Below are 1,100,725 nucleotides of genomic sequence, written 5' to 3'. Positions count from 1 at the left end.
ATGCGTAATAACAAAATGTTACGTATACGCACCGGCACTCATATTTTCAGGTGGTGCGGATATACTTCCGTGTAATTGGTTGGTGTTTAATTAAACAACGTGCTTATCAATAAAAAATATTATAGCGAATGATATTAAGTATAGCACATCACCAGGCACGGCGAGAGAGAGGGGGGGAGGAAGGGGGATTACCCCCGGACCCTGAGTTTCTGAGGGGACTCGCGATTTAAAAGTACTAAGACATTTTTTTTTAATTCAGGGGAGTCTTTAGTTGTTCCATGTGCAATTTTTAAGCCGAATTTCAAAAGCAAGGAATATCTGCATTTCGTTTTAATATTATAGTGAAGTGTAAAAAATAAAAATCTATATATATAAAAGGAAAGCTAAAATGTGTGTTAGTTGGTCGCCGGTGTTTGAGAGATGCGTCGGTCGATTTTGTTCAAACGTGGAGCCGGGTACCCCTAAAATGTGTTTATATAATATGGATATCAAATGAAAGCTGTTGATGAGTGCTTTAGTACAGAGTAATATATTATATCGCTTGGTAACTAGGGTCTCAAGATATAGACCAAAACGCGGATACCCCTAGAATGTGTGGGTAATATGGATATGAAATGAAAGCTGTTGCTGAGAGCTTTAAAGTAGTTTTCATTGTGATATTCGATTTAGTCGCATCAACTTGTCAAAACTGATAAATATGCATGCGAAGACGAAATAGAGACATGAATTAATAATACCCACATACCTATTTACATACGTCCTATTCGATTTGCCTGAAATTTGGTATATAAATTTGCCTATATTAGTATTTACGATCCTTTTTTCCGGGAAGTAGACCAGAGACGGACTGGGACTGGGATTCGGACTAGGAGTGGGACTGAGACTCGGAGGGGGGCTGGGACTGGGGCTGGAACAAAATACATACCACCCTCTGGGACAGGCAATAAGGGATGAAGAAGAATGAGAAGAACGTGAGAGAAGGATACTGAGAAAGAAATAGAATGAGACGAATATGGAGATAGATGAAGCGAGAAAAACGGAGGGAGGAGTGAATAACAGGATCAGGAAAAAGTGAAGAGGGGTGGTGGTAGGCCAGAGTTAGACGGAAAAAGCTTATTAAAATATATGCAGATAGACCAAGTTAAGCTCAGAACAACGTCTGCCGGGTCTGTTAGTTTACATATATATAATAAAAATATATTACGAACACAATTTTTAATTATCAGTATAAATTATTAATTGTTTATTGTCTGCGAAAACGAGCATCCTATCCAGCTATTCATGAATTTAGTTTTTATAGTTTTAAATTATATCGTTGTTAAATTTTTAGTGGGCTTGTCTAAGCAATAAACGCATAAATCTTACACTCAAAGGGATGATTAATTGCCACACGTATTGCCATTTCTCCAATCATGCATATCAATTCATACATGAACTGTGTAAACTTAACATATTCATCAACGGAACGTTTTTTGTTGCTTTGAAGTTATTTTTATGTCAACCATTTGTTATCTACCCCTGAGTGCTTTCATCGTTGACTAATCGAATTTGGTTTTGTAAGATATTAGTACTTTTTCGGTTATATAATTTTCCCGTCTTACTTGCAGGCAATGAACAACACCAACCAAAAATATTTTAAAATTTTGTTTTTAAGTTAAAAAATAGTTGATTATAGAGTACCAGAATCATGTATTCACAAATTTCATATACTAAAGCATACACACATACCTAATCTGGGAGTTAAGGTCGTGGCAATTTAATGTAATAAATTTGTCGGTTTTTTTTGTTTTTTTATTTTTTCCGCATACTTAGTGAAAGTGTTGCATTTTATATGATTTTTCCTTATATTCGTCTTTTAGCTGTATAAATTAATCACGTTTTTTTTGGATATAGTTTTTTTTACCACAGGCTTTTGGATTATAACTTCGCTTAGTTAAACTTGTTTGAAATTTGATTAACATCATTTTTCACTGCGACACGTATCAGCTAACTAATATCTAACTGCACTAAGCGGTTGTAAGGCCCTGCAGATATTATTTACAAATTTGGTTGATTTAAAGCCATGTTTGATTTAGGCTATTCACATACCAATGTTGTAATATTACACAAAATTAATGTTTGCGCGTTCATAAATTTTCACTTTTGCAATGGAAAATTTAATTTGTTTTACATGCACACGGTGACTTGGTGTAAAAATTGTGTAATTTTGAAGTTATTAGATAATAAATTATAGGCTTTAGAAGTGCTTCTTTTGTAAATTACGTAGTTTTTTTTATTCCAGGGCTTTTTTCGATGAGCTACTAAAAGCGTTGCATATCCGACTTGTATGTCGATTGTTGAGCTGTAAATGTCAAATTAATCGATCAATCATAATTCTGTTGTTATATCAATAGTATGGTGGCAGTGTGGTAATTGTGGCAAGGTTCATTGAAGGCATAATTATGTTGTAGTAGCTTTGATTTATGATGTATTTCTAAAAGCCGCACTCTTACTTTTTATATACTTCTTCTAGACTCTTTCACCGCAAGCGTATTAACTCATTTAAAATGAAAGTGTCTCGCACTGTATATATATTTTTTTGCATTTTCCGAATGTGTCCAGTTTTACAAAAGTTTTTTGAAAAAAAAAAAGAAGAAAAACAATATTATTTTTGTGTCAAAAGTGACAAATAAAAGCCCTTAGCTTAAATTCTAATAACAACAACAATTACTAAATTATTTGTAGAAGTAAACTAAGTTCTCGTTTGCCCTCTCTCGGCAAAAGAAAACCATACTCTACAAGCCACTTAGCGTTCCCGTCCTCTGCTATATGGTGCAGAAGCATGGATCATGACAACATCACATGAAACGACTCTGGGAGTGTTCGAGATGAAAGTTCTTCGAAAGATTTATGGACCTCTACGCGTTGGCGATGGCGAGTACCGAAGAAGATTTAACGATGAGCTGTACGAGCTATACGCAGACATCAACATAGTCCAGCGAATTAAAACGCAGCGGCTGCGCTGGCTAGGCCATGTTATGCGAATGAAAGATGACACTCCGGCAAAGAAAGTGTTTCTATCGGAACCCGCCTATGGGAGCACAGATAGAGGGCGGGCGCACTCCGTTCGAAGGACCAGGTGAAAAACGATTTAAATGCCCTTGGTGTGACCAATTGGCGCCAGTTAGCAGAGAGAAGGAGTGACTGGCGCGCTTTGTTGGACGGCCATAGCCGTTTAAACAGTTAGCGCCAATTAAGTAAGTAAATTAAATTCTAAAAATTGAACATTATCATCCTATGCCACATCTTTTTTTGAAATTAGGATATTGTTGAACGCACTCATTTGGTGAATATATTTACGTCTTCCTACATATCCATTTACAAAGTCAATTGGAATGAAAACATGATTTTTTCCCTTTTTATGATGCAACACCTCCCACAAGCCATGGCTTCCATGACGTAGAACAAGTTTTTCGTGAAGCACTTCCTTGTCGTATAAAAATATTGTGAGACTTATGGCAAAGAAATAAAATACAAATTAGAAATGGCTCAGCAAAGTGATAAAGAAATATCGCAAGAAGCTAAAGAAATGAAAGCACTAATAATGATATAAGTATTAGGGTGGGCCAACAAAAGAAGAATTTTTATTTTTGGCATTTTGGTAAGGACAGCCAATAAGATGGCCTGTTCAAATTTCAGTTTTTTATTTTAATGTCTAGAGGTGGCTCAATGCAACCTTCTTTTTCCATTAAAACGGGATGGAGACTTTCCAAGTTTTTATAAAGAGTGTACGAGGGCTCAACCTCATGTACGCAAATCACTAGTCAGCATAGCAGACAGTCTCCCCAGACCTTTTTTCTAGACTTTTCAAGTTCCTGTAAGAATTTGTTTTGCTAGAAATTTTATTCGGCTAGAGCTTTGGTGGACTATTTAAATAAACTCAAATACGATTTGTACGGAAAAATTAGGTCGCTATGAAACACCTCTTTAAAATAAAAAGCTGAAACTTTTACAGGTTCGTTTTGAATACCATTATTAGAATATACCACTAAGCCATGAAGTGCATGAGCAAAGGCCTTTCCCATGCATCTGTTAAGCTGATACAAGTCAATCGACTTAGTATACTTAATTAAGTGACTGATGTTCTTTACCCGGCATACGACGGCGGTGTAGGTGAAAATTAGTTAAATTAAACTCAAGTGCAGGTTTTGTTGCTTTGTTTGAGGTAAGACTTAAGTGAGCATCTATGTGAGATTTCTGGTGTTTTGCTTTATTGACAAACTTATTTTAGTGACAGCTAGAGACGGTTCCTTATCCAGCTAAAAAGACAGTTTAATTAGGGTTGATAGCGGGTCCCTCGGTATAACACAAACTTTCTATGATGAATGCTGTCAGAAGTTGTTTTCCCATGCAACCTTATGCTGCAGATTACATATGCTGGTTTTCAAAACGGACGGCAAAGCGCATTTAACTTTGTATGATAAGCCCTTTTCATGATATAGCCAAGTCTGTAGTCAAATTCGGCAGAGTGAAAGCCAAACATTATTCATCTATATACCCTTTATAACATCTATGAGCTTACATCGATAAATAATTTGGCTTATATCTTTGATACGCACTATGGACAGATTCAGTCTCTATGAGGTCCTTACCAGTCAACATAAGCCTTCGTCAATAAAAGCGTATTTGACACAATTTTGCTTTGTTATATTCCAGGGCGCCTTAAACAGTGCAGGGAATTACATTATCTTCACATCATATCTCAAACAATTCTTTTCCTGTTTTTTATACTCAGTTGAGCAGAGCTCACAGAGTATATTAGCTTTGATTGGATAACGGTTGGTTGTACAGGTATAATGGAATCGATATAGATATAGACTTCCATATATCAAAATCATCAGTATCGAAAAAAAATTTGATTGAGCCATGTTCGTCCGTCCATTAACACGATAACTTGAGTAAATTTTGAGGCATCTTCATGAAATTTGGTACGTAGGTTCCTGGGCACTCATCTCAGATCGCTATTTAAAATGAACGATATCGGACTATAAACACGCCTACTTTTTCGATATCGAAAATTTCGAAAAATCGAAAAAGTGCGATAATTCATTACCAAACACTGATAAAGCGATGAAACTTGGTAGGTGAGTTGAACTTATGATGCAGAAAAGAAAATTAGTGAACTTTTGGACAATGGGCATGGCACCGACCACTTTTAAAAGAAGGTAATTTAGAAGTTTTGCAAGCTGTAATTTGGCAGTCGTTGAAGATATCATGATGAAATTTGGCAGGAACGTTACTCCTATTACTATATGCGTGCTTAATAAAAATTAGCGGTAATAGCGTAGTTTACGGTACCCACCGAAATTTGTGCCAAGATTTTCGAGTGAGGTATCAAAAGACGCGTATTCACGTCTAGATCAAGAATCCGAAAGCGGAAGTTAACTTTTTTTTACCCGTTCAAAAGATATTAACGAAAAACCGAAAAAAGACCCGCGGGTCCCTCAAAAACCGGGGGTGCGACCCATAGTATTTTTGTGCAGAACACCTTTCTGCGTTGGCGGCCTTCGGCCGCGCTTATAAAAAAGAACCCTGGGCTACGCTATGCCAAGTCCGGGTGTGTGGTATAGACTTGGCTACCGCTATGGTGATGGACAATTTTTTTTGTGGGTACAAATACAACTACAACCACATTAAAATCGCCAACTTCAACTGCAAATATCTCCGGATTATTGCTCTCGGGATTAATACGCGTCTTTTGATACCTCACTCGAAAATCTTGGCCCATCTTTAGGGTGGGTACCGTAAACTGCACTACTACCAAATTAGCAAAATCGGAGACCGACCCCGCCCACTTAAAAAAAATGTTTTTAAAGTTAAAAAATGTTAATATCTTTACAGTATATAAGTAAATTATGTCAACATTCAACTCCAGTAATGATATGATGCAACAAAATACTAAAATAAAAGAAAATTTCAAAAAGGGCGTGGCTCCGCCCATTTTCATTTAATTTGTCTAGGATACTTTTAATGCCATAAGTCGAATAAAAATTTACCAATCCTTGTGAAATTTGGTAGGGACTTAGACTCTAGGACGATAAGTGTTTCCTGTGAAAAAAGGCGAAATCGGTTGAAGGGACGCCCAGTTTTTATACACAGTCGACCGCCTGTCCTTCCGCTCGGCCGTTAACACGATAACTTGAGCAAAAATCGATAAATATCTTTATTAAACTCAGCTCATTAATTATCTGAACTCACTTTGTATTGGTATAAAAAATGGCCGAAATCCGACTATGACCACGCCCACTTTTTCGATATCAAAAATTACGAAAAATGAAAAAAAAAAAATGCCATAATTCTATACCAAATACGAAAAAAGGGATGAAACATGGTAATTGGATTGGTTTATTGACGAAAAATATAAGTTTAGAAAAAAAATTTGTAAAATGGGTGTGACACCTACCGTATTAAATGGAAGAAAATGAAAAAGTTCTGCAGGGCGAAATCAAAAGCCCTTGAATCTTGGCAGGAATACTGTTCGTGGTATTGCATATATAAGTAAATTAGCAGTACCCGACAGATGATTTTCTGGGTCACCCTGGTCCACATTTTGGTCGATATCTGGAAAACGCCTTCACATACACAACTACAACCACTCCCTTTAAAACCCTCATTAATACCTTTAACTTGATACCCATATCGTACAAACACATTCTAGAGTTACCCCTGGTCCACTTTAAAGCGATATCTGGAAATGGCATCCACGTATAGAACTAAGGCCCACTCCCTTTTAAAATATTCATTACCATCTTTCATTTGATACCCATATCGTACAAACGCATTCTAGAGTCACCCCTGGTCCACCTTTATGGCGATATCTGGAAAAGGCGTCCACATATAGAACTAAGGCCCACTCCCTTTTAAAATACTCAATACTCATTACCACCCTTTTCATTTCATACCCATATCGTACAAACACATTCCAGGGTTACCCTAGGTTCATTTTCCTACATGGTGATTTTCCCTTATTTTGTCTCCATAGCTCTGAACTGAGTATGTACTGTTCGGTTACACCCGAACTTAGCCTTCCTTGCTTGTTTTTCTCTATATTTATCTATCCCCATTCTACTCTTGCCTTCATTTCAAGCATTCAGCACTTCGCTGTTTCTTTACAAGTTCGGTGCTTGAATCTTTTGTAAAATATTCAGCAAAAGTACATACATTCACTTTTCTTCAAATCTTAATTTTTATACTCAGCTGAGCAGAGCTCACAGAGTATATTAACTTTGTTCGCATAACGGTAATCCGTAACGGCATAAACTAATCGAGATAGATATAGACTTCTATATATCAAAATGATCTGGGTGAAAAAAGAAATTCATTTGGCCATGTCCGTCCGTCCGACCGTCCGTCTGTCCGTCCGTCTGTAAACACGATAACTTGAGTACATTTTGAGGTATTTTGATGAAATTTGGTATGTAGTCTCAGATCGCTATTGAAAATGAACGAAATCGGACTACAACCACGCCCACTTTTTCGATATCGAAAATTTCGAAAAACCGAAAAAGTGCGATAATTCATTACCAAAGACGGATAAAGCGATGGAACTTGGTAGGTGCATTGACCTTATAACGCAAAATAGAAAATTAGAAAAATTTTGGACAATGGGCGTGGCACCGCCCACTTTTAAAAGAAGGTAATTTCAAAGCTTTGCAAGCTGTAATTTAGCCGTCGTTGAAGATATCATGATGAAATTTGGCAGGAACGGTACTCCTATTACTGTATGTGTGCTAAGGAAAAATGCGAAAACGGATGACAAAACGCCCACTTTAAAAAAAAAATGTTTTTTTCAAGTCAAATTTTAACAAAAAATTTAATATCTTTAAAGTATAAAAGTAAATTATGTCATAATTCCACTCCAGTAATGATATGTTGCATCAAAATACAATGATAAAAGAAAATTTTAAAATGGGCGTAGCTCCGCTCTTTTTCATTTAATTCGTCTAGAATACTTTTAGTGCCATAAGTCGAACAAAAATTTACCAATCATTGTGAAATTTGGTACGGACATAGATTCTATGACGATAACTTTTTCTGTTAAAATGGGCCAAATCGGTTGAAGCCACGTCCAGTTTTTATACACAGTTGACCGCCTAACCTTCCGCTCGGCCGATAAAACGATAACTTGCGCAAAAACGATATATCTTAACTAAACTTAGTTCACGTACTTATCTGAAGTCACTTTATCTTGGTATAAAATATGACTGAAATCCGACTATGACCACGCCCACTTTTCCAGTATCGAAAATTACGAAAAATGCAAAAAATGCCATAATTCTATATTAAATACGAAAAAAGGCATGAAACATGATATTTGGATTGGTTTATTGACGCAAAATATAACTTTAGAAAAAACTTTGTAAAATGGGTGTGACACCTACCATATTAAGTAGAGGAAAATGAAAAAGTTCTGCAGGGCGTAATCAAAATCCCTTGGAATCTTGGCAGGAATACTGTTCGTGGTATGACATATATAAATAAATTAGCGGTACCCTACAGAAGATGTTCTTGGTCACCCTGGTCCACATTTTGGTCGATATCTCGAAAACGCCTTCACATATACAACTAAGGGCTACTCCCTTTTAAAACCCTCATTAATACTTTTAATTTGATACCCATATCGTACAAACACATTTTGGAATCACCTCTGGTCCACCCTTACTGCGATATAGAACTAAGGCCCACTACGTTTTAAATAATCATTAACACCTTTCATTTGATACACATGCCATACAAACACATTCCAGGGTTACCCTAGGTTCATTTTGCTAAATGGTGATTTTCCCTTATTTTGTCTCCAAAGCTCTCAGCTGAGTATGTAATGTTCGGTTAAACCCGAACTTAGCCTTCCTTACTTGTTTTCTTTAGCATGGTGCAGCAAAATAAACAAAAAGAACTATTAAGCGAGTCGTAAATCTTACTGTTTTTTTTATTTGTAGCTATGTGTTTGTGCTCGTTTAGCAATTGGTCGCACGCTCCAACACAGCTACATACCTAGGTTAAATGACCTGCAGAGCTGTGCAATGAGTACTTAAGTGAGCTGAGAAAAATTCTGTAAATGCTTTATTACCATTAAAAAAACTTGAAAGCACAATCTGAACATCATTGAATATATAGAAGGACAAAAATAAGGGTGTTAAGCTGTTACAACTAAAACAATAATTTAAGCTACATACATACAGTGACATAGTAGGTTAAGTATTACCGTAACACAGCTTAACAAAATATACATACATACAAACATTAATGTCTCGTTTTTTGTTTTGTGTATTCAATTTACTTTGTGCTTAGCTTTATGTTCAATTATCTTAACTTCTGTTATCTTCAAGCTTATTTTTTTAAGCTAAAATCTCGCTGAGCACATTTCTCATCTTTATGCTGCTCGGCATAGCAATAGCAGTCAAGCGATGTCGCGCACTTAAAAGTTATTTTTTCCGTTTCGCTAACATCGAAAAGAAAGTGAAATTCTATTGCATTTTTAGGTGCACATTTGAGGAATAAAAAATTTAGTTTGCTTGTTTTATTTGCTTGCTGCTTTTTCCGTGGCGTGTTACGCTTGACTTGATGCCATGCTACGGCACCTTAGCTATGACTTTTGCCTATCATGTCCGTTAAAACGCATGCTAACATACATAGAAACAATCTCATAAATACCAAAGTGATCTTATTCATTTGCCTCAGAAAAATGTCAGTCAATGTGTCATAATGCCGCTGGTCTCGGCTGTAAGTCAGCCATTTACTGATCGGATGTCACATGTGACAAGCAAATAGTTTGAGTGACCTATGCCATTACTTGCCTGCCGGATAAGCAAATACTATTTCTCAAAACCAAATGGGCGATCAGACTGTTAAATAGATTGCGATGGCTGGCGACAGATGTGCGTGAGGATTTGTGTAATGCAAACGCATTTAGATTTCATATCATTGCACCGCTGCCAAGTGAAATTCGGTTCAAGTAATGGCCAACAATGAAATGCGTATTGAAAATGCTGAATACGCTTTAGACATATTTCTAACTTTTTATTTATTTTTGATATCAGAGAAACATCCCAACAACTTGCGACATCGATGCTTCAATTACACCAAATGTGCCAAACTACTTTCATTTAGGCATCTTGGCAAAATATCTCATGTACAAGCTGCAGAATCTAGTGTTGCTACTCAAAAGGGCTAATTATATCATACTTACCTGATCTAAAAGGCGGCTGCAAATTTTCAATGGCAATGTATCTCTAGTGGAAAGTCCAGTTCCAAAAAGTTGCCGATTTCAAAAAAGTAACCGGTTCCCAAAAATAAGCGCTTCCAAAAACATAACCAATTCCAACAAAAGTCACCCGTTATCAAAAGATAACCAGTTCGAAAAAAAAACCAGTTCTAAAAAATTATCGGGTCCCATAAGAGCAAACGCATTTCAAGAAAGTTACGATTACAAACAAGTATACAGTTCCAAAAAAAGTTACCGGCTCCAAAAAGAGTAACCGGTTCCGAAAAAGTAACCGATTCCAAAAAAAGTTCACCGGTGTCGAAAAGGTAGCCAGCCAAAAAGATACCTAATTCAGAAGTGACTAGTTAAAAAAAAAAAACACACACGCACACAAAACTGGGCTTCACCAAAAGTAACCGGTTACAAAAAAATAATGGGCTCCTCAAAGTAACCGGTTCCAAGAAACTAACTGGCTCCATATAATTAATCGGTTTTAAAACGTAATCTGTTCCAATAAAGTAACTGGTTCCAAATTAAGTAATCAGTTCCAAAAAGTAACTGGTTCTAATCAAGTGACCAGTTCCATAAACGTGTTCCAGAGAAGAAACGATCACAAAACAAACAAGTCCCGTTCCAAAAAAGTTAAAAATGATTCCAAAAACAGTAACAGGTTTCAAAGAACAGAAATCTGTTCCAAAAAAGTAACCGGTTGAAAAGAGTAACCGGTTGCAAAAAGGTTAGCGGGTTAAAAATAAGTATCCGCTTTCAAAAAAGTAACAAGTTAGTGACCAACGGTCCTATGACAGGTAAACTTTTTTCTGCCTTCCGCCTTCCATACGAAATTTATCCGTATGTTTTTTCCCACATTCTTCTTTTAAGAGCTATAAACTTTTGGGACTGTTCTCGTGATCACGAGTCTGACACGTCCTCATACGGTGCAATAAGCGGAAATTACTCTAAAAGAGATGATAGGAGTTTTGTATATGTTACCAGTTTTGAATTATTCAACGTCGCACTATGGCGCCCCTGCCCGAAAAGCCAGGCAAAAATCAAAAATTTCATGAAAACGTTCGATAAACCTAATACATGTATTTAATGCAGAATACAGAAAATGATATTTTAGGAGATGGAGCCGCTCAAAGTTGATTAATTTTTAACACTTAGAAAAATTTGTGGTTTTTGTTCTTTTTTGTTGTATTAAAAATTGTTTTGTCTCTAAATAAAACGGCCTGCTACCGCTTTCTTGTATTATAGCGAAAGTATATTTAATTCTAGGTTGAATAAAAACATAAAATTTGTTTTTTTTTTGATCAACGTTGTCAGATCTACCTGTTTTTCGAAAAGCCTATTTTTAGGACCTTTTTCAAACTTTGATGGAAAATAAAAAAAAGGACAAAAACAATCTCCGTGAAATTTACAGTAAGTATTTGCTAATATTCAGTTACCCGAATTCATAAGGTCTACCTGCGTCCAGCTGCGATTTCACTTTTTACATCAAATAAAGTGAAGAAACCTTGGGTATAAATACGCGCCTGAGCAGGTATAGGTAAGAAGGAGGCGAATTTAGTACGGTCACTTTTTTTGTTGGAATTTGTTAATAAAACAAAATTTTCGATTACAAGCTGCATAATATATCTGGAACTCATTTCCATAATTTGAGTATATAATGCAATGTTTAATACAACGCCCAAAATCTGTCATTTTTTGAAGTCTATAGAATAAAGTATTCTGTTTATTTAAATAAACATAAATATAGCTCACATATTTTTTAGTTAGATATACTCGATGGCAAATTTTAATATGTCTCTAGAAAACTCCAAACTATTTGAGGTGTTCAAAGCTTCAAAGATAAAAGCGGAGTTCGTTGAGGCTATTATGACAGAATTACCAAATGAAGCATGCAACAAAGAAGACGAAGACTTGAAAGAAAGATTTGGCTTCCTCTACATTCCAATACAAAGAAAATGGCAAGCAGTCGGTCGTTCTATTTCAAGGTTTATAAGTACGCATGAAAGCTGGCTAGCTGGTAAAAGTTTTTGGACGAAGAAGTGCCTAGCACATCAACCAATAGAACTAGAGGAATACCAACAAAACCCATAGAAGAATGTTTGACCTACACAAGGAAAAGCAAGCTGTCAGAACTATCGCCACGACTCATCTTCCAGAAGCATTGTCTATTAAATATAAAAAGGACGAGGAAAACACCAAGCCTCATATCATAGGAGCAGTTGCGTTAGCAAGTCCAGGGCTACTGAGAGGGATTAAAACCAGCATTCCCACACTCCCAAATGTGCTACCCAGGAGATACACTACTGAAGAGTCTTTGAGGCTGTTTATAGATCTCGGGTTATCGAGGGAAAAATATAATATATTGCGTGAGCCATTATTGCAACGTAATGCCGATCTTTTCCCTGAATACAAAAAAATCACTCAAGCCAAGAAAGAAAGAGTTCCTCCAAGAGGCAAAATAACCGAAGTATCAGCTGAAGTTGAGCTCCAAATCTTAATGGATCATACGTCTATGCGACTCTTGAAAAGTTTTTCTGAAGAAAAGTTGAAATCACTGCCAAAAAGGCTAACATTGATTAATAAATGGAGCTGTGATGGATCATCAGGACAAAGCGCGTATAAACAAAGAACAAATGTAGACGATGGAACAATTACAGATGGTAATATGTTTATGGCTTGTATTGTTCCCTCCGTTTAAAAGATGAAGCTTCAGAATATTGGAAAAATTCACGGCCGCTATCAGTTAAATTGTGCCGGCCGATATTATTTAAATAAATATAAATAAACTACAAAAGATATAGAAGTACTAACGCTTGCAAAATCTCACGAGTTAGATAAAACGAGGACCTTTTCAACATGTTGGCCATCTCTTCTGATCCAGTCGTATCATCCATGAGGCATGTAGGATAACAAAAAAAATCTTACAGACACCTGTAGCTCAGAAATGGTTTCCTTGTTAGATATATCTTCAAATGACGAAGACTACGTTAAGATTAAATAAATGATCCACCTTTTTCTATCACAGCAAAAAAATTATTTAGTAATAAGTTTTGTTATTTTATTGAAAAAAAGGAATCATTAAATACAAGTTTATTATTTATTATAAATAATACAGTTATTTCATTTAGTAATTATAACCATATAATTTTCGTTTTTACATCTTTTTAAAATTTATCAAATTTTAAGATGAGTTTTGAAGCACCCTTTATATATATTTATTTTAAAGCTTAGTCTTTGGCTATCAGAAGAGTAATACATTTTTACAGAAATCAATAAAATTTGTAAAGAGATTATTAAGATAAAACTGTTTATCATAAGTGGGCAGTGCTCAAAAATTTATTATTATTATTATTACTTTTAATAATTTTTCTTAGTTAAGTATTAATAAAATATTTGTTTTTTTAATTTTTCAAAAATATGTAAATAAATTTATACATTGAATTTCAAGCAATGTTTATATACTTATCCCCTAGCGTACACATTTCACTTTTATAAGAATATAACATCTTAAAAGAAGTAATGCGTCCATCAAGTTTGGTGGAGATTCATAACCTTGCTACTAAGAAAAAACTTTTAATCATAAGTGGGTAGAGCAACACTCCTTCATACAAATCATAAGTTTATCTGATTTCATGTTCAAGAACATCCTCATAAAAAAATTTCAAAGTTTGTCCTTTCAGTTTTTAACAAAAAAATTTTTTTTTTGTATTTTTCTAAAATTTCTCAAATTTGACGAATTATTGTGAAGCACCCTATTACTCTGGCACCCTCTACTTTAAATTGTCCAACGTCTAAATAATGAGCTTTCAGGTGCAGTATAAATCTTTAAAACATCTTCATTACTTCAAGAGTTATAATTTTTGCAAAGAAATAACTCAAAAGGCGCCATAGTGCGTCGTTAGTGGGCTACATGCAGAACTTTCTAGTTGTGGAAAAAATTTTAACTGACAATTTGATATTTTGGCGATTAAATTTATTACTATATTACTAAGCCCTACTTGTTATATATTTATCAATATATGAGCTCTTAAATAGCCATTACGTCTGAAAAAAGATACCCATTAAACTGGCAATACAAGTTGCAATTACAGTTAACAAGTATGCAGCAAAATATGCGCTTAGTAGCAGCAATAAATTGCCACAAATTGCCGTTTTATAGAGCCAAAACATGGAGAAAATGAAATTTCGTTGTGAAGGGCAAGTTTGCAAGTTGCTGACAGTAGCTTGAAAGAAAAAAAAAATTCTGCATGAGAAGTGAAAAAGCCAAGTTCATTGACAACAACGAAAATTTATTGCTCTTTCTCGACAAATTTTGGTAGGAATGGGCAGAAATGCAAGCACCGAAAACTTCCGCTACATTGGCTAAGAGGGAAGCTGTGCTCCGAAGTAATCACTTAAGCATCTATAATTTAAAGTGCTCTTCATTTTATTGTTTAACCATACTCTTTTATTACACACATATTAATTTCTTAGCAATTTTATTTAGTTTTTGCTAAAAATCAAAAGCAAAGAAAGTTAAGAAAGTGCTATCTCATTTTAGTTGCTTTTTTCTCCTTTCTTAAACAGATCTATTCAAAATACTAAAACTTTTTTTTTTTGCATTCAACTTTTGCATTTACGTCTATCGCGATGTTGTTTATCATATCATTTTTGTTTTTTTTGCAAATCGCTCAATTATGAGCATTTTCACGCTCGCGCAAGCAAATCATTTCCCTTTAGGTGCTTTGACCTTCGCCATGAAACATCTTGTCCGCTGCAAACTACGCATTTGTATGTTCAAATACCTGAAAATGTCTGTTTTACTGTTAAGTGTTTTCGCATGCAATTACTTCTGCGTCAACGTACTGGGTCAGTGTGAATTTTTGTACGCTTTGCTGGCTGCTTCTCTTCGTACAAAAAAAAAACAGATATGTATGTGTGGTACACCAAGAAACCTCTGCTTGCGTACGAAAGTTTCTGCATATTTTATCGTTTAATTTTTTGCTTTGTATAGAAAGTGAGTTTAACTTAAAGAAGTATACAACAAAACAGTTTCGTAATCGGTATGTAATTCTTAACAAAAGGTATGAGTTGGCATAAGGTTTGTGAAAATAATTGGCGTGATTGCATAAGTAACGATAAGTGGAAGATTTCTTTTTGTACTTTTTTATATCGCTCGAAATGATTTTATAACGCTGTAAGCCCAAAATTTTACTGATTTAGTCTGAGTGAGCAATGTTGAGCAGATGTACATATATTTCACAGATTTTTAGACATTTTTTCGCAATCTTTTTTTATTTTCTTTCATGAAGTTTTTATTATATTAATTTCATTTAACAATAGAATACTAAAAAACGTACCAAAAACCATTAAATAACAAGTAAGGAAGGCTAAGTTCGGCTGTAACCGAACATTACATGCTTAGCTGCCAAATTACAGCTTACAAAACTTTTAAATTACCTTCTTTTAAAAGTGGGCGCTGTCATGTCCACTGTCCAAAATTTTATTAATTTTCTATTCTGTGTCATAAGGTCAACCCACCTATGAAGTTTTATCGCTTTATCCGTCTTTGGTAATGAATTATCGCACTTTTTCGGTTTTTCGAAATTTTCGATATCGAAAAATTGGGCGTGGTTGTAGTCCGATTTCGTTCGTTTTAAATAGCGTTCTGAAATGAGCGCCCAGGAACCCACATACCAAATTTCATCAAGATACCTCAAATTTTACTCAAGTTATCGTGTTTACGGACGGACGGACATGGCTAAATTTATTTCTTTTTTCACCCAGAACATTTTGATATATGGAACTCTATATCTATCTCGATTAGTTTATGCCGTTACGGATTACCGTTATGCGAACAAAGTTAATATACCCTGTGAGCTCTGCTCAGCTGAGTATAAAAATTGGTCGTGGTCATAGTCGGATTTCGCATGTTTTTAATACAACGATAAAGTGAGTGCAATGTTCTGAACTAAGTTTAGTAAAGATATATCAATTTTTGCTCAAGTTATCCTGTTAACGGCCGAGCGGGAGGACAGACGGACGACTGTGTATAAAACTGGGCGTGGCTTCAACAGATTTCGCCCATTTTCACAGAAAACCGTTACCGTCATAGAGGCGAAACCCTTACTAAATTTCACAAGGATTGGTAAATTTTTGTTCGACTTATGGCACTAAAAGTATTCTAGACAAATTAAATGAAAACGGGCGGAGCCACGCCCATTTTGAAATTTTCTTTTATTTTTGTATTTTGTTGCACCATATCATTACTGGAGTTGAATGTTGACATAATTTACTTATATACCGTACAGATATTCAATTTTTTGTTTAAAATTTTACTTTAAAATTTTGTTTAAGTGGGTGTTCGTCATTCGATTTTGCTTATTTTTATTTAGCACACATATAGTAATAGGAGTAACGTTCCTGCCAAATTTCATCATGATATCTTCAACGACTGCAAAATTACAGCTTGAAAAACTTTTAAGTTACCTTCTTTTAAAAGTGGGCGGTGCCACGCCCATTAACGAAAATTTTACTAATTTTCTATTATGCGTCATAAGGTCAACCCACCTACCAAGTTTCATCGCTTTATCCATCTTTGGTAATGCATTATTTCACTTTTTCGGGTTTTCAAAATTTCCAATATAGAAAAGTGGGCGTAGTTATAGTCCGATTTCATTCATTTTAAATACCGATCTGAGATGAGTGCCCAGGAACTTGCATACGAAATTTCGTTAAGATACCTTAAAGTTTACTCAAGTTATTGTGTTTACGGACAGACGGACGAACGGACCGAAGGACATGGTTAAATTTATTTCTTTTTTCACCCAGATCATTTTGATATATAGAAGTCTATATCTATCTCGATTAGTTTATGCCGTTACGGGGTATCGTTATGCGAACAAAATTAATATATTCTGTGAGCTCTGTTCACCTGAGTACAAAAAGACGTATTTTGTATTTTGATAGATAAAAACGTGATCGCCTATTAAAGAATGATTCGGAAATGAAGGGTTGTGTATACTTTATGTTCTTCCCTCGGCTCTACACTCCTGCATTCAACGCTGAGCTCTTAGGGAACGAACAATTATACTGCAAATGGCGTAAAGCCGGAACCGGTTTTACTCCAAACCAAGTTCGAAAGGTATGATGAAAAATTGTTCCAATATAAATCTAAATACATACGTCATGCTCAAGGTCTTAGCAATAAATTTAATGCAGGAATCCAACCAGTTATGACTTTTGAAATGCTTGTCTAAAAAGGTGTACCAAGTATTGTTTGTTTAAATGTGCGAAACGGGAAATGAAATAGCACAGAGTTTCTGCATTATTTGTTGGTCTTTTTCGGGATTTGTATAGGACCTTTTCACAGCGTTGCCTGTAGCTTCATGGGATCAATTAGGAATCTTTTGTGAAGTGTTCTAAACCTATATTATTATTACTTTGACAAACCAATGAACCCTCGATAAAGTTATTATCGATAACAAACTGATAGCGCATGGATAAAAGTGGATAACAAATTGATAACACTCCGTTAATTCTTTATTAACAAATCGCTAATCTATATATATAAAAATCAATCACACTTCAATCATCACCAAATTTTGGCTAAAGGTTCCTTCGATCAAGACGAAGGTTTTTCATGTTTCAGCACTAAGAATTTTAAATAAATTTTTTTTTTCAATTTCGCGTGCGGCACTGGGTGGTGCGACAAATTTTGTATGTCAGCAAAAGTTACTCATACGCCATGTACGTACTTAAGTGCAGGTCTTTTGTTTGACCATAGCATTGAACCCACAAAAAGTTAAAGCGATTGCATTGAGTGATATAAAAGTTTTTATTAAATTTAAGAATTCATTGTAAAAATAGCTGTCTATATGAGATGATAGACACAAATTGTGCAGCTAAAATATTTTGATTAAGTTATGAGATTTCGCGTATGAATTGTGTGTGACAAAATAAAATTTGAAAAAAAAAGCAAAGAATGTTAAATTAGAGGAATGAGGGATCTAAGAAAAAATAAGGAGAGAGGTAGAGGGTGTAAGAAAAGAAGAGGGAACAAGTAAGGAAGGCTAAGTTCGGGTGTAACCGAACATTACATACTCAGTTGAGAGCTATGGAGACAAAATAAGGAAAATCACCAGGTAGGAAAATGAACCTAGGGTAACCCTGGAATGTGGTTGTATGACATGTGTATCAAATGGAAGGTATTAAAGAGTATTTTAAGAGAGAGTAGGCCATAGTTCTATGGATGGACGCCATTTAGGGATATCGCCATAAAGGTGGACCAGGGCTGACTCTAAAATGTGTTTGTACGATACGGGTATCAAATGAAGGGTGATAATGAGTATTTTAAAAGGGAATGGGCTTTAGTTCTATAGGTGAACGCCTTTTCGAGAAATCCCCATAAAGGTGGACCAGGGGTGACTCTAGAATATGTTTGTACGATATGGGTATCAAATGAAAGCTGTTAATGAGTATTTTGAAAAGGAGTGATCCTTAGTTCCCTAGGTAGACGCCGTTTCGAGATATCGCCATAAAGGTGGACCAGGGGTGTCTCTAGTTGTACGATATGGGAATCAAATGAAAGGTGTTACTGAGCATTTTAAGAGGGAGTGGGCATTTGGTCTATAGGTGGACGCCTTTTCGAGATATCGTCATTAGGGTGGGCCAGGGGTGACTCTAGAATGTGTTTGTACGATATGGGTATCAAACGAAAGGTGTTACTGAGCATTTTAAGAGGGAGTGGGCATTAGGTCTATAGGTGGACGCCTTTTCGAGATATCGACATTAGGGTGGGCCAGGGGTGACTCTAGAATGTTTGTACGATATGGGTATCAAACGAAAGGTGTTACTGAGCATTTTAAGAGGGAGTGGGCATTAGGTCTATAGGTGGACGCCTTTTCGAGATATCGCCATTAGGGTGGGCCAGGGTGCCTCTAGAATGTGTTTGTACGATATGGGTATCAAATGAAAGGTGGTAATGAGTATTTTAAAAGGGAGTAATCCTTAGTTCTATAGGTGGACGCCTTTTCGAGATATCGCCATAAAGGTGGACCAAGGGTGACTCTAGAATGTTTGTACGATATGGGTATCAAACGAAAGGTGTTACTGAGCATTTTAAGAGGGAGTGGGCATTAGGTCTATAGGTGGACGCCTTTTCGAGATATCGCCATTAGGGTGGGCCAGGGGTGACTCTAGAATATTTGTACGATATGGGTATCAAACGAAAGGTGTTACTGAGCATTTTATGAGGGAGTGGGCATTAGGTCTATAGGTGGACGCCTTTTCGAGATATCGCCATTAGGGTGGGCCAGGGTGACTCTAGAATGTGTTTGTACGATATGGGTATCAAATGAAAGGTGGTAATGAGTATTTTAAAAGGGAATAATCCTCAGTTCTATAGGTGGACGCCTTTTCGAGATATCGCCATAAAGGTGGACCAAGGGTGACTCTAGAATGTTTGTACGATATGGGTATCAAACGAAAGGTGTTACTGAGCATTTTAAGAGAGAGTGGGCATTAGGTCTATAGGTGGACGCCTTTTCGAGATATCGCCATTAGGGTGGGCCAGGGGTGACTCTAGAATGTTTGAACGATATGGGTATCAAACGAAAGGTGTTACTGAGCATTTTAAGAGGGAGTGGGCATTAGGTCTATATGTGGACGCCTTTTCGAGATATCGCCATTAGGGTGGGCCAGGGGTGACTCTAGAATGTTTGTACGATATGGGTATCAAACGAAAGGTGTTACTGAGCATTTTAAGAGGGAGTGGGCATTAGGTCTATAGGTGCACGCCTTTTCGAGATATTGCCATTAGGGTGGGCTAGGGGTGAATCTAGAATGTGTTTGTACGATATGGATATCAAATTAAAGGTATTAATGAGGGTTTTAAAAGCGAGTGGCCCTTAGATGTATATGTGAAGGCGTTCTCGCGATATCGACCAAATGTGGACCAGGTGATCCAGAAAATCATCTGTCGGGTACTGCTAATTTATTTATATATTCAATACCACTAACAGTATTCCTGCCAAGATTCTAAGGGCTGTTGATTTCGCCTTGTAGAACTTTTTCATTTTCTTCTACTTAATATGGTAGGTGTCACACCCATTTTACAAAGTTTTTTCCAAAGTTATATTTTGCGTCAATAAACCAATCCAGTTACCATGTTTCATCCCTTTTTTCGTATTTGGTATAGAATTATGGCATTTTTTTAATTTTTCGTAATTTTCGATATCGATAAAGTAGGCGTGGTTATGGTCGGATTTCGGCCATTTTTTATACCAAGATAAAGTGAGTTCAGGTAAGTACGTGGGCTAAGTTTAGTAAAGATATATCGGTTTTTGCTCAAGTTATTGTGTTAACGGCCGAGCGGAAGGACAGACGGTGGACTGTGTATAAAAACTGGGCGTGGCTTCCACCGATTTCGCCCATTTTCACAGAGAACAGTTACCGTCATAGAATCTATGCTCCTACCAAATTTCAAAAGGATTGGTAAATTTTTGTTCGACTTATGGCATTAAAAGTATTCTAGACAAACTAAATGAAAATGGGCGGAGCCACGCCCATTTTGAAATTTTCTTTTATTTTTGTATTTTGTTGCATCATATCATTACTGGAGTTGAATTTTGACTTAATTTACTTATATACAGTAAAGATATTAAATTTTTTGTCAAAATTTGAATTAAAAAAATTTTTTTTTTAAAAAGTGGGCGTGTTCTTCATCCAATTTTGCTAATTTTTATTTAGCACATATATAGTAATAGTAGTAACGTTCCTGCCAAATTTCATCATGATATCTTCAACGACTGCCAAATTACAGCTTGCAAAACTTTTAAATTACCTTCTTGTAAAAGTGGGCGGTGCCACGCCCATTGTCCAAAATCTTACTAATTTTTTATTTTGCGTCATAACGTCAACCCATCTACCAAGTTTCATCGTTTTAACCGCCTTTGGCAATGAATTATCGCATTTTTTCGGTTTTTCGAAATTTTCCATATCGAAAAAGTGGGCGTGGTTATAGTCCGATATCGTTCATTTTAAATAGCGATCTGAGATGAGTGCTCAGGAACCTACATACCAAATTTCATCAAGATACCTCAAAATTTACTCAAGTTCTCGTGTTAACGGACGGACGGACGGACGGACGGACGGACATGGCTCAATCAAATTTTTTTTGGATCCTGATTATTTTGATTTATGGAAGTCTATATCTATCTCGATTCCTTTATATATGTACAACCAACCGTTATCCAATCAAACTTAATATACTCTGTGAGCTCTGCTCAACTGAGTATAAAAATAAGAAAATTATAAAGGGTAAGAATGAGAAAAATGGGGAGATACATTCTGAAGAAGATCAATAAAATCTTATATACTGATTGCTTGACTTTGAGTAACAGCAAGGAATGCGTTAAAATACACCCTCTTATTTAGATTAGTATCTGCCTAACCCGAGCAACGCCGGTTATCCTGCTAGTACTCCTATAAAGCCGATAACTTTTATATAACGAGACGGAATATTTGCCCCAGCAACAAGTATAGAGGCGACTAAAATACCAAATTGATTCAAGTGGCTGTGTAGCGAAACCCTTTCAAAAGGTTGCCAGTGCAATTTATAGCTTCTCCAACCCGAATCCTGTTTTTTTAAAACCCGAGGCTCAGGCGAACCCAAGCTCGTCATGGATCTAGAGAGTGGGATAGCGGTATGGCCAGGAGGTTTCATGTGGTCCTACTAAATCGTTCCCGAGAAAGTAGGGCTAGTGCCTTAATGGTGCTTGTTACCGGAACGTACCGGGTTTGCATCCGGCAAAGGACCATCAACATCAATTGCTCTCCACAACGACAACAACAAGAACAACAACAATAGATGGAACACTTTAAGGAATCCATACTTTAGTAAAATTTATTATATGACTAATCTAAAACTTTCTGATAACATATCGAAATTTTTTAAATAATAATCCGACAACTAATCGGTAATCTGCCGATAAAAAGCCTGTAACGTTTATTATCGATAATAAATTTATAAGACTTCTTTAACAAAGCGATAACTCGTCTACATCGCATTGGCTACACGCCGATTACAGACTTATATCAAATAGATAACGAACTTAAAACTTCTCGAAGAGAAATGGATAGCATCCCCATAACCCCTCGATAACAATCAGATAACTTGTTGTTGTTGCTGTAGCAATGAAGACACTCCCCGCAGGTTTTGGGCAGTGTCATCGATGTTGATGGTCCTTTGCCGGATATATATCGAGTATGTTCCGGTAACAAGCCCCATTTACGTACTAGTCTGACCATCTCGAAAACGATTTATAATAACTACGTTAAATCTTCTAGGCAATACCATCGTAAAATAACAGTAAACCGTAGACTTACATTTTTCTATTTCATAACATCAGGCTGGGGTTTACCAATCAACTATATTTTCTGGAGCCGGTTTAAATTTTGAACGTTGTGCATTCTTTCTTGAAACCGGTATCTTTTCCAAAACCGGTTTTTTTTGGAACCGATGCCTTTTTTAAAAGTTTAGTTTTTTGAGCAAGTTACGGGTTGATTTTTTGCGTTAATTACCTTTTTATTTTGTTTCTGTATTTTAGGCCCGCTTGCCGAACGGCAATTGCTATTTAGCCCAGAGTTAATTAAAAAAGTTTGTCTGTGTATGAGTGTAACCCCTCATGTCAGATTAACTCTGTGTTAAAAAGTTAACTTGCCGTTCTGTGAGTGGGTCTTAGTATATATACAATTTTTAAAAACTCTTACTTTAAGAGACCCGGCTATCACATTGTAATCACCCTGTAGGAAAAATCTCTAGTATAAAACTGATGTGCTCCTAGTGCATTCGGAACAACTAATAGTACGCCGTCTATCTCTTGTACATGTTTTTAACTGGCGAATTTAACATTGCGATGCCCTATGCGATGGAAATTGTTCTCACTGCATTATCCAAAAATTTCAACTTTAGATCTAGTTGCTTTATTGGCATTTTGGATAGTTCCCAAACCGATGGGAAAGTGTGTGAAAAAAAGCATACTCATAGTGCAAGCTCCGTAAGCTGGTAGAAGTTTCTTTGTTGGATGCCTATTTCTAAAATATGTGTTAAATATGTGGGCCTTAGTTCAATGGCTGGACGCCTTTTCGAGATATCGCCATAATGGCGGACCAGTTGTGACTCTAGAATTTGTTTTTACGATATGGGTAACAAATGAAATGTGCTAATGAGTATTTTAAAAGGAAGTGGGCCTTACTTCTATGGGTGGACGCCTTTTCGAGATATCGCCATAAAGGTGGACCAGGGGTGACTCTAGAATTTGTTTGTACGATATGGGTATCAAATGAAAGGTGCTAATGAGTATTTTAAAAGAGAGTGGGCCTTAGTTCTTTAGGTGGACGCCTTTTCGAGATACCGCCATAAAGGTGGACCAGGGGTGACTGTATAATGCGTATGTACAATATGGGTATCAAACGAAAGGCGTTAATGAGTATTTTAAAAGGGAGTGGGCCTTAGTTTTATGGGTGGACGCCTTTTCGAGATATCGACCAAAATGCGGACCAGGGTGACCCAGAGCATAATCTGTCGGGTACCTCTAATTTATTTATATATGTAAAACCACGAACAGTATTCCTGCCAAGATCCCAAGGGCTTTTGATTTCGCCTTGCAGAACTTTTTCATTTTATTCTACTTAATATGGTAGATGTCACACCCATTTTACAAAGTTTTTTTCTAAAGTTATATTTTGCGTCAATAAACCAATCCAATTACCATGTTTCATCCTTTTTTCCGTATTTGGCATAGAATTATGACATGTTTTCATTTTTCGTAATTTACGATATCGAAAAAGTGGACGTGGTCATAGTCGGATTTCGGCCATTTTTTATACCAATACAAAGTGAGTTCAGATAATTACGTGAACTGAGTTTAGTAAAGATATATCGGCTCAAGTTATTGTGTTAACGGCCGAGCGGAAGGACAGACGGTCGACTGTGTATAAAAACTGGGCGTGGCTTCAACCGATTTCGCCCTTTTTCACAGAAAACAGTTATCGTCCTAGAATCTAGGCCCCTACCAAATTTCAAAAGGATTGCTAAATTTTTGTTCGACTTATGGCATTAAAAGTATCATAGACAAATTAAATGAAAAAGGGCGGAGCCGCGCCCATTTTGAAATTTTCTTTTATTTTTGTATTTTGTTGCACCATATCATTACTGGAGTTGAATGTGGACATAATTTACTTATATACTGTAAAGATATTAACTTTTTTTTAATTTGACTTTAAAAAAAATTTTTTTTAAAAGTGGGCGTGGTCGTTCTCCGATTTTGCTAATTTTTATTAAGCATACATACAGTAATAGGGCTAACGTTCCTGCCAAATTTCATCATGATATCTTCAACAACTGCCAAATTACAGCTAGCAAAACTTCTAAATTACCTTCTTTTAAAAGTGGGCGGTGCCACGCCCATTGTCCAACATTTTACTAATTTTCTATTCTACGTCATAAGTTCAACTCACCTACCAAGTTTCATCACTTTGTCCATCTTTGGTAATGAATTATCGCACTTTTTGGATTTTTCGAAATTTTCGATATCGAAAAAGTGGGCGTGGTTATTGTCCGATATCGTTCATTTTAATAAGCGGTCTGAGTTGAGTGCCCAGGAACCTACATACCAAATTTCATCAAGATACCTCAAAATTTACTCAAGTTATCGTGTTAATGGACAGACGGACGGACGGACGCACATGGCTCAATCAAATTTTCTTTCGATACTGATGATTTTGATATATGGAAGTCTATATCTATCTCGATTCCTTTATACCTGTATAACCAACCGTTATCCAATCAAAGTTAATATACTCTGTGAGCTCTGCTCAACTGAGTGTAAAAAGTATACAACAAAAAAGTTTCGTTATCGGTATGTAATTCTTAACAAAAGGTATGAGTTTGCATAAGGTTTGTGAAAAGAATTGGCGTGATTGCATTAGTAACGATAAGTGGATGATTTTATAACGCTTTAAGCCCAAAATTGTATTGGTTTGGTCTGAGTGAGCAATGTTGAGCAGATGTACATATATTTCACTGATTTTTAGATATTTTTTGGCAATCTTTTTTTATTTTCTTTCATTAAGTTTTTATTATTTTAATTTCATTTAACAATAAAATAATGAAAAACGTACCAAAAACCATTAAATAACAAGTAAGGAAGGCTAAGTTCGGATGTAACCGAACATTACATACTCAGCTGCCAAATTGCAGCTTGCAAAACTTTTAAATTACCTTCTTTTAAAGGTGGGCGGTGCCACGTCCACTGTCCAAAATTTTACTAATTTTATATTCTGTGTCATGAGGTCAACCCACCTATCAAGCTTTATCCGTCTTTGGTAATGAATCGCACTTTTTCGGTTTTTCGATATCGAAAAAGTGTGCGTCGTTATAGTCCGATTTCGTTCATTTTAAATAGCGAGATGAGCGCCCAGGAACCTACGTACCAAATTTCATCAAGATACCTCAAAATTTACACAAGTTATCGTGTTTACGGACAGACGAACGAACGGACGGACGGACATGGCTAAATTTATTTCTTTTTTCGCCCAGATCATTTTGATATATAGAAGTCCATATCTATCTCGATTAGTTTATGCCGTTACGGGGTACCGTTATGCGAACAAAATTAATATACTCTGTGAGCTCTGCTCAGCTGAGTACAAAAAGAAGTATTTTGTATTTTTATAAATAAAACGTGATCGCATATTAAAGAATGATTCGGAAATGAAAAGTTCTGTATATTTTATGTTTTTCCCTCGACTCTACACTCCTGCATTCAACGTTGAGCTCTTAGGGAACGAACAATTATACTGCAAATGGCGTAAAGCCGGAACCGGTTTTACTCCAAACCAAATTCGAAAGGTATGATGAAAAATTGTTCCAATATAAATCTAAATACATACATCATGATCAAGATCTTAGCAATAAATTTAATGCAGGAATCCAACCAATTATGACTTTTAAAATGCTTATCTAAAAAAGGTGTACCAAGTATTGTTTGTTTAAATGTGCGAAACGGCCAATGAAATAGCACAGAGTTTCTGCATTATTTGTTGGTCTTTTTCGCGATTTGTATAGGACCTTTCCACAGTGTTGCCTGTAGCTTCATGGGATCAGTTAGGAATCTTTTGTATTATTATTACTTTGACAAACCAATGAACCCTCGATAAAGTTATTATCGATAACAAACTGATAGCGCATGGATAAAAGTGGATAACAAATTGATAACCCTCCGTTAATTCTTTATTAACAAATCGCTAATCTATATATATAAAAATCAATCACACTTCAATCATCACCAAATTTTGGCTAAAGGCTTCTTCGATCAAGACGAAGGTTTTTCATGTTTCAGCACTAAGAATTTTAAATCAAATTTTTTTTTTTCAATTTCGCGTGCGGCACTGGGTGGTGCGACAAATTTTGTATGTCAGCAAAAGTTACTCATACGCCATGTACGTACTTAAGTGCAGGTCTTTTGTTTGACCATAGCATTGAACCCACAAAAAGTTAAAGCGATTGCATTGAGTGATTTAAAAGTTTTTATTAAATTTAAGAATTCATTGTAAAAATAGCTGTCTATATGAGATGATAGACAAAAATTGTGCAGCCAAAATATTCCGATTAAATTATGAGATTTCAAGTATGAATTGTATGTGACAAAATAAAATTTGAAAAAAAAAGCAAAGAATGATAAATTAGAGGAATGAGGGATCTAAGAAAAAATAAGAAGATAGGTAGAGGGTGTATGAAAAGAAGAGGGAGCGATAAGAAAATTATAAAGGATAAGAATGAGAAAAAATGGGAAATACATTTTGAAGAAGATCAATAAAATCGTATATACTGATTGCTTGACTTTGAGTAACAGCAAGGAATGCGGTAAAATACACCTTCTTATTTATATTAGTATCTGCCCAACCCGAGCAATGCCGGTTACCCTGCTAGTACTCCTATAAAGCCGATAACTTTGTATAACAAGACGGAATATTTGCCCCAGCAACAAGTATAGAGGCGACTAAAATACCAAATTGATTCAAGTGGCTGTGTAGCAAAACCCTTTCAAAAGGTTACCAGTGCAATATATAGCTTCTCCAACCCGAATCCTGTTTTTTTAAAACCCGAGGCTCAGACGAACCCAAGTTCGTCATGGATCTAGAGTGGGATAGCGGGATGGTTGGGAGGTTTCATGTGGTCCTACTAAATCGTTCCCGGGAAAGTAGGGCTAGTACCTTAATGGTGCTTGTTACCGGAACGTACCGGATCTGCATCCGGCAAAGGACCATCAACATCAATAGTTCTCCACAACGACAACAACAAGAACAACAACAATAGAGGAACACTTTAAGGAATCCATACTTTAGTAAAATTACGATTACTATAAGGAAACATTTTATTATATGACTAATCTAAAACTTTCTGATAACAAATCGAAATTTTTTAAATAATAATCCGACAACTAATCGGTAATCTGCCGATAAAAAGCATGTAACGCTTATTATCGATAATAAATTTATAAGACTTCTTTAACAAAGCGATAACTCGTCTACATCGCATTGGCAACACGCCGATTACAGGTTATATCAAATAGATAACGAACTGAAAACTTCTCGAAGAGAAATTGGTAGCATTCCCCTAACCCCACGGCAACAATCAGATAACTTGTTGTTGTTGTTGTTGCTGTAGCAATGAAGACACCCCCCAGGTTTTGGGCAGTGTCATCGATATTGATGGTCCTTTGCCGGATATATATCGAGTATGTTCCGGTAACAAGCCCCATTTACGTACTAGCCCAACCATCTCGAAAACGATTTATGATAACAACGTTAAATCTTCTAGGCAATACCATTGTAAAATAACAGTAAATCTTATACTTAAATTTTTTCTATTTCATAATATCAGGCTGGGGTTTACCAATCAACTATATTTTCTGGAGCCGGTTTCAATCTTGAACGTTGTACATTCTTTCTTGCAACAAGTCACATTTGCGAAATTTTTGGAGTTATTTATGTGCAAAAACGTATATTTGCATACTAACAATTACATGAAGTATGTGAGCGAAAGCGCAGTTCGATTTTCAATAGCAAATGTGATATTGTTGGTGTTAGATATATGTAAAACTTTTATTTGTTTAAAAAATAAATGTTTAACTTTATTGTATACGAGTATAGCTGCCAACACGAAAATAGGTGTGCAATTTTTTACTGCAAATTTTATAAATTATTTTCGTAAATTTCATAAAAATTTCAATGAATTGCGTAAATGAAATTATGCAAACCAATTTCAAAAGCGTTTTCCGAAAAAATCCAGAAGTGCATGAAAATTTTGAATTTATTACTTAGAATCTTAAATAAACAAACTGTAGGTCTCTCCAAATTCGCATTATTTTTTAAAATTTGTTTCCGAATTCCGAGTGTTATAAAAAACCTACTTTAATTTAGTTTGTAGAAAAAAAAAACAAGTAAGGGTGTCTAAGTTCGGTTGTAACCGAACATTATAGAGTCAGCGTGAGCTTTATTTGTACAATTCATTTCAGAACAATTACTTTTCTAGATAACAATTGAAGTGATACATTTTTAACCCCTGTTTGTTCATACCTTATGGTCAGGGTAACAACATACGCCAAGTGTGAATGAAAAGAGGTATTCTTAAATGCCCATAGTAGTAATTAAAAGTTGAAACGTGTTGAAAGTAACGGGCCACTATAAGTATGCTGAAAGATGGAAATAAATAGAAATAAAAGAATAAATTGGTTTTGATTCTTCTTGTTTTTTGTGGGTTTTCGCATGTTTTTAAAACTGATTATAATCGAGTACATATTTCCAAAATATTACGTTAAATTAGCCTATCCGTCTTCTCTATGCAATGCAAACAATTGTTTATTTACTTATTTGCACCAAGCATCCCACAGAATCAGTAACAGTTTCAGTAGCAGTAACAGTAGTAGTAAGAGCAACAGTAACAGTAACAGCAGCAGCAACAGCAACAGTAACAGTTTCAGTAGTAGTAACAGGAGTATTAACAGCAAAAGTAACAGTAACAGTAACAGCAATTTTGCAGGCTACGGTTCCTATGACCTGATCCGTCTGCGTTCAAGGCTACGATAAGGCTTAAAGGTTATGCTATGGCTATGTATCCTATTAAGTTATGTTGATGGTTATAGTCATGGCTAGGGTCAGATTTAGATTTATGACAACGACTTTGATGATTGTTGCGGTTACGTATGAATAAAATTTAAGCTAAAATTACGATAACAATTACGATGATGTCACGGTTACGGATATGTTCACGGTTAGAGTCACGGTTAGTCTCGCAGTTACGGCCTTTGTTAAATAAAATAACCCGATTAAACATCATAAGTTAACAAAAAATCAGCGGAAATCAGCAAATAGCTTTATTTTGTTATTGTTCAAGTAAAAGGTGTAGTGAAATTACCTAAATTTTTATTACCTCATTTTTTTATTATCACACGCAAAGCTATTATTTTTGACGTTCCAACCAACACGATCCAGCTTCGTACGAATGGCCATTAATCAAGCTTTAAGCTGGTAAGCCTTGCTTATGCGATTGAGCTCTTAGCTGTCGCTTATTAATTAAATTGTGAGATTTAGGAATTTAATTCAGAGTGTAATTACCATTTTGATAATGTCTGTCAATTTTTCCACGCACGTTAAATTTAGATTTTTATTGGAAATAAAATATTTCACACACATTCTTTTCACGTGCGCCTTTTAACGCTGCACTAAAAAATGCTGGTCTCTTATGAATAAACAATTCGTAATGAGAATGAAAGTGAAATTCACATATGCACCATTTTTTGATTAATTATGTAGTATAAAGGAAGAAAAGAGCTGCCTTTCTGATAGCAGTCATAAGTCGAAGTTGTGAAATCAAAAAAAATTTTTTTTTTGTTAACCGCTCTTCAACTGCCAAAAGCTAAAAAAATAGTTAAAATTTGTATCTGCTTTAAGTAATTTGCAAGAAGGAGTGTCGAAATTTTGTGATTATAACTTTTTGGCAATAATTAAGCAGAGTGCTGAAAATTGGAGGAGTAACTTAAGCTGAGGATTATAATGCTTTCATCGATTATAAGTTTTGTTCGATTGTTAAAAAAAAATTAATTTTGCATAACATTTTTTTTTTGTTCCATTTAACAAGGACCACTCGTTGAAATCTAGCGTTTTTAGTTCGAATGACTTTTGGTTGTATAAAAAGTAAACGGTTCCAACAATGTAACCGGTTTCAAGGGGTAACTGCTCCCAAACAAAAAATAGGATCCAAAGAAATAACTGGTTGCACAAAGTAGAAGTTTTTAAAAATGACTAACCGTTTTAGAAAATGATTTTTTGTAAATGGACTACATACATCTCGCCCAGAGATTGAAGTTAAACCATAAAAGAGGAAACTTCACCAGAAACAAATAATTTCCGGGTATTTGAGAAGAGTTTCATTGGTTTATTATATCGGTAATAACCGATATCGAAAAGTTAACCATCTTGTTATCAAAAGGGTCACTATCGTCGAGTTATGGGTTAGATATCGGCTTGTTTTCATCGATTTATCGGCTTCTTATTGGCTTGTTATCGACTGGTTACAGAGTGTCATCGGTTCTATATAGAAGTTTTATCGGTACCTGTTTCATAACAGACCGAGGAGTCGTCGATGAGTTATCGTTAACACGCTGATAACAATTTGATAACACAAATCGATTGTTTTCGAAGCAAATTGATATTTTTCGATAAAAAATTGGCAAAACTGAATGACTAATCGATAACCTTTAGGTAACCTACGAAAACTTTTTGGTAAATAATAATTAACCTTTCTATAACAGATCTACACTTTTTCGATATAAGACAGATGATAAATTGGTAATATTCCGACCAAAATCGACACATTTCCTATAGTGAACCGATACATTTCTATAACAAATTAATTGTTTTTTTGTTAACACGTCAAATACGAATTGATGACATTTCGATGACAAATCAACAACTTTTCCAAAACAAACCGATTTTCTTTTGATAACATATCGATAATTTTTCGATAAATTATCGAAATTTGTTCGATTCTGAATTGATAACTTTTCAATAACAAGCAGAGAGGTTGGACAGGTCGGTCAATAAAGACTTCACATAGACTGAATGCGTCCATAGTTAGTTTTAACAAACCGATAACTCAACGATAAAAAAACTGTGATGAGTTCCACACACTACATGCTTTATTTCCACATACATGTATGTATATGTAGCGAATCGCACTAGTTCGGAGCAAGCGCAGAACTATTACAATAAGAGCCGGTACTAATTCCAATTCAGTCCCCTCGCGGTGCTTTGAACGCGTTTTGAACTGGTTCAGTCGAAGATGATTCTGAATGATTATTTATATACTAAAAGCTCAGTGGTGCAAGAACTGTTTTGCAAGCGGTTGCCACTTCTGCTCTGCATCCGCCCGGCACCAGATCGGAGGTAGTCAGTAATCCTCCATTGTGAATTCTTCGTGGCTGGCTCCCATTTTCTTGGCAGAGTACCCTTTTGCTTACATCTTTGTTCTGTTTTCCCCTGTATATTGGACTATAATTTTGTACAAAAGGCAACTTTCAGAAAAATACTAGACTACTCTGTTGCAAAGCTGCTGTTATACAGTGCAATATGTACATATATACTAATTTTGTTGGTTGGTTTGAATGCAAAAGTTCATTAAAAACAGGAGCGAAATACGACAGGTATACAATCCCAAAAATATTTTTACATTTTCTACCACCAATAAATAATACTCTGGCTACATGGTTTATGTAAGTGCATCTATTTTTTATTGAGAAATTTGCTGTAATTGCCAAGGTCAAAAGTCATTTCGAAACCGTGCGCTCAAATCAGCGGCTGGGCTTAAAACCGCTACTTTGCTATCTTAAGTAGTCAAATTAAGGTGGGAGTCAAATAGCTATTTTTGCGGACATTGCCTGCATTCAATCAATATTTATGAGTATTGAATTTTCACTTTCACAAATATTCGGCTAAGGCAAGTAAAAAAAAATGCACACACCTAAACGTGCATTCAAAAAAGTCATAAAAGCGTTCTTACATATTGCAATTTCACAAACATAAACAATAATTTTGCCAGCAAATATGTTATGCAAAAAATCTTTACAATTGAGTTACACTTTAGTAGAGAAAAAACAAGAAACTGCCCAGCTTGCTGCAAACACTCATTAAGTAACAATCTAATGGAAGTTACCGCCCACGCATTGTGAGAGAAAACTTTTTTGGCCCCCATTTATGTATGGTTGCTTTTTTTTGAAATTAATTCAATGCTAATTGATGTATTAGTTTTTTGGCATTATTGCTGATCGTCAGTGTTGAAATGGCTATGTAAATCATTGCGAAAATTTCACTTTTACACTCTAACGACAATTTAATATTTTTGTTTCGTCTTGGTTACTAATTTAAATGATTGTTAGTTTTTTTAGTTGATGACTTCATCATTTTATTCACAATAAGTATTGACTTTCTGAGGCCCACTTGCAGAACAGCAAATAATTATATGACAAATTTTAAAATTAACTACAATCAAAAAAAAAAAAAAAAGACATTAAACTTGTAAAATTGTAGCTTCTGAAAAAAAAAAAACACTTAAATTTTTTGCCCCTCCCTCCTCTACATATTTGATCCCTGTCTCTTCGCCGTATTTTCTCCCTTTAACATTCTTGACATTTGTCTCTTCTCCTCTCATTTTCTTTCCTCTCTGGCCGTTTCCTGGTACGTTTTCCAGAATGAAAAGGTACCCCTGTAACGAACTAGAACCTAATCGCACCATAAACAAGATTTTTTGGAATAGGTCGGGCCCTGGTCCACATTCGGGCCCAATTTGTGAATCTTGGGAATCCTCAAACTCCCTTGAACACACACCTCAATTTTATCAAAATGGGTCTGGTCGTTTAGGAGGAGTTCAGTCACAAACACACGTACAGAAGAATTATGCATATACGTATGTTACGTTGAACGTTTCCTCAATTTAAAGTAAATTTTTTTAGGACATTTTTTTTTCTTATTTTAGGTGAATTTTTTTTCTGAGTATATGAGCCAAAAAAATAACTTGTCGCTCTATGAGTCGGTGCAAGCCTTTTTCTAGTAGGAAATGTTCTGAGGGAATAATCTGTTCAAGAGAATACCTCTTGAGATTAATACCGATCATTTTTTTATTTATTTTTTATTCAGCTCAAAAGATAAAGGAGAAATCAACGCAAGTTTAGAGGGAGTGTTTTTTAATTGGACACTCCACAGGGATGCTGGTATTCCTGCCGGTCATTAAAGTGGACCAAATATGGAAGGCCATGTATATAATAATAATGTATATGATCGTATAAAAACTCTTCACATCCTATAAAATTTTAGTCTCGTTAGACAGCTTCAACTTCACAGCACGTTTGACTTCATATTTCCTCCTCTTCAGGTATTGTTAGTGCAAGTGCCTTTGCGGGCTTGGTGCCATTTATGACATATTTTAAATGGGACACCAAATGGTTAATCCGCTAGCGCGTGAGCGTAAATATAAGTTATGTTATAAGACCTCACTTTGATGAGAATCGTTGCTCGTTCAAAGTCCTAAACGACAATTATTCGAAGGTGAAATTTCGAACTAGGGAAGGGTTCTATTGCCCTCCTCCTTCTGGAAGTGATATTTGCCTTTACCATCAACCAACCGGGCATGGATAAATTACTTGGAAAGGGTGCAATCGTCCACGGTACATACCTTCAAAATCAAATAAATAGCTGGTTAATGAACAAATCGCTCATCCTGAGCTAACCGTTTCAACAGTGAAGTCAACAGGAAAAACAATTTCATAATATGTAAACCAATTTCATTTTTGTCACCCAAAGTATACCAATGAAAAATTTTAAAATAAAATTTTCGTCAAAATAAGAATAATAGTGAAAGCTGTTCATATAACAAGATTTCTGTGTCACCATTGTCATAAGAACAAAGTAGTGAGCGCCGTGAGGTCAAGTTTATCTATAAAACTAGCTGATTTATGTGTTTGCATAATACTGACAGTCATTCGCTGTTAAAATTACCAATGCAATCAGTTCTATTAACTAAAAAATCAATTGAAATTTTTACAGTATATTCTTGACTTGATACCAACATTTGGCTATATGTCAGTTAATTCAAGAAAAGCAAACCCGCTTTGTTGATTTTCCTAATGTAATTTCTTTAAGTGTACCAATGCGCATGGTTATCCGGTTCAATGCACCATGCGCAGTTAGTTGTTTTTACCAATATGTAAGTAAAAAATAAAATTTAAGAAAAAACCAAAAATAATTACATACTCACAATTTTCAAGATAATTGCTGCGATATTTCAAATGACCACTTCAACAAAGAGTCAAATGAGTGTAATTTGTAAAAAAGAAAAAGCAATCAAAAACTGTAGTGTGGAAAATACCTTCGCTTTTGATGTCAATAACAATCGTAACCATCGCAGCCAAAACAATAAAAATTATGCCAATTTAAAACTAGATAGTCTTTTGACGAAATATGTCGATACTTGTCAATTTGCGATCGCCTAAATTATTTTATTGTTTTATTGTGCCGTTGTATACGCATGCGCAGAGGCGGTTTATTGATGTTGGTTAAGGGATTGGATCGAAGTTTGACTAAATCCTTTAAGTGGTTTTAAGTTTTAAATTTAACTTTTTTGGAAGTTGCTTTTTAGTCCACCGTATAAAAACTTTTCCGGATCCTGAAAGATGAAGTTTTAAAGAAAGTAATCGTTCCCAAAAAGTGGAAATGGTTTCAAAAATATAACACACCAGCCAAAAAAAAGGATTATCAAAAATATACCAGTACTGAAAACTCGCAGTTTTCAAAAAACCTACCAATGCTAAACAAGAAACTCGTCCCAAAAAAAGCGGGCGGTTCTAAAAAGTCAACCGCTTCTACCAGCTCTAAAAAATTAAGGGCTTCAAAAGGATCGACCAGATCGACCAGTTTTTAAAAATTAACGGGTTCCAAAAATTAGGCAAATATATTAGCCATTTCCTAAAAATCGTCCAGTTAAAAAAAACCGGTTCAAAAAAATTGGAAAAACCGGTTCTAAAATAGCGACCAGTTCTAAACAGTTAACCGGTTCAAAAACCAAATTTTCTAAACAAGTAACCGATTTCAAAAAATCGACCAGTTCTATAATCCTCTACTTCTAAAAAGTTTACCGGGACCAAAAAATCGACCAGCTTTAAAAAATAAGGGGTTCAAAAAGTTCGACCACTTTTGAAAAATTAACGAATTCCAAAAGATCCAGCAAATCTATTAGCCATTTCCAAAAAATCGACCAGTTACAAAAAAACCAGTCCAAAAGAATCGAAAAATCGACCAGCTCTAAAAAATAAGGGGTTCAAAAAGTTCGACCACTTTTGAAAAATTAACGAGTTCCAAAAAAATCCAGAAAATCTATTAGCCATTTCCAAAAAATCGGCCAGTTACAAAAAAAACAAAAAAAAAACAGTTCAAAAGAATCGAATAATCCTTACAAATTTATCGGCTACAAAATGGTGACCAGTTCTAAAAAGTTAACCGGTTCCAAAAACCCAAGTTTCTAAAAAGTATCTGGTTTCATAAATGTAGCCGGTTCCAAAAGATCGGCAAAGATTTCAAAATTAACCGATTCCGAAAAATCGACAAGTTCCAAAAATTAACCATCGAAAAAAATCGAAACAGCTGTCGCCTTGCCCGTCCTGATGCCACATTGTTTAAATTTTTCACAAATTATTAAATAAAATTATAAATTAAAAATTGCTTCAAATAAATGTTTTCATACACTTAAAGCAATAAGGCTAATCCCCGCTTAAAAACTCATAAAAATTCGATCAGTTCTAAAAAGCTCCTAAAACTCAACCAGTTCTAAAAAAATAGCGGATTCCGAAAAATCGACCAATCTCAAAAAATGTACCGGTTCAATCAATCAATTCGTAAAACATAACCGGATCTAAAAAATCCTAGTTTCGAAAGAAGTAACTAGTGCCATGAACGCAAAAATCGACCTGTTCTGAAAATTCAACTGATTCCAAAAATTAACCGGCTAAGAAAAAGTAATCAGTTTTAAAAAACCAGCTCCAAAAAATCGAAGTTTCTAAAGAAGTAACTGATTTCATAAACGCAACCGGTTTCTAAGCCGCTTCCAAAAATGGAACTGGTGCAAGGAGCAACCGGCGTAAAAAGGAAATCGGCTCCAAAAATAGAATTGAAATCAGAAATGAGTCCGACACTTAAAAAGTAGCCGGCCTCGAACTTGGAATCGGTTTAAACAAGTAACCGAATGAAAAGATTAACTTGACTTTGACAAACGAATTATTTAGCTTAGTTTAAATGGTATTATTTACCTGACTGAAAATATAAAAGCCAGCGGTCCATTCTAATATGAAGACAAATAGTCAAAAACTTGACAGTCGAAAAAAAGGCCTTTATAAGACTTATTTGAAGACTCGTAGTTCAAAGTATCTCATACTATATTCATGTTTTTTGGAGTCTCCAGCCCGATTTTAATAATCGTAAGTGCACTTAATATAGAAAATGGTACTTTTCACGTGACTCTTCCTGATGAGTATTTCATAACTCATTTTCTTGGACAGTTTTTAGTCTTATTTGAATCGTATTTTTTGATTTTTTCACATTTTTTTTTTTTTTTCATTTTATTTTCAATAAATCACTTTGCTCCTGTGGGTGCGTCATCGTTAAAAAGGGCCGAAAAATACTCAAAAAGGTGACTTTTATCAAAAATTAGTTTTCCAACTGCTATGTAATGTAATGTAAAAATGACTCAACCGCAAATACAACAACAACAACAACAACAACTTGTAAATAAAAGTTCACCATTAATAATAACAAAATCGATTACAGTCATAATATGGATATAATAAGTCTAAATGAACAACTCCACTTGAGCACGAACAAAAAGATTATGTCAACTTAGCCAACAATAACACGCAGCGTCATTGGTTTCAATTCCACTGCATCAGAAGATACAAATTGAAACGAAACAATAGCAAAATTCGAAATCTGTTTAGGCACTTGAGCCAGCACCACTTATTTAATATCAGCGTAAAACGTATACAATGCTTCATACTTACAAATATACATCTATACATATCTATACATACATATAGACCAATGTGTCAAATATTGTTTAGCTCGCCAACACTTTCTCATGATTATCAACAAATTGCCACATTAATGTGAGTGAGCCCGTGTGAAATTTTTCGTGCTTCGCTGATTAACGTGCCGCAGCTTTAAATTACGTGTTTACGTTTTGAAAAATTTTCGATTTTTGGCTTACTTTTGTTTACAGCTTTTGATCAGTTATACTGTCTGACAAACAAAAGGTGCTTATGTACCGTCCACGAGTTTCAATTTTAATGCTGCTGAGCTTTTTTGGTAACGATATTGCTGAAAGTTGGCGCAAGATTCGCGATAACGGAAAAATAAGTTTTATGGGATATACATTACTGTAAATTTGATGATTCCGCGAATCCGCTGCCAACAGGTTTTCGTCGGGCTCAGCAGAGCGCTGTGTATATGAGCGTTATCTAAATGCGAAAAGGAATAAATACTCGTAGAAAAAGGCGTAAAGTGCGATGAGTAAACTTATAGGCGAACGTTTTCAAAATGAATGTTCTTGAATTAAAAAGAGCTCACCCAGGAATTGAATTTAATACAGCGGAAACTTTACCAAAAAACAAACAACATCGGGCTTTTGAAGTAAAGCTTCGCCGGAAGCTCTAACACGCTGGTACCAAATTTGTAATACTACAATAGTAAATCTCTAGCTCTTCGATCAAAAATCGAAATTTTTTGACAGCATATCGATAGCTTATAAACAGATCATCGATTATTTTTTAATAACAAACCGATATCTTTTCGAAAACAAATCGATAAATTTTTGGTAACAAATCGATAACAAAACGACAACTTTTTGACGGGAAATCAAAAAATGATCGATAAAGTTGACAATTTTCCCAAAACGAATCGACAAATTTTCGATGAAAAATGGATTTTTTTTTACACACTTGCCGATAACTTTTCGATAAGTTATCCATCAAGGGTCTATACAAAATTGATACGCTTGGTTATCGGTAGCAAATTTCAGTTCCTTTACTTTCCTTCTTTTCCTTCAATTGAGATCACCAAAGTAGTTCCAGTCTTCTAATTTTTATAAGTCCTCTCCTCCGTTTACTGCGAGGGTGTCGTTAGAAATACCTGTTTTGTCGGGTTACAGTTAGCGGGAGAGGAAAAGTAAAAATGTTGGTTGGTGTAAAGTGCAAGCATTTTTTAAGTGAAAAGATATAGAAAGTCTCATAAGTCCCTCAATGTATTTCTGTTTTTTCTTTCATATACAGCAGCGAACATAAAAATAGCAGCGGCAATTTTGATAAAATTTTGTAATAAAAATTTTTTTTTCGACAAATACAAAAAAAATTGTCAATGAATGCTGTAACTGAAGCTGTGCAAACCAATCTCAGAAACATTTCGAAAAATTTTGAGATGTTGAAAACCTTTACCAAAATTTCGAATTTTTAATTAAAAGTTTTCTGAATTTTTTTGAAATATAAATAATTTTGTAGGCTGATCAATTTTAATGTCTAAGGAACGTTTTCACCATCTCCAGTTACCACCGGTTAATTTGATAATAGTGAATCTCCCCAGCGGGTTAGGGGGTTAGAATATACCCGCGGTAGGTATGCCTGTCGTAAGAGGCGACTAAAATACCAAATGGATTCAAGGGGTTGTGTAGCGCAACCCTCTCAAGAGGTTACCAGCGCAATATATAGCTTCCACAACCCAATTGTCAACCTCAGCTATCCGTGGCGAATCCTGTTTCATTAACAACCGAAGCTCTGGCGACCCCGAACTCCTCATGCATCTAGGAGTGGGCGGACGGTATGGCCTAGATGGTCGCATGTGGTCATAACAAATCGTTCCCGGGATGGTCGGGCTTGGCACCGGGAAGTACCGGATCTGCATCCAACGAAAGACCATCAATAAGGGTTAACACTTCCCAAAGCCTTCGGGGAGTGTCTTTATCGCTACAATAACAACAACAACAAAATAATTGTGAATAAAAAAAAAAAAAAATTAATTGTGAATATTTTATAGAAAAAAATCGCAAAAATCTATTGTGAATACTCGAAAACAAGCAAAACATCTGACTCTTGTTTACATTTTTTCCCTGAACTTAACTTAGACGCGAAGCTTCAGTTAGCATAGGGAAAACGAAAATTTCGAAAAATTTAGACTGTCTGAACTGGTGAAAATGGCTCCAAGAAAGACCAAGTTACATATATGTCTCTTAAAATTCACTCTAATTTTTTATCTTTTTCCCCAGGATGTTTCAGAGTTTCTTCCAAACGGAATGCTTTATATCATATGGAAGAAAATCTGAAACACCCTTTTGATTTCTTGTACTTTTATAGTCTAAATTTGACTGGGCCACAAAAGGCCACACTCAAAACAATTCAGAGTAGTCTGAATAAAAAGTTCGAAACTTCTGTTAAATTTTCTCGAATTTTTACAAAAAAATTTCTGAAATTGGTTCTGCATAGTTTCGGTTCCAAAATTCTTGAACCTTTTATCCCAAACTATCCAAAACAAGTAAGGAAGGTTAAGTTCGGGTGTAACCGAACATTACATACTCAGTTGAGAGCTATGGTGACAACATAAGGGAAAATAACCATGTAGGAAAATGAACCGAGGGAAACCCTGGAATGTGTTTGTATGACATGTGTATCAAATGAAAGGCATTAAAGAGTATTTTATGAGGGAGTGGGCCATAGTTCTATAGGTGGACGCCATTTAGGGATATAGCCATAAAGGTGGAACAGGGTTGACTCTAGAATGCGTTTGTACGATATGGGTATCAAATTTTATTTATTTATTTATTATTTAAAGTCGACGACAAACTATGGTCGACTGCATAATATAAAAGATATATAAATATACAACTCAAATGATAAAATTTAAGATATATCGAGCTTTCAACAATGTTATATTACAAACAAAGAAATATTAATGAACATTACTATTTAATTTCAGAATATAATTATAATAAGAAATATGAGCAGAAATAAGATCTTATGCCGAAATCTTATACTGGCGGAATGCATCAGATTCCGCTCAGCATGATTTCGGAATGCAGTGGATTCCAATATCCCTGTTGGAATGCAACAAGATTCCAATCAGCATGTCATGGGAATACGGCAGTGCTAAGGGTAGTGTAATGAGGATACGCCATCACAAGGCATAAAAAAGTAACATGACCTGTGTTGTTGGAATGCACCGGATTCCAATCAGCTCGATGCCTGACCCATAAGATTATACTGCCGGAATGCATACGATTCCGGTCAGTGACTCATGAAAAAGCATGTTTTTTACGTTGTTGGAACGCACCAGATTCCAATCAACACAGTACTGTCTTGTTCCTTCTTAATGATACATGTTGATAAATGTTCCTCCATCCTTAAGCGAGATAGTTCCTGTTTTTTATCGAAGGAATAAAAAGCCGGCAAATTAAATTAGCTTCTATCTCTTAAATTAGATAGGCAAGTATTGCATTACGTATAGTGGCAAAAGTACATTCAAGACTGATGCAGCTATACAAGTCATTGTAGTGCGCGCACCAGATAAGAAAAGGATTATTTTTAGCAAAGTTTCGTCGACAAAGGGGTAAATAGAAAGGAACGTAGTGTCTGGATACTCTAGGGGGAACCGCAAAAAACAAGCGGCTGAGGAGGTCCGCGGAATCAATTTCTCCAATAATGAGCTTATGGATGAACAATACCCCCAGTAATATTCTCCGATTTTCCAGAGTGGGTAAGTTAATAAGAAGAAGTCTACTTCTGTATGGAGGAAGGTGGAGACTTGAGTCCCAATTAAGGCCGCGCAATGCAAATATCAAAAATTGCTTTTGAACTGACTCAAGACGCTTTATATGATTTTGAGAAACAGGGGACCAAACGCATGAGCAATACTCGAGTATTGGACGAACCAGCGATGTGTAAAGAACCTTAGTGAGGTACGGATCATCGAACTCTTTAGCCCATCTTTTAACAAATCCAAGTAAACCCAACGCTTTGTTGGCTATAGATGAAATATGCATGTTAAAATTCAATTTCGGATCAAAAAGGACACCTAGATCATTTGCAATAGATATACGCTCCAAAGGCGTACCATCTATTACATAAGATTTCAATGCTGGCTTCACTCGGTGAAATGTCATATGCTTACATTTAGAGCAATTTAAAGCTAATAAATTTGTTGTGCACCAACATTGGAACGAGTCCAAGTCGGCCTGAAGAAGATCCAAGGAACTCACATCGGTAGGACAGTAAGTGTAGCAAAGTTTTACATCATCCGCATACATTATAGTATGGGAATATAATATTGTCTGTGGCAAGTCATTAATGAAAAGGGCAAAGAGCAAAGGGCCTAGATGACTTCCCTGGGGTACGCCGAAGGAAACTCCGAACGATTCCGACAGATTGCACTTGAACAGGACTTTTTGGGTCCGGTTAGAAAGATAGCTTTTCAGCCACATTAATAGGTGAAACGGAAAGCCCAGTAAATCAAGCTTATGAATAAGCAACTCGTGGTTGACGGTATCAAATGCTTTGCTGAAGTCCGTGTAGATGACATCCGTTTGCTTGTTCGCTAAAAATCCTTCCATAACTATAGAGGTGAATACAAGCAAATTTGTAGTGGTTGACCTTTGACGAATAAAACCGTGTTGGCATGGAGATAAAAGACTAGAACACTGATATTGGAGTTGACTAGTAACAATCTGTTCAAAGACTTTAGGAATGACTGAAAGTTTAACAATACCCCTGTAGTTTTCAACTTTTGACCTACTACCTTTTTTATGCAGGGGTATAATAAAAGACTGTTTCCAAAGTGCCGGGAATGACGCAGATCCCAGAGATAGCTCAAATAATTTTAAAATAGGCTCATACATGTTTTCGGCGCAGTACCTAAGCACGCAACTAGGAACACCGTCCGGTCCCGGAGAAAAGGTGGGCTTCAAAGATTGAAGACTCTGAAGAACAATATTACCATCAATAGCAGGATTCCTAATGTAATTCGAGCTATCTAAGCGATAGGGATATTGACCAGAATGAAAACCACTGGATGAATACGTGGACTTAAAGAACTCAGAAAATAGTTCAGCAACGTCGTCATCAGTGCAAGCTTTTTTACCTCCAAAGGTTAATGAGGAAGGATACCCAGAAGTTTTCCGCTTTGAATTTACGAAACTGTAAAACTTTTTTGGATTTCTAAAAAATTGGGCTTTACAACAACTCAAGTAATTTTTATAACAAAGCTGATTAAGACGATGAAATTTAGAACGAGCTATTAGATATTTAGAGAGGTCTGCAGATGCTCCAGATTTCTTGAACCTCTTATAAAGCCTAGATTTGATGTTATTAAGTCTGATAATTTGCCTTGAAAACCAAGGGGGCTTATTCGAACATAGGGTATAGCGAGTAGGAATGCAGGTATTAAAGAAGCTATCAAGCGTACTGTAAAATATAGAGATAGCCGAATCGACATCAGTGCAAGCATAGAGATCCGACCAATCATGGGAAGCCAACAGATCATTGAGCATAATGAAATTCGTTTTGTAGAAGCATCTAGATCGGGGACGAGACTGTACTTGAATCCTACGGGGTAGGCTGATATCAAGTGATATCTCTAGCGTAGGGTGAAGAGGGTCTTCTGGAAGGGATAAAGGTGGTATTTGCGTAAGGGCAGTACCCACCGAGCCATCCACAAATACCAAATCCAGCATTTTATTTCCACTATTATGGGTATCAAATGAAAGGTGTTAATGAGTATTTTAAAAGGGAGTAATCCTTAGTTCCACAGGTGGACGCCGTTTCGAGATATCGCCATAAAGGTGCGCCAGGGGTGACGCTAGAATTCGTTTGTGCAATATGGGTATCAAACGAAAGGAGTTAATGAGTATTTTAAGAGGGAGTGGGCCTTTCTGGACCAGGGGTGACTCTAGACTTTGTTTGTACGATATGGGTATCAAATGAAAGGTGTTAATGAGTATTTTTAAAAGGCAGTGGGCCTTCGTTCTATAGGTGTTCGCCTTTTCGAAATATCGCCATAAAGGTGCACCAGGGGTGACTCTAGAATGAGTTTGTACGATATGGGTATCAAATTAAAGGTATTAATGAGAGTTTTAAAAGGGAGTGGTGGTAGTTGTATATGTGAAGGCGTTTTCCAGATATCGACCAACATGTGGACCAGGGTGACCCAGAACATCATCTGTTGGATACCGCTAATTTATTTATATATGTAATACCTGCCAAGATTTTAAGGGTTTTTTATTTCGCCCTGCAGAACTTTTTCATTTTCTTCTACTTAATATGGTAGGTGTCACAACCATTTTATAAAGTTATATTTCGCGTCAATAAAACAATCCAATTACCTTAACATATTTCATCCCTTTTTTCGTATTTGGTATAGAATTATGGCATTTTTTTCATTTTTCGTAATTTTCGATATCGAAAAAGTGGGCGTGGTCATAGTCGGATTTCGTTCATTTTTCATACCAAAATAAAGTGAGTTCAGATAAGTACGTGAACTGAGTTTAGTAAAGATATATCGATTTTTGCTCAAGTTATCGTGTTAACGGCCATGCGGAAGGACAGACGGACGACTGTGTATAAAAACTGGGCGTGACATCAACCGATTTCGCCCATTTTCACAGAAAACAGTTAACGCCATAAAATCTATGTCCCTACCAAATTTCAAAAGGATTGGTTAATTTTTGTTCGTCTTATGGCGTTAAAAGTATCCTAGACAAATTAAATGAAAAAGGGCGGAGCCACGCCCATTTTTAAAGTTTCTTTTATTTTTGTATTTTGTTGCACCATATCATTACTGGAGTTGAATCTTGACATAATTTACTTATATACTGTAAAGATATTAAATTTTTTGTTAAAATTTTACTTTAAAAAAAATTTTTTTTTAAAAGTGGGCGTGTTCCTTCTCCGATTTTGCTAATTTTTATTAATCGTACATATAGTAATAAGAGTAACGTTCCTGCCAAATTTCATCATGATATCTTCAACGACTGCCAAATTACAGCTTGCAAAAGTTTTAAATTACCTTCTTATAAAAGTGGGCGGTGCCACGCCTATTGTCCAAAATTTTACTAATTTTCTATTTTGCGTCATAAGTTCAACTCATCTACCAAGTTTTGTCGCTTTATCGGTCTTTTGTAATGAATTATCGCACTTTTTCGGTTTTTCGAAATTTTCGATATCGAAAAAATGGGTGTGGTTCTAGTCCGATATCGTTCATTTTAAATAGCGATCTGAGATAAGTGCTCAGGAACCTACATACCAAATTTCATCAAGATACATCAAAATTTACTCAAGTTATCGTGTTAACGGACGGACGGACGGACATGGCTCAATCAAATTTTTTTTCGATCCTGATTATTTTGATATATGGAAGTCTATATCTATCTCGATTCCTTTATATATGTACAACCAACCGTTATCCAATCAAACTTAATATAATCTGTGAGCTCTGCTCAACTGAGTATAAAAATAGAGGATTTAGTCCACACAAGTTTTTAAAAATTGCCACTCCAATTTTTTTGGCCGCTGCTGTTTGTTTATATTTGTTTGATTTGTTTTAATTAAAAGTTTTATTTTGAAACTCATTGCCGCTACACATTTACATTCAAATATTTATGCAAATAGCAATGGTTTGACTTTTAATGCTGACTTTCAATTGGCCCAGCGCCATCGCCATCGCCAACGTTCGTGTCCATTGGTGCGAAGCGTGTAATGAATTTGTAAATCCACTAAGTTAGTCACTTTGGAGACAGTATCTAATTTATGTGTGGTTTTTCCTTGAAGCAACCTTTTCACTATTTCATTTTGTTCTTTTTTTTACGCACTATCGGTTTTTGTATTTTCTTACTTATCATACATACTTATTTTTACAAATTTTACTTTTGAACATACATAAGGCTCTTTCGACTTCGATTATTATGTTGGCTATTCATTTATTTCTTTTTCTAAGTCTTGTTTTCTTCGCTTTGCTGCGCATGTGTGCTGTTGCTTGTATAAGCGTTCAAAATCATAGCCTAATTTTTGGCGGAATTGTGAAAGAAAGTTAACAAAGGTGATTGCAGTTTGCTGAAATAAACCTTGTTTGTGAAATGAAAAGTTCTACAATACCATTTTAGGCGCTAATATCCATAACAGGGGGGAGGGGGGGGTAAAGATACTTGGCTTGGATATCATAAGTGGTTCCAGGCTCTGGATCAGGGACTGTTATCAGTCTTAGACCGGCCATAGTGACGAATGTCACGCGTGATTAGTTATCACGTCCTGCACGAGGTGCCCCTGCTTCTACTGATAATGGCGGCTCTAGAGAGGAAAACTCGATAAAACCCGCACCCCTGAGTCATTGTGCTCAGGGGAGGGAGGACCCTGTTAAGGGTCAAGATCGGTACACAACGGTGACGAACTGGATTGTTAGGGACTTTGGTTTTTACTATGTTTATGAATTGATGACTTTGGGCTGGTAGGTGCGGTATTCTGCCACCTTAGTAGGTCGAGGTGAAACCCTATCGAAACGGCTGGTAGGCTAATGCTGCACTTGCCCACGTCCCGTTAAAACCGTGGCGGGCCTCAAGGTACGTTCCGGCTCCGTCGCCGTTAAGCTGGTGGTGTAGGTGCGGTTGAAGATTTTCCCGCTTTGCGTCCGGTCTGGCTCTGAACGCATTACTCATAAGGTAATGCGTCAACCCTCGCTTGGCCTCCCTGCGTAGCAGAGATAACAACGAGACCGTTGAAGGGCGACTACACAATAGGCTCCGGATAGCGGCCTTGAGGGGGGACTTTCTAGAATGGACACGACTAACACGAATCCGCCAAGGATGGGGTGCGGAAGAAGAGCGGTTTCGATGGAAATCGGTCAAATCAATCTTCAGCACTCTAAGGCGGCTTTCGCAAATTTGGTGCTCTGCCTTGAAAAAGGCGGAGTGGATATAGTCCTTGTCCAGGAGCAGTGGCTGAGTAGTAACGGCAGTAAGATTTCTGGATTAAGGACTGGAAAATTCAACACCTTGGTGCATGGGGAGGCAAGTAGGCCTAGATCCTTTGTGCTTGTTAAAAAAGAGATTAAAACTTTTATTCTCTCTAATTTCAGCAATGTTGACGTAACCACGGTCTGCCTCGAGCGAGGAAGTAATGAAATGTGGGTGGTCTCAGCGTACATGCCCCACGGGGACGTAGCGGGACCGCCACCTGCGATACTGGGCGAAATCACCGCTGAAGCAAGGCGGAGAAATGTTGTCGTGATCATCGGTGCCGATGCTAATGCCCATCATAGCATCTGGGGAAGCTCGGATACCAACACTAGAGGTGAGTCTTTATTTACTTTTATTGTAGATGAGGGACTTTGTATATGTAATAGGGGGAATGACCCGACTTTTATTGCTGCGGTAAGGGAGGAGGTCCTGGACCTCACCCTGGTTAGTAGAGAACTGGAAGGTCGGATATCTGGCTGGATGGTTCTCAGCGAGCACTCCTTCTCTGATCATCGATATATTCAGTTCTCGGTAAAGGAAGAACGTCCCGGTAAATTATCTTTTAGGAACCCTAAAAGTACTAACTGGGACTTGTATTGTAGGAAGCTGGGAGAGCTATTGCCTGCGGCGCCTACCCTTAGTTCGGACCTGTCCGAATCTGAGATAGACGCTCTGGTGGAAAACTTCATCTCGGCAAGCAATAGCGTCTTTCAGCTGTCCTGCCCATTGAAAATTTACAGGGGGAAGGCAAGCCGCCCTGGTGGTCGGATTCTCTTGACGACCTAAGAGCGTCCAGTCTGCGGCTCTTCAACAGAGCCAGGAGGAGTAAATTATCTTCGGACTGGGAGCTCTAAAGGTGAATCTGGGAATTATAAATATGAAATAAGGATAGCCAAGCGAGAAGCATGGCGAAGCTTTTGCGAAAACGTAGAAGGCTGCAATGAATCTTCGAGGCTTAGAAAAATACTCTCTAGGAATCCCGCTCCTCTGGGGTATCTTCGAGATGATGGTGGGGACTGGTCGAGGAGTAGAGAGGAATCCCTAAAGCTTTTACAGGACAATAATTTTCCCGATGTCCCAGTTGCGCAGAGATCTTCGCCTGCATGGTCGACGGTCGTTGGCCATGCAGAAGTGCCTGCCATTCCAATACGGGAAAGTCAAGTAACCTGTAGGGTCGTTCAAGCCCTACAAGTCTCCGTGGCCGGATGGAATCATTCCTGCGTAACTTCAAAAGGTTTTGGGGATTTCCTGCCGCTAGTTGGCCATCATCTATACTAACTGCCTCAGGCTTAACTATATCCCGAAGTCTTGGCACACGGTTAGGGTTATTTTCATTCCGAACGCCGGCAGAAGCTCTCGTGTATCACCTAAGGATTTCAGGCCAGTCAGGCAATCATCGTTTCTTCTTAAGACATTTGAGCGGTTGATTGAACTGTGCCTACGGGAAAGGCTACCTCTGGGGTTACTGTCGGCTTCACAGCATGCGTACTGCAAGGGAAAATCGACGGAAACGGCTCTCCGTTCGATTGTAAAGCAAATAGAGGGGTCCCTAGAACACAAAGAGTATGCTCTGGGTGCCTTTCTAGGCATCGAGGGGGCTTTTAAAAATGTCTTACAGGGGGCAACCGAAAGAGCTCTGGTGGGTTTAGGAGTCGAGGCGGCTCTGGTTAAATTTATTAGCAAATTTCTATGCGGCAGAATTGTCGCAGCGAAGTGGGGAGGGCCATAATTAAGAGGCAGATGTGTGAGTCCTCTCCTCTGGGTTGTGGTAGTCAACGAGCTTCTTGTGGAGCTGGAAGCCAATGGTTGTCGGGTGGTTGCCTATGCAGATGACCTCGCTATCCTAGTCAGAGGCAAATTTCTGGGCACCGTGCGCGATGTTCTGCAGGGCTACCTGGATACTGTGGCTAGGTGGGCTGAATCATGTGGATTGACGGTCAACCCGGGAAAAAACGGAATTGGTTCTTTTCACAAAGAGATATAAGTTGCCCGATTTCAGAACTCCCTCTATTGGAGGGTTACCGTTGGTACTTTCTGATAGGGTTAAATATTTGAGGACTGTTTTGGACAAGAAACTGTCCTGGAGACCTAATGTGGAAGATCGGGCCAGGAAGGCCGCCACTGCCTTGTACTGCTGCAGAGGGGCTATCGGAAAGAGATGGGGACTCTCGCCAAGAGTAGTACACTGGCTTTATGAGATGGTGGTCAAACCGATTCTGCTATATGGGGTGCTGGTCTGGTGGAAAGCACTGGACACGGCGAGCACCTCCAAAATGTTAGTGTCAGTGCAACGGACGGCGCTTATCGGTATCAGTGGCGCTCTCAGAACAACACCTACCTTGGCACTGAACGTCATGCTGAACATATACCCAGTAGATATTGCGGGAAAGGCGGCCGCGGCAAGGTCGTTGGTCAGGCTTTGTGATATGGGATATGGACTTTCTGACCGCTGACACTCTAGCCTTCTTACCAGTTTCGACTTTATCTCGGACAGAACGGATTATTGTATGCCGATAACTGCCCCCTATACAATCTTCACCCCAGTCATTCCAGAGAGAGAGGAGTGGGGAAGAGGAATTATCTGGGGCATTGGACCGGTTAACTTGTTCACGGATGGGTCGAAGCTGGATGGAAAGGTTGGTGGGGGGGGGGGGGGGGTCTTTTGTCAAGAGCTAAATATAAGCCGCAAGTTTAAGTTGGCTGATCGCTGCAGTACATTCCAAGAGGAAGTTGCTGCGATTAAGGATGCGGCCTTCAGCTCAACTACAGTCCGATCGAGGGTGGTCTGGGAGTGCCTGACCTCACTTGGGAATGCATCGAATTATATTACAATTAAGATTATCTGGGTCCCGGGCCATAGTGAAGTTGGCTGTAGGGATTTCGGGATCCCGCTGGCCACCTGTGGATTGCTCCTCCATAGCTGGGCCTCGAATCAGCTCAGCAAACGTTGGGCGGACACCACGTCTTGCAGGGTAGCAAGATCTTTCTGGCCGAAAGTGGATGGCAGGAGGTATGCTGAAATAATGAAAAGAGTATATCTGGGAGACTCCTCTTTAATACCGTACACGTCCAGCGGCACTCCCCAAGAAGGTTTTTTATTCTCTCTGCTGTGCAACTTAACCGTGAACACCATATAAAATAAATAAATGTAAGGCGCGATAACCTCCGAAGAGATTTTAAGGCCGAGCTTCTCTTCCAATTTGCATCGTGCTCCTCTTGATTTTCCCTACACGGGACGGGACCTACATGTTTTATGCCGACTCCGAAAGGCTTCTGCAAGACAGATGAGTTTTCACTGAGAGCTTTTCATGGCATAAATACCCTCGGAGTGCTTGCCAAACACTGCCGAGGGCGACCCCGATTAGAAAAATTTTCTTGTAATTGAAAAACCTTATTTCTAAAATTTTGATGTTGCTTTGCCCGGGGTGCGAACCCAGGGCATACGGTGTGGCAGGCGGAGCACGCTACCATCACACCACGGTGGCCGGCAAATAATTGTTTAAAAAAACCGACTATGAAATTGTCGCCCACGGCGAAGTCATCGCTCTAACAGCAACGGGAAAACAAATTCAAATTCCAAGCAAGCTTTTGCAGACCAGATTAATCCTCGTAGAAGACTGGTCCCTTGCTAGCGGCCACGAATCCTGCGAAGATTGAAATGGTTCTATCCACCAGACGCAACAATGCTTAGATCAGGAGCACGATCCTTCTTACCCTCACACGTTCCATAGCTAGCCCTCCTCTCAATGAACCTGTATGGTAAGCGAGTTGCAGAGCGTGTGGACTGTATGTAGTACTGCCGTGGAGCCATACAACTACCCTGGGATCCATTCCGGATAATTATCGTCAACTGTATTACACTGCTTCGACCCGACAAATTCTTTATAAGATTCCCATAGCGCGAAAAATTGGATGCTATCTCCCCTGAATTCCCTGAATCTTCATGAATAGCTCTTAATTTAATAGAAAGTGGTATAAGCTTAAAAGATCTTTCGTTTTCCTTAGCCATTGCAGTGTCTTTCAGGCACAACTAAAAGATATAAATGGCGCTGCTCGATGATTACTTTCTAAGAATTTCACGTCTGTTACTGTTTACTCTGACAGTAGAGAGGTAGTAGCGATCAAAGCTCTTAAAGAAGCTCTAATAGAACTTACTCAAAGACTGCAATAGATTGCAAAAATTTCTAAATGAACAACCCTCTACTGGAAAAAGCCACTAGATATGTCGAAGTAATTCAGATTAAGTACATTTCTTCTCTTCTTGACGGGCCAATGCCCGATGGGTATTGGAATTTAATTAAATGAGAACCGAAATATTTTCCTTATCTTCTGCCGAAGATATAAGGATGAGGAAAAGTTAGAGAGTATTGAATATTTCTCTACAGATTTCCGGCTGTAGCATTTCATCGGCTTTTTAGTGGAGTGTGGCTCAGCTGAAATTGAAGGCATCCTGCGTTACTTTAAACGTACATATTGGTTCAACTTCTTACACGTATAAAGCAGGAATGACATTAGGTTATTAGTGGTATCACAAGGGGCCAGTTGACCTTAGCGTGCCCCCCGATTTTGCTGTGGGCAGCCACCATAGCTAAAATTTACCTATAGTCCCACTGGCTTTTTATACTCAGTTGAGCAGAGCTCACAGAGTATATTATGTTTGATTGGATAACGGTTGGTTGTACAGGTATAAAGGAATCGAGTTAGATATAGACTTCCATATATCAAAATCATCAGGATCGAAAAAAAATTTGATTGAGCCATGTCCGTCCGTCCGTTAACACGATAACTTGAGTAAATTTTGAGGTATATTGATGAAATTTGGTACGCAGGTTCCTGAGCACTCGTCTCAGATCGCTATTTAAAATGAACGATATCGGACTATAACCACACCCACTTTTTCGATATCGAAAATTTCGAAAAACCGAAAAAGTGTAATAATTCATTACCAAAGACAGATAAAGCGATGAAACTTGGTAGGTGAGTTGAACTTATGACGCAGAATAGAAAATTAGTAAAATTTTGGACAATGGGCGTGGCACCGCCCACTTTTAAAAGAAGGTAATTTAAAAATTTTGCAAGCTGTAATTTGGCAGTCGTTGAAGATATCATGATGAAATTTGGCAGGAACCTTACGCCTATTACTATATGTACGCCTAATAAAAATTAGCAAAATCGGAGAAGGACCACGCTCACTTTTAAAAAAATTTTTTTTTAAGTAAAATTTTAACAAGAAATTTAACAAGTAAGGAAGGCTAAGTTCGGGTGTAACCGAACATTACATACTCAGTTGAGAGCTGTGGAGACAAAGTAAGGGACATCACCATGTTGTAAAAGGAACATAGGGTAACCCTGGAATTTGTTTGTATGACATGTGTATCAAATGGAAGGTATTAAATAGTATTTTAAGAGGAAGTGGGCCATAGATCTATAGATGGACCCCATTTAGGGATATCGCCATAATGGTGGACCAGGCCTGACTCGAGAATTTGTTTATACGATATGGAAATCTAATGAAAGGTGTTAAAGAGTATTTTAAAAGGGAGTGGGCCTTAGTTCTATAGGTGGACGCCTTTTCGAGATATCGCCATAAAGGTGGGCCAGGGGTGACTCTAGAATTTTTTTGTACGATATGGGTATCAAATAAAAGGTGTTAATGAGTATTTTAAAAGGCCGCGGGCCTTAGTTCTATAGGTGGACGCCCTTTCGAGATATCGACATAAAGGTGGACCAGGGGTGACTCTAGAATTTGTTTATATGATATGGGTATCAAATGAAAGGTGTTAAAGAGTATTTTAAAAGGGAGTGGGCCTTAGTTCTATAGGTGGATGCCTTTTCGAGATATCGCCATAAAGGTGGGCCAGGGGTGACTCTAGAATTTTTTGTACGATATGGGTATCAAATGAAAGGTGTTAATGAGTATTTTAAAAAGGCGTGGGCGTTAGTTCTATAGGTGGACGCCTTTTCGAGATATCGACATAAAGGTGGACCAGGGGTAACTCTAGAATTTATTTGTACGATACGGGTATCAGTTGGCCCTTAGTTGTATATGTGAAGGCGTTTTCGAGATATCTACCAAAATGTGGACCAGGGTGATCCAGAACATCATCTGTCGGGTACCGCTAATTTATTTATATATGTAATACCACGTACAGTATTCCTTCCAAGATTCCAAGGGCTTTTGATTTCGCCCTGCAAAACTTTTTCATTTTCTTCTACTTATTATGGTAGGTGTAACACCCATTTTACCAAGTTTTTTTCTTAAGTTATATTTTGCGTCAATAGACCAATACAATTACCATGTTTCATCCCTTTTTTCGTATTTGGTATATAATTATGGCATTTTTTTCATTTTTCGTAATTTTCGATATCGAAAAAGTGGGCGTGGTCATAGTCGGATTTCGGCCATTTTTTACACCAATACAAAGTGAGTTCAGATAAGTACCTGAACTGAGTTTAGTAAAGATATATCGATTTTTGCTCAAGTTATCGTGTTAACGGCCGAGCGGAAGGACAGACGGTCGACTATGTATAAAAGCTGGGCGTGGCTTCAACCGATTTCGCCCTTTTTCAGAGAAAACAGTTATCGTCCTAGAGGCTAAGCCTCTACCAAATTTCACAAGGATTGGTTAATTTTTGTTCGACTTATGGCATTAAAAGCATCCTAGACACATTAAATGAAAAAGGGCGGAGCCACGCCCATTTTAAAATTTTCTTTTATTTTTGTATTTTGTTGCACCATATCATTACTGGAGTTGAATGTTGGCATAATTTACTTATATGCTGTAAAGATATTAACTTTTCTTTTAAAATTTGAATTAAAAAATTTTTTTTTTTAAAAAGTGGGCGTGGTCGTTTTCCGATTTTGCTAATTTTTATTAAGCAGACATAAAGTAATAAGAGTAACGTTCCTGCCAAATTTCATCATGATATCTTCAACGACTGCCAAATTACAGCTTGCAAAACTTCTAAATTACCTTCATTTAAAAGTGGGCGTTGCCAAGCCCATTGTCTAAAATTTAACTAGTTTTCTATTCTGCGTCATAAGCTCAACTCACCTACCAAGTTTCATCGCTTAATGCGTATTTGGTAATGAATTATCGCACTTTTTCGATTTCGAAATTTTCGATATCGAAAAAGTGGGCGTGGTTATTGTCCGATATCGTTCATTTTAAATAGCGATCTGAGATGAGTGCCCAGGAACCTACATACCAAATTTCATCAAGATACCTCAAAATTTACTCAAGTTATCGTGTTAACGGACAGACGGACGGACGGACGGACGGACGGACATAACTCAATCGAATTTTTTTTCGATACTGATGATTTTGATATATGGAAGTCTAAATCTATCTCGATTCCTTTATACCTGTACAACCAACCGTTATGCAATCAAAGTTAATATACTCTGTGAGCTCTGCTAAACTGAGTATAATATCTTTACAGTATACTAGCAGACCCGGCAGACGTTGTTCTGCCCTAAATTTGGTCTATCTGCATACATTTTAATAAGCTTTTTCCGTCTAACTCTGCCCTTGCCCCTCTACACTTTTTCCTATTCTTTGTATTCACTCCTAACTCCGTATTTTTCGCTTCATCTATCTCCATCTTCGTCTCATTCTATCTCTTTCTCAGTCTCCTTCTCCTTTTCTCTTCTCTCAGGTTTTTCTCGTTCTTCTTCATATCTTATTGCCAGTCCCAGAGGGTGGTATGTATTTTGTTCCAGTCCCATTCCGAGTCTCAGTCCCAGTCCCACTCCGAGTCTCAGTCTCAGTCCCAGTCCTAGTCCTAATCACAGTCCCAGTCCGCCTCTGGTCTACTTCCCGGAAAAAAGCATCGTAAGTACTAATATAGGCAAATTTATATACCAAATTTCAGGCAAATCGAATAGGACGTATGTAAATAGGTATGTGGGTATTATTAATTCATGTCATTATTTCGGCTTCGCATGCATATTTATCAGTTTTGCCAGGTTGATGCGACTAAATTGAATATCACAACGAAAATTACTTTAAAACTCTCAGCAACAGCTTTCATTTGATATCCATATTCTATAAACATATTCTAGGGGTACCCGGGACCACGTTTTGGCCTATATCTCGAGACCCTAGTCACCCTGTACTAAAGCACTCCCCAACAGCTTTCATTTGATATCCATATTCTATAACACATTCTAGGGGTGCCTGGGTCCACGTTTTTGGCTATATCTCGAGACCCTAGCCTCCCAGTTGTATGAAAATTGTCCTGTACTATAGCACTCATCAACAGTTTTCATTTGATATCAATATTGTATAAACACATTCTAGGTGTACCCGGGTTCACGTTTTTGGCTATATCTTGAGACCCTAGCCTCCCAGTTGTATGAAAATTATTCGGTACTATAGCACTAATCAACAGCTTTCATTTGATATCCATATTGTTTAAACACATTCTAGGAGTACCCGGGTCCACGTTTTGGGCTATATCTCGAGACCCTAGCCTCCCAGTTGTATGAAAATTATCCTGTACTATAGCACTCATCAACAGCTTTCATTTGATATCCATATTGTATAAACACATTCTAGAGGTACTTGGGTCCACGTTTTGGGTTATATCTCGGGACCCTAGCCTCCCAGTTGTATGAAAATTATCCTGTACTATATCACTAATCAACAGCTTTCATTTGATATCCATATTGTACAAACACATTCTAGGGGTACCGGGTCCACGTTTTGGCCTATATCTCGAGACCATAGCAACCGAGGGGTATGAAAATTATCCTGTACTATAGCACTCATCAACAGCTTTCATTTGATATCCATATTGTATAAACACATTCTAGGAGTACCCGTGTCCACGTTTTGGGCTATATATCGAGACCCTAGCCTCCCAGTTGTATGAAAATTATCCTGTACTATAGCACTCATCAACAGCTTTCATTTGATATCCATATTGTACAAACACATTCTAGGGGTACCCGGGTCCACGTTTTGGGCTATATCTCAAGACCCTAGCCTCCCAGTTGTATGAAAATTATTCTGTACTGTAGCACTCATCAACAGCTTTCATTTGATATCCATATTGTATAAACACATTCTAGGGGTACCCGGGTCCACGTTTTGGGCTATATCTCAAGACCCTAGCCTCCCAGTTGTATGAAAATTATTCTGTACTGTAGCACTCATCAACAGCTTTCATTTGATATCCATATTGTATAAACACATTCTAGGGGTACCCGGGTCCACGTTTTGGGCTATATCTCAAGACCCTAGCCTCCCAGTTGTATGAAAATTATCCTGTACTATAGCACTCATCAAAAGATTTCATTTGATATCCATATTGTATAAACACATTCTAGGGGTACCCGGGTCCACGTTTTGGGCTATATCTCAAGACCCTAGCCTCCCAGTTGTATGAAAATTATTCTGTACTGTAGCACTCATCAACAGCTTTCATTTGATATCCATATTGTATAAACACATTCTAGGGGTACCCGGGTCCACGTTTTGGGCTATATCTCAAGACCCTAGCCTTCCAGTTGTATGAAAATTATCCTGTACTATAGCACTCATCAACAGCTTTCATTTGATATCCATATTGTATAAATACATTCTAGAGGTACTCGGGTCCACGTTTTGGGCTATATCTCGGGTCTCTAGCCTCCCAGTTGTATGAAAATTATCCTGTACTATAGCACTAATCAACAGCTTTCATTTGATATCCATATTGTACAAACACATTCTAGGGGTACCCGGGTCCACGTTTTGGCCTATATCTCGAGACCCTAGCAACCGAGGGATATGAAAATTATCCTGTACTATAGCACTCATCAATAGCTTTCATTTGATATTCATATTGTATAAACACATTCTAGGGGTACCCGGGTCCACGTTTTTGGGGTTAATCTCGAGACCCTAGCCTCCCAGTTGTATGAAAATTATCTTGTATAATAGCACTCATCAACAGCTTTCATTTGATATCCATATTGCGTAAACACATTCTAGGGGTAGCCGGGTCCACGTTTTGGGCTGTATCTCGAGACCCTAGCCTCCCAGTTGTATGAAAATTACCCTGTACTATAGCACTCATCAACAGCTTTCATTTGATATCCATATTGTATAAACACATTCTAGAGGTACTCGGGTCCACGTTTTGGACTATATCTCGGGACCCTAGCATCCCAGTTTTATGAAAATTATCCTGTACTATAGCACTCATCAACAGCTTTCATTTGATATCCATATTGTATAAACACATTCTAGAGGTACTCGGGTCCACGTTTTGGGCTATATCTCAGGACCCTAGCCTCCCAGTTGTATGAAAATTATCCTGTACTATAGCACTAATCAACAGTTTTCATTTGATATCTATATTGTATAAACACATTCTAGGAGTACCCGGGTCCACCTTTTGGGCTATATCTCGAGACCCTAGCCTCCCAGTTGTATGAAATATATCCTGTACTATAGCAATCATCAACAGCTTTCATTTGATATCCATATTGTATAAACACATTCTAGAGGTACTCGGGTCCACGTTTTGGGCTATATCTCGGGACCCTAGCCTCCCAGTTGTATGAAAATTATCCTGTACTATAGCACTCATCAACAGCTTTCATTTGATATGCATATTGTATAAACACATTCTAGGGGTACCCGGGTCCACGTTTTAGGCTATATCTCAAGACCCTAGCCTCCCAGTTGTATGAAAATGATTCTGTACTATAGCACTCATCAACAGTTTTCATTTGATATACATATTGTATAAACACATTCTAGGGGTACCCGGGTCCACGTTTTGATCTGAAGACCCTAAACACGTAGCGAAAAAAAAGCTAGACGTTGGCCGATTCTCAGACCTACCCAATATGCTGACAAAATTTCATGAGAATCGGTTCAGGCGTTTCGGAGGAGTTCAGCCTCTAAAACCGTGACAGGGGAATTTTATATATTAGATAAGTAAATAATGTCAACATTCAACTCCAGTAATGATATGGTGCAACAAAATACAAAAATAAAAGAAAATTTCAAAATGGGCGTGGCTCCGCCCTTTTTCATTTAATTTGTCTAGGATACTTTTAATGCCATAATTCGAACAAACATCTACCAATCCTTTTGAAATTTGGTAGGTGCATAGATTTTATGACGTTAACTGTTTTCTGTGAAAATGGGCGAAATCGGTGGAAGCCACGCCCAGTTTTTATACACAGTCATCCGTCTGTCCTTCCGCATGGCCGTTAACACGATAACTTGAGCAAAAGTCGACATATCTTTACTGAACTTAGTTCACGTACTTATCTGAACTCATTTTTTCGATATCGAATATTACGAAAAATGAAAAAAATGCCATAGTTATATACCAAATACGAAAAAAGGGATGAAACATGGTAATTGAATTGGTCTATTGACGCAAAATATAACTTTAGAAAAAAAATTGGTAAATTGGGTGTGACACCTACCATATTAAGTAGAAGAAAATGAAAAAGTTTTGTTCGTGGTATTACATATACAAATAAATTAGCGGTACCCGACAGATGATGTTCTGAATCACCCTGGTCCACATTTTGGTCGATATCTCGAAAACGCCTTCATATATACAACTAAGGGCCACTCCCTTTTAAAACCCTCATTAACACCTTTAATTTGAATCACCCTGGTCCACATTTTGGTCGATATATCGAAAACGCCTTCATATATACAACTAAGGGCCACTCCCTTTTAAAACCCTCATTAACACCTTTAATTTGATACCCATATCGTACAAGCACATTCTGGAGTCACCCCTGGTCCACGTTTATGGCGATATCTCGAAAAGGCGTCCACATATAGAACTAAGGCCCACTCTTTTTAAAATACTCATTAACACCTTTCATTTGATACCCATATCGTACAAAAAAATTCTACAGTCTCCCCTGGTCCACCTTTATGGCGATATCTCGAAAAGGCATCCACCTATAGAACTAAGGCCCACCCCTTTTAAAATACTCATTAACACCTTTCGTTTGATACCCATATCGTACAAACAAATTCTAGAGTCACCCCTGGTCCACCTTTATGGCAATATCTCGAAAAGGCGTCCACCTATAGAACTAAGGCCCACTTCCTTTTAAAATACTCATTAACACCTTTCATTTGATACCCATATTGTACAAACGCATTCTAGAGTCACCCCTGGTCCACGTTTATGGCGATATCCCGAAAAGGTGTCCACCCATAGAACTAAGGCCCACTCTCTTTTAAAACACTTATTAACACCTTTCGTTTGATACCCATATTGTACAAACGCATTCTAGAGTCAACCCTGGTCCACCTTTATGGCGATATCTCGAAACGGCGTCCACCTATGGAACTAAGGATTACTCCCTTTTAAAATGCTCATTAACACCTTTCTTTTGATACCCATATCGTACAAACGCATTCTAGAGTCACCCCTGGTCCACATTTATGGCGATATCTCGAAAAGGCGACCACCTATACAACAACCACCACTCCCTTTTAAAACCCTCATTAATACCTTTAATTTGATACACATATCGTACAAACAAATTCCAGGGTCACCCCTGGTCCACCTTTATGGAGATATCTCGAAACGGCGTCCACCTATGGAACTAAGGATTACTCCCTTTTAAAATACTCATTAACACCTTTCATTTGATACCCATATCGTACAAACACATTCTAGAGTCAGCCCTGGTCCACCTTTATGGCGATATCCCTAAATGACGTCCACCTATAGAACTATGGCCCACTCCCTCATAAAATACTCTTTAATGCCTTTCATTTGATACACATGTCATACAAACACATTCCAGGGTTTCCCTCGGTTCATTTTCCTACATGGTAATTTTCCCTTATGTTGTCACCATAGCTCTCAACTGAGTATGTAATGCTCGGTTACACCCGAACTTAACCTTCCTTACTTGTTTACTCTAGTGATAGCTATTTGCCGACAGAAGATAATATTATTGATAATAATTTGGTGGAAAATGTATGAAAATTACAAAAGGTGAACACCGGCTTATAATAATTGAATTTCAATTATTATGTTTTCTAAGAGAAACTGAAAAGAAAGAAACATTTACTGGCATATTGCAAATCTACATGGCACACAAATCAATATAGAGACAAAATATCTCAATTGTGTTGTTAGTGTAGAAATGAGAAAAACTGAATTAAGCATGAAAACAAATTTTTTTAAATTTGAAGCTTTTCTTATTTATTGTTATAAATACACTTGGGAAATGAAATACCATTGATATAAAGCTATTTTTTGCAAAGATATAACTTACTTTATTCGTCCATGGCCCATTTAAAAATATTTTATATAAAACTGGGCATGGTCTGTAACCGATTTCGCTAATTTTTCTTCAAAGCATTCTTTATAGTAAAGGCAACATCTCTGCCGAATTTTGTTACGATAGGTTTAACGATTTTTGATTTATGATTAATAATATTAGTAAAATTGATTTTGAACAAGTGGGCGGTGCCACGCCCATTTAAACAAATTTTTTCAAATTTTTTCGTGAGTTTCTATATCAGTCCACATGTCAAATTTCAACATTCTAGGTGTATTATTTACTAAATTATCAAAATCGATGGACTAATACAAAAGTTATAAGCATTCAAGTAAATATATCCATTTAATACTTAAATACCCTACTGGGTACATATGTGTTAGTATTCGCTAACTAACTGATATACGAATACTAAAGATATGTGCCAGTAGGGTATTTAAATGTTAAATGGATATATTTACTTGAATGCTAATAACTTATGTATTAAGTCCATCGATTTTGTTGAATAAAACTTGTTTTGTTTGTAATAAAACAGAGCTTAGAGATAAAAAAAGGTCTGCAAAAAAAATAAAAAGTTTTCGAGATCCTTCCTCGCAAAGTACAAATTTTTTTATATTTTTACAAAAAAAAAAATTGAAAAAATCCTTAATGATTGTTCGTTATCTTTGGATCTGCAGGGTTTAGCAAAAAGTGTTGTATGCACAGCTTATAGCACTTTTTATTATCTTTTAAAAGCTTCAAACCGTTTTGGAATTTCTCAATTCGTTCTTGAGATATATATGATTAAGTGGACTCATTTTTTTTTTTTTGAAAAACGGTAATTCGTAAATATGTCAAAAACGTTACCATAAATAACCTTGATTTTCGGAATCAGGGGGTGATTTTACATACGAATTTCATAATGGCGTCTCTGATGCATTTTTGGCTGTAAAGCAGTGTTATCATCCGATTTCGCTCATTTTCAATACCAATCTATTCTGGGTCCAGATAAGCTCGTGTACCAAATTTGGTGAATATATCTCAATATTTACTCAAGTTATTGTGTTAACGGACGGAGGGACGGACGGACGGACGGATGGACATGGCTCAATCAAATTTTTGTTCGATACTGATGATTTTCATATATCTCGATTCCTTTATACCTGTACAACCAACCTTTATTCAATCAAAGTTAATAGTTAATATACTTTGTGTGCAAAGCACGCTGAGTATAAAAATTTCAAATTATATATTTTGTAATTTTTTATGTTTTTTATTAGTTAATAAATAACACAATTGTGAATTATGACTGAAATATGTTTTTAAAAAACATTTTCTAAAATATGCAAATCATTTAAAATACTTAATTACATGAGTAAGTACAAAGTACATTATTGCAATATAATTTTTAATTAATAACTAAATTACTAAAATTATAAAATAAACTAAATCGAATTTTAAATACAGCATTGGGTTGTTTTTTTAAGTTAAAAATTATTTATATAAATTATGTACAATTAATTATTCTAAACTAATATTTGTTTAATAATATGAACATTATGTACTTAAACAAAATTATTATTTTTTTTTGTTTAATTTATATAGTCAACAAAATGTGATGCGCTAAATAGAAAAATGCTGAAAGCTGCAAGCGATTCTGCGAATATTTATAAATATATGAATATTTTGCGTTAAAAATCACATTTTATGTTGATTTAATTATTCACTAAACTAACAGCTAAAATCAAATAAATTACATTAATAATCTTTATGTCTTGATGTAAGGTGAAAAGAAAACCGATAATGAAAATTGAAAAATGTCTTTACTTTGATAGTAAAAAAAAAAAAATTGCCTCGCGTAGGAAGATTCTACTGCCTTAAACAGAGGCATGGCCTCTTTACAGTTTCATTCTAAGTTATGCGAGAACTGAGCAATTTATTTATCCGCGCAGAGCAAACAATTTGAGAGAGGATAAGAGCAAACGTAAATATTATAGTGTTAGTCTAGAGATGCACCTTGAACACTCTGAGAGCTACGTGCAGTTCAAGCAAGCAGTAATCATCTTATGCTGCAGAATACGATTACAGTAAACTAAGAAGAACATTAATAGCTTTTACTGACAGATGTCGCAAGGCTGTGCATCACTGATTTAGTAATTTTAACTAACTATATTATCATAAAAATGCAGTTTTAAAGTCTATTTATCTATTCAACCTGTGTTTATGATTCAATTTCTTCTAAAACTGCAATATTTGATTTATCCAATCTCTGAATTCAGAGATGCGCGTATAAACGCCAGGTTGATTTGCCTCCGCACAGCCAATGCCCCATGAAATAACACCGCCCAACTGAAAACGTTTATCGTCTTCACGTTGCAGCACCATCGGACCACCAGAGTCACCTTTGCATAAAAATAAAAATAATTAAAAAAATAATTGAAATTCACTTAATAGTAATAATAGGATACATACCTTCACAGGAATCGTAGCCACCTTTCTTCCAGCCTGCACAAATAAATATGTGCGGTATGTGTTCAATGAAACCAGCTACGCGATACATGGTCTCACAAATGGTATTGTTGATGACTGGCACAGCAACCTCCTGCAACACGCTTGGCAGTGGCCCATTTTCATAGAGTCTTCCCCAACCAGTGACAAAGGCGGTCTGGCCAACGAAATCAATATCGCTGTTTGGCACACAAACGGGTATGATGTTCGGCTGGAACACCACAGGCTCATAGAATCTGAAAAAAAGAGGGACATTTATAGTTTTAAGGAAACGCAAATAGTGACGAGAGGCATTTACATTTTCTTTGAATTAAGACGAAAAAAAGTTCGTTCTTATCAAAAAAACAAATTCTGAACACGAAATGGTCCAAAAAGTAATCCCGAAATAGAACCAAAATTATGTCCGAAAATAATCCTAAAATTTTCCAGAGATAGTCCCCAAATGGAACAGTCGCAGTATTAAAACATCCCGTTGATCCCGTAACAATCCCAGAAACAATTTCAAATTGAGCCAGAACACACTCCAAAAATAGTACTCAAAGCACCGGTAAACCTCTCCTGAAATGATTTGGTTATAGTGCAGAAACTATTTCTAGTTGATCCGTAGTTAATCTTAAAATTTTTCGAAAGTTATCCCTATTAAGTATCAAAAATATGAAAGCCAGATTCGAAATGATACCAATTTGATCCGATAGCAAAATAGTCCCAAAAAGATCACAAAGTGTGCGGCAACAATTCCGAAATTATCCGAAAGCAGACGCAAATTGTTTCGAAAATTATCCCGAAAGTATCCGAAAATAGCCCGGAAAGAACACTGAAACTAGTCCTAAAGTCATGCGAAATTCGCTCCGATCTGGTCCTTAAAACAGTCTCCAAATGATAGTGTAGAAGCGATTCGCATGCTATCCTAGAATCATACCGAAATGTGTTTAAAAAAGTCGCGAAATTATCCTAAGTTTGCCCTGATATGGGCCTTAAAACTGGATATTGTTCCCGATAGTACTAAATGGTTACAAAAGCTAACAAAACACGATCCAATAATGTTCCAAAAATTATATATAAAAACCTGGAATAAATTTCCAAAACCATTCGGAAAAGTTGTTTACCAAATTATCCAAAACTATTCCGAAATTTTTCTGATGATCTGTGGATAGTCCCTAAAACGCCCAAATTATTCCCGAAATGATCTGGAAGGGACCGGCATATGATACCGATATGGTTCAGTTATCCTGAAGGGAATATTTTAAACTCATAAACAGTCCTAAAGTGATGCTAAAGTGGCAGAAGAAATAGTCCCTGTGTGGTTCCAAGGATACGATTTGAATCCGAAATAAAACCCGAATGTGTTCCAAAGAAGCCCGGTGGCACTGCCCACTTTTCCAAAATTGGTTAAAACTTGACCTACATGACCTAATAAAATATTACATTAACATTGCTCCAAATACGTCATTTTAGATGAAAACATCCCCATACAAATGCACTTTGGAAATGACTAATTTGGCTATATTTTCTTAACCTGCTAATGCAGTCCGATCCACACGCGCTTTTGAAATTATCACAACAACTCGGCCAGAGCACAACTAGTGTTATAAATACTAGTTTCCACTTGATTTTTGAAGCAAAACTGACAATTCTACTAGAAGCTGCTTTATAGTATTGATAGTTTCTTTTCGCATGATCTATGTTTCAAATCTCGTTCCAAGTCTCGTCAAACTCTGTTCAGCCTTATTGTTGTGATTGCTGCACACAAATAATTAAATCGTAATTATTCACCGGGACCATGGATCCTCCTTCACAACATATAGAATTGTGCTAAATTCCTCAATCAACTCACCTAAGCAGTGCCAAATCATATTCAAACGTTCTCGCATCGAATTGTGGATGTGATGCCACTATTTGTACACGTCGTTCCTGATAACCGTAAGGTTCTTCTTCTTCCGCCAAATCATATTCACCCATGCGTAGCAATAAATCAGAAGGTGGAACGCTGAAAACAAAAAAATCAATATGGGCTTGCTTAAAAGTTTCGAAAACATAAATGAATTAATATTAATTGACTTTACTTTTCCACACAATGCGCTGCTGTGATAGCCCAATTCTCATTTAGTAGCGCTGCTCCACACTTATGCAAATAAGTTGATGTGCGCCACTGTCGCAGTGAGATTTGCCAAGGCCAACGTCCAAAAGCGGCATTCGATCCTCCCACAATTCTTGGTTCGGGGAACATTCGACGACCACAGACTAGAAGATAGAGATATTTGTTTTAGAAAATTATTGGTTGAGTTAAGAATTGGTTGATTGCAGAATTCTTTCATTAATAATCCGATGTTATTTGATTGAGATCGAAGTTAAAAATTCGCAAAGTGCTTCATGACTTTCTAAGTATAAGCAAAAATATATTCCACCCAATGAAAAAACCTCTTCAATTACTTTAAATATAAGCAACACGAACTTCTACGCCTGTACCTGGTTATGTGGCAAAATATGGGAGCTATCTCCCGATACATTATCCTGCACATTAAATACAGTTGTGAGGTCACATATGCTTCCTACGCTTTCTTTGTTTGGTGACCGAAGATCACGCAAAGAACAGCAATAAAAAAACTAAGCAAGCGGCAATGACTAGTAAAGTATTCTTATAGGGAAAGAGGCAATACTTGCTTTGCTGAGGTAAAGATCGGAAACATAATATGCATATAAATGCAATAAGAAACTACTTAGAAAATCACATAATGGAACTACATGTTGCAATAGCCACTGCGTTCAAAATCTCACGTAACTTTTAGCTGTTCATTCAGAAAAAGGGGGAGATGGTATCTATGGGTCGGATTTCTGCCATACTATATTTCAGGCAGAAATCCATGCAATAAAAGTTTGTGGTAGAGAATGTCCACGGATGCATAGCGGACATAAAGGTAATGAACAGGCTGATAATCTAGCCAAGCAGGGTGCTCTAGCAGCATTCTACGGTTCACAGCCTTTCTCTGCCACTTTCTTCAGGATTAGCATTCTCTGCGAATGTGTCGCTCTTGCAAGGTAGAGATTCTCCCATATAGGTAGCGTAACTTCCCTCGTGATGTGGAGTACAAAGTCTGAAGAGGTACTTAGATATATTAAAAGCCCCCACATACAGTAATATACTGAAAGGTCAAGCACAATAGATAATAATAAAGGTTGGAATGCATGGAGGCCTAATATTTAATAACAAATGTGGAAAAAAAATTAGTTTCTTCAACAAAAAAATTTTAAACACTTACAATTTGACCTGCATCCACAAAGCTTAAGCCTATTCTGAATGCTTCCACCCAGCTCGCACACTTCTTATCGTGACTAAGTCAATGCGTTTGCTGAATGTGGACTGAAAGTTATGTGCAACATGTGGCATTACCATTTGCATGGTACACGCATGCATACATATATATATTTGTGCTTAGCAAAGTTGACAAACAGCTTCACAAATATACGTCGGACCGTTGTGATTCTCATAATCAATTAACCTTATCTGCGGTATTAACAAATCCAAGCGCACACACCATAGCCTGGTTTACAGTTAGTAAAAAGGAGTGTTGCACAACGAATTTTGCAGCAAAGGCAAGAAGAAAATTAAAAAATTTGCAGAAGGCACAAAAAATAAATTTAAATTCTCTCGTAAATAAGATGGCAGACTTCTTGAGCAACGCGCTTGGATTTCTGTAATTTTTTTATAAAATATTTTTGTATTCTTCTTTGCATTGAATATTTGCTATCGATGTGCGTGACACAAATGGCCAGACTTGCGGGTCAAATGTGCGAGCATTATATGTTTTTTTGTTTTGGTTCAAGCATTTACTGTTAATGTAACCATATTTGTACGCTATGAATGCATTAGTATATAAATTAAGCCAGCTGCATTCAGATTTGATTGTTGCGCTTCTTTTGGTATTTTTACGCCATGTAACTGCGTCATGCGCATGCGCCAACGTCTTGCAAAAACATTCAAGCATGCGTCTGGCTGACCGATTTGTGTTTTAAAGCAATTATCGTGATGCATGTCGACCGCCAGCTGTGAATGCTGAATAATGATCGCGAATCCAATTTATTTGTAAACAAAGCGTACGCTGATATGTTGGGACACTTGAGCCATTAAAGTGCTGCGGTGGTTCGTAAAGAGCTCCGGACAAATTCGTCTGTATTTTAAAAGCATGGATTCTTGATTTAATGGATGTGCAGAAGACATTATCGAAGCTACGAGTGTTCATGCATAGTTTGGAAAATAGGTAAAGGGATATATTGCAGAATTGGTATGAAGCAGATCAATTTGGTATTTCACATAAAACAACTGTTGATGTTAAGTTCCTCAAGTAATAAATTTGTAGTCTCAAAACAACCAAAGTATTATTGGTCAAAGTCAAGGTTTACAGCGGCCATTAAAAACGTTGGTGATGATCGAGGGTTTGTTTGTATTGAATACGAATGCTAGCTAATATCAATACGTTGAACCCACAGAAATTCGATTGCTAGTACCAGAAGGAAATATATAAGAGTGCAAATAAGAATGCGAATTTGCACCAAAATAGCTAAAACAATATCAATGAGGTAAGGAATGTTAATATCACAGTTAAGCAAAGGCGGAAGTAGCCTTAATAAATATCTTTCATATATGAACTTGCTTGGGTGGTAAACTTCAAAAATCTTGCGGCCTTGCGCCCAGTTAGGAGTCAAGCTTAACTGAACTTCTACTTAGATTTTCTTCCTTTTATTTTTTGCTCATGTGGGGTTTCGAAAAGAGCTAACTTCCAAGAGCTGCAATAAATGGCTCCTAAAGTAGTCTTCTCCCCTCCATATGATTAGGTGGGGTGGAGTAAATTAAAACATCATTACCAAAAAAAAAAAAAAAAAAAAATACAGAAACATATTCGAATATGATGGTGGATGGTGCCAAATTTGTCGATAGAATCAGTAAATGATGGATATTTGGAAGGTGGCTGATGCCAAAGAGTACTGGTGAAATGGGCTTACAGTTAATCGATTAATATACACCTAAAATGACCATTGCAGTCTGTGAATCTACAGAAATAGTTAATAAGGTAGTTGGCTGCTGCGCAAAAGACCAATAGGGTTAGGTGGCTGGTGGAACATAGAGTGGTTGAGGAGTACTTGAGTTAAAGGTAGATATAGAAGGGCGGGTCAGGTGAACTATGAACTTGCAATTAGTAAGTGGTTGATGATTTAGTTTGGATGGTTGACCGGTGGATGTTGAAACGCCGATGGCAAAAAAGTCGGTCCACTCGAATTTGTTTTACATAGGCCGACTTTTTCCACAGACCGATTTTTTTGTCAGCGGCGTTACGCTTACTTGGTTAGTAGGAACACTACAACGGAAGAGGTGGAAAAATGAGAAACGAACAAAAAGGAAAGTAAGAGTTGAGGCCCTAACCGCAAAAGAACAGCAGAAGAAACAGTGGAAAAGAAAAATGGGCTGAATTGCAATACTAGAGAACGAAGAAGAAGGAAGCACAAAAATACAGATATGGAGGAAAAAGGTGACAAAAGTTAAAAGAATGAAACACTTAATGAAAAATTAGCAAAAAGTCCGAAACTGATAGGATAGACGGATAGTAAACAAAAGGGAAAATATAAATAGAGAGAAAAGGATAACAAGAAGATGAAGAAATAGAGTAAATAATAAAAAAGTGAAAAAAGAAGAAGTTGAAAGTAATAATAAGAGCAAGCAAGCAGAAGACAAGAAAGTGAGAAAAAAAAGAAAACATGGGAAGAAAAACAAAGAAGAAAAATAAGAGGAGAAAGGAAAGGGAAGCCAAGAAAAAAGAATCGTAAGCATTGTTAACAATATTGCCGTGCTCTTTTTATCAGCGAGCTTTTTTTTGGTAAAGTGTCATTTGCGTTAAGTGGGTTAAGTGATTCACGATTTCTTCTGATCATTCACTCGCCCAGTGTACTTAAAATAAATGCCATTTTAACAATTAACTGCCAACTAAAATTAAGTCAACTTTGGCACGAAAACCAGCCTATCTTTATAGTTCACCATAGTCTGTGCTGCTTTCCACTAAAGGAATCAAACAAAACTTGTTCCACTAGCTATATTACATGCTGCAGAGCTGAATGTGAATGCTATTTTGAAATAAAACAAGAATCGATAGCAAAAAAATTTATAAATGAATAAAGGAAGAAGACCTACAATTTGCTTGCAGCGAAGTCAATATCAATATAAAAACAAGTAAGGAAGGCTAAGTTCGGGTGCAACCGAACATTACATACTCAGTTGAGAGCTATGGAGACAAAATAAGGGAAATCACCATGTAGGAAAATGGACCTAGGGTAACCCTGGAATGTGGTTGTATGACATGTGTATCAAATGGAAGGTATTAAAGAGTATTTTAAGAGAGAGTAGGCCATAGTTCTATTGATGGACGCCATTTAGGGATATCGCCATAAAGGTGGACCAGGGCTGACTCTAGAATTTGTTTGTACGATATGGGTATCAAATGAAAGGTGTTACTGAGCATTTTAAGAGGGAGTGGGCCTTAGGTCTATCGGTGGACGCCTTTTCGAGATATCGCCATTAAGGTGGACTAGGGGTGACTCTAGAATGTGTTTGTACGATATGGGTATCAAATGAAAGGTGGTAATGAGTATTTTAAAAGGGAATGGGCTTTAGTTCTATAGGTGAACGCCTTTTCGAGAAATCGCCATAAAGGTGGACCAGGGGTGACTCTAGAATATGTTTGTACGATATGGTTATCGAATGAAAGCTGTTAATGAGTATTTTGAAAAGGAGTGATCCTTAGTTCCATAGGTCGACGCCGTTTCGAGATATCGCCATATCAAACGAAAGGTGTTACTGAGCATTTTAAGAGGGAGTGGGCATGAGGTCTATAGGTGGACGCCTTTTCGAGATATCGTCATTAGGGTGGGCAGGGGTGACTCTAGAATGTGTTTGTACGATATGGGTATCAAACGAAAGGTGTTACTGAGCATTTTAAGAGGGAGTGGGCATTAGGTCTATAGGTGGACGCTTTTTCGAGAAATCGCCATTAGGGTGGGCCAGGGGTGACTCTAGAATGTTTGTACGATATGGGTATCAAACGAAAGGTGTTACTGAGCATTTTAAGAGGGAGTGGGCATTAGGTCTATAGGTGGACGCCTTTTCGAGATATCGCCATTAGGGTGGGCCAGAGGTGACTCTAGAATGTGTTTGTACGATATGGGTATCAAACGAAAGGTGGTAATGAGTATTTTAAAAGGGGGTAATCCTTAGTTCAATAGGTGGTCGCCTTTTCGAGATATCGCCGTAAAGGTGGACCAAGGGTGACTCTAGAATGTTTGTACGATATGAGTATCAAACGAAAGGTGTTACTGAGCATTTCAAGAGAGAGTGGGCATTAGGTCTATAGGTGGACGCCTTTTCGAGATATCGCCATTAAGGTGGGTCAGGGGTGACTCTAGAATGTTTGTACGATATGGGTATGAAACGAAAGGTGTTACTGAGCATTTTAAGAGGGAGTGGACATTAGGTCTATAGGTGGACGCCTTTTCGAGATATCGCCATTAGGGTGGGCCAGGGGTGACTCTAGAATGTTTGTACGATATGGGTATCAAACGAAAGGTGTTACTGAGCATTTTAAGAGGGAGTGGACATTAGGTCTATAGGTGGACGGCTTTTCGAGATACCGCCATTAGGGTGGGCCAGGGGTGACTCTAGAATGTTTGTACGATATGGGTATCAAACGAAAGGTGTTACTGAGCATTTTAATAGGGAGTGGGCATTAGGTCTATAGGTGGACGCCTTTTCGAGATATCGCTATTAGGGTGGGCCAGGGGTGACTCTAGAATGTTTGTACGATATGGGTATCAAACGAAAGGTGTTACTGAGCATTTTAATAGGGAGTGGGCATTAGGTCTATAGGTGGACACCTTTTCGAGATATCGCCATTAGGGTGGGCCAGGGGTGACTCTAGAATGTGTTTGTACGATATGGATATCAAATTAAAGGTATTAATGAGGGTTTTAAAAGCGAGTGGCCCTTAGATGTATATGTGAAGGCGTTCTCGGGATATCGACCAAAATGTGGACCAGGTGATCCAGAAAATCATCTGTCGGGTACTGCTAATTTATTTATATATGGAATACCACTAACAGTATTCCTGCCAAGATTCCAAGGGCTGTTGATTTCGCCTTGTAGAACTTTTTCATTTTCTTCTACTTAATATGGTAGGCGTCACACCCATATTACAAAGTTTTTTCCAAAGTTATATTTTGCGTCAATAAATCAGTCCAGTTACAATGTTTCATCCCTTTTTTCGTATTTGGTATAGAATTATGACATTTTTTTATTTTTCGTAATTTTCGATATCGATAAAGTGGGCGTGGTTATGGTCGGATTTCGGCCATTTTTTATATCGTGATAAAGTGAGTTCAGATAAGTACGTGTGCTAAGTTTAGTAAAGATATATCGATTTTTGCTCAAGTTATTGTGTTAACGGCCGAGCGGAAGGACAGACGGTGGACCGTGTATAAAAACTGGGCGTGGCTTCAACCGATTTCGCCCTTTTTCACAGAAAACAGTTAACGTCGTAAAATCTACTCCCCTACCAAATTTCAAAAGGATTGGTTAATTTTTGTTCGACTTATGGCGTTAAAAGTATCCTAGACAAATTAAATGAAAAAGGGCGGAGCCACGCCCATTTTGAAATTTTCTTTTATTTTTGTATTTTGTTGCACCATATCATTACTGGAGTTGAATGTTGACAGAATTTACTTATATACTGTAAAGATATTAAATTTTTTGTAAAAATTTTACTTAAAAAAAAAAATTTTTTTTAAAAGTGGGCGTGGTCCTTCCCCGAATTTGCTAATTTTTATTAAGCGTACATATAGTAATAGTAGTAACGTTCCTGACAAATTTCATCATGATATCTTCAACGACTGCCAAATTACACCTTGCAAAAGTTTTAAATTACCTTCTTTTACAAGTGGGCGGTGCCACGCCCATTGTCCAAAATTTTACCAGTTTTCTATTCTGCGTAATAAATTCAACTCATCTACCAAGTTTCGTCGCTTTATCTGTCTTTGGTAATGAATTATCGCACTTTTTCGGTTTTTCGAAATTTTCGATATCGAAAAAGTGGGCGTGGTTATAGTCCGATATCGTTCATTTTAAATAGCGATCTGAGATGAGTGCTCAGGAACCTACATACCAAATTTCATCAAGATACCTCAAAATTTACTCAAGTTATCGTGTTAACGGACGGACGGACGGACGGACGGACGGACGGACGGACGGACGGACATGGCTCAATCAAATTTTTTTTCGATCCTGATTATTTTGATATATGGAAGTCTATATCTATCTCGATTCCTTTATATATGTACAACCAACCGTTATCCAATCAAACTTAATATACTCTGTGAGCTCTGCTCAACTGAGTATAACAACAAAAAGACAGGAATAACAAAAATGCATGAGCTGCTTCTTGCGCACACAGCCATATTAATCGCTTTCTGCAGCAACTTCTTGCAACAGTACTACTCAAATACAAATTAACCAAAGTGAAGATAAGCTATTTGTGTTTTCATGCCACCAAAGGGCTCAAGTGGAAGCGGCAACAAAACATGATTTGCACGCAAAACAAAAACGTTGTTAATACGACATGCATTCGTCGTTCTTGTTGCATGTGCACATTTCTGTCTGTGTGTGTATGTTTGTTGCGCATGCGCAGTTGCAAGAATTGGTTTAAAATAGATTGAAGAGCTGCACGATTGGTTGGTTGTTGGCTCGACCTTGATTTAGACCTTCAAACCGTTGGTCTATGTTGAGTAGCAAATCAAGGCTGTAAAAGAAGTCAATGAACTTATGGTGACTTAAGGTCTCAAAAATGTATGTACAATTGTAACTATGTGCATATGTATGTATGTATATGTTATATATATATATGTGTGTATTGTGCAACTCTCGATAATGAGTTGTGGTAGCTCTCAGTGCGTTTTTTTTAAATACACTCTTCGCACGATTTTCATGATCTTTGGTTGGACTTACAGAAGTTGTCAAAAGGAATAATTTTACATGCATTTTCAAAGGCGAGTTCATTAATTTTAAAGACGTGAACATTATTTTAAACATCAATTGTTCATAACTGTTGTTTGAGTCATTTTGAGCCTGCGATCAATTAGGCGTATCTTTTCAATTAAAACGTGATGTTGAAAGTAAATCACGAAGTACCTCTTATTTTCATATAAAAGTCATACTAAAGATAACTTCGTCCCTGATTGGTCTTAAAATTTTCTTTCGCGGTCTTATATAAAGGTAGTGCAATTCTCAGTCCAAATTTATCTTTTAATTAGTACGTTTAACCTATTAAATATGAAGGACAACAAAAAAATACTTCAAATTTGCAAAAATGCTTCCTGTTTAAGTGATAAGGGAGAGAAGTAAGTTTTCATTTTCAGAGCTAACTCTGCGAGGTGGGAACTGACACAAAAGAAGAACGAGTCAAATCAGAGCAAGTCAATCATGAAATCCTTTATAGAGGGAAAGCGGAATTTAAGCCCAGGGACTAGCCTTTTAGCAAATTTAGCATCAACTAAGAAAAGAACTTATATGGCCTTTCAATGGGGCTCCCCTGTGCCATAATGGAGGCTCATTGCTATTTAGCAAGCTCAGAAATTTGATTAGAAAATAGAGAAAGAAGATAAATAACAGGAAAAAAGAATAAACCGAGAAATGAAAAAAAAGAAAGAATATAAAAGAAATGGAAAGGACAGACAAATGTGGGAAGGACTAAGGGAGGAAAAAGAAGGTAACAAAAGACGAAGAAAAAAGGAAGGGAGAAGAAGATAAAGAAACCAAGTGTAGAAAACAAATAAAACAAGGTAAATGAAGAAAAAGAGGAATAAAAAGTTGATAAAAAAATTTTAAGGACTACCTTTATATAAAGGGACCGAAAAATAGAAGGCAATTTTTCCTTTAATACAGACATAGTCATGTTGAATTTTGACTAAAAAACTTTAACAATAGCTCTTGTAAAAGAATTTTGGGACTTAAAACTATAAAGGTCTTTCAATTTAAGGCAATCCATGTACTTGGGATTAACTAATTGATTATTTAAAATTTAAGCACGCGCTCTACCTTTATAATTTTAAATCTCAAAATTCTTTTACAAGAGCTATTGTTAAAGTTTTTTAGTCAAAATTCAACAAGACTATGTCTATATTTAAGGAAAAATTGCCTTCTATTTTTTGGTCCATTTATATAAAGGTAGTCCTTAAATTTTTTTTATCATATTTTTATTTTCACTTTTTTAGTGGCGAAAACAACAGAATTCCACCTCTTATCATAACAAGAGAATTCCACCTCGTTTGTTAGCTACTTAATTTACACAGCTGAAAATCGTGGTGAAATTCACATACGCCTGAAAGCAAAGAGCGTAGATTAATAAGAGGGAGCATTGTAGAGTCGTTCATTTTCCACAAAGTGGAACGGCTACACCAGGAATACACCATACGTTTTGCCCCTGTTTCGTTTTCACCATCGTGATTAAAAAAGTCATGAGCCTGGGTATTCGCGCAATTTTATTGATGTAAATTGCATGGCGCCAGCGCCAATGCGGTGCCAGCTCAATGATAGCTCATTTACGCAATGACTCCAAGCTAATTTTTGACGCTACTTAGTAGTGAGTGCGTAGTACATTTCACTTGCGCTATTGAGTGAAACGATTTTTGTGTGTCAGGCACGATTTTGGTTTTATTGGCGCTATTGGTAATGATGACACTGAGCTGATGACGGTAGCGCTGGTAGTTCAGCTTTTGAATCAGAGAAAGAATTTATGACCCGTATAAATTATCATGGCTTTGGCTATTATGGGCTGTAACTTTGAGCTAAATAAATTCTGCGGACATAACAACCAGAGTCATTTTTGAGTTTTATATTTTAGATTTAATGCACAATTAATATGGGTGTGTTTGAGCAGCCAAATAATAACAGTAGTATTGCTGCTTAGTTGATGGAATGTCGCTAATTTCCTAGAGATGATCAATAGATTGTCAACATTTCGTTCGCGAAATTGCCACATCTGCTTAAATTTTCAAAGATTTTCCATTGTTGATCTAACTTAAGCTGTTATGCCAATATTTTTCATCCAGCTTATTTCAAATAGGTCATTTTTCCAAAAGCAAAATAAATTACAGCAAAGATTACAGAGTTAAACAGCCTTATAAAATCAGCTATGTTGAGGCGGACAGCATAGCAAAAAGTATGGTGAATTCCTGGTACAGCCGTCCCACAGTTTCCACAAAGCTTTAGTACTCTACAATGTCCCATCTTGTATTTATAGAGTCTTTGCTGAAAGTCTAAAAGAATCGTGGTGAAAGTTGCGTACGCCTAAAAGTATGCAAGGACGTGCATTGAGTTGGGCCTTCAACGAGGTGGAATTCTACAACGCCTGCAACACTCAGGAGGCTAGCCATGAAGGTATGGCCTAATCTACTAAATAGTTCGACTTGTGCATTACGTACCTCAAATTTTTTAATCAAACATTGCACTGTCATCAAATTTTAAACTATATTTCAGGTTTCAAGTCTCTAGATATCCAGGAAGTTAGTTAAAAATCGATTACAAGATTCCAAATTTAAAACTAGCACTATTTTTTGATAAAATATTGCATTGTTACCGGGTTCTGACTTACCGCCCAAGTTTCATGTCTCTAACTCATCGGGAACTTACTCGAAAATCGATCGCAAGATTCCCACCGTTTTTTAAAGGATTTGCAGTTATATTGACTAGCGCGCCACCTAGCGGAACTTTGTTTCTTATAAGATGTATTGTCACCAGGCCTCTAACTAAGCGCCAAATTTCAAGTCTCTAGGTAACCGGGAAGTTAGTTAAAAATGGATTGAAAAATTCCCAAATTAAAATTTGTTTTCTTACTATCTCGATCCGCGTGCCGTCTAGCGATTTTTTTTTGATCAAATGCTGCATTTTCACCGGGTTCTGACCCACGGCCCAAGTTTCAAATCTCTAGCTCACCGGCAAGTTAGTCAAAAATCGATCGCAAGATTCCCTTAGTTTTTCAGGGATTTGTAGTTATCTCAATTAGCACGCCACCTAGCGGAACTTTGTTTTGTACAAATTGTATTGTCACCGGGTCTCGAACCACTTCCTAATTTACAAGTCTCTAGGTAACCGGGAAGTTAGTTAAAAATGGATTGAAAGATTCCCAAATTAAAATTAATTTTCCTAATATATCGATCCATGCACCACCTGGCGGCATTTTGTTTTCTACGAATTGTAGCGCCATCGACTCGCACACTATGCGCTAAGTTTCAAGTCTCTGGATCACCGAGAATTTGCCAGTCAAACAAACCGCTGTATAGCTAAATGGTTAGCGCAGCATGCCTAAAGCGTACTGATGATGAAGGCTTAGCACCCTTCGAAATGGATTTATCTGCGCAGCTATGGCAGGTTGTCTGAAAAATTTTCTACTTACTATTCCAAAAACAAAATACAATTTTTCAAATTTAGAAAAATTTAAAAATAACAATAATAAAATAACAATGATACAAATATAATTACGTTGGCGGTTTTCGAAATGGGTCCATCGCAATATGCTAGTAAATGTTTCTTTCTTTTCAGTTTCTCTTAGAAAAACATAATAATTGAAATTCACTTATTATAATCCGGTGTTAAGCTCATGAATTCTTAAATAAAAGTATAAACTGAACACACCATTAAACAAACATACCATAATTATCATTAGAAAAAAATTATTGTTCTGGCCTTGAGCTCGAATCGAACCTTCAATCATTTATCAATAGGCCGATAAAAAACAAAGACAATTTCCATTTTAAAATAAATTTTCTGTATATCTCGATCCGTGCGCCACCTAGCAGATTTTTTTTCACTTGCATTGTAATGTCTCCCAGATCTGAACTATGCTCTAAGTATCAAGTGTCTAGCTCAACGGGAAGTTACCAGAAAAGACTTTTCCGTGGGTGAAAAATTCGTATGGAAATGAGGGGACAAACATGAAAGGGACTTAATATAAATGTAATAATAATAATAATAGAAAGGAAATATTGATTGAAGGAAGAAGTAAAATAAGAAATTGATGTAGAAGAGGAAAATGAAGAAAAATTGGAAAAATAGAAGAAAAATAAAAGAAAAAGAGAAACTGAAATTATAGAAGAAAATATATAACAAGAAGAAGAAATAGATCAAGAAAAAGAATGAGAAGAATAACAAGAAAGGAAGGTTAAGTTCGGGTGTAACCGAACATTACATACTCAGATGAGAGCTATGGTGACAACATAAGAGAAAATAACCATGTAGGAAAATGAACCGAGGAAAACCCTGGAATGTGTTTGTATGACATGTGTATCAAATGAAAGGCATTAAAGAGTATTTTATGAGGGAGTGCGCCATAGTTCTATAGGTGGACGCCATTTAGGGATATAGCCATAAAGGTGGATCAGGGTTGACTCTAGAATTTGTTTGTACAATATGGGCATCAAACGAATGGTGTTAATGAGTATTATAAAAGGGAGTGGTCCTTAGTTCTATAGGTGGATGCAGTTTCGAAATATCGCCATAGAGGTGGACCAGGGTTGACTCTAGAATGTGTTTGTACGATATGGGTATCAAATTAAAGGTATTAATGAGGGTTTTAAAAGGGAGTGGTGGTTGTTGTATAGGTGGTCGCCTTTTCGAGATATCGCCATAAAGGTGGACCAGGGGTGACTCTAGAATGCATTTGTACGATATGGGCATCAAATGAAAGGTGTTAATGAGTATTTTAAAAGGGAGTAATCCTTAGTTCCATAGGTGGACGCCGTTTCGAGATATCGCCATAAAGGTGAACCAGGGGTGACCCTAGAATTTGTTTGTACGATATGGGTATCAAATTAAAGCTGTTAATGAGTATTTTAAAAGGGAGTAATCCTTAGTTCCATAGGTGGACTCCGTTTCGAGATATCGCCACAAAGGTGGAACAGGGGTGACCCTAGAATTTGTTTGTACAATATGGGCATCAAACGAATGGTGTTAATGAGTATTTTAAAAGGGAGTGGTCCTTAGTTCTATAGGTGGATGCAGTTTCGAAATATCGCCATAGAGGTGAATCAGGGTTGACTCTAGAATGTGTTTGTACGATATGGGTATCAAATTAAAGGTATTAATGAGGGTTTTAAAAGGGAGTGGTGGTTGTTGTATAGGTGGTCGCCTTTTCGAGATATCGCCATAAAGGTGGACCAGGGGTGACTCTAAAATGCATTTGTACGATATGGGTATCAAATGAAAGGTGTTAATGAGTATTTTAAAAGGGAGTAATCCTTAGTTCCATAGGTGGACGCCGTTTCGAGATATCGCCATAAAGGTGAACCAGGGGTGATCCTAGAATTTGTTTGTACGATATGGGTATCAAATGAAAGGTGTTAATGAGTATTTTAAAAGGGAGTAATCCTTAGTTCCATAAGTGGACGCCGTTTCGAGATATCGCCACAAAGGTGGATCAGGGTTGACTCTAGAATTTGTTTGTACAATATGGGCATCAAACGAATGGTGTTAATGAGTATTTTAAAAGGGAGTGGTCCTTAGTTCTATAGGTGGATGCAGTTTCGAAATATCGCCATAGAGGTGGACCAGGGTTGACTCTAGAATGTGTTTGTACGATATGGGTATCAAATAAAAGGTATTAATGAGGGTTTTAAAAGGGAGTAATCCTTAGTTCCATAGGTGGACGCCGTTTCGAGACATCGCCATAAAGGTGAACCAGGGGTGACCCTAGAATTTGTTTGTACGATATGGGTATCAAATGAAAGGTGTTAATGAGTATTTTAAAAGGGAGTAATCCTTAGTTCCATAAGTGGACGCCGTTTCGAGATATCGCCATAAAGGTGAACCAGGGGTGACCCTAGAATTTGTTTGTACAATATGGGTATCAAACGAAAGGAGTTAAAGAGTATTTTAAAAGGGAGTGGGCCTTAGTTCTATAGGTGGACGCCTTTTCGAGGTATCGCAATAAAGGTGGACCAGGGGTGATTCTAGAATATGTTTGTACGATATGGGTATCAAATGAAAGGTTTTAGTGAGTATTTTAAAAGGGAGTGGGCCTTAGTTCTATAGGTGGACGCCGTTTCGAAATATCGCTATAAAGGTGGACCAGGGGTGACTCTAGAATGTGTTTGTACGATATGGGTATCAAATTAAAGGTATTAATGAGGGTTTTAAAAGGGAGTAATCCTTAGTTCCATAGGTGGACGCCGTTTCGAGATATCGCCATAAAGATGGGCCAGGGGTGACTCTAGAATTCGTTTGTGCAATATGGGTATCAAACGAAAGGAGTTAATGAGTATTTTAAAAGGGAGTGGGCCTTAGTTCTATAGGTGGACGCCTTTTCGAGGTGTCGCCATAAAGGTGGGCCAGGGGTGACTCTATAATTCGTTTGTGCAATATCGGTATCAAACGAAAGGAGTTAATGAGTATTTTAAAAGGGAGTAATCCTTAGTTCCATAAGTGGACGCCGTTTCGAGATATCGCCATAAAGGTGAACCAGGGGTGACTCTAGAATGTGTTTGTACGATATGGGTATCAAATTAAAGGTATTAATGAGGGTTTTAAAAGGGAGTAATCCTTAGTTCCATAGGTGGTCGCCTTTTCGAGATATCGCCATAAAGGTGGACCAGGGGTGACTCTAAAATGCATTTGTACGATATGGGTATCAAATGAAAGGTGTTAATGAGGGTTTTAAAAGGGAGTAATCCTTAGTTCCATAGGTGGTCGCCTTTTCGAGATATCGCCATAAAGATGGGCCAGGGGTGACTCTAGAATTCGTTTGTGCAATTTGGTATCAAACGAAAGGAGTTAATGAGTATTTTAAAAGGGAGTGGGCCTTAGTTCTATAGGTGGACGCCGTTTCGAAATATCGCTATAAAGGTGGACCAGGGGTGACTCTAGAATGTGTTTGTACGATATGGGTATCAAATTAAAGGTATTAATGAGGGTTTTAAAAGGGAGTAATCCTTAGTTCCATAGGTGGTCGCCTTTTCGAGATATCGCCATAAAGGTGGACCAGGGGTGACTCTAAAATGCATTTGTACGATATGGGTATCAAATGAAAGGTGTTAATGAGTATTTTAAAAGGGAGTAATCCTTAGTTCCATAGGTGGACGCCGTTTCGAGATATCGCCATAAAGGTGAACCAGGGGTGACCCTAGAATTTGTTTGTACGATATGGGTATCAAATGAAAGGTGTTAATGAGTATTTTAAAAGGGAGTAATCCTTAGTTCCATAGGTGGACGCCGTTTCGAGATATCGCCATAAAGGTGAACCAGGGGTGACCCTAGAATTTGTTTGTACGATATGGGTATCAAATGAAAGGTGTTAATGAGGGTTTTAAAAGGGAGTAATCCTTAGTTCCATAGGTGGTCGCCTTTTCGAGATATCGCTATAAAGATGGGCCAGGGGTGACTCTAGAATTCGTTTGTGCAATTTGGTATCAAACGAAAGGAGTTAATGAGTATTTTAAAAGGGAGTGGGCCTTAGTTCTATAGGTGGACGCCGTTTCGAAATATCGCTATAAAGGTGGACCAGGGGTGACTCTAGAATGTGTTTGTACGATATGGGTATCAAATTTAAGGTATTAATGAGGGTTTTAAAAGGGAGTAATCCTTAGTTCCATAGGTGGTCGCCTTTTCGAGATATCGCCATAAAGGTGGACCAGGGGTGACTCTAAAATGCATTTGTACGATATGGGTATCAAATGAAAGGTGTTAATGAGTATTTTAAAAGGGAGTAATCCTTAGTTCCATAGGTGGACGCCGTTTCGAGATATCGCCATAAAGGTGAACCAGGGGTGACCCTAGAATTTGTTTGTACGATATGGGTATCAAATGAAAGGTGTTAATGAGTATTTTAAAAGGGAGTAATCCTTAGTTCCATAAGTGGACGCCGTTTCGAGATATCGCCATAAAGGTGAACCAGGGGTGACCCTAGAATTTGTTTGTACAATATGGGTATCAAAAGAAAGGTGTTAATAAGTATTTTAAAAGGAGTAATCCTTAGTCCCATAGGTGGACGCCGCTTCGAAATATCGCCATAAAGGTGGACCAGGGGTGACTCTAGAATGCATTTGTACGATATGGGTATCAAATGAAAGGTGTTAATGAGTATTTTAAAAGGGAGTAATCCTTAGTTTCATAGGTGGACGCCGTTTAGAGATATCGCCATAAAGGTGGACCAGGGGTGACTCTAGAATTCGTTTGTACAATATGGGTATCAAACGAAAGGAGTTAAAGAGTATTTTAAAAGGGAGTGGGCCTTAGTTCTATAGGTGGACGCCTTTTCGAGGTATCGCAATAATGGTGGACCAGGGGTGATTCTAGAATATGTTTGTACGATATGGGTATCAAATGAAAGGTGTTAATGAGTATTTTAAAAGGGACTGGTCCAGGGGCGGATACAGGTCTCCAGATGAGGGGGGGGGGCGATCATGGCCGAAAGCTCAAAATCAATTTTTGCCATGGAAGTCAGTAATATAAATTAATGATTAACTTCAGAACACAATTTTGACATAATTACAAATAAACGTATCGAATTTATCTTTAAGCACTCAAATTAGCTCAACTAATTGAAAGAATTCGAACAAAAAACAATCAAGAAATGATTTTATACAGCTCAAAGGTAGAAGCTAGTTCTTTCTGATAAGAGAGTTTCACTTGTGGCTTTAACTAAGTGGAGTTATTTTGAATCTATATCTATTGCAGCAATCAAAAAAGGAAAAAAAAGAGATGAATAATTTGACTTCAGACCCCATTCTTGGAAACGAATGAACTTTTGTTTACAACGAATGAACTTTTGTTTACAATTGAATGAACAGACAGCTGATTTCGAGCCCCATTCCTGGAAACGAATTGAGAGAGAATAAAAGTTTCGTATCAGGTCATCAGTGGCTCTGATATTGCATAAATGAAACGACATATTAGGTGTGTTCCGGAACTTTTATAAAAAAAAAATGAAGTTGGTTGGTGATATGAAGAATTTTTTTATGTTTTGCAAGGTCACCATGTTTCAACTATTTTAATCACAAACCATGGCATATCTGCGGCAATAAGCGGAAAAAGCAAAACTCACTTATTTATTATTTACCTTTTTTCGCTAGACAAGCAGACAAAAGAAGATAAGATAATATTTCATTCAATCTCAATTTTACGGAAATCTAAAAAATGCATTTCAATTTCTGGCAAATTAAGCACGCCCAATATTTATTCAGGTAGGCGATGGGGCGATCGCCCCCCCCCTGTATGCGCCATTGGACTGGTGGTTGTTGTATAGGTGGTCGCATTTTCGAAAAATCGCTATAAAGGTGGACCAGGGGTGATTCTAGAATTTGTTTGTACAATATGGGTATCAAACGAAAGGAGTTAATGAGTATTTTAAAAGGGAGTGGGCCTTAGTTCTATAGGTGGACGCCTTTTCGAGATATCGCGATAAAGGTGGACCAGGGGTGACTCTAGAATGAGTTTGTACGATATGGGCATCAAATTAAAGGTATTAATGAGAGTTTTAAAAGGGAGTGGTGGTAGTTGTATATGTGAAGGCGTTTTCCAGATATCGACCAAAATGTGGGCCAGGGTGACCCAGAACACCATCTGTTGGATACCGCTAATTTATTTATATATGTAATACCTGCCAAGATTTTAAGGGTTTTTTATTTCGCCCTGCAGAACTTTTTCATTTTCTTCTACTTAATATGGTAGGTGTCACCACCATTTTATAAAGTTTTTTCCAAAATTATATTTCGCTTCAATAAAACAATCCAATTACCTTACCATGTTTCATCCCTTTTTTCGTATTTGGTATATAATTATGGCATTTTTTTCATTTATCGTAATTTTCGATATCGAAAAAGTGGGCGTGCTCATAGTCGGATTTCGTTCATTTTTCATACCAAGATAAAGTGAGTTCAAGTAAGCACGTGAACTAAGTTCATTAAAAATATGTAGATTTTTACTCAAGTTATCGTGTTAATGGCCATGCGGAAGGACAGACGGACGACTGTGTGTAAAAAATGGGCGTGGCATCAACCGTTTTCGCCCATTTTCACAGAAAAGAGTTAGCGTCATAAAATCTATGCCCCTACCAAATTTCAAAAGAATTGGTTAATTTTTGTTCGAATTATGGCATTAAAAGTATCCTAGACAAATTTAATGAAAAAGGGCGGAGCCACGCCCATTTTGAAATTTTCTTTTATTTTTGTATTTTGTTGCACTAAATCATTACTGGAGTTGAATGTTGACATAATTTACTTATATACTGTAAAGATATTAAATTTTTTGTTAAAATTTTACTTTAATAATTTTTTTTTTTAAAAGTGGGCGTGGTCCTTCTCCGATTTTGCTAATTTTTATTAAGCGTACATGAAGTAATGGAATTAATGTTTCTGCCAAATTTCATCATGATATCTTTAACAGCTTGCAAAAGTTTTAAATTACCTTCTTTTAAAAGTAGGCGGTGCCACGCCCATTGCCCATTGTCCAAAATTTTACTAATTTTCTATTCTGCGTCATAAGTTCAACTCATCTACCAAGTTTCGTCGCTTAATCTGTCTTTTGTAATGAATTATCGCAATTTTCCGGTTTTTCGAAATTTTCGATATCGAAAAAGTGGGCGTGGTTATAGTCCGATATCGTTCATTTTAAATAGCGATCTGAGATGAGTGCTCAGGAACCTACACACCAAATTTCATCAAGATACCTCAAAATTTACTCAAGTTATCGTGTTAACGGACGGACGGACGGACATGGCTCAATCGAATTTTTTTTCGATACTGATGATTTTGATATATGGAAGTCTATATCTATCTCGATTCCTTTATACCTGTACAACCAACCGTTATCCAATCAAACTTAATATACTCAACTGAGTATAAAAACAGCGAGAAAAGGAATGAAATGAGGATAAATAAGGACCAAAATTACCCGGGGTAGTAAGTAAGTAAGAAATAACTGGAGTAGTAAAAAGAAAAAGAAAGGCAGGAGAAGAAGGAGAAGGAAAAATGGAGAAAAAAGGGAAGGAGACGAATAAGGAAAAAAGGAAGACAGCAGAAAAAGAGGATGAAGAAGCAGATGAGGATAAAAAATGAGGCCAGGAATTAACAAGAGAAGAGAATAAATTAAACGAAGTTGATAAAGAAAAGAAGAAGAAAGAACAAATGAAAAAATATAAAGAGAAAAAGGAGATAAAAGTAATGTAAGAATTAACAGAAGAATACACATGTCTAGAAACAGCAAGAAAAATAAAGAAAAACAAGTAAGGAAGGTTAAGTTCGGGTGTAACCGAACATTACATACTCAGTTGAGAGCTATGGTGACAACATAAGGGAAAATAACCATGTAGGAAAATGAAGCGAGGGAAACCCTGGAATGTGTTTGTATGACATGTGTATCAAATGAAAGGCATTAAAGAGTATTGTATGAGGGAGTGGGCCATAGTTCTATAGGTGGACGTTATTTAGGGATATAGCCATAAAGGTGGATCAGGGTTGACTCTAGAATGCGTTTGTACGATATGGGTATCAAATTAAAGGTGTTAATGAGTATTTTAAAAGGGAGTAATCCTTAGTTCCATAGGTGGACGCCTTTTCGAGATATCGCCACAAATGTGGAACAGGGGTGACTCTAGAATTTGTTTGTACAATATGGGCATCAAACGAATGGTGTTAATGAGTATTTTAAAAGGGAGTGGGCCTTAGTTCTATAGGTGGATGTTGTTTCGAAATATCGCCATAAAGGTGGTCCAGGGTTGACTCTAGAATGTGTTTTTACGATATGGGTATCAAACGAAAGGTGTTAATGAGTATTTTAAAAGGGAGTGGGCCTTAGTTCTATAGGTGGACGCCGTTTCGAAATATCGCCATAAAGGTGGACCAGGGGTGACCCTAGAATTTGTTTGTTCAATATGGGTATCAAAAGAAAGGTGTTAATAACTATTTTAAAAGGGAGTAATCCTTAGTCCCATAGGTGGACGCCGTTTCGAGATATCGCCATAAAGGTGTACCAGGGGTGACCCTAGAATTTGTTTGTACAATATGGGCATCAAACGAAAGGTGTTAATGAGTATTTTAAAATGGAGTGGGCCTTAGTTCTATAGGTGGACGCCGTTTCGAAATATCGCCATAAAGGTGGACCAGGGGTGACTCTAGAATGTGTTTGTACGATATGGGTATCAAATTAAAGGTATTAATGAGGGTTTTAAAAGGGAGTGGTGGTTGAATGATGTATATTGGTGGTTGTTGTATACGTGGTCACCTTTTCGAGATATCGCCATAAAGGTGGACCAGAGGTGACTCTAGAATGCGTTTGTACGATATGGGTATCAAATGAAAGGTGTTAATGAGTATTTTAAAAGGGAGTAATCCTTAGTTCCATAGGTGGATGCCGTTTCGAGATATCGCCATAAAGGTGGACCAGGGGTGACTCTAGAATTTGTTTGTACAATATGGGTATCAAAAGAAAGGTGTTAATGAGTATTTTAAAAGGGAGTAATCCTTAGTTCCATAGGTGGACGCCGTTTCGAGATATCGCCATAAAGGTGGGCCAGGTGTGACTCTAGAATTCGTTTGTGCAATATGAGTATCAAACGAAAGTAGTTAATGAGTATTTTAAAAGGGAGTGGGCCGTAGTTCTATAGGTGGACGCCTTTTCGAGGTATCGCAATAAAGGTGGACCAGGGTGACTCTAGACTTTGTTAGTACGATATGGGTATCAAATGAAAGGTGTTAATGAGTATTTTTAAAAGGGAGTGGGCCTTCGTTCTATAGGTGTTCGCCTTTTCGAGATATCGCCATAAAGGTGGACCACGGGTGACTTTAGAATATGTTTGTACGATATGGGTATCAAATGAAAGGTGTTAATGAGTATTTTAAAAGGGAGTGGGCCTTAGTTCTATAGGTGGACGCCATTTCGAAATATCGCCATAAAGGTGGACCAGGGGTGACTCTAGAACGTGTTTGTACGATATGGGTATCAAAAAAAAGGTGTTAATGAGTATTTTAAAAGGGAGTAATCCTTAGTTCCATAGGTGGACGCCGTTTCGAGATATCGCCATAAAGGTGGGCCAGGGGTGACTCTAGAATTCGTTTGTGCAATATGGGTATCAAACGAAAGGAGTTAATGAGTATTTTAAAAGGGAGTGGGCCTTAGTTCTATAGGTGGACGCCTTTTCTAGATATGGCCATAAATGTGGAACAGGGATGACTCTAGAATGTGTTTGTACGATATGGGGATCAAATTTAAGGTATTAATGAGGGTTTTAAAAGGGAGTGGTGGTTGTTGTATAGGTGGTCGCATTTTCGAAATATCGCCATAAAGGTGGACCAGGGGTGACTCTAGAATTTGTTTGTACAATATGGGTATCAAAAGAAAGGTGTTAATGAGTATTTTATAATGGAGTAATCCTTAGTTCCATAGGTGGACGCCGTTTCGAGATATCGCCATAAAGGTGGGCCAGGGGTGACTCTAGAATTCGTTTGTGCAATATGGGTATCAAACTAAAGGAGCTAATGAGTATTTTAAAAGGGAGTGGGCCTTAGTTCTATAGGTGGACGCCTTTTCGAGATATCGCCATAAAGGTGGCCCAGGGGTGACTCTAGAATGTGTTTGTAAGATATGGGTATCAAATTAAAGGTATTAATGAGAGTTTTAAAAGGGAGTGGTGGTAGTTGTATATGTGAAGGCGTTTTCCAGATATCGACCAAAATGTGGACCAGGGTGACCCAGAACATCATCTGTTGGATACCGCTAATTTATTTATATATGTAATACCTGCCAAGATTTTAAGGGTTTTTTATTTCGCCCTGCAGAACTTTTTCAGTTTCTTCTACTTAATATGGTAGGTGTCACAACCATTTTATAAAGTTTTTTCTAAAGTTATATTCGCTTCAATAAAACAATCCAATTACCTTACCATGTTTCATCCCTTTTTTCGTATTTGGTATAGAATTATGGGATTTTTTTCATTTTTCGAAATTTTCGATATCGAAAAAGTGGGCGTGGTCCTAGTCGGATTTCGTTCATTTTTCATACCAAGATAAGGTCAGTTCAAGTAAGCACGTGAACTAAGTTCATTAAAGATATGTCGATTTTTGCTCAAGTTATCGTGTTAACGGCCATGCGGAAGGACAGACGGACGACTGTGTATAAAAACTGGGCGTGGCATCAACCGATTTCGCCCATTTTCACAGAAAAGAGTTATCGTCATAAAATCTGTGCCCCTGTCAAAGTTCAAAAGAATCGGTTAGTTTTTGTTCGACTTATGGCGTTAAAAGTATCCTAGACAACTTAAATGAAAAAGGGCGGAGCCACGCCCATTTTGAAATTTTCTTTTATTTTTGTATTTTCTTGCACTATATCATTACTGGAGTTGAATGTTGACATAATTTACTTATATACTGTAAAGATATTAAATTTTTTGTTAAAATTTTACTTAAAAATTTTTTTTTTTTAATGTGGGCGTGGTCCTTCTCCGATTTTGCTAATTTTTATTAAGCGTACATATAGTAATAGGAGTAACGTTCCTGCCAAATTTCATCATGATATCTTCAACGACTGCCAAATTACAGCTTGCAAAATTTTAAATTACCTTCTTTTAAAAGTGGGCGGTGCCACGCCCGTTGTCCAAAATTTTACTAATTTTCTATTTTGCGTCATAAGTTCAACTCATCTACCAAGTTTCGTCGCTTTATCTCTCTTTTGTAATGAATTATCGCAATGTTTCGGTTTTTCGAAATTTTCGATATCGAAAAATGGGCGTGGTTATAGTCCGATATCGTTCATTTTAAATAGCGATCTGAGATGAGTGCTCAGGAACCTACATACCAAATTTCATCAAGATACCTCAAAATTTACTCAAGTTATCGTGTTAACGGACGGACGGACGGACGGACATGGCTCAATCAAATTTTTTTTCGATCCTGATTATTTTGATATATGGAAGTCTATATCTATATCGATTCCTTTATATATGTACAACCAACCGTTATCCAATCAAACTTAATATACTCTGTGAGCTCTGCTCAACTGAGTATAAAAACAGCGAGAAAAGGAATGAAATGAGGATAAATAAGGACCAAAATTACCCGGGGTAGTAAGTAAGTAAGAAATAACTGGAGTAGTAAAAAGAAAAAGAAAGGCAGGAGAAGAAGGAGAAGGAAAAATGGAGAAAAAAGGGAAGGAGACGAATAAGAAAAAAAAGGAAGACAGCAGAAAAAGAGGATGAAGAAGCAGATGGGGATAAAAAATGAGGCCAGGAATTAACAAGAGAAGAGAATAAATTAAACGAAGTTGATAAAGAAAAGAAGAAGAAAGAACAAATGAAAAAGTATAAAGAGAAAAAGGAGATTAAATTAATGTAAGAATTAAAAGAAGAATACACATGTCTAGAAACAGCAAGAAAAATAAAGAAAAAAAATTTGGGAAACAGAAAAGAAAAGAAGAATCAAGAGCAAGAGTGGAAAAGCAAATACAATAGAGTGGGGAGCAAATGAAGTTCGAACAGCACAGTCCCTGGTAATGCTTCTTTCAATAGAGCGAAACTTTCAATGGTTGATTTTGTACTTATGCGTAACCCTCACGGGTCTCGCAACAGTTACTTTTTCAAAAAAAGTAAGCGGCTCAAATAAGGATTCGGATTAAAAGCACCTGGATAAAAAAGTGACGGTATTAAAAAATTAAGCCGTTTTATTTAAAAAATACTGGTTACATAAGCCAGTTTCGAAATGTAGCCGGTTTCATTAAGGTAACCAGTTTAAAAAAGGAGCCAGTTCAAAAAAAAAAAAAAGGCAATAGGTTCCAAATAAGTAACCGATATCAAAAAGATAACCGGTTGACAAAAACTCCACAATTTCGAAAAGTGTAGTCCCAAATAAGGACCGGTTGAAAAAAGTAATCTGTTCCAAAAAACCTACCCACTTAGAGAAAATTAACCGGTTCTGAAAAGGTACCGTTAATAATCGGTTGCTCCTAACCTTACTCTTTCAATAGCCAGTGTCCATAGCAAAAAAGCAATATTTCTTCCAAAAGTGCTTCAGTTATGACTACTTTGCTGCTAAATTCATGAAAATCGCCATTAATTGACTCCCTAAGTATAAATAGTTTATAAATCACTCACTTTGTCTATAATCCACGCCTTCCAACGCATTAACTGGCGCCGGTGCCGATGATCCAAATGTCCCATTATAATCCTCAGTACTATACTCGGTTGTGCCAAAAATACCTCCTGTCGTCGAAAAACCCTCGGTAGCAATTTCAGCGCTTGTCGAAGAAGACAATTCTCCCAATTCAATAGAGCTTTCAGTTTTTGGTGGCGCGCTAGTTGTTGTTGTTGTTGTAGAAGATGTGGATATTTTAGATGGAGCTGTTGCTTTTGGTGGAGGTTTTGGCGTAGTGGTAGTTGTAGTCGTAGTTGAAGGCGCTGCGGTTGTAGTACGTGTAGTTGTAGGGATGTTTACTGTAGTTATAGGTGCAGTTGTTGTGACAGGTACAGGGTTCTCTGTTGGTTTTGCTTGAGGTTTTGGTGGCTGTGTGACTACTGATGAAGGACGCTCTGGTTTCGGCATTATTAAGGATATGCTACCAATAATTTCACTTATGCTTGTTTCTACCGATATCATAGTGCTTGTGGTGGGAGGCGGTCTTGTGGAAGCTGTAAAAGTAGGATAATTCGATTATATCTGAGATATGTATTTAAAGAATTTAATTTTTAAGAACTACTTACCTGTCTCAGCATTTGGGCCTGCGGACTCCGTTATTCTATCTAAGTTGAAAATATTCGATTCTGAAACCCATTCCACGGTCGCATTCATAGTAGTCGGCTCATTCTCCTCATTGGTCCACGTTATCAAACCAGGTATTAATGTCGTTATTTCGAGACTTACTGGCGACTCTACTTTGGCTGTTTCTGTGGTGAGTGTTGCCGATTGTGGGGTTGTACTACTAATGGGCACTTTCGTGTTTGTTCCTACTGACGTTCCTTTTGGAGGGTTCTCGGCTTCTTTCTCTGTCGTTGTAGTTAGACTGGTTGCGGCTGAGCTTTCCGTTGTTGGTTTAGTTTTGATAGACATGCTAGGCTTCTGTGTCGTACTTCTTATGATGGTTGGCACAGAAGTTGTTGTTGTTGTTGTTGTTTTAGGCTCTGCTGAACTAGTTGTTGATGCTGCTACGTCTATGGTGGGTATTGGTACTTTCACAATCTCAGCGGTAGGCTTGGGTCGTGGTCTTGGTGCATGCGTCGTTTGAGCCAACGATTCGCTTGGTAAGGGCACTTTTGTTTCCACCATAGTGGTGAGTACTTCATCGTTATTCAAAATTACAACCGTTGTCGGCGTGGGTGTTGGACGACGGTATATTGTAGAACCCGTATTACTGTCTGTTGTTGTTAAATTTAGAAAAACGGGCTTAACTGACTCATTGACATTATTTTCCACTGGCGGCCGTCGCGTAGGCTTCACACTCACTGATGGGCGTGGCCGAGATTGCTGTGGTCTACTACTTGTAATGGGACGTCGCGTAATTATGGGCTTGGGACGTGTCGTTATTTTCACTGGCTCTGGTTGCTTTGGAGTAGTTGTAAATATCTTTGTAGGCACTTCAGTTGTTGCCGGACGCGGCCGATAGCGGTTCGTCGTAAGTAGTGGTCGCTGCGTGTTAGGAAGTTCATCCAATTTAATATTCGTACCCGTGGCCGTCGGTGTAGTGGTCTCGACTATTTGGAATGTAACAAATTTTGTTGGTTGCGTTGTCACCTCTATGAGCGTATCTAATTGTGGGCGTTCGGTGGTGGTGAGTACAGGTCGTGCCATTGTGGTTTTACGGCGTGGTGGCTTTATTGTTGTAGGTGCAACAGTCGGTTTGGGTGTGGTGCGTACTACAAACTGTGAGTTTTTGTGTGTTGTATGTGCTGGTGGTTGCCTTGGTGCATTTGTTGTTGTCAGTTTAATTGGCTTTGTGCTATTGCTCGTGCTTGTGGGTGTGGTATCCACCTTATTGTTGTAGCTACTGCTGCTGGGACTACTGCTGCTGCTGCTCATATTGTAAGTGCTTCCGTGTTGTTGTAGATAACTTTGTGTCACATTTCTCACTGTTTCGCTTATGCTGTTGCTGCTATTTTGTACTGTGTGATGAGGATCGAGCGTGGTGAGTTTGAACAACGTGCTGGTGGGCAGTGTAGTAGATTCATGTGGGAAATGTGAAATCGTATTTGCATCGATGCTATTATCACTGATTTCGGGTGCAAAGAGCGCAGCGTCGTCCTACGGAAAAGCAAATGTTGTAATTAAAAAGTGTGTGTATGTGTGAGTGGGTGTTTAGGCCCTTAATTTGGGTAGAGAGTAAGGAAGGGAAGTGGGATAGAGAGAGAGAGAGAGAGAGAGGGAGAGAGAGAGATTCAGGTAGAAAAGAGTTTGGTAAGAGGTCTTGAAAGAGGCAGACCGACGGGCGGAAACAGAGTGCGATGCGTCGATATAAGGAGATTGAAAAGGCGATTGAGAAAGAGTGGAGGAGTAAAGATAAATAGAATTGAAACCAGTGTTCTAATAGCACATTGTTGGCTACGCACTATAGAACGGAATATTACTTTCCCGATTTTCGAATTACTATTTAAATTAAAGCGCCCGCACTGTCGACAGCTTTTCATAAAATCTGAAGCCGCTTATTGGTCTTTGTTTTCGGAGTAGAATTGTTTTTCTTATATAAAAGGTGTCTAAGACTATAACTGACAACCGCTATGTCTAGCTTTTTTATCACTTAGTTAGGGTCTGGATTGTATCAAGCTTATATAGGTCCCAACAGTACTGGTACTCGAATAAACTGTGGAAAAATTTATTAGCATACTGGTGAAGGGCAGCACAGTGGATGTGACTCTGGGAGGAGCAACCCTGAAAAATGTCAGGAAAGGGCTACGCAAGCGTTATTTTTATACTGGTTTGGAATGTGCTTGGCGAAATCTAATTTAGCAATTAAAGGTGGAAAAATTTCTCAACACCTTGCGGATCCAGGTGATCTGAGTCATGTGGTCTACCGGTCAACACAAGTAAAATGTAGCGAGGAGCCACAATACCCCTTGATTGGAAAAGTGGCATTCGTATTATCTGATTAAATTAGGAATCTTTAGATTGTTCCTGACGGCAAGTAGTCATGAAAGCTTAGTGTGGCAGAGACATGACAAGGAGGGCTTCGGCTCCTTTTGCTGCTGCCGCAATGTGCAATTAGCAAATACTGGTGACTCCCAACGATGGTGCTATATCTGTAGAATCGTATGATGATCGAGCCGATTTTATTCTATGCAGTAATGGTGTGGTGGACAGCACTAGATATTTCCTTCACATTTGAAGCGATGTAACGACTACACGGACACTAATCTCGCAATGATTCTCTAAATAATTAGGAACCTGTATCGCGATAATATGGTATCATAATGCACCGTGAAATTTCCCAATTGAGCTTATATGAGCTGCGGCCACCCAACCTAACCTATCAGCTCAACATTCTGCACCACTGCATTTGATGGACGAGCAGAAAAAGTTTAAGCTTAAACTTATGGCTAGCTGCCCCAAATCCACAGCGGTAGCGGAAGAGTTTCATCTTCAATGCCGTGAATTCTTCAAAGTAGTTGTCATATAACTAAAAAAAAATGGAGCCCTTCTCAGCGTAAATAAGCCTCCCAATGCTATGGCTACTAGCTAAATTCACTTTATAATTTTTAAATTTACTTACCTTCAGTTGACAACACGAACCAAAGTAAAAACGGTCAATACATGTACCCAAGTGAGTGCCATTCTGTTTGATGCAATCAATGGCGAACATGCAAATACCGGAACGACCCGATTTTCTAACAATGCAGGGTAAATGTCTTATATTTCGGCCCGATTGAACTAAAAGAAGGAGAGAAAAGGGAGAGTTTAATATTGGTATTTTATTTAAAAATTTCTTAGTGTTTGTTCTTAAAAAAGATGCAAATATTTTGCATAATAACATTGGTCCTCGAGAAATTGGTGTGAACATATATTAATGCATTTTTCTTAGTACCTTAATTTCATTTCTTTTTGATCAGCCCTTACATGCGTTAAACAAATTCATTTGAATAAGTGCCAATTTTTCTACTTTAGATCATTTCGTCTAAAAAAAAAAAATCGCGATTTACCCCCGAAGAAATTTAGGCCGTGCTTTTCTTCCAATTTGCGTTGTGCTGCTTTTAAGTTTCTCAACGAATTGGAGAGACGGGGCCTACATATTTTATGCCGGCTCTGAAAGGCATCCGCAAGGCAGATGAATTTTCAGTGAAAAGCGTTTCATGGCAGAAAGAGTGTTCTGTGAGTTGAACTTAGGACAATCGGTGTGGTAGGTGGAGCACGCGACCACCACACCACGGCGGCCGCGTATAAGATAAATAAATATGTTTGCACGTGATTCTAAATACACGACGAAAGCTGTACATCATAAGAAAAATATACCCTTTCAAGCAAATAAGAAATAATTCGTCACAGACACGAAAAACATAAAATTAATTTTGACACAAAAAACGTGCACCGAGAAGTATGTGGGTGAAGAGAGCACGACAGTCAACGGCAGTGACTAACAATCTTTGTTCTTTGTAATTATCAGTAAATTGAGTTGTTTGGCTTTTTGTAGTCCTTTGCTTGGCTGTCATTGGAACAGTAAACAATTTGATTTATCTTCTTTGGGGATTGCAGTAAAAGCAACGGAAATGGAAGTTGCTTTTAATATAGATAAGTATGTCATTAGGAGAAATGTTGATAATAAATACGTGAATTTTATGTGCTTATGATGCAGCGCTTAACACTTATCAGCTGCAATAAACTAACGGAACAAAAGACTTAAGTAACAAACTTGATAAGGTTTATTAAAAGCAGGAAAAAAATTATTAAAAAACGGATTTTGTATGATAACTATATAGATTTTAAACTATATAATACAGTTTATCAGAGAAATCAAAGCAACCTTTTTGGTGTACGAATATTTGATTTAATGTTAAAGATAAATTTTGGTTAAAGTTCTTGGGTTTACAATTAGTGTAATTTCTGGCACTTAGCCACGAGAGAAGCCCAAATTTTTAAGCGAGAATGCATATCCGTTTGTCTTAGGTATCAAACTTAGAAGAACTTTATTCAGACTAACTTACAATCTGAAAAAAATTTCTATCTAAAAGCTGACAGCTGATGATTACTAAACTCAGCTCTCACACCTGACACATGTTGTTGTTGTTGTTGTATTAACAGTGCCTCGCCCCATTCAATGGACACTACCACTCACAAATTGTCATCAAAATCTTCTAACGGGAGTCGAAGAAACTGGCTGTTTGAACAGGGTCGGACCAGGGAGATGGGTGTTAAAGGCGTAGGTTCCACATTACAATAGAAAAGATGGTTATCGTCATGTGGGGACACATCACATGCAGCACATACATTACATATTTCGGGGCTGATTCTGGGCATGTACGACTTTAACCTGTTACAGTATCCAGAACTCACCTGACACCTAAAAACTATCTTCTAACTGGCGAAATAACTGAGCAATGGATGCACATTTCTCATCCACTATGGGTCGCTGCTGAACACACAATAGGTTTCCAGTAAAAAAAAAAAATAATTAAGGAAGGATAAGTTCAGGCGTAACCGAAGATTACATGTTCAGCTGCCAAATTACAGCTTGCAAAACTTTTAAATTACCTTCTTTTAAAAGTGGGCTGTGCCACGCCCATTTTCCAAAATTTTACGAATTTTCTATTCTGCGTCATAAGGTCAACCCACCTACAAAGTTTCATAGCTTTATCCGTCTTTGGTAATGAATTATCGCACTTTTTCGGTTTTTCAAAATTTTCTCCATCGAAAAAGTGGGCGCGGTTATAGTCCGATTTCGTTCATTTTAGATAGCGATCTGAGATGAGTGCCCAGAAATATACACACTAAATTTCATTAAGATACCTCAACATTTACTCAAGTTATCGTGTTTACGGACAGACGTACGGACGGACGGTGGGCGGATGGACGGACATGGCTTAATGATTTTTTTTCTCGCAGATCATTTTGATATATAGAAGTCTATATCTATCTATTAGTTTATGTCGTTACAGGGTACCGTTAGGCGAACAAAATTAATATACTCTGCGAGCTCTGCTCAGCTGAGTATAAAAAAAAACTGGTATTGGAATATGGAAGTACTATCGTGAAGCATAGAAGAATAAGAGGAGCCTACTTGGACGAAAGAAATGTGAGGACGAACTGTGTGAGTGCAGCGAGCTTGAGATGTCGGCTGATAGGCATTCTAGAACACTTTTTCGGCATCATGGCGAGAGTAGTTTGGGATAGTTTTGGTATAATTTCTGGAATGTTGGAACAGTTATCAAGAAACTATTGGTTTGTTATCGATTTGGTTTAAAGTGTTATCGATAATCGATAGCAATGATTTCATGGAATTTTCTAATAGTTATCGGCTTGTTATCCATAACAATTATATCGACGATTTATCGGTTTTTGACAAAAAATTACAACTTTGACAACGAGTTATCGGCTTTAATTATTTGTTTGCTGATTTTTTATCGTTAACAACGCTATCGCCGAGTTATGGGTTTGTTCTCCAAGTGTTATTGGCTCGACGAGTTACTCGGTTTTAAGGAAATATTATCGTTGTAGACAACAACAGATAACTCGTTGATAACAAATCCTATCTCAGCTGTTGTTATTGAATATTATTGATTTTTTATGGACGGTTTGCTATTGGCTATCGATCTTCGAGTCTTGTACGGTTTCCAACAACGTACTAAACAATAAACAAAACAAAAACAAGCTACTCCATTATTGTTTAGTATTTGGTTTTCGGTTGAGTACTATGGAATTCGCTAAGCCATAAAAGTGTATTGGGTTTTTTCAGCACGATGGGATAAACCTGAACACGAAACATACGCCGTCCGATTTTAACAATTGGAGAATGGGAATATCCCACCTAAGAAATAACAAGTCGCTGGGAAATCACTAACCTCCCGCGGATTTGCTCAAGCACGTAGGTGAAGATTTAGTAAAGACCCTTTGCTTTTTGTTATTTTTTTTTTATGAATATTGCCACAACGCACTCTTATTAAGTGATCCAAAGAAATAATGCTAATCCTGTTCATGTGTCCACTCTGCGTGGTACCGCAGCTATGCACTGTTTCAGTGTGCATCAATCGTTTCATAAATATTAAGGCCTTATTGCACTTAACAGCCCATCTATCTATGTGAGTACACATATGGGTACTAAAATCGCCGTACATGGTTCCTCCCTATAACTTCGTTTACCGGAGTTTTTCCAGAAAAATTGAGGCACTGAAACACTACTAGCTCTGCTTCTTTCAGTTCGACGGAAAGAAATGATTGTCCTCTATCCCACACATGGCTTCTGTGTTCTAGAAGCTAGAAAAAGATGACTACCTCCGCTGAATTAGAAGGGCAAAGTTGAGGATGACTATCCCTTTGGTGCTATAAATTGACGTCGGTAATCGCCCAACAGGGATAATTGGAGTGACTTGTTACGCAGCCGTAAAAATCGCCCAGATGGTTAAGCGAAAACTAATGATGAACGATGATGATAATTATCAGACTAACTGGGTCTGTTATTATATTTTAATTATTTTAGTAAAAGAACATAACAAAATGTGCTTCTGCCAGCCTTTTTTAGTTTCCTATTTCAATAGCATATGTACCGCAAATTGCTCATATCAATTGACCCAAAAGTAAGTAATTATCTTTACCCATATTGCATATGTACAATTTTTTTTTATTGCCTAGAATTCCCAACATGCTAAGATTTAATTTCCATTACTAATTTAATCGCCGACAAAGGAACTAAATTCTACATCTAGCACAAATTGAAATAACGCATTCTGCAAACAATTTTAAATCTTGTCTACTTATTCTACAGCAAATGTACTGCTATAACTGTTTTCCATATTAATGCAGATCTGCCTGATGTAGCTTAAGATATGCAATACAGCAGCCGAATACAGCTAAGGTGAGTGTAAGTATGCCCATTCTAATCAACAAATTGCGGTCAATGGAAATTAATTAGGTCAGATGAATTGCCAAGACTTAAATTGGAATTAAATACAAGAAACTTTAACAAATTTGAAACTCATGTATGCATAGATATGTTGGGAGAAAATTGGTGTAATTAACCTTGATACTGGTAATCAATTTATTTATCTATTGAAGTAGGACTTTAGATTTTATATAGTTAGTGCAAGCACTATTTGAGATTTAAAATAATTTATTAAGAACGTAGTATTACCGTTATAATTTGTGTTGCATCTAGGTCATTATTGATGGTTTTGCTAAATCGGTTACCTCCATCATAGCCTCTTGATCTTGAAATTGTTTGAGAAACCAATACTTTTCGTGGATCTCAACTTAAAGTTATTTAAAGTCTGCTTCTAGGTGGTAAGTTTCGTATGGTTTCAAATTAATCATAATGTTTGCCCTCTTTAAGTCAATAGCCTTAATTGTTATCTTTTATTAAAAAAAAAAAAATTATTGTAAGAAGCCTAAATGTGACATAATCGTTCCGCCACATACAACCTAAGTTCTTTTTAGTTGTATTACGTAATTGTGCTGATAAGAAGGCTGAATAATCCAACGACCACAGCCTCTTATAACATTCATTCAACAAACGCTGACCTATACAAATACGTAAGAAGGCAAAAGGTTTACATTAGAGGGTGCCAAAAAAAACTTTTTTTTGTTACTTTTTGTATAAGATCGCGGGTTCGAATCGAACTCAAGGTCTAAAAATAATTATTTTATTAATATTATTGGTATGGTATATTTTTTCTTGATTAAACATTTTTTTTAAATTAGAATAGAAGAAAGAAAAATTTAGACAACTGCCAAAGCTCGTTGTATAGATCCATTTTGGGAACTGCTAAATTCCTTCATCGACAACGTTTAGGTGCCGCTGCTATAAGCATTCACTTGTCACAGCGGATGTTAGTTTGTCTTCATTATTTCTATTTCTATCCTGTTTCTTGCCTAATGTAGCATTGTAAATGCCTGACATGAAAGAAGAAAAGAGAAAGACACTCGCTCTGTCTAAACGATGTAATTTTAGTCCGAAAATAATAACATGTATATTTGAGTGGTTTTTTAGTTGTTGTTTTAAAGTTTTTTGTTATACATTTTTGCTTGGAAAATTTAGTAAACATATAAGTAAATATATTTTTATTTCAAACTGACCTCAGTGATCTATTGATAAGCGTCGATCTTCACTTGGTCCAACATACAACTGAGAAATAAGTGCACAGTTACATACAACCCTAAGAGGAGTCTAATAAATTCCTAACAAGGACGCTTATGACTGGGTTTTTATAGCGATTGTAAGCCCTATCCTATACTATGGAGTTCTTGTTTGGTGGAAAGCCACACAAAAGACAACCTACCTCAAACAAGTAAGGAAGGCTAAGTTCGGGTGTAACCGAACATTACATACTCAGTTGAGAGCTATGGAGACAAAATAAGGAAAATCACCATGTAGGAAAATGAACCTAGGGTAACCCTGGAATGTGGTTGTATGACATGTGTATCAAATGGAAGGTATTAAAGAGTATTTTAAGAGAGAGTAGGCCATAGTTCTATGGATGGACGCCATTTAGGGATATCGCCATAAAGGTGGACCAGGGCTGACTCTAGAATATGTTTGTACGATATGGGTATCAAATGAGTATTTTGAAAAGGAGTGATCCTTAGTTCCATAGGTGGACGCAGTTTCGAGATATCGCCATAAAGGTGGACCAGGGGTGTCTCTAGAATGTGTTTGTACGATATGGGAATCAAATGAAAGGTGTCACTGAGCATTTGAAGAGGGAGTGGGCATTAGGTCTATAGGTGGACGCCTTTTCGAAATATCGCCATTAGGGTGGGCCATGGGTGACTCTAGAATGTTTGTACGATATGGGTATCAAACGAAAAGTGTTACTGAGCATTTTAAGAGGGAGTGGGCATTGGGTCTATAGGTGGACGCCTTTTCGAAATGTCGTCAATAGGGTGGGCCCAGGGTGACTCTAGAATGTGTTTGTATGACATGGGTATCAAATGAAAGATGGTAATGAGTATTTTAAAAGGGAAAAATCCTTAGTTCTATAGATGGACACCTTTTCGAGATATCGCCATAAAGGTGGACCAAGGGTGACTCTAGAATGTTTGTACGATATGGGTATCAAACGAAAGGTGTTACTGAGCATTTTAAGAGGGAGTGTGCATGAGGTCTATAGGTGGACGCCTTTTCGAGATATCGTCATTAGGGTGGGCCAGAAGTGACTCTAGAATGTGTTTGTGCGATATGGGTATCAAACGAAAGGTGTTACTGAGCATTTTAAGAGGGAGTGGGCATTAGGTCTATAGGTGGACGCCTTTTCGAGATATCGCCATTAGGGTGGGCCAGGGGTGACTCTAGAATGTTTGTACGATATGGGTATGAAACGAAAGGTGTTACTGAGCATTTTAAGAGGGAGTGGGCATTAGGTCTATAGGTGGACGCCTTTTCGAGATATCACCATTAGGGTGGGCCAGAGGTGACTCTAGAATGTTTGTACGATAACGGTATCAAACGAAAGGTGTTACTGAGCATTTTAAGAGGGAGTGGGCATTAGGTCTATAGGTGGACGCCTTTTCGAGATATCGCCATTAGGGTGGGCCAGGGGTGACTCTAGAATGTTTGTACGATAACGGTATCAAACGAAAGGTGTTACTGAGCATTTTAAGAGGGATTGGGCCTTAGGTCTATAGGTGGACGCCTATTCGAGATATCGCCAATAGGGTGGGCCAGGGGTGACTCTAAAATGTTTGTACGATAAGGGTATCAAACGAAAGGTGTTACTGAGCATTTTAAGAGGGAGTGGGCATTAGGCCTTTTCGAGATATCGCCATTAGAGTGGGCCAGGAGGTGACTCTAGAATGTGTTTGTACGATATGTGTATCAAATGAAAGGTGGTAATGAGTATTTTAAAAGGGAGTAATCCTTAGTTCTATAGGTGGAAGCCTTTTCGAGATATCGCCATAAAGGTGGACCAAGGGTGACTCTAGAATGTTTGTACGATATGGATATCAAACGAAAGGTGTTACTGAGCATTTTAAGAGGGAGTGGGCATTAGGTCTATAGGTGGACGCCTTTTCGAGGTATCGCCATTAGGGTGGACCAAGGGTGACTCTAGAATGTTTGTACGATATGGATATCAAACGAAAGGTGTTACTGAGCATTTTAAGAGGGAGTAGGCATTAGGTCTATAGGTGGACGCCTTTTCGAGATATCGCCATTATGGTGGGCCAGGGGTGACTCTAGAATGTTTGTACGATATGGGTATCAAACGAAAGGTGTTACTGAGCATTTTAAGAGGGAGTGGACATTAGGTCTATAGGTGGACGCCTTTTCGAGATATCGCCATTAGGGTGGGCCAGGGGTGACTCTAGAATGATACGATATGGATATCAAATTAAAGGTATTAATGAGGGTTTTAAAAGCGAGTGGCGCTTAGATGTATATGTGAAGGCGTTCTCGCGATATCGACCAAAATGTGGACCAGGTGATCCAGAAAATCATCTGCCGGGTACTGCTAATTTATTTATATATGCAATACCACTAACAGTATTCCTGCCAAGATTCCAAGGGCTGTTGATTTCGCCTTGTAGAACTTTTTCATTTTCTTCTACTTAATATGGTAGGTGTCACACCCATTTTACAAAGTTTTTTCCAAAGTTATATTTTGCGTCAATAAGCCAATCCAGTTACCATGTTTCATCCCTTTTTTCGTATTTGGTATAGAATTATGGCATTTTTTTCATTTTTCGTAATTTTCGATATCGATAAAGTGGGCGTGGTTATGGTCGGATTTCGGCGATTTTTCATGCCAAGATAAAGTGAGTTCAGATAAGTACGTGGGCTAAGTTTAGTAAAGATATATCGGTTTTTGCTCGAGTTATTGTGTTAAGGGCCGAGCGGAAGGACAGACGGTGGTATGTGTATAAAAACTGGGCGTGGCTTTCACCGATTTCGCCCATTTTCACAGGGAACAGTTACCGTAATAGAATCTATGCCCCTACCAAATTTGAGAAGGATTGGTAAATTTTTGTTCGACTTATGGCATTAAAAGTATTCTAGACAAACTAAATGAAAATGGATGGAGCCACGCCCATTTTAAAATTTTCTTTTATTTTTGTATTTTGTTGCATCATATCATTACTGGAGTTGAATTTTGACTTAATTTATTTATATACAGTAAAGATATTAAATTTTTTGTTAAAATTTGAATTAAAAAAAAATTTTTTTTAAAAAGTGGGCGTGATCTTCATCCAATTTTGCTAATTTTTATTTAGCACATATATAGTAAGAGTAGTAACGTTCCTGCCAAATTTCATCATGATATCTTCAACGACTGCCAAATTACAGCTTGCAAAACTTTTTAATTACATTCTTGTAAATGTGGGCGGTGCCACGCCCATTGTCCAAAATCTTACTAATTTTCTATTCGGCGTCATAACTTCAACCCATCTACCAAGTTTGATCGCTTTAACCGTCTTTGGAAATGAATTATCGCGTTTTTTAGGTTTTTCGAAATTTTCGATATCGAAAAAGTGGGCGTGGTTATAGTCCGATATCGTTCATTTTAAATAGCGATCTGAGATGAGTGCCCAGGAGTCTAGATACCAAATTTCATCAAGATACCTCAAAATTTACTCATGTTAACGTGTTAACGGACAGACGGACGGACATGGCTCAATCAAATTTTTTTTCGATACTGATGATTTTGATATATGGAAGTATATATCTATCTCGATTCCTTTATACCTGTATAACCAACCGTTATCCAATCAAAGTTAATATACTCTGTGAGCTCTGCTCAACTGAATATAAAAATTAGAGGAGGTATGCAGACTATCAATGCTTAGCATTACGGGAGCCCTGAAAACAACCCCGACGGCTGCATTGTATGCCATTCTGCACATTCCACCTGTAAACCTGGTAGCAAGGAATATAGCGTTAACAACTGCAACCAGGCTCGGTGCTCGAGGCAGCCTGAGCACCGACCATACGGCCGTAGTAGTATAGCGTCATCACAAGACGAACAGACTACCTGATTCCCTATCTGCGCTTCGAGGGCGATCTTAAGGCCAAAATACAGGTGGACGGTTGGGGCAAGGGTGCTCAAATGGCGGACGAGGCGATACATGTATCCACAGATGGTTCCAAAGTAGTGGAAGGAGTTGGGTCTGCAGTATACTGTGTCGATCCGGAAATAAACAGATCCTGCAGGCTGCTGGATTACTGTAGCGTTTTCCAAGCGGAAATAGTAGCCGTAACCAAAGCAGTAAAAACCCTGGAGAGAATAGCTTAAGTTGCAACCGAGTTAACTTTATATTGACAGTCAAGCAGCAATTAAGGCAATAATCACGTATAGCATACTCTATAAATGCGTGTTAGAGTGTAAGCAGTCCCTGAAGAAAATCAAGACAGGGAGGGGCATACATCTATATTGGGTCCCAATGCATATGGGAATAGATAGGAATGAAAAAGCGGATGAACTACCTAAAAAGGGCGCATTCATTGAGGTGCACATGATCGACCAAGTGGGAAAGGCATGGGTTCTAGCGCGGGGCTGTAAGGTCTTATAACCTTAGACTAACAAAGTTGCTTCTATCATTAAAAAGAGAGGACTGTAGACTCTTGACGGTTATTCTGACTGGACACTGCCTTCTAGCGTCACATGCCTCTAAATTAGGCTTGGTCAGTGATAGCAGATGTAGGAAGTGCGGGCTGGAGGAGGAAACGATCGAGCACATTCCGTGCTCGTGCTTTGCGCTTGCCAGGTTAAGACTCCAGCTATTAGGAGTGATACAGCTGTCAGATCTAGAAGCAGCAAGTGGCTTAAGTCCTTTTTAACAATGTCTTACCGGGGCAATCGAAAGAGCTCTGGTGGGTTTAGGAGTCGAGGCGGCTCTGGTTGAATTTATTAGCAAACTTCTATGCGGCAGAATGTTCGAAGGGGAGTGGGGAGGGGCCATAATTAAGAGGAAGGTGTGCAGGGGTACGCCACGGGGGTGTCCTATCTCCTCTCCTCTGGGTTGTGGTAGTCAACGCGCTTCTTGTGGAGCTGGAAGCCAATGGTTGTCGGGTGGTTGCCTATGCAGATGACCTCGCTATCCTAGTCAGAGGCAAATTTCTGGGCACCGTGCGCGATGTTCTGCAGGGCTACCTGGATACTGTGGCTAGGTGGGCTGAATCATGTGAATTGGAGGTCAACCCGGGAAAAACGGAATGGGTTCTTTTCACAAGGAGATATAAGTTGCCCGATTTCAGAACTCCCTCGATTGGAGGGGACCGTTGGTACTTTCTGATAGGGGTAAATATTTGGGGATTGTTTTGGACAAGAAACTGTCCTGGATACGCAATGTGGAAGATAGGGCCAGGAAGGCCACCATTGCCTTGTACTGCGGCAGAGGGGCTATCGGAAAGAGATGGGGACTCTCGCCAAAAGTAGTACACTGGCTTTATGAGATGGTGGTCAAACCGATTCTGCTATATGGAGTGCTGGTCTGGTGGAAAGCACTGGACATGGCGAGCATCTCCAAAATGTTAGTGTCAGTGCAACGGACGGCGCTGATCGGTATCTGTAGCGCTCTCAGAACAACACCAACCTTGGCAATGAACGTCATGCTGAACATATACCCAGTAGATATTGCGGGAAAGGCGGCCGCGGCAAGGTCGTTGGTCAGGCTTTGTGATATGGGATATGGACTTTCTGACCGCGGACACTCTAACCTTCTTACCAGTTTCGACTTTATCTCGGACAGAACGGACTATTTATGCCGATAACTGCCCCCTATACAACCTTCACCCCAGTCATTCCAGAGAGAGAGGAGTGGGGAAGAGGAATTATCTGGGGCATTGGACCGGTTAACTTGTTCACGGATGGGTCGAAACTGGATGGAAAGGTTGGTGGGGGGGGGGGGGGGGGTCTTTTGTCAAGAGCTAAATTTAAGCCGAAAGTTTAAGTTGGCTGAACACTGCAGTATATTCCAAGCGGAAGTTGCTGCGATTAAGGATGCGGTGGATGGAATGCTATCCAGTGATACTACGGTTAGGGAATTTAACATCTACTCTGATAGCCAAGCGGCTATCAAGGCCTTCAGCTCCACTACAGTGCGATCGAGGGTGGTCTGGGAGTGCTTGACCTCGCTTGCGATTGCATCGAATTATTTTACAATAAGATAATCTGGGTCCCGGGCCATAGTGATATCCCGGGTAACTGTCAAGCGGATCTCTTAGCCCGAATCGGTACAACTGAACCGGATGAAGATGGCTGTAGGGATTTCGGGATCCCGCTGGCCACCTGTGGATTGCTCCTCCATAGCTGAGCCTCGAATCAGCTCAGCAAACGTTGGGCGAACACCACGTCTTGCAGGGTAGCAAGATCTCTCTGGCCGAAAGTGGATGGCAGGAGGTCTGCTGAAATAATTGGGTTCACTAAGGCTCACCTATCAATGGTCATTGGGGTTTTGACAGGGCACTGTCCCATGGGTATCCATGCGGTACGTCTCAGTATACTGGAAACTCCATCCTGCTGCAGCTGTATGGAGGATGATGAGGTGGAATCACCAAATCACTTTATGCTTGATTGCCCAGCTTTTGTCAGAACTAGGCGAAAGTACTTCGGTCGCGACTCACTTGGATCTCCCGAGGATTTATCCAAAGTTGAGAGCGGTATCATTCGGAGCTTTATCGTAGCTGCCAACGATTCTCTAAGTAGCTAGATCTATGTCACCGTTATTTTTGGTGTGTGTGGTATCACAACGGACCTTCGTGTTGTCCAAGTGAGCTATCCTGATCAGGGCAGCTACCACCTAACCTATCCTATCCTATAGCATAGCACTTACAGACTAAGCTTACGCTTACGCTTATAGTTACACCTTACGCTTACATTCAGGATTCCCCCATACATTGGGCGTAGTTGTTTACTCATAAAAAAACAATTTTGTAGTTCTTTGATTCTTGATTCGTTTATAGTACTTAAGAATTAGACCAGCTACAACAGCAACAACAACAACCAGCTATCAACACCTTCGTAAATATCTAAATATTTTGTATATGATTGCACTTGTGAAAAATTGATGAAAACAGATATAAGTTCCATACTCTTTGACTAATTCTTTAAACGTGAACATTTTTTTCCAAACAAGTTTAACTATCCAACAGTGCTGCAATTAATGATTTATTTTCTCATTCAATTGTACGATGGCACACTGCACCATCTATGACCTTTTGTCTTCAATCGTTGTTGTTTATTCAATTCTTGTGCCCATAAAACAATAAAAATGCACTCAAAAGGAAAGCCGCCACAGTATTTATTTCCCTTTCACTTTGTATACGATTTAGGCGTAATTCTCATTCTTGGCATGATGTGGCATACCAACCATTCGCCACTTCAAATTGCTGTTGCTGTGATTAAATTTATGCGGCCAGTTTCTATAATAAATAAAAAAATCACTTGCAGCACTTGTAGCGTGTACTTATATGCAATTATTTAACCACTTTCCTGAAAGATACTTTTAATCAACTTGAATTTTCTTCCAATTTTCAATTTTCATTCATTTCTATCGCATTTGCGGCCAAGAAGTCGTGCCTCGTGCTAAGCTCGGGCATTGAGGTTGAGTGAAAATAGGCTACCATAAACAAAATCTATTAACGAAGTGTTTTTGCTATAGTTGCCCATTGCTATAGTATTGTTCCTCACATTTGTTGTTGATTTTGTTTTTTGTTGTTAACTTTTATATTGTTGCTATTGCTGACCTCAATTGCTTTTGATTGCTTCATAAGAAAGTATTTGATTTTTCTACTTAGCCCGCAGCTTCTTTTTTGTGTGGTTCCTCTGATTTTTAGTAGTCGCCAAGTTTTTTCTTTAGCTTTTCTTTCTGGTCTTGTATTTGTGTGGTTTTAAAATTTTGTTATACACACTTCTTGATTAGTGTTAAGCAGAGCTCATGAATAACTCTTAAACTATTTGAAAAATTGCATAGTCAAAAGTTATTGAAGGATAGTTTCATTTTTAACGAAATCGAATTATTTTATCAGAAACAGGATCTCATAACAGATCCACAAAATAAACCTTCTTTAAGTGAGAATCAATGAAATAAACCTGTTTCAAAGGAAATACAAAACCAACTTGTGATGCCAAGAATCTTACAGGAAACTTTCTTGTGTGAACTGCTCAGTCTTTATGTAAATCGCGCAATGTTCCGTCAACTCAACCGAAATAGGATTCTACGCTGGGCTGCGCACACGGCGTGCAAATACTAGCAACTGGTTTGCACTTCAACTTTATCAGTGGTTTCATAAAGGAGGCATTAAAGAAACTGAATGAATGAGCGAATACCGCAGGTCATTTGTAGAATCACAATCCCAATCTTTTGTACTTTTTTTCTTCCCCTTTTGATCTAAGTTGAACTTAAGGTTCAACATCGCAAAGTTAAATAACTGTACTTGGTTTGGTATAGGCGCGTACAAAGCAGGCGAAACTCTGGAAACCTCAGATCTTCACGGTAGAAATGGGTTGAATGGCCTAGAAGATCTTATGTAAACGTGATAACGAGCTGGCTTTTCGTTAGAAGAACAAAAGCATCGATCCTGGGCAACGTCATTTATTTCTATCGATGACATATTGTTGTTGTAGCGATTAAGACACTCCTCGCAGATTTTGGAGGAGTTTTATCCTTAATGATCCTTTGCCTGATATAGACCCTTTGCCGTCCCACCGCCATCCGCTACGTTCACGAGGAGCTTGGGGTCGGCTGGTAAAGGAACATGATTCGCAACGGGTAGTTGAGGTTGGCGATTGGGTTTGAAAAGGCTATAAATTGCGCTGGCTACCCCTTGAATCATTGGGTATTTTAGTCGCCTCTTACGGCAGGCATTCTTGCTGCGGGTATGCTCTAAGTCCCTCAACAACCGCTGGGATAAACAGACGTGGGTCAGCTCCAGCTTTCTCAGGACCGTAGGAGGCCATTTCATTCTTCTTCTCCTCAGTTCTGGCTCCGGCCGTAGGTCCAGGTAAAAATATAGGTAGCTAACGTCTTGCTAACAGGGTGTCAGTTCCCAAAGATCGTCTTTTTATTCAGGTACCTTTTATATAAAGTGCAAATATGAGACCAGTGGTGTCCAACGAATGAGCATGTACCTTCATCTTTCTAGGCTGATGGCTGATGCCATCAATGCTAAAATATTCTCCTATCTGAGTGCAATGGGTGCGACAAGAACCGCTGAACGAACAGCCACTTCTATAAGGTAAACAATAGCATAGATGACCTCTGGTAAACATCTTCATAACACATTCATTTTTGGAGCTGTATTCGCCGCGTGTAATTGAGGTTGATAATTAGGTTATGGGAGCTATAAATCTCGCTGGAATTTCCACTCTCTTCGTAAGAATAACTACTGGCATCCTATTAAGACTTTGTATGAGTTTGATGTTAACTGTTTGAGATCTACTCCAACCTCCGAAGAACCACCGCATAACCTAGGACCCATAGTAATATAAAATTTTTGGGAAAACCTTTTTCGAATCCATCCATAAGTATTATATCTCTTCTCAAATCTTTGAAGTTTATGGATGGTTATAAGTAAATGCGCGAGATTGCAACCAATGCTGTTGCACATTCGTCAATCTGCTCACAATATTTTCTATTGTGTGATTACAAAACGATGCATCGGCGCCAAACTGCGTCTGAGTGGACTCGCCAGAGCTACAAACTGAGCCCCGAATTGGTTTTCGGCTAACTCTTATTTTGGAGCTCAGCAAAGTCTGCTTCTTCAGAAAGATGTTGAGAATTGCAAAAATGCTACTGTCTGTATAATTTGTTTAATTACTAAGACTTCGTGTTGAATATAAATATTCCACGCTAATCAGTGTTTTTCAGATCTCCTTCCCATTCGCTATTTTTAGTTATCGAAAAGTTTACACCGAATTATGCATGTCAAAATAAATTTAATTTATGAGAATGAATGAATAAATACACAAGCCAAGAGGAAGTGTTAATTGCATGCAAATTAATTATTTTCACTGTAATCTTCTTGACCTATATACGTCAGAATAGTCCACGTACACACATACATATTTCAGTGTTGTTAATTTGCTATAGCACCAACTCCGTGTCTTCAGTCTTCTAGATCATAATAAGCTTATGTAGAATATTTGTTGAATCTACAGCTGTGCTAATACATTTTGCGCTCATTTAATCACTTTCATATGAAGTGTCCACCAAATCTATATATATAAAAATCAAATTCTGTGTGCGTGTATTACCTATGGAAACGTATTTCCCACACTTCAATCATCACCAAATTTTGGCTATAGGTTCCCTCGATCACCGACAAGGTTTTAGGTTAAAAATAATTTGGATATATGAAAGGGACGTGGCACCTCCCATACAAATGAAATCCTTGGTACTGCATAACTCTGAAGGTATAAATCCAAGAACATTGAAATTCAGTAAAGACTTATATGAGGTCAATGCCTAACACCACCAAGAAAATGTGGAATTGGGAAAAAGGGGGCGTGGCACCTCCCATACAAATCAATATATATAAAAGAAAGTCGTGTTAGTTACACTATGCATAACTCAAGAACGGATGATGCGATTTGGCTGAAAATTGGTGGAGAGGTAGGTTAGTACCAGAGAATGGACATAGGATACTTTTTATCCCATTATGGCTGGGGTCTTGAGATCAAAACGTGGACCTTGGTACTCCTGGGATGTGTTTGTACAATATGGGTACCAAATGGAAGCCGTTTATGAGTGCTTTAGTACAGGATAGTTTTCATACCTATTGGTGACTAGGGTCTCACGATACAGGCCAAAATGTGGACCCGGATACCCCCAGAAAGTGTGTGTAATATGGATAGCAAATGAAAGCTGTTGATGTGTGCTTTAATACAGAGTAATTTTTATATCGCTGGGTGACTAGGGTCTTGATATATAGGCCAAAAATTGGAACCGGATACCCCTACAATGTGTGTGTAACATGGATATCAAATGAAAGCTGTTGCTGAGAGCTTTAAAGTAATTTCCATTGTCATATTCGATTTAGCTGCATCAAACTGGAAAAACTGATAAATAAGCATGCGAAGCCGAAATAAAGACATGAATTAATAATACCCACATACCTATATACATATGTACTTCCTATTCGATTTGGCTGAAATTTGGTGTATTAATTTGCCTGTATTAGTATTTACGATCCTTTTTTCCGGGAAATAGACCAGAGACGGACTGGGACTGGGATTAGGACTAGAACTGGGGCTGAGACTCGGAGTGGGACTGAGACTCGGAATAGGAGTGAAACAAAACACATATCACCCTCTGGGACTGGCAATAAGGGATGAAGAAGAATGAGAAGAACTTGAGAGAAGGGAAAAGAGGAAAGGAGAAGGAGACTGAGAAAGAGGTAGAGTGAGACGAAATAGAGATAAATGAATCGAAAAAAAACGGAGGGAGGAGTGAATAAAAGGATTAAGTAAAAATATAAGAGGGGGAGGCAGAGTTAGACGGAAAACGCTTATTAAGATGTATGCATATAGGGCAGAACAACGTCTGCCAGGTCTGCTAGTGCTTAAATAAATTTAACACAATACGCGATTTTCTTTAACCAAGTTCGTTTCTTAAGTCATTTGTTGTTTGTTCATGGCCTGAAGAACGAGCAGAAAATTTTGCTAAACTGATTTAAAAAAATATTTCCTGAGTTGGGTTTGAACAAGAAAAAATTAAGATGTTATCATGAAAGCGGCTATCTTAAAAATTAATTGTACCCGTTAAAACAACGCCCACATAAAATATTATAACATGTCTTGTTTTGAGTTTTTTTCAGTCAGTTGAGAAATTGCGCTTTCGTTTTTTTAAACTTAAATGAAATTTGAAAACAGAATTTCCGGAAGTTTACAACTTTGGTATTATTTGTAAATGTGTATGCCACTGGCTGCTCTTCTATGTCATAGTCACTCAATTGACTCGAGATTTACGGCTGTAGCACTCTTTTCGACATGTTAAATAAATCACGAAAAATCTATTCGTCCAGGAAAGCAAAAAAAGTCAGCAGCGTACGTGAGTGAAAGTAAAACGAATTCTTAAACTTCAAAGCATGCAACTCTCTCTGCCACTTTTCAGTTCAACTTCTAGGAAATTTTCTTCGGTATCTAGTTCCTTACATATTTGAAAACAAATGCATGTCTATAGACATGTATCTCGATTTTTTTTATACGCCGCTCGTTCATTATCGTTTTACTTAACCAGCAGTTATGAAAAGTAAATGATTATGATAAGAGCAGTAAAAGTTTGACCCAAAGTGCCTTTGTCCTAACGTCGGCCTTGTAGCTCTATTCAAAATAAAAGAATACGTTTTGACGAATGAAAGTCCCATTGATTGTATCTTGATTCATCTTGCTTGTCTATTTGTTATAATATCGGTTTCGAGCTTTTTTATGGCGAAAAGGGAAAATAAGAGTTGAAGTAGCTTTTATTAACTACATTGAAAGTGTTTTAGACATGTTTTGCCGTTTGCTTACTCAATCAGATTCTGGGAAATGCGGGTGTATCCGCTTTGAAATATATATGCTGACACAAATTTATACATACTTGTACAGGAAATGTAATTTTCGCACGCTCTATAAATAAGACACAATGAATATTAAAAAAAAAGAATATATAAGGAAGTAATTTAAATTTGAAAAAATTAATTGTTTTGAGTGGTAAAGAAGCGAGTGAGTACCAAGTGTTCCGATGTGTTAACTGGAGCTTGGTCAAGGGTTCAATCACAACAAAGGTAATTTTACCTGAAACAAATAGTTTTGGTCTTCTAGCCAAGAGCTTCATCGGTTTCTTATCGGTAAGAAATGAAAAATTATTGTTTAACTACCCGCATATTACAACAGAGCATTATTCTCGTCGAGTCATAGGTTTGTTATATTCTTGCTATCAGCTGGTTAGAGATGATAACAAATTGATAACACTCAGAAAAAATATCGATAACTTTTCGAAAGCACATCGATAACTTTTCAAAAATAACCCCATAACAAATTGGTTAAAACAAAGCGATAATTTTCGAAATTAAATCGATAAAATTTAATGACATATCGATAACTTAAAAAAAAAATTAATAGCTTTTTTGTAAAAAATCGTATCCTTTTCGAAAACCTTGATAAATTTTTGAAAACATATCGATAATTTTTCGAAAAACAATTTATAAATTATAAAAAACCAATTAGTGCTTGATAAAAAACCAAAAACTTATTTTTAAAGATCGTTGATAACCTTTGGTGTCTTTAACATAGTAAGAACGATGCTCGTTTTTACCTTGTCGATAGCAAACCTATTTATGTACAACAAATCGATAACACGTCAATAATAAATGGATAACACCCTCATATATTTCTCACTTTTCTCTGTGGTCTAACTTGCGCTCTTATTCTCGTTGTTTCTTTTCCTCACATTCACCTTCTCCCCCTAATTCAAATTGTTCTCTTCAATTTCCGTTCCCATTTGTACTCCTTTTACTCATTACTTTTCCTTCGCCTTCTCTTTCATTCCGCTTACACTTTGTCTTCCTCTACCCTACATCCTTGTCTATTTTTTATTTCAACGCGCTACCTCTGCGCTAACACTCATCTCGTGCTTTCTCCTCGTATGGCCTCTGTTGCCATCTTTCTCTCCCACTTTACCTCTGCTCATTGGACATGACCTAGTTTCATAGGTGAGTGATTGTGGCAATACCGCCAAACTAGATTAGTCGTTTGCAGTCGTTTAATTGGAACGAAATAGGTGAGTCCTCAAAAATGGCATGCTCTTAGTGTGAATTCCAATGGAAAAAATTATGAACTGGTGAAAGCCACCTGTCGCAGGGAGGTGATGCACTAATGGTGTTATCAATCCCATAAATAACACAATCGCACAAGCGCTAAAAGGTAATATTTTAACAAAAATCACCCTAATGCGACTTTTCGACCCCTTTCCATAAGTAAAAACTGATTTATCATTTCAGCGATTTAAAGATGACTCGAAAATGACTGTCTTGTACGCATGGAAAGCGATTTATTTAAAATAAAAAACAAAATGTGCAGCGATATTAAATTTGTAATAAGGGGCTCTTTGTAGACTTGAAACTGATCGCAAAGCTCGTCAGGAAGAGTAGCGTTAACGCTACGATTTTCTTCCCACGAAATGATCTTTCATCATCGGAGAATAGTTAAGTACATTTCTGATACCTGGCTACACACTTGATCGTCAGTCGGCGGCCCACGACAGCCCAAAATATCCACTGTTTATGTAAGCAAAGTTTTATGCACGACAGAATATAATTCATGTTTGGCCTCTTAAAACTACAAGGAAATAAAGCATTGCCAATGCTAATGGAAATTTTACAGGTCTGTCTTAAGGAGAGGCCTTTTAAAATGCTTTGAGTTTGAAACTCATTCTATTTAATTTTTTTTTATTTGTGCGCTACTTATTTTGTTTTTAGCCATTAACATAAAACATTTAATTTTCGAAAGTAAGCCTTTAAAAAGCCATAATTTTTAGGATACAAAAGTGTTTGTTTGCCTTTACAGAGCTTTAAACAAAATTTTCTATAAAATATAACTTAATATAAATAACTAACAAAAACTGGTTGAAAGAATTTATGCACACACCCCGGAAACTTAAGGCAAGCAATAAACGTCGGATCATAGATTCTTTAAATTCTGTTGACTTTCAGTTGGCAACATATCTGAGAAATTTAAGTGGCGAGCGGTGAGTGCATGTGGCAGTAAATTGCATGCGCTTAAACAATGTGCATGTGTAAATAAATTTAACTAATCCTATTTGAAGTAGAGGAAGAGATTGGTCAAATAGCTTCCAGCTAGAAATAAATTATCAAGTTCTTAGTATTCTAGCTTCAAATCCAAAACTTGTTTTCTTTCTCTACGTTAACTAAGATTTGAGGAGCAAATGTGCATTGATAATTAAGACTTCCATACAAAAACATTAGAAGAAAATATATCACGTAAAATAAACCACAACAACAAAAATGCCATAAGTTTGTTCACCTAGTTTTAAAAGTGTTTTTTTTATATTTTCTTATGTTTGTTATCTTACTTATTTACATACGTATATACACTCATTCAACAGATTCATATAAAAGATAAGTAATTGAAATTCATACTCACACTGCGCTAAACTGGGATTGTCTACAAAAACGGGCGTCGCTTGCGTTGGTGTTGCTGTGCAGTTGAGTAGCAAGAGAAATGCCAGCAGTGGCAGCAAAGATGCAGCATCAGATTTTAGTGCTTGCCATAGCGACCTGTTGCTGTTGGTTAAATTGGTGGTGTTTGTGTGCAGGTGCTCTTTATAATTTTGCTCTGCCGCTTTTCTAAATGCATCTTCCTTACAAGTTTCTGTTGTTAATTTTGTTGTTGTTATATGTCTGTTTATTTTTGTTTGCTTGATTGCATTGTTTGTGTTGTAATTATTTAACGCATTTGATGTTGAATTTCTATTTGACGTTCTTGTTTGATTTGTTGCTGCTGCCGTGATTGCGTTTGTCATTGCAGTGTTGTATTTCGCTGTGTCGCAGGCAGGCGGTGGAAATGCGGATAGTCGCATTAGATGTTTTGTACCTATCTGAAAGAGAAAAAGAACGTTCAGTTGGAGAATGAGTTAGAACTTTTGTATTTTTGTAAATCGGCTGATAAGTGGAATATCGCCCTTTTTCGGGTTCTGTTTCGAAGCGCCATTTCTAAAAATTTGTTTGCGCAGTGCCCTGCCTCAGAATTTTTATGAATAACATTTTGACATGATATAAGGCATTTATGAAAGAAATTCTGAAATAGATTGTTTTCGATACTAGGTTAATTTATAAACTCACATATTAAGGCTTTTAACCTTGGTCATACCACTGGGTATCTTTTTACAAGGTTGCCATTTATCACCTTTTTTTTATTAATCAAGTTATGCTAATATGGGTATCATTCGAAAGGCGCTACATATGGCTGAGTGGTTACAGTCATCTGACTTTACACTAGTATGAATAAGTGGAAAGTTTAGCGTGAGTCCTGTCATTGTTGGCCTAACCTCACGGTGCATACATGCATGCATGTCCGGCCTAAGACTCGATAACTTGGCCTCAATTGATGTTGTGGGTGGACACACCATCACCTTGGTGGGGTTGGAGGCCTATCTAAAACCTCTTCCATTCTAAGGGTCATGGCACCCGGTTGCAATGCAACTCCACATTCGAGCTGACCAACTCTTACCGCATTCGGATATCAACCACAACCACCACGATGCTCCCCAAAAGGGCCAACCGCAAACGAGCAGAAACGGAGCAAGCTCCGCAGGCTATCTGCTCCCCGTGGTACCAGTTTAAAGTCTTGGTATGACTTTCGTAGCCGAAGCTACTACCGGTTAATTATCCACCTACTCCGGACGGCGCCAGGAAAAAATAAAAAGAAAAACGAGATGGGGTTGGAGCCCCACCTCATACACACATACACACATGCAAACATACTAACCACCATTAGACACCAATACGCAACGCCGTCGAAAAACTTCCACTGCATACTCATTCAATAAACTAACAGACCGACTAGTGGAGAGAGCCCCACTTACATCGAAACCATTATCACCAACTATAACACCAAAATCCTAATACGCCGGACATTCACACAAAGCCCCACACACACAACGCTCCGTTTCGCTCAGGCCTCTCTTATGCAAAAGCGCATTGAGGGAACCATGACCTGTTAGCAGAAAAGCCAGACTCAGACTAAATCTGAAATGTGGATTTTCTGCTACAAACGAAACGTCCCGGATGTACTCGAACGTTACCCTTCCATTAGAACTACAAGCCTGTATTTTAAAATTTATTTACCATATTTAATACCAGAATGAATGTTGGGCATTCGAATTCAATACTCAACTCCCGAGATGATAGCTGATGAAGAAGTGAAATTCAGAAACATGTCCTAGTAACCATCACCGTTTATAAACTTTGCAGTTTTTGTCTAATATCAATAACATGAAATTTGGGTTTTCGTAACTTTTAATATTATTAAATTGGGTATTAATACAAGGTCTTTCATGTCGTATTTGAATGTTTACATCTTTAGATAGAATTTTTTATGTAGGGCTGCCAACTAACATTTTTGTATATATTTCTTTATATATCGTCGGTACCATGAAAGACCAGCACGTTTCGTATTCCCATGGATGTTACATAGTCTATTATACACATTGTTTTGTATATCCCCTAGCATTTCGAAATTGAATAACTTAACATACTTTTTATCATTCCGCGAACAAAAAAACTGTAGAGATATGGCTGTTTCTGTACGTATTTCAAAATATAATTTCGAAAAAGAACTCTCCTTAACCGTCGATTTTCGCTTTAAAAATCATTAAAACAAAACTATTTCATACATTTCCCCAAAAAATCGAACGTTAAAGTAGTACAACAAAAACACTTAGAATAAATCAGCTAAACCATTTATTCAAAATCACTCGAGCCTTTGTTTCCTGCTGAAAAGCGAAAGTTTGCCTTTCATGCAAAAAATTTCTTTTAATCCAAATTAAAACAGCATGCAAATAAAATAACAACAAAAGCATGTTCCCAGTGCCGCTTTATTAACAATAACCATAAAATTCAAAAAGTTATGAAAACACAAAAGAGAATATTCAAAATTAACAGCAGCTCAGTCGAGAAATGCAAAAACTTTCATTTTTTGACCTAAAATTAACTTGAGAGTAAACACAAAATGAAGCAAAACGAAATCAAATATTTTGCACGCTTACCAACGCGAACTAGCAGGCTGACACTGATTGTCTTTAGTTGACTGTTTCTACGGATCGTGCTTGACGTGCAGTCGAAGTATCAGTTGGGAGGCGTTGATTTTATTGCTTCTGCTGCTGGCTGCGTTGACACTTACATAAAGTGAGAGAAGCAGCAAAAAAATAGAGAAACACGAGCAACGATGCCAACTGACAACAAGAAGTAGCACAATTTGTTTACTTCACAGAGATGATGACGAAGATAAAATCTTGTACGTGAACCCAATGAACCAAATGCCATGTGAAAGTGATATGAAATTAAAGTGAAATTTTTTACTTAAATTTAATTTTGTTTACATGATATTATTATAATATACCTGAAAAAAATCGTGCGATATATCCCTAAAGAGATCTTTTGTCCACATTGTGGCATAATTGATCCCCTATAGTTCCTTTTGGGAATATTTGGCATCAGTTAGTTTGAAATTTATGTAGCCAATTGACAAAAAATAAAATTAAAAAAAAACAGCAACCAAATGAATAAAATAAGAAGATTAAATGTGATTGAATAGCATTATTTAAGAAAAAATGCGGAGCTCTAAACCGAACCTAATATACTGGGACCATATATTCCATTATCTAATATTTGGTTTGTTCTTAATATTCTACAACACCAATACGAAACAAATCAAAAATATTGTATTAGAGTTTAAAACATTATAAAATCTGTAAGAAATTGCGTACGGGTAGAAAGAGGACTTGTCCGACATTATTCATAGGCGAATGAAAGAGACTTGTGTGACTCTGGCTGTAGAGGCACGAAGAGAATATGTCCGACACTACCCGTATGGATACAAAAAGGGCCTATCGGACACTTCCCATAGGGGTACAAAGAGGAAGTGTCGAGCATTACAGAAAATATTTGTCCGGCAGTACCCGTAGGGGTAAAAATAGAGCGTGTCGAACAGTACCCAAACGGGTACAAAGAGGAAGTGTCAAACATTGCAAAAGGGATTTGTCCGATAGTACGCGTAGGGGTATAAAGAGAACCAGTCGGACATTACCCTTTCAGGCATAAACAGGTACAATTGGTCTCTCGGTCTGGTAGGACATGCTCAAACAAAAGGGACCACTCCACCCCCATACAGAACTGGCTATAATAGTACACTCCTTTCCAACTCATTCCGGATTCATCCTAGACTAGTCGCATTTTTTGCAGGGATTGTATGTAGAAATATTTATACTCGTATTTTCGATGCGTAAAAAACTTGAAATTTCATAGAAGTAGAGCAAAGTATGAAATAAATTTAAACTTTGTTTAGTTAGCGGAAAATTACTCCCATTTCGTGTTCAGAATAGTCACGGTTATTCCCTTTCCTCTTCTGCTTGCTGTTGCTGCTGTAACCGCAAAAACTTTTGCCGAACATTCAGCTCTTTGGAATGTAGATGCTCCTTTCCACATGAATACGCACCGCAAAATTTTTCTAAGCCAGTTACCCGCTATGATTGATATGTTTCTATATGGACATAGAGTGCTTCAGCGAAACATCACGGTTGAAAAAAGTCCTAGCAAGGGGAAACATAGACCAGGGACTAATAAAGAAAGAGAACAGGGAATGGTCACGTAATAGTGAGGAATCCCTTGAGGTGCTTCTCAACACACATTTCCCATCGGGAGACGGTTTAGAAAAGCCAGCAGACATCACTCACACTTCGATCACGGAGCGGGTAGTGCCGGGCTTGGTGACCGATACCAAGATGGAATGGGCAGTGAAAACGTTTTCTAAGTTTAAATCGCCGGGCCTAGACGGTATATTCCCGGCCATGCTACAAGTTTCAAGTATGGTGGTCGTGGATTGGCTTAAAATAATATTCGATGGGTGTATAAGGTTGAATCATGTGCCGCACTCTTGGAGAACTGCTCGTGTAGCTTTCCTACCAAAGGCGGGGAAGATCGGTGACGTGTATCCCAAAGACTATAGACCCATTAGCTTAACTTCATTTCTGCTCAAAACCTTTGAGAGGCTGCTAGAAGTGTACATAAAATCCAACGTGGATGAAAAGCTGCTCTCCCCAACACAGCATGCGTACACCAAAGGCAAGTCGGTAGACACCGCATTGCATAGGGTGGTAATAAGCATAAAGAAATCCCTGGAATATAAGGAGTATGCTCTAGGAATCTTCTTGGACATTGTCGGGGCTTTCAATAATGTTTCTAAATGGGCGATTATGGATGGTCTTAATTACATTAAAGTACATCCCTCCTTAATCAGATGGATCGGCTGCATGTTAAATTGCAGGAAGATAACATCAGAATGGGGATTGTACGAGGCCACGAAATCAGTGGACAGAGGCACGCCGCAGAGAGGGGTGATATTACCTCTGCTGTGGACGCTGGTCATCAACCAACTGCTCAGGCGATTCGATGAGGGACCCGTAACACTTACGGCTTACGCAGATGACGTTGCAATTGTCATAAGTGGAAAGAGGTACAAGGTAACAAATTGGACCAGGCCTAAGTTAGGGGTGGTTGGTGACCTTACAGGAGAAATCTTGCACAAAATATCTAGGCATCATCCTAGACAGTAAGCTGTCATGGAAGCTCAACGTGGAGGAGAGGGTCAAAAAGGCCTCAACGGCACTCTATTAAAAAGAATGCTGGGGTGTACGTGGGGCTTATCGCCCTCTCTTTCTCATTGGGTTTTTACAGCGATTGTAAGCCCTATTCTATACTATGGAGTTCTTGATTGGTGGAAAGCCACACAAAAACAGCATACCTCAAAAAATTAGAGGGGGTATGCAGATTATCGATGCTTAGGAATACGGGAGTCCTGGAGACATCCCCTACGGCTGCACTGTATGCCATTCTGCACATTCCACCTGTAGACCTGGTAGCAAAGAACATAGCATTAACAACCGCAACCAGGCTCGGTGCCTCGGGACAGCTTGCGCGCCGACCATATGGCCATAGTAGTATAGTGTCATCAATCACAAGACGAACAGACTACCTGATTCCCTATCTGCGCTTCGAGGGAGATCTTAAGGCCACAATAGAGGTGGACGGTTGGCGCAAGGGTGCACAAATGGCGGACGAGGCGATACATGTGTACACAGATGGTTCCAAAGTAGTGGAAGGAGTAGGGTCTGCGGTATACTGTGCTGATCCGGAAATAAGCAGGTCCTACAGGCTGCCGGATTACTGTAGCGCTTTGCAAGTGGAAATATTAGCCGTAACCAAAGCAGTAGAAACCCTGGAAGAGAATAGCTTAAGTTGGAACCGTGTTAACTTTTATATTGACAGTCAAGATGCAATTAAGGCAATAATATCGCATAACACAGCATCTAAATGCGTGTTAGAGTGTAAGCAGTCTTTGGAGAGAATCGGTACAGGGAGAAGCATACATCTATATTGGGTCCCATGGTATATGGTCAGTGATAGAAGATGTAGGAAGTGCGGGTTGGAGGAGGAAACGATCGGGCACGTTCTGTGCTCGTGCCCGGCACTTACCAGGCCAAGACTCCAGCTATTATGAGTGATACAACTGTCAGATCTAGAAGCAGCAAGTGGCTTAAGTACTAAGAAGCTTTTAGTGTTTGCCAAGAGGACGGAGTTATTTTATAACATAGGTCCTGGTTTTTGATAGGGTTTTTCAGTTTGGTCGTTAAAACAAACTTCTGGTAACACTACGGACTCAATCAGTCTATGTGAGGTCCTCATTGACCGGCCAGTTCAGCCTAACCTCACCTACGCGCTATTACGAAGATTCTATAGTTCGCAAATAATCAAAGGGATGGGAATGAGACATAGAAGATATTGGAATAACAAATTTACCAAAAAAAAGGGGAAAGGAGAGGCCTGAGAAGCAGAAAAGAGGGTAACGAAGAAAGAAAAAGGAAGGAAAAACAGACGAGAGCGAAGAGCCCTAATGAAGGGGGGAATAATAGAAGAAAGAAAGAATCCGATATCTTATTTCTTATCGTCTGGGAGAGTTAAGTAACTATAGACTAGATGGGTATGACATATAGCTTGAGGAATGTTTATACACTATGAGTGCGTGCAAAATGCTTCGTTTATAGAAATTCATTCCAATAGAAGGGAAGAGCAAGAAAAGAGAGAGAACGCAAGATAGCATAGCAAATAGGAGAGACCTACCTTCAATATATGTATATGGAACGCTTCAAGCTCTCAAGGTTTATATAATTAAGGGACGATTGGATGTAGCATTACGTGTGTTCAATTTCTGTTTTGTGTTATCAGCCTTGGCGACGGAGATCAACAATATGCACGAATGGTCTCATCGTTCCACTTTTCTACATGGCGCAGACCAAAATATTACATGTAGTGAAAAACTTCGCGCATTGTGAGCTGTCTGCTGTCTACCTTCGAAGGAGGAAATTTGCCCACTCCGTTACCAAGGTCTTCAGCAATAGCTGTCCTTATTTTTTTCCACATTTTCTTTGCTCACGGTAAACTTTCTGGCGATTTTATGTTCATAGAGTGTCCGACTAAGATTTATATATCTAATCGTTTCCAATATTCAACTAGAACCAGGACCAGCAACATCGATTAACTCGCCAAAATGCTCGTATAGTATTTTATTGCTCATACAACAACTAAATTATGGTTGCGGTCAGGATTATAGCTAAGGTGAAGGTTCGTAGGCGGGTAAGCTGAACTTTTCCGTTGAAATTTCTTAAGATATTAAAGTCACGGTTGTGGTTATGGGTGCGGTTATATTCAATTATGGTCACAATTTCCGTTAGGGTTACAGTTACAGTAGGCGCTACATTTACGGTTACTGTCAAAGTTATATGTGGTGTGATAACGCTAACTAATATGACTGGTTTTCGGTTTCAGTTACGCTTTTGGTAAAGGTAAAAGTTTAAGTCAGTGCTATGGCTGTGGTTATGTTTATGGTTGTTTTTATATTTGGTTGCGGTCACAATCATCATTAGCATCACGGTCAGGAGTATGCCATTGTGACATTCAAACTTACAGTTACGGTCCGGTCAGAGTCATAGATATGGTGATGCTTACGCCAAATAATAAGGCGGCTGTTAGGGTTTCAATTGACATAATGGTAAAGATTATAGTTGCGAATGCGAGTTTGCCGCTGTGACATTTCGGTCAATGTCACGGCTATTTTAATAGCTACAGCTATCCAAATTAAGGTAATCTGTTTATTCATTCAGCTGAAAAAGGGTCGGCGCCTTTTTGTAGTATAGACAAATTTTAGAAAAGTAGAATCGAAACATTTTCGATTAAAAAAAAGTGTCGATATTTTATCCAAAAGTTATCAATTTACTATCGAAAATTATCTATAGTTATAAAAAAGTTATCGATATGTTCTCATAAAGTTTTCTAAAAGTTATCGATTTTTTTCGAAAAGTTTTCTAAAACATGTCCATAAGATATCGTTTTTTTATAAAAGAGTTACCGATTTAATACTCAAAAGTTATAAATTTGTTATCGAACTGCTACCAATTTGTTAATAGCATATCTTCCAATAAGAACCCAAATAGCTTGGTGATAACACGCCGAAAACTCAATAATAATAATTCGTTTTCAAAAATGAGCCGATTTAAAAAAAAAACTTGTCGTTATTAATATATAGATAATATTGCGTTTCCCATCCCGCTCAAAAATAAGCTTTGTTCTTTTCCACATATACTAAAATAATTTTTCGTTTACGGGGTTTTGTCGTAGGTTAAAAATCTCGAGAAAGAACTCATTACTTTCACTTGCTTTGCAGTGTAAAATTACACGCCTACAAAAGCCACTGTAAAAGTGCGCATCTGTGCCATTTTTATGAAATTTAAATTTATGCATTTTTAATGACTTTCCTTTAAACAAAATTCTTATACTCATAAGCCCAACAAAAACATACCTGCATATATGAATAAATACATTAGCATTTCAAAAATTAATTTGTGCTTGTGTGTTAGTATATTTGCATTACGAAAATGTGAAAGTTATTGGCGTTAAAGCGTAAAAGCTGCATATTTTATTGCAAAATTACGGAAGCATTGTTTTACACAAATGTGTAATGCCTTTACATTGTTTTGCTTTTTATATGAATTTTGTACAATTTGATTGCTAATAAAAATGGAATTTGCAAAATTTAAGGTAGAGTAAAAAGCGTTTTTTGTTGTTGCTTGACATAATGTGGGTGCGTGCGACTGGCAGACTAATAAGACTTAAGCGCATATAAAAGTAACATGACATTTTATTAACAAAAACATTTTTTTTGTGCAAATAATTTCACTCTTAATTGAAGAAAATAAAAAATACTGGGGGAAAAATGCAAGAAATCCCAAGCACCCTTTTTTGAAATTGACTGTCATATAATCCGGTATTTCGCACTTTAAAAATCAAAAGTTTTTTCTCATATTAGCCGTTTCTGAAAATAAACTTGAGTCATCCACTGCATAGTTTTACATACGTTTCTACACACATACACCCATACATATACGAAAGTACATCATCATTTATCTTCTTGGCTATTTGCCTACATAGAGCACCTTCCCGCATTTTTCAAATTGAGTGTCTCCTCTTTTTTGAGTTCACTGTGCTTCATTTGGTATACAATATTTGTTGCTGTTACTTTTTTTGTTTGAATTTCATATGCAAGTATGTCATGCAGGTATTTCTACATATTTGTTGTTTATTTATTTGGCAAATATGTGTCACCCTGCTTTGGTAGCATAAAAGAAAGTTTATGTGATATTTTTGTTATCTAGGATTTTTTTATTCATCAAATTAAAATTTATTTGTATATAGTTTAAATGGTAGTGCTTTTTGTTGAGTCAATACGAATTTTCTATTTGGTTGAATAGCTGTCGAAGACTTAATATTTGTGGTACATATGACTGCCAATTGGTTATGTAATTTGCTTTATTAGATAACTCTTTACTTAAATGACTGCTTTTACGTGCTTGAATAATTATTTTCACTGTGTGGCTTGATATTATGAAGTGATATTAAATGTAGGCTGGCCACAAATTTGAAAAATGTGAGACTTTAAGTTTTTCCAAATCATCAACATCGCCGTTAATTGCCGTTTAACCACTTGGGTAATTTTCTGACCAAGTTCAATTGGGAGCAGCCTATCAACTACCTGGAGATCTTCCCCTTTCTCTGCTTCCGCTTTTATCTTCTCCTAACACTATAATTCTAAGTCAGGTATAAGGCAAGTTATGATACTTATATCTTCTGCTGGAAATTTATTCTAAAGAATTAGCTTAAAGAAATTGCATGACACGGAGTCACATTTTTGGAAGCCATTTTTGCTTTCGAATTGCCCGAAGAAGCGCTTTTCACGAGTTACTGAAAAGGCTCATAAGTTTTCTAGGTAACTCAAATGCAGGCATATTAACGCACTAGCAACTGCGGGTCTTTTATTTTCCTCATTTAATAGCAATGAGGAGAATTGTTCTCTCCATAAGTCCAAAACTCATCACTGTAAATTGCCAAAGACCATCACCGACACTGAAGGCTGTTTTCTCTTTGTCTTCCTCCTTCACTTCCACTTGCAATTAGCCACTTTTCAAGTCCAGTATGGAAAACTTCGTACCAGATAGCGAGTCCAGAGTGTCGTCAATTCTTGGCAATGGGTAGCTATCCTTTTTAGTAACGTCATTCAACTTCCGGTAGTCCACGAAAAACCTCATTTTTCCATCCTTCTTCTTTACAAGTACTACCGGGAGCTCCATGGACTAACTGATGGTTCGATGACGCCGCTGTCGCTCATTTCTTGTATGATTTGACTCAAAACTTCCCGCTTCGCCAGTGGAACAATACGTGGAGCTGACGGATCGGCCTCGCATCTTCAGTGTCAATTTGATGTTTTACAACATTGGTGCGGCTTGGTCTGGAGCCATCTTGGTCAAATATGGTCGCGTACTTTAGAAGCAGTTGTTTTGCCTTACTCTGATAGTCTTCCTCTAGCCCCTTTGTCCATGCCCTGATGTCATTTGAAAGTATTACTAGTTGAAATGTGAAACTGATTTTGGTGGTATTTGCTTACTCTCTTCCACCAGCACTCGTTTACTGCTGTAGCCTCTCTCGTAGCCGAAATTAAGTGGCACATCCATGTTCTTATATCGCATCGTCTTTTTTTGCATATCGATCTTGATGCCTTGGTCGATTAAGAAGTCCACTCCTATTATGATTTCATCAACAATCTCTGCCGCTATAAAATTGTCTAGTACCCTGAGGTTCCCAACTGCTACTTCACATGCTACTTCTCCAATTACCTGAGTGTCCTCTCCAGTGGCTGTACGCAATCTTGCTTCATGCAATGTTCTTGTATTCCTGTTGACTAAATCCGATCGAATAATGGAATGAGATGCGCCCGTATCTACAGTCAGTAAACATTCCTTTCCATCCACATGTCCTCCGACAGTAAGATTGCTCGACCTTCTTCCAATTTGCGAGATAGAGGTTATAGGACATTCAATTGCGGGATCCAGCTTTCGCCCCTTGCGGCTGACTCTCTTTAGTTTAACGATTGAGTGGACTTGGAGATTTGTTCATCTCCTTCAGCACTGCGTTTACGACCACCAATATTGTTGGAACTATTGGGGTTGGTGTTACAATAACGCGCTATGTGCCCTGGGTTTCCACACTTAAAGCATTTGACTGCATCATTATTCTTCTGCTGCGTACCCTTCAATGCTTCCAAAATCGTGTCTTCCCACTCTCGTCTTTCTACTTCCACACGATGAGCCTTGTGTGCTGGTTTACTCAATAGGGAGGCAGTTTCCTGGGTCAGTGCATGTGATACTGTTTCTGCGAATGTGGGTTTTGGGTTTGCATATGTCGCTGGCTTTGTTTCAACATCTCGTATTCCATTGATAAAGCACTGAATTTTTACCCTTTCGGTGTATTCCACGGGTGCGTCCGCATTTGCCAAATAAGGCAAACTTTCAACATCCGAAGCAAACTTCTGAAAAGTCTCATTAGCTTCTTGGTAACGGTTTTGCAATTCTATTTGGTAGATCTGTTTCCTGTTTCGCTTCATAACTGCTACGTTCGTACTCTGGGATGGTCAGCAGCTGGTCCTTTTAAAGCCACGAACAATGCAGCAACTTTATCGTCAGCATTCCAGTTGTTCACTACTGACGTCTCCTCAAATTGAACCTTGAATACCTGGAATGTCATATATGTCTTCTGCTCTTCCAGTTGACATGACATTTGCGACGACATTTCTGAAATGCGTGACTCCCGTGCTTCCATCTTGTGTATGTTACTGTCGATGTTTGTGCAGATATTGCAGCCAAAATCGTGTTAAAGTATGTGCCCGTAACTGTCTGCGATGTTTCGTTTTTCTCTTCAATTTTTGTTGTTGTCTCGTCGCCATCAAGACAAAAGACGTATTGTTCAACATTAATTCCTTCCGACTCCATAGCCTCTCGTAGCCGTGCTTGAAGTTCGATCTTATTGCCGGTTGTATTCAATCCGCCGTTCTCCAACTCCTTTTTCAGTTGCTGGATCACTTCACTTTGCCATGTCCATGTTGTATTCGCAATCTTCGGAATTTATTCAACAATTCTTTTTCTGACACCAATTGTAACGAATATAGGGAAAACTCCGCTTATTTTACACCTTCTACTAACGTTTGTATGGCTAAATTGATGAATAAATATCTCCAATATTCAATAGTGCAAAATGGTCTTTATTAGACTACTTTGAAAATATTTCACAATAACACTTGTACTTCGCAACCAATATCGTGCTTAAATCAAACTGATTTCTGCTTACTCAGCTTTCGCTCCTTTTATACTCTCTGCTATCTCAATCGCATACTTCTAGGCGTTTCCTCTTCTAGAATTTACTACTTAGTTACCAGATACATATATGTATGTGAATTTGTAGTATATAATCTATCGCATAACAATATGCGTGTGTATATGTGAGTATTACCCTGCTGATGATTGCATACTTTTCTGATTATCTCAGATATATGCATGTATTTGTGCGTATCTTTCCGCTGCTTGTATGTACGTATGTGTAGACATAATGATTGATTTGTTTATGTACATACAGGTGACTGCTTAGTATCGGCTTAGAGATGATAGTATACCTTAGTGTTGCTAATATTCGTCGCAATATATATAACACCGATCTCTCTAATTTTTCAGACAAAAATATGTGCTATATACGTATGCATTTGCTGAAATTTGAAGCTTCTGGCTGTTAAAATGGGGCAAAAATTGCGAAAAGTTTCTTATCTGAACAATCGGTTGTATGAGATGTATACTATATATGTGGCGGCAACCACATATTACGAATTTACATAAATAGCTATAATAGTTTCTTAGTGTTCATTTTAGAATTAATACCTAATGGGTATAACTAAAGGTTAAGTTATCTTATATTTTACTTTACATTATTATTCCAACTACATTTTAATAAAGCATAATAATGCTATCTCTTTCACTCATATGAATTAAGCTATTATATTATTGTTCTCAATAATGTACAAGACATCACTTGATGTTCCTTATTTACTCCAACACGAATTTACAGCAATGTATAATTAGAATTTACTGCAATGTCAAAAACCAGTTGGATTTTGACTATTGGGTCATGCTGACGTGTTATGAATTATTAAATAAATACCAAGATCCTACATTGGTGACCCCAACGAAGACTACAACACCGAAGGTGAGCCCTACAAAAAGTACAGTGCAGTCATAACTGCTTAACTTTTGTATCACATTGGGCATACATCTTTCTACTTCGCCTTGTACTGCCATCTTGTACAAGAGCAGCCTGTGAGTATTTTAAACACTCATTGGCATTTATTGGTTTTAATTTGCAAACAATTTTTTTTTTGCGCAATACCAATTTACAAAAATGCCATCCGATGAGGAGACACCGCGCACATCAAAACCAGCATTGTTTTCCGGCAACAACGCAAACACCGCAACAATCCGTGTGCCCAGTTTTAATCAAGACAAACCGGCACTATGGTTTGCACAATTAGAATCGCAGTTCAGAAACCACAACGTGACAAGCGAGATCGACAAATTTCACCACACGATCCCACTTATAGATACGCGCATTGCTGCAGATGCTGAAGATATTGCATTGAAACCACCGGCAGACAAGCCTTATCAAAAATTGAAGACATCATTAATCGCTTGCTATTCGAAATTTAGAGAAGCAAAACTTCTTCAGCTTCTGGACGGGGAGCGTCTTGGCGATAGAACGCCCTCTCAACATCTTCGACATCTACGCGGATTGGTTCATGATATTAGCGAAGAGGTTTTAAAAACCAGGTGGCTCTCACACCTGCCCGATCAAATGCGCGCATGTTTGGTTGCACGACGCACAGCCGAACTTCAAGAGTTGGCCGAAGCAGCCGACCGTTTGCGTGATGTACTCAAACCAGCCCCTGGCACACATGTCGCCGCAACATCGTTTTCAAGCGCCCAAGGTGTTTTGCACTCAGACTTCGAGCAACAGTTAGCTCACATTACGAAATGTCTGCAGAAATTGTTGGATAACCAACAAACAACTGGACGTAAACGCTCACGCTCACAAAACACCATTAGAAGCAGGTCAGTTTCTCCCGCTAGTACAGCCGGGACCATGTGCTGGTACCACAAAAAATTTGGCAACCTAGCTCAAAAATGTACACCTGGTTGCAAAAACGTGGGAAACGAGTGAGAGAGACGCTAGCGGCGGAAAGCGCCTCTCTTCCACCATCATACCGCCTCTTCATCATCGACCGAGCCACCTGCACCCAATTTTTAGTGGACACTGGCTCCGAAGTTTCAGTATACCTATAAAGAGGTACTGCCACTGCGAAGATGGCGACTGGTTTCCAACTCATTGCAGCTAACGGAACGCCGATCAATACATTTGGCGTCATAGCTATCAGATCGGTCTTCGAAGACCATTAACATGGCGTTTTATATTGGCAGACGTATCACGTCCAATAATAGGCGCTGATTTGCTATCCTACTACGGCCTTCTCGTTGACCTCAGAAAGCAACGCCTTATCGACGGAACCACTTGGCTACTTACCAAAGGCACCACCAGGAGCGTAGATGTGCAGTCAATCAAACTGCAACAACCGCACCAATCATCTGCGTTTTGGAATCTACTCGCTGAATTTCCCATGGTTACACGCCCAGACGGTATTCCTGTGCAGGTTTCACACACAACGAAGCACCACATTAAAACAACACTCGGTGCTCCAGTAAGTAGTCGCGCTCGTCGATTGGCTCCTGACCGTCTAAAAATTGCGAAACATGAATTCGAGAAAATGACCAAGCTAGGAATTGCAAGGCCATCAGAGAGTCCATGGTCATCTCCACTTCACCTCGCACCCAAAAAGTCTAGCGAATGCCGCCCATGTGGCGACTATCGATGCCTTAATGAGCGAACTATACCAGACCGGTATCCAGTCCGATATCTCGAATATTTTACAGCCAATTTACATAGTACGTCATGCTACTCAACCATCGACTTAATTCGAGCTTTCAATCAAATTCCTGTAGCAGAGGAGGACGTACAGAAAACCGCCATAATCACACCGTTTGGGCTCTTTGAGTTCCCATTTATGACATTCGGTCTTCGAAACGCGGCCCAAACATTCCAGCGTTTCATAGACGAGGTTACTCGGGATTTGCCATTCGTTTTTGAATACATCGACGATTTATTAGAGGCATCTGCAAATGAAACCGAGCACCTAAAACACTTGCGTATTGTGTTTGAGCGTCTTCAACGGTATGGTCTGGTTATAAATGCAACAAAAACGCATTTGGGTTTAAACGAAGTCGAATTCCTCGGCCACACTATTTCTGCACACGGCACAAAACCACTTGCAGCTAGAGTGCAGGCAATAATCGACTACCCTCGACCGTCAACCATCACTAAGCTTCGTAACTTTATTGGAACAATCAATTTTTACCGCAAATTTATCAGACACGCATCAACGTTATCAGCACCACTAAATAAGCTACTTGAAGGTCCAAAAATTTCGGGAAAAACTCCCATAACTTGGACTTTATCACTGGAAAATACATTCGCAGAATGCAAAAAGGCCCTTGCAAATACAACACTATTGGCACATCCAAATCACAACTCGGAATGGGCAATATTTTCAGACGCATCTGAAAGTGGAATAGGTGCCGCCCTCCAGCAACGCAATGGCGATCACTGGCAACCGCTTGCTTTTTTCAGTCGCAAGCTTTCAGCTTCCGTGCAAAAGCGATCAACATACGATCACGAACTTAATGCGATTTACGAAGCAGTTCAATATTTTCGCCACATTTTCGAAGGGCGACACATTGTCATATACACGGACCACAAACAGTTGATGCATGCCTTCAAACAAAAACCTGAACGTGCGTCACCGTGGCAATTCCGAAGATTAGATTTCATAAGCCAATTCACGATTGAAATTAGACACATCTCTGGCTCAAACAACATAGTTGCCGATCCGCTCTCTCGAGTCGACGCAATCCATAAGGCAGTTACGTCTGAAGAGCTCGCACATGCTCAGGCCAATGATACAGAGCTTCAACAGCTAATCACCGACTCCAATACTTCATTAGAACTACGAAAAATAAGCAGAAATTTCACAGACGTTGCTCTCTACTGTGACATATCGACAGGCACCGCACGGCCTTTCGTTCCACAACCACTGAGGCGACAGATATTCGACACACTCCATTCAGTTTCACATCCAGGTCGTCGAGCATCCAGGCGCCTTATAACAAATAAGTTCGTTTGGCCATCGATTAACAAAGATTGCATTAGATGGGCAAAAGCGTGCATTACATGCCAGCGCAATAAAATGGCCCGCCATACAGTCTCACCCATCGCCACCTCTGAACCACCATCAAGTCGTTTTGAACACATCCCACTGTCAAAGGGACACACTAAGTGTCTTACGATAATTGATCGGTTTACTCGATATCCAGCCGCCGCACCACTCATAGATGGCACAGCGGATCGGGTTGCACATGCACTTATGTTAACGTGGATTTCATATTTTGGCGTCCCAATTCGCATAACTACCGACCTGGGAGGACAATTTGTGTCAGATCTTTTCAAAAAACTCTCTGACCTCTTCGGTTTCAAACATCAACGCACAAGCAGTTACCATCCTCAATCAAACGGACTTATCGAACGCTTTCACCGGCAATTTAAATCATCCCTTCTGTGTCATGGCGAATGTTGGTACGATGCACTTCCCGCAGTTCTCCTCGGGTTGCGTGCTGCTTTCAAAGAAGACATCAAAACTACACCAGCAGAAATCGTTTTCGGTGAACCGATTCGACTACCAGGTGAGTTTTTCGCACCATCACGTACAAGCATTGATGCACCCGAACTCGTCAAAACGCTCAGAAAAGCTTTCCAAAACCTAACACCTACGCCTGCATCTCGGCACAACAAAGAGAAAATATTTATTTCAAAGGAACTTGCTAACTCATTGCACGTATTCATCCGTAACGACAAAGTTAAGCAGTCATTTTCATCACCATACGATGGACCATTTCTCGTGGTAGAGCGATCTAACAAATTCTACAAAGTGATGCTTCATGGGAAACCTACCACAATATCCATCGATCGACTCAAACCAGCTTTCCTTTGTAATGATGGAAGCGAACATGTAAATAGCAGTCCATCAGGGGATAATTAACATCACAATAACAACACCGAGCAAAGAAGCCCAAAAAGAGTTCGTTTCCAAATTTCATCAAAATAATTATTTTTTCCTGTATGTAAAATCATTTTTTTTTCTGTGTGTACAATTTTTTTTTTCCCGCAGGGGAGATATGTGGCGGCAACCACATATTACGAATTTACATAAATAGCTATAATAGTTTCTTAGTGTTCATTTTAGAATTAATACCTAATGGGTATAACTAAAGGTTAAGTTATCTTACATTTTACTTTACATTATTATTCCAACTACATTTTAATATAGCATAATAATGCTATCTCTTTCACTCATATGAATTAAGCTATTATATTATTGTTCTCAATAATGTACAAGACATCACTTGATGTTCCTTATTTACTCCAACACGAATTTACAGCAATGTATAATTAGAATTTACTGCAATGTCAAAAACCAGTTGGATTTTGACTATTGGGTCGTGCTGAAGCGTTATGAATTATTAAATAAATACCAAGATCCTACATATATACCACCGATCTTTATGATTTTTTCACACAACAATATATGCTATATGCGCAAGCAATTGGTGAAATTTGAAGCTTCTAGCTGTTAAAATATGGCAGAAATTGCGCAAAGTTTCTTATCTGAACAATCGGTTGTATGGGATATATACTATATATACCACCGATCTCTATGATTTTTTCAGACAACAACATATGATATACACGTAAGCATTTGGTGAAATTTGAAGCTTATAACAATTGTTTTTGTTTTATCGGCCTATTGATAAATAATTCAAGGTTCGATTCGAGCTCAAGGCCAGAACAATAATATTTTCTAATGATAATTATTGTTATTTTTTAATTTATATAAATATAGTTGGTAAAAAGGAATAGAAGTAGCAAATTTGCGAGTCAAACAAACCACCGCTGTATTGCTAAATGGTTAGCGCAGCATGCCTAAAGCGTACTGATGATGAAGGCTTAGCACCCTTCGAAATGGATCTATCTGCGCAACTATTGCAGGTTGTCTGGAAAATTTTCTACTTACTATTCCAAAAACAAAATACAATTTTTCAAATTTAGAAAAATTAAAAAATAACAATAATTATCATTAGAAAAAATTATTGTTCTGGCCTTGAGCTCGATTCGAGCCTTGAATGATTTATCAATAGGCCGATAAAAACAAAAACAATTGTTAATATTAATTTGTTTAAACCAACTTAGCCGGTCCATTAAACTAACCAGCTGCGAAACCGATAAGAGGTTATTTGCCTAAACCGGCATCATTAGTTCCAAAATAGGCCCGAAGTAGTCCAGAAATGCCTTAGAATTGTTCCGAATAAAAATATTTCAGAAATAGCTCTAAAATTATGCCGAAATTGTCTGAAAAAGATCCCGAACTAGTTAAATAACGGTACCAAAGACGGCCCGAAAGTATTTGACCGAATGCGAGCTTTAAAGTTTATCCGCCCTATAAACACAAATTTTGTTCACAAAAAATATTTTTATCGAACCGATACACCTTAAAGTTTACTTGAGAAAAGGGCCCTAAAAGATCCAAAACTTTTTGGTTAAAAGTTTCTTTAATCATTTCTAGAAGATCTTGAATGGATTTCAGAGAACAAACAAAACTTTTCTTAATAAAGGGCCGAAGTGTTCGCAAACTTTTCCCAGAATAAGTTTTTAAATGAAGTCGAAAATTATACACTTCGAAAACAGATACAAAACCTAAATTTGTACGAATTCTCAATCAAAATAAGCGCATTTATTTCGGAAACAGAACGAAAAGAAATATTTTGTTTCGTTTCTTTTCGCACTCAGTGTAAGGATGGAAAATAACGGATCTTTTACAGAATATTTATTTATTCTTTCCTTGCCTATTTACTGTTTTTCAGAACAAAGCTTTACCCACTTCATTGATGTGATGAAGTTTGCAATACTCGTAATTCTCATTGTATTCGGCACTTTCTTTGCTTATATGATTTCATTGATGATTTGCTACCGCACAGGGAAAATGCTGCATGTCATTGCTACCCACAGTTTAGCATTGTCATATCCATGCAGCAGTGGCAATCGAAAACAACCTACATTACCAAACATCATTTTTGTTTCTTAAATATCATAAAATACATACACGGGAATATGAAATGTGGCGGCTTCGCCATTTATTTATAAATATGTATGAAGTAGTAATAATAATCGAAATATATAAGAACGAAAAAAATATTGCTCCGTAGAGAATTTTTCTTGCCACAAACGAGAATGTAAATACACATTCAAACTTATTAGGTACAGCAACAACAGCAACAACATGATGTACTATGCTGCACGTGTTTTCTTTCATGTTGTTGGTATATTTGTTTTTTTTTTTTGTTAAAATCACATGCGTAATACGGTCATTGACTTTGTGAAACGATGATCTTCGCACGAGTATTTCTTTTAAATGCTGAAGCAGTTGCTACCACAGTTGCCACTTCGGTCCATTTGGACCAAAAATGGGGCCTCCAACCCCATTTGCGCTGTAGGTCCCTTTTCTTCAATTTTGGTCCTTTTTCGTGACGATTTTGGTACTTTTATTTCTTTTTCACTGAAACAAGAATTCAAAATACTGCTCATAAAATTTGCCACAAATTTATTAACCCACATATAATTTTCAATTTACTTCAATGGAATTCTTACCACGAAAATTGCTCAGTCAATAAAATATAGCAGAACAATGATATTTCACCTGGGAGTAAATTATCTCGAGGCATTAAAAAGAGAAGTGTTAAATCTCAGGGCAAACGCTTTGTCATTAATTTTTGATGAAACAACCGACTTATCAGAAAAAATACTTGTTTAGTGGTTAGATATTTCGATCAAACACTTTTCGTGATATATTTTTGTGCCTAGTCCAGCAAAAAAGATTTTTCTCAAATACACGTGTGTCTCTAAGAAATATGACAATGAACTGAAAACTAAGTAAAAGAAAGAAACTAATTTGTTCCAAACAAACAGTAATACCTCTAAAATTTTTTACAAACAAATTCTATGCAAAAATTTCGCAAGCGTAACTCTTCGTTTGGAATGTCGATATTTAAGTTTTTCTCAACCTGCTCAAAGCAGCTCAATGAGTTCTAGGAATTCCAGGACTATTGCGGTGTAAAGTAACTCAAGATTTTTGAAAACTTAGTACTTGCGCCAAGAAATATTTTAAATGGAAGTGAAGCAGAAATATTTTTTGAAGGTGATAGCCTTAGAAATTTGGAACGAATTGCGATTAAAGAATTTATTTTTATATTCAGCTTTTGAAGCAAATGCAAAAGAGATTTGATTTCGGAAGAAAAAATTATTTCCGTTGGTGATTACAGAACCCCATAAGCTTCAGCCACCACATTGCTAACTAGTTTCTCGTACCTAATTACATGTAATTCGTTTCAGTTATTACACAGTTGAAACTTACTGTTAGGGAAAAAGTAAGTATCTATAAGAATATCATTAACACAATTGCTTAGCTTCATTTACGATTCATTGAGTTTGCCACAACGCAAATTTTTTAACCGTTCCTTACTAAAACCTAACTGCGCTATACATTTTATTTGATTGCAATCCAGCAAAACTTGGTTCACAAAGTTTGGTTGGTGAAACACATAGACTAATCCTAGCAATGTGAAAACGTAATACCTAAATGTACACTTTATTTTTGTTTGTGCAGTATGAATTAAAGTCATATATCTCCTGTTCGCTATGTTTATTATAATGTATTATAGGGAACCATGGAAACATCCTAAAATTTTTAAATTTTACAACGAATACGGCACTCTAGTAATTTGCCGATTTGTTTTCATACCAATAAACTAAAACTAAAATTTGGTCCTTTTTTTGAGATCTGGTCCTTTTTTTCGCTGAATTTTGGTCCCAAATGAGAACATGGTGTGGCAACCATGACTGCTACTATTTCATATGCTGTTTTCTTTCCTGTTTTGGCATTTCCTCTTATTTGGTACCTTAAATGTGCTTTTGTTTTTAATTCTCCAGCTTATGCCGTTGCTACTGCTGATCTGTGTGTTTGTGAGACTATTGGAGTGTGTTTGTGAGACTATTGGCGGTGCTGCGCTCCTTTGACTCGTGCCAGGTCAGTTGAGAGCACAAAAAAAACGAAATTTTAGGAAATGTGCCCAATATAATATAATTGATTCTAGTAGGACTTTGAACGTAGAATATTTATTTGATCCCCAAAATTTCTAGGCTTTAGTAAAATGAGGGTTTAGTGGTGACGAAAATCTGCTTTTCGGTCATTTTCGAAGCAATTGGGAATGAAAGAGGACTGTGTCACGGACGGTATGGTTTTCGTGCTACCAAACAAGATCCACTTGCTTCAGCCACTGTTCAAGCGACTTAACAGACATGGCTTCGAGCCGGATGACTGGCTCGTATGGAAGTTTCATTAGACGACTAATCCGTCTAAGGGGGGAGTATGTTTAAGCGACTTAAACTATGAACATTTTTCGTTCGTTTGTTTCAGTAGCCATTGAGTGTGCTTGTAATTCTCAACTGGTTAGTGAAATATTCTAAAGACATAGTTTGAGTTTTTTAATTAAAATGGAGGTTCTTCGGATGGTGAGCTAATACATCAGAGCCCAGTGCTCGCCTCCATATCACACTTTGAAGGGGTTCTTCAAATAGAAGATGAGGTGGCTCATTAGAGCGAAACCTCAGAGTGCCCAACGCTCGCCCCAAATTAAATAAATAGAGGTTTTTCTTGTAGAAAATGGGGTGCCAATACCTCAGAGCCGTCCCGTGCTCGCCTCCATATCACATTTTAAAGGGTTCTTCAAATAGAGGATGAGGTGGCTCAGTAGAGCGAAGCCTCAGAGCCCCCCAGTGCTCGCCCCCACATTAAATAAATAATAGGTGTACTGATGCTATGCATCCTCCCATGACTTAAACACACCAATAACACTAAAACCACCCAACTCAATAAATGGAATACATTAAATCAAAAACCCCATAAACTCAATACAGTCCATTAATAATAATAATTTATAAATTTAAAAAAAGGAATGCTTGGTGGGAGTTGAACCCGCAACCCCGGGCGTTTGGTCGGGTACGTCAGCCACTGTGCCACGACTCATACGCTTACAAGCACATAAAATTACTCATTTATAACTCTTATTAAACTGCTCGCCCTCAATTGCCCAAAGCTTAGATGTTACTCTTTCACGGTGATTTTATGTTCTCGCACGGTGCGTGGTAGTACGGAGAATATATATATATATATATATATGTGGATATGGAAAAAGAAATAAAAGGCAAATAGTTATATTAGTAATGATGACAATAATTAATTTTATTTTGTGTTAATTTGGTACAATATTTTACCTTTGGTATATGATGTGGCGTGACAGCAGCAGCGACTTTCTTCCTCCTTGGTTGAAATAGAACAGAACATGGAAAGTGATCTCCGTGTTGTCGAACCGGAGATCGTGCGAGGGTTTTCCAATGGATATTTGTTATCCGATGGAAAACTCAGTAACATACATGAATGTGTATGCATGTGGGTGTGCAGTACATGAAAGGATGTAAGAATGTATTTGCACTAAATAAGTTATGTATTAGGGTGGCCGTGTTTGCAGTATAAAGATATTTAGGTCCTGACCTAAACATGCCGGCCCCCTTGCGGTAAGCAACATCTTAAAATGAAGGAAAGTCATGCTGAAGCGGTCACGCGCACGTATTACTTAAAACTAGATACAATATGTTTGTATTATTGAATGAAAATTTGTTGGCTGATCACGTCCGGACTTGTTTGCATATAGTAGCCGCTGTAGGAAAAAGAAGCAACATATTAAAGCTGAAAAGAAGAATGGGTTATAATTCAACGCACGTTATACAGTATACATATTTGGACTGTATTTATTTGTATTTATCTCTTTTGTGTTCCGAGATTTTTCGTAGTCTGGACGTCTCCGTTCCAGATTTCGACGAATGTAAATTAATATTCAATCTGGACAAAGAGCCCAAGTCTCTCTTCCAGATTTTACTTTATGAGGTTAAATGTTATATCCAGACGAAGAGGACGCGTCTCCGTGCCAGATTGGATTTATTTTGTTAGATTATGTGACAATTAATTTTCCATCTGGACAAAGAGGCCAAGTCTTCTCTGTTCCAGATTTTAACTTTATGAGGTTAAATGTTATATCCAGACGAAAAGGACGTGTCTCCGTGCCAGATTCGATTTATTTTGTTATATTATATGTGAATTTTAATTTTTGGTTTGGTGGCGAACGCTGAATGGCATACATATTGAAATGAAACTCTTTATATTCGTATTGACCCTCTAACAGGCGCATATAGCAGATTGACCATGTGCATGGACCTGCTTATGGGTTGTCCAAAGTTCGGGCAGTGATGCAAGAATGACCGCGTTAGCGCACAACTGTTTATCAATGGGTTATTGATCACTTTCTAAATGCTCCCTGAGTACATCCTATCTCTTCCTTGTATTAAATTTCGTATTTCTGCATCGGATACATAGAAAATGAATAAATTACACTTGCGAGTGATTAATTCATAATTTCTACTGAGTACAATAAATAAAAATTTGTATATTCGAATCTGATCGAAAATTTATAATTTGGTTTTTATTTTTGTGATTTAATTTGTCACAAAGTTTCCTGCCACCCAAGAAAGTTTCGCCTTTTCCAGCTAAGTTTGTGGATTTCGGTAAAAATATTGTAGTTGAAAAAATTTTTGTTGCGAAAAAATTGAAGCCTTTCGAGTTTTGAACGATTTTCTTGCAATTTGTATTTATTTTGTAATACTGTTTTCACTAAAGTATTCATGAAATCAGTAGTTACAAACATTAAAAAAAATTTGGAACGGATCATGTTCCACTTAAACACCCATATTGGTGTAAAAAAAATGTTCGCTATGGCAATACCATACCGCGTAGATGAAAATGTCATGTAAATGACAAAAGCGAAATGTAAACATGCCGGTAAGTAAACATAGAGGAATTTTGTAATTTACATTAATTGTATGATTTCACTAACTTGTATTTACCTTTCTTTTCAGATTATGCCAATTAAATGATGTCCCTGTGTGTACATATGTATGCATATACACTATGCTGCAATTAACACCCAAGAAGGGATTTAAGTTGCAGTATTACCGGTCGCTGCACAGCCAACAACAACAAAGAGTATGCAAGAATAAACCTTAAGGACTAATTAATGGAGTTCGTCCATCAGGTTTGCATATTTTAATTGATTAGAAAATCCGGAAATAAATGCTTTGTGCACAATTGTGTTATTTTGAGTGGAAAATAAGCACGTTATTTGTATTGTTTTTGGTTCATTTGCTGTGTCTCCCAATACCCTACACAAAATGTTGTAAGTTATTATGAGCAATAAGAAACAGCAATTAAACTCTAAAAATATTATTTTCGGTTCCGGTTTAAAATAAAGATGTTTGAAATTTCAATGCTACGCATTATTAGTACTCTGAACGAGTGGTGGGTTTATACCCGATTGCATGTGAGGTTTATACCAACTTGCGAATTTGGTTTTTAATGAAAAATAATGGAATTGAATAAGAAGAAAAATGCTTATGTATGGTAGTTGTCCAATTACACCAACGTGACGTGAAATTTTGAAGTTGTTGTAGTTGTACCTTGTAATTGAAACATTAAACCCTTTTTTATTTAGGTACATTTTGAAGAAGAAAATAAAGATGGTCGATTTTTGAAATAAAAATGGCGAATTGAATTTATTTTCCTGTAGCTTATGGACGAAAACGTGGTAAACTGTTTGTAGATTGTTGTGTAGTTTGGCTTGTAGTTAGTTAATGTTTTTAATTATTATTTTTCATTCTGTGGCGGATAAGCTTGGCTATCTGCGAGGGTTTCGTTTCGATAAATTTTTATTTTATGCCGATAATTCGAAGTGGCATAACATATTTTAAAGAAGTGTAATGTCCTAATTTAAGGATCGGTTTGGTCATCGGTGGATACCTCTCCACTTGTTTCATTGGCTGGTGGAAGTAGAATCAGTTTGGTCAAGGGCCTTGTAATTTGACCTTTTTCAGTCGTGATGTCGACAACTCGTACAAGGTCATCTGCTCCCGGGTGGAGTTTGACCACTCTTCCAAGTCTCCATTCGTTTGGAGATACATTGTCGTCTTTCACGACGACGAAATCCCCTATTTTGATGTTTTCTTTCGGGTGTTTCCATTTAATCCGCTTTTGCATTTCTAAGAGATATTCTCTTTTCCATCTTTTGCAAAAGGTTTGATGCAAAGCTTTTAATTTATGCCACCTATTGACTATGGAGGCAGGATTCTCAGGGGTTAAGGGTTCTAAGTCGGTCGATTCGTTCGACGCTGGACTTAATGGTCGCGAGTTGAGGCAAGCCTCTATTCGACAAAGTAGGGTTGTGAATTCTTCAAAAGTATATTTTTCCCTACCTGCCACTTTTCGAAAGTGGCTTTTGAAACTTTTTACTCCTGCTTCCCACAGACCTCCCATATGAGGAGAGGCAGTAGGGATGAAATGCCATTGCAGAAGTTGATAAGCATATTTAGACAATGCGTTCTCACGCGAATCATCTTTAAATGCCTTAAACTCAGATCTAAGTGATCGTGAGGCTCCGACAAAGTTAGTCCCATTGTCGGAATATATATTTTTCGGACATCCTCGCCTGGCGATAAATCTGGAGAGTGCCGCGAGAAAGGATTGGGTGCTAAGGTCGGTCGTGGCTTCCAAATGTATGGCTTTCGTAGTAAAGCAGACAAACAGACAGACATAACCTTTCGAAATTCGACAACATCTACCTCTATAACTTTTTATGTCGAATGGTCCTGCAAAATCTACTCCTGAATTAGTAAGTGGTCGGGAAAATGTGGTACGTTCCTTGGGAAGGTTACCCATAAGTTGGGTTTGTACACGTTTTTTATAGATTGTGCAGACCTTACAATTGTGAATGATGGATTTTATCATATTTTTAACCCCTGGAATCCAGTATTGGGTCCTAATAAGCCTAAACATTAGCTGAGTTTCTCCATGTAAAGAGATTTCATGGATAAACTGAACTAAAAGGCGAGAAAATTTGCATATGTAAGGTAGGATTATTGTATGGCGTTCATTGTATGGTAGGTCTAGAGCCGCGCGGATGCGACCACCAGTCCTTATAATGCCATACTTGTCTAGGAAAGGGTCAAGAGGAAGCTCTTCGCTTTTACAATCTACTAGCTTGCCTGACTTCAGATTTTTGTATTCTGCATTTGTTGCGACATCTTAACTAAGCGTTGCGTAGCGATTTCGATTTCATCTGATGAAACCAGATATGACGTTTTATTAAAATAATATTTTGTCTTTGGATGAGTTCTTTCGAGAAATCTCAAGACATAAGATATCACCCTTAAGGCTCGGGGTAGGTTCGAAAATCTATCCAGAATATCAAAATCCGTTTTGGTAGTTACTGCATGTGCTTGCACTCGTTTCTCCTCGATGGTTGTGTTGTAAGATATATCTTGTGTAGGCCATTTTGAGATGTCTTCTTGTAACCAAGAAGGTCCCTGCCACCAAAAGGAATTGTTGACCAGTTCATGTGCTGGGAGTCCTCTGATAGCCATATCGGCTGGATTTGATCCCGAACCCACATGACGCCAATTATCCTTTCCTACTTTTCGACGATTTTCGTGATACGGTGTGCTACGAAAGTTGACCACGAACAAGGGGGTTTTCGTATCCATGCCAGTACAATCGTTGAATCGGTCCATAAGTAGGTTTTTGGATTCCCTAAGTTGAGATTTGTTAGAATTGTTTCCATCATTTCGGAGAGTAGTACGGCTCCGCATAATTCCAGTCGGGGAAGCGATATAGTTTTTACCGGAGCTACTTTTGTTTTTGCCAATAGCAAATTGGTCAGAACTTGGTCGTTGTTTTCCACTCGCAGGTATACCGCCGCGGCATACGCTTTCTCTGATGCGTCTCAAAAACCGTGAATTTCCACTTTGTTGTGCGGGGAAAAGTGAGTCCAGCGCGGTATCCCAATGTTATTAATTTCATGAAACTTTTCCATAAGGGTGTTCCAACGTTCCCTAGTAGTTGGTGATACATCTTCATCCCATTTTGTACTTTCAAGCCAAATGTTTTTCATGATTATTTTGGCTACAACTACTATTGGAGCAAGCCATCCTAATGGGTCGAACAATTTAGCGATTGCCGACAAGATCGCTCTTTTGGTTAAAGTGTTGCAATTTTCCATTGGTTTTGCGATGAAGTAAACCTCATCATTATGTGCATTCCACCTGATTCCTAGTGCCTTCACTGAACTTGCGTCTTCGAATTCCAGGAAATCTTTGTTAATGAGATGCTGTTTAGGGATATCCTTTAGTATTTGGTCGGAATTGGCTGTCCATTTTCTTAGTGGAAAGCCGGCTGATTACAATGCCTGAGATATTTGATCTCTGGCAGTAATTGTTGATTGGATGCAGTGTCCACCAGCAAGAATATCATCCACATACATGTATTCTCTTAGTATTGTGGATGCAATTGGAAAGGTGTCTTCGACGTCCTTTGCCAATTGTAAAAGTGTCCTTATTGCTAGATAAGGAGCACAGTTAACCCCGAATGTCACAGTCTTCAGTTCGTAAAGGCTGACAGGGCTTTCAGAGCTAGTACGGAATACTATGCGCTGGTATATGGTTTGGTTTGGTTGTACCATAATTTGTCGGTACATTTTCTCGATATCGCTGTTGAAGACATATTTGTAAAGTCTCCAACGAAGTATAAGAATAGTTTGGTCAGCTTGTAGCGTAGGACCTGTATACAAAACGTCGTTCAGACTTACTCCGTTTGCGGTCGGACTAGATGCATTAAAAACAACGCGAACTTTCGTGGAGGTACTTTCGTCCTTGATGACGGCGTGATGAGGTAGAAAATAATGGTCAGAGGAGTCTGGTGGCACATAGCTGTTGATCCTTGACATATGTCCCAATTCCTCGTATTCGGTCACAACTCGATTGTACTCCGTTTGTAAAGTAGGATTTTTCGCGAGGCGTGTCTCGTTCCGGAAGAACTGAGAGCATGCTCTTTTAAGAGAAGGCCCTAGGAATATATTGGAGGGGAATTCTCGTTTAAAAGGGAATGAGACTGTGTATTTCCCGGTATTATCCCTAGTGGTGGTACTTCTGTATAATTCCTCGCAGTATTATTCGTCCGCATTAAAGCGTTTGTTTTTAGGGATCTCTTCCAGTTCCCAAAAGGCGGATAATTGCTTATCCAATGATACGTCACTGTAATAGGAGACGATTTCTTTGGGTTGCTCTTGCACATCTGTACGGCCTGTAATTATCCAGCCGAAAACAGTTTCTTGTGCTAAAAGCGTACCAAGGACATTCTTCTGCAATCCGTTCAAGATGATTTGAGGGTAAATGTCCCCTCCAAGAACTAGATCCACTGGTTCGTTGACAAAGAATCTTTTATCTGTCAACTCGAGATCAGGGAATGATTGTCTGGTCATCGCACTAATCTGGCATGTTGGAAGATCCCCTGTAAGCTTTGGCAGGACAATAACTTTTGTGTTCAAAGAAAATAATGGGTCAATTAGTGACCGCAATTCTATTGAACAAGACTCTTTGACCTGTGCAGAGAATGAGTTAGTTATACCGGAAACTTGAGCGCGAATTTTCTTGGATGGCAGGTCAATTCGACGTTTGAGACGTTCGGTAATAAATGAACATTAAGAACCTGAATCAATTAGGGCTCTGGCTGAAAAATTGGTATTGTTATAATGTATGTTGACACGAGCGGTGCCTAACAGTACACCAGCGGTATTATGCGCATGGCAAAATTGCACATTGGAGGTTTGCTTGTCATTGGACTTTGAATTTTGCCTCTCTCGTGCTTGTCGCGATGTTGAAGGGGTATCATCTTCCTTACTTGTATGAACTGCTGCTTTTTGCTGAATTTTTTGTATATGTAGGAGCGTGTTGTGTCGAGAATGGCATGTACTACAGTTATAAGAACTAGTACATTTCGACACAGTATGTCCAGACGATAAACAATTCAGGCAGCTATTATTGCTCTTAATATAATCGACTCTACGAGCAGGTGAAAGTTTAAGGAATTTCGTGCAGTTGCGTAGTTTATGCTCATTTGTGTGACACATTCTACAATTAAATTTCTTGACGCTTGTTTGGAAGCTGCCAACCTTTTTTTGTTGGGGTTCAGGAGTTGGTTTTGTAATATGAGGCTTAAAACTTTTTGAAGTCTTATTGCCTCTATGGCCAGACACGTTTTCCAACGCAAGAAATCGGTCAGAAAGAAATTTGTTCATGTCCTCCCATTTAGCTATCTCTGTCTTGTTCCCCAAAGACTGTTCCCAAAGCGAGAGGCTGCTTTCGGGCAATTTTTCTGCGCAAAGGTACACAAAAAGTGCATCCCATAAATCTATCTTATGCCCTTTTAATGCATTCATGCAATTATTTAATTTTAATTGTAAATCTTTAATAGATTTACCGCAATCCGTTTCAATAGGTTTTATTCCGAAGACAGTGTCGAGCTGAGCCTTAACTAAACTACGCTTGTTCTCATACCTCTCAGTGAGGTTCTTCCACGCTATTTCAAACCCTTCATTTGTGACAGGTGCGTTGCTAACAATTTCGTTTCTGACTGAGGTAATATAGTTTCTCAATCGGGTAAATATCGTCGTTCGAAATGTAAATGGCCGTAAACATATCTCGGAATGTTGGCCAAGACAAATAGTCACCCTTGAAGACTTCGGTATCACATGGAGGGAGGCGAAGATGGTGTTTGCGATCAGTCTGTTTTTGGGCAGGCTGGTCAATTTCCTCTGTTTCTGCTTTATTAAGGGTCTCTGTCTGAGCCGACATAGCAGACATACATTTAAAATAACTAGCCATAGAAAGCTTATGCTTCTTTTTTATGGCTTTAATTTCGTCTTTGGACAAACCCGTGGAGATTAACGCGTCATAAGCATTTTTGGTTTTTACCCACATATTTTTTAACTCTTCTTGTTGAAAGGAAAGAGTGTGTTTATCGAGATCAGTCACGTTACCGATATCTGATTAGAATTCGACAATTGCCTCAGCAAAAAGTATGTATGCATCCATTTTTACTTATGATGTGTATACAGATAGAAATCCGGAAGATTTAATGTATACGTTAGAGGTAAAAACCTCTTGTTGCCCTCTCTGCTCAACTAGTGTTATGTAATTAAGTACCGTAAGTAAGGTAGAAACCCTCAGTTGCGTTTTGATCGGTGGTAGAAACCCACCGACTCGTATACCTAGCTAAGTGCTACCGCAAGGAAGGTAGAAACCCTCAGTTGCGTTTTGATCGGTGGTAGAAACCCACCGACTCGTGTACCTAGCTAAGTGCTATCGCAAGTAAGGTAGAAAGCCTCAGTTGCGTATTGATCGGTGGTAGAGACCCACCGACTCGTATACCTGGCAAAATGTTAACGCAATTAAGGTGAAAACCCTCAATTGCGTAATAATAGGTGTTAAAATTCCACCGACTCGTATAACTAGCTAAGCTACTGAAAAGAAAGCTAGAGAAAGGAGGGCAACAAAAGCAAACGCTAACTAAAATGCAATGCACTTTTTAAGTTTTCACTATCTATTTCTTTTAGTGTAATTTTGTATGCGCGGATGTATATAAAAAATGCCGATTCGCCACCCACACAGATGTAATGGCTATTTTTTACAACAAAAAACCTGGACTTCGTTGTGTTAATCCAGTAAATGTTAACCGCAAAAAATAAGGCAAAGTGTAAAAATAATAAGCAACAAATAAGCAGTTAAAATTATTGCAGAATTTTTTGTTGGGTATGTGAACTAAAGTGAAGTGCTGTTGTTGTTGTTGAAAATTAACAAACAACGAAACTAAAAAGAATGCATGGTTATGTGAAACCGAAAATAGTGCAGTTTAAGTTAAAATTAATATTGTTTCTACTAAAAATTCTGCACTATGTTACCTTAAGCTGTGTCAGCAAAACCTTACCGCGGGTGGGGGGATAATGCTGATTGACAAAAGGCCTTTTTAACACTTAATTCACTTAAAAAAAAAATGTTCACTTAAAAAAAATTGTGCGCTGTAAATTATAACCACGTACCTTGTTTGCTGTTGCAGCTATCTATACTTGGTAGATGGTTTGCAAAGATGATTTTGTTTTTATTCCAAATGCTGCTCTATCTCGAAGGTCTTGTTTGTTGTGCCAAAAGTTATAATAGATAATTTTGATTTGCCTTTTCTGTGATGTGGACTGTATATGTAAAGTTCTTGTCGCTTGTAAAAAAATCTCACGGTGAGAAAGGACCAAATGTATATTCTCGCACGGTGCGTGGTAGCACGGAGAATATATATATATATATATGTGGATATGGAAAAAGAAATAAACGGCAAATAGTTATATTAGTAATGATGACAATAATTAATTTTATTTTGTGTTAATTTGGTACAATATTTTACCTTTGGTATATGATGTGGCGTGACAGCAGCAGCGACTTTCTTCCTCCTTGGTTGAAATAGAACAGAACATGGAAAGTGATCTCCGTGTTGTCGAACCGGAGATCGTGCGAGGGTTTTCCAATGGATATTTGTTATCCGATGGAAAACTCAGTAACATACATGAATGTGTATGCATGTGGGTGTGCAGTACATGAAAGGATGTAAGAATGTATTTGCACTAAATAAGTTATGTATTAGGGTGGCCGTGTTTGCAGTATAAAGATATTTAGGTCCTGAGCTAAACAGTGATGCTATATCTGTTAAATGTCTTGAGGAACAACCTGAGGATATATCAATGGCAAAGCGACGCAGGTTAAAAGAAGTATGAATATAACAGATAAAATGAGCTTTGAGTTTGCCCGACCTCTTTCCCTTGGGAATGGCAGATAGAACTGTTTTTTTTTTTGCAGTCGCTTACTCTAAACTGCGAACTGGCTCAGCTTAAGTTAAAGAAGCTCGCTAGCAACGCGAATAAATAGATAACCGAAGAGCTGGTAATAGTTCGTCATCTTCAATAAATATAGGTCCCTACTATCATTAATATGACTGAGAAATACTAAGAAACATGCATTACAACGAAATACAAATGGACAAGGCGAATCTGAGTCATTTAATCGCAAACATGGCCGGCGCAGAAATTTGGATCCACGCAGCTAATTACCGGATATTCAAGCCTCTCGCATATTAGTCAAACACAGACAAAACTAAGAATTACTTCAGTTTAAACCACGGGTCCTTCAGAAGGTATCTACTGTATCATAGGAATCGTAAAGATATAACCTCACACTGAGTAGAGAAAAATAATATACGTCCTTGGTACAGAAGTAATAAGATAACTTGTCTACACATATAGGCAAAAGCTATCGATAGCAGTACTGCAGAAAATTGGACAGGGAACTAATGGGAGCCGGACTAAATATTAAAGCGAACTACCTATATATAGTGCACGCTCACCACATTCTCTTCGACTACCATCAATTACTTAAACAACGAAGGAGGGTAGACGAGAGGATTGCGGTCATATATAAACACCTTGCGAGCTTTAATACACAAGATAATGCTAAATGCGTACCAGATAAATCTTGCAGGCTGTGGGTGAGTTTTTAAAAGATATAATTTGCAATAAGTAGGGAATCCTAGACAAGGTAGCCTCTTTGCCATAGTAGCTTTTCGCTATCGCGGAACTTTGTTAAACAAATTTTCTTTTTTCCTTCAAACTAGGCAGCAAAGGAAAGATAGAGAGACTTACGGTAAAGGGGGTTAGAGGTCACACCAAGCAGAATAGCGGAAGGCAAGGGCGGAGCCGCTTTAATCCCTGGGTTTTTTATGCACGTTTGTTAGATTAATAATCAACAAATAGTTTACTCTTATTGATTGCTGCGACGCAACAGCCATCCTTGGTGAAGTTAGGAGCCTACCTATCCTTCAATGTGTCTGGCAGTTGATTGCAAGGCAACTTTATCTTGAGTTTCGAGAACTGTCTCCTGTGCTCTCACATCGATTTAAAGTAGCTTATATTTATTGCAGTTGACTTATGTGACAAAACTGTTGCAAAATTTCGCAATGGAAATTATTTCATCTTTTGAAATTCTGACTTATACGCGTTTGATCACAAATGCAACATTGTTGCTTGCCGACAGCTTCAACATTTCAAGATGAATCCTAGCTCATTCGTATAATTATTGTCTTGTTTCTGCTGTCTTCCAGCAGTCATTCATATTTGGATACAATTTCTCAACTTGTATCGCATACTAAATATGTATATGACCAATTTTTCCAAGTGTCCTTGTTAAAAAGTAATCAGTTTTCTTACTTATCTTTTTTTTTAATGATGTGTTCAATTTATACTTATTATTAAGAATTCATGAGCTTAATACCGGCTAATAATAATTGAATATTCAATTATTATGTTTTTCTAAGAGAAACAGAAAAGAAAGAAATAAACATTTACTGGCATATTGCAATGGAACCATTTCTACATAACAGGCAAACTAATAAAGTCACAATGTCTCAATTGTATTGTTAGTGCAGAAATGAGATAAACTAAATTAAGCAAGGAAACAAATACAAGCAGGATAGCCTAGTGGTTAAGGCAGCTGTAGTTTCTTCGTGTGATTCGCGGTTCGAGTCTCGGTGAAACCTTTGATAACATTACAAAATTGCTTGAAGATGTATTCGTGGCGGTTTTCGAAATGGGACCATCGCAATATGCGAGTAAATGTTTCTTTTTATACTCAGCATGCTTTGCGCAGGGAGTATATTAACTTTGATCGGATAACGGTATAAAGGAATCGAGATAGATATAGACTTCCATACATCAAAATTCTCAGTATCGAAAAAAACTTTGATTGAGCCATGTCCGTCCGCCCGTCCGTCTGTCCGTTAACACGATAACTTGAATAATTTTTGTGGTATCTTGATGAAGTTTGGTATGTAGGTTCCTGGGCGCTCATCTCAGATCGCTATTTAAAATTAACGATATCGGACTATAACCACGCCCACTTTTACGGCGATATATCGAACCGGCGTCCACCTATGGAACTAAGGATCACTCCCTTTTAAAATACTCATTAACACCTTTCATTTGATACACATCGTACAAACATATTCTAGAGTCACCCCTGGTCCACCTTTATGGCGATATCTCGAAAAGGCGTCCACCTATAGAACTATGGCCCACTCCCTTTTAAAATACTCTTTAATACCTTCCATTTGATACCCATGTCATACAAACACATTCGAGGGTTACCATAGGTTCGTTTTCCTACATGGTGATTTTCCCTTATTTTGTCTCCAAAGCTCTCAGCTGAGTACGTAATGTTCAGTTACACCCGAACTTAGCCTTCCTTACTTGTTTTCTATTCAGTTTCTCTTAGAAAAACATAATAATTGAATATTCAATTATTATAAGCTGGTGTTAAGCTCATGAATTCTTAATAATAAGTAATCAGTTTTCATTGCGAGTAAATAAGAAAAGCAATCTTAGCGGATAGTATGGGCCCTCTTTTATATCCAGCTGTACTTGTACATAGGGTATTATAACTTTGATTGGATAGCGGTTGGTTGTACAGGTATAAAGGAATCGAGATAGATATAGACTTCCATATATCAAAATCATCAGTATCGAAAAATAAGTAAAGGTTTCTAAGTTCGGGTGCAACCGAACATTATATACTCAGCTTGAGCTTCAATTGTACATTTCATTTCGGATAAATTACTTTTCTACATAACACTTGGCACCGTCTGTTTAAAAGAAAAATGTCTCCCCATTTCCTCTTACCGTAAAATTTGATAAGTGAAATAGCATTGATTGAAAACTATTTTTTGCTAAGTTATAGCTTATTATTCTATTCTACGACCTTTTAGGTTTGTTTTATATCTAAGTTGCCGTGGTCTTTAAGCGATCTTGTCCATTTTTTCTAGAAATATTTCCTGCTATAAGGAAAATATCTGCACCCAATTTTGTTACGATATGTAAAATTTTCTTCGAATTATGGCTCCCGAAACAGAAAATTGCTTAGTCATAAAAGGGGCGGTGCCACACACATTTTCAAAATTTTTAGTGTTTTCCAATTTAATGTTACAATTCAATTTAGAAAGTAAAATTCTATTGATACAAAGCTCTTTTTTGCAAAGATATAGCTTATTTTATTCGTCCATGACCTTTTTAAAAATCTTTTATATAAAAGTGGGCGTGGTCCTTAATCGATTTCGTAAATTTTTCTTCAAAACATTCCTTATAGTAAAGGCAACCTCTTTGCCGAATTTTGTTACGATAGGTTTGACGATTTTTGATTTTTGATTAATAATATTTGTAAAATTGATTTTATCACAAATGGGCGGTGACACACCCATTTAAAAAAATGTTTCTAATTTTCATCAAAAGTCTTAATATCAATCCCCAAATTTGAACATTCTAGGTGTATTTTTTTACTAAATAATCAGGTTTTTTTTTGTTTTCAAAAATGCTATATATATATAAATTGGGCATGGCTATCATCCGATTTCGCTCATTTTCAGTACCAATCTATTCTGTACAACCAACCGTTATCCAATCAAAGTTAATATACTCTGTGTGCAAAGCACTCTGAATATAAAAGTTTGATTGAGCCATGTCGGATGATAACCACGCCCACTTTTTATATATATAACATTTTGGAAAACACAAAAAACCTGATTATTTAGTAAATAATACACCTAGAATGTTGGGATTTGACGTGTGAGCTGATATTGAGACTTTTGATAAAAATTAAAAAAAAAAAGGTTAAAATGGGCGTGGCACCGACAACTTGTGATAAAATCAATTTTACAAATATTATTAATCATAAATCAAAAATCGGTAAACCTATCGTAACAAAATTCGGCAGAGAGGTTGCCTTTACTATAAGGAGTGCTTTGAAGAAAAATTAACGAAATCGGTTATGGCCCACTTTTATATAAAATATTTTTAAAAGGTTCGTGGAAGAAATAAAATAAGTTATATCTCAAAAAGAGCTTTATATCAAAGGTATTTCATTTCCCAAGTGGATTTATAACAATAAATAGGAAAAACTTCAAATTTAAAAAAATGGGCGTGGCACCGCCCCTTTTATGACTAAGCAATGTTTTATGTTTCGGGAGCCATAACTCGAAGAAAAATTATTTCAAAATAGAACCACATGTATATGTATTATTGCGCATCCTTGTAACACTATTAAGCACACAAAGCAAACAACAACAGCATTTCAAGTGTACAATTGGGTATGTAACGTTCGGTATCACCCGAGCTTAGACTTCCTTACTTGTTGCATATAAGCTAACCATAGCCACATTTGGCTGGAAATCATTTTCGAGGCTGCCTACTTAAGTTCAATTAAAATGTATTTCCCTTTATGAGTATTACATTGTATTAAAAACGTATTTATACTCAGTTGAGCAGAGCTCACAGAGTATATTAAGTTTGATTGGATAACGGTTGGTTGTACATATATAAAGGAATCGAGATAGATATAGACTTCCATATATCAAAATAATCAGGATAGAAAAAAAATTTGATTGAGCCATGTCCTTCCGTCCGTCCGTCCGTCCGTCCGTTAACACGATAACTTGAGTAAATTTTGCGGTATCTTGATGAAATTTGGTATGTAGGTTCCTGAGTACTCATCTCAGATCGCTATTTAAAATGAACGATATCGGACTATAACCACGCCCACTTTTTCGATATCGAAAATTTCGAAAAACCGGAAAATTGCGATAATTCATTACAAAAGACAGATAAAGCGACGAAACTTGGTATATGAGTTGAACTTATGATGCAGAATAGAAAATTAGTAAAATTTTGGACAATGGGAGTGGCACCGCCCACTTTTACAAGAAGGTAATTTAAAATTTTGCAAGCTGTAATTTGTCAGCCGTTGAAGATATCATGATGAAATTTGGCAGGAACGTTACTCCTATTACTATATGTACGCTTAATAAAAATTTGCAAAATCGGAGAAGGACCACGCCCACTTAAAAAAAAATTGTTTTTAAAGTAAAATTTTAACAAAAAATTTAATATCTTTACAGTATATAAGTAAATTATGTCATTATTCAACCCCAGCAATGATATAGTGCAACAAAATACAAAAATAAAAGAAAATTTCAAAATGGGCGTGGCTCCGCCCTTTTTCATTTAATTTGTCTAGGATACTTTTAACGCCATAAGTCGAACAAAAATTAACCAATCCTTTTGAAATTTGGTAGTGGCATAGATTTTATGACGCTAACTCTTTTCTGTGAAAATGGGCGAAAACGGTTGATGCCACGCCCAGTTTTTACACAAAGTCGTCCGTCTGTCCTTCCGCATGGCCATTAACACGATAACTTGAGCAAAAATCGACATATCTTTAATGAACTTAGTTCACATGCTTACTTGAACTGACTTTAGGTATGAAAAATGAACGCAATCCCACTAGGACCACGCCCACTTTTTCGATATCGAAAATTTCGAAAAATGAAAAAAATGCCATAATTCTATACCAAATACGAAAAAAGGGATGAAACATGGTAAGGTAATTGGATTGTTTTATTGAAGCGAAATATAACTTTAGAAAAAACTTTATAAAATGGTTGTGACACCTACCATATAAAGTAGAAGAAAATGAAAAAGTTCCGCCGGGCGAAATAAAAAACCCTTAAAATCTTGGCAGGTATTACATATATAAATAAATTAGCGGTATCCAACAGATGATGTTCTGGGTCACCCTGGTCCACATTTTGGTCGATATCTGGAAAACGCCTTCACATATACTACTACCACCACTCCCTTTTAAAACTGTCATTAATACCTTTAATTTGATACCCATATCGTACAAACTCATTCTAGGGTCACCCCTGGGCCACCTTTATCGCGATATCGCGAAAAGGCGTCCACCTATAGAACTAAGACCCACTCCCTTTTAAAATACTCAATAACTCCTTTCGATTGATACCCATATTGCACAAACGCATTCTAGAGTCACCCGTGGTCCACCTTTATGGCGATATCTCGAAACAGCGTCCACCTATGGAACTAAGGATTACTTCCTTTTAAAATACTCATTAACACCTTTCTTTTGATACCCATATTGTACAAACAAATTCTAGAGTTACCCCTGGTCCACCTTTATGGCGATATTTCGAAAATGCGTCCACCTATACAACAACCACCACTCCCTTTTAAAACCCTCATTAATACCTTTAATTTGAAACCCATATCGTACAAACACATTCTAGAGTCACCCCTGGTCCACCTTTATGGCGATATTTCGAAACGGCGTCCACCTATAAAACTAAGGCCCACTCCCTTTTAAAATACTCATTAACACCTTTCATTTGATACCCATATCGTACAAACATATTCTAAAGTCACCCCTGGTCCACCTTTATGGCGATATCTCGAAACGGCATCCACCTATGGAGCTAAGGATTACTTCCTTTTAAAACCCTCATTAATACCTTTAATTTGATACCTATATCGTACAAATACATTCTTGAGTCCCCCCTGGTCCGCCTTTATGGCGATATTTCGAAACGGCATCCACCTGTAGAACTAAGGCCCACTCCCTTATAAAATACTCATTAACTCCTTTCGTTTGATACCGATATTGCACAAACGAATTCTAGAGTCACCCCTGGCCCACCTTTATGGCGATATCTCGAAACGGCGTCCACCTATGGAGCTAAGGATTACTTCCTTTTAAAACCCTCATTAATACCTTTAATTTGATACCCATATCGTACAAACACATTCTAGAGTCCCCCCTGGTCCGCCTTTATGGCGATATTTCGAAACGGCGTCCACCTGTAGAACTAAGGCCCACTCCCTTTTAAAATACTCATTAAAACCTTTCGTTTGATACCCATATGGTACAAACATATTCTAGAGTCACCCCTGGTCCACCTTTATTGCGATACCTCGAAAAGGCGTCCACCTATAGAACTAAGGCCCACTCCCTTTTAAAATACTCATTAACTCCTTTCGTTTGATATCCATATTGTACAAATAAATTCTAGAGTCACCCCTGGTCAACCTTTATGGCGATATTTCGAAAATGTGACCACCTATACAACAACCACCACTCCCTTTTAAAACCCTCATTAATACCTTTAATTTGATACCCATATCGTACAAACGAATTCTAGAGTCACCCCTGGTCCACCTTTATGGCGATATCTCGAAACGGCGTCAACCTATGGAACTAAGGATTATTCCCTTTTAAAATACTCATTAACGCCTTTCTTTTGATACCCATATTGTACAAACAAATTCTACAGTCACCCCTGGTCCACCTTTATGGCGATATTTCGAAAATGCGACCACCTATACAACAACCACCACTCCCTTTTAAAACCCTCATTAATACCTTTAATTTGATACCCATATCGTACAAACGAATTCTAGAGTCACCCCTGGTCCACCTTTATGGCGATATCTCGAAACGGCGTCCACCTATGGAACTAAGAATTACTCCCTTTTAAAATACTCATTAACACCTTTCTTTTGATACCCATATTGTGCAAACAAATTCTACAGTCACCCCTGGTCCACCTTTATGGCGATATTTCGAAAATGCGACCACCTATACAACAACCACCACTCCCTTTTAAAACCCTCATTAATACCTTTAATTTGATACCCATATTGTACAAACGAATTCTATAGTCACCCCTGGTCCACCTTTATGGCGATATCTCGAAACGGCGTCCACCTATGGAACTAAGGATTATTCCCTTTTAAAATACTCATTAACACCTTTCTTTTGATACCCATATCGTACAAACGCATTCTAGAGTCACCCCTGGTCCACATTTATGGCGATATCTCGAAAAGGCGACCACCTATACAACAACCACCACTCCCTTTTAAAACCCTCATTAATACCTTTAATTTGATACCCATATCGTACAAACACATTCTATAGTCAACCCTGATCCACCTTTATGGCGATATTTCGAAACTGCATCCACCTATAGAACTAAGGCCCACTCCCTTTTAAAATACTCATTAACACCATTCGTTTGATGCCCATATTGTACAAACAAATTCTAGGGTCACCCCTGTTCCACCTTTGTGGCGATATCTCGAAACGGCGTCCACCTATGGAACTAAGGATTACTCCCTTTTAAAGAACTCATTAACACCTTTAATTTGACACCCATATCGTACCAACGCATTCTAGAGTCAACCCTGATCCACCTTTATGGCTATATCCCTAAATGGCTTCCACCTATAGAACTATGGCCCACTCCCTCATAAAATAATCTTTAATGCCTTTCATTTGATACACATGTCATACAAACACATTCCAGGGTTTCCCTCGGTTCATTTTCCTACATGGTTATTTTCCCTTATGTTGTCAAGCTCTCAACTGAGTATGTAATGTTCGGTTACACCCGAACTTAACCTTCCTTACTTGTTTCAGTATAATATTGCTTCTGCTTCTTGAACGAAAGTAAAACTGGTATCGAAAAAGTGTAAACATCAGCTAAACAACCATTTAATAAACAAGAATTAGCGGAGAAAGTAAGAGAAAAAGTTAATATGGGTTAAAATACTAAAAATCAATCGAGATATCTGCTGCTGCAAAAACAAAACAAAAACACACACATTCACACTCGTAACTAAGAATGTTGCGGCGTTAACAATGCTAAAATCCAATAGAGGTTTGTTGCTTAAGTCTTTTGATTAATAGTTTTATACTCTCGAGCAGAATTTGAGTTTGTAGGTTTTACGCTGATAAAGTACTTTACACGACTCGATGGAAGTGTTATATATACATATGTACATACATATTCACAATGTTTTTTACTTCAAAAATTTCATTTACATACATACGTATATTTTTACATACATACATGTGTAGATGTTTGCACATACATTTTGGCATTTAGGTCACGTTCGGGAACACGACATAGAAATGGAAAGAAATGTAGAAATCGATTACTACGTTGTAATTGTGTTGGCATGCGCAGTGAAAGACGTTTCTTTAGACCGAAATTAGTTCAAGCCCCAATCAATATTTGCAAATTAACACAAATTCAGTGACAGTCGGCGGGTGAGTTGGTTGAAAAAGGGGCACATTTCTCAAAGCAAAATGACTGATTACTTGATTACGGTGTGCGGTTTTTCTTAATAGCTTTCTTAGTTTGAATGGGTCGGATAGTTTTCAGTTCTTTGTGTGTTTCAATTTATATGAGATAGTTGCATGGCTTAGTATTTGATACGACAGCACTAGAAAAATGAATAGACAGCTAAGAGCATTTTTTTATTTGCTTTGCTAGGCTTTCTTTTATTTCCTCAATCAATTAGTTATTTGTGAAGAATTTATTAAAGGAAGCATTATTTAGGTCACCCACATACACATGCAAACTTGCATATCTCCGTACTTGAATAATTTCTTAGCTTCATTACTGTTTTAAAAGTGTTACACACATGCTGCCTTTATGAAGGCTGAGAAGCCAAGTGGAGGGTGGAGCCGTGTGTAGAAGTCCACGAAAGTGGGGAAAGCTTCTGACCGCCATTCACCTGGGAATGGCCAGAGCGATTATTTTTCCTACTGTTAAAGCAGCTCACTACTGCGGGTCGCTTGCGGCCAAGTATCCTCTGGGATGTTTAGCGGTGAGCTAATGTGAGAAGGCGACAACGTGGCTAGGCCACTCTGACATAATCGGTTTAAGGGCTAACCGGGAGATGTCATCGGCAGCGTCTGTACACCTCTAGGCGCGGCTGCAAGCGGGAGTCTGTCTTGGAGTAAGCGGCTCACTATATAAACGTGCAAGTAATATTTTAACCCCCGCTGACCGGGTTGTGCGCAGGGCTTGGGACCCGCCACATATAACCATATTCCAATGAAATATACCAACAAGCCTCTCTATTAACGACGATTATGGCAAACGTTTGAAGGACAATGAATTGAGGGCATGCACCTGGGACGTCCGCTCCCTGAATGGGATTGGTGCAGATGCCGGTCTGGTTGATGTCCTCGTCAAAGCAAAATCTGACATCACCGCCATCCAAGAAATACGTTGAACGAAGCAAGAAAGAAAGAAAATCAAAAACTGTGACATCTGTTTGAGTGGCCATACGAATAAGCGCAGTTTCGGAGTCGGATTCGTGGTGGGAGAGCGACTTTGTCGCCAAGTGCTGGCGTTCACGCCTGTGGACGAGCGTCTCGCCGCTATTTGAATAAAAGCAAAATTTTTTAATATATCATTCATCTGCGCTCATGCGCCGACAGAGGAGAAAGATGATGAGATGAAAGACACTTTTTATGAACAATTACAACGCACATACGAGCGCTGCACCCGTCATGATATAAAAGTCGTGCTTGGCGACTTTAACGCCAGGGTGGGAAAATAAGGTGTTTTTGGCCCTACAGTCCGCAATTTAGCCTACACAATGAAACTTCTCCTAACGGACTGAGGTTGGTTGACTTTGCCGGTGCTCGAAACATGGTCATATCCAGCACGAGGTTCATGCATAAAAAGATACATCAAGCTACATGGCTGTCACCTGATCGAAATACTCGCAATCAGATTTATCTCGTTGTGATAGACGGACGGCATGCCTCCAGTGTTTTAGATGTCCGCACGATCCGAGGACCTAACATCGGCTCGGACCATTATCTCGTTGCAGCCAAAATATGCACCCGCCTCAGCGCGGCTAAAACCAAGGAACAAAAAACACAAGGAAAGCTAGACGTCGAAAAGCTTCAATCACAACAGAATGTCAATGATTTCGCAACTCGATTCTCACACCTGCTCTCTGAGAGCACAACTCATCCTGAAGGAATACAGGAGCAGTGGGAGCATATTTTCAAAGCACCTCGTACTGCCGCCGAGGAAAAAATTGGTTACCGGCGGGCACGAAAAAACAACTGGTACGATGAAGAATGCCGCATTGCAACCGAAAGAAAAGACGCCGCCTACAGGGCTACGTTAAAAGCGAGCGCAACAAGGGGAGTGTGTGAACGCTATCGTGAGTTGAAAAGGGAAGCGAGATGCTTTTTCAGGAAGAAAAAAGCAGAAGCAGAAAGGCGTGTGTGCGGGGAGCTTGAGCTGCTAGCCACCAGGAATACCGCCCGAAAATTTTGACAAAAAATACGGCGACAGCCGAAAGTTTTAAGACCGGGGCAAACTCCTGTAGGAACGAAAATGGCGACCTTGTAACTGATGTCCAGAGAGTGCTTAGATTATGGAGGGAACACTTCTGTGCTCTCCAAAATGGAGGCAGCGATTCGCCGCGCATAGATGACGAACCCGATCCCACAGTCGATAATGATAGAATATATGTCCCCCGCCCGATTATGACGAAGTTAGAATAGAAATAACCAGATTGAAAAACAACAAGGCCGTGGGCGCTGATGGATTGCCTGCGGAGCTATTCAAGTACGGCGGCGAGGAGTTGGTAAGGCGCATGCAGCAGCTTCTTAGCAAAATATGGGCGGACGAGTGCATGCCCGACGATTGGAACCTAAGTGACCTTTGCCCATTCCACAAGAAGTGGGATACTGCAAAATGCACCAACTGTCGTGGAATCAGCCTTCTTAATATCGCATATAAGGTCCTTTCAAGTGTTTTGTGCGAAAGATTGAAGCCCACCGTGAACCGGCTGATTGGACCTTATCAGTGCGGCTTCAGAGCTGGTAAATCTACCATCGACCAGATTTTCACAATGCGCCAAATCTTGGAAAAAACCCGTGAAAAGAGAATCGACACACATCACCTCTTCGTCGACTTTGACTTCGACAGCGCGAAAAGGAGCTGACTATATACCGCTATGTCTGAATTTGGTTTCCCCGCAAACGGCTGTGCAAAATGACGTTGTGCAACACCATCAGCTCAGTCAGAATTGGGAAGGACCTCTTCGAGCCGTTCGAAACTAAACGAGGTTTCAGACAGGGTGACCCCCTATCGTGCGATTTCTTTAATTTGATGCTGTAGAAAATTATACTAGCTGCAGAACTTAACCGCACTGGGACAATATTCTATAAAAGCGTGCAATTACTGGCATATGCTGATCACATTGATATCATCGGCCTAAACACCCGTGCTGTTAGTCCTGCTTACTCCGAACTAGACAAGGAAGCGGTAAAAATGGGTTTGATGGTGAATGAGGACAAAACGAAGTACCTGCTGTCATCGAGCAAAGAGTCAGCGCATACGCGCCTTGGCAACCACGCTACTGTTGGCAGCCATAATTTTGAAATAGTAAAAGACTTCGTTTATTTGGGAACCAGCAACAACATCAGCACTGAAATCCAGCGAAGAGTCAATCTTGCCAATACATGCTACTTTGAACTAGGTAGGTAATTGAAAACTAAGTTCTCTCTTGGCGAACGAAAATCATACTCTACAAGTCGCTTATCGTACCCGTCCTGCTATATAGTGCAGAAGCATGGACCATGACAACAGCAGATGAGGTGGCTTTGGGAGTGTTAGAGAGAAAAGTTCTTCGAAAGATGTATGGACCCTTAGTGTTTCTATGGGAACCCGCCTATGGAAGCGGAGGTAGACGGCGGCCCCCACTCTGTTAGAAGGACCAGGTGGAAAACGATTTAAACTCCCTTGGTGTACCCAAATGGCGCCGGTTGGCGGAGCGAAGGAGAGACTGGCGCGCCTTGTTGGATGGCCATAACCGTTTAGACGGTTAAGCACCAATTAAGTAAGTAAGTAAGAGAAGCCAAGTATGAAAGCCTGACTTTGGCGTGTTTGTTAAATAAATTATTCGCATCGTTATAACTAAATTAAGTAAAGTGATTGGTTTTGAGAAAAGCAATTTTTCACATCGGCCTTACGACTCGTTTACTTTGTTGCACTAAAATACTCATGGGAAATTTCATATAAGTTATAAAGTCTTTAGAAATGTGAGCAAAGGGCCAATATCATTAAATCTAAATGAAAATGAGTTTTATGCGAAAAAGTGAAATGAGTTTTTAAAAATTTCATTTGGAAATGCTCATACAAATTAGGAAGTATGCGTGAATTACATTCACATTTATATTAAAAAAGAAAAAACAAAAAAAAAAAAAAAATGAAAGCAAGGAGAAAGAATAATTAGTCTAGAAGTACTTTTTGCTGAAACTTAACACATTAGAGTGCCTCGTATAAGTCGGGGTTTGTTTTGCGAACATATTTGCTCATGGTATGGGAGAATACAGAATGTAGGCGGAAGTGCAGTCAGTGTACTGTAGCATAATGTGAGAACAATTTTCGTCGACAATTGAGGTGGACGCCATTTAGGGATATTGCCATAAAGGTGGATCAGGGTTGATTCTAGAATTTGTTTGCAGGATATGGGTATCAAATGAAAGGTGTTAATGAGTATTTTAAAAAGGAGTAATCCTTAGTTACATAGGTGGACGCCGTTTCGAGATACCGCCATAAAGGTGGACCAGGGGTAACCCTAGAATTTGTTTGTACAATATGGGTATCAAAAGAAAGGTGTTAATGAGTATATTAAAGGGAGTGATCCTTAGTTCCATAGGTGGACGCCGTTTCGAGATATCGCCATAAAGGTGGACCAGGGGTGACCCTAGAATTTGTTTGTACGATATGGGTATCAAATTAAAGGTATTAATGAGGGTTTAAAAGGGAGTGGTGGTAGTTGTATAGGTGGTCGCCTTTTCAGAGATATCGCCATAAAGGTGGACCAGGGGTGACTCTAGAATGCGTTTGTACAATATGGGTATCAAATTAAAGGTATTAATGAGAGTTTTAAAAGGGAGTGCTGGTAGTGGTATATGTGAAGGCGTTTTCCAGATATCGACCAAAATGTGGACCAGGGTGATCCAGAACATCATCTGTTGGATACCGCTAATTTATTTTTATATGTAATACCTGCCAAGGTTTCAAGGGTTTTTTATTTCGAACTGCAGAACTTTTTCATTTTCTTCTACTTAATATGGTAGGTGTCACAACCATTTAACAAAGTTTTTTCTAAATTTATATTTCGCGTCAATAAACCAATCCAATTACCATATTTCATCCCTTTTTTCGTATTTGGTATAGAATTATGGCATTTTTTAATTTTTCGTAATTTTCGATATCGAAAAAGTGGGCGTGGTCATAGTCGGATTTCGTTGGTTTTTTATACCAAGATAAAGTGAGTTCAGATAAGTACGTGAACTAAGTTCAGTAAAGATATGTCGATTTTTGCTCAAGTTATCGTGTTAACGGCCATGCGGAAGGACAGACGGACGACTGTGTATAAAAACCGGGCGTGGCTTTAACCGATTTCGCCCATTTTCACAGAAAACAGTTATCGTCATAAAATCTATGCCCCTACCAAATTTCAAAAGGAGTGGTAAATTTTTGTTCGACTTATGGCATTAAAAGTATCCTAGACAAATTAAAAGAAAAAGGGCGGAGCCACGCCCATTTTGAAATTTTCTTTTATTTTTGTATTTTGGTGCACCATATCATTACTGGAGTTAAATGTTGACATAATTTGCTTATATACTGTAAAAATATTAAATTTTTTGTTAAAATTTTACTTTAAAAAAAATTTTTTTTTAAAGTGGGCGTGGTCCTTCTCCGATTTTGCTAATTTTTATTAAGTATATATATAGTGATAGGAGTACCGTTCCTGCCAAATTTCATCATGATATCTTCAACGACTGCCAAATTACAGTTTGCAAAAGTTTTAAATTACCTTCTTTTAAAACTGGGCGGTGCCACGCCCATTGTCCAAAATTTGACTAATTTTCTATTCTGCGTCATAAGTTCAATCCACCTACCAAGTTTCATCGCTTTATCTGTCTTTGGTAATGAATTATCGCACTTTTTGCGTTTTTCGAAATTTTCGATATCGAAAAAGTGGGCGTGGTTATAGTCCGATATCGTTCATTATAAATAGCGATATGAGATGAGTGCTCAGGAATCTACATACTAAATTTCATCAAGATACCTCAAAATTTACTCAAGTTATCGTGTTAACGGACGGACGGACGGACGGACGGACGAACGGACATGGCTCAATCAAATTTTTTTTCGATCCTGATGATTTTGATACATGGAAGTCTATATCTATCTCGATTCCTTTATACCTGTACAACCAACCGTTATCCAATCAAACTTATTATACTCTGTGAGCTCTGCTCAACTGAGTATAAAAATTGTGAAGAGTGAATGCGATTGCAATGAAAGAACTATAACTTTTACTTTGTTAGACTTAAATTGATTCGGCTACAGAAGTGCATGCCAAAAGAAAACAGGAGAACTCTAAATTGAAAGCTCAAACGTTAATAAAATTCTCCAAACATTTTCTAATTGTTTTGATAACGTCTTTAAGACTGGTCTGCGTGGTTCCAGTTACAAAGTTCATTGAAGTTTTTTTTAATTATCGAATATAACATCAATAAAAATATAATTGAGCAAATTTGATAAACATTGCCAGTGCTATTTTCGAGCTTGTAAGTGTAAAATATTCCAAAAGAGAAATACCACTCTGAGAAAAATTTATGCAGCAATGAGATGTGGCATTGGAATGGTCTGTTAAAGCGAAGCATCAACGCAGCAATCACTGCATTAGTGTAGCTTAGTACCCCAATTCCGTAATCATGAGATTTTCAAGGCCAAATTCAAACAGCTGTCACTTTGACTGTTCTGATTACAGCTCTAAAATTTCCCAAATTTTTTACTATATCTCTCTAAAATTTACTATCGGCTACAGAAAGGAAACAAATCTCGCTAATAAATTTATATTAAAAAAATTTCTCTTCTTTTGGCTGCTAAAGAAATTTCCATAAACCAGAACAAGGCAATAGTGCGAAAAGGGAAAGTTATAATTATTATAAATGAATGACCGATGCTGTTATACTTACATACCTTTAAGCTTATAATATTTATAAGTATATAAGTAATTATGTGCAAATAACCGAATAAAAATTAAGGTTCACATGTTGGTTTGGCAGTTAAGTTGTTTCGAGCCGCATTTCTTTTATAAATGTTTACATATTTGGTTGAATTCTACATACGAATATTTTTTACTTGTCTTTGATTTTTTGTAAATCGACAGTGTTTTTTTACATATGTATGTGTAGATTAATGTTAATACCTTCCTATTTAAGCGATGATGAAAGTAAATACAGTAACAAACTTTACCAACAACAAAATGATAACTGAGTTATGAAAAATCATAATTGGTTGAGTAACTTACCTGGGTTCACGCCCCGGGCAAAGCAATATCAAAATTCTAAAGTTTTTTAATTTAGAAGAAAATTTTTCTAAGCGGGTTCGCCCCTCGGCAGTGTTTGGCAAGCACTCCGAGCGTATTTCTGTCATGAAAAGCTCTCAGTGAAAACTCATTGCAGATGCCGTTCGGAGTCGGCTAAAACAAGTAGGTCCCGCTCCGTCAATTTGTAAGAAAAATTAGAAAGGGGCACGACGCAAATTGAAAGAGAGGCTCGGCCTTAAATCTCTTCGGAGGTTATCGCGCCTTACATTTATTTTATTTTTTTATGAGGCGAGAATACTCCCCATTAGGAAGAGAAATGAAATGCTGAACAAACAGTTTCTGTTGAATACCCGGAAACCTGGGCATCACAACAGACATCTCATTGATGAGGCTAAACCTCCCAGGGGCTTAAGGAATCATCTCCGTAAGCATTATGGGGAAATACGGCACCTGAGATTACTGCCGCATGAAGCAAAAAAAGACAAGCAGGTCCTCGGTGATATCCGCAAACAGGCGTCGGACCTCTATGTCGGGAATTGCCCGCTGAATCCAGTTCTTAAAGGAAAAATACTCAGAAATTGCAAAAGAGGAACGCATTCTCCTAATTTGTAGAAAAAAATTAAAAAGAGAGCACGACGCAAATTGGAAGAGAAGCTCGGTCTTAAATCACTTCGGAGGTTATCGCGCCTTTCATTTATTTATTTTTTTAAATTAATTAAATTATTTTATAAGCTCGAGGCCTTATAAAATAATTTAATAAATTTAAAGATTGAAGGCCAATAATAATTAAAAAAAAAATTTTTTTGTAATATAAAAGTGAATGGGACTGGTGAGAAAGGAAAAAGGAAAAAAGAGGAGCCGACCAAAATATTTCCTTTCCCTATTTCGAAGAGGCAAGATTTAATTCATAATTCTTTGTGCTAATAAATATCTTTGAGCTAATGGACATGCGCAGATTAAAATAAGTAGGAGCATGACTATCGTGAAGTGGTGTGCTCGTCTACGTCCTCAACGTCCAGGGTTCAAGTCCCGGGAAAAGCAACGTATTGGATGTACTAAAGAAAAAAGTTTTCCTGTTATGAATAATCTTTTTCATTTACATATGTATATGTCATATATTTTTTTTTAAATCGAATACAATTTTTGTCAAATTAAATCAAACTCATTTTTATTTCAATAATTTCGGGCTTTTTTAGAAGACGTTCGGCGGCTTCTTGTCGGTAGAAAGCAGAGCTGATAGAATCAAGTACGACTTAACATAACAAGTACTGAGTAACTGAAAGCACTTATACTACCAAGTATAAGTACACTTTATTCCGGAACCCGAACCCAGACCGAACGTTGCCACAGACTGATGATCAGACCAATGAGTATCGCGACATTCGCAATCAGCATCTCGTTAAAGGCCAAGAGGCCTTATGAAAAATTTGAAACTTTTTGTTTAATAGCTCTTTCTTTCATGTTAGATTGCATTTTTATTCTCAGCTGAGCAGAGCTCACAGAGTATATTAACTTTGTTCGCATAACGGTAATCGATAACGGCATAAACTAATCGAGATAGATATAGAGTCCTATATATCAAAATGATCTGGGCGAAAAAAAAATTCATTTAGCCATGTCCGTCCGTCCGTCCGTCCGTCCGTAAACACGATAATTTGAGTAAATTTTGAGGTATCTTGATGAAATTTGGTATTTAGGGGCCCGGGCGCTCGTCTCAGATCGTTATTTAAAATGAATGAAATCGGACTACAACCACGCTCATTTTTTCGATATCGAAAATTTCGAAAATCCGAAAAAGTGCGATAATTCATTACCAAAGACGGATAACGCGATGAAACTTGGTAGGTGCGTTAATCCTATGACGCAAAATAAAAAATTAGTAAAAAATGGGTGTGGCACCGGCCACTTTTAAAAGAAGGTAATTTAAAAGTTTTGCAAGCTGTAATTTGGCAGTCGTTGAAGATATCGTAATGAAATTTGGCAGAAATGTTACTCCTATCACTATATGTGTGCTAAGTAGAAAATAAGCAAAATGGGATGACGAACACGCCCACTTTAAAAAAAATTTTTTTTTAAGTAAAATTTTAACAAAAAATTTAATATCTTTACAGTATATAAGTAAATTATGTCAACATTCAACTCCAGTAATGATATGGTGCAACAAAATACAAAAATAAAAGAAAGAATGGGCGTGGCTCCGCCCTTTTTCATTTAATTTGACTAGAATACTTTTAATGCCATAAGTCGAACAAAAATTTACCAATCCTTGTGAAATCTGGTAGGGGCATTGATTCTATGACAACATCTGTTTTCTGAAAATGGGCGAAATCGGTTGAAGCAACGCACTGTTATTATATACAGTGGACCGTCTTTCTTTCAGCTCAGCCGTTAACACGATAACTTGAGCAAAAATCGATATATCTTTACTAAACTTAGTTCACGTACTTATCTGAATTCACCTTATCTTGGTATAAAAAATGGCCGAAATCCGACTAGTACCTTTAATTTGATACCTATATCGTACAAACACATTCTAGAGGCTCCCCTGGTCCACCTTTATGGCGATATCCCGAAATGGCGTCCACCTATAGAACCATGGCCCACTCCCTTTTAAAATACTCTTTAATACCTTCCATTTGAAACCCATATCATACAAACACATTCCAGGGTTACCCTAGGTTAATTTTGCTAAATGCTGATTTTCCCTTATTTTGTAATGTTCGGTTACACCCGAACTTAGCCTTCCTTACTTGTTGTAGTAGATAGAATGTTTAGTAGCTCTAGGTACCACGATAGTTTTCGTTGCGTTGATTGCGAGATTGCTAACTAAGCAGTTTTTTCATAAAGCGGAGAAAGGACACATACAAGACCGGTAACAAATTGGTAATATTTGGATAAAAATCGATAACTTTTTGAAAATATAATTATATCTTTTCTATAAAATATCTCAACTTTTCGATGGTTAGATTAGGTTGAAGTAGGCGGTCAATAAAGACCTTACCTAGACTGAATATGTCCACAGTGTTATTAGAATTTGATTGACGACCAAACGGATGAACCCCAATCAGGTGCCACAACATATTTTGTAGAATAACTCCGTCCTCTTGGCAAAGATTAGTAGTTTTCTAGGACCCAGCTTAATTACTGCCTTAATATATCTGGCAGCTCTGGCGCCCCTAATAGCTGGAGCCTTTACCTGGCGAGCGCAGGACATGAACACAGAACGTGCTGAACCGTTTTTCCTCCGGCTCATACTTTCTACACTTGCTGTTACTGACGAGGCCTAACTTATAAGCTTGTGACGCCAGAAGGCAGTGCCCAGTCAGTATGCCCATAGTGAGCCTTATGTCTCCTCTCTTCAGAGATATGAGCCACTTTGTGAGTCTAATATCATAGGCTCTGCACATGATCTTAGAAAATTTTCAGCCTCGCGCTTCTCTCTACGCCTTTTCTGTTTGATGGATCATATGCAACTCCTGTCTCCTTTTGATTTCTCCCAAACGGATTGGGACGTCTATCGTCAACTTAGCGAGTGTCGCACCCTCCTTCGCCAACTCAACGGCCTTTTCGTTACCTTCTATCCCTTTGTGACCGGGAACCTTGTAAAGATGTATGGTCCGGCCTGAGCGAAGTTTTTCCAATGCTTCTTTGCATTCCAGGACCCTTCTTGATGAAGTACTGTGTGAGATTTTTGCCGTAATCGCACCCTGTCTATCAATATATAAATTGACGTGACTGCAGCTTAAGCACGCTTCCCCCAGAATTTCTGCTGCTTTATTCACTGCTATAATTTTCGCTAGAAAAACGCTGCAGTAATCTGGCAGTCTGTAGGATCTTCTTATTTCTAGACCGAAACAGTAAAGAGCAGACCCAAGCCCTTCCATTAATTTGAAACCATCCGTATAAACGTGTATGGCATACTTTGTCATTTCTGCATCCCGGCACCAAGCCTCCGGCTCAATTGTGGCCCAATATCTCTTTCTAAGCTCAGGCACGGGACCATATATTCCGCTTGCCCGATATTATGTGGCCCTATACTGCTGTGCCCATAAGGCCTGCACTCAAGCTGCCCAAGGCCTTAAGCCTTTGTAGAATGACATCAAATGCTGCTGAGGGGTAGCCTTTAATTCTCCCGTTATGCTAATGATTTTGATATTCTGCATACCCTCTCAAGTTTTTTGGGATACATACTTTTTTTGTGGCTGTCCACCAAACAGGAACCCCATAGTAAAGAATGGGTTTGACTATGGCCTAAATACTCAATGAGAGAGTTTGGATGATAGGCCCCACGTGCATCCCAGCATTCTCCTACATGCATCGAGTGCAGGGAGGATTTCTTCGCTTTCTCTTCCACATAGATTTTTCAGGACAACTTACTATCTAGTATAACTCCAAGATACTTTGTGCTATATTCTTCTTGCAGGGTTACCCTCCAAGCTTAGGCTTAGTCCAATTTTCCACTTTTCGACGAAAAATCGTTAACTTTTGGTTAGCAAATCGGTAACTTTATAACTTTTTGATAACAAAACGATAACATGCCAATAAGAAATCTATTAAACTTCGATAAAAAGTCGATAACATTTCAATAAGAACCCAATCACTTTTGGATGATATCTCGATAATTTTTCGTCAAAATAACCTATACTTTTTCGAAGCTTGTCGATAACTTTTCGATAAAAACCCGAAAACTGGTCTATAAAGAACGATAGTCGAGCAATTAATGGTGTATCTTGCAATTTCCGCCCTATGGGAACTGTCCCTGCATGTCACTCACAGATAGTAACTTTTACATTTCACAATCGAGCTTCCTTAGCAACTTACGCCCTTTCTTAGTGAGTTCCATTTTAAAATTCGATGTACTCAAGGCTCGAGTGAAACTAGAAATTTCATGTTGTTTTACAAATTTTTCCTTTTCAAAATAGTTATATGTAGTGTTTGTATTGATTTATCAAATTAGGATATATGCATTATGATTAAATGAGCATAAAACAACGCCCCAATAACCTCGACACAGAAAAATCTAAGAAATTGCAAACATTTGCAATCAAGTTTTATTCTCTTCTTTTACAACCGAATAAATGCAGTTTAGCTAATTCGTATTTGGAATGCAGCAAAGCCCAATCGACCTACCGATAAAACTTGTTTTCCTGATGTGGCTGGCAAAAATGACACAAACGCACTCACCTACACGCAGCTATGGAGAATATAAAGGAAAACCGGCAGTAATAAATGCAGCTATGCAAATGCCACTTATAATGGTAATCTTTAGCAGTTTCCTGCGTTGAATTTCTTCAACATTTTTTTTATTTTCCATTACTTTTTATATTTTATCTCATAGCCTTTGTTTGCCCCGCATATGGATGCGTGTAGTTATATACTCATGTGCCTACATTTGACTATAGGCCAAAGTCAAGGCAAAAACAAGAACTCAAAGTAATATATTTGCACACATATAATGATGGAGATAGTTGTTGTTGTTTTTGGTTGTAAATGCCATGCAAAAAATATTACAATCTTTGAACACTTACCATGCAGGTCAAACAGAAGATAACGCAGCAATGTTGGTAGCAGTAAAAAGGCCAAAGATACGATCCAATGGAAATGACTATCTCTATCTACACTTGTGCCACGTTTGTTGAGTGCGGGTAACTGTGCTGTGATGCCACTTGTGGCGTGCAGCCGGCCAAGTTTTAAGTTTTCGTTGATGCTGTTGCTGACACCGTTGTAATTATTGTTGTTGCTGTTTTTGCACGCGCACTCTACTACTTTAATATGACTTTACATAAATTGCTTTGTCTTTGCAGGTATTTGTGTGTGTGTATTCATTTGTGCTAGCAATTTAAATATCTACACAATTTACAACGCATGCGCGCCAGTTTGCTTAACGTTTTTGCTGCTGACAACTATTTATTTGTTATTTTGTTCTTGTGTTTTTTGTTTTCTTTTCAAATTTTGCCGCTGGCTACCTCTGCTTCATAATGGAATGATGAAACGCGAAATACTGTTCTGACTTCAAATGCAGTTAGTTGGTCGTCGTTGTTATTTTACCACTTGCCATTGAGTGACTGAGTTGGTCTACCGCTTGAACTGCTTGTGGTTGATAGTGGTTTTTGAGTTGTTGTTAAAGCTTTTCTTTTTTCTCTGCTGCTGCTGGCCCTACTGTTTTATGCTGTTATTATGTAGCAAAACTTTTGTGTGCTGTGCTGTTGCACGTAAAGTTGCTCAAAGTCATTTTTTTTGATACTTAATTGCGTGCTGCTCTTCGCAAGAAGTTGACCGGTGTAATATTGAAGACGCAGCTCTTGTGTTATGGAGTTTAGAGAGTGTGCGATTGAAGAAGTGGAAGTTGAACGTTTGGATGCAGATGAGAAATCGCTTGAAATATGCGGATGCGTTGCTCAGCTGGTGTGGTTATTGTGGATGGATTATTTCTTCGGTGAAATACCTTTTTGCGTTCTTGCACTGGACTGTGGATTGATTTTATTTTAAGTTTAAATCGGAGTGTTGGTTAAGAGGTTCATTCTTTTAGCACTGCTGTTAAAATATTAATGATTTTTAAAAGCTGATTTTATTTCGTATTTAGTTTAAATGTAAAGTTTGTTTTCAGTTGGTAGTTAAAATCTAGGCTGAATCGAAATAAAACCAAACAACTGAAAGCATCTAAAAGGTAGAAGGTCTGTACTAAAACCATGCATGCGCACATACAGCTCGAAGATATTATAATGCCCTGTTCCAGGATCGATCCCAAGGCAGCTCCATGTCACTAGAGATCAACTTTTAGGACAAGCAATTTTTTATAAATCTTTGTGTAGATAAAAAGCTGCCACCCAACAGCTACCATTTCCGTTTTAAGTTTCAGTTAAGCCAAACTCACGTAAAAATATATTAAGTTAATCCTCGCAATGAAATACAAAATAAGTACATGGTATGACTTTCTACAAATTGCAGGGATTGCACCGGCATGATTTAAGCCGACTCCGAACGGTAGCTGCAAGGTAGATGTATTATCACCGAAAGAAACTTTTCTAGAAACCACAGCTTATGGGCGACCGCGCTTAGAAAATATTTTTTGTAATTAAACAACTTTTTTCAAAATGTATGACGTTGCTTTTCACAGATTGGAAACCAGAACATTCGGCGTGGTGGGCGAAGCACTATACCACCTTATTACAGCTTGCAATAGTACCATTTTATCTATCAAGCTGAACTATTCTGCGTTCCATTGAATTTTTGATGACCTCATGGTAAAAAATACATTTTTTTATCCATTGCAGAGACAAGAACACTACTGGAGCGATAATATCCAAATCGTTTTAAAGCGAGAGATAATCTTCCCAATTGAACGCTTATAGAACCAAACACAAAATCAACGTTCACAGACTTGAGATTTGATATAATAGCATCTGTTGCTTGATAGGCAGAATTGGTACCACATGCTTCTTAAAATGACATTTTTCGAGGAGAAAGAAACCGATTTTCGGCTCTCCTAGACTAAAATAGAGACCATATCTTCTCTGATAATATATTTTCTTTCAAATTTGTTAAGACGGGTTAGTACGGAGAGAATAAAGGAGGAGGAAAAGATAATGGTAGAGACCAAGTGATCGACTGGAATAGAAAGAGTGAGAGGAATAGCGGAGGGAGGTATAGAAGTAAAGGAAATGGAATGCACAGTGAGGGAAGGAAGAATAGAAATAGAAATAAAGAATAGAAATGAAGAAAAGGAAGAATTGAGATAGAAATAAAGATATAAACCGAGTCGGAGAAAGAGAAAAATGATGATATAGAAATAGAGTTAAAGATAAATATATATAATTATTTATATATATAATGGGACAAAGACAGAGATGCAGATAAAGATAAAGATATATATTGATAGCAATCGAAATAGAGATAGTGAAAGAGTTAAGTGCTTTCTGATGTTTTATTTTTAATTTGTAGATAAACGAAATGTCGGAGTTGGGCCGTCTTTCTTCTACTCTATAAATCAGAATTCTTGACTGCGTAACCCTGATGGGGTTGGATAAGAAGTGCTGAAGATATGAAGGCAAAAATGTCCTTAATATTTCGAGGCATTGTTTTAAGTAATTATTTGTAATTCTAACTCGACTAAAGAGCAGCAATTTTGTAAATAGAGCAACTTTGGTATTGTTAGGAAAAGTGGTATAATAAATATAATTCTTCCTGAGCAAAATTTTGCAGTAATTTTTATTGAATACGCATTTGAAAGTTGAGCCAATTATATTCTTCACACTGAAAATCTGTAGCTTTGTCGCATATATTACTGCTCAGTTTAACACCAGTTCTCCTTCCACTCCTTCTTCACGTATTTGTAGTTCCTTTGTTTTAATGTTGGTTATGATTTATTTAGGAACGTTTTCTTCTCGGGAAAAAATATGCCGAAAGCGCTCGTGATGAGTATGACTTGCTAAGCTTTTTACAAGAATCAGTACCTCCCTGGATGCCGACGTTGTAAGTCCCCAAGATTTTTTACAAGTTGACCCGAGGGCTAATAACACCACTTTTCAAAATAAGTTTTTCGAATTGCGCTTTCTGAAAAGTACCTTGCATAGGTTTTTGCAAGAAAACTTGCGATACATAATTTTGTCTATAATGCCTCCTAAAATCTATGTGAATAAAGAAGAAGTTGCCTCATTAAAACCATGAACGTGGTGCATACCCTTGCAACAGATATTTTAATAAGGAAAATGAAAAACAAAAACATGTTTTCTGCATGATTATATTGATTATGATAATTAAGGTTTATTTAAAACTTGCAGACCCGGCAGACATTGTTCTGCCCTAAATTTGGTTTATCTGCATACATTTTAATAAGCCTTTTCCGTCTAACTCTTCCCTCCCCCTCTAAACTTTTCCCTTATCATTGTATTCACTCCTCCCTCCATATTTTTCGCTTCATCTATCTCCATCTTCGTCTCCTCTTTCTCAGTCTCCTTCTCTCTTTTCTCTTCTCTGAAGTTTTTCTAATTCTTCTTTATCTCTTATTGCCAGTCCCAGATGGTGGTATGTATTTTGTTCCAGTCCCATTCCGAGTCGCAGTCTCAGTCCCAGTTCGTCTCTGGTCTACTTCCCGGAAAAAAGCATCGTAAATACTAATATAGGCAAATTTATATACCAAATTGCAGGCAAATCGAATAGGACGTATGTAAATAGGTATGTGGGTATTATTAATGCATGTCATTATTTCGGATTCGCATGCATATTTATCAGTTTTGCCAGGTTGATGCGACTAAATCGAATATCACAATGAAAATTACTTTAAAGCTCTCAGCAACAGCTTTCATTTGATATCCACAATACACACACATTCTAGGGGTATCCGGGTCCATGTTTTGGCCTATATCTCGAGTCCCTAGTCATACAACGGTGTAAAACTTGCTGTGTACTAAAACACATATCAACAGCTTCAATTTGATACCCATAATGTAAAACACATTCTAGGTGTATTCTGGTCCATGTTTCGGCCTAATCTCGAGACCCTAGTCACCAATAGGTATGAAAACTACCTTGTACTAAAGCACTCATCAACAGCTTCAATTTGATACCCACAATGTAATAACACTATCTAGGCGTTCACGGGCCCACTTTTTGGCCTATATATCGAGACCCTAGTAAAACAGGATATGGAAATTACCCTCTACTAAAGCACTCATCAACACCTTTCATGTGTTATCCATATTCTATAAACACATTCTAGGGGTACCCGAGTCCACGTTTTTGGATATATCTCGAGACCCTGTGCATCGATCGCAACCAAACCTATGTGCAAACCACCGCGTAAGGTATACGGAACATATGTGAAAGTTTTAACAAAATCGGCAGGATAGTTTTTGATTCTATATACAAAACCGGCATTCATTTTTATATATATAGATGTAAAAAAAAAAATAGGGAATTTTATTTGCGTTGCCACGCTTCCAATTTCCACATAAGTTTAAGAAAAAAACAAGAATATGCTTTAACCCCTTTGAATTTGATTTGAAAATTCATGCCATGAAATCTCAGTAAGTTTACACACTTACACTATTCTTAGGTGGTTTATATAACTATTATTTTTAAACAATTTATGCAGATATTATCTTGTTTTTCATTATTTCTTTAGACTCGTGATTGATGTTGATTTATTTATTCCTAATTCATTTACCGTTCACTCACTCCAATTTGAAATAATAATTTAAACTACTTCCGTTAGTTAATTTAGGTCATTGCTTTCACACTTATTCTTTTTATTCTTACGGCTTTTATGTCTATTTGTGTAATAATTTTATTTAATTAAGTTTTTATTCACAGTCATTCATTGCATAGCGGTCATACGACCTTTTTGTTCTTTATTCTTTTCTAATTTATGAGCACTTAAAGAACTTAACAAGCAAATATGCTATTATGAACAATTGAAGACTAGCATAGGTCTTAGTAGATATACATACACACATATATACATTCAGCTGATCTTGAAAGTGTACATTTGTAGATTTGCGTAATATAAAAAAAATAATAATACATTTTTTCATAGCATAAGTAATGAGTTTCTTAAACTTTTCTCTTCATTGCTGTTGCTTCCTCACTTTTCACTTATTTATTTGTTTTGATGTTTAGTTTTTTTCACAATTTTAGTCTTTGCAACTACAGTTATACAGTTTAATTTTTTTTTATCTATTGCTAAATAACTGTTACTTTACTTTGTATGGCTTTGCGTATGGTTATTATTTTTTATTATAATTATGTGTTTGTTGTTGTGAGTATTCTTTGCTTTGTTATGGCTTTTAATTTATATTGCCGTATTCACTCAAATAACCAGCAAGCCAATAGTCTAAGTCAACTTCTAGCAGACCTTCCTATTTGCTTCTTTGCTTACATATTTTGTTTTCATTTTTGTCCAGTAGCATTTTGCTGCAATGACAAAAATTTCCGCTCGTTCTTTTGCTATTTGTATTCCTTATTTTCTCAATTTCTTTGTTGAAAATGTAGATTTTAAAAGTTCACTGAATAGTTTTGTTATAACTTAAATGCTTATGTAAAAAAATGCTAATGTAAAAAAATTGTGAGGTGTTCACAAAAATTATATGGTTTCTTCTAGATAAATTATAATATTGTTCTACTTGAGCAGATTCGCTTGAAAATACTTATTTTTCCTGTTTGTTTTTCCTTTCACCCTATTATCTGTTAGCTATGTATAGAGAATTTAACCATATAAAACAAAGAAGGGGCAATTCACGAGAGTGTCCTATTCCTGCAGCATTTAAAGATTTGAGTTGTTTCAATGGTTTCACAATACAATTTGATTGAAGCATATAACGTGCGGCGAATAGGAAACTTTGTGAGTTGCCTTGATGTAAAATTTTAGCAAATAGCATTGATTTTCAGGATGGTATCTAGTACGTTTATCAAGATCTCACGCAAAGACAAAATGTTAAAGCGTGCTAGGTCAAACTCATTGCAGTATATAGGATAACTCGGTCCCAAAATGATTTTCTACACGACTCTGTTCACAAGGTAGGAGATAGGGCTTCAATAAGTTTTGCTGAAAGCAATAGAAAACTCTATTCAATATGTTGTAAATAAAGAAAATCATATTGTGTACTCAACAAAGTCAGCTCTGCTGTCTGAAATCATAAGCGCTACACTAAGAGTGTGTGATGTCATGGCACATTCGTGGAGAATGACTCGGAATGGCGGTGTCCAGTCACCATTACTCTGGCATTGCTTTCTAGACTACATACTCTGTAAACTTAAAGGAAAGTGATCCACGCGGACGACGTAGTATTACTGGTCTCAAGAGGATCTGAACATAGAACATTGAGTCATAGGGAAAGATAAATAAGATAGAGAGCTGATTAAAAAATTAGACGACACGAATTTCAAAGATTTTAAATTGGTTATAGAGAGAATTCTTCCTAAACTCCCGACTACGTCGAACTCAGCTAATGTTTTCATTCTTTGAATTTTGCTGTCTAGCACTCACAATTTAGTCATCTTCTTCAATACCTTGGTGGCACATGAGGCTTTGCGATCTGCTAAGAATATATGAAGAGTGGTTGGTTACTATAGGGAGGGGCTAGTTTACATAGCAGATTGGGATGCCCGAGTATCTTAGCATACAAGGAGCAAGATAACTGGTGACATAGCATGGAATGAAATAGCTCTTGATGTCGTAGGATCGAAGGAGTTCCTTGGCGCATTCCTAGAAAGTTTCTTATGCCAGTGCCTCTTATAAAACGAAAAACGAGCTTCAGCAGCTCTCAAGTTAAATACAAGATACGTATTCAAGTAAATTTCAATTGAACTTTATAACAATGAAAGTAAATAACAACAAAAAAAAAAGCTTTAATTAATGGGGTTGAGCAATAATCTGAACGAATTTCGAAAATTCGTGATAGTTACACAATCAGTTGCTTCAGACATATTTTGTATAGAGAACAATCTCAATTACATATAAGATTGATGAACGCCAACATATTTCACGGTTATAGCTATAGACATAAGAGATAAACGACGCTGATCCTCTTGTAATTTGCTGGTGATACATTACCGAATGTTCTTGACCATTTTTTCCGACCACTATGCAGTGAAAGTTTTAAGCATATACAGTTGGATACAAACTTCGACAACTAAGTTAATTTTTATCATTTCTAATAACTAAACATAAAAAACATCTTAATGATCTTGGTATCTGAAGTTATACAAAACATTCTCAAAAATGTTATCGAATATTCGAGAAAATTTTACAAATATTTCCAATTTTTATTTAGATTTTTTAGAATATTTTCGAGTATGCAGTTCTGTAGCCCCATCGATTTTTGTCTATAAAGCACAATATAGCATATCGAACTACAAAAAAAAAAAAAAAAAGATAATAATAATCAGCGCGATTTACATCCGAGCAGATTTAGGCCGAGGTTGTCTTTAAATTTTCATCCTGCTCATTTTTTAATTTTCCCTACAAATTTGTGGAGTGGGGCCTACATGTTTTATGCCGACTCCGAACGGCATTTGCAAGGCAGATTAATTTTCACTGAGATGCTTTTCATGGCAGAAATACTCTCGGAATATTTTCGAAATAACTTCCGAGGGCCGACCCTTTTTTTTTCTAATTGAAAGAATTTGTTTCTAAAATGTTGATGTCACTTTTCCCCGAAGTTCAATCCACGATCTTCGATGTGGTAGATGGAGCACGCTGCCCCCACACCACGGTAGTTGCCCCTCGAAATCTGCATTGATTTTTGATAATTTTTTATCGCAGGGTGTTCCAGATTTTTTTCCATATAAAATATAAAAATGGGTCCCTCTCGTATGGGAGAAAATCTAAAACTCTCTTCGGAAAAAAAAAAATGTCAAAAAGCAGTACGACTTTTGAAAGACTTAAAACTTCTTATTAAATCAATGGGGTGAAACTGACATTCTGCAAAACTATCTCAAATTTTTCCTGCCGATCATTTTTTTCTGGAGGGTAAGCCCAGTAGGTTTCAGCGAAACTGTCTATTGCCGGAAGTGAGCATGCAAAATTGGGTGTGCAGGAATTTTCTATAACATTCAATTAGTTGTTTGTTTTTTAAACTTTTTTTTTTAATTTTGAAATTTAAAATTAATAAGCAGAGCCGTTCGAAACTCGGTTTGCCATGGAATGCTCGTTGCAAGTTGTACAAAAGACTTAAGACACGAACTTGATTTCTGTATAAAAATTATGGATATGTGGTTAATGGTGTCTGGCTAAGGGGCTGACTAAACTTCCTTAACCCTAACGCCATAGTCGTAACCATACCCATATCCATAACCATATAGGGTGTTGATAAGTTTGAATGTGTAGAGAAACTTCTTCGCTGCTTTTTAAAAAAGTTAATTTTTTTACCAGCTAATACACCAAACTATATGTTACTCCTTGAATCAGGTTTATCGTCACTATTCAGTCACACCTTACGCATTTACATGCTTTATATTGCGCGCTGTTTAAGTTTGGCAGTAAATAAACTGCCTCGAGTTGTAGCAGAGGAGACAGTGATACAGGGGTCGTTCTGGGTCAAAAAGTGGAGAAACGTTCGGCATCGCTTAATATGAGCATACCAATTTTACTAGAGAAATTAATTCAAAAAGGGTTGCAGACTATGCCTATAGTTCTTTTCAGTTGTCACATGATCTTTACTCTGGCTTGCTCTCTATGTACTCTAACTATTTTAACGATAAGTATTCTGCGTACGCCATAAGTCTGATTTTGGGTTGCTAAATTTTAATGTTCAATGTTTTAAAAATGTTTTTTCCAACAACTGTTCTATGTGCAATTTATGTGTAGCTGAAGACACCTATCACTTCATTGGGATAAGTCCTATATAAAAATATATACGGTTTAATTGTTTTGGTGGGAAGGTTTTAGATCTGCAGAAGGTGGTAAATATCATTAAGGGGTATAACTATAATTCACTCTTGGTTTATATAAGAAATTGCCTTAAGTATAGAAAACTTATTCAACGAATTTTCCTAAATGAGTGGTTTAGTTATAAGTGATATTAAAACACACAACATTTATTGTTATTGTCTGGATTCTTTATTTATTTTTATATATTTTTAGTTTAAATTCATTTTGCTTTACTTTTGTAATTACTAGTTGAAAGCAAATAAATAAATCACTACTACTACTACCACCATATCCATATCCATCTCCAATGTGATCGATTAATGGTGCTTTAACCTAAAAATCTTGAAAATTTCATAATAATGAAGAAAACTCAAAAAATTAAAAACATATTCCACAAAAAATAAGTCTCTTAGTCATAACATATACAAAACAATGAATAAAATCTAAAAAAAGTTATTGAATTCACCAACTGAAATATTTTTAGGTTATGGATATGGCGAGAAACCTAAAACCAATTGGTTGGCTATGGTACGGTTATAGCGTTAGCGTTATGCTATGGCACCATTAATCGATTACATTGATTTCCATAAGGTGGGTTCGATCAGCTCTTTTATCTGGTTATGATAATATGCTTATACGCTACCAGTAATTGGCCCTTAAGTTAGAATTTTTCTTGTTCAAAACCAACTTTAACTATTCCAGTTACTGATGTAGCACAAATAAATTTCTAATATTCATGATGAGAATTTTTGTTTGGAAATATCTTTAAAAAAACTCAGTTAAAAAAAATTTGTTTAGTCAAATAGCTTTAATTTTAACACCGCACAGTGGCACCTCTGGCGTTAAAGCATGGCAAAAATCAAAAAAATCATGAAAGCGTTCGCTAGATCTAATACATGTTTCTCATAGAAAATTTTCCGGGGATTAAGAGTATATAACTGTTTTTTCACACAAAATTATAGTTTACCAGGTAGAGCCGCTCAAAGTCGACTAATTTTCAACATTGGGAAAATTTTGAAAATTTTCTTCTTTTTCGTTGTATTTAAAATGGTTTTGTGAATAAATAAGGCGGCCGGTTGTCGTTTTCTTATATAGCTATTAAAGATAATTTAATTTAGGATTGAAACAAACAAAAATTGTTTTTTTTTGGTAAAAGTTGGCGGATATACCTGTTTTTCGAAATGTCTATTTTTAGGCCCTTTTAAAAATTTTTATGGAAAACAAATGTTAAAATATGTGCTCCGTCAAATTAACAGTAGTTATTTGTGAAATATTCAGTTACCTAAATTCATAAAGTCTACCTGCGTCCAGCTGCAACTTCACTTTTTACATCAAATAAAGTTAAACAACCTTGGGCATAAATACGCGCCTGAGCAGGTATATATAATTCAGTACGGCCGTAAGGTCGTTTTTGTTATTGGAACTTGTTAACAACATACGTTTTTTTAGTTACGAATTGTATACCTGAAATTAATTTTAATAATTTGAGTAGGTATATAAAGCTATCCATCATACAATGCACATTATCATTCGTCTTTTGGAGAATAAAGAACTAAGTATTCTGTTTACTTAAATAAAGTGAATAGTATTTTTAAATATAGTTCACAGATACACTCGAAGCCAATTCTAATATGTATCTAGAAAACTCGAAACTATTTGCGGTGTTTAAATCTTCAAAGTCAAGACGGGACTTCGTTGATGCTATTATGAGAGAATTAGCAAGTGAAACAAGCACTAAAGAAAAGGAAGGCCTGGAAGAAAAAATTGGTTTACAATACATTATGATAGAAAGAAAATGGAATGACGTCTATCGTAACAATTCAAAATTTCTAAGTAAGCATGAAAAGTGGCTAGGTGACACATTTTTTGGACGTAGAAACGCCTAGCACGTTAACCAATCCAACTAGAGGGAGACCAACAAAACCCATAGGAGAGTGTTCTACCTACGCAAGGAAAAGGAAGCTGTTTGATACCACAAAAGCTATGGCCACGACTCATCTTCAGAAGCACTGGCTATCAAATATAAAAAAGACGAAGAAAACGTGAAGTCTCATATAACAGAAGCAGTTGCGGTAGCAAGTCCAGTGCGATTGATGAGGATCAAAAACAGAATTCCCATACCACCAAATGCGCTACCTAGGAAATACACTCCCGAAGAAGCTTTGGCGCTGTTTATAGATCTCGGTTTAACGAAGAAAAAATTTATTATACTGCAACTTAATGCCGATATTTTACCTGGATACAAAAAAATTACTCAAGCCAAGAAAGAAGCAGTTCCTCTAAGTCCCAAAATAACCGAAGTATCAGCTGAAATTGAGCTATAAAACCTAATGGATCATACGTCTACGCGACTCCTTCAAAGTTTTACTGAAGAAAAGTTGAAATCACTGCCAAAGGAGCTAGCATTGATAACTAAGTAGGGCTGTGATGGATCATCAGTTCAAAGCGTATATAAAAAAGGAAATTGAAGATGGGAATGTCATTACAATAATGCATGATTTTCTTCTAACAATGGTCGATGGAAAAGTTTTGAACTTAATAACAAATACGTCATCTACAATGAAATATCCAGTTTGTAAGAAGAGCCAAAAGGACTTTGAAAATCTTGATGATTCAATAACTGACGAACTAAATTATGAGTATGGGATATCTCCTTTGCATACTTGGATAAGATGTATGAAATGTGTTTTGAAGCTGGCTTATACACTACCACAACAAGGAGAAGTTTTCGACGACAACACAACATGTAAGGAGAAACAAAACAGGGAAAAAATAATTCAGGATGTATTTTATAAAGAGATTGGCCTTATAGTTGACTGTCCAAAGTATGGATACGGAAATACAAATGATGGTAACTCCTCAAGAAGATTTTTTGAAAACGATGAAGTGACTGCTCACATAATAGGAGTTGATAGAGATACTATGAAAAGATTGGGAGTAATTTTAAATATTTTAAACTGCCACGAACCAGTCAGTGGACCCAAATTTGGAGAATATGCATCTAAAACTACAGAGTTGCTGCATCAAAAGTGTCCTGAGAAGAAACTTACACCAACGGTACATAAAATTTTATCACATGGAAAAAATTTAATAGAGTACCAGTGCTAACAATTAGGAGAATTGTCTGAAGAAGCTCAAGAATCTAAGAACAAGGACTACAAGATGTATGACCACCTGCAAAGTATCAGGAGTTAGACAAAACGAAGACCTTTTCAACATGTTAGCTATTTCTTCTGATCCAGTCATATCATCTATGAGGTATGTAAGAACACAAAAAGATCTTACAGATGCGTATAGCTCAAAAATGGTTGCTTTGTTAGATATGTGTTCCAGTGACGATGACTATGTTAAGATAAAATAAGTTTCTCACTTCTTATCACAATAATGAAAAAGAGATTTACTAATCAGTTTTGTTACTTTATTGAAAAATAAGATATCTATGTACAAGTTAATTTTTTATTTCAAATAAAATAACTAATTAATTTAGTAATTTATAAATATATACTTTTCATTATTGCATTTCTCTAAAGTTTATCAAATTTATTTTAAAGCTTAGGCTTTTCGCCTTCAAACGAGTATTAAATTTTTATAGAAATTAATACGTCTATCGAGTTTGGTACAAATTGGTAAAGCGGTTCTAAGATTAAACTTTTTAGCATAAATGGACAGTCCCACTCCCCTTTTCCAAAATTCGTTGGCTGTTTAATTTTTAGCTCAAATAAAATTTCATTGAACGACTTTTTAGTTATTAATAAAATACTTATTGGGCTTGTAAATTAAAAAAAAAAACATGTAAAATTTGACGATGAATTTTGAAGCACCTTGTTATTGGGGCACCAAAAATGAACATATGAGTTTTATAAGAGTATTGTCATTTAAAAAAAGAATACTTCTATCGATTTTGGTAGTTATTGTTTACGCGACTACTTAGATGCAACTTTTTATCATAAGTGGGCAGTGCCACGCTATCTTATCAAAATCATTACTTTATCTTATTTAATGCTTCAATACGTCATTATGAGACAAATCTCATTTTATTTTTTTATTTTTTAATAAAAACATTATGTTTTTGCATTTTTCTAAACATTTTCGATTTTGACGAATTTTTTTGAAGCACCCTGTATCTGTGACATTCTGAGCTTTCACACAATAAAACCTCAAATAATTTGCTTTCGTTTGCATTTTAAATTTTTAAAATACCTTTATTGGTTCAAAGGTTATGATTTTTGCAAAGAAAAACTGAAAAGGCGCCACTGTGCGCCGTAACAATGTTCAAGAAAATAAACTTTCCTAACATAAGACTTAAGACACGAACTCGAATATCGATTGAGTTGTAAAGAATGCCTGAATGCAAAAACTAAATTCAATGTAAGATCGCGGGTTCGAATCGAGCTCAATGTGTGAAAACTGCGAAATGTTTAATTGGAAACATAATTTTGGTCAGTTTTAAAACAAAATGCTGAGCACACAACTCTAAAAAATATTGTAAGTAAAAACAAAGGAAATTCTTGATCACAAAAACTATGTGCTTTAACAACTCACTTTCAAAAAAGGGTCAACCAATGGCCAATCCAAAATTTCTTTTCATTATCCTTGAGTTAACTTTAATAAACCAAACACAATTGATGCAAACTTAGTCATCAAAAAATAGTTTCACTTCGATATAACAATATAGAGGCATCTTTTAATTTACATAGACAGTAAATGAATCACAAAGCACTTTCTAACCGCGCACAAAATACCAGCCAACAGTTCGGGTAAAAGTCGCACGAGCAACTGAATGAATAACTGAGTGTCCAACGGCGGTAAGCAACTTTCTTGTGCTCGCTGAGCCCAATTGCTAGTTAGTGATAATGGTAAAGTGACTCTGCAGCAGCAATGAAAGCAAAAGAACGACAACGAAAACCGAATGTTAAATAGCAACTGATATTTAAACGGCGAACAAGATATGCACAGCACTAAAAGCCAAAGACAAAGTCAAAGTCAATGGCCAAAAACCAGCTAACTACGAGTCAAAGAGCGCAAAGAAGTGCTGTGCTGCTTATGCGAAGGCAGCAAAACAACGATTGAATGCTTGCTGCTGTAAAAAGACCAAAGCTTACTAGTTTTTATAGCTAACGTTAACGGCAGCCGATTGCATGCCAATCTCGAGTGAGTGCGTTGACGCAGATGTTCGTAGTTAACGCTCAGCGCAGCAGTCAGCAAAGAACAGCAACAAGTTCTTTGATATGGACACGGCCATGGCCATGGCCAAAGAAACATATGTAAGTACAGCAGCATACATATGCGCAGACTTACAAACAAAAACTTAAAAAAAAAAATACATAAGAAGCATATGAGTAGTAAATATTGGAAAAATAGAAAAACGTAAGAAGAACCTGTCCATGGAGCTTACGCGTACGTACATGGACTCTACGGTTGAGCAAAAGAATATTGAGATAAAGCAGAAATAAAGTTGGAGAGAAAGTGTATACATAAATTGTTTGTTCGTGTTTGTGTGTGTATGTATGCGTGTATGTTTGAAGGTGGTAACAAAGCTGCGAAACATTGCTGCTACGTTGACGATGATGCGCATGCGTAAGCACTGCCATTGTATTTCAACTAAAGGCAAGGCTGAAAAAGTAGCGTATAACGGTGCCTTAACTTGAACAAAATCAACAACAACAAAAGCTATATATTTGAATGCAACTGTAAAAAGAGAATACAACAATGAAATCTCTTGTGTTAGAAGATATTTTTGTTAGCAGTTGTTGTGAAACACCTCAGCTCAGCTGATCATTAAGTAAATATGTATCTTTTTTGTGTTAGTTTGCCATTGAGTAAAGTTTAAAGTTGCTTCACTTATGTAGATATCTAAGTTAGGGTACGCAAGTGAAAAAATTAAAACCCATAATTATTGTGTAAAGGCAATATTTAGTTGTGCTTTCCCATTCATTTATTTGTTTCAATGTTTTCTTTACTTTGCAAAAAAATCGGTATGCAAGTATTGATTAACTTTTGTATACATGTTTATTAGAGTGTCCTCGATAAAATGATTTTCGGGACTCAAATGTTTTTTTAAGCAAAGTATTGGATAGGGTTAGTTTCTTATATTTATATTAATAATCAATTGATTACCAAAATTGTGAATCAAATGTATGTCGCTATGAACTAAATAAAGAAATAAATCAAAAATGTTTTGAGGTGGCGTACATCTGAATCGCAAAGCCTCTGCTGAAAATTTGTCTTGACAACGATTTATGAACACATATACCGAGAAAGTAACCAACCGTCATCTGGTAGTAAAAGTACTGGTTTACCATACTCTTGGTGTATGGAAACTCAATAGTAAAAAGCTGCCACCAAAATGTGCCTAATTTACTAGACCAAAGGCACTTATATACGATTTACTTGTTAACTCAGTTTAAGTGGACTAGCGTAAACGCTCCAATAGCGTTGTTCAGCTTTAATGCTTTAAAATCGCCACAAGATGACAATGAAATACCTTGCTGCTTAATCCGCTATAAAGGGACTAAAGCGCATATGTAAATTTTCCTTTAGACAAATTTCAACCAAACGTCGACTATTCTATTACATCAACTAGAACAGTATGTGCTCAAGATTTTGTTAAGTTAGCGTATGAGTGGCTCTGCTCTACCACCAATGCAGTCTAATATATATATGAAGCAATTTTATATAAAGGGCTATTCACCTAGCCGAAAGTTGCTTACTGATATTTTCTTTTAAAGCAGTTCAAACATTTTCCATCAAAAGGTCCTATAATGTCAAAATCGATAAGATCTCTTCTCACATTTCGAGAAAACATGTTTCGTGCCGTAGAGAAGCACTCTAGGGGAAGTCTTTTTTTTGCCGCTTGTTGGATATTTGAAACTATAAATTTTTTTTATGCGAATTATCTAAAAGTAGAATCCGTAGTTTAGTGTACATAGATGGGTAAATAGATTGATTGTTGGGGGCTATGCAATGCTACCTGCATATAGCTCTATAGTGCTGTCATTTTATTCACAACACCTCTTCCTCCTCCTTGCAGAAATCCAGAATGGTTCATGACTTCAGAGAGTGTATGTACTCAATTTCAAACTTTAGGAATTCAATGATCCTTAGTTTTCTTCTCGCTACGGCATCGCATATGAGAGGGGTGTGATCTACAGTCTACAGAACCGACAGAAGCTACTAGACCATATGCCTAGCTTGTACATATAGCTGTTAAGTCTTCAGCGAGCTGTTAGTATCCCTGTTAAAATTTTAAGGCTGCTTTCTGGGAGGCTAATCATGGATTTAAAACGCTTTGTGTTTTATCCTCCTATAAGTACTTAGTTACTGTTGTGGATCTAGTCTCAACTCAAGATATTGTGTTGAGCGTGGCCTGACTGTTTTCGCTGGGTATGCTGCAGCCTCGTTGCAAGTTGATCTATGCACACCGGCTTATGAAGATACCTTCGATTGGAAAATACATTTTGTTTCTGGGGTCGAGGATCCCCGTTTTGATGCCATTTTGTGTCTTGGAGCCTTCGGTGTATCAAATGAAAGTATAACCCTGGTGAAGCGGTTCTAGTCTCAAAGTGTTCCACAAACATTTCTTCGTTTTGTTAGAGTATATTCTTACCCCTTATTCACATATAAAACCTCTAAAAATTGATTCTATTTTTCATGAACACACATTAAGGTTCTACAACCGCAGGAAGAAACATGTACATTTTCTACCTTGTGATGAACCTTAATTTAATTAAGTTGTATTCACTAAGAGTATATTTTCCATTTGATTAAAATAAATAAATAAATTGAATATCGCATTTTACTAGTGATAAAATATCGGCCTTCAAACTTCTGTTAATATTGCCGATCTTGAGCACAGGTCAGCTATTAAGATCCTATTCAATCTATAATTTAAAAGGCATTTGTACGCACATCTTAAGGGGCACTCTAATATGCGTTTGTTTTTGTCTGCATGGTAACATCCCACCAAAAAATTTGAGCCTTACATAAGGCTTATTTCATATGTCTTATGCTAGCAGGCCGTACTTCTATAAGGAATATTATTTGTATAGCCTATTTCTTATAATACTCCTTTTATTTCTGTAGTTATGTGAACAAGCATAAGGTTTATCTGAAAGATAATATAATATAAAAGGCTTATAGGCCATATAAAATGAGGCTTACGTAGGAGTTGTTGTAAATCATTAGAAAGAATTCAACGATCTTATTATCGATTCATTGACCAAATAACATAATGCTTACATAAGGTCTTATTATAGATGTGCTTACTGTTATCTAAGAAAGAATCGGCGCATTCGCGCCTTGGCAGCCACGTTACTGTCGACGGATAAAAAATCGAGATTGTGAATGATTTCGCCTATTTGGGTAATGCTGGTTGCATTAACAACAAAAGCAATGTCAGCTAAGTAATCAAACGGAGAATTACTCTTGCCAACAAAGTGCTACTTTTGACTGAGCAGGAAATTGAAAAGTAAAGTCATCTCTCGACGAACAAAAATCACGCTCTACAAGTCGCTCATCACTCCTGGGCCCGTATTACGTGCTACGATCAGTGACTGAAACCCATTTTCACTCAACCGATAACTATGCAACTGCGAAACTATTTCTAAAAATTATAATAGGTTATGAATCTAACGAGTAATATTTGTCGATAGCTCACGTATACAATTAAACTGATCCACCCTTCAGAGCTATTGTGATTTAAACAATTAATTTCGATCACGCATCATGCCCCGATGTATGGCTCGGAATCATAGACGGTGTCGGGAGAAGATGAGATGGTTATTGGGGTGTTTGAGAGAAAAGTTCTCTGGAAGATTTATGGTTCTGTCCGTGATGCCGACGGCGAGTTTCTTGGGAGGTATAGTGATGACCTGCATGAGCTTTGCGCAGATATGTCTCTTATGTAGCGAATAAAAATCCAAAGGTTTTGCTGGATAGTTCATGTTATGCGAATTTATGAAGATGCTCTGGTCATGAAAGTATTTCAGTCGACACCGCAGCTTGAAAGCAGGGAAAGGAAGAGACCCTCACTGAGTTGGAAGTTGCAGGTGGAGGAAGAATTTACCTCTCTTGGTGCTCCCAATTAGGGTCAATGGGAAACAGGGATAGCTGGTGTGATTTGTAACAAAATTGGCAAACTCGCCTAATCGGTTAAGCGCCACTTAACGAGGATGAAGGCCCAAATATAGGACTCTACTTGCTGTGTTAGAACTGTTTTATATAGATTTATATTCAACTGAAAATCAGGCTACGATATGACGCACAATAAATTAAAAATATATGTAGTACGCGGTTTGTAAGTAACTAATAATGCCATATTATAACCTAACCATAAGTCTTTTTGCACATATAAAATCAGGCTTGCATAGGACTTTTAATAAGACACCATCTCATTACAAATTGCTTTATTCATCATTATCATCATCTATTTCAAAAGTTGGTAAGTAAAGATTGGTTATCTAGGATCAAAAATTCATTTTCATTTTATGCGTGCAAGTTACGGGAGAGGTAACAACAAAAAATCCTTTTCACAAGTTTTTCTAAACGGCCAGACAAAGACCTGTATATCATTATCTTCAAAGATTTATCGCCATATGTCAATTGTAGACCGCGTGAAACCCTTACCTCTCGCCAATGTGTTGGAAGATAAAGCAGTATACAATAAACTTGATATAAATAGAGCTGCCCAGAGAGCGAGAAATATAAGATTTACGTCTTAAAGAGTTTCTTATTTATTATAATCTATATCGGCTTTTAGCCTTATAAATAACGTTATCTGACAGATAAGCCTTATGCCAGAAGTACAGTACAGAAAAATAAGGAGTATTATAAAGAATACGCCATACAACTAATCTAATATATACAATTCTTCTGTCACGGTTTTAGAGGCTTAACTCCTCCGAAACGGCTGAACCGATTCTTATGAAATTTTGTGAGCATATTGGGTGGGTCTGAGAATCGGCCAACGTCTACCTTTTTTTTCGCTACGTTCCTAGGGTCTCGAGATCAAAACGGGGACCCGGGTACCCCTAGAATGTGTTTATACAATATGGACATCAAATAAAAGCTGTTGATGAGTGATATAGTACAGGATAATTTTCATACCCCTGGGTGACTAGGGTCTCGAGATATACGCCAAAACGTGGACCCGGGTACCCCTAGAATGTGTTTATACAATATGGATATCAAATGAAAGCTGTTGATGAGTGCTATAGTACAGGATAATTTTCATACAACTGGGAGGCTAGGGTCTCGAGATATAGCCCAAAACGTGGACTCGGGTACCCCTAGAATGTGTTTATACAATATGGATACCAAATGAAAGCTGGTGATGAGTGCTATATTACAGGATAATTTTCATACCCCTGGGTGACTAGGGTCTCGATATAAGTATAGGCAAAAACGTGGGCCCGGGTACCTGCCCCTAGAATGTGTTTATACAATATGGATAACTAGTGAAAGCTGTTGATGAGTGATTTAGTAGAGGATTATTTTCATACCCCTGGGTGACTAGGGTCTGGATATATAGGCCAAACCTGTGCCCGTGGACGCCTAGACAATGTTTTTACATTGTGGGTATCAAATTGAAGCTGTTGATGAGTGCTTTAGAACAGGGTAGTTTTCACACCTATTGGTGGCTAGAGTCTCAAGATATAGGCCAAAACTTGGATCAGGGTAATACTAGGATGTGTTTTTATATTATGGGTATCAAATTGAAGCTGTTGATATATGCTTTAGTACAGATTAAGTTTTAAACCGCTGGGTGACTACGGTCTGGAGATATAGGTCAAAACATGGACGCGGATACCCCTAGAATGTGTGTGTATTATGGATATCAAATGAAAGCTGTTGCTGAGAGCTCTAAAGTTCATTGTGATATTCGATTTAGTCGCATCAACCTGGCATAACTTATAAATATGCATTCGTATCCGAAATAAATACAAGAATTAATAATACCCACATACCTATTTACATATGTCCTATTCGATTTGCCTGAAATTTCGTATATAAATTTTCCTATATTAGTATTTACGATGCTTTTTTCCGGGAAGTATACCAGAGACTGACTTGCACTGGGATTAGGACTAGGACTTGGATTGAGACTGAGACTCGGAGTGGGACTGGGACTGAGACTCGGAATGGGACTTGAACAAAATACATACCACCATCTGGGTCTGGCAATAAGAGATGAAGAAGAATGAGAAAAAATAGAGAGAAGAGAAAAGGGAGAAGGAGACTGAGAAAGAGATATAGTGAGACGAAGATGGAGATAGATGAAGCGAAAAAGGAGGAGGGAGGAGTGAATAAAAGAATTAGGAAAAAGTGTAGAGGGTAGGGCAGAGTTAGACGGAAAAAGCTTATTAAAATGTATGCAGATAGACCAAATTTAGGGCAGAACAACGTCTGCCGGGTCTGCTAGTATTCCTTATATAATTAAAGCCTGATACCATACGCCTTTAGCCATACCATATAAGCCTTATATGTATAAGGCTCAAATTGTTTGCTGGGTATGCTTGCAAAAATTATTTATATGCATGAAAGTATGTATGTTCGTTTGTTGCTACTTTCGTAATTGGATATGCATATTTGTGTTGTTTTCTTCTCCACCTATTCGCAAAATAATTCTTTTCCTGTCAATTCTTGGCATGTTGCTCATTCTGATATTTTATTGTTTTTTTTCTTTTTATACCTTTCATATACATGAAATGGTATATTAACTTTGTTCCGATGTTTGTAACGTTGAGAAATACAGAAGATAGACTCACCATTAAGTATACCGGCGGCGAACTGAGTTGATATAGCCATGTCCGTCTGTCCATCCGTCCGTCTGTCTGTTTGAACGCAAACTAGTCCCTAGAATCTTGAGATATCTTAATGAAATTTGGCACAAGGATGTATTTTTTTATTATATTAGACATTTGTCCGATCCGGTAGGATCGGACCAGTATAACATATATCTCCCATACAACCGATCGTTCAGATAAGACGATTTTGGTCACTCCTGCCGCAATTTAGGAAGTATAAACGTGAAGGTCGGTGATATATATATATTCTAATATATCATAGACGATATCCTGAAAAATTCGCTTTGATCGGAGCTATATGTATATAGTTATATCCCATACAACCAATCGTTCAGATATACAGATTTTTGGCCATTTATCCCTTAATTTAGAAAGTATAGACGTGAAACTCGGTGATATATATTTTAATGTAAATAAAAAATAAAAATAAATGTAAGGCGCGATAACCTCCGAAGAGATCTAAGGCCGAGCTTCTCTTCCAATTTGCGTCGTGCTCCTCTTGATTTTTCCCTACAAATTGGCCGGACGGGACCTACATGTTTTATGCCGACTCCGAACGGCATCTGCAAGGCAGATGAGTTTTCACTGAGAGCTTTTCATGGCAGAAATACAATCGGAGCGCTTGCCAGACACTGCCGAGGGGCGACCCCGCTTAGAAAAATTTTCTTCTAATTGAAAAATCTTATTTCTAAAATTTTGATGTTGCTTTGCCCGGGAGTTGAACCCAGGGCATACGGTGTGATAGGCGGAGCACGCTACCATCACACCACGGTGGCCGCCAATGTATTGTTACGAATATTAGCAAAACTAAGGGGTGCTGCCATCTCTAAGCCGATGCTAAGCAGCGCCTTGCATGCACATCCAAAAATCAATCATTATGTATCTACATAAACGAATCAATCATAATGTCTACATATATGTAGGTTCACGCAGCTGAGAGTAACGCACAAGCACATGCAGATATCTTATCTGAAATGCTCCTAAATGTATGCAATTGTGATTGTGGAAGTGTCGCTCACACATACAAGCGCATGAGGTATGAGAGAAGCTATAAAAATTATACATCTGTAGTTGTCCCATTCAACCGATCGTTCAGATAAGGGGGTTTCTTGCCATTATTTATTTTATATTTATCTTAAAAATCGTTTAGGTATGTACATCTGTTCACTATATATTTCTTATCTTATACATCCGATTATTTGGAGATTACGAACGGGATAAGATTATTGTTCAGCCCCATTCATGATAGGTATGAAGTCTTCGGCACAGCCTAATACATTACCCTCCTTACTTGTTTTTCTTGTGTTTTTACAACAACTTATTACTGACTTGTTGTCCTCCTTATATATTTCCTTCATTGTAAAATTGATTTGTGTTCGCCGGCCCGCTGTTTTTTTTCTGCTTAATTTTTGATTGGCCCATTTTTATTTCCAGTGAATTTTCGTGAAGTTGATAAAGTTTATCGTCGTGCTAGTGCAAAAAGGGGTTGTACTCATACTGCCAATGTTATTGACATATTTATTCTGATGATTAATTAAGAGATTTGTAGCAATTTTTCAGCAAACCCAAAAGTGTGGCAAATTTGACGAGGGTCAGAGTGATCCAGAAGTCATTGGTAAGAGTGGTGTCATCGGTAGATAAAGCAGCGAATTCATTTGTTTTGCTTATTAGGAACTTATAAAAAACTTGTTCTTGAATATTATTTATATCTGCTGCCACCTCGGAGATGGCTCCACTTATTTGGGAAAACCTTTTGAATGTTCAACTCATTAAATGTTCGGAATAGAAGCCGTAAACAATCAGAAAGTAATTTCGAAATAGTCTCAAAAACAATATCGGGGGTTTATCGGTATTACTGTTGAGATAGTTTCGGGACTATTTAGGGATTACTTCAGAATTAACTTGAAACGTTTTTTGGTTTTTGTTTTTATCATTTTGTTTGAACTATTTTAGAGATTGGACTAATTCGGAGTTATTTACAAATCATTTTAACCATGACCATGGGACTATTTTCAGATTAGTTCTTGATTATTTTGGACTTGAAGGTCATTTTGGTTTAGTTTTGGAAATGTTTTAGGAATAATGTTGAGACATTTTAGGAATTACTTAAACGATTAGCTTTCGATTTAGTTTCGTAATAGTTATAGGAATTATTTTGGGACTATTTTCGAATTACTACGCGGTTCATGGCGGGACTTTTTCGGTATAAATTCAGTAGGAGTTTAAGGGAATTTTCATGACTGTTTCAAAAACAAGAAAATAAATACAAGGCACGATAGCCTCCGTAGCGATTTTAGGCCAAGCTTCTCTTCCAATTTGCGTCGTTCTCCTTTTAGTTTTTATTATAAATTGGCTGGGCGGGACCTACTTGCTTAGTGCCGACTCCGAACGGATGCGTTTTCACTGAGAAGCTTTTCATTGCAGAAATTCACGTGCTTGCCAAACACTGCCGATGAGCTACCCCGCATAGAAAAATTGTCTACTAATTGAAAAAATGTGTTTCTAAATTTTTGGTGTTGCTTTGCCCGGAGCGTGAACCCAGGATCTTCTGTGTGATAGGCGGAGCACGCAGCCATCACACCACGGCTGCCGCTGTTTCATAACTGGACTATTTTGGATAATTTGGATCTACTTGGGAATAGTCTCGGATTGGTTTTCTCTATAATACCGAGGTCGTTTTGAAAGTATTTAGGGATCCTTTCGTAACTATTTTGGAATAACTTAAATATGTGTTTCAAAATAACTCAAAAACTTCAGGGTTATTTCAAGGATCGTAACGGGGTTAACTTACCCTTTAATAACTTTCGGTATTATTTTCAAGTTTTTCTCAAATTTATTTCGACATCGTTTCCGGAAAATTGTTTTGCTTTTCCAGATTATTTCCATTTTCAAAATATTTCTCAATCTTTTTTTTTTTTTGGAAATGAAGGGAAGCCACTAAACCGTTTTTTTTTTATTTTTAAAATCCTTAATCTAATCGACCTAGGCTAAACATATTTGGCGAGTTTGTCAGATATATGGATCAAGGTCCAGGTAATTTTTGATTTTAGTCTACCAATTTTTTTTGGTCTATTTTATAGGTGCAGATTGTCGCGCCTGGTTAAGGCTGGTGCAATCTTCGTTAGTCGACCAAGGTTTTATCTTGATAATTTCTATGATTTCTAATAAAGAGTTGATAGCATTATTTCCCCTATATCTTAATCATCAGCTAGGTGTCTCTATATAACTAGAGCGAAACATTTGTTTTGCGATCGTGTTAAATGTGTAAAGATGTGTCCTTCTGTCGCACTTCTAGCTCCTTAAGTTTTTTTACTTTGCGTTTTATATTTACAAGTTTCACCACCTCACCTCATTAGTTTTATCTTCTTTGTAAAATTATTTTTTATCCATTTATTCCTCATACATTTTTCCAAACACACCAATCTTTCAATATAAAATCATTCCTTGTATTCTTCTTATTTATAAATTTTTTGTTTTTTTGTTTTTCAATTCGTTTCAGTCCACACCCGTCCACGTTGCGCTTTTCGGACTTCAGAGACCTTGACACTGAAGATGTTCCTCACCAACTGAATAGCAACACCAAATAACAAGTTGTAGTAGCAAGTTCTTTGTACAATTAACCACAAGAAACAGCAGCAACAACAACAAATACAAATGCTAGCAAACACGAAAACGCACTCCTAGTTTGTGAGGCGCTCTATGGGTGAGTAACAGCAACAAATTATTGAGTATGTAATAAATATATATGATTTTGTGCTTATCGAAGCAAGATAGAAAGATAAACCAAGAAAAGACAAAGAATTTTATAATGAAAAAAAAAAAAAAAACAACAACAAAATGTAAAGCGAAATGAATAATAACTAAAACAAAAATATTAATAATTATATAAGGAATTAGGACTAAATAAATATTCTTAAGAAGCAAAAACAGAAGCCAAACGATCGAATGATAACATAAAAGACAACAACACATATCAAACGACAAATAACAAAGTTGACGAATGTAATGAATGACAATGTAAGAAATGGTAGAAGAAGACAAGCCTTTGAGTGTTTAATGACTCCAGGTGTTTGGCATAATTACTTATAAGTGTGGAGTCGAGGCTTTAAAAATTATTGTTTGTACATTTAAGAGTATTGCAAAATCACATTACTACACACATATAAACATTCATATACTTAGGAAAGTTGTTGCAGAAAAATCATGTGAGTTGAGTATGGTTTGCTAAGAGTATTGGTTCTCTTAAACTTATCACTAGAAACGCATGTGTGCCTTAAATGAGCATATATATAGAGAATTTGCTGCTAACGAGCTGTGCAGGTATAATATACTATCCTGTCTGTGCTTCACTTCAATTCGAAGAAAGGTAATATCATTTTAAGATAGAGAAAGAAGTCCGCTGTTGCTGCGATCTACTTAGACGAGGTCTTTCATGGGTCTATACCCTTCGTTTTTTAAGGACGTTTCCTCGGAAATCCCAGCTTAAATATTGGGAATATTACGTTTCAGACCTACACTTTTTTCAAAGAAAAAAGAATTTTTTTACATCTAGGGGGCTACTTTATAACTCTACGTAGACATTTCTAGTCGCAGAATCTGTTTTATATTCTTGCTTGCTAAAAAGTTTTTTATTTAGTTTGATTAAAACAGCTATTTTGTTATGGAGCTTTCTTTCATTTTGTAAAACTGAAAGTTGATAGGTTAAGTAAAAGTTAGTACTTTATTTATTGGCTCTCCCTCTTTTTCTTCAAAAAATGTTCGAAATTTTGTTTCATTTTCCTCATTTCTTCTTTTTTCATTTTACTAAGAAAAGTGCTGTTCACTCAGTAGGGAGCGAACGTAAGGCCATAAAAAGGGAGCTATATGCCTACGAAGAGACAGCTGCGAAGTGGACATAAAATTAGAGTTGGCGCAAGATGTTAAGAAAAGGGCTAAATTTTTACTAAAATGTTGACCAAAAGGGCACAAAAGGAAAACAAATGCCTTGTAGAGTTTGTCGTATGGTAGGTGGTTGATGTAAGGTGATCAGAAAGCAACTTTTGTGTCTATAAAGGAGGTGTGGAGAAAGTGCTCTGAAAGGAGCTATATGTTTATTAGGGTTTCTCAGAAAGGAGTTGAACGCCTGTTACAAGAATCAGGTGCACGTGAAGTCCATAGTAACTGGCGCGTGGTCCGAAAGGATCTTATTCAATAAGATTTTCCAAGGAGCTGACACTGCTGTATTTTATTTTCATTACTGATTAAAATGGTTATCTTTTAAACATAATAGTAAAATAAAAGAAATTAAGAATTTCTTAATTGGATCTCGTGCTAAATGACTCAACGCAAAAAGTTGAAATTATTTTTATTACGAATTCGATTTTGTCACTTTAAACCACATAACGCAGATTCAAAATGCTTGATTCATATTCCAATATAGACATTCATTTAATGATCATACTTAAAAAACAAATATTTCTTTAATATTTCGAGTTTTCAATTTGAAATTAAGCTATTACCCCTTTCTGTGTATTTGCTGGGTAAGGAGTGTACTGATGTTTCGAAAATTTATACACAATCTTGTAGTACAAAAACCTGAATGATATTATCCAGAAACGATCAAATTAAGACTGTACGTGATCCTAACAAGACAAAATCCTTAAAGAAGACTCCGACCAAAATAAAAATAATACAAATATTACATCAACTCTCGATCTCCGGTATTGTTATTATAGAAAATTTATCTGTATTGCGTTGTCAGGATTTCTGAAATTTTTCGAAATACCAGGTGCGCCAAAGAATTTCTACCAAATATTTCTCGCATTGACAATTTGTTTAAGTATTAATTTTTTTAAGTATATCTTGTGGAAACTCAAGTGTTTCTCTGAATTATTTTAAATGTCTAGAAGTTTATAAAAATGTACTACACCCTTCATTTATTATTCGATTAGATTGTAGAATTCTGTACGTGACACAAATAAGTAATTTTTATGAAATCCTTCCTGCTGTAACGTCATTGTGTAAGTCAGCTACAACGTGCAACATTGGGCCTTATGCACACAGATGTATATGTTAGGGTGATCGACTCGCTTTCTCTAACCGTTTTTTGCAAACATTTTAGGTGATTTTAGCTATTTCGAACACCAAACAATACAGAAAAGATTTCTGTATATCCCTTTACAAATTTTTAAGCATTTTTTTCAGGCTCTATTAACATCTACCACATGTCGCATATAGCATAATTTTTTTGAAATTGTTATTTTAATTTTTCGAGAAACTTTAAATTTGGCTTGAATATAGATGTCGGCTTTCGAGAAACGCATTAGAACGAATATCGCGTTTGGTTTATAAAATTTTATAGACTAAGGGGCAAATTATGTATAACGCTGCGGGTGACTTTTTCTCGTGTGATCCACAATTTCTATCATATAAGAGCATTCACTAATTTCAGTGAGTGAGAGTAAACCTGAATGCATAGTGGGAACTATGAAGTTTTGCCATTCGTCATATGTATATCGTCGTTGCGCTCACAAAAACAGTTATGTGTTTTTCAGTAACTTTACAGGAGAGCAAAAAAACTAATTTCTGGTGTCCATTTTCAAAATTTTGCAAATGTATTTTTGAAATATTTTATGAAAAATATGTTATTGATGTGTGAAAGAAAAAATCATGTTTTTTAACCCATTAGGATGTGATAACTATTTGCGCCGTTTTATAGCACACAGCTGCTTTCAAACATGATTCAAATTTTATTGCCCGCTTGTGTTCGTCCACAAGCAATCTGATGCGTTGGTTTATATCCCTATTTGGGGGTCGTCGGGTTCGTGCTGTCTTATAAGGTCACGTTCTCTCGCTAGAGTTGCGGCCTCTGCCGGAAAATGTGGCCAGATTTCCGGAATTCTTCCGGCGGGAATAAAATGAGTAGAAGCGGATTCAATGACCTTGCGGAAAGCGCGCTCCCTTTGACGGGCATCAGTCGGGAGAGGGAGGGCAGAAAAGCGATTGTCAGTATAAGATTTGTAATCATCCCACTTTCCTTTCTAAAAATTGATGAAAGTGCGGTTTTCAGTGGTGATGAAGTCGACAGATCGCTCGAGCGAAAAGAGTATGAGTAGGTGGTCAGATGCCCAAGTTACCATCGGTTGCGAGTTGACGCAATTTACTACTCCTGCGCTCACGATGGATAGATCTGGCGCACTGTAACAACTTCCTACCATACGAGTGGTGGTGTCTCCGTCACCCCTGTTGTCCGCCTGTAGCTAGAATGCCATAGATCGCGGTGGGTATTTAAATCGCCTAAAATAATGCGATTATCGCCAGTGATTAGTGCGCTGATGTCAGGGCAGTATCCACTGAGGCAACAGGTGACAGGAGGGTTTTAGATGCAGATGATTTCTAAATTTACATCGCCTGACCGGACAGATATGTCTTGACGATCCAGGACACTGTCGCTGCGGCCGATGCTGGGATCAAATAGATTATATTACACTGAGTGGTGGGTGATAAACGCGAGACCGCATCCATTTCCGCTCTCGCGATCTTTTCTGTGGACGTTATACCCAGAGAAGGTCTGCAAAGCAGATCTTGCTGTATGTTTGGTCTCTTGGATCGCTGTAATGCGGATGTTATGCCGCTTCATAAAATCAACTTCCTCCGTGATCTTCCCAGTTAACCCATTACAGTTTAACTTCAGTATTCTGAAGTGCAATTGGGGAGATGTCGTCACTCGGGGGGTAAGTGACGGCTGCTGTTGAGGCCCTGCGATTGGACGTCCCTCGGTAAGCATTAGGGAACACGGTGTAGTTGGGTTTGCGGCTTGGCAGCATGGTGCCATGAAAACCGTCCAGGCGTTGCCGTCGCTGAGACCAGAACATCTAGGAAAGTGGCATCGTCCAAGAAAGGAGCTGCATTGGGCAGATGTCACAATCATATATATTCTATGCTGGCAAACTGTGCAAAATGCCATAGGGACTAAACGTCTGTTTCCCGGACCTACGCGAGTGCTAGTGCCGGAAAGAGGGGGAGAAGAAGACTGGGCGGGGTTGATGCTCGCCATTGCTACCCACTCTACTACGGAGATTGTAGGTATGATTAGAAGCGGCCGTATGAGCTGGTGGCGCCATGGGCGCGAGCCGCAGCGGGTACTTGTTTTGAATTGCTGAGCAGCGGGGCTGCTAGAAGGTAGTGGGGGCGCTAATGCGAACACTACGGAACGCCCTTGGGTGTAAACAGCAAGGAGCCACAAAAGATTTATAAAAGTTACGAGAACGTCGTGTTTTGAGGTCTAGCTCAGTACATCCTGTCCGATGCAACCATCCCTTGCACGTGACACACTGACAAGAGTGTGATCGTCCTAAAAAGATTATTTTCCGAAAACGAGACAAAATCATTTCTCTGGACGGGGGTCAGGTACAGGTCCCGGATGGGGTTCGATACCCCCCCGGAGCAGGAGAATATGGCGCAGTCCCGCTGCAAGGATCTGCTGGGAGGATGACAATTTGTGGGCGGGACGCAACAATTTAAATGGCGTTACACTGAAATCACAGCCCTTGGTCGGGAAAAATTCCGAGTCGCTCCGGTTTGTAGAACCAGCTGCCTTGGAAAGCGAGATGGTTTGTAATTATTGTTTACATTGAAATCAAAGCACTTTCGCCAGCGATTAAAAAAATTTAAAAGCAAGTAAGTACATAACTGTTTTTCAGAGTGCTTCTAGTACTGCGAGCACATTGCTGTTTTCGATCATTTCTAAACCAAAAGATGTATAAAAAACGGCATATGCATAAATGTGGGCTCTATATAGTGATAATAAAATATGCAATAAAAAAAACACATAACTGTTTTCGTTAGCGCAGCGACGATATGCTCTCTTTTAATCGTATTTTATATAGAAAACCATGGAAACAAACTTAAACTCAAGATTTTACAACGAAAACGGCACTCTTGTAAATTGCCTCAATATATTATTCTCTAAAATCAGTTATCAAAGAGAAAATAAAAACACTTTCGCTGTTTTTTCGGGATGTTGAAATTATTTAAACTTTTGCACTTTAGAAATTTCACAAGGTAGTTGGGAAAATATTTCAAATGTGTTTCCTTTCGTACGCTTTTATTTTCTATTTTTTTTTTATTTTTTTTATGTATACACTTTCATCGAATTTGCTTGAAATCGCTAAATCTTTACCGTTTGTTAGTGATTTACATAAATATGAAGAACCGATTTTGTAAATAATAATAATCATGCAATCGAACACCCTAATAATAAAGTGCAAAGTAAAAAACTAAACATGAGTAATCCATGGTGCAGCAATTAAGATGCAGATAGTACATAAAATTATGATTCGACAAAAGTTTTAATAATAACGTCAGATATCTGAATGGTATAAAAATTGTAAAAGCGACAAAAAAAGGCGTCAACAGAACGTGAATCATATCACTTATGCAATTGTATTCGTCCCATCAAAAGTCTTGGATATATTTAAATGCGCTTTAAAATATGTTAAAGAACCCTTCAGCAAACCTGACTGCGACGCTTTTGTCAAAGCCATTGCGCTTTTACGGAACCTGATTGCATTTTTGATTTCAATATTTCAATATAAATGATGCAATAAACATGCCAACTTTGGCTTAATTAATCGGCGCCAGAAAGTATGCAAGTAAATTATATAAAACCTACAACATAAAATACTGGGAAGTTTATAATAACCCACTAGGAAAATAAGCTGAATTGAACTCAAAAAACTAATGTGCGCTATTATCGGCTCATTTGTGTGGCAAAATCAGTAAAAGCTAAATCGTTATCAATATTTTTTTAAAGAGATCATTCTGGCACTTTAAATCATTATATTGTTTGAGATGAACTTAAAATTTTCACACCAGGAGTGGAATTCACTAACTTTTTTAACCACATTTGCCACCGCTTTATTTGCGAACCGATAACTATAACGCTTTCGTTATTCAGTTACTATTTTGAATCGATATTTGTTTATCGACGATCAGCTGTTTTGTTAAATAAACGGCAAGTAAATTGGCTGCATTAAAAATCACGAAATTAATATTTCTGGCAATTTTATTGATATCAGACAAAAATTTTAGTTTGAAAAGAAAATCGGAACTTTAATTGAATAATTTCACACATTCCACTTGAATGTAACGGAGTTTCGAAAGCTGTGCCGATATTATTTCTCAACGTGATGGTCAATTAAGGGGTACAAGACTAACTGCGATATCAACAGAGAAAAAAATAAATTAATACCGCATTTACTTACCTTTTATTATAATATGTAAAAACTTGCACAACAATAGCTTTTAAAAGCAGTTAGTATACGGAATTTATTTATTTTTGGCATTCCTTTAGTGCTTTGCACATTTGTTAGGTTTCGTTAAGCTGTGCTGCCACCTTTCTATTATTAAAACGAAATTTAAATGTCAAATATTTTGACTCGTTACAACTAAGTTAGTGAATAGTACAATCGATAAGGCAAGCGAAAAATCGCATCGTTATAAGTTAGTGAATTCCACTACAGATGTATGAATATAGGCTTTTGTTTAGCGTAATAATAATAATCTATTTCCCGGTGCGGTGCTTAAAAAAATTCCCTGAAAACCGAAAAGTCGCATAAAAACCAACCTCAAGACAGATAATTTAATAAAAATCTGCCCGTGCGCCAGCAGCGCACATTTTTTCTTATTTAGTTGTATTGTCACTTACATTATGTGTAAGATTTCAAGTTGAAAGCCAAACGAGATATTACCTTAAAATCGATCCCACGGTTCCATATATTCTAAATGGATTTTCTTTTTTCTCGAACCCGGTCCATCTAGAAAAAAATGTTTTCCCAAAAATATTAAAATTACCTAATTTCCTTAGCTACATATATTTGCGTTTTCTGGGTTTTGAGTTTCTAGATTACCGGAAAGCTTACTAAAACCTGAAAGCAAAATTTCCAATTCGGAAGAAAGCGAACGTCTTTCCCATAATACTGCACTGCCATCAATTTCTGAAGTACATATTTTCAAAGTTTAAAGTCTCTAGATCGCTCTACATTACACATAAAGCGATTGCAAGCTTCCATAATTTTGTATTAAAATTCGTGGAGAAACATGGAACTGGCTATGTATGTAATATAAAATAAGTAAAAATGTAGCGTTTTTTTCGAAGCTTTGCTCATGTTGTACACCATTGTTTTACACCAAACTAACTTTTCGTAGTAAATTATAAGTGATTTACTTTCTGGAACCCCATAAAATAATCAAATTTCAGTTAGTTTTTTTTCAGTAATTGAGGAGTTGCGTTGCAACGGTTTCATAGAAATAATATTCCCTAATTCATCTCAACAGCAAATATTGTGTTTATATTTGTAAACTGATATCTTGGCATCATAACAGTGATAAGTTAATCGCACTACCGCACGGTGAGCATTCCCCCCTATAAACTATGAAAAAAAAGATATGAAAACGTGCTTTTGTTTCAACGAATTTCAGGTCTTTTCATTTCTTCTTAGGCAATGATTTAAACATTTCTTGAATGCACAACAATGGCTTCTAAGCTATACGCAAAAAGGGCCAATCTATCTTCCATCTATTTAGGCAGCTTTGGCGGCCGCAGAAGGAGGGGTTGGCTCCTCACAGAAGGGGGTTGACTGACCTAGGAAGTTCAATGTGGTCTTATCAAAATATTCCCCGGATGGTTCCCTGTCCCATATAACTACATCCGTGAAGTTTGAACAAAAATTGAAGGTACATATAAGCTTTTTAAAGATAATAGTAAAAAAATATACAAAAACAACAAAAAAAAAATTTGACGAATTTTTAGGAAGTAATTGAAAATCGCCAAATTTTTTTAAGTTTTTTTAAGTTTAAAGTTTACAAAGTCTATACAGCCACGAAAAACAGAAATAGTTCACCACGTTTAAGTAGATTCCATAGTATAAGTTATATCAAAGGTTGCTCATATATGATACACGAGCGTATCGGACACGTTACAAAATTGCTAACATGAATCATATATGATACATGGGACAGGAAACCTAAATGATTGTCGTTGTTCGTAGAGGACGTGTTTTTTAATCGCGCCCTAATTATGTTTTAATAACTAATAATTTTGCAATGTTTTTATGCATGGTGCATAATAAGCTGTTTGAGATATTGACTCTTATAACGTGAATAGTTCGTTGTGATCGCAGTGTGTATAGAAAAAAAAAAAACAAACAATTTAGTAATTATATCATTCAGTTGTGCATGGATTTGGCTATTTATTTAATTAAATATGACTTGCCGTTGTGGGACGAAAGTGGAACGTGCTCAGGCCAAAGTGCAGTGCTCTAATTGTAATAAGCTTTTCCACCTACATTGTGTTGGTATGCAACAGTCTGACTTAGAGTACCTTTTGAGTTCAAATACCCCATTTCTGTGCGATGAGTGTAAAGCTGTGCGCCGTTGTTCTCTTCGGTCTCCGCTTAAAAATAATACAACAAGTAATGAGCGCCAATGGAAACAAAACATTGACAATCAATCTCTTGCGTTGTTGATCGATGAGCTCGCTGAAGTTAAAGCAAAGAGGATAAATATAATAAGAGCCGTCACTCGTTATTTTTTAGGCATTTACTCGATGTAAACTGTGAGGTAGTCGCTGCTTTTGTTTTATGAGGAACATTTTTGAATTGCCTTCCATTTATCCATGCGGTGTTGTCACTTTATGCAAACATGTTTTTTTGGAAAGAGAATTAAATAATTAATTAAATACAGTCGGAAAAATAAACACAAATACCCCATGAAAATGTTTAGAAGACATTTATAAACATCTCGCCCAAAAAGAAAGTAGCGACTACCTCAAAGTTTACATCGAGTAAATGCCTAAAAAATAACGAGTGCCGGCTCTTATTATATTTATCCTCTTTGGTTAAAGCTCTTAATTCTAATATTCTGTGTGTGGTTAATGCTGTGAGAGAAGATAATGAATGCCTTCGCAATAAAGTTGAGACTCTTCAAACTGAAATCATTGAATTGCGCTCTATATTTGCTGAAAATAAATCGATTGTGTCGCACTTGCTATCTGAATTCAGTGAAGTGCGTGGTATTGTTAGTGGCCCTTTGGCCAAAGAGAAGGATAGTGGAAAGGAAATAATTGTGTCTGATGGTAATGGTGTACTCAGTGCAGTCAATACTTCTTATTCTGCAGCTGAGACAGCTTCTGTTCCAACAACAAATATGCCATACGCCTTCGTTGCTGCTTTGTCAACTAGCGTATTTACTAATACTTCCTCTTCTTATACCTCTTCTTCTGCTTCTACTGGCCAAGAGACAACACTGCCGTCCCCTCATGTTGCTGCTCCCGCTACTGGTACTCCGACTGCGGCGCCAGTGTTTCCAACCCATATGAGTGCAACTAATTTAGATGAACCATCTGCAGGTGCTGATAACCAAAGTGATTGGAACACTGTGCGTAAAAAAAAGAGATCTAATAAAAGCAAAAATAAGTCCTCTGGTTCTAGTACAGCAAATTCTTCCCAAAGCGATTTAAATTCAAATCTGTTGCAAGATCCTGGTAACAATGCTGATTCCAGGGCAAATATCAACGCTAGCTCCCCCAAAAAATGCAAACGCTCGGGAATTAATTAAACCCTTAGTTATTGGGTCGAGCTCCAGTAATGAGTTACGAGCTGTTTTCAGAAGAAAATGGCTCCATATATCTCCCTTTTCTACTTCAGCAACAGCTCACCAGGTAAAAAAATATATTGCTAGACATACTGGTATGGAAGAAAACTCCATTATTTGCAGTAGTCTTAGCAAGAAAGGTGTGGACCCGAGCTCTTTGAGACACCTTAATTTCAAGTTAGGCGTTAATGCCAACTCATATGCGATGCTGTGGCGGCTTGAACTATGGCCTGCAAATATTGTTGAGCGCCCGTTTAAATTCAAGCCAAAAAACGACGAAAACCAATCGTTGTCCGACGGCAATCGGTTGGGTTAGATGGAGGAAATAATCACCTAAGATTATATATGCAGAATATGGCTGGTGTTAGAATAAAATCCCAGCTGGTGCGGCTATTTAGCTCCCATGAAGAATATAATGTTTTTGACTTCATTGAGACTTGGCTAAATGAAAACTTTTTCAGCGAGGAATATTTTGATCCTATGTTATACAATGTTTTTCGCAAAGATAGAAATTCAAACCTTACTGGTTGTGCACGAGGTGGTGGAGTTCTCATTGCGGTACATTCCAAACATCATGCTTCTGAAATCATACTGGAAAATAATAGTGCGCTACTTGACCAGCTATGTGTATGCATTCGAGGCTCATCAGACCCTGTTTTTATTTGTGCTTCATATATACCGCCCAATAGTAGCTACGACTTATACACTGGACATGTCGATAATATTACGTCACTGGCATTGAACAAAGTTGGTCATTGGCTTCAGTGAAATATATTTAATAGATAGTTTTTTAAGTATTGATATTAAACAAATTAATCCGTTTTCAAACAGACTAGGTCGTACTTTGGATTTGATATTTTTATCTAATAATCTAAATTTTTCACTTTTTGAATGTATTTCTCCTATTAAAAAATCCGATTTGCATCATGTTCCATTAGTTCTTGATCTTGAGTTTTATAAATTTGCCGAAGCGAGTACTATCAGCTCTAATTTTTCTTTTAATTTTAAGAGATGTGATTTTTCGAACTTGAACAATCTTTTGCTGGAAATAAATTGGGATAATTTGTTTTGCAGTCTTGATACCACTAAAAGGTTTGAGATATTTAAGTCTACTGTTCTGCAAATTTGTAGAAATGTCATTCCCTTGGCTTCAAAAAAGAAGTACAAGTTGCCCTGGCATAATAGAGCCTTGATGAAACTCCGGAATTTGAAAAATAAATTTTTCCGTAAATTTAAAAGAACTCAAAATCCAACGTCTTTCAACTTGTATAAAGAGTATGATAAGAAATTCGTGTGTCTGGATAAATTCTTATACAGAAATTATATTTTAAATTTTGAGGAAAATCTTAAATCTAACCCAAAATCATTTTGGAAATTTGTCAACTCGAAGAAATCAGTTTCGAATATTCCGTCCTCTCTTTTTCTTGCTGAAGAAGCTGTCGATACTCCGGAGGGCGCTGCAAATCTTTTTGCTGAATACTTTATGAACAATTTCACTTCTGACTCTGTCAATCATGATAATATTACTTTTAATATTCAGGCTTCTGTTGACTTCGGTAATGTAGTACTGTCTAAGGAAGATGTTCTTAATGGGCTTATTCGGCTTAAGACGTCGACGAGTAACGATTTCGATGGCTTCTCTGCAATTTTGTTTAAACAATGTGATTCCCTAATCTATCCACTGTTGTTAATTTTTAATAATTCGTTATCTACAGGCACTTTTATTGATGCGTGGAAAGTAGCGTTCATTACACCTATTTTCAAGAGCGGCAATAAAAATGATATTACTAATTATAGGCCTATTTCAAAACTTTCCATCATTGCAAAGCTCTTTGAATGTATCATCCAAGATAAATTACGTTTCTGTGTAAAGTATTTTGTGTGTCCAGAGCAGCATGGATTTTTTCCAGGACGTTCAACTGTGTCTAATCTGACTATTTTCTCGGATGACTGCCTCGCAGCTTTTCAGGCAGGATATCAGGTTGACGCTGTGTATACTGACTTTTCCAAGGCATTCGATCGGGTCTCCCATGTTATTTTGATAAAAAAGTTAGCCTGTTTGGGCTTTCACTCAGTATTTTTGAGTTGGATTGAATCCTACTTATTTAATCGTCGTTGCATGGTTGTAGTTGATGGTGTTAGGTCTCGTCCATTCGTTGCTTCCTCCGGTGTTCCACAAGGTAGTGTCCTGGGTCCACTGTTTTTTGTCATGTTTATTAATGATATTCGCTCTTTCGTAAGATTCTTGCTGTATGCAGATGACCTTAAGATATACTTGCCTATTCATAGCCTTCATGATGCGGTATTGTTGCAAGAAGCTAAACTTAGTAACTGGTGTAATAATAATCGGTTATCGCTTAACCTAAAACAGTGCTTTCAAATAACTTTTTCGAAGCGTGTCAACTTGATTGATACTGTGTATCAAATATCAAACTCGCCCCTGTTGCGGGTTAGTGAAATTAAGCACTTGGGAGTAATATTTGACTCGAAGTTTTCGTTTTCAAGTCATATTAATATGGGCATTGCTAAGTCGTATGCCATGCTAGCTTTTGTTAGGCGTCATAGCTTGGATTTCAGTGATCCGTATACGCTAAAGCTTTTATATTCTGCGTTTGTGCGATCCAAACTTGAGTACGCTTGTTTCATCTGGTCTACGTATTGCAAGAATTGAACGAATCCAAAAAGTATTAGTACGCTTTGCATTACGCAGTCTGCGCTTCTCGGATCCTATCCCGACTTATAAAGCTCGTTGCTTATTGATTAAATTAAAATCATTGCAGGACAGGAGGACAATTTTATCGCTGTCGTTCGTTTTCGATTTGTTACGTGGGGTTGTTGATTGCACTGTGCTCTTGGAGAGGATTTTAATTAATATACCGGCTAGAGCTCTTCGTGCTTCTGAGTTTTTTCATATTGGTGTTCTCAGGGCTCTTTATGCGCGGAATGCTCCAATTACTAGAGCCTTAATTGAGTTCAATAGAATATCTAAATTTTGTGAGATAGATTTTTCTTGGTCGAAAGATGGCTTTATGAATATTTTAAATACTTTTTATAAGTAAGGTAATTTATATTATTATACATTGTTAACTACTTTACACTTTTATAATTAGCCTATAAGATTCTTTTTTAATTGGCTTAAATAAATAAATAAATAATAGTGTTATTTTCCGAAAACTTTCGGAGTGTGTCCAAATCTCTAAAAAGGGCATCAACTTGCCGATAGGTAATCACCTAAAATTTACCAAAAACCACGGGATTTTAGTTATAACTTTTCAAATGTGTGAATTAAAAATTTGCTAAATTGTTATTATTATATCAAAATCAAAGTTATATTAAAGAATCCTTCCTAATAAATTTATGTTGTTTGGTAAAAGATCTGATTGCTGCCCCAATACTAGAATAAGCTATTGTGCTTTTGGTATAGCCAATGAAGACCTCTACTGTAAGTCTGCTACAAAGGCGGCCTAAAACTATGCAACGGTTTTGTAACTTATATCATCATGAACAAAGTACGAACATCCACTCACACCTGGGCAATATAGATAACAGCTAAAGAAAATTTTAGCATTTTAAGGAAGGGCGTTTTGAATTTTTTACCGAGCTCCAGAATCGAGATCTAACAAACGTCAAAACTAAAAATTAAAACAAGTAAGAAAGGCTAAGTTCGGATGTAACCGAACATTACATACTCAGCTGAGAGCTTAGCTGCGTTGGTTTCTTAGGGTTTCGTAGATGGTTTATAAGTGCTTTTTAATGCCATATCACATACGATTGGGAAATATCGACGATTTTCCTTCATCCTTTGTCGAATACGGGAGAATCATCATGTAGGAAAATGAGCCTAGGGTAACTCTGGAATATGTTTGTATGACATGGGTATCAAGTGAAAGGTATTAAAGAGTATTTTATAAGGGAGTGGGTCTTAGTTCTATAGGTGGACGCCTTTTCGAGATATCGCCATAAAGGTGGACCAGGGGTGACTCTACAATGTGTTTGTACGATATTGGTATCAAATGAAAGGTGCTAATGAGTATTTTAAAAGGGATTGGCCTTAGTTTTATACGTGGACGCCTTTTCGAGATATCTCTATAAAGGTGTGTTTGTACAATGTGGGTATCAAATTAAAGGTATTAAAGAGGGTTTTATAAGAGAGTGGCCCTTAGTTGTATATGTAAAGGCGCTTTCGAGATATCGATCAAAATGGACCAGGGTGACCCTGATTTATACCGCCGGGTACCGCTAATTTATGTATATATGTAATACCACGAACAGTATGCCTGCCATGATTCCAAGGGCTTTTGATTTCGCCCTGCAGAACTTTTTCATTTTATTCTACTTAATATGATAGGTGTCACACCCATTTTACAAAGTTTTTTCTAATATTATATTTTGCGTCAAAAAACCAACCCAATCACCATGTTTCATCCCTTTTTTCGTATTTGGTATAGAATTATTGCTATTTTTATTTAGGTTGACTTGACTGGCTGGACAGCACTTTTTTGTAATTGAAATTCATGTAACTCCCAGATAATCTACAAGCTTGAAACTTGGAATATAGTTCAGAACACGATGAGAATGCAATAATAAGAAAAAAATCGCCGTTAGGTGGCACAAGGATCGAGATATTCACAAAAATCGTATTTGTGGTCCGATTTGGCTCATATTTGGAACACATAATACATACAAGAATAGAAAGCGACCTATGAAAAAAATCGCCGATAGGTGGCGCAAGAATCGAGATATTCACAAAATCGGTTTTGTGGCCCGATTTGGCTCATATTTGGAACACGTAATACATACAAGAATAGAAAGCGACCTATGAAAAAAATCTTCGCTAGGTGGCACAAAGATCGAGATATTCAGAAAAATCGTATTTTTGGTCCGATTTGGCTCATATTTGGAACACATAATACATACCTTAATAGAAAGCGACCTATGAAAAAAAAAATAGCCGCTAGGTGGCGCAAGGATCGAGATATTCACAAAAATCGTATTTGTGGTCCGATTTGGTCCATAATACATACATACAGTCCGGTAGAAGTGACATCCAAATATTTTGGAGTTGGAGGAGGGACAAGCATAAGTGGCGCAGAGTCGAGTAAAGTCTTTGGAAGGATTATGTATTCTGGACTTAGATTGTAACAAATTGAGTCCTTGTAATAATGAGTCACTAAATAAACTAAATAGAATGAGAAATAATAGGCAATTAAATAAAGATTAAAAAATTGAAAATAAAATAATTAAAAAAAAAAAAAATTAAGTTAAACGGTTTTATTGAAAACAATACTTACATGAAGTAATAGTAATACTGAAGGTTAGAAAATAATTAGGTAGGTCTTAGGTACTAGTCATCAATCTAGAGCGTTGATCAAACAATTAAATATAGCGTTGGACGCGTCAAATTTCTATTGATGGTCATATATAAGACCAACTGAACCCTAATCAGGTTATGCTACGCCTCACATTTTTAGAAATTTCACGCGCCCAACACTTTCATTTAATTGTCTGATCAACGCCCTAGATTGACGAGGAGTGTGATGACTAGTACGTAGGACCTGCCTAATTATTTTCTAGCTTTTAGTATTATTATTACTTCATGTAAGTATTGTTTTCAATAAAACCGTTTAACTTAAAATTATTATTATTTTATTTTATTTGAACTAAGTTTATAATATATCGATTTTTGCTCAAGTTATCGTGTTAAAGGCCGAGCGGAAGGACAGACGGTCGAATGTGTATAAAAACTGGGCGTGGCTTCAACAGATTTCGCCCATTTTCACAGAAAACAGTTACCGTCATAGAATCTATTCCCCTACCAAATTTCATAAGGATTGGTAAATTTTTGTTCGACTTATGGTATTAAAAATATTCTAGATGAATTAAATAAAAAAGGGCGGAGCCACGCCCATTTGGAAATTTTCTTTTATTTTTGTATTTTGTTGCACCATATCATTACTGGAGTTGAATGTTGATATAATTTACTTATACACAGTAAAGATATTCAATTTTTTGTTAAAATTTGACTTAAGTTTTTTTTTTAAAGTGGGCGTGTTCGTCATCTGGTTTCGCTAACTTTTATTTAGCACACATATAGTAATAGGAGTAACGTTACTACCAAATTTTATCATGATATCTTCAACGACTGCCAAGTTACAGCTTGCAAAACTTTTAAATTACGTTCTTTTAAAAGTGGGCGGTTCCACGCCCATTGTCCAAAATTTTACTAGTTTTCTATACTGCGTCATACAGTCTATACTGCCACCTACCAAGCTTCATCACTTTAACCGTCTTTGCTAATGAATTATCGCACTTTCCCGGTTTTTCGAAATTTTCGATATCGAAAAAGTGGGCGTGGTTAAAGTCCGATTTTGTTCATTTTAAATAGCAATCTGAGGTATGTGCCCAGGAACTTACATACCGAATTTCATTAATATACCTAAAAATTTACAAGGTATCGTGCTTGCGGACGGACGGACGGACATGGCTAAATGAATTTCTTTTTTCGCCCAGATCATTTTATATATAGAAGTCTATATCTATCTCGATTAGTTTACGCCTTTACGGGGTACCGTTATGCGAACAAAATAAAATAATCTGTGAGCTCTGCTCAGCTGAGTATAAAAATATGTATGTATATTAGACTGGGTCGTTTTATTAACCGATATCGCACCATTGATTTTTCGATAGGTTTGGGCTCAGGAAAAAAAGTTCCACTACGCATACCCAAAAAAAAATAATTTTCGAGCCTGTAAAAAAAAATGACGAAAGGGTAAATTTTTCGACCAAAACACTCCCCAAAACCCAAAAAAATTTTTTTTTCCAAAAAAATGTTATCGCCAACGTTTTAACAACAGTTTTTTGAAGAAAAAAAATATTTTTGGGGTTTTGGGGAGTGTTTTGGTCGAAAAATTTACCCTTTCGTCATTGTTTTTTTGCAGGCTCGAAAATTATTTTTTTGGGTATGTGTAGTGGAACTTATTTTCCTGAGCCCAAATCCTATCGAAAAATCGATGGCGCGATATCGGTTAACATTCGTCCATAAAAATCTAACCAGGTTAATGTATATATTCAATGCACTAAGTTGTTTGAAATTTTGACTGAGAACTACATATATTAAATTTCAAGTTTCTCTAAAAATTAGGTATTCTGTATTTATAACTATCAAATACATAAAATTCTAAAAGATATGCATTTTTGTTATTGTTTACCTTAAAATTATTTTATTCGTACAAAAGTTGACTTATCCTAATATAAATAATTAGAATACTCAGTAAAATGTTTCATCATAAAAATTGTATCTTACAAAATATTAAAAAAAAGAAAACTGACATTTTAAACACAGATCCACTGAAAACCGTGACAACAACAACAGTAAATTTGTATCGATCCAAATGTTGAATAACAAGTTTGCTTAGGTAGCTAGTTGTGTTTAAATTAGAAACGCTACTGTTGAAAATTTTAAAATTTTCTATGCGCATAAGAAAATATTGAGTAACACATCAGGTGGCATTTCAGAGTGCACTGCAGTCTTTCAAGGGGGCGCAAGCCACTGAAGTACTACGCATTATCATTGGCCATCACTTTGCTAATCCACGGCACAAATTTTTGTATATTCGTATAAACACCGGGCAAATGCTCACGACCGCAACCAATACCCCACGAAACTAAACCGATTAGAGTCTTACGTCCTTCCAGAGATAGTGTGAGGGGTCCACCGGAATCACCTTGGCATGAATCGCGCCCACCTTCCTTGTAGCCTGCACAAAGAAATACATCGTGTATGGCCTCACGACGCCCCGCTGCACGGAACCAACGCTGACAGCGATCATTGGAAAGCACTTCCACCTCCACTTCCTGCAAAAGAGAGCGCAATTTAAAAATTAATTTATTTTTATTTCAAACTTTTTATCTGAGCTCGTTTTTTTTATTACCTGCAGCACTGAAGGTACCGCACTTTGGCCATGCCGCGTACGTCCCCAACCAGCTACTGTGGCCATTTTGCCCACCAATTTTGTGGCTGGTGGTGGTAAGCAAACTGGTATTATGTGCTGCTTGTAAACAACATTTCTATCGAGCCTAATTAGCGCTAAATCGTTTTTGAAATCTGCTGGATTGTAATGTGGATGCACTTCTTTGCGTGCGATGCCATATTCCTCGTGATTTAGTCGCTCTTCCTGACCGCGTACATCCCATTCGCCTAACCGAATTTTCATATTTGAGTTTGCTGTACTGAAAATTTAGATGGAATGGGAGATGATGTTACATAAATCAAGCTTATATATATATGTACATTAGACTGGTTCGAAACAAATTTTTTAAAGGCCGACCTACACATTTATGTTGAGATAATCTCGGGAAAATATTTTACATTTTTTGTGTCCTTGTAAAAATAGCAGAAACTCTTTTTTTTATTTTATTTGGTTTGGTTAGGTTAGGTTAAGTTGGGTGGTAGCTTCCCTGATAGGGGAAGCCCACTTGGACAACATGAAGGTCCGTTGTGATACCACATATAATAAACTAAAATAACGGTGACGTGTCGCTTCCCAAGGCAGTCGGTTCTATGTACCGGAGCGACTCGGGATTTTTCCAGACCAAGGACTGCCATTTCAGTGTAACCCCATTTAATTTGTTGCGTCCCTCCCACAAATTGTCATCCTCCCAGCAGCTCCTTGCAGCGGGACTGCTCCATATTCTCTTGCTCCGGGAAGGTATCGAATCCAATCCGGGTCCGTCTCCTGACCCCGGTCCTGAGAAATGGTTTTACTGCATCTGCCGGAAAAGAATATTTTTAGGACGGTCATACTCTGTTCAGTGTGTCTCGTGAAAGGGATGGTTGCATCGGACAGGTTCTTCTGGGCTTGATCCCAAAACCCGACGTCCACGTAACTTTTATAAATCTTTTGTGGCTCCTTGCTGTTCACGTCCAAGGGCGTCCCGTAGTCTACGCCTGAGCGCAGAACTCGTAAACTGCGTCAACTGGCAGCCGATGGTAACATTGGCCTCCGACCACCTGTCTATACTTATTTCGTTCGAGCGTACCGCAGACATCATCTTTACAGAAAAGCGCACTTTCATAAACTTTAAAAAAGGAAAGTGGGACGAATACAAATCTTTTACATACAACCATTTTGCTGCCCTCCCTATCCCGACTGATGCCCGTCAAGGGGAGCGCGCTTTCCGCAAGGTCATTGAATACGCCTCGGCACGTTTCATTCCCGCCGGGAGAATTCCCGAAATTCGGCCCACTTCCAGGCGGAGGCCGCAAATTTAGCGAGAGAACGTGACCTTATAAGACAGATCGACCCAGGCGACCCCCAAATAAGGGATATAATTATAAATGGCAAAGTTTGGATGTGAAGATGTTTGGATGTTTGGATGTTTGTCCAGACGTTTGTCTTTGTGACTCAATCACGCAAGAACGGCTGGACGGATTTGGATAAAATTTGGCACACATATAGCCAATAGTCCAGAAGGATCTACTAGCTATATATTTTTCAAAAGGGGGGAGGTCCCTGCCCCCCACGAACAGTTATAATTTAATTATTATAATTTTTAGTCTTTGCGACTGAATCACGTCAGAACGGCTACACGGATTTTGATGAAATTTGGGACACAGACAGTAGTCTACTAGCGAAATTTTTTTCGAACATGGAAAGAGGGGTGGGGGTCCCACGACCCTTCGAGAAATTATTTTTCATAATTTTTACACATTATAACTTTACGTATACTGTCCTTCACCAATATCACAGACTCAAGGGGTCAAATAAGTCGAGGGCTTACAAAGTAAGCAGTGACACCCTCCGGCCCCACCTTTATCTCCCGCTCTGGTGTAAAATCTATAAATTGTTATAATTCAGTATAAATTTTCTCCTAAATCAATAGTTTTTGGTATCTGGCACATACAGTTTATAATTAGCTTCACCTTATTTGTAATCCCGTAAGGGTCATATCGAGACCCTTCCGGGATCATTTCTGGATGGTTTTCGGGATCGGTTCGGGATCCCGCCGGGGTAATTTCGGGACTATTTCGGGTTCATTTTGGGACCCTTCCGGGATCATTTCTATATAGTTTTCGTGATCCGACGGAGATCCCGTCGGGGTTATTTTGGGACATTTTCGGGACTATTCCGGAATCATTTCGGGACTATTTCGCGATCATTTGGGCACCCTTCCGGCATCATTTCTGGATGATTTTCGGGATCCGTCCGGAATCCCGTCGGGGTACTTTCGAGATCATTTGCGTACCTTCGAGAGATAAATTCTTGATGATTTCCGGGATCATTACGGGACTTTTTCGGGGTTATTTTGGGACCCTTTAGGCATCATTTCTGGATGGTCTTCGGGATTTGTCCGGCATCCCGTCGGGGTCATTTCGGGACTTTTTCGCTACTAATACGGGATCATTTGGGGACCCTTTCGGCATAATTTCTGGATGGTTTTCGGGATCCGTCCGGGATCTCGTCGGGGTAATTTGGGGACTTTTTCGGGATCATTTGGGGGCTCTTCCGGCATCATATCTGGATGGTTTTCGGGATCCGTCCGGGATCTCGACGGGGTCATTTGGGGACTTTTTCGGGATCATTTGGGGGCTCTTCCGGCATCATTTCTGGATGGTGTTCGGGATCCGTCCGGGATCCCGTCAGGGTCATTTCGGGACTTTTTCGCGACTAATACGGGATCATTTGGGAACCCTTTCGGCATCATTTCTGGATGGTTTTCGGGATCCGTCCGGGATCTCGTCGGGGTCATTTGGGGACTTTTTCGGGATCATTTGGGGGCTCTTCCGGCATCATATCTGGATGGTTTTCGGGATCCATCCGGGATCTCGACGGGGTCATTTGGGGACTTTTGCGGGATCATTTGGGGGCTTTTCCGGCATCATTTCTCGATGGTTTTAGGGATCCGTCCGGGATCCCGTCGGGGTCATTTCGGGACTTTTTCGGGATCATTTGGGGTCCCTTCCGGCATCATTTCTGGATGGTTTTTGGGAATCGTCCGGCATCCCGTCGGGGTCATTTCGGGACTTTTTATCGACTAATACGGGATAATTTGCGGGCCCTTTCGGTACTATTTCTGGATAGTTTTCGGGATCCGTTCGGGATCCCGTCAGGGTCTTTTCGGAACCTTTCCGGCATCATTTCTGGATAGTTTTCGGGATCCTTTCGGGGTCCCATCAGGGTAATTTCGGGACTTTTTCGGCAACATTTAAGATCGGTTTTCAGGAATCGTCCGGGAACCCGTCAGGGTAATTTCTGGACTTTTCCGAGACTATTTCGGAATCGTTTTGGGACCTTCCCAAGATCATTTCTGGATGGACTTCGGGATCAGCCAGGGATGCCGTCAGGGTCATTTTGGGACTATTAGATGATCATTTGTGGACCTTTCCGGCATCACTTCTGAATGGTTTTCGGTATCCGTTCAGGATCCCGTCGGGACTTTTTCGGGATCATTTGGGGTCCCTTCCGGCATCATTTCTGGATGGTTTTTGGGATTCGTCCGGTATACCGTCGTGGTCATTTTGGGACTTTTTCTCGACTAATACGGGATCATTTGTGGGCCCTTTCGGCATCATTTCTAAATAGTTGTCGGGATCCGTTCGGTATCACATTAGGGTATTTTCGGAACTATTAGGAGATCATTTGTGGACCTTTCCGGCATCATTTCTGGATAATTTTCGGGATCCTTTCGGGGTCCCGTCAGGGTCATTTCGGGACATTTTCGGGATCGTTTAAGGATGGCTTTCAGGATTCGTCCGGGAACCCGTCAGGGTAATTTCTGGACTTTTCCGAGACTATTTCGGGATCATTTTGGGACCTTCCCACGAGCATTTCTGGATGGATTTCGGGATCAGTCAGGGATGCCGTCAGGGTAATTTTGGGATTATGAGGTGATCATTTGAGGACCTTTCCGGCATCACTTCTGGATGGTTTTCGGTATCCGTTCAGGATACCGTCGGAATCATTGCGGGACTTTTTCGGGATCAATTGGGGTCCCTCCCATGATCATTTCTGGATGGATTTCGGGAACTGTCCGGGATCCCGTCAGGGTCATTTTGGGATGCGTTCGAGATCCCGTCAGGGTCATTTCGGGACTTCTACGGGACCATATCGGGATCTTTTCTGGATGGTTTACGGGATCCGTCCAGGATCCCTTAAGGGTCATTTTGGGATTATTAGGTGATCATTTGAGGACCTTTCCGGCATCACTTCTGGATGATTTTCGGTATCCGTTCGGGATCCCGTCGAATCATTGCGGGACTTTTTCGGAATCATTTGGGATCCCTTCCGGCATCATTTCTGGATGGTTTTCGGTATCCGTCCGGGATCTCGTCGGGGTCATTTTGGGACTATTTCGGGATCATTTGGGGTACCTACCGGCATCATTTCTGGATGATTTTCGGTATCCGTTCGGGATCCCGTCGGAATCAATGCGGGACTTTTTCGGAATCATTTGGGATCCCTTCCGGCATCATTTCTGGATGGTTTTCGGGATTTGTCCGGGATCCCGTCGGGGTTATTTCGGGATCATTTGGTGATCCTCTAGGGGTCGTTTCGTGACTTTTTCTGTATTATTTTGGGATCATTTGGGGACCCTTCCGGCATAATTTCTTGATGGTTTGCCGGATCCATCAGGTTCATTTCGGGACCATTTTGGGATCATTTGGGGAACCTGTCGAGATCATTTCTGGATCCGTCCGGGATGCCGTAGGGGCCATTTCGGGATTTTTTGTTACTTTTCCGTGATAGTTTTTGGACCCTTCCGGGATCATTTCTGGATCTGTGCGGGATCCCATCTGGGTCATTTCCGGACTATTTCGGGATCATTTTGGGATCCTTCCGGAATCATTTCTGTATGGTGTTTGCGATGCGTCGTGGATCCCCTCGGAGCCATTTCGGAACTTCTTCTGGAGTATGTGGGGATAATTTAGGGACCCTTCCTGGATATTTTCTGGATGGTTTTTGAGATCCGCCCGGGAGCCCGTCAGGGCCATTTCGGAACCTTTTCGGGATAATTTTGGAACACCTTCAGGGATCATTTCTGTGTGGTTCTCTGGATACGTCTAGAATCGTGTCGTTGTCATTTCGGGTTTTTTTGGGACTATTCCGGGAACTTTTGGAGACCCTTTCGGGACATTTCTGGATGGTTTTCAGGATCCGTCCGCGATAGCGTTGGGGTCATTTCGTAACTTTTTCTGGATAATTTCGGGATCATTTGGGATCCTATCAGGTTATTAGCTCAGTTAGTTTTTTTTTTTTACTCAATTACAAAAATAAAATGCATTAGACAGAAAACAAAATTTTAAACAGATAACTTGATAAGCAGGCTAACGCGAATAACCCATATATTTTAATTTCTCCTTGCGGACGGGGCCGCGGTTAAAGGCTAGTAAGGGATATAAATCAACGCATCAGATTGCTTGTGGATGAACACAGGCGGGCGAAATGGGAGGAGCACCTAAGAGGTTGTAACCTCTCTGCCAGTTTGGGTAAACTTTGGTCAACCGTAAAGTCCCTATCGAATCCGCCTAAGCACAATGACAAAGTTTCCAACGCCTTCGGCGATAATTTGCTGTCGGGTTCGAAAAAATTCGCGAGCGCTTTCTGCCGTCAATATGTAATGCTTTCTACGGTCGACAAAGATAGACGGAGGGCCAACAGACACGCACATAAACATAAATTCAGCACGTCACCAATTACCATCACCGCGAGAGAGGTTGAAGATGCCATTGGTTACGCTAAACCATCCAAAGCAGTGGGCCCAGACGGCATAGCCATGCCGATACTTAAAAGCCTAGGGACAGAGGGTTTCAAATACTTAGCACATGTCTTCAACCTGTCTCTTTCCACCTTTGTCATACCCGAAAAAAGGAAAATGGCCAAGGTGGTCCCGCTACTAAAGCCTGGGAAACCAGCTAACATAGGAGATTCGTATCGTCCGATATCTCTCCTATCGCCAGTAGCAAAGACGCTTGAAGCCATTTTGCTCCCCTACTTCCAAGCAAATTAGCAGCTAGCCTGTCATCAGCATGGCTTCAGAAAACTCCATAGCACCAACACCGCGCTAAATACCATCAGCACCCAGATAAATTGCGGTTTAAATCAAAACCCCCACCATAGAACAGTACTCGTAGCGCTAGACTTATCAAAAGCTTTTGATACGGTCAACCATGGCACGTCACTGCAAGACCTGGAACGGTCTCCTTTCCCCATGTCTTAAAAGGTGGACCGCAAATTATCTGGGTGGTCGGCAGGCATCGGTGAAATTCAGAAACGAAACATCAAAACTAAGAAGAATTAAACAAGGGATGCCACAGGGTGGTGTCCTAACCCCACTTTTGTTTAATTTCTACATATCTAAGCTACCTTCACCACAAGAAGGAGTCACTATTATTTCATACGCCGATGACTGCACAATAATGGCCACAGGCCCAGGCCCAGAGATCGATGAGTTCTTCAACAGAATAAACGGCTACCTCTCTGATCTCTCCAGTTTTTTTGCCTCGCGAAACCTGGGAATATCACCGATTAAATCTTCCGCGACCTTATTTACAACATGGACGTCCCAAATGTTGACCATTTTGAACATCCACGTCGATGGCACTACGCTAGCGACTGTCCTACACCCCAAAATCTTGGGTGTGACGTTTGATCAGGATCTACATTTTGGTGAGCACGTAGCCGCAATTGTTCAGAAAATCCAGAGCCGTAATAAAATCCTAAAATCCCTTGCTGGCAGTACCTGGGGAAAAGATAAAGAAACGCTCATTACTAGATACAAAGCAATTGGCCAGCCGTTTACGTGCTACGTGTCCCCTATATGGTCGCCAAGCCTAAAAACTACCCACTGGAAGAAGCTACAGGCCTGCCAAAATACTGCTGTCAGAATCGCCACGGGCTGTCTTCTTATGTCCCCAGAACACCATCTACATAATGAGGCGAGAATACTCCCCATCATGGAGAGAAATGAGATGCTAACCAAACAGTTCCTGTTGTATACCCAGAAACCTGGGCATCCAAACAGACATCTGATTGATGAGCCAACACCGCCTAGGGGCTTATGGAGTCATCTCCGTAAACATTTTGAGGAAATACGGCACCTGAGATCCCACCGTATTTCCTCAAAATCGTATGAAGCAAAAAAACACAAGCAGGTCCTTGGTGAACTCCACAAACAGGCGTCGGACTTTACGCCGGGAATTGCCCGGTGAATCCAGTACTCAAAGAAAAGTACCCAAAACTTGTGGAAGAGGAACGCATACTCCCCAGAGAAACGCGTGTCACTCTTGCTCAACTTCGTTCTGGATACTGTAACAGGTTAAACTCTTACCTATCCAGAATCAACCACGACATACAAAATGTATGCCCCGCTTGCAATGTGTCCCCACATCTCTTTAATTGTAATGTGGAAGCAACGCGTCTAACACCCCTTTCATTATGGTCCACCCCTGTTGAAACAGCAAGTTTCCTTGGACTCCCGTTGGAGGATATTGATGACAATTTGTGATCGGTCGCGGCTGTTAGGTGGGGCGAAGCACTGCTACAACAACAACAACAAAAACAACAACAACAACGGTGACGTAGATATAACTACTTAGAGAATCGTTGGGTAGCAACGATAAAGTTTCGAATGATCCAGATCTCAACCTTGGATAGCTCCTCGGGAAATCCAAGTGAGTCGCGACCGAAATACTTTCGCCTAGTTCTGGCAAAAGCTGGGCAATCAAGCACAAACTGATGATTCCACCTCATTATCCTCCATACAGCTGCAGCAGGATGGAGTTTCCAATATATTGAGATGTATCGCATGGATACCCATGGGACAGTGCCCTGTCAAAACCCCAATTACCATTGATAGGTGAGCCTTAGTGAACCCAATTATATCAGCAGACCTCCTGCCATCCACTTTCGGCCAGAAAGATCTTGCTACCCTGCAAGACGTAGTGCCCGCCCAACGTTTGCTGAGCTGACTCGAGGCCCAGCTATGGAAGAGCAATCCACAAGTGGCTAGCGGAATCCCGAAATCCCTACAGCCATCTTCATCCGGTTCAGTTGTACCGATTCGGGCTAAGAGATCCGCTTGACAGTTACCCGGAATATCAAAATGGCCCGGGACCCAGATAATCTTAATTGTAAAATAATTCGATGCAATCGCAAGTGAGGTCAGGCACTCCCAGACCACCCTCGATCGCACTGAAGTTGAGCTCAAGGCCTTTATAGCCGCTTGGCTATCAGAGTAGATGTTAGTTTGACATTTGTTTTCCATTCTTAATGTTCTTTTGATCTCAGAATTTGGTTTCATTTAGTTTTGCCTGCTGAACCAGGTATAGCCCCTTAAAGTATGCTTCTGGGTTTGTCGAACCATGAAAACAACTATGCGAAAACAAATGAGTTTAAAAAGACAATGGAATGAAGTATAGAGCTTCTGAGGTCCAAATAGTGACGTTTATATTCAAAAAAACTGGAATGTATAACAAAGATAAAAGAATCCAACATTTTTCTGGAGAAGTGAAGATATGCACTTTTCTGAAGAATGAAGGGTATTTCGACAAGACAAGACCAGGGGGAGTAGGAGTCGCAGGCTGCAGTTGAGAACTACGACAGTATGCTGACAAGGAAGATTTATAGCACCACAAGTTAACAAGTGTTTGCTTAAACATAAACCCATACAATACTACCATCGTTCCCTTTATAAGCAAGAGGAACTTTGCAGATATTAGACCACTAGATCTGCATGCACAGTCACACTCCAACCAAAGTAAATTACTTTTTAGCCAAGAAAGTAATAACAGTAAGAGGTAGATTTGAGATCACAAGTGTTTGATTAAACATAAAACTATAGAAAACCACCATCATTCCTTTTATTAGCAGGAGAAATTTTGCAGGTATTAGACCACGATCCACGCACACATCCATACTAGAACTGAAGTAAAGAACCTTGGAATAGAAAAAGCTAGAATAGTATTCAGGTGTATCTCAACAAAGTTCTGGGTTTGCAGTCCCTGTGCGATGAAATGGATAGATACCATGATTGCAAGGCACCTGCTAGTGTACGGAATGGGGGACTCTTCCCCAAGAGCAGCTCTATCAGTAATGCCACCAAATGCGATATAGGTGTCGCTAGAACTAACAACCCCACACATAATAATACAGCAGACTTCTAAGAGTACCCTGCTAAATATAATAAATGAAGGCTTTTGAAGACGTAAAAGACAAGTCCGATATTTCGAGGAATTGAGAAAAAAGCTCACACTTTCCTAATTCCCTAGAGGTATCATTAACCAATTAGTAAAATTTGAAATAACTTTTCAGCGCCTCAAGAGCATACAGGTTGCACCAAAGGCATACCTGGTATGTTACTCCGATAAGTCCAAAATATTAAAAAGCATCTGATCGGATTTTTGAATACATTTGTTTCCTTAGAAAACTTTTCCCATGCATTTCAAGCAGTCCAGTCAAAGAATCGCAATACTAAGCGAAAGTCAATGACTTCACGATATATTAAATCTTCACTGTACCTAAAATGTATGAAAAGCTACTTGTCTGGGCTAGGGTAAGGCATATAGTCTAACTAGGTTCGGTTCCAGCTTAGGCTAGATATTTAACCAGCATCGGAGATAATAAACTGTATTTCATTGACTTCTTACCGCGGCAATATTATTATCAGAGGCAATATTATTATTGGTTCTTTGCTTGTAGAAGATCTGCCACACTAAAAACTTTCATAGTTTCTTGGCAGGATACAGCACAAATGTCGTCAAGGTTATTACTACGTTTATTGTTCTTTGGTCTCTTGATTTCAGCACAATACTTTCTTACTTAATTTGCATTTAACCGTTTAAACGGTTGTGGCCGTTCAACAAGGTCCACCAGTCGCTTCTTCTCTATGAAAACTGGCGCCAATTCGTAACATCAAGGAAATGTAAATCGCTTTACTGATAAGACTACTTTTTTAGAGGGAGCATTGCCTTTCGTTCGCATAACATGACAGGACCTAGCCATAAAGCTCGAATGTTCAGTGGTTACCCAGTGGATACTTGGCCGCAAGCAACCAGAAGTAGTGATCTGCTTGGACTGCATGCAAAAGATCTCCTTGGCCATTCCTTGTTGAATTGCGGTCTGAAGCTTTCCCCACTTACGTGGACTTCAACACACGCCCCACCTTCCAGGAAAAACGTGTTCAAAAAAGCTGCGCAAATGTAGACCCGAGTAGTCCCAAAATGTGTCCCTGTGTGAAGTTCTATAATGTTCTCCCTCATAATGTCAACCTAAAACAAAATATTAATATATCTCAATGGATTCGTAAATTGAAAGGAGGCCAGAGAAGATTATGGAAATAGTTCGAGAGATAGAGGTAGGAGCAGAAAAAATTGTGGGATGAGACGAAGAAGGCGAGCAAGAGAAAAAGTTTCATAGAAATAGAGACATACCAGTAAAGACTATAGACCCTTATAAGCACTAGAGTTACTAGAGATTTATCCAAAACCCTATGTTATCAATCACTTCTGATAAATGAACTTACAAAAATATGTGCCATTGATTTAAAGTTGAATTTACAGTAAAGTGGGCAACTAATAAATCCAAACTAACTTACGTTGCAACACAGTGCGCCGCTGTGACTACCCAGCGATTTGAAATAAGAGCGCCTCCACAGCTAAGCTTGCGAGAGAGAAATCCACTTTTAATTAGCGCCACCTGCCAGGGATGCGAACCAAAGCCGGTAGAATGACCGCCAACTATGCGATTGGAGCGAGCGTAAACTTCGCCACAGCCTAAAAGGAAAGAAATATTGCTTAAATATTAATGCATTTGCATGAATGTGAAAAAAATTAAATGATAAATAAAGCTGTGCTATGAAACCGTGAAATTTACAACTACAAAGAAAATATGAAATATAGTGACGTCTAAGTGCAAAAGCTGCGAAAAGCAATTTATAACTATAATCCAAAATAATTTATGAAATAAGAAATCTAAACTAAATAAATAAAGAACAAAACAAAAAAAAAAGAGTGAAAATTGTAGAATCAACAAAACAGCTTTGGTACCCGGCACTGGTCGATATGATATTTGATCTGCATAACTGCCACCATTTCCGACGCCGCCACTGTAATCGTCAACCGCTTCACCCGCATTCAAATCCAAAACGTTGCCAACCGCAAAGGGCTGTGGATGTGGCAGAAACTCATGTGGCCCATTTTCTGCTGAATGTATGGGTGGTCTGTCTACATCAAAGAAATTGTCTAAATGATTCGTTACACCATTTGGTGATGAACCCAAACCAAGATGATTGGATTCATGTTCCCAATTGTTGGATGCGGCAATTACACCATTGCCACTACCCGTTGATCCAGGTCGATAAATATTTTGTTTGTGCGGACGTTTTGTAGCATATAAAGATTGCGTAACTTGATATTGATGATTATTAATGACTGTTGGATAATGATGCAGTGGTGGGCGTGATGCTAAGTTTGCACTATGCTGCGAGCTGCCACTTTGTGTCGTTGCATGACTGTTTTGTAAATTCGGTGAATATGTAAGCGATGATGAGCTGCTACTGCTGCCGCTCAGCGGTGGATATCTTTTGTGTGCCATCAAATCCGGATAAATGTCATGCAAATGTATGATATCACCTAAATTGATCGAAGCAGCGTTTTTATATTACATTAAAGCGTTATCTTATTTATTAAAATTAATGTATATAGGTATGTGTTATGGCAAGCAATGAGGTATTAAAAATTAGCAAGCAAAAGCCAAATTTACAATTCTCGCGATGTGTAAATAAATAAGTGTTTTGAAAAAAAAAAAAAAATGTCTTTAATACCCCCAAGGCATAATACAGGGCTGAACTCATTCCATGCTGAGTTAAGGTTATTTTAAGAACTTGAGAAAAAACATTTTTTTCTTAAAAACACAAAACTTATAAATATAATGGAAGACGAGCGTTTGAAGATTTCGCCAGCTGATAAAGATCTGGTAAGCAAATGGTCACAAGTTCAGGATCACTCTTATAAGGGCCAAGAACTTAGTTTCAGTGTAGGGCTCTAGAATGCCCATGTAAGCTTTTCTCAGAACATAGTTTTTAAGAAACATTTTGTTTAAAATAAAATATTTCTCTAAACTTTTAATTTTATTTTAAATTTTAATATTAATTATTATTTTAAATTTAATTGTTATTTTAATTTAAATTTTAGTTTAAAACTTAATTTAAATTTAAATTTAAATTTAAATTTAAATGTTAATTTTAATTTTAATTTTATGGGAATGAAGGGCATCCTATGGGGGTTTATCTGGAATTGACCTGTCTAATTATCTTAATTTTTTCTTTCTTCTCACAATTAAAATATTTTTATTGTAAATACCAATTACACTGGTCGACGGCCAAAATTTACCAGAGACGCCTTTATGAAATTCGTATGTAAAACCACCCCCTGATTTCGAAAATCGAGTTCACTTTTGATTCTATGGTACCGTTTTTTAGATATTTTCAATTTACCGTTATTCGAAAAAACCAAAAAGATGGCTCCCTTTAACTTATATAGCTCACGAACGGGTCAAGAAATTGCAAAAAGAATCGGAAAGACGATAAAATTTGCAATAAATGCACCATACATTGTTTTTTGCTCAACCAGATAGTTTTCGAGATATTAGCTTATCATTTCAGATTTTTGTTTTTTTTTATGAAAAAATATGAAAAAAATTACTCTTTGCGTGGGCAGCATTCCAAAACCACAACTTTTTTTCCAGATATTTTTTCTTTACGTTAAGCTCTGTTTAATTAGAAAAAAGACAATCTATCATCGAAGAAAACCGATGCAAAACTATGTAAGTTATAAGCGATCAAATAAAAATACCCAGGTTGCGCTATTTCAACGTATACCTCAAAACGTATGTATGGTATAAAGAAGAGTGAAATATCTAGCTATGCTCTATTTATATTTAGTTAAAAGTTCAATTTATGAATGAAATTACCCATATTTTTAACTTTTTTTAAAATTTATTTATGTTTATACTATATTCTAACAATCTTTATCTTAATTTGATTTTACTACGTAGTCGAAATAATTATGTGTTCTACTTTGACGCTTATTCAGTTTAGGATCGGTTTCTCTTATGACAAACCAGCAGTAATCACCCATCATTGCGACGTCGCAGAATCCTTGATATCGATTCTCAATTAATTTCATTTGCTGATGAAACCTTTCGCCATGTTCGTCACTTTCGTCGCCTAGATTTGCCGGAAAAAAGCTCAAATGTGAGTGCAGACAATGAATTTTTAAAGACATATTTACGCCTGGAAGGAAAATATGAGTTAGGTAGACAAGTTATAGAATTTTGGGAAATTAATTTTAATAAGCCTTTAATATTTACCCATATTCGCATAATTATTGATTAAGTCGTTCACTATCTGCTCGTAGTTAGGGCTTTTGTGTCTACCGAGAAAAGAAGCAACGGACCTTTTCAAAGGATTCCCACGCTGCTGCCTCAACTGATGAGAGTAGTCCATTGAATTTATTACTGTTGATCAAATTTTTTATTTGTGGTCAAACAAAAATACCTTCCTTTATCTTGGCTTGAGAAATATCTGGAAAAATTGTTTTCAAATTGTCGAATGCTTCGCCTTCTTTGTTCAAAGACTTAACAAAGTTTTTAATGACACCGAGCTTGATGTGTAAGGGTGGAAGTATGATTTTCTCTTTCTTGACAAGAGGGGTGTATTTGATGTTATCCACACCAACGGTAAACTCGACTCTTTCCGGCCAATACTTTCTGACGTAGTGGTCCTTGCGAGCTCGGCTGTCCCACTTGCAGAGGAAGCAGCAGTGCTTGGTGTAGCCACTCTGTAGACCGCATAGCATTGCAACGACTTTGAGATCAGAAGATATTTTCCAATCATGCTCTTCATATTTGATAAATTTGAGTAGTTTTTGCATTTCCTCGTAGGTTTCCTTTATATTTACTGCATGTGCGATCGGGATAGAAGGCTTTTTGTTACCAAACTGCAATAATACAGCCTTCAAACTCAGTTTACTGCTGTCTATGAACAATCGCCACTCTTTTGAATCATATGTTTGACCAAACTCTTTGAATAAACCAGGAATGTCGTTGCAGTAGCACATACCTTCTTTCTTTGTATAGTGTTTGGAAAATGGTTCTTGACGAGTTCTACAATATCACCTTAATATCGTATGACACAAATTAAAATTGCTGCATACGAGAAGTGTGGATATCGGCCTTTTCCTTCGATAGTTCCAAATCTCTTATCCAAACATTAAGTTGTGGTTGTGACAGAACGTTTCTCTCATTTCCCATGCGAAATTCAGTACAACTTGATTCCCCGCACTCAGAATTTACTGTTGACAATGGAACTGGATCCGCAACTGCCGTTGAATGTAGTACTGGTAATGTCACTGCAGGTACGCTGGCATAGGTTACTCTTCTTGATCTTCCAACGCCAAGTACTTTTGTTTGACAAATATAACACTCTATTGAATGGCAAGAAGGTTCTCTCCATATCATTGGTGTATCAAATTTTATTTGTTGTCCTGATTCCGACTGAATCAATTCTAATCGACACGATGTATACAAAGTGTTCGGTGTCCATGGTTTTTCAGCATTTTTAGGCTCAATGCCAAACTACTTGGAGTATAAAGTTTTCATATGATCTGAGAACACTCGTCGTCGCCTTATGATATTATATTGGCCACACATGGAACAGAACATATCTGGATCGTTATTACACACAAATTCTCGCGCCATTTTACACATTTTATTTTTTTTAATAAACCACGGTTTTGAAATTTTAGTTATGAACTGAACTATCTCCAGCGCATTAACTCATATTTATACTCGGAATAAGAATAAAATTAAAAAAATCAAATCTTACCTAGACAAAAAGGTTCCTTTTTATACGAAGCCGGGAAAAGAAAATACTACCTGCTTTAGATGTAGGCTTTAAAAATTTTCTGTGTCTTATAATTTTGAAAATCTACCTACATACTTACCCATAAGTGACGGAAATTAATGTTTATAACTACATGCCTACAGCAGGTTTCGAACCCAACCACTCTTCTTTTCGATGCAACCACTCTTCCTACTATAAAACAATTCGAGTATTAAAAGTACTATTTGATTTACTTAAAGAAAAAGTATTATCATTGTTATGGTGTTATTCGTTTATCCGAATAATATCCCATTTGCACTTTATACCTTTAATATATGTATGTATACATACATTGAAGTTGTGCAACCTGAGTATTTTTATTTGATCGCTTATAACTTACTTAGTTTTCCATCGATTCTCTTCGATGATAGAATATCTTTTTTCTAATTAAACAGAGCTTTACGTAAAGAAAAAATATCTGGAAAAAAAGTTATGGTTTTGGAATGCTGCCCTCGCAAAGAGTAATTTTTTTCATATTTTTTCATAAAAAAAAAAAACAAAAATCTGAAATGATAAGCTAATATCTCGAAAACTATCTGGTTGAGCAAAAAACAATGTATGATGCATTTATAGCAAATTTTATCGTCTTTCCGATTCTTTTTGCAATTTCTTGACCCGTTCGTGAGCTATATAAGTTAAAGGGAGCCATCTTTTTGGTTTTTTCGAATAACGGTAAATTGCAAATATCTCAAAAACGGTACCATAGAATCAAAAACGAACTCAATTTTCGAAATCAGGGGGTGATTTTACATACGAATTTCATAACGCCGTTTCTGGTAAAGAGAAAAAGTTGAAATTCGTGGCCCAGTGTTATTAGTATATATTGCAATATTATTTAAGGCTATAATATCTCTTTTAATTTAAATTTAGGTTATTAAACCATATTTTATTAGAGAGCGAGCCGAAAGCCGTGGCAGCTAGTGCTCCTTTTTGTCTGTATATTAGTAATTTTGTTGATATTGTTCCTTTAATAATTAAATAAATAAAATTTAAATTTTAGTTTTAATTTGAATTTGTATCGGAATTTTAATTTTGATTCTAATTTGCGAAAAAGCAAGCCTCCTATCCCAAACCCAAATTTCTCACGATACCCATACCCAGTGCTTCTGCTTTAAAGGTACTGGCCTAGACAGGAAGACGCAACCAAAAAAGAAAATTTAAACTGCTTAGGGAAAATACCAACTCTCACGGCACAGACAGTTTCATTGAGCATAACCTCATCAAAAACTGAGAGAGGGCGTTCGCCAATCTTATAAGTGACCCTATTATAACGACATCCAATAGTCTGTCTCACGATCTCTGACTGACAAATAGGTTACAGTTTCACGTGTTTATATTGTGGGTTAAGCGAAATACGCAGGCTGAGCGAAATGAGTCCAAGCGGCACAGTGTCCCCAACCCGCTATGTTCATACAAACCGAGTTTTAGCCAGGGGTAGAGAAGGAGTTATAATGACCCCATTTCCTCCTCCGCTCAACCGAGTTACGGGGAATAAAATGCTTTCAAGTCGAGGGAATGTCGTTGTCGGCTGCTTGCAGAGTAGCATTTTCCTTGTGCCAGACGCTATGGTGAAGTCACTGTGGTAAATCACTAAAATATCAATGACATGATGCGCAGTAAACTAAAAGTGCGGCACGTCCAAGCCCAGCCGACGAAAGTCCGTTTTTGTCTTGTTTTTTTATACTCAGCTGAGCTGAACTCACAGAGTATATTAATTCTGTTCGCATAACGGTACCCTGTAAAGGCATAAACTGATCGAGATAGATATAGACTTATATTTAACAAAATGATCTGGGCGAAAAAAGAAATTAATTTAGCCATGTCCGTCTGTCCGTCCGTCTGTAAACACGATAACTTGAGTAAATTTTGAGGTATCTTGATGAAATTTGGTATGTAGGTTCCTGGGTGCTCATCTCAGATTGCTATTTAAAATGACGAACCACGAAATCGGACCACAACCACGTCCACTTTTTCGATATCGAAAATTTCGAAAAACCGAAAAAGTGCGATAATTCAGTACCAAAGACGGATAAAGCGATGAAACTTGGAAGGTGCGTTAACTTTATGACGCAGAATAGAAAACTAGTAAAATCTTGGATAATGGGCATGGCGCCGCCCACTTTTGAAAGTAGGTTACTTAAAAGTTTTGTAAGCTGTAGTTTGGCTAAAAAAAAATAGTTTTAAAAGTAAAATTTTAACGAAAAATGTAATATCTTTACAGTATATAAGTAAATTATGTCAAAATTCAACTCCAGTAATGATATGGTGCTACAAAATACAAAAATACAAAAAAAATTTCAAAAAGGGCGTGGCTCCGCCCTTTTTCATTTAATTTGTCTAGAATACTTTTAATGCCATAAGTCGAACAAAAATTTACCAATCTTTGTGAAATTTGGTAATGGCATAGCTTCTATGGCGAAAACTGTTTTCTGTGAAAATGGGCGTAATCGGTTGAAGCCACGCCCAGTTGTTATACACAGTCTGCCGTCTGTCCTTGCGCTCGGCCGTTAACACGATAACTTAACAAAAAATCGATATATCGTTACTAAACTTAGTTCACGTACTTATCGGAACTCACTTTATTTTCGTATTAAAAATGGGCGAAATCCGATTATGACCACGCCAACTTTTTCGATATCGAAAATTTCGAAAAATTAAAATAATGCCATAATTCCATACCAAATACGAAAAAAGGCATGAAACATGGTAATTGGATTGGATTATTGACGCAAAATATAACTTTAGAAAAAACTTTGTAGAATAGGTGTGACACCTACCATATTAAGTAGAAGAAAATGAAAAAGCTCTTCAGGGCGAAATCTAAAGCCCTTGGAATCTTGGCGGGAATACTGTTCGTGGTATTGCATATATAAATAAATTAGGGGTACCCGACAGATGATGTTCTGTGTCACCCTGGTCCATATTTTGGTCGATATCTAGAAAACGCCTTCACATATACAACTAAGGGCCACTCCCATTTAAAACCGTCATTTCATTTGATACCCATATATTTCAAACACATTCTAGAGTCACCCCTGTTCCACCTTTATGGCGAGATCTCGAAAAGGCGTCCACCTATAGAACTATGGCCCACTGCCTTCTAAAATAATATCTAATACCTTCCATTTGATACCCATGTCATATACACACATTCCAGGGTTACTCTAGGTTCATTTTCCTACGTGGTGATTTTCCTTTTTTGTCTCCAAAGCTCTCAGCTGAGTATGTTGTGAGGACCAAATATAACACCATTAATTTGGCACACGCAAAACGACACCACATCATACTCGATACAGCACTAACACAACAGCCAGTCACAAAAGGCTATAGCAACATACCAACCAACAAGTTAAATACAGCATACATCATATTCGATACAACACTAACACACCAGCCAGTCACAAAAGGCTATAGCAATAGACCAACCAACAAGTTCAATACAGCATTGACACAACAGCCAGTCACAAAAGGCTATAGCAGCAAACCAACCAACAAGTCTCAGCAACACAACGGGCAAGCACAACACTTTAATGCCAACAAAACAAACTAACAAATCTCAGCAACGCAACGAGCGTTCGCAACATCGAACAGCAACCATGGCAACGCAACTATTCGAGCCAACAATACCAAACAAAGCAATAAAAGGAGCAAAACAGCAGGACAGAAGTTAGTTAGCACGGAGCTGTGGCCGTGACCAGAGCTACTTGTGTAGCGTCCCTTGAAGTTGTCGGATCTACCATGCGGACAGGTCGTTTCACAGGAATAAGTCGTGGCCTCAAGTGGTCAATGTGTCGGTTATACCACCAAACACCGCTTGAGACTTCGCCAGCAACGGAACTACCACAGTAACGCGCACCCGCGAACAGGCAGCGTCCGCCCGCCTGACCCGACAGTAACAGCGCCACAAACAGCGCACCGTACCATTACGCCAATCTACTACGCTGGCCGCAACAGCACCATAGCTAATACACTACGTTGGCTTTAGTACTGCGCCGATCTACTACGCTGACCACGACAGCGCCCCGATAATATACTGCATTGACACAGCAAAGTTACGCAAACCTACTACGTTAACTGTACCAGAGTTACCCTCGTGCCGAAGAACGGAACTGTGGTCGTGACCAGAGCTACTTATGGAGCGTCCCTTGAAGTTTTCGGTTCTACCATGCGGGCAGGTCGCTTCACAGGAGTGAGTCGTGGCCTCAAGTGGTGAATGTGTTGGTTATACCACCAAACACCGCTTGAGACTTCGCCAGCAACGGCACTACCACAGTAACGCGCACCCGCGAGCAGGTGACATTCGCAAGCCAAACTACCACGCTGGTCACAATCGCAAACATACTACGTTGGCCATAGCATTACGCCAATCTACTACCCCGGCCACAATCGCACACACACTACGTCGGCCACAGCATTACGCCAGCCACTACGCTGACCGCGACCGCACCACGCTAACATATTACGTGGACCACATCACTACGCAAACATACGACGTTGGCAACAGCATTGCGCCAACCCACTACGCTGACCGCAGGCGCCAACATACGACGCGGGCCACAACAGCGCTACGCAAGCACATTACGTTGGTCACCGCACCACGCTAGCCACAACAGCACTACGCACACATACTACGGTGACCGCAGCAGAGTCACGCAAATACACGACGTCAACCACACTAGGGTTGCGTACATACACACCAACGCAAGGCGTCACCGAAACACGTTTTACACGCACTCAGGCAACGACCGTCCTAACGGGACGTTCCTAACGGGACACGCACGCGGGCGCAGGGCGTCACAAAACACATTTACACACACACAAGCAACGACCATCGAGGCGTCATAACGGGACACGAGTACCGTTGGCCCACCACGCAGTATAGAGCAAGCATACAGTGAAATGAAAACAACAAATATTTCTTCTTTTGATTACGTAAAATTTTTCATTTTAATTATAGTGTACATACATATATAGAATTAGAGAAATAAAGTGAATTTATATGAAAACGATTTGCACGGTGTCCCAAATTTACAAATATATTGTAAGCGAACCTTGGACACGGCGAGTATACCCCTAGCACTTATTGAAGAAGCGCCGGGACGGAAAAGCTTCGTTACAACAAAATGTTCGGTTACAACCGAACTTAGACTTTCTTACTTGCTTTTTGTTGAATCTCTACAAAAATGCTCATGTTCGTCTCTCCGATGTGCACATTGTATCTACTATTTAAACACTTAATCCCAAATTAACACTTGCCGCTCCCTGCTCACGCACATGCACACTTATTTCACAGATGAAAGCTTATGGTGATGTAACGACATAACCAGAAATACATCAAGTTTTCGTGTAGCTTTTGTGATAATTTTTGGTACAAAATCTTGGGTTTCCCATTTGCATTTTCTCATATCATAATAGTTGTTTTTGTGTTTTAATTTCTTTAATTATTTGTTTGTGCGCCTATTTCTATTGCATAATTTCACTTGTATGTAAAACAAATATGAGTAAAATATAAAGGTGCAATTAATTACCGGAAATACAATTTTCATTAACATTTGTCAGTTTAACCACAACGGACTTTGTGGCCGAGTTGAAATCTTTCGACACTTTAGTTAGCGGCACTAAAACTTTATTAATGTTGAAAGTGAAAGAGGTTAACATAAAATATATATGTATGTAAGTAAGCGAATGGTCATGTCAAAGAAGAAAGTTGAATTTTTTTAGTTTTAACTGCCACAGAAGTTCAAGAAACAAAAACTGAAAGTTGGAACATTTACTAAGGTGAAACTACATATATAACTAAATCACTAATTTGCTGCTTGGGAGTAAGATTTCTGAAACTTCAAACTGGCTAGTTGCCATTTTTGCAAAAACTCATTATCTGCCCTTTGTTTATTTTTAATTTATTTTTACTTTTACACTGAACGCCTCAGTTTTCAATTAGAATCATTGTGTTGCCCTTAAGAACTTCGCTATTCAGGCCGTTTTGTGAATAGCCTTAATTTTTCGGCCTCGCGTAATGATCTTGCAGTTAAAAACTAAAGTAGTCAGAAAACATTCTAGTTCATTGGCTAGAGTTTTGTCGGGCTATTCATATTAGTCAGTTTTTGCATAGTTCATTGACAAGAACATTGTCTTTCGGACTCGATGAAATGTGTAAACGCTTTCTGCCGGCAATTTGCAATGCATACTTCAGTTAGCAACGCAAGATGTTGTACAAATCAACGTGCACATAAAGACAAATGCGAGCACTTAACACCTGACCGTTACTTCTGCAGATTTAAGAAGTCATTGAAAAGGCCAAGCCTTCTAAATCGATGCTAAAATACCTTGGGCATGAAGACATCAAACCTAATGCATGTTTTTTACCTATCCTTTTATCCTTTGCAACGCCAGAATAATGATCGGGATGGCAAGGATAGAAAACTACCCGGTTCTGAAAAAGTACCTGGTTCATACCTCAAATCAAATAAATAAAAAAAAGTTTTTTATGGAAACGTTTTTATTCAAAACAATACTTACATTAAGTAATAACGAGCCGGACCCGTGCGCGTCTTGCGCAACAAATATAAAAGTCTCATATCAAATATTAACAGAAATCAGCTGTTCTATCAATCAAACATCTATAAATTTACATGCGATTGTGCTGCCGTCTGGCGAATGTTGGCAACTTCCGGTTATCAATCAAACATTTGTAAACTTACTTGCGCTTGCGCTGCCATCTTGCGAATATTAGCAACTGCCGGTAATGAAGTGTTAGTTCTAACCAAATATTCACAATAGGGCCATAGTACAAGTAGATTTCTTTGTGTGCTCACAATCGTTTATTTTTAATAAATTATTTCAATAAAATATAGCTAAACGAAAGCACCACGACTAATAATGCCCAAAGCTCGCTAATAGCACGAATCCCAAACTTTACAATCACAACTTTTTCATGTTCAAGTTTTTTATTTTTTATTTAATTGCCTATTATTTCTCATTCTATTTAGTTCATTTAATGCCTAATTATTACAGGGACTATTTCCTGAAAATTTGTTACAACCTAACTCCTCAATACATAATACTGCCAAAAACTCTTACGATGTTTGTGGATATATCGATCATTGCGCCACATAGCGGTGAATTTTTTTATAGGTTGCTTTTTATTTCTATATGTACTATGTGCTACAAATATGAGCCAAATCGGACCAAGAAAACGATTTTTTGAAATATATCGATCCACGCCCGATCTAAGGAGTTTTTTCTCTTTATTGCATTGCCGGACGTTACTTATTTTCAGTTACAAAATACGTAAACATCACTACACAGGCTGAAGATCAATAAGACTGTTTAAAACCAAGATTTTTGAGTCAGTAAAGAAATAAATATATATAGTTTAAAAAAAACTAAAAACCATGCTCAAGTTAATGTGCACCTTTAGCCATTAGGCTTTGGTAAAAAATAGAATTGTTACAAAATTTATGTAAAAGGCAGATTATCAACATTAGTAGTCGGGTGATTTCTGCCGTCATAAAAAATAGTAGAAATTCTATTCTTTTTTTTTTTTTGAAAGTTTCAATTAACATCGAACATCGCATCGTAAGATTATTGAAAAAAAGCTAAACTTGATTTAATCTTTTAAATTTAATTTGCTTTGTATAGCGGCAGTTTTCCGTAAATATTTTTGCTTTTGGAAATTGTGAAAGTTTTCTAAATATTTTCATACCTTTGGATAGCGTAAACTTTTCAGTAATTTATGCCTACGTGCCTGCAAGTTTTCGATAATATTCTAAGATTAGTTTTTTCAGATGTAAATTTACACGCCAGATAAATGACAAGATTTTAGCATTTAGTATACTTTTAAAACGAAGAAATTTCAAAATCCTTCGTTAATTTAGCAAAGTTTTAAGAAGAACTTCTAGGAATATTAGAAAATTGATCTATTCTAATTCTTGGCCAAAAGTCCACCATGAACAACAGACATTTGACGTACGATTTGGGAAAAATTTAAACAACGTGACATCAGGATGGACAAGGCGACAGCTCTTTCGATTATACCTTGTAAATCTCTTTTCTCTCGGTAGTGGGATTTGAGCTCGCACTCCTACGATGGTTGAAGTGTACAAACGTAGTCAGCCACGACATGCTTTAGTTGTTGTAAACCTTATCCCAATTGCCTTCCTTGCATACTCGTATTTTATTCTTTTTGCACAGTACACACTTTGTATGTAATCATGTGTAAAAGTTATGCTTTTTTGTTAGCGGTTTCAGTGAAACTCGTATTGTTTTTGCTTTTGTTCTATTTATAGAAATACAAAGAATTAACCGATGTCGTCTATTTTTATGAATTAAGCGGGGGTTGCCCTAATTGCTTTTAAATGTCTGAACACATATATTTGAAGCAATTTTTAATTTATAATTTATTTAACAATTTGGGAAAAATTTAAACAACGTGACTTTTGTCGTGTACCTTTTTTTCGTACATTTTAAGTTATCGAATTTTTTGTTTTTTATTAAAAAATTAAAAATAAATGTAAGGCGCGATAACCTCCGAAGAAATTTTAAGCCGAGCTTCTCTTCCAATTTGCGTTGCGCTCCTTGTAATTTTTCCTACAAATTGGCGGGGCGGGATCAACATGTTTTATGCCGACTCCGAAAAAATACACCCGGAGTGCAACTGCAAGTCAGATGAGTTTTCACTGAGAAGGTTTTCGTGGCAAAAATACACCCGGAGTAATTGCCAAATATCTGCAGAGGGGCGACCCCGTTTAGAAAAATTTTCTTCTAACTGAAAAAACTTGTTTCTAGAATTTTGATTTTGCTTTGCCCTGGTCGTGTCCTCTGGATCTTCGGTGTGGTAGGCAGAGCAAGCTACCACCACACCACGGCGGCCTGTTTTGTTCAAGGTTCTTACAAATAATATAGCAAAAAAACGGATTAAAGTCTCGAAAAGATTCATAGGAATTCTGAAAACAAGAGAGAAAAAAAATAAAAAGCACGCAGGTACGAGTTTCATGCTTCTGTTCTTATAAGTTTTCATTTCACTGCCGCTAACACCACAATTTATTAAGATCGCCGTGGTTACATTTGCTGCAGCGTGGTACTGTTACACTAAATTTTTCACCCTTCATTTCAAACAGAAAGTACCTTTAAAGCAGATACCCGCAGAAAACTAAAAAAGTTTTACCACATAACAACAACAACAGCACACGAACTTACTCTTGTTTTTTCTTAGCGGAAATGGTAAAGTCGTTGAGAAGGAAAGTGAAATTAAAAGATTAAATCACAAAATAAGTAGGGCAAAAAAAAAAAAAAAAAAAACTAAACAGAAACATTGCATGTAGCAATAAAGTATGCAAATGCCTGAGTGCAGTGGGGCCCAATGACGTGGACTTAAGACAAATGGCTTTGTATAGTTTTCTTGAAAAAAAAGAAATTGAGTTATGACTTTTTTAAAAATTTTGGTTTCTTGTAAAAATTTAAAAAACAAATGATTTCGATATACAATGAAATTCCTTATAACCGGACACTCACCGTCGCAGTGTTTTTGTCCGGCTATGGGATATGTCCGATTATAAGGGATGAAGTCACAAAATATACACCATACATATATATTGTATTGAGCATAGTTTATTCCAGAAATTTTTGGAAGTAAAGAATATTTGCATACTTTAATATTACATATAAATACATATACATATATCGATTAAATACATTGTACAAGTCTTTACATATCAATACTAGTTTGATTGAAAAAATTGGGTAATGCTTGATTGCTTAAACAGTGATTGTTTTAATTTAAAATGTTCATTTTCAAAGTCACTCGATATTTTAAATGTGCTGGAAAGCTACATAGTAATTTTTTGCAAATTGTTTCAAGCGCGAAACAAATTTTAAAGCCTCATCATTCATTTTTGAATCACTTATTTCCATGGTATCATAGTTTTGGTCAAATTGAATTTCATTATTGTTGTCCTCAGTGATTTTGATACATTTGGAGAAAACCTTCCAAATCATTTGGCAAATCTAGTCCTTCCTGAAGCCTGGCATATATTGCCAGTGGAATGTCATCTTCGGGATCAAAATATGGAAAATCCTCATAAGTTTGCAAAAATCCTGCTTTACGGAAGCAATTTCGGACGGCTGTGGCTTCCACTTTATCCCAAGGTGCTTTGATGAAATACACAGCTTCTAGTACATTAATCGATTTTGAGAGGTCTGAGGCTGAACTTGTATTGTCAATTTTAAATAGCAAGTGTTTTAAAACTAAGGTTCTATACAAAGTTTTAAAATTTTGGATTATAACCTGATCAAGGGGTTGGCTAACTGTTGTTGTATTTGGAGGCATGAAAATAATTTTTATGTTGTCTTTCCTTTGATAGGTTCCCGCCCACGCATTTTTCGGATTTAAGAGCGAGGGTTTTGTCAGGTAAGGCGCGAAAGAAAAGCCCAATTTCGTCTGCGTTGTAAATGTCTAGAGGCTTGCAACTGGTCAACAGAGATGGAAGTTTTGTCCTAAACTGTTGGACACCATCCTGGTTTACATCTGCAGCTTCCCCAGATACGCATTTGAAAGCAACATTATTCCTTATTCGCCATTTGTTTAACCATCCATCTGAAACATTGAATTTAGGTACAACCATTTTGCCTGCAATTTCCATTGCCCTTGCTTTCAAAATGGGACCAGAAATCGGAATGTTTTGACTTCTAGCCTTAGCGAACCAACTAAAAAACACCTTGTCTCTTTCAGAGCCGCCTTCTTTAAGAAAACTTCGCTTTTGATGAACATTAACTCCAGATTTCTATTTAGAAAGACTTTTTTCTTTATTTTTATCGACTTCAGTAGCTTGTGTTTTGCCAATATTGAACCTTTCAAAGCAAAATAAACCTGTACCTACTACCATTAAATTTTTGGGCTCACTATACTTTACGTTTTACAAGGTTGCTTGTGATATTTTTGAATTTTGTCCGTTTATGAGAAATTTTTTTATGAAAATGGTTTGAAATACTTTGTCCGCGTCCGGTTATTAGAGTGTCCGTTTATTAGGATGATATTTGTATGAAAAAAGGAATGAAAAACCTGTGTGTCACAAATTTGAGCGGTGATTGGAGCTTTCCGGTTATAAGGACTGTCCGTAATGTGGAATTTTACTGTAATTCCAAAAAGCTGTTTTAAACACGATAACACCGGCACGTGAACCCAAACATTTGAATTTTTGGGAAAAATAATGGAATCCACATAGCAGAGGTTTGCGAAAAAGTTTGTAGGCTTGTAATAAAAGTCATTGTAGCGCTGTAAACAATTTAAATAATATACAACAAAAGAAATAACAAAACATGAAGAAATTAATAAAAATGTACTAAAAAGAAAACAAGAAACCAAAAAAAAAAAAAAAAAACAACAAACTAGTAAGTGAATAAAAAACCAAAAATGAAAGAGGTATTTCTACGAGCGTGTTGAGGAGCCACATCTAAAAGTTATCAGAGCGAGACGCCAGCAGTATTTACAATGTGTTTGTTGTTATTGCCATTTGCTTTTGTTTATAACTGAAGCGCATTGGTTAATGGCATTTATTGATACTGTTACTATTTAGTTTTTATTTCCTTTTATTGTTGTTAGTTTGTGGCAGTGTGGTGTTGTGCGAGAATTTAATTTTATACGTTTATATTTATTTATGCCGGTATTCATGAAAAGTGCTTTATTTTTATGCAGTAAATATCGAGAATAAACGAAATAGCAATGTAAAACTTAAAGTTTGCGCTGTCGTACTATGAGTTTAAAATTGCAGTCAGCTGATGTCGTAAGTAGTTGTGGCAGAGATTCTCTAACATTTTGATGGTTTGTTAAAGCTTAAATGTTGGAACTTTGCTGCTGTCTACAGCAGAGTTTGCAAAAGAGTAAATCATCGAAATCGCACTATCTTAGGCAACGCGACATATTAGAAATTGTTCGAGGATCATCCTACCTAAAATCATTTTTTAAAAACCTCCTTGCTTCAAATAAAATTAAATAACGACGTATCTTATTGTATATTCAGTAGATTGTAGGAGAAATCTTTTTTTCGGCTGCTTTTTGATTTTAGGGCGTTGATCAGACAATTAAATAAAAGCGTTGGACGCGTCAAATTTCTATTGATAGTCACAAGTAAGACCAACTGAACCTTAATCAGGTTATGCTACGTCTCACATTTTTAGTAATTTCACGCTCCCAATGCTTTTATTTAAGTGTATGATCAATGCTCTAGATTGATGACTAGTACCTAGGACGTACCTAATTATTTTCTAGCTTTTAGTATTATTATTACTTAATGTAAATATTGTTTTCAATAAAACCATACAGCGGATTTTAACCATGCACAAATATTAGACATAGAAAAAAGAGAAAAAACACGAATAACTTTAGAGAGCTTAAGAATACAACAAAAAATATACCAGGTTATGAATTTCAAAGAGGACGCCAACAATATTAGCAACATTTATACCGCAATTGTACAAAGAGCGAAGAGACAATCACAAATCAGTGAGAGTTAGTAATATGTAAATATGTTTGTTTAAATTATACTGTGATATTATAATTAATTAAACAATCAATGTAAGTAATAATTGTAAAGCTTGAATTTTTGTGTTTATTGTTGGAAAAAGGGGTTAAATTTTTATATATTTCATATATTTTCAAATAAAACAGCTTTCTGAAGATGACGCAGTAAGCGTCCAAACACGTCAAAGTAACACAAAAACAACAAAGTATACTTTTTTAAAACGACCATAAAAGCTCTACCCAGCAAACCATATAGTTTCAAATCGTAAAACCATTTAACTTCAACATTTTTTTCTAATGATTTTAGTTTCATTTATCAATAGGCCGATAAAAACAAAAACAATTGATTTTATTTTTAATAAGCTAAAATTTTTGGACAGTGAAACAAAATGGTATCGACGCTCTAAAATGAAAAATCAGCCGACAAAAAGTTTTCTCCTACTATGTACTGAATCTACACCAAGATACGTCGTTATTTAATTTAAATTAATTAAATTTTTTTATTTTCAAGTTTTTAGTCTTTATTTAATTGCCTATTATTTCTCATTTTATTTAGTTCAGTCATTAACTCATTATTACAAGGACACTTTCCTGACAATTTGTTACAATCTAAGTCCTCAATACATAATCCTTCCAAAGACTTTACTCGACTCAGCGCCACGTATGCTTGTCCCTCCTCGAACTCCAAAGTATTTTGATGTCACTTCTACCGGACTGTATGTAATATTTGTTCCAAATATGAGCCAAATCGGACCACAAATATGATTTTTTTTAAATATTTCGATCCATGCGCCACCTATCGGAGTTTCTGAACTATATTCCAAGTTTTCGATGCTTGTAGCTTGTCGGGAAGTTGCTTAAATTTTAATTACAAAATTCATTCACAATGCTACACAGAGTCAAGGTAAATAAAATCGTTAAAAAAATAACGCAGTTTTAAAATTGTAACCGGTTACAAGGTTACAGCTTACAACTGTTTTTACAACTGTTAATTGTTCCAAAAAATATCTAGTCATCCCCTTGCTACGTCACGTAATAGCGTCGCGTGTCCATATTGGGTTGGATTCTCTAAGTCGTAGAGCCCCTTTTGCAGCCAATCCCTACACGAACACTTACAGAGCGCAGAAAGTAAAATTCGTTGCTCACTGCAACTGATATTCCAGCCATTAAAGCCTTTGCATCTTTCAAATCTTGTGTTGATTGTGTAGGGATTTACTACACGTTTTTACGAAATACTTGTTATTGTTAAAACTTAAATTTTTTTTTTTTTTTTGGTATCTATAATTGTTCAATAAATTTATTCGTTCAATATTCACGATACATTTTTAATTAAATATTCGTTTAATGATAAATTCAAAAGTAAAGTAATATGAAGGATGGTTCGTACATGCTGAGACGCAATTTGCTACAAAAGGTATAACTAGAGATTTGACTAAATACGAGTTTGTAATAACTGCTTTACCACAAGACATTATTGCAAATGTATTAGATGTTACTCAAAATCCACCTGAAAGTAGAAAATATGACAATTTAAAGAAAGCTCTTATTGATAGGCACTCCTTAAGCGAACAGAGAAGATTGGATAAAATTTTATCAGATACTGAGATAGGTGATCGGAAGCCTTCTGAATATTATAGGACCCTTGACCAACTAGCAGGTAATACTATCGATTCAAATTTCCTTAAAAATCTTTGGTTACGTAAACTTCCAAAAAATCTTTATGTTGCATTGACTAGTGCTAATTTAAATAATATTAATGATCTTTTGCAACTGGCAGATAAAATTTGGGAGATAACCAGTGGTAATGAAATTTGTGCAGTTAGAAATAGAGTTCTTACATCTTCTATTAATATTGATGAATTGGGAAAAATTGTAGAGAATTTAGCGAAGGCTACAACAAAAATATGTGAAAGTTTTAATCATTTACAATTAGATATTAACGAGATTAAAACACAAATTAATGACAGACAGTCACGTCCAAAAAGGCGGACTTTTAGTTTTCGCAGGAATTCTCAGTCGCGAGGTAGATCAAAGTCTCAAAACTGGTTATGTAAGTATCATTATCGTTTCGACAGTAAAGCTCGTAAATGTGAAGAACCGTGTGCTTTCCAGAAAAATGGTCCTAGTCAAACAAACTAGACAGCGCTGTTGTTGCAGCGACTAACAACGGCATTTTGAATTTTTCAACACGTCGCTTGTTTGTATTAGATAAAGACAGCAAGCTAAAATTCTTAATAGATAGTGGTGCTGAGATTTCAGTTCTTCCTTCATCTAAATTCAAAATTTACAAAAAATCTTCAGATATTATCTTAACGGCTGCTAATGACAGCATGATTTCGACTTATGGAAAAAAATTATTAAAACTTAATTTGGGACTCCGTCGAGAATTTCCGTTTGTATTTCTTATTGCAGATATTTCAAAACCGATCATAGGTGCAGATTTTTTAGAAAAATATGGACTTTTAATAGATATAAAGAATAAGAAATTAATAGATCCTCTAACTAGTTTATCTGTAGATGCTATATCCGGGTTTTGCAATATTTCATTGCCTAAATTATTTTCAGTTGAAAATCAATATACCAAACTTTTAAAAAATTTTCCTTCTTTAATTTCTGAGCCAGATTATAATAAAAAGGTTAATCATTCGACAGTTCATCATATTATAACGGATGGAATATTACCTTTTTGTAGGCCAAGACGTTTAGATCCTGTTAAATTTAAAATAGCAAAGACTGAATTCGATTTTTTATTAAAATCAGGAATGTGCCGTCCATCTAAATCACACGAAACATCGCCATTACATTTAGTACCTAAGAAAGACGCAAATGACTGGCGTCCTTGCGGAGATTATCGTAGGATTAATTTAATCACTGTACCTGATCGATACCCTTTGCCACACATACATGATTTACATATCGAATTCAAAAATAAAACAATATTTTCAAAGATAGATTTGGTTAGGGCTTACCATCAGATACCTGTTGCGGAAGAAGACATTCATAAGACTGCCATAACTACACCTTTTGGAATGTTCGAATTCGTCAGAATGCCTTTTGGATTACGAAATTCAGCTCAAACATTCCAAAGGTTTATAAATGAAGTGTTGCACGATTTAGATTTTATATTTGTTTATTTGGACGACATACTGATAGCTAGTAAAGATGAATCAGAACATTTACAACATCTTAATATACCATTTCAACGTTTAGATAAGTACGGATTGAACATCAAGCCATCTAAATGCGTTTTTGGAGTAGGTAAAATAAATTTCCTAGGTTACAACATATCGTCTGAAGGTATTCAACCATCAGCAGAGAAAATTCAATCAATTCTTGATTTTGGACGACCAATGTCAATCAAACAATTGCAAAATTTTGTGGGAATGGTTAATTTTTATCATAGGTATATACCAAAGCTTGCTGGAATGCTAGACCCAATATGCAGCATGATAACGGAAGCATCGAAGAGCAAAGATAAAGTACTTGATTGGTCTGATGAAACATTGCAGGCATTTGAGAAAGTAAAAGAGAGTTTTGCTAAGAAAACATTGTTAACACATTTCAACAGTGAAGCAATTTTTCTGTTGCTGTAGACGCATCAAATAGGGCTATTGGAGGAGTTCTTCAATAGGAAATCAACAATACTAAAGAACCGTTAGCTTTCTTCTCTAAGAAACTTAGTCCGTCTGAATGTAAATATAGTACTTTTGATAGAGAGTTACTCGCTATTTATTTAACTATTAAACACTTTAAACATTGGTTGGAAGGTAGATCTTTTACAGTTTATACGGATCACAAGCCACTTACATTTGCATTGAATTCAAAGGTAGATCGAAGTCCCAGACAGACAAGACATTTGGAGTTCATATCCCAATTTACTAGTGACATTAAATACATAAAAGGGGAATCAAACTGTGTTGCGGATGCGTTGTCAAGGATACCCGAGGTTTTAACGTTAGAAACCATTGATGTAAAATTAAAAGGGTTATTTATTGAACAAGGAAAAGATGATGAAATAAAATCATTAGTAGAAAATCTAAATTGTAGACATAAATTAGAACTAATATCAGTTCCATTTTTAAATATTCAAATTTGGTGTGAGACATCACTTAATTTAACAAGGCCATATATACCTCAAGTGTTAAGAAAATTAATGTTTAAGAAATTACATGGTATAGCCCACGTTGGTATTAAAGCAACACGCCGGTTAATCACTAATAGATATTTTTGGCCAGGAATGAATAAAGATGTAAACCAGTGGGCGAAAGAGTGCATTAATTGTCAAAAGAGTAAAATTTATAGACATACAAAATCGCAAGTTTCGAAAATACCAATTTCAAAAAGGCGGTTTGAACATGTATATTTAGATATCGTTGGACCTCTTCCTCCATCACATTATTTTAGATTTATATTAACTTTAATAGATAGGAATTCTCGTTGGCCAGAAGCATATCCTCTTCAAAATATTTCCGCGAAAAATGTGGCAGAAACTTTCTTTCGTGAGTATATATCACGATTTGGAGTTCCGTTGACAATTACAACTGATCAGGGAGCGCAATTTACATCGCAGGTTTTTACAGAGCTCTCAAAACTATTAGGAAGTCACAAAATCATAACCACTGCTTATCATCCACAGGCTAATGGAATAGTTGAACGCTTTCATAGGCAACTTAGAGCTTCAATTATGGCAAGTGGAAGTGCAGCTGAATGGTATGAGGAGTTACCTATAGTGTTGTTAGGTTTGCGATCATCCTATAAAGAAGACATTCAATCTAAGGCTGCAGAAATGGTATATGGGGAAAATCTAAGACTTCCTTCACAAATGGTAGTTCGATCTGAAAATAACTTTGACTCATCTGATGTTCTGTTAAAATTAAAACAAAATTTAAAGAATTGTGCATCAAACATATCTCATCATAAAAATTCACTAGTTTATGTTCCAAAAGATTTATATGATTGCAAGTTTGTATTAGTTAGAGTTGATAGAAAGAGAACTGGATTACAAGAGCCATATGAAGGACCATTTGAGGTAATAGAGAAAACACCAAAGTGGTTCAAAATTAATTATTATAATAAATTCATGAATATTTCTATAGACAGAATTAAACCTGCATATTTGGATGCGAGTAAATATAATTGTTTGAATAAAACAAAAAGAGTTACATTTAATTTGTTAAATATGGAACAATTTGGAAGAGGGGAGTAGTGTAGGGATTTACTACACGTTTTTATGAATTACTTGTTATTGTTAAAACTTTAATTTTTCTTTAAAAATCGAGTTTCAAATTTTTATATTTCATGTTATATTTGATGTGAAAATTTTCATATTAAATATAACATGAAATATAAAAATTTGAAACTCGATTTTTAAAGAAAAATTAAAGTTTTAACAATAACAAGTATTTCATAAAAACGTGTAGTAAATCCCTACAATTGCTCTTTTAACTAGCACCTGCCAGCAGACTTTTTCAGGAGTAGTATGCTGCCAGAGCTTTCTTGACCTCACCTCCACGTTCCTTTCCCAGCTTAATTTGAAGTCAAGTATCATGCCCGGGTACTTCGCTTTATAGGGAGATTTACCGTTTACCCTCGGTAAAGTGGAATGTTAGTTTTTTCTGTGAACAGCAAACGTTTTGTTTTCGCTGGAATAGCTGGGGGTGAAGCCTTGTTTGCGCTGCCCATTGCAAAATTTCGCGAAGGGCCGTTTCCATGAGCTCGCTTATCGTTAGCAGGATTTTACCTGTGATCAGAGTCAGCAAGTCGTAGGCGTACTTTCTTGAAGATTTCCAGAATAATATTAACTGTTCCATAAAATTAACCGTCTTTCAAAAATCAGTCACGACAACGGTATATCCATTCAAAGAATTGGGTCAAATAGAGCACAGGGTCGAAGCATTTAAAGCTCATAATACCAGTAAGAGAAAATCTAAGGCAGCCATAGTGGTGTACATAAGGTAGCGTGACATCCTAACTAACCAAATGTCCCCAACTTAACTTCTATTAAACGAGGACGTACCTCGGTAGTTGTGACATCCTAACAAACCAAATGTCCCCAACTTAACTCTATTAAACGAGGACGTACCTCGGTAGTTGTTCGACGAGCTCCAAGAGTATTTCTGCCATGAAAATCTTCCCAGCAAAACTAATCGGCATTAACATATACTGTTCCGAGGCGGCACAAACATGTACACTACAAATTTTTAAGAGAACCTTGGTTTTATCTTGTGCTTTTCTCGAACATTACATTCATCAAACAAATGCCGTTAGCTAAACCTATACACCTTGCCAATATGATCATTTTATTATATTTACAAACATCAAGCCACAAAACTTTCGAGAAAATTCTAGTAGGTCACTAGCTACGATCCATTCAGTCTCTATCAAATTCTATTGAGTTCCCTCCGAAATCTTAAGAAAAATTGTTTGTGAATATCTGCTTTTGACTCTAGCAAAGTTCAAGCACCCTTAGCTACCTTCAGACAAGTGTGTGTGCATGCGCAACAAATCAACTTCAAAAGTGCAACAAGTTGCATGCACGCTTGTGGGTAATGTGCTACACATGCATATATGTATATTTATTTACATAAAAACCTAAACATGCACTTATGTATGCAGACAATTGCTGCAACAATTGTCATTTTCGAAACAACGCTGCAAAATACTGAACTGAATTAAATTTATTGCGCAAAATTATTCAACAAAAAATTATTCAGCTAAATTACATAAGCGTAATTCTACAGATATTATATAGCATTTTACTTTACTTAAGCTCAATTATGTGCATTTGCAGACCACTTTAGAATGCTTGCTGGAGCATGAAGCAGATTTTTACTAAAAATGTTTTCGTATTATTTTTAGTTCTTCGGCTGGCAGTCTTCATTTTTTACTCCAATTAGCTGCTATTTCCTTCTTTAATATATTCATACCCTTCCCCTATCGCTTAATACTTACTTGTGTTATTTACTTGACCCGCATGCGTATCCTCTGCATCGAGATCTTTATCCACGCAACACGACCAAATCATGCCACCAGAGCAAAGGTCAAGCGGCTTTCCACCGCCCAGCACGCATGAAATGGACAGACCACATTCGAATTTATGTCCACGAAACCGACATGACTGTGGTATCACTGCAAAGGAAAAGCAAGAAAAACAGTGAGAGAGAAATTAAGTCAGCATAAAGAAGAAAGAAAATGTTGAAATAATAAAGAATGTTATGGCTTATTTATGTACAACAGCGAACATAAAACTGGAAGTGAAAAAAATTCGAAAACTCAAGACAATTTTACGATAGTTTTAAACTTTTTATTTGAAGTTCTCCGACTTTTTTCTGATTATGCAATTTCAATTTAAACCTAAAAAAGTACAAGTTTTTTTTTTCAAATTTCGTCAATTGGATGCTTCTGAATTTATTTTCGATATCTTATGAAACAATTTCTTTTGAGTTTTGTAACTAAAACTTGGCAAACCTATCTCGAAAATGTTTTCGAAAAAAATTCGCATTGATTTTCGAAATTTTTCTTCGCAACTGTGCTCCAGATTTTCTTCCATATAAAAAAAGTTTTAATTTTTAGTATGGAAGAAAATTTAAAACGGCCTTCGGAAAAAAGTTGTCGTAAGTCAATACAAGTTTTTTATTTGTACTTTTTTGGAAGAAAATTGATTTGACCACAAGCCTGTATATCCAAAAAACTCAGGGAACTCAAAATAAAATGGTCGAATTTTTCATAAAATTTTCACAGATTTTCAAAATTTTTCAAAAAAGTTTTTAGGGTTGTTTTGTATAGACTCAGTTACACAATTTATAGAATTTTTAAAGTATCGAAAGTAAAAAAACAAAAATAAAAAAATTTTACTGACTAAATTTGAAAAAAATTTACAAGTGCTTTTCTTCTGTTCGCTGCTGTGCGAATGTATGTGTGTGTGCATATGGGTGTATGTGTTAAGAGCTATTAAAAATTATATGTAGTTGATGTGCAAAAATTATGAAAAAAGGAAAAGCATAAAAAATTGCTCAAAAAAGAAAAGAGGTTTTCAGTTTCATTTTAGTTTGGTGCAAAAAGACGCATGAAATTTATATTTAATTGTATCGACCGTGCACTGTGGAGTTTTTTGAAGAATATAAAATTAAATTCGCAAGATACTGGTAAAAAGAAGGGTGATAAAGCTCAAATAATGTGGAGCATTAATATAATATTTTAAAAACAATTTATAAGCGGGATGTTCCGAATATATTGCAACTTAAGATAGGTCACTACCGAAAACTCAAATCCACATATTTTTTTGTTTAGTACTTTTTAATTTTGTTCTTATATGTTAACAGCAAACCGCCCTGCTTAATACGGAAGCCGAACATATTTAGAGTGGTAGTCAAATGTATAGCACACTTTTATTTTTAAACAGTATTTATAACTCCTTTTACCTTTATTGTTATTTGAAAATTTTAATTTTGTTGTTATAGCAATGAAAACACTCCCCTTAAGTTTTAAGGAGCGTTATCGATGTTCGTGGTCATATTCCGGGTATAGATCCGGTACGTTCCGGTCACCAGCACCACTAAGGTACTGCTCGACCATCTCGGGAACGACTTGGTATGACCTCATGAAACCTTTTAGACCATTCCGCTCTCCTTTCCCCTAGGTCTATGAAGAACTTGGTGTCGCCAGAGCCTTGACTGCTATAAAGAAACATGATTTGTCGCAGGTGAGGTCGACAATTGGGTTGAGGAAACTATACATTACGCTGGCAACCCCTTGAAATGGTTGCGCTACACAACGCCTTGAATCAATTTGGCATCTTAGTCGCCTCTTATGACAGGCATACCTCCCGCGGGGATATTCTAAGACCGATAAGTTTTAGAAAATCAGATTTTATCCATTCGTTGTATGAAGGAATGAGAAACACTATCGATATAAAAAAAATCCCAAAATTAAACTTTATCCGATAGCGCTAAAACTTACATACCATTAACATCAAAGCTGCCAAATCAAAAAATTTCTTAAGATTTAAAATAAATGGAATATTTGGATATGAAATATTTGAGATTGGTTAAATTTCGTTCTAATTGAAAAGAGAAATCATTGTTGAATTAAAAATTATAAAAAAAAACGGTTAATAATTTAAGCGTTTCTGAATACCGTCGAAAAACCAAGGTATACTATTTAGGTAACCACTACTATATTCACCATTTATTTTAATTTCAATAATTCGTTATTATAACGGCGCTCACTCCTCCTGCGTAAAGTGCTACATTTTGTTTTGCTAAGGCTACTAAAGTTCGAAAAGAAACAGAAACATTTTCGAATTATGAAAGTAATGATATTTCCTTAACACCTTCAGCAATAGAACTATCGCATAAAGAGAAGGTAATATTTCCAATTCTCTCTCCTTGCAGTGCTTCCAACAGACACTTTTCACATTGTGTTGTCCTACAAATTGACAATTGCCTCCATTTGTAGACCATTAGAACGCGTTCTTTACTGGTTCAGTTCAAGGCAGTTATGAGATAATCGCTGCCCTTGATTGATTAATTCAAAAAAATTTATCTCAGATCCAAGCGCTGTTGGTACAAATGTAGCTACCAACTGTCCTACCCTGTATTCGGTAAGCACCAATTCGCAGGTAGTCATTCAAACAATAGTGCGAAACTGTTGCTTTGCGTGAATGTGTTCCATTTTTTTTCTACAGGGAGGTGATAACATACCACCAATATCTCATTCATTTTTTCTCAGCTATATATTTTATGGTCATCGTGGTGTGGTGTAACCGAGCACCGCCAATAAACTGAAGGTCCTGGGTTAAAGTCTCGAACAAAGCAATATGAAAATTAAGAAAAACGTTTTGTTTCAGTTAGGCAGTGATTGCCGAGTGTATTTCTGCCATGAAAAGCTTCTCAGTGAAAATTCATCTGCCTTGCTGTTCGGAGTTGGCATAAAACATGTAGGTCTCGTCCCGCCAATTTGTAGGGAAAGTTAAAAGGACCATGACGCAAATTGGAAGAGAATCTCTGTCTAAATCTCCTCGGAAGCAAATCGCACGAAGTATTTATAAATTTTTGTTTCTTAATTATTTACCATTGAAACCCAATGCATTTGCTATATTTTCACATTGAATATATTAGCTGTGTCAACTGTGTATTTGGAACTGATGTCGGAACACTATGAAAAATAGTTGGTAGTTAAGCAGAATAGAAATAGATTACTGGCAGCCAGTAGAGACCTCACATAGATTGATTTTAATTTCTTCCAAGCATATTGAGATGTCTACCATCAATTCATCGAGCGCTGCGCCCTCCTATAAAAACTCATCGACTTTTTTGTTACCATCTATCCGTATATGACCGGAGACTCATTATAGATGCATGGCCCGGCCTAAGCAAAGTCTCTCCAATGCTTGTTTGTATTCCGGGACACTTTTTGATGAAGTAATATGTGAGATTATTGTCTCAATCGCCGCCCTACTATAAATATAGTTCTATGTTGATGGGACAGCAACTTAAGCACGCTTCCTCTAAAATTTCTGCTACTTTCTTCACGACACAATTTCCATCTGAAAGATACTTCAGCAATCTGGCAGCCTTTATGATGTACTTATTTTAGAATTGACACAGCAAACAGCACTTACAATTCCTTCCATTAATTTGGAAACAATGCAACATGCTGCTAAAGATTAACTCGGCATTTTCATTTCTGGGGTAAAAATCCATGGAATGACTACACGTGGAGAGTTGAAGTGTTAGTAAGAAATGCTAAGGTTTGTACATGGAACAATGCAGTTTAGGACATCAATGGCCAATTTTCACCATCTTATCTTGAAGGCAAAAAAAAAATTACTAAAACGTGCCGGTCTAAATACCATTGTTGCTTTGTTGCAAAAAAATATTTAAATTAATTTGGTTGGTATGTGCACTTTTAATTGTTTGTTATAAATAACCACACTGCCCAATAATTTCTCAAGTTTTCCTTAAATCACAAAAAAAATTTTGCGTCAATAAATAAAATATATTCGAACTCTTGGCACATAAAAGGCTGTTTTCACCTAAGCTTTAAGGTCTAAAATATATTTTGTGAATATAATTTGTGTTTATGGGGCAGATTAATTTTAAAATGCACATGAGCAAAGACCCTTAGGAAGGTTATTGCTCTTACTATAATGTTTAAAATTAACACTTTTTTTTTTTGAAAAGCTTGCCTTTTTGCGAGTTTTTGGCCGATATAATAAAGTGTCCTGGAACACCCAGACCACATGCAAAGCTTAAATAATCATTATTATTTTTTTTGATTTATTTTAATAGCAACCAATCTCAAAAATATAAAATATTTGAAATAAATTTCATTTGAAATCCTTTACCCAATAATTATACTTCCTTCAAGAAAAGAATTTAAGGAACTTTAGAGATTAAAAAAAATCAGCGATAACAAAATTCCCAGTAAATATTTAGAATTGGATTTATTATTTTCTCAAAGTGGGTTAAGAAATTTCCCAAATATCTCCAACATCTTGAGTTCCGGGTAGAAGACCAGCTTTTCAAACCTAGGCGAACTCAAAAGTATGTAGCCTATTTGGGTAAAGATTGATTAATGATTTCTTGTTAGTTTGTTAGGTAAGAAAATGATGTTCTTTGTCCTTGCATTAAAACCCTAAAGAGCACAGTTTTTAAAAATCAGTTCAAACCAACCTAAATTTTATTGATTACGTGAGGATTTTCTGACTTTTTGCAAAAAACCAATGCTATGAAAACTAAGATCGTATTTCAGTACTTAAGCTCAAATGCCTAATACTATAATTGAATGTAAACATCACTATGTATTTTGCTTCCAGGAATTTTGAATTTCAGAGTTCATGTCTTTTTTTGCTCTAAAATGAAAAAGTGCGGGAGCCCGTACCAGATACACAAAACACAAAACAAAAAAAAAAAAATATATATATATATATAATCGCATTTTAAATACTTCTTGCCAACATATCCATGACGGAGCCGTCGCTATAAAAACCGCCACCGCTGCTGCTGCTACGTCTTGACAATGTATCCAATATTAGCATATCATGTTCCTGGGAAGGACTGGGATACGCTGAAGCGCTTATGCTACAGATGTAGATTATAAATTGAAAAGCAACTTCAAGTATTCGCAACCACGTATCCTTTTTGGCAGTGCGTTTTCGCCGAGTAAATTTCGACATTGTAAATTCGAATAGATTCACTTTTTCTTGTAAAACACTGCACTTTCATGCATAAATAACTAGAAAACTGTAATTTGACTGATTTTGGAAAAACACTGAACTGTTGTTATGATAAGATTGTACTAGTTTTCCTGCGTGGCGAGGACTTTCACTTTCTAGCTAACGAATAACTTAACAAAACATAGCACGAACCATTTTATGTACAACGAAAGCAAAAGTGATGAAAACGGTTTGTGTGTGGTAGCAGTAACAATAACAACGCACAAAAAACTCTCTGTAATTACACTAACACTTTCTTTTCAGCTTTGTGCAAAATTGTTGCAAATTTTCATAGCATTTTTCATTTTAATATAAAAATATTTATTATTTGTTGGCAAGCACTGCAAAGCCTTATCCTTGATGCTGTAAATTTTCATCAATATATACATGTATATTGTATATCGTGATTTTCTTGTACAATTTTTCCCAAATATTCCTTTTCGAACTTTTATCTTATTTTCACACTTTTCCACTTATTCCTCATTTTGTAACAATAATTATTATTATTTTTTTTTTTGCTTCGTTTCATTTAATAAAACACTTCACTTGCCATCACCACATTGCTTCGTTTGCGCGCTCTAACCGTTTGCTGGAAAATTCAAATCAGAACTAAACCAAAACGACCATCTTCAACGTTCATGAAGCAGTTGCTTTGCCACAAGCTGATGTGACATTTACTACGTAGTAAAGTGAAGAAGTTACCAGCTAAACCATATTGCAGAAGACAGCGAAGCAAATATAAAATTGAAATTTGAATTTAACTCAAGTAAAAGGCGCTTAGCTTTTTCTATCGCTACTTGCTTTTCACTCATTTCGCTTATTCACTAAGTAGCTTAGATGTTATAATAAAGCCTCTGAAATTTTATGTAGGTAAAAAAAGCTTTTAACCACTCTTAAAGCTCTATATATTTACCAAAAGATCAACTGTTTCACATAGTTGGCTCTTCGGAGTCAATTTGTTACTGGCTTCAAACCATGCTTTTACTTCAGCATGATAAAGTTAGTGCCTTAAGTCTTTTGTAATTTTTACTCACACGGCCGCTGGGTATGTCTGGAATAAGTAGTTATATTTAAAAATTTTTTATTGGTTTAGCTTATTTTTATTTTTATACATTTCATGAAAATGAAATGGTATATTAATTTCGTCACGAAACCGAAAATTGTAAATCCTTAAAGGAAAATAGATAGACCCACCATTAAGTATACCGAAATAATCAGGTTGAAGAGCTGAGTTTATTTAGCCATGTCCGTCTGTCCGTCTGTCTGTTTGTATGCAAATTAGTCCCTCAATTTTTGAGATATCTTGATAAAATTTGGTGAGCGGGTGTACTTGGGTGTCCGATTAGACATTTGTAGGAACCGACCGGATCGGACCACTATAGCATATATCCTCCATACAACCGATTTTTCAGAAAAAGAGGATTTTTGTAATATCTTACCCAATTTAACAGATTGAAGCTTCAAACTTCACCATATACTTTCGTATGTTGCACATATTGTTGCCTCAAAAAATTGATGAGATCGGTCGTAAATATAGTATATATCCCCCACAACCGATTGTTCAGATAAGGAACTTTTCGTAATTACTGCCCTATTTTAAGAGCCAGAGGCTTCAACTTTCAACGAATGCTTACGTATATAGCATATATTGTTGTCTGAAAAAATCATAAAGATCGGTGGTATATATAGTATATATGGTGGTATATATAGTATATATATATAGTATATATACATATATTTTCGCAAATTTTAGCCCCATTTTAACAGCTAGAAGCTCCAAATTTCACCGAATACTTGCGTATATAGCATATATTGTTGTCTGAAAAAATCATAGAGATCGGTTGTATATATAGTATATATCTCATACAACCGATTGTTCAGATAAGAAACTTTTCGCAATTTCTACCCCATTTTAACAGCTATAAGCTTCAAATTTCACCGATTGCTTACGTGTATAGTACATATTGTTGTCTGAAAAAATCATTGAGATCGGTGGTATATATAGTATATATCTCATATAACCGATTGTTCAGATAAGAAACTTTGCGCAATTTCTGCCCCGTTTTAACAGCTAGAAGCTTCAAATTTCACCAAATGCTTACGTATATAGCATATATTGTTGTCTGAAAAAATCATAGAGATCGGTCGTACATATATTATATACCCCATATAAACGGTATTTTTTTGTCCCTTTTTTACGGCTAGAAGCTTCAAAATTCAAAACATTTCATCAAATAGTTACGTTTACGTCATATATTGTTGAAATACGTGATTCGTAGTCATAGTTTTTACACGCAGACCACAAAAAACCTGAAACTTTGCATCCTCACACAAAGTATCTACCTATTTTTATACCTTTCATGAAAATGAAATGGTATATTAATTTCGTCTCGAAACCGAAAATTGTAAGTCCTTAAAGGAAAATAGATAGACCCACCATTAAGTATACCGAAATAATCAGGTTGAAGAGCTGAGTTTATTTAGCCATGTCCGTCTGTCCGTCTGTACGTCTGTCCGTCTGTCTGTTTGTATGCGAACTAGTCCCTCACTTTTTGAGATATCTTGATAAAATTTGGTGAGCGGGTGTATTTGGGTGTCCGATTAGACATTTGTCGGAACCGACCGGATCGGACCACTATAGCATATATCCTCCATACAACCGATTTTTCAGAAAAAGAGGATTTTTGTATTATCTTACCCAATTTAAAAGATTGAAGCTTCAAACTTCACCATATACTTTCGTATATTGCACATATTGTTGCCTGAAAAAATTGATGAGATCGGCCGTATATATAGTATATATCCCCCACAACCGATGGTTCAGATAACGAACTTTTCGTAATTACTGCCCTTTTTTAAGAGCTAGAGACTACAAATTTCAACGAATGCTTACGTATATAGCATATATTGTTGTCTGAAAAAATCATAGAGATCAGTTGTATATATAGTATATATCTCATACAACCGATTGTTCACATAAGAAACTTTTCGCAATTTCTACCCCATTTTAACAGCTATAAGCTTCAAATTTCACCGACTGCTTTCGTATATAGCATATATTGTTGTCTGAAAAAATCATAGAGATCGGTGGTATATATAGTATATATCTCATACAACCGATTGTTCAGATAAGAAACTTTTCGCAATTTCTACCCCATTTTAACAGCTATAAGCTTCAAATTTCACCGATTGCTTACGCATGTAGCATATATTGTTGTCTGAAAAAATCATAGAGATCGGTTGTATATATAGCATATATCTCATACAACCGATTGTTAAGATAAGAAACTTTTCGCAATTTCTACCCCATTTTAACAGCTATAAGCTTAAAATTTCACCGATTGCTTACGTATGTAGCATACATTGTTGTCTGAAAAAATCATAGAGATCGGTTGTATATATTGCATATATCTCATACAACCGATTGTTAAGATAAGAAACTTTTCGCAATTTCTACCCCATTTTAACAGCTATAAGCTTCAAATTTCACCGATTGCTTACGTATGTAGCATATATTGTTGTCTGAAAAAATCATAGAGATCGGTTGTATATATAGCATATATCTCATACAACCGATTGTTAAGATAAGAAACTTTTCGCAATTTCTACCCCATTTTAACAGTTATAAGCTTCAAATTTCACCGATTGCTTACGTATATAGCATATATTGTTGTCTGAAAAAATCACTGAGATCGGTAGTATATATAGTATATATCTCATATAACCGATTGTTCAGATAAGAAACTTTGCGCAATTTTTGCCCCGTTTTAACAGCTAGAGCTTCAAATTTCACCAAATGCTTACGTATATAGCATATATTGTTGCCTGAAAAAATTGATGAGATCGTTCAGATAAGGAACTTTTCGTAATTTCTGCCCTATTTTAAGAGCTAGAGGCTTCAAATTTAACTAATGCTTACGTATATAGCATATATTGTTGTCTGAAAAAATCATAAAGATCGGTGGTATATATAGTATATATATATATATTCGCAAATTTTAGCCCCATTTTAACAGCTAGAAGCTTCAAATTTCACCGAATACTTACGTATATAACATATATTGTTGTCTGAAAAAATCATAGATATCGGTTGTATATATAGTATATATCTCATACAACCGATTGTTCAGATAAGAAACTTTGCGCAACTTCTACCCCGTTTTAACAGCTAGAAGCTTCAAATTTCACCAAATGCTTACGTATATAGCATATATTGTTGTCTGAAAAAATCATAGAGATCGGTGGTACATATATTATATACCCCATATAAACTGTATTTTTTTGCCCCTTATTTACGGCTAGAAGCTTCAAAATTCAAAACATTTCATCAAATAGTTACGTTTACGTCATATATTGTTGAAATACGTGATTCGTAGTCATAGTTTTTACACGCAGACCACAAAAAACCTGAAACTTTGCATCCTCACACAAAGTACCTACCTATTTTTTATTTTATATTTATCTTAAAAATCGTTTAGGTATGTAGATCTGTTCACTAGATATTTCTTATCTTATACATCCGATTATTCGGAGATTACGAACGGGATAAGTTTATTCTTCAGCCCCATTCATGAAAGGTATGAAGTTTTCGGCATAGCCGAAGACAGTCCCGTTCTTACTTGTTTATTGCTACGTTACTCCTTTAATCAAGTAAAATACACGCCAATCAAATTTGTAATACTCAATTACCGTAATGTGCTGCCAAAACTCGACCGTATCAAAGAAAGTAATTCGATGGGATCACCAAGATCTTCTTAATTTTAAAACTTGTCAAAATTGAATGTTTTTAACCCTTTATTTGAAGGTAGGGCTAAGGTCACAAGATAACATGCCGTTCCGCAATAGAGCCTAAATTTTTTCAAATCGAAACTAGCTTTTATATAGCTTGCCAGCAAAATTTTTAAATTATATAAACATAAAATAAAATCTGTTGTAACCTGTTTCTAAAAGTGTGAGCTGCAGTAAGAAACATCTAAACATGTTCTCTGTTTATGTCATGCGCTCGTGGAGCTCTAGCTACTAGGAACGGCTGTGCTGCTTGACTACCAATTATTATGGCTTCAGAAAGCTTCCGGTAGGTGCCAAAACGACGGAGTTTTTTTTGCGTAAGTTCTGGTTTCTGTTAGGGTTTTTCAGTATGGTCATTGAGCAAAATTTTGGTAAGATTATGGGATCATTCAATCTATTTGGGGTCCTCGTAGACCAGCCAGCTCAACATAATGCAACCGTGAACTTCTTTAGTATATGCGAGGTCTTCAGTGACCGGCCAGTTCAACCTAGCCTTACAAAATCGATAAGTAGGGGCACAATCCAAATCTCAACATTCGCAATTATGTCACCTCTTTATTACAAATAACTTACATTAGAGTGAACCTCAGACTTTGTCCTGCCCAATAATTGGTTTGACCGCAATTTAAGAGATGAGATTCTCTTCTCCTTTTCAATCTCTATCCCACTCTCTGCTACTTTATCTTCCATTTCTGCTTCGCATTCTTATCTATTCCGCATTCCTTTTATCTCCCTACCGTTTCGCTACCCATTCCCAATCCCACTCCCATTCCCACACTCACAACCACTTACAACTTAGTTGTATTTTATAAATAAATAAAATAAATTTTTCATTTCAAAGTTAAAGAAAAAATTCCAAATACCTTTCACGACTTTTCCAAAAATAACCTTTTAACCACTAAGACCCAAAGATATTAAACTTTTGCATCGTTTTGGCGCTGGTGTCACTTTTAAATAACTCACGTTGGAAGCAACAAAAAAAAACTAAAATTTTGATTTTATATCATGATTAAATATTTACAATACTAACTTTTCAAACAAGTATAAAATTATATATAACGGAGAAGAAAATAGCAAGATACGTATGTATTTTAAGAATTTCATAAACCTTCAGGAACTCATTGACATGACCAGCAAAACGTAAGTTTTTCAATTCCTTTTTCATAACTTTGGCTTTACCGTTGCCATGTCTTCGGATTGAGAACAAAGCAATGAATATTTAAAATATTTAAAGTCAGCTGTTGACGAAAAGTAAGCTTCAAAATGACGAAAAAGGTCAGTTAAAAAAATCGTCAAATAACTCCCAACAAAGAGGCTTAAAGAAGTCACAATCTGCTTTATTCAAAGCTTACCCATAGCTTTATTAGTTCAATAACCCCTTATTAAATCATTTTTTTACTTATTCTTATTATCATTTACTTTGAACAAGCACTTTAATCTTATAATTAATTTTGCTTCTAATATTCAAATTTGTCATCACATGGCCTTTACAGTTGTTAGTGTAGTTAGCAAAACTAAAGCGCGTTTTGTTGTTTTGTATCTCGATTCGCAAAAGTTTTGACACAAAATTTTAGAAATCACTCATTATAATTCGAAATAAAATCAGCTAATTTAAAAAAAGTTCAAAAGAAATTAATTTCTCCAATAACTCGAATAAGGTGCAGCTCGATTTCCTTAAATATAAATTGGTGAAGTAAATATGACATCTTCACGCTTTGATTAAAATGAAAATTTTTCTTTTGAACCGTTTTTGCTCACCCCTCAGTCAATTAATCATGCTGTAAAATATTTCTTGTTCTAAAAATTTAAACAAATATTTTCTCTTCGTGTTTAACATGCTAAAGAATATTTACCAACATAAAACTGAGCGAGCTTAGACTCAGCTGAATAAGAACTATCTCTAAATAAGCATATTGTTTTATTAAAAACCTACCCATTACAGGCAAACCTATCCATACCATATGAAAAGGCGGGTAATAGGGATCAGGTTTAAGTCTTAGATGGCTGTCGGAGACCATCCGGATTGCACAGTTTATGTTTTTTCTCTCTCTGTTTCAGAAGTTATACCAATGTCACTTCCTTACAAAAAGCTTTTGAACCAATTTAACAGTTTTGCACGTTATGTTTCATCGCGTTTCAAATTACGCTTTATATTATCAGCCTGTAAGAATCTGTTTAAAGAATAACTTACAAGCTATGAAATTAAGTGAAGAAAATGCTTTTGGAAAAGGTTCTTACGTTCGGTTGATGTACTTCCTTCCAACCGCTTTCAAATGCAGCACCCTCGACAATTCATGCCCGATTAGCTACAGGGTACGCTTGCTATACACACAAGCTAGCTTGTTGAGCTATATATGAAATGCATGACGGGCTTGGGAATCTCTTTTTCAAACTCTAATACGTTTTGAAGTTCTGCGGCATTTTAGCATACAAATTCTTAGGCAGATCTCTTCAAACGAACAGACATTGATGAAAGCACTCGTTCAATTGACCCTACTTTGAAGAAAAATAGGCATGATTGCAAATACTCGTGAAGGTCAATGTGGAAACATCTAGCAAACTAATATTTTCAATTTAGCTAAAGCTTGCTCAGTGGTTGCACCCGAAACTAATAATTTTGAGCCTTTTGAGAAAAGCTTTATCGGCTTCTTACGGGTATAACCGTAAAGATATTGTTTTATTTTCAGCTTGTTACCGATAGGAAGCAATTACCAGCGAGCTTGTTATCGGTTTGTTGCCGCTGAATCATAAGCTTCTATTGGTTATTTACAGGATTGTTATAAATGGGCTACGGACGTTTCATCTATTTCATATTGAAGATTTAGGGGTTATTGTTTCATAAAAAAACGATAAGATAATGGATTAATTTTAGATAAAAAATCGAGAAAAAATTAATAGCAATCACATCTATAACCTTTCGATAGTAAATCAACAAATTTTCAATAAAAAAATCGGATAAGAAATGAATAACTTTTCGCTATCAAATCGCCAATCTTTCTACAACGAATCGCTAATTTTTCGAAACCAAATCGAAAACCTTTTGATAGCAAATCGATAGCTTTTCGATTAAAAATCGTTAAATATTTGATAGCAAATCGACAGATTTTCGATACAAATCGTTGACTTTTTGATAGAAAATCGATAGCAAATCGATAAATTGTAGTTGCCTTGCTTGAATCTACTGTCCCATCACGATAAAATCACTGTAGTGAGTACACTTGCGCTACAATTCTATATTCCCCCATACCGCGAGAAAAGATGTTGACACGTCAAAAACCACTTTTGTGTGACTAACGAGTGTAACTAGTGCTGGGAGTTTCATCCACATTTTCCAACTATCCGGATAAACCGAATGTTCAAATATGCGGATTGTTGTGCAAAAAATCTGGCTAAATAAACGGAAAAACCGGAATTTCGTTTATCCGAGAATATCAATATCCGGATACACGTATATAAAGAAGCGTCTATAGAAAGTAGTAAGTTCGCGGTCATAAATATGTGTAATCCTAAATAATAATGACAGTGACACCAGGGAGGGCTGCGAATTTTACCTCTGCGCGTTCTAAGAACAAATAACCCACAATCTTAGTGCTAGAAACTGATGACAAGATCGCAAAATATTTCTCAATCCTTGGAAACTCACCAAAAGATATCTTGTCACTTCAAAAGCTTCTTGCAGTAAGTCACAAACGCAATTGTTTATAGGCGGAAAATGAGACCGGGGCTGGGTTTTTTATAAAATATTTTTCGCTACGAGCCTTTTTGTATTCACTGTTGATTGGAATAATAAATACTGCCAGTATCTAAGTAGTAATAAATAAACAAATATGGTACATCAGTTTGTCTTTTACTAAATATCCGAAAATACCGTTATTAACAGTATCTTCATAAATCCAGATGTCTGCCCCGAACTCAAACCTCCGCTAACGCTAAAACTCCGTGGCAAAAAATTCTATAATAGTGTCAATTGCGCAGAAAGGTATGTATTATTTAGAACCATATGGTCATAAGGAATAACCGCCTAAGTCCTATGTAAAACTATACAAGTTAGGCTGTTATTACATGACACCATATGTTATTACCATAACACATACTTTTCTGCATCCTCATACTATTTTAGACATTTTTGGCGATGAAATTTTGCGATAGAGAATGTTGGAATTCGGGTGCTGGATAGTTTCACAAACGAATAATAACCGGTTATCCATGCTTCACGGATTGATTTTACACGTGTCAACTCTGCTATGGAATCGTAAAATACGATCATGGATCGAAAACTATTTTTACTCAAGCGATAAAAATTAGGCTACCCAACAATTTAAAAAAAAAAAAACAATAATATATTATGGATCTACTGAGTACGCATTGTCCCTAGTTCAGGTATTTCATTAATCCGAGACACCATTTCGGAGCTATTGTGATTTTCAAAACTACATTAGATGACGGATCGTATGTTACGATTCAGCCCCTGGATGGATATTCGAATAAGCGGATATTCCCAGCCCTAAATGGAGCCAATCTACTTAGTTGTACATAATATTTGACAATCTGAAAATGTTACTTGTACTGTTGTCAGTGTTGTTGTTACATTCAACTTCAAGTAATCACAGCAGGAAAAATAATACAAATATATAAAAAAATGCATACATTAACAACTTTATTCCGTTAAATTAAAATAAACACAAAAATTAGAGGAGACCAAATTGAGTTGACAATTTCTGCGCCAACGGCAATTATTTGTTGCAATGAAAGCGACGCTGCTGCTGCTGCTCCTGCATGAATTTGCTACAATTTGCTGCAGCTACTTCCACATTTGCTTTATTTGGACAAAAACAACAACCGATTTATTGCTAGAAACGTATATATTGGTAGTACGCAACGACAGCAACAATCACTATTCATATGTGTGTGTAGTTGTCGCTGCACTGTCGCGGTATACCATATGATTATTTCAGATTAAATTTAATGGCTTTTATAACGCTGGTTTTCCTTGACAGACTCGTTTGTTTGGGCTGCATTTTACATTTGTTTAGCATTATTTCTCTCACAATTGTTGCATGGCATTGAACTTGCAACTGTTTTTGTTTACTTTGTTTGCTAATATTTTCAAATTTTTTATTTGTTTCATTTTCATCATCATTCATAAATCCCTGTTGATAGAGGTGTCATACATATTTAATACGTTTGGAAAAATGCCTTCGAAAATTGCTTCTGGCAAACAGTTAACCAGGATGCGAGACAACAAAAGTCTTTTTGTTTACTTTTCAAAATTGGATGCATTAGTGATTAATAATGCAGTAAAATATGCAAAAATTTTAATACGCGTGCATTAAATGAAATAATATTAAATACTTAACTAACAAGTAAGGAGGTCTATGTTCGGGTGAAAGCGAACATTACATACCCAGCTGTACACTTGAAATGCTGTTGTTGTTTGTTTTATGTGCGTAATAGTGTTACAAGTCTGCGCAATAATACATTAGTGTGACCGTTATTTTTTTTTTTCGTATTTTCACTTTGCAAACCCCTCAGATTTCTTCCAAATTAGAAAAAAAAATTATATATAAAAAATTTTAGATCGTTTGCTTAATTATTACGCGTGCCTTGAGCCCATAAAGTTTGTTAAAAATGTTATTTTTTCACTACGGCTCGCTTTAATTGTTCTTAACTTCAGTAATATTTATTTTATAGAAAAACTTTATTCACAAATATTTTAGGGACATACCTGATGAACAATGTTGCTCTGTATTAGTTTTCTTTAACATTAATATGTAATCCAGAAAAAGCCAAATTAAAAAATAACAGCGGAATTTTCACATATCTTCGCATTCTTTGCCTGATGGTTATTTATTTTATTAAATGGTGTAATTATAAAAATTTTTGTAATTAAATCTCCTTCGTGCTCAAAGAAGATTGTTTTTGATAGTTTTTGACGAGTTGCAATATATATTGTTTTTGCTCCTCGTCTTTCGTGAGCATTGAGTTGTAGTCTTGCATCAATTTCACCGCTCGTTCAGCTGTATCGTTTACTACGTGAAGCCATTAACAATTTCAAGAGCAGTTTTGAAATTACTCTCCGCAGGCCATAAACTTGGATAATTTTCCAAAACTGCTGCATTGATTTTGAAGCGAAGAAAAAAATTGTTTGTCTCAGAAGAAATGAACTGATCTATTCCGCCTTCAATAACACGCATAACATTTAAATTTTGAATTGAGGCGCATTTTACATCTTCATCTAAAGTCTCACGACTCAATGCATTCACCATCTCTTTTTTTGACTCAATAGAAATACTGTTATCAAAAAATGCTAAAGCCACACATTCAGGAATGAAGTACCATAAGTGGTTTTTAAATTTGTGTAATGCAACTTGAGATATATCAGCATCAATTTTTTTTAAAAGAATCCAGTTTTTTCAAATCTTTTTATGGTGCTTGTGCAGCAGAAGAGACAGAGAACCACACCTGAACATATATTGAAACAATAAAAGTACATATATTACGTAAAGCTTTCCTATCTTTAACTGCCAAATCAAATTCACGTCGAAATAAAAATAATTTTAAGCAGTATATAGCTTTTGCCATCCCTCTCGCGTGGTGGTCGGCCCCAGGGGCACGAAAAGCTGCATCGCGAATAGGTGAATTCTCGCCAAGAAATATTAGTGTTAGCTTAAGAAACTCTCTGTAATCATCTCTTGGCTATTTAGTTTTGATCGCATCGTTCTCAAATTCAATTCTTTTATCTTTTTCTACTGTTAAATATTTTTTGACATCATTATCTTCCAGACTGATAATTATTTTCGTTAATATTTCCCCATGTGTTTTTAAACTGCTCAAATATTTTTACATTTGGGCTTTCGGTTTTGCTCATCTTAACATCAAAGGCAATTTTTAATACGACTTCCAAAATGTGGTGACGGCAAGGTAGCCAAAGAAGCTGCTTTTGAAGACTGTGTACAATAGTCGTACAGGTTCCATTAAAACCGTACCGTATCTACGGCAGTTGTGTCGAATACCAAGGCTTTTATATGATCTAGAAGTGCCAAGTGCGTTCTTGTTGAAACGTGCTTTTAATTTTGGACTGTTCTGCTCGTATTTTTTCCCTTGCATTATGTATAGACGTTTTATTTATAATATAGTTTTGTACTTCAAGACCGACTGATTCTACCACAGATATAATTAAATGCACGGCGTTTGGATCACTGACCTTGCAAGCATCTAAAGCGGCTGCAAGTTTTGGAGTCATTATATTTTTAAATCCTCTCATTTTTTTGGCTGGCGTTGGCATTACAGCTTCTGCTCCGGAGACCTGTTAAAAAGGAAATAATTTGTCCTCTGGATTTTTAATAAGGTCAAGGCAGTTGCACTTGCTATATCAAATAAGTCATCTAACATCGACGTCCACGCGCCTTTACTTTCTCTTTGCGTTTCTGATTTAATTTTAGAATTTTTATTCACTTTCCTCCATGTATTATATAAATCTTCAAGTTTTGTTATGTAGTGTTGCTTGGTTCTAGTGGGGATTCAAGCTTTATCCCAAAAACTGTTCACTGCTTCCACCACTAATTCAGCACTCTCACGTAGATTTAATTTTACTGCTAGTAAATCTAAAAATAATACCTTCATAACTTCTTTGTTAGAAGGTAGTTTACACCAACTAAAGGAAGTAGAAAAATAGCCTAACAAATGAATTTTTTCACGCAAAATTCTTGATGACATGTTTAATTACTTTAAATGCACCGCAATAAATGAAATGTATTCGTCGTTAAGTAACAACAACAATAGTATTCTGCTCTGCTACTCAGTAAGAACTCACGGTAAACTGTTGCACTAATTATGTGTTGCAAATTGTAAGCAGAGATTTATTAATAGAAAAAGAATACTAAACACACAAACTCGGTTTCAATGCACGTATAATTTCGACTGTAAAAAATTATTACAATACATATTTTAATTCACTTACAGACATTCCAAAGCCAATACAACTAAGTTAAATATTCTATGTTGTTACCAAGTGATAAATAAGCAAAGTAGTTTTATAACACAAATAATTATATGAAAATATGTTCGTATGCAAAGAAAGCGAAGATATGTGAAAATTCCGCTGTTATTTTTTAATTTGGCCTTTTCTGGATTAAATATTAATGTTAAAGAAAACTAATACAGAGCAACATTGTTCATCAGATATGTCCCTAGAATATTTGTGAATAAAGTTTTTCTATAAAATAAATATTACTGAAGTTAAGAATAATTAAAGCGAGCCATAGTGAGAAAAATAGCACTTTTAGCAAACTTTGTGGGCTCAAGGCACGCCCGATATTCATGCAAACGATCTAAAAATTTGTATGTATAGTTTTTTTCTAATTTGGAATAAACCTAAGGGGTTTGCCAAGTGAAAATATGAAAAAAAATTGTCCATATAACCTGCGGTCACAATAATAATACATATACTTATGGTTCTATTCTGAACTAATTTTTCTTCGAGTTATGGCTCAAACATAGAAAATGTCTTAGTCATAAAAAGGGCGGTGCCACGCCCAGTTTTTTAAATTTGAAGTTTTTCCTATCTATTGTTATAAGTCCACTTGGGAAATGAAATACCATTGATATAAAGCTCTTATTTTATTCGTCCAAAACCCTTTTAAAAATCTTTTATATAAAAGTGGGCGTGGTCCTTAACCGATTTCGTTAATTTTTCTTTAGAGTATTCCTTATAGTAAAGGCAACCTCTCTGCCGAAATCTGTTACGATAGGTTTAACGATTTTTGATTTATGATTAACAACATTTGTAAAATTGATCTTATCACAAGTGGGCCCATTTTAAAATTTTTTTTCAAATTTTTATCAGGAGTCTCAATATCAAACCACACGTAAAATTTTAACACTATTGGTATATTATTTACTAAATTATCATGTTTTTTGTGTTTTCCAAAATGTTATAGATATAAAGAGTGGGCGTGGTTATCATCCGATTTCGCTCATTTTTAATACCAATCTTTCTGGGTCCAGATAAGCTCGTGTACCCAGTTTGATGAAAATATCTCAATATTTAATCAAGTTATCGTGTTAACGGACATAACTCAATCAAATTTTTTTCGATCCTGATGATTTTGATATATGGAAATCTATATCTATATCAATTCCTTTATACCTGTACAACCAACCGTTATCCAATCAAAGTTATAATACCCTGTGTACAAGTACAGCTGGGTATAAAAATATACTTAAAGTAATGTATCAGAAAAATATTTTTCAAATTTTCTTTTTTCGCGTTTAATTATGTTAGGTCACTTAGGCGACCTTGCCCCATCGTTGATCATAAATATGTCAAAATCAGTTTTAATTTGTGAATGAACGTTCGCAGCTAGCAATTGATATTGAGAGAGTTAAGAGTATTTGAAGTGGCACTCGCAAGTTTGGAAAAACATCTTCCCCATTCGATATTATAAAGGTAAGTAATTCTAATGGAGTTTTAGGTTCAATTTTTTTCTACCTTAATATTTTGCAGTCACATATTTCGATAAAAAGTTCTGTTCCATCAACATCTGTATTATAAAATTCACATAAGCTCTTACAATTTCTTTGTAAGTCGTTATTATCCTTGTTCAACAAATTTCCAACGTTTAAGAGAAATCCAAATTTAAAATTAAGGTCATTTAGTCGTGTAAATTTTGTACGTAGTTCTTGTTGGAGACGATCGAGAAAACTTGACATAAAGAGAGAAATTTCACATTCTGCTTAAAGACAAACATCTCTACCCGATTCTCCTAGCATTTTGCGGTACCTTCTTACAGTTTTTACTATATCAGTATACCATTTTTCACCAAGAGACTTCGCTTTATCTACTGCTTCTTCACAGAGAGTATCTCAAATTTCGGATAGTTCACTCGCTGATGATTTAAGGCCATGATACGTTTCTCTAAAATTCATCCCCGGATTTTGTAATCTGAGCTGCACATGATCAATCCTCCTTAAGATTTCATACCAGAAATGAACTAATGTTATGAAACTAAAATTTAGCATATTTTGCAAGAGAATTGTGGCTTTGCTTCCGGTGTTATTTGTGGTGTTATTTGTGGTGTAAGTGTCCTCTGCTAATTGTTCTAAGTGTTCTACTATATTCTTTAGCCCATCGACGGTAACTCTAACCGCTTGTTTTCTGGCGCTCCATCGTATTTTAGATTAACCTTTGACAGTTTTGTTGAAGCATTTTTTACTAACTCCCATAGTAACGTTGTACGTTAAAAAAAAATACATATGCTTTCAATTATTCCACAACCTGTCGCAAGTGTTCCGGATATATGCATGTATTTTGTAGTATAGACAATTTTTCCAGAAATCAGTTATAATAAAAATACAAATTATCCAGGAAGTTATGCTTTGCGGACGATTTGGAGCCCCCTGTGAGTAGCGCCCGGGGCAAGTTGCCCTCGCCCCTCAGCACGCCACTATTTTCGATCGCTATGTTAGCTTTCTTACAATTACGGGAGTCGTTGGTGCCATATGTCGTATCGCTATAGTCGTATCCCTAACATAATCAGCTGTTTATCGTTACGACGGTAAACCAAAAACCAATTGGTTGGCAATTATACGGTTACGACCTTAGCGGCACCAATAATCGATTTCATTGATTCCCATAGGGTTGGTCGAATCAGCTGTTATAAGGTTACCGATACGGTTACCGATAAAGCACCAATGTCGGCAGCTATAAACGGATTACGACATTTCTTGCTACCGTTGAGATAACTAAGAACATCTCTCATATTTATTGCAATTTTTGTGCCCGCTAAAATTCAAGATGATTATATTGCGAGTGGAGGGCACTACTAAAGGGAAACCTCAGAAGCACTATAACCCGATCAGACGTAATCTCTTCTGATCAAATGTTTGCATCTCAAAACAGCGTTTTATTTAGCCAAAATGTGAAATATATCATGGGTGACTGATTTTTCTCCAAAGATGGAAGTCGAGCAGAGTTGCTTGACTACTGAACCTGAAGAAACATTCCTAACCAATATTAGATATATTAACCAAAGTCTTACCTCTTGTCGTACTAAAGAACCACCAGCAGAGTTAACGCTTAGATAGTATGATTAAATATGGCCTTAAGCCAACAGCGACTTCACTAAAATATCGTTAATAGAGCTCGACCTGCCGAAAGCGTTAAAAAATACGTACGGGCTACGTTGCTCGAAGTTATTGGCTGGTAAATATAACATTCGGTCAAATTCGATCAAGTGATAGATTTATGAACTCAGCCCGCTACTTGAAAACCAGTTTTTATTCACAAATCAAATGTTTGGCGCAATCCTATCAAAAAACAAGAAAGAAGTCTAAGTTCGGGTGAAACCGAACATTACATACCCAGCTGTACACTTGAAATGCTGTTGTTGCTATGTGTGCTTAATAGTGTTACAAGGCTGCGCAATAATACATATATATATGGTTCTATTCTCAACTAATTTTTCTTCGAGTTATGGCTCCATTCGCGTTTTCAATTTCATCGTGTACGGTTCGCTGAAATTCCTTGCAGCTCAACCATATGAAAAATTGGACCTATAATATGCGGTTGAGTATAAATCCAGACCACAAGGAATTTCACAGCGTTACGTGCAAGTAAAACGTGTTCCGCGTTAAATTATCAAGAAAGTGAAGCATCTTCAAAAACTAAAAAATAAACCACTCACGAGTAGTGTTAGAATATATGTATAAAACCTTCGTTTTATACACAATTTCAGTGGCAAAAACATATAAGTGCTATCGGGCTAATAACTGAAATAATTAATCCAAACAACATCACTATAACGTTAGAAAATAAATTTATAAAATGTGTAAATTTAAACATACATAAAGCTATCGATTTATGTATATACATGCATACCGTTGTGGAAAATAGAATACATAATATTCCCGCGGACAAACGGAACATATAAAAATTAACCGAATACATAAATGTACAGTCATGTACATATAATCATATCGCACTTAAACTGGCTATAATATAAAACCAAATATGACGTACATCTGTACTGAAATAAAACAACACAAAAACTAAAGGTTTTGGAAAAAAGATTGGATTGTTTGCAAGGATATACATGTGCTTTAAAAAAAATTTAAATAATTATATACCAAATTTGACCAAAATTCTTGGATAATACAAATTACCGGATAATACATGACGCCACCGAACATAAACGGAATAATTAACGGGATAGTAATTGCCATTCTACATAAATGTACAGTCATGTACACACAATATTAACATATCAAATTGGACCAAAATACAAACTTAATTACAAACAAAAATTGAACATATTGTGATTTTAACACCAAATACGACAAAGTTTTCTTGAATCATACAACCAAAAATTTTAACATGCTGTGATTTTGAAGATTGGAGGGAAATATCAAACAAACCAAAATTGAACATATTGTGGTTTTGAAGATTAGATTGGAAAAAAATATCAACAAATTAAATTGGATAAAAAATACAAACTTAAATGGAAGATTAATAATTCAGCTTAAATCAATCTGGAAATAACCTGCCGTGGTGCCATTTAAAAACCTATTTTTAATTGAATTTTTAAGAAAATTAGAACAATGACAAAAATTAATACCAAATCGCAAGCTGCTACACATGGTTCTGGCCTTATGGTATTACCATTGTGTACTAGTGGAGCCAAAATTACATATATACTTTGGAAAGTTAATCCAGAAATTAATCATCTTATACATTTGACAATAACATGGAACTGAGACTTTCAACGATAAGAAGGCCTTCCTCCACGCAATCAACTCTCGAAAAAAAGAGTTACGGCTCCCGAAGTATAGAAAATTGCTTAGTCATAAAAGGGGCGGTGCCATGCCCATTTTTTAAATTTGAAGTTTTTCCTATTTATTGTTTTAAATCCACTTGGGAAATGAAATACAATTGATATAAAGCTCTTTTTGCAAATATATAGCTTATTTTATTCGTCCACGTCGCCTTTAAAAATCTTTTATATAAAAGTGGGCGTGGTCCCTAACCGATTTCGTAAATTTTTCTTCAAAGCATTCCTTATAGTAAAGGGAACCTCTCTGCCGAATTTCGTTACGATAGGTTTAACGATTTTTGATCTATGATTAATAATATTTGTAAAATTGATTTTATCACAAGTGGGCGGTGCCACGCCCATTTAAAATTTTTTTTTAATTTTTATCAGGAGTCTCAATATCGGTCCACACATCATATTTCAACATTGTAGATGTATTATTTACTAAATTATCAGGTTTTATGTGTTTTCCAAAATGTTATATATATAAAATGTTGGCGTGGTTATCATCCGATTTCGCTCATTTTCAATACCAATATATTCAGTCCAGATAAGCTCGTGTACCAAATTTGATGAAGATATCTCAATATTTAATCAAGTTATCGTGTTAATGGACAGACGGACGTACGGACGGACATGGCTCAATCAAATTTTATTTCGATACTGATGATTTTTATATATGGAAATCTATATCTATCTCGATTTCTTTATACCTGTACAGCCAACCGTTATCCAATCAAAGTTATAATACCCTGTGTACAAATACAGCTGGGTATAAAAAAAAGTGAGTTAATGTTCATAGGAACATCGATGACCATTCACGATTTCCTTAAAAAGTTCTGTAGCAGTCTATAAGGCTTTCATCTGACAAACTTCAAGTCTGCCTTCTGAGATGCCCCCGAAGTTCAGTACCAGGGCTTCGCGAAACATGTACCTCACTGGCACAAATCTCTGTATCGGCATGCGACAGGAAAAATAGTTACAAAATTGTCAAAAAAAATTTTTTTTTCAAATGAAAAACAATATTTTTCACTTCTTGATAGAGAGTAAGGACCCTAAAACTGTACTCATAAATATGAACAGAATTAACTAACGTCTTTTGAAAGTTTTTGCAATATAGATTTTTCTTTCTTTAACCATTTAAAATTAAAAAAATATAACAATTTTTGTTGTTATATCGGCCTACTGATTTTAAGATCGCGGGTTCGAATCGAGCTCAAGGCCTAACAATTAAGAAAAAATTTATCTCAACAATAATAATGATAAAAAATTATTGTTAGGCCTTGAGCTCGATTCGAACACGCGATCTTAAAATCAGTAGGCCGATATAACAACAAAAATTGTTAATACATCCCAGAGCACGGGGAAAAAAGTGTCAATAAAAAATATGACACTATGGCGGCATTGCCAACAAACAAGTCCAATTTTCACAGCCATTCTGCAACAGATGTCGCAGTGTTGTGAATATCAATTGGCACGAAACAGAATAGAAGTAGGATTAATGAAGACAAACAAAAAACCGCTGTGATGGCTGAATGGTTATAGCAGCGGCGCCTAAATGTTGCCGATGAAGGAATTTAGCAGTTCCCGAAATGGATCTATACAACGAGCTTTGGCAGTTGTCTAAAATTTGTTCTTTCTTCTATTCTAATTTAAAAAAATTTTTTCAATTAAGAAAAAATTTATCTCAACAATAATAATGATAAAAAATTATTGTTAGGCCTTGAGCTCGATTCGAACCCGCGATCTTAAAATCAGTAGGCCGATATAACAACAAAAATTGTTAATACATCCCAGAGCACGGGGAAAAAAGTGTCAATAAAAAATATGACACTATGGCGGCATTGCCAACAAACAAGTCCAATTTTCACAGCCATTCTGCAACAGATGTCGCAGTGTTGTGAATATCAATTGGCACGAAACAGAATAGAAGTAGGATTAATGAAGACAAACAAAAAACCGCTGTGATGGCTGAATGGTTATAGCAGCGGCGCCTAAACGTTGCCGATGAAGGAATTTAGCAGTTCCCGAAATGGATCTATACAACGAGCTTTGGCAGTTGTCTAAAATTTTTTCTTTCTTCTATTCTAATTTAAAAAAATTTTTTCAATTAAGAAAAAATTTATCTCAACAATAATAATGATAAAAAATTATTGTTAGGCCTTGAGCTCGATTCGAACCCGCGATCTTAAAATCAGTAGGCCGATATAACAACAAAAATTGTTAATACATCCCAGAGCACGGGGAAAAAAGTGTCAATAAAAAATATGACACTATGGCGGCATTGCCAACAAACAAGTCCAATTTTCACAGCCATTCTGCAACAGATGTCGCAGTGTTGTGAATATCAATTGGCACGAAACAGAATAGAAGTAGGATTAATGAAGACAAACAAAAAACCGCTGTGATGGCTGAATGGTTATAGCAGCGGCGCCTAAACGTTGCCGATGAAGGAATTTAGCAGTTCCCGAAATGGATCTATACAACGAGCTTTGGCAGTTGTCTAAAATTTTTTCTTTCTTCTATTCTAATTTAAAAAAATTTTTTCAATTAAGAAAAAATTTATCTCAACAATAATAATGATAAAAAATTATTGTTAGGCCTTGAGCTCGATTCGAACCCGCGATCTTAAAAAAATATATTGAAAAATTAACTGAGGTAAAAATACAAATATTCGTACATTTTCTATATTCCACTTTTTCTGAAATATTTTGATTTTGCTTTTCCCAAGATTTGAACCCATGATCTTCGTAGAAAAGTGCTCTGCATCCACACCATAGCAACCAAACTATTCCTATAAATAAAGCTGGGGCGGCCACCGTGGTGTGATGGTAGCGTGCTCCCCCTTCCACACCGTATGCCCTGGGTTCACACCCCGGGCAAAGCAACATCAAAATTTTAGAAATAAGGTTTTTCAAAAAGAAGACAATTTTTCTAAGCGGCGTCGGTACTCGGGAGTGTTTGGCAAGCGCTTCGGGTGTACTTCTGCCATGAAAAGCGCTCAGTGAAAACTTATCTGCCTTGCAGATGTCGTTCGGAGTCGGCATAAAACATATAGGTCCCGTCCGGCTAATTTGTAGGGAAATCAAGAGGAACACGACGCAAATTGGAAGGGAAGCTCGGCCTTAGATCTCTTCGGAGGTTATCGGACCTTACATTTTTTTTTTAAATATCTAAATGATCCAAGTTTTTTCTTTTCACTCAGAGATTTTTCTTTAATTCGTTTAGGCTCAATCTCCAAATCGTTTGGACCGGATCTCTGAATTTTAAGTCAATGGAAAAGAATAGATAATTGGTGGGTTTATATTCTTTTTATTTTTATCTTCTTAATTATACCGAAATGATTAGGATAAAGTTTTGAGTTGATTAAGCCAAGCTCATCTGTCTCTGTGAGTGCAAACTAGTCCCTAAGATTTTTGAGATATCTTCACGAAATTTGATAAGCTCGTATATTTGGGTGTCTTCAGCATTTGTCGGCCAAACCGCACCGCTGAAGCATATATCTCCCATGCAACCGAAATTTTTGATAAAACGGTTTTTGTAATTTTTGTCTCATTTTAACAGCTTAAAGCTTGGAATTTTACCATATGCCGGCAAATATAGCATGCTTTAAAAAAATCGTAAAAATCTGTCATATATATATATAGTATACCCATACAACTGATTGTTTAGAATTTATTACTTTTTAAAATTTCAGCCGATTATTGTTCAGCTCCTTATATGAAAGTTATTAATGCCGTTGTTTCTAGTTTTGGTTAAAATGTTTACCAATAATTGTTATTTCTGCGACCGCCGTGGTGTGGTGGTAGCGCGCGTAGGTTCCGTCCCGCCAGCTTTTAGGGAAAAATAAAAGGAGCGTGACGCAAATCGGAAGAGAAGCTCGGCCTAAATCTCCTCGGAGGTAAGTCGCGCCAAGTGTTAACTTATTTTTTCTACAATATAGGTTTTAACCAGGTCGCTGGAGTAGTGAAAATTCACTGACGATTTTTAAGTTCTAGGGATTTCAATGCAGGCTCATGTAAAAGGCACCGAGGGAAACTCGAAACGCCATTAGGCATCTTTTTTGGGGTCTAAGTTAGGTTGAACTGGCTCGTCCGTGAGAACCTCGCATAGGGTGAATGAGTTCATAGTGTTACCCTTTTGGGGTCTTACCGCCACTCTTCTCAAGATCGTGATATGATAGGTGTTTTCCGAGTTTAGATTCGTGTTCAGCTCAGTAAAGCAATCACTCTTATATAAGAAACATTGAAAATAATTCAATAAATTGGAGACCTCTCAAGTTACCTTCTTTTTTGGTTCAAGTTTTAAATTAAATTGAGCAAAAATTTATAATCCCAAAATTGTTTTGTTTTAAAACCAAAAGTTATAGAATTTAAAAATTTTACTTTGTAGGCACTTCTAGTGTTACGTTTTCAAAGCAAAGTCCAAAAGTTTAAAAATCTAAAAATAGAAACTATTCTTTTTCACAACATTTTTCTATATATGTTAGACGATCAAGTTCTGCCAAAAAAAATTTGGTTAAGTCATAAATGTAGTACAAAAAGTTTCATATTAAAGCTGAAACTTTTATCCGCATACCAAAAATAAAAAAAAGTTTAAATGCGCTTTTCGTGCCGTAGCGTCTTCTTCCATTGGCATAACATGACTTAGCCAGCGAAGCTTTTGGGTTTTTATTTGCTCCACTGTCGTCATATCTGCGTAAAGCTCATATAGCTCATCATCACACCTCTTTGAATACTCGCTGTCGGCAACACGGACAGGACAATAAATCTTCCAGAGAACTTTTCTATCGAACACTCGAAGAGCCATCTCAGCTTCTCTCGACTTCGAATATGATTCCGAGCCATACATCAGGACATGTATGATGAACAATTTGTAGAGCGGATTTCTGTTCGTTGAGACAAATTTACTTTTCAACCTACTCAGTCCAAAGTAGCACTTGTTGGCAAGAGTTATTCCCCGTTTTATTTCTAAGCTCACCTTGTTTTTTATGTTAATGCCGCTTCCCATTAGGCGGAATCCTTTAAAGTATGGCGTTTATATCCATCAACAGTGCGGTGGCTGGCAAGGCGCGAAGGCGCCGATTCTTTCTTGGATGACAGCAAGTACTTCGTGTTGTCTGCATTTACAGCAAGTACAACCTTCTTCCTTTTCTATCTTATCCAGAGAAAGAAGAACGGTTCTACTTCATATTACTTAAAACATGGTCAGTTAACTCTCGAACTTTCTTTCAGTTTTGTCCGTTTTGAGTTTTTTAACAAAAAAAGAAAAAACAAAAAAAAAAAACAAGTAAGGAAGCCTAAGTTCGGGTGTAACCGAACATTAAATACTCAGTTGAGAGCTGTGGAGACAAAGTAAGGGAAATCACCATGTTGTAAAAGGAACCTAGGGTAACCCTGGAATGTGTTTGTATGACATGTGTATCAAATGGAAGGTATTAAAGAGTATTTTAAGAGGAAGTGGGCCATAGATCTATAGATGGACGCCATTTAGGGATATCGCCATAAAGGTGGACCAGGCCTGACTCGAGAATTTGTTTGTACGATATGGGTATCAAATGAAATGTGTTAATGATAATTTTAAAAAAGAGTGGGCCTTTGTTCTATGGGTGGACGCCTTTCCGGGATATCGCCATAAACGTGGACCAGGGGTGACTCTAGAATGCGTTTGTACAATATGGGTATCAAATGAAAGGTGTTAATGAGTATTTTAAAAGGGAGTGGGCCTAAGTTCTATAGGTGGACGCATTTCGGAATATCGTTATAAAAGTGGACCTGGGTTGACTCTAGAATGCGTTTGTACAATATGGGCGTCAAACGAAAAGTGTAATAAGTGTTTTAAAAGGGAGTGGGCCTTTGTTCTATGGGTGGACGCCTTTCCGGGATATCGCCATAAACGTGGACCAGGGGTGACTCTAGAATGCGTTTGTACAATATGGGTATCAAATGAAAGGTGTTAATGAGTATTTTAAAAGGGCGTGGGCCTTAGTTCTATAGGTGGACGCCTTTTCAAGATATCGACATAAAGGTGAACCAGGGGTGACTCTAGAATTTGTTTATACGATATGGGTATCAAATGAAAGGTGTTAATGATTATTTTAAAAGGGAGTGGGCCTTAGTTCTATAGGTGGACGCCTTTTCGAGATATCGACATGAAGGTGGACCAGGGGTGACTCTAGAATTTGTTTGTGCGATATGGGTATCAAATGAAAGGTGTTAATGAGTATTTTAAAAGGACGTGGGCCTTAGTTTTAAAGGTGGACGCCTTTTCGAGATATCGACATAAAGGTGGACCAGGGGTGACTCTAGAATTTGTTTGTACGATATGGGTATCAAATGAAAGGTGTTAATGAGTATTTTAAAAGGGCGTGGGCCTTAGTTATATAGGTGCACGCCTTTTCGAGATATCGACATAAAGGTGGACCAGGGGTGATTCTAGAATTTGTTTGTACGATATGGGGATCAAATGAAAGGTGTTAATGAGTATTTTAAAAAGGCGTGGGCCTTAGTTCTATAGGTGGACGCCTTTTCGAGATATCGACATGAAGGTGGACCAGGGGTGACTCTAGAATTTGTTTGTACGATATGGGTATCAAATGAAAGGTGTTAATGAGTATTTTAAAAAGGCGTGGGCCTTAGTTCTATAGGTGGACGCCTTTTCGAGATATCGACATGAAGGTGGACCAGGGGTGACTCTAGAATTTGTTTGTGCGATATGGGTATCAAATGAAAGGTGTTAATGAGTATTTTAAAAGGACGTGGGCCTTAGTTTTAAAGGTGTACGCCTTTTCGAGATATCGACATAAAGGTGGACCAGGGGTGACTCTAGAATTTGTTTGTACGATATGGGTATCAAATGAAAGGTGTTAATGAGTATTTTAAAAAGGCGTGGGCCTTAGTTCTATAGGTGGACGCCTTTTCGAGATATCGACATGAAGGTGGACCAAGGGTGACTCTAGAATTTGTTTGTGCGGTATGGGTATCAAATGAAAGGTGTTAATGAGTATTTTAAAAGGACGTGGGCCTTAGTTTTAAAGGTGGACGCCTTTTCGAGATATCGGCATAAAGGTGGACCAGGGGTGACTCTAGAATTTGTTTGTACGATATGGGTATCAAATGAAAGGCGTTAATGAGTATTTTAAAAAGGCGTGGGCCTTAGTCCTATAGGTGGACGCCTTTTCGAGATATCGACATGAAGGTGGACCAGGGGTGACTCTAGAATTTGTTTATACGATATGGGTATCAAATGAAAGGTGTTAATGAGTATTTTAAAAGGGCGTGGGCCTTAGTTATATAGGTGCACGCCTTTTCTAGATATCGACATAAAGGTGGACCAGGGGTGACTCTAGAATTTGTTTGTACGATATGGGTATCAAATGAAAGGTGTTAATGAGTATTTTAAAAAGGCCTGGGCCTTAGTTCTATAGGTGGACGCCTTTTTGAGATATCGACATGAAGGTGGACCAGGGGTGACTCTAGAATTTGTTTGTGCGATATGGGTATCAAATGAAAGGTGTTAATGAGTATTTTAAAAGGACGTGGGCCTTAGTTTTAAAGGTGGACGCCTTTTCGAGATATCGACATAAAGGTGGACCAGGGGTGACTCTAGAATTTGTTTGTACGATATGGGTATCAAATAAAAGGTGTTAATGAGTATTTTAAAAGGGCGTGGGCCTTAGTTATATAGGTGCACGCCTTTTCGAGATATCGACATAAAGGTGGACCAGGGGTGATTCTAGAATTTGTTTGTACGATATGGGTATCAAATGAAAGGTGTTAATGAGTATTTTAAAAAGGCGTGGGCCTTAGTTCTATAGGTGGACGCCTTTTCGAGATATCGACATGAAGGTGGACCAGGGGTGACTCTAGAATTTGTTTGTACGATATGGGTATCAAATGAAAGGTGTTAATGAGTATTTTAAAAAGGCGTGGGCCTTAGTTCTATAGGTGGACGCCTTTTCGAGATATCGACATGAAGGTGGACCAGGGGTGACTCTAGAATTTGTTTGTGCGATATGGGTATCAAATGAAAGGTGTTAATGAGTATTTTAAAAGGACGTGGGCCTTAGTTTTAAAGGTGGACGCCTTTTCGAGATATAGACATAGAGGTGGACCAGGGGTGACTCTAGAATTTGTTTGTACGATAAGGGTATCAAATGAAAGGTGTTAATGAGTATTTTAAAAAGGCGTGGGCCTTAGTTCTATAGGTGGACGCCTTTTCGAGATATCGACATGAAGGTGGACCAGGGGTGACTCTAGAATTTGTTTGTGCGGTATGGGTATCAAATGAAAGGTGTTAATGAGTATTTTAAAAGGACGTGGGCCTTAGTTTTAAAGGTGGACGCCTTTTCGAGATATCGACATAAAGGTGGACCAGGGGTGACTCTAGAATTTGTTTGTACGATATGGGTATCAAATGAAAGGTGTTAATGAGTATTTTAAAAAGGCGTGGGCCTTAGTCCTATAGGTGGACGCCTTTTCGAGATATCGACATGAAGGTGGACCAGGGGTGACTCTAGAATTTGTTTATACGATATGGGTATCAAATGAAAGGTGTTAATGAGTATTTTAAAAGGGCGTGGGCCTTAGTTATATAGGTGCACGCCTTTTCGAGATATCGACATAAAGGTGGACCAGGGGTGACTCTAGAATTTGTTTGTACGATATGGGTATCAAATGAAAGGTATTAATGAGTATTTTAAAAAGGCCTGGGCCTTAGTTCTATAGGTGGACGCCTTTTCGAGATATCGACATGAAGGTGGACCAGGGGTGACTCTAGAATTTGTTTGTGCGATATGGGTATCAAATGAAAGGTGTTAATGAGTATTTTAAAAGGACGTGGGCCTTAGTTTTAAAGGTGGACGTCTTTTCGAGATATCGACATAAAGGTGGACCAGGGGTGACTCTAGAATTTGTTTGTGCGGTATGGGTATCAAATGAAAGGTGTTAATGAGTATTTTAAAAAGGCGTGGGCCTTAGTCCTATAGGTGGACGCCTTTTCGAGATATCGACATGAAGGTGGATCAAGGGTGACTCTAGAATTTGTTTGTGCGGTATGGGTATCAAATGAAAGGTGTTAATGAGTATTTTAAAAGGACGTGGGCCTTAGTTTTAAAGGTGGACGCCTTTTCGAGATATCGACATAAAGGTGGACCAGGGGTGACTCTAGAATTTGTTTGTACGATATGGGTATCAAATGAAAGGTGTTAATGAGTATTTTAAAAAGGCGTGGGCCTTAGTCCTATAGGTGGACGCCTTTTCGAGATATCGACATGAAGGTGGACCAGGGGTGACTCTAGAATTTGTTTATACGATATGGGTATCAAATGAAAGGTGTTAATGAGTATTTTAAAAGGGCGTGGGCCTTAGTTTTAAAGGTGGACGCCTTTTCGAGATATCGACATAAAGGTGGATCAAGGGTGACTCTAGAATTTGTTTGTGCGGTATGGGTATCAAATGAAAGGTGTTAATGAGTATTTTAAAAGGACGTGGGCCTTAGTTTTAAAGGTGGACGCCTTTTCGAGATATCGACATAAAGGTGGACCAGGGGTGACTCTAGAATTTGTTTGTACGATATGGGTATCAAATGAAAGGTGTTAATGAGTATTTTAAAAAGGCGTGGGCCTTAGTCCTATAGGTGGACGCCTTTTCGAGATATCGACATGAAGGTGGACCAGGGGTGACTCTAGAATTTGTTTATACGATATGGGTATCAAATGAAAGGTGTTAATGAGTATTTTAAAAGGGCGTGGGCCTTAGTTATATAGGTGCACGCCTTTTCGAGATATCGACATAAAGGTGGACCAGGGGTGACTCTAGAATTTGTTTGTACGATATGGGTATCAAATGAAAGGTATTAATGAGTATTTTAAAAAGGCCTGGGCCTTAGTTCTATAGGTGGACGCCTTTTCGAGATATCGACATGAAGGTGGACCAGGGGTGACTCTAGAATTTGTTTGTGCGATATGGGTATCAAATGAAAGGTGTTAATGAGTATTTTAAAAGGACGTGGGCCTTAGTTTTAAAGGTGGACGCCTTTTCGAGATATCGACATAAAGGTGGACCAGGGGTGACTCTAGAATTTGTTTGTACGATATGGGTATCAAATGAAAGGTGTTAATGAGTATTTTAAAAAGGCGTGGGCCTTAGTCCTATAGGTGGACGCCTTTTCGAGATATCGACATGAAGGTGGACCAGGGGTGACTCTAGAATTTGTTTGTGCGATATGGGTATCAAATGAAAGGTGTTAATGAGTATTTTAAAAAGGCGTGGGCTTTAGTCCTATAGGTGGACGCCTTTTCGAGATATCGACATAAAGGTGGACCAGGGGTGACTCTAAAATTTGTTTGTACGATATGGGTATCAAATGAAAGGTGTTAATGAGTATTTTAAAAAGGCGTGGGCCTTAGTTCTATAGGTGGACGCCTTTTCGAGATATCGACATGAAGGTGGACCAGGGGTGACTCTAGAATTTGTTTGTGCGATATGGGTATCAAATGAAAGGTGTTAATGAGTATTTTAAAAGGACTTGGGCCTTAGTTTTAAAGGTGGACGCCTTTTCGAGATATCGACATAAAGGTGGACCAGGGGTGACTCTAGAATTTGTTTCTACGATATGGGTATCAAATGAAAGGTGTTAATGAGTATTTTAAAAAGGCGTGGGCCTTAGTCCTATAGGTGGACGCCTTTTCGAGATATCGACATGAAGGTGGACCAGGGGTGACTCTAGAATTTGTTTATACGATATGGGTATCAAATGAAAGGTGTTAATGAGTATTTTAAAAGGACGTGGGCCTTAGTTTTAAAGGTGGACGCCTTTTCGAGATATCGACATAAAGGTGGACCAGGGGTGACTCTAGAATTTGTTTGTGCGATATGGGTATCAAATGAAAGGTGTTAATGAGTATTTTAAAAGGACGTGGGCCTTAGTTTTAAAGGTGGACGCCTTTTCGAGATATCGACATGAAGGTGGACCAGGGGTGACTCTAGAATTTGTTTGTACGATATGGGTATTAAATGAAAGGTGTTAATGAGTATTTTAAAAAGGCGTGGGCTTTAGTTCTATAGGTGGACGCCTTTTCGAGATATCGACATGAAGGTGGACCAGGGGTGACTCTAGAATTTGTTTATACGATATGGGTATCAAATGAAAGGTGTTAATGAGTATTTTAAAAGGGCGTGGGCCTTAGTTATATAGGTGCACGCCTTTTCGAGATATCGACATAAAGGTGGACCAGGGGTGATTCTAGAATTTGTTTGTACGATATGGGATCAAATGAAAGGGGTTAATGAGTATTTTAAAAAGGAGTGGGCCTTAGTTCTAAATGTGGACACCTTTCGAGATATCTCCATAAACGTGGACCAGGGGTGACTCTAGAATGTGTTTGTACGATATGGGTATCAAATTAAAGATATTAATGTGGGTTTTAAAAGGGAGTGGCCCTTAGTTGTATATGTGAAAGCGTTTTCGAGATATCTACCAAAATGTGGACCAGGGTGATCCAGAACACCATCTGTCGGGTACCGCTAATTTATTTATATATGTAATACCACGTACAGTATTCCTTCCAAGATTCCAAGGGCTTTTGATTTCGCCCTGCAAAACTTTTTCATTTTCTTCTACTTAATATAGTAGGTGTCACACCCATTTTACCAAGTTTTTTCTAAAGTTATATTTTGCGTCAATAGACCAATACAATTACCATGTTTCATTCCTTTTTTTGTATTTGGTATATAATTATGGCATTTTTTTCATTTTTCGTAATTTTCGATATCGAAAAAGTGGGCGTGGTCATAGTCGGATTTCGGCCGTTTTTTACACCAATGCAAAGTGAGTTCAGGTAAGTACGTGAACTGAGTTTAGTAAAGATATATCGATTTTTGCTCAAGTTATCGTGTTAACGGCCGAGCGGAACGACAGACGGTCAACTGTGTATAAAAACTGGGCGTGGCTTCAACCGATTTCGCCCTTTTTCACAGAAAACAGTTATCGTCCTAGGAGCTAAGCCACTACCAAATTTTACAAGGATTGGTTAATTTTTGTTCGACTTATGGCATTAAAAGCATCCTAGACAAATTAAATGAAAAAGGGCGGAGCCACGCCCATTTAGAAATTTTCTTTTATTTTTGTATTTTGTTGCACCATATCATTACTGGAGTTGAATGTTGGCATAATTTACTTATATGCTGTAAAGATATTAAATTTTCTTTTAAAATTTGAATTAAAAAAAAAAATTTTTAAAAGTGGGCGTGGTCGTACTCCGATTTTGCTAATTTTTATTTAGCAGATATATAGGAATAACATTAACGTTCCTGCCAAATTTCATTATGATATCTTCAACGACTGCCAAATTACAGCTTGCAAAACTTCTAAATTACCTTCATTTAATAGTGGGCAGTGCCACGCCCATTGTCCAAGATTTTACTAGTTTTCTATTCTGCGTCATAAGCTCAACTCACCTACCAAGTTTCATCGCTTAATGCGTATTTGGTAATGAATTATCGCACTTTTTCGATTTTTCGAAATTTTCGATATCGAAAAAATGGGCCTGGTTATTGTCCGATATCGTTCATTTTAAATAGCGATCTGAGATGAGTGCCCAGGAATCTACGTACCAAATTTCATCAAGATACCTCAAAATTTACTCAAGTTATCGTGGTAACGGGCAGACGGACGGACGGACGGACGGACATGGCTCAATCGAATTTTTTTTCGATACTGATGATTTTGATATATGGAAGTCTATATCTATCTCGATTCCTTTATACCTGTACAACCAACCGTTATGCAATCAAAGTTAATATACTCTGTGAGCTCTGCTCAACTGAGTATAAAAATCAATACTATTATAATTCGTATAACATTCAGAGATATTTACGTACACGCATTCATATGGAAATACCTCAAGTATAAATATGTAGCATAATAGCTTATATAATTGCTATCAAAATGTCAACAAATTTCGATTGAATGTCACGGTCAAATGAATCATAATCATTTTTGGTTTGGCCATCGTGTTGAAAAACTTTGACACATAATCTGTTTGCAACTATTGGTTTGAAATTGATTGTACATTTGTTGGAATTTTGTAGGTAACATGCTGAGTCACTGCAGATTTCTCTTTTCGTCTTTTAATAAAAAAATACGCATTGTTGCTGCAAATTGCCTTTTTATCAAAAAGTTTTATTAGTTTTTTGAACCATAGATTATCACAAGTATCACATGTGCTGTCTTGATGTCATTAACCAATGAACTATTTAAAGTGGAGGGAAATTGCTTTGGCTTTATTCGCCACTGACAGCCTCGCAACTATGCCCAAATTTTGTTTAGACTTCGAAATTTGCCTCAAAAAATAGAGTTCTTAATATTAATATTAAGGTGGTCTGCATTGAATTTTTCATTGCACCTGGATGTACTAGAGAATATTCAAAATATCATCAACGCCTCTATAAAAGAGCTTTTGAAATATTTGAAAATTTTACAGTTAATTCTCGTATATTCAGCTAAACAACAAAGAAAACAAAGAAAAAAACTATATCAGATTTAAACTGAACAAGTAAGGAAGGCTAAGCTCGGGTGTAACTGAACACTACATACTCAGCTGAGAGCTATGGAGACAAAATAAGGGAAAATCACCATGTAGGAAAATTAACCTAGGGTAACCCTGGAATGTATTTGTATGACATGTGTATAAAATGGAAGGTACTAAAGAGTATTTTAAGAGGGAGTGGGCCATAGTCCTATAGGTGGACGCCATTTAGGGATATCGCCATAAAGGTGGACCAGGGCTGACTCTAGAATTTGTTTGTAAGTTATGGATATCAAATTAAAGGTATTAATGAGGGTTTTAAAGGGAGTGTCCCTTAGTTGTATATGCGAAGGCGTTTTCGAGATATCGACCAAAATGTGGAGCAGTGTGATCCAGAACATCATCTGCCGGGTACCGATGATTTATTTGTATATGTAATACCACGAACAGTATTCCTGCCAAGATTCCAAGGGCTTTTGGTTTCGCCCAGCAGAACTTTTTCATTTTATTCTACTTAATATGGTAGGTGTCACACCCATTTTACAAAATTTTTTCCTAAAGGTATATTTTGCGTCAATAAACCAATCCAATGTTTCGTCTTTTTTCGTATTTGGTATAGAATTATGGCATTTTTCGTAATTTGCGATATCGAAAAAGTGGACGTGGTCATAGTCGGATTTCGACCATTTTGTATACCAATACAAAGTGAGTTCAGATAAGTATGTGAACTGAGTTTAGTAAAGATATATCGGTTTTTGCTCAAGTTATCGTGTTAACAGCCGAGCGGAAGGACAGACGGTCGACTGTGTACAAAAACTAGGCGTGGCTTCAACCGATTTCGCCCTTTTTCACAGAAAACAGTTATCGTCCTAGGATCTAAGCCCCTACCAAATTTCACAAGGATTGGTAAAGTTTTGTTCGACTTATGGCACTAAAAGTATCCTAGACAAATTAAATGAAAAAGGGCGGAGCCACGCCCATTTTGAAATTTTCTTTTATTTTTGTTGCACCATATCATTACTGGAAGTGAAAGTTGACATAATTTACTTATATACTGTAAAGATATTAAATTTTTGTTAAAATTTGACTTAAATATTTTTTTTTTAAAGTGGGCGTGGTCGCTCTCCGATTTTTCTAATTTTTTTAAGCATACATATAGTGACAGGAGTAAAGTTCCTGCCAAATTTCATCATGATATCTTCAACGACTGCCAAATTACAGCTTGCAAAACTTTTAAATTACCTTCCTTTAGAAGTTGGCGGGGCCCATTGTCCAAAATTTTACTAGTTTTCTATTCTACATCATAAGTTCAACTCACATACCAAGTTTCATTGCTTTATCCGTCTTTGGTAATGAATTATCGCACTTTTTCGGGTTTTCGAAATTTTCGATATCGAAAAAGCGGGCGTGATTATAGTCCGATATCGTTCATTTTAAATAGCGATCTGAGATGAGTGACCAGGAAGCTACGTACCAAATTTCATAAAGATATCTCAATATTTTCTCAAGTTATCATGTTAACGGGCAGACGGACGGACGGACGGACGGACGAATGTACATGGCTCAATCAAATTTTTCTGCGACACTGATGATTTTGATATATGGAAGTCTATATCTATCTCGGTTCCTTTATACCTGTACAACCAACCGTTATCCAATCAAAGTTAATATACTCTGTGCGCTCTGCTCAACTGGGTATAAAAATACTCTATCTCACACTTAGTTTAAAAGAAGATGCCCTCGTTATTATATCATAGCTGTTCTCAAGACATAAATATCGAAAAAAGGGTATTCGAAAAAAAGACGTTGGCGTGCCCATTTTTTTATTTTTTCAATTTTATTTATACTTTTTTTTTTATTTATACTGCAACCAGGATCGGTGCTTCGGGGCAGCTTCAGCGCCGACCATACGGCCATAGTAGTATTATTATTATTATTACAAGACAAACAGAATAATTGATTCCCAATCTGCGCTTCAAGGGAGATCTTAAGACCACAATAGAAGTGGACAGTTGGCGCAAGGGTGCCCGGAAATAAACAGATCCTACAGGCTGCCGGATTACTGTAGCGTTTTCCAAGCGAAATAATTAGCCCTAACCAATGTAGTTGAAACACTGGAAGAGAATACCTTAAACTGCAACAGTATGAACTTTTATATTGACAGCCAAGCAGCAATTAAGGCAATAATCTCGCATAGGACAGCATCTATATGCGTGTTAAAGTGTAAGCAGTCTCTGGAGAGAATCGGGACAGGGAGAAGCATACACCTATATTGGGTCCCAGGGCATATAGGAATAGATGGGAATGAAAAAGCAGATGAACTAGCTAAAAAGGGTGCATCTCTTGAAGCTTGCTCCGTAGACGTCCCAATTAGACTGGGCGAGATTAATCGAAGGCGAGAGGTGCACATGATCGACCAAACGGGAAAGGCTTTGCTTCAAGTGCGGGGCTATAAAGTGTAGAAGTTTATGTGTAGCTCTTACAGCCTTAGACTAACAAAGTTACTTCTATCATTAAAAAGAGAGGACTGTAGACTCATGACGTTCTGTGTTCCTGTCGTGCGCTTGCCAGGCTAAGACTCCAGCTATTAGGCGTGATACAGCTATCAGATCTAGAAGCAGCAAATGGCGTAAGTCCTAGGAAGCTACTAGTATTTGCCATGAGGACGGAGTTATTTTATAACACAGGTCCTGGTTTTTGATAGGGTTTTTCGGTTTGGTCGTCAAAACAAACTTCTCGTAACACTACGGACTTATTCAGCCTATGTGAGGTCCTCATGGACCGGCCAGTTCAACCTAACCTCACCTGATACATATTTTAAGTTATCCTATCAAAATTGTTCCTCTAAAAAAATAGAAATGGTCTCAAACAAACAAAATATCGTCACGTGTCGTAAGCTAGTCACTATAATTGATATGTAGTAGAAAGGACTCCGATCAACATATTTTAAGTTTTGAAGCTGGTGCCAGATATAAAAAAAGAAGAAACAAACAAACTGCTCCAAAGTCGTGGTGACAATCAAGACCCAATAAAGATAAAAAAAATGTTTACCAAACATCGGCGCTCATTCATATAATTGTTTTGCTATACAGTAAACACTAATTTTATTTAAATTATTATAAAGTTTTATAATGTAAACAATTGTGTCACTTACAATCCAATTCTTCGAAGAATTTACCCTCCTTTGGCAGCTCCTTTTCAATAGCATTCTTGAGCGCCGGTGTGACAACTTCATTATAAACACTATTATAATTTTTCTCCACACCAGAGGTAAAACCGAAATTGTGGAAGAGTAAAATAAACGTCAACGTTTTTAGGAAAAAATTGTCGATCATTTTAGTCGAAATGCTAACGCTGAATCCATGTGGCATTTTATGAATTGAGTAAGTAATTAACTAATATCACGTATTTTGTTTATAAGATTTAATGAACTCAAGTCAAATTTACCAAATAATTATACACTTCTTGGAAAATATTTTTAAAAGTTTTTCAGATTTTCAGTTTTCGGAGACTTGAGCGTGGATCTCAACTCATCCTTAGTTAAAAATAATTAATCACTTTTTTGGCTGAAGATTTTATATAATTTAATTTGCTTAGACATTTTTTTGCGTGTTTCTTTGCTATACCTTAATTTTTTTTCGCTTTAAAACTACTTTTTAACTGCACTGCTATTGCTTAATCTGGCTGCACCACTTGCATAAGTAATCAAATTTCATTCGAACTTAAACAGAAATAAGCGCACTATGTGAAGTTGTGAGATTTTTTTTTTTTTTTTTTGGTTTTTCGGTAGATGAGAAAACTACAGCAAATGAGTTAACTAAAACTTGCACATCTTTGTCGTTTGCACACACTTTTAAATTATGTTTTGTTATTCAACAAAACCTTTTTTTGTACTTTAATAACTAAATTTAGCTGACTCATTACGCTACCTTAAAATTGAACATAGTTTTATTGGTGGTAATTTTGGGTGACAAAAGAGTTTTTATTTATCTCATAAACTTTAGATCTTTCTAACGTAATATTTTTTACATCACTTTTTTACACTGCAAACTTTCCAGAAAATGTTTGCATCCACCTTCAAGCGAAAAACACCTTCCTAGGTGTATTTGTGAAGAAAAAAATCACTGCGCATGCGTTTGGCGTCGAGTTGTGACATTTAATTTTCGCATGCGTAAACGTTGTCGCGCGATTATTATTCCACCACGAGCCGCGCGCGTTAAAGTCAAAACAGTAAATAACAATGTCGTCGCGCAAAATTTCAAAATCAACAAGCCACATATTCATCAGTTAGGTCCCTCACAAACACAAACACAACAAGTAAGGATGGGACTGTCTTCGGCTGTACCGAAGACTTCATACCTTTCATGAATGGGGCTGAACAATAATCTTATCCCGTTCGTAATCTCCAAATAATCGGATGTATAAGATAAGAAATGTATAGCGAACAGATGTACATACCTTAACGATTTTTAAGATAAATATAAAATAAAAAATGGCAAAAACCCCCCTTATCTGAAAGATCGGTTGTATGGGATATATATTATATAGCTCCAATCTAAATGATTTTTACATGAAATCTTCTATGATATATTAGAATAAATTTCACCAAGTTTAATGTTTTTATATTACAAATTAAGGGAGAAATGGCCAAAAATCTGTCTATCTGAACGATAGGTTGTGTGGGATATAACTATATATAGCTTCGATCAAAGTGATTTTTTCACGATATCTTCTATGATATATCAAAATATATATCACCGAGTTTCACGTTTATACTTTCTAAATTGCGACAGGAATGACCAAAATCGTCTTATCTGAACGATCGGTTGTATGGGAGATATATGTTATAGTGGTCCGATCCTAACGGATCCGACAAATGTCCAATATAATACAAAAATACATCCTTGTGCCAAATTTCATTGAGCTATCTTCTATATTTCTCAACGTTACAAACATCGGACCAAAGTTAATATACCATTTCATGTTCATGAAAGGTGTAAAAAGGCAGCATGCGCTTGCGCAGAGTTTATTCAATGCTCAACTCAACCAGCGATCGATTGCGCTGTCAGAGAAAAGTAACACAAAGTCTACATATCAATAATAATAAATTTATTAAAGTGTTTAAACATTAAAATGAGAAAACTCAAAGGTAAACTATCTGAGCATCTCTTTAAGTAGCATATTAACTTATATATCATGTATGTAAACAATAACTCATATACGTATATATATCATAAGTTCATGTCAACTATACTCAAATTCACATACAGCAGCGAACACGAAATAGCGATCTAAATTTTTACCAAATTTTTTCAATTAAATTACTTTTGTGTTAAGCTTCGAATATTCGAAAAATATTCTACGAAAATTTGGAACTTGTAATTTAGAGTTTGCTGAATTTAACATTTTGTTGAAATAACTCTAATATGCGAAAATAATTTTACGATTATTTCGAAGTTTTCTTAAAGTTTACTGAGCTTTCTTGAGTATACAGCGTTGTAGCCAAATCAACTAAACTCTAAGAAAGTACAAGTTACAGGCATCTCAAAATTCGTATTTCCTTTCATTCAAAGAAAATCTGACACACTCTAGGAAAAAAAAAAAAAATGCCAAGACTTCTTTCGAATTTTGAGCGAATTTTCGCTTGCTTCGACAGACTAAAACTGGTTAGGCTACAAAACTGCACACTTCAAAAAGTTAAAAATTTTCCAAGTTTCGATTCGAACTCAAGGCCAGAACAATAATCTTTTTGTAATGATAATTATTGTTACTTTGTAATTTTTCTATAATTAAAAAATTGTATTTTGTTTTTGGAATAGTAAGTAGAAAATTTTTAGACAACCCGCCATAGCTGCGCAGATAGATCCATTTCGAAGAGTGCTAAGGCTGCTATGGCAGGTTGTCTCAAAAATTTTCTACCTACTATTCCAAAAACAAAATACAATTCTTTAATTATAGAAAAATTAAAAAATAACAATAATTATCATTACAAAAAAATTATTGTTCTGGCCTTGAGTTCGAATCGAACCTTGAATCATTTATCAATAGGCCGATAAAAACAAGAACAATGGTTAACAATTTTCGTTAGATTATTTTCGAATTTGTTCGAAAACATTTTCGATATCAATTCCGTGCTTTTGGATAGAAATCGATTACTTTTGGATACCAAATCGATAACTTTCGATAACAAATCGATAAAACATTAGTCACGTTTGGATAATTTTCGATAAATTGTAGATAATCTTTCGATGACAAATCGCTTACTTTTCGATAAAATATCGATACCTTTTCGATAAGACATCGACACATTTTCGATAACAAGTATATAATATTTGAAAGGATATCGATAAATTTTCGATATCAAATCGGTACATTTGAATGATTATTCTGCAAATAGTCAATAAGCTTTCGATAATAAATAGAAATTCCATAAAAAACTGATAGATCGCTAATAAGAATTGTAAGTTCATAAGTAAGCTTTGCTATCGATAGCAATACTTATATAACAATTCGTTAAAAAATCTATACACCTGGTCGATAACATACCTTTAATAAACCCTTCCATAAGAAATGGATAAAACGCCCACTTCTGGCTCGTAACTTCATTAGCCGATGGTAAGTTGCAGGCATGAAAACCGAAACGAATTTATATAAATGGATAAAAAATGCCAACTGAAAGTAGTTTTTATATGCAAATGGGTATAGATATACATATGTCATAACCACAATGCGGGATTTCTCACTCACGGTCGAATGCTTGCCTTGATGGCATTTCCACTGGAAGTGAGTAGTCAATCGTAAAAGTATGTATGTATGTATGCATGAAGTCATGTAATCACCAAATGAAAACGAAAGTGAAATATAAACTTTAGGCGATTGCGTTACCGTTGAATTTGTTATTGTTGTTATCTTATGAATGAAGGCTTGAAATGTGCGAGAGAGATTTTAAGCACGTAGACAGACGAAATCTCATACGCCTTTGTAATAAAATACTTAATTCGCTATAAATTCCACCTTGACCGACGAGAATACTTAACACTCGATAATCCCAAAAAATAAAAGGGAAAAAAGTTGAAAACTTCCTAAAAAATGCTTCGAAAATAAAAGCGAAACCGCTTATGCTTAAATATTTATATCTTTATTATTAAAAAATTAATTACACCGAACGCAATTTAGACTTCAAATAGCCCCTAAGCAATTCAAAACGTAGTGTGCGAACACCTTTGTCTACATGACGCATTCTTAGCTCACAAAAACTTACTTTCTTCCTTTTTTGATTCTTTGCGAGAATCGTTCTTAGTATTCGGCACTCTCTACTTACATTTTTATTTAAGTCAATGATAATCTTGAGAGATTTATTCTCTTACAAAAAATATATTTTTTCAAGTGTATGTGGCGTTCTGTGATCCTTCTTTTCTATAAATCTCTAAGGCAGTTCATGATGTTACTTTCGTTAAAATAATTTAGTAAACAAAGAAGCAATGGGGGCGCGAATTACGATTCAGTAAATGAGTAATGTTCCCTGCCGCCAATCGATACAGCATTTGGCAACAAGATTGAACATTCAAAATAGAAATCTTATAAAAATCCACTAATTCCTTCAAATATTTTATTATTTACAGTTATTTTGAGTCGTCTGTCAAGCCTTTAGTATATTGGTTTGCTGTCTCTCGGATATTTTGCTAACATCCAAGTGTGAGTTTTATATCTTTTGTGAACAAAGATACCACAAAAGTTTAACGGAAGTATAACTAATAAATCGGAAAAGAAATGCGAATGAGAAGCGAAATGCAATTGCGTATGTACAAAAACAGAGCCAAGTGATTGCACACCACAGAGAGGTCAAAATTATTCCCGCCACTACATCCATATAAGAGCTTCAATCTGAGTCAAATGGGCGAATTGACTTAATGATCTAGCTTAATTTTATTTTATGGTTTATTTTATCGGTTTAAAGCTTTGACCATTACTGGTAAAGACCATAATCATACGCAGCAATTTAAGATCAGCACAAAAACAAAAAACGTCTGCAGGATTGGTAAGTTTAGTTGAGAAAATTCTTCTTAATTCAAAGAAGAATAGGGAAAGGAACGCCGTACCCTTGAACTGAAAACAATTTCTCTTTTTATAAAAGTATAGCGAAAAAATAAGATGAAACCACAGTTGTTAACATATGGGAAACAAAACCACTGACCTTATGTCCACTTGAGATAAAAAGAGTTGCCTTTGTTACTGTTTCGGAAAAGCAAACAAGTCATAATGTCAATATCGTGAACATTGTAACCATTTGAAATATGACGTGTGGGTTATATTTACAAATTGGGATTTTAAGTGGTCATAAGGTCAATTGATGTTATAGCCGTTGACTTTATATCACCCCTCCAATGACCAAAAGGTTTAAAGACAGAGGCAAATTCCTATTGGAATGATGATGAGGCCCTGGAAAACCCCAAATCCTAGTTAAGTTATAAAGGGAGCACTACTAGTCGTTGCTATATAGCGAGGCAGATGAAAAATTCGGTATCCCAATCTTTAACTACAAAATACACATTCTAGAATGCAAGTATGACAGAATCACAATAGAAATGTTCTGAATTTAACATAGCCAGGGAGTGGCAAACCACGGACTACTCGCCGAGCTGTTCAAACACAAAGGCGTATTGGTGGAAAAGAGCATGCATGAACGATCATGCAGAAAACACTCGGGCGAGCGTATGCCCACACGGATATCTTTTTATGAAACCTGAGCATCATGTTCACCTCGAGAAGGTGGTTATCGAAATGTTGCACAAGCAGTTTTTGTTCAGTTCCCAGAAAACTGCGAATTCTAACAAACAGCTGTTTAATGCAGATCCGCCACCCAGGAACATAGTGGACATCTTTGTAAGCTCTACGAAAGGGTCCGGCAAAGAATAATACAGCCGCCTGAACTCAAATAAAGTAAACATGTCCTCAGCCTCATCCGCACACGGTCAGTAAAGTCCTTTGTCGAGATTCTCCCGGAGAACCGCGTTTTCAGAGCTCAATGTCCCAAACTCGCCTTAGAGGAAGGCTGATTAAGCACTTACTTATCGATATTCGCCTTCAAAGCTAGGTTTTTTCAAAACATTCCAATCATCTAAAATCTCCCATGTCTATAACTACTTTCGTTTTTTCTTTATACTTTTACTTTCTTTCCGTAAGGAAGTTAGGGTTACACCTGCTCATAAGTGTATGATGTATATTATAATTACCGCAAGCACCCAAGCGTATGTCCGTGTTTTTTTTATGTGTACTTTTATGTTTGTTTTGAAACGATTAATTATTGTTTTTTTTTTTATTATTTTGTTATGAGTAGTCATTTAATCACAATAAAACCTTATTTTCGCTGAGATAGACTTCACGATAAGCTAAAGACCTTTATGCTTCAACATATGTAGATACAAACTATTGTCGCATATTTATTGGCAAAAATAGGTTCTATAAAATGTTTCCGAAAAGTATTATCCCAACAAAAGGACGTCGATGTATTTTACTTTCTTGTAAGGCGACCAAATACTTAGTGCAAGCAAAGGGTGTATATTAATAAGAGGGAGCATTGTAGTATCGTTCGTGCGCCACAAAGTGGGAAGGCTGCGACAGGAATTCACCATACGTTTGCACCTGCTTCGTTTTCACCATCTGGATTGAAAAAGTCACAAGCCTGGGCATTCGCGCAATTTTAGTGATGTAAATTGCATGGCGCCAGCACCAATGCCGGTGCCAGCTCAATGGTAGCTCATTGACCCAATGACTCCAAGCGAATTTTTGACGCTGCTCAGTAGTGACTGCGTAGTACATTTTACTTGCGCTATTGAGTGAAATGATTTTTGTGGGTCAGGCACGAGTTTTGTGTAATTGGCGCTACTCGCAATGATGACACTGAGCTGATGATGTTAGCGCTGGTAGTTCAGCTTTTGAATCAGAGAAAGAATTGATGCCCCATGTAAATTTGTATGGCTTTGGCTATTATTGGTTGTGTAGTTGAACCAAATAATTGCCGCAGTCATAACAACCGGAGTCATTTTTAAACTCGTGAATGCGCAATCTGGGTAGGTGATTTGTGATATCGAGCAAATAAGAAACAAATAGACAAATTAGCTTTTTTTTACAAATTGTTTGGTTGAGATTTGCAATTGTTGATTTAACTTAAGCTGTTATGCCAATATTTTTCAGCCAGCTTATTTTCAAATAGGTAATTTTTCCAAAGGAAAAATAAATTACAGAGTTATACAGCCTTAAAAAATCAGCTATGTTGAGGCGGACAGCATAGCAAAAACGTATGGTAAATTCCTCATACAGCCGTCCTACAATTTCCACAAGATTTAAAACTCTACAATGCACCATCTTATATTTAAAGAGTCTTTGGTGCAAGTAATTTTCGAAAGACTTAGGCGACGAACTTGTTTTGAAAAATACCGCAAAGGCACTTAAATGTATTTCACAAACTAACCGCAAACAATTATTTCTTATAATCCATGCAGTTAAATTAGATAAAGAAATTATTATTCTGCAACTTAAGTTTAAATGAATTGCACTGTAAAAAAAACTTGTTAACCCAATTTTTCATGACATACATTTGGTAACATCCATGCAAATAAAGATAAACGCACAACTAATTCATTCATCCAATTAAACTTTTATGCTAAACGACATTGTTATATATATATTATGCGTATGTAGCACATATGCATTTAAGTATATACGTTAAAGTATATATTGGGTAGTAAATTTTTGGCATTTTGCCGTGAACTAAATTATGTTAACATGAAAGAGAGCAAAACTCCAGGTATAACAGAAAATGAAAAACAAAATTAAATAAAAGATGAGTAGGCATACGTTTTGCACGAGTACTTACTAAGAATAAGTAAGGAAATCTAAGTTTGGGTGTGCTCAATTATTGTATACCCAGCTGTGGGCTCTTACACATAGAACAGTGAACAGATAGTAAGCAGTGGCGCTTTTTATTAAACTTCGTTAGCTAAATTCCTTCTTTTCTATTTAAGATATTTAAAAAACACCTAGGATTTTTTTCCTGAATCTATGCAAACCAATCTCAAAAAAGCTTTTAAAAAAAATCGAAAATTCGAAAACATGTTACGAAAATGTAGCTATTTTTATTGGGAGTTTTCTGAGTTTTTTTTTTTTTTTTTTGATTTTGCAATTTTACAGCCCGATCAACTTAGTCTTAGAAGGGTTTGACCCAAAAAAAGTTATAGGTCTCTCAAAGTTTGCATTGGTTTTGAAAAAACTGATAAAGCTCTTACTAAATTTCCTCAAGATATTCAAAATTTTCGTATTATATAACCACCCGTCCGTTGCAAACTTTGAGAGAACTATACTTTTTTTGGCTCAAACCCTTCTAAGACTAAGTTGATCGGGCTGTAAAATTGCAAAATCCAATCCACAGTCATAGTACCTTTTGTACCAGAATACCCTTTGTATCAGAAATACTGGCTTAAACCCCGAACGAAAGCATGAACAAATGTTTTAAAATAACAATATAAATAACAAGCGCTGCATAATAAATAATGTTACGTAAAATAAAGAGTGCGAGTAAGTTAAGTTAAAGCAATTTTTTGAGCGCGCAAGTGCACGAGAAAATGCTCAATAACGCCGACACAAAATTAGTAACTCAATTTCATTTAACTTTGGTTAATGTAGCATTCTCTGTCGCTTGCTTCATTTTTGGACTTACTTCTGGGGCTTAAAAGACTTTAAGACGATTAAGTCGAAAAATATATAAACAAATTAGTAACAGTACTTGTGCTCACATTTTATATTTACTTGCAATAATCATATCAAGCAACAAAGTGTAGCCCACTAGTTCTTCGTTTATGCTAATCCAGTTCAAATGTACTGGTAATTGTGAACATTTCGCCATTTTATCAAATTTTCTGCCTTTTTGCCGTAATAATAATGAACTAAAATGCAAATTCGTGTGCTCTTAAGCCCAAACACCGCTATGACATAACATTTAAACAAATTATGGCAAACATAAATGTTGTACTTAGGCCCAGTTTTTCAGTACAAGCTCAACTCAGTTTGTCAGTTAAACTACGCTTAAACTTGTTCTGCAGTTTTTCACTCTACTTTAACTGAAGTTTAAGCTGAGCTTAAGCGGCCGATCTGGCAGGGTTAAACTCTAGTTAACCTATCGGTGATTTGATTTCGTTCGAAATGGTGTCGAATATACCCTACAAGCATTTGGGTTTGAGTACCATTAGAGCTCATGTTGATAACTAGCATACCTCTAAAGTGTCAAGAGTTGTTACGAAATAGTTGGTCAACTTAAAAATCATAGTCTACTCGGCAATTTTTTTATAGAGCGCTATTGCTTAAGTTGAAAACACGATAGTTTACCAACTTGTGGTTCTTTGACTGAACTCAAGTGTAAGATTCCAATACTACAGTATTTACACGAAATTAAAATAAAATATATATAATTTATTTTTGATAAATTACGCTTCATTACTGCTATCTATCAGGTGTTTATTTCTCACAATAAACAGCTGTGGGCTTTGGTGGTACCACCTTGCAGATTTTTTCCAACTTCACCTCAACTCGATATCCAATTTAGGATATCAACTGGAGAAACGCGTTGAATATTCATTTGAGAACTGTATGTTTCTCAAAATCTCTCAAGGTTCGGATAATAATTTGAAAATGCTAACGACATTGGAGATCAACTCGAGAACTATAAATTTTACAAAATATCTCAAAGGTGAATTGTGATTGGAGAATGAAGTTGGATATCAACTTGAGATTTATTTGGTTTATGAACAACTAGATAATGATGTTGGATATCACTTCCGGAACCAGATATATATTTCGCTAGAGAAATATCTCTTAAATGTTTGTTGGGTGAACAAAATCCAAGTGTTGCTGTATCTACAAATTATCTAGGTATTAAAAAAGCCAATCTTCCCGCACAAAAAAGCATCCCCAAGGGGGCCTTAAACTGTGACTGAAAAACTGCTCAGTAGTTTAACTGGAGTTTAAATTTGATTGGAGTTTAGGCAGCTTAGCTTAACCAACTACTGTAAAACTGGGCCTTAGCCTTTGAATAACATTAAAGTGCTAAGTAATAACATTGTTGAAATTTGTTTTTCTGCCTAACAATAATGCTTAAATTTCCCATCGTAACCAAAACTAGCGACAGCGCTTATTGCCGTTAGCCAATATTTACATTGTTAGCAAATAAATGCAACATTTAAAGCAACAAACGACCTTGAAATATTGAAAATTGTACGGCTTGTTGACACTTTAAGTTTTTTCGTAATATAATGGGTTAAAAGCTGTTTTGTGTATGATGATTAACGGTGTATTGTGTTTACCCAAGTGAGTGCATTGGATTTGTAACCCACTTTCAAGAGAAGAGTATGCAAAAAATCAACTTCCTATAAACAATATCTTATCAGTAGATAGGTATGTAGGTGAAATGGCTGTGACCCTGGTCCCCCAAGTATCTATTTAAAGCCATTTTGATCGCACGTAACTAGTCTAAAAACCTACGGAATGTTACCGTCAATGTATTACAACCAGCCACAGTTATGGATAAAATTAAGAATTTTCGAGATTGCCATCACAGATAACCCTCTGAGGTCTTCTAGAAACGGGGTTTCAAGGAACCTTAGCCGGGCTCTAGCTAGAGCCGGGCATATACACTTAAAGTGTTCTACTGTCTCCCTGGCATTTGGGCCTTTGCAGCTTCGGCAGTACTCGGTATACGGAATGCCCATCTTTTCCGCATGTGTACCTACAGCCCAATGTCCGGTGCAGACTGCTATCAGTTTGAGGTTGTTAGTTCTGGATTTGTTCAGAAGACTTCTCGTCCTCTTTCCATCATAGTTAGGCCAAATGTATTTTGATATCGCATAGGTGGTGATGTTATTCCAATTTGTTTGTGCTTTCTTCAAGTAGAAGCTTTGGGGATATTCTTATATATCTTATCAGTACAACCGAAACTTTTTTTGATAACACAGCTCCATATAGCACAAAATGTTTCTGAATTGGTTAAAAGCTCCATAAAACGTTCAGCCTTCACTAAAAAAAGTAACTTATTTGGTTATAAAAATCCATTTTCACCACAATTTGTTCAGCCTTTTTTTTTTGAGAAAATTGATAGGTAATTTTTATAAAGCATTCTCCATGAAAATGAATGCACTTTTCAACTCTATTTGCTTAAACCAATTTTCGAAGCAATTTTCCACTCCGATTAGGTCATCTTCAAAAAGTTATATTTTACACGGTTACATGTGTGGGAATAAAAACAATTATGCCGAAGTAGTACAGTTTGGTTGGTGATGCACGGAATTTAGTGTTTTCACCCGTTAAATATTCCGATGTTTGCCTGGGTGCGCGAGAGATGGCTTTCTTTTTATGAAGAATGATTTGTCCTCTGTTGTCGTTGTTGTAGCGACAAAGTCACTCTTCGCAGGATTTGGGGATTGCTATTGATACTGAGGGTGCTTTGGAGGACACAGAACCGGCACGTTCCGGTAAAAGGCAACACTAAGGCACCAGCTAGATCATCTCCGGAATGATTTGATGTTATGACCACATTGCACTTTCTCTTGCATATTTATGAATTTCTAAAGCAATCAAATGGTGTACTACTTAGATTGACTGCCCTGCTTTGCTGAAGCAAAATATAGATAGCAGAGGAAATTTTACTGAAAATTCCATTGATCATTTGCTTTGCAATGAAACATGCGTGAAAAGCGTCTGTTTGATTTAGCTTGTCTTATAAAGAGGATTTCACGGATTGAAAAAATTTATGTTGTTCACAAATCGACAGTTAGAAAACCCAGCAAATTTATGAGAATACCTAGCTTATTTACAAGGTGCTTTTTGTTCGAAGACATTTGCGAGTTTCAACGGGTTGCCTTATTGAGTAGATACGAAGTACAATTGAAGCAAATAGTTTCAAAATAATAAGAATACGTTATGTAACAAATTGTAATATGGTTTTTCTAAGGTTTTTAACAGCATCATTGGTACCTTTAAATGTGCCACCTAAAGAGATTTGCAATTCTTTGTGTAAACTAATCGAGTTCAGATAGAAACACTTTCTTGGCCGGAGCATCATCTTTCATTCGCATAACATGGCCTAGCCAACGCAAGCGCTGCGTTTTAATTCGCTGGACTATGTTGATGGCTGCGTAGAGCTCGTACAGCTCATCGATAAATCTTATTCGCTACTCGCCATCGCCAACGCGTAGAGGTCCATAAATTCTTTCGAAGAACTTGTGTAAACTAATAGCTCAATTAATTTTAAAGAGAAACTTATGCTCACGGCGCGTTGTTGTTATGACCACGGTGCGAAAGAGATCTCTGTCATATAAACAGATTTCATTGTTATTTCTTTGTTGACGGAAATCTGTTATTTCAACAGGTTTCTAGGTGTTCTTGAGGTGATAGTTATAACAGTTCACTTACCAGAGATATGGCCTTTTTTTGTTGATTTGACTGTTGAAACGGTCAAGTCACAATCAACAACTTGCGCGAAGTTGATTCCGCAACTATTTGTGATGGATAAAAATTGACAGAAATATCGGTTGAACAAACCCCAGTTTTTCTCAAATTTTTTTTTCCAGTTTATTAATATCCACTATCTTTTGAAGAGAACCATGGCTTGAGTTTTAATTACTTAAATATTTCGCCTTACTTTTTATAAAAATGTGTGTTTATATAAATATCATTAAAATATAAACTAAAGAAATACAATGAGTATTTGGGAATGTAAACTATCTTCTAACTAGATTGTAACTATATGTGTAGTAAATAATATAAATCAGTAAACTAAGCTAGATATTGACTAAATTTGTGATACAAAATTATGTATAAATATTGTTTGGGTTCGTATGAATAGTTAAAATCTTTATTTTATTCAAAAATTTACCTATATATGAGAAGTTTTATATGAGAAAGCAATAAGTGCTTAAAGATAATTTGATGTTCGACATAATCCTAATTTACCAAACCATGAATTATTTTGAAAGATGACGGAAATATTGGTCTAAGTATATTAAAGTGAGCAACTTAAACTTTTGATTTAGTCTTTTTTATCAATTGTCCAAGAACTGCAGAAATGTATTTACTAAGTGTTAATATTAAGCCCCCCTCACATGAGTACTTTAGAAAGAATATTGATGTCCTTAGTTGCATGCACTCAAGCGTGTCGCACAATCATTTCTTGTATCCAATTGGTAGTGGTTTGAATGTTGTGATAAATGCCCGGCTGATGATCAACGCCGCAACCAAAACCCGCGCTAGTAATGCCAACCAAAATGTAACGACCGCGCTCTTTAACAATCAATGGTCCACCGGAGTCGCCTACGAAATATGAGCAATGAAAAGAGTAATAAAAACAAGTAAGGAAGGCTAAGTTCGGGTGTAACCGAACATTACATACTCAGTTGAGAGTTATGGAGACAAAATAAGGGAAAATCACCATGTAGGAAAAAGAACCTAGGGTAACCCTGGATTGTGTTTGTATGACATGTGTATCAAATGGAAGATATTAAAGAGTATTTTAATAGGGAGTGGGCCATAGTTCTATAGGTGGACGCCATTTAGGGATATCGCCATAAAGGCGGACCAGGGCTGACTCTAGAATATGTTTGTACGATATGGGTATCATATGTATGGTGCTAATGAGTATTTTAAAAGGGTCTGGGCCTTAGTTCTATAGGTGGACGCCTTTTCGAGACATCGCCATAAAGGTGGACCAGGGGTGACTCTAGAATTTGTTTATACGATATGGGTATCAAACGAAAGGTGATAATGAGTATTTTAAAAGGGAGTGTGCCCTAGTTCTATAGGTGGAAGCCTTTTCGAGATATCGCCATAAAGGTGAACCAGGGGTGACTCTAGAATTTCTTTATACGATATGGGTATCAAATTAAAGGTATTAATGAGGGCTTTAAAAGGGAGTGGCCCTTAGTTGTATATGTGAAGGAGTTTTCGAGATATCGACCAAAATGTGGACCAGGATGACCCAGAACATCATCTGTCGCGTACCGCTAATTTATTTATATATGTATGCTTTTGATTTCGCCCTGCAGAACTTTTTCATTTTCTTATACTTGATATGGTAGGTGTCACACCCATTTTACAAAGTTTTATCTAAAGTTATATTTTGCGTCAATAAACCAATCCAATTAGTTTCAAGTGTATTGTGCGAAAGATTGAAGCCCACCGTGAGCCGGCTGATTGGACCTTATCAGTGCGGCTTCAGACCTGGTAAATCTACCATCGACCAGATTTTCACAATGCGCCAAATCTTGGAAAAAACCCGTGAAAAGAGAATAGACACACATCACCTCTTCGTCGACTTTAAAGCTGCCTTCGAAAGCACGAAAAGGAGCTGCCTATATGCCGCTATATCTGAATTTGGTTTCCCCGCAAAACTTATACGGCTGCGCAAAATGACGTTGAGTAACACCATCAGCTCAGTCAGAATTGGGAAGGACCTCTCCGAGCCGTTCGAAACTAAACGAGGTTTCAGACAGGGTGACCCCCTATCGTGCGATTTCTTTAATTTCATGCTGGAGAAAATTATACTAGCAGCAGAACTTAACCGCACTGGAACAATATACTATAAAAGCGTGCAATTGCTGGCATATGCTGATGACATTGATATCATCGGCCTAAACACCCGCGCTGTTAGTTCTGCTTACTCCAAACTGGAAAAAGAAGCGATAAAGATGGATTTGATGGTGAATGAGGACAAAACGAATTACCTGCTGTCATTGAGCAAAGAGTCAGCGCATACGCGCCTTGGAAACCACGCTACTGTTGGCAGCCATAATTTCGAAATAGTAAAAGACTTCGTTTATTTGGGAACCAGCATCAACACTAGCAACAACATCAGCACTGAAATCCAGCGAAGAATCAATCTTGCCAATAAATGCTACTTTGGACTAGGTAGGCAATTGAAAAGTAAAGTCCTCTCTCGGCGAACGAAACTCATACTCTACAAGTCACTTATCGTACCCGTCCTGCTATATGGGGCAGAAGCATGGACCATGACAACAGCAGATGAAGCGGCTTTGGGAGTGTTCGAGAGAAAAGTTCTTCGAAAGATTTATGGACCTCCTCGCGTTGGTGATGGCGAGTACCGAAGAAGATTTAATGATGAGCTGTACGGGCTATACGCAGACATCAACATAGTCCGGCCAAGAAAGTGTTGCTATCGGAACCCGCCTATGGAAGCAGAGGTAGAGGGCGGCCCACACTCCGTTGGAAGGACTAGGTGGAAAACGATTTAAACTCCCTTGGTGTGACCAATTGGCGCCGGTTGGCGGAGCGATAGAGCGACTGGCGCGCCTTGTTGGACGGCCATAACCGTTTAGACGGTTAAGCGCCAATTAAGTAAGTAAGTAAACCAATCCAATTACCATGTTTCATCCCTTTTTTCGTATTTGGTATAGATTTATGGCATTTTTTCATTTTTCGTAATTTTCGATATCGAAAAAGTGGGCGTGGTCATAGTCGGATTTCGGCCATTTTTTATACCAATGCAAAGTGAGTTCATGTAAATACGTGAACTGAGTTTAGTAAAGATATATCGATTTTTGCTCAAGTTAACGTGTTATCGGCCGATCGGAAGGGCAGACGATCGACTGTGTATAAAAACTGGGCGCAGCTTCAACTGATTTCGCCCGTTTTTACAGAAAACAGTTATCCTCCTAGAGTCTAAGCCCCCACCAAATTTCACAAGGATTGGTAAATTTTTGTTCGACTTATGGCATTAAAAGTATCATAGACAAATTAAATGAAAAAGGGCAAAGCCACACCCATTTTGAAATTTTCTTTTAATTTTGTATTTTGTTGCACCATATCATTACTGGAGTTGAATGTTGACATAATTTACTTATATACTGTAAAGATATTAACTTTTCTTTTAAAATTTGACTTTAACAAATTTTTTTTTAAAAGTGGGCGTGGTCGTTCTCTGATTTTGACAATTTTTATTAAGCATACATACAGTAATAGGAGTAACGTTCCTGCCAAATTTCATCATGATATCTTGAACGACTGCCAAATTACAGCTTGCAAAACTTCTAAATAACCTTCTTTTAAAAGTGGGCGGTTCCACACCCATTGTCAAAAATTTTACTAATTTTCTATTCTGCGTCATAAGTTCAACTCACCTACCAAGTTTCATCGCTTTATCCGTCTTTGGTAATGAATTATCGCACTTTTTCGATTTTTCGAAATTTTCGAAATTTTCGATGTCGAAAAAGTGGGCGTGGTTATAGTCCGATATCGTTCATTTTAAATAGCGATCTGAGATAAGTGCCCAGGAACCTACATACCAAATTTCATCAAGATACCTAAAAATTTACTCAAGTTTTCTTGTTAACGGACGGACGGACATGGCTCAATCAAATTTTTTTTTCAATGCTGATGATTTTGATATATGGAAGTCTATATCTATCTCAATTCCTTTATACCTGTACAACCAACCGTTATCCAATCAAAGTTAATATACTCTGTGAGCTCTCCTCAACTGAGTATAAAAACAGAGCACTAACAAGTGTTTGCTCAATTTGAACATCCTAAATGTAGGCAATGATAAACCATAAAACATAAATAGGAACAAATGTTAAGTTGAATTTCTCTGTTAAGTATAAGTAATTCAACAGAGTTATGTACACAGTGAATTGCAGTGAAGGGTAAGACTTCTAAATCAGACCTCTTAAATAATGATTACTATTGGTAATGATTACCAATTCTATTGATTATGTTCGTTAAAAGCCATTTAATGGTTATTTGCCATTATTTTGTATTTTTGATGATTACTTTGCAATTGATTAAAAAAATAATCAAAAAAATATATATGATTTTTTACGATTAAAAAAAAAAAAAACAAAAAATAATCAAAAGTAATCAAAAAAGGTTTATTTTAAATTTTTACAATACAAATCGTGTTTTATTTTTTTTAATATTAATCAATTAGTAATTGCTTTATGCGGAAAACAATTGAATTAATCACTGGCCATTAAATAGTCATCTAATTAATTGATAACTAATGCTGATTCAAATATAACAGGTTTGTTCTAATTACATATAACTCGGAAGACAATTTAAATGCGATTTTATCGTGTATAGCCGACTTTTGTATAAGAACAAGATAAACAATTCAATTATCTTACCCAAACATGCATCTTGATGTCCATCCGAATGCCCTGCACAAAACATTTCTCCATAGAGCTCCACATTTATGCGTTTGCTTTCATGCCAACGTACACAATCGAAAGAGGCTATGAGTAAATTTTAATTTAATACATTTGTTTAACTTAGATAATTTAAATTTTTTAAGCACTCACTTATAATAGGCACCGTAGCCACTTGCAGCATATTCGTGCCCGCATGACCCAGACTCGCCTCTGTTTTGCCCCAGCCGGCGATTAGACCTTTGCGCCCAATTAAAGTAATAGGAAATTGTGGCAAACAAATAGGCAGTATGTGTTCACTGAAATAAGAAATTTACGAATAGAAAAAATTGGTTTGAAAGTTTTACTGCAGTTGTTGATATAACAATGTTCAAGATCCTCTAATGGATGCCTAAAGAAGCTAGCTCTTTGAACAGGGTTGTATTACAAAAGGAATTGATGTCAGAGTTGTTAATTCCACATTTCATTTGAATAGAAGATTTATGCCATGTGCGGATATACAAATGTTTTGCGGAGCATTATCGTTGTTGATGATCCTTAGCCGGATATACATAGATCCGGTACGTTTCGGTGACATGCACCATTTTCCAACCTGACCATTTAGCGAACGATTTAACACTACCACTTTGAAGAAACTGTTCGCCACAGCAGCGCCCCTTACTGGTATCGGGAAAGCTTCATGCGCAACGCCAATAGGCACGGAAATATTTATATTAAACCCTGCATGAAAATGAATAGAACTGACAAGTTTTGAAAAATTCTTACGGAACTATCGACAGAAAATTTTAATGCCAAGGGTCTTGATGTGCATCAAAGCTGCCGGGGACTAAGTGACTTTCTCTCATGAGTGACGCACTGATATTGCGGCAGAATTCACTCGAAGTGCAAGGTCGACAACGTTTTAGGTTTATAGCCGACGAAAGTTCGGTGATCAGATATGACTTCTCATAAAATCCGTTGTCTCTATTGTCTTCCAGTTACACCGTGGCAATTCAATTGTAGAATTTTGAAGTAGGTCGGGGAGGAGGGTGGTGAGATTCTGGTGGTTAAAGATGAATAAGTGCACCGTGAAAGTACGTGCGTGTGTTGTCACAGCCCCGCTGCTGGTAAAAAATATCAATCAGGCGGTTTCTGTTGCTGATCAATGAATGTCTAGGAAAGTGGCTTACACAAAGGTATGAAGTACATTAGACTAATGTCGTAGTCGTATGTATTATGCGCTGGCGTACGATGCTGAGGACCAGGAGTTGCTGATATTGCCCCACAAGATTCCTAGCTCTGTTAAAAGAGAGAGGAGGTAGGGGAAAAGGCTGGAATTACGTAGCTGACGAAAACAGCCGTGAGAGCTGGAGGTGCTGTTAGGCGTGAGGAACTGTGGAATTTTGTTTTTCTTGTTGGACAGCACTGCTGTTAGTCGTTTATGCTTTGCCAATGTAGTCGTGACTTTTAACAGAAGTTGAAAGGAGCGCAGAATGTTCTTGGGAGTGAACAAGGTGCTAAAAACGTGGCTTTGGATTTTAGCGAAAATCAACCTATTCTGTGCAACCATCCTTTGTACGAGACACACTGAGAGGAGTGTGACCGTCGAAATATATGTTTTTTTTTTTTTTTGGCAAAAATTGCACTACCAGTATCTAGCCTCGGAGATGCCCCGAAGATGATAAATTTTAAGCGATACGTGACCAATCCAGTACCTCCCGCCTATAACTGCCGTGGGAGCGAATATTTCCTTTTTAGGGAATTTTGAGTATGATATCCTAATTACCCTACAGAAAAAATGGTAGACAGTTGAGAAAAGCTACAGTTAACTACCTGCGGCTTAATAATTAACTCTGAATTGGTGCTAATTAGATTCAGGGTAGAGAAATTGTCAGAGCACGCTTGCACCAACAACGCTTAAGTGTAAGCGATTGAATTTAAATTAACCAATCAAGGGGTACGACCATATCAGAATCACCTACGACTGAACCGGTCATAATGCGATCAGAAGTCTGCGTTGGGGGCTAATTGTCATTTCGTAGGATATCACAGATTTGAAAGTATCAGTTGTTTGCAATGCGAGATAACAGAAACATAACTAGAACCATTTTGTATGCAATAGTTCTGATTTAGTTCTTCACTTGCGCGACGCGTGGCATAATAAATACATTGTCATTAGTTTAGTAAATAGCATTTAGACCTTCTTACTTCGAAATTTAAGATATACATATCACCTCATTTAAAATATTTCTCACCTGAATCCTGTCGGTTTGGCCAACTTCAATAGCGCAACATCGAATCTATCCGGCTGTGACATGCGAAACTGAAAAAGTGGATGTACAATCTTTTGTATGACATAATGTTTCTCCACAGGCAACGGTTCGTGTATGTGTCCCAAATTTTGTGTATCTAATTCACCCAAATACACCGAAATATCCTGCAGGCGCGCCTGTTGTATACAATGAGCTGCTGTTGCTACCATATTATGTGATACCAATACACCACCACATTGAAACTCAGCAATGCGAATATGCGCTTGCCAAGGATATTCAGCGAAATTAGCTGATCTACCACCAATAATACGTTTTTGCAGTGTACGCTGTGCAATTCGTGATAAGCCGCATTCAGGCTGAAAGTAGAAAATTAGAAGATAAGCATTTACATTTTTTTGTTTTTGGAATTAATCTGCACTGCACTCTCTCTCACCAACCTTGTAGTGAATATCGTTATCATTGCGTCGTTTTAGCATTTTGCGTTTGGGTAGCGCCGCATTGCCACCACCAACACCACTTGACATCGACAGCCGCTTATACTCACTCAAAGCATTGCCAACTGAATTAAAACTTGGTGTCTGTTGATTTGCTTCGCTGCTATATGAGGGTCCTGTTATACTGGACATTGTATTGATGTCGATATTGTTGCTGTTAGTGCTGTCACCAATGCAGCATGAGAATAACCATTTATTCGCTCCACACCCTTTGGCATGACGTCCGCCTTGTAACCAACAGGAAAACGATAATTTGCATGGCCAAACATTATTTTGATGCACGCAGTCACTGGGTACTCCCAAGATGGTGTTCAAAATGCCTGAGAAAAGAAAAGTTTTTAATAGTGGTTAACCAGTATGGAGAAAGATGAACCAATGGTAAAAGTAGCGCGTTATTTACATGAAGCAAAATGTCTGCCATCTAACTGTAACTTCGATTTCTCTAGCTTAGCTTTAATATAATAACCGTCTTTCGAGAAATTGATATTGTTAGAGGGATCAAGAAATTTTAGTGATGAGCAGTATTTGCATCCAAAATATAGCTTCACTTTGAACGGTTTAATACAATCCATCGTACCAAACCGAAAACAAGTAACATTTCTCAGCTCTTTTTTGTTTTTCATCATTTATTACTTGGTACGAAAGCGTTCATTGCTTCATTAAATATGCGAAACAGAAAATTAAGTATACAACCGAACATTCCAGAATTACCGTCGTTGCCCAGGCAGTCGCAAAAAAAATTTTGTTTCTAATAATGTAATGTTTTCTCGCGTGAACCAAAATTCTTATCATATAAGAGCATTCATTCACTTCAGTCTGTGACAGTAAACTTGAATGCCTTTCTGTAGTTTTTGGTATTATTAGTTAGTGAGTGTGAGTGTTGATGATGTTGTTCCTATTTCAAGATTATTTTGAGTACCTGCAAGGTTTTCTTGGAAAAAAGACACTGGTAGCCCAGAAGGTACTATTATGGGAAGTTTCTTGTGGATGAAGATTTAATAGGTCGGCCCCCATTTCGCTGGAAAGACCAGATGAAACACGAACCCTTGGGGCTAGCAACTGACGCCAGTCAGCCCAACGAAAAAGCGATTGGCGCGATTTGTTGCTAAAACCGTTGAAGCGGTCATAAGCTAGTACTTTAGAATCATTACGTGACCAATTCAGGTTTTTTTGTGGATAATATCCGGGACCATCCTGGAAATATTTTTCTTGGAAACGAGCGCTCGCCAGGCTAAGACTCATGCTAAGAGTGATCTATAAGCAACAAATAACATAGGTCTCAGCAAGATTGTAGTATTTTCCCAGAGATAGGAGTTATTTTATTTTATTGGGTTTTTGGTGAAGGTTTTCCATTTGGACACTAAACAAATTTCAGGTAACATAATGGACCTCACGGACTGGCAAGCTCAACCCAACCCAACTTCGCTTATGTTTCGAAAGAACCCGAAAAGCTATCGACAAATAAATGTGTTTTTATCGACGTGTTTGTAATTAATAACAATGTTAAACAAGTAAGGAAGGCTAAGTTCGGGTGTAACCGAACATTACATACTCAGTTGAGAGCTATGGAGACAAAATAAGGAAAATCACCATGTAGGAAAATGAACCTAGGGTAACCCTGGAATGAGGTTGTATGACATATGTATCAAATGGAAGGTATTAAAGAGTATTTTAAGAGAGAGTAGGCCATAGTTCTATGGATGGACGCCATTTAGGGATATCGCCATAAAGGTGGACCAGGGGTGACTCTAGAATTTGTTTGTACGATATGGGTATCAAATGAAAGGTGTTACTGAGCATTTTAAGAGGGAGTGGGCCTTAGGTCTATCGGTGGACGCCTTCTCGAGATATCGCCATTGAGGTGGACCAGGGGTGACTCTAGAATGTGTTTGTACGATATGGGTATCAAATGAAAGGTGGTAATGAGTATTTTAAAAGGGAATGGGCTTTAGTTCTATAGGTGAACGCCTTTTCGAGAAATCGCCATAAAGGTGGACCAGGGGTGACTCTAGAATGTGTTTGTACGATACGGGAATCAAATAAAAGGTGTTACTGAGCATTTTAAGAGGGAGTGGGCATTAGGTCTATAGGTGGACGCCTTTTCGAAATGTCGCCATTAGGGTGGGCCAGGGGTGACTCTAGAATGTGTTTGTATGATATGGGTATCAAATGAAAGATGGTAATGAGTATTTTAAAAGGGAGTGGGCCTTAGTTCTATAGGTGGACGCCTTTTCGAGATATCGTCATAAAGGTGGACCAGGGGTGACGCTAGAATTTGTTTGTACGATATTGGTATCAAATTATGAAAGGTGTTAATGAGTATTTTAAAAGGGCATGGGCCTTAGTTCTATAGGTGGATGCCTTTTCGAGATATCGCCATAAAGGTGGACCAGGGGTGACTCTAGAATTTATTTGTACGATATGGGTATCAAATGAAAGGCGGTAATGAGTATTTTAAAAGGGAATGGGCATTAGGTCTATAGGTGGACGCCTTTTCGAAATGTCGCCATTAGGGTGGGCCAGGGGTGACTCTAGAATGTGTTTGTATGATATGGGTATCAAATGAAAGATGGTAATGAGTATTTTAAAAGGGAGTGGGCCTTAGTTCTATAGGTGGACGCCTTTTCGAGATATCGTCATAAAGGTGGACCAGGGGTGACTCTAGAATTTGTTTGTACGATATTGGTATCAAATTATGAAAGGTGTTAATGAGTATTTTAAAAGGGCATGGGCCTTAGTTCTATAGGTGGACGCCTTTTCGAGATATCGTCATAAAGGTGGACCAGGGTGACTCTAGAATTTGTTTGTACGATATTGGTATCAAATTATGAAAGGTGTTAATGAGTATTTTAAAAGGGCATGGGCCTTAGTTCTATAGGTGGATGCCTTTTCGAGATATCGCCATTAGAGTGGGCCAGGGGTGACTCTAGAATGTTTGTACGATATGGGTATCAAACGAAAGGTGTTACTGAGCATTTTAAGAGGGAGTGGACATTAGGTCTATAGGTGGACGCCTTTTCGAGATATCGCCATTAGGGTGGGCCAGGGGTGACTCTAGAATGTTTGTACGATATGGGTATCAAACGAAAGGTGTTACTGAGCATTTTAAGAGGGAGTGGGCAATAGGTCTATAGGTGGACGCCTTTTCGAGATATCGCCATTAGGGTGGGCCAGGGGTGACTCTAGAATGTTTGTACGATATGGGTATCAAACGAAAGGTGTTACTGAGCATTTTAAGAGGGAGTGGGCATTAGGTCTATAGGTGGACGCCTTTTCGAGATATCGCCATTAGGGTGGGCCAGGGGTGACTCTAGAATGTTTGTACGATATGGGTATCAAACGAAAGGTGTTACTGAGCATTTTAAGAGGGAGTGGACATTAGGTCTATAGCTGGACGCCTTTTCGAGATATCGCCATTAGAGTGGGCCAGGGGTGACTCTAGAATGTTTGTACGATATGGGTATCAAACGAAAGGTGTTACTGAGCATTTTAAGAGGGAGTGGGCATTAGGTCTATAGGTGGACGCCTTTTCGAGATATCGCCATTAGAGTGGGCCAGGGGTGACTCTAGAATGTTTGTACGATATGGGTATCAAACGAAAGGTGTTACTGAGCATTTTAAGAGGGAGTGGGCATTAGGTCTATAGGTGGACGCCTTTTCGAGATATCGCCATTAGGGTGGGCCAGGGGTGACTCTAGAATGTTTGTACGATATGGGTATCAAACGAAAGGTGTTACTGAGCATTTTAAGAGGGAGTGGGCATTAGGTCTATAGGTGGACGCCTTTTCGAGATATCGCCATTAGGGTGGGCCAGGGGTGACTCTAGAATGTTTGTACGATATGGGTATCAAACGAAAGGTGTTACTGAGCATTTTAAGAGGGAGTGGACATTAGGACTATAGGTGGACGCCTTTTCGAGATATCGCCATTAGGGTGGGCCAGGGGTGACTCTAGAATGTTTGTACGATATGGGTATCAAACGAAAGGTGTTACTGAGCATTTCAAGAGGGAGTGGGCATTACTGGGCATTGACTCTAGAATGTGTTTGTACGATATGGGTATCAAATGAAAGGTGGTAATGAGTATTTTAAAAGGGAGTAATCCTTAGTTCTATAGGTGGACGCCTTTTAGAGATATCGCCATAAAGTTGGACCAAGGGTGACTCTAGAATGTTTGTACGATATGGGTATCAAACGAAAGGTGTTACCGAGCATTTTAAGAAGGAGTGGGCATTAGGTCTATAGCTGGACGCCTTTTCGAGATATCGCCATTAGAGTGGGCCAGGGGTGACTCTAGAATGTTTGTACGATATGGGTATCAAACGAAAGGTGTTACTGAGCATTTTAAGAGGGAGTGGGCATTAGGTCTATAAGTGGACGCCTTTTCGAGATATCGCCATTGGGGTGGGCCAGGGGTGAGTCTAGAATGTGTTTGTACGATATGGATATCAAACGAAAGGTGTTACTGAGGGTCTTAAAAGCGAGTGGCCCTTAGATGTATATGTGAAGGCGTTCTCGCGATATCAACCAAAATGTGGACCAGGTGATCCAGAAAATCATCTGTCGGGTACTGCTAATTTATTTATATATGCAATACCACTAACAGTATTCCTGCCAAGATTCCAAGGGCTGTTGATTTCGCCTTGTAGAACTTTTTCATTTTCTTCTATGGTAGGTGTCACACCCATTTTACAAAGTTTTTTCCAAAGTTATTTTTTGTGTCAATAAACCAATCCAGTTACCATGTTTCATCCCTTTTTTCGTATTTGGTATAGAATTGTGGCATTTTTTCATTTTTCGTAATTTTCGATATCGATAAAGTGGGCGTGGTTATGGTCGGATTTCGGCCATTTTTTATACCAAGATAAAGTGAGTTCAGTTAAGTACGTGGGCTAAGTTTAGTAAAGATATGTTGGTTTTTGCTCAAGTTATTGTGTTAACGGCCGAGCGGAAGGACAGACGGTGAACTGTGTATAAAAATTGGGCGTGGCTTTCACCGATTTCGCCCATTTTCACAGAGAACAGTAACCGTCATAGAATCTATGCCCCTACCAAATTTGAGAAGGATTGGTAAATTTTTGTTCGACTTATGGCATTAAAAGTATTCTAGACAAACTAAATGAAAATGGGCGGAGCCACGCGCATTTTGAAATTTTCTTTTATTTTTGTATTTTGTTGCATCATATCATTACTGGAGTTGAATTTTGACCTAATTTACTTATATACAGTAAAGATATTAAATTTTTTGTTAAAATTTGAATTTAAAAAAATTTTTTTTAAAAAGTGGGCGTGTTCTTCATCCAATTTTGCTAATTTTTATTTAGCACATATATAGTAATAGTAGTAACGTTCCTGCCAAATTTCATCATGATATCTTTAACGACTGTCAAATTACAGCTTGTAAAACTTTTAAATTACCTTCTTGTAAAAGTGGGCGGTGCAACGCCCATTGTCCAAAACCTTACTAATTTTCTATTCTGCGTCATAACGCCAACCCATCTACCAAGTTTCATCGCTTTAACCGCCTTTGGCAATGAATTATCGCATTTTTTCGGTTTTTCGAAATATTCGATATCGAAAAAGTGGGCGTGGTTATAGTCCGATATCGTTCATTTTAAATAGCGATCTGAGATGAGTGCCCAGGAATCTAGACACCAAATGTCATCAAGATACCTCAAAATTTACTCAAGTTATCGTGTTAACGGACAGACGTACGGACGGACGGACGGACGGACATGGCTCAATCAAATTTTTTTTCGATACTGATGATTTTGATATATGGAAGTCTATATCTATCTCGATTCCTTTATACCTGTACAACCAACCGTTATCCAATCAAAGTTAATATACTCTGTGAGCTCTGCTCAACTGAGTATAAAAATATAATATAATTTTTTAATATGTTATTTTAAAACTGTTTCCGAAGTGCCATCGTTTTTTGATTGGCTTGTCATACGTTTGTTATCGATAGATCGGCGTATTATTGCTTTGTTATTTGTTTACTATCGATATAGTATTGATTTGTTATCAGTGTTATCGTTTGTTGGCTTCATTTTTCATACACGTGTTATTGGCTAGTTGTCGACGAGTTATCTGCTTGTGATTTGGGCATTACCGATGAAATATTTATTTGGTATCGACGAGTTATCGGTTTGTTATTGATAACATCCGTTAACCGAATCATCGTTTTGCCAACGACAAAGAACTTATAAAAACCGAACACGGCAAACTGATAACAGCCATCATCCCGTCGTATGATAAGGGGCCAGATAAACAATTTTGTATGTAAATACAACAACAACGATTTGAGCCATATTAATCCAGAGAGAAGTGTGGTTAAATTTGTGAGCCAGATAATTCGTTCAGTTATTGACTTTAGTTTGGTAAAACTGCCTTCAATTAAACCATCTTTTTCAAAAATATACATATGTCGCTGCTTGGCTATAGTCGTTTGTGTTAAATAAAACACAACAGCGACATCTGTCTATCACAAAACATGTGCGCAAAAATAGCCATCATCCGGTGGCAAAGAGCCTGAGCCAGATAAATAATTTTGTATGTAAATGCAACAACAACGATTTGGAGCCATATAATTTGTTAATTACTTGCCTTAGTTTGCCAACGCTGCCTTTAATAAACCTACTTTTTCAAAAATAGATGTCGCTGCTTAGCCTTTCGTGAGTTAAATGAAAAACAGCGGCGACATCTGCCTATCACATTTCACGGGTGCGAAAATATAACGACATCTGTTTCTCAAGTCTCTCAATGATCCAGAGCATTCCCGTGAGAATTGAGCCTGAGCCGGAGCTCTAACCTCTGCTTCTCAAGTCTTCCAATGATTCAGAGCTTTCTCGTGAGAATTGAGCATGATACGGAGCTAGAAACTTAATAACAATTCAACAAAAAACTGACAACAAACCAATAACACTTTGATAACATTTCGAGCACAAAACGACAACTGGTTATTGCTTGGCAACAAGAATGAACTTAAGAACAACTGATAACTCTTCGATAATAAACCCACAACACTTCGATAACAAAGCGATAACACGTCTGTACCAACAGATAATACGAAACAAAAAAAGCCGAGCGGGTTGTATAGTTTTTATTAAACTTTTATTATTGTTGAATGGAATACGAAATGAGAAACATATAAATTTAGAAGATTAGGAGATTGAATTCAATGTATGATTTAAGTTCAGGTAATGATCTACAGTCCAACATTTGGATTATTTCAGATCTACTTTATGCCCTTTGGTTTCTTATATATAAAGATCAGGTTAATATTTTTTTGGCATGGTGTTGCGTGTTCCGGCAGGAACGAGCTGATTCTGGAATTCGGCGTCACTTCGAAACCGTTGTTGAATCATTTCGGGATTGCTCTTTGAACAATGTCGGTATAACTTTAAGACTGTTACTGTTATTTAGGGAATCATTTTTGTATAACAGGATTGGTTTCGGGAACACTTCGGAACTGTTTCAATATGTTTTTGGATTGTTTTTAGACCATATCGATATTTTTTTGAAAATAATTTGTTGTTATATGTTCGAGTTCTTTCTCAGAAGTTTTCGGTCACTAGTGTGGCACCCATTCGTCTTGATTATATCCCATTAAACGAGTGACCAGAAAGGTAAATAACTTTCTAAATAGCACTTCTGAAGAAAACCATTTTTATTTTGTTAAATCTTTTTGAAAAAAGTTGAAACATGGTGACATTAGGACGAGCGAGACGACTGCTGTAAATCTCTTTGAGTATAGCCGAATTTGTTAGGTAATGTTTTATGTTAAACAATTGGAACTCCTGCCAAAAAGTTAAAATTAAATTTTTTATTTGTTCGTAACAATTTCTACAGCTTTGAAGCAAAGCCCAAAGAAAATCTTGAATTCTGAATTTTAACTTTGGACTTCCCTCTTCAACACACGATTTCTCAGTCGCTGTTGGCACTGGCCAAAAATAGCTAGTATCAAACTTCAAGAGATCTTTAAAGTTTTTAATTAAAAATCGTTATTGATATTAGAGAAAAATTGCAAACTTTACAAACGACGATGGTTACTAGGACATGTTTCTGAATTTCACTTCTTCATCTGCTAGCTTCTTGGGAGCTGAGTATTGAACTCGAATCTCTCAATATTCATACCAGTGCAAAGGCAGATGCCTTTAACCACTCAGCCAAATGAATGCCCCGCTGCTCGCTTTGCAATTGGTCTCTAAGAATGACCTTTTTGTTGCTATTCGTGATAAAATAATAAAAAAAATTTAGTAATTCATATTATTAACTCACTTACTCGCATCAACTAAATTGATTATTTCGAAAAGATTCCATGAAACGCCAACGATGTAAAGCCACCAAATATTCCATAGGTGCATGACGTGCCAACAATTGCGCTCTCATGTGTGCGTATTTCTAATATAAACGTTTGCATATGTGTGTGCTTTAAAAACGCAACAACAATATGTGTACATATACATACATATGTATGTACGTAATTAGTATGAAATTTTTGTCTTTGACATGTTCATGTAAATTGATGGCGCTAGATACAGGAATTACTAGAATAAGCTGAAAGAGAATAAAAAAAAAAACAAAAACTGTATTAGATTGTTGTAGCTGACAAAAGTTGAAAAACTTGATGATGAAGCAAATCGAGTGAAAGGAAAAGAACGGAGAAAGTATGTTGCTTAGAATTAGTAAGAGTCGAATAAAAGTTATGATGAGATAAAATCTGGCTATTTGTATGCATACGAATTTTTAGAGATACGAGCTAAGGTTACATATGATATTAACAAACGAGTGTAATTTTACAACAGTAAACATTTTATTAAATATAGAGATCACACAAACAAATATTAACATAAAAACAATAAAAGATTGTATACGTCACGCCGAAAGAGAACTGAACTCAGCCTCAGTGAGCTTGAACTCAACACATTTACAAACAACCAACCCTTTCTAGGACAGAGAATAGCAAAGGAAACACGGGATATACACACAGCAAAAATAGAATATCTGAAACAACAACATTTTCACTTTCTCGGTATAAATACAACAAATGATTGGTTCGTAAACAAAACGAGCATCAGTTTTCCACATGAAGTAAAGTGGTTGCTCTCCCTTGGGAGAAAATTCACTATACCCACAACAAACACAAGCTTTAGTCCTATACATATAATTGCTGAAATGGAACAAGTAATACAGACGTTAGAGGATGATAGGGAAAAAGAAATAGTGAGGAACCAACTAAGTCATCAAATACTGCAATTCAAAAGAAACATAAAAAACAACGCAGCTGAGAAATTCATCATCGAAATACACAACAAAACTAAAGCATTTCTAAAACCACACAAAAACGAAATAGTGATAACAAAAGCAGACAAAAGCAATAAGATGGTAGTGCTCTACAAAAAAGACTACGTCACTAAAATGAACGAGCTATTAGAGGACAGAAACACGTACAGAGTAACCAGAGCAGATCCAACACAAAACCTGGAAAAGAAAAATAATAACATTGTAAATGAGCTATTCAAAAACAAATACATTAGCGCAAGAGAAAAACAACAGCTATCGTGCTCGGCAGCCAACGCTCCGAGACTCTACGGATTACCGAAAATCCACAAGCCAAATTTCCCCCTGCGCCCTATTGCATCATCAGTGACAGTGCCGTGCTACCACTTATCTAAGTATGTAGGAAATACAATGAAAGCCATAATAAGCGAAAAGTATAACGTAGGAAATGCGTTTGATTTGGAAGAGAGACTAAAAGGCATACGGGTAAACGACGATGAAGTGTTGGTATCTTTCGACGTTGTCTCTCTGTTCACCAACATCCCAACGTACCTTGCTATTAATATTATAATGAAGAAATGGGACAAAATACAAAATGTAACAAATATCCCCAAAAAAAATTCCGCTACTTACTCAAGTTTTGTTTGCTGGACAATAACTACTTTATGTATAATAACAAGATATACATCCAAACGTTTGATATGCCCATGGGAAACCCCCTCTCCCCTACAATACCGGACATCATAATGGATGACCTTATTGAAAACTCTTTTAATACATTAAACCAGCAACATAATGTACAAATTAAATTTTTAGTCAAATATGTGGACAACATATTTGCGATCGTCCGATGAAATGATGTGCAAATAATCTTAGACACCCTCAACAGCTACCACAACAAACTACACCTGACGCTTGAAATAGAAAAAGACAACTGCATTCCCTTTCTGGATGTAAAAATACACAAAATAAACAATGCTTTAATTTTCGACTGGTACGCAAAACCCACTTCCTCTGGGCGTATGATTATCTTCTACTCCTCTCAAACCCCTTAACTATAAAATAAACACTGCTAAAAACTTCATAAGTAAAGTTTTGTCCCTAAGCCATGAGAAGTTCCATAACAGCAACATCCACAAAATAATACAAACACTTAAAAGCAACAACTACCCTGATAGCACAATATCAAGTTCATTACAACAACAAACTATGAAAATAAACCAAAACCAACATCAAACACAAACTGAAAACAAAACAAAGCAATATCACAGCGTAACATACATACCGAAATTCACCGAACACATTCGCAAATATATTTTAAAAAACAAAGAAAACATTGCTCTCGTATATAAATCGAACCACACTCTATCCAATATCTTCACACAAACAAAAAGCCCCATCGAACCCCTACAACAAAGCAACGTCATATACCAAATAACTTGCAAAGGAAAAGAGAACGAGGAATGTAATAAGCTATATATCGGCACGACCCGAAGGTCACTGAAAGTACGACTAGCAGAGCACCAAGCCGACATACAGAAAAACAAAAGCAACACCGCATTATCACAACACACAACAACCAGTGGACACACAGCTGATCTGACAAACACAAAAATATTGGACAAAAAAAAAACGAGGGAGAGCGAGATACACTTTGGAAAGCTTACGAATATTGCAACAAAGGGAAAACACAGTCAATAAAAAGGAAGACACAGCTGACATTGCCTCTGCGTACCTACTATGCCTATAAGCACTTTAGTATGACAATGACACCCAATGCGCGCGGTACTAATAATTAGTTAGTTTTTTTGTTAATAATATAAACAAATAATGTAAGTTTTAGTTTTTGTTTTTTGTCATATGTAACTCAATGTTTAATTGTTAAAATTTAAAATGTAATGCAATATATGTATAATGATTTTGTTGTTGAATATAGATCTCGCTCCTGAAGATGCTAGGGTGACAAGCGAAACGTCGAGCTGCGACAGTGAAGTAAAATTGTTTTATTTGCACTGAAAACCAAAATAGGTCATATAGCCTACTTAACTCCAATAAAAGTAAACATTTTATTTGGTTAAGAAATTTAAATTTTTTGAGAGTGCAGTTTAATTTAATCTACATATCTTGGAAATAATAGGTTTAATTTCAGAACAGTATTTTTATTTATATTTCAAAACCAAGTTTCTATTTTAGTTTGGACAAAAATCCCACAATATTTATTCGCCAAATACTCTATCTTATTAAGTTAAGGTTTGTTTTTAACTAAGAGCGAAAATTGTAAAAACGCGTACGTTTTGTTCTGTGCTTACCATGGAATGCTCCAATATACATTGCTGCAACAACTAAGAACCCCTCAAACCTTCTCGCTCGCGCTCAAAGTTTAAGAACACGATATAGGTCCGAATTATGTGAAAAATATGAGCCTCAGCAATATGATCATATTGTAAAAGTTTTTTGTTTCTCTGTTAGATTGAAAACTATGAGGAATATGCCAAGAGTGTTCAGTTGTTCAGCAAAAAAATAATAAAAAAAATGTTTTTAAGTCAAACGGTTTTATTGAAAACAGTACATACATGAACTAATAATTTTATTTTAAAGTTTTTAGTCTTTATTTAATTGCCTTTTATTTCTCATTCTGTTTAGATCATTTAGTGACTCATTGTTACAAGGACTCTTTCCTGATATTTTGTTACAATCTTAGTCCTCAATACATAATCCTTCCAAAGACTTTTCTCGACTCTGCGCCGCGTGTGCTTGTCCCTCCTCGAACTCCAAAAAATATTTTGTTGTCACTTCTACTGGACTGTGTGTAATATTTGTTACAAATATGAGCCAAATCGGACACCATGGGTTGCTTTCTATTCATGTATGTATGTATTATGTGTTCCAAATAGAGCTCACGATTTCTCGAACTTGTTCGAGAAGAGATTTCTCGCGAGTCTCGCCTTCTCGAGTCTCGCCTATCCGCAATTCGACATTCAATTTAATGGATTCATTGGCTGTTTTATATAGAGCTTACGATTTGTTCTGGAGCAAAAGCGAAAATTTCCACAAAACCACAACTAAAAAGCACCGAAACGTATAGAATACTGCCAATGCAGCGACTGCATTGAAAGTCGAGAAGCTCGCGAGTATTACGAGTACTTCAAGATTCGAGAATCTCGCGAGAAGCCGTGTTCTCGATGTCTCGTTAAAAAAAATAAAATATTGTGAATTAAATTATATGTATAATAAATATGTTTTGAGTTAAATATCATTGAAAAGCAATATAATCAAAAAAATCCACAAGTAAAAAAAACCAAGTGTATAAATACTGTCCATATAGCAATTCAGTTAATGTCGAGAAGCTCGCGAATTTACGAATACTTCGAGCACAAGAATCTCGCGAGAAGTCGACTTTAAGTCTGTCAAGTCAAGCTAAATAAAACTGTCTAAAAACGCAACTTAGGAACAAATATGCGTATCTTATTTTCAAACAATTTCCTTTCATATTCAATTTGAATAAAATTATAGCTTCTAATTTAGCGTAATGTTCCCGTTTTAAATTGGCCTGAACGCTTCTATCTCTTCATCTCCATAATGATCGGCTTCCGTAGTATGCCCTGGTTGGTCTGTCGCGCACATAAAGGACTCCGAAAAGCGTCATATAAGAAGCAAATTATGAGTCATATAGGACTCTTATTTATGCTCATATAATGTACGAAATTAAGCTCATATCGCTCGACCATCTCAAGAAGGGAAATTTACTCATTCCTGACTCATAAATGAGCTCATAATGAGCCTAAAGTATCCGAATTAGGAATCCTTGCTGACTCTTTTTTGACTACGAATATTTGCTGGGAATAAACAAAATATTTTTTTCATTTGCATATTCTTGTGTTAATGAAAGCAAGAAAAAATTTTATAGTAACTGAATCCTAGTATAAAATCTTTCATTCCTTAAGTTCGCATTATGCGTACAGTGGTAAAGTGTGTCAAACTTTAATGAAGTGTAGGGCCTTCCCAAAAGGTTTTATAATTTCTTTACTGATTGATCTTTAGCACTTATGTATATCTTCGAAGTACCTCACACCTCAATACAGTAAAAGAATAATTCAATATTTGGGGAATAAAAAAATTGTGATGGTTTTGGTTGTTTGATTGAGACATTCCAGCACTTGTGAGTTTTTTATAAAATACCCCACTGTGCAGTTTTCTTCATTTGTTTAAACAAAATGCTTCGCACTTTCACTCATTTCTTTTATGAAATGGGATAATATCTGAGAACACATGAATGGATGTATGTATGTATGACCGTATTTGAGAATGTTTATACATCTGTGTGTACTTATTATCAAGTTATATTTAAAGCAATTATTATTATTAGCCGTGTTTTTTAACACGCGTATATCCGTTTACGCTTAAACTTTATATTGACTGCTAAGAGACAAACTATAAATACACCTCTGAAATTGCTGCGCATAAATTTTGTCCTACTAAATTTCAATACGCATTATACTCAGATGTAACTGAAATATGTGTCTTTGTTTCACCCTGTACACTAATTCTATGTATTATATGTGTGTCCACAATTCATCGCAACTGATTCAGCTATATGTTATACCCTATGGCCATCAGAGCGTTGCGTCTCCGCTTTTCGGTACACCCTGTTGCTGTAGCTAGTTGTTTTACCACAGCCGCTAGATGGGTCTCCTAAGCATTATCTAAGCGAAGACAGGCGTTTTTTAACACGCGCAAACGAAACGTATACGCGCGTGTTAAAAAACACGGCTATTGTCATCATTGTTCAATAAATACAATACATTGGGAAAGCTCAGAGGTTTTCGCGTTTGGTAAGAAAATTCGTTAAGTGGGCAGAGATAAGCTACATATCGTCTTCCAATTTTATATTGTTCCTTCCCTCCTTTTATGTATTAACAGTTGTTGATTTACCGTGTTGTCAAAATATACCAGATATTGATGTTGTGTATTTGAAATGAGGTAACGTATGAGTAATCCAAAAGTATAAAGGCCTTAAGAATAATTTTATATTCCAGAGAGATACAGACTTCTAAGCAAATCTTAAATTTTCCGCAATGTTCAAAAGAAAGTTGTTCCTTTGCAACCGTCTATAAAAAGGTACCCCTTTCTACAAAAGTACCCAGTTTTTAAACAGTACCCGGCTCTTCAAAGAACCTGAAATAGTATCCGGCTTAAAAAATCACCTGGGTTTTAAAAAGTGAACGGTTCTGAAACATTACCCGGAAGTGAAAAAGTAACCTAATTCCTTAAAAGTATCCGTTCTTAAAAAGTTATCGTTTAATTAAAGTGCCCAGTCAGGTTTGTATTGGACAATCTGTAAATCAGTTACATGAATATGTAATCCCGAAACACCTAATAAAATTTTCCTGAGAGGAATAAATGCTGATCTAGTCTTGTAATATACCCTTATAAAACCTTCGACTTTAATTGGGAAACGTTCTAATTTGCGTCGTGTTCCTTTTATTTTTTATACAAACTGGCGGTATGGGACCTACATGTTCTTTGCCGACTCCGAACGACATTAGCAAGGCAGATGAGTATTAACTGAGAAATGTACCAAAGATCGCTGGTTCATATTGTGAGGCAAGAAGCAACAAAAATTAAATAGAGTACCTTGAGAGTATCAGAAAGCCTATAGATAAAAAAGTTTAGGTACATAGCTTATGAGCCTTTCTATCAAAGAATACAAAAATTACTCAACACCCTGTAAAACCAACGAATTTGGAACTCTTCTCTATGGTCTTTCTATTTTATTTTCGTTTTTCGGCTTAGCTTTGCGGTAGATAATAAAAAGGTATTAACTTTATTATTTAAAAAAATATACACGAATAATTTATTAATCCAATCTCATTTTTTGATTTCCTCCTAAAAATCACCTCGTGGACAGTGGTTCGCAAAAAATGGCATTAGCTTCTTTAGATAGGTCCGCTGTGATACCAATAAAAGCGTGGCAAACTCAACACTAGTCTTTGGCAATTAAGCATAAAAAATAAAGAAAAAAAAAACAAACAATTATTTATGGAACAGCTGCGCAAAAAGTCTAATGATATAAAATGGTTAGAGAAAACGATCCTAAAGCTCACTACTTGACTCACCCTTTTATGCATTTCATCGACTGCAACAATAAAACGTAAATTTGAAGCTTACGTTTATGACATGTGCTTACAAAGACTTCAAATACTGTTTGATTAACAAAATTATAAACTGTAAATTAAGTGAAAAAACTACCATCGAGCGCAATTATAAAAGGCTACTGAACACGCTGAGATAGTGTATTATTTCAGTATTGATTTCAGATATCCCTAACGAATATGGGGAACAAAATTTGTTTAATTTTCTTTGTAGTCCTCTTGGGCTTTGCTGCTTTGGCTACAGCTCTTCGCAGGGCTCAGGTAATTATTAATATTAACTAAATAAAATTTTTTTAAATGATATTTCTTTTGCACTGTAAGATGCTCAATGTGGCCCGAATTCACATTTTACTCAATGTGGAATTATGTGCAAGTACAGATGTAGCGATAACCCTTTATTGGGAAAGATTTGTACTGACAATTGCTTTATTGGTTGTGAATGCGATAGCGAATATGTCCTAAATTATGCTGAAGTATGTGTAAAGCGCAGTGATTGCTGAATAAGAATGGCAATGCTTATAAGTAAATGTTTAATCCAACAAATAATAAAACAATTACATTTTGACTTTCGAAGTAAAAAAATATCTAGATATTTAAGGCAGTTTTTAGCTCAAAAAGTGTTAGTGAGTGCTTTTATGCCTTTCTGCGTAATACGCACGACATATTTTCCCATAACCTTTCTTAACTTCCAGCGCGTATACATAAACTCCTATGGTATACAAAAAAATTCAAAAATCCTAAAAAATCTTAGGAATAAACATTTTAAGTTAACACCTGCAGCCCAAGGTCAGCCGCTAAACTAGCGCATAAGCAAAGTCAGCAGATTTGTCTCCTAGAGCTGGCGATCAAAATAAGAAATTCACTGGCGGCTAGCCAGCATTCGCTAATTACTGCGAATCTGCAATTCAACACCAACATGCAGCTGCATGGCGGTTCGTGTTCAGCAATCATAAAAACTTCCTCGAATCGTGGGAGTGAATTCATGCAGATATCGTATTTCGAACATCTGCAAATTCCACAACATCATCACAAGCCAGTCACAGCGCGGCGTACCTGGAACTCTTCCTAGCGGCGATACCAGCGGCGACTACGACAGTGGCGGCTGTAGGTTAGGATTAAAAATCGAGTAGTTTGTAAGTTAGTTAGTTTAGTTTTGAAACTCACCGAAAAAGCAAGTGATTTCGGTAATAAAAAATAAATCATGCACCGAGTTATTAATTGATATTTTATAATTGGCGCCCTAACGTGGGAAGTAGCTGTAATAAAATTGGGACATCAAGGAAGACACCAAGAAATTAAATTTTATTTCATAAATATGAATTTTAAGATGTAAGTAGAGTGAAAAAAATGTGTGAATAATGTTAAAATTAATATACGATAATTAAAAGAAAAAGAAAGGAAGAAAGGAAATTACAAATTGTGAATTTTGAGAAATGTTAAAAATATACGAAAATTAAAAGAATGGGAAGGAGAAAAAAGTAAAAGAAATTAAAAATTGTGAATTCTGAGTTAAATAATGTTAAAAATACACGATAACTAAAGAAAAAAGAAAAATACCAGAACGAATTGTGAGCTTTTTAATCCTTGCACGGGAGATTGCGAAATCGTATGAGAATATTGATGTTTTTGTTTTGTGTTTTTTTGTAGGCAAGTCATTTGCCAGGTTCATGAGTAATTGTGAATTAGCTGATTTGTTGGATAGGCTAAACAGGATAGTAGTCGATAAAAAAAGGCTCGGTGGTGTTTGTGATCAGGGAGCTTGGTATTCAGGTTTAAATATGCCTTTGGAGCCGACCAGTTGAAGGCACTAATAGACAGTGCCGTTTCCTCTGCACTCGCTGTACAGAGGGAAAACTTTGAAGAGCGGCTGACTACCATTAGTCAGCGCATAAAAAATAAAATATATGTAAGGCGCGATAACCTCCGAAGAGATCTAAGGCCGAGCTTCTCTTCCAATTTGCGTCGTGCTCCTCTTGCTTTTCCCTACAAATTGGCCGGACGGGACCTACATGGTTTATGCCGACCCCGAACGGCATCTGCAAGGCAGATGAATTTTCACTGAGAGCTTTTAATGGCAGAAATACACCCGGAGCGCTTGCCAAACACTGCCGAGGGGCGACCCCGCCTAGAAAAATTTTCTTCTAATTGAAAAACCTTATTTCTAAAATTTTGATGTTGCTTTGCCCGGGGTGTGAACCCAGGGCATACGGTGTGGCAGGCGGAGCACGCTACCATCACACCAACAAGACAATCATGACATACGACCAGACCATAGCTGCGTCCCTCAATGAAAAATATAGGATGGACGCCTTGCGCGTGTTCATTTCAGGTACTAAAAAACCTCTTTGCGATGTGCTGTTTTAGGCACGACCTAGTGACCTCCCATCTGCTTTAGCGTTGGCTCAGGAGGTGGAGTCAAATCACGAGCGATGCTTATTTGCGAGTACGTACGCTAGAAATTTGGAAGATAGAGCCCAAAGATTTGAAGGTAAGCAGCAGCATAGGGAAAAGATTACTGGTGGAGATTTATCCCTCAAAGAGCCCTTATTTTATTAGAAGTCAGGGAACCACTAATAAGCCTCCACAAAAAATGGAGCCAGTGCAGCCAATGGAAGTAGACTCTTCACTTCACTATAGGCAAAGCACGCAACATCAACCCAACAATAGTGTTCCGCCTCGGAATTGGGTGCCGCCTGGTGCAAATCAGAACCAATGATATGGTCAGGCTGTGAAAAGGCCGAATCATGGTTCTGCTGGATTTACAGGATCAAAACAACAAAGAATCAATCACTTATCCTCAGGTCAAGACAGCGAAGAATATCGGGAGGTGGCAAATTCGGAGGCTGCAGCAGTGGACGATGATTTGTCTGATTCAGATCAAATACATTTTTTGAGAGAAAGCTCCCTGCTACGTTTCATCGAGAGAACAATTGCAGGGAGAAGAATTAAACTACTAATAGATACAGGGGCACCAAAGAATTATATTAAGCCTCTAAAAGAGCTTAAGAATATAATACCGGTCGAAAATCGGTTTTTAGTAAAGTCAATACATGGCTTTAATGATGTTAGGGAAAAATGTATGGTTAATTTGTTTGGGACAAATAGTCCTTTTTTTTTTGCTCCCCATGCTTTCAACTTTCGACGGAATAGTTGGGCTTGATCTGCTTACGCAGACAAGTGCAACATTAGATTTTAAAAGCAAAATAATAAAAACCAGTTCTGGCTCCGAGGAACTTAAATTCATGAGGTGTGGTAACGTGAATTTCACACAAGTGGAAGACATAGAAGCGCCGCAGGTTGTGAAAAACAAATTTCAAAAAATGATAAAAAATTTGATGGGGGTATTCTCGGACCCAAACAACACCCTTACCCAACCCTTACAATACGAATATTGTTGCCACAATTCGCACCGAAATTGACGACCCGGTATATTACAAATTGTACCCATACCCTATGGGTGTCTCAGACTTCGTGAATGCGGAAATTCGTGACTTATTAAAAAATGGCATAATAAGGCCATCGCGATCACCATACAATAATCCAATCTGGGTTGTTGATAAAAAAGGAAAGGATGAGCAGGGTAACACCAAACAGCGTCTGGTTATAGATTTTAGGAAGCTAAACCAGAAAACCATCGACGACAAATATCTAATTCCTAATGTTATGGTCATATTGTCGATTCTGGGAAGGACCAAGTATTTCACAACGCTTGACCTTAAATCAGGCTTTCACCATATAGCACTTGCAGACCAAGATCGAGAGAAGACCGCGTTGTCGGTGGGTCATAGGAAACACGAGTTCTGTTGACTCCCTTTCGGATTGAAGAATGCACCCAGAATTTTTCAGAGGGCCATCGACGACGTGCTTCGAGAACAGATAGGGAAATGTTGTTATGTTTACGTCGATGACGTTATTATTTTTTTCGAAGACGAGGAGAAACACATTGAGCATATTGAGTGGGTTTTGAGAAGGCTGTACGAAGCTAATATGAGAGTATCCCGTGAAAAATCTCACTTCTTTACTTTTGGAGCACTTGTGCTTTGTGGTATCTAAGGACGGTATTAAGACCAGTCCTAGTAAGACCAAAGCAATTCGCAATTACGAACAGCCCTCAACTTTGTTCAATGTCAGGTCCTTCCTGGGGCTGGCAAGTTATTATAGATGTTTTACAAAGGATTTCGCGTCGATAGCAATGCCTTTGACGGATATCCTTGAAGGTGAAAACGGTAAAATTAAGTCTACACATTCTAAGAAAGTAAGGGTAAAACTGAATGAAGACCAGTTGCAAGCTTTTAGCAAATTAAAAGAGGTGTTGGCATCTGAGGACGTTATTCTACCCTATCCAGATTTTAAGAAGCCTTTCGATCTAACGACGGACGCTTCATCAATGGGTATAGGGGCCGGGTTGTCTCAGGGTGGAAAGCCGATAACTATGATTTCTAGAACCCTGAAGGATCGGGAACAGAATTTCGCAACTAACGAAAGAGAGTTGCTGGCAATTGTCTGGGCTCCCAAGAGCCTTAGAAATTACCTTTACGGTATTAGGAATCTGAATATTTATACAGATCACCAGCCACTCACGTTTGCGGTTTCAGACCGGAATCCAAACGCCAAGTTTAAACGTTGGAAGGCTTTTATTGATGAACACAATGCACAAATTTTTTACAAACCCGGTAAGGAAAATTATGTTGCTGACGCACTGTCACGACAGAATATCCATGTCCTAGAGGAGGAAGGGCAGTCCGATTTGGCCACCATTCATAGCGAAATGTCATTGTCGCATACATTCGAATCAACAGAGAAACCACTCAATTGTTTCAGAAACCAAATTGTTCTGGAGGAGGCAAATCTTGATTTGAGACGAAATTTCATACATTTAGGAAAAAAAAATTCGTCATGAAATTCAGTTCACTAACAGAAGAACACTTGTTGACGAGATTAAGGTGGTTATAAATCCAAACGTGGTGATTGCGATATATAGCGACCTGCCAACTTTGGAAAGCATTCAACACGAATTGGTTACATCTTTTCCATCAACGAAATTTTGGCATAGTAAACGCATGGTATCGGACATTGCCAACAAGGATGAACAAAGAGAGATAATTACGGCTGAACACAACCGTGCTCACAGAGCAGCTCAAGACAACGTGAAGCAGATCTTCTGTGAATACTACTTTCCAAAAACGACTCAGCTAGCAACCGAAATAGTTTCAAATTGTAAAACAAGCAAACGGGGCCAAATATGACAGACACCCCCGTAGGCAGGCACTAGGGGTAACCCCCACACCGTTGTATGCTGGAGAGATGCTACATATTGACATTTCTTCCACAGACAAAAAATACTTTCTCACTTGTCTGGATAGGTAGGTTGAACTGGCCGATCCATGAGGACCTCACATAGACTGATTGAGTCCGTAGTGTTACCAGAAGTTTGTTTTAACGACCAAACTGAAAAACCCTATCAAAAACCAGGAGCTATGTTATAAAATAACTCCGTCCTCTTGGCAAATACTAGAAGCTTCCTAGGACTTAAGCCACTTGCTGCTTCTAGATCTGACAGCTGTATCACTCCTAATATCTGGAGTCTTAGCCTGGCAAGTGCAGGGCACGAGCACAGAACGTGCTCGATCGTTTCCTCCTCCAACCCGCACTTCCTACACCTGCTATCACTGACCAAGCCTAATTTAAAGGCATGTGACGCCAGAAGGCAGTGTCCAGTCAGAATACCCGTCATGAGTCTACAGTCTTCTCTTTTTAATGATAAAAGCAACTGTGTTAGTCTAAGGTTGTAAGACCTACACATAATCTTCGACACTTTACAGCCCCGCGCTTGAACCCACGCCTTTTCTGCTTGGTCGATCATGTGCACCTCTCGCATTCGCTTAATATCGCCCAATCTAATTGGGACGTCTACGGAGCAAGCTTCAAGGGATGCGCCCTTTTTAGCTAATTCGTCCGCTTTTTCATTCCCATCTATTCCCATATGCCCTGGGACCCAATATAGATGTATGCTTCTCCCTGTCCCGATTCTCTCCAGAGACTGCTTACACTCTAACACGCATTTAGATGCTGTGCTATGCGAGATTATTGCCTTAATTGCTGCTTGACTGTCAATATAAAAGTTAACATGGTTGCAGCTTAAGCTATTCTCTTCCAGGATCTCTACTGCTTTGGTTACGGCTAACATTTCCGCTTGGAAAACGCTACAGTAATCCGGCAGCCTGTAGGATCTGCTTAATTCCGGATCAGCGCAGTATACCGCAGACCCTACTCCTTCCACTATTTTGGAACCATCGGTGTACACATGTATCGCCTCGTCCGCCATTTGCGCACCCTTGCGCCAACCGTCCACCTCCATTGTGGCCTTAAAATCTCCCTCAAAGTGCAGGTAGGGAATCATGTAGTCTGTTCGTCTTGTGACTGAGGACGCTATACTACTATGGCCATATGGTCGGCGCTCAAGCTGCCCCGAAGCATCGAGCCTGGTTGCGGTCGTTAACGCTTTGTTCTTTGCTACCAGGTCTACAGGTGGAATGTGCAGAATGGCATACAGTGCAGCCGTCGGGGTTGTTTTCAGGGCTCCCGTAATGCAAAGCATCGATAGTCTGCATACCCCCTCTAATTTTTTGAGGTATGTTGTTTTTTGTGTGGCTTTCCACCAAACAAGAACTCCATAGTATAGAATAGGGCTTACAATCGCTGTAAAAACCCAATGAGAAAGAGAGGGCGATAGGCCCCACGTACACCCCAGCATTCTTTTACATGCATAGAGTGCCGTTGAGGCCTTCTTGACCCTCTCCTCCAAGTTGAGCTTCCATGGCAGCTTACTGTCTAGGATGATTCCTAGATATTTTGTGCAAGGTTTCTCCTGTAAGGTCACCGCTCCTAACTTAGGCCTGGTCCAATTTGGGACCTTGTACCTCTTTGTAAACAAGACCATATCCGTCTTCTCCGCATTGACTTTCAGCCCGACATTAGATGCCCAGGTATGAATATCCCGAAGCGCCCGATCCATCAAAGAACTAATCGTTGGAAGGCATTTTCCACTTATGACAATTGCAACGTCATCTGCGTAAGCCGTAAGTTTTACGGGTCCCTCATCGAATTGCATGAGCAGTTGGTTGATGACCAGTGTCCACAGCAGAGGTGATAGCACCCCTCCCTGCGGCGTGCCCCTGTCCACTGATTTCGTGGCCTCGTACAATCCCCATTGTGATGTAATCTTTCTGCAATTTAACATGCAGCCGATCCATCTGATTAAGGCAGGATGTACTTTAATGTAATTAAGACCATCCATAATCGCCCATTTTGTCTGGATAAGTTTTCTAAATTTGCGGTGGTACAGCACGCACCATCCCGTACTATTGTAGATTTGAAAGGCCCAATTCCACAGCTAATGAATATATTTCCGGGTACGAGGACTGTCTACTGCGATAATGAAGCATCGCTAAATTCCGAAACGATAAAATATCTGTTAAAAAATCAGTTTGATGTCCATATTGTGAATGTGCCTCCGCTTCACAGTACCTCTAATGGTCAGGTTGAGCGTTTCCACGGTACACTTGCAGAGATTGCGAGATGCCTAAAATTGGAGAAAAAAATTGACGAAACAATTGAGCTTATATTGTTGGCTACGTTCGAATATAATCGAACTATTCATTCTGTCACCGGCAAAAAACCCATTGATGTGATTCACGCTACACCACAGGATATGCGAAATGAAATAATGGGTAGAATAGAGAAAGCCCAGCAAACACTGCTGGAGAGGAATAACCCTTCCAGACAAAATAGAGTATTCGACGTGGGGGAGCGTGTATTGGTGAAAACCGATAAAAAATTAGGGAATAAGTTGACACCCCTCTACATAGAGGAAAAGGTAGAATCGGACTTGGGGACCACAGTCTTAATTAAAGGGAGGGTGGTCCACAAGGACAACATAAAATAATTTTAAATTTTAATTTTAGGGTAACCAAGGTAGAATAATTTTCGTATTTTCTAGGATTCTTTCGGAGATACTTCTAATTGCGTCGACCACAGTAAAACTTACTGAATACTCGCACTCTAGTTACATACCTATTCAGGACGGGATTGTAACTGTTTGGCAGGAGGTTGACTTTCTTAAACACACAACAAATCTCAGGACTTATATGGAAATAACCGAAGAAACAAAGGAACTAACGAAGCATTTTCCTGCATCTCTCATCGAGCATATAAAAACACTTTTTGAAACATTAAGTACTCACCACAGGCAGGAACGAAGCATAAACATTTTAGGGACAGCTTTGAAACTTATAGCAGAAACACCAGATTTCGATGATTTTGAAAATTTAAAATTTCGACAACAAGAGCTAATTAATTCAGAAAATAGGCAAATAGAAATAAACCCAGAAGTACAAAAAAATAAAATAAACGAGCTAACAGATTCAGTGAACCTAATCACAAACAATGTTAAAGTTAAGAAGATTGACACTTATCATTTATACGAAACATTGCTCGCCAGCAATAGAGTTTTAATTTCCGAAATTGAAATCTTGATTTCAGCCATTGCCCTTGCAAGGATTGGCGTCATTAATCCCTCAGTATTAAATTTTGAAGATGGAAAAAAAATAATTAACATGTACTCTACCAATACAACAATAACAGATTTAATGGAGGTATCTAGTATTAGGGTCCTGTTAGACAATAATTTTTTATATTTTTTAATAAAGTATCCGAAACCTATATTAGTATGTAAGAGAGTCATCTCGTTTCCCGTTCAACACAACGAAACTGTCCTGCACTTTGGTAACGACAACAACGTCGCTGACTGTGACAATCAGATTTTGGCTATTGGCAATTGTATTACAGCACTCACATCCACATTTTGCAAAAAGTTACAAAATACAACATGCGCACAACAACTACACTCGGGAAGTGTGGCTCACTGCAGCACGCGCCCCAGGCATCTTGAGCCCGTTACATTTGTTGATGAGGGTATCGTAGTTATCAACGACAATACCGCTGTAATCAAGTCAAATGATGGTTCTGAGAAACCCGTTACTGGTACTTACCTTATAACTTTTGAGGACGAGGTTCAAATCAATGGATCTTGCTTTAAGAACAAAAATGGTATGTTGACGAAATTGCCAGGTTCTGCGACGACAACACTTGTCAATATTACCAACCATCAAGATATATTGAGCTTACCATACCTTAAAAGAATGAATCTACAGAACTTGGGGTTCATTGAAAGAATGGAGACGAGAACCGTAGTGTGGCCAATACTATCTGGCCTGGCTACTATCGCAATTCTGGTCTGTGGTTCTCCCTCCTCAAACTGCGGCAGAAGCAAAACAGGAAACGTCAAAAACACGTTATCCAGGCTGTCATTGAAAGCCTTAAAAAGTCCTTGGACGGCCTTCATTTAGAAGGGGAGGAGTTAACACCTGCAGCCTAAAGCCAGCCGCTAAACTAGCGCATAAGCAAAGTCAGCAAATTTGTCTCCTAGAGCTGGCGATCAAAATAAGAAATTCACTACCGGCTAGCCAGCATTCGCTAATTACTGCGAATTTGCAATTCAACACCAATATGCAGCTGCATGGCGGTTCGTATTAATGTTCAGCAATCATAACAACTTCCTCGAATCGTGGGAGTGAATTCATGCAGATATCATATTTCGAACATTTGCAAATTCCACAACATCATCACAAGCCAGTCACAGCGCGGCGTTCATGGAACTCTTCCCAGCGGCGACTGCGACGGTGGCGGCTGTAGGTTAGGATTAAAAATCGAGTAGTTTGTAAGTTTAGTTTAGTTTTGAAACTCACCGAAAAAGCAAATGCTGTCGGTAATAAAAAATAAATCATGCACCCGAGTTATTAATTGATATTTTATAATTTGTACGCTCCAAAAGGGGTTACTCAAATATTCCTATTTGTATGTCGTTTTTTGATAAAGCCTCGGATTGCTTATTGGATTCTATTAACCTTTTCGCTGATTACTTTCAAATTTTTTAACTGACAACAGCTTCTCGTGTAGCTATAATTACGCTGATGTTGCCCAAACGGTCGACTTTGAATCTTTGTTCGTTACTGAATTCGATGTAATTAAAGGCATCACCGCTCTACAATCTTCTTTAAAAAGTGACATTAATGGTCTGTCTTCATTTATTTTAAATAAATGCAGTTCGTACCTCTGTATTCCATTAAACTATATTTTCAATCTTTCCCTATCAAGTGTTGAGTTCATTGACAAATGGAAAATATCTTCGATTTCCCCAATATTAAGTCAGGCAATAAAATGATGTAACAGACTATAGACCCATTCCTACTGTCTACTTGCTTGAAACTCTTTGAGAAAGTCATTAAAGAAAAACTTGCCTTTGCAATAAAGGGCACCATTATTGTTGAGTACGAGCACGGTTTTCTCAGTGGGCCCTCCACTGTTACGAACCTTGCCTCATTCTACCAATTTTGCGTTAGTGCATTTAAGATTGGTAATCAAGTAGACGTTGTTTACACCGATTTCGCAAAGGCGTTTGGAACTGTTTCTCATAACATATTACCGAGTAAACTAGAATTGATGGGTTTCCATTCTAAATTTTTGTACTGGATTAGATCATATCTCTCCAAAAGAATATCTTTTGTTGAATTTGAGAATGTCAAGTTTTATTCCTTTGAAGCCACTTCTGGCGTTCCACAAGCAAGTATTCGTGGACCGATTCCCTTTCTTCTTTTCATTAATGATATAGGTGCCTGTTTCAGCAACTAACAGTATCTGCTTTACGCAGATGATTTGAAAGTTTTCAAAACCATTGCGAGCGTGTCAGACGTAATTCTTTTACAAAATGATCATTAAAAACAACCTATGACTGAATATAAAGAAGTGCTTCCATATGACACTTTCGAAAATCCTTTAGTCCACGTACACCCTTTTTGGTGATAGCATTTCTATGGTAAGCGAATTTGTTGATCTTGCTGTAATGTTCGATTCGGGCTTTACTTTTGCTAATCACATCAGCTAAACCCAAGGCCTATTCGAATCTGGCCTTCATAGGGCGCTATGGCAAAGATTTTACAGATCCATACACAAAAAAAAACATTATATAATTCACTGGTGTGTTAAAAACTGGAATATGCTTCTATTATTTGGAATTCAATTTATTCTGTTCATTCACTTAGACTGGAAAGAGTACAATAGAGATTCGTTCTATTTGCTCTTCAACCCCTTAATTTTTCTGATCATATACTTTCGTATAGTGCTCGTTGCGCCCTCATAGGCATGAAGTCACTTGTATCTAGACGGTCTAGCCAATCCTTCATGTTTATTTATGATTTAATTTGTGGTTTGATTGACTGCCCAGAATTTCTGGGGAAAATTACCTTCAATGTTCCGTGCAGAACGCTTCGTACGCAATATCCATTTCACGTGAAAGTAATCAGAGCTAACTATTTTAATTATGACCCTATTTCAAGGGCACTCGTAGAGTTTAACAATATTTTCTCTACTCTTGACCTAGACTTAGCACTCCAGAGATAATATTTTGGTACTAAAGTTGAATCATATCTTATCTTATAACTTTAAACGAGCAATTCTTGTTTGTTTGTATAGCCGAACGATCTCGGGAACGGCTCAACCGATTTAAATGAAATTTGTCACAGAGATAAGGTATCAGCTTCTAAGACTTTCTACCTAGGTGTTGCCACTCAGAATGTTTCACAAGGTTGCCACCTATTCGAAAAAAAAATTACATGATATGTGCCGATATGGGTATCAGACGAAAGGTATTTCACTCCGCATTACAATAGGGATATTTTTGAGCAGGGTTGCCATTTAGGGTTGCCACCTACTGGAAATAAAAAAAATTGCATGAGATATGCCGATATGGGTATCAAACGAAAGGTATTTCACCCCGCATTACAATAGGGTCATTTTTGAGTAGGGTTGCCATTTAGGGTTGCCACCTATTCGAAATTAAAAAAAAATTGCATGCGCTATGCCGATATGGGTATCAAACGAAAAGTATTTTACTCCGCATTACAATAGGGACATTTTTGAGTAGGGTTGCCATTTAGGGTTGCCACCTATTCGAAATAAAAAAAAATTTTATGAGATATGCCGATATGGGTAATAAACGAAAGGTATTTCACTCCGCATTACAATAGGGCATTTTTGAGTAGGGTTACTATTTAGGGTTTGGGTAGTTAGACGAAGTAGTACTCTACTTACTCATATTCTATTAAAGCTTTAAAGGAGAACATTAAAGTTAAAAATCTTCGTAAAAAATCGTACATATGATACGACTTAATTTTCTAAGTTTCATACACGCTAACAAAATTGATATGCAATATCAAGGCACCGTGGCAAATTCTAGAAAAATATATTTAAATGCATATTTTTGGCTAATATGGAATGAATATTGCAATTTCTCACAGATTACTATTAGAAAGATTTCTCACCGAAGCAAAAAGATATCTCACCAAGGTAATTTTCTACCGTTGAACACTGTTCAATTTGAAAACGACATCTAACCATTTAACTACTTACCAACAGATGGCGGTTAGGGAAGTTAGTTGACCGTTAATTAAACTAGCTGATAGTTGTCATAACTGATAGTTGTTATTCGTGAAATTTACAAGTTTTTGGAATGTAATAAAATTGTGAGACTTTCATATTGTATAACTAAAAAGTGTTTGAAATTAATAATTCGGCGCATGAATATACTCGACATAAATAACTTAGTTATCGATTTCACTAATTGTCAGTACAATCCCTTATACTATAGGCTGGAATTACCTATTTCAAATTTTTCATTCCAGTTCATTTTGCGGTTAGTGTTTGATATGTTTTTGAAATCTATTTTTAAGGAAATCAAATATTGGTAAGTAAAAACATATAACATATGTGCATATAAAAACAGTAGAGTTTGATTAATGATGACATGTAGAACAAAGTAAGTTATGCGGCATACTCGAAGATTGCCGAGCAATCTTATAGCATAATATTGGAATATATTTCTTTGTAAAAATTAATTTAGAATTGCTAGTCTGTAAGATTTATGTAATCATAGACTTAATAAAGTTAATTGAATTGAATTGAATTAAGAACGTTGTAATTTTTTTTGTTTCTTCCTTTATTTATAGGTTTTTTTAAGGAAAACAATTAGATTCAACTATATGTTTGCCTCATCTCTACAGCAACAGCATACCTTTGTTCAGATTGTAAAAATCTGCGTGTTGGTGTTAGGCGAATGGAATGGGATGAAATCATGCACCTTTTCAGTTTTTGTGTGTGTAAGAAAATATTGTCACAGTGTTGGTTGCATTTTGCATTTGCCATCTCCTTTTGACCATCTCTAATCCAGTGAAATGAAAAAAAAAAAAAAAAAAATCAGCTTTTGAGATGAGCCAACCATATATTTAGTCATGGTAAATTTGAAAAAAATAAATAAATAAAAAAAAAAAATAATAATAAATGTACATCTGTTGTCAAATTCATTCCGACTTTTTTTTTTTTTTTTGGTTTTTTATCGTTGTGGGTAGTTTATTTACATTGGAATAGTTTTTCGTCATTGTTTGTCGAATTTGATTTGATTTCAATATTTTAGAAAAGATCGAAGTAGTCACGGTGCTAATCGGCTGTAGAGATGGACACTTGTACCAACAACGCTTAAGTCTGAGCTGTATGAACGACTGAACCAAAAAGGTTACAATAATAAAAGTGTCAGTTAAAGGCACTGAGAGGGAACAGAATTAGAGCAAGTACCATAGCTTAATATAATAGCTCTGCACTAGTTCGGAACTAGTTCGATTTGCTGCAGGGACCTCGGTGAGTAGAGCAATCGCCCTGTAGGGAAGGCATTAGCTAGTGATACAAATTTATGGTTCTGAACTTGGGTCTACCACGTTATCCCCAAAATCAAAATCCCCAAAACAAAATCCCCAAACTCATAATCCCCAACACAAAATCCCCATTTTATGTGTGAAATAAATTCAAATTAGGTTTAAAATCGCCGCGACCAAAAAAGGCTAGTAATCCATACCAACTTTCTGCATAGGCGGCCTTGGGCCGCGCTTATAAAAAATAACCATGGGCTATGCCATGCCAAGTCCGGGTGTGTGGTATAACCGTGGCTACCGCCACGGTGATGTCCTTCTGCGTAGTACACGCTTCTGTTAGCTTGTTCAAATTAGAGCGACTAGCAGTCCTATATATGGATAAGTAAAAATATGTATTGCCAAAACGTGAATATATAGTTATACATACATAAATATGAATGAAAGAGGAAAGAGATATTGATATTTTTTACATGGTCATGATGTTTATCATAGCACTAGGATTTTGTGTTTGGGGATTTTGATTTTGGGGATTTTGAATTTGGGGATTATGTGTTTGGGTATTTTTTTTTTCTTTGGATATTTTGTGTTTGGGTATTTTTTTTGGGAATTTCGTGGCACTCCCTCAGAACTTGACCTAAAATACCAAATAAGCACTAGCTTGACAGTTTCTTGATTTTCTCTAGTTTACAAATTGGCAATGTAGGTTTTTGTATTTCATATTCAACATACATATTGTGACGAATATTACCATCACTAAGTGATACTACCATCACTAAGCCGATACTAAGCAGCCACTCGTATGTACGTAAACAAATCAATCATCATCTACACACATACGTACAAGGCAACGTAGAGATACTCATAAGACCATGTTATCATCAGCCGAAGTAGTACTCATATATACACACGCATATGACAATGCGACAGACTATAAACTACAAATATACATGCACATATATGGCTGCTAACCAAGCATGAAGTTCGCGTAGTTACTAGACCTTAGGAGAAATGGGTGAACGACGCAACAGATAGTGTTCGAGCGGGGACAAATGAAGCAATGAAGCCGGAATTCCTCGTGAATTCCGGAATCGGGGAATTTATGAGGAGCCGGTTCTTGAACTGGCGATAATGGAAAACTTACCAGCTGTACCTAGCTGTCCAACAAAAAGTAGACAAATTAAATATGCAAAGATGTAGGTTGTAAGTATATATATGGGGTATTCCATCCCATTTCGACCAATTTTGAACCTGACCCCTTTAGAATTAGCTGAACGTTTTTCTTCGTTTTCTAGCTTACGGAAGACGTTTTTCAGAAGTTTTCCAAATTTTTTCATCCAACTCAAAAAAAGTTATGAATTAAAAAGAAAACACCGTTTTTGTTTTCCAAATGCTATAACTTTTTCAAAAATTGACCGTTTGGGATCTTTTTTTTTAAAAAAATGTGTTTTTAAATGTAATTTTTGTAATTTTTCAGTTTTTCGAGATTTTTCGAATTTCGCCCTTTTTTTGTTTTTTATTTTCTCATAAAAAACCAATCAATTCTGCAATCATCCCCACTAATCCCGGAGTGTGCCGAGAATTTTTTTTTTTTTATTTAATTGAAAAAAAAACTTTAAAATTTTTTTTGTATTTTTTCCGAAAAGCACATTTAAAAACATATTAAAAAAAAATGATCCCAAACGGTAAATTATAGCATATTGAAAACAAAAACGGTTTTTTTTTTAAAATTCCTAACTTTTTTTGAGTTGGATGAAAAAATTTGAAAAACTTCTGAAAAACGTCTTTCGTAAGCTAGAAAAAGAAGAAAAACTTTCAGCCAATTCTTAAGGGGTCGGTTTCAAAATTGGTCGCTAGAAAAAGAAGAAAAACTTTCAGCCAATTCTAAAGGGGTCGGGTTCAAAATTGGTCGAAATGGATGGAATACCCCATATATATGTATATATATATATGATAGCCTGTCGCACAAGCCTTTATTAAATAAAATTAAAGAAAAAAAAACTTTTTTAAAAATAAGCTTTTATTATTTTGGTTAATAAAATTAACTAAAAAGTAAACAATAAATTGACTCTAAAGAAATATAACACTTTATAAGTTCATTGTAAGCTTAAACGATAATTAGGCTTTTTCGTCTGCGACAAAAAAATTCTATATTGTACATAATTATATATTTTTAACATTAAAACTTTACACCTAAATTATTAAATCTTACAGTTTATATCACAGTCCTAATTGTTCTAATAAAAAACGTGTTAAATTTTGATGGTATAATTAAGAACATTTAGGATCTCCTTTTCTTGCTATCGCAAAGTAACACGCTTTTATTAGAACAATTAGGACTGTGATAGAAACTGTAAGATTTAATAATTTAGGTGTAAAGTTTTAATGTTAAAAATATATAATTATGTACAATATAGAATTTTTTTGTCGCAGACGAAAAAGCCTAATTATCGTTTAAGCTTACAATGAACTTATAAAGTGTTATATTTCTTTAGAGTCAATTTATTGTTTACTTTTTAGTTAATTTTATTAACCAAAATAATAAAAGCTTATTTTTAAAAAAGTTTTTTTTTCTTTAATTTTATTTTTTACTTTTTAGTTCGTTTTATTAACAAGTAATAGAAGCTTGTTCTTATAAAAGCTTTAAATATAAGTATAGGGGGTGAAACAAAAACACATATATCGGTTACATCTGCGTATAATGCGTATTGGAATTTATTAGTACACATTTTATTCGCAGCAACTTCAGAGGTGTATTTAAAGTTTAAAGCATTGTAAATATAAGTATTGAAGTCATGAGCCTGGGCATTCGCGCAATTTTAGTGATGTAAATTGCATGGCGCCAGCGCCAATGCGGTGCCAGCTCAATGGTAGCTCATTGACGAAATTACTCCAAGCGAATTTTTGACGCTTCTTAGTAGTGAGTGCGTAGTACATTTTACTTGTGCTATTGAGTGAAACGACTTTTGTGTGTCAGGCACGAGTTTGGTGTTATTGGCGCTACTGGCAGTGATGACACTGAGCTGTTGACGGTAGCGCTGGTAGTTCAGATTTTGAATCAGAGAAAGAATTGATGACCCGTGTGAATTATTATGGCTTTGGCCGTGTAAATTATTATGGTGTATTTGTATATTTTAGATTTAATGCACAATTAATATTTGTGTGTTTGAGCGGCCAAATAATAACAGTAGTATTGCTAAAGTGCTGCTTAGTTGATGGAATGTCGCTAATTTCTTAGCGATGATCAGCAGATTGTCAATATTTCGCTCAACGGACGCGCGAAATTGCCACATCTGCTCAAATTTTCCAAAGATTTTCCATTCTTGATTTAACTTAAGCTGTTATGCCAATATTTTTCAGCCAGCTTTTTTCAAATAGGTAATTTTTCCAAAAGCAAAATAAATTACAGAAAAGATTACAGGGTTAAACAGCCTTAAAAATTCAGCTATGTTGGTTATATACAGAAATACAACAGAGGGTTGTGTCTCCGCTTTTCGCAAGCGATGAGATTCACCACGCGTGACACGTGATTCACCACGTCCAAATATCACAATCCACGGATAGGTACCGGCGTGTTTGTATGGGACTTAGGCTGTTATGCCAAAGTAAATACAAATCTTTACCGATAACTGTGTTATCGATTAATTTATCGAATTCTAAAAAGTAATATTGCATTGTCATCGGAGTTATACATGTGTGCAAAATTTCAGCTCAATCGGACACCGGGAAGTGTATCAAATTTAACTTGCAAGATTCCATTACAGACAACAAAAGTGAAAGTAAATAAAAGCTTATAAAATATAAAATGATGAAATAGAAGGTATGGCAAAGCACTCACCTGGTGGTCGCTGGTAAAAGAATAAGTAGAGTCTATAGCTTTTCGTCCCTTTTATTGGCCCTTTTATCGGCCCTTGGCTTGTAGCAAGTTTCCATCAGCGACGTCTCCAGGTGAGGTTTAGGGGTGATAATGTAGGCTTTAACAGATAGAATAAAAGCAGCGAAAGCTGAGTGATCAGTTTGATTTAAACACGCTATCAGTTGCGAAGTGAAGTATAAATCTGAAGTATAATTGTACTACTCCCAAAGTAATCTAATAAAGACCATTTTGCATTACTGAATATTGGAGTTATTTATTCGACAAGTTAGCGATTCGAACGTTTTCAGAAGGTGTAAAATAAGCGAAGTTTCACTATATTCGTTACAATTAGTGTCAGAAGAAGAATTGTTGAATAAATCCCATATTTGCAGAGTACAACAAGGACATGGCAAAGTGGAGTGAATTGAAGATCCAGCAACTGAAGAAGGAGTTGGATAGTCGTGGATTGAATACAACCGGCAATAAACTCGAACTTCAGGCACGACTACGAGAGGCAATGGAATCAGAAGGATTTAACGTGGAAGAGTATGTCTTTCATCTTGCTGGCGATGAGACAACAAAGTTGGAGGAGAAAAATGAAACACCGCAGACAGTTAAGAGCACATACTTGAACATGATATTGGCTGCAATATCTGCTCAAACATCGACAGTGGTATCCAAACTGGAATCCCACCAGGCATATATGGCATCCCAACTGAAATTACAGGACATATCATCCAAGATGGTAGCACAGGAGGCACGCGTGTTGTCGCAAATGTCATCTCAACTGGAAGAACAGAAGACATATATGGCATCTCAACTGGAAGCGCAAGAGGCACGTATATTTGAAATAACGGCACAAATTTCGGAACAGGTATCATCGCAGCTCTTTGCGAAACTGGAAGAGCAGGATGCACAATTTGTTCAACTCGAGGACAAAATTGATGCCAAGACAAAGGCGTTAAAAAGTCGCATGGGGCAGTTACAACTAAATCGCCCGGCTCTTCCAGCGAGCAATCCAAGGGTAAAAACTCTATCATTTGACGGTTCTGTTCCTTTCCATATCTTTAAGCTACAATTTGAGAAGACGTCAGCAGTGGACATCTGGAATGCGGATGATAAAGTTGCTGCACTGTGCGTGGCATTGAAAGGGCCTGCAGCGGAAATCTTACAGATTATTCCAGAGTACAAGCGGAACAGTTATGAAGCATTGATGACCGCTGTCGAGAGACGTTACGGAAGCGAGCAAAGGAAACAGATATACAAAATTGAGTTGCAAAACCGTTACAAAAAATTGAATGAGCCATTGCAGGAGTTTGCTTCGGATGTTGAAAAGTTAGTTCATTTGGCAAATGTGGACGCACCCGTGGAATACACTGAAATGGTAAAGATTCAGAGCTTTATAAATGGCATACGGGACGTTGAAGCAAAGCGAGCTACATACGCAAACCCCAAGCCCACATTTGCAGAAACGGTATCACATGCATTGACTCAGGAAACTGCCTCACTATTGAGTAAACCAGCATACAAACTCATCGTGTGGAAGTAGAAAGACCAGAGTGATTGGACGGAATTTTGGAAGCTTTAAAGACTCGTCGATCCTTGTGATGAACAGTGTAACCGCACAAACAATAAAACTTGTATGCACAAAATTAAAAAAAACATCAATTTCCAGACGGTTTTATCAACGTAGCCCTTTTGTTATTATTTTTAACATTATATGAGTTTCATTTCCATTTTTCCGTAAATGGTTGTTCGAATTTTCCTTGGTATGCACGAGGTATAGATTTTTAAGAATTACCATCAAAAAGATCTGCAATAGCCTTATGCGTTTACCGGCAACGAGGTCTAAGGCCTGTTGTTGTAACAGAAAGACCTTGAAGGAATTTGAAGGACATGAATCAGGAATCCTTTTATGTCAGCACCAATTGCTACTTTCTCCACTTCTGCACTAACTGCTAGTTTGCCCCCTCAAATTTTGGGTCAACGCTTTTTTCTGGTCTATTTTTCAAAAGATGTTTAGGGCTTGCATAAGATGAAGTAAAGTGAAGGGTGAGATTGGTGCGACGAAAGGTGCTATATTTAATACAAAGTCATCAAAGTTACTTACGGGATAGCTCCTAGCAACTTCTAGTACTAGCCCTACTGTTGCGTGAATTTTTCCAAGTCCTAGTGTTTTATACTCAGCTGAGCAGAGGTCATAGAGTATATTTAATTTAAATTAATAAACAAATCGAGATAGATATAGACTTCTACATATCAAAATGATCTGGGCGAAAAAATAAATTCATTTAGCCATGCCCGTCCCTCAGCTTGTCCCTAAACACGATAAGTTGAGTAAATTTTGAGGTATCTTAATGAAATGTGGTATGTACATTTCTGGGCACTCTTCTCAGATCGCTATTTAAAATGAACGTAATCGAACGATATTCACGCTCACTTCTTCGAAATCGAAAATTTCGAAAAACCGAAAAAGTGCGATAATTCATTACCAAAGACGGCAAAAGCGATGAAACTGGGTAGGTGGGTTGACCTTATGGCGCAGAAAATTAGTAACATTTTTGACAATGGTCGTGTGACCGTCCACTTTTAAAAGAAGGTAATTTACAAGTTTTGCAAGCTGTAATTTGCAGCTGAGTATGTAATGTTCGGTTACATCCGAACTTAGCCTTCCTTACTTGTTTTTGTAGCTTTTACTTTCTGCGAAACATCTGCCAAGCAAAAAAAAAATGCATAAAAGGTATTGGGACAAGGCCAGCAAATGGGCAAAAAAACTATTATTCTAATCTGACTACTACTTGACAGAAAAGATAAGTCAGCCACTATGTTGCACTACAGCGTGACTTATCGCTAAAATGTTGATAGCAAAAAGGTCACGCAATAAAAATGTGAATAATCTCTTTATAAAATATAAGCAAGAGATAGAGGGAATCTAAAAACTAATGAAAATCGTGTAAGAAGGTCTAAGTTCGGTCGAAGCCGAACATTATATACCCAGCTGTGTGCTCTTTCAGGGGGATTTAAACCAGCAATGCTGCCAACATTAAGGATTATTAAAGGTGCAATATAATAAATTAAACATTTGATAATACGGTTTTCCGTAAACGGCTATAAAATACTTATCGTAATAAAACTCTTCCTAGGTTTCGTTAGAATTTGTCGTTGTTTGTTCGACTCAATGCAGTGAGAAATTTGTGTGTAGATTGAGTAGAAAGGCTTGCGGATTGCATCTTTTCGAAGTTATAAGCATTAACACTAGAACTTGCGATTTTTTTTGAGCATAAGCGAGAACTTCAAGACTTGGGAAATCGGTTTTTACGGAAAATTTTGCGAAAATCATATACACTTTTTTATACTCAGCTGAGCAGAGCTTACAGAGACTATTAATTTTGTTCGCATAATGGTACCTCGTAACGGCATAAACTAATTGAGATAGATATATGCTTCTATATATCAAAATGATTTGGGCGAAAGAAAAAATTCATTTAGCCATGTCCGTCCGTCCGTCTGTCCGTAAACAGACAACTTGAGTAAATTTTGAGGTGTCTTAATGAAATTTGGTATGTATGTTACCGGGCACTCTTCTCAGATTTCTATTTAAAATGAACGAAATCGAACTATAACCATGCCCACATTTTCGATATCGAAAATTTCGAAAAACCAAGAATGTGCGATAATTCATTACCAAAGACGGATAAAGCGATGAACCTTGGTAGGTGGGTTGACTTTATGACGCAGAATAGAAAATTAGTAAAAGTTTGGACAATGGTCGTGGCACCGCCCACTTTAAAAAGAAGGTAATTTAAAAGTTTTGCAAGTTGTAATTTGGCAGCTGAGTATGTAATGTTCGGCTACACCCGAACGTAGCTTTCCGTACTTATTTTAAGTTGAAATTTGTTTAAAAACAAGTAAGGACGGAACTGTGCCGAAGACTTCATACCTTTCATGAATGGGGCTGACCAATAATGTTATCCCATTCGTAATATCCAAATAATCGGTAGTACACTCAGAAAAAAACGCCGTTCTAAGATCCAGCACCACCGAACTCAATTCAAGCTTTTCATGTTCTTACTTTTTTGTTCTTGAAAAACGAACGACCTGTTCTCAAAACAACAACCTCGTTATTGAACTGACCCCCATTTTCTTGAAAAGAGAACGGCTGGTCTTAAAATATGAACAAATGTTCTATTGGTGAGAAAAATGTTCTTAAATTAAGAATAATGTTCTTAAATTAAGTTCAGGAAAAAAGAAGCGGTATAATTCGTGTACTGCAATGTTAAATACAACACTTGGCACAAGCTATCAAGCAGTGGTAGTTGCTCAGCGGCTACAATGTTGCGGTTGCGATCGTGTGGCGCGATTTCGATCACCGTCAAACTCTGAAATTTTTTAAAACAATTTTTTTATAGTCTATTTTTTTAACTCTTTTTTTTTCGTTGAGTTCCATTCACATATGCACAGGTAATTCTCAATCTTTTTATGCAATGTTTTAAATATATATTCAGATTGCGTCATCAAATAAGAAGAATTGCTCAATAAGAGAAATATATGAAAAAATACATATTATGCGTTTTTTCTAATCTTTACAAATTTTAGTAATAATTTGTTTGTTATTAAAAAAAAAAAAAATGTAAAGCGCGATAACCTCCGGAGAGATCTAAGGCCGAGCTTCTCTTCCAATTTGTGTCGTGCTCCTCTTGATTTTCCCTACAAATTGGCCGGACGGGACCTACATGTTTTATGACGATTCCGAACGGCATCTGCAAGGCGGAGCTCGCTACCATCATACCACGGTGGTGTTAATAGTATTTTTTATTAATGAAGGTTGACGTTAGAAGGGCTGCGCATACAACAAAATATATCGAAAGTTGTAAATTATCGCGACTATGTAGATGGCATAAATTGCGCGTATGCAAGCGCCATCACATTATCATCATGTTTAGCTTTTTAGAGGGAATGATATCACAGTGATTTTATATTGTTTGGTTCTTCTGTACTTACGTACTGATATTATACTTAAATTTAATACAAAATTTGTGCATTAAGTAGCAAAAAGATGTAAGTCTAATATGTTCAAAACTGTTTGTATCGTTTTATGATTAAGTTAATTTTCAACAATTTATATGCTTTTCGTTTTTGTATAATAAATAGAAATCCCTGAGGAAGACGCAAAACAGCGTCGAAACGCGTAGGATTAAGAAGTATACATTTGTTTTATTTTAAAGGAAAGCCGGCCAGAAAGCTCCAAAAAGTAATATTATACAATTGTAAAACTTTGCCAATATATATTATGCCTAAAAAATTATTTATTCATAAAAAAAATAAATAAATGGTACCTTCCTACTCCGATCAATGATCAAGCACAAACCGTTCTTGACTTGATACCGAAAAAGTTTAGATCGACAACAAATCGTTCTCGAAGCGTAAGAATGAAAAATCTTAAATCAAGCCCAAGTAGTGTTTTAAATGAGCACAGAAGGTTCACACATCAATACCAAAGTGGTCATAAAATACGAACGGTGTGCTTGGAAAAACTCTTCTTAAAACATGCCCATCGGTCACGAGTTAAGAGAAAACGTTCTTAACAGACTTTTGTCAACGGATGTTCTTAATTTTGAACTTGTTTCGTTCGTTTTAGAACGATTTTTTCTCTGAGTGTATAAGATAAAAAATATATAGTGAACAGATATACATACCTAAGCGATTTGTATGATACGATTTGTGTGACGATGGAAAGTTTCACGTTTTTTGTGGACTGCATGTAAAAGCTATGACCACGAATCTCTTATTTCAACAATATATGACGCAAGCGTAAGTATTTGATGAAATTTGAAGCTTGTAGCCGTAAAAAAGGGGGAAAAAATGACAGTTTATATGGGGTATATAATATACATATATACCACAGATCTCTATGATTTTTCCAGACAACAATATATCGTTAGCTTAATGTGAAAATGTGCTAAGTCAATTTTTACGAATTTTTGCAGGAGACGAAAAAAATGAATAATTTTTGAAATAACTTTTTTTTTTCAAAACTGTTATTGAGGATACCTTAGTTGCAATACTTTTGAGTGTATCCAACCCAGCATCTATTTTATGACTTAGCACAATTACCGCACTCAAAACAAATTTTATCTCCTGACTTAGCACTTTTTACTCAATGTGTTTCCCCATCACTCCTCCCCTTTAATGATTGAAATATAACACTAAAACTATATAAAATACTATTTATTTGTCAAACTATTTCTAACGGTTCTGGTCTGGGTTCTTTTGCCGGACGGTGCGAAGACAATAATTTATTTTTAAATTCAAACAAATGCTGTGTTGTGTCTTATTCCATAAATACAACTGCCACATACTTTATCTACAAACTAAATGCTAAATCTCTTAATCGTTATCAAGAGAGTAAGAACTTTGGTATAATTTTTGACTCCAAACTCCCTTTTCTTGTCATATTGACTTTATTGTTTCAAAATTTTTTGCAATGATTGGGTTCAGTAGACGCAAGACCAGTGGCATTAAGGACCCTACATATGACGTTGAAGGCACTTTATATATCCTTGATCAGAAGTGGTCTTGAATATTGCTCAATAATATGGAATAATTTCTATGAATCTAACTCCTATAAAATTGAGAAAGTTCAAACAATTTTTACAAAAATTGCTTTACGTATCCTTCACTGGCCAGACGGCCACCCATCATATACCAGCAGGCACAAATTGATTGGTCTTCAGGCTTTACATGACAGAAGAACTTTTGTCTCACTCATTTTTGCCTATAATATAATACCAAAAGCCTTCGGGGAGTGTCTATATCTTTAATACAACAACAACGCCAAAGCTTGCACTTTTATACTGAATGAATTAAATAAATATATGAAATGCGCTCACAAAGAATAACTAGTAATTCAGATTTATATTATTGACAGGCTGACTTAACACACTTTTTTGAACCGCTGAAGACTTAACACATTTACACGTCATTGCTCACAGCACTTAAAAATGAAAATATTTTTTTTAATGTATATTTTAAGCTACGCAGATATATTGTGTTGGGTGCAAATAAAAACAAAGATTACACTACTCAACAAATTTTGATCAACTTTAGTCTCCAAGAATAAAATAGGCCTTTCCTAAAGTAAAATTTTCTCCTGATTCCGAATATGACTTCCATTTTCCTGTGGCAGATCTAGATATCGGCGAAAATATGATAATTCCCATTTTTGCAGAACACTACTTTTTATAGGTACGGAAAAAAATTTGTATTTTTCATTTTTTCGTTTTAAACTTTTGAATTATACATTACACTAATTCCCATAAAAATTTCTTGCCTTCACCTCTCTGAAGTATCTTCAGTAGTTTGGCCACTATGCCAAAAGACGTTCAAAAAATATTGAAAAAAAAAAAACGAAATTTTTTACAAAATTGCAGATTTAACCACTCTAAAATCGGAAAAATTCTATTGGGGAAATAAGTTAGCCCTCCTATGTTGTAGGTAATTTAATTACGAAAATTTTAAGCATCAAGTACAACACTCAGACGTGGCGTTGAGACATAGCCCCGTTAACTTGCAAGAGTCTATCCAACAATTTTTATAGAGACAATTTTTATTCAAACTACGTTTTTATTTTTTTATAACGTTTTATTATAGACATATGTTTGCACGTTAAACTGTATTTAATTGAGTAATATGAGTATAAATCAGCAATTCAGTAAAAAACAACAACCACAACAACATTAAATACATACATATATACATCTAAAAAAGGTCAAATTGAGCGATTTTACCGTAGTGGTCAATAGTGAGGGATGTGGGTACTTTTAACTACCCGTTTATAATTTTCTGGGTTTGTCTCCCGTATTATTGTCCAGCAATAATATCCCAAGCCACCGATTCTACTAATGATAAATGATTCGCAAAATCTTCGTCTTTCAGCCACTTTCTATTTTGCGGACCAACAAATATGCCTTCTTTTAATTTGGCTTGAGTTATTTTAGGGAAAAATTTCGTTAGGTACTGGAAGGATGGCGCGTCCTTATTTAAAGCCTTTACAACATTTTTCATTAATCCTTATTTGATGTGAAGTGCTGGGAAAATAACTCGTTCGGGATTTACTAAAGGCGGGTTTGCGATATTGAAGGCATCTGGTTCGTACTCAGCTCCAGTTTTCCTGAATATAATGGGTTTCTCTAGCACGGCTGTCCCAAAGACAGAGAAAACAGCAATATTTAGTGAAACCTCCTTGAAGTCCGAGAATTATAGCTACAACCTGGGATGTATTTCATATAATATTTATTTTAAATTGTACCATCGAAACTGCTTACCTTGAAGTCCGCACAAATTTTCCAATTAAATTGTTTATATTGAATGAGCTCAAGTAAATTGGATATGCTTAAATAAGTTTCTTTAGTATTCTCTGAATGTGCCAGTGGTATTGACGGTAACGAATTTCCGTTATGGAGTAATGCTGCTTTTAAACTATGCTTTGAACTGTCTATAAATAAGAGCCAATCATCCACTTTATTTTCTAATTTTAGTGCTTCAAATAAACCTTGAACATCATTTCAGTAGCAAACATTTTCACTTTTAGTAAAAAAAGAAGAGAAAGTCTTTTGTATATTTCGAAATTTGGAAGTACTTGTCGAAGGGCCCAGGCTGCCCCATTGCTGCAAACGAGATCCTAGGACTTCGCTTTCAAATTTCAATAATTTCAAATATCTGGCCAAGTCATTAAGTTCGGCTTGTGAGACTCGATGTGGGACCTCTCCTTCTTGTTCACTGTCTGAATTTTCTGCTTCGGAGTCACTTTTGCTCGAGGCTTCAAAACTTATAGGCTGCATAGGTATGGGTAAGGTATGGTCATGTAGTTTTGGTTTTTTAGCTGATGCCATATTTGGATAACTTATTAATTTCCTCCTTTTTCTTGTTTTACCTTGAAGTTCTATCACGCAAAAATAGCTCTGGTCGTGGTTAAAGGGTTCAGTCCACATCATTGGAACACCAAACTTCATGTTATGACCTTTACCCGATACCCATCTCATTAAAGTTAATCTACAGGAGGCGCAAATAAAATGAGGTGTCCAAGATTTATAGAGATTTTTTATACGGAAACCAAATTGATGAAAGTATGCGTCTTTGACAGAATTAGTAAGTTTCCGAGCTGAGTTTCCGAAAATATAATGTCCGCAAATAAAGCAAAAATCATCCGGATTATTTTAACATTTAAAATCTCTTTTGCAACAAGCCATTTCGTAAACATATCTACCGATATAATATGTATAAATTTGCACTACAATTTTCAAAACAAAATTAACAACAAACAGTAGTGACAGTTAAATACTTGATGTCTTTTTAAATCTATTTGGTAGAGTGACCAAATAAAATGTCTCGCCAATTTTATCAAAGTAACACTAAAATTTTAGAATAGAGGCTTGCAAGTTAACGGGACTATGTCTCAACGCCACGGCCGATTGTTGCACTGGTATGCTTAAAATTTTCGTAGTTAAATTACCTACAACATAGGAGGGCAAACTTTTTTCCCCAATAGATAATATGAAGTAGTGTTCTGCAAAAATGGGAATTTTCATATTTTCGCCGATATCTCGGAAACTAGATCTGCCACAGGAAAATGGAAGTCATATTCGGAATCAGGAGAAAATTTTACTTTAGGAAAGGCCTATTTTATTTTTGGAGATTTTTTTTTGTCGAGTAGTGTTATTCCACTTTCAGCTCGACGTTTGGCCAATTTTTCTTGGCATCGTCAGGAGCGTGACACTATATTTATTTAATAAAACAACAAAGAACACAATCAGGTACATATAGATTTAAAATGTTAAATAATGCAAATAAATATTCATTGTCAAGGAAAATTGGCGAAACGTCGAGCTGAAAGGTGGAATAATCTTTGTTTTTATTTGCACCCAACACAATAGATTTGCGCAGCTTAAAATATACATAAATATTATTCAAACAGATCGGAAGAATATTATATATAAAATATTTTTTTTTTTTTTGTGATCTATGTATTTTGAATTCAGTTTTAAAACTGCATTAAAATAAAATTTTTCAATAAAAGTGACTAAGCACATTTTCACATTAAGCTAACTATATGCTATATATTTAAGCATTTGCTGAAATATGAAGCTACTAGCTGTTCAAATTGCGTAGAAATTGCGGAAAGATTCTTATCTGAACAATAGGTTGTGGGGGACATCTCTATATATAAAAATCAAATTCTGTGTGTCTGTGTTTTATATGGAACGTATTTCCTACACTTCCATCATCACGAAATGTTGACTGTAGATTCCCTCGATCAAGACGAAGAAGGTTTTTCATATTTCAGAACTAAGAATTTTAAATTTAAATTATTTTTATTCAATTTCACGTGCGCCACTGGGTGGTGCGACAAATTTTGTATGTCAGCAAAAGTTACTCATACGTCATGTACGTACTAAAGTGCAGAACTTTTGTTTGGTCATAGTATTGAATTCACAAAAAGTAAAAGCGATCGGATTGAGTGATTTAACAGTTTTTATTAAATTTAAGCATTCCATTGTAAAACAAGTAAGGAAGTCTAAGTTCGGGTGAAACCGAACATTGGGTATGCAATGCTGTACACTTGAAATGCTGCTGTTGTTTGTTTTGTGTGCTTAATAGTGTTACAAGGCTGCGCAATAATACATATACACATGGTTCTATTCTGAACTAATTTTTCTTCGAGTTATGGCTCCCGAAACATAGAAAATTGCTCAGTCATAAAAGGGGCGGTGCCACGCCCATTTTTTTAATTTTAAGTTTTTCCTGTTTATTGTTATAAATCCACTTGGGAAATGAAATTCCATTGATATAAAGCTCTTTTTTGCAAAGATATAGCTTATTTTATTCGTCCACGACACTTTTAAAAATCTTTTATATAAAAATGACTACCCCCAGTCATTAACCGATTTCGTTAATTTTTCTTCAAAGCATGCCCTATAGTAAAGGAAACCTCTCTGCTAAATTTTGTTACGATAGGTTTCACGATTTTTGATTTATGATTAATAATATTTGTAAAATTGATTTTATCAGAGGTGCGCGGTGGCACGCCCATTTTAAAAAACTTTTTCAAATTTTTATCAAGAGTCTCAATATCAGTCCACACGTCAAATTTTAACATTCGGTGTATTATTTACTAAATAATCAGGTTTTTTGTGCTTTCCAAAATGTTATATATATAAAAGGTGGGCGTGGTTATTATCTGATTTCACTCATTTTCAATACCAATCTTCTGAGTCCACATAAGCTCATGCACCAAATTTGGTGAAGATATCTCAATATTTACTCAAGTTATTGTGTTAACAGACAGACGGACGGGATGACGGACATGACTCAATCAAATTTGTTTTCTATACTGATGATTTTGATATATGGGAGTCTCTATCTATCTAGATTCCTTTATACCTGTACAACCAACTGTCCAATCAAAGTTATAATACCCTGTGTACAAGTACAGCTGGGTATAAATAGCTGTCTATATGAGATGATAGACAAACATTGTGCGGCTAAAATATTTTGATCAAGTTATGAGATTTTGAGTATGAATTGTATGTGACAAAATAAAATTCGAAAAATAAAGCAAATAATGATAAACTGGAGGAATGAAGGATCTAAGAAAAAAGAAGGAGAGAGGTAGAGGGTATAAAAAAAGAAGAGGGAGAGATAAGAAAATTATAAAGGGTAAGAATCAGAAAAATTGGGAAACACATTTTGAAGAAGATCAATAAAATCTTATATACTGATTGCTTGACTTTGAGTATCGGGAAGGAATGCGTTAAAATGCACCTTATTTAGATTAGTATCTGCCCAATCAGAGCAAACCCGCGTACCCTGCTAGTATGCTATATATACGGCCGATCTCTTCCAATTTTTCAGACAACAATATCTGCTATATATGAAAGCATATGGTGAAATTTGAAGGTTCAAACTGTTAAAATGAGGCAGAAATTACGATAAGTTTCTTATCTGAACAATCGGTTGTATGAGATATATGCTATATATATTACCGATCTATAAAATTTTTCAGACAACTATTGGTCTATACTTAGGCATTAGGTGAAATTTTAAGCTTCTAGCTGTTGAAATGGGGCAACAATTACTAAAACCTTCTTATCCGAACAATCGGTTGTGGGGAATATATGCTATATTTACGACGAACTCATCCATTTTTCAGACAAAAATATGTGCAATATATGAAGCATATGGTGAAGCTGGGAGCTTCAATCTGATAAATTGAGGAAGATATGACAAAAATCATCTTTTCTAAAAATCGCTTGTATGGGGGATATATGCTATAATGGTCCGATCCGGCCGGTTCCAACAGATGTCTAATTGAACACCTAAATATACCCGCTCACCAAATTTAATCAAGATATCTCAAAAATTGAGGGACTAGTTTGCATACAAATAGACACACGGACATGGCTAAATCAACCTCTTCATCCTGATCATTGCGGTATATTTATTGGTGGGTCTGTCTATTTCTATCTATTTCCTTTAAGGGCTTACTATTTTGAGATTCGTGAAGAAGTTAAAAAACCACTTTATTTTCATGAAAGGTTGAAAAAAAGCGCGAGGAAAAAAGGAAAACTTCAACACCCTGCATCGTCGCAATTGCTTTCTTATTTCGGTTATTCCTTATGCACTTTTAATATACACATGAATGGATTTTGGATATATACAGCTTTTCAGGTTACTTGCCGTAAGAAGCCCATATTTAAGAGCCTCATTCTCTATTGCGAAACGAACGTTCGTTCGCAATACAGAATGAAGCCTTAAGTATATACATGTAACTGTGCACATAAAAAATGTATATAAATGTGATCAAATAACTATACATGTGGTTGGACATTGTCAGTTTTCGGTGCCATTTTTAGCAACCTATCAATGGTTGAGCAGTATGAGTGTAACTTATTTTCCAACATTTTACTAATATAAAATTATAATTATAAATAAATTCAATACATCACTTTATCAGTACTTTGTAATGAATAACAACGTTTTTTCCATATCCTATTTGCAATACCAATATATTCTGGCTAACATACCAAATTTCGTTCAAATTTCTCAAGTTTTGGTCAAGCTACCATGTTAAATGAGGGACGGGCTCACGAACAGATAGATGGACATAGCTAATCAAAAATTTTTGGCACTCATAATTTCAGTTCAAGATATTTTATATTTATCATGATTACTTTATACCGCAAGAACCCACCTACCTATACCTGATTTCATTTAAAATAATACAAGTTCATCCTGGTATAAAAATAAACTGTGCTTTGTAAATCCCTAGCAAAGGGGAATCCCTCTTTTTGTATTGATAGGTTTTGTTTGTCCTACCAATACTCGCAGTATGATGTGATAAATTTGTTTTGTTAAAATATTGTTTTTGTGGGAATTCTAAGTGAAACGTACTCAGTATAGAAATATGTTATTTCAATATACCCAGCAATGAAAAGCCAAACTTGTGAGCTAATAAAAATATATGGGTATGTGGGTTTATTCATTTTAGTTACTTTGTGATATTTATTTATGATAGTATCCGCTAAAATCTTGGAAACGGCTCAGTCGATTTGGATTAAATTTGATACATAAAGTGTCATATTCCACGACTTCCTGGGTTGTGGGTTCATTTGGAGAAGAAATACCTTGCTCTAAAAAGTTCGTCACACCTATGTATATATTATTAGCCCAGTTTTTTTACACGCGTATACGTTTACGCTTGCGCGTAAAAAAAAACGCCTATCCTCGCTTAGATAATGCTTAGGAGACCCATCTAGCGGCAGTGGTTAAACAACTAGCCTTAGCACAGGGTATACCGAAAAGCGGAGACACCACCCCCTGTTGTATGTCTGTGTATAACATATAGCTGAATCAGTTGCGATGCATTATGGACACGCACCATTTTAAGAGGTGATACATAGAATTGATGTAGAGGTGAAACATGGACACATATTTCAGTTACATCTGAGTATAATGCGTATTGAAATTTAGTAGTACTAATTTTATGCGCAGCAATTTCAGAGGTGTATTTAAAGTTTGATACATATAAAGTTTAAGCGTAAACGTCTATAGATTTAAAAAAAAAACACACAGCTATTTTTACTGTAAACAGGCGTTAATATGAACCGATTTTAGTGATTATTTGTTGAGTAGTTCTCACTGAAAAAGGGAAGTTGCGTACCAAATTTCATCACTATACATATCTTTAACTGGCTTCGAAATATCCTTACAAAAAGTTGACGCAAAGCTTTTTTAAACGGTTTAAGCAGTCTTAGTAGGCGTTGCCTCGACTATTATTAAACCTGGTGAATATTTTTTTATTATTTCCGGTTGAATATTTGTACGCATTTTCAATAAAAATCTTGCAATCGATTTTTAAGTAACTTCTCATTAAGCTATAAACGCGAAACTTCACACATAGGTTAAGACGCCGAGAAAATGCAAGAAAAGGGAGAAAAATCCGTTAAGTGGCGCGCGGATCGAAATAATTAGATGAGAACTTAAACCTGCTTTTAGGCAATTCTCGATAAGCTACAGGCTTGAAATTTCAAACTTAATTCAGAGGCCGATGACAGTATAAAACATGATATAAAAAGTTTCGATAGGGGGCGTACGAATTGGGATATTAAGAAAAATCGTACGGAACGGAGGGAATCTTGCGATCGATTTTCAAGAGACTTCCCATTGACCTACAATCTTGGAACTTCATCCACATACTCATTTGTAGTAATTCAAGCTTGGTATATATGAACAACTTTCAGATAACTTAAAAACTAATGTAGTTGGACGTATTTTTCTGATATGTACTATATTGTATACATTCTGAATTAATAACAGTAAGTTCACTTTGTAATAAATAAGGCACTCCACTTTTCTATTTTTATTTCTCATAAATATTTTTACAATTTCTATGTCAAAATTTTAAAATCAAAGTTCAGCAAGAATATGTCTTTATATAAGTATACATGTTTCGCTGATTTTGTCCATTTATATAAAGGAAGTGCTTAAAATGTTTTTGTTTTCTTTTTATTTTAAGTCATTTCTCACGAAATCGTTCTTCTAAAATTAGAGGTTTTTAGCTTTACAAGTTATGGAGATGGTGGGATGACATAAGGCCAACGGCCAAATGGTCAATTGACGTTATTACCGTTGACCTTATGTCACTTCTCATTTGAAGATATTAGGTTTTGTATATAAAGCGATCATAGTCTTTCACGGACTTTCCCATGTTTTCCGGTGAAGATCTTCGTTACAGAGAATAGGCGCCAAGCTTACTTACATATATATTCAAACATTTTCATAATTTCGCTACGGCAAGCCTATTAAAACCTCTTTTAATAAGTGGGCGTTTCCGCGCCCATTTTGAAGTGGTTTCTGCAGATCGATGCGGCACGACACAAATAAGCAATGTGCCAAATTTGATCTATTTGTTGTTTAAATATCGAAGAATTATAATTATAGCAAATATTTAATAGATAGATAATTGGACCTGGGTATATACCGGTTGCGCCACTTTTTACAGAAATTTTCACTCGTTGTTGTTGTTGTTTTTGTAGCGATAAGGACACTCCCCAAGGCATTGGGGAGTGTTATCGATGTCGATGGTCCCTTGCCGGATGTAAATCCTGTACGCTCCGGCAACAACACCACAAAGGCACTAGCCTGACCATATCGAGAACGATTTGGTATGACCACATGAAGATTCTGCGCCATTCCACCCTCCCATCCCCTACATCCATTAGGAGTTCGGGATCGCTAGAGCCTCGGCTGTTAATGAAACTGGATTCGTCACGGGTTGGTGAGGTTAAAAATTGATTTGGAGAAGCTATATATTGCGCTAGCAACGCCTTGAATGAATTTGGTATTTTAGTTGTCTCTTACGAAAGGCATATCTACCGCGGGTATATTCTAAGCCCCCTAACCGTCTGGGGTAATTGTCACTCATAGTCAAAAGAAGTAGTATGCGGAGTTGCGTTACGACATTTTATTTAAATTAAATAGTAGAGCATTGCAAAAATGCGATGGATGAACGGACGGTTGGTGAAAAATGCTTACTTCATATATGTTTTCTACTGAGTCTAGTTGACAAAAGCACCTAGGTACTCTATTACCCGGGTATAATGTAAACCTTGCAGTTTTATATTTCAGAATTTTTCAATGTCATTTTACCAAACGCAATTAGCATTAGCTTTTCTCCTCTTTTGATGATTTCTAAATATATTCACTTTAAAAAGAAGTTATAATACTTAAAGCTTTATGATTTTTTATAAGCAAAAGTCCCCTCAACAGAGCAAACTTAGCTTCAAACCTAATTCGCGATTTTATTATGTCAATATTTACACAACAATACTCACACACATGTGTTATTTATTTTAGAATCATCTGCCAGGTTACGCGCTCTGAGCAATTTCCCCATATAAAAGCGCCTAATAAAATTTTGTCATCAATAGTAATAGTTCGGTTGTCCAGTAAAGTTCAACGTTTTTTAATACGAATAAAATGAATAAGAAAATTTGTTTAGTTGTTCTGATCGTTGTGTGTTTGGGTGGTTTTATATCGGCTATGCCACAGGGGCAAGGTACATATACGGAAGAAAATTACTTTGTTGCTCTTTTTGTACTAATTACATAGTATTTTTTATTTTCTTCAATGTTTAAGACGCCGCATGCGGCCCAAATAAAGAATATGGTAATTGTGGTAGTGCCTGTCCACGTAAATGTAATACGGAGGCACCTAGATTCTGTACTCTACAATGTTTACAAGGATGCTTCTGCAAGCCCGGTTATGTATTGAATCAAGCTAATGATTGTGTAAGACCACAAGACTGTTAAGTGATAAGAAAATTAAGTTGTTAACAATGAGTTATTGATAATAAATGGACTATAAGAGAAAAAAAAATGTTTTGTTATAGTTTTAGAAGAAAAATTTGAAATTAGCCAAAATAGCTAAAGTTAGCACTTTTTTTAGTAAAGTACATACAATTAAAAATGGCTGCGTAATCATCAAAAACGCGTTATTTTTACATTTATCAAATAATTTACATATTGTTTATTGTTATACCTTTCATGAAAATTAAATGGTATATTAACTTCGTTACGAATCTCAAAATTGTAAGTCCTTAAATGAAAATGATAGACCCGCCATTAAGTATAACGAAATTATCAGGATGAAGAGCTGAGTTGATTTAGCCATGTCCGTCTATCCGTCTGTCTGTTTGTATGAAAACTAGTCCCTCAATTTTTGATATATCTTGATAAAATTTGGTGAGCGGGCATATTTAGGTGCCCGATTAGACATTTGTTGGAACCGGCCGGATCGCACCACTATAGCATATATCCCCCATACAACCGATTTTTCAGAAAAGAGGATTTTTTCATATCTTCCTCAATTTATCAGATTGAAGCTTCAAACTTCACCATATGCTTTCGAATATTGCACATATTGTTGTCTGAAAAAAAAGGATGAGATCAATCGTATATATGGTATATATCCCATACAACCGATTGTTCAGGTTAGAAACTTTTGGTAAGTTCTGTCCCATTTTCACAGCTTGAAGCTTCAAATTTCACCGAATGCTTACGTATAGAGCATTCATTATTGTCTGAATAAATTGTAAAGATCGGTGGTATATATACCCAATATATATTCTGTCAATTCTGCTCCCTTTTTTAAGGCTAGAAGATTCAAAGTTCGTCAAATTCTTACGATTGCATCATATATTGCATGCAGACCACAAAAAACATGAAACTTTCCATCCTCACACAAGGGATGAGGATATATGTATAGCTTAAAAATCACTTAGGTATATCTTAAAAATCACTTAAGTATCTACATCTGTTCACTATATATTTCTTATCGGAGACAGTGCCATCCTTACTTGTTTAAATTTGTTTTTGACACGAAAACTGCAAAATTTGCATTAATTCTCGAAGTTTTACTAACATTTTTTTCTTTGTGTAGCTACTTGATCATTTATCGGATTAAAATGAAATCAAACTAAAACGAGAAAGAAATAGTTGCAGGGCATATGAGAAGAATTAAGATGGTCAAAGATAGCAGCATTTATAGGCAGATTGATCAAATTATATGGCTAGCGCTTATAAACTTAGAGTGTAGTGCAGCTTAACGTCTGTACTCATTCCCCACAAAATACTTTGAAAAACTTCAGAAAGTATGCGCGATTCATTGAGCCCATTCGGATAGCCATAATTAAGGATTGAACAAAACAGGTTAAGATCTCAAAAGTCAAAAACTTTCCTCATTTTGAGATCAGGGCCCTAGAATATTTCTGCGGTAAATCATGCCTGCTGTAAGATGATACTAAAATCTGCAAAATCGAAGGTAAAAAAATCCATTCCACGCCAGCCAAGCGGCTAGCACATCTGCAACGCCCTCCAAACAAAGTTTTTTGTTATTTGATTTTAAGATTCAGTTCAAGTTAAAATTATCTTATAGGAAAGTTACTTAAAAACTCGAATTGTTTCCTTGCGCTTTCATCGGGCTCTGACCTGTGTTGCCATAAACGAGCTTTAATGAGCTCAGCTCTTGCTATCCAGATCACGTTGCCATGAAAAATATAGTGTCTGTCCAGCTGACTTGATGTCCATCTATTCAAGTGCAGACCGGTGGGGCCAGAAAAATTTCAAATTACCTACACACACGGTTAATGAGTACATTTTTAGGCTGTGATAGGAAATTATATGGATTTTATTATTCATAGAAGGCCACATGATATTTGTTATAAAAAAGTTCAGGGAAATCAAGAGCGAAATGAAGAGAGGAGAGACAGGTCCTTCATCTTTAAACCGAAAGCAAAACAAAAAACAAGTTCATTAACTATGCGTCACGAAATCAGGCCAAAAAAATCCTTTCTGACCCTATTACAAGAATACCAAGTGTGATACCGGAAATTATTTGCATAATGCACAAAAGAGCCTAACGGCAAAAAATTGTAGACTTGGAGGATAGATGATTTCAAAACACACTATTTAGCTTGCCCTTTACATGCATATAGCTAACAAGAATAAACAAAAATCAAAAACGTGAGTTTAATGCAGAATGCTAATAACAGGTGATTACATATTCTTATTGATTATCAATACCAAAGACGTCAGTGCCACTTAAAGCCACTTAGAGGTTAAGATCCTTCCAAATGTAGTTATAAAAAGCTGCTGCAATCGCTGGTGCATTGTAGATCGTAATACTACATGATTCCAGAATTCGAACATGGCGAGCAAAATTTGCTTAACTCTACTTGCAGTCATTCTAAGATTTGTCGTTTTGGCTACAGCTCACCCACAGCGCTCAGGTAATAAGTAGTACAGACAAGGAAAAATTTGTTTCTTATATTATTGTTTTTGCATTAAAGGTCCTGAATGGGGTCCAAATTCTCACTATACTCGATGCGGCGCTATGTGCCAAGCCCTTTGCAGGGATGATCCTCTAATATCAAAACTTTGTACTGGCCGATTGCTTTATTGGTTGTGAATGCGATGGTGGAGATTTGAAAAATGATGATGTTTTATGTGTTACGCGTAGTCAATGTAATGAAAGTCGTAGATTCCTATGACGAATCGTTTGATCTCACATATAATAAAACTTGTATGCATTCTAGTTTGAAATATATAAATTTCCATACATCCGACATAGAATTAAGTATGTTGCGGAGGACCAGTCAAACTTACGGCACATGTAGATGTCGTTTTAGCGGCAGATGCTTAACAACAATCAACACTCTGATGGATCAGGCACTTCCAGATGTACATCCCATTGCTTCACCACCGATCTAGTATTATTTACTAGGAAATGTAAGGTCCCTAATTGGACTAAGCCTAAGCTGGATGATGTAACCGTAGAAGAAAAATATAGCACAAACTATCTAGCAGCTATACTATACCCTTATTGGGTATTAAGGCGGTTGTCTAATCCATACTTTACTGTAAAGTCCTTGTTCGGTGGACAGTCACAAAAAAAGTACGTATACCAAAAAACTTGAGGGGTATGTACATTATCAACGACTGGCATAACGGGAGCCTCAAAAACTAACCCAACATTTCATGCCATTCTACACATCCCGCCTGCAGACCTAATGGCAAAAAATACCGCGTTAGCAACTGTAGTAAGGTTTAAGGCCTCGGGGCAGCTTGATTGCAGGCCATATGGCCATAGCAGTACGGTGACATCTAATATCTTCCGAAAGGGCCTGAGCTTCGAAAGAGATATTGGAGTGACAATTGAGCCGGAAGGTTGGTGCAAAGGTGCAGAAATGACAGAAGATATTATATATGTGTATGCCGATGGTTTTAAATTAATGGAAGTGGTCAGGTCTGCTCTTTACTGTGCCGATCCGAAAATAAGTAGATCCTGTAGGCAGATTACTGCAGCTTTTTGTGGCGAAAATTATTAAATCAGTGAAGAAAGCAGCAAACAACTCTGGAGGAAGCGTGCTTAAGCGGTAGTTGCGTCAATAAGTATATAGATAGTCCAGCGGCGATTAAGGCAATAACCTCACACAGTAATTCATCAAAAAGTGTTCTGGAATGCAAAGAAGCCAACTTTGCTCAGGCCGCACCATACATCTATACTAGGTTCCCGGTCTTAAAGAAATAGAAGGTAACGAAAAGACCGATGAGTTTGCAAATGAGGGTGCAGCACTCGCCCAATCGGTTTTGGAGGAATCAAAAGGAGATAAGCGGGAAAGGCGTGGACAGAAGTGCGGGCTCCAAAATGTCTAAGATGATGTACAAATCCTACGATGTAAGACTCACAAAGTGGCCCATGTCTCTGAAGAGAGTAGCACTAAAGCCCATGCTAGGCATACTTACTGACCACTGCCCTCTGGTGTCACATGTTTATAAGTTAGTCCTCGTCAGTAACAGCAGATGTAGGAAGTGTGAGCTGCTGCAAGAAACGGTTGAGCATGTTTTGTGTTCTGCGCTCGCCAGGTGAAGTCTACAGCTATTAGGGGCGACAGCGTTACCAAATCTAGAGGCAACAAATAATATATTTCCTAGAAAACTTCTAGTGATTGCCAAGAGGGTTAAGTTATTCTACAACACAAGCCCTGGCACCTGATCGCCAAACAAATTCTGGTAGCGCTATTTTTACCATAGTGTAGAAAATCCCATTATGGTTTCGGAAACTTATAGATTTGTTATCGGCGTGTTGTCAGTCTTGTTACAAAAATGTATCGATTTGTTAATTTAAGCTGGTTTCTTCTTTATTTATAGGAATAATTTTCTTAAAAATGTAGAAACTTTTCTAAAAAGGATTATATATTGTATATATTGTAGTGGATTTCTAGCTGTTCGTGGATTTCTAGGTTTGAGGTGTTCTTTGTTTAAGTGACTTTAACTATAAACATTTCTCTTTCGAATTGCCGAATTGCCCACCCCCAATCTATACATGAACGACGGGGCTTCGAAAGCGAAATGAGGAAGCTTTTCCCTCAGAGCCCGAGTGATCACCACCTAATAAATACATATAAAGGTGTAACAGGTGCATAACGACCTCTGTTTCTCTACAAGAATAAGCAAATAAAATAAACTTATAAAATAACATTCAGTCCACTAAAATAATATAATTATAAGAAAACTATTCGCCCTCCGAGTCACCAAAACTTGGATACTCGTATTTACTGAGCTAACTCGTTAATGTAAATCAGTGGTCGTCAGCTGATGAAAATTCTTACTCATTAATTTGAAATTTTCCACAATTTAGGTGTTCTTTCTGAGTGTAGAAAAGTCCAGCTACTGCGCACGTTTTGAAATTATTTACATGTTCGTACTTTGCTTTGATATTTAATTTAGTAGCTGCCTTGGCAATATTGTAGCACTCCGTTGTTTTTTACAAAGTTGATTTGAAGAAATTTATTTACATATTAAACTGTCAATGCTGCGACTAAACTGAATCTAGAAAAGAGTAGTCCTGGTTATCTTCAATTTACGCTTAAGTTATTGTGTTAACGGATGCATGGACTGGCAGAAAAATAATGCACAATCAAAATTTTTTGGTATTAATAGTTATAAAATATGGAATTCTATATCCAACAAGATTACTTTATACCACTACAACCAGCCGTTACTTAACTAACTTTATAAAAAAAAAACACACCTGGGTATAAAAAATGTGAAAAAGCAAGGCGTTTAATTTAAGTCATATGCATAAAAATTAGTAATTAAGTTTCGCAAACAATTATTATTTTAGATCGTTCGACCGTTCGTATGTGCTATTTATATGTGCAGCTTTTCAACTTTTAAAGTAAATATCGGAGGAAGTAAGTTTATACTAAGTAGCTTTTGCCGGCTTTTTCACGTACAGCTTCCAATGATAAAGTTCTAACATCCCATACCCCGCTTATATATATATAACTGAAAACTAAAAAGTCTTCTCCAAGCTCCAAGTATGCTTTGTAAATTCGTAGAAAAGGGGAAGGCTATTTTCATGTTGATTAATCTTATTTATATTACTAATACTAGCAAAATAATGTGCTAAATTTATTATACTCAGTTGAGCAGAGCTCACAGAGTATATTAAGTTTGATTGGATAACGGTTGGTAGTACAGGTATAAAGGAATCGAGATAGATATAGACTTCCATATATCAAAATCATCAGGATCGAAAAAAAATTAGATTGAGCCATGTCCGTCCGTCCGCCCGTTAACAGTTTAACTTGAGTAAATTTTGAGGTATCTTGACGAAATTTCGTGTGTAGATTCCTGAGGACACATTTCAGATCGCTATTTAAAATGAACGATATCGGACAATAACCACGCCCACTTTTTCGATATCGAAAATTTCGAAAAATCGAACAAGTGTAATAATTCATTACCAAAGACAGATAAAGCGATGAAACTTGGTAAGTGAGTTGAACTTATGACGCAGAATAGAAAATTGGTACAATTTTGGACAATGGGCGTGGCACCGCCCACTTTTAAAAGAAGGTAATTTAAAATTTTTGCAAACTGTAATTTGGCAGTCGTTGAAGACATCATGATGAAATTTGGCAGGAACGTTACTCCTATTACTATATGTACGCTAAATAAAAATTAGCAAAATCGGAGAAGGACCACGCCCACTTTTAAAAAAAAATTTTTTTAAGTAAAATTTTAACAAAAAATTTAATATCTTTACAGTATATAAGTAAATTATGTCAACATTCAACTCCAGTAATGATATGGTGCAACAAAATACAAAAATAAAAGGAAATTTCAAAATGGGCGTAGCTCCGCCCTTTTTCATTTAATTTGTCTAGGATACTTTTAATGCCATAAGTCGAACAAAAATTTACCAATCCTTTTGAAATTTGGCAGGGGCATAGATTTTATGACGCTAACTGTTTTCTGTGAAAATGGGTGAAATCGGTTGAAGCCACGCCCAGTTCTTATACACAGTCGTCCGTCTGTCCTTCCGAATGGCCGCTAACACGATAACTTGAGCAAAAATCGATATATATTTACTAAACTTAGTTCACGTACTTACCTGAACTCACTTTATCTTGGTATAAAAAATGAGCGAAATCCGACTATGACCACGCCCACTTTTTCGATATCGAAAATTACGAAAAATAAAAAAAATGCCATAATTCTATACCAAATACGAAAAAAAGGGATGAAACATGGTAAGGTAATTGGATTGTTTTATTGACGCGAAATATAACTTTGGAAAAAACTTTGTAAAATGGTTGTGACATCTACCATATTAAGTAGAAGAAAATGAAAAAGTTCTGCAGGGCGAAATAAAAAACCCTTAAAATCTTGGCAGGTATTACATATATAAATAAATTAGCGGTATCCAACAGATAATGTTCTGGGTCACCCTGGTCCACATTTTGGTAGATATCTGGAAAACGCCTTCACATATACAACTATCACCACTCCCTTTTAAAACTCTCATTAATACCTTAAATTTGATACCCATATCGTACAAACGTATTCTAGAGTCACCCCTGGTCCACCTTTATTGCGATACCTCGAAAAGGCTTCCACCTATAGAACTAAGGCCCACTCCCTTTTAAAATACTCACTAACACCTTTCATTTGATACCCATATCGTACAAACAAATTCTAGAGCCAAACCTGATCCACCTTTATGGCGATATCCTTAATGGCGTCCACCTATAGAACTATGGCCCACTCCCTCATAAAATATTCTTTAATGCTTTTCATTTGATACACATGTCATACAAACACATTCCAGGGTTACCCTCGGTTCATTTTCCTACACAGTTATTTTCCCTTATGTTGTCACCATAGCTCTCAACTGAGTATGTAATGTTCGGTTACACCCGAACTTAACCTTCCTTACTTGTTTTTTTTTAATATTTTTTTTTGCGGGCATTCTGTAGAAATGAAACGTACGTATTATTTGAATAAACCCAGCAGTGAAAACAAAGCTACATAGTCAGCTAACATTATAGTTCACTAATAAAAGTATGCGGGCTTATTCATTTTATTCAGAATGTGATATTTATATCTTAAAATATGCGCTCATATCTCGAAAACGGCTAAACCGATTCCCATGAAATTTGGTGGATGATACATATTATTCTAATATATTATATTATTCTAACACTTGCATCCTAGGTAATAGCACTGAGGTTGATTTTACAAGTTTGTCTGTCGCCCAATAAGTCTTTTTTAGATCCATTTCGGGATAACAGCGCGGCTATTTGGAAATTGTGCTTGCAGTCATTTCGACACCACTTCGGGACTATACCACGGTCCGTTTCGGGATAGTATTTGTGGTCATTTCGAGAGCATTAAGAACTGTTTAGAGCCAAAAACTACCTGCTTTTATAAAAGTTCCCGGTTTAGGATTCCAAAATTTACTCAGGCTGAGCAGGTACCCGATCCAGATTTGCAGAATCGAGCGAATATTTTTTACAAAATGTGCACCTCTCGCCTTCGCTTAATCTCGCCCAATCTAATTGGGACATCTACGGAGCAAGCTTCAAGGGATGCGCACTTTTTAGCTGGTTCGTCCGCTTTTTCATTCCCATCTATTCCCATATGCCCTGGGACCCAATATAGATGTACGCTTCTCCCTGTCGCGATTCTCTCCAGAGACTGCTTACATTCTAACATGCATTTAGATTCTGTGCTATGCGAGATTATTGCCTTAATTGCTGCTTGACTGTCAATATAAAAGTTAACACGGTTGCAGCTTAAGCTATTCTCTTCCAGGGTTTCTACTGCTTTGGTTACGGCTAATATTTCCGCTTGGAAAACGCTACAGTATTCCGGCAGCCTGTATGATCTGCTTATTTCCGGATCAGCGCAGTATACCGCAGACCCTACTCCTTCCACTACTTTGGAACCATCGGTATACACATGTATCGCCTCGTCCGCCATTTGCGCACCCTTGCGCCAACCGTCCACCTCTATTGTGGCCTTTAGATCTCCCTCGAAGCGCAGATAGGGAATCATGTAGTCTGTTCGTCTTGTGATTGATGACGCTATACTACTATGGCCATATGGTCGGCGCTCAAGCTGCCCCGAAGCACCGAGCCTGGTTGCGGTCGCTAACGCTTTGTTCTTTGCTACCAGGTCTACAGGTGAGATGTGAAAATGGCATATAGTGCAGCCGTCGGTTGTTTTGAGGGCTCCCGTATTGCTGAGCATCGATAGTCTGCATACCCCCTCTAATTTTTTGAGGTATGTTGTTTTTTGTGTGGCTTTCCACCAAACAAGAACTCCATAGTATAGAATAGGGCTTACAATCGCTGTAAAAACCCAATGAGAAAGAGAGGGCGATAGACCCCACATACACCCCATCATTCTTTTACATGCGTAGAGTGCCGTTGAGGCCTTCTTGACCCTCTCCTCCACTTTGAGCTTCCATGACAGATTACTGTCTAGGATGATTCCTAAATATTTTGTGCAAGGTTTCTCCTGTAAGGTCACCCCTCCTAACTTAGGCCTGGTCCAATTTGGGACCTTGTACCTATTTGTAAACAAGACCATATCCGTCTTCTCCGCATTGACTTTCAACCCGACATTAGATGCCCAGGTATGAATATCGCGAAGCGCCCGAACCATCAAAGAACTAATCGTTGGAAGGCACTTTCCACTTAAGACAATTGCAACGTCATCTGCGTAAGCCGTAAGTTTTACGGGTCCCTCATCGAATTGCCTGAGCAGTTGGTTGATGACCAGCGTCCACAGCAGAGGTGATAGCACCCCTCCCTGTGGCGTGCCCCTGTCCACTGATTTCGTGGCCTCGTACAATCCCCATTGTGATGTAATCTTTCTGCAATTTAACATGCAGCCGATCCATCTGATTAAGGCAGTATGTACTTTAATGTAATTAAGACCATCCATAATCGCCCATTTTGCAACATTATTGAAAGCCCCGGCAATGTCCAAGAAGACTCCTAGAGCATACTCCTTATATTCCAGGGATTTCTCTATGCTTATTACCACCCTATGCAATGCGTTGTCTACCGACTTGCCTTTGGTGTACGCATGCTGTGTTGTGGAGAGCAGCTTTTCATCCACGTTGGACTTTATGTACACATCTATCAGCCTCTCAAAGGTTTTGAGCAGAAATGATGTTAAGCTAATGGGTCTATAGTCTTTGGAATACATGTGACTGATCTTCCCCGCCTTTGGTAGAAAAGCTACAGGAGCAGTTCTCCAAGAGTGCGGTACATGATTTAGTCGTATGCACCCATCGAATATTATTTTAAGCCATTCCACGACCGCCCTACTTGAGACTTGTAGCATGGCCGGGAATATACCATCTGGACCCGGCGATTTAAACTTAGAAAATGTCTTCACTGCCCACTCGATCTTGGTATCGGCTGGCTCCTCTAAACCATCTCCCGATGGGAAATGTGTATCGAGAAGCACCTCAAGGGATTCCTCACTATTACGTGACCATTCCCCGTTCTCTTTCTTTATTAGTCCCTGGACTATGTTTCCCTTTGCTAGGACTTTTTTCAACCGTGCTGTTTCGCTGGAGCACTCTATGTCCATACAGAAACTTTTCCATGAGTTTCTCTTCGCCCTCGCTTGTAGATCCTCAGTAGATCCCTGTACTCGTCCCGACACGCTTCGCTTTCCGCGGTCTTTGCGAGCTTAAACATTTCTTTTACCTGTCTTCTTAGAAGACTCAGCTCATTGCTACACCATGGCGGCTTTGCTTTTCCTCTGAATCTTCTTACAAGGCAAGCTTTGTTATACGCAGTCATAAGCGTCCTTGTTAGGAATTCATTCGACTCCTCCAGATCCTCTACATTAGCAACCTCTTTGGGTTGTCCCATTTTTGTTTCTACATGTTTCTGGAATTTAGTCCAGTTCGTTGACCTAGGGTTTCTAAAGGTTCCTCCCTTCTCTACCCTTTTTAGGTGGATGTTGAAGCTGATATACGCATGGTCGGAGATGGATGGTCTATCAAGAACCATTCAATCATACCTTGATATATCACGCTCGGAGCTCAATGTAATATCCAGAACATTGCTGGCTGTTGGAACAATGTATGTAGGGAGATTTCCCCTGTAGGCTATCTACAAATTGGTTTGCAGGATGTAACAAAACAGAGATTCGCCTCTCTCGTTCGTATCTGCTCTTCCCCACGCATTGTGGTGCGCATTTGCATCTGCGCCTATGACCAACCGCCCTTTGCGCCCTTCCTCCTGTACTAGCCTTTTGCATTACATCGGTGGGGCCTCCGCAGCATGGGCCATGTAGCAGGATGCCAGGATAAATGCCTGCTCATTCTTTTGCTCAACGGCCACCGCTACGAGATCCTCAGTGGTGTAATTAGGCAGCATATATGAATGCAGCTGTTTCCTTACCATTACTACAGCTCGCACTGGTCCTTCCGTTTGCGCGTAGTAAACGCCAAACCCGCGCGCGCTAAGTCCAGGAACCTCTCCTCCCGATGAGAGCCACGGCTCCTGGATCAGCACCACGTCAAACGAACCCTCCTAAAGGGTTAGGAGGAGTTCGCTCGACGCCACTTTACTGTGTTGGAGGTTTATCTGTAGGACTCGCAGCACCATTGGGCTGTTTTTCCCCCTCCAGCACCTTCGTCTTGACGTCGTCGTCCTCCCCTTGCCCTTCTGGTTTAGAGTATTCGAGGCCCCCTTCAGCCTCTCGTGACTGTTGTGCAGGGTGTTCCTCTGCGCGAGTCACAGCTCCATTTAGCGGGTGGTCCTCTTCTAGCACGTTCGTGGTGACGTCGGGGACCTCCACCTGTCTTTTTTCCCTTAAGCTTTTGAGGTCCTTTTCGACTTCGCCCACCTCTAGCGTGTTAGGGTTTTTATCCTCGGGACTTCTTTTCCTGAGTCGCATGTAAATTTTGCCAGTGCCAAAGGACATTTTACCAAGCTGCGTGTACAAAATATCCTCCGCCTGCTTGTTTATTTGGAAGATGTAGAACTGGCCATCCTCGGTAGGCCGAGATACAGTAAGTACCTTCCAATCCTGTGTCGGTATGTTCGGATTCTGATTCTGCAGAAGTCGCAATGTATCCTCCGACTTCATCACGCATGGTATCCATACCTTAACTTTTGGTACCGTGGGGATTTGCGCTTTATCCTCCACCTCAAACCGCGCGTTCGTGGCTTGCCTTTGGAGGTTTGGAACCACTTCCTCCAGCCACTGCAAGCTCGCGATGTTGTCGCACGCTATCATCTTCACACCGTTATACCATCCCCCCGAATCAAAGGTTGGAAGGGGCTTACTTGGTTGTTCCCGTATCATCTTAAGCATGAAGCTAATAAGCTCCCTTTCCACAGATCTCCACCTTTCAGTAGTCATTTGTCCGAAAGGACTGCTACGATCAACCAGCGCCACAGTCAGTGACTGCTTTGCCACATCACTCATCTTCTCGGGAAAAGCAGGAGTCTTAGTGTTATCTCCCTTTGGCACCTCCGAGAAAGCCGGAGTCTTAGCGTGCACTCCCTTTAGCGCCTCCGAGAAAGCCGGAGTCTTAGCGTTATCTCCCTTTGGCTTATCTCCTACTTCCGTAGTCGGAACTTCCCTCTGACTCGCAGCTTTGGAGGTAGTTGCTACCTCGCTATTGGTGCCCATCTTTCTTACAGCTTTTGGGCCTACTTGTCTTGTCTATGCGACTGCCCTGCCTCGCGGCTCTAGGACTGGGTCCTTTCTGCCTCTTGAAAGCAGGCTTGTCCCTTCCGCCGAACGTTACCTCTTCATTCTGCCATTCGACGCTTCCTCCTCCTCGTACCGGTTGCAGAACCGAGGGTTTCACGCAGCAAACCTTTCGAACTGCCTTCGACCTACTTCTACAGCTTCATGGGTCCATTCCAAGCGCTCGATTTCCACTTCTGTTGGGTCGACCACTGCTCCCAAGCGTTGAACAATTCTTAGTGCTGCACGGTACTGCGAGAGAGCTCTTTTACTTCCTCTGCTCCGTACCCTTCTCCACTATTTTACTCCGTTTTCATTTGTGTGCTTCTCCAACACGGAGTTCATTGAATCAGCACTACTCTCGCTCCCCGAGTCCGACGCATCGCTTAATTCGTATTTGTCGTCCTTGGATGGTGACTCAGTCCTCCTCTTTACATCGTCCTTATTACAGTCAGTTAATGGGTCGTTCATCTTGGTCGTACGACCACCTGCCCGACAAGGCGGGCTCAGCGGTCCAGTATTATATACGGGGAAAGAACCGTCCGCCACAGCAGCGCCCCTTGCTGTGGTAAGGCCATTAATACTTCCCGAGGTGGCCCAGTATCGGGAAGGCTCCGTTCGAATACAGGCGGATTTATCCCCTGGCTGCAAATCGTCCAATTGGCACGGTCCGCATAATACCCTGGATTAGGGGGTTGGCAGTTCTTGGCAGTAACTGGGTAACTGTTTAAGAACCACCTACAACTTAACCGGTCACAAATGCGCTCAAAAGGTGTGCAAAGAGGACAACTGCCATTACGTAGGACATCAGGACATCATAACCGTGTCAGTTGAAAGTACTGCGGAAGTCAGAACTAGATCTAATACAGTCTCTAAATGTTACAGTTTTGCGCTAGCTCGGAACTAGCCCATACCTACATATTAATTTTCCATTAGCATTAATAATGAATAACTTTTTTACTTACTTACTTAATTGGCGCAATAACTTCTTTACCTTTTTGATTAATTGAAACAAAATCAAAAATATTTATAGTCATTGGCCATGTTTTAGATCAAAAAGAAATAAGTAATTAAATAATTAAAGAAATTATCACAACAAAAACACAACACTGCTTATTGAACTCAACTTGTTTGTAACTTTCCAAAATATGATGCTTCTTTGTTGAAGTTTAGTATATTAGACTAATTTGTATGTGATTTTTCTATTTATGCAAGACAAATGTTTAAATCTTAACTCCTCATAAGCAAATTTTGTAAATGACTAGTCTTCGAAAAAAAACATTGCAGATACCTACATTTTTTATTAGGACGACAGTATGGTTCTCGAGATATTGACCAAAAGTTATAACAATATAGTTTGTGCATAAATTTGCAAAAAAATATGTTCACGGCCCTGTAGTTATGGTTTTAAAATTTCCATATCAGCCCTTTCAGATTTTTGCCAAACTTTGTAAGTGGTTTTTGTAAGCTAAAAACTGCCTTTCGACTGGCCTAATTATTATTTATTATACAAATCCCAACGTCTTTTATTATTTTCTTCAATGTTTAAGGTCGTGCATGCGGTACAAACAAAGTACATCTTACTTGTGGTAGTGCGTGTCCACGGAAATGTAATGATAGAGTATTTAAGGCCAGCACACTGCAATGTGTTCAAGGATGCTTCTGTAAACGTGATTATATATTAAATAGTGCTGGTAATTGTGTAAGAAAACAAGTTGAAAAACAAGTAGTTAGCAATAAGTAACTGATAATAAAATGGTTTATAAGATAAATAATAAAAGTTGTCTATAATTTTGAAACGAGTTAAACACCGTGAAACCCTCTATACAACAATATTCCTGACTTCATCCCCCAGCGGGTTAGGGGCTTAGAATATACCGGCTATAGGTAAAGGTAAAATACCAAATTGATTCAAGGCGTTGTGTAGCGCAACCCTCTCAATTGGTCGCCAGCGCAATATATAGCTTTCCCAACCCAATTTTCAACTTCACCTACCCGTGGCGAATCCTGTTTCATTAACAGCCGAGGCTCTGCCGACCCCGAACTCTTGATGGATCTAGGGGGTGGGAAGGCAGTATGGCCTAGAAGGTTTCATGCGGTCATACCAAATCTTTCCCGAGATGGTCGGGCTAGTACCTTTATGGTGCTCGTTACCGGAACGTAACGGATCTGCGTCCGGCACCATCATCTTCGATAACACTCCCAAGGCCTTCGGCGAGTGTCCTTATCGCTACAACAACAACAACAACAACATTCTTCACTTCATAATAATAATAATTTAATAAAAATAAATTGGCGTAATATACCATAGTAGAGATTAAGGCCCAGCTTCTCTTCTGAATTGTGTCGTGCTACTTTTTAAATTTTTTGTAAAATTTTTAAGATCCCATGTTTTATGCTGATTCTTGGTGGCATCTGTAAGGGGATTGATTTTTGAGAAAAAGAGCGTGTAGTTTATTTTTAATAGTTGAAGTATGGTGAGAAAAGCCAAAATTTGTTTTGTTTAGATAAGTTTTTTTTTTAAGTGTTTTAGGTTTGAAATTTTTATCAATAGACGAAAAGTTCGCAAAAAATTGGCATTTAAGGTGATTTTGTTTGCTAGGTTGGAGCTATTTTGGTCGATATGTATAAAGAAAAAACAAAGAGTTTTTACTTTTCTCTTCTATGCATTTCGACGCATCCGCGTCATCATCAGGAAGTCTATTTTATTTTCAAACAAACAACATGTTTGTTTGATAACTATAGCCTCTACCGCTGGTTCCAAATGAATCGAAGGGTCTGCTGTTTACTATATCGATCCAAAAATATGTAGATTCTACATGCTACTAGATAACTACAGCGTATTTCAGGTGGAAATTATAGCCGTGAAGAAAGCAGCAGAAATTCTGGAGGAAGCGTGCTTAAGCTGCTGTCGCGTCAATATATATATTTATAATCAGCAATTAAGGCAATAATCTCAGACAGTACTTCATCAAGAAGTGTCTTGGAATGCAAAGAAGCGCTGGAAAAATTTCACTCAGGCCGGACCATGCATCTGTACCGGGTTCCTAGTCATAAAGGGATAGAAAGTAACGAAAAGGCCGATAAGTTTGCAAAGGAGGATGCAGAACAAACTGAATGGACGGTAAACATTCCAACCCGTTTGGAAGAAATCAAAAGGCGACAGGATTTGCCTATGATCCATCAAGGAGAAAAGGCGAAACTGATGCTTATGGTATGCAGTGCGGTACAATTGATAACCAAACTTTTACCCACAGCGCTTAGGTCTGAGCTAAGTATTTGTATTTAAATTATTTTATCAAAGGCTGCGCCTATTTCAAAACCACCTACGTGACTGATCCAGAGAAGAATGCGTTAAAAAGGTCTGCAAATGGGATTAGTTGCCATTTCATAACACATCATAATGTTAAAAGTGTTCCAATGCTATAGTCTTGCGTTAATTCGGAACTATTGCGATATGCTGAAGGTATACCTAAAACATTTTTACAAGTGTTACCACTAGGGTCGTATTTACATTATTGCCACCTACCTGAATTTTTAAATAACGAGAGAAAGGCTAATATGGATATCAAGCGAAGGGGATTTGCGTCGCATTACAAAAAAAACAATTTGCAACTTAATCTTTTTATATTTTTACAATGTTTCCATATGCTGTCATCTTAAAACCGAATGGGTCTGAGCTCCCTTATTAAAGTTTGACTTCTGCGTATGTTTTTGTAAGGCTAACAACTATTTTTGGTATTTTAATAAAAGTATTTTTAAGTTAGTAACTGTGGAATACCTTTTTCGAAGCGGCTTGGCCGAGTTAAATACAATTTACCTAACTGTAACATGCTACATTCATTTAATACATTTGTTAATAGGGGCATTTCTACTGAGAATGTTTTTAAGAGATTGTCATTTATATGAAATCAGAGAAAATCTTAAGTGAGATATGTCATGAAGGGTATTTCTATAGAAATATCGCTAAGAAGGACTTACGCTCAGAACTGGCACCCAAACTTATTTTATTTACATAATTTTAAGACTCTCGAGGTAAGGCAAGTCACTAGCTATACAGATCTAGGTAAAGACTAATTATATTTTAACATCCATATTAAATCCCTTGAGAATCCAGTGCTGAAGTGACTTTGACTTATGTTAAACAGTGGTATACAGAATTCATCAGCTCATATGTCAAATAAACACATTTTATATCATTGATGGGTCTATAGACGAATATGCTTCTGTAACATGGATCACTCGTTATCAAATTCATTGTGATATACGGCTCAGAATGTTTTCTTTTTTGCACTAAAATACTTGTCGTGAAATCCGTCAGCAATTTTTCTTACTACTTTACTACTGGAGCCAATTAGAACATGTTATGTACAGAGCCACAGGGTAGTGTATAATTTTGGGAAAAAATGTTGAATAATATGATAGAAAGGCCATTTCCGGCTTAGTTAAATTATATTTAATAACTCCATTAGATAACTTAGACATAGTCAACCACTTTTTATAGTCACACGCAGATCAATTTTTGAAATCCACGAACGTCCTCATCCACACCTCCGACTCAGTGCTAGAATTAAAAACATATCTGCTTAGTAACTCAAATACCTGAAATTAAATTGATACTAAAAGCAGCAATGTTCTGAAATACGTTATCAGTCAAATCTTTTCTAACAACTGAATACTTTACGCGGAAAGCAAAAGATCTTTCTTCCAGCAAAAGCTACAAAATAAAGAAGCCATGCTGAGTTAAATGCTGTCTTTGCTTTGGTTATACTTTCGTATTTAGTAATGGAAATTGTGATATTGCTGTTCTAGCTGATGCACAAGGAAAAGTGTGCCACAAACAAAATGGGACAATAATGAAAAGATATGCGTCCATATGAGGGTGGGCCAAAATAATATTTTTTTTTTCATTTTAGTATGAAGAAAATATGGTTAAGAACATTCAAAACTTGAATACAATTTACATGGAAAACCCAAACTAGCAATGAAGCACCTCTTTACATTAAAATAAAAAGCTGACATTATGAGAGGGTAATCTTTAATATCAGGCCCGACGAGAGCGGAGGGCTGAGGGGTCATTTACCCCGGGCCCGGTCTTTGGAGGGGCCCGGGAATCTCAAAATGCTATCCAAGATTTTTGCTTGCAGAAAATAAATGAAACACACCTTTATTCACCTTTCGTAGATACCAATAATTTTTAATTTCAACAAATTTTATAAACCTCTTTACGTGTCTGCACCCTGCATAAGGTGTTGATGGTTTTTGGCACCGGCTTTGTAGCATGAATTTGAATTCGTGTTCTGTTGCAGCACAAAAATTCGGTATGATGCAAGTTCTTAAACAGCGATTCGCCGAAAACAAACGAAGTTTGCGAAGCTAAAATTTTGCTTTGTTGCTTCGTAAAGTTGAACTCGATTGCTGTTGCACTTAGGAAGAGTGATGAGCTGATTTCGTTTTAGTATATTTCCCATGTTAAAGAGTGTACAAGTGCGGTTCGGCAAAGACAAGAGCGGAATAAAAAAGTTAATCAAAAGATATTTTAAATAAATTAAAGTACACAAGTGCCTTTTAAAAAATACAAAAGTGGAATTATAAAGTGGATACCCTCAAGTTTTAGTGTAAACAATTATATTGTGAAAAGATGTATGCAATTAAAAATTTCCATTTGGGAAAGCTCAAACAAAGTTTTATTTTTTCGTTCAGTTTCACTATAAAAATGAGATTCGAAGAGGAAAGAACGCGCAGAGCGCATAATATACCAAATTACTATCAAAAAATATTTGTATTTCAATTTAAAGAAATTTATTTCATACAATTAATGCAATATTTAAATAAAACTTTATAAGTAATAAAGTGTGCTTATTTTTTAATTAGTTTTCATACCTCTACTCACCTGTTTTTAAAGTGTAATATTTCTCGCAATCAATATAGTAATTTATTTTCTACAAATATATTAATACTTTATGAAGAATATGTACATATATTCCTATGTAAACATATTTATTCATATTTTGATCTGTATGAATGTGTAGATAAATTAAATTTCGTTATTATATCTGTGGCAATTTGAAAAAACAACCTAATTCGAGTTAGGATAATGGCGATACATAAACTTTTATCTGAAAAGCTAGCCACAATTCCCCATTGTAGCCTCCTATATTTTGTAGCAGCCATTTGGCGCTGGGGCTACGAGTAAGTAACACAGGGAGATCTGTAACGCATTTCTGTTATGAAGCCAGAATATCACTTTTATCCTAACTCGAATTAGGTTGTTTTTTCAAATTGCCACAGATATATTCATTGAATATAATATACATGTATGCATGTATACGCTTAAATATACATGTATATACAAATGCATATAAATATGTAAAATATGGTAGTTTTGATTTGAAGAATTTGTTCATTTTAGTATGGGGGCCCGTATTTTTTTCCCCCGGTCCCGGATTTTCTCTCGGCGGCCCTGCTTTATATGTCCTGAAACATATTTCCACAATATTAAAAGAACAAAATTTATTGGCCCACCCTAATGTATGCATGCGTACGCATGTATGTATACAAAAGATGTTCAAAGACAAAGAAATTATAAGTCAGAAACTGTTATTTGCCAAAATTTCAATAAAACATTTTTTTGAAATTTTTATTATTTTGTTTCGCTCGCATTATGGTTGGACAATAACACTTATTTTTTAGATTTCATATTTCACTCAGAAAATAACAGTAGTTCCTTGAGTTTTATTTCATTTGGAAAATTATTGTTATTTCTTGTTTTTTATTTCGCTTGAAAAATAATACATAGTTTACGATTTTTTTTGTTTTAACATTTTTATGACCTATTCAACAGATCCACGAAAACAAAAACTTCAGCCTAGAAATCCAGTGAAAAATCACTCTTGACAATGAATGCTACTTTGGAGTGAATAGGAAATTAAAAACTACAGTCGTCTCGAAAAAAAAAAAGAAAATCGTATTTTACAAATCGCGTCCTTTTATAGGAAGCAGAAACATGAACCCTGAAAACTTCATATGCGGCAGCTCGAGAAAAAAGTTTTATAGACCTCTACGCCTGGTGTGTACCGTAAATAAGATTTATTAATGAGTTGAACGAACGTTATTCAGGCATAAATATAGTCCAGCGAATAAATACACATTGGCTACGCTGGCTAGGCCATGTTATGCGAATAAAAGATGACGCTCTGACCAGGAAGCAAAGGAAGTTGCCCCCGAAGTTGCCCACCCCCCCCCCCCCCCCCCCCCCCCCCCCAAAACATGTAGATCCTAGTAGATCCTGTCCCGCCAATGTTTAGGAGCATGACACAAAATGTGAGAAAAGAATTAAATCGTGTCATTTCGACAAAATGTTAAGATGATGAAGCCTCAATTGAGAATAAGAACTTTAGCAGTTGTTTGCCTAAAGCTTTGGAGAAAGCGCTTAGCACATCATCATCTCCCAACTCAAATGAGCTTTCCCCGTTATTTTGTTCTAAATACGGGCACTGATATAAATACTTTATAGCTCAAAGCGTCGTCTCCCATTCGGAAGAAATGACCTCATACTTAGGTTTTTATTCGCTGGCCTAAGGTAATATCTGCATAAGCTCATACAGCTCATAACTGAAACTGCTACGATATCAGTCGTTGGCACCGCAGCCAGGAATGTAAATTTTCCAGCAAAGTTGTCTTTTGAATACTCCAAAGGCCACTCCATCTTCTCTGAGACCATCTATAATTTAAAGGTATGGACTTATCGAGCGCAGTTTTTTTTTCGTCTAGGAAGCATGCTAAGAACATATCAATATATTTTAAGCCATTTTAGTTAACATCTGTAACCTCATTCACAGATAGCATTTTTTGAATATTAACATCAAATTTTGTGATTATTCTTAATAGTAATATTGTTATAGCAAATTTCTTTCACTCCACAATTTCACGCTCTCAACGGTTAGTAAAATCAAACTTTCAGAAAAATCAAATACAAATTTTCTCAGCCAATTATTAAATTTCACTTTTATAATATCTAATAGCTTTATTTTGCATTGTAATTAAGCAAAATCTTACAACAAATATTTCATTTTATATCCGAAAGTTCTTTTTTCAATCACCTTCGAGTAGTTTCACCAGCAAAACACTTGTTTCTCTCAAGCGTTACTAATAACGCTCAAATTTTTAAAATTTAACAACTTGCCACAATTAAAAAGAATTTCTAAAGAACTTGTAAAAGACTACAGCGTAGAATTAATTGAACGAAAAAATTAGAAAATCAAACCAAACGCGTTGAGCAACAAATTCAAACTGATTTTGCTGCAAGTGGTAGCTGCTAACGATGCTGATGGAGCTTCTTTTGCTAGTTTGCTGGTTTCTGTTTACATATTTGTGTGTTGCTCCAACCAGTTGCTGAAGAAATGCCGAAGATAATAATAAAATAGTAAAGCAACAACAAAAACGGCTTTACTTATTGTGGGTGCCAGCATGATTGTGGCGACATGAGCTGATAATTTCCTTGTGATGCTTCTCCAACGCAAGTGGTTCTACGCCTGGCATGCCTTAGAAGCTAGCAAAGATGCCTTATTAACAAATGTTATACCACTATTTTCATAAAAACAAAACTTAATATGTGGGCACTAGGGCGGGTCGATTTAAAAATCGCTCATTGCTCTGTGAAAATCGTATTCTAGGGATGAAAATAAGAAACTTTGCCGAAGGAACCATACCTCTAAAACGAATTCTGATGTCCCCCCCCTTTGGGCCGAACTTTTGGGTAGGGGCAATTTCAATTCTACCTGCTGTGTCTTGTGGTGGCTTAAAAAAAACAACACAAGCAATTTTACGATCTGCAATTGTGTCACAGTGATACCTTGATCTAAAAAAAACAACACAAGCAATTTTACGATCTGCAAATGCATCACAGTGATGCCTTGGTTTTAAAAGAGGGTTGTAAAAACGCTAATTTCTAATAATTTTTTTTAATTTCTTTCCTATTACTAAGTTAAATTCATTTTTTCATTTACATATGTTCTGACTAAATAAATTTCTAAAGAGAAAAATAAACTCCAAAAAGAAAAAACATAGGCATTTCAAAGTGGGATTTTTCAAAATTTGCCCCTACGACCCAAAGGGGCGGGGGGGGGGGGGGGACATCAGAATTCGTTTTAGAGGTATGGTTCCTTCGGCAAAGTTTCTTATTTTGATCCCTAGAGTATGATTTTCACAGAGCAATGGGCGATTTTTTTGCCTCCCCACAAATCGACCCGGCCTAGTGGGCACATATGTTTGCTATTCTTCTTACTTACGTATATATGAATATTGCATTTTCGAAATGCACACAATTGGGATTATGAAATATCAAGATTTTGTTTGTGTTTCGCAATACACGCAATACATACAAACTCATACATAAACACAAACTAGCAGCAAAGGAATTGCAGATGCACTTTATCTTTAAGTTATGGGAACTTTTGAGTACACGATAAAAAATCTTGTTTATAACTTTAAACGACCAATTCTTGCAAATTTATATGTTTAACCGGCACTATCTCGTACAGCTTTAGATACCGATTTGAATGAAGTTTGGTACATACATCAGGGAACACGAGTGTAGCAGCGGCAAATTTTTTTTTTATCAAATTTCGTTAACTAAATGATTTTCTTATTACCGATTATCTTAAGAAAATACTTCTATAAATTTTGTAAGTGAAATTATGCCAAACAATTTACGCACATCTTCTCTTTTTATTTAAAGTTTTCTGAGTTTTTTTCAGTATGCAATTTTGCAGCCCAATCAATTTTACAAATTACGAACATCTACATTATTATTTTTTTCCGAAAGTCGTTTCATGTTTCCTTAAAAAAAATTGTCAAAAATTAATACGAATTTTGAGTGATCTCTAATATATTTGTGTGTAATTTGTAAAATTTATTGGGCTTCAAAACTGTATACTAAAAAAAAAGAATAAAAACAATTTTGGAGTTAAACGGTTTTATTGAAAACAATACTTAAAAAAAAAAAAATAAATGTAAGGCGCGATAACCTCCGAAGAGATCTAAGGCCGAGCTTCTCTTCCAATTTGCGTCGTGCTCCTCTTGATTTTTCCCTACATATTGGCCGGACGGGACCTACATGTTTTATGCCGACTCCGAACGGCATCTGCAAGGCAGATGAGTTTTCACTGAGAGCTTTTCATGGCAGAAATACAATCGGAGCGCTTGCCAGACACTGCCGAGGGGCGACCCCGCTTAGAAAAATTTTCTTCTAATTTAAAAATCTTATTTCTAAAATTTTGATGTAGCTTTGTCCGGGAGTTGAACCCAGGGCATACGGTGTGATAGGCGGAGCACGCTACCATCACACCACGGTGGCCGCCAAAGAAAACTATACTTACATTAAGTAATAATAATACTAAAATATAGAAAATAAGTAGGTAGGTCCTAGGTACTAGCCGCCACACTCCTCATCAATCTAGGGCGTTGATCAGACAAATAAATAAAGGCGTTGGACGTGTAAAATTTCTATTGGTAGTCATAAGTAAGACCAATTGAACCTCAATCAGGTTATGATACGCCTCAGATTTTTAGAAATTTCACGCGCCCAACGCTTTTATTTAATTGTCTGATCAACGCCCTAGATTGATGAGGAGTGTGATGACTAGTAACTATAACATATTTCACATATATCAATGAAAAACATTGTTTTTAATGAAATTTCGACCAAATGTTACCAACTTATCCTATTGTATATATTCTCTTTTTTTAATCCGCTTCCAACAGGGAAAGTATGTACTGATTTAATTTTTTTAAATTAAATAGAGATTTGCCACTTAAATGGCAACTGGAACCGCAACATTATCCGCATCCGTAAGGTCAACATATTCCTGATACTACCCGTAGTTACAACTATATTGGTAAGCGCACCGTAGTCATACCGTAATTTTTATAGTAATTTTTCACTTGATCCGAGTGCTTTAACTGTCATTTCAGTATCTTCTTCTCGATTCTGCTACGCCTGCACAATAGAAACGAATTAATTGCCTTTCTTTAATATATAAATAAAAGAATTGTTTAAACCAACGCAGACTGTTTTTATACTCAGTTGAGCAGAGCTCACAGAGCGGTTAAGCGATGAAACTTGTTAGATGGGTTGAAGTTATGACGCAGAATAGAAAATTAGTAAGATTTTGGAGAATGGGCGTGGCACCGCCCACTTTTACAAGAAGGTAATTTAAAAGTTTTGCAAGCTGTAATTTGGTAGTCGTTGAAGATATCATGATGAAATTTGGCAGGAACGTTACTACTATTACTATATATGTGTTAAATAAAAATTAGCAAAATTGGATGAAGAACACGCCCACTTTAAAAAAAAAATTTTTTTTAATTCAAATTTTAACAAAAAATGTAATATCTTTACTGTATATAAGTAAATTAAGTCAAAATTCAACTCCAGTAATGATATGATGCAACAAAATACAAAAATAAAATAAAATTTCAAAATGGGCGTGGCTCCGCCCATAACCACGCCCACTTTATCGATATCGAAAATTACGAAAAATGAAAAAAATGCCATAATTCTATACCAAATACGAAAAAAGGGATGAAACATGGTAACTGGATTGGTTTATTGACGCAAAATATAACTTTGGAAAAAACTTTGTAAAATGGGTGTGACACCTACCATATTAAGTAGAAGAAAATGAAAACGTTCTACAAGGCCAAATCAACAGCCCTTGGAATCTTGGCAGGAATACTGTTAGTGGTATTGCATATATAAATAAATTAGCAGTACCCGACAGATGATTTTCTGGATCACCTGGTCCACATTTTGGTCGATATCGCGAGAACGCTTTCACATATACATCTAAGGGCCACTCGCTTTTAAGACCCCCAGTAACACCTTTCGTTTAATATCCATATCGTACAAACACATTCTAGACTCACCCCTGGCCCACCCCAATGGCGATATCTCGAAAAGGCGTCCATTTATAGACCTAATGCCCACTCCCTCTTAAAATGCTCAGTAACTCCTCTCGTTTGATACCCATATCGTACAAACACATTCTAGAGTCACCCCAGGCCCACCCTAATGACAATATCTCGAAAAGGCGTCCACCTATAGAACTAATGCCCACTCCCTCTTAAAATGCTTAGTAACACCTTTCGTTTGATACCCATATCGTACAAACATTCTAGAGTCATCCCTGGCCCACCCTAATGGCGATATCTTGAAAAGGCGTCCACCTATAGACCTAATGCCCACTCCCTCTTAAAATGTTCAGTAACACCTTTCGTTTGATACCCATATCGCACAAACATTCTAGAGTCACCCTTGGTCCACCCTTATGGCGATATCTCGAAAAGGCGTCCACCTATAGACCTAATGCCCACTCCCTCTTAAAATGCTCAGTAACACCTTTCGTTTGATACCCATATCGTACAAATATTTTAGAGTCACCCTTGGTCCACCTTTATGGCGATATCTCGAAAAGGCGTCCACCTATAGAACTAAGGATTACTCCCATTTAAAATACTCATTACCACCTTTCATTTGATACCCATATCGTACAAACGCATTCTAGAGTCACCCCTGGCCCACCCTAATGACGATATCTCGAAAAGGCGTCCACCTATAGAGCTCATGCCCACTCCCTCTTAAAATGCTCAGTAACACCTTTCGTTTGATACCCATATCGTACAAACATTCTAGAGTCACCCTTGGTCCACCTTTATGGCGATATCTCGAAAAGGCATCCACGTATAGAACTAAGGATTACTCCCTTTTAAAATACTCATTACGACCTTTCATTTGATACCCATATCGTACAAATACATTCTAGAGTCACCCTGGCCCACCCTAATGGCGATATATCGAAAAGGCGTCCACCTATAGACCTAATGCCCACTCCCTCTTAAAATGCTCAGTAACACCTTTCGTTTGATACCCATATCGTACAAACATTCTAGAGTCACCCTTGGTCCACCTTTATGGCAATATCTCGAAAAGACATCCACCTATAGAACTAAGGATTACTCCCTTTTAAAATACTCATTACGACCTTTCATTTGATACCCATATCGTACAAACACATTCTAGAGTCACCCCTGGCCCACCCTAATGACGATATCTCGAAAAGGCGTCAACCTATAGAGCTCATGCCCACTCCCTCTTAAAATGCTCAGTAACAACTTTCGTTTGATACCCATATCGTACAAACATTCTAGAGTCACCCTTGGTCCACCTTTATGGCGATATCTCGAAAAGGCGTCCACCTATAGAACTAAGGATTACTCCCATTTAAAATACTCATTACCACCTTTCATTTGATACCCATATCGTACAAACGCATTTTAGAGTCACCCCTGGCCCACCCTAATGGCGATATCTCGAAAAGGCGTCCACCGATAGACCTAAGGCCCACTCCCTCTTAAAATGCTCAGTAACACCTCAGCCGCTTGTTTTTTGCGGTTCCCCCTAGAGTATCCAGACACTACGTTCCTTTCTATTTACCCCTTTGTCGACGAAACTTTGCTAAAAATAATCCTCTTCTTATCTGGTGCGCGCACTACAATGACTTGTATAGCTGCATCAGTCTTGAATGTACTTTTGCCACTATACGTAATGCAATACTTGCCTATCTAATTTAAGAGATACAAGCTAATTTAATTTGCCGGCATTTTATTACTTCGATAAAAAAACAGGAACTGTCTCGCTTAAGGATGGAGAAACATTTATCAACATGTATCATTAAGAAGGAACAAGACAGTACTGTGTTGATTGGAATCTGGTGCATTCCAACAACGTAAAAAACATGCTTTTTCATGAGTCACTGACCGGAATCATATGCATTCCGGCAGTATAATCTTATGGGTCAGGCATCGAGCTGATTGGAATCCGGTGCATTCCAACAACACAGGTCATGTTACTTTTTTATGCCTTGTGATGGCGTATCCTCATTACACTACTCTTAGCACTGCCGGATTCCCATGACATGCTGATTGGAATCTTGTGGCATTCCAACAGGGAGATTGGAATCCACTGCATTCCGAAATCATGCTGAGCGGAATCTGATGCATTCCGCCAGTATAAGATTTCGGCATAAGATCTTATTTCTGCTCATATTTCTTATTATTATTATATTCTGAAATCAAATAGTAATGTTCATTAATATTTCTTTGTTTGTAATTTAACACTGTTGAAAGCTCGATATATCTTAAATTTTATCTTTTGAGTTGTATATTTATATATCTTTTATATTATGCAGTCGACCATAGTTTGTCGTCGACTTTAAATAATAAATAAATAAATAAATAAATTTGATACCCATATCGTACAAACAAATTCTAGAGTCAGCCCTGGTCCACCTTTATGGCGATATCCCTAAATGGCGTCCATCCATAGAACAATGGCCTACTCTCTCTTAAAATACTCTTTAATACCTTCCATTTGATACACATGTCATACAACCACATTCCAGGGTTACCCTAGGTTAATTTTCCTACATGGTGATTTTCCTTATTTTGTCTCCATAGCTCTTAACTGAGTATGTAATATTCGGTTACACCCGAACTTAGCCTTCCTTACTTGTTACATTTAAATTCATATTCTTTTTCATTTGTCTAAGAGCATGATATCGAGGTTTATATGCAAGATTTTTTATGGCTTCAACGTGCCGCAACATAACTCAATTTTATCTTACATAAGTATATAAATACTTGCTGGCCAGCATATTAACACTTTCTCCTTGCTGAGGGTATTAAAATAATAAACGTAAAGCGCGATAACCTCCGAAGAGATCTAAGGCCGAGCTTCTCTTCCAACTTGCGTCGTGCTCCTCTTGATTTTCCCTACAAATTGGCCTCACGGGACCTACATGTTTTATGCTGACTCCGAATGGCATCTGCAAAGCAGATGAGTTTTCACTGAGAGCTTTTCATGGCAGAAATACACCCGGAGCGCTTGCCAAACACTGCCGAGAGGCGACCCCGCTTAGAAAAATTTACTTCTAAGTGAAAAACCTTATTTCTAAAATTTTGATGTTGCTTTGCCCGGGGTGTGATCCCAGGGCATACGGTGTGGTAGGCGGAGCACGCTACCACCACACCACGGTGGCCGCCAAGGCTCAAGGTATTACCATTCTTTTATTCAAATAATAATAATTTGTAGGGTTTGAATAACCATGGTACAATATTTTTACCATTTATCATGTTATAACAATTTTTTGGCATCTAGGAGGGTTGAGTAATAGAAGTTACAGTGTTATTGTTTTATTGTCGAAAGAAAACCGCTAAACTATTTAAGGCCTTAACTTTTTTAAATAAATTTCGCATCCTATTGTACCTAAACACTGATTTCGAAAAAAAAAAAAACAAAAAGTCGCGCGTCTTTGAGTGATTCTTAAAAATACATTATGCTTCACCTGGCACCTAATAAACTAAATAAATAACTCAAAATGGTGAGGGGCATAGCGTTAAAGAAAATGCCTGAATATTTTTGAATGTTTTTTACGAACTGTGCTAGAATTTACCGCAGCAGCTGATGACTCTGAAGACTCTTAAATAGAAGATAAGATAAAAGTAAAAATACGCCGGTCAAGGCTTTAATATCTAATAGCCACGCTGAGAGGGAGTTAACTCTCACAGGAGTCGCCATTGAACAAATTGTCTTGTATGAAAGGAAGGAAATGGGACTTAATATTAAATTAAGCGTTCCAATAAGGGCCGGTGCTTATGCCATCATGCTATAAAGAAGCTGAAAGGATGCATAAAAAGCTGTAGAAAATTCTGTTTTTTTTTTTCACAGATTCAACAGCAGCTTAACCCTCTCTGGAAAAAAACAAATATTTTAGATTGCTTGCAATACCATACAAGAGGTGGGAAATTTCCAATCGGGCGAATCAATTATATAATCCAATAGAGAACAATTTTTTCAACTATGCGAAATTATTCAAAAGTTGCCTCGGAATGTACCTAAATAATCCTGATTTGATTATAAAAGGATTCTAAAATAATTTCAAAATAGTCTCGAAATGATCCGAAAGTTGTCACAAAATTCTACCCAAAATAAAAACTAGTGATCCTGAAATTTACCAAATTCATTCCTAAAAATCTCAAAACAATACCGAAAGTAACCCGTATCCATCCAGAAATGATCCTGTAACTGTCCCGAAATGAGTTCGAAATAGCCTTAAAATCCCCAAAGTTGCACTTAAGTAATCCTGAAATTGTTTCAAATTGTACCACAGTCATCCTGAAGTGATCCTGTAATTGTCCTGAAACGAGTTTAAAATAGTCTTGGTATCATCCAGAAATTTTCTCGAACTAATCACCAACATAATCTTAAAGTTATCCTAAAATTGCTCCAAGAATATACTCGAAATTATTAAGGTAATAATACAGAAGTGGCCCTGAAAGTAATCCCAATATATTTACAGTGCAGTCCCGAAAGTCCAAAAGTGGTCCAAGAATATACAACGCAACTCAGTCCTCTTCAAAATTTGACCGAAGGCCGTTAATCCGTTACTCATGGACAAAGGTGACACTTAGCTCCAAATTAGTTTATATGCATGCGCGTCCTCTTCTACTGAATAACGCTATGTGTTCACCTTGAATTGAATAATCTGAAATGTATTTGACTCATAGAAAACAAGTAAGGAAGGTTAAGTTCGGGTGTAACCGAACATTACATACTAAGTTGAGAGCTATGGTGACAACATAAGGGAAAATAACCATGTAGGAAAATGAACCGAGGTAACCCTGAATTTTGTTGGTATGACATGTGTATCAAATGAAAGGTATTAAAGAGTACTAGTATCGCCTGTGGTCGAAATTCGACCAACTCTTATTTTTTTCAATTCAGTCTATGCATCCAGTGTTGGGGGTAGTGAAATAATATGTTAATAGTTAAGCAGTGAGCGGAAATATAGCAAACTGGTCTAACTTACTTAAATTTTTCATTAAGACATTGTAATTTTTATTGTATTTTCTTAAATTTTCTACAAAATTTTCAAATGTAATTATAACCTTTTGGTATGGAGCTCCTTATACAAAAATATAAAAAATATGTAAAATCAAAAGAAATTGACATAGAATTAAGGTGAAATTATTTGACATTAAATTGAAAAATAGGGTTTTCCACACCACCCGGGAGGTCCTCGTTGGGGCGCTACCGAAGTTAGTTTTGTGTTCTCGGTTCCCCAGTAGGCCTATATCTCCCATATACATATATCGCCCATTTACTTCACTAGTGTCATAATTCAAAAACACGAACTTTTAGTTAAAAACGAAGAAATGTGCTTAAGGAATTTAGCCTATTTCACGCCACCCGTTAGGTATGCAATTGGCGCTTTACCGAGTTTAATTTTGTATAAATATATATGTAGTATGTACATAAGTGTGACACAAAACGAAAATTTCGAATAGAATAGAGGCTACCTTCATAAAAAATAAAAATATAAAAAAATTATGTAATGAGAAAGAAGGCAGAGTTTACTAAAAAAATTAAAATGAAAGAAAAAAGAATAAAGTACTTAAGGTGCGAAAAAATTAAGTGATGAGAATAAACAGTTCCATATAAAACCGCAATAAGTGCACTTGGACCTTTTTCCGGGTTTTAATGTTATCATTGTGGAAATATGAAGATTCTAATATTCGGATATATAATGTTGGGATTCCCATTGAGATCTGTGTACGTAATTAATTTGTATTAAATTTGTAAACATTCATATTCATGAAATGGAGATGAATATATATGACCATATCTACCATAAAATATCGTTTGTGAACGATATAATACTAAGAAATAGCAAAGCAGAATAAATTAGAAAAAAAAGAAAAAGAAACAAAAACATTGAAATTATTCACGCAAACATATTTACTAAAATCAAATTGATTACATAATTTTAAGCGACATAAACAAAGTTAGCCTAATAATAAATATAGTGGGTAATATACTACCTATGCAATATTTCGACCTAAAATCGAAAGCTTTTTTGGGTCGTTTTTTTTCGTTTAATATACAACGTGAAATTTTCCGATTCAATCAAGTTGCATTTAAATAATAATAAACTAAGTTGAAATAAAAGATAATATAATAAAATAAAATAAGAAATATCAAAATAAATTAGCATAAAAGACAATATACAAATTTTAATGTAATATCTTTGTAGCAAATTTAATATACAACGTGATAAAAGATAATACAATAAAATAAAATAAGAAATATCAAAATAAATTAGCATAGAAGACAATATACAAATTTTAATGTAATATCTTTGTAGTAAATTTATTTATTTTTTGTTCACTATAAGACGTGCTATATCTAAAATGAGCATAAAATCTGGAAATGCAAAAAACATTTGGGTCAAATTTGCAATTATTTGTTATAAATAAATAAATTTAGTGAGTTTGAAGAAAAGTTGACTCATTATTTCTGATTTATTTTTCTTTAAAGCACCTAAAATGAAAAACAAAGAATCTGTTAAATAAAGACCTATGCTTTTACGTGTAAGTAAAATTTGTCCAAAAAAATAGGCCGGTTAAGTTATTACTTCTCTTTAAAGTTTTTTTGTGCGCTAACAATTATTTCAGAACAGTTTTTTAAAGATTTTGGTACAAACCAATATAGGTAATTGGAAACAATGGGAAACAATATTTTATTTCAACAGAAAATGAGCGAAGCAGTAGTTCTCTCACCGTTTGGCGTGTACAAATATATACATATGTAGAGATGAAACATTTGAGCAACGGAACAATTGAGAATTTGGAGCTTATACTCAGGGGGTTTGTGAACATAATGCGTCCTACAGATGGCAATTTCGATAGTTGCACAGATTTTCGAATTTACAAAAAAATTTTTCTATTAGTTATAAACAAATAGAGTAATATTTGTTAACAAAAATAGGCCTATGCACTGCGGCTGATCAATACGAATCGATTCATATAACTTTCATATGATTTTACGTATGCTAATTATGCGAAACAGCCTGTCAATTGATTGTATGGAAATTTTGTTAGCGTATTAATATATAGGTAGTGGGTAATATACTGCCTATGCAATATTTCGACCTAAAATCGAGAACTTTCTTGGGTCGTTTTTTTTCGTTTAATATACAAAGTGAAATTTTCCGATTCAATCAAGTTGCATTTAAATAATAATAAAGTAAGTTGAAATAAAAGGTAATATAATAAAATGTAATAAGAAATATCAAAATAAATTAGCATAAAAGACAATATACAAATTTTAATGTAATTCTTTGTAGCAAATTTAATATACAACGTGATAAAAGATAATACAATAAAATAAAATAAGAAATATCAAAATAAATTAGCATAAAAGACAATATACAAATTTTAATGTAATATCTTTGTAGCAAATTTATTTATTTTTTGTTCACTATAAGACGTGCTATATCTAAAATGAGCATAAAATCTGGAAATGCAAAAAAACATTTGGGTCAAATTTGCAATTAATTGTTATAAATAAATAAATATAGTGAGTTTGAAAAAAAGTTGACTCATTATTTCTGATTTATTTTTTTTTAAAGCACCTAAAATGAAAAACAAAGAATCTGTTAAATAAAGACCTATGCTTTTACGTGTAAGTAAAATTTGTCCAAAAAATAGGCCTGTTAAGTTACTACTTCTCTTTAAAGTTTTTTTGTGCGCTAACAATTATTTTAGAACAATTTTTTAAAGATTTTGGTAAAAACCAATATAGGTAATTGGAAACAATGGGAAACAATATTTTATTTCAACAGAAAATGAGCGAAGCAGTAGTTCTCTCACCGTTTGGCGTGTACAAATATATACATATGTAGAGATGAAACATTTGAGCAACGGAACAATTGAGAATTTGGAGCTTGTACTCTGGGGGGTTTGTGAACATAATGCGTCCTACAGATGGCAATTTCGATAGTTGCACAGATTTTCGAATTTACAAAAAACTTTTTCTATTAATTATAAACAAATAGAGTAATATTTGTTAACAAAAATAGGCCTATGCACTGCGGCTGATCAATACGAATCGATTCATATAACTTTCATATGATTTTACGTATGCTAAGTATGCGAAACAGCCTGTCAATTGATTTTATGGAAATTTGGTTAGCGTATTAATATATAGATAGTGGGTAATATACTGCCTATGCAATATTTCGACCTAAAATCGAAAACTTTCTTGGGTCGTTTTTTTTCGTTTAATATACAACGTGAAATTTTCCGATTCAATCAAGTTGCATTTAAATAATAATAAAGTAAGTTGAAATAAAAGATAATATAATAAAATAAAATAAGAAATATCAAAATAAATTAGCATAAAAGACAATATACAAATTTTAATGTAATATCTTTGTAGCAAATTTAATATACAACGTGATAAAAGATAATACAATAAAATAAAATAAGAAATATCAAAATAAATTAGCATAAAAGACAATATACAAATTTTAATGTAATATCTTTGTAGCAAATTTATTTATTTTTTGTTCACTATAAGACGTGCTATATCTAAAATGAGCATAAAATCTGGAAATGCAAAAAACATTTGGGTCAAATTTGCAATTAATTGTTATATATAAATAAATTTAGTGAGTTTGAAGAAAAGTTGACTCATTATTTCTGATTTATTTTTTTTAAAGCACCTAAAATGAAAAACAAAGAATCTGTTAAATAAAGACCTATGCTTTTACGTGTAAGTAAAATTTGTCCAAAAAAATAGGCCGGTTAAGTTATTACTTCTCTTTAAAGTTTTTTTGTGCGCTAACAATTATTTTAGAACAATTTTTTAAAGATTTTGGTACAAACCAATATAGGTAATTGGAAACAATGGGAAACAATATTTTATTTCAACAGAAAATGAGCGAAGCAGTAGTTCTCTCACCGTTTGGCGTGTACAAATATATACATATGTAGAGATGAAACATTTGAGCAACGGAACAATTGAGAATTTGGAGCTTATACTCAGGGGGGTTTGTGAACATAATGCGTCCTACAGATGGCAATTTCGATAGTTGCACAGATTTTCGAATTTACAAAAAAATTTTTCTATTAGTTATAAACAAATAGAGTAATATTTGTTAACAAAAATAGGCCTATACATTGCGGCTGATCAATACGAATCGATTCATATAACTTTCATATGATTTTACGTATGCTAAGTATGCGAAACAGCCTGTCAAATGATTGTATGGAAATTTTGTTAGCGTATTAATATATAGATAGTGGGTAATATACTGCCTATGCAATATTTCGACCTAAAATCGAAAACTTGTTTGGGTCGTTTTTTTTTCGTTTAATATACAACGTGAAATTTTCCGATTCAATCGAGTTGCATTTAAATAATAATAAACTAAGTTGAAATAAAAGATAATATAATAAAATAAAATAAGAAATATCAAAATAAATTAGCATAAAAGACAATATACAAATTTTAATGTAATACCTTTGTAGCAAATTTAATATACAACGTGATAAAAGATAATACAATAAAATAAAATAAGAAATATCAAAATAAATTAGCATAAAAGACAATATACAAATTTTAATGTAATATCTTTGTAGCAAGTTTATTTATTTTTTGTTCACTATAAGACGTGCTATATCTAAAATGAGCATAAAATCTGGAAATGCAAAAAACACTTGGGTCAAATTTGCAATTAATTGTTATAAATAAATAAATTTAGTGAGTTTGAAGAAAAGTTGACTCATTATTTCTGATTTATTTTTTTTTAAAGCACCTAAAATGAAAAACAAAGAATCTGTTAAATAAAGACCTATGCTTTTACGTGTAAGTAAATTTTGTCCAAAAAAATAGGCCGGTTAAGTTATTACTTCTCTTTAAAGTTTTTTTGTGCGCTAACAATTATTTTAGAAAAATTTTTTAAAGATTTTGGTACCAACCAATATAGGTAATTGGAAACAATGGGAAACAATATTTTATTTCAACAGAAAATGAGCGAAGCAGTAGTTCTCTCACCGTCTGGCGTGTACAAATATATACATATGTAGAGACGAAACATTTGAGCAACGGAACAATTGAGAATTTGGAGCTTGTACTTAGGGGGGTTTGTGAACATAATGCGTCCTACAGATGGCAATTTCGATAGTTGCACAGATTTTCGAATTTACAAAAAACTTTTTCTATTAATTATAAACAAATAGAGTATTATTTGTTAACAAAAATTGGCCTATGCACTGCGGCTGATCAATACGAATCGATTCATATAACTTTCATATGATTTTACGTATGCTAAGTATGCGAAACAGCCTGTCAATTGATTGTATGGACATTTTGTTAGCGTATTAATATATAGATTTTATGAGGGAGTGGGCCATAGTTCTATAGGTGGACGCCTTTTCGAGATATCGCCATAAAGGTGGATCAGGGTTGACTCTAGAATTTGTTTGTACGATTGGATATCAAATTTAAGGTGTTAATGAGTATTTTAAAAGGGAGTGATCCTTAGTTCCATAGGTGGACGCCGTTTCGAGATATCGCCGTAAAGGTGGACCAGGGGTGACCCTAGAATTTGTTTGTACGATATGGGTATCAAATGAAAGGGGTTAATGAGTATTTTAAAAGGGAGTGGGCCTTAGTTCTATAGGCGGACGCCTTCTCGAGATATCGCCATAAAGGTGGACCAGGGGTGACCCTAGAATTTGTTTGTACGATATGGGTATCAAACGAAAGGTGTTAATGAGTATTTTAAAAGGGCGTGGGGCATAGTTCTATAATTGGACGCCTTTTCGAGATATCGCCATAAAGGTGGACCAGGGGTGACTCTAGAATATGTTTTTACGATATGGGTATCAAACTAAAGGTATTAATGAGGGTTTTAAAAGGGAGTGGTGGTAGTTGTGTATGTGAAGGCGATTTCCAGATATCGACCAAAATGTGGACCAGGGTGATCCAGAACATCATCTGTTTGATACCGCTAATCTAATATATAAAATTCCCCTGTCACGGTTTTAGAGGCGGAACTCCTCCGAAACGCCTGAACCGATTCTCATGAAATTTTTTCAGCATATTGGGTAGGTCTGAGAATCGGCCAACGTCTACCTTTTTTTCGCTACGTGTCTAGGGTCTTCAGATCAAAACGTGGACCCGGGTACCCCTAGAATATGTTTATACAATATGGATATCAAATGAAAGCTGTTGATGAGTGCTATAGTACAGAATAATTTTCATATAACTGGGAGGATAGGGTCTTGAGATATAGCCCAAAACGTGGACCCGGGTACCCCTAGAATGTGTTTGTACAATATGGATATCAAATGAAAGCTGTTGATGAGTGCTATAGTACAGGATAATTTTCATACCCCTGGGTGATTAGGGTCTCGAGATATAGGCCAAAACGTGGTCCCGCGTACCCCTAGAATTTTTTTATACATTATGGATAACAAATGAAAGCTGTTGATGAGTGCTATAGTACAGGATAATTTTCATGCCCCTGGGTGACTAAGGTCTCAAGATATAGGCCAAAACGTGGTACCCGGGTACCCCTAGAATGTGTTTATACAATATGTATATCAAATGAAAACTGTTGATGAGTGCTATAGTACAGAATAATTTTCATACAACTGGGAGACTAGGGTCTTGAGATATAGCCCAAAACGTGGACCCGGGTACCCCTAGAACGTGTTTATACAATATGGATATCAAAAGAAAGCTGTTGATGAGTGCTATAGTACAGGGTAATTTTCATACAACTGGGACTTTAGGGTATCGAGATATAGCCGAAAACGTGGACCCGGGTACCCCTAGAATGTGTTTATACAATATGTATATCAAATGAAAGCTGTTGATGAGTGATTTAGTACAGCATAGTTATCATACCTATTAGTGACTAGGGTCTCAAGATATAGGCTATATCAACATTCAAATTGATATTTTAAAAAAATCTTTTATTTTCGGTTTTAAATATAAAAATTTATTTTTGTTCATTTTTGAGTTTAAATATTTTCAAACTAATTAGAATTTTCTTTTTTTGAAGTTATTCAAAAACTTTAAGTTAACACGAAAACTCAATTAAAATTATTTTAAAAATTAAAGTAAAGAGTACAAAGTAGTTAACACTATATTTACTCCCCCTCCAAGAAAATGTGAAAAAAACAAATTATTAATTAATATTAAATGTAACCTCTTTTTGTTTTTTGTTGTTTAATGTATTTGTATTTAAATTAGTGTTAATAAGTATGTTTGCTGGTTTAAGTAAATCAATTGAAATATTTTTAATAGTATTTTTGTATTGAATTGTAAATGTTTTATGTTTCTTAGAGATAACTATAAAAGGTCCTTCATAAGGTGATTCTAAATTAGATTTACGAAGAACTTTAACAAAAACATACTCACAATTTTCTAATTGTTTAGGAACGAAAAAATTTTCTTTGTTATGATGAAAAACTTTAGAACGAACAAGCGAAAAATAATCTCTTATTTTGTGAAGAGCGTCATTAGAAAAATCATGTTCTTTATTATTATTTGAAATAACTAATTCACCAGGTATTCTAAGTGTTGGGCCATAAACAAGTTCAGCAGATGAACATTTTAAATCTTCTCTAATAGAAGTTCGTAAATCAAGTAGAATGAATGGTAAAATGTCAGACCAATGAACCGAGTCTTTTGATGCTATAATTGCTGCTTTTAAAGTTCGATGAAATCTCTCTATCATGCCATTTGCTTGGGGATGGTAAGGAGATGTATGAATTTTATGAGAACCTAAAAGTTTAGTTAATTCCGTAAAAAATTTTGAAGTGAATTGTGAACCTTGATCTACTGTAATATTTAATGGTATACCAAATCGTGGTATATAATTTTGAATAAAAGTTTTTACTATAGTATTTGTTGAAATATCTTTAAGTGGATAAGCTTCAGGCCAACGTGAAAATCTGTCAATAATTGTTAAAATATAAGAATTTTCATTTGAAACTGGAAGAGGTCCAACAATATCCATAGGAATATGTTCAAAACGGCCTGATGGTATTTGAATTTTTTGGATAGGAGATTTAGTATGTCTTGAAATTTTGGATTTTTGACAATTGATGCAAGATGAAGTCCAATCGTTAATCTCTTTACGCATTTTAGGCCAATAATATTTATTTTGAATTAATTTTCTAGTTGTTCTTATACTTGGATGAGATAATGAGTGAATTTTGTCAAATATAATTCTTCTCATAGAATGTGGAACATAAGGTCGAAAAGGTTGTAGAGAAACATCACATCATGTATTTAAATTAATAACTGGAATATGAATTTCTTTTAAATTATTTTTAGAATTTTGATCAGAAATGGTTTTTTGTAAAAATGTATCAGTTTGTTGTTCTTTATATAAAGTTTCTAAATTTATATCTTGAGTTGAAATGGCATTTATTTATGGAATACGAGAAAGTGTGTCGGCAACTATGTTGTCTTTTCCACGTATATATTAAATATCATTTGTAAATTGAGCAATATATTCAAGATGACGTAGTTGACGAGGAGATCTATCTACTTTAGAATTTAGAACATGAATTAAAGGTTTATGATCAGTATAAATAGTAAAAGTTCTACCTTCAAGAAAATGTTTAAAATGTTTAATTGAATTATAAATAGCCAAAAGTTCACGATCAATGATGAATATTTAGTTTCTGTTGTAGTTAATTTTCTTGAAAAATAAGCTAAGGGTTCTAGTATATTATTGCTAGTTTGTTGAAGAACTGCTCCAATAGCAACATTTGATGCATCTACTGCTAATGATAAAGTACCATTTTTGTCGAAATGTGTAAGTAAAGTATTTTTAGCTAAAAGTTTTTTAACATTTTCGAAAGCTGTTGTGGTTTCATTTGTCCAATTTAATTGTTTGAGTTTGTTTTTAATCGCATGTGTTAACATTTCATGCAGAGGACTAAGTTCTGTTGCTAACATTTTAATATATCTGTGATAGTAATTTATCATACCTACAAATTTTTGTAATTTAATTATAGAAATTGGTTTTTCAAAATTTGTTATGATTTCAATTCTATCTAAAGATGGTTTAATACCTTCGCCTGAAATTTCGTAACTTAAAAAATTTAATTTATTTACACCGAGAGTACATTTTGAAAGTTTGATATTTAAATTATATTCTTCAAGTCTTTTGAAAACTGATTTTAAATGATTTATATGTTGATCTTCATTATCACTGGCAATAAGAATGTCATCAATGTATGTAAATACAAAATCGAAATCAGAAAATACTTCATTAATAAAGCGTTGGAAAGTTTGAGCACTGTTTCGTAAACCGAAAGGCATTCTTACGAATTCAAACATTCCAAAAGGGGTAGTTATTGCAGTTTTATGAATGTCTTCTTCTGCCATTGGAATTTGGTGGTAAGCACGCACAAGATCAATTTTGGAAAAATATTGTTTGTTTTTTAAATCAATTGTTAAATCGTGAATATGTGGTAAAGGATACCGATCTGGTGTAGTAATAAAATTAAGTCTTCGATAGTCTCCGCAAGGTCTCCAATCATTTGGTTCTTTTTTAGGAACGAGATGAAGTGGAGATGCAATAGGAGAATTTGAGGGTCTGCATATGCCCGTTTTAACTAAAAATTCAGATTCAGCTTTAGCAATTTTAAGTTAGATTGGATCAAGACATCTTGGTTTCGAAAATGGTAAAATACCTTTTGTTTCTATCCTGTGAACCGTATGGTGTTTAACTTTTTTAGTATAATCTGGTTCACAGGTAATAGATGGAAATTCATTAAGTAATTTTGAAAACTAATTTTCGACAATAGGAATTTTGAGTGAGAAAATATCAGAAAATCCAGAAGATCCAGCAACTTTAATTTTTGTAGTAGAATCCACTATTTCTTTATTTTTAATTTTGACAATAAATCCGCATTTTTCTAAAAAGTTTGCTCCTAAAATTGGTGTATCAATGTTCGCAATAATGAATGGAAATTCAAAATCTCTTCTTAAATCTAAATCAATTTTAAGTAGTTTTTTACCGAAAGTTTCAATTGAAGAACCGTTTGCTGCGGTCAAAGTAAGATCCGAATTTCTTTTATAAATTTTAAATTTAGAAAAAGGAATAACTGATACAACTGCGCCGGTATCGATAAGAAAATTAAGTTTATTAAATTTATCAAATATGAATAGGCGACTAGTAGGTTTAATAATAGTTCCATTATCCGTCACCATCATAATGGATCGTTTCAGTTTAAATTTTGTTCGGAATTTGAATTGGTTTTGATTAAAATTGCATGGGGGTATACATTTAAGAGCGTTATTCTTAAATTTTTTGTGATACCAACAAATATTTGTTTGTGAATTAAAATTACGATTGTTTGAAAAATTTCTGGATATTGAAAAATTTAGAGATTTAGATCTATTTCTATCTTTATATCTTGAACGGATTTGTAATTGATTAATATTATTAGAAATTTTATTTAAATTTTGATAAATAGCCGTAGTTAATTCAGTTAAATTTTTAACGCATTGTTCTAAAATATTATTATTTATACTTGAGACTACAGGAGATTTGGAAGAATGAGGTTTATTGATAAAATCAAAAAGTTTGTCAGCTAAAATAATAATTTCATCCCTGTTTTGATTATTATTGGAAGTCACATGAATTTGTATTTCTTGTAGTAATTTACGAATCCACAATTTAAAAAGTAATTCTTAGCTAACTATGGAGTCAGAACTTATAAGTGATTTCATAAATCTGAATAATTCAGATGGTGAACGATCACCAAGTTCAGTTTTTGAAAATAATTGTTCTAATCGTTTTTCTTCGCTAAGAGAAAATCTTTCACATAAATTTTTTTGATTGTATCATATTTATTGAAAAGAGGAGGAGGGTTAATAACGTCAAAAATTTTAGAAATAGTATCTCGTTGAAGGGTAACTAGAACATTTTGAAATTTTAAATTATCATCAGTATTATTAATTTCAAATTGTCCTTCAACAAGTAAAAACCAGGCATCGGGAGATTCTTGCCAAAATTGTGGTAATTTAATAGATTTAATAGAAGAAACATTTGTAAAGTTATTTTGCTTTGAAGTATCTTGTGTTATATTAGAGATGTTGTTTTCTGTTGTATTAATGTTAGAATTTTGAGTTGTATTGTGATTCATGATGTTATTTGTATCGTTGTTAATTTGATTTTCACAATTTGTAAAATTACGAGTTCGTATTGGTGAATGCAGAACCATATGAAAAAAAAAATTTAATTTAAAATTTGAAAATTAGGAAATATTTAAGAATTTTTTTGGAAAGGGAGTTAACAACTTAAATAAAATATTTATTTTTATATAAAAAAAAAGTAAATTTAAATAATTTATGTAAAATTGTTAAAATATAAAAATAATCTTAAAATAAGTTTGAAAATTTAAAGGCTTTAAAATTTTAATTTGAATTATAATTGAAAATTTTAAATTTAATATTAAAATAAAAATTATACTTACATAAAATTTAATTTAATAAAAAAAAAAAAAATATTAAAATTAATAAGTAGTTGATTGCAGCGAATCAATTGCGTTTTTTTGACGTGATGATAATTAAATACATCGTTGTTGTTGTCTATGCAATGACTTTGTTGTTTTGCAATGGCATTTATGATTTTGTTGCTCAATAAGTGAAATAGAATGTGAAAATTGATTTAAAAATACAGCAGTGAATGACGTAGATATCTATCTGGAGATGAGGAAATTATTTTGTTTGTGGATGACCTTTCAGTTTTGATTTTTAAATCTGCACTATGATTTTTGATTTCTGTTCAATTTTTTAAAAATTTCTTGTTTTTTTTTTTGTTGATTTTTATTTATCTTTGTATTGTTATCTCTTAAGATAAATTTTGTTTAAATGATAAATTTTTATTTTTTTATGTCGGAATTTGAGGTAAATTTAAGGAATAATTTTATTATAAATTATATTTCTTTGTTGGTGCAATTTCATTTTGTTATTGTCTATGTCACGTTGTAAAAAGTTTAAGTTTAGCACACGTTTTGATTAGTATATATATAATTGTTTGTCTGGTTACAAAACTTTTGTTATGAGCTTTCGTATCTATATATATATATATATATATATATATATAATTAAGCGCGAAAGTTCGGTTTAATTATTCATTTCGTTCATGTATTAAATGTTCTACTTCACAAACTACACTGGGTTGTCTTCATTTTTCTTTATATATTTTTAAATTCTGTTGAGCAATTCATGATCACTTGAACTAAATATGTCTTATAAAATTTAGGTTTGCATTTAATATTGACAAGGCGACTGTTGAAAATATATTGAAACTTCTTATTAGCTTCTTTTAGAAGCTACTTTCAGTTAGATGGGAAAAATTGGTTGCGCGGAAGAATTACACCACTTTTGTCAAAAAAGATAAAATATATTGTTCTTGAATTTTTGCGATTTAATTGGTTGGATTGAGGATCGCCAATATATCAACATTCAAGTTGATATTTTAAAAAAAATTTTTTATTTTCGGTTTTAAATATAAACATTTATTTTTGTTTATTTTTGAGTTTAAATATTTTCAAACTAATTAGAATTTTCTTTTTTTGAAGTTATTCAAAAATTTTAAGTTAACACGAAAACTCAATTAAAATTATTTTAAAAATTAAAGTAAAGAGTGCAAAGTAGTTAACACTATATAGGCCAAAACGTGGACCTGGGTACCCCTAGAATGTGTTTATATAATATGGATAACAAATGAAGGCTGTTGATGCGTGCTTTAGTAGAGGGTAATTTTTATACCCCTGGGTGACTAAGGTCTCGAGATATAGGCCTAAGCGTGGATCAGGGTAACACTAGGAAGTGTTTTTACATTACGGGTATCAAATTTAAGCCATGATGTGTGCTTTAGTAAAGAGTATTTTTGATGCCACTGGGTGATTGTGGTCTCGAGATATAGACCAAAACGTGGAGCCGGGTAACCCTTGGATGTGTTTGTAAAATATGGGCTCATGCCCAATGGACGCTGTTGATGTTAGCTTAAGAGCTGTTTTCTCATCTAGCCTTTAATTTTAGCGATCACTTTATCCTGCCTATAAGTGAATTTTCGTTTGCTCAAGTTCTTTTTATATTACCGGGCGGAAAAATTTACCGCAGATCATCTGCCCTTTAAAATTTATTCTTAGATTTAAACGTAAGTAAAAACAAATTAATAAGAAACAAGTGCCAGTGAGATTCGAACCGCCGCACTTTGCGTTTTTCATAGCAGCAACAAGTAGCGGCGACTTAACATTCAGTTTGAATTAAATATTATTTGAAATTTGTACGCGTTGTAATACGGAATAGTGAATCTTATATGTATTATCAATTTTTCTGTGAAAATGTAGTGTTAATTTTACTATTATCGTGAATTTATCCTAAGTTTGCAGTGCAATAATTCTTGATTAAAAAAAAAATTATATCAAAAAACAAATGTGTACATGTTTAATAAATATTAGTCTTTTATTATTGTGAAATGTAAGTCAAATCGTGAGCAATGAAAACAAACACAATGATTTATGTTTGTGTTTTATGTTTGTGTTTTATGTATAGTCAACAATGCCTGCAAGACGCATAGGGACCAATTTGAGTCGTCGAACAATTCGAAATAGAGGACAGGAAAATAGGAGAGCACAAAGATCAAGGGAAAAAGTCCAACGAAACAATGCAGATGCGCGTATAAACATGGCGCAGTTAGGTGCATCACAATCACAAGAGAGACGAGATGTACGAAACGAACAAAGACTATTAGAACGGACAGAAATGCGCAGATTCGTAGTCGACAGACGTAGAACAAATGACCAACAACGCCAACAAGTTCATCGAGCATTTACATATGATTCATTCCTGCGTCAGCATTCCAGTATGAGCCCGATATTGAATATTATGCTCATTCAAAAGTGGTAATTGGTGCTATGGACAAGGAATGTCCGCATTGTCATGCTCTGAAATTTAAAAATGAGCCACCTGGGATGTGTTACCACCTGAACCATTGAACGGTTTACTTATCGGGACGGATCCAGATTCTAACGTGTTCCTAAAGTCAATTCGAACATTCAATTCATGCTTTCAACTGACATCGTTCAGAGCAACAGAAATAGTTCGAAATTCTATTGCAAATGGTCAACAATACAATTCTACATTCAAAATCAGAGGCCAAGTTTATCATAAAATGGGTTCACTGCTGCCAATGCCAAACGAACCACATAAATTTTTACAAATCTACTTCATGGGCGGCGAGGATTCCGGAAGCGCACTTACCAATCGCGTGAATGCACGTTGTCATTATAATAACATTGATTCATTTTATGCCAGACGCATCGTCAGCGAGCTGGATGCTCTATTGAACGAGCACAACGAATTGTTGAAAATATTCAAATCACACATGCACAAATTACAAAGCGATAATCACGCTATCGTCATTAATCCTGATAAAACACCAGCTGGAGAGCATATTCGTAGATTCAATGCACCCGTTGTTGATGACGTTGCTGGAATCATGGTTGGCGATCGTACAGGTGCACGAGAAATTGTGATTCGTAGAAGAAATAATAATCTTCAGTTCATTGCTGATACACATCGTTCATATGACGCTCTCCAATATCCACTAATATTCTGGAAGGCTCAAGACGGATATTGCATAAACATAAAGCAAAGAGATCCCGTATCAGGTACTTCATTGATTATGAATTTGGTCATTAATAATTTAATAAAACAATTCAATTATTGAACGTAATTAATTTATATAAATATTTATGAATATATTATTACGCTGAAACAAACGTCAGCTTAAAGGATTATTATGCGTACCGGTTAATGATTAGACGTGGCCTGGACAACGTCATTCTACGATGTCGTGAGCTTTGTCAACAATTCATGGTCGACATGTATGCGAAGATTGAGGGCGAACGACTACGATACTTAGGATATAATCAGCTAAAGCTGCATGCGGAAGAGTACATTCATTTGCGAGACGCTATCCACTACAACACCGACGTCGCCGAAATTGGTAACCATGTCATTTTACCATCATCGTACGTAGGCAGTCCACGTCATATGCAAGAATATATACAGGATCCTCTGACATTCGTGCACGAATATGGACGACCATGTGTATTTATCACGTTCACATGTAATCCAAAATGGCCAGAGATTGCATCTTTGCTATTGCCTGGCCAAAATGCAATATATCGCCATGACATTACAGCACGTGTGTTCAGACAAAAGCTGAAGTCTTTAATAAGTTTCATTACTAAATTACATGTATTCGGTTCCACACGTTGCTGGCTGTATTCGGTTGAGTGGCAAAAGCGAGGATTACCTCATGCACATATTTTGGTTTGGTTAATCGACAAAATCCGTCGTGAAGAAATCGATAGTATCATTTCTGCGGAAATTCCAAATCCGTCCACTGACCAACTGCTGTTTGATATTGTTACAACAAACATGATCCATGGTCCATGTGGTACTCTTAATAGATCATCGCCTTGCATGGCAGATGGAAAATGTACTAAAAACTTCCCTAAAGTTTTACTAACGATACGGTCACAAATGTCGCCGGATACCCAATATATCGTCGGAGAAATCCCGATAATGGCGGACAATCATTTATTAAAAATATCAGCAACACAGACATTGATATTGACAATCGTTGGGTGGTGCCATATTCGCCTCTTCTGAGCAAGACATACAGTGCTCATATTAATGTTGAGTTCTGCAGTTCTGTGATGAGCATCAAATACATTTGCAAGTATGTCCATAAAGGCAGTGATATGGCTGTGTTTAGCGTGGAAAATACTAATGTGAATGCTCCTCCAGTGAATAAAAACTATGAAATAACGCTCTACCAAATTGGTCGGTACATCAGCTCCAATGAAACAGCTTGGCGTATATTTGGTTTTCCAATTCATGAACGGGATCCAGCAGTTGTTCAGTTAGCCGTCCATCTTGAAAACTGTCAGCGCGTATTTTTCACGAACGAGACAGCGATTGATCGTGCAATAAATCCACCTAAAACTACACTCACTGAATTTTTTGAATTGTGTAATCGTGAGGATGATTTTGGTGCCTTTACACGAACATTACTCTATTCACAAGTACCACGCTATTTCACATGGACTCAAACAAAAAAATGGATGACCCGCAAGCAAGGCTCACCAGTTGCTGCATGTCACAATTTATTTAAATCAAACGCCTTGGGGAGATTATTTACAGTCAATCCAAGACACACTGAGTGCTTTTATCTTCGACTGTTGTTGGTTAATGTTACTGGCCCATTATAATTTAAAGATATACGTAAAGTGAATGGGCAACACTATCCAACATATAAAGATGCATGCCTTGCACTCGGATTGCTCGAAGACGACAACCAGTGGGAATGTATGCTTGCTGAAGCTGCATTAAACTGTACAGCAATACAAATTCGTCTAGTATTCGCTATAGTGTTGACTCCATGTTTCCCAGCCCGAGTACATATATTTTGGCATAATCACAAAGATTCAATGACTGACGATATATTGCATCAACATCGTACACGGTGCCACGATCTAACCATAACATTCAGCGACGCAATGTACAATGAAGCATTAATTGCTATTGAGGATCTTTGCATTGTCATTGCCAACTTACCACTCAGTCATTTCGGTATGAATTCGCCAAATCGAACTGCATCTGATTTAATGAATACTGAAATGAATCGTGAACTGCAGTACAGCACTATAGAAATGGCAGCGATTGTTGCCCGCAATGTCCCACTAATGAATGAGGAACAAAGAACCATTTATGATCGCATTATGAAGAAAGTTTCAGCTGGACAAGGAGGGTTCTTCTTTTTGGATGCACCGGGTGGAACTCGCAAAACATTCCTTATTTCGCTAATTCTTGCTGAAATACGATCAAATAATGGCATCGCATTGGCCGTTGCATCATCGGGCATTGCAGCAACTTTATTGGATGGAGGCAGAACAGCTCATTCAGTATGTAAGCTGCCACTAAATATTCAGAATAACCCTGACGCAGTATGCAACATTAAGAAACAATCGTCCATGACCATCGTGCTGAAACAGTGTAAAATTATCATTTGGGATGAATGTACTATGGCACACAAACATTCGCTTGAGGCGTTGAACAAGACATTGAAACATATTAAAAACAACGACAAACTATTTGGCGCAACTCTGTTGGTCCTTTCAGGTGATTTCAGGCAAACACTTCCAGTCATTCCACTGATGAGATCAACGCTTTCTTAAAATCATCTCCATTGTGGCGTAATATTGAAAAAGTACATCTGAAAGTAAATATGCGCGTTCAAATGCTTCAAGATCCATCCGCTGAAACATTTTCAAAACAACTCTTAGATATCGGTGATGGAAAAGTTGCTATAGATGAAACTGGATACGTAAAATTACAGACCGATTTCTGTACAATCGTTGATTCGCAAGATACCCTCATTGAACATATATTTCCCGATGTACACACACAGTACATAAATTATGAGTGGCTTGCAGAAAGAGCAATTTTAGCGGCAAAAAATGTAGACGTTGACAATTTAAATCTGAAGATAAAAATGTTGTTGCCAGGGAACTTGGTATCATATAAATCTATTGATACAGCTTGTGACGACAGCGAAGCAGTAAATTTTCCAACAGAGTCTTTGAACTCACTGGATTTGCCAGGCATGCCACCGCATAATTTACAATTAAAGGTTGGACCTGCGATTATCTTGCTTCGTAATTTGAACCCGCCCCGGCTATGCACGGTACGCGATTAGTCATTCAATAATTAATGAAAAACGTGATCGAAGGCAGCATTTTAAATGGCAAGTTCCGAGGTGAAAATATATTAATAACACGGATTCCTATTATACCTACAGATGTGCCAATTAAATTCAATCGTATTCAGTTTCCAATTAGATTGGCATTTCCAATGACTATCAACAAATCCCAAGGTCAAACGATGTCTATTTGTGGCTTAGATTTGAGAACACCATGTTTTTCACACGGACAATTATACGTGGCATGTTCTCGAGTGGGTAAACCATCCAGTTTGTTTGTGTTGGCTAAAGATGGACTAACAAAAAATATTGTTCGCGCTATAGTATTAAGAGTTTGATATTGTTTGTTAGTTATACTGCCTTAATTGATTAATTAATGATATATCATTTAAAGGAATAAATTATTATAACTTAAAAATAATGTTGGACTTTTGTTATTTTTATATTCCGTCATCGTTCACAGCGCTCCATGCCTATTTCACGCATATACCACATACTTAAACACTTACAATAAGTGAGCTATTTTTGGTATCTATACAAAGAAATTACTCAAAAATTATTTATATGGCAAAAAAACATTTGCCGGGTCAGCTAGTTTATTTATATATGTAATACCACGAACAGTATTCCTTCCAAGATTTCAAGGGTTTTTTATTTCGTCCTGCAGAACTTTTTCATTTTCTTGTACTTAATATGGTAGGCGTCACACCCATTTTACAAAGTTTTTTTCTTAAGTTATATTTCGCGTCAATAAAACAATCCAATTACCTTACCATGTTTCATCCCTTTTTTCGTATTTGGTATAGAATTATGGCATTTTTTCATTTTTCGTAATTTTCGATATCGAAAAAGTGGGCGTGGTCATAGTCGGATTTCGACCATTTTTTATACCAATACAAAGTGAGTTCAGATAAGTACGTGAACTGAGTTAAGTAAAGATATATCGATTTTTGCTCAAGTTATCGTGTTAAAGGCCGAGCGGAAGGACAGACGGTCCACTGTGTATAAAAACTGGGCGTGGCTTCAACCGATTTCACCCTTTTTCGCAGAAAACAGTTATCGTCCTAGAATCTAAGCCCCTACCAAATTTCACAAGGATTGGTAAATTTTTGTTCGACTTATTGTATTAAAAGTATCCTAGACAAATTAAATGAAAAAGGGCGGAGCCACGCCCATCTTGAAATTTTCTTTTGTTTTTGTATTTTGATGCACCATATCATTTCTGTAGTTGAATTTTGACATAATTTACTTATATACTGTAAAGATATTAAATTTTTTGTTAAAATTTGACTTAAAAAAAATTGTTTTTTCAAAAGTGGGCGTGGTCGTTCCACGATTTTGCTAATTTTAATTAAGCATACATATAGTAGTAGGAGTAACGATCCTGCCAAATTTCATCATGATATCTTCAACGACTGCCAAATTACAGCTTGCAAAACTTTTAAATTATCTTCTTTTAAAAGTGGCCGGTACCACGCCCATTGTCCAAAATTTTACTAATTTTTTATTTTGCTTTAACGCACCTACCAAGTTTCATCGCGTTATCCGTCTTTGGTAATGAATTATCGCACTTTTTCGGTTTTTCGAAATTTTCGATATCGAAAAAGTGGGCGTGGTTATAGTCCGATATCGTTCATTTCAAATAGCGATCTGAGATGAGTGCTCAGGAACCTACATACCAAATTTCATCAAGATACCTCAAAATTTACTCAAGTTACCGTGTTAAAGGACGGACGGACATGGCTCAAACAAATTTTTTTTCGATCCTGATAATTTTGATATATGGAAGTCTATATCTATCTCGATTCCTTTATACCTGTACAACCAACCGTTATCCAATCAAAGTTAATATACTCTGTGAGCTCTGCTTCACTGAGTATAAAAAGAAACCGATTAGTCCCCAGTTTGTGCTATGCAAAGCAAAGCAAAATACAAAAATTTAGGATCACAATTTTTCAATTAGAAAAGCTTCTCAGTGAAAACTCATCTGTCTTGCAGATGCCGTTCGGAGTCGGCGTAAAACATGTAAGTCCCGTCCGGCCAGTTTGTAGTCAAAATTAAAAGGAGCACGACGCAAATTCGAAGAGGTCGGCATAAAACTTCTTTGGGGGTTATCGCGCCTTGCATTTATTTATTTAAGAAGGTTTATTCCGCGATAGTTTATTCAAATAGTACGAGTGGGAATGTGCATAAAAGTAAATTGAAGGCACCTAGTTATGATCGCAATAAAGTAAGCTCCAAAGCAGCGCCCAGCTTTATAGGACAGGTTTCTAATTGAAAATTATGTTATTTCGACTATCACAACGCAAATAGAATATCAATTTTTAGGAATTTGTGGCAGATTTGGGGAATTTGATTTGGGTTATGGGTAATATAGAGAATTTAAACCGGCAACGCTTACCACAGTGTACAAGATGTGAGTTAAATATGTGGCATACATTTAGGCACAATATTTCTCTTTATTATCTTTTTGAAAAAGAAACCGTTTCTTATAGAACTATTTTAATGGAATAAGTTCGCTCATTCCGATAATCGTGCTATAATCAGGACTTGCTTGCGAAAGTATGATAAAGGCATTGAAAACGACGAGGAGGAACCCGGTCAGCATTTTTTTAAAATTTTAATCTAAAAATATTCAATTATAATATTTCAGGTGATTAAACACGAGCAAGTTTAAAAATATTCTAGAATAGAAAAATTATGTATCGTGGGGAGAAAAATGTACCCTAAAAATTACTATTCTTCAGCAAAAAGTTATCTGCCTTATCAGATGCACATGGAGTCGGTCTAAAACGTGTAGGATGACTAACTAATGCGCCCATTAGCACACCACATTCTGGAAGAAAAGTTGACTCTATCTCCCCGGATATTTATCGCGAAAAAAATATTATTATTATTTTCGGTTTACCATACATATCTCATGCTCTTTTAATGACAGAAGGATTCAAGACCGGGGCAGATTCCTGTAGGAACGATAATACCGACCTGTTAAATGACGTACAGAGTGTGGAGGAAGACGAACCCGATACCCCGATCGCCGATGATGAAAAACACTCCCCGGCATCCAATATCACGGCTAACAAATCACAAGGTGCCAAGTAATGACGGCATACCCGCCGGGCTGTTCAAACATGGAGGCGAAGATAAAGGAGCAAAAAAAGAGGATCTTGCAGTAAACTTGGACTAGACGAAGTACTTCCTGTCATCGTGGCCTTTGTAGCTACGTCACTGTTGAGGGATATAAATTCGAGACTGTGAAGAATTTCGTTCCTTTGGGAAGCAGCATTAAAAGCAAAAACAATGTCGGCCTAGAAATCAAACGGAGAATAACTCTTGCCAAGAAGTGTTGCTTTAGGCAATTGAAAAGTAAAGTCCTCTCTCGGCGAAAAAAATTCTCGCTCTATAAGTCATTCACAATACCTGTCCTGATGTGTGGCTCGGAATCATGGAAGATGTCGAGAGAAGATGAAATGGCTCTTGGAGTATTAGAGAGAAAAGCTTTCCGGAAGGTTTATAGTTCTATTCGTAATGTCGACGGCAAGTGTCGAAGGAGGTATAATGATGAGTTATATGAGCTTTACGCAGATATGACGATAGTCTAGCGATTGAAAATCCAAAGGCTTCGCTAGCTAAGGGATGATATGGGGATGAAGGAATACGCTCCGGCAGCTTGTAAACAGAGGAAAGAGAAAACCTGCACTGAGTTGGGAGAGACAGTTGGAGGAAGATTTTACCTCGGTTGTTCCCCCAATTGGCGACTGTTATCGCAAAACAGGGTTAGCTGACCTCACTGACTCAACGTACTTCAAGAAGTGCTGTATGTTAAATTTTGGCAGGATTTACAGATCACACCCGAACACATTTTTTGCTTACATTTTACTTCTTCTTTTCTCATTCCGTACGAAAAAAGTACAACAACTGTAAGTAAAATGTGAACAAACATGTCTTAAGACATAAGAAATGAATTCGCGTCATTTCATCCAATCGTCACTTGCAAACTATCAGCTTTTCATACGTATACAATAAAAACTTCAACTAAAAGATATTGGGTAGTAATACTATTTAGTTTTCAACACGACCCAAATAAACCTTTGAGATAAAAAGATGTAGTAGGAAGTAAGAGCGGAGGAAAATACTCCGATTGGAATAAAGTCTGAACACTGCGTCAGTACTGAAACATGTTGTCAAAAACGTGACGTCACACCGAGAAAATTTATTTCATGGCTACCTATGATTTTTTGCTGTCTCATTTTTTAATGTGGGATCTGTTTATTGGTTCATGGTTTTGTAGCATGATTTATGACTGTGATTAGAATGAATTTTTCATGAAATTTTGGTGTATTTATACATTGATACATTTTGGGTACAACTTTTTGGTCATGGTATCAAAACATCCGGAAGCCGCGAGCTGCTTGAACTGCAAACTGCAGTAAGAACCTTTCGCAGCATAGGTCGTCCTCTGCACATAACTTTAAATCCAGCATCAGTTGTGATCATACAAATTGTAAATCATGATTTTGCTTGACGTCACTTCCAGAAGTCCAGTCATGTTGGACCATGTTTTTACCAGTTTTTAATAACAATTTAATTGTTTTTTGTGATCAAAACTGATGCGAGACGAGGTAAAAAATTTCATGCATGTCGGAGAAGTTAACTATTATCACTTACCTGCGGTGTGTTTTATGATTGAAAAAAAAACTTGTAAATAGGAAACTTAATATAATCATTTTATAAACTTTAAAATTTCTGTCGTTCTGACAACTTTAACAATTTTCTATAAGAAGTAATTTGCATAGCTTTCTATTTTTACACTATAGCAACGGTTCTCCCTTCCATTCTGACGTCAGCCTAAGCATGCGTTTCGACGATGGAAAACAATTTGTAACGAATTTAGTGAAACTCCGCTTATTTAACACCTTCTACAAACGTTCGAAACGCTGAATTGTCGAATAAATAACTCCGATATTCAGTAATGCAAAATGGTCTTTATAAGATTACTTTGGGAGCAGTAACTCACTTCGCAACTGACATCGTGTTTAAATCATACTGATTAGGCATACCTCAGCTTGTGCTGCTTTTATACTCTCGGTTTCCTTGTTCACCCATTTCTCCTAAGGTCTAGTAATTTCGTGAACTTCATCCTTTTTTACCAGCTATATACATGTATATTTGTAGTTTGTATCCATACATACACACGCGTATGTATGTGAGTACTACTTCGGCTGATGAAGACATGCGTTTGTGAGCACAGAAGCCTTTATGTATGTATGTACATGATGATTGATTTGTTTACGTATATACGAGTGGCTGCTTAGTATATTCTTAGTGCTGTTAGTATCGCTTAGTAATGACAATATTCGTCACAATACGTCAAACCGAAATATAACGCAGAACAAAAATAGGTCATCGAGTTTTTACGCAGTAAATTCGATTTGGGGTGCTCTCATACAAGGTGTATGTGGATGCAACATTTTTGACAGAAAACTGCTGCAGTGCGTTTTATTAGGTTCTTCTGTTAGTCCAGAAATGCTCAAAGGATTTCGAAAGCTGATTGAAAAACGACTAGAAGTTTTTTATAATCTAAAGTGAGCATATATGATTATTCTTTTTGTTCATTTTTATAAAAGCTGAAAACTAAATCGCCAAAGTTATTCAAAACAGATTTTTAAAAGTTATTAACCCTAGAAAGATAACGTTATTTTTTTCAGCAAACAAAATAACGTACGTCTGAGAGACGTGTTCAAGTTTAAGCGCCCTAAAGGTATGAAAAAACTTATTTTTTTTTTGTTTTTTTTTTATCATTTATTTGTTTTAAATGTTTTTTAAAGAAAAATATTGTTTTTTTAATATATCGTAACGAACTTACTGCAATTCCGTTTATTTCAAATCTTCTACTAAGGTTCGAATCACTATACTGTTGAATAAATAACACCACTATTCAGTAATGCAAAATGGTCTTTATTAAAGTACTTCATTATAAATAACACTACTATTGCTCGACAGATAGCGTGCTTAATCACTGATTTTCGCGCCTCTACTGTTGTCGCCTTTTACACTGGCTGGTTTCCTCGTTGCATACTTCTAGGCTTTTCCATTCCAGAACTTACTAGTGAGTTATCAGCTACAAAATCACCAGCCACAACTACGTTTATAGCTTCTCATATGCGCGTGAGTAATACTTGCACAAATTATTGTCCTCTCTTGTGAGCACCTCAGATAAGATATATGCATGTGTTTGTACGTTGCTTCTCCGCTGCGGGTACGTACATATGTGTAGATATAATGATTGAATTATTGATATGCATCAAGTCATTGTTTAGCATCGGCTTAGAGATGACAGTATCCCTTAGTGTTGCTAATATTCGTAACAATATTAAAAATTAAATTAATAAAATACATTTTTTGTACTTCAATTGAGTGAATTAACTGTTTTAAGCTATACTTAAAAAATATTAGCTAAAATTACCATTTTAGGCAAAAATTACATATAAAATTTCTAGTCACGTAAAAGATAACGATACGTCTCTTAGACGTATTTTTAAATAAAAAATCGTATATATTTCAGCAAACAAAAAAGTTACTACTGACAAACACCCCCCCTCCCTCCACCACCTAAAAAGCTGGTATTGGTAGCTGAGAAAACTGAGAATGAGAATGCTCTCTCTTTACGATTGTGGGAGACTGAGAGCAAAATTAAAACGACACACGTCTCACAGACGTACGCTATCTCACTAGGGTTGAAATGATTTAAAGTTTTTGCTCCAGAAAGTAAAATTATGTGAATATTTTTCGTGTTCAATTGTATGATAGCTCGAAATCATTGTGGAGTCACCAGGTAAAGTAAATAAATAAAGACAGGTGATGAACGCTATCTGAAATGGTATTGATGTATTTTCAACGGTCAAAAAAGGGTAAAATTTTTACCCACTTTGAAAAAATAGGAGTAGAACATTAACTTGCTATGAAAGTCATTACATAAACTTTTTTTTTCAGCATATCACTTAGCGCCAATGCAAAAGAGGATACGCATGACCAGTGAGAGCTTATATTAATTTTGCCATCGAATAAAAATAAAAAACTTAAACTGTGGTGGGTAATAAAATTCAATAACGCGTCTAAAGTAAACAGACCTCAACTTCAACTGCAGCCAAACCTTTCGTCGAAAAATCGGACACAAAAGGAGAAGTGTTATCCATTACTTGGTGGAGCAGTAGTAACTTAGCGGAGTTAAATGGGTTTCGGGTTTGATGAAAAGTTTTACAATCACATTTGAAAGTGGTGGTAATATTTTAAATGTGTTTCCATCCCTAAAAATCCATTGCTATTTCTATCTGCTCTGTAGATTTTTCGTTGAGAGTCGGAAGTAAAACATATGCCCTTTTAATATATCATACAAACTTGAGCAGAAGATCTCCCAAAAGATCTTGACAGTTGAATTAATGATGTATACTAACGTTATCAAAGATATTATTTACTAAAATTTCTCAAGGGATATACTAGCACCGCGGCAGTCGGCCTAGAACCAGAAGATGCTGGGTCTGAAGCGAGCCGAATTCATATATTCTGTATGTCTACTGTAACATTCCTCTTATCTTAGTGGCCTGATTTTTAGGGCAAAACAACAACAGTGAGTTATAATTTTTGCTACTATATTTAGAAATGGTATGGTATAATACGACAGTTTTAGCATTCGTGATGCAGGAATGATAAAAACATTTGTCGAAAGTCTTCAGTAGCGCTGCACAGGCGAAAATCGTTATTGGATACAATGGATTGAATACATGAACGTAAAACTTTACCACGGCCTTACTTATGGAAGCCAACACCAAAATACCTAAATGATGAATCTCTGTAATTAAATCCAGTAAAGGTCCATCGATATTAACCTACTGGTTTATGTGAAGGAAAGTCCTAAAACTACCATATATTACTCCTGAAAAAAGAAGAAAAAACAACGCTTTGCGGGGACAACATTGGTGAACAATTTTCAGATAGCCGAATGACAGAACAAAGAAGAATTTAGAGCGAGACAATTGACGCCTTTCTTCACTTGGTTATTCCACTATGACAAAAAAATATGGATAATATGATTAAAAAACAAGTAAGGAAGGCTAAGTTCGGGTGTAACCGAACATTACATACTCAGTTGAGAGCTATGGAGACAAAATAAGGGAAAATCACCATGTAGGAAAATGAACCTAGGGTAACCCTGGAAGGTATTTGTATGAAATGTGTATCAAATAGAAGGTATTAAAGAGTATTTTAAGAGGCAGTGGGCCATAGTTCTATAGGTGGAAGCCATTTAGGGATACCGCCATAAAGGTGGACCAGGGCTGACTCTAGAATTTGTTTGTACGATATGGGTATCAAATGAAAGGTGTTAATGAGTATTTTAAAAGGGAGTGGGCCTTAGTTCTATGGGTGGACGCCTTTTCCAGATATCGTCATAAACGTGGACCAGGATGACTTTAGAATGCGTTTGTACAATATGGGTATCAAACAAAAGGTGATAATGAGTATTTTAAAAGGGAGTGGGCCTTAGTTCTATAGGTGGACGCCTTTTCGAGATATCGCCATAAAGGTGGACCAGGGGTGACTCCAGAATTTGTTTGTGCGATATGGGTATCAAATGAAAGGTGTTAATGAGTATTTTAAAAGGGAGTGGGCCTTAGTTCTATAGGTGGACGCCTTTTCCAGATATCGTCATAAACGTGGACCAGGATGACTTTAGAATGCGTTCGTACAATATGGGTATCAAACGAAAGGTGTTAATGAGTATTTTAAAAGGGAGTGGGCCTTAGTTCTATGGGTGGACGCCTTTTCCAGATATCGTCATAAACGTGGACCAGGATGACTTTAGAATGCGTTTGTACAATATGGGTATCAAACAAAAGGTGATAATGAGTATTTTAAAAGGGAGTGGGCCTTAGTTCTATAGGTGGACGCCTTTTCGAGATATCGCCATAAAGGTGGACCAGGGGTGACTCCAGAATTTGTTTGTGCGATATGGGTATCAAACAAAAGGTGATAATGAGTATTTTAAAAGGGAGTGGGCCTTAGTTCTATAGGTGGACGCCTTTTCGAGATATCGCCATAAAGGTGGACCAGGGGTGACTCCACAATTTGTTTGTGCGATATGGGTATCAAATGAAAGGTGCTAATGAGCATTTTAAAAGGGAGTGGGCCTTAGTTCTATCGGTGGACGCCTTTTCGTGATATCGCCATAAAGGTGGACCAGGGGTGACTTGAGAATTTGTTTGTACGATATGGGTATCAAATGAAAGATGTTAATGAGTATTTTAAAAGGGAGTGGGCCTTAGTTCTATGGGTGGACGCCTTTTTGGGATATCGCCATAAAGGTTGACCAGGGGTGACTCCAGAATTTGTTTGTGCGATATGGGTATCAAATGAAAGGCGTTAATGAGCATTTTAAAAGGGAGTGGGCCTTAGTTCTATCGGTGGACGCCTTTTCGGGATATCGCCATAAAGCTGGACCAGGGGTGACTCTAGAATTTGTTTGTACGATATGGGTATCAAATGAAAGGTGTTATTGAGTATTTTAAAAGGGAGTCGGCCTTAGTTCTATAGGTGGACGCCTTTCCCAGATATCGTCATAAACGTGGACCAGGGGTGACTCTATAATGTGTTTGTATGATATGGGTATCAAATTAAAGTTATTAATGAGGATTTTATAAGGGAGTGGTGGTATTTGTATAGGTGAAGGCGTTTTCGAAATATCGACCAAAATGTGGACCGGGGTGACCCAGAACATCATCTGTCGGGTACCGCTAATTTATTTATATATATAATACCACGAACGGTATTCCTGCCAAGATTAAAAGCCCTTGATTTCGCCCTGCAGAACTTTTTCATTTACTTCTACTTAATATGGTAGGTGTCACATCCATTTTACAGAGTTTTTTTTCTAAAGTTATATTTTGCGTCAATAAACTAATCCTATTACCATGTTTCATCCTTTTTTTCGTATTTGGTATAGAATTATGGCATTTTTTTCATTTTTCGTAATTTTCGATATCGAAAAAGTGGGTGTGGTCATAGTTTGATTTCGGCCATTTTTTACACCAATATAAAGTGCGTTCAGATAAGTGCGTGAACTGAGTTTAGTAAAGATATATTGATTTTTGCTCAAGTTATCGTCTTAACGGCCGAGCGGAAGGACAGACGGTCGACTGTGTACAAAAACTGAGCGTGGCTTCAACCGATTTCGCGCTTTTTCACAGAAAACTGTCATCGTCCTAGAATGCAAGCCTCTACCAAATTTCACAAGGATTGGTAAATTTTTGTTCGACTTATGGCATTAAAAGTATCCTAGACAAATTAAATGAAAAAGGGATGAGCCACGTCCATTTTGAAATTTTCTTTTATTTTTGTATTTTGTTGCACCATATCATTACAGGAGTTAAATGTTTACATAATTTACTTATATACTGTCAAGATATTAACTTTTCTTTTCAAATTTGACTTTAGAATTTTTTTTTTAAAGTGGGCGTGGTCGTTCACCGATTTCGCTAATTTTTATTAGGCAGACATATATTAATAGGAGTAACGTTCCTGCCAAATTTCATTATGATATCTCCAACGACTGCCAAATTACAGATTACAAAACTTCTAAATTACCTTCTTTTAAAAGTGGACGGCGCCACGCCCATTGTTCAAAATTTTACAAATTTTCTATTCTGCGTCATAAGTTCAACTCGCCTACCAAGTTTCATCGCTTTATCCGTCTTTGGTAATGAATTATCGCACTTTTTCGATTTTTCGAAATTTTCGATATCAAAAAGTGGGCGTGGTTATTGTCCGATATCGTTCATTTTAAATAGCGATCTGAGATGAGTGCCCAGGAATCTACATATCAAATCTCATAAAGGTACATCAAAATTTACTCAAGTTATCGTGTTAACGGACGGACGGACGGACGGAAATGGCTCAATGAAATTTTTTTTCTGTGAGCTCTGCTCAACTGGGTATAAAAAAAGCTTTGTATTTTTAAAACTACAATGAAAACAAACATCAGAAAATTCACAATCACTCAAATGTAAATTTCCAAATTTATTAGTCTGGATTTTTTTTCTTACCCATCAAAATTAATTTGTAATTAGTTTAAATTGTACAAGGACAAAAACTTTATTTAAAAATCACTTGAGAAGTACGCTAAAATTTGCGCAATGAAGCCAAGTAGCAAGGATTGTGTAGCACAAGTTTGCACCAAAAATACAACTTCCATAGGCACCACAACAACCATTACTGCTGCCAATACCGCGAAGGAACCACTTGCACTGCAATATCAAAGCGATAAGAGATTAAATAATTTATGTGAAAATGTAGCAATTATTGGTTGGATGGGCATTACTGCATCGGCAACGTTGTTTTTGTGTTCAGGATTAACAATTCAATGGTGTAATGAGATTATACATCATTTTGCATATCTGCTACGTAAATCGATTGAAATAGAACGAACTAGGGTGATGTTGCGACGAGGTGAGCGCATATTAATACATACATCACTACTTAATCCAACTTAACTAAGTTAAATAGCAATTAAAAGTAATTCTTTACTTTAGCTCACAACAGCTCAAACTAGTCCAAATAACTAGATAGGCGTCAAACGACGCGTCTTGACATCAGTATTAATAATACGAAGGCGGAAAATAAAAATTTTAGCTTGTTCAAAAGATATTAACGAAATCTAAAAATGTCCCGGGCCCCTCCGAAACCGGGGTATTTTTGCGCAGAACACCTTTCTGTGTTGGTAGCCTTCGGCCCGCTTTTAAAAAATTACCCTGGCAGTTCCACCAATAGGGTGGGATCAAAATTGAATCCGTGCAAAATCCCTTTGCACACAAAAATGTTTCCTTTGTACAACAGCATTGCAACAATCACATGAAAATTGCAAATTTTAACTGCAAATATCTAGGGACAGAAATAAAATTTGCAATTTCCGCTTTCGGATTCGTGGTCCTGCGTCTTCTGACACCTCTAGATATTTTTTGACGAGTTTTAGAAGTTGTTGGCTAAAGTAAAGAATTACCCAATTAAATTTAAGATCCACACTCGAACCTGGCATATGGATTTATCATTAGCAGAATTGCTACAAAAGAGTCTTCAGATCTTCACTGATACTATCTAACAAAGGAATATGTACAAAATTATGCTGTAATTATTGCGTTCTATTTGTCTGACAGCCGTTCTTGCTTTTTCTTTGTTGACAGCCAAGTTATTCCGCAGGCTTTTTGGATGTCACCAATTTCTTCGTCTAAATCTTACACTTTTTTCGAATAACAATACTGTACTGTATATCTAGCCCTATAATTCAGTGCATCTTACAACAAATTATTTCTTTACACTCTTTAGCTGTGATGATAACTAGCACATGCACCTACTTTCTCTCAGCCGTTAATTTACTCATTAATATGATCCTGCTCCTTGGTGTTGTTAAGGTGAGCATCTTTGAAAAAAAAAAATAAAAATTTAGGCAATTCACAAGGTCTCCCATTCGCCGTATGTGATATTTTTTAATGTCTCAATCAAATTTTATATTAGAAACCATGGAAAGAAGTCAAATATTAAATGTTTACATTAATCCTCCTGTGAATTGCCTAATTGTGTTTCTACATGAATACACTTTTTATTTTCCCTATATAGCTCAAATATAAGCTGCTGCTGCCTTGGATACTATTTCATGGTTTCCTTTTTGGTTTTTTCATACACTTGGCGCTATATATGAGCATTACCAGTTTGCTGGTGGATTTTCGAATATTTGTCATATTATTTGCTTCATTCACCATGATTCTGAGTATAAAGTAGAGAATGAGTTCAGTCCAACAAGTCTAATTCATATATTTTCGATTTTCCAGTGATTTTTTATAAAATATCCTGTGAAGTATTTCAGCTGTACAAAAGTTTACGAAAAGGTAGCTCCGCAATGGAAGAACAGCGAGTTTTAAGCAATGAAGAAAGGGTTAATACTTACTTGATCTTACAGTCTGAAGTTTGAGGAGTAAAAAAAAAATATATATACATCATTTAACATTTCCAGCCTCTGTTATAAATTTGCGTACTATTAGATATATACTAAATTAAAACCAATGAAAGTTCTGTAATTCAAATATAGTCATATCGAAAATAAAATTTATGAACCAACAAATCAATTGATACGGAGAAACAGATTTGAAAATGGTATTTCAAATAAATGCGAAATTGATCGTTTGCGAGAATACGAATATTCGCAACATCATTAAAACATTCAAATGACGCACTAAACTGAATGTATTTACAGCATCAAATAAAAAAGAATAATTTTGCCATCACATCATATCACACCATAGTTTAGAGAAAATCATCGCATCATAACACAAAAGGAACATTTAATCTCGTTATAAAAAATTCGGGTGATGTATCGTCGTCTGTTCTTTAGCTTGTATTTATTGACATTCCATCTGGCCTTCATTGCCTGCTTGCATATCTATACGGTGCTTTCGTTATCTTATGCTTATGTTAGAATATTCATTTTAGTCATATAAGTTCTTCTGTATGAGGTTATGACATGACATGACATCTATTCTTTAAATATTTTTCAATCGCTTGAGTAGTCAACTAGATTGCTCAAATGCCTGTTTAAAATGGCTTGCCCTTCTTTTCTACTGCATCTCATCTAATCGTCTCACATCGAATCATATTATACCCATTTATGTACATACTTGCACTAAGCCACATTATAGCGAGTGTAGAGTGTAAAATCGCCCTTTATCAGCTATCAGTTCGAAAACGCCATTTCTTAAAATATTTTTGAAAAACGGCCTATCTTACGTCAAAATGTATTAAATTTATGCTCAAAAGGCCCCTTTTTGTAACAAATTCTGACTTGGGGCATTTCTTGAACAAATGACAAAATAAGAAGTTTCTTGAAAGTTTCATGAGATAGGGTGGCACCTAAAATAGAAAGATATTGCACTCATCGGTCTATATCCTATTGCATCAAGGTATCAAATCATCAAATACACTTCACATCCTAATATTTCACATCCAATTACATAAAATCGATTGGTATACCATACGTCATAATCCCACAGAATATCAAATACATTATACCCTACGGCATCAAGTCCCATCAAAGCCAACTGCTTCAAATCACTTCTTACTATATCACATCGAATAATATAAACACCATGTTCCAACGTGCCATATGACATAAAATCCCATCATACTTAATTACATCAAATCACTTCTTACTCTGTGAGGTGGGTTTTGTCGAAGGCTGAGATAAGCTCAGCCGCTCCATGGTCAGGCGAAGGTCCCACTAACCTTTACCAATTAAGTAAGTAGTTCTTGTTTTGTTCCGAAGACGTACACACACACGATGCGGCTTTTACATTTCGATGCCGGCAGCTTTTGATCACAGAGAGAGAGAGAGGGAGAGGGAGAGATAGAGATGGAGATGCCCCGGTTGATAGCGCAGGAGCGGCGGAAAGTTGACAGTACGGGTCACGGTTCTCAGGGAACGGTGGTGATAATCCTCAAGTATCTTACCCCAGAGAGAGATTACGGATTGGTTCAGGCGGGTTGCGGTGGTACTCCTATGGCTAACGATTGGTGGGCAGGAAGGGCGCAGTTTGACCTAGGTGAAGTATATCTATTATTAATACCCAACGCATAGATGTATGTGTATACATAGGTGCTGGGTACATTCAGTACTCCTCTCAGGGAGCCTCGGACAAGAGTCCTAGCTACCATGAGCGGTGTAGTGAAGTCCACCATTGCATTCGGCTCGGCACCCCAATCAGGAGGCGGGGGAGGGAGATGCTCCTCGGCCACCCTGAGTGAACTGTCCGCGCCTCATGCCATCCCCATTTGTTGCTGGGTAGACCCAGTACTCCTCTCAGAGAGCCTCGGACAAGAGTCCTAGCGACCATGAGTGGTGTAGTAAGGTCCACCGTTGCATATGGCTCGGCACTTCACCCAGGGAGCGGGGGAGCGAGATGATCCTCGGCAACCCTGGGTGAACTGTCCGCGGCAAATGCCATCCGTATTGATATGTATTCGGCCTGGCATATCCCTCAAGTGGAGCCCAGGACTGGTCCTGGACGCGCCTTGGAGGAACTACCCGTGCCCATCCGTCCTTCAAGGTAGAAGGGGAGCGTATCCCCTCCTACCCCGTGGGACGTTGTTCAAAGGTTGGTTTCCCATAGGTGGGGGGAGATCCATGAGCCCGATGGGTTCGCTGAGAGTTTTCCCCGTTCACCTTGGGACCCCTTTGATACCTACCATTGTAAGTTGGCCTCAGCCTTCCTTACCTAGGTGAAGTATGCAGTGAGTGATGGCGTTTGCCATTTCATACTTGGTAGCGAATAAAATGGTTAAGAATTCAGCTCATCAATAACTCCTCGTTATGATAGCGAATGGTTGTTCACTGTTGGTACTTGGCATACTATGTGCGGGTGGTTGTTCGCTGTGCAAGGCGATCATAGGGTATGTATATTTAATTGGCATATTATGTGCGGATGGTTGTTCGCTGTGCAAGGCGAACATAGAGTATGTATATATTTAGTGTTAGGGTATGTATATATTTAATGTTAGGGCTGTGAGTAGGTTATTGTGACGTAGCATTTTGCTACGTTACAACTCAATTACATTTTAGACCATATCATATCTGCTGCACCAAGTCACATTTCAACTTTTTACATGAAATCATATCATACTCTATTACATCAAATCATATCAATGTGAACTCAAAAAAAAAAAACACATCATACCCAATTACATAGAATCACATGTTACAATATTACATCAAATCACCCTATAGCCCATCATCCCACATGACATCAACTCCCCATGGCCTTACAACTTAAAAATATATTATTCATCATACCTTATAACATCAAATCATATCATATCCAATTCAACCAAATAAATTCATATATATCACTATTTACCCTAGTAAATCTAGTAGCATTCTGCCCGGTCATACCATAATACATCAAAATCATTTCATAGCCCATTCTACTAAGTCAATCTTATCAAATCACACAATACCGGAATTTATATCATTTCTGTGGAGATAACTTTAGAACCAACTATGTAAATGATGCCGCCGTTAATCGCGCTGTTCGTGAGTTTTACTCACTAAGTTGTGTAGTTGCTCTGGACTTCTCGCTTCCTAGAGCTAATTTTTTATTTTGCTTTATAAGTAGTTGGATTCCTACGTAAACATAAGTATATTGTACTTATTACTTATACCTTTCATGAACATGAAATGGTATATTAACTTTGGTCCGGTGTTTGTAACGTTGAGAAATATAGAAGATAGACTCACCATTAAGTATACCGAATTGATCCGGGCGACGAACTGAGTTGATATAGACATGTGGTCTGTCCGTGCGTCCGTCTTTCCGTCCGGCTGTCTGTTTGAACGCAAACTAGTCCATCAAATTTTGAGATATCTCAATGAAATTTGGCACAAGGATGTATTTTTTTATTATATTAGACATTTGTCGAATCCGGTAGGATCGGACCACTATAACATATATATCCCATATAACCGATCGTTCAGATAAGACGATTTTGGTAATCCCTGCCGCTGTTTAGAAAGTATAAACTTGAATCTTGGTGATATATATTCTAATATATCATAGAAGATATCCTGAAAAATACAACCGATCGTTCAGATAGAAAGGTTTTTGACCATTTCTCCCTTAGTTTCCAATATAAAAACGTGAAACTTGGTGATATATATTCTAATATATCATAGATTTCCTGTTAAAATCATTTCGATCGGAGCTATATATAATATATATCCCATACAACCGATCGTTCAGATAACGGGGTTTTTTGCCATTTTTTATTTTATATTTATCTTAAAAATCGTTTATGTATGTACATTTGTTCATTATATATATCTTATCTTATACATCCGATTATTTGGAGATTACGAATGGAATAAGATTATTGTTCAGCCCCATTCATGAAAGGTATTAAGTCTTCGGCACAGCCGAAAACAGTCCCGTCCTTACCTGTTTAAGTTAATTTTATTAATTAGTCTGTAGAGTATAATCCAAAGGTTTGAACAAATAAATAAAAAAATACGTGACATCATATCATATCAGAATCCATTACACTAAATGACTTCTATCGCACCCTACTCTACTTCACCAAATGATATCATACCAAAGTAGATAAAATCACAACATATGAACATAAAGCAAATCATAACCTGATAACAAAAAAAATATTCCCTTGCAAAGTACCCCACACAGCATTTAGATGATATATTTTTGAACTTTCCTTCATATCAATACAATTTGATTACTCCTTGGGAATAAATACTGAGTTTTCATACAGTTGAACAAAATAAATAATAAAATAAGATTACTTTTAATGATCAAAAACTGGAAATCATTTTTCGATCACTTTTTGAAATCATTTTCGAATAACTTTGATGAATAAATTTTAAGATTTTATAAAAATGAACATAGAGAATAATAAAACTTGTTTGCTTTTGGTGATCAATAACTGAGAACAAATTTTCAATCACAATTTGGAATCATTTTTGAATTTAAGTTCTTTACCTTCGGTGACAAAAATTTAAAATCATTTTTCAATCAACTTTCTTAATCTTTGCAGACTACCTTTCTTGAATAAATGATGAATTTTTTACTTGTTAAAACTATACTTCTCATTGAAAATCTGATTCTTCTTCATTTGCTCACAATTTTTTAATCATAAATTCCAAAAAAATTACAAATATACAAAACATATTCAAGACTAAAAATAATATAAATGCTGCTTCTAACCTAAGATGTCTTCTAGCATTTCTCTAGATGCGGCTTCCCAGAAAAGACATACTGGATGGAACAGATGTACGGAAGTTGTAAGCTGTTTGAACCGCTAGTAAGTTAAGCTTGATCGACACGCCTGGACCCGGCTTCAACATCCTCCATGAGCTATGATTGTCAAAAATATCAAGTTATATTTAAATAATGATATGAGACGTAGTAAAATCGTGATTTTCAAAGAACATCGTTACCATGATCTAAGATGATGATCATAGATGATGTTGGATGTTGTAGTCGTGTGTGTGTACAACGGTCAAATTAATTACTACCTGCGGTTCAAAAGCTTACTTCCGAGCTTCCGGATGCTTTCACCCCTGATGAAATATGATCTTTATATAGTATTTAGTTATGTATTAAATATAATGGAAAAATTAATCACAATCGTATTCACAAATGATTCCAAATCATCATTTAATATGATTGAAAAATGTTCTAAAATGTGATCAAAAAATGACTGTGAAAAGTAATCAAATGTTATTCCAAAAGAAGTAAAGTATAATCTTCCAGTAATATCAAGTATGATAAAAAGATGAATAAAAAATATTTAGAAATATGAATCATAAATGATTATTCAAGGATAACCACATTTAAGGCACACTTTTCTCCCGACGAAACATTGATTTTCGAATAAAAAATACTGTTAAATTTGAACGTTTTCAATCATCTGGGGGTATGATATTTGAATATTTTTTGGTAAAAATTTTCAAAAAATGCTGGCTGGGACTATACTATACATCCTTACGGCCTAGAAAGTTAAATCAAAAGTACATACCCTCCAGCTTAAAACTCAATTTTCTTGATAAATCACTTATTTAGTACTCGCACAAGTTTTTAAAATAATTTTAAATAAATAAAGTTTTATAATATTTTATTATTTTTAATAGTAAATTATATAAACTTTCATTACTAGCTAATATTTAAACTCACTATTTACAGCACTTTACCAGCCGAATACCTAAGGGAATATGGAGTTGTATACTCTATTATTTTATATACAAATTAAATAATAATAGTAGATAAAATAGATTTATTATTAACGACACAATAACAACAAATTCAATCTTTGTACATATCTAAAATAAAATATTACAGTTAGGCATATTACGATTAAACCTTAAATAAGTACACCTTTCTTCATATACCTAAGAGTTTAAATAATTTTAAATACATAAAGCACTAAAAAAAGTACATTACAAATAACCTTATTAACGCTTTAAGCGTAATTTGATTTTTTTTCTTAATACAAGCGCTTTGAAACTTTAAGGCAGAAGGCAGAATTTGGTTATATCGCACACCTAGACCAAAAAGGAACTAACTCAAAAATTTGAAAATTCGAAGTTATGAGTACTATCGGACTTGCCAATTCAATACGCACCGAACTGTAGACTCGATTTATTTCTACCTCCAATAAATAATGAGCGAGAAAAGACAACGTAAATGACAAAAATTACATTGTCACATATGGAAGAGCCGAAAGTTTTTCGCGTTTTCTAAACATTGCGAGTTTTTGAGTTGATCGCTATTTTGGATCTAGGTGTGCGATGTGTGTATTAATTATGCATTCATGAGAAAAGCTGCCATAAAATTTGCCAAAGTGAGTAAGCATAACTATTTATTATAAAAAATTTAATAGATATGAAAAGGCGATAATTTAAAAATAAATATTCTTAAAACCATAATAGTAAAATGAAAATTAAACTCGCGAAAGTTATGAAATAAAAATCAATGACAATTTAATAAGAAATCGTTTTAAATAGAATTTTGAGCATATCCAAAAGTAAACGAAGTTAAGTGCTACCGTCGTTACGATAGATTCGTTGTAAGACCAATAACGTAGGATATCCAATCGACCGTATAAGGTACGCGATGATAGATGCCTGGTTGACCGCGTGAGGCACACGAATAGCCAGCTGAAACTACGCCTATGTTGATAAAGTGACAGAGAAATGTTAAGACAGGAATCATATTTTATTAAGAACATTATTTTGAATTTTTACCTATTAAATACCAACGGCCACTTTTTTCATGCATAAGTGGACCCCCAGAGTCACCTTGACAAGAATCTTTGCCGCCGTTGCGATAACCCGCGCACATCATTTCTGGATAAATGACAACGTTTATGCCATTCTGACGATGCCAACGCTCGCATATGCTAAAATTAATAAGTTTTCAGAAAAAAAATGTAAGATACGAAAAATAACATTCTAGAGAAGCGATGGCTAAGACATCAATGTTCGGTTCTATCGCTTTCGCTGATTTGTTAACAGATTACTTAATTTGGAAAGCATTGTGAGTTCGCCACTGCTCTGGTAGAAATTTCATACTCAAGTTTTAATCAACTCACCGATTTTCAATAACTGGAACATCCACCGCTTGTAGTGTTTTTGGTCGCAGTCTTGAGCCGGGATTCAAAGCGCCCCAGCCGGCCGCCCATCCGAATTTTCCAAGAAAGTCCTCATTTTTCTCCGGCAAACATACGGGTGCTTAAAAGGAGAAAAATTTAAACTTTTAGTTAGTATATTTTTAGTCCTTAGTTACTTATTGAATAAAACCAATCTCAGTTAAATTTTTTTTAAATTGATATGAGACTTTCATTATATGATACAAGAATCCGTTTAACATAGTCTCCATTGCAACACTTTTTCGACCCAGTCCAGCAATGGATGCACATATCATCACCACAGACGAGTACTGTGTAACTCTACGATGCGGTGCTTTAATGCGCTGATAACTAAGTTCAAATAACCTCGGCGTAAAGTGACCCCGAAAACACTGATTGTTGTTAGAACCTTCATACCACTATTCGAGAGTTTCAGGTAGTATTACGTATATAAGCAGTCATTTTCGAATAATGATCCGGTACGCTCCTGTACTATCAACTTCTGAAACTTCGTTAACTACCTTATGATCGACTTGTTCCACCTCCCGAACCTTTGGATGTGTGGATTCCATGTATCTAAAACCAAATAGGCATCATCCGTAATACAGAACTTCTTTTAATCAATAATGTGTTGACTTATGCAGGAGCGAAAGATCAACCTTCCCTATCTCCGCCATACTGTCAAAAAATCGTGCGATCAGATATCCGAGTATTCTTGTCTGCAGTTCAATACATCGGAAAAGAAAGTGATGAAGATATTGCTCTTCCTCCTCATGCTGACAGTTTGTGCAGGCTGTACTTAGTACGTGCTGTCTTCAAAGCTTCAGTGCAATATCACAGTGACCTGTGATGACACCCATAAATACTCTGACCGCCAATTAAATTTTTATCAAAAGATAATCCGGTGGTGGTCGTATGAAGCAATCCGCTTTGTTTGTGTCCATTTCGCAACAGTGCAACAAATTGTTTTTATTCAATATTGCGGGGACCCAACAAGGGTAGATATTGTTGGATTCTAATGCATTTAGGGTAGCCTGGCTTTTCGCAAATATCGTAACATCAGTTGCGCAGACTGTACTGTTATGGAACAGTATAGCTGCTATTTAAAAAACCAGAACTTGGTAATACGTAAAACCCAGCCGCAGTTTTTTCCCCCTATCTTCCTATATTAGTGCATCCGTTGGCGGGTTATTTCCACATGTTGGACTATGCAGTATAGGTGCCCCTTTTGGGGTTTAGCCTCACAAGAGCACATGTGGTGGCACCAAGTGAAAGATGGTTATTGATCATATCTGGTGGTAATCCTCTATACCCTTCGAAGCCCTTTAAATGCTTCTTTGATATCTCCTTAACTTCCCTTTTCTGGTTTTGCATAAAACAGTTCCCGATGATGATGTCAGACTTTCTGGAGACTCAAGTCATGCAACATTCCATTCTAGGGCTAAAAATATGTGAAAAAGTTGGATGCAGAATGAGGGTGGGGGCTTGCGCTACACTTTTCGCTGAATTTATAATTCAATAAGGTTTCATTCAGGAAACATGTGAAATATTACTGGCTGAGGGAAAACCTTATTTGTCCCGCACACATTAGAAAATACTAATTTTTTGGTTTTTCAGTTAAAAAATTTAAAATAGTGTTAGGAGTCATATATGGCAAAAGTGCAAAGGTGCAGCAGATAGCGGCTATGCTTACTTGCGGTCCCTCCCGTCTATTTCCACCAAAGCTATTTCTTGTCCTTGCTGACCTTTGTCGGAAATATTCTGCCACCTGTAACGCGGCTAGGCTCAACTCAATCGAACCTTGGAAAGCCTGCAGGTTTGGGCGTGCCCAGAGCCTGAACGAGTCCCCGATATATTTCCCAAGATAGACCACACAATACCGTCCCCTTTGTGGGACAAAAAAATTTCCACAAAGAACCCAGGGAGGAGCGAGCGGGCGAATTGCATGGAACCGGGAAGCCAATAAATCTCCGTCTTCACGGACGGATCTTAACTGAACAACAGAGTTGGCAGTGGAAAATTATCAAGGAAGCTCAATATAAATAAGACCCTATGCTCACCAGACAACTGCAGTGTTTTTCAAGCTGAGTTTATAGCTATCTGCGAAGCTGCTCTCTATCTTATTAACCTGCCGGTGACTATCTCTGTTTCCATTTTGTCCGACAGCCAGGCTGAAATAAAATCCCTGCGATGTAATGGTACATCGTCAGTAGTGGGGTTAAAATGCAGGGAAGCTCTAAACAAGCCAGCTGATAAGTGCAACCTGTGCTGCTGATGAGCTAGCAAGGGAAGGCAGCAGCTTGCAAACAATCACTTCTGCTGGCTGGGTAAATCCTCCTCTGAATACTTACAGGCACCAGCTGCTATCTCAGTTCACGGAACAAGCTACTGCGAGATAGGACATGGAAAAATTATGTAGGGTGTCCAGGCGGATCTGGTCCAAGTTGTATGTCGCAGCAAGAGATAGAAAGCATTATCTATGCCATTGTACCGCGATGTCGAAGACCAGGTACCGATGTCTCCACAGACATTTCTTTGTGTGCATTGCGGAGCTAGAGTCCGCAAATATAAACGAAATTGTGTGCTACATTAGGCAAACGCACTGGTTAAGCTTCATGGGTGTATGAACCACGCTCTACAAAAGGGAAACAAAATCACCTTCGTTGTATCACAAAGGGTCACAATGGCCTACGAGAGGCGGCCACTTTAACCTATCCTTCCCTAACCTATGGGCGCGATATGAATGTAAAAAGGGCTGGTGAACTTTTTGGCTTCTATGGAGTCAAAATTTACTACTGTTGCCCATGGGTCAACAAAAACTTATCATACCAAAAAAATCAAAGATATAACATTCCTCTTTTAGGTCTAAATGCATCCTCTACGGGTTAATTAATTGACAATATTTCTACTAAAACTTCGTACTCACCTATGTGCGGCATAAAATGCACTGCTCGCTCCAACGTCAACACAGACACATCGAAACGATCTGCTTGTGGTGTAAATTTAAAATACGGATGCACATCGATACGTCGCACGCCAAACGTATAAGCTGGCAGAGGTTCCACAGCGGAGTTTATTACGTAATCACCCAAAGTGACATGAACCTGGCGGGGTGTAGCACGTGCCACGCAATGACCAGCAGTGACGACATGACGACGCGACACCAATGAACCACCACATCTGTGAAAAAAAAAAAACAACATACAGTTGATTAAAGTAAATAAATGCAGATGGCAAAGAAAATCTGTGTTAATGTAAAAAAAGTGTGAAGTGAGAGAGAGTAAGAAATGCATGTAAGCTAGCAGGAAGTGCATAAATTTTGTTTATACGCCAACGTTGACAGAGTTGTGATTATTAAAATAAATAAATAAACTTCAAGTTGTTTGACTTGCAAAATACTCGATTTGAGGTCACTGAATTTGTTGCGAGGATAAACAATTTAACATGGCTCGTATGTTAAGGCTCTAAAAACATGGGCACATATGGGCATTTAAATAAATACTCATGGTTTTCCCTGAATATACGTACATAAGACTGTGCCATTTTTTATGAAATGTGAAATTCAAACTTGGCCTCAATATTCGCCGAAGATAGTAGGAGTTGAACGCTTTCTCATTTACATCAGATGTTTTCCTATTTTCAACTGACTTTTCTCAATAACATGTCAATAACATGTAACGCTTTCGGATTTTTTATTTGACACTCTCTCAGAGACAATGCTTTATTCTTATACTGCAGTTCTGCCTTTTCATTTGCAATCCAGTTTTCTCATTTAAAATTTAATCTTCTTGTTCACAATTGCCTATTACAAATTACTGTTAACGCTTTCTCGCTTTCAATTGACTTTTATGAACTATTTTTATTTATAATTGACTACTCTCATTTAAAAATAACGCTTTCACCTTTTAGTTGGATGGTTTCTCATTTAAATTGAATATCCTCATATTGAAGTTTTGTGTTTTTACAATTGACTATCATTATTTCAAGTTTTTCAGTTACAATTGAATTTTCTCAACAAAGCTTATGTACAAGTGACTTTTTTGATTGAAAATAACGTTTTCTCGTTTGATGTCATGCTTCTCATTTACAACTGACTATTCTCATTTCCAAAAAATTTATAATATTCAAAACTACTTGCTCTATTATAAATTTCGCTTTCGCATTTTGAGTTGACACTTTCTTGGCTTCTTATATTGAAGCGACGATATATAATTTCACTTTTTTATTTCCATATGAGCATTCAGTTTTCATTGCTCTTATTTAGAATTGAATATTATTCTCAATTAAAAATAACTTTTGCACTCTTTCTAACACTTAATGATTTACAATCGCCCATTCACATTTACAATAGATTGTTCCAGTTTGCGAAAAGAACTTTCGCATTTTAGTTTTTCTCATTTACAATTAACCATTCTCGATTATTCTTATTTATAGTTGACTATACTTAGTTACAAATAACTTTTCTAATTAAATTTTCTAATTAACAATCATCTATGCTCATTTCCATATAACATTTCAACATTTGAATTTGATTGTTCTCATTTAAAATTGACTACTCTCATTTTAATAAAACGCTTTAGCATTTGCAATTGAAAATAATAGAGAAATATTTATCTCCTTAAATTTGCATAATCTAACATTTCATAGTTATGGATTTTAGCGCATTTTAAGCGAATTATGTTTCAAAGCTGCGATGCCAGCTCCCATAATCCAACATAATTGTATATTGTATGTACATTAGGATGGCCATTTAAAAAATCAAATATACATTTTTTTCATTTTGTTATATTCCTTCTCCGGTTATGATTATATATTAGAATGTTATTTCATGATCACTTGCCGAGTTTGGTTTGGAGAGAAACCAGCTTCGACGCTTTGCCATCTTTTGTGCAATTTTCCGTTCTACAAACGCCTTAACCGTCGTCCAAGCATGAACAAATTGTATATGTGATATGTTGTGGTTGTTGTTGTTGTAGCGATAAGGACACTCCCCGAAGACTTTGGGGATTATTATCGATGTTGAGGGTCCTTTTATGGATGCAGATACGGTACGTTACGGTAACAAGCACCTTTAAGGTACGAGGCCAACTATCTTGGAAAGGATTTGGTATGACCACATGTAACCTTTTTTACCATATCGCCCTCCCACCCCCTAGATCCATCAGAAGTTCGGGATCGCAAGAGCCTCGGCTGTTAATGAAACAGGATTCGCCACGGGTAGGTGAGGTTGACAATTGGATTGGTTAAGCTATATATTGCGCTGGCAGTCCCTTGCGCTGCACAACCCCTTGAATAAATTTGGTATTTTAGTCGTCTCTTACGACAGGCATACCTACCGCGGGTGTATTCTAAGCCCCCTAACCCGCTGGGTTATATGTGATATCTTCAAGGTGTTATAAAAAAAAATATATCATTTGATTTTTATAAAGGCCACTCTAATGTACATGTATGTAAGTATGTACAAAATATTGCAGGCATATTTTTAACACTCTCGTCTGGGATTAAACAATGTAGTACTTAAGTGTCAACAAAAACTTATTGCTCGTTATATAACTGACACCACATAATTTTTTTATATTGTGGCGGAAAAGACTTGAATCCGGATTTTGTGATTTTATGCAAAATAAAAATGCCAAAGCGTCTCGCACTTACCTCGAGGATCCAATACGTATGTAAGCCTGCCAAGGAAATGAACCGAATCCAGCATCATCACCACCGACTATGCGACGTTGAGCGGCCTGTTTGGCTAGTGAAATGCCGCAGCCTGTAAAATTTTTAAATATCATTATATTACTTTTATTTTTTGTTTATTTCATGCGGATATTAGATATTAATTAAGTTTTGATAAAATATATATGCAAGCAAATATTTGGTAGTGAAATGACTACATAAGCGCAAGTATGTATTTATATTTGTTTGCATGTGTATATGTGTAGGTAAGGTAAGTAATGCAAAACGATGAAGAAAATTTAAATATTAACTAACCACAGTTTGCAATTATAGAGAGAGTGTATTAAATCAGAGCAAGAGCGGTAATTAGTGTCGAACAAATAAATGAAAAATGAATAGTGTTGCTAGCGAAACTTTAAATATTTCTTAAGATGTTTTTTTTTTTTGTTCATTTTTCGTTACTTTTGTTGTTGTTTAATAGACTGCCACAAATTCGATTCCATTACATGCACGCCACTCACTACTGATCTTCCGCAACAAATTGGTAAACCGCAAATGAAGGTTGCAATAATACGAAAATTAAGCAATCAAATCAATTTGGTTGTAGTTTTAGGGATGTAGGGATTAGTAAAGGGCTTGCAGCAGTAACTATGTATGTAAAGTAATGTTTAACAAAAGTAATATTTGCAGCATTGGCTCGTGCTTTGATAAAAAAAAAACCTTCTGTTGGTATGTGTGACCACAAATGTTGCGTTGATTAATTTTTTTCTTATAACAGAAACTTTTGCAAATAAAGAACTCCATTTAGGTTTTTAGTAATGATTTAGTATTCTAAGTACAAATTACTTTTGAATTGGTGTTTAATAATATTATTAAAAATATACAAGCTTCTGAAGCCAATCCTTCAACAGCGTCAAAATAGAGAACGATAGCAGAGCTATGTACCTTAATAAATTTTGAACATTTGGTCGAACTTACTATCAAAAAGCGAGCAAAACTCACAGGAACATCTTATGAAACTGCCCAAAGATCGCTTTTGCGCTCTAAGGAAGGTGGCAAGTGGATGTTAAGCCAAGAAGTGACCGCCCAAAGAGATTAGCAAACGCTCATGTCAACGAGAGATGTTGCCAAAATAGCCAAAACCGCAGATGTCACACAAATCAGGCAGAGAAATGCTATTTAAATGTACAAAAAGAAAGTTCCAAAACAAAGTGAAAAACAGACTTCGAAAAGCATTTCCCTTGCACGTAAATTATATGCGACCAAATTGGTAAACAAAAATTTTTGTGTGATTATGGACGACGAAAAGTGTTTGAAAATGGACCTGAGCACATTGATATGTATCCAGTCCTACTGCTTTCAATCTGGAGAGGAAAATCCTGTTTCGAAAAAAAACATCCAAATAAAAAAAGTTTGGCGGAAAGATTTTGATTTCGCAAGCTATTTGTGAATGAGGGCATAAATCTAAGCCGTTATTTACCATCAACGCAGAAATTTACGTGAAAGAGTGTCTTTTGCCATTCATGCCCGGACTTGGCTCCAGCACATTACGCACGTGTTGAATCCACCCACATCTAGCATGATGAAAGCAGATCTTTTGGAAATAAAGAGACCAACAAAAACCGTTACGGAAGTACAAATGTTGTGGCGAACGGTAAGAAAATTAACTAATTATTATTATTATTATTAGGCCTGAAAGCACTGCGATCTTTGTGCGGATCTATTGTGTATGACCTTTCAACCTAATTTTGTATATGAAGGCTCTTGATGTATCTAAGTACCGCTTCAGGCTTTTTATTGCATATCACATACGGATTAAGAGGCTCACCACCTAGATGGGGGAGTTTCTGCCTTACCAGGCGACGCATTCGCAGAGAATTTGAACCGGCGTTTCATCCTCCAGCTTACAGAAACGACAAATTTGAGTATCGAATAGATTTAACTTGCTTAGGTTGATATCGTAGACCACAGTGTCCAGTAAACAGTGAGAGTTTTTAAGTTCTCCCTGTTTAGATTTTTGAGTTTGGCTGATACTTTCGTTGCCGGAAGTATAAACAGTTTGGCCTGTCTTTTCCCTGGGCAGTCAATTCAGTGACGTCTGAATCGTTATGTTTTTCCAGTTACTTGTGGTTTCCCTGATGTGTACTTTTGTGAGTTCACAAAAGGGCTCTGGACATAGAATGCCGCTATAGCACCTTACTTTGCTAGGTAATCTGCATTTTCATTACCTTCATGTCCTGATGTTTTAACTTGCAGAACTTTTTGTATCAGTCCTTATATTGCGCGAATTGGGTTTCAAATTTACGGGTTTATGGGTCACTGGCGTAGCTCGAAATTGAGCTGCCCTGTCTATTTATGTATATATATATTATATTACGGTGGCCCTTATACATCAACTGAATTATTTGGCAGAAACTGCCTTCAGCAAAACAGGATGTCGCCTGGGTTAGTTTCCGTTAACCAAATCTTGAAATGACATATGGGTACCACAAATTTAAAGAGGAGTATTTTTTAATAGCAATTTTAGTAAAACTATGTTTGATCAATTTGTTTTATTGTTCAACAGGTCCAAACATTATGTTGCCTGCTTGCCTTACAGCCATGTATGTTTGGAGAAATAGGCAAACGTCATAAAGCTCTCTACATTTCTCCTTTTGTATGCTCATATAGCATAGCAACAAATTTCACTGTTCACGCCTGTATAAAAATTGTCGCAACAAACTTGTTTTTTACCGATTGTGTTGCGAGGGAGCGAATTTAAGCCTTCTTGCTGAGATAGCTTCAGCGAACTATAATGTGTGTATGTTCAAAGGCAAATTCTCTGACAGCGAAGCGCATTCATGCTAAAGCAGCAAACATAAAAAAGGGATGTTTCCGATAAGCTACCCTTTTTATTTCCATTTGGGGGTTTGATATTTTCACAAATTTTTTAAGCTGGCGATATTGTGCTAGAAAATGTCGGCATCTCCCAGTACGTTGCACCACCCACATAAATATGAAATGGAAGCAAAAGCAGAGTAGAAGTAATAAAAGTCTTTAAGTATTCATTAAATTCTGAAATAAGCTTTTTCACGGCAGCACCGCATCATATAAATTTTGGTCCCGATAAGAGAAAGTTACGGCGTCTCCCACTACGATCCAGCTCCAGTTAAGAAGACTAATTTTTCTTTCCAATCGAAATTTCTAAAGCCATCATATGTTAATTTTGGTTACGGTTAAAAATAAATGTAATGCGTAATAACCTCCTGAGAGAATTAAGGCCGCGCTTCCTTTTCCATTTGCGACGTGCTTCTTTTATAATTTTTCCTACAAATTGGTGGGACGGGAGCTACTTGTTTTATGCCGACTCCGAACGGCAAAGCAGATGGGTTTTCGGTGAGAACTTTTCATGGCAGAAATACACTCGGAGTGCTTGCCAAACACAGCCGAGAGGGAACCCCGCTTAGAAACATTTTCTTCTAATTAAAAACCGTGTTCTAAAATTTTGATGTTGCTTTGCACGTGGCGGGTACGCAGGATCTTCGGTGTGCACTCTACCATCCTACCATGGCGGCTGTCACATTTAGGATGTGTTTTAATAGGACGGTCTGAATTTTGGCCCCTGAATTAGTAAGTAATATTATTGACCGTAAATTTACCGTTTGAAAGAAAAGGGCTGGAAAAAATTGTTCATTTGATTTTTTAAAGACCACCCTAATACACATATATGGTACGTATACACATCTTTTTTTTGTTATTTTAACTAGTAACTAGCAAGTAATTGAATTGTTCAAATGCCAGATGGTTTGTAGCTTTTGAAGGGGACTTTATTTGTTATGTTTTAGTAAACGGATTTCAAACAGTGTCTACCTTTAAGCGGTGGGTATATTAAACTGGGTCTCAGTAGTTAATAACGACAAGCTGATAAATCATTTTTAATTTCTTCTTTATTTAATTTACAAGGTTTATCTAACCAGGCTAACCAATTTGTTAAGTAATGATCTACTCGCTAGCTCGATATTACATGCAGGATGATGGCAGGTATATAATTTAGTATTTTTTCTTCAAAGGCTATGTGCTATTCTGTGATTATTTATAGTTTTGGGGAGAAAAACATGCTCATCCAAAAAAAAAAGTCGGCATATACCGCATAATCTGAAATTTTTATTTCGCTTTGATAGTAATCGACACGATGTTTTTAACTTGATTAGTCAATTTTTCGGCGGCTTAAGTAAAGTCGTTATTCAATTTTAATTTACATATACATATATTGCCTATAACGTAGCTTTTAATTACTTCATCAACGCATCAATAACAACATTTCCACCAACTTTCCTGAATATTCCAGACATAAAGTTTTTCAAGTGGGATCATGTATAATCACACATTTTTTAAATTGGCCTACAAAACGTACAAAATGTCTTTTTAATTGCTAATAAACAGTTCTTAGAGGATTTTAATCTTAGTAAGTTTGGTCGAAAATACTAGATAATGATATCTTAACACCTACAGCTGAATTTTTCGACGATTATCTTGGTTGAAAAAGTTGAAAAGTCAAAGAAATAAATACTTTAAATTATACATGGCAACAGGCGATAGGGCTTTTAAAGATCAGTATACTTTTCATATGACGCAGGTCAATGCTTTTGTACAATAAATATGTTTCTCGAGTTGAAATTTAATCATAAATCATTTTGGAACTTCGCTCGTTCAAAGAAGAGTTGTTCTAATATACCAACCTGTGTTACATTTATTGACATTTACTCTAACAGTTTGGTCGATTCGGAAAATCTTTTTGCTGACTTTTCTAAATCTATTTTTGTTGTTGAGACGGAAAACTTTGACTTTGAAAGGTAGTTAAAAACAATTTATCATTCGCTATCTAAAGGACCTTCGATCCATGACAGCTTGGTTTTATTGCAGGACTGACTGGCTGTTTTCTCTCAGTTTGTGTCTCTGCGTTTAAGGATGGTTGTCAAGTTGACACCATATATTCGGATTTTTCTAAAGCTTTTGACACAGTTTCGCACGAATTACTTCTGTGAATACTTAAAAACTTCGGCTTTCACTCATGCTTTATATCGTGGCTGAAGTCCTATTTGGAAAATAGAATCTCGTTTGATAAAATCGAGAAAACTAAGTCTTATGAATTCTCAGCAACCTCGGGTATACCACAAAGTAGCATCCTTGGTCCTATTTTGTTCTTTATGTTTATTAGTGATGTTGGCTCATGCATAAACAATTCGAATTATTTGCTTTATGCTGAAGACTTAAAACTCTCTCGGAGGATCTCATGTACTTCTTATACATTGCGTATTCAAAAAGATCTGTATGCTATTAATAACTGGGCCTTTCAAAATAATCTGCGACTCAATATTAATAAATGCCGTCACATAACATATACTAAGTCTACGAATGTGATTTCTTTCGTGTACTCGATTTCAAATGTAGCTCTTGCATCAATTTATTAGCTTCGCGATCTTGGCGTAATTTTTGATTCAACTTTTACTTTTGGTAATCATGTAAACTTTCTCATACTAAAGACTTATACCACCTTAGCTTTCTTGCGACGATATGCTAAGGATTTCAAGGACTCATTTACCAGGAAAATCCTATGCAATACCCTAGTGTGTTTAAAGATAGAGTATGCTTCAGTTATCTGGAATCTGATATACACTTCACACTCTTTAAGATTTGAAAGAATTCAGCGCAAATTCATACGATTTACTCTTCAACCTCTACACTTTGTTAATCCCCTGTCAACCTACAATGCTAGATGCATGCTTGTCAATGTATTGCCACTTGAAATTAGACGTTTTGTTCAAAACTTAATGTTTATTTTTTCCATCAACATATCCGGTTCCATTGACTGCTCAGAACTACTTGGGCAGTTGACTTTCAGTGTGCCTAACGGAGGTCTCCGGTTTCACAGTACATTCCGCGTTGAAGTGCTGTGTTCGAATTACTTCAATTTCGCACCTCTTCTAAGAGGTCTTGTGTAATCACCTATCCAGAAGCCTTGAACTGAATTTTGCCATGTCAATGGGTCTGTTTGAGACACGCATTGAGTCTTATTATTTATCTCAATAAATTTTTCTTTAAAATTGTTAAACTGGTACTTAGTTAACCTGTAATATAGTGAGTAAGGTTGTTACCATTTGACTTAATAAAAATATATGAAATACTAGGAGAGTACCCGGCGTTGGTCGGGCTGAGCAGAAACAAATCTAAATAAGAAGACGTATTTCAACGCATTCCTTCTCGTTACTCAAAGTCAAGCAATCAGTATATAAGATTTTATTGATCGTCTTCAAAATTTATCTCCCTATTTTTCTCATTCGTACCTTTTATAATTTCCTTATCTCTCCTTCTCCTTTTTTACACCCTCCATCACTCTCCTTGTTTTTCCTTAGGTCCCTCATTTCTCTAATTTATCATTCTTTGCTTTATTTTTCAAATTTTATTTTGTCACACACAATTCGTACTCAAAATCTCATAACTTAATCAAAATTTTTAGCTGCACAATTTTTGTCTATCATCTCATATAGACATATTTATAATGGAATGCTTAAATGTAATAAAAACTTTTCAACCACTCAATCCAATCGCTTTAACTTTTTGCGAGTTCAATGCTATGACCAAACAAAAGTTCTGCACTTAAGTACGTTCATGGCGTATGAGTAACTTTTGGTGACATACAAAATTTGTCGCACCACCCAGTGGCGCACGTGAAATTGAAAAAAAAAAAAAACATTTAAATTTAAAATTCTTAATTTATAAATATGAGAAACCTTCGTCTTGATCGAAGGAAATTATGATGATTGAAGTGTGGGAAATACGATTCCATAGGGGACACACACACACACGCATAATTTGATTTTGTATATATTATATAGATATAGATAAATTATAGCAAAGCAGAATTTATCGCCCTAGGACAAATCTCAAAACGCAAATTCAGCTTTTTTTCTTGTAAATTGCGTAATAGAACTAAATTTTTATTCCAAATCGCCATACTAAAAAAAAAAAATTTTTTAGCGCTAAACTTCCAAGATAACAAGCGGACAGTAAAAGACCCCCATTTTCGTAAACTTAACATTAACGCCAACGTCCCTTATATAGTAGGAAACGAAATCGGTCGTTATTTTTGTATTAACAAAAAATATATTCATATGTATAAAAGTAGTTGACGCTTTTTAGTAATGCGCCTAACAAAGTGCAAGTTCGACTAAATATTTATGTGTGTTTGTGTAACTACAGCCCTTTCCCAAACTAACTAATTCCCATCAACCATGGCATGCTGTTGTGCAATTAGAAAAGGAAATTGCCCTAAACAAAACAAATCATTACACAACTCACTGGCATCATTTTTAACGGGGCCATAATTTTTATGCGGAAGATCAGTCAAATCGATTGTGTTGCCCACATAGTCGGAAGTGCGTAAGTTTGCTGATTTTGCTGTACGATGACAGCAACCTCGTAAAAGACCATTGCATGTGCCCTGAAGAAGGCCACCGCTCATCCAACAAGCAAGAAAAAATTCACAAGTACCACCGCGATGTTGACACTCTAAATCGGATTTGATATCAACTGCGTGGAAGAATAAGTTCGGAAATTTATTATTTGTAATATTTTAGAAAGAAATGTGGAGAGAAAAAAGCTTTTCGCGAATTTGGCAAATTCATTAAACCGCAAAAACTACAAAGATTTAAGAAAATGTGAAATGTTCGTTTTGCTTTATAACATAAGCCACCCGATTCGCTATGTACACTTTTTGAAACTGCGTGTTATTTTTGAAAATAATGTTTTTTTATTAACGTTTGAATGAAATTTTATAGTTTAATTTTTAGAGTGCCTAAAAGCCACCAAAAGCACCAAGAGAGCTCATAAAAGAAGTGATGAGAAGATTTCATATGTGAGTTCTCCATGTATTGTTTTGATGATTGTAAAGCCAAAAAAATGTGTTTCCAAATTTATGTACAACTAATGACTAAATGCTATATGACCTTTCAAAATATTTGTCTATATGTGAACTTAATATTTGTGTATGCGAATCGATATTCTTACCTTTTTCCTTGAATGTACCCGATGAAGGCACACCGGTTAAGCTGCTCTCTGAAGTACCGTCTATATCTTGCAAACTAAAGTCATTTCGGACATCTTGTATCGCAGCCAAATCATTGAGACCGAAATTTTGATCTCTAGAATTTTTAAAAATTCAAGTGAAATATGAAATAGGTAGTAAAAACTTGTGCATAAACATGAATCCGATATATAGAACAATTTTTTGGTCCAAATACCGACAAATCTACGACAACATTCAAATCAATAACAGTTGATAGCTTCGGACCACTACGTATATCAAACTGATATAGATATATATTATGAATGCAGTGTGATTCAATTGAAAGTTAAGGCACCAAAATAAGAGCAAATGCCTTAGTTAAACAACTTATCCTCATGTACATCTTTATAAGAACAACAAAATCAGAGAGGGTAATATAAGTCGTAAACGACCTAATGAAAAATGTCTGCAGTCGAATTAGTAGATACGTGAACCATTCCCATCACACCATCCATTTCCCACACCATATCACTATCAGACAATAGAATCACGTGAAAGTAACCAAACTTAAAGAGTACTGATTTGAGCTTTTCGAAAATTATTAATAATGACTTCTATTTTACGCATATTCCAACTAGTTACTCCACATGCAGAAAATTTATACTCACCATTTGAGTTGGTTTTTGGAATATTATCAAATTTTCCCACCAGTTATACAATTAAAAGAAACCCAACAGCATTAAGCGAAAACGAGCCTAAAAAGCGAACAGAATGAAAAGTGGCACCGAAGATGGCACAACTCAAAAATCGACTCGTCTCCAAACCAAATTTGACCAGGGATGACTTGATAAAAATAACTTTTCAGGGAAGCAAAAAAGCCAAATGACACTGAAGATGGAACAACACCGAAACCAGGTTGTCCTCAAACCAAATTTGACAAGAGATGGCGGACAATCGTTCCAATGTACATCTATTATTCGCCCCGTAAGAAAATTAACAAAACAAAATGATTCAAAAAAAGAAAACTTTGTTATAGAATAATGGATAATTTTGTTTTTGTATTCAGCTTATCACAAACTATGAAACAATTATATTATACGAATTTATATTTGAGCAATGTAAGAGGACAATATTATTTGTGAAATATCTTCAAGAAGTCATTGCTTTAAGAATTTGGCGCTCAACACTTTTTTTCGTGGCTACCTTTCAAATATCCGCCACATCTAAGAATTAAAAAAAAAGAAAGTCATCTTCAAAAAAAAAAAAACCAAAAATTAGAGATTCCTATTTAAGCAATTAACGATTATTCTGGGATCAGTACATAATATGACTAGCAAGCTTCCCAAGGCAGTCGGTTCTATGTACCGGAGCGACTCGGAATTTTTCCCGACCAAGGACTGTCATTTCAGTGTGACCCCATTTAATTTGTTTCGTCCCTCCCACAAATTGTCATCCTCCCAGCATCTCCTTGCAGCAGGACTGCTACATATTCTCTTACTCCGGGAAGGTATCGAACCCAATCCGGGTCCGTCGTACTGAGAAATGGTTTTGCTGCATTTGCCAGAAAAGAATCTTTTTAGGACGGTCATACTCTGTTCAGTGTGTCTCGTGCAAGGGATGGTTGCATCGGACAGGTTGTTCTGGGCTTGATCCCAAAACCCGATGTCCACGTAACTTTTATAAATCTTTTGTGGCTCCTTGCTGCTCACGCCCAAGGGCGTCCCGTAGTATACGCCTAAGCGCCCCTCCACTACCTTCCAGCAGCCTCGCTGCTCAGCAAGCCACAACAAGTACCCGCTGCTGCTCGCGCCCCACGGCGCCAAAAACTCAAACAGCTGATACCACTCATTACTACTACCTTCGTAGTAGAGCTGGTAGCAATGCTGAGCATCAGCCCCTGCCCCCGTCTTCTTCTCCCCCCTTTTTTCCTGACAGCAATCGTGCAGGTCAGGGAAACAGACTCTTAGTCCCTACCTCCGTTTGCACCGTCTACCAGCACAGAATATATAGGTTTGCGACATCCGCTCAATGCAGCTCCTGCCTTGGGTGGAGCCACTTTCCTAGATGTTCTGGTCTCCGCGACGGCAACCCCTCGACGGGTTTCATCGCGCCATGTTGCCAGGTCGCAAACACAAATCATCCGGGTACCCCAATGCTTGCCCAAGGGCGCTCAGTCCCAAGGCCACAACAGCAATTGCGTCCTGGCCTTCCACAACCTAGGCATAGTCACCCGTCACTTACCCCTAGAGTGGCGCCGTCACCCCTCATGCACTTCAGAATTCTGCAGTTAAACTGTAATGGACTGACTGGGAAGATTACGGAGATAGTCGATTTCATGAAGCGGCACAACATCCGCATTGCTGCGATTCAAGAGACTAAACTCACAGCTAGATCTGCATTGCAGACCTGCTCTGGGTATAATGTCCACAGGAAGGACCGCGAGCGTGGAAATGGAGGCGGCCTCGCGTTTATTATACACCACTCTGTGCAATACCATATATTTGATCCTGGCATTGACCGCAGTGACAATGTCTTAGAACGTCAAGGCCTATCTGTCCGTTCAGGCGATGCAAATCTAGAAATCATCAACATCTACATCCCTCCTGTCACCTGTTGCCCCAGTGGATACCGCCCTAAAATCGAGGCCTTACTCACTGGCAACAATCGCATTATCTTAGGCGATTTCAATGCCCATCACGACCTATGGCATTCAAACTTTCGGGCGGACAGTAGGGGTGAGATGTTGGCGGATCAAATAGAAGAAACGAGGTTCTGCACAATAAACGGAGACGCCCCCACACGTATGGAAGGAAGCTGTCATAGCTCGCCAGATATCTCAATCGTGAGCGCACAACTCGTCAACTGCGTCAACTGGTAGCCGATGGTAACATTGGCATCCGACCACCTGCCCATACTTATTTCGTTCGAGGGTACCGCCGATTTCATCGTCACCGAAAAACGCACTTTCATAAACTTCAAGAAAGGAAAGTGGGAAGAATATAAATCTGCAACAGACAGCAGCTTTGCTGCCCTCCCTATCCCGACTGATGCCCGCCAAGGGGAGCGTGCCTTCCGTAAGGTCATTGAATCCGCCTCGGCATATTTCATTCCCGCCGGGAGAATTCCCGAAATCCGGCCCCACTTCCGGGCGGAGGCCGCGAGCTTAGCGAGTGAACGCGACTTTATAACACAGCTTGATCCAGGCGACCCCCAAATAAGGGATATAAACCAACGCATCAGATTGCTTGTGGACGAACACAAGCGGGCGAAATGGGAAGAGCACCTAAGATGTTGTAACCTTTCTACCGGTGTAGGTAAACTTTGGTCCACCGTAAAGTCCCTATCGAATCCGACTAAGCACAAAGACAAAGTTTCCATCGCCTTTGGCGATAAGGTGCTGTCGGATGCGGAAAATGCGCGAGCGCTTTCAGCCGACAATATATAATGCATCCTACGGTCGACAAAGATAGACGGAGAGCCAATAAACACGCACATAAACACAAATTCAGCGCGTCACCAATCACCATCAGCGCTAGAGAGGTTGAGGACGCCATTGGTCGCGCTAAACCATCCAAAGCAGTGGGCCCAGACGGCATAGACATGCCGATGCTTAAAAACCTAGGGAAAGAGGGTTTCAAATATTTAGCGCATGTCTTCAACCTGTCTCTCTCCACCTTTGCCATACCCGAGAAATGGAAAATGGCCAAGGTGGTCCCGCTACTAAAGCCTGGGAAACCAGCTAACGTAGGTAAGTCATATCGTCCGATATCTCTCCTATCGCCAGTGGAAAAGACGCTTGAAGCCATTTTGCTCCCTTATTTCCAAGCATATTTGCAGCTAGTCCCTCATCAGCATGGATTCAGAAAACTCTATAGCACTACCTCCGCGCTAAATGTCATTAGCACCCAGATAAATTGCGGTTTGAATCAAAACCCCCACCATAGAACAGTACTCGTGGCGCTAGACCTATCGAAAGCCTTTGATACGGTCAACCATGGCTCATTACTGCAAGACCTGGAAGGGTCTACCCTTCCCCCATGTCTTAAAAGGTGGACCCCAAATTATCTGGGTGGTCGGCAGGCATCGGTGCAATTCAGAAACAAAACATCAAAACCAAGGAGAATTAGACAAGGGGTGCCACAGGGTGGTGTCCTATCCCCACTCTTGTTTAATTTCTACATATCTAAGCTACCTTAACCACCGGAAGGAGTCACAATCGTTTCCTACGCCGATGACTGCACAATAATGGACACAGGCCCAGGCCCAGAGATCGATGAGATATGCAATAAAATAAACGGCTATCTCCCTGATCTCTCCAGTTTTTTCGCCTCGCGAAACCTGGCATTGTCACCGACTAAATCTTCCGCGACCTTATTTACAACATGGACGACCCAAATGTCGACCATATTGCACATCCACGTCGATGGCATTACGCTACCGACTGTCCTACACCCCAAAATCTTAGGTGTGACGTTTGATCAGGATTTACATTTTGGTGCGCACGCAACCGCAATTGTTCTGAGAATTCAGAGCCGTAATAAAATCCTCAAATCCCTTGCTGGCAGTACCTGGGGAAAAGATAAAGAAACGCTCATGACCACATACAAAGCAATTAGCCAGCCAATTACGTGCTACGCGTCACCCATATGGTCGCCAAGCCTAAAAACTACCCACTGAAAGAAACTACAGGCCTGCCAAAATACTGCTCTCAGAATCGCCATGGGCTGTCTTCTTATGTCCCCAGAACACCATCTGCATAATGAGGCGAGAATACTTCCCATCAGGCAGAGAAATGAGATGCTGACCAAACAGTTTCTGTTGAATACCCAGAAACCTGGGCATCCCAACAGACATCTGATTGACGAACCAGCACCGCCTAGGGGCCTAAGGAGTCATCTCCGTAAGCATTTTGAGGAAATACGGCACCTGAGAACCCAGCCGTATGAAGCGAAAAAAAAAAGCAGGTCCTTGGTGAACTCCATAGACAGGCGTCGGACCTTTATGTTGGGAATTGCCCGGTGAATCCAGTACTTGAGGAAAAATATCCAGAACTCGCGGAAGAGGAACGCATACTCCCCAGGGAAACGCGTGTCACTCTTGCTCAACTTCGTTCTGAATATTGTAACAGGTTAAACTCTTACCTATCCAGAATCAACCCCGACATACAAAATGTATGCCCCACTTGCAATGTGTCCCCACATGACACCAACCATCTCTTTAATTGTAATGTGGAACCAACGCCTCTAACACCCCTTTCCTTATGGTCCACCCCTGTTGAAACGGCAGTTTCCTTGAACTCCCGTTAGAGGATATTGATGACAATTTGTGATCGGCCGCGGCTATTAGGTGGGGCGAGCATTGCTACAACAACAACAACAACAACTAGCAAGCTCATACCGTTAAGAAGGGGCATGGTTTAAAACTACACCGAACCGTCCATTCGGTGGAAGACATGTGCTAGTTGAAGGTTTAAGGAGGTGCAGATAGAAAACTTTGCAAAAAGACGTGGGGAATAACATTTGGAAGGCCTGCACAAAGTATCCTCTTAGAATCTAAGACATAAGCCAGTAGTGCACTAAAGAGATATATGGAGTTTCGGAAATATTCGGTGTTCACCTACATGTCGTGGGAGCGCAGCGACGAAGACTCAGCAAAGCAAGCAACCAATTCGTTTCCGCTCGCACTTCAAGTAGTGATCACCGCATACGTTAATTCTTTGCTCAAATTTTCTCTTTGTACACACATAAAACTACAAAAAAAGTTATGTCTGTATTCCAAGCTCTGTCGGCGATGTGCGCTTCCATCAAAGCCTTCACAGCACTACACCTATTCCTTTGATTTGTGTACAGGGCGCTTAAGAACTCTTGAAATCCACAAAAGAGTGCTTCGAAATACTCAATTCGCTATAGAAGTGAAAACTTTATAACTTACCTGAATGCCACGCTATCGCTAAAGTACACACCATTCCCTGTACCACTCGATCCTGTCGTACCAATATTATCGTTCACTGGGAAAACAACACGCGGACTTCGCGATGATTTAAATGGAAATAATCGACTTTTTCTCGATCCTTGATATTCTACTGGACCATTCGGGCCAACAAATTCATTGAAAGCTTTCTGCGGTATATACGGACGTGGCGGACCAGTTCTAAATTCAGTGTCATCATAAAATAAGCCGCGCTGTGGACGTTGTGGTAAAGCTGTTATAGGACCATTCACATCACCAAACTTTGTAACCTCTTCACGATACAATTTCCCCGTAGCAATGGCAGAAATTAAAGAATGCGGCTTACTATTCGAAACCAAACCGGGAAACTCAAACGGATGTGACAGTGGTTTACCATCGGCGTTATCATAAATTAATTGTCTGGTATGACGTGTATCCTGATCGTATTGTGTAGATAAAATGTCCTCGCTATATGGCGTTTCATAGCCTGACGTCTCCATGAAGATAGGATTGTCTTCCCGATAAGCCTGCGGATAAAAAGGATTTGCTGGTTTTAAGCTATAGCTTGGGAATTTCAAACCGTTACGACGCGCGGCCGCATCATTGTCAAACTCATTTTTTTCCGTTGAACTAACCGAGCTACTACCTGGCGCCGGCGCGCTCACAACATCACTGCGATCTGTATGCGCATGTAGTGCTTCGTCGTGGAATTCTCGCGCCACTGCAGCCACAGCATCGGTCGGTGGACCCAAGTAGCCAAAATAGCTATTATTACGTTTTGGTAGTATAGATGCGCTAGCGCTGGTTGACTGTTGTAACGGTATGTAGACATAATTACGTTGACGTGAGTTACGTGTTGCATTTGCTATTACAGCGTCTGTGGTAGGGGCGTCAGTGGCGGCGTCACTTACATATGGTACAATCTGCTTTGGTATTGTAATTGGAACGGTACCACTAGCGGCGGTAGCAGCGTTGCTAGTACTACTTGTTATTTCCACTCCTGGCGCTGGTATAACTTCCACTGTGGTGACATCATCTGAGCGACGCTGCGCCATTGAATGTGACTGCTGATACGGGTACAGCTGTCGCTGATTTGATTGTATTTGCTGGGTGAGCGCACGCCCACTGCGATATGCGCCAAATGTTTGCACTACTCTGCCATCGGCTCGACGCCGCCAATTTGTGAAAGGAGCTTTATCAACTTTACTAAATGTTTCGAAGGGTGCATAAAGATTACGCGCTCTATGTTGACTGTTTGGAGTAGGCGTCGCAATGGCAGGTAAAGCGGCTGGCAGCCATGGTGTATGCGAAGATGTGTACGCTGTAGTTGAGCGCGTCTGTCGCGTCGCTGAATACGCGTGTGCTTCTGTTTCACCTTTTTGTTGGGCGGATAAAATATGTTCGGCATTGGAAGAGTTTGAAAGAGCAGGTGTGGGCTCAGTAGCTTGGCCGTGGAGTAATAAACTGGCAACAATTGTGGTAAGGAGATTCCATTTGGCGGCAGCTAACATTTTACATTGAGCACGGCACGTCTGGGGCGATACTGCGTTGAAAAAAGCTTATCAGGAGGGGCGCAGTTCTGTAAGTAGCTATGAGGTGCGCGCTGGATTGATATAGGTTGCTATGATTAGTTGCGTAGCTAATAGAAACTAATTATGGGTGGGTTAATTGATTTTTTTTTGTTTTCTCAATACTTTGGCGTACCGATAAACTGTGTTGTGTTAGCTACATCCGCACACGTAGTTGGCAAATTTAGTAAGTCCGCTACGGTTAATGTTGTATACAAATCGATTATGCTTCACTTTACGCTTCGCGCTGCTCCTGCTTTCAATGATGCATCAATAGCAATGCTGCGAATTCCTCACTGGTTGGATGTGTTTGAGCTGTGGAAGTTGGGAAAAGTGAGAGAGGTGCGCGCATCATATATTGAAGGTTGACAACCTCCAATTCGTTTCGGTAAAACCAAAGCGCAATTCCAGTTGAGACAAGTCACACTTTTTGTTGAAAAGTTGCACACACGTTTTGGTTCCTGCCACAACTTCCTGTTTGCTTGCCACTAAAAATATTGTTGTATGGCGTGGCGCTCTCTTGTGTAGCGTAATGCGGCCTGCTCTATTGCTATGCCTCACTAATTGAACGGAACTAGCTGTTTACGCCTACTCTTGAACTTGCAAACACCAAAATCGTGTTGCGTTTTGTGTGAATAAAAAACTATAAAAAACCAAAGAAGCAAACTGATAAGTAATCCAATTGATGTAGTGGCCAAGGTTGTTACGGCACGTGCTTTGTGTAGTGGTGGCGGTGTCGGTGACAGCACGGTCGTTGCACTTCACCATAGGCAATTGACGTTTTGTGCGCGGACGTTAGCTGCGTTTCAGTTATGTTTTTTTTTTATTTTAATAGAAATATTGTTGTTGGTCTCTTTCCTTGCTACCACTTACATACGTTCCATATCTGCGCACGCTTGAACTAATTCGCAACGGAATTGCAGCTAAATGGTTGTTGTTAAATATTGTGTACCTGTTGCGGATATCTCGTGTAGCTAGTTTTTTGTTGTTGCTGTACGTTGTTGCTTATTGCTGTTGCCACTAAATGCAGCAATTTAAGGAAAACGCGCAATAAGCGGTGTTGTATTTTTTTGTTGTATTTGTAATATTTTATGCTTATCGTGATAGTTTATTTGGAAATGTTTTTGTTGCTGAAATGCCGGTTGTTGGTCTTTGCTGCTGCTCAAGAGCGTTTTTCTTGTTTAATTGCAATTTTTTCACTAATCGCTCTGTTATTTTTTATTTGAGATTTTTTCTTTATTTCTACTCCTTAAATTTTTTGCTAGTACCTTTTGTAATTGGACTTGTGTGTGTGGGCGTCATATTGTTGTTGTTGCTATACGAAATTCATATTTATATCTCATGGGATTTCCCAAACTACTAACGGCTATAAAGATTTGTAGTTATTTACGGCAATCTGTTAACTCACATGCCACAAAAGGGGCACCCAACTTTGGCGTGTTTGGCCGCTTCTTCAAAAGCTTCAACAACAATGCGGCAGCGAGTTATATGGTGTTAGTGGCAAATGCGGCATGAGCAATGTCATTTTCTTTGTTGTTGTTATATATTACTGGTCAGCTAGCAACAAAGCATTTCCTTAATGTGCAACCTGTAATGAAAAATAATTTGAAATTGTAACTAAATTTTTTTATATATGGCGGTTGGTAACAATATTAATGTTGAGGATAAACTTAGCAGTGAGATTTTAGGGTTGGAAATTTCATCACTAATAAAGTAATAGGAACCAGTAATTGATTACATAGTTGCCGAAAACAGGCTAACCAACAGGCGGCCACCGTAGTGTGATGGTAGCGTGCTCCGCCTATCACACCGTATGCCTCGGGTTCAACTCCCGGGCAAAGCAACATCAAAATTTTAGAAATAAGGTTTTTCCATTAGAAGAAAATTTTTCTAAGCGGGGTCGCCCCTCGGCAGTGTTTGGCAAGCGCTCCGGGTGTATTTCTGCCATGAAAAGCTCTCAGTGAAAACACATCTGCCTTGCAGATGCCGTTCGGAGTCGGCATAAAACATCTAGGTCCCGTCCGGCCAATTTGTAGGGAAAATCAAGAGGAGCACGACGCAAATTGGAAGAGAAGCTCGGCCTTAGATCTCTTCGGAGGTTATCGCGCCTTACATTTTTTTTTTATACCATAGTTTAGTCGGACCATGAGAAGTTCACTACAGAGGTTATGTAAAGAAAGGCAAAGGCCTTGATTTTGCGTTGATTTTATTAAAAATATTTATTGTTATAAAGAAAAGAAGTTTATTGATTTTCTTTTTGACTCTGGTCCTTAATCGATTTCGTCCAATTTTTTATTACAGTTTTACGCGAGAGGTCAACGCTTCTTGTCGCAAAAAAGGGAAATGCCTAATCCATTTAGAATATTTTTGACGAGCCGGATCCGTGCGCATCTTGCGCAACAAATATAAAAGTCTCATATCAAATATCAACAGAATTCAGCTGTTCTTACATACACGCGCTTGCGCTACCATCTGGCGAGGTTTAGCAACTGCCGGTTATCAATCAAACATCAATAAACTTAAATGGACTTGCGCTGCCATCTGGCGCGTGTTAGCAACTGCCAGTTATCAATCAAACATCTATAAACGCGCTGCCATCTGGCAAATGTTAGCCACTGCCGGTAATGCAGTGTAAGTTCTAATCAAATATTCACAATTGTGCCATAGTACAAATAGATTTCTTTGTGTGCTCACGATCGTTAAATTTTAATTAAACTTTTAAATTATTTAATAAATCAATAATGCCTAAAGCTCGCTAAGAGGACGAATCCCCTTATTTGCAAACAAAACTTTATTTATAGATTTGGATTCCAAATAATAGAGGAAAAGGGACCTGTACATAAAAACAGCATTAGAAATAATATATCAGATATGGATCCAATTTATAGTTAGAATAATATTTGAATAGTAAAATGGCAGTGATATTAAGTTATTTCTTACAAAGACATTCTCAATGAAAACTGGAGGAAAACTCAAAGTTCTCAATTCAAGTTGGAAAAAAACCGGTGAAGATCAGGACGTTCAGTCTCGCATAAACAAAGCAAGAATGGCTTTGAGGCAACTGACAAACGTGTGGAGGTATGTCAAATATCTTTAAAACCGAAGCTACGACTGTTTAATTCGAATGTTGAATCAGTACTGTCTTATGCTTGCGAGACGTGGAAAAGCACAACTTTAATTCAGAAAATTTTTATTAATAAATGTCTGCGCCCAAACCTGAAAATTCTATGACCGGAAAGAATTTGAAATGACAACTTATGGTATAGAACAAATCAACCTAAGGCTGCTACAGAAATAACCAAGCGTAAATGGTCGTGGATTGGTCACACTCTCAGAAGACCTTTAAGTCGGTAGTTGAGGCCCTATGCTCCAATAGGATTTGAGGAAGATGATGATGATGATGATAAAACTGCTCAGAAAAAAAATCAATTCAACAATCTCTAATATTTTCATTTTCGATCCTTTAAGAAATATTTTATATAGATGTGGGCGTTGTCATGATCCGGCTGCTTCCGTTTTGACAATAAATATCCTCTTTGATTTATAACTCTTGGGCGTGGCTATAGTCCAATTTTCCTTATTTTCAAGAATGATGGAAGATGAACGCTAACGCAATACTTATGTGCATATCAAATTTCACTAAGATACTTTAAAATTTACTGAAGTTGTCGTGTCGACTTAATGAATTTTTTTTTTCACCCTGATTATTTTTATTTATTGAAGTTTATGTTTATCGCCAATATTTTATGCTGTTACAAATGTAGCGTTATGCGAACGAAACTATACATTAAATTGTAAACTTTGGTCATTTGAATATAAAAACGCTACGAAAATCAGTGACAGCCAGGTGAACTTTTCAATAAAGGAGGCGATAATTTGGTAAAAACATGTATCAACTCATATGAAGAAAATGGTCAGATTACCATGTGCTACTCAATCCATGCATCCACAAGATACTCCAATTACCAGTAACTAGAGAACTGAAATTCTTTCTGAGTTACTCTTAACCAAACAAGGCTTCATTCATGGCGACTTCCTATTAAGAAACCTTATGCTGGAGAAGTTAATTCTAGCGCAAGACCTTAAGCGCGATGATACATTCTATTGTGAGAACTTGCAATTGCTTGAAATCGGTTATGATATTGACATCATTGCAAATGAAACACTCTTGAGAACAAGTCTGCGTTGAACTGAGTTGTACTGAAAAATATTAATTGCCTCCAACTTTTTGGCGACAGGCTCTCTGTTGTTAGCAAATAATGTTCAATTCTGGCTTTATATTTGCAAATCAATTAGACTTTTATCACTAACTGTGAATAATAATATACAAAACTTTGAACAGCAAAAAAATGAAATAAAAGTCTTTGATTACACCCTGTTTGAAATTAATAACCACTTAAATACCATTTTAAATTAGACAAACTTTTCAGACTCTCATAGGCAGCTATGTATAAGTATTGAAAGTTGCACTAAATGTGTCAAAAAATTAAATAAAAATATTAAAAAACCATGGATGAATAACGAAATTTTATCTTTAATCAAAGAGAGAAATAAATTTTACAAACTGAAGAAGAAGTATCAGAATAACGTGTATTTCGGAACACAATTTAGAACTTAGAAAACTTTAACGAGCAATAAAATAAACATAACAAGAAAAGAGTTTTATTGAAGCCAGATAGAACAAAATATCGAATCTAGTGCTAAAACATGGAGAGTTCTTAATCAGATTATATATGGGCAAAAGAATGCATCGTCTCTGGAAATCTCTCAAATAGAATACAGTGATAAAGTTTTAACAAAACATTCTGAAATAACCGATATTTTTAATACATATTTTATAAACATTACAAACACTCCGGAAAACTTTGAGTACTCCCCAGAGCCCGAAGTTGATATACGTCATCCTTTTGATATGAGTCACAGCAATATCCAGGAAGTAAGCCGTGCAATTTGCAGCCTTAACCCAAGGTCGGCCCACGGGCTCGAAGGAATTTCAACAAAATTTTTACAGAAATATAAAGGCGTGTTATCTGGTCCCTTGTCAAATTTTATAAATCAGTGCTTCGAGAGCGGTCAGTATCCAGATGAATTAAAAATCGGGTGCGTAGTTCCCATTCACAAATCTGGAAGCAAGGAGGTTTGCTCAAACTACAGGCCAATAACAAAATTGAGTGCAATCGATAAGGTTTTCGAAAGCATTTTGCTAAACTGACTCAAACATTTTATTAAAATTAACAATATAATAAGCGGTAATCAGTTTGGATTTACCGAAAACTTGAGCACATTATCTGCCAGTATCAATTGAACAGAATTTTTATACGAAAACTTAGATAAGAAAAACAAGTAAGGACGAGACTGTCTTCGGCTGTGCCGGAGATTTCATACCTTTCATGAATGGGGCTGAACAATAATCTTATCCCGTTCGTAATCTCCAAATAATCGCATGTATAAGCTAAGAAATATATAGTGAACAGATGTACATACCTAAACGATTTTTAAGATAAATATAAAATAATAAATAGGTAGGTATGTACTTTGTGTGAGGATGCAAAGTTTTAGGTTTTTTGTGGTCTCCGTGTAAAAACTATGACTATGAATCACGTATTTCAACAATATATGGCGTAAACGTAACTATTTGATGAAATTTGATGAATTTTGAAGCTCCTAGCTGTTAAAATGGGGCCGAAATCGCAAAAAAAAATATATATTTACTATATATACATATATACTATATATACCATCATATATATATTATATATATCACCTAATTCTATGATTTTTTGACATAACAATATATACTATATACGTAAGCAATCGGTGAAATTTGAAGCTTATAGCTGTTAAAACGGAGCAGAAATTGCGCAAAGATTCTTATCTGAACAATCGGTTGTATGAGATATATACTATGTATACCACCGATCTCAATGATTTTTTCAGACATCAATATATGCCATACGCGTAAGCATTCAGTGAACGTTGAAGCTTCTAGCTGTTAAAATGGGGCTGAAATTGCGAAAAAATATATATATACTATATATACAACCATATATATACTATATATACCACCGATCTTTAGGATTTTTTCAGACAACAATATATGCTATATACGTAAGCATTCGTGGATATCTGAAGCCTCTAGCTCTTAAAATAGGGCAGTAATTACGAAAATTTTCTTATCTGAATAATCGGTTGTGGGGATATATACTATATATACGACCGATCTCATCAACTTTTTCAGGCAACAATATGTGCAATATACGGAAGTATATGGTGAAGTTTGAAGCTTCAATCTGTTAAATTTAGTAAGATATTGCAAAAATCCTCTTTTTCTGAAAAATCGGTTGTATGGAGGATATATGCTATAGTGGTGCGATCCGGCCGGTTCCAACAAATGTCTAATCGGACACCCAAATACACCCGCTCACCAAATTTTATCAAGATATCTCAAAAATTGAGGGACTAGTTTGCATACAAACAGACAGACGGACAGACAGACATGGGTACATCAACTCAATTCTTCATCCTGATTATTTCGGTATACTTAATGGTGGGTCTATCTATTTTCCTTTAAGGACTTACAATTTTGGATTTCGTGACGAAATTAATATACCATTTCATTTTCATGAAAGATATAAATATGCGGCAATGCTCTCTATAGATCTCAGCAGAGCTTTTGACTCTGTAAATATCTATATTATGATCCAAAAGCTTAAGGGGTTGGGAGTTAACGGCAGTGATATTAACCTCTTCGAAAGCTTTTTAACTAATAGAAAACAATTTATCCTAATCAAAAATACAAAAAGCTCAATTAAAAATGTTAAATATGGCGCTCCACAAGGATCGAAGTTAGCTGCCACATTATTTTTATTATATATAACCAACATATTTAAACTTGACTTGAATGGAATTCCGCATTTCTATGCCGATGACGGAACCTTTTTGTATGCTATTGATACTATCGATAACCTTTTGGCTAATATGCAAAGTGATCTTAAGTTAATTTCAGAATGGTTTCAGCGTAATTTATTAAAAATTAATCTATCTAAAACTAACTTTATAAAAATCAACAATTATAAAAATATACCTAGTTTTAATGATTTGAAGGGAATTTACCTGGAGGGCAGCTTTATTTCGAGAGTCGACCGCGGAATTTGGTTTGATGTCAATTTAAACTGGCGAGAACACATCAACAAATTGAAAATGAAATTTTGATATTTATAGAAATCGAAAACTTATTCCACAAAAACACATGTGGCTTCTGTATTAGTTATTTAAATCCAATTTGGAACAATTGTTCCGAACAGCTAACAAATGAAATACAAAGAATTCAAAATAAAATAATAAAACACATTTTAAATTTGCCGCTAAGGACAGCAAGTGAACTGATATACCAAGACAGGCTTTATGTACGGAAGAACTCCCTCCATCGTTCAAATTTTAATATTATTTTATAAAATTAAAAATAACTTAATAAAGCATAATTTAGACATTCCAGAAGAATCAACCCCAGAATATACACTTAGAGTTAGAATAAATATGAAACCACGTATCTTTCGAACGGAAAGATGTGCAAAATCACTAAGACATTATGGTGTTAAACTTATCAACAAACTTTCAGTTGAAGTTAAAAATTCAAGAAATGTGCAATGCTTTAAATTTGAGGTCAAACGGCTACTTCTTACAAATTTTGATTTTAATATCTAGATGTAAGTACGTTCTACACTATATATTTAATTGTACTCACATAATATCAAATTATTAAGCTAAATTTTAGTTTTAATTAAATATCAATTATTATTTCCTTACTGTTTTCTTTCATTGTAACCTCTCATAATAATTGATAACAAATAGAGTAAAATAGAAATAGCTATTTTCTCTCGCAAAAACTTCGCTTTTTTGAGAAATCTTGTAATAATTTTAACCTTTGTTGTCAATAAAGAAAAAAAAAATAAACAAGTAAGGAAGGTTAAGTTCGGGTGTAACCGAACATTACATACTCAGTTGAGAGCTATGGTGACAACATAAGGGAAAATAACCATGTAGGAAAATGAACCGAGGGAAACCCTGGAATGTGTTTGTATGACATGTGTATCAAATGAGAGGCATTAAAGAGTATTTTATGAGGGAGTGAGCCATAGTTCTATAGGTGGACGCCATTTAGGGATATAGCCATAAAGGTGGACCAGGGGTGACTCTAGACTTTGTTTGTACGATATGGGTATCAAATGAAAGGTGCTAATGAGTATTTTTAAAAGGGGGTGGCTCTTCGTTCTATAGGTGTTCGCCTTTTCGAGATATCGCCATAAAGGTGGACCTGGGGTGACTTTAGAATATGTTTGTACGATATGGGTATCAAATGAAAGGTGTTAATGAGTGTTTTAAAAGGGCGTGGGGCTTAGTTATATAGGTGGACACCGTTTCGAGATATCGCCATAAAGGTTGACCAGGGGTGACTCTAGAATGAGTTTGTACGATATGGGTATCAAATTAAAGGTATTAATGAGAGGTTTAAAAGGGAGTGGTGTCAAGGCGTTTTCCAGATATCGACCAAAATGTGGACCAGGGTGACCCAGAACATCATCTGTTGGACATAATTTACTTATATACTGTAAAGATATTAAATTTTTTGTTAAAATTTTACTTAAAAAAATTTTTTTTTTTTAAAGTGGGCGTGGTCTTTCTCCGATTTTGCTAATTTTTATTAAGCGTACATATAGTAATAGGAGTAACGTTCCTGCCAAATTTCATCATGATATCTTCAACGACTGCCAAATTACAGCTTGCAAAATGTTTAAATTACCTTCTTCTAAAAGTGGGCGGCGCCACGCCCATTGTCCAAAATTTTACTAATTTTCTATTCTGCGTCATAAACTCAACTCATCTGCCAAGTTTCGTCGCTTTAGCTGTCTTTTGTAATGAATTATCGCACTTTTTCGGTTTTTCGAAATTTTCGATATCGAAAAAGTGGGCGTGGTTATAGTCCGATATCGTTCATTTTAAATAGCGATCTGAGATGAGTGCTCAGGAACCTACATACCAAATTTCATCAATATACCTCAAAATTTACTCAAGTTATCGTGTTAACGGACGGACGGACATGGCTCAATCAAATTTTTTTTCGATCCTGATTATTTTGATATATGGAAGTCTATATCTATCTCGATTCCTTTATATATGTACAAGCAACCGTTATCCAATCAAACTTAATATACTCTGTGAGCTCTGCTCAACTGAGTATAAAAATTTCGGGTTTGTTTGACTGCCCCGGAATTTCTTGGGGGTATAAGTTTCAATGTGTTTTTGGGTTATGTTACTATTGAAGTCAAATAGCGATACAGCGATCACATTTTTTAAGAACCTGTTACTTTTTTAGAACCAGATACTTTTTCGGATTCGGGTACTTTTCAAAACCGGGTAGTTTACCGGGTCAAATTACTGTTTTAGAGCCGAGAAATTTTTCGTTTCCGGGTACTATTTGAACCGGGTACTTTTTTGAACCGCATACTTTTTCAGAGGTGGGTAATCTGACCAACGCAGTAGACTGTTGGAATAAAGCGTGGTAAAAAGGCTGAGGTCAGCCAATCTCTTCCATGGAAAAAAAATGTTCCCAAGCACATTAAAGTACAATTCAAAAATTACAGTAATTATGTTTGTACTGCGTTTATTTAAATTTTATTTTTTTTCAAAAATACTTACGTCTTAGAAATCCGGTAGTAATTTGCATTTCAGTGGAGCTTTTCAAAATCTGCCGAGGGGAAACTTGGTTTTATATATGATAATTTTAATGTATTGTCTTTATACAAACGAAGGAGCTTACAATTAAGCTTATAATTGAAACAAACTACAATCTGCCGTTTTTAAGGCCGAATTTTTTTTGAATCAATATTGTGGTTGCTTAAATACGTTTCCGCGAATAAGGTTGATGTTAATACCTTGTTTTGCTTAGACAATTTTTATGAAAAAATAGCTCACTTAGATTTTGTATCACAGCACAGCCACATTGGGCTACGAAATTGGAATTGGAACATATGGTATGAGAAAAGCAGTTTACCTACTATGGCACTGAGACTTTATTCATTCACAGCAAAAATAACAAAAGTCTATTTACCAACTATTAAAAAATTAGTGGAGTTGATTGCGACCGTCAAATTGATTGTTATTTCTGCATTACTTTACTTGTCTTCTTCTTATTTCTTGGCTTATAGACAATGCGGCACCCACTGCAACTGGCAAACTTGATCACTAGAAACATGATTGTCACTATTATGGTCATCGTTGTTGTGTGGCAGCTGCATGTAATTAGGTGCAATTATAAACGTTTATCTACCCAATAATAACAATTTCGAAAAAAAAAAATTAAAAAGTGTTGCTCTTACACGAAGAAAAAAAATTAAAAGTTTAATTCAAACGTACGAATTTGAACTTTCACATTAATATTTCGCAAATAACTGAAACTATATTTTCATTTTTAAACATTGTGTAGGGATGTTATATATAACACTGTACAACAGCAACTTAACAGCTGAATAACCGTGGCATTTTTTCTGAAAGGTGTCATCGCTCAGACTATGGTGTACTTTGAACTTTGCTGTCCCAGTTGTTTTAAAATCGAACAATTTTTTCTTCCTACGCTTTTTCACAGTTATAATAAGAGTTTCGGCTTTATGCAACAGTTGAACATATTCTGACATGTCAAACTATCTTACTAGATAATGGCGGGTTTGAAATTGTTTGACATATTTTAATAGAAAACTAAACATGGTTCATAAACCATAAACTAACTTGATTTTATTCACGTTACCTGAAATGAAGCTTGTCATATATGTAAGTGTATATTATTTTTTGAAGTCGTAAAGATCCCGAATTGACCACAAAGGAAGGGGCTTGGTCATATTAAACCTTTGATTGTCACCATGACAATAGGTACTATTTTCCGGAACATACCAGAACAATATCCGGCAAAGGGCCCTCCTCAACGATAAAACTCCCTTAAGAGTCTTTCTATCGCTATAAGAAGAAGAAGAAAATACAAGCTCACTATGTAACGAAAGGATTAGTTTATCTCTGCTATGTTTTACCTATTTTAAGCATATTTCTTTCAGCCTTGCTTGAAGTAGTACAATAATTTCACTTAGAACCATTTTGGCTTTATACCCCACTACTAACTTAACTTTTTTAGTTTATGTACTGCTTTAATTTTTGAAAAGTAAAGGATGGGAGACGAAATTGAAGACAAGAAACCAAAACCAAAATATATTTGTTATCGATAACAACCATTATCGACGGGTTATAAGTTTGTAATCAGCGTGGAAATGCTTGCTGTAAATAGATAGTAATCGGCGTATTGCGATGACATATAGATATGTTAGTAAACAAAAACCGATAACAGTTCATCTAGATGTTAATACATCTATAGCCTCTCGATAACAAGCCGATAAGAAATAAATTATAAACCGATAACTCGATGATAATGTCTCTACCGATAATACAACGTTAACAAACAGACAAAGCTCTTCTCAAAATCTCACGATATTATACCTATACCAAAATATCACAAACTATTTCCTTAAGTAGTACCCACATCATTGCGAAACGCCTAAGAGCTTGATACAGTCCCACAGTCATTCAAAAAAGAAAACGAATGAGTACGAAACTATTCCGCGCCCTCATTGCGCGAAGTTGGTGAATTGATTCAATTTTTTCTGTTAGGTAATTCGGTACAGACCCCGCAACGACCAGATGGCTTCTATGCCCCTAAATACTTGCCATTAATCGGCTCATTATGGTGTGCGCTATCTTCTCGCATGGCCTTGAAATTATTCTGAGACTGTTTGATTACCTAGCCTCACCTATATATAGTAGATCTGCGTGTTTCTACTTCTAGGTCCCCAAATATTATACTTATGATATAGTGATATGACATAGTGTGAGTCCGTCCCTTCTTCAATGTTATTATTATAGATGTTTTAATTAACCTTATAGCAAAAGATCTAATCCAAGTTGGCACAATCAGATATTGCTGACATAGGTTCTGCACTATGCAACCTGGATAAAATTAAATAATAGTAAAAGCATTGATTCAGGGCTGAGCTTTGATAATACGAAGTGCTGGCGTATATCACTCGTGACCAAATTGAATTCGAAGTTTTGAAAGTCTTCTTCTCTTTAGAATCTAGATTTAGCACCGAAGACAAAGTAAGCCTAGAAATCCCATAAAACTGAAAAGTAAAACGACTGTCTCGATGAACATCACAGCTGTCAACAAAAGTATATGTTGTTGTTGTTGTTGTATTAACGATAAAGACACTCCCCGAAGGCTTTGGGGAGTGTTATCGATGTTGATGGTCCTTTTCCGGATATAGATCCGGTACGTTCCGGTAACAAAGCACCATTAAGGTACTACCCCGACCATCTCGGGAACGATTTATATGATCACATTAAACCTTCAAGGTCATCCCTCCCTCCCCACCCCCTAGTTCCATGTGGAGCTTGGGGTCGCCAGAGCCTCATCTGTTAATGAAACAGGATTTGTCGCGGGTAGATGAGGTTGACAATTGGGCTGGAGAAGCCATATATTGCGCTGGCAACCCTTTCAGAGGGTTGCGCTACACAACCCCTTGGGTTTGTGGCACATTTGTGTGTGCCACAAAAGTACATCAAGTTATTAAGCGATTTTTTCGATACATCCATGTTATTCTAATACCTCTTAGGTATTTTTCAAAAGATGTATATAATATAGCTTTGCTTAATAGATGCCACATCAATGCATAGAAACTCGGTTAGTAAATATTTTTATATGAACCATCACAAAAATGCCGACAACAATTTTCATATATAACCATAAATAAGTATGAGGTCAATATGTGCACACTATAAGGTGCTTATAAGTGATGGTGCACGTTTTTCTTCTTTCTATATTTTTTTTTAACATTTTCTTCAACGCCGATAAATAATCAAAGTGGTATCATATCTTGCAAATGTCGAATGAAACTGCACATCAATATAGTCGACAAGTTCAAGCGGAAAATTGCAAGTTTTTTGCTTAAGTCTTTTGTTGAAGTAATCAGGAAAATCACTGAGCGTAAATAAATTTGTAAAGGTTTCTTCTTTTTCTGTGATTTTCTTACTAGCAAATGTGAGGTAACAAATTTTCTTCTGCTTTGCTTTTCCCCTCTGGATTTACTGTTAACCTGTTGAACCTCACACTCCCACAGCGGAAAACATTATTCATTTGTAATTTTGTTTAAATTTTTATGTAGGTATGAATGTACAAACAAAACTAGATTTAACTCGACTACATTTAGGCATCCACCTCCATGCCTCCTATTTAAACGTTTAATAAGCCTGCTTCCTTTTTTCGTGGTTTATATTTGTTTTGGTGAGCTTTTCATTCATTATACATTTTAGTTTTCTTTTCCATATCATTGTATTACCTCATTTTGAGTGTGCTGAACTTTAAAAATGAAAGTGAAAATACCAACAAAAACAAATAAACAAATATTCACAAATGTTTAACAAAGCAAAAACAATGAATGCTTTTGGCTTGTTGCGTATTGTCCACAGTTTTTTCACTATTTGATTTTTCTTGTTGTTGTATATTAGTTTATGTTTTTATATTAACTTTTCATGGTATCGCGCTCATGAAATTATTAGCGGATGTGTATAAAATGAAAAAGTTGAAGCATTTGTTTTTGTTTTTATCTAGAAAAATGTATCCACATCCACAATTTTCAAATTCGCGCTTTTTTAAAGAAGATGACTTGCATATATTTTATGTGCAAGCAGATGGTTTTTCATACCCATTTGGTTGTTTAGTCTTGCCTTCACTTCCTTATTTTGTAAAAGCGTAATATTTTCATTTATGCAACAAAATTATAAAATTTTACAGGTAAATTTTTTGATTGTTATGCGTTTTCAGATACGAAAGTTATGTTACCTTAAATAAATAATAAATAAATATATCTTCGAAAATAATTTAAGCCGAGCTTCTCTTCTAATTTGCGTCGTGCTCCTTAAAATTCTTCCTACAAATTGGCCGGACTACATGTTTTCACTGAGACGCTTTTATGTCAGAGAATTTCTCGGTGTGGTTGCCAAATCACTGCCGAGGGGAGAAACCTTTTAGAAAAACATCATTCTAATTGAAAAAACTTTTTTTTAATTTTTGGTGTTAGTTTGCCCGGGAGCTGAGCCTGATTCATTTATTTCATACTGAGTATGTGATAAATTTACGAAGATCGTTTACGATATGTTTTTCAAAATATAAATCACAATACACCAGTAATACGAAGGAGGTCCTGGACCTCACCCTGGTTAGAAGAGAACTGGAAGATCGGATATCTGGCTGGAGGGTTCTCAGCGAGCACTCCTTCTCTGATCACCGTTATATTCAGTTCTCGGCGAACGAAGAACGTCCCGGTAAAATATCTTTTAGGAAACCTAAAAGTACTAACTGGGACTTGTATTGTAGGAAGTTGGGAGAGCTATTGCCTGCGGCGCCTACCGTTAGTTCGGACTTGTCCGAATCTGAGATAGACGTTCTGGTGGAAACTTTCAACTCGGCAATCAATAGCGCCTTTCAACTGTCCTGTCCGTTGAAAACTTACAGGGGAAAGGCAAGCCACCCTGGTGGTCTGATTCTCTTGACGACCTAAGAGCGTCCAGTAGGTGGCTCTTCAACAGAGCCAGGAGCAGTAAATTACCCTCGGACTGGGAGCTCTATAAGGTGAGTCCGGGAATTTATAAATATGAAATAAGGATAGCCAAGCGAGATTCATGGCGAAGTTTCTGCGAAAACGTAGAAGGCTGCAATGAATCCGCGAGAATTTGTAAAATACTCTCTAATAATCCCGCCCCTCTAGGATATCTGAGAGATGATGGTGGGGACCGGTCGATGAGTAGCGATTAGTCCATAAAGCTTTTACTGGACAATCATTTTTCCGACGTCCCAGTTGCGCTGGGATCTTCGCTTGCATATCGGTCGGCGGTCGTTAGCCATGAAGAAATGCTTGCGATTCCACTACGGTAAAGTCAAATAACCTGAGATATAGGCTATTTCAAGCCCTATAAGTATCTGGGCATGGATGGAATCATTCCTGCTCAACTTCAAAAGTCTTTAGGGAGTTCCTGCCACTGGTTGCCCATCATATACAATAAGTGCCTCAGACTTAACTATATCCCGAAGTCTTGGCACACGGTTAGGGTCATCTTCATTCCGAAGGCCGGTAGATGCTTTCATGTATAACCCTGGATTTCAGGCCAATCAGTCTCTCGTCGTTTCTTCTTAAGACGTTTGAGCGGTTGATTGACCTGTACCTATGGGAAAGGATTCCTCGGGGGTTACTGTCGGCTTCACAGCATGCGTACTGCATCAACGAAAACTGCTCTCAATTCGATTGTGAAGCAAATAGAGGGGTCCCTAGAACACAAAGAGTTTGCTCTGGGTGCCTTTCTATAAATCGAGGGGGCTTTTAACAATGTCTTAACGGGGGGTAATCGAAAGAGCTCTGGTAGGTTTAGGAATTGAGGCGGCTCTTTTTGAATTTATTAGAAAACTTCTATGCTGCAGAATTGTCGCAGTGGAGTGGGAAGTGGCCATAATTGAGAGGAAGGTGTGCAGGGGGCGTCCTATCTCCTCTGCTCTGGGTTGCGGTAGTCAACGAGCTTCTCGTGGAGCTGGAAGCCAATGGTTGGTGGTTGCATATGACCTCGCTATAATAGTCAGAGGTAAATTTCTGGGCACCCTGCGCGATGTTCTGCAGGGCTACCTGGATACTGTGGCTGAATCATGTGGATTGGCGGTCAACCCGGGGAAAATGGAATTGGTTCTTTTTACAAGGAGATATAAGATGCCCCATTTCAGAACTCCCTCGATTAGAGGGGTACCGTTGGTACTTTCTGATAGGGTTAAATATTTGGGCATTGCTTTGGACAAGAAACTGTCCTGGAGACCCAATGTGGAAGAAGGAAGGACGCGGTTGTCTTGTACTGCTGCAGGGGGGCTGTCGGATAGAGATGGGGACTCTCGTCAGCAGTAGTAGACTTGCTTTATGAGATGGTGGTCAAACCGATTCTACTCTATGGGTTCTGGTCTGGTGGGAAGCACTGGACATGGCGACCACCTCCAAAATGTTAGTGTCAGTGCAACGGACGGCGCTGATCGGTATCAGTGGCGCCCTCAGAACAACACTTACTTTGCACTGAATGTCATGCTTAACATACATCCAGTAGATATTGCTGGAAAGGGAGCCGCAGCCCGGTCGTTGGTCAGGCTTCGTGATATGGGCAATGGGCTTTCTGACTTCGGACACTTTAGCCTTCTTACTATGTTCGACTTTTTCCCGAACAGGATGGACTATTGTATGCTGATAACTGCTCCCTATATAACCTTCACCCCAGTTATTCCCCAGAGAGAGGAATGGGGAAGAGGATTCATCTGGGGCAGAGGACCGGTTAACTTCTTCACGGAAGGGTCGAAGTTGGACGGAAAGCTTGGTGGGGGGGGGGGGGGGGGGGGTCATTTGTCAAGGGCTAAATATAAGCCGCAAGTTTAAGTCGGCTGATCACTGCAGTGTATTCCAAGCGGAAGTTGCTGCGATTAAGGAGGCGGTGAAAAAAATGCTATCCAATGTTGTTACAGTTAGGGAATTCAACATCTATTCTGATAGCCATGCGACTATCAAGGCCTTGAGTTCAACTACAGTGAGATCGAGGGTGGTCTGGGAGTGCCTGGCCTCACTTGCGATTACATTGAACTATTTTATAATTATATATATATATAATCTGGATCCCGGGCCATAGTGATATACCGGGTAACTGTCAAGCGGATATCTTAGCCCGCATCGGTACAACTGAACCGGATGAAGATGGCTCTAGGGATCTCGGAAAGTGAATGGCAGGACTTCTGCAGAAGTATTTGGGTCCACTAAGGCTCACCTTTCAATGGTCATTGGCGTTTTGACAGGGCACTGAACCATAGGTAACCACGTGGTACGTCTACAACATCCATCCCAGCGGTTCAGGGGGTTAGAATATACCCGCGGTAGGTATGCCTGTCGTAAGAGGCGACTAAAATACCGGATTGGCCTGAAGGTTTAATGTGGCCATATAAATCGTTCCCGAGATGGTCGGGCCAGCACCTTAACGATGCTGTGTTACCGGAGCGTACCGGATCTGTAAACGGCAAAGGACCATCACATCGATCACTCCCTAAACCTTCGGGGAGCAACCGTATCGCTACAACAACAACAACAACAACAACGTGGTACGTCTCAATATACTGGAAACTCCATCCTGCTGCAGCTGTATCGGTATCATTCGGAACTTTATCATTGCTACCCAACGATTCTCTAAGTAGCTATATCTACGTCACCGTTATTTTATTTTATTGTATGTGATATCACAACGGACCTTCATGTTGTCCAAGGGAGCTTCCCCTATCAGGGTAGCTATCACCAAACCTAACCTAACGTATCGATAACATTTATAATAATTAATCAATAGCATATCGGTAAAATTTCTATAACGAATCGATAATTTTTTTATAACATAACATATCGCTAAAAAATTTATAATTTTTCAGCTAATAAATCAATAACTTTTTGAGAGCATACCAATAGTTTTCCCATAGGAAATCGATAGATTTTCGATATCGAATCTATATTTTTTAGATATCAAACCGACAGCTTTTCTTTAAAAAGCTGATAACTTTTTGATAACATGATGTTTGGAAAACTTGTCGATCAATAATCTACGTTTTTATAATAATAAAGCATTTCTATAAAAAATTGATAATTATTTAATGGCAAAACTTTTCGATAAAAAACTGACACATTTTAAATTTAAAATCGATAAAACTCAAAAAACTCTTTGATAAGAAATCGATAAATTTTCTGAAGAAAGCGAAAACTCTTCAATGACCTGTCAAGAACAATAAAATAATAAAATGTAAATCTTAATATATAAAAAACACGTGCCACTATGTTTGAGGCCAATGGACTCCTAAACTACTGAACCAATTTTGAATTTGTTTTGCACCCCGTGTGCAGTTTGATCTAACTTGAAATATAGGATAGGTGACTGGGTGGCTAGGGTCTCGAGATATAGGACAAAAAGTGGAGCCGGGTACCCGTAAAATGTGTTTGTAGAATATGGATACCAAATGAAACCTGTTGTTGGGTGCTTTAGTACAGGGTAATTTTCATACCCCTGGGTGACTCGGGTATTGGGATATAGGCCAAAACGTGGACCTGGATACCCCTAGAATGTGTGTATAGAATATGGATATCAAATGAAAGCTGTTGGTGAGTGCTTTAGTAGAGGGTAATTTTCATACCCCTGGGTGACTATGGTCTCGGAATGAGTGCTTTAGTACAGAATAATACATTATCCAGAGACGGACTGGGACTGGGGGACTTGGACTGGGACTAAGACTCGGAGTGGGACTGGGACTGGGACTGGAATAAAATACATACCACCCTCTGGGGCAGGCAACAAGGGATGCAGAAGAATGGGAAGAAATTGAGGGAAGAGAAAAGAGAGAAGGAAAAGGAGATTGAGAAAGGTATAGAATGAGACGAAGATGGTGATAGATGAAGCGAAAAAGACGGAGGGAGAAGTGAATAAAAGGATTAGGAAAATGTGAAGAGGGGGAGGGCAGAGTCAGACGGAAAAATCTTATTAAAATGTATGCAGATAGGCCAAATTTAGGGCAGGGCAACGTCTGCCGGGTCTTCTAGTCTTATCTATATATTATTTCTAATTGCTGTTTTTATGTACATGTCCCTTTTTCGCTCTTATTTGGAATCCAAATCTATAAATAAAGTTTTGGTTGTAAAGACGAAGATTCGTGCTATTAGCAAGCTTTGGGAATTATTAGCCGTAGTGCTTTTGTTTAGCAATATTTTATTAAAATAATTTGTTAAAAATAAACGATTGTGAGGACACAATGTGAGATATGTTTGGTGAAGTGTGAATATTTGACTAGAACTAACTGCATTACCGGCAGTTGCTAACATTCGCCAGATGGCAGCACAAACGCATATAAGTCTATAAATGTTTGATTCATAGAACAGCTGATTTCTGTTGATATTTGATATGAGACTTTTATATTTGTTGCGCAAGATGCTCACGGGTCCGGCTCGTGTAAAATTAATGTAAAACCGAAAATAAGGCCAAATAAAAGTTGGAACTGGGTAGGATTGGAAACATGCCCTTTTCAACTTCCCAATATATGTTGGACTGTGCTTTTGATAATACATCGATAAATAATCGATAGCTTTTCGATAATAAACCGATAACTCATCATTGATAACACGCCGTCCGGCTTTAGTTCCGGATTTGGTTATAGTTTGGCTTTAACTTCTAACCTCCCCTCGCCTCTATCCACCTTTTCTTTTTTCCTTTCCTTTTCCTACGCTTAAATTATAGATTTCCCCTTGCCGGGAGCAAAGGTGTTTGAAGATTGAAGAAATATATATTTTGCGCATTTTTTGTTAAAACTTTAGCAAAAGTTTGTGAATATCCAATTCTTTCAAGTCAGCCGACAACACGAATTCCCAATTAGAAGATAGGCTACTTGAGTTACAGTTTAACACTTGTAACCCTAGAGACATTGCATTACAAAACATGACATCTTATTATCGTTCGTTGCCACCACAATGCTATCTATGATCTCTATTAATTCGATATTGGTTCTTTGATGGCTACACGAAACCTTTCATGGTGAATGCAAAGAAAACTTTTTTGTATTTGCATTCATTGCAAAGTTTTATCGTTCCATTGTTTTCGGTTGTAATTTATCTGCGTGAATAATGCGTCTAGCTAAAGAGCAGGGTTTCCCTGCCGTCATAGATCTATTTATACAAACGAACAAATAAAATGTATTATGCATAAACAAAGGGCAACAAACAAGCGCAAATATCTACATAAGCTCGTATATAAATAAATATACGACTTTTTTAAAAACACTACAATGACATTAAAACTTTTGTTAAAAAATGTCGCCGTGTCATCAGAGGCATGCGAGTCAAAAGTAAAATTTCAGCGTAACTCTGACGACACCATAACAAACGCGCTGACTGTTTGCTGGTGTGACTGATACGAGAGCATTTCGGCACAGCTGTTATGACGAAAAAGTTACATTGTTGTTTTTATCTCATACAATTGCTTGTTAGCTTTTACATAACAGCATTATATCAAATGTTGCGCTTAAATTTCAAAGACTTTAGTCCGCTGGCGCTAAACCTTTGTGAACGCAAACTGAAGTAAACGCAATCACTCAAACGCAACGCATGAATGTAATGGCTTTTTTATGAACACTTTTTCTTGCACTTTTGTGAATTTAAGTAATACAATAGGTAATTTTGTTCCAAAAAATGTAATGAAAATAAAAATTCGTAAAATGTTTTTTGTAATTTTACAAATGAAAGCGGGCGTAATACATAAGCAAATCAAATTTACAGCGTCAACAACAACAACATCAGCATCAAAAATGCATTGAAAATAATGAATATACAAAATTTATAAAATGAGAAAAACAATTAAATGTGAAATGTAAGTAAAAATCTTGCTTGAATACTTTCACTACAATAAAAGAAGAAAAATAAAAACGATAAAAGCAAAAGCACTTAAATGTTATAAAGAAAGGAAAATGAGTGTTAAGGGTCTCGTAATTTCTGAATTGAAATGCACACCCAATGCACGTAAATGTACAAAGCGGCTGCTAAGTCAAATGTCGGCTTACACCCACTCTCTTAGGGCAATTACCTGCTAACCTGAACACAATTGCACATGTAATATGTATGTATGTGTATATGTAGATGCACGTATATGTATTAACACCAACACATCGTCCAAAAATTTTGTGCAATATTTGCTTTCCTAATTAAAACAAACAAAAGTAAAGTCAAATCGCACCAGAAAGCGAAAGCAAAACTCTATAATACGAAAGACGCGGCATAACAAAAGACTGAAGTAACAAACTCGTTTCCGGCGTCCTTCGCTCAAGGCCGTACAATAGTTATGCACACACACACACACACACACACACGTGCATGCTTGCAGCTGCTGTGTACGTGTTTACTTTGGTGAGTGCATTTGATCGGCATCTGCAAAATTTCCAAGATCAGTGAAGGGGCCATGGCTGTGTAATGAAATTGTGAAACTTGTGAAATGTGAGATATGTTTGGTGAATTGGAATTCGTAGATATGTATGTACATTTTCGTTTCAACAAGAAAAAAATTTTTATGGCTTTAAATAAAAAGTTTTTTGTTTAATAATTTAAAAAATGTGACATCAGGACGGACAAGGCTACAGCTGTTTCGATTATACTTTGTAAATCTCTTCAAGGCCTTTTCTCCCGGGAGTGGGATTTGAACCCGCACTCCTACGATGGTTGAAGTGTTACAAACGCATTCAGCCACGTCATGTCTAAGTTGTTGTAAACCTAATCCCAATTGCCTTCTTTTGGATATTTTCTTTATGCACACTACATACTTCGTATAGCGTTGGTAAGGCGGTTTCAAAGAAACTGGTATTTTTTCATTTTGTTCTATTTGGCGGCCACCGTGCTGTGATGGTTGCGTGCTCCCCCTACCACACCGTATGCCCTGGGTTCACACCCGGGCAAAGCAACATCAACAATTTTAGAAATAAGATTTTCAATTAGAAGACAATTTTTCTAAGCGGGGTCGCCCCTTGGAAGTGTCTGGCAAGCGCTCCAAGTGTATTTCTGCCATGAAAAGCTCTCAGTGAAAACTCGTCTGCCTTGCTGATGCCGTTCGGAGTCGGCATAAAACATGTAGGTCCCGTCCGGCCAATTTGTAGGGCAAATCAAGAGGAGCACGGCGCAAATTGGAAGAGAAGCTCGGCCTTAGATCTTTTCGGAGGTTATCACGCCTTACATTTTTTTTATTCTATTTAAAGGACTACCATCATAGGAGTGCGGGTTCAAATCCCACTACCGAGAAAAGGCTTTGAAGAGATTTACAAGGTATAATCGAAACAGCTGCCTTGTCCCTCCGGATTTCACGTTGTTTAAATTTTTCCCAAATTATTAAATAAACTATAAATTAGAAATTGCTTCAAATAAATGTTTACATAAATTTAAAGCAATAAGGGCAATCCCCGCTTAACTCATACAAAAAGTTTTTTGATCGAATTATTGTGAACTTTCAAGATCTTTATTTTTCTGAACGAATTAAATATAAACAAACATTTTAGCAATTTCAGATCAAATGAAATTTATTTCCATTTAAAAAAATTTTTTAAATTTTTGTTCGAATTTCAGAAACAAATTTAATAAAAGTTGTTTCTTAAAATATAGAAAATGTAAGCTAGTTGAAGAAGTTTGATAATAATTGCTATTGTTATTATTATGTTTATTGCTGTAGGTTCAAAGAGTCTAAAAGGTTATCGGGCGGTTTTCAATTCAACAGGTATACCATCAATCCCCTTAGGAAAAGAACGCCTGGCAGCCCAGGCTATTATTTTCACCCCTCAAGTCCCGAATAAAACGGAGCCAGGTGTGAAAAGATACAAGGCTCTTGAATTTAGACCAACTTTAATGGTAGTACCATTCATGCTCTCTTACAAAGTAAATTAGAAGCTTAATATATAACATAGGGTTTGGACCGCTTATACTGTCTTTCTTTCTTTTATAGAAGGAAATTGCGAATGCTGACGGCTCTGTTGCTGATTTTGCATTAGCAGTAAATAAAAAAACACTTCCCGAAGATTTTTGCGAGTACTGTCGACGTTGATATAGTTTCTTGCCGGATATAGATTCGGTTTTTCCGGAAATGCATCTCCCACTCGGCTGCCAAATAAGATACTATTTACCACTTTAACTGCATGAGAATTTAATATTTACTCTAATCGCCAAGCGACTGACCAAGTACTAAGCTTCGCCATGCTGATTTGGAAAGTTGACAGTAATTGCCTCACTTTCGTGATTGTATAGAACTTCTTTGTGGTACAATAAATAAAGATTTAGATCGAAACCCTTATAGATGGGGTCAGATTTTTCCACTGGGATAGTTCGAAGAAACTTCTCGTATTTTCCAAGAGGATGCGGTTATTTTATAAAAAATATCCTGGTTTACATATTTTTTTACATACATTTTCTTTTCTGCTTTACAAATAAATAGTGAATTAATTTTAAATGCTCCTCCTCCATGTAGGGCCAACGCGTTTTATTTAATCTATTCATTTAAACATTTCTAAGGTGCCCGTATAAGCCTTACCACGTTCAATTATTATCGGACCCTTAGTAATTTTACATAAAATTTTTGGTCTTTCATTTACGAAGAAAAGGCTAAAACAACTGAATTTCCTTCATCCACACGTGATTTTCAACTATGCTAGATTTTGGTACACAAATATCATCAGAGATTCAAGTACATTTCAGCCAAGATAGTTTTTATGAAAAAATTCTGGGAAATTGCAAAGCTAATTCTCAGATTTTCGTATTTTCGAACTGGCAGCCGAAAAGGCAATATTCCACTGAATCGTCGATATTCGAGCAACTTTTTTTTACATCGCAATCTACATATGTATGTGCATACAATTTTTATTTCACGACTTAGTTAAGGTCCAATGTATGAAGAAGTCAAGAAAACTGCATTTCGAATAATGCAAATAAAAAAGATAGATTAAAATGAATAAAAGTTGACGATTTCACTATTCACATATTGGTCTTGCAACTTGACTACAAACTTCAGTGATTAACACTGATTGTTCCGCAATTTATTTTAGTTTCTTAATAAAACAGCAATAACAAAGAAACCGCGTGAAATGCGCAAATTGTATGTATGCAGTTTTAAAACAGCAACAAAAATTAGGTTTTATATAAATGTTGCAAGAAACCAAGTGATTTGATGCACAAAAATCAACCTTCAAGCACTGAGCGTCTGCTAGTGTACTAATACACATATAATTACTTTTGCATTCGAAACGGTATTGCAAATTAATACAAAAAAGTTAAGTAAATAACGGCACAAAATTTACGTAAAGCAAAATCGTTTGTACATTGAACTCAAGTGATTTTTGATCACAATTTCAAAAGCACGAAACAAATAAAAAACAAAATTTCTTAATCACGAAAACAGTAATTGGTGTCATGCCATTGGCATATTTATACGAATAAAGAAATACATATGGGTATGTGTGTGTGCAGATATGCTCTCTTATACGAATTAAAATGTAAATGCTAATGAGTAAAATAACAAAAATACGCCTGTGTGCATACAAAATTCCCACTAAATTATTTATATGTTTGTATTAACGTATTTATGTGTGGTCACTGCTGTCAAACCCTCTTTGAAGCAATAATTCGATGTTACGGCACTAACTAAGTATTGGATGAGGGAAGTGATATAAAACGTTTTTTTTTTTTTTTGACATATAACGGGTTTTTTCGAATATCACAGTCACAGTGTAACATTATAAAAAAATATTTCTCAACTAATTCAGATATCTCGGAAACCTATCAATAAACATAAAATGAAACATAACGTCAATGCGCTAGAAGTTGACAAATTTTCTCTCCCTTTTTTAGTCCACTGCAAAATTACATTCCATCTCAAGTTTTTTTTATACTCAGTTGAGCAGAGCTCACAGAGTATATTAAGTTTGATTGGATAACGGTTGGTTGTACATATATAAAGGAATCGAGATAGATATAGACTTCCATATATCAAAATAATCAGGATCGAAAAAAAATTTAATTGAGCCATGTCCGTCTGTCCGTCCGTCCGTCCGTCCGTTAACACGATAACTTGAGTAAATTTTGAGGCATCTTGATGAAATTTGGTATGTAGGTTCCTCAGCACTCATCTCAGATTGCTATTAAAAATGAACGATATCGGACTATAACCACGCCCACTTTTTCGATATCGAAAATTTCGAAAAACCGAAAAAGTGCGATAATTCATTACAAAAGACCGATAAAGCGACGAAACTTGGTATAGGAGTTGAACTTATGACGCAAAATAGAAAATTAGTAAAATTTTGGGCAATGGGCGTGGCACCGCCCACTTTTAAAAGAAGGTAATTTAAAAATTTTGCAAACTGTAATTTGGCAGTCGTTGAAGATATCATGATGAAATTTGACAGGAACGTTACTCCTATTACTATATGTACGCTTAATAAAAATTAGCAAAATCGGAGAAGGACCACGCCCACTTTAAAAAAAAAATTTTTATTTAAAGTAAAATTTTAACAAAAAATTTAATATCTTTACAGCATATAAGTAAATAATGTCAACATTCAACTCCAGTAATGATATGGTGCAATAAAATACAAAAATAAAAGAAAATTTCATCGTGGCTCCGCCCTATTTCATTTAATTTGTCCAGGATACTTTTAATGCCATAAATCGAACAAAAATTTACCAATCCTTTTGAAATTTGGTAGGGGCATAGATTTTATGACGCTAACTGTTTTCTGTGAAAATTGGTTGAAGCAACGCCCAGTTTTTATACACAGTCGTCCGTCTGTCCTTCCGCATGGCCGTTAACACGATAACTTGAGCAAAAATCGACATATCTTTAATGAACTTATTTCACGTGCTTACTTGAACTCACTTTATCTTGGTATGAAAAATGAACGAAATCCGACTATGACCACGCCCACTTTTTCGATATCGAAAATTACGAAAAATGAAAAAATGCCATAATTCTATACCAAATACGAAAAAAGGGATGAAACATGGTAATTGGATTGGTTAATTGACGCAAAATATAACTATAGAAAAAAACTTTGTAAAATGGGTGTGACACCTACCACATTAAATAGAAGAAAATTAAAAAGTTCTGCAGGGCGAAATCAAAAACCCTTAAAATCTTGGCAGGTATTAAATATATAAATAAATTAGCGGTATCCAACAGATGATGTTCTGAGTCACCCTGGTCCACATTTATGGCGATATCTCGAAAAGGCGAACACCTATAGAACGAAGGCCCACTCCCTTTTAAAAATACTCATTAACACCTTTCATTTGATACCCATATCGTACAAACAAAGTCTAGAGTCACCCCTGGTCCACCTTTATTGCGATACCTCGAAAAGGCGTCCACGTATAGAACTAAGGCCCACTCCCTTTTAAAATACTCATTAACACCTTTCTTTTGATACCCATATCGTACAAACATATTCTAGAGACACCCCTGGTCCAACTTTATGGCGATATTTTGAAACGGCGTTCACCTATAGAACTATGGCCCACTCCCTCATAAAATACTCTTTAATGCCTTTTATTTGATACACATTCCAGGGTTTCCCTCGGTTCATTTTCCTACATGGTTATTTTCCCTTATGTTGTCACCATAGCTCTCAACTGAGTATGTAATGTTCGGTTACACCCGAACTTAACCTTCCTTACTTGTTTTGTTCTAATCTGAATATTTCAGTCAATCTTTACGTTCATTTCTTGTGTAAAATTTAAATTGGTGTCTTCGTTTTTAAGCTACCCTTTGGACAAGGCATTATGAATTCATATTTAATTTTTTAATTTTTTTAAATTATTGATATTTATTTAAAATCAAAGCTATCTTTACAATTTGCATATATTTTTATAACTGTATACATATTTAGGCATGATACAAAAAAGAAGGTAGTTCCACTCAAATTTTTTGGACGTATTTGGGGATTTTTGAAGTTTCATAATGTTTGTTGCTTTGGCAGAAGCGTTGCCATACCGTTACTGTTTAAGGCGAAATTGTGGGTTTTCGGGATGGAAATTTCCTTTATGATGAAAACGAATGGTCATCTGTAAAACACAGTAAAACATGCAATTTTTTTGAAAAATATTGGATAATAACTCAAACATTGGTTAACGACTCATATTTTTATGGCAGCTTGACGCTTAGACAGAAAAAAATATACGAAAAATCCTGTTGTTCTAGCATGGCCCTATTATCATGCCCCTACAGTGATTATTTCTCAAGGCATGTTGAGAAAAAGTGTACCTCCAAAGTCTGCACATCTATGTCAATGCTAAAAGGGCACAGAATGTGTATAGGCGGGGCTGCCCCAAGGTAACCCATGGTTCGACGGGGCAAAAACACTCTCATAACTAGGGGCTAACCTGGAGAGCTACAGGGTAATGTTCTCCCTAAAAAATGGTTTAAAATTCCCTCCTAAAGCACAACGCTTGAATTATACAATAAATGCAAAAATAAACAAGTAAGAACGGGACTGTCTTCGGCTGTGCCTTTCATGAATGAGGCTGAACAATAATCTTATCCCGTTCGTAATCTCCGAATAAACGGATGTATAAGATAAGAAATATATAGTGAACAGATCTACATACCTAAAAATTTTTTTAGATAAATATAAAATAAACAAGTAAGGAAGGTTAAGTTCGGGTGTAACCGACATTACATACTCAGTTGGGAGCTATGGTGATAACACAAGGGAAAATAACCATGTAGGAAAATGAACCAAGGAAACCCTGGAATGTGTTTGTATGACATGTGTATCAAATGAAAGGCATTAAAGAGTATTTTATGAGGGAGTGGGCCATAGTTCTATAGTTGGACGCCATTTAGGGATATAGACATAAAGGTGGATCAGGTTGACTCTAGAATGCGTTTGTATGATATGGGTATCGAACGAATGGTGTTAATGAGTATTTTAAAAGGGAGTGGGCCTTAGTTCTATAGGTGGATGCCGTTTCGAAATATAGCCAAAAAGGTGGACCAGTGGTGACTCTAGAATGCGTTTGTACGATATGGGTATCAAATGAAAGGTGTTAATGAGTATTCTAAAAGGAAGTAATCCTTAGTTCCATAGGTGGACGCCGTTTCGAGATATCGCCATAAAGGTGGACCAGTGGTGACCCTAGAATTTGTTTGTACAATATGGGCATCGAACGAATTGTGTTAATGAGTATTTTAAAAGGGAGTGGGCCTTAGTTCTATAGGTGGATGCCGTTTCGAAATATCGCCATAAAGGTGGACCAGGGGTGACTCTAGAATGTTTTTGTACGATATGGGTATCAAATTAAAGGTATTAATGAGGGTTTTAAAAGGGAGTGGTGGTTGTTTTATAGGTGGTCGCCTTTTCGAGATATGGCCATAAAGGTGGGCCAGGGGTGACTCTAGAATGCGTTTGTACGATATGGGTATCAAATGAAAGGTGTTAATGAGTACTTTAAAAGGGCGTGGTCCTTAGTTCTATAGGTGGCCGCCTTTTCGAGATATCGCCATAAAGGTGGAGCAGGTGTGACTCTAGAATTTGTTTGTACGATATGGGTATCAAATGAAAGGTGTTAATGAGTATTTTAAAAGGGCGTGGTCCTTAGTTCTATAGGTGGACGCCTTTTCACGATATCGCCTTAAAGGTGGACCCGTGGTGAATCTAGAATTTGTTTGTACAATATGGGCATCGAACGAATTGTGTTAATGAGTATTTTAAAAGGGAGTGGGCCTTAGTTCTATAGGTGGATGCCGTTTCGAAATATTGCCATAAAGGTGGACCAGTGGTGACTCTAGAATGTGTTTGTACGATATGGGTATCAAATTAAAGGTATTAATGAGGGCTTTAAAAGGGAGTGTTGGTTGTTTTATAGGTGGTCGCCTTTTCGAGATATGGCCATAAAGGTGGGCCAGTTGTGACTCTAGAATGCGTTAGTACGATATGGGTATCAAATGAAAGGTGTTAATGAGTATTTTAAAAAGGAGTGGTGGTTGTTTTATAGGTGGACGTCGTTTCGAGATATCGCCACAAAGGTGGACCAGTGGTGACCCTAGAATTTGTTTGTACAATATGGGCATCGAACGAATGGTGTTAATGAGTATTTTAAAAGGGAGTGGGCCTTAGTTCTGTAGGTGGATGCCGTTTCGAAATATCGCCATAAAGGTGGACCAGTGGTGACTCTAGAACGTGATTGTACGATATGGGTATCAAATTAAAGGTATTAATGGGGGGTTTAAAAGGGAGTGGTGGTTGTTTTATAGGTGGTCGCCTTTTCGAGATATCGCCATAAAGGTGGGCCAGGGGTGACTCTAGAATGCGTTTGTACGATATGGGTATCAAAATAAAGGTGCTAATGAGTATTTTAAAAGGGAGTAATCCTTAGTTCCATAGGTGGACGCCGTTTCGAGATATCGCCATAAAGGTGGACCAGGGGTGACCCTAGAATTTGTTTGTACAATATGGGTATCAAAAGAAAGGTGTTAATGAGTATTTTAAAAGTGAGTAATCCTTAGTTCCATAGGTGGACGCCCTTTCGAGATATCGCCACAAAGGTGGACTAGTGGTGACCCTAGAATTTGTTTGTACGATATGGGTATCAAATGAAAGGTGTTAATGAGTACTTTAAAAAGGAGTGGTGGTTGTTTTATAGGTGGACGCCGTTTCGAGATATCGCCACAAAGGTGGACCAGTGGTGACCCTAGAATTTGTTTGTACAATATGGGCATCAAACGAAAGGTGTTAATGAGTATTTTAAAAGGGAGTGGGCCTTAGTTCTTTAGGTGGACGCCTTTTCGAGGTATCGCCATAAAGCTGGACCAGGGTGACCCTAGAATTTGTTTGTACAATATGGGTATCAAAAGAAAGGTGTTAATGAGTATTTTAAAAGGGAATAATCCCTAGTTCCATAGGTGGACGCCGTTTCGAGATATCGCCATAAAGGTGGGCCAGGGGTGACTCTAGAATTCGTTTGTGCAATATGGATATCAAACGAAAGGAGTTAATGACTATTTTAAAAGGGAGTGGGCCTTAGTTCTATAGGTGGACGCCTTTTCGAGGTATCGCAATAAAGGTGAACCAGGGGTGACTCTAGACTTTGTTTGTACGATATGGGTATCAAATGAAAGGTGCTAATGAGTATTTTTAAAAAGGAGTGGGCGTTCGTTCTATAGGTGTTCGCCTTTTCGAGATATCGCCATAAAGGTGGACCAGGGGTGACTTTAGAATATGTTTGTACGATATGGGTATCAAATGAAAGGTATTAATGAGTGTATTAAAAGGGCGTGGAGCTTAGTTCTGTAGGTGGACGCCTTTTCGTGATATCGCCATAAAGGTGGACCAGGGGTGACTCTAGAATGAGTTTGTACGATATGGGTATCAAATTAAAGGTATTAATGAGAGTTTCAAAAGGGTGTGGTGTGAAGGCGTTTTCCAGATATCGACCAAAATGTGGACCAGGGTGACCCAGAACATCATCTGTTGGATACTGCTAATTTATTTATATATGTAATACCTGCCAAGATTTTAAGGGTTTTTTATTTCGCCCTGCAGAACTTTTTCATTTTCTTCTACTTAATATGGTAGGTGTCACAACCATTTTATAAAGTTTTTTCTAAAGTTATATTTTGCGTCAATAAACCAATCCAATTACCATGTTTCATCCCTTTTTCGTATTTGGTATAAAATTATGGCATTTTTTTCATTTTTCGTAATTTTCGATATCGAAAAAGTGGGCGTGGTCATAGTCGGATTTCGTTAATTTTTCATACCAAGATAAAGTGAGTTCTAGTAAGCACGTGAACTAAGTTCATTAAAGATATGTCGATTTTTGCTCAAGTTATCGGGTTAACGGCCATGCGGAAGAACAGACGGACGACTGTGTATAAAAACTTTGCGTGGCATCAACCGATTTCGCCCATTTTCACAGAAAACAGTTAAAGTCATAAAATCTATTCCCCTACCAAATTTCAAAAGGATTGGTTAATTTTTGTTCAACTTATGGCGTTAAAAGTATCCTAGACAAATTAAATGAAAAAGGGCGGAGCCACGCCCATTTTGAAATTTTCTTTTATTTTTGTATTTTGTCGCACCATATCATTAGTGGAGTTGATCAACGACTGCCAAATTACAATTTGCAAAACTTTAAAGTACCTTCTTGTAAAAGTGGGCGGTTTCACGCCCATTGTCCAAAATCTTACCAATTTTCTATTTTGCGTCATAACATCAACCCATCTACCAAGTTTCATCACTTTATCCGCCTTTGGCAATGAATTATCGCATTTTTCGGTTTTCGAAATTTTCGGTATCGAAAAAGTGGGCGTGGTTATAGTCCGATATCGTTCATTTTAAATAGCGATCTGAGAAGAGTGCTCCGGAATCTACATACAAAATTTCATCAAGATACGTCAAAATTTACTCAAGTTATCGTGTTAACGGACGGACGGACGGACATGGCTCCATCAAATTTTTTTTCGATCCTGATGATTTTGATATATGGAAGTCTATATCTATCTCGATTCCTTTATACCTGTACAACCAACCGTTATCCAGTCAAACTTAATATACTCTGTGAGCTCTGCTCAACTGAGTATAAAAAGAGGTAGGTACTTTGTTGGAGGATGCAAAGCTTCACGTTTTTTGTGGTCTGCATGTAAAAACTATGACTACGAATCACGTATTTCAAAAATATATGACGTAAACGTACCTATTTGATGAAATTTGATGAATTTTGAAGCCTCTAGCCGAAAAAAGGGGCAAAAATGACAGTTTATATGGGGTATATAATATATATACCACCGATCTCTATGATTTTTTCAGACAACACAATAATACGTAAGCATTCGGTGAAATTTGAAGCTTCTAGCTGTTAAAATGGGGCTAAAATTGCGAAAAGTTTCTTATCTGAACAATCGGTTGTGGGGATATATACTATATATATGACCGATCTCATCAATTTTTTCAGGCAACAATATGTGCAATATACGAAAGTATATGGTGAAGTTTGAAGCTTCAATCTGTTAAATTGAGTAAGATATTGCAAAAATCCTCTTTTTCTGAAAAACCGGTTGTATGGAGGATATATGCTATAGTGGTCCGATCTGGCCGGTTCCGATAAATGTCTAATTGGACACCAAAATACACCCGCTCATCAAATTTTATCAAGATATCTCAAAAATTTAGAAACTAGTTTGCATACAAACAGACAGACGGACATGGCTAAATCAACTCAGCTCTTCAACCTGATTATTTCGGTATACTTAATGGTGGGTCCATCTATTTTACTTTAAGGACTTACAATTTTGGGTTTCGCGACGAAATTAATATGCCATTTCATTTTCATGAAAGGTATAAAAATACGGACCTGTAGCTAACTTATCAAGAAATTGCGGTGTCTGTTTATAAGGACCCCCTTTGAGCGACCAATTGAAAAACGTGTATGTTTTTTCAAAATGTTCTGGGCAAACGTACGGGCTATATTCCGTTGCTTTGCATACTTCGATCAATATTTCTTCCACCAAAACAATTTTCGGTAGCCCGAAAAGCTTATTAAAAACCTTATTTTCTATGCTGATATTTCGTATTAAAATATTTCCACGGCATGGGGCACATTGTTTTTCTTTTTAAACGGTTTTATTTAGCTTGAGTTGACAGGCAGGCTGCATGCACGGCCGTTCTGAACGAATTTTGTAATTGAATTTTAAGTAACTTACCGATAAGCTACAAGCTTGAAACTTGGAATATAGTTCAAACCCGATGACAATGCAATAATAAGAAAAAAATCGCCGCTAGTTGGCGCAAGGATCGAGATATTCGCAAAATTCGCATTTATGGTCCGATTTGGCTCATATCTGGAACACATAATACATGCAAAAATAAAAACCGACTTATGAAAAAAAATCGCCGCTAGGTGGCGCATGGATCGAGATACTCACAAAAATTGTATTTGTGGTCCGATTTGGCTCATGCTTGGAACACATAATACATACAAGAATAGAAAGCGACCTATCAAAAAAATCGCCGCTAGGTGGCGTAAGGATCGAGATATTCACAAAAATCGTATTTGTGGCCCGATTTGATTTCGTCTATATTTGGAACACATAATACATACATGAATAGGAAGCGACCTATGATGCCCGATTTGGGTCATATTTGGATTAAATATTGCATACAGTCCGGTAGAAGTGACATCAAAATATTTTGGAGTTGGAGGAGGGACAAGCATACATGGTGCAGAGTCGAGTAAAGTCTTTGGAAGGATTATGTATTTTGGACTTAGGTTGTAACAAAATTGTCAGGAAAGAGTCCTTGTAATAATGAGTCACTAAATGAACTAAATAGAATGAGAAAAAATAGGCAATTAAATAAAGACTAAAAACTTGAAAATAAAATAATTAAAAAAAAATTTTAATTTAAACGGTTTTATTGAAAACAATACTTACATGAAGTAATAATAATACGAAAAGCTAGAAAATAATTAGGTAGGTCCTAGGTACTAGTCATCACACCCCTTATCAATATAGGGCGTGGATCAAACAATTAAAGAAAAGCATTGGACGCGTCATATTTCTATTGATAGTCATAAGTAAAACCAACTGAACCTTAATCAGGTTATGCTACGCCACACATTTTTAGAAATTTCAAACGCCCAACGCTTTTGTTTAATTGTCTGATCCACTCCCTAGATTTATGAGGAGTGTGATGACTAGTACCTAGGACCTACCTAATTATTTTCTAGCTTTTCGTATTATTATTACTTCATGTAAGTATTGTTTTCTATAAAACCGTTTAACTAAAAAAAATTTTTTTAATTATTTTATTTATTTATAATAACGATGAAAGTAATTTAGTCGTATTCGTTAATATGAAATCCATCAAAATTAGAAAAATTCGTAACATTTTTCATTCTGGTAGCTTGTTTTTGGTGAAATTGTCATTGTCCCCGCAAAGGTCAAGTGGCTAACGTCACACTAAATGGAACTACCTCCATTTTTTGCATCATATATTTTATAAAGTATTTTATTTGCCCACTCTCCTCTTTTTATTATTTTATTATTAGAAAAGGTTTTTATTTTATAAAGTAGACAATGACCATTACATTACCACCCCTCCAAAAGAAGGAACACAAAAATCATGCTTTGAAGTTTACAGCTTTCTTCTTGTATTCTGAAAATATATAAGCTGGTTTTAGCCTATCAATTGATATATTTACATTGTTATCATTTTTCTTGACCAAAAATGTCTTCCGTAAGCGCTTAACACAGGAAAAAGACCTTCATGCGGAGGCTCCAGACTTTTCTTCGTTCTATCTGTACGAATAAAGGTGTGTGAGCACGACTTTAAATCAGTTGGAATATACGAAGTGATTGTAGGAGGTTTTATGATTTTATTTTATAAAGTAAGTAATGTCCGTTACATCATACAAGTGAAACATTTTTCTATTCCTCCACTGCCATAACTACCTGTCAAATAATTTTTGGCAGGGAGAACGGCTGTCGCGAATGACCAGAGAATGGAAGAAAGGTTTGTTTTTTGCTCGCGGTTAATAATTTAGAGTGCCTTGAATTGCCCATTCATGTTTCACACGAGCTTGTCCTTTATATGAGTTTACAAAAATTGAGACTACAAATTAATATTGATTTTTAAAATCTAGCTAATAAAGAAAATATGAGCATCCAGTTAAGCAAACATTTTGAAATATGTGAGTAGCACAATATAACAGTCGTCTACAAAAATATATGAAAAACACTATTGAGCAATTGTTTTAAGTAATCGAATAGCAACACACAGGTGAACCAGGCTGTTTACTATTGTGGACGTTTTTTTTTCCAAACATTCCGAACTTGTATGAATTCACAATGCTAGTTGTCTGCTCAGCATTTCATTTAACTTCAGAGTAGGGGTTATGACAAAATTTTCGCTGATTACAACAGGAACCAGACGACTTACCATTTCGTACAGTCAGTGTAGTACAAACGGCGACAGTATCTAGCTGTATCTTATTAATTAAGCAAAAGCTCTAAGCCGTGCACTAACTTTTCATGTCAGTTTTTTGTTTATTCAAGCACAGCTGGCATTATTCGAATATATTTTTATTTAGATTCGAGTGAAAATATATGTATCTTAAAAAAACAATTTAAAATAAATTATTCATGAATGAATTATTTCTGACAAAATTTTTGATAGATAATTCAATTTTTAATAATTTTTAGATTGAAAATTTTTTGCAAAAACTTAAGGTTTACGCATTTGAGTGGGAAACAAAGAAGTTATTTTGCATGCTTGCTAAAAGAAAACAAGAGTATCTTTTTGTATTTATTTATTATTCGAAAAACAAACAAAATAATTTATTCGGTAAACGTTATTTAGTTAAAATAATGATTATTACGAATCGCCTAGTTATTTCTATTCGATTAGTGACAGATTCGACTTTTCGAATAGTGTTTCTGTAAATTGTTTATACGTTTTGCGATTCCTAAAAACGTTGTAGTATTACTCTTTCATATTTTGCATTTTGCTTCTTTTGCATCCTCGGAACTATTAAAAAAATAAAAAATTAATTTGGTTAGTTTAGAAATAAGTTTTTACGACAAAAAATATAATTTGTTCTTTGAAATTTTATTTTTAAGAAAAAAAATATTTATGAAGCTTTCACTATTCGAATAAGGATAGTTAATCGAAGTCTAATACCAGCTTATCCTTGTCCAATCAATGCAAAAGTTGCTGCTTGACGATTATATTAGATTAATTAGACTACATATTCGATTAATAGGAAAATCGAGTGTTAACAAGAGCCCTACTATGAATGTATAGAGAAGATTTCGTTCTCCCAATTGAAAGCAGACATACAATGTGGAGCATGCAGTTTTCGACAGCGAGAAAATTTAAATGATTTGATGTGTCCTTGGAGTAAGAAGGAAAGGGACGGCGGGAAAAATAATACAAAGAATGCCAAACGGCTAAAGAAAGAGCAGAATATGAAGTAGGAAAAGCGGAAGTGGTATAAACATCAATAGGAGGAGAAAATGCGGCAGAGGAAAGAAACTAGGCAAAAGCAGAAAAAGTAGCTGTTTTTTTTTAAAAATGTCAGAAAGAAGAAAAGCGCTGGAAATTAAGGGTGTAGAGAAGAAAAGGCAAGGCAAAACACTCGAAGATGTAGAAAAGTAGCCATCGAGTGCGTTGATCATTATCTCCAATCAATTGTAAAATCGAGGATCGCTAAATCCTTGTAAATTCAACTTACTTTAGTTTAAAGCCTGAGAACTTAATACAGAATTTATAATAATAAAACCTAAAGTTTTGATTTTTAATTAAACACGTTAAATGGTTTATTCGTAAGTAGTACCCTGCCCATCGTCTCAGACAAGACGTAACTCGTGCTTGAGATATTAAAATACTCGAAAGTGGTACTCCATTCGTAAACTAGTTATAAAACAGGTATCAGAAATGCGAACTCAGTACATTCACCTTTTGTTGTTCAAACAAAATGGACAAAGTCAGGAAAAAAAAATTTGCTAAGTTTAGTTACATCGAGAGGATTTGGTATGATAAATCGTTCATTAGATCTTTTATTTAACGAATGGTGCTTCATCTCCCTTCTATTTTCCCAATTTAATTTTTTGATTGATGATCCAACGAGAGTTGTTTATTTCACTGCGGTGATATTTTCCAATGAATTTTTCAGCTTTGATTTGAGAAGCTAGGTATATAATTAGCCTTGTGGGTGGAACGTTGTCTCAAATAACTGGACGAGGTTTCAAACTAAAGAGCTCTAGCCTCTACGAAATTCTTAATTTAATCCCCAAGTGAATATGAACATCTTCTCTCTCACCTTAAATTTCTGTTCTGTTGTTGCTCAAATTGTTCCCAAGGCTGATTTTTCAAAATATTTATAATTTACTTTAAGCGCCAAAAAGCTAGCATTCAAGCGTATGTAGATGAAAGAAGCTTCTTAGATCTGTTGAGTATTTTCTTACAAAAAATTTTTCAGTCACATATACTCAATTTGTTTTACATCGACTGAATATTGTTATAACGGAAATCATATCAGAACCATGATTCAATTACTAGAGATTTGTTCTCCAATGGTGACAGAGCTAAGGAGAACGGGGAATAATTAAATATCCTTCAGCAAAATTGTAGTAGAAAAGTACCTTAGTAGTGATTAGTAGTATATTAGTAGTGATAATAAATTTGTGAATGCCAGCATGTTTTGGCGGAAATAATTCACTTTATAATTAATATTTCGTGAGTTGATAAAGATTTTTGTTGGTTTGGTCACTCTTTCACAATTTTTTTGAAGAATGCCGTACGTTAGAATTTTATTCAAAAATACACTATTTCAAAATTTGTTTCAAAGGCTCTTTACGTGAGCATAAGTTCAATGCATTTTGACATAAGAGGGAGTAAATGAAAATCATTCTGGGATAAGGCGTTCTTTAATCTAATTCAAATATAGGGCGTTTTTGTAATAAATCCTGAAATGGGAAATTTTTGTGACAGGCAGCCTTCATGGGGTGATACTCTACTCAGCAGCCGCAATGAACTGACAATAAAAAAATAAAAGAAAATGGCTTATTTTCTTAGAACTTTATATTTCGGCCTTGACTTTGACAGAAGAGTTAAGATTTTGTGAGGTCCTGCAATACAGGTAGTATACACCTTTTTATCCTGAAATTTCGGAATGTTTTTTTCCGTTTAGTATTCATGGAAGTGTTCTGGATAAACCGTTCAAAGATTAAATATACCCTTGCGAAATCTGTAAAATTAATTATGACTCGAAAATGGAAAAGATGTTAGGAAACTTACCCATGAGATAGATGCTGGCGCTCGAATGTTCGAAAAGAGAAGAATGAGTCAAGACCGCGAAAAAGTCCGCGGCACCTGCCGATAGCTAACTTTCGTCGAGTTTATCCTCTTCGAAGTTAGCGCTCGGCTGGTGTTAGCCGTCACCGGTATGAATAATAAAATAACTAATGCACGCGTTAGGGTAGTCCGAAATATTTGGGCTGGTGGCCTAAGCACCATTATTAACTAATGACATTTTTACGTGAATCGATTTACTAGTCGAGTTTTTGACGTTAAATGATGAATTTTGTATTAGTTTAGGTTTCGTGTGTTCACAGGTTTATGAAAGTGCACGATTCCTTGGTGTCTGTAACTTTCATAAAATTACCTATATTCAGCCACACTAATAGATCATGGCATAGTTAATAAATTCACCATAAAATTTAAAAAATTGTTCTAAGGAATTATGCAGTTCAGTACTAATCGAATATTTGTAAACTGATTGCTTCCTATTTCTGTTACTAATATTTTTCGAAAAATCGCGAAGAAACAACACAGTTTATGGATGCGAATTAATTTGGCAGCGAGAAAACCTCTTGTGATTGAATCATGTATCAGAACAGTTTTCATTCAAATTCTAAAATTTTCAAGCCACTCTGATTCATTCATTTATATATGAAACTAGCAGACCCGGCAGACGTTGTTCTGCCATAAATTTGGTCTATCTACAGACAATTTAATAAGCTTTTTCCGTCGAACTCTGCCCTCCCCCTTCTTCGATTTTTCCTAATCTTTGTATTCACTCCTCCCTCCGTATTTTTCGCTTCATCTATCTCAATTTTCGTCTCATTCTATGTCTTTCTCAGTCTCCTTCACTTTCTCTCTTTTCTCTTCACTCAAGTTTTTCTCATTCTTCTTCATCTCTTATTGCCAGTCCCAGAGGGTGGTATGTATTTTGCTCCAGTTCCATTCCGACTCTCAGTCCCAGTCCCTCTCCGAGTCTCAGTCCCAGTCCCAGTCCTAGCCTAATCCGAGTCCCAGTCCGTCTCTGGTCTACTTCCCTGAAAAAAGCATCGTAAATACTAACACAGGCAAATTTATATACCAAATTTCAGGCAAATCGAATAGGACGTATGTAAATAGGTATGTGGGTATCATTAATTCATGATTTTTTTTCGGCTTCGCATGCATATTTATCAGTTCTATCAGGTTGATGCTAGTCGCAATTGAATATCACAATGAAAATTACTTTAAAGCTCTCAGCAACAGCTTTCATTTGATATACATAATACACACATATTCTAGGGGTATCCGGGTCCATATTTTGGCCTATATCTCGAGACCTTAGTCACCCAGCGGTGTAAAATTTACTCTGTACTAAAGCATACATCAACAGTTTCAATTTGGTACACATAATGTAGAAACACATTCTGGGTGTATCCGGGTCCATGTTTTGGACCATATCTCGATACCCTAGTCACCCAGCGGTGTAAAGCTTACTCTGTACTAAAGCATACATCAACAGCTTCAATTTGATACCCATAGTGTAAAAACACATTCTAGGTGTATCCGGGTCCATGCTTTGGCCTCTAGTCACCCAGCGGTATAAAATTTACTCTGTACTAAAGCACATATCAGCAGCTTCAATTTGATACCCGTAATGTAAAAATACATCCTAGTTTTACCCTGATCCACGTTTTGGCCTATATCTCGAGACCCTAGTCACCAATAGGTATGAAAACTACCCTGTACTAAAGCACTCATCAACAGCTTCAATTTGATGCCCATAATGTAAAAACACTATCTAGGCGTTCACGGGCCCACGTTTTGGCCTATATCTCGAGACTCTAGTCACCCAGCGGTATGAAAACTAGACGCTGACCGATTCTCGCACCTACTCAATATGCTCAAATAATTTCCTGAGAATCGGTCAAGCCATTTCGGAGGAGTACGAAAGCGAACATTGTGACACGAGAATTTTATATATAAGAATATTCATTTGCCGTTTTGAATAGATTCATGCAGATGTCTGTTATGTACATATGTATGTCTTTTCTCTATATGTTACATATCTGTTACATATATATTTGTTCCGGACGACCATTAGTACTGGGAGGAATTAAAAAATCGGCAAAAATAAAAATGTTAACCAATCAGATAGTCACATGCATGTCAATTAAATAGTCAAAACATTTTCTCTGGAAAGTATAAAATATCAGAGAGAGTATCATCACTTTAGGCTTTTTCTTAACTGCACCTATCCGTGAAGAAAGATATCATAGAACACAAGTAGTGCTAATTGGAAGCCATTACTGACGGGCGTTTTAGAATTTTCTTCTTTTAATAAAAGCTTTACGATGCCCATTATTTTAAATGAAACTCAAAACCTGTCATGTAGCGCTAATTAAAAAGAAAAAGTATGTGGAAAAGAGCGAACTATTCTCTTCTAGTGTCATATAAAAAAAAGAAATATATACAAATAAAAACATTTATTTGTCTTATTTTAATAGCTCCTATACACTGTGCTCACAAAAATGAATTTACGATACACACATACACATACATGCATACATATTTCAAAGCAATGCGGTAGCAAAGTAACGTGTTGTGGTAATTGTTTAACTATATTTTTCTTATCGCCTTTCACACATTGCATGCAAATCACAAATCAAACATATTGCACACCAACAACGAAACGACTAATAATATTACAAACAATAAGTACTATGAACATTCATACACACACGAATTGATTATGCAAGTATATGTAAGTGTTTAATATGCAATCAAATTTGTTTATTTGTATTTGTTTGTATAGATGTTACGATGTGCTTTAACCTAATTTCAAATTGCTTTGCGGTGTCTTCCTTTTTGTTAGTGTTTACCTTCGTAAATTAGTATGCGTTTTAAATGTTTAGTGTGCACTCTGCAAGGCATTAGATAACGAAAATCGCGCAATAATGCCATATAAATGATTGTAATAATAATGAATGAAAAAATAAGTGTGAAGGTTTTACTGCAGAGCTTTTGTGTGAATATTCGAAGTTTTTGCAAAAGGTAGCAGAATTGATTGTGAAAAATCTAACAAAAGACTTAAGCGACGAACTTCTTTTATGAGGGTCTCGTTTTATTTCTTTATTATGAGAAAACGGTTGAAATGAAAAAAAAAAAATATTTGCGCAAATACTATGCTAGACACTCTTAATGGTTTGCGAGTTTTGAAGAAGTATTACGTCTGCGAGTAATTCTTGTTTTCTTTTGGTGAAATAAAGTCTTAACTAAGGTATTTATTGTTTGTTTTTATACTCAGTTGAGCAGAGCTCACAGAGTATATTAAGTTTGATTGGATAACGGTTGGTTGTACAGGTATAAAGGAATCGAGATAGATATTGACTTCCATATATCAAAATCATCAGGATCGAAAAAAAATTTGATTGAGCCATGTCCGTCCGTCCGTCCGTTAACACGATAACTTGAGTAAATTTTGACGTATCTTGATGAAATTTTGTATGTACGTTTCGAAGCACTCATCTCAGATCGCTATTTAAAATGAACGATATCGGACTATAACCACGCCCACTTTTTCGATATCGAAAATTTGGAAAAACCGAAAAAGTGCGATAATTCATTACCAAAGACAGCTAAAGCGATGAAACTTGGTAGGTGAGTTGAACTTATGGCGCAGAATATAAAATTAGTAAAAGTTTGGACAATGGGCGTGGCACCGCCCACTTTTAAAAGAAGGTAATTTAAAAATTTTGCAAACTGTAATTTGGCAGTCGTTGAAGATATCATGATGAAATTTGACAGGAACGTTACTCCTATTACTATATGTATGCTTAATAAAAATTAGCAAAATCGGAGAAGGACCACGCCCACTTTAAAAAAAAATTTTTATTTAAAGTAAAATTTTAACAAAAAATTTAATATCTTTACAGCATATAAGTAAATAATGTCAACATTCAACTCCAGTAATGATATGGTGCAATAAAATACAAAAATAAAAGAAAATTTCAGCGTGGCTCCGCCCTATTTCACTTAATTTGTCCAGGATACTTTTAATGCCATAAATCGAACAAAAATTTACCAATCCTTTTGAAATTTGGTAGGGGCATAGATTTTATGACGCTAACTGTTTTCTGTGAAAATTGGTTGAAGCAACGCCCAGTTTTTATACACAGTAGATCGTCTGCCTTTCCGCTCGGCCGTTAACACGATAACTTGAGCAAAAATCGACATTTCTTTACTGAACTTAGTTCACGTGCTTACTTGAACTCACTTTATCTTGGTATAAAAAATGTACGAAATCCGACTAGGACCACGCCCACTTTTTCGATATCGAAAATTACGAAAAATGAAAAAATGCCATAATTCTATACCAAATATGAAAAAAGGGATGAAACATGGTAATTGGATTAGTGCATTGGCGCAAAATATAACTTTAGAAAAAAACTTTGTAAAATGGGTGTGACACCTACCATATTAAGTAGCAGAAAATGAAAAAGTTCTGCAGGGCGAAATAAAAAACCATTGAACTCTTGGCAGGTATTACATATATAAATAAATTAGCGGTATCCAACAGATGATGTTCTGGGTTACCCTGCTCCACATTTTGGTCGATATCTGGAAAACGCCTTCACATACACGACTACCACCACTCCCTTTTAAAACTCTCATTAATATCTTTAATTTGATACCCATATTGTTCAAACAAATTCTAGGGTCACCCCTGGTCCACCTTTATGGCGATATCTCGAAACGGACGCCGTATGGAACTTAAGATTACTCCCTTTTAAAATACTCATTAACACCTTTCATTTGATACCCATATCGTGTAACAAATTCTAGAGTCAACCCTGATCCACCTTTATGGCGATATCCCTAAATGGCGTCCACCTATAGAACTATGGCCCACTCCCTCATAAAATACTCTTTAATGCCTTTCATTTGATACACATGTCATACAAACAAATTCCAGGGTTTCCCTCGGTTCATTTTCCTACATGGTTATTTTCCCTTATGTTGTCACCATAGCTCTCAACTGAGTATGTGATGTTCGGTTACACCCGAACTTAACCTTCCTTTCTTGTTTTTCATCATGAACTAGTGAAGGCACATGATAGGTGTACTAACAAGACACTGTCCTCTAGCGTCACATGCTTATGCACGTAGCAGAAGAAAACGGCTGAGCACGTTCTGTGTTGGTGTCCTGCGTTCGCGACGAGGTCAAAGGTTCAGCTAAAAGCTGCTGCAGAATTGCCAAATCACGAAACAGCAATCAATCAAGATTCCAGAAATATTCTAGTATTTTCCAAGAGGACGGTTTTATTTTTCAACATAAGCCCTGGTATCTAATTGCGGTTTTTCCTTTTGGCCGTCGAACAAATTCTGGTGATACATTCAGTGAATGAGCGGTCTTTATTGACCGGCCAGTTCAACCTTACCTCATCTTCCTCAAGAACTAAATAAATTATGTAATACTTGTTACAAAACTCTCAAGATTAAAAATTGTACAATAAATGAAAGTGCTGCATGATTTGACGGGCTCCAATACTTGGATGCATACTTTTGATTTCGTGTTTGGTCAAAGGCCTCCAAAATAGGTATGCGTTGAAATCTAGGGAATTAGGCCACTCCGACATAATCGGTTTAAGGGCTAGCCGGAGGAGATCTCATGGGCAGCGTCTGTACACCTATAGGTGCGGCTGTAAGCGGGCGTCCGTTTTGGAGCAAGCGCCTCGCTATATAAACGTGCAAGTAATATTTTCACCCCTCTGAGCGGGTTGTTTGCTGGGCTTGGGACCCGCCACGTAAGATCATACTCCAATGAAATATTAGAACAAGCCTCTGATAAATACACTCTCTATTGATGACAACCATGGCAAGCGTTTGAAGGACAATGAAGTGAGGGCATGCACCTCGAACGTCCGCTCTCTGAATGGAATTGATGCAGCTTCCCGGCTGGTTGATGTCCTCGCCAGAGCAAAATCTGACATCACCGCCATCCAAGAAATGCGTTGAACGAAGCAAGGAAGAAAGAAGATAAACAATTGTGACAACTATTGGAGTGGCCATACGAATAAGCGCAGTTTCGGCGTCGGATTCGTGGTGGGAGAGAGACTTTGTCGCAAAGTGCTGGCGTTCACGCCTGTGGGCGAGCGTCTCGCCGCTATCCGAATAAAAGCAAACTTTTTTAATATATCATTCATCTGCGCCCATGCGTCGACAGAGGAAAAAGACGATGAGGTGAAAGACACTTTTTACGAACAATTAGAACGCACATACGAGCGCTGCCCCCGCCATGATATAAAAGCCGTGCTTGGCGACTTTAACGCCAGGGTGGGCAAAGAAGGTGTTTTTGGCCCTAAAGTCGGAAAGTTGAGCCTACACAATGAAAATTCTCCTAACGGACTGAGGCTGATTGACTTTGTCGGTGCTCGAAACATGGTCATATCCAGCACGAAGTTCATGCATAAAAAGATACATCAACCTACATGGCTGTCTCCTGATCAAGAGACTCGCAATCAGATCGATCACGTTGTGATAGACGGACGGCATGCCTCCAGTGTTTTAGATGTGTGCACGATCCGAGGATCTAACATCGACTCGGGCCATTATCTCATTGCAGCCAATATACGCACCCGCCTCAACGCGGCTAAAACCAAGGAACAAAAAACACAAGGAAAGCTAGACGTCGGGAAACTTCAATCATAACAGACTGTCAATAATTTCGCAACTCGACTTTCACACCTGCCCTCTGAGAGCACAACTTATTCTGAAGGAATACAGGAGCAGTGGGAGCATATCATCAAAGCACTTTGTACTGCCGCCGAGGTAAAAATTGGTTACCGGTGGCCACGAAAAAACAACTGGTACGATGAAGAATGCTGCGTTGCAACCGAAAGAAAAGACGCTGCCTACAGGGCTACGTTAAAAGCGAGCTACAATAGGAGTGTGTGAACGTTATCGTGAGTTGAAAAGGGAAGCGAGACGCCTTTTCAGGAAGAAAAAAGTAAAAGCAGAAAGGCGTGAGTGCGAGGAGCTTGAGCTGCTAGCCACCAGGAATAACGCTCGAAAATTTTACCAAAAAATACGGCGACAGACAGAAAGTTTTAAGACCGGGGCCAACTCCTGTATGAACGAAAACGGCGACCTTGTAACTGATGTCCAGATAGTGCTTAGATTATGGAGGGAATACTTCTCTGCTCTCCTAAATGGAAGCAGCAGTTCACCGCGCAGAGATGAAGAACCCGATCCCGCAATCGATGATGATGGAATATATGTCTCCCCGCCCGATTATGACAAAGTTAGAATAGCAATAACCAGATTGAAAAACATCAAGGCCGTGGGCGCTGATGAATTGCCTGCAGAGATATTCATGTACGGCGGCTAGGAGTTGGTAAGGCGCATACAGCAACTTCTTAGCAAAATATGGGCGGACGAGTGCATGCCCGACGGTTGGAATCTAAGTGTTCTTTGTCCAGTCCACAAGAAGAGGGATACTGCAAAATGCACCAATTATCGTGGAATCAGCCTTCCTGATATCGCATATAAGGTCCTTGCAAGTGTATTGTGCGAAAGATTGAAGCCCATCGTGAACCGGCTGATTTGACCTTATCAGTGCTGCTTCAGACCTGGTAAATCTACCATCGACCAGATTTTCACAATACGCCAAATCTTGGAAAAAACCCGTGAAAAGAGAATCGACACACATCACCTCTTCGTCGAGTTTAAATCCCCCTTCGACAGCACGAAAAGGAGCTGCCTATATGCCGCTATGTCTAAATTTGGTTTCCCCGCAAAACTTATACGGCTGTGCAAAATGACCTCGAGCAACACCATCAGCTCAGTCAGAACTGGGAAGGACCTCCCCGAGCCATTCGAAACTAAACGAGGTTTCAGACAGGGTGACCCCCTATCGTGCGATTTCTTTAATTTGATGCTGGAGAAAATTATACTAGCTGCAGAACTTAACAGCACTGGAAAAATTTTCTATGAAAGCGTGCAATTACTGGCATATGCTGATGACATTGATATCATCCACCTAAACACCCGCGCTGTTAGTTCCGCTTATTCCAAACTGGAAAAAGAAGCGGTTAAGATGGGTTTCATGGTGAATGAGGACAAAACGAATTACCTGCTGTCATCGAGCACAGAGTCAGCGCATAAGCGCCTTGGCAACCACGCTACTGTTGGCAGCCATAATTTCGAAATAGTAAAAGACTTCGTTTATTTGGGAACCAGCAGCAACACTACCAACAACATCAGCACTGAAATCCAGCGAAGAATCAATCTTGCCAATAAATGCTACTTTGGACTAGGTAGGCAATTGAAAAGTAACGTCCTCTCTCGGCGAACGAAAATCATACTCTACAAGTTACTTATCCTACCCATCCTGCTATATGGGGCAGAAGCATGGACCATGACAACAGCAGATGAAGCGGCTTTGGGAGTGTTCGAGAGAAAAGTTCTTCGAAAAATTTATGGACGCGTTGGCGATGGCCAGTACCGAAGAAAATTTAATGATGAAGCGAATTAAAACGCAGCGGCTGCGCTGGCTAGGCCATGTTATGCGAATGAATGACGATGCTCCGGCCTAGAAAGTGTTTCTATCGGAACCCGCCTATGGAAGCAGAGGTAGAGGGCGGCCCCCACTCCGTTGGAAGACAAGGTAGAAAGCGATTCAAACTCCCTTGGTGTGACCAATTAGCGCCGGTTGGCGGAGCGAAGGAGCGACTGGCGCGCCTTGTTGGACGGCCATAACCGTTTAGACGGTTAAGCGCCAATTAAGTAAGTAAGTATGTAAGTATATTCACTTGATATTATAAAGTGGCTTTTCAGAAAATATTCCGAGATTTTAGGGGTTTATGCGAACCCTGGCTGCTCTCGTTCAAATGCGTCCTGTCTTCCGCACCTAAGCGCACTTTCGCCAACTTGCACTAACGATGGCGCACAGCAAACCAAAACAAGTACCCGCTGTGTCTAGCCACACCAATGATTCTAGTCACTGCCTGCGTATTCCCCTTAATTTTCTGCCACCAGCAAATGTTTAGGACTTGGCCACCAACTACTGCCCTCTTACTACGTGCACCATATGCAAATACAAAAGATAATAAAATACAGCGTATGACTTGGGAGATGTAAATTTCTTAGACGGGTTCGTTTGTGGCGTCGTAATACAATGCCACATACGCAACATCACCAGATTCACCCGCAGCAATTTTGGTACTCCCAGTCGCTAGGATGCGACAGCGCATGCTCAATAACACATGCTCGACCGCCAGTCCCCTCGTCTCGCGTCCTAGTTCAAAATTATACTAGTTAGCTAAAAAGATTTAGATAAGAAAAATCAGGTAGATAACTTTGTTTTAAGGTATAATATCAGCATTGCTGTACTACAAGAGTCGAAGCTAAAACTTAATCTGGTCTGCGCAACCTGCAACGTCCACAGAAAATATCCGAATTGGAGAAAAGGTAAATATATGCATAAATCTATTCGGTCATCTGCTGTCCCAGCGACTATCATCCTGGTGTAAGCTCCCTACTCAGGGCCTTGAATCGCACAATTATTTGCGATTTTAATTCACCTTATATCCCTGGCCTTGAAATTTACCAGCCGACAGCAGGGAGAGATGCTTATGCAACATATTAATGATATCACGGTGAATAATGACGCATCGTCAAGAGTCTTCGTGCTGATTCAAATTAATGTTTGCCAAGAGGAGTGTACATTATATACGGTTGTCGACTCAGGCTAGGCTTGCCGTGATGTGGTGGTAGTGTGCTCCGCCTACCACACAAAAATCGTGGGTTAAACTGCCGGTCAAAGCAACATTGAAAATTTAGATTTTTTTTTTTGCAATTAGGAAAAAGTTTTTCTAGGGGTTGTCCCTCGGTGGCGATTTGGCAAATACTGCGAGTGTATTTCTGCCATGAAAACCTTCTCAGTAAAAGTTCACCTGCATTGCAGAAGCCGTTCGGAGCCGGTGTAAAACATGGGAATACCGCCAATGTTTGGCAAAAATTAATAGGAGAACGACACATATTGGAATATCTTCCTAAATCTCAACCTAAAATTTTTCGGACGTTGATTATTCGCGCCTTAAATTGTTTCGTGCATTAACAAAACTAATTATAATTATATTCCTATCAGAAATCAATACACTCCAGTGTTCGCCTTTTTATTTAGAAAATTATTGAAATTAAAAATTGAAACCGTAATAGCTTAGGTCAAGCCATGCCAATTCGAAGTCGTCGCTGAGTTGATATTTCGGTGTATAATTACTTGCACACATAGTCAATAAAACCATTTTGTAATGCATATAATTTAAAATTATCACTCTAAGATTTTGTGGAGTCAATTCAAGCAAATGTGCACACATACGTAAGTATTCCTTAAAAGAGTCTCAAGTGATTGTTAGCTGAACATTTGTGAATCTTTTTATTAACGAATACTGAGCAATAGTTTTGTAATGAATACAATTTTCGTAATGCTTTCTGCAAAAAAATAAAGTTGGTATACATGGTATAATTCAGTACGTAAATATATGCTGTTGGTCCGCGACCAATAAAAGAGGCGTGCTAAAACTAAATGAAGCTTAAATCACTGAACCCCCTTTATTGTTTTAAAACCATATTCATGGTCAATGCCTTTCAAAGTACTATTACTAGTATCTTTTGAAATATGAGCAGTTTTCAAGCTAAATACATATACCGATATATGAACTTCAAATTGCTGAAGTGACCGTGATCTGCATTTATTCAGATTTTTTTGCGAAGGTAAATAAAGGTTTGAAATTCTTATAAGTAAATACCTATGAATTCCTTTTATTATTTTTTTGGCGGTCACTTTTAAAATAACCTATAAAGTGCTTTCTTTATATAATTTTTCTTTAGAGTGTGAGAATTTTACGTTAAATTAGCTCCTGACGAGACGTTTGCCCTTAAACGATGCAAATGTCGAATCTTATTCAATCTATAGGTGCATGTCGTCTGATATTCTGAGAGGGTTAAATGCATAATATAGGCTAAGTGGACCCTCCAGTTCGGCTTGTTGTTCTCACAAACAACTGTAGTCCCATTTCTGCGATTTTTCATCAACGACGCTCTTTATTATAATAAGGGAGAACCCGCTATTTCAAAATAGGCAGTTTTCGAAAAAAGCTCGAGATAAGAAATTCTCCAAAGAACGTTGAGCGTTTTAAGGTAGAGCATCAGAAAATAATTAGAAATAGAAACGTTTAGCGGCGACAACGCTTTTTGATTATTAGCTTGGGCATTGTATCTTTCAATTTGTGGTGAGATTCATAAATTTTTGTAGTCTGCAAAAAGAATTCCAAAAATGTGTTTCAAAAACACTTCCTGAAATATTTTAACGATGCCTGAAACAGTCCGGTCCTCATGCGATTAAAAAAAAAAAAACAATATTTCAGAGGGGTTTCAATAATCCTCCGTCAGTTTTAAGAACAACTTAGCTATTTGTTTGCTGTTTAATCTTATTAAGCTTTCTTTTGCATGAAATTTGGAGTCAAAATATAACTCAGAGTATCAATAACAGTTTTTTTTTTTTCAAATTTGGATTTTAAGGGACTTTTCTTCAGTTAAATTTATGGCTTATCTGCCCGATAAAAATATTTTTTCTGAACAATGTTCGTATAGAGATAATGTTAATGATATTGATAATGATAATGATAACGATAATGATAATGATAATGATAATGATAATGATAATGATAATGATAATGTTAATGGTAATGATAATGATAATGATAATGATAATGATAATGATAATGATAATGATAATGATAATGATAATGATAATGATAATGATAATGATAATGATAATGTTAATGATAATGATAATGATAATGATAATGATAATGATAGTGATAATGATAATGATAATGATAATGATATTGATAATGATAATGATAATGATAATGATAATGATAAGGATAATGATAATGATAATGATAATGATAATAGTAATAATAGTTATAATGACAATGGTTATGTTAGTATAACTTCTCAACAATACGGAGCAAGCATTGACTTCCAATTAATCAAAAAACAAAAAATATGCAAATAGTAATAAGGGTAATCATTTCGAGTAAAATCAGGCATGCACTAGACCAAGACCAACAAAAACATTAAGAGCAACAATCTACCATTACAGCAATAAGAATATGGACAATAATAACCTAGGCAATAAAAACAACAACAACAACAACTTCAACTAATAAAAATAAAATTTTACAGGAACAGGTTTTCAAAGTGCCGCCCCATGCTTAGAAGAGACAAATTTTCACCTTCGTTCGGCTAACTGGCGGCAATTGGTCACGAGAAGGGAATTCAAATCGTTTTCCATCTGTTTCTTCCAGCGGAGTGGGGGCCGCCCACTTCCTTTGCTTCCATAGGCGGGTTCCGACAATAATACTTTTTCGGCCGGAGCATCGTAATTCATACGTATAACATGACCTAGCCAACTTAACAACTGTGTTTTAACTCGAGTGACCATATCGGTGTTTGCATAAAGCTCGTACAGCTAGTCATTAAATCATATTCGGTACCCGCCGACGCGTTGAGGTACATAACTCTTTCGACGAACTGTTCCCCCAACACCCCCAGACATGTCTCATCTAATGCTGTGATGCTCCATGCTTCTATATCACATAGCAGGACGGATACGGTAAGGGACTTGTGGAGCGTGATCATCGTTTCCCGAGTAAGAAATTTATTTTTCAATTGCCTACTAAGGTCAAAGTAGCATTTGTTCGCAAGAGTGATTCTTCGCTGAATTAATAGACTGACGTTGTTGTTTGTGTTAATGCTGGTTCCCAAATAAAGAAAGTCCTTTACAATTTCGAAATTGTGGCTGCCTACAATGGCGTGGTTGCCAAGGCACAAATGCATTGAGGCTTTGGAGGACCTACCTCATTCCCCATCAAAGACATTTTTCGCTCCTTTATTCAGTTTGGAGTTAGCAGAAGTTTTGCTCCAGAGCAGTTAAGCTCTGCAGCTGAAACCCTGTTAAGTGCGTAAGAGAAGTCCTTCCCAGCTCCAACTGAGCTGATGATGGGACACAACGTCATTTTGCACAGCCGTGTAAGTTTTGTGAAGAAAACAAATTCACACAGCACCAAAAAGGTAGCTTCTTTTCTTACTGTCGAAGGCGGTTTAAAGCGAAGAAAATTTGGCGAATGGTAAAAATCTGGCCGATGGTAGATTTACAAGGTCTGAAGCCGCACTGAAATGGACAATCAGCCTATTCACGATGAGCTTCAAACTTTCGCACAATACCCCTTACGGGAAGTTGTATGCGATACTAATAAGGCTAATTCTGTGATAGTTGGCGCAGTTTGTAAGATCCGTCTTGTTGTGGACTGGGAAAATAACAATTAAATTCCAATCGCTGACCGCCCCTATTTTGCATATAAGTTTATTCATATGTCTTTCTAAATCCTTGCTGCCATATTTTAATATCTCCGCAGGGAATCCATCATAACGTGCGGCCTTGTTGTTTTTAACCTGATTATCGTTATTCTTACTTCGTCACAGTTAGGTTCAATATCTTCCCTGGGCGTTTTATCGTTTTCTCAATTAGAGACCACATATATCAACTTTGCTTCAGGAAATTTTAATGCAAGATCTTTATAAGTAATAAGAAAATACTTAGGGGTTCATATAAATAGTCGGAACCTTGAGGTTGTAGCGCTTGAAATGGATGCCAGCTTTGTCTGTGGCACATACATTTTAAGGCCTGAGTTTTATGGTGTTTTTTATTAATTTGAAAGAGGTTTTTAGTAATACTATCTTTTACGACACACGATCTTCCGAAGGTTTAGCAAAAACTTTTACGAACTTAACAAAACATTTTTTCTTTTCCATAGCTACACGTTAGTTCAAATATGATAGCTTTCGTCATAGGGTCATTAGTCCAAAATGATTAATGATCTTAAAAGCTGATATGTCATAAATCAATAACGTTTTAGAAAAATAATGAAAAAAGTTAAAAAGTAGTTGTATTGAACAGCAAGAGAGATTATCTAACTTATCTATGAGCAGATAAGTTTTTTATGATTTTCAGCATTGCATTCCATAAAAGCTCATAGCATTAAGGGACTAAAAACAACAAATGAAGCTAATTAGTGGTGATGAAAAGACGTACAAAAGCGCGCTGAAAATGCTTTAAAATAACAATAAACGAAAGGAACAGCAAAAAGATCATGGAGTGCAAATGAACAAATGATGTAAATTTGCGCATACCAAATGTGAAATAAAATAATAATTTAACTGTGTATATGTTTTATAAATCCAAACAAAAAGTGCAAACCAAATAATCCAACAAACGAATAAGACAAAAACAAATAAAACCCACGCCAACATTTTTGGCATTTTTATTTGATGCTTGCAGCTGAAAAATTGCATTGCATAATTTTTTCAAAGCCCTATTACATATTATTAAAACAAAAACCAGTATGATTAACAAAGAAGTGCCCAAACAAAAATTACGGGTTTTTGTAAAAAAAAAAAATAAAGTTATTTTAGCGCTTTTTTTTGTTTTTCGAAAAAGGGCCAATAAGTCAAGTGCAAGACACGGAAGCATAAATGGCACAACACAAACACAAAAAGTGATATAAACAGTAAACAAAAAAAAAAAAAAAAAAAAAAATATTATCATGATAATAGCTTGTTTTGCTGTTCAGCGCATTGGCCTAAAAACCAGATTCCAGACCAGCAATAAATTTTGTAAACAATATTTATTTTTCGTAAAACGCATTGATTGCAAAAGCCTAAAAGCAAAATAAATAAATTCACCCGATTGAATGGAAAACTTTTTCATTTTTGCAATCTGACACGCTCTGCACATCCGGGGCATCCTCATGACGCGTCGCTTTACGTCATTCCATTTAGTTGCGCCACTAATCGTATTTCACTATATTTATGTCACTCTTAAATATATGAAAGCATTTTTTTCATTTGCTTTTAGGTTGAAATGTATTCCTTTCTTAACAATGTTTTGGTAATACGCAAACACCCAGCATAAAATCAGAGTCACATATGAGTCAAAACAATATCCCTAAACAGAGCGTCCTATATATTCTTAACAGCTTTTTTCTATTCATCAATAAAATATATAGGCAAACGAGTGTACTTGAAACAGGAAACCCGGCATGGCCTTTTTTAAGGTAAGCGGAGAGAAAAACATGGCGCTGTATCGTGCTTCGCGAATCGAAACCCATTTTTACTTAAACGATAGATATTAAGCCGTCAACAATCCATTACGGATATTGTTGTTGTTGTTGTAGCAGTGCTTCGCCCCATCCAAAAGGTGCGACCGATCACAAATTGCCATCAATATCCTCTAACGGGAGTCCAAGGAACCTTGCTGGTTCAACAGGGTTGGACCATAATGAGAGGGGTATTAGAGGCGTTGGTTCCACAATACAGTTAAAGAGATGGTTGGTGTCATGTGGGGACATGTTAAAAGCAGGACATATATTCTGTATGTCGGGGTTGATTCTGCATAGGTAAGAGTTTAACCTGTTACAGTATCCAAATCGGAGTTGAGCTAGAGTGACTCGCATTTCCCTAAGGAGAGTGCGTTCCTCTTCTGCTAGTTTTGTGTGTTGTACTTTGAGTACACGATTCACCGGGCAATTCCTGGCATAGAGGTTCGACGCCTGTTTGTGGAGTTCACTGAGGGCCTGTTTGCGTTTTTCTATTTTCCTACGGCTGTGTTCTCAGGTGTCGTATTTCCTCATAAATCTTACGGAGATGACTCCTTATGCCCCTAGGCGGTGTTGGCTCATCAATCAGATGTCTGTTGGGATGCCCAGTTTTCTGGGTATTCAACAGGAACTGTTTGGTTAGCATCTCATTTCTCTCCCTGATGGGGGTATTATCGCCTCATTATGTAGATGGTATTCTGGGGACATAAGATGACAGCCCGTGGCGGTTATGAGAGCAGTATTTTGGCAGGCCTGCAGCTTCTTCCAGTGAGTAATTTTTAAGCTTGGCGAACATATAGGGGACGCGTCGCATGCAATCGGCTGGCCAATTGGTTTGTATGTGATAATAAGCGTTTCCTGTTCTTTTCCCCAAGTACTGCTAGCAAGGGATTTGAGGATTTTATTACGGCTCTGGATTTTCGGTACAATTGCGGCTGCATGCTCACCAAAATGTAGATCCTGATCAAACGTCACACCCAAGATTTTGGGATGTAGGACAATCGGTAGCGTAGTGCCATCGACGTGGATGTTCAAAATGGTCGACATTTGGGACGTCCATGGTGTAGATAAGGTCGCGGAGGATTTAGTCGGTGATAATGCCAGGTTTCGCGAGGCGAAAAAACTGGAGTTATCAGGGAGGTAGCCATTTATTCTGTTTCAAAACTCATCGATCTGTGGGCCTGGGCCTGTGGCCATTATTGTGCAGTCATCGGCGTAGGAAACTATAGTAACTCCTTCTGGCGGCTAAGGTAGCTTTGATATGTAGAAGTTAAACAAATGTGGGGATAGGACACCACCCAGCCATTATGGATATACTTAGTACCATAGAAAAATAAACGATACTTCTCTGACAAAATATTTGAACCTTAAATACAGCTTTTAAAAGATTCATTTAATTCGACAAAAGTTTAGTTTGATTTGAAGAAAATTTCATTTATTCTGAAAAAACTATACTGATTCTGGCAAAATTTTTAGTGAATTAATGTTTCAGTTCTTTTGAATTGTGACTCAAGTCTCTTGGAACCGTTTTTCAGTTCTTCTGGAAATATTAAGTTTTCTATTTGTTTGCAGTCATCGGCGTAGGATACAATGGTAACTCCTTCAGATGGCGAAGGGAGCTTCGATATAAAGAAATTAAACAAAAGAGGGGATAGGACATCAACTTGTGGCCCCCCTTGGTAATTGGTCTGGGTTTAGATGTTACGTTCCTGAATTATAGCGGTGCCTGCCGTACAGGCAGATAATTTGCAGTCCACCAAGGAAGAAATGTGGACTCTACCAAGTCTTGCTGTAACGCCCCATGATTTACTGTATCAAAAGCTTTTGAAAAGCCCAGCTCTACGAATATTATTTTGTTTTGGAGTTCTTGATTCAATCCGTAATTAGTCTGTGTGTTGATGGTATTTAGCGTGCGGTGGTGGTGCTATGTTATTTTCGAAAGCAATGCTGATGATTGGCAAATCGCAGTTTTGCGGTGAAATTGGGGAGCAGAATGACTTGGAGTGTCTTGACTATTGGCGATAGGAGAGTTATAGGACGACATTATTTTCCTTCGTAAGCTGGTTTACCAGGCTTTAGAAGCGGTACCACCCTCTCCGTTTTCCATTTTTCGGGGATTACGAAAGTGGACAAAGACCGGTTGAAAACATGCGCTAATTATTTAAGTCCTTCATTGCCAAGTTTGTTAAGCATCGGCATGGCAATACCGTCCGTGCTTACTGCTTTAGATCGTTTAGCAAATTTAGTGGCTTTCAGCTTCTGCGGCGGTAATGGTAATAGTAGACGCGATATATTTGTATTTATGTGGGTGTCCGGTGGTCTGCAGCTTGGATTTGGCGACCGTGGGATGCATCACATATTTGCGCGAATAAGTGTATTTCTCTGAAGTAATGAATTCGAATGATCCCGCAATTGAGAGGGGAAAGTATTGGTGGCCTGATGCAAATGTTACCATCGGCTGGCAGCTTACGCAGTTGACAAGTCTTGCGCTTACGATGGAGATGTCTGGCGTGCTATGGTAGCTTCCTAAAATACGTATGGGGGCGTCCCCGTTTATTGTGCAGAATGAGGTATCTTCTATTTGATTCGCCAATATCACACCTCTGCTCAGTGTTTATTAATCAGAATGCCACAGATCGTGGTGAGCATGAAACTCGTTTAGGATAATGCTATTTTCAGCAGTGGGTAGGGCGCTGATATCAGGGCAGTATCCACTGGGATAGCAGGTGACAGAACGGATATAGATGTTGATATATTCTAGATGTGCATCGCCTTACCGCACAGGTATGTTTTGACGTTCCAGGACACTGTCCCTGCGGTCGATGTTGGGACCAAATAGATTATATTGCACTAAGTTATGAGTGATAAATGCGAATCCGTCGCCATTTCCTATGGCACGATCTTTTCTATTGATGTTGCACCCAGAGCAGGTCTGCAGAGCAGATCTTGCCGAGAGCTTAGTACCTTGGGTCGCAGCAATGCGGATGTTGTGCCGCTTCATAAAATCGACAATCTCTCTGTAATATTCGCGATTAACCCAGTGCAGTTTAACTGCAGTATTCTGAAGTATTCTGAAGTGCAATGGGCACGACGTTTTCTCTCTGGTAAGAGATGGGTGAATGCACCTGCGTTCAGAAAGGCTATTGGAGTTCTGGGACTCAACGTTCCTGGGTAAGCATTGGTGTACCTAAAATATCACGAAGTATACTCAGATGATGCTTAAACTTCCCCAGTATTGTCCCGAAACAGTCTCGAAATGGTTCTGAAATTTTCCCGAAATGTTACCCAAAATAATCCCGAAGTGATCTTGTAATTGTTCCGAATCGAATGAGCCGGTAGGTCTGCTTCTTTTGGAAAAAAGGATAAGTCTATGCTTTATGTTTTGCTTTAAGTCACTCATAAAATAAATAAATAAATTCAAATATTCTGTACTGGAAAACAGTGCACAGGCTGAGAAGGATTTAAAGTCTGTTTCCCTCCCTTGCTTCTTCAACGGCTCGGTCGAGGCGATTCGGCACCCTACTCTTGACATACTTATACAACACAAATACCTTCTTATTAATAATAAATTAAGCAATCAATGAATAACACTTTTCTTGTAAAATTGCCTTCTTTTATTGTTCATAAATTCACGATGCCACATTTCTAATTATATTTATTCGTACTCATGTCACTGTATTGAGCAGAGAGCACTCCGAAAATCTTTGCTGGGTACATATGTCCGTATGTATACTAGTTACTTATGCATATGTTTTTCTTATGTCTTTGTCATCACTTTTGTTATTTTTCGCAATTATTTCATAAAAACTTCTTTATATCGGGATATATTTTTGGGTAATCGTGACCTCTTTCTTGCCTTTTATTTACGTTTTGACTTCTTGTTTGCGCTTTAAATATTGCATAAGGGGAGAAATTTTATTGAAGTTTGGCGTTCACCTTGGGACAAATTAATGGAGTTTATTTTTAACAGCTGTAAAGGTGGAAGGTAACAAAACTGGATTTTGTATAAGAATAACAAAATATTTGGTTGAGTTAATTTTACATGAATTCGTGTAAGGACTGCAAATAAACAAAAAGTAAGTAGTTAATATTATTGATTTTAATCATTAATTGCTTGCCCAGTTTTCAATTGTAAAAATCTTCGCGCACGGTTTAAGGGATTACGGAATGTAAGGGTAGGTGCAGTTTGTGGGATAGTGGTAGTAACACAAAGGCAAGAAAATAGAAAAATAGTCGAAAGAAAAGCAAAGATAAGAAAAGAACTCGAAATCGGATGGTTCGTTATCGATTTTTTATCGAATTTTAACAGTTTTTTTTTATCGAAAGCAACCACTATCAGCGAGTTATTGCAACCCCTAGCGGGTAAGGGAGTTTATATATAGCAGGTATGTCTATCGTAATAGGCGACTAAACACCCAAATTATTCAAGCGGTTGTCAGCGCAATTTATAGGTTATCCAACCCAATTGTCAACCTCACATCCCCATAGCGAATCCTCTTTATTTAGTATCCGAGGCTCTAGCGACCCCAAGATCCCCATGGAAGTAGGGGGAGTGGGCGGGATGTCCTAAAATTTTCAATATGGTCATATTATATCGTCCCCGAGATGGTCGTGCCTGTACGATAATGATGCTTGTTATCACAGTGTACCGGTTGTATATCCGGTTATAGGTTCCTTATCGAAATCTATCGATTTGTGGTCTGAACCTTAAAGATTTTCCATCGGCGAGTTATCAGATTTTGATCGATATGTTATTTATTTGTTATCGGTTTGTAATCAATGTGGTTTGTTATCGCACATTACAATACACAATCCAAACTCTGGACAGTCTCGTACAATGTACTAAAGAATGTCGGTTTTGTATTATGGAGTGTACTAAACTGAAGATGGTATTTATAGATGGGAGTCATACAAAATGATTCTCGGGGATTATAAGAAACTGCTAAGGTCGTCGAAGAGGACCTCTTGGCGGAAGGTTTGTAGCGAAATCGAGACGGTTTCTGAGGGATCTATTCTCAGAAAGGTGCTCTCTGGTGCTCCAAAAAGTGTCCCGGAATGCCTGCAAGGATCTGGTGGGACATGGACAGATTCGACGGAGAACACCCTTTGCCTGCTCCTGAGTATGCACTTTCCTGGCGCTAGTGATGAAGTAATGAACCGGAGGGAGTGTCATACTGGCGAACCGTATGAAGTGAATTTCATTATTATGGATAAAATTAAATGGGCTCTAATGTCGTTCAAGCCCTTCAAAGCACCACGGGCGGATGGGTTGGCCCCGGTACAACTCCAGCAAACCATCGAGCTGAGTTCTTTTTGGTTGTATAACATTTTCAAAAGAGTTTGTGCTCTTAACGATATTCCACAGGGTTGGAACGATTCAAGGGCCACCTTCATACCAAAAGGTGGAAGGACTTGTCACGTGACCCCTAAAGACTTCAGACCGATTTGTCTGACATCCTTCCAGCTGAAGACACTCGAGAAATTAATGGACTCTACACTAAAGGTACAAAGAAGGGCTCTAGCTTGCGTGGGTGGTGCACTGCGCACCACCCCTGCGGAGGCGCTGGGCACTCTTTTTAATATGATGCAAATAGATTTAGCGGCCAACCAATGTGTGACCTTTTATGCTCTGCGGCTGCGAGAGTTATCCGGCTGGAGAGACAATGTGGCCATGCAGCCATCTTTAAGAATCTGGATTCGCCTTCGTCAGACTATTGCACTCCGATTGTCTTTTTCGATATGAAGTACGAACTTGGTACCCCAGACAGGGATTATTGGTTGAGGGAGTCGCTGTTTACGGCTATAACCAAATTTGTATTTACTCTGACAGCCAGGCTGCACTAAAAGCGCTTGGATCAGTCTCATGTAAGTCCAGGACTGTAGAGAAGTGCCGCAAATCTCTCAACGAAATTACTGAGCAAACTTCCCTTAGTCTGGTATGGGTGCCTGGACTCTCGGATGTGCCGGGCAATGAGATGGCTGGCGAACTTGCAATAGGGGCTAAATCCGTTCCGCTTTCGTCGTCGATGGGAGTCATACAAAATGATTCTCGGGGATTATAAGAAACTGCTAAGGTCGTCGAAGAGGACCTCTTGGCGGAAGGTTTGTAGCGAAATCGAGACGGTTTCTGAGGGATCTATTCTCAGAAAGGTGCTCTCTGGTGCTCCAAAAAGTGTCTCGGGATGCCTGCAAGGATCTGGTGGGACATGGACAGATTCGACGGAGAGCACCCTTTGCCTGCTCCTGAGTATGTACTTTCCTGGCGCTAGTGATGAAGTAATGAACCGGAGGGAGTGTCATACTGGCGAACCGTATGAAGTGAATTTCATTATTATGGATAAAATTAAATGGGCTCTAATGTCGTTCAAGCCCTTCAAAGCACCACGGGCGGATGGGTTGGCCCCGGTACAACTCCAGCAAACCATCGAGCTGAGTTCTTTTTGGTTGTATAACATTTTCAAAAGAGTTTGTGCTCTTAACGATATTCCACAGGGTTGGAACGATTCAAGGGTCACCTTCATACCAAAAGGTGGAAGGACTTGTCACGTGACCCCTAAAGACTTCAGACCGATTTTTCTGACATCCTTCCAGCTGAAGACACTCGAGAGATTAATGGACTCTACACTAAAGGTACAAAGAAGGGCTCTAGCCTGCGTGGGTGGTGCACTGCGCACCACCCCTGCGGAGGCGCTGGGCACTCTTTTTAATATGATGCAAATAGATTTAGCGGCCAACCAATGTGTGACCTTTTATGCTCTGCGGCTGCGAGAGTTATCCGGCTGGAGAGACAATGTGGCCATGCAGCCATCTTTAAGAATCTGGATTCGCCTTCGTCAGACTATTGCACTCCGATTGTCTTTTTCGATATGAAGTACGAGCTTGGTATCCAAGACAGGGATTATTGGTTGAGGGAGCCGCTGTTTACGGCTATAACCAAATTTGTATTTACTCTGACAGCCAGGCTGCACTAAAAGCGCTTTGATCAGTCTCATGTAAGTCCAGGACTATAGAGAAGTGCCGCAAATCTCTCAACGAAATCACTGAGCAAACTTCCCTTAATCTGGTATGGGTGCCTGGACTCTCGGATGTGCCCGGCAATGAGATGGCTGGCGAACTTGCAATAGGGGCTAAATCCGTTCCGCTTTCGTCGTCTTGGAAGGGACTTAGCATGCCGCTCGCTACCTGTAAGCTCTCTTTGAAAGGGATTTTCCTTAGGGAAGCTGGTATGATATGGAGCAATCTTAAATACTGTTACCACACTAAGCTCGTGTGGCCTTAGTGGGACGCGAGACGAACAAGACGTCTCCTTCTTGGAAGGGGGACATATCTCTGGTGGTTGGACTTATAACCGGCCACATAGCAATCGGGAGGCATCCACAACACTCATCCCTATAATGATTACTGCAGGAGCTGCAAAGACGAAGAGGAGATAGAAACAGTCAAGCATTTTCTGTGCGATTGTCCGGCGCTTTGGCACAAGAGGAAGAAATCTCTGGGATCTCCTTTCTTTGACGATGTTTGTGATCTGGTTACCTTGGAACCTAAGAAATTCCTGACGTTTGCTAAATCGACCTGTTGGTTTGAGTAGAGGACAGATCCACGTGGTATCACAACGGGACCTTTATGGACCTAAATGCACTGGTGCTCGCACCGGTGGCCACTCTAACCTAACCTAACCTAACCATTTATAGATGGACAAGTACTGTATAATAATTATACTTAGTTTTACTACTTGACTATTAGTATGGCCTCAAAAGGAACATGATGTGCGCTGAACTTAACCGGCAGAACTTGTTCCTTCAAGATAGGCAGAGTAGGCGCCAACTTACAGTGCAATTTTTATAAATTTTGATACTGATAAAATAGAGCCATGTTTTATTAATTAAATTTCGATTTTTGCACTGGAATTGAGAAACTTAATCTTTACCGATGATTCCTGGCGTAGAAAAAACCAACGCCGTTTTAGTTCCGCTCTTTTCCGTTATTAATTCGTAGACTTTTGTGCACTATCAAAAGGGACTTTGTGAGTGAGTGTCAGAGTATCAAACAATAGCTATTCTTTTGCTTGGGCCCGCGTCGTGTTATACGATCACGTATCGAAAACCAATTTCACTCAATCGATAAATATGAATCTGTCGAGTTATAAGTAGAAATGATAACACATTATGAATATAGTAAGGACTGGTAGCCACTATTTCACGTACTACCTTAATCCCAATCACCATTTCAGTGGTATTGCGTTTTAACAAATTGCATACGGTTTGCTTCAGAAACTTAAAACTTCCTTCACAATGGTTGTTCTGGAACTAATTGGGTTGTTGTGAAACTAATTGACCACGCTTCATCGCAAACATGGTGACTAGTTACACTGAATTCTGCAGATTGCTCATCAATCCAGCTAAAACTGACTCAAGGTAAATCAAGATTAATTGGATACTAATATCGATTTAAGGAGCAACAATATTGAAGGAATTTTATATAGCGATAGATCTAAAAAGCGAATGTGCTATTTGCAATGTTGGTTTAGGTGATCCTTGGTTATTTGCCTGCATGTGCGCATAAGCTGCTCTTTGTAAAGTAGTCACCTCAGTGGGTTACGAGGGCGAAAATCATGCACCGGACGCTACTCAAATAAGGGGAGCCATATGCTTCGCGGAACAAAAAATTTCTAGAAAATTTGAGTTTTTTATTATATTTGATGTCTACAAAATATATTTCAAATATAATGACAGTGTAATTCATAAACCGTATTTACACCTTATCTGGGCATTCATGTCAAAATATATTGATTAGGCAATCAAAATCTGATAAGCCAACAGCAGTCTTAGGGATGTGAAGAAGATCAGTGAGCTAATAACCGATATGGCATAATCACACAATTAGGAGTTGCTCAAATGAAAGAGATCGGTTCAACCAGTACAAAGTAATCAAAACTTGCTTTAGTTGCATACTAATTTGCGACTCATTCTAACCTCATGCCGGATCCATCCAGAACTTTATTTTGAAAGGAGTTTGGACAATTTTCATTCATGTATATAAGACATATTTTTTGTGGTAGAAGTAAGGCGTATTTTGTGTTGATGCTTAAAATTTGGAGAGTAGTTTAACACCGTGCGGGGAAGCAACTTGAAATAAAAAGGTCTTGACGTACCGCACGAAGGGATCTATTTAACAATTTCTGCTTTTGAATTCTTTTTGTGAAAATGTTTTGAAATTTGATTCAATTTAACTAGAGGATTCCAAATTTATTAACGTCTTACGATTTTCTCCGGATTGCTGTTGTGGCCCTGGCACTGGACGTCCTTGGGTAAGCATTTGGATACCCGGTGGAGTTGGGTTTGTGGCCTGGCAGCATGGCGCGATGAAACCCTTCGCGGGTTGCTATCGCTGAGACCAGAACATCTCCGTCAAACGATGAAGCTGCATTGGCCAGATGTAGCAAAGATATATATTCTGTGCTGGCAAATGGTGGTAGGGACTAAGAGTCTCTTTTCCTGACCTACTCGAATTCTAGTGTCGGGCAGAGGGTGAGAAGAAAACGGGGCGGGCCTGATGCCCGGCATTGCTACCGACTCTACTACGGAGATTGTGGTTATGAGTAGAAGCGGGCGTGTGAGCTGATGGCTCCGTAGGGCCCGAGCAGCAGCTGGTGCTTGTTGTGGCTTGCTGAGCAGTAAAGCTGCTAGAAGGTAGAGGCGGCACTAAGGCGTGTACTACGGGACGCCCCTGGGCGTGAACAGCAAGGAGCCACAAAAGATTTATAAAAGATACGAGCTTTGGGGTCTAACCCAGAACATCCTGTCCGATGCAACCATCACTTGCACGTGACACACTGACAAGAGTGTTACCATCCTAAAAAGATTCTTTTCCGGCAAACGCAGCAAAACCATTTCTCTGGACCAGGGTCAAGTACAGGTCCCGGATTGGATTCAATACCCTCCCGGAGCAGGAGAATATGACGCACTCCCGCTGCAAGGGTCTGCTGGGAGGATAAAAATTTGTGGGAGGGACGCAACAAATTAAATGTGGTTACACTGAAACGACAGCCCTTGGTCGGGAAAAATCCCGAGTCGCTCCGGTTTTTAGAACCGGCTGCCTTGAGAAGCGAGATGGTTTGAAACTATTTTTATATTGATCTCAAAGCACTTTCGTTAGCGATTAAAAAAAAATTATAAGCAAATAAGTACATAACCGTTTTTCAGAGTACTTCTAGTACGGCAAGCACATAGCTGTTTTCGGTCATATCTAAAGAAAATGAGATATAAAAAACGGCATATGCAGAATGTGGGCTTTATATAGTGATAATAAAATATCCAATAAAAAAAAATTGAAAAAAACTCATAATTGTTGCAGCGACGATATGTAAAAAACTTATTGAAATAAAATGAATAAATCTAATCTAATCTATGGGGTGCTGGTCTGGTGGAAAGCACTGGACACGGCGAGCACCTCCAAAATGCTAGTGTCAGTGCAACGGACGGCGCTTATCGGTATCAGTGGCGCTATGAGAACAACACCTACCTTGGCACTGAATGTCATGCTGAATATACATCCAGTAGATATTGCGGGAAAGGCAGCCGCGACCCGGTCGTTGGTCAGGCTTCGTGATATGGGTTATATGCTTTCTGATTTCGGACACTATAGCCTTCTTACTAGTTTCGACTTTATCCCGGACAGGACGGACTATTGCATGCCGGTGGCCGCTCCCTATACAACCTTCACCCCAGTCATTCCCCCGAGGGAGGAGTGGAGAAGAGGAATTATCTGGGGCATGGGACCGGTTAACTTGTTCACGGATGGGTCGAAGTTGGACGGAAAGGTTGGCGGGGGGGTCTTTTGTCAAGAGCTAAATGTAAGCCGCAAGTTTAAGTTGGCTGATCACTGCAGTGTATTCCAAGCGGAAGTTGCTGCGATTAAGGATGCGGTGGATGAAATGCTATCCAGCGCTACTACGGTTAGGGAATTTAACATCTACTCTGATAGCCAAGCGGCTATAAAGGCCTTGAGCTCAACTACAGTGCGATCGAGGGTGGTATGGGAGTGCCTGACCACACTTGCGATTGCATCGAATTATTTTACAATTAAGATTATCTGGGTCCCGGGCCATAGTGATATTCCGGGTAACTGTCAAGCGGATCTCTTAGCCCGAATCGGTACAACTGAACCGGATGAAGATGGCTGTAGGGATTTCGGGATTCCGCTAGCCACCTGTGGATTGCTCTTCCATAGCTGGGCCTCGAGTCAGCTCAGCAAACGTTGGGCGGACACTACGTCTTGTAGGATATCAAGATCTTTCTGGCCGAAAGTGGATGGCAGGAGGTCTGCTGAAATAATTGGGTTCACTAAGGCTCACCTATCAATGGTCATTGGGGTTTTGACAGGGCACTGTCTCATGGGTATCCATGCGGTACGTCTCAATATATTGGAAACTCCATCCTGCTGCAGCTGTATGGAGGATGATGAGGTGGAATCACCAAATCACTTTATGCTTGACTGCCCAGCTTTTGCCAGAACTAGGCGAAAGTAATTCGGTCGTGACTCACTTGGATCACCCGAGGAGCTATCCAAGGTTGAGATCGGGATCATTCGGAACTTTATCGTTGCTACCCAATTATTCTCTAAGTAGTTATATCTACGTCACCGTTAGTTTAGTTTATTATATGTGGTATCACAACGGACCGTCATGTTGTCCAAGTGAGCTTCCTCTATCAGGGAAGCTACCACCCAACCTAACCTAACCTAATCTAATCTAAAAAAAAAAAACTTACTGTCTAGTGTAACTCCTAGATATTTTGTGCTATGTTTTTCTTGTACGGTTACACCTCAAAGCTTAAGCTTAGGCCTTATATTTCTTAGTAAGTGCACGGTCTCTGTTTATAGTTTTCCTATATGAAAATTAAAATGAAATATTCAAGAACAAATAAAATGCGAATTGCACTTCAATAAGAGCACAGACTTTCCAGCCAAACTTTTTTTTATTTGTTGTTAAAATTGATTTTTTCTTGTTTTACCTCTTGATGTGAATATAGAACGAGACAGTCACTCACCTATTTGAAAAGTCAGCATATAACAATTGCAGTAAAAGTATATGCAAATGTGCAGCTTAGTTTTCCAAACAATATCCGCAATTATAACTTAAATACTGTTGTAAATTTGCATAACGACTAAAATTATTTCTGCACCACTTTTCATACAACTTTCATCTATAAGCACAACTATTTGCAATTTTCCTAAACATTGACGGCAATGAAAGGAAATAAAAAAAATAAGAAACACAATAATTTATATTTGTATGTACTTTAGTATGTATGTATAGTACAATGATTATTCGGAACTGTAAGTACTTTTTTCACAATACAGTTTTAAATTTTTAACGCTATTTATATACAAATATAATTAAGGTATTTTAAACAATAAATAAAATTGCAATACTTGTAAAATGTTAAAACACTACGCTGCTCGCTTATAACCGTAGGTTGGGTTCATTTTTTTTTTTTTTTTGATTTGTGGACTTTTTGGTTTGGCAGCTTGGTCGTTTGGTTGGTTGGTCTACCTTTTGCTGATTTGAGCAGCTTAAAAAAAAGTCACACGCATACAAACGCAAACGAATTGAAATCAAATCAAATCACTTTCACTAAAAAACAACAAACACAATTTAACGACAACAACGTTGACAACAAAGCTGCGAAAAATAAAAAAAAATTAAGAATAATTAAATCTTTCTTTTTACATCGAATTTGAGAGGATTAAGGGTTACAATAATTATAACTGTAGCAGTTTTGTTTTATGTATTGTGGTAAGGTGTGGGCGTTGAAATTGCTAAAGTTTAATAAAAACCCAAATTATTATGAATTTAAATTCACAGTTAGGTGACACAAAAATTCAGTTAAAATCAAAGATCCGTTGAGTTCATACAAATCCTTCTTAATAAGCTAAAAGATTAATGCATTTTTTATATTTATTTTGTTTACTTAAACTATTTTGAAATCCTTCGTTTTATATTTGTTTGCATATCCTTTTTTCAGAAAATTCACAGAAAGCACTTTGCACATTTTTTTTTCTTTACATGAGCTTTATTCATTTTTTACCATTCATCCGAAAGAGATGCTTGCGCGCGCGTACTCCACGAATGTAAAAACGTTAATAAAATTGAATATTGCATGAGCTAACGGTAAAAAACCAAAATACAGAGGCGTTATGCCAAAAGTTATGCTAACGCCTACAGCAGCAAAAACTAAATCGACAGTAATGTTGCGCTCGCGAACCAACTGGTTTAAAAGATTGAGTGCGATCTACACCGCTTTAACTTTTTGTGATACCGTACACCACTGTTAAGTCAATCCAGCGACCTTCTCAACTCAAGATCTTAAAAAAGTCTAAACATGAATGTGGTCACAAGAGCCAACGCAAGCTCTGGAAGTTTATGTTAATGGCGCTCTCAGTGTGCGTTTTGTAGTTTTGCAGCAAAATTGTCGTTGCTCATTGTGAATCAAGTTTGTGCTTAAGTCTTTCGTTTTTGTTTTGATATGTTTCCTCTTGAAGCATATAAGCGGGAGACACTCAAATATGCAAGTTGTTGCTTAGCAGTAAAGCAGAAGAGTATGAAAATGAATAGTGTACAAAAAAAATGTAGTAAAGTGTCACAAAGCAAATGAATTAATGATTTATTGTTAACACCGCTTATCGTTTGATGTTGGAGAAGAGCAAATTACTACAATGAAATTTTTGACTTTTATCGTCTTGTGTCTTTTGTTTAAGCGTCTTTAGAGACAACAATTGAATAACTTAATTTTATTTGTTTAATGACTTTACAGTAACTAACACGTGTTTCAACAAACAAATTTTGCAATATTTTTTGTAAAAGCTTAACTCTTGTCATTCCAGCGTAGAGCGTAAAGTTTTGATATTTATCGCGTTCTATCTAGGCTTTTCTTTGAAATAAGATGTAAAATTTTGGTATTTAAAGAAGATACCCAATTTTTTTAAGACATACCGTATACCATATACTAAGGAAGAGGAAGTGAGATGTAGAGTGGGAATGGGGGTGAGCGTGGAAGTGTAAGTGAAAGTTCAAGTAGTAATGGGAGTGGGAGTGGAAGCTGGAGTGGCAGTTGGAGTCAGAGTGTGGGCGAAAGCTGTATTGGCGCATGTTGACAATATTGTTTCCAGTCTTCATTAATAGCGGGTGATGTTACCAGCCTGAATGAAATATATGTGATTGATAGCTTTTTAAGCACTATAGCCTTCTTACTAGTTTCGACTTTATCCCGGACAGGACGGACTATTGCATGCCGGTGGCCGCTCCCTATACAACCTTCACCCCAGTCATTCCCCCGAGGGAGGAGTGGAGAAGAGGAATTATCTGGGGCATGGGACCGGTTAACTTGTTCACGGATGGGTCGAAGTTGGACGGAAAGGTTGGCGGGGGGGTCTTTTGTCAAGAGCTAAATGTAAGCCGCAAGTTTAAGTTGGCTGATCACTGCAGTGTATTCCAAGCGGAAGTTGCTGCGATTAAGGATGCGGTGGATGAAATGCTATCCAGCGCTACTACGGTTAGGGAATTTAACATCTACTCTGATAGCCAAGCGGCTATAAAGGCCTTGAGCTCAACTACAGTGCGATCGAGGGTGGTATGGGAGTGCCTGACCACACTTGCGATTGCATCGAATTATTTTACAATTAAGATTATCTGGGTCCCGGGCCATAGTGATATTCCGGGTAACTGTCAAGCGGATCTCTTAGCCCGAATCGGTACAACTGAACCGGATGAAGATGGCTGTAGGGATTTCGGGATTCCGCTAGCCACCTGTGGATTGCTCTTCCATAGCTGGGCCTCGAGTCAGCTCAGCAAACGTTGGGCGGACACTACGTCTTGTAGGATATCAAGATCTTTCTGGCCGAAAGTGGATGGCAGGAGGTCTGCTGAAATAATTGGGTTCACTAAGGCTCACCTATCAATGGTCATTGGGGTTTTGACAGGGCACTGTCTCATGGGTATCCATGCGGTACGTCTCAATATATTGGAAACTCCATCCTGCTGCAGCTGTATGGAGGATGATGAGGTGGAATCACCAAATCACTTTATGCTTGACTGCCCAGCTTTTGCCAGAACTAGGCGAAAGTAATTCGGTCGTGACTCACTTGGATCACCCGAGGAGCTATCCAAGGTTGAGATCGGGATCATTCGGAACTTTATCGTTGCTACCCAATTATTCTCTAAGTAGTTATATCTACGTCACCGTTAGTTTAGTTTATTATATGTGGTATCACAACGGACCGTCATGTTGTCCAAGTGAGCTTCCTCTATCAGGGAAGCTACCACCCAACCTAACCTAACCTAATCTAATCTAAAAAAAAAAAACTTACTGTCTAGTGTAACTCCTAGATATTTTGTGCTATGTTTTTCTTGTACGGTTACACCTCAAAGCTTAAGCTTAGGCCTTATATTTCTTAGTAAGTGCACGGTCTCTGTTTATAGTTTTCCTATATGAAAATTAAAATGAAATATTCAAGAACAAATAAAATGCGAATTGCACTTCAATAAGAGCACAGACTTTCCAGCCAAACTTTTTTTTATTTGTTGTTAAAATTGATTTTTTCTTGTTTTACCTCTTGATGTGAATATAGAACGAGACAGTCACTCACCTATTTGAAAAGTCAGCATATAACAATTGCAGTAAAAGTATATGCAAATGTGCAGCTTAGTTTTCCAAACAATATCCGCAATTATAACTTAAATACTGTTGTAAATTTGCATAACGACTAAAATTATTTCTGCACCACTTTTCATACAACTTTCATCTATAAGCACAACTATTTGCAATTTTCCTAAACATTGACGGCAATGAAAGGAAATAAAAAAAATAAGAAACACAATAATTTATATTTGTATGTACTTTAGTATGTATGTATAGTACAATGATTATTCGGAACTGTAAGTACTTTTTTCACAATACAGTTTTAAATTTTTAACGCTATTTATATACAAATATAATTAAGGTATTTTAAACAATAAATAAAATTGCAATACTTGTAAAATGTTAAAACACTACGCTGCTCGCTTATAACCGTAGGTTGGGTTCATTTTTTTTTTTTTTTTGATTTGTGGACTTTTTGGTTTGGCAGCTTGGTCGTTTGGTTGGTTGGTCTACCTTTTGCTGATTTGAGCAGCTTAAAAAAAAGTCACACGCATACAAACGCAAACGAATTGAAATCAAATCAAATCACTTTCACTAAAAAACAACAAACACAATTTAACGACAACAACGTTGACAACAAAGCTGCGAAAAATAAAAAAAAATTAAGAATAATTAAATCTTTCTTTTTACATCGAATTTGAGAGGATTAAGGGTTACAATAATTATAACTGTAGCAGTTTTGTTTTATGTATTGTGGTAAGGTGTGGGCGTTGAAATTGCTAAAGTTTAATAAAAACCCAAATTATTATGAATTTAAATTCACAGTTAGGTGACACAAAAATTCAGTTAAAATCAAAGTTCCGTTGAGTTCATACAAATCCTTCTTAATAAGCTAAAAGATTAATGCAATTTTTATATTTATTTTGTTTACTTAAACTATTTTGAAATCCTTCGTTTTATATTTGTTTGCATATCCTTTTTTCAGAAAATTCACAGAAAGCACTTTGCACATTTTTTTTTCTTTACATGAGCTTTATTCATTTTTTACCATTCATCCGAAAGAGATGCTTGCGCGCGCGTACTCCACGAATGTAAAAACATTAATAAAATTGAATATTGCATGAGCTAACGGTAAAAAACCAAAATACAGAGGCGTTATGCCAAAAGTTATGCTAACGCCTACAGCAGCAAAAACTAAATCGACAGTAATGTTGCGCTCGCGAACCAACTGGTTTAAAAGATTGAGTGCGATCTACACCGCTTTAACTTTTTGTGATACCGTACACCACTGTTAAGTCAATCCAGCGACCTTCTCAACTCAAGATCTTAAAAAAGTCTAAACATGAATGTGGTCACAAGAGCCAACGCAAGCTCTGGAAGTTTATGTTAATGGCGCTCTCAGTGTGCGTTTTGTAGTTTTGCAGCAAAATTGTCGTTGCTCATTGTGAATCAAGTTTGTGCTTAAGTCTTTCGTTTTTGTTTTGATATGTTTCCTCTTGAAGCATATAAGCGGGAGACACTCAAATATGCAAGTTGTTGCTTAGCAGTAAAGCAGAAGAGTATGAAAATGAATAGTGTACAAAAAAAATGTAGTAAAGTGTCACAAAGCAAATGAATTAATGATTTATTGTTAACACCGCTTATCGTTTGATGTTGGAGAAGAGCAAATTACTACAATGAAATTTTTGACTTTTATCGTCTTGTGTCTTTTGTTTAAGCGTCTTTAGAGACAACAATTGAATAACTTAATTTTATTTGTTTAATGACTTTACAGTAACTAACACGTGTTTCAACAAACAAATTTTGCAATATTTTTTGTAAAAGCTTAACTCTTGTCATTCCAGCGTAGAGCGTAAAGTTTTGATATTTATCGCGTTCTATCTAGGCTTTTCTTTGAAATAAGATGTAAAATTTTGGTATTTAAAGAAGATACCCAATTTTTTTAAGACATACCGTATACCATATACTAAGGAAGAGGAAGTGAGATGTAGAGTGGGAATGGGGGTGAGCGTGGAAGTGTAAGTGAAAGTTCAAGTAGTAATGGGAGTGGGAGTGGAAGCTGGAGTGGCAGTTGGAGTCAGAGTGTGGGCGAAAGCTGTATTGGCGCATGTTGACAATATTGTTTCCAGTCTTCATTAATAGCGGGTGATGTTACCAGCCTGAATGAAATATATGTGATTGATAGCTTTTTAAGCATTGATTTAAGGCAAATTAATTGTTACCCAAATCTACTTGGTCGCACTTTAGATTTGGTATTTTTGAGTAATAATTTAAATTTCACATTGCTTAAATGCCACTCACCTATTACAAAGTCTGACATGCATCATGTACCGTTAGTCATAACTTTTGAATTTTATAGATTTGCCAAAGTCAGTAATAACAAATCAAATTTTTCTTTTAATTTTAAGCCATGCAACTTTTTTGACCTGAACAATCTATTTCTGGAAATTAATTGGGATAGCCTGTTTCACAACTTAGACACTTACAGTTCTTTCGTGATATTTAAAACTACTGTTGTGGACATCTGCAAATGGTTTATTCCTTTCGTTTCAAAAAAGAAGTATAAAGTTCCTTGACATAACGCAGCCTTGATGAAAATTCGAAATTTGAGGAATAAATTTTTTCCCAAATTCAAAAATAGTAAAAATATGTTGTTCTTGGCTAAGTATAAAGAGTTTGAAAGGAAGTTCACGTGCCTGGATAAATTTTTGCACAGAAATTACATTTTAAGTTTTGAAGAAAACTTAAAAACAAATCCAAAATCGAGACTTGCGAAGATAGCGACCCGAATCGTCGAAGAATACTCTTTAGGGAAATATCTCAAAGTTTAGCAGACGGCACATATTGTGAAAATAGAAAGTATAATAACAATTTATATGCAACTTATACCACGAAACCAATTCCTTCCCATGCAAGAGATATAACATTACACTACACACCGATATTGATAAATTAATCAATTTATTAAAGTCTGCTATATCAAAATTTTTAGTTTTAATGACTTTTAAAAGATTTTATCAAATAAAGTAGCAACAGTTCTCAGATACAAAAACTAAAAAAAGCCGAACACTTAAAATTTCGAAAACTAAATCTCCTGAAATTGGTTCAACCCATATTTGGATTCAGCGACTAATTGTTAACCCTTGTTTCAGGTTTTATTCAAAGACGCAAAAAAACTGTCTTGGAAGCATTTTCTTTACGGAAAGAATCAGTATTATATCTTTGAAAACCACCTGTCGCATCTCCGTTCTCTACCACCTTATCCTTTTTCTCCCTCTTACTCTTTCTTTAACTTTCCTTCATCCCAATGATTTTTTCTTCCCTTCACCTGTTTTGACTTCTATTCCTCTTCCTATTTCAAATTTGAGTTGTTTGGAGACCTTTCTTCTTTACTTTTTTTGTTTGGCTGGCTTGAGGTCCGATTTTTAAATTAATTCAATTTCGTTTCATATTCCTGTTTCTATGCATACTCCTATAACTTTTTCTTTTGACATAACTACTTTTTCTAGGTTCGAAACGAGCTCAAGGCTAGGACAATAATTTTTTGTAATTATTATTGTGTTTTAATTTTTCTATAATTGAAAATTTGTATTTTATTTTTGGAATAGTAAGTAGAAAAGTTTTCAGACAACCTGCCATAGCTGCGCAGATAGATCCATTTCGAAGGGTGCTAAGCCGCCAATGTGGAGATTGAAACCACGTTTTAATTTATAAAAACTCTAAACTATATTTTACAATATGCCTAAATGTATGCGTCTATTTTATTTGATAAAACATTTTAAAATTGCAAAGTTCAAAGTAACTAAAATACAAAGTTAAATTAAAATAATAAGAACCCTAAATTACTCCCCCGATGAAGGCTTAGCACCCTTCGAAATGGATCTATCTGCGCAGCTATGGCAGGTTGTCTGAAAAATTTTCTACTTACTATTCCAAAAATAAAATACAATTTTCCAATTATAGAAAAATTAAAAAAACAATAATCATTACAAAAAATTATTTTTCTGGCCTTGAGCTCGTTTCGAACCTTGAATCATTTATCAGTAGGCCGATAAAAACAAAAACAATTCATAACTACTTTTATTTGTATTCCATTTTATTTCTTATCCTGCTCCTAATGTTATTTAAATCCATATCAATATCTACTTCTATTACGAGTGCTGAGTGAAATGTAACCTTATCTCGGCTGCCGTTTCAAAAACGCCCTATTTCAGAATTTGTTTTATAAACGCCCTAGCTTATCACAATATGTATTGAATTTTAGCCAAGATAGGGCACTTTTCAACAAATTCTGGAAAAGGGCGTTATTCGAAAGTTTTCTCAGATAAATCGTTCTCGAAACGGCAGCAGGACTCGATTAGTATTTAAATTCCCGTTTTTGTTTTTATTCTTACTTCTTATTCACTAGCTTTTTATAATTTTTATTCTTTTATTTTCTGTTTCTATTCCTATCCTATTTCTTTCTAATTCTACTTCTTTTTATTTTCATACTCCTTTCAATACCTTCTCTTATTTTTATTCTCAGTTATTCCTGATTCTGTTCCAATTGCTTTCGTTTCTGATACATTCTCTTCTACCTCTTATATACATAGTTCCTCCGGCATACTCAATTAAAGTTGCTATGCCAGCTCTGGGTATTAGCTAAAATTATAATTCATGGACGCTTTCCCATAATGTTTTAATTTGACTCATATTAAGGTTGAATGAATGACTTATGCTCTAAATTAAATGCTGACTTACTGAGTATTTCTCGCTGGGCTAGTAAAAATGGTCTTTGCCTCAACACTAGTAAATCTTATGTTTTGCCAATCTCTAGAAAGAAGATCGAAATTGGTAACCTCCCAGCCATATATATCGATAATAATTTGATAAAAATAATTAAAAAAGTAAAAAATCTTGGGTTTGTGGTAAATTCTAGCCTTACATGCACAGATCATATTAATTTTATGGTAGGGAGTGTATACGGTACTGTACGCAATCTAAGGCAATCGTCAATGTTTACACCCGCCGTTTTACGTAAAAAACTGGCCATTCAGCTACTGTTGCCGATAATAACTTATTCAGAGTTAATATACAATAAACTAGACTCTTGTTCTGTCCATAAAATTGATATAGCCTTCAATCTTATAACACGCTATGTATACGGTCCAAGTAAGTTTGACCATGTTTCTGCTTGGAAGTCATTGCTTCTGAGCTGTGATATCCATAATTACTTGAAGCCTTGGAGTTTTATTTTCTTTTAAAACTAATTGCCACAAAAACACCATCCTACTTATACGAAAAACTTATGTTTCCTAGATCCAACCGTTTAAATATTCTAATTGTTCCAAATTTCAACTTTGTTCCATCAACTTGACTGTTTTTTGTTAACATCTTACGCACTCGAAACTCTATTCCGGCTGCTGTAAGAAACTGTATAAACGAAAGAAACTATAGACAAATTATTTATAATTTTTTTTTCATCATAATCGACCTGAATTGGCCACCTATTGTAATATTTTAGTATTGTAATATTGTAATATTTATATATCTTGTTCTTTATTTTAATCATGTTGTTTATTTATCTATATTTGCTGATATAATCATGTTATGTGCTTCTTCTTCTTTGAAGGCTGTTAATATTAATATTTATTTTCTATTGTTACTGTTTACTTAAATGTTTATACAAATTTTCGTGTAATAATGTTTTATACTATACAAGACCGGAAGATTGTCTTATTGTACTAATAATTCCCAAATAAATGAAATGAAATGAAAAATCAGTTTGCTATAAAAAAAAATAAAATTATAAATAATTTAAGTCATTTTTGATTCATAGCGTAACCTATACACTCGAATATGTTTTCCTGCTACTCTGGCTACAAAAACAATTTTTGAGAGGTTGCCAGGAAAGCATTTAACCTTTTCATCATTACTAGTTGGCGCATAGCCACCTCGGCGGTTTAGGTCGTTTTGTAAAAAGTCATTGTAGCTATTCTTATGGTGGCACTGTTTGGCTACATTCTCAGGTAGAAAATTGATCTCAGTGAGCAAGTGTGAGGATATGCAATCTATACACAATCTAAACTATCAGTATCACTCATAGACTCAAAACCCAAATGTAAAGAAATATTTTAAGAATTTGCTAAACATTTTTACCAATCGCTACTCTATTAATACATAATTTTGTTTTCGGAGTTTTGTTTTGTCTATATTTAGGACTGCCAATATTGTGTGTTATGAGGTGTACCTGGCATTTCAAATGTTTTTCCTGTTTAATATATCGTTATCACTTCCAGTAGCAAAAGTGGTGTCAAAAATGCTTAGTTTCCACTATGTCTTCAAAATTACAGAAAACGAAAGGTTGTGTATAAGCAATAAAAAATACACATAAATGAAGAATTATAAATTTAATAGCCTAAGCATTAACCAATTTTTATTTATTTAAAATTTATAATTTTTTTATATTGTTGTAAAGATGTGATGCCGCAAAGTCGCGCCAGTAACGTTGTAAGTTGCCCAGAGCTGCAGTCAGCAACAGCGCTGCTTCAGCTGCAACAAAAAAAAACTTTTAAAATTTGACCAAAATGCACAGACGACTACTTTGTGGCGGCGACAATATAATTTGTGGCGGATGCGTTGCACGGCAGTAATTAAGCCTGCATCCGATTTTATCTATGCATTGAGTTATTATAAGAAATTACCGAAAAACAAGATTAAATCAAAAAATCGACGATCAAAAAAATTTACAAAAAAAAAAAAAAAAAACAACGAATTAATGCTTCAGTAGTTTGCTTCTGTTTAGGGTAATTATGGGTTTTTTTCATATTGAAGTTTTTAATATTTTTATTCGTTATTTGCGTTTCCTCTAAGCACATCTGACAAGTGAGTCATTTGTCTATCTATATATTTTTATTTGTATGTGTGTATGTTAATTATGCGTTAATAACCAATACTTGCAAAGGTTGACAATACAAATGGTTTAATGTGTTATGAAATTTCAAATCATCCGCGTACGTTCGATGAACCACGGCCAGATGTCGCCAAGGTGATGACGCCCATGTCTGTTTGATATCAATTATTTGAGATATGTAGTTTTATAATAGGTTGATGGCTTGAACACATTACGAAATGCAATTATCGAAATGTGTTGTTTTATTGTTTATAATTGTTTTGTAAGCTATCTCGGATCTGAATGCAGTACGCTTTTTATAAGCGTTGCGTAACTACAAAAAACGCTTATTAACGCAACAATTAGAATATGTCGATGTTGTAAGCTATAGAATTGGAAATAATTGAATAGCAAACCTAGTAATTTTTTTGTAGAAAAGGAGGTTTCAAGGTACCGGATTCATTTAGTCGTAGTGTAATGGACATATGAGGGAGAAAAGCTCAAATTGGAAACCTTGTCATAGTTTTTTAACTAATCTGTTTGATCTGAATTCTATAGTAAATAAATGAAAACAATTTTTTCAGGCAGCCTGTAAGAAAACCAAAATCATTTTTTTCTTAAGAACTTAACTATTTGATCATTGATTCCCTTAACTGACATATTATTGTAAGTGTATTCACTAAAGCACAATTCGTTCGATGAATTCATTTACGTATCTTGCTTACGTTCAGCTTTTGTCAACGTTTTCCTAAAAACGGTACAAAAAAAAAATATAAGGCCATTTTCTCAACCAAACTTTGAGGTTATTTTTGTGAAAAAATTTTGTATTTAAAGGGCAGATATATTTTGAAGTTCACATGAGAAAACGTGCCCTAAAATAAAGTAAGCGCAGATTCAGATATCATTGTCCAATATTCAGCCTAAGAACTTCTGAAGACTGTGATATGTGCTATGGAGAAATTTTCCCGGCCGATAAGCGTTTTCGCTACAATATTAATGAGAGTCATTTGGCTGACATTTTTGCTCCAGGATTTCCCGATTTTCGCTCCATCGGGAGCATTTAAAAGAATGTTCTGGATTGTCCTCGTTTGCAATGCTGTACAAACAGTTCGGGTCATCAACCTTTTCTATTTTGCGTACGAATTTTTTTAAGTATGTTGTAGCTTAACTCGCTAAAACTTCTAGTGCCCTATGCCTGAAGATCTGCAATTACTGTCGCTATCCATCCATCTACCTTGGTATATTTTTCCCCAGGAACAATCCACAGCCATAACTTTCCTCCCTGCTTACCTAGGAAACAACGGCAAACTTGTTGTCCAAACGAGCTAAAATGTGCCATTGATCATTTCATCGTGTCTGACGTTCATTAGATAAGACCAAGAGTTTATTCGTGTGCAGCTTTGAATATCACTTTCATAGTCGGCGGGGCCATCGAAAGTGTTGTGTTTGAAGACACTGTCTCTGAGATAGCTTACGATAATGCGCTGTGGATAGCATGGAATTTGGCATCACTATTTTTAAGGCAACTAACATAAGTGGTACTCCATTTAAAAGATTTCAGATGTTTTCTGCATGCTCCTTCTTCCATGTTTCTGAGAACAATCTGTCTCTATGAAAATTTGGACGATTTCTTTCTTTTACCAAGGCTGCGTCGTGCACTGGACCTGATTTTGTTTTCTCCTGCAAGTTATATTTCTGATGTGGTCGAAGTTCTTCCAGCCTACCTAATTTAGCACTTTAGTGCCAAGTTTCCACAGATTTTTCTGTGACTCTACTAGGAAAGAGATTTATGTGGTAATCGCTGCCAGCAAAATCTTCAAGCACTTTCAAAAAATGATTGATGGGCCTTATCTCGCCGCCTTATTTCAGTACCTGTCTTCTCCCTTGCTAAGTCGTTAGCATACCCCACTCAATGTCTCTCCCCTGTCCCACGTATTATATACAATTGATGTTAGCAATTTTGTACCGTGTCATATACGCTCGTGTATCATATATGAGCAACCCTTAGATATACTTTATACTATGGAAATTACTTAAACATGGTGAGCGATTTCTGTTTTTCGTACGGGACGTGGCTGTATAGACTTTGTAAACTGTAAACTTAAAAAAAAACTTGAAAAAATACTTCTTAAAAATTGGTCAAATTTCTTTCATTGTTTTTACATATATTTTTTACTATTATCTTTAAAAAGCTTATAACTTGAAAATTTTATTCAACGTAATTACGAATCTTGAAAAAAATCGTTGAGCGTGGAGCACTTCGCGGATATTGTTATATGAGACAGGGAACCTGTTTAGTTAGATTCGTATTCGATAGTTACCGATTCGTCTATTTCTCGCTTCTCTTGAAACTAAAGCACTATAAAGCTGGGTGTCAGGCAGCAGCTGCTTAACTGTTATTACTCATTATTTATAATAACGTGGTTGATGTGTTTTTTTTTTTTTGTTTTTGTGTTTTTGGTTTTTCCCCAAATCAAGTTCAAAAGACTTAAGCCACGAAAGAAATCAAACATTGACTTGTTTACAAAATAAGGATGCTGTTATCGCTGGGAAAACTTACACATATACGAACATTTGCGCACCACCTTAAACACCCATTTTGCTTAAATTTTATATACAAAAAATATTTTCGAACCATTGCACTATATTCTTCAATTGACAAAATAAAACGTGGATATTGGAATCGGTGAACAGTTTTTGCGGAATCTCCCAACACAAATACAACATAATAAACTTAAGGTAGGTGGAAAAAGACATTAACCACTGTCATGGACAAAATTTATAACATTTAAAACAAACAAATTAAGACAAAGACTAAATGTGAGGTTGAATGCAAAACTACTTAGAAAAAGATCGAACAGTTTTCGTTCAATAAAAATATAACAACAAAAAACTAAAATAGCAAGTAATATTGTCTGAGTTGCGATCTTATGAAAGCTAATTCCAGCAATTCCAAGTCAAAAACAAAACCAGACAATAGCAACATTCATGACAACAGCAGCAGTCGTAGCAACGTATGAATCATCATACAAAATGACCACTAACAACAACAAAAAAATACCATTTCAGCACAAAATTTTTTTACTTGTTTAATACGAAAAACCTCAATTTTCTTTGCCATTGTCATTGTCGTTGCTATTGTGTTAGTCACTGTCACTACTGCCACTAAATGTTACTACGTCAACATCTGCTCTCAATTTAGCACAAACAGACAATAAAAACAACGTTTCAAAGCCCACGGATGAACAAATAAACTCTTTGTGGTAGTTAAGAAACAAAAACAAATTTTTTTTAAAAATAATGAACCGGCAGTGTTGGTCAGTCAACGTCGTACATAATTGCAACAAGCCAAAAAGTTAGCAATAACGAAAACTAAAACAGTACATCAAAAAAAAAAAAAAAAAAAAAAACAAAAAAACACTAAAAAAATTTTTATAAAATGAACACATATACCTACAATAACAAATTATGCACATATCATGCGGTTATGCGGACATTTATTTAACGAAAGTGAAAGGAGTCGCCGTACTTCTCTCATTTTACTAAACCAAAAACACACGAACATCAACAATACGAATACACTGGCAAAAATGAACAGATGTACAATTAATATATAAAGTATACCCTGTAGGAATTATTTGTGGATAGCACGAAACTTTTATTTTATAGTTGCTTGTTAACCCTTTCACAGTTCACTGCATCACAAAGGCTTGTTGCAGCAAAAAAGCTTTACCTAAGCGATGTTCCAAAGTGACGGCATGGACATTTCGACTTATTTCTCTAGTTGAGGAAGTTTCGCAATTTTTTTCATTTTAAAGCTTAAAGTTGTTTCCTACGAAGCTGCTGCAATATTAACCTTAGCTCCGCTAGTTATTGTAAGGTTTTACATTTTTTCAACTAAAATTAGACAAAGAGGCAAAAGAGTGGGTTTTGTAGTGAACAAGGATGAAACGAAGAATTTACTGTCAATCAAAAAAGAATCGCTGCATTTGTGCTTGGTAGCCACGTCACTGTTGATGTATATGAATTCGAGACTGAGGGATTTCGTCTATTTGGGAACTAGCATCAACAGCAAAAACAATTTTAGCTTAGAAATTAAACGAAGAATAACTCTTGCCAACAAGTACAACTTTGGATTTAGTAGGCAAATGAAAAGTAAAGTTCTCTCTCGACGAACAAAATCACGCTCTACATGTCGTTCATCATACTTGTCCTGATGTATGGCTTGGAATAATGGGCGGTGTTGAGAGAATATGAGACAGTTCTTGAGGTGTTCGAGAGAAAAACTTTCCGGACGATTTATGGTTCTATCCGTTTTGCCGAAGCTGAGTATCGACGGATATATGAAGATAGTGCAGCGAATACAGCCAAAGGATTCGCTGGCTAGGTAATGCTATGTGAATGGACGAAGATACGCCAGCCATGAAAATATTTCAGTCAAGTACGCGGTTTGGAAGCAGAATAATGACTTGACGTCCCTTGGTGATCCCAATTGGCTTCAGTTATCGCGAACCAAAGAAAGCTGGGCGTGCCTTGTTACGAAACGGCCAAAATCGCTTAGGCGATTAGGTGCCAACTAATAGTGATGATCACATTCATGGGGTTGATAAGCGCAATACAAAACTTTACAGCTTCCACAACCCAATTGTCAACCTCATCTAATCGAGGGAATCCGTTTCTAAGCACCCTAGTACCAAAACTGTTTGAGATTAAAACTGAATTGGCTACAAAGCTGCACATCTGGTTTCATGATTTAAAAGACCAAATGAAATTTTAATCTATATTAACTTTTTAAAAGCGTTCAGAACATAAGACACATACGATATTTAAGTGAGATAACTCCGATAATAATATTTAAATTAAATATAAATTATTTAAATAGTTAAATGGCTTAAGTAAGTCCACTTTCGATGGGGTACTCATTGATTTCTTTACCCATATAATTTATCTTTCCATTTCATTCAAGATTAGTTCCTACAGGTATACCGGGGTATTGCATGCTCCTATACGATTTTGTATTTGATTGTATGTAGTAGTAAAATTTTGTGCATTTTTATTTCCATATACACAGTTATGAGCATATTTGGTTGTTTTTGCATATTTCTGTATCGTGCATAACTTTGCCTTTGGACCACAATAAAGCTCATCAAAAACTAAGCACAGCAGCAAAATCTCAATCAGATGTAAAAAACTTTGGGTATGTTGTTGTTATTGTTGTCGTAGCGATAAGGACACCTGAAAGGGGTATTTTAGTCACCTCTTACCATAATAAATCTGATTCTAACAAAGTACAAGTAATAGGTATCCTAAACTTCACATTGAAATTGGAAATTTTTTCCGTGTTGTTGATGTTATAGATTTTCTTCCATATAAAAACTAAAGCAATGTGACCTTCGTATAGAACACCATTCGGAAAAAAATTGTGAAACATCAGCACGAATTTTGAGATATCTTTAACTTTGGTTTGTTAGATAAGAATCGAATGGGCTCCAACTGTATACTCAAAAATTCAAATAACTTGAAATAAAATTTAAAAATTTTCAAATTTTTTGGAAGCATTTTTTATTTGATAAGTTTAAATTCAGTGCTGCTCAAAATTTTTTATATGGAAGTGCAAATCACAATACATGTAAAAAATTGTATGTGCACTGAAGTTTTTTTGTATTTAAAAAAAAAAAAAATTTAAAAATATAAATTTTTTGAGGTCGTAACACGTAAATAGTTATATCATCAACATACAAGAGCCAATAAATTTAATTCTGAAAGTTGCGAAAAATTACATTGACCTATAGCTTCAGTTCTTGTAGGAACATAATTTATATACATATATCATCGGAGTTTGGTTTTCAATAATCATACTAAAAGTGAATGTGGAGATTGTCGCGAATGTGGCATTGGAAGTTGAGTTTGAAAACTTTCGAAATGCTTAATTAGAGGCCCGCGCTAGGTTTATTTTAAATTTGTGTTAAAATTTACATATATTAGCAACAAAGATTACTGAGGTGCTTAAGTTCCACCTAAATTTAATAAAATGTTTAAAATGTAAATGATAGGCATGGTTGCTTAACGGTTCTCCCAATTTTATTCAAAAGATGTCTCATAACCACGAAAAATAATATACCGAATTTAAATTCAAAATCACAGAAATTACTCCGTAAGAAGAATCTCTAGTTCAAAACTAGTGCACTTCTACTACATTCTGAGCCACTAATAGTTCGACATCTATGTATCTCTTTTGCATGCTTTTAACTGGCAAATGGAACATGGCGATGTCCTAGACGGTGGAAGTTTTCCGCTGCATTACGTTTTCACTAGTTCTTAGCTATATACAAATTTCCACTTTAGAATTAGTTCCTTTGTGGCACTTTTTGGATAGTAGCGAACTAGTGTAACATTTTACAGCTGATATCTAGTTCTTTCTTGGTAATATTTCGTTTGCGTCTAGTATGATATTATTGCCTTTTTCGATAGTTCCAGACTGGTGGAATAGTGTTGAAAAAAAGGCATACTCATATGTATTCTTAGCTTGTTAAAGCTGGTAACAGTTTTTTTGTTGGTGGGCTATTTTTAAATATATGTTAAATATGAAATATAAAAATCCAAACTGTCGATTTTATAACTGAAAATGTAGCTACTAACAAAATAGTACCTATTTGGCACTCTAGGTTTAATTCCGAACCAGAAATTTGTCAAATCGTAAGTGTAAATTTTTTGTATCATACACAAGTGCTTGAGATTCATACGGGAGTGCCTTTTCTCGGCACTTTCATAAAAAATTCGAGCATTTTCATATGATTCGAAATTATATGTGAGGGCATATGGGCGTGCTATGAAATTTTTTTTTTATATTATTATTAATTAGTGATGTAATTTACACCGATTTCAGTAAAGCTTTCGACAAAGTATCACACCCATTACTTATTCATAAGCTCGGTCAACTCGGTTTTCAACCCCGTCTTATATGTTGGATTTCTTCGTATTTTGGTTATCGTACGCAAAAATTAATCTTTAAAAATACACTTTTTGGGGTCATCAATGTTTCTTCTGGTGTTCCTCAGGGCAGCCATCTTGGTCCGATTCTGTTCTTGTTGTTCATAAACGATATATCTGGTACAATTAAATACTCAAAAATCTTGATGTACGCAGACGATGTAAAACTTTTCAAATCATGTGCCTCGGTTGAGGAACATTCCTTGCTTCAAATGGATTTGAATCACTTGGTTACCTGGTGCAATGTAAATTATATGCCGCTCAATCTCAAAAAATTTAAATTCATGTGTTTTTATCGGAGAGTTTCGCCACCAGCTTCATATACAATTAACAACTATAGTCTAGAAACTGTAAATAATTTTATTGACTTGGGAGTAATGATGGATTCCAAACTTAGTTTCAATCTTCATATTAATGCTACAGTGAATAAAGGCAAAGGTGTTTTTGCATTTGCTAAACCGTGGTCAAAAGAATTTAACGACCCTTACATAACTAAAGCACTTTTTACAACATTAGTTAGCCAATATTAGAATACGGCTCAATAATTTAGAATCCGCGTTATCAAGCCCATGCAGACAGTCTCGAATTAATACAAAAACAATTTTTACTATTTGCCTTAAGAAATTTTCAATGGGACTCTTTAACTAATTTCCACCTTATACTACTCGATTAAAGCTTATCAATCTTCCAACTCTTGCTAGTCGAAGGGAAATGCTTGGTGTAGTATTTATGACAAAACTTTTAAATGGATCAATTTCAAGCCCATTCCTTCCGAATGAAGTGAACTTTTGCGTTCCCTCTCGGACATCGAGACACTTCAAACCTTCTCTGCTGAAACAATGTAGAACGAATTTCGAACAAAATGAACCTTTTCGGCGTTTATGCCAAGATTATAACTCTAACTCAAACACATTTGATAGCTCGGACTCCCTTTTTTCTATAAAAAAGATTGTTCTCACCTCTCTTAATTAATGTGTAATACGTTTGCTTCTGTTCTCTTTAAGTATTATGCTTGGCTGATGAAATTTCTTCTGTAGCTGGGCAGTCTCAGATCGTGACGCTTGACAACCCGCTGCCCATCAAAGACTCGGCAAAATCAAAAAAAAAAAAAAAAACAAAAAAAAAAGTTATTATATATGCATATATATATATAAATCGATCACGTGAACGGGATTAGCCTGGTTTCATTGGCCACTTGAAGGCAGCGCGCTGCCACAACTTCCATTAAAAAAAAAAAAAAAAAAACAAAAGTGCTACAAGTGTATAGAGGTTGAGCAGCCCTGTTTGAATTGAAAACTGCATAGAAGTTTTACTTTTTAATTTAAAAAAAATAAGAAAGGGAAGAATTATATTGACGAAATACAGTTAAAGCTGCTGTTGCTATTTCCGTGTTGGCTGTTGTAAGTATGACAAAAACATTTTTCAGACTAAAGGAAGAATGTTAAAAAGAAACCATGTCTCAATCAGACTCAATTATGCTCTTGGTATGAAAATGTGAGAATTCTAAATAGCCAATAAAACAAAAACCAACATTTTGACGCAATGATAAGCACTGTTATTTTAAACTAAAGTTATTCTGAGTTAAATTTCCGGTGATACCCCTGAAAAAAATAAGAGAATGCATAACAAAGTCGATGATGATGATAATATATTTTCGTCAGTTTTTACCTAGTTACAAAGGGAATAATTAAATAATAATTATTATTAACCGGTGTTGTAGCTAATTACTTTTTAAAAATATATAAAAAAATTTACATTTTTGGCGAAAACTCCCTCAGAAATGTTACTAAATGAATGGTGGCAATTTATACAGAACTTTATTTTAAAGTATTCTGAGAACATTATTTAAAAAAACTTGGGATGTATATGCTTTTTATATAAAAGTATCGGGACTATTTTTGCGCACCTAAAAATTCCACACCATTAGGAATAAACACCTTATAGAATTTTATATACCTAAATGGTGAATAAAAGGAATAGAAACAAAGGCAATACTTAGAGACCAATTGCAAAGCGAATAGCGGGGCAATCATATGTCTGAGTGGTTAAGGCATTTGTCTCTACACTGGTATGAATGTTGGAGATTCGAATTCAATACTCAGTTCCCGAGAAGCTAGCTGATGAAGAATTGAAATTCAGAAACATGTCTTAGTAACCATCACCATTTGTAAACTTTGCAATTTGTCTCTAATATCAATAACAAAAGTTTTTAATTACAAATATTAAGGCAATAAACTATAGCCTGATTTAGGAATTTGTTAACATTTTTAACTGTCTTAAATTTGCGAAGAATTCCGCGAAAAATCACGTTTTCATCTATGTTTCTGATTGTTCTACATGTTATGAGAAAAATGATTCTATCGTGAAAATCCTACGTCAAATACAAGTTGGTAGACTAACAAAAACTATGGTTTAAAAAACATTGAAATCTGTCAGGTATTGTTAGAGTAGTACTACGAAACATTTTAAAAAACGTCGTTTCGAGAAAAACCGGTTCAAAATTTTCGAACACAACTCTAACCGCTTGAAAGCGCATGGCGATCATTTTGTCAATCAAATTGTTCTAAATTATCTAATATACTTCGTGTATTCTTAAAACTATAAGGTAGCATTTCGAGGAAAAAAAAACGATTTGCCTTAAAACACCTTATCCGCTAATAACCCACAGTGCTGCTAATGAGCGGTGGTATTGAAATAACAGTACCAAAAAAAAAATCATGATTAAAAATCATAAAAATAAACACGAAAATACAATTTCACTGATAATTTCCGCCACCAACACACAAATCGTTTAAATAACTTTATATTAGTTTGCAGATTTAAAAATACTATTTTTGGTTTTTGTTTTTTTACATATATGTATATTAGGGTGGTGCTTATAAGTATGCAACACTGTTTTTCTTTTTTTGGCAGAGTATCATTTCAATTCGTTCTATATCCTGTGAAACTATTTTAGTATCTTTCTCAATTGTTTTTGCAGAATACTTAGATATCGCTACCGAGGATTAAATTTTGTATGATGCATGGTCCTTTTAGGTTCTATTTTACCTTTTCTAGTAACTTTCGTTTTTGTTGTCCCAAAATAACTTATAAATCTTTAAGATTATAAGCAGACCTTTCGGAAACTTACATTAAAAATATATTTACTTTATTTTTCCTGTTTTATTTCTATATTATTACAATGTCTAAAAACCTTCCAAAAAAAAATTTACTCCAACAATGTTTTTGATTAATCAATGATTTCACGGGGTGGCCCGTTAACTTTTTTAAAGTCGAAAAATATGGAATACTCTGATGTTTATGAACCATTAAAAAGTTTCGCCAGCAAGTCTCCAAATAATGTAACAAAAAAGAAAATATTCACTCGCTAAAACATTTATTTGAAAAATTTAAAAATGGCACTAAAAACCAATCTTGACAAAAAATGAGGCAATTCATCAAGATTGAGAGCAAACAATTTCACTTTCGCTTTTAAGCCAGCCGCAGTTAATAAATGGTAGTTTGTAACAAATAAAAATGTGCAACAACAACTGACAAAGCAAAAAAATACAACAAAATGTTAAATGGAAAAAAATTTTTTAAAGTAAAAAATCTGAAGGAGTGCTCGTTTAAGTTACAAATATTTAAATATTTTAACGTGGAGTGAAAATGAAAACAATCAAAAATTAAATAAGTTGAAGTCGGTCAGACGTGCTACAAAGCAATAAACGAGATACGTGCAGGATATTGTATAAGCTTTGAGTATTGAACTGACTGCTTTCATCCCAAATGTTGTGCAACGATAAGCCCGAATGTGGCTGTGCGAAGTAAGAACTCATGCAGCTAAACGTTTGCTGTCCACAAATTTTTATAATTTTTTTTTTTTATATTTCGCTGTTTAATTTTTTTTTAACACACAACATTCTCCTCGTAAAAGACAATAATTTTCTTAATTTACTTAAGTGAAAGTGTTTTTCTATCAGGAAATGATTGTTTAATGAGTTTAATAGGCTTTTAAATAAAACCATATTTTTCGCAATATAATGTAATTCATTTCGTCCTTTTTGCAAGTATCTGTCACAATTATTATTATAAGTTTATATGTATGTAACACTCAATAACTTGTCCTATGGTTTTTAAAGTATTTTACGCTGCAGAAAGTTTATCATACAGACTATTTGCAGAAACTGGAGTAGAGTTTTTAACTAGAGTGTATGAATGAAACATATTTGAGTTTAGCCAAGAAAAATACTAGAACAACTTTTTTTCTAAATTGAAACAAAAGGAACGCCAACTTAAGGACGAACAGATTAATAACCGTCGCAGTTTTTATCAAATTTCGTCAAGTATGTTTTATGCTCATTACCAAGCACCGATAAAGCGATGAAACTTGGTAGGCGAGTTGATCTTATGACGCAGAATAGAAAATTCGTAAAATTTTGGATAGTGAGCGTGGCACTGCCCACTTTTAAAAGAAGGTAATTTGCAAGCTGTAATTTGACAGCTGCGTATGTAATGTTCGGTTACACCCGAACTTAGCCTTCCTTACTATTTTTTATTGATGTTTAGACATCTTTTCTCACGGTATAGGAGAATCCTGAATGTAAGCGTGGCCGTAAGCGTAACCATAGTGGGTAAGCATATTATGAGTGGTGTGCTATATTGGAGGTATATGCATGTTTGATGCGTATGTGTGGTATTGGTATATTGTATGAATTAATGGATAATTTAAGCATAAGTGTTGTCACAACACTGTATCGTAATGTGATAAAAAGGTACGAGGTAGAGTTCATATAAGCGACTTACATTTAAATTAAAGTCTCCGAGCATATACACAATTTGTATGCATGCAAGTGCATGAAGAGATGTAAACAATCTGCTATTTTGTTGGAAATAAAGAGCCCAGAGATATAATAGTCAGCAGCAAAATACAAAACAAGTTAACTTCAAAACATTGGTTATCTAGACGTTCGCCTGTATGTTTACACATCGAACATCACGAGAACTTGGTACTCACTCCTTAATTTTCTGTATTTTAAGAAAAAACTTTCATGAATTTTGTAACTGAAACTTTGCAAACCAATAATGAAAACATTTTGCAAAAAATTCTAAAAGAAAAGAAAATTTTACAGAAATTCCGAACTCTGAAACTCCTTTCTGAAAGACCTAAAATTCATACTTTAAACTTATTGGGCTAAAAGAGTCCATACTCAACTAAATTGAGACAACTCCAATAACTAGGTTTATTTTAAAACGTCTTTGAGATTAGTATAGCATTTGCAAAGTGCATAGAAGTTTTTTCTTCAAATAGAGAAAATGAGAAAAGGCTGAATTTAGTTGACGAAATTTGATAAAAATTTACACTACAAAATTTCTGTGCGGTGCTGTATAAAAGTTTTGCAACTATACGTCTGCAGTAATATTAATATTAATAAATGTGAAAATTTGGATGCTTGGATGTTTTCCTTTGTGACTCTTTGACGCCAAAACAGATAAACACATTTGACAGGCAAGTAGTCTGCGGGGATGTACTGTCTATGATTTTTTTAAATGTTAGCAGTGGCACCCTAGTAACCCCCTCTCCGCCGCAATTCCCTAGAAATATTAGTTTGTAGACTATGTCTATTTGTTTTAAGTCATTAATATTCGGTATATGGGTCATATAGATGAAGGTATGAGCAATTTTTGAAAATATAACAGAGCCATACGCATCCTACTTCGAGGTTGTTTCGGAAACTTTTCAAGATTATCTCGTGGCTACTACGGAATAATGATTGGATTATTTTAAGAATCATATCTGTAAAAATTTGCGAACCGTCCTCATATGATTTCGACACTGTTTCTATTTCTAAATAATTTTGGGACTTTTTACGAATTGTTCTCGAATTTATCTCGCGCCCATATCAGGACAATTTCTGGATCATTTGGAAAAAATTTTAGAATGGTTTCAGTTATACTTCGGCACTTATTATAACAGTTTCATATGATCACCGAATCATTTCGGTGCTATTTATGGATAACTACGGGAATATTTCGATGTAATTTCAGGACAATCTTTTCATTATCTCTGCATTACAATTGAGATTATTCGGGCTTTTTCGTGATTGTGTTGAGGAACTTTTTGCAACAATTTCAAAACAGTATTGGAATTAATTTATAAATGATATTGGGATAATTTTCAAATCAATTCCAGTACTGTTTTCGGTACGATATCAGAACTATCGGAGATTACTTTCGGAAGTAATTTAGTATAAACTCGGGAGTATCTATGCAACATTTCGTAAGTAACTGTTCCGTAGTCGCGATTTACCCCCACCAAAACCAGGCCTTAGATCCCTTCAGACTATACGCTATCCATGTGACAAATTTCGTTTGAATTTGTTTAACCGTTCTGTATTGGGTAACAAATGTAAACTTCTGGACATCAAAAATCACATATATTGATTGTAGTACATTTATAATATTCATTTATAATTCACATTCTCATCTTAGCATTTTTAGCAAACAGGGGGCTTTCGGAATGACTAATGATTTAGAAATTTTTGCGGGTTAATTAGGGACCATTTCGGGATTTTATCCGGTTTGTTTAGAGGCTTTTTCAGAATAGTTTCAAGATTATTTTGAGATCGTATCGGTTTAAACTTTGTATCTTATATCATTTTCCAGCATTGCTCTATTTAAAAGATATTTATCGCAGAGAAGTTTAAATCAAACTACTGCCTTGAATAGTCACACTTTTTTAAGATATTTAAAAGGGTTTGTCTGAAATCCGGCCGTATATTTCAAATTGACTCTCTGAAAAATCTACAGCAAAAACAACCCGATTTGATTTATTTTAAAATTTGTATTCAGGAGCCTCCTGTTTCTTGTTCTTGCCAACTTTAGTCCCAAATAACAACTTTTCGTATAGTTAACGCTTTTTGGAATAGCAAAGGCAGTTCGTTTTTATTTTGTGTTGTCGGCATCATTACTTTCACTCAAAACTAATATAATGAATATTCACAACTGTCTTGACCAAAGCGTTAACACAAAGTGCGGATATATTTATGAGTTTTTATAAATGTACATACATAAAAAATTACATTTATACTTCATATCTTTGTATGATTTTCAAAACACACTGCTGGCTACTGTTGTCGCAAGCGCAATGACTTTAACATCCAACTCATCGGTACCTAATAATTTAAAAATCATAAAATTAAAAAAAAAAAAAACATGCACGATAAAACGAATTGATATAATCTACTCAAAAACAGACGTATAAATGTTCCAAAGCCGACAACAACAAAAGCGCCTCTGGCTAAACACGGTAGCATTTTTTTATGACTGAACGTAAAGGAAACTATCAAAAATGACACAATCATCATCAGTTGGTAACTTGGACATAATGAAAGTGAGAAAAAATATACGCAGAATATTATTGACCACTATAACAGGCTTATTTCACATGCGTATTTAAAAAAAAAAAGTTACGTAAAAGAGCAAATCTTTTCTTTATGCGACTTATGACATATGCTTGAAGACTTGCTGTAAAATATTTTATTTTCTATAATTTCTAGCTTAAATAGCAAAACTTATTAAAAGTCTTACTTTAATTGTAGTAAAATATATTTCTATTACATAATTAGTAAACAAATTACATATATCATCACGATCATCTATTACAAGAAACTTCATTTCACCGGTAAAAAAAAGCCATAAAATATAGTGTGAATGTTTCAAGCCGAATTTTTTCTACACCCGAATCACCTCTTTTGCTCCCACTCAAATTTTATTTAGCTAACCGTTAGCGTTACATAGTGCTAACTAAAAATAATTAGCGAACCGCGTAACGCTTGACTTCCTACGCTGCTTCACATTCCATTTCTTCGTTACAAAAAACCGTCGCATGTAAGCGCGCATCATGGGCAAAAGAAAGAAAGAAGAAACCGAAGAAATACTATTACGTATACGCCAGCGTGAGTGACCGTTCGATGCCAATCATTTAGATACGTGTGCGCATTAAGGTGTAGCTTATTTTTTTAATATTTGCTCTTCATAGCAAGACCTTTTTAGAAAAGGACGTACAAATGTGCTTTGCGAAAAAATATCTTAAATCTCATAATCTGTAAAAAAATGGGCGAATTAAAAGTCAAATGAAATATTTTTTTTTTCAATCTCTTCTTACTGAGATAATTCAAGACGACCAAGAGTTCAAAGTTCGGACTACCCTTTGAAGACACAACTTATTCGTCCCTATTCGGACTAGAACTTGTAATCACCATTGTACCATGGTATAATCATTTGAAGGAAAGTAGCTGAGAAAAGTTCACTTGGTTTTTGAAAACCACCCTGTTAAAACATACGACCAGTACAAACGCTACTAAAAAAACAATGATGCTTTGGAACTCTCTCGAAAACTCGCCAGCCAATTAACGTGCAAATTCGACTGGTCATTCTTATGTAAAACTTCAGAACTCGTATTTCCCACTTTCATTTGCGCCAAAAATTTTCTTTAATTCGTATCCAAATGCATCTTAAAATTTGCTTGCCAATTCGCATTGGCGAATTCGAATAAGGTTACAAATTTACCCATAAAATTCTTCTTATAATTCGTTATCAAATTCAAACCTACGTATTAGTTTTCCTAAAATTCGGCTGCAAAAATTGCCCTCACTCTGTTATTTACCCAAAAATTTTCCTTAAATTTCGTATTCAAATTAGTTATACAATTTACCAGCAAACTTGTATGCGTTCAAAAGTTCGCACCGATTGCGAGTTCGAAATTCCCCAGCAAGAATCGCTAACGAATTTTTGTTTTCTACAGGATTTTATTTCGGCCAAATTCATTACCAACTGGCCCTTAAATTCGTATCCAATTGGGCCTTAAAATTTTTCAGCGAATTGACTTTTATATAAAAGTTTCTCCTGTTAGCGAATTTATAACTAAGCCACCAATTTTCATCAAGCTATAAATAAAGACGAAATTCGCTGGGTAGGGACGCACCAAATTAAATAGGTTTACACTGAAATGACAGTCCTTGGTCGGGAAAAATCCTGAGTCGTTCCGGTACATGGAACCGACTGCCTTCGGAAGCGTTGCCCAGAAACCTGGGCATCCCCGCAGACATCTGATTGATGAGCCAACACCGCCTAGGGGCTTAAGAAGTTATCTCCGTAAGCATTTTGAGGAAATACGGCACCTGAGAACTCAGACGTATGAAGCAAAAAAACACAAGCAGGTCCTTGGTGAACTCCACAAACAGGCGTCCGACCTTTATGCCAGGAATTGCCGGTGAATCCAGTACTCAAAAAACAGTACCCAAAACTTGCGGAAGAGGAACGCATACTCCCCAGGGAAACGCGAGTCAGTCTAGCTCAACTTCGTTCTGTATACTGTAACAGGTTAAACTCTTACCTATCCAGAGTCAACCTCGACATACAAAATATATGCCCCGCTTGCAATTTGTCCCCACATGACACCAACCATCTTTTTATACTCAGTTGAGCAGAGCTCACAGAGTATATTAAGTTTGATTGGATAACGGTTGGTTGTACATATATAAAGGAATCAAGATAGATATAGACTTCCATATATCAAAATAATCAGGATCGAAAAAAAATTTGATTGAGCCATGTCCGCCCGTCCGTCCGTCCGTCCGTCCGTTAACACGATAACTTGAGTAAATTTTGAGGTATCTTGATGAAATTTGGTATGTAGGTTTCTGAGCACTCATCTCAGATCGCTATTTAAAATGAACGATATCGGACTATAACCACGCCCACTTTTTCGATATCGAAAATTTCGAAAAACCGAAAAAGTGCGATAATTCATTACAAAAGACCGATAAAGCGACGAAACTTGGTAGATGAGTTGAACTTATGACGCAAAATAGAAAATTAGTAAAATTTTGGACAATGGGCGTGGCACCGCCCACTTTTAAAAGAAGGTAATTTAAAACTTTTGCAAGCTGTAATTTGGCAGTCATCTTCAACGACTGATGAAATTTGGCAGGAACGTTACTCTTATTACTATATGTACGCTGAATAAAAATTAGCAAAATCGGAGAAGGACCACGCCCACTTTTAAAAAAAAATTGTTTTTAAAGTAAAATTTTAACAAAAAATTTAATATCTTTACAGTATATAAGTAAATTATGTCAAGATTCAACTCCAGTAATGATATGGTGCAACAAAATACAAAAATAAAAGAAAATTTAAAAATGGGCGTGGCTCCGCCCTTTTTCATTTAATTTGTCTAGGATACTTTTAACGCCATAAGTCGAACGAAAATGAACCAATCCTCTTGAAATTTGGTAGGGGCATAGAATTTATGGCGTTAACTGTTTTCTGTGAAAATGGGTGAAATCGGTTGATGTCACGCCCAGTTTTTATACACAGTCGTCCGTCTGTCCTTCCGCATGGCCGTTAACACGATAACTTGAGCAAAAATCGATATATCTTTACTAAACTCAGTTCACGTACTTATCTGAACTCACTTTATCTTGGTATGAAAAATGAACGAAATCCGACTATGACCACGCCCACTTTTTCGAATATCGAAAATTACGAAAAATGAAAAAAATGCCATATTTCTATACCAAATACGAAAAAAGGGATGAAATATGGTAAGGTAATTGGATTGTTTTATTGACGCGAAATATAACTTTAGAAAAAGCTTTATAAAATGGTTGTGACACCTACCATATTATGTAGAAGAAAATGAAAAAGCTCTGCAGGGCGAAATAAAAAACCCTTAAAATCTTGGCAGGTATTACATATATAAATAACTTAGCGGTATCCAAACAGATGATGTTCTGGGTCACCCTGGTCCACATTTTGCTCGATATCTGGAAAACGCCTTCACATATACAACTACCACCACTCCCTTTTAAAACTCTCATTAATACCTTTAATTTGATACCCATATCGTACAAACTCATTCTAAAGTCACCCCTGGTCCACCTTTATGGCGATATTTCGAAAAGGCGAACACCTATAGAATGAAGGCCCACTCCCTTTTAAAAATAATCATTAACACCTTTCGTTTGATACCCATATCAAACAAACAAAGTCTAGAGTCACCCCTGGTCCAGAAAGGCCCACTCCGTCTTAAAATACTCATTAACTCCTTTCGTTTGATACCCGTATTGCACAAACGAATTCTAGAGTCACCCCGGGCCCACCCTTATGGCGATATCTCGAAACGGCGTCCACCTATGGAACTATGGATTACTCCCTTTTAAAATACTCATTAAAACCTTTCATTTGATACCCATATCGTACAAACGCATTCTAGAGTCACCCCTGGTCCATCTTTACGGCGACATCTCGAAAAGGCGTCCATCTATAGAACTTAGGTCCACGCCCTTTTAAAATACTCATTAATACCTTTCATTTGATACCCATATCGTACAAACGCATTCTAGAGTCAACCCTGATCCACCTTCAAGGTATATCCCTAAATGGCGTCCACCTATAGAACTATGGCCCACTCCCTCATAAAATACTTTTTAATGCCTTTCATTTGATACACATGTCATACAAATACATTCCAGGGTTTCCCTCGGTTCATTCTCCTACATGGTTATTTTCCCTTATGTTGTCACCATAGCTCTCAACTGAGTATGTAATGTTCGGTTACACCCGAACATAACCTTCCTTACTTGTTAATTTTAATGTGGAACCAACGCCTCTATCACCCCTTTCATTATGGTCCACCCCTGTTGAAACAGCAAGTTTCCTTGGACTCCGGTTAGAGGATATTAATGACAGTTTGTAATCGGTCGCAGCGGTTAGGTGGGACCAAGCACTGCTACAACAACAACAGCTACGAAATTCGCTAGCGAATACGAATGTGTTTGGCAATACGCCTTCAAAGTTTTCCCAGAAAGTCGCTAAAGCAATTTTCCAATTGATTCACCTTTTCTAGTTCACCCGTAAATAGATTCGTTCAAACTGGCTTATCATCATTATCATTGTCATAATCAAACATCATCAAAAATATATTGTCAAAGCTTTCGTTCTTTTGGCATAATCTCTTCTATATTCTTTAATTTTTTCGCCTCTTTTTTCTATGTTTGCTAGCTTTTTCTTCATCTCTCCTTTTTTTGTCGATTTGCTTTTCCCTAATATTATTACTCTTTCTGTGCTAATGATTTGGTTTATGCCAACCAACTGAACTTTATCTAGTCATATCAATGCAGTGATGTCTTCAAAATTGCAACCATTGATCTTTAGGGCCTTTGCGGAAGTTCTTCGTGGTAAATTTGTTTAAACTTTTACAGACCATATCTCTGTAATCAAACAAAATTTTTTTTCGGTTATTTTTAATCGTAACCTATAAAAGTATCACCATAATTTACAAACATACACAGATATACATCTGAGTGTTAACAGTTGTTTTTATTCACCGACTGCGAACAAGTCATTGGCGTAATTTCGATAAAATATTAAACCGCATGCTATAAAAAATCAAAAGAAAAATGTTTCATTATTATTTAATACTTGGCTAGCCACTATTGCAAATTGAAAAAAAAAAAAAAATGTCATCTACAACAACAAGATATCTCTAAATGTAACTATATAAATGATATATGTATCAATTTCTGTTGCTTTCTAGTCTTATTTGTGCAAGCCGTTTGACTTGGTAAGTACGAAATAAATTTTCAACCTGTTTACATTATTTACTTATTTTTCATTTGTGGCTTTAGTTGTCGCGTTTTGACATTGACAATGAGTTTGTTGGTAATTTCCCAAATATCTTGAATTCATTTGTAATAAACACGGAAGACTTAAGACGCGAACTTGAACATTATTTTTGCTGCGTCGTTTTATTTCGTCTATAAATAGAGTGCAAACAGAAAGTGCAGTTCGATATAATGCAATTTTCTCGTTTCACAAAAATATGGTGCTCTTATGAAGATATATCCAGTAATATGTAATATCAATAACATGGTATAATTAGTTTCAGCCAAATTGAAATCTTAAAGACAGCTGACCACAAATGTTTTTTAAGTTTTTTTTATACAGATGACATTATTAAATCTCCTTCGATAACTTCCGATGATTGACAACAACAAAAAACAACAGCCAAAGTTATTACTGAAAAGTATCACAATCTTTTCTAATTTTCTACGGATACATTTATTTAATTAATTTTTTTTGCTTTGACAAGTAAAAATCAAAATATTACTCGTTAGTTCAAACAAATTTCAAACTCTGTCATATTACCTATTCAACGGCTTTACCACAAGCATATTAGGTGTAGATATTTTTATGCGCATGAAGATTAATGTGCCGCAAGAAATACAGTCATGTCATGCGATGGCCGATCGAACAGTTTTCTGCTCCGCTTCAGTGTTGACTCCAAACTACCTTTTGAAAGCAAATAAGCTATGAAACTTGACCGGTAGCATTGTAAGTTTCCGAGAACTTTTTGAATGAAAGTCACTCATATGCTTACTTTGGCCAATAACTTCAAGTCAAAGAGCAAGCCGGTCCCGATGAGGACATGAATAGGGTATGTACCGCGAGTAGTTTCTGAAACCTAATTATTCAAAGACAATGAAAATATTCCATCAGATCATCACTGGTGCGGCGCTCTAATATAAATATTTTTGAGGTAACTTTCAAAAAATAATTTTATACCCAAACACACATTAAAAGAACCGCCACCAACAAAAAGTATAGCTTTAACACATACACATACATACAAAATATGTACTGTGCAAAAGAATAAAATATGCAAGGAAGGCAATTGGGATAAGTTTACAACAACTAAGGCATGACGTGGCTGAAGGCGTTTGTAAAACTGCAGCCATCGTATGAGTGCGGGTCCGAATCTCACTCCCGGCACAAAAAGCTATGAAGAGACTTACAAGTTATAATCGAAACAGATGTCGCCTTTTACATCCTAATGTCACGTTGTTTAAATTTTTCGCAAATTTTTAAATAAATAATAAACTAAAATTTGCTTCAAATGAATGTCTTCATATATTTAAAGGCAATGAGTGCAATCCCCGCTTAATTCATACAATTTAAAGAGCGTAGCTGCATGGAAAATTAAAAAAAAAAGAAAATTTTGGTATGTTATGTTTAAGGAGCAGCCTAACGCCTAGTAAACAACTGGATACCCTCTAAATAAAACTCGGGAAAACATGCAAGTATCCTTTCTATAAAGAAGCCATCACGTATCTTAATTCAAAAAAGATTTGATGCTTTAAATCTTAAATTTCGCAGTTTTACTGTGATAGTGTAGTAAAAACATTAAAAAGATCCGTTGATTACAAGACGCAATATTTCATGTCTCGATATTTTTTTCAACCAAAAGTCCTAAACCTAAGGACTAAAGTTTTATTGTTTTTGTTTGATTCTATTTGATTTTATATTATTTTTCTTTGTTTGATTCTATTCTATTTTATTTTATTTCATTTTATTGGGTTTTATTAATTTTTTTTAACTTATTTAATTTTGTTTTATTTAATTTAATTTTTTATTTCATTCTGTTTTATTTTACTTTATATTTTATTATTTTAATATCGCGAGTTAATATCGAGCTCAAGGCCTAACAATAATTATTTTATCATTATTATTGTTATAATATATTTTTTCTTAATTGAAAAAATTTTAAATTAGAATAGAAGAAAGAAAAAATGTTTAAGAAAAAATATATTATAACAATAATAATGATAAAATAATTATTGTTAGGCCTTGAGCTCGATATTAACTCGCGATATTACAAATTAGTAGGCCGATATAACAACAAAAATTGTTAATACATCCCAGAGCACGGGAAAAAAGTGTCAATAAAATATGACACTATGGCATCATCGCCATAAACAAAGTCCAATTTTCACAACTATTCTGTAACAGATGTCGCAGTGCTGTGAATATCAATTGGCAAGAACCAGAATTGAAGTAGGAATAATGAAGACAAACAAAAAACCGCTGTGATGGCTGAATGGTTATAGCAGCGGCGCCTAAACGTTGCCGATGAAGGAATTTAGCAGTTCCCGAAATGGATCTATACAACGAGCTTTGGCAGTTGTCTAAATTTTTTCTTTCTTCTATTCTAATTTAAAATTTTTTCAATTAAGAAAAAATATATTATAACAATAATAATGATAAAATAATTATTGTTAGGCCTTGAGCTCGATATTAACTCGCGATATTACAAATTAGTAGGCCGATATAACAACAAAAATTGTTAATACATCCCAGAGCACGGGAAAAAAGTGGCAATAAAATATGACACTATGGCATCATCGCCATAAACAAAGTCCAATTTTCACAACTATTCTGTAACAGATGTCGCAATGCTGTGAATATCAATTGGCAAGAACCAGAATTGAAGTAGGAATAATGAAGACAAACAAAAAACCGCTGTGATGGCTGAATGGTTATAGCAGCGGCGCCTAAACGTTGCCGATGAAGGAATTTAGCAGTTCCCGAAATGGATCTATACAACGAGCTTTGGCAGTTGTCTAAATTTTTTCTTTCTTCTATTCTAATTTAAAATTTTTTCAATTAAGAAAAAATATATTATAACAATAATAATGATAAAATAATTATTGTTAGGCCTTGAGCTCGATATTAACTCGCGATATTACAAATTAGTAGGCCGATATAACAACAAAAATTGTTTTATTATTTTATTTTATTTTATTTTATTTTATTTTAATTTTTATTTAAATTATTTTTAATTTAATTTTGTTTCATTTTATTTTATTTTGATTTATTTTGTTGTATTTTATTTCACTTTTTTTTTATTTTTTTTTTTTTCTATTTTACTTTATATAATTTTTGTTACATTTAACTATATTTAATTGTATTTTACTTTATTTCATTTTATTTTATTTTATTTTGATTTGCTTTATTAATTTTTTTTTATTATTTTTATTTTTTATTTGATTCTCTTTTATATTTGTTTGTTTTATTTTATTTTATTTCATTTTGATTTTTATTTTTTTTATTTCTATGTCATTTTTTATACTTATTTTGTTTTAATTTATTTTACTTAATTTTATTTATTTTTTTTTATTCAAGCCTATTTTGTTTTAATCTATTTCATTTTCTTTTTTTGTGTACTTTACTTTTATTTTTTAGTTCTAATTTATTTTTAATCTTATTTTATTATGTTTTGCTATATTTTTGTTTACTTCCATTTTATTTTATTAATATTATTTTATTTTGTTTTTTATTAAATTCATTTTATTCATTATTTAAAACAATTTCAAAATATTTATATATTTGTGTTTGTCAACATCGCTTCCAACAAAATTACACGATGCACACTTCAACGATGCCGGCACATTTGTAGTACTTTATGTGCTAAAACTAACTTAAATTTGTTGAACAATTACAATTACACACAATAAACAACTGCTATTGGATATTTACTAATGTTAATTGTCGCATAATGCGTGATATTTTTGTTCAGCGCATGCGTGCGCTTGTTACGCACTGTACACACATACAATTAGTGTTGACAATTGTAAACATCTTCATACACATACGCACATTAAGTTTACAGTTATTTGTCATTATGAGGCTATTAACCCAAAGTTGCGTCAACTAACTCAATTAGGTTTCTAGGTTGTTGTAAGTCATTACCTTCAAAAAGTCTTAACATATTAAATTTGGAATTTTTGTTTTGCGCGCCAATCGCATAAACGTTTTGACTTACCAACATTTTTGGAAGTGTTATTTGGGCTTTAACGACATTGAAAAAGTTACGAGTATTGGAAAATAAGTTGTGAAATATATTAATTTTTGTACGTGCATATTATTGAGTTTATGTAATTTGGGTAAAACATGAAGCACAAGGTCAAACGAATTGAAACTTGAATGTGCTAAATGTGGTACGAAGCTTTTAATTATTGAGTTATATGCAGAAATTTAAAATTTCAGTAATATTAGTATTTAGCTGCTGGAAGTGCATACTTAAAATCAGTAATATGTGGCCGACAATTATTTATATTTAATTGATACACTTTTGGTTCAACGGATAGCTCAAACTGCTCTTTAAGAATGAATTTTGACCTTCACTCATTTGAAGTGAAAATATATAAAGTAGAAAATTGCTTGATCGTCCTTATATACCATTTGCTTAACGGGTTTAGGTTTCTCTCTAACAATAAAAGTTAGATAGCGAAGGCGCAGAGGGTGAGGGAGTGAGAGAGAAATAGTCAAAGTGATATGGAGACTGAGGGAAAGTAGGAAAGGAAGATTTAGAAGAAGAGGAAAAAGAAAGATAGCAATGGGAAAATGGAGATTGAGGGAAAGAGGGAAAGGAAGATTTTGAAATAGGGGAAAATAAAAGAGAGCCATAGAAGAAATAACAGGAATGGCAATAGGAACATAAGTAGGAATAGTAAAAGCATTACGCATAGGAATAAGAATAGGATCGGGTAGAAGAAGGAATAGGAATAGGAACTGGAAAAGGAATAGGAATAGGCATTGCAATATGAATTTGAATAGGAACAAAAATAATAATAAGAATAGGAAAAGAATGGTAATGTAAAAAGAAGTTTAAATGGAAGTAAAAGCAGTAATAGAGAAAAATAAAATACGAACAGAAATTTAGCTGGAAAGAAGTATAGTAAAATCCATTGATAACCCCGACTCTGTTTGTATATGCGTTATGCCAGAAAACTCTGTCTAGAGCCTAGGTAGGATTTAGTATGGAAAAGGTGTGTTTGCCTCCTTATAGAAAATTTTGTCTAGGAGCCGCATAAAGACAAATCAACTTGTTTCAAGATTATTACTGGACTGAAAAATCTATCTACTTGCTAAAAGGCGCCCTTTTTTCTCATATAATAATGTAGACTAGTATCGCCTGTGGTCGAAATTCGACCAACTCTTATTTTTTTCAACTCAGTCTATGCATCCAGTGTTGGGGGTAGTGAAATAATGCGTTAATAGTTAAGCAGTGAGCGGAAATATAGCAAACTGATCTAACTTACTTAAATTTTTCATTAAGACATTGTAATTTTTATTGTATTTTCTTAAATTTTCTAAAAAATTTTCAAATGTAATTATAACCTTTTGGTATGGAGCTCCTTAAACAAAAATATAAAAAATATATAAAATCAAAAGAAATTGACATAGAATTAAGGTGAAATTACTTGACATTAAATTGAAAAATAGGTTTTTCCACACCACCCGGGAGGTCCCCGTTGGGGCGCTACCGAAGTTAGTTTTGTGTGCTCGGTTCCCCAGTAGGCCTATATCTCCCATATACATATATTTCCCATTTACTTCAATAGTGTCATAATTCAAAAACACGAACTTTTAGTTAAAAACGAAGAAATGTGCTTAAGGAATTTAGCCTATTTCACGCCACCCGTTAGGTATGAAATTGGCGCTTTACCGAGTTTAATTTTGTATAAATATATATGTAGTATGTACATAAGTGTGACACAAAACGAAAATTTCGAATAGAATAGAGGATACCTTCATAAAAAATAAAAATATAAAAAAATTATGTAATGAGAAAGAAGGCAGAGTTAACTAAAGAAATTTAAATGAAAGAAAACAAATAAAGTACTTAAAGTGCGAAAAAATTAAGTGATGTGAATAAACAGTTCCATATAAAAACGCAATAAGTGCACTTGGGCCTTTTTCCGGGTTTTAATGTTATCATTGTGGAAATATGAAGATTCTAATATTCGGATATTTAATGTTGGACTTCCCATTGAGATCTATGTACGTAATTAATTTGTATTAAATTTGTAAACATTCATATTCATGAAATGGAGGTGAATATATATGACCATATCTACCATAAAATATCGTCTGTGAACGATATAATACAAAGATATAGCAAAGCAGAATAAATTAGAAAAAAAAAAAAAAAATAAACAAAAACATTGAAATTATTCACGCAAACATATTTACTAAAATAAAATTGATTTCATAATTTTAAGCGACATAAACAAAGTAGGATTATGGGATCTAAGCATCCGATTAATGGGCATATAATCAAACAAAGTTAGCCTAATAATAAATACCAGTATCGCCTGTGGTCGAAATTCGACCAACGTGTATTTTTTTCAACTCATTCTATGCATCAAGTGTTGGAAATATAGCAAACTGGTCTAACTTACTTAACTTTTTCTTTAAAATTTTGAATTTGATCTAAGACCCTTTACTTGTTGATTGTATTTTCTTAAATTTTCTACAAACTTTTCACGTGTAATTATAACGTTTTGGTATGAAGCTCCTTAAACAAAAATATAAAAATTATGTAAAATCAAATGAAATTGACATAGAATTATGGTGAAATTACTTGAAATTGAATTTAAAAATAGAGTTTTCCACACCACCCGGAAGTTCCCCGTTGGAGCGCTACCGAAGTTAGGTTTGGGAGCTCGGTTCCTATATCGCCCATTTACTTCAATAGTGTCATAATTCAAAAAACACAAATTTTTAGTTAAAAACGAAGAAATTTGCTAAAGGAATGTAGCCTATTGCACGCCACCCGTTTAATTTTGTATAAATACATATATAATATTTAAGTGTGACACAAAACAAAAATTTCGAGTAGAATAGAGGATACCTTCATAAAAAATAAAATACAAATATAAAAAAATTATGTAATGAGAAAGAAAGCAGAGTTTACTAAAAAATGTTTAAATAAAGAAAAAAATAAATTATTTAAATTGCGAAAAAATTAAGTGAAGTGAACAAACAGTTCCATATAAAAACGCAATAAGTGCACTTAGACTTTTTCCGGGTTTGATGTGATCATTGTGGAAATGTGAAGATTCTAATGTTCGAATAAGGTTTAGGTCTTTGAAATTCGCATTAGAAAACTTAGATAATTGTTCCCAAAGATGGCGCGCTTGTGCACGAAAATGACTTAAGATATTTGTAAGAATTGTTCGAATTTACAAAAAATTTTTCTATTAATTATAAACAAATAGAGTAATATTTGTTAACAAAAATAGGCCTATGCATTGCGGCTGATCAATACGAATCGATTCATATAACTTTTATATGATTTTACGTGTGCTAAGTATGCGAAACAGCCTGTCAATTGATTGTATGGAAATTTTGTTAGCGTATTAATATATAGATAGTGGGTAATATATTGACTATGCACGCTATGATGCCGGTTGCCGTTTTGACCTAAAATCAAAGACGTTTTTGGGACGTTTTTTTGTTTCGTTTAATATACAACGTGAAATTTTCCGATTCAGTCAAGTTGCAGTTAAATAATAATAAACCAATTTGAAATAAGAGAATATATAATAAAATAAAATAAGAACTAAAATAAATTAGCATAAAAGGCAATATAAAAAATTTAATGTTGTATTTTTTAACTTTTTTTTTTCGTTCAGTATAAGACGTACTTTATCTAAAATGAGGATTAAATCTGCAAATGCAAAAATATTTTCGGGCAAATTTGCCATTAGTTGTTATAAATAAATTAGTTAGTTTCAACTAAAGTTAACTCATTATTTGTGATTTCTTGTTTTTTTGAAAACAACTAAAATAAAAAACAAAGAATCTGTTAAATAAAAACTTATGTATTTACGTTTAAGTGAAATTTTCCATAAAAAATGGGCCGGTCAAAAATTAATTATATTTAAGATTTTTTGGTACGCTACAAATTATTTTGGAACAATTTTTTAGGATTTTGGTAGAGACTATTATAGGTAAGCGGCAACAATGGGGAACCATATTTGTATGTAGGTGAAACATTTGTGCTTTTGAATTTAGCGAGTATACATAAAATTTTAAATTCACATTAGAAAACTTAGATAATGGTTCCCAAAGACGGCGTGCTTGTGCATAAAGGTTTAGGTCTTTGAAATTCGCATTAGAAAACTTAGATAATTGTTCCCAAAGATGGCGCGCTTGTGCACGAAAATGACTTACGATATTTGCATGAATTGTTCGAATTTACAAAAAACTTTTTCTATTAATTATAAACAAATAGAGTAATATTTGTTAACAAAAATAGGCCTATGCATTGCGGCTGATCAACATGAATCGGTTCATATAACTTTTATATGATTTTACGTATGCTAAGTATGCGACACAGCCTGCCAATTGATTGTATGGAAATTTTGTTAGCGTATTATTATATAGATAGTGGGTAATATACTGCCTATGCACGCTATGATGCCGGTTGCCGCTTTGACCTAGAATCAAACACGTTTTTGGAACGTTTTTTTGTTCCGTAATTAGCATAAAAGGCAATATAAAAAATTTAATGTTGTATTTTTTAACTTTTTTTTTTCGTTCAGTATAAGACGTACTTTATCTAAAATGAGGATTAAATCTGCAAATGCAAAAATATTTTCGGGCAAATTTGCCATTAGTTGTTATAAATAAATTAGTTAGTTTCAACTAAAGTTAACTCATTATTTGTGATTTCTTGTTTTTTTGAAAACAACTAAAATAAAAAACAAAGAATCTGTTAAATAAAAACTTATGTATTTACGTTTAAGTGAAATTTTCCATAAAAAATGGGCCGGTCAAAAATTAATTATATTTAAGATTTTTTGGTACGCTACAAATTATTTTGGAACAATTTTTTAGGATTTTGGTAGAGACTATTATAGGTAAGCGGCAACAATGGGGAACCATATTTGTATGTAGGTGAAACATTTGTGCTTTTGAATTTAGCGAGTATACATAAAATTTTAAATTCACATTAGAAAACTTAGATAATGGTTCCCAAAGACGGCGTGCTTGTGCATAAAGGTTTAGGTCTTTGAAATTCGCATTAGAACACTTAGATAATTGTTCCCAAAGATGGCGCGCTTGTGCACGAAAATGACTTACGATATTTGCATGAATTGTTCGAATTTACAAAAAACTTTTTCTATTAATTATAAACAAATAGAGTAATATTTGTTAACAAAAATAGGCCTATGCATTGCGGCTGATCAACATGAATCGGTTCATATAACTTTTATATGATTTTACGTATGCTAAGTATGCGACACAGCCTGCCAATTGATTGTATGGAAATTTTGTTAGCGTATTATTATATAGATAGTGGGTAATATACTGCCTATGCACGCTATGATGCCGGTTGCCGCTTTGACCTAGAATCAAACACGTTTTTGGAACGTTTTTTTGTTCCGTAATTAGCATAAAAGGCAATATAAAAAATGTAATGTTATATTTTTGTAACTTTTTTTTTGTTCAGTATACGACGTACTTTATCTAAAATAAGGATTAAATCTGCAAATGCAAAAACATTTTCGGGTAAATTTAATTGTTATAAATAAAGTGGTTAGTTTCAACAAAAGCTAACTTATTATTTGTGATTTCATATTTTTTTGAAAACAACTAAAATAAACAACAAAGAATCTGTTAAATAAAGACTTATGTATTTACGGTTAAAAGAAATGTGCCACAAAAAATGGGCCTTTCAAAAATTAATTCCATTCAAGATTTTTTGGTACGCTACAAATTATTTTGGAAAAATTTTTTAGGATTTTGCTAGAGACTATTATAGGTAAGCGACAACAATGGGGAACCATATTTGTATGTAGGTGAAACATTTGTGCTTTCGAATTTAGCGAGTATACATAAAATTTGAAATTTACATTAGAAAGCTTAGATAATTGTTCCCAAAGACGGCGCGCTTGTGCATAAAGGTTTAGGTCTTTGAAATTCGCATTAGAACACTTAGATAATTGTTCCCAAAGATGGCGCGCTTGTGCACGAAAATGACTTACGATATTTGCATGAATTGTTCGAATTTACAAAAAACTTTTTCTATTAATTATAAACAAATAGAGTAATATTTGTTAACAAAAATAGGCCTATGCATTGCGGCTGATCAACACGAATCGGTTCATATAACTTTTATATGATTTTACGTATGCTAAGTATGCGACACAGCCTGTCAATTGATTGTATGGAAATTTTGTTAGCGTATTAATATATAGATAGTGGATAATATACTGACTATGCACGCTATGATGCCGGTTGCCGTTTTCACCTAAAATCAAAGAAAGCGGATGAACTAGCTAAAAAGGGCACATCCCTTGAAGCTTGCTCCATAGACGTCCCAATTAGACTGGGCAAAATTAAGCGAAGGCGAGAGGTGCACATGATCGACCAAGCAGGAAAGGCGTGGTTCGAGCGCGGGGCTGTAAATTGTCGAAGATTATGTGCAGGTCTTACCACCTTAGGCTAACAAAGTTGCTTCTATCATTAAAAAGAGAGGACTGTAGACTCATGACGGGTATTCTAACTCGACACTGCCTTCTGCCATCACATGCCTTTAAATTAGGCTTGGTCAGTGATAGCAGATGTAGGAAGTGTGGGCTGGAGGAGGAAACGATAGAGCACGTTCTGTGCTCTTGCCCTGCGCTTGCCAGGCTAAGACTCCAGCTATTAGGATTTATACAGCTGTCAGATCTAGAAGCGGCAAGTGGCTTAAATCCTAGAAAGCTTCTAGTATTTGCCAAGAGGACGGAGTTATTTTATAACATAGGTCCTGGTTTTTGATAGGGTTTTTCAGTTTGGTCTTTAAAACAAACTTCTGGTAACACTACGGACTGATTCAGTCTATGTGAGGTCTTCATGGACCGGACAGTTCAACCTAACATAACCCCATGAACATAAATCTCTTTCAAATGTAAATAAAGCAACTTGTTTAGTGCACTGAGTGGCGGTGTATCTGTTTTTCCGTTGTATAGGCGTTGTTGTTGCATGCACATGGCGGCCAGGTCTAAGCAGTATAATCTGAGCAAAGGCTCGTTATTTTATTTTGTCACAACATGACTTCTAGAGTTAAAGACTTCAGTGGCAGAGTGAAAGGGTACAAATTATCGTAGGCTTAGCCCACTTTCCTGATCGGGGTCACGGCTTTACGGTTTTGAAGGGGCTCTTTATGAGAAAAATAGACCGATCAAAAACAAGCTGTCGCAGTCTGAGCTTGGTGTTTTCCTTTTCTTTTGTTTTATTTCTAATAATTTTACATATCGTAATCACCACAATATATTATATGGCTGACTTTCCGACTATAAGTATATAAAACAAATTTTGTCTTGAAAAAAAAAATGTATATACGCTTTTTAAACAAAAAATTTGAATTCAAGAAACTCATCACATTTTCTCCATTCAATTTGTATAGAAAATCAAATTTTGAATGTCTTAAGTTTGTAAAGACCAAAATAACTAGTTTATTAAATTTTTTGGTGATGTGAAGAATCAGCTTTTTAGGTACACATAAAATTGAATTGATAGCTCGAAAACGAGACACCCTTATGAATATCTTCGCTACACTAAAATACCTTAATGGAAAGCTGAGGAAATACATTTTTGCATCTCTATACTGTTAGTGTGAATTATGAAAGAAAAGTGTGACTTTCAAAACCAAACTCTTCAATAATCCTTCGTATATGGTTCTTAGAAATCCATTTTTTAAATACTAAAATGATTTTTCGGAGGCCTTATAAATTCAAAATATAATTTAAGGCAAAGCAAAGCACTGCAACTGAGGCCATTACATTTACGAACGCAATATATCGTTAATAAATTTAAATTCCTCCTGGAGTTGATGACTGCTATTTCTATATCGCCTTTCAACTACATCAATATATTTGTCGCAAAGAAATATGTTGCCAATTTCGAATGCGAAAAAAAAAATCCATATCAAATTAGCATTTGCTACTACAAAGCCATTGAACTACGTCACACGATTGATTGTGATTTATCATAAATTATAATGTTTATTGCAAATGCGCGCAAAATCGGTTTTCAGTGAAATTTTATTGGATAATTGTAATAATAATATTACAAAATAGAAAGCAAAAAAGTAAAATGATGCATGCAATTGATTTTTTAATGCAATTTTTATACTGAAATATTTAATGTTTTTCCAATTCATCTGCCTGCATATAATTTAGTGGGAAGAAAACAAAAATTGTAAAACTTCAAAATATTAAAGGCTAAGCATTATTTATTTGATTGCAAGTTTTATTTCATTTCTAAGCTTCTGGTTGCATTTATACAAAACAGATTAAACTTTCGATACATGTTTAAAAGCAATCCGTTATATATTTAAAGCTCTTACATAACAATGACCATTTCTGTCACCCAAAAACGCTGTCGAACATTACTAAGCTGTGCTAAAGTAATATTGCTGTTGTTTTAAGCACTACAAAACATCTCTCTTTAAGCTTTATGACTTTTTTTGAGTGACTTCTGCTTGATGCTGTTAAATCACGCAACGAAGAAGATTTAATGCCGGAACCGCATATAAATAATCCAGTCAGAGAAGATTTGCTGTACGGACACGTGTACGTTATTTATTGTGTGTTAAATTTTATTTGTTTCAGAAAGTAGAGAAGAGTTTTCAAAACTAAAATAATTAATGCCTGAATGCTTGCCTGGGTGTGGGAGTAGTGGTGGGAGTGGTTGTAGATGTGATAGGGGGTGTACAAGTGGGGAATGGAAGTGTGAGTGGAAGTTTGAGTGAAGAGAGAGAGAGAGATAGAGAGTGGAAGTGAGACTGGAAGTGGAGGTTGAAGTAGTACTGGGAGTGGAACTGGAAGTAGGAGGGAAAGTGGAAGTGGGAGGGGGATCGGGAGTGGGATTGAGATTTAGAGTGGGATGAAAGTATATGTGGGTGTAAGAGTATACGTGGGTGTAGAAGTCGAAGTGGGAGTGAAGGTGGAAGTGGTAGTAAGAGTGAAAGTGGAGTAGAAGTAAGTGTGGGAAGTGGCGTACTGTTATGTTTAAATACTTATTAAAGGCAAAGTTCCGGCAGAACACAGCCTGTCAGGCCTTTTCATAAATAATTGTTTTTTTTTTTTTTGGAATATATTAAGTAAGTTTGTATATTCCAAAAAAAAAAAGAAATTGAATTACTCACACTACTAGAGAAATTTTCGCTTAAAATCCAATTTCCCATTCGCGTTGGTCAGATTTAATTTTCGAATAAATAAAAAATAAATCAACATAAGATATACTTCTCAAAAGAAAGGGGCGCACAGTGTATTACTTTCATGTTCTAGAAAATATTTATTAAAAAAAGCATATCTTTGAATTTCAAAAATTCTTTTGAAATTCTATTTAGAAATACGTAATTAAGCGAAAAAATAAAAAACCAAGAAATTTGAACTAAGTTGAATCGACTAACGGAGCTTTATTTGGAAGCATATCAATTGAAATAAAAGATTTAACACAAATTTTTGCCATTGAATGTGAAAGTTTAAATTGCTGGCCTGCTGTGAGTTATACTTAAATTGCTAAAAGATAATATTTTGTCTATTTTTTGAGGTATGCTAATTTTAGCAAATATACATTTTTGGAATTTTAACTGAACAGGAATTAGTTTTTCATGTTATAGTGGGATAATGTTAAATTAAGTAAAATTTTTAAAATATTTTGAATTCATACGAGCAGCAATCTCGTTATCTGCTTTAATTTTTATCTTAACTTGTTTGCTACTATTCGTATAACTAAAATAGTACAACTTTATCTGCAGGAAAATCCAGGTTTTCATGTAATATTTTGTTTTCAGGAAATATGGCAATTTCAAAGGACTAACTTTTCGAGATTCGGTATAAGCAAAATAACGCAAAACAAAAAATTATAGCTCAAAGTTGACTCCAATAAAAAAGCCGTTTCAAAATTTGTGAGTGGAAAAGTTGCAGACATATTTTAAAGATGATGGGATGAACAGTAATATCTTTTTCGGGGGCTAGTCATCAGTCGAAAAGGAAAAAGTTATCACATTTGATAAGAAACCATTCAAAAAAAGAGTTGGCGTTTGCAACTGTTTCTAGCTTGAGGTTATCACCAAAAATGCAGAAGGAACTAAGATATAACATGTCCTTACTGGACCAACATCAGTGATAGTTAAATATACTCCAGAAGAGGCACTAGCTCTATACATAAATCAAAAGTTTACAGTTAAAACATATTTGGAAATACGATCTGGGCCAAATAAAGTTATGCTGACATTGTCCCAGCATATGAATAGATAAGAAAAGAAAAAATTGCATGTTATCCTCTAAAATAATCCATTCTTATAACCGATCTGTCAGCGGGAGTCCACCTGCAAGCGTTGGTGGACAAAACTCTTGAAGGAACGGGAAAAAAGATTGTTGAAGAGAGAAAAAAAGATTTAAAGAAGACATGGGGTTATTAGTAGATTATCCAGAACAAGGCTTTGGGACAACCAATGATGGCAACACAGCCAGACGTTTTTCTAATGACCTTCAAATGCTGCGGAAATAAAGGGTGTTGAAGAAAATCTAATTAAGCCATTTGCTGTCATACTTCAAACTATGTCATGTGGATTCGCCGTTGACCACAAAAATGTACCCATGGCATTAAATACCATCGGGCATTCAGAAAATTTTGATTCATGGGGCAGGCATTATTAATAAAGCATTACTTCCACCAGGAAAGCTCTTAGAGGAAGCACTGGATAATAGAAATAAAGATTTTAAGAACTACAGGCAAAACATCATAACAAAGATGACTCGTAAATATACAATGGAAGATTTATTCAATATTTTTTTTTTGTCATCGATCCCCTAATATACTCTATTTCAGAAAAGAACTCGAAGGAATTTAAGGCAAATTCGACAAAGAAGTACTTAAACTATTGTCAAGCCCAGAAGCAAATTTTGATCAAGGCTCCGACATCTCAGACCTAGATGAAGAGTTCGACACAAGTTTCAGCGATTAACATAATGTTATCGACTTAGGTTGTTTGATTTTGATTGCAATTATTTCAGTTTATTGCAATTACTTATTACTACATACAAAACTATACTTTTCTTCACGATAATATGTTTTCTCTAATGCATTTTTTTAACTTCGATATAACCTTTCTTAATTTAAATTTATTTAGCTCAATAAGAACTTAAAAAGTGGTGAAATAATAATAAATATTTAAAAATAATATATTTATTTTTATTTAAAAGCGTTAGTTGGTGAGTAAAGCTAGAAAAATTAATTATATCTTCCAATCGTGACTTTATATCAGCTAGGTTGATGATATATCACACTGTGGGGCGGTGCGCTTAAAGAAATGTGTTATATTAGAAAAATTTTGTTTCTAAATATTTGGTATTGCTTCTTCAGGGCTTTGATCTCGGATCTTTGATGTGGTATTGCCATATAAGCCTTGTAAGTTTATTTCTCTTATTATTCACCTTAAAATTTTACTGCGCACTCGTAATTGCTTTAAATATTTACCTCAGATTTGATAAGCCTAAATATTTACATTGTTGCCAAAATTTAATCTCGCATTTGGCTGAAAAGTCATATTTACATTAAAGTTTGTCTATGAGTTCCTATTCGCCTTAAATTGGTCTTGGCATTCCAATTTGCTCCAAATTCAGTTCTACTTGCATATAATTCGCCTTGACAACTTGCCTTCACAGTAGCAGAAGAATATGCGCTAAAGCCGCATATGCCATATCAATTTCAATAGCATTCTCCAAAAAAATCGACTTAAAATTCGGCAGCTCAATTACTTTTAATCTGCTGTATATTTTTCATTATTTCTAAGTTTCGCTTTCGAAATCGCTTCTTTATATTCACATTTTTCTTTCCACTTCACTTTCGATTACTTCTCTTTCTCTAGGTTATATTCCTTCGCACATCCCCCATTACATTCCTCTTTTTCAAAATTTCGTTCTTTGATTTGGTTTATGTTCACTCACTGGGGCTTTCAAATAAAATAAAATTACGCTCAAGAAATCTTTCAACACAAACATTCACATGTTTCATCAACTCGCCACAATCCTTATAAAATTCAAAAAGTAGTAAAAAATTATAAATATAAAAAAAGATAGAAAGTGAGAGTAGAGCATTCAATTTGCAATTTGTAACAATTTTACTATCTTAATTCTTTTGTGAGCAGATATTGATTAAAACGATTTTTTTCTACTAAATATTTTTATTTATTTCCGTTATGTTTGCTTTTTACTTTCCTTACTTTTTCAATCTCCTACATCGCTGCTGATGATGTCAGCAATAAAATTTCTCCACCTACAACAAAAGTGAATCTTAAGAAAGATAAATCCTAATAAAGCCTTAAGTAGAAACAAAGTAGTTTAAAAATAAATGTGAATAATTGATATTTTTTGATAGCCCTAAATTTGTATATAATTTTGTTATTTCCCTATAATTTCTTTGGTTATTTTAAGGCAAAAATGCATGAACTTGTTTTGGTGTGAATTTGCTACGGGCATTAAAAATTTATTGGTAAAATTTATAATAATAATAAAACTTTTAGAGCAAAACAGACAAATTGCTTATGCTTTGGCTATTTCTAAGCTAATAATTATTCAAGTTTTGCATGTGTGTGTGTATTTATGTAAGTCATATTAAGTAGGGCATTGGAAAGGTTAAAAATTATTGTTGATGGGTTTTTCGCTTTGATATTTACTTACCATGGGACTTAATTTTAATTTTCAAATTTATTTCAACTTAGAGTGATAAGCAAAATCACGCATTTGAGCTTAACTGAATTTAAATTGTTTGGTTCTTTTTTGATTTTCGTGTAAGGTGAGATATTTTTTAAGGTCAAAAATCTGTTTCAAACTGCCTTACGTTGAAATCTGTTAACTTTGTACCATACCAAGGCCTCCTCATCACTTATACAAAATTCACCACTTCAGATTTAACTACCATTAATTCGTTTCAACGTAAAAGCGTGTTGGATTAATAACGTATTATCCTAACAACATAATGTCTAATTCGCGTGAACGCGTGTTAGTGCTTATTGTAAAACACACTTACGTAAAAGTGCATCGGCGTAAAAGCGTATATAATTATTAGGTTGCGTTTCATTGGAACACGAGATTAGCGTAAAGTGAAGAAGCGTAGTAGCGGGACAGTGTGTAAGTATTTTATCCTAAAATACTTTTGGCGTACAAGAATATTACCGTACAAGCATATTGTTGTTCAAAGGTTATCGTTATGGAATTAGTAGTATTATTGAGAGTTTATAAAAATGCAGGGCCGCAATAATTTCAAAAATTTGTTGAGCTGTCGTATTTTGCTACAACATTTAAGGTGAAATATCATTAGTTTTCATGTTTTCAAATCGAGTTCGAAAAAATTTATTTTAAAGTGGGCGTATTCGTCTCCCGATTTTGTTAGTTTCACAGAGTGTATATACAATTGCAAAGACAATCTTTACGTCAAATTTAAATATTGTAATGAATTTAGGGAAATCCTGGTTATTATGCACCTTCTGCTAACGTTCGAATCGATAAATGTCGAATAAATAACTCCAATATTCAGTATTGCAAACTAGTCTTTATTTATATTACTTTGGGAGTACTTCACAATTATACCTCACTTCACAACTAATACCGTGTTTAAATCAAACTGATTACTAATTCCTCAGCTTTTGCTGCTTTTATACTCTCGATTTTCTCATTCACCCATTTCTACTAAGGTCTAGTCATTTCTCACGCTTTGTTACCAGCTATATACATGTATATTTATAGTTTATGCTTTTCTACTAGCCATATGTGTGTGTATGTGTGAGTATCAACTTCTACCCTTAGTTGATGGATATATATGTGTATGTTAGATATTCTTTGTTGCCTTCTATGTAAATTTGGCGGCTTGTTTTTAGCGTTGTGATTATTTACTAACAGCATAGTGACGCTAATATTTGCCATAATATGATATCTTCAATTTCGTTTGATTTACAGTTTGGAAAACTTCTAATACTTCTTCTTATAAAAATGCGGAGTCACACCCATTTTCTAACATTTTACCAAATTTATATTTTTCGTCCCAAGTTGAGGCCACACAGCAAACTTCATCACTCTTTTTTTGGCAATGAATTACGGATTTCTTTCCACTTTTCGAAATTCTCGATATCGAAAAAATGGGCGTGATTATTTTTCGATTTCAGTAATTTTAATAGCAATCTATTCAAAGTCCGGATAAGTCAGCGTACAGAACTTCGTAAAAGGTTATTAATATTTGCTCAAGTTTTTGAGCTATCGTTATGCCATTGCGTTCAACCGTTATCCAAATAAATTTGTAATACCCTTTTTTACAAGTAAACGCTGGGTTTAAAAAATTTAAATGGCAATAATGAGATGGTACAACCAAAGGGAATTATAAAAAGGTTTAGTCAGAAAGCAAATACTAAAGCACATAATAACTTAAACTGTTAAATTTAAGTTTTAACATAAAATATATTAATTAAAATAAAAATGTTACAATTTTCGTGATGAACAGTGAAGCAAACCAAACCAAATGCAGTTTATTTTTTTTTAGTTTTATTTTAGAATAGCTCGTGGTGAATATCGTTTGCTTCTAACGTAAATTTAAAAAACTAGCTGAAGAAAAATCAACTTCATTGATTAGTCTTCGCTTGTTTTCACGATTTGATTTCATTGTAAAGCCATGATTTCAAAGCAGCTTAGATCTGAGTACCAGCGGATTGGTATGTCGTAAACTAACATACTTTACTATTCAAAGGCTTAATGTAACACCATTAGCTTCATGCCACAAATTTTTTAACATATTTACACATACAATAATATAAATCTTAGGTGGTATATGGATGAGCTTAACACAACATCACAATCTGAAGAGATTGTATATTAAGCTGGGTCGAAAACAAAAATAACAAAAGACGGTCCCTTTATTTGAAGATAATTTTAAGAATGACTTCTAAAACTTTGTTTAAATTTATATTTAGTCCTTCAAATACAGGCTATATACAAACGTAAATATATAAAATATGCAGTGAAGAAGAGTAGTACAATAACAAAAATCACACCTTGTACAAATTGAGGTAAAGACAGAATGTCTGAAATTGTGCAAGAGTATGAAAATGGGAAGAAACTGAAATTAGAAAAAAAAGTAATCAAAACGCAATAGCACATTGGTTATGCGATTGTGATTACAGCAGGTTTGACCGTGGTTCGATCCTCGGTGAAATAAAAAAACATTACGAAATTGCCTGACGGTGATGACGTGGCGGTTTTCGAAAAGGTACCATCGCAATATGCCAGTAAAGGTTTCCTCTTTTTCAGTTTTCTCCAATAAACAAAAATCATAATTGGATAACAAGTGGGTAACAATTATTATTTGCCGGTGTTAAGTTCATTAATGCTTAAAAATATAGGCTATGTTGTTGGTTTATTGCAAGTTAGTTATTTGAAAAGAAATTTTTATATGTCATTATTTTGATCGTCATAAGCTTTACATATCCTTCAAATATCTTTTTGAGCACTAAAGACGTTTACGCATAGGTTTTTCTTTTCTTTCACTGAAAAATGGGGTAGGTTAACTTGACTGGCTGGCCTATAAAGATCTTACATAGACTGAATGTATCCATAATTTTACCAGAATTTGTTTGACAACCAAACTAAGAGCCCCAATCAGGTGCCAGAACTTATGTTATTAAGTAACGGCGGCAGAGATTTTAGAAGGAATTATAGATCTGCCCTGGCATATTAATTCTAATAATCAGATTTTTGATACCTTACTTACTTACTTAATTGGCTTTTAACCGTTTAAACGGTTATGCCCGTCCAACAAGGCGCGCCAGTCGCTCCTTCTCTCTGCCAACCGGCGCCAATTGGTCACACCATGGGATTTTAAATCGTTTTCCCCCTGGCCCTTCCAGGGGAGTTGGGGCCGCCTCATCTGATATCATGGTCCATGTTTCTGCACGATATAGCAGCCTCGGGCTTTTTCCAAGATTTGGCGCATTTTGAAAATCTGGTCGGTTGTATATTTACCAGGTCTGAAGCCGCACTCATAAGGTACAATCAGCAGATTGACGGTGTGCTTCAATCTTTCGCATAATACACTTGAAAGACTTAAGATGCGATATTAAGAAGAATGATTCCGCGATAGTTGGTGCAGTTTGTAGTATCCCCTTTCTTGTGGACTGAGCAAAGAACACTTAGATTCCAATCGTCGGGCATGCACTCGTCCATTCATATTTTGCGAAGAAGCTGATGCATACGCCTTACCAACTCCTCGCCCCCGTATTTCAATAGCTCCGCAGGCAATCCATCAGCGTCCTCGGCCTTGTTGTTTTTCAATCTGGTTATTGCTATTTTGACTTCGTCATAATCGGGTGGGGGATGTTTATTCGATCATCATCGATTGCGGAATCGGGTTCGTCATCCCTGTGCGGTAAATCGCTGTATCCATTTAGGGGAGCAGAGAAGTGTTCCCTCCATAATCTAAGTACTCTCTGAACATCAGTTACAAAGTCGCCGTTTTCTTTCTGACAGGAGTTTGCCCCGGCCTTAAAACCTTCCGTCTGTCGCCGAATTTTTTTTGGAAGAATTTTAGACCTTGTGGCTAGCAGGTCAAGCTCTACCATAAGCTTAGAATTTAGGAACGGTAATTTGCCACGTCTTTAATTCATATGGCTACCACCCCAGTCTAGTACAAGTTGACATGCTTACTAAAGAAGTTTCATAGTTTAAAATACTTTTTTTCTTTTTTTTTTTTTTTTTTCAGCATCGACTTAAACGCACTTAAGCGTGGCACATGCAAATAAATCCATAGTAAATATTTTACTCTTACTTTACCAGCAGCTACTAATTATTACCTCACATCGGAAGTAACAGCATACTCATGAGTTCATGTTTAAATGTTTATTTGTGTGTGAGGGTTTTCAAAAAATTTCAAAAATTAAGTTATGCTAAATATGTAATTTCTTTTTAGCTCTTTTAGCGTTGTGTTTAGCGTTGTTAGCTATTTTCAAGAGTTATTAAGGGGGGCGTAAACACCAACAAGAAAATGCCCTAAAGAAAGTTATTTTTCTGTTTCAATTTATTAAAAACGAACAATATACATTTCGTAACAAGAGATTAATAATGAGTTTGAAATTTTTTACATGATTATTTATATTTTTTTTTTTAAATACATATGATGAAGCTATTTATCTTTTTCTGCTTAATTTTTTAATTAAATATAACAAGTCAATCCCAGCCTCAATATTCGACTCAATTAGTGTTTCCGCTTCCTTTGCTATTTGCCGCAGCTTATCAAGTTGAATATTTATTAGCCCAATATAACATTATTTATTCGCATAACGTTGGGGCCTTACCTCACCCATCTAATCAGTAAGGCTTTTTTCATACATTATCGTGGCAATCAGCACTCTTGACCACAAATATAAAGTTACCAAAATAATATTAGCTACCAGAGTTTTCTTATTCCCCGATTTTGGAGGAACAATGTGATATATGACAGTAATATCTCAGTCGCAGGAAGTTTTATACCTAACTTTGACTGATTGTAGAGATAATAACATCTAAATCGTAGTTGGCCAACACGCTTACAAAAAATTGTGATCACAGTCTTAATCACAGCGCTGGCTCGGTAGCACAATTATCTACGACAATGAATCCATGCAACAATCGTTCGCCTCACAACTACTAGATTTCGCAGTAAGCTGTGAGTAATTTCATAGGTTTTTTGGTTAATATTATCGCAGTGAAATTATACCAGTATGTGACGAATTGGCGCCGGTTGGCAGAGATAAGAAGTGACTGGCCCGCCTTGTTGGACGGTCATAACCGTTTAAACGGTTACTTACTTACTTACTTAATTGGCGCTTAACCATCTAAACGGTTATGGCCGTCCAACAAGGCGCGCCAGTCGCTCCTTCGCTCCGCCAGCCGGCGCCAATTGGTCACACCAAGGGGGTTTAAATCGTTTTCCACCTGGTTCTTCCAACCGAGTGGGGTCCGCGCTCTACCTCTGCTTCCATAGGCGGGTTCCGATAGAAACACTTTCTTGACCAGAGCGTCATCTTTCATTCGCATAACATGGCCTAGCCAGCGCAGCCGCTGCATTTTAATTCGCTGGACTCTGCGTAGAGCTCGTACAGCTCATCATTAAATCTTCTTCGGTACTCGCCATCGCCAACTTCTTCTTTCGAAGAACTTTTCTCTCGAGCACTCCCAAAGCCGCTTCATCTGCTGTTGTCATGGTCCATGCTTCTGCCCCATATAGCAGGACGGGTACGATAAGTGACTTGTAGAGTATGATTTTCGTTCGCCGAGAGAGGACTTTACTTTTCAATTGCCTACCTAGTCCAAAGTAGCATTTATTGGCAAGATTGATTCTTCGCTGGATTTCAGTGCTGATTTTGTTGCTAGTGTTGATGCTGGTTCCCAAATAAACGAAGTCTTTTACTATTTCGAAATTATGGCTGCCAACAGTAGCGTGGTTGCCAAGGCGCATATGCGCTGACTCTTTGCTCGATGACAGCAGGTACTTCATTTTGTCCTCATTCACCATCAAACCCATCTTTACCGCTTCTTTTTCCAGCTTGGAGTAAGCAGAACTAACATTGATATCAATGTCATCAGCATATGCCAGAAATTGCACGCTTTTATAGTATATTGTTCCCATGCGGTTAAGTTCTGCAGCTAGTATAATTTTCTCCAGCATCAAATTAAAGAAATCGCACGATAGGGGGTCCCCCTGTCTGAAACCTCGTTTAGTTTCGAACGCCTCGGAGAGGTCCTTCCCAATTCTGACTGAGCTGATGGTGTTGCTCAACGTCATTTTGCACAGCCGTATAAGTTTTGCGGGGAAACCAAATTCAGACATAGCGGCATATAGGCAGCTCCTTTTCGTGCTGTCGAAGGCGGCTTTAAAGTCGACGAAGAGGTGATGTGTGTCGATTCTCTTTTCACGGGTTTTTTCCAAGATTTGGCGCATTGTGAAAATCTGGTCGATGGTAGATTTACCAGGTCTGAAGCCGCATTGATAAGGTCCAATCAGCCGGTTCACGGTGGGCTTCAATCTTTCGCACAAGACACTTGAAAGGACCTTATATGCGATATTAAGAAGGCTGATTCCACGATAGTTGGTGCATTTTGCAGTATCCCCCTTCTTGTAGACTGGGCAAAGAACACTTAGATTCCAACCGTCGGGCATGCTTTCGTCCGCCCATATTTTGCTAAGAAGCTGCTGCATGCGCCTTACCAACTCCTCGCCACCGAACTTGAATAGCTCCGCAGGCAATCCATCAGCGCCCACGGCCTTGTTGTTTTTCAATCTGGTTATTGCTATTCTAACTTCGTCATAATCGGGTAAGAAATTATGCCAGTGATGAGAGCTGTGACTGCCATTATCTGTAATAGTGATTGCGAACGAGACTCGGAAGTGATCGCAGTCATTTTTTGTCGACATTTCTTTGATGTTGTTACTGTGATTTTTTAATAAGTTCCTGTATGTAATATGGCTGCTTGCGCTGCTGCGTTAAAGTTTGGCAACAGAGAGCTGCTCACGGAACAGCTGCTAATCTCTTCTCTCAAATCTGATGTCTGTACTCTGAGTGAAGAATTCGACGATACGTTCCCACGCCTAGAAAACTAAGCCATATCAGAAAAACAACTTAAACGATGGGTACTGCAGTGCCGTCCCAGAAAGAAGCCACATTGCGGACGCCGTTTTCCGAGTAAACGAGCGTTTTTATGACAAATAGGCGACAATGAGCCAAAAATCTCTGGTGATGGAGTAAAAATAGAAGCATCCCAGCTAGAAAGGTAAGGACGACCCGCTGTGTTGTTTGGACAAGGGAAAATTAGTTTTTATGAAGGTGGAATTGGCTATTAATTTAAAACCGGTTACTTATTTCAAGCATGTTATTTGATCATTTTGTACCGGCTATATATTTTGGAGCCAATGACTTATTCAAAATCACAATAAGCTAAAGATACTCATAAAATGGTGACAAAACACCTCCGACAATGCGAAAAAGTTCCAAACGCAACTGCCGAAATAATTTGAAAAACGAAAAGGCATGATTTTATTAAGAGCTATCTGTAGAGTTTTTTAATAACTACGGAAGGAACCTGAGAAGTTCTGAATGAAGCCCTGGCAGCAATGCCAAAACTATCTTGAAAGTAGCCTCGAAGCGCTCACAAACTCACGCAGGTGAAAGTTTGATCAAGCATTCAGATATTTAGCAAATGTTGCAACACCGCCATAATTTGGCTAAAAAAAACCATTTGTTTAATTTCACTTACCCTTTTTTGGTGCAGTTAACTTGTCAACGGTAACGGACATTGTTGTTTCTAAGCCATATACGCAACTTGCAATAAATAGCAAAACAATACTTTTCAAAAGTCAGTTCCTTTCATAGTTTGGGCGATTTGCATAGCAAGTTGGTTCAGCGTTAACGCAAGATCAACCCAAGCAGCCTTAGCCAGCAGGGTCACTTGGCGACTATGTGGTCACCTGTTTATGTAACTCAGCAAAAGAGCACAATCAATTTTATTTTTGTATGCAAATTTATAGCAAAATTTTAGTTTATTTTGTGCCACTCAATTTATCAATATTTAACGAGTTTTTACAGCCTTTTATCATTTTATAAATATCATTTAAAGTTTAAATCAGTTACTGCAAAACTAATTGTCGATTTATTGCCGGTGGAAATTGGTGACAAGTGTTTTAAGAAGCAAGTTTTATAATGTTGTGAAGATAATTTCTTTTTCCTCAAAGTTGTCATCATTTACTTTACATTTGCGAAAGTGTCACTTTCATCAAATCACATTGCCATTTGGTCTTAAAAAAAATTAAGAGCAGTAAATAATATTTTAGTGGATATCTTAAATACTTTTGTGAAACACCAAGAAAGACCAAATATACAGCAGCGAACAAAAAAATAGCAGTTGAACCAATTTCATTTTTTTTTTTTTTGTTTAACTTGTCAGTTAAATTTTATTGACATATTAAGAGAAAATTTCTGTGAATTTTGTAACTGAAATTATGCAAACCTATCTTTAAAACATGTTCGAGAAAATTTAACGAAAATTTCAAACTTTTTATTTGGAGCTCTCTTTTGACAATTTTTTTCCCAAGGGTGTTTCAGATTTCTTTTCCATATAATAACAAAAAATATTCACATTTTATATGGAGAAAAATTTAAAACCTCTTTAGAAAAAAATTGTCCAAAATCAATGCGTTTTTTTCATAGACCTTTAACTTATATTTATTAGACTAAGGCTCAGTTTGTCTAGTGACACGAATTTTTAAAACCAACAATTCGGTCGCGCTTAATCTGAGATGGGCAGCAAATTTTGATGTTATGGAACAAATTGGCAAGGTAAATCTATAGCCAACTTTGACTGGAGTTTAAACGCGCACTGAAAAACCGGGCATAATTTATTGGGTTACAAAAATGCATACTGCGAAAATATTCGTTAACCTTTCTAGAAATTTAGAATTTTTTCCAAAACGTTTTTTATACTGTTTGCGTAGCTGCTTTTGCAAAATTCATGGAAGTTTTTCTTAAAATATCAAAAATAGAATAGGTTTTCACAGCTCTGGAGTGATTGGTACTTAATTAAAGCCTGAAGAGCTTTTCTCTTAACTTCCTTCAATGTTCGCCGTTAACATAGGGTAAGGACGCACTCTCTTAAGAAAAATTTGGCTCTTGAAATCTATAAGAAATGTCACACCTTCTTTTGAAATCTTTCATGATAACACGCATGGTGGAATAACCAGGTGAAGTAAGCCGTCAATTGTCTCACTCTAAATTCTTCTTTGTTCTGTCATTCGGCTATCTGAAAATTTTTCACCAATGTTGTCCCCAAAAAAGTGTTGTTTTTTGCATTTTTCAGGAGTAAAATATGATAGCTTTAGTACTTTTTTTCACACAAGCACGTAGGTGAATATCGATGGACCTTTACTGGATATAAATACAGAGGTTAATTATTTGGGTATCTTTGGTGCTGGCTTCCACATTTAAGGCCGTGCTAACTATTACGTTCATATATGTATGTTTAATTTGTTCCAAAAAATTGAAACAGTTCTTTGAAAAACAAAGAATTTGTATTGACGTCATATCAAACTAAGGATTTTCGCCAGTGCAGCGCTACTGAACACTTTCGAGGTACGTTTTTGTCATTCACATAACAAGAACACAAAAACTGTCGTATTAGACCTTATTTATGTAAAAATTTCGCTAAAATAATGGAATTTTAAATATAGTTACAAAAAATTGTAACTCACTGTTGTTTGTTTTGTCCGGTTTTTCGATGAAAGTTTCAACTGCAGTTGAGGTTGAGGTCAGTTTACTTTAGACGCATTCATTGAATTTTACTGTTCGTCACAATTTAAGTTTTGTTTATTTTTATTCGATGTCAAAAGTAATGTATACTCCCACTGGTCCTCTGTATCAGTTCTGCATTGGTGTTAGCTGGCACTGATATGCTGCAAAAACACAGTTTCTGTAATGGCTTTCGTAGCAAGTTATTTATTTTTCTACTCTTATTTCTTCAAAGCGGGTAAAAATTTTACCCTTTTCTGACCGTTGAAAATAGATCATTACCATTTCAGATAGCGCACATCTTCTGTCTTTTTTATTTACTTCACCTGGTGATTCCACTATGGATAACACATATATGTATATAAGTACAGGTATTATCAGAGCATCGTCGTTTTTTTGTACGATATATAGACCCAAAGGCTTAGTTTTAAATGCAATAACATAATGGCAGATAGTTCTGCATTATTTTTGGCTCCAGTGGGCAGATTCTGATTTTGTGTCCGACACAGCCATATTTATAATTTATCATGACTTAGATTAATCGGCCCCATTTCCGGTTTTTGATTTCGTTTGCAGTATCAGTTCACGATTCGGCTCCTATTTTGGGTTTGCCTCTCGGTTTTGCTCTGGTTTTACTTTACACTTCCAACTTTAGTATGGATTTCGGTCCTGTTTCGGTTCTGATTCTGATTCCGGATTTGTTTTAGAATATTTTTCTGACTGTGGTTGCGGTGTCGGTTTCAGCTTCGGCACTGAAATCTGATTTCATTTCGTACTCAGTTTCAAGATTTTTTCAAATTTTAGCTCAAGTTTCAATTTGGTTTTTACTCCGGTCTTAGTTTCGGTTTCGACTCGATTTCTGCTCTTTTTCTGGATTCGTTCGCGATTGTGGTTGCGGTTTCGGTTTCAGCTTCGGCTCTGAAATCTAACTTCATTTCGTACTCAGTTTCAGGATTTTTTTCTAATTTAATTCTAGTTTCAACTTGATTTTAGCTCCGGCCTTAGTTTCGGTTTCGACTCGATTTCGGTTCCTTTTCTAGATTCGGTCTCGATTGTGGTTGCGGTTTGGGCTTCAGCTCCAGCCCTCAAATTTGACTTCATTTCGAACTCAATTCAGGTCATGACATCAGTTTTGACTCTGGATTCAACTCAGCTTCCGATTGGGGTTCTAACTTCGGCCCGATTTTGGCTCCAGTTTTTGTTCCAGTTTCAGTGTTACTTCGTATGTACAAAAAGTTTGCTGGCTTTCGATACCCAACACCAAGTTGTCAGTGAGTCACATATCTGCTCATATAGTCAAAATCCGAGACAGAAATGGATATATAAAGAAATGTATGTAATAAGGCTTCGTGGAAAACCTGGGTGGTAACCCTACTTAAAAATACTTCTATTGCAATGCAAAGAGAAATAGCTTTCGGCTAGTATGGTATAATTATTTAACATCGTAAAACCATCCTCAGCAGCAACATGTACAGTGTACTTTTCCAAGCTTTTAAAATTAAGTGTACACAATTTCAGGAAGATTGGTTCAGTAGTTTAAGCGCGATGCTCTTGCAAACATACTCACTCACAGACTGTCGCATTTATATTATAAAGTAAGAAGCTAAGATATAACATCGAAACTTTTGTAAACATATTTTAGTTCATGTTCACATCAGGGTTAAAATTAATTATTATTAGCTTATTTTAAATAAATTTATGTCCATTTCACAAAATGACTTTCGATTTTATAGCATACCGAATATTTGTGTTAACTTATTTTAATCTCCGGTATTTTTGTTGCATATCCGCATATGACCCACAAAGTTCGTTTCTTGAGTCTTTAGTAATTACGTGGGTGGCTAACATTCAAGCTTATCAAAATCAATCAGTGCAGAGTTTTTTGCAATCTAAGTTATTTTATGTGTAAGAAACAAATAATCAACTTAAACAAGTTGTCAATGCAGCGAGCTGCACTACTTGTCAATATGACACATAACACTTGAATCAAAGAAATGCTAGATAAGGTGGTAAGTCACTATGCAGTTTTTATTTTGATTCAGTTTTTCAAGCCAGTTAAGCTTATGTATTTGAAAAAGCAACAAAAACTAGATATGCATTCCCTTTTTAAAATCAAAAAAGTTACTTATGTAGTTTTGTCTTGCTTTGCTTGTTTTTTTTAACTTAAATGTCTCAATACTCATTTTGGCAAGTTTACAAATGAATACACTGATACATATACATGTAAATAGGTGTGTGTTAAATCATGTAATATATTAAATGTAGGCATTATTTGTTTTATATGCACAATCCTACTTTTATATTTTTATTTCTTCTTACAAAAACATTTTACACCGAGCTAAATTAACACCTCAATAGCACTTCAGCGATTACTTAAGTCCCTTCCACAATTGTCAATAATGGCTTTGAGGTAGAAATTGTAAATATAAGGAAATAATGCATGAAGGAAACATACACCAGCGAACAGAAAAGTGGCAGGGGCAAGCTTTTTTTTATCAAATAACGTCAGTTTTATTTAGAAATAAGTTTTTTCCATTCCAAGATTCAATCACTAGAGGTTTGTTCTCCAATGATAACAAAGCTTTGATACTCCCAAATTTAAAAATCCGGACGGGTTGCTTTTATGAAATAAGGAAAATGGGGAATAATTTAATCTCCTTCAGCGAAAATGGTAGTAGAATAATACCTTCAAGAGTATGTTAGTAGTGATAATAAATTTACAAATGCCAACATGTTTTTGTGGAAATAATTCATTTTCTACTAAATATTTCGTGAACTGATAAAGAGTCATGCTGGTTTGGTCATTGTTTCAGAATTTGTTTAAAGAATGCCGTACGCTAGAATTTTATTCAAAAATGCATTATCCCAAAATTTGTTTCAAAAACTCTATATATGAGCATAAGTTCAATGCATTTTGAAATAAGAGGGAGTTAATGAAAAGCATTCTGAGATAAGCCTTTCTTTAGCCTAATTCTGATATAGGGCATTTTTGTGACAAATGCTGAAATGGGGAATTTTTGAAAAATATTTTGAGATAGGACGATTTCAAACTGGCAGCCGACATGGGGTGATACTCTACTCGGCAGCCGCAATGAACTGAAAAAAAAATTTAAGAAAACGGCTGATTGTCTTAGAACTTTATATTTCGGCCTTGACTTTGACAGAAGAGTTAAACTTTTGTGCGCTCCTGCTACACAGGGAGTATTCACCTTTTTATTCTGAAATTTCGGAAACCTCTTTTCTGTTAAGTATTCATGGAAGTGTTTCGGATGAACCGTCGAGTTTTTGACGTTGAACGATGAATTTTAAATTGGCTTCGGTTTCGTATTTTTATAGGTTTACGAGAGTGCATGATTCCTTGGTGTCCGTACTATGTTCAGCCACACTAATAGATGACCATTTCATAGTTTAAAAAAAAAATAAAAAATAAATGTAAGGCGCGATAACCTCCGAAGAGATCTAAGGCCGAGCTTCTCTTCCAATTTGCGTCGTGCTCCTCTTGATTTTCCCTACAAATTGGCCGGACGGGACCTACATGCTTTATGCCGACTCCGAACGGCATCTGCAAGGCAGATGAGTTTTCACTGAGAGCTTTTCATGGCAAAAATACACCCGGAGCGCTTGCCAAACACTGCCGAGGGGCGACCCCGCTTAGAAAAATTGTCTTCTAATTGAAAAACCTTATTTCTAAAATTTTGATATTGCTTTTGCCCGGGAGTTGAACCCAGGGCATACGGTGTGATAGGCGGAGCACGCTACCATCACACCACGGTCACCATAAAATTTAAAAAAATGTTCGCAGGAATTATTTTGCAAGCACTGCGAGTATATTTTTGCATTGAAAAGATTTTCAGCGAAAACTCATCTGATTTGCAAAAACCATTCAGAGTCAACGTAAAACATGTAGGTTCCGTCTCGCCAATTTGTAGGAAAAAATAAGAGCAGTACGACGCAGTTTATAAGATATGGGTATCAAATGAAAGGTGTTAATTAGTATTTTAAAAAGGAGTGATCCTTAGTTCCATAGGTGGACGCCGTTTCGAGATATCGCCATAAGGGTGGACCAGGCGTGACCCTAGAATGTGTTTGTACAATATGGGTATCAAACGAAAGGTGTTAATGAGTATTTTAAAAGGGCGCGGGGCTTAGTTCTATAGGTGGACGCCTTTTCGAGATATCGCCATCAAGGTGGACAAGGGGTGACTCTAGAATGTGTTTGTACAATATGGGTATTAAATTAAAGTTATTAATGAGGGTTTTAAAAGGGAGTGGTGGTAGTCGTATATGTGAAGGCGTTTTCCAGATATCGACCAAAATGTGGACCAGGGTGACCCAGAACATCATCTGTTGGATTCCGCTAATTAATTTATATATGTAATACCTCCCAAGATTTTAAGGGTTTTTTATTTCGCCCTGCAGAACTTTTTCATTTTCTTCTACTTAATATGGTAGGTGTCACACCCATTTTACAAAGTTTTTTTCTAAAGTTATATTTTGCGTCAATAAACCAATCCAATTACCATGTTTCATCCCTTTTCTCGTATTTGGTATAGAATTATGGCATTTTTTTAATTTTTCGTAATTTTCGATATCGAAAAAGTGGGCGTGGTCATATTCGGATTTTGACCGTTTTTTATACCAGTACAAAGTGAGTTCAGATAGGTACGTGAACTGGGTTTAGTAAAGATATATCGATTTTTGCTCAAGTTATCATGTTAACGGCCGAGCGGAAGGACAGACGGTCGACTGTGTATAAAAGCAGAGCGTGGCTTCAGCCGATTTCGCCCTTTTTCACAGAAATAAGTTATCGTCCTAGAATCTAAGCCCCTACCAAATTTCACAAGGATTGGTAAATTTTTGTTCCACTTATGGCATTAAAATTATCCTAGAAAAATTAAATGAAAAAGGGCGGAGCCACGCCCATTTTGAAATTTTGTTGCACCATATCATTACTGGAGTTTAATATTGACATAATTTACTTATATACTGTAAATATTTTAAATTTTTTGTTAAAATTTGGCTTTATAAACAAATTTTTTTAAAAGTGGGCGTGGTCGTTCTCTGATTTTGCTAGTTTTTGTTAAGCATACATACAGTAATAGGAGTAACGTTCCTGCCAAATTACATCATGATATCTTCAACGACTGCCAAATTACAGCTTGCAGAAATTTTAAATTACCTTCTTTTAAAAGTGGGCGGTGCCACGCCCGTTGTCCAAAATTTTACTTATTTTCTATTCTGCGTCATAAGTTCAACTCACCTACCAAGTTTCATCGCTTTATCCGTCTTTGGTAATGAATTATCGCACTTTTTCGGTTTTCCGAAATTTTCGATATCGAAAAAGTGGGCGTGTTTATAGTCCGATATCGCTCATTTTAAATAGCAATCTGAGATGAGTGCCTAGAAACCTACGTTACAAATTTCATCAAGATACCTCAAAATTTACTCAAGTTATCGTGTTAACGGACGGACGGACGTACATGGCTCAATCAAATTTTTTTTCGATCCTGATGATTTTGATATATGGAAGTCTATATCTATCTCGATACCTTTATACCTGTACAACCAACCGTTATCCAATCAAAGTTAATATACTCTGTGAGCTCTGCTCAACTGGTATAAAAAAGCGTTTTTGATGGCGATATTCCACTCAGCAGTTGATATTTGATTTTGGTTTTTTCCCTGTCAACACAATGAATTGCACAAGGTTTCCTTTAATAAAATATTTCGTTTATTTTCAGGGAGTAACTAAAGGCTATGAGAATACCTGACCTTTCGAGTTGAAATGTGAAATAATACTACAAAACAAAATTGCCTTCATCAACCATCAATAAATTCCTGTCATGCCAAAATTTTGTTTTAAATTTAATCAAAGTAATACTGCCTTGCACAAAATATAGGACAATTCAGTTTGTATGCCCATTTATAGTCCAATATTATTTCTCCAATTTTCAATATTTAATTTGCATGTACAATTGCATGTTATTTCACATTGTACCAATGAGCAGATGCCAAAATAAAATCAATATTAAACAAAAAAGCAAATAAGGATAGAAGAAGAAACCCGAATAGTACATGATATACAACAACAATGTTGTGCAACAAATTTTTGATTGCTGCCAATTTAACATCGCTTGGACGGACAACAAAGTGTCACAATTTGGACCGCGACGTGCTTGGCATTTCTTTATTAATTTCTTTTTTGCTGCATTTATTCAGTAATTTTATTACATTTTTTGTTTGTTTTGCATATTTACATAAATTACATTTTTATTATTTTTACCACATTTTAGTCTTTTGTATTTGCATAATTAAGTGATTGATGTTTGGTATCTTTAATGGATGCTGATAGCTCGTCACCATCATTAAGTACAAAGTATTTTGGCTACATCAGATTGGCGCCAACGATAAAATTTTGCTATTATTGTTATACAATTTTACAGTGTTGTTGTTTCGTTAAATCCATTAAAATAAAGTTACATTAATCAAAAGCCGGAAAAGAATGCACAAGCGCTACAAAAAACAATTAAGGACGGGACTGTCTTCGGCTGTGCCGAAGGCTTCATACCTTTCATGAATGGGTCTGAACAATAATCGTATCCCCTTCGTAATCTCCGAATAATCGGATGCATAAGATAAGAAATATATTTGATGAAATTTTATGAATTTTGAAGCTTCTAGCCGTAAAAAAGGGGCAAAAAAATTCAGTTTATATGGGGTATATAATATATGTACCACCGATCTCTATGATTTTTTCAGACAACAATATATGCTATACACGTAAACATTTGGAGAAATTTGAACATATCTAAACGATTTCTAAGATAAATATAAAATAAAAAATAGGTAGGTACTTTGTGCGAGGATGCAAAGCTTCAAGTTTTTTGTGGTCTGAATGTAAAAACTATGACTACGAATCACGTATTTCAAAAATATATGACGTAAACGTAACTATTTGATGAAATTTGATGAATTTTGAAGCTTCTAGCCGTAAAAAAGGGGCAAAAATGACAGTTTATATGAAGTATATAATATATATACCACCGATCTCTATGATTTTTTTAGACAAAAATATATGCTATATACGTAAGCATTTGGTGAAATTTGAAGCTTCCAGCTGTTAAACTGGGACAGAAATTGCACAAAGTTTCTTATCTGAACAATCGGTTGTATGAGATATATACTATATATACCACCGATCTCAATGATTTTTTCAGACAAGAATATATGCTTACACGTAAGCATTTGGTGAAATTTGAAGCTTCTAGCTGTTAAAATGGGGAAGAAATTGTGCAAAGTTTCTTATCTGTACAATCGGTTGTATGAGATATATACTATGTATACCACCATTCTCAATGATTTTTTCAGACATCAATATATGCTATACACGTAAGCATTTGGTGAAATTTGAAGCTTCTAGCTGTTAAAATGGGGAAGAAATTGTGCAAAGTTTCTTATCTGTACAATCGGTTGTATGAGATATATACTATGTATACCACCATTCTCAATGATTTTTTCAGACATCAATATATGCTATACACGTAAGCATTTGGTGAAATTTGAAGCTTCTAGCTGTTAAACTGGGACAGAAATTGCACAAAGTTTATTATCTGAACAATCGGTTGTATGAGATATATACTATATATACCACCGATCTCAATGATTTTTTCAGACAAGAATATATGCTATACACGTAAGCATTTGGTGAAATTTGAAGCTTCTAGCTGTTAAAATGGGGAAGAAATTGTGCAAAGTTTCTTATCTGTACAATCGGTTGTATGAGATATATACTATGTATACCACCATTATCAATGATTTTTTCAGACATCAATATATGCTATACACGTAAGCTTTCTGTGAAATTTGAAGCTTCTAGCTGTTAAAATGGGGCCAAAATCGCAAAAAAAAAATATATATATACTATATATATATACTATATATACCATCATATATATACTATATATACCACCGATCTCAATGGTTTTTTCAGACAAATATATATGGTATACACGTAAGCATTTGGTTAAATTTGAAGCTTCTAGCTGTTAAAATGGGGAAGAAATTGTGCAAAGTTTCTTATCTGTACAATCGGTTGTATGAGATATATACTATGTATACCACCATTCTCAATGATTTTTTCAGACATCAATATATGCTATACACGTAAGCATTTGGTGAAATTTGAAGCTTCTAGCTGTTAAAATGGGGAAGAAATTGTGCAAAGTTTCTTATCTGTACAATCGGTTGTATGAGATATATACTATGTATACCACCATTCTCAATGATTTTTTCAGACATCAATATATGCTATACACGTAAGCATTTGGTGAAATTTGAAGCTTCTAGCTGTTAAAATGGGGAAGAAATTGTGCAAAGTTTCTTATCTGTACAATCGGTTGTATGAGATATATACTATGTATACCACCATTCTCAATGATTTTTTCAGACATCAATATATGCTATACACGTAAGCTTTCGGTGAAATTTGAAGCTTCTAGCTGTTAAAATGGGGCCAAAATCGCAAAAAAAAAATATATATATACTATATATATATACTATATATACCATCATATATATACTATATATACCACCGATCTCAATGGTTTTTTCAGACAAATATATATGGTATACACGTAAGCATTTGGTGAAATTTGAAGCTTCTAGCTGTTAAAATGGGGAAGAAATTGTGCAAAGTTTCTTATCTGTACAATCGGTTGTATGAGATATATACTATGTATACCACCATTCTCAATGATTTTTTCAGACATCAATATATGCTATACACGTAAGCATTTGGTGAAATTTGAAGCTTCTAGCTGTTAAAATGGGGAAGAAATTGTGCAAAGTTTCTTATCTGTACAATCGGTTGTATGAGATATATACTATGTATACCACCATTCTCAATGATTTTTTCAGACATCAATATATGCTATACACGTAAGCTTTCGGTGAAATTTGAAGCTTCTAGCTGTTAAAATGGGGCCAAAATCGCAAAAAAAAAATATATATATACTATATATATATACTATATATACCATCATATATATACTATATATACCACCGATCTCAATGGCTTTTTCAGACAAATATATATGGTATACACGTAAGCATTTGGTGAAATTTGAAGCTTCTAGCTGTTAAAATGGGGAAGAAATTGTGCAAAGTTTCTTATCTGTACAATCGGTTGTATGAGATATATACTATGTATACCACCATTCTCAATGATTTTTTCAGACATCAATATATGCTATACACGAAGGCATTCGGTGAAATTTGAAGCTTCTAGCTGTTAAAATGGGGCCAAAATCGCAAAAAAAAAATATATATATACTATATATATATACTATATATACCATCATATATATACTATATATACCACCGATCTCAATGGTTTTTTCAGACAACAATATATGCTATACACGTAAGCATTTGGTGAAATTTGAAGCTTCTAGCTGTTAAAATGGGGAAGAAATTGTGCAAAGTTTCTTATCTGTACAATCGGTTGTATGAGATATATACTATGTATACCACCATTCTCAATGATTTTTTCAGACATCAATATATGCTATACACGTAAGCATTCGGTGAAATTTGAAGCTTCTAGCTGTTAAAATGGGGCCAAAATCGCAAAAAAAAAATATATATATACTATATATATATACTATATATACCATCATATATATACTATATATACCACCGATCTCAATGGTTTTTTTAGACAACAATATATGCTATACACGTAAGCATTTGGTGAAATTTGAAGCTTCTAGCTGTTAAAATGGGGAAGAAATTGTGCAAAGTTTCTTATCTGTACAATCGGTTGTATGAGATATATACTATGTATACCACCATTCTCAATGATTTTTTCAGACATCAATATATGCTATACACGTAAGCATTCGGTGAAATTTGAAGCTTCTAGCTGTTAAAATGGGGCCAAAATCGCAAAAAAAAATATATATATACTATATATATATACTATATATACCATCATATATATACTATATATACCACCGATCTCAATGGTTTTTTCAGACAACAATATATGCTATACACGTAAGCATTTGGTGAAATTTGAAGCTTCTAGCTGTTAAAATGGGGAAGAAATTGTGCAAAGTTTCTTATCTGTACAATCGGTTGTATGAGATATATACTATGTATACCACCATTCTCAATGATTTTTTCAGACATCAATATATGCCAAAATCGCAAAAAAAAAATATATATATACTATATATATATACTATATATACCATCATATATATACTATATATACCACCGATCTCAATGGTTTTTTCAGACAACAATATATGCTATACACGTAAGCATTTGGTGAAATTTGAAGCTTCTAGCTGTTAAAATGGGGAAGAAATTGTGCAAAGTTTCTTATCTGTACAATCGGTTGTATGAGATATATACTATGTATACCACCATTCTCAATGATTTTTTCAGACATCAATATATGCTATACACGTAAGCATTCGGTGAAATTTGAAGCTTCTAGCTGTTAAAATGGGGCCAAAATCGCAAAAAAATATATATATATACTATATATATATACTATATATACCATCATATATATACTATATATACCACCGATCTCAATGGTTTTTTCAGACAACAATATATGCTATACACGTAAGCATTTGATGAAATTTGAAGCTTCTAGCTGTTAAAATGGGGAAGAAATTGTGCAAAGTTTCTTATCTGTACAATCGGTTGTATGAGATATATACTATGTATACCACCATTCTCAATGATTTTTTCAGACATCAATATATGCTATACACGTAAGCATTTGGTGAAATTTGAAGCTTCTAGCTGTTAAAATGGGGAAGAAATTGTGCAAAGTTTCTTATCTGTACAATCGGTTGTATGAGATATATACTATGTATACCACCATTCTCAATGATTTTTTCAGACATCAATATATGCTATACACGTAAGCATTCGGTGAAATTTGAAGCTTCTAGCTGTTAAAATGGGGCCAAAATCGCAAAAAAAAAATATATATATACTATATATATATACTATATATACCATCATATATATACTATATATACCACCGATCTCAATGGTTTTTTCAGACAACAATATATGCTATACACGTAAGCATTTGATGAAATTTGAAGCTTCTAGCTGTTAAAATGGGGAAGAAATTGTGCAAAGTTTCTTATCTGTACAATCGGTTGTATGAGATATATACTATGTATACCACCATTCTCAATGATTTTTTCAGACATCAATATATGCTATACACGTAAGCATTTGGTGAAATTTGAAGCTTCTAGCTGTTAAAATGGGGAAGAAATTGTGCAAAGTTTCTTATCTGTACAATCGGTTGTATGAGATATATACTATGTATACCACCATTCTCAATGATTTTTTCAGACATCAATATATGCTATACACGTAAGCATTCGGTGAAATTTGAAGCTTCTAGCTGTTAAAATGGGGCCAAAATCGCAAAAAAAAAATATATATATACTATATATACCATCATATATATACTATATATACCACCGATCTCAATGGTTTTTTCAGACAACAATATATGCTATACACGTAAGCATTTGATGAAATTTGAAGCTTCTAGCTATTAAAATGGGGAAGAAATTGTGCAAAGTTTCTTATCTGTACAATCGGTTGTATGAGATATATACTATGTATACCACCATTCTCAATGATTTTTTCAGACATCAATATATGCTATACACGTAAGCATTTGGTGAAATTTGAAGCTTCTAGCTTTTAAAATGGGGAAGAAATTGTGCAAAGTTTCTTATCTGTACAATCGGTTGTATGAGATATATACTATGTATACCACCATTCTCAATGATTTTTTCAGACATCAATATATGCTATACACGTAAGCATTCGGTGAAATTTGAAGCTTCTAGCTGTTAAAATGGGGCCAAAATCGCAAAAAAAAAATATATATATACTATATATATATACTATATATACCATCATATATATACTATATATACCACCGATCTCAATGGTTTTTTCAGACAACAATATATGCTATACACGTAAGCATTTGATGAAATTTGAAGCTTCTAGCTGTTAAAATGGGGAAGATATTGTGCAAAGTTTCTTATCTGTACAATCGGTTGTATGAGATATATACTATGTATACCACCATTCTCAATGATTTTTTCAGACATCAATATATGCTATACACGTAAGCATTCGGTGAAATTTGAAGCTTCTAGCTGTTAAAATGGGGCCAAAATCGCAAAAAAAAATATATATATACTATATATACCATCATATATATACTATATATACCACCGATCTCAATGGTTTTTTCAGACAACAATATATGCTATACACGTAAGCATTTGATGAAATTTGAAGCTTCTAGCTGTTAAAATGGGGAAGAAATTGTGCAAAGTTTCTTATCTGTACAATCGGTTGTATGAGATATATACTATGTATACCACCATTCTCAATGATTTTTTCAGACATCAATATATGCTATACACGTAAGCATTCGGTGAAATTTGAAGCTTCTAGCTGTTAAAATGGGGCCAAAATCGCAAAAAAAAAATATATATATACTATATATACCATCATATATATACTATATATACCACCGATCTCAATGGTTTTTTCAGACAACAATATATGCTATACACGTAAGCATTTGATGAAATTTGAAGCTTCTAGCTGTTAAAATGGGGAAGAAATTGTGCAAAGTTTCTTATCTGTACAATCGGTTGTATGAGATATATACTATGTATACCACCATTCTCAATGATTTTTTCAGACATCAATATATGCTATACACGTAAGCATTCGGTGAAATTTGAAGCTTCTAGCTGTTAAAATGGGGCCAAAATCGCAAAAAAAAAATATATATATACTATATATATATACTATATATACCATCATATATATACTATATATACCACCGATCTCAATGGTTTTTTCAGACAACAATATATGCTATACACGTAAGCATTTGATGAAATTTGAAGCTTCTAGCTGTTAAAATGGGGATGAAATTGTGCAAAGTTTCTTATCTGTACAATCGGTTGTATGAGATATATACTATGTATACCACCATTCTCAATGATTTTTTCAGACATCAATATATGCTATACACGTAAGAATTCGGTGAAATTTGAAGCTTCTAGCTGTTAAAATGGGGCCAAAATCGCAAAAAAAAAATATATATATACTATATATACCATCATATATATACTATATATACCACCGATCTCAATGGTTTTTTCAGACAACAATATATGCTATACACGTAAGCATTTGATGAAATTTGAAGCTTCTAGCTGTTAAAATGGGGAAGAAATTGTGCAAAGTTTCTTATCTGTACAATCGGTTGTATGAGATATATACTATGTATACCACCATTCTCAATGATTTTTTCAGACATCAATATATGCTATACACGTAAGCATTCGGTGAAATTTGAAGCTTCTAGCTGTTAAAATGGGGCCAAAATCGCAAAAAAAAAATATATATATACTATATATACCATCATATATATACTATATATACCACCGATCTCAATGGTTTTTTCAGACAACAATATATGCTATACACGTAAGCATTTGATGAAATTTGAAGCTTCTAGCTGTTAAAATGGGGAAGAAATTGTGCAAAGTTTCTTATCTGTACAATCGGTTGTATGAGATATATACTATGTATACCACCATTCTCAATGATTTTTTCAGACATCAATATATGCTATACACGTAAGCATTCGGTGAAATTTGAAGCTTCTAGCTGTTAAAATGGGGCCAAAATCGCAAAAAAAAATATATATATACTATATATACCATCATATATATACTATATATACCACCGATCTCAATGGTTTTTTCAGACAACAATATATGCTATACACGTAAGCATTTGATGAAATTTGAAGCTTCTAGCTGTTAAAATGGGGAAGAAATTGTGCAAAGTTTCTTATCTGTACAATCGGTTGTATGAGATATATACTATATATACCACCATTCTCAATGATTTTTTCAGACATCAATATATGCTATACACGTAAGCATTCGGTGAAATTTGAAGCTTCTAGCTGTTAAAATGGGGCCAAAATCGCAAAAAAAAAATATATATATACTATATATATATACTATATATACCATCATATATATACTATATATACCACCGATCTCAATGGTTTTTTCAGACAACAATATATGCTATACACGTAAGCATTTGATGAAATTTGAAGCTTCTAGCTGTTAAAATGGGGAAGAAATTGTGCAAAGTTTCTTATCTGTACAATCGGTTGTATGAGATATATACTATGTATACCACCATTCTCAATGATTTTTTCAGACATCAATATATGCTATACACGTAAGCATTTGGTGAAATTTGAAGCTTCTAGCTGTTAAAATGGGGAAGAAATTGTGCAAAGTTTCTTATCTGTACAATCGGTTGTATGAGATATATACTATGTATACCACCATTCTCAATGATTTTTTCAGACATCAATATATGCTATACACGTAAGCATTCGGTGAAATTTGAAGCTTCTAGCTGTTAAAATGGGGCCAAAATCGCAAAAAAAAAATATATATATACTATATATACCATCATATATATACTATATATACCACCGATCTCAATGGTTTTTTCAGACAACAATATATGCTATACACGTAAGCATTTGATGAAATTTGAAGCTTCTAGCTGTTAAAATGGGGAAGAAATTGTGCAAAGTTTCTTATCTGTACAATCGGTTGTATGAGATATATACTATGTATACCACCATTCTCAATGATTTTTTCAGACATCAATATATGCTATACACGTAAGCATTTGGTGAAATTTGAAGCTTCTAGCTGTTAAAATGGGGAAGAAATTGGGCAAAGTTTCTTATCTGTACAATCGGTTGTATGAGATATATACTATGTATACCACCATTCTCAATGATTTTTTCAGACATCAATATATGCTATAAGCGGCCACCGTGGTGTGATGGTAGCGTGCTCCGCCTATCACACCGTATGCCCTGGGTTCAACTCCCGGGCAAAGCAACATCAAAATTTTAGAAATAAGATTTTTCAATTAGAAGAAAATTTTTCTAAGCGGGGTCGCCCCTCGGCAGTGTCTGGCAAGCGCTCCGATTGTATTTCTGCCATGAAAAGCTCTCAGTGAAAACTCATCTGCCTTGCAGATGCCGTTCGGAGTCGGCATAAAACATGTAGGTCCCGTCCGGCCAATTTGTAGGGAAAAATCAAGAGGAGCACGACGCAAATTGGAAGAGAAGCTCGGCCTTAGATCTCTTCGGAGGTTATCGCGCCTTACATTTATTTATTTTTTAATATATGCTATACACGTAAGCATTCGGTGAAATTTGAAGCTTATAGCTGTTAAAATGGAGTAGAAATTGCGAAAAGTTTCTTATCTGAACAATCGGTTGTATGAGATATATACTATATATACAACCGATCTCTATGATTTTTTCAGCCAACAATATATGCCATATGCGTAAGCATTCGGTGAAATTTGAAGCTTCTAGCTGTTAAAATGGGGCTAAAATTGCGAATGTATATATATATACTATATATATATACTATATATACCACCGATCTGTATGATTTTTTCAGACAACAATATAGGCTATATACGTAAGCATTCGTTGAAATTTGAAGCCTCTAGCTCTTATAATAGGGCAGTAGTTACGAAAAGTTTCTTATCTGAACAATTGGTTGTGGGGGATATATACTATATATACGACCAATCTCATCAATTTTTTCAGGCAACAATATGTGCAATATACCAAATTATATGGTGAAGTTTGAAGCTTCAATCTGTTAAATTGAGTAAGATATTACAAAAATCCTCTTTTTCTAAAAAACGGTTGTATGGAGGATATATGCTATAGTGGTCCGATCCGGCCGGTTCCGACAAATATCTAATCGGACACCCAAATACATCCGCTCACCAAATTTTATCAAGATATCTCAAAAATTGAGGGACTAGTTTGCATACAAACAGACAGACGGACAGACGGACATGGCTAAATCAACTATCTATCTATTTTCCTTTAAGGACTTACAATTTTCGGTTTCGTGACGAAATTAATATACCATTTCATTTTCATGATAGGTATAAAAAGAGTTTAAGATTAAGTGAAATTTATTGAGTTTTGCTTATATTGGGGATATGGGTTGAGGTAAAAATTATAAGTTGAAATTCCATATCTAATTGATAAATGACAATAACGGGTTATGGGCCAAGCCCTTTGCTTAGGTTAGTTTAAGAAGGTGTGTATGTGAGTTGATCACACCACGTTTTCCTCATTTTGAGCTGTGTGTTTGCTGGGTAGGAGTGGACATACGTTCAACCAAATATTTTCTACTTAGTCTTCAATAAACTTTTTACTACCATCATCATTCCTTGCACCCGCCACACTGTCAGAAAATCGTATGCTCATAATTCTGAGTGGTCTTGTTTGCAGCCCTAAGTGACTGCAAGGAAAGTGATAAATCGGATCAGCTTCCGCTGAGGGAGCTTTGTGTATACGTCATCGTAAAACATCGGTTCATCAGCATGGTGAACTGTGGTGACGCCCGTAAGGACTTCCAATGTTGATTATTTTCGTTTGACGAAACAGCATGCTAGCTTCTTTTCCAAACATGGCCGTAAAGACCTTCGTATTTATTCTAGTTGATCTACACTAAGTTTGATGCCCTAATAGTGTATTCATGATTTTATTCACGTGTCAGTCCGGTGGTGGTCGCATGGGCATGTCCGCCTTGTTTAATATTAACCAACATTTACTAACCATTTAATAATTTGGGAACAATTTATACAACGTGATATCAGGACGGCCCAGGTGACAGCTGTTTCGATTATACATTGTAAATCTTTTCAAAGCCTTTTCTCCCTGGGGTGGGATTTGAACCCGCACTCCTAGGATGGTTGAAGTGTTACAAACGCATTCAGCCATGTCATGTTATTTGTTTATTCTTTATACAGTACATACTTCGCATATTATCAAGTGTTAAAGATATGCTTTTTGCTGTTGGCAGGTTTCAAAGGATCTGGTATTTTTTGCTTTTTTGGTCTATTTATATAACTACAAATAATTAACCAATGTTGTCTATTTGTATGAATTAAGCGGGTATTGCCCTAATTGCTTTTAAATGTATGTTTAAAATGTACATTTATTTGAAGCAATTTTAAATTTACTGTTAATAATAATTTGGGAAAAATTTAAACAACGTGATATCATCATCATCTCGTCAGCAAATATATACCCATCAATATTTCTGCGCCCAGGGTGAAGCAAAGGATGATATTGAGAAGCCCTATGGACGACATTGAGGCTCAAGACATTTGTACATCTGATTTTATAAAGTGAGATGGTAATGTTTGTCTATCCAAAAAACCGTTACACTGAAAACCACCGCCATAGTCAGGAAGTCAGTGATACAGATTGGCCACAGGATATTCTGGTACAGCCTAGCCTAGTTCCCTCTCCCATTTAAGAACCGTCAACATAGACTACAAAGTCCCTTTTTTTTTGCGGGGAGGCTGAAAAATGCCTAATGCACCATAATTGCTGCCGTCGCAGCAACCGTGTGTCCGTAGACTAAATCACAGCCCCGTTCTGGAACCGTCGCCCACCCCGGTACCACTTTCGAATTACTTCAGGGTGGCGTTCCATATTTCTCATTTTTTAAGAACCTACTGTTGTCCCTGCGTCCAGGTTCCCGCTATTTGCTCTAAGTGTCCATTTAATCGCCACTGCTTCGCATGCGTATTTCTCTGCGCTCCCTCTCAGCATCCATCAGGCGTGTCATTACTATAAATGCCATTTTGCTCACTGCAGTCCTGCACTCTTTCCTGTTGCACATATGTGATACTAAATTTCTCGTGGTAGGTTCCTCCCCAAAGACTCCATGCAAGGTGAGTCTTTCTTCGTGGAAACGGGGGCAGTGGAACATGACGTGTTCTGCGTTTTCTAACTCCGTGGTACACATTGGGCAAAGAGGATCTTCCTCTATCCTACGCTTCCGTAAATACTCTTTGAAACCAACATGTTCACTCATTATCTGCGTGAGATGGTAGTTCAGTTCGCCGTGCTTCTGCTCATTCCATTGAGCTACGTTCCAAACTAGTGTGAAAGTCCAACGCCCTTTACTCGAGGCCTCCCACCGTTATTCACCGTTATTGCCACTTAGCTATTGTTGTGTCCTTGCTCTTTTCTTGTCTTCTTCAGATGGTCGCTTGATATTAGTGTTATACAGATCGGCCATTTCGCTTGCCAGCAAGTCCACTGGGATTTTCCGGGTTAGAACCATGATCGCGTCGTCGGACACAATCCGATAAGCACTTGCTATTCTTAAAGAAGCAAGTCGGTACGCTACTAATATATATTTTTGATGGTGCTACGTATAGTATTATTTAGCTGGTTACTATGGGCAAAGCTGACGTGTAGCTTCGCTCGGACCACCGATGTTAAGCATTATTCGCATAAGTGATCCATTAACTTTGGTAATTTTCTCCCCCACCGCTCTCAAGTGCTCTTTGAAAGTTAACTTAGAATCAGGGTGCACTCCTAAGTATTTTAAGGAATCCTTTGAGGTGATTTGATGATCCCAGACAGTTCAGACTAACTCATCGCCGACCATTTGGAGCTTACTAATACCACTTCCGTCTCTTGGCTAGCCAACTCCAGTGCCGTATTGGTCAGCCATACCTTTATTCTTGCTACGGCGTCATTACATAATGCTTGCTTTCTTGGCCACTAATACCACTGCATCATCAGCATATCCCACAATTTGCGTGTTTTCTGGTAGATCAATCTTTAGCACCCCGTCATACATTACATTCAAAAGCATTGGACCGAGAACAGATCCCTGTGGGACGCCTCCTGTAATTTTGTACTCTTTAGCTCCTTGATCCGTGTCAAAAAGAAGTACTCTGTCTTTAAGATAGCTACCTATAATTCCGCGTAAGTAAGCCGGAGTGCCGAAGCTTTGCAGCGCTGCCATTATCTGCATCCAGTTCGCAGTGTTAAAAGCATTCTTGATATCCAACATAATCAGTGCACAGAGCTTCCTTTTATTTTGGCCTCCAGAGATAGCTTCTCTAGCTATATTGACGACTGTTTGTATTGCATCTACGGTGGATCTTGATTTGCGAAATCCATATTGACTATTCGATAAGCCACCTGGCCTTTCTAGAGTCAGCTGTAGGCGCTAACTAATTATACGCTCGAAAATCTTCCCTAGGGAATCCAGCATAAAAAGTGGCCTATATGAGGACGGTTGGTCCACCTGTTTACCACGTTTCAGTAGTAGGACAAGTCTTTGTCGTTTCCACGGGCGAGGGAACACGCCTTCTTGCATACAGGCATTAAAAAAATCAGTAAATAATGTAGCCCTAGTTGTGATCGCGGCATTAAGGGCAATGTTTGGTACTTCGTCGGGTCCTGGGGATTTGTTATCAGCAACTCTCGCGTCCAGCACCTCTTGCTCTGTAATTTGCGGAATTTCCGTACTTTCTAGATCCTCGCTTGGATAAGTCCAGCGATCTTGCGCCGGCAAATGTTTCAACAATAATATTCAATAATATTCTTTCTCTTTTTTATGGCATTTTTAAGTGCCTTTCTTTGTGCGACATAGGTGCTGTGTAACTCCGCATATCGTGGTGATGAACGTGCCGTCTGCGCTATTCTTCGTGCTTTGTGACATTTTCTACGCTCTTCCGAAATTTCGTCATTCCACCAATATACTGGGCATGGCGGCATCACATGCCATACATAGCAACTTAGTTATTTGAACCGACTGGTCTTCCGCATGCGATTCTCGTACTATGGCGTCCTTCCAGATAATGTCAAATATTTGTGGGTCGAAAAGGTGCTGTTTCCATTTCCTACTTTGTCGATGTCTTGCTGCTACCGTTCGCGGAGTTTCGAGCAGCTCTACGCTAATAGCTTTATGGTCGCTGTGTGTGTAGACGTTGCTTATGGACCATTTTGCTCGTCTTGCTATTTCGCTGCTAGCGAGGGTGAGATCTATAATGGATCGTCTGGTACCTGTATCGAAGGTATATATCCCTGGTTCATTTAGGAGTTCCAGCCTCAAAGAAGTAAGGCTTTCGAGAAGAACTTTCCCTGTTTCGTTGGTACGTCTACTTCACCACACAGAGAACCATGCATTAAAGTCTCCACACACTAAAAGCGGGTGTTTACCTCGAGCTTCAATGGTGATCCCGTATATGATGTCTTCGAACTCGGCGATGGTCATGCTCGGAGGGGCATAGCAACTGAAGACGTATATACCGTTGATTTTTGCCCACGTGAATCCTGCTGCGTCATATATTCCTGTGTGAGAAATTTCCCTGGTGCCCAAGTTGAGGCTTTCCCTGCTGAATCTGAGTGCCAACCCTGCTCCTGACGATTTTTGTAATGTCCATACCACTGTCGAACTGACACTATTCTTCTTCAAATGCTCTCAGTCTTAGAGCCCTTTTTCGGCCAAACCCTACACTAATATATGTGGAATTCATCCTAGCCCATTTAACCCCGCTAATTGTAAAATGATGCAAAAGTGTCGTTTGCATAAGTTCACTAATCGTTGGAAGGTGTTTACATGTGATAAGTGTCACTAGGTCATTATTTTGTGCGACTACCCCCGTTGCTTTTTCCGCGAGATTTTCCAGACCTTTGTTAACTACATAGGAGTGGCATACCGAGTTCGTGCCTAAAGTTGCTTTAACGATCCACACCCAGGACTAGAATCAGATCTTGCAACTATAAAGCTTTAAGTTCCATGTCGTAAAGTGCCTTACAGATGATTTCCGTTTTAAGCTTATTGGAAGTGCCCTCTTTCAATGTCGAGCAAGCCTTACGAGGTAGACTGCTTGCAGTTATGTGTTATCTCGAAGACACTATTCACCTCGCTAAGTGCATTTTCAACTGATTTTTCTTTCTTTCATACGTGTTTAGCTACAACTATGCGAGTTTTCAAGATGAAGGAAAAGATATTTATTGACATTAAATTGTTAGCTTTCGAGTGGGTTGGTTTGTCTGTCTTAGAAAAGCAGAACATATATGCATCTTAAAAAGATGCTAAGCATATGAGATTCGGTCTCGGCGATTTTTAAGACTTGAGAGATTTGATAGCTCATTCAGGAAAATGGGGTCTCCATCAAGACTACGAGAAATCCCTGGCCTGGGAAGGTTTAGAGATCCTTTACACTCTAATTCAAATCTAGATGTAGTACTATGCAAGAGGAATGCCGCTTTGATGTCAATACAAATTTTACCCTACACGCATTGCCCAGTACTGCTTTACTCCCCGCTACCACTCCCGCCTGAAACAGCTTAGTCGGGTAGAATTTAGGAGCTGGATATTAAGGACTACCACGGTTAAACTGGCACAACTCCAGAACAAGCGGCTGTACTGTCTGAGCATGGATCTCATTATAATTTTTGCATATTACGTACCTTCATAGCAGTCGTTGCAATCTTATTATGCTCTTTAAGATGGAGTCAGAGAGAGTAATCTTCGACCTAACGATTCAATAAAGCTCCTGAACATATTTCTCACTCACTTTGTACCACGTTTGAGGACGATATAGATTTCCAGGTTCGATTGGCGGACCTTATCATGCGGCAAGATTTTCACAACACGCGGAACTCTAAAGAAGGCGCCTGAGATTCTCTCAACCCGTACAGCGCCCAAATTGTAGTACATATCGAAGAAATGGCATTTTAGAACAATTCCACTATTCTCATTTTATTAAAATTTCTTTGTTTTTATTAAAATTTCAAAATCGCATAAATTATTAAACGCAGGAAAACATCGCAGAAATCCCTCCCGTACGTTTTTTTTACTACTACGGAGTTGCCATTTTGCACATTTCGGTAGTGAATTTACACTACTGTGTTAGGCGCACAGCATGCGACAGAGCACGTCAACGGAAATGGTGCAAATGTTTTTATTAATTCGCCGAACCACCCTGGGTTTTAGTTGCACTGGCAAAACACATGAACGATGTTTGAAAGCCAGTGAATGTGTAAGTCAATTTCCGGGCGCTAGCGCTGTAGCACAACAATGCCATCAAAACTGAGAAACAGTGGTGCAATCTTATTATGCTCCTTAAGATGGGGTAGGAGAGAGTAATCTTCTACCTAACGATTCAACGAAGTTGCTGAACATATTTCTCACTCACTTTGTACCGCGTTTGAGGACAATATAGATTTCCAGGTTCGATTGGCGGACCTTATCATGCGGCAAGATTTTCACAACACGCGGTACTCTAAAGAAGGCGCCTGAGATTCTCTCAACCCGTACAGCGCCCAAATTGTAGTACATATCGAAGAAATGGCATTTTAGAACAATTCCACTATTCTCATTTTATTAAAATTTCTTTGTTTTTATTAAAATTTCAAAATCGCATAACTTATTAAAGGCAGGCAAACATCGCAGAAATCCCTCCCGTACGTTTTTTTTACTACTACGGAGTTGCAATTTTGCACATTTCGGTAGTGAATTTACACAATTGTGTTGGGCGCACAGAATGCGACAGAGCACGTCAACGGAAATGGTGCAAATGTTTAATTAACTCGCCGAACCACCCTGGGTTTTAGTTGCACTGGCAAAACACATTAACGATGTTTGAAAGCCAGTGAATGTGTAAGTCAATTTCCGGGCGCTAGCGCTGTAGCAGTACAGTACCATCAAAACTGAGAAACACTGGTGCCCTAAATAAGCAAATATTTTTCATCTGCAAATAATACATAATATTCACCTCTTTAAATAGCATGATATTTGCATCATTCCAAATAAAACACACAATTTAACAATTCGCTAATAAGTTTATAAATATTTAATTTGACAATATTAATCGACTTACAAAATTTTCTTAAAAACCTAAAAGATTTTTAGTGTCATTTTTTAAATGTTTTTTGTGGTTTTTTTGTGTTATATGATAGATATGCAAATGTAAATGCTGTGAATGTGGGCGTGAAATGCGTTTGGAATTAAAAGTAGCAAAGTTTAAAAAAATATGTTGCAAGCAAATCAAATTTAAAAAATAAGTTGATTGTTAAAAGTTTTATGAGGCATTCTACGTCAAATGGACTTATGTATGACTGCAAGCGATCCTTTCGCCAAGTTAAAAAATGTTGCAAAGTAACTTTTTTTTATTTGGCAAACATTGTAACCAATTTTCCATTTACTTGGTTTTTTTAGTTTTTTTTTTTTTTTTTTTGGTAATTTCGTATTAAGGAGGTTAATGAGGAGTCTGGATTCAGTAAATGTACAAATAAGATGAAAGAAGTAAGTGTAAATTTCAAAGGCCACACTTACTGAATCCTACTTCCGAGAAATAGCAAAGATTTCAAAAAAAATTCAAAACCTTTAAATTGCAAAAAAAAGATAATTGTTTTTTTGTCATCATTCGAAAATGAAAACTTCTTAGAGTGAACCTTTTTGAATTTTGAACAGTTTTTCGCACTTTTTATAGTTAATCAAACTTACATACCAAAAATTAGGTATTTCCTTCAAGGAGGAACTTATTTTGTACGAATTTGAAAAAATTTAAGTTTTAAATATACATATTTATTTAAAAACATATAAATAGCAAAAAAATTTACTATTTTTATAAAATACTTCTAATCAATCTGAACTGAACGAGAATTTTTCACCTAGCCGAGTTTTTCTTTTGCTATATCCCAAAAAATAATTATCTTCGTCGTGCTCCTTTTTAATTTTTCCTGCAAATTGGCGTGACAGGACTTTCATGTTTTATGCCGACTCCCAGAGAGCCGTCTGCAAGGCAGATGAATTTTCACTGAGTAGCTTTTTATGGCAGAAATGCTCCTGAAGTGTTTGCTAATATCATTGTGTGTTGCAAAATGCTTCTAACTCGGATGTCGTTGATTTTTCACGGCGAGTCGTGGGTCGTGTGCGCTAGCTTTCGTATACGGCACAATTACTATCGACTTACTTTTACTATATTACTATCGGCTACTCATAATTGAAAATGTAATAAAGATATCGAAATCCGACTACTAAATCGTTAAAAAAAATATAGTTAGGGGTTTTTTTTCGCAGAGTGTCATATACATAAAAATTCCTTTATAGTTTGGAAGAATAACATTCTAAGATTTCTAATATTCAATATTTAAAAAATATCATTGAAAAAAACTACTTACATAACTATTTAGAGCTTCAGAAGACTTATTTGATTTCTTCCCTATCTCAATTACTGTCTTAATGGCTAACTTGGATTTTGTAATGGTTATTATATTTGCATTTCTTTGTGCGACATAGGTGCTGTGTAACTCCGCATATCGTGGTGATGAACGTGCCCTCCGCGCTATTCTTCGTGCTTTGTGACATTTTCTACGCTCTTCCGAAATTTCGTCATTCCACCAATATACTGGGCATGGCGGCATCACATGCCATACATAGCAACTTAGTTATTTGAACCGACTGGTCTTCCGCATGCGATTCTCGTACTATGGCGTCCTTCCAGATAATGTCAAATATTTGTGGGTCGAAAAGGTGCTGTTTCCATTTCCTACTTTGTCGATGTCTTGCTGCTACCGTTCGCGGAGTTTCGAGCAGCCCTACGCTAATAGCTTTATGGTCGCTGTGTGTGTAGACGTTGCTTATGGACCATTTTGCTCGTCTTGCTATTTCGCTGCTAGCGAGGGTGAGATCTATAATGGATCGTCTGGTACTTGTATCGAAGGTATATATCCCTGGTTCATTTAGGAGTTCCAGCCTCAAAGAAGTAAGGCTTTCGAGAAGAACTTTCCCTGTTTCGTTGGTTTGTCTACTTCACCACACAGAGAACCATGCATTAAAGTCTCCACACACTAAAAGCGGGTGTTTACCTCGTGCTTCAATGATGATCCCGTATATGATGTCTTCGAACTCGGCGATGGTCATGCTCGGAGGGGCATAGCAACTGAAGACGTATATACCGTTGATTTTTGCCCACGTGAATCCTGCTGCGTCATATATTCCTGTGTGAGAAATTTCGCTGGTGCCCAAATTGAGGCTTTCCCTGCTGAATCTGAGTGCCAGCCCTGCTCCTGACGATTTTTGTAATGTCCATACCACTGTCGAACTGACACTATTCTTCTTCAAATGCACTAATATATGTGGAATTCATCCTAGCCCATTTAACCCCGCCAATTGTAAAATGATGCAAAAGTGTCGTTTGCATAAGTTCACTAATCGTTGGAAGGTGTTTACATGTGATAAGTGTCACTAGGTCATTATTTTGTGCGACTACCCCCGTTGCTTTTTCTGCGAGATTTTCCAGACCTTTGTTAACTACATAGGAGTGGCATTCCGAGTTCGTGCCTAAAGTTGCTTTAACGATCCACACCCAGGACTAGAATCAGATCTTGCAACTATAAAGCTTTAGGTCCCATGTCGTAAAGTGCCTTACAGATGATTTCCGTTTTAAGCTTATTGGAAGTGCCCTCTTTCAATGTCGAGCAAGCCTTACGAGGTAGACTGCTTGCAGTTATGAGTTATCTCGAAGACACTAATCACCTCGCTAAGTGCATTTTCAACTGATTTTTCTTTCTTTCATACGTGTTTAGCTACAACTATGCGAGTTTTCAAGATGAAGGAAAAGATATTTATTGACATTAAATTGTTAGCTTTCGAGTGGGTTGGTTTGTCTGACTTAGAAAAGCAGAACATATATGCATCTTGAAAAGATGCTAAGCATATGAGATTCGGTCTCGGCGATTTTTAAGACTTGAGAGATTTGATAGCTCATTCAGGAAAGTGGGGTCTCCATCAAGACTACCAGAAATCCCTGGCCTGGGAAGGTTTAGAGATCCTTTACACTCTAATTCAAATCTAGATGTAGTACTATGCAAGAGGAATGCCGCTTTGATGTCAATACAAATTTTACCCCACACGCATTGCCCAGTACTGCTTTACTCCCCGCTACCACTCCCGCCTGAAACAGCTTAGTCGGGTAAAATTTAGGAGCTGGATATTAAGGACTACCACCGTTAAACTGGCACAACTCCAGAATAAACGGCTGTACTGTCTGAGCATGGATCTCATTATAATTTTTGCATATTACGTACCTTCATAGCAGTCGTTGCAATCTTATTATGCTCTTTAAGATGCAGTCAGAGAGAGTAATCTTCGACCTAACGATTCAACAAAGCTCCTGAACATATTTCTCACTCACTTTGTACCACGTTTGAGGACGATATATATTTCCAGTTTCGATTGGCGGACCTTATCATGCGGCAAGATTTTCACAACACGCGGAACTCTAAAGAAGGCGCCTGAGATTCTCTCAACCCGTACAGCGCCCAAATTGTAGTACATATCGAAGAAATGGCATTTTAGAACAATTCCACTATTCTCATTTTATTAAAATTTCTTTGTTTTTACTAAATTTCAAAATCGCATAAATTATTAAAGGCAGGCAAACATCGCAGAAATCCCTCCCGTACGTTTTTTTTACTACGACGGAGTTGCAATTTTGCACATTTCGGTAGTGAATTTACACTACTGTGTTAGGCGCACAGCATGCGACGGAGCACGTCAACGGAAATGGTGCAAATGTTTTTATTAACTCGCCGAACCACCCTGGGTTTTAGTTGCACTGGCAAAACACATGAACGATGTTTGAAAGCCAGTGAATGTGTAAAGCGATTTCCGGGCGCTAGCGCTGTAGCACATCAGTGCCATCAAAACTGAGAAACAGTGGTGCAATCTTATTATGCTCTTTAAGATGGGGTAGGAGAGAGTAATCTTCTACCTAACGATTCAACGAAGTTGCTGAACATATTTCTCACTCACTTTGTACCGCGTTTGAGGACAATATAGATTTCCAGGTTTGATTGGCGGACCTTATCATGCGGCAAGATTTTCACAACACGTGTATCTCTAAAGAAGACGCCTGAGATTCTCTGAACCCGTACATCGCCCAAATTGTACTGCATATCGAAGAAATGGCATTTTAGAACAATTCCACTATTCTCATTTTATTAAAATTTCTTCGTTTTTATTAAAATTTCAAAATCGCATAACTTATTAAAGGCAGGCAAACATCGCAGAAATCCCTCCCGTACGTTTTTTTTACTACTACGGTGTTGTAATTTTGCAAATTTCGGTAGTGAATTTACACAATTGTGTTAGGCGCACAGAATGCGACAGAGCACGTCAACGGAAATGGTGCAAATGTTTTTATTAACTCGCCGAACCACCCTGGGTTTTAGTTGCACTGGTAAAACACATTAACGATGTTTGAAAGCCAATGAATGTGTAAGTCAATTTCCGGGCGCTAGCGCTGTAGCACAACAGTATCATCAAAACTGAGAAACACTGGTGCCCTAAATAAGCAAATATTTTTCATCTGCAAATAATACATAATACTCACCTCTTTAAATAGCATGATATTTGCATCATTCCAAATAAAACACACAATTTAACAATTCGCTAATAAGTTTATAAATATTTTAGTTTGACAATATTAATCGACTTACAAAATTTTCTTAAAAACCTAAAAGATTTTTAGTGTAATTTTTTAAATGTTTTTTGTGGTTTTTTGTGTTATATGATAGATATGCAAATGTAAATGCTGTGAATGTGGGCGTGAAATGCGTTTGGAATTAAAAGTAGCAAAGTTTAAAAAAATATGTTGCAAGCAAATCAAATTTAAAAAATAAGTTGATTGTTAAAAGTTTTATGAGGCATTCTACGTCAAATGGACTTATGTATGACTGCAAGCGATCCTTTCGCCAAGTTGAAAAGTGTTGCAAAGTAACTTTTTTTTATTTGGCAAATATTGTAACCAATTTTCCATTTACTTGGTTTTTTTAGTTTTTTTTTTTTTGGTAATTTCGTATTAAGGAGGTTAATGAGGAGTCTGGATTCAGTAAATGTACAAATAAGATGAAAGAAGTAAGTGTAAATTTCAAAGGCCACACTTACTGAATCTTACTTCCGAGAAATAGCAAAGATTTCAAAAAAAATTCAAAACCTTTAATTTGCAAAAAAAAGATAATTGTTTTTTTGTCATCATTCGAAAATGAAAACTTCTTAGAGTGAACCTTTTTGAATTTTGAACAGTTTTTCGCACTTTTTATAGTTAATCAAACTTACATACCAAAAATTAGGTATTTCCTTCAAGGAGGAACTTATTTTGTACGAATTTGAAAAAATTTAATATTTAAATATACATATTTATTTAAAAACATATAAATAGCAAAGAAATTTACTATTTTTATAAAATACTTCTAATCAATCTGAACTGAACGAGAATTTTTCACCTAGCCGAGTTTTTCTTTTGCTATATCCCAAAATATAATTATCTTCGTCGTGCTCCTTTTTAATTTTTCCTGCAAATTGGCGTGACAGGACCTTCATGTTTTATGCCGACTCCCAGAGAGCCGTCTGCAAGGCAGATGAATTTTCACTGAGTAGCTTTTTATGGCAGAAATGCTCCTGAAGTGTTTGCTAATATCATTGTGTGTTGCAAAATGCTTCTAACTCGGATGTAGTTGATTTTTCACGACGAGTCGTGGGTCGTGTGCGCTAGCTTTCGTATACGGCACAATTACTATCGACTTACTTTTACTATATTACTATCGGCTGCTCATAATTGAAAGTGTAATAAAGATATCGAAATCCAACTACTAAATCGTTAAAAAAAATATAGTTAGGGGTTTTTTTCGCGGAGTGTCACATACATAAAAATTCCTTTATAGTTTGGAAGAATAACATTCTGAGTTTTCTAATATTCAATATTCTGAGATTTCTAATATTCAATATTTAAAAAATATCATTGAAAAAAACTAGTTACATAACTATTTAGAGCTTCAGAAGACTTATTTGATTTCTTCCCTATCTCAATTACTGTCTTAATGGCTAACTTGGATTTTGTAATGGTTATTATATTTGCATTTCTTTGTGCGACATAGGTGCTGTGTAACTCCGCATATCGTGGTGATGAACGTGCCCTCTGCGCTATTCTTCGTGCTTTGTGACATTTTCTACGCTCTTCCGAAATTTCGTCATTCCACCAATATACTGGGCATGGCGGCATCACATGCCATACATAGCAACTTAGTTATTTGAACCAACTGATCTTCCGCATGCGATTCTCGTACTATGGCGTCCTTCCAGATAATGTCAAATATTTGTGGGTCGAAAAGGTGCTGTTTCCATTTCCTACTTTGTCGATGTCTTGCTGCTACCGTTCGCGGAGTTTCGAGCAGCTCTACGCTAATAGCTTTATGGTCGCTGTGTGTGTAGACGTTGCTTATGGACCATTTTGCTCGTCTTGCTATTTCGCTGCTAGCGAGGGTGAGATCTATAATGGATCGTCTGGTACCTGTATCGAAGGTATATATCCCTGGTTCATTTAGGAGTTCCAGCCTCAAAGAAGTAAGGCTTTCGAGAAGAACTTTCCCTGTTTCGTTGGTACGTCTACTTCCCCACACAGAGAACCATGCATTAAAGTCTCCACACACTAAAAGCGGGTGTTTACCTCGAGCTTCAATGGTGATCCCGTATATGATGTCTTCGAACTCGGCGATGGTCATGCTCGGAGGGGCATAGCAACTGAAGACGTATATACCGTTGATTTTTGCCCACGTGAATCCTGCTGCGTCATATATTCCTGTGTGAGAAATTTCCCTGGTGCCCAAGTTGAGGCTTTCCCTGCTGAATCTGAGTGCCAACCCTGCTCCTGACGATTTTTGTAATGTCCATACCACTGTCGAACTGACACTATTCTTCTTCAAATGCTCTCAGTCTTAGAGCCCTTTTTCGGCCAAACCCTACACTAATATATGTGGAATTCATCCTAGCCCATTTAACCCCGCTAATTGTAAAATGATGCAAAAGTGTCGTTTGCATAAGTTCACTAATCGTTGGAAGGTGTTTACATGTGATAAGTGTCACTAGGTCATTATTTTGTGCGACTACCCCCGTTGCTTTTTCCGCGAGATTTTCCAGACCTTTGTTAACTACATAGGAGTGGCATACCGAGTTCGTGCCTAAAGTTGCTTTAACGATCCACACCCAGGACTAGAATCAGATCTTGCAACTATAAAGCTTTAAGTTCCATGTCGTAAAGTGCCTTACAGATGATTTCCGTTTTAAGCTTATTGGAAGTGCCCTCTTTCAATGTCGAGCAAGCCTTACGAGGTAGACTGCTTGCAGTTATGTGTTATCTCGAAGACACTATTCACCTCGCTAAGTGCATTTTCAACTGATTTTTCTTTCTTTCATACGTGTTTAGCTACAACTATGCGAGTTTTCAAGATGAAGGAAAAGATATTTATTGACATTAAATTGTTTGCTTTCGAGTGGGTTGGTTTGTCTGTCTTAGAAAAGCAGAACATATATGCATCTTAAAAAGATGCTAAGCATATGAGATTCGGTCTCGGCGATTTTTAAGACTTGAGAGATTTGATAGCTCATTCAGGAAAATGGGGTCTCCATCAAGACTACGAGAAATCCCTGGCCTGGGAAGGTTTAGAGATCCTTTACACTCTAATTCAAATCTAGATGTAGTACTATGCAAGAGGAATGCCGCTTTGATGTCAATACAAATTTTACCCTACACGCATTGCCCAGTACTGCTTTACTCCCCGCTACCACTCCCGCCTGAAACAGCTTAGTCGGGTAGAATTTAGGAGCTGGATATTAAGGACTACCACGGTTAAACTGGCACAACTCCAGAACAAACGGCTGTACTGTCTGAGCATGGATCTCATTATAATTTTTGCATATTACGTACCTTCATAGCAGTCGTTGCAATCTTATTATGCTCTTTAAGATGGAGTCAGAGAGAGTAATCTTCGACCTAACGATTCAATAAAGCTCCTGAACATATTTCTCACTCACTTTGTACCACGTTTGAGGACGATATAGATTTCCAGGTTCGATTGGCGGACCTTATCATGCGGCAAGATTTTCACAACACGCGGAACTCTAAAGAAGGCGCCTGAGATTCTCTCAACCCGTACAGCGCCCAAATTGTAGTACATATCGAAGAAATGGCATTTTAGAACAATTCCACTATTCTCATTTTATTAAAATTTCTTTGTTTTTATTAAAATTTCAAAATCGCATAAATTATTAAACGCAGGAAAACATCGCAGAAATCCCTCCCGTACGTTTTTTTTACTACTACGGAGTTGCCATTTTGCACATTTCGGTAGTGAATTTACACTACTGTGTTAGGCGCACAGCATGCGACAGAGCACGTCAACGGAAATGGTGCAAATGTTTTTATTAATTCGCCGAACCACCCTGGGTTTTAGTTGCACTGGCAAAACACATGAACGATGTTTGAAAGCCAGTGAATGTGTAAGTCAATTTCCGGGCGCTAGCGCTGTAGCACAACAATGCCATCAAAACTGAGAAACAGTGGTGCAATCTTATTTTGCTCCTTAAGATGGGGTAGGAGAGAGTAATCTTCTACCTAACGATTCAACGAAGTTGCTGAACATATTTCTCACTCACTTTGTACCGCGTTTGAGGACAATATAGATTTCCAGGTTCGATTGGCGGACCTTATCATGCGGCAAGATTTTCACAACACGCGGTACTCTAAAGAAGGCGCCTGAGATTCTCTCAACCCGTACAGCGCCCAAATTGTAGTACATATCGAAGAAATGGCATTTTAGAACAATTCCACTATTCTCATTTTATTAAAATTTCTTTGTTTTTATTAAAATTTCAAAATCGCATAACTTATTAAAGGCAGGCAAACATCGCAGAAATCCCTCCCGTACGTTTTTTTTACTACTACGGAGTTGCAATTTTGCACATTTCGGTAGTGAATTTACACAATTGTGTTGGGCGCACAGAATGCGACAGAGCACGTCAACGGAAATGGTGCAAATGTTTAATTAACTCGCCGAACCACCCTGGGTTTTAGTTGCACTGGCAAAACACATTAACGATGTTTGAAAGCCAGTGAATGTGTAAGTCAATTTCCGGGCGCTAGCGCTGTAGCAGTACAGTACCATCAAAACTGAGAAACACTGGTGCCCTAAATAAGCAAATATTTTTCATCTGCAAATAATACATAATATTCACCTCTTTAAATAGCATGATATTTGCATCATTCCAAATAAAACACACAATTTAACAATTCGCTAATAAGTTTATAAATATTTGATTTGACAATATTAATCGACTTACAAAATTTTCTTAAAAACCTAAAAGATTTTTAGTGTCATTTTTTAAATGTTTTTTGTGGTTTTTTGTGTTATATGATAGATATGCAAATGTAAATGCTGTGAATGTGGGCGTGAAATGCGTTTGGAATTAAAAGTAGCAAAGTTTAAAAAAATATGTTGCAAGCAAATCAAATTTAAAAAATAAGTTGATTGTTAAAAGTTTTATGAGGCATTCTACGTCAAATGGACTTATGTATGACTGCAAGCGATCCTTTCGCCAAGTTGAAAAGTGTTGCAAAGTAACTTTTTTTTATTTGGCAAATATTGTAACCAATTTTCCATTTACTTGGTTTTTTTAGTTTTTTTTTTTTTGGTAATTTCGTATTAAGGAGGTTAATGAGGAGTCTGGATTCAGTAAATGTACAAATAAGATGAAAGAAGTAAGTGTAAATTTCAAAGGCCACACTTACTGAATCTTACTTCCGAGAAATAGCAAAGATTTCAAAAAAAATTCAAAACCTTTAATTTGCAAAAAAAAGATAATTGTTTTTTTGTCATCATTCGAAAATGAAAACTTCTTAGAGTGAACCTTTTTGAATTTTGAACAGTTTTTCGCACTTTTTATAGTTAATCAAACTTACATACCAAAAATTAGGTATTTCCTTCAAGGAGGAACTTATTTTGTACGAATTTGAAAAAATTTAATATTTAAATATACATATTTATTTAAAAACATATAAATAGCAAAGAAATTTACTATTTTTATAAAATACTTCTAATCAATCTGAACTGAACGAGAATTTTTCACCTAGCCGAGTTTTTCTTTTGCTATATCCCAAAATATAATTATCTTCGTCGTGCTCCTTTTTAATTTTTCCTGCAAATTGGCGTGACAGGACCTTCATGTTTTATGCCGACTCCCAGAGAGCCGTCTGCAAGGCAGATGAATTTTCACTGAGTAGCTTTTTATGGCAGAAATGCTCCTGAAGTGTTTGCTAATATCATTGTGTGTTGCAAAATGCTTCTAACTCGGATGTAGTTGATTTTTCACGACGAGTCGTGGGTCGTGTGCGCTAGCTTTCGTATACGGCACAATTACTATCGACTTACTTTTACTATATTACTATCGGCTGCTCATAATTGAAAGTGTAATAAAGATATCGAAATCCAACTACTAAATCGTTAAAAAAAATATAGTTAGGGGTTTTTTTCGCGGAGTGTCACATACATAAAAATTCCTTTATAGTTTGGAAGAATAACATTCTGAGTTTTCTAATATTCAATATTCTGAGATTTCTAATATTCAATATTTAAAAAATATCATTGAAAAAAACTAGTTACATAACTATTTAGAGCTTCAGAAGACTTATTTGATTTCTTCCCTATCTCAATTACTGTCTTAATGGCTAACTTGGATTTTGTAATGGTTATTATATTTGCATTTCTTTGTGCGACATAGGTGCTGTGTAACTCCGCATATCGTGGTGATGAACGTGCCCTCTGCGCTCTTCTTCGTGCTTTGTGACATTTTCTACGCTCTTCCGAAATTTCGTCATTCCACCAATATACTGGGCATGGCGGCATCACATGCCATACATAGCAACTTAGTTATTTGAACCGACTGGTCTTCCGCATGCGATTCTCGTACTATGGCGTCCTTCCAGATAATGTCAAATATTTGTGGGTCGAAAAGGTGCTGTTTCCATTTCCTACTTTGTCGATGTCTTGCTGCTACCGTTCGAGGAGTTTCGAGCAGCTCTACGCTAATAGCTTTATGGTCGCTGTGTGTGTAGACGTTGCTTATGGACCATTTTTCTCGTCTTGCTATTTCGCTGCTAGCGAGGGTGAGATCTATAATGGATCGTCTGGTACCTGTATCGAAGGTATATATCCCTGGTTCATTTAGGAGTTCCAGCCTCAAAGAAGTAAGGCTTTCGAGAAGAACTCTCCCTCTTTCGTTGGTTCGTCTACTTCCCAACACAGATGACCATGCATTAAAGCCTCCACACACTAAAAGCGGGTGTTTACCTCGTGCTTCAATGGTGATCCTGTATATCATGTCTTCGAACTCGGCGATGGTAATGCTCGGAGGGGCATAGCAACTGAAGACGTATTTACCGTTGATTTTTGCCCACGTGAATCCTGCTGCGTCATATATTCCTGTGTGAGAAATTTCCCTGGTGCCCAAATTGAGGCTTTCCCTGCTGAATCTGAGTGCCAACCCTGCTCCTGACGATTTTTGTAATGTCCATACCACTGTCGAACTGACACTATTCTTCTTCAAATGCTCTCAGTCTTAGAGCCCTTTTTCGGCCAAACCCTACACTAATATATGTGGAATTCATCCTAGCCCATTTAACCCCGCTAATTGTAAAATGATGCTAAAGCGTCGTTTGCATAAGTTCACTAATCGTTGGAAGGTGTTTACATGTGATAAGTGTCACTAGGTCATTATTTTGTGCGACTACCCCCGTTGCTTTTTCTGCGAGATTTTCCAGACCTTTGTTAACTACATAGCAGTGGCATACCGAGTTCGTGCCTAAAGTTGCTTTAACGATCCACACCCAGGAGTAGAATCAGATCTTGCAACTATAAAGCTTTAGGTCCCATGTCGTAAAGTGCCTTACAGATGATTTCCGTTTTAAGCTTATTGGAAGTGCCCTCTTTCAATGTCGAGCAAGCCTTACGAGGTAGACTGCTTGCAGTTATGAGTTATCTCGAAGACACTAATCACCTCGCTAAGTGCATTTTCAACTGATTTTTCTTTCTTTCATACGTGTTTAGCTACAACTATGCGAGTTTTCAAGATGAAGGAAAAGATATTTATTGACATTAAATTGTTAGCTGTCGAGTGGGTTGGTTTGTCTGACTTAGAAAAGCAGAACATATATGCATCTTGAAAAGATGCTAAGCATATGAGATTCGGTCTCGGCGATTTTTAAGACTTGAGAGATTTGATAGCTCATTCAGGAAAGTGGGGTCTCCATCAAGACTACGAGAAATCACTGGCCTGGGAAGGTTTAGAGATCCTTTACACTCTAATTCACTTCTAGATGTAGTACTATGCAAGAGGAATGCCGCTTTGATGTCAATACAAATTTTACCCCACACGCATTGCCCAGTACTGCTTTAGTCCCCGCTACCACTCCCGCCTGAAACAGCTTAGTCGGGTAGAATTTAGGAGCTGCATATTAAGGACTACCACCGTTAAACTGGCACAACTCCAGAATAAACGGCTGTACTGTCTGAGCATGGATCTCATTATAATTTTTGCATATTACGTACCCTCATAGCAGTCGTTGCAATCTTATTATGCTCTTTAGGATGGGGTCAGAGAGAGTAATCTTCGACCTAACGATTCAACAAAGCTCCTGAACATATTTCTCACTAACTTTGTACCACGTTTGAGGACGATATAGATTTCCAGGTTCGATTGGCGGACCTTATCATGCGGCAAGATTTTCACAACACGCGGAACTCTAAAGAAGGCGCCTGAGATTCTCTCAACCCGTACAGCGCCCAAATTGTAGTACATATCGAAGAAATGACATTTTAGAACAATTCCACTATTCTCATTTTATTAAAATTTCTTCGTTTTTATTAAAATTTCAAAATCGCATAACTTATTAAAGGCAGGCAAACATCGCAGAAATCCCTCCCGTACGTTTTTTTTACTACTACGGTGTTGTAATTTTGCACATTTCGGTAGTGAATTTACACAATTGTGTTAGGCGCACAGAATGTGACAGAGCACGTCAACGGAAATGGTGCAAATGTTTTTATTAACTCGCCGAACCACCCTGGGTTTTAGTTGCACTGGCAAAACACATTAACGATGTTTGAAAGCCAGTGAATGTGTAAGTCAATTTCCGGGCGCTAGCGCTGTAGCAGTACAGTGCCATCAAAACTGAGAAACACTGGTGCCCTAAATAAGCAAATATTTTTTATTTGTAAATAATACATAATACTCACCTCTTTAAATAGCATGATACTTGCATCATTCCAAATAAAACACACAATTTAACAATTCGCTAATAAGTTTATAAATATTTTAGTTTGACAATATTAATCGACTTACAAAATTTTCTTAAAAACCTAAAAGATTTTTAGTGTCATTTTTTAAATGTTTTTTGTGGTTTTTGCAAATGTAAATGCTGTGAATGTGGGCGTGAAATGCGTTTGGAATTAAAAGTAGCAAAGTTTAAAAAAATATGTTGCAAGCAAATCAAATTTAAAAAATAAGTTGATTGTTAAAAGTTTTATGAGGCATTCTACGTCAAATGGACTTATGTATGACTGCAAGCGATCCTTTCGCCAAGTTAAAAAGTGGTGCAAAGTAACTTTTTTTTATTTGGCAAACATTGTAACCAATTTTCCATTTACTTGGTTTTTTTATTTTTTTTTTTTTTGGTAATTTCGTATTAAGGAGGTTAATGAGGAGTATGGATTCAGTAAATGTACAAATAAGATGAAAGAAGTAAGTGTAAATTTCAAAGGCCACACTTACTGAATCTTACTTCCGAGAAATAGCAAAGATTTCAAAAAAAATTCAAAACCTTTAAATTGCAAAAAAAAAGCTAATTGTTTTTTTGTCATCATTCGAAAATGAAAACTTCTTAGAGTGAACCTTTTTGAATTTTGAACAGTTTTTCGCACTTTTTATAGTTAATCAAACTTACGTACCAAAAATTAGGTATTTCCATCAAGGAGGAACTTATTTTGTACGAATTTGAAAAAATTTAAGTTTTAAATATACATATTTATTTAAAAACATATAAATAGCAAAAAAATTTACTATTTTTATAAAATACTTCTAATCAATCTGAACTGAACGAGAATTTTTCACCTAGCCGAGTTTTTCTTTTGCTATATCCCAAAAAATAATTATCTTCGTCGTGCTCCTTTTTAATTTTTCCTGCAAATTGGCTTGACAGGACCTTCATGTTTTATGCCGACTCCCAGAGAGCCGTCTGCAAGGCAGATGAATTTTCACTGAGTAGCTTTTCATGGCAGAAATGCTCCTGAAGTGTTTGCTAATATCATTGTGTGTTGCAAAATGCTTCTAACTCGGATGTCGTTGATTTTTCACGACGAGTCGTGGGTCGTGTGCGCTAGCTTTCGTATACGGCACAATTACTATCGACTTACTTTTACTATATTACTATCGGCTACTCATAATTGAAAATGTAATAAAGATATCGAAATCCGACTACCAAATCGTTAAAAAAAATCTAGTTAGGGGTTTTTTTCGCGGAGTGTCACATACATAAAAATTCCTTTATAGTTTGGAAGAATAACATTCTGAGTTTTCTAATATTCAATATTCTGAGATTTCTAATATTCAATATTTAAAAAATATCATTGAAAAAAACTAGTTACATAACAATTTAGAGCTTCAGAAGACTTATTTAATTTCTTCCCTATCGCAATTACTGTCTTAATGGCTAACTTGGATTTTGTAATGGTTATTATATTTGCATTTCTTTGATATACTCGAGATAACTTGCAGATACCAAGACATAGTGCTTTAAGATGCTCAAATTTCTGGCCTACTCGGGACAATTTCCACACTATGAAAAGTCATGTGACTATAAACTGAGAACGGAGAATACTAGTATTAGCGGAATTTTGTTCTTACTCGACTTAGGTTGTTATTACAGCAGACTTTAATGTTAAATGTAGTCTATTCAGTTTGACATAAAATTATCTCAATATGATATACTTATACTTTTTTCAGGCTCAAAATCAAAAAAAAAAAATTCTTGCTTGATTAATTAGAATAGCTTTGCAGGGAAAATTTTTACTAAAATATAAATTTAAAATGTTCGGGTTTTGAGGTTTCGACACAATTTTTCGAAATCGATTTGAAAAGCTGTTCTAATTTTCTAAATCTTTAAAAAAATTTCGATTTTACTTCAAAAAGTCTTGAAAAATTAGTTAAATATAATAGACAACTTTTAAATACGGTCGTTAGAACATTAAAAACCAATTTGTGCATTGTAAATAAAAATCGCTTTGAAAATTTTCGTGAAAACCGAATCATTAAGTGTGAATTTTGATGAAGTAAATTTTTCTCTCAGACAAATTGTTCGAAGAAAAAGTGTACTCAGTTACTGAATCTACCCACCCCCGAGATCCTACTTGTATAACTCCATTCGAAGGGAAATGCGATTCGAAAACTGTCGATCGATTCACATAACGAGGCCCATGGCCTGATAAATATTTTTTCAAAGCGATGCTAAGAAAAGGTAAATAATAAAAATGTAAGAAAAATAAAAATAAAACTAAATTAACAGCTATACAAAATATACAAATTCGAGCGAGTGTGAATGCCAAAAATGATGATACAAAATATTTTATAGATTATTGTATGCTTAAGCGATTTAAGTAAACAATAAAAATATACTAAATCTAAGTATATTGGCGTTAAACAATTAACAATATTTTTTTTTTTTTGTATAATTAATAATAATTGTATAATTTTTTAAGTTAATATATTTTCAAACTACAATTTTAAAATTATTCTTATTTTTTAATTGCGTTAGAAGTTATACTAAAACCATTTTCAAAAGTTTTCAAGTTCAAATCGACGAATTGGATTTACAATAATTTGTTGATGGCATGTGATGCATATATCTACGCAGAATTACTTGTTAAAATTATCGATTTGCTGTAAAACCCAGCTGCGTGATGCAGCGGCGCTCATATGTGGTGGACAGATGACAGAGCTGGGTTGTTGCTTAGCTTCCAAACTTTTTGGTATTTCCGCAGCACCACCTACTGGCGATTGCGTTTGCGCTTCCTTGCGTGGTGATGTTTTTTTAATATTAATGCGCGGTATGCCGGTCGGTTTCGGTGGCACCACAGGATTCACGCGATTCTGTGCTGGCGGTGGTGGTGGTGGTGGACTATGAGGACGCTTCACGCCATCACTTTGCTCACTATCGGTGCGCTTGTCATTATCATCACTATAAATAGCCGAATCACGAAAATCATTCTCAAGACATGCTTCTACATTGTCCTCATAAACAAAGTCACTTTTGCGCGCATCACTGTTCGTTGCTGCGCTAGTGGCACGCTTCGAATCCCACATGCTATCATTTGATGATGTCAACGAAAATACTGAGTCGCGCTGCAGCGATGCATCGGATGACGCGCAAATCATAATTGTGAAGAGTGTACGTGGATCCGCATAGTCGACATGTGCCATACGCTCACCAACCGCTTCACTACCTTGGCGATGTAAAATGCTTTGACGACACATTTCTGTAACATCGGAAACGCGCCGATCAGGTGGTTTGTTTGAGCGTCCAAAACTGTGAGCTATATTATCAATAGATTTGCGTGCACGTGGCAGCAAAGAATTATGTGAGGACGATATATGTTCATGTGTGCATTTGTTGCTCATACCAGCAGAGAGGTGTGCAGCGCTACTATGCGCGCCTGTGCTAAATAAGCGCTTCATTAGATTCTTTGGTATGGGACGCGCATAAATAGGATCTGTGTTATTATTGCAAGCACTTGTGCTATTAGAAGAGATCATTGTTATGTTGCTAGTCAATGTGGCGCATTCCAAATTGATAACTGTACTTTGACTGTCGCGCTTTAGTGTGCATGTTGAGGAGGATGTAGAAGAACTATTACCGTCGCGTTGATCCTGTGCGTTGTCCACTGCGACGAGTCGCAATTGTGCTTCGCACGCGCTAACGCGTTCTGATACAACTTCGCCTCCCACTTCTTGCAGCGCACCATCCGCTGTATATACTAAGGTTACATAATCGGATTCTGGACGCGATGCTGGAGTTGATTTCTTTTCACGAGCTTTGCAATACGGCGCCGACTGTGAGCGCCCCAGTATTGGCGAAAATTTATAAGGAACATGTACATTACGTAAAAGTGACTCGTAAATGTGATCATCACATTCTTCATTTGAGCGTGTTTCTGCCGCATCTTTGCCGTTAGCGTGCTCACTCTCAGATTCTAGTGGTGGTGGAGAGCGCGATGGCGGGCGTGGCGGTATCTCATTGATCAACAAGTAGTCCGGCGATTCAGGACTACCAGCCGAGCTACCACTGCCACTAACGCTGCCTTGTTCTGACGCGCGCCTGCGCTGCTGTTTCTTTTTCGCCATGCGCTCAAATTCTTTGTTCTGTTTTAATAAGTCCAATATAATCTCTGCATCTTTTTTCTTTAGTGTTGTGAGTAATTCTTCACACTGCTTCTCCAATTGCATTTGTATACTATCAAGATTTTGTGTTACTGTTTGCACATCCTTTTGTTCGCTCACGTCGTTTTCCTGCGCCTCCTCCGCCAAATTTTCTGTTGATTCGGTAATTTTTAGTTCCATTTTGGGCGCGTCGTCAAACTCACTCAAATCCATATAGAATTTGCATGTTTCCTTTGGCGGCTTGCCTGTGCGTTGCTTCTTTAGAGTTGCAATGCGTTTAGGTATAGTTTTATGATTGTATTGTTTTATCTCAATCGATTTGCTGGATTTTGACTTACGCGCATCTAAATTGGTAATACTGCCGTTTAGCGACTCACTTTCTTCATCCACGTCTTCACATTGGAAGCTAATACGTGGTACTGATTTGCTGCGCTCCTTCAAAGCCTTCAAGCCGAAGAGTGGTGACTTTGGTGGCGCGCATGCTGTGCGGCGTATTATACAAAGACTTGTGTCCTCTTTTGCTGCTGGAGCATTATTATTCAGCTTCGCATCTTGAACGCTGTTATTCTCAGCTCCCTCAGACTTTACAGTACTCACTGCGCTATTTATCTCATCTGATTTACCTTTATTTTTAATAGCGGCCGCTAATTTGTGTAGCGCTGGCAGCATATTATCATCAATGCTGTTGGCTCGCGTTAACGACTTACTCGCTTTTGTTTGGGATACCTCATTCGAAGTATTTGTTGTTGACGACTCTCGCGTTGGGTGTTCAGCAATTTCATTGAAACTATCAAAAGATGTAGAATTCGAAACAGTCTTTCGTTTGAATTTTGATCGATTGCGTATTTCACTGCGCCGATACTGATTGCGTCGTTCCAAGTAGACTGGAGTTGTTGAAGTTGAGTGTAAACTCCATTTCCAGGCGCTTTTATCCGGTGTTCGATCTATAAGCATAAAAGTACATAACTATTAAAACGCATAAAATTTTTTTTTTTAAATATGAAATGCAATATAAATGCAAAGATATAAAACATCATTCAAATCTTGAACACTGAGCAAAGCACAAACTTTTTGGTGCCAATTTTGTTCTCTGGTGCAAATACATTCGAATGCAGTGTACTCCATATCACATCGCTAATGAAAAGCATGAGCCAATAGAATAGTGCATATAGCATGTTTTAACTTTTACTTTGACCATTATTTCAGTTTTTATATAATGAACCGGAGCTGGCCGATAATTGTAAGTCAAACATTTTTTTTCTTCCTCCTACGCGTTTCGATGCTGCCGTATCTTCTTCGGGGTATCTATTTTTAATATAAAAACTGAAAATTTTGATATTGTTGTAAACTAGTTACCTTTTTTTAAATAAAAACGAGACTCTATGAAGAAGATTTGAAGAATTTTGCCTTGTTATTACCGGCGGTAAGGCTCCAACTCAATATAAACTGCATGAAGTGGTTTCGTAGAGTTTTTTGCGTGTTTCAAAAGCTGTTTGGAATGTTGACTACAGCGGGCAAAAGAGGTGAAATTCTAAAACGCTTAGTACGCCCTAGACTGCTATTATGAAGTTCTGACGCTGAATTCCGCGGTAAATTCCATCAAACACTCTGCAATTTAATGGGGACTAAATTACAAGAAATATGCAATTTTTAAACCAAAGTACAAAATCGAATAACACACCAAATTGGGTAAACGTACCTCGACATTAGTGAAAAGATCAAGTACTATGGAGTCAATCTAGATTAAGGCCTATTCTGTATTGACAGACTAACAGAACCAGTGAAGAAAGAAGCAATTTTCCTTTAAGAGAGCAAAAGGTGTTAGAGTATTTCTCCAAAAAGGAGTAAACTGGATCTCCTCATTCATAGTATGAAGAGCCATTCCACTCAGATGGGGAGGACGAACGTCTGCATAAGGGATGCTTTTAGCTCTACTCTGACGAAAACACTTCACGATATAGCCTAACTGATTGTTAAGTGTTGAGCAACACCCTACTCCAGAAACCATTCACATGGTACTCGATGTCGTTGAACTTGACGTAAAGGTGAGAGAGGTTATTCCTGCATTGGGCATAATATTAGAGATATCTTTTTGATTATTAAACTTTTAAAACATGGAGACAGCTAAAATTGGAGACGTTTAAAATAAATAATTCAGCGGTACTAAGTCATGTGACAAATTTCTTAATTGGCTAGCCCAGCTCTGCAGCATCAGCCTTATATGGACAAAGAACAAAGAAATATTGGCCATATTAGTTGGCAACTTGAAGAATGGCCGCTTACTTTTATACAAAAAATTAGTCCACTAATATAGCAAGCGGGCACTAACAAAACAAACATGGAAAATTAGCGATGTTCACGTCTTTGTATATGTGACTTATCCAGGCTCAATTTCCTTTATTATATTAAATAACGTCTCTCCATACTTTTGACCTTATATAAATCGGGGATGTTGTCTGTTTTCCAGCCCCCTCGCATTCAAGAAGCCTTATAAATGACCGAATGTAGATAGGTATAGTTCTAGGATGATATCAACCAGCGCTGTCCATCTTGGACATCTTTTTCTTCTTGTAGCGATAAAGACCCTTCCCGTATAGTACAGTCCCTTGTAGTGGCACCAAAATTTTGATAATTCACGAAAATTTCAAAGCGTTCTACCTGACTAGCATTCCATAGAGCTGAATCAGCTTGACTTATATTTAATAAAGCCATTGCATAACTCTTGGCGAACATCTCCAGCTTTTACCGATTCTACTTATGCACCCAATTTCAAGAAAACAGCATCATGTGTAAGGTTTTTCGGATAGGTTGTTCTCTAGTATTCTTCCTATCAGAAGGAATCCTGAAAATAACTTAGGACCTACATAGGTACCAAATTTGAAGCAAATCGCACCATAAGTAGGATTTTTTACATTCGACGTTTCTTGATCCGATTCCCGTTAAGAAAAGTATACCAAATATCCACCTAAGTAGGAATTCCTAATCTAGTGGCATCAAAAATAAAATTTTTTCAAATAGTCTAGTGGGCTGAAAAAAATAATTATCCTAAGTGCGAATTCAGCTTAATGATGCAAAACAACTCACTTACAGTGAATCGAAACTCTGTTTGTATTGCCACATACCAGTGATGCACAAAGCCAGCAGAGCTTCGATTATCACCACAACATCTTTCACATGGAGTTTACGAGTGAGATGTTTATTGCTTGAGCATTATGGATAAGACAAGTGTGTTATCTTCAGCATGCACGTCAAAATAAAAAATAGAACCGAAAGTTGATTTTTAAAATTACTATTGTGGTCTCATCCTGTATATCTTTTTATCACCCGCTGGAGACAGTTGATCGTATGCGTCGCCACATTAAACATCCTGCCCAAACGCTAAAAAATAGCTATCTTGAACATCCTGTGAGGCAGTTGACGGATAAGATATTACACTTATATTGTACACAATGGTTTGAAGTACAAGCGAAAACTGCTTTACTGCATGTACTGCCAAAACTCAGACGCTTCGCATTCGTGACATTAAATTTCCGACACTCCAAGAGGATATCTCTGCCACCCACCACCACCATACAAATATAAAATGTATTTTATTGATGCTATCTAACAGGACCATTAATGTACTGATAATCTGGAAATCGGTACATTTTTGTTCTATGTTGATAGCTGAGCATAAAAAAAGAGAAAGTAAGAGAGCAATATGCCAATATGAAAGCCAAACGTTTTTTGCCCTAACCAAAATTAGCATGCGCTACGACAACGAAAACCACCCCAGCGGGTTTGGGGGATTAGAATATACCCGCGACAGGTATGCCTGTCGTAAGAGGCGACTAAAATACCAAATTTATGCAAGAGGTTGTGTAGCGCAACCCTTTCAAGGGGCTGCCAGCGCAATATATAGCTTCTCCAACCAAATTGTCAGCCTCACCTACCCGTGACGAATCATGTTTCTTATAACACCCGAGGCTCTGGCGACCCAAGTTCCGCATGAATATAGGGGTTGGGAGGGCGGGATGGCCTAGAAGGTTTCATGCGGTCATATCAAATCTTCCCCGAAATGGTGCTTGTTACAGGATTGGTTTGCATTATAAACTATGGACGTAAAGGGTCCATGAGTATTTTCTTTTCCAAGGGGTTGATAAGCGCAATACAAAGCTTATGCAACCTAATTGTCAACCTCACCTACGCGAGGGGAATCCTGTTACAAATATGAATGTCTCATACATATATTTAGCAGGCAAGACTCTGAGTTCCTCATGGAACTGGGGGGTGGGGGACGGTATGGCCGAGAAGGTTTAATATGGTCATCTTAATCGTTATCGAAATGGTCGAGCCAGTACCTTAATGGTGCTTTGTTACCGGAACGTACCGGATCTATATCCGGGAAAAGACATCATTGATAACACTCCCTAAAACTTTCGGGGAGTGTCTTTACAGTTAATACAACAACAACAGCGTTTTTATTCTCAGCTGAGCAGAGCTCACAGAGTATATTAATTTTGCTCGCATAACGGTACCCCGTAACGGCATAAACTAATCCAGATAGATAATGACTTCTATATATCAAAATGATCTGGACGAAAAAAGAAATTCATTTAGCCATATCCGCCCGTCCGTCCGTCTGGCCGTAAACACGATAACTTGAGTAAGTTTTGAGATATCTTAATGAAATTTGGTATGCAAGTTCCAGGGCACTCATCTCAGATCGCTATTTCAAATTAACGAAATCGGGCTATAACCACGCCCACTTTTTCGATATCGAAAATTTCGAAAATTACCAAAGACGGATAAAGCGATGAAACTTGGTAGGTGGGTTGACCTAATGACACAGAATAGAAAATTAGTAAAATTTTGGACAATGGGCGTGGCACCGCCCACTTTTAAAAGAAGGTAATTTAAAAGTTTGGCAAGCTGTAATTTGGCAGCTGAGTGTGTAATGCTCGGTTACACCCGAACTTAGCCTTCCTCACTTTTTTTAACACGCTTATATTAGCTTCACTTGTATGTTTGTAACTCTCTAGGCTAGGCGCGCAAAGAGACCCATCTAGCGGAAATTATTCAAGTCTCGCGGCAGTGGTTAAATAACTCGCTACAAATCGAGTTGTGCTTAATAGCAGAGACATGGCGGGTTGTTTAGTTTTTTTAAACTATATTTATGGTATTAGTCGCAAATGTATATACATGTAAAACAAACACGGCTAATATGTGTTAAGTGAGCGCGAATAACGATTTCACTAGCTGACGACCTGCGTGTCATTTTAGGACTTAAAAAAACCCGTTCAGTAGAAAACTGTTTCCTCAAGCAATTACATAGACTTTTAATTTTATATATATGTATGGAAAAGAAATATGAGCCATAAATTGCATGCAAAAACTTCCTCAGCTCATCTCAGGAAGCCTGACATCTAATATCTTTAAACTAAATTAATCTATAAATATGTTATTAAGCTTTCAAATGATTGTTTAAGATTTCATTGGAACATGACTGTTAGTATGTATGTAGTTAGGTGCTTCGATAATGTTAAAACATTTCTATTTTTAATGAGATGTGTAGTTATGAAGCGTTCAGGCAAGCAACAGTAACAGGAACAACACCAATAACAATAAACTAATTTTCTACGCTTGTACTTACTACTTGGCTGTGATGCCCAAGGATTGTTGGTTAAATATATTTATGCGCGTGTTTCGTATAGAACTAATGCAGTTTTAGTTACAATTTTAAGGTTTTTTGGTTTTGCTTTAACTTCTAGGTGTTAGTTTGGGGCGTTGTAACCAATTGATTACGTGTTAACTTTGCTTAGTCTTTAACCATGTTTTTCTAAAGGTAATTTGTACAAAAATTTAAAATAAACGCAAGAATTGACCCAGACCAAGCACAAGCCTTTTTCTTAATTTAGTTTAGCAGCAGTCAATTGGTTGTTTGTAGTCTTTAGGGTTTCTAATGTTTAAACATTTTTTATGATAATTGAGTTTAATTTGTGCATTTGTTGTTTTATTATGTAATTTTGTTTCTTATTAGAAGCGTAACGCCTAATATGCCAGCCCTTATGCAACTGGAAAAGTAAGGAGAAGCGAAAAAAATATATATTTTTTTGGGGTAATAACGTAAAAATGGTTAAATAGTAGTAAAAATGTAATAGTTAATACTACTAAACTATTGTTAATTAGCTCGTATTATTTTTTTTAAATAAAGTGCAAAGATGGTAAGTTATACGATAAAATAATGGAGGGATGCAGCATGATGATGGCGAAGCAAATGTTTTAACGGATACACGATAGGATGTACGATTTCTAGTGTTGGGCTTAAAATGCGTTAATATTGCAATAACAAATCACACTTGTTTAATTTGACAGTATAAACACTCCAAGCGTTTTTATACTCAGTTGAGCAGAGCTCACAGAGTATATTAAGTTTGATTGGATAACGGTTGGTTGTACATATATAAAGGAATCGAGATAGATAAAGACTTCCATATATCAAAATAATCGGGATCGAAAAAAAATTTGATTGAGCCATGTCCGTCCGTCCGTCCGTCCGTTAACACGATAACTTGAGTAAATTTTGAGGTATCTTGATGAAATTTGGTATGCAGGTTCCTGAGTACACATCTCAGATCGCTATTTAAAATGAACGATATCGGACTATAACCACGCCCACTTTTTCGATATCGAAAATTTCGAAAAACCGAAAAAGTGCGATAATTCATTACAAAAGACAGCTAAAACGACGAAACTTGGTAGATGAGTTGAACTTATGACGCAGAATAGAAAATTAGTAAAATTTTGGACAATGGGCGTGGCACCGCCCACTTTTAAAAGAAGGTAATTTAAAAGTTTTGCAAGCTGTAATTTGGCAGTCGTTGAAGATATCTTGATGAAATTTGGCAGGAACGTTACTTCTATTACTATATGTACGCCTAATAAAAATTAGCAAAATCGGAGAAGGACCACGCCCACTTTTAAAAAAAAATTTTTTTAAAGTAAAATTTTAACAAAAAATTTAATATCTTTACAGTATATAAGTAAATTATGTCAACATTCAACTCTAGTAATGATATGGTGCAACAAAATACAAAAATAAAAGAAAATTTCAAAATGGGCGTGGCTCCGCCCTTTTTCATTTAATTTGTCTAGGATACTTTTAACGCCATGAGTCGAACAAAAATTAACCAATCCTTTTGAAATTTGGTAGGGGCATAGATTTTATGACATTAACTGTTTTCTGTGAAAATGGGCGAAATCGGTTGATGCCACGCCCAGTTTTTATACACAGGCGTCCGTCTGTCCTTCCGCATGGCCCTTAACACGATAACTTGGGCAAAAATCGACATATCTTTAATGAACTTAGTTCACGTGCTTACTTGAACTCACTTTATCTTGGTATGAAAAATGAACGAAATCCGACTATGACCACGCCCACTTTTTCGATATCGAAAATTACGAAAAATGAAAAAATCCCATAATTCTATACCAAATACGAAAAAAAGCATGAAACATGGTAAGGTAATTGGATTGTTTTATTGACGCGAAATATAACTTTAGAAAAAACTTTATAAAATGGTTGTGACACCTACCATATTAAGTAGAAGAAAATGAAAAAGTTCTACAGGGCGAAATAAAAAACCCTTAAAATCTTGGCAGGTATTACATATATAAATAAATTAGCTGTATCCAACAGATGATGTTCTGGGTCACCCTGGTCCACATTTTGGTCTATATCTGGAAAACGCCTTCACACCACTCCCTTTTAAAACTCTCATTAATACCTTTAATTTGATACCCATATCGTACACACTCATTCTAGAGTCACCCCTGGTCCACCTTTATGGCGATATCTCGAAAAGGCGTCCACCTATAGAACTAAGCCCCACGCCCTTTTAAAATACTTATTAACACCTTTCATTTGATACCCATATCGTAAAAACATATTCTAAGGTCACCCCTGGTCCACCTTTATGGCGATATCTCGAAAAGGCGAACACCTATAGAACAAAGGCCCACTCCCTTTTAAAATACTCATTAACACCTTTCTTTTGATACCCATATTGTAAAAACAAATTCTAGTGTCACCCCTGCTCCACCTTTATGGCTTTATCTCGCAACGGCGTCCACATATGGAACTAAGGATTACTCCCTTTTAAAATACTCATTAACACCTTTCTTTTGATACCCATATTGTACAAACAAATTCTAGGGTTACCACTGGTCCACCTTTATGGCGATATATCGAAACCGCGTCCACCTATGGAACTAAGGATTACTCCCTTTTAAAATACTCATTAGCACCTTTCATTTGATACCCATATCGTGCAAACGCGTTCTATAGTCACCCCTGGTCCACCTTTATGGCGATATCTCGAAAAGGCGACCACCTATACAACAACCACCACTCCCTTTTAAAACCCTTATTAATACCTTTAATTTGATACCCATATCGTACAAACATATTCTAGAGTCACCCCTGGTCCACCTTTAGGGCGATATTTCGAAACGGCGTCCACCTATAGAACTAAGGCCCACTCCCTTTTAAAATACTCATTAACGCCTTTCGTTTGATGCCCATATTGTACAAACAAATTCTAGGGTCACCCCTGGTCACCTTATGGCGATATCTCGAAACGGCGTGCACCTATGGAACTAAGGATTACTCCCTTTTAAAATGCTCATTAACACCTTTTTTTTTATACCCATATTGTACAAACAAATTCTAGGGTCACCCCTGGTCCACCTTTGTGGCGATATCTCGAAATGGCGTCCACCTATGGAACTAAGGATTACTCCCTTTTAAAATACTCATTAACACCTTTCATTTGAAACCCATATCGTACAAACGCATTCTAGAGTCAACCCTGATCCACCTTTATGGCTATATCCCTAAATGGCATCCACCTATAGAACTATGGCCCACTCCCTCATAAAATACTCTTTAACGCCTTTCATTTGATACACAGTCCAGGGTTTCCCTCGGTTCATTTTCCTACATGGTTATTTTCCCTTATGTTGTCACCATAGCTCTCAACTGAGTATGTAATGTTCAGTTACACCCGAACTTAACCTTCCTTACTTGTTTTCAATGTTATGCATGTCATAAATGTGAAAATTTGGATGTCTAGATGTATTTGTGACTCAATCACATCAAAACGTCAAAACTGATAGCCAAAAACTGGAAGCATCTAGTTTTTTTTTTTTTTTGGAAAAACAGTTACAGGGAACAGTTACTTTTGAATATTTTTTTAAACACTTTGTGACTCAATCACTCCAAAACGGCTGAACGTATTTGGAGATCGACTATAGTGTGGAAGGAACTACCATTATTATTAAAAAAAAAAATTAACAGGTGGGTTCTCACACTTCTTGGAAACAGTATTTTTTTATAATGGTTTTTAGTTGTTACAACTTTAAGTATATAAAGGTCAAGCACATGTCGGAAAACTAACAAGCGACATGCTCTCATATCCGAAGAATTGCTTCGGGTTTTTTTGGACTATCGCCGGTTCATTCCGATATTGTTTTCGGAGAGTGCGGCCATCGGATAATTTGGGTCCAACCTTAAAAAAATCAATTTTGGTAAAGAACGTATTTTTCAAATAAATTACATACACTGTGCGAGACAATCTGCGTAACATACACTGAAAGAAATGGTGCTAGTAAAATCAAAAAATCGGTTCTGTTGTTCTTGACTTAACGGAGATTCGGTGAAATTGATCGAATTATGGTTAATTCGACCGAGTTCTCTGTCAAGCGAACAAATTAGTTTAGTCATTTCAACAGAAGAGAAATTGTTACTCTTAAGTTAACAAAATTTTGTAAAATTGACAGATTCCTAATCAATCTAACTGGTTTTTCTGTTAACACAACTGATCTTACAGGTCATTTCAACGGCGATCAACTGTCAATACAAACAATAAAAAACTAGGTTTTCAGTTATCAATACAAAACGAAAAAACCCTTTTTTGAATTTACCGTGCAAAAAATTGTGAGATACCGAGACACCTATTTATCGGGTACAATTTTGCAACTTCTCCTCCAAGCGAAATGCAAAATGGCGCCCTCTTGTTGCACAAGTTTTGCTTGAACGAACAGGATTTTTCCAAAGTCAGTAACATTTTGTTCAAGTTTTTATGAATTTTCACTCACGCGAACGAATCTAATAAGATAATAAAAAAAACATCCTTTTTTAATGTTGATGTTTCCGACAAAATAAAAGTTTGAGTTGTTTCACTCCGAGTGTATTTCTGCCATGAAATGCTCTCAGTGAAAACTCATATGCCTTGCAGATGCCGTTCGGAGTCGGCATAAAACAAGTAGGTCGCGTCCCACAAAATTTGCACGAAAAATTAAAAAGGAGCACGACGCAAATTCGAAGAGAAGTTCGGCCTTAAAATCTCTTTGGAGGTTATCGCGCCTTACATTTATTTATTTATATGGCAACATAGGTGCTTTCATACAAAGCTGTCGCAATAACTTTTTGGTTCATTTGACTACTAGAACGGTCAACTACGAATCAACGATTTGTGCGCAGTTGATTCAACATCTTGTTGCGATGGATAAATATTGACAGAAATTTCGGTTTGGTTTTACCAGTCTTTTTCTTCAGTGTATCAAGCCTTCCTTTGGATTATTTAGGGCCGTATCCTTTCAAGACAATTTCGAAATATTATCTGCACTATTTTTTACTTTTTTTTATTGGTATTTTCGGTTCATTTTTGGATTCTTCTCGGATATCTATATCTGCTGCTGAGAATATGGCCCTGGAAATATTCTCTTATCTCAGTTGCCATTTACAATGCTCCGCAAATTTCAAAAACCCACTTTCATTGCATTTTTTTCAAAGTCCTCTATCTGGGCACAAATTTAATATATGTGACCTGGTCTATGAAAAGGTGGCTTATGACTCAAAAAAAAGTTTCCACTTGTTTTCTGGTTTCGATAGTTTTTGAGACGCTCTTTCACGTGGTGAAAACTAGAAAGTCCTAACTTGCTTAGAAGTGTACTAAAAATGTAGAGAAAGAAGAGCAAACATGAAAGACGATGAAGCCTTTGGTTCTTTCGATGCCACTTTGATGGCTGGTGAAGCATCCTCAGATTTTTTTGATTTTTTTTCTATGGCAATGGAGCATGGGCATGACTGTTCATAATGCAAAAGAAAAACTACTAAGAAACTGAAGAAATTGTTTATCTTTAACAGCTGTTTCTCGCAATTTCTTTTTTGAGTCATAAGTCACCTTTTCATAGACCGGGTCACATATGTTGATAGTGTGGTTAGGAAAAAGTTCAGAAATACGGAGTTTTTCAAAACTTATCTGAAATAGGCCATTTTCGACACGACAACCGAGATAGCGTGAAATTCCACTAAGCGGGCGATATGTTTCAGAAATGCAGACACACAAGAAAGGAAATCAAATCTTAACAATAAGTTAAACTATAAAATAAATATGCTATCAGAATGTAGTTAAGGGCCTCTATTTGGAAGTACAGTGAAACCTCCCTTGGGCGGGCATCGTAAGTCGTGTGCGCTCAAGGGAGTATGTAGCTATTTTAAATTTTTAAAATTTTTTAACAGGTTTAGACTCCGAGCCTTTATTTTAAGACAAATTTGTGCAGGGAAATCATAAGAAAGGAGGTGAAAGCACAGGAAGGACAAAAACCGAATACAGAGGAGAAAACAATAAAGAATCTACGGCATAAACTAAGGAAAAACAATATTGTCACAACGAAAGCGGACAAAGGAAACACCACTGTGCTAATCGAAAAAGAGCAATATATATCCAAAACCGAGGATCTCATAGAGGAAATGAAATGTCGTAGAATGAGAGAGGATCCCACAGATGAATACCAAAAACAAATCAAAGTTGCTATAAAAAATGCAACAAATATAGTAGATTCTAACATGGCACATAGATTGGTCCAAATGAACCCTTCGGCTCCTCCACTGCTTGCGCTACCAAAAATCCACAAGCCGGACACGCCAATGAGGCCCATCATTAATTTTAAATCGGCACCATGTTACAAACTGTCCAAATATTTAAAAACGATATTGATAGACACTCTGGAGCTAAGGAACGAATATGCAATAGCTAACACAACAGAACTAATAGAGAGACTCGAGACCGTAGAGCTAACAAGAAACAGCAAATTGGTATCTTTTGACATAAAAGATCTATACCCATCTATACCACTATCGGAGACTTTGGACATAGTTAGCTCAACAATAGTTCATAACACAAAAAACAAAGTGAAAAGTATGCAAATCACAAATACGCTAAGAACCACTTTACGTCAAAACTATTTTAAATTCAACAATAAAATATATAGACAAACAAACGGTCTTGGAATGGGAAGCCCCACATCGGCAATTCTTATGGAAGTATTCATGCAAAATCTGGAAGAAAAGTACATACAGGAGCTGAAGTCCAAATTAGGCGTGTCATTTTATGCTAGATACGTGGATAACATAATATGCGTTTTAACTACTAATAACGAAGAGCTCGTACTGGAGTACCTCAACAAACAGCACGGCAATATAAAATTTACAATGGAAACCGAAAAAGATGGAGGAATCAACTATCTAGACCTCACGATAAATATTGATAAAGAAGCCAAAAGATTTAACTATAACATATATAGAAAGTCAACGGCCACAGACACAATAATACACAATACCTCAAATCACCCTCAACATCATAAAAATGCAGCATTAAGGCACTTGGTACATAGACTTGAAAGAACACCTCTTACACAAGAGGCACAAAGAGAGAACTTGAGGTCATATATAATATCGCTGCAAACAACGGATATAAAAAAGCACTAGTAGATAAGCTCAGAAGGACAAATGGAGAACCAAAAAGAAATAATGAAAAAGAAAATAATAGCTGGACGACTATGACATATAATGGAAAAGCAACATATAAATTGGCAAATTTCTTTAAAAAATACAACATTAACACAGCATTCAAAACATCGAACAATCTAGGGCGAAAACTAAGAACTAACACTAACTCAGAGGATCCGTTTAGCAGCCACGGCGTATACAAGCTTACCTGCGGATGCCAGCATAGTTACATAGGACAAACAGGACGGCAAATAAGAACGAGGTTCAGAGAACATATTAGAGATTACAACAAAAAAATACGGAATCCAAACATTATACCCGAGTCTAACTTCGCGAATCACATGGTCGAGAATGAATGTTCCCCAGCAAACATCAATAAAACAGTTAGGGTTCTTCACATACAAGAAAAGGGCCGACGTCTAAATGTACTCGAAAACATGGAAATCTACAAACAGAAAACATTCGACGGTAGAATAATAAACGAACAGATAAACACCATTTCTGACACAATATTCGAGCCTTTAAAACTTGTTTACAGGAAACAACTTAAACACACAGGTACAACAGACAAACGCACAACAACAAATAAACACAAAACAATTAACACACCAAAACAAAAAACCGACAAAGAAGGTCAAACGACTAAAATCACAGATTTCTACCTACCCCAGTCAGCCACACAAATCGATTAGTAAACCACCCTCGGTTCTGAACGAACACACAGCACATACACATAACTAAATATACACAAGCATCAATTTGACAATACCTGCTCATATACCTACGAACTATAAATACAGGACAAATGACAACAACAGATCAGAACGAAAATCGACACTGATGATGGCACAACGCCGAAACCGGTTTGTCTCAAAACCAAATTTGACAAGGGATGACGGAAAATCGTTCCAATATACATCACAAATTTTTATAGTACTCTGATAGACTTCAGAAACGAACTTATGCAAATAAAGTAGATGCGGATAAACTGCTAATACAAATTAAATAAAATAGTAAATGTAAGGCGCGATAACCTCTGAAGATATTTTAGGTCGAGCTTCTCTTCCATTTTGCGTCATGCTCCTTTGTGATTTTTCCTACAAATTTGCCGGACGGGACCTACTTGGTTTATGCCGACTTCGAACGGCATCTGCGGGACAGATAAGTTTTCACTGAGAGCTTTTCATGGCAGAAATATACTAGGAGTGCTTGGCAAACACTGCCGAGAGGCGACCCCGCTTAAAAAATTGTTCTCTTAATTGAAAAAATTTGTTTCTAAGATTTTGATATTGCTTTGCCTGGGGCGTGAACCCAGGATCGTTTTTGTGGGAGGCGGAGCACGCTACCATCACACCACGGCGGCCGCACAACAAATTATTCTACACATAATAAGTTCAAACTTTAAAGAAATTTTCATTTAATTCGTAATTTTAAACATTGTATTCAACTTATCTAAACACTGACTTTATTCAAGGAACAACAAAAAGAGTCATAAATTCGGTATAACAAAGCATCAGAAAAAGGGCTTAACTCTACACGATCATCGTAAAAAACTTATAAATCATTTATGTTGCATGACGAAATGTACCAATTATGTGTAAATTCCGCGACAAATTTAAACTTTTGTATGCATTTGCTAAAAAAACAAAAACTGGTAAAAAAAAACAGCAACAAACTCGGTGAAATAATTGCATGGCTTAAATAAATTACTTTCCCATCACCTACAACTCTTCTCGTTTTCTGCAAATATCTGTCAACTCGATGTAGTTTGTAGATGGTTTTTGGATATAGAAGCACCACTATGACGCCACGACCAGTTACAATGAAAAGGAAAACTTTCAATTTAAAAATTGATAAAAAGGAAAATAGTTATTCCTAGGAAAAGTTAAACTTGTACTAGCGAGACTGTCATTGAAAATAAAAAATAAAATGGGCGCGAAGCAACTCGAATTCCGTAAATGCTTATGAGAGTACTACATAAAAGTGAATATGCAGGTAAGAATATACAAATGTAGTATTTCATGTGTGAGAAAACTAAAATTAAAAAACAAAAGAAAAAGTATGTTAACTAAACATGACAAAGTACCAACTGCTGTTGTCAACAAAAAAACAAGAAAAATATTAGGTAGTTTGGCTGTTATGCCACATATGGTTGGTATGTGGCACTGCCGCCCAACTATTATAAAAAGCATTGTTGTTGTTTGTATGTGTTTTACGTACCTTCCTCATCGCCCAACTTGTAGACTAACTCTTTGGCGCGATTTGGAATATTGTCGAATTTCTCCAGTATGACTCCTTTAATGTGTTGCGCCCAAAGACGTTTCTGGTCACGATTTTTGGCTGTCAATTTGATTTGATTACGCGGTTCATGGTAGGGTATTACATAAAAGCTTGTAGGTTCACCAGGTAAATGTTCACTTAGCATTAGATTATTTTGCTACGATGGCGAAATAAAAGACAGGCAAAAACAAAAATGGTAAATACTAAGTAAATATACAGAGTTTTAGAAGCACAATAACAAATTGTCAAATGAAACTGAAATTGAAATTAAATGTAACAATGTGACTTGTATGTTTGTATTTTATTTCAGATCTTATGTGTTTCTTGCCACTTACATGTATGTAACTCTTGAATTGTAAACGTGTGTCCTCTTTAGGTTTAGTAATAATCAGCATCGTATCGAATAGAAAGACCATGCGTGGTTTGTTGTGCTCCATTAGGAGACCCTCTTGACGAAGCTCGCCCAAAACTGTGAGTTCTAGAAAAAAATTAGTAGATATAAATGCATAACTACAATGACGTAACAAAAATTATATATATATAAATATAAGTACATATAAAAGAAGTTAAGTTTATTGATGATCCAAATGTATGAAGCCCTCTAGAAACAGTTACTTTTTAATTACATTGGAGTCAATCACGCCAGAACGGCTGGATAAAATTTGGAACGGATAGCAGGCTAGAAAAAGAAAAGGGCGCACTCGCGGATAGAACTTTTTAATTATACTTCATCTTACTAGTCCATATATTTACCTTGAGTAATGAAGTCTTTGGGTCACATAAATCGAGAACTCATAATTTGAAAAAGTGGGCATATCCACGCAACATTTCACTTCCGTTAGGAAACCTCTAGTTTATCAAATCTTTATGAGTACTATGAGTCTATGTGACCTTGGTTGATCAAATTTGGTTTCTTTGTCATATAGGTTGAGGTCTAAGAAACTTGAAAATGTGAGCAGCGGGATTGTTTTGGGACTATCTCAAGATCATTTCGAAATGATTTTCGGTACTATCAACTGTAGGAGCTGTTTTTGGCATCATTTCGATACAGTTCTAAGATAGTTTCGGAACTATTTTGCGAAACAGTTGAATTCATTTCGGTATCATTTCGTGACCAATTCTAGATCATTTTAAACGAATTTCAAAATACTTTGCGGACTTTGGACTATCTTCTGATCACAGCCGTATGCTTTTCTTCATATTTTCCGAAGCTTTGTTTGGATAATTTTGTCTCCATTTCAGGACTGGTTTCGGGAATATTTAGGATTCGGTTCGGAACTATTTCAGAATTGATTTCAGGATTATTTTCAGACTAATTCGTGATCATTTAGATATAGCTTCGTGATCACTATTTCGTAAATTTTTCCGAATTATATCGGGATTTTTTCGAAATTATTTTTGGGGTCATTTTATGACTATTATCTGATCATCTAGGACTATTTTTTGCATTATATCGAAACTATTTTAGGATAGTTTCGGACAGTTTCGGTGTACAGTTGAAGCTGTTTCGGGATAATTTCGTGACCATTTTGAGACCATTTCAGAACTATTTTCAAATACTTTCCAAATTTTTTTCGTGGTCATTTCAGAATAATTTCGATACTAACTTCTGATCACAGTGGTATTGTTTGAAGATAATATACCTGGATTATTTCGGGCATATGCTTTTATTTCTATTTATTTATTTATTTAGTGTTTGTACAAGGAAGACTTAGTCTTTTAGGCAGTACATCAATCCGATTAAGTAATTATACCGAAATGTTACAAAAAGAAATTTACTTATTCATCTAAAGATATAACATAACATAATAAAACAGAAAAGTTAAATACATACAAATTTTCAATAGTATATATTATCATACATTCACTTAAAACTTCAAAGATTTAGAGTAACTTAAGAGTTAAGAAAAGAAAATGCTGCTAGTTTGAAACATCCTGCTTTTTTAATAGTTTTTGTTTTGGAGGGAAGTGAGTTCCATAGACAGAGAACAGTCTTGAGGATGTTGTATATTTAAACTTAGGGACCAATAGATTTAGGGTCCGAGTCGACTGACACAAATTTTGTTTTTCAAATAAAAAAGGGGGATTTTTGGAATGAAGTAGCTTATGCAAGTAGCATAGATTTCTAAGTTTTAAGAAGGTATTAACATTACTTCCGAGAATTTGTACGGCATATGAAGAGATATGATCAAATTTCCTTTTAGAAAAAACGAAACGGGCAGCATTGTTTAAGGCAAGCTGCAATTTATTATGTGAAGACGAATCAAGATTACCGTATATAAGTTCCCCATAAGAAATTTGAGGAATTATAAGAGATTTGACCAGCTTCATTTTTGTTTCACGTGGTAGTAAATAGGCAGTTCTGTACGAATTTCGAAGGGTATTATATACATTTTACCGACCATAAGGTTAACATGGTCCACACAAGTTAATTCAGAGTTAATTCTGAAGCCTAAATTGGTGACCACGTCTTGGAATATTTTGTCTTCAGTAAGTATAACTTCAGGAAGGCTGTTCAAGTCACATGTTGCGCTTGATATTGCTAACGCCTTAGATTTCGTTGCATTCATATATAACTTATTTCTGCGAGCCCAATTTCCTATGCGTGATAAGTCTTCATTCGGCCTGACGAACAAGTCTCCGGTAAGCCCAATAGGGCGTGACAAGTATATTTGTGTGTCGTCCGCGTAGAGATGTATTTTGGCATTTTGGCAACAAGGAACTATGTCGTTAATAAAAACTGTAAACAATATTGGACCCAAAATAGATCCTTGTGGGACACCAGATATTATAAGTTTTAAGTTTGAGACATTATCACCGCATTGAACTTGCTGAAATCGAGCTGTGAGGTAGTTTTGGATTAGCTTTATAGCATAAGAGCTGAAGTTATAGTTTGTTTCCAGCTTATGAAGAAGTATTCTGAAGTCAACTGTGTCAAAAGCTCGTGAGAAATCTAAAAGTACAAGTACTGTAAGCTCATTACGGTCATAGGCAGGGCGTATGTCTTCAATAATCTTAAGCATGGCAGTAGCGCAACTATGTCCTCTCTTGAATCCCGACTGGTCCTCAGATAGTAAGTTATTATTATATATATAATCAATTATCTGCTCAGCTAATAGCTTCTCATAAACCTTAGACAAGGCTGGCAACAGGCTAATTGGTCTGAATTCTTTGGAAGAACATGGAGACTTAACTTTAGGAATAGGGATAACATTAGCTATTTTCCATTGACTTGGAAACCCACCGGACATAATTGAAAAGTTAAAAATATGTGTTAGTGAAGCTGTAACAAATGGAAGTATAAGGTTATTAAATCGTATACTGATGCCAACGACTCCAACGGCGTTAGACTTAACGTCAAATATAGCATCTAAGACATCACTTTCGGTTACAACTGAGAAGTCAAAAATATCAATATCAATATTCTGCCTATACTACCCATCTTACTGTATTCATAACTGGTGTTATGATCATCATTATAATTTACACTGTTATCGCTTATATTACCATTCAGGAAGTGTGAGTTCATGACATTAGGGTCAAATTTGCATTGTATATTATCATTTTTGGATACTCCAAAAGTGCGAAGATTCTTCCATAACATTTTTGGAGGCAAATTTGCATAAAATTTATTATTCAAATATGCCACCTTAGCATTCCGGATACATAAGGTAGCTTGATTGCGCAAAAGACGATAGGCTTCCCATTTGTTTTCATATGGCAATTGCTTCCATTCTCTATAAGCTTTCTCACCTTTTCTTAAAAGCTTCAAAATTTCATTTGAAAACCATGGTTTTTTATGACCTTGGATTTTAACGGATTTTAGAGGAGCATATCTATTAAAAAGGTGATTGACAATATTCCAACTTTTCGTCTAACTTAGAGAAGGAAAAGCATCCATTCCAGTCAAGAAAAGCAACCTAATTACTTAGCTTATCTAGGTTTACAGCATTATAGTTCCTATAGGTCAATTCAAAGTCGGGCTCTTTTACGTTGAATTTCAGATCATACGATAAAAATAACATTTCGTGGTCAGAAATAACATCCATGGGGAGTTGGTCAATATGATTTATGTTACGGGTCGCGAATGTGTTCACAATGCACACATCATTTGCCTGAAAGTTACTTAAAAGGTTCTTACTGCGGGAATCTTTATTAAGGATATCAATATTAAAGTCACCGCAGATGATGACATGTTCATAATTTATTGCATATTCAGAGAGTTTAATAAATAAGCATGTTAAGCCATTTGACCTATTGACACAAGCCACAAAACACTTAGTCCGAGCATCGCCTATTTCAATAAATATACTTTCTACCTCACTGGTATGGTCTGAGCGATAAATTACTTTTGGATTCAGAAAATTTTTGCAGTATATAGCAACTCCACCACCACGGATTTAATTTTTCCTATCATTTCTCAGCAATACATATTTATCTAATGAATATGAATGGTCTTCAACGCCAGATTTGAACCACGTTTCGGTAATACAAATTAAGTCAAGTTTTTCTCCTTCTTCTTCATCTCTTATTGCCAGTCCCAGAGGGTGGTATGTATTTTGTTCCAGTCCCACTCCGAGTCTCAGTCTCAGTCCCAGTCCTAGTCCAAATCCCAGTCCCAGCCCGTCTCTGGTATACTTCCCGGAAAAAAGCATCGTAAATACTAATATAGGCAAATTTATATACGAAATTTCAGGCAAATCGAGGACGTATGTAAATATGTAGGTCTGTGGGTATTATTAATTCTTGTCTTTATTTCGGCTTCGCATGCATATTTATCAGTTTTGCCAGGTTGATGCGACTAAACCGAATACCACAATGAACTTTAGAGCTCTCAGCAACAGCATTCATTTGATATCCATAATACACACACATTCTAGGGGTATCCGGGTCCATGTTTTGCTCTATCTCTCGAGACCCTAGTCACTCAGCGGTGTAAAACTTACTCTGTACTAAAGCATACATCAACAGCTTCAATTTGATACCCATAATATAAAAACATATTCTAGGTGTATCCGGGTCCACGTTTTGGACTATATCTCGAGACCCTAGCCTCCCAGTTGTATGAAAATTATCCTGTACTATAGCACTCATCAACAGCTTTTATTTGATATCCATATTGTATAAACACATTCTAGGGGTACCCGGGTCCACGTTTTGGGCTATATCTCGAGAACCTAGCCACCCAGTTGTATCAAAATTATCCTGTACTATAGCACTCATCAACAGCTTTTATTTGATATCCATATTGTATAAACACATTCTAGGGGTACCCGGGTCCACGTTTTGGGCTATATCTCGAGACCCTAGCCTCCCAGTTGTATGAAAATAATCCTGTACTATAGCACTCATCAACAGCTTTCATTTGATATCCATATTGTATAAACACATTCTAGGGGTACCCGGGTCCACGTTTTGATCTCAAGACCCTAGGCACGTAGTGAAAAAAAGGTAATCTCGATATTGTTTTCAGAATCATTTCCTATCTATTGGGCAACTTTTTCGCGTTTGTTTTATAACGATTTCGGGTCGTGCTGGGATTGTCGATATTGTTTTCGGGTTTACTAGGGGATCATTTTGGAATCGTCTTAAGGATGACCTTCGGACTATTGCAAGGTAGTTTCGGAATTTTTATAGATTTTTTCGAGAAAATTTCGGAATTGTTTTAAGGGTCGTTTAGGAAATATTTCAGGATAAAAGTTTATTTCAAGGTTATTTTAAGGACCATTTGGAATAATTTCAGAACTCTCTCCGAATTATTTAATGGTTTCGGTATTATTTCTGGGCTGTTTTTTGTATAATCCAATATCGGAATTATTTGCTTTGAATATCTGAATTGTTGTTCACAACTGGTAACAGGTTTTTAAAATCATTATCAATCTTATTTTTTTTAAATTCCACATATTTCACTGACCTGGTCCCAACCACCCATCCAATATGCCCGATAATTCTTTAACTCTTATTTGTTGCTCCAACTTACGCTTCACCTGATCGATATGACGCGCCACTTGTCGCATGATTTCGTAGGCTTGCAACACTTCCTTTACATCGCAATGTTTACGTAGATTCTAGAAAAAAATAAGCGAAATAAAATATATTTAAAACATAGAATATATAAATATTTGTGCAAAATTGTGCAACTAACGTCCAATAGCAGATGATATTTGAGTATACGTTGCACTGGCTTCAGCAAATATGAGCCGAGTGGCAGTTTGTGTTGCAACATTTTTTGTGTGGACGTTAGTAGTGCGTTGGTGTGTGTGGCCTGTAGCAGTTTAGTCAGCAATGATATGGCTTCAGGATAGCTTGTACTGTGAAAAGCAAAAAGAAAGAAAAGAATATATAAATAAAATTATTTTAAAATTCATTGCAACTACGAATTCTAAGTAACTTATTTTGTCAGTGAAAAATTTTAAGCATTTGAAAACTTAATTTATTTCAACAAGATTTTTTCGCTTGAAGTGTACTAGGACTTTCACGCTTTCTTATAGAGTAGAGGGGAAATTCGTTGTTTTAAATGCCGTTCTGGTGCTTTGGATGATGTACTAGTGCCTTGTACAGCACAAATGCCTCGGAAATGACTATTTCGAACTCTCGAGCTTTCGAGTCTAATGTCTATAGTCGCTTATTACGACAGGAATGCCTTCTCATTTCGAGACATTAGAAATTTTGTGAGGTATTTTGTGAAGGATTTTTAGTTCATAACCCAGCTATTCACAATGAAACATATAGAAAACAAGTAAGGACGGCTAAGTTCGGGTCTAACCGAACATTACATACTACCGTTACGGGGTACCGTTATGCGAACAAAATTAATATACTCTGTGAGTTCTGCTCAGCTGAGTATAAAAATTTCGTTAGGAAGCCCATAGATCGAGATAAAAAATACCAGCTGGACTTTTACTTTGAAGGACAACGGATAAGAGAGAAATGGGTGGTGAGTCCAACAGGCTGAGAGAAAGATAAAAGTATACATGGATAGGAGCGGCAAGAAAGGAAAGGAGTAAAGAAAGTTGAATAAAAGGGACAATGATGAGAACTAAAGTACCTTGCTCAATCAATGATATCACTTTCGCGACAGGGACAGGTATAATCTAAAAATATAATGTATGGTCCGATTTGCTTGAATTATATCGAGAGACTGAGTGAGAAAGAGAAAATTCTAGTGAGCAAGGAAAATAATATAGGTGGGAGAGAAATCTGAATAGAGACACATATGAAGATATAATAAGAGAAGAGAAGAAATAGAGAAAAACAAAAAGGGAGAGAGGAACAGCTAGTGTGAAAAGTGTGAAATGGCAGAGGATGTGAAAGAGGGAAAAGGACAAGCGAACAGTAGAGGTTTTTTAAGTTCTTTCAAAAAATGCAGGTACGAAACATCTGCTGGGTCATGAAATCATCTGCTGGATCTGTTCGTCTTTGTTATGTAAATTAAGCTTTACCAAACCGATATTGTGGGTGTGCAACTGACTTTATAGGATGTATTTAAGATTTTAAACCATGCTTAATGAAGGGTATTGCATAAAATACGTCGTAGCAATAGCGAAATTAATGCGGCAGCCAATGCTTTTCTACCAGTTTAGCCGGTCCATAAAGACCTCACATAGACTGAATGAGTCAACGACAAAACTAAATAAAACTCCATAAAAAATCAGGACCTATGTTAACACCATCCTTTTGGCAAATACTAGAAGCTTTCTTAGACCTTTAATTGCTGCTTGTAGATCTGTGTTATTTAAAATAGCTGGAGTCTAGGCTTAGCTAGCGAAGAGTACTAACACAAAACGTGCTCGATCGTTTTCTTCATGTAACCAGAACTTAATACTTCTGCTTTCAATCACGAGCAATAATTAAAAAAGACGTGGTGCCAGAAGGTTACAGTTAGAACACTCCCCGAAGGCCTTGGGGAGTGCTATCGATGTTGACGGTCCTTTGCTGGATGAAATAGGATTTGCCACGGGTAGGTGAGGTTGACAATTGAGTTTTAGAAGCTATATATTGCACTAGAAACCCCTTGAGAGGGTTGCGCTACACAACCCTTGAATCAATTTTTTTTTTATTTTGATAGTTGTTAATGATTAAATGTATTTATTAGTATAATACAAGCCGGACCCGTGCGCATCTTGCGCGACAAATATAAAGTCTCATATCAAATATCAACAGAAATCGCTGCCATCTGGCAAATGTTACGAACTGCTAATGCAGTGTTAGTTCTAATCAAATATTCACAATAGTGCCATCACTACGACTAATTATGCCCCAACTCGCCAATAGCACGAATCCCCATCTTTACAACCAAAACTTTGTTTATAGATCTGGATTACAAATAAGAGCGCAAAAGGGACCTGTACACAAAAACAGCAATTAGAAATAATATATAAGATAGGGTGATTCCAGTCCCACTCCACGGTAATACCGTGTTCAAAATATCACACACAAACTTCGTTCCTAATTTGACACGATTAATGAGTGTCGCGCAGGGTCAAAGTAATGAATTAAATTTTTGTGCTCTAGTACCCAAACTCGGGAATGCTATTCTTTTTGAACGTCCAATATAATATTATCGCACTTATTTAAAATTTTGAATCTAGAGAGAGAGTTCTTAAATTTTATTCCTGTGCGACATCCCTTAGTCGTCTTAAACGGGACCAGAACTTATGTGTGATATCTTCCTTGATATCACCGTCAGGCCAAAATAAAATCGGTGGTTCGATTTAAAAGGACTAATCTAATTTACATATTGTTTCACTAAAGGGAATTCCCTTGTCGGTCATTAAAATCGCAAAAGTCATACACAAAAATTCCAACCTCTGGCAGCGTCAAAACACATCAAAAGCGTCAAATGCCAACTAAAGAGTAATTGCAATACTTCGTCTTGTGCAATATGCAAACTTATATCGCAACAAAAACAACTAGAACCGTAACAATACAAAATATTTGCAAGAATAGTAGATAAATAACTTTGACGGCGGGAGTCAAATACCAAAGTGACCCAATGTCAGTCAAGGCAGAGCCGCCAAGGGGTGACCGTGAAGGTGACGACGGCAATAGTGGCTGGCAGCAATGATGACAACAGCAAAGAATGCAAATCCAAATCATGACAACGTCATTACTTGTATTGGGTTTTATTTTCTTTCAAGTATACTTCTTATACTTGTTGCCTGCCACAAAATCTGTCATTATTTTGGTTGCAAATATCAAATAATCGAAACGTGTGTTGTTAGACTGTCAGAGTGAACGCAACTAACTGACAGTGTTAGAGATAATACAAAGTTATAACAATAACAATATGAACAACAACAACAAAGGCGTATCCGTAATGAACTCAGCATGATAGCACATCACTCCTACGAAAACTTTTTAAACATTTTTGCATGCTTAGCCCAGAACTGTCCAAATGGCTTATTGCTAATGTCAACGCTTTGCATTGCGCTGAGAACAAATATCTATCTAAATGGCAATAGAACTCAACTCTGGGTGAAGATTGTGAGTTTTCAAATAAAAAATACAATAACAAGCAAAAAAGTGAAAAATAGATGGCGCATTTGACAGCAACGAACTTCTAAGGCAGTCAACAATTTTCAGTTATTTTTGTTATTGCGCGCGCTGAGGGGGTAACAACGAGCGCAACAGCACTCTACGCCTGTCTAATGCGGCAATTACCCACCGACGTGTGCCGTACGTACGGCCGTTTGTCGTACGAAGCACGTTTGACCGAACTCTCAAGCCCGTAGGAATCATTGTGTGCGTCTGTGTACATGTACATAACATATTTGTGTGTGTATTGTTTACAGATAAGCACTGTTGCCATTGAACATTTTGCATGCATGTTTATGGAAACATCATCAACTTTTTCCAATTTAATTTTTGATGTTGTAAAAGGCTGGAATTAATATATTAATTAAATATAAATAGATTACATATTTCTAATCTGCACTTTTACATAATTATTTCGAATTATTTTCACAATTTTTCAAACTTTAATTAGGTGTTTTTGTATAAGACTGCAAACGGTCAAAAATTAGCGCACAAAAGTTTACTGGGCAACTCTGTCTAGTGAGAGAGCGATCAGCTGACACGTTCTTACGGAAAAAATCAAAATTGTTTTGATTTCTGCGTTCCGGGCTACGTACGTACGGGCGTTGCACGTCGGTGAGTTTTCGTTTACATTGCACACTCATAAGATAGGTCGTGTCAGCTGACACGTTTTTTCTACGTACGTTCGTGAGTAACCACGGCTTAACTGTCGAGCAAACAAACTAACCACCTATACGTTTGGCTGAATGAATGTCTAGATTGCATAGCTGACTGAGCTGGTTAACTCCTTGGATGGCCGCATGCCAAATGAAGTAACTGGACTGTCTAAACTTTGCTGCGTGCCTATCTTTATTCTGCTATCATTCGTTTGTTTATTCGTTGGGATGAGTGGTGAGCAGTCTAAAGCACTTTCTAGCATTGCACAGTGTTCCCTCATGAGACTAGAAGTGCTCTAATTTGTTTCCCCCAAAACCACACAAGTGATAGAAAGAGCGATGGCTTCTTTCGTGGCCACATGCGGTAACGACCAAGGTTGAGTTTGGGCGAAAATATGAGATATTGCTTGCTCCGTGTTCTCCTTTGATCCACTATAACACAAATTTTCATAGTTCTTGTTAAAAAAATTTAAATATAATGAACTAAAACCCAAAGAGCCAAGGTAAACTCTCAGTTTGTCATAAGGCTTTGTATGGAAAATTATCAAGAAGAAGCAATCAGCTGTTGGTACTGAATTCCCCTTGCTATTGGTGTTGTTCAAAGTTGTACAGGTATTCAGAGCCAACTGAATAAACACGAGAGAGCCTTTTAGCGCCAGAAGTGATGGACATATGGACAACGCTGCGACTAGAGAATACGGCAAATTATCAGCCGGAGATGGTTTGTCCTTAAGGTGGAAGCTCGTTCGGTTTGACCATACTAATCACTGATATGACCCCAACATATTGATGGCCAAGCTCTGCATAATATATTATTAATATACATACATATATAGTTTAAGAAAGTCTGCTGCCAAACGCTGCTGCTGACACAATAATTCTGTAAATATATCCATAGCAGAGGGAAAATTAAAACCTCAAACTACCGTGTCATCAATAAAATGACTTGCGAAAGTGAGAGATGAGCAATGGTCAGGAGATATGTGGGAAATCTACTACTCACCACGGGAGCAAAGGGCTGCTGAGAGTAACCATAGATTACGAAACGGACATAAGCGAGGCAAACGGCTTCATACGACCATCGCTGGGTTATCACAGGTCAGTGCGCTATTGCAACGATGCTCCCTTTACGGAAGCTGTCAGGATAAGGAGGAGGAAGAGTCGATTCATCACTTTGTCTGCCGATATCCTGGACTGCAAACAAGGCGACTTAGATTCCCACTTAAGTTCATCCCAGAAAGAAAGTTGATCGTTGAGGACTACTGGGAAGTAATCTAGCTGGATGAATGTGCCGCCACCCAGCGCCACCGCAAAGATTCACAATGAATAAAAATGTCTCCGAGCGAAAGTGTGGGAAGTTCTCTTTAGGGCGTGCCTAACCTAACCAGAGATCTAACGTAGCGAGCATCCGGTGTAATGAAAAATACTTTTTCAGGTACGGAGTAATGCGCGGACTATAGGAGGTTAGGTTTGATTAGGTAGCACTTTCAATGAGGAAGGAAACCTTGCACTCGAAGTCTTATAGTCTAGTTTATCCCAGCCTCTTTCCCCTTCAAAGAAACCAAAAAACCAAAAACTAATTAAAACTGTGTATAAAATTACGCTAGAAGCTTTTCAGGTATATAGTGAAATTTTAAAAACTGAGTCGTTCATTGAAAGTTATACGGAAAATAAAATTTTTTTTTGAATTCTCAGTGTCAAGTTCACTGTGCCACATTATAGCAAAGTCACCCACAAAAGTATGCCCAAGATGAGCAGCCGCAAAATCTCACTTAGTTTTCTTTCCTTTAGTTCGTCTAGAAGTAGTATGCACTTTTGTTCTATTTATTTTAGAGTCTAACATGCGTCCTCCACTTTAATGCTCTGTTAACAGATTGGCTACGTAGTGGCGTATTGGCTGCATGACTTTTGTTGTGAATTTTAAATTTAATTTAGTGTCAGTTCTAGCGAAAAATAGAAAATCGCATGAATTTTAAATAATAAAATCAACAACACGAAATAGGCCAGCCGGCTAAGAAAAATCAGATTAGAACAGTGCTATGCAACAGAAGCAGCAGCGACGCAAGCACAAATTACTAAGCGAGCTAGCGTTTTGCTAAAAGAATCTTTGGAGAAGACAAGAATAAATTGGAAATAAATATTTTATCGGTGTTTGTAGAGCCTCTACACCGTCCGGCAGTATGTGAGCTGCAGCTTGAATGACAATGCGCTTTTTTCTTGCTATTAATTTTCTTAAACAGTTTTTTTTTCTTTTTCATTACGAATTTCTAACGATTTTTTTGTTTTTAGTGGCATCATCTATGCTCAATTAATTAATAAGAGTTTTTTTCGCATTTTTCTCACTTACCAATATGTTGTGTATACATCAAATCTTTCACGCAAATCTATAAAACATTTGGCTATTTTTCCCGGTTCCATGCCAGAATTGATTAACTGCTTCAGGAGCGTTGAGTTGAACTCATAAATCTCTTCAATATTTGAGAAGAGTATTTTCAGTTCGTCGTAGCGTAGGCAGGCACGTTCTTTCCAATCCGATAAATAACTGTGAAAAAGAAATGTGCAAAAACAAAAAATTTGTTAACAACCTTCACGTGAAGATCTCATTAAGATTTCCGAAAACAATTGAAAGAAGATTTTGAAAACAGTAAAGATAGTACGAAAGTTTGCAGTGGAAAAATTAAGTCAACATTTTGCAAGAAAACTGATTGATTTGATTGAGATGAAAAAAAAGTTTTAGACTGACTGTTTCATGTGGAACTAGTGTAGCATCGAAGTCGTGGACGCCTAAAAGTATACCATACTATATGCAGTGTATAAACCAAATTTCACAGAGTCAACATCAGAAGCAGTAATTCTCAACCGACTAATAACAACCTGCCTACTAAGCTGTGTGCTTCGAGATAACGATTCTTATGGCTGATCCTAAATTTCTTTAGAGCTACAATTATAAAATAATTTGGCGGATATCTGTTATTTTAATAATACGCACAGATTTTATAAACCGTAAGACAATTTTACACAAACGTCTACTGTTTTACTGAAAAAAGCCTGCTTAATAGAAACAATCGGAGAATCCAGCATTCGACTATGAGCAAAACCGAGACCGAAAGAACTTTAAAAATGTATTTAGCCCAATGTATCCGTGAACCCTACATATGAGGCGAGGTTTTATCGCAGCCCGGCATTTTCAAGGCATTTTCCTTTTGAGCGTTTATTGCGAATGCTCCTAGGACCGTTTGTTTTAATTACGGAGCTCTTTCGCAGTCACTGGAAGGTACGTAAGGATATCTTTGAAGTCATGTTTTCATACTTTCAGAATTGGCTAGTCAGTGGCCCCTTGTATTAATACTGTAGAAATCGATTCGTGCAGCTTCTTAGAGCTCTACCGACTAACTAAATTAAAACCACAAGTGATTCCAGGGTCGAAATTACATCTAAATAAAGTCTGCCGTTTACGCCCTTTAACTCCGGCCAACGTAAATATGCATTCAACTGCTTTCGGAGCAGGACAAACACACATAAACTGGGCAGTGGTGTGGACAGAAGTGTTTACGTGCCAGTCTTCAAGGTTTGTTTAACCTTTTTTATAAAAAATACTCACTAACATTACTTTGATCTTAAAGAAGTCGGCGCTACGTTCTTGTGAAAGCGTGTTGGCCTTTTTATGATAAAGGACTGGCTTATATTTCTTTGACCGTGAATAAGTTGAGACTAATATCTGGACACTGTTCGATAGGTAATCACACATCTAGGATGGCCTTTGGATTCTACGATTACTGTCGCAGAGGCACATGTATTGTGGAGGAGAAAAAACCTCACCTTTGCTTATAATGGCGCTTAGTTGGCTCATCGTTAATATTTGGATGAATTCAGGGATTCAGTATTTTTGGAGCATTGAGAAGACTTAGCCAAATTTTTGTGTTTCATTCAACCAAAAACGTTCAATATGATACATTCGAAGGTGGGTGGTCATCTAAACGTAGTCACTAAATTGGTCAGCACACTGCGGTAAAATTACAAAACAGTTCCAAGAAATCCGAGTCCAAGAGCTAGACATTTTACATTCCGTTCTGTTCTGAATACAAAAGTAATCGACAATCGCTTATCAATAATCAGAATTGTCTTAATCGTAACCGGTTGAGAGATGGTCAAAGCAAAACTAGAACCGGTTGACAACGAGTTGCGCAATAATGCACCTGTAACAGTTGTCACCGCTAATGACATCGCCAGGTTAAAGTAGATTGCTAAACCTATTGGTTAGGTACTAAGCGAGAACTATTCAGTACTGCCGTCAAAACTAGTTTCAAGCTGAGAAACTTTGTGTAGGGCACTTTCTTGGCCAAAATAGCTAATCGTAGCCTTGCCTTACCAATCCAACCCTAACCGGCGCGGAGTGTAGTATCGTCACTACCCAGATATAAATGATATATATTTTTTATTTTTTTATTTATATTTACAAAAAACGTTTACTTGTTTTAAAGTAGAAAACAGTGAGAGCTTGAGATATAGCAAGCAAAAGATAACAGAAAAACTAAAACCTCACTTACCCTCTGATGACTTGTCCCAAATCCTCCACATAGCTGCGCTCAGAATCTACCATCTCCAGCATGGCACGCTCCAAAACACTCATACCACTATGTGGATCCATCGATTCATTTTCACTTTGATCAGCCAAGCTTTCGACACTCGCTAAATACGCAGTAGTTAGCTTGCCATTCAAATGATCTGAACCCGAACTAGAACTAGATGATGTTGAGCAAATGGAGGATGATGAAAGTGGACGATGTTTAAGTTTAGCAATATCCGGTAACATAAGACCGCACTTGCGTGACTCCTTTGGTGAAAATTTTGACTTAATATCAGTTAGACGATCCAAACTTTCTGCTGACATTTTACTTGCCTCCTCAAGCTCTTCCAACTGCTGTGCTGTTGGTAATTTGATGGGTACCGCACCACCTAAAGTATTAGCCTTGGCAGCCAAACTTTTCGAACGCGCATATGTAAGCATAGGTGATGCACTTACTGTGGATGCACATGCCGCCGAAGAGCTGCGTACTAAAGGTTTAGAGATCACTGGCTTACTAGTGGCTTCGATTAATTCAACACTAGTCATAGATGAGTTCATTATATCCTCATCGTTAAGTGTGAGCTTCTTGAGGTCGTTTGTGAGCAATGGGTAATTTAAGGCCTCAACAATTTCACAGGGTGACAAAGGCGCTGTGGCAATAAACTCTTTGGAGGGTGGTAGTGGCCGTTTGTTGATTTGTGCATCATTGTGGTGATTATTGTTGTGTGTGTTATGACTGTTTGACGTCTGTTCCACTTTAAGTGGTAAATCTGTTGGCGGCGAAGTAGCTCTGGCAGCATTCAGCATTTCCGAGGTGGTAGCTAACTGCTCCATTTCAATCAATTTAATACTTTCTTGTTGGTGTTCATAATTCGGCAGTGTAAATTTGTACGAAGTATTAAAGTTAAAAACTCGCTGTGTTTCGTTTGTGTTCGCATTATTATTTGTTGGTGTCACTTCACCATCAACCACACGGCTGTCAAAAGTTGGTATACTCACCGCAGTTGGAGTAGGAGGCGGCTTCTTTCCACCACGTGCAGGTTTTGCTTCATTGAAAGATTGAAAGCTTAGCGCATCCAAGTACTCTGAACTTGAATCGAAGGTCTCAACTAATTCGTTACCCGATTGCGTCAACTTGCCGGTAATCTTAGACAGCGGTATGTGTGAGAGCTTTACTTTATGCACTCCATTCGGTGTTGAGGTCGCATTTGGTAGAGGCACCTTCTTCTTAATATAACGATGTTGTGGCACCGGTGAGTTCAATGGGCTAGGCAAATGCACTGACTGTTTCTGCAGTGCATCAATGTCAACACTTTCTACATGCTCAGCATCTGAGTGTGTTATGATACGTTGCACATTAGCCGAGAGAATGCGTATTTGGTTTCGGTGCTTACTCGGGCTATTAAGGCTAGAGTTGCTGCCGGAATTGTGAGCGTATGGGGATTCGCGTACCGAGTGCGATCTAGAACTTCCGCTACTACAACTGCGTTGACTACACGATGAAGACGAAGAGAGTGAGGTGAGACTACGGCTACTCTTCGTGTAACTGTGTTTTACGATGTGGCTGTTGTTGCTGCCGGTATTACTTTGGCTGTAAGCGTGGTTGAGTAACTGAAATGTGCTGTTGACACCGCTTTGTAAAGAACTATTTAAAACTGCATTTGCTGCTTCAAGCGTTTGCTCCGCTGATTGACGTTTTTGTGGTGCTGTCAAATTTGTTGGTTGCTCTTGCTGTTGTCGTTCATCTGCTGCCAAACAATTACTCCTATTCTTATTGTTGTCGTTGCTATTACTGTAGTCTGCAAAGTAACTTGAATAGTCGTCGTTTAGTTTTTCGTCGGAAGTAAAATTTGTGCTACGATTGCTCTTATTGCTGAGCGTTGGCGAGTCAATGTGATTACTGGCACCACTCGTTTTACCGTTAACGCTATCAGCATTGCTGCCGCTGATTTCATTTTTGTTGCTGCTGCTGCAGCTTTCAATAATATGTGACTTTTTGTTGTTGTTATTATTACTAGTGGTGCTGCTATTCTGGTTGCTTCCATCCAGCACACTTGTCAATGTGTCGTATATGCCCAATAGCGATGGTGCTAACTCTGTGGAGCTACCTGCAATGGATGAAATAGAGAAAAATTAGAGAAATGTTTAGTATGCGTCACCTTTACGTACAGATTTTTTGAACATGATTTGCATACAATTGACAATGATTTTCTAATGTAAAAATCGTGTACATGACTGTGCTTATTTTTGTTGTGAGCAGTGTTGCCTATTATTTGAAAATTAATTAAATTGGACCTTTTTTGGTGGTGAATTCTTTTTTTAAATTACTCATTCTACCAATATGTTAAAGAGGTGGTCAAGTAACCTCAGCAAACCTGACCACCTTCATAGTAATGTATCATCTAGCCCCCTAGAAACCAAACAACAGTACAAACAAATTCAGTTTCCTAATTTATTGGCACTTAAACGTTTAATCGGCTTTCCAGCAAATCACCCAGTCGCTTCTTTCCCGTGTTATCCGTCGCCAATATGTAACAACAATGTAGTTCAAATCCTTTCTCTCCTTTTCTTTCCCGCAGTTTAGGCCCGCCCTCTTCCTCTGCTTTCATTGGCGGTTTCTGATTAGAATACCCTCCTGGCAGGAGCATCGGAGCCGCATAACATGGCCCACACAGCGTAGCCACTGTTTTGATTCGCTGGATTATAAAATCAATCGATTCCGGATCATTTAGGGACTATCTCCAGATCATCAAGGGATTGTTTTCGGGGCTATTTCAGGATTATACTCTGTCTTATGCCCAGTAGATTCCTCATAATACATAGTTTAGTTTTATCGAAATAAGCTCAGCCAATCTGGTGTGTTTGAGTCGCCAAGGTAACGTCTAGTCACTCCGATATCGAAACATCGAGATATCCCAACAACTCAAATTAACCATTATTTACCATTGGTCTAAATAATTTTGGAAAAGTTAGCAATTCTCGGCTTACTTACAGGATAATTTCGGGGTAAGCGCTACGGTGTTGGTTGGGATCATTTTTGGACTATTTCAGGATAATTTTCGGGTTGGCTAAAAGTTAATTGGTGATAATTTTCGAGAAAAATTCAGGACTATTTGGGCCATTTCGGAATTATTTCTAGATTACTTCAGGATTATTTCGGGACCGTTTAAGGATTGTGTTCGCAGTCGTTTAGGAACTATTTCTAGATTTCTTCAAAACTATTTTAGGGACCGTTTCGGGATTGTTTTGGGTACTTATGAGGTATATATTGAAAAGTGTGGATCATTTTTGTGGCTGTTTTCATAATTATATGACCGAAACGTTTCATGACAATTTCGGCATTATCTGTGTTTCGTGTCCAGATCGCTTTCCAGATTATTTCGGGATTATTTCGGAAAATTTTGGGAGTTTTTTCGTGGCCAATTTGAGACTTTTGAGAATGGGTTTCTAAGATGAATTTACAAGAAGAATTTGATAAATTTTGCCACTGATATTTTGTGTTATTGTAAAAGCATTGCAGAATTTACTTTCCGACAACAACTACATACAATATGGCAGCGTCGTGCACACAACAAATGGACGTGAACTTATTCGTCAGACGAAAAAAAAAGTTTAGAAAAATACACTCATGCCAATCCAAAGAAATTGAATTATACATATATTTTTTTGTTATTTTTATTGCTTGTTTTTGTTACCATTTATGCCATCAATTACGCTGCACTAATTTATGTGGCATTTGTAACATGCTCACCTGACTGCCACATATGCCAACATAATTTCATTGCATTCACCATAATTTAACAAGTAAGGAAGGCTAAGTTCGGGTGTAACCGAACATTACATACTCAGTTGAGAGCTATGGAGACAAAATAAGGGAAAATAACCATGTAGAAAAATTAACCTAGGGTAACCCTGGAATGTGTTTGTATGACATGTGTATCAAATGGAGGTATTAAAGAGTGTTTTAAAAGGGCGTGGACCTTAGTTCTATAGGTGGACGCCTTGAGATATCGCCATAAAGGTGGACCAGGGGTGACTCTAGAATTTGTTTGTACGATATGGGTATCAAATGAAAGGTGTTAATGAATATTTTAAAAAGGAGAGGGCCTTAGTTTTATAGGTGGACGCCTTTTCGAGATATCGCCATAAAGGTTGGCCCGGGGTGACTCTAGATTTGTTTGTATGATATGGGTATCAAATGAAAGGTGTTAATGAGTATCTTAAAAGGGAGTGGGCCTTAGTTCTATAGGTGGACGCCTTTTCGAGATATCGCCATAACGGTGAACCAGGGGTGACTCTATAATGTCTTTGTACGATATGGGTATCAAATTAAAGGTATTAATGAGGGTTTTAAAAGGGAGTGGTGGTAGTTGTATATGTGAAGGCGTTTTCGAGATATCGACCAAAATGTGGATCAGGGTGACCCAGAAGATCATCTGTCGGGTACAGCTAATTTATTTATATATGTAATACCACGAACAGTGTTCCTGAAAAGATTCCAGGGCTTTTGATTTCGCCCTGCAGAACTTTTTAATTTTCTTCTATTTAATGTGGTAGGTGTCACACCCATTTTACAAAGTTTTTTTCTATAGTTATATTTTGCGTCAATTAACCAATCCAATTACCATGTTTCATCCCTTTTTTCGTATTTGGTATAGAATTATGACATTTTATTCATTTTTCGTAATTTTAGATATCGGAAAAGTGGGCGTGTTCATAGTTGGATTTCGGGCATTTTTTATACCAAGATAAAGGGAGTTCAGATAAGTACGTGAGCTAATTTTAGTAAAGATATATTGATTTTTGCTCAAGTTATCGTGTTAACGGCCGAGCAGAAGGGCAGACGGGCGACTGTGTATAAAAACTGGGCGTGGCTTCAACCGATTTCGCCCTTTTTCACAGAAAACAGTTATCGTCCTAGAATCTAAGCCTCTACCAAATTTCACAAGGATTGGTAAATTTTTGTTCGACTTATGGCATTAAAAGTATTCTAGACAAATTAAATGAAAAAGGGCGGAGCCACGCCCATTTTGAAATTTTCTTTTATTTTTGTATTTTGTCCATATCATTACTGGAGTTGAATTTTGACATAATAGATATTAACTTTTTTTTTTAGATTTGGATTTAAAAAAAAATTTTTTTTTAAAGTGGACGTGTTCGTTCTTCGATTTTGCTAATTTTTAGTAAGCATATATATAGTAATAGGAGTAACGCTCCTTCCAAATTTCTTCATGATATCTTCAACGGCTGCCAAATTACAGCTTGCAAAACTTCTAAATTACCTTCTTTTAAAAGTGGGCGGTGCCACGCCCATTGTCCAAAATTTCACGTATTTTCTATTCTTCGGTATAAGTTCAACTCACCCACCAAGTTTCATCGCTTTATCCATATTTGGTCATGAATTATCGCACTTTTTCGATTTTTCGAAATTTTCGATATCGAAAAAGTGGGCGTGGTTATAGTCCGATATCGTTCATTTTAAATAGCGATCTGAGATGAGTGCCGAGGAACCTACATACCAAATTTCATCAAGATACCTCAAAATTTACTCAAGTTATCGTGTTAACGGACAGACGGACGGACAGACGGACGGACATGGCTCAATCAAATTTTTTTTCGATACTGATGATTTTGATATATGGAAGTCTATATCTATCTCGATTCCTTTATACCTGTGAGCTCTGCTCAACTGAGTATAAAAACATGCAACAGCACATTTATGCCAATGAGTCAGGCAGTCAATCAGTTAGTAAGTCTGACTGATTTGTTGTAGTTTGTTCGTGTACTTTGAAGCGTGTGTTGCATGCAACAAAAAAACCATTTGCATTTAGTTCCAATTTTAACTGATGTGTTGCATGTTTAACTGCAAGTTCTGTAATATTGAGCTGTTTGTTCTTAGGGCAGTGGTTTGGAATCAGAGCAAAAATTGATTGAGCACGAAAATTGTAGAACACGACTGATTGATCGCGTAGAATGCGCTGCCAGAATGTGTGCTGGGGATAGGGGAAGAAGCTTGGTAAGGCTATTTGGTTTGTCATTAAGTAAATAAAGAAAAAAAGGATTCGTATAGTCAAATGATAAAATTGGAATTACTTTTCAACAATATTTCGCCATCCCTTGTAAATTTTGGTAGGGAGCCAAACCGGCTGACGCATTGTGCCATTTTCATTGTTCAATTTCGTTATATCGTGATTGTGTTTAGTTTTAAGCTTTTATAGTATTTCATTGGGCTGGTCTATTCGTATAGGTACGTCGTATTTATAGCAGGTATTCAGTTTGTATGTATTCGTGAAATGCGCTCGTTAAGTGAGTCTTTGGCTGTGTGCTTTCCTTGGCAGGTAGAAGTCAGTGACTCCAATTTGTTTGCCTCCTGGGGGTTGATTTCGTATTTTTTATATTCGTATCAACTGCATGAGTTTTTTTTGGGTGTATTCTTTTAAGTGCTTCGCGCTGATAGCTTATCTAAATATATTGGGAAGCCATTTTTTCAGTCCACCATTGAAGATTTTCCAGTCTAAGATACTTTATGAACCTCTACGCATTGGCGATGGCGAGTAGCGAATAAGATTTAGTGATGAGCTGCACGAACTATACGCAGACATCAACATAGTCCAGCGAATTAAAACGCAGCGGCTGCGCTGGCTAGGCCATGTTATGCGAATGAAAGACGATGCTCCGGCCAAGAAAGTGTTTCTATCTGAACCCGCCTATGGAAGCAGAGGTAGAGGGCGGCCCCCACTCCGTTGGAAGGACCAGGTGGAAAATGATTTAAACTCCATTGGTGTGACCAATTGGCGCCGGTTGGCGGAGCGAAGGAGTGACTGACGCACCTTGTTGGACGGCCATAACCGTTTAGACGATTAAGCGCCGATTAAGTAAGTAAGTAAGATGTGCTTGAAGAAAATTCTTTCTCAGAAGCCTTTTTAAAAACTCCCTTGTACAGAACAAAATTTTGGAACTCATTTTCTTAAAGTTTGATTGAACTGCACCTGGTTCACAATTTTCCTATTTTCCAGTTCTCTCAATTTTTAATATAAAATAAAGAAGTTGCAAAAGACTCAACACAGTTTTGAAGCTTATATTGAGATGGTCTTGGGAAATATTTTTCAGTTTTTTTATTCTTGCAAATACAGCCAAAGTTGTAGTTTTATTGTAACTTTATTTTTTAGCTGATTTATACAGTTTTTATATCATTATTAAAGGCTAAGAAACTCTTTAGCACTTAATAATTTCCCTAACATTGTTTGGGGAAACGAGGAGCATACTTAAAGGGGCATACTCTAGCAGCCGAAACTATAAAACAACATCAGGGATAGTGGTCTTTTAATCCCTGATGTTGGAATTATAGAACTTCTAAAAGCCAAAATAATGACAAATTAAAAAAAAAAGTTTTCAAGTAACGAAATTGTAAAAAACGATTTCGATTGATTTTTTGTTTATTTGCAGTGGAAAAAAATATGCTTCCCGATATAATCTCAATAAAATGTTCAAATTTTGAACCAGTCTTTTGCAACACTTTTATTACGATTTTTATCCGATTTTTTTAATTGATGAGCCCTGGTCTTGCGAAGCTCTGTAATAATTCTTTGCAGACGTTTTCAAGAAGTCGCATACTTTTGGGAATATCAAAAAAACTTCTATATAAATACTATGGTGGATCATACAAATGTTATTCCAAACAAATCGTATGAGGAATCACATATAATTTAATGCTGAAACTTAATCTTTTTTTTACCCACCCTAGTATATACATATATGAAATTTTATGAATAATTGAAACTTTCTGTGCTTCATCTTTCATTTTCTGAACTTGAGTTGAAACTTCCTGAATTCAAAATGTAAATTCTGACCTTTACAGAATTTCTATAAATTATAATTTTGTGAATTTGAATTGTAGTTTTCTAAATTTCTGAGCTTAAATTAAAAATTTTTAGATTTCAAATAGAAAATCTGAACTTTATTTTTGAACTTGAGCTTAAGCATGAAGAAAAAATTTCTAAATTTCGATACATAAATTCTAGTTGCCTGAACATTTCTGAATATTTATTTAAAGTTTATGAATTTTTGTTAGAAATTTTGAATTTGTGTTATACCTTTCTAAAATTGAATGGTTATTTTCGCCATTTCAAATAAAAGTTCTGAAAATAAATTGTAATTCTCTTAAATATAATTATAATTTTCTGAAATTTGATTGCAATTTTCTGAATGTAATTTTAAATATTTGAACATACGGGGAAGTTTTTAACTCGAATTGTAATTTAAATGGAGATTCTTAATACAAATTCTGATTTGAATTCTGGAGTAGAATTTTCTGAATTTTAAATAGAATTTCTGGGCTTTATTTTTAAATTTGTGAGTAATAGGGAAAACTCTGAAGTTCGAATAAAAATTCTAAGCTTGAATTGTAATTTTCTGAAATTAAAATGAAATTTCTGAATATAACTCTGTGAATTTCAATTGCACCTTTCTGAACATCAATTGCAATTTTCTGATATTATGAATGTTTTCTATCTTAATTTAAATTGGTAATTCCAGTATTTGATTATAATTTTTCGAATATCGAAGCCAACTGAACTCAAATTGAAAAAGTGTAAGGCATTGGAATTTGTTAATAAACAAAAAAAATACAAAGAAACAAATTTACTTCAAACCGCCTTTTGAGCGTCCTGTTGCACACACAATCCACTTTTTTTCTATCAACTTTCCGTTGGCAAGGTTTCGTCTTGCGCGACTCTAATAGACTACATAATGCCACAACGAATGTGCAACTTGCAACAAAGCAATACTAATCGATTGTTATGTCTAGCTAATATTTTCAATTAATCAAATTAAACTCATTTGTGCTCAGAGACAAAAGCCCTTCAATAAGTTCATCAGCCTATTCATCGACTTAAACGCACCTCTCAATACCTGTGTACATATGTAAATACATGTATGTATGTGCGCACTTATTTGCATAATATACTCACTTAATCATATCTAATTGATGATATATTTGAATGCGTGTTCACCCTAAAGGATTCAAGTAAAATCAATAATTATAACAACAATTCGTTGCATTTGGCATCAACAACTTTCGCTCTCTTACGCATCCAACATTGACAAGCAAACCACAAATACATATGTATACAAACTCACGTAAGTTGCTACAATCCTGCATTGATGCTATCAATTTCATAGCCATCATCCTATGTCATTAACCAATTTCAATTCGCTTGAGGGTTCGGCGTTGGCCAATTGATTTGAATAGTAATTTGTTCACTCCGTGCTGATGGGTTTTAAATTGTCTTGGCACTCTTCAATGAGCAGCGCATACATTGTTGAGGCACAGGGTGGGGGGAGCTTAAGTTACGGAGAACTGGGGCGTCGGAAATGTGCAAAGAAAAACTCAATTTAGAAATACGAATAAAACGCATCGCTGGAACTGAGGAAGGGGATGTGAACAGAAATCGGGTTAGGTCTTGGAAATGAAAACAGGTTTATTTAATTTGTTCCTTATTTTGTGGCCGGCGTAGTGTGGTGATAGCGACTTAAGTTTCGAAAAAAGTGTTTCCAATTACAAAAAAGTTTATCTAGGCAGAGTCGCCCCTCAGCAGTGGTCCAAGTGTACTTCTGCCATTAAAAGCTTCTCAGTGAAGTTCATTCCGACAGATAGGTCCCGTCCCGCCAATTTGTGGGAAAAAATGTAAAGCAGCCCAATGCAAATTGGAAGAGAAGCTCGGCCTAAATCTCTTGGGAGGTAAATCGCGCCAAGTATTCATTCATATTTTAATTTTTATTGTTTTGCAGCAAGAACTTCTGGCAGTATAATATGGCGAAAGGTTTCCTTTTCAAAAATTTGTATTGTTTAGTAGTGATTGCGATGGACTTAAGTTAGAGCAACTGATAGGCGAATATTACGGAACAAAATAACAGCTAATTGGCATTCCAATTAGTGCAGGGTATCAGTTTTAATAAGGGTACTTCGCTAACTTCACTTGAAATAAGCAAAACACTCCACAAAAGAAAACTTAGCAAAGCGCGGCAAATTTTGTCTCTTCGCACCTAATAAGCGGTTAATTTGCACCAAAATATGGACCCATTAATGTTTAGATCCGCAGAAGGTGCTTTGCTAACTTCACATTCATGCTAATATTTACATACATACATCTCTCAATTCCACTCTCTTCTTTCTCCCTCCTTTCTCTCTCACTTCTTTTGTTCCTCCGAATCTATTCTTATACCTTTCTCTTTACTTTAATCACTTTATCTTCTTCTCCCCTTTTCCGTCGCCTCTTTCTTCTTACTCAGCTCCTCCCACTTCCCCTCCTTACTCTTTATTCTACCCTACGTTTGCTCCTACATCTGCATTCTCCTGCCTGTCTCCTCGTGCTTGCCCCTCTCATAGTTCCTATCTCCGTCTCTATCCTTTTCCAAACTTCTCTTCTGCCCACCACTCTTCCCTCATCTAGTTCAATTTACAACTCCCACTACCTCTATCCTCACTACCCACAACTAAAATGTTTTTCAAATAGGTCGATCCCTCTCCCAAGTATTTCCAATAATAATTTAGACAAAAATCCAACCACATCTTAAAGAATATTTTATCGAACAGGTCGGTATTGGTCCATTTCACGGATAAAAGACATCTTAAGCAATAGCCTTGGCTACCTGTGCACCCAATTTCAAGTGAAGCGAATCAAAGATACACTATTAAAATTACTCTTATGTAAAAAGGGGGTAAACATGTATCATTTTTAGATGTTGATTGGGATCGTCTGTTCTGCTCTGAGAAAGTCAGGGTTTTTAATCATATATCAAGTGAAAAATGTCGCCAGATATTTGAAATCACGTAACAAATTTCGGAGGCTACTTAAAAAAGAATTTATACTCGAACAACGACGTTTCATCGACTGTAGCGACCAGTAGCAGTGGGATGGAAACAGTTTTAACTCCCAATTACGTAAATTTGTTAACATCAAGTATATCAGCTCATTAGAATAAATCTAAACAATTGCTTAGGCAGAAAGTCGACAACAAATTGATAGGTACGTAGAATGCATGAACGCCATTGCAGATATAAACAAAAACAATTGCAAACACATTTTAGAGTGCAAAGTGAAAGAAATTGTAGATTTAGCAAAACATCTAAACTGGACTACCTCTTGTGGCATGCGGCATGAACAGTAGCCAACGGCAACTGTAATTGCAGCGCATTGACGTTTGCAGCGATAACAGAAAACAAAATAAAGCACAGCGTAAAATGAGTTAACACTTTGGGGTTACATTTGGTTTTTATTGGTAGTAAATAAATTGAATATTTTACCTTTGGTGCAGGCAATGCAGTAGATGAGCGCACTTGATTTATTAGCTAACAAATTCCGCTTTTGTTGTTGTATGGCTGTTTTGTTACATGCTCAAAAGTGCTTGTTGTGGCAAGTTGTTGAAAGAGTTTTGACAAATGCAAACTTTTGTTACGAATTTATATTTTTGTAGTTCCTGTTTAACTGACCGACTGGCTATTTTACTGAGTAACTCAATGACATGCTGATGGACAAAGCTTATTACTGGTGGACTGACTAACTGACTGACTTAGTAACATGCTGACGTACGTTTTGAGTATTTGTAAATGAGGATACCTTATTCTTTATGCTCTAACTTTTCTTCATTTCATATTTTTATTTTTTGATATTTCTTCCTTCAACTTATTAAAGCTGAGTAGTTGCATTGGCTCATATGTGTGGGTTGTTATTTTCAAAAGCCAATTGGTAACAGTGGCACTTTAACGTCTCGGTCATGCGGCTGACCCATTTAATTTCATGACATTTTGTGGCAGGCACTTGTTCACATTACAAAAGTTGACGATGCACAGTGGAGTATTTTGAAAAAATAGCTAATTAAAACTTGCTTTTTAATCGAAATAACTCAAAGAGATACTGTCACAAACTTAAGTAGTCATCCTTCATCTATAGTTGTTTCCAATTCTATTGATCCTACTAAACTCTGTTGGAAAATTTTAGCTTCAGTTATTTTCGCTGGCAGGATCTTCTTTATTGTTATACTCTTCTCTAAATTGGCTTATTACGGAACCGAGGCCGAAGCAAATAAGGAGGCGTCACCATGATCAGAACAGAGGCATGCGACCATGAATAAAATGAAAATTTGATTCGGATTTCCTACAGAACATCAACGGCAATGAAAATGACTATATTATTGGAGCTCAGTCATTAACTATAGCAAAAGATGAAGGCAATCTGTCCACCTTTATAAAATTTTCACTAAGGTTAGACCAAATTGAAGACTAAAAATTTTCATGACTTTATGTTCGGGTTCGCAGGTCCCTCGATTTCCGATGAACAACGTGATTTGTGATTTTGTGACATTTCAGTGGCAGCGATTGTTGTGAGCAACTGTAAAGTGAAATATAATATAAATCATTTCCTGTGAATGAGTGCTCTTGCATATTCTCTGGAAAAGTCACAAACTCCTTGGCGTGCTTTGTCAGTTTCCATTCACTGTGACCCAACCCAATTGAAACTTTAGTTTTCCATGACTTTGTATTAGATTTTGCAGATCCCGTGATTTTCGGTGAACAACTTGATTTCCGACTTTGTGGCAGACATTCTTATCAGCGACTGCAAGTGATCAAAGATAGAAAAAATAAATATGATCTAAATCTTATGTAGGATTCATACATTCATATTGTTGTTATACTTCGAGTGAGGGCACTTGCCTATATCGCAGTTTATTACGCTGCTTAGTCTTTGCAAAAATCTCAGCCTCAAAACCACACTTCATTGCAGATAATTGTTGCTGTGACGAGAGTTATGATTGGTTCGATAACTCCTATTATTGGTAAGCGAACGCGCGATTTTTTTTTTTTGGAAACTTTACTTCTATCTTAAAGTCGCTGTGACAAACTCACTTGCATTTCCAAAATTTGCCAAATTCATTTTACATAATTTCGGTGAAATTTCTTGAATTGATCTGTGGTCAAGTCAGGATAAGTTTTACTTCTGCAATAAGGAACAAAAACAATTTTAGTCCAATTTTTTCAAATGTACCACTGTGCAGAGCCATATAAAAATTGTTGAAAACTAGCTTTTTTGCGGCAAATTGACTTATGACTGAAGCACAACTTTGAAATTGAGTGCATTTTAAATGCCTTTTCAGGTAAAATTGCATATTCAAGCGTTGATGGGCAGACGGGTTTCACAGCTAAATCAAGAATGCCTGTCATCACATCACGTCTACTTTCGTATCAACATATCGTCACACGCAAACACACTTACATATATGTAACACTCTTTTCACTACCATATATGCTTTTTTATGACGATATAATTTTTTACGTGGGTTGATGTTGCACGCTATTTGCGTTGAAAAAGCCGCTGGCTGCCATGTGATGTGGCAAGTGTCGTATTACGACGCGTATACATCTGCTAGCTCTTTTTTATGTAAGTATTTGTGGCATACTCTATTTATGTTAAATTAATTGCTTCAAATGTTAATTAAAAGCCGTATTTTGTTGAAAGTTTGTTTGCCAAATAGGCAATGCCTATGATTGATTGAGTGATTCAGTTAGTGCCGATAGTGATTAAGCAAAATGGCGTTGGTTGATATTATTTCGATTGTAATAAATAGAGGCAATATGTTTGTTGGTGAAAGTTTTTTTAAAGCAAATAAGTCCAAATTTACTCATTTTTATATACATGCGAATTTTATGTAAAATGTAGGAGGCGGGCGCGGTATATCAAACTAATGTTACAGTCCCAGTCACACTCCCAGTCCCAGTCCCAGTCCCTGTCCCAGTCCCAGTCCTAGTCCCAGTCCCAGTCCCAGTCCAGTCCCAGTCCAGTCCCAGTCGCAGTCCCAGCTCAAGGCCCTGTCCCAATCCCAATCCCACAGGATTGTATGTACTTTTTAATGCTGTTTCATGATGAATTAAATTTTGTCTAAAAAAAAACTTTAGAAAAAAAACTCTTACCATTTTGGGATATGAGAAAAAGATAAGAACCGATTCTCAGACCTACTCAATATGCTCACAAAACTTGATGAGAATCCATTTTAATATCAGCCTAGAAAAAAATATCATGTCTTGTCAAATTTGGTTTGCTGTCAAAAACTAAGAGAATGGCCCTAGAAGCATTTGAGGTAAAAGTTCGCTAGAACCTAGTAGGGCGTATCTTTTTATACTCAGTTGAGCAGAGCTCACAGAGTATATTAAGTTTGATTGGATAACGGTTGGTTGTACATATATAAAGGAATCGAGATAGATATAGACTTCCATATATCAAAATAATCAGGATCGAAAAAAAATTTGATTGAGCCATGTCCGTCCGTCCGTCCGTCCGTCCGTCCGTCCGTTAACACGATAACTTGAGTAAATTTTGAGGTATCTTGATGAAATTTGGTACGTATGTTCCTGAGCACTCACCTCAGATCGCTATTTAAAATGAACGATATCGGACTATAACCACGCCCACTTTTTCGATATCGAAAATTTCGAAAAACCGAAAAAGTGCGATAACTCATTACAAAAGACAGATAAAGCGACGAAACTTGGTAGATGGGTTGACGTTATGACGCAGAATAGAAAATTAGTAAGATTTTGGACAATGGGCGTGGCACCGCCCACTTTTACAAGAAGGTAATTTAAAAGTTTTGCAAGCTGTAGTTTGGCAGTCGTTGAAGATATCATGATGAAATTTGGCAGGAACATTACTACTATTACTCTATATGTGCTAAATAAAAATTAGCAAAATTGGATGAAGAACACGCCCACTTTTTAAAAAAAAAAATTTTTTAATTCAAATTTTAACAAAAAATTTAATATCTTTACTGTATATAAGTAAATTAAGTCAAAATTCAACTCCAGTAATGATATGATGCAACAAAATACAAAAATAAAAGAAAATTTCAAAATGGGCGTGGCTCCGCCCATTTTCATTTAGTTTGTCTAGAATACTTTTATTGCCATAAGTCGAACAAAAATTTACCAATCCTTCTCAAATTTGGTAGGAGCATAGATTCTATGACGGTAACTGTTCTTTGTGAAAATGGGCGAAATCGGCGGAAGCCACGCCCAGTTTTTATAGACAGTCCACCGTCTGTCCTTCCGCTCGGCCATTAACACAATAACTTGAGCAAAATCCGATATATCTTTACTAAACTTAGCCCACGTACTTACCTGAGCTCACTTTTTCTTGGTATAAAAAACGGGCAAAATCTGACCATAACCACGCCCACTTTATCGATATCGAAAATTACGAAAAATGAAAAAAATGCCATAATTCTATACCAAATACGAAAAAAGTGATGAAACATGGTAACTGGATTGGTTTATTGACGCAAAATATAACTTTGGAAAAAACTTTGTAAAATGGGTGTGACACCTACCATATTAAGAAGAAGAAAATGAAAAAGTTCTACAAGGCGAAATCAACAGCCCTTGGAATCTTGGCAGGAATACTGTTAGTGGTATTGCATGTATAAATAAATTAGCAGTACCCGACAGATGATTTTCTGGATCACCTGGTCCACATTTTGGTCGGTATCGCGAGAACGCCTTCACATATACATCTAAGGGCCACTCGCTTTTAAAACCCTCATTAATACCATTAATTTGATATCCATATCGTACAAAAACATACCAGAGTCACCCCTGTCCCACCCTAATGGCGATATCTCGAAAAGGCGTCCACCTATAGACCTAATGCCCCCTCCCTCTTAAAATGCTCAGTAACACCTTTCGTTTGATACCCATATCGTACAAACATTCTAGAGTCACCCCTGGCCCACCCTAATGGCGATATCTCGAAAAGGCGTCCACCTATAGACCTAGTGTCCACTCCCTCTTAAAATGATCAGTAACACCTTTCGTTTGATACCCATATCGTACAAACATTCTAGAGTCACCCCTGGCCCACCCTAATGGCGATATCTCGAAAAGGCGTCCACCTATAGACCTAATGCCCACTCCCTCTTAAAATGCTCAGTAACAGCTTTTGTTTGATACCCATATCGTACAAACATTCTAGAGTCACACCTGGCCCACCCTAATGGCGATATTTCGAAAAGGCGTCCACCTATAGAACTAAGGATTACTCCCTTTTAAAATACTCATTACCGCCTTTCATTTGATACCCATATCGTACAAACACATTCTAGAGTCTCCCTGGCCCACCCTAATGGCGATAACTCGAAAAGGCGTCCACCTATAGACCTAATGCCCCCTCCCTCTTAAAATGCTCAGTAACACCTTTCGTTTGATACCCATATCGTACAAACATTCTAGAGTCACCCCTGGCCCACCCTAATGGCGATATCTCGAAAAGGCGTCCACCTATAGACCTAGTGTCCACTCCCTCTTAAAATGATCAGTAACACCTTTCGTTTGATACCCATATCGTACAAACATTCTAGAGTCACCCCTGGCCCACCCTAATGGCGATATCTCGAAAAGGCGTCCACCTATAGACCTAATGCCCACTCCCTCTTAAAATGCTCAGTAACAGCTTTTGTTTGATACCCATATCGTACAAACATTCTAGAGTCACACCTGGCCCACCCTAATGGCGATATTTCGAAAAGGCGTCCACCTATAGAACTAAGGATTACTCCCTTTTAAAATACTCATTACCGCCTTTCATTTGATACCCATATCGTACAAACACATTCTAGAGTCTCCCTGGCCCACCCTAATGGCGATAACTCGAAAAGGCGTCCACCTATAGACCTAATGTCCACTCCCTCTTAAAATGCTCAGTAACACCTTTCGTTTGATACCCATATCGTACAAACATTCTAGAGTCACCCCTGGCCCACCCTAATGGCGATATCTCGAAAAAGCGTCCACCTATAGACCTAATGTCCACTCCCTCTTAAAATGCTCAGTAACACCTTTCGTTTGATACCCATATCGTACAAACATTCTAGAGTCACCCCTGTCCCACCCTAATGGCGATATCTCGAAAAGGCGTCCACCTATAGACCTAATGCCCACTCCCTCTTAAAATGCTCAGTAACACCTTTCGTTTGATACCCATATCGTACAAACATTCTAGAGTCACACCTGGCCCACCCTAATGGCGATATCTCAAAAAGGCGTCCACCTATAGAACTAAGGATTACTCCCTTTTAAAATACTCATTACCACCTTTCATTTGATACCCATATCGTACAAACACATTCTAGAGTCACCCTGGCCCACCCTAATGGCGATATCTCGAAAAGGCGTCCACCTATAGACCTAATGCCCACTCCCTCTTAAAATGCTCAGTAACACCTTTCGTTTGATACCCATACCGTACAAACATTCTAGAGTCACCCTTGGTCCAGCTTTATGGCGATATCTCGAAAAGGCGTCCACCTATAGAACTAAGGATTACTCCCTTTTAAAATACTCTTTACCACCTTTCATTTGATACCCATATCGTACAAACACATTCTAGAGTCACCCTGGCCCACCCTAATGGCGATATCTCGAAAAGGCGTCCACCTATAGACCTAATGCCCACTCCCTCTTAAAATGCTCAGTAACACCTTTCGTTTCATACCCATATCGTACAAACATTCTAGAGTCACCCATGGTCCACCTTTATGGCGATATATCGAAAAGGCGTCCACCTATAGAACTAAGGATTACTCCCTTTTAAAATACTCCTTACCACCTTTCATTTGATACCCATATCGTACAAACACATTCTAGAGTCACCCCTGGCCCACCCTAATGGCGATATCTCGAAAAGGCGTCCACCTATAGACCTAATGCCCACTCCCTCTTAAAACGCTCAGTAACACCTTTCGCTTGATACCCATATCGTACAAACATTCTAGAGTCACCCCTGGCCCACCCTAATGGCGATATCTCGAAAGGGCGTCCACCTATAGACCTAATGCCCACTCCCTCTTAAAATGCTCAGTAACACCTTTCGTTTGATGCACATATCGTACAAACACATCCTAGAGTCACCCCTGGCCCACCCTAATGACGATATCTCGAAAAGGCGTCCACCTATAGACCTCATGCCCACTCCCTCTTAAAATGCTCAGTAACACCTTTCGTTTGATACCCATACCGTACAAACATTCTAGAGTCACCCCTGGCCCACCCTAATGGCGATATCTCGAAAAGGCGTCCACCTATAGACCTAATGCCCACTCCCTCTTAAAATGCTCAGTAACACCTTTCGTTTGATACCCATACCGTACAAACATTCTAGAGTCACCCCTGGCCCACCCTAATGGCGATATCTCGAAAAGGCGTCCACCTATAGACCTAATGCCCCCTCCCTCTTAAAATGCTCAGTAACACCTTTCGTTTGATACCCATACCGTACAAACATTCTAGAGTCACCCCTGGCCCACCCTAATGGCGATATCTCGAAAAGGCGTCCACCTATAGACCTAATGCCCACTCCCTCTTAAAATGCTCAGTAACACCTTTCATTTGATACCCATATCGTACAAACACATTATAGAATCACCCCTGGTCCACCTTAATGGGGACATCTCGAAAAGGCGTCCACCGATAGACCTAAGGCCCACTCCCTCTTAAAATGCTCAGTAACACCTTTCATTTGATACCCATATCGTACAAACAAATTCTAGAGTCAGCCCTGGTCTACCTTTATGGCGATATCCCTAAATGGCATTCATCCATAGAACTATGGCCTACTCTCTCTTAAAATACTCTTTAATACCTTTCATTTGATACACATGTTATACAACCACATTCCAGGGTTACCCCAGATTGATTTTCATTATTTTGTCTCCATAGCTCTCAACTGAGTATGTTATGTTCGGTTACACCCGAACTTAGCCTTCCTTACTTGTTGTAAATGAAAACACTTTAGCTTGTTAGTCGTATTTGAGCAAGAACTGCATAGTGATGGAAGAGTGTACAAACTTGGAGCTGCCTATAGTATACAAGGAAGGCTGACGATTGCCAGATGGCCGGCTATATAAAAGAGAGCTATGAATGGGTTGCTGGTGATCCAAGAGTTATCAATGGAGACAGAGGTCTGTGACTTAAGGCTAATGTTGAAGAGATCGGAAAGATTTCTTATGGCGAAGTAGATTACTGGTGGATGGATTCAAAATTTGGTATAGCGCACCCCTTTCAAGGGATTTCCAGCGGAACTCATAGCTCTTCCAACCTAATTGGCAACTTCACTTTCCCTTAACGAATTCTGTTTATTTAGCAGGCGAGGCTCTGGTAACCTGGCCAAGTTTCTCACGGAAGAACGATGACCTAGAAGGCGCAAAGTATTCCTATCAAATCGTTCTCGAGATGTTCAAGCTGTTATTCAAGATGTTATTTTATTGGAGCTATTTTCTTGAACGTACCGGTATCCCGCAAAGGAACAGCAACACGGTAAAACTTCCCAAAACTTTCGGGGAGTCATCGTATCGCTACAGGAATGCGACAAAGAAGACTAGTGGATGGTTAAAGGTGGTCAAGAAAAGGTTCGTCGAGTAGATCAGACAGGATTTTTCAATCGAGAAACGGTAGCCTGATTACGAATAGCTGCCCAAATAACCAGTGGATCGTTAAAAGATGCGTCGATGTTTGAAAAATCGGCTAAGCGGTAAATTCCGCACATATACTAATCAACCGACTGGAAAAGATGTAACTATTATAAATAACTAATGGGTTGTTGTTCAAATAACTCTTGGATCGGTTACGGAGCAGCAAGGCTTAACAGGACCGAGGGATGGATGCCATATAACCAGCAGATTGGTAAACCGTTAGCCGATGATGAATAAGCGGTGGAATAAAATGACGAAGCAGAATTCATTTGTTAGCCTGGCTCAGAAGATACCGTGGTGGCGAATGCGCTACAGTCTTGCCTGACACACCAAAATACCCGGAGTGGATCTGAAAGGTGGAGGGTTGAGAAAACGAGCTTTCAGTAATTTTCTTAGCTGAAAATATTTGTACTTAGGCATATGGCATAAACCATTTGAGAAGTTTACGCGCTCGGTAAGCGATATCGTTGCGAATACCTTGTTATTTAATTTATTTGCTGCCTGTTTGTTTTTCTACTGCAGCAAAGAAGCTGCGAGGTGTGAATATATTTTGTTTAGCCAAGTGCGAATATTGAGTAAAATCTAATGATTAGCCGAGAGATCTTTGAGATGATGTGGAAATGCTATAGTTCAGGAGAATGGAATATCTATACAAAGAAAGCGATTTTTTAGTAAGATATTGTATATCACTTAATAAAAAGGTGAATATTTTTGGTATTGCCAAAAACAATGGATAAATAAATAATGCAGATATCCACATAGTTCAGCAAATTAAACAACAGCGGCTACGCTGGCTAGGTCATGTTATGCGAATGAAAGATGAGCGTCCGGCTAAAGAAAGTATTCTTACAGAGAGAGTGGCCCCACTGCACTGGAGGGAAGGTGTAAATTGATTTAAATTCCCCTGATTAGCCGATCTCCGTCAGTTAGCACAACAAAGAAGCGTATATAAGTAAGTAGTAAATAGATGGTCGTATAAGCTAATTATTACATCTCACTTAATTTTTTTGCCTTATTTAGGAATCTTATTCAAACCCAACCAACTACAACAAAAGAGTCGAAAGAGTTACTTAATTGGTCTGCGATCGGCAAAAGGTGGCATGATCAATTTATTACCTCTATTTAATGACTGGCAACGTTAGCATATTTTGCATATAAAAAGCAACAAAAATTGCACCGAAAACGAAAATCATAAAAAACAAAATAACAAAAAATAATAAAAACCTGTAACGAAATCAACGATAACAATGCAGTTATTTAGAGTTTTCGTCAGCATTGCTGCAAATATTGAATTATAAATTATTGTCAATTCTCTTATAAACTTAATCGTCGCTATTCACTGTACTGCTGTTGTAACTCGTGCTAAATAATTAAGACTCCAAAGACGTGTTATAAAAATGTCACTGTCACCAGCATCAAAATCTCCAGTATCAGCATCAACAACAGCAACACCGCCTCATCGGTTGACTGAGAGTGTGAGTACAGCTCATGCAAGTTGCTACAAATCGCGCTTATGTTGTAATTTTGCTTTGCTGACTGCGCATGCGTACAATTAGTTTACGCATGCGTGCACATCAATTGATGCATAGGCGAGTTTTGTTGTCGTTGCAGTCTGCTGCTGATTATGTCAATTCATCCCCAACTCCCCCCAAAGCCTGCTCAACCTTTGCTATCGGCAATGACATTGGACATTTATGCACGGAATATGCACTGTGGCGTAATATTTAAAATTGTTGTAGGCAGCATTGCGCTATAAATGTTTATACATACATATTTGCATTGAGCAAAGTTTAAAACAGTAAATTTCAAGCAAAAGAGCAATAAGGTGTTACTTTTTTGGCGCGGCTAAATTGCAAGTTGTTGTAGTTTATTGGTTACTTGGTCGTTGACATATTCGGTGATCAGATAGCTGCCAAAAATCTCAGACGACTGTTCAGCGAGTACATGGTCGCCACCGCGGTAAAAGCTGCTAGTACGCTGCAGTGAAAAATTTCAATACTAAAACTTTAAAGGGGCAAAGAATGTACAAAGCAACGCAGCGCAAATAGTATGAACCAAAATTCGTATAATATGAGAGCATTTTCTCACTTCAGTGAGTAAGTGTTAGCCCGAGAGCCTTTGTGAAACTTTTGATATGATGAATGTGACTAATTGCGACTACGGCATATAAAATCAGGTCCTCAATCAAGAAACCTGTGGTGGCTGTGCGAGCATTCGTCGCAATTCGAACAAAATAAAACGTCCATTATCTGCAGGAAAATTTATCTTGTGGAACTTTTTCGTAAAATTTCGGAGTTGCTTTCAAAATCGTTTCGTACCTTCTGCGGGTTGATTTGGATAGTTTTCAAGCACACTTCTGGAGTGTTTATGGATCATTCCGACGAATTGAGACCTTTTAGAGTTGATGTCGAGACTATTTATGAATCGAATGTACAACTTGTCACAATTTAGAGATCATTTCGGTATTGTTTTTATTGTTCATTTCGTGTAGTAGTTCGCTATAACTTTGGGAGTATCTTTGGATGACATAGAGATGGTTTAAGAGATAATTTCGAAAAAAGAAATAGAATGATTTAGAGGGTAACCCAATTGCGATCATTTCCCTGATTATTTCGGGGCTATAACGGAACAATTTCGGTATAGTTTCGGGCCATAATTACTTTAGAAATATTTTCGGGAATACTTCGGAACTTTTTTGGGAATGCCTTCAAAATCATAGGGTTTGTTATTTGATCATTTCGGGACTAAGCTGGTATTTTTGTCGATATCCTTTCGGTACAGTTTCGGGATTATGTTTAGAACATTTTGGAACTATGTATGGACCATTTAAACCGTTTATGGATTTCTTCGGAAGTTTTTCGGGAATTCCTCGAGACAATTTGGGAATAATTCTGTAACTGTTTCGGAAATATGTAAGTCAGATCTTTTCATGACTATATCTGAATTAGTTCGGGTTTGACTTTGTATCATTTCGGAATAATTTCAGAACTACCCACGGCATGATTTTTTTAATTATTTAAATAATATTTCAATAATATTTTCGGATAATTGTTATAATTTCGGAACTGTTATCAAAATCAGTTTGGTACTATATAGGTATCATTATCGCCATCTGCCTTTCACAAGGGAGTTTTTGAAATCGGTGCAATTTTGGCCTATTCAACTCAGACCCAGAACATCATTGCTCTAGCAAAATTAATACACAACCTATAAATAAGTTTAAATTTTCACTTCAACGCAGTCTTATATTCTAGTTTTTTTCGTGGACACGGAGCACTGAGTAGAGGCTAGCTATGTATAATTTAAAGTTTTCCAGTGAAACAAGGAGTCTGAAACTGTGCACCAGATCAGGTCTTTGCAGAAATATGCAGGCTTTAGTATTGAAAAGTACCTTGTAAAAGTAATTTGTTAAGATGCAAATGAAGTTGGCCGCTTTTACCGCGCCGGCGCACGGTGGGATATTTGATCAATATAACTGGCCAAAAGTCGATTTTTCAAAATATTCCAATTTTTTTTTTTTAAATATACTCCCAGGCGTGTTCCTAGATGTCCAATGAATAGTATATATACCCCAAAAATCTGCAACGTGAACGGAGCTAACCGCGCACATCTAATTTTTTTTTATAAATATTGTGTGCAGTTCGATATATTTTTGGATTAAAAAGTAACATACCCTTCTAACCTAAATACTTGTTCACTTGTTTAGCTTTAATCAAATCTAGTTACATTTTCTTTTAAGACAGGTAAATATGTTTTTAATTCATATGTTAGATTTTTTATACCGCACATCTTAACTGAGTTATTCTACTTGTAATAATACTTTTCAATACTAAATTTTTTAAAAGCCTTGCAAACAAAAAGATATATATATTTTTTTTTCATGGCATTATGTCAGTAATTTTTTGGCAATACATAAGCCTGTGTTTGTTTCAAAGTTTAATAACAAAAACGGCTGCGCATATCCGCAATTTTTTGAGTGGTGGTCAAATTTGTAAGAGACTCATACCCTTATTGGCAAAAGGTGGCAACCTTGTGAAAACATCCTCAGTGGACTCACCTAGGTGAAAAGTCTTAAAATGTAATAATATATCGATGTACCAAATTTGATTCAAATCGGTGAAGCCGTTTCCGAGATTGTAGTGGATATAAAAAGAAATATAAAAAAGGTGAGGTGGCAACCTTAAATATCAATAGAAATACGGAGTAAAATACTTTTCGTCGTAGTAAAATACTTTCTTATGTAATGCCAAAAATATGACACCTGGTCCATCCGAAACCGGGGTCCCGATCCATAGTAATTCTGCGCGGAACACCGTGAATTTGCCGTCAAATCTTTCCTTTCATAACAATGAAGTGAGAGAACCACATTTTGAAAAGAAATAACTGCTGTTTTACTTTTGGCCAGCTAGATTGATCAAATACCCCATCGTGCGGCGTCTATATGTTTGACTTTGTCGAATTAATTTCTTGTTGTATGTTATTGTGATTAATACGCTCGGCGCCGGGTGGATTTACATTTTCATTTTCTTTTGGTTTTCTGTTATTTTATTGAATTCATGTTTCTTAATTTTTTATTGATTTAATCAGTTTACTTTTTGAATTTTACGTGTAAGCGTAAAACACACTGTTGTAGTTATTATTTCTGTTTTTGTTGTTGACATTATTTTTGTAGTGGATTCATATTCATTCATTTAAATTTACAACAGCAAACAGCAAAAGTATGTATGTATGTTGAAAAATACTTTTCTAGTACAATATATACTAAGCCAAATCCACAAAAAATAAAGTAAAAGTAAATTTGTAAATTTAAAATTTTTACATTTTCCCATGTAAGAGGGGCGTGTCACAAGTGGACAAGTGCCAAACAGCGCCACTTAACACGCGCGCGCAACATGTTGCAATTGGCCTTACGTGTCCCCCGAGATGCCAGCTGGTGTTACTGATATAATATTGCAGGCTAGCAGTGAATATTGTTGTCACTTTTGTTGTTGTTGTTGGTAATGTTTACATAAGCCAAGCCGGTGTTGGATTGCTGCTGTAGCTAGCTGTTATGCAATTAACTTTCTTGGCATTCACGACAAAGTATATCTACTTTTTTTGTTTAAAGTTTTTGTTTTTTTACATCTGTTTGCTATTATCATTGTCCGATTGCGTTTTTTATTAATTAGTCAGCTTTAAAAAGCTGATAATTTTAATGGGATTAATTGAGCCTGTTTTATAGCGAGCTTGTTTATATTTTATTTAAATGTTGCATATTTAATTTTATAAATAAGCTTAAGTATGTGGTACGAGAAAAAAATTTACTAGATTTGGTTTGTGTTTCAGTTTCGGGAAATAACTGTTTCCCATCAAACATGAATAAGGCAGTTATGGCCCTACACTCAAAAACAAACGCGCGACGCCTAAATGTGCTTGAAACCATGGAGACCTACAAACAATAAATATAATTTAACAAAACTAAAAAACAAGCTTTTAAATAATATCAAACTAAAAAGTTAAAAACAATTTTCATAATAAATTAAAACAATAATGAACGAAAAATACTAGTATTATTGTGAAAAAAGTGTCGAGCGCTCGATATACGAAAAATAAGGCACAAAGTTCTAATTGAACAAACTTGTTTCTAAATTTTTAATGTTGCTTTGCCCGGGAGTTGAACCCAGAATTTTGGTGTGGTAGGCGGAGAACGCTACCACCACAAGAAACCGGTTTGTCTCAAACCGAAATTTAATAAGACATGACTGAAAATCTAATATGCAAGTGAAAACATAGAAGAAATACCGCCAACTATAGGGCTGCTATGAGCTCGAATGTAAAAAGTGTGATAAACGAATGCTTTCTGAAGTTTAAGAAGGAAGCAATAACACCATTCAGTGGAGAAAACGTTAAGAGCAAAATATCCAGAGGAGAAGTAAAACTAGCTTTAATTACTAACCGAAAATATGACCCGAGGGCCAAATTTGTAGGACAGTCTATACCCAGAATAACTAAAATAAATATTTGACGCGATTTACCTCTGAACAAATCTAGACAGAGCCTCTGCTCCAAGTTTCGTAGTGCTCCTTATTAATTTTCCGTAGAAATTGGTGGGATGGGAACTATATATTTCATGGCGACTCTAAACGACATATGCAAAGCAGATGAATTATTACTATTATTAATTGAAACCCCTTGTTTCTAAAAGTTTGATTTTGCTTTGCCCGGGGCTTGAACATAGGATATTCGGTATGGCAGGCGGAACACGCTACCATCACACCACGACGGCCGCCAATATAGAAAACGCTTTTATCCTAAATATCACAACCCAATAGAGCACAAAATTTCTGTCAAAGTTTCAGCACTCGGGTTATCGGGATGTTCCTTACCTCTAAAGCAAAATTTTCAAGCTGGGACGATTTTTTAAATTTTCACTTTGCCTGGATCACCTGACAAAGTTTTTTTCTGTCATGTAAAATTATCATTAGATCCTGAAGTATGTTCTTAGTTTAAAGACTAGTTCTTCGGGAAGTTACTTAAAATGGATTGCAGGATTCTCCAGGTTTGTATTCAAATTGGCGGAAAAACATCAAACGAAATTAATAAAAACGACTTTCTTCCTTAAACCTGACAAATTTGACCAGCGAAGGTTATGAAGATTAAAGGAAAAAGATTTTCTTCCTCGCAAATTATCTGCATTGATTTAGAAAAGGATTTCTCTAGTGAAAATTGCTTCCATTTTTTCTTATTTTAATAAAAACTTCCCTTAGTTTTACAAGGGCCCAAATTAGACCAGCAGAATTTATGAAGGTTTAGAAAACACTTCTCAGAACCAAAGAAAATATATCCTAGTTTCTTAGGCAATAACTTATCTTGATTAAGGAATGTAGTTTAATAGTGAAAATCATTCTCATTATCTTAATAGCTTCGCTTAAAATGGGTAAAATCTGACCAATGGACATACAAATGTAAGGCACAATAATTCCGGAACCAAGGAAAAAATATTAACCTTTTTCTTGTATGTACATCTGTAACAATTCTTACCATTTTCGCTTGCCTTATAATAAACTTCAACACTAATTTTTCTTTCAATTCAAAATCGACTTTATCACCACAAAATTACCTGTCAGCACATAAGACAAGTGAAGTAGCGCAAACTTGCTAATTACAGGTTAAAATTGCAGTTAGTTTACGCTTCTTTATTATTCGCTTTGGAAGTCAAATTTAATTTCACATTTGTTTTCTTTTTGCTTTGCTGACGCTATCAAAACACTTTTTCCTGCACAATTTTATAAAAAATATATTCACGAATTATTAAAATTGCCAACCTTTTCGTCTGATCGCTGCCTTTTTCTTCATTGTCAGCTGCTATTTCATTGCAAGAAGCCTTCAACTTGGATCGCTGCACTTTATTTTTATAGCCAAATTTTACTGTTTTGCGGTTAAATTTCGCTGTCAGCAGTTTGCACATTTCATTGTCACGAAGCCATAGCTGCTGCTTCTGCATTTTAGTGCTGTCAATGTGGATGTGATGAGCGCTGGTGTCGGTGGCTATGTCAGCTACTTGTAGGCTGATTTCGGTTTTTTACATGAACCGGAGATGACTACTGTTTTGTGTAGGCACAAAGAAGCAAATACACCAACAAACATATATGTGTCTATATTCCGCCCGGTTGATCGTCCAAATAAAGCTTGCGTTGCTAAAAATAGCCGTGGTACCAAAAATAAATTTCGTTTAAAATATATTTTTTTTTGTTTCTTTATTTCCACACCTTCTCAAATGGCATCTGCTGTGAGTTGTTCAACATTTTATTAGTAAAAGTGAAATTGTAAGATAATATCGCGTAGACGAGGTCAGTGCGCGCAGTTAAGAAGCCATTGGAGATCTGCAACTGGCTTAGGAATGTCTGTATTTACATACAAACAAATATTCATATGTACTCTGGGTATGTATGTATATGCAAGCCGGTAAATATCGAGTTATGCACGAATGCAGTCCAGAAAGCACTAAGCCATAAAATTTACTAAAAAGTTTCTTCAAAAAACTAAATGCTGAGATGCTATCCTTGAAAAACCACTTGCAAGGCTATATTAAAGTTAATTGTTAAATTTTTTTCTTCAGTAATCAAATTCGCTAATTATCTTATCTGTGAAATTAGCTATTTAAGTTGATTGCTGTATCAAGATTCGAGGTTTTATGTATCAAGATGCGCAACACTCACGCTCTTAATGATTTTATTTAGCAGATCAGGTATGCGCGTTAAGAGATCTTCAAATAAGTCTCCGAAAAAAAAAACAAATATATTTGATAATGTAAAAAAGAAAATGTGAAAACGCCAAATTGCGTGAAATCTCATTACCACTGGGGCTATCAAATGACTGATTGAATTTAAGAGTTGGGCTTTCAGCATACAGCCATTGGTAACATTCAGCAAACACAACTGTTGGGCAACCATTGAGTGATTACTGATTCTGAATGCACCGTTAGGTATTTCCGATGCAATCAATGTTTTGAATTATATGTGAAATAACTGAGCATGAACTGATTGCGCTATATTCTCCTAACGGGTTTTGAATAAAATGTTTCCTTTTCATAGTACAGTGAAGTGTGAAATATATGTAATTTAAGAAGTCATTTCTTTAAAATTTAAGAATAATTATATTGTTTGGCAGTTGGATCAACTCGTCGTTCATAAAACAAAATTTCTATCAACTGATGGAAACTTGTTTGCAACGTGTCAATAAAAGTTATACTCACTGAAACCGCCCTATAATTAAATTGCAAGGGTGCGTATTCCAACAAATGGTTTAAGCTATCTCACAACAAAGCACGCCAGACATTTTAGGCTGTGTAATAAGGGTGTAGCTATATGTCTCGTTTTTATATGTCTCGTTAGCAGCGGATTCATGGCCAATCCAGGCTACTGCATTTTTGTTTATGCACTCTGAGCAGCGTGAGCAATCTAGGAGCGGTATATGGACTTTCAGTGCAGTCACTCAAACATATAGAAATTGAAGGCTCATAGAAGCACTTGAAACTGAAAATGGTCCTGTCTAAAACCCACATACATAATCATACTGTAAGATAGCAGGATGGGGCATGGACAAACTCAATGGGGGCCTCTTTTGCTTGCACATGAAAAAAAGTTCCGTAAAGCAAACTTACAATACTTAGTAAATGTATGATCACATTAAAGTTAACAAACCCTGCAAAGAATTGTAGAACCAATATCAACAATCTGTTGTCTGTATCCAAATTAGTAAAGATAGTAACAACTACCATTAAACCTTTACATTTGTGACACTGCAACAGGGTAAGCCTTAAGACTGAGAAAGTCCGTAACCAGGAAAGAACAGCAGTATAGTATAGGAACTTTGAGGAGCATTTCCCTTTAGGAGCGGCTGGAGAAAGAGTTTGTAAGGAGACGTTAATTTAACTTTAGGCAGATCGGTTGAAAATGGACAGCGGCTTCGGAGGAGCTGGTTTCTTAGAGCAATTGTAGATCGCACTGTCCATCTGCAGTATGGGATAGGAACTTTGAGGAGCATTTCCCTTTATGAGCGACTGGAGAAAGAGTTTGTAAGGAGGAGTTAATGTAACTTTACGCAGATGGGTTGGAAATGGACAGCGGTTTCGGAGGAGCTCTTTTCTTAGAGCAATTGTAGATCGCACTGTCAATCTGCAGTATAGGATAGGAACTTTGAGGAGCATTTCCCTTTAGGAGCGACTGGAGAAAGAGTTTGTAAGGAGGAGTTAATTTAACTTTAGTCAGATGGGTTGAAAATGGACAGCGATTTCAGAGGAGCTGTCTTCTAAACTCAGCTTACGTTGACGTTTTTTTTAATCTTCTAGAAAATTTAACAAGAACTCGATAGTCAAAAGCCAAGCAACGTTTATGGTCCAGAATTCCCCGATTAAATCGTATAAGACAGTCATAGATTGCAAGAGGACATTACAGTCAGTAGCCAATTCCACAACCACCACACTTGTCTGCAACGATAATTCTATAACAAATTAATTTTACTATGAAATTTGACAACTTTATTAGCGTTTTATATGACGAAAACAACCAAACACGGATTGCCCTTGAGATCATTAGTGGTTCAAGGTCTACCATAGAAAATGGGTTCAATTAAGGTTTTCGGGCATGAAAATAGCATTGGTGTTGTTGTAACAAGCAGAAACAGCTAAATTTCATGCCATGACTTTTGGTTATGGGTTATGGTCGTTCGGGTTTTGCTTCACTGGGTAATACCAACTCAGAGACTGCTTGACTAAGATTTGAAATAAGGGATCCACTATAAAACTATAAATAAGATTTCATAAAAAAGTTGTAACTATCGCATTCAAATCCCGAAAATCAACTTTCTGTCTGATGTGGAACTCGATAAGCCAATAAAGCTTTAAGTACATAGCGGCTTAATACAGGCACTTAAGCATATGCCAGAATAAAGGTGCAAGAATATTCAAATTTATAATATTATTTAAAGAAATACTTCACAGAACTTTACAAATCTATCACATTCCTTGCAATATCATAGGGTGCAATAATTTCCATTAACTTTGTCAGATATGCGACATAAACCAGCCTTGAAAGAACACCAGATTAGCGAACTATACATTATATATGACACGGCCTATGAAAAGGTGGCTTATGAATTAAGAAAGAAATTGCGATAAACAGCTGTTAAAGATAAACAATGCATTTCTTCAGTTTCTTAGTAGTAGTAGTCTTTTTTGAGTCATAAGCCGGGTCACATATGTATTTCGCTGTAGAGCATTCAAGTTATTTAAAAGTATGCAACATCGTATCCATGGCCAATGATATGTGCATTACTCAAAACAAAGAACTGAAAGTAATATCATAAAGACATAGACGTCCGCTTTGACAAATGGTGCCGAACTGCTAGCGGAGGGGCAACAAAGCTTAATATGTACGTAGATGAGGGAGGTGAAGTGGGCGAGGTAGAAGGAGTGTAGGTTGACAGAGCAATGACATATTTTTGCTTAATACAAGGGTGTATTGCAATTTCATCCGCATATAAGTGTGTGTGCGTGAGAAATTCTGCAGTAGTATCGTGTTGATGGTGGACCTGATGGTAGGTGACGCCGTGGTGGCCGGCAGCGCTGTAACTTCTATGCAACTGCTAGTGTAACAATGTTGGAAAGATTCAGCAAATATGTATAATTACAACTCCAAAACACAGTCATGGCTACAACAAAAAAAATGACAGCACTGTCAAATATCACACGAATGGCAATAAATAAATTCACATCAGCACAACTACAGCTGACGACGACAGGCAGACGATATGAGAGAATAACATGAATTTGACACCAGAGATAGGCACACAGACAGATACATTTAAGTAAACATCGTATATTCTTTTCAAGAGAGTTACTTATGCTTTTAACGACGTTGGTTAGCCAAGGTGCGTGCTGTAGGTACGAATGACATGGAAGCAATGGAGCAATGGAAGATGCTGTTATGCCTATATAAAGCAGCGGTGTGACCGGTGATGATATATGGCTCTATATAGCGCTGGAAAGTTCCTCGAAAGGTCATGGGCTTACAAAAAGCTTAGAGCGTCAACGCCACTGGGGCTTGTAGTACCTTTCCCACTGAAATTTCGAAGTAGGAACGATTGATGGCACTTGATATAAGCACTTAGCAATTATAAATTTTTATACTCAGCTGCGCAGAGCTCACAGAGTATATTAATTTTGTTCATATAACGGTTTCCCGTAATGGCATAAACTAATCGAGATAGATATAAACTTCTATATATCAAAATTATCTAGGCGAAAAAAAAAATCATTTAACCATGTCGGTCCGCCCGTCTGTCCGCAAACACGATAACTTGAGTAAATTTTGAGGTATTGTAATGGCATTTGGTATTTAAGTTCCTGGGTACTTATCTCAGGTCGGTATTTAAAATGAACGAAATCGGACTATAACCACGCCCACTTTTTTGATATCGAAAATTTCGAAAAACCGAAAAAGTGCGATAATTCATTACCAAAGACGGATAAAGCGATGAAACTTGGTAGGTGGGTTGACCTTATGACGCAGAATAGAAACTTAATAAAATTTTGGACAATGGGCGTTGCACCGCCCACTTTTAAAAGAAGGTAATTTAAAAGTTTTGCAAGCTATAATTTGGCGGATGACGAACACGCCCACTTTTCAAAAAAAAATTTTAAAAGTAAAATTTTAACAAAAAATTTAATATCTTTATAGTATACTAGCTGGCCCGGCAGATGTTATCCTGCCCGGCAATATTCCTGCCAGTGCTTTACCAACTTTTCCTGGAAACGGAACCATCTGTCATTTAGAAGCCCCTATAAAAAATTCCGCACCTCGCTTCCTATCTCAAGCTTTACCTCTCCGTTCGCTTTCTCCCTCTTTTCTCCCTTAAATATTTCTTTATTTTTCCTTTTTCTTTCCCCTTCCTATTCATTTCCCTTTTCCATTTCTCTTTCTCTTTCCCTTTTTTCCCCTTTTCCTTTCATTTAGAAAAGAGGTGGGCACTCCCCAATTTAACGCCTTCAGATAAACTTCAAGGATAATAAAACACAAACAGTTCAAATTTAAATGATATTTATTTGAACGGAATCGAAATCAGTAGAGAGCCATATGATGAACAATGTTTTTGTTTTGTTTTCCGGCGCAAAAACAAACAACGAAGACGATTTCCCAACACGCGAACAGGCAACGTACAGCGAAAAACAGAGAAATTCGAGATCAATCCCACAGACTTCCAACGATTGGCCTTGCGATTTATTGGTTGTCATCGCAAAAGCCAATCGAATGGGAAACTGAATCCGCTTGAATTGGAATGGAAGATCAGATGGAATAATCGGAATTCGTGGGATACGGACTTCCTCTCCCTTGAATTTGCCCTTGATGATCGTAGCTTGAATCACATTTTTCATCAGTTTCTTGACGTACAACCGCGTACCGTTGCACAATTTCGGATGATTTAGATTCCGCAACATGATTATGATCGATCCCTCTTTCAATTGTAAATTATGCGGCGGAGTTCCTGGCACATCTAGCGAGTTCAAAAATTCTGTCGGAAAGTTTGTCGCTTCATCCTCGTCGGGCACGCTGTCAACGGATTTCTACGAAAGCAGCTCTCCAGCTATTTGACTTTGAATAATCAAATTGAAGCTATCGACGTCCTTATTCTTCGCTGCAAGTATTGCCAGTTCACTAATCCAATCGAGATTTTTATAATTTTGTGCAATCCCGGGGAGCACTTTGGTGATGAGTTCTTCTTTCGACGATGTGAACTCGCAAAAATTTGCCGGGAACGATATTAATCCAGTGGCAACATCAACAGGTATTTGGCCATTGCCAAGCGCCAGCAGTTGTCTCGAGAATTCAAGAGCCGATGAGTCGTTCTGCAACGCAACTCTCAATTTCAACTTCTTGACATGCCGCCACAAAAACGACGATTTCAGGCATGCATTAAGTTCATCGGCAGCAGTAGATTTCGGGATGACAGGTAACGTTTGGCGAAAATCTCCGGAGAGCAATATCATAGCCCCACCAAATTGTCTCGAATCACCTCGTAAATCCTTCATCGTTCGGTCAACTGCCTCAAAAGCTCGTTTATGCGACATCGTGCATTCATCCCAAATGATGATTTTGCATTCTCGCATCAATTTCGCTGTCGCTGCATTCTTGGCCATTGTGCACGTTGGCTTGTCTACCGTGAGTATATTCATCGGCAGTTTTAAAGCTGAATGTGCAGTTCGACTGCCTTCCAACAATGTGGCAGCAATGCCAGAGTAAGCAACAGCCGACGCAATTTGAGATCTTGCCCGAATTGTAGCCAGAATAAAAGAAATGACGAATGTTTTTCCTGTCCCACCGGAAGCATCGAGAAAGTAAATGTCTCCCGTTCCATCGTCAAAAGCCTTCATCATGGAATCGTACACGTTCTTCTGCTCTGCATTCAACAGCTGCACATTTGTTCGGACTCTTTCGGCCAGCTCATCTCGATCATAATCTTGCTCCCGTTGCAGCTACCAATTGAATGTATCGTTTATCGAACGATTTGGCGCTGGCATTCCCAATGTTGACACCAGACTGCCACACATGAGGATGCACATAGCTTCGATCAGAACTAACGCTTCGTTGCGCATGTCGTCATTAATTTGAAGATCGAAAATCAAAGTTGTCATGCGAAATCTGCGTAAAATGTCGTCAGCCATTCGTCCTTATATTTGTTCCACAATGCGGTCGGGTCCGATGGATGACATGCGGCTATGATGATCGCAAACAATGTACGTATTTGATTCGCTGGCGAAGAAACAGTTGCATCGGCGAGAGTGCAGTCCCAATGTGTATCGTTTTCAAGCAAATTTAAACGTTGGCAAGCCTCTCGAAAATTGGTGCATAGCTCGCCATCCACAGTACGCAGGGAATCGAAGGATGTAGGGCCTCTGATGTTAACCAAAAGCAAGCGAAGATAGAAGCATTCGTCTTGACATGGATGAGTTGTGTATATTCGTCCGAGAGCATCGATGGAATAGACATCAGTAAAGCCAGCAACAACATTACCTTTTTTCCGGCGTTGTAACCTCTTTGATGCAGCGTTAAATGTATAATAGCGTGGCATTTCCGAATATAGTAAAGTCCTTGCGAACGGATCGCTTTGGCATGTTGAAAAGAAATTTGTCAACGGTTTAGCTTGTAGCTGTTCTGCTCTTTGCGCTGCATTTGCATCCGTAAAGTAGACACGCTGGCCGTTCTCCAAGTGTACTGCCAAATGTACCACAGTCGGGTGACGTTCATGAATCGGAAACGAAAACAGCTGCCAAATTGCCTCGTTACAACTCACGTAACGTCCAAGTTGAAATTGCGTTACCTCGTCGTTTGCATTCGGTTCAACAATGCCAAATACCGCCATGCCGCTCCCTTTGTTCACATATTTGCAAACGTATTTGATGGATTTAATGGAATTGCAGTACTCAACATTGCAGTGAGTTGAGAACGTTTTCGACAAAAGCGGACAATATGGAACGATCCATCGGTTATCGACGATGACATTGTTTTCTTTCACTTTCATCATGATTGATTTGCCATTGCCATCTGGAGAACGACGCTGATACAATGGATATCCGTCGATTCCAGAGATTGTGTCAGCCACCAACGGACGGGGGAAACGCTTTGTGCAATTTCCGTTTTCCATGCACCGCGAGTCTGGGTTGTGGACACCGCAAGGCCCATGGATCATGTTCATTGTCACAACGGAATACAGCTCCGGATCAGTTTCTGGATCTGGTATTTCAGCCGAAATGATCGAATCAATATCATCTGGAGGGATCGTGTCGAACATCCGAAGCAAAATATGTGCATGTGGTAAGTCACGCTTCTGCCATCCAACCGAGTACATCCAACAACGGATTATGCCAAAAACCTTATGCTTAACGATGTAATCCATGAGTACTTTGATCTTTTGCCTGAACACTCGTGCAATGATATCATGTCGATTGCTGGATGTTTGTCCTGTCAGCAAGAGATTCGTAATTTCAGGCCATTTCGGATTGCAAGTGAACGTGATGAATAAATCCGACCGTCCGTAATTCCGCACATACATCATCGCATCCTGAGCGTACTCATGCATGTGGCGCGGGCTTCCAACGTAAGTAGCTGGAAGAATGGTCAAACAACCGATGTTGGTTGCGTCTCCTTCAGTAGCCATGGCATCACGCAAGTGTATGTATTCATCTGATCGTAACTTGGACTGATTGAAACGAATGAAATTGAGGCGCTCCGTTTCGACCTTGACGTACATGTCAACGCAGTACCGTTGAAACAACCGGCGAATCATCAAACGATATGCATAAAAATTCATTGAGCTGACCTTCGTATTCGTTTCTTTTCCTGAAATATGAATTCGAACTCGGTTGCAAAATAAAATAGAAGTGATGACTTACAAACAAACCTGTCGTTCGATTAACCATCTTTATATTGAAGTGATATCCATCCTCTCCACGACAGAACATCAACGGGTATTGAAGTGCATCATATGACCGTAAACGCGCTTCAATTCTCCACCATCCCGACGGTAAAGAACAATATCGCGTGATTCCTTATTCTCGCCAACAATCACCACTGCGACTCCATTTATAGTGGGAGCATTGAATTGTCTTGCATGGCCTCCAGCGGGTCTTTTGTCTGCTCTAATAATGATTTTGTGGTCATCTGAAGGCATCACATCCAATGCTATTTTGAACAATCTGACCAATTCATTATGCTCATGCAGAAGATTTTGTAACTGTTCGATCATTTCACGTTTAGTCGCAGTAAAAACTGCACAACGCTGATCTAGTTCAATTGCCGAATCACCAACGAAATAGGTCTGCAGGAACTTATGATCTTCGTTCGGTAGTGGTAACAAAGCGCCCGCTCGATGGTGAATTTGCCCTTAAATCTGAATGTTTGGAACCAATTTCAAAAAAATATAACAATAATTGTACATTTTGATAATAATGGGACATCATTACTTTAAAAGTAGGATTGTAGCCGGGTACATCAACAACTTGGGCTGCAAATGATGTTATTTGAAAGCATCCGTTATATTTTTGTGTATTCTCTAGAAAATGTTTTGATTGGATTGTATTTCCATAGAGTAACAAATACAATGGCTCTGGCGGGTGGGTTATAACGGGTAATTTCACTTTGCCACCAGCGCAGCATAATCCGGGTGTTTCTGATTGAAACTTCAAAGCATTGCAATGCTGGCATACGATAGACAATGAGCCGATATCAACGCAGCGAAGATCTTTGTAGGCTATTGCGGAATTGTATTCGAAAGCAGCGCGATTCAAGCCTGCATTTATGGCTGGTGTTCTAACAACATTTTGTTGAATTTGTGGTGATGATTGTGCAGCGCGAACTTGTGCAACATGGGCACGTCTCCATTCATTTTCTTCTGCACTTTCCCCTCGCTTTTGATTATCACGGACATTCTGACTAATTATTGCACGGCGTGTTCGTCGTCCAAGGTTTGATCGTCTAATAGGAGGCATTAGTCAAGCAAATAACTCTAGCTAAAATGCAATAAAGTAATTTTTGACTAATCCTAATAAAAAGAAAATTCTTAAAAAAAAAAAATACTTACGGAATGAATGTATCGCAATATATGCCCGCAGTTCTAGGAGATAACCTCACTTTCTACACGCAAACTTATTTTCTTAAAAAATTATCGAATTGATAAATATCGCAAAAGAATTTCAATTGCTCGTAATGCTTGTACCGTTTGTGGATGTGATACGCGATATATGACTATCCGAAATCGGAAAAATAAATCGATGAACACGAAAATCAGAAAAACTCGAATCAATTGCAGCAAGAAAAATAGCACATTTGTTTAATAAAAAATGACAATGAGAAAAGTGCACCTGTCAAATTACGCTCAACCTAAGCACAGCGCCATCTGTTATTTATCCCGTTAATTTCTCCACTCAAAATGCAATTTTATCACAATGAATTTCACAATTATCCGAAACTTACAGAAACACAGCACCAAAAAAAAAAATTTGAGCCAAATCGGTCCTGCTATCCTCAATTTTCGATTTATCCAATTTTCCGACTTTTCCGCAGGGTTTTCCGAAAATTTTCTTTCGCAAAAACCTTCTCCTAGCAATTACGAAGAACTGAAAAAAAATTTGTGCCAAATCGGTCCTGCCGTTCTCAATTGATGAATTACTATACATTTTTCACACCATTTTTATATATATAGATAAGTAAATTATCGCTAACTTAATGTGAAAATGTGCTAAGTCACTTTTTTTGAAAAATTTTATTTTAATGCAGTTTTAGACATGAATTCAAAATACATCGATCACAAAAAAAAATATTTTTGTTTATTTTTACATGCTGTGGGCAATGATGTGTAAATGTGCTAAGTCGTCAGCTTTTAAAAAGAATGTGCTAAGTCAACCTGTCAATAATATCAATCTGAATTACAAATCATTTCTTTGTGCGCACATTTTATTTATTTTTTTAATTCATTCAGTCTAAAAGTACATGCTTTGTTGTTCTTGTTGTTGTATTAACGACGAAGACACTCCCCGAAGGCTTTGGGGAGTGTTACCAATGTTGATGGTCCTTTGCCGGATATAGATGCGGTACGTTCCGGTAACAAAGCACTATTAAGGTACTAGCCCAACCATCTCGGGAACGATTTATATGACCACATTAAACCTTCTAGGCCATCCCACCCTCCCCACCCCCTAGTTCCATGAGGAACTTGGGGTCGCCAGAGCCTCGGCTGTCAATGAAACAAAATTCGCCACAGGTAGGAGAGGTTGACAATTGGGTTGGAGAAGCTATATATTGCGCTGGCAACCCCTTCAGAGGGTTGCGCAACACAACCCCTTGAATTTGGATTCACCCAATTGAGACATGCCTTTGTTGTTTGATAAGTGCTTTGCGCTGACCATAATCTAATTCAATTCTTACATGTCGATAACTACATGCTTTCTTACAGACTAGTTAAAAATAGAATACAATTCAAGCTTAAACTTATATAAGCTGTTATTAAAATTAATGATTTGTATTTATCTTTTTCAAATCTTTTACACTCAAAAGTATTGCAACTAAGGTATCCTCATTCACAGTTTTGAAAAAAAGGTTATTTCAAAAATTATTAATTTTTGTCGTCTCCTGTAAAATTCGTAAAAGTCGACTTAGCACATTTTCACATTAAGCTACCGTTATGTCAACATTTAACTACAACATTTGTCTCCAAAGCTCTCAGCTGAGTATGTAATTTTCGGTTACACCCGAACTTAGCCTTCCTTACTTGTTTATTTTGCACTGCCTTACCGACATCTTCCAGTGATTTAGGTTTTTTGTGTATTTAGGTAGCAATTTAGGCAAACTCGCACACAGCCTTACTTCCATGAGTTTCCAATTAAGAAACATTTATGGTATTTTGCTTAATCGTTCCCAACTTGGGAGACTCGGTTCAATTGAAATGGAATCAGCTCCTGGATACAGCCGAGCACGTTCGTAAATACTCAGATCTGACGGGCAACTGATAAAATAAGTTTTAGCTTAGCTTTCTTCACATCGCTTCCGTTTTCATAAAAACGGACTAGTTTGCTGTTCGTGATGGAACTAGAGGTGCGTGGCGGCTTGCCTAGAAAGTTCAATGTGGTCACATTAAATCGTTCCGGGTTGGACGGGCTTGTACCTTAATGGTGCTAGTTACCGGAACGTACTGGATCTATGTTCGGAAAAGGACCATAAATAACACTCCCCAAAACCTTCGGAGAGTATCCTTATCGCTACAAGAACAACATGGGCTAGTAAGCTGCGAAATATTATAAGCGTACATGTAGCTTAGGTACTGTTCTTGGCGTGTTCTTATCGCAAATGGTGGTGCGTTATTTAAAAAAAAAGCTATCTTCCACAAATTAAAAATTTTAGCATTTTGAAAAAATTTCCTGAAAAGGTTAAGATATTTTTTCTTTTTGTCATGATAGTCCGGTTCTTAATGAGAAAACTGTCAACATCAATCACACTATGTTAAATACACTTTTTATATACATACATTTTTACTCACTTAGGAACACGTTTGAATATTTTACTTTGTTTAGTTTTTGAATTCCTTTTGTTTTGAGTTTTAAATATTATATTGCGCAAAAACTTCAAAAATACCATGGCCGAATAGAAGAGAGAACGGTTATACCTTTTAAGTTTTTTATCATGATCTCCACGCTCTGGAAGCTGGATTGTAATTACAATATCCTGAGGTGTGTCGAAGTTGGTTCGATTTTTGGGTGTAACCTAGGAAAAAAACTCCCCAGAGATTGTGCGATTTGTTAAGTCTCATAGCCAGTCTACAAGGAAATAAGGAAAGCAAGGAAGGAAAGAAGGTCCTATATGCATTCAGCGGTTAGGAAGATGAGCACCTAAGTTACCCAAACCCTGATTGGGGATATTAGATATTTCGTTCGAAGATTCCAAGATTTCTTTTAATCCTTATACATATTGAAGTAAGCCAATGTGGAATATTTAAAAAAATCATACAACAAAAGCAAACTTTTAAAAAAAAACATTCCTCGGTTGTCGCGCGTGAGTTGCATTGAAATTTCCTTATTACACAGCCGAAGAGGTGATTATGTTTAGTGGGAGACGGTTTGACAAAGATAAGACACAGGAGTTGTATACACTTTAAAATATGTCTGAATGGACTATGGCGAGGCAACGTAATGCATGAAAGTAATTTTATTTTTTCTTTTTAATGTTTATTTGCTTGAATGCATTTATTTTCGCTCTTCTGCAGGCGCATAAATCATCTTAAGACAAAGTGCATTTGCAAAATGCGACAAAAATTGCAACATAAAAACAAATTAAAATTGTGACTGAAACCAAAAGGAGTAAAAATCAGGAAAGAAATATTTGATGCATATGCAAATATAAATACTTAAGCTCGAGTGCAGGCATTGAAGCGAAATTGAAAGTGCAAAATATGGCGACAAAAGAACCTGCAATGTCGACAGGGACGAGAGTTGCTATGAAAAAGTGAAATATTAGCATGTTGGAACAAAGTCAATGAGCTGATAAAAAGGATACATAACATATATGCATGCATACATATGCATGCTGCTGTGAACGGACGATCTATTAAGTGGGCATCGGTAGTTAGCGTAGAAGCAAATTGTAGTAAACTCAGCTTTTGTTTGAGGTTTGCATAAAAAACACTAAACGAAAAAAGTATGATTCACTAAGCGTCCTTAAGGGTGAGCAGAGTCCCGGGCGACCGTGTATTGCACGTTCCTCCAGGAGGTGGGTGGCAGTTTTGTTTTTTTGGTAACCCTTCTTATTGCCACTGCTGTGTCTAAATTTCAATGGGATCCCCACTCATTCAGCGTGTTGCCTTGACCTATTGAATATGATGTACCGTCCAAAAAACGTCCTAATATACACAAGCCTTTACAAGTTCGTCTTTCTTCTTGTTGCTCTTAATATTCCTGTGTGCAAGAACTACGCTAGCATCATGTATAAGAATCTGTGCAGTTCTTGATGCCCTTGAATAATGTGATAAGGGAATTTAGTGCCACTACTGTTTCTTAGCGGTTTTAATAATTTGCATTCCTCGCTCGCACTGAGTCTTGCGACAAAAAGCCGATGTTCCAGTTTGTGTAAATGCAGTCTTTCCCTAGATCAACACCATCTATGTCGCCGACGAACTAGAGAGTAAGGCTACTAAAAAAGCCGAAATAAACTAACTGATTGACTTTGTTCTCTTCTAGCTGAGTGAAGAAAACGTGTAGAATATCTGATAAGGAACGATAGTTACTGCTGTGTACTTAGGTCCAGTTCAGTTTGCTATATACGCAAAGAATAAAGAACTCTAGCTCATTGAGTGATATTACTGCCCCGTTATTTGAGTTGGGGCGGCCACCGTGGTGTGATGGTAGCGTGCTCCGCCTACCACACCGTATGCCCTGGGTTCACACCCCGGGCAAGGCAACATCAAAATTTTAGAAACAAGGTTTTTCAATTAGAAGGAAATTTTTCTAAGCGGGGTCGCCCCTCGGCAGTGTTTGGCAAGCGCTCCGGGTGTATTTCTGCCATGAAAAGCTCTCAGTGAAAACTCATCTGCCTTGCAGATGCCGTTCGGAGTCGGCATAAAACATGTAGGTCCCGTCCGACCAATTTGTAGGGAAAATCAAGAGGAGCACGACGCAAATTGGAAGAGAAGCTCGGCCTTAGATTCCTTCGGAGGTTATCGCGCCTTACATTTATTTATTTTTTTTTTTATTTGAGTTGGGTATCAACGCAGAACCACTGCATCCTAGTGGCTATCTATTTTATGGCTCGCCTTTTCGTTTCTCTATTTTCTTTCTTTATGTCCCTCTATTTTACTATATCCCATCGCCTCAATTTTACATACTCTCACCGTATTTCTCACTCCAACCGTTATAATAAACCGGTTGTTCTTCGTTTTTGAGCACTAAGGTATTTCGGTGTTTCTCTATCCGTTCCTTTCTCTCTTTATCCCTTTCTCCCTACTACTTCTTTTCATTTTCCTTGCACTCTCTTTATTTCCCTTTACTTCTATATGAATGGTTCCCAAAATGTAAACTATGGTTGTAGTGGTGGGAGTAAAATCATCGTAGTGGTAGTGGTTTAGTCGTGGATTAACGAGCAAGGCGAATGCATGCCTAATTGGTAAATTATAATATTATTATTTTTGATTTTTGATAGCCTTGTAAGTATTTGTTATTGTAAAGCTTTATATATTTTATATTATATTTTAGTTTCTAATTCGTCGAAATTTCGATTTGATCAAACATCGACGAATTAAACACTAAAATACAATTTAAATTTGTGTTTTATTCCACTACGGCCTTTTAGCTCATATAAAGTTTTATTATAATATTCTTTTATTGCTGGCGTGTAAAAAAATTTAAAAACATGTTACCAACATAAAACAATTAAAATTTTCTGGGCATGGGGGTTTGTTAGGAAAATACTTTTTTTGAAATGCGCAAATAAACAATGGTTATTTCGATGTTGCTATTCTGCTTGTTCAGCCACTACTGAAAAAAAGAAAATAACAATACCAATGTATGTTAAGTGAACACAATTATACATTTTTTCCTAGCTGACGTCCTCTGCTCTATATGATTTTCTAATCTTTTTACATGTGTATGTTTCTGTCCTCATACCTTTCTACTCCTTATTTTTAAAGTCTCTCGCTTTTGTCAAAGACATATCCCTTTTTTACACTAATTTCGGCCTCGTTTCACTCCCATTCTGTAACGCTCTTTCTCTCTTTGGCACTGCCTCTCCTACATCCTGCTCTACTCCTTTTCCTTATCCCTTTCAACCATTTTCTGTCTCTCCTTGCTTTTATAAATCTCTTTGTGTTCCGCTTCAGTTGTACTCTACCTTCTTTCAATCCCAGTCTCTCTTTTATCATCACGATCATATCAAATCCCACATTAATATGACTTGTAAACCTAAAAATATGTAGTCTATACTTGGTGTTTGTTTATAAGAATTTACACTGTATTTACGTAGGAAAGGTTGTTGCCCATTAAGCAGGCTACTTATGCGGTCAAAGCTATAAGAAAAAAGGAAACTAAAAACTAGAAGGCGATACCACGAAGGAGTGAGTTTGAAAAGCTCATCGCTAAAGGGTGTTTATGATACCGACAAAAAGGTGATAAAATGTGGTAATAAGCAAAGGTGGCGACAAATGGCGATGAACGGAATTAGTTCACTAGCTTTTTTAAACTAAAATCTCAACATGTTTCCAAAGTTTTTCTACTACATACTAACGCACTTAGCATATCTGCGCTAAAAAGAAGCCATTGTATGCAGAAATTCAAATATATTGTAATTTTTTTTTGTACACAAGGTGCTGATGGTATGCCGTTAAATTAACCCCATCCACCCATGATGCAACAAAAACATACGTACAAACTAATAGATGTCACACATCTACTTTCATCAGTCGCACTCAAGTTCTATATATTTTGCAAGTGTTGGCGCGAAACATTTTACATATAAACTTTTATGTAAAATGCCAAGAGCAATAAAATAAGTGGTAAAACAAAAACAAAATTCATCATTCTTAAATGTCACGGCAATCAAAGGTAGCCAGTCAAGCGGTGTAGAGGACACACATTTGCTTGCTGCATACTCATATGTATGTACATATGTATGTTGCATGTATCTTGCTGATGTTCTAACGTACGAATTTGCAACTCATTTAGAATGCCAACGTGCAATGGCAATTACAACAATAAATGTTGAAAAATATTGCATGTTTGTAAGTCAAAAATTCAACACTCAATGGTGGGCCAGTGACGCTGACGGCGGACAGTGGGTAAAAGAAGCTTAATTAGTGAGAAAGTGGAATATATGTATAACTCATTAATCTAGAGTTTTAATTCCAAATAAGGACACAGTAGGATAGCAAAAGCTTCACAATCTCTGCAAATATCTTGTGCTTCGGTCACCAATTTTAAGACTACGGCTATGTTGGTAAGAAAGAATCATCGTAATAGTAGTAGTGTAGTCGGTGATTAACTAGCAACGAAATAAGACGTATGTACGCATGTTTGTTTATACTTAATAAATAATTCCTTTATATGCTATACAAATATTAATTTAGTGCTTAAGTCTAACGAAAATTAAAACAAAATATCTTGCTAATACAAAAGAATTAAAAAGCTCTGAACGTTCGTTTGCAAAACATGTTTTTTAAATGCGCAAATAATCAATACCATATTTCGATGGTGCTACTCTGGTTATTTAGCGGATACTAAACGAAATGAAATAATAATACTTATGTGTTGAGTTAGCCAGAATAATTATTCCACTATTTGACGACCTCTGATCTAATCAGATAACTTGCATACTTACGCTTAGATATTCTGTACCACAGGGTTGCCCCTAATAATTAAAAGCTAGGCCGGTTCGGGATTTTTTACCTCTTGTTGAACGGTAGTAGTATCGTCTTTTCCACTTTAGCATTCAACCCGTTGTCAGATGCTTAGACATGTATATCCCAAATCAGCAGGCATTTGCCACTTATGGTCACTGAAACGTTATCTGCATTTGCTGGAATATTGACGGGTCCATCATCGACTCGCCTGAGTAGTTGACTATTGACAATCGTTCACCTATTCCCTGATTTTGTGGCATCATATATACCCCATTACGAAATGATCTTACCGCAACTCAACATGCAGCCATTATAAATAGTCAAGGTAGGGCTTACTTCAATGGATCATGATCCATGAACATTCCTTTCGAGAATTTGTCGAATTTCCGGCAATATCTAGAGATATAAGGCGTATCTTCCCTGCCTTTAATATGAAGACGACTCAAACTGTCCTCCAAGAGTGCGTCTTATGATTCAATCTTATGCAACCAATATTGATTATATTGAGCTGTTCTATGATCGTCCTCTCCGACCTTTGTAGCATAATAGGGAATATTTTATCTGGATTCGGCTATTTGAACCTAAAAAGTTCTAACCGCCCAATCGATTCGGAAAGAAAATGTGAGTCGATGAGCTCCATATTGAAACTGTTTACTGTTACACATCCATTCCCCCATCATATTTCTTAGGCAGTCCCTGAATTATTTCCGGTACTGTACTCTTCGTCTGTATGCTTTATAACCTGCCCAATTTTCTAATCTGTCGTTGACTGTCCGGACTCGGCAGTAGCTACCTCATGAAGCCCATTGACCTTTGCTACCTTCGCTGTCTTATTGCAACACATCTCTCCCCTCCTCCTCATATTTATTATTAGATTCTGAGCGTTTCTTTATGGTGGTATAGCTAACTCTCGACAAAAAGGGCTCAGAGGTCTTATTTTAATTATGGGAAAAAAATATCGTCAGCCACAGTATCATCAGAATCATCTAAGCATGGTCTGCTCAAAACCCTGGATTAAATGGGTTGGCAGTTCAAGATCGTTGACATCTCGTGAGGCACAATGGCATGAATGCAAACTTTTAAGCTATGTAGCAGGAGTTCCTGCAACCCCCCACGCCATAGACTAGTGCTCACCCTAGTGAAAAAAATAAAAAAAAGTTTTCGGAAAGCCAGAATGCGCAATTTAGTTTTTTTTTCATAAAGCTTTACATTCATAACACTGTACAGTACAAAATCTTAATACCAGATGTGTCCGCGCATTGACTTTGACATGACGAACTGCCACTGGTGCAATTTTAAACTTAGCTGCAGTCATAGCAGGTACGCTGCCACTCCAACGCGCGTCGACTTTATTGCCGCCATTCATATTCATCATGCAAAATGCGTTATAAGTGTTTGTAATGTTTTTTTTTTTTGTTTTAAAAAAGTATTGTCTTTATGCCTTGCAGAATCTTGTTTGTTTTTGCAGTCTAGGTAAATAAACTTGAATATGGCATATGCTTTGGCAAAGTTTGCTTAAAATCATTTGACTTATCCTGCAATGATCGTTGTATTCAGAGAACGCAAGTAGCAACAAACTGCAACCAAGAAAAACCTACTCAAAGTGCTATCCCAGCAAACGCAGTTTGTGATTTTACATTCGAACTCAAATGTAGTTCTCTTATCGTAAAATAGATTAGAGTTCGATTATAGAACGATTTGCGAAACACTAGAAATGCGATGTTGTGACAGTTATCCATTATTTGTACAACATTCAAAAGAAACAAAAATCGTCAAAATTTGTGCGAAAATATTGTAAACTAGCAGGCTACCCGGCGCATATTGGGGACGAACTTTTCAAAACCACCTACATATCACAAATATTGACCGATTTCAATCATTTTTGTACAGACATTTTTGTAATTGAATTCTGAAGAGACTCACACCGCCCGTTTTTTTTTTAAATGAATTAATTTAAACAATTATTATTATTCAAAAAAAAAAAAAGTTATAATTTTACTAAAATTTGTTTAACCCTTCTGCGTCATTAAGGTCATTTGATGACCTTTTTAAGATAAAATTGCCGATATCTTGAAAACGAAAAGCATTATTAAAATTTCCTGTTACCTTATCCTAAATAATATTATGTTACATTTAAATTGACAAAAAAAAATTATTTTTTTGCATTAGTAAAAAAGTTATTCATAAACTTCCTTATTTGCCATTAAGGTCATCTGATGACCACAGGCAAATTAATATATACAGTTCAAACAACCATTAAAGCAATCGAATAATTTTATATCAACTGTTACTCAAATCCACAAAAATACCCTATAATATAAAGAAAAATGTTGGGTGTGCTCTCTCAGCGCCATCTGTGATTTCGGCATAAGAATAATATGAATATCAGCTGTTCCACTTTTTGAATCCGAATTCGAATTTATATATGAGTAGGCTTTGCTTTGATAGATGATTTCAAAAAAAGTAGCCATTTTGTTTTAGATAGTTATAGTAGGCTGTGATTAATTCAAATGAAATAACTTGAAACAATAGCTGAGATACCAAAAAGTACATATATGTTAGTAAACTTTTTCAACTTGGCGGAGCAAGAAGTTTTTGAAAGTGATAAAGTGAATTAGAAAATTGTGAAAAATATTGAAAGCATGGATAGACCTAGTGTAAGTGTTATTTTCTATTTAGTGAAATTCAACACATTGTTGAAAAATTTATTTTGTACAGTGTTCGAGGTTATGTACTGAAAAGCAACTGCAGCAAATGGTAGATGTGATTTTTGATATTGATGATGATATAGATGATTGCAGTGATGTGAATGATGAAACCTTCGAAATTGAAGAGATTTTAGAGGATGAAAGCTCTGATTCTGATTCTGATACCAAATCTGAGCATGGCTATGAAGAAAATTCAGCATCATACAGCTCAAAAGATAAAAGTGTAGTGTGGTCGTTATCGCCTACTTTACCGGAAAGATCAAGGGTAACAAAAGAAAATATTATTCCAGGAAAACCTGGAATCACACAGTACGCTGTGCATCGTATAACTTCACTCAAAAGTTCATTTGACCTTTGCTTCACAAAGCAGATGAAAAAAATTGTAATAGAGTTTAGTAACATGGAAGGTACTAAGAGAAGCCCTGATAAATTCAAGAAAATAGATGAAATTGAGTTCGACGCGTATCTTGGCGTATTGCTTTTGGCAGGTAAAGAACTAAGTTCAAGACAAAATATCCCATGATTTTAAATTTAACCACTTCATACAGGTGTTTACAGATCGCAATCTGAAAGCTTATGTAGCCTTTGGGATGAAACGCACGGAAGGCCAATATTCCGTAGTATTATGTCCCAGGGTCGTTTCAGTGAAATCAGCAGAATTCTTCGCTTTGATGATAAAGAAAACCGCAGATCACTGAGACCCACTAACAAGCTGGCACCCATTCGAGATTTATATCAAAAATGGGTTGAAAACCTTCCCTACTTGTTTGCACCGTACGAAAATGTTACAGTAGATGAATCCCTTTCAAGGAAAGATGTCCATTTATGGTTTACATGCCCAGTAAACCTCATAAGTACGGTTTGAAAGCTTGGGTAGTAGCCGATGTCCGCACGAAGTTCTGTCTGAATTTTCAAATATACTTGGGAAAAGAGTCAATAAACTCACAGCCAGAAAGAAACCAAGAACAGCGCGTTGTTCTGGATCTGGTGAGCTCCTACCCTGGCCGTAATATAACAACAGATAATTTTTTCACAACGTACGAATTGGCGCAAGAACTACTCAAACGAAATATTACTCTTGTTGGTACGGTGCGAGGTAACCGAAGGTTCCTTCCAGTATGCAGTACAAAAAAAGAGGATCGTAAACTGCCTGTATTTTCAAGTAGATTTTTCTTCAGCTAGCAAGTTTCGCTGGTACAATATGTTCCTAAGAAATACAAAGTTGTCACAGTTTTAAGCATTCTGCATCACGGAAAAGATGTGATTCCAAGCAATCCAAAAAAGCTACCAGAGATTATTTCATACTACAACAGCACGAAAGGAGGAGTAGATACAATTGATCAATTGGTAGAAACATACTCCTGTAAAAGGCAAACAAAACGATGGCCTGTAGCTTTGTTTTAGCAATATGATTGATATATCTGCTCTCAATGGATTTGTTTTGTGGACTGAAGTGAACCCCGAATGGAATTCGTCCAAAACTTATAAAAGAAGGCTTTATTTAGAAGAGCTTGGATTAGCTCTCGCGTTTGAGCATATGCAGCGTAGAGAACGTGTTCCAAGATCACAAGCATCGGAATCAATTATCCAAAAAATGAGAACCGAGTCTGAGCAACCAAACACACCAACGACTGAGCCTAGCCGTAAAAGGAAAGCGAGTCAAAGAGTACCTTGCGCTTTCTGTCCATCGGGTGAACGTCGGAAGACTTATGAGCACTGTAAGGTATGTGGAACTGCTGTATGCCCTCAGCATCGGACTACGGTCTCTATCACAACGTCATATTGCGGAAACCATGCTCCATAAACTTAAAAATAATTTCTTTAATGAAATAATTTGAAATCTTTTTATTTTAATGTGTTTAAACATGAATTAAATTTTTTTTAAACCTATGTTATAATTTTTGGACTGAAATATATGCGTGGTCATTTCGTGACCTTAATGACTAATTTCTAAGTTTTTCTTAATTCTTAAATTATTAAGAATATAATCATTTAAGCATATATTCATTTGTATAAATAATTTAATTTTACGAACTTTAAAGGCAATTTAAATTCAGCAAATCCTACACCTTAGACTATGATATTTTGTATTTATATTATTATTTATTATCGTATGGATGTTAATTGATTGATTTATTAAAATTGCAGAACTTTTTATTTAATAATTTGTTTATAAGTAATCGTATTCTAATAAACAAAACTATCATTTCGGACCTTTTTTTCTATAAAGCCCAAATTTGGCACTTATTTAGAAAAAAAACAATTTTGCAAAATGTTCTTTAAAAAATTGTTTAAACAAATTAATTTTGCAACAAAATGTCAAGTTTCAGATTAGAAATACCTACTATCTCTTAAAGTGCATATCATTCTCTTAAGTATTGAGCAAAAATTGTATGTCACGAAAGTGATACATAAAAACGTATTATAATATAAAGTTCTGCAAAGAGTAGGCTATTTTGCAACAAATTGTTTTATAAACAAATTAATTTGAAGAATCAAGTGATGTGAGTCTCTTCAGAATTCAATTACAAAAATTTCTGTGTAAACACTGTTGCAGTCGGTTGATTTTTCGAACCTGTAAGTGGTTTTGAATGAAATTAGTGCTTAATCCCCAATGTGCGGCGTTGCTCGGGTTTGGCAGATACTAATCTAAATAAGAAGGTGTAGTTTAACGCATTCCTTCCCGTAACTCAAAGTCAAGCAATCAGTATATAAGATTTTTTTGTTCTTCTTCAAAATGTATCTCCCAATTTTTCTCATGCTTACCCTTTATAATTTCCTTATCTCTCCCTCTTCTTTTTTTACACCCTCTACCACTATCATTATTTTTTTTTAGATCGCTCATTCTTCTAATTTATAATTCTTTGCTTTAATTTTAAAATTTTATTTTGTCACACAGAATTCATACTCAAAATCTCATAACTTAATCAAAATATTTTAGCTGCATAATTTTTGTCTATCATCTCATATAGACAGCTATTTTTACAATGGGGTGCTTAAATTTAATAAAAACTTTTAAATCACTCAATGTAATCGCTTTAACTTTTTGTGAATTCAATATGACCAAACAAAAGTTCTGCACTTAAGTACGTACATGACGTATGAGTAACTTTTGCTGACATACAAAATTTGTCGCACCACCCAGTGGCGCATGTGAAATTAAAAAAAAAATTCTTATTTCTGAAATATGAAAAACCCTCGTCTTGATCGAAGAAAGCTATAGGCAAAATTTGGTGATGATTGCAGTGTGGGAAATACGTTTCCATAGAGAATACACTCACACATACACACACAAAATTTTATTTTTATATATATGCATTGTAAAATCAGTTTTTCATTTGTAATAATTACAATTAGTAAGTAAGTAAAAAAGGTAAAGAGGAAAAGTGAGCGAACTGTTGGTATGCTATTTGACTGCCATTATGAATAAGACGTCTCCTCATCCATACCTCAAATCAACGCAGACCTGATTACTGAACGAATACGTGGCAGGAAAAATTTCACCTAAAATTTAGTATTTGAAATAATAAAACGATGAAAATTTAATTGTTTTTAATGATTGAATTTAAATGCGCTTCAATTTAAAATTCACATTAGAAACCAAATCATTAAGAACCTTCTATCTTGGAGAAATACATTAGGATTCGATTCGTTTTCTAATCGTTCTCTTACCTAAATGTTTGTTGGGATGCCACGCCATGTCATGCTTGTCCAATCAACCATACCATTGAAGCATGGAATTTATGCCTTATCCGTTTACTTACAAATTTGCCATAAATACGGAGAGAAACGTAACAAAAATAGACATAAAACAAAACAAAAGCAAACTTGCATTTGGAAGAAGGGGGCGGAGTATTTAAGAAGTTTCAGTTGCAAAAATGCATTGTAGCGAATGTCAAGATTAACTAAAAGCTATACAAATAAATGAATGTAGACCTAACAAGTAAGGAAGGTTAACTTCGGGTGTAACCGAACATTACATACTCAGTTGAGAGCTATGGTGGCAACATAAGGGAAAATAACCATGTAGGAAAATGAACCGAGGGTAACCCCGGAATGTGTTTGTATGACATGTGTATCAAATGAAAGGTACTGAAGAGTATTTTAAGAGGGAGTGGGCCATAGTTCTATAGGTGGACGCCATTTAGGGATATCGCCATAAAGGTGGATCAGGGTTGACTCTAGAATTTGTTTGTACGATATGGGTATCAAATGAAAGGTGTTAATGAGTATTTTAAAAGGGAGTGATCCTTATTTCCATAGGTGGACGCCGTTTCGAGATATCGCCATAAAGGTGGAGCAGGGGTGACCCTAGAATTTGTTTGTACGATATGGGTATCAAACGAAAGGTGTTAATGAGTATTTTAAAAGGGAGTGGGCCTTAGTTCTATAGGTGGACGCCGTTTCGAAATATCGCCATAAAGGTGGACCAGGGGTGACTCTATAATGTGTTTGTACGATATGGGTATCAAATTAAAGGTATTAATGAGGCTTTTAAAAGGGAGTGGCGGTAGTTGTATATGTGAAGGCGTTTTCCAGATATCGACCAAAATGTTGACCAGGGTGACCCAGAACATCATCTGTTGGATACCGCTAATTTATTTATATATATAATACCACGAACAGTATTCCTGCCAAGATTTCAAGGGTTTTTTATTTCGCCCTGCAGGACTTTTTCATTTCATTCTACTTAATATGGTAGGTGTTACACCCATTATACAAAGTTTTTTTCTAGAGTTATATTTTGTGTCAATAAACTAATCCAAATACCATGTTTCATCCCTTTTTTCGTATTTGGTATAGAATTATGGCATTTTTTCGTTTTTCGTAATTTTCGATATCGAAAAAGTGGGCGTGGTCATAGTCCGATTTCGGCCATTTTTTATACCAATACAAAGAGAGTTGAGATAAGTACGTGAACTGAGTTTAGTAAAGATATATCGATTTTTTTGCTAAAGTTATCGTGTTAAACGCCGAGCGGAAGGACAGACGGCCGACTGTGTATAAAAACTGGGCGTGGCTTCAACCGATTTCGCCCTTTTTCACAGAAATAAGTTATCGTCCCAGAATCTAAGCCTCTATCAAATTTCACAAGAATTGGTAAATTTTTGTTCGACTTATGGTATTAAAAGTATCCTATACAAATTAAATGAAAAAGGGCGGAGCCACGCCCATTTTGAAATTTTCTTTTATTTTTGCATTTTGTTTCACCATATGATTACTAGAGTTGAATTTTGACATAATTTACTTATATACTGTAAAGATATTAAATTTTTTGTTAAAATTTGACTTAAAAATTTTTTTTTTAAAGTGGGCGTGGTCGTTCTCGGATTTTGCTAATTTTTATTAAGCATACATATAGTAATAGGAGTAACGTTCCTGTCAAATTTCATCATGATATCTTCAACGACTGCCAAATTAGAGCTTGTAAAACTTTTAAATTACCTTCTTTTAAAAGTGGGCGGTGCCACGCCCATTGGTCAAAATTTGACTAATTTTCTATTCTGTTTTCTATTTTATATTCATGAAAAGTAAATTGTGGGAAAAGTTAGTCCCGGCAGTCAATTCATATCTTATGGGAATTGTCGTATGATTGTAGTGTGGCATGTTCTTGCTCAATTGCTGACCTAATCATTTTCTATATTAACTTTTTAATTTGATATTCTATATGCCGTTATTTTGGCCTTGAGAAGCTCTGTGGTTCCGGGGAAGGTGCTCTTGAGCTATAAGGCCAATTTCACATAGTCTTGCTCTGTAAACCAGCCCTCTATCACCACTAAAGCACGCCAGTTGGCAGCACTAAGGCAGTTCCAGTCTTCCTTCACCCAGATCTCTTAACTAATCCAGGATCTCTCCCTTTCTCTGCTACCAATATGAATGCTCTCTGAGTCGAGGCGTCTTCTCTCATTCTTCTAACATGGCATAAGCAGGTGAGCCGTGGCGCTTTTATTTATTGAACTGTGTACATGTCTGCGTTAAGCTTTTACAGCCCATTAATAAATTTCCGCTATACGTCGTTGTTATCATAGACAGGGCCATACGTCACCAGAAAATATTTTCTCTCGGTTACTTCACGAGCCATCCTATATTATCTCAAGTCCGGTATGATGAAAGACTTACAGAACATAAACTTCGCCCTTGGACCGAAATACTTTCACCGCTGCACAGTTAGTATGAAGAGATTCGACAACTCCATCTCATGGTTAGAGGAATTACTCTAATCAGCAGCAGCAGGATAGGTTTCCAATATGTGGAGAAGCCCATTCACCAAGGATAAATGAACCTTAGAGAACGCAGTTATTTTGGAATACCGCTTGCCATTCACTTCCAGCCACCTGGACCTTGTTATGCTGCAAGAGAAAGTGTTTACCAGCAGGGGCTTAGTTGACTCGGTGCCCATTAGCCAGCCCACTACAGCCGGATCATTTGTACTCAGTCTACTAAGTCTAAGAGAACTGCGTGACAGTTGCATGGGATATTGCTTTAGTCAAAGTCGCAAGTTATCAAAATCCTGAAAAAGTTCAATACAATTGCAACTGGGATCAGGCCATCCCAGACTACTCTCAATTGCACCACTGTTGAGCACTGGGCTTCGATATCCGCTGGATAAATTAGCATTTGTATTTATAAATTTCAGCAATCGCATCCCATTAACCTTATCCTTAATCGTGCCCACTTCGGCTTGTAAGTGATCGGCCAGCTTGAACTTGCGGCTTACATGGAGCTTCTAAGAAAGAGAACCCCTCCCACCAACCTCCTTTTCTACAAAGACCCATTCGTGAAGTAATTAACTAATTCACTGTCTGAGATGACTCCCTATCCCTAGTCCTCTAGCGAGGGAGTGACTCGGATAGACTAGCGTCTGGCGATGCCACTGTACGGTCCTTGACTAGAGGCACCAGCTTTTGCCGATGACACTCATAGAGAAGAAGAAGGCAACTAGGTGTTATCATAGCCTTCAGTTACCAAGACGGCATTCTATTCAGTATAATCTTATATATTTAACTATATCAAAAAGGACTAATATACTCCTCAATTGAGGAAGCTTGATAGCTGCCAGCTTATACCGCCTCGTTAGAAAAGGTTGATATTAAATACTCATCACTCCCTTATCTAGTTAGCCCAGCTAAATTTTGCGTAGGGTGTCCAGATATTTACCACAGACTAGGAGTTACAGGGTTTTTGCGTAGGCAACTAAACGACAGTCACTGGCTTAGAAGTCCACCACAAGCAAATTCAATACTATAAATATAGGAGATCTTCAAAAAACCCCTTAGCCTCGGCACACTTTTTTATCGACTGTGGGCTTACCTTTCTGTTGCACATAAATGTATTAATGAAATTTTCCGGAGCTCCCTCAGCCTTTAACCAACCAGGGTTGTTTCGATAAAAGAAGGAAGGATATTCTTAAACGCACCTTTTTTGCATAAGAACCTAGAGAACACCAGGTCTAGGGTCTCTTGGCGTTGTCGAAAGTAGCTTCCAAGAAATTCTGTGCCAAATGTAGAGATCAATAAGAATTTTAGGAGCAAAGGAGAGAGGGCGATTTGTCTGAAGCTCTTAGCAGATACATGAGAGCTCTCACCAAACCGTTAAGGTAGCAAGCAAGCATAACAAATTGAGTTGCGAGAATAGTTTTACTTTCGAAATGCAGTTTCTAAAGCAAGTTAAGCATCTTGCCTTAAGGCATTCATCAAGCCTATTGAGGTCTTATTTATAAATATAGATTCCGTTGCTTGCGGCATCTTCAACGGTTTGAAAGTGATTTGCATCAGCTTAAGGCATTGACCTCCATATACCATTTGACTGCAGCATTTATGGTAAACCATAGAGCAGATAAATCTTCCACCTTCTATATCATTGGAAAAAAAATCAAGAAAGATATTTGAAATGACAGTGGCACTAGCGCACTGCCAACTGAGTCGAGAGCTTGTTTCAGTGTCAGCAACTGTTTGCTTTCCATAGTCAAGCGACAATCGAACGTGCGCATGCGCTTTAGCGTCGATAATAAATTTTTCACATTTGCCAGTTGCATTATACTATGTTCAAACAGAAAAATAAATTGAGGAAATTTCGACTTGAATTGAGTGCTGTTCATACAACTCGATTTAGCTTACACAATAGTAATTTGATAGCTGGTTGGCTCATCTCTACAGCAAGAACATACCTTTGTTCAGACTGTCAAAATGTGCGTGTTGGTATTAGGCGAATGAAATGGAATGAAAACATAAAACTTTGAAATTTTTGTGTGTTGTAAGAAAATGTGTTCAATGTTTTGGTTTCATTTTGAGTTTGCCATCTCCTTTTGACAATCTCTACTCCAGTGAAATGAAAGACATAAAATCAGCTGATGAGATGAGCCAACCATATAGTTCAGCCGTGCGTAGCTGACGTTTAAATATACTCAATAAACACACTTTACAATGTTGCATTTGCAGTTTGAAACAATTTATTACGCAATTTTTTTTAAATTGGCAATTTATTATTACAATTTATTATATGACAAATTGCATAATAAATTGCCCAAATAGTATAAATTGCCAATTTGGTGTGTGTTTGAACCTAGTATTACACTTTTGGTTGGACAAATTTACTGCTATGGCGGTATTTCTTGAAACTTTTTATTGCTTATTTTATTTAGAGCTCTGTTTTCCACTTCTTAGGAGTTTTTGGCGGTGCCTTATTTGTAACAAATTTATGTATCTATATGTGTGAGGAAACCAAATACAAAGAAAACTTGCATTATGCATGTGTTGACATCATAGAGTTCAAGGGCCTTTATTTGTATAAGCTTAGCCACTACGAAACTCATAGAAGTAGCTAACTCTTAATTCATTTCACAAAGCTCAAGGTTATGCTGTCGCAGCTCTATAATAGGCATAAGAAAGTCACTTTAATAAGCGTTGCGCGTGCGCGCATTAGCGATTGTAAGCAACTGATAGCTGCTGCCAAATTAGCTTAGCGTGGCGTAGAATTCGCTTCAGTGCAAATCGGCATATTAGATGCAGTAACGGATATGCAGCGCGTTCGTTGCCTGCTCTGTGGTGTGGCGCAGTGTAACTTGCAACTCTTAGCTTATATAACCAATTGAGGCTTCTTTTTGCCGAGTTAAATGCAACGGTTATCATATTAAGAGTTTATCACTGCGGTTTCATTGCTAAAGTTCGTTTGCTTAATGCTTCTTTAGTTAGTCCATTGTTCATTGAGTCTTGGCATTTGTTGCACCGTAAGCGTTTCAGTTTTTATTTATTTATTTAGTGTTTTCGAAAATGTTGCTTTTGTTCAAGTTTACCGTCGACTTTTGCGGATGACACCATATAAATAGTTATAATGGGTTTCTTGTCCCCAAATTTATGGCGTATAGCATCACTATTACATCTATGTAAAGTAATAACAATGGCTGAAGCTAAAACGAACTAAAATGGATAGTTAGATTATCATCAAAAAACCATAAAGCGAGCGTTGACCAATAATTATCGAAAATTATTATTCATGGTTGTTAATGCTACTGAATACTGCATCAATAAAGGAGCCGATAATGACGCACAATCATCAATTTATAACAAAACATTACTTATTTTGTCACATCTGATAAATTGATCTACAAAATACGAACAGATCATTTCGGTTAGCTCATTTTACCAAGAAGGTTTGGATTAATGACAAATTTACATTTCGCGTTCTTACAAGGTGTAAGAAAGAAACACAATAGAACAGCAGTTTTTGGCAAAATCATTTCAGTTTAACATAGATATTCTAGATCCGTATAGCATTTTTAGGTCAAGAAACTTAGAAATCCGAGCGAAATTCCTGAAGATTATTTCTGTCTAAAATTCTAGTCCTTAACCTTTTTCATGCAAATGTTGTTTTGGCATTATTTTTTGGCCAGGAAGAGTAAAATTTTACTGCAGTCGCAAAGGGGTTGAGATAATCTAGAAGCACTTTCGCCGTATAATTTCATTAGGCGTGATCTTATACAATACCGAGCGGCGACACCGCTTGAAAAAATTTTATTCTAATTGAAAAACCTTGTTTCTAAAATTTTGATGTTGCTTTTCCCGGGGCCTTAGCCCAGGATCTGGGGTGTGGTAGGTGGAGAACGCTACCATCACACCACGGCGGCCGCCCAATGTATTTACGAATCGAAAAACTCATATACAATTTCCAAAAAAGAGCTATCCTAATATCAAATATGTCACAAATTAAATGCAGACAACAAGTCGATTAGTGATAATCGATTATTTTACTCAACAAATTTAGCTAATCGACAATTCGATTACTCGAACCACAAGTTAGCTGCTCAATTGAGAAACTAGACATCAAAGTTAAGCAGGATCAAATAAAAAGAGTCTATGGTGGTGTTCTATATCTGAGTCAAGATATTGAAATCCCCCCTTATGCCTAAAGATATGAAGATAATCTGCTGATAGCTTACAGTTAATTGCAACTGAATTAACGAGTTTGCAAAGTTCGGAGAACACCACTCTCAGATTAAATACAGAAAGTCTACCCACGATATCTAATAATCATATTTTTCTGTTACATGGTCAGCTTAAGGGACACCCTAACATACAGCAGCTTGACGCAAACATACCTTCCAGGTTAATAAAGAGGCACTCATATGGGGAACAAGCTCAGGCCATAGAGAGAAGAGTTTTTAGGTGACTAACTTAGCCGTTTAAGACCGGAAAGCGAAATTAAAAACAATAACAAATATCATTAATGGTTAAGATGCAAAATAGCATAAAGATCGTAGCCAACAACAATTGCATAGCTTTCGGTTCTTACAAACATACTGTGGCGAATATTAGCATCACTATGCGGCGGCCACCGTGGTGTGATGGAAGCGTGCTCCGCCTACCACACCGTATGCCCTGGGTTCACACCCCGGGCGAAGCACCATCAACATTTTAGAAATAAGTGTTTTCAATTAGAAGAAAATTTTTCTAAGCGGGGTCGCCCCTCGGCAGTGTTTGGCAAGAGCTCCGGGCGTATTTCTGCCATGAAAAGCTCTCAGTGAAAACTCATCTGCCTTGCAGATGCCGTTCGGAGTCGACATAAAACATGTAGGTCCCGTCTGGCCAATTTGTAGGGAAAATCAAGAGGAGCACAACGCAAATTGGAAGAAAAGCTCGGCCTTAGATCTCTTCGGAGGCTATCGCGCCTTACATTTATTTTTTTATTTTGTTTATGCACAACAACAAATAGCGCAAGCTGCTAAATTTATGTACATGCACACACATAACCAGCAGCTCGAAGTGAAGAGATATCTCACATACACACAGCCATCCGCTAAGAGTTGTTACTCACACCTACATATGCATATAACTAAATAACCAAGCAGGAGATAGAACTATTCTAGAAGGTGAAACGTCTAGACTTCAGGCGAAATATGCGAACGAGGCAACAGAGAGTATAAATGCAGCGCAAGCTGAGGAATTACTAATCAGTTTGATTTAAATACGCTATAAGTTGTGAAGTGAAGTAAAATTGTGAAGTACTCCCAAAGTAACCTTAATAAGGACCAGTTTGCAATACTGAATATATGCAAAAAGAAGTAAATAACAGTATCAAAAACGTGCCAAAAGTATATTTATAACTTCACAGTCACCCATCACTTCCTTTTGCAATACTGAATATATGCAAAAAGAAGTAAATAACAGTATCAAAAACGTGCCAAAAGTATATTTATAACTTCAAAGTCACCCATCACTTCCTTTTGCTAAAATTGGAGAATGAACGCGGCAGATAAGCCCGTTCGGATAAGAAAAGAGGTCAATTAGTCTCTTCATGCATGCATGTCCTATGGCTCGAATACTAAAAGGGTAAAGTTAATTATATTCAAAGTGATCAAAAGCACCTAATTCAGCACGCATGTCAGACTAATCACATTTTTTGAGTGGAAGAAAGTTAGTTAAAAAAATACCTAATATCTTAGCTCTTATAGAACAAAAGTCCTTACCCAAAAGAAAACTTTTAATGGAAAAAATAAGTCAGACCAAAAAATAGCTTATTTTACATATAAATTCTCGCGTTCATGTTGGCAAGTACTCAGCAAATAAAAAACTCAAAACCACCTACACATTTCTTTGAAAAACAAAAAAAAAAAAAAAAACAAATAATAATAATACAAAAACAAGCAGGAAGCACTGCCGAAGAGTGTGCCGTGCATCATAAATAACATAAGCATCAACAAATAATAAAAACAGTAGCTGATACCAAATAATAACACCAACAATGTACGAGTCAGACAGAGAAAGCACTGCATCTCATCAAAAGGGTAACCACTTTGCATATGAAAGCAATGAAAACCAATCAACTAACCAACAAAGAAACTATGTAAATCATGCCAAATATTAAATAAAATAAAATATGTAAATAAATATGATTTTGAAATAAGGAAGCAGTCAAAATATTTATAGGTAATGTGGAGTTGTGGAATGAAGTGTGATTGTTGCTGACTCGTTATAAGTAGGAAGTATATGGTTTAAACACACACACACACCAAAACTCACATAACTTTCAATTACTGTTGATTGCATCAATAATGATTTGCCATTGATTTGTAATCGATATCGATTATATGAGCTCATTTCATACGCTTCAAATCTGCATGGGTGCATTTATACATCCAAACATACGTACAAAGGTGTCGCGTGCTACATAAAGTCTTCAGAAAAATTTCCTGTTTGCGGTGTCTGGAGCTGCCACAGAAAATAGTGGGCTATAATTGAATTAAACTTCACACAAAGATATTCAACTACGTTCGATTGAGATCGTTATATGTATATATAAATCATTATTTGCATTCGGTATGGTCGCATATGATGTAATCTTCTTTCACTTCCCAAAAAATTATTTTTAGCTCGCTTCGTGCTCCTGCTTATCACGTTAGGTTACTGCAGATATCAGGATCACTACTTCCAACTTCACTTCTACGGAGTTTAGACAGTATGCTGTCTGTAAGTAGATAATTTGTGTGTTACGCCTTTAGTCTTAGAGAAGTTCTTTAGAGGGGTTATTTTCACGTCCTTATTGCCTCGGCAGTCAGGCATTGGACATTTTGTCATTGTTGTTCTTGTAGCGATAAAGACACAGTCCGAAGGCTTTTCGGAGTGTTATCGAAGTTGATGATCTTTTGCCGCATATATATCTGGTACGTTCCGGTAACAAGCACCGTCAGTTGGGTTGCATAAGCTATAAATTGCGCTGGCAACCCTTTGAAAGAGTTGAGCTACATTTTTTGATTAATTTAGGTATTTAAGTAGTCGCCTCTTACAACAGGCATACCTGTCGTTGGTATATTCAAAACCCGCTGTAGGGAATGACACTGCCTCTTCTATTTTGTCTTTGTTAAGTTACGAACCAGTCCAAAAAAGTGGCAATCCTAGAGTTAGACATTTCGTTCCTAGTTCTCTGTAGGTTATAAAAACGGTGGTTAAAAGGCACTTGGAATTATCGGTAATCGGCATCTGCTAATCAATAATTATGACACCGTCCGACTTCAGATCAAATCTATCTACGGCTTGTCATAGAAATTAAGTAATGGAAGTAATGAACAGGTGACAATTGCCATCGCCTAAGACAATACTGTGAAAAAGCAGACAGCTGCACCTACAGTTGAATATTTAGCGAAAACTTGTACTGATTCCAAGCGGTATAGCTCAACGCTAGTAATGAGGTAGACAAATTTTCTGCAGAGTAACGGCTAAACCATGTAGTAAACTACGCGACATACAATCCACTGATAGTTCATTGTTACATTGTTGGAACTGCGCATTTCCCGGAATCCATTCTGGTGCGTAGTTCACGACATAGTAAGCTAGCCGCACTTCATTATGTAGTGAGAATAGATATACATGCAGTTTATAAAATTAATTTTGGTTAGTAAATTTCACTAAGCCAAGGATTCACTAAGCACAGGTTTCTACGATAGTACCTCCTATAAATTATTTAAGTATATGACATACAAGAAGTTTCGTATTTGCTTAGCTCACGAAATGTTAACGTCTTTAGCCTGATTTTCACTTTTGATTGTCTTGTTGTCACATTTATTGGTGTCGCAGCAGATTTAAGTCAACTAGGAATACACACTCCATAGCAACAACAACAACGATTTTTCAATCTGTGCGGAGGTGTATGTAGGTATTCATATTTTGATCGATTGGTACCGCCCGCTCACTTCTTTTTAGTATTACGTTGCATTTATGCGGGGTTTTTCCTTCTTCTTTTTCTTATGTTCCACATGCTTTTTGTTTTTGTAGTTTTGGCATCAACAGTTGACATGGCGCCTTAATAAATTTAGGCCATTTCAGTGGCACAAATGACAGTGTGATAGTTGTGATAGGCGCTAGATTGTTGGCATGCTGCAGAAATGCGATGCGAATTTTCTATGGGTGCCTCTTTATTGATTTTGCTTTGAGGTAGGTTCTACCTGAACAGGAAATTAATTGTGTCAGATTTTTTATCTTTTTTTCTTACATTCGCGAATGCGCTGGCGGTAAAAATGCGTATCCCATACACATGCATACTCAAATTCCAGCCACGCTTCGAACGAACACTTTTGACTAGAAAGGAAAGTATGGTCCTCATGGAACCGCAACAGTAGACTAGAGAAACACTAGAGGAGCAATTATAGTGGCTGCCAGTTCTGATATGCTGGGCTAAACTCCAAAATATGTCGTTTTTTTTAACATTTGTGGCTCCTTGCACTTTCTGCCACTTTCTTAGATGTTTCAGATTTAGCAATGGAAACCCCTAGGCATTTATTTTTGTTGCCCTGTAGTTCAGAGCTACGCAGCCTACAACATAGGAAACAACGGCACCAGGGCTACGACAGGATGTAACAATACTAAACCTCATACCATCAAGACACATCCATCCGCCTTTGACCCCCAGTGTGAGGACATCCGTCACGGCGCACTTCAAGATCTTATAACAGTTTAACTAAAACGAAGATGTCGCCCTCAACAAACATAAACTGTAGTGGAGTGCAGTCTTCCTATAGCTTCAAAAGGGCTAACTTAGAAGGTCTCAAAAGGCTCAATCAAAGCAGCAAAACAGAACGTGATAATGTGAGACAACTATATTTGAACTAAATTCGGATATCGGGCTGCATATATGTAAGTCAACACAAGCGTGCCAAATGGAAGGAGAGGCTTAAAAACCGGAATATTTCTCTTTTATGAATATCTAATGTTTTGTCGTTCCTGAAAAATGCGCAAACGCTTTCTGTCGGAAATATTTCATGCATGCTTCGACTGACATGGTCAGACAACGAACCCCTGGTCGGACGAACACAAATAAAAACAATGCTGTCCCCTTTACCATGGCGACCATAAACATTGAGGACGCTATCCAAAAGACGTAGCAATCAAATTCATTAGGTCGCTGTCTAACTAGGTAAGGCTACTACTGCGCTGAATTCCATGAACACCAGTGTTGAGAAGAACTTAACCCTTCAGTGGGTTAAAGAGCTTAGAAGACTCTCGCGGATATGCTTGTCCTAAGAGTGGACCAAAAAATTGTTTCCGTGCATTCATTCTAGTACCAGGAGACCGAGATGTCAGCCACAACAACAAAACTCCACGGTTGACACGGTCAATTATAGCACTCTACTTCTGAACAACGAGAAGTCATATCTTGCCTTTGCCTAAAGAGGTGGACCGCTTATTATCTATATGAATGACAGACAAGCGTCGATGTTTCGACGTCTATGCCCACTTCACCTACGATACGTCATAAGTAAGCGCACTTATGCATAAATTAACCCGATTAAAGAAAATAAATAGTTCCTACAAACAAAAATGAAATGTTATTTGAAATCGAAACTACACTGAAAGAAATGGTGCTAGTAAAATCAACAAATCGGTTTTGTTGTTCTTGACTTAACGGAGATTCGGTGAAATTGATCGAATTATGGTTAATTCGACCGGCTTCTTTGTCAAGCGAACAAATAAGTTTAGTCATTTCAACAGAAGAGAAATTGTCGCTCTTAAGTTAACAAAATTCTGTAAAATTGAGAGATTCCTAATCAATCTAACTGATTTTTTTGTTAACACAATTGATCTCACTGGTCATTTCAACAGCGATCAACAGTCAATACATGAGCAAATTTCAAAGAGAATTTTACGCTCACTGCGCTCTCTACTTTGTACTTATGTATGCTGCGTACTATATGTGTGCACATATTTACGTATGAATATGGCGGCCGCCGTGGTGTGATGGTAGCGTGCTCCGCGTACCACACGGAAGACCCTGGGTTCACACCCTGGTCACAGCAACATAAACATTTTAGAAATAAGGTTTTTCAATTAGAAGACAATTTTCCTAAGCGGGGTGGCCCCTCGTCAGTGTTTGGCAAGCACTCCAAGTGTATTTCTGCCATGAAAGGAACTCAGTGAAAACTCATCTGCCTTGCAATTGCCGCAACATAGATAGGTACTTTCGTACAAAGCTGTCGCAACAACTTTTTTTGTTCATTTGACTACTAAAACGGTCAATTACGAATCAACGATTTGTGCGCAGATGATTCAACAACTTGTTGCGATGGATAAAACTAACAAAAATTTCGGTTGAATTTACCCGTATTTCGGTTTATTTTACCAGTATTTTCTTTCAGTGTAGAGAGAAAGAGAGAAAGAGAGAGCGCGAAGTTGCCCGACAGGCTGGCTACATATAAATGTCATGTACGATTACTTCACATCAAATTGGTTAATTAAAAGTTGCCTAACTGAATGAGTAACTGTCTGTAAGATACAAACTTTGATCGCCTCTATGTGTAATTATCCACTATCATCTATTCCGTCACTTAGCTTAACTTACGATTTAAATGAGCTCACGCAACAGTAATTTTGTCTGCCTGTTGGCAACAGTGAAATCGTTAGCGGCAAAAAAAAATCAAAAGAAGATTAGTCGCAACGACAGGAAAGAGCAGCAAACCAGTCAATGAGCTGCTGTGCTGCTGCTGCAGAAAGTGCCAATGACAATGTTGGCCGTTGATAACCTCAGCAGCAGAAGCAGCAATAGCAGCAAATCACTGATCGCGCCAATTATTTGATTCATTCAAATGGACACACTAAAATACACATAAATAAATAAATTGTTATAGACATAAACATGAATCCAAGCGATCACTTTCACATGTGAGAATGTTGCAAGCAACTTACATACAATAACAACATTGTATGCCTATTGTTGCTAGCAAAAGTACATGCGCTTGTAGTCTTAGGTACACATATACATACATATTTATGTTGCATTCGGTCGCCAGACAATTTATGTTTATTGCTGGTTTATTTACGGTTTGATATGTATGTGTATGTATGTGTGTTTGTGTGCTTATCTGCCAGCATAGAAAGTCCAGTCTGTTGCGCAGTCAATAAAGGTCAAATCAAATGGGCCGTCGTCCGTCTATGCATCTTTGATTTATCAGCTGCACGTTCGTGATGTATGATCGCTTAAGTGGCGGGTTAATGATGTGCTGTTGCCACACAATGCAATGCAAAACGCAACACAACACAACATAACATCGACTCGGGGCCAAGCAAAGAATATGTGGTAATTAATCATTTGAGAATGGTAATGGATGTGTTTATTTTGTTGTTGGTTTTTTTATTATTATCAAATCTTTAAACCAGGGATTGAAAATAACTTTTATTGGGGCTTTTTCATTGCATTTCATTTCATTTATTGATAAGTTACATTAGTATAATGAGATCTATTATCTCTTATAGTACAACAGTATAATATCGAACAGCAAAAATACAGATAATTCTTAAATCTAGGCAAGATCATAACACAAGAAAAAGAACAAATACAGATATAGAATAATAAAGAATGAAGTCAATAATCACAGATAAATTATTATTTAGATAGCGAAACTTGTGAACAAATAAACTAGAGAGTATTAACGTATTTTATCGGTAGTAAGGATATAAAACTGCCCTAAGGTTGCTTTTAGTAATACTACTGCGAATGGACATTGGTATCGAGTTCCAAGTACGAATGGCATTGACAAAGAATAGCCGCGAGGAAGTAAGGTGGTTATAGCTTGGTACAATCAGATCATGAGTCCGGGCGGACTTGGGAAAAATTAGCTTATCATAAAGATATCTAGGTTTCTTACATATAATAAGTCTGCAGAGCAAAATACAATTTCTGGCCTTCAAATAGTCAGCTTTATCGCACCCTAGTAATCGTGTTCTCCAATTCGAAATATGGTCAAACTTGTCTAACCCGAACACATAGCGCGTAACGTGGTTGAAAGCTACATCGATCTTATGGGCAGAATGCGAGCTCAGCTTACTGTATACCAGTTCGGGATAGCATATAGCCGGCAAAATTAACTGTATTGCAAGCTTTCTCCTAACATGGGGAGGAGTAAATTCCGCTGACGTTCGAAGGTTCCTTAATATATAGTATACTTTGCAGACAATAGAGTTTACATGATCATCGCATGTCAAGCTACTGTTGATCATAAAGCCAAGATTGGTCACTTTTGGCACCAGATTTAGAACATTACTACCAATATATAAAGAAGGAATATTTGAGAAAGCTATAGCTTTTTTCTATTAAGTTTTTACTAACGCTACAAAAATCGAAAGATGTTATAGTTTTTGAGTTTTTTTTATTTCGCTTGGAAAATGATATTTATTTTGGAGTCTTAAATTGCGCTCGGAAGTTTTTTTTCGAGTTTTTTTGCACCAGGGAATTTTCAAGTTTTTTTATTGTTCAATCGTTATTCTTTGAGTTAGTAATAAGTTTTTTTTTGAATTTTTTATTGCTCTCGCAAAATAGCTGTTATTTTTGAGGTTTTTATTTCGGTCGGAAAATAAAGTAAGATTTATTTTTAAGTTTTTTTTATATCGCTCACAAAATAGTAATTATTTTTCCTTTTTTCATTTGTACTCATACAATTGTTTTTAATGCGTAGGAAGCTCAGAAAAACTATACTTTTCCCAAAAATTAATTATTAAAATGCAATTTTAGTTATGAAACTTAGAGCGGTATCGACCCCTGCCTAAGACAGCTGGTACTAATCGTTTCTGAGATGCACATTTGGATTAATTGAAAATGAAAGTGCATTATGAGAAAAACAAGAAGAAGCATGAAAAGTAGAAAACAAATTTGTTGTTGAAAAATTCTAATATGATATAATTGTTGTGCACTGTGCGTCCAATGGTCTCTTTACTTTTAACAATGAACTCTTTTGTTTTCAAAATTTAATTTAGAAAAAATTAAATAGATCACTTTCATTATTAATGGATTTTTCGAGTTATCTTGAGTTGATTTTATTGCTCGACGCATTACTACGCCATCAACAAACAGCGAAGAATTCATGCCCAAATTAGTAAAAGGATTATTGATGTCAGCAGTGAAAGTTTGGGCTTTGTGCCTATCGTTAAATAATATTTAGTTATTTGTACGGCGCTCGATCTCAGCGACTGTAATCATTTATAAGAGCATTCACGTCAGTCTGTTTATAAAGTGATGTGGTTAAAAATTATTCAGCTGTGGTATACATTTTTTCCCTGTAAATATAGTAAAAAATATAAATAAATAACCAGATTATTTCATAACCAGAGAAATGTGAAGAGGTCAACTCTTGTTCATGCTAAAGTTCGCATGCTGATAAAAATCAGCCCACCTTTTCACATTGAATACCACACTTTGATGGAAACAGAAGTTAGTTCTGAAGTTTTGAGAAACCTTTCCACCCACGAAGTTATTGTTAGACGAATTCTTGTGTTCTTATTGGGTATACATTTTGACTTAAAATAATCTTGGAAAAATAAGCAAAGAACGTAGCTCGAGAATAACGATTGCCAGTCCACCCTTAGAGCCTCATTTCCTATATTAACGCTTGTTTAAGTGGGCTTAACTACCAAGATGAGTTTGCCGTTCGCGTGACCGAACATGAAAGCCAATTATTCTTAGTAAAAGCTGATGCCAATTTAGCAATCATAAGAGACCATATCACCTGCCACCTGCTCTTTTTAACTAATTAGCCTACCTCTTACTGTGCTACAAAATTCGAAACTCAACCTAAACCAGCCCCTCTTCAGCTATTCGTACAGCCTATAAAAAACGATTTGAATTTCCTTGATGTTTCCAGTTCGACCATAAACATTCCGCAGAACTTTTCGCTTTAATACTTTGTGGGATCTCTTATTGTTGGGACGTCCAGATGTTTGTCTTAGTGACTTAAGCATAGATCCAACGGAATAATCACCAAAGCCCGCCCAACCGACACGAGGCGCGCATCCGCATGACGCACTCATCTGTTATTTTCGAATGAGTATGCAGTGGTACAACTCTTCCCCTCGATTTCAGCACTATCCACTGAACAGTTTTTCAAATCGATATAAGATAATTTGTTTGACGTTTTCAAATGCAAGTTATATACAAATGTTTCGTTTTGGTGTAGAGCTCCACATTTGTTCTAAACAAATAATATTAGAAATATGCGTCATGTAGCAAGAGGTCTAAGCAATTTTCGAAGAATTGGCAGAGCCATTCTGGCAACATTTCGGGATAATTTCAGAACAATATTCCGATATATTTGTAATTGACCCACATTTCAAAATGATTTCCCGACTATTTTGGGATTGTCTCATGACCCTTTTCGGTACTAATTCATAACAATTTTCATATTTATTCCGGACTATTGTTACTATTTGAATCATTCGGGGCTGTGTTCAGGTTGCTCTAGGGTAGATTTAAGAATTTTTGCTGAAATATGTCACGATTATCTCGTAATTGTTTTCGGGATAACTTCGAATTTATTTCGAAACCATTCTTAAGATCGCTCAAGGGTTCAGTTCATCGTTACTGCAGTACTATTTTAATGCCGCTACGAAGTTGGTTTGCTATATTTCGGAAGACTTTTGGACTACTTCGACGTTGTTTTCGGAATCTTTTCGGCACTCTTTCGGAACAGTTCCGCTTTCGGAATGGTTTCAGAATCATTTCGAGACTCTTCCGATAGCAATGCGGCTACTTTTGATTTACATATTATTTTGATATTATGTTTTCCATAATTTCGGTATTGATAACGTAATTGTTTAGGGAATATTTAGAACCACTTCGATATTTATTAATAATTTGCTGACCAGTTTGTTATTTATTAGAATTTTATTAGGCTTTGCTGGTCTAGTGTAGTTAGTCCAAGTAAAAACTCGTACTTTTTCTCCAATATCACCCTACGTTTCGCCAAGCTCCTTGGCATCCTCAGGGGTATAATCTTTATTTTAAACAAAAATAACAAAAAACCAAACAAAAAAAAAACAGAAAATCAATTTTTGAAAACACATAAATCACTATAAAAACATTGGTGACAAACTTACATAAAAAGTATTAAATTAACGTGTAAACATCACACAACATAAAACAACAAACACTTAAAACTAAAAACATCCATCAGTACCATGGTCATTGGGTACTTTTTTCATACTAAAATGTCATAAACAAACCAAATAGCTAGCAGCAATAAACTTGGTGTCTTCTTTTCTGTTCATCGTTCTCTCCCTTCTTTGTAATATGTGTATGATTTCCAACGCGTATCTCGTCTTTTCTCTCTTCTCCACGTCTATTATTGTTGCATTTTTTAGATCAGGTGTATGTCCGTGTGTTAGTGCGTGTTGAGCAAGTGCAGTGCTGTTCTTCTTCTTTCTTATATCGGCGTCGTGCTCTGCCAGTCGGGTTCCTAGTGCCCGTTTCGTTGTTCCAACGTAGATTTTGTAGCAGTTCTCGTTGTCTCCACCTTTGCATGGAATTTGGTAAACCACGTTGTTTTGTTTTCGGAATAGTTTCAGAATTAGTACGGGGTATAACGGCAATATTTTGGAACCAACTATGAATAACTCTGGGATTTTCTCCGGATTATTGCAGAACTTCCTGCGCCACTATTTATCTTACCTCTTTGGATCGTTTCGGAACTGAATTTTTTTTATACTGTTTCGGGATGGCTTCAGCGATTATATCAGGGATATAAGAAAGGAGTTTATGTTTAAATTTGTTTAATGCGGTCGAAACCGAAACTAAAGGCTTGGAGATTACAGTCGAGCTTTTGTTCCAATTTGCGGTATGTTGCTTTTAATCTTTTTTTTATAAATTGGCTGACCTACGCATTTTAGCTCGAATCCGAATGTTATCTGCTGAGCCAAATTATTTTTTGCTAGGGAAACTTTTCATAGCTGAAAAATGGTATGCAAAACTTATGCCGATGGGTGACAAAAATCATTTGAATGGTGCTAATTGCAAAGCCTTCTTTTTTCTGCTTTCAAGTTTATTTAATTGTAATATATTTTACTCAGTCCATTTTTGTATGGAGAGAGGTATATGTAGATATTAACCACAAGTTTGCAAACTCAGAATCGAGATACGAAATCATTCGCTCTGTTCCAGTTTTAGAAACTATGGTCACTCATCCACAACAAAGACACTAATAACTCAATTATGTATATTTCGTGGGCATTTCAGCGTCTTCAGCTGTATTCGCCTACTTATTTGTTATTATTCGTTATAAATTTAAAATAAACTAAGCTTTTTTAAGTAAAATTCCAAAGAAATAGCACCACATTGCTGAGAAAAGACCAACGTGTAGAATCATATTTCACATAACAATTAAAAGTTCATAGCCGTATGAATCTACTTATGTCTCTACAGACAAGCAAATTACTGAAACTTATATTCAAAGTACTACTGAATATGAGCATTCTCCCTCAACATCGCTCTCATTATCTCCAACAACGCTTAACTTGTTAATAACTTTAATAAATATTTGTCATGTTGACTACAATAAATTTGCATATTTTTTATGTACAATTGCACAGAAGACTACTTCGGCTCGTAAAAGGTAAACAAAATTATCTCTTGCTCTAGCAACGCAGCTCTAGTTAAAAAGGATCTAAGTGAGACCTTCAATAGTGACACAGTTCAACAGTTAAGTTCAATTGCATTGGTGTGCTCAGACTTTTTACAATGTTTGCTTTCAGCTGTTTGTGCTTATGTATATTTATTTACATTTATACATACTTTTATTTGCGGATTCACTGTATACATAGTTACATACCATAAAAGTGGTTTACCTCCCATAGAAAATAAGTCAATTAACCGCAAACAAAGTTGCGGTCAAACAAAGTATGCTTCATGAAACAGGCTAATGTGCATAAAATATTCATATGGCTGTATGCAAACAAATGTATGTGTGTATGTCATATAAATCACAAGAAAAGTGATAACTTAATGCTACTAACCGTTAATAAGAAAACTAAATATTTGTGTATTACTGTCAATCTGTCAGCGTAACTAATAAATAACAATGGATACAAAATCACAGATGCGAAAAAGAGCAGCTGTGTGGTTGCTGTCATAAAAATACGTTCTTATTTAGTGTTTACAACATTCCTTACCAGATGGTTTTTCATAAGTAAATACTGCTTATCACGTTAAAAGGCAAATTTTACGACTAGCGCTTTCTCAGAGTCCAAGTAACTTACCTGCAAAGAAAAAATTTAAAATATATGATTAAAAAGTTTTAAAAAAGTAACTCCTTATTCTAGAAATTCATTGGCAACAAACTTAATGAATAATAAACAAATAATTAGACTTTAATACAAAAATAAACTTTGGGTGGTGTTGTTTGTATAGTAGGACCCGAAAAGCTAGCCGACATAATAAAATCCTGTTACCCACAGACTTTTGTAGAGCGCGCCTTAACGTATTCCCTATACCGTTTGTTTCACATGTGCCAAAGTTGTCCTAAGGAGGACTTATGGAACTTCTTAAGGTCAAAATAATGGAATTTCAATATCTATATAACATAACATATAAGGCTTACCAAATTTTCAGTCGCTTATAACATTCACCGTTAATAAAAGTGCATGAAAAAACTAAAATGCAATACTCCATATTAGAAAAATTCCGTAACAGGCACAGACAATAAGTTTTTAGACTCCCATTTTTCCAACATTTTTCGCAAAGACAGCCATTGTGGTGAAACATTGCTGTCCAACGTAACTGAGGAGGCCTTTGGAATTACTCAGATTAATACTGATACTATCCTGGATCAAATGTGTATTTGCACCAATGGCTCTTGAATTCATGAATCATTGTGCCTTATTGGCTACTACATTCCACTTATCAGTTCAGCTGACATTAATAAAGCACTCACCGACAACATCATTAATATTATGCTCAATAAATTGACAGACAACCAAATTTGTATTGTTGACAATTTCAAACCTCCAAATAATGCGGTGCAAGAATTTTATTGTATTTATAACATGAAAAGTATAGATCTTATTCAAATCTAAAGTTTTACTAACAAGCTTAATAGAATTATTGATCTCCTCTTCGTTAGTACGAACGTAAATACAAACATATCCGAACGTCTTTCGCCTATCTCACCTGCAGTTCGACATCGTATTCTACTAGCCTGAAGGTCGAATGCTATGAGTGTATTGCCTATCAACCTGATGGAAAACTTTCAAGTACCATTCATGGTGTTTCCAAAAACTTAACGCTTGTTCTTAAGGTACTTGTCGGTATTCTCTTGTCTCGGGTTGGACACTAATAATGTTACTCTGCATCTAAGACCAACCCAAATTCTCGAAATTTGTTTTGGAAATATTTCACTTAATAAAACTAAGCCACACAAAATCCCTGTAGTCCCAGAAACTAATCCATCTGACCCTGTATAAATGGCTTTCAAGGAAATTTAACTTCTTAAACAAACTTTTGTGCATGAGGTGGAAGCTGATATTTTATGTTACCTAAAAAAGGAGCTGTTAGGGTGCCAGCAAGGGTTTTTCTGGAAGACAAACTCACCAAACTAAATTTGAAGCAAATTTTGGTGACATGTGGCTTATCTCAAGTAACATCATTGAGGGTATAAATGGTCCGAAGAACTGTACTCATACTGATCGGGACGGATTAACCGCCGTCCTCCTCAAAAATTGTCCTGCAGTGCTGCCCCTATAAGGATAGTTTTAAGCAATTTCTCTTTTTCGGTGTCTTTTCGGATGGACTGTATTTATACGGACTCCTCCAAAGCATTGGTATCGATTGAGGATGTATGTTCTAGCTTTTTACTGGCACCTCTGGCGTACCTCAAGGGAGCGTCCTAGGTCCTCTTCTTTTTAAATTGGTTTAATAATGATATTGGCGATTCACCCCTGATGACCTTAAATTTTTGTCTACTATTAAAACAGAGATCGTGAAATAATTATATCTCTCACTTCACTCTTATTATTATTCTCTTTCGTTTAGTAATTGTTAAACAAGGAGAGGAGAGGCAGCATTGAACCAGCTATTGTTTATTTGAGCATTAAAAAAAGTTTTGTGCAAACAAACGCTAGACTCAAGCAATACAATACAGTTTTTGTAGCATATTTACGAATTATTTCTTTAGTGGTAACAAACAAACGTGCATAAGTCTTGATTCGTTGCTCGCTAATCAGCGTATAAGCCACTACCCCCTATGATGATTTTACTCTTACCAAGATAGCTGGAGTTAAAATTTTGGTGACCCTTGTATAATATTGCCGAGAGGGGACCTTACACTTCAACAGCCTACTCAGTCCAAAGTAGAATCTGTTGGGAAGAATGATTTTCGCTGGATTTATAGATAATTAGTAGTGAATTCACGCAATGAGAGTACAATTGTGCTATGAAATGCGGATCCCTGTTATCCTAGACTGCCGTTGTTAATTAAGTTAATGCTAGTTCTCAAATAAACGAAGTCTTTTACTATTGCGAAATTATGGCTGCCGACAGTGACATGGCTGCCAAGACGCAGATGCGCTGACTCTTACCTTGATGACCGCTGGAATTTCGTTCTGTCCTTATTTACCATAAAATTCATCCTTTCCGCCTGTTTTTCCCAGCTTGGAGTAAGCAGAATTTACTGCCATTGCTTGTCAAACTTATACAGGATTCTGCAGATAAGCACATTCGCTTATATGCCACCTTCAGTGTAAAAATAAGAGGCACCTAATGTATTCTAATAGTATCAGATATGTTGTAAGCACTATGAATTATTCAGAAACTAAGAAAATCTATTATTTTCTGAATTTAAATTCAAACAATTTGAAAATGCGGCATAACTACTCTTGTACCGTTCTTGCATCGGTGATTATTCGCCTTGTTTATAATTTTTGTTTGAACAATTTATGCAAATTGATTTTTCTTGTTAAAGCATGAATGTTGTAGCAGCAAACAAAAAGTAGCAGCAATCAGCGGCACTTAACGCAATAGCAAAAACAAACAAAATTGCAACTACGCCTGCAAGAAACAAAATCAACATAGCTACCACATACGCGAGAATAAATATGTTGCAATGTTGCATAGACTTGTACTTCATGCCACACGTTTAACTTGATTTCACATAGCAGTGAAGCGCAAAGTCAAAGTTAGCGAGTTGCATGTAATTTGTTAATTGCACGTCTGTTGCATCATATTTAACGATAGGCAAAAATTAAATGAAGTTAACGAAAAACAAAAAAAAATAAGTTGCAAGAAATGCAATTCCAGTGCCAATTTAAAAAAAAAGGAACAACATAGCAAACATTGCTAGTACTCATATCAACGAAGTGATTGTGTTGCTTGTCACAATGTGCAATGCAGTTGATCATTGAAGGCGCTGTGGCAAGTGTGCTTTTTGCAACAACAGCGCTAATAATGCCCACTTTTTGTTTTTCGTGTTTTTAATATTCATTGCCTTTGGCACTCTTACTCGTTTGCTGTTGCATGTCATCACCATGCTGTAGCACTTTTCAATAATTAAAATAAATCGCCATCACCAACAACGTCCAACATTTATATACACAAAAAAATACTCGTACACACATATTTAGCCGTCTCAGTGTTGCAAGTAGGGCTTAAGTGTCTGCTATCGTCGTTCTAGTATGTAGAAATTGCGCTGACTATGTCACTTTTCCTTGCAACTTTGAATTTTGACGTTGCTCGAGCTTTTGCTGTTTTGCTGTTGCTGATGGTGTTGGTGATCATAATGACAACGGCCGCTGAAACTGAATCAACGTCAACGTGTACGCGTCTTTCTTTGTAGAAGTTGTTGCACGTGCAATTAACTTGAAGCACATTTGAAGTAAATGCCCCACAGCAGGGTTAGAACTTTGCCATTTCTGAAGTGGAAAATTTTCTACGATTTTTTACAAAAACAAATTATAAATCTTCTACATACCTGCGTGTTTAAAACTTTAGAATGAGGATCTCATAGGTTATGTTAAATATCTTAATGAACATTTCAAAATTACTATCAAAGATCGTAATACATAATTTCAAAAAAATTCTAAATTCGGGATATTTAAAAAAAATGTTGCAAAAGTTACCATCATTTTATTTGTGTAGAGTTTTAGGAAAGTCTGTTCTGTTTCTGTAGTCCAATTTCTTTTAGTCCGACAAATTTGAAGTCTATCAAATTCGGAGCGATTTTTGAGAGCTTTTTTCCGAAAAGATCTCATTGCGAATTTCAAGACACTTTATCAGAATAAAATGAGTTAGACTACAAGACCACATGCCCAAAAACAAGCATATAATTCTTAAGAAAGATTTGAAAATTTACAAATTTTAAAAAACTTCTCGAAATTTGTAATTCTTTCCAAAAACGGTTTAGATTTTGTTCTCCATTTCGCTACAGTTTTTTCACAAATACTAAAATAAATTAAAGAAGTGGCTGTTCACCCGGAATTTTTATATTTTTTTACGGTTTAACTTTTACAGCTTTCTTTTACTTGCAGGTGTACCTATAAGTGGTATTATTTATGTTCGTTGTGGTTATGATTACAGTTGTCATAATTGTTATGTGAACAGTTGCGTTTATGGTTACGGTTATGTTTACGGTTTCAATCAAAGTTACGGTAACGGTTAAAATTCTGGTATCGGTTAAGATTGCGGTCAGGACTATCGATATGGTTACGGTTACAGCTATGGTTTCGGTAAGACTTGGGGTTTTGTTTAGGGTTGGGATTATGGATACGAGTAGGTACTGTCAGAAATGTGGTTACTGCTACGGTAATGATCCAAAGTATGTTCACGGTTACGGTCACAGTTATGGTTACGGTTGCTTCCAGAATTATCCGGTTGGTTACAGTCAGAATTATGGTTTTGATTACGGTTATGGTCATGGTTACCATTACGGTTCCAAATATGGTTGTATTTACGGTCACAATGCGGTTAAGGTTAGAATTACAGTCACTGTCAGAATTATGGTTATGGCAAACTAACGATATTTCTCGTTAGGGTCAGGGTCAAAATTGTGGCTATGGTTACGGTCAGAGTTATATATAAGGGTTTTGTTGGTTTTGCTGTTATTGGTTTGGAGAGAACTACGGCGGCCACCGTGGTGTGATGGTAGCGTGCTCCGCCTATCACGCCGTATGCCCTGGGTTCAACTCCCGGGCAAAGCAACATCAAAATTTTAGAAATAAGATTTTTCAATTAGAAGAAAATTTGTCTAAGCGGGGTCACCCTCGGCAGTGTCTGGCAAGCGCTCCGATTGTATTTCTGCCATGAAAAGCTCTCAGTGAAAACTCATCTGCCTTGCAGATGCCGTTCGGAGTCGGCATGTAGGTCCCGTCCGGCCAATTTGTAGGGAAAAATCAAGAGGAGCACGACGCAAATTGGAAGAGAAGCTCGGCCTTAGATCTCTTCGGAGGTTATCGCGCCTTACATTTATTTTTTTATTTAACTATAAGAATTACGTTCATGGTTACTGTTAATTATGCTTTCATTTAAGGTTACACTTACGGTCATAGTAATAGCTGCGGTTACAGTCAAAAGTTGTGGTTACGGTTACTGTCATGCATTTAGAAGTTTGCCTACCATTACGGTTTGAGATATGGTGCAATTACAGTCAGATTATCGTTGAGCTTATGGTCAGATCTAGGGTTATGTTTACGTTTATGGTTAAGGTAAAGGTCGGATTTGTAGTAATGGTTTAGGTCAGAATAAATTATGACTTTTACTACGATTTATTTTTTTATTTACTACTAATTCTCTATTCGTTGGGTCTAACTCTGCCTCGCACTAGCTTTGCCTCTCTGAAGCACCTCTCACATTTATGCCACAGACACAAAACTGTCCGCCCATAGTTTCTAGTATCATGTTGCAAGTATCCAAATACCACGTATTTCTTTTGAATGTTTTTGTTGTTTGCTTTATTAGGCTATATGAATGCTCCATTTATGCGCAACGAACTCCTTAAATGTTTTTGCCTTCAATTTAATTTCAGCAGCATCGCGCTTGAGCAGCCCTTGTAGTTTGTGGCAAGTTCCTGCGTTTAACGACTATGCTTTAACCACACGTTGCATGGCTAATTTATGATTATTTCTAAAACCAAACAAGCATCTATTGTGGCAACGGCTGTTGCATTTACGAGTGACCAATACGAATGCCGTTCTACTCACAATACAGAGCCTAAAATCAATTCCACTGCATCTGCTTTAAATTGCTTTTATATTTGCACTATTTTTCCCTTCCAGTTTACTATACTTCCTGGGCGCGCTAACAACTTGCAACATAGCGCAGCACATTTGTGCTCGAGTTAAATGTAAATACGTTTGGCATTTCCTTGAAGTTGTTAAGTTTTCCTTTTTTGTTTTTTTTGTATTTTTTGTTCTAATCTACTGGTGTTGCTGCACTTTTGAAACAAATGTCAATGTGCTTGGTTTTGTTGGTACTCTGTTTGTAAATAGTTGCAAGTGTGCCCCTTTTTGTTGTGGCAACTTTTTCTTTTTAGCCGACGTCCACGTTCTACTGCAACACCATTCATTGACATTATATGCAATGAGTTGCTCAAACGTGTCGCTGTTATCCGTTAATCTTAGTGTGGTAAGAACAGTAAGCATGTCGCAGCATTTCCTTGATATGAGACTATCTTAAGTAGTTCCATTAATATGCTCTGTATTAATTGACACGGTGTGAGTTTATATGGCAATGCATAACTTAACTTCTTGCATGAGTTGAGGAAAATGCACTTTTTCCGGAAAAAAGTTTGAGGACATTTCTTTCACATTTCCCTAAAAAAAAATCTCCATAGGACCTTCAGATTAAGTATATGAGAACTGATTGTTCAATAAGACCTCATATGGTACACTGAAAGAAAAATACTAGTAAGACCAACCGAAATACGGGTAAATTCAACCGAAATTTCTGCCAATTTTTATCCATCGCAACAAGGTGTTGAATCAACTGCGCACAAATCGTTGATTCGTAATTGACCCTTTTAGTAGTCAAATGAACAAAAAAAGTTGTTGCGACAGCTTTGTACGAAAGTACCTATGCTGCCATGTACATACCTATGTATGTAAATATGTGAATATATAAATACGTATGCTTGCTACATATACATACATATGTACGCACTTACTAAAAAAAAAAAAAATTAAGGCGCGATAACCTCCCAAGATATCTAAGGCCGAGCTTCTCTTCCAATTTGCGTCGTGCTCTTTTTTACTTTTTCCTACAAATTGGCGGGACGGGTCCTACTTTTCATGACAGAAATACGCTCGGAGTGTTTGTTAAACACTGCCCAGGGCCGACTCCGCTTAGAAAAATTGTCTTCTAATTGAAAAACCTTATTTCTAAAATTTTGATGTTGCTTTGCCCGGGGTGCGAACCCCAGGCATACGGTGTGGCAGGCGGAGCACGCTACTATCACACCACGGTGGCACTTACTAACTGAACGTCAATTGAGCTTACATCAAATACTGTCACACATTAAACATTATACACTTTATTATTTTGTTTTATTAAACGCACTTTCACCAAATTTTATATTTTATAATTTATTTAATTTATAGATTTCAACTTCGCTTTGCAAATAAAAATGAAAATATTATTCACGAAACTGTTTCTCAATTCTTTCAGTTGCAGCTCAGCTTATTCTCAATTTCTTCTATCGCATGTAGAGTTGCCACACTTGATTGTTTCGAACAAAACTTTTAATATAAAAGTTTGACATAACATTTTAAATAGAAAACTTGTAAGTTATAGAAAAGTAAAGAATCAAATCGCAGGAAGGTAATTCACCACTGAAGTAACTTTACATGTAATTCGGCAAGTTTAATTTTCGTAACACTTTAAGTAGAAACGATTCCAAAACAACTCAAACTTTTATGTCGTCGGAAACACCAACATTAAAAAAGAATGTTTTTTATTATCTTATTAAATTCGTTCGCGTGAGTGAAAATTCGTAAGAACTTGAACAAAATGTTACTAACTTTGGAAAAATCCTGTTCGTTCAAACATAACTTTTGCAAAAAGAGGGCGCGATTTTGCATTTCGCTTGGAGGAGAAGTTGCAAAATTGTACCCGATAAATAGGTGTTCCGGTGTCTCATAAATTTTTGCACAGTAAATTCAAAAAAAGGTTTTTCGTTTTGTTTTGATAACTGAAAAACTAGTTTTTATTGTATTCCCATTTTGTGTGTTTTTTCGATTTGGTGGTTTTCTTATTTTGGTGTTTTTTTTAACAAGTGGCACCATCGTCATAAGTACAAAGAAGAGAGCGCAGTGAGCGTAAAATTATCTTTGAAATTTGCTTATGTATTGACTGTTGATCGCTGTTGAAATGACCAGTGAGATCAGTTGTGTTAACAGACAAATCAGTTAGATTGATTAGGAATCTGTCAATTTTACAGAATTTTGTTAACTTAAGAGCGACAATTTCTCTTCTGTTGAAATGACTAAACCAATTTGTTCGGTTGACAGAGAACTCGGTCAAATTAACCGTAATTCGATCAATTTCACCGAATCTCCGTTAAGTCAAGAACAACAGAACAGATTTGTTGATTTTACTAGCACCATTTCTTTCAGTGTAGACTGAATGTGCCCATAGTGCTACCAGAATTTGTTTGGCGACCAAATAGAAAAACATTACTAAGTACCAAGAATTATATTAGAAGCTTTGTAGGACTTGGTTTAATTGCTGCTACGATAGAGCCTGCTTAAAAACGTCCACGAAGTTACCTTGTACTTTAAATTGTAGAGACTTTCACGATGAGAAAGTGTTGTGGTCGATATAAAGATGCGAGGGGATATGTTCAATATATTTAGGGGCTGCCAAGTCATATCCTTCGTTGACGCCCAGGTTTCTAGGTACCGTGCGTGACGTTACGCAAAGATGTTACACTGCATATTACACCGAAGATGCCACAGGAATGACGACATTTTGTTTAGCCAATATAATTTTTCCACCCCGTTAAGGAATCAACAAAAAAAAATAGATAAAGTATAGGATTCCTAAATCCTCGCTGCCATATAAAGTGTCTCAGGTTTTGTCTGATATTGGTGAGTAGCTAAATTGGATATGATGCCGCAAGATAAGCGTAGTTTATAATCTCCCTTGTAATACAGGGTCTCCTTTCTTGGGACAACGGCTGCATAATCTTCGTCGTTTGTTCGGAACTGATGTTGTACTGAAGATGGCACATTGATGATAAGAAACTGCTCTGATATTGATCAGCCTCCAAGCTGTCGAAACATCGATAGAATAAAACGAGCTAAAGGATCTATAAATCATGGCTGCCCACAGCTAAGCGAGGATATATCGAAAAAACTTTGTTTGCTTTGTAGAGCTATGGGGGGTCCAATGGTAAGCGCCGGTGGTCTCTTGGTAGTACGCTGTAAGTCAAGATTTTGATAAAGCCGATTTCCATGTATCTTTTCATTTATAGTCTATTGTATTGGTTAATATTGCTATACGGTGCTGCGTATATACTGTAAGCTCGGAAATAAATGCTCAATGCTCAAACTCTGTCTGCTCTGTTGAGCGAAGCGAGCTCATTCGAAATAAACTTTGTGATTCTGCCCATGCCTTGGGAATTTGAACAAGGGTTTCCTTCACACCACCTCCTTTCAATTGCCCCTATTCGAGTCGCCATTTGTTCACCTAAAGCGCTCAGTTGAACTTTAAAGGTTTATGCAGAAGTTACTTCCAACCAACCTGGCTTATTTTTATTTTTTTGTTCACGCCGTAGTCACAAAAAAAGTCGTATTTAAACTTAAGGTTCTCCCAAATCATGTGACAGCCGTAGCGGACAGTGAAGATTTATATATGTGACTCTAATAAATTTGACGGAATTCCAAGGAACTGTTAACGAACTAAACTTCATTGCTTTATATGCAACACCGTTGAGAGTAAATAGAACTCCGCAAGCAAATATGAACTATGTACATACATACATACATAAATAAAGTATTGCAAGCGAATGGCAGTAGTGCTGTGAATCAAGATCAAGTCAACGGCTTACTTTCAAGATCAAAAAACAAACAGCAACATCAACAAAAAAAGCGCAAGCTTTGTAAAAAAACGATGATTCTTGGCAGCAAAGAAAACAAAAGCCAGAAATTGGTGCTGAACGACATAGATTGAGTGGTGCTCACTTTTCTAGAAAAGTATGCATGTCGGTTTGAAACCTGTTGCATAGCAATAACAATAAGAAGATAACAACAACAATAGCATTAATAGTAGCAGCAGCAGCATCAACAAACAACTTGTTGTTTTCGATGACCACTTACGGGCGGTATATTGCAACGCCTTTTGACCACCAACGAAGTAAAATGTTGAATGTCGCAGTTCACTTGAGTTACACATAGATACATACATATGTATTTCTGTGAGTATGTTAATGGTATCATAAACCGCCCATTGCAGTCATTGAAGAGGCAAAATTGCAAGTAATTGCAGCTGCCAATGTGCTGTCAATAGCTGATTTGCACTGCCAGTTAAACGAAAAATGCTGAAGAGTTACCAAAGAGAGAGCAAAAAAAAAAACAAACAGAATTTCAGCAAAGACGCTAGGATGAGCTTAAGAAAAGTACAAAGACAAAAAGCGTGCAAAAAAGTTGACTTCCCTGTTGAGATGTGATATCACCAATGTAAGGTGGCTGGCATTATCTGTTTTGGGTATTAGAAATCAAAAAATTCGGTTTTAATTTTGAGGGCCTTAATATACGATTCTTCGACACCCCTTGACCATATCCAATTTATGTGGTTTATTTGCCCTAGTTATTTCCGCCTGCACTGGATGAGACCGGAAAAAATAATGTAGATTGTTCTTACATTAACGTACGTTCTCCGGTTTGGCTTAAACTATTTACATTTGTCCCAGATTTCAATTTATAGCAAGGATAGCTGTCACGATTTTGGATGACATGGCAGGAGAACGATTGAAATATGTAAGTCGGTTAGAACAACGAACTTGGTTTGAACCAAACGGGACGATAAGGAGGACTCAAGCTTCAAGGAAACAAGTTTTCAGTGCTAGTATTTACGAGCGTTATTACAGATCACTGTGCTATTGCGCAGATGCCTTTCTGTCAAGGAACGCACACAATATGACTCATATTCTTCACCGTCCCATTTTTCGATGGGATGACGTAGATAGGGAAGGTTGACCATTGGCTCTACTTAAGTTCATATAGGAAAGCTAATCGTTTGATGAACACTTATTTGGAAGTATATAGTTGAACTAATGTGCCGGATCCCGCTGAGGGCATTCAATATGAACAAAAATGCCTCAAATTGGAAGTGTGCGAAGTTGTCAAGTGCACTCTCTCAACCTTATTTAGGGTCGGGTAGCATAAATTTGTCTAAAGTTCTATGTCTGATAGTCGTTAGGGCTAGACACTCGCAGTGGAATGATTGAAAAATTCTTTACAACCCTATACTCCGATGCTTCTACAGCATTTTTGCCTTAGTTAATTCATTCGTTTTGTCGTTGCTGTCGATATTATTTATGTTGTTAATGTGTTTTCTGTTTATGTGTTCCTAATGTCCCTCTATGAGAATTTCTGCGATGTAGAGCTAGCTGAGGTTATGAAACGGTTAAAGGTTGCGATTTTTATCTGCTAAAAGTACAATACTCCAACGACAGCACCCGCCATTTTAGACCCACTTTTGTGGGGTTTGTCACCTGTTTTTTTTTTTTTTTTTTTGCGGGGAGGCTGAAAAATGCCTAATGCACCATAATTGCTCCGTCGCAGCAACCGTGTGTCCGTAGACTCAAAAACAGGCCCGTTCTGGAACCGTCGCCCACCTCGGCACCACTTTCGCATTACTTCAGGGTGGCGTTCCATATTTCTCATTTTTTAAGAGCCTACTGTTGTCCCTGCGTCCAGGCTCCCGCTTTTTGCTCTGAGTGTCCATTTAATCGCCACTGCTTCGCATGCCCATTTCTCTGCGCTCCCTCTCAGCATCCATCAGGCGTGTCATTACTATAAATGCCATTTTGCTCACTGCAGTCCAGCACTCTTTCCTGTTGCACATATGTGATACTAAATTTCTCGAGGTAGGTTCCTCCCCAAAGACTCCATGCAAGGTGAGTCTTTCTTCGTGGAAACGGGGGCAGTGGAACATGACGTGTTCTGCGTTTTCTAACTCCGTGGTAAACATTGGGCAACGAGGATCTTCCTCTATCCTACGCTTCCATAAATACTCTTTGAAACCGCCATGTCCACCCATTATCTGCGTGAGATGTTAGTTCAGTTCGCCGTGCTTCCGCTCATTCCATTGAGCTACGTTCCAAACTAGTGTGAAAGTCCAACGCCTTTACTCGAGGCCTCCCGCCGTTCTTGCCACTTAGCTATTGTTTGTGTCCTTGCTCTTTTCTTGTCTTCTTCAGATGGTCGCTCGATATTAGTGTTATACAGATCGGCCATTTTGCTTGCCAGTAAGTCCACTGGGATTTTCCGGGTTAGAACCAAGATCGCGTCGTCGGACACCGTCCGATAAGCATGCAAGTCGGTACGCTGCTAATATATATTTTTGATGGGTGTGTTTAGATCCATACCTCCGCAACCTCTACTCGAGGGGTGTCTTACATAATAGTTATTTGCAAAGTTCAATTCAGACTACACGTAGTCTAATGTCCACTCAGGAGTCTGATTGTCAATGTTTTCGTACAGCTTTCTATTTCAGCATCTAGGCCACGGGTCTCCAAAAATTAAAAGTGATTGTCATTTGAGGGTACAATTGTGCTGTGGAATGCAGACCCCTGAACTATGTAGACTGGCAATTACAGCTACACGTATGTATGTAAAGGTACATTGATAGTGGTTCGAGTGCTACATTAAGCTCATACATCGGACACCTGGACTATGGCTCTGAATTTAATTCACCGATATCTCCTGTTCGAGTAAATGCCCAAAGACAGTTGGAGTTGTTTTTAAATGTACAATTAAATGGGCAGAACTTAACCGCTCTGGAACAATGTTCTATAAAAGCTTGCATATACTGGCGTATGAGGACAAAACGAAGTACCTGCAGCCATAATTTCGAAATAGTAAAATGCATCCTTTATTTCCAGCATTAACACAAACAACAAAATCAGCACTGAAATTCAGCGAAGAATCATGCTAGCCAATAAATGCTACTTTGGACTAGGAAAGCAATTGAAAAGTAAAGCCCTCTCTCGATAAACGAAAATCATGATTTCTTCGAAAGATTTACGGACCTCTCCGCGTCGGCGATGGCCAGTACGAAGAAGATTAAATTATAACCTGTACGAGCTTCACGCAGACATCAACATAGTCCAGCGAATTAAAATTCAGCGACTACGCTGGCTAGGACATGTTATGCGAATGAAAGATGACGCTCCGGCTAAGAAAGTTTTTTTATCTGAACCCGCCCACTCCGCTGGATGACTTAAATTCTTTTGGCGTGACCAATTGGCGACAGTTAACCCAGAGAAAAGCTACTGCCCTGCAAAAAAGGCGATTAGTCTAGGATGAATCCAGGATGAGACACAAAGTAGTATGCGACCAATGCCAGTTTTGATATCTTTGTATGAGTTGAACTGTTCCCTTTCGTTTGAACATGTCCTATGAAGAGACTAATTGTACCCTTTTATACCCGAAAGGGATCGATAGGATCAATCCCCTTTGTACCCATATGGGAAAATATGAATATTAGTCCTTTTCGGTTCAATAAGGACTCAAATAGGGACCAGCCGCATTTTTCATGGCAGTAACACAATCGAAGGGTTTGCCAAATCAACTAATCTATTTGATGTAAGGTGTTTGCCCGCTTTTCAAAAAGGAATAAAAATATTCTCCAAAAAATTTAACCCTAACTCCGGCATAGTCATTAAGTCCCAGTAATTTAGGTTCGGTATGGGGCTCCGCATTTTTCTTAAATAATTCGATTTAATCATGTGTAATCTTTCTTATTTTACTCATTCCATTGCCGTTTTTAAATATTTCTTAAAATGGGCTACATAGATTTCATTCAGTCAGTTGACTAATGCCAAATGTACCCGAAAGGGGCTAAAGGGGATCAATTATGCCCAAATGTAGACAAAAGAGATCAATCGGGAACCAAGCTCTTTAGGGATTAATCGCACGATTTTTTGCAGGGTGGTGCGCCTTGTTGGACGACCATAACCCTTTAAACGGTTAAGTTCAAATTAAGTTAGTATATATTACAAGAATTGTGTTTGAACAAAACCTATTTACGTAGAGACTATCTAAGAGATGAAAGTTGATACATTTTAGTGCGCTGGTATATTTGCTTACTAAGCTACGCAGTATCAACTTTTATCGAATTTCGTAAATTCATCGTTTTTTATTTTCGGCATTTCAAAAAAAGTTCCCATGCTTTTTGTTACTGAAACTATGTCAACCAATTTGTAAAACGTTTTCGAAAAAACTTGAAATATCAAGAAAATTATACGAACATTTCATTCTATTAGAGGTCTTTGAAAATTCGTATTAATTTTTGACATTTTTTTGCTCGAAGGGTATTTTGAAGTTTCTAACATACAGACACATATATTTTCTGAATCATCTGGCTAAAATAAAAAAAATTCAGAGAGCTAAAAATAAAAATTCTAAAATTTCCAGATTACCTAGCTTACCTTCATTTACGAAATTCATAGGAGTTTATTCCTAATATATCGAATATAAACAAAGAAGAACTAAACTGACGAAATTCGTTAAAAATTCTTGTGTTGTTATTTTTCTGTTCGCTGCTGTATAATTAATCAGTTATATTTCCTGCAGGGACACGTACTTATATGCGATCTAGTCAGAGGTGTCTTAAATATTTTAAGTTTTTTTTTTTTTTCAAATAAAAATGCATTACGAAAATCACAGCCCACAATTAAGGTTTGTTTGTCAATCTTTATTAGATTTCAGAAAAATGTTCTGTCTGATCGCACTCATCTCGTCGTTACTATAATAAAATGTATAGCCTGACACACATTTTCACTTCATTGTTGCTATGTATTTCACAAACTTCTGTACAAATTTATCTAATTTAATTTTTTCTTTTGTGTGGGTGTATCGCTTACAACATTGCAGTTGAGCGAATATGCTCGAGTTCGTATTTTGTGTGGGGCGCGTCATTGCTTTGATATATCCACCACATTATTTCATTTAATTTGAAAATAAATTAAGTTTTTACAAGAAAGTTTGCAACTGCCGTTAATTTAATAGTATTAAAATGTGATAGATTTTTTCAATTTACTATGAAATAATTTGTAAGCAATATGTAAATATTACTCAACAGGATTTTTTTAAAGCCTATTATTACGTGTGTGAACAGGATAATTGAAGATTATATAAATTGTAAAACGTAAGAAATTACAAATTAAAACAAGTAAGGACGGGACTGTCTACGGCTGTGCCGAAGACGTTTATACTTTCTAAATTATGGGAGAAATGGCCAAAAATCTTTCTATCTGAACGATCGGTTGTATGGGATATAGCTATATATAGCTCCGATCAAATTGATTTTTTCAGGATATCTTCTATGATATATTAGAATATATATCACAGAGTTTAACGTTTATACTTTCCAAATTGCGGCAGGAATGACCAAAATCGTCTTATCTGAACGATCGGTTGTATGAGAGATATATGCTATAGTGGTCCGATCCTACCGGATCAGACAAATGTCAAATAAAAAAAAAAGACATCCTCGTGCCAAATTGCATTGAGATATCTCAAAATTTGAGGGAATAGTTTGCGTTCAAAAAGACAGACGGATGGATGGACAGACGGAGAAGGCTATATCAACTCAGTTCGTCGCCCTGATCAATTCGGTATACTTAATGGTGAGTCTATCTTCTATATTTCTGAACGTTACAAACATCGGACCAAAGTTAATATACCATTTCATGTTCATGAAAGGTATAAATATATGACAAAAATTATATTGACTCAAGAATGAATGCTTTCGCTATCTGTTTACAGGGATTGTTTTAAGAAATAGCTGTGAACAGATATAAAAATATCTCTGAAATTATGCCCTTTACTACCCCACGAAAGAATAAGAGAAACAAGTGTTTTGTCACCGTCAAAACTTAAGCAGATGGTGAAGAAAATACCGGCAGCAACTTTATTGGTCATTAAGTCAAAAAGTTTACTTTTTGAGCCTTATAGCAGTATCGTGTACCAGCTATTCAATACGTTTGCCTTTGTACGGTTTTGCAAATCATGATGAAACCTTTTCGCTTAGCTACCTTATAAATGTTCGTGATATGTACACAAACACAAAGTTCTGCCAGAGCTTACAAATATCATTGAAAATACTCCAGTGTCACACCCTATGAATCAATACAGACAAAGCATATTTCTGGTCTTTGTTTGTCCGCTTGACTTTGATCGCCGTTTTCAGATGTACACGCTTCATTAAAAACAAGTAAGGAAGGCTAAGTTCGAGTGTAACCGTACTCAGTCGAGAACTGTGGAGACAAAGTAAGGGAAAATCACCATGTTGTAAAAAGAACCTAGGGTAACCCTGGAATGTGTTTGTATGACATGTGTATCAAATGAAAGGTATTAAAGAATATAAGGAAGTGGGCCATAGTTCTATAGATGGACGCCATTTAGGGATATCGCCATAGAGGTGGACCAGGCCTTAATCTAGAATTGTTTTGTACGATATGGGTATCAAATGAAATGTGTTAATGATAATTTTAAAAGGGAGTGGGCCTAAGTTCTATAGGTGGACGCCTTTTCGAGATATCGCCACAAAGGTGGGCTAGGGGTGACTCTAGAATTTATTTTGTACGATATGGGTATCAAATGAAAGGTATTAATGAGTATTTTAAAAGGGCGTGGGCCTAAGTTCTATAGATGGACGCCTTTTCGAGATATCGCCATAAAGATGGACCAGGGGTGACTCTAGAATTTGTTTGTACGATATGAGTATCAAATGAAAGGTGTTAATGAGTATTTTAAGAGAGGGTGGGCCTTAGTTCTATATGTGGACGCCTTTTCCAGATATCGCTATAAAAATGGACCAGGGGTGACTCTAGAATTTGTTTGTACGATATGGGTATCAAAAGAAGGTGTTAATGAGTATTTTAAAAGGGAGTGGGCCTTAGTTCTATAGGTGGATGCCTTTTCGAGATATCGCCATAAAGGTGGGCCAGGGGTGACTCTAGAATTTTTTTGCACGATATGGGTATCAAAATAAAGCTATTAATGAGGGTTTCAAAAGGGAGTGGCCCTTAGTTGTATATGTGAAGGCGTTTTCGAGATATCGACCAAAATGTGACCCGGGTGATCCAGAACATCATCTGTCGGGTACCGCTAATTTATTTATATATGCAATACCACGAACAGTATTCCTTCCAAGATTCCAAGGGCTATTGATTTCGCCCTGCAAAACTTTTTCATTTTCTTCTACTTAATATGGTAAGTGTCACACCCATTTTACCAAGTTTTTTTCTAAAGTTATATTTTGCTTCAATAGACCAATCCAATTACCATGTTCCATCCCTTTTTTCGTATTTGGTATATAAATATGGCATTTTTTTAATTTTTCGTAATTTTCGATATCGAAAAAGTGGGCGTGTTCATAGGATTTCGGCCATTTTTTACTCCAATACAAAGCGAGTTCGGGTAAGTACGTGAACTGAGTTTAGTAAAGATATATCGATTTTTGCTCAAGTTATCGTGTTAGCGACCGAGCGGAAGGACAGACGGTCGACTGTGTATAAAAACTGGGCGTGGCTTCAACCGATTTCGCCCTTTTTCACAGAAAACAGTTATCTTCCTAGAATCTAAGCCTCTACCAAATTTCACAAGGATTGGTAAATTTTTGTTCGACTTATGGCATTAAAAGTATCATAGACAAATTAAATGGAAAAGGGCGGAGCCACGCCCATTTTGAAATTTTATTTTATTTTTGTATTTTGTTGCAACATATCATTACTGGAGTTGAATGTTGACGTAATTTACTTATATACTGTAAAGATATTAATTTTCTTTTAAAATTTGAATTAAAAAAAAATTTTTTTTTAAAAAGTGGGCGTGGTCGTTCTCCGATTTTGTTAATTTTTATTAAGCAGACATATAGTAATAAGAGTAACGTTCCTGCCAAATTTCATTATGATATCTTCAACAACTGCCAAATTACAGCTTGCAAAACTTCTAAATTACATTCTTTTAAAAGTGGGCGTTGCCACGCCCATTGTCCAAAACATTACTAGTTTTCTATTCTGCGTCATAGGTTCAACTCACCTACCAAGTTTCGTCGCATAATCCGTATTTGGTAATGAATTATCGCACTTTTTCGATTTTTCGAAATTTTCGATATCGAAAAAGTGGGCGTGGTTATTGTCCGATATCGTTCATTTTAAATAGCGATCTGAGATGAGAGCCTAGGAACCTACATACCAAATTTCATCAAGATACCTCAGAATTTACTCAAGTTATCGAGTTAACGGACAGACGGACGGACGGACGGACGGACATGGCTCAATCGAATTTTTTTTCGATACTGATGATTTTGATATATGGAAGTCTATATCTATCTCGATTCCTTTATACCTGTACAACCAACCGTTATCCAATCAAAGTTAATATACTCTGTGAGTTCTGCTCAACTGAGTATAAAAAGGCGTGAGTCCGAACTACTGCAAAAGTTCGATATATGAACATTCAAAGATTACTTTACCAGACACAAATAAGTTCGGGTTTTTGCGAAGGCCTTTGTCGGCTTTTTATCGATAGATAATTATTATTGTCGACTTATCGGCTTCACATTAGATTTAATCGGCTTGTTGTCGACGGCTAACAGACTAGTCATCAATTTTATATTGAAGTTTTATCGGTATCTGTTTCATATCAAATCGCTGAGTCGTTTTAACAAATCGATACCAAATCGATAATTTTTCTATAACAAACATTTACGCCAAAAAAAAATTATTAACTCTCCAATTCCTTTCGAAAACATCTCAATAACTTTTCTATGAATAATCGTTAACTTTTCGAAAATTAATAATCGATAGCAAATTGATACTATTTCTATAAAACATTCGACAGGTTAGGTTGGGTTGAACTGGCCTGTTCATGAGCACCTCACATACACTTAATGAGTACGTAGTGCTAGCAGAAGTTTAATCTAACGACCAAACTGAAAAACCATATCAAAAAGCGGGACTTATGTTATAAAATAACTCCGTCCTCTTTGCAAATACTAAAAGCTTTCTAGGAGTTAAGCCACTTGCTGTATCACTCCTAATAGCTGGCGTCTTAGCCTGGCAAGCGCGCGGGCCGAGCACAAAAAGTGCGCGATCGTTTCCTCCTCCAACCCGCACTTCCTACATCTGCTATCACTGACTAAGCCTAATTTAAAGGCATGTGACGCCAGAAGACAGTGTCCTGTCAGAATACCCGTCATGAGTCTACAGTCCTCTCTTTTCAATGATAGAAGCAACTTTGTTAGTCTAAGGTTGTAAGACCTACACATAATCTTCGACACTTTACAGCCCCGGGCTTGAACCCACACCTTTCCCGCTTGGTCGATCATGTGCACCTCTCGCCTTCTCTTAATCTCGCACAATCTAATTCGAAAATTTTTAAGCATTTTTCAATTAGTAAACGACAATATATCGATAACAAATATATACCTGGTCGATAACACACCTATTACAAATCCTCCCTTTCATTCCTTTCCTACCCTATCCAGTTTCGGTTCCCATTTATGCGGCGTTTTTGGTTCTGTGTTCAGTCCGATTAGGGTTCCTATGTTGGTTTGCGTTACGGTTTCGGTAATGTTTTACTTTGAGATTCGGTTGCATTTCCTGTCCAGTGTTGGACCAGCTTCCTGTTTACGTTTTGGTTTAGTTCCGATTAGCCAAATATTCAGTTTCGGTTTGGAACTCGATTTTTGTTTGTTTCGGTTCCAACTTCGGTTCCGATTTGGATTCGGTTCGGGTGTCAGTAGGTACTGCATTGGGTTCTGGTTTCGGCTCCTGTTTTGCTTTCGAATTCTGTTCAGTTTTCATCTCCGGCTTTGGTTCCAGTTTCGGCACCGGATTTGATCCCGAATTTAGTACCGAATTCAGTTCCGGATTGGTACTGATTACGGTTTTGGCTCCGGACTCGGCAGCGGTGGTGGGTTCAGTTGCCGGTTCGATTCGGAGTTCGGTTCGGGTTCGGTTACGGGCCCGATTCCCGACTCGGTTCCAACTTAGGTATCGGGATCGGTTCAAGTTTCGATACTGCATTTTTTCTTGGGTTCCTTTTATTTTATTTAGATTCATTGAGTTTGTTTCCATTTACTCTCTACCCTTCTCTTTCCTTTCCTTTCCTTTCTTTGCTGGGTACCCCTGCTGGGCACCCCTGCCTTAAACAAATGATAAATCACTCATATAAGCGGTAGCTAAATATTATTTTATCCTTATTTATCCACCTCGCTGCCCAGTTCTTTTACCTCCCCAAACCACATTTGCAGCCTTTTCACCAAAGATATGAATGTTGAAATAATTAACAAATTTATCATCTTTAAATATGATTAACTTTTCACCAACTTCAACAACCAAATGACATGCGGCAAAATTCATGCAACTAAAAAATGTAGAACGGCTTCCGACAAGCGTTCAACATCAATTATACGCAACGAGCACAGAGAAAGACCAAAGATAAAAGAAATATAAAAAATAGAAGTTATAATAAAAGACCAAATGAAGTGTGGATATTTGCAATTAATAAATTTCATTTGGAACTACAGACCCTCATAAAAACTAAAGCAACAACAACTGAAAGAAGTCTGCGGTACTAGTAAAAGGATACATACGAGTAACACAGGCGCCAACTTCTAACGCCAGCTATTTGTCCGGCGGATGCAGTTGGCAAAAACTCTGTGTTGTTGTTATACATCAAAGAGTTTTACTTGCTCCTGATTGAAGGTGCTAGTAGTGGTGCCGCACAAAAACTGATGTAAGAAATTAAAGCCGAAGGGTAAAGGATTATGCTATGAAGAATGGCGATTGTTTTTGGCGGACAGAGAAAGCCAGACAGACATATTTCATGCTTAATTATAAACGCCAAGCGATTGGATTGCAAGTAAGAAAAAGGCAACTGAAATTTTACAAAATAAAATATGGAATTTCATAAATAATAAGTAAAGTAGGCACCTAATAGGCTAGAAACAGCGAGCGTACGTTGCCAGTAATGTAAGAAGCTAATGCTACAAAGTTACATAAGTCTTATGACTACGCTGGACTTGAGCAGGAATGCGGCACAAGATGCAGAAGAATGACGCGTCTGTTTGTTTGGGGTAAGATGAAGGCGAAAAATGTATGCGAGAATTACGTGGGTCGTTACGAGCTGGAAAAGTAAGCCTTTGTACATATGTACATAAACGGCTGGTACACATGACGGGTTCTAAAGAATATTAGTTTTCCTACTTCTTGCTGCAAATGTTTTTGCTTCGATGGCGCGTGTATTCGTTTGCCTTCAAAAGTGGTAACTAATGAAAGGGTATGTTATTGCTTTTCGATTTTGAAGAATATTGGAAAGGTTTTAAACAAGCATATAAAGTTTTGAAAGTATAATTCATGCTAGGAAAGTTGGTCTCATATGGAGAAGCGATAATAAGTAAGTAGTTTTTTTCCGGATATGATTCCCCTACGCTCCTGTACCAGCATGTTCTGATACTACCTCGACTGCAACGGGAATATTTGGATGACCTCTCTAACCATTTAAGGTACTTGTGTTATTCTAAATAGTTAACAGAAAGAAGTCTGCGAGAAGGAAGCCTAAAGTGAAGGAAAGCAGGATATTGATAGTGATAAAAGATACATTATACCCGTGATTTAGACATGAAGTTGTACTCCACTATCCTTTATGGCACTAACTAATTTACCTTTGCGCGTTTATTCACCAGTCATTATCTGGGAAATATAGGATTATCTATGTATTTATTGTTTTGTGTCCACAGGATTACGGAAAAGATATAGAGAATTTAGATGAGTTGGGCTTGAAATGCGGTTATATTACAAATGCGCAGTAACTATTACGTAGCATCCGACACCAGTTTGAATAAGTGATCGTTTAAGGTGTTGCAATCTGAGTAAAGACAAGGTGACATACATGGTCTGACTAGCGCATGCGAGCCAAAGTTGTTTTCAATGCTCTTGTACGGATTTTACTCAAGCCTCGTATGTGGATAATAGGAAAGGTGGTCGATGAGTTATCGGCTTTTTATCGTCGAGGTATCAGTTTTTATCATAAAGTTATCGATATGTTATCAAAAATGTATGCATTTGTTATCGAAAACGTGTCGCCTCTTTAGCGTAAAGTTGTCCACTTCTTATCGAAACATTATAGATTTTTTATAAAAAAGCTCGATAGCTGCATTTGCTATCGAAAAACTGCCTTTTTTTAGCGAAAGGTAGTCAATTTGTTATCAAAAGGTTCTTGAAATAGTATCGACAATTTTTCGATTATTTATCGTTATGTTACATAAAAGAAATCAATTTCCTATCGAGAAATTACCGATTTACCGCAGTCTTATAAATATGTTATCGGCCTGTAATCTATTTGTTAACGACTACCCATCGGTTTTCTAGGAAACAGAAACCGATCAAACTTCAATATAAAATCGATGACTGGTCTACAGCCAGCAGATAAAAACCCAGTAAGGAACCAAAAATAAGCCGGTGATTCGACGATAACAAGCCAGTAACAAAGAGATAACACGACCATAAAATCTGGCCATTGAAAGTAAGCCGATATTAAAGCAACAACTTATCGGTACCGCCTGTTCTTGGTTGGAGAAAGGGTTAAATAGTGTGGCATTTGATGAATCACACTGTGATGAACTCTCTGACTGCAAGCTTCAGTTGGTTAGAGATAAGACTTTGTCTTGTTTTTTATACCCAGCTGTACTTGTACACAGGGTTATAACTTTGATTGGATAACGGTTGGTTGTACATCATCTAAAAAAATTTGATTGAGCCATGCTCTTCCGTCCGTCTGTCCGTTAACACGATAACTTGAGTAAATATTGAGATATCTTCACCAAATTTGATACACGAGCTTATCTGGAGCCAGAATAGATTGGTATTGAAAATGGGCGAAATCAGATGACAACCACGCCCACTTTTTATATATACAACATTTTGGAAAACACAAAAAACCTGATTATTTAGTAAATAATGCACCTAAAATGTTGAAATTTGACGTGTGGGCTGAAATAAAGACTCTTGATAAAATTTTTTTAAAAAGGGCAGAGGTTGCCTTTACTATACGGAATGCTTTGTAGAAAAATTAAGGAAATCGGTTAAGGACCACGCCTACTTTTATATAAAAGATTTTTAAAAGGGTCGTTGACGATATAGCTATCTTTGCAAAAAAGAGCTTTCTTTCAATGGTATTTCTTTTCCTAAGTGGCTTTATAACAATAAATAGCAAAAACTTCACATTTTACAAAATAGGCGTGGCACCGCCTCTTTTATGACTAAGCAATTTTCTTTGTTTCGGTAGTCATAACTCGAAGAAAAATTAGTTCAGAATAGAACCATATGTATATGTATTATTGTGCAGCCTTGTAACACTATTAAGCACACAAAACAAACAACAAAAACATTTCAAGTGTGCAGCTGGGTATGTAATGTTCGGTCTCACCCAAAATTAGACTTCCTTGTTTGTTTAAATTTAGTTGCAAAACTTAATGTTCAGGCGTCTTCCAAAATTCTGTTTAATTTCTTCGTTAATGGCGCAAACCAGTTTCTCTTATGCAAAAGTTAATTAAGCTAGCGAACTTTTATGGAATCCCACCTGAAACACGTTAAAAGAAGAAGCAACAACCAGCGTTCTTTCAAACCTACACATATTTCCTCATAAAAATATGCTGGAATTTGTAATTTTAATTCAACATAAAAATATTTCCGAAAGGCCTGTGAAGGTTTGTGGCAAGGATTTTCTATTTTCCACACATATGAAGTGAGAGATGCCTCTAGGCTTGTGCCAGCCCACACTTGGACATTTAAAATAGTTTGCAAAGAAAATATTTTTAACAGCTTGTTGCAAGCAGTGCATTGCCCCCCAAACCAAGCAATGCTTAACCATTGATTTTTATTACTTGTAAACCATCAACTTCCATTGCTCTAAGAACTATACGCCGAACACGTTTCGTAGCACCATAAAAACAACAACAATAATGCGCCAGATCGTGCCATAGAAAAATTTTGTTGGCGGCGTGTCTAACAGGCGCCGGCATTAATTCTTACCTTGACTAAAGAACAACACGCAACAACCCAGTAATTTGCAACATTGCGGCATCAGCGTTGAAAATTCATCAAACATGAATTGGCAATAATAAAAGGGCAGCAAGAATCACACTGAATAAAGACGCAAGGGAGAGGAGTGACTGAGGCGTAAGGTGAAAAAGGTGTGGAAAGCAATTGCTAGATGAAAAAGATGTAGAATGCGGCAGCAACATTGATGCATCCACTGAGTAAGCCAGCACTTACATATATGCATATGAGCAACCATGAAAAGAAACAGATGCGCAACAGCAACAGCAACATTGATTAGAGCAGCAACAAAAAACATAGCAGCAGCAACGTGCCAGCTCAACATAATTCATATGCAATTAATAATTGTTGGTTGCAAGCTCAAGCGCATGTACAGCAATTGTAGCAACAAATACAAAAGCTAGCAGCGTGTATGTCGTGCATAGCAACACCTGCCATACTTATTTGCAGCACGCTGCTAACATCAAGAGTGTGCACGCACACACCGAGCATTTAACTTGCGATTTGTTATGCGCATGCGCGGCGTTATACTCGATTTTCCTGTTGTTTAAGTCTACCTACGCTATTTTTAGACTGATCTATGTAGCGGAAAAAATAACAACAATTTTCAATTTAATTAGAATATACAACACATTTATGTATATGTGCAAGGTGCACACATACTTTTACACTATACCTCATGTGTTGCAAACTTCTTGCATTTCGCTCTTGCCTTTATGGCAGCTTTTGCTTCAATCACAATTGACGCAGGGAAGGAATGTCAATATTGCTGATGGGCGATGACTTTGATCAACTGTGTCACTAATTGTCTGCCATGGGCCATCATCAGTGTTGTCAGTATGCTTACTTCTGCTATATATATATGTACATTGATATAAACTCAGCCTTGAACGATGGAATGTTTGTTGCAACAAGATCTGCCTATCTTACCTGTATTTCTAGCCCAGCTGTGCTTTGTATGTATTTAAGTTGATTTTCAATTCATTTGCTGCTATTGTTGTTACTATTGCATATAATTGTTGAAAGATGTAAATTAAAAAAAGTTTTGCACTCAATAAAAAAAAGCCTTAAAGACGTCGAGATAAAAAGTCAGCCAAATGGCATTAATAGTCATTAAGAGTAATGAATGATGAATATATATTTGTAAAGAAATCGCTTGTTAATTAAATTTGAATTGTCTATGAACTCAATAGAAAAGCTCACCCTTTCAAATGCATATGAATAGAATCATATGATTTTAATTGCCATAAACCAGGTTGAAGATTCTTCAAAGAGCCCCCTTCAATTTTTTTAATATTCACAAAAATTATATTGTAAGGCAGCTGGAGCTCAACCAGTGTCTAAAGTTAAACAACAACACAGGTAGCTTTACCAAAAGCATATAATTTTTGGATTTGAGAAGAGCTTCGTTGGTTTTTTATGCAAGACAACCGATACACACAATATATTGTCTTAATCTTCTTTTTTCGAAAGAAAATATTTGTCAAATCATCTGCTTGTTATCGCCAAGCCTCGGCTTTTTAATGGTTTCTTATCGCCGGGTTGGCTTGTTAACGACGGGATAAGATGATATCCGTTTACTTATCGGTTTGGTAACGACGTGTGTCATCAATTTTATATTGAAGTTTTATGGGTATATGTTTCTTCGTCAATAACTTTTCGATAGCAAATCGATAACTTTTCGACAACACGTCGAAGCGACAAGAATATCTGACCTTTTTAATAACAAATTACACCATTTTGATAATACGTAGATAACTTTTCGATAAATAATCGGCAACTTTTCGATAATAAGTTGCTGCCGTAAGGAGATTGTGATTGTGAACTACGTTAAAAAATAAATAAGGTAATGAAAATTCACAAAGTAGTTTTCATTTGAGACCAACCATTTTATCTAACTTCAACTGGTTAACTATTTGAGAATGGCATTGGAAAATATTTGTCTGTGCTCAATTTGTCCGAATTTCTAGTGCCCATTTTTAAAAAAGGCATAGCATATAAGCTAATCTGTAAGAAAACTATTCAAATTCCACCTTCGGTTCAGGGATGCACCTTAACGTTAAGCTAATCGTTTATCAAAAAATTTCCACCATTTCCGTTGAAACACTTCGAAATATTATCTTTATATTATTAATATAAAGAAATTATCAAGATAAATTTTAACTCGTTTTTAACCGAAGCGAAAAGCTTTCGTTAACTTTAAAAACGTTAACAAAAACGTGATACTTTATGTCTGAATTGTGCTGGCAATGCTATAGCCATGGTGAAGCCGTAAGGTGGTAACAGCGAGCGGACATACACACAAACTCCATGTAATTTGTTTGTGTAATTCGTTGGTGGTAATGTCAAATATACTCTGAGAAATGTTCGTACTGTCAAAATTCATGAGAAAAGTTGCAATCAGCTTGGCTAACGCTCTCACCTTTAATGACTCCGCATTGCCACCATAGTTTGAAATTAATAATCAACATAAACGATTTGATTTCGTTTTGATATGGCAGAAAACGAAACAAAATCATTTCGTTAATTTGACGTTCTTAACGTTAATAAACGAAACAGAGTCATTTCGTTTCGTTTATTAACGTTAATTATCGTAACGAAATGATATCGGTTCGTTGGTTAAGAATGCCTGCTTCGGTTCATTGACCGACCGACTTTCCTGTTGCATCATTGCCTTTTTTAAACGCTTTCTTTACTGACTTTAGGGCTGCCTGGTTGATTCATTAAACTTTATGCATTTTCTGTCGCTATGTGTCGAAAAAAATTTAAAGGATTTAGCAAATTTATTAATATTTTTTTATGCCCCTGCTTTTTTTTTACTTCTGCACAAACTTCCGCTTTGTGCCTGCGCTCATCTTTGCAAAGTTATTTTTTTTGTCGTCACTGATGCTAGCACCTGAGTGTTCTACCACAATTAATTGCTCATATTTTCTTTGCAATAAATTTTTATTTTCATATTTATTTCCATGCAAAATTTGCCATTCATGCACGTTTTTTGCAGTTAACTGTTTTGCTTTAGAGGGTTTTCCTTTGTTGCTTTTCCCAAAGGAAGGGTTGGGTTGTATTTAATTTCAAGCATCGTTAGATTAGTGAATGTTGCAGAAGAGTTAATTTGAACAGGAAACAGGGGTCATTCACTTCTTTATCTCTTATATTTAGGGTAGCCAGATTGTTTCTGAGCGAAATAATTTGGAAATTTTAAAATTTCGACAGATTTTGATGAAAGCAGTGAGTAAATAGACCGGTTGTATTTACGGGATATGCACATAATCTGAAAATGGTAAGGGGTAAAACGCCCACTGTACTGTTATTGTTTTTATTTTTTTTATAAATTTGAGTAAAGCGACCTTGAGCGATGATGTCAAGTCTTCGTTAATATAAAACCCCCCATCCCGGCAACCTGCAGAGACCAATTTTGTTTAAAACCGATATAACTCAAATAGACAGTGAAAATGTTACAAGAAAGAGTTATTTCGGTACAATTTTGGGATAGTACAAGGAACTTTGGGAATTGTTCCGAAAAGTTTCGTTATAATTTTGAGGAATATTTTTACTATCTGAACTATCGAACATCAGACCATTTAGGCTTTTTTTGGAATCATTTCGAGAATATATTCCGATCATTTTTGTTTACGGAATTAATTCGTGACAGTTTAAGAGCTATTTTGGATAATTTCAATGTTGTTTTCAACATTATTTCATCACTATGTCGGGGTTATTTTCGGAATAGTTTCAGAACGTTTTTGTAATAATTTCTAAGCTATTTCGTGACCATTTCGGCACCATCACGGTATGGCTTTCGGTATATTTTTTTGACTATTTTCCATAATTTTGGGATTGTACTTGTCGTCGAAATCTATTTCAGAATTTTCAAAGTATATATTTCAAGTCGGTTTGTGGATAATTTCGGACTATTTCAGGAGATCACTTTGAAATTGTTTCAAAGATTATTGCGGAATTATCTCATAAATACTTCTGGATTTTTTCAGGGCTCATTTAAAGATCATTCCAAGATGGGATTAAAGCTCATAACGGGACTATTTCGGAATCATTAAACTTTTTTCTTACACTTACTCCATGGTTATTGAAATACAAAACAATTTTTGACCGTTCGATATACCGTAGGGAATAGAAAAATAGAAGTGGTAGTTTGTTTCCAGTATCTTCAATTAAACTTTGCTGTTTTATGTTGGAGTTTTCAAGAAAAACTTCTATGAATTTTCTAACTCAAAACCTTGTTCGAAAATTCGAGAAAATATAACAAACATTGTGACATTTTTACTTGGTTTTCTCTGAATTTTTTGAGTATGTTTTTTTGTATCCCAAACAGCTTTAATCTAACAAAGTATTCGTTAAGGAGCTCGCAGATTTTCTTACAAACAAAAACAAAATTATGAAACTTTTTCGAAAATATTTTTTAAATTGGTTTGCACAATTTCAATTTCAAAATTCATAAGAGTTTTTTCTGAAAATATCGACAATATAAAAACAAGTAAGGAAGGCTAAGTTCAGGTGTAACCGAACATTACATATTCAGCTGCCAAATTACAGCTTGCAAAACTTTTTAAATTACCTTCTTTTAAAAGTGGGCGGTGCCACGCATATTGTCCAAAATTTTACTAATTTTCCATTCTGCGTCATAAGGTCAACTCATCTACCATGTTTCATCGCTTAACTGTCTTTGGTAATGAATTATAGCACTTTTTCGCTTTTTCGAAATTTTCGATATCGAAAAAGTGGGCGTGGTTATATTTCGATTTCGTTCATTTTAAATACCGGCCTGAGATGAGTGCCCAGGAACTTACATACCAAATGTAATTAAATTACCTCAAAATTTACTCAAGTTATCGTGTTTGCGTACAGACGAACGGACGGACGGGCATAACTAAATGAATTTCTTTTTTCGCCCAGGTCATTTTGATATATAGAAGTCTATATCTATCTCGATTAGTTTATGCCGTTACGGGGTACCGTTATTTTACAAAATTAGTATACTCAGTGAGCTATGCTCAGCTAAGTATAATTAGATTTTAATTGGCGAACAGACTCATTCAGTCTATGTAAGGTCCTCACGGAGCGGCCAGCTCAACCTAATTGGCGAAATGTTATAAAACTGCCACTCCTATTTTTCGGTTCGCTAGTGTATTTAAACTTAACCATATATTCTTTCAGCGTGTGCCGTCTGTCGGCAGCTGACCGGCCAGTCAGCTCTTTGAGTCAGCCAGTTCAGGAACAATACTAAATGAGGTTTATTGCTTCTTGGAAAGAATGTAAAATTAATTAAAATGTGCGAAAATTCGAAAGTTCTTTTTCATCAATGACTGTGCGGCCAAACATTTTGTTGTGCTTTTATTGTTTTCAAACACAAGCAACAACAACAACAAAGCGCTACAGACAATAAATTGGTTACTAAATTTTCAGTTTATGCCAAATGCAGTTAGGTAATGAATTTTTTGCCACCTCAGAAGACATTAAAAATCATTATGCTGGCTATCTGCCTGTGTGAGTTCGTTAGTTCTTATTTCAAATGAAAGAACCGATGTTGTGCAACTTTTTTACTGGTCGCTGATTGTACGTTTGCATGCCTGCATGGCAATCAGTTTATGTCAAATTTGTTTAATGCATTTTTAAGTTCGCTGCATACGGGGATTGGCCTGAGAAATGCTTAGCCGACGACCAACTGATTGAATCACTCGTTGCGAAATTGTTACTTGTAGCATGCAGATGACATTTATTAAATATTTACTCGGTTAGCATGCTAAATGTTATAGCACGTTTCGTGATATTTTGCATCGATTGTTGTCCAGTAAAAACTTTATAAAGCTGAAGCAATAGCACATCAATATCACATATTCCTTAGATGAAGAAACGCTCATTACCACTTACAAAGCAATTGGCCAGCCGATTGCATGCTGCGCGTCTCCGATATGGTCGCCAAGCCAAAAGACTACTCATTAGAAGAAGCTAAAGGCCTGCTAAAATACTGCCCTCAGAACCGCCACGGGTGGTATTCTTATGTCCCCAGAACATCATCTACACAATGAGGCGAGAATACTCCCCATTAGGGAGACAAATGAAATGCTAACCAAACAGTTCCTGTTGAATACACAGAAACCAGGGCATCACAACAGACATCTGATTGATGAGCCCAGGGGCTTAAGTAGTAATCTCCGTTAGTACTATGAGGAAATCCGGCACCTGAGAACACAGCCGTATGAAGCCAAAAAACACAAGTAGGTTCTCAGTGAACCCCATAAACAGACGTCGGACCTCTGTGCCAGGAATTTTCCGATTAATCCTGTACTCAAAGAATAATACCCAAAACTTGCGTAATAGGAACGCACACTCCCTAGGGAAACGCGAGTCACTCTAGCTCAACTTTGATCTCGATACTGTAACAGGTTAAACTCTTACCAATCCAGAATCAAACCCGACATACAAAACATATGTCCTGTTTGTAACATATCCCCACATGACACCAACCATCTCTTCAACTGTATTGTGGAACCAACGCCTCTTACACCCCTCTCATTATGGTTCACCACTGTTGAAACCGCGAGTTTCCTTGGACTTCCGTTAGAGGATATTGATGACAATTTGTGATCGGGTGCCATTTGGATGGGGCGAAGCACTGCTACAGCAATAACATCACATTTCCCTTAATTTCCTACAACGAGTGCTACAAACAAAAAATTTAAATTTCAAGCACACAACTTTCAATTAAATCGCCAGTGTCAGAAAGCCAAACAATGTTGCTATAACTAAATAAATGATAAGCCACTCAATATGAGACAACATACAGCAAGTGGCATGTGGCAAATAGTTTTAAATAATTAAAATCCGTTAAATTGTTAGTAAAGCGAACGTCTTATGCAAAGCAAATTTAATTCAATTAGTTGAGCTATCAACGTCACACTCAAAACCATTTACAAGCACATTAAAACTAATACCTGTGAAATCATTAGAGTTGCGCCTACTCCACCCCAAGTGGCAAGTGAGAGACACGTTGATGACATGCAAAGTGGCGCCACCATGCATAATGTTAGACGTGCGTATATACATACATACATACAATTAAAGTTAGATATGCAGATCCATGTATAAATAAATAATACACATGCAGGTTTATATGACAGAGAACTGCATGAGTGAGCGCTTTAATAAATTTAGGGATTGCGATAGCACAATTGAAGGCTTTTGAGAATATTAGTCACTTACGCATAATTAAGAAATTCGACCAATATTTTCCCTCCGCAATGTAAAGCTGATTCTTCACTTAACAAGCGCATAAACTTTCGACTGCTCGACAACTTAAACAAATCAGAAAAAATGTAAGAGCAGAAGGTATTGTGCCGAATTTTAAGAATTTTTGATTATTATTTGCCTTTTGTTATCGGTTCAAATCATTGAATTATAAAATAAATAAACTCGAATATTTCGTATTTAAAAATTCCGCATTTATTACGCACTACTACATTAGTAGAAGTATACAATTAAATGTATTCACGTACTTCACTTATGGTATGTAAAATCACACCGATTGGCTGATGTTTTACTAGCTTGAAACGCTTTTGGCACTCTGACAACTTTAACAATTTCCCATAAGAAATAATGTACATTGCTTTCTCTCTTTTTATTATAGTAACACCTCTCGCTTCCTCTCTGTCATCAGCATTAGATTTAGCCACTGATATACCACAGTTTATATACCACTCAATTGCTTCTTCATTGTTTTTTCCAGGGTCTTCTCGAATATTTGTTTATTTACTTCTCGCTCTTTTTTGCATGAAACACTGATTTTTTTTCATAGAAAAAATCATCGAAAACTTCAAACTGTCAGTGTTTGTCCTTAAGATGCACCAAAACTCCTACCGCCTAAATACTATTTCTCCTCAGTACTACCGTCAAGTAATTCGTCGGGAGAAGGTTAAGCACACGCTTCTACCTAGGTCTCTTGGGGTCACGAATGTATTTACTTCAATAAGTGTATTAAGTGAAGTATTATTTTTAGTCAGTTAAAAAATGTTCCGTGTTAAATTGACTGTTTATCAAGGCATTTACTGTATGGTGAAGTCATCGAAACAATTCCAATTCTTTAGCCGAATAAACGAAGGACAGTTGAGTTACGACTCACACAATTACACTTCTTGCAGCTAAAGTACAGAATTTGCATATTTTCGTAGCAATGCTCTCCGTAGTGTAACAAATTAATATTAATTATTTAAAAGTTGGATGAGCTAACTCAAAAGAAAGTTGCAGGCTATGTCATATGTTTAGTAAATATCTCTTTCAAAAATTTAAGACTTTGTATCATAATATCAATTCTCGAGCTCAATATCGTTAATGCAACCAAATGGCAAACTCAGCATTTAAATACCTAAGTAGGCATAGAAAACAGAGCAATCAAACGATCCACAATGAAGCTGTACCATTCAACTGCAGCTCTCTGCTGCATACAGCAAAACTTTGTATTCATAAACTAATATTGCTGACCAAATGGCAACTGAATAAGCAGCAGCGAATTGTTTAAGGTAGAAACTTACTAAAATGTAATTGTCTGCATGTTTAGACGTACATACATACATACATACATACATACATATGTACTAAGGTGTGTTTTACACTGGCGTTGAATAGTTTTGGCTTGTTGTAGGTGGCAGATGTCGCGATATGCAAATTTACATTCTTCACGATGGTGTTGGCGCATTTGTGACATGACTTACGGAGAAGCGGTGCTTACGTATCAAATGTTGCATTAAGTTTCTCAATTTATATAAGAAAAACTAATACGACGTGTATACGTCAATTAAGCCATTTCACATTTGGCAATATTAATTTAAACACGGATTACGCACATTGATGCTGCTTGTGGTAGTGAAATTTTCATTTTCGAGGACTTGGTGAAATTAAATATACCCGAATGGAAAAAACTAAAACTATTAATCATATAAAATTATTAGGCATATTTGTGGGCCATTTTTATTCTCTAGATTCTTTTTTGAAGATGGTTTTTTTTTACCAGCTTCACTTTCAAGCCAGGAATACTACACAAATAATTCTTGGATCAAAGTGATGCAAGAATGAGCTATGCTTAATACAATGTCGAAGTGTTTCTACTCCGCGGCACTAGCTTGACGGGGCTATGCCGCATTAGCAAGAAAGAAGTAAACGGAAAGCTCACTAACAAATATGAGTCGTTGTAGCTCTGTGGCTTGATATCTTTGCAGCTCCACTTTGCACGTCTAAGAAAAAAGGGACGGCGCGCCGCGGCGGTTCTACAAGGCTTCGCAAAGTACCGCAGCAAGCAGAAAAATAGCAGAGACCACTTCTTTCAAATTTCGTCAATTATATCATCGAATTCGAGAAAATTTTACCAAATTTTCGAACATTTTACTTCGACTTGCTTGGATAATTTTGAGTATGCAGTTTTGTAGTCGAATCCATTTTAGTAAAACAAGTTTTAGGTCTCTCCAAATTTGCATTGCTTTTTGAAAATTTTGTTTACGAAAGGTATTTTTCGTTTTATATGGAAGAAAATTTGGAAGAACTTTCAAAAAAAATTGTCGAAAATCAATGCGAATTTCGAGTGAGCTCTAATTTGTATTTTATTAGAATAAAATTTATTGGGTGACAAAGCTGCGTGCTCCAAAAAAGTCAAAGTACTCCCACAAATTTTCGAATTTTTTCGTAAACATATTATTTTGCGTTGTTTCTGTTATAAAATGCATAGAAGTTTTTCTTTAAACTATTGAAAATAAAAAAAGAAGAGTTTAGTTGGCAAAGTTTTATAAAAATTCGCATCGCCATTTTTCTATTCGCTGCTGTTCTTCGTTCAAAAGGGTTTAAACGGTTATTAGGATAGAAGCGATATTTAATTACTTATTCAATTGGCGCATAACTGTTTAAACGGCGCCAATTGGTTACACCAAGGGAGTTTAAATCGTTTTCCACCTGGTTCTTCCAACCGAGTGGGGGCAGCGCTCTACCTCTGCTTCCATAGGCGGGTTCCGATAGAAACACTTTCTTGAACAGAGCGTCATCTTTCAATCGCATAACATGGCGCAGCCGCTGCGTTTTAATTCGCTGGACTCTGCGTAGAGCTCGTACAGCTCATCATTAAATCTTCTTCGGTACTCGCCATCGCCAACGCATAGAGGTCCATAAATCTTTCGAAGAACTTTTATCTCGAACACTCCCAGAGCCGCTACATCTGATGTTATCATGGTCCATGCTCCTGCACCATATAACAGGACGGGTACGATAAGTGACTTGTAGAGTATGATTTTCGTTTGCCGAGAGAGACTTTACTTTTCAATTGCCTACCTAGTCCAAAGTTCCCGAATAAACGAAGTCTTTTACTATTTCGAAATTATTCGAAATTCGATAGAAGCGATAAGGTCGTAGAAATATACAGAGAAGTTTGAAGAAATGCTGGAGTGTTTTTTTTTTTTTTGTTCCAATAAAGAGCTCCTAGTGTCAAGAGCATAAAGAAGCCTATATGCACGTGAAGAGTACACGCTCCCAGCTTTTGTAAAAATGAAAACTGATTGAATTCAACCTGATTTCTCAATAATTTCAATGAACTGCGTATGCCCAAATTAGGTAATTTAGTAGGAACTGCTGTAGAAACTCCTGTAGGAATGAAAACGGCGACCTTGTAACTGATGTCCAGAGAGTGCTTAGATTATGGAGGGAACACTTCTCTGCTCTCCTAAATGGAGGCAGCAATTCACCGCGCAGAGATGAAGAACCCGATCCCGCAATCGATGATGATGGAATATATGTCCCCCCGCCGATTATGACGAAGTTAGAATAGCAATAACCAAATTGAAAAACAACAAGGCCGTGGGCGCTGATGGATTGCCTGCGGAGCTATTCAAGTTCGGCGGCGAGGAGTTGGTAAGGCGCATGCAGCAGCTTCTTAGCAAAATATGGGCGGACGAAAGCACGCCCGACGGTTGGAATCTAAGTGTTCTTTGCCCAGTCCACAAGAAGGGGGATACTGCAAAATGCACCAACTATCGTGGAATCAGCCTTCTTAATATCGCATATAAGGTCCTTTCAAGTGTATTGTGCGAAAGATTGAAGCCCACCGTGAACCGGCTGATTGGACCTTATCAGTGCGGCTTCAGACCTGGTAAATCTACCATCGACCAGATTTTCACAATGCGCCAAATCTTGGAAAAAACCCGTGAAAAGAGAATCGACACACATCACCTCTTCGTCGACTTTAAAGCCGCCTTCGACAGCACGAAAAGGAGCTGCCTATATGCCGCTATGTCTGAATTTGGTTTCCCCGCAAAACTTATACGGTTGTGCAAAATGACGTTGAGCAACACCATCAGCTCAGTCAGAATTGGGAAGGACCTCTTCGAGCCGTTCGAAACTAAACGAGGTTTCAGACAGGGTGACCCCCTATCGTGCGATTTCTTTAATTTGATGCTGGAGAAAATTATACTAGCTGCAGAACTTAACCGCACTAGAACAATATACTATAAAAGCGTGCAATTACTGGCATATGCTGATGACATTGATATCATCGGCCTAAACACCCGCGCTGTTAGTTCTGCTTACTCCAAGCTGGAAAAAGAAGCGGTAAAGATGGGTTTGATGGTGAATGAGGACAAAACGAAGTACCTGCTGTCATCGAGCAAAGAGTCAGCGCATATGCGCCTTGGCAACCACGCTACTGTTGGCAGCCATAATTTCGAAATAGTAAAAGACTTCGTTTATTTGGGAACCAGCATCAACATTAGCAACAACATCAGCACTGAAATCCAGCGAAGAATCAATCTTGCCAATAAATGCTACTTTGGACTAGGTAGGCAATTGAAAAGTAAAGTCCTCTCTCGGCGAACGAAAATCATACTCTACAAGTCACTTATCGTACCCGTCCTGCTATATGGGGCAAAAGCATGGACCATGACAACAGCAGATGAAGCGGCTTTGGGAGTGTTCGAGAGAAAAGTTCTTCGAAAGATTTATGGACCTCTACGCGTTGGCGATGGCGAGTACCGAAGAAGATTTAATGATGAGCTGTACGAGCTATACGCAGACATCAACATAGTCCAGCGAATTAAAACGCAGCGGCTGCGCTGGCTAGGCCATGTTATGCGAATGAAAGATGATGCTCCGGCCAAGAAAGTGTTTCTATCGGAACCCGCCTATGGAAGCAGAGGTAGAGGGCGGCCCCCACTCCTTTGGAAGGACCAGGTGGAAAACGATTTAAACTCCCTTGGTGTGACCAATTGGCGCCGGTTGGCGGAGCGAAGGAGCGACTGGCGCGCCTTGTTAGACGGCCATAACCGTTTAGACGGTTAAGCGCCAATTAAGTAAGTAAGTAAGTAAGTAGGAACTGCTAAGTGCAGAGGGATAAGTACAACTTAAGTGACTGTAGAAAATTACGACCTTGGTGCCAAAGATTACATAGTTCAAACAGTTGGTTTATTAAAGCTTGCACACTCATTTAAACTAAGGACTAATTGTCCTGAAGCGAACATTCCTGACAAATTAGCTAACGATTAAGAAAGTATAAAAACATGCCATTAATCCTAATTCTCAAGTGTTAGTGCATAAAGAAAAAATTTAATGTTTTACTTAAAATTTTCAATATCTTATCCAAACTACACCAATTTGCTTTATGAGCAACACCATAACCATTGCTATTGGCGTTTGTTCCCTTGTTGTGGGCTTTGTTGTTGTTTTTTTTTTTACTTACAACAAACCAACACAGCAATTTTTCAATTCCTTCTGAGCATGCGCAACATAGCACCGACACGACACAACGACAACTACAACAATGGCGATGACGACGACAGCGTCGAAGATGCAGCTGGAGTGATAAAATAGTTGTACGTCATTTGGTTACATGCAACAAACGATTGGATGTATACATAACGTGGAACGTCGCCGGTAGCTAAAAAATCTTGATCGGCGTCCCACATGAGAAGCACAACATACACAAAAACAACAACAACACAAGCAACAGTGTAACAATTGTCAGGCGATACAATGTATAATGCAGTAGCAACAACAAAACAGTTGATCGCTAGACAGCAGCTTGCACTTGCTCCCACATTTTAAAACAGAAACACCAGCGGCTATTGTAACAACAACACCAACCAGAATTTGGCATAGTTCCAGCAGATGCGCGCTAGTTTTTAGTAGAGCTGACAAATATCTGTATGGCTATGAGTTTGTCACTGTTACTTCAAAGTTACTAATTACTTAGGTGACAAATTCGAAAACAAGCCACTGGATAAAGAACTAAGATCTGGTTTTCAGTGTGCAGCGTCTAAGCTGCAGTTTAAGTTCTTCATTCTGTATTGAAAGTGGTAGCCCAGACGAACGATTCGCCTCCAAACGACTTCGTCTAGCAATGGTATTCTCTATAATTTTCGTTCGGTCTTAACACTTCTCACTTTATGTCAAAGAGGAATGCGAAAGCAATTGTCAATTGATATGTTGCCATCGTTTAACATAGTGCAAATGCACTAGCGTTTTGTCTCAAAGAAGAAACGGACGTTCGATTCGTAATAGAGAATGAGGCCCTAATTTGAGCTCAGTTTTACCGTGAAAATGTATTTCGGTATTTCCAGCAATATCAACATCGAAGCCATTGTGAGTATATTTGAAACTTGAGGGGTCACCCTGCTTACGCAACTTCTTTCTAATTGAAAAAAAAAAAGCTGCTGTTTTTCCCACCATGGTGGCGAAATGATGACTAATCAAGAAACGTTATCAGAAGCACAGTCCAACGTGGAATTCACCCACACCATTTCTATAGAAATTGATGCCGTACTCACTTTTCGAAGTATGCGAAGATGGAGGATACACTCAGGGAACTATCCGGTTGGTCTTCTAGCTGGCGAGACATCACGCTATACTTTCAAATATGAAATGGGGAGGGCTTGATCAACGGTTGGGGTAGCGTAAGGCACGTTTATTTGGTAAAAACACGTTTATTTGTGATATTATTTGGTTCGGACATACACAAAATTATTGTCAACCGCCGCCGTCACCAACCCGGTGTGGGTATCGAGAGTAGAGGTTGGTGGAGGTTAAGAACGGGTTCAGTTCACACAATAATTTATGGTATAGAGAATCGAAAACCGCGCTCTAAACACTTCCTGTTATGCTCATGTCTTTATACATAAGAAAGTAATCATAAACTATTTGAGAAGTTTACGAACTCGTTTCATGGTTGTATCCCGAATGAAATGTTTCGAAGTGCTCATTCGCATTGTGTCTCTGTTTTGCAATCTCTTGCTGAATACTTTTATGGCGATGGCATGTGTAGTGGTAACTAGAAGTGTGGCTTTATACCAGGCATCGGCAAATTGGAAATGCAGATGTGTTAGTGAGAGCGCGATAATCGCGCACATCACTTGATGCATTGGTTTGCTTAGTTCATTCCCTTATTAGCAAGCAACAAGACAGGGTCGTTTGTTATTATATTTTTAATGCGCACAATGGGAAGCAAAAGGTTTACACAATTAAATACATTGTATTTGCGCAAAAGCGTTGGGCAACATTAAATATTTTTCGCTTGTGCGCATTGAAAAAATTAACAAACAATCTTTGCTTTTTGCTTGCTAATAACATTGCGAGCGACGAACAAAATCGATGTTGCTGCGCCAAATGCTCAGTGACTACTAAACTAAAGAGAATAAGAATACGTGTGAATTGAGTGTGCACAATTTTGCCACTAAATGCCGATGCCTGCTTTATACACCGCTACTGAAGCAGGCTAACGATGTGGTTATTAGTGATGCTATTTAGAGTAGCATAGCGTCGATACTTGCTCTTATGAATCAAACTTTCTGGAATACGAAAGGCAGCAACTTTGTCTTTTTTAAATTCAATCACGTGTTATGGCTTTCGATTTCTATACCACTCTGTCATGGCTAAAGCAAAAGCGATTTTAAAGTCCCATGTCGCAGTTATTGGAAAACCAATGGAACTTCCCATCTTTCGTTTTAGTGTTTTTATACTCAGTTGAGCAGAGCTCACAGAGTATATTCAGGCCTGTTCTGGATTCCGATTCCGATCAATTTTTTCGGAATCGAAATGGATTGGTGTTCTCAATTTCGATTCCGACCAAAAATTATCGGTTTGAAAAGTATTGCCTCTGAGCAGTCGGAATGAAAATTAATTGGCAGATTATACACAAATGTTGCGATATTTGTCTTTCAAATAATTTTTTTTAAATTCTTCATTTTATTTGGAAGAGTTGTGTGTATTTTTTGTTTAAATTTGAGTTAAATTGGCACAATAAATCTTTCTTTAAAAGCTTCTATCAAGAAATCTATTAGGCAAACAAATCGATGCTGATCGAAATGAAGTCGACCTGTTCTGAATTCCGATCCAGCGCATTTTTACGATTCGCACGCACAATAGCACGTATTCTTGCGTCTGCGCATCAAAAACCATATCTGCAGGCATTTTTTAATTAAAATAAAATTTTATGATACTTAAAACAAAACACATAAACAAAAACAGCTGATTAAACGGGTTACCGAATCGGAATGAAAACGATTCGAAATCGACTTCGAATCGATTTTTTACAATCGGAATTGAGAACACCAAATAGAAACCGAGTCGAAATCAATGTCGTTTTACTTTTCATTCCGAGTCGGAATTCAGAACAGGCCTGATTAACTTTGAGTGGATAACGGTTGGTTGTACAGGTATAAAGGAATCGAGATAGATATAGACTTCCATATATCAAAATCATCAGTATCGAAAAAAATTCGATTGAGCCATGTCCGTCCGTCCGTCCGTCCGTCCGTCCGTCTGTCCGTCTGTCCGTTAACACGATAACTTGAGTAAATTTTGAGGTATCTTGATAAAATTTGGTGCGTAGGTTCCTGGGCACTCATCTCAGATCGCTATTTAAAATGAACGATATCGGACAATAACCACGCCCACTTTTTCGATATCGAAAATTTCGAAAAATCGAAAAAGTGCGATAATTCCTTACCAAATACGGATAAAGCGATGAAATTTGGTAGGTGAATTGAACTTATGACGCAGAATAGAAAACTTGTAAAATTTTGGACAATGGGAGTGGCACCGCCCACTTTTAAAAGAAGGTAATTTAGAAGTTTTGCAAGCTGTAATTTGGCAGTCGTTGAGGATATCATGATGAAATTTGGCAGGAGCGTTACACTTATTACTATATGCCTGTCTAATAAAAATTAGCAAAATCGGAGAACGACCACGCCCACTTTTAAAAAAAAAATTTTTTAATTCAAATTTTAAAAGAAAAGTTAATATCTTTACAGTATATAAGTAAATTAAGTCAACATTCAACTCCAGTAATGATATGGTGCAACAAAATGCAAAAATAAAAGAAAATTTTAAAATGGGCGTGGCTCCGCCCCTTTTCATTTAATTTGTCTAGGATACTTTTAATGCCATAAGTCGAACAAAAATTTACCAATCCTTGTGAAATTTGGTAGAGGCTTAGATTCTAGGACGATAACTGTTTTCTGTGAAAAAGGGCGAAATCGGTTGAAGCCACGCCCAGTTTTTATACACAGTCGACCATCTGTCCTTCCGCTCGGCCGTTAACACAAAAATCGATATATATATTTACTAAACTCATTTCACGTACTTATCTGAACTCACTTTGTATTGGTGTAAAAAATGGCCGAAATCCGACTATGACCACGCCCACTTTTCCGATATCGAAAATTACGAAAAATGAAAAAAAATGCCATAATTATATACCAAATACGAAAAAAGGGATGAAACATGGTAATTGTATTGGTCTATTGACGCAAAATATAACTTTAGAAAAAAACTTGGTAAAATGGGTGTGACACCTACCATATTAAGTAGAAGAAAATGAAAAAGTTTTGCAGGGCGAAATCAAAAGCCCTTGGAATCTTGGAAGGAATACTGTTCGTGGTATGACATATATAAATAAATAAGCGGTACCCGACAGATGATGTTCTGGATCACCCTGGTCCACTTTAGTCGATATCTCGGAAGCGGCTTCACATACACAACTAAGGGCCACTCCCTTTTAAAACCCTCATTAATACCTTTAATTTGATACCCATATCGTACAAACACATTCTAGAGTCACCCCTGGTCCACGTTTATGGCGATATCTCGAAAAGGCGTCCACATATAGAACAAAGGAACACTCCTTTTTAAAATACTCATTAACACCTTTCATTTGATACCCATATCGTACAAACAAATTCTAGAGTCGCCCCTGGTCCACCTTTATGGCGATATTTCGAAAAGGCGTCCACCATAAGAACTAAGGCCCACGCCCTTTTAAAATACTCATTACCACCTTTCATTTGATACCCATTCTAGAGTCACACCTGGTCCACCTTAATGGCGACATCTCGAAAAGGCGTCCACCGAAAGACCTAAGGCCCACTCCCTCTTAAAATGCTCAGTAACACCTTTCATTTGATACCCATATAGTACAAACAAATTCTAGAGTCAGGCCTGGTCCACCTTTATGGCGATATCCCTAAATGGCGTCCATCTATAGAACTATGGTACACTTCCTCTTAAAATACTCTTTAATACCTTCCATTTGATGCACATGTCATACAAACACATTCCAGGGTTACCCTAGGTTCCTTTTATAATATAGTGATTTTCCCTTACTTTGTCTCCACAGCTCTCAACTGAGTATGTAATGTTCGGTTACACCCGAACTTAGCCTTCCTTACTTGTTCTTCATATTTTTTATCATCTGAGGCAATTTTTAATTGCACATTACTACCGTCCATAAATAAACGATTTTTTTCACCATTTTTTTTTTATTTTTCTTTTTTTTGTTTTCCGCAACTATATATAAATTTTTTTTTGTGTCGTTGCACATTTACTTTTGCAACCATTAACATTTACGCCTTATCAACAAACATGGCATCGCAAAAAATACAACAACAACAAGCAATAAAAACAACATTACGAAGTTATGGTGAAAAAAAACTGGAAACTATATTTTTTGGCCATTAGATGGCGCTTTATGTCATAGCGTGCGAATCAGCGCTGTCGATTGTTTGGAGCTGTGGTGGCGGAGTACAGTCTGCGTGACTCTGTACTTTTTGAGCAAAACTGCTATATTTGCTACTTTTTATGCACTGAAAATCATTATTGTTTGTTTTTAGGAGCGTTTTTTATATTATTTTCAAAATATATTTCACAACAATCTTAATCTTTAGGTAGTCAACAATGCGTGACTCTGTGTGCAACCTGCCGGTAATGTGCAGTGTGGTGCGAGCATGTGCACTAACTATGTGCATTTATTTTTTTGGCAATTGCATGGGTGTGTAAACGCCGACAGGTGAAACTACGCAGCGGTAAGCTGATCACTCTCTACACTCCTACGATGCGAACATGATTTTTTTTTATGTAATAGATTCATGCAAGTACTATAGATGAGCCATGAGCCAGTAAGTTTCCGAGTAGCCAAACGGTCGCAGCAATAAAATGGGTAGGGTAGAGAGCTCACGAAAACGATTTCAGCGCAGCGGTCCTTGTATAAAGCGACCGAAGAAGTCTTCGATAGAGATTTTTTCAGCTAGCACATTTAAAAAACTCAACCTATTTCGGCCCATTGCTGGAGTTGACAAATCGCTCGTTATTTGAAGAAATACATGACCTGTGTTATGTATGATTTTTATTCGTGGTTTTGATTGAACAGAGACAGAAAGCCGCGTTTCACAATCCAGCTTTCCGATATTCGCAATCACAGCTCTACTCACAGAGAAACAACATGAAGCAAAGAGTCCTTGCTCTTTGCCTTAGTTAGTAGCTATTGGCGAGGCTATTTGTAAAGCCGCCTACACTCAGAGAAAAAATCGTTCTAAAACCGAACGAAACAAGTTTAAAATTAAGAACATTCGTTGACAAAAGTCTACGTTTTCAAAAGTCTAAAGTCTAAAGTTTTCAAAGGAAAACGCAAAATATGCATTTTTTCATATATATCTCTTATTGAGAAATTCTTCTTATTTGATGATTCAATCTGAATATATATTTAAAATATTGCATAACAAGATTGAGAATTACCTGTGCATATGTGAATGGAACTCGACGAAAAATAAGAGTTAAAAAAATAGAATATAAAAAAAATTGTTTTAAATACTTCAGAGTTTGCCGGTGATCGAACTCGCGCCACACGATCATAGCCGCTGGGCCACTACAATTGCTTGGTAGTTCGTGCCAAATGTTGTATTTAACATTGTAGTACACACGAATTATACCGTTTCTTTTTTCTTGAACTTAATTTAAGAACATTGTTCTCATTAATAGAACATTTGTTCATATTTTAAGACCAGCCGTTCTCTTTTCAAGAAAATGGTTATCAGTTCAAGAAGAAAGTTGTTGTTTTGAGACCAAGTCATTCGTTTTTCAAGAACAAAAAAGTAAGAACATGAAGAGCTTGAAGAGAGTTCGGTGGTGCTGGATTTTAGAACGGCGCTTTTGTCTGAGTGTATGCAACCTAACTTGTTGCTGTCGAAAACAAGCCAGCAACACGGCGATAAATCGTCAATATCGTTTGTTATCGATATTCGCGCCATCTTTTTCAAAAAGTTCAAAAGTAGTTCCGAAATACCCTCTGAAAAATAATTATGAATTAGTCTTGAAACCAATTTTAAAAAAGACCTGTAGTTGTTGTAAGTCCCGCAAGCAATGGTCCTCTAATACTCCCGAAATGGTCAATAGTCATGAAATACTCCCACCATAATCCACAAATCATTCTAATAAATTTTCTAAAGTAGACAGGAGATGACCCCTCAGGCACTTGCCAGGTCCTGAAGAAATACGAACATGATTATTAGAAGGTGATGAATTTGTCACAGAATGAAATTAAAATTATTCCAAAAGGATTCAAATTAATCCCAAAACTGTGCGAAATTATTACATAAATAATACCAAATTTGTTTCTGAAATAGTAGCCATGGAATACTCAAAAGCTCTTGAAGAAATACTTTAATTGCTTTCCAGAAATTCTTTAGTAGATAATCTTGAAATCTTACTACTGACTTTAAGAAAGAAATCCCGAAATAAACTAAGATTCTTGCCCCTGCAACTTGTCAAGTAACTTTTTAATAAAATTATCTCATAAATAATAAACATCTTGACTTCAGCGCCATCTATCGAGTTAATTTCTCCATAAAACTATTTCTTTTTAAGCAGCTAAAACATGTCTCATATATGAAGTAAATCGGTTGGTCAATATGTTAAATACCGCGCTAGCTATTGAAATATTGAATCTTGTTTTTTTTTTTTAATCATTCTTTGACTTTCAAGAATTTGCCGGCGCCTCTCTCGGGACAAACGCAATTTCTTTTTTTATTTATAAGAAAAAGGAAATGATCAAAAATAACTGCCGGACTACTTCACTACTACAATAGCTTCACAACCAACCAGCACGTAGCAGTACCGACTCCGCTTTGGGCTGATTACCCAACGCTGAGGTGAAGGTGAATTTTTATTTACATTTAATTTGCAACAAGCAACAACTGGAGCCGTCATTACTAAACGCGTCTATAAATAAAATTCAATTACCTCAAATCGACGCACAGACAAAGAAGATGGCAATGGAGGGCAAGACTTCAGCATATTTGCCTTAAGTTGTGCTAGCAAGTACAATTGGTGGTATGCATGTTTGAAGATATCAGTAAATCTGTTAGTAAATGGGTCTGCTGATATCGGGCTGTCATATTTGTATGCATATCTTCCAAGTATGTGCATGGATGGATGGAATATTCATCACATTTCTTTTGCTTCCGTTGTGTATATTTATTTAAGGAAATATTTGTAAGTACATTACTATTTGTTACCCAAAAAAAATGTACTCCTTATATAACGTTTATTTAATTTTACTGGAAGGCTTAAGACGCTGAAATCAATTTGGTCCTGAAAACAATTACAAAATGATACTGAAGTGATTGCAAAGTAGTTGCCAAATTTTTCTAAAAGAGTCCCGAATTGTTTCGAAAAAAACAAAAAAAGCTGAAATGATCTTGAAATAGTTTAGAATTGATCCCAAGCACAATGTTGAAATAGTGTTGAAGATTTCTCGAAACAATCCCGAAAATATTCTGAAATAGCTCAAAATTATTCTGAAAACAATAACGAAGTACTGCCAAACAATAAAACCAATTACGGAATGGTCTTGGTTTGATCCCAAAACAGTACCGAAAACATCCCTTATGAATAGTAACCAGAGTTATTATTATTTTTTATTAAATACGAGAAGAACAATCTTTGTTTGATATTCATTTATTCGCTCTATTATACTAGCTTTGTACCTGGTTCAAAAAAGTTCCCCGTTTTAAAATAGTACCCGGTTTTAAAAAGTACCCGGTACTGAAAAAGCACTCGATTCACAAAGGTAACCCACTCTCAAAAAGTATCCGTTTCGAAAAAAAACCTGGTTCTAAATAAGTGCACCATTCTAAAAAACACGTATCCAGTTAAAAAGCTATCCGTTTAAAAAAAGTATGCGGAGCTAAATAAATACCCGGCTCCCAAAAGCCAGCATTCAAAAAATACTCGGAACTGAAAAAGTACCTGGTTTTAAAAGATATTCCGGTTAAAAAACTAGAATCCGGATCCGATAAAGTGACGGGCTTACAAAAATGTACCCGGCCGAAAAATATCTGGATCCAAAAAAGTAAACGGATTTGAAATCGTACCAGGAGCCCAAAAGTGTACCCGACTTGAAAAAGTGTTCCTATCTAAAAAAAGTACCAGGGTTGTAAAGAGTACACGGTTTAAAATAAGTTAACTTATCCGAAAAGGGAGCCAAGTACAGTTAAAAGTTATCTTTTAATTATTGATTTTTACCTTATAATGAAAGTCGCCTTTTAACTATTATTTTTGACTTTTATAATAAAATCCTTTTTGAACCTATTATTTTGGACTTTTTCAGTAAAATTCATCTTTTAAAGATTATTTTTCACCTTAATTATAAGAGTCGCCTTTTAACTATTTTTATACTTTATAATAAAAGTGATTTTATAGCTATTATTTTGGATTTTTATAGTAAAAGTCATCGTTAAACTGCTATTTTTGACATTTATAATAAAAGTTAAATTTTAGAACCTATTTTTATACTCAGTTCAGCAGAGCTCACAGAGTATATTAACTTTGATCGGATAACGGTTGGTTGTACAGGTATAAACGAATCTAGATAGATATAGACTTCCATATATCAAAATCATCAGTATCGAAAAAAAATTCGATTGAGCCATGTCCGTCCGTCCGTTAACTCGATAACTTGAGTAAATTTCGAGGTATCTTGATTAAATTTGGTATGTAGCTTCCTGGGTACTCATCTCAGATCGGTATTTAAAATGAACGATATGGGACTACAACCACGCCCACTTTTTCGATATCGAAAATTTCGAAAAATCGAAAAAATGCGATAATTCACTACCAAATACGGATTAAGCGATTAAACTGGGTATGCGAGTTGAGCTTATGACGCAGAATAGAAAACCTGTAAAATTTTGGACAATGGGCGTGGCACCGCCCACTTTTCAAAGAAGGTAATTTAGAAGTTTTGCAAGCTGTAATTTGGCAGTCGTTGAAGATATCATGATGAAATTTGGCAGGAAATTTAGACTTATTACTATTTGTATGCTTAATAAAAATTAGCAAAATCGGAGAACGACCACGCCCACTTAAAAAAAAAATGTTTTTAAAGTAAAATTTTAAAATAAAAGTTAATATCTTTACAGTATTTAAGTAAATTATATCAACATCCAACACCAGTAATGATATGGTGCAACAAAATACAAAAATAAAAGAAAATTTCAAAATGGGCGTGGCTCCGCCCTTTTTCATTTAATTTGTCTAGGATACTTAGTCGAACAAAAATTAACCAATCCTTGTGAAATTCGGCAGGGGCTTAGATTCTAGGACGATAACTGTTTTCTGTGAAAAAGGGCGAAATCGGTTGAAGCCACGCCCAGTTTTTATACATAGTCGACCGTCTGTCCTTCCGCTCGGCCGTTAACACGATAACTTGAACAAAAATAGATATATCTTTACTAAACTCAGTTCACGTACTTATCTGAACTTACTTTGTATTGGTGTAAAAAATGGCCGAAATCCGACTATGACCACGCCCACTTTTTCGCAATCGAAAATTACGAAAAATGAAAAAAATGTCATAATTATATACCAAATACGAAAAAAGGGATGAAACATGGTAATTGTATTGGTCTATTGATCCAAAATATACTTTGTAAAATGGGTGTGACACCTACCATATTAAGTAGAAGAAAATGAAAAAGTTTTGCAGGGCGAAATCAAAAGCCCTTGGAATCTTGGAAGGAATACTGTTCGTGGTATTACATATATAAATAAATTAGCGGTACCCGACAGATGATGTTCTGGATCACCCTGGTCCACATTATGGTCGATATCTCGAAAACGCCTTCACATATACAACCGAGGGCCACTCCCTTTAAAACCCTCATTAATACCTTTAATTTGATACCCGTATCGTACAAACACATTCTAGAGTCACCCCTGGCCCACCTTTACGGCGATATCTCGAAAAGGCGTCCACCTATAGAACTAAGGCCCACGCCCTTTTAAAATACTCATTAGCACCTTTCATTTGATACCCATATTGTACAAACGCATTCTAGAGTCACCCTTGGTCCACGTTTATGGCGATATCCCGAAAAGCCGCCCACCCATAGAACTAAGGCCCACTCACTTTTAAAATAGTTATTAACACCTTTCATTTGATACCCATATAGTACAAACAAATTCTAGAGTCACCCCTGGTCCACCTTTATGGCGATATCTCGAAAAGACGTCCACCTATAGAACTTAGGCCCACTCCGTTTTAAAATTATCATTAACACATTTCATTTGATACACATGTCGTACAAACAAATTCTCGAGTCAGGCCAGGTCCACCTTTATGACGATATCCCTAAATGGCGGCCATCTATAGAACTATGGCCCACTTCCTCTTAAAATTCTCTTTAATACCTTCCATTTGATACACATTTCATAAAAACACATTCCAGGGTTACCCTAGGTTCTTTTTACAACAAGGTTATTTTCCCTTATTTTGTCTCCACAGCTCTCAACTGAGTATGTAATGTTCGGTTAGCCTTCCTTACTTGTTTTTTTTAATTTTTGAAAGGTAAAGTAAGACTTTCTTTAACTGTTAAATATGCAACTGCCCTGAAATCACGCCCCGTTTTATTATAAGACCTTAAAGTATGTATATAACAAGTAAAGGTGTCTAAGTTCGGGTGCAACCGACCATTATATACTCAGCGTGAACTTCAATTGTACATTTCATTTTAGATAATTTACTTTTCTACATGACACGTGGCCCCGCCCGTTTATAAAATAACATGTCTCCCCATTTCCTCTTACAGTAAAACTTGATAAGTGAAATATCATTGATTCAAAAATATTTTTTGCTAAGTTATAGCTTATTATTCTAGTCTACAACCCTTTTAAAGTTATTTTATATCTAAGTTGCCGTGGTCTTCAACCGATTTCGTCCATTTTTACTAGAAATATTTTCTGCTACATGGAAAATTTGTGCACCCCATTTTATTACGATCCGTTAATGTTTCTTCGAGTTATGGCTCCCGAAACATAGAAAATTGCTTAGTCATAAAGGGGCGGTGCCAAGCCCATTTTTTTAAAATTGAACTTTCTCCTATTTATTGTTATAAATCTACTTGGGAAATGAAATACCATTGATATAAAGCTCTTTTTTGCAAAGATATAGCTTATTTTATTCGTCCACGACCCTTTTAGAAATATTTGATATAAAAGTGGGCGTGGTCCTTAACCGATTTCGCTAATTTTTTTCAAAGCATTCCCCGTGGTTAAGGCAACCTCTCTGCCGAATTTTGTTACGATAGGTTTAACGATTTTTGATTTATGATTAATAATATTTGTAAAATTGATTGTATCACAAGTGGGCCGTGTCACGTCCATTTAAACATTTTTTTTTTATTTTTTTATCAGGAGTCTCAATATCAGTCCACTCGTCAAATTTCAACATTCTAGGTGTATTATTTACTAAATAATCAGGTTTTTTGTGTTTTCCAAAATGTTATATATATAATAAAAAGGGGGTGGTTATCATCTGATTTCCCTCATTTTCAATACCAATCTATTCTGGGTCCAGATAAGCTCGTGTACCAACTTTGGTGAAGATATCTCAATATTTACTCAAGTTATCGTGTTAACGGACAGACGGACGGACGGACATGGCTCAATTAAATTTATTTTCGATACTGATGATTTTGATTTATGGAAGTATATATCTATCTCGATTCCTTTATACCTGTACAACCAACCGTTATCCAATAAAAGTTAATATACTCTGTGTGCAAAGCACGCTGAGTATAAAAATTGCTATGTGTAAGATTTATCGATCACAGCTACCTTATTCCGCATATGCTAAAATCAGTCACACAATTTTTTCGGAGTTGAAGGTACAACAGGCCTTCTCTTGGCATGCAAGCTGTGTGTAATCTGCTATCCTCTCTATATATCAATGCTCGAATACATCAACCGGGTAGTCTGTAATCAAGAAACTGAAATATCGACAAATCAACTAGGCGTTCAAGCAACCGTTCATCCATTCAAGCACTCATGCATGCAGTTAAGTGAACGTGGATACTCTAGCTTATTCTTCGTGCAATTCTGGATTACCATTTACTCGTATCTCAGTTCATGTTGCACACTTTTTGCCTTTGGCCAACAGTCAGAGTAAAAACTTAATCAGATATATTCAATTTACATCAATTTGCATAAGCAGCTGTGCTGAGATTCAATCATGCTGGCATGAACTGCATTCAAATACTTAAATGTGGACAGTGATGGGGGCGTAAAAATATGAATTTGTTTCAAATAAGAAATGAATTAGGAGAGGAAACAAGAGCTTATCCAAAGTCGATATTATATATGTATGACTGCGCAACCAACCGAAGGCACAGTACTTAAAAATATACGAAATGTGCTGTATGAGCAAGAAAATTTCGAGCTTTACCTCTATTTCTATCATTATATCTATCTATCTTTATCAATCTATATATGTATCAATATCCCTATATCCATCTCTATAACAATCACTTTCTCTATCTATATATCTACCTACATCTCATATCTAACTTCACTTCTACCTCTGCTGATTTTTTCTTTGGGTATGAGTTTGGGAACAAATCCAGCTTTTGCGGCCAGAAATAATCTTTATCGCTCTTGACCTAACTACGATGATGGCCGCTTCTAATCTATCCTTCCTACCTTAGTTCATAAAATGCCTCCATCATTAGCTAAAAATATGTATATCGCATCCGACAAAAAGCCCTATCATAAATAGGATCAATAGTCCCTCCACTCCACAGTAAAATTAAAAAAAAAATTGCAAAAACTCTATTTGCCTACAAATTGCTTTTATTATCACAGAACTCTTTACATCTCATAAAGCGATTCTTACCCGTAACATGCGCATCATAGCAGCAACACCAAAGAAAAACACTTACTGCAAAAACGTTGCCACCAGTATCTACCATTGCCGCCAGTTCAGGGTCAAAGCTATGAAAAATTAAAAGTCATCTATTTGTATGTATATGCAACTGTGCTGCACGCTGCACCCACGTACTTGCAACAACCATGCGGGAGGTGAAGTAGAAAAATCATGTGAATATGTAACAAAGGAAAAGAGCATAAAAGTACGCAATATGAACTCTGCGACATTTAGACGATCTCAAGTATTTGTTGCATGGACAGGCGTTGCAATACGATGACAAAAAGTTACTGTTGCTGCTGCCGCATTTCTCCAGTTTTGGGTTACAGTAAAATATTTGTATATAAAATTGACTATTACAACGACTGCCTGCCACTTGCAACACAACCGCTGCAACATTGCAACAATGGTTATCGTTGTTTTCATTGTAGTTGTTGTTGTTTTTTGGTAAAGTGCCACCGCTTCTGCTGTCACATAATCGAATTCAGTTGCAATATAGCAACTGTTGGCTAACTGCTTGTAGTAAAGTCAATTCAATTAATCTTCGATGCGTTTTTTGCATTAGCTTTGTAGCTTTTTTATTTTTTTGTTTATATCGTATGCATTTGTTTGTATGTGTCAAAGGTGAATGTGTGACTGGCGAATGCACTTTATTTATAAATATTGTGTATGAAATGCTTTATGGGTTTAAGTTGAATGATTGTGTTTAGCTGAGGTAATTTATATATAAATATGTAAATAAATGTAAGCATACACATTAGGGTAATGCACCTTTTTTCGTGCAACTTTGTCTTACTTACTTAATTGGCGCTTAACCGTCGAAACGGTTATGGCCGTCCAACAAGGCGCGCCAGTCGCTCCTTCGCTCCGCCAACCGGCGCCAATTGGTCACACCAAGGGAGTTTCAATCGTTTTCCACCTGGTCCTTCCAACGGCGTGGGGGCCGCCCTCTACCTCTGCTTCCATAGGCGGGTTCCGATAGAAACACTTTCTTGGCCGGAGCATCATCTTTCATTCGCATAACATGGCCTAGCCAGCGCAGCCGCTGCGTTTTAATTCGCTGGACTATGTTGATGTCTGCGTATAGCTCGTACAGCTCATCATTAAATCTTCTTCGGTACTCGCCATCGCCAACGCGTAGGGGTCCATAAATCTTTCGAAGAACTTTTCTCTCGAACACTCCCAAAGCCGCTTCATCTGCTGTTGTCATGGTCCATGCTTCTGCCCCATATAGCAGGACGGGTACGATAAGTGACTTGTAGAGTATGATTTTCGTTCGCCGAGAGAGGACTTTACTTTTCAATTGCCTACCTAGTCCAAAGTAGCATTTATTGGCAAGATTGATTCTTCGCTGGATTTCAGTGCTGATGTTGTTGCTAATGTTGATGCTGGTTCCCAAATAAACGAAGTCTTTTACTATTTCGAAATTATGGCTGCCAACAGTAGCGTGGTTGCCAAGGCGCATATGCGCTGACTCTTTGCTCGATGACAGCAGGTACTTCGTTTTGTCCTCATTCACCATCAAACCCATCTTTACCGCTTCTTTTTCCAGCTTGGAGTAAGCAGAACTAACAGCGCGGGTGTTTAGGCCGATGATATCAATGTCATCAGCATATGCCAGTAATTGCACGCTTTTATAGTATATTGTTCCAGTGCGGTTAAGTTCTGCAGCTAGTATAATTTTCTCCAGCATCAAATTAAAGAAATCGCACGGTAGGGGGTCACCCTGTCTGAAACCTCGTTTAGTTTCGAACGGCTCGGAGAGGTCCTTCCCAATTCTGACTGAGCTGATGGTGTTGCTCAACGTCATTTTGCACAGCCGTATAAGTTTTGCGGGGAAACCAAATTCAGACATAGCGGCATATAGGCAGCTCCTTTTCGTGCTGTCGACGAAGAGGTGATGTGTGTCGATTCTCTTTTCACGGGTTTTTTCCAAGATTTGGCGCATTGTGAAAATCTGGTCGATGGTAGATTTACCAGGTCTGAAGCCGCACTGATAAGGTCCAATCAGCCGGTTCACGGTGGGCTTCAATCTTTCGCACAATACACTTGAAAGGACCTTATATGCGATATTAAGAAGGCTGATTCCACGATAGTTGGTGCATTTTGCAATATCCTCCTTCTTGTGGACTGGGCAAAGAACACTTAGATTCCAACCGTCGGGCATGCTTTCGTCCGCCCATATTTTGCTAAGAAGCTGCTGCATGCGCCTTACCAACTCCTCGCCGCCGAACTTGAATAGCTCCGCAGGCAATCCATCAGCGCCCACGGCCTTGTTGTTTTTCAATCTGGTTATTGCTATTCTAACTTCGTCATAATCGGGCGGGGGGACATATATTCCATCATCATCGATTGCGGGATCGGGTTCTTCATATCTGCGCGGTGAATTGCTGCCTCCATTTAGGAGAGCAGAGAAGTGTTCCCTCCATAATCTAAGCACTCTCTGGACATCAGTTACAAGGTCGCCGTTTTCATTCCTACAGGAGTTTGCCCCGGTCTTAAAACCTTCCGCCTGTCGCCGTATTTTTTGGTAGAAATTTCGGGCGTTATTCCTGGTGGCTAGCAGCTCAAGCTCCTCGCACTCACGCCTTTCTGCTTCTGCTTTTTTCTTCCTGAAAAGGCGTCTCGCTTCCCCACGATAGCGTTCACACACTCCTCTTGTCGCGCTCGCTTTTAACGTAGCCCTGTAGGCAGAGTCTTTTCTTTCGGTTGCAACGCGGCATTCTTCATCATACCAGCTGTTTTTTCGTGGCCGCCGGTAACCAATTTTTTCCTCGGCGGCAGTATGAAGTGCTTTGGAGATATGCTCCCACTGCTCCTGTATTCCTTCAGGATGAGTTGTGCCCTCAGAGAGCAGGTGTGAGAGTCGAGTTGCGAAATCATTGGCAGTCTGTTGTGATTGAAGCTTTTCGACGTCTAGCTTTCCTTGTGTTTTTTGTTCCTTGTTTTTAGCCGCGTTGAGGCGGGTGCGTATTTTGGCTGCAACGAGATAATGGTCCGAATCGATGTTAGGTCCTCGGATCGTTCGCATATCTAAAACACTGGAGGCATGCCGTCCGTCTATCACAACGTGATCGATCTGATTGCGAGTATTTCGATCAGGAGACAGCCATGTAGCTTGATGTATCTTTTTATGCATGAACCTCGTGCTTGATATGACCATGTTTCGAGCACCGGCAAAGTCAATCAGCCTCAGTCCGTTAGGAGACGTTTCATTGTGTAGGCTGAACTTTCCGACTGTAGGGCCAAAAACACCTTCTTTGCCCACCCTGGCGTTAAAGTCGCCAAGCACGACTGTTATATCATGACGGGGGCAGCGCTCGTATGTGCGTTCTAATTGTTCATAAAAAGTGTCTTTCACCTCATCGTCTTTCTCCTCTGTCGGCGCATGGGCGCAGATGAATGATATATTAAAAAATTTTGCTTTTATTCGAATAGCGGCGAGACGCTCGTCCACAGGCTTGAACGCCAGCACTTGGTCTCTCTCCCACCACGAATCCGACGCCGAAACTGCGCTTATTCGCATGGCCACTCCAATATATGTCACAATTTTTGATCTTCTTTCTTCCTTGCTTCGTCCAACGCATTTCTTGGATGGCCGTGATGTCAGATTTTGCTTTGACGAGGACATCAACCAGCCGGGCATCTGCACCAATCCCATTCAGGGAGCGGACGTTCCAGGTGCATGCCCTCAATTCATTGTCATTCAAACGTTTGCCATGGTCGTCATCAATAGAGAGTATATTTATCCGAGACTTGTTGTTATATTTCATTGGAGTATGGTTTTACGTGGCGGGTCCCAAGCCCAGCGCACAACCCGCTCAGCGGGGGTGAAAATATTACTTGGCACGTTTATATAGCGAGCCGCTTGCTCCAAGACAGACGCCCGCTTGCAGCCGCACCTAGAGGTGTACAGACGCTGCCGATGAAATCTCCCCCGGCTAGCCCTTAAACCGATTATGTCAGAGTGGCCTAGCCAGGTTGTCGCCTTCTCACATTAGCTCACCGCTAAACGGGTGTTTAGCGGCTACCCAGAGGATACTTGGCCGCAAGCGACCGGCAATAGTGAGCTGCTTGAACCGCATGCAAAAGAATCGCTCTGGCCATTCCCAGGTGAATGGCGGTCAGAAGCTTTCCCCACTTTCGTGGATTTCTACACACGGCCCCACCCTCCAACCAACTTTGTCTTACAAACAATAAATATCTGTTAGGTCACAAAAACATTAAAAGGTCGTTAAATAAACCAAATTTTAGTAAAGTATCGAAAAAAGCATTTCTGCAAAATTTTAGAAACTCCAGTAAAGAGACAGCACATCCACTTAGAAGTATTGTCTATACACTCCGAAAATACCAACCGAACAGCCCGACCACTCAATGCTATTCATAAAACAGCAAAAAGTGGTGGTTAGGCCTTGGTATTTGGGCTGAATTGTAGCTTGTTCGAGCTACTTTAACAGTTTATATGTTTACTCTGTCTTCAGGAAATAAATTCGTGGTTGTGGGACACCTACTACCAGCCACTTCATTTTCCTGTGAACCTGTCTACTATTTCTACATTGTATTTATATATAAATTCGACACATATTTAGAGAATCGGGTATATGTTCGAAGAAATGGGTGTGGTTCCGGCCTTTTGCTCATGCAGATGTTTTTGACGATATACTCCAAATAATCAGAAGAAGGTAGAACTTTCCGCATTGAACTAAACTCATACTGAACCTTTTATATATTACGTTTCAATATAATTTGTATATCGGAAAATTTCGAGGCTTCTGCAAGCGAAAATAGCCGTAGACATTTTTTTAAATTTTGCTAATTATATTTTTTTTTATTTTTGATAATTTAAGAAAAAACATCCATGAATCTTATAACTGAAGCTATTCAAAACCGTTCTCGAAAAAATTGAAACATTTTCAAACTTTTTGTTTGACGCTCCTTAGTCTCATAAAATAAAAACGAGGGGTCTTTTAAAGTTCGCTTTGTTTTATGTCAGTTTTTTCCGAAGGTTGTTTCCCTCTGCGTATAGCGGAAAATCTAACACACTCTTTGGAAAAAAGGTTCAAAAATCAGTGCGAGTTTTAAGTGACCTATAACTTGTACTTTGTCACACTAAAACTGATTCGGCTAATTGGAAATTTTTATAAAATTTTCTAGATTTTTCGAATTATTCCGCAAAAGTTTGCACTGTTTCAATCTCGTTTGCACACTATGTGTTAAAATAACAAAAATGAGAATCTAGTTGACGAAGTGTGGCAAAAATTAGGGCACCAACCGGTAATTTTTCTTCTATGATTTTTTTTTACCCTGTTCGAAATATGAGTTTCCTACTTCCCCTCTATTGACTCTTTATCGTCCCATTTTCCTCTTGAATGTTTTCCTCTCTTCTACTTTTCTCACCTTATTCTCCAACTTTTTTCCCTATCGACTTCCATTTCTTTTGTTTTTTCCAGGGATGCACCTTAACGTTAAGCTAATCGTTTATCAAAAAATTTCCACCGTTTCCGTTGAAACACTTCGAAATATTATCGATAAAGAAATTATCAAGATAAATTGTATCTCGTTTTTAACCGAAACGAAAAGCTTTCGTTAACGTTAAAAACGTTAACAAAAACGTGATACTTTATGTTTGAATTGTGCTGGCAATGCTATAGCCATGGTGAAGCCGTAAGGTGGCAACAACGAGCGCACATACACACACAAACTCTATGTAATTTGTTTGTGTAATTCGTTGGTGGTAATGTCAAAAATACTCTGAGAAATGTTCGTACTGTCAAAATTCATGAGAAAAGTTGCAATCAGCTTGGATAATGCTTTCACCTTTAATGACTCCGCCATCAATCAGCTTTGCCAGCATAGTTTGAAATTAATAATCAACATAAACGATTTGATTTCGTTTTGATATGGTAGAAAACGAAACGAAATCATTTCGTTAATTTGACGATCTTAACGTTAATAAACGAAACGAAATGACTTCGTTTCGTTTATTAACGTTGATTATCATAACGAAATGATATCGTTTCGTTGGTTAAGCATGCCTGGTTTTTTCCCTTTTTGTCTCTTCCTGATGATGTTGCACTATCGCAGACTTTGCGTATATTAAGAAGTTGAGGATTCATTCCGAATATCATCGGAACGATTAAATTTGATCATGACGTTTGAAGGCACACCTGGTAAGTAAATAGATATTTGGTTTTAAGCAACGCTGCCCTTGGAAACAAGTTAATAGGGAGAAATAAAATGGCCAAATCATTTCTCTTTTTCATATATCTAAATATCATTTTTGGTTTTCTTTTTCCCTTTCTGTGCTCGTGCCCTGCACTTACCAGGCTAAGACTCCAGCTATTAGGAGTGATACAGCTTTCATATCTAGAAGCAGCAAGTGACTTAGGTCCTAGGAAGCTTCTAATATTTGCCAAGAGGACGGAGTTATTTTATAACATAGGTCCTGATTTTTGATAGGGTTTTTCAGTTTGGTCGTTAAAACAAACTTCTGGTAACACTACGGACTCAATCAGTCTATGTGAGGTCCTCATGGACCAGCCAGTTCAAACCTAACTTAACCTTTCCCATTTTCCCAGAGAGCCAGGTGTATTATCTCAGCCTGCTCGCCGAGTCGCTTCAATATCTGATCTTATTCTTTCTTTGGAAACAATATAGTTGGTGCTTTACATTAAGAGTAGTCTTGTACAGCGTTATAAAATGCAAAAATATGTATATAGGGGCACAGAAGTGAAAGAATTTTAAAAGGAGGGTGGAAGATGTTTCAGGTATGGAACATTTATTTCGAAACTCTTCGAAAGAGAAGTAAGATGCCCTAAGGTATGGGACAAAGCAGTATGCGCCGTACTTTTGAAAGGCGAGAGTGGGCTAGGTTAGGTTACGCTGAACTGACCGACCCGTGAGGACTTTACACAGACTAAATGAGTGTTACCACCGTGGCGGCCACCGTGGTGTGACGGTAGCGTTCTCCGCCTACCACACCGTATGCCCTGGGTTCACACCCCGGGCAAAGCAACATCAAAATTTTAGAAATAAGGTTTTTCAATTAGAAGAAAATTTTTCTAAGCGGGGTCGCCCCTCGGCAGTGTTTGGCAAGCGCTCCGGGTGTATTTCTGCCATGAAAAACTCTCAGTGAAAACTCATCTGCCTTGCAGATGCCGTTCGGAGTCGGCATAAAACATATAGGTCCCGTCCGGCCGATTTGTAGGGAAAATCAAGATGAGCACGACGCAAATTGGAAGAGAAGCTCGGCCTTAGATCTCTTCGGAGGTTATCGCGCTTTACATTTATTTATTTTTTTTATAAATGAGTGTTACCAGAAGTACGTTTAACGACCAAATTGAAAACTCCTGTCAGAAACCATGTTATGAAACTAAATCACTCCGTGCCCTTGGCAAAAAGTAAAAGCTTTCAAGGATATATGCCACTTGCTTCTTCTATATCTGACCGTTGTATCACTTCTTATAGCTGGAACCTTAGCCTGGCAAGCTCAGGGCACGAGCACAAAACGTGCTCAATCGTTTCCTCCTCCAACCTGCCCTTTTTATATATGATATCACTGATAAAACCTAATTTAAAAGCATATAACGCCAGAAGTCAGTGCACAGTCAAAACAACGGCCATAAGTCTACAATCCTCTCTTTTTAATGATAGGAGTAACTTTTTTTCAGTCTAAGGTTATAACACCTACATATGATCTTCGACACTTTACAGCCTCGCGCTGGGGCCCACGTTTTTCTCGCTTGGTTGATAATGTGTAGCTCTCTTCGATGGATGCGCTCTTTTCAGCTAATTCATCCTGTTTTTTCATTCCCATCTATTCCCACATACCCTGACACCCAATATAGATGTGCTTCTCCTTATCCCGATTCTTTCCGTGGATTGCTTATACTCTAACACACTTTTGGATGCTGTGCTATGCGAGATTATTGGTTTAACCGCCTTTGCGCCAACCATCCACCACTATTGTGGCTCTAAGTGCCCCTTCGAAGCGCAGATACGGAAGCGGGTAGTATATTCGTCTTGCAATTTATGATGCTATACTATTATGTCCGTGAAGTCTGCGCTCAAGCTGCCACGAGGCACCGAGCCTCGTTGTAGTAGTTAACGCTTTATTCTTTGCTTGTGGGCTAAATGTACTGTAATAATTTAGTAGTTCTACTCTACATATTAGAACAGCTCACTTAAACTCTCAAATAACTCGTAAAGCTCGTAAAACTTTATGAAACACGGTTGCGGGGCGATTTTGTGTTTAAATGAGTTGCCCTCATAAAAGTTTAATTAAAAAAGGTGAATTCAATTTAAAAAATTGTTCATCCTAGTTCAAAACATAATAAAATACCAGTTTAATTACTTAACTTCGCTAACAGCGGCGGCAACAAATGAAAATAAATGAGCAAGTCAAGGTTAGACTAGACCCACCAGAATAAAGAAAAATGTTCTACACAACTTTTTCTACTGACAGGAGCCCTGCAGAACTTATTAAAATTACTCATTTTACCTACGTTCATTATTTTGCATTGTTTTTTCGTTGTATTTACTGCAAGAACTATGCGCCAATTAATATTCCGCCTAACAAACTCACAGCAACGTTGACTGCCTTACCACGAGTCCTGCAATGATGTGAGCTGACTCACAGCTCAGAAACGTGAAAAGCGAAAATAAAAAGTCAACTATTTCCTGCCCAGAAATTCTTGATTGCTGACAATGCCACTGCCACTACCGCCAACGCCCAGCTCATAACCGTCAGGTAGGGGCCGACGCCAATGACGACACTTTTGCTAGCTTCATGTCTGAGTAGTTCATTTGCTGTTGCGTCCTGCAGCCCTTTTGTGCATTATTCTGTGTTGGTTGTCGGTATTTTTGCCTTTGACAGATTTTAACAACTGTGCGCAGGCGCAAAAGCATACACACAAATCAAGCACCCACAATCAATTTCAATTTGCAAAGGTTTTAGCCCAAACGGTGTTGTTAGTTTGTGAATTTTTCGTTTGTACTTTTTATACTCAGTTGAGCAGAGCTCACAGAGTATATTAAGTTTGATTGGATAACGGTTGGTTGTACAGGTATAAAGGAATCGAGATAGATATAGACTTCCATATATCAAAATCATCAGGATAGAAAAAAAATTTGATTGAGCCATATCCATCCGTCCGTCCATCCGTCCGTCCGTTAACACGATAACTTGAGTAAATTTTGACGTATCTTGATGAAATTTGGTATGCAGGTTCCTGAGCACTCATCTCAGATCGCTATTTAAAATGAACGATATCGGACTATAACCACGCCCAGTTTTTTGATATCGAAAATTTCGAAAAACAGAAAAAGTGCGATAATTCATTACCAAAGACAGATAAAGAGATGAAACTTGGTAGGTGAGTTGAACTTATGACGAAGAATAGAAAATTAGTAAAATTTTGGACAATGGGCTGGCACCGCCCACTTTTGAAAGAAAGTAATTTAAAAATTTTGCAAGCTGTAATTTGGCAGGCGTTGAAGATATCATGATGAAATTTGGCAGAAACCATATATTTGTCTAGGATACTTTTAATGCCATAAGCCGAACAAAAATTTACCAATCCTTTTGAAATTTGGTAGGGGAATAGATTTTATGACGCTAATTGTTTTCGTCCGTCTGTCCTTCCGCATGGCCGTTAACATGATAACTTGCGCAAAAAATGATATATCTTAACTAAACTTAGTTCACGTACTTATCTGAAGTCAATTTATATTGGTATAAAATATGGCCGAAATACGATTATGACAACGCCCACTTTTCCGGTATCGAAAATTACGAAAAATTAAAAAAATGCCATAATTCTATACCAAATACGAAAAAAGGGATGAAACGTGGTAATTGGATTGGTTTATTGAAACTTTAGAAAAAACTTTGTAAAATGGTTGTGACACCTACCATATTAAGTAGAAGAAAATGAAAAAGATCTGAAGGGCAAAATAAAAAAACCTTGAAATCTTGGCAGGTATTTCATATATAAATAAATTAGCGGTATCCAACAGATGATGTTCTGGGTCACCCTGGTCCACATTTTGGTCGATATCTGGAAAACGCCTTCACATATACAACTACCACCACTCCCTTTTAAAACTCTCATTAATACCTTTAATTTGATACCAATATCGTACAAACACATTCTAGAGTCACCCCTGGTCCACCTTTATGGCGATATCTCGAAAAGGCTTCCACCTATAGAACTAAGCCCCACGCCCTTTTAAAATACTCATTAACACCTTTCATTTGATACCCATATCGTACAAACATATTCTAGAGTCATCCCTGGTCCACCTTTATGGCGATATCTCGGAAAAGCGTCCACCTATAGAACGAAGGCCCACTCCCTTTTAAAAATACTCATTAACACCTTTCATATGATACCCATATCGTACAAACGCGTTCTAGAGTCACCCCTGGTCCACCTTTATGGCGATATCTCGAAAAGGCTTCCACCTATAGAACTAAGCCCCACGCCCTTTTAAAATACTCATTAACACCTTTCATTTGATACCCATATCGTACAAACATATTCTAGAGTCATCCCTGGTCCACCTTTATGGCGATATCTCGGAAAAGCGTCCACCTATAGAACGAAGGCCCACTCCCTTTTAAAAATACTCATTAACACCTTTCATATGATACCCATATTGTACAAGCGCATTCTAGAATCACCCCTGGTCCACCTTTATGGCGATATCTTGAAAAGGCGACCACCTGTACAACTACCACCACTCCCTTTTAAAACCCTTATTAACACCTTTCATTTGATACCCATATCGTGCAAACAAATTCTAGAGTCAACCCTGATCCACCTTTATGGCGATATCCCTAAATGGCGTCCACCTATAGAACTATGGCCGACTCCCTCATAAAATACCCTTTAATGCCTTTCATACACATGTCATACAAACACATTCCAGGGTTTCCCTCGGTTCATTTTCCTACATGGTTATTTTCCCTTATGTTGTCACCATAGCTCTCAACTGAGTATGTAATGTTCGGTTACACCCGAACTTAACTTTCCTTACTTGTTTAAGCTGGGTTTGAAAGCTACATTAGTATTGTCATGCGCATGCCCAGCAGCGATGACTCATCTTCAAAATGTTCTTAACTGCAATGCGCAACATAACACGGCAGCATTCAAAGTAAAAATGAATTTTTGTCTAAGAGATTTGGTTGACTGATTGTATGAAGTCTGTGCCTTATTTCCTGTTTATAGGAACAGTCATACTTGGGAGAGAGTTCATTGCTTTTGCTTTTTTTCAATACTTCCAGCTATGTATTGCATACGTTTCCTAGCACACGAAATTTATGAATATGAGTGTGTATATGAATGCATTTGTTCACAAACGCAAAATATTAAATATACAAATTCATCATCTCGTCGTTGATGTTACTTGCAACATGCCCCAAAGCTGTGCCAGTGCGCTCATGTTGAACTTTGCAATTCTTTGCGGTTGCGCATTGCCAATGCATCGTTGGTTTAAGCTATAAATAAAGAATTCAGTTTCAATATTGTCTTTCCACTGTTGCTGCCGTTTTTGTTGTTTGCTTCGTTAGTGGTTTTTTGGTGAAGCGCACCAGCTCAAATTTCCGTTCTCATAAATATTTATTTAGGCCGCCGGTGTTGCTTTATAACTCATCTTTCGTGCGAAAAACAAACACATGTACAGCAATGGAAAGAAAAATTGCAGTGGAAATCTTTCTTTAAATTACGTCAATTGAATTAATTTGTTTATACCTAAAAAAACTTCTATGAACTTTGTAACAGAAACTATGCAACAATCTCACAAGCGTTTTTGAAATAATTGAAAATTCAAGAAAATTTTACAAAAATTTCGAACTAGTTTTTTGGAGTTCTTTGAATTTTCTTAAGTACAAAAAAGTATACGTTAGAGCTCTCCCGAAGTTCGCATTGATTTTTCCGAAAGGTGTTTCAAATTTTCTCCCATACAAAAAAAATTGTTGACATTGTTTGTATGGAGGACAATCTGAAATACTTTTGGGGAAAAAACTGTTAAAAAGCAATGCGAATTTCGAGAGATCTATAAATTATACTTTGTTATAAAATAACAATAAACTAGGAGTGATTGGGTTACGAAATTGCATACTCAAGAAAATTCGAAGAAGATCAAATTTCGAAATTTTGATAAATTTTCTTTTCGAATTTCCATGAAAACGGTTTTGTGTTGGGTTTGCAAAATTAAAAACTTTTATCAAAATATCGAAAATAAACAAATGATTTGTTTAATAATTTGGGAAAAATTTAAACAACGTGACATCAGGACGGACAAGGCGACAGCTGTTTCGATTATACTTTTCAAATCTCTTCAAAACCTTTTCTCCCGGGAGTGGGATTTAAACCCGCACTCCTACGATGGTTGAAGTGCTACAAACGTATTCAGCCACGTCATGTCTTAGTTGCTGTAATTTTTCCCAAATTATTAAATAAATTATAAATTAAAAATTGCATCAAATAAATGTTTTCATACATTTTAAAGCAATAAGGGCAACCCCCGCTTAATTCATAGAACAATAATTTGATTGACGAAATTTGATACAAATTAGCATTCCCAATTTTCTGTTCGCTACTGTATATTATGATTTTATAATAAATATAAATTAGAGATGAGCATGAAATGTAATAAATCGTTAAAATTACGGTACGAATTTCAAAGCAAAGACCAGAACCGAAGTCCCGAATTGAGATTCAATTTTCATATTTAGTGTGTGCGCCACCAGTATAACATAAAATAAAAAAAATATGTGAGCAGTATCAGGTAGACCAAAGAGTGAGCATGAACGTTGCTCGTTTGTGCATTTCGATTTATTTTTACGTACTCGTGACTTCCTTTTCATCCCCACCAACTCGCTTCACCCAAAGAGGTTTTGGAGAAGTCCTCTCACTGAAGCACTACGCCGATATGATTGCTATTGCTGGGAAGCTGGTTAGAAATGCAATTACACAGGGAAACGTTTGACAACTTTTATTCTTGGTATACGATCATTCTATCTTAGTCGCTTCTTACCCACTAAGCTAATTTATGTTATTTCTCGCTCTTTTTTTGTGCTATTTTAGGTTTTTCAAGTTTGGTAGTTATAAAAGTTATGTACATAATGGGGACTAATCATCAGTTCTGCCCCCATCTCCAATACAAGCACATCAATTCGTATAGTATTGCATATGATTTTGAACACATTCATATGTGAATATTTACATACAATATACGAGCGCAAAAACCCACACCGACACGATAGCGGAACCAAACCGAGAGAAATGAAGTTAGTAAAGTCAAAAAATCTGGTTTGTTGTTCTTGAATGAACAGAAATTGGTAAAAGTAAAGAGAACAAAATTTGTTTAACTAGGAACTTCAACATAAAATAAACTGTTTGTTTCAAGCCAGAAATATTCTGTTAAAATGAAAGATTCTCATTCAATCTGATTTTTCTGCTAAAACAGTTGATTTCATTAGTAATTTCAACAGCTAACTACCGTCAATATTATGCAAATACATCAGCTAACTTTAAAGAGAAACTTACGCTCACGGCACTAACTATTTTGTTTTTAAAGTCATGGTGGTACAGAAATCTCTATCATATCAACAGCTTTCAACGTTATTCTAATATTGCCGAAATTCTGTTATTTTAATAGATATTATTTGTATTCTTAGGATGACAGTAACAACTGTTAAGTTAACATATACTGAAATTTTTCTTTTTTTGCTGGTAGGAACGGTTAATGTAGGATCAGCAATTTGTGTGAATCAATAGCTATTTGCTATGGGGAAAAATTTATAAAAATTTAAGTTGAATTTACCTGTAATTCGGCTGATTTGACCAGTTCTTTACTCTTAGTACAATCTAAATTCAATATTTCTATCATATTGTGAAAATAAGATACGCAGGCTACTCTGCAAAACAAACAGCTGACAGTTTTTTAAACGGTTTTATTTAGCTTGACTTGACAGGCTGGTTGGCTGGCAGGCACGAATTTTGTAATTGAAATTTAAGTAACTTCCCGATAACTTGGAAACTTGGAATATAGTTCAGAACCCGATGACAATGCAATAATAAAAAAAAAAATCGCCGCTAGGTGGCGCAAGGATCGGAATATTCACAAAAATCGTATTTGTGGTCCGATTTGGCCCATATTTGGAACACATAATACATATAAGAACAGAAAGCGACCAGCTACTCCTCATCAATCTAGGGCGTTGTTCAGACAATAAAATAAAAGCGTTGGACACGTCAAATTTCTATTGATAGTCATATATATGACCAACTGAAGCTTAATCAGGTTATGCTACGCCTCAAATTTTTAGAAATTTTACTCGCCCAACGCTTTTATTTAATGTTCTGATCAACGCCATAGATTACTGAGGAGTGTGATGACTAGTACCTTGGACCTACCTAATTATTTTCTAGTTTTTAGTATTATTATTACTTCATGTAAGTATTGTTTTCAATAAAACAATTTAACTTAAAAAAATTTTTTTTAATTATTTTATTTTTCGTTTTATTCTCGCAACTGCTCTCTGAGTGCAAAATTTTACTTGAAAGGAGTAGTGGGCCCTGCTTGTCATTACTTTTCTACCGCCTCCATTGATAACACGCTGTTTCAGCGAGCTTAGAAAAATAGTTGATACGATAAATTATGACTTGTCGACTTGGGAAATAAAGACGTTACCTGCAGGGTCAAGGTTTGCACAGCAGATGTGAAGAGAGGAAAGGGATGTACATATAGTTAGAACATGCTACGTTAAGTTGAGAGAGCGTGAATGGGAACTTTATATGCTTTCATCCTATGACAGTTTCGTCCATTGTTATTGCTCTCAGTGAGTACAGGGATAGGGCGTATTTGTCTTATCAGTTACATCCTACTTAATCGTTATTTAACCCATCGCTCTCCCCATTGAACCTAGGTAGGAGTGAAGTATCTACCTTCCTTACCTCCACCAACCTGTAAAATTACTAATACCCCTAAATCTGAGCTGTCTTGTCTGCAGTATATGACATCGGCAGAAAAAGTAACGACTCGACACCTTCTCTTCATTAGAGCTTCTGCACATCTGCCCTGTGACGACGACCGTAAATACTCTCACTGCAGATTGGATTAATTTGAAATAGAGATCAATTTCTTTTGCTATCCAAGTAGGATCTAACTTACCTACTTCAGTGGTGTTTAACCGTTTAAACGATTACGGTCGTCCAACAAGGCGCGCCAGTCGCTTCTTCGCTCTACCAACTGGCGCCAATAGGTCAAACCAAATGGGTTTAAATTGTTTTCAACCTGCTCCTTCCAGCGGAGTCGGGGGTTGCCCTCTTCCATGGGTATACAGATATGCCCTCAGCAGATGGTTACACAGGCCTGTCCGCCTCGTTTATATCCATCTCAAAACCGTTCCTGGCCATATCATCAACGAATTAATTACTGATATGCCTTTGAACACCAATACCGCTCGATGTCTCTGTACAATATCGGATTGGACTACATACTGGCTATAAACATAAAACTTTCTATTGGTCGTGCCAATGCGGAAGCAGTGAAGCTAAGTCGCCGAGTTGATTAAGCGCTATCACCACCTAGTAAGTAGACTGTCTAGCAGGATTTTTTACGAAAGGATAAATAATATAAAATACCAGCGTTGAAAGAATCAACAAGTACCACCTCTCTTGAGCCCAGGCAAGGCGGACTATTGTGTTCTAGCAAATTCCCTCTGCTAATCTGGGGTAGTGGACCAATTTGCATTAAAGGTACAAAGGGGGGGATGGTTGGAGGAAAACACACCGCAATCAGCAAGCGGTAGAGTAATCAACGCACAGTTAAATACTAGCTCTGACGAAATATTAGAGCCTTTATAAGTAAATAGATTGGTTGCATAGTTTCGTTATTGTTCACTTCAGTTTACTAAAATCACGAAAGATCATTAAATATAATACAATGAGATGTTCTGGTCTAATGTTTATGTATGTTTATTCTCTACGGGATATTACTGTACTTTGTTTTTGTTTAATTTTTTTTTGTTTTTGCTATGTTACCTTCTGGGGATCATGTCGAATTTGTATTGACCTTTCAACAACTTAATTTGCTTCATTGAATTTTAGGAGCGAGAGGTCTCAACCAGCCGATATCTTACGGAAATTAACAAAAAACTCTTTGGTGATGTAGGCGACAAAAATTATAAAGGACTTGATGGGCTTTGAACGAAATCATCCCTCAAGGAACTACTTATTAATAAGAGTCTAAATAACGATTGGTTTCACACATTAAACAATGATTTCGTTACTACGTGCAACAATGGCTGACAACTTTCAAAATCCGGATCTAAATTAAGTATGCAAATTGAAAAAAATGTGCCTGGTTCCAAAATTTCATGAAACATATATGTAAATACTAAAAAAAAATTATTTTAAAGCTCACAATCATTGTCCGCCTCAACTCGATTGCTTGACTGCGTATAAATTTCCCGCTCCCACTTCCTTGCTACGCGCGCGTAATCAGAAAATGCTGATAAGAGCGGATAGAAATCCCCACAAGCTGTGATATTTTTCCTTTGATTTCGAAATACAAAACTTGCAATACTCGTTGAGTTGTGTATTTATTGGATTCAGCTAACGCCAAGTGGCAATTTGCTGTTAAGGACTGCGCTTGCGTGCAATAAACACGAATTCAACGCCACATTTCCTCAATACAATTTAATTTTTATTATTTTTTAAAGTTTACTAAATATTTTTTTCTTAATGTACAACTTTCGTAATGCTTCGCGTTTCGCTGTTTCATTTTATTTTTTGAACATTTCTTCGTTTTTGCCCTGCATAGCGTGCGGCGTAAAATTTCGGCTGCATAACAATTTGTGGAGATAAGGAGACAAATAAAATTGTATCAGACGACGGCGATCAGCAGCAGGTAAGCAACGTGGTGTTTTTTTATATATTTAATTTCCTTTTTTTCTTTTTTTGCATTTTTTTTTTTCATGCCAAAAAATTAAGTTGTGAGCAAATTGGTGAAAATTGAGCGCAAACATTTTTTGTCAAAAAATTTGCATGAAATGCATAAATAAAAATGTGAAATAATTTTGTTCGGCAAGAAATGCCCAAAGCCTGCAAGTACTGACATTGGCGGTTAATATGTGATAATCGCGAGTATTTGGGTGGAAAATATTCGCTGCAAGAAATTAGACCAATGTTTAGATAAGCAGTTCCTGTCGGCTATGCGCCTCGTAATTTGAGACATAATCAGATAGCGTATTTTATGTTCTTCTTTGAGTTGGCTCGTCACGCTAATGCAAATTATTGAAAAATAATTTTAGATAGTAGGTAGTAAAGAAAAGGTTTACAGAGATCTGGATTTGTGAAAATTCGAAATATCAAATTCAAAATAGTAGGTCCCGGGTGCCTACTCTCAATGAAATAACAGAGCAAGCTTCAGAGGAAAAGTAAACAGTAAACCTTTTATGATCTATGATTTATAATAAGCGAACCCTTCCAAAGGTGCCTCCTGATATCCAGCTGAGTGATGCATTTGAGAATACAAAGGCTGATATCATTGATATAGGGGAAAGGCGATGGCAAAAACAATGCATGATGACAATCGAACCTTGAAACGTATAACACAGAAAGCATAAAGTAAAGCCCGAGTTAAAGTTGACATAGTCATAACGCCATAGTTATAACCATATTTTTAGGGCCCGATTCTGTAAACTTGACAAATTGTCAATAAGTTCACAAGTAATCAAGGATTTTATAAAGTTGACAAATATTTCTATTCTGTGCATTAACTTGACAACTCTAAAAAGCTCTACGACCTGTGCTTTTAATCATACTGTGGTGACCTAAATAAAGTAAACCGAAATCAGCTGTTTAGTGCAACAATCGCGAAATGGAATAAACGTAAGAATTAAATATTGTTCATTATTTTTTGTAACAAATATTTTAAAATCATGGTTTTTTCAAGGAAATCAAAAGTGGAACGTGCTACTCAGAGCAATTGGAGCGATATGTCTCATTTTATGCTTCTAACCCCGAAATGAGAATAGGAAAAAATAATCCGCGGCGTTTTTTCGAGTCATTTCGGCATGGCTTTGGACACTCCCTCGGGGTCATTTGCGGTCATTCCTGGATGGTTTTGGGGACTCCCTCGGGGTAATTTGGGGGACATTCTGAGATGGTTTGGGGGACTCCCTCGGGGTAATTTGGGGGACATTCCGGGATGGCTTTCCATCAAATGACCCCAAGGGAGTCCCCAAAAACATCCCAGAACGACCACTAAATGACGCCGGGATGACCCGATGGAGTCGCCAAAACCATCCAGGAATGTCCCCAAAAACATCCCGGAATGTCCCCCAAATGACCCGGGAGGACACGATGAAGTTCCCAAAACCATCACGGAATGTCCCCCAAATGACCCCGAGAGAGTCCCCAAAAAGATGCCAGAACGGCCCCTAAATGATCCCGGGAGGACCCCGAGGGAGTCTAAAACACCACCCCGAAATTACCCCAAAAACCCCAGGAGGATCTTCCCACAATAATATCAAAAGTAATAAATGTTCTTCCATTTTCTCTCGATCGCACAATAACAGAATTCTAATTTAAATTAATCCGTATAAATTAAATTATCAAGAGCGTTTGACATATTGACAATTTGTCAGCGAAAAATCTTTTTATTTTTTACATAGAATAGCAATTACTGTATAAATTGTCAAACTTGACAAATAAGAATAGGGCTGTTACTTATATATATCAAATTGGTTATTGGTGCCTTAACCTAAAAATCGTGAAAATTTCATAAAAATAAAGAAAACACAAAAAATTACAAACATATGCCACAAAAAATAAGTCTCTTGGTCAAAATTTATCCAAAACAATAAATAAAATCTACCAAAAGTTAATAAATTCTCCAACTCAAATATTTTTAGGTTATGGATATAGCGAAAAATCAAAAACCAATTGCTTGGCTATGATATGATTATGGCTTTAGCGTTATATTATGGCACCATTAATCGATTACATTGATTTCCATAAGGTTGGTTCGATCAGCTGTTTTATCTGGTTATGGTTAAGTCACCATTGGCCCTTAAAGAACCCACAAAGTAGCCATGGTATTGGTTTTGTGGATCGAAAAAATCCTATTACACACGACCTAAACTAGGTTCTCACTACGATCATAAGTAAACGGCTTTCATATAATATTAACTGGCACCTTCGCACCAGTACATGATGCAGCTGACGTGAATAAGGTCTCTTTATATGAGAAACAACATCAAAATTTGCACGGTGACTTCTAGGGTGAGCAATGAAAGAGTCTTTGATCCTACATCCCAACTTGTTTAGGATGATTATCTTCGCCGCAGGCTTCAACATAAAAATATACACCAAGCGACCTAGTAAAGAGCACTAGGTCTTCTGGATGAGTGATAATGGACTCAGATCATTGCCGCGTGTCAACAAAAACAAGCTTATTTCTCTTCGCAGCGAAGAAAGTGCGGACAATGACACAAGAAACTTTTGCTTTCAATAGGCCGCTTTGAAACAGGCATCCGATAATAAGTGCAATCGAAGGTCGCGCATACTCACTGAGAGCAATCTTCGATCTGCGAGCTTCATAGGGTTCCAGCGAGCCCTGCGAACCAACTGATGCTATAAGGAAAGTCCCGCAGGCTCGAAAAAGAATAAATAAGAAAGAACGACACTGCCTTGAGGTCCTAGTTCCATGAGGAAGATGGGGTCGCCAGAACCTGTTAATATTTGTATGATACATTAATAATTGTAACAGAATTCCCCTCGGGTAAGTGAGTTTCTGATTGGGTTGTGAAGCTATAAACCTTTGTATTGCGCTTATCAACCCCTTGAACCTCGTAACTAGTGGTATGTAACACGTTATGAGACAAGAACTTTGAAGATAAATGTCTACTTAAAAGAAATAAACGTAAGGCTGAACAGGTTGAGTGTAAGGAGATTTAGATGCTGGTCGATAAGAATAATGTCTGAAAATTCTACCACAAAATCCAGCGGCAAATCACTGAAGGAACGCTGATGGCGACCCAGCGGGAAAAAAACTCATTCCACCAATTGCTACTTTTGACTATGTGCGTAATAGGATATTAAAGTTCTCTCTGGAAGAGCAAAAGTAACGATCTATAAGTCTATCATCACACCTGTCCTGATACACGGATCAGAGTTAAGAGAAAAATGTCGAGGTATATTTTGAGCAAGACTTCTTCTCTTCCTTGTAGCGATATGGAGAATTATCGCTTGCCAGATATTGATCCGATACGTTCCGGAAAAAGCACTATTAAGGTACTACCCCGAACATCGCGGGATCTATTTGAGCCAAATTTGATCTCTTAGTGCTCCCAACTGATGGCAGTTATCGCAACGGCCTCAATTACTCAGACGCTTTAGCGTGAATCAATAATGATCGTGATTAAACCTTTCTTTCGACGGACACAGAGATTTTAATGGATTTAAGGATCTTAAAATAAATCCCACTTGAAAAATTTAGTCGAACCCAGGTCAGAGCAACATCAAAAATTTATAAACAAGTTTTTTCAAGTAAATAATAGTTTCTCCAAGCGAAGTCACCCCTCGGGGGTGAATCTGAGCGTATTTCTGCTGAAATGCTTCTTAGTGAAAACTTATCTGCCATGCAGATGCATTTATTGAATTTAAAAACTGAACATCGAACATAAATTGTTTGGCAAGGTGAAAACCCAAACTCTACTAATTTGAAAGAATAAAAATTTAGATTTCTAATATCCCTAATGTACCATTTTGGAAGAAGTTAAAATTGGTATAGAAACTGAGAATTTAAACCTATAATTTAAAACTTATAGAGATAAAACAAACATCCTAAAAACATAGGAAAATATAAATAAACTTTACATTTAACAACTTTAATCAACAACAAAATACACAACAAACTTGCAGCACATAAAACTAATTGCTGATAAAATGCAATTAAGCACAAATTATTGCAGGTTGTTGCGCATGCGTGTCTGCGACAATCACCCAGCTCCGCCAACGCATTTCGGTTTAAGTATATATGTCGAAAGCTCACTTTCGATTTCTTTTTATGGTTTGTTAATGCTTTTTTTTTTTTGGATTCCATAGAGCAATTTTGTTTGTGTGAGTGCACCCAATTGTAATGTTACGTATCCATATTTGGGCCAATTTATACGCCATTGCTGCTCCTGCAATCGATAAATGCCACAATCAAATGCATTTGAAAATGTCCACCACCTCCAGAAGATAAAAAATTATGTACGCACGCATATTAAATACAATTTTACAATCTCATGTTTTATAGACGCAATACATTGCAGACAGCAATTAAATTAATTTTGTAGCTGTCATTGCTTTTGGCTACTGTAGTCGTAGTAGTACAACATAGCCGCCAACGAATGTCACTTGTAAGCAGATAAATCGATAAATTGTACGTATGTATGTACATATAAGTAGCAAGCGCAGTTCACTAATTAAAATTTTAACTTTTTTACATGCGCTCAGTTATAAAATAAGTCATAGCAGCAGATAATAAAATGCATTAAAAAATCATAGACAAATTTTTTATGTCGACATAAATTCAATATACGATTACGAGCTTCAACTTTCGCATGACATCGTAAAATTGTTAACAATTTAAAAAACATTTAGGCATATAGTAACAAAATAACATAAATAACAACAACTTTATAGTTATTGATGTTGGTGCACTTTCATCGAAAGTGTAGAAATGTTTAGACTTGTGTAGATGCGCGCGCTAAACTGTCATCATTTCATTCGCTTGAGGCGGGTTTGTGATTCTCAACAGACATATGAAACAATTTGTACAAAAGAGCGACTTGAGTTAGCATTTTAAATAAGAATTTGAATTGTCGACTTAAGCGCCCGCTACTCATACTAAGCATAGTCTTGACTTGACTTGAGAAATGTCACTAACGGCTCTGTTTAATGAGTTTTGCATGTCAGTGACTATCCAACACTTAGAAAAATTTAGCTTGACTGGGAAGTTTCTTAATTTTTGATATTCCACATAAGTTCTTTTGGGCGTCCGTACTTTTGGATGCAATTTATGCCTTTAAACTCTATTTTAAGAGCAACTACTTTTACATATTTGCTTTTTTTTTAATTTTGAAAAAAAAAAAAAATTTTTAAAATCAAGTACAATGCAGATCGTATGTGCTACGTATAATAATAAGTATAACGAGGAGGCTAAGTTGCTAAGTCAAGACAATTTAAGTCTATGCTAACTTTGAGTAACGGAAGCTTAAGTTTTTTGAGCTCCACAAATTTATGTATGTATATCTTAAAATTTAATTGTAAATACCTGGCCGATTTAAGATAAACAGTACATACCTGAAAAGATAAAAAATAAATTATTTACCATATGTATTTAATTAGCGAGCTTTGCTCATATTGCTTTATACAATGGTTTTTTTTTTGTAATTGATATTAGAGAAAAATTGTAAGTTTACAAACGACGATGGTTACTAGGACATGTTTCTGAATTTCACTTCTTCATCAGCTAGCTTTTCGGAAGCTGAGCGTTGAACTCGAATCTCCAACATTCATATCAGTGCAAGCCTTTAGCTGCTAAACTAGTAAATTTTTTACAATAATTTATTTAAATAATTATAAGTATTTCTTTCTTTAACTCTGACCTCCGTCGAGGTGTGTTCCTAGCGTGCTCGCCTAGAACACTGAAAGTTCTGGGACCAAGGCTCAAGAAAAATAACATCGAAATACTAAAGAAATACTTCTCTAAGCCCAGTCGCCCATTGGCTGGGGTTTGCGAATACTCCGAGTATATGTGTGCCATAATAAGCAAAAAATATAGAGGTTCCGTCACGCCAATTTTTGGGAAAAATTAACAGCTACAGACACGAAAACAGTAGTGGAAAATTTGATAACATTTTTTCAATAAAACTCATCTTTTTTTGTTTTGTGAATTTAAGAAAAAACGTCCATGAATTTTGTAGCTGAAAGTATGCAAACCAAACTCAAAAAACCTTTCGAAAAAATTCAAAAATTCCAGACAGTTTTATGAAAATTTCGACTTTGTTATTTGGAGCTCCCTGATTTTTTTTGAGTATGCAGTTTTACAGCCCAATGAATTCCAGTCTACCAAAGTGCAAGTTATAAATGAATAAAAAAATGAAAGGCGCGATAACCTCCGAAGAGATCTAAGGCCGAGCTTCTCTTCCAATTTGCGTCGTGCTCTTCTTGATTTTCCCTACAAATTGGCCGGACGGGACCTACATGTTTTATGCCGACTCCGAACGGCATCTGCAATGCGGATGAGTTTTCGCTGAGAGCTTTTCATGGCAGAAATACACCCGGAGCGCTTGCCAAACACTGCCGAGGGGCGACCCCGCTTAGAAAAATTTTCTTCTAATTGAAAAACCTTATTTCTAAAATTGTGATGTTGCTTTGCCCGGGGTGTGAACCCAGGGCATACGGTGTGGTAGACGGAGCACGCTACCGTCACACCACGGTGGCCGCCGAGTGCAAGTTATAACTATGTTAAAATTCACATTGATGTTTAACAAACTTTTTTCCGAAGGATGTTTTAGATTTTCTTCTAAATGAAAAGAAAAACCATGTGCACTTCTTAAGAAAGAAAACAAAATAAGACCCTTCGGAAAAAAATGTATCTAAAAATCAATGCGAGTTTTGAGAGACATGTAATTTATACCTGACAGTTGATTATTACCACACTCAGTTCTCACACCTGCCCACTGAGAGCAATCTACGGCCTGACGATATGAAGGAGCATAATGACGCGAAGAAGGCCTTTTGCGCGTTAGTGCGAGGGGCTTCCGATGCTGGTTGACAGGAATAATGCCGAAAGTTCTACTCTCAAGATGAGGGCAGATTTTTTCAGATGACGATGGCGACCTGGTGTATAGTGTGTTTAAGTTAAGGAAGGATCACTTCTCTTCATTGCTAGCTACCGAAAGAGAAGACGAACCCGATAGTTGGAAACAACATTCCCTCACCCAACTATGACGAAGTGCGAATGGAATTATCCCGACTGAAGAATAATAAGGCGGCGGGCAATGATGGACTACCCACTGAGCTCTTCAAACACAGAGACGAAACAATTGGTAAAAAGCATGCATGAACTTCTATACGAAATATGGCCGGCCGACAGCCAGATTTAATTCAATTTTGCTCTGACCAATCCATAAGATATGCGATCCCGCAAAACGCGCCAATTACCGCGAAATCAACCTGCTTAGCCCAGAGTCAACGAACTGGTTGGAGTGCGGCTGCAGACCTTGTAGATATACTATCAACCAGATTTTCACGATGTGCAGGGTCCTTAAGAAGATTCACGATAAGCCTGTGACTGCGCGAAAAGAAGCTGCTTGTATGCTGCCTTGACTGAACTTAATTTCCCCTCAAAGTTAATAAAGCTCTGTAAAATGGCGTTAAGCAAAACAAATAGCTCCATAAGGCTTTCGAAAAACCGTGCTCCGTCTACCACACCATATGCCCTGGGTTCACACCCCAGACAAAGCAACATCAAAATTTTAGAAGTAAAGTTTTTCAATTAGAAGAAAATTTTTATAAGCGGGATCGCCCCTCGGCAGTGTTTCTGCCATGAAATGCTCTCAGTGAAAACTCATCCGCCTTGCAGAAGCCGTTCAGAGTCGGCATAAAACATGTAGGTCCCGTCCGGCCAATTTGTAGGGAAAATCAAGAGGAGCACGACGCAAATTGGAAGAGAAACTCGGCCTTAGATCTCTTCGGAGGTTATCGCGCCTTACATTTATTTAGGTTTAATGCTGAAGAAGATAATTTTAGTAGTAGAACTAAACCGTAATGGCACAATCTATTTAAAGAGCGGAAAATTGCTGGCGTATGCTGGTGATATTGATAAGAACACGATTTAAATCTCAAACTTTCTGGCCTTCATATATTATCAAATTCAAAATTTAAAACGAAACGAGATCATATGACTGGTTTTAATTGAAATATTTATTTTGGTTTAAATGCTCATAGTTTTTAATACAAACCAAATAAGTTTAAAAACGCGGTACGTGTAAAACGTTTTGGTTTTAATTTCAAAATTTTCATCGAAAGTTATACTTTTCAAGTGTCTAGACTAAAATTAAAACCAAGCTACTTTAGAAATTTCTTAAAACTATTTATTGGATTTAAAATTAGTTTGAAAATGTTAAAAACAGCAGAAAACTTTGTTAATTTAAAAAATAAACCAACATTTTTGACCGTGTATTATTGCCTTTAACAATCACGCCATGAGTTTTGCCTTCTCTGGATGATTGAGAGTGTCTTGCGGTAAATGAGGATAAGACGAAGTGAATGTAACAGCATTAACAGCGAAAATGATTTCAGCTTAGAAGTCAAACAGATAATACCCCTTGATATCTAACGAAGATGAGATGATCCCTGGAGTTCTCAAGAAAAAATGCTCCGGAAGATTTATGGTCCTGTCCAAAGGAGCTGTACGAGCTCTACGCAGATACAAAGATAGTACAGCGAACAAAAGCTTCCCTGGCAAGCTCCCGTTATGCAAAGGGACGAAGACGCCCAGGTAAAGAAATAATTTCAATCGACACTGCACTTAGGAAGCAGAGTAAAGTGAAACCTGCGAGAGGCAGGTGGAGGAAGACCTCACTTCCCTTGGTGATGCCGATTGGCGTGTGTGTGACTTGTTACGAAACGGCCAAAATCGATTATGCGGCTAAGCGCCAATTAATGATGATAGTGAAATGACGAAATCTAATAAATATTGCCTCTTGCATATTGCCAATTTAAATAAAAATCTCAGAGTAAGACTAATAAGCCGCATATAAATAATTTCATGAAAACGAAAAAAGCAAGCAAAATCACACAGGTACGACAGATAAACATACAATAATAACTAAACACAAAACAATGAATGCACCAAAACAACAAACACACAAAGAAAATCAGACGACTAGAATTACTGACTTTTACCTGCCTCAGTCAACCACACAAATCGATCAGTAAAAACCACGCTCTGTTCTGAATGAATACACAGCGCATATGCATAAATATACACAAGCATCAATTTTGAAAAACTTGCTCATATACCTACCAACTATAAACACAATACAAAAGACAACAACAGATCAGAACGAAAATCGATACTGATGATGGCACAACGCCGAAACCGGTTTGTCTAGAAACCAAATTTGACAAGGGATGACGGAAAATCGTTCCAGTATACATCATTTATCCACCCTGTCGAAAAATCAACAAAACAAAATAAGTTATTTCAGCATTCCTTTTATATTTTGTGCGTCAAATAGCCCAAAGAACAAATCAGGCAATCAAATTTCAAGGATACAACTTTAGCGGTCATCACACCTCTGTGATCACTGAATTTAAAATAAAACCGACAACAAAAGAATACAGAATAAAATGCACAAATAACAGTGGTTTTTGTTATGTGCAACACTAATTAAGATAAATGTGACATGTCAGTTGTGTAGAGATGACAACTTTGTAAAGCAACACTCACATGGAAGCATCTCAAAGTGTATAAAATGTTTGTAAAGTTGCTTGTCTGCATGACAAGCGGTCACTTGGTGCATAATCATAAGCTGTAGCAAACATAACATAGAATAACATTCTAAGAGCACTTTTAACATGGTGTTTGCAGTGCAGAATTCGGGCTTTGTTATTGTTATAAAAGCTACTTATAAACCAGCATTAAATTCGAGAATTTACTACTTACATAATAGTCAAAAAAAAGAATGTATTACATCTGTCACATACAATCTGTCAGCAACATTAATTACCAGAAACAAGAAAGCATGAGAAGCTGTGACAGGAACCGCAACTAACAGAGAGAGGAAAACAAGAAAAGAAGTTAGCAACATCATTTAATGTGAAACTGAACTCAACTGACAAACAGCAAGAATAAACGACTCGTCCATTCAAAAAGAATATGTATTTTGTATAAGAATAAGTACGGTTATTAACTGTATACATTGTGCGTATGTTGCAAGTGCGATTATGTGGCAACTTATGTTGACAAACGACAATACATAAAACGTATAGAATGATATGACTTTATAAATAATGGTTAAATTGTGAGTATGTAAGTTTATGATATATGATATGTCATATGCTAGCATTATCCTGTAGGCGTTCAGACCGAGAACGTGACAACGGCAATTTCGTTTTGCAGTTTCCTTTGATAATTTCTTTTTAAGTTTATGTGTAGGTGAATGAGATTTAGAGTTGTTTTTATGTTGCATGTTTTTTGCAAATGATATTCATAGCAGGAGGCTTGAGTACTTTTATGTGCTATGGGATTTAATCAGTTGCTTGCATTTTTTCAGATTGACTTAGCAACCATATAGTAAGAGATCATTCGTATGATCTCAAAGTTTCTATGTTTGTTTAAGGCTAGCCTCGATATACATATAATACTAGCGTACCCGACGACGTTTTCCTGCCCTACATTTGAAAAATGTACCTAATTTGATTTTTTTCCCCACTCTCTTGTCACTCTTAATCTCCCTCCCTCTCCCATGCCCGTTTCCAGTCCCATTCTCACTAACACTCCCATTTCCACTTCCGCTCTCACTTTCACTCCAACACCCACTCTCAATCCCATTCCCACTCTCAGTGCCACTTTTACGACCACTGCCTCTTTCACATAAATGACTTCATATATGGAATTTATATGTCAAATATTGTTTATCCCTTTCAGATAAAGATTCCCTTTTAGATACAGCAAATTAAAATGTTTGCTTCACTTTCATGCCGCCCCCTAATTCCGATCTACTCGCACTTTCGACCCTCTGCCACCTAATTATTTTCATATATGGAATCTCTATACGAAGAATCTTTTTAATATGAGTAACTTTTGGCCCAACTAACAAAATCTTAACTTTTTTAGTCTAAGGTTGTAAGACCTGGACATGCCACTAGCCAACCTCGGATTAGTTCCACGCCTTTCCTGATTGGTTGATCATGTGCAACTCTCGCCTTCTTTTAATCTCGCATAATCTGATTAGGACATCGTTGGTGCAAGCTTCGAAGGATATGCCTTTTTAAGTTAGGCCATACGCTAGTTCATTTCAATTAATTTCGGCGTAATTAGGTTACGAATTTCTTTTTATTTCCCTTGGTACTATTTTCTCTACTAGTCAACTAACGCTTCTACAACATCAACGGCGACGTTGGCACATTATAAGAAATATTAAACATAAATATGTACGCAGAAATGAACTCAACAGCTATGGTGGCAATGAATACAAGATGCAGGAGCTCGTAAAGGTAAACAACTGTGACAACCATAGCACAGTGGCAGGTAATATAAGCTGCGTTGGACTACGGGCGGCAGCCGTGCTGTGGTGCAATCGTGCCCCGCCTACCGCATCAAAGTTTCTGGGTTCAAGTTCCGGGCATAGTAAGATCAAAAATTTAGAAAAAAGTTGTGTCAATTAGAAAGGTGGTTTGGAAAATACTCCGAGTTTATTTCTGCTATGAAAATCTTCTCAATGAAGCTTCAACCTTCTTACAGCTGTCATTCTGAGTCGGCATTAAACATATAAGTCACGTTCCACCAATTTCTAGAGAAAATTTAAAAGGAGCAGAGCGCAAATTGAAAGAGAAGTTTGCCAAAGTTACGATATTACTCTTTTCCTCATAGACAGCTAATCTTAAGCTCCTCGCCTATGATTCTGTAATCTGAAGGGTAATACATGTCATTCAAAATTAGTAATAAACATCTTCAAAAAATGCATAAGATTATATAATTTTTGCCTCTACCAAATGTTTCGACTTTTTCGACGCGTTCATCGCACGCAGCTCATAAATAATTATCTTCAAATATAGCTGAGCATAAAAATAAGATATCAGTAAAACTTCTATATTATTATCCGTCATTTAAAGTCAACACATACCAATCATTTCCTTTTCAGTACGTTTCCTTTGTAACTCTGCCCTTCTTCCTTAAATGTCACTTGCAACTTGCAGTGATGTCAATCACTCATCTTCTTTTTGCCGCATGATTTACTTACATAAAGGGCATTAACTTATATTGTTGTTGGGTTTAGTTTTATTGTTCAAGTCCTTTGCAATATTTATTTATGCTGCACACGCAGCTCTACACTATTGATTTTTATTAAGTTAAAAAAAACGTGCCTTTCCGTTGTCGTAAATTTTGCGTACTTCATGAGCGAAATTTCGTAAATTTTTTTTGGATAATACAACTTACGCTTTGGCATAAATATTGCAGAGTGCAACGCCTGAAAGGTCAATGAACATTGCCCGTATTTTTTCGGAAGTAATTTGAATTTTTGTTTAATTTTTAGTTTTTGAATTTTTTGTATTTGCTCTTTTGTAATATCTTTCACTATTTTCTTGAAATTTGGTTATTCCATTATTTTATGCTTCTTTTTAATGAACCAGCCAGATCACCAATTTTTTGCTTGCAACTAAATTTAAGTTAATATTTTTCCAGACAATAGTTAATTAAATTTGTCATACTGTGAATTCCGTAAAAAAAATTTCGTTTTCTACTCTCTGAGCTCATGTTTATTTTTCTCTTCAGCTGTTTCTGTCTACTACTTACGTATTTTGCTCTCACTCGCTCTCCATTTCTTATTTTCCGCTCTTAACTAAACAAGCGCACTGGTGTAACCAAACAGGTGAAGGCGAGAAATTAGCTAATTTGTACTTCGTTAATATGATTTGACACTTCAACTTCCGCGCAGTATGATTATGATATTAGTCCGTCGAATTAAAAAAAAAAATTACATGGAATTTTTTGTTTGTTTGTACGCCATGACCAGGGCACTGATGTACTAATTTGAAAACTAGTAATATCTTTAAGTTGGAGAATGATGTGAGATATCGATATAAAAACTCACAATTTCTCAAGGGCTGGAGAATAATAGGAAAGTATTACTAGATACCAACCTGAGAACCCTAAATTTCTCAAGGGCTGAAGATATATGGAGAATGGTGCTGATGTCACCTTGAGAATTATAAATTGCTAAAAGATTAGAGAATGAATGGAGAAATTTCGATATCATCTTGAGAACTAAAAATTTCACAAATGGCGGACAACAATTTAAGAAGGATGTTGTGTTTTAACATGAACAAAGGTTGGAGAATATTGTTGATATGGACTTCAGAACTATAAATTTCTTAAAGATTAGAGAATAAATGGCGAATCGTATTGATATCAACTTAAATACTAAACATTCATCAAATATGGAAGAAAAATTTAAGAATGATGCTGGATATTAACTTCAGGACTAGCATATATTTCTCGAAGAGTGGAAAAATATATTTGCGGTGTTTTAAAAGTTTGAAACGTTTCTTTGTACTCTGACAACTTTAAGAATTTTCCATAGGGCGTAATTTGCAGAGCTTTCTGTCTTTATATTATGGCAACGCTTCCCGCTTCCACTCTGTCGTCAGCCTTAAAGTGACCAGTGCAATTGCACGGCTGATTGGAATATCACTCTATCTCGGGCACCATTTCGAAATTTCTTCCTGAAACACCTTATTTTAGAATTCTATTGAATAACGTCCCGTCTCAGAACTTGATGCTCTATTTCAGCATAAATTAAGTACACGTTGAGCGTTTTTAATAGAGCGGTTAGGAAAAAATATACTTAAACAGGCCGTTCTTCAATCGAATTTTTAGATACGGCGTTTTTGAAACATATTCTGTGAAAGGGCCTTCTTCGATCAAACCATGAGATACTAAGTTTTTGAAAAACTTTCTGATATCCGACGTTCTCCAACCAAATTCTGAATATAGGCATTTTCGTCTGGCAGTGGATACGTGTGGAGCTCTTATATGTATATTTGTTGTAGATTACCTGAGCAACAGCTTAACTGGTTAAGCGACATTTGTTAAGTGGATCTTCTAACAAAGTGTAGCCACGCTAAACTGCTGCCAGCTTTCAGAAATTGTTTAAAAATTTAATAAGATGAGCCCAAATTGGTATAAAATGAAAGATATTTTAAGTTGCAATAAAATTTGAACATTTTTAAAACACATATTTCTAAATAGAGTTTCCACCTACCGTTGTCGCCTTCCCTCATTACATTTATTCCAATGTTCATCCTCAACTATCTCGGAAACAGCTCTTCCGATTTAGGGGAAATTTGGTACATCGGTAGCGTGCTACATTCTAAGAGTTTTAAGCTGGTCCTGATACTCAGTCAGCTTTTAAAAGGTTGGCACATATTGAAATTTGCAAAAAAAAAGCATTTTTGGTATGCCTGAAAGGTATCAAAAGGAGGAATTTGAAATCGTATTTTATGGATAAATATTTAAAAGAAGGAGGGCACATAAGCATACTACTTATAATTTATTGGCTTTTTTACGTTGCGTTTGGAATATAATATTTTGTCATGTGTGTATATTGTGTACATAGTACAAAGATTTCGATGGAAAGTGGATTCACCACGAGCTAATATACAAATGGTATAATCGGTCACCATTATGCGGTGGTAGCGGCTCCGCCTACCTCAGCGGATATCCTGGCTTCAAGCCCCGGGAAAATCGACACCAAAAATTTAGAAACAATTATTTTTTAACTAGAAAAACAACCTTCTAAAGCAGTAATTTGGCAGGCACTCCGAGTGTATTTCTGCCATGAAAAGCTTTTCAATAAAAACTTATTTGCCATGCAGATGTCGTTCAAAATCGGCGGAAAACAAGTAGGTCCTATCTCCCCGCATCTTCGGATGTTATGACGCCCTGCTTTTTTTTAAAGTCAGGATTTGGATACTTCTGTGCTTTGTGTTGTCTCGATTTTTTGATTGCCTTGTCTTCTAGACTGTTAGCATCTCACAGTCATACAAGTTCGTAAAGAGGCAAAATTGTAGCATTGTGGTAGACATACCCGTAGTTTAAGAAATTTAATAAAAAAATGTAAATTGCATTGATTTGTAGAAAAATGTTAATAAATATATGAACCTTAAAAGATAATTAAAAAGAAAATTATAAAGTGTCATACGTTTTCCATCACCCGCGCCCAAAGCATACCGCACACCATCAACCGCTCATTAATGAGAATAAATTTTTATTTTATGACTATTATACGCAGCCATTGTTGTTGTTGTTGCTTTGTGAATGGCTTTAATTAATATATACAATATTTATTTATTTACTTATTTAATCATGGACTGACTGACGTTCGAGTACTTTAGTCGCTGTTTGTTGTTTTGGTTTGTTGTCAATAAGCAGCTGGTCGTGATTGTGTGGCATGCACCAACTACAAAGCTTGTGTAAGTTCATTATTACATTCCATTGTAAGAATGAATGAATGTAAGCGAATGTGTTTTAGTCCAATGCAAGTGAAAATTCTGCTTTATTTAATTTTTATTTTTATTTATTTTTTTAATTCTTTCAATCTTCCTTCGCATACAAGTTGATCAGTGTGTTTTTCGAATAAATTCCACTTGAACTAATTTCTGTTGCTGCAGCCGCTTGACAATTTGTCTAGTTACGTACATAGTGTAAAATCCGTATCGCATGCAAATTACGTAGTTTTACTATTCAAGTGCAGTAGGGTATTTTATTGGATTTCATGCGCTTTGAAGTCATAGAACACTCACTTAATAGTACAACATGCAACAATGAGCTCTCGATTAGGCATTTAAATCAAGAGTGTAATTATTGTCCGTTAGGACATTTTATTTTCAATCCGAGATTAGTCTGTCGGGCATTTTTTCTTCCATATCATCGACTGAGTAAAAGAGCGCGCTTTTTCAAGCGCTGTTTCAATAAAATATGCTCCGAGTAGTTGAAGATCATCTAGTAAAAAACTTGTTGGGAAAATGCCCCTTCTTAATACGATTTTCAAATAGGTATTGTAATCTGAGCTGAGACGATTTAGCCCCAATAATGAGACAAGCCGTTTGGAAAAGTTGTATCTCAAGAAATAAATAGAAAAAGTTTTTTTCTGAATCCCTATATAACTGTAGTCATAACACTAATCGCCTAAGTCCTATCCCTTTACATGGGAGTTAGGCGCTTAGTGCTTATGAACACAGATATATATTTCTTCTGTACGTGTCTTTGTGACTGAACTCCTCCCACACGACTGTACCAATTCTGACGAAATTTTGTGTGTGTGTTCAAGGGGATTTAAAGATGATTAAGATTCATGCTTTGGTCCGTTTTAATTTTTACCTTTCCGGGTAGCAAACCAGGAGCCAATATCTTCCAAACAATCTTATTTATGTTGCGATTTGCTTTAAATTCGGTTCTTAAGTATTAATAATCGTTAAGCTTTTGGGCAAATTTAATAACCGACAAACTTTTAGTGGACCACCGACCGATCTTTTCCAAAAAAAAACCAATTTATTTACCAAATTATACGTAAATATTTGAAAATCATTTCTCTGCGGGAAGTGAACCAGTGACCGACCTGTTCGAAAAAATCCTAATTGTGAAGCGACATGATTAATTGGCAACCCTTCCTTCCAAATAGTGGGCCCGAATGGGGCAATTTGTTTGAAATGTAATATTTAGTCCGTCTTTCGAGTTAATCTTATATATAAAAGCGAATAAGAAATCTGGCGGAAACGTTATAGCTCAAGCTCGGATGATCAAATTTTAAAAATCATAGCTGCATTAGTTTTAAGGTTTCTTAGATGGATTGGGGTTTAGTTTCCTATATGGACCCATTTCGGAGATATAGACAAAAATGTGCACCAGGGTGAGCCCACAATGAGTTTTCACAATACGGGTATCAAATATGATGTGTTAATGATTGTTTTAACAAAGGGTGGTGGTTAAGAAGAATAGTGAGAGCGAAACGAAAAGTTAAACAAAAAGCCATAGGCTGGAAAAGAGAAAAAGAAAAATATAGGATAGGAGTGGCAATTGGAGACGGAGTTGAGAAAAAAAATCGAGAAAGCGAATGGGAATTGAAGTATTAGGTGGAGTTGGACTAGGTGTGATATGGGTTCGGCAGTGGGAGGTAGATAAATGCAGCAGAGGATGGAAAAAAATAAGAAGATGTTGGTAAACCAAACAGAGCAGGTATTCTATTTAGCTCTACATAAAATTTAAAATCTCTACTGCAATACGATTAGAATACTACGACGTCCCCTTGCACTTTCCACTTGAAACAAACATTATATTATTGTGACGAATATTAGCAACACTGATACTATCATCTCTAAGCCGATGCTAAGCAGTGACTTGTATGCACATCATTAAATCAATCATTATGTCTACCCATATATCCATACGAGCAGCAGAGAAGAGACGCACAAACACGTGCATATATCTTATCTGAGATGCTCACAAAAGAAGGCAATAATTTGTGCAAGTATTACTCACCTATTCACGCGCATATGAGAAGCTATAAACGTAGTTGTGGCTGGTGATTTTGTAGCTGATAACTAACTAGTAAATTCTAGAATAGAAAAGCCTAGAAGTATGCAACGAGGAAACCAGACAATATAAAAGGCAGCAACAGTAGGGGCACGACAATCAGTTTGATTTAAGACGCTATCTGTCGAGCAATAGAAGTGTTAATGTGAAGTACTTTAATAAAGGCCATTTTGCATTATTGAATAGTGGAGTTATTTATTCAACAGTTTGGTGATTCGAACGTTAGCAGAAGGTTGCAAATAAGAGGAATTGCAGTAAATTCGTTACATTATGAAAATATCTTCATTATCCAAAACTGGTTATATCATTATACAAAACTTATTATCACAAACATATGTACATCTTTTGAGCCAAAAATATTTGAGTCCATCTAGCTTTTCTTCAGCAAAAATACGTTTAGCAAAATTAATTATAGTGAAGAACTGTGCGAGCATATAATTAACTTTTAATTTTTGGCTTAAAAAGCAACGGTTAAGAAAAACAAGGAGGCGTAAACAAAAGACACAACAAAAAAAAGAACTTGAATTAAAAATATTATCACTACTTATATTACAAAAACTGGTTAACGAGCTAAGTGACTGTTATTGGAGTTCCAGCAATGGGATTAAGATACTGAAAAATCCAAAGCAATCGATAATAACTTACTCAAAGCGTAGCTGGGCTTCTAACCAGTTATTGGAATATTGGAACTCAACGCTTTATAAAGTTAATAACATAACACAATTCTAAGCCTAATCTATCATGCGATAAATGGAAGCACGACCTGAAAGCCTACGCTTCCCGGATATTTTCTTTTTGCAGGGGCAGTGGTGCACTCGACAGCTTCGTAGAGTTTCGGAAAACTCTTCTTCGTTCACTTACATGTCATGTGAGCGCAGCAACAGCGATTGAGTAAAGCAAGCAGTCAACCATTTTTTGCTTGCATTTCAAGCAGTAATTAGGCGTGAACACATTCACGACGACGGTGTAGCCGCCGAATCTGTCATACTATTTTTACACATTTTCTTATGAGTGTCGTTATTTTCGGCGCGACAGAGCGGCACGACAATCAATCACGAAAGCCATTGTAGCCAGATGAAACCTAATTCTATTTTTGGGAAGCGACAGTGAGTGGCGTCCTTTTTAATTTGTCAATAAAAACTAAAAGAGAAGTAAATAACATATAATGCTAAAATCATTCTGTTGGGCGTTTTTTAAACATTACTTACTTACTTACTTAATCGGCGCTTAACCGTCTAAACGGTTATGGCCGTCCAACAAGGCGCGACAGTAGCTCCTTCACTCCGCCAACCGGCGTCAATTGGTCACACCAAGGGAGTTTAAATAGTTTTCCACCTGGTCCTTCCAACGGAGTGGGGCCGCCCTCTACCTCTGCTTCCATAGGCGGGTTCCGATAGAAACACTTTCTTGGCCGGAGCATCATCTTTCATTCGCATAACATGGCCTAGCCAGCGCAGCCGCTGCGTTTTAATTCGATGGACTATGTTGATGTCTGCGTATAGCTCGTACAGCTCATCATTAAATCTTCTTCGCGCCAACGCGTAGAGGTCCATACATCTTTCGAAGAACTTTTCTCTCGAACACTCCCAAAGCCACTTCATCTGCTGTTGTCATGGCCAATGCTTCTGCCCCATATAGTAGGACGGGTACGATAACATAATTAATATTTTTTTTTTATACATTTTTCGCTACTGTTTGTTGTAATTTATATTGGTAGCTGCCGCTTTTAAAATAATTAAAAAGAAAATGCTTAGCTATGATTGTCGTCAAGCTTTGCTTTATTGTGGTTGTGGTCTGTAGACGCCGTATTGAATGTAATCAGCCCTATTAAGGGTCTATGCCCAAAAATTCTTCTTTTAAACACATACTTCTACAAAAAAAGTTGCGTACTCGAAGCTCTGCCGGCGTTGTGCACCACTTCCGATAAAATATTTGACGTTCTTGAAGGCATATTTGCTTTGTTTTTTTGTAATCGTGGGCACGGTTGCCACTTTGGTTCATTTGGACTAAAAATTGTCCCTTCTAACCCCATTTGGTCTAAAAATGGTCCCTTCTAACCCCATTTGGTCCGCTGGTCCCTTTTCTTGAATTTTGGTCCTTTTTACGCAGTAGCCCCGATTTTGGTACTTTTATTTATTTTTTACTCATATAAAAGTTCACAATATTGCCCAAATTATATGCCACACATTCGTTAACCCACAATTAATTGTGAATACACTTCAATGGAACTCTCACCATAACAAATTGCTCAGTCAATAAAATGCACCAGAACAATGACATTTCACCATGGTCGTCAAGTTAAATGAATTGAAAACTAATTAAAATAATGAAACTAATTTGTTTTATATTAAGTTTACTTGCCACTTACTTAATTCAAGCATACCGAGAGATATCGAGAGTTTGTGAAGGAATAATTATATCAATGTGCCAATGTAAAGCAAACAGCAGAGTGTAAGCGAGAAGCGCTGCTATAATATGAAGATATAAAGCTAAGAAAATGAATTTGTATGAAAAATTGTAAAAGTTGTCACAGTGCCAGAAATGTCCCAAGCTTGTAAAATAAATGAAAATAAAATAAATTACGTTTGTATTAATTAAGCGGATATTGTCCTCATTGCTTTTAAATGTCTTAACACATTTATTTGAAGCAATTTTAATTTTTTTATAATTTATTTAATAATTTGGGAAAGATTTAAACAACGTGACATCAGGACAAACAAGGTAACAGCTGTTCCGATTATACTTTGTAAATCTCTTCAAAGCCTTTTCTCTCGGGAGTGGGATGCATTTTTCCCAAATTATTAAATAAATTATCTCTGCCATGAGCCGAACACTTTCAAAATTTGTGCATTACTTCTCGTTTGGCATGTTGATATTTAAATCTCACCCAGCTCAATGATTTCAAGAAATTTCAGGACTATTGTGGTGTTAAGCCACGCAAGGGAATTGAAAACTAAGTAGCTTGGCACATAAAATATTTAAACTGGAAGTCAGAAATACTTCTTTTTAAATGCACAACGATATTTGATTTCGGAAGAAGTGTTTTGTGTAAAATTATTCCCGTAGGTGCTAGCAGAACTCCATTAACCCCTGAGGCCTGGGATCAAAACTCACAATACTGAACTTGGGTTCTGATATGAAGATTAAATTTTAAGGGAAAAATTAAGCATCTACTGAGTTTCCCACATACATAGTTCGGCAACACCAGAACGCAATTTTTTGAACTTTCCTTACTAAAACCTGCGCCAGACATTTTATTTCATTGCAATCAACCACATAATGCTGGAACTAAGATCTTTGTGAGCAAAACCAGCATTCGTATTTGTACACTGATGTACAGCACATTTGTACATTTTTCGCTCAGGCACGTGAGCTGTGTGCAATCAGAATACATTTTTAGCAGTGTAAGCAGTGTAGCAGTAAAGCACATTCACATGTGTTTGCTTTGTATATAAAATTGTCCCGCGCATGCTCATGTGGTGTTTTTTTTAAATAAAATATGAGTCGTGTGAATAATTTTCTTTAAAAATCATGCACAGAGAGTTTTTCTTGTCAGTGGGAATCAAAAACAAATATACACGTTGGATTCAGGAGCAAAAATCTCAAATTTCTTTAGATTTAGGTTAGGTTGGATGCGCCTTCTTTGACTGCGATAAAATTTATGGCATTGATATTCTAAAATAAAGCTATATACCACTTTTGCTAAGCTTTCCCTCCTAAAAGTAATTTTGTTTTGTTCTCGCCTCCTTTTGATGAAATCGCTGAACCGCAGGTGAGTTGACACGATTTGTATTCGAAAAAATCCTGAGGGCATAGAATTTAAGGTTTTTCATTTTATCCGTTGAAGCCACTTCTAAAATAAGTCGAGGCCACGTTTTCATAATCGTAGAAGGCTCTGAAAATGTTGATTTTTATAAGCCTTAATTTCTGTGCTTGCCCATGTGCATGACTTTAACAGCACTCGGCACCTTTTTTCCTAATAATCTGCACTCACGCGAGTATGCGCATAAATATTTTGAATTAAAGAGCACACCCATGTATATGTGCCTTATTTCATATGGCACACACTTGAGCCGTGTGCTGCATTTTTCTTCAATATTGCACAGCTCATGTAATGAGCATTGAATTCTGTGGGCATTTATTTCCCATTCATGTGTGTGTGCAAATACGAACCCTGGGCAAAACTAGGTTCACAACGTTTGGTTGGTGAAAAACATAGACCTATCCTAGAAATGTAAAAATATAATACCATGAAGTACGCTTTATTTTTGTTTGTTCAGTTTGAATTAAAGCAATGTCTTGACTATCCTTAGTAAAATCGTATATTTATGAAACCATGGAAACACCCTAAAATTTTATATTTTAGAACAAATACAGCACTCTTATGAACTACCGAATTGTTTACATAACAATAAAAACATTTTGTCCTTTTTTCGAGATTTGGTCCTTTTTTCGATGAATCTTGGTCCCAAATTAAAACATGTTACGGCAGTGTCTGGCAAGCGCTCCGATTGTATTTCTGCCATGAAAAGCTCTCAGTGAAAACTCATCTGCCTTGCAGATGCCGTTCGGAGTCGGCATAAAACATGTAGGTCCCGTCCGGCCAATTTGTAGGGAAAAATCAAGAGGAGCACGACGCAAATTGGAAGAGAAGCTCGGCCTTAGATCTCTTCGGAAGTTATCGCGCCTTACATTTATTTATTTTTATGGCAACCGTGATCGTGGGTCCAATAGCTGTATCCTTTATGTTGTGCAATTAGCCTCTGGTATGCTTTAAGCAGCGCTAAAATTATGGACATGATACCGAGATGACTGTCAACTTAGAAGTTCACAATCTATGGGAGTTATATTCCAAAGTGACATGATCCTTTAAAAAAGTTGTCAAGCCCATAGTCATCATTGGCCTTCTTTTATCAAGAAGTCTCGATTGAATACATATTTCCATGGGGCTACTTTTGAGATCAGAGATGAATTAATCATACTCCATAAAATGTTGTATTTGGACCAATACTAAAATCACAAATAAAACGAGCTCGCAGTTTCCACGCTGTTAGAAAGAAACCCTCAGACGAATAAAAAAAGTTCATGAAATAGAAATTTTTGATAGAATATACCTTTGAAGAATTTGACCATCAAGGCAGATCTGAAATCTTATGGAACTGCTTCCACGAGTATCGATAATTTTTTTACTGCCCTTAATGAATTGGAAGCTAAACAAAGGATTTTCTGAAGAAAGATCCCGGGGATGATTAACATGAAGGTATTGAACACGCAGGTCAATTTGCCAAACAGTCCCTTTTAATGACCTCAACAAACCACACCTAATAGCGCAAAGTGTTTATACCTCGATTAGTTTCCACGGGGAGGGTGTGTGACCTTGCTTTGGGTACTATATTGTAATCTACGTTATCAACCTACAAATCTAAATTCAGCAGACACTAAAACAGTTTGGACCATAAACTAAACTATGGAATGGCGGTACACTTTTTTGACGAATGTATTGTTCTGGAATTAAAAGTCATAGATTATATTAGATGAAAACAAAGTTCATGAATACTTTTATGGTCCTTGGGAAAGCGGCAACACTGATTTCTAATCATTGCGTGAAACGTACGTAGCAACGGTATAATTCCGGATAATTTTACATACATCTGTTCCCTTCCTCGTCATCCTCTATGATGAGCCGCACTGTAAATGAGACGACGTACTTGCTTTCATCCAATAAAGAATCGCACATTGGGGCCTTCACAGCAAGGTCATTGAGTTAAAAAGTAGAGTCTTTTATCGACGAGCAAAAATCACGCTCTAAAAGTCGCTCGTCATATCTGTTCTGATGTACGTTTAGCTCGGAATCATGGAAGGTATCCAGAAAAACGTTTGGTCCTGTCCATGATGCCGACGGTGAGTATTCGGAAGAGGTATAATGATGAGCTGGATGAACTTTACGCAGATATGAAAATAGTGCAGCTAATAAAAGCAAGCAAGCTTCGCTCGCTTGGGCATGTTATGCGCATGGACGTAGATGAAAGGTTAGATCTCGACCTAGTTGGGAAGGCAGGTGGATAAAAACTTGACCTCCCTTGATTCTTCAAATTCTTCTTATTCCGAAATTGGAATAACTTGTTACGAAACGGCTATAATTGCCATGGCGGTTAAGCGCTTATTAATGATGATGATGACCGCATCCCTCTAATTGAATCCTTACGCTTGGAAGACGTTGCAGTTGTAGCGTGACCTCAACATTCTGCTAACTTCCAAGTTCTTTAATACACCTCCATGCCTCCCGCACAGCCTTTCCATCCAGCTTGGATTCACCTGTCACCAGAGCCCTGCCCCAAATGAATTGCTAATCCACTTCTAGGGTAGGTAGGGTATACGACCTGTGAAGTGAGCAGGCTAGACAGAAAGAAGCGAACGATTATCTATATTCCTAGGGATGAACCCAAAGCTGGTACCAACAACATTTCTTCCCTCCAGCGGGTTAGGGGGTCATAATATACCCGCGGTAGGTATGCCTGTCGTAAGGGGCGACTAAAATACCAGATTCAAGGGGCTGTGTAGCGCAACCCTTCACGTTGCCAGCGCAATATATAGCTTCTCCAAACTCAATTGTCAACCTCACCTATCCGCGGCGTACACTGTTTCACAAACAGACGATGCTCTGGCGACCCCAAGCTCCTCATGGAACTTGGGGGTGGGAAGGGAGGGATAGCCTGAAGGTTTAATTTGGCCATATAAATCGTTCCCGAGATGCTCGGACTAGCATCTTATTGGTGCTCTGTTACCGGAGCGTACCGGATCTGTATCCGGCAAAGGACCATCACAACGATAACACTCCCCAAAGCCTTTGGGGGAGCAACCTTATCGCTAAAACAAAAATTCTTAGAATCTATTTACTTAAATATATAAAAAGCCTTTCTTACCCCAGTTGGTTAGGGGACTTTGGATATACCAGCGGCAAGTATGCCTGTCGTAAGAAACGCCTAAAATACCCAATGATGATACAAGGGTAGTGTAGCGCTGCCCTTTCAAGAAGGGGTCGTCAGCGCAATTTAAAGCTTTTCCAACCAAATTGTCAACCTCACCTACCCGTGACGAATCCTGATCATTTAGCAGCCGAGGTTCTGGTGACCAGAAGTTCCATGGAACTAGGGGGTGGGAGGAGGGATGCCCTAGAAGGTTCAATGTGGTCATATTAAATCGTTTCCGAGATGGTCAATTAATGTTGCTTGTTACCGGAACGTACCGGAACTATATCCGGCAAAGGACCATTAACATCGATAACATTCCTCAAAACCTTCCAGCTTATCTGAGATGCAAAAATGATTACATGCATTTTAAACTTACCTTAAATATTTTTCGTAGAACCTCAATTTTAGTTATTCCAAATAAGTTTTTTTTTATTTTTTTGTGGCACTTTTAAACTCATTTTACACTTTGATAATAATGACTTTACACATATCTGCGTACACAAAAGTAAGGCAAACAAATATTCTTTGGGTCAATGCTGTTGCAAAACACAATATTCACTTTTCACGAACTAACTTATGTGCATACATACATATGTGTGTATGTATGTGATACAAATTAAAGGCAGATTAAATCTTCTATCCACACAGCTCTCATCTTATCGGCCTTTTGCGGGCATAATTCAATTTAGTTACAACAATCTATTGCCTCTGCCTTCGTCGCTTCCCACATTTTTCTAAGTCTGTTGCTTTTATTTCCTTAGGTCGCTGAATGCGTTGACCTCATTTTGCCGCAATAAATAAAGCACAAACAAAAAACGCAATAACAAACAATAACAATACGCAAAGCAACGGCGAACGACCCACTCAACGACGAGTGCAAACACAACATAAAAAGGAAATTACACACACACACACGAGCACTTGTAGAACTATTTCATTTCGTTCGTTGCTATGGGAGGGTGGTTGAAATCGCTTGGAAAAACTACTTTCCTTTGATAGCTGAGTTGAGTTTTCCGGCCTCACACCTGGAAAATACGCCGGGAAAAAATTATTCTACTGGAACGTTGCACAGAACACACCCAAACATTTTTTAGTTCAACTTTGTTAAGTTGACTTTTTACTATATAAATGAATATCTTTAATTTTTTTTGTTCTGTAGCTAGCACTCCAAAATATGTATATATGTACATATATACTACGCGCAGGAAACGGAAGATAGTTTAACACAAACACACACACACTCGTTATACGCAACTAAAATGTTATTTTAACCTTTAATAAACAAATGCGCATTCAACTCAAACTGAACGTCCAAACCACCAGCGCTATCAGAAACAACTGAGAATTCCAAAATCCAAAAATCCACATGCCAGCGTCAACGATAAACCAAATGCACGAAATATCAACCTGGCGAACTGACATCGCCTTGACTCTTACTGCGCTTCGCCATCAACACTCTCTGCTTAGCAAGAGACGGTTGTGCTCAAATAACAGCAAAGCAACGCCGTTGAATATTCACTCAATACAAATAAATGCGAGTAAAACAGACCCAAGCAAAGCAGCAACAGCGCTTGTGTAGTCACAGTGGCTGCGCATATCAAAAGCATACAAAGGCGGTGTATGAAGATAAATATGTACATAAAAATAACGAAAATAAACAAAAAACTTAAATGCATATTAAATTGTGGCAGTTTTATTTTCGGCTAATACACACAGAGATATTTTGTTTGTTGTTGCTTTTGTCGGTGTGAATGTGTAGCATAATTAAATTTTAAGTTGCAGTTAAGCTGCAGTTAAACCGCAGTTACCCACGAACGTACGTAGAAAAAACGTGTCAGCTGACACGACCTAACTTAAGGCGGTGACACAATGACATTTTTCATATAGATGCGTTTAACACAAGCTTATGCATTCCAATAACATCGCCACAATCAACCAAGATGTTGCGTTTGTAAATATGAAGGAACTTCAGACTTGGCAATTAAAGTTTGTTACGCCTTGCCCATTCACATACAAAATTTCGCGAAGCACTGTTGTGAACATTCTCCCTATACAACAAAAATACTTGCTTACTTATTTTGTGTCGTATTCGATTGTTACATTGCAGTTTTTAATTGTGAAAAATGTTACAACCAGTGGGAAAAATAATTTCACTTGCAAAGTGTGCCAACACCCTTAGCCAAAGGAAATGTCAAATTCTTCTTCTTATGATTTGCTTGGAACAAAATTGGGGAGTTGGCTGCTTTTCAATTTCAGATGGCGCTAGTGTCGCTCAATCTACTCATAATGCATAAGCATGTGTTAAACTCATCTATATGAAAAATTGCTTACGTGTCGGAGCTGGAAAAACGGCTTATGTGTCGGACCTATTATGAGTGTGCAATGTAAACGAAAACTCACCGACGTTCAACGCACGCATAGTACAGGTTTACAAGTATGATATGTATGAGAAGAAAACAATTCCTTTCTCTTTCTAACACACTGCAGTTTGACACTTCGGTATGTTCCACTGAGTTCCACAATAGTTTGACACTGAACGAAGTGTCAATATTACCGGGGTTGCTGTCGTGGAAAGCGACACAGGGATATAAAAAACGGAGCGGAATATCAGATATGGGTTGCTGTGATGGTACATTTTTTTGAACGAATTTAGTATGAAAATGTAGTGCACCTATATGGGTCCTACAAAAAATTATACAAAAGTCTTGAATTGGGGTATATGAGGACGCGTAGTTATTCCAGCATTAATAATACAAACACGGGTGCTAAGTGTTTCAAAAGTTCAAAAGTTCTCCGCGAAAAACAGTTTGAAACCGAGGTCGACTGCAATAACCCGTCCAAAAATGTTGAAAGGGAAATGAAGAAGACGCGGTTTGTCCTGTTATCAACAGTTCAAAGAGAAAAAGTATTCGAATTATTGGAAGCGTGGCAAAAACGTGTCTACTAATACCTCCCCCGACGGTTTTGGTCACGACCAAATGCAATGTCCCCGGTAATAAAGGATCACAATTTGTTAATTAAAATTGTCCAACATATATGGATTTTAAAGAGAGATGTAATTAAGTGCTCGTTTGAAAGTAAATAAGGATATTTCTTTCTAATATAACAATAAAAATTTTACGCAGTTTTCGACAGCAGCTACTGCAAATTTTTTTGGTCCTAAGAAGTACAAAAGTGCCAAATAGCATCCACAAAAAAACGAACAAGAACAATCATTTTATCAGGTGAGCGTGGCTGTGTGTGTGCGTGCTGCTACATATCCTACTTGTAGACCTTTACAATGAACGCACGTACGTACGTAGCCCGGAACGTAGAAATCAAAACAATTTTGATTTTTTCCGTAAAAACGTGTCAGCTGATCGCTCTCTCACTAGACAGAGTTGCCTAGTAAACTTTTGTGCGCTAATTTTTGACAGTTTGCAGTTTTATGCAAAAACAACTAATTAAAGTTTGAAAATTTGTAGAAATAATTCGAAAAAATTGTGTAAAAGTGCAGATTATAAATATGTAATCTATTTATACTTATATAATATTAATTCCAGCTTTTTACAACATCATAAATTAAAATAGAAAAAGTTAATGGTTCCATATGCATGCATTCAAACAGGTCGACGGCAACATTTGTTTCGTTGCCACTTCGGGCATAAATTTCACTCAAATGTGTGTACGTACGGCATACGTATACGTACGTTACACACATCGGTGGATAACTGCTGCTTTAGATATCTCCATGCACCAGCAATCGCTCACTCTCAGCAGTGGCGTCAATGCGTTGGTGAACGTAATGGTGGCGTTACAAAAATGCAGTCAAGTGTGGCCAAAACGAGCCAACAACAAAATTTACAGAAGCAATAAGTGTTAACACAGCATTAGCTATAGTGACCCAGTTGGACATTTTTCATGGCAGAGTATACAGTGCTATGGTCATAGCATGTGAGGTATAGTTTTAGGCGTATAACCTAATAAGAAACATTTTGTACATATGTAAATAGTGCTAAACAATGTAAGGTTAGGTTGAACTGGCCCACAATAAGACCTCAGATAGACTGAGTGTGTCCATAATGTTATCAGAATTTGTTTGATACCAAACGTAAGTTTTCTAGGACTTAGCTTAATTGCTTCCTTCGGGCGCCACATCAAACGAACCCTCCTTAATAGCCATTACGAGCTCGCCCGACGCCACTTTACTGTGTTGGAGATTTATCTGTTAGACTCGCGAGCGCAATTGTGCTGTTTGTCTCTCTCCAGCGCTCACGGGGGTCTGGAGGTCCGTTGCTCCCTCCACTGCTCGAAGCGTCATTGCTAGATTCACAGCATCATTAAGCTGTTTGCCCACTTCCAACACCTCCGCCTCTACGCCTATACTCTTGTCTTCTCATTTTAGTTTTAACACATTGTGGTTATTCTTAAAATTTGCCGCACCATTGATCTGTTTTTGCACCTCCACCACTGCGCCTTTGCCGCCGTCATTTGCCGTTACTTTCAGGTTCTAAATACTACCTGCGCCCCAGGTCATTTTCCCAAGCTGTGAGTGCAACACATCCTCCGATTCTATGTACATATATTAATTTGGAATATGTAGGACTGCACCCTCCACGGATCGTTCCAATTCCGTGTTGATATATTCGGGTTTTGAAACTGCAGAATGTTAAGCTTGTCTTCCGGCTTCACCACACGGGTTTTCCTAACCTTGGCGTTTGGCATCGTGGCGACCAGTGCTCTATCCACCACCTTTAAAGTTCTTGTGTGTAAGGTGTTCAGCAACTCTCTGCAGCGATTATAAAGTCTCGTTATTGGTGCAGGTCATCAGTTTAACCTCATTGGGACATCTAGCTGTTTCGAAGGATGGTAGCGTTTTATTTGGATCATTCTGCATCATCTTGATCATGACACTCTAACGAATTTTGGGAAGTTCCTGTTTATCTTGCTCCTTCTATTGACTAATGTCAAAATCGTACTTCGCCGGAAGTTGATGTATCAAATCATATTAAAAAAGTACAAATCAGCTCTCACCGTGCTAACACCTTGTATAGTTCCGCCATGACATGTGCAAATTTGTGGCTGCTTGCTTTATTATTGTTGTGCATTTATTTAGGAGCAGCATAGTGATGGACCGAAATGCTAATATTAGCCACAATGCTAATCACCTCCCCATCTACGGATCTCCAACTTTCGGCTGACATCAGCCCCTTTTGGTTGTTGCAAGCTAGTAGTGCCACAGTTAGGGACCGCTTCGCAACTTCGTTCATCTCTCAGCCTTAGCTCCTTTTTATATTCAGCGTGCTTTGCACACAGAGTATATTAGCTTTGATTGGATAACGGTTGGTTGTACAGGTATAAAAGAATCGAGATAGATATAGACTTCCATATATCAAAATCATCAGCATCGAAAAAAAAATTGATTGAGCCATGTCCGTCCGTCCGTCCGTTAACACGATAACTTGCTAAATATTGAGATATCTTCACCAAATTTGGTACACGAGCTTACCTGGACCCAGAATAGATTGGTGTTGAAAATGATTCAAATCGGATGATAACCACGCCCACTTTTTATATATATAACATTTTGGAAAAAACAAAAAACCTGATTATTTAGTAAATAATACACCTAGAATGTTGAAATATAACGTGTGGACTGATATTGAGACTCTTGTTAAAAATTAAAAGAAAAAATGTTAAAACGGGCGTGGCACCGCCCACGTGTGACAAAATAAATTTTACAAATATTATTAATCATAAATCAAAAATCGTTAAACCTATCGTAACAAAATTCGGCAGAAAGGTTTCCTTTACTATAAGGAATGCTTTGAAGAAAAATTAACGAAATCGGTTAACGACCACGCCCACTTTTATATAAAAGATTTTTAAAAGGGTCGTTGACGAAAATAATAAGCTATATCTTAGCGAAAAAGAGCTTTGTATCAATGATATTTCACCGGTCAAGTTTTACTGTAAGATGAAATGGGGAGACAATTTTCTTTTAAGCGGGCGGTGCCACGTGTTATGTGTGCAAGTAATTTATCCGAAATGAAATGTATAATTGAAGCTCACGCTAAGTATATAATGTTCGGTTACGCCCGAACTTAGACACCTTTACTTGTTATTTTTTATTTCCTCTTCCTGTATTACAGCTTTTGGGGAACGTGGCTCTCCAGTACTTTCCTCTTCTCTCCGCTTTACAGATTTTGAGGTCCCTGTCATTACGGTTAGTTCGCCTTCTGGTTCTAGGACTGTGGCGTTAGCCCTCCCCCTCAAGCCTCTCAAAAGCAGGCTTGTCAGGTTCAGCCGATCGCTGTCTCTTGTCTCTCGTGGCTTCTTCTTCTTCGATGCGGTTGCAAAATGGAGGATTGCTAAGAGCAAATGTTTTGTCAGTGAACTGTCTTCGAGATTCTTCCACCGCCTCTCTGGCCCATGCCAAGCGATCGCTCTCATCGTTGGTTGGGTTAACCACTGGAACATAGCGCTGCATAATTCTTTATGCTGTCCGGTATTGTGCGATGGTTGTCTTAAGCTGCCTATAATGTTGTTCCCGTTCTAACGTTAGTTCTTTGTGCGGGCTGGTAGACTGCTCCTTTATCGAGCGCACTGCTTGCATACTATCTCGCGAATTCTTCTTCTCCTGCTTGGCACGTCATCGCCTTTTCCTTCTCATCCTTACCTTCTTTTGAAGTTTTTGAGTTCGTCTTGGTAATATGACCACCTGTCCGACATAGCAGGCCCAGCTGACCAATGTTAAAAGTGGGGAATCGTCCGCGGCAACAGGACCCCTTGCTGTGGTAAGGCCATCATTACTTCCCGATGCGGTCCCGTATTGGGAGGGCTCCGTTCAAATACAGCCGAAAGTACCCCGGGCTGCAACTCATCCAATAGACACGGTCCGCATAACACCCTGGATTGGGATGTTGGAGAGACGTAAATTTTACCTTGTTTAGTATTATAATAACACAGATATAGTTTAAAACAATTAAGGAAGTCTAAGTTCGGATGAAACCGAACAATATATACCCAGCTGTACACTTGAAATGCTGCTGTTGTTTGTTTGGTGTACTTAATAGTGTTACAAGGCTGCGCAATAATACACATATATATGGTTCTATTCTGAACTACTTTTTCTTCGAGTTTTGACTCCCGAAACATTGAAAATAGCTTAGTCATAAAATGGGCGGTGCCACGCCCATTTTTTTTTATTTGAAGATTTTCCTATTTATTGCTATAAATCCACTTGGGAAATGAAATACCATAGATAAAAAGCTCTTTTTAAAAGATATAGCTTATTTTATTCGTCATCGACCCTTTTTAAATCCTTTATATAAAAGTGGGTGTGGTCCTTAACCGATTTCGTTAATTTTTCTTCAAAGCATTCCTTATAGTAAAGGCAACCTCTCTTGTTACGATAGGTTTAACGACTTTTGATTTATGATTAATAATATTTGTAAAATTGATTTTATCACAAGTGGGCGGTGCCACGCCCATTTTAACATTTTTTTTTTTTTCAAATTTTTAACAAGAGTCTCAATATCAGTTCACACGTCAAATTTCAACATTCTATGTGTATTATTTACTAAATAATCAGGTTTTTTGTGTTTTTCAAAATGTTTTATATATAAAAAGTAGGCGTGGTTATCATCCGATTTCGCTCATTTTCAATACCAATCTATTCTGGGTCCAGATAAGCTCGTGTGCCAAATTTGGTGAAGATATCTAAATATTTACTCAAGTTATCGTGTTAACGGACGGACGGACGGACGGACATAACTCAATAAAATTTTTTTTTTTTCTGATGATTTTGATATATGGAAGTCTATATCTATCTCGATTCCTGTACAACCAACCGTTATCCAATCAAAGTTATAATACCCTGTGTACAAGTACAGCTGGGTATAAAAACTAAACAACACGCCGTAGCACAAATGCACAAAGGTTCGTGTATCCGCTATTAAGCACAACTCGTTTTGTAGCCACCACTGCCTTCTTCAATAATTGCCGCTAGATGGGTCCCTTTGCGCGCCTGGCCTAGAAAGTTACAAACTTACAAGTGAATCTAATATAAGCGTGTTAAAAAGCGATAAATATTTCAAAGCATTTTTAGAGAAAAGTATTCATTTTTTGTCAACTCATAATTGCTGAAATAGAAATAAATTTATCATGAGTTTGGTTTAAGTCAGTAAAAATATAACAACTTAATTCATCACATTCTCATTGCATATAACCATTTTTTTATTAAATCGCAATCATGAATATTTATTTGTAGATGATATCTAAAAAATATCGTCATTTCGATTGCTGAGTGGAAAATGCCCTACCTCTACATAAATTGAAAATGTTTTGACGTGAGCTGGGTCATTTATGCAAAATATTCTGAAATGGGCGTTCAGACGAGATAGGGCGATGACCCACTCAGCAGTAGTGTTACCTTTTAGCTTTTTTCAAGCTTTTTTTCTTCTGCGTTTAGCTTGAAATATTGCGATTTAGCTTTAAGCTTTTTTCAGTTTTTTTTAGAAATTTGTTAGCTCTTTTTAGCTTTTTTAAAAATTTTAGAAAATCTAGATATACATAGTTTTATGTTGATTCAATTTTCAAGAACTTTGAATTTGGGCTAGATTTAAAAAAATTTGATGGACTAAGGAACAGATAATGTTGGCATTATGGTAGGCAGAAATCGAGGCGTAGTAACTTTATAAAGCAACATCAATCTTATGTCAACAGGCACAATATTTATTTGAAAGATACCGCTTATAGCTCATATAAAGTAAAACTTACGTAAGGAATTATTATAAGCCAAATAAAGAGGTTGACTAAGGGTTGGTGTACCAAAGTATAACCTTATTATAAGTTTTATTGCACATATAAAACTGATTGCACTTATAAAAAGATACCATCTGACTTCAAATCCTTTTATTCATATTGTTGTTGTTGTAGCTGTTCTTCGCCCCATCCAATAGGTCTGACCGATCAAAAATTGTCATCTATATCCTCTAACGGGGGTTCAAGGAAACTTTCTGTTTCAACAGGGATGGGCCATAATGAGAGGGGTTTAGAGGCGTTGGTTCCACATTACAATTGAAGAGATGGTTGGTGCCATGTGGGGACACATTGCAAGCAGGGCATACATTTTGTATGTCGGGGTTGCTTCTGGATAGGTAAGAGTTTAACCTGTTACAGTATCCAGATCGAATTTGAGCTAGAGTGACTCGCGTTTCCCTAGGGAGTGTGCGTTCCTCTTCTGTAAGTTTAAGGTATTGTTCTTTGAATACAGGATTCACCGGGCAATGCCTGACATAGAGGTCCGACTCCTGTTTGTGGAGTTCACTGAGGACCTGCTTGTGTTTTTTGGCTTCATACGGCTGTGTTCTCAGGTGCCGCATTTCCTCGTAATACTTAAGGAGATAACTTCTTAAGCCCCTGGGCGGTGTTGGCTCATAAATCAGATGTCTGTTGGGATGCCCAGGCTACTGGGTATTCAACAGGAACTGTTTAGTCAACTTTCATTTCTCTCCCTGATGGGGAGTATTCTCGCCTCATTATGTAGATGGTGTTCTGGATACATAAGAAGACAACACGTGGCGATACTGAGGGCAGTATTTTGACGGGCCTGTAGCTTCTTCCAGTGAGTAGTCTTTAGGCTGGGCGACCATATCGGGGACACTTAGCATGTAATCGGCTGGCCAATTGCTTTGTAAGTAGTAATCAGCGCTTCTTTATCTTTTCCCAAAGTACTGCCAGCAAGAGATTTGAGGATTTTATTACGGCTCTGGTTTTCGGTACAAAATGTAGATCCTGATCGAACGTCACACCCAAGATTTTGGGGTGTAAGACAGTCGGTAGCGTAGTGCCATTGGCGTGGATGTTCAAAATGGTCGACATTTGAGACGTCCATGTTTTAAATAAGGTCGCCGATGATTTAGTCGTCGATAATGTCAGGTTTCGCAAGGTGAAAAAACTGGAGAGATAAGGGAGGAAGCTGTTTATTTTGTTGCAAAGCTCATCGATCTGTGAGCCTGGGCCTGTGGCCATTATTGTGCAGTCATCGGCGTTGGAAACGATAGTAACTCCTTCTGGTGGCGGAGGTAGCTTGGATATGTAGAAGTTAAACAAAAGTGGGGAGAGGACACCACCCTGTGGCACCCCGTCTTGGTTTGGATGTTGCGTTTCTAAATTGCACCGATGCCTGCCGGCCACCCAGATAATTTGCGGTCCACCTTTTAAGACTTGGGGGAAGGGTAGAACCTTCCAGGTCTTCCAGTAACGTGCCATGGTTGACCGTGTCAAAAGCTTTTGATAGGTCTAGCGCAGCGAGTACTGTTCTGTGGTGGGGGTTTTGATTTAAACCGAAATTTATCTGGGTGCTAATGGCTTTTAGCGCGGTGGTTGCGCTATGAAGTTTTCTAAAGCCATACTGATGACAGGCTAGTTGCAAATTTGCTTTGAAATAGGGGAGCAAAATGGGTTCAAGCGTCTTGGCTACTGGCGATAGGAGAGATATCGGGCAATATGTCTCTCCTATGTTAGCTGCTTTCTCACGCTTTAGTAGCGGCACCACCTTGGCCATTTTCCATTTTTCGGGGATGACGAAGGTGGACAGGGACAGGTTGAATACATGTGATAAATACTTAAAACCCTGTTTTCCTAGACTTTGAAGCATAGGCATGGATATGCCGTCTGGGCCCATTGCTTTAGATGGTTTAGCTTCACCGATGGCGTCCTCAACCTCTTTGGCGGTGATGGTAATTGGGGACGCGCTGAATTTATTTTTATGTGCGTGTCTGTTGGCTTTCCGTCTAACTTCGTCAACCGTAGAATGCAGTATATATTGACGGCAAAAAGCGGTAGCGCTTTTTTGCATCCAACAGCACTTTATCGCCAAATGCGATGAAAATTTTGTCGTTGTGCTTGGACGGATTCGATAGGGACTTAACGGTGAATCAAATCTTACCCACACCGTCAGAGAGGTTACAACTACTTAGATGCTCCTCCCATTTCTCCTGCTTGTGTTCATCCACAAGCAATCTGATGCGTTGATTTGTACCCCTTATTTGGGGGTCGCCGGGATCGAGCTGTCTTAAAAGGTCACGTTCTCTCGCTAAATTTGCGGCCTCCACCGGAAAATGAGGCCGAATTTCGGGAATTCTTTCGGCGGGAATAAAGCGAGCCGAGGCGGATTCAATGGCCTTTGAGAAACCACGCTCCCCTTTGCCGGCATCAGTCGAGACAGGGAGGGCAGCAAAGCGGCTGTCTTTAAAGGATTTGAATTCTTCCCACTTTCTTTTTTAAAGTTTATGAAAGCGCATTTTTCGGTGACGATGAAGTCGGCGGTACGCTCGAGCGAAATAAGTATTGGCAGGTGATCGGATGCCAATGTTACCATCGGCTGCCAGTTGACGCAGTTTACGAGTCGTGCGTTGACGATTAATATATCTGGCGAACTGTGGTAGGACCGTACGAGTGGGGGCGTCTCCGTTTATTGTGCAGAACAACATCTCACCCCTGCTGTCCGCTTGCAAGTTTGAATGCCATAGATCGTGATGGGCATTGAAATCGCCTAAGATAATGCGATTATCGCCAGTGAGTAAGGCGATAATATTAGGGCGGTATCCACTGAGGCAGCCGGTGGCAGGAGGGATGGAGATGTTGATGATTTCTATTGTGAAAGGCTAGGAGGCAATTGCTGGTGTTGCCCTGGGACTGGACGTCCCTGGGTAAGCATTGGGGTACCCGGTATATTTGGTTTTGCGGCCTGGCAACATGGCGAAATGAAGCCCGTCGGAGGGTTTTCGTTGCGGAGACCAGAACATCTAGGAAAGTGGCACCGTCCAAGGTAGGAGCTGCATTGGGTGGATGTCGCAAACATATATATTCTGTGCTGGTAAATGGTGCAAAAGGTGGTAGGGACTAAGAGTATGTTTCCTTGACCTACACGATTGCTGCCGGAAAAGAGGGGGGAAGAAGACGGGGGCGGGGGCTGATGATCGGCATTGATACCCACTCTACTACGAAGATTGTAGTTGGGATCTAGCCCAAAACAACCTGTCCGACGCAACCATCCCTTGTACGTGCCACACTGACAAGAGTATGACCGTCCTAAAAAGATTGTTTCCCGGCAAACGCAGCAGAACCATTTCTCAGGACCGGGGTCAGGAGACGGTCCCGAAATGGGTTCGATACCTTCCCAGAGCGCACTCCCGCTGCGAGGAGCTGGTGAGAGGATGCCAATTTGTGGGAGCGACACAACAAATTAAATGGGGTTACACTGAAATGACAGTCCTTGGTCGGGAAAAATCCCGAGTCGCTCCGGTACTTAGAACCGACTGCCTTGGAAAGCGAATATTCATAATAACCTATTTCAAAACTTCACTCATCGGCAGTGGTTCGGCCAGCCCATAAAGTGTCATGAAAATATTCCTTCCGAAAATTCATTTGCCAGAAATTGTTTCGAGTCGATGTAAAACACATACCAAAAACATGAAAAGAGGTTCTTAGATAGTGTGGAATTTAGAGTTTAAATTTTTCATGGGTTCTTTAAAAGGACAAAAAGTAGATTTATTGAAAATAGTTTTATCTGCGTTCTTATTTTGCAAATAAAAAACCCCTGAAATATATTACGAAAACGTATAGACTATAGTGGAGTTTCATTTATCATGTATCCCTTTTAAATTAAAACACAGATAGGATCTGCTAACAATTTATTTTTTTTATTTTTTTGTAAAATTGGAGTAAAAATTAATTAAATTTTTTATTCTGTTATGTCTTTTATGAAAAAAATTAACAAACACGCATAGGAAGTTGCCTTAAACGTTAAGCTTTTTTTTAGACTTTTTTAGCTTTTTATTTTTGTCAATTTAGACTTTTTTCTAAAAAGTTCTGGCAACACGGCTCAGTAGTCGTATATGTAACATTCGTATATTGCTACAACCATTGTGAATTCACACAGTAAACAGCCTGGATCACCTGTTCGATTACTTATATAATTAGCTCAACAGTGGTTTTCAAAAATTTGTTTAAACGACTGGTATATTGCATTATTCAAATATTCTAAAATGTTTGGCTGCTTATATTTTATCTAATAACTAGATTTTAGAAATGAAAATCAATATGTAGTCTGATTTTCTTTTAAAAGAAAAGTTGTTTTGAAACAAAAATGGGCGATTTATGGCACTTCAATTTAATAACCGCGAGCAAAAAACAAGCCATCTTTCCATTCTCTGGCCAATGGCGATAGCCATTCCCGCAGACAGCTATTATTTGACAGGTAGGTATGGCAATGGGGGAATAAGAAAGATTTTTCACTTGAATGAATTTACAATGGCTACAACGATAAACGCTCAATGAGTTTTAGATTCACAATCAATGTACTGTGATGGTAGGGTTAAAGTTTGACTTATCGAAAACAAAATCGAAAGCATTTTAACAGGAATATATCAGACTCTTGTTTTTGAGAGTGTATTCTGTCTGTACTATTAATTGAGAAGTATTACATACATATTTATATGTCAGCATTTGATGTATACCAACACTTATGCACATCCCGTAACTCGTTTTATATAAGCTTGAACAGCACTATTGATAGATAAATCTAAATACACTGGCGGCCAATCCATAAGAAATATTTCTTGTGCCACCGCACAAACTGTTCCACCCACAACGCCCGGTGCTCCATTATCTCCATTACCCGCACCTTCTTTAAGATTTTTTACACAAATCGGTGATTTATTCGGATCCATACCTATTTTCCCGAATAATTTTTCACATTCACTCCATGATACTATGGTCGTGACTCTAGTTCGGAGTTTATCATCAGATTTCCTCCTGTCGATAGATTTTGAGCCCCATCCACTAATTTCCATTTTTGCGCCCGGTGTTAATGTAGTATGGCAAAGTTTTATTGTTTTCACTGTAGGACCCTCGGTAAAGGGTGTTTCCAATTTAATTATACCTATTTCCAAATTGCGGATTCCCGGATATTCTGGCTTATCGATCCAACTAGAATCGCGAACTTGCCCCGTTTCGGATAGTTTGGTAACACCGGCTTTAACGGTGATCTTATCATAACGATCTCCCAACACGCACATCAAAGCTGTCAGCCCGAATTCAAGAGTGATCAATGTCCCAACGCATTTATAATCTCCGTTTTTAAATATTGCCGCCAGATATGGTCTTTTCTTTATAGACACAGATTTGCCACTATTAATACGAAATTGCGCATTCGTCTAAGTCAACATGCAGCTTAGCACGACGAAAAGAAGCGCGAAGTTATTGCTTAAATTCATATTAATTTATATGTTTCTCCGCCACTTGGTAAGTATTAAGTAAAGCAAGATGAATGGTGTGGGCGCTATTTATACATATTAGGTCATGTGACTGACATGAGCAAAGCCTTCTAGATTTCAAGAACGTGGCACAATGAAAATACTTAAAAACTTGTTTGTTCAAAACAATTGTAACTGTTTATTTATATACTGTCACAGTTAAATTGTGTTATTGAATTGAGAAAGGCTACGTGGGTTGTTATGACTGGTATGATGGTTGTTTTTTATTTTAAATAAATAAATACAGATATTTACCTAATTAGTTTTATTTATTTCCAAATTGCTAATAGATATGTTCTATTTTATACCGCCACACAACCAGAGTTAGAAGCCGTGCACTAAGTTTTCAGCAGCAATACTGTTCGATGTGAAGCGAGCTGACATAATCAAGATCTTGTGTTAAGAGTTAATGAGACGTTAGTTTGTTGTGGACGTCAGCGTCTGTTCGTCTTTCAAACACTCGCTAAGTTTAGTGATTTATATTGCATTTTCACACAAAAGATTAATTAAATAATTAGCTAAGTTATCTACATTAAAACTCTTATTGCACCCAATGTTCCATACAAAATACAAATCCTTAATTGTCTCATTATTGCTCTTAGGCACTCGCTCAATGGAGTTAAAAATCTATACGATTTTTCTTGGTGTTTCGGATTTTATTTACAATGTTACATATGACAAAACAAAATTATTTATTTTAAATAATTTACAAAAAACAATAAAACACCAAGAAAATTTAAAATTTTATTTTTGCTGCATTTGAAACAAAAGATGAATTTTGTTTACATTGACTTGAATCTTAACGAGGAAACGGCTGCTATTTATTACAAATATTTTCTTAAAAAAAAAGCCTATTGGGTCTTTGTGAAAAGGAAAAATAAATTATTTCGTTAAACAAAATTTCATTGTTTTCTGTGTGAAGTTGGTATTAGGCGGCTTCCATAGGAATAGGGAAATTGATTATACATACATAGCTACCAACAAACCAGCCTTATTACCCACTACCCATAATCGTTTTCTTTTTAAATGTGAATATTTGGATGTTTTTTCAAAAGAGTGTAGGGTTCTCAACCCGTCAAAATATCTTTCTAATTACATATTTGTTAAACGTTATAACTCTAAGGATGTTGGTGGTTCGGGGCCTAGATAACTCTTATAAGTAGTGTGCGCTTGTACAAAGGATAATAACATTGATTCGATAATTAATAATAGCTGTAGCCCATAAATAAAGAAAGCATTGATGTTCAATACTTAGTGGATTGCTTTCAACTCTGGTTTTGTGGCGGTATAAAACAGAACATATCTATTAGCAACTTGGAAACAGATAAACTAATTACGTGTTCCCTTTGTACTTTCCTGTATACATATATTTATTTTAAAAAAAAATCAACAATCATACCAACCATATCAACCCACGTAGCCTATCTCAATTCAATAGCATAATTCAACTGTGCAAATATATAAACAAAACAACTATAAGGAAATTTTCTTTCAAAAAGTATAGCAAAATATTTGTCCAAATTAGCGCGCATTTCATTTCTCTGGAATATGTATAAAAAACTTCAATTTGTTATTTTGATAAAGTAGAATTGTATTACTTATGTAGGTTTATGTAGCTCATATGATATGAAATTTATATGGAAATTGCATTTTAAAAAACTTTACAAAGCTTTTGTGTCTTTTATCAATAAGGGGATTGAAATTTTAATTGGGCACTTTCACACAAAAAATTCCTGCAGCTATAGTGGGCTTGGTCGACCTCTTGCAGATCTTGTCTTCTTTTAATATCGCCCAATCCAATTGGTACGCCTACGATACAAACTTCGAGCGATGCGCCCTCTTGAACTAGCTCACCCGCTTTTTAATTTTCTACAGTGCGCATTTCAAGTTTCGCTTTACAGGCATCGGGCACCCAAAAATATCAAATCGAAAATACTGGATATTTAAAGTATTGGTATTGAATTGGCAAGACAAATACAAAGTTACCATAGTCTATATCCTCAATAATCGTTTGGCCCTTTTAAGAGTTTAATTTGCTTGAAATAGTCTCTTGCGCGGTTAACCCGAATTAACAGCTGAGTCTCATTTCAAGTTTCTTCATTGGTGATTGCGCAAATAAAACAATACATTCCTTTAATTGTGATCTGTCAAAAAATTGCTGACAAATAGGTGACACTTTTTTTGGGACTTCATACGTTGATGTTTACCCTAAAACGCCTCTTTAAACGACTTGAGACTTTACTGAACTCTGCATTAAGTAGAATTTGTGTAAAAGCTATTCAACTTATTTTCATATCAAACAAAATCGTACGCAAGAATTTTTTCAGGTATTTTATGAATAATTTATACATGCACTAGAAGACCCGGCAGACGTTGTCCTGCCCTAAATTTGGCCTATCTGTATACATTTTAATAAGCTTTTTCCGTCTGACTCTGCCCTTCCCCCCTCTTCACTTTTTCCTAATCCTTTTATTCGCTCCCCCTCCGTCTTTTTCGCTTCATTTATCTCCATCTTCGTAACATTTATCTCTTTCTCAATCTCCATCTCTCTTTTGTCTTCTCTCAATATATTCTCATTCTTCTGCATCCCGTATTGTCCGTCCAGTTCCAGTCCCAGTCCCACTCCGAGTCTCGGTCCCAGTCCTAGTCCGTCTCTGGATAATATATTACTCTGCACTAAAGCACTCATCAACAGCTTTCATTTGATATCCATATTGTATAAGCCCCCTCAGAACCCCCCCCCCCCCCTCCTACCCTCTCGGCGGGCCTGGTGATGTGCTATACTTGATATCATTCGCCATAATATTTTTTATTGATAAGCAGGTTGTTTAATTAAACACCAAACAATTACACGGAATATAACCAATCCTATCTCTCAAGTTAGACCAAACTACACACGGAGTGCAAAACAAATTCAAAATCGGTGCAGTAGTTTAGGAGTCCATCGCAGCCAAACATGTTGTGGCACGTGCTTTTTTTATACTAAGATTTTACTATATTACGGCGAATGTTTGCGATTTCGATGCGGTTGTAAATTTACTACCAAGCAGCCACACATCGATGTAAATAGCGAAGCACATGCACATATGTAGTGAGCACCACGATTGCCACATCATATTTTCATTCGGGACCAAAATTCATTGAAAAAGGGACCAAATTTCCAAATAAAGAATCAGATTTTTTTTGTTGCATGAAAAAGGTATGTATCGAAAATAATAATAATAAAAAACAGTTCAACATTGTTCAATTTATTACACCGCAATATATGCTGCTGCCGAACTGTTATGAGCGGACTTATCCGTACAATTCTACTCTATCAAAATACCAAATTCAAGGTTTTTATGCATATTCCAGAGAAATGAAATGCGCGCTAATTTGGGCAAATATTTTGCTATACTTTTTCAAATAAAATTTCCTTATAGTTGGTTTGTTTATCAGACCAATTCTAAATATTCTCGAGGAATTTTGTTCTCGCGGATTTTTTTATTCCCGCGGAAAAATTCCTCCAATTCTTTTCTCCTAGGGAGAAGAATAATTGGGGAATAGGAATTTCGAATTTTCGAAGTCAGCTGTTTTGTCAATTGAAATTTCTTTGGGCATTTCTTATTTTGTTTAAAAAATTGTAAAGTTTAATTATTGTTGCCAATTTGTTTGAAATTAAGAAATAAGGTATAAACAATGCACATTATTGTATTTCATGTGGTATTCACTGAAATGTGTAATGAATTGGTGCCACAGCAACATCAACAGAGGAGCATAAGAAGAAGACCGGCGGGATAACACAAATCCGCCGGAGTTGCCTGCATTCTTTCTGCAAAGCAATTTTCTGGCGGCCAAGACGAGTTGAGTTCGCCTTTCGCCATATGCCAAAATCTATTTAAGCCTTCTTAAAAAATCCTTGCGCAATTTCTGGATGGCTGCATCAAATATGCGAAGAGCTCTTCCGTTGCTAATGATATACTTTTCGACTTAAAATAAAGAATATTGTGGTTGTTGTTGTTGTGTTAACAGTGAGAATATTGTGGTAGAATGTAAATACATATTTTAGCACAAATGTGTACAAATAAGTGTTCTTTCTTAAAATAACCAATTTCCTTTAACTATTTTGATGCATTCCCTTTAATTTAACTAGTGAAAAAACTCCTATGAAATGGCAGAGAAATCTCCCTCTCCCATAACCGGTTTCCGCTTTTTCGAACATTGTTCAGAATAGGAGGAAAGGGAGAAGTGAAAAAACTCACAAGGAATTTTTATTTAGAATACGAGGAATGGGAGAAGGGAAAAAACTCGCACGGAATTTTCGTTTAGAATTGGGCTGTATATAATTGCACAGTTGAATTGTGCTATTGAACTGAGAAAGGCTACGTGGGTTTATATGTTTGGTATGATTGTTGTTTTTGTTTTTTTTTTGTGTGTTTTTTTTTTTTTTTTTTAATTAATAAATAGAGAAAAGTACAAAGGGAAAACTTAATTAGTTTTATCCGTTTCCAAATTGCTGATAGATATGTCCTATTTTATACCGCCACAAACCCAGAGTTGGAAGCCTTGCACTAAGTTTTCAGCAGCAATACTTCTCGATGTGAAGCGTTATTGTGGACTTGAACGTCTGTTCATTTTTCACATATTCGTAAAATTTGGTGATTTATATAGCATTTTCACACAAAGGGTTAATGAAATAATTAGCTAAGTTTTCTACGTTAAAGCTCTTATTGAACCCAATGTTCCATACAAAATAAAAATTTTTAATTGTCTCATTATTGCTCTTAAGCATCTATGTAGACGGTTTTGTTTGGTGTTTTGGTTTTTATTTTCAATGTTACAAATGACAAAATAAAATTATTTATTTTCAATAATTTACAAAAATAATAAAAAACTGAAAAAATTTAAAATTTTATGTTTCCTGCATTCTGATTGAATTTAATCCTTAAGAGGAAACAGTTGCTATTTATTTTAAACATTTTCTTAATATTGTAATATGTAATATTTTTTTGGGGCTGCTTACGGATGTTCGTCAATGAAGAAAGTAGCCCTGTATGAAAAGGAAAAACTAATTATTTCGTTATAAAAAATTCCACTATTTTAATAAAGAAATGGAGTATATATACATAGCTACAAATAAACCAACATTATTACCTACTACTAAGGCTGCCAAGTTCCCTCTGGGGCAAAACCGGGAAAAGATAAATAAATGTAAAGCACGATAACCTCCGAAGACATTTTAGGCCGAGCTTCTCTTCCAATTTGCGTCGTTCTCCTTTTAATTTATCCTACAAATTGGCGGAAGGGGCCTACTTGTTTTATGCCGACTCCGAGCGGCATCTGCAAGGCAGATGAGTTTTCACTGAGAGCTTTTCATGGCAGAAATACACCCGGAGTGTTTGCCAAATACTGCCGAGTGGCGACCCAACTTAGAAAAATGTTCTTCTAATCGAAAAATCTTGTTTCAAAAATTTTGGTGTTGCTTTGCCCGGGGCGTGAACCCAGGATCTTCGGTGTAGTAGGCGGGGCACGCTACCATCACACCACGGCGGCCGCCTTACTTTTAAAGTGGTTCATATAAATAAGTAGGTACATATGTACCTATGTATGTATGTTTTAATCTAGGTTTCGTGAATGGAATATTTTTACATAAGTATAAAATGATACAATTAAACAGTCATCTTGTTGGGTTTTTTGCGATCAGTTCAATAATTTTTATTTTTTATGATTTGTAGGCTAGTCTGATCTAATTTATGCTGGTGCAAATAAAACAATTAATTCACCTCAGGCCCGACGTTTCGCTGAATGTTTCAGCATCCTCAGGGGCAACACTATTTATTTCCAAATCTATTTTTCAACTTGTTCCAAAACTTCTGGCTTATTTTTAATATAATTGTAAAATTTTGTGCAAGTCAGTCGTAAGTTGAATTTGCATTGAATAATACTGTCGAATGTACTGATATTCAACGAATTTCTTTCCTTTGCCCATTGAGATGAAATAAGAGAAAACGTTCTATCCGCATTAGCATTATGACCAGGTATCGCATATAAATATTGAACTATTTTAAGTAAATTTTTTTTCTCTCCTTTTCTTTAGTTATGTTAGCTAATTAGGAAGAATACTTTACATCGATATATGTGTACTATGCCATGTGCAACTATCTAGCGATGCTAGAATTTTACAAACAAAGTCGGTCGTTGGTACTTGTATTTAGACTAGTTGGAGCACACATTATAAGCAAACCAAATAGTTGGTAGATTTAAGGGCTATTTACAATTGATTAGATTCGAAAACCGGGATATTTTATGGTTGGACCGGCACACCGGGACAAATGGCCTAAAACCCGGACATGTCCCGGAAAGCCGGGACGTCTGGCGGCCTTACCCACTACCCATAGTCTTTTTACTTTTCAAATGTGAATATTTGGATGTTTTTGCAAGAGAGTGTCTGGTTCCAACCCCGGTCCAAATATATTTCTAATTATTTGTTGAACGTTATAACTGTAAACATATTGGCTTATATAAATGACATTAGGGTCGGGATCTAGACAATTGCTATATGCAGGGTTTACTTGACACAAGTGTTTCATAATTTTGATTGGATAACGGTAGTACGTAATGTCATAAATCAATCGATATAGATACAGACTTTGCATATCAAAATTATCTGCGTCTTAAAGGTTTTAGATTGACACCTTATTTGCAGTAATTAAGGGAAAATGTTTGCTTGTATTCAACTATTTAGTTATTTTTTCTACATTTATCTTTAATATTTATACCAAGATTGAAGGTATGTATATTGATGCAATGCGATTCTGTTCTTCCTGCTGTAATGATATCAACGGCTATTCGATGCTGATAGTTTTGACATACCTACATATGTATGTCTATATCTATCTCGATTCCTTTATCTAATTGGCTACAACTATTATCAATTATCAAATCAATGTTATAATACCCCTTGCACAACCACAGACTACTTATAAGAATTATCTAGACCGCGACCCGACCAATATCCATAGAGCTATAACGTTTAACAAATAATTTGAAAGATATTTTGACCGGGGTTAGAACCCTACACTCCTTTGCAAAAACACCAAAATTTTCACATTTAAAAATAAAAGGATTATGGGTAGTGGGTAATAAGATTGATTTATTGGTAGATATCTATGCATGTATACTCAAAATGTCTATTCCTACAGAAACCGCCTAATACCAATTTCACACAGAAAACAATGAAATTTTGTTTAACGAAATAATTAATTTTTCCTTTTCACACAGAGCCAATAAGCTTTTTTCAAGAAAATATTTAAAATAAATAGCAGCTGTTTCCTCTTTACGATTCAAATCAATGTAAACAAAATTCATCTTTTGTTTCAAATGCAGCAAAAATAAAATTTTAAATTTTCTTGGTGTTTTATTATTTTTTGTAAATTATTTAAAATAAATAATTTTGTTTTGTCATATGTAACATTGTAAATAAAATCCGAAACACCAAGCAAGACCGTTTAGACTTTCGACTCCATTGAGCGAGTGCCTAAGAGCAAAACTGAGACAATTAAAGATTTGTATTTTGTATGGAACATTGGGTGCAATAAGATCTTTAATGTAGATAACTTAGCTAATTATTTCATTAATCTTTTGTGTGAAAATGCTATAGAAATCACTAAATTTAGCGAGTGTTTGAAAGATGAACAGACGTTCAAGTCCACAACAAATTAACGCGTCATTAACTCTTAACACAAGATCTTGATTATGTCAGCTCGCTCCACATCGAACAGTATTGCTGCTGAAAACTTAGTGCACGGCTTCTAACTCTGGTTGTGTGGCGGTATAAAATAGAAAATATCCATTAGCAATTTGGAAACAAATAAAACTAATTAAATTTCTGTGTTTATTTATTAAAAAAAAAACAATCATACCAATCATAACAACCCACGTAGCCCTTCTCAATTCAATAGCACAATTTAACAGTGAAAGTATATAAACAAACAGTTCCAATTGTTTTGAACAAGCAAGTTTTTAAGTATTTTTATTGTGCCACGTTCTTGAACTCTAGAAGGGTTTCCATATATTAGTCACATGACCCAATATGTATAAATAACGCCCACAACATTTATCTTGCTTTATTTAATACTTACCAAGTGGCGGAGAAACATTTAAATTAATATGAATTTAAGCAATAACTTCGCGCTTCTTTTCGTCGTGCTAAGCTGCATGTTGACTTAGACGAATGCGCAATTTCGTATTAATCGTGGCAAATCTGTGTCTATAACAAAAAGACCATATATGGCAGCAATATTTAAAAACGAAAATTATAAATGCGTTGGAACATTGATCACTATGGAATTCGTGCTTACAGCTTGGATGTGCATGTTGCGAGAATCTCTTGATAAGATCACGTTTAAAGCCGGCGTTACCAAAATATCCGAAACGGCTCAAGTTCGCGATCAGCCAGAATATCCCGGAATCCACGATTTGGAAATAGTTATAATTAAATTGAGAACACCCTTTACCGAGGGTCCTACAGTGAAAACAATAAAACTTTGTCATACTACATTAACATCGGGCACACAAATGGAAATTAGTGAATGGGTCTCAGAATATATCGACAGGACAGAATTTGATGATCAACTCCGAACTAGAGTCACGACCGTAGTATCATGGAATGAATGTGAAAATTTATTCGAGAAAATAAATATGCATCCGGATAAATCACCAATTTATGTAAAAAACCTCAAAAAAGGTGCGGGTTATGGAGATGATGGAGCACCGGGCGTTGTGGGCGGAGCAGTTTGTTCGATGGCACAACATATATACCTTACGTATTTGCCGCCAGTGTATTTAGATCTATCTATCAATAGTGCTGTTCAAGTTCATATAAAACAAGTTACGGGATGTGCATAAGTGTTGATATAAATCAAATGCTGGCAAATATACATATGTATGTATGCTTCTCAATTAATAGTACAGAGAGGATACACTCGCAAACATAAGAGTGCTGATATATTTCTGTTAGCATGTTTTCGTTTTTGTTTTCGATAAGGAAATATATCTAAATTTAATAACCGCGAGCTAAAAACAAACCTTTCTTCCATTCTCTGGCCACTCGCGACAGCCATTCTCCCTGTCAGCTATTATTTGGCAGGTAGGTATGGCAATGGAGAAATAGAAAGATTTTTCACTTGTATAAATTCACAATGGCTACGACGATAAACGCGCAATGAGTTTTAAAGTCACAATCGAAATATTGTGATTATAGCAGTTTAAGTTTGACAGTAAAAAATTATAAATTAGATACGTTTCCTTATCGAAAACATTTTAATAGAAATATATCAGCACTCTGATGTGTGCGAGTGTATCCTGTCTGTACTACTAATTAAGAAGTATTACATACATATGTATATGTCAGTATTTGATGTATACCAACACTTATGCACATCCCGTAACTCGTTTTATATAAGCTTGAACAGCACTATTGATAGATAAATCTAAATACACTGGCGGCCAATCCATAAGAAATATTTCTTGTGCCACCGCACAAACTGTTCCACCCACAACGCCCGGTGCTCCATTATCTCCATTACCCGCACCTTCTTTAAGATTTTTTACACAAATCGGTGATTTATTCGGATCCATACCTATTTTCCCGAATAATTTTTCACATTCACTCCATGATACTATGTTCGTGACTCTAGTTCGGAGTTTATCATCAGATTTCCTCCTGTCGATAGATTTTGAGGCCCATCCACTAATTTCCATTTTTGCGCCCGGTGTTAATGTAGTATGGCAAAGTTTTATTGTTTTCACTGTAGGACCCTCGGTAAAGGGTGTTTCCAATTTAATTATACCTATTTCCAAATTGCGGATTCCCGGATATTCTGGCTTATCGATCCAACTAGAATCGCGAACTTGCCCCGTTTCGGATAGTTTGGTAACACCGGCTTTAACGGTGATCTTATCATAACGATCTCCCAACACGCACATCCAAGCTGTAAGCACGAATTCCATAGTGATCAATGTCCCAACGCATTTATAATCTCCGTTTTTAAATATTGCCGCCAGATATGGTCTTTTCTTTATAGACACAGATTTGCCACTATTAATACGAAATTGCGCATTCGTCTAAGTCAACATGCAGCTTAGCACGACGAAAAGAAGCGCGAAGTTATTGCTTAAATTCATATTAATTTAAATGTTTCTCCGTCACTTGGTAAGTATTAAGTAAAGCAAGATGAATGGTGTGGGCGCTATTTATACATATTAGGTCATGTGACTGACATGAGCAAAACCTTCTAGATTTCAAGAACGTGGCACAATGAAAATACTTAAAAACTTGTTTGTTCAAAACAATTGGAACTGTTTGTTTATATACTGTCACAGTTAAATTGTGTTATTGAATTGAGAAAGGCTACGTGGGTTGTTATGACTGGTATGATGGTTGTTTTTTATTTTTAATAAATAAATACAGAAATTTACCGAATTAGTTTTATTTATTTCCAAATTGCTAATAGATATGTTCTATTTTATGGCGGCATAAAACCAGAGTTGGAAGCCGTGCACTAAGTTTTCAGCAGCAATACTGCTCGATGTGAAGCGAGCTGACATAATCAAGATCTTGTGTTAAGAGTTAATGAGACGTTAGTTTGTTGTGGACGTCAGCGTCTGTTCGTCTTTCAAACAGTCGCTAAGTTTAGTGATTTATATTGCATTTTCACACAAAAGATTAATTAAATAATTAGCTAAGTTATCTACATTAAAACTCTTATTGCACCCAATGTTCCATACAAAATACAAATCCTTAATTGTCTCATTATTGCTCTTAGGCACTCGCTCAATGGAGTTAAAAATCTATACGGTTTTTCTTGGTGTTTCGGATTTTATTTACAATGTTACATATGACAAAACAAAATTATTTATTTTAAATAATTTACAAAAAACAATAAAACACCAAGAAAATTTAAAATTTTATTTTTGCTGCATTTGAAACAAAAGATGAATTTTGTTTACATTGACTTGAATCGTAAAGAGGAAACGGCTGCTATTTATTATAAATATTTTCTTGAAAAAAGCTTATTGGCTCTGCGTGAAAAGGAAAAATTAATTATTTCGTTAAACAAAATTTCATTGCTTCTGTAGGAATAGAGAAATTGATTATAGATACATAGCTACCAATAAACCAACCTTATTACCCACTACCCATAATCGTTTTTTTTAAGTGTGAATATTTGGATGTTTTTGCAAAAGAGTGTAGGGTTCTAACCCCGGTCAAAATATCTTTCTAATTACATATTTGTTAAACGTTATAAATCCAAGGATATTGGTGGGTCGGGCCTAGATAATTCTTTTAAGTAGTGTGTGCTTGTACAAAGGATTATTACATTGATTTGATAATTGATAATAGCTGTAGCCAATAAATAAAGGAAGTATTGGTGTTCAAAACTTAGTGGATTGCTTCCAACTCTGGTTTTGTGGCGGTATAAAACAGAACATATCTATCAGCAATTTGGAAACAGATAAACTAATTAAGTGTTCCCTTTGTACTTTTCTGTATACATATATTTATAAACAAAAAAAATCAACAATCATACCAACCATATCAACCCACGTAGCCTTTCTTAATTCAATGGTACAATTCAACTGTGCAAATATATAAACAAAACAACTATAAGGAAATTTTCTTTGAAAAGGATAGCAAAATATTTGTCCAAATTAGCGCGCATTTCATTTCTCTGGAATATGCAGAAAGACCTTGAATTTGTTATTTTGATAGAGTAGAATTGTATCACTTGGGTTTATAGAGCTCACATAATACGAAATTTATATGGAAATGGCATTTTAAAAAACTTTACAAATCTTTTGTGTCTTTTATCAATAAGGGGATTGAAATATAGTGGGCTTGGTCGATCACTTTCAGATCTTGATTTCTTTTAATACTGCCCAATCCAATTAGAAAGCCTGCGGTACCAGCTTCGAGCGATGCGCCCTCTTTTGCTAGCTCACCCGCTTTTTCATTTTTTACAGTACGCATTTGAAGTTTCGCTTTACAGGCATCGGGTACCCAAAAGTATCAAATCTATAATACTGGATATTTAAGGTATTGATATTGAATTGCCAAGACAAATACAAAGTTACCATAGCCCATATCGCTTGGCCCTTTTCAGAGTTTAACTTGCTTGAACTAGTCTATTGCGCGGTTAGCCCGAATTAACAGCTGAGCCTCATTTCAAGTTTCTTCATTGGTGATTGCGCAAATAAAACAATACATGCCTTTAATTGTGATCTGTCAAAAACCAGCTGACAAAAAGGTGACACTTTTGTTGGGGCTTCAGACGTTGATTTTTACCCTAAAACGCCTCTTTAAATGACTTAAGACTCTATTGAACTCTGCATTAAGTAGAATTTGTGTAAAATCTATTCAACTTATTTTCATATCAAACAGGTATTTTATAAATACAATAATTATTTTATGAATAATTTATACATACATTTTACTATATTGTGGCGAATGTTTGCGATTTCGATGGGTCACTGTGCTTCTAGTAAATAAATTTACAACAACCAGGCAGCCACACATCGATGTAAATAGCGAAGCTGACAGCAAAGATAATATTTCACATAAACCTATGTAGTCAGCACCACGGTTGCCACACCATATTTTCATCTGGGAGCAAAATTTATTGAAAAAGGACCAAATTTCCAAATAAAGGACCAACTTGTTTTTGTTCCATGAAAAACATTAAGGTATATATCGAAAACCATAATAATAAAAAACAGTTTAACATTGCTTAATGTATTACACCGCAATGTGTACTGCCGCCGAACTGTTATGAGCGGACTTATCCGATATGAATTAAATTAAGCAAATTTAAATTAAACGGCAGCCGCCGTGGTGTGATGGTAGCGTGCTCCGCCTACCACACCGAATATCCTGGGTTCTCGACCCGGGTAAAGCAACATCAAAATTTTTGGAAGAAGGGTTTTCAATTAGAAGAAAAGATGCCCTTCGGGGTCGGCATACAACAAGTAGGTCCCGTCCCGTCAATTTGTAGGAAAAACTAAAAGGAGCACGACGCAAATTGGAAGAGAAGCTCGGCCTAAAATCTCTTCGGAGGTTATCGCGCCTTACATTTGCTTTTTTTAATTATAAACAGTTAGAACCAAATTTTTCAACTACCAAAAAGTGATCTGACAAACACTCCGAATGTATTTCTGTCACGAAAAGCTTTTTTTCGGTAAGAACTCCTATTGGAAGAGAAAGTGGGCATAAAGTCTCTTCGAAGGTTATCGAGCCTTGCATTTATTTTTATTTATTTATGCATAGAGTATTAAAAATGTGTTTCAAATGTCCCTTAGTCAGATGTAATTAAAACGGCAGACGGTAGTACTTCAAGGGACGCTACACTACTGTGTGACCATTCCCCGTCGTCCTGTTTTATCAGTCCTTGGACTGCACAGAAATGTTTCAATGAAATCCTCTTCGACCTGTTAATTTCACGTGTATAGATCGTCAACAGATTTCGATATTCGTTCCAGCACTCCTCGCTTTCCGCAAATTTCCCAACTTAAAAATCTCTTTTACCTGCACTCTAAGAAGACTAAACTCCTTACTCCACTGGCTTTGCTTTCCGCTTGAATCTTCTCAGAGGACAAGCTCTGTTGTACGCAGTAGTTAGCGCTTTTGATATGAAGTTGTTACATTCCTCCAACTAATCTACGGCCGTAACCTTTTTAGGCTACCCCAGCCTTCCTGATACTGATATCTAAAATTTGTACCAGTCCTTTGCCCTAAGGTTTCTAAAGATTTTCCCCTTCTCTACCCTCTTTAGAGGCTGCTGAAGCTGATATATGCATGGTCTGAGAAGGATCAGCTCTCAAGGACCCTCCATCCATACCCCGATATATCTAGCTCATAGCTCAATGAGATATCAAGCACATTGCTTGACGTTGGCGCAACATATGTAGGAATGCTTCCTCTGTTAGCCACCTGTAGACTGCTCTGTAGTATATAACAAAAAAGGGACTCGCCGTTATCGCTATCGTTAACTACATAGCTTTACCCGGCGTACATTGTAACGCCCGAAACCGAATGAATGTTTCGTTATTTTTTCTGTTTTGTTTGCTGATAATTTAATTTATTGTTCTGTAAATTGAATTGAATTTTGTACTCAAAGTTGTGAAATTTTCTGTTAAAACATTTTATTATTGTATCTTATTGTAATGCATGTAGGTACACAATAGGTTTGGTTTATTCTTTCGATGCAAAGATAAACAAATTTTTTTGTTCCAACTCTAGAGCAAGCAACATATAGCTGGCCATGGGAAAAGCACGACTCTCTAAATTTAAGCCTGCAACAGTAAGCGATTGTCCTTGTGCTTTGTTGATTGTAATTGCAAAAGTAAGGCGTACAGGAAACTGTAAGAGCTTAATATTGGATGACAAAACTGTTGTAATCATTGGAATCCGTGGAATGAGCATATATTCACCTTCGCTTTTACCGCTGATGATTGTTGCTTCGATTACATTCGGCATTAATATCTGAACGCAAAGTCTAGTTCCATTGCACAATTTTGGTGGCTTTAAATTTCGAAGAAGCATGATTGGTGAGCCAATTTTCAAAGTTAATATATGCGCAGGCATTCTAGATGGTTTTAAAGAGTTTAGAAATTCAATTGGGTAATTCACAATTTGATCTTTATCTGTAATTGTGTAGATAGATTTATATTTGGTCACTTCACCAGGAAATTGGCTTTGAATGCGATCATAGATTTTTTTAACATGATCATTTTTCGGAGCTAAGATAGTTAGTTCGCATAGCCAAAAAAGAAAAACATTTATATATAAAATTCTTAATTCTGAAATATGAAAAACGTTCGTCTTGATCGAAGGAACCTACAGCCAAAATTTGGTGATGATTGAAGTATGGGAAACGCGATTTCATATGGAACACAAACACATAATTTTATTTTTATAGAAGATGTAGATAGATTGACGCTAACACATTTACGGCGGCAGATTACTAAACGTCAAAAAGGCATAACAACCAAACTCAAAAATGCAGTCAAACGTTAGGTGTTAAAATAGCTTAAAATTGTACGGCAGCCATAGTTCTGAAAAATCCCATTTGTATGGAAGGTGCCATGCCCCTTTTTTCCCCATTCCACATTTTACTGGAGGTGTTAGGACTTAACGTCATATAGCCCCTTACCAATTTTAATTATAATACCATTACTACATCCAGAGATATGCAGTATGATATATTCCACTTGTATGGGAGGTACCACGCCCCCTTTTCCCAATTCCACATTTTCTTGGTGGTGCTAGGGATTGGCCTCATAAAATTTCTTACGGAATTTCAATGTTCTGGCATGTATACCTTCAAAGTTAACCAGTACCAAAGATTCCATTTGTATGGAGGTGCCACGCCCTTTTTATTTACCGAAATTATATTTAGCCTAATTTAGCCCATTGATCGAAGGAACCTATAACCAAAATTTGGTGATGATTGAAGTGTGGGAAATACGTTTCCATAGCGAACATACACACACACAGAATTTTATTTTTATATATTCGTTAATATCGTCCCCTCCCTATACGCTGTGATGCGCATTTGCATCCGCGGCGATGATCAGCCGTTCTCTACACCCTTCTTGATCTACCACCCTTTTGAACTCTTCTGGTGCGGCTTCCACGTTATGGGCCATGTAGCTGTTGCCAGGATAAGGATGGTTTTTTTTTCACCCCTCTCTTGCGACCACCGGTAGATCTTCGGTGGTGATGTTAGATAGCATACAAACCCTACTTTCCGTCTTTGCGGAATAAAACAGCGAAGCTACCAGCAAAGAGAATAATTCACATACATAACTATATGTAGTCAGCACCTAAGAGCGAAGATGACATTACTCACGCATATCCATGTGTATCTATAGCTAAATAACCAATGCAGACACGAGAAATAAATTAGCAACTATTCGAGATAGCTGTTCACGAAAGGTCTAAACCCAAGGAGAAGTAGGCGAACTAAGCAACTGTGAGTGTAAAAACGTCGCAAGCTGGGGAATAAGAGTCAGTTTGATTTTCGCACGCTATAAGTGAAGTACGCGAGTAATTTTTCTGTGTAGTACTACAAACCTAGTATTGCTTTAAATAGAGAACGTTTTTCTATACTGAATATTTGAGTTTTTCATTCCACAGTTCAGAGATTCAAACGTTGGGAGAAGGTGCAGAAAAATAAAGAATTTACTTAAATTCGTTACAATATTCTTATAAATTATTCAATACCTCCTAAAAAAATGTTTTCAATTCGCGCAACAAATTAAAGAGACACCAACATAAAGAACGGTCTATTAGGTCGATTACATCTTTCCTTGTATATTTGTTGCCACCTTTATTCGAAAATCGATCGAAATGCCCGTTGCCGCCAAAGAGTATCGCCATAAAATAATACGAGTGGTTAGATTTTTCCTTCTGAAAAAGTTGTATTATCCATAAAAAATACGTTCTCATGAACAAAATATCTACTTCCTCAGAATGGGTTATTCCTCTTTGTATGTACATATGAAAACGAAACAATTTTAAATTATTTTTTACAATATATTTATTTTATGACATAATACCGTCTATGCATGTCTGTATCCACATTTCTAAGAGGGATTAATGATAGGATTAGATAGCAAGTGAGATTTAAACAAAAGAGAAGAGCGGCTCATTCAACCTTTGAAAAACAGCAGTTAAACTCCAACAAACTCTGCAGCCAGCGTAGAAGTGAGAGCGGAGCTGGCAAACCCAGTAGAGCAGTAATTGGAGCGCAAAATGCATTCACATTCACCCTATTTGAATGTTGAGGATTGAAGGGTGTGACATCAATATAAATAAAGTCAACCCGGGTAGAGCACTGAGGCAACAACAGCAACTTTGAGTGAAAAACTGCATCAGTTTTGGTGGTTGAATGATGAGTATAATCTCTTGTGCTGCACTGCGGTCCTCTAACTGAGTAAAACCGAAACAATTTGTGATAATGTTACATAAGTGTAACAAAGACTTATATTGCTCTCCCAAAAAGGCTTTGATGCAATTGCAGAATGCAGCTGATAAAATAATGTTGGAAGTGTTGGAAATTGTCATAGTTGGAAATGCACACACATTTAAGGCGGTAATTTAAAAGTTGCAAACATTCACACGCATACACTTACGCATACACTTAATCCGTAATTAAAGTGGTAGTTCAGCGTAAGTTGAGCTTAAAAAGGAAGCTGCATTAGTTTTACTTAGAAAAGGGGCTTAAGTGCAGTATACGGACAATTCCAAAATCAAAAAAAGAAGTGTGAGGATTGATAGACATGGTCAAGGTGAGTATAACTACACAATTTTTTTTGTGGGCAAATGACAATAACAGGAGTTATTAATGGTCAAAGTTCATATGAAGCATTTTTTTAAATCTAAATTTCTCTTTAAGTATCGAACCGATTTTCAAAATTACCTTTCATTTGATATGCTGTTTGTATTCCTATCCCGTAAAATACTTAAAAAATTCGATTTTAAAAGTGCTATATTTACTAAGTAAATTACGCATATTTATTTGTACATATGTATGTATGTGTATGTATATTTCGTTAATACGTTGGTATTTAAAGCTTAAATTAATTTTCTATAGCGTTAACCACCAATTTTATTGAAATAAATGTATTCGATATGGCGTTATGGTAAGGCGCCATTAATCGATTTTATTGATTTATATATGTATGTATGAAAGTATTCTGCGCAGAAATACTTTGGATGACGGTGGGGTGCAATAAAGCCATACGCAATAACGCCATACGGCTTTATTTCCAATCAGTTTCCATATGGCCTTATTTCCAATTGCTAATGGAAATAAAGCCAGTATGGCCTTATTGCCATTTTTAAAACATGGTTGTGGTTATTTTATTAGGCTGTACCTAAAAACGCGCAAAAGAGTGTGTACCGTGGCATGTTGCCACGGTTCAGGCAACCACCCGGACTTGGCATGGCGTAGCCCAGGGTTATTTAAATAAGGGCGGCCGAAGGCTGCCAACTCGGAAAGGTGTTCTGCACATTAAGGAAACAAATACCAGGTGTTCTGCGCAGAATTACTCTTAATTTTCCCAAAATTAAGTTTTGGTATACCAGGAACAGGACAGTTGGTATTGCATTGATGGGAGTAAGGATATTAAATATAATTTTAAATGAAAGCTTAAATTATTTCCCATCTACCAAACTATATTTTCATATATTTAATACAGCAATTAAATTAAAAAAATTAAGTTTTTAAAAATTTTGATATGTTTTTTAAAAAATTATATTATTTCAGGAAATTCTTTGCAGTTATATACTTAAGATATACATCAAATGAAAGGTATTGGAAATACCTATCCAACGACGTTGACAATAGGTTCAATATTTTAGAAGTAATTTAGATTTAAAAAAAAGCTTATTATGAACTTTGACCTTTAATAACTTTTGTTGTTGTTGTTTGCCCAACAAAAAGAATATATCGTTATATTTCTTTTATTAATACCTATCGATCTCAATTTTTCGTTTTTTTATATCAGCATTGTCCGTATACTGCACTTGTTCCAAACCTTATGACTTTATGCCTGTCAGAATTACATCCTTTCTCCTCAAAATTTTAAAGAGTTTCTGGATGTGCAAATCAGAAATAATCTGCAGTTTTAAAATTTATCAATTTCACGCATTCACTAAGGGACAGTCAGTTCAAACACGACACCATAACAAAGATGCAGAAGGGAATTGCCTTCAAGGAACTTTAGCTAAATGTTTTCCTTGGCATTTGGATACCATTTGAGAACGTCTATCCGCAAGACGTAATCGTCTCGCTACTTTATTTACGGCCAGTGGGATTGTGGAGCAACTCCTTATTAAAAGCAAAATCCAATCTACTCTCGGAAACTTCTCTTAAATACGGTGCGCGTCCAATGGTTCCTGGTAAAACGGCTTGTTATCACCTCTACAGTAGACTCTAACCGTGAACGCTATACTTATGAAAAAAAGGGCATAGTCAAGCTTAGGGCGATCTACTGCTTGGATGGTTGCTGTGTTACCCGAACGGAGAGTCCGAGTTAAATACCCGGTTTCTATTCACTCAAATTATTTGATTACATCAGCTCATCTACTGATGCCTTTTTGAAGCATTTTGACACCGCCCCTACGTCAAAACTGCCTAGAGTTTGGCATCTAATGTTCACTACGACTCGGCAATGGTCGAGTAAATGAGTAAATGTCTCCTTACAAACTGCTTTTCTTTGCATATGCTCTGCTTAAGTTAGGGCACACATATGTAGGATGTCTGAACAGGCATAACATTATCTCTTACAGTGATATCGCAAAGGGCCATTCGGCCAGAATACGCCGCTCCGATTTGTGGAGGAAACACCCTCAGGTAAAAGGCCGTGTTCTTTCATTTAAATAACATTGCGTTATTAAAATTTGCAACTGATGAGAAACTCAACATCTTCAAATACTGAGTTTTTGCAAAGGTATTCTAAAGCTCTTTAAAATATTTAATTATCCCTTTGGTTATAGACGATTAATTACTACTAACAGCAAATGCATTGCCGTTGAACTAATCACCAATTACCACCAACTCAATTAGGATGCTTCATTCATTATACACGAAAGATTAAGAGAAAGTTTCTAACCACAACTGGAAATTGTCAGACACTTTTGAATTTTAATAGACATAGACAGTATTTTTAGAACTTTTTCTGCTCCTCTTTTATTTCCGGTTCATTAAATGACTTTAAATCCCGTTATCCAGCAACTAAGCGTACTTTCGCATACTGTCGGAGTGTGGCTTTTAAAATCTCAGAATTCAGTAGAATTGCAAAATAAAATAGAAGAAGAGAATTTCACTTTAAGAACGCAGTTTATTCAACCCCACAAGTAAATGGAATGAAGCGGACAGTCACGCTTTACTTGTTGTAATGATTATATATATTTAAAAATGTATGTGCAGTGTACACAACATTTGTGGCATGCAACATATTAGCACGTCTCAAGTGTACCAAATAGCCACCCACCCTGAAAACTAAGAACAGTGCATAAAGGGTGATTGTGCGAAGAAGTTAAAATGGGGAGGAAAAGTCTTTGAGGAAAAAAAGAAAAATAAATCTCACAAATGCATATGCGTTTTTACTATGTACTAAAAACAAATACACACATACATACGTACATAAGCAGGTAGTTTGACAAAGCAGACAAGAAGGCGTTTCAAATTTCTTTAAGACTCAAATAAGCTCCGCATTATTTTTCTCTTTTGGTGTAAAGTAAAAATTAAGGTCACAGTGCTTTTGTTTACGTAAAAGCTTTGTTTTTGTGTTAAAGCATATATTAACATTAGGGTGTATCAAAACTGTGCATGCTCTAATAAATTTGTGTCTTTAGAATTTAAGTTTAGTCGAAATTTTGTTAAGCAAAACAGCAAGAAAAAGCTCACTAAAAATTGATACACCCTAATGTGTATTTTTATAAAACTATGAAAGCGAAAATTTGGGTATTTAGATGTCTGGAGGCAGAACGGCTAAACAAAGATAGGTTAGAGTATGGAGGGATCTCTTGTCTATATATATTTTTTTAAAAGGGGACATCCAACACCAATTAGGAACAGTTACATTTTAATCATAATGGCTACCAATTCGCACCAGATCGACTACAGCGACTTTGACAAGCACTAGAATAGTCTCAAAGGATCAACTGCCAATGAGAACAGTAACTTAAAATATATTTTAGTTATACCTCCAAATATATTGACGAGGTCAATGATACTGCTTATAGAGGGTCTTTGGTTTAATAGTTTTTGGAAAAATGAGACTATTGGTGTTAGACTAATAACAATTGGTATCTACGTTGTATAGATCTATGTATAATATATTGTACAAAATAGATCAGTGTCACATCTTCCCTTACTTCCTAATTTCAACCCTCTCCCCTTTAAACATAAAAATAATTTAATTCTGGTCTGTTTAACCTATACCAAAGATAAAGAAATCAGGCAAAATATCTTCGTGCGTCCTGTTTTTTATACTCAGCTGAGCAGAGCTCACAGAGTATATTAACTTTGTTCGCATAACGGTAATCCGTAACGGCATAAAAATCGAGATATATATAGACTTCTACATATCAAAATGATCTGTGTGAATAAAGAAATTCATTTAGCCATGTCCGTCCGTCCGCCTGTAAACACGATAACTTGAGTAAATTTTGGGGTATCTTGATGAAATTTGATATATAGGTTCCTGGGCACTCATCTTAGATCTCTGTTTAAAATGAACGAAATCGGACTACAACCACGCCCACTTTTTCGATATCGAAAATTTCTAAAAAAAAATTTCTAAAAAGTGCGATAATTCATTACCAAAGACGGTTAAAGCGATGAAACTTGGTAGGTGCGTTGACCTTATGACGAAAAATAGAAAATTGGAAAAATGTTGGACAATGGGCGTGGCACCGCCCACTTTTAAAAGAAGGTAATTTAAAAGGTTTGCGAGCTGTAATTTGGCAGTCGTTGAAGATATCATGATGAAATTTGGTAGGCACGTTACACCTATTACTATATGTGTGCTAAATAAAAATTAGCGAAATCGGATGACGAAAACGCCCACTTTTAAAAAAAAATTTTTTTAAGTCAAACTTTAACAAAAAATTTAATATCTTTACAGTATAAAAGTAAATTATGTCAACATTCGACTCCAGTAATGATATGGCGTAACAAAATACAAAGACAAAAGAAAATTTCAAAATGGGCATAACTCCGCCCTTTTTCATTTAATTCGTCTAGAATACTTTTAATACCATAAGTCGAAAAAAAATTTCCCAATCCTTGTGAAGTATGGTAGGAACATAGATTCTATGACGACAACTGTTTTCTGGGAAAATGGGCGAAATCGGTTGAAGCCACGCCCAGTTTTTATACACAGTCGGCCGCCGATAACTTGCGCAAAAAACGACTAAACTTAGTTCACGTACTAACCTGAAGTCTCTTTATCTTGGCGTAAAATATGGCCGAAATCCGACTACGATCAGTCCCACTTTTCCGATATCGAAAATTACGAGAAATTAAAAAAATTCCATAATTCTGTACCAAATATGAAAAAAGAGATGGAACATGGTAATTGGATTGGTTTATTGACGCAAAATATAACTTTAGAAAAAACTTTGTAAAATGGGTGTGACACCTACCACATTAAGTAAAAGAAAATGAAAAAGTTCTGCAGGGCGAAATCAAATGCCCTTGGAATCTTGGCAGGAATACTGTTCGTGGTATGGCATATATAAATAAATTAGCGGTACCCGACAGAAGATATTCTGGGTCACCCTGGTCCATATTTTGGTCATCTCGAAAATGCCTTCACATATAAAACTAAGGGCTACTCCCTTTTAAAACCCTCATTAATACTTTTAATCTGATACCCATATCGTACAAACACATTCTAGAGTCACCCCTGTTCCACCCTTATTGCGATATCTCGAAAAGGCGTCCACCTATAGAACTAAGGCCCACTACGTTTTAAGAAATCATTAACACCTTTCATTTGATACACATGTCATATAAACACTTTCCAGGGTTACCCTGGGTTCATTTTGCTAAATGGTGATTTTCCCTTATTTTGTCTCCAAAGCTCTCAGCTGAGTATGTAATGTTCAGTTACACCCGAACATAGCCTTCCTTACTTGTTTTTTTTTTTTTGTTGTTTTTTTGTTTTACCAAGACCGAAGTGTGAGGAGTTGTGAAAAATTTATCAGTCAGCCTATCCTTCCATGGTAACTTTTTTGATATTTTCGAGCTTGGTCCGTAATTTCTTTTCAGATTACTTTATTACATTTATTTACTTTTATTTTCACCTCAGAATTTTTTGAAGTATAATTTCACATCTACTTGATGATAACTTTGATACAATCTCCGGATAATTTTGGCGCTATATGGGATTAACTTGTACTATTTCAGCATCACATCGAGCTTTTGGGATTTCTTTTGGGACCACTTGTTCACTATTTCTTTTATAATTTGGGGATTGTACGAGGTTGGTTCAGAAAAGTTTCGGTATAATTTAGTGATGACTTTTGAGCTCTTTCGGATATGTTTTCGGGATACCTTCGGAATTATTTCCAAATTTTTCAGAAGTTATTTTCGGTATGATTTCGCAATTGTTTTGAAATAGTTTTGGGGATATTTTTGGAACATTTTGGTATCGACGGTGCGGATGTTTCAGGACGGTTGTTGGGCGATTTTTTCAAGGAATACTTGTTGATAAAATTGGTATTATCTTTTTGTAATTCCGGAATGATTTCGAGGTCGATTCGCGATCATTTCTGGAGTATCTCGTAATCTTTTCTGAGCTGTTTTTGTAGTTATTTCCGGTACCATTCAGGAATTGTATTCGGATGATTTTCAAGATATCCAGAATAATTACGGGATCATTTTGCAACAATTTTTGGGCAATTTCGAAAATGTTTACCGGACTAAGGCCGGATTATTCGAAGGGCTAATTTTCAATATAATTTCTGGACCATTCAAAAATGAATCAGAACTTGCAAAACTTTTCAAGAATTTTATATTTTTATAAGCAGTCTTGTAACCTCAATCAATTGCACTATATCAATGTTGAACAGGCATTAGATAGCCTTAAAGTTTCTGTGATATTTTAAATTATGTTCAACATATTTTGCCATACATTTTCATACAAATATTACATGTGTAGCTACTTCTGGCTTCATTATTAGAGTAACAAAACTTAATAATTACTCAATAACAAAAAACGAATAACGAAGCAGTAATATCAATACAGATGTTGGGACTTAAACACCGCTCCCGGGAAAAAACCCTTGTAAAGTTGTATTACAGTACCACTAGCAAAAACCTTGGGCGCGTTTCACAATAATACAAGTTTTGTAATACAAGTGAATTTGTTCTGACAAACTTTTCTACTCAAAAAAAGTTTATCTGTATCAAAAAAAAAAAAAATATAACTCAAAATCGGCACACTCTAATAAGCATATAGGTGTTACTTGCCTAACAGAAGTAATTGCGTCCAGCATGCAAATCAAATAAGTTGAATTGGGATTCATGGCACATTTATTTGCACACACACATAAGTAAATATGTATGGTTTCCATTCTTAACGATAAAGAAAAAACATAAATAAACAACATGCAACAGCTTACATGCTTTTAGGCGTTAAGGCATATAAAGTAGCATTCATGTTTCATGAGGGTGAAATAAGCAAACACACGAATTGCTTGAGGTCTTTATTTTATGCATGATACAAAAAATGGAGGTAGTTCCATTTAGCGTCACGTTAGCCACTTGATTTTTGCTGGGAAAATGAAAATTACACCAAAAAAAAGCTACCAGATTGTGACATTTTACGAATTTTTCTAATTTTTATAGAACATATTAACGGAAATGACAAAATTATTTTCATAGTTATTTTAAATAAAAAAGAAACAAAAATGATCCGCATGCGTTAGAAATATTTTAATACGAAATATCAGTCTAGAAAAGAAGGTTTTTAGTAAGTTTTTCGAGCTCTCAAAAATTGATTTGGTGGAAGAAACATGGATTGAAGTATACAAAGCAAGGGAATATAGCCTTCTTAAGTGTCCGTACGTGTCCAAAAATGTTGACAAAACATATACCATTTTTAATTGATTGCCCAAAGGAGGTCTTTATAAGCCCACACCGCAATTTCTAAAGAGTTAGCATACTTAAAACGCAATTTTTATGAAATTGAATGATGATAAATTGGCCACATATTTTATTTATTGTATAATTCAAGCGTAGCGCTTGAGGTGGGAATTGTTAAACTATTTTTTAGGAAGAACATTACCCTGTAGCTCTGCAGGTTAGACACTAGTTGTGAGAGTTCGTTTGCCCGTTGTTCCAGGGGTCACCTTGGGGCAAGCTCCGTCTATACACATTCCGTGCCCTTTTAGCATTGACATGGATGCGGCGTTTCATAAACGTAACCTACCACTCACTGCAGACTTTGGAGATACACTCTTTCTCACCATTCCTTGAGAAATATCCACTGTAGAGGCGTGATAATGCGGCCATGCTAGAACAACAGGATTTTTCGTGTATTTTTTTTTTTTTTCTGTCAATCGATATGTGGGCACATAAATCGTGCTAAGGCATGTTATTATTGTCTCAGATGACCATTGCGTTTTCATCCTGAAGGAAATTTCCATCCCACAATTTCGTCTTAAACAGTAACGATATGGCAACGCTTCTAGCAAAACAACAAACCTTATGAAACTTCAAAAATCCCGAAATACGTCAAAAAATTTTGCTAAAGCCTTTACTACATGCATAAAGTAATAGATTTCTGTGTGCCCTGCGTAAAGCTGGATGTTGTTCGAACCGCCTGATGGTGGTTTTAGCTAATGACAGCCATGGTAGCGAATCTTTCTTTCCGGTGCTTTTTCTCTTGGATACTGACGTTTTGCTGCGATAAATTGTTCAGTAAAGTGCTTTGCTATGTGTGCAAGCTGTTAAACCGTAGGACGGTGAAATAAAGTCCCAATTGTTGGGAATTCGACATATCCAACCATTCATCTGGTGAAATCGAAACGAAGAGACGCAGGTATAAAATTCAATGGTGGTTGGCAATGAACATGCGAAATTGTGGCCACTATAAAATCGACGAAAAAATTGGGATTAGTTGCATCGAGCCATTTATCGGGGGCGGCAGTCACTTACTGCTGGAAATATTTCTGGTGGCGCATGCCAGCTCCTCGCAAAACTGTTACATTATAGAGTAAGAATTCGTATAGAAACATTAAACTAACACACAATGTAAGCCATTACTATAAATTCCATATCTATGTAATCAGTTAATTTGTGGATATCATATATTTTTCATCTGTTTGCACTCAGTCGTGAGTGACATTGAAATAATTTCTTAAACATTCGTAGATATAAGTCAAACGGGATCGGGAGTGACGAGCGGGGAAGGTAGTGAAATGTAGGAACTAGAAGGGTTTAGCCCTATTCATCTTCGGCAAGCTAGAATCTAGAGGCGTCTCAGGAGATGGGTTTGCAGATTGCGTTTTGAAGTTCTATGCGACCCAAAATCTATACACCCCATAATTGTAATAAAGGTTAAGCTGTCAATAATTGTATGAATAATGGATCTTATTATGGAATTAGGACAGAGGGACGGTAGGAAGAATTTGTAAGCCTTATTCAGAACATTAACGATGGATTCCAGTGCACGGTAAGCTACGGATAATTGAGGGTGATGCGGATCACACTCCGTGTCTTAGAATTGCGTACGTAAATTTGTTTTTCTTTATTGTCAGCGTTGTGAGATGAAGGCCCAAAACAACACACCCACTCCGACGAGCAGAGCCGTTCGCTACAAGCGTACTCAAGGGTCATCACTTTCTCAAGCGCGTTCGAGGTTTTCGACACAGGTAACAATAAGAAATGGCGTCCAACGTGGGGCCGGAAAGGGGCTCCATACCATACATACTTTCTTTATATTACGCAGGAAGATTCGGGAGACGATATCCAATCATCACACCAGGCGACAAGGTCCGTGTGATCAGTGGTTAGGATAGGGACATATAGATAAGTATGACTGCTGCGTTTGAAGATTTTCTTCGGCGTTCGAGAGGCCATTTTCTGCATCAGTATGTGACCCAATTCGTTTGGTCAGACCATCCCGCAGAGATGAGGGTCAAATCTCTGCGGATGTGGTCTACCAAAAGACAACAACAGCGATTGACACAAACGAACATGACCGCAAATAACAGAAGCTCCATATACACAGATTCATCACACACACAAATTAACATATATTTAAAGGGTTAAACACATACTTCACGGATAGTAAAGAAATTAAAAACTCGCTAAAGATGAGTACCAAGAAAAGAAGGGGTAAAAAAGGGGGGACATGTAAATAGAAACATACAGATATAGAAGATTAAGTCACAGCTTGTGAGGCTGGTGAAGATCAAATCATAAATGCTGATGAGGAAAATGTCGAGAATGATAACTCCACTACGACTCAGTGGGTCATCCCAGTGGGAAACATTTCTTCCCCGGAGACCAGTGCGTTCGATAGAATGACGGGAGATTTAATACAAAAGTTTGAGTCTATGTTTTTTCAATATCAGGTGGATGTCAACCGAATCACTGCTGAAGCCATCCACGACGCTATGAACCAAGTGCGCAGGGATGTAAAGTCTTTGGGGGAGCGAATTACCGCAGTAGAAGAGCATATAAAGATCGACTGCATGAGGATGATAAAGCTAAGAGGTAGAAGTAGCCGGAACAACTGAGCGGGAGCAGAGTCCCAGCCCAGAAGATCTCAGTCCCAACCGCCCTTCACAAGCCCGTCGTAGGCTTTTCTCCCCATCCTCGCAGGATCAGGGGCAGGATTTCCGTTCCGACAAGGCGAAGTTCAAGATAATAAAAGACTGGGGGTTGAGGTTCGCTGAAAATTCCAAATCCATACCGATCGAGAGATTTATATTTATGGTGGAGACATTGCAGAGGCGACACAATATCTCATCTGATGTTCTCTATGCTAACTTCCATCTTTTACTGGAAGGAGCGGCCCAAGAATTGTTCTGGCTGTTCATGGAGGAACACGCTGAAGACAAGAATTTGGGATTTCAAGAGTTGCGAAAACCCATGCTTGGACAGTATAGGAAAGCCAACTGCGACGAGGACATCCGCCAAGCGATGAATGAGCGGAAGCAGGAGTTTGCTTTCACAATGAAAGACAAGATGCCGGAGACCGGGTTTGTAAATCTCATGAGGCGAAATTTGAAGAGTAAAATAAAGAATTTAATTTTTGGTTGTCGGATAGAGACTCTGCAACATCTCAAGGAAGAGTGTAGGAGGGCAGAGAAACACTTGAAGGAGCAAGAGCAAAAGTTTGCCAGAAGGAAAAATATTGAGGAAATAGAGCCAGGGCACCTGAGAACCCAAGAAGAGGGAGGGAATGAAATGGCCTTGGATGCACTGGAGACCACAGATCAAAGAAAAGGAACGGACAACGAACTGACTAAAGGGACATCTGGGAAGAGGAGTGACAACACTCTATCTCAGGATGGGAGAAAGGACGGAGAATGCAAATCACGTTTTCATGATTTGGTCTGCTTTAAATGCAGCCAGATGAATACTACATTTCTGTTATACGATAAGTGCAAACAGAAAAACCGGCTTCTTGGCCGCAAGTCCGGGAAAAGCCGTCTGGATCGAGATCTCCCGGGAAACCAGTGCAACGCTTAACTCTACTCCAACATGAACGGCATAAAAAGTCAGCAGTAGAACAGCCTACCTCGAAGATATTGGATGAATATTTGGGGGAGGAAAAAGTGAGATGAAGAATATTAATGGGAAGAAAAATAACAAAAGGAAGATCGAGGTCCTTAGGGAAAAGATTAGGGATAAAAAGAAAATGCGTCGATCTATTGAAGCAACCATTATGAAGAGTGATGAGGACAAGAGGCCGTATACTGAGGTACTCATCAACGGTGTTCCAGTAATGGGCTTATTGGATGGTGGTGCATCGGTGAGTTGCTTGGGTGGAAGTGGTATCGCTCTCATAAACGGGGAAGAAATTAAAGCAATAGACGAAGAGCTGAAAACAGCAGATGGCGGAATCCAGCCAATTGTAGGTAAGACGAAGGCACGTGTTCAATGGCGGCAGAATACTATGGACCTGGATTTGTTCTTGGTACCGTCATTAAAACAGAAGCTTTACCTAGGGGTGGACTTCTGGAAAAAGTTTGATCTAGCTCCGAGGGTGATATCTGAGGTGAGCACCGAGAGCACGAATACTGTAGAGCTAAGCTCAGAAGAGAAACTTAGACTAGGGCTCGTTCGCAAAATTAGGCTTAGGCAGAACTCCTGTGATGGAGCATGTATTCGAGGTCTACGATGATACGGTGCCTGTGAAACAAAGGTATATCCTATGTCACCCGTCAAACAGAAGTATTCCTACGAGGAGATAGATCGAATGCTAAAGCTTGATGTTAACGAAGAAAGCAATAGCACATGGAGTTCACCAATAGCTCTAGTGCAAAAACCAGGGAATAATCTATGGTGTGTAGATATGCGAAAGCTCAGTGAGCGAACTAAGAAGGACGCCTATCCCACACAACATATAGAAGGAATACTTAGTCGCCTGAAAGATACTTACTTCATTACAGGGCTTGACCTCAAGGATGCCTTCTGGCAAATTCCTTTAGAAGAGGGCTCACGAGAGAAGATGGCCTTCACGGTGCCAGGTCGCCCCTTGTATAAATTCAAGGTCATGCCTTTTGGGCTATGCAACGCCAGTCAGCGACTGTGCCGGCTGATGGACCGCATAATCCCGTCGCGGTTAAGAGATAACGTCTTCATATATATTGACGACCTCCTAGTATGTTCATCGGACTTTGATAAACATTTGCAACACTTAACGGATGTAGCCGACTGCCTTTCGTCGGCCGGACTAAACATTAATTTAGAAAAGTCAAAATTCTGCCAGAAAGAGATACATTACTTAGAGTACATTATTGGAAAGGGAAACTGGCGAACTGATCCATCCAAAGTAGAGGCCATACTGGAGTTTCCACTTCCGAAAACCATCAAACAGTTACGAAGGTTCGTGGGATTTACTGGGTGGTATCGCAGGTTCATCCCCAATTTTGCTAGTACAGCGACACCACTAACCGACTGTTTGAAGAAAAGAAAGGATTTATGCATGACTCCCGAAGCAATCACAGCATTCCAGGCATTAAAGAATGATCTGGCCTCGCCGAAAGTGCTGGTAACCCCTGATTTCTCCAAACATTTTTATGTTCAGTGCGACGCCTCCACCACTGGAATTGGTGGCGTTCTCTTTCAGCTGGATGAGCAAGAGGAGGAGAGACCGATTGCTTACATATCCCAAAAACTTAATTCGGCCCAAAAGAATTACACCATAACAGAGTTGCAGTGCTTAGCGGCTGTAGTTAGCGTTCAAAAGTTCCGACCAAGATGGGGTAAAATTTACGATTATGACTGATCACATGACTCTTAAATGGCTCATGGGACAGAGGGATTTGTCAGGGAGACTGGCCCGTTGGAGCGTAAAGCTTCAGGGGTTCGATTTTGAAATCGTCCATCGAAAGGGTGCTAAAAATGTGGTGCCCGATGCCTTAAGTCGCATACATATGGATGAACTAGGAGAAAGAGAATTGGCGATGGATCTCTCACTGAATGACCCAGAATTCAAGTCAGAAGCCTACGAAAAGCTAAGGGACGCTATACAAAATAGTTCTGATCGAGTTCCGGACGTTAAAATACAGGATGGAATTATCTATAAAAGAATGCGTTTTAGATCGAGCGATGAAGAAGAAGATTCGTTGTGGAAGTTGTGGGTACCGGAAGCCTTGAGGTATGGATTGGTGGAAAAGTTTCATAGTGGTAAATCGGCCGGACATGGCGGCATTACGAAAACGGTTAGTCGTCTGAGGGATAGGTATTACTGGCCAGGCATAATCAGCGCGGTAAAGTTATTTGTAAAAGAGTGTGAGGTATGCAAGTCAAACAAGGCTCCAATGCTATAACGAGACCTCTGATGGGGAAGAGGGTTGAAACCGAGAGGATCTTTCAACGTCTCTATATTGACTTTTGTGGACCATACCCAAGGTCTCGCGATGGCAATGCATATATATTTGTAGTGTTGGATCACTTTTCGAAGTTTCTATTTGTGAAACCAATGAGAAACGCCACAGCCAAGGAAGTTACTCGATACCTCGAAGATGACATTTTCCATATTTTCGGAGTACCGGAGACTATCCATTCGGATAATGGTCGTCAATTTATCTCTGAAGTATTCGCGAGGTTCCTTCAGACATATGGTGTCAAACATGTTAGAACGGATGCGTACTGTCCACAGGAGAACGCCTCGGAGAGAATAAATAGGTCGCTTCTGGCGATAATAAGGTCGTACATAGATGAAGTTGATCAAAAATCGTGGGACACTCACTTGTCGAAAGCGGCGTTTGCGCTACGGAGTGCGGTGCACGAGGCAATACAAATAGAGCCGTATCGAGCCGTCTTTGGACAAGCGATGGTGCAACATGGCGAAGCGTATGAAATTCTGCGCAGACTCGATAGCTTGAATAACTCGGATATGGAGGTGAGGCCAAGAGACATGCATCTACAGCTACTGCGTGATAAAATAGTTCAGGATCTAGAAAAGGCTTACCTCAAGGGAGAAAAGATTTATAATACGCACGCCAAGTCGATTACCTTTAAAACAGGTCAGCTAGTCTTAAAAGAAACTATATGCAGAGTGATGCTGCAAAGAGTTTCTGTGCCAAGCTGGCGAAAAGTTTACCAAGGCGATCATTTTGAGACCAGTTGGGAATTGCTTATACGAGTTGGGTGATATGAGAGGCAAGTCTTCCATGCCAAAGATTTGCGAGTGTAGTGCGCAAGTTCAGTGGAGAGTCAACTCGTCTTTCGAGTTATCCATCTCACCAGTGACATCGTATAACTCGCCCTGTTACGGTTGACGTGCGCCAAAGAGTATGCTAAAGCCTTTATCCAACCATTCATCTTGCGAAATCGAAACGAAGAGACGCAGATAAAACCAATGGTGGTTGCCAATGAGCATGCGAAATTGTGGCCACTATAAAATCCACGAAAATATTGGGATTAGTTGCATCGAGCCAAAAACAACCCACCCACTGCGACGAGCAGAGCCGTTCGCTACAAGCGTACTCAAGGGTCATCACGTTCTCAAGCGCTTTTGAGGTTTTCGACACAGGTAACACAATGATTTTACGTGTGGGTGTGTCAAACGAATATCAGTGTTCAACAGAATCTCATGACTATAACATTATGAGGTGCGTTAATTGCTTGTTTGAATTATAAGCGGTCACACGAGCTCATATCTGAAAGCCATTTCATTAGCGTAAATTTTGATCGCATAAAGTTTGATAATAAAGTGAATTAGTGCAGTACTAGTGGATTTATGCTTAATTTTTCTAGGGAGTTCAAGTTGACAGCAATAATAGTTTTATTATTTTCGATCATCACCTAATATTTTATCCTGCTAATGAGAGATTTAATATTGTTACGAATGTTAGCAACACTAAGGGGTACTGCCATCTCTATGCCGATGCTAAGCAGTGACGTGAATGCACATCAATAATTTAATCATTTTGTCTACACCTATGTACGTACACGCAGCGGAGAAGAGATGCACAAACACATGCAGATATCTTGTCTGAGATGCTCCTAAAGGTATGCAATTATAATTGTGGAAGTGTCGCTCACACATAAAAGTGCATGGGGTATGAGAGAAGCTATAGAAATTATACATCTGTAGTTGTAGCTGAGAAATTTATAACTAACTAGTAAGTTCTGGAATTAGAAAAGCCTAGAAATATGTAACTAGGGAGTCATACAGTATAAAAAGGCGACAACAATTGAGGCGAAAATCAGTTTCATTTAAGCTATCAGTCAGTTTGGTTATTAAGCAAGCTAGTTGCAAAGTATGTGTTATTGTGAAGTACTTTAATAAAGACCATTTTTCCATTATTCAATATTGGAGTTATTTATTCATGAGTTTATTGATTCGAACTTTAGTAGAAGATTGCAAATAAGGGATATTGCAAGTAAATTCGTTACAATTGGTGTCAGAAAAGGAATTGTAGAATAAATTCCGAAGACTTCGAATACAACTTGGACATGCCAAAGTTAAGTGAATTGAAGATCCAGCAACTGACGGAGTTGGAGAGCCGTTGATTGAATACAACCAGCATTAAACTACAACTTCAGGAACGACTACGACAGTAGAATTAGAAGGAATTGACGCGGATGAGTATGACTTTCATCTTGATGGTGAGGAAACAACAAAAATGGAAGAAACATCGCAGACAGTTACGAGCACAGACTTGAACATGATTTTGGCTGCAATATCTGCACAAACATCGACAGTAACATCAATGTCGTCGCAAGTAGCATCTCAACTGGAATCACAGGAGGCACGTATTTCAGAAATGGTGTCGCAAGTGTCATCTGAACTGGAAGACCAAAAGACATATATGGTATCTGAATTGGAAGCGCAAGAGGCACGTATGTCTGAAATGTCGGCAGAAATTTTGGAAAAGGTATCATCAAAACTGGAAGCACAGGATGAAAAAATGGCGCAATTTCAGGCAGAAGTAGATGATTTGAAAGGTCGTATGGAGCAGTTGCAATTAAATCGTCCAGCTGTTTCAGCAAGCAATCCAAAGGTAAAAACACCATCCTTTGACGGTTCTGTTCCTTTCCAGGCCTTAAAGCTACAGTTTGAGAAGACCGCAGCAGTGAACAACTGGAATGCTGAAGATAAATTTGCTGCACTCTACGTAGAATTGAAAGGACCAGCTGCCGAAATCTTACAGACGATTCCAGAGTACGAACGGAACAGTTATGAAGCATTGATGGCTGCTGTATAACGACGTTATGGAAGCGAGCATAGAAAACAGATATTCCAAATTGAGTTGCAAAACCGCTACCAAAAAGCAAATGAAACATTGCAGGAGTTTGCTTCAGATATTGAAAGATTGGCTCATCTTGCAAATGCGTACGCACGCGTGGAATACACTGAAAGGGTAAAAATCCAGAGCTTCATAAATGGCATACGAGATGTGGAAACGAAGCGGGCTACATATGCGAATCCAAAACTAACATTCGCAGAAATGGTATCACATGCTCTGATTCAAGAAACAGCGTCGCTTCTGTGTAAGCCAGTTTTCAAAGCACGCCGTGTGGAAGTAGAAAGGCCAGAGTGGGTAGACGGAATATTGGAGGTGCTGAAAAGATCGCAAAAGCGGAGTGAAAGAGTTATCAAATGCTTCAAATGCGGGAAGCCCGGTCACATTGCACGTCATTGCGATCTTAGTCCTGGTAGTTCCAACTTGGGTGGCCGTAAACGCAAAGCTGGAGGAGATGAGCAAGAGCGTGCCAGATGTAAAAATCGAGAGCTAGCTCCAGCTATTGAATGTCCTGTGATATCTGTGTCGCAAATTGGAAGGAAATCAAGCAGTCTTACCGTCAGAGGGAATGTGGATGGCAAGGAGCGTGTACTGACTGTAGATACGGGCGCATCTCATTCCTTGATTCGATTGGATTTAGTCAACAGGAGAGTAAAACCGTTACCTGCAGCAAGGTTGCGTACGGTTAGAGGCGAGTATAACCAAGTCCAGGGGGAAGTGATATGTGACATCCTAATTGGGAAGGTCATGGTTCTACACAAAGTCGTTGTGGCGGAGATCGTTGATGAAGCCATATTGGGAGTGGAGTTCTTAGTTGATCATGACATCAGGATCGATATGCCAAGAAAGACTATGCGCTATGAGAACCAGGATGTGCCACTTAATTTCAGTTTGGAAGAAGGGTTCAGCAGTAATCGAGTACTGTTGAAAGAGTTCCGACAAAAACCGCAAAAGTCAAAGGCAGTAGATCGGGCGAGGGTTGATGGAACGAATGGGCCAAACAAATCAAAACCGAAGGTACCTGTGAGAGAAACACTGGCGTTGAAAAGCCCTAACGAACGTACTAAAACGATGGAAAGATTTTCGCAGAAAGAATGCAAGGGTGGTTTCAAGCCAGGGCACACTACTGTTGTGAAGCGTCGGAACGATACTGATTATGCAAAGCAAATCCGTCCAGCGCAAGCTCTACGAAGTAGTTCATTGGCCAAACAACGGAGTGTGAAGGAACGAACCAGGGTATTGAGTAGTACGATGAAACACAAGTACGATGAGAACAATAATTCGAAAGGTTTCTTGGCGGGAGATTTGGTACTGTTATACAACCCTCACCGGCGGAAAGGTGTTCCATCCAAATTTCGGTGCAGTTGGGAAGGCCCGTACAAAGTTGTGAAGAAGATCAGTGACACCATCTACCGCATAAAAACAATTGGGAGGTTCATTTGAAGATGCTAGCAGCGTTTAGATCGAGAGATTTGTCTGATCGGGACGATCAGACTTAGGTGGAGGGCAGTGTTACGAATGTTAGCAACACTAAGGGGTACTGCCATCTCTATGCCGATGCTAAGCAGTGACGTGAATGCACATCAATAATTTAATCATTTTGTCTACACCTATGTACGTAACGCAGCGGAGAAGAGATGCACAAACACATGCAGATATCTTATATGAGATGCTCCTAAAGGTATACAATTATAATTGTGGAAGTGTCGCTCACAAATACAAGCGCATGGGGTATGAGAGAAGCTATAGAAATTATTCATCTGTAGTTGTAGCTGAGAAATTTATAACTAACTAGTAAGTTCTGGAATTAGAAAAGCCTAGAAATATGCAACCAAGAAATCAGACAGTATAAAAAGGCGCCAACAGTAGACGCGAAAATCAGTTTCATTTAAGCTATCAGTCAGTTTGGTTATTAAGCACGCTAGTTGCAAAGTATAAGTGTTATTGTGAAGTACTTTAATAAAGGCAATTTTTCCATTATTCAATATTGGAGTTATTTATTCAGCAGTTCAGTGATTCGAACCTTAGTAGAAGATTGCAAATAAGGGAAATTGCAAGTAAATTTGCTTACTTTCCTGCTGCGATTTCAGTTCCGGATTCGGTTTCCAGACCTTAGTCCTCAGTTCTGGTTGCGGGGCAATTTTTATCCCGATTTCTTTCCCGCACTCTCCTTTCGATAACGAATACGTTTGTCTCCATATTTCAATCTGAAATAGTTTCGGTTTCAGCTCTGGTTCAGTATTACATCCGGTTTCGGTCCCAGTGTAAGTTCCCGGTTTGGTTCTGGTATCCGTTCCAGTTCCAATCTCGGGTTCGCTCTTGTTTTGGTTCCGGCTTCATTTCCCGTTTCGATTCTAGATTCCGTTCCATGTAAGGTCTTGCTTCGGATTCGAATTCGGCTTCGAATTTGGTTTCTGTCTTGTTCCGACTTCCGGCTGTGTTCGCGCACAAATTCGATTTCGATATTTACTACAGCCGGTTTTGATACCTGTGTGGATAACCGATCCATTTCTGGTATCGGTTCCAATTTTCATCCGGATTCGTTCTTGTTTTGGTTCCGCTCCGGAATCGGTTCTCAGTTGTGTCTGGTTTCATATCCGAATTCGGTTATATTTCGGATCCTGTTGCGGCTTCGGCTTGGTTTTGGTTCAGGTTTTTCTTTTAATCTCAGTATCCGTCTTGTCTGCGACTTAAAGTTTGAGCTCGGATACAGTTTCTGTTTGGGATTGATCTGGATTAAGGTTTCGGTTTTGCGAAGAAACTGATGCATGCGCCTTACAAACTTCTCGCGGCGTTGTTCTTTTTCAATCTGGTTATTGCTATTCCGACTTCGTCCTAATCGGGTGAGGCGACACTAATTCCAGCATCATCGATTGCCGGATTGGGTACGTCATCACTGTGTGGTAAATCGCTGTCTCCATTTAGGAGAGCAAAGAAGTGTTCCCTCCATAATCTTAGAACTCCCTGAACATCAGCTACAAGCTCGCCGTTTTCGTCCTTACAAGAGTTAAGGAATTATGCTTAAATGTAAAATGGAAAAAATACCAAAAACCAATTAGACAACTTTTGCTAAAGAAAACCTCATTATTCCCACTTCAACGCAGCCATTGTACTAGGCGGCATTTCGAAAGTACCATAAAACACAGTCGGCAGCCAGCGATGTGTGGCATGGCTAATTAAAGGTGTTACAAGTAAATAATTACGAACGTAATTAAATTAAAAAGGCGAGAGAAAATTCGTTAAGATCAGTAAATGACGCGTGGCAGCTAATTATGTTTGGAAACTAGGCGGAAAAAACTGAAAGTTAATGCATTAAAAACACATAGCCCAAATGCAGGTGAAACTCAATACACGAAAGTAAACAACAACAAGAATGAAAAAGACTAACAACAGTAACCAAACTGCCACACCAAATAAGGAAATGCGCGCAAACAAAAAACCACTTAACGCAAATGAAATTGAAATTTATAAACGTGCAACAACAAGCGCCGCCGCTGAGCACAACTTATTTATTAACAGCGCTAACAACTACATAAATTGATAAACATAACAACAAACACAGACAGAACAATAAAATGTGGCACGTTAATATTCAGCGCATGTTGCAACAACATAATTTGAATTGAGAAACAATGCAAAAACTGCCACGTAAACAATGCGAAAAAAGCTTAGATAAAATAGTTACAATAAATTACAAAAGCAATAGTGATATCAACACAAACATGTAATAATAGCAAATCAGCAATGAACAAACAGACAGATTTTCGCGGCAATATTATGCAAATGTTGGTAAATGGCGATCAAAATTGTTGACGCTATTGTCGCTTGCAAGAAACGAAATCGCTGTGCGCAATTTAAATGAATATGGCAACCATACTTGGTGTTGCCAATTAACCACGCAGCACACACACACGCACACCCCTTGCACATCAGAATATAGCACTCACATACAGCTGTTATTTACCGTTGTCAGCTTTAGCAACATACACCGTTACAGTCAAAAACGTCATATAATGATGGTTTTTTCATCGCGCAGGAGATTGTTGTCCATTTTAAGAGTGGGCGCGCGCATATTCGCGTTGAACATGTGGTCCAGAGGCATGCATTTGTTACTTACGCGCCTGTCAATTATTGTATTTAGCGCAACATGTTGCAATACACTCACGCATGAGCGCACACAAATGCTGCAGGCAATACAAATGACACAAGCGCTCTCGCTTACGCAGTACCTTTACACAGCAGCACAGTAGTGACAGTTAACCGTTCAATGAATTGGCTATTCAATTCGATTTGTGGACACCTGTGGGCAGTGCGCACCAAACAATGTTGCATGCAACAATGCGTGCTTGCTTTTTGGTACGTTTATGTAGCGCGTAGGTGGTGGCATGCAACACGTACGTACTTAGCTGACTGCTGTGGGTGAGTCGCTGCAAGTCGGTGTTGGCAGTCAACAAGATGACAGTATGTACTTAGAAATGTATATTGTTTTTGTTATATTTATTGTGGTTATTTTTACTGAATAAGGTACTTGCAGCAGCGGTATTAGAAAAAAGTGTCAATTGGACATGTTGAAAGTGAAAAGCGTATTTTGTGTAGGCGATGACTATAAAAAATTGGAAATGTGTGAAAATGTGCATTAATTTCTATTGAGGAAAACATATTTTTTTGTTTTGCGTAAAAAAAATGCTACTGCTTCGAGAAATGAAATAACGAAACTCAGAAATAATTATATTTAAAACAATCTGATATATCTTTCGTATATACAACATTGCACGCAAAAATAGCAGTGGCAATTTTTATCACATTTCGCCCATTCGATTATTCTTTTTGTCCATTCGATTCCTCTTTTATTATTTTCGGAAAAATAAATTTTTAAATTATTATTTAAAGAAAAACTGAATGAATTTTGTAACTGAAACTATTCAAACCCATCCCGAAAATTTTTCCGAAAAACTTGGAAGTTCGGCAAAATTTTAGATGCTTCGAAATAAATATTTGGGGCTCGATAAATGTTTTGAGTATGCAGTTTTGTAGCGCAATCCATTTTAATCTAACAAAGTAGAAGTAATAGGTCACTCAAAATTGGCATTGATTTTTGACAGCTTTTTTTCAGAATTTGGGGTTTTCCCAAAAAAGTGTAATGAAAATGAAGACGCCGTTCCGCCAATTTGTAGGAAGAATTAAAAAGAGTACGATGCAAATTTTAACGGAAGTTCGGCCTAAATTTCCCCGGAGATAAATCGCGCCAGTATATATATATTGATTTTTTTCATAAGAAGTTTAGTTTAGTTTGTCTAGGCCGGCATGATTCGGGGGTCTGCTACAGTTCAGCACCATACGGTAGTTCATAAATATAACTAGGTTAGAATTATATGTTAGTCTAGTTAAGATTATATATATATATATATATATATATATATATATATATATATATATATATATATATATATTGTCAATAGATATAAGCTAGGCTGTAGTAAATAAATAAATAAATAATAATAAATAAAACCACACTCAGAAATACTTTTATTGAAATGCAGCCTAAGATAATTTTCGTTTGTTACCCATATTGGCATAACTTATTTTAGTTTTGAAATTTCTTGAATAGAAGAAAACTTTGTAAGCTACCCTTAGTGGCAATACTTAATAATGTGATACATAATCTATAAACCTTTTACGTAAATTGGATAACATGACCACAAGATAGGAACGAATATTTTAGTCGCAAGTCTTGTCAATATTTTATGGGTATACTGTACTATATAACGTACATAACTCACATTGTTCTCATATTACTCGGTTTGTTAGTACCCAACCCGCTTTCTTTTATAACGACATTAACGATTGATTAAGAGCTTGATTTTTCTTCTTCGATACGGAGCGGTTACGTCGAACTTGTCGCTCCGTGAGGATCTTAAATAGACTAAATTAATCCATAGTGTTACCAGTCGTTTTCTCAACGACGAAACTTAAAAATCCTATCAGGAACGGCGCTAACTTGGTAACGATACCTCGCATTTGTATTTCAGTATATATCTGGCATTAACTTTCTTTATATAATCAAAACCAATCTAGTACACAAGAAAAGGAGAAGAAATATTGCTCGACTAGTTTCCTCAATCTTTCTATATAGGTGGTCGGTTTCGCAGTTTCCTAGTATGCAGTTATGACATGAAACCACAAGGCTTTTTTTTATACCCAGCGTGCTTTGCTCACAGAGTATATTAACTTTGATTGGATAACGGTTGGTTGTACAGATGTAAAGGAATCGAGATAGATATAGACATCCATATATCAAAATCATCAGTGTCGAAAAAAAATTTGATTGAGCCATGTCCGTCCGTCCGTCTGTCCCTTAACACTATAACTTGAGTAAGTATTGAGATATCTTCACCAAATTTGGTACACGAGCTTATCTGGACCGATAATATATTCGTGTTGAAAATGAGCGAAATCGGATGATAACCACGCCCACTTTTTATGTATATAACATTTTGGAAAAAACAAAAAACCTGATTATTTAGTAAATAATACACTTAGCTTGTTGAAATTTGACGTGTGGACTGATATTGAGACTCCTGATAAACATTTGAAAAAATTTCTTAAAATGGGAGTGGCACCGCCTACTTGCGATAAAATCAATTTTACAAATATTATTAATAATAAATCAAGAACCGTTAAACATATCGTAACAAAATTCGGCAGAGAGGTTGCCCTTACTATAATGAATGCTTTGAAGAAAAACTAACGAAATCGGTTAAGGACCACGCTCACTTTTATATAAAAGATTTTTAAAAGGGTCTTGGATGAATAAAATAAGTTATATCTTTGCAAAAAAGAGCTTTATATCAATGGTATTTCATTTCCCAAGTGGATTTATAACAATATATAGGAAAAACTTCAAATTTAAAAAAATGGGCGTGGCACCGTCCCTTTTATGACTAAACAATTTTCTATATTTCGGGAGCCATAACTCAAAGAAAAATTTACGGATCGTAATAAAATTGGGTACACAAATTTTCCCTATAGAAGGAAATATTTCTAAAAAATGGACGGGATCGGTTAAAGACCACGGCAGCTTAGATATAAAACAATTCTAAAAGGGTCGTACACTAGAATAATAAGCTACAACTTAGCAAAAAATAGTTTTGAATCAATGATATTTCACTTATCAAGTTTTATTTTAAGAGGAAATGGGAAGATATTTTTTTTTAAACGGGCGGTGCCAGGTGTTATGTAGAAACGTAATTTATATGAAATGAAATGTGCAATTGAAGCTCACGCTGAGTATATAATGTTCGGTTACACCCGAACTTAGACACCTTTACTTGTTTTTTTTTTTAGTTTCGTGCAAGGAGGAAATGCTTTATGCACTGACCGGCATATTTAAGCCTCACTGCGAGACTCTCCGAGTGTAGGACTCCCTTCTTCCATGAAGGGATACCCACTAAAACCTAACTTTCCACGGCCCGCGCAAATTCCCGTACCTAGGACCGCGTTTAGCATTACTTTGGGTATGGATGCGCGCTACGTGAGCTCTATGGCTACTCTCACGCTAATGGGCTAAGCATCCGCCTTCTCGTTTACTGATAAGTATATGCCCCACATATGTGCCGACCGTATCCCATCTGTCTCTTCGGCAGATCATATTACTGACGACACTGCCCGGGTATAGGTCGCCAAGTATCTCTTCTACCCTCCTTCGCTGATCGGAGAAGAGTCCGCATTCGAAGGTGTGGTGTACATCGTCTATTTTCCCACAGTACATGCACTTGGGGTTATCAAACTTGCCTATTCTGTGTAGGTATTTGCCGAAGTAACTGTGTCCGGTTAGAAACTGGGTCAAGTAAAAGTCTACCTCTCCGTGTGGTCGCTTCAACCATGGATTAAGTTCAGGGATTAGTTCCCTAGTCCACTTTCCTACGATGCTGTTGCTTCACCTGTTAGCGTCGAATCGATTCTTCTCCCGCCTGTGGCAACAACAGCTCTACTCGCTTGCGATCCGTTGTCGCATATTGCTTTCTTTTCTCAGCGAGAAGATATATAGGTATGGTTCCCGTAACGACCAGGACAGCTTCAGCCGAGACCATGCGGTAAGCCGAAGCTATTCGTAGCGCCCCTCAGCGTTGCACCGAGGTGAGGGCGACTCGGTTCTTTCGGTATTTCATTGCGTTCGCCCAGATTTCTGCACCGTATAAGAGTATAGACTCCGAGGCTGATGCAAGCAGCTTCTTCGTGCATGGCTTTGGACCACCTTTGTTTGCCAATATCACTACTGAGCTCTGCAGTCAAGCTAGTTAATTTACTAACTGTCTGCACTTAAGTGTTTTACCTTTCATTCTATATTTAGACTCTGATGAAAGTTTGAGCTTTATTCCACATAATTGTTAGGGCGAATATTGTTACAGCAGTTTCATTGGCGAAAATTCCGGTGCCGTGTGTTGCTAACACACGAAACGAGTTTAATAAAGAACGCGCCAACATCTAAGTTCAGGCTAAGTTCGGGTGTAACCGAACATTACATACTCAGCTGCCAAATTACAGCTTGCAAAACTTTTAAATCAAATAAAAAATAAATGTAAGGCGCGATAACCTCCGAAGAGATCTAAGACCGAGTTTCACTTCCAATTTGTGTCGTGCTCTTCTTGATTTTTCCCTACAAATTGGCCGGACGGGACCTATATATTTTATGCCGACTCCGAACGACATCTGCAAGGTAGATGAGTTTTCACTGAGTGCTTTTCATGGCAGAAATATACCCGGAGCGCTTGCCTAACACTGCTAAGGGGCGACCCCGCTTAGAACAATTTTCTTATAATTGAAAAACCTTATTTCTAAAATTTCGATGTTGCTTTGCCCGGGTTGTGAACCCAGGGCATATGGTGTGGTAGGCGGAGCACGCTACCATCACACCACGGTGGCCGCCAAACTTTTAAATAACCTTATTTTGAAAGTGGGCGCTGCCACGCCCACTGTCCAACATTTTACTAATTTTCTATTCAGCGCCGCCTACCAAGTTTCACCGATTTATCCGTCTTTGGTAATGTATTATCGCACTTTTTCGGTTTTTCGAAATTTTCGATATCGAAAAAGTGGTTGTGGTTATAGTCCGATTTCGTTCATTTTAAATAGCGATCTGAGAGGGTGCTCAGGAACTTACATACCAAATTTCATTAAGATACCTCAAAACTTACTCAAGTTATCGTGTTTACGGATAGACGGACGGACGGACATGGCTAAATGAATTTCTTTTTTCGCCCAGATCTTTTTGATATGTAGAAGTCTATCTATCTCTGTTAGTTTATACCGTTACGGTATACCGTTATGTGAACAAAATTAATATACTCTGTGAGCTCTTCTCAGCTGAGTATAATAAAACGCAGGTTCCTTACACAGTGCTGTTACTGTTAATGGCTTAACCCATTTCTGATATTTCGGTAATTTTTTTTCTTATTTACAAAATTTTCATTTTCCCATTAGCGAGCGCAGTGAAAGTCATCACTACAACTAGAAGCGAAAGGCGATTATATGAATACTTTCCCATATCTTCGCACATAAAACGCATTTACTTCCTTTATTGACTTTTTGGTAAAAAAAAACAAAAAACGAAAAAATAAACAGCAAAGACTGCAGAGGAACTCATTTAACACTCTTACAAACAAAAAGACGTACGTGCAAGCACATTAGTTTTTAAATTATAAGTGCAATGCGTTCATTCATTCTTCTTCTTTTCGAATGTGTGTCTTTGGGGCAGATAAGTGCATTCATCATTTGCACCGCACACGCACACAAACGCAGGTATATGTAAAGCGTCATGAGAATATGCTATTTTTTATTATTATTTATTCACTTTTTTATAGGCATTTATTTGCTAAGCACGAGGGGGTAGGGGAGGCACTAGTGGCTTAGTTGGCTCACTATTTGCGCTCTACCCATGACCCAGATTTTGGGAAGCACTTTGTTTGGTCAACCGTTTCATACCACACGTTTTCACAGTGCCACATATTGCATGCATGGACAAAAATTACGGTATCATATAAATATGTATTTCGAATGTGATGGGCATAGGTAGACAACAAGTTCTCGATTTGATATATTGCAGCGCCATTTTGGTTCAATTCGTTTTCATGAAAAAAATAAATAAATAAAGGCGGAACAAGCGCTTTAAGAAAGTTAAGCATACATTAAGTTTTCATTTCATTTGCACAGTAATTTTCAGAGGAAGAATGAAATAAATGAAAGAATCTCATTCAATAAATTAGGTGTAATTTATAATTTTCTTCTTCACGAACCGCCACGCCTCTCAAATCGCAAGTTGTAATGCGTTTTCTTTGTCTCAGCATTTGGCAGTTGTTTTACTGTTTTTATTGAATAAAAACTACGTCAAGTGCAATTACCGTTACAGTCATTTGTTTTAGCTTGCCACCTCAACAACAGCGGCAATATATTCCGAGTATCCCAAACACCACCGTCTCCTACAATCACCCCAATTTTTTACGGAATCACATCGATCACTTGATTGTGGAATGAAGTAGCTACATACACATATTGTCTTCTTCTTGTGAAATTTGGTTCCGAGACAAACCGGTTTCGGCATTGTGCCATCATCAGTGTTGATTTTCTTTCTGATCTATTGTTGTTTGTCATGTATTTATAGTTCCTAGGTACACGAGCAAGTATTGTCAAAATATATGTTTGTGTATGTGCTGTGTGTTCATTCAGAAAGAAGGGTGAGACAGGCAAAAGTCAGTAATTCTAGTCGTTTGACCTTCTTTTTGGGTTTGTTGCTTTGGTGCGTTTTTTGTTTTGTATTTATTAGTTGTTGTGTGTGTTGTCTGTTGTATCTCTGTGATTACTTTGATTCTTGTAAACAAGTTTTAAAGGCTCAAATTGTGTCAGAAATTGTGTTTATTATTATTCGTTCGTGTTCGTTTATTATTCTACCACCGAATGTTCCTGTTTGTAGATTTCCGTGTTTTCGAGTACGCTCAAACGTCGGCATTTTGCTTGTATGTTTGCTGGGTAACATTTATTTTCGACCATTTGATTCGCGAAGTTGAACTTTGGTATAATATTTGGATTTTGATATATAAGTTTTATTCCTCATTCACCATTTTATTGGTTGCTTTTTGTACGTTGATCATCTAAAGGTCTTAACTGATTTATTAATGAAATTTCTAATGAGGTCACGCCTACAACAAGTTCGAATTTTAATTCGTTATAACTTGGAATCTTTGTAGATCCGAGGACTTATTTTATAACTCGGTACGAAAAGGAATGCGATTCGAAACTGTCTAACTGTATACATTTTTTTCAAATCCGAGAGAAATTTCTTTCGAATCGAGTTTAATGGTAAGGCCCCGGATTAATGATATGTTGGTATATTTGCTCTATGTGTCAATCTGTATAGTTTTAGCGGTTAAGGACACCCACGAGTAGGCGTGTGTGTTATTTGAAGCCTTCGAAAGTTTTCAATCGACCTTAACAAAATTTTCTGGACAGCATTTATTGGCCACTATACAAGACATAAAATATTGGAACTTTCCGAAATGGATCTATACAACGAGCTTTGGCAGTTGTCTAAATTTTTTCTTTCTTCTATTCTAATTTAAAAATTTTTTCAATTAAGAAAAAATTTATCATAATAATAATGATAAAAAATTATTGTTAGGCCTTGAGCTCGATTCGAACCCGCAACGTTAATTATCGTAACGAAATGATATCGGTTCGTTGGTTAAGCATGCCTGTTGAAAACGCTAAAAAATAGTTAAATTATGGTTATTATATCAAAATAAAATTTTTCTAGCGTTGAAATTGACGAATTTCATGCCACATTTCTCCAATGTCGAATTACCTACCAACTATTTGAGGGTTTACTGTTTCCCATTATTCGTTCTCTTGGGGGTTCTCTTTACCTTTACGTCTCTGCCGCCGGGTACGCTAGTCTTGATTTAACATAAATTTCGGTGGATTGCATCCTGTCCCTCATATGCTGCGGCCTACGGAATCAGCGATCGAGTATAACTCTATTGCGACTTTATGCAACTTCTGCCAGTTATGCAGTAATCTTGGTAGCCGGGTTTTCATAAATTGATGAAGCGAGAAGCATACTTTAACAGCTTCCCTGTCCCCATACAAAGCGCTTTGAGAATGCCCCACGCCCATTATTTTTTTGTATTGTTTATTTGAATAATATGAATATATATTATAAAATATTATTTTTATAAATAATTTGACATATATTGACCTTATTTTGGCTATTTTATTTTGTGAGGCAAATGTGACTCCTTAAAGTAGCAAAAAAATTTTGTTTACCACGTTCAATGAGTCACATGTGAACATATAGGACCATAAGAAATAATTTAAGTTTTCAAATCACAACAACGATAAAATAATATATAAATGTCAAAAGCGTATATTAGTTTGCTTTTTTGTTTAATTGATTAGATTTATATACAAAAATTGAAGAAAATGAGAAAAAGGTATCAGAAAAAAAATTTCGAAATTTTCTTTCATTTTCCTAAAGTTTAGGTCTTTTGATATACGCTCACATTGAATTCACAAATATATAACGGCACGTTCATACCAAGAAAGCATCTTTAAGTTGTATAAATAAATGAGTCACATGTGACTTATGCACTTATTTCAATACGCTCTTATGAGTTACATATGACTCATTGGACAGGGAAGTTGTTAAGATACCTAAACTCCGCGTTGTGGCCAAACAACTTATTTGAAAACAACTTCAGAACTTAAAAGGCCATTAGAAGGAAATATAGGGCTTCCCAATGTCAAAATAATGGCGTGGCAATTTTGTTAATATAATAAAGAACTACTTTTGGAGTACTTAAAAGGATAAAAAAAAATTTTTTTGTACCGAAACCTTGACAATGTACCCTTCAAATTTAGGGGATGTCTGTTGAATTCCAATCTAAATATGTCTCAATTCAGCTAAGTAATGGCCGCGTCACAATGAATTTTCTCATATTCATGACTTTTGATGCGGAAAATCGTCTCAATCGCGTTGCGTTGTAAATATAAACAGAACTTCAGACTAAGCAGTTTCGGCTTGCTCAGTATACAAGAATAATACTTGCTAATATATTTTGTCTCCAATTTATTCGTTGTAATGCGGATTTTAATTGTTAAAAATGTTAGAACGGTACCAACAAGTGGAAAAAATAATCGCATTTGCAAAGTCTGATAGTACTCTTAGCAAAAACGAATGGCAACTTTTCTTATGTTCTGCTTGCAAGTTTAAAGTTGACTACTTTTACATGTCAGATGGCACTGGTGATGTGCTATTCTCAGCTACTCACCAGCCAACGCACGATGCTGTATCAAAAATCGTATATGTCGGGCCTATAAGTTTCTCATATAAAAAATATTCCAGCTTAAGGCATTTTTTTCACTCATCAAAGCAGTAAATTACAGCAAAGCAAGAACCACTAAAATTCTAAAAGTAATGCCGCATTTAGTCATATGCATTTAATGCTAGTTTTATGTTATTGGCTATAACTGTTGATTGCAATGCATCAACGCCACAAGCAAAAATTTTACAGACAGCATTATAATGAATTAAGTTTGCTCATAACAAAGAGATATTTATGTTTCTATTCAGAGAAATATTTTTAATGCATAACTGCAACCAACTGACCAACCAATACATAAATGCATATGTTGCTCATAACTCCAATCACTGTCACGCAAAAAAAAAATTTTGGAAAAACAAGTAAGGAAAGCTAAGTTCGGGTGTAACCGAATATTACATACTCAGCTGAGACCTTTGGAGACCATGTTGTAAAAAGAACCTAGGGTAACCCTGGAACGTGTTTGTATGACATGTGTATCAAATGGAAGGTATTAAAGAGTATTTTATGAGGGAGTGGGCCATAGTTCTATAGGTGGACGCCATTTAGGGATATCGCCATAAAGGTGGATCAGGGTTGACTCTAGAATTTGTTTGTACGATATGGGTATCAAATTAAAGGTATTAATGAGGGTTTTAAAAGGGAGTGGTGGATGTTGTATAGGTGGTCGCCTTTTCGAGATATCTCCATAAAGGTGGACCAGGGGTGACTCTAGAATGCGTTTGTACGATGTGGGTATCAAATGAAAGGTGTTAATGAGTATTTTAAAAGGGAGTAATCCTTAGTTCCATAGGTGGACGCCGTTTCGAGATATCGCCACAAAGGTGGACCAGGGGTGACCCTAGAATTTGTTTGTACAATATGGGCATCAAACGAATGGTGTTAATGAGTATTTTCAAAGGGAGTGGGCCTTAGTTCTATAGGTGGATGCTGTTTCGAAATATCGCCATAAAGGTGGACCAGGGGTGACTCTAGAATGTGTTTGTACGATATGGGTATCAAATTAAAGGTATTAATGAGGGTTTTAAAAGGGAGTGGTGGTTGTTGTATAGGTGGTCGCCTTTTCGAGATATCGCCTTAAAGGTGGACCAGGGGTGACCCTAGAATGCGTTTGTACGATATGGGTATCAAATGAAAGGTGTTAATGAGTATTTTAAAAGGGAGTAATCCTTAGTTCCATAGGTGGACGCCGTTTCGAAATATCGCCATAAAGGTGGACCAGGGGTGACCCTAGAATTTGTTTGTACAATATGTGTATCAAAAGAAAGGTGTTAATGAGTATTTTAAAAGGGAGTAATCCTTAGTTCCATAGGTGGATGCCGTTTCGAAATATCGCCATAAAGGTGGACCAGGGGTGACTCTGGAAGGCGTTTGTACGATATGGGTATCAAATTAAAAGTATTAATGAGGGTTTTAAAAAGGAGTAGCCCTTAGTTGTATATGTGAAGGCGTTTTCGAGATATCGACCAAAATGTGGACCAGGGTGACCCAGAACATCTTCTGTCGGGTACCGCTAATTTATTTATATATGTCATACCACGAACAGTATTCCTGCCAAGATTCCAAGGGCTTTTTATTTCGCCCTGCAGAACTTTTTCATTTTCTTCTACTTAATATGGTAGGTGTCACACCCATTTTATAAAGTTTTTTCTAAAGTTATATTTTTCGTCAAAAAACCAATCCAATTACCACGTTTCATCTCTTTTTATATATTTGGTACAGAATTATGGCATCTTTTTTTAATTTTTCGTAATTTTCGATATCGCAAAAGTGGGCGGGGTCATAGTCGGATTTCAGCCATATACCAAGATAAAGTGACTTCAGGTAAGTACGTGAACTAAGTTTAGTTAAGATATATCGTTTTTTGCGCAAGTTATCGTGTTAACGCCCGAGCGGAAGGACAGACGGCCGACTGTGTACAAAAACTGGGCGTGGCTTCAACCGATTTCGCCCATTTTCACATAAAACAGTTATCGTCATAGAATCTATGTCCCTACTAAATTTCACAAGAATTGGTAAATTTTTGTTCGACTTATGGCATTAAAAGTATTCTAAACGAATTAAATGAAAAAGGGCGGAGTTACGCCCATTTTGAAATTTTCTTTTATCTTTGTATTTTGTTGCACCATATCATTACTTGAGTCGAATGTTGTCATAATCTACTTATATACTGTATAGATATTAAATTTTTTGTTAAAATTTTACTTAAAAAAATTTTTTTTAAAGTGGGTGTGGTTGTTCTCCGATTTTGCTAATTTTTGTTAAGCATACATATAGTAATAGTAATTGTTCAACATTTTTCTAATTTTCTATTTTGCGTCATAATATCGAAAATATGGGCGTGGTTGTAGGCCGATTTCGTTCATTTTAAATAGCTATCTGAGATGAGCGCCCAGGAACCTATATACCAAATTTCATTAAGATACGTCAAAATTTACTCAAGTTATCGTGTTTACAGACGGACGGACAGACAGACGGACGGACGGACGGACATGGCTAAATGAATTTCTTTTTTCACCCAGATCATTTTGATATATAGATGTATATATGTATCTCGATTAGTTTATGCCGTTACGGATTACCGTTATGCGAACAAAGTTTATATACTCTATGAGCTCTGCTCAGCTGAGTATAAAAAAAACAATAAACACAAAAAAGATGTCAAAATATATGCAAAGAATTTTATATGTAAATCGCGTGCATTTTTATGAACGTGGCGTAAATGCAAATGCTTTAATCTTGTCATTTGCTACAGCCCCAAGTATGTTTTATAACCCCAATTGACGACTCATTGTTCTTGCTGTCATGCACACGGATGTACTTATGTACAAACTACATATGTATGTGTATATGCATTTCATATGTATTCCTACAATGTAACAACAAACTAGTCGGAATAAAATGAGGTTATAACTACCATTTTATGACTATATTCTAACTAGTCCGAAAAATAACACCCATTTGGGAAGGAAAAATTCAAAGTTTTGCAAATACTGCGTTTTCTAAATATGAAAAAATCGCACCAGAATTCGACCCCATGACCTCTCCCACATAAGCCAGGTATGCCATTCTCCCATTCATCCTCCATTGCACCAGCGCTTTTGGGTGGAGTTTGGACTAATTGGCGTCGGGTTTATTTCTTGTCGAAATCTGATAATTGGCCTTGGAAAACATTTCAACTAACAGTTTCTCAAGTATATGCAAAAAAGACAGTTGACTGACTAGTTGGTTTGTGATTTATAGCAAGTAGGTTGTGAAGTAATTTACATTTAGTCGATTTGACTGCAGAGAATGCATCACGCAGGCGCCACTTTGCCGCTTTATGTTTCACGGCTTTGGTTGCGTTTGCAACATTTGCGGTTTTTATAAAGTCAAACATAAATATTTCTGATAAATTTTTTGGCATGTATATGTATGCAAATTAACATTTTTTTTCGAGTATTTTAATTTTTATTGTCATTTAAGAGCTCTTAGTGATTTCATGCCTCACAATGGAGGCTGTGTAAGCTTGAGTTCAATGCATTCAATATTTTGTAATAATGTGTATGACGCAACATGACAACTGTTAAATATCTGTAATGACCGCGCATATGCTTGCCAGTGAAAATCTTCAAAAATGTGTTGAATATTTTGAAGCACCCATATGTTTTCAAATGTTCTTGCACTCAAAAAAATCGTCCAATTGCTAGACTTTAAATATATGTATTTTAACTTAACAAATCTGGACCCGATTTTAAAATATTCCAGAATCAGCAGGAGAGAGTATTTGATTTAAGTACAATCAAAGGAATTTAGTGCAGTGTCAACACTTTTCTCAAACCTTATTTTGGAGTCTACGCTGTTGCTCGTTGTATTGAGTACTTGCAGAGAAATATCCAATTTTTATACTCAGCGTGCTTTGCACACAGACTGTATTAACTTTGATTGGATAACGGTTGGTTGTACAGGTATAAAGGAATCGAGATAGATATAGACTTCCATATATCAAAATCATCAGTATCGAAAAAAAAATTGATTGAGCCATGTCCGTCCGTCTGTCCGTTAACACGATAACTTGAGTAAATATTGAGATATCTTCACAAAATTTGGTACACGAGCTTATCTGGACCCAGAATAGATTGGTGTTGAAAATGAGCCAAATCGGATTATAACCACGCCCACTTTTTATATATATAACATTTTGGAAAACACAAAAAACCTGATTATTTAGTAAATAATACACCTAGAATGTTGAAATTTGACGTGCAGACTGATATTGAGACTCTTGATAAAAATTTCAAAAAGATTTTTAAAATGTGCGTGGCACCGCTCACTTGTGATAAAATCAATTTTACAAATATCATTAATCATAAATAAAAAATCGTTAAACCTATCGTAACAACATTCGGCAGAGAGGTTGCCTTAACTAAAAGGAATGCTTTGGAGAAAAATTGACGAAATCAGTTAAGGACAACGCCCACTTTTATATAAAAGATTTTTAAAAGGGTCATGGACGAATAAAATAAGCTATATCTTTGCAAAAAAAAAAGCTTTATATCAATGGTATTTCTTTTCCCAAGTCGCTCTATAACAATAAATAGGAAAAACTTCAAATTTAAAAAATGGGCGTGCCACCGCCCCTTTTATGACTAAGCAAATTTGTATGTTTCGGGAGCCATAACTCGAAGAAAAATTAATATATCGTAATGAAATTGTGTACACATATTTTCCTTATATCAGAAAATATTTCTAGTAAAAATGGACGGGATCGGTTAAGGACCACGGCAACTTAGATGTAAAACAAATTTAAAAAGGTCGTAGACTGAATAATAAGCTATAACTTAGGAAAAATAGTTTTGAATCAATGATATTTCACTTATCAAGTTTTATTGTAAAAGAAAATGGGGAGACATGTTTTTTAAACGGGCCACGTGTTATGTACAAAAGTAATTTATCTGAAATGAAATGTACAATTAAAGTTCACGCTGAGTATATAATGTTCGGTTACACCCGAACTTAGACACCTTTAATTGTTTTTATTATTATTATTTAAATTCTATTTTTTAAATATTTTTTTTTCTTGGACTCAGGCTAGAGAAGAATTTCGTGATGTTCAACTTCGTACTGAGCGTAAAACGTCAGTTAGCCATAGGATGCGAGATATTTTCGATAACCTTAATTTTGCGTCCATTGTTATTGAGTATCTCAAGACCCCCACATGCGATTTATAACGACTTTAAATGCCACTTTCACTACGACTAAATATAAGTGTAAACAAGTTTTCAGCCTCTTAACTGAAATACCGAGGTATAAAGGAAAGTTTGTTTATCTATTTTATATGTAAGGGAACGTACCCAAACTACATGACCAATCTCCTACAACTTTTTATCCCCCTCTCCCCCCTCGGTGACCACCGGTAGTATATTATAAGACCCCATCCTCTCCCTTTAGTTTTCACGTAGTAGTTCATAAGTATGATTTTAAATTATATTTTGCTAACTTAAAAAAAAAAATTAATATATTTCATTTATATTTGTTGTTACTAATTCGGTACCCGCCTCGTTACGCGAAGCGAGCGTGCATACATATAATTATAAGTTAATAATATTAAGAAGAAAAAATGTATTTAAAAACAGATTCTAGCAACAGCTTAATTTATAAAGTCTTTTTCTTTTTCATTTCTTTACATCTAATTCAACTTTCACGAATACGTTTCCAGCATCAAGAGACTGGGATACATCGTAGATTATGAGAGCAGTAGCATCAGGAGTTTCCTCAGACGTGATTATTTTTTTCTCGTCGACAGCCTCGATGTCCATCCACTTCGCGCTTCACTCTACGATACATAAGATCTCGATTGATTTTCTATCTATCTTTTGGTCTCCTGTAGAGGACCTGCAGAGGTCGCACGCGGGACACGTCATCCACTGCATTACCGTTCACGTTTTTCTGATGATTTTTCATGGAAATTTTGACGGGAAATAAATTCCACAAAAAAAATGCAATATTTTCTAGAGATTATTGACTACGTGACAAAGTCTCAATCCCTCCCTCCCCCTGTGACCAGGTGTAATACCTAAAGAAGCCCCCGCTCCTCCCTAAAGGGGTCACGTAATTTGGGTACGTTCCCTGAACATCTTTACACATGAACGGGGAATTTGGAATACCGGTTATTATCGAAAAGTTATCGGTTTATCATCAAAAAACTTTAGATTTATAATCGAAAATTTATCAATTATTCATCGAAAATTTATCCAAATCTCATCAAAAAGTTGTTGATGTTATCGAAAAGCTATCAATTTGATATCGGAGTCTTACGGATTTATTACCAGATGTGTAGATGAGTTATCGATTTTCTATCGAAGTTTTTCAATTTTGCTACCGATAACAAATTTACCGATTTTTTTTGTTAAGTCATCGATTTGCTATTAAAAAGTTCTCGATTTATTATCCAAAATTTATAGTTTTTTTTTTATCGAAAATGTATCGCTATCTTATGGAAAGGCTATCAATATTTTTTCAAAATTTGATCAACCTGTTTTCAAAAAGCTATCGATATTCTATCGGAATGCTACAAATTTATTTTCGGCGTGTTAATGATTTGTTATCGAAAAGTTATCGGCTCATTATAAAGGAGCTGTTGATTTGTTAGAGAAAAATTATCGAAATTATTTTTTACTTGTTAAGTTACATCTGTTGTACTTTAACCTCAACCCCGACGTGAACCCAGGTAAATTATATAGAAACATAAGCTTTCTAAACATACAGACCTATGTCAACACATCGAGCTTCATAAGTACTCAAGCCTTTTACATTTCCCTTTTCATTGGATAAGCTCTTTGTGTAAGTGTTTCGAAAAACTGAAGGCCGCCCCTATTTATATGAAGACTGAAGCACGTTCAGAAAAAATAAAATAAAGCTTAAAAGGCTCTTATAATTGGAAATTCGTATTAATATATCATGTTAAAAAGATTTATAAATTATTTTTATTTTTTTATTGCATACCTTTTAATAGAAATTCGCACTATCACATTTTCTAATTATTACGTACATACCTGAAAAAAGTGGAAAAAAGAAAATAAATTATAATAGGATGAGAATTGGTACAAAAATTAGTATATCTAAAAATATATTTCGAACATGAAAAAAATTACAGATTTAAAAAATTGTTAAAAAAAAAAAAAACAAATTCAAATTTAATTACAGTTCTAAAAGCGTTTTCAATTAAGCTAATATACGGAATTCCTTACTTTTTATACCATCAAACTAAAACCAATGAACTTTTTATGGCAACAAATAAAAATTTACAGTTAATGTTTAAGTCGTCCATGAAATTAAATTTATTGAGCTAGAGATTGAAATAGCCTTGAAATGGAAAAGTACGTGCATATACATCGATTACTACAACAAATGCACACATGCACTTTGCATATACTCCAACGAGTTTATTTCACTACCCCCAACGGGTTAGGGGCTTAGAATATACCCGCAGCAGGTATGCCTGTCGTAAGAGGCAACTATAATACCAAATTGATACAAGTTGTGTAGCGCAACCCTTTCAAGGGATTGCCAGCGCAATATATAGTTTCTCCAACCCAATTGTCAACCTCACCTACCCGTGGCGAATCCTTTCTTTAACTGCCGAGGCTCTGGCGACCCAAAATTCCTCATGGATCTAGGGGTTGAGAGGGCGTTATGGCCTAGAAGGTTTCATGTGGTTATACCAAATGGTTCCCGAGATGGTCGGGCTAGTACCTTAATGGTGCTTGTTACGCAACGTACCGGATCTGCATCCGGCAAAAGAGCTTTAACATCGATAACACTCACCAGGGCCTTGTCCCCTGACACCAGGAGTGTTCCTAGTGCAACAAAAACAACAGTTTATTTCACTGCGCAGCCCTAAAATTCTGCACTTCTCTGTATCCGCTATCGACCATTATGTCGAAAGACTGCATTTGCTTTATGCACAGTCAAGCCATCTCCTCTTAAAAAAAGTTTAATAGCCATTCTATGGCACAACAATTAAGCCATTCATTCCATTCATAGTAAATCTACATTCCTCTTGTTCTTTGCCACACAAACTAAGATTAACACATAAAGAGTTTATTGTCTTGCAGCTCTCCATGGGGGCCAAAAGCGTGCTTCATTCAAAGTGGGATGTACTCCAATGTCACGCTATTCCTATTACGCACTTTTTTACATTCATTTACATAAAAATCCTTGTTCTTTATATGTCTGCACACATATGTATAAAAAAGCTATTCTAATGACAGACTGTTTAACTTCATGCACAGAAAAATCAATGCAAAATAAAATTTATAAAAGTTGAAGTTTTTAGTGGCGCTTTTATTATAGCAATTTAAATGACTACAAACACTTGGAGAAAACTTGTGTTAAGAATGCGAAAATGCGTATCCTGCTCTGCAGTTTCTTAAAGGCATATGTACGTGTGTCTCTATAAAGTGAACGTCACCAGTATTTTCAATTATTTTAAGGAATGTTGTATACCGAAAGCAATTACGGAAGTAAAATCAACCAATCGAGTTTGTTGTTCTTAAATAAAGAGACATAACTCCGCATTATGGTTAATTCAACCAAGTTTTTTTTTTTTTTTCAGGAGAATAAGTATGATGAAATTTTTATACCTTTCATGAAAATGAAATGGGTCGATTTATTAACCTATATCGCGCCATCGATTTTTCGATAGGATTTGGGCTCAGAAAAAAAAAATTCCACTACGCATACCCAAAAAAATTATTTTCGAGCCTGCGAAATTTCATCGCTTTTATCGATTTTTATGCATTTTTTTTTTATTTTCAAGGCTCCAAATTTTTTATGCATCTTTCTTCGTGTCAAAATGCAGTTTTTTGAAAAAAAATTCTTTTATGCAGATTTAGAAGAATTTTGGTCGAAAAATCGACTTTTTTCGCAAGGCTCGAAAATTATTTTTTGGGTATGCGTAGTGGAACTTTTTTTCCTGAGCCCAAATCCTATCGAAAAATCGATGGCGCGATATAGGTTAACCTTCATCCATACAAATCGACCCAACCCAATATACATATGTGACCCGGTCTGTGAAAAGGTGGCTTATGACTCAAAAAATGTTTCCACTTTTTTCTGGTTTCGATAGTTTTTGAGACGCTCTTTCACGTGGTGAAAACTAGAAAGTCCTAACTTGCTTAGAAGTGTGCTAAAAATGTAGAGAAAAAAGAGCACAAATGAAAGACGATGAAGCCTTTCGTTCCTTCGATGCCACTTTGGTGGCTGGTGAAGCATCCTCAGATTTTTTTGATAGCATTTTTTTCAATAGCAATGGAGCCAAAATATCGGTCAGAAACTGGTTTGTGCTTTGCCTTTTGGGCATGACTGCTCATAACGCAAAAGAAAAACTACTAAGAAACTGAAGAAATGCATTGCTTACTTTAACAGCTGTTTCTCGCAATTTCTCTTTTGATTCATAAGCCACCTTTCATAGACCGGGTTATATATACTGAATTGATCAGGATACCTAACGATCTGAGTTGATATAGCCATGTCTGTCTCTTTGTCCGTCGGTCCGTACGTCTATCTGTTTGAACGCAAAGTAGTCTCTAAATTTTTGAGATATCTTGATGAAATTTTATCAGTGGATATATTTTGGTGTCGGATTAGACATTTGTCGGAATCGACCAGGTCGGACCACTGCAGCATGTATCCTCCCCCATACAACCGATTTTTCAGAAAAAGTTTTTTTTTTTTAATATCTTCCTCAATATATCAGTTAGAAGCTTCAAATTTCACCTAATGCTTTTGTATATCGCACGTATAATTGTCTGGAAAACTCGTGGAGATTGGTCGTATGCATGGTAGATATCTCATACAATCGATTGTTAAGATTAGAAACGTTTCGTAATTTCTGCCTCATGTTAACAGCTAAAAGTTTCAAATGTCACCAAATGTTTACGTATATAACATAAACTCTTGCCTGAAAAGTTCTAGAGATCGGTCGTATATATAGCATTTATCACATACAACCGATTATTCAGTTAAGAAACTTTTCGTAATTTCTGCCCCATTTTAACAGCTATAACCCTCAAAATTCACCAACTGCTTTCATAAATAGCACATATTGTTATCTGAAAAAGTCATAGAAATCATTTCGGCACAGGCGAAGACAATCCCATCCTTACTTGTTTTTTGTTTATCTGATCAATTCAGAATGAAAAGTTTGTGCAACATTGATTCAACAGATATTTGCCGTGAATCCACATTGAAGAAGTTTTGGTTAAATTTGTCATTAATTAGATTGCTTTTACAGTGATAGAAAAGCTTACAGCGGTAGAAAAGCTTACAACGGAAGTCTAAAAACGATATTTCTCAGAATAATTTCAATATAATTTTAGCTGTCTGGACGTTTATGAAAAAAAAAACAAAATGTTAAGATAACGTATTCTTGAACGAAATTCTGAGATTGAGTCTTTTCGAACTGGCGGACGAGATATGGCCCACTAGTGGTCTATATCTCTCTGATCTCTTCAACAGTGTACTGAGCAATTTCACATTTGGCAACTATATGAGGATATGTATAGATACTACAAAAGAGCCATTTCAAAAACAAAAAGATATGATGAAAGTGCCTTTCTATTGTATGAGAGAGTCTTTGAGAATATGAAAAATTCTCGCGATACCAAAAACTTGCCCTTTCTTAACCTTCCTATACTCGCGCCAATTATTGTAACATCTATACTCGCACACGGTCTCACAGACCGATAGTTCATACCCCTTACAATATATTTTTTTACATACTTTTTTTTAATATTATAATTATTTCAAATTTTTTGGGCATAATGAAACAAAATAGGGTGCATAGTACTTCATTTATTAATTATTTTACAGACTTTCAGTCTATCACAAATCAGTCTTCAAATTTGAGATATTTTTCTTAAGTAATAGGAAAACAAAAATAAAATCTGAACTTCTTCTTAAAAACAAAATAAACTTCTTAATAATAATAAAATACATATCAAAGTATATATTTATCTATGTTTGGCTTCGCTTTGAGGCTCACCATAACAATCAGGGCCGAATTGGAGCCGAATGCTACAACACGTACGTTTAGCACGAGCGCACAGCGAGCATAGATGAATGGATTTGCAACTCTTTGTTTCGAGAGAGCGCTGTCAAAATGCACATTTTTTATAACATTTATCAATGATGCCACTCCAAACAAAAATGTATAGATCTGAAAATGTAGATTTGTGACATACATTTCGGCGATTATAGTTTCAATCACTTAATAAAATGATAGTCGTAAAATATTTATTTCCTTAAAGTTATTTTACAATAATACGACTAGTTGGAGTTAAATATAAACAAATCTAAGTAAAATTTATATTTCGATTAAATTAATTAGTCAAATATTGTTACGCATTTAACTCGCATTGAAAACCATATATTCTTTTGAAATTTCAGTAAATCGGACCTATGATATAATAGTTAACATTATTTAATGGATAGGGCTTATCCTGAATATCTGGCGTTCCAGGTTCTGTGATCTAAATGGGATGGTTGCATCGGGAGTTCATATTAACAAAACTTATTTTTAGTGATAACTATTGAATGGGAAATAATATTTACCCTACGCCTTCGAACTAATAATACTTACACTAAAACATGTATTTTATATCCTTTTTCCCATAACTTTTGAACGCTATTCTACAGTTGTAGGTCAAACTAAAGTTTACCAAAATTTTTGGCACGTTTTTCGTTTTGGCTGGCACATTTTTGTTCTGGCACCCGCTTCAGCTGCCGTGAGGGATTTATCTGTGATTGTTGCCAGCAACAACTAGAAGATAAATCCCTCGTGAGAGCGAAAATATGAGAGCGTAAGCAAAAGATTCGTATCAATCTAATCTATGACAGCGAGCACTAAAACGAAGTAAGCCACAAGTCCGACAATTAGCATAGAGCTCGGCTTCTCCAGCTTTTCGTACATAAAATAATTACGAAAATGTGTTTCCGCGGGTCAGAGACCAATGTGCGAGGAAGGTTAAAGAAAGAAAGTATATCAGAAATAGAATGCTCCGCAGAAACATCGACGCTGCAAATGAAACAGAGAGAGTCTCAGTATATTTCCTTCTAATAGTTGTAGACTAAAAATTAAATAGAAGGTAGTTTATAACTTTAAGCTCCCATATCAAGGTCAATGATGATATCTTGGTTGGAATGTATATTGCGGCATATATTCGATTAAATCATGCTCTCATGAATTGGAAATATCAAAAACAAAAGTATTTCGTAGTTTGTACAGATACCTGGGCTTTCCATGCTCATCTCAAGACTACAGGATATAGAGGAGCTTTCAAAAATGTTTGAGTTCAAACAATGGAAAATTCCCACTACGCCCTTTTTAATTAAACGGTTTTATTTAGGTTGACTTGACAGGCAGGCTGAATGCACGGCCGTTGTGAAGGAATCTTGTAATTAAAATTTAAGTAACTTCCCGATAAGCTACAAGCTTGAAACTTGGAATGTATTTCAGAACCCGATGACAGGCATGCTTAACGAACGAAGCGATATCATTTCGTTACGATAATCAACGTTAATAAACGAAACGAAGTCATTTCGTTTCGTTTATTAACGTTAAGAACGCCAAATTAACGTTAATTTGACGATCTTAACGTTAATAAACGAAACGAAGTGACTTCGTAGCGTTTATTAACGTTGATTATCGTAACGAAATGATATCGTTTCGTTCGTTAAGCATGCCTGCCCGATGACAATGCAATAATAAGAAAAAAATCGCCGCTAGGTGGCGCAAGGATCGAGATATTCGCAAAATTCGCATTTATGGTCCGACTTTTGGTTTGTTTTACTTATGACTATCAGTAGAAATATGACGCGCCCAACGCTTTTATTTAATTGTCTGATCAACGCCATAGATTGATAAGGAGTGTGATGACTAGTACCTAGAACCTACCTAATTGTTTTCTAGCTTTTCGTATTATTATTACTTCATGTAAGTATTGTTTTTAATAAAACCGTTTAACTTAAATTTTTTTTTTTAATTATTTTATTATTGGTGACTCTAAGTATTGTAAACTGTACGGTGGGCTTGGGGATTCAAATGACAAGCTTTATTGTAGAAGCTAGTGAGATGCAATGGCATCGCATGGAACCCTTAAGGGCCTATTACTGATACTTTGCATAGACTTGACTTGACTTGAGAACTGTCACTTACAGTTCTGTTAAATGATTGCATGTTACTGATTACTCAAAACTTAGCAACACTTAACTTGACTTAGAAATCTGTTGAATTTTATTTTTCTATGTAAGTTCTACGTGACGTTTACATTTTGAAATGCCAATTGTTTGTTTCCGTTTCCATTTGACACTTTGTCATACAAATAGACATTTATTGATTATGATGCCAGATTGTATGCGCTAAGTGGAGTATAATCGTGGCTAAGTTGCCAAGTTTACGCCAAGTTAAGTCAAGTCTATGTTAAGTATCAGTAATGAGCCCTTTAGGCTTGAACTGCGGCCGTGCCATTCTCAATGTAAACGATTCCTATATAAAACCAAAAAAAAAATGTTTTATCTGTCATGTTTTGTTTTGTTTTTTTTGTTTTTAAGTATAAGATAACGGTAATATGGGTAACTATTTCATATATTAAAAATTTAAATTTTCATAGCTAGCTTGTGAACTAGTAGTGGAATTCTTTGCCACACTTCTGGTCGCTGCATATCTCTGTGCCTCCTATGCGAAGTTGGCGTGTTGTCGTTTATTTGTGCACTCTGAAAAGTCATTATTTTTATTGCAAGTTCACACTTTGGAATTCCAGCATAAAAACCAGATCTAATATCAGCATGCATTCCAGCTAAACGAAACTTAGCATCTAGTCTTCCAAATTACCTGTGCAAGCGCTATTAGAATCGCAGAAGATTGTGGTAGATAATAAAACCAGATTTTACTTTATTTCACTTTCATTAAATTTCCACACTAACTCCTATGCTCTTTCTTACTTTCATTTAATGGTTTTTCGCTCTGAAATGTGGAAATCACTTGCCAACCGCATTGCTTCATACGTTAAGTAGTTGCAGATTTTTTAGAATCAATTTAAGATAAAGAGATGTGCAATTGTAGACTCAAGAGCTACATTGGCTTCAAAATACAGCAACAAATGGAGGCATATAGAAGAAATCAGGGCAGTGAAGGCGGTGAAGGCGGATTTAGTGGAATTTATTTAGCTGTTTAGAGAGCTAGTGCCACCTTTCCATGGATATGTGTGTGTGCTAACTTGACTTTGTGCTCCCCTATTGTCAGCGCTGTGTACTTAAGTGTACCCGTCTTGTCTATGCTGTGATTTACGATGTGTGCGCGCATGCTGAATTAACAACATATCGCTCATTTACTTCAACAGTGTCATAACTCAAAAAACACAATTTTCCAGAAGAGCCATCCAAAGATTTTAACTGCCATATGTTGCGCATATGAAGGCATATTTTTATTTTTATAGCACGTGGTAAATTTTTAACTGATCAACAAGATTTTTTCATACAACATAGATCATGATATTGGGTACGTTTATATGTTATTAACTTAAAAGTCGTGTTTTTTGAGTTATGACACTATTGAAGTAAATGAGCGATATGTACATCATAAGAGTGGGGTCGTTTTTGACTATTAATGATGACCGTTTTTGTTGCTGTACGGAAATGTTAATGACAGCAAATGTTATAGATACTCGTATACAACTTGGCTTTATGGGCCTGAAACTTGGCTTTATGGGCATGAAACCGACTTTTACCCAGTGAATTTTACTAATTAATTTTAAGCAATGCTAGCTTTATATTTTAAAAATAAAATAAAACAATTTTACAAAAATGTATAAAACCCGACACATAAACTTCTGCTATAGTGTCTTAATTCAAAGTTGTTCTAGCAGCACTTTCGACACATTCGATTTTTTCGTGTTTTTGAAACCTCCGTTTCAAAAACGCCCTATCTCAGAAAATGCTTAAATAACGCCTTATTTCAGATTTAGCTTGAAGAACGCAATATCTCAGATTTTGTTTCAAAACGCCTTATCTGAGCTCAAATTCAATACACTTTGGCATTGGCAGGGGTGGTCATGAATAAACGTCTGAGATAGGGCGTCCTCAAACCGAATATAGGGCGTTTTTGAAACAAATTCTGAAATGGGGCGTTATGCTAACGTTTTCTGATAAAGGGCGTTTTCAAAAAATTTAGCAGGCCCATGAACCCTCTTCTATGTAGACCATTATTTCACATACACCAATCTACAATAATGGCGGCCACCGTGGTGTGATGGCAGCGTGCTCCGCCTGCCACACCATATGCCCCGGGTTCGCACTCCGGGCAAAGCAACATCAAAATTTTAGAAATAAGGTTTTTCAAATAGAAGAAAATTTGTCAAAGCGGGGTCGCCCCTTGGCAGTGTTTGGCAAGCGCTCCGAGTGTATTTCTGCCATGAAAAGCTCTCAGTAAAAACTCATCTGCCTTGCAGATGCCGTTCGGAGTCGGTATGAAACATGTAGGTCCCGTCCGACCAATTCGTAGGGAAAATCAAGAGGAGCACGATGCAAATTGGAAGAGAAGCTCGGCCTTAGATATCTTCGGAGGTTATCGCGCCTTACATTTATTTATTTATTTTTAGTCTACAATAAATCCGCGCAGTAAAAATTCTACGCGCTCAAATTTGTCCCATCCCTAGATCATTAGTTATCAAATCTGGTGTTCAGTCATCTTGCTTACGACCTTGTGTGACGTTCCTCTTTTATTTCGTGTTATTATATATCTAGAGATGACATTACAACCATCTCTACGTCTAGAAAAATAATTGGCATCTCTACAACTTTTTCTTTATTACGGATTATCGAAAGGAAATGCTTATACGAAAATTCTATGCAGTTATTTTATAAAACTACCGTTGAAAAAAATCGTTCATTTTACTTGTAAGACCCACCCTGACGCGTTTTTATCACACTTACCGCCAAACCCATTGAACTTTTCCGAGGCATATTTTTCTACTGGTTGGCACAATGAGCGGCGAATTTGGTGTGACATGTGTGACCGACATTCGTCTTGGCGGCGGCAAGTCATGTTTACATACATCAATACATACATCATGTACATATAAATGCAAACCACGTGCAGTTATGGCAACCGGAAAAGTCTATGTGCAGCTCTACTAAAACAACTTTTTTAGAACTTTTTTATATCTTATTTTTGGAAAGCTGCATTTATGTAAATGCGTTTCGCTTTCGTTTATTACTTTTGTATTGAACGTTTTTTATTTCTTTTTTCAGTTTTTTCTTTTCAATTCAATTTCATTTTCCAAGAAAAAAAAACAAATATAATTTACTTGTTTATTTATGCCTTAAAAAGTCGAAATGCATTGCCTTCAATGGCACAAAGCTCATATGCATCCAAGACGATTATGGGCCAATGCAAATGAATTGATTTGCTGCATTGCATTGATTTTTTGTTGAATGTCGAGTGAAAATGTAGGTCAGCTGCGTCAACACCGTCAATAGTAGCGTGTTTTTTTGGAGAAGTTTCCTTTTTGAATTTAGTTCCTTTTCATACATTTTTTTAAATTAAAGCTATTTTTTTTGGCAGATTTTTCTACAAGATGCTAAAATTAAAAAAAGGGTTGCAAGAAAATGAAAGCAAAACGATATTTAGTAAAAGCAGTAATTACTCATAAATCATGAACAAACTTACCCGCAAAGGGCATCAGATGAGCAGATATTAAATTGAGATTTTTTTGGCGACTTACACAGATCAAGTTTTCGATATTATATATTATTAATCTCGGCAATGGTAAAGGAAATTTGGTAAAAAGTGCAAGAGAAACAGCGAAAGACTTTCTAGAAACAGGACACCCTTCCATCATTAAGCAGTCCGAATGGCTATCTCAAATCTCCGGGAAAAAGATATCCAATGACTAGCAAAGGAAGAACTCAGATTTGGCAGGTTCCTTGTAATAAATAATTAAAGACCCTCTGCCAGCACTAGAGATTTTTGACATCCTCATAGCGCGCCCTACGACGCTAGAATAAAACAGAAATGGGAATTAGGACAACAAGAAACAAACGGATGTTGATGGACATCTGAAGAAGCAAATTTAGCCTGGGAATTTTTGAAGGGTAACTGCAATAACTTTAGGCGACGACACACAATTAGTATTTTGCAGGGCCAAGAGTGGAGAAACTAGGAATAGGGTGCATCTCATCCAGGGCCGGCTCAAGAGAATTTGGGGCCCTACGCGAGTTTTATTTGCGGTCCCTTTTTCCCGTATTTATAGAAAGAAATTGGAGATCAGAAAGTTAGATATCAGAAATATTAAATTCAAACTTAGTGTCAATAAAACAAAAAAATATTTCTTTTGCAAAAGAATGAAAATATAACACACAAAATTATTTTTAGTTATCTTAGGGTTTACTAAAACTTCATTTTCCCCGCCTTCAACTCAGAGAAAGTTGATATAATTTTACTTAAATCTAATTTTTGCGCAATTTCCTGCTTTATTGATAGCAATGCTAACCAGAAAAGCCTTTCTTGAGTGATGGCCGAACGCAAGTACGTTTTGATTAATTTCAGTTTCGAAAAGCTGCGCTCGCCACTAGGCCGATAAAAACAAAAACAATTGTTAATAAACCATGAGCACTTGGGAATGTCAAACAAAGTAATTGACAATAAACAAAAACCCAGCATTATCAGTGATTTGCACCAGATGGCGCAACACTGAATAAATATAGTTGGTAAAAAGGAATAGAAGTAGCAAATTTGCCAGTCAAACAAACCACCGCTGTATAGCTAAATGGTTAGCGCAGCATGCCTAAAGCGTACTGATCATGAGGGCTTAGCACCCTTCGAAATGGATCTATCTGACGTGACGTCGGAATTGTTTTGTTTCACAGTTACTTATGGTTTCCCCGGTTTGTGCTTTTATGAGTCCACAGAAGGGCTCTGGACCATAGAATGCTGCTATAGCACCCTGCTTTTCTAAGTAATATGCATGTTCATTACCTTCATGTCCCTGATGTCCGGGAACCCATACTAACAAAACCTTGTTTTTGACTCCCAGGTCATTGAGGATTTCAGTGCAGTCATCCACTAGCTTAGATGTAACTGTGTAGGATTGCAAGGCAAGCAGGGCCGCTTGGTTGTCCGAAATAATGTAGATGCTGTCAAAAACCAGGACATATATTATAAAATAACTTCGTCCCCTTGGCAATTACTGGAAGCTTTGCAGGATCTATGTCGCTTGCTGCTTCTAGATCTGATGGCTGTATGACTTCTTATAGCTGGAGTCTTAGCCTGGCAAGCACAGCACGAGCAGAAAATGTGATTGATAATTTGATAATTTCCCCTTCCAATCCGCACTTCCTACATCTGCTATCACGGACTGACTTTTTCATTCTCATCTATTTCCGTATGCTTGGCCCTACTCCGATTCTTCTTAGGGATTGCTTACACCCTCACACATTTTTAGATGTTGTGAAATCTAAAGCGAGAATCTACCAGACTGTGGAGATGACATTGTCTTCATAGTGTCATCTGAAGCAAAGGTGTTCAAGGGATTTGACTAACGTGACCTATGCTGTAAATACTTGTTGTGTTACTCTGCCGAAATCGATTTGGTTGTTGTTGGGGGCTACGGAGCAAAAAGACCCATTGCGTGAGCACTCTTCAGATTCTTAAACTTCATACTAATACTTTCTATTTATGTAGAAAAGTAGGAGAAAAGGAGCGATCGACGCTGACGACTGCATGATGAACTCAAGTATAGGGCACGTAATTGATACGAAGCCTAAATTCTGGCGATTTGGCAAGCTCGAAAACAGCTAGAGGAAGATAACGTAATCGTTAAGGTTAAGAGCAGACATGCCATTGGTAGTAACCAAGGAGCACCTTCAAAATAACAACAATTTCTTCTTAAAAAAAAAAAAACAAAAATCACTCTTCGTACGGACGACAAACGGAAACACCTTTTTGAAAAAATTCAAAAATCAATGCTTGTCTTGAGAGAACCAGAGCTTGTACTAGTTAGTCTAAAACGTATTTCAATCCATTTTGTTCCGATTGTGTTTGAGATAGGTTTGAGAAAATTTGATTTTTCAATTTATGAAAGAGAAAACCACGATGTTTGAATCATTCTCCTCATTGATCAAATGCGTTAAGTGAAAATATTTTTTTTCACTTTTTCAACTTTTTGGAAATTCATACAGAGGACAAAATTATATTTTCCAAATGCAAAAAAGTATGCACCATTAAAGTGCATGCTGACATACACATTTCCATTAAAAATTTGTAATACCATGATAAATGATCTAACAAATTAAAGTATGAAATGAACTTTTGCGAGTCTAAAATTTCACTTAAACTGCCCAATGGACAAATTAAAAAAAAACTCTTACGAAATGAAAATGAAAGTGAAATCGGAGTAATCACTCAACTTCGCAAGTACGCATATATGTACATATGTAACCACATATGTCTGTATGTAACCAGGAAGATGGACCACTTAAACGTCCCGCTATACACATTTAACTGTGCTGACCACAGGGAATGCGTACAATGCGGTAGACCGACGTTATCCCCACGGGACATTGCTCTCCACTGTATCACGAATAATTTCTTCTATTTCAAATAACTGCAAGCAATAGAAAAAAAGTAAAATTTGTTTTTGTTTTTGTCTTCAGTTTGAATTGATGTGTGGCATGTCAGGTATATCCGCTCATTTGTCTCTGGTGTGCATTCGAAATTGAAACCGTATTGCGCACCGCCCCAACTGGGATGAGGGATTGTCATTTCTCAAGCAAATTGCGCGAAAATTGTGGACCGCTGCAGCGGGCAGTGACAACGTTTTTATGAATGTGTGGGTATGTGTGTATGTATGTATATGCTTGCCATACAGACGTAGTTGAATGTGTGTGAATATAAAAATTTACAGTGGCTCACAGTTGAAATGGTACATACGTTTTGTTTTAACAATTTAGGAAAATATAGTAAAGTTGCTCAATATATTTTTTTAAGTTTTTGATAGTTAATAGAGCGTATCACGATGCATAAAGAAAACAGAAGTTAAAAAATGAAAAGTTAAAGTTAAAAATTCTTGATTTAATGCTTAGTCAAAAAAGTATGCAAAAAAGAAGAATAAAAAATCGGACACATTTGCGAGATTGTAATATTCACCATGCTATCTCTATTTTATTTTCGATTTTCTCTTTTCCACCTACAAACATTATTTTAATTAGCTTCGTAATGAAGTAAAAAAAACACGATATTTGTTTAAGGAAATAGCAACCGGCCGCAGAGTTGACCCTATTTCAGATTTCAGTTTGAAAACATTCTATCTCTGTCTTTGTTTGAAATATGCTATATGTCAGACTTTCTTTAACAATTTTTCTGTTAAAAATTGAAAAATATTGAACCAGAACTCATCCGGGCTCCGGGCCACAATTTTATTTATAACTTGTGCGTATTCGACTTTTGCAGCATTGCTTGGGTCTCGAACTGTCGCACATATAAAATATTATTAGTCTGGGCCAAATAGACCCGCAGTTGCAACGATTAAAAAAAAAAAACTCTTCCCACTATGAATGACTTTTGAAAATTGTATCCTAAAATATTCCAAAAAATATTGATGAAATGGTCCGGAGCTAGTCCCGAAATCGTCCACAAACGAGTCCACTTTTTTTTGAAAGAAGTCCTGAAGTTCTCCTTAAATATATTTGAATAGTCCCGAAGTGAGCCCGAATTAGTCCTAAAATAGTGCCAAAGTAATCACCAAATAATCTCGATTACAGTTCCAAAAGAATACCCTGAAACGATCCCAAAGATAACCTCAAATTAACTTTGATATTATTCCGCAAATAATCCCCAAATTAAATTCCACAATAGTTTCGTTATGATTCCGGACACGAATTAAATAAAAAGTTTTAAGCAAATGCCAGAATATTCCCACGTCGAAACTTTCAAATTCATAGTATTAATAAGATTTATGTTTTGATAGTGCGTTCTTCAACTTTCTTCAAAGAAATTCGGGCGTACACTGAAACAAATGGTGCTAGTAAATTCAACAAATCAGTTCTGTTGTTCTTGATTTAACGGAGATTCGGTGAAATTGATCGAATTGTGGTTAATTCGACCGACTTCTTTGTCAAGCGAACAAATTAGTTTTGTCATTTCAACAGAAGAGAAATTGTCGCTCTTAAGTTAACAAAATTCTGTAAAATGGACAGATTCCTAATCAATCTAACTGATTTTTTTGTTAACACAACTGATCTCACTGGTAATTTCAACAGCGATCAACAGTCAATACATGAGCATATTTCAAAGAGAATTTTACGCTCACTGCGCTCTCTGCTTTGTACTTATGTATGCTGTGTAGTATATGTATGCACATATTGACGTATGTACATGGCTGCCGCAGTGGTGTGATGGTAGCGTGCTCCACGTACCACATCGAAGACCCTGGGTTCACACCCCGGACAAAGCAACATAAAAATTTTAGAAATAAGGTTTTCAATTAGAAGAAAATTTTCCTAAGCGGGGCCGCCCCTCGGCACTGTTCGGCAAGCATTTCGAATGTGTTTCTGCCATGAAAAAATCACAGTGAAAACTCATCTGCCTTGCAAATTCCGCAATATAGGTACTTTCGTACAAAGCTGTCGCAACAACTTTTGTTCATTTGACTACTAAAACGGTCAATTACGAATCACCGATTTGTGCGCAAATGATTCAACATCTTGTTGCGATGGATAAAAATTTACAGAAATTTCGGTTGAATTAACCCCTATTTCGGTATATTTTACTAGTCCTTTTCTTTCAGTGTAGAGCTTTTTCAAAGAGTTTCCTAAAACAGTGCGCTTTCGAAACGGCACTGGAGATGATATTTTCCTCAGCAGTCCAGATGGAGTCACCCAATAAAGCTCACGTGAGGTAACACATCCACTGCAGATATCCTGCAGCAGCGGACGCGACGAAAGGAGTTTCAATTTTTATAAAATTTATTCAATTAAATTGTTTTTTTTTTCTTTCTTACTTTCGATAACTTAAGTTAAAACTTTTATGTATTTTGCAACTGTAAATATGCCAACCACGCAAAAACGTTTTCGAAAAAATTCTTAAATTCGAGAAAATTTTACGGCAGTTTCGAAGTTTGTATTCAGTGTTCCCGGAACCTTTTTGAGTATGCAAATTTGTTGCCTAATCAATTTTAAAGTTTGAAATACGTACATTCTCTAAAAATCTGCATTGATTTCAAATTTTGTTTGTTTCTTGAAGGGTATTTCATTTATTCTTCCACGTAAAAAATAAAGCTATACGCCTTTCGTATCATCATCATCAATTGGCGCTTAACCGTCTAAGCGGTTTTGGCCATTTCGTAACAAATCACACCAGCTATCCCTGTTTCGCGATATATGACAAATTTGGGAGCACCAAGGCAGGTTAAGTCTTTCTCCACCTACCTTATCACCCTTATTTTATTCTTTAAAATTATGTTAGTAGTGTCGTATTTGCCAGAAGCGCTGTAATAGAAACGTGGCAACAACTGCGGTAACAAAATTTGTAGCTTACAACTTGACGGATAACATTTGAACTCAACCTGTTAGTGGTTTTTATTTGAAGTGTAATATTTTTGGTGACGTAAATTACATCCTGTTGATATCATTGTTCACAACTCACAATTTGCCATCCTCGCAATAAGTTGTGCCATTTTATGTAGCTCTTAGCATTCAATGCATATCAGTGAACGCCAGCATTTATAAACTTATAACCCTGTCGGAATTATTTTAGAGACTAACCTCCCTCACCCGATTATGACGAACTCAGATTAGCAATAACCAGATTGAAAAACAACAAGGCCGCGGGCGCCGATGGATTGCCTGCGGAGCTATTCAAATACGGCCGCTAAGAGTTGGCAAGGCGCATGCATCAGCTTCTTCGCAAAATATGGGCGGACGAGTGCATGCCCGCCGATTGAAATCTAAGTGTTCTTTGCCCAGTCCACAAGAAAGTGGATACTGTAAGCTGCGCCAAATATCGCGGAATCAGCTTTCTTAATATCGCATATAAGGTCCTGTCACGTGTATTGTGCGAAAGACTGAAGCCCACCGTGTATCGGCTGATTGGACCTTATCAGTGCGGCTTCAGACCTGCTAGATCTACCATGGACCAGATTTACACAGTGAGCCAAATCTTGGAAAAAAACCGCGAAAAAAGAATCGACACACATCACCTCTTCGTCGATTTTAAAGTCGCCTTCGACGGCACGAAAAGGAGCTACCTATATGGCGCTATGTCTGAATTTGGTTTCCCCGCAAAACTTATACGGCAGTGCAAAGTGAGGTCGAATTGGGAAGGACCTCTCCGAGCCGTTCGAAACTAGACGAGGTTTCAGACAGGGTGACCCCCTGATTTCTATAATTTGATGCTGGAGAAAATTATACTAGCTGCAGAACTTAACCGCTCTGGAACAATATTCTATAGAAGCGTTCAATTACTGGCATATGCTCATGACATTGATATCATCGGCCTAAGCACCCGCGCCATTAGCTTTGCTTACTCCAAATTGGAGAAATCAGCGGTAAAGATGGGTTTGATGGTGAATGAGGACAAAACGAAGTACCTGCTGTCATCGAGCAATGAATCAGCGCATATTCGCCTTGGCAACCACGCTACTGTTGGAGGCCATAATTTCATATAACATAGTCCAGCGAATTAAAGCACAGCGGCTGCGCTGGCTAGGCCATGTTATTCGAATGAAAGATGACGCTCCAGATAAGAAAGTGTTTCTATCGGAACCCGCCAATGGAAGCAGAGGTAGAGGGCGGCCCCCACTCCGCTGGAAGGACCATGTGGAACACGATTTAAAATCCCTTGGTGTGACGAATTGGCGCCGGTTGGCAGAGAAAAGAAGCGACTGGCGCGCCTTGTCGGACGGCCATAACCGTTTAAACGGTTAAGCGCCAATTAAGTAAGTAAACGATTTATTATGATGTATTATGGACAAGTCATAATTGAGTTAAAATTTTGTAAAATTGCATTGGGGTAAATATCTGAATCGGTTTGAGCATATTTTCCGCCTTTTATGTTTATTTTGATTCAGAGACAAATCAGTTCCGCTATTGTGTCATCTATAGCGTCACTTTTGATCAAATTACAAATTATTAATTCGTTGCTTATTTTTTGTAAAAGTAAGTCCTTCAGAGTCTTCACTAAATGCAAATTATTGAACTTTCAAACAATTTGTAGCTGGTTAAATTTCGTACAGGGCACTATGTATGTATATTATAACTCGCATGTTTCTTTAAGCCACAGAGTATCGCTTACAACGCTCTCCTTGTTGTGCGCATAATTGTCACATGTTGCAAGTCGCAAAACAAATTTCTAAATATTTGTTTAAGCTTTTCGCTTAGCACTCAGCGCTTTTGATTTCATTTATTGTGTTATAATTTGTTGTTGTTTGTCTTGTTTTCATACGCCATGGCGGCTAAAATCAAAGCATTGCATGATATTTGCACATTCATTCATTGGCGATAGCGTCTTTTTTTTTGTCTGTTGTTTTTCTCTATTTGCAATTAACGTTGTTATCACGTTTTCTGTGTCGCATTTTGCCCGTACTAAGTGGGTGGTCTTTGTCGGCCATTAGCTGTTAAATAAAATGTAATGAAATTTATTTTTATACTCAGTTGAGCAGAGCTCACAGAGTATATTAATTTTGATTGGAATACGGTTGGTTGTACAGGTATAAAGGAATCGAGATAGATATAGACTTCCATATATCAAAATCATCAGTATCGAAAAAAAATTTGATTGAGCCATGTCCGTCCGTCCGTCAGTCTGTCCGTTAACACGATAACTTGAGTAAATTTTGAGGTATCTTGATGAAATTTGGTATGTAGATTCCTGGGCACTCATCTCAGATCGCTATTTAAAATGAACGATATCGGACTATAACCACGCCCACTTTTTCGATATCGAAAATTTCGAAAAACCGAAAAAATGCGATAATTCATTGCCAAAGCGGTTAAAGCGATGAAACTTGGTAGATGGGTTGGCGTTATGACGCAGAATAGAAAATTAGTAAGAGTTTGGACAATGGGCGTGGAACCGCCCACTTTTACAAGAAGGTAATTTAAAAGTTTTGCAAGCTGTAATTTGACAGTCGTTAAAGATATCATGATGAAATTTGGCGGGAACGTTACTATTATTACTATATATGTGCTAAATAAAAATTAGCAAAATTGGATGAAGAACACGCCCACTTTTTAAAAAAAAAAAATTTTAATTCAAATTTTAACAAAAAAATTTAATATCTTTACTGTATATAAGTAAATTAAGTCAAAATTCAACTCCAGTAATGATATGAAAAAATAAATTTGTGTCAGTCCACTCGGACTCTAAATCTATTGGTCCCTAAGTTTAAATACACAACATCATCAAGACTGTTCTTTGTCAGTACAATCTGTCTATGGAACTCTATTCCCTCGAAAACAAAAACTATTAAAGAAGCAGGATGTTTCAAACTAGCAGCATTTTCTTTTCTTAACTCTTAAAATACTCTAAATCTTTAAAGTTTTAAGTGAATGTTTGATATAATATACTATTGAAAATTTGTATGTATTTAACTTTTTCTGTTTTTATATATACTTTAAAACATAAATCGTCAACAAGACCAATCCGACTAGACAAGTACACTTGGATATCATCAGCATATGCGTGTACATTAACATATTTACAAACTGAGAACACATCATTCAAAAATAAACTAAACAAAAGAGGTCCTAGGATAGACCCTTGCGGAACGCCCGCTGACACACCCTTAAAACTGGAATACGACTCCATTGACTTCACCTTTTGTACCCTGCACTTAAGATAGCTCATTATAAGTTTCAAGGAATTGTTCGAGAATCCAAAATAATGCTTAAGCTTCGTGTGTAAAATATTATGATCAACCATGTCAAATGCTTTAGAAAAATCCAGGAGGCATAGAAGTGTTAAGGATCCATCATCAAAATGTATCCTTATATCATCAGTTACTTTCAACATGACAGTAGAACAGCTATGCTTCTGCTTAAAGCCAGATTGTAGAGGGGATAATAAATTGTAGCGCTGAACATGTGATGAGATTTGCGCTGCCATTAACGACTCGCATACCTTCGCCAATGCTGGTAATATACTTATGGGCCTATAGTCACTAGGAGTTGTAGGCGTACTTTTCTTAGTTACTGGTAGTATGACGGCTTTTTTCCACTCCTATGGAAAACAAGATGTTGTAAAGCAATGGTTTATTATGTGGGTAATAGTGCCCAGAATAAATGGCAGCACAAGCTTAACGAATTTTAGGGAAATGCCATCGTCACCAACAGCGTCAGCTTTGATATTCAGTATTGCTTGTATGACATGACCCTCACTTACACATTCAAACTTAAATTCATGGTCAAAAGCAGTACGAGCTACAAGAGTCCTCGAGGTATGAGGAGAAGGTTCATTGCTTTTTCCTACTGCAAAGAAATCGTTCATTATATTGGGGTCTATGTCACATTCCGGCTTCAAAACACCATGAACTTTTAAGTTTTTTAAGTTCCGCCATAGATTCTTAGAAGGAAGTGATGGATTCAATTTACTATTACAATATCTTCTTTTTTCTTGCCTTATGACAAGTGTAGTATAATTTCGAGCAGCTTTATATTGAGACCAAGCGAAATCTGACATAATCCTCCTCCATTTCCTATACAAATTATTCCGAATTTTTAAGGATGTATTGACTTTGTTATTAAACCAGGGGAAAGATCGGTTTACTCGAGCCATACGTAGAGGAACATGCTTCTCATATAAATCAGTCAAATTTTTATTAAATGCTTTAAGTTTTTCATCTACAGAGTTGTAGAACCAACTATCATTCCAATCCACAATTGCCACACTTTGATACAACGCATTTACATTTATCGACTTGAAGTCACGATACATAAAACTACTTTGAAATGGACGAAGATTGAACACAATATCTAAAGTACAAAAAATTAGGTCATGGTCAGAAATGAAGAATATTTGGTCGAATTTTAAAATATGGTTAAGGTTTGAAGTTATAAAAAAATCTAAGAGACTTGGATTTGCATTATGGGCAAATCTTGTAGGTGCTACTTCATTAACTATGGTAGACCTGCTGCAGTTACATGATCGTTTAGTTTACGGGAAAAGGAGTCATTTGAAAGGAGGTTCACATTAAAATCACCACATATTACATAAAATTCATATTCAATAATAAACATTGATATTTCCCTAAAAAAGAATCTAACGAACAACACTTACGGGGGTTATATACGCACGACAGTAATATGCTTTTTGTACCATCAGAAACTTCAGCTAGGATAAACTCAGTATCCGCGGTATGGGATTTAGCTAGAACATGAAAACTTAACGACGACTTGCAATAGATTGCAACACCACCCCCTCATTGGGTACACCTGTCATGGCGAATAAGGCTGTAGCTTGGAATACTGTAGACAACATCAGAAATAGTGTGAGTGAACCAGGTTTCGAAAACACAAACCACATCAACTAAAGAATCTTCAAAGACATTCCTAACGTAGTCCAGTTTATCACCACTAAGGCTACGGGCATTAAAGTGTACTACATTAAAACCACGAGACTGCTTACATAAAATATCCAACAAGATCTTAGAGTTATCACCAACACTGAGTACTTTTTTGCTAACTGGGTTTACCAACATTAAACTGTGTTTGAAGAGAGAGAACCACAAGTAAAAGTGCTCACTCCAAATGCAAAATGAATAACATTGTAATTGTATTAAAGCAAAACACAAAAAAAAAAAGTAATAAATAAACAAAATACACTACAGGAAAATATGTTTCATCATGATCCTTTCGTTCGCCAAACATAAAAAAATTGTTACGTTCGTGGGAAGGAAAATCGATTGCGAAATCGGATCGAGCAAAAGAAACTTCGTGCGTATTCGGAATTGCCTTCAGTTCAGCTATAATTTTGCTTCAGCAGTCAAAACACCAGCCCTAAAAACCAACATAACGTTTAATTTGACTCGATAAGTTTCTTATATTTAAATTCATGTCTGTTTCTCGCAGCTGCTTCCTCCTTTATCGATCTCTATTCCGATAAACCCCCTTTTATCCCAAGGTAGCCGGCTCTATGTACCGGAGCGACTCGGTTTTTTCCCGACCAAGGGCTGTCATTTCAGTGTAACCCCATTTAAATAGTTGCTTCCTTGGTAGCACCTATTGGATGGAGCGAAGCTACAACAAGAACAAAAACATAAACCCCCTTCCTTTACATCGCTACCTACCGTAATCACGTACGAAAATTGAATCGTAATTTATAATTTTATAAATATTCTTCATTTTTATTTTAAGTTTTATATTAAATCGTTTCGATGAACAATAATAATACCAATAATTTTCTAATTATGCTACATTTACAGTTGAGTTATGTTTATAATTTAAATATTCTTAATTTGTTAAAACATTTTTATTGTTATTTTAAAAACTACTTAACTGTAATATGTCTGAAATTAAACTAAAATTTATTATTGCTTATTTATTTAACTAAAGGAAGATTTCTTATGTTTTGTTCCTTTAGGGACTTCAATTAAACTGAAAAATGCTTAATCAATTAATTTATTGCTTTTGTCGTAAAGGATATTTAATATTTCAAGAACTTTTTAAAAAGATTAAGAAAAATGTAATCAATAATTTTTGCGATTAATCAAAAAGGTTAATTAATCATAGTCTGATTAATCACATTCTGATTAACTTCTGTTTATAAAAAAAGAATTATTTGAAACCTTAGAAAGATTTGAATTTACTTTGACTTTGTTTTCTAACGAAATCCAACTTTTCATTGCTTAAATTTTTTTTAAATGTAATCAATAGATCTGATTAATCAAGTCATAATTAGCAAGTTATCTACTGAATCAAACTAAATATTTGTTGATTAGCAAAAGCGTGACTAAGCCGGATGTTTAACAATTTGATTAATGTAAACTGTTAGCATTTGATTAATCAGTGCATTCGACCAATCGATTAATCGCACATCTTTGGGTGAACTAAAGAATTAAAACAAATAAAAGGTTGTTAATAAGATTTTCAAAATGTACACAAAGATTTGTACGCATAACATAATTTTACAAAGGTTTTGTCTTTTAAACTTAAGACTTAGAAATAAATAGTTCCATAAAATAAGCAACAAATAAATTTCAGGCTTAAAAGTATACAATAAATAGAACATAAATATAATATTTTGTTTGGTTCTTTTTTTTAAACAAATGAATATAAATAATAAGCTACTCAACATACCCCTCATTCGTTGCCCATAAAATTAACTAACAATAAAAAGCTTGTTTACTAGCTTTAATAATAACTTTAATTGACATACATTCAGACTACTAAGGCACGCTTTTTGTGTTTTTGTTTTCTAATTCTATTTTGTTCGTATTACAAGCAAATTTTGTTGCTCCACCCAAGTCCCATGTGTGCGCTTACTAAACAAGAAAATGACTGCTAATTTATTAATTTGTCATGCTCATAAAGAGCGTTCAAAGTGAAAAGCGATAAAACAGAGCACCAAAAAGTATGCTATATCATGCACACCTACTTTTATACAGCGGTTCAACAAAAGAGATTAAAAAATATGTTTACACAATGCGACAAACTGAAATTCGACTTCTTATGTGCTAAAGAACTGGTTTGTTTGTGTAAAGTCTTTTTGTGCCTTTATTGAATCGTTTGTATAGACCGGTCAGTATTGACCTATGTACGTAACACTGTAGTATTCTGAACTTCAAATGTATCGTATTTTGAGTTAGACAACTTTGCGCTTCAATATGCAATATAACAAAAATATAACGAAATATAATTTATATAATTGAGTAATCCAAAAATAAATAGATTCCGAATGTCTCAATGTGACAAATTGAGCAAAGACAAAGTCATTGCATACTTTGAGGCGTTTTATTTTTTCTGCATGTGAAAAAAAAAACACCTTAACACGCAACAAATTTTATAAAAAGTAATTAATTGTAGCTAATTTTAGTTAAAAAATTGTGCTATGACGCTGCAAGAAAGAAAAGCTATAAAAATAGCAAATTAATAGAAATTTTTTGTTTTTTTTTTAGTTGTTCTTGCGCATTTTTGCTTTTGGCAATGAATTGCTAATTTTAATCGTAATTTCGTATTTGACTGCGTGTAGGTGGCATATTTGAATAATTTTGGCGCTTTTTTTATATTTTGTTTCTTTACACATATTCGTTTGATGTATTCTATTAACTGCCGCTACTATTTTTTTGTTTTACATTCATACTTTATATATATTAGCTATTTAAATATATTGTTGTATCTATACATGTGTGTATAATGATTTTGTTGAATGTACTTTTGTTCTTGTTGCTACTTTGTTGGTTTTTATCGACTATTCCACTGCTTTATGTGTACTTTATTTCTATTTGACTCCCGTTATGCTTCGCAGCCAAGGCTTATAGAATGTCGTACGCATATATACGCCAGGTAGATAAGGCGCCGCACATTTGATGCCATGTGACACAGTGCCGGCTAATTCGTAGCGTCCGTCTGGACGTGGCAGCACCAATGGACCACCGCTGTCACCCTGTTGATTCATAAACATTTTTAGGTTATTTGTAAAGTATTTTCGCAAAACATTTTTTTTCAATAAAAGCAAGTTATCTTAATCTATAACAGAAACTTTAATGCCGAAAGTCAGATAGAAAAAAGGAGGTGTTACAAAGTGACGGAAGAGATATTTTGGCAAGTTGTTCCTCACATTTTAACTAGTTCCCCTTTTATCGGTGATTTAAGCAACTTCAAAAACTCACTTAAGGATGGCTATTTGTTTGGAATTTTTCAACAGTGATGGATTGGATTACCGTCTATGAAGGTGGATAATTTCAACTAGTTCCCGTTTAAACTGTAACTTGAAAGGCTTTGAAATTTTACAACTAAACGATGAAAATCTGTAGTTTGTTGTAATTCTAGCAACTTCTATCATTCAAAAATGGAAATCTGTTTGGAATTTGTCAACAGTAACAGATGGGACAGTGCGACTATCGCATATGAAAGCGATTTAAAAAAACAACTAGGGAAGCCAATAGCTTTTTTGAAATATGTTATTGTCCCAGAAAAAGTGAAAAAGTATATGAAAATGTCAAGTCCAAGTACATATTTTACATTAAAATAACAAGATGATAAAAAAATTTTAAGGAGTACCTTTATATAAATGGACCAAAAAATAGAAGGCGTGGCGCCGCCCATTTTCATTTAGTTTGTCTAGAATACTTTTAATGCCATAAGTCGAACAAAAATTTGCCAATCCTTCTCAAATTTCGGGGGGGCATAGATTCTATAACGGTAACTTTTCTCTGTGAAAATGGGCGAAATCGGTGGAAGCCGCGCCCAGTTTTTATACACAGTCCACCGTCTGTCCTTCCGCTCGGCCGTTAACACAATAACTTGAGCAAAAACCGATATATCTTTACTAAACTTAGCCCACGTACTTATCTGAACTCACTTTATCTTGGTATAAAAAATGGCCGAAATCCGACCATAACCACGCCCACTTTATCGATATCGAAAATTACGAAAAATGAATAAATGCCATAATTCTATACCAAATACGAAAAAAGGGATGAAACATGGAACTGGATTGGTTTATTGACACAAAATATAACTTTGGAAAAAACTTTGTAAAATGGGTGTGACACCTACCATATTAAGTAGAAGAAAATGAAAAAGTTCTACAAGGCGAAATCAACAGCCCTTGGAATCTTGGCAGGAATACTGTTAGTGATATTGCATATATAAATAAATTAGCAGTACCCGACAGATGATTTTCGGGATCATCTGGTCCACATTTTGGTCGATATCGCGAGAACGCCTTCACATATACATCTAAGGGCCACTCGCTTTTAAAACCCTCATTAATACCTTTAATTTGATATCCATATCGTACAAACACATTCTAGAGTCACCCCTGGCCCACACAAATGGCGATATCTCGAAAAGGCGTCCACCTATAGACCTAATGCCCACTCCCTCTTAAAATGCTCAGTAACACCTTTCGTTTGATACCCATATCGTACAAACATTCTAGAGTCACCCCTGGCCCACCCTAATGGCGATATCTCGAAAAGGCGTCCACCTATAGACCTAATGTCCACTCCCTCTTAAAATGCTCAGTAACAACTTTCGTTTGATACCCATATCGTACAAACATTCTAGAGTCACCCTTGGTCCACCTTTATGGCGATATCTCGAAAAGGGGTCCACCTATAGAACTAAGGATTACTCCCTATTAAAATACTCATTACCACCTTTCATTTGATACCCATGTCGTACAAACACATTCTAGAGTCACCCCTGGCCCACCCTAATGGCGATATCTCGAAAAGGCGTCCATCTGTAGACCAAATGCCCACTCCCTCTTAAAATGCTCAGTAACACCTTTCGTTTGATACCCATATCGTACAAACATTCTAGAGTCACCCTTGGTCCACCTTTATGGCGATATCTCGAAAAGGGGTCCACCTATAGAACTAAGGATTACTCCCTATTAAAATACTCATTACCACCTTTCATTTGATACCCATATCGTACAAACACATTCTAGAGTCACCCCTGGCCCACCCTAATGGCGATATCTCGAAAAGGCGTCCACCTGTAGACCTAATGCCCACTCCCTCTTAAAATACTCAGTAACACCTTTTATTTGATTCCCGTATCGTACGGCTTCCACCTATGCAACTAAGGATCACTCCTTTTCAAAATACTCATTAACAGCTTTCATTTGATACCCATATCGTACAAACATATTCTAGAGTCACCCCTGGTCCACCTTTATGGCGATTTCTCGAAAAGGCGTTCACCTATAGAACTAAAGCCCATTCCCTTTTAAAATACTCATTACCACCTTTCATTTGATACCCATATCGAACAAACACATTCTAGAGTCACCCCTGGTCCACCTCAATGGCAATATCTCGAAAAGGCGTCCACCGATAGACCTAAGGCCCACTCCCTCTTAAAATGCTCAGTAACACCTTTCATTTGATACCCATATCGTACAAACAAATTCTAGAGTCAGCCCTGGTCCACCTTTATGGCGATATCCCTAAATGGCGTCCATCCATAGAACTATGGCCTACTCTCTCTTAAAATACTCTTTAATACCTTCCATTTGATACACATGTCATACAACCACATTCCAGGGTTACCCTAGGTTCATTTTCCTACATGGTGATTTTCCTTATTTTGTCTCCATAGCTCTCAACTGTGTATGTAATGTTCGGTTACACCCGAACTTAGCCTTCCTTACTTGTTTTGTTTAAACTGGTATGGTTACGTATCAATATTTTAGATAATTGGTGCATCAACATTTGTCTGCAACAAATTAAAAGACAGAAGAAAACCTAATACTGAACTAAAGAATGGCTGCACTTAAATTAGTATGCTTTGCCAAGTGCACAACTTGATCGACACTTATGAAAAAGGTGTTTATAAAATCAGTACTTCCAAGTATTATTATGTAGATTTTATCGACTTTTTTAAGGTTTTACCATCCCTACTTAAACAACGATATGTCAAAAGAGGAAAGGTTAGGCGAATGTCACACATCGCGACATCTATGCGTGTATACTAAAATGAAACTGCAATAACCCATCAAGCATGAATTCGCCGGTGATCAACAAACGTCAAATATGTATACATATGTACTTACATACAAATTAGAGTTTGAAGTATAAATTGTGGTTTGTGTATTGAAAATAGTAATTTTAAATTGTAAAATAATTTCCGTTCCCTTTAATTGAGTATTAAAGTGACTATGTTTTATTTCGAAACACATATATATAAAGAAAACCTGACGAAGAAGAACGCAGAGATTTTTAAGTAAGAAATGTTTGTCAATCGAATGTCCATATATATATGTAAATTTAATTCTATAGAACTGCGAAACTAAATTGAGTTATTTTAATTTCTTTAAAATTGTAACTAGGCCCTGAAGAAGACCACAATAAACGGTCGAAACGTCGGCAATAAAATAATAAAGGCGTTTTTCTGATTATTTTGACTGGAAACCCGATTAAAGAAAATTATACATAAGTCACACGATGAGGGCTTGCTGCAAATACAATTTAAATATTTCTAGATATTTGCGAGCCAGACCACGCCCGCCAGTATCTCGTGCTAAACGTGCATGCTGACGGATCGTGGTCCAGTATTGACAGCATTGGCACATCGTGTAACATTCGCCTTAGTAATGTAGTTTTATTGTTTTGCCATTTGGGGCGCAATGCTGCCAAATGTTTTAATGGGCTATGGGCAATTTTTCGATGAACGTTAGGGTCTGCGCATTACCCTTAAATGTTCTTAAATAATTCATTTCAATACCTTTTAATTTTTATATTATTTTATTCATTTCGTTGCCAACATTTTGTTTCTTAAAATCGGCTACAAAAATTTTCACATTGACAAGTCACAACTGAACCCAAAAAGGAATAGAGTAATAGAGTAATTGAAATTCAATTATTATAAACCGGTGTTAAGCTCATGAATTCTTAAATATAAGAATAGAGGTTGGTTTTTTTTATGTTGGACATTGGGGTAGCGCACTACCCTCAAGTGGCCCAATGAATCAAGGCAAATCCTGTTCATGTGTCCGCACCTCGTGGGACCACCGTTAGGCATAACGTCACGGGGAGGAAAGGCGATTTAGTTGCCATTACTTTATATGCGAATTTCTTTGCGCTCCCTTTCAGCATGCATCAATTTCGTCATAACTATAAAGCCCATCTTGTTCACAGTAGTCCAACAATATATTTGTCCACATATTCGGGGAACTAAATTCCTAGTGGAAGGCTCCTCTCCAAAAACTCTGTGTACAGAAAGTCTTTCGCAGTGAAAACGAGAGCAGTGAAGCATTACGCGTTCTGCGCTTTCCAATTCGGCGGGATAGTGTGGATAGAAAAGATCCTCCTCTATCCCACGCCTATGTAGATATTCCTTGAAGCCGCCGTGCCCGCTCAATATCTGTGTGAGGTGGTAATTAGTTCGCCGTATTTTCGCTCGTACCATTCCCCTATGTTCTCAACTAGCATGAAGGTCCAGCGCCATTTTCTCAATTGTTCCCACCGTACTTGCCACCTAACTATTGTTCATGACCTTGCGCTATTCTTAGCATCTTCAGATGGTCGGCTGGATGGATGGTCCAATGCAATACAGATGGACCATTTCACCTGAGACTAGATCTAATGGGATTTTCCTGGATAAAACATGGATCGCGTCCTCGGACACCGTCCGATAAGCACATGCTCTTCGTATAGCAGTAATACGGTAGGCTGCTAGTATATATTTTGGAACTGGTTACGTTGGATAATAGCTGACGTGTAGCTTCGCCTGGGCCGCCGATGTTGGGCATTATTCGCGTTAGCGCTCCACTAACTCTAGAAACTTTCTCCTCCACCGCCGTGAAGAGCTCCTTAAAAGTTAGTTTTGAGTCAATGTTTGCTCCTAGATATTTCAAGAAAGGCTTTGAATTTATATGATAATCTCCTATGGTTAGAACTAACTCATCAACAGCCCACTTTGAGTTCACTAAAACCACTTCTGTCTTATTGCTAGCCATCTCCAGCCCCATGTACATCAGCCATTCCTTTATTCTTCCCACGGCGTCATTACATAATGCTTGGAGAAGATCAAGTTTCTTAGCCACTGCTACTACGAAAATGTCATCTGCATAGCCGGCAATTTCCGTGCCTCCGGGAAGGTCGTTTTGTAGCACACCGTCAACATCCATAGCGTTGGCCCTAGAACAGATCCCTGAGGGACACTGCCCGTAATGTTGTGCTTTCTAGGTCCCTCATCCGTATCAAAAATGAGTACCCTGGCGCTTAAATTGCTACCAATTATTCTGAGCAGGTAATCAGGTGCGCCAAAGTCTCGTAGCGCTGCCATTATCTGCATCCAGTTCGCGGTGTTAAAAGCATTTCTAATATCCAAGTTATCACTGCAGAGAGCTTCTTTTTACTTTGGCCTCCGGTTATGGCTCCGCGGCTACATTCCATCTATAGTGGATCTCGAGTTTCGAAATCCAAACTGACTATTTGACAAGCCACCTGGGCTTTCCGGGGTCTGCTAGAGACGCTCATTAATAATACGTTGGAGAATCTTTCCTATTAAATCCATTATACGAAGTGGTCTGAATGAAGATAGCCAGGTTTCAGCAAAAGAGCCAAGCTTTGATGTTTCAATGAGCGCGGGAAGACACCTTCTTGGATACAGGCGTTGAAGAGATCCCTAAATACCGATGATTTAAGGGCTATATTATTTTATAAAATAAATTTTAGTTAATTTCAAGAACAGACCTGATATTAGCAAGTATCCAAAGTAATTGAAACCTAAATGAGGCAGCTCAGCCTGGTGCTGCTTTTATACTGTTTGGTTTCCTCGTTGGCATATTTCTAGGCGTTTCAATATCTAAAAATGACTAGTTAGTTACCAGCCATAACTACGTTTATAGCTTCTCATAAGCGCGTGTATATGTGAGTGATACTTGCACAAATTATTGCCTACCTTTGTGAGCATCTCAGATAAGATATATGCATGTGTTTGTGCGTTTTCTCTCCGCTGCGTGTACGTACATATGTGTATACATAATAATTGATTCGTTTATGTGATACATATGACTGCTTGCTTTAGTTTTGTTGTGGCTTTATTTACTTAGTATTAGATTAGTGATGTGAGTCTCACTTAGTGTCACTAATATTCGTCACAATATTTAAACTTTTATCAAATTATGCTCGGTATTTTAGTGCGAGTTTGAACTCCAGTTAAAGCTGCCACTTGTGCGATAACATAAACTTTTGCTGATCAACTTAGCTTAAGCGACTGAAGAGGTAGGGTTGAACTTTTACTGGAGTTTAAACTCGCACTGAAAACCCGAGCATTATTCGTATTTGAAATATTTTTCATTAAAATGTTTCTAGTGCAGCTCAAAATAAAGCTGATTTATTGTTTTTTTTTTTTAATTGCATTAAAATTAAATAATCCAACCAACTCTGTCGAAGCTATGACATCTGTTGGTAGAAAATAATTAAGGATTCTCCACTTATATAATATAAATATGAACGAAAAACTTTATTTTGAGAAATCACCACCGTTATATTAGTTGTCTTTTTGAAGCGAGCGCCTTCATTGCATTGTCTCTTAAATAATTTTCAAATCAACAAGTTATCGATCATGCATAAATCATCTTTATATAATCAAGTACCCCATTAGATTGTCCATCTGTTAACTTGATTGATTTTGCTTGCATTTTGCATAAATTTTATCACAAACCCGATCCGTTTCATAACTGTGTGACAAAACAAACACCGTTAGTGTCATATCACACCTGTTGTCGTCTTGGGCAATGGATGCCATTTGGGTCAGTTGTTAATTTGCCAAGGCCTATTCGTGGTTAATTTTTCACATTCCGCAAAGCAAATGCAACAGAGGAGAAATGTGCATAAGTCAACTTGAAAATCTTCTCGCTAACATCTTTGCGTTGTCAATTTGCTCACGGGCGTATTGTGTGCAGATTTGACGCTTTGCCCGCACTCTACTATGATTGATCACTGAGCTACTCATACCGGTCTGCTGCAGCAGCGGCTACTAAGCAACGTCAGCAGCTTCTGAACTCTGACTGCACTCCAGCTGTGCCAAAATTTGCGAAGTCACCAAACGTCACCAACACCCCACCTCAACCACCGCCCATCAATGATATTTGCTTACATTGGAATTGTCCGAACACTCATCAGATATGCAATGTCGTACGCCGCTGCCAAGCTGTTGTTGGCGCGCGATTCCAAAGCTTTTGGCGCTGTGGGATTCGCTGACATTTCGTTTGTACTCATAACAGCTTGTTGTTGTATTTACTACAATGTATTCGTATGCGCAGAGATAGATTTAAATGACCGGTGGCATGTTGTATATTTGCTTGACAAGTTTATGGTGGCGTCGAGTTTTCAGTTTTAACTAATTTAAGTTTAATTGCAAGAGTCAAGCGGGCATGCCAACGTAAAATAGCGATGAGTGTTCCGCTGCTCATCTTTGGCGCGCTCGCTTTCTGACAAAGAATCGACGAGTGTTTTTAGTTCAACTTAACGGAAGCTTTTGATTGCTAAGTAAACGGCAGATACAATTTCAGCAACGAAATGGTGACTGTCATAGCTTCCGGTTGCAGCATGCAAGTGGGTGAGTCTTCTGATTTAAATTTTTAATACTTTTACAACTTTTTCCTTTCTTTTGCATGGTAGGTAGGTTGAACTGGCCGGTCCATGAGGACCTCACATAGACTGATTGAGTCCGTAGTGTTACCAGAAGTTTGTTTTAACGACCAAACTGAAAAACCCTATCAAAAACCAGGACCTATGTTATAAAATAACTCCGTCCTCTTGGCAAATACTAGAAGCTTCCTAGGACTTAAGCCACTTGCTGCTTCTAGATCTGACAGCTGTATCACTCCTAATAGCTGTAGTCTTAGCCTGGCAAGTGCAGGGCACGAGCACAGAACGTGCTCGATCGTTTCCTCCTCCAACCCGCACTTCCTACACCTGCTATCACTGACCAAGCCTAATTTAAAGGCATGTGACGCCAGAAGGCAGTGTCCAGTCAGTTCTTTTGCATATAAATCAATATTTTGAATTTTAATATTACATTTAGTGCCACAATATCTGCTTAAACATTCAATACGCACATCGAATGTGGGTGTGACCACCCAACGCTTCACTTATCAAGGCTTAGCTCACCTCCTTGTTCCGCCCTCTTTCATTCTGCAAACTAAGGTTTTTTTTGCATATGACATTTGTGCCATTTTGGCGAGTTATTTGATATATTTGCGTATAAAAAAAATATGTTGCTTTCAGCTTCAATGGCACCCTGGAGTGACTTTGGAAATACCGCAAATAAGAATAAAAAAAATTATGCTTTATAAATGTTTGATGTGATACTTAACTGCATACTGACAAATATACACACGATTCATAAACGGTCTAAGAAATGCGCAAATATTGTTAGATACAGAATTTTGGAAATGGAAGAATTTGTTCATGCTTCAATGAGGCAAGGGTCAAGGGGAATCCAAGAAGGTATCTCCAGATAGAAGTACGAGCCGATTTTAGCCAGTTTTGTTGAAGCACATGTAGACATTCTCCACCATAACGGTGACCAAATTATAACATGACTAGCATTGGACATGCCACCAAAACTCATTTTGCGCTACTGGAATCGTATGACGGCACTTTGAGGGCACTCAGCCTTGATCCGCGTAGCGCAGTCTTATATAGCCGCCATCAACGGTGGAGTGACATAGGGTTAACGGCCAAAATATGAATTGATATATTAACCACTTTAAATGACCTTATACCACTTTAACTGGCCACACTTTCAATTGACTTTATGGCCATTTAGGAATTTGTCGTTTGACCTTATACCCCTTTCGAGAGAAAGATCAAAACTACATTCAGCAAGTTAAGTTCAGCACAAAAGCAAAAAACTTCCGCAGGACGGGTTAGATATTTAATTGTATATTTTTCATTAGAATGTACACAAAATATAGGAAAAGAGGCACCGTATCCGGAAAATTTAAATGAAAAAATGTCCGTATTCATTCGGCTGATCAAAACTATAGCGAAAGAATAAGATACAACTCTTATTCAACAGTCGTTAACATTTTAATAAACAGAAAAATTGACCTTAAGGACACTTGTGAAAAAAAAAATTGTTTTGGTGGCTATTTCGGAATAGCTGGATGGTCAAAATGGCAATATCGTTGATATTGTAACTTTTGGAAATTTGACGTTATCACCATTTTCAAACGTCATACCTCAATTGACTTTGTGGCAATTTGAATTCGTTTTACGTAACCTTTTCCCACAACGAAAAATCATTTGCAGCTATCGACTAACCAATCATCATACCCGCCCAAATCCAGCCATCGATCAAATGTCCCATACAAGAAACCAAAAACGAAATTTTTTATTACTATAAAGAAAGAGGCATTTTTCACTGCTTTGGATAGATCTCGTGAAGATAGATTTCTGTTTTCTTCTTCTTGCAGCTGTAATCTTCACCCTTAAAAAAACCTTATATATTACTAGAAGACCCGGCAGACGTTGTCCTGCCCTAAATTTGGCCTATCTGCATACATTTTAATAAGCTTTTTCCGTCTGACTCTGCCCTCCCCACTTCACTTTTTCCTAATCCTTTTATTCACTCCTCCCTCCGTCTTTTTCGCTTCATCTATCTCCATCTTCGTCTCATTATATCTCCTTCCCAATCTCCTTCTCCCTTTTCTCTTCTCTCAATTTCCTCTCATTCTTCTGCATCCCTTAGTGCCTGTCCCAGATGGTGGTATGTATTTTATTCCAGTCCCAGTCCCAGTCCCACTCCGAGTCTCAGTCTCAGTCCCACTCCGAGTCTCAGTCCCAGTCCTAGTCCTAATCCCAGTCCCAGTCCGTCTCTGGATAATATATTACTCTGTACTAAAGCACTCATCAACAGCTTTCATTTGATATCCATATTGTATAAACACTGTCTAGGCATTCACTGGCCCACGTTTTGGACTATATCTCTAGACCCTAGTCACCTAGGGATATGAAAATTACCCTCTACACAAGAAAAGACTCTCCTGAATTAAAAAAAATGGCATAGTATCTCTAAATCGCGGCCCCCTCAGAAACCCCCCACCCACTCGGTGGGTCTGGTGATGTGCTATACTTGATATCATTCGCTATAATATTTTTTATTGATAATCAGGTTGTTTAATTAAACACCAAGCAATTACACGGAAGTATATCCGCACCACCTGAAAATATGGGTGCCACTGCGTATAGGTAACATTTTATTATTACGTATAAACAAATAAAAAAATATTGCGACTATAAACTGAGATATAACCTATCCTATCTCTCAAGTTAGATCAAACTACATGCGGGGTGAAAAAACAAATTCAAAATCGGTTCATTAGTTTAGGAGTCCATCGCGGCGAAAAATGTTGTGACACGTGTTTTTATATTTCTAATTACTGTTTTTATGTACAGGCCCCTTTTTCGCTCTTATTTGGAATCCACATCTATAAATAAATTTTTGGTTGTAAAGATGGGGATTCGTGCTGTTAGCGAGCTTTTGGGCATTATTAGTCGTTGCACTTTTGTTTAGCTATATTTTATTAAAATAATTTGTTAAAAATTAACGATTGTGAGCATACAAATGAATATATTTGTACTATGGCACTATTGTGAATATTTGATTAGAAGAACTAACACTGCATTACCGGCAGTTGCTAACATTCGCCAGATGGCAGCGCAAGCGCATGTAAATTTATAGATGTTTGATTGGTAGAACAGCTGATTTCTGTTGATATTTTATATGAGACTTTTATATTTGTTGCGCAAGATGCGCATGGGCCCGGCTCGTAAAATCAAATTTGTAAACAGGAGAGCGCCGAAGCTGTGAAAGCTGGTCACACAACCAACTGCTTAGATGGTTCGACATACGATAGTCAAGCTCACAGCGTATGCCTTCGACGTTTCAGTTATCATAAATGGTCTGCCAATAAACAGCTCTGTGATGTATGAAGCACTTCGGGATGTACATGAAACAGCACCAGGCAGGGAGATGTGCAGCACAAAATATTTAGGAATTTTGCTATATAAATAGTAAATTTGGAAGATCCATGGGGAAGAGGAAGCGTAGAAATATTACGGGGAACTATGTGCATGCAAGAGGGCGCTAGGATGCACGTGCGGCCTATCGCTCAAACTCTCTCACTCGGTATTTACGGGTGCGGGTTGCTGTTATTGTTATTGTATTATCGACAAAAACACCTTACTAAGGTTTGGGGTAGTGTTATCGATGTTGATGGTCCTTTGCCGGACATCGATCCGGTACGTTCCGGCAACAAACACCATTAAGGTACTGGCCCGATCATCTCGGAAACGATTAATATGACCACATTAAACCTTCTCGGCTATACCACCCCCACCCCCTGGTTCCATATGGAACTTGGGGACGCCAGAGTCTTTCTTGCTTATTATTATATTCATATTTGTAACAGAATTCCCTTCGCCTAGGTGAGGTTGACAATTATTTTGCGGAAGCTACAAAGCTATGCAGCTTTGTATTGCGCTTATAAATCCCTTGAATTCTGTTTATGGGGTCCTACAAATTAACGGAAGGTTGGGTCTGCTATTTACTGTCCAGAAATAAGTAGATCCTACAGGCCGCCAGATCATTGCAGTGTCTTTCAGTTGAAAGTTGTAGCCGTGAAGATAGCAGAAAAAGCGTGCTGAAGCTGCAATCGCGTGAATATATACAATGAGACGACGATTAAGGCAGTACTCTCTCACAGTGCTTCATCAAGAGTATCCTGGAGTGCAAAGAAACATTGGAGAAACTTCTCTCTAGCGGGATAATACATCTATACTGGGTTCATAAGTACAAGATAGGTCTCAATGTTTCTCGTTTTATATCCTGTAATTCTAGAGTTAAAGTTGAAAGTGCGGGCTGCAAGATGAAATGGTTGAGCACGTTCTGTTCTGTATTTGTATCCTGCGCTCGCGAAATCAAAGATACTAGGGATGGCAGAGTGGCCAGCTTCCGAGGCAGCATTTAAGCTGAGGCCAAAACAACTTTAAAGATTTGCCAAGAGGACGGAGGATTTTTTTTTACCAAAGTCCTAGTTCCTAATTGGGGTTCTCCGTTTGGTGGTCCAACGGTCTTTATTGAACGGAAAATTTAACTTAACCTTACCTACAAAACTATCTGTGGTGGCATTATACTCTACCCTTATCCTCTTCACAGCACCACAAGCAAACCGAGGACCCTCAGGAAGACCAATAGCATTCGGGAAGATCCTGCTCTACTGTCTCGTCACCGCCATCGCACAACCGACAGGGGCAACATGGTTAAGAACTTGAGCCTAGATTTTAAACTATTCATCAGCTGAAGAAATTTATTAAACTCGTTTGGCATAAATTTCAAACTTACCATACAGGTAATGGAATGAAATAAAGGTTAATTTTTTTTAATCTGATTTGACATTTCATCGTCTGTGGCAGTTTGATTTTGATATCATCGGATCAAAAATGATATCGTTCCGTTGTGCTTCAATCGGGCGTTTTATTAACTTTAATTGTATTTCTACGAAGAACACTTCGCCTTTCGCCAGTGGAGATGGTGTGGTTCAGAGTCGACATAGTTACTATTTTAAGATAGACTTTGTCGAAACAGTGACTGTTTGATGTCGAATATTATTTAAAGGATAAGTTAACCTTCTTACTCTTAATTAAAATATGTTATTAATCTTTTCCACACACTGACTCACACTATTCGTGAAAATAGAATAGGAAATGCCATTTAAAAATATTTTATGTTTTTTTTTTTATGAATAAGGTGGTGATTATTTATGCTTTTAAAAGTCATCTAAAAATTTTCTGGAAAAATTTTTATGCAGCAATATTTGCCTGCAAATTACACAAAACAGGTCCCCTCATCCCTCCATTTTCAAATTACTATTCTGTAGAATTGCATCTCCAATCATCTCATGCCTTACACATTTCATTAGCACTGGCATTGAACAACCCAAAATAATACTCCAAGCTCATTGCTATTATTTTTTTTTTGTTTTTCCTTTTTCGCAGCAAGCTGGCCGCCTTCCAACACTTTGCCCAACATATTTTAATTTCGATGCAGTCATTAACCAGCGGCAATTGCTTGCCACCTTAAAATTACTAAGTGATACCCAACCAAAAAACAAATCGAAACAAAAAGAATCACGTCCAAAGTGCAATGAGAAAAAAAAGCGCAATATTGCATTCCTCCTACAAAGCGATGCCTTTTTATGCCCACGTCAGGCCAACCCTAACACATTTTTCATGACACGTGTATGTGCTCCTTTTACCCAAATATCTCGGTGAAGTACAGTGATTGTTTTTTATTTTACTGTTAAAGCGTAGTTAATGGGTTGTACAAATTTGCTTGATATTTGCCAGCCTGCTTTTTGATGATTTTACACATTCGAGCGCTCATGCGCCATAAGACATCGATCAACATTTACTAGCTTTCCCATTTTTAGTCAATTCTGCTTGTAAGCGCTTTACTGAACTCACGTGGTCACCTTCTCAGCCTCGAAGCAAAAATATTGTCGGCGGCGGCGATGAAGGTGAATCGTTTATCACAAGTGGGAGGTGCCACGCCCATTTTAATAAAAGTTTTAAAATTTTTATCAAGAGTCTCAATATCAGTCCAGACGTCAAATTTCAATATTCTAGGCGTATTATTTACTTAATAATCTGGTTTTTTGTGTTTTCAAAATTTTCAATAAAAATCCATTCTGGGTCCAGATATGCTCGTCTACCAAATTTGCTGAAGATATCTCAATATTTACTCAAGTTATCGTATTAACGGACAGACGGGCGGACGGACATGGCTCAATCGAATTTTTTTTCGATACTGATGATATTGATATATGGAAGTCTATATCTATCTCGATTCCTTTATACCTGTACAACCCACCGTTATCCAATCAAAGTTATAATACCATGTGTACAAATACAGCTGGATATAAAAAATGTAATAGCTAGATATGGCTAATTCCGTAGGAGTAGCAGAGGAGATATGACGATAATGTGAAGTGCGCCAGACCCAGAGAAGTGTTTCTACACTTCTGTTTTGTTGTGCCAGACAATTGAAGGGGCCGTTTAAGCATTGTAGGCAGTATGATTTGAAAGCATTGCGAGCACAGAAACCTGGCCTTTTCGCTTCGAGTGCATACAAATACTTGTGGAATATAGTGAATTACAAATATATATATGGTTACATTTACACAGAGTAGGAAATTCAACGCTTTTACAAAGCCGATCATCAAAAGCAAGCGACAACTGAACACAATATACAAACATAACTACATATCCATAATTTACTTGATTCATTGTAAGATTGATTATCGATTTGCGTACAACGATCAATAGCTGTGTGGCGATTGCTTTGATGATCGCTTGCAATATGTAATTTTCAATTAAAATGCACTACGAAACAATATCAAAGTATGCAATCATCAACAAATAGTACATGTAGACACATTGTAGATATAACAACAATCAATAAGAGATAAGTTAAATGAATGCTATGGAGCAATAATAATAATTGAACAAAGCGTTGGAAACAATAATCGATATGTGGCGATTGCCAACCCAAGATCCTCTCTGATCAGCGCGATCGACGATCAATGGATAGCAATCATATTGCAAAACAAAGGGGTTGAACAGAGAGACGCTCCACTTTGAGGCGCCAGCACAAATTCGGTTTCGCTTTCAATGATCACAAGTTTTTTGCCAGCATTTCAACGCTTCACTTTCATCCCTTTCCGCTGCAGATCAGCAACAAAGTAACAAAAGCCACAATTACTATTATTGTTGCAAATTGCTAATGAAGATGTTGCCGCTTCTGTTGTCTCTTTTTCCTGTTTTTGCTATTAGCTTTTGCTATTACACTTGCATTATTTGTAAAAGTATGCCACAATTTACATACGTTGGCAATAGGGTAATGAAGACTTCAAAAACACATGCAACGAAGCCCAAAATCGGGTGGGAAGAAACACAAAATACCCTGCAGTGCATCCTAGCAAAATCTAACTCAGCAGCTTATATCAATTCGTAAGTGGTTAGCTGGAGTAGCTGTATACATTCTGACCTCAGACGCTCACTTCAGGTAGTTACTTTGTCCACGACTGCAAGCGGCATTCAGTTGTGGGGCAAGGACTTAAGGCGTTTTTAAAGTGCAAATATTCCCCAACTCTTAGATTGGGGTGTGTACTGGTTTTTGAAGGAGGGGACTTCCAGTCCATCTTTTAACACGCTTATATTAGATTCCCTTGTGTGTTTGTATATATGTATATATATTAAGACTGGGTCGATTTATTAACCGACATCGCTCCATCGATTTTTCGATAGGATTTGGGCTGAGAAAAAAAAGTTCCACTACGCATACCCAAAAAATAATAATTTTTGAGGCTGCGAAATTTCATTTTTTTTACTTTTTTTCGACTTTGATTTTTAAGGTTTTTTCATGACCTACTAAAAAAATTTTCATTTGATTGTAAAATTTTCATGTATACCCTGTCCGACCTAAAAATGTCCGCTAATAACGTTGGCGATAACAGTTTTTTGAAAAAAAAAACATATATATATATATATGAAAACTAGTTTAGTAGGTCATGAAAAAACCTTAAAAATCAGAGTCGAAAAAAAGTAAAAAAAATGAAATTTCGCAGGTTTCGAGCCTATTATTTTTTTGGGTATGAGTAGTGGAACTTTTTCCCTGACCCTAAATCCTATCGAACAATCGATGGCGCGATATCGGTTAACTTTCGTCCATAGAAATCGACCCACCCTAATATATATACCAAAAAATAAAAAAAAGATTTAACTTATCCGCACCGGTTACCATTTTAAGCGGTGGCACAGATTTTTTTGCGTGTAATTGGTTGTTTTAAAAGCATATTTTTAGTTATTTTCAAACTACATATGTATATTAATCAACTGCTCGTTAAGATATTTAACGACACGAAATGTCTATCCTGTAAACAGTAAAGTTGCCGCCACCCATCTTGTAACTTACCTCTGGAACGCAGATGCTGCCGTCAGGGGTTCACACGAAAAAGTAACAATGTTGGATGGTTCGCTAATATGGCGAGTCCCCTCTAAGTCTATTTAACACTTTTTGTAGTACGGAAGGAATTATCTATTGTTGAATATTATCAGAATAGTTACAACTTTACAAAAGCTATAAGAATTTTAAGATGATCTGGAAAAGGGGGCACAAATTAGCTGATCAGCCATCGTATCAGCCCCCGGAAGTCTGCAGCTATCACCCGAGCGGATTAGGGGGCTTAGAATATACCCGCGGTAGGTATGCCTGTCGTAGGAGGCGACTAAAATACCTAATTGATTCAAGGAGTTGTGTAGCGCAACCCCTCCCAAGGGGTTGCCAGCGCAATATATAGCCTTTCCATTCCAATTGTCAACCTCACCCATCCGAGGCGAATCCTGTTTCATTAACAGCCGAGCCTCAGGCGACCCCGAACTTCTGATGGATCTAGGGGGTGGGAGGGCGGTATGGCCTAGAAGATTTCATGTGGTCATACTAAATTTGTGGTGCTTAATACCGGAACGTACCGGATCTGCATCCGGCAAAGGACCTTGAACATTCTCAACGCCATCGGGAAGTGTCCTTATTGCTACAACCACAACAAAAACAACAACCTGCAGCTATCAAAAAATGCACTGTACTCAAATCCTATGCCCTTAAGAATGCTGAAGATCTTATATCATTGTATGAACACCACAGAGTGTAACAGCTTCCACTCTCCTCGTTATCACACTATCACAGGCATGCATGTACGAGCTCGGTCATCGTCCAACTTGTCATCACACACCATACGTTGCAATGTCTTGTTTTTCGTCGCAGTTTGTAAACGGGCTAAGAATATTCTCGTCATATCCACAGACCCAATGCTTTGAGAGGTAAAACAACCGTTCCCAAGGTTAGGGTTAGCACCAGAAAGGGTTACTAACAGATTGTACCGGATTCATTTCCACCAAAGCGCTGTTCTTATTCATAAAACTTCCTTAGATTTTGGGAGTGTGTTTGCTACTAAAATAACAACAGCCCTGGTTCTAAAATTAAACAATCGATTTCCCCCACTCTCCACACCGACCAACCATACTCTATGCTATAACTGCTGATCCGAGAGCTAAAAGACCTGCAAGTATCATGTTACCAGTACCATTTGTGCTTAGTAATGGCTTGTATACTCCTGCATTACGTTGTTATTGTATAGATACACGCAGGCTAAGTCTGGGAGCCGCATACATATGAATGTTTCATAGAATGTAGCAAGTTGTAATCTTTTGTCAATTACGCAGCCAAGAGCATACTGAGATACCGTCTGATAGTCAAGGTAATAAGTGTATGGGGTCTTAAGACTGCTACTATAGAGGAGAGTACTAAAACTGCAGCGGTGGTTCCTATTGACTGTTTCTCCTCCGCTTTCTTTACCTTCGCCTTCGACCTCTCCCTTCCTCCTCTCTCTCTTTTTTCATTCTCTCAATTTTAATCTTTCTATATCGCTCAACGGCAGCCGCGGTGTACTGGTAGTATGCTCCACCTACCTCACCGAAGATTCCGGTTTCAACTCACGGGCAAAGCAACATAAAAAATTTAGAAACATGTTTTTTCATTAGAAACAAATATTTTAAGCGGGGTCGCCCCTCAGGGAAAACTCGCCTACCTTGCAGATGCCGTTCGGGGTCGTCGTAAAATATCTAGGAGCCGTCCTGCCAATTTTAGGAAAAATTAGAAAATAGCACGACGCAAATTCGAAGAGAAGCTTAAATTGTTTCGGAGGTATATCGCGCCTCATATTTATTTTATATAAACAAAAAAAAGTTGTGTCATTATACTTTATCCATAGTTTTGTTAAATTAACAATTATTACTGTCGCTCTAGGAAAACCAATCAAAACTGTTAATATGAAAACGATTTCTGTCCTTTTGAAATTACCAGTGCAAACTGTTAAATTAACAGAGTTTATTGTCGAAATGGCACTACCAGTGAAACCTATTGAAATGACAGATATTTCTGTTTTTTCTTGATTAATAGCGTAAACTTTTACATCAACAGAGTTTTATGTTCATATGACATTAATATCTGTGGAAAAAAAGCCGGATATATGTATATTTAAACTTACGTAGTTTTTTTTTTGTTTGTATAAATTACACATAAGTACATTTCATTTCTAATGGTTTAGTGCTATATTGAGTAATATTAATTAAAATAATAATAACTTAAATCTGAATTCAAATACACAAAACTGGTTCCGAATTACCATCGACAGCTTTGTACGAAAGTATGTTGCAATATATATACGTAAATATGTGAATACACAAATACGCATTATTGCTACATACATATTCACACACGCGTTAGTACATGCTCTAGCGAACCACATTGGCGTCGGTTTCAAGAACTTTATTTCAACTTTTTCTTCAAAAATTTTCACCATATTTTTATATTATAATTATAGTTATATTTGATATGCAATGTTTCCATTTTCTTTGAATTTAAAACAAAAATTGGACAAATAAGTACATATGTATGTACTTACTAACCGAACTTCAATTGGGCGTACATCAAATATGCTGGCACACATTAAACATTATACACTTTTATTAAGCGCACTTTCACCAAATTTTATTTTTTATAATTTATTTAATTTATATTTTTTAACTTCGCCGCGCGTCACATCACTTTTCGAATAGAAATGGAAATAGTAGTTACAAAACTGATTCTCAATTCTTTCAGTTGCAGCTCATTCTCAATTTCTTCTCTCGCATATAGAGTTGCCACACTTGATTGTTTCGAACAAAACTTGTAGTATAAATGTTTGACATAACATTTTAAATAGAGTAAAGTAAATTAAGTAAAGAATCAAATCGCGGGAAGGTAATTCACCACTGGGGTAACTTTACATGTAATTCGGCAAGTTTAATTCTCGTAACACTTTATTTTGAAACGATTCCAAAACAACTCAAACTTTTGTGCTGTCGGAAACATCAACATTATAAAAGGATGTTTTTATTATCTTATTAGATTCGTTCGTGTGAGTGAAAATTCCTAAAAACTTGAGCAAAATGTTACTAACTTTGGAAAAATCCTGTTCGTTCAAACATAACTTTTGCAACAAGAGGGCGCGATTTTGTATTTCGCTTGGAGAAGAAGTTGCAAAATTGTACCCGATAAATAAGAGTCCCGGTATCGCATAATTTTTTGCAGTGTTATGCATATTAAGTTCAAAAAAGTGTTTTTTGTTTTTTATTGATAACTGAAAAACTAGTTTTTTGTTGTTTTCCCAATTTTTGTTTTTTTTTATTTGGTGGTTTTCTTATTTTGGTGTTTTTTTTTAACAAGTGGCACCATCGTCATAAGTACAAAGTAGATTCTCTTTGAAATTTGCTGATGCATTGACTGTTGTTCGCTGTTGAAATGACCAGTGAGATTAGTTGTGTTAACAGAAAAATCAGTTGGATTGATTAGGAATCTGTCAATTTTACAGAATTTTGTTAACTTAAGAGCGACAATTTCTCTTCTGGCGGCCACCGTGGTGTGATGGTAGCGTGCTCCGCCTATCACACCGTATGCCCTGGGTTCAACTCCCGGGCAAAGCAACATCAAAATTTTAGAAATAAGATTTTTCAATTAGAAGAAAATTTTTCTAAGCGGGGTCGCCCCTCGGCAGTGTCTGGCAAGCGCTCCGATTGTATTTCTGCCATGAAAAGCTCTCAGTGAAAACTCATCTGCCTTGCAGATGCCGTTCGGAGTCGGCATAAAACATGTAGGTCCCGTCCGGCCAATTTGTAGGGGAAAATCAAGAGGAGCACGACGCAAATTGGAAGAGAAGCTCGGCCTTAGATCTCTTCGGAGGTTATCGCGCCTTACATTTATTTTTTTTTTTTTTTTTAAATGACTAAACTAATTTGTTCGCTTGACAAAGAACTCGGTCGAATTAACCATAATTCGATCAGTTTCACCGAATCTCCGTTAAGTCAAGAACAACAGAACCGATTTGTTGATTTTACTAGCACCATTTTTTTCAGTGTATCAAACGGCTGTTTTTAATACATTTCATAATCAAAGAGTTCATTCACAATACACCAACTAAACCGTATTGTACTCTCAAAAAAGATGCCGCCTGTCTGATTTAAAGCAACGACGATGACGAGGAAGTCGCCCGGCGTTTGGCGATCATGAATGGTGACCGCACATGCTGTTTCGATTTCGATTTGCCGCTAAACAAATTGCCTACACTATTTGTTGTTGTTGTTGTTTTTTCTTTTGTCTTGATTTTTATGATCTTTCGCCTTACTGCGCATTGCTGTTGTTTCTCCAATTGCAATTGCAATTACTTTGTTGCATTTACGGATTGATTTTTTGAATGTGGCAAAGAAAAGAGAATAAACAAAAAGCTTTGTTTCATTTGCTATTACTAAGTATACAATCAATTTAGTATTGTTGTTCTTGTTATTGCTACAGCTATTGTTTTTGATTTTGCCGCTGTGTTTCTTCATGTTTGGCAAATATGCAACATTGGAAATTACTTAAGCGTCAATCGTTCACCGGAAAGTGTTGTGGTTTTTTGTCTTTGTAAGTATTTTGCATTATATAATGAATTTGCCTAACGGTTGTGCTGATTTGTTATGCCTTTCTGAATATACATATATGCTTTTGTGTGTGTATTAGATTATTGTGTAAGTATTGATGTGGGAGGTTGTTGTGGCGCAGTATGGCGCATTCGTACAAAATAAGGAAGTTATTTTTTTGATTTTCAGCGTGAAAAATGCGACTAATTGCGTTTTGCACTTTGAGGTTACGCTTGCGCAGTTGCAAAGTTCAATAGTTTTAGTTTTTTTTGCTATATGCAAAACCAATTATGCTATTAATATTAACACTTATGCCGTGGAATTTCTGTTTCCGCGCGTAAGTACATGAGTTTATGCTTATAAAATTTCCCGAGGTCCTTTAAAAAACAATTTTGAGTATTTGGAGTTTCAATTTTTTCAGTCCATCAAAACTGAAGGGTGAAGAATACGTGAATAATTTCAGTTTTCTTTAGTTTCCCAGATGAATTTAGTGTTAGGAATCGACTATTCTTCCTCCTCATTCTGACTACATAAGGAGCCTGCTTATCTTCTTGTTTTATCGATATTGATTCGATACGTTCCGGAAAATATCAGTATGAGGTACTAGCCCCTCCATCATGGAAATGATTTGAAATGGCCATGAGGAGCCTTCATAGTCATACCACAATTTCCCTGCTTGAGGAAGTTGGAGTCGCTAGGGCCACGCTTTATATATACTAGCCTTTACCCGCGGCCCCGTTCGCAAGGAGAAAATAAAATATATGTGCTATTCACGTTAGCCTGCTTATCAAGTTATCTGTTTAAAAATTATTTTTGTCTAATGTATTTTATTTTTGTAATTTAGTAAAAAAAAAAGAACTAAATGAGAAAATAAGCTGAAAGGTACGCTTTCATGAATAGTACAATACAGTTTTCTCGAATTCAAAAAAAAAAAAAATACATTTTGTTTTTAAATTAAATTAACTGATATGAGGAGTTAAACTACAATTAGCTAAAACCAAAGAGAATTTTTTAGATGAAAATAGTGTTGCTTTTTCGGGTATTTAGTTGGTTAAAATATTACAAAAAATGTAATTATAGTTATAACAGTTCGTTAAACGATTCATTTAAAAAACTCAAAAATAGAACGAAAAAGCTCTGTTAAATTGAAGATAAAACATACCGAATTTTAATTACGAATAATTTTTTTTTTTTTTTATCGTCTTTATTAAAATCTGTCGTTAGACAATAAGCAAATTTTATAACATTACATTTACATTGATGCATTAAGTGCAATTTGTCGTATAAAAAGGATTATTATGTGACTTCTATGTATATACAACTGTAAATCTCGAGTTATGTAAATCAACTAGGAGTATGTGTTAACATATATATTTATATACTATATATATACATTAACTTATATACATACATTACATTAAGGCCATCCTCCCATACAACCCCCAAAACTAGTTCGCCCCGCAAACACACCTTCGTTGCGACCGACAGCTGTATTTACGGGGCGAAGAAATTTCAAAGGCTATACGAGAGAAAGGCCCCATATTTGCTTAGGATCTAAGAGGCAAGTCTAAGGGGTGCAGTCTTTGCAGCCGTCGTGTTTCTTCGCTGTTGTCTAGCAAGTTAATGGCTTGTGGGTTTGGATGGTTGTGTAGTCTCTCGATATATCGTGTGCTGTATCTTTTTATTTCGTCTATAACCATTGCTGTTTTTAGATCTTTATGTATATGAATATTTTTCATATACCAGGGAGCTTGCCCCATTAGTCTTAACGTTTTTGATTGGTATCTTTGGATCACACCAATGCTGGACTTACTTGCAGTGCCCCAGATTTGGAGGCCATATGACCAAACGGGTTTTAGCATTGTTTTATAAAGCAGAATTTTATTTTGAAGACTAAGTTGAGATTTTGGGCCAAGCAACCAGTACATCTTTCTTGTTTTAATTTTGAGCAGTAAACTCTTGGCTTTAATGTGTTCACGCCAAGTAAGTCTCTTATCTAAGTGCAAGCCCAAGTACTTGGCACTAGTTGACCGAGGAATTATCGTTTGATTAAGGCTGACTGTGGGGCACTCTTCTTCCCTCAGTGTGAATGTAACTTGAACTGATTTCGAAGCATTTACTGAAATGTTTCAATTTGTAAGCCAAGATTATAATTTGTTTAACTGCGTTTGTGCAATCTCGGCAGCTTCGATAGCAGAGTAAGAGGAAGATAGTATAGCTGTGTCATCGGCGTAAGTGGCAAATGTTAGATTAGTTCCCTCTTTTATTGGCATGTCTGCAGTGAAAATTGTATAGAGTGTTGGACCCAGTACACTACCTTGCGGAACTCCAGCCTTTATCTCATAAACTTCTGAAACCGCATCTTGAATTTTAACATAAAAATGTCTGTAACTTATGTAGGATCTGAGAAAGAGATAGAGCGGGGTGGGCAATATCTTTTTAATTTTGTGCAGCAGTCCTGAGTGCCAGACTCTGTCAAAGGCTTGCTGAATGTCTAGAAAGATACCACAACAATGCTTTTTTTCTTCAAAGCTACTAAGAATAGTTTTAACCACACGATGGCATTGTTCTGGAGTTCCGTGCATCTGTCTAAAACCAAATTGATGATCTGGTAAAATCGATTGACGTTCCAACTCTGGCATCTTCGAAGAAATATTCTTTGGAGTATTTTCGAGAAAATTGTCAGCAAACTTATTGGTCTGTACGAGGATAACTCGTTTTCAGGCTTGTTTTACTTTGGTATCATTATTATTTCAGCGCATTTCCACTGAGTGGGGAAATGGCTAAGCCTAAAGCTACAGTTAAAGATTAATACTAAGAACAGTATGCATTTTTTTGGAAGTTGTTTGATTGTCCATGCATCAATATTATCATGTCCTGGAGATTTTGAACATTTTATTCTTGAAATTTCTGCCTGAGTTTCCGCGACTTTTACGGAAGGTATGGGTGTATCCATAGAACACGGGCAGTCGATGAATGCTTCGACACTCTGACGGTGGCTGATACTGTTAAGATCAAATGGATGAAATGTGGCTTTAAGATGATTGGCAAAGGCTTGTGCTTTCCTTTCGTTTGATCTGCACCATGAATGTTAACGTCTTTTACGGGGATCTGTCGCACAGGAGGTCGTTTTAAGTATTTAGTGGCCTTCCAGATGCTGTGCTCATCGTTTTTATTTGGATCAACATTCCTCAGATATTCTCCAATAGCCTACTCTTTCAACTCAGCCAATTTGAGCTGTTTTGTCATTTGGGTTCCTAGTATTTTGCCAGATTCTACGAAGCCTTCTTTTATTGTTAACCAGCTCGGAGACTATATCTGGGTAGGGTAGCTTTTTTCTCGATGGTTGGAAAATTTTATTGGTATCATGGGATGAAGCTAAGAAAGCGGCTTTATGTATTTTGCGGGTAAAGTTCTCTACAGCATCATCTAAGTCTCTTTTTGAGTTTATTTCCATATTAAGGTTTATGTTCGATTCTAGCCAAGTTTTGAACAAGTTTATGTTAGATCCTTTATGTAAAATACGTTGCTTCGGACTATTGACGAAAGCAGGCATGTTGAAATGTATGATGAGAGCAGAGTGGTCTGAGCTGAGGTCATCAATGTTGTCTATCTCGAGAAGACTTGGATCGATTCCAGAATACACGGCAAAGTCAATTATGTCAGGGATTTTGTTAGGATCTGTAGGCCAATAAGTGGGTCTGCCAGTGGATAGAACGTTGAAACTATTTTCGGTTATACTTTTGGGTGTTTGGCGTTGAAATCACCACCCGCCAGAAATCTGGGGCCCTGTTTGTTGAAAAACGTGTTAAATGTCTGCTTGCTTATGCTGAAACGAGGAGGTAGGTATAGTGCCGTTACGACGATCTCGCCACTAATGCTTGTGATTTCGATAGATGATGCTTGAACAGAGGGCAGTGATACCGACTCCAGTACTTTATATTTTAGTGTGGACTTAATAATTATTGCAGCACCCCCATGAGCTTTGCCATCGGGATGATTACAGATAATGGTATCAAAACCATATATTCTGAAAGAGGATTTATTGGTAAAGTGTGTTTCAGAAATCATGAGTATATCTACGTTTTTAGTTACCATAAAATGTTGTACTTCTTATTTATGATTACTGAGTCCGTTGGCGTTCCATATTGCCATCTTAAGGCTTAACTGCATAATTTAGATAGAAGGGACGTCATCATTGTCATGAGCGCTGAGGTTAGCTCAATTTGCTTAGAGATCAGTGCTTCTAGCTTTTCAAAATTGTTATGGCTAGTTGTTGTAGGGCTTTGTTGTCCTTTTGTGATATCTGCGTAGCTTATGTTGTTATTGGGAGGTGGTTGCTCAGCATTTGACATATACATGGCATTAGATCTGCTGTTGACCGGCCTGACTGTATCTTGTTTACTAACAAGTTCCTGATAAACTCGACGACCCTTGTAGTTGGCGGTATGGTTTTGCAGGCAATGTACACATTTTGGTGGAGAATCATAGGCTTTTTCGCAAAGAACGGTCGGATGGTCTAGCCCACACTTCACACATCTAAATGGCTTTTTGCAATAGCGTTTGGTATGGCCAAACTCCTGACAACGATGACATTGTACTAAATCGTTAAACTTTCGAGGCGGCTCAATTTTGACCACTGCACCACATAACCGATTGATATCAAAAACACCTTTATTGTTTGCTGATGGTTCAAGGTCAGCAAAGAAGACTGACATTGGCATTTTTGTTGTTTTGCTACGTGCGTTTATAATATTTCGTACAGCGTGGCCTTGTTGAGCTAAATCACGTATTATGTCTTCTTTAGGTGTAGAGAAATGAATGTTTTTAATTACTATTCTATAGGGTTTGTCCTCTTTTAGCTGATAAGTGTCGAAAACAATGTTATTAGTGTCAAGATAAGCCACTAGTTTTCTGTAGGAATCACTATTTGTGTGCATCACTCTAGCTTGTCCATCTCTTCCGGACATGTACGTAAAGTTTTCTCTGCCAATTAGCACTGAGAAGCTAGTGATCATTTTATTAATGTCTTTTACATTTGATATGAAAATTGGGGGAGGTTTATGAGTGACACTCTCAGTTGTTGCTGGTTCTTGTTCATTACTATTGTTGTTAGCATTGCTGACATCAGTTTGGGTATTTGTGTCTAGCAAAGAAAACCGGTTTGTCGTATTTGGTGTATTGTTTGGTCTTTGTTATTTTTTTGATAGAACTGGAGATTCAATAATTTTGCGCTTAAATGCTTTCTGCTGGTACATGCTTTGCCAGCCTCCGCTGTCATCGCACATACCGCCCGAATCAGCGTCTTCGTCACCCATAAGGTTGTTTTTGTTTTTTTTTTTTTTTTTGGTTTTTAGTTCACACGACTATTTGTTTACAAGAATGCAATTTTAAGTTCACACGGGTAAAAACGCTCTGTGTATGACCGCACTCACTGAGTTTACGATAAGAACTGATTACGAATAATTAGCAGCAAATCCACGGCCATAAAAGCTCATAATTTAATAAGGCATGTGTGCTGAACTACCGGTTGCGAAGAGACCTAAAATGATCCCGGAAGGGTTCCAAAATGATACTAAAATTGCCAAACAGATCCCGAAAATCATCCAGAAATTAACCAGGAGGGGTCCCAAAATGATACCGAAATAGTACCGAAAAATGCCTGAAATGACCCTGACGGGATCCCGAAAACCATACAGAATTGATCTCTGAAGGGTCCGCAAATGATTCCGAAATAGTCCGGAAAAAGTCCCGAAAAAAACTCCGACGGAATCCCGGACAGATCCCGAAAATCATAGAGAAATTATCCCGGAAGGGTCCCAAAATAAACCCGAAATAATCCAGAAAAAAGTCCCGAAATAACTCCGACGGGATCCCGGACAGATCCCGAAAATGACCCAGAAATTATCCCGGAGGGGTCCCAAATGATTCCGAAATAGTCCTGAAAAAGTCCCGAAATGAATAGAAAATGATTCCGATACAGAAAAAGTCACGAAATGACCCCTAAAGGGTACCCAAATGATCCCGAAAAGTCCCGAAAAAGTCCCGAAATAACTGCGACGGGATCTCGGACAGATCCCGAAAATCATGCAGAACTTATCAAGGAGGGGTCCCAAAATATTTCCGAAATAGTCCCGAAATGACACTGACGGGATCCCGGACGGATCCCGAAAACCATCCAGAATTGATCACGGAGGGGTCCCAAAATGATTCCGAAATAGTCCCGAAAAAGTCCCGAAATGACACTGACGGGATCCCGGGCGGATCCAGAAAACCATCCAGAATTGATCTCTGATGGGTCGGAAAATGATTCCGAAATAGTCCCGAAAATGTCCCGAAATTACCCTGACGGGGTACCGGACGGATCCCGAAACTCATCCAGAAACAATGCCGAGAGGGTCCCCAAATGATCACGAAATAATACAGAAAAAGTCACGAAATGACCCCTAAAGGGTCCCCAAATGATCCCGAAATAGTCCCGAAACAGCCCCGAAATAACTCCGACGGGATCTCGGACAGATCCCGAAAATCATGCAGAAATTACCAAGGAGGGGTCCAAAATGATTCCGAAATAGTCCCGAAATGACACTGACGGGATCCCGGGCGGATCCCGAAAACCATCCAGAATTGATCTCTAAAGGGGCCGCAAATTATCCCAAAATAGTCCAGAAAACGTTGCGAAAAAAACTTCGACGGAATCCCAGACGAATTCCGAAAATAATTCAGAAATTATCCCGAAATGGTCCCAAAATTATCCCGAAGTAGTCCCGAAAAAACTCCGACGGGATCCCGGACGGATCCCGAAACCCATCCAGAAATTATCCCGAAATGGTCCCAAAATGATCCCGAAATATTCCCGAAAAGTCGCGAAATAACCCTAATGGGGTCTCGGACGGATCCCGAAACCTATCCAGAAATGATGTCGAGATGGTCCCCATATGATCCCGTAATAATACAAAAAAAAACACGAAATGACCCCTAAAGGGTCCCCAAATGATCCCGAAACAGTCCCGAAAAAGTCCCGAAATCCGTCCATAAATGATGCCGGAAGGGTCGCTAAACGATCCCGTATTAGTCCCGAAATGCCCCGACGGGTTCCCAAACGGATCCCGAAAACCATCCAGTAGTGATACCGAAAGGCTCCCCAAATGATCCCGTATTAGTCCCGAAAGAGTCCAGGAATTGCCCCGACGGGATTCCTGACGGATCCCGAAAACCATCCAGAAATTATGCCGGAGGGGACACCAAATGATCCCGAAAAAGTCACGAAATGACCTCTACGGGATCCCGGATGGATCCCGAAAACCATACAGAAATGATGTCGGAAAATACCCCAAATGATCCCGAAAAAGTCCCGAAATGACCCCGACGGGATCCCGAAAACTATCCAGAAATGATGCCGGAAAGTTCCTCAAATGATCCCCTAATAGTCCTGAAATGACCCTGATGGGATCCCGGACGGATCCCGAAAACTATCTAGAAATGATGCCGAGAGGGTCCTCAAATGAGCCCGTATCAGTAGAGAAAAGGTCCCGAAGTAACCCCGATGGGATCTCGAAAACTATCGAGAGATGATGCCGGAGGGTACCCCAAATGATCCCGAAAATTCCCCGGTGGGATGACGAACGGATCCGAAACCCATACAGAAATGATGCCGGAAAGGTCCCTAAATGATCGCGAAATAGTCCCGAAATGATCCCGGAATTGTTCCGAAAATATCCCAAAATAACCCCGACGGGATCCCGGACGGATCCCGAAAACCCTCCAAAAACGATTCTGGAGGGGCCTCGATATAAACCCAACGGGATTACAAATAAGGCGAAGCTAATTGTAAAACCATTTTAATAAGGCAGCAGGCGCGTTGGAGAGAATGAAGAGTTACAAAGAAACATACAAGTAATGCTAATAAAAGCGTGCTAATAAAAACAACTGAAGGAGGGCGGATGGCGGGAGGAGAAGGACCGCTGCTCGTTTTTCCAAAATTGTCTAGATCTCGATCTGTATATGCCAGATACCAAAAACTATTGATTTAGGAGAAAAGTTATATTGAGTTATAACAATTTATAGATTTTACACCAGAGGCGGATAAAGGGAGGAGGAGGGGGAGAGGGTGAACGGGGGTGTCACTGCTCATTATGGAAGCCCTCGACTTATTTGACTCATTGAGTCTGTAATATTGGTGAAGGCCCGTATAGGTAAAGTTATAATGTGTAAAAATTATTAAAAAGTATTTGTTCGAAGGGGGTCGTAGGTCCCGTACCCCCTTACCATGTTCGAAAAAATTTCGCTAGTAAACTATTGTCTGTGTGCCAAATTTCATCAAAATCCGTGTAGCCGTTCTGGCGTGATTCAGTCACAAAAACGAAAAAATATAATAATTAAATTATAACTGTTCCTAGGATGCGGGGAGCTCTCCCTTTTTCAAAAAAAAAAAATAGCTAGTAGATCCTTCTAGACTATTGGCTATATGCGTGCCAAATTTCATTCAAATCGGTTCAGCCGTTCTTGCGTGATTGAGTCACAAAGACTGATAACCCGATAGTATCCCCAAATGATCCTGAATTTATCCAGAAAAATACACGAAATGACCCCGACGATATCGCGGACGGATCCCGAAAACCATCCAGAAATGCCCCGGAAGGTTCTTCAAAAGTTCCCGGAATAGTCCCAAAAAACCCGAAATGACAACGACACAATTCTAGACTTATCCAGAGAACCACACAGAAATGATCCCTGAAGGCTACCAAAATGATCCCGAAATAGTCCCGGAAGAGTTCCGAAATGACCCTGACGGGCTCCCGGACGGATCTCAAAATCCATCCAGAAAATATTCAGAAAGGGTTCCTAAATTATTCCGACATAGTCCAGAAAAAGTTCCGAAATGACACCGGGGGAATCCAAGACGGATCGCGAAAACCATACAGAAATGATTCCGGAAGTGTCCCAAAATGATCCCCAAATGTCCCGAAATGACCCTGACAGGATCCCGGACGTATCCCGAAAACCATCTAGAAATGATGCCGGAAAATACACCAAATGATCCCGAAATAGTCCCGAAATTACCCGTACGGATCCCGAAAGCTATGCAGAAATGATGCAGGAAAGGTCGCCAAATGATCCCCTAATAGTCCCGAAATGACCCTGATGGGATCCCGGACGTATCCCGAAAACCATCCAGAAATGATGCCGAAAGGGTCCCCAAATGATCCCGAAATAGTCCCGAAAATGTCCTGAAATGACGCCGACGGAATCCCGGACGGATCCCGAAAACGATCTAGTAATGAACACCAAATAATCCCCTAATAGTCCCCAAAATAGTCCCCGAAGGGACCCCAAATGATCCCAAAAAAGTCCCAAAATGACCCCGACGGGATCACGGACGGATCCCTAAAACCATCCAGAAATTAAGTCGGAAAGGCCCCCAAATGATCCCCTAATAGTCCCGAAATTACCCTGATGGGATACCGGACGGATCCCGAAAACAATCCAGAAATGATGCCGGAATGGTCCTCAAAAGATTCCCTAATAGTCCCAAAATGAACCCGACGGGATCCCGACGGATCCCGGAAACTATCTACAAATGATCCCCAAATAGTCCCGGAGTGACCCTGACGGGCTCCCGGGATCCCAAAAGCCATTCATAGATGATGGCGAGAGGGTCCCCAAATGATCCCGTATTAGTCGCGAAAAAGTCCCGAAATGCCGCGACGGGATCCCGAAAGGATCCCGTAAACCATCTAGAAATGATGGCAGAAGGTACCCCAAATGATCCCGAAAAAGGCCTGAAATGTCGCCGACGGGATCCCGGACGGATCCCTAAAACCATCCAGAAATTATGTCGGAAAGGCCCCCAAATGATCCCCTAATAGTCCCGAAATTACCCTGATGGGATCCCGGACGGATCCCGAAAACAATCCAGAAATGATGCCGGAAAGGTCCTCAAAAGATTCCCTAATAGTCCCAAAATGATCCCGACGGCATCCCGACGGATCCCGGAAACTATCTACAAATGATCCCCAAATAGTCCCGGAATGACCCTGACGGTCTCCCGGGATACCGAAAACCATCCATAAATGATGGCGAGAGGGTCCCCAAATGATCCCGTATTAGTCGCAAAAAAGTCCCGAAATGCCCCGACGGGATCCCGTAAGGATCCCGTAAACCATCTAGAAATGATGGCTGAAGGTATTCCACATGATCCCGAAAGAGGCCTGAAATGACCCCGACGGGATCCCGGACGGATCCCGAAAACCATCTAGGAATGATGCCATAAGCGACCCCAAAGGATCCCGAAATGATCCCGACGGGACCCCTGACGGATCCCTAAAACCATCCAGAAATGATGCCGGAAGGGACCTGAAATGATCCCGAAAAAGTCCCGATACGACCCCGATGGGATCCCGGAAGGATACCGAAAACCATCCAGAAATGATGCCGGTAGGTACCACAAATGATCCCGAAATAGTCCCGAAATTACCCCGTCCGGATCCCGCAAACTATCCAGGAATGATGTCGGAAGGGACCCCAAATGATCCCGAAAAAGTCCCGAAATGATCCTGGCGGATCCCTAAAACCATTCGGAAGGGACCTGAAATGATCCCGAAACAACCCCGACGGTATCCCGGGCGGATCCCGCAAACCATTCAGAAATGATGCCGGTAGGTACCCCCAATTGATCCCGAAATAGTCCCGAAATGACCCCGTCGGGATCCCGAAAGCTATCCATGAAAGGTCCTCAAATGATCACCTAATAGTCCCGAAATGGCCCTGACGGGATCCCGGACGGATCTTGAAAATCATCCACAAATGATGCCGGAAGATACCCCAAAGATCCCAAAATGCACCGAAATGAATCCAGAAAACCATCCAGAAATGATGCCGGAAGAGACCCAAAATGACCGCGAAAAAGTTCCGTAATGATCCCGGAAACCATCACCAATTAACTCTCAAAGGTACGCAAACGATCCCGGAATTACCCCGACGGGATGCCGGACGGATCCCGAAACCCATCGAGAAATGATGCTGGAAGGGTCCCCAAATGATTCCCTATTAGTCGAGAAAAAGTCCCGAAATGACCCCGACGGGATCCCGGACGGATCTCGAAAACCATCCAGAAATGATGCCGGAAGATACCCCAAATGATCCCAAAATGCACCGAAATGGATCCCGAAAACCATCCAGAAATGATGCCGGAAGAGACCCAAAATGACCCTGAAAGTCCCGTAATGATCCCGGAAACCATCAAGAATTTATCTCTCAAAGGTACGTTAATGATCCCGGAATTACCCCGACGGGATGCCGGACGGATCCCGAAAACCATCCAGAAATGATGCCGGAAGATACCCCAAATGATCACAAAATATGCCCGAAATGGATCCCGAAAACCATCCAGAAATGATGCCGGGAATGTCCAAAATGACCCCGAAAAAGTCCCGTAATGATCACGGAAACCATCAAGAATTTATCTCTCAAATTTGCGCAAATGATCCCGGAATTACCCCGAAGGGATGCCGGGCGGATCTTGAAACCCATCCAGAAATGATTCCGGAAGGGACCTTAAATGATCCCGAAAAAGTCCCGAAACGACCCCGATGGGATCCCGGAAGGATCCCGAAAACCATCCAGATATGATTCCCAAAGGGTCCCCAAATGATACCGTATTAGTCGAGAAAAAGTCCCGAAATGCCCCGACGGGATCCCGGACGGATCTCGAAAACCATCCAGAAATGATGCCGGAAGATACCCCAAATGATCCCAAAATTCACCGAAATGGATCCCGAAAACCATGCAGAAATGATGCCGGAAGAGACCCAAAATGACCCCGAAAAATTCCCGTAATGATCCCGGAAACCATCAAGAATTTATCTCTCAAAGGTACGCAATTGATCCCGGAATTACCCCGACGGGATGACGGACGGATCCCGAAACCCATCCAGAAATGATGCCGGAAGGGTCCCCAAATAATCCCATATTAGTCGAGAAAAAGTCTTGAAATGACCCCGACGGGATCCCCGACACATCCCGAAAACCATGCAGAAATGATGCCGGAAAGGTCCCTAAATGATCGCGAAATAGTCCCGAAATGATCCCGGAATAGTCCCGAAAATATCCAAAATAACCACGACGGGATCCCGGACTGATCCCGAAAACTATACAGAAATGATCCCTGATCCCGGAAGGGTCCCAAAATGATCAGGAAATAGTACCGAAGAAGTCCCGAAATGACCATGATGGGATCCCGAACGGATCCCGAAACGCATCCAGAATTGATGCCGACAGGGTCCCCATATGATGTTGTAATATTGCAGAAAGTCACGAAATGACCCCTAAAGGGTCCCCAAACGATCCCGTATTAGTCCTGAAAAATTCCCGACATAACCCCGACGGGTTCCCAAACGGATCCCGAAAACCATCCAGAAATCATACCGTAAGGCTCCCCAAATAATTCCGTATTAGTCCCGAAAAAGTTCAGGAATGGCCCCGACGTGATTCCTGACGGATCCCGAAAACTATCCAGAAATGATGCCGGAAAGGTCCTCAAATGATCTCCTAATAGTCCCGAAATTATCCCGGACGGATCTCGAAAACCATCCAGAAATGATGCCGGAAGATACCCCAAATGATCCCAAAATGCACCGAAATGGATCCCGAAAACCATCCAGAAATGATGCCGGAAGAGACCCAAAATGACCCCGAAAAAGTCCCGTAATGATCCCGGAAACCATCAAGAATTTATCTCTCAAAGGTACGCAAATGATCCCGGAATTACCCCGACGGGATGCCGGACGGATCCCGAAAATCATCCAGAAATGATGCCGGAAGATACCCCAAATGATCCCAAAATATGCCCGAAATGGGTCCCGAAAACCATCCAGAAATGATGCCGGAAATGTCCAAAATGACCCCGAAAAAGTCCCGTAATGATCACGGAAACCATCAAGAATTTATCTCTCAAATTCGCGCAAATGATCCCGGAATTACCCCGACGGGATGCCGGGCGGATCCTGAAACCCATCCAGAAATGATGCCGGAAGGGACCTGAAATGATCCCGAAAAAGTCCCGAAACGACCCCGATGGGATCCCGGAAGGATCCCGAATACCATCCAGAAATGATCCGGAAGGAACCCCAAGTAATCCCGAAAGAGTCCTGAAATTACCCCGACGGGATCCCGGACGAATCCCGTAAACCATCCAGAAATGATCCGCAAGGGACCCCAAGTGATCCCGTATTAGTCGGGAAGAGTTACAAAATGACCCCGACGCGATCCCGGACGGATCCCGAAAACCATCCATAAATGATGCCGGAAGATACCCCTAATGATCCCGAAATAGCCCCGAAATGGCCCCGACGGGATCCCTAAAACCATCCAGGAATGATTATGGAAAGGACCCAAAATGACCCCGAAAAAGTCCCGTAGTGATCCCAGAAACCATAAAGAATTTATCTCTCAAAGGTACGCAAATAATCCCGAAAAAACCCCGACGGGATGCCAGACGGATCCCGAAACCCATTCAGAAATGATGCGGAAAGGGTCTCCAAATGATTCCGTGTTAGTCGAGAAAAAGTTAAAAAATGACCCCGACGCGATCCCGGACGGATCCCGAAAACCATCCAGAAATGATGCCGGAAGATACCCCTAATGATCCCAAAATAGCCCCGAAATGGCCCCGACGGGATCCCGGACGGATCCCTAAAACCATCCAGGAATGATTACGCAAAGAACCCAAAATGACCCGAAAAAGTCCCGTAGTGATCCCAGAAACCATAAAGAATTTATCTCTCAAAGGTACGCAAATAATCCCAAAAATACCCCGAATGGATGCCGGACGGATCCCGAAACCTATCCAGAAACGATGCCGGAAGGGTCCCCAAATAATTGCGAAATAGTCTAGAAATTATCCCGGAATAGTCCCGAAAATGTCCCAAAATGACCCCGGCGGGATCACCGACGGATCCCGAAAACCATCCAGAAATGATCCCGGAAGGGTCTCGATATGACCCTAACGGGATTACAAATAAGGTGGAGCTAATTATAAAATCATGTTAATAAGGCAGCAGGCGCGTTGGAGCGAATGAAGTGTTACATAGAAACATACAGGTATAGCTAATAAAAGCGTGGCAATAAAAACAATTGAGGGAGGGCGGATGGCAGGAGGAGAAGGAGAGGACCCCTGAGGGGTCCCCTCTCCCCCCTCCCCAACCCTCTCGCCGGCCTGGTGATGTGCTATACTTGATATTCGCTATAATATATTTTATTGATAAGCAGGTTGTTTAATTAAACACCAAACAATTACACGGAAGAATACCCGCACCACCTGAAATTATGAGTGCCACTGCGTATACGTAACATTTTAATATTTCGTGTAAACAAATAAAAAAAATTGCAATAAAATAAGATTGCGACTATAAACTGAGATATAACCTATCCTATATTTCAAGTTAGATCAAACTACACACGGGGTGCAAAACAAATTCAAAATCGGTTCAGTAGTTTAGGAGTCCATTGGCCTCAAACTTGCGACACGTGTTTTTTATATATTAGGATTGTAATTACTCGGTACTAATTCTTACTCGGTACTATTTCTTTTATTTGCGTGCGATCGCGCCCGACTACCCCGGGCCCTCACTGCCCCGCAAACAGATTCCATAAAGTAACCGGCTCCAAAAAGTAACGGATCTATATTATTCGGTTTTGAAAAAGTAACTGAATCGAAAAATGTGGCTGGCACTTAAATTAACCGGTTCCTAAAAGTAACCGGTTCCATAAAGTACCCGGTTCAAAAAAATAACCGGTTCCCTAAAGTAGCCGGTTCCATTAAGTAACCTGTTCAGAAAAGTCACTTATTCTAAAACTTAACCGGTTCCAAAAAGTAATCGGTTCCACAATAGTAACCAGGTTGCAGAAAAGTACCAAGGTCCAAGTATCGCGTTTGAAAAGATAATCTATTTTTAAGAAAGCCGGTTTCAGTAACGTTACCGGTTCCAGCCAAGTTACGGCTCCAAAAATGTAACGTGCACACTTCGCCCCATTTATATGCCACGTGTCAATCGCTTGTAAAACAAGAAAACGAACAAATTTCTTCCATTGATTGCCATTCATATTTACTTTCTACTTTATTTATTTATTTAACAACTGCGGGCGCCAATTTTATTTGCGTATTGTTTTAAGTCATATTATTTGTATTTTGCACATACTTGGTCATAACTGTTGTTTGTGCAATTCAATTCATCTGCTTTTGTGTGGGATGGCACATTTTATGTGGAGGCGGCAGCAGATGCAGGTAAATAAATCCGTTACGGAAAGCAAAAGTTAAATGCATTTTCATTTTCTAACGGCAGCTGTCAATGACGGTCGAAATAAAAAAGGAAATAAATTCACAGCCAAAAATAATCCTACTACCGTAGTACAGTTAGTTGATACGGTTGCAAGTTGGTTGGCGGCTGCCGCATGCCGCTTACTGACTGACGCGCACTGCAGCTGCTGCCAATTGCACGTTTTTTGGTTTGATCGCTTGTGCGTGTGGGAGTTGGAGTTACAAATCTAAATTGTAATTTAGATTGTAATATAAAAGACGACGATGCCAAAGACGACAACAACAATAAAAGCAACAAAGTTGTTGAGGGTGGCAATGGTCGGTTCGTAAAACGCGCATGCGCCCCCAGCAATTTGAGACGATCTATCGATTTTGTAGCAAACCTTGACTGCTTGGTAGTTGTGTGAATTGTTGTTGTTACTGTTGGTGCTATTGCTTATATTGTTGCTTGCAACTATAGGTAATTGTTGTTATAACGGTGACTGTTGCTGGTTCAAGTAAGCAATCTGTTGTTGCTATTTTTTCTGGACACGGCGTAAAGTATAGAAGGTGAAAGTGGCTGTTTGTTAATTTTTGGCAGGTTGATTTGACAATTGAGATGCGACGTGCTGGCGACAGCGAACAACTAAAGATACAAATAACAAAATCAAGCTACAATGATATTGACAGTAACATAAATAGTTGGCAATGAGTAAGGTATATTAAGTGCTGGATACTGCGAAAGTTATATAGCCAGCTTTGAGTTAAAGCAGTAGTTAAAATAAGCGAAGATAAACAGATAGTGACAGTAAGAATACACCCACCTATATTCTCTAGAAATAACACGGAAACGATATACATGAGTTGCGAATAGAGCTTACAACATATTATGCTAGCTAGCGCAATTTCGAAAGGCCTATGGCAGACCCGAAAGATTTATATTATAAAAAATATCAAAAGGGTTGCGCATCACTCTGCAGTTCCTACCAAAAATAAATGCTGCTAGAATAACTACGGCACCTTCATACAAGATAACTATTGTTCCTACAACAGCGGAAGAAGAAAAAAAAATTGTAGAAAATCACACAGACGTTTGTGAAACGAATGAGTGAGCGAGAGTTTGAAAATAGTTTGTAGAAATCTGATGCAATACTCAATTCTTACAGGGCCAAGAACAGTCTCATAAACCCCTATTGAAAAAAAAGCCCAATATTTGTGAGCTGTGTTCGATGCGCAACAGTTTTCCATACCTAGATAGTGGGCGAACCTGTCTCGGTAAGCGAAAGGTGTAGCTAAGAGCTCATGGTATCGGAGGTTATTGCTACAGTGGGATGATCGATTATCGGCAACAGCTGAGCAAACGATGGCCAGAATATTCGAGAGATTGAGGTGACCAAGGACAGCGGCAGCAACGAGGAATATCAGAACGGCAACAGCTGGTCAGCGGCATGACAACAGGCGGCAGCAGCTGAATGGCGTGGCGCCCAACATCGGCAATGAGTCGAATGAACGCATTCCATTATCAGAGCTGGAGGGATAGGAGTTTCGGAGCAATGGAGATTACTTTTCGAACTGAATGCTGATTCGGCAGTAACTGGGCATATTTTTCTGCGGTCGCTACGACTTTCAGCAGAGTAGTCGTTTGCAACGAGACTCTAGTACTATGCAAGCTTTCTCGCTGGACACCACCGCCACCACACGTTGTTTATTAGTTGTTAGAATGGAGGGCAAGATTTTACCAGCAGGAAATCGTAATCTGATGCTTGAGCTGGGATGAAAATTGTACTCTAAAAAATAGCGGTAGCCCGTTGTAGATCACATCGGATCCTCTAGGGGCATCTCGGTGCTCTATGGAAGTATTCGCTGGATAACTCTCCTCCCCCATTATCGCCTTTGAGGTACCAAAGCACTGTTGGTGGTGTACCATCTTTTGCTTGGCAGCTGATGATTTCAGCCCGCCAAGGTCAGTGCCGAGAAATGAGGATATATGTGACGAATATTCGATCCTACTTCACCGGGCCATTCGGCGAAATAGCTATGCTCGAAAGCGTCATATGCTGCGGACTCACACGAGGAGTCGTCTCCGAGGCTTCTTCAGAATACTGCCGGTCTAAGACCGTGACTTAGAATACGAGCATGATGTGCCAACTTATGCTGTAAGAGGCCCTTCCTCAGGCAATATCTTCCCCGTTTAAAGTAATCGGGAAGTTGACTGCAATCTTAGCAGCCTTTACCGCATAAATGGAGTAACGAGTTCAAATCCTACAACGTCTGATACGCCCGCAGTGCTAGTTATGGAGTTCTGCCTATAGTACAAAATTTCTTTAATATATTTTCATCTATTTAAGTGATCTAGCTTCCCGCGCTAACCACACATGAGTATAAAAAGGTGAATGCTGCCACTCACCCGCTTAAGTCGACTCGTTACTTGTCGCTCGAACGATCTCATTTCATGTTGCTACTCATACTTACAACAAACACAAAACACAGACGCTTCCATAGCCGTCGTGTCGTATAAATGTGTAGCATAATTTATGGTGTCAAAGCAACACTAAAATTCATTTAACATTTTTATTAACAACGATTTTTTATCAGCATTAATGTTTTCTTATTTTAATTTTCCAAAAATTATGTTGTTCGTTGTCTATCAAGATTTAGCTTCCAGTACTTTCTTCATGCAGTCAGCGTCAAATCTTTCATCAACAACACAATTTTGTTTTGCTGTAGCGCTGCTCTGTGCGCATGCGTGTTGCTATTATAAGCGCACGTCGCGTTGTTTGTGGCTTTTGTGATTGCGCATGCGCACGTTGCACAAATTTTAATCTTAACGGAATTGAGTCGTAATTTTGTAAGCTTTTTCGTTAATAAAAGAAAATATAAAAGCATAATAAAATATAAACAAAATTATAACATGCAGAATGCAATTGCAACAACACAAACAATAGCAAATCAGCGCGATTTCGTGCAATAATTTAAGAAATAAAATAAATAATTTATTTGAGTGTGTGTGTGTGTGTATTGCTTGCAAACTTGTCACCGAGATAGCGCTTGTGGTTATTGCACGTATTACGTCTTAGCATCGCTGACTAAACGCGCTCAATAAATTAATTAAATAATAACAGCATGCCAGCTAGCGAAAATTCCCATCGTGTGATGTTTTTGATTTTTTTTTTTTGTGTCATAAGTTTATTTGACTATTTTTATTGATCAAGTGGTAATTTTTTTATAGGAGTATTGTCTAGTCTTTGGCAGGAAGCTGTTGTTATTTAGAAATATTTGACAGTTAATTTAAATTCACTCAATAAATATGTTGATGCGGACAAATATATTTTATCGGTTTGTTATCCACGGGTAATGGACAAGTTATCGGTACATTAGCTGTATTTCGTTGCTAACTATTACAATTAAAACACTAGCTAGCTTACCGAATTGCATGGAAAGCACCAATAAAAATTAATCGAGTTGAGTTGGTTAAGCGGTTTCAGTTGAAACCGCTTAGATAATTGTCGACCTGATTGATAGTGTTGCATATTCAAAAATAGGGTACTATTGTGAACGAGCGAATGAAATGAACATACGAGTGTGCAGATAAACAAAAATAACAAAATAACAGCGTGACGGCAGGGTCACATACATACAAACAAACACACGCATTTCATGTATTTTGTTTTTGTAATTCTCTGGTTGAGTGTCAAAAACATACTGCGCTAGAAGTTGAAATGTCATAGCAGCTAAACAAAGTAACAATTAGCTGACAAACTTCCACCATCTGTATGGTTTTCCCATAATGAAACTCTTTAGCTAGTTGAATCGTTTTTTCAAGCTCGCTTGAAAAAAAAAACAACTATTATAGACGGTGTATAGACGAGTGTTGGACGTACAAGATCTGTACGAAGTATCGATTTGTTATCGGAGAGTTAAATACGATTTTAGATAACAAAGGTTGAAAGATGAGCTATAGATTATAAATCGCATGTTGTAATCAACAAGTTATTGATTTGCCATCGAAAAAATATCTAAAAGTTATCTATATGTTATCAAAAAGTTATTAATTTCTTATCGAAAAGTTATCGATACCTTATCAAATATTTCCATTTTGCTATCGGAAAGTTATCGATTGTTATTGGAGTGTTACCAGTTGGTTATAGAAAAATTGTCGATTTCTTATCGTAAAGTTATAAATTTTTCATTAAAAATCTAGAGATTTTACATCGAAAAGTTTACGATTCCTTATCTGTGTGTTACCGGCATGTGATAATTTTGTTATCGACAACTCATTGGTTCGTTATGTTACATATTATGATAAACCTTCAATATAAAATCCATGACAAATCTGTCACCCGCCGATTGCAAGCCTATAAGAAACCAATAATAAACCGAAGACCGGGCGATAACAAGCCGATAACAAGCAACAATAAATTATAAATCAATTATAATAATTTAGGACCGATAATAAGTCAAAAATAAATCAACTGCCTTTTTTATTTATGGAGCCATATCGCTATCAGTTTACCGTAGCAGTAACTTTAACTGTGACCATGACCCTGACCGCAACGTTGACAGTGACCTTAATAATAGCCGTAACATTACCCATAGCGTTTGCCGTAGCAGTAATAACTTCCGTGGTCGTAACCGAAAATGTAACTGCATATGTTGCCATCACCACAGCCATAATTCTAACCGTAAGAATCAACGTAGTCGCCACCACACATGTTACCACTACAATTAGAGCCACAACCTGAGCGGTCTTAGCTTCTTCAGTCTCTTTTTCCAACTTCTTATATACAATACCGTCCTTTTTTATTTTCCATTCCCTTTCTCTTTCCATATCCATTTTCCTTCTTGGTAGCTCTTTGCTCAGTGTTCTCCCATTGTATATTTACGAGACATCTTTGTTATAATGTTTTGCCTGTAGCTCTTAAAATCTTTATTTCTATTCTCCAGTGCTTCCTATGAGAGCTTTCCTGTTGGAAGTAATGATTTATTAATAATGTCTGCCCAGTGAATCAAAATTTTGTGAATGCTCGATGGCATGTAATACCATGGGTACAAATCTACAAAACATTTTTGTGGTCAACGACGAATCCACATGACATTGTTTGAAGTATGACAGCAAATCGCTTAATTAGATTTTCGTCAACTCCCGTTATTTCCGCAGCATTTGAAGGGCATTGGAAAAACGTCTGGCTGTGTTGCCATCATTGGTCGTCTCAAAGCCTTGTTTTGGGACATCTACTAATAACCCCATGTCTTCTTTAAATCTTTTTCTTTCTCAATTCAACAATCCTTTTTTCCGTTCCTTCAAGAGTTTTGTCCACCAACGCTTGCAGGTGGACTTCCGCTGACAGATCGGTTATAAGAATGGATTATTTTGGAGGATAACATTTTTTTCTTTTCTTAGGAATTCATATGCTGTGTAAATGGCAGCATAAATTTATTTAGCCACAGATCGTATTTCTAAATACGTTTTAACTGAAAGCTTTCGATTTATGTATAGAGCTACTGCCTCTTCTGGAATACATTTAACTATCACTGATGCTGTACGAGTAAGGGCATGTTATATTTTAGTTGTGTCTGCATGTTTGGTGATGGCTTCTACCATTAATGCTGCATCCTGCTGACCTAATAACCTCAAGCTAGAAGCAGTTGCAGAACCCAACTCTTTTTATACTCAGCTGAGCAGAGCTCACAGAGTATATTAACTTTGTTCGCATAACGGTAATCCGTAACGGCATAAACTAATAGAGATAGATGTAGACTTCTATATATCAAAATGATCTGGGTGAAAAAAGAAATTCCTTTAGCCATGTCCGCCCGTCCGTCCGTCTGTAAACACGATATGTTTAGGGGGGTGAGAATACAAGTTACCTTACTTTTTGGTATGTGGCTGCTGCGGATGTGGTGTGATCGATGGCGTGGACGTGGTGGTGATGTGATGATGATGGTGATGCTGGCTAAATATGGTGATATAGCGGCGGTGACCTCTGCGAATCGGCGGGGGTAGAGTGCGTCACACTAAATTTGATAATAATTGCGGTACACTAACGGTGGAGAATATTTCTCTGGCTCGGAATACAAAAGGGGCTTTAAACCCGGGAAGGTACCGATACAATAGAACGAAAATTGCACGTATAAAAACCGTCGCTGCTGAATGCACAGAACTTTATGCAAGCTTCTATAGCGATTTCACTAAGGCAAATGTTTTTCAAAGGAAAGGAACTTTATATATTTCAAAAGTGAAACTATTTCTTTTAATATATTATATATATCTTTTAAAGAGACTTTACAAATTTTTTGTGTCACACCGAAATGGATAAATTCTTCGAATTAATAAAATGTAAAAGCAAATGCCAAAACATTGTATATACATATATGCATATGTTTTGTCAACCAATGGTTGGGGTTGCCAGAGGGGCGAAATATGTTCAAGCATTCATTTACAATTCCATGTGCTAATCCGAGTTTAACAAGAGTTACGTATAATGGTTATACGTATTCTAAGTGATTCATGAGAAGTTCAAATATAATATAAAAGTATAAAATATGTAATAAAGTACATATTTCGATGTATAATAATTTATAAATATACGTTTAAATTCAAAATAGGTTTAAATTCAATAGAACATACGGGGTATTCCATCCCATTTCGACCAATTTTGAACCCGACCCCTTTAGAATTGCGACCCCTTTAGAATTCTAGCTTACGAAAGACGTTTTTCAGAATTTTTTCATCCGACTCAAAAAAAGTTATGAATTTTAAAAAAAACACCGTTTTTGTTTTCAAAGTGCTATAACTTTTTCAAAAATTGACCGTTTGGGATCTTTTTTTTTATTTAAACTTGTTTTTAAATGTACTTTTCGGAAACAATACAAAAAAATTTTTTAAGTTTTTCGAGATTTTTCGAATTTCGCCATTTTTTTTTCTCATAAAAAACTTCAATCAATTCTGCAATTATCCCCACTAATCCCGGAGTGGGCCGATATTTTTTTTTTTTATTTAATTGAAAAAAAAAAAAAAACTTTAAACATTTTTTTGTATTTTTTCCGAAAAGTACATTTAAAAACAAATTAAAAAAAACAAGTAAGGAAGGCTAAGTTCGGGTGTAACCGAACATTACATACTCAGTTGAGAGCTGTGGAGACCATTTTGTAAAAAGAACCTAGGGTAACCCTGGAATGTGTTTGTATGACATGTGTATCAAATGGAAGGTATTTAAGAGTATTTTAAGTGGAAGTGGGCCATAGTTTTATAGATGGACGCCATTTAGGGATATCGCCATAAAGGTGGACCAGGACTGACTCTAGAATTTGTTTGTACGATATGGGTATCAAATGAAAGGTATTAACGAGTATTTTAAAAGGGCGTGGGCCTAAGTTCTATAGATGGACACCTTTTCGAGATATCGCCATAAAGATGGACCAGGGGTGACTCTAGAATTTGTTTGTACGATATGAGTATCAAATGAAAGGTGTTAATGAGTATTTTAAGAGGGCGTGGGCCTTAGTTCTATACGTGGACGCCTTTTCGAGATATCGCCATAAAGGTGGACCAGAGGTGACTCTAGAATTTGTTTGTACTATATGGGTATCAAATGAAAGGTGTTATTGAGTATTTTAAAAGGGAGTGGGCCTTAGTTCTATAGGTGGACGCCTTTTCGGAATATCGTTATAAAAGTGGACCAGGGTTGACTCTAGAATGCGCTTGTACAATATGGGTATCAAACGAAAGGTGTTAATAAGTGTTTTAAAAGGGAGTGGACTTAGTTCTATGGGTGGACGCCTTTTCGGGATATCGCCATAAACGTGGACCAGGGGTGACTTAGTTCTATAGGTGGACGCCTTTTCGAGATATCGCCATAAAGGTGGACCAGGGGTGACTCTAGAATTTGTTTGTACGATATGGGTATCAAATGAAAGGTGCTAATGAGTATTTTAAAAGGGAGTGGGCCTTAGTTCTATAGGTGGACGCCTTTTCGGAATATCGTTATAAAAGTGAACCAGGGTTGACTCTAGAATGCGCTTGTACAATATGGGTATCAAACGAAAGGTGTTAATAAGTGTTTTAAAAGGGAGTGGACTTAGTTCTATGGGTGGACGCCTTTTCGGGATATCGCCATAAACGTGGACCAGGGGTGACTCTAGAATGCGTTTGTACAACATGGGTATCAAATGAAAGGTGTTAATGAGTATTTTAAAAGGGCGTGGGCCTTAGTTCTATAGGTGGACGCCTTTTCGAGATATCGCCATAAAGGTGGACCAGGGGTGACTCTATAATGTGTTTGTACGATATGGGTATCAAATTAAAGGTATCAATGAGGGTTTTAAAAGGGAGTGGCCTTTCGTTGTATATGTGAAGCCGTTTTCGAGATATCGACCAAAATGTGGACCAGGGTGACCCAGACCAACATCTGTTGGGTACCGCTAATTTATTTATATATGTAATACCACGAACAGTATTCCTTCCAAGATTCCAAGGACTCTTGATTTTGCCATGCATAACTTTTTCATTTTCTTCTACTTAATATGGTAGGCGTCACACCCATTTTACAAAGTTTTTTTCTAAAGTTATATTTTGCGTCAACAAACCAATCCAATTGCCATGGTTCATCCCTTTTTTCGTATTTAGTATAGAATTATGACATTTTTTAATTTTTCCTAATTTTCAATATCGAAAAAGTGGGCGTGGTCATAGTCCGGTTTCGGCCATTTTTTATACCAATACAAAGTGAGTTCAGATAATTACGTGAACTGAGTTTAGTAAAGATATATCGATTTTTGCTCAAGTTATCGTGTTAACAACCCAGCGGAAGGACAGACGGTTGACTGTGTATAAAAACTGGGCGTGGCTTCAACCGACTTCGCACTTTTTCACAGAAAACAGTTCTCGTCCTAGAATCTAAGCCTCTACCAAATTTCACAAGGATTGGTAAATTTTTGTTCGACTTATGGCATTAAAAGTATACTAGACAAATTAAATGAAAAAGGGCGGAGCCACGCCCATTTTGAAATTTTCTTTTATTTTTGTATTTTGTTGCACCATATCATTACTGGAGTTGAATGTTGACATAATTTACTTATATACTGTAAAGAATTAACTTTTCTTTTAAAATTAGAATTTAAAAAAAATTTTTTTAAAAGTGGGCGTGGTCATTCTCCGATTTTGCTAATTTTTATTAAGCAGACATATAGTAATAAGAGTAACGTTCCTGCCAAATTTCATCATTTTATCTTAAACGACTGCCAAATTACAGCTTGCAAAACTTCTAAATTACCTTCATTTAAAAGTGGGCGGTGCCACGCCCATTTTCCAAAATTTTACTAGTTTTCTATTTTGTGTCATAAGTTCAACTCACCTACAAAGTTTCATCGCATAATCCGTATTTGATAATGAATTATCGCACTTATTTTCGATATCGAAAAAGTGGGCGTGGTTATTGTCCGATATCGTTCATTTTAAATAGCGATCTGAGATTAGTGCCCAGGAACCTACATGCCAAATTTCATCAAGATACCTCAAAATTTACTCAAGTTATCGTGTTAACGGACATACGGACGGACATGGCTCAATCGAATTTTTTTTCGATGGAAGTCTATATCTATCTCGATTCCTTTATACCTGTACAACCAACCGTTATCCAATCAAAGTTAATATACTCTGTGAGCTCTGCTCAACTGAGTATAAAAAAGATCCCAAACGGTCAATTTTTGAAAAAGTTGTAGCATTTTGAAAAAACACCGTTTTTTTTTAAATTCATAACTTATTTTGAGTTGGACACCGTTTTTGTTGGGAGTAGAGCTGCACATATTTCTAGTCTTGGAAGACTGGTAGTGCGAAGAGGGGCAACCTTGCCTTTAGCGACCAGAAGGGGGGACGATGTGGTGGCACCGTGGGTTGTTCGCAGATATATAGTGGCGCAATATGCCTTTTCTGACGCATCGCAGAAACCATGCAGTTCAACCTGATGGTTCGGGATGTAGTCAACCCATCCAGGTATCTTTATATTTGAGATGTTGGGTAAATTTTTTGCGAACTGCGTCCATTTAATAAAGCGGAGGAGCTTCACTGATTCGTCCCAGCCAGTTCCGTCTATCCATAGCTCTTTGGGTGAAATATTGGCCTGAATCATAATCGGCGTAAGCCGCCCTGCGCGGTCAAAAAGTTTTGCGACCGAGGAGAGAATTTGTCGTTTTGTACTAGCGGACGAGAGGGGTAATGAGTGCACTGTATACGAAAACGTGTCGGTCAGGGCGTTCCACTGAATGCCGAGAGTTTTGGTGTTGCTTGCTTTCTCGAATTCCAAAAGATTGGTGTCTAGCAAGTCCTCTTCTTTGATGTTTTTTATAATACTGGGGTGATTGGCCGTTATTTTCCGTAATGGAAATCCTACTGACGCTAACACTTGGATGACTTGGGAGAGAGATGTTTCAGCCGAGAGAATTTCATGGCTGCCAGATAGAATATCATCTACATATGTTTGTTTGATCAAAACAGGGACGGCTTTGGGGAAAGTTTCTTCTACATCTTTGGCCAGTTGGTGATGAGTACGTATGGCGAGGTAGGGGGCACAGTTCACACCAAATGTGACTGTTTTCAGACGATAGTCTTTTATGGGGTCGCTCGGAGATGAGCGAAAGACGATCCTCTGATAGTCTCTGTCGTCTTCGTGCATTATAATTTGACGATACATTTTTTCTACGTCTCTGTTGAAAACACACTGGTATGTCCGCCACTTGAGAATCAGAAGCATCAGATCGGGTTCGAGGGTAGGGCCGGTATAACGAACGTCGTTGAGCGCATGTCCAGATGCCGACTTCTTTGAGGCGTTAAACACGACCCGCACCTTTGATGTCTTTTTCTCGGGCTTAATAACTGCGTGATGGGGAAGATAAAATGAGACGCATTTACCTCCGTCAAATTTTTCATAGGAGCCGGTTACCTCCATATGATCGAGGGAGAGGTATTCTTCTGGGACACTATCGTATTGAGCCTTTAGCTCCCCTTTCTTCTGTAGGCTTCTCTCCATTCCAAGAAACTGGCTTAGAGCTGAAGACCGAGGGTGGGATAATGAGATTGACTCTGGGAAGCTGGATTTAAACGGCAGCCTTACGATATAACGACCGCTATCATCGCGTGAGGTTGTGGCTGCGTCGAAATTCTCGCAAAACTCGTCTTCTGGGGTTATTTTGGGTTTGGTGGGAACTTCCTCCAATTCCCAGAATTTTCGCAATAGAGTTAAGATCTTCGTTCGTCACTTCTGACACTTGCATGCAGAAAGAGTTGACAATCACAGGGGCTCTACCGCTCAGAATCCATCCATTTTGGATGATTTGCGGTATAACATCATTGCCTAGGACGAGATCTATTTGCGAGGGGGAGTGAAAGTTTGAGTCTGCGAGGTTGAGGTGTGCCCATTTTGCTTGAAGCTCGCTAATGAGCTTAAGCGAGGGGAGCATTTTTGTTAGCCGGGGTAATGCTATTGCCTCTGCACTTATTCTGGTTTTAAACTAGGGGGATACCAGTGACAGAGAGCAGAATTTGTTTGAGGTCTGAAATACCTTGCCGCCCATCCCTGATATTTCAAATCTAGAGGATTTGAATGGGAGTTTGAGTCTATCTTGGGCTTTGGTAGAGATAAATGTTCGCTCAGATCCCTGATCTACAAGACTCCTGAGTTTGAAAATGTCTCCCCTATGCTCTACGGGTACGATAGCCGTGGGTAAAATTATTTCACAATCGTTTTCGGAATAAAACTGTACTTCGTTTGCACTATATTTAAAGTATTTAATATGTATATGAGGGTGGTTTATATATGCGTGGGAAAATAATAAGATATATATATATACGTATTAACAAGTATCTAGGGGTAAATTATTATAATTTTGATACGAGAAATTAATTCGTATGAGATTATCTTAAAATTTTTTGTGCTTTCGGTGTGACTTAGAGGAGTCTTATTTAACTTCGAGTTGTTGGACTGTAGAGGCTTTGAGGAGAGAGAAATTAGTAGCTTATCGAAATTCTTAATGGGGATTGAGAATTTATAGCGTGAAAATTTAATGCGAGAAAAGTGATATTACACACACTGCACCACTCTTGTACCACTGTGCACGAGATTTTATTTCACCGCTTATTTCGTTTTCTTTCTTTTGTATATCCGTATGTATTTATATGCAAGTATGGAGATTTACAAATATTTTTTGTGTTTTGTATTAATTTAAATGGGGAGAAATCAGAATTTTGCAGAGGTTGTGCAATATATTTAATTAACGACAAGAGATCTTTTTAATTAAACTTGAGAAAGTATTAATATTTTAAGATGTGTCGTAATAAAATTTAATATTAATTTTTGCAAGTGTAACCACTGTAGCTAAATATTCGAGTTTTTCGTATTTTGCTTTGTACATTTACTGTACTGAGTTTTGCAATATGGGGTTATTGCTGTATATATATATATATATATATATATATATATATATATATGTATATATACGAAGTGGTATGTGCAAGTTTTGGCGGGAAATGAGGATTTTTGGCGGGAAATAATAATCCTCGAAAAATGAAAATTGCATTAATTTTTCGTTTATGTTTTTTGCCGCGCTGGGAAGTGGGTATTAAATTTGATTTAATACTCACGGTTTTTTGGCAAGGCCTATTTGTTGTGTCTTAGGAGCACTTTTGGTCGCTGGCTGCTTAATGGCGACGAGGGACCACTGGTTAGTGGGGTGAGAATACAAGTTACCTTACTTTTTAGTATGTGGCTGCTGCGGATGCGGTGTGATCGATGGCGTGGGCGTGGTGGTGATGTGATGATGATGGTGATGCTGGCTAAATATGGTGATATAGCGGCGGTGACCTCTGCGAATCGGCGGGGGTAGAGTGCGTCACACTGAATTTGATAATAATTGCGGCACACTAACGGTGGAGAATATTTCTCTGGCTCAGAATACAAAAGGGGCTTTAAACCCGGGAAGGTACCGATACAATAGAACGAAAATTTCACGTATAAAAACCGTCGCTGCTGAATGCACAGAACTTTATGCAAGCTTCTATAGCGATTTCACTAAGGCGAATGTTTTTCAAAGGAAAGGCACTTTATATATTTCAAAAGTGAAACTATTTCTTTTAATATATTATATACTAGCAGGGTAACCGACGTTGTTCGGGATGCGTATTTATATTAAAGTGGCCCTTATTTTTTTTTAAATATCGATATCTTGGGTCTTTAACTGAACAAATTTTAAAACATTTCTGCTAACTTAAATCACGAAACCATGTGCAGGCTCCGTTTATATAAAACAATATTTATTTTCCCACATTATCCCTCCTCGCCTTTTATTGCTTGGTCCATCCCACTTACTTTACTCTGTGCCTTTTTCTGGCGATCCCATTCTTCTTATCTCGCGCTCAACCTCTTTTCGGTATTTTCTTCACTCTTCCCCCACATTTCTATTAAAAAAATAAAAATAAATGTAAGGCGCGATAACCTCCGAAGAGATCTAAGGCCGAGCTTCTCTTCCAATTTGCGTCGTGCTCCTCTTGATTTTCCCTACAAATTGGCCGGACGGGACCTACATGTTTTATGCCGACTCCGAACGGCATCTGCAAAGCAGATGAGTTTTCACTGAGAGCTTTTCATGGCAGAAATACACCCGGAGTGCTTGCCAAACACTGCCGAAGTATGCAATAAAATCAATAAATATTGCTTCAATCGGTTAAAATTTATAAGCCGTAACTTACATACATATATGGATATACATACACATTCAAAATATAAAACAGAAAATACTTACAGATCCGGTTGATATACCAGAGAATAAAAGAAGGTTTTTTTTATATATGGGTACATACGTGTTTATTTCGCTTGCAAAATCGTTGAGTTTGATAAAAAAACTACGTACACATTTTTAAAATGTTAGTTTTTACAAATTAGATTGGAAAAAATAATACTTTTTTGCTGAGTGAATAATTTAAAAAAAATTCATTTTGATAGCTTTTTACGACTTTCTAATTTTTAATTGTTGCATACATTAAGGCGAATTATATAAAACTGTTATAAAATAACTTGTGCGCATACATAGACCTATATAGCATTATGATTGTTATAAAAGTGAATGCTTACATACTTAGCACACATAAAACAAAATTATTCCAAGCTCTTCAGTGTGAATGTATGTGTATGTGTGGAGAGTTAACTTGTAATACAAAATTTAACATTTTTAATGCTTATTAAAAAAAAAAGAATTGTTTTATAATGCTTCCTTATAAACAACGATTGATGTGGAAGTGTTAGGAACATATACGATTAATTTGTCTGCTTCACTAACACGTGAGAGCGCCACGTAAAGCTGGCCATGAGAAAAGCAACTCACAGTCAGATCAACGCCCACAACACTCATCGTCTGGCCTTGTGCTTTGTTGATTGTCATAGCATAGCAAAGGCTCGCCGGGAATTGAACGCGTTTAAATCTAAAGGGAAAGTTGTGTGGTATAAGGGGGATACGTGGTATAAAGACTCTCTCCTCTGCCTGTCAAAATTTCTGCTTCAATTATATTTTGTTTTAGAGAAACAACTTTGAGCCTCGTTCCATTGCAAAATTTTGGTGGCTTAGATTATGCAACAGAATAATTGGTGCGCCGATTTTCAAAATAATTTTATGGGATGGAAGTCCAGGTGCACTAAGGCTATTTAGAAACTCCACAGGGAAATTTGTTGAGTCATCTTACTCCAAAACTCTGTTGATTGAAAAGTATTCGACCTCCTCTCCCTGAATATCGTTGAGTATATACGAATTGATTTCAAAACCTGGTCATTTCGTGGCGTCAAGGTAGCCCTCTCGCAAAGCCAAAAGTTATCATGACAGACTCCTAGATCATTATAAACAGTAGAAATTAGTTCTTGCAAAGAATGTACGGTATGGCACAAATTATCGGGCAGTGTAATTTTTCCCTCTTCTTCGGGGTATGTACCATTTCCAATCTTTAGCAAAGTTTCGGAGAAGTTCTGCGCATTTATGTTGCCTCCGATTCGAGCGCGCATATTTTCTGTTAAATGCATTCTTTTAATGTTACACCATAAATATGAGCTCTTCAAACACGCTCGTATTTCATCTGCTCTTGTACCGCGTGGTATGACCGGTAGTATCTGCCGAAAATCTCCACAAAAGAGAAAAGTAACACCACCCATAACTTGGTCATTTTGGCGTATATCGATCAATGTTCTGTCCACAGCTTCTACGGCTGTCCGGTTCGCCATGGTGCATTCATCCCATATTACCAACACACAGTCACGAATAACGATGGCTTTTTCGCAATTTCTTGCTATGTTGCACATTGGATATCCATTGATATCTAAGTGTATGTGGATTTTGAACATGGAATGGGCAGTTTTACCACCAGGTAATAAAGTTGCAGCTATACCAGATGAATCCACTGCCAGAGCTATTTTGCCTTGAGCTCGCACCTTTGCCAAAACAATTTTAGTTAGGAAAGTTTTTCCTGTCCCACCAGGGGCATCTAAAAACAAAATCTCACCTACTTCATTATCGACACTATAACAAACGCGTTCGAATCTTTGCTCATCCGTTAAACGTTGAATGCCATTACGTACATTGTCCGCAAGTTCTGTAGGATTATACGAAATTTCGCTTGCGTATTCCCTGTTCACGCGTTCACCGTCTATAGATGGTTCGGGTAAGCCGTATTGGGATAGTAAGTTCCCCCCATTGACAAAACTGTATTCTGAAGTTCGATTAAGCATTGATTAACAACTCTGTTCCGCATTATGTTGTTAATTTCCCCTTCAATATGGCTTCGCATGCTTCTGAGATAGTCTTCTGACAGCTTATCCTTGTTTTTTACCCACAGAGCCATAGGATTCGATAGAGAACAAAATACCACTAAAACGCAAAACAAATGTCGCAACCGGCTTGGACTGTCACTAATGCTTGCTTCGGATATAGCACCATCCCAATGCTTGTCATCGTCAAGCAAGTGGCGTTCTCGGCAAGCATCGCGGAAAGTGGGATATTCAACTCCCAAAACAGTGCGAAGGTCCGAAAAGGAAGTAGGTCCTCGTACTGTATGCAACAACAACCGTAAGTAAAAACACTCGGCATTGTTCGGATGAACCATATATACACGTCCAATGACATGTTCCTTAAAAATGCCGGGCTCCCCATCTACAGATCTGCCCCGTTTCCTGCGGTTAAAAACACCTCTTTGCTTATCATACGTGTAATAAGAGGGAACCTCCTCATACATTAATGTCCTCGCAAACCTGTCTCTTTCCCAAAGCCGAAAGTATGCCAGTAAAGTGGTTTGCCTCGGGTTTTCTACTCGATCTGTCACGTTTTCGCAATTGAAGTATATGCTTTGCCCTCCTTCTAGATGAACCTCCAAATGCACTACAGGGGGATATTGCTCATGAATGGGAAAGCTTAATATTCTCCAAACGGCCTCTGAAGAGCTTATATAACGCCCTGATTGAAATCTAGTTATTTCGTCATCCTCATTCCTTAACGAAAACATTGCCTGGTCATTGCCCTTATTTCTATACTTGCATATATATTTAATGGATGATACACTACAGCACACTTCCACGTTGATGTGGGCCTGAAACGTTTTGGAGAGTACAGGTGAATATGGTACGACCCATCTATTGTCCAAAATTATATCTTCACCACGTAATCTTAAAGTGGCAGTTAAGCCACCTTTTTCTGGGACCGTCGCCGATAAGAGTGATATCCATCCTCTCCCATTATGGTGTTTTCTATAAGTGCCCATGGATAATCTTTCGAGCATCGGCCGTCCAGCATGCATGGCGAGTTGCTATTTAATATCCCGCAAGGACCGTGTACCACGTGTGTTCTTACTATGTCAAATAGTGTGGCATCTGTGTTGCTGTCTGGAAATTCGGCACTTATCACATTATCAATATCGTTAGGGCGTATTTTGTCTTCCAACCAGAGAAGTTCATGTGCATGTGGTAGATCTCGTTTTTGCCACTCAACGCTGTACATAAAGCACAAAGCTGACCCAAAGAGATTCTCCTTTGTAATTAGGCGTATTAGAGCTTTAAGTTTTAAGTGGAACACTCTAGCTATTATGTCGTGCCGATCGTATGCATTTTGACCAGACAAAAGTTGCTGTGTAATTTCAGCCCACTTCGGATTTGTTGTCATCGTTATAAAGAGATCACGCTTTCCATATTTTCTAACGTAGCAAAAAGCATCCTGTGTACGTTCGTGCATGTATCGTGGACCTCCCGTAAAACTGGACGGAAGTATTACTAGTCTGCCCAAATTGTCTGTACCTCCACCTTGTTGCATAGCATCACGTAAGTGCACATACTCCTCAGCACGAAATCGTCTTTGATTAGTCCGTATGTAAACCAAACGCTCGGTTTCAATTTTAGCATACATATCGACGATAAACTGATTAAATAGTCCACGAAATCTTTGCAAGCATACAAAACTGTTTGCTCTTATCTGTAGCATTTTTAAAATCGCGAACGTATGGATTTACATCAGGTAGCATATTTTGCAGAATATATATCAAACTACTATTAAGTTGTGGAAATTTTTCGTTTCTGATAGCCGCCTGATCTTCATAATTCGCTACGAAATATATTTGCAGGAACTTTGGCTCATTCTCGGGTAACAATTAACCAATAAGGTGATAAACCTGCCCTTGGACTTTGAAGGTAGGCATAAAAGGTCCTTCCGTCACTTGTTTTGCTCCAAAAGATGTCATTTGAAATGCACTGTTATGCGCACGAATGTTTTCTAAAAAGTGCTTTGACTGCGAGTGATCACAGTTGAGCAGAGCTTTCAAAACTTCAGGCGGATTTAGGAAAATTTTGTAACTGACCTTTCCATTGGAACAACACATTCCAACCGTTTCTTTTTGGAATTTAAGGGCTTCACAAAATCTGCATTTCAAATTCATTTCGCCATTTAATGAGTATTTAGCATAATCTACTAAAGGGTTATATGCAAAAGCACTTTTTGTCTTAGTAATCCAGGAGAGTAAGCCGGTACCTACATCAATATTTGGGGGAAGCTCTTCAGAGTCATTTTGTTCCCTATTTAGCGTATGTCGCACGCGGTCAACATGCAGGCGAACTTGGCGATTTTCCTCTGCCTCCAACTGCCGTATTCCGCGTATTCTTTCCCTCTCGTTGGCCCTGTATGTTTCTTGATCTTCACCTAGGCGTTCATAATTTTCTGCAGTCATAACTATACTGCTGCGTTGTTGGTTGCTACTTCCCAGCATTCTAGTAATGTTATGGCGATGTCGATCATTTATCAAACGCTCCTCACGATGCAAAAACGTTTCATTACTTGTTTGGCATAACCTTGGACATGATGAGCGGATGCGCTGCTCATTTAACCGGGACTCCCTTTCGACAACAGGTTCAGAACCTCAAGACAATATGTGGCGCTCTCGGTCATTGCTGAGTCGTATAAGTTGTTCTTCTTCATTTTCAAAGAAGCGATTTAAATTTGTCCTAACTTGCTGCGTACTTAAACGAATTTCTCTCTCAGGGGAGGTTTCTAATTCGCGAGACAGCGCGTGACTTTCACGATCAGCCATCTGCCTATTGTCCCTTTGGTCACTTGTTTCCTGTGACCTCAAGTTTGCGGAGCGGATACGCTGATCATTTAGCCGGGACTCTCTCTCGACAACAGGTTCAGAACTTCGAGACAATACATGGTGCTCTCGGTCAGTGCTGAGTCGTGTATGTCGACCTTCACTGCTTTCAAAAAATCGATTTAAATTAGTCCTAACTTGCTGCAAACTAAGACGAATTTCTCTTTCGTGCGGTGCTTCCAATTCGCGCGACAAAGCATGGCGTTCCCTATCAATATGTCGGCGCGCATCACTTTCGGAAGGAGTTTCCATAGACCTGATAAATGCTATGCGTTCTCTATTTGCCGAAAGCCTCATTTCATAATTTTCACTCGATTCTTGTGATCGCATTAGTCTTAACCTCTTAGCAGCTTGAGTGCGTTTAGATAAATTTGAACGCTTTTTGGGCATAGTGTTTCTAAAAACAATGCAATGAAAATTAAATGGGCACATAACAAATAACCTTTCCGACATTTGGCATCACCGCATTTACGAAAATTTTATTTAGTGTATGTGTACTACAACCAATCGCACACCTACCAAAGCATCGCAGTACACACGAAAACATTGCGCCACCTGTCAGCGAATAGATAAATCGAATCGCACCAAAAGGTTTGAGTCCCTGATTAACGCGTGTAAAAGGTTTAAAATCTTAGCTAAAAGTATTTCATATTGTAGGTAAATTTATACATTTTGGAGCAAATACATTTTGACCGATAACTCAGTTATCGATTAATTTATCGAAATATCACAAAATTCAAATGAAACCTGTGACCTTCCTCTATTGTTTGATGCCCATGTTGTACGCATATTTAGAGGTTTTAGGTAACCTCATTTTAACCGATTATCGTAATAGGGCAGCGTGAATAATTTTTTTTGGTACGCCACTGTATCTATTCATGAATTTGATTTTTAATTTATATGAAATTGAGAAAAAACTTTGCAAAGGCATACTTTGATATTTGTTTGGAAACTAAGTGCATTTTCCTTCGTTTTTCAAAAAAAAATCCTTAAAAATAGCTTAATTATAGCTTAAACAACTATATCTTTTTTGTTTCTAACGCGATTTTAATGAAATAAGTTCTAGATTCCCTTCTGGATTACAGGCTATCCATCTGTGAAAGTCTCACAAAAATCCATTCGTTAGTTTCCGATATTATCGATATCATACAGACAAACAGACAAACCGACAAACAGAAAAAAGTGGTGCCGATGGATTCTACGACATTCCAAACGTCAAGTACACTCATTTTTTTTTAGAAATCTTGGATGTACAGACACGATTTGCTAGAGATTTATTATAGTATATAGATAGATAGATAGATAGATAGATAGATAGATAGATAGATAGAAGATAGATAGAAGATAGACAGATAGATAGAAGATGTAACTCAAATTGCCTGGTTGTTTTGTTTAAAAGATATAAGCAAAATACAGGGTGCAATTTTTTGCTAACAGATGTTCACACATCAAACCTCATGAGTACTTGCTACTCACGTCTGTTTTTTCAGTTTGTTGAACTCTCACTAAAACAAAGTAAAAAAACATCAGACCTCAAGCCGGCAAATAAAAACTTATGAAATAGAAAGGTCGTTAAACTAATATTTACAAAGTAAAAAAAAAATAACTGGCAAAACCTAAAAGAAAATTTGGGCAATTTTTTACGACAGAACGTAACTGGAAATACCCGTTCAGATATATCGGGAAAATTATCAAAAGAAGCATTTAGACCTCGGTATCAGATCTTAAAAAAGCAAGCGAATTTATCTATCGCTACCTTAATTCACAAAGGCCCTATCTGCAATGCAATTCCTATGTAGAGAGGGCCTTGTGAATTAAGTTTCTCTTTAGTAAACACTCAAATTTAATTTTATGAAAAACAATTTTTCGATTTTACTGTAATGCTGTTATGTCGGAAAGCATTGGCAAACTCGCCCGAATACCAGCTGGTAATGGCAATACCTTAGAGCCCAATTACATACAACTTTGAGAACTTTGACAGAAGTTGCGCTCCCATTGCTATCACACGGTCCTGTCAAAAAAAGTTTGTGGAACGTAAGGTCGAGAAAAATTTTGAGCCATGAGCAAAAAACGAAGCGCTTATCTGTCAAAGTTGCACAAAGTTGTATGTATTTCGGCCATAACACGTAAAATTTCGAAAGATCCACTTTCATACAAAGTTGCTTTACGTTCCACGAACTTTGTATGGAAATGACAACTCCAAAGTTTTATGTAATTGAGCCATTAGTTACTGGTAAAATTGCTTGGGGTTCAAAAATACGTTTCTTCAGATGAGGCTACTAAAATTGAACTACATCATCCGAATGCACCTCCCAAATAGCAATAGGTTGAGTTTACCAATATGTAATTAAAAATATTCAGGGTATTCGTTTAAAGTCGTATATGCCTCGAAAAGCTCGTATAATAGTGTAAACCTCGCATTTATTTTTGTGGCAACAAATCATAACAACTTAAGTCGAGTTAAGAAATTATACCAGTTGTAATTTCCTCCAGCGATTTTTTAAAAGAAAACTGCTTCATAACTTAGCCAAACGTATTAGATTTTATGGTCTAGAAACCAAATAATATAAAACCGATAAAAGTTCTACAAAACTAAGCTTTTTTGTTACTAAGAACCGGCAGAAGAAATTCTGATTGGTCTAATTTCTTAACTCGACTTAAGTTTTTATGATTTGTTGCCCCAGATTTATTTATTTAAACGAATACATTAATTGATTAACAATAAAAATTAAAGGAAAAACAATTTGTACTCACCAGTTTAAAATTCACTTACAACAATACAACTGCACAACACAAAATACAACTGCACAACTGAACTTCTTCAAACAACTAAAATTTATGTCCAGCTAAAATTTATAAAACCTCAAAAAATTAAAGAAGAAAATTGATTTTTAATTTATATGAAATTGAAAAAAAACTTTGCAAAGGCATTCTTTGATATTTGTTTGGAAACTAAGTGCATTTTCCTTCGTTTAAAAAAAAAAATCCTTAAAAGTAGCTTAATTATAGCTTAAACAACTATATCTTTTTTGTTTCTCACGCGATTTTAATGAAATCAGTTCTAGATTCCCTTCTGGATTACATGCTATCCATCTGTCTCATAAAAATACATTCGTTAGTTTCCGAGATTATCGATATCATACAGACAACCAGACAAACAGAAAAAAGTGGTACCGATGGATTCTACGACATTCCAAACGTCAAGTACACTCATTTTTTTTTTTAGAAATCTTGGATGTACAGACACGATTTTCTAGAGATTTATTATAGTATATAGATAGATAGATAAATAGATAGATAGATAGATAGATAGATAGATAGAAAATAGATAGATAGATAGATAGAAGATAGATAGATAGATAGAAGATGTAACTCAAATTGCCTGGTTGTTTTGTTTAAAAGATCCACATTTCGGTCGATATCTCGAAAACGCCTTCACATATACAACTAAGGGCCACTCCCTTTTAAAACCCTCATTAATAGCTTTAATTTGGTACCCATATCGTACAAACGCATTCTATAGTCACCCCTGTTCCACCTTTATGGCGATATCTCGAAAAGGCGTCCACCTATAGAACTAGGGCCCACTCCCTTTTAAAATACTAATTAACACCTTTCATTTAGACCCATATCGTCCAAACACACTCTAGGGTCACCCCTGGTTCACCCTTATTGCGATATTTCGCAAAGGCCTCTACCTATAGAACTAAGGCCCACTACGTTTTAAATAATCATTAACACCTTTCATTTGATACCCATATCGTACAACACACATTCTAGAGTCACCCCCGGTTCACCTTTATGGCGATATCCTGAAATTGCGTCTACCTATAGAACTATGGCGCACTCCCTTTTAAAATATTCTTTAATACCTTTCATTTGAAACCAATGTCATACAAACACATTCCATTTTGCTAAATGGTTATTTTCCCTTATTTTGTCTCCATAGCTCTCAGCTGAGTATGCAATGTTCGGTTACACCCGAACTTAGCCTTCCTTACTTGCTTTTGAATAGTTTCTTTTCAAATGTGATAACTTTTTCTTTTTCGACTGATGACTAGCCCCCGAAAAAGATATCACTGTTCATCCCTTCGTCTTTAAAATATGTCTGCGACTTTTCCGCTCACAAATTTTGAAACGGCTTTTTTTATTGGAGTCAACTTTGAGCTGTAATTTTTTTCTTTTCTATTATTTTGCTTATACCGAATCTCAAAAATTTTGTCCTTATAAATATATGTTACGTACACGTTGCTTTGGTTCCCGACAGTGTCCGTGGCTAGCTCAGTACATTTTGCGGGCCGTGATTCTCAACCCGCCATCTTGGAACCGGACGCACACATATATTAATTTCCTTACGTTCAACCTCTTCGGCTTCACTTACCCTCCGCACCACAGGAATCCCCCCCAAGCTTGGACCGCTCGCGTCGTGTAACCTACTCTGCGGTCACCCTAATGCCATGCTCCATATTCTTACTTACCTCCTCATCATTCCATCCTCACATCCCGCCCCAAAGGAAATTAGCAAGCCGTATTAGTACTCTTTTCACTTTCAATAACACATTTTAATAAACATAATCTTAGAATGTATACACGAGTGAAATAAAATTTTATACAAAAAAAATCAAGCTTCTTTTAGATTAAATTATTTTTCTTCAAACAAACTAATTTATATATATATATATATATATATATATATATATATGCAAAATCGAGTTTAACATGTATGTGTTCTTTCCTCACAAAAAAAACATATATTTACACAAAAATATAAAAATAAAATAAACGTATTAAAAAACCAGTATTCATGAACGTGTAAACAGGCATATCCTGAAAACAATTCATATTATATTAATATTACATGAAAACCTGCATTTTCCTGCAGCTAAAGTTGTATTAATTTAGTTATAAGAATAATAGGAAACAAGTTTAGATAAAAACAAGTAAGGAAGGCTAAGTTCGGGTGTAACCGAACATTACATACTCAGTTGAGAGCTATGGAGACAAAATAAGGAAAATCACCATGTAGGAAAATGAACCTAGGGTAACCCTGGAATGTGGTTGTATGACATGTGTATCAAATGGAAGGTATTAAAGAGTATTTTAAGAGAGAGTAGGCCATAGTTCTATGGATGGACGCCATTTAGGGATATCGCCATAAAGGTGGACCAGGGGTGACTCTAGAATATGTTTGTACGATATGGGTATCAAATGAAAGCTGTTAATGAGTATTTTGAAAAGCAGTGATCCTTAGTTCCATAGGTGGACGCCGTTTCGAGATATCGCCATAAAGGTGGACCAGGGGTGTCTCTAGTTGTACGATATGGGAATCAAATGAAAGGTGTTACTGAGCATTTTAAGAGGGAGTGGGCATTAGGTCTATAGGTGCACGCCTTTTCGAAATGTCGCCATTAGGGTGGGCCAGGTGTGACTCTAGAATGTGTTTGTATGATATGGGTATCAAATGAAAGATGGTAATGAGTTTTTTAAAAGGGAGTAATCCTTAGTTCTATAGGTGGACGCCTTTTCGAGATATCGCCATAAAGGTGGACCAAGGGTGACTCTAGAATGTTTGTACGATATGGGTATCAAACGAAAGGTGCTACTGAGCATTTTAAGAGGAAGTGGGCATTAGGTCTATAGGTGGACGCCTTTTCGAGGTATCGTCATTAGGGTGGGCCAGGGGTGACTCTAGAATGTGTTTGTACGATATGGGTATCAAACGAAAGGTGTTACTGATCATTTTAAGAGGGAGTGGGTATTAGGTCTATAGGTGGACGCCTTTTCGAGATATCGCCATTAGGGTGGGCCAGGGGTGACTCTAGAATGTTTGTACGATATGGGTATCAAACGAAAGGTGTTACTGATCATTTTAATAGGGAGTGGGCATTAGGTCTATAGGTGGACTCCTTTTCGAGATATCGCCATTAGGGTGGGCCAGGGGTGACTCTAGAATGTTTTTGTACGATATGGGTATCAAATGAAAGGTGGTAATGAGTATTTTAAAAGGGAGTAATCCTTAGTTCTATAGGTGGACGCCTTTTCGAGATATCGCCATAAAGGTGGACCAAGGGTGACTCTAGAATGTTTGTACGATATGGATATCAAACGAAAGGTGTTACTGAGCATTTTAAGAGGGAGTGGGCATTAGGTCTATAGGTGGACGCCTTTTCGAGATATCGCCATTAGGGTGGGCCAGGGTGACTCTAGAATGTTTGTACGATATGGGTATCAAACGAAAGGTGTTACTGAGCATTTTAAGAGGGAGTGGGCATTAGGTCTATAGGTGGACGCCTTTTCGAGATATCGCCATTAGGGTGGGCCAGGGTGACTCTAGAATGTGTTTGTACGATATGGGTATCAAATGAAAGGTGGTAATGAGTATTTTAAAAGGGAGTAATCCTTAGTTCTATAGGTGGACGCCTTTTCGAGATATCGCCATAAAGGTGGACCAAGGGTTACTGAGCATTTTAAGAGGGAGTGGGCATTAGGTCTATATGTGGACGCCTTTTCGAGATATCGCCATTAGGGTGGGCCAGGGGTGACTCTAGAATGTTTGTACGATATGGGTATCAAACGAAAGGTGTTACTGAGCATTTTAAGAGGGAGTGGGCGTTAGGTCTATAGGCGGACGCCTTTTCGAGATATCGCCATTAGGGTGGGCCAGGGGTGACTCTAGAATTTTTGTACGATATGGGTATCAAACGAAAGGTGTTACTGAGCATTTTAAGAGGGAGTGGACATTAGGTATATAGGTGGCCGCCTTTTCGAGATATCGCCATTAGGGTGGGCCAGGGGTGACTCTAGAATGTTTGTACGATATGGGTATCAAACGAAAGGTGTTACTGAGCATTTTAAGAGGGAGTGGGCATTAGGTCTATAGGTGGACGCCTTTTCGAGATATCGCCATTAGGGTGGGCCAGGGTGATTCTAGAATGTGTTTGTACGATATGGATATCAAACTAAAAGTATTAATGAGGGTTTTAACAGCGAGTGGCCCTTAGATGTATATGTGAAGGCGTTCTCGCGATATCGACCAAAATGTGGACCAGGTGATCCAGAAAATCATCTGTCGGGTACTGCTAATTTATTTATATATGCAATACCACTAACAGTATTCCTGCCAAGATTCCAAGGGCTGTTGATTTCGCCTTGTAGAACTTTTTCATTTTCTTCTACTTAATATGGTAGGTGTCACACCCATTTTACAAAGTTTTTTCCAAAGTTATATTTTGCGTCAATAAACCAATCCAGTTACTATGTTTCATCCCTTTTTTCGTAGTTGGTATAGAATTATGGCATTTTTTTCATTTTTCGTAATTTTCGATATCGATAAAGTGGGCGTGGTTATGGTCGGATTTCGGCCATTTTTTATACCAAGATATAGTGAGTTCAGGTAAGTACGTGGGCTAAGTTTAGTAAAGATATATCGTTGTTTGCTCAAGTTATTGTGTTAACGGCCGAGCGGAAGGACAGACGGTGGACTGTGTATAAAAACTGGGCGTGGCTTCCACCGATTTCGCCCATTTTCACAGAGAACAGTTACCGTCACAGAATCTATGCTCCTACCAAATTTGAGAAGGATTGGTATATTTTTGTTCGACTTATGGCATTAAAAGTATTCTAGACAAACTAAATGAAAATAGGCGGAGCCACGCCCATTTTGAAATTTTCTTTTATTTTTGGATTTTGTTGCATCATATCATTACTGGAGTTGAATTTTGACTTAATTTACTTATATACAGTAAAGATATTAACTTTTTTGTTAAAATTTGAATTTAAAAAAAATTTTTTTTAAAAAGTGGGCGTGTTCTTCATCCAATTTTGCTAATTTTTATTTAGCACATATGTAGTAATAGTAGTAACGTTCCTGCCAAATTTCATCATGATATCTTCAACGACTGCCAAATTACAGCTTGCAAAACTTTTAAATTACCTTCTTGTAAAAGTGGGCGGTGCCACGCCCATTGTCCAAAATCTTACTAGTTTTCTATTCTGCGTCATAACGTCAACCCATCTACCAAGTTTCAGCGCTTTAACCGCCTTTGGAAATGAATTATCGCATTTTTTCGGTTTTTCGAAATTTTCGATATCGAAAAAGTGAGCGTGGTTATAGTCCGATATCGTTCATTTTAAATAGCGATCTGAGATGAGTGCTCAGGAACCTACATACCAAATTTCATCAAGATACCTCAAAATTTACTCAAGTTATCGTGTTAACGGACGGACGGACGGACGGACGGACATGGCTCAATCAAATTTTTTTTCGATCCTGATTATTTTGATATATGGAAGTCTATATCTATCTCGATTCCTTTATATATGTACAACCAACCGTTATCCAATCAAACTTAATATACTCTGTGAGCTCTGCTCAACTGAGTATAATTAAAGCGGATAAACGCGGATAACGAGATTGCTGGTCTTATGAATTCAAAACATTTCAAAAATTTTATTTAATTTAACAGTATCCCACTATAACATGAAAAACTAATTCCTGTTCAATTAAAATCACAAAAATGTATATTTACTAAAATTAGCATACCTTAGAAAATAAACACAATATTATATTTTAGCAATTGAAATATAACTCAGAGCAGGCCAGCAATTTAAACTTTCACATTCAATGGCAAAAATTCGAGTTAAAACTTTTCCTCAAAGCTCCGTTAGTCGATTCTACTTAGTTCAAGTTTCCTAGTATCACGACGGCATACTTACGTTTGTTTGTCCGGGTTAATAAGTTATTACAAGAACGCTATTTTATTTAATGTTCAACAATGGAAAAGATTATTAATTTATTATTTGATTTAATGACTATACACTTTAATGTATGTTTAATTTAATTATATTTTTCTTAGATGCGGCGTTACCCTCTGAATGTTCGCGACAGACTGCCTCCTCTCGCTCATTTTATTTCTCTTCTCAAAATCGTTTTATTTGTTTAGAGTTGCCATGTCGACTGACACTAGTTTTATATTTTTTCGCTAATTACGTATTTCTAAATAAAAGTTAGAAAGAATTTTTGAAATTCAATGTTATACTTTTTTTAATTAATATTTTCTAGAACATAAAAGTAATACACTGTGTGTCTCTCCGTAGTCGAAAGCACTCTGAATTTCTAATTTCAGTTGGTAAAACGTTTTATCAGTGGGTCTGCCAGCCTTGTATGCATTTTTAACATGATGTACCTACCTCAGAGAGTTATATCTAAAGTAGTTGTTAACTAGAGCTCCGTTGCTTTTAGTGGCAGGCATTTTTGTTGATGGCTTGTAAGTTCAAAACAAAGAGCATAACTTTTTTCAAACTTTAGGTATGAAGGCCAGTGCCATGTCGGCTTTCGTGATCCTCTCCGGATATAGGGAAATTTCGCGTTTCTGTTGCAGAAAGCCCGGACAAATGTCGCCTACACCCGGAGATTTATAGAGCTTTAAGAAATTAACCGGCTATTTGGCCGCGCTTTACTCTTTACTTCCCATTGAAAGACCGTTTGGAAATGTAAACGCTTGTTTATCTCCCTATGCTCTCTTACGAACTCACGATGCTGCCAGAATAGAGCCTATATTCCCACATTAGGTAATTAAACTGTCTCTTTCCGGCCATCGTATTACTTTATTGCAATTATACAGTTAGCTGTGTCGAATACTTCTCAAAAGTGGTTTCGTTAGATAGCTTTCGCACGTTTTGAATAGACCCAGAGAAAATATTATTTCGTTCTTCAATTTTGAATAGCGTTTTCGAAAAAAGACGAAAATTCGAGAAAACTTAACGAAAGTTGCCAACTTTTTATTTTGAGTTCTCTGAACTTTTTTGAAAGTGCAATTTTGTGGCCCAATCGATATTTTACCAGAATATTTTTTGCAAAGTTCAAGTTACAGGTAACTCGAAATTTGCATTGATTTTTTACAATTTTATTTTCCGAGAAGTGTTATAGATTTTCCTTAATTCAATGTATGAAAAATTGTTTCTTTTTTTTTTAATATGGAATGAAATCTGAAACACTATTTTGAAAAACAGTTGTAAAAAATCAATGCTAATTTTTAGAGAGACAAATAACCTGTACTTAATTAAACTAAAATTGATTGCGGTATAAGGCTGCACACTGAGAGAATTCAAATAGAAGATTCGAAATTTTCGTTAACTTTTTAGAATTTTCGAATTTTTTGAAACACGTTTTTGAGATTAGCTTGCATTTTTTCAGTTGCAAAATTCAAGAAGTTTCTTCTTACAATAATAAAAAAAAATAATAATTTGATTGACGAATTTTTAAGAACATTTCCAATGCTATTTTTCTGTTCCCTGCTGTAGATCAAAATTGATTTCCTTTGTAGAAATGACCTTTCCTCCCTTCTACTTCAAAAGTTCTTATGAATGTAAAAGAAATACCTGCATAGGTGTTTAAAATTGTCGTCATTTGATTGCCTTGAACGGCCACAGACTAATAAACCAAGCACGAATTCCTTCATTGACATTAGGCAACAACAAATAAATGAGTGGCACTTAATGTTGCATGATAAGCTTTCATTTCACTTCCCAAATGTTATTTACTTTGCTTAACTCAATAATTCACATACAAACATTCAAACATATGCTTGTTGTTGTTGTTTTTTATTTTTGTTAGGCCATCGTCATTGGCATGCGAATGTGAACGGCATGACGCCTCAATGACCTTAATTGATGACTGCAACTGCCATTGTGGAGCGTTAACAAAAACCAACAACAAATAACATCAATGTAGCACGCTCAAATAGCATAATGTTGCATGTGCAAGCAGTGTGAATGTGACTAGACAGCAGTACAACAACAACATTGTTTATGCATTTTAGAAGAGCAGAAATGCTAAAAATATCCAAAACACGCCTGCCACAAGGCACACAATAAGCTTTAAGTTGACTTAAGCTTGAATTTGCTAATTCATTGCCACATATGTGTAGTGATAGAACTTTTAGAAAAAGTATCGATACCGGTGCTCATATAAAATACTCGGATCAAAGTATCGATGCTAGTACTCATGCTCAGTACAAAGAGTATACCCGATCTAAGTGAGTACTTCGGAATATTTACGAAAACTGAAAAAACTTTTTTAAAATGAGATCGTATGGTTTGAATTTAATTAATTAATTTTAATTTAAGTCTCCTCGGAGGTAAATCGCGTCAAGTATTTTTTTATGGCATCAAACGATTTGTGGATAGATTAACTAAAAAGAACTTTAAATATAACTTATGTACTTTGCACTGCCATATCTCTACTGGTTATTTTTGTTGTAACAGTGCGTCACCCCATCTAATAGGTGCGACCACTCACAAATAGTCATCAATATCCTCTAACGGGAGTACAAGGAAACCTGCAGTTTCAACAGTGGTGGACCACGGAGAGAGTTACACATTGCAATTGAAGGGATAGTTGGTGTCATTTGGGGACAATTCGCAGGTAGGACATACACATGTGTGTCGGGTTGATTCTGGATAGGTAAGTTTTTAGCCTGTTACAGTACGTAATGTGCGCCTCCCTAGGGAGATTGCTTTCCTCGTCTGCGAGTCCAGATATTTAACTTTAAGAACGGAGTTCTCCGGGAAATTCCTGACACAGAGCTCCGCCACCTTTTTGTGGATATCTCTGAAGACCTTTTTGTGTGCTTCTTCAGACGCCGCATTTCCTCTTAATGCTTGCGGAGATTACTTATTTAAACCCTGGGAGGGGGGGGCTTCTTTAATAAGTCATCTGTTGGGATGCCCAGGCTTCTGTGTATTCAAAAGGAACTGTTTGTTAGCCTTTCATTTCTCTCTATAATGCGAAGTACTCTAGCCTCACTATGTAGGTGGTGCTCTGGGGACATAAGAAGACAGTCCGTATCGGTTCAGAGAGCGGTGTTTTGACAGGCCTGTATTTTCATCCAGTAAGTAAACTTTAGGCTTGGCGACGTATCAGGGACGCGTAGCATGCAAGCGGCCGACCAGCTGTTTTTTAAGTGGTAATAAGAGTCTCTTTATCTTTACCCCGGGTGCTGCCGGCAAAAGATTTGAGAATATTGGATTCTAGGTACAATTGTGGATGCGTGCTAGCCAAAATGTAGATCCTGATCGAACGTGACACCCAGTATTTTTGGTAGTTGGTAGATTAATACCATCGACCTGGATGTCCTATATGGTCAAGTTTGGCGAGGGGAAAAAGCTGGACAATTAGTTAGATAGTTGTTTATTTTATTACATAGCTTAGCGATGGGTAGGTCGGGAGCCATTATCGTGAAGTTATCGGCATAGAAAAATATGGTAACTCCTTCTGGTGGCGAAGGGAGCTTCGAAATTAAACTAAAGCGGGTATAGAAACCCAACTTGTTTAATTCTTCTGGGTTTAGATGTCACGTTTCTGATTGCACCGATGTCTGCCGACCAGACAGGTAATTTGCTGTCCACCTTTTGAGACTAGGAGGAAAAGGGGACTCTTACAAGTCTTACATTAACGTACCGTGGTTGACTTTATGCGAACAAAATTAATTAATTAATTAAAATTAAAAGGAGCCTGACGCAAATTGGAAGAGAAGCTAGGCCTTAAATCTCTTCGGAGGTTATCGCGACTTTTTTATAAATTTATATTTTCGTAATTTTTTTTCCACTCGTCAAGTTTCACCACTTCATCATTATTTGTTAAAACATTGTTACTTTTTCCCATTTTTGAAAGTAGGCGTGGATATAGTCTGACTTCGATCATTTTCAATACCAATATATTGTCGACGATGCTGCCAAAGCTGCTAGCTCCATCCACCGACATTTCACCGTAGAACCAAGAACCTATATTGCATAACAAGGTAAAATGTATTGAAATTTTATGGAGTTAGTAGCTTCTCATAATTTTGTTAGAGTTAGTGATTCTAGACAATAAATACATACTTTTCTCTTACCATCATATGTAGAAATTGTCTCCCATTCCACCATTATCAAAAGGTCGGTTTAAGTTATGAATTATGATCACTTTGTTAATCTTAAACATGTAGATCATCGGCACTTGGTAAAGTATCGAGGTATAGTATCGATATTTTACTCAGTACTTGGAAAAAAAGCATCGAGTAGGAAATACTCGCATATTTTTTGGGAAAGTATCGATACTACTCACTCAGTACTCATATCGTTCTATCACTACATATACGCACATACACACATATAAGTAAATTTGTGTGCATGCACTAAATCTTATTACAAAACGTGTTTTGTATTGATTCTAAAGCCTCATAGACAAATATTTAGTTTATCTCAGCAAGATGCTTGCAACGCGATCCATAAGCGGCAGCTTCAAGTGTTCAAAAGCACTTAACTAGTAGCGCTAAGTATGGCTAGGCTGGTGTCTCATATTTGGCTTAGACACATACATATACATATATTTACATTTGTTGAATGTTTGTGTAAACCAAACGAATGCGGTGGCGGTTATGGCTACGTCTAATGGTTACGCGCAATGCTACTGGGGCATGAATGCGGTCAATGACGGTCAGCGGGACTGCTTGCTACACGCGTACATGTCATAGATGGGCTGTGTGGTTTCAGTTCTAATGCCCGTGATAAAAAAAATGGATTAAGCATATGCATTTTTCTAAGAGTTCAGAAAATATACAGAAATTTACACTTTTTGAAAACTTAAATCCCACTTTTAAGACATACAGACAAGGCACAATACGGCTAGTATAAATGTGGACATAATGAAATGGCCACCGTGGTGTGATGGTAGCGTGCTCCGCCTATCACACCGTATGCCCTGGGTTCAACTCCCGGGCAAAGTAACATCAAAATTTTAGAAATAATGTTTTTCAATTATAAGAAAATTTTTCTAAGCGGGGTCGCCTCTCGGCAGTGTTTGGCAAGCGCTCTGGGTGTATTTCTGCCATGAAAAGCTCTCAGTGAAAACTCATCTGCTGTGCAGATGCCGTTCGGAGTCGGCATAAAACATGTAGGTCCCGTCCGGCCAATTTGTAGGGAAAATCAAGAGGAGCACGACGCAAATTGGAAGAGAAGCTCGGCCTTAGATCTCTTCGGAGGTTATCGCGCCTTACATTTATTTTTATTTTTAATGAAATGACTACAATACACAATCCAGAAAAATTTTCTTTAATAATGTAAGGAATTTTTCAAAATAATTGGGATATTCATCATCATTAACTGGCGTTTAAGCGCTTTTACAGTTTCGTAAAAGTCACGCAGCTAACCCTCTTTCGCGAGTTGGGAGCACCAAGGGAGATCAAGTCTTCCTATGCCTGCCACTCACAACTCAGTGGAGGTCTCTCCTTTCCTATGCTTCCAAACTGCGGTGTCGACTGAAATAATTTCTTGGCCGGATGCGTTAAACTCATATAGCTCATCATTATACCTCCTTCGTTACTTGAAATCGCTTACAGGACCATAAATCTTTCGGAGAAATTTTCTCTCGAATGCTCCACGAGTCTCATCTTCTCTCGACACCTTCCGTGATTCCGAGCCATACATCAGAACATATATAATGAGTGACTTGTGCAGCGTGCTTTTTTTAAACTTTTATTGCATTGTCACTGTGACCAGAACTATCTGTAAGGTTGTAAATTTCTAACTCAATGCAAAGTTACTTAAAAATATATTGCAAGATCAACATGGTCCGCATAACTTTCCAAAAAATTTTTTCCTGAATACTACAATCCAAGATGACCTTAAGCTATTTTAGAAGTTTGAGGAAGGTTACTTAAAACTCGAAACAAAAATTTCAAATTTCAATAAATTTTTTTAAGTGTCGCTATCTCTGCGTCACCTAGAAAGTTGATTTCCCCTTGAAGTATGCCCCAGGTTTCAAGACTCTAACTCCACGGGAAATTACTAAAAAATGGATTGCAAGATTCCCCGATTTTGTACTGCAGTTTGCGGACAAACATGAAGCGGATCCAATATAAAGGAAGTAAAACGGAGATAAACAATGAGTATTTGGTTTTCTTTTGAATCAATCGCGAGTGCAACAGATTTTAATAGAACAAATATATATATATAGCCTTCACACTGAAGTGTGATGCTATAGTTTGCTTTATTTTCATTATCTCTTGCTGACTTTGTTCTTGTTGTAGCGAAAAACACTGTCTCTGAGAGGAAGCTCTGCCGGTTCAAAGCTTCAACATAATTTCGCCTTACTTAACTCTTCTTCACTTTCGAGTTTAACAAAACCACATAAAGTAAACAGAAAGCACGAGCGGGTTAAAGATCGTGATCCATTTCATTAACTTTACCATATTTTATTGTTTTTGCTATTAACAATAAATTTTTTGCAGTGTGACCCCCTATGATTATGAAGCTAAGTAGTACTTTGTGGGAAACATAAGTAGAACATTTACTGAGCCAAGTTTATACAAATGATATGTTGGTAAGATTATGATAGAATTTCAAGAGCTCCATATCAGCTATAAAAATTTTCTAAGGCCTGTCGATCAAGAAACATATTTTCGTGCCCACCAAATTGCCGACTGGTTCATATATTAGACTACCTTTATCTTTGTGTGATATTGATAAGAATTTAAAAGTTTGTTTCGCCCTCGGGAAAAATTGGAAAAATTAGGAGAGGACACAGTGCGTGAAAAAAAGAGCTATTACGCTCTATACAGTACAAAATGTACTACGATACCAGAAAGATTGCCTGCTCACAACTAAAATCGAGATAACCTCCGAAGAGCAGGATGCCTACTTACTTACTTAATTGGCGCTTAACCGTCTAAACGGCTATGGCCGTCCAACAAAGCTTGTTGGTATATTTCATTGGAGTATGGTTTTACGTGTTGGGTCGCAAGCCCAGCGAACAACCCGCTCAGCGGGTGTGAAAATATTACTTGCACGTTTATATAGCGAGCCGCTTGCTCCAAGACAGACGCCCGCTTGCAGCCGCACCTAGAGGCGTACAGAGGCTGCCTATGAGATCTCCCCCGGCTAGCCCTTAAACCGATTATGTCGGAGTGGCCAAGCCAGGTTGCCGCCTTCTCACATTATCTCACCCAGAGGATACTTGGCCGCAAGCGACCGGCAGTAGTGAGCTGCTTGAACCGCATGCAAAAGAATCGCTCTGGCCATTCCCAGGTGAATGGCGGTCAGAAGCTTTCGCCACTTTCGTGGACTTCTACACAGGGCTCCACTCTCTCGGATGCGGCATACTTATTTTTATGCCGACTCCGAGCGGCAAGGCAGATGAATTTTCACTGAAAAGCCTTTCATGGCAGAAATACAATCGGAGTGGTTGCCAAACACTGCCGAGGGATGACCTCGCTTTGAAATATTTTCTTCTAATTGAAACAATTTCTTTCTAATATTTTGTTGTTGCTTTGCCCGGGGTGTGAACCCAAGATCTTCGGTGTGGTAGGCGGAGCATGCTACAATCACACCGATAACTGACGCCAATTGGAAATACGACGCGAGTTCGAATGTTCCTTCACCTATTCTTCAATACGCTTAGATCCATAAGTCAAATTCTCTATTTACTATCCCGCAATAACGTTTTTTTTACAGCGCTAAAGTCAAATCGAAAATTCTTTATCGGCCTAAGTTTTTCCTATTGGGAAACATACATAGATCCACCTACGCAGCTAAAGGTGGGCGCATATTCACTAACTATTGCACACGGGCGAAGGCGGCATACACAAGCTCCTACATCATGTTAGAATTCATTGCAACACAAAAATCTCACAAAAATTGGAATAAAATCATAAAACCTAACCACATGGCATTAACACAAATACTCGTATGCACAGGAGGCAGTCACGTCAGTATTTAGCCACCGTAAGTACCACATATGTCTATACATACATACCAAATTCAGTAGCAGACAAACGATTGCAGTCAATAACAGCTGCTGGTGAACATAAAATTCTGGGAAACTGTGGATCGAATATGTAGACAACCTGTAACCTGCCCCAAGGTGGCCGGCAACAAGATATACGTACCTATATTACCACCATACATCGCTACCACCATAGACGGTAAGTTTCACCGGCTGACAACATATTGCCCCATAGCTCAAATGTAATAACTATCGAAGTAGCTCAGTAGCTGCACCAAAAATGCCAAAATCAACATTGCAATTGCTGCGCTGTTGTCATCGTCCCCCGCATCGCCTGCATGGCTGTGTTCGCTTAGCCCAATTAGAAACAGGTTGTTTGATAGGTTAGCTGTGCGAACGGCAATTAGCCGGCATGATTCTTGTCTCGCTTTCAACGCATTTGGACACTTTGACTTTCCTACCTCAATTCCTCGTTGCTATTTTAAGCTTTTATTGCAACTTTTCCCGATTTTATTCACATGGTTTTATAGCTTAGAATAATCCTGGCACATTTTATATGGCTTAAATTGTATTTGTTGGTGTTTAATAATGGAAGAACGTATTTAACGCTAGTTCTTTGATGAATTTAAATACTTTAGTAGAATCACAAGCTCAAGTGTTAAATTCTGAGAAATCGTTGGAGAAAACCCGATTTACAATAAGCGTTCCGTGGTGTCGGATTTGTGCACCGCAAAGGGCCGCACTGCAGGCAACTATTCATGAAGTCTTCGAAGATTGTTATTTTCGTTAAATAAAAAATCTTCTGGACAACTAAAAATATTGTTTAGATTACAACGAGATAGCTGGTATCTTAACTACTATACATCGAAGTTCCCTTCCACATAAAGTTAGTCAAGTAATTCTCATGCATTTTATGCATGGGCAGGGTTGGTGCTACTTCAACAGCAACAAGAGAACGGAAAACATGCCCCATTAGCCTTTATAAACGAATACTGTGGATTACGCCAACACAATATTCGCTTCTTTGCTGAGCTAACTAGCTCCAGTTGGGAACACCAACCTAATTTTAGTCGTTTTCCACCTCATCCTTCCAGACACCCGAATCCGAGAAGAGATTTGTTACGCTCTGCTCTGATTCTTAAAAGTATTTAGAAAGTTGCGACTATGAAAAAATACTACACGCGATTTACCTCCAAGCAGATTTAAGACGAGGTTCTCTTCCACTTTGTGCCGTACCCCCTTTTTTTACTCCTACTCTGAGCGGCATCCAAAAAGCAGATGCATTTTCACAGAAGCTTTTCAGTGTAGAAATATACTCGGATGGTTTGCCAAATCAATGCCGAAAGCGACCTCGCTTATGGAAACTGTTTTCTAATTGAAACAGCTTTTTCTATACTATTCGATGCTTCTTTTATCGGTACATGAACCTAGGAGCTTCGATGTAGTAGGCGGAGCACGCTACCATACCACCACGGCAGCCGCCTATAAATGTTATAAATGTTCATGTACCTTTTATTTTTCAGTGTCTAAAAGATCATAAAAAATTGCAGCGATAGGTTAGGAACTGGCCGGGCAATAAAGACCTTACATAGACAGAATATATAGAAAACCCCAATCAAGTACCTGTACTTATGTTATAAAATAACTACGTTCTCATGACAAGTACCAAAAGTTTTTAAGATCTAGCTGGATTTCTGCCTCGATATCTGACAACTTTACAGCTGGAGCCCTGGCAACGCGAACGCAGGACACGAAAATTCAGAGTGTACTCAAACGCTTGTTCCTACATTCCGCACACACTACATCTACTGTTACTGACGAGACCCAACTGATGAACATTTGACCCCAGAACACAGTGTTCCGCTTATACGTCCATCGTGCGCCTTATATCTTCTGACCTTAGAGATAGCAGTAACTTTATGGGTCTAATATCGTAAGATTTGCACATGGTCTTGAACATTTTGTAGGCCCGTGCTTCGATTTACGCCTTCCTGCTCGATTGACCAAGTGCAAATCTAGTTTCATTTTAACTTCTACAACCGGATTGGGACGTCTGTAATAACGTGCTGCAACCTCCTTTGCCAACTAATCGGAGTTTTTATTAGCTTGCCTTATGACCGTGAACCCAGTATTAATGTAAGCTCCGGCCTGAGTGTATTTTCTGTAAGATAGTTTGCACTTCACGAGTGTATTCTTGTTTTGTTTCTTTCGCTTGGTCGTTTCGCAAAACAAGAATTACCTCTGGGATAATATCCAGTGTGAGATTAGCATCTGGTTATTTCTGGATCTATACAGTATATAGCAGGCCCTACCGCCTTCCTTTAATTTGAAACCATCGCGCCAGCTCTCTGTTGTAGATTAAAGATCGTTTTCAAAACTTAAGCAGGGGATCATGTAGCGCTTTCGCCCTATACTAAATAACACTACACTGCTATGACCATAAGGCTGCAGATCTGAGGAGTCAAGCCTTTTTACAGCTCTTAACGCTATATATTTGGCCATTAGGTCTGTAGGCATGTACGGAATGATATGCATCCGCCGTAATTTTTAAGACTTCCGTTATGCTAATCGCCGTGTCTGGCTGACAATATATTAATATCTAGACTAACTACCAATCGCTATAAGTAATAACACTATCTCGTCACAGGAAATAAACGCTTCGATAATATGAACAAATGTTCTTAGAACTAAACAGCTTTAAATAACAGCTCAAATCTGGGATTTATTGATTTATTGCAGCTAACTGTTCGGCGGCGAGGAGAGCGATTAGCAATGTAAATATGATTGTCTCTAGGGGTGTTTGTGGCGTGACTATCAATCACAGTCACTGATGAAAATTGCAGCCGGCGACTGAGAGGTAATAGTTAAAGTTCACGTTGTTCCCATCGGGATATCAGAAAACGCCTCCTGTATACCGGTATTTTCGGATTCTATCTATGGGTTTTGCACAACAAATGTTCTATTCCCATGATTGGACGTACCGGTTAAGCAGGGCGGAGTACTGTTGCCGTCCATTTTAATTTCATAAAACGGATTATCGACTCTTCTGATTAACGCTTGAAGCATTCTTTTATATTCTCACAAAGCTCGCGTTACAATGAAGACTTCTACAATGACAAGGCAGTTGGATGCATATGCCACGCAAGCCATATAACACCAATTTTTTTGTATTATTGATTTATAATCTTAAACATGTTGTTGTTATAATTTAAACAAACTATTAATTGAATTTCAATTAACTCATTAAATTTCCCCACACAAAATCATAAATATATCACGCTTATAGCTCTCATGTGGCGACAAAGATGTTAATCCGCAGTTTGAAATCGTCTATAAATAGAATTAGAAAAAGACATACTTAGATATAGAAAAAAAAATAATAATTAAAAGTACACAAAATGCTTTCCACAAGATAAGAGCGCTAGAAGAGCTTTCAAATAGCAGCTATTCTCTAAACTGCTATTGTCGATCGTGGTAGGCGGCTAAAGCATTGCAACGGGATTCAATGGCATGGTGTTGTGACATTAATGATAGAGACTTTAGTGGTATAGAATTAAGCGATTAGCCGAAAGATACTTTAGCAGGCTGTCCCGCTTGCCAAATGACAGAATAGAAATAATGAAAGCGTTCATATATGTAGTGGGTGGAATGAACATTTATGTACAATGAAATTTATCTTCAATTATTTATTTAATTGATTTTTGGGGTGGAGCGATGTGTAAAAAAAAATTATATATTTTCGCAACCGAGGTAGAATTAAATTAAGACAAGTAAAGGTGTCTAAGTTCGGGTGTAACCGAACATTATATACTCAGCGTGAGCTTCAATTGTACATTTCATTTCAGTTAAATTACTTTTCTACATAACACGTGGCACCGCCCGTTTAAAATAAATGTCTCCCCATTTCCTCTTACAGTAAAACTTGATAAGTGAAATATCATTGATTCAAAACTATTTTTTGCTAAGTTATAGCTTATTATTCTAGTCTACGACGCTTTTAAACTTGTTTTATATCTAAGTTGCCGTGGTGTTTAACCGATGCCGTCCATTTTTACTAGAAATATTTTCTGCTATAAGGAAAATATGTGTACATAATTTCATTACATGTTAATTTTTCTTCGAGTTATGGCTCCCAAAACATAGAAAATTGCTTAGTCATAAAAGGGGCGGTTCCACACCCACCCATTTTCTTAAATTTAAAGTTTTTCCTATTTATTGTTATAAATCCACTTGGGAAATGAAATACCATTGATATAAAGCTTTTTTTTTTGCAAAGATATAGCCTATTTATTCGTTCACGACTCATTTAAAAATCTTTTATATAAAAGTGGGCGTGCTCCTTAACGGATTTCCTTACTTTTTCTTCAAAGCATTCCTTATAGTAAGGGCAACCTCTCTGCCAAATTTTATTACGATAGGTTTAACGTTTTTATACTAAGTTGAGCAGAGCTCACAGAGTATATTAAGTTTGATTGGATAACGGTTGGTTGTACATATATAAAGGAATCGAGATAGATATAGACTTCCATATATCAAAATAATCAGGATCGAAAAAAAATTTGATTGAGCCATGGCCGTCCGTCCGTCCGTCCGTCCGTCCGTCCGTTAACACGATAACTTGAGTAAATTTTGAGGTATCTTGATGAAATTTGGTATGTAGGTTCCTGAGCACTCATCTCAGATCGCTGTTTAAAATGAACTATATCGGACTATAACCACGCCCACTTTTTCGATATCGAAAATTTCGAAAAACAATAAAAGTGCGATAATTCATTCCAAAAGACAGATAAAGCGACGAAACTGTGTAGTTGAGTTGAACTTATGACGCAGAATAGAAAATTAGTAAAATTTTGGACAATGGGCGTGGCACCGCCCACTTTTAAAAGAAGGTAATTTAAAAGTTTTTCAAGCTGTAATTTCGCAGTCGTTGAAGATATCATGATGAAATTTGGCAGGAACGTTACTCCTATTACTATATGTACGCTTAATAAAAATTAGCAAAATCGGAGAAGGACCACACCCACTTTTAAAAAAAAAATTTTTTTAAAGTAAAATTTTAACAAAAAATTTAATATCTTTACAGTATATAAGTAAATTATGTCAAGCTTCAACTCCAGTAATGATGTGGTGCAACAAAATACAAAAATAAAAGAAAATTTCAAAATGGGCGTGGCTCCGCCCTTTGTCATTTAATTTGTCTAGGATACTTTTAACGCCATAAGTCGAACAAAAATTAACCAATCCTTTTGAAATTTGGCAGGGGCATAGATTTTATGACGTTAACTGTTTTCTGTGAAAATGGGCGGAATCGGCTGATGCCACGCCCAGTTTTTATACACAGTCATCCGTCTGTCCTTCCGCATGGCCGTTAACACGATAACTTGAGCAAAAATCGACATATCTTTAATGAACTTAGTTCACGTGCTTACTTGAACTCACTTTATCTTGGTATGAAAAATGAACGAAATCCGACTATGACCACGCCCACTTTTTCGATATCGAAAATTACGAGAAATGAAAAAAATGCCATAATTCTATACCAAATACGAAAAAAGGGATGAAACATGGTAAGGTAATTGGATTGTTTTATTGACGCGAAATATAACTTTAGAAAAAACTTTATAAAATGGTTGTGACACCTACCATATTAAGTAGAAGAAAATGAAAAAGTTCTGCAGGGCGAAATAAAAACCCTTAAAATCTTGGCAGGTATTACATATATAAATAAATTAGCGGTATCCAACAGATAATGTTCTGGGTCACCCTAGTCCACATTTTGGTCGATATCTGGAAAACGCCTACACATATACAACTACCACCACTCCCTTTTAAAACTCTCATTAATACCTTTAATTTGATACCCATATCATACAAACTCATTCTAGAGTCACCCCTGGCCCACCTTTATGGCGATATCCCGAAACGGCGTCCACCTATGGAACTAAGGATTACTCCCTTTTAAAATACTCATTAACACCTTTCTTTTGATACCAATATTGTACAAACAAATTCTAGGGTCACCCCTGGTCTACCTTTATGGTGATATCTCGAAACGGCGTCCACCTATGGAACTAAGGATTACTCCCTTTTAAAATACTCATTAACACCTTTCATTTGATACCCATATCGTACAAACGCATTCTAGAGTCACCCCTGGTCCACCTTTATGGCGATATTTCGAAAAGGCGACCACCTATACAACAACCACCACTCCCTTTTAAAACCCTCATTTATACCTTTAATTTGATACTCATATCGTACAAACACATTCTAGAGTCACCCCTGGTCCACTTTTATGGCGATATTTCGAAACGGCATCCACCTATAGAACTAAGGCCCACTCCCTTTTAAAATACTCATTAACACTATTCGTTTGATGTCCATATTGTACAAACAAATTCTAGGGTCACCCCTGGTCCACCTTTATGGCGATATCTCGAAACGGCCTCCACCTATGGAACTAAGGATTACTCCCTTTTAAAATACTCATTAACGCCTTTCATTTGATACCCATATCGTACAAACGCATTCTAGAGTCAACCCTGATCCACCTTTATGGCTATATCCCTAAATGGCGTCCACCTATAGAACTACTAAACACATTCCAGGGTTTCCCTCGGTTCATTTTCCTACTTGGTTATTTTCCCTTATGTTGTCACCATAGCTCTCAACTGAGTATGTAATGTTCGGTTACACCCGAACTTAACCTTCCTTACTTGTTTGATTTATGATTAATAATATTTGTATAATTGATTTTATCACAAGTGGACGGTGCAATGCCCGTTTTAAATTTTTTTTTTTCAGATTTTCATCAAGAGTCTCAATATCAGTCAACACGTCAAATTTCAACATTCTAGGCGTATTATTTACTAAATAATCATGTTTTTTGTGTTTTCCAAAATGTTGCATATATAAAAAGTGGGCGTGGTTATCATCCGATTTCGCTCATTTTCAATACCGATCTATTCTGAGTACAGATAAGCTCGCGTACGAAATTTGGTGAAGATATCTCAATATTTACTCAAGTTACCGTGTTAACGGACAGACTGACGGACGGACATGGCTCAATCAGTTTTTTTTTCGATAGTGATGATTTTGATATATGGAAGTCCATATCTATCTCGATTCCTTTATTCCTGTACTACAAACCGTTATCCAATCAAAGTTAATATACTCTTGTGTGCAAAGCACGCTGAGTATCAAAAAAAAGTATGAAAGTCGAAGTTCGGGTGAAACCCAGCTGTACACTTTAGCTCAACCATACCACTACTGAGGTAGAATATCAGGCAAATGTAGTTAAATACCATAGAGTTATTGCAAACTTTGTTAAGGCAAAACCTTTAGGAAAAGTGGGCGTGGTCTTTAACCGATTTTGATTATCTTTACTATGTCTATATAAATTGGCAAGGGTAGTGTCTCTGCCAAATTTCAATGTAATGTCTTAAACGGCTTTTGATTTACGGCGTGTTACATTTCCAAATTTTCTTCTTCTAAATGTTTGTGGTGCCACGCCCACATTCCAAACTTTTTTGGAACTTATGTTTTGCGTCATAAAACCAATCCGCCTACCAAATTCCATTTGCTTAGCGGTATTCGTGTTTGAAATATATCCTTTTCCCATTTTTCTAAATTTTCGATATAGGAAAAGTGGGCGTGGTTATCTTCCGATTTCGATAATTCTCAATACCAATATATTCTTTGGTACAGATAAGCCCGTATACCGTATTTGGCGAAGGTGTCTCAATATTTGTTCAAGTTATCGTGTTAACGGACGGACGGAAGGAAATGGCTTAATGGTTGACTTCGATATATGAAAGTCTATATCTATCTGTAATCCTTTATGCTGTGATAATACAAACCATGGAACCTCGTGAATTGTACGGCAATAAAGAGCAGTAAATATCGCATTAACCTGCTAGATAGGCGATTATGGGAACGCAATCGCTTGCAGCTTGGCTTTTACAAGTTAAATCAATGGGTTCGTTGTTGTTGTTGTATGTAATGATAAGGACACTCCCCGAAGGTTTTGGTGAGTGTTATCGATGTTCATGGGCTATTAGCGGATACATATCCGGTACGTCCCGGTAACAATGCACCATAAAGATACAAGCCCGATCATCTCTTTCGCTTATAAGCCCCTTGAATCCCAAAATTCGTAATTGTGCTGCTGACTACTGAGAAGGAATTTACCTTTAGGTCGTATGTTGCAGTTCACTGCAACATCTAGCAGAAGACAATAGCATACATCTCGGACTCCCATCATCTCGGACTCCAGTTTATTTGTAAGCGGCTTTGTGAGTTGCGGTTCAAATAATATTTCTTTTTTAATGTTTTCTCAGTCACAGTCATGGCTAGAAATTGCTGCCATAAAATTAACAGATGAGAGAAAATCTTTCCCCAATGTCTATATACATCAAACCGACTAAAGGGATGCCAGTAAAATGTTAAAATGTAAAAAATTTGAAAATGTGAAATATCTACAAGAAATTTAACATTGGAAAGCGGAAAATACCAACGTTTGCATAATTCCTCGGAAAATTGTTTTACTAAGTTTGCAAGCTAAATTAAAAGGGATTGATCGAAAGGTTTTTCAAAATGTCTCCAAATTAATGTTATAATTCCCCAAATTTCTATAAACCCGAAAACACGAAGTACTGAAGTAAATCATTTCAAAATATCTCCAAACACAATAGAGAAATCACTCAAAAATGTCTCCAAAGAAGTACGCATTCAAAATATCTGCACACCAAAATTTACAATTTTTCAATATTCCTGCAAAACAAAATCCCCAAGGAATGACGCCAAATTAGTTCAAAATGTCTCCAAACCGTAATAAACAAACATTAGTGATTTTGGGCCAAAGTATAATTTTTATTAATTTTTCCAAAAGGAGCTTTTCGGCCGATAAATAAATAATGTTTGCAAAGAAAGTTTTATTCAAAATTTCTCCAAACCAAAATTGACAATTCAAGGCGGAAAATTATTGCACTTTTCAAAACTCCTCCAAGCCAAAATCGCTAAGGAATGACGAAGAATCTGTTCGAAAAATATCCATGCACAAACTGGCAAGTGGTAATTCTAAAAACCACTCGAAATTTCTAGAATATGTTTCCAAAATTCTATCAAAGAAAGCTACAAGCATTATGTCTCCACTGCAAAACTGACAAGTGGTGACGGAAAATTGTTCCGAAATGTTTTCAAGCCAAAATTGACAAGTTTTGTAAAACATTTTTCGAAAATGTCTCTAAAAAAATTTTAGTTCAACAATTCTTCTTACCATAACCTACAAAGTTTGGTGTAAAATTAGTCCATATTTCAAACTTTCTTCAAGCCAAAATCGCAAAAGAACGACGAAAAATTATTCCAAAACCAATCCAAGCCAAATTGGTGCAAAAAGTCTACGAGCCAAAATTTCTATACAATTTTTCCAAAAAGACTACAAAGACAAATTCATTCGAAATTTCGCCAAACCGAAATTGATAGTCGCAGGCGGAAAATCGTTTTAAAGAGAAAGATAAAATTTTCTAAAAAGTTTTAATTTAAATACATACATGGTGGAAGGTGGAACATTCATGAACAAAAACAAGTTTTTTTTTTCGTTCTGTACTAAGAAATATGTATATCCCAACAGCGATTCTGAGACGTACAAAACTCCCTGCGATTTGGTGAGTGCTACAGATGTTATGTGATGCTAATGCATGGCTTTGCATTGCAATAAGGTCTTTGTGTGTGTGTGAGTGTATATATGGCAGCTGAAAGATGTATGAACAGCTGAAATCAAATTCTTATCGGACGAAAGTGTGCTGTCTTGTGTGCTCTTTGGAGTGTCACAGCAGCGATAAGCACACAGACGGATATGCACATACCCAGGCATCGCCTCTATGGTGCAATGAAAAACGCAGTCAGTAGCATGTAACAACAAACATCTTAAGATGGAAATGGGAAGAAAATGAAAAATTAGTTAAGAATATCTAAGGCGCATATCTGGCAACTCCCACTTAAGAGCAGCCGAGTTACTGCGCTATGAAACAGTGAAAAAATGAAGCAACAAAAAACGAGCAAAGCAAAACAAAAACGAATTAACAACTTTATTAAAAAGGGCATTGAAAACGATAGCCAAATTTTATTAAGGTTTATCTCGAACACTCAGAAGAAGGTGGTTGCGCAAAGGTGTCACTTTAGACGATTTATTTTTATTTTTTTTCTATTTTACGCCTCATTGAGATATTCATTGGGAGATTATATAAATACGACGGCAGTGTGCTCAAGAATTCACGTTGGCGTTGGATTAACGGCACAAGCGACTATAAATGTCAGTTAGAAGATAAATATATATAAAATAACAGCAAACGCAAAAACAACAACAAGTTGCCACACTCTAACTCTCTCCACTGCAACACCAACACCAACGACTAAAGCTGCGGTGGAGTTGCATTAGAAAATCAATTTAATATGGCTTAAATAAATATTATTTACAAGATTTTTCACTTGGTGCACTCCAGTTACGTCTAGTTTTTGTTTGTTTTTACGATTATTGACGTTAACCGCAAAATGTTTTATTTTAAATTTATTCTCACTGTTTTTTTTTGTGTTTTGTGTTTCTTTCAGACTTTTTGAATGGTTTTATTTTGATTTTATTTATAGACGAAAATCATGGCGCCAAACACTTGAAATTTCACACCAACAGTCTAGAATCACTGAGCCTGCAGCTAGAAACTCGTGCCAACAGCATCAAGCAAGCGAAGGCTTTGGAAAAAAGTCAGTTTGTAAAGTAAGTTAGCCCAATAAGCATTAAAGCTACCTACATACTTACACATAATCCACTACACCCCAATATCTTGCCGCTACCACTGGCTCACTGTGACCAACATCATTAAATGGCGCTTAGTCGCCTAAGCGATTTTGGCTGCTTCATAACAAATCACACCACCGATACTTGTTTCGCGATAACTAATGCCAAATGGAAGCACCAAAGAAGGTCTTGTCTGCCTCTACATGCCTTTCCCAACTCAATGGATGTCTTTTCTTTTCCAAATTCGGGTGGAGATTGGAATACTTTGTTTGCCAGAGCATCTGCGTCCATTCGCATAATATGACCTAACCAGCGAAGCCTTTGAGCTTTTATTTGCTGCACTGCATTCATATTTAATATTTAATATTTATTTTTTAAAGTACTTGCTATCAAAGCACGTTCTCGGCTGGTGCCTGCCTATCGAAAAAGCAACGCCAAGTCCGTCGTAATATTCCAAAGTCCTTTGAATCGATAGCTACTTGAGACATTCGCAGATCCGCTCAAAAGTCACATCTTTAATTTTCGTTTGACGAATCTCAAGGTCAGAACAGTAACTATCACCACATCAACTGCACCACTAAAGGCTGCCAGCTCCCCTTGGTAAAATACGCTGTGACTATACAGGCTGAACTATGGTCTGAACTGAAGTTGTTGAAAGGGTACACTCAATCTCATTCAGTTCTTATCTATTCCCACAAAATTATCAATGAGGTGAGATCACGGTAGATTCCTGTATAGTATCATCCCAAGCAACTGACTATCCGAACCGAAGGAACTAAGAGCAAAGCCTCTTCTCGTGAAAGACAAAGTTCAATTTCAAGTGGGTTTACCACCAGGCTATATAATTCGGTCCACTTTATCGCCAAATCAATCAAAATGTACAAAATTTCGTGCAGATTACTCAAGCCCTTTCCTTTTACTACCACTAAGTAGCTCACGGTTTTTGAATAAACTGCGATTAATCACAGCTCAAAATAGTGGGTGTTATCTCTAATAGCGTTTTCTTTGCTGGCAAAAGTAATACGCTTTTTCTAAACCGCTTAAGGGTTGTACATATATTTTGTTCTATTCTAAAAAGCAGGTAACGCCTTTACGGGGTATTTCGTTCTTTTGTGAAAATTGTTGCCTGCTCGCAACGCAAAAGCGTTATACTTTTACCCTGCATAACATGGCGGTGTGGCAGTGCAACTCTGCTAAACCAGCTGATCGTGACAATTTATTTTCGTAACTTCACATATTTTTAGCGAAGAAAATTGAAGGAAATAATTGCTAATGAATTTTTGTTATCAATCACAGCGCGTTTATGAAAATCAGCTAATACACGGGGTAGCCATTTATGTTCTTTGCATGCACTATAAATGTTGAAAATTTTCTGGGGTAGGAGTAACTCTATTAAGGCTTTACCGCTTACTTAGGCAACAATTTATTTCAGAAAAGAAAACGCTATAAGTTAACGTTTGTGTTTCAGTACCCACACAACAAAATGCGAAGTCCATCGAAGCAAGAGCAAAAAAAAAAGTCACAGAACAACAACCGTAGGAGCAGGTCGAACCTAGAGTATTTATGAATATATTCAAGGCGAGCTGCATTTTGTATAGTCATCTCAAAAGTATTTCGCGTGCTGGGTTTATATGTACATATGTATGTATTTTCATTAGGGTGTCCCTTATAATCAAACAAATAAAAAAGTTCTCCAATCCCAACCCATCAAACGGTAGAAGAACAATCAAACATAACACATGAAAATTTCACTTCCGTTTGCAGTCGGTTTGGTGTGTCGCGCAGGATCAGAGTAGGACCCAATTGAAAACTTTAAAGAAAAATTTAAATGTTATATTTTGTTTTCTAATACAGGGATAGAGTATTTTGGGTCTAAATAGAGAAATGTTAACGTTGGCCAATCGGCAACAAAATTCATGAGATATATTTGACCTTGCTGTTACCGTTTGAAGGGGTGACACTGGGAAAACTGGTTTATTTTTTACTTATAAGCACCGCCCTAATACACATACAAATATACATTCAGCAGCGCACAGAAAGGGATGGCTATTTTTACCAAATTTCGACAGTTAAATTTCTCTTCTTTTATTTTCCATAAATTAAAAACAAATTTCCATAATTTTTACACTGGAACTACAAACTAATTTTAAAAACGTTTTAGAGAAAATTTGAAAATTCCATATATGTAATACTCCTATAAAGCTAATAGAAAATACTCGCAATGTGTTTTGAATTCGAAACCAAAACAAGACAGCCTATACAATTTTTGTGATTGTAGCAGCATAGCAGCATGAAAAAAAATTAAATTTAGGTATATTCGATTGTGGAGTACAAAAACAAAAACGTTTAAAAAGCAATATATCGGCACTCTGATGTTTGGGAATGTACCTAGCTTTTTGTAGCAATAAGGAGTATTACATATTTGGAAAATTCCAAAATTTTATTTAATATTTTTTGAATTTTTTGACCATGCACTTCTGTAGCCTTTCAATTTTAGTCTAACAATGATTTTTGACAAATTTTTTTCCGAAAGGTGTTTACGACTTTCTTCCATTTAACAAAATTTTCATATTTTGTAAAGAGAAAAACTAAAAACCTTTCGAAAAAATGATCAAAACTCAATCCGAACTCTAAAGTTCAGAAAACTTTAAATAAAAAGTTAAAAATTTTCGTAAATGTTTCTCGAATTTTCAAATTTTTTTGAAATCATTTTTGAGACTCCTATGTCTAATTTTAATTACAAAATTCATAGGCGTTTTTTCTTAAAATGTTGGTAATATAACAGAATAAACTACTTGACGAAATTTGATAAATATTCCCAGTGCTATTTTTCTATTCGTTGCTGTATATTTGAGTAAGTATCAGTGTTGCGCTCTAATATCAGGTAAAATCGTGTCAAGTAACGCTTTAAGGGGTTGAAATTAAACTTTTGAGGCGTTAGGATGTCATAGCCAATTATACATTGTAGAAACACTTTTAAAATAGTTTGCCTTGTGAGTGTAAAAGTGTATGGCTGCTGCATCTAATCAAAATCATAGTTCATCACCTTCTTTGATGCAAGGAATGCAGACATTTCCTAACCGCAATTGCACACTTAGAAACCGGACATAAAAAATTAAATTTAAATTTGTTGGAGACCGCGAAGAAAAATCATAGCAAAAATTGTTTTGAATAATCACATCAAGCTCTTAGGAGCTTGCAAACACAAACTTAAAATTGGCATATTCCGCGATTTTGTAAGAGCAGGTTATCTGTCACTGTGACTGAACAGTGATAGAAGGTAATATCCAAACCGCGGTGCACAATCACGCTTTCTAATAATCGCAATCACAGACCCGTTCATAAATCTCTTCCCAGACGAACAGTTAGGCGCAAAATGATTTAATGTAGTCTAGTCGGTCACGGCAATTTCTTTGCAGTCGTCATTGCGATTTAGTGTGATTAAACAATAGCTTGCACAAATCGCAAGTATATTAATATTTTCCAAGTATATCACAAAATAAATATGTCGCGAACCAATTGATGGCATTTCAATATTGAAATTACACAAAATATAAAATCTCTTTAGCAGAGTTAATTGAAACTATTAAATGCTTCATTAAATCGATTGTTTACTACCGTTATTTCATTGTCATTGTCGCTATGCACAACATGACCGCCAGCGATATGTTATGTAGTGCCATTCTACTTGTAAAATAATAAAATTTTAATTGAAAAGAAAGCTTCAAGAACTTACCAAACATTCAGACGGTAAAAAAATGCAAAAACAAAGTTAATTGCAATTGCAAATCCATGAAATATTTGCGTTTAAAGACTAACTAATCCCGTTTATTCGGTGCGTTTATTTGTACAATTCTCTATGCAAGGAAGATTCACATAAAAGTGTCTATGTATGTATATATTTCCAGGAAAAACATTTACGAGCACCATAGGAGCACTTGAGCGTACAGAATTAGGGCAGCAGGTCAACACTTACCTAAAAAGAAATAGACAGAGAGAAAAAAAGTTTAATACATTTTGAATGATAAGACATTAAAAAGGTGTTTATATGGTTTTGATTCTTTAGTTTTTTTATAAACGTAAACGAATTTCTAAAAAAATCCACTACATTGTCAAAAAGCGAAAGGTTTTTCGAGTATTGAAGTATAAATCTTTTTAAACTTCACAAGGTCTTCGAGTCAAATTTGACCCATTTTAGAAGTTAATATTTTATATATTTCTTAGCTTTTAATTATTTCAGATATTAAAAAGGTACTTATAATTTTGGCTTCATATATTCATTTCCTAGCTATAGACTTTTTTCTAGCTATAGACTTTTTTTACAAAATTCGTATTCGGGTCAAATTCGACACACAGTTCTTCAGATCAAATTCCTTGCTCAACAATCTTACTAAAACATTTACGGACAGGACTATGAATCTTTCAGAGAATTTTTCTGTACAATACTTCAGCAGCCATCTCATTTTCTCTCCACACAGTCATTGATTCCGAGCCATATATCTGGCCTGTATAATGAGGGACTTAGTGAGAGTAATTTTTGTTTGTATAGAGAGAACATCAAAGAGTCTGTTGTCAAAAACTGTTCTGTAAGCTGACATTGTTTTGGTTGTGAATGCTGCTTCCCAAATAAGCGAGGTCTTTCATGATCTTGAATTTGATACAGTAACGTTGCTGTCAAGAGGCGAATGATCAGATGAATCAGATGACAGTAAGAACTTTTTCTTGTCTTCATTCAACACAATATTCACTTTTTATTGCCTCTATGCAATCGAAATAAGGCAGACTTCGAACGCGTTTGCTAAGGTCAATGATATAAATATCATCACGCGACTTAGATATTCTGATAGAATTATGTTCTCCAGTATGATAAAGCCTCGGTTGGATTCGAATAGCGGAGATATAGTCTCAAATTATACAGAGCTGGTGGAGTTGCTCAACGCGGTATGGCAAAGTCTTCAAAAAATACCTTTTTGTGCTATCTATCATTAAGTAAGACATATCTATCTTATCCTGAGCCTTCTCTGTGATAAGGCGAATAGTAGGCTTTACACTGATGAAGAGCAATGAGTTCGTCAACTTTGACCTTCAAACTTCGCACAATACGTTATATAGAAGCTCTTTTGCGATATAATGCAAGCTCATTCGTCGGTAGCTGGTACGGTTTTCGGAACGGCCTTTCTTCTAAATTGAGCAGAACAAACTCGTCCCGATCATATTTTGCATGGTAAGTGCTGCATTATTTGTTCTAACCCTTGAGACGTTGTCTATTCTTATTCTTCGCCTTCTTGCCTAAGGCCGAGCTATTTGCAAACTCACTTCGTCATAGTCGAGCTGAGGAACGTATATTCCGTCGCAGGTATTGGGGTCTAGGGTTCGGCATTTACCTCGCTTTCTAGCTATGTGGAGTGGTCTTTCCTACACAACTTAAGCAAACTATTCGTACAGAAATCTGCACGGTGTTCAAACCTGATGTCATCTGCGGGATTTTTTGCTATGTTTCGGAGATCTTTACCTAACGTACCATGTGTGCCGTAGCGTGACATCCCCCTAGGAACCAGTTCTTTTTCCGGGTGTGCTTATAGTATGCGCAGTGACAGTACATAATTACGTTAAAGTACGTTTAAGCTACCAAGCGTAATTTTAATGTCATGGCAAGGCCAGTATAAAATATCGTTTCTAGTTTCTCAAAAAGTAGTCTCTCCCCATGACGGTTGCGACATCTACCGGTAGGTGCAAAGAAATATTGGAAAGTCTCTCCTTCATGCGGCTCGTGGTGACACACTTGGACAGTAACGATAGTAATTGGCAGTCTCTTTTCAACCACAAAACCAGCACTGTGGCAACGAATTATTTACACTTCTGCCTTGCCCGTTAAACTTTCATTCTGTACGACCTTTTCCTTTACAAGGACGTCAGGAGTTCGGATACTTCAGGTCAGTGCTCAGTCGCAAGATAGCAACAGCAGATTTCAATAAATTTCTTCTATGAGGGAGAACTTTTTTGTGAAATATCCTTGTTATTAGTAAATATCTAACCCGTCTCAATCTAACCAAACTCATCAGCAAAAAAATAAGAAGTGAGTCAATTAACGAATGTATGAAGAACATGCAAATTCGTGTTCGATTAAGTGTTAAGCCAGCATTTCGCTACTTTACTGCAGACATCAAATCTTATCGCATGAATTTGCATTTTCATCAAGCATCATGAGCCACAGCAAACATTTTGCAAAAAACAAAAAAGTGGCAACGTCGCGCACAAAGTAGTGCAAATGGGATGGTGCAAAAGAATTACTGCTTCATTGGGTGATTGTGGGCTTTTACTGTCATTAACCGTTAGATAGTCGTTCATGCGGCAACAAATAATTGGACAACTACTAGTCATGGCGCTTTCTGTGTATATGGATGTGTGTAAGTGTGTGTCTATTCACGATCGCATAGCTAATACATGGCAGAACTTAATGATGATCAATTTAATTGCTTCATTTGCACTTAATCAAAATTTGTTTTGCCACCAATACAATGTGTTTTTGTTTATTGTTGTTGCCTTAGATAAGTGCTGTTGTTGTTAGTTACCTGTTGCAACAGTATCTATTGCTTTATGTTACGCAATTCATTATGTTTATTGGTGTAATCAATTTAACCGTTATGTTACACTTGAATTTTGGTTTCAGGTTACTCTTTGTAGCTAACGACATCCGTAAAATCGCCAATCGTCGCCGATCATTTATGTGATAATGCATATCATAGGTGCTGATAGTGTACGAGTACGAGTACGCGTATGTAAGTATGAGTGTGATGAAATTGTTGCTGGCTCAAACAATTTATGTTTATCTCTTAAGCCACGAATATAGTAGTAATTTTATGCAATTCCGATGTTATCGCTATGTTGATTTATAACTAATTTTTTCATTGCCAAGAGAAATTGCTGAGATTCGAAATAAGACATTTAAAGTAACAAGAAAGTGTAGAGTGGAATTTCAAAAGTCGCGTACGATGTGGCAAGTTGCCAATGACAACACAAGAAATGTATTTGAAAACAAAGCGAGCAGAATAAAAATGTGGATGTTTCTTTAGAATTGATTACAGGTTATGAAAAAATATTTTCGGTCGAGTGATGTCTGACGATTGACATATAAGTGTTCTTTGCCCAGTCCACAAGAAGAGGGATCCTGCAAACTGCGCCAACTATCGCGGAATCAGCCTTCTTAATATCGCATATAAGGTCGTGTCAAGCGCATTGTGCGAAAGATTGAAACCCACCGTGAATCGGGTGACTGAACCTTTTCAGTGCGGCTTTAGACCTATGCACAATCAAAAAAACAGACCGTACTAAATTGCACAATATTTAATGCTAACTTAATACGGGTTAATTAAATTTATTACACTTGTATTTTAAAAAAATATATATATAAATTTAAGCTAGCCCAACCCGTATGCACAATCAAAAAACGAGACCGTATTTAATTGCAGCATATTTAATGCTAATTCAATACGGGTTAATTAAATTTATTACACTTGTTTTTTAAACTTAAGCTAGCCCAACCCTTTATATTTTTTAAAATACAAGTGTAATAAATATAATTAACCCGTATTAAATTAGTATTAAATATTGTGTAATTTAGTACGGTCTTGTTTGAAAAGGTTGGGCTAGGTTAAGAGACCAAAATCTACAATCGACCAGATTTTCACAATGCGCCAAATTTTAGAAAAAACTTGCGAAAAAAGAGGTTACACACATCACCTCTTCGTAGATTTTAAAGCCGCCTTCGACAGCACGAAAAGATGCTGCCTATATGCCGGTATGTCTAAATTTTGTTTTCCTGCAAAACTTAAACGGCTGTGCAAAATGATGTTGAGCAACACCATCAGCTCTCCGAGCCATTCGAAACTAAACGAGGTTTCAGACAGGGTGACTCCCTATCGTGCGATTTTTTAATATGATGCTGGAGAAAATTATACTGGCTGCAGAACTTAACCGCTCTGAAGCAATTTTCTATGAAAGCGTGCAATTACTGGCATATGCTGATGACATTGATATCATCGGCCTGAACACCCGCTAAATTTTCGAATTGTCAGTTCAATATATCCATTTTTTTTCAAAAAAACGTGATCAGAAATGTTTATTTACTTAGTAAATTGAAAAGATTTCAGATTAGTTGGAAAATTTTCAATGATCAAAGCTTTTATTGAGTTCACTCATGAGTGACGTTCATGTTTCTGGCTTAAATGTCGACAATATGCAATTGCAATATATTATTACAGCCCCCTTTATTAAATCAAATATTGTTGCAAGTCTTTGCCGAGTCAGCAAATCACTCACTGAACTGATCTCCAAATCATAATTAGGTTTAATAATTGCCTTTCGTTGCAATCATAGACCTTTCAAAATATATTATGTCACAGTAATTCATAATTTTGTTATATTCCAAAACATTTACGAGATTAATTGATTAGATCTTGCGCATAAAAGGGTATATAATAAAAAAAAAACAAAAACCCACTTGATGTGTGGAAAATAAATTAGTTTTTCTACAAATACAAACGATTTCTCAATGCACAACTGAATTAGTTTTTAAGCGTTTCGAATTAAATACAACACATATTCATACTCAGAAGCTGTTCATTATAAAACTACTTTTCGTATGAAATTATATTGTTTTTCAAAATTTTCTGTAATGTTTTTTTTTTTTTTTGTAAATGAAACTTGAATGCACTTTCACACAATCATGCAACTGTTGCATAAGAGAAAAATATGCCGGATTATATACAATGAACGTACTTCCAACTAAGCCCTTTTCTACGACTGCTAATGCCAAATGCTGTGAAATGAAAAGTAAACCAAAAAGTCAATAGACGAACCATAAAACTGAATGCTAATTACAAACCGACACTAATCAATAAACTGCGCATGCGTTCAGCAGGTGAGACCGACCTGTCAATAGAAGTTACAACTATGCAGGAATACAAACATTTGTACAAAAACAATGATCATGTACACTAAAAAAAAAAAACTATCACTATCAATTTAATACCGGTTGTGTTTAAATGACATTTTTAGCAGTATCATTTTTTTAGTATCAATGTAAAGATGAATCATATAAAAATGATGGTGAAAAGTATTAAATCAATCAGGCCTGTTCTGGATTCCGATTCCGATCAATTTTTTTGGAATCGAAATGGATTGGTGTTCCCAATTTCGATTCCGACCAAAAATTATCGGTTTGAAAAGTATTGCCTCTGAACAGTCGGAATGAAAATTAATTGGCAGATTATACACAAATGTTGCGATATTTGTCTTTCAAATAATTTTTTTTTAAATTCTTCATTTTATTTGGAAGAGTTGTGTGTATTTTTTGTTTAAATTTGAGTTAAATTGGCATAATAAATCTTTCTTTAAAAACTTCTATCAAGAAATCTATTAGGCAAACAAATCGATGCTGATCGAAATGAAGTCGACCTGTTCTGAATTCCGATCCAGCGCATTTTTACGATTCGCACGCACAATAGCACGTATTATTGCGTCTGCGCATCAAAAACCATTAAAACCATTAAACCATGATTAAACTGGTTACCGAATCGGAATGAAAACGATTCGAAAACGACTTCGAATCGATTTTTTACAATCGGAATTGAGAACACCAAATAGAAACCGAGTCGAAATCAATGTCGTTTTACTTTTCATTCCGAGTCGGAATTCAGAACAGGCCTGTATATCTTGGTTATTGAATTGCTGAGGAAAAATATTAATTTTACACCTCAAAAATGTCAAACTGAGACCAGTGTAATATCTTCAGTATTAATATAGCAGCATATATCAACAAATTGATCCTCAAAGATATTAAATTACAACTTAGCTTATTATTTTGATAACTAGTTAATTCGATTTTATTCTCACCAATGTCAAATTGATATTCACCTAATTATTTTAATAAGAAAATAGTATCAGATTGAAACTGTGAACGCATCACTGACTGGTTGAAAAGTCGAACTTCGCTGTTCGTATGTGACTCTATAGTTGTTCGGGGTTAATTATTTGTCGTTTCTTGACGTGAATAGTGTTGTCCTGATCGGTTGGAGCAAAAATAAAAAATAAAAAATTGCCTGCGGGAATTGCAACAAAACAGAAAAGGTGAGTAATATTAAGTTTTGTTGCAAATAAAAAGTGATATACAAGTGTAAATATTTGTGATAATTCCATTTTTGTTAAAAATTAGAATCAACACAATACTAACTCACATATGTACATATTTTTTCAGGTTGAAGAAAATTTTAAAGAACTTTACCCTGAAAAACAATTCATATTAACGTCGAAATGGGGTGAAGCATTACCAAATCTTATTGCTTACTTTGAGCACAACGTAAAGGACAAATACTACAGGAATATATTGACATCTGCAAAAGGCGAGGTCGACATAAGTAAGTCCCATAATCTCCTATTTATAATGAAATACTCGTCTAAATTAATCTTTACTTTAGATTCAAGAAACTCCATTTATTTTATGCTACTTCACACTATTTTAAAACCAACACACCGGTATATAATAAATGAAGGAGATTGAAAGTGCATCGTAAAGCAACCATACAAAACCCCGTGAATAGTTCCATTTTACATATAGCAATGATAAATTATTTACAACACCAAATAGAATTGCATACTAAAAATTCCACAGGGTGAAATCGCCAATACAGTCGTTTATAATTGATCTTTTGAATTTAACAGATTTTTACATGAGCTTTGGTTACCACAAATTTAAATTTAGCTCGGTTGTAGTTTCATTGGACATTTGCTTTAAAATTTATCAAATATTTTCCTTGAAATACCCAGATTAATCCTATCAGGTATGGAGCTTTTTACAACATTTTTTACGATATTTGGACTTCTTACGATGTAAAAAAACTATGTGTAACTAATCTTATACGAAATTTAAGCCATTGTATGTAAATGCAGTAACACTGTTCAGTTTATTTGGGCAACAATGTTTTGTTTTAAATGCCATAAAGATTTTGTTAACTTGAGAGATTTGTACTCACATTTCAAATTACATCATGGGTTAAATGAAGTAGATATTTACAAATGTACTCACAATAATTGTAATCACGAATATACAAGTTTAAAAAGATTTAAAGTACACATAAAAAGGCATATGAATTTAAAATTATTCAGAAATACTAAAATTGTAAGCAATACTGAGCTATTGAAAACTAATATTGACACCAGTGTAACACATAAATATTCCAATAATAATTTTGAAAGAAAAATGTACTACTGTAATGAGTCAGTAATCTATTTTCAGACCACAACTAATAGTAGTGAAGATGATAATGATATCACTATATGTAAAGATGAAGTATTTTCAAAGTTTGAAAGTCTCATCGCACAAGTTTGTCAAGATATTTTAATGAAATGTTACGCAAAAGATAATTTTTGTAGAAAAAATATTTTGTTTATACAAGAAAATATACACACTACAAATTTAGCTATTGCAGACGCTTTAAAACAATTTTTTTTTTAAATCATCCCAGAAGAATTCCATATAAAAACAAAAAAAAATCCTAAATTTTTGCTCTAATCCTTTAACCAACATTGACAAGGAATACAAGTTATTCAAAAAAAGAAATAAGTCAAAGTATAGAGAAGCTAAAATGTCTTCTTTACATATTCGTTAAGTATAAAAGCTTCATTAAATTTACAACATTTTTAGAACAATATGAAAATGCAATTTCAAATACATACCAGATCCTCCAAAAAAAAATATTGTAACATAGAAACGTCAGCTTTTGCTTACGTACTGTCTAATGTCAATATTTATTTTGAAAATACTACAATACCGCACTTAAATTATAATGGATTAATTTATAAAGAAGATTACTTCTTAACTCTTCGTACAAATATGTTAACTTTGCAGAAAATTAAACATATTCTGATAAGTCATAGTAATGAAATATATATTTTAAGTCAACTTCATAATATAAAAGGTTTAAATGAGCACTACCAGTGCTACGAAGTTGGAATAAAAGAAAATGTTTCACAAATAAACAATATAACTGAGTTCGAAGGACCCCCTATTCACATGTACCACAATGTAAAAGGAATTTGCCTTTTAAGAATAAAAACATTTTAAAACTGAAAAAAGAATTTTCTTTTTGGGAAATGGTAGAACTTATGGAAGTATCAAAATGATACTAAAACTGGTATCAGTTTTATAAAAAGTAAGTATTATATTAGATGGCAAAAACTATCAATTTAATAAAAAATAATTTCAAACTGATACCAAAAATGTATCAATTGGATAAAAAAAAATTATCAAATAGATACTATGTTATGGCAGAAATAATAGGAGAGAGTATCAAGTTGGTAACACATACAAAATATCAAATTGATACTTGTTAGTATCAAACCATAAAGTTTGAAAATATCAAATTGCCAATTTCGAAAATATCAATTGCATAACACGGTTGATGAAGAATAATTGATACTCCAAAGTAGCATATTGATGATTATTTAGCACTGCCTTGATATCAGCTTTTTTTTTTGAGTGTACGCATATGTCAAGTGAGGGAGGGAGCTGAGGAGAAGTGTAGCAACCCACGCATGTGCAGTTTAATTAGCTGTGGCGCTAATTGAAAGAGTTTAACATTAGGAAAATCACAACTGTTTTTTTTTTTTTCTTCACACGACTAAACAATAAATGTTTTTTTATTTTTTTTATTAAATTTTATCTGCTATTACGTAAGTATTTGAAAATTTCGCAAGTAGTTAAAAGTGTAAAAATCCATCTAAACCTTGACTGATTTGTTATTTTTTTTTTCTGTTTGTCTCCCAATCTGAATGACGCAACTTTACAAACCAGTCACAAATAAAAGTTTGGTATATTTGAAAAACCACGAACAAAAATAACCAAGTAATTGTAGATGAAAGCGAGGTTTGTCGCAGCGCGCCTCATACGCCAACGCAAAAGTGACAATCAAGCGCCATCACATCAACTGTTTGATTTATTTTTATCAGCATCAAGTTTCTGGCGCTCTCAAATCACATTTGTTTGATTTGTGTTACTTTGTTTTCAGTTTTTTATTTATTTTTTACGAAAGAGCCTAAATATGTTGCGACGCGTGAAGCGTTAAACTTGTAGTCATTCGTCACTTGTAATTTCGGTGTAGCAACTTGCTTCACACCTACCGTCTAGCTGTTGTGTGGTAATCAAGTTTCAAATTCAAATTAATCTTTAGTGTTTATATGTTGTTTTTTTTCACAGCAAATTGTGACTAGAGGTTTATTGTATCTTCATACTTGCCTTGCATATTATAGTTCATGTTAAGAAGCTTTTCATGGCAGAGTGTGTTTGCCAAACCACTGCCGAGGGGGGATCCCCCTGCGATGGAATGTTCCCAAAAAGAAGTTTCATGGCAAAACGCAGTAATTTCATACAACTCTTGCAATTTTTGTGTCGAAATTTTTGCTATGTTTACATGTATGAGGATATGTTGTGGAGTACTGGTAAAATCCTTAAGGATGACTTAAGGAATAATATATGAGTATTTAAGGAGTATACGACAACTCCACAACTTACCCTTATACGTATACAAAATGTGGTGCAATTTACATTGTGATATCCTAGGCCATGTTCTCTTATACTCACAGAAAAAATCGTTCTAAAACGAACGAAACAAGTTCAAAATTAAGAACATTCCGTGACAAAAGTATGTTAAGTACGTTTTTTCAAATCGTGACCGATAGGCTTGTCACACCAAGCACTATTTGTGCTTGAAATAAGATCTTTCGTTCTTACGCTTCGAGAGCGACTTGTGGTCGATTTAACAGTTCTCGTTCTCAATTCAATAACGGCTTGTGCTTGATCATGGGTGGGGAAAGTATTTTTTTACAATTGGTACACATTTATTTTTTTTTTAATTATTTTTTTATAGATATTTATAACAAACATTTTTTATTAAAAGCCAAAAGTTTAAGAGAAAATGCATAATATGCGTTTTTTCATATATTTTTTTTTTTTTTTGAGAAATCATTCTTATTTGAAAACGTACTCTGCATACTTAAGACATTTCATAACAAGTTTGAGAATTATCTGTGCATAAGTGAATGGAAAATCTAATTGAACGAAAAATAAAAGTTAAAAAATTGTTTAAAAAAATTTTAGAGTTTGACTGTGATCGAACTCGCGCCACGCGATCGCAACCGCAACATCATAACCGCTGGGCCACTACGACTGCTTGATAGCTTGTGCCAAGTATTTTATATAACATTGTGCCGTTTCTTCTTTCTTTAACTTAATTTAAGAGCATTATTCTCATTAATAGAAAATTTGTTCATATTTTAAAACCAGTCGTTCTCTTTTCAAGAAAATGGTTCAGTTCAAAAAAAAGGTTGTTGTTTTAAGAACTGGTTGTACGTTTTCCAAGAACCAAAAAGTAAGAACATGAAAAGCTTGAATTGAGTCCGGTGGTGCTGGATTTTAGAACATCGCTTTTGTCTGAGTGTACTTGTGCTCAGAATACTCCTTCAGAACATCTACAGGAGAGAGCTTTCCCTGGACTCGCTCTCTGGTACGAAATGGTTTTCCCCACTGGACTTGAAAAGCGGCTACTGGCAAGTGGAGGTGAAGGAGGAAGACAAAGAGAAAACAGCCTTCAGCGTCAGAAATGGTCTTTGGCAATTTACAGTAATGCCCTTTGGACTATGTAATGCACCAGCTACTTTCTAGAAACTCATGGATCAGGTATTAAAAGGACTACATTGGAAAACATGCTTGGTGTACCTGGACGACATCATCGCATTGGGAAAGATTCCGTGTCAGGACAGATCACGCAGCTTTAAAATGGCTTCTGCAGTTCCGTAATCCGGTAGAACAATTGGCACGGTGGATCGAGCGACTACAAAGCTATGAATTTTCCATTGAGCATCGAAAAGTTAGTACCCATGGAAATGCCGATGCAATGTCACGAAGACCATGTAGTTTGGAACGCAAGCACTGTTCAAAAGCCGAGGCTAAAGAAGACATTATAGATGTCCGGCTAATGACTATAACATGTACAGATGAATGGGACAAGGAACAGCTAAGAAAGTGTCAGCTAGAAGATACAGATCTGTCACGTGTTATGCAAGGGCTCGAACGAAACGAAAGACCAAACAGAGAAGAGATGTCAGAAGAGAGTCCCATTGCGAAGTCATATTGGGCACAGTGGAACAATTTAGAATTAATATCCGGTTGCCTTCATCGAGTATGGGAGAGTGAGGATGGTAAATGCAAGAAGAAACTGATAGTTGTTCCCAGAAAGAGGATTCCTGACGTGCTCAGCGAGCTGCATAATGGTCCAAGCGGAGGTCATCTTGGAATCACGAAGACGCTAGAGAAGATTAAACAGAGATTCTATGGGGTTGGTTGCCGTCAGTCGGTCACTGAGTTGATTGCGAACTGCGAGGTTTGCAGCAGAGCGAAAGGGCCCAGAACCCGAAGTCATGCCAGATGAAGCAATACAACTCAGGTGCGCCATTTGAAAGGATCGCTGGTCCATTTCCTACTAGCAACGGCGGAAACAAATATGTACTGGTAGTTATGGATTATTTCAGCAAATGGCCAGAGGTATAACCAATCCCAAATCAAGAAGAGGAAACGGTAGCAGAAGTGTTTATAAACAATTGGGTTGCAAGGTATGGTGTACCAATGGAGTTACATTCTGACCAAGGCAGGAATTTCGAATCAGCTGTGTTCCAGTAAATGTGTAAATCATTTGGCATTCGAAAAACACGGACAACTGCATTGCATCCTTAATCCGATGGTATGGTAGAACGATCCAATAGAACATTGGAGGAGCACTTAAGGAAAGTAGTAGACAAGTACCATAAAGAGTGGGATACCCGCATACCTTTATTCTTGATGGCTTACCGATCAGCAGTACATGAGACAACGGGCCAAACCCCTGCAAAAGTAATTTTTGGCAATGACCTTAGACTGCCAGCTGATTTGGAGTTTGAGATAGATGCCAATGCGAAGAGAAATGCCAAGAAATCCACTAGTGATTTGGAAGAAGAGCTAAGAGAAATACATCATCTGATAAGGTAACGAACAAACATTATGAGTGACAAGATGAAAGCCAGATACGATAAGGCACTTAATTCGGAAGGTTTTCAGTAAGGAGATTTGGTGCTGTTATACAACCCACAACGTAAAAAAGGTTTGTCCCCGAAATTGCACTGTAATTGGAAAGGCCCATACAAAGTTGTAAAACGGATCAACGATGTAGTGTACCGCATACAAACCATCGGTAAACCACTAACCAAAATGAAAGTGGTCCATTTGGAAAAGCTGGCAACGTTTAGATCGGCAGATTTGTCTGATCGGGACGTTCAGACTTAAGTGGAGGGCAGTGTTACGAATATTAGCAAAACTAAGGGGTGCTGCTATCACTAAGCCGATGCTAAACAGTGATATCATGCACATCCATAGATCAATCATTATGTATCTACATAAACGAAACAATAATTGCGTCTACACATATGTACCATGTACGTATACGAGCAGCGGAGAATCAATGCACAAACACATGCATATATCTGAGATACTCCTGAAAGTATGCAATGGGAGAAGCTATAAAATCGTGCAATTGTAGTTACAGCTGAGAAGTTTGAGAGCTGATGGTATCTAGTAGATTCTGGAAATGGAAGCGCCTAGAATATGCGAACGTTGAAATCAAAGAGTATAAAAGGCAACAAATGTAGAGGCGCTGTAATTCAGTTTGATTTGAGCTATCAAGCAGTTTCGATTAAGACGCTATCTAGCGAGCCATAGCAGTATTATTTTGAAAGTCAGTTTTATTTAAGCTATCAGTTTGGTTATTAAGCCAGCTAGTTGCAAAGTATAAGTGTTATTCTGAAGTACTATAATAAAGGCCATTTTTCCATTATTCAATATTGGAATTAATTATTCAACTGTTTAGTGATACGAACTTAGCAAAAGGGCAAATAAGAGGATTTGCAAGTAAGTTCGTTACAATATTATATACTGAATATTGGAGTGATTTATTCAACAGTTTAGCGATTCGAACGTTAGCAGAAGGTGCATAAATAACCAGGATTTCCCTAAATACGTTACAGTATATACTAAGCGATGGGATATAAAAGGCTTGATAATTTTGGAAAAAAGTTAGCAAGTATCCTTTGGACAATTCTGGGTTGATAGGTTAGAACTTTAAATAATTTGTTATATAGGGCTAACTTGCCATACTTAAGATATTTTGCAGACAAAAAGAAAACATTAAACATAATTTTTGCAGATCTAAGAACTGTAAGCCTTAAATGCAAAATTATTTGACAGTGTGTCCGTTGGACACATGTGGATTGTTTAGGGTTAAAATAACGGATATGATGCCATCTTTTATGCTGACTTTCATACACGCGACTTAGGGTACTTACGTGAATACAAATTGAGAAGATCATTGGAAAATCATATGCGTGACGCATAATGGAAGGTTTATGAAATACCCTAGGCTATAGTTCAGCTCAACGCAAAGTTCACTTTACGGTAAACGGGTAATGAACAAGTATCAAATGTGACGTATGCAAGACCTTGCAGTTTTGAGTATTTAAATGTTTATTTAAAATTATAATATTTACTATTAAAGAGAATGTATGAAGGAAGAGGGCTTGAGGAAAGAACTTATTAAACTAATTTTTTTGAATAAGTAAATCCAGTTGCAAAATCACGTGAATATAATCATACTCGTAATAGGTGAATCACTGTAATTTTGGTATGAGTACCTGTATTAAGAAATTTCTCTTTTGCAGTCATCACTTTCATTAAGAAATAAAAACCAACATACAACTCGCTAATATAAAGAGGAACATTAAAATACTGTTAAAACTAAAAAAAGCAAACACACAGTAAATGCATAAATGCAGGCAATAAAAGATATGTAATTCAAACGACGCATGCGCACAATCGCATTAAAGTGCTAAATGCTACAACGTGGTCTTATAATTAATAAATACCCATCAGCTTTTGTAAAAGCAACAATGATTGCGAAATTAAACACATAAAAAAAACAAGAATTAACAAATTTAAAAAAATATCAGAAAAAACCTGGTAGGAGCTAACGATGTGCGATCTTGCTGCAAAAAATGTGCAAAAAAAAGCACGTACAGTGTGGTGGAAAAGTACGCGCCAGCCGTTTTGCATTTGTTTGCAAATTTGCACTATTATGAGCGTGCAGCTTTAATATTCGTAGAAGTGAGTTTTTGTTAGGCAATGATTTTTTTTCGCTTATTTCAATAGCCGACATTAGAATGCGGCCTTTTTTGCATTTGATAAGCGAACTGGTTATTTGTCTTGAGTCTCCGTTGTTGTTGTTGAGTCTCTCATAGCTACTTGTATTTGTTTTTAATAGTAACTACATCCGTCACAGTTGCAGTTTGCAATTTCTTTCAGTGCCAACTCACATTCAAACACCACCTCAATGGCGATCAACGCTGATCATGATCAGCACATTAGTGTTCCGTTATCGTCGCTCACGCCGTAGGGCACAGCGTGCGGAGGGTAAACATTTGCTAGTGCTTATTACTAGATACTATATGACAAACAGTGTGTTTAGAATAAAAAGTTTAAACAAAAAAGGCCTACGTACCAGGTTCTCGTAAAGTTCTATATGTAAATATATGTATACGCGCCTAGTCATATAATGTTTTTAAATTAACTAGCGCCTACCCAAGGATTGAAGTTAACAGGCCGATGAATCGTAGTTAACAAATCGATAACACGCCAATAATAAATTCGTAACCATCCGATAAAAAATCGAGAAATTTTCAATAGACATTTCATAACAAATTGATATCTAAACGCAAATATAAATAGTTAGCACTCCGATAACTTTCCAATAATTAATCTTTATTTTTTTGATAACAATTCGGTGACCTTTTCATTAATAATCGATAATATTTCAATAAAATATTGATATCGTTTCGATAACAAACCGACAACTTTTTGATAAGAAATCGATAACTTCCCGATAATGAATCGTACGTTTTATGATAACAAATCGATAGCTCTCCCACAGCAAAATGATAACTTTTTGACAAATTTTCGATATCACATCAATTCCAAAACAGCTCTTTGCTCACAATGATCACATATCAAAAATGTCAAGCTCCTTGACTTACTCTGAGGAGTTGTATGGAATGCTTCTTATAAACAATGAGTTATTGTATTTTCCAAGTCCCCGAAGACAAAACTGGGTTCACTATTTTAGGAAGTTGGAGGAATTACAGCCTGAGGCGTCCACCGTAAATTTGGAATTCTCTGAAACTGCGATAACCGGTCTGACGACGTTAGAGCTTCAGTCGATAGTTGTTAAATATGGCCATGCGGGGTGAAGAACTTTCGGACTGGGAGCTCAACAAGGTGGAGTTGAGTATATGCAAATTAGACAGAACAGAACAACAGAAATACCAAGCGGGGTTCGTAAAGTAGCTTCTGCAAATAGGAACTACTGCAACTTCTGATGGATGACAACTTTGTCGATGACGCGGTGACGCAGGAACCTCAACCTGCACTGCCTGTCGCGGAAGGAGTGTATGTCATTCCCGTGCGGGAAAGCCAAATTTCATAGGCTATAATTTCCTTCAAGCCCTACAAGCTCGGATGCCATTCTACTCCTTAAGATACTTCATAATTGGGGACAAGGATTCGTGATTTGGGCTAAAGACTCTCTCGACTCCGACAGCATTCTTACCAACAGCGACTTTATTGCAGACCCTTTTAGGCTATTGTATGTGGAAAACTGACTCCTGTGTGAACTTCAACGATTTCATTCCATCAGAAGAGGAATGGGGTTAGGGGCCCAACTCAAGCGACTAGGTAATTGCTTAGCGAACGGGTCACAGTTGGAGGTTTAGGTTGGTGGCAATGTTTTTTATGAGGAGATCGAATTAATTTTTATACCAATATCCTCATAGCATGAATGGGCAAAATTGAACCAAACGCGGATCGCTGTGGGAAAGTCAAGTTCGCGCAGACCACCAGCTGGTTCCATCTTGAAGGCTAGCAAGATCTTTCTACCCGCAGACGCATAGCAAACGATCTGCGGAGATAGTTGTGCTTATTCATCGTCTGTTAAGTATCTGTACTATGACAGTCCATACGGTTGAACATATTTAAGGATCCTTCCTGCTCCAGCTGCATGGAGGTTTATTAGGTGGAGTTATCAAGTCACATCATGCTTGATTGATAAGCTTTGTCAAGAACTAGCCGAAAGTGTTTCTTCTTCGGTTTACGCTGATCTCCGCAAAATTTATCTAAGATCGAGATCAGTCATATTGGAATTTAACAACAGATCTTCAAGTCCTCTAATTGAGCTTCTCCTACGGGGGCTAACACTCCACCTAATAAGTCTTATGTTCGGTTTCTTAATGTAAGAATTGCTTCTTCTCTAAGTGAAAATCTAGTTCTACAATTCGCTTCCCATAAAAGACCTGCCATAAGGTCTCATGAAAAGTCTGGACTACTTACTTACATTATTGGCGCTTAACCGTTTAAACAGCTTTGGCCACAAACAAGACGCGTCAATCGCTTCTTTGTTGAGCTAATTGGCGCCAATGGGCAACTCCAAGGGAATCTAACCCGTTTTACACCTGGTCCTTCCAGCGGAGTGAAGCTTCTTGAAGATTCTGGATTATTCACTCAGTTTTACCCACTACTAACCACTGTGCTGAGCTCTTCGCTTAAAAAAAGAGACACTCGATTGTTCACCTCTCTAGCTTTTTTTTATCGAATGCTTATTAAATGTTCAAACTAACTGTTGTTTTGCATATAAATTTCAACTTAATTGTTATTATTATGATTATAAATTTTTCCATTTCCACGCAACAACAATGACCATTGAACACATTCAGAAAGCAATCAAGACGCCACTAAGGAGTAAAAATTCATGTAAAAAGTGCACAAACACAAAATCATGTTTAGGAAGATTTGCATGCACAACCCAAAGAAGGCACCAGTTGCAATGTGTTGCAAGTTGTTTGTTGTGCATAAATTTTGCCAACACTTCGGCGTCGTACAAGCAGGCGACAGACAAACAGACAGGATTCTAGCTATAGCTTAGTGCGCAGCGCGGTAAGTTGTAGCAACAGGTGTTTGGTATTGTTGTTGCTTGAGTTGCTGCAACCGGTGCAGTTGCCATTGTTGTTGCAACATGTTTTTTTTGTTGATGTTGCACGCTATAGCACATCATATGCAAATTCGTTATGCAGAATGGAGGATTTTGAATGCTTTTTTTGTTGTTTTCTTTTCCCCCCTAATGCCGGTGGTTGCCACATTCTTTTGCATATTAAGCTACCTTTATTGTTGTTGCAGATTGGTTTGCGAATTTGTATGTATTTTTATATATTTGTTTGTTTGTGTATTTAAGCTCACTTAAATGTTCATTAAACAGTTATTCGTTTTTAAGTGTTAGTGACTTCATGCACATCTGCATTAAGATCTTCTTTCAATATCGTTGTTTATGTGCAAATATTTATGTGTATGCAACCGTTATAGTGGAAATTCTGTGCTGCTTCTTTGCATCCTCGATAAGTTTGGAAACTGCACTTTGCACCGAAGAGTAACAGCAACAGCTAAAGGCAAACTTTTTTATCTCAACTAAATGGACCTGAACTTGAACACAATTTTTGTGCTTACATATAGACGTTAGTGATGTAAAGAACAGCAAACTGGTTCCTTAAATTATTTGAGGAGCCAATGGCTCCAAACCGAAAATCAGTTCAATCAGAATATGGCCTGCTACGTCTGCTGGAAAAGGCTACATATTACACAGTCCCTTGTTGTCTAGTTTGCGTGCCACGTACAAGAGATAGATACAATGAACGGGATGGGCTTATCTAAACCCCGAAATCTGTCCTCGCGGTCTCTACAAGACGTTTGGGGTTCACTGTTGTTCACGCCCAACGGCATCCTGCGATCCGTGCCTGAGTGTACCTCCACCCCCTCCAACGCTCATAAGTAGCTACGACGCCCGTAAGATGGCTTTAACCATTAGCAGTGCCCCGCAAGACTCACAAAATTCAGCTGTTGGGAGCGCCAGCTCAGAATGTCTACGATGATATCGCTTTCATAAATGTTCAAGGCTTGCCAACGGAAACCCATTCGCAGATATTGCAGATCATTAACAATAACTCACTGCTTAGCCAGTATCAATCTGGATATAGAGCTAACAGGAGCTGTACCACAGCTCTTCTATAGGTCACCGATGATATAAGGTCAAATATAGACAAAAATAACGTAACATTTCTAACTCTACTTGATCACTCCAAAGCTTTCGACTCTGTAGATCACACACTTTTATGCATAAAACTAAATAAATTGTATAATTTCTCTTCATCGTCACTGAGCCTTATTCAAGCTTACCTTTTCGGTCGTTCACAAGCCGTAAGTATGGGAACCTCAACATCGCAACTTTTGAATATAACAAAAGGTGTCCCTCAAGGATCACTTCTCGGTCCATTTTTATTTGTGCTTTATATAATTGATATCGTGGATGTTATAAAGCATTGTAATATTCATATCTATGCAGATGACGTTCAACTATATCTTGGTTTTCGCTTAGATTCCATAAATGCTTGCATTGGGAACATAAACATCGACCTAAATCAGATCTACACTTGGGCTTGTCATAATGGCCTAGTCTTGAACCCAAACAAGTCCCAATGTATCGCAATATATAAAAAGCGATTTGACCTCGCAAATTTTAACGAGATAAAGTTGAATAACACTGTAATAAAATATGTAGACACTGTAAAAAACCTGGGTGTGATTTTCAATAGAACGCTAACATGGAACAACCAAATAATCACTAATGTAGGCCACTTGTATGGAATGCCGAGATGCCTATGGAGTGTCCAGCAATTCACACCACCTAAAATTCTCCTACTTCTAGCTAAAGCGTATTTTATACCGACATTGCTATATGGCTGTGAACTATATTACGGTTGTGATAGCATGGGTAGGAGGAAACTTAATATCCTCTACAACAACGTGGCTAGGTATATTTACAGTGTTTCAACTTTTGCTCTAAAAATATTTTCCATCTCATTTGAAAATCTCTTAAAACTCAGATGCTTAACATTATTACATAAAGTCATAGTTACACATGAGCCACATTATTTGAAGGAGCGTTTTAGTTTCATGAGATCCTCTCGGTCACTCGCTATCTGTGGCATGGCAAGGTTAACGAGCGAAAGATTTTTGTTTTCAAAAGTCGCCTTTGGAATAATCTACCAATAGCGATTAGAGGTTTGAAAAACACAACCCGGTTCAAACACGAAGTTATGCAACACTTTTCCAAATGATTTGTATACCTCGCTCTCTATTTCTTCATTGTGTATGTTTTTAATCTATTCTAAGTACTCCGAATATTGTTTTTCTTCAAATATTATAAACTTCAGCTTAGTTATCTACTTAAATGGTTAAGGATTATTTTTTTCTTGAGTATTTGTATGTGTTGTGTAAAATTATCACTTATTAACCAGGTAACCCTATATGAAAGCCTACATGAAACTATTCGATACCTGGGTCGATTTGTATGGACGAAAGTTAACCGATATCGCGCCATCGAGTTTTCGATAGGATTTAAGATTAGGAAAAAAAGTTCCACTACGTATACCCAAAAAAAAATTATTTTTGAGCCTGCAAACATGGCGAAAAGGTAAATTTTTCGACACTCCTCAAAGCCCTTAAAAATATATTTTTTTTTTCCAAAAACTGTTATAAAAACGTTGGCGATAACAGTTTTTTGAAAAAAAAAATAAATATTTTTAGGGCTTTGCGGAGTGTTTTGGTCGAAAAATTTACCCTTTCGTTATCTTTTTTTGCAGGTATGCGTAGTGGAACTTTTTTTCCTAAGCCCAAATCCTATCGAAAAATCGATGGCGCGATATCGGTTAATAAATCGACACAGTATAATGAATAGGTTTCAATATTATAAGTTTTTATTTAAAATGTTAGTGTATAAGCTATCATGCACTGTAAATATAACCATTGGTTGTTGTGTGTGATTAAAGAATAAAAGAATATTGTGGTAGCGCCGTACTTCCGAGTTACACAACCGAGCGGATATACCCTGTATTTACTTGAGCTGTGACAGTGCACATATTCAAGCTCAAGGAGTTACACTTATTCATCTTTGACCGCCGTAATTACGATCTCCTTCCCAAAGTACTTTTAAATACCGAAATTAAATTTAAGCAAGTCAACCAAGGAAATAAGAGAGATAACTGATTTGCTGAGAGGCCCAATATATGTTTCGTAGCGAAACAAGAGACTGAGCGAACAGTTAGATGTGATCACTGAACTTGCGTTGGCTACAATGTTCATGGAAAGGAAAGCAAGAGAGGTAATCGGACAACCTTTAATCACTGTTCACACAGTGTAGTAAACCAATTTCACCCGACTTCGGCAGTATAGACAATATCTAAGAACGTTAAGGTATAGCTATGCGGCCATATAATGTCTCGAAATCATAGAAATTACTGTCATTTATTTTCCAAGGGGATATCGCCGTAAAAGCAGTGCATTACTCACGGGAGAAAATTGTATAGTCCTCGACGCCTTTTAAGCACACCGATAGCTTTGAAAACCACCGGAACTAGCAGAGAATATGGATGATGCAACCTTCAGAGTCGTAGAAGTTGTCAAAGTTGTAAAAGTATTCATAATTGCCAAATTTCTTCTTCGTTAACCAAGGACTCATAAGTTGCGTTGATGGGGATACGATGCTCGCATCTTAATACCTTCTTCTCACACTACTTTCAGTGGGATGCCAGCGCAATTTATAGTTTCTCCAACCCAGCACCACCGGACTCAATTCAAGCTTTTCATGTTCTCACTTTTTGGTTCCTGAAAAACGAACGACCATTTCTTAAAACAACAACCGTGTGCTTGAACTGAACCATTTTCTTGAAAAGAGAACGACTGGTTTTAAAATATGAACAAATGTTCTATTAATGAGAATAATGCTCTTAAATTAAGTTAAAGAAAGAAGAAACGGCACAATGTTATATACAATACTTGGCACAAGCTATTAAGTAGTCGTAGTGGCCCAGCGGTTATGATGTTGTGGTTGCGATCGCGTGGCGCGAGTTCGATCACCGTCAAATTCTAAAATTTTTTAAAACAATTTTTTTAACTTTTATTTTTCTTTTAATTATTTTTCAATTCACGTATGCACAGTTAATTCTCAAACTTGTTATGAAATGTTTTAAGTATATATGCAGATTACACCTTCAACTAAAAATAATATCTCAATAGGAGAAACATATGAACAAATGCATATTATGCATTTTTTCGTAAAATTTTGGAATTTAATAAAAAAAATTTTGTTATAAATATTTTTTATTTATGACAAGAAAATTATTATTAATAAAAAGTAAATGGGTACCTATTGAAAAAAATACTTTCCCCTCCCATCAATGAGCAAGCACAAAGCGTTCTTGAATTGAGAACGAAAATTGTTAAATCGACCCCAAATCGTTCTCGAAGCGTGAGAACGAAAAATCTTATTTTAAGCACAAATAGTGCTTGAAATGAGCACAGAAGGTTAACACATCAATACCAAGGTGGTCATAAAATACGAACGGTGTGCTTGGAAAAACTGTTCTTAAAACAAGCCCATCGGTCACGAGTTAAGAAAAAATGTACTTAACAGATTTTGTCAACGAATGTTTTTGATTTTGAACTTGATTCGTTAGTTTTAGAACGATTTTTTCTTGAGTGCTGTTTCATAAGCAACCGAGGCTCTGACAAATCGAAGCTCTTCATCGAACAAGGGAGTGGGGCGGGATGACCTAGAACGTTCAATGTAGTCGAACTAAATTGTTTTGGAGAAGGTCGGGCTTATACCTTAATGATGCATGTTACCGAAATGTAGATACCGGTTCTATATCCGACAATGGACCATCAGCATCGTTCACATTCCTCAAAACCTTCCGGTATTGTTTTGATCGCAACAATGACAACAAAAACAACAGCCCTTCATCAAATTTGAAAGAGCTAATTGGGGAGCTGACTTTTTAACTCCTACTGATGTCCAACAAGAAGGATATGAGTTTTGCAGGATCATCGATTCGGCCTCGGATCATTGAGAGGATATGGAATCTCTTTGTAAGTGGACGAATGGAGTTTTGATACTCCTAATCATATGCAAGTACACACATTTTCCTACATATGTACATATCTGCAACAATCATACACCAACGATCAAAATTTGTTGCAAAAATCGCTTGCAGCAAAGTGCAAGAACTCTAGCCATAAACTTGAAACAGCGATATAATACATTCTCAATTGTACAGCGACCTCGAAAAAAAGAATGGCAAAAGTAATGACAGAAATATTTCACAAAAAAACAACAATTTACAGCATCCAAAAACACGGAACGCTCTTGTGTAAACGCTGTAATCGACGTACAGACAAGGAAAGTAACTTTTAAAGGAAATCGCTTGTTTAGGAAAGAACAGTTAGATGTTTGGTTGGGAATAAGGAACCATATACCACAACGAATGCAATGCAAGCGCAGCAAACGACTCTTGTACTCTTGCAGAAAAAGGCGAGTGAACTTGAAAGCGCAAGAAACTTTGATGCAGCTATTTCGCTCAGCTACAGATGTAAATGAACTTGGTTATAAAGTTATTGAAGTATTCTTGGATAGTAGCACGTACTACCACACCAGTGAAATAAGAAAAAAAAACACGATATTAGGGAACACTTGAAAGTTTATTCTTGGATTTTATTTGTTGTTGTTGCATGCATTCTACAAGTAGCTTGGGCGTATACAAGTTGCCGTTCAACAAAAAGTGAAACTGGTTTATGGTGTTGCAACATTTCAATTTTCTTGGTAATGATTTCAAATGTTGCTGCACATTGATTCCATTCCATTTGTATAGCTTTTACTTGGAAGCATTTCTGCTTTGCAGATTCCCTACTAATTTGGCTACCACAATTGAACACAAATTATATATTTGATTGCAGAAAATGAGATGCCTTCATGATCGAAGATCAGATGTAAAATAAAGTATGAATGGCAAGGAGGGAATTGTTAAAGCACGAGATGTTCCCCCTTAAAATGTATATCTATGAGTTTGTATGCATAAAATAATAAAGAAAAATCGAAGATCGAATCGAAGATTTGAAGAATGCTGTCTGCTATTCGTTGTTTCGCTGTGTAAAAAATTCAAAACTAAAATTTTATCAACGTTTTTTCGAAAATGTCGGCTAAATTTGTAAACTGAATACAAGTCACTGAGGGATGATGAACTTGGACTTTTATTCAAATTTTATTACATAATCAATTATTTTAATTAGTGGTAACAGAATCCTCATTTGTTTGCAGCATATAGTTATAACAAACTAGAAATAGCGTAGAGCCAAGGCGAGCGAATACAGATGTTAACACCAAATGTAAATTACTCTCTGTGATGTGAGTGATGCGTTAAGCCCCCATTACTGTTACTGATACTTGGCATAGAATTGACTTGACTTGGCGTAAACTTGGCAACTTAGCCACGATTATACTCCACTTGGCGCATACAATCTGGCATCATAATCAGCGGTGAAATTTATTTTTAAATAAATGTCAATTTGTATGACAAAATGTCAAAATGAAATGGAAACAAACAAATGGCATCTCAAAATGTAAACGTCACTTGGAACTTACATAGAAAATCAAAATACAACAAACTTCTAAGTCAAGTTAAGTGTTGATAAGTTTTGAGTAATCAGTAACATGCAATGTTCATTTAACAGAACTGTAAATGACAGTTCTCAAGCCAAGTCAAGTCTATGCTAAGTATCAGTAATGGGCCCTTTAGAACTGGTGGGAGATTGCAAGGTTTCCGCAGCGAAAAGTGTACAAGCAAATAAGGTCTTAAAAGCCAAAAGCTACACCCTAGCACGTCAACTAATAAAAAACAAGCAAGTAAGGAAGCCTAAGTTCGGGCGAAACCGAACATTACATACCCAGCTGTACACTTGAAATGCTGTTGTTGTTTGTGTTTTGTGCTTAATAATGTTACAAGGCTGCGCAATAATACATATACATATGGTTCTATTCTGAACAAAGTTTTCTTCTAGTTATGGCTTCCGAAACATAGAAAATTGCTTAGTCATAAAAGGGGCGGTGCCACGCCCATTTTTTTAAATTTGAAGTTTTTCCTATTTATTGTTATAAATCCACTTGGGAAATGAAATACCATTGATATAAAGCTCTTTTTTGCATAGATATAGCTTATTTTATTCGTCCACGACCCTTTTAAAAATCTTTTATATAAAAGTGGGCGCGGTCCTTAACCGATTTCCTTAATTTTTCTTCAAAGCATTACTTATAGTAAAGGCAACATCCCTGCCGAATTTTGTTACGATAGGCTTAACGATTTTTGATTTATGATTAATAATATTTGTAAAATTGATTTTATCACAAGTGGGCGGCGCTACGCCCATTTTCATTTTTTTTTTTTATTTTCATCAAGAGTCTCAATATCGGTCCACATGTCATATTTCAACATTCTAAGTGTATTATTTACTAAATAAATAATCAGGTTTTTTGAGTTTTCCAAAATGTTATATTCATAAAAAGTGGGCGTGATTATCATCCGATTTCGCTCATTTTCAATACCAATCTATTCTGGGTCCAGATAAGTTCTTGTTTCAAATTTGATGAAGATATCTCAATATTTACTCAAATTATCGTGTAAGCGGACAGACGGACGGACGAACAGACGGCCGGTCATGACTGTCAATTTTTTTTCGATACTGATGATTTTGATATATGGAAGTCTATATCTATCTCGATTCCTTTATACCTGTACAACCAACTGTTATCCAATCAAAGTTATAATACCCTTTGTACAAGTACAGCTGGTTATAAAAATAAATAAAAAACAAACAGCGGAACAGTAATAAATAATGTGAACAACGAGACGTTCAAAGTAAGCTAAAGAGTTAAGCAAAAAGTAGTTAGTAGAAGGCAAAGAAGCGTTAATATATATACAAGGGTACAGTGAATGCTCGATAAAATGAAAGCGTTGTTACCAAAATGTCAAAATATATCGATTGCTCAGTGGAATATTACTCTATCTCGGCTGCCGTTTCAAAAATACACAACTTCAAAATTTTTTCAAAAACGCTCTATATCAGTATTCGGTTGACGAATGGCCGATCTTAGAACTTTTTTCATAAATGTCTTACCTTTCGTCAAAATGTATTAACCTCTAACTCAGGTAGCGCCTTCGCTTAGCAGTCGTTATGTCTACATATACTTTTTAAGTCCCACAAATATGCATATAAAATCGTTTAGGCCTGGCTGTGACGCATTTCCCTTTTGCTACCCGTGCTCTTCGCAAACATTTTTCGTTAGCGCCATTTATTTACGAATATCAATGACGAATTTCGTTTGGGATTTTTAAGACTTTTCAAGTATAGATTAAACTTAAAACCTTGTTTTATATTTGCATATGGATTTTAATTGTTAAGTTAATGAGCAAATAATGAAAATAATGAGCAAATAATAAGAGCATTAATTGTCATCAAAATTCGCAAATTGAACGCTACTGGCTTTTTGCTACAGATGGCTGTACTGCAAGTGTTCAGAAGTATTTTACATCAGAACCGTAACGAAAATAAATTGTCGCTTACGCCAGTCTTGTGCAGATGGCCTCAACTTTGCGACCTAGGGTAATGAAGGCAAATGTTTAGGCTTTTGTATTATTTAATATAACATTGGTTGAAAATCGAATACGTGTAGCATATGCTCTGGAGCTTGAAATACAATTGAAAAATTAATGATACCCATTGAGATATTTGGAAGTGCTAAGTATTGCCAAATATGTGTGGTGGTTGCAAGCTCATCAGTTTCTTCCCAGTGAAAGGGAAGTGGTTTTGAAGATACCATTAGAAGTCGACATAATATGTATTAGTATCGTGCTGCTATCAATTCGTAGGAAAAATTAAAAATGAGCACGAGGCAAATTGGAAAATATCTTCGGCCTAAATCTCTTCGGAGGCACATTTAATGCAATAAGTTTTTACTATAATTACTAAACTTGATATGTTCCTATTGATTTTTAAGTAATTCTAAGTTGGGCTAAAGATTTGATACAAAAACAATAGTAATTTGAGAACAAAACTCCTATGCATGGCGCGCGGATCTGGATATTTTAAACTGTTTTTTTTTTTCAGAAAGTTGTGGAATTCCGTCATCAAATTTTAAGTAACTTCTAGTTATGCTCAAACTAGAAGCTTGGAGCAAAGTTCAGAACTCGATAACAAAGCAAGATGAGAAGAAGAAAGAATACCGCTTGGCACTTAGCCCACGTATCGAAATATTTGACCCTAGCTCCTTGCTGGAGACCGAACTAGGGATGACACTAGAGATGGGAAATCTAGTTGTTTGATTGCCTATTAGGAGTTAAGTACAAAAATGAAGATATCCCCGTTAGATGTAAACTTAGTCTTTGACTATGAAGCAAAAATAAAAAAAATCTTATATCTATATTATTTATAATTGCTGTTTTTATGTAAAGGTTTCCTTTCCGCTCTTATTTGGAATCCAAATCTATAAATAAAGTTTTAGTTCTAAATATGGGGAATCGCGCTATTAGCGAGCTTTGGGCATTATTGGTCGTAGTGCTTTTGTTTAGCTTTATTTTTTTTAAATAATTTGTTAAAAATAAACGATTGTGAGCAAACAAAGAAATCTTTTTGTACTATGGTACTATTGTGAATATTTGATTAGAGCTAACACTGCATTACAGGCAGTTGCTAACATTCGCCAGATGGCAGTGAAGTTAGTAGATGTTTGCATGTAAGTTTATAGATGTTTGATTGATAGAACAGCTGGTTTCTGTTGATATTTGATATGAGAATTTAATATTTATTTCGCAAGATGCGCACGGGGCCGGCTCGTTCTATAAATTCTTGGATCTAATCGTCTCTATTTTCATTAAATAAGTGCCAAGACGACGGAGTTATTTCATAACATACATATGGGTTTCTGCTACCGTTTTCAGTTTGGTCATTGAGCAAACTTTGGAAACGGTATGTACTCATTCAGTCGATGTAAGATCCTCGCGAACCAGTCGGCTTAATCTCACCTACTACATTCCGATCATATGAAAATTTAAATAAATAATTTATCTTATTCATGAGTTTGAATTTTACTTACAAATCGTACATTTAACGTAACAGTAATTTTGCGTGTTCACCTCTACCACCACTCGCAAACCTACTTCCAAATTCATGAAACGTATCCGTCTTTGTTCAAATCTTTGTTACTTTTGTAAAACCAACCGTACAATATTTTTGTAAAAATAAAAAGTGTCACGTAAGCAGTTAAAAGCAGTTATACAAAATAGTCAATACAACAAGCGATATGCTCTTTATTCTACCGAAATTATTGCGTAAATTCATTGCAGTTTGTGACTTTTTTCGCCGCTTGTTAAGTACAAAGTAAACAAGATAAGTTTTGTGGCCGTTATTTATATTTTACTGGGCCATATAAATAAAAAATTAGCAAAAACTTCTCCTTCTAGATTTCAGGAATTTGACACAATGAAAATACTTCTACAAAGAAAATTATTTGTTTTTTGGTCACTTGGCCTATTATAGCTGTAGGAAATTTTTCGTTGAAAGTGCCTAATTGGCAAAAATACCCTTATTGATAAATAAGTAAGGAAGGCTAAGTTCGGGTGTAACCGAACATTACATACTCAGTTGAGAGCTATGGAGACAAATTAAGGGAAAATCACCATGTAGGAGAATGAACCTAGGGTAACCCTGGAATGTGTTTGTATGACATGCGTATCAAATGGCAGGTATTAAAGAGTATTTTAAGAGGGAGTGGGCCATAGTTCTATAGGTGGACACCTTCTCGAGATATTGCCATAAAGGTGGACCAGGGCTGCCTCTAGAATTTGTTTGTACGATATGGGTATCAAATGAAAGGCGTTAATGAGTGTTTTAAAAGGGAGTGGGCCTTGTTCTATGGGTTGACGCCTTTTCGAGATATTGCCATAAAGGTGGACCAGGGGTGACCCTAGAATTTGTTTGTCCGATATGGGTATCAAATGAAAGGTGTTAATGAGTATTTTAAAAGGGAGTGGGAATTAGTTCTACAGGTGGACGCCTTTTCGGGATATCGTTATAAAGGTGGACCAGGGGTGACTCTAGAATTAGTTTGTACGATATGGGTACCAAATAAAAGGTGTTAATGAGTACTTTAAAAGGGAGTGGGCCTTAGTTCTATAGGTGGACGGCTTTTCGAGATATCGCCATAAAGGTGGACCAGGGGTGACTCTAGAATTAATTTGTACGATATGGGTATCAAATGAAAGGTGTTAATGAGTATTTTAAAAGTGGGTGGGCCTTAGTTCTATGGGTGGACGCCTTTTCGAGATATCGCCATAAAGGTGGACCAGGGATGACTCTAGAATGCGTTTGTACAATATGGGTATCAAACGAAAGGTGATAATGAGTATTTTAAAAGGGAGTGGGCCTTAGTTCTATAAGTGGACGCCTTTTCGATATATCGCCATAAAGGTGGACCAGGGCTGACTCTATAATGTGTTTGTACAATATGGGTGTCAAATTAAAGGTATTCATAAGAATTTTAAATAGGAGTGGTGGTAGTTGTATATGTGAAAGCGTTTTCGAGATATCGACCAAAATGTGGACCAGGGTGACCCAGAACATCATCTGTCGGGTACCGCTAATTTATTTATATATGTAACACCACGATCAGTATTCCTGCCATGATTCCAAGGGCTTTTGATTTCGCCCTGCACATCTTTTTCATTTTCTTCTACTTAATATGGTAGGTGTCACACCTATTTTACAAAGTTTTTTTCTAAAGTTATATTTTGCGTCAATAAACCAATCCAATTTCCATGTTTCAACCCTTTTTTCGTATTTGGTATAGAATTATGGCACTTTTTTCATTTTTCGTAATTTTCGATATCGAAAAAGTGGGCGTGGTCATAGTCAGATTTCGGCCATTTTTTATACCGATTGAAAGTGAGTTCAGATAATTATGTGAACTGAGTTTAGTAAAGATATATCGATTTCTGCTCAAGTTATCGTGTTAATGGCCGAGCGGAAGGACAGACGGTCGACTGTGTATAAAAACTGGGCGTGGCTTCAACCGATTTCACCCTTTTTCACAGAAAACAGTTATCGTCCAAGAATCTAAGCCGCTACCAAATTTCACAAGGATTGGTAAGTTTTTGTTCGACTTATGGCATTAAATGTATCCTAGACAAATCATATGAAAAAGGGCGGAGCCACTCCCATTTTGAAATTTTCTTTTATTTTTGTATTTTGTTACCCCATATCATTACTGGAGTTGAACGTTGACAAAATTTACTTATATACTGTAAAGATATTAAATTTTTTGTAAAAATTTCACTTAAAAAAAAAAAAAAATTTTAAAGTAGGCGTGGTCGTTCTCCGATTTTGCTAATTTTTATTAAGCATACATACAGTAATAGGAGTAACGTTCCTGCCAAAATTCATCAAGATATCTTCAACGACTGCCAAATTACAGCTTGCAAAACTTCTAAATTACCTTCTTTTAAAAATGGGCGGTGCCCTATTCTGCGTCATAAGTTCAACCCACTTACCAAGTTTCATCGCTTTATCCCCCTTTGGTATTGAATTATCGCAATTTTTCGATTTTTCGAAATTTTCGATATCGAAAAAGTGGGCGTGGTTATAGTCCGATATCGTTCGTTTTAAATAGCGATCTGAGATGAGCGCCCAGGAACCTACATACCAAATTTCGTCAAGATATCTCAAAATTTACTCAAGTTATCATGTTAACGGACAGACGGACGGACGGACGTGGTTGAGCTCTGCTCAACTGAGTATAAAAAATACCAAAGATTGATAAAGATCATTAACCCTCATTTTGACATTTCTGTATGGAATTGTTATTATCCGTTATATCCAGATTTTACAGTATTTTTCACAAACAAATGCTAGAGTTGACTTGCTTGTTACTTCTTAATGTGTGTGTGAGCAAATGTCAAGTGTCAATTAACTTTTTATTTCATCTCTCCTCAACGATTGTGCGGTTCATCAACAAGCAGTATTAATACCACTAACAACAAGTAAATGTGTCTAAGTTCGGGTGTAACCGAACATTGTATACTCAGCGTGAACATTTCATTTCAGACAAATTACTTTTCTACATAACACGTGGCACCGCCCGTTTAAAAAAAATGTCTACCCATTTCCTCTTACAGTAAAACTTGATCAGTGAAATATCATTGATTCAAAACTATTTTTTGCTAAGTTATAGCTCATTATTCTAGTCTGCGACCCTTTTAAACTTGTTTTATATCTAAGTTGCCGTGGTCTTCAACCGATCCCATCCATTTTTACTAGAAATATTTTCTGCTACACTCAGAGAAAAACGCCGTTCTAAAATCCAGCACCACCGGACTCAATTCAAGCTTTTCATGTTCTTACTTTTTTGTTCTTGAAAAACGAACGACCTGTTCTTAAAACAACAACCTTGTTCTTGAACTGACACCATTTTCTTCAAAACAGAACGGCTTGTCTTAAAATATGAACAAATGTTCTATTAATGAGAACGATGTTCTTAAATTAAGCTCAAGAAAAAAAAACGGTACAATTCGTGGGCACTACAATGTTAAATACAACATTTGGCACCAGCTATCAAGCAGTTGTAATGGCCCAGCGGCTATGATCGTGTGGCGCGAGTTCGATCACCGTCAAACTCTGAATTTTTTTAAAACAATTTTTTTATGTTCTATTTTTTTTTTAACTCTTATTTTTCGTTCAGTTCCATTCACATATGCACAGGTAATTCTCAAACTTGTTATGAAATGTTTTAAGTATATGCAGATTACGTCTTCAAATAACAATAATTTCTCAATAAGAGAAATGTATGAGAAAATGCTTATTATGCATTTTTTCTTAAACTTTTGAATTTAAATAAAAATTTTTTTGTTATAAATTTTTTTTTATTTTGACAAAAAAATTATTATTAATAAAAAATAAATAAATATATTTGAAAAAATACTTTCCCCTCCCACCAAAGATCAAGCACGAACCGTTCTTAAATTGAGACCGAAAAATATTAAATCGAACCCAAATCGTTCTCGAAGCGTGAGAACGAAAAATCCTAAATCAAGCCCAAGTAGTGCTTGAAATGAGCACAGAAGTTTCACACATCAATACCAAACTGGTCATAAAATACGAACGGTGTGATTGGAAAAACTGTTCTTAAAACAATCCCATCGGTCACGAGTTAAGAAAAAACGTACTTAACAGACTTTTGTCAACGAATGTTCTTAATTTTGAACTTGTTTCGTTCGTTTTAGAACGATTTTTTCTCTGAGTGTATAAGGAAAATATGTGTACACAATTTCATTACGATATGTTAATTTTTCTTCGAGTTATGGCTCCCAAAACTTAGAAAATTGCTTTGTCATAAAAAAGGGCGGTGGCACACCCATTTTCAAAAATTTTAGTGTTTTCCAATTTAATTTTATAATTTAATTTAGAAAGTAAAATTCTATTGATACAAAGTTCTTTTCCGGTAAAATATAGCTTATTAGTTTCGTCTACGACCCTTTTAAAAATCTTTTATATAAAAGTCGGCGTGGTCTTAAGCGACGTCGTCCACTTTTCCCGGAAATATTTCCTGCTAGGGAAAATTTGTGTACCCAATTTTATTACGATCCGTTAATTTTTCTTCGAGTTATGGCTCCCGAAACATAGCATATTGCTTAGTCATAAAAGGGGCGGTACGCCCATTTTTGAAATTTTTTTTGCTATTTATTGTTATAAATCCACTTGGGAAATGAAATACCATTGATATAAAGCTCTTTCTTGCATAGATAGAGCTTATTTTATTCATCCAAGACCCTTTTCAAAATCTTTTATATAAAAGTGGGCGTGGTCCTTAACCAATTTCGTTAATTTTTCTTCAAAGCATTCCTTATAGTAAGGGCAACCTCTCTGCCGAATTTTGTTACGATTGGTTTAACGCTTTTTGATTTGTGATTAATAATATTTGCAAAATTGATTTTATCACAAGTGGGCGGTGCAATGCCCGTTTTAAATTTTTTTTTTTTTTTTCAAATTTTTATCTAAATGTCAAATTTCAGCATTCTAGGTGTATTATTTACTAAATAATCAGGTTTTTTGTGTTTTCCAAAATTTTATATATATAAAAAGTGGGCGTGGTTATCATCCGATTTCGCTCATTTTCAATACCAATCTATTCTGGGTCCAGATAATCTCGTGTGCCAAATTTGGTGAAGATATCTCAATATTTACTCAAATTATCGTATTAACGGACGGACGGGCGGACATGGCTCAATCAAATTTTTTTTCGATACTGATGATTTTGATATAGGGAAGTCTATATCTATCTCGATTCCTTTATACCTGTAAAACCAACCGTTATCCAATCAAAGTTAAAAACTCTGTGTGCAAAGCACGCTGAGTATAAAAAGCAGTTGCGCTGATGAACTGATGTTGAAGTTTTGAGAAGTGATTGACCGATGACAGACAATAAGCAAATGAGTTGTGTTGACGGAAAAACAAAATTCACACCTTGACTAAGGTCAAAAAAGTATTTTCTACAAAAATATCTTTGTTTGTATGTTAAGCTGGGCATTGTTACCTAATTTGACCAGATGCCAGGTGAAGACCATGAAACTCTAGCGTGACGTATATTTCCCTAAGATGCAGGTTGGTGCTTACGCATTGATGTTATGAAATTAACAATAATCCGCTTAGATGTTAAAATTTGTTTCGTAACTCATTCACTTTCTTATTAATTATGCCCCTGATCGTGCTATTACTGTCAATTTTCAAATAAATCTGGGATTGTATGCATTAATTTGTCTGGCGTCAGCTTAGGCATACAAATTAAGTGTAAAGAGATGAATTTTCGATTTTTATATAACACTAAAAGTATTTCTTCGGAAAATACGATTTATGTTACTGCCAACGCCAGGGTAATACACTACGTAGAAAAGCTGCTTAGAAAAGTAAATACTGAAGTACTTACCTGCTCCTCAAATTTCTGACTTAGTTATGAAATAAATGCAAAGGTAGAGCAAGCGACCAATCTAATTATCGGAAAATCGATCAAACTAATTACGTTAAACATTATTGGCATTAATTAAAATATTCGCCTCACAAAACAATTTCACAACTCCAAGCTCTCTGCCAACTCGTGTATCACAAAGCAAAAAAGTTGTTGGAAGGGCAAGTTACGCATGACAATTAGTTGGTAAGTTCAGTAACAGCCAGATTTGACCCACGAACAGGGCTTGTACGTTTTCATTTCATTTCATAACATAAACATCCAGAAGATGTTTCCAGAAGGCTTTCTTTTCAAAGCCTCGACATTAGTGAAGTTAATCTACTTTTTGAATGAACCCGCATTCAGTTTAGCTAATTGACTGCCGGTCAGGCTGACCGAATATCCAAGCTCCAGAGTTGATGGGCCCTTGAACTACAATGCAATGTCTCCGCCCGAAAAAGCTTTCTATTAATACGCTGATTTGACCGCAGAGGAAGGGGAGAATACTTTAGTTGTAAGACTTGAATGAAAATCAATATTGAAAACTGAATGAAAATCTAGTCTTGGCCAGAGTTTGGCTTATGATGATGCGCGCATAAATTCACAAACCTAAAGCCATACTTACTACGTTCAATAAATGCGCTCCGCGAGCTTCTTCTTCACTGCCACAAAATGAAGCCTTTATCGTGTTTGGCTTACGCTCTGTTATTATTTTATAAGAGTTGGGGAACAAGCTTAAAAGTGTACTTACAACTTTCAATAAGTTGATTGGTTGGTTGCCGTACCGCCCAGTCAAACCAGCCGATAAGGCCGCTGTTCGGATGCTGTTACCCTGAATTAATCGATTGTTGTTTTCTTTAGGAAAAGAAACCCAAATCTTCCGAGTACGGTTTTTTTGTAGCCTTTAAAGCCACAAATTCTGCAAACCTCACTCCTGGATCCTCACTTTTCTGCATGACGGCATAGTCGCCAGTGCCTTTTTATTTTGTGAGTGATTCTAAAAATGTCTTTCCTATATATACTACGCAGGCTGTCCGTTCTCTACCTTATTGTAGTCGGGCAATATTCGTTTGGTAAATTATCGATTCCTTATGGCGGCCACCGTGGTATGATGGTAGCGAGCTCCGCCTACCACACCGAACATCCTGGGTTCACGCCTCAGGCAAAGCAACATCAAAATTTTAGAAACAAGTTTTTTTCAATTAGAAGAACATTTTTCTAAGCGGGGTCGCCCCCCGTCAGTGTATGGGAAGCACTCCGAGTGTATTTCGGCCATGAAAAGCTCTCTAAAACAAGTTTGTAGGTCACGTCCCGCCAATTTGTAGGAAAAAATAAGAGGATCATGATGCAAATGGAAAGAGAAGCTCGGCCTTAAATCTCTTCGGAGGTTATCGCGGCTTACATTTATTTTTTTTTTATGGCAATCGTCTTGTCCTTTTTATTTGCTTTGATCAGAAACCCAAACAAGTTTGTTGGCTACGAAATTCTCTGCTGCCTTTGGTGTGCTCTTACAGTCGCTCACCACCTTAAAGGATGGCATTTTTCCCTCTGATTGAATTTTTCAGGATACTACTCCGTTGGAGAGCGCGACCTGCAATCGTGGAGAATTTTGGAGTCGTCTATCTAGAGTGAGATTATTTCCTCTTCGGGATTTTGTTAGAAGCATTAGTCGAACGCAACCTACATAAATACTCCCATAACTCTTGTGATGTCTGCCCGTTGTACCTTGTTCAGCGTTTTATACTCAGTTGAGCAGAGCTCACAGAGTATATTAACTTTGATTGGATAACGGTTGGTTGTACAGGTATAAAGGAATCGAGATAGATATAGACTTCCATATATCAAAATCATCAGTATCGAAAAAAAATTCGATTGAGCCATGTCCGTCCGTCCGTCCGTCCGTCTGTCCGTTAACACGATAACTTGAGTAAATTTTGAGGTATCTTGATGAAATTTGGTATGTAGGTTCCTGGGCACTCATCTCAGATCGCTATTTAAAATGAACGATATCGGACAATAACCACGCCCACTTTTTCGATATCGAAAATTTCGAAAAATCGAAAAGGGCGATAATTCCTTACCAAATACGGATAAAGCGATGAAAATTGGTAGGTGAGTTAACTTATGACGCAGAATAGAAAACTATTAAAATTTTGGACAATGGGCGTGGCACCGCCCACTTTTAAAAGAAGGTAATTTAGAAGTTTTGCAAGCTTTAATTTGGCAGTCGTTGAAGATATCATGATGAAATTTAGCAGGAACGTTATTCCTGTTACTATATGTATGCTTAATAAAAATTAGCAAATTCGGAGAACGACCACGCCCACTTTTTAAAAAAAATTTTTTTTAAATCCAAATTTTAAAAGAAAAGTTAATATCTTTACAGTATATAAGTAAATTATGTCAACATTCAACTCCAGTAATGATATGGTGCAACAAAATACAAAAATAAAAGAAAATTTCAAAATGGGCGTGGCTCCGCCCTTTTTCATTTAATTTGTCTAGGATACTTTTAATGCTATAAGTCGAACAAAAATTTGCCAATCCTTGTGAAATTTGGTAGAGGCTTAGATCCTAGGACGATAACTGTTTTCTGTGAAAAAGGGCGAAATCGGTTGAAGCCACGCCCAGTTTCTATACACAGTCGACCGTCTGTCCTTCCGCTCGGCCGTTAACACGATAACTTGAGCAAAAATCGATATATCTTTACTAAACTCAGTTGACGTACTTATCTGAACTCACTTTGTATTGGTGTAAAAATGACCGAAATCCGACTACGACCACGCCCACTTTTTCGATATCGAAAATTACGAAAAATGAAAAAAATGCCATAATTACATAGCAAATACGAAAAAAGGGATGAAACATGGTAATTGTATTGGTCTATTGACGCAAAATATAACTTTAGAAAAAAACTTGGTAAAATGAGTGTGACACCTACCATATTAAGTAGAAGAAAATGAAAAAGTTTTGCAGGGCGAAATCAAAAGCCCTTGGAATCTTGGAAGGAATACTGTTCGTGGTATTACATATGTATATAAATAAATAAGCGGTACCCGACAGATGATGTTCTGGATCACCCTGGTCCACATTTTAGTCGATATCTCGAAAACGCCTTCACATATACAAATAAGGGCCACTCCCTTTTAAAACCCTCATTAATACCTTTCATTTGATACCCATATCGTACAAACACATTCTAGAGTCACCCCTGGTCCACGTTTATGGCGATATCTCGAAAAGGCGTCCACATATAGAACTAAGGTCCACTTCTTTTTAAAATACTCATTAACACCTTTTATTTGATATCCATATCGTACAAACAAATTCTAGAGTCGCCCCTTTATGGCGATATTTCGAAAAGGCGTCCACCTTAAGAACTAAGGCCCACTCACTTTTAAAACACTTATTAACACCTTTCGTTTGATACCCATATTGTACAAACGCATTCTAGAGTCAACCCTGGTCCACTTTTATAACGATATTCCTAAAAGGCGTCCACCTATAGAACTAAGGGCCACCCCCTTTCAAAATACTCATTAACACCTTTCCTTTGATACCCATATCGTACAAACAAATTCTACAGTCACCCCTGGTCCACGTTTATGGCGATATCTCGAAACGGCATCCACCTATAGAACTAAGGCCCACGCCCTTTTAAAATACTCATTAACACCTTTCATTTGATACCCATATAGTACAAACAAATTCTAGAGTCACCCCTGGTCCACGTTTATGGCAATATCTCTAAAAGGCGTCCACATATAGAACTAAGGCCCACTCCTTTTTAAAATACTCATTAACACCTTTCATTTGATACCCATATCGTAAAAACAAATTCTAGAGTCACCCCTGGTCCACCTTTATGGCGATATTTCGAAAAGTCGTCCACCTATAGAACTAAGCAGCACGCCCTTTTAAAATACTCATTAACACCTTTCATTTGATACCCATATCGTACAAACAAATTCTAGAGTCACCACTGGTCCACGTTTATGGCGATATCTCGAAACGGCATCCACCTATAGAACTAAGGCCCACGCCCTTTTAAAATACTCATTAACACCTTTCATTTGATACCCATATAGTACAAACAAATTCTAGAGTCACCCCTGGTCCACGTTTATGGCGATATCTCGAAAAGGCGTCCACATATAGAACTAAGGTCCACTTCTTTTTAAAATACTCATTAACACCTTTTATTTGATATCCATATCGTACAAACAAATTCTAGAGTCGCCCCTTTATGGCGATATTTCGAAAAGGCGTCCACCTTAAGAACTAAGGCCCACTCACTTTTAAAACACTTATTAACACCTTTCGTTTGATACCCATATTGTACAAACGCATTCTAGAGTCAACCCTGGTCCACTTTTATAACGATATTCCTAAAAGGCGTCCACCTATAGAACTAAGGGCCACCCCCTTTCAAAATACTCATTAACACCTTTCCTTTGATACCCATATCGTACAAACAAATTCTACAGTCACCCCTGGTCCACGTTTATGGCGATATCTCGAAACGGCATCCACCTATAGAACTAAGGCCCACGCCCTTTTAAAATACTCATTAACACCTTTCATTTGATACCCATATAGTACAAACAAATTCTAGAGTCACCCCTGGTCCACGTTTATGGCGATATCTCGAAAAGGCGTCCACATATAGAACTAAGGTCCACTTCTTTTTAAAATACTCATTAACACCTTTTATTTGATATCCATATCGTACAAACAAATTCTAGAGTCGCCCCTTTATGGCGATATTTCGAAAAGGCGTCCACCTTAAGAACTAAGGCCCACTCACTTTTAAAACACTTATTAACACCTTTCGTTTGATACCCATATTGTACAAACGCATTCTAGAGTCAACCCTGGTCCACTTTTATAACGATATTCCTAAAAGGCGTCCACCTATAGAACTAAGGGCCACCCCCTTTCAAAATACTCATTAACACCTTTCCTTTGATACCCATATCGTACAAACAAATTCTACAGTCACCCCTGGTCCACGTTTATGGCGATATCTCGAAACGGCATCCACCTATAGAACTAAGGCCCACGCCCTTTTAAAATACTCATTAACACCTTTCATTTGATACCCATATAGTACAAACAAATTCTAGAGTCACCACTGGTCCACCTTTATGGCGATATTTCGAAAAGGCGTCCACCTATAGAACTAAGGAGCACGCCCTTTTAAAATACTCATTAACACCTTTCATTTGATACCCATATAGTACAAACAAATTCTAGAGTCACCCCTGGTCCACCTTTATGGCGATATTTCGAAAAGGCGTCCACCTATAGAACTAAGGCCCACGCCATTTTAAAATGCTCATAAACACCTTTCATTTGATACCCATATTATACAAACGCATTCTAGAGTCAACCCTGGTCCACTTTTATAACGATATTCCGAAAAGGCGTCCATCTATAGAACTAAGGCCCACCCCCTTTCCAAATACTCATTAACACCTTTCATTTGATACCCATATAGTACAAACAAATTCTAGAGTCACCCCTGGTCCACCTTTATGGCGATATTTCGAAAAGGCGTCCACCTATAGAACTAAGGAGCACGCCCTTTTAAAATACTCATTAACACCTTTCATTTGATACCCATATCGTACAAACAAGTTCTAGAGTCACCCCTGGTCCACCTTTATGGCGATATCTCGAAAAGGCGTCCATCTATAGAACTAAGGCCCACGCCCTTTTAAAATACTCACTAACGCCTTTCATTTGATACCCATGTTGTACAAACGCATTCTAGAGTCACCCCTGTTCCACGTTTATGGCGATATTACGAAAAGGCGTCCACCTATAGAACTAAGGCCCACTCCCTTTTAAAATACTCATTAACACCTTTCATTTGATACCCATATAGTACAAACAAATTCTAGAGTCACCCCTGGTCCACGTTTATGGCGATATTACGAAAAGGCGCCCACCTATAGAACTAAGGACCACGCCCTTTTAAAATACTCATTAACACCTTTCATTTGATACCCATATAGTACAAACAAATTCTAGAGTCACCCCTGGTCCACCTTTATGGCGATATTTCGAAAAGGCGTCCACCTATAGAACTAAGGAGCACGCCCTTTTAAAATACTCATTAACACCTTTCATTTGATACCCATATCCTACAAACAAATTCTAGAGTCACCCCTGGTCCACCTTTATGGCGATATCTCGAAAAGGCGTCCACCTATAGAACTAAGGCCCACGCCCTTTTAAAATGCTCATAAACACCTTTCATTTGATACCCATATTATACAAACGCATTCTAGAGTCACCCCTGGCCCACTTTTATAACGATATTCCGAAAAGGCGTCCACTTGTAGAACTAAGGCCCACTCACTTTTAAAACACTTATTAACACCTTTCGTTTGATACCCATATTGTACAAACGCATTGTAGAGTCAACCCTGGTCCACTTTTATAACGATATTCCGAAAAGGCGTCCATCTATAGAACTAAGGCCCACCCCCTTTCAAAATACTAATTAATACCTTTCATTTGATACCCATATAGTACAAACAAATTCTAGAGTCACCCCTGGTCCACCTTTATGGCGATATCTCGAAAAGGCGTCCACATATAGAACTAAGGCCCTCGCCCTCTTAAAATACTCATTAACACCTTTCATTTGATACTCATATCGTACAAACAAATTCTAGAGTCACCCCTGATCCATCTTTATGGTGATATCTCGAAACGGCGTCCATCTATAGAACTTAGGCCCACGCCCTTTTAAAATATTCATTAATACCTTTCATTTGATACCCATATCGTACAAAATAAATTCTAGAGTCACCCCTGGTCCACCTTTATGGCGATATCCCTAAATGGCGTCCATCTATAGAACTATGGTCCACTTGCTCTTAAAATACTCTTTAATACCTTCCATTTGATACACATGTCATACAAACACATTCCAGGGTTACCCTAGGTTCTTTTTACAACATGGTGATTTTCCCTTACTTTGTCTCCAAAGCTCTCAACTGAGTATGTAATGTTCGGTTACACCCGAACTTAGCCTTCCTTACTTGTTTATATTGTACTAGCGTACCCGGCACCCATTGTCCTTCCATATATTGGAAAATTAGATCTCCCTTACACCTTTCGCTCTCTGCAGCATCGAATAGACTCCCACTTTACTACTTTTTCACACATTTGGCCATAGCCTAACTTGGTAAGTATGTACGGCCTCGACCACCGATTTAAATCGTATTCTGTTAGGTGCGGTTCTTTTGATATCATTCCATGTGTATCCTGCGTATTCGAGTTCTTTATCCACAGTTCTGTGCGAAGTTTTCACAATTGCACCAGGTCATCGGCTTCCTTGTGGATTCCATCGCAATGTTTGTCTGGCTATATTTTCTGGAAGTCTTCTGAGAGTGTGACCAATTCACGCCCATTTACGCTTGGTTATTTCTGTGGCAGCCTTAGGTCGATTTGTTATAGATTATAAGTCTTAATTTGAAATTCTTTCCGGCCATCGAATTTTCAGGATTCGGCGCAGACATTTATTAATAAAAACTTGTAGATGTTTCTGAATTAAAGTTGAGCTTTTGCACGTCTCGCAAGCATAAAACAGTACTGATTTAACATTCGAATTAAACAGTCGTGGCTTCGTTTTTAAATATATTTTGCTGAACCTCCACACGTTTGTCAGTTGCCCAAAAGCCATTCTTGCTTTGTTTATGCGACACTAAACGTCCTCATCTGCACCGCTTTTATTTCAGACAATAATACCAAGATAAACAACGGAGTCTACACCTTCGATTTCATTTTCGTAAGCATTAATGGCCTTGATGAAATACTATAGCCCATCTTATGACTTTCTTTTTCGCTGTACTGATGCTCAGTCCGGTCTCCTTTGCACGTATGTTGACAGCTTCTAAATTGTGTTCTTCAGTTCTTCTGTGACTTAGCAGACAGACATGGTCTGCATATTCTAAGTCCTCTAGCTGAATGAAAGGCGTCCACTGTACACCGTGTCCAACATTTTCTGCGTTCCTCATAATCTCGTCTAATGCCAAGATGAACAAGAGCGGCGAGAGTATGCATCCCTGTCGTACCCCGCTTTTGACTTCGAAGGGTTCAGAGAGGCACCCATCGTGACTGACCCGGCACTTAAATTCGGCATATATTGCCTTTATAATGTTATTTATTTTATTGGACATCCCTCGTTTTCGTAGTATTTCCAAAGTATATTTCCTGTCGAGGCTATCAAAAGCTTTTTTAAAGTCAATAAAAAGTAAATAAGCTGAATAGAAGTATTCACAGCATTGTTCAACAATGATTCGGACGGTATTTATTAAATCAACACAAGATCAGTTTTGTTTAAAGCCAAACTGGTTTTCTCTTAGAGTTCCGTGCACCGCCTCTTGAATTCGGAACAGTCACAGTAAGTGGAGAACACTTTGCTAGGAATCGAGAGTAAGGTGATACCTCTGTAATTGTCACAATCAGAGGTATCTCCCTTTTTTGCGACTTTTACAAGTATGCCTACCTGACGGAGATTCTTGCACACCGGTCATTTATTTATGACTCTGGATTTTTATTTTTATTTTTTCACTGCCATACATCACACTTAACACGCTAGCAGTGCGAATTTGGTATTACAGTCTTAATATAAGTGCTTGAAAATATGTATAATTAAATATTCATTTAAATCACCTTTAAAATGCAAAAATTCATCTCGAGCAATCACGTATCCCAGCAAACTTCCAACGCGGGTCTCCTACATAAATATTCACATTTGCATATCATCAAGCAGTCCTATCTGCTCTAAATCAACGACAAGGCTCAGCCAATAAGAACTTTTTGCTTAAATGGCTAAAACCAAATGTGTTACAACAATAAAAACACTTGAATATTTAATTAAAACACACATCAACATGGATTTCTGTATGTCATACACGAACAACACAGCAACACAAAAAATACGGTGACTGAATGAGAAAAAATAACATTAAATTTGTAGCTTCTTGGCTTTTTTAACAATTTTATTTAGTAAGCAACAAATAGAAATGCTAATTTGCAGAATTTCGCACACACACTCCATTAACGCAAATATCCCTACAAAAAATGCGATTAGTCTAGGATGAACCAGGGATGAGTCGCAAAGGAGTATGCGACCAATGCCAGTTTTGATCTTTTTGTAGGGTTGAACTGTTCCCTATTGTTTAAGCATGTCCTATGAAGAGACTAATTGTACCCATTTATACCCGAAAGGAATCGATAGGACCAATTCCCTTTTTACCCATATGGGAGCATATGAAGACTAACTCCCTTTTCTGTTCAATAAGGACTCAAATAGGGTCCAGTCGAATTTTCTGCCATGAGAAACACAGTCGAAGGGTTTGTCAAGCCAGCAAATCTATTTGATGCAAGTTGTTTGCCCGCTTTTCAGAAAGGAATAAAAAATATTCTTCGAAAATTTAACCGTAACTCCGGCGTAGTGGTAAGGTTCGGTATAGGGCTCCGCATTTTTCTTAAATAATTCGATTCAAACACCTGTAATCTTTTGTATTCTACTCATTTCGTTGCCGTTTTTTTAATATTTCTTAAAATGTGCTACATAGATTTCAACCTGACTAATCCCAACTGTACCCGAAGAAAGTGACTAAAGCGGAACAATTATGCCCAAATGTAGACAAAGAAGCTCCATCGGGGCCCAATCTCTTTAGGGATTAATCGCACGATTTTTTGCAGGGATTTTAGTGTGTATTTTGAAAGAATTATATGCCAAATCAGGAGCAGCTCACTAACACGCACGAACATGTGTACAGAAAAACTAAAAATCTACCTGTTGAGTACCGTTAAAACGAAAAAGTCTTTATCAAATTACAAACATAAAGAACGCGTGCGATCGACACCGTAACAAAGGTAATACTGAGTAGATAAAAATTTAGTGCTATTTCAAACACGCACCAACCTACTTACATACATACATACATAGATATCTACGTGAAATAAGCAAAACATTGAGTAAAGTGTCTGAGCGCAAATGAGTGACTTTATTTGTTTAGTTGTTGTTATTGGCTTATTGGCATTGCCTCGAAGCTGCTCCAACAGCTTTTTTTATACTCATCTGAGTAGAGGTCACCGAGTATATTAATTTTGTTCGCATAACGGTACCCCGTAACGGCATAAACTAATCGACATAGATAGAAAAAAGAAATTTATTTAGCCATGTTCGTCCGTTCGTCTGACCGTAAACACGATAACTTGAGTAAATTTTGAGGTATCTTAATGAAATTTGGTATGTAAGTTCCTGGGCACTCATCTCAGATTGCTAATTAAAATGAAAAAAATCGGATTATAACCACGCCCACTCTTTCGATATCGAAAATTTCGAAAAACCGAAAAAGTGCTATAATTCATTACCAAAGACGAATAAAGCGATGAAGCTTGGTAGGTGGGTTGACCTTATGACGCATAATAGGAAATTGGAAAATTTTTGGACAATAGGCGTGGCAGTTTTAAAAGAAGGTAATTTAAAAGTTTTGCAAGCTGTAATTTGGCAGCTGTGTATGTAATGTTCGGTTACACCCGAACTTAGCTTTCCTTACTTATTTTGACTTATGTTTGTATGTATATTAATTAAATACAAAATTTACACGTATCTATATATTATAAATATATAAATTTATGCAACTCCATATGGAGGCTGTCACGCAAGACAAGTGGGTTTCTCGTAGAGGCGTTTAAGCCTTTGCTCTTTTTGTTATTGTTTAAATCTTGTTTATTATTTTGATATATCGTTAAGATTTTTAATTCTCGAGTTATGTACCGATATATGTACATACATATGTGGTTTGCTTTGAATTTGTTAACTATTTCGTACTATGTACTTAATTTTTTTGTTGGTGATGCCAATGCTGCCCACTCCGAAACGAGTACATTCGGAGCAACACCACACTCAGAAAAAAAACCACTTACCTAAAATGAGGAAAATATTTCCCAACAAAAAAATTTAAAAGGACGACGGCGCAAATTGGAAAGAAGCTCGGCCCAAAATCTCTTCGGGGGTTATCGCGCCTTACATTTATTTATTTATTTAATTTGAGGGATATATTTCTTTAGTTCTCTCAGTAAGAATATTTCTCACAATATTTACATGTACGACTTAGCTCAGTGAATAAAAGCACTCGGCTGTAAAGTTGGGTGTCTCGACTAGGAATTCATCGCTCAATTTGGGGGTATAGGTCGTTTTGCCACCTGTTAGCTGCAACTGATTATCAGAGTTCAGCATTACCTCACCAACAAACGGCAATTTAGATACGTACTTGGTTTCGTCACCTCGCCCGAATAGCGCAAACTCTCCACCATAGAGTGTGCCTCACTAAAAAAAGCAAACTAACACTAAACTACCGTATTTTTTTTTCTTGGTAAAGAGAGTGGGACGTCTACTCCTATTTAGATTGGTGCAGAGCTAGCCCATTCTACGATGATATCCACCTCGCACATGGCGCCCGAGCAGGACGAGTTCGCACAGGAACTGTCTCAAGGTAACGACAAGCTCCAACATATGGAAGTTTGTGTTTTCTCTTTCCTGCGCTAAACTAATAGCTACATCAATTGACTCGGAAGTTTTTTTGTTGGTCGTTGAGCAAACTTCTGGTAACACTATGAACTCATTCAATACATTCTAGTCTGCTTTTCCCCATACCATAAATTCAAATATCCAAACTCTAATTTTTTTTAACAAATTGTGCAATCCGAAAAAATAACGCGAAGGATGTGTTTCGTCGAATTTCTAGCTTTGGTTTTCAGGATACATGGAAGAAATATTTTCTGGCATTTATACGAGAAGAGATATCAAAACAAGTATTCTTCGGGCAATTAGAACATTGCCTGACGACGTGATGGTCTTGAAACGAGTTACAATTTCGATCGGATCGAAATAGTTCCAAAGGCAATTTTTTTTTTTCAATTCTCTAAATAAAACGTAAGTGTTATAAAAATTTCTTATGTATGTGAATGCTTGGATGAGCACATGTTTGGCTTTGTGACCCAATCTCGCTAGAACGGCTGAAGAGATCTCGTGCCACAGATTTACTATACGGGCCATACAGATAGAGGTCAAAACCATTTTACAAAGAATAGTAGTACCATACAGTCATAATAAATCATTGTAAGGTTTCGGATTCAGATCGTTTGGTTTTGGGGAGTTGCAGTGGCTATTTCCTGGACGTTGTTATGATCGCCTTGTACCTAATTCGAGATCATTAGAGAACTCTTTTAGGATAGCTTCTAAATTATTTCGGAACTATTTCCGGTATAATTTCGATACTACTTGGGGATAATTTCGGAATTGTTAAAGACATCTGGAACATTTTCTTCTATCCTTAGGTAGTTTTGGGAGTTACTCGTGGCTTATATCCCGAATATTTCAAAACTATTACAGGATCATTTTGACGCTATCTTCCAATAATTTCAGGATTGATTTCGTCTTAATTTCGGAATTTCTTGAAAACTATCTTGGGATTGTTTTCGGAATCAGTTGGAATCATTAAGGTGCTATCTTCGGATCATCTAGGGATAGTTTTGCTGAATTGTTTTCAGCATCAAATAGAATCAAAATGAAATATTTTAGGGATTATGTCTGCAAAATTTGGGATTTTTCCTGAAAAATTCGGGACTGTTTACAAAATTAGTTCAGAACTGTTTCAGGATTGCTTAGGAATTATCGTCTAGGGCAATTCGTTAGTATTGAGGAATAAGTTGCGAATATATTCGGCATAATTTTGGAATTATTTGAGGACTGTTTCAGGATCATTTCGAAATTGTTTTCAGGATAATGTGAGTATAATTTGAGGATCAATTCAATATCAATTCACGACAATTTTTTAAGGATTACGGGATTATCTAAGGATTATTTCGGGACTATTTTCAGGGTACTTTCGCCACTATTTCGCATTTTTTTATGGTATCTTTCATTTAAAGAGCACTTCGAGATGTTTCGAGCATTTGGAGGTTGTTGATTGAAAGTAATTTTAGTTTTTTTTAAAAATTTACGCCTAAGAAAACTTCGACGACTTTACTTTTCTGCAGTTTTTGTTCTCACATCAAATTAAAAACCAGGGCCTACATAATAAACTAGTCAAGGCGAACCACGGCGCAAAGTGGCTATGCAAACGCGGCTGCAGCGTGTCTTTTATATTTATTGCACAATTTTTTATATCCCACATCATTTATTTCCAATGCAGTGTTGCACTTTAAACTCTTGGACATGGAAAAACACTCGTACATCAAGTAGGCTGACATGGCAGACGACAGCTGTCAAAATGACAGTTTAAATTGCGTACACTAACAATGCATAGCTCTTACTACTATAAGTATTTAAAATTTAAATATATACCAGTGCGCATACTTAAGACACATACATATGTATGTATGTCACAGTTGTTGTTAACAACAATTTAGATCATATTTAAGCAAAATCTTTGTTATGCTTGCCAGAACTTCGCCCAGAAGAACCAAAGAACATAAGTTGGCAGTTAAAGTCAATTTAAGAGCTAAGAAAATGAATAAAGCATAAAAAAGCGAGTACGAAAATACTTCCCCCTCCCTCTTAAGACTTAATAATTCACTAAAAAGCAAAAAACAAAAAAAGAAGCATGAAAAACCGTCGTTTGTTGGCACCTCAAGGTCGGTGCTTCGTCTTCGTCTGTAAGTATTATGCATGCATTTTATAGCTACCTACATACCTAACTAAATTTAATGAAATATTTCCGTGTTTTTGTTTGTAATGTACGTGGTGCGTGTAACGAAAAACACTCATGAACCCAGAGTACTCCCAAGCAAACTTAATACGTCTACACTAGCGATCGCCGGCAGCGACGTCAGTAATTATAGCGATCACTTGCCTATTGGAGTCTCCGTCTCGCCTGTCACAGTTTTTAGCCATCAATTACAAGCATTACACAGCTGTTGGGAGGTTGTTGACTGTAAGTCGAAAATTTGTATTTTTGTTTTGCAATATAAGTACTTGGATTGCTCAAGAATTTCCACACAACTTATGTACATGAGCATATAAATACATACCTACATATGTTGTAAGTATATTTAAAGTTTATATTTTTTCATTTTTCTTACTTAAACATCATAAGTATGTTTGTTTATTACTATTATTGCTTCTTTGTAACCTTTTTTAAAGTTCAATATCCAGTTGCACGAGAACTTTTGGCATACTTGTGAGGCAGTAAACTTAAGTGCAATGAGTGCGTATAATTTTGAAAGGTCTTATGAAATCTTATGAAATTTAGAAATCCCATATATCAATTACGTTAGGGGAGAAATATGCTTATGCTTGTATCATGAATTCGTTAATTAATTGTACTTAAAAATTTGTTTGTATATATGTATAAGAAATTAGGTCAATGTCCTTAATTATATTTCTCATATACATCTATATTTTTGAGAGCCAGAATGAAGTCCAGACGTTACATTAAAAAGAGCCTATTCGAAATATTTTCGAGCAAACCCCACTGAAACTGATGTTATTCATTCTTGCCGAAAAAAAGTAATTCAATACTCCGAAGATCGTGCGCAGACCCAAAGAATCAGAGAAAAGTTCAATTTATTCATTTCGCAGGTCCTCATGCAAAACCCTTTAGAGAGAGTAAATTTTTTGTCAAATTAGGAAGCTAACTCAGAATTAAAAAGATTACTTGACGTCCTGCTTGTGGACCCTGAAGTTCTCCTCGAAATTCGGTGGTACTTTTTCTAAAAATATCTCCATCATTTCAAGTACGGGACTAGCGTTGGAAGACCACACGATTTTTGAAGAGCAACATGTTTTGTTGCTGTTGCTTTTCAGTCGCATCGATTTTTTTCCATTACTGTGACTGAAGAGTGTTAGCAGGCCTATATTTTATAAATCGCTATTCAGCATCACAGTTACCAGCAGTTGTATTCGTAGGTACAATCACAGCTCTCGCCACAACGATAAAATTAGCTGCGTCAATATGAATCAATAAATCCGTGATGTATGCCATTTTAAGCTGCGTCATAGGTGCCGCTTGCATACCGTTGCAGTCGTATCCCTAACGTAATCAGCTGTTTATCGTTACGACGGTAAACCAAAAACCAATTGGTTGGCTGCGATACGGTTACGACTTTAGCGGCACCAATAATCGATTGCATTGATTCCCATAAGGTTGGTCGAATCAGCTGTTATAAGGTTACCGATACGGTTACCGATAAAGCACCAATGTCTGCAGCTTTACGCTGCCAGATGTTGCAGTAGCTTGCTAGTCGCAGCAAAAATCACGTGATCATGGAATGATATTAACACCAAATATTGATGTTAAATCAGCTAAATATACCTGTAACGAGAGATGTACTGGGGTATGTGATTGTCATTATTACTACCTTTATATTAAGTCCCTTTCCTGTTTGTCCCCTCATTTCCATACGAATTTTTGACCCACGGAAAAGCCTGTTTCGGTAACATCCCGTTGAGATAGACACTTGATACTTAGAACATAGTTCAGACCTGGGGGACATTACAATGCAAGTGAAAAAAATTCCGCTAGGTGGCGCATGAATCGAGATATACACAAAATTTATTTTAATTTGGGAATTTTTCAATCCATTTTTAACTAACTTCCCGGTTACCTAGAGACTTGTAACTTAGCACATAGTTCGAGAGCCGGTGACAATACAATATAGAGAAAACAAAATTCCGCTAGGTGGCGCGCTAAGTGAGTTAACTACAAATCCTTGAAAAACGAGGGGAATCTTGCAATCGATTTTTGGGTATCTTCCCGGTGAGCTGGAGATATGGAACTTGAGCCGTAAGTGAGAACCCGGTGACAATGCAATATTTTATCAAAAAAATTCTGGTAGGGTGAGCATGGATCGAGATATTAGGAAAATTAATTTTAATTTGGGGATTTTCAATCCATTTTTAACTAACTTCCCGGTGAGCTAGAGACTTGAAACTTGGCACACAGTTCGAGGCTTAGTGACAATAAAAATTACAGAAAACAAAATTCCGCCAGGTGGCGCGCTAAGTGAGATAACTACAAATCCTTGAAAACGGGAGGAATCTTGCAATCGATTTTTGAGTAACTTCCCGGTGAGCTGGAGATATGAAACTTGAGCCGTAAGTCCGAACTCGGTGACAATGCAATATTTTATCAAAAAAAAATCCGCTAGGTGGCGCATGGATCGAGATATTAGGAAAATTAATTTTAATTTGGGAATTTTCAATCCATTTTGAACTAACTTCCCGGTTACCTAGAGGCTTGTAACTTAGCACATAATTCGAGACCAGGTGACAATACAATTTATAGAAAACCAAATTCCGCTAGGTGGCGTGCTAATTGAGATAACTACAAATCCCTGAAAAACGAGGGGAATTTTGCGATCGATTTTTGAGTAACTTGCTAGTGAGCTAGAGACTTGAAACTTGAGCCGTAGGTCAGAACCCGGTGACAATGCAATATTTTATCAAAAAAAATCCGCTAGGTGGCGCATGGATCGAGATATTAGGAAAATTAATTTTAATTTGGGAATTTTCAATCCATTTTGAACTAACTTCCCGGTTACCTAGAGACTTGTACCTTAGCACATATTTCGAGAGCCGGTGACAATACAATATAAAGAAAACAAAATTCCGCTAGGTGGCGCGCTAAGTGAGTTAACTACAAATCCTTGAAAAACGAGGGGAATCTTGCAATCGATTTTTGGGTATCTTCCCGGTGAGCTGGAGATATGGAACTTGAGCCGTAAGTCAGAACCCGGTGACAATGCAATATTTTATCATAAAAATTCCGCTAGTTGGCGCATGGATGGACATATAAGACAATTAATTTTAATTTGGGAATTTTCAATCCATTTTTAATTAACTTCCCGGTTACCTAGAGACTTGTAACTTAGCACATAGTTCGATACCCGGTGACAATAAAATGTACAGAAAACAAAATTCCGCCAGGTGGTGCGCTAAGTGAGATAACTACAAATCCTTGAAAAACGAGGGGAATTTTGCAATCGATTTTTGGGTAACTTCCCGGTGAGCTGGAGATATGAAGCTTGAGCCGTAGGTCAGGCCCGGTGACAATGCAATATTTCATCAAAAAAATTCCGCTAGGTGGCGCATGGATCGAGATATTAGGAAAATTAATTTTAATTTGGGAATTTTTAAATCCATTTTTAATTAACTTCCCGGTTACCTAGAGCTTGTAACTTAGCACAAAGTTCGAGACCCGGTGACAATACAATTTGCAGAAAACAAAATTCCGCTAGGTGGCGCGCTAAGTGAGATAACTACAAATCCTTGAAAAACGAGGGAAATCTTGCAATCGATTTTTGAGTAACTTCCCGTTGAGCTGGAGATATGAAACTTGAGCCGTAAGTCAGAACCCGGTGACAATGCAATATTTTATCAAAAAAAATCCGCTAGGTGGCGCATGGATCGAGATATTAGGAAAATTAATTTTAATTTGGGAATTTTCAATCCATTTTGAACTAACTTCCCGGTTACCTAGAGACTTGTAACTTAGCACATAGTTCGAGAGCCGGTGACAATATAATATACAGAAAACAAAATTCCGCTAGGTGGCGCGCTAAGTGAGTTAACTACAAATCCTTGAAAACCGAGGGGAATCTTGCAATCGATTTTTGGGTATCTTCCCGGTGAGCTGGAGATATGGAACTTGAGCAGTAAGTCAGAACCCGGTGACAATGCAATATTTTATCAAAAAAATCCGCTAGGTGGCGCATGGATCGAGATATTAGGAAAATTAATTTTAATTTGGGAATTTTCAATCTATTTTGAACTAACTTCCCGGTTACCTAGAGACTTGTAACTTAGCACATAATTCGAGACCAGGTGACAATACAATTTATAGAAAACCAAATTCCGCTAGGTGGCGTGCTAATTGAGATAACTACAAATCCCTGAAAAAAGAGGGGAATTTTGCGATCGATTTTTGAGTAACTTGCTAGTGAGCTAGAGACTTGAAACTTGAGCCGTAGGTCAGAACCCGGTGACAATGCAATATTTTATCAAAAAAATTCCGCTAGGTGGCGCATGGATCGAGATATTAGGAAAATTAATTTTAATTTGGGAATTTTTAAATCCATTTTTAATTAACTTCCCGGTTACCTAGAGCTTGTAACTTAGCACAAAGTTCGAGACCCGGTGACAATACAATTTACAGAAAACAAAGTACCGCTAGGTGGCGTGCTAATTGAGATAACTACAAATTCCTGAAAAACGAGGAGAATCTTGCGATCGATTTTTGAGTAACTTGCCGGTGAGCTAGAGATTTGAAGCTTGGGCCGTGGGTCAGAACCCGGTGACAGTGCAACATTTGATCAAAAAGATTCGCTAGGTGGCACACGGATCGAGATATTAAGAAAACAAATTTTAATTTGGGAATCTTTCAATCCATTTTTAACTAACTTACCGGTTACCTAGAGACTTGAAACTTGGCACTTAGTTAGAGGCCTGGTGACAATACAACTTATAGGAAACAGAGTTCCGCTAAGTGGCGCACTAGTCAAAATAACTGCAAATCCTTTAAAAAGGGGGGAAATCTTGCGATCAATTTTCAAGTAACTTCCCGATGAGGTAGATACATGAATCTTGTGCCGTAACCGGTGACAATGCAATATTTTCTCAAAAAAATTCCGCTAGGTTGCGCATGGATCGAGATATTGAGAAACTTCCTGGATATCTAGAGACTTGAAACCTGAAATATAGTTTAAAACTCGGTGACAGTGCAATTTTGATCGAAACATTTGAGCTACATAACGCACATGTCGAACTATTTAGAAGATTAGGCCATACCTACATGGCTAGCCTCCTGAGTGTTGCAGGCGTTGTAGAATTCCACGAAGACCCAACTCAATGCACGTCCTTGCATACTTTTAGGCGTACGCGACTTTCACCACGCTTCTTTTAGACTTTCAGGCGTATGCGAATTTCACCACGATTTTCAGCTGTGCAAACTAAGTAGCTGACAAACTAGGTGGAATTCTCTTGTTATAATGCGAGGTGGAATTCTATTGTTTTCGCCAGTGTTGTCAGCGAAAATTACACTAATTCTATTAAATCGTGCTATTTTGAACAAATAAATAAAGATACGAATTTTAACTTAGGAATTACTTAAATTACTAATCAAAGTTGCAACTGCCTTTTGGTAGGCAGTACTAAAAAATTTAAAATAACAAGATGATAAAAAAATTTTAAGGACTACCTTTATATAAATGGACCAAAAATAGAAGGCAATTTTTCCTTTAATACGGACATTGTCTTGTTGAATTTTGACTAAAAAACTTTAACAATAGCTCTTGTAAAAGAATTTTGGGATTTAAAATTATAAAGGTAGGTAGGTAGATAATACTTCAAGTAGCCGCCCGTAGGCTGTTAGCGATCATTATGAATTGCTCAATAGGTAGGTTTATCTGATTAGCGAACGAAATGTTCTGACTTTCGCTACGTTCAACACCTTTGGTCTTTCGCGTCTAACCTTTTTTGCTTTGGTCTAAGACCATGTGCTTTATGAATTGGTAAGGCTTTCTATAACCTTTGCATGACCTTAGTTGGGAACTACTACTACGCAAATAACGTCCAATGGTTTATTTTAATTGGCGTTCCATGAAGAAGCGAAAGTCAGAAATCGTACTTAGGCTGGGTGCGAGTTTGCCTAAATTGCTACCTAAATACACAAAAACCCTAAATCACTGCAAACTGTCGGCAAGGCAGTGCAAAAGAAAAAATTTAGAATTTGGTGAGCGTACTTTTCAACTTAAATTGAAAAGCTAAGTTTTAAAAATAAACAAAATTTTTGATTTTTCTTCAAATTTGTTTTTCACTTTAAAATTTTCTGTGAAATGCTCATCTACATACAAATATAGTAGTTAACATATAGCCAAGGCCGCGATGGTTAGTGATGTGGTAGGTGTGGCGATCAATTGGTAAATACGGTGCCAATTATTAGAGTTTTTGCAGTGAAACCAAATCGCCACACGATGATCGCAAGGAATGTGGATCAAAGTCTGCACAAATTTATAAGAAATGGTCACTTACTGGACAAAAATGTGTAAATAGTGACATGCTTAATGTTAGCCGCTTCATTTTACCCTAGATAGAGGCGGATCCCCTCAAGATGTGATACAATACGGTCGGCGAAAAAGGCCCTACAAGTTGAATCAGATGCAGTTTCATGTATTGCTATCTTGGGAAATCCTACTATGAACTCTTCTTAGTCAATGCCCATTTAAAGCATGCATATCTGCAGATTATAAATACAACAAAAGTTTCAAAGTTCAATTTTTTGTATAAATTTCCAAGCTTAAACAATTTCGATTGTCAAATGTACTCGCACAGTTTTGACAGCTTTTTACCTAAATTGTAGCAGTGCTGGAAATATCCATTGGAATATTAGTTTAGATACCTAAAATTTAGGCGAACTCGCACCCAGCCTTAATTGCAATTACATACCTTCAGTTATTGTTAAAGAATCGACGTGCTATAACATCTGTTGATATTAACCGAAAATTTATGTACAAAACAATACTATAAAGATTACTTTTGAAACAATGCTACAGGGATTATTTGTAGTTATACTTGTTACACATAAATACACGTACTTCATTATGCATAATGAATCTTGAATCGTAATTTCCGAATACTTATGGAAATTGTATCGATGGCCTAGCCCAGTAATAAAACAATCATTCGTTAAAATACTATCCGCGGCATTGCACAAAAGGTGGCAAGCAACAAATAATAATGAGCTTTTTTACGAGTAAGTACATACATAGCTGTGTCAGACTCGCCTTTTATTTGCTAAGATTTCCTCAATATTCTGTGTACTCTTGAACAAATTGAAATATGTCTCACAATCGAAGTATAACAATAAATTCTGATTTCTATTGAGTTGTTTAAGAACTTGAAATTTACATTAAACACTTTTGTGGCATATGTTTATATGTATTGGGCATTAGTTGGAACGTGCTATTGTTAAAAAATTTATTGCATAAAAATGAAAGGCAAGTTGATGAGATTTTTTGTATTTTTTTTTTCTTACAACTTGCGTCCGCCTTAAAAAATGGATAAGGAAGAAATTTAATGATAAAATTTTGTTGAACTAAAAATTCAAAACATGAAGTATGAGCCCTTTATCGAATAATATTGGCCTAGTTGAAAAAGATATAGAGCTATAACGATTTCAAAGCAACTGTTCATAGGAGGGAATAACAATCCAGAAATAAACCCGATATAATCCTCAAACCAATCTTAAAATGATCATGAAATTAGATTCGAAATAATACTGAAATGATACCAAAAATTAAACCGAAACAAATCTGAACATAATTCCAAAACTATAAAATAAATAAATGCAAGGCGCTATAACCTCCGAAGAGATTTTAGGCCGAGCTTTTCTCTTCTAATTTGCGTCGTGCTCCATTTTAGTTTTTCCTACAAATGGTCGGGACGGGACCTACATGTTTATGCCGACTCCGAACGACATCTGCAAGGCAGTTTTCACTAAGAAGCTTTTCAAGGCAGAAATACACTAGGAGTGCTTGCCAAATACTGCTGGGGGCGACCCAGCTTAGAAAAATTTTCTTCTATTTGAAAAAATTTGTTTCTAAAATTTTTGATGTTGCTTTGCCCGGGGCGTGAACCCGGGATCTTCGGTGTGACAGGCGGAGCACGCTACCATCACACCATGGCGGCCGCCAAAATTTGTCTGTAATTATCCCAAAAGCCATCCAAAATTTATCTTGCCATACTGCCGAAATATTTCTTAAAATAATCCCGGAATGTTCACCATCCCTAAATTATTCAAAAATAGTCTCAAACTACCCTGAAACAATAGCCCTTTAATGATTACAAAAACGATACCGAAAAGTTCCAAAAAAAAAAAAAAAAAAAAATAAAATAGCAGATTCAAGGGGCTGTATAGCTCAACCCTTTCAGATTGCCAACGCAATATATAGCTTCTCCAAACCTAATTGTCAACCTCACCTATCCGTGGCGAATCTTGTTTCATTAACAGCCGAGGCTCTGGCGACCCGGAACTCCTCATGGATCTAGAGGGTTAGAGGGCGGGATGGCTTAGAAGGTAGCATGTGGTCATACCAAATTGTTCCCGGGATGGTCGGGCTTGGCACCGGAACGTAACGGATCTGCATCCGGCAAAGGACCATCAACATCGATAAAACTGCCCAATGCCCTAAAATGAACTTTAAACTATTCCGAAATATTTATATTGAAAAAGTTACATGCGATCGGTAATGATGATGCAAAATTTTTCTTCTTGACAAAAAGTCGTGTGGAAGCCGCACTATAAATCAAAAATGCTTAATTTCTGCAACTTTCGAACTTCGTATATAAGAGGTGTAAAGGCATGAATATGGGCCCGGGTCCTCTGTATTTAGCCCGCAAATATTGCACAGCGTCATTCCTCACAATACATAATTAGTGGAACCAATAAAATTTTCCGCACGTAATCAATAACTGATAAAACTCAGTTAATGTTGAGGAAACCTTAATTTTCTTTTAATTAAAACTGGCTCTGGCACAAAAGACCATAAAAAGAAACGTTATGCATACGCTAACAGTATAATATGTATACCTAATGTGTCTTATTGCATTTCGTCTGCGACTGCCAATGAAGTGCGCGTTATTATAATTTTTATACTCAGTTGAGCAGAGCTCACAGAGTATATTAAGTTTGATTGGATAACGGTTGGTTGTACATATATAAAGGAATCGAGATAGATATAGACTTCCATATATCAAAATAATCAGGATCGAAAAAAAATTTGATTGAGCCATGACCGTCCGTCCGTCCGTCCGTCCGTCCGTTAACACGATAACTTGAGTAAATTTTGAGGTATCTTGATGAAATTTGGTATGTAGGTTCCTGAACACTCATTTCAGATCGCTATTTAAAATGAATGATATCGGACTATAACCACGCCCACTTTTTCGATATCGAAAATTTCGAAAAACCGAAAAAGTGTGATAATTCATTACAAGAGACAGATAAAGCGACGAAACTTGGTAGATGAGTTGAACATATGACGCAGAATAGAAAGTTAGTAAAATTTTGGACAATGGGCGTGGCACCGCCAACTTTTAAAAGAAGGTAATTTAAAAGTTTTGCAAGCCGTAATTTGGCATTCGTTGAAGATATCATGATGAAATTTGGCAGGAACGTTACTCCTATTACTATATGTACGCTTAATAAAAATTAGCAAAATCGGAGAAGGACCACACCCACTTTTAAAAAAAATTTTTTTTTAAAGTAAAATTTTAACAAAAAATTTAATATCTTTATAGTATATAAGTAAATTATGTCAACATTCAACTCCAGTAATGATATGGTGCAACAAAATACAAAAATAAAAGAAAATTTCAAAATGGGCGTGGCTCCGCCCTTTTTCATTCAATTTGTCTAGGATACTTTTAACGCCATAAGTCGCACAAAAATTAACCAATCCTTTTGATATTTGGGCATAGATTTTATGACGTTAACTGTTTTCTGTGAAAATGGGCGAAATCGGTTGATACCACGCCCAGTTTTTATACACAGTCGTCCGTCTGTCCTTCCGCATGGCCGTTAACACGATAATTTGAGCAAAAATCGACATATCTTTAATGAACTTAGTTCCCGTGCTTACTTGAACTCACTTTATCTTGGTATGAAAAATGAACGAAATCCGACTATGACCACGTCCAATTTTTCGATATCGAAAATTACGAAAAATGCCATAATTCTATACCAAATACGAAAAAAGGGATGAAACATGGTAATGTAATTGGATTGTTTTATTGACGCGAAATATAACTTTAAAAAAAACTTTATAAAATGGTTGTGACACCTACCATATTAAGTAGAAGAAAATGAAAAAGTTCTGCAGGGCGAAATGAAGAACCCTTAAAATCTTGGCAGGTATTACATATATAAATAAATTAGCGGTATCCAACAGATGATGTTCTGGGTCACCCTGGTCCACATTTTGGTCGATATCTGGAAAACGCCTTCACATATACAACTACCACCACTCCCTTTTAAATCTCTCATTAATACCTTTAATTTGATACACATATCGTACAAACTCATTCTAGAGTCACCCCTGGTCCACCTTTATGGCGATATCTCGAAAAGGCGTCCGCCTATGGAACTAAGCCCCACGCCTTTTTAAAATACTCATTAACACCTTTCTTTTGATACCCGTATTGTACAAACAAATTCTAGGGTCACCCCTGGTCCACCTTTATGGCGTTATTTCGAAAATGCGACCACCTATTCAACAACCACCACTCCCTTTTAAAATCCTCATTAATACCTTTAATTTGATACCCATATCGTACAAACACATTCTAGAGTCACCCCTGGTCCACCTTTATGGCGATATTTCGAAACGGGTTCCACCTATAGAACTAAGGCCCACTCCCTTTTAAAATACTCATTAACACCTTTCGTTTGATGCCCATATTGTACAAACAAATTCTAGGGTCACCCCTGGTCCACCTTTGTGGCGATATCTCGAAACGGCGTCCACCTATGGAACTAAGGATTACTCCCTTTTAAAATACTCATTAGCACCTTTCATTTGATACCCATATCGTACAAACGCATTCTAGAGTCACCCCTGGTCCACCTTTATGGCGATATCTCGAAAAGGCGAACACATATAGAACGAATGCCCACTACGGCGTCCACCTATTGAACTAAGGATTACTCCCTTTTAAAATACTTATTAACACCTTTCTTTTGATACCCATATCGCACAAACGAATTCTAGAGTCACCCCTGGCCCACCTTTATGGCGATATCTCGAAACGGCGTCCACCTATTGAACTAAGGCCCACTCCCTTTTAAAATACTCATTAACACCTTTCTTTTGATACCCGTATTGTACAAACAAATTCTAGGGTCACCCCTGGTCCACCTTTATGGCGTTATCTCGAAAATGCGACCACCTATTCAACAACCACCACTCCCTTTTAAAATCCTCATTAATACCTTTAATTTGATACCCATATCGTACAAACACATTCTAGAGTCACCCCTGGTCCACCTTTATGGCGATATTTCGAAACGGGGTCCACCTATAGAACTAAGGCCCACTCCCTTTTAAAATACTCATTAACACCTTTCGTTTGATGCCCATATTGTACAAACAAATTCTAGGGTCACCCCTGGTCCACCTTTGTGGCGATATCTCGAAACGGCGTCCACCTATGGAACTAAGGATTACTCCCTTTTAAAATACTCATTAACACCTTTCTTTTGATACCCATATTGTACAAACAAATTCTAGGGTCACCCCTGGTCCACCTTTATGGCGATATCTCGAAACGGCGTCCACCTATGGAACTAAGGATTACTCCCTTTTAAAATACTCATTAGCACCTTTCATTTGATACCCATATCGTACAAACGCATTCTAGAGTCACCCCTGGTCCACCTTTATGGCGATATCTCGAAAAAGCGACTACCTATACAACAACCACCACTCCCTCTTAAAACCCTCATTAATACCTTTAATTTGATACCCATATCGTACAAACATATTCTAGAGTCACCCCTGGTCCACCTTTATGGCTATATCCCTAAATGGCGTCCACCTATAGAACTATGGCCCACTCCCTCATAAAATACTCTTTAATGCCTTTCATTTGATACACATGTCATACAAACACATTCCAGGGTTTCCCTCGGTTCATTTTCCTACATGGTTATTTTCCCTTATGTTGTCACCATAGCTCTCAACTGAGTATGTAATGTTCGGTTACACCCGAACTTAACATTCCTTACTTGTTTTTTATATTTTTTTGAGGCACACATACATATGTACATACATACATATTTGGTGCCGATCAGACTGGTATAAATCGTTCCTCCAAAAAAAGCCATTACATACCACCTTCCTCACTTCTCTCCAAGCGATTGCATATTCAACTGCTGCTGCATGATCCTAGATACTTATGCACTCTGTCTTTATGTATTTCTATATGTTAACAGGTATGTAACTATGTAGGCATACACTTATAAGCTTAATATTGCACTTTTCATCATTTTACAATATTCCTTTTTATCTTACAATTACAGTGCAACCTACTTACCTAGTGGCGAGTGTAGGTTGTTGAATGTTGCATGTTGATGGCTTGTTGCAGCAACTTGCCACCCAAAGTCGACGAAATAGAATAGTGTAAGCACGCATGCGCAAATGTTTTTAAATAAACACAGCCACATATACACATACATAGATACATACATAGCAGACAGCGTTAAAGCAGTGTTGCACTTTAGAACAAGCTACCCTAGAAATTTTCGCCAAAGCGACAAAAGATCTGCTATTTCGTTAACGAATACTAAAGCGGTTTACAAAAAGTTTTAGATGTCTTCAGACCTTTTCAAAAAAAAATATAGTCAAAATTTCAGAAAAATTACTTTTTTAGTGCGAGTTTGGAGAGCATAAATTGTCGTTTCACGTCGTATTTCGAAAACAAGAAAGTAAAAGGTTTTTAAGTAAGGTTGACATCCATTCAGGGTAACCAATTAGTCCAATTTTATTTATAAATTTTTTATATATCCGCTACAAGCTCGAAAATGGCTGATAACGATTGGAATGAAATTTAGTACATATGTAGATAATTTATCACCTTCTGACACTTTACGCTGTTGCGCAAGTTTTTACAAGGCTGCCATGTATTTGATTTTTTTCCACACATTAGCCTTGTTTTTTTTACACGCGTATACGTTTCATTTGCGCGTGAAAAAAACGCCTATCCTCGCTTAGATAATGCTTAAGAGACCCATCTAGCGGCTGTGGTTAAACAACTAGCTACAGCAACAGGGTGTACCGAAAAGCGGAGACACAACGCTCTGATGGGCATAGGGTATAACATATAGCTGAATCAGTTGCGATGAATAGTGGACGCGCATAGAATACAAAGACACATATTTCAGTTACATCTGAGTATAATGCGTATTGAAATTTAGTAGGACAAAATTTATGCGCAGCAATTTCAGAGGTGTATTTAAAGTTTGTCGCTAATTATAAAGCTTTCCGCGAGAAACTTGGCATGAGCCTTGAATCCATTTAAACTGGCAACCACCTTGGCCATATCTAAAGTTTTTTCACCAAAGTAAAGGGAACGAATGTTGTTATATATCGGACATGTGCCAATAAAGTGAAAAACATTTTCTGGCTCCTGCGACTTACATTCTGTGCAAAGAGGAGACGATATGTTTTTTGCTGCATAGGCACTGTAATCATCAGTGAAATACATACTCTCCAAAGTCACAAGGGCCGGGTAGAGGTCGTGTGTAGTAGACTTCGGAGCCATTTCGAGGAACCTATTTTTATTATACTCAGCTAAGCGTTCTAAGAGCGAGGAAGTTAAGGACTGTAAATTACCTGATGGCAATTGCGTAATGAAAGGTAGATTGACGGTGTTAGCAAGTTTTTTCCAAGTTTTTATTCAAGAAATCCCCAGGTTGGAAGTCTCCTCTGCTAGAATACGCGGGAGTCTTTAATTTGATAGGCTAAAGCAGCTGGCGATATAGAGCATGTGCAGGCGAAGCGTATATAAATATAAGGGCTGCAAGCCTGTTTCCAGATTCAACATGTAGTTTGGCGTATTAGAGGGAAAGAAGATCAGTTTCTTTACGAAAAATCTAAGAAGTTTTTCAACTTGGTCGAATTCGTTAAACCCCCATACCTGCGCGCCGTAAAACATAATGGACCTGGAAGCAGCCTCGAAGATTTTTATTATCTGCGACAAACAGATCCGAGGGATATTAATATATCTCAGCCACGTTGCGTTAATAGCGTTTTTAGCATCCACTAGCTTTCAGTCCAAATATTTATTAGAAGATAGTTGACAAGTGAGAAGTGCACCTAAGTATTTGTATTCGTTAACTACTTCAATATCTTCGCTACCGTAGATCCATTTCCGTGAGCCAGGGGGCTCTACCACCCTTCCTAAATACCATGATTTTTGACTTATTCAAGTTGACAGTTAGTGTCCATTGACTACAATAGTTGTAAAGGGAGTTTATAATTTCCTGTAGCTGTTCCGGTGATTCCGCAAGCAAGACCAGATCATCTGCGTACATAAGCACCTTCACATTAATGGTATTAACCCTGACACCCCCGCACAAATAGTCACTTAGGTCATTTAAGTACAAAGAGAATAGAACCGGGCTTAAGAGGCGGCCTTGGCGGGCACCGTGATTAACAGAGAAAGGCTCTGACAGATTGCCATCAAACAGAACTTTTCAAGATGTATTAGCGTAGACTAATCTGAAAATTTCAATCATATGGGTTGAAATACCATATGAGGCTAGTTTATAAAAGAGCATGTTACGGGGAATCGTACCAAAAGCACACGAAAAATCTACAAAAAAGGCAAAAGTTCTTTTATTACGTGAAAAATTGTGTTGGGCAATGCTTGAAGGCAGAAAAATATTGTCTATCGTCGAATAGCCTCTGCGAAAACCGAACTGAGACTCACGTAAAATATTTTTACAATCAATCCAAGAAAAAGCCCAGAAAAGATTTTATAAGTAGTGTCTAGCAAAGGCAGACCTCTGTAATTTGTAGTAGCGTTAGGGTCACCTTTCTTAAAGAGGGCAATAGAGATGGAGGAACTGAAAGAGGAAGGAATCTGCTTTCTCAAATAAATAAAGTTTAGAAACGCCAGCAGTTCATTGCGGAAACATTGGGGAGCAAACTTGTAAAATTCATAACATACGCCATCCTGCCCAGGGGCTTTTTTGCATTTGGTATCATCAATAACCAATTGTAGTTCCCTGCAACCAAAAGGAACATCAAGAAATGGGCCAGAAAGCTACTTTACTATGTTCTTACTACTACTACTACTACATATATCGAAAACGTCTGAAGAGATTTGGAAGAAATTTGAAAAATATATAGTGCATTAAATTCTTAGAGTGAGTGCTATCACTCTCATTGTTTTTGAAAGGTAGCCAAATGTTATACATTTTTTAAAAACTAAAAGAGGTACAACGTAATCACGATTCAATCACAAGAGGTTTGCTCGGCTTGCAAATTTTTTGACAATTGCAGCCATTTTGCTCCCAAATCGAATTGACATCCGTTAACTGTGTTGTTTCTTTGCGATTTTTCGAAAAACATTAGTAGGAAGCAATCAGTTTACAAATACCCGATAAGTACTAAACTGCATAATTCCTTAGAACATTTACTTTAATTTCATGATGAATTTATTAACTATGCCATGATCTATTAGTGTGGCTGAACATAGGTTTTATGAAAAGTACGGACACCAAGGAATAGTGCACTTTCGTCCACCTATGAACATACGAAACCTAAGCCAATTCAAAATTCATCGTTCAACGTCAAAAACTTGACTAGTAAATCGATTCACGTAAAAATGGCATTTGTAAATAATGAAGATGACATAACGAAATGTACTCATTGAGCATGTTAACTTATTCATTCCGTATGTTCGGAACATTCGTCTCCATTTAAGAATTCTGGGAATCGGTTTATATTTGGAATATTATGTATATTCGAACCTCGTGAGGTAGTATCAAACGAACGTGTTCCGAATATTCTAAATTAACGGTTTATCCGGAACTTTTCCATGAATACTTAATGTAAAAGAGATTTCAGAATAAAAAGGTGGATACTCCCTGTGTAGCAGGACCGCATAAAAGCTGAACTCTTCTGTCAAAGTCAAGACCGGAATATAAAGTTCTAAGAAAACAAGCCATTTATTTTTATTTAACTTTTTTTGTCACACCATGTTGACTGCCTTTTCAATATCGTCCTATCTCAAAATATTTTTCAAAAACTTTCTATTTCAAGATTTGTCACAAAAACGCTCTATATTAGAATTAGATTGAATAACGCCTCAGAATGCTTTTCATTAACTCCCTCTTATGTCAAAATGCATTGAACTCATATAGGGAGTTTTTGAAACAAATTTTGATATAATGTATTTTAGAATAAAATTCTAAACCAATATAGCTAGCTCTTTATCAATTCACCAAATATTTAGTAGAAAACTAATTATTTCCTCCAAAACCTGTTGGCATTTACAAATTTATTATCATTCATTCATTCATTTATTTATTATTATTCACATGATTTATAACAGGATTACACTTAACCCGCGAAGCTAGGAGCTAACGGTACTTTTCTACTACAATTTTCTCTAAAGGGGATTGCAATATTACCCCTTTTTCCTTACTTCGTAAAATCAACCCGTCCAGATTTTTCAATTTGAGAGTGTCAAAGCTCTGCCGTCATTGAAGAACAACCCTCTAGTAATTGAATCATGCAACGTAATAAGCTCTATTACTTAGATGTCGCTCCTTGGGAAATAAAAAAAAAAAATTTTGAAACTGCCAAAGGTATTTCACATAGTCTTTTAATAAAAATAAATTTGTATAGGGTTGTCAATTAACTTTAATTACACATACGTGTATGTGGTTAAGCTGCGAAAAGGTGACTAAAATAAGGCCGAAATTAAATTAAGGTATGCTAAAGGTATTTCATACAGGTTTTCGTAAAGAAAATTTTTTACTGGTGTTGCCACCTTACCTTAATTATGTATTCGTATTATTGGCCGTCTTTTCTTTACTTGCATATACATCTGAGTTTGTGATTAAAAAAAACGAACGTCGGAAATAACACATAGTACATAGTATAGTGTATGGTGAACTAGTGACGACATAAACCTTTTCGGGCATAGTCTACAACGCATACCAAGATTTAAAGTGTACGATAGGGGAGACACAAACTTTTTAGTACTCATTTTATGCGAAACGATTTCATAAGTGCAGATAAAGTAATAGTTGTAGATGAGTGACTAACTGACGATGATGAAAACGGCCTTTAACATATAGCGTTGACAGGGAAATCTGAAATGCAAACGAAAATTTCAGGATGCTTAAGGTTTATGGAAGCGTCACAAATATTAACATGTAAGGTTAGTTAGGTTGAACAGGCCGATCCCTGACGACCTCACATAGACTGAATGAGTCCGAAATGTAACCAGAAGTTTAACTATCAAAAACCAGGACCTATGTTATTACTCCGTGCTCTTGGGAAATTCTTTAAGGTTTCAAAGATATATGCCCCTTGCTGCTTCTAGATCTGACATCCGTATGACTCCTAATAGCTAATAGAACACCCGTCATGAGTCTACCGTCTATAGTTGTAAAACCTATATATGATGTTCGACACTTTGCAGCCACCGGCTTGGGTTCACACCTTTACCGCTTGTTCGATCATATGCACCTCTCGCCTTCGCTTAATCTCGCCCAGTCTAACTGGAACGTCTACGGAGCAAGCTTCGAGGGATGCGCCTTATTTAGACCCAATATAGATGTATGCTTCTTCAACCGTTTAGATGTTGTGCTATGCGAGATTATTGCCTTAATTGTTGTTTGACTGTCAATATAAAGTTAAAACGGTTGCAACTTAAGCAATTTCCTGCAGTGTTCGTACTTCTCCGGTTACGGCTACCACTTCCGCCTGAAAAACGCTCCCGTGATCTGGCGGCTTGTAGGATCTGTTTATTTTCGGATCATCACAGTATACCGCAGACACTACTCCTTCAACTACTTTCGAACAATCGGTGTACACGTGTATTGCCTCTTTCGCCATTTGGGCACCCTTGCGCCAACCATCCACCTCCACTGTGTCTCTAAGAGCTACTTCGAAGCGCAGGTACGGAATCAGGTAGTATTTGCGTCCTGTAATTGATGGTGCTATACTACTATGGTCGTATGGTCTGCGTTTAAGCTGCCCCGATGCAGTAAGTCTCGTTGCAGTTGTTAACGCTATGTTATTTGCCATCAGTTTATACAGTGCAGCCGTTGTTGTTGTTGTTGTTGTAGCAATGCTCGCCCCATCTAATAGCCGCGACCGATCACAAATTGTCATCAGTATCCTCTAACGGGAGTCCAAGGAAACTTACCGTTTCAACAGGGGTGGACCATAAGGAAAGGGGTGTTAGAGGCGCACAAGAATCGCTGAAGCTCAAGTAGGCAGCAGCGCAGTTAAGGTTATTACAACGAGAGGGTGCCCCCAGGGAGGTGTCCTGTCACCCCTTTTGTGGAGCCTGGTAGTGGATGAACTCCTGCAAAAGCTATCAGACAGTGGCATAAGATGCCTAGGATATGCTGACGACATCGTCATAATTGCAAGGGGTAAATTCGAGAGTACGCTCTGTGACATAATACAAAGAGCATTGAACATTACAAGGGAATGGTGCGCAAATGTGGGTCTTAACATCAACCCATCTAAGACAACCATCATCGTCTTCACCAGCAGAAGGGTCCTACCAGCCCTGAGAGCAATAACAATAGATGGCGTGGAACTAGAATATGGAACCGCAGTGAAGTACTTGGGGATCACTTTTGACACCAAGCTCTTATGGAAACAACACTTCGACTCCATGAAGACTAGGGCCACGAGGTCCATCATGGTATGAAAACGTCTAGCAGGCAAATCATAGGGCTGCAGCCCACACGTGCTAAGATGGATGTATACCATGATAGTAAAACCTATGATAACATATGGCTCAATAGCATCGAGAACAACTCGGGCGACGACGAGGCAAGCGCTGTCAAAACTTCAGCGACTGGTATGTGTGTGCATCACGGGAGCCATGCGCACATTCCCCACAACAGCGATGGAACCTATCCTCGATCTAACCCCGCTGCATATATCGATAGAGGAGTCAGCCAAGCGAGCCCTCCTTAATATAGTCAAGGAGGGCTCGGGCAAAGATAAAGTCATATCGTCCCGGAACATGGAGGAATTGAGAGAGAAGATCCCAATCTCTCAACTCCCGAGGGATGACATCCTCAGGCAGATAGTATATGAGAAAAGATATAAAGTAGAACTGGTAGACAAGGGTACGTGGGAAGAAAACTGAATTGAGAGCATTCAGCAGCTAAACAGTATAGTATGGTATACTGATGGCTCGAAGACCCCAAAGGGGATTGGATCTGGAGTCGTTGGACCCAGAGCCAGGATATCAATACCCCTGGGAGCATACCCGAGCATTTTTCAAGCGGAGGTATTCGCCATAAGCCAGTGCGCGGACATGAACCTTCAGCGGAAATACTCCAATGAGAAAATTGCCATACTCAGTGACAGCCAGGCCGCCCTCAAGGCCATCTCGGCATTTGAAATAAAATCAGCACTAGTCCTTTAGTGCGTGGAAAAGCTGAATCAACTAGGAGCACACAATGAACTACTGCTGGCCTGGGTTCCTGACCACAGGGGAGTCGAGGGAAACGAGCAGGCGGACAGCCTGGCCAGAGAAGCAGCAACGATACGACCTATTGGTCCTGAGCCAATCCTGCCAGTAGGCCCACAGGAAATTAGGGGGCATCTATTAGCAGAAGAAAAGGAAAAGAGGGAAGAACACTGGCGTAACATGCCAGGCCTGAGATAATCTAAGCTACTCTTAGGGGTTACTGCACAACTCGATGCAGGGCATTTATAGGCCTCTCGAAAAATAACCTAAGAATTCTAACAGTTATTCTCACAGGACACTGTAGACTGAACAGCCACATGCAAAATCTGGGTATAATATCGAACAACACATGCCGATTTTGTGATCGATCAGCGGAGACGGCGGACCATCTCCTCCTGGAGTGTGATGCAATCTCAAGACGTAGAGCTAAGTTTATGGGCTCACCATGGCCAGAGCATTCTCACATCAAATCCCTCAAGCCAGGTGAACTGCTAAGGTTCATCAGTGATGTCGGCTTGGATGAGGTGTTGTGAGGCAGATTAGGGCACAATAGACCAATGGTCGCAGTGTGATCCTCAACTAATTATCTATCTATCTATTATCTAGAGGCGTTGGTTCCACATTACAATAGAAGAGATGGTTGGTGTCATGTGGGGATACATTGCAAGCGGGGCATACATTTTGTATGTCGGGGTTGATTCTGGATAGGTAAGAGTTTAACCTGTTACAGTATCCAGAACGAAGTTGAGCAAGAGTGGCACGCGTTTCCCTGGGGAGTATGCGTTCCTCTTCCGCAAGTTTTGGATACTTTTCTTTAAGTACTGGATTCACCGGGCAATTCTCGGCATAAAGATCCGACGTCTGTTCATGGAGTTCACCAAGGACCTGCTTGTGTTTTTTCGCTTCACACGGCTGGGTTCTCAGGTGCCGTATTTCCTCAAAATAATTACGGAGATGACTCCTTAAGGCCCTAGGCGGTGCTGGTTCATCAATCAGTTGTCTGTTGGGATGCCCAGGTTTCTGGGTATTCAACAGGAACTGTTTGGTCAGCATCTCATTTCTCTCCCTGATGGGGAGTATTCTCGCCTCATTATGCATATGGTGTTCTGGGGACATAAGAAGACAGCCCGTGGCGATTCTGAGAGCAGTATTTTGGCAGGCCTGTAGTTTCTTCCAGTGGGTAGTTTTTAGGCTTGGCGACCATATGGGTGACGCGTAGCACGTAATCGGCTGGCTAATTGCTTTGCATGTAGTCATGAGCGTTTCTTTATCTTTTCCCCAGGTACTGCCAGCGAGGAATTTGAGGATTTTGTTACGGCTCTGAATTCTCGGAACAATTGCGGCTGCGTGCTCACCAAAATGTAGATCCTGATCAAACGTCACACCCAAGATTTTGGGGTGTAGGACAGTCGGTAGCGTAGTGCCATCGACGTGGATGTTCAAAATTGTCGACATTTGGGACGTCCATGTTGTAAATAAGGTCGCGGAAGATTTAGTCGGTGACAATGCCAGGTTTCGCGAGGCGAAAAAACTGGAGAGATCAGAGAGGTAGCAGTTTATTTTATTACATAGCGCATCGATCTTTGGGCCTGGGCCTGTGGCCATTATTGTGCAGTCATCGGCGTAGGAAATGATTATGACGCCTTCCGGTGGTGAAGGTAGCTTAGATATGTAGAAATTAAACAAAAGTGGGGATAGGACACCACCCTGTGGCACCCGTTGTTTAATTCTCCTTGGTTTTGATGTTTCGTTTCTAAATTGCACCGATGCCTGCCGACCACCCAGATAATTTGCGGTCCACCTTTTAAGACATGGCGGAAGGGTAGACCCTTCCAGGTCTTGCAGTAACGAGCCATGGTTGACCGTATCAAAAGCTTTTGAACAGTGCAGCCGTCGGGGTTGTTTTCAAGGCTAAGCATTGAAAGCCTACAAACCCCTCTAATTTTTCGAGGTAGGCTCATTTTTGCGTGGTTATCCACGAAACAAGGAGAGAGATAGGGTGATAAGCAACAACTTCTTAGTCTTCTCTGCATTGGCTGTCAACACGGCATTAGATGTCTTTTGAGAAATATTAATCCGGTGCGTTCCGGTACAAGCATATTTTGGGATAAGAGTAGCTCCGTGAAGCTCTTGAGTGCTCCACTATTTTAAAGCCGCTTTTATTCATTCAATCCAAGTGTGCTTGACGTTAGTTTTTTTTTAGCAAACGGCACAGAATGACAATTCGAATACGCAATACGAATTAGACAAAACGTAAATGGCGCTGCATTTGCGAGCTGGCGTAGGCGGCTGCAGAAGGTCGTGATGACGCTTTTTTTTGTGCAACATAAGTCGGAAATGTCTGTGTGCATCGGTGAGCGCATGAATGAATAAATGAATGAATGAATTTCAGTTTTTTACATGCAGATTTGTAAAGAGACACACCGGAAAATATATAAATTTCCAGATAAAACACGCCGTCTAAGTACTTAAGGAAGTATGAATGAGCATAGCGAAAATATATAAATGGATTCTACGGGCAATGATGGTGGTAATTTTTTTCATAACTCCAGAGATGTGGTATAAATTGATTTTTTTTGTCCTTTGGTTTGCTATGCTCGTAACCCCCACACATTTGTTAGTGCCCTATGTGCTGTCTTGGTTGCGTTCTTAAGAGCGTTTTTATTTTTCAACATTTTTTAAGACTATTTTATCTGACGGGATTTATGCCTTCCGCTGGTAATTGTGGCATAAACCAGAAGAAAAGTGGCAGGAGCGCTGCCTACAACATTTAAGAATAAAGCAGAATTTCTATAAGAAAAACACTTTTGATATAAGCACACGCATACATATGCATGTACACCTAAAGCCACATGCATTAATTTGCACTTTGAAGTGCTCGTCAAAGCGTCTTGCATGTGCGTTGCTGTAACGTTCCGGCAGACTCGCCAAATATTCTACTCGGAGGTACATATGCATATATGAATCTGTGCAACTTCGACTTTTGTTATTCTTAGAGCATTCGCAGACGTCATTATTTCCGCTTTAATAGCATCCTAAGTTGCGTAGCAAAAGTGTACTTAAAATAGGCACAAATTGTTTAGTGTATGGTTAATTTTGACATTTGAATGACGCAAAAGCAAATAGAAAAGAAAATGAATGTGAGTGAGCGTATAGCCAAAGTACTGAACGGCTCACACAACCATTTTTTAAATATGGTTGCAATATTACTAGATATCTATAGAGCGGGAGAAATTCCAACGTCACATTCAACCATATAAAACATATAAAAAATTGTAAATGCTCTTAGATGTTGTCAATTTATGACGTTCATACAAACTCGCTATTCACTAATTGAGGCATGCTAGTAAAGCATACGTAGAAGTTTTATTTCATTACGCCAGACATCTTAAGAAAAATTTTGAAAGTGCATTATCTAATTATCTACTCTAGCCCGACGAGTGGGTATTGGCGTTTGTTTTTTGCCGTTGATACCACGACGCCAGCGCAAAGGCTCCTTTCAACTCTCTGACTTAGCGCAATTGCGCCAAGCGAATTTTTGGCGATGTGTGTCAAGAGATAGCCGCCTAAATCCTATGCAAAAGCAAAGCACGAAGGTTTTTATTGCGTCTGGCCACAGCATTGATTTATTTGTGTCTTTACTATTCATTTTTCTACAACTGAATCTATTTGTCAATAGATGTTAGTCGCTTAATTCGGACTATTATTATTGTTCTTAGGCCCGGAAGCACGGCGACCAGATCTATTGTGCATGACTTTTCAGCCAAATTTTGTATGCGGAGGCTTTTGATTTATCTAAGTACCTCTTCAGGCTTTTTACTCCATACCACATACGGATTAAGAGTCACACCACCTAGATCGGAGAGTCTTTTCTTTGCCAGAGAAACGCATTTGCGAAGAAGGGAACCGCCGTTTCATCCTCCAGCTCACAGAAACGACAAATTTGAGTATCGGATAGATTTACCTTACTTAGGTGATATCGTAGATCACAGCGTGTCGTATAGTATCCAATGAGAGTTCGTTAGTCTTCCCTGCTTATATTAATGAGTTTGGCTGATATTTTCGTTGCCGGAAGTATAAAAAGTTTGGCCTGTCTTTGCCCTGGGCAGTCAATCCAGTAACGTCTGAATTGTTTTGTTTCCCAGTTACTTATGGTTTCCCTGGTGTGTGCTTTTGTGAGTCCCCAAAAGGGCTCTGGACGATAGAATGTTGCGGTAACACCCTGCTTTTCTAGGTATTCTGCATGTTCATTACCTTTATGTCCCTGATGTCCGGGAATCCATCCTAACAAAACCTTGTTTTTGGTTCCCATGTCATTAAGGATTTTCTGACTAAGCAGTCGTAGGTGAATTCTGTGTGCCATCGATGTTTGGCAAATATGATTTTGCTTTAGTCTAGTGTGATTGCCGCTACTGGCATAAATGCATCACGGTTTCTTGAAATAGCATAATATAGAATAGGAGTTATACAGGAGTATGGGCGCATTCAAGCCATTATCCAAAAAATCAGGGAATAAATGTTTACGCTGTAGTATGAAAGCTAGAAAAATAAACAACGAGACATGTGGAAAGCGGTACTTATAAAATGTGTTAAGGCGTAGAGCACAAAAATCTTTAGTAGGTCAACAGCTACGCTACCTGCACACAATAAAAAAGGTCGAAGCTCCGACGTGTGTGTTCCACCGATGTAAACAAGGACGACTCTCAACGTGCACTGTTTTTATGTTCGTGATTGGGTCAGAATCCAAAATATCAGGAGAAAATGGTAGACTCGATTATAATCGCTAGTATAATAAATAAAGAGGAGAGCAACAAATGAACCAATTCACAGAAGCCACATTTTTTGCAAAAAACCAAAAACTGCCAACTTTGTAATGCAGGGTGTAAGGCGGACCCTGTCTATTGGATGATTTTCCACCAGGAGGTATTTTTTGCTATATTTGAAGTAGTTTTGGGCTTACCACGGCAAGGGACGCCGCTGTTATTCCCGCAGAGCGTTAGGGGGCTGAGAATATACCCGCGGCAGGTGTGCCTGTCGTAAGAGGTGACTAAAATATCAAACTGATTCAAGGGGTTGCACAGCGCAACCCTTTCAAGGGTTGTCAGCGCAATATATAGCTTCTTCAACCCAATTGTCAACCTCACCTACCCGTGGCAAATCCTGTTTCTTTGACAGCTGACGCCCTGGCGACCACAAATTCCTCATGGTTCTAGGGGTGGGAGGGTGTTATGGCCTAGAAGGTTTAATTGTGGTCATACCAAATCATTCCCGAGATGGTCGGGCTAGTACCTTAATGGTGCCTGTTCCCGGAACGTACTAGTTCTACGTCCGTCGAAGGACGATCTACATCGATAATACTCCCCAAGACCTTCGGGGAGTGTCCTTATCGCTACAACAACAAAAACAACTACGCTGCTGTTACTGACGGCTTTTTATCCTTTTTAAACATTAGACCGCTGAGCCTGCTTTGTCGGGCAGGTTTTCGTACGACCAAGATGAATTCACTAACTTCAAATGAGTAGAAAAAAGACGATCGCATGGCAAGCGGGGTAGAGGAAATCCGCTATCAGCGATGTTTCGTATGCGGATAACGAGAAAAGTCTCAGCGCGGAAAAAAGACCAACATTAGGACGGCAAGGAGACAGGGAGTTTAAGAGAAGACTCACAGTGCCGGACAATTTAAAGAATTATGCAGTGCTTGGGCGCGACTTTAGAATGTCTGCAGAAAGTTGCGCAAGGTTGAAGGCGATGGATAGAGCACTGATTTCGACCATACAAACGACGAAGGTTTTGATACAGGATGTGGTGAAACCGCGTTAAACATGTTGCAGCGTCAAAGCCCGAATATACCATCACGGTACTGGAAGGTACTTGGGGCATCTCGTCCCGGAGGGTCCAGCACTACAACTTCTAAATTAATAAGGAATTAAAGGATGTGTTGCACTACAAGTTTGGAGAATGCCTTAGAGCGAGAGCAGAATTTATATGGAGTACTAAGGACAAAAACTCCAATACTTCAGAAGCAGGTGTGTGAGAAGATGATTTAGCTTAAAAACTGCATATCCAAAAAAAATAGAAATGTTTATGAAATTGTCGCGAATTTTTAAATTTTTTCAAAATCGTTTTTGAAACTGATTTGCTTAGTTATAACTACAAAATGCTTACAATACCAAAAAAAAAAGGACGAGAAAATAAAAAGGTGAAAAAATGCCACTGTTATTTTTTTGTTCGCTGTTGTATATGAAGATGTCTATGTATAAATGTTAAGAATTTGAAAAATCCTAAATATTTCCATTAGCACTAAACTACCAATAACTATATTCATAAAATCTAAGACCAGCCTATACGAAGAGTGAGAAAAAAAAATTAACTTTTCCAGCCTAAAATTTTGCGCAAATGCTTGTACAAATCTTGGCGCTAACTCATACATACATATACACACGCAGCACTAATACACTTACAATACACACCGATGCATGTTAAATTTTACTTTTAGTTTCATTTGCTGTAATTCCGTTTTCATTTTCATTTTATTATTATTAATAAAATTTTTCAGAAAGCAAGAGACCATAACGTTATCAGGGCAACAAAAAAAAACAGAGCTGAAGTTACCAGTGTGCTGTGTAAGTTGTTGTAGTCTGTGTGTACATATTGACATGACTCACGGTAGCTAACGGTGTCAGGCCCCTCTCAACTGACGCATACTTCCACTGATATTTCTTAAAGCTACTGCGTTGCTCATCCAAGCATGAGACCGTCGTCACATCATTGTCGTTCAAGCATTCGCTGCAGCGTGTATCCGCCTTGTTGTAAATATAGCGGCCGCATTCCGTTGCAGCTTGCGTGTTTGCCTTTCTTGGTAGCATCACACACACTACTCACGATTTTTCTGATTGCTGCATATTTTCGTTTTTATTTTATTTTTTGTTGTTGTGCTTTTATCAGCTTAATTACGCGCTCAGCTAAAGTTTCAATTTCTAGTGAAAGTTTTTTTGGGCGAATGTAGCTTTTTTGTCTTTTGTTGCTGCATGTTGCTGCATCATGTTGCAATGCATCTTAGTGTGTGTGTGTGTGTGCGACATAACAGCCATACGAGCATGCGTACTTAGTAAACTTAACATGATTGTTTGACCTTTTCTCGCTATTGATTTTTTTTTTGTAGTCCCACTTTTTGCCTACGGAATTATCAGAACTTTCATTTGATCTCCGATTTCCATTAAGACGCATAGCAAATAAAATTTATTGTTTATTTTTTTTTATTCATTGCTTAATCTTGCATTTCTTTTGTGTGGCTGTGATTTACGGTTAGTTGACAACTTTTTGTTTGCCTATGACATTTTTGTTAAATATTTTCTTGGTCTTATATTTAAAGTTTGTGGGGTTGTTGAAAATATAATAAATTATGTTGTTGCATTTACCTTTTTTAACGGCACAATAACAGTAAATTGTTATGTTCATCTCATCCCCCAATTCTTAAGCCTATATTGTTAATTGACCAATCATTTTTCAAAAGGAATTGAGTTTACATTTTCGTTAAGCAAATGTTTGATGTTCACTAATTTTTAATGATAAAGCACTTCGAGAATTATGTTCAATCTGATTGACATTACTTCCACTTTGGTTTTTTCGCTGAGTTCAGGCCAATAAGATATCTGTGATATCTGAAAAGGTGGATGGCTTACGTCGATGCGGTTGCTGCGGATTAGCAAAGATCAGCCCCGCCTTCATGCGTACAAAAACCTTCAGGCGACCATCAACCAACCAACATGGCGTTGTGATTAGAGGAAGTCTACCCATCAGAAGGAGGCGATAATGCGACTAGGGATCAATACATACTGACAAATATGCAGCGAAACAAATAACGACATAAATGACAAAGTGGCTGATAATACGGAGGGGTGAAACGATCCCAAAATATGTAGCCCGTGGGGCAATGTTAAATAACATTCGCTCCGTTGAAACCGTGAGGAGTCTTCATGTAAGTTCTAGGTCCTGATTAGCGCTAGTTCTGACTTTTTACAAAATCAAACAAGGACGGTGGATCTTAGAGTTGTCTTCGTGATTACAAACAAGGGCCCGTGATTTCGGTCGACTTTACATCGGAAAAAAGTAGCGACTTGGAACAGGGACCCAACAGAAAAAAAAATAGAAAAAAACAAGAAGCACAAATAGGTAAAGGCAACAATGAAGATAAGAGCGAAACAAAGGCATTCGGTGACCGCCCCTTGCGCCAGCAACTTCACAAACCTAAAAAATAAACATATCACCAAAAAGGGTCTTCAGGAAAGCGGCAACGGATTAAAGGGGAGGTGTAGGGCAACCCTTTCCCCTCACCAATCTTTGTCTAACAGGCGAGGCTCTGGTTCCCACATGTTCCAAAGTTGGATGACCTTGTGAACCTACAAGGTAGTCACATTATATTGTGTACGATATAATCGGGATTTTACAATTTACTGGAGCATGCCGGGACAACATCCAGCAAAGGACCATCAACGTCAATTTAAGTCCCCCAAAACTCACGGATAGTCTTCTGCAGCAAAACCCCAACAAACAAAGACAACAGTGAATGAATCAGCTTGGAGGAGATGCAAATGCAAATACATATATATAAAATATAAACTATGCCTTAGCCAGGCAAACAAATATGAGCTTGGCTATAATAATTCGAATCCCAAAGATGAAAGATGGACGATGGACATAACTGCCAATAGAAGAAAGAGTGGATACAACGACGGCAACCCAACTTAGGCGAGCAAACAGCCATTTAGCGCGTGTAACGAAGAAGATCTATGGCAAGTCGCTAAAAGGAACAGAGTCTTGGTGCCATTTCCAAATTCGAAATTATCGCCATCCAAGGTCTACGCTTAACTTTCACCATTTATTTGCTTAAATCGGACATGCTGAAAATGATTTTTATACTAAACTCTGATAGAGCTTCGATTCAGAGTTAGTAAATCCAACCTTTGTATACAGATATGAAGTTGAGATGTACTTTTGCATTTCTCCAAAGTAAAACATTTTTACTGCTCAATATATCTGGGGTCACAAGTCATAAACGCCTAAGTCGAAAAAGGATGATTATTTATTTGATGATATTTATTTGAAAGCATTTAATAAATATAAAAATGATTCAAGGTTTGATCGGGCTCAAAGCCAGAACAATAATTTTTTCCTAATGATATTTATTGTTATTTTTTAACTTTTCTATAATTGAAAAATTTTATTTTGTTTTTGGAATAGTAAGAAGAAATTTTTACAGAAAACCTGCATCCATTTCGAAGGGTACTAAGCCTTCATCATCAGTACGCTTTAGGCACGCTGCTCTAACCATTTAGCTATACAGCGGTGGTTTGTTTGACTGACAAATTGCTACTTATTTTCCTTCTTACCAACTATATTTAATTAGCGTTGTGCCATCTATTGCGGCCTTAAGCTCGAATTGAACCTTGAATCAATTATCAATAGGCCGATAAAAACAAAAACAATTGTAAATATAATAATTTTAGATTTTAAAATAATATAATGGTTCACGTATGTACTACTTGTTTTGAATATTTGGGTATACTTGACCTTTATATTCGAGATTTAGAGCATTTGATAAAACCGTTATGATGGAATAACTTTAGACTTAGGCTGTTATGACTTGTGACCACATAGACATATATGTAGTCAAGTGAAAAGATAAACCGCAATTTATTCCTTCTATTATGTGGACTTGTAGCACGGCAATAGCAGTGGCAATTTTTATAAAATTTCTTGAATTAAATTCTCTTTTTTATTCTCTACTAGCAGACCCGGCAGACGCTGTTCTGCCCTAAATTTGGTCTATCTGCATACGTTTTGATAAGCTTATTCCGTCTAACTCTGCCCTCGTGCCTCTACTTTTTCCTAATCTTTGTATTCACACCGCCCTCCGTATTTTGCGCTTCATCTATCTCCATCTTCCTCTCATTATATCTCTTTCTCAGTCTCCTTCTCTCTTTTCTCCTCTCTCAAGTTTTTCTCATTCTTCTTCATATCTTATTGCCAGTCCCAGAGGGTAGTATGTATTTTGTTCCAGTCCCATTCCGAGTCTCAGTCCCAGTCCCACTCCGAGTCTCAGTCTCAGTCTCAGTCCCAGTCCTAGTCCTAATCGCAGTCCCAGTACCGTGCGTTTGATAGGCATATTTTATAAACGAATTTTACGATTGCCCCTCTTCACATTTTGTGTGAAATCTCCGAAATAATTTGAGATATTGAAATAGATATCACATCACAATGTAGTACTCACTTCTATCTTTCGTTTGACACCCATGTTGGAAAAACTAATTTTGGGTCACATTTGGGTCAATAACTCTGGAACCGGATAAGATATCCTGATGAAAGATGTCTAGTAATATAGCAGTGAAAGTTTCATTCAATTCAATGGAGAAGTTTTTGTGTGTGGTGGGCATAATGGTAAAAAACGACATTTTTGGTCACTCTGGGTCCACATTTTGGGCAATAACTCGGGAACTAGGTGAGATATCCAAATGAAGGTTATCCTAAGTTTTAAGTTAGACGTCATGTGATAGAATGGTAAGTTTCATGCAATTCTAACCAGTAGTTTTTACGTGATGCCCGAACAATCATACAGACAGATAGACAGACAGACAGAAAAAAATTCTAAAAATTGTAGATTTGGGTTCCGTTGGTCCAATAACGACCTCTCCTCTCAGTTTTTCTTGAATATCTTCAATGAACAGACATCAACCTGTTACAATTTTATTATATGTAGAGATAATTCAAATTAATTTCTATGAATCTTGCAACTGAAACTAAACGAAAATTGATTGGGCTACAATACTGCATACTCCGAAAAATTCAGAAAATTCACAGTAAAAAGGTCGACATTTTCGCAAATTTTTTCGAAATTTAGATAATTTGGCCTAGTTTCAGTTACAGAATTCACGGAGCTATTTTCCTTAATTATCGAATATAAAAAAACAAATTATGTAATTGACGAAATTTGCTTTAAATTTTCACTGCTATTGTCGTGCTCGCCGCTGTACATACACAAACGCGCCAGTGAGGAGTAAATGAAAAATATATTTAAAAAAATTCGAAAACAATTTCTTGTCTATCAAGTGAACAAAAGAACGCGAATCAAAGAAAATTACTCGTCTGTTGCAGTTCTCAATAGAATCTGTATAATAAAAGTACAAGATAAAAATTTAATAAAATATAGAAAATAAGGTCCAACAGATACTTAAATGATGACAATAGAATAATGATGACAGCTCAGGAGCAATGGAAAATGAGCGCCAAGCTATAGTTTGTTTACCTACTTTGAAATGTTTGTCTTATGTATGTATGTCAGTTAGCACAGTGAGCACAATCGTCACATATTGCCTACACAGCAGTTACCGCAACCCAAATTCAGTAAACAATATTTTGATAAAACAACAACAATAACTGCTTCACATTCCGTTGCACTAAATTTAAGCGGAAGCCGTGCAGACGTAATGTGAACCCGTTGGTTGCCCAATTAAATTACTTTTACTTGCATACGCAAAATTATCTAATATATAAAAATCTTCTGTCACGGTTTTAGAGGCTGAACTCCTCCGAAACGGCTGAACCGATTCTCATGAAATTTTGTGAGCATATTGGGTAGGTCTGAGAATCGGCCACCGTCTACCTTTTTTTCGCTACGTGCCTAGGGTCTTGAGACCAACCCGTGGACCCGGGTACCCCTAGAATGTGTTTATACAATATGGATACCAAATGAAAGCTGTTGATGAGGGCTATAGTACAGGATAATTTTCATACAACTGGGAGGCTAGGGTCTCGAGATATAGCCCAAAACGTGGACCCGGATACTCCTAGAATGTGTTTTTATATTACGGGTATCAAATTAAAGCTGTTGATGTGTGCTATAATGCAGAGTAAGTTTTACACCGCTGAGTGACTAAGGTCTCGAGATATAGCCGAAAAGGACTCGGATACCCCTAGAATATATGTGTGTTATGGATGTCAAATGAAAGCTGTTGCTGAGAGCTCTAAAGTTCATTGTGATATTCGATATAGTCACATCAACCTGGCAAAACTGATAAATATGCATGCGAAGCCGAAATAAAGAAAAGAATAAATAATAGCCACATACCTATTTACATACGTCCTCTTCGACTTGCCTGAAATTTCGTATATAAATTTGCCTATATTAGTATTTACGATGCTTTTTTCCGAGAAGTATACCAGAGACGGACTGGGACTTGGATTAGGACTAGGACTGGGACTGAGACTGAGACTCGGAATGGGACTGGAACAAAATACATACCACCCTCTGGGACTGGCAATAAGAGATGAAGAAGAAGGAGAAAAACTTGATAGAAGAGAAAAGAGAGAAGGAGACTGAGAAAGAGATAGAATGAGACGAAGATGGAGATGAAGCGAAAAAGACGGAGGGAGGAGTGAAAAAAAAGATTAGGAAAAATGTATAGAGGTAGGGCAGAGTTAGACGGAAAAAGGCTATTAAAATGTATCCAGATAGGCCAAATTTAGGGCAGAACAACGTCTGCCGGGTCTGCTAAATTATTGCGCTGTAAGCGAATTCACCTGTACTATATAATTAATTTATAAATATGTAGCAACTTAGCTAAGTAAGTAGCATAAGAAAAATTGTATGAAAAGAAATTGCCAATAATAAAGTCAGGTTCAGTTGTTCAGCAGTTCAGTTGGTAAGTGTAACGATTGAAGTTTAATTTTGATATCGACGGCGCACGGCAGTAACTGGCGCCCAACATAAAAATAGCGCAATAAAGTAATTTAAAAAAGGGATACAAATATCCTCGTAAAATTAAGTGAAATTATAAATAAATCTATAAAAGCTGTGGATACAATTATCCTTGTTTACTGAGTGAAACTAGTAAATAGACCCTCAAAAAGTTATAACGTGAAGAATACAAATATCCTTGTACAACAAGTGAATAAACCCTCAAAAATTGTGAAGAGGATAAACCTCCAACATCAACCGCCTGCAGCTGTCAATCACTATCAACCTTGAAAGCCGTTCCTGTGCCACGAGTAGGGGAGTAAAATTCTTAAAAGGGATTCATTAGGACGACAACCAAATATTACTGCAATGCTGTTCCTCATTTAAGTGAATTTTGTCAACTAGAAAATAAAGTAAAAAAGATTGTCAGAATTAACTTATGTTAAAAGCCATTAAGTGATAAAATTTTAAATTATTTGCTTAATTCTTTATTTGAAAATCCCAAGAAAAGAAAAAATAAAAAATGGAGCAAATTGAAGAAGCGATAACGCAACTAACGGGTGCGGTTAACGCGCAAATAGAGCAAATTCGTACCATGAGCGCTAGGATAAATCAGTTAGAAGCTAGGATTAGTCTCCCTGAAACAGTAAATTCTAATAACCCCATCAGCCTGACTGAGGCAGACCTGCAGGAAATAAATAGGCTGCCTGATAGTATAAAAACCCTACCAACCTTCGAGGGTAACCCCGTTCAATTCATATCATGGGTTCATAATGTAGAGTCAACACTAAAGGACTACGAGGTAGTCAAAACGAAACCGATATATCGGGCCATCCTACGACAAATAAGACAAAAAATAAAAGGCCCAGCAGATACTGCTCTTATCTCCTATAATATTTTCGATGAGGATTGGGGAAAAATCAAAAGCTGTTTGTCATTGCACTACGCAGACAAACGTGACTTAAGGACCCTTGAGCATGAGCTAGGGTCATTGTCACAAAAGCTCTTTAGCGTAGATCAATTCTACGCAAGAATAAATCATCAATTATCTCTGATAGTAAACAAAATAAAAGGGCAAGACTACTCTATGGAAACAAGCAACGCGCTTCTGGAAACCTACAGAAACAGAGTCCTTGGTGTTTTTATTAGGGGATTAAGCGGCGAACTGTCCAGGATGCTAGTCATCCAACGACCCAAGAGTCTACCAGAGGCTTACTCATTTTGCCTCGAAATACAGAACCTTAACTTAAGAAACTATTCGATTTATCCTAAGAATACAACCATGCCTATTTAAGCGCCTAAAAACCAAATTAGGCAGAAGCAATCATTTGCACCGAGAGAACTAGGCCCTGCAGAAAAAAATCAGATTTACAATAGAAATGTCGAGACTCAAACTCAATCACCACCAAGGCCAACACAACCTAAGCCTCCAGTTCCAATGGAGGTAGATCCTTCGATTCATTCGAAGAGAGTAAATTATATGAACCGATTAGAAAGCACGCCAGTGGTAAGGCAGTCAAATAATTCATCAAATATTCCTAGAAAAAGCCAAAAATTGTTTAATGTTAAAACAGAGGATCAGGAACCCGAAACATTCGAAAGAGGCGAAGAGGTAAATTTTATGACGGACGCCTATCTAGCCTACCCTTTTTAGAACTTACCTTACAAAATGGCCATATCCTGAAATTTCTTATAGCTACAGGGGCCAACAAAAACTTCGCTTGTGAAAAAATTGCCAAAAATTCATTGAAATTAAAGAACCCTTTCAAGGTTCAATCCGCTGCCGGCCAAGTGGAAATAACCCATACACTTTCGGGACCATTCTTCAAAAGCATAGGCATAAAAAACAATTTTGACTTTTTTATTCTGCGAAATTTAAAATCCTTTGATGGTATCATAGGTGATGATACTCTCAAGGAACTAGGAGCGATTATTAATAGAAAGGACGACACAATAACCATAGGAGATGTAGTATTGCCATTAAAACATAAAATTTCAAAACAAGTTAATAATCTTGAGGAAACACTCTATAAACATGAAATTGAAGAAATTATTAATAAATACGCGGACATTTTCGGACCAGTATCCGACAGTGGAACAATAGACACAACCGTGTTAGCAGAAATAAGGACAACGACAGAGGAACCAATTTATACCAAATCCTACCCTTATCCAACCAACCTTTGTGGCGAGGTGGAAAAATAGATAACGGAACTTATAAATAACGGTATAATTAGGCCGTCAAAAAGCCAATACAATTCTCCTTTGTGGATTGTCCCAAAAAAGCCAGGTCCTTCAGGGGAAAAGAAATACAGGGTTGTCGTTGATTTTAAAATACTAAATTCAGTGACAATACCTGACGCTTACCCAATACCCGATATAAATAGCACTTAAGCTAGCTTGGGGAATTTAAATATTTCACTACACTTGACCTTACATCCGGTTTTCACCAAATCAGGATGAAGAAAAGGGATATAGAAAAAACAGCGTTTTCGACCGCAAATGGTAAATACGAATTTACTAGGTTGCCATTTGGGCTTAAGAATGCGCCTTCTATATTTCGAAGGATGATAAAGGACGTTCTTACGTCTATATCGACGATATAATAATAATAGGAAGAACCAAAGAAGAACATCTTAAAAATATTGAAGATGTATTCGCTCTTCTATATAAAGCAAATTTAAAAGTAAATCTGGAAAAATCTAAGTTTTTCAGAACCCGAGTGGAATTCCTAGGGCATATTGTCACAGGAAACGGTATTTTACCTGATCCTGAAAAAATGTCAGCGATTAAAAAAATTGCTGTACCCGTAAATCTTAAAGAACTGAAAAGTTTTCTAGGTTTAGCGTCATACTATAGACGATTTATACAAGACTTCGCAAAAATTGCCAAACCACTCACGAAAAAATAAAAGTCCCTTTAACTGATGAAGGACCGAAATCATTTAATGACCTAAAAACATTACTTATGTCTTCTGGGATTTTGGCATTTCCAGATTTTAATAAACCGTTTATTCTAACAACAGACTCTTCTAATACTGCGATTGGGGCAGTCCTTCTCAAGGAGAAATCGGGAAGGATAATCCCATAACTTATATATCAAGGTCACTCAATAAAACCGAGGAAAATTACTCAACTATTGAGAAAGAAATGCTAGCTATAGTATGGTCTCTTGACAAACTAAGAACCTACCTATACGGAGCAAAAGATATTAAAATCCTAACTGACCACCAACCATTAACATTCGCATTAAGTAATAGCAATAATAATGCCAAGCTTAAACGGTGGAAGGCACTCATAGAAGAGTATAATTATAAACTTTTCTATAGACCAGGGAAGACAAATGTTGTCGCAGATGCGCTCTCCAGGCTTCACATGGAAATTAACTCGTTGACATCGTCAACATCTAATTCTCAACATAGTGCAGCAGAGGATAGCTCACAGCTTATTCCTAATTGCGAGGCACCAATAAATGTATTTAAAAACCAAATTATATTTGAAGAAGGCAAAGATGAAATTGTCCATGAAGAACCTCACCCAAGGTACCACAGGCATCGTATTAATAGTGAAATCTACGATAAAGGAAAATTAATTAAAATCTTAAAAAATTATCTTAATCCAAATATAATTAATGGAATCAAAATTCCCGAAAAATATATCGCATTGTTACAACAGGTTTATCAGGAAAGTTTTTCTAAGTTCCGTGCCAGAATCACGCAAAGACTTGTTACTGACATTTCTGATGAAGAAGTAAAGTTCAAAATAATCGAACGGGAGCATAGGAGGGCCCACCGTAACGATAAGGAAAATAAGGAACAAATATTATAAAAATACTATTTTCCTGAGATGAGTAAACTTATAAAAAAATACACAAAATCATGCAAAACTTGTGGGTGCAACAAGTACGATCGCCACCCTCAAAAGTCTGAACTACAGGCAACGCCAATACCTTCGTACCCAAAAAATATTGCACATTGACATAATCGAAATGTCTGGTGAAAAATTTATTACATACGTTGACAAGTTTTCTAAATTTGTAAAATTCTTTAAAATCAAAAATAAATCTGTGTTACATATTAGAGACAAATTAATTAAACTCTTACATTATTTAACTGTGCCAAAGACCTTAGTAATGGACAACGAGGGTAGCTTCATAAGTCCAATAACACTCAATTACTTGGAAAGATTGGGTATTCAAATTTATTTAGCACCACCCAAAAAGAGTGAAGTTAACGGCACAATCGAACGTGTGCACTCTACAATCATAGAAATTGTTAGATGTCTACAATCTGAATATCCTTATAGATCACTAAAAGAAATTGTCAACATTGCCGTTGATAGGTATAATAACACCATACACTCAGTTACGAAGAAAAAAACGCCGATATATTTTTTTGAAGAACCCAAAGAATTAATTATCAAGATCTCACGAGTTTTAGGGACATAGTGAATGTAGACATAAGTCACACCTGAAAAACTAACGAACGTTATCTAATTTGGACTTTTACCTTGTTGGACGACCGCAACAGTATTTGTATGTCTCAAATACGATAGCCCAGTACTGACAATTAAACAAGGACTAGGAAAAATTACCAAAGAAACATACAAAATTATACACACTATAGACTTGGATTAGTACGATAGAGTAGTTAACAATATAAGATCAATAGTACAGCACGAAGTTAGTAAGACAAGCATTTTATTTCCGCAACTAGAACATGAACTTACAGAGATAGACAATATACTGGACCAGTTACGAACCAAAAACACTACCAAATACAAACGATCAATTAACTGGATAGGGTCTGCTTGGAAGTGGCTAGCAGGAAATCCCGACGCTACTGACTGGGACCAAATCATGTCACAAACACACACTCTGACAGAAAACAACAACAAACAGCACGAAATAAACGAATATCTTATAAGGACCGGTAATACAATTTTAGATGGACATAACAGAATCGCGGACGAAATAAACGAAGACAATACGCAGCTTTTTGAACAAACACTATTTAATAAGCTAGGAATAATAAAAGGTGAAATTTCTAAAATCTTAATGGCAGCCCAGTTAGCAAAACAAGGAATTGTTCACTCGCAACTCTTAAATAAAGGGGATATCGAAAATATTTTATCACAAACTGGCACACTACCTTTTAAAAATGAAATACAGGCGCTTGAATATGCTAAACCGTCAATGGTTGTCAAAGACTCACTTCTTCTATACGTAATTTCACTTCCAAAAACAGAAGACACTCTTTTCAACAATGTCATTATTCGTTCAACCGTAAAAAACAGCAAACGAGTTTATCTAGAATTTTCCAATATTTTCACGTCACAAGAGGAAAAATATGGCATCATCGGAAACTGCCTGGAAATAGACGAAACTACAATTTGCAGAAGAAATCAACTCCAAAAACTAGAAGAAAATCACTGTATAACTCAAATCCTCTGGGGGACAAAGCAACGTGCGATTACCAATATGAATATAAAGCCATAGTTGAATTAATTCCAGAAGGAACACTTTTTGTATCAAATTTTATTGGAAAGTTCAGTTACGATAACAAGTCACTCAAATTGAATGGCACATTTATCATAAACTTCCTTAATGAAACCATAACATTAAACAATGTTAGTTATACAAGTTGGCAAACTAGCTTATACCAAATATTACCTACAATACTTCAAAACAACCTAACTGAAAATGAAATCAAACTCGACCTCAACTATTTGCATCAACTCCATTTAACCAATTTAAGGAAATTAGAACACATATCCTCAAAGAGTGTAATATCTATTAGCTCAAGCTTCGCAGCCATTATCCTAGCAATAATATTGTCAATCTTTTTCCATTCCGCCAATAGTAGACTTCCAACTAAAACAATAATATTTCATCAGCGGGACGCTTATACTTAAGAAGGGGGGAGTTAGCACAGTTAGCACAATGGTCAAATATTGCCTACACAGCAGTTACCGCAACCCAAATTCAGTAAACAATATTTTGATAAAACAACAACAATAACTGCTTCATATTCCGTTGCACTAAATTTAAGCGGAAGCCGTGCAGACGTAATGTGAACCCGTTGGTTGCCCAATTAAATTACTTTTACTTGCATACGCAAAATTATAAGAATATAATAAAAGCAATAAAACAATTCGATTTAAAATCCATTTGATTATCAAACAATTTTTGTAAAGAGAAACAACAACAACATTGTTAATAAATTATTGCGCTGTAAGCGAATTCACTTGTACTATATAAGTAAATTTATAAGTATGTAGCAACTTAGCTAAGTAAGTAGCATAAGAAAAATTTTATAAAAAGAAATTGCCAATAATAAAGTCAGGTTCAGTTGTTCAGCAGTTCAGTTGGTAAGTGTAACGATTGAAGTTTAATTTTGATATCGACGGCGCACGGCAGTAACTTGTATGTATATTTGTAATGTACTCTTACAGAATTTTGTTAATAGTAAAATTGTGGATCATGTGAGGTCATTGGCGCGGGCAAAAAATGTGATTAGTGAATAGAAACAAATAAAAGTAGCACAGTCAGTCCAGTGAATGTGAGGAGCGAGTGAGAATTATCTTGTTTAAATAATTTTCTACTTACATATTTGTTTTTTTTTTTTTTTTTTTTTGTTAAACATGGTGTGACGTTGACCCTTGAACTCATAGGGCAAGCCACACAGCGCACAAGTAAACACAAAAAATTTATTTGAGCAATTGCGTCAACTTAGTGACCGATAAAATAATTCGGGGTGTTGTGGATGTCGAGCACGAGCTAAGTTTTTTATGATATTCACCTGCTATGGCGCATAGTTTCAATAAGGCTTGTTCAGAAAATTTAGCAATTTGAAAATTCTGTTCAATTATACTGTAGAGCGAAACTACTGAAAAGATTTTCTTTCTTCATCTTCTTTGTGAACCACGAATTATTTGCAAGCTGTATGAAGCAACAGTTGGTTATAGGGTATTTCAAGTAAAACTATATTCTGAAGCAAAATAGCTAGTAAAATCAACGGAATGAAGAGTCAACTCAGCCGATTTCGCCCATTTTCACAAAAAACAGTTATCGTCATAGAATCTATGCCTTTACCAAATTTCACGAGGATTGGTAAATTTTTGTTCGACTTATGGCATTAAAAGTATTCTAGGCAAATTGAAATGAAAATGGGTGGAGCCACGCCCATTTTAAATGTTCCTTTATTTTTGTATTTTGTTGCAACATATTATTACTGGAGTTGAATGTTGACATATTTTTTTTGTTTAAGTGGGTGTTCGTCATCTGATTTTGCTAATTTTTATTTAGCCCACATATAGTAACAGGGGTACCGTTCCTGCAAAATTTTATCATGATATCTTTAACGATTGTCAAATTACAGCTTCCAAAAATTTTAAATTACCTTATTTTAATAGTGGGCGGTGCCACGCCCATTGCCCAAAATTTTATTATTTTCTATTCTACGTCATAAGGTCAACCCACCTACCAAGTTTCATCGCTTTATCCGTCTTTGGTAATGAATTATCACACTTTTTCAGTTTTTCGAAAACTTCAATATCGAACAAGTGGGCGTGGTTATAGTCCGATGTCGTTCGTTTTAAATAGCGATCTGAGATGAGCTCCCAAGAACCTACATGCCAAATCTCATTAAGATACCTCAAAATTTACTCAAGTTATCGTGTTTAGGGACAGACGGACGGACGGACGGACATGGCTAAATGAATTTCTTTTTTCGCCCAGATCATTTTGATATATAGAAGTCTATATCTATCTCCGTTAATTTATGCCGTTAGGGATTGCCGTTGTGCGAACAAAATTAATATACTCTGTGAGCTCTGCTCAGCTGAGTATAAAAATAAACAAAGTAAGGTATTCTAATTTGTTTTTGTCTGAGAAAAAACATTTTGGTTGTGAAATTTGAAATTCTTTTTTAAGTCAGAAACGGTTAAACCTTTTAGGTGTTTTTGTCATGGATGAAATGACAAACGAAATCACTTCTGTAACAGAAAAGTTGATTGAGAATTTGTTACTTTTACATTATAAAGTTAGCTTGAGCCCAACAGTTTCTCTTCTATTGAAATGACTAAACAAATTTGTTCTCTTTACAAAAGCTTGGTTGAATTAACTGCAATGTGCTCAATTTATGTGCTCTTTCTGTATTTTGAACGATAGCACAGACAGACAAACGAATCACCTCCAAGCGATTTCGTATAGCAATGGTATTCTTTATCATTTTTGTTCTGCATTTACGTTTCTTACGTTACGTCAAACAGGAAGGCGAAAGCAACTGTAAAACGATACGTTGCCATCGTTTAATATAGTGCAAATACACGAGCGATTCGTCTCTGAGGCGAGACGATATTTCGTTTCGTAATAGAGAATAACGCTCCTAATCGCATGTCTTTCAATTCAAGAACAACAAACGCGATTTGTTGATTTTACAATGAAAATGTCTTTCAGTACGTTGTTTTTTGAGCAGTTTTTCATTTCTAATGCGTACGGTCGCCATGGTGTGGTGGTCGTGTGCTTCGCCTACCACACCGATGATCCTGGGTTCAACACCGACCAAAGACACATCAAAATTAAAAAAAAAATAAAAAATTTCAGTTAGAAAAAAAGTGTTTCTAATCGGCGTCGCCCGGAAGTTAATAGGCAAACACTTCGAGTGTATTTTTTCCATGAAAAGCTTCTCAGTGAAAATACATCTGCCTTGGCGATGCCGGTCGGAGTTGGCATAACACATGTGCCACCAATTTGTAGGGAAAATTAAAAAGTAGTACGAATGAATTGGAATCGAAGCTCGGCATAAACTCCGCGAAGGTTTATTGCGCCAAGTATTAATTTTTTTACTTTAATGTGTACTTCAAAGGTTTTATGATGCTCTAAGAATTTTACTTTAATGCTTTTCATATTTCATAAAATTTGGTTGTAAAATTAGCGCGTTTTAGGTGAAGCACCCTATTTTTAATATAACACATATGTATATTTTGTTAACTTTCCTGTATGCATTCACTACTTCTTCCTCTTCTTATCTCTCATATTTACTTAATGTGAAAGTAAAAAGTGATTTTGTGCATGTTATCGCGACATATTTCTGATCCCGTTTAATGTAAAAGGAAAAGTTTGTTTATTTTAAATACCCAAATGTCACATTATCGATTAATAAACAATAACCTGCTTTACGATTTTTTTTTAATTTCAATGTTTAGGGCACATAAATCTTTGTATGTGGAGTACAATCATGCCTGATAACATTTACAGCAGCGAACACGAAAATAGTACTGGCAATTTTTATCAAATTTCAATTTCCATCAACAAAATTCATCTTCTTTTAGTTTTTAATATTAAAAAAATACGTCTATGAATTTTGTTACAGAAATTATGCAAAGCAATCTCAGGAACGTTTTCGAAAAAGTTCGGAAATTCAAAAAAATTTTACGAGAGTTTCGAAATTTTTATTTAGAGTTTGCTAAATTTTTTTGAGTATTCAGTTTCGTAGCCCAAATATTTTAAGTCTATGAAAGTAAATATTATTGAAATTCGCATTGATTTTTGATAATTTTTTTTTCGAAGGGTGTTGGAGATTTTCTTCTTCTAAAAAATAAAGCCATGGGTCCTGCGTATGGAAGAAAATATAAAGTATCTTTGGTAAAAAAAAAAAAAATTCAAAAGACAATACAAATTTTGAGAGACCTGTAAAATTTAGTTTGTTAGACTAGAATTAATTGGGCTTCACTGCCGTCCATAGCAAAAGGCAGTAAAATTCACTTACTGGTAATTTTGGTAATTCTATACGACAGCACGAAAATGCTAATACGCGTCAAAAATATCGAGAGAAGTGTCAAAATACGCGTATTGACCTCGACAACAACAATCCGAAGGCGAAAGCTCGTTCAAAAGATATTAAAAAAACCGAACAATCACCCCGGAGTGCTCAGAGACTGGGGTGGGATCCATAGTATTTTTGCGCAGAACACCTTTCTGCACGCTTATACAAAATTACCCTGGGTGGCTCCAACACGGTTTGAAGACCAAAACTATATCCCCGGAAAACACTTATGTTCTCAATTTTTTTTGTGGGTACAACAAAATTATCAAAATTACAACAACCACATGAAAATGTTCCATTTCTTTTGCAAATATCTCTTAACAGACCTAAAATTTTTGACCTCAGCTTTTGGATTCGATTATGGATCCAAAACACGTGTTTTGATACCCCACTTAATGTTTTTGGACGTGTGTTAAGAGTGTCATTCTGTTGTATAGAATTACCGGAATTTGAGTGCCAAAAAACGACTGATATTAAAATTTACTCATTAACTTAATAAATACCCATTTAAAATTCACAGTGAAAGATAAAATAAGGTCTCAAATTCTAAGAATACTTGAAACATCTTAAATTTTCTAAATAAAAATTAAATTTTCTCCTATTTCACGTTTTACATTTTACTGCCCTTTTTGTTATGGACGACAATACAGAAATGCATATTCAAAATAATCAGAAACTTACTAACTTGTCCTGAACTGGTAAACAAATATGTACAACTCATAAATATTTTAAATATCACGAATCATTTGCCGTCTTTCAGTGAGTTTTACAGCTCCGGCTCACGCTCAATTCTCACGGGAATGCTCTGGATCATTGAGAGACTTGAGAAGCAGATGTCGTGAAATTTTCGCACACGAGAAATGTGATAGGCAGATGTCACCGCTGTTTTTCATTTAACTTATACAGCGAAAGGCTAAGCAGCGACATCTATTTTTGAAAAAGTAGGTATATTAAAGGCCGCGTTGCCAGCCTAAAAAGAAGTAATTAACAAATTATCCGGCTCACAAATTAAACCAGACTTCTATCTGGATTTATCTGGCTCAAATCGTTGTTGTTGCATTTACATGCAAAATTATTTATCTGGCTCAGGATTTTGCCACCGGATGATAGCTATTGTTGATAAAAATTGGCGACACTTTTATATTCAGCTACACATAACTTTTTTTATCCTTGACTTAAAGATAAAAACTAGCTGTATTATAATGCATTGTGTTGCAAATATTGATACGAATACATTTATGCATGTAATTTTTATCTTATGGGTGGCTAAACTGACACCATAAAGTAGTAATAAAGCTCATGGCGAACTTGACATATCCATACCATATAAAACAGCTGATCTAAACAACCCTATGGAAACCAATGTAATTGGCCAATGGTGCCATACCATAATCTTCTTTCTTATTATACTCAGTTGAACAGAGTTCACAGAGTATATTAACTTTGATTGGATAACGGTTTGTTGTACAGGTATAAAGGAATCGAGATAGATATAGACTTCCATATATCAAAATCATCAGTATCGAAAAAAATTTGATTGAGCCATGTCCGTCCGTCCGTCCGTCTGTCCGTTAACATGATAACTTGAGTAAATTTTGAGGTATCTTGATGAAATTTGGTATGTAGGTTTCTGGGCACTCATCTCAGATCGCTATTTAAAATGAACGATATCGGACTATAACCACGCCCACTTTTTCGATATCGAAAATTTCGAAAAAACGAAAAAGTGCGGTAATTCATTAACAAAGACGAATAAAGCGATGAAACTTGGTAGGTGAGTTGAACTTATGACGAGGAATAGAAAATTAGTAAAGTTTTGGAGAATGAGCGTGGCACCGCCCACTTTTAAAAGAAGGTAATTTAAAAGATTTGCAAGCTGTAATTTGGTAGTGTTTGAAGATATCATGATGAAATTTGGCAGGAACGTTATTCCTGTTACTATATGTATGCTTAATAAAAATTAGCAAAATCGGAGAACGACCACGCCCATTTTTAAAAAAAAATTTTTTTAAGTCAAATTTTAACAAAAAATTTAATATCTTTACAGTATATAAGTAAATTATATCAACGTTCGTCTCCAGTAATGATATGGTGCAACAAAATACAAAAATGAAAGAAAATTTCAAAATGGGCGTGGCTCCGCCCTTTTTCATTTAATTTGTCTAGGATACTTTTAATGCCATAATTCGAACAAAAATTTCCCAATCCTTGTGAAATTTGCTAGGGGCTGTAATTCTGGGACGATAACTATTTTCTGTGAAAAAGGGCGAAATCGGTTGAAGACACGCCCCGTTTTTATACACAGTCGACCGTCTGTCCTTCCGCTCGGCCGTTAACACGATAAATTGAGCAAAAATCTATATATCTTTACTAAACTCAGTTCACGTATTTACCTGAACTCACTTTGCATTGATATAAAAAATGGCCGAAATCCGACTATGACCACGCCCACTTTTCCGATATCGAAAATTACGAAAAATGAAAAAAATGCCATAATTCTATACCAGTTACGAAAAAAGGGATGAAACATGGAAATTGGATTGGTTTGTTGACGCAAAATATAACTTAAAAAAAAAAACTTTGTAAAATGGGTGTGACACCTACCATATTAAGTAGAAGAAAATGAAAAAATTCTGCAGGGCGAAATCGAAAGCCTTTGGAATCTTGGCAGGAATACTGTTCGTGGTATTACATATGTATATAAATAAATTAGCGGTACCCGACAGATGACGTTCTAGGTGACCCTGGGCCACATTTTGGTCGATATCTCGAAAACGCCTTCACATATACAACTACAACCCCTCCCTTTTAAAACCCTCTTTAATACCTTTAATTTGATACCCATATCGTACAAACAAATTCCAGAGTCAGCCCTTATTTTGTCTCCATAGCTCTCAGCTGAGTATGTAATGTTCGGTTACACCTGAACTTAGACTTCCTTACTTGTTAAATTGTCACATATTTAGGGTAAACCACCAATAACCGATGCCAATTGATATGGATTAGTAAAAATATGGCTATGACTATGGCTTTATATCTCTAAACTTTACCAGGCCCTTAACTTAAAGCCCCGTCACATAAGCAGTTTTTCATATAGATGCGTTTTACGCAATCTTATGCATTATGAGTAGGTTGCACGTATTTTTATGGAGAACGGCAGATCGAGCGACGCCATTTGAAAAAGTAACCATCTTTCAACTTTTGTTGCAAGCAAAGCATAAGTAGAAGAATTTGACATTTCCTCTGGCTAAAGCTGTTTCACACTTTGCAATTGAAATTATTTTTCTCACTCATTGGTACTTTTCTAAACTTTTTCACAGTTGAAACTGCAATTGAACAAATGAATATCAGACGAAATATGTTGGTAAGTATCCTTTTTGTATAGTGAAAATGCTTATAACAGTGCTCCGCAAAATTATAAATGGATGCAAAATAAACGTCAAGTCTGAAGTTCCTTTATATTTACAAATGCAACATCTTGCGTGATTGTGGCGATGTTACTGGAATGCATAATGCATTACTTGTTTATATTTTAATAAGCCACATACAAAATTCTTCTATGCATGTCACTCAACTTTGCACTTTTAATTAGATTTAATTTGATTAATGGATTGATCTTATAACAGTTTTGTATATATTTTGCATATACATATGTGTGGTAGTAGCGTACTTTGCAAAGCAACATCAACAATTTAGAAATAAGTATTTTCAATTAGAAAAAATTTTTTCCAAGCGAGGTCAATATTTTATTCGTAATTATTTTATTGCTTTCGAGATTGTTTTTGGTATTTCGGAATCATTTTGGGACTACTTGCAGCTGTTTCGGGATCCTTTTGCAATTGCTTAAAGATCATTTCTGTATGAGTTCAAAATAGTTTATTGAGTGTTCTTGGGTTTGTACTTGGAATCGTAGCCAGGAAATTTCGGCGTCCTTTGGAACTATCTGTGGATCAATTCGGTGTTATTTCTTAATTATTTCGAGATAATTTCAGGGCATCTCTGGGTCATTTCAGTATAATTTTCTCTACTTCCAGATTAGCTTTGAATAATTTATTGGTGTATTTTAAAGATCATTTTGGGACTATTTCGCGGTTTTTAGTTTAAAATTTTGTCAAATGTGAACTTCACATCGCACTCTATACCAAAAAGAGATACAACTCAAAGTTAGTTTTCGTCGAATTTTTCGAATCAGTCATAAAAGCGTCACGAAATAAATCATGTTTTTTTTTATTTCCTTTCCTGAGAGGAAATGGAAAAGCTTACAGCCGAACGGAACTGAATATGTGGTTCTTTAGAGTGTCTACAACTAAGGAATATGGAAATGTACTGCTCGCGTTAATGAGAAGATTGACGATCTGGAACAATATCATGAAGTTGCGGATAAGAATCTGGGGGGCTTTAATACCAAAACTCGAGGTTGACGGTATATGGTCCCAAGACCCAACATTTGGCTATATATGTAAGCGTTGCAAGCGTTGAAGTAGGCTTATTGAGTAGAGACGTCGCTGGTAAAAAAAATATACAGCGACAGAGGTTTTACAGCAACGATGATAGATTTATCTGATGGCAAAAAAAAACTTTGGCTTATCAGAACTTTATTTTAAACATCTCTGGCTAAGTTTGTTTAGACAAATATGAAATACCAACAGCCGTATGTCCAAACCTTGTTCTGACTTTCTCTATCTATCCACCTGCCTCTTTTTTGTCTAGCCCTCTAACTGTCTTATTTCTTCTCCTCTGCATTTTCTAGTTTACTTTAGTCTGGCTGCTTTAATCGGCTCATTCAATTTTCCTATCCCATCATATTCTGTCTGAAGGCTCGTGCTCTTATCTAAGTTCAACTCTTACTACTAGTCTATTACCATTACCCTAGTTCTTACTTTTTCTCTCACTCTCCCTCTTCCTCTTGATTTCTTTACTTTTCCTTTTCCCTCCAACTTTCGCTACTTTTTTCCCCATTTCCTCTGTTTTCTCTTCTTATTTCTTTCATGTCCCCGTTCCTAATGTGGAGATGTATCGAGTTTGACTCTTTCCTTCACAGTACGTTATTAAGATATTAAAAAAGTAGGTAGCAAAATAGTACCAAAAACATTCCCTCCCTTACTTACTTACTTAATTGGCGTTTAACCGTATAAACAGTTATGGCCGTCCAACAAGGCGCGCCAGTCGCTCCTTCTCTCTGCCAACCGGCGCCAGTTGGTCACACCAAGGGAGTTTAAATCATTTTCAAGCTGGTCCTTCCAACGCAGTGGGGCCCGCCCTCGACCTATGCATCCATAGGCGGGTTCCGATAGAAACACTTTCTTGGCCGTAGCGTCATCTTTCATTCGCATAACATGGCCTTGCCAGCGCAGCCGCTGCGTTTAAATTCGCTGGACTATATTGATGTCTGCGTATCGCTCGTACAGCTCACCGTTAAATCTTCTTCGGTACTCGCCATCGCCAACGAGTAGAGGTCCATAAATCTTTCCAAGAACTTTCCCTCTCTACAACTTTGAAATTCATGTCTGGATTCATATGGCCCTAAAACTTTTGTTGTTACACTAAAGACTTCACCTGTCTGGTTTTATTGCGGCTTGGTTTGTAGTTCATATTTCCCTCTTTTATAACAAACAATAATAAAAATGTTACGTATGTGGTACCGATATGTCTGCGTGTAATAGATTGGTTTTTAATAAAACAATGAGCTTATTAATTTGTAATTATTTTAGGGTGCGATATGTACCCATGTTTATATCAAAAATTCGAAGAGAAGTAATGTACTTATACGTGAATGAATTTTCTTTGAATAATTTAATTATTTAAATACAATTATTTTTGGAAAATGCCCAACTCCTATGTATGTATGTACCTATGTAGTAATAGATTTTTTTGGAACATTAGTAATAAATATAAAGATTATCGATATGCTACCTAAAATATCGATTTCTTCACAAGTAAAATGAGGAAAACTATCAGCAATCTCGCATCGCTGGATTGCATGGCATAAACATAAAAGGCTGAATTATTTTTATTCCTTGGAAAAAACCCTTAAAAAGTAAAATGATGAAAAACATATATCATTTTTAATGACGTTAAATGTGACGTATTTAAAAAAAATACATCATGTTCAATCATTTGATAGCGTGCTGCCAAACACGGTTTCGAACCAAACGAAAATTTATTGCCTGCAGCATAAAATATTGCATCACATTGCAAAAACAGTGCCACTAGCACGCTGTGTCGTGTAGTTACCCTGCAAAAATTGCGAGTACTCCATGCATGCATGTATGGAGTACTCGCTATGGACCAAGCGAGTGCTCCAAAATTAACCACAATTCATACAAAAAATATGGTCCAATTAACATTGCGATGTCCTAGGACCGGACCATATACTCCAGCTCCTCATTAGATCAGAGTAATCCATGGACTACCCACAGTCCAATAAACATCGTATAGTGATTACAATCGTTAAAAACGAGCAATGGTCGGCTTACAACATGTTCGTGTAGAAAGATGAGTTGGTCCATCGCTGTATTACAGTGGAGTAGAATGGTAAGTACTCCAGTGGACCACATGATCCAACGATTTTTGCAGGTCAATGCAAGAATTTGAGTCACATGCAATTGCGCATGCGCGACGCGCTTTACCATCGCAGAGGGAAGCCAGAAACTAAAAAAATTAAAAATTCTTAAAAACGGCAAATTTATGCCGAAAATAACCTTTGATTCTTCCCCAAAAAAAAAGAGTTTCGTTCCTTAAATTCTTCAGAGACGCTTTTGTTTTTGCGAGATAATTGGTTAGTATAGTGTTGTTGGCTAACATTTTTGTGCTTAATATAGCATTGGCGAGACAAAGTCTATGCATTTTTCTGAAGCTGGTTGCTATGGCGAGGATACTTCTTTATTTCTTTTAAGGTTATTGTCATCCGCCACTGCTGTCTTGGCGTTGCCGTTGTTTTCATTACAACTTCATACTGTTGTTACATTGTATGATTATGTTGTTGTTGCTGACGTTTTATTTTGCTTCGATTTTAGTTTCGCATGCTTTTGCGGTCATTTCCCTTTACGGAAAATGTTGTCGTCGGGCTATGCCATGTGCGACGCTGAGCTGCCTTGCCTTCTTGCCATGCTAGGGCACACCACAATCATTTTAGTCTGGCGTTTTAGCGACACGGATGTACTTAAGCCGGCGTTGCTTATTTGGAAATGCATGGCTGGGGATATATGTGTACGTTATTGTTGCAAGTAACCGTTAACTCGCTTTGTGCTCTTTGGCATTTATGTTGTTCTTGTTAAGCTTAATTTATTTCTTAATGAATTTAGCCACAGGTTTGATGCCTGCATAGTTCATAAGTAGTGATGCACAGCGCCGAGGAACTTTATATGGAGAACAGTAATATTTAATGAACCAATGGTACTAGATCTAATAAGCACGGTTAAAGAGGTTCCATACTTTATTTAATTTAGTAAATTTAATTAAGGACTAATAGGAACATTACAAAACTTTCTCTAATAGGTACTCTGTTCTGATGATAAAGCTTATTCATAACTATCGAAAACTTACACTGAAAAAATGTTAGCCTGAACAAACCTCCCTTGATCAAAAAGAAACGTGAGACTGAACGGCATGAGTGCAAGGGTGTTCAGAAACTAGACTTCGAAGCGAATTTTTGCTTGCGAGTAAAGGAATTGCTTTTCTGCTTTTATGTTCGAACATGGCTTTGCCAAATGACACGGATGATCTCCTCCACCTCGACCAGGAAAGCGAAAGACCTTTTCAAGCCAAGGAGAAACCCTATTTAGTGGTTCGTTTCTCTTATGTCATGCTGGCTAGGATAGCTCTAGAAACAGATCTAAGTAAGAAATGTACAATATATTTTAAGGTCTTACAACCACGGGCTTAAATGATGGTATTGATATATATATCATTTGTCTTAACAATCGTGCCGTTGGAACTTCATAGTGAACTAAGGCAAGGCGGAGTATATGCTGTTATCAAGCAGGGCTTTGACCCTTGGCAATCATTTATTTACTGGTCGATATTGCTTCGAGACTGTGAATGACTTTGTCTTTAAGGGAACCCACATTAATAGTAAAATCAATACAATCTTAGAAATCAAACGGAGAATCACTCTTGTCATGAAATGCTAGTTTGAAGTGAGTAGGAAACTCAAAAGTAAAGTCTTTTCTCGACATACACATTACACTGGGTCGATTTATTAAACGATATCGCGCCATCGATTTTTCGATTGGATTTGGGCTCAGGAAAAAAAGTTCCACTACGCATACCCAAAAAAATAATTTTCGAGCCTGCGAGAAAAATGGCGAAAGGGTCAATTTTTCAACCAAAACACTCCCCAAAACCCACAAAATATTTTTTTTTTTTCAAAAAACTGTTATCGCCAACGTTTTTACAACAGTTTTTTGAAAAAACAAAATATTTTTGGGAAGTGAGAGTGAAGGAGAGGTGGGTGAGAGTAATAGTAATAGTTAAAATGATAGTGAGGGTAAGAGGGTGGTGCCGAGAAGGAGATGGTGACGAGAGGGGGAGGGGTAGTGAAATAGGCCTTTTTTATAAAATCAAAACATGGAATAAATGCAATTTAAGAAATTGACGGGTTCGCTTGTTATAATAATAAGATCAGAATGTTTTCCTATATCGTTTTCTTGGTTTCCGCAATAAAACTTATTTGAAATTATATGGCAAAGTGATATCGCCTATTACTTAAATAAGTTGAACTGGCTGGAACGTAAGAGCATCACATAGACCGTATGCCATTAAGGAAAATCTTAAGAAAAATATCAAATCTCGCAGCGCCTACTGCATTTACACTTATGGTAAATGCATCAAACGTCTCTAACACAAATGGATAAAGAAAATAAAACAAGATTTGCGATTCGAGCAAGACAGCGTCAAATACTTACGTTTTATAAATACAAACACGTGTTAATATTATTTACTGGTAGTATTCGTACTTACCAAAAAAGTCCTCCCAACGCTCCGAGTCGTCTGATTCTATATCCATTTTGGAGTTGTAACTAAAACTGCTTGGCTGCTGCTTCTAACTCAATATAATGCCAACGACGCTATCGATGATGATGACGCTGATGATGATGATGATGATGATGTTTTAGTACAAATATCTTCTCATACGTACGTTTTGTGATTTGTTAGATTGCAAAAATTGTTTTATATATGAAATATTTTGCCACTGAAGGCTAATTAAATGCAACTTTCAAGATTTATTTTTATTTTTTCTAACAAATTCTACCACTTTTATTTGTATGTATGTATGTATGCTAGCGGCTGTTATTTTAACTTGTTTTTACCTCTTTTGTGCACTACCATTTAATGCTGACACTTTTTTGTTGTAGTTGTTGTTATATTTGTGTCAAGCCTTATTTAGCCGCGATGATAGCTCAACATTTTCTAAGAAGAATTTATGCAGCAACACTTTAAGGCCACTTTAAGTGATTTGTTTTTTTATGGGACTTCTTCTTTTCTATCTATCATGTACACAGAAGAGTCTAAGAAATTGTTGTTGCGATTTATGTTTTGCGCACACTCACACGCACGCATGCAGTTATGATGTACTCAATTGCATTTTAAGACAACGAGAAGACACTCACTTGAGACCAAATATTTATGGGCAAACACTGCATTGACGACTTTTCTTCTTTGGACTGGATTTTTATTGGTATGGTTGTTGTTATTTGTAGTTTATTGTATAGGAGAAATGTTTTGCGTTGTTTCCCACAACTGGTGAGAGCATTAGATGCGTATGTTTGTATGTAAGTTTTTATATTGAATACTGTTGCTAACAGAATATTTGATTTATATTTATTTTATCTATAGGACAAGGTTGTTACGTTTTTTTTTTGTTTGCAATTAAAGAATTACGCACTCATACCTGGAAATGCACCTTGCAAATATGTACTACGCTGAGACACATTGGCGTATACGTAACCGCAAATATTTTCCTAAGCATATCAAGGTACATACATATGTACATATGTATGTATGTATGTACATGAGACTGGGTTGGTCCGTTTATGAAAAAATTATGAAAAATCAAATGCAATCCACTACTAAATTTGAAGCTTATGTTGAAATGTTTGCCGCCGCCACGGTGTGATGGTAGCGTGCTCCACTTACCACACCGAAGATCCCGGGTTCACGCCCCGGCAAAACAACATGAAAAATTTAGAAAGAAGTTTCATCAATTAGAAGAAAATTTTTCTAAGCGGGGTCGCCCCTCAACAGTGTTTGGCAAGCACTCCGAGTGTATCTCTGCTATAAAAAGCTACTGAGTGATGCTGTTGCAGATGCTGTTCGGAGACGGCATAAAACAAAAAGGTCTCGCTTAAAAAGAAGCACGACCCAAATTGGAAGAGAAGCTCGGCCCTTGATCTTTTCGGAGGTTATTGCGCCCTGCGGTTTTTTTATGTTGAATTGGTTTCGGATTTTTTTTTTTCATATTTTCTGACCCTTGCACATACATCCGACATGTTTTTTTTTTCTTACTTGACATCCAATTCTTCAACTGATATGACGTAGTTTTTGCCTTATTCTGTATTCCTTTTAATGCCCTTCTTAAGCTTAGCTGTCATTTTCACATACTCGTTTTATTAAAGTTCGGAAAGAAAGCAGATAAAATTATAATAAAACAACCTGAGAGCTTAAAAAGACATTTGAAAGAATTATAGATATTTTCAAGACAAAAATCCACTTCTTCCACTTTTTTTGGACCCAGTCTAATGTACATGAGGACGGTTCTTATAAATTAGCCCGATTGGAAACGATTAGAAGGTGTCACAAGTTTGTCAAAATTAAAATGTCTTTGTGGAGTATCAAAAAACTGGGATTTATTTTTTTTTTGATTTCCACAATTTTCGTCCCGATAAAAAAAAAGCTTTGAACTTCCCAACTATGCAAACGCGAAAAAAAGGAGCTCAAACCCCACTTCTGTTCCCAGCTCAGCCAAGCCAAGTTTTAATATATTTCGAATTCTGGTTCAAACATCTTTTGTTAAAAACTAAACTTTCTGGGCTTTGAATATGTTCAGCAAAAATATTCTGTAGGAAGCCAGCCAAGGCGAATATATAAAAGTTGATGGCAAAGCGAATTTAATGCAATTCGCCGAGCAGAATGAGTCAAGTCAAAAGAAAATTTGCACTGGTTTCGACTAACCGACATCTTCTTGGTCCAAGGCGCTGTATGAAAAAAATTAAGAAGAAGCAATTAGCTGATGGGATAACATCACCTGGTACTAAATTCGCCAGCTTTATAGAAAATACCCTGGTCATTCTGTTGCATACAAAATATCGTCATTTGTTGTACAGTGATTTTATTTTACTTCATGGCATATTAAGCTGGTTGATACTTATGAAGTGGCCATCCGTTTTTTTTTTCATACGGAAGTAAAAATAATGACTAAGAGAGCCGTCATAAATTGTGGAAGCTTCGATCTCTATGCTGGTAAAATCGGAATAAAACCGATTTACAGGTCAATTGAACCGACATTTTTGTATATATTGGAAATATCTGTCGAATCAACTACGCACAAACTCTTGATTCTGAATTGACTGTTTCAATAGTTAAATTAAAAAAAGTTTTCATTCTTCGTAAGCCATAGCTCTGTTGACTTAACTAATTTTTACTGTCACCCTAAGAATAAAAATGAAAACTGTTATTTTAACTGATCTTTGTAAATACTTGAATTTCAGTGAAGGCTGTTGATATAGCAGATGTTTCTTTATCACCATGAGCGCAATAATACAGCGAGTGCCGTGAGTGCCAGTTTTTCTTTAAAATAAACTGATACAATTGCATAATATTGGAGTTTCATGGCAATTAGTGTCCAAATTTCCTGAAAGTATTACTCCCCTACTTGTTTCTTTCGCTGCCCTTTTCACTTTTCCTTCATCTCCCTTCGTTTATTTATGCATCCTTCTCTGTCCAACTAACCATCTGCTCTATACGACTCACTCCCTCCTCTTGATATTTCTACTGCTTACTACCCCCTAGCTCTAACTACCTTTATCCTACTTTCTTCCCTCTTTTTCACTATTTCTCTCTTTTTAGTCTGATTTCACCTTGCTCTATCCTCGATGCTCATAATTTGTTAAAAACAAAGTATACATAAAAACCATGAGCTAGGTATCGATTTAAGAATTACCGAGATCCTAGTGTGGACTCCACTAAAAGTTTTGCAGAACTATGTCGAAATGTGAGTTGACTTTTCACTGAGTTAGTTTTATAGAACTTTTGTAGAAATGTACAGTTGGGAACACGAAAGCAGCTATTGTATTTTTTATAAAATTTCCTTAATAAAGTTCTTTTTTTTCATTTTCGATAATTCATGCAAAAACTTCCTGGAAACTATCCATGAATAACTGAAACTCTGAAAATCAACCTCAAAAGCAGAGTTGCTCAACCCCTGTAGCACTTTTGCTTTTGTTTTGCCCTGAATCATAGGCACAGATTCAAACTCACACTTTGAATATAAAAAAAAAATTCATGGCACTCCCATATGCCCTCACATATAATTTCAAATCATATGAAAATGCTTGAATTTCTTATGAAAGTGCCAAGAAAAGCACTCCCGTATGAAACTCAGACACTTGTGTATGATAAAAAAATATACACAAACAATTTGACAACTAAAAATTATTCAAAAACATTATAGCACTGAAAAAAATTTGTAATCAAAATTGATTCATAAATAAAATTAAAATCGATAATTGACCGCGGAGCTGAAATATATGGGACATATGACCAAAGATTGTAAGCAAAACTGTACCAAAACAATAGGAGCCTACTCTAACTTCATATGATATTAGTCAATTACTCTCAAGGGAAGTCAGAAACTAGTGATACAAAATTCTGGTTCAGAACTAGACCTAGAGTGCCAAATAAGTATTAGTTCGTTAATAGCTATATTTTCAGTTATAAAATCGACTAAAAACTGCTACCAGCTTTAACGAGCTGCGGCTACACATCGTCGGTCCAATGCCAAAGTTACAAATGTGCATATTTGATGTTTTGAGAAAAACGCGTAATACATTGTTAAAAATAGAGATTTAATTAATATAGATATAATTTTGTATTTTTCAACCACTATTGGAAGATTTACTTTTGTAAACCACTAAGTAATGTTAATTGAAAAATGTTTTTTTAATTTTTTTTCAAAAAAATGCACATTTGTTGTTTTGGCTCTGCAAAATTTGACATATATAACATTTCGTTAAAACAAAAATGGCACATTCGTGACGTTGGCATTGTACCGACGGTATGAGTATGCCTCTTTCTCAACAGTATTCCACCAGTACGTAACTATCGAAAAAGTATGTACCAAAAAGAAAGTTGTATATAGTTAGGAACTTGTGAAAAGTTAAAGCATCGGGGACAATTTCCACCGCCGAGGACATCGCCATGTTAAATTCGCCAGTTGAAAACATGTAAAAGAGATAGATGGCGAACCATTAGTGGTTCAGGATGCAGTAGAAATGCACTTATTTTGAACTAGAGATTCTCCTTACGGGGTAGTTTCTGTGACGTTATTTCAATTCGGTATATTATATTTCTTGGTTATGAGAGATTTTTTGACTGGAAGTGGGAGGAACCGTAAAGTAACCATGCCTATCATTTACTTGTTAAACATTTTATTAATTTCAAATGGTATTTCAGCACCTCGGTAATCTCTGTTGCTAATATATGTATGGAAATTAGAACGCAAATTTAAAACAAACCAAGCGGAGTCCTCTAATTAAGCATTCCAAAGTTTTAAAATTCAATTTCCACTGCAACATTCGCGGAAATTTCTACATTCACTTTTAGTGTGATCATTGAAACCAAAATTCCGATGATATATGTATATAGAATATGTTCCCACAAAACTTGAGGCTAGAGGTCAATGTAATTTTTCGCTACTTTCAGAATTAAATTTATTGGGTCTTGTACGTTGGTGATATAACTATTGACGTAATATTTTAAGCCAATATTTTGTAACTTGAAACCAAATATTCAACTTTTTCCGACCTCAAACAATTAAAATTTTGTGCTACAAAACTGCATACTCAAAAAAATACAAAATAATCTTAATAAGAAGGTCGAAATTTTCGAATATTCTCTAAACGGGTTTGAGGGATCTTTCACTTGTACTGTAATGAATTAAAATTGTTTAGGCTACAGAACTGCATACTCAAAAAAAAAAAATAATACAAAAACATCTAAGTAAAAAGTACGAAATTTTCGAACAATTTATATATACTTATGAATATTTAAATTTTTTCGAAAACGTTTTTAAGTTGGGTTGTATAGTTTCTATTTCCAAAATTAAAAAGAATTTAATTCACAAAACTTAATAAAAATTGCTGCTAATATTTTCGTGCTTGCTGCTGTACCTAGTAATACAGTGACTTCATGGCCAGTGTTTTATAAATTCTATATTTTCACCAATTCGTTCAACTTACTTTAACGACAGTCATTTAATGAATCTATGTAGGTGAGCTGATAAGATAATTATTGTGGCTTGCAGCGCCAGGTATCAAGCTTTTGCAGAAATTTATTGGTCTTATCTTTGAATAAAAATTGTATTTGTTTTGTTATAATTTTTTTTTTTAGTTTATTTTGTGCACTTTTAACTTTGCAAACTTGTTGTGATCACAAAAATGGACATAAATTTCAATTCAATCGCACTTCGGCAGTGTTGTGATTTTTATCTTATCGCAGACTTGAAAAGCAAGAAAAAAGTGTTTCACCAATTTTTTGTTTAGTTTTTTTCACACATTTTACTTGAGCACTGTTTCTTTGTTATCACTGAGTAACTTTTTCGTTGTTGTTTTAACTTTATAACCAGCTTTTTTGCCAATGTTAAAACTTTTTCATTCCAAGCCCACAAATATTTGTTGCACACTTACAACTGCATTAAAACACTTTGGTCCCCCTTTATGCCATTCCACGATCACACACATACAATATTGCATATAAGCTTAATAATTTATAATTTGACATATATAACATTTCGTTAAAACAAAAATGGCACATTCGTGACGTTGGCATTGTACCGACGGTATGAGTATGCCTCTTTCTCAACAGTATTCCACCAGTACGTAACTATCGAAAAAGTATGTACCAAAAAGAAAGTTGTATATAGTTAGGAACTTGTGAAAAGTTAAAGCATCGGGGACAATTTCCACCGCCGAGGACATCGCCATGTTAAATTCGCCAGTTGAAAACATGTAAAAGAGATAGATGGCGAACCATTAGTGGTTCAGGATGCAGTAGAAATGCACTTATTTTGAACTAGAGATTCTCCTTACGGGGTAGTTTCTGTGACGTTATTTCAATTCGGTATATTATATTTCTTGGTTATGAGAGATTTTTTGACTGGAAGTGGGAGGAACCGTAAAGTAACCATGCCTATCATTTACTTGTTAAACATTTTATTAATTTCAAATGGTATTTCAGCACCTCGGTAATCTCTGTTGCTAATATATGTATGGAAATTAGAACGCAAATTTAAAACAAACCAAGCGGAGTCCTCTAATTAAGCATTCCAAAGTTTTAAAATTCAATTTCCACTGCAACATTCGCGGAAATTTCTACATTCACTTTTAGTGTGATCATTGAAACCAAAATTCCGATGATATATGTATATAGAATATGTTCCCACAAAACTTGAGGCTAGAGGTCAATGTAATTTTTCGCTACTTTCAGAATTAAATTTATTGGGTCTTGTACGTTGGTGATATAACTATTGACGTAATATTTTAAGCCAATATTTTGTAACTTGAAACCAAATATTCAACTTTTTCCGACCTCAAACAATTAAAATTTTGTGCTACAAAACTGCATACTCAAAAAAATACAAAATAATCTTAATAAGAAGGTCGAAATTTTCGAATATTCTCTAAACGGGTTTGAGGGATCTTTCACTTGTACTGTAATGAATTAAAATTGTTTAGGCTACAGAACTGCATACTCAAAAAAAATAATAATACAAAAACATCTAAGTAAAAAGTACGAAATTTTCGAACAATTTATATATACTTATGAATATTTAAATTTTTTCGAAAACGTTTTTAAGTTGGGTTGTATAGTTTCTATTTCCAAAATTAAAAAGAATTTAATTCACAAAACTTAATAAAAATTGCTGCTAATATTTTCGTGCTTGCTGCTGTACCTAGTAATACAGTGACTTCATGGCCAGTGTTTTATAAATTCTATATTTTCACCAATTCGTTCAACTTACTTTAACGACAGTCATTTAATGAATCTATGTAGGTGAGCTGATAAGATAATTATTGTGGCTTGCAGCGCCAGGTATCAAGCTTTTGCAGAAATTTATTGGTCTTATCTTTGAATAAAAATTGTATTTGTTTTGTTATAATTTTTTTTTTTAGTTTATTTTGTGCACTTTTAACTTTGCAAACTTGTTGTGATCACAAAAATGGACATAAATTTCAATTCAATCGCACTTCGGCAGTGTTGTGATTTTTATCTTATCGCAGACTTGAAAAGCAAGAAAAAAGTGTTTCACCAATTTTTTGTTTAGTTTTTTTCACACATTTTACTTGAGCACTGTTTCTTTGTTATCACTGAGTAACTTTTTCGTTGTTGTTTTAACTTTATAACCAGCTTTTTTGCCAATGTTAAAACTTTTTCATTCCAAGCTCACAAATATTTGTTGCACACTTACAACTGCATTAAAACACTTTGGTCCCCCTTTATGCCATTCCACGATCACACACATACAATATTGCATATAAGCTTTATCAGTCTGGCAGTCTGGTTGCCTGCCTGCTTACTGTCCAAAGACGTCCGTCTGTTCGATCGCTTTCAATTGTTCTGGTTCGTAGAATTTTACAATGAGTAATTGCTTTTGTGGCTTTCTTTCTTGCTTTGTTTTTTTGTAATTTTTATTGCCCACCGTCACTGCTGCCAATCAAGCGTTCAAATTGGAGCGCAAAACAAAAACAAATGGAATGAAAATCCGCAGTTGAGGCCCAAATGTATGCCCGAATTTTTTATGAATTTTTATTAAAATATTTTGAATTGTTTTTGTTGTTTATCATTTGATTTTAAACAAATTCGGCAAGGCCTACGACGAGTAATTCTGATGTTAGTATTTAAATTGTGATTGTCAGCGTTTTTGTTTCAACGCTTTGTTGTCAACTTCGTTTGTTTTATCATGTATCTTCTTTTTAATGCAAATGCATCTTGAGATACGACACTCACATAGGCGCATATGAACTCACTGATTTCTTTTGTGCACTTCACACGATTGCTTATTATTTCACAATGGTGATCGAAATCGATTTCAATTAATGTATTTTTTTCAGCATGTTATACTTTCTGTTATTTATGCTTCACTCGTTTCCTCAATTTGTTCTCACATTTGACACACTACACTGCCTCTAAATATTTATTTTTCAAGCACTGCAGTCACATTCTGCTTAAGTAAATAATCAAATGCACAATTCTATAATTTTAATTCATTCCCACCCAACTTATTCTCATCGTTTCACATTGTTATTGTTATTTAACACTTTTCAATTTATTCTCTTATTTCTTTACAAATAATTGCCTGCCTCTTAGAATCACCTTTCATTTGGATATCCATTTACCCGCCGAATTGACTCATTCATGCGACGCTCAAAAGATAACTAAATGCAATTGAGTATTGCTTGCTCCCTTGAATGTGTCTCAGCGATCAACAAAAGCCCCAACCTAAGCAGCAACCCACTAACCCAAGCAGGCAGACAAATGCGCAACGATCATTTCAAGTGTTGGATAGTGTTTAGTGTACGACCGAACCCGACCGGAATATTTTGGTTTATCTACATGAGAGATATGGTGCTACCGAAACAAAAATCAAACACGAATGCAGGGCGGATTTATATAAGGAGAAATGATATGGAAATTTAATTTACTTGAGATTATTAACTAAAGTGACAAACCTTTAAACACAGCCATACATACACAGTTTCGGAAATGCCTTTATATGCGTTCCCATTTAGCAACTGCTATCTTGTAGATATATGGGATCAAATATTGGCACTCAAAAAGGATCAGATTAAAGTTCGGAGTATCCTGAAACATATAATTCACGCATTGGCGCTTTTAAAAAGTTTAACTTTATCTTATAATTAAGTTATTTCATATTACTGATATCCTGAGTTACCAGTCTTTGCTGGGAAAGCTCTAAGAAAAAGCAATCAGTGTGTAGTGAACGCAACTTGCCCGGGCATGCTCGTACGTGGATGTCCATTCGGAACCAATAATTTTTCTTTTTTCACCAAATTTGTTGTTAACATATTCTCAAGGTGAATTTATACAGTGTGATGACGATGCGAATTCGACCAAATTCACCGTGCAGACGAATGTCAAGCAAGGCGAATGTATACCAGGTACCAGGAGGTGGCAAAGCGAATTCAACCAACTCGCCGTGCAGAAGAATTTCAAGTAAAAAGAATATTTTCATTGATTTCGATTAGCTGACATATTGTTGTACAAGGCGTTGTATGGAAAATTATCAAGGAGAAGCAATCACCTGTTGGGATAACATAAATTCGCTATGATGTCAAGTCAAAAGAAAATTAGCAATGATTTCGATTAACTGATATACATATTAATGTACCCAGGCGTCCCTTGGAAATTATCAAAAAGAAGCAGTCAGCTGATGGGATAATACCACTTGATATAACAAACAAAAACACCTGCAGCGAAAGATTCGCCCGGAGGTTTTATGAAATGACAATGTCCAGATGAATAGGGACAGTAAAAAGTTATGTAGCCAAAAGCTTAATTTTATCATTTCGAGCTCCAGACGTATGCAGACCATTCAGGAGGGGGTTTATAAAAGAAGATCTAGATTGCTATCGAACATTACGGCTCCAGCAATCAACATACGACGACAGTAAGCTGCCTTAAAGGCGGAGATGCTAGGCCTTGTTGGTTCTTTTAGGTAAGACTAAATCTTGTCCTAGATATATGGCGCCTTATTTATTTTTAAGGCATCAAATCAGCCACAGTTTTCAAAATATTTGCTCAAAGTTGGTCAAATTAGTTGAGGTGTACCTGAATCTGAATATAGGACCAAACTATTCGGTGACCATATTCGAATATTCGTTCGAACACTAGTCGTGTGCCATTGTCTTACTTCGCTCTTTTTTTTTTTTGCACCATCTACTTGCTGGGAACTGGGAGTCAAGATATTGGGGCATGTTTGATGCAACATGTTTGAAATGACTGGTAAGTTTGAAGATTGTGTTTGTTTTCTTGTATGTACATATGTGTAACATTTATATGTAAATATGTCTGGCTGCATTAAGCGTTAATTCTTGTTATCAGCATGTGAGAATTTGACAGCAATGGATTCGCCAATAATTAACGTGATGATAAAAATATGTTAAAAAAATAGAAAAGAATTCCTGTTTTAAAAATGTCGGGGTTCTTTAGGGCTTAGGGGTAGTTGACGCTCAAACAGGTCAGGCTTTTTTCACAAAACGATGGTAATTCATAATTCATATATATTTATTCAGTCTATGATTTACAATAATTTTTATACTCAGTTGAGCAGAGCTCACAGAGTATATTAAGTTTGAATGGATAACGGTTGGTTGTACAGGTATAAAGGAATCGAGATAGATATAGACTTCCATATATCAAAATCATCAGGATCGAAAAATAATTTGATTGAGCCATGTCCGTCAGTCCGTCCGTCCGTCAGTCCGTTAACACGATAACTTGAGTAAATTTTGAGGTATCTTGATGAAATTTGGTATGTAGGTTCCTGAGCACTCATCTCAGATCGCTATTTAAAATGAACGATATCGGACAATAACCACACCCACGTTTTCGATATCGAAAATTTCGAAAAACCGAAAAAGTGCAATAATTCATTACCAAAGATAGATAAAGCGATGAAACTTGGTAGGTGAGTTGAACTTATGACACAGAATAGAAAACTAGTAAAATTTTGGACAATGGGCGTGGCACCGCCCACTTTTAAAAGAAGGTAATTTAAGAATTTTGCAAGCTGTAATTTGGCAGTCGTTGAAGATATCATGATGAAATTTGGCAGCAACGTTACTCCTGTTACTATAGGTACGCTTAATAAAAATTAGCAAAACCAGAGAAGGACCACGCCCACTTTTAAAAAAAAATTTTGTTTAAGTAAAATTTGAACAAAAAATTTAATATCTTTACAGTATATAAGTAAATTATGTCAACATTCAACTCCAGTAATTATATGGTGCAACCAAATACAAAAATAAAAGAAAATTTCAAAATGGGCGTGGCTCCGCCCTTTTTCATTTAATTTGTCTAGGATACTTTTAATGCCATAAGTCGAACAAAAATTTACCAATCCTTGTGAAATTTGGTAGGGGCATAGATTTTATGACGGTAACTGTTTTCTGTGAAAATGGGCGATATCGGTTGAAGCCACACCCAGTTTTTATACACAGTCGTCCGCCTGTCCTTCCGCATGGCCGTTAACACGATAACTTGAGCAAAAATCGATATATCTTTACTTAACTTTGTTCGCGTACTTATCTGAACTCACTATATATTGGTGTAAAAAATGGCCGAAATCCGACTATGACCATGCCCACTTTTTCGATATCGAAAATTACGAAAAATGAAAACAATGCCATAATTTTATACCAAATACGAAAAAAGGGATGAAACACGGTAATTGGATTGTTTTATTGACGCGATATATAACTTTAGAAAAAACTTTGTAAAATGGTTGTGACACCTACCATAATAAGTAGAAGAAAATGAAAAAGTTCTGCAGGGCGAAATAAAAAACCCTTGAAATCTTGGAAGGTATTACATATATAAATAAATTAGCGGTATCCAACAGATGATGTTCTGGGTCACCCTGGTCCAAATTTTGGTCGATATCTGGAAAACGCCTTCACATATACAACTACCGCCACTCCCTTTTAAAACTCTCACTAATACCTTTAATTTGTTACCAATATCGTACAAACACATTCCAGAGTCACCCCTGGTCCATCTTTATGGCGATATCTCTAAAAGGTGTCCACCTATAGAACTAAGCCCCACGCCCTTTTAAAGTACTCATTAACACCTTTCATTTGATGCCCATATCGTACAAACATATTCTAGAGTCACTCATGGTCCACCTTTATGGCGATATCTTGAAAAGGCGACCACCTATACAACTACCACCACTCCCTTTAAAAACCTTCATTAATACCTTTAATTTGATTCCCATATCGTACAAACACATTCTATAGTCACCCCTGGTCCACCTTTATGGCAATATTTCGAAACGGCTTCCACCTATAGAACTAAGGCCCACGCCCTTTTAAAATACTCATTAACACCTTTCGTTTGATACCCATATTGTACAAACGCATTCTAGAGTCACCCCTGGTCCACCTTTATGGCGATATTTCGAAAAGGCGACCACCTATACAACTACCACCACTCCCTTTTAAAACCCTCATTAATACCTTTAATTTGATACCCATATCGTACAAACACATTCTATAGTCACCCCTGGTCCACCTTTATGGCGATATTTCGAAACGGCGTCCACCTATACAACTACCACCACTCCCTTTTAAAACCCTCATTAATACCTTTAATTTGATACCCATATCGTACAAACACATTCTATAGTCACCCCTGGTCCACCTTTATGGCGATATTTCGAAAAGGCGACCACCTATACAACTACCACCACTCCCTTTTAAAACCCTCATTAATACCTTTAATTTGATACCCATATCGTACAAACACATTCTAGAGTCACCCCTGGTCCACCTTTATGGCGATATCTCGAAAAGGCGACCACCTATGGAACTAAGGATTACTCCCTTTTAAAATACTCATATCGTACAAACAAATTCTAGAGTCAACCCTGATCCACCTTTATGGCGATATCCCTAAATGGCGTCCACCTTTAGAACTAGGGCCCACTCCCTCATAAAATACTCTTTAATGCCTTTCATTTGATACACATGTCATATAAACACATTCCAGGGTTTCCCTCGGTTCATTTTCCTACATGGTTATTTTCCCTTATGTTGTCACCATAGCTCTCAACTGAGTATGTAATGTTCGGTTACATATAAGTAAAAAGTGTTTAAAAATTTACATAATTTAGAGAATAGCACATTTTTTTCAATTCACAGCTATCGTCTACTTTGTTCAACTCACCATATCCACCTATTTCCAGAATATTGGTGAGCAATAATTCTTCGTCGGGGTCACCCCTTTCGTCTAGCGTCATTGTTTTACAACACATCCACAACGAAGATATTACACCGTATTCAACAATTTTATCATATTTACTACAATACGGTGCGCATATCCACCAATGAAGTTTAAGCAGGAACTCAGGAAAAGCAGCTAAAATAGGCAGGAAATAAAAAAAAGGAGGAAACAAACGAAGGAAAGGAAATGCAGACTTTGAGTTATGAGGTCAAGAGTAAAAAAAAGTTAGGAGAAATATAATCAGTATGAAAGAAATTAAAGGAGGCTGAGGAGAACCTGTAAATTACGAAGGAGAAGAAAATTAATGTAAGGCGCGATAACCTCCGAAGAGATCTAAGGCCGAACTTATCTTCCAATTTGCGTCGTGCTCCTCTGCAGATGAGTTTTCACTGAGAGCTTTTCATGGTAGAAATACACTCGGAGCGCTTGCCAAACACTGCCGAGGGGCGACCCCGCTTAGAAAAAATTTCTTTTATTTGAAAAACCTTATTTCTAAAATTTTGATGTTGCTTTGCCCGGGGTGTGAACCCAGGGCATACCGTGTGGTAGGCAGAGAACGCTACCATCACACCACGGGGGCCGCCAAATAATAAAGCTAGGATGAAAAAGTGGACAGTGGAACCTTAAGGGAGAAGGATTGGAAAAGAAAGAGGGAGTGAGAGATGGTATCGATAGTATACCGGATGGAGAAGCTGGTAACCTTAGATTGTACTTCAGTACTTTGCTCGCATATTACTGGAGCCAAAACCGGCGCTGTGAGCACAAATTTCAGCCATTGTCTCTCATCTCAGTATATAATAAGTAAGATAAATCAAGATTGTAGAAAAATTGAAGATATACAGAGAAAGATCTGAGAAGAGAGACGGGTAAGCAATACACATCGTTTTACTTCTTTTCAATTAAGTAATTTTTTTTTTTTTTTAAGCAAATAAAGAACGTAACTCTCTGAGACATGAGAAAAGTGTTATACATAAAGCATATACGTCAGGAGTACAAATATCATGGGTCTAAACCTAGTAATCTCCTCATTAGCTCTTTTAAAACCATGTTTGTGACTATCAATACATATCAGAGTGACATAATTTTATTATTCAATTTTCTTTCTTTTAACCGTTGTCCCACAAAAATGCAGTTTCAATTGAAACCCCAACAAAATTTCACTTTTCACATCATTAGCTGTATCCATTTTACATAACGCATTTAACACTATTTGTTTAAAAAAATATATGCAATGGAACGAAATTAACGAAACCTCAATGCATACTCAAAGTGCGCTGCAAAGCCAAGAGCGTTATTACATCAATTATCACCTCCCGCGACATCGACACATTTTCCCCTTCCTCATTTATATTATCAAAAATTTCAAGTTAGTCTTGAGTAGCTTTCTAATGAAGAACACTCGAATACCAAAAAAGACTTAGGCTGGATGCGAGTTCGCCTAAATTTTAGGTACCTAAACTAATATTCCACTGGAACTTTCCAGCACTGCTATAATTTAGGAAAAATCTGTCAAAATTGTGCGAGTTGATTTGAAAACCTAAATTATTTATTTCTGCTAAGAAAATAATAAAAATATGGAAAATTTGGTATTTTTGATGAGTTTTCACGCTTAAATAGGACTGAGGCCAAGATAGCAGTTCAAGAAAATACAGTGGCTCCGTTTTATAAGGCTTTTTTTCGGACATAGTGGAGCACGTGCACAATGACCTTTTCCACAATCTCGAATTCAATACTGTGATGTCGGTACGCCTCCAATAATCTCTTTAGGCCAATTAGTGCACTTGGCTGCCAAATATATTCAGAGTGCGGTCCATATTTGAGAAGGATCCAATTCCTTTGTCGCCAACATCAGCTTGAATAAAATTGAGCTCACCATCACGTACAATCGATCGGACCTTAATCGCAGCAGAGATCATCGCCCTATGATCTATGATTTACTTAAATTAAATGGACAAGTGGCATTTATTTGCATATACAATATTGAAAAATAAACATTTTTGTTTTTGAAATTTGACATTTGAATTTAGGTTGAAAAATATGCTCATAAAAATTCGAAATTTTTATTTTGCATTGCCTTGCCGATAGTTTCCAGTGATTTAGGTTTTTTCTCTATTTAGGTAGAAATTTAGGTCAACTCGCACACATATTTATCCTAGGTCTTAGGTCCTAAATTCATTACAGCAACACGCACAGAAACTTAGACCTAGTATATAAAACTAACTCATAATCGTTAATTATATAACTTGCTTTCCCATATAAATTGTTTCCTTCCATAATCGGTAATTATGAACAAATTTAAGAGATGGGGATTCTTTTCACATAAAAAGTTCCATCTCTAAAGGGTAATCTCTAATGGAAGCACAAAATAAAAAATAAACGTGAAAGCTTAACAGAAAATAATCCAGTTCCCAGGGATGGAGCATACGTAACCGCGTTGATTATCTATTGACGATATATTGTATGTAGATTAAGGCATGTGTAAGCGTGGTCTAACTTTTTTTCGAAGCAACTTTAAGTACAAATAACTTAAGAAATTTGTTGATTTGTCGACGTCGAAAATATAAGAGGTTTCACTGTAGTAAAATCTACATACCCAAATACATATTTATATTCATAGCTGCCAAACTGTTTGTAAAGCATGCGCGCCTAAAAGGCTGCAATATAAATATTAGATGTTTACAGTAGTGACCAAGCAAGCGCAACAATAAACAAGTAAGGAAGGCTAAGTTCGGGTGTAACCGAACATTACATACTCAGTTGAGAGCTATGGAGACAAAATAAGGGAAAATCACCATGTAGGAAAATGAACCTAGGGTAATCCTGGAATGTGTTTGTATGACATGTGTATCAAATGGAGGGCATTAAAGAGTATTTTAAGAGGGAGTGGGCTATAGTTTTATAGGTGGACGCCATTTAAGGATATCGCCATAAAGGTGGACCAGGGCTGACTCTAGAATTTGTTTGTACGATATGAGTATCAAATAAAAGGTGTTAATGAGTATTTTAAAAAGAAGTGGGGCTTACTTCTATAGGTGGACGCCTTTTCGAGATATCGCCATAAAGGTGGACCAGAGGTGACTCTAGAATTTGTTTCTACGATATGAGTATCAAATGAAAGTTGTTGATGAGTATTTTAAAAGGGAGTGGGCCATAGTTTTATAGGTGGACGCCTTTTCGAGATATCGCCATAAAGGTGGACCAGGGGTGACTCTAAAATTTGTTTGTACGATATGAGTATCAAATAAAAGGTGTTAATGAGTATTTTAAAAGGAAGTGGGGCTTACTTCTATAGGTGGACGCCTTTTCGAGATATCGCCATAAAGGTGGACCAGGGGTGACTCTAGAATTTGTTTGTACGATATGAGTATCAAATAAAAGGTGTTAATGAGTATTTTAAAAGGAAGTGGGGCTTACTTCTATAGGTGGACGCCTTTTCGAGATATCGCCATAAAGGTGGACCAGGGCTGACTCTAGAATTTGTTTGTACGATATGAGTATCAAATAAAAGGTGTTAATGAGTATTTTAAAAGGAAGTGGGGCTTACTTCTATAGGTGGACGCCTTTTCGAGATATCGCCATAAAGGTGGACCAGAGGTGACTCTAGAATGTGTTTCTACGATATGAGTATCAAATGAAAGGTGCTAATGAGTATTTTAAAAGGGAGTGGACCTTAGTTCTATGGGTGGACGCCTTTTCGAGATATCGCCATAAACGTGAACCAGGGGTGATTCTAGAATGCGTTTGTAAAATATGGGTATCAAACGAAAGCTGTTAATGAGTATTTTAAAAAGGAGTGGGCCTTAGTTCTATGGGTGGACGCCTTTTCGAGATATCGCCATAAAGGTTGACCAGGGGTGACTCTAGAATTTGCTTTTGTACAATATGGGTATCAAACGAAAGGTATTAATAAGTATTTTAAAAGGGAATGGGCCTTAGTTCAATGGGTGGACGCCTTTTCGGAATATCGCCATAAACGTGGACCAGGGGTGATTCTAGAATGCGTTTGTATAATATGGGTATCAAACGAAAGGTGATGATGAGTATTTCAAAACGGAGTGGCCCTTAGTTCTATGGGTGGACGCCTTTTCGAGATATAGCTATAAAGGTGGACCAGGGCTGACTCTAGAATTTGTTTGTACGATATGGGTATCAAATGAAAGGTGTTAATATGTATTGTAACGAATTTACTTGCAAATCCTTATTTGCCCTTTTGCTAAGTTCGTATCACTAAACTGTTGAATAAATAACTCCAATATTGAATAATGGAAAAATGGCCTTTATTGAAGTACTTCATAATACACTTATACTTTGCAACGATTAGCTTGCTTAATAACCAAACTAGATTGATAGCTCAAATGAAACTCTTTCAAAATAATACTGCTATTGCTCGCTAGATATCGTCTTAATCGAAACTGCTTGACAACTCAAATCAAACTGAATTCCAGCGCCTCTACATCTGTCGCCTTTTATACTGTTTGATTTTAACATTCGCATCTTCTAGGCGCTTCCAGAATTTACTAGTCCATTAGCTCTCAAACATCTCAGCTGTAACTACAATTGCACAATTTTATAGTGTTTCTCATTGCATACTTATAGGAGTATCTCAGATATATGTACGTGTTTGCGCATTGACTCTCCGCTGCTCGTATACGTACATGGTACATATGTGTAGACGCAATTATTTATTCGTTTATGTAGATACATAATGATTGAATTATTGATGTGAATGTTTGTAGTTTACAGTCTCTCGCGCACGCATAGGCGTATAAGTAAATGCATCTGTGTGTGACATCTCTCGGCTGCCTTATATATGTGTATACATCATTTGATTATTGACGTAAATATCGCTTAGCATGGCCTTTGCATCGCCTTATCGATGGTATAGCTTAGTGATGCTAATATCCGTGACACTGCCCTCCACCTAAGTCTGATCGTCCCGATCAGACAAATCTCTCGATCTAAACACTGCTAATCTCTCCAAATGCACCACTTTCATTTTTGTTCGTGGTTTGGTAGTGGTTTGTATGCGGTACACTACATCGTTGATCCGTTTTACAACTTTGTATGCGCCTTCCCAGTTACACTGCAATTTCGGGGCCAACCTTTTTTTCGTTGTGGGTTGTATAGCAGCACCAAATCTCCTTCCTAAAACCCTTCCGAATTAATTGCTTTATCGTACCTCGCTTTCATCTTGTCACTCATAATCTTTGCTCGTTGCCTTACCAGATCGATCTCTCAGCTCTTCTTCCAAGACACCAGTGGATTTCTTGACATTACTCTCCGCATCGGCATCTATCCCATACTTCAAATCAGCTGGCAGTCGAAGGTCATTGCCAAAAATTACCTTTGCGGGAGTTTGGCCCGTTGTCTCATGTACTGCCGATCGGTAGGCCATCAAGAATAATGATATGTGTGTATCCCAGTCCTTATGGTACTTGTCTACTACTTTCCTTAAATGCTCCTCCAATGTTCTATTGAAGTGTTCCACCATACCATCGGACTGAGGATGCAATGCAGTTGTCCGTGTTTTTCGAATGCCCAACTTCTTGCACATTTCTTGGAACACAGCTGATTCAAAATTCCTGCCTTGGTCAGAATATAAATCCGTTGGTACACCATACCTTGCAACCCATTCGTTTTTAACCACTTCTGCTACTGTTTATGCTTCTTGGTTTGGGATTCGGTATACCTCTGGCCATTTATTGAAATAATCCATAACCACCAGTACGTATTTGTTTCCGCGGTTGCTAGTAGGAAATGGGCCTGCGACATCCATGGCGATCCTTTCAAATGGTGCACCTGAAATATACTGCTTCATCTGGCCATGACTTCGTGGTTTGGGCCCTTTTGATCTGTTGCATACCTCGCAGTTCGCAATCCACTCGGTGACCGACTGACGGCAACCAACCCAATAGAATCTCTGTTTAATCTTCTCAAGTGTCTTCTTGATTCCAAGATGACCTCCGCTTGGACCATTATGCAGCTCGCTGAGCACGTCAGGAATCCTCTTTCTGGGAACAACTATCAGTTTATTCTTGCATTGACCATCCTCACTCTCCCATACTCGTTGCAAGCAACCGGACATCAATTCTAAACTGTTCCACTGTGCCCAATATGACTTCGCAATGGGACTCTCTGCTGACATCTCCTCTCTGCTTGGTCTTTCGTTTCGTTCGAGCCCTTGCATAACATGTGACAGATCTGTATCATCTAGCTGACACTTTCTTAGTTGTTCCTTGTCCCATTCATGCGTACACGTTATAGTCATTAGCCGGACATCTATAATGTCTTCTTTAGCCTCGGCCTTTGAACAGTGCTTGCATTCCAAACTACATGGTTTCGTGGCATTGCATCGGCATTTCCATGGGTACTACCTTTTCTATGCTCAATGGAAAAGTCATAGCTTTGTAGTCGCTCGATCCACCGTGCCAATTGTTCTTCCGCATTACGGAACTGCAGAAGCCATTTCAACGCTGCGTGATCTGTCCTGACACGGAATCGCTGGCCGTAGAGTATTTGTGAAAATGTTTAATGCACTCTACCAATGCCAACAGCTCTCTCCGCGTAACACAGTAGTTCCTCTCTGGTTTTCCAATTGAACGGCTGTAATATGCAACTACCTTCTCCTGTCCATCGACCAGTTGTGATAAAACGCCTCCTATAGCATATCCACTCGCATCTGTATCTAGAATAAATGTTGCTCCTGGAAGCGGATATGCTAACATTGGGGCAGTACACAAACGCTCCTTCAATGTTTGGAACGCCACTTCTTGCTCCTTCTTCCATTCAAAAGCTTCTTAATTCATGTAGGTTCTGTGGTCTTGGCCAATCCTTTACAGCCTCTATCTTTGCGTTCGCAGTGCAGATGCCCTCTGTCGTTACCTTGTGACCAAAATAATTTACTTCCTTTTTAAACAGCGCACACTTTTTGGGACTTAACTTCAGACCAGCGCCAGCTATTCTTTGGAAAACTTCCTCCAAGTTCTTAAGATGTTCATAAAAATTCTTGCCCAATACGATGATTTCGTCCAGGTACACCAAGCATGTTTTCCAATGTAGTCCTTTCAGTACCTGGTCCATGCGTCTCTCAAAAGTAGCTGGTGCATTACAAAGTCAAAAAGGCATCACTGTAAATTGCCAAAGACCATCACCGACACTTAAGGCTGTTTTCTCTTTATCTTCCTCCTTCACCTCCACTTGCCAGTAGCCGTTTTTCAAGTCCAGCGTGGAAAACCATTTCGTACCAGATAGCGAGTCCAGAGTGTCGTCAATTCTTGGCAATGAGTAGCTATCCTTTTTCGTTACGTCAATCAACTTCCGGTAGTCCACGTCAAACCTCATTTTTCCATCCTTCTTCTTTACAAGTACTACCGGTGAGCTCCATGGACTAGCTGATGGTTCGATGACGCAGCTGTCTCTCATTTCTTGAATGATTTGACTCACAACTTCCCGCTTTGCCAGTGGAACACTACGTGGAGCTTGACGGATCAGCCTCGCATCTCCAGTGTCAATTTGATGTTTCACAACGTTGGTGCGGCCTGGTTTAGGATCATCCTGGTCAAATATGTTCGCGTACTTTAGGAGCAGTTGTTTTGCCTTACTCTGATAGGCTTCCTCTAGCCCCTGCGTCCATGCCGTGATGTCATTTGAAATATCAGTATTACTAGCTGAAACGTGTTCCTGGAGCTGTTCACAGTTAATAACTACTTCAGCCTCTTGGCATCTTCCCAAAATAGCTCCTTTAGTCAGTTTGAGTGGTGAATTGAACTCATTGAGTACTCTTACCGGAATACGTCCATTTTGTTTTGTCATATCCTGGGTTTTTCCTACAAGTATGTTTAGTGCTGATTTGTTTGCTGCTTCGACAACGCACAATTTGTTTGTCCCACAATCTCCATCAACCTTTGCCCAGATAACTGCTTCGGATTTTGGTGGTATTTACTGACTCTCTTCGGCCAGCACTCGTTTACTGCTGTAGCCTCTCTCGTAGCCGTTTTTATATCGCATCGTCTTGCTTTGCATGTCGATCTTGATGCCCTGGTCGATTAAGAAGTCCACTCCAATTATGATTTCATCAACAATTTCTGCCACTATAAAATTGTGTACTACCGTGACGTTCCCAATTGCGAATTCACATTCTACTTCTCCAATTACCTGTATGTCCTCTCCCGTGGCTGTACGTAATCTTGCTCCAAGCAATGGTCTTATCTTCTTGTTGACTAAATCTGATCGAATGATGGAATGAGATGCACCCGTATCTACAGTCAGTAAACGTTCCTTTCCATCCACATGTCCTCCGACAGTAAGATTTCTCGATCTTCTTCCAATCTGCGAGATAGAGATTATAGGGCATTCAATTGCGGGAGCCAACTGTCGCCCCTTGCGGCTAACTCGATTTAGTTTAACGATTGAGTGGTCTTGGAGATTTGCTCATCACCTTCTGCTCTGCATTTACGACCACCCACATTGTTGGAGCTATTGGGACCGCTGCTGCAATGTCGTGCAATATGACCTGGGTTGCCGCACTTGAAACATTTAATAACTCCGGCATTTTTCTGTTGTGATCCCTTCAGTGCTTCCAAAATTGTGTCTACCCAATCTGGTCTTTCCACTTCCACACGATGAGCTTTATATGCTGGTTTACTCAATAGTGAGGCAGTTTCCTGAGTCAATGCATGTGATACCGTTTCAGCAAATGTCAGCTTTGTGTTTGCGTATGTAGCTCGCTTCGTTTCCACGTCCCGTATGCCATTTATGAAACTCTGGATTTTTACCCTTTCAGTGTATTCCACGGATGCGTCCGCATTTGCAAGATGAGCCAATCTTTAAATATCTGAAGCAAACTCCTGCAATGTCTCATTTTTGGTAGCGGTTTTGCAACTCAATTTGGAATATCTGTTTTCTATGCTCGCTTCCATAACGTCGTTCTACAGCAGCCATCAATGCTTCATAATTGTTGCTCTGATCTGGACCCTGGTATACAACTCATTTGTATCTCCAATTCTTCGAATAAAAAACTATTGATTTTTGAAATTTGAAATTTTTTACTTCTAATTTTTTAAACTAATATTTATGTAAATTGAATTTGTTAGAATAAGCAGTATAATTTTATATCTCGAATTTATTATTTTTTTTATTTATTTATTAACAAGAGTAATAACTAATTAATAATTACTACACCTAAATAATATTAAGCACTAGCTACCAGAACTTACTTCTCAAATAAAAGACTTAACTATATTTATACGTACATATGTAAAAAAAAAATAAAAAAAATTATTTGCGCTAAACCAAAGAAAATCTCAAGAAAATCCATCACCAAAAGACAGTCACCATAGAACTCCAAGATTATCACTTAGAATACAAATGTCTGCCTCCGAATTCCACGAACCCATTCCCAGGATATAAGAATAGATTCATGTATGCCGAGGATGGGCTCATAGATTCCAAAACAGAAACCCTCATTCCGAGAGAAACTCCCTAAACTCCATGAAGACTGTCCCCGGAAATGACGTCATGAAACCCCTTTGGCTCAGCGTGCTAAAGCATTGGAGTATGATTAGTGTAATTAAATTGAGTATTATATGGAAATGTTACATAGTTTTATGAACTTATCTATTATTTTTATACTCTCTGTGTCGTGATTTTTGAGATAGGATGATGGTTTGATGTTATTGAAAACGGAGGTTCTAATTTGATGCAATCCGGAGCAAACGTCCAGAATATGAGTGACAGTATTGTCGGCCGCTCCGCAGTGGACACATGCTTGTGGTCCTGAGCCATTTAAAATATATGAGTGCGTGGTCACTGTGTGTCCGATTCCAAGTCGGACAAGTATTTTGAGTTTAGCGCACGGTGCATTTGGTGAATATATTGGTGGATCGCCTGTGGGGTTTGATTCTTTGTACCAGTGGTGATAGTCAGACCAGTCTTTTGTAAAGTCTTTATGGAGGGATTTTTTGGCAAGTTGTTTGATATCTTTGTCGGTGAAATAATCGCACATGTACAATGGTTGATTGCTGGCTTCTTTAGCTAGTCTATCCGCTTTTTCGTTCCCCTCAATACCAACATGTCCCGGGATCCACACGAGTTTGATTGAGTCTTAATAATCGAAGAGGATTTTGCTGATTTTATTAATCACTGGATTTTTATTATAATATACGGAAAGGGTGGATTTGCTATCACTGCATATGACGGTATTTATCACCACTGAGGGAGGCGTATTGTACCGCTTCAAGTAACGCAGCAGCTTCAGATGTGAATATCGAGCAGTACGTTGGTAAAGCACTGACGGCGATTGTTGCACCAAGCTCGTTTGCCACCGCAAAAGTAGAGCTGGTGTCGGATTTTGAACCGTCAGTATATAAAAACTTCCAAGATCCCTTCAGAGGTTCAATGGTTTTGTTGTACAGTTGCCTGTATTTGTTGGCGCTCGTTGACGGCTTTGGATATTTTAAGATATTGCTCATAAACACAGCCCTTTTTGATAGCCATAGCGGGGGAGTCTCTAATTGTGTTATTGTTGGTTTTGAAATAATTTCGAACTCTCTTGCAAAGTTTAATGCACGTGATATCGCTGATGTTGATTTGCTTTGTTTTTTTGGAGCCATTCTGCTTGAATGTATGAAAAAATTAGTTTACTTTTGCAATGAAGCATTTTTGGAGTTAGCATAATTGAGTTGTGCTGTATTCTTTCGTGGATAGCTGGTAGTCCAGCTTCGGCTAAGAAAGCTTTTGTTGGCGATGTCGCAAAGGCGCGAATGCTCCTCCTAGCGGCGGTATGGTACGGTGCTTGCAGTCGTTTGATTTGCGTTTTTGCGCAGTTTCCATATATTGGGATTCCAAAATCGATTTTAGAGAGTAGCATGGCTTTTGTGATATTTACAAGTGTTCTTATATGTGCTAAGCCATGTTTAGAAGACAAGTATTTTATGATATTTAGTCTAGAGATTAGGCTTATTCTAACGTACTCTCAATGCTCTTTAAAAGTAAATCTCCTATCAAATATTATGCTCAGGATCTTTAGGCTGTTAGTATGAGGGATCGGGGAATTATAAAGGGAGAGGTTAGGAAAGACGCATTTGTGTTTTCTACAAATATAGAAAGATGTGCTTTTGCTAGCCGATAAGTTGGCTCCAGATATTTTTGACCAATCATTCAAATCTATTAAAATATTAGAGAAAGTAGACTTGACTGCGTTCAAGGCTTTGGTATTTGAAAATATTACTACATCATCGGCATATATAAAGTGATCGATTTGGTCATATGTGCTGATAATTCTGCTGACTGCGTTGGAAGCGATAGTAAAGAGAATGACGGATAATGGTGATCCTTGAGGGATACCATTATGAAGCGGATAAGTTTTAGATTTCTGGTTGTTTGTACGAACGAAAAACTTACGATTTAATAAAAAGGATTTTACGATGTTATACAACTTTTCTCCAACTTTCCATCGTTTAAGTTCTTCGAGGACGCAATGAGCACCAATCCTGTCGTAGGCTTTTTCAGAGTCTAAACTCGCTATTGACACGTGAGATTTTGTAGTAGAGCGTGGGAGGTAAATTGTTCAAACATCAAAAGGGGGTCAATTACGCCTAAGCCTGTTCTGAATGCGAAATGGATTAACTAAACCATTTTGTTCTGCATAACATATCAATCTAAGTGAAATAATTTTTTCTAGAATTTTAGACATAAACGGTAAGAGTGAAATTGGCCTGTAGTTCAGAATATCAGTATTTGGTTTATTAGTTTCAGGATAGGTATAATAGCCGCAGTTTTCCATTCTTGTGGGTATACACCTTCATCGAAGATCAAGTTGTATAGCCGTATAAGTCTTAACTTTAAGGGAAAAGGTATATTACGTAAAATGGGACCGGGGTTTTGCCGGTCATTGCCGAAATCGTATTCTCAAATTCAACTAATGTTATTGAAGAATCAGTTTTAGTTGCGAAAGAGGAGGGGAAGTGATTTATATAGATTTCTTTTTTATTCTTTTCATTAAGTGTAGAAATCTGAACTGAAGTTTGACGAATGTGAGTACTTTGACCAGGTTTCAGCAAATTTATCAGCGATGATTTGTGAGTCATAGATCGGGCCTTCTGCTGAATGAATAAAAGCGATGTGGTTTCGTTGGGGTGAAGAAGTAAGAGTTTTTATATACGCCCACACTTTTTTGGGGCTAGATGAGGGTGTGATTTCCGAAGTAAGTTTTTCAAGGGATTGCCGTTTTGACGATTTAAGCTCGCGCCTGAAGAGGGCATTTGCTTGTTTGTATTTAATAAGCTTTTCATCAGTTCTATTTCTTTTATATTGGGATCATGCCTTTTATTTTGAGTTCCTAAGAATCGACAAGAGATTCGACCAGTAAGGTAATTTAGAAGAGAATTGTTTCGTGCTAGTTTGAGGTATTGCGAGGTGAGCGGCTGAGCGAATAATCGATTTTATTGCTGCTGCTTCTGCGTTTATATTCGTCAGGCATGATTTTTCAATGGAAAGGGATTTTGATATTTCACTGAATTTAGGCCAATCGGCTTTTTCAGAAATGAATTTAGCAGTGGGTTTCATTTGAGAGGGAGTGGGGATTGAAAGGGAAGTTATGATTGGGAAGTGATCACTATTGTGCAGGTCATTTGATGTTTTAGAGGAAAGCTTCGGAGCTATGGATGCTGAGGAGAGGATAATATCGGGATGGGAAAAGATTTTGTGGGATGAGAAATGTGTACGAGAAACTTCATTGAGTACAACTAGGTTTTTTGAGAGGATTAAATCTTCAAGGATTTTACCTCTTCTGTTAGGCGCAGTTGAACCCAGAGGGGACTCCATGCATTGAATTCGCCCATTAGTATAATGGGTGTTGAGACCAGATTAATGATGTCAGTCAGATCTTTGAGGCTGAAGCTCTAATCAGGGGGGATATAGCATGAAATTTTTGTGATTTTAAAGCCAATATCCACTTCTATTGTTAAACATTGAATACTTGAGGTAACAGGAACCTCCTTTTGGTGCAAAGATTTCTTTAGAAAGATGGCTACGCCTTGTTTACAAGATGTATTTTGGAGGTTGTTAGTGAAAAAATTAAAATATTTTTTGGGAGGATATGCTGTTTTGCCAGCTGGGATATGTGTTTCTTGTAAAGATATAATCTCGGGGTTAAATTCTTTAATAAGTAGATTTAGGTCTGGGTAGTTATTGAAAAGACCATTAACGTTCCATTGGAGGATATTCATAATTCGCTATCACTCATAAGAATTGAATTTGTATTATCTGGATCGATGGTTTGAGAACCGCTGGGATTCAGATAAGAGGTAAGTTGCGGTAAAAATTCTGATGAGAGAGAGTTTATTTGAGAAATGAATTCATAAGAAAGATTATTGGTATTTATTGGAGACTCGTGAGTCTCAATTGTGTGTTCATTCTGTATTTTTGGGTTTTCTTTATTGCTATTTGTTCATCTTTTGTTTTTTTTTTTGCTTGCACTGTAAGGTTCAATGCTAGCACTATTTGTTGCTGGTTGTTTGTTTGTGGGTTTTCTTCGTTTCAGTTTTTATACTCAGTTGAGCAGAGCTCACAGAGTAACTTTGATTGGATAACGGTTGGTTGTACATATATAAAGGAATCGAGATAGATATAGACTTCCATATATAATAAAATAATCAGGATCGAAAAAAAATTTGATTGAGCCATGTCCGTCCGTCCGTTAACACGGTAACTTGAGTAAATTTTGAGCTATCTTGATGAAATTTGGTATGTAGCTTCTTGAGCACTCATCTCAGATCGCTAAAATGAACGATATCGGACTATAACCACGCCCACTCTTTCGATATCGAAAATTTCGAAAAACCTAAAAAGTGCGATAATTCATTACAAAAGACAGCTAAAGCGACGAAACGTGGTAGATGAGTTGAACCTGTGACGCAGAATAGAAAATTAGTAAAACTTTGGACAATGGGCGTGGCACCGCCCACTTTTAAAAGAAGGTAATTTAAAAATTTTGCAAGCTGTAATTTGGCAGTCATTGAAGATATCATGATGAAATTTGGCAGTAACGTTACTCCTATTACTATATGTACGCTTAATAAAAATTAGCAAAATCGGAGAAGGACCACGCCCACTTTTAAAAAAAAATTTTTTTAAAGTAAAATTTTAACAAAAACTTTAATATCTTTACAGCCACCGTGGTGTGATGGTAGCGTGCTCCGCCTATTACACCGTATGCCCTGGGTTCAACTCCCGGGCAAAGCAACATCAAAAGTTTAGAAATAAGATTTTTCAATTAGAAGAAAATTTTTCTAAGCGGGGTCGCCCCTCGGCAGTGTCTGGCAAGCGCTCCGATTGTATTTCTGCCATGAAAAGCTCTCAGTGAAAACTCATCTGCTTTGCAGATGCCGTTCGGAGTCGGCATAAAACATGTAGGCCCCGTCCGGCCAATTTGTAGGGAAAAATCAAGAGGAGCACGACGCAAATTGGAAGAGAAGCTCGGCCTTAGATCTCTTCGGAGGTTATCGCGCCTTACATTTATTTTTTTTTTTTATATAAGTAAATTATGTCAACATTCAACTCCAGTAATGATATGGTGCAACAAAATATAAATATAAAAGAAAATTTCAAAATGGGCGTGGCTCCGCCCTTTTTCATTTAATTTGTCTAGGATACTTTTAACGCCATAAGTCGAACAAAAATCAACCAATCCTTTTGAAATTTGGTAGGGGCATAGATTTTATGACTAACTGTTTTCTGTGAAAATGGGCGAAATCGGTTGATGCCTCGCCCAGTTTTTATACACAGTCGTCCGTCTGTCCTTCCGCATGGCCGTTAACATGATAACTTGAGCAAAAATCGACATATCTTTAATGAACTTAGTTCACGTGCTTACTTGAACTCACTTTATCTTGGTATGAAAAATGAACGAAATCCGACTATGACCACGCCCACTTTTTCGATATCGAAAATTACGAAAAATTAAAAAAATGCCATAATTCTATACCAAATACGAAAAAAGGGATGAAACATGGTAAGGTAATTGGATTGTTTTATTGAAGCGAAATATAAGTTTAGAAAAAACTTTATAAAATGGTTGTGACACCTACCATATTAAGTAGAAGAAAATGAAAAATTTCTGCAAGGCGAAATAAAAAACCCTTAAAATCTTGGCAGGTATTACATATATAAATAAATTAGCGGTATCCAACAGATGATGTTCTGGGTAACCCTGGTCCACATTTTGGTCGATATCTGGAAAACGCCTTCACACCACTCCCTTTAAAAACTTAATTTGATACCCATATCGTACAAACTCAATCTAGAGTCACCCCTGGTCCACCCTTATGGCGATATCTCGAAAAGGCGTCCACCTATATAACTAAGCCCCACGCCCTTTTAAAACACTCATTAACACCTTTCATTTGATACCCATATCGTACAAACATATTCTAAAGTCACCCCTGGTCCACCTTTATGGCGTTATCTCGAAAAGGGGAACACCTATAGAACGAAGGCCCACTCCCTTTTAAAAATACTCATTAGCACCTTTCATTTGATACCCATATCGTACAAACAAAGTCTAGAGTCACCCCTGGTCCACCTTCATTGCGATACCTCGAAAAGGCGTCCACCTATAGAACTAAGGCCCACTCCCTTTTAAAATACTCATTAACTCCTTTCGTTTGATATCCATATTGCACAAACGAATTCTAAAGTCACCTCTGGCCCACCTTTATGGTGATATCTCGAAACGGCGTCCACCTATGGAACTAAGGATTATTCCCTTTTAAAATACTCATTAACACCTTTATTTTGATACTCATATTGTACAAACAAATTCTAGGGCCACCCCTGCTCCACCTTTATGGCGATATTTCGAAACGGCGTCCACCTATAGAACTAAGGCCCACTCCCTTTTAAAATACTCATTAACACCTTTCGTTTGATGCCCATATTGTACAAACAAATTCTAGGGTCACCCCTGGTCCACCTTTATGGCGATATCTCGAAACGGCGTCCACCTATGGAAATAAGGATTACTCACTTTTAAAATACTCATTAACACCTTTCTTTTGATACCCATATTGTACAAACAAATTCTAGGGTCACCCCTGGTCCACCTTTATGGCGATATCTCGAAACGGCGTCCACCTATGGAACTAAGGATTACTCCCTTTTAAAATACTCATTAACACCTTTCATTTGATACCCATATCGTACAAACGCATTCTAGAGTCACCCCTGGCCAACCTTTATGGCGATATTTCGAAAAGGCGACCACGTATACAACAACCACCACTCCCTTTTAAAACCCTCATTAATACCTTTAATTTGATACCCGTATCGTACAAACATATTCTAGGTTCACCACTGGTCCACCGTTATGGCGATATTTCGAAACGGCATCCACCTATAGAACTAAGGCCCACTCCCTTTTAAAATACTCATTAACACCATTCGTTCGATGCCCATATTGTACAAACAAATTCTAAGGTCACCTCTGGTCCACCTTTGTGGCGATATCTCGAAACGGCGTCCACCTTTGGAACTAAGAATTACTCCCTTTTAAAATACTCATTAACACCTTTCATTTGATACCCATATCGTAAAAACGCATTCTAGTGTCACCCCTGGCCCACCTTTATGGCGATATCTCGAAAAGGCGACCACCTATACAACAACCACCACTCCCTTTTAAAACCCTCATTAATACCTTTAATTTGATACCCATATCGTACAAACACATTCTAGGGTCACCACTGGTCCACCGTTATGGCGATATTTCGAAACGGCATCCACCTATAGAACTAAGGCCCACTCCCTTTTAAAATACTCATTAACACCATTCGTTCGATACCCATATCGTACAAATGCATTCTAGAGTCAACCCTGATCCACCTTTAGGGCTATATCCCTAAATGGCGTCCACCTATAGAACTATGGCCCACTCCCTCATAAAATACTCTTTAATGCTTTTCATTTGATACACATGTCATACAAACACATTCCAGGGTTTCCCTCGGTTCATTTTCCTACATGGTTATTTTCCCTTATGTTGTCACCATAGCTCTCAACTGAGTATGTAATGTTCGGTTACACCCGAACTTAACCTTCCTTACTTGTTCTTATTATTTTTATTTATTGGAGTTTTTACTATTCCTGAGAATGGAGTTCCGTTTTCAATGATTTTTTGCGGGGTTTGTTTTCGCTGAATATGTATAGCTTCACGGATTGAACATTTATTCGCAATAACTTCTTTCATTTGGATAAACTTCGGGCATGACTCTCTTGAAGCTTTATGATTGCTGGAACAATTCGCACATAGAGTGCGAGAACAAGGAGTGGGGTCGTGAGAGGGGAGTGAGCAAGAGTCACATGCGGGTGATTTTGTGCATCTTTTCTTCGTATGGCCAAGTTGCTGGCAGTTTTTGCACCTCAT

The 1,100,725-nt window shown here is 36.9% G+C and overlaps 8 protein-coding genes across 23 annotated transcripts; 3 read left to right on the top strand and 5 right to left on the bottom strand.

Annotated features, from left to right (window-relative positions):
- Window positions 1-61,225: 61,225 nt before the first annotated feature.
- On the bottom strand, window positions 61,226-180,025 carry Np (Notopleural). Of its 3 annotated transcripts, none has more exons than XM_067774238.1 (10): window positions 179,750-180,025; window positions 166,368-167,373; window positions 112,401-112,854; window positions 91,892-92,049; window positions 88,896-90,429; window positions 88,290-88,823; window positions 64,197-64,374; window positions 63,968-64,120; window positions 62,098-62,369; window positions 61,226-62,027 (listed from the first exon to the last, which is right to left on the bottom strand). In XM_067774238.1, exons 2-10 carry the CDS (start codon window positions 166,368-166,370, stop codon window positions 61,864-61,866), a joined length of 3,450 nt encoding a protein of 1,149 aa, XP_067630339.1. In that variant the 5' UTR covers window positions 166,371-167,373; window positions 179,750-180,025; the 3' UTR covers window positions 61,226-61,863. The 3 variants fall into 3 exon arrangements, with proteins under 3 accessions (XP_067630339.1, XP_067630341.1, XP_067630340.1); XM_067774240.1 differs by having other exon boundaries at window positions 112,401-112,850; XM_067774239.1 differs by lacking the exon at window positions 166,368-167,373.
- Window positions 180,026-207,785: 27,760 nt separating this feature from the next.
- Window positions 207,786-283,678, bottom strand: LOC137244759 (trypsin). 4 transcript variants are annotated; one of them, XM_067774228.1, is made up of 7 exons: window positions 283,566-283,678; window positions 282,595-282,975; window positions 243,050-243,226; window positions 219,686-220,270; window positions 219,235-219,412; window positions 208,575-208,872; window positions 207,792-208,497 (listed from the first exon to the last, which is right to left on the bottom strand). In XM_067774228.1, exons 2-7 carry the CDS (start codon window positions 282,809-282,811, stop codon window positions 208,201-208,203), a joined length of 1,752 nt encoding a protein of 583 aa, XP_067630329.1. In that variant the 5' UTR covers window positions 282,812-282,975; window positions 283,566-283,678; the 3' UTR covers window positions 207,792-208,200. The 4 variants fall into 4 exon arrangements, with proteins under 4 accessions (XP_067630331.1, XP_067630329.1, XP_067630327.1 ...); XM_067774226.1 differs by having other exon boundaries at window positions 282,595-283,239; window positions 283,370-283,656; XM_067774230.1 differs by lacking the exons at window positions 282,595-282,975; window positions 283,566-283,678 and adding an exon at window positions 248,048-248,849 and having other exon boundaries at window positions 207,786-208,497.
- Window positions 283,679-295,074: 11,396 nt separating this feature from the next.
- Window positions 295,075-373,144, bottom strand: LOC137244757 (serine protease 33). Of its 2 annotated transcripts, none has more exons than XM_067774223.1 (7): window positions 372,734-373,144; window positions 310,677-310,951; window positions 302,334-302,710; window positions 301,879-302,252; window positions 299,798-299,943; window positions 299,624-299,731; window positions 295,075-295,796 (listed from the first exon to the last, which is right to left on the bottom strand). In XM_067774223.1, the coding sequence occupies exons 2-7, from the start codon at window positions 310,756-310,758 to the stop codon at window positions 295,633-295,635; spliced, it is 1,251 nt and encodes a 416-aa protein (XP_067630324.1). In that variant the 5' UTR covers window positions 310,759-310,951; window positions 372,734-373,144; the 3' UTR covers window positions 295,075-295,632. The 2 variants fall into 2 exon arrangements, with proteins under 2 accessions (XP_067630324.1, XP_067630325.1); XM_067774224.1 differs by lacking the exon at window positions 372,734-373,144 and adding an exon at window positions 357,224-357,281.
- Window positions 351,955-352,431, top strand: LOC137244758 (chymotrypsin inhibitor-like). Its single transcript, XM_067774225.1, has 2 exons — window positions 351,955-352,111; window positions 352,192-352,431. Exons 1-2 carry the CDS (start codon window positions 352,033-352,035, stop codon window positions 352,362-352,364), a joined length of 252 nt encoding a protein of 83 aa, XP_067630326.1. The 5' UTR covers window positions 351,955-352,032; the 3' UTR covers window positions 352,365-352,431.
- Window positions 373,145-410,436: 37,292 nt separating the features above from the next.
- LOC137246836 (uncharacterized) lies at window positions 410,437-412,496 on the top strand. The gene is made up of 4 exons (XM_067777851.1): window positions 410,437-410,851; window positions 411,725-411,810; window positions 412,016-412,166; window positions 412,228-412,496. The coding sequence occupies exons 1-4, from the start codon at window positions 410,539-410,541 to the stop codon at window positions 412,365-412,367; spliced, it is 690 nt and encodes a 229-aa protein (XP_067633952.1). The 5' UTR covers window positions 410,437-410,538; the 3' UTR covers window positions 412,368-412,496.
- A 5,482-nt stretch (window positions 412,497-417,978) lies between these two features.
- On the bottom strand, window positions 417,979-506,865 carry LOC137244755 (uncharacterized). 6 transcript variants are annotated; one of them, XM_067774222.1, is made up of 10 exons: window positions 506,611-506,865; window positions 505,570-505,752; window positions 439,227-442,400; window positions 433,298-433,431; window positions 432,590-432,820; window positions 425,234-425,345; window positions 422,508-422,761; window positions 419,546-419,684; window positions 419,199-419,353; window positions 417,979-419,123 (listed from the first exon to the last, which is right to left on the bottom strand). In XM_067774222.1, exons 3-10 carry the CDS (start codon window positions 440,753-440,755, stop codon window positions 419,005-419,007), a joined length of 2,673 nt encoding a protein of 890 aa, XP_067630323.1. In that variant the 5' UTR covers window positions 440,756-442,400; window positions 505,570-505,752; window positions 506,611-506,865; the 3' UTR covers window positions 417,979-419,004. The 6 variants fall into 6 exon arrangements, with proteins under 6 accessions (XP_067630323.1, XP_067630318.1, XP_067630320.1 ...); XM_067774217.1 differs by lacking the exon at window positions 432,590-432,820 and having other exon boundaries at window positions 417,985-419,123; XM_067774219.1 differs by lacking the exons at window positions 432,590-432,820; window positions 505,570-505,752 and adding an exon at window positions 450,509-450,753 and having other exon boundaries at window positions 417,985-419,123.
- LOC137246064 (craniofacial development protein 2-like) lies at window positions 457,430-485,006 on the top strand. The gene is made up of 3 exons (XM_067777164.1): window positions 457,430-457,513; window positions 484,131-484,267; window positions 484,361-485,006. The coding sequence occupies exons 1-3, from the start codon at window positions 457,430-457,432 to the stop codon at window positions 485,004-485,006; spliced, it is 867 nt and encodes a 288-aa protein (XP_067633265.1).
- Window positions 506,866-598,162: 91,297 nt separating the features above from the next.
- GEFmeso (Guanine nucleotide exchange factor in mesoderm) lies at window positions 598,163-1,075,961 on the bottom strand. Of its 5 annotated transcripts, none has more exons than XM_067774213.1 (9): window positions 1,075,521-1,075,961; window positions 1,070,026-1,070,956; window positions 632,155-634,282; window positions 629,955-630,149; window positions 623,560-623,725; window positions 623,329-623,482; window positions 617,750-617,892; window positions 617,355-617,571; window positions 598,163-603,246 (listed from the first exon to the last, which is right to left on the bottom strand). In XM_067774213.1, the coding sequence occupies exons 2-9, from the start codon at window positions 1,070,069-1,070,071 to the stop codon at window positions 600,782-600,784; spliced, it is 5,514 nt and encodes a 1,837-aa protein (XP_067630314.1). In that variant the 5' UTR covers window positions 1,070,072-1,070,956; window positions 1,075,521-1,075,961; the 3' UTR covers window positions 598,163-600,781. The 5 variants fall into 5 exon arrangements, with proteins under 5 accessions (XP_067630314.1, XP_067630313.1, XP_067630315.1 ...); XM_067774212.1 differs by having other exon boundaries at window positions 1,070,026-1,070,895; XM_067774214.1 differs by having other exon boundaries at window positions 1,070,026-1,070,857.
- Between the last annotated feature and the right edge of the window lie 24,764 nt (window positions 1,075,962-1,100,725).

The sequence above is a fragment of the Eurosta solidaginis genome, chromosome 3 (genome assembly GCF_040869045.1).
Source record: "Eurosta solidaginis isolate ZX-2024a chromosome 3, ASM4086904v1, whole genome shotgun sequence".
Taxonomy (NCBI): Eukaryota; Metazoa; Arthropoda; class Insecta; order Diptera; family Tephritidae; genus Eurosta; species Eurosta solidaginis.
This window is presented reverse-complemented; position numbering and strand designations above follow the sequence as displayed.

Bases quoted from the DNA above. Each gene is read 5' to 3' on its own strand.
- Np (XM_067774238.1), bottom strand. The intron at 92,050-112,400 runs GTGAGTATGAAT...TCCTTCTTTTAG, and splicing joins CAATCCCAGTTTAGCGCAGT to TTCAATCGGGCCGAAATATA. The intron at 88,824-88,895 runs GTAAGTAGTTCT...CTACTTTTACAG, and splicing joins AGGCCCAAATGCTGAGACAG to CTTCCACAAGACCGCCTCCC.
- LOC137246836 (XM_067777851.1), top strand. From the start codon at position 410,539: ATGAAGCCAAGTAGCAAGGATTGTGTAGCACAAGTTTGCACCAAAAAT. The intron at 410,852-411,724 runs GTGAGCGCATAT...TACACTCTTTAG, and splicing joins TAGGGTGATGTTGCGACGAG to CTGTGATGATAACTAGCACA. The intron at 412,167-412,227 runs GTATAAAGTAGA...TCGATTTTCCAG, and splicing joins TTCATTCACCATGATTCTGA to TGATTTTTTATAAAATATCC.
- LOC137244759 (XM_067774230.1), bottom strand. From the start codon at position 248,276: ATGTCGAAATTTACTCGGCGAAAACGCACTGCCAAAAAGGATACGTGG. The intron at 243,227-248,047 runs GTATTTAAAATG...TTTCCTTTGCAG, and splicing joins CATGGATATGTTGGCAAGAA to TGATACCACAGTCATGTCGG. The intron at 208,498-208,574 runs GTAATAAAAAAA...TCTCTTTTGCAG, and splicing joins CGGTACCTTCAGTGCTGCAG to GAAGTGGAGGTGGAAGTGCT.
- LOC137244755 (XM_067774222.1), bottom strand. From the start codon at position 440,755: ATGTTAGCTGCCGCCAAATGGAATCTCCTTACCACAATTGTTGCCAGT. The intron at 419,685-422,507 runs GTGAGTACGAAG...TCTCCTTTTAAG, and splicing joins GCATTTTATGCCGCACATAG to CACCCGTATGTTTGCCGGAG. The intron at 419,124-419,198 runs GTAAAAATTCAA...TTATCAACATAG, and splicing joins TGGCCGTTGGTATTTAATAG to GCGTAGTTTCAGCTGGCTAT.
- LOC137244758 (XM_067774225.1), top strand. From the start codon at position 352,033: ATGAATAAGAAAATTTGTTTAGTTGTTCTGATCGTTGTGTGTTTGGGT. The intron at 352,112-352,191 runs GTACATATACGG...TCAATGTTTAAG, and splicing joins GGCTATGCCACAGGGGCAAG to ACGCCGCATGCGGCCCAAAT.
- GEFmeso (XM_067774213.1), bottom strand. From the start codon at position 1,070,071: ATGGATATAGAATCAGACGACTCGGAGCGTTGGGAGGACTTTTTTG. The intron at 630,150-632,154 runs GTAAGTGAGGTT...TCTTTTTCACAG, and splicing joins TTGGGACAAGTCATCAGAGG to TTATTTATCGGATTGGAAAG. The intron at 617,572-617,749 runs GTAAGTGGCAAG...TCGCCATCGTAG, and splicing joins AATTCAAGAGTTACATACAT to CAAAATAATCTAATGCTAAG.
- LOC137244757 (XM_067774223.1), bottom strand. From the start codon at position 310,758: ATGCACCTATGGAATATTTGGTGGCTTTACATCGTTGGCGTTTCATGG. The intron at 302,711-310,676 runs GTAAGTGAGTTA...TTCTTTTCTCAG, and splicing joins AATCAATTTAGTTGATGCGA to GCATTTTGAACACCATCTTG. The intron at 295,797-299,623 runs GTAAGATAATTG...CATATTTCGTAG, and splicing joins ACATCAAGATGCATGTTTGG to GCGACTCCGGTGGACCATTG.
- LOC137246064 (XM_067777164.1), top strand. From the start codon at position 457,430: ATGCTATCCAATGTTGTTACAGTTAGGGAATTCAACATCTATTCTGAT. The intron at 457,514-484,130 runs GTGAGATCGAGG...ATGAAATATTAG, and splicing joins AGGCCTTGAGTTCAACTACA to AACAAGCCTCTGATAAATAC. The intron at 484,268-484,360 runs CGCCAGAGCAAA...CAACTATTGGAG, and splicing joins TCCCGGCTGGTTGATGTCCT to TGGCCATACGAATAAGCGCA.